Genomic DNA, 1153433 nt, shown 5'->3' with positions numbered 1-1153433 from the left:
TGGACAAGATTGCTTGGTATCCCTTTCTCACAAGACTCACTTTGGCTTTTTACTCATCCTTGAATGGCAACAGTTTCAGGGAAGTAGCAGAATGAGTTGGCCAGACGTGAAACCATGACTTTGGATGGCTCAATGATTGGCGGTTACTGGGGATTCTGTAATTGTGGGGGTTATAAGGGGAATAATTGCAGAGATACTGACCAGGCAAGATGATCGTTTCCAGGAGACCAGATCGAAGTTTAAGCAAGATGCACTTGAACCCAACAAACCCACCAAACAATCAAGTGTTGCACCAACTCTGAGCGGCAGGTTGTGTCCCCACAATATTCCACTCTAAGTACATAAGCTGACTTTGTGAGCTAGGAAAGAGCATCCAATGTTAATTCTTTTGGAATCTCTACACCCCAGTCAGTGACATATTGCACCATACACAGAAATGTTGGCTGTTTGTTTATATATTTTGTTTATATATAAATTGGACCCAGACCCATTGGATAGCAAAGAAACCCGCATCTCTGCAAACTGGAAATCAGAAGGATGTAGACAGTTTGGAATGTAAGAACCTTCCTAACCAGCACAAACAACCTAGAACCTGCAGTTGTGAAGACCACTGCCCAAAGTGTGCAATGCTTCCCAGACTGGTAGAACTACCCGACCATGGCAGGATGAGGTGACCAATGATTAAGCATGCCACATTACTTGGGCGAGACCTCCTCCAAATATATTCTGCCCCACAAGGGGTCTGTCGCCTAGGGACAACTGAATAGGAACAGAAAATTACCCTTCAGTGTACTTATAGCAGTCCTGATCTAGGTTTGTGTTTTTGGTCTTCTTGGTGGTCCTAGTCCTCCTGCTTCTCCACCACCAATTCTTCCGGATGCTCCTTCTGGTCCTCTTCTTCACCTTCCTTGTCCTTTGCCTGTTCTCCCACATGCTGCTTGTCTGCTTTGTTTGGCTCCTCCAGTATCTGGTTCACCTGGTGGCCTTCTTAATCCTAGCCCTTCATCAGATACTTAACCTCCTCCTGATGCTCCTCTTCCTCCTCCTGGTACTCCTAGCGCTGGTCCTAATCTTCATAGTGGCTCTGGTTCGCCTGGTCCTCCTTGTCTTTGTGGTTCTATTCCTCGTGGTCCCAATCCTGGTCCCTTTCTCCTAGTTTTACTGTTCCTCCTCTTCCACATGGTCTTGGTTCTCCCGGTCCTGGTGTTCTGGGTGGTTTTGGTCCTGTAAACCTGGTCCTTCTGGTGGTTCTTGTGTTCTAGGTTATCCTGGTCCCTCTAGTACGCTTTGTCCTCCTCTTTTTCATGGGCTTCCTCCTCCTATCTGCTTCTTCCTCCTCCTGGCCTTTCTGGTCATGATTTCTCTGGTGGTGCTTGGCCTGGTGCTACTAATCCTTGTTCCCATTCTTCTGATCCTCCTCTGACTCCACCTTCTGGGCCTCCTCCTGTTTTCCCTCTTCTTTCTGAGAGTAGTCCTCTTCCTTCTGGCCCTCTTTCTTCTCATCTTTGTCCTGGTTCTCCTTTTATTCCTTGTCCCTCACGGCGTGCTGATCCTCTTCAGAGTGGTCCTCCTAATCCTGGTCTTCCTGGCCCTCCTCCTGCTCCACCTGGTACACTTCAACTTGTTCTTGAGACCCCCTCTTCTGCTGACTTGCCTTTTTCGCCTCCGGGTTCTCTGCCTCGTGATTCGGATGGTCCACTTTGGCACTTCATCTTCCTCTCTTCCCCTCCCACTCCTGCCTCACACACCTTCATAAATTAAAGGAGTAAACAGAATTAGTCAGATACCACCTTCAACCAGTGTTAGAATGGGAGGCTCAATGCCCTTCTAGCAGCCTTGCACACTTGCAACATCAGCTGCGCAGAGGAGCCTGGGAGGCCACTGATGATTTACAAGGTGACTGGGAGGCAGGAGCTGCAGCGCAGAAGACATACTGTTACATGCAGATTTGGAAACACGTTTTCACCTTTAAAGATGTTATTCAGAAATGTGACCTTCCGAAGGGAGGCGTGCTCAGGACCAGCACAGAAGTTACCCCCGGCATCACTAACCAGACTGTAAGTAAGTAAATGTTAATTGCACGATTAATTAAAATCATTGCAAAAAGTCATAAACAACCAACAAACATTAAAACGTCGGTTTAAAAGAGTTATAGAGTGGTCAACTCATTGATATGTACAAAAGACGCAAATTATCAGAATTTCGTTCAATAAATAATTCTTTAAAATAATAAGCAATAATGGATGTTGGGGAGCAGGCAACATTACAATGGCTAGGGCCCTGGAAAAACCCAGCCCACTTAAACTAAAGCACCCTTTGCCTAAGGATGCTTTAAGTGGGCTGGGTTTTTCCAGGGCCTTTGGACCCGAATGGGAAACATTTGCGTATTCCTGGCCCTACATAAAACCATTATGGTGCGCCCTTGATTTGCATTCAGGTTCTTTTAGACACAATGCTGAACGTTCGTCCTTTCCATCCAGAACAGTTTGCTTCCTCCCCTGTGAAGCAGGAACAGCGCACTGCTTGCCATTGAATTGAGCCATTTCCCGATTACGTGTGTACAAGGCTAAGGGCCTAATTAGGAGTCTGGCAGTCTTGAAGCGGGCCGCCATGCCAGTGCCCCGCCTGAAGACCGCCAAACCGATCTGCACAATGCCCGCCAGATTACTAGTTTATTCATGGTCTGGCGGGTGGTGCAGGGGGGCACACCATGTGCCCACCTGCATGTACCCTCATAGGCAACAGGGGGCCCTCAGCACCATCCTTTTCATGGCTGGATCACCACCACGAAATAGGTCGCAGTGAGGAAACTCATAATATGCTTGGTGGTGCCTCAGCAGCACTGGCAGCATATTGCAGCCTCAATATTCCAGGCGGTTGCAGCGGTCCTTTGGCGGTCCGACTGCCAAACTTGTAATAGGGGGGTCAGACCGGCGGTGCCCGCCCCACTTCCACGGGTTCGGTGAACTCGTAATTAGGCCCTACATTGAGTTAAGACCGCACATACTTGCTGTTTCCTATTACCACATACGGACTATTGACATGGATTCAGACCCCGTTATAAATGATGATTGCTATGTTCACCATCTCTAGACCATCTAGGGGATGGTGCACAAAAGCAGCCAGGTGAGGAACAAATTTCACGTTGTGCTTGACCAACCGCTCCATTTGGGGAATGAAAGCAACGCTCAAAGCTAAGGGCCTTTTCTTAAAAAGTTCTAAACCACTGCCTTATGAATATTAATGTTGTAGGAATCCGTCACTCCTTACGAAAAGTAGGAAACGCTGGGGCCAAGGCCTCCATAAGACAGCAGACCTCCATCCAGCAACCACAGTCACAATATGCCTGCATTGCAACCCTTGTCTCTTAAAGGGACAGGTGCCACAATACCGCAAAAAGTCAATGGAAGATTGGAAATGCCACATTGGGGAGCGCATGTAGTGGTACATGGGTCTGTGGGACCAATGCCTGCACCTCCCATGTCTATGGCGTACTTTGCAGCTGCAGAATACAGTTGCAGAGCGTTTGTACATTCTGTTGTGAATCCTTATGGGGGTGGAACACCACATGGGTACTCCCTTTCCATTGAGATGGGATTGTAACGCTTGCATTGTATTTGTAATGCCCATATCGGATCATAATGCTCTTTTGTACATTGAAAATTGTTTGCAAAGTTTGCGCAAAGTCTTCTGTAGATCAGGCTCCTTCTGTCCTAGGGTACAGAATTCTTGAAGAAACCTTAGACAACCTATAGCACTGCATTATCACAGCCACTGCACCATGACGTATATTGTTCTATCCAAAAAGAAATCATGAGAAGCAATACATTGTTGTGGCAGGCAGAAGTAATCAAGAACTGATTGCAATGATCATTTGGGCCTACTGCACATTAGTTCCTATCTAAATACAGCACAGACGTTCCTTTTTCCCATCATGTTTATCCTTGAGTCCTTCCTACTACAGTTTCAACCAGTACATTACACATGACTCAGTCAATATAAATATTTCAATCTTGCGTGTCTCGAATTGCTGACTTTGCCCTAACTGCACAAACTCCACTGAAGGATGAAAGGTGTACTTAAAATGTCTTACATTATGGATGAGCCACAAGGCACCACGGTTTCTTGCTTTGGAAATCAGGTCAATTTTTCCTGATCATGGGACAAATAAGAAACAGCGTTCAGTTTGGTTCAGACGGCTGTTTTGAGATTTCGCCATGAGCTTTATTACTCCCTGTCACATGATTTGTGCCTTTTTATGTGTTGGACAGCTATCTCATAAAACTTAATGGAAGGCTATGAGATGTTGTCATCACTCCCAAAAAAAGGCTACATTTTTGTAGCACGACCAAACCCACTGTCCAGACCTGGCCCTTACGAATAAAAAAAATCAATAGTAGTGCTCCTTGGTGCTCACTGCAAGGTCAGAGGTTGAATACAGAAATAAAGCAGGTTTTGTGTCTAAGCAACAGCAGTGTATGTGACCTCTAACCTCGAGTGTTACTAATGCAGGATCAGTAAATGTTGAGATGTGCTCTCTGGCTCCTGCTCTGTTTCTGTGACGAGGAGCAGACACTGCAGCAGGGCTGTGGTAAATGTCCCCACTCCTTCCTCATCATCAGACACATGCCTTTTCCAGCTGCAAGAGCTATAAAGGCCTAGCCAAGGGAGTATAAGCATTGATAAAACCAATAGGTCTTCCTCAGCTACCAGCCTTTTTTCTTTGAAATTGCTGTTTTGTGCGGTCAATTATTTTTTGTAAAACTTTATTGTTTGGGTAGCTGCTGGGCCCTCGCCAATATTTTACAAATTTGCCTAACAGCAAACATATTTTTGCAATCTCAAAAAGCACACACTGCTATAGTAATTCTGGCACTGAAGGCAAGTACTTTGTGTGTGAGTGTGCTCCTTGTGAAAGAGCAGAATGGCGTCACTCACAAAGAAGATGGCTAAAGTGGTTTGACCCGTTGTCCTATGCTGTATGCTGCAGTGGAAGGAACACATATGTGATTGACACAACAGCAGACCTGTGAATGAAGAGGACTGTCTGAAAGCCTCTATAAATAAGTATATTGACCTAAAATAGCATAACTCATCCAACTGCTGCACCAAAGAAATGGCTGTTTTTCTGTGCAATGGCAAAGGTTGATGCACCATGAATGTCACTTGTAAAAGCCAGTGGCTGATGAGCGTGCCCTGAACAATATATAGATTACATTTATGAAAAACAAAGACAGAGGCGTATGTATAGATTGTATTAGTGTCACTGGAAGCTAGAGTTGCCTTTAGCCAGACCTAAAAGGATGCTTAAAAGATGTGTTCAAGTCTTCCAGCTTGACTTAACAAAATGTAATTGTTAACAGTGAGAGAACATTGCATTTACTGTGTATTCTTCCAACCCAGACCGATGATGCTGAATGTTATTTGAAATCAATCATGTTTAAATATTAGGCCATATGAATAGAGCTCCTCCTGTGAGGTGGTAAACAATCTGCTTGGTCCCCACAGTGTTTCTGCATTGAACACACATATGTAGTAGAATGTCAGAGATGATTCTAAAATGGCCAAGTCTTAAAAATCTGAGCGTTCTAAACGTGAGCCATTTATCATTCTAATTTAGCACCGACCGCTTCTCTGTCTAATTTAGCACCGACCGCTTCTCTGTCTAAGTACCTACCTAGGCCATAGAACCACTCTGCGGGTAACTTGACAAGGTATATTTAGGGTACATATTTCAGTGACTCTTCTGATAATGCATGGGCTGGTTGAAGACAAAGGAATCGCTTCATTTTGTAACTGAGCAATTTTGGTATATTTTTACATTCCTATTCTGTAAAGCTTTGTGACGACATCGCTGTGGTAAACATGCTACATAAACTCCAGAGTGACCAGAAATGAGTGGGGTAGTATAGAGTTTAAATTTCGAATCTCTCTACTACCACACTCAAGAACTCCCTGCCCAGGAGGACATCTTAACCCCAAGCCTAGGTTTGAGGTATTTCTTGTTAAAGTACATGCTACAAGCTACCAGAGGAGGCCAAAGAGTGCAATTTAATCGCATAAAAAAAAGAGACTCTCCTGTGTTGGCAGTTACCACATAGGGAAGACAAGGCACTTACCAGGAGTAAAGCTGGACTGGCAACCTCACCCAATCATCCGTCAGCCCAATGTGGTGAAGAAGCTGCAGAGGCAGCAGGATCCTTCTCAGCTGCAGGGGATGAAAATGTATGTTTTTGACTAAAGATGAACAAATGAAAGCTCCACTTTGGATCATATGCAGAGGTTTTTAACTGTCCTTACGGGAGCCACCTTCTTTGTAGGCATCTAGAGGCACATTTACCAAGAGGTCACACAGCGCAGTAAGTCACCTTGAGGGAAAGGGCGGGAATACGCCATATTTAAAAGAATATGGGGCATTCCTTCTTTTCTCCCTGCGCTGGCACCATTTTAGCTGCCTAGCACCAACGCAGGCACCCTTGCACCATGGTGCAAGGCTGCCTGCGTTGCATGCAGGATTGTTTTTGTGCAGGAATGGACTTCCGGCACAAAAACAATCTGGAGAGGCATATTCCTTGTTCTACATGTGCTGCAGACAGAGTATAAAAGGGTATCAATAAAATTATGGAGTGCAAGGTCCTTGAAAAACATGATTATCACAGCAGCAGCCGACACAATGAAGAGGTGGTGCGGGGGGAAGGGGCGTGGGGGAGCGCGGGAGGGGGAGCGTGTGTGGGGTTAATAATTTTTTAAAAACCAATTACCTGGAGCTGCGGCCGCCTCCTGTGTCATGTCGCGCCACGCCTCCGTGTTTTCTTCCTAGTCCCAGGCTCCCAGCATAGACTGCGACAGACTCCCTGTGCAATGCCCACGCTGCTCTCATGCTCTGAAAGCAGCGCAGGGATTGGTCTGAGCGGGCTGAAAAGACACTCCACTCCGACCAGGGAGCCTGTCGGATTTCTGCAGTCCGGCTGTTCAATGCAGCTGGTCCGGAGAAACCTAAGTGTGCATGTGCGTTTGACTGGTCTGAGACAGCCGGCAAAAAACATATGCACACTTAGAGAGTGCATATAGTACGCCCCTTCCATGGCTCGGCTCCGCCCCTCCCTGAATGCACGGGCGCAGAGCTGGCAAATGAAAAATAAAACGATTTAGGTAATCTTTTTATTTGTGGAGGAACGCCCCTGGATTATCACACATTGCATAAAAGTTCTCTAAGACTTTAAAAAAATATATAAAGTCACAGTTCGCCATAAAGTCTATGTTGTAAATAAGGTTCCCTGTTTTCCGTTTTTACTGATTTTTAGAGATAAATACAGACTGGAAAACATTAATTTTCTTGACTGTATTTATCTTTAAATGTGGATAAAAACGGAAATTGGGTGCTTTTTGAGTGATTCTAAATACACTTTGCCCTGACTGTCAGGCCAATAACTGTGTGGATTGTTAGGTAAGGGGGTTAAAAAGGAAGGACTTTTAGTAAAGTAGGCTTACACAGCAGTGGATATGCACAAAGCTGATACTAAAATGCCCATATTTTCATATAAGTGCTTTGATTTATCTGCGGGTGTTCATATCACTGAAACCTGGCAGGCATTTAAGCATGACTGCATATTTATTGGTTAAATAAATGTGGAAATACACTAGTCTCAGCTTTATTTTTCTCACAAAACCCATAATAAATATGGATAAATACTGATAAAGTTGACAAAAAATAAATATGGATAAATACAGACGGAAATGTAAAAAAAAACATAAAACCGGGAACCCTAGTTATAAAGTACTATATAACTGGGTACCATTAACACTAACATATTTATACATTTTTACCATAAAGTGGTTTAAGACAAATGTCAGTTTTTTGTGTGAGCATTTATCTGAACTTAGATAAGAACTTTACCAGCCTGATGTTCAATTAGGTGCTAACCGTGTTCAGAGCCGCCGTAAGAGCCTGTCTGCTGGTCTGTACATTAGGAGAATTAAATGTTCTACGCAAGATATCTCTGCGATCTCGATAAAGTGCTGGGTGCAAACAAACTACATGTGTGAGAGTTCCTTTTCCAAATGTGCAGAGCCAGTAGACTGTAAGATGAGTTAGCCACTTAGGTAGAAAGTCCAATGGTGGAAAAGCCCTAAATTGGCAGTGCATGAACTTCAGTTTGATGAACTTCGAGTAGGTTGTACTTAAAAACGTCTGGTGGCCGGCCTGGATGTTCCGGGGTCTGATGCAAGGGCCTGAATAACCGTCTGCAACGCACAGATTGCACAGCATAAAGTGCGTGAGCTGCCCGCATGAGCCAGGTACAGAAGCGGTGACCTGCGGGACTGCGACGGCCCACGCTCTCTAGGGCAAGGGGAGCGGATGAGTGTGACTTACGGGTGCACGCGGCTGCAGGAGCCCTAGAGTGCTGGTGAGTGGCTCGCTGGTGTGCCGTCCGCCGGCCGTCTTGCCCCCACGAAGTGCCAGCGCCTGAAAAGTGGCGGCGCCGCCTCGGGCTCAGTGTGGAGTGAAAAGGCGCCTGGTTTTGTCCCTCGAGCCGTGGTGCTGACAGCCCTCTGCAGAGCCTGGTCCCCAGCCCCACCATGAGCGGTAAAGGGAGTAGGGCGCATCAGCACGGGAAACTGGACAAATAAGCATATACTAAAGGCTCTCCCCCGTCGACGGACCACGCCGATCGCGCAGAGAGGGCCCCCACTACGACCGGCCCGCCCAAAGTGACATTAGAGGACATCATGGCCGCCCTGACTAATGTGCAAACGACGGTGGGGTCGATATACACGGACGTGACGCTCCTCCGGGCTGACTTCCGCCAGAGTCACGGAGGTTGAACAGATGACTGCTACTCTGAAGAGAGACTCTAGCTTGCTGCTTCAAAAAGTGTCGCAATTGGAGGCCGAAAACAAACGCATGGTCGAGAGGCTTGAGGACCAGGAAGGGCGCTCCCGCCGCAACAATGTCCGCATTACGGGCATTCCGGAGAGCGAGGGGAGCCCAGCCATGGACCTTTACGTGGAGAACCTCATAAAAACTGAACTGCAGCCCAGGGGACTCTCTGCCTTCTTCTCGGTGGAGCGGGCGCACAGGGTGCCCGGGGGTAGGCTGAAGATCGGGGCTCCCCCCCGGCCGGTCCTGGCCCGCATTTTCAACTTTCGCGATCGCGATGTCATTCTACAGACGGCCCGCGTGGCTCCACCCTTGCGTATACAGAATTCACAAGTGTCCTTCTTTCCGGACTACACAGCGGCTGTGTCGGCGCGCCGGAGGAGCTTCTTGGAAGTCAAAAAGAGCCTGAGGGCCCGCGAACTTTCCTATTCCATGTTATTTCCGGCCAGACTGAGAGTGGTGGCAGATGGAAAGACCTGGTTTTTCGAATCGCCGGAGGAAGCGCATGACTGGCTGGAGGGATGGCAACAGGTGAAATAGTCAGGCCGCTCAGACAGGCGAAAACGACCACCTGGAGAGGCGACGGACCCCACTGGCCGAGATGATGCTCTGGAAGCTGCGGCCTGGCTGCAACACGAGGCGTAACCCAAAGACGATAAACTCTGACTACTTTTTTTTTTTAATTCTTTTTATTGGCATTTTCAGTAACAAACTTAAAACAATACCACTCACTGCTGTGTACATATTTCAAACAATGACGACACGTCTCCCCATCAACAAGGCACAAAATACGGAAGTTCAAGGACATCAACTCAGTGTTACATGTCAATCTCCGCCTTACTCAACTGTCCATCTGTCACCTCCTCCCACCCGTGTCTCCCCACCTCGACAGCCGCCAGTACGCCCCATGGGCAACCGCAAGTACTAACCTCTCCCTCCCGTCCTGGGGGATAGCATCGAGCTACAGCGTCTGTAGCGGAGTGAGCTCCAGCCAGTGTATAAAGGGTCCCCATATATCCCTAGGCCGCGATCGCATCGGCATAAGCTCCCAGTACAGGGCCAACTGGGTCTGGCAATAGACAACGCTTTTAACCCATACCCTTACGCTAGGTGACGTAACAACCCCCCAATGCATAGCAACTTGTCGTTTGGCCAATAATAATAGCTTCGCTGGCAGCTTACGGTGTTTGGGCTCAACCATGTGCAAAATCCCCAGCAGTGCAACCTGGGGTGTGCATGGGATCAGTAGGCCCGTGATTTCGCATATTATCTCCACCACCCTTGTCCAGAACAACGCCACTGTAGGACAGCCCCACGCCATATGTATAAAGGTGGCCCCCGGGGCATAACAGCGCCAGCATTCATCGGTGTCCCTTAAACCCATGCGGTGCAACCGGCTTGGTGTGCGATAAGTCATGTGTATGTATTTGAAGTGTATCAGGCGTAGCCTGTAGTTGGGGGACAGAATCTCAAGAAGCTTACAACACAACTCCCAGTGTACATCAGAAATATCCGCACCCAATTCCTCCGCCCACAGGCCCCGCGCCGCCGGAAGCATCACGGGGTGGTTAGTCTGCATTCGCACATACAATCGGGATACCAGCTTACGCCCAGACTCCACAGATAACACATTTTCCAAAGCAAGCAGATCCGGCGGTGGCGCCGGGAACGTGGGGAACAGCCTCCGGCATGAATGGCGGAGCTGATAATAAAGAAGCATGTCCAGTAGCGTCGGAGCCTCCGACCCACACATCTGCTCCGGCGTAAGGAAGGTGTCCCCCGGAAACAAATCGCCCCCAGTGTGGAGGCCCAGTTCCGCGGCCCGCTCCCCGGTCCGCATACTCCGCAGCGGCGGCCACATCGGGTTCCCACGCAGGGGCACAGAGCGGGTATAAAGTAGATCTAATCCGGCCCTACGTCTCAGCCCATTCCAGGCCCACCTGAGTGAGTGCACCGGGTCGCTTTCCGTGCACCTCCGGACGTGTTGCGTGTAGAGTGCAACAGTCAGCGGCAGCGGAGCCGCCCTATCAGTCTCGATCGCCACGTGCGGTTGAAACGGTGTGGGGTGCGCCCAGTAGTGCAGGAACTGTGCCTGTGCACAGTAGGCATATAGTGAGAGGTCTGGTGCAGCCAGGCCTCCCTGTCTCTGCGGGAGAGTGAGGGTCTCCCAGGACACCCTCGGCTGCTTACCCCCCCAGGCCAGCTCCACCATCAATGAGCGCATCCGTCGCAGAAAATGTGCAGTCAGGGGCAGCGGGACATTCACGAACAAGTAGAGGAGTTTAGGCAGGATCACCATTTTAGCCACAGCGATCCTGCCAGCCAGCGAAAGGGGCAAATGCTTCCAACGACCAACCCTCTCTTCAATCCAACCCGTCACACGCCCATAATTTTCTGCCCATATCTGCTGCATATCTGTGCTTATCCAAATCCCCAGGTACCGCACCGGCCCAGTTGCCCATTTCAGCGGGCAGTCCGGGGTAAAGCGGGGAGTCCCGGTAGTCAGGGGCAGAATGACTGACTTCTCCCAGTTTATAGTTACTCCCGACAACCGTCCATATTCCAGCAGTTCTCGTGTCAGAGGGGAGAGGTTCACCTGAGGATCCGATACATATAGGGTAACATCATCTGCATATAACGATATGGTTAGCGCCCTTGACGAGAAGCCAATGCCCCTGGCCGCATGATGTTGTCTAATGCGGGCAGCCAAAGGTTCTGTGGCGATGGCAAAAAGCAGAGGCGACAGGGGGCAGCCCTGTCTCGTGCCCCTCCGAATGGCAAATGGCGCAGAGACCAACCCGTTCACCCTTACCCTAGCAGTGATACCGGTATAAAGCAGTCTAATGTATCTGATAAAGGCCTCACTCACCCCCAAGCGCTGCAGCAGAGGAAACAGGAACCCCCACTCCAGGGAGTCGAACGCTTTGGTGGCGTCCAACAGCACCGCCGCAGCCTTAACATGTGGGGCCAAATAGTGCAGTACACCGAAGAGGGTGCGGAGGTTGTGGGACGTCGATCGGCCCGGTACAAAGCCCGACTGATCCGGGCGGGTCATCAGGGGCAACACCGGCTGTAGCCGAGTTGCGAGCATTTTCGCAAATATCTTAGCGTCAGTGTTGATTAATGATAATGGCCTGTAGGAGTCGCATTGCTGGACATCCTTGTCCGGCTTCAGGAGGGTAATGATGACAGCCTCCCTCATGGAGTCTGGGAGTATACCTGACTCGACCGCCTCCGCATATACTGCCAACAGGCGGGGGGCCAGGAGATCTGCATATTCCTTGTAAAACTGCGCCGGGAGGCCATCCGGTCCCGGCGCCTTGCCGGCTGCTAATGACCCAATTGCCTCCCGTACATCGTCTGCCTCAAATGGTCGATCGAAGTAACCTTTTTGGGGCGCATTAAACCATATAAGCTGTATCGTATCAAAATAGTCAGACAGCTCCGCCTGTGGGTGGGCTGCCCGAGTCCTATATAAGTCCCGGTAAAAAGTCCGGAAGGTATCTAGTATTTCCGGAGGGGTATACACGGTATCACCTCCCTCAGTCATCACTGAGGAGACAAAGGGAGAGGGCCTCTGCGAGCGCAGCAGGAGGGCGAGCGTTCTGCCCGGGCGATCCCCCTCCCCATATCTGCGGGCCCCAGCATGCTTAGTCAGGAATTTAAGCTCCCTGTCGGCCTCTGCCTGATATTCAGTGAGCGTGGTGCGAGTGTCCGCCAACGTGGCAGTCGAGGGGTCTGAACAGTACTGCACCTCCAGAGAGTGCAGGCGATCTTCCAATTTACCGAGCACACCCCTGATAGTCTTTAGGACTTTGGCCTGTCCCGCAATGCAGTGGCCCCTTATCACCACCTTAAACGCGTCCCACAAGGTGCCCAACGACGTCACGGAACCCTCATTGTGCTCAAAGTAGTCAAGTATGTGTTGATGGATATCCTCCCGAAACACCGGATCTGACAGGGCCTGTGGCGGCAGTCGCCACGTGAAGGGCGTGATGTAGGGCTTGGGGACACGCAGAGTTAGTTCAACAGGGGAGTGGTCTGAGAGGGTGCGCGCCTTGTGATCGACCGCAGACACCCAGGCATGGACCTGCGGGGTCAAGAGCCAGAAGTCCAAGCGGGACCAGGCTACTCTGTGCGGGGTGAAGCAGGTGCCTTCTCTAACCGCGGGATGCAATACCCGCCATGAGTCCAGTAGATTATAATCTGCCATTAGGCCGCGTATGAGACCTGCAGCTTGTGGGTGATGTGCGCGAGCAGTCCCCTCCCTATCCAGTTCCAGCGACAGCACGGCATTGAAATCTCCTCCCCACATGCAAGCCCCTCCGCCCAGTGATTGTGCCAGGTGCCAGACGTGACGGAAAAACCCAGGGTCATCTGAATTGGGGCCATATGTATTAACTAACGTCATCTGCATGTGAAATAGCTTCCCGAGCAGTATGATGTAGCGCCCCTCAGTGTCAGCATGTACCTTAAATGTTTGCCAGGGAAGGCCTTTACGGATAAGAATAGCCACTCCCCGGGAATAGCTGGAGCAGCCGGAGGAGTGTATCTCGCCCCATCTAGCACATCGAAGCTTGTCCCCGGCGTTGCGAGTCAAATGTGTTTCCTGTAGGAAACATATGTCAATTTGGTGTCGTGTCAAATGTGCATGAGTCAAGCGTATCTTGCGGTGATCGTTAAGACCACGGATATTCCATGTAAGGCAGCGCAACTCGGTCAGGGAGGCCTTTATGTGTGTGTCCCATATAGTGGCGAGGTTACCAATGTCCCACGTACTAGGGTCCACAGGGGATCCCCCCGCCTCCCCGGGATCGGCAACCATATAAAGTCAGCCTGTGGCAAGGCCGCATCATCATGTCGTGGTGCAGTAAGAAAACGCAGCGTGGTAGTACCAACCAACAATAACAAGAACCCCCCTCCACCCACTCCAACCCCCCAATCAGGTTGAGATACAGTCCCCCCCCGCCACCCCACCCAACAGTAAATGTCCCGTAACAGTATCTCGGGAATCATCCCACAGGGCGTGGGGTCACCGGCTCACTCCCCCGTCTAAAAGCGACAGGGTGGCCGAACATTGCTGCCTTTTGTTAACGCAGTACAACAACCTACAGCTAAGGAGGCCCAACATTCCTCCCCCTGCAGCTCCCCGTAGGGCATCAGCGATGTTAGCCGTGTTAAGTCGAACCAGTTCTCACCGGCCCGGGACAGGTCCTTCGGCCCCCGTAGGCCCCATGGACCCCCAGAGGCGGCTACAGGCCGCGAACCCGACAGTCACGGTGTCCAGCGTCACAGCACATCTCAAAGCGATAGTGCGCTGTGTCATTCAGTGTCGCTCAACTGGCCCAGCGGAGGAGTGCCTTGCTCATCTCGCCGCTCACGCTGTGAGCGCTCTGCTTGCCTCGCAAATTTGAGCGCATCCGCCGCGGCTGTAAAGATCATTGGCTTCCCTTTATGGTGTACCCGCAACTTGGCCGGGTATAACATGGCATATTTAGTCCCCACCTTTTGAAATATCTTTTTAGCCGGTATAAATTCTCGCCTCGCAGCCTGCACCGCTTGCGTAAAATCCGGAAATAGGGAGATGGCCATATTTTGAAATCTGAGCTCACCTTTTTCACGCGCCAACCTCAGGATAGTATCCCTGTCTCGGTAGTTCAGAACACGTGCCAGGATCGGTCGTGGCGGAGCTCCAGGCACAGGTCGCGGCCCCAGCGTGCGGTGCGCCCGCTCGACCAGGAACATGGCCGACAGGTCCGCCCCAAACAGTTCGCGGAACATGCCTTCAACAAATTGTTCCATGTTGCCAATGTTCGTGGATTCCGCAATGCCAATAATACGCACATTATTTCTACGGGAACGGGCTTCCAAATCCTCGTTGCGCCCTCTTATCACCTCCAGGACCTTGTCCATGCGAAGTAACCTCTCTTGGGTGTCTCCGTGGCTCTCCTCGCAGTCGGCAATCCACGCCTCCACCGCAGCGATCCGCTCCTCGTGCTGGTCGACCTTGTGTGATATGCCATCAAGCCGCTGGGCCATGGAGTCGAGCTTGCCGTCGATTTCCTTGAGGCAGCCCTTAAGGTCGCGGAACATGCTTCTGACATCATCCTCCGGTGTTGGGTCTAGCTGCGTTTCAGGGACCACAGTCGGCGATGGCGGTACCGCCACAGCGCCGCGGGAAGCCTGCTTCTCAAAGTGGAGCTTCCGCTGCTTGGTGTCCGACTTCCCCATGTCGCCTCCGAGGGGTCGTCACACACCGGCACCAATGAAGGGAGGCAGCTGGCACGCCGCAGGCCACGGGCCCCACCAAGCGCCCGGATCGTTTTGGTCAGGTATGCACCACTCCAAGCTGCCTTCACGTACCTCGGGGAACCTCTCCAGGTAGGCCAGGTCCAGCCAGCTCCCGGCTCACTCAGGTCGCGGGTCGGCACCAGACACGCACCCCCCGCGGACACCGCGGTCAGGCAGCAGCCCGGAGAGTCATCCGGCCTCTCGCGCCCTTCTAGCCCCACCTCGTAGCGCCTCAGACACTCAGAGGCCCGGGCACGGATTCCACAAGCCGGACAGCCGGATTCCCCTCGTCGCAGGTATGGATCGGGCCTCGCCAACCAGTTGTCGCAGCTTCCGTCTCCCGCCTCCTCACGCCAGCAGGAGCACCGGCACAGTCACCAGCGCAGATCGCGGCCACGCCGGCAAGGCCCAGGCAGTCAGTCCGTCAGGCCAGCCTCTATCGCGCTCAAGATCCGCAACGAAGGCCGTCCACAGCTCAGCAGGGGCACACCGCTTCACTTCGGGTTCCAATCGCAAGGCATCCCTCGCTCTATATGCATCCACGCCAGTCTCCGCGCGCCTGTCGGTCAACGGCCCGCGACCAGGGCCTCGCGTAGCAGATGTCGCCGCCCAGCGCGGCGCCTCCCAACCGCCGGATCCGCTAGGGCATGCCGCTCTGGATTCCCGCAGCCGATTCCTGCCGCAGTAGCACCGCCGGAATCCTCGGCGTCGGGGGACTTCCCGCCGTATCTTCCCTGCACAAAAATCAAGGCAGAGGCCGGATGGGCTAACGGATTAGTTGTCCGGCCGGCAGAGCCCCGTTACACGGCTGCCATCTTGCAGCTCGGCTCGGCCACGCCTCCAACTCTGACTACTTAATGGACGGTGCAGGGTAAGGGGATGACTCCTGGGTGGTGAGGTGTCTGTGCTTCCTAATGTAGCTCGGAACATTTGGACGATCGAAATGGGGATGGCTCTGGTCTTCCTCGGACCTTCCGCTCCTTGCACACGAGTTAGGTACTGGGATATGGGGTCAAAGCACTCTGCTGAGTTGGGGTGGCGGGCAGTTTGGAGTCCGCATGGCAGGGAGGCAGGGAGGGGGTTGGGGGGTATGGGGGTAATTTTTTGGTTCTTTTCAGTAATTAAGGTTCAAATCGACAGTAATGTTTGTTATGCAGTACACACAGCCACTACAGAAAACATATTGCGCGTCGCTTGTTGCGCGCTGCTACTTCCCCTGGTTGTTGAGCGTTCTAATGTCTGCTGTTTGTGAGGGAGCGCCTGAGCCGAATTCCTTCACTCCGATACCGCCACTCTCCCTGCTCACGTGGAATGTGCGTGGCTTGGGGGACAAAATTAAACGTGGCCTCGTCTTGCATAGTCTTAAGAGATGCGCTCCAGCGATTGTCCTACTGCAGGAAACTCATCTGACTAACACCACTAGTAAAGCAATGGACCGGTGGGGATACAAAATGGTAGTACATTCGGAGTTTACCTCCGGGTCTAGAGGGGTGGGCATTCTAGTACGGAAGCAATAGCCACTAATTATACACAAACATAAAACGGACAGAGCGGGGAGGTTCGCGGCGATAGCCACCCAATGGGAGGGACGCCCCCTTAACATAGTCTCCGTTTATATCCCTCCCACGATGCACGCCACTGCGCTGCCGGTACTCAGTGAGTTCCTCCTTGACCTACCGGAAGGGGAGCTACTCCTTGGCGGTGATTTCAATGCAGTATTACACGAAGCACTCGATAGACACCCTCAGCGAGCGGGTGGGGCGGGACTGTCCCGTTTCGGAGGTTTTCTAGAGGCCATGGGGCTGTCGGATTTATGGCGGTTGCACCATCCAACAACAAAGCAATACACGTATCACTCGGGGGTGCATAACAGTCTCACTAGAATTGACTACTTCCTGGGCTCCGCTAATTGCCTTCGCAATATAGACAGTGTTGAGATCAGACCCAGGGGTATCTCCGACCATTCCCCGTTATTTCTGAAGTACGAATGTTACCACCTCGCACGTCACCGTATTCCATCGATTCGTCCCGGTTATCTCCAGGTCCCAATGATACATAAGGCGCTTTCGAAGGCAACGGGCCTCTTCTTTACGGAAAATGCCCCTTCCGCTGCTTCACCGACGATCTTATGGGAGGCATACAAAACGGTCCTCCGAGATCAGGGGCTCACTACCATAGCAGCGCACAAGCGAGCGAAGCTGGCAGCGTTGCAGTCGCTCGAACAGGAGCTGCACTCGGCAGAGGCACGTCAGGCTCAGGACCCATCTCCGGAGTCGGCCGCAGTCCTGAAGGCCGCGCAGACCAAGTGTAGGGCGCACCTTACGGAGTATACGAAGCAACAGTTGATAGCCACGCGGCACCGGATATACGACCTGGGAGATAAGGCTGGGAAGCTCCTGGCGTGGCTTGACAGGAGGGAGGGTGGAGCCAGGTGGATAGCGCAACTCAAATCTGAGGAAGGCCAGGTACTGACAGAGCCTAACGCGATAGCGGAAACTCTCGCGCGTCATTTTTGGCTGGTCTACTCCTCCACCTCCTCCATGACAGAAGAGGAGGCAGGGACATATGTGCGGGATTTGGCGATGCCCCAGCTCACCCCTGAGGCGGCGGGTGTCTTGGAGGCTGACATCACAGCGGAGGAGGTGCAAATGGCAATTATTGCGCTACAATCGGGTAAGGCGGCGGGACCGAATGGCATACCGGTCGAGCTTTATAAGCGAACAGCCGGAACGGTTGCCCCTCATTTGCTCAATATGTTTACGGATAGTCTCCGTGCGGGCGTACTCACGCAGGACCAGTGAACAGCCACCATCGTGGCTATACCGAAACCTGGCAAGCCTGCTTCGGAGTGTAACTCCTATCGCCCTATCTCGCTGCTGAATGCAGAGGCGAAGATCCTCGCGAAACTCTTGGCATCCAGACTAACACCGCATTTGCCGGACATTGTACACCCAGACCAATCTGGTTTTATGCCCAGCAGGAGCACGGCCCTTAATTTGAGGCGATTACACGGAGTGTTGGCCCGAGTGTGGCAGTTGCGGGAGCCAGCGGTGCTGCTCTCGTTAGATGCGCGAATGGCATTTGACATGGTCGAATGGCCCTTCCTCTTCGCCGTGTTGTCGCATTTGGGCTTTGGACCCAAATTTAGTGCCTGGGTCCGGCTTCTCTATGCTAAACCAATGGCCCATGTGGCCGTGAACGGACACATGTCTAAAGACTTTCCCCTGACGCGTGGCACCCGACAGGGATGCCCCCTGTCGCCCCTGCTCTTCGCCCTGGTGCTGGAGCCCTTGGCGGCTTGGATCCGCTGGGAACCCCAGATACGGGGACTTAAGTGGACAAATGACTGGGAAGACCGTATCTCCCTTTACGCGGATGACGTGCTGCTCTATCTGTCCTCCCCGAGGCGCTCAATCCTCGCACTACTTAACATTTGTGAAATTTGCGGGAGAGCGTCCGGCTATACTATCAACTGGTCAAAATCGGTGCTCTATGTGCTGCGTGGCCCCTCTCCTCGGCTCCCCGTGAACTGCCCGTTGCAGACGGCAACGGGGTCGTTTAAGTATCTGGGTATCCACGTCACGGCAAACCCCGCGGACTTTCTAAAACTGAATCTGCAACCCCCACTAGACCGTCTCAAGTGCGATGCGCGTCACTGGGGTACGCTGCCACTCACGTTGCTGGGGAAAGCTGCCCTATTTAAAATGATGGCCCTGCCTCGATTCGTATATGTACTGGAAAACACACCGTGTCGCATACCGCCGAATTACTTCCGCGCGATAGCGGCACAGGTGACTATTCTTCTGTGGGGTGGCAGACCACCGCGTATAGCGCAGTCCAAATTGACTCACGGCTGGTATGACGGAGGGATAGCGCTTCCTGACATTCAGCTTTATTATTGGGCAGCACAGCTAAAAGTAATTAACCAGTGGCTCCATGTCCCGCATACAGACCCGGCATTCAAAGCAGATAGGGACCTACTGGGAGAGCGAGGTGTGTTGACAACCCTGTACGATGGTAAACTGACTCCTGCGCTCATCGGCCCTCTTAGACAGACGGTTGCCATATGGCATGCGGCGCAGGCCAAGTTAGGGTGGCGCGGGGTCTTGACCAAACTCACACCTCTGTGGGACACCAAACAACTAGGGAAGCTCAGAAACAGCAGGGGCTTTGAAAAGTGGGACACTATCGGGATCTCTACGATTGGCGACATGTGGCACAGGAACAACATTATTGCATTTGAACGTCTCCAACAGCAATATGAGCTGGCGCCCTCCGAGTGGTTCCGATACACGCAAATTAAACACGCCTTGCTGGCACGGTTAACACCAGGTGTGGCGGTACCAGAGGCATCGCCCTTGGAGGACCGGTTATTAACGGACTATATGCCGAAAAGGGCCACATCGTTTACATACCGCAAGCTGATCAACAACCTGCCAGACCCAATGGGCCCTCTCCGTGAGAAATGGTCCCGTGATGTGGGGGAATTTGATGACCCGGAGTGGTAGGAGGCGTTGGCTTCGCCGCGGGAGGCGGGTATACCATCGAGGCTCCGGCTGGTGCAGCTCCGCATCTTCCACCGCTCTTACTACACCAGGCACACTCTGCACAGTATAGGCATCCGTTCTGCTTGCGCGGCTGCGGGGAGGTGGGAAACTTCTTCCATACCATATGGGAATGCCCCATACTCCAGGAGTACTGGAAGGGGGTGATGCACATGTTGTCACAGTCGGGGGGAGTCCCGCTGGTGCCGGAACCCAGACGCTGCCTGTTGAATATATGGGAACCTAATGACCTCTCGCGCCTGGCGCAGGGTTGGGCCACGCTAGGGATAATGATAGCCAAACGCAGCATAGCTCAAAAATGGGGGACAGGGGAATTGCCGCGACTCACTACATGGGGTACGGACATGGACGAGGCCATGTTTGCTGAGAAGTCGGCCTTTGTTAGACGGGGCTGTCCTAGTAAATGGAGTAAAGTATGGGGGGCGTGGAATACCTACAGAGGTGGCATCTGTGACCCGCCCTCAGATCCTGAAGATGATGCCTCAGACTCAGACTAAAGTGGGGGGGCCCAGAGGTATGGGAGCGGGGTGGTGGATATTGAAGATGTGCACTGTTGTGGAACTGTTATCTGCAAATTTGCCTTTATCAGTGGCTACTGCATTGCTCGTCATTATGGAAAACTACGTGTTCGATTGCTGTGTTGTACTGCTGCTAATGAATAAAATAAAAACAAGTTCAAAAAAAAAAAACGTCTGGTGGTCTTTCGCATCGTATGTGTTTAACACCATCCAGGCGTGATCTTATCCTCTAATTTGCTGACCTTGTGAGCGCTAATGGAGATACATTTCTTAAACACTGCCTACGACACCTGCTGATTCCATAAATCCATTGCCTGAAAGGTGTCCAAAGATATTTCCAGGAACCGATGGTGCATTGATCAACTCGAGGTGGAGCCAATTTCTTGCCAGTTGTGGCTGTGCAGGGAGTCTAACCTAGAGGCTCTCAGTTTGTGGCACAGAGTGAGAAATGATTGTTGTCTGGCTGTTACTTAGTTTAGCAGGCAAAACTCTGTGTGCATTTGTGCTGGGGAGGCTGTCCTAGGAAGGCGAACTACAGATTTATATGTTTTGACCACCAAACCGTTCAAGAGGCCAGCATCCTTCCACATCAGGATTTTGCCCCTGTATGTTATAGTAGGCAGTAGCTTCGCCCTTATAACCTGAGGATTTGTGTCTAAGCTGGAGCCCCATAGGTGTTTAGAAGCGGTCGTGAAAGCACATTGTAGGGCCTGGACTTTGATTCTGTTTAACTCTTTTTGCTGTATCAGATTTCATCTTGATTCAATCGAGACTCCTAAATATCTATACTCTGATATTTTTTCAAGTCTCTCATTTCTCCAGTGCCAGGCCCCTTTTTCATTTATCCTCTTGCTGTAGATAACTACTTTGGTTTTTGTCAGGTTCACTTACAGACCATTTGGATTAGTGTATTCGACTAACTTATCTATTAGTTGCTGGATGATCACTATTGTTTTCCTTAACATGACTAGGTCATTTGCGTACAAGAGGTTAGATCAGCGGTTTTCTTCCCAATTGTGGCGGGTGGGAATTGACAAGTTCTAGTACCAATGTGAGATCTGACATGTAAAGATTGAATAACAAGGGGGCCAAGATGCAGACTTGTTTGAGCCCCTCTGTTGTAAGGATCTTCCTGGATACATAGTAACTCTCACTCAATTGTATCCTTGTCCAGGCATTTGAGTATAGGATTGCAATTACACTCAAAAAATTCTCTGGGATGATTGCTGTTTATCCATAAATTAACTCTGGTGATCCGGTCAAAAACTGCTTTGAAATCAATTAAACGGATGTCAAGTAGTGTCTGCGTATGGTCAGCTTGAGCCAGAAGCATAGAAAGAGCCAGAAGATTAGAAATGCTGCCTTGTTTTTGTTGAAAGCCGGTCTGTTTCAGGGAAATAAGCTTCTTGCCTTTTGACCAGGATTTCAAATCTTGCAACAGCAGGACCACAAACTACTTTGCTTCCACATATAAATGAGAGATCGTAAGGCAATTACATGGAGAATTTCTCTTCCCTCCCTTAAAGATGGGGTGTATAATTTAACCCCTCCAAGAATCAGGAACTTCTTCCTTCTGAAGCACTTAGATGTAGACAGGAGCTATTTGTTCTGCCCAGAACTTGGAAGAGTTTTTTTAAAGACTGCTTGTGTAATCCCGTTTGGGCCTGGAGCACAGTCTGCTCATGAGTACTCGATGAGTTTCTGCAAGAGGGCAGACTTCTGGCTTTAAGTTCAACTCCTCAAACTCCTTTTGCCCGCTGCGTGTCCGCGAGGCATACTCCTCAGTTTCCAGGTGAGAGGTTAAGCACCTTATCCAGTCTTGCTCAGTGATATTTGTATTATTTACCCTGTGCAGTCCTTTTTCTTTCTGGTTCACCATCTGCCAGACTTTTGCAGAGTTATTTGACTTGTAGGCATGAACTAGTTTGGCCCAGTAATCTTCAGCTTTGGCCCTCAATTGTAGACACATCTCTTTTCTAAGTTTTTTTCTGCCCAACTTTACAGCAACTATTAGCTCATTGTTGCAGGGGTCTACACGCAATGAGCAAAGGAGCCTGTTTATCTGGCGTTTAGAATGCATGATTCCTGGTGGAACTCTCTTCTGATGATTTCTCTCCAGGGTGCAACAGACAGCTCTACCCTTCCATGGAAATTTGGAAGTTATATATTCAATAAACGTTTCCCAGGTGCCAAAGTGGGCCCTCTCTTTTATATTCAAGGCAAAGAACGCTATGCTTTGTTCTTGGATGGCTGGTATATTTGCTTCATTTCACTGAAGCCTTTTTGTGTTTGTTGTGTTCACTTCTGCCAGCAGAACTTTTGAAATATGAGGTTCGGATATTGTGGTTGTTAGAAACTGGATAGCGTGGTGCAGAGCGGGTGGGCCAAACACCGGAGGAAATGTGTAAAGCATCCACGCAGCACACACAGGCGACACACGAGGCACACTACAAAAAGAGACCACACACCAGGTTGCATGAAAAATAACTTGTGTATTTATAAAACACAGTAAAATGCAGAACACAGGTGCATATCTCCCGGGCCAGCCGGCACCAGGTAACCATTCACAGAGTATAATCAGTAGTCAATGTGGAGTCCCTCAATGAAAATGTGACCGCCAGTCGCTGCTGGAAAACCCATGCACGCAGCATAAAACACTTTAGGTCTATGTCACATCAGCATTAGGCAGGGGACGAAAACATCTCTGCCTCTCGGTAGGCATAAAATATATCGGGGTATGAGGCATTAACCATGAGCCTAGAATGAAAACATCAGGTCAGCATATAAATACATTATGGGCAAGCCTGGAAGGAAAACATCATGGCACGAATACGTTATGCATACATTGTAATCAACATAAAAGTATTAGGCATAACATATTTGCACACATCACTTTAGGCGTATACTAAGTAGGCCTTGGGCCTAGAACCTTACGCAGGGCATCAGTAAGCAGGAAAACATTAGCATGGGTGCACCTGACACAAAGCCCACTCAGAATTCTCTGCGAAGGGTTTTAGGGAACAGGAAATCTTGGCACTCAGGCAGGTTAACAGTAGGGTATAGAGAGAAAACAAAGAACAAAAGCTTCACGGTGCAAACAGGTCAGGGGAAGACCCAAAACCCCAGTGTGAGGTGTGGGCTAGAAACCCATACCAAAACAATTTATAAACAAATCCTGCGCATACGTTTAGGAATAAAGAGACATTAACAATAAAGAGAATCAGGAGTAAGTCAGCATTGATGGTTCCCGAAATGTTGGTTTAATGCAAATTTTAGATTTATCAGAGCACAAACGCCAGCCGACACGTGTTTCGTCTACAGGTAGTGGCCTGTGACTCTTCAGGGCTGATGGAGGCGAATCGTTCAAGTATCGAAGTAACGGTGAAGATTCCAAAGGATTCAAAATTAAAGGTGGTCTGTTTCGGAAAAGAAGCTGATAGAAATCACACGGGCGGGTGCGTCCATGTTAAGGTAGCCTAGTGTAGGCTTGTCCGGATCGTTGGTGTCTCGTTGCCGAAATGCGGGAGAGCTACATGAAAACCGGAAACGGTTTAAAAGGCAAAAGGGGGTGTGGAAAGCTAGAGCGCTAACCCTAATCATTGTGAGTGATGACAGTTTGGAAGTGGTGCAAAATAGGTGATGAGCGGAATGGAAAGGTTGAAAGGTGGTGATTGTAGAAGAAGAGGCAATGCTGTTGCATGGCGGTCTGACACATGTAGAGAAGAAATTGAAAAACAAACGGTTTAAAAGGCAAAAGGGTGTGTGGAAAGCTAGAGCGCTAACCCTAATCATTGTGAGTGATGACAGTATGGAAGTGGTGCAAAATAGGTGATGAGCGGAATGGAAAGGTTGAAAGGTGGTGATTGTAGAAGAAGAGGCAATGCTGTTGCATGGCAGTCTGTCACATATAGACAAGAAATTGAAAAACAACCGGTTTAAAACAATAACTGTCGGTGGAAGCATGTTATTAGCCTCAAAGCCTGAGCAACACATTAGGCAGTAAATCATCAGCATGGATGTATTAGGCTTAACAATAGGCATCGGAGCATGAAGTGTAAGACATATTAGGTGTAACCTCAGCACCTTATGTAACTACACCTGGGCATGAAAGCAACAACCTTAGGGTAACAACACGTTATGCATACATCATAGCATTAGGCGTCCTCAACTACCCTATGCACCAATCCTGGGGTATAAACCCCTTAGGCATGAGCCTTTGCAGGTACATTAGGCATCATTAGGGCATTTCTCATTAGCATGGAAACATGAACATCATGGCAGGATTACCCTGCGCGTAGAAATGCATTAGGCCTCAAGTCAGAAGGGTGAACCTCATACATGCACACACGTTGCAAAGATTGCCACCACTCCCTGGAAGTAGCTTTCTCTCAGGTGGGTAGTATTGGGGCGCACAAAAACTGTTCTCAGCTGTGCAAGATTAGGCTCTGCTGGCAAAACAGTTCCTTACATGCAGAACAAGCCGTAGCAACATTAGGGGAAAGCTGTGTGCATTGCGAACGCCACCAACATTGCAGATGAGCCTTTGGCGCCACTGCGCCGGAAGAGCCCCACTCCGGGACTCGAAAGCGACCAGATGCCCACGTTGCAACGCTAAGTCCAGGAATGCAGGACTGAGAGTCCTGGGGGACGGAAAACAGTTGTAGCACTTCACGAGGCGCTAGACAGCCGGCAGAGCACAGTCACTGTGAATATAGCGCTCTGGCAGCACAGCGCTGCAGGACCCAAGCACCTTCTTCTCCTGGGCAGGTGCTGGAGGCAACGCTCGCGAGGCGCTAGACAGCTCACAGTCCCAGGGTCCCACCCGAGGGAGTAGCGCCACACTCCTCACCTCCTGGGAATACAGGCAGTCCAAGTATAGTGCTCACGCGGCGCTAGGGCAGCAGAACGGGCAGGCCAGGCTGGGAAAGATCGGCAGACAGTGGGCACTCATCAGTACAGGACAGCAGCTCCTAGAAGCAGTCATCTCCCATAAAGTGGCACTCCTCCTGACATGGCAGTCTTCACTCCAGTAAGGGGGCTCTCACTAGCCCTGTGGACAGCAGAGGGGTATAGTTGGGCACAGGGGCCAGCACACAGGCCCATGCGGCGGTACCTCCTGGTAGAGTGTCCCCTCTCATTCAGGTCCACGCTCAGTCTGAGCACATGGAGGCACAGCTCCTCTACATATCTACCCCTCTTCCCACCTACCAGCAAGGGCTAGAATCTTCCAGAAGGCTCCTGGCAGTTCCCAACTGTCACTGTGGGGGAAGTGTGGAGCACCTTGTAACTTCAGACACTAGACCTCCAACCCACCTCAGGCAGGCGGCACAAGCAGACAGAAATGGCATCCATTTTAAAAGTTACATTTTACAAAGGTGCATTTCTACAATGGTGGAAATAAAGGTGCGTACACCATTGCACAACATTTATTATTTTCAGTTCAGACACACCAAACATGACATGTTTATTTTATTTCACTCAGGAGTTATCCATAAGGGGAAAGCGAAAGAATTCAGGGAAAAAGGGCCAAGTCCAACAGTGGTGGAAAAGGTTACAGCCTGCGAGAGATGATCATTTTCAAGTAAATGTTCTATTCTATATTGTAATATATGGACAAATAGGGAAATAGAAGGTATTGTGTAATCCAAGTATGAAATACAATTCTCAGACACTCGTATCCAAGAGGGAGGGATGTTGTCTGAAACGAAATACAATTCTCAGACACTCGTATCCAAGAGGGAGGGATGTTGTCTGAAAGCCCGCCACTTGGCAGGCTCAATCCTGCTATTGCACAGAATGTGAAGAAACTCCTCCTTGCCTTATCTGGTTTATCCGGGTGGACCTGCGTGGGTACTTGCCCATGGTACCCTGCCTCATGTTGGGCATATTCATCATATGGGTTGCCAAATAGATTAGCAATGAAATCTCCTGCCACCAATAGATTTGAGTTTGTGTGCTCCAATGTAATCTCCATTTTTGCTTCCCTTAGCCTTTCCAGTGCAATTGTTTTGTTCCTTTTTTAACGGTTGATATATACATTAATGAAAATCAATTGAGACTCAGGGTCTGTAATCCATTTTGATGCTAACTTTCAGAATCCCTGGCTCTGTTTTTACGATTTAGGGCTGGGGAGCATGTAGTTGTAGACCACTGCTTATATAAGTTGATTGACTGCCTTTTGGAAGCCCTCTCTTTTTATCCTTTTCATCCTTCACATATTCTACGAAGCCAATTAGGGGGACTGAGTTCAGAGCCTGGGTCTCCTGCAGCAAAAGAACTTGAAATGATTGTAGGTAGTGGATCAGGTCAAGGTCATTGATCTCCTGTGTCAGGCCACCCAGGTTGCATAAATACATTTTCAACACAGGACCTGGTTTACCTTGTACCCTTATGCTCTCCATGCATCAATCGGTAGTGTTCGTGTTGGAGAGAGCAGCTGGTAGCCAACCCCAGTCCATTGGGAACTGGTGACATTGCGGAGGCCAGCCATGAATTGCCCTTTGTTTGGTTGTAGCACACAACCTTGTGCTTATTCCTCTTCGGCAATAAGTTGTTGTTTGCGGGCCTGCTGCACCCTTTAATAAGGATGTTGGTATGGATCCCCTATGCTGATGGATGAGTTGCTGTGGATAAGCGTTTGCAATATAGTGTGTGATTTTTTTTCCCCAATACCTTAGCATGGATTTGTTTTCTTAGACTAGGTCCGTATTTTCTGGTGAGGCAAAGGTTACCAGCATAGGCGCAGTGTGTTGTAAGCAAAAACCAAAGGAAATGATGGACGGAGTGTTGAACATTGCAAGCACTCACCCCCAGTCAACTGATCTGGGTTTAATCCATCACCGTTCTTTAGCCCTCTCTGCCACCCCAGTTCAGACATGGCCATATGCAAATCAGTCTGACCCTGTGCCTCATGGGAACAGTCCAGCCCGAACTGCCAAGCCATGTCTTCCCTGGACCGGAAACAAGCTTCCTGGGACCGGTTTCTGGCATGTCAGCCGTCTTCAGCCAGGCTTGCTTGAATCCAGTGGCAAAGTGAGCAAGGGACTCACGTCTGAGCATACCCTGCCAACTTATGGCGAACTATATCTTCCGTCTTAATCCATCTCAAGGTGGGTAATTCTTCAGTAAGTCTGAGAATATTGCCACGGTTTATCCCGTCTTGCATTCACCTTTATAGGTATTCTTGACACCATAGGAGTTTGCCTAAAGCAGAGTTATTGCTCTCTACATTGGTCTTTTGCTTTTCCTCACAACTAGGGACCAATATTTCCAAATTCACGGCCTGTGTGAGATTGTTTTTCACCTGCCGTAGAGTTGCTACTTACGCTCTAACTGTATCCCGTATTACTCGGGGGTTCTGGCAATCCTTCTTGCTTATTTCATACTTTTGGGTGTTCACTTGTTCTTGGGAATTCCTGTGTCTTCGAATGAGGCAGGGTGTTTGTGTTTTTTGGCAAGCAAAACTGGGTATTACTTCCCTCAAGGAGATTACCACTGGAGCCATCACCGATGAGCCGGCCTGAGTATTGTAAGCCTTGTTGAGTGAGTCCTGCTTTGTAAACTTCATGACTTGAGGGACAATCCCACCATACGAACTGTCATGCCTCTTAGTTCACAAATGGCACTGTTACCAGAGCGGGATGGGGACTGAAACGGATCTAAGTTCATGTTTAATAGATACTTCGCAGGGCAGTGCTATAATGTAACATATTAATGTCAAAGCTTCCACATGTTAAAGAAATATATATATATTTTTAATTTTGAACAGCCTTCATCGTACTTTACGATATGTGTGTTGTATGATTTACTTTTCAGGGCTCGGCTCGTGCATGGGCTATAAGAGCCAAGCTAGACCCTTGGCTCGGCTCTCCTGTGTGTTAATTTGTGGCTTGTCAACATCTAAGATTTACACAGCAGGCAGTGGCGTAGGAAGGGGGTGCGGTGGGTGCGGGCCGCCCCAGGTGTCTTCACTGAGGGGGATGACAAAATGGCAAAATGTGTGTTTTAACACATATTTTAGCCATTTTGTCAAGCTGGGGGTGACAAGAAATGTTCCGCACCGGGTACCACCTGACCTTGCTACGCCACTGACAACAGGGAGCCACACCCAGTAAAACCGCACTGGTGTGTTTAGCCTGGCAATTTCAAATCCAGAAATATAATAACATTCGAGGTATTGGGCGGGGAGCAGTGTCTGTGGAGGGGAGTCGTAGTAGAGACCTGTGAGCTGAATTTTTTTATCATAAAGTTACACAGCTAGAATTAAGCTTCAATTATGTACGCAAAAATGTTGTGATTTGGGCCCTCATATACCCAACTCAGTATTAGGCATAGTGTGCCTGGATGGGGTCTTATCGCGAGCTCTTGATTTCGGCACACTATAGCAGTGCGGTAGTGTTCTGTTCACAAAAAATATGAGGCACCAGGTTAAGAAGGGACAAGTGTATTTTCTTTAAAATGACATTGGCAGTGAAACCGAGGGCACGTCTTCATATTGACAAAACTGAAGAACAGAATTGCACTGAAAGGCACTGTTAGATGCTGTCAAGACTGTTTTCATATCTCCATATCCGGTGGTAAGGGAATTCAACTTGATTTTCCTGTATACAGCGTGTCTGTGTGCCTGGCCTGGGTGATGCATTACCTTGCTGCTTCCTATTGGAAGAGGGAGGAAGAATGAAAGCGCGCGGCGATCGCCTCGAGCTCGGCAGCTATTCATTACAGGCAACGGCCCTTCCTCCATTTTTCATTTCTGAATGGCGGGATTCAGACAGCTGACGTAGAATAGGCGGCTCCCGAGTATGACTTAATCTAGTCAGAATCCGCGAAGGAGGCACGTGAATAGCCCACTCTCCCTCCCCCACCCTCTCTCTGCCCCGCTCTCTCCCTCGTTCTATTAACATTGCTCTCTCTTTCTTTCTCTTTCTCTCACTCCCCACAACCACCCCCCTTAGCACTCATTTGGCTCTTTCTATCCGTTAATTGCTCTTCTTCTCTCTCTCTCTCTTCTCTATCACTCTCTGTGTCTGGGCGTTCCCCTGGCTCCTACTCTATCCATTATTGCTCTCCCTTTCTCTCTCTCTCCCGTGTCTGCCCCTCTCTCTGTCTGTCACTGTTTTCTTCTAATGCTCACTGTAAACCAGAGGTAGATTTACATACAAAATCATATTTCTGTTCCTTCTTTGCTCTCTTTCTTTCACGTTGTTTTTCCCTCGCCTCTTCTATTCCTGTCTCGCTTTTTCTCACCTCTCTCTCCTTATTTTTTTCTCTCTCTCTTTGCCTATCTATCACTGTCCCACTCTCTCTCTTTCCCGCCCTCCCCATTTCTGTAGGAATATATCTAACTTGGCATGTCTCTCTCGCGCCCTGCCGCCTTCCTTGTGATCTTTCTCACCCTACCCTGCCTTCCCTCAGACCCCGGGTTCCTTCAGTCGGGTTCCTTCAGTCGGGTGCCGCTGGTTTCCGGCGTCTAATAATGTCCGTCCATCTTGTTACTGAGGCTACCCACTGAGGCCGAGGAGGGACGCTGCTCATTAGGCCTTCTTTTTCAGGCTTGGGGGCAGAGGGGGGTCATTCGGAGCAGCCATGGGCTTTGTCCCCAGAACTCACACCTGTCAGATCGCATTGCAAAGTTTTGAACAAAGTTGACTACAAAATGTAATGATGTGAGGACTGTAGTGACTAGGAAACACTTATCTGGCATACGTGCCACGCGCTATCAGCATCTTGGGTTCCTCACAGCCGGGGCAGAAGTCCTAATAAAAAATACCTCGGGAAATGACTTGTATAGGTAAAGCTCAATGTCATCACATATAGTGATGTTGCAGGTAGTGACGTCACAGCCGTGCCAAATCCCTCCTTTTAAAGGGAAAGGTCCGAGTATGCAGTCAACGCTGAAATACAATGGTTTATATATTTGCTAAATGAATGTAGATATTTGCATGCAATGTATCCACTCATGTCTAAACCATACATACACATATTATCTACCTGCTGTCTGTGGATATAAATCAGCGAATGTATGTGCCAGTACATAAGCCTAATGTTTAAAAAATCGTGCATTTATCAACATTCAATCATTTGTTTATTAGGAGGCACTAACTAATAGAACATGCCTGCTATGAAATAAATATAATAAATGAATGAATGCAGAGATATCTTAACAAACAGTGCACTCTTAAAGCCCTCATTTCAAGTTTGCATTTACTAGTGCTACATTAAAAACAAAATGAGACATTGTGCAATAAGGTTTGTATTTCATGTTATGTTTAGCGAGGCGCACTGAAGAGGCCTCCCTACTCCATAAGATAAATATAAAAAAACTTCTAGTTCTTGAAAATCACTTGCATTTTTTCCACATATAAAAGGGGCACTGAGTTTAGTGACAACATTGTGAAACGAAAGTCTGGGACTAGATAGTGATATATATATTTTTTTCAATGACGTTTTCACTGAATATATGAAAGGTGTTTCTTGTTACTGCTTTTGTTTCTTGTTGGTCTTTGTAACCAGCATCAAATCAAACAAGCATTGGCAAAGCAATAGGTCTCTGGTATGAGTAAGCTATTGGCTATGCCAATGTCTTTTAACCAGGTTTTGAAGTAACCTTTCTGATATGCTGCACGGCTCCGTCATAGCGCTTTTATTTTCTTATGGCGGGGGAGTAAAAATGGACAGCAGGAAGGTGGGGTGTGGGAAGGATGAGACAACACAGACACCGGGAGGGAGGGGGGTGGGTAGGCTGAGGTAACCTAGACAACAGGACGGTGGGGGGTGGGAAGGATGAGGCAGCAGGATTGGGAGTGGGAGGGAAGAAGCAACACGGAGAAGCAGGAAGTGGGCATAGGAGGAAAGAAGCAATACAGACAGGATGGGTGCGACTGGAAGGAAAGAAGCAACACTGGTGACTGCACTAGCTGGAAAGAAAAAAAATCAGCACCAGAAGCGGAAGGCCTTTAATCTAGATGAAGCAATCAGTACTTGGTCCATGCTTCAGACAAAAGAAGACCAAGTCAAGCCTGCACACAATTCCCAATTGGGAGGCAACAAATGTGTAGTGGGCTGGGCCCACATGTTCAGGTGATGAAGTAGACGTAGCCGAGATGATTTTATGTAATTTATTAAGTCCATAAGTAGAAGTTACAGCAAGCTAGAACAAGCCCAGAACAGGCCCCAGAGTAGGCCCCAGAACAGCCCCACCAGGAGCAGCCTCCTAGCTGCTCAGCCCATCTTCCCAACTGTCTCTCACACACACAGTAACCCAAGCATTCCACTCACACTAACATTCTACGCGGAACACTCACACTGGCTGAGCAGCTAGGTACAGAATGAAAGGGAACATATTAATATGACCTGAGGATACTACAAATCCTCTCCCTTTACACTGAAAATTAATAAGACCTAAACTAAACCCAAACTAAAATGAAAACAAATAAATACAGAAATGTACAAACGATGTAAAGAGTCCATAAATCCAGGGATGCATGAAGAAATACATCACAAGAGGGAAAACGGACACACTAAGGAGAAAGGAAAGATGAAAGCATAGAGCAACATACAAACACCCTCCTCCTCCTTTAATACTGAACAAAGAAAATTAAAGAAGTGAAATAAGAGCTCACATAAAACAAGTGACTATGATACCCAGAATAGAATCCTATGGGTAGAACGACACCCAAGGAAGTACTTCTCACGTGAGAAGACTGTGGCGAAAACCCAATACGCCACCCCTCATGTGAGGGACACTATGGGACTTAAACCCAAGTGAAATAAACATTGTTTGGGACTGACACCCAAATGTACAGAATACGTCACATGGGACTAAAACCCACGGACTTGTGCAGCATGTAAAACAGAAATGCAGCACAGTGTGGCATCAAAAGATGGCTACCCACACACACGACAGCAAATATTTAAATGAAAGGACTAATACCCAACACAAACGTAACAATGGTGGGACTCACACCCCCTTTAAACAAATAACAATTACTGTAAACATGGGGTGATGGGACTAAAAACCCACTCCCATCCCTAGACAGGGATAAAACATTTGAAACATGGGGTCATGGGACTGAAAACCCACTCCCATCCCTTAGACTGGGATAACATATCTGAAAAGGAAATGGGCCTAAAACCCACTCCTATCCCTTAGACATGGATAACATATCTGAAAAGGAAATGGGACTAAAACCCACTCCTATCCCTTAGATTGGGATAAAATATCTGAAAAATAAATGGGACTAAAACCCACTCCTATCCCTTAAGTAGGAATAACAATGTCTGAAGCTTAGGGACATGGGACTAAAACCCACCCCTATCCCTTGGAAGGGATAATATATCTTAAACAAGGGGACATGGGACTGAGAACCCACTCCCATCCCAAGACAGGGATACAATATCTGAAACAAGAAAATACGTAAATAAGAGACATGGGACTAGTACCCACTCCCATGCCAACAAAACGAGTACATGTGGAAAACGAATCAACAACGTTGGCATACAGCAATTACAAGACACTGTAGGAATAAAACTCATTCTCCTGTGAAATTAACATTTTGCGTAAAAACTTTAAACATGCACCACAAACTCATATTTCAAAAAGTCAATGGTGTGCCTGTCACCGCAAAGATGAAGGATAGGCGTTCCTAGCAGGAGGACTGGAGACTCTCCAGACAGTATGCCAGCAAAACTTCGTGACAAAGTACTGTACCAACAGAAAGCAGGGACTCACCACCAAACATCCAGCAAAGAGAAGTGTCCTCGGAGTGTTCAAAATGAAAGAAAACTCAGACCGCAGCCCCAACTCAGAATCATAGACATAGTCCGGTGACCAAAAGAAGAACTAACTGCCCAAGCATCAAGACTGAAGAGGCAGACACTTGTGGGGCAGTACGACCAACCAGAAGAAACTGAAGAGTAAAAAGAATGCTGGGAGATGAGATCCGCACGTCGCAAGGCTGCTGAGGACTTTCATTTCGCAGTAAACTTTATTAAGATAACAAAACGTGGTTGGCAACTTACTAGTAGAAAACATGCATCACTAAGGATGAAAGCTGATCGGTATAAATGAATCCGCCAACTCCAAAATGGCGGCACGCTCAGGAGACGCACGCCGAGTGGCTCACGGTGCGCTCCTGCTGCAAAACGTCATGGGTAACATTAAAGAACTTGGCACGTCATGAAGGTTTCTCGAGCGGCTCCACGCGACACCATTGGCACGTCATGAAAGTTTCTCGAGCGGCTCCACGCGACACCATTGACACGGTAAGACACGCGAGCCGTATTAGAATTTGAAGGCGAAGTACAACTGTCATTCTTAACAGCCCTCATAGTAGAGACTACAGCATACATTTTAAAAGGGTTAAAGTCTTCACTTTAGTGATAGTGTACACAGCGATTTTGTAATTCAGTCCAGCCTTATCGCAATGAAAACGCCAGAAGTTAAAATAGGCACGAATAAAGATCGCTCCAGAACGAAAGTGCACTGAGTGAAACAATGTCGACATCCAAGTGAAAGGGTAAAATACTGACAAGAATGTTGAACTTGCATACCAAAGTCTTATGTACAACAGAAGTACTGCACGCAAGAGCAAGAGCAAAGTCAGTCATTGAATACCTTGGTTCTGGATGCCCTGTAGATGCTTGTAGTGGCACGTAGGCACTGGTTGAGATAAATCTTCTTCTGCTTAACACAGGCAGCTTAGATGATGAATTACCAGGAAATGTAGATGCAGAGATGACAACACAGCATGCCTGGGCAGGGCTGTCCGCTGTAGTGGACTCTGGTGGGGCAGTCAGGCATGCTTGACAGGTTTCTTATACTTCAGTTGCGTCGCTTGACAGGTTTCTTTTCTTAGAAATTCTTGATGATTGTTTCTTTTTTTTTTTACTTGAAGTAGGTTCTTTCCTACACGTAGTCCTGCTGCACTCCACATCCTTAGTTGACATCAGACTACCTTTAGCGTAAGATGAGCTCCAGATCGTCGCCATAAATGTAGTGGGCTGGGCCCACATGTTCAGGTGATGAAGTAGACGTAGCCGAGATGATTTTATGTAATTTATTAAGTCCATAAGTAGAAGTTACAGCAAGCTAGAACAAGCCCAGAACAGGCCCCAGAGTAGGCCCCAGAACAGCCCCACCAGGAGCAGCCTCCTAGCTGCTCAGCCCATCTTCCCAACTGTCTCTCACACACACAGGAACCCAAGCATTCCACTCACACTAACATTCTACGCGGAACACTCACACTGGCTGAGCAGCTAGGTACAGAATGAAAGGGAACATATTAATATGACCTGAGGATACTACAAAATGATAATGTCAATATCCACAAATGGTAAACACTGGGCGGCTCCAAGCCCCTGTAGAAAACAATATCTCTTGCAAGCAAGAGCGCATGTGCTGTTGCAGGCAAGACCTAAAAAAGATCACATTCTAATATTGTTAAGGAATGAAATGGTGAAAGTTGGCTAGTTCCCCCCTCTGTTAAGAGCTGCAAAGACCACCCCCTCCTGGGCAATCCACACAAATAAACGTTGCCTGGGGGGGGTTTAAAAACACCCCGTGAGGCCACACTGCAAGCTTATGCAAATTGTATACATTGTTTTCATGGTAAAACGCAGGTCTCGAGTGGGGGGGGGGGATACACGCGGGTGGACGGCGTCCACACACTTTTTTCACAGGGTGAACGCCGTCCACCCTGCCAAGAATTTGGGCCCCACTGAATAATGTGCTGAACTCATCCCAGTGTGATTTCCAAACACTGGGACACTTTCAGCAGCGCATGCAGGTTGTCTGTTTTCCATCTGCAACAAGCAAAAAACGTGCAGGTGCGAACGGAATGGGGCTTTTTTATTTAAGACTCCTGCTGGGCCCATAACAAAGGCCTAATTTGAGGGGTCATCAGGCCTCCTTTTGTCCAGTCTCTTTGCTGGGAGCAGTCAGGAGCCTCACACCTGATGCAAATGAAGCGGGGGGAAACCTTGTTAGCACTTCACACATAATTAAGAGAGGCAGCTTTTCACTTTGTTGAGTCCCTGTTTAGGAGATGTGCATGCACTGTAAGAATATCAGATGTGTTGGTCTTACCCAATATTTACACAACGCAAATTGCATTTATATAGAGCTTACTTTCCCTGAGAAGGTGTTGAAATAATTTAAGTACCACTATTTTTTCTTGTATAGCCCTACTCATTCCAATGCAGGGTGTCAGAGCGCTTTACATCAACACGTGCATATTACATGTACATTATATTATATGCCCTGGTGAAACGTAAGTAGTGGTGGTGCAAAAGCAAGGAGGCACCACAGGTCTTCAGAAGCACTATAAAGTGGCCCGTCGGGCCTCAGGCTAGGCCTTGGGCTAAGAGGGGCAGAGTTCCACCTCTAAATTATTGGGGAGTCTCTTGCTACATCCATTTCTGATCTGTGCCCTGCTCACAACTGACTGTGGTGAAAATCTACACTTCAACAAACTTTCAATATGTGTACTTATGTTTTTTAGTCACATTGAAAATACCCTTAGGTATGACTTACAGATTTCTTTTTGGAAGTCACTATTTAATTAGCCGCCAGCCAGATAATACATCATCTCTGCTATTTAGCTAGTGGCCAGGCAAATAGTGAATTTTCTTTGCTGTTTGCACAGCCCCCTTGAAGTAGTATGTCATCTTCGGCATTTAGTGGGCAGTGGAGAAAACAGTGACGTTTCTTCACTCCATGCAAGGCTGTGGTCCAAGTATTAATACTATTTTTCCGGTGCCCAGGTAAAAAACAGAGAAAATGCATTTCCCCCCCACGGGCAGGTAAGTAGCCACCAATTTTCTTTACTGAACTTACTACCTAGGAGACGATCACGTTCTTTTTACGAAATGCAAGTTCAGTGATCTCCTGGTTAGGGGCATGCAGTGTAGAAACACCAAGCCCAGAGTTTGGGGTTCTGCTGATACTGACATTACATACAAAGAAAACGGGCACCACTGAAGTGTCCAAATGAGAGTCGCACTGTTTGCAATTCACGGCTCCCTCGAGCCTTTTAAATTAATCTCGAAGCAGGAGCTAGTCAATCCAAGTGTAATACCTCCAGGCCTTCCCCGCCAATAATTACTGTCTGCCTCCATGATTAACCAATTATAGATGGACATGGTGTGCCCGAGGAGTCAAGTGCAAGGCTGTTACTGGTAATTGACAAAGCAGTGTGGAGAAAGGCGCCTTTGTCTTCGTTTACATTCCATGGCACTTGAAGGAAAACTAACAATATAATGTATCCACTAATACATTTATTCATCCTGTCTTGAGGCAGAAACATTAAAGTTTCCTCTAATGTTGTCATCAATTTAGTAGCTTAATGAGCATAACTTACAATAAATAAGTCTCATATTCAAATTCTACATACTCTTTGGCATGACACCTTACCTCTCCAGGATCCGAAGTAGACAGTGGTATATTATTATATATAATTTCTCTGGGCACATCAGTTGTCTAGAGCACTGACTATAATGTTGAAGCGTAGGTATGCTGAGCACTCCCCAAGTATAGCTGAGTCAAACGCATTTTTGCCCTCTGCTTAGGTTCTTAACTGCTGTTAATTGTCATCTCTGAAACTTTTGGGCAGGAGCCAATGGCGAGGTCAGTTAATGACCGGACTAACAATTAACGTTTAACACTCAACACCATGTGGGCCGAAAAGCTTTTAGCACCTGTTTAGTGTGTGAAGGTCAAGTTATCACCTAAGAAAGAAAAGGGAGATTACTATAGTGGTCGAAAGACCATACAGATATTCTAATTTTCCTAGGAAGGGATAAAGTTTGTCCTAAACAATAAAAACACAAATGAAGTGAACTCTTGTGAAGATAGGAGAAATATAATAGAAGAGATTAGCCATCTGTAGAATGGAAAACACATAACTCTAAACAGGGTGGATATATAAAACCTGTATAATATTCAGGTGGAAAGAAGAGATCAAAGAAAATGTAAAAAAATAAGGAAAAACTTTGCTAGGCTGAAAATTTCACTTTGATCATCTTTTCATTCACTGCAACTCAGCTCCATAATATTACAGTTGGGTCACCAGTTTTAAACTTATAGTAGTGGATGTTGGGTGCTGCGGGGGTGGACTATATTAGAGTCCTCCTTGATGTGAGCAATGTGCAGTGGATCCCACCACATCTAGTTTGGGATGGGCTACATTGGAGTCGTCCTGGATACTCACTGTGTATAACAGATCTGATAGAGACTTCTAGCCGTGGATTACTTACCTTAGAATATTTGCCAGGCATCAGACTGGATCCAGACATTTTTTAACAGTACGCACCCTTGTGCGCCGGTACGTGGCATCGCTCGACTCCACATCACGTCATTAGCGGCGTCCGCACCCTTAATGACCTGCGAGGTGCCTTAATAGGCGTCGCCCCGGTGCACTGACATCAGTTCTTTTCTTTCCGCGCCAGTTAGTGCTGATCCATGATGAGCTACTCATCAGTCACTTTTTAACTGCTTTTTTCTCAACTTTTTGTCAACACTTTTCTGAGAATTTATTTTCCTGATGTGACAAGGGCGTCCCCTAAGAAACATATGGGTTTTAAGCCATGTGGCGCCTGTCACAGGCAAATGTCTTTAACATAATGACACTTGGTTTGTTCGTGGTGTTTGAAGAGGGATCACGACTCCAAGACCTACGAGGACTGCCACATCATGCACCCGAAGGTGATGAAAGAGCGTTCCCTTAAGGTCCTCATCACCCGACGTCAGGCGACACAGAGAGGTTCATGATCCCAGTCACTTGGAAGCTCTCAGGACTGCTCGCAGAGCCACACCTGGTGATCGTCATCTCGATCCAAGTCGTTGAATAAGTCTCACCGCAAGGAGAAGTCAAAGATGTCAAAGAGAACTTTGACTTCCTGACACACGTCCAAATCCTCGGACGAGATGCAGGAGCATCGGTACTCCTGGCCTCGCTCCACTGCAGAGCCTGTGCCAGGGTCCGCTCTGTGCCTCCCTGACTTTCCCGCTGTCAGAGTGACCCCATCCAACTAAAAGAGTTCTATGGCACCATGCATCTCATATTTTGGCAGCCCGACCCCTCTGGAGGGCCTTTGGGTCCCATGGGGTTAGGAGGGTCCTGACTGGATTCCTATTGGCGAGTTCACCCTCAGTACCTGTCAGGCCCTTTGGATCCAGTGCTGGATCCAGAGCAGCACCGCACATGAGACTGTGAACTTCCTTGGTGCCTGCTCCAATACTGACGGTCCTGGCATCACCTACGCCCCATGGCAGCACCATCCTCATCATTATTACCGATTCTGACAAGGAGCTGGACGGCCGTCGTCTGACGCCAGCTCTGGCGCCAATCAGAACCATGCCCTCAGAGTGTGGGCCAGTGCCATTTTCATTCGACAAGCCTGGGGAGGGAGATGAATGGGAGGGATCTGAGGACCTGTATGGAAACCAGCATCCCCTAGATGACACAGAGGACAACTGATATGAGGAACTGGCAGATGCCAGTGGGCCAGACACCTCGCTGGACACTGGCTTGTTCTCTCCCCCTACCATGGCTAGAGAGGAGGGTGCCTCGTTCGCTATGGTGGCACACAAGGAGGCTGAGGTCTAGGACCTTCAGTTGCCCTTACTGGCATTCAAGACAAATTTCTTGACAAAGGTGCTTCAGCCAGGAGTTGCCCCCTCCAAACCCTTACTCTCATTTAATGAAGCCCTTAATGATGTCCTACTCAGGGCTGGCTCGAGCCCTGCACAGGGGCTCTGTGCACAGGACAACTGCCCACCACCATCACCCCGCTCAATGGAACTCCAGTTTCTACACCCAGCACCCCACCCCAGACAGTTTGGTGGGCCAAGCCTCCACTACACACATGGGCATGCCCTTTGATGACTCTGGCCTTTTTGGTGAGAAGGCAGGCTCAGTGGTGGATCGCTTTAAGAATAAAATAGCTACTTACAGGTCCTTGTGCCTATTCATTGCCCCTCACACACCCAGTCTGCCTTCCACCTCTTTCATGGCTACGGAAGGGGCTCATAGCCACATTCATTCCTACCTAGCCACCGTGGCCAAAAGGCTTCCCAGCCTTTTTGTGGCTGAGAACACGGTTCCACAGATCACGTGGGGCCACGAGCCAGAGGTTGACCCAGTCTACCACCACCCAGGCAGTGGCAGCCTACAAATCCCTTTAGTGTGCCCTTCTACCAGCATGGACATCCAGTGGGGGCCAGGATACACCATCACCTGCATCACTGGCAGTCGATGACTTCAGAGAAATGTGTTTGACATATATTCCAAAGGGGATTCTTCATCCCCTTTATGGATACCCCCCAACCCATTTGACGCTGATGGAGGACTGATGGAGGACCAGCTCTCCTTGCTCTGTCAGGAGCCATCGAGAGGGTGCCTGGATCAGAAGTAGCTTGTGGTTGCTATTCCCACTACTTTCTGGTGTTCAAGAAGGACAGAAGTCTTCGTGTATTTTAGACCTATGCCATCTCAACTTCTTCTTGAAAAAGGAGAAGTTCAAAATGCTTACATTAACTCAAGTCCTGTCTGCCTAGGACCCTGGAGATTGGATGGTAGAGTTGGGTTTGCAGGAAGCATACTTTGACATTCCCGTCCTGCTTGCCCCCAGGTATTATCTGCAGGTCACGGTGGGCTAAGAGCACTTTCAGTTTGCCGTGCACCCTTTCAGCCAAGGGTGTTCACAAAAGTGTTGGCAGTGGTTGCAACACATCTACGGAGGTTAGGGTATCCAGTCTTCCCCGACCTCGACAATTGGCTATTGAAGGCAAGCTCGCCCCAGCCAGTCATCTTCCACAGCCAGACTACGACAGACCTCCTGCATTTGCTGGTTTACACTATAAACATGCCAAAGTCACCCCTGACTCGCTCTCAGATGTTCCTCTTACTCAGACCCGCTCTGGAGAAAGTGCTGTTTCGGGCCTATCCCCCAAGATATTCGGGCTATGATACACAACCCCTATCCTGTATTTCGGTGAGACTGACTCTGAGGCTGTTGGGCCTCATGGCCTCCTGCAACCTTCTAGTTACACATGCCCACTGGCATATGTGGGCTGTGCAGTTGGACCTGAAGTCCTAGTGGGCACAGCATCAAGGAAATCTCTCCAACCTGGTCCAGATGTCAGAGGGAAATGTAAAAGACCAGCAGTGGTGCTGACAAACCACGATTTGGTCAGCAGCGGACCCTTTGTCAAGAGGCTCTGCATCTCTGGACATGGCTGGAACATCAGGGCATTTCCCTGGTAGTTTAACTCCTGGCAGGCTCTCTGAACACCAGGGCAGATTAACTCAGCCATCGATGTCTAGTGGATCACAAATTACATCTCCATCCTGAGGTAGTGCAAGGTTTCTTTCAAGAATGGGGAGAATCTTGGTTAGCTCTGTTAACCACTACAGAGAACTTGCAATGTCAGCATTTATCAGCAATTTCTGCATGTTTGCAGTTTGGGGACCAACCGTCTTTGTCCAAGTCACCTGCTGTGACTAGGTTCCTCAAAGGTCTCCAACATATGTTTCCTCCCAGGCCATTCGTCATACCCCAGTTCGACTTAAAATTAGTCCTGACATTTCTGAGCGGTACGCATTTTGAGCCGCTGCACGACTGCCCACTGCTGTTGCTAACCATAAATCCAGCTTTCCTAGTGGCCAGAACATCTGACCAGGAGGGTCAGTGAACTGCAGGCACTGTGTGTGCACCCTCCTTAAACCACCTTTTACCCAGACAAGCTTCTTTCGAACACATGCCTATTTCCTTCCAAAGGTAGTGACACTCTTTCATGTAGGACAAAATATCACCTTGCTTATGTTCTTTGCTTCGCCTCACCCTTCTAAAGAAGAGGAGAGCATTGTCATTCTATATTGATTGTACCAATGAGTTCCGTATGGACGATCGACTCTTCGTAGAATATATTGAGGTAAGAATAGGAAGCCATGCAGAAACGGACCATCTCATGATGGGTAGTGCTCTGCATTAGACTCTGCTAAGTATTGGCCAAAAAGCAACCCCCTGAGGGAGTCATTGCTCATTCCACCAGAGCCAGGGCTGCAACCACTGTGTTAATTTACTGAGACTCTATCAGGGGTATGTCAGAAATCATATCAAACCTATTCCTGCAAGTATGGCCCCTAACACCATCAAATCTTCAAGTATGGTTGTAAAATCTAAACTCTTGTAACTGCTGAAGATCTTCTTATAACTGCTTGCTCACAACCTACTAGATCTATATGCTTCACTGTTATCGCTCCCAGTACCTATAGTAGGTGGGTACAATTCAGTGAAGGGTGATTTACAGTAGTAGGGCATATGGAACAAAGTCTAAATTGTTCCTTATATTACATTCGCAAGTATGTATTTACAAGTTTTTTTTATAGCATTAGCAATGTTACTTTCTTGTCACTTCAGAGCACTTTGTGGTGAAAAGGCACTAGGTCTCATTGGTACAAAAATGGAGGAATTGTAGATCATTCCACACAGTCCTCCAAGCAATGTATGGGGGTTGTTAGCTCTTGGATAGACCCTGTTGATTCAGGGGACCTAGTTCCAGGATGGTGGGGGTCCCATTTAAGTGTTGATATGCTGAAGGTTTTTCTCAAAATGTAATTTGTAGGTCTTTGAATTTGATATAGTTAGGTTGGCTTCATAACTTTTGGTCAAGCCCATTCCAATGGCGTGGACCTAGAACTTTATACGTTTTTCGTCCATGCTTTTGGTTACCCAGAATTACTTTGGCAAGCTGCATTCTTGGACATTAAATTCCTAGTGGTTTGATAGCAAGAGGCAAAGTTTTGTAAGTAGAGTGGTACTTTACCCAGGAAGACATTGTGAGAAGTCCTTGTGCGTGGAACATGGAACCTTGAAGTGGATCCTTTGCTGAACTAGTAGCCAGTGCAGAGTTCACATGCTCATATATTTTTTAAGTTTAAACAGTCTGGTTCCTCAGTCTCATGTACCTGTGTTTACTTTTTTTCCTTAACACCTTACTAGCGACATTCTGTGATTCTAAGATCAACTATATTATGACTATATTATGTTATGTGTGTTTTGCCTTTATAATAACTGTACTTTAATTATCCAGATTAGATTCCCAGGTCACTTTCTGAAGTCAACCTTTGCTAACTTATGAATTGTACACTTTCTCTTCCACCCATAACGTACATAGTAAGAATTATGTTTCTACATCATTTTCCTGTATTCTGAAACCTTCTTTAGAGAACAGTCCTAGCCTGGTTATTTCCCTCCACCATTACTCGCCTTCAGGTCTCAACGCTTGCGATATCTCCTATATTAGCTGCTTGCTCCTTAGACTTATAAAGTGCTCCATACCTAACGTTATTTTCTTTCAATGCCAGTTTGCTTCCCAAATCAGTCACTTTACCTCACGTCTTCTCTCCCTATTATACGCGCATCTGACCTTCCCTTCTTTGAGTTTACTCTTGAGTTCTCTTCACCTAACAAAATCACGTCCATGAGCAAAAACAATGTTAAGCCAACATAAGCCAACAACCTAGCTCTACACACAATCATCTCCCTGCAACAACAGTCTACCGAAGCTGACTCTAAGGGGTACAGGCCTGATAACAACAGACTGTCTTGTTAGTCCTGGTAAAGTATTTCTGGAATGACTGGCTATTACCATAGCAGCCCAGAAGGTATTATAGGACTTACATCACATTATCGGAAAATCACTTAATCCACATAAATACAATCACCTAATAACAAAGATGACAACTAGGTAACTTGTGAAATGATGAACAAGTTACATATCTTTGGTAACGCCTTATCTGGTAGAGACTCTATCTAGCCGTAGAGTCCTTACCGTAGAATATTCCCCACACATCAAACTGGATCCAGAAATGTTTGAGCAGTACCCCTGCATGCTGGTAGGTTAGTGGCACCTCCTCCACTATGGCGGAGAAGCGTCGCCCCACTGCTTTCAAGCAGTGCGAGAAGCAAAAACATAAAATGATAATAACTTTTAGTTATTATCATTTTATGTTTCCTTTGCGGAAGGGTGGGTGGTCGGGGCTGCTGTGCTCTGAGAGCAGGGCAGGGGAGGAGTGGTTTGCCCACTCCTAAGTGTGCAATGACTATTTAGTTGGCCCTCTCGGGCCGCTCAAACCAGTCATGCACACTTTTCCTGCATCACAGCCTGCATGGAGAACATTCCCACCCCTCCAGCCCCTAGCTGAGCGCCGTGTTATGACGCTCAGATCAATCACAACGCTGCATTGCAGTGTTGAGATTGGCTTAGGGGAGGGAACCTGACTGCCTGCTTCCTGTTCCTGAAATCAGAGGCAAGAGAACAGGAGCAGAGAGACGGGATATGGCAGCAAGATACGTTTTTTGTTTACATTTTTAAAAAAAATTATGCTCCCCCTGCAATTGTGCCCCCTGTGGCCCCCACACCGCCCTGCGACCCTCGCACCACCACCCGCGAGCCATGCCGGCCACAACTGCGGTAGATGGCATAGTTTGGCTCCGCATCTGCATCGTCGGTGTCATCCACGTCGGAAGTTAAATGCACGGTGCCTATATAGGCGCTCCCCAACATGCTAACATCAGTTTCTTCTTGCAACTTTCCATGCCAGGAGTGCCGAGCCACGAGGAACATTGACAACAGGTGTGAATTTCTAAGACCCTTATAAGGGTGACTCTCACACTGTAATCAGTTCGCAAAGCATGGAGGAACGGAGGGTCGGTATGAAAGCCGCTGCTAGATAGATTCTATACGAGATAGGATTTTACTGAATGTTAGCAACTTGTTCATCTGATAGAGACTTCCTGCCGCAGATTCTTTACCATAGAATAGATACCCAAGCTATGCCTACCCAGAGGTGGGACTGCAAAACCGATTTGGACCAAAAAGTTCTGCAGGACCGAACAGACAAAGTGACCATCATGACAGACCTGACTGTCCAGGCAGTAGTGTTTGGTAAACGTGTGCATAGATGCCCATAGAACAGCAGGATATATGGGTACAATGGAACTATGAGATAATTATTGAGGTTTATGTTGCACATCTGCCTCAGGTGAACTTTAAAAAAGGCCCTGGTGCTTTTCCCACGTTTCTGTGAGCTAACCTATAATTAATCTATGGTAAGGGTCTGCCTTAGTACTGGTTTATAATTAAAAAGGATATAAAAGTTCCATTACAGTTATACACTCATTGGACTGATGAGCCCTTTGGGAAAGTTTCACAGAACAGCTGTTTCTGCATCTCACTAATTGGGTAGCTTTTCATTTGATTCCCTAAAATAGTACTAGAGCCAATCGAGCATGCCCTTACGCTATCTGAATAACAGTGCAGCTGAATGTATATGATCATCATTTAATTATAAGAGATGGATCACCCTTGATTGACACATTACCCATTGAAGAGTGAGTGCTTATAGAAAAATATCTGAAAAACTCGCTCCACTCCTGACACATGAAAGTCGGGGAACTTTTTACAACATAAGATGTAATATCTTTACTTTCTTTTGCCCCTCTGTGTACAATAATAGATAACAAGCATTGGCAAAGCCAATTAGTCTATCTTTGGTTTGCCAAACATGCAAAACGGAAAATAGTTCTCTGATATCGGCAGTAGAAGGATACACTGAACCACCCAAACAGAAGGGTGAAATCTAAATGCTCATTGACGCAATAAACACAAGAATAGGGAAAAAAGCTCTCTAATCATTTGCAGGGAACTGAAATAGACAAGGAAGCCATCAAGTCAAAGAGAAGTAACTGACCTAAAGTCCACTCTAAGTATATGTTTAAGTATGAGTTCCAAATCTGTCTGTAACATAAGATTTCTGTGGCAAGACTGCAAAAATGAGCTCTTGGGTTTGGTTTTGCCAATGCTCATCTGAAAGTGCCCTGTATTTGAAAAGTCAACGTGTTGATAACAGTCTTTGAAGTCTGCCTGTTCATCACAGAAGAATCCCGGTGTGAATCTCAGATGTCACTCATGCAGTGAATAGGTGCCTGAGCCCTGTTATTTCACTGATAACAGACATTTCTACCTGCCAGCTCAACAAACCCACTCCGACCATGCTGTGTGATCCACACAATGCTATCTTCAGCAAACTTCATTGCCAAGGGTATCTGTTATTTTTAATGAAGACTGATGCGGCACCAAATGTCCTCTCTTAAATACAAGTATAGTGTAACCTTGTCCAACCAGGAAGTATGCATTTAACACTGTCTGCTTGTTCCCAAGTAGTATTTGTTAAACATGTCCCAAAGATAGTGTTACGGTTCGGGCGCCATAGTTTATGTTGTGAACACCAGAGATGTGCAGTGCCCTATAGAAGCAGAGGACATTGAGGACATGCTGTTCCGAGCCATCCACAAGCACATTACCATGCATGCAGGGAATTTCAAAATAATAGGGTAGGGCGAAGGATGTCTGAATGTTGGGGAGGGGTTGGAGTGATAGGCTGTGGTAAGATGGAGGACTGTCACTGCCCAAATTAATTCACAAGCATATCTGGAAACCAGTAACATCTTGTTAATGTATGTGGCAAACATCTGCTATAAAAAGGAAACTCTGCATTATTGCACGATTTAACATGTTAAATATTTTAGGAGAAAACTAACAGTATTAATGAGCAATTATTTTTGTCCCAATGTCTTTGAGTATAGCTGCCTCAAACGCGCCCCCTTACTCCTCCCGCTGATCAACCCTCATCTCAGAACCCCTTAGGCCTTTTGGGTGGTTTGCAAAGTCTGCAATTTCACGTACTCGATTGATTGCGAGGAAGAAAGCGGAATGGAATCTAATGCATTGAAATGGGTTTGGTTTCCTCCTAATGACTTGCACTGCATATATATTTTTGAGAAATTACAAAGCTCTACTGCATATTTGATGTTCGGGACGAGCTTATTAGAGACTTGTGGCTGACACGCTCCCACTTTTATTGAGTGTGGTACTTACGACACCTCAGAACTACTTAGAAGAATTACACTTTTGGAGATACCATTACCGCTTAAACTCATAGTCACCATTACAGGAGATTTCAATTGACCGGCAATAAAGATCGCCCAAGTGAAGAAGTCAAAAGTCCAGCCCAATTGGTGGCGAGGCTCAGTGGTACGTGGCTTAGAACAGAATGTGATACAGATGCAATGAAACAAGATCAAATATTTTAAATATTTATTATTAAGAAGTAGCACAAAGCAGAAGTGGCAGATGGACAATGCAACTAATATATGGCTCTAGCCAAAACAATATAAATATCAAAAAGTATACAGAGTGAAGGTTATATTAAGTACAACTCAGTGACATGTACAACCAGAAAGCCGTAAAAAATGTATTTTTATTTTTGGCATACAAAAGCTATAAATAACAGACATATATATTTTTTTATCCTAAAAGCTGTACATCTGAGGTAGAAAAATATTGTTTCTGGTATCCAGTAAAGCATAAAAAAGATATACAAAAGTACAATACATGTAAAATATAAAAATGAAAATTGTCCGTTAACTCCATTCACTGCTGGGTTTTTGGTAGCTAGTACACGGTCTAAAGCCTGCCATTTTTCCATAGATAATATGTAGGACTTGAAATGTTGACGGCATCTCTTACTTAATCCAAGTTTTAAATCTTGTGTGGTGTCACTTGTTAAATCTGTTTTTTAAACCAATTGAATTGCCAAAAGACCCCCTGAAGCACTCAGCGGTGCATACGCTGTAGCGCTACTACAATAACAAAGCGGCCGCCATCAGAGCAGGCGCGCTCGCCGGACACGCCCACTAGAGGCCACGCCCCCTCGCCCTACAAATGTGCATCTACAGGAAGCGCAGCGGACGAGCGCAGCGGGAGCGCCGTCTGCGCGCCGAAGGCGCGCCAAAGGCAAGCCCGTCTGCGCCCGTCCGCGACCAGCCGGGACCCAGGGCCACAACCCCTGGCCCCTTCCCCGCCCAGAGCAGGATTTATAGCTCGGCGGCCCTACACAAAATAGGTAGGTTCTGTACTTCCCAATGCCCTCTTATATATGTCCCCACCGAACTACCCAGCTCATGTCAGGGATGCAAGCACCTCTTCCGCAAAACTCCGTCGGCAAAGGTACAGGTGTTCCATATGTTTGCATTAAACTGCCGCTCTCTGCCGAAACACCATACGGAGATTGCCATGTTGCTCGAGGAGAAAAAGCCTGACGCAATCTTCCTGACAGAAACATGGCTCACTGCCCACTCCGATCCAGACGTGGTGCGAGCACTACCCGTAGGTTATCACATTCTCAGAGTGGATAGACCGGTCGGCAGAGGCGGAGGTCTGGCGATCATCTTGAAAAGCCAGTACCAATGCCGTTTCTCGGCAGACACTATCCCTGACTGTGAAAGCGCAACTTTCTGCTTAGAGTTCGATGCAAACAACTCCTTCTCAGGCACCCTGATTTATCGCCCCCCGGAACCTGCAAACATGTTCCACAGGTCCCTGCCAGAAATCATTGCGGAAAGAACCCTCACATCAGCCAACCACACGATTCTGGGGGACCTCAATCTTCATTTTAATTCCCCTACTGATCACATCGCACGGAACTTACTAGAAGATCTGGAGGCCCTCCAACTCACCCAGCTGGTGGCGGCTCCGACCCATGGAAAAGGCAATTTGCTAGACCCCATTTTCAGCAACTGCCTGGACCTAACGGTTGATCCACCCATCCCCCTTCCGTGGTCAGACCATTTTCTGGTCCCCTTCTCGTGGGCCACTTATAAAAATCCCCAAGTACCCCCTCAAGTGACCATCAGGAGGAACTGGTCAAAACTCCCGTTGGAATCCTGGCTGCACCAACTGGATTCCACTTGCCCCTCCCCCTGCTCGGATCCTAATGTGGGAAATGACATCTATAGAGACTGGATCACCCGTTCATTAGACTCCACTCTCCCGATGCGTAAATCCTCCTCTAAGAGACTTCAGAAATCTGCCCCATGGTTTTCTGACTCTCTAAAACAGCTAAAACGCACTTGCAGACAAAAAGAGAGAGCTTGGCGCCTAGATTTCCTCCCAGAAAAGAAGACCTCTTATAAAGAGGCCATCAAGGTATATAAAGAAGGGATTAGAGCAGCCCAGGCTACCTACTTTTCAGAGAAAATAATGGAAGCGAAGTCCAAACCTAAGGAAATCTTCCAAATTATAAAACAATGCTCTAGCGCCACCACGGCTCCCCCCCCTATCAAATCCCAGAAGCAATGTAACGAGCTTGCAGATTTTTTCCATAACAAAGTTTCAAAAATTTATTCCACCTTTCCACCTGCAGCTACCCCCCCGGAAGCATTCAAACCATCTCGCCTCAGACCACCCCCCCGTCCAGGCCAGCCGTCGCTCGAGCACTTTCTCCCCCTTGACCTCGACACTTTAGGCAAAGTGGCCCGTGCGGTCAAGTCGGGATCTCCCCGTGACCCTGCCCCTCCAGATATCCTGATGCAGGCAAGTAAAACCATCCTGCCTGTAATCTTGGATCTCTTGAACTCGTCCATCTCTGCATGCTCTGTCCCCACTGCCTGGAAGCAGGCCATGGTACGGGCACTGCTAAAGAAACCGAGCCTAGACCCAAACGATCTGTCAAGTTACCGTCCCATCTCACTCCTTCCTTGGACGAGCAAGGTGCTAGAGAAGCACATAAATGCCCAGCTGGTGCAGTACCTGGAGGATCACTCGCTGTTACACACATCTCAGACAGGTTTTAGACCTCAACACGGGACAGAAACCGCCTTGTTAGCAGTCACCGAAGATACTAGAAGGATTCTGGACCAAGGAGGATCAGTGGCAGTGATCCTCCTTGATCTAAGCGCCGCATTCGATACGGTCAGCTACTCCACCTTGCTGGACCGTCTCCATAACATCGGAGTTTCAGGTGACGCTTTAAGGTGGCTGGAATCCTTTCTGTCTGGGAGGTCGTTTCAGATCTTCGACGGTGTAACAGTATCCTCAAGCAAACCCCTGAGCTGCGGAGTACCACAGGGCTCTTCCCTGAGCCCTGTGCTGTTCAACGTCTACATGAGGCCGCTGGCAAGTGTCGTCGAACCACATGGCATCAAAATCGTGTCATACGCCGACGACACCCAGCTGGTGGTCTCGCTGGCCACCGAGAACAGTAAGTGCTCCCCTGCCGATCTGCTACACTGCCTAGAGGACATAAAGGGTTGGATGACCAACTCCTCCCTTAAATTAAATGGAGATAAGACGGAACTCATGCTCCTAGGCCCACCTTCTCCAGTTCCATTCACCTCCCTGTGGCCTAATGCACTGGGTCCCCCCCCCACCCCAAAGGAAAGCGTGAAGAGCCTGGGAGTATGGTTGGACAGCAAACTCTCCTTCTCCACCCAGGCCACTAAACTATCTGCCACATGCTTTGGCCTTCTAAGAACCTTGAGGAAGGTTCTTCCACTGCTGCCACTAGAAGCCAAAAAGGTTGCGGTCCAAGGGCTAATCCAGTCTCGCCTTGACTCGAACAATGCCCTATACATGGGGGCACCTGAGTTTACACTTCGAAAACTGCAGGTTGTCCAGAACTGTGCAGCTCGTTCCTTGCTAGAAATCCCGCGCACTCAGTCTGCTAAACCTGCCCTAAAAATTCTCCACTGGCTGCCAGTGAGGCAGAGGATAGCCTTCAAAGCACTGTGCCTGGCGCACCGCACTTTCTGGAACACAAGCCCAGCGATCAACAGAAATCTTGTTAACCCCTACCATCCCAACCGGAACCTACGATCAAAGGAGGCCTTCCTTGCCGTCATTCCCAGAGTAAAGCGAGCCAGAGCAGGGGGAAGAATGTTCTCGCTGAATACCGCCAGGCTCTGGAACGACCTTCCCCTCCCACTCCGGTCCAACTCAAATCTTCTATCATTCCGCAAAAACTTAAAAACATGGCTGTTTGACAAACCCACTGTACCATAGCACCTCCTCCGTCACTTCTGGTCAGCTTAGCGCTTGGACGCCCATGGGCAGCAATCGCGCTCTACAAATACCATTACAATTACAATTACAATGTTATGCTGCATTTCGTCGAATATATACCTCCGAACTTTAATGCAAAAGGTGCGATTTATGAACTGTGAGACAATATTGGTTATTATGTTATTTTTCGGGAGGTGGCATGCAAACATTTTTGCTCTGCATAAAAGGTTGAAAATCATAACTTTTTTTGTAAGGTACGACTGACCTCTCCAGTGCCGGACTGGCCGTAGCGGGCACCGGACAATCCCCCGGTGCGCCGCACGGGTGGGGGCCGGTTTTGGGCTCCTGGGGGCCGTTTTTGTTACAGGGCCGTTTTTGCATCATAGCTGCAAAATCGTCCCTGTAACAAAATCGGCCTTAAACCAGCCCTGGCAAAGAGCTCGGCGGCACCCCCAAGCCCCGTGGGGGGCCAGCCGAGCACTTTGCCAGGGCCGGTTTTGGTTCCCAGTCCGGCCCTGGACCTCTGTCACTAGCATTCGTTAAAGACGGTACTTTCAATAACAAGATTTGAAAATTAAATTAAAGACTTTTTTTTATTACTTCTTTAAAAAAAAGATTCTCTTGATAAAGAGTGACTCAGAAATCATGGGGTTTTCATACAGCTCAGTATTCTGCAATAACTTCGGGATTATTGTTGCTTCTCCTGCCAGAGTTAGGTGTGACATTGTGGGCTGTTTGTGAGACAAGGTTTAGTGGTGAGCGAGGTGGATTGTGGGATAGTGTGTTTCATCACGTGGTAAGACATCATATGAGTATTGGGCTGTGACATATTGGGATATTCTGTGTTGCTTGTAAGACAAAATCTTGAGAACAGAAATATCGAAATACCAAAATATATTTTTTTTAAATACAGTTAACCTAAACATTGTCTCTCTATAATAAGAATGGCAAAAATATTATGTTAAAAATATTGTGGAAACGGATATCATCTACAACAAGGTAAAAATATTGTTTTTTTAAACTAAATATAAATGGTAAAGTTCCGTATTTGAAATCTTATTGTTTTGAAATATTATAGTTAAACATATTATAATTTAAATTACAAAAGGGCCGATTCCGATCTGGGTGGGAAGGGCATCGAACGCGATCCGGCCGGAAAAACAACGAGCCGTACGCGTGTTTTCCGCCCGACTCGTACAGATTTACAAGCAGGCAAGTACGATGCGAGCTATGTGAAATTCACCGACTGAGTCGTTTCCGGGTCGGAACCGCTCCGTACGTCTCGGTCGGAAGCTAACCGTGGCGTGCAATGGATGCGATTTACGACCGAACCAGTACGATGCACGCGTCGGACAGCCTGTTTGAGCCGGAGTGTCCGGCTCGCAAAACGTCCGGGTGGTTGCCTTTGGGGGTCCCCGTCGGACCCCCTGTCAACCGCAGCCCTACGACTCGGACACATGGGGAGACCCAAGGGTCCCCCCAACACAGGCATGTACGGTGCGGATGGCACAGACGCGTACCCACTGTAGGGGGAGCCCTTGCACGAGACGTACCCATTCAGTCAATGGGAGCCCATGTACGCGTCGTACGACTGGCTCCCATTGACTTCTATGGGAGTCTGACCAAACCGAGTCTGGCAGCATACTGTCGCATCGTACTCGCTCGGTCGGACTGCAGGACTCCGGGTCGGTCGGAAAACACTCCGGATCTGGCTCGGTCGGAGTGCTTTCCGACCCGGATCGGAATCGGCACCATAGTTGCAATTAAAAAAAAATATATATATATATGTATATTTATATATATATATATATCAAAGCTCCAAGGTTCCCTCCTGTGGAGACGCACTCTGACATCCACTGCAGCAACCTTCATGAGGTAAAAGACGGATCGGCGGGCAGATCCAGTTTACAGCATGCCTGTCGATTCACGCCTGACGCGTTTCGTGCTCATTGCACTCTTCATAGGCGCGACAGTCATTTTGGCATAGAGGCCACACCACCCACTTAAAAATATGAGCCCTCCAATGGGCGACTCAAATGAGTCCACATTGGTTTGTGGGTCTTGTAGTGTGTGCCTCAGTTGTGTGCCACTGTCTGAGACGTTTCAAGCCCACCAATGGGCCTCCACTCGAACATCCGGCTTGTCAATCCTCCATGGATGCCTCCACATTGAGACTCCGTGATTCGGAGCTACGTGGCCCCAAATTTCCGGGTGGTGCATCTCCCGCGGCTGAGAGGCCGCGTAAAAATCTAAGCTCCGAAGAGTGCAATGAGCACGAAACATGTCAGGCGTGAATCGACAGGCATGCTGTAAACTGGATCCGCCCACTGATCCGGCTTTTACCTCATGAAGGTTGCTGCAGTGGATGTCAGAGTGCGTCTCCACAGGTGGGAACCTTGGAGCTTTGATTTTTACGCGGCCTCCCAGCCGCGGGAGATGCACCACCCGGAAATTTGGGGCCACAGAGATCCGAATCACGGAGTCTCAATGTGGAGGCATCCATGGAGGATTGACAAGCCAGATGTGCGTGTGGAGGCCCATTGGTGTGCGTGTGGAAGCCCTGGAGTGCAAAGTGGCACTCCAGGGCTTCTCTTTTTCACATTGTTTATTTCATATCACCAGTGCATACAGGGGCAGTTATATATATATATATATATATATATATATATATATATATATATATATATATATATATATATATATATATATATATATATATATATATATACATATATATATATATATATACATATGGGAGGAGAACTTCGTCAACTGCTGCCGCATTGTCTGGAAGGACGAAAACGGATCCAAAACAATTCAGTGCAAGGTAATTTTATTTAACCATAAGTGCACCACGTACCACCATGACACGTTTCGGCCTCAACACGGAGGCCTTGATCACATGACGCATGTGGTAGAGGCCAAAACATTTAAAGTGCAAGTGATTACATCACGTGATAAACGGGCCAATGGATATGGAAAAAATATATGTAGGTACATAAATAGCCATGAGATCTTGAAACCGGACTCGGTAATTGCAAGGATTTACAATGTGTGCAAAAACCAATTGTGCAAAGTTGCAAAGTGCATAATATGACAAGTTCAACAAGATTGAAAGTCCATGTGGGCAAACACTGGTATTTTGTTGGGATAAAAACAGTGTGTCTTATACATAATACTGTTTAGTTAATGCATAGACTGTGCAAAATGCAACATGACAATTACTCAGCTTAATAGCAGCAATATTAAGCAAATGTGCAAACTGGGCAATGTGCAAATTTCCGCAAGTGCAAAATGTAGGCATGTTGGAGATGTTCCCCATAATGAGGTAACAACACAATAATATATAACATGCTAAAGTGCAATGCAATCAAATCTTATGCCAAACAGTTCTGCTACAACATTAATCCTTATTGTTCTCAGTGACCCCAATATTGACACACAATTTATCAGGATTGTCATCAAGGTATCTGACCAATAAATTAATCGCACTAAAAGGATAGAAGAGACCATACATTAAATAATGATAGTTTCCCTACGTCTCCCCACATATTAGATCTAGAAACTTTTACTAGACGAAAATGAATATCTGCCATCTTAGTTATAAACTTAATGGAACTTTCTGATTGAAAGAACTAGATTACTAAGTCTTTGGGAGAGCATTGCTAAATATCTATTATTTCATAAATATTTAAAAATGTTGCCATAAAAAAGCTGCGATTATATGATACCAAAAAACCTTGTAGACCACACATCTAATCTGCCCTGGAAAATCACGAATTAATGAAGTGTATATACAAAGGGGGAGGGGAGGAGTGAAATAATTAAAAAATAGAGACAACTAAGATACTGGTAATCTGTGCTATAAATCAATATAGAAACGAGCGGCAGAAAAGGACAACCCACGCTTAAACCATATGTGGTAGCGGGATAAGACCCAATTCTAAAGATGTCGTGCCGTTGCAGTCAACTGCCTGAAGGGGTACTGAATACTATTATAGACAGGTAAAAAGATCCTCGCTTGAATTGAGGCCATTGGGGGTTCTGGAGTCCAACTCAAGAATGTACCTGGTCTCCAAGTGCCTAAGCAGGGACTCACGGTCACCCCCCCCCCGGCGTAGCCGTGGGACTGCATCCACTGCAAAAAAAATTAAAAAGTCTAAACAGCTACCATGGATCTCTTTAAAATGTCTAGCAACTGGGTACGCTGCATCGTTGTTACTGATGGCCCGCATGTGCTGGAGAATGCGTTTATGAATCTGCAACTTGGTGCTACCAACATATTGCAGGCCACATGCACACTCCAGCACATACACTGCATATTCAGTTTTGCACGTTAGTTTTTTCGATATCAAAACAGGAACATCACTAAAAGGAATTTTGTAAGATGTCTTGTTCCTACCAAATTTGCAAGCTTTACTACTAGCACACTTGATAAAACCTTTGGAGCTCTGTATCCATGAGTTGCTTGTGTTGATCTCTGGGCAACTTGTCACAAGCATATCATTCATGGAACGAGCCCTGCGAAATGTGATAGACGGGGATTTAGGCAATAGATCACCCAGAATTGGATCGTTACGAACAACCGGCCAATTTCTATTAAAGATCATACGCAATTTATTGTGTTGCCGGTTGTAGGTGGTGATTAGCCTCGGTGGCTCTAAATCGGAACTAGAGGATTCAGATGAAGCAGTAGAAACAGAACTGCGTTCTAGTGCTGCAGAGCGAGAGATGGAGTTAGCTTTCTTCATCGCTATGTCAAGCATTTTAGCTGTGTATCCTCTGTCCATGAAGCGTTGCCTACTCTTCAATTGAGCCTCCACATAATCAGTGTCCCTACTACAGATCCGTCTGATGCGCAGCATTTCCCCATAGAGGATACTGCGTATCAGATGGTCAGGGTGATGGCTGGAGGCATGCAGAACTGTATTACCTGCCGTGACCTTGCGATGTAATTTGGTCTCTAGGTGACTATCTTTGATAAACACTTCTACATCTAAAAAATTCACAGAGACTTTGATCACATGTGCCGTGAATTCTAGATTCAGGTTGTTCACATTGATTTCTTCAATGAACACATTGGCTGCTGTTTCAGACCCTCTCCAAATTACAAACAAATCGTCTATGTAACGATACCAGGCTATTATATGATTGTCCATAGCATAGCCGAAGCGGGCCTTGAGGACCTGCTCCTCCCACAGTCCCATGTGTAAACAGGCATAACTGGGGGAGAAGCAAGCCCCCATAGCCACGCCTCTCATTTGTTGAAACACCTGGCTTTGGAAAAGAAAGCAGTTGTTATTCAAACAGATCTGAATCATATCAGTCAGCATTTAACTGTGTTGCAACATGTGAACAGATTTAGTTCGCAAATAGTGTTCTACTGCCCTGATTCCATCCAAATGATGGATGCTGGTATATAGGGCAGTAACATCCAGTGTTATTAGTAGATAGTCATCCTGACAGGTGACAGTTCCTATTTTCCTCAAGAAATTCCCCGTATCTTGCAAATAAGAAGGTAGGCTCTTGACATGTTCCTGGAGGAAAAAGTCAATATATCGTGAAACATTTTCCATCATGCTATTTCTTGCAGAGATAATAGGTCTCCCCGGAGGTTTGGCTGGGTCTTTGTGCACTTTAGGAATCAAATAAAAAACAAGGATGACCGGGTGGTTGGTTTTTAAAAACTTAAACTCATCACTGCTGAGTAAACCCATGCTCTTCCATGATAATAACTTGGCATTAAGTTCATTCCAAGCTCGATTGACTGCTTGCCAATCGCCGCGTCTATAACATTGACGGTCATTTAAATGATGGAGAGCCTCTGCCATGTACATCGATTTGGGCCAGAAGACAATATTGCCCCCCTCGTCCGATTGACGAATTACCACATTATCATTGCTTTGCAATTTTTTCATTAAACTACCAAAGCAGTTGTTCTGTCTCTGACATTTCTGTTGAGCCTGCAAGGTCGAAATATGCAGTTTTTTAAGTTGGGTAATTACCAAATCATTATAGATGTCAATGTTATCATGTACCATGATAGGATTGAATTTGGACTTGGGTTTGAAACCGGAACATCCAGGCATATCCAGTCTTGGCTGTAAATTGCATTCAAAAGGTGTTTCATCTAATGTGCCTTCCCTATGTAAGTCCTGTTAGTCACACAGTAACTCATATTCCCCTACTGTTGAGCAAGATGGACTAAAATTAGCAGCTGTAGATGCATCTGGAGTTGCGCGTTTGGGTGTGTTCAGTAGGTGAAACTTCCTGAGTTTTAATTTGCGGATGTACTTATACAGATCGATGCGGGTCTGCGTGTAGTTGAAATTGTTGGGTGGACAGAAGGATAAACCTAGAGATAGGATTTTGTTTTCAGTGATAGTGAGGTGCAAATCGGAAAGATTGATGATGGAAAGAGGTTCATTGACCAGAGGACTCATTTCCGATTCCATTTCCTCTGTGACTTCTTGAAGTTTGATTTGCCGCCGTTGTCTGTTCTTGCGGCATTCTCTGCGCTCCCGACGTTTGAGGTTTGCTCTTTGTCTACTTATATATATATATATATATATATATATATATATATATATATATATATATATATATATATATATATATATATATATATATATATATACACACACACAGAGTGGCTGTAGCTACTCTGTAGTTACGAGTTTGGATTGCCAGGTATAGGAATTCCTCAGATTTTTGCTCGCTAGTGTCTAGTCCACCATTTATTTTTCTGAGTTGATGCCCCCTTGTATTTATATCTACGTATGAAGGTGATTCATGCACTGGAAAGCTCATGCATTGGAGGTTTAATATTTATTGAATTATTGAATGTATGTTAAAAACTTTAAAATCACTGCTGTTCATCATGAGTATGCCCAAAGCTCATAGATCATGAATATGAATTCCAGCTCATGTTCTGAAAACGAGTATCACAAACAGTTTCAATGACACCTTGTAAAAGAAAGAAAAAAGAGTTATAATATGAATTAACTGTTGTAATGGAGGACAAGTATGGGTAGTTTAATGTTTTTATCAGTAACATTATAGTGGTTTGATTTAGAAATTGTGAAAGGACTATTCTCGTACTGTCACTTTAAATTGAGTGTTTGGGACAGGACTCTATGATCCAGTTATAGGATACTCGCCAAAACACGTCGGCCATTTTTCTCATATTTGCACTTTCCTGTTTTTTTTTTATGGAGACAATCTTACAGAATAAAAATAGTTTGGTTTGGCTCATCTTGATCGTAGTGCCCACTCTCCTTCCTTTGACTCGCATAAGGATTCCACAGAACAAAGGGAGCGAAGGAACACTTCTTATGCAACAGCTACGCTTAGGTTGAATATGTTGTTCTCGTTAACTGGAAATGTAAATGCTTTATGCTGTAATTGTATCTGTCATAGATGCAATGATCTGGTACTCACGTTGTCATCAGGAACCATTTGTTCTTCATTTCCTGTCGAATAGTACGAAAAATGTATAGTAGATTCATGCTACGTAAATGTCGTACCTATTACAAGTACAAAAGACTGTCTCTTTATAAGACTTATTGCATTGGATATGATGTCAAAGTCATCGATAAAGTATGTTAAAAAAAAAATGCAACAGCTACGCTGCATTCGGAGGGCACCCGGATGTGAGGTGGAACAGGGTTTTTTGGCAGCAAGAAGTAACCATCAGGGATTGAAAGCTGGTATCTCTGCCCGATGGAAAGTAATAAAGGGTAAGCGACAAGAAGCAGTGGTGGCTGGTGACCTCTAAAAGTGGTGTGCGTAATCCTTGGTTCCAATGAGCTTCTTTCTTCTTAAAGGGTTCTCTCACACTTTCTTGCACTAAGGGCCTCATTTACAAAGGTTTGGCGTAGGGCAGCGCCATAAGTCTTTTTGCTACGCTGCCCTACGCCAAAGCAAAAGGGCAGGAATGCACCGCATCTACAAGGTACGGTGCATTCCTGTCCGTTGAGTCGATGCACAATTTGGGGCCTTGCGCCAACACAGGCACTCTTGTTCTGCGTTGTTGGCAGGATTGTTTTTGTGCAGGAAGGGATACCTTCCTGCACAAAAACAATCCATGGTGGTGTTGTCCTCATTCTATGTGTGCTTCAAAATGCAGCATACATGGAAAGAGGAAAAAACAAGGAGAAAAGAAACATTTCTCCTCATTACGCCTGCTCTGGGGAGGCATACGGTTTGGACTGCCCCAGGTTAACATCACTTTGTAAATCTGGGGCAGCATCAAAATCCATCGTTGTTGCGTGGAAACACCCACCGCAATGTCCATGGAATGCCTCCTTGACACATTGTGAGGCATGCAGCGCTTTGCGCTTCCTTGTCTTGCTCTATTTCTATGAAGCCATGCAAAGTCACACAGGGTAGCTTTGAGTCACCTCATAGATATGATTGAGAGGCCTGTGCCACCGGAGCGTCAAAATTGACGCTCCAGCGGTCCAGGCCTCTTGTAAATAACCCTCTAAATATACTGTCAGACTTCGACTCAGTCTCACCCCGTCTCACTAATTCACCCCGTCTCACTCATTCTACTCTGACCCAGTCCGTCTCACTCAGTCACACCAATTCTCACTCATTCTGAATTATCCATTCTTACTGCGCCTCACACACATTCAATGTCATTCTCTCTTTCTCACTGACATTCATTCTCACACATGCTTGACTTTACTATCACTCATTCTCACTCACTATGACTTACTCCTTTACTGACTCTTTCTCACTTTAACTCACACACGTAGTGAAACAGACATGCCCACAGTGCTGGAATGACACATGCACCTTCATGCATCTGTGTAAGCAATCACACAATGTCACTAGCTGCCTCAGTTTACTGCTGGACTGCATTTTATTTTCAATACCAAGAGTGAATAATTATTCACTCTTGATCCAATGAAAAATATACCACAAAAAAGGAGGGTGTAGTGTAGCTGTTGAGCCAATAAAGGAGAGCCCGCACTGGTCCAGGGACACCCATCCATCAAACCAGTCCATCCACTCAATCATTCATCCTTTTACTTATCCACCCCCTTTCATCCATTAATTCATCCATCTTTTCAATTATCCATGCATCCTTTCACTTATCCATCCACTCTTTCGCTGCATCTATCCATCCTTTCACTCCATTCACCCATCATCCTCCCTTTGGCTCAAGTATCTATCCACCCTTTCACTCAGCCATCCATTCTTACACCCATCCATCCACACTTTACCCCATCCATTCATACATCCCTCCATGTACCCTTTCACTCAGCCATCCATCCTTTCACTCACTCACTCATCCATCTTTGATCTATCTGTAGGAAGGTGGATATCTGACTATGGTTACCCCCAAATTTTTGCCTAGTGTCTAGCTGGTTTTTCGACTTAGTTGGCCTGAGATCCTGCTATTCAGGATCTCAGCCTGGCTGTTCTCTCTTTAAAATGGACTCCATGTACCCTAGGTACATACCCAATTGGTTGGATCACCCTGTCAGCCCCTGTACCAGTGTACACTAGGTACCCAGGGCATTGGTGTACCCAAGGCCTGCCAAGGGCTGAAGCATGTATTATGCCACCCCAGGCTTGGCCTAACAATCTGACACAACTGGCTGATCACTCAGCTGGGGTAAGTTGGTGTAATCACCTCTTACTTAGGTGTAGTATACCTATACCTAACCTTAAATGGGACACCTGGTAACCTATAAGTCACTCCTATGGCAGGCCTTAACAATCCTGAAGGCAGAGTGCTTGGTTCCATGTGAGATGGTGCTCTGGCATGAGCTGAGCCTGTCTGCAGTGGTCGGAACAACTTCCTTCTACTGTTTCCAGATATCGTCATACCATATACTCTTAAGTGCATTATGAACCTCGCGGTTAAATGCTATCTTTGGTTTGGCTTTATCAAAACATGTCGAGTAAGGTGTCATACGAATTGGAATACTAACCCCTCGCCAATTCTGGCGACGGGGTTAGCATTCCACCCTTCTAGAGGGACACGACATGTACAGTACCTGAAACCCGGGTAAAATCAGACATAGCCTCAGCTCCACAAAATGGATGCTGCCACCACAGACACAAGTCTGCCCTCCTGCTGCTGGGAGTCCTTCCAGCTTGGGAGGTGTGGACAAAGGGTTTCCTGCCAGGGGAGGTGCGTGCACCACCCCAGACAGGATTTTGTGTATTGGTCAGGTAGGGCTTGAAAGAAACCAGACATGCCTGTGGCTCACAAGGAGCCTCGGTGCATATGCCAGTTCAAACCGGTCCTGGGGCACACCAGTCCCGGGCCTGGGGCGAGCTGGACAAAGGATTGGGGGTGTAACCACCCCCCTTCCTGGTCCCACCCATAGGGAGGGACCTAGCAGGTAGTCCGGCCCCTAGAATCCGCTTAAAGGTAGGAGCTGTGTCCTAAGACTTCAGACATCCTGGAATCAACTTAATACTAAGAAGAAGACGGGAACTTCGACGCTCTGCTGCACAGAGGACTGAAGCCAATCTCCCCTGTGGTCAGGGAGTGACCACCTTGCTAACGCAAGCACCATCCAGCGAATCAACGTCTGTTTTGCCGCCGCCTCCCGCCGGAGCCCGAGCCCAGAGACTGACAAGACCTGGACCTCCAGACCTCTCACCGCCCGATCCACAGTCCCTGAAAAGAGGAGACCCGTGGAGGCACCGAGACACGTGGAGCCAGCCATCTTGGAACGACTACGACAAGCTGACAAGTGCAACAACCGAGGCTCCCTCCAAGTTGTGCTTTGGGATCTGAGAAGCCCAACACCCGAGCAGCATCTGCACCAAAGGTGAGCCCTCCAGCATCTCCACGATCTGCGTGGGGCCCTTCTGCATTTTGCCACTCGACGCGCCTAACCGGTTGCTGGCCCGCTGGCTAGTAGCCATCTTGGCGACGAACTTCAAGAAATACACCGCTGGTCTGGTTGCTCCAGACTGGCCCTTGCTCCCCTCCAAAGGAGCAGTCCTTCTGACCTTGCTGGTCAGAACCATCAGCTTATTTCCTTTTCCTACAACAATTGCTTTTGCCAAGGCTTGTTTGCTTCGATCAAGTCGCCGACACCGCCGACAGCGAGAGCCTGCGTGGGACAGCTCGTGACTCGACTCCTGGACGTCGTCGACCTCCAGGGACCACGTGGCTGCAGAGACAAGCTACACCTTTCTTCCTGTTTGCACCCGACATTGCCTGGTACCCACCTGGTGCCACGCTGGTCACTGGCTAGTGACTGTGAACACTGTCCCCTCTGCTTACAGGTCTTCAACATCTCCGATCCACTCTTGGATCCACTGCATCTCTCCCGGACCGACCGCCTGCAGCATCTTTGTCTTCAAGCTCCACGGAACAGATAGAAGAAACCCGACGCACTTCGAGGCCTATGCACCCGCTTCCTGTGGGTGAGGTAAAGCTGGCACACCTGTGCCCAAGTGTAGTATTACATCTCTAGTGCCTGTGTTCCAAATCTTGAATTCCTAGTCCATCCGGAAGATCCTCTTTGCAGTAACTTTGTACTTTTTACGCACCCATTGAAACCTATGGGAGCACGCGTGTGACTATTTGCTCTGCACACGCCACCCGTGGACCTCCTGGTCACTAACTGACGTTAGCTCCTTGTAGGCCCAGCGATTCTAGAGGCCCTAGGCCTTTTCCCTTTTCTGTTCGTGGTACTTATACCACTATTTTAGTATATGGTTTGAGTGGCCACCAGGGCCTATCCATATAACGTGCAACTTCTGTGTATTCTGTGATAATCTTGTTTGACGATTTGTGCTCCTGTGCTCATAAAGAGACTAGGGGTTACTTTGAGAAATAAATACATATATATTTTGAATATATATCTGTGTGGTGTCCTTTCATTGGTATAAAAGGGGGTTGCATTTGGTAAAACAGCTGGCTTAACACGCTTCACGAGTTTAGCCTCAAAGACTGCTTAGCCTACGCTACCACTAGGGCAGCTAGTCCGAAAAGGTTGACTTACAACCACACCATAAGGGTTGCTTGGCATGGTACAAGGTGATCACTTTAACTAGTGAGCATCATATACCAGGCCAACTTCTCACATTGGTGAGCAGCGGTTGGATTTGAGTTTGCTGTGTTTTACCATTGTAATCTCTTGGTTACCAATTGAAAGATCACATAGGTACCTGTAGGTACATATAAAACAAGATTAGATATACATAAGTTCTACTGAACTTAGTTGTTGTAGAGCAAAGGGAGTAGCACACCCTGACTACAACTACTAGATAGGTTTAGTAGGTAAACCCAAGTGTAGGTAGATTGCAACACATCCACCCACACTTAAGAGCAATGGCCGGGGCAGAGGGGTCCACTGTACCCATCTCTGTTGAGAGTGACCCCCAGAGGGCACCATCCAGCTTTGCTACCCTTAATCAGAACGAGCTCAGGCATTTGGCAACTCTTAGAGGCCTTAAACAGCCCAAGAACCCTAACTCTGCTGAGCTCAGAGAACTCTTACAGAATGATGAGAATCAGAGAGAACTCAAGAAAGCTTCCCAGTTAGCCCCCTTAGGGACAGGAACAGGAGGCCCCCCTTCTGAAGATGCCACAGAGGTACCCCCTTCCAATAGTCACCCCTTAGATGGGATGCCTACCACAGAGGAAGAAAGTGATGGGGATACAGATGTGAGTGGGGATGAAGGGAGAACTAGCCCAGTGCCAAGTGTTATACTTGGCCCAGCTAAACTAAGGCTATTGGGGACTGACAGTGGGTTCACCCCATTGGATCTCCCCAGTGGACTTAACACAGGGCTTGGAAGGCAAAGGAATCGCTCAGGTGACTCCAATGCTTCCCATGGCTCTAGAGGCTCTCAAGGTCACTCCAGAAGGAGACTGACCACCCCTCAGAGGAGGGAACATGAGGCCAGAATGCAGGAAGCCCAGCTGAGGATCAGGAAGCAGGAGCTAGAGGTAGCCCTGATGGAAGAAAAACTGAGGAAGGCTAGGCAACCTAGAGAGAGTGGGTCTATACCCACTGGTGGCAGCATTGTCCCTAAGGACAAAGATAGGGTCTTTGATAATAGGAACCTGTCTAAGGTTGTGCCCCCCTACAAAAGTGGGGATGACATCCACAAATGGATAACTGCTCTTGAGAGAGCCTGCAAAGTACAGCAGGTTCCTGAAGACCAGTGGGCAGCAATCCTCTGGCTCTCCTTTGAAGGAAGAGGCAGAGACAGACTCCTCACTGTTAGAGAAGAGGATGTCAGAAACTACAGAGTCCTGAAGAGTGTTCTGGTAGATGGGTTAGGCTTAACCACTGAACAGTACAGGTTAATGTTCAGAGACACCCAAAAGACACAGACTCAGGACTGGTCTGAATATGTTGAATGTGCCACTAAGGCTTTGGAGGGTTGGTTGCTGGGAAGTAAGGTATCTGATTATACAGGATTGTACAATTTGATGATGAGAGAACAGATTTTAAGTAACTGTCAAAACCAGCTCCTCCATCAACACCTGGTAGACTCAGATTTGACCTCTCCCCAAGAATTGGGAAGGAGGGCAGATAAATGGGTCAGGACCAGGATCAGGCCTAAGAATCAGGGTGGTGACCAAAAGAAAGATACCACCAAACCTCAAGAGAAGGGTGGGGATAAAGCAAAAGAGAAATCTTCCTCAGGGCCCCAAAACTCCACACAGGGTGGTGGGTCCCAAGCTCCCTCCTCTACCACAGGTAAAAAGCCTTACTGCCATGAGTGTAAAACTCCTGGGCATTGGAAAACTGACAGCAGTTGCCCAAGGGCTACAAACAAAACTGTTCCTCCAATTACTCCTGTCACACCACCTATTACTGTCAGCAGTAATCCCCCAGGTGGTGGGAGTGCCCCCAAAAATTTGGGTGGGTTTACTTGGGGAACACAGGGGGACCCTGGCTTAGCCAATTCCCCTGCAGCAGATACTCTTGTCTGTGATGGTGGCATGGGGTTTGCCAACTTCACTGCCTGTCCCAACACTTTGGGTAGGTACAGACAGGAGCCCTACATCAATGGTACAAAAGCTGAGGCCTACAGAGACACTGGAGCTAGCATCACAATGGTGGCCCATTGGCTAGTTCCCTCTGAGCAGCTTTTGCCTGGTTTCTCCTACCAGGTGACCAACATTGATGGCAAACAGAACAGTCATCCCATGGCAGAGGTATGTCTCAGCTGGGGAGGTGTCACTGGCCCTAAAAGGGTGGCAGTGTCCCCAACCTTGCCTGTAGACTGCTTACTGGGGAATGACTTAGAACTCTCAGCTTGGGCTGGAGTTGAACAAGACACCCATTCTAAAATGGTAGGCCTTTCACAAAAGGGTAGTGGGGTTGTGCCATTCACAACCCCTGTCCAAATAGATTTCCTCCCTGGAAAGGTTGGAAGGGCAGTGGTAGCCACAGCCCAGGCACAGACAGACTTCCCTGTAGAGACTGGCAGAGCTGTGACAGTCACAGCTCAAACACAAACTGAGTGCCTCCCTGAAAAGGTTGGCAAGGCTGTAATGGTCTCAGCCTATACTCAGACTGACATAGGTGTAGTGAAGCCTGAAACTATGGATCACTCCACACAAACAGAGAGTAGTGGGGAGGAAGAAAAGTCTCCCTCTCCCCAGACATTAGGAAAACGTCAGCCTCCTCAGGGAGCTGACCTCACCCCTTGTGAAGGAACTGCCCCAGAGGTAGCCAGGCCTGGCCTGGCAGAGCCTCTGATGTCAGTGGCCCCTTCCAAGGTGGGACCCAGTCTGGTGCAGGTAGCCTGCCTCTCTCTACCCTGCCTCAGTCAGCCCAGGGCTGCAGAGGTCAGGGAGGCCAGTGGACCCCAAGAGGGCCCCTGTCCACAAGAACCCCCCCATCAAAAGAATGAGGATTGCCTGGCTAGTAGCCCTAGTCAGGTGATGGGTAAAAACATTCCTGAGGGATCTCCTTTACAGGTAGTTAGGGACCTCCCCCAGAGGGATTCTGTTGGGTACAGGCAACCATGGGACCTTAGGGCCCCAGACCTGACCTGTCCCTCCAGTAAGCCCACAAAAGGGACCCAGCCTCCAGCTTTAGGTAGCCAGAGGCTGACCCTGAGAGCACAGTGCAACTCAGTTAAGGAAAGAAAGGCATCCATGGTGGAGGGGGATTGGAGGAAGGTGAGGCCTCACTTTGAGGACACTCACTTCAGTACTCCATCTCAACACCAGCCTTTTACTTTGCCAAGACACACCAAAGGTAGAGATTCCCTATGGTGGAGACCCTCTGATACCCTTAGGGTGAGGGATTGCCTAGTGGACCATGAGACAGGGGGTAACCATGCCAGTGCTGGTTCCTCCTTATATGGCCACTTGGGCAATTTAGGCTTACCTGGTCAAGGTCAGCCTTATCTCCCTTCGTTTGGGGGGGGGGGTTGTGTAGGAAGGTGGATATCTGACTATGGTTACCCCCAAATTTTTGCCTAGTGTCTAGCTGGTTTTTCGACTTAGTTGGCCTGAGATCCTGCTATTCAGGATCTCAGCCTGGCTGTTCTCTCTTTAAAATGGACTCCATGTACCCTAGGTACATACCCAATTGGTTGGATCACCCTGTCAGCCCCTGTACCAGTGTACACTAGGTACCCAGGGCATTGGTGTACCCAAGGCCTGCCAAGGGCTGAAGCATGTATTATGCCACCCCAGGCTTGGCCTAACAATCTGACACAACTGGCTGATCACTCAGCTGGGGTAAGTTGGTGTAATCACCTCTTACTTAGGTGTAGTATACCTATACCTAACCTTAAATGGGACACCTGGTAACCTATAAGTCACTCCTATGGCAGGCCTTAACAATCCTGAAGGCAGAGTGCTTGGTTCCATGTGAGATGGTGCTCTGGCATGAGCTGAGCCTGTCTGCAGTGGTCGGAACAACTTCCTTCTACTGTTTCCAGATATCGTCATACCATATACTCTTAAGTGCATTATGAACCTCGCGGTGTAGTGAGTTCTCTCTGAATACGTACAGGCATTGTTAAGTTAGCATAACCACGTTAGATGTTAGAAAGCCATCTTTTTGCTTTTGCACACGGCACTGCGTTTACATGTTATTTCTTAAAACAGACTGTTGACTCGAGACTTGCTTCACACAAGCGCGATCTGTTGCTACTATCCCAAGCTCTGCGCAGCGACCTTGGTCTGTACATGGTGTGACAAACAGTCTGGGGTATTACACAATGCATGTTTTTCACTCTAGGTTGATCGGCCCACTATTTAGCCATAACACACGCGCAGCTGCAAATGCCTGAAAATTAGTGCTTTTAGTATCACAGACATCATGTTTATTATTCAGACCGAAGACGAGCCTTCCTGCGAGAAGTCTCCTGATGCTCCTGTGATGTGATTTCACTAAGCTGATCTTTGAGGTATGGGGTCCCCTATTCAAGCCTAAGAGACCTTCTATTAGCATAATAATAATATTAGCTTCTTAGTAAAGGGAAGGTGGTAGTATCCACTGTCATTATAATATGATCACCCCTTTTATATTCTATGGTATTGTAACTATGTTGCTGGTTTTGATATTAATCATTTGTCTGCTTGTATTAGCCAAAGTACTGCATCTTAGGACACGTGGTCTATAAAAATAAACCCCTTTTATTTACAACGTGTCTCTGTTGTTTATTGTTGTGGACTGATGTGAGAATAATATACGAACAGGTATTTCCGATTCCCACCATTCCTGAGTATGTACTGAGTCGCTTGTTCTGGGTTGTCTACACATTGGGACCGCCGAGCTAAATCTCGGATAACTAATGGGACACTTATGCTAGCCGGATACTGGGTTCTGGGTTCTGAGGTGAGTTTCTGGTACACCACAATTCACTGAGGTCCTGGGGTTCTTCGCATAGTTCTGTGTATCAGCAGAATCCCTGCAACATGGCGCACCTAACGTTTGGTCTATGAGTTGAAACGCTTTAGTAGTGCTTACATTTAGTCCACAGCACCCTCATTCTTGTTTCCGGATAACAAGTCTGACGGATTTCAAACCTACCTAGTTCTATTGATATAGGTTCCTTCAAGCTTGATTATTAAAAAGGTTATTGAACCCTTGTGCTACTGAATACTTGAAGTGTAGCTTGTCCTTATGGCAATTAATATTGCGGCGCATAGCCGTGCGGCCCTGAAACGTCACTTGACGCAGTATGGGGTGCCGGACGCGGGCATGGACGTCATCTTTGTGGTGGGAGCCGATGCGGCTCACCCCTTTGAGTTGTTCTACTCTTGGGTGACGATTCCGGCAGTCAGTGGTAATGATAATACATTTCATTCTTACACTGCCACTGCCGTGCCTGCTGCCTATGCGCCTTATAGGACACAGGAGATACCAATATCTGCTTGGCAACATCAGATTTGGTTTAATGGCGCCCTCCCCCATGTGGTTATACCGCCGAGAATGGGCCCTTTATCAATTGCGGGGGCCACTTGGCCGGTACTAGCCGGATTTACGCCTCATCCCCGTTACCTCACGGTGACGGTGGATGAATTGCGTGTACTACACACTGCCCTTATAACAGTATATAGGGCGTTAGTGCAGTATGTGTCGCGCACTGTACAGGCGGGGGCGCCTGTTAGTGCGGGACAACCTAGTGATCGCCACGCGGTGGTCATTAGTCCTGTTATGGTCAATTCTGTTGTGGGCAAGCGCCCCCTCACAAGGGATGATTATCCTTTTTGGCTTGCTGAAAAATTTGACCAAATAGAGGCGGTGTATCCGCATACAACTCCTGTGGAGAAACACAGGATCCTCACCATTAGTTTGCCTAAAGACTTAGTTCCCCATATAGATGACTGTGTATCCTGGGGTAAGATTTTTGCTGCGACGTACGCGCAGTGCTTCGGCACTCCGTCTATGTTACAGCTGCCCTCCATCATTAAACAGGTTCAAGAGGACCATGGAGCGGAGTCTGCGATAGAATTGGGGATGCGGCTCCTCGGAGATTTTGGCCTGGTGGCTACCATGATAATGGGAAACCTTAAGGGTGATGCGTTGCACTTTCAGGTTCGTAATGAACTGAAGAAGGTTGCTGAAGAGGACAAGCCGCAGGAATTTGCTAAAATAATCGCAGAAGCATATCGTGATTTGGGTCGTAGCTCTTTAGGAGTTAAGCCTGTGATCAAGAATCCCGATTCTAAGCAGCAGGGTAAGGCAGGAACTTCTGGTAAGGATGAACGACCCTTTTTTCCAAAACAAAAGTGGCCGTTTAAACAACAGGGCAAGCAGCAGCAGAAACAGGGCTCTCGGCCTGCCTCTCCCGTACAGTCAAGTAGTGAACGCACTTATGATCTGCGAGATCGTGCTACTATTAAGTCTCCTGATAGATTTCAGGTTTCTGAACCGCGTTCTCCTCGTTCTTCACAGGAAACATCGGCTACACAGTCTGGTGGCGGAGGCGGTGGCAAAGGTCGGGGTGCTCCACAACAGCGTGACCAACCCCGACAGACTGAGGGTAAAGGCAAGCAGGACGAGTTTGCTCGACAAAGACCCCCGTTTCAGAAGAAGAAAGTGGCGGCTCTGACGGCAACATATGCCTCAGATAGTGCGGACACAGCTTCGGAACCGGACATGGGCGCTGACGCTACTAGACAGCGCAGCGGAAATTACCATAGTCCGTCAAGCTCTGCGTCCATTTCTGGCGGCGACAGCAACTGATGTATTGGTTACTGTTGAAACAGCTGACACCAGAGTGGCTCCCCCTGATAGACTTTATGAAATAGTCTTATTAATAGAGGGTGACATACAACGTACTATAAAAGGGATTTTTTGGGATAATCTGACCACCACCTATGATATCCTCCTAGCGGAGGCAGATTGGCCCCCGGCCTTCATTTTGGACGCTCCTAGAGGGGAGGAGAAAATCCTCCCGTCCTTTGCGCACACGGTGCCTAAGGACCAAGCTGAAATGTACGCTGGTGAATGGGCGCTGGCGCTTGCGCCAGCGGTATATCGTACTCAGGTGGGTTGGGACCGGTTGTCCCCCTGCCATGAGATTCCATTGCGGTCTATGCCCCAGCCTCAGCCCCAATATCCCATGCGTCGTGAAGCTAGACCCCACGTCGCGGCGATCCTTGAACAATTGGAATATCAGGGTGTAATTGAAACATGTGTGTCCCCTATGAATAACCCTTTATTCACTGTGACGAAGCCTGACGGCTCGTACCGTTTAGTTTTGGATTACCGGCACCTAAACTCCCATTGCCGGACCTGCGCGGTACAAAATACACATAGCTCGGCTCTAGTCGACAGTCTCGTGCGTAAACGATTTAAAACGACACTTGACATTTCCAATGGCTTTTTTAGCCATAACCTGTCCACACTGAGTAGCCAGTGGACAGCGTTTACTTCGGGCGGTAAACAAAAACAGTTTACGAGATTAGCCATGGGCTACAAAAATAGCCCTGGCGTCTTTTCCGCTCGCGTGGTTTCCCTCTTAGAAAGAATAGACCCCGAGGCATACTCCTATGTTGACGATATCTACCTCACGGATGACGAGCTGTTGCCGCATCTGTCTCGAGTCGACAATATTGTAGTGAGTTTTGCTGACTATGGCTACAAATTCAATTTTGCGAAGTCTCACATCGCGGAATATACAGTGTTGTTTTTGGGCTACGAGCTCAATAATGAAGGAAAGGGGTTAGCTCCCCACTTTCTGGAGAAGTGCGCATGCTTGAGTGCGCCAACGACACTAAAGAAATTACAATCTCTACTGGGCTTTCTGAATTTCGGCCGTACGTACATTCCTGATTATGCCCAGCGTATCAAGCCGCTTTACGCCTTGGTACAACCCACATTTTCGAAGTCTAGCTGGCAGCTGGAACATTCTAAAATTTTACAGTCTTTACAGGCTGACCTTCTTGCTTCACAATATTTGCTGACACGTGATAACCGCACCAACCTGGTAATAAGAATAGTGCCAGGCGCCGTGGGTTTCACGTATTTGACGTTTAATGAGGGCGATACAGTCCCCATTGCGTACAAATCCCACTTGTACACCTCTGCTGAATTACGTTTTTCCGCGGTCGAAAAAGTTCTGACTGCTGTACAGATGGCGATCCTTAAAGAACGCGCACTGTCACATGGGAAACAGATTCTGGTTGTAACACCCTATCCCGCCTTAGAAGCGGTGACAAAGGCAAGTGTACCAAATTCTAAAGCTTTGCATCCTCGGTGGATACAATGGGCCACAACACTGACGTCGCCAGACGTCACCTACATCTTTGATGCCTCATTACAGACTCAAGAGTTCTTGCAGTATGAATTCGTTCATCCAGCTCCTCTGTCTTTGCGCCCGCTCGAAGAATACCATTGTGTCATATACACTGACGGGTCTGCGCAGCCCGCAATTGGATCAAAGCACGCCTACTCAGCGGCTTGCGCAATTGTCGTAGGTACTTTCGTAAATGGTGAATTCCAATCTGATGCAGTGCATACGCAGTCATTGGGCGATTGTACCGCGCAATTGGCGGAGCTTCGGGCTCTAGTGCTTGCGCTGGAGTTTGCTGATCCCCGAGTCACTACTCTAATTGTGAGTGATTCTTTCTACTGTGTCCAGTCCTATAATGACAATTTACACTTCTGGTCTCAGAATGATTATCGAGACACGAAAGGTGGCACAATTAAGCATAAAACGCTTTGGGTTCGAGTGGCAGACTTTAAAGAACGTCTCCCACTCGTGAATGTAATTCACACTCTTGGTCACCAACGACTTGGTGTCCATGCTGTCGGCAACGGCTTGGCTGACGAGGCAGCAAAAACAGCAGTGGCTACATACTTAGTGGCAGCAGTAACCAGATCAAAGAGTAAGATTGATGATGACATCTTGGCAGCTATTGCTGCTACAGAAAAGGGAGGCGATTACCCGAAGGGTTTTCCTTCTCGTTACATTTACCATTTAAGTCCTGATAATGTCCCATTAGTGAGGATTAACGACGTTGGTGACAGAATTATTCCCAACGCGGACTGCAGACCCGCACTGATTCTGGCTGCTCATGAGGGGTTGGCGTCAGCCCACGCCGGAGTGTCAGCCACTATATCTCTGCTACAACAACGTTACTGGTGGTTCGGTTTATATAAACAAGCGCGCGCTTATGTTCTCGATTGTGACATTTGCCAACAGATTAAACCTTCTACTGTTGCGCGCCCATCACAAACACAATTGTACATATCCAATAAACCATTTGGTTGTGTTTATTTGGATCACTGCGGTCCTTTTTCTTCTGATACTGCGTACAAGTACATCTTGGTTGCAGTGGATTCGTGCACACGTTTTCTGTGGGTATGGCCACAAAGGAGTGCTGACTCGCGGACTGTCATCAGAGATTTGCGTGTCTTTGTGGGAACTTTTGCGTGTGGTACCTTCCATTCTGATCAGGGCCCTGCGTTTGCCTCTAAGGCTTACAAGGAGGCTATGGGAAATTTGGGGGTCCTAGTCAAATTTTCGTCCCCCTACCGACCTGAGGGTAATAGTGTGGTGGAGCGAATGAACCGTGACTTAAAGCAATCATTGACAGCCCGTGTTTTAGGCACAGGCCGAAACTGGCTAGCCCATTTGTATAACGTCCAACGTGCACTTAATAATCTCCCTAGAAGGTCTCTGGGTGGGCGGACCCCGTACATGATGCTCTTCGGAATAAGAATGTTTGTACCAGACCTTGATGGTCTAGACATGGCGGCGTCGACCGCACCCTTTGACGTAGATGATCACTGTGCTGTTTTACAGACTCTGCAAGAAGCCAGAGACACTCTATCGAAGGAACACATGCCCTCCACATCTGAAGCTGAAGTTCAGATTCCGGTAGTCGGCTGGCTACCCCGAGTTGGTGATCTGGTCCGTGAGAAGGTGGAGAACAAGAAGGAGTTCGGCCCCTCTTATCGTGCACCAGTTCCAGTGCTTGGAGTGCAGGGTACAAGAACAGTCGTTTTACCTCCACTTCCTGGTCGCAAAGAAAACAGGTACATCTCTATTGACAATGTCAAACTTCAGCGAGTGGCCGATACTTCTTAGTGTGACTCCAGCAGTTTCATGCCAGACGCTGCAAAGAAATTCAATGTTGACTCTTGCTTCTAACGCCTTGCCTGATGTTGCCATCGAGATGCAATCGGTTACTGATCCCTTGTTGATACCATCGGCTGGTGGTTTGCCCGAAGAGACTGAGTATGCTTATCCTACACGTGGTCCCTCACCTGTTTTCCAATCTACGGCGCTTGGACAGTCCCGTTTCTCCTTTGACACTAACTCATTGCCCTCAAGCCCCCCATCGAACATTGCAGTTTTTTTCAGCTGGTTTAAGAGACATTTTTTGATTGCCCCTTGGACATACATTTGGCTGTTGCTTTTCAGTGTTTTTTTGTTTATGTCCCTTGGATTTGTAATAGTTTTTTTCCGTCTTGTGGATGGCCACTATCTGAGTGAGAGATCGACAATTAGACTTATCAATGGAACTTTGGCCCCCCACTCCTCGTCCCACATCATGAAGAGGGACCAGACTTTTGTGAATATTACTGCCTGGCCCGTCTTGGATGGAATCGCATGGGATGCTGTTAAATTCCAAATTCATGGGCCTACAGAGGTCATTAATATACCTAATGTATTTCGTGTTTCTATGGGTGATGTGGTTAGGCAGAACATACGTTCTGATGATTGGGATGTACACGCCATTGAATCACTGTTTTCTGATTTGAAATATTATGCCGCTTTTGATGCTGAAGATTTATACGAAAATGCGGCTAATTATGCGGAACAGTATTGTTTTCAACATTATGGCAATCATTTCCTGCATAAAGCAAATACGTTTAGAAATTTTGTAAATTTTACCCAATGGGAACACTGTCCTACTCCCGAATTCGGAAGTTCACAAACACTGGTTAACAAGTATTCATATTTTACCGATTTCAGTGTTTCCAACCTGGCAGCGTTTTATTTTAAGGTGCTGCCTGAGTCTGCCGCAAAAGTTAGACTGACACACACGAAGCTACTTTATTCTAAGTCCTTCATGGACGAGTTGTCAATCAAAGGTTATGATGTATGGAAGGCTACTATTGATCTAAAGTCGGTTTGGGGTTCCAAGCCGTGGCAGGTACAGGGTACAGAGGCTTTACATCGTGCCTGTCTTATACCAAATCATATTTTATTTTTAAATTCATCCATCTTCCAAACCACCTGTTTCGGATTGGCTACTTCTAAACAATTAAAGTCACCTTCTGTGCCAGATCTGGGCGCTTATCCCAATTGGGATAACCACACAGATCTGTCCCGCGCTGCTTTGCAATCCTTAGTTTCAAATACATCTTTCAATATTTCGAAAGTTGATAGTGAGGGTTGGTTAATTTGGCAAAGCAGTTCAGATATCTGTCAACGACGTTTTCTGGGACTGAAACCGGGATATACTCAAGAACGTGTAGACCCTCGGTTTGAGTCGTCACATACTGTCACTACATACTCTGTGGGCAAGTTATGTCAATCTTGGCTGCGACATTCCACTTTGGCGTCTGTCAAGGATCACTTATCACAATTACATGACAGAATAGATTTGAATGATTTTGTTAAGGGTCCTGTGAGCGGCAGAACCAAAAGGTGGGCGTATGCTATTTACAACGAAGTCTGGAAGTTGTCACAGATTGAGGCGGCTTCCAGATTGAGAGCTATTGACCAAGCAAACATGGAGAAGGTTTTAGCCGTTATAGATAATAGCATTAGCACTCTCTCTTCTAGGATTTATACATTAGATAATATTGTTTCGTCAGTTGTTGATATTGTGCATGATGATATGTCTGTGTTATATCATGGTCAAAACCAGTTGCGTTCTGTTATGCAGTTTGCGTGGACATTGCAGACGTTAAAGGCAGGGAGGGTCCCTTGGGACTATTTGAACACTACATCGTTATTCCTTCCCTTTAACCTTACTGACAAGCAGCGCTTTATGTCCATGAAGGATGCTACATATTCATTGTTACATATTGAAAAATTAGAGCCATTGCCCTTCTCAGTAGCGGAGATCAATTCGGCTACGTGGCTAGCACACGGATTGATAACTCTCCCTTTTGCGCTTTTTAAGTTTACGTCTTGTATGAAACATTATGCTTTAGGTAGATATGAACCGCTAGGCACCGCTTTCATACACGAGGTTTGGTCCCTCCCCTTTACGTATAGATGTACTAGGGACGGAACTGAGGTTTATTTGAAAGGCGAGGAATGCACCACGTCACCAGACCATTCCTTGGTTTGTAGGCACATTCAATTACACGGCGCGTGCAATGTACAAGCCCCGAATTTGGCCTGCGTTCTGCGAGGTATCCCAGTGCCTATGATTACCCCTTCTTTTAAGCTGCTTGCTAACGGTAGTTATTTAATTTTGAATACTGAAGCTTGCTGTGGGATGTTAGTGGGAATCCCATACATAGTAACTGTCTCGCAGAAAGTAGTCTGCTGCAATAATGTTCTCTTTCCACCCCCGCATGGGCGGCTGGATGTTTCTATCTGGCCTTCGATTCCAACCTTGAAAGCAGAGTTCAACCAGTTGAGCAGAATAAGAGCCTTATTGTCCCAAAAAGAGGTGTCTTTGACTTCCTCTCGTGAAACATTCGACCTTCACGTTGCTAATACGCGCACAGAGGTACAAGCGCTTCTGAATACTGACCTCCCCCTACATTTCGGCTCTTTGATCCAAACTATTTTCAATGCCTCGTCCACGACCGGCCTGGCTCATTTTTTTAAACTTGTGGGCTCGGGTCTCGTGACCTCTTTCCAAACTATTTTTGGTGTGGTTCCGGGCTTTTTTCATTCTCTGTTCTCGAGCATCTTTGGAGGTGTTCCGCTACTTCTGGCGCTAGCGGCAGGTGTGCTGCTTTTCCTTTTCATACTACGAAATGGCTGCTCCATCTGTGCCACTCGTGCACCTGTCCCGCCTGCAGCTTCTTCGGGATAGGATGCTTGACTTTTATGGAACTCTGCCATTGGCGACATTAAGCCTGGCGTATGGATTGTCCTTCCGGTATTGCTACTTCACCTGCGTGCAGCCTGTGCTACACTGCCTGGATTGCCCCTTTGAATGGCCTTTGGATTTGTGCTTGACCAGCCTGGTGTCTCCGGTGCCGGATTTCGATCGACTAATGAGGCCCTTAGTGTCTCACGAGTTGACCTGTTCTGGTGTCCGGATAATGGCTTGTGGAGCAGCACATGGGATCCTGGGTAATTGGGACATCTCTACAGCTGCCTACAACTTCTTGGCTATGAGCTATTTGGAGGAACATTCCGGGTGCCCTCTGATCGTGCTGGAAGCTCCGCTGATTGAAGAACACGTGTGTTCCTTCTCGTTGATGGATTGGATGGCTGAGACTTTCGCTGGCCCTGCAAATGATTTTTTGTTGGAAGCGGTTGCCACATATGCTGCCTATACATTCATGGATTGACTGAACTATCGTCCTTGGCACCTGTCGCTCCTGGACAGCACCCTGCCGCGGCATTTATTTTTTTGCTTTCTCCATGATGGTTGTTTTGAGTTTTTTTTTTTAATTGATTATATTTTTTTTTCCGGACTCCACAGTTTCCCCTGTTGTTTTTCAATTTTTTTCGTTTCAGACTTTAACTCATTCTGAACCTTTGAATTGGTTACGCCTTGTTCTGCTCTGACGAAACTGAACTCTGCGTTCTCTCTTTTCTTGCCTACTAAATAGTGCTTCGATCAAGGGGGCGTGTAGTGAGTTCTCTCTGAATACGTACAGGCATTGTTAAGTTAGCATAACCACGTTAGATGTTAGAAAGCCATCTTTTTGCTTTTGCACACGGCACTGCGTTTACATGTTATTTCTTAAAACAGACTGTTGACTCGAGACTTGCTTCACACAAGCGCGATCTGTTGCTACTATCCCAAGCTCTGCGCAGCGACCTTGGTCTGTACATGGTGTGACAAACAGTCTGGGGTATTACACAATGCATGTTTTTCACTCTAGGTTGATCGGCCCACTATTTAGCCATAACACACGCGCAGCTGCAAATGCCTGAAAATTAGTGCTTTTAGTATCACAGACATCATGTTTATTATTCAGACCGAAGACGAGCCTTCCTGCGAGAAGTCTCCTGATGCTCCTGTGATGTGATTTCACTAAGCTGATCTTTGAGGTATGGGGTCCCCTATTCAAGCCTAAGAGACCTTCTATTAGCATAATAATAATATTAGCTTCTTAGTAAAGGGAAGGTGGTAGTATCCACTGTCATTATAATATGATCACCCCTTTTATATTCTATGGTATTGTAACTATGTTGCTGGTTTTGATATTAATCATTTGTCTGCTTGTATTAGCCAAAGTACTGCATCTTAGGACACGTGGTCTATAAAAATAAACCCCTTTTATTTACAACGTGTCTCTGTTGTTTATTGTTGTGGACTGATGTGAGAATAATATACGAACAGGTATTTCCGATTCCCACCATTCCTGAGTATGTACTGAGTCGCTTGTTCTGGGTTGTCTACACATTGGGACCGCCGAGCTAAATCTCGGATAACTAATGGGACACTTATGCTAGCCGGATACTGGGTTCTGGGTTCTGAGGTGAGTTTCTGGTACACCACAATTCACTGAGGTCCTGGGGTTCTTCGCATAGTTCTGTGTATCAGCAGAATCCCTGCAACAGCGGTTAAATGCTATCTTTGGTTTGGCTTTATCAAAACATGTCGAGTAAGGTGTCATACGAATTGGAATACTAACCCCTCGCCAATTCTGGCGACGGGGTTAGCATTCCACCCTTCTAGAGGGACACGACATGTACAGTACCTGAAACCCGGGTAAAATCAGACATAGCCTCAGCTCCACAAAATGGATGCTGCCACCACAGACACAAGTCTGCCCTCCTGCTGCTGGGAGTCCTTCCAGCTTGGGAGGTGTGGACAAAGGGTTTCCTGCCAGGGGAGGTGCGTGCACCACCCCAGACAGGATTTTGTGTATTGGTCAGGTAGGGCTTGAAAGAAACCAGACATGCCTGTGGCTCACAAGGAGCCTCGGTGCATATGCCAGTTCAAACCGGTCCTGGGGCACACCAGTCCCGGGCCTGGGGCGAGCTGGACAAAGGATTGGGGGTGTAACCACCCCCCTTCCTGGTCCCACCCATAGGGAGGGACCTAGCAGGTAGTCCGGCCCCTAGAATCCGCTTAAAGGTAGGAGCTGTGTCCTAAGACTTCAGACATCCTGGAATCAACTTAATACTAAGAAGAAGACGGGAACTTCGACGCTCTGCTGCACAGAGGACTGAAGCCAATCTCCCCTGTGGTCAGGGAGTGACCACCTTGCTAACGCAAGCACCATCCAGCGAATCAACGTCTGCTTTGCCGCCGCCTCCCGCCGGAGCCCGAGCCCAGAGACTGACAAGACCTGGACCTCCAGACCTCTCACCGCCCGATCCACAGTCCCTGAAAAGAGGAGACCCGTGGAGGCACCGAGACACGTGGAGCCAGCCATCTTGGAACGACTACGACAAGCTGACAAGTGCAACAACCGAGGCTCCCTCCAAGTTGTGCTTTGGGATCTGAGAAGCCCAACACCCGAGCAGCATCTGCACCAAAGGTGAGCCCTCCAGCATCTCCACGATCTGCGTGGGGCCCTTCTGCATTTTGCCACTCGACGCGCCTAACCGGTTGCTGGCCCGCTGGCTAGTAGCCATCTTGGCGACGAACTTCAAGAAATACACCGCTGGTCTGGTTGCTCCAGACTGGCCCTTGCTCCCCTCCAAAGGAGCAGTCCTTCTGACCTTGCTGGTCAGAACCATCAGCTTATTTCCTTTTCCTACAACAATTGCTTTTGCCAAGGCTTGTTTGCTTCGATCAAGTCGCCGACAGCGAGAGCCTGCGTGGGACAGCTCGTGACTCGACTCCTGGACGTCGTCGACCTCCAGGGACCACGTGGCTGCAGAGACAAGCTACACCTTTCTTCCTGTTTGCACCCGACATTGCCTGGTACCCACCTGGTGCCACGCTGGTCACTGGCTAGTGACTGTGAACACTGTCCCCTCTGCTTACAGGTCTTCAACATCTCCGATCCACTCTTGGATCCACTGCATCTCTCCCGGACCGACCGCCTGCAGCATCTTTGTCTTCAAGCTCCACGGAACAGATAGAAGAAACCCGACGCACTTCGAGGCCTATGCACCCGCTTCCTGTGGGTGAGGTAAAGCTGGCACACCTGTGCCCAAGTGTAGTATTACATCTCTAGTGCCTGTGTTCCAAATCTTGAATTCCTAGTCCATCCGGAAGATCCTCTTTGCAGTAACTTTGTACTTTTTACGCACCCATTGAAACCTATGGGAGCACGCGTGTGACTATTTGCTCTGCACACGCCACCCGTGGACCTCCTGGTCACTAACTGACGTTAGCTCCTTGTAGGCCCAGCGATTCTAGAGGCCCTAGGCCTTTTCCCTTTTCTGTTCGTGGTACTTATACCACTATTTTAGTATATGGTTTGAGTGGCCACCAGGGCCTATCCATATAACGTGCAACTTCTGTGTATTCTGTGATAATCTTGTTTGACGATTTGTGCTCCTGTGCTCATAAAGAGACTAGGGGTTACTTTGAGAAATAAATACATATATATTTTGAATATATATCTGTGTGGTGTCCTTTCATTGGTATAAAAGGGGGTTGCATTTGGTAAAACAGCTGGCTTAACACGCTTCACGAGTTTAGCCTCAAAGACTGCTTAGCCTACGCTACCACTAGGGCAGCTAGTCCGAAAAGGTTGACTTACAACCACACCATAAGGGTTGCTTGGCATGGTACAAGGTGATCACTTTAACTAGTGAGCATCATATACCAGGCCAACTTCTCACACTATCCATCCATCAATTTACCCTTTCATTCATTCATTCATCCATCCATCTTTTCACCCAGACATCCATCTAGCCTGCCTTTCACTCATCCATCCGTGGTTTTACTCATCCATCTTTACATATATCCTTTCACGCATCCATCCTTTTGCTCATTAATATTTTCACTCTATCCATTCATCCATCCTTTTATACTTCCACTCATCCATCCATCCTTTTACTCATTCTTCCATCCATCCTTTCTCTCATCATCCATCAATCCATCTTTCACTCCGCCATCCATTCACCCTTTCACCTATCCATCCATCCATCCATCCATCCATCCATCCATCCATCCATCCATCCATCCATCCATCCACCCACCCATCCTTCCTTTCACTCACTCACTCACCCTCTCAAGTTCATTATGAGCCTTTGTCTTCCAAGCTGCATGCAGAAAAGGCCCATCAAGAACCCCGCTCCATTTGTAGGTGCTAAAGCAGGGAGGGGGTGGGGTGGTGGATGACGATGCCCCTGATGCAGAGGCTTAATTTCACACTTACCTTATAGTCCACTAGTGCAATTGTTGTTTACAGCTGGTTGCTTCTTTCTCTTGGGCCTCTACGGCCAAGATAAGGATCATGCTGTCTGCTCAGCTCCATTACATTTTCTTCAAAGTGAAACCAAATGCAATACTAAGCACATGTTACCGCCTGGAGAGCAGGCCCCCGCACCCTCCTACAGCCTGCCCCTCTGTGATAATCAACAAATTGTTACCACCCACTCCTTCCTTGTTCTCATTGGCCTGCCCAACTCCCAGCCATTGAAGCGCATGGAGCTTTGTAACTCCTCCCAGGGCCACTGTTCATGCGCCCCAAGAGCAACTGGATCCATGGCTTTCTACATAAGCACTCCCTCTCATGTGATGTCACTGCTGTAGCTTGGGCCTGCAGGTTGATGAAAACCTTGCCTGGCTGGCGCTTGCGCTGAAGGACATCTGCAAAGTTCACTAGAGTTCGCCCAGGAGATTCAGCACACCACCTCAGAGCAGTAATTTCTTTTCAGCTGTTCTGTGTTTTTTTCCTTGTTCTTGTCCCTTCCCCGAGGGTGGCAGGGCAACGCCCCTTTTGCGTATGAACACCAGTCGCCCATGGCAAGCAGTGTGCGAGACTAAAGCTTGTGGGTTGGTTGAGCGTTACAGCTCAGGCTGAGGTTTTAGAGAATCCAGCTGTTCTACTTTTACCCACAGTCACAAGCGGAACTAAAGTTTAGTTGATATTGGACTCATGGGGCATTTATCCGGATTATTGGCTATGGCGCTTAATTGAAAAATTAAACACTGAAATGTGAAGCAAGGGTGGAAGACTTTAAGCGACTAGAAGTTGAGCCCCATTAAACAAAGAAGAAAATGTAAGGATAATAAATAGATAATAAATATATCTCTATCATTATCTAGAAAATTAACACATAAATTGCTCTTTATGCATTGAAACCTTTTGTAATTTTGTGCTCCTGCAAAAGAGAGTCTTGCAATTATGACAGACAGCAGTTTGAGAAAGGCTCAAAGAGCCAGTGACATTTTCAGTGATAAAGGGGTGTTTCCTGCGCACGTAAATAAATAGATGCAGGATAACAAAGAACCCCTTTGAAAATTCTAAAGAGGTCGGAGAATGCCCGTTTAATGGAGACAAATAAATGGTGGGAAATCACAACTTTACAGAAATATATTGAGTACAAAAGAATACAGAGGGGATTGCATATTTTGTTTTTTTAAATTCTGTTTATTAATAATAGGGCAGGGTATAAAATAAATACCAATTGCAAAATTGCAGCCACTTGCTTGACACATAGTCCACTTGCATATGTACATCATGAATACAGTTAGCACATTAAACCTGAAATGCGATGGTACAAATTGTTTGATTTCCTCATCACCCCCTTCACTCGGAACCCTCATCAGATACTGTCAGAGGTGGAGCACAAATATACCCCCTATATTTATTCCATGCTCCCCATATTCGCTCCCATCTCTTGGGACAACCCCGGTGTACATATGTCGCCATCTCTGCCACCATGGCCCCATCCATGTCTTCACAACAGTCATGTAGCATTGGTGAGCACCTTGATCCCCACAATCGGGCTATATTACGTTTGGCGAACATCATCCCAAGAGTCGTCCAATCCTGTAATGCGTGAGTAAGGTCAGTGGGCTCCCAAATGTTTAGGAGACATCTTTTGGGCTCTGGCATAGTCGAGACTCCACTTACTTGAGACATTGTTCGTAGTACTGCTGTCCAGTACAGCATTATCCACGGGCATTGCCATATGGTGTGGTAGAATGTGCCTTCCTCCCCACATTCCCTCAGACAAAAGGCATGTGTGTGTGACACTCCCTATTCTATGCAGGGTGACTGGGATTGCATATTTAATTAATGCCAACATCAAATGATTTGGATGATTTATTAAAAAGTTGGCAAAATGATACAACTGAATGCTATTTTAACTTGATGCAAACACAAAATAAACATGCAGAAAGGAAATTGGACAGAACTGCAGGGAAAATATAGGTGCTGGAATAGGAATTGAAAAAACATAAAATTAATGAAAAGTTAAAAATTGCTCTAGAACTCATTGAGAAAAGAATTGAGAAAAACGAAGCTGAGGTTCAAATAAGAAAAATATTCAACTGAGATAGATTGGAGTATGCCAATGGAAGAATATATACATTTGCCAGCAGGTTTGACCGCATGAGGAATAGAGAATTTATGGATATGGCTCTAGGGCAAAGAGGAATGTCAGAAAGTGGGGATAGCTCAGAAGTTAACTCTGTGGATGTGTGCCCTCTTCTTCAAATTTGGATTTTTCCAGGGAAATGCGACTCGTACAAATCTGTACCTACAAAGGGCAAAACGAGGCTTGGCCAAAAGAAGTAGAGTCAGTAACAAGACTTAAAGATGTAAAACAAGACAGAAAGTTAAAGTGAGGAGGAGGGAAACAATAAAGAAAATAAAGTTGATGAATATCAGAGAGAATGAGAACCTATTTATGAACTTTCATCCAAAACCGTCACAGAAGACAACTGAACAGTACTTAACAAAGGCCTATCATTTTTTCCAGAGGCAAATTTTGATCTTGCTGATATCAGAATAGACTTGTATAAATTCTCACGATAATTAAAACAGAAAAAGTACATTGCTACTCACACAAGGAGAATTATGGGCAAAGAGGAAACACCTGCATCCACCACAACACCAAGAGACATACTGTGCTTAAGGGCCCTAAGGATCTTGAAAATATAAATACATTTTTTTACCTATCACCATTTTAATAAAGTGGTAATAGGTAGGGAACAACAATGAAATCTATTGCTTACCTTAATCTAAATCCCTAACCCAGAATACAGCGATAGTGTGCTGAAAATGAAATTTCTGCATTTTACATTTTGTAAAGACAGCTATTAGCCAATCACATACTGCCTTCTGATTGGCATGTACCGTGGTATACCGTGAAGTTACTGTCGTATAATGTGGCACAATGTATACCTAAGTATTTTAAAACTTACACTTTAACACAACTTACATTAATTACCCTTACTACCAACAATTACCATTTACACCTCATAATCTATCTTCCTGCCACATTCACCCACTTTCACACTGTCTGTTTTAAGTACCACACTCCACTTCTCGACACTCCACTCTATGCCACTCCACTGTATGCTATAAAACTCTACACCTCCACACTCTATGCCACTCCACTGTATGCTATAACACTCTACTCCACTTCACTCTATGCTATTACACCACTAAGCCCTACATCACTTTCCTATATGCCACTCCACTCAATGCTAATCTACTCTAGGCCCCTCCACTCTATCCCACTCCACTCAACGCCACTCCACTCTACACCACTCTACTCTAAGCTATTATAGTCTATGCCACTACATTCTACAACACTTCAGTGTACAAGAGACCACTGTACGCAACTCTACTCTACAGCACTACACTCTATGCTATTCCACTGTATTCCACTCCTCTCTATGCCACGCCAGTGTACACCACTACACTGTATGTTATTCCACTGTAGGCCACACCACTCTACGCAACTCCACTGTACGCCACTCCACTGTACACCACTCTACTGTATGCCACTCCACTGTATGTTACTCCATTGTACGCCACTCTGCTATACAACACACCACTGTACGCTATTACACTGCGCACCACTCCACTCTACACCACTCCAATGTACGCCACTCCACTCTACATTGCTACACTCTATGCTATTCCACTGTACAACACTCCACCCTACTCCACTTAACTCTACGCCATTTCATAGTATAGAACTCAACTCTACGTCACTCCACCATATGCCACTACACACAATGTTATCTTACTCTGCACCGCTCTACTGTTTGCTACTGCAGTGTATGTCACTCCACTCTACGGTACTCCAGTCTATGCCACTGTACTCTACATCACTCCTTTCAACACCTCTCCACTCAATAACACCCCACTCCACTGTACACTATTCTGCTGTACGCTAATCCACTCTACTCCACTCCACTCTATGCCACTGCACTCTATATTACTCCACTGTATGCTATTCCACTGTACGCCAGTCCACTTTAGGCCACCCCAATCTATGCCACTCCACTGTACGCCTCTAAACTATTCCACTGTCTGCAACTTCACTATACGCAAGTCCACTCCACGCTATTCCACTCTATGCCGCTCCACTCTATGACACTTTACTGTACGCCACTCCACTATACACTATTCCACAGTATGCCACTCCACTCTACACCACTCCACTCTACACTATTCCACTCTACACCACTCCAGTTTATGCCACTCCACTATACGCTACTCGACTCTATGCTAATCCACTGTATGCAACTCCACTCTACGCTATTCCTCTCTATGCCACTACCCTCTACCTTACTCCACTGTATGCCCCTCCACTCTACAATACTCTACTCTACGCTCCCCCACAGTACGCTATTACAGTCTACCCCACTCCACTCTGCACCGCTCGACTCTTGGCCTTTCCACTGTACACTAATCCACTGTACACCACTCTGCTCTATGCCACTCCATTCTACAACACTTGACTGCATGCTATTCTACTCTACGCCACCCCGCTATACACCACTCTACTCTACGCCACTCCCCTGTACCCCACTCCACTGTATGCTGCTCCACTATACGCTATTCCACTGTATGCAATTACACTCTATGGCACTCAACTCTATGTTATTTGGCTTTCCCCCACTCCACCGTACTCCACGGTATCCCACTGAACTCTAAGCAGCTCCACTGTACACCACTCGACTACCCCACTCCATTGTACGCTATTCCATTGTATGCCACTCCACTGTATGCCACTCCACTCTTCGCTATTCTAGAGTACAAAAGCCTACACTGTACCTCACTCCACTTTACAGCACTCCACTCTGTGCCACTCTATTGTACGCCACTCCTCTGTATGCTATTCCACTGTACGCCACTCCACTCTTCCACACTCCACCATATGCCACTGCACTTTAAACCACTCCACTGTATGCTATTCCACTATACGCCACTCCATTCTTTACCACTCCAGTCTTTGCCGCTCCACTATACGCCACTGCGCCACTCCATTCTACGCTATTCCACTTTATGCCACTCCACTCCAAGCAACTCCACTGTACGCCACTCCACTCTACCGCACTCCAGTGTATGCTATTCCAGTGTAAGCCACTCTACTGTACGCCACTCTACTCTATGCCACTCCACTCTACGCTATTCTAGTGTATGCAACTACACTGTATTTCACTCCATTCTCCACCTTTCAATTCAATCACCTAAAGGCCAAATTGGAATGTTTTGCTCAGCGTTCATTTTGCCATATATATACTCCCTTAGTAGACTTCTTTTACAAACTCGACTTGCCTGACATTGATCTAATGGTGGACGTTCACAGAGTTTATACATATGAACCCCAGGAGTTCTGCTTACATCTCTAGTTTCCCTTATATTGGAGAGGAAAATCTGTCACCCTATCAGGGTCCTGTGCAGTAGAAAGCCTTAAAGACATGAGAAATCTGGGTCTCTACATTATTCAGAACTTGGTTCTGGAAACCCTGATGTCTAAACTGTCAAGTGCATGTTTCTTTTAGGTAAAAGTGCTGAGGAGAACTTTGCCTGCATTAGAGCTTCATCTTCACAACGCAGCCATAAATGCCTTAAAACAATCTCACGCAGATTATGGCAAGAACATCTAAGTAGCCACCTGTGAGAAGATTATTAACTGACAGCAACTATTGTCTACTATTGTCTGAATGCTATTTGTCTACATTATGGGCTCTCACTGGCAACTGGTGTAATAGAGAGGTATGTTTAAACCTCTAACTATTGTAAACAAAGCCAATTTTCAGAGGGCAAGGCTGGCAGGGGCCTATGATGTTTTAGATCCTCCTGCCTACCGCGTCACTACCTCGCTAACACATTATGAACCCTGGAGCTGTGTGCCCAGTGAAGCCCAAAACCACACCACAGAAGTGCTGTGGAGGCAGCTGTGTAAGTCTGAGCAAAGATGGCGCTTCCTGAGACAGAATGAGGAGAGAGTCTCCTCTCTCCTGAGCATACTGAACTGGTGTGTCTGGCCCAGGGTAACCGTGCGCTATACAAGCTCCATTAACATAACATAACATAACATAACATAACAAGGGACATGCTGCTCCTGCAGTGGTTGGTCATGCCATCTCCTGGCTCTGAGCCTGGTGGGAGTAAGGAGAGTACAGAATCTCTAATCACTTGGCAGTTCCCGTTGAGGGACTGACTCACAGATGGACTCCTAAGTGCCATTTTAAGGAGAACTGGCAAGGGAGCTAGCTGAAAGGGTTGGTTGCTGTAGGACCACAGATGAGGCCGTAATACGTATTGGCATTGTTTGCACCTGGCACACCTTTGAAAAGGTGCGCCAGTCACAAACAATGGCAATGCACCCCATTATGGTGAATGTGCTGCCCCCAGGGCAGTCGCGAAAATGCGCTGCCCTCGGGCAGCGTATTCCGGTGAAAAAACGGAGCAGCCTCTCCATGTTTTCACAGTGCAAGCGACAACCGCCTGCACTTTCAAAGGGGTTTAGAGATCCACTTGCAGGTGGGTGCAGGCAGTGACTGTACCCGCCTGCAAGGGGGTGTCTGGGGGGTCCATGCGACCCCCTTTACCCCCTGCAGAGGGCTGCTGTCAGGAGGCACACTGACAGTGCACCACCTTTTAAATGGCGCATTGTCAGTGCGCTTTCTGAGGGTTTCTTTGACTGTGCGCCCGCATCTGTAATATGGCGCGGGTGCAGAGTCAAAGGAATTCCCCCATTTGCATAGGGCGTGCCCCTATGCAAATGAGGGAATTCCCTCTGTTGATAGCGCTGGCGCTTTAAGTGCACCATCGCTATTGGTATTATAGAAGGAGATGCACAAGCATCCACGCCCCCTTCTATAATACCAAAGTGCCCCGGGGGCGCGCAAAGTGGGCGCAAACATCTGTTACACCGCTGGGGCACCTTATGTAATATGGCCCATGGTGTACGTTGTTTGTTATCAGGAACTCACTCCTGCCCTCTTATGTTGGGGTTCACCTTCCTCTCGTGCTGCACCCTAGAGTATACCGGCATCAAGACTATGTAGAGGACAAGAACCAGTGCAATTTACCACATTTACATAATATGCCTGACCCCTGAAATAGGCAGCAGATGCCATTTTGTACAGCCAGCACAGACAGAAAATGGCAGACATAAGAAATAATGATGACTTTGTTTCTCATGCAATCAATTAAATAAGATACGGTTAAACAGGAGGAGACTCTTCTGAGTGTACCACATGAGAACAGGCCCTACCATGTTGAATGCAAAAACAACAGTTGATGGACAGAATGCAGAACAATGTCATACATTCAGCCCAGTACAGAGATCTTGGCCTAAATCCATCGTTTTTTTTCTCACCATGCCATTCCAGTTTAACCCAGCCATATGCAAATCAGTCTTGACCCTGTGCATCATGGGAACAGTCCAGCCCGAACTGCCAATCCAGGTTCTCCCTGGACTGGAACCAAGCATCCTAGGACCGGTTTCGGGTTTAACCCCTCTTCAGCCAGGATAGCTTGATTCCAGTGGCATGGAGAGCACGGGACTCACGTCTGGGCATACCCGTCCCACTCAGGGTGACAAATGCAAAAACAACAGTTGATGGACAGAATGCAGAACAATGTCATACATTCACCCCAGTACAGAGATCTGGGCCTAAATCCATTGTTTTTTTCCTCACCATGCCATTCCAGTTTGAACCCAGCCATATACAAATCAGTCTTGACCCTGTGCCTCATGGGAACAGTCCAGCCCGAACTGCCCAAGCCAGGTTCTCCAGGGACTGGAACCAAGCATCCTAGGATCGGTTTTGGGGTTTCACCCCTCTTCAGCCAGGATAGCTTGAGTCCAGTGGCATGGAGAGCACGGGACTCACGTCTGAGCATACCCGTCCCACTCGGTGTGACAAATGCAAAAACAACAGTTGATGGACAGAATGCAGAACAATGTCATACATTCACCCCAGTACAGAGATCTGGGCCTAAATCCATCATTTTTTTGCTCACCATGCCATTCCAGTTTGAACCCAGCCATATGCAAATGAGTCTTGACCCTGTGCCTCATGGGAACAGTCCAGCCCGAACTGCCAAGCCAGGTTCTCCCTGAACTGGAGCCAAGCATCCTAGGACCGGTTTCGGGGTTTCACCCCTCTTCAGCCAGGATAGCTTGATTCCAGTGGCATGGAGGGCACGGGACTCACATCTGAGCATACCCGTCCCACTCGGGGTGACAAATGCAAAAACAACAGTTGATGGACAGAATGCAGAACAATGTCATACATTCACCCCAGTACAGAGATCTGGGCCTAAATCCATCGTTTTTTTTGGTCACCATGCCATTCCTGTTTGAACCCAGCCATATGCAAATCAGTCTTGACCCTGTGCCTCATGGGAACAGTCCAGCCCGAACTGCCAAGCCAGGTTCTCCCTTGACTGGAAGCGAGCATCCTAGGACCGGTTTCGGGGATTCACCCCTCTTCAGACAGGATAGCTTGATTCCAGTGGCATGGAGAGCACAGGACTCACATCTGAGCATGCCCGTCCCACTCGGGGTGACAAATGCAAAAACAACAGTTGATGGACAGAATGCAGAACAATGTCATAAATTCACCCCAGTACAGAGATCTGGGCCTAAATGCATAGTTTTTTTGCTCACCATGCCATTCCAGTTTGAACCCAGCCATATGCAAATGAGTCTTGACCCTGTGCCTCATGGGAACAGTCCAGCCCGAACTGCCAAGCCAGGTTCTCCCTGGACTGGAACCAAGCATCCTATGACCGGTTTCGGGGTTTCACCCCTCTTCAGCCAGGATAGCTTGATTCCAGTGGCATGGAGAGCACGGGACTCACGTCTGAGCATACCCGTCCCACTCGGGGTGACAAATGCAAAAACAACAGTTGATGGACAGAATGCAGAACAATGTCATACATTCACCCCAGTCCAGAGATCTGGGCCTAAATCCATCGTTGTTTTGCACACCATGCCACTCCAGTTTGAACCCAGCCATATGCAAATCAGTCTTGACCCTGTGCCTCATGGGAACAGTCCAGCCCGAACTGCCAAGCAAGGTTCTCCCTGGACTGGAACCAAGCATCCTAGGACCGGTTTCGGGGTTTCACCCCTCTTCAGCCAGGATAGCTTGATTCCAGTGGTATGGAGAGCACAGGACTCACGTCTGAGCATACCCGTCCCACTCGGGGTGACAAATGCAAAAACAACAGTTGATGGACAGAATGCAGAACAATGCCATACATTCACCCCAGTACAGAGATCTGGGCCTAAATCTTTTTGCATTCTTTGTGGGACTTCAGTGCGCTGCCTAGTTTGGGAGCGCTGCCTAGCTTAGGATCACTGCTAGGGCACAGGGTGCATGAGTGGTTGAAGGAAGTGTGAGAGGACGCGTTGGGTGTCAGCGCGAGTGGTGATGTGGTCAAGTTACTGCAGCCTCCAAGCCTGCTCAGGTAGTATTTCTACTACATCTGAAGGCCCTGTGTGACGTAGAAGCGGTGAGACGTCTGCGGGTGCAGTTGTCTCATGGGAAATGGTTGGGTGAGATACACAGGGTCAGAGGCGAGCTCTGCTTGCTGTGACCTACAACATGTCTGTGCTGTAGTACCCTTCTTCGCATTACTCAGACCGCCTACCTGGGAGGAAGCTGGGCGCTGGACGGTTCTACCAGACGGCCAGAAATGCTGGCTTGTAATCGGACAGTAACTGCCTGCTGAAGAAAGACACTCCCCAAAATGCACTCGGGGAAATGTTTTTAAGCACTATGATGTCATGGGTTTTATCACAGCAAATAATGGATGCATACACACTTCCTAGAGGTGTTTTTAAAGCTGCTCAACAGTAGACCCTTATGTACATCAGCAGCATGCACAGAACAGACATCACCAGTAACATACTGCATCTATTTTAGAGCTGGCCTCGTACCTGAGAAATGCCACAGTTGCCCCCCTCATCTCAGAGGCACAGACAGGCCTTTAGCCACATCCCATCCCACACCTCAAAGGCACAGACAGGCCTTCTCTCAGCACTCCCCTCATCTCTGAGGAACAGATAGGCCTTCTCTCATCCCTCCCCTCCCCTAAAATCAGAAACACAGACAGGCCTACCTCATCAGCCCTTCCCGCATCAAAGTGCCTTTCGTCTCCCTTTCTCTCCCTTCTTCCTCTTCCCCTTCTCGGATTCTGACATGGGGCAAGCTTTTTAGCCATTTTTGCAAGTTAGTAGTTTTTAGGTGTTCTTGGCATTGTAAAACCAAAAACCCCACATCCTATAATGCACATGCTGTTAGCTTAAAAATCCATTGATGAATTGTAAGCTAATAAAATTCCTTCACTTTCAGAAACAGGCTTTAAAAACCACGGCCCAGCAGATGGGTTCATGCATTGTAGTTAGGAATCGGAATTTTATAAAGAACACAGCAGTAGAAAGCTTCCCACTCTCTTTTAGGGACTACATAGCACTTCAAACCCAGGTTGTTGTTTTACATTTTTTTTAATTAAAAATGGAGAGACCATACATTATGTATACTGATCAAATAAGTCAATTAAAGGAAGTAACAACGTGTTAAACACGGTTAGGACATTGATGGACTAAATGGTATGCCTTAGTCATTTGAACCAAAAATCCATCTAAATTGGTTAAATCATTTTTGGATTAGAAATGCAACTATTCTGAGTACTATTTGACAACTTTGATTTTATATTGCAAACCTACGTTTATTTTCATATACATGACTTTTTGGACTATATAGTCAAATATGCACTGTTTGAATTACATCTATATTTTGGAATTTGTTAATGGCAATTTGTTTCTGTGATTTTAATTTTCCTTTTTTCTTATTGTATCTGAGATTTGTAGGAAAAGTGGTACAGTTTTAATTAACTATACAATAAAATTACTTACTTACCATTGCTGTCTGTGCCACACATATGATTTGTCATCGGTAGTTCTTCAGCTGTGTCTGTGGAGGCGGCTGTCATTGTAATCCTTTTTCTATGTCCATGACAGCTGTCAAATAGTCCTACTTTTATGTTGATGGTTAATGCAAACTGTTGTCCTACTTCTATGTCTATGACCGGCCCCAGTTTTTTGTTTTGAGAATCTGGTCACCCTAACCATGGGGCCTTGTGACTGCAATTCTAGCCACTTGTCTGCCATGTTACTACTGATCTTCACTATGCAGGTCAGATTTCAGTGTCTATGGGTTAACCTGCCCCTGTGGGATCAGAAATGTGGGGAGTACTACCCACCCCATGAATAAATGTATTCTAGAGCACATGAGGACCATCAAACATGTTGACAAATCATACCCAGAAGCACAACATTTCTCCACTCACCATCATAGGGACGCTGCGCTTTTGAGGTTGATGCCATTGACAGAGTCCCATTTATGAAGAGAGGGGCAACAGAATACATGCTCTTAGACAGTTGGCATCCAGATTTGTTCTGGAACTTAACACTAAGGCCCCTATGGAATTAAATATCGATAAACAATTGATTGTTCTTCCAGGATAGCTAATTCAATATAAATATCTTCTGAATATAGAACGTGTTATTAATTGTACTGATGCAGGTTTGATGTGATGCTTCTCTTCTTTTCTTTCTCGTATTTTCCCTTGTTTTTAACATGTTTACATAATTGGTGTTGTTCCTTTTCTTTTACGTTTCACATAGGACTTTGTACTTAACGAGACTTGTGGCCTATAGCTGCCTATGAGCTAAGACTATTTTGCTTTTGTTGTTCCTGCCCACTTGGTCTCGATTGAGTTATTTTGTTTATTTACATTGCTCATGTCGCAGGTTTTGTTGATGTACAATTCATTAGTGCTCACATTAATGTAGGGATGTTAGCTATGGGGTATGGTCTGGTACTAATTATTATTTACAAACAAGCATCATATACACTGTATTCTTTTTTACACCTTTATTTGTGTTTTAAACAAACATCACAGCAATTGTGGGACTACAGATGTCGAACACACAGGGTAGATTTTTTTCTCTTACAATTACAACACCAATAGCAATGGATCAGTAATTATTAAATCATATACCTTGGTTAGCGTTATGTTTTCATATTTGCATGTATGCAGTCAGCTTGTAATCCAACGTAACACATCTACTTGGGTGCTATTTTAGTAAAAGCAGGTTTAGAGCTGCTGTCGTGCATGTATGTGTATTACACATAAGGTGGTACCATGATGGGAATTGAAGGTATAGTCCAATATTTTCCTTTGTTGTGACATGGAACTCAGTTTTATATGTTTATTGACATCGATAGTAATGGAGAGTGATACTCACAAGATGGCCAACGCATTTGAGTTACATGTACATAGGCTACTTCTAATACATTAGTACACACCCACTTACATCTGCTAGCTGTCCATGGTTGTTTACTACACATTACACAGTACCACAATGGGTATTGAAAGCATTGAACAAAAAATATTTGTTTTTTTAATACGACTACAACCCGAACCTCTGAACAGAATTGTACCAAATTTGGCAGAAAGCTAGATGTTGGTCGAGAAAGCTTGTTTTTTGTGATTTGGTGTAAATCCATTCAGTAGTTTTAGGAATATTTAAATTAAAAAAAATATGGATGTCTGTGAGCCCAACAGACTACTGAGAACCTACTGAAATTTGATTGGCTGCCAACACTTCAACCAGGAAGTGTTGGCAGCCGACCCCCACCTCTCTGGGGCAGGAAACAATAGACCAGAGGGGGCCCGCTCTACCCCCACAGCCCTAGGGATTGCCACCTCCCTGTGGCAGTGAACAGTAGACATGCGGGGGACCCGCTCTGCCCCCCTGCTGCCCCAGGGGCCGCCACATCCCCGGGGAAATAAACAGTAGACATTGGAGGGGCCCGCTCGGCCCCAGGAGCCGCCACCTCTCCGGAGCACATACATAATTGTTTTTTAATGGGGGGAGGCCGTATGGCTCCCCCGCAGCCCGGAGGACCACCACCTTTCTGGGGCTCAAAAACAATAATTAAGGGGGTCAATTGTAGACCCCGGCCCTGGGGACCACCACCTACCAGGTGCTACATGAAAAAAAGGAGGGGGGCTGCGTGGCCCACCTCCTGGAGCTCTAGATGCGCCTGGGGACCACCACTGGCTTCACCAATGTCCCAGTGGTGCTTACTCCTGGGACATTGCAGTTTGCTGTGGCTTGGTGGCCTCTTGCCAAGCCACAGCAAACGGTCCACTTGCTGAAAGTGAGGCATGTGTCCCTGTCTGCTGTCAAGCAAGCAAGGAATCAGACAAATTGCTATGAGATCCACGGAGCTCCATGTTTAGGAGCTCCCAGGGTCTAGAAGCAATGCCGGCTCCCACAGTAGGCAAGGAGCCAGCAGGGACCGCGGGGGCTTTGAGGCTCCCGGCAGTCCCCAACATAGAGGCCAGGCCCGAGAGGATGGGGTCCCCGGGACCTAAGTTGGAAGTTGGCCCAGGAAGGGGGGCCGCCAAGCACCACTCGCCCTTTTTTTTATAACTATAGAAATAAAATCCGGGAGGGAGGCCGCCCAACCCCCCTTATTAAAAATATATAAATGAAGGCCAGGCCCCCGGGGATGAGGTCCCAAGGACGAAATCAGCCCGGGGAGGGGAGCCACACGTCCCCCCTCCCCTTTTATTTTGTTCAAACTATATAAATAAAGGCCAGGCCCTGGAGGGATGGGGTCCCCGGGGGCCCAAATCGGGCCAGGGAAGGGGGGCCATGCAGCCCCCTCCCTTAAATAAGCTTTTTTTTTCGTTGGGGGATGAAGTTCTCTTGGATGCTGAGGGTCCTTGGGGGTCAACAAGCCACCTGTCACCTCTAGTAAGTCCCACATAGTGGGATTGCTGAGAGGTCTTAGGAGACCACACCCCCTTTCTCAACCACTCTGCAAACGCGCTTGCTGACACACTGCAGGTTGGGGGATGAAGTCCCCTTGCCTCCTGAAGGACTCCGGACTAAAGTGCACTCTTTCCTCCAACAAGTAGTGCGCCAGCACAGACCCAACGGCCTTCAAACCCAAATCTACTTTTCATCCAATCATGCGATGTGAATCTATTGATATTTTTAATAAAAATTTAACAACACAGATTAAAAAGCACGTAAAAATTATAACAATCATGACCGAAAATATCAACAACTTGTGGAGAAGTTACAAAAGAACAAACAGATAGTGATCCGAAATGCTGACAAGGGGGGCAATATTGTGATCTGGACCTAATCGGAATGCATAGAGGAAGCGCCTAAACAACTAAACAATGGAGATTGTTATAGGAGAAGTAGCATTCAAGCAACTAGAACAGCATACAATGAGTACTACTCTAAACTCATGGAAAAGCGAAGGCCTCCTTAGCTCCGCCGAATAATAAATATCTCAGGAATGATCTCCCAGTTATGCCAGTCATTTATTTTATCCCTAAAGTCCACAAGAACCCTACCAGCCCACCAGGAAGGCCGATTATTTCTACTTGCAAAAGCCTTCTGGAGAATACATCTCGATATATTGACTCTTTCCTGCATGAATATGTCCGAAGCTTTCCATCTTATATTCAAGACACAAGCGACTTTCTCCGACAAATCTATGATATCCCATGGCAGAAAGATTACTTGTTAATGACATTGGATGTCACAACGCTTTATGCCAGCATTAACCACAGAAATGGCATCAGAGCTCTAGAACATTTCTTGGGCAGTAGGCCTACTTGGTTATTTCAACATTGCAAGATGCTAGTAAACATGATGATATTCTGTTTAGAAAATAATTTATTCATGTTTCAGAATAAAATTTTCCAGCAGATCCAGGGGATCGCCATGGGGGCCAGTTTCTCCCCGAGCTACACGTGTATTCAAATGGTCTGGTGGGAGCAAAAGGTTGTCATGGCGAACTATAATGAAATTTTGGATAAACACATAATCTGCTGGTTGCGCTACATTGACGATTTATTTGTCATATGGAGGAGTTCCAGAGAAAGCGTGCTTAAGTTTGTGTCCGAAATGAACATCAATGATATTAATCTGAATTTTACATCAACGATTAGTTCTGAGTCAGTTAACTTTTTGCATGTACATGTATATATTGCCAACAATAAGATCGAAACCAAGTTGCATAGAAAAGAGACGCTGTACTCCATGCCACCAGCTTTCATCCAAGCCATTTAATACACAGTATCCTCTATGGGGAAATGCTTAGACTTAAGCGCATCTGTAGTAATTACTTAGATCTTAAATTAGCCCAAAGTGAGAGCAAAGCAAGGTTTTGGGCGTGGGGTTATTCAGGGCATGTGATAGATTCAGCGATTAACAAATCACGGGATGCTAGTAGAACTAACATTCTCTTTGACAAAAGTAGCTACTAGGCCAACAAAAAGGTGAAGAGACAAGAAGGAGAATATAAGACCAGGTTATTTTTGACCTATAACAAACAAAAGCACCAATTAAAAAGCATCATTAGAAAGAACTGGCAGCTTATACTCAGTGATCCCGTTATTGGTCCCCTATTACCAAGATCATCCACCATAATATCCAGGAGAGTCATATCCATGAGCAACATTCTAGTAAAAAGCAATTCTGAAATATCAGGTAAGGGGAGTTGGCTTACAGCAAGAAAGTTTATTTTAAAATGCAATGTGTGCAGAGCCTGCCAATTTGGCGTTAACACATCACCTTTTTTAACCCCATTCCAGGGCAGACCAAATAAAATCAATAAATTCCTCACATGCAAAACGGAATTTGTAGTCTATGTGTTGGAGTGTACCTGTGGGCTGCATTATCTAGGTAGCACTAAGCTACAAGCCCATAAGTGGATACTCCAGCACATTCGGGCAATCACAAACTCTGTTCTGTCATATCCAGTGGCTCGCCACTTCAAAGAAACCCATGGCAACAATTGAAGTCATCTTAAATATTATGTGCTTGCTTCAATAGCGCAGAGGCAAGATGGCGGCCGGCTAATACTACCGCTGTGATGCCCTGCTAAGTATTCCCCCGTAAGACATATGCTAGTCGTTGTAAGCATAGATTAAAGGACGCTTTTCAAAGATGCGCTAAATGTGAAGATGCAGCTGCTACAGAATCGCTTCATGGTTACCTGCTTGTTCTGGCCCGGCTGTACGCGGTGTACGCAGCGATCCGGTCTAGAGGGCGCCTGGCGAGTGTTGACAGCGTTGACGGCTCTGACACCGACGGTGTTTCCTGGACTACGCAAGCGGCGGGCGGAACCGCGGAAAAGGGCCCAGGAGCCGGGACGGATGTCAGGCGAGGAGAGGTTGTCGATCCCTGCAGTTATTATGTGCTTGACACCATACCAAGTTCAAGGTGAGGGGGTAATCAAGAGGCTGCCCTAAGAAAGTTGGAAACAAGGTATATCCTCGAATTTGATACAAAGACCCCGAATGGGCTTAACTCGAGTGAAGATTTACATACCTGTCTTTAGTCCTTGTGTCGCTTCCATCTCTTAAGTAGTTTCCATTGTCTACCAATGCTTACTGAATTAGCTCTCTGATTCCAAATAAAATGTAAGATTCTTTTTATAACGATTACTCTGCTCCTTTCTCCCAACTTGGAAGTTTCCAGTTATTATGTAGATTTCTATTTATACAACTATGAGCAAATGATGGGGAGAACATAGGGGTATTAAAATCCAGCACTTTGATTATTAGTCTACTGCTACCTTTCGCACATAGACACTTTCACACTTTCAGTGTCTTCATCTTTTTGTAGCACCTGGTATATGGGCACTTAGCACTTTATTCAGCACTTTAGCACTTTAAACAGACTTTATAGGCGGCCACACTATATGACAAGGCCCACATGGGCTGCAGAGATTTTATTGTTTTGGGCACCTTAGAGAATTATGTGGTGATATCATTCAGAAGTGGCAATTAATCAGAGCTAATTTTTGTGGAGCTATAGCAACTTTATGCACAAAATGTTTGACATGAGGGGGGCCACCAAGCACCACTCGCCCTTTTTTTATAACTATAGAAATAAAATCCGGGAGGGAGGCCGCCTTGATATCCTCTACCTGCTATATGCCTAACACACAAAGACAACTAGCTAGGAACCAATCAATGTATGCATAGTAGAAACAATCTGATTTGCATGTCTTATCTCTATTGTGTGAGATGTGGACATATCTGTACAGTTTTGATTTAATATGCATTCATTGGGCAACCAATTGTATTTTAATACTACATTTAAACATTGTGTTTACATATATATGCACCTATTTATACAAACGTGCATTTACCTGCTGGGGTGACAGTGCACTGACTGAAATGATAAAATATTGATTTTTTTTTTTATCATGCCTTTAAAGAGGCTAATTTTGAAGCCCATTCATTATTCAATTTGCTATTTAACTACAAATGATCAAATCTGGCCCTTGTAAATGTGAAAAGGCACGTTCGAGTTGAAGTCTGTTTACATTGTTTATAGCACAATCTATGCACTTATCACTTTAAAAGGCTTGCACTCCACCGCAGCTGCATCATGTGACCAAGGCCAGTCTTGGCCAAAACGCATCATGGTGGACCGTTGAAAATAAAGGAAAAATAAGTAGCACGATATAACTGGAGTCTGTGTCCTTTCATCCAGCGCATTGGATTCTACAAGTGGTGGCAAAGTGATATATATATATATATTCACTGAAAAAACCATAGGTTTCACACACGTTATAGTTAGGAATTAGCATTTAAAAAACCTTGCAAATTCACTTAAAAAACCATAGGTTTCACACAAGTTATAGTTAGCTGTACATTTCACTCGTAAAAAACCAATGAAATTCCACGTTATAGTTAGATCAGGTAACTATAACTCGCGCGCCCGCAATCCACTGCTCATGACGTCACATATTACATCACTCATGACATGGTCAGTGGCATCACTCATGAGATCACTGATGACATCATCCTTTTGATAGAGTGGCGGTCGCGCAAGTTATAGTTACCTGATCTAACTATAACGTGGAATTTCATTGGTTTTTTACGAGTGAAATGTACAGCTAACTATAACTTGTGTGAAACCTATGGTTGTTTAAGTGAATTTGCAAGGTTTTTTAAATGCTAATTCCTAACTATAACGTGTGTGAAACCTATGTTTTTTTCAGTGAATTTGTACGGTTTTTTAAATGCTAAGTTATGTATTTATTTTTAATTTTTGCGCGCACGGTGCGCTTCGCGCACCGTGCTCGCGCTATGGGCACTCGAGTGCCCACATTGCGAATTTCATACCGTGCATGCCTCGCAATTTTTTACAAAATATCAATTGTTTTTTTCACCCTTGGGGGTCCTTAGATTTTTTATATTAAATGTGACTGTTAATTCTTTTTTTTTTCTTTTATTTTTTTTTACCGTACGCGTACGGTAAGCTTACCGTACGGGCACTCCGCGATTTTTTTTTAAATTATTAAATTTATTTTTCGTACTTTTTGGTCATTCTTGAACCCCCTGACGAACGCTAGGGGGTCTGCAACTCTCTTCGTTGCCCCCTTTTCATGTTATCAACCTTTGTTTTTCAGTGTGAGAGACAGAAAATGGCGGCCGATACTTTCTGATTTCGACCGATTCGAATGTTTACAGTCATATAACCACCAATCAGAATTGTGCTCGGGCACGGCACCGTACGCGTACGGTAAGCTTACCGTAAGCGCACGGAGCGCGCTTACAGATATATATTTTGATTTAAATGCTATTTTCTCAGGACCTACTGAACGGATTTACACCAGACCTGCAAAAGGCACATCCCTGACCTGAGGACTACCTCTCTGCCCAATTTCAAGTAATTCTGTTCAGCCGTTCGGGCTGTAGCTCGGACTAAAGGTCCTATGGGAAAATGCATGGGGAAAACGCGTTTTGGGACCCCCCTTTTTTCTCAGCCCCCGCTTGACGAATCCCCCCGAGACTTTCAGGGTAGGAGCGGAGCGTAGCGCCCCATTAGTTTTGAAAAATTCGCGAGGATTCGTCAACCGGCGCCAAAGTTATTCCAGCGAGGGGCAGCGCGGCCTCGCCTGTAGCGCCGGGGCATCGCTGGACTCGGGCTTCCGGGCCACACCGGCGGCACGACCCGGACGCCTGGAGGGCGGGAGAGCTGCCACGACGACTGCGGCCAGGAGACGACCCTGAGCGAGGAAGGGGAGGCCATATCTTGCTTGGCTGCTGCCGGAGTGCTGGGGAAGGACCGGCTTGAGCTGCTGCTGCGGGGGGTCCTGCATCGCTCGCCAGGTGGGGGCCTGTGATCGTAGCTGGAGGCGGCTAACATCGGGGAGCCGGCGGAGTGGAGTGGCGCACTTCGTACCCAGTGACTAGGCTGCTGGGGCACACGCGGGGGCCCCCTGCCCCGAGCCGATACATTGAGAGTGCCGGTGGGACACGGCTACGCCACACGTGGAGGTTCGGAGCTGGCGCGCACCTGAGGGAACTTAGGCGCAGAGGCGGGCGGAGGCACATTCGGCCCCAGGGCACCCGGAACGCCATGCGGCCTAAAGGTGGCACCATGACCCAGACTAATAAGCTGGACCAATATACCATAGCCAAGGCGACGCCGCAGCCGGGAGGGGCGACAAAGGAGGCTGGGGGTCCGGCGGAGCCCACCCTGACGTCCATAATGGACGCAATCCAAACCCTGGGTACCAACCTGGAGACCAAAATGGATAAGATCACGATCGAGGTGAACCTGCTCCGAGCCGACTTAGGGAACACCACGGACCGGTCCAAGGCCAATGAAGTGGACATAAAGGCGCTGCAGGACTCGGAAAAGCGGCTCGAGGGTAGGGTGAATGAGCTTGTACACCAACACCGGCTGATGGCCCTGCGGCTCGACGACCAGGAAGGTAGGGCCCGGAGAAGCAACATCCGCGTGGTAGGTGTGGCGGAAGGCCTTGAAGGGGACTGTATGGAGCTCTTTCTTGAAGACCTGATCCTTAGCCACCTGAAACCCAAGAGACTATCTAAGCTCTTCACGATCGAGCGGGCGCATCGGGCCCCGATCCCAAGGCCCAAACCTGGGGCCCTGCCACGGACCATCATAACAAAAGTACTGAACTACCGGGACCGCGACGCAATTTTACAGGCAACATGGAGATCTACATTATGAGGGAGCCACGGTCCGCTTCTTTCCCGATTTCACGCTCCAGGTCCAGCGGGAAAGACGCTCCTTTCAAGGGGTCAAGGCAGCGTTGCGTGATCGTGGGATCAGGTACATGATGTTCTTTCCCGCCAAACTGAAGGTTATAAATGGCGGTAGATCCCTCTTCTTCACCTCGCCGGCAGCGGTGCAGGAGTGGTTAGACGCGGGCGAGATGGCGGAGGCTTCCCGGCGTGACGACGCCCAACGGCGAGGCATGGGACAACCCTCCCAGGGGCCGGCGGCGGGACGAGCGGAGGGTGGTGAGCTGAGTCAGCGGTCATGGCGTTCCAGATCGAATAGTCCCCGCTGGGACTCACCCAGAGACGGTGCAGCGAGATGAGTCCACGAGAGCACAGACAAGACGCCGTCGGACAGTAAAGTATAAACTGCGTTCTTTTGACTGTAAGACTTGGTGGCCCCACGGGGCGGTGTGTCTGCCTGCCGGCCCATGTATGGGCTGGGCGCCCTGTTTAGCTGAGGCACTGCGGGCCCGAGGGGGTGAACGCGCTGGGGCACCACGGACGGGCGGCCAGGAGGGGGCTGGCCCACGAACTTCCCAAGTAGAGTTCCTCGGTGGGGTCCACCGGGGCAGGGTTGGGCAACAGGCGCTCTGCTAATTGGGGTGGTGGGTAGTTCTAAACCCACGGAGCAGGGGGCAGGGAGGGGGGGGTTGTTTTTGCAGGGGGGGGCGGAGATGTTGGGGTCAGATTCGGGGGGCAGTGGGTGGCATGAATGGTTTGTTAGTTTATTTGTCTTTTTCACACTAGGCACTTGCGGGATGGGAACCAGGGAGGGGTGGGAGTTGGGGATTCTTGATGGTCACATGAACTATGTTGTCAAGTATGCGGCCGGGGTGGTGGGACGAAGCACCCTAATAAGCAGGAGCTATGGCTAGAAGATGGGAAAAAAGTTTGAAGGTCCTCAGCTGGAATGGTAATGGATTGGGGGACAGACTCAAGTGCTCTATAGTCCTACAATTCCTCAAACGGCACCAGCCGGACGTAGTGCTCATGCAAGAAACACACTTGATGGGGAATGTCTGTCAGGCCCTCAATAGATGTGGCTACACTCTAGCAGCACACTCAGGCTTCACCTCTGGATCGAGGGGGGTGGGGATACTCCTGCGTCGCTCGCTGCCCCTCCATATCGACCTCACCAAAACGGACCCGCAGGGCCGCTTCACGGCTGTATCTGGGCGTTAGGAGGGCCGCACGCTTAATCTACTCTCCGCATACGTCCCGCCTGGCCTCCAGGCCCGGGCCTTCGCAGACCTGGGCACGTTTCTCCTTTCCCTTCCCGAGGGTCAGCTGGTATTGGGAGGGGACTTTAACGCAGTGGTGTCGGGAACCCGAGATAGGCAGCCCCCCAGAGACCTGCCCCAGGGGCAGGGGTGGTTGGCGGACTTTCTTGAGGCCTTTGGGCTTACGGACGTCTGGCGCCTGCTCCACCCCACTGATAGCCAATTTCTTTTCGGGGGCGCATCATTCCTTTTCAAGATTGGACTACATCCTTACCCTGCTGCAACACGATATGGTGGTGCTGGAGGCAGAGCTCCTGCCTAGAGGCATTTCCGACCACTCGCCGATCCGTACACATATCACCTTTGGGAATAGCCGGGAGGGCTGCATAGCACCAATAAATGCCTGGCACCTTAAACATGAGGACACCAGGAAGCATATCTCCGACTCCATCTCGCATTACTTCGAAGAGAATGCTGGATCGGTGTAATCCCCTGTCACCCTGTGGGAGGCATTCAAGCCCGTGATAAGGGGGGAGGCGCTGTCGGCCATAGCGGCGAGACGGCGTGAGCGAGGCCGTCAGGTCACGGCACTTGAGGCGGAATTGGAGGTACTGGAGAGGGAGGCGCCGGACAGTGGGGACCAGGAGGTCAGGCACACACTGCAGTTGAAGGCGGCGGAGTACAAAGCACTGGTGACCCAAGAAGCCCAGACCGTGGCTCGTCACAGGCTTGGTAGAATATACGATCAGGGCGACAAAGCCGGGAAACTTATCGCCTGGCTTGAGAGGAAGCAGCAGGCCGGCAAGGTGGTGCCGGAGTTGCGCACCGAGTCGGGGATCATAATTACAGAGCCCCGGGAAATAGTCGAACAGTTTGCTAGTCATTACCAGCAGGTCTACAGACGTGAGTCGGACCGGCCGGAGGAGGACTCCATGAACCTCCTCACCGATATCCGCCTGCCCACCCTATCGGAGGCAGACCAGGTGGCTCTGGACAGCCCGATCACCGAGACCGAGCTGCAGCGAGCGATAGGAGACCTCCGCCCTGGCCTTGGTCCCGATGGCATCCCAATAGAGATTTTTAAGCTCCAGCCGGACGTCACTAGTAAGCACCTGAAACTCATGTTCGACCGTAGCAGGGAAATGGGGGTGCTGCCCCGGGACCAGCGTATAGCGACCATTGTGGCAATACCGAAAGAGGGGAAACCCAAAGACTCCTGTGCGTCATACAGACCAATTTCGCTTTTAAACGCGGAGCCCAAAATTCTGGCGAAGACGCTGGCCAACAGGCTTAAGTCGGTGCTCCCCTCATTGGTCCACCCCGACCAGTCGGGGTTTATGCCCCACCGCAACACGGCCCTTAACATCAGGAGATTGAATGGTGTACTAGGGCAGTGCCACAGACTACAGGAGGACGCGGTGGTGGTCTCCTTGGATGCCACCATGGCCTTCGACACCTTAGAGTGGCCGTATATGTTCGCGGTCCTGCGCAAACTGGGCTTTGGACCTCACTTCATCGCTTGGGTGCGTCTACTGTATGCTGAACCCCTTGCGCAGGTGCTGGTAAACAATAAGCTGTCAGAGGTTTTTACGCTGGAAAGAGGGACTAGGCAGGGCTGCCCCCTCTCCCCCCTTCTCTTCGTCCTCTCCCTGGAACCACTCGCGGCCTGGATACGGCAGACGGTCACTTTGAAGGGCATAGCATGGGCGGAGGGGTGGGAGGATAGAATATCCCTCTACGCCGATGACATACTCCTTTATCTTTGTCAGCCGCGAAGGTCGATAATTGTGGCACTCGACATCTTTGCTAGTTTCGGTCGCAATTCTGGATACCGGGTCAACTGGGCCAAATCACACCTATACGTCCTGCATGGGGACCCTCCGAGGCTACCAGACACTTGTCCTATAAGGGTTGCAGAGGACGGGTTTAAATACCTGGGAGTGTACATCACCGCTAATAAGGCTCTGTCGTATGAGCACAACCTCAAGCCGCCGTTGCTTAGGCTCCAGAGGGAGGCCAAATCCTGGCAGCACCTACCACTGTCCTTACTGGGCCGGGCAGCCCTATTTAAGATGCTCGCGCTCCCACGGTTTCTCTATGCGCTGCAAAATTATCCGGACTTGGTTCCGAACAGCTACTTCGTAGCGATCGAGGCCACGCTGCGCGACCTCCTCTGGGCTGGGTCACCCCGAATCTCACTGGCCAAGCTCACGCTGGGGTGGTACGATGGCGGAATAGCCCTCCCCGACATCCGCAAATATTACTGGACAGCCCACCTATCCGCGATCAATCAAGGGACTTACGGAGACTTGAATGATCCAGCCTACGGTATGGACAGATGGCTGCTCCCCGGGGGGAACTATGAAATAGCACTTTACTCTAGGTATGCGCCGGCTCACCGGACCTACACTCCACTCGGTACAGATATGGCGCGTCGCTCAGAGGAAGCTCGGCTGGTCAGGAGTCCTCACTATGGCCACGCCACTTTGGGCCTCCGAAACATTGGGCAATCTGAGACGCACCAAGGGGTTCCGCAACTGGGACTTGATCGGCATCTCCCAAATCAAGGACATTTGGGGCCCTACAGGGATCCGCACGTTTGCCCAAATGCGAGACACTTATGAGCTGGCGCAAACCGAATACTTTAGATACTTGCAGGTGCGTCACTCCCTACAGGCTAATATCCCTCCGGAGACCAAACTTCCACAAGCCTCCCCGCTCGAAGATAGGTTGCTGGATGGCCACCTCACAGAACGCGCCATATCCCTCACCTACAAAAAACTTATCAATAACCCCCCCGATATGCTCCTTCCCCTCAGGGAAAAATGGATTGCCGAGGGGCTGGAGATAGACGATGAGGAGTGGCTTTACGCCTTGGCTTCCCCGCGTGAGGTCGCGATATCAGCCCGACTGCGACTTATCCAACTGAAGATCTTACATAGAGTCTACATCTTCTGTACGAGGCTCCACATGATGGAGAGGGCGGACACAGTGCTCTGTAGGAGGGGCTGTGGTGGTACGGGTACCTTCTTTCACGTGTTGTGGGATTGCCCGAAGATTCAGAGGTACTGGAGAAGGGTGGTGCGGTGTATGGAGGAGGTATGGGAGGCGGGAATCCGCCTGGAGGCGAAGAGGTGCCTCCTCAATATATGGGAGCCAACGGACCTGCCACCAAAAGGGAGACTTTGGGTGACGCTCGGGCAAGTGGTAGCGAAGAGGAACATAGCCAGGCTGTGGGGTAGTCCTATTCCACCCAAACTCTCAAATTGGCACAGTGATATGGACTGGTGCATGCTGCAGGAAAAGACTGTTTATGAGTCAAGAGGGTGCCCCCGGAAGTGGATCGAAGTCTGGTCCAGGTGGAATGATTTCAGGGGGGGCATTTGTGAGCCTCATTCCGTTGCACAGGAAGGCCCCCGGGGTTTGTAAAACCCCACCGCTCTGGTGCTCCGTGTGCTAAAGAGAGGGATGCGGAGGTCGCATCACCGGGACGTGATACACATACGGTGTCTAACGTGTTGACCGTAGTTACGGGGGGATGGGGGGAGGGCAGTTTCATCGTTCGGCGCCTTTACGCCTGTTGGGGCACTATGTTTATGATGTATGGATGTGTTAAAGGAAAATGAGACCTGCAAGATCCTTCGCTGCATTATGAAACGTTCGCATCGTTTAACGCCGCCGTACCCCCGGGTTTACGGCATAGGGCTGTGTGCTTTTGACGACTTGTTGAAGTATGTCCTCTGCGGCCGGCCCGTTGGGTTGTAGGCTGTAAGCTGTGTAATGTGGAATCTGGAATAAAGGTCTATTAAAAAAAAAAAAGTTTCGTAGACCTCAGTTTCATCGACTGGAGTGTTGATAAGTGCTGTGTCATACAAAAGAGTGGAGAGGAGTGTTGTATAATGTAGTGCCATAAAGTGTAATGTTATAGAAGGAAGTAAAGTGGAGTGGAGTAGAGAATAGTGGAGTAGAGTACAGTAGACTAAAGCGTCTTAGAGTACAGAGGCGTAGAGCACACTAGAGTGGACAGGCATAGCGTAGAGTTGGGTAAACGGTTATAAATTTGAGTGGTTTCTTGTACAGTACAGTGGAGTAGAGTGTGGGAAAGTGTCGTAAGCTGGAGTAGAGTTTTGTACAGTGTAGTGTAGAGGCATAGAGTGGAGTAGGGGGTTATACTGTGACAGTGTTGTGTAGGTTCATAGAGTGTAATACAGTGTGGTATCTTGGCAGTGAATGTCGTAGAGTCTTCTACAGTGGAGTTGCATAGAGTGAAAAAGAGTGTGGTAGAGTGGAGCAGTGTGAAGTGGAGAGTTGTACGGTACCATAGAGTAGGGTAAAGTGTTGTGCAGTTAAATAGAGTGGAGTGGCATACAGTGGAGTGGCATACAGTGGAGTTGAATAGAGTGAAATAGCATAAAGTTAAGTGGGGTAGAGTGGATTTACGTACAGTGGGATAGCGTAGAGTATAGCGGAGTGACGTACAGTCAAGTGGCATTGACTAGAAAGGCATACAGTGGAATAGCGTACAGTAGAGTAGTGCATGCACATATTTCTCAACACAGAAAACCCGATGCTGGCCTTTGGTGTGCCTGGGTATGGAGCATTCTTTTCTCTCCCAGAGCTGGAAACTGTTTCAGAAGTAAAAAATCACTATTCCACCATATGGAATGAAAGATTGCAATTAAAGAAGGGGTTTTCTGCTCATAGATTAGCACTTTGTGTTGTGCACTAACCATTTTGCTTTAGCAACACAAGCAAACCAACACTTGCATCACCTTTCTCCTTGTCAGATGTCACCAGACGGGTCACCTGGATGGCAACACAACAGTTTTTTCGATTTCTACAGTATTTTTATAGTCTCTACTAGAGGTGGAGAGACACTAAAAGCTTGAGCCAGACTCGAGCATCATACTTGACTCTGGATTAACTAGAGGTCGCCTTGGACCCTCAAGCCCAACACGAGGCAAACTTTCACGTGGCTTCTGTCTGCCACCTTGCTCTAAACACAAGGACTGAGAATTGAAGACAAAGCGTTAATTGGTGACATTAAACAGGAGACAGAAAAAGCTACCTATTAAGGGGCAGAACTGCACAATGTGCAACAGGAAAACCAGTGATCCGTCTCGGCCGCCATGCTTGAAAATCAGGTGAGGGTGGGAAAATGTTTTATTTCACTGAGCCTCCTTTTTCTTCCTCATCACATATGAGATCACCTTCAGATACACAGTTCAGGATGTACACTGTCCAAGAAACCACTTAGTGTTTGATAATAGACTACAGTGTTGATCCATTTATAATAAGAATCTGGGACACATTTAGGGTATACATGTCAGCGGACTTGACTCTTAGTTTACTAATGTCTTTGTTGGCTGTGGCAGGGGAGGAATAGGCAAGAATATCTCCAAGTTCACGTTTAAAAAGTATCACATTTCATTCACCTTTCTCAATGCAGTGAAGTAATCTGATGTACTAAGGTGAAAAGCTTCCGCATGTTTAATAAATGCACTTCTTTGAATTTTGAAAAGGCGTTATCATATTTTTACATGATGCTTGTTGCATGATTTACTTGGCAAACATTTCCAGGGCTCGGCTCGAGCACAGGCTCGTAGAGCCAAGCCAGACATTTGACTCGGCGCCGGCTTGACACTTCATGTTAACTTGTTAACTCGCCCATCTCTAATAGCCTCCTTCTACAAGCGGCACCAACAAACTTCTAATCACCGTCTTCCATTCCACAAAGCCCCCTAGGCACAAGATAAATGGTCTAAAAATCTCTAGTGAATGAGCAAGGAAAAAAGGCTCAGCAGAACGCACACAACTTTATGCTGCCTGGAATTTCTTTCAAGCAAGCTCCTCACTAGTAGATGCGCAGACCCAGCAGCCAATCTCAAAAATGCTATCTGCAAAGCAAGCAGAACTCAAATGTCGAGACATAAAAGGACACCATTTAACCCACCCATTCCCCATCCTTCTGCTTAATGGTATGTTAATTGGAGAATAATTCATGAGAATGAGAAAGACTATTATCCCACGGATTATGGCAGAGGAAAAACAAGAGCAAAAAGAACAATTGATTGACGGAATGCTGAACAATGCAAACATTCACCTTCAGTCACAAAGATCTGGGTTTAATCCATCTTCTTGTGCTCACCACACCACCCCAGTTTTGACCCAGCCATATGCAAATCAGTCTTGACCCTGATGCTCGTGTGAAATGTCCAGCCCGGACTGTCAAGCCAGGTCTCACCTGGACCGGTAACAAGCATCCTGGGACCAGTTTCAGGGTATTCCCCCTCATCAGACAGGCTAGCTTTAATTCAGTGGCTAAGTGAGCACGGGACCCGCGTCTGGGCATACCCTTCCCACTTAGGGCAACAAGAACAATTGATACACAGAATATTGAACAATGAAAACATTCGTAAAGAGTCACAAAGATCAGGGTTTAATCCATTCTTCTTTTGCTCTCCCCACCACTCCAGTCTGGACCCAGCCCTATGCAAATCAGTCTTGACCCTGCTCCTCATGGGAACAGTCCAGTCCGAACTGCCAAGTCAGGTCCTCTCTGGACTGGAAACAAGCATCCTGGCATGTGAAGCAGGGTCAAGACTTATTTGCATATGATTGGGTCTAAACTGGGGTGGCATGGTGAGCAAAAGAATGATGGATTTAACCCAGATCTCTTGACTGGGGGTGAATGTTTGATTTGTTCCACTTTCCGTTCATCATTTGTGTGTCTTTAGCTTTCTTGCCCTAAGTGCACCAGGTATGCCCAGATGTGCGTCCAGGGTGCACTGTGCCACTGGATTCAAACTAGCCTGACTGATGGAGGGTGATACCCCGAAACCGGTCCCAGGATGCTTGTTTCTGGTCCAAGGACTGCTGGGTCCTAACTGGGGTGGCATGGCGAGCAAACGGTCGATGGATTTACCCCTGATCTCTTGAATTGGGGTGAATCTTTGATTTGTTCCGCATTCCATCCATCATTTGTGTGTCTTTTGCTTTCTCACCGTAAGTGTGCCGGGTATGCCCAGACGTACGTCCTGGGCTCACTGGATTCAAGCTAGCCTGGCTGATGTGGGGTGGTACCCCAAAACCAGTTCCAGAATGCTTGTTTCTGGACCATGGAGGACCAGGCTTGGCAGTTCGGGCTCAACTGTTCCCATGAGATGCAGGGTCAAGAATGATTTTCATACGGCTGCGTCTAAACTGGGGTGGCATAGTGAGCAAAAGAATGATGGATTTAACCCAGATCTCTTGACTGGGGGGGTGAATGTTTGATTTGTTCCGCATTCCGTCCATCATTTGTGTGTCTTTTGCTTTCTAGAGGAAAAACAAGAGCATTTTCCATCACCCTAGAGCAGACCTAATCTTTTTTAATAGAGAACTGATAAAGCAATGTATGAGTTCTATTACAGAAGTTTGGGAGCAAATATGAAGGAACAACAGCTCTGAGCGAGAGAGGTTGAGAGTGAGAAAGCAAAGTCTTCAGCTCCACAGAGATGCCAGGTCAAGGTAAACACAAAGGAACTCGACCACAGCCCTAACCTCCTCAGAGCTTCAGCCCCAGAAAAAAAGACACGGACAGGAACAATGCGGCCATGCGGCTAGCAGCTGATTGCAGCTTCTATCTGGATCTAACAGGAAATTACCAGCTATCACATTTAAAGTATCAATATACATTATTTGACCGCTTAAAGGGACATAATTGTTGAAGATTGTTTACTGCATGTTTTTCATTCCTATGCTCTCTGGGTCGGTCAGCGGAGACTGTGATTGAGCCCTGCGGTCTCATGAGTGCTGTTTAACATCAGCTGTTTAGATCACTCCTTTTGTCCTTATATAGTCACTGTCTGCAAAATTCTAGCCAATGTGGGAACAAAAGGGCAGGCTGCTAGGTGAAGGCTGTCACTTTTATGTGGGTTCTGTTTTTTAGTTTATGACTGGAGTTTGAGGTCCCTTCACAAACCTTTCCTACCCTGCCGATTTAGGAACTCATAGCTTAGAATGGGCTTGTGATATAATCTTCAGTGCATCTTTAGTGAATATCTAGTATTTCAGTACCCTTAGGGCTTGGCATTGTATTACTCCGCACTGTACTAATAACTCTCGGGTTTAGGCGTGTTTTACTTTGCAGACACACTGGGGCATATTTACAATAACTGGCGCATCCCTGCATATCAGCAGGGATGCGCCAGTTATTGTGCGCCACAGCTCCGCCACCATGGATGCGCCGCATTTACAATGCGGCGCACCATGGGGCAAAAACGGCACAGATGCGTGACGCATCTGTGCCGTAAAAGTGGCGCATTGCTGGAGTTGCGTCACAAGCGCGACGCAGCTCCAGCAATGCTCCTGGGGGCCCTATCTTGGTAATGCTGCATCAATCCTTACGTCTGCTTCAGGCAGGCGCAGGGTTTTGACGCAGCATAGGCCTAAAACTGACTGAGTGAAATCTTGTAGATTTCACTCAGCCACTTTTAGGAGGCGTTCCTGCGCCGGAACGCCCCCCCCTGCGCAGGAACACCTACATGTGGCGCAGGGCTTTACAACGTGATGCATCTCCCAGATGCGTCACGTTGTAAGTACCCCGCACCATGGCGCAGGATTTGCGCCGCCGCTGCGTCACAAAAGTGACGCAACGGCGGCGTAAATGAGGCGCAAGGGGCTTGTAAATCTGCCCCACTGATTGTAAGAAATGCCATTAATTTTAACCTCAGACGTTTTAAATGGCAAACTGTTGCACAATTAAACATGTAAACAGATTAGCTTATGTTAAGGCACATAAACCTTAGGTGATAGTTATGGCTTTTGGTATGTACAAACGCAGCAAGGCCCAAGAGTGATCTCAGCACAATCTCACTGTTAAATGTCTATGGCACCAGTTGGTCATATTTTAAAGATATCATGTTATGCGTTTTACCAGTTTTACACTCTATATGAATTGACTGTAATTCACAATGAGATGCTGCTTATTTGCTTAAATACTATTTTAACCTGTTTATGCTTGCACAATTCTCTGTTTCATGTACTTGACACTTTAATTGGCTTGGCTGTCTAAATAAAGTGTTGCAAAAGCAAATAAAACAAGCAAATGCAATGCAATAGGTCTCGCATTAGTTGAATGCAGAGATATTGACTTTGCAAATGGAAAAGTAATACAGCGGTAAGCAATTTTTTTTCTTTAACTTTATTTTTTATTTATTGACTTTTGTAGTAAGGGCGGCACGCCGTGCAGCGTGCCACCATTGTTACAAAAATAAATACATAGAAAAAAAAGTTGCTTGTCCGCCATATTACTTTACATTTGGAAAGCCAATAGCTCTGCATACGAGACGTATTGCATTGCAAATGCTTGTTGTTTCAGTCACCGAATCCAGATAAAACACACAAGAAAAGCAACCTTCAGGACTGGACGAACACTGAGGCATGTTGCAAACCTCGAGCTGCTGTGCTCTGCAGTCTAGCGCCTCCTGACCCCTATTGTGGAAATGGTGCCTTGAAGAAAGGTGTCCAGACTTGGTCTCCGCACCCTAGCATATGTAAAAGAAGTGACAACACCATTTGTTCAGTACTCTGGAGGTCAAAGGTTATTCCTAATGAGGAGGAAAACAAAGTCATGATAAAATCCAGCCCAGTAAGCAAGCATCTGATTTGCACAGTAAAGCGGCTTTTGTGCATCGTGCTAATACAATAACACAAGCATTGGCAAAGTCATGCTGGCACCTGCTGAAATATTGAGCATGGCACCTGTGTTGCTAATGCTGAAAGCTTAGCGCGCACCCGGGGCGGGACGGCAATGAGGAGCAAGCTGACCCAATGCCTAATTAAAAAGAACGGAAGGGGCTTGACTGCTAAAGTTAAAGCGTGCTTGTAAATAATTAAAAAAATAATAATACAGATTAAAAGGAGCAAGTTGCAAGGAAAATAAAGGCGCACAGCTGCTATAATTACAGCGTGCCGTGCTGCCAAAATAAAAAAAATAACGTTGATAAAAAGGTGCAAGCAAAGCGGCTTCGTTGCAGGAAGAAAGCATGTCATGCCTGCAGTTGGGGAAATCATTAAAGAAAATAGTGGTCTCAGACTGTAAGTAAGAAATACCGTGTAACAACAGAAGTAAAAGACAATGACACAAGCCAATGAAAAATATGGGCGGAGCTTCAAGGCCTTACCTGAATACAGCATGCCTCGCAGAGCAGCGCATGCACTGCCCAGGCTCGACCTAAAAAGGACTGTGGCAGACATACCGTCCTGCTTATCTTATGTATACTTATAAACCGGAAGCAAGAGACAAGGATGTTGTCAGCAACAAGGAGATGGGCAGAAGAAACCAACCCCTAAACATTTTCAGGGTTGCGATCTGTCCCTAGTTTGACTTTTTGCGGTGCTGCAGCCTGTTACCCTAAATAACAAAATAGCTTTTTGGAATGGCAGCCCAGGAAAATTGTACACAGGGTGTTGTGAGCCTGTACATAATTTGTAAAAAAAAGATAGGCTGAAATTTCACTGTAGAAAGATCACTGGCATATTATGTGCCATCGTTAAATACCCATGATAAGTGCTAGCAGTAGCTTGCCTATCGATGTTGATTCAAGATCATTGTGTACTGCATACCTACACAGGAATAATGTGAATTCTGCAAATTCAAAGTCATTCTGTGCACTTCATACCTCACATTAACAACGCGAGATGTGCAAGTTCAACTTTGTTCTGTGTTGTACGTCCATGCCTCACGCTGATCAGGTGAGGATGCAGGTTCATGGTCTTTCAGCATGCAACATGCTTCGCACTACTACTGCACAGTACCCCAGTGTCCCATGAGAAGAGGCAGAACACATACCTTTTTACAAGTGCTATACCTCAAGCGGAAGTTGCTGCAGGCCTGTTCGCTAGTCCTCTCTAGTAAGAATCCAGGCCAGGCCATCCTGTGTGACTTGTCCCACACAAATGTAGTGGCTGGTACTTGATAGAAACTGCTCAAGCACAAATGTGTCTATGCAGCACCCCCATACCAATAAGCAGGCAGGCTGCCGTGCCCCATAGGAAGCCATACCTAGGCCATTCTACATATGACAAGACGCGTCCTGATAAAGCAGTCTGTGCTGTGAGTGCACAATAGAAAGAGGGAAAACTCAAAACATTCTGTTGACGCCATTCTGCTTACTAATCGAGTGGAATGTGGGAGCTCGTGCCTTGTAAGAAGATCACGTGCATGTCATTCAAAGTGTAGCACATCCCATACAAATATGGCAGCAGGTGAAGAATCAGGTGTTCAGGGACATAGGGGCAGCTAGGCACAGCGCTTTGTGAATATGACCTTTCCTGTGCTAATATGGCGGCAGGCACACTCTAGTAGCCCTGACAAGTGGCGAAGGTTCAAAATCATTGAATAACCCATGTCAATACGGTGAAATTTAGGGTCTCGTGCTTGAAAAAAGAGGGAGATTGGGAAGCATGAAAAATGGAAGAGGGGTGATAAATTGAAAGAACTATAACACTGAGGAGGGGAGAAGAGCATGGTCAGTAATGAAAAGAGATAAAGACGTTGAGAAGAAGGCAGACGGCACATCTTCTGGTAGGGGAAGGACCTCTGCAGCCCCGCACTGCCAGATTAATTAGTGTATTGAATATTATAGGGGGAGAGCTGCGCCGGTACTGCCGCCAAAAGCTGTAAATTACTTGAAACGCCAATAAGTCATTAGGCATCGTAATAATTAAGAAATACTATTAATAGATTATCCTGTGCCATTTAGCTTGCTTGCTGATCGCTCTTCTTCCTGCACAGCTGCTCCTAGCTTCTGCAGCTGGGTAGTGGGTGTGGGGGGAGGCGGTGTCATGTGAGTCCAGGACGCAACAATGCTGGAAGGCGTAGAGGGCTGCACTTTATGAAAGTGAAAGTGCGGTATGGCGCACTGTTATAAAATAAGAAATGGATGCTTGTAAAGTAGTTTGTGGCCAGCCACGCAGAAGAAAACAAAAGCACTACCGCCATTTTACATATTAAGTGTGGTCTAGCAAGCTACAATGAAAGTGAAAGCACGCATGGCGCGCTGAATGTTGCAGGAAAGCATGTCATGCCTGCAGTACGAGGAACGCATTAAAGAAAATAGTGTTTACAGACTAAATAAGACCTACCGTGTAACAACAGAAGTAAAAGGGCCAGTCCTCATGGGAGGTTACAAATAAAGACAAGGCGGTACTAAGTAGGGACTAACAAGCCTATTAATGAATCAGAGGCCAGCATTTACAAAGGACAATGACACAAGCCAATGAGAAATATGGGCGGAGAGTGGGTGGATCTTCAAGTCCATACTCGAATACAGCATGCCTCGCAGAGCAACGCATACACTGCCCAGGCTCGACCTAAAAAGGTAGACATGAGACATTATGGTTGAAGCAGAGAGAGAGAGAGAGAAACCTGATACAGCTTATAGAACGTTCCACTTAGGCATGCCAATCACCCAGCCAACACAATCCCAAAACAAGGGGCCATAACAAATGTCCCTAGTATTGGAGAGTGACGTGGGTTCTCTTAGAAGGTTCTTCAACAGACCTTGAAGGTTATTCGCTCTTCCCTTTGACTGAGCACCGAGTCAAAATTCCACCAATCAATTATTTAGCGCATATTCCATTACCCTCCTCTTCACCACTTTGGTTGATACCATTTCAGCTTCACTTGTAGAGATAACTTATCATAAAGAATCAGCCCTCTCAAAACCTCACTTCCTTTCTTTCTCCCTACAAGCAAGTAAATCAATCACTAGATAGCCTCCTAGTACGCGCACCTTTGTCTGACCTTCGCAGTCCAGTTTTGGCGCCCCTAATCTTCTTGCAAGTAGCATGTGGCATTTACTAAACAGCTAATAAACAATTGTGCTACAACATAGCAGAAAACTGGCAAAACCGCAAATCTGATCTACAATGAACAAGGTCTCCTATCTTAGGCCTAGAGCAAAACAGTCACCACTATATTCATGTTCCAAGTAACAATCAATTCACTGACACTAGACCGAGGCCCGGTGTTAGACATCTCAAATCAAAACGTTTGAAAATTCACAACAGCTTCATTCTTGAAAGATCGTGTGGGTCAAAAGCAAATCTAATAACACTACACATTCCTCTGTGTTGCGACCTTGCTATGACCACTTCAACTGCAATAGATCTTGGTACCACCATAATTAGCAGACAAACATAATTTCCATGAAGTCCTGTAAACGCGCCTATTTCGGTGGCTATTAGGGACAGCTCAGATTGTGATCTTTCGCTCATTCCCAGGTTCCAGCAACCTCTTAGCTGGAGCTCAGTGAATTTCAAGTCAATCACAGTCACGCCAGTTACTGTTAGGAGTAACTGATGGGCTGGTTTAACGTTGGACGGAAAGTACACCGTCTGTCAGGGCGGTGGCGGACATTACTCCTGCTCTCCTGATGAACTTCCGCCCGCCAAATTTGGAGATGCCCGCCAGTCCAGTGGTTATCTCTGTAAATTGAAAGGAAGGCCGGAGACAGCGGTACATTTCAATGTACAAAATGTTTGGTAGCTTGCCACCATTAGTTTTGAAGGGGTTGACCCAAGTTTTAATATTGTTCATTTTTCAGAAACAAACTCCTAAAATTGGGAGTTTTGTTTTCAAACACAAAATCCCAAATTGGGAGTTTATTTCAGGAAAAAATTACCCCCACACCCCCCACCCCCATTCTCACTCTCTGGGCTTGGCTGGAGCCATTTTTTTCTGTCCTTGACCCAGGTTTTTCCTGGAGGTGACAAACAGGGAAAAAAAGGGAAACAACAACATTATATACCGCTTCATCTGCATATGTGTAATTAGTTCATTAAATAGTTAATAACTATTGAACAGGTAATGCAAATGTAAGAATCTGGCTGTAAAGTTAAACTAAAGTAAAAGTCTAAGAAGTTCCATATTAAACATATCTGTCCTTCCAGTGTCCCTCCACTCTCCCCTGAGTATTTCCTGCCCCCTCTGTGCTCTAATCCGCGGCTCCCACTGTGCCAACTGTATTGTCACAAAACATGCCTTCAGATCCGTTCTGCTTACTTCTTTCTGTGACATAATTCACGCGACAACAACCGAAAACATTATTTATTAGTTTGTGGTAGGGTTTCCAATTACCTCATTTCAACCTTAGGTGGCATTCCACCCTGATGAGACAAATATTCAGGTGTGAAAATCTATCCAAAGGTCCAAACACACCCAGCTTTACAGTTCTACAGTGAATGGAAGGCCATTCCAGTTGGCCCTGCAAACTAACAATGCTGGGCTGTGCGCTGAAGAGGTTAAGTGGGGGGAGGGGCTAACCTTTCACGTGGGGTGCCAAAAATCCTTGCACAGGTCCTACACACATACACACGTACCTGAGTTTGAGAGATACATGCTTCGCCTGCTCGCGCACACTCAATCTCTCCCAATACCATCCACCCTGGATAATTTTCCATCATGTTTTAGTCTGAAAATCAAAATAATTTGGTTAAAGGTGAGAAAGTATCCGATTTCATCTCATGGGATCAGAGACCCATAAATTAACTGCACCTGCTTAAAAAACTTGCTGTGTGAATCGGTTGGGTAAATTATCGTCACAGAAGGAACCATAAATTGTGCTGTGGGTACATTGTGTCGACTGCGATGTATTTCTGGAGTGAAAGCTTGGCGAGCAAACCTTCAGCTGTACGATACGAAGCAGAACGACATTGGCAACCTTGCACAAATGTTGCAAAAGCAGTCGCCCCCTTCCAGATGCGTCAGCACTATTGTTGTGTTATCTTGGTCAAAGTTTCAAAGTTTAAAGCGTTCCGAGCATACGGCTATCTGACCCAGAAGCAATGGTCATGCAGTGACGTCACCCCGAAGGCTATCAGCACAGGCCATCTTTTGTGAAGTGATTGACCGGGGTCTCTGGGATTTGAGTTGTCTGCCGCCTGCGCTCAATGTAGGTGCTGTTTTGTTTGTGCTTGTTTTTAGGTCTTGCCTGCTGTTGCTTGCCATAATCTATAGTTTGTAAAAAAAAAATATATATATTAAATCTAAAAAGGGACTTGAAGCATGCTTCTTCTTACCATTGGTTGACTTCATTGTCCCTCTTTTTTTCTTTCCTTTTATTGGTGAGCATGTGTCTGCGCATGTCGGCCTGAGTTTGACTCTGTTTTTGTTTTCTTCCCTGGAGCACGGACCAAGTACTGATTGATAACTCGATTAGTGTTCTTTCACTCTGCTTGCGCTCAGAATCTGGCACCTTTGTTTTAGTTTGGCTTGCAAGATAACTTGAAACCATCAGAATTGAAGCTCACACTTCCTGGTAAATCCGAGGAGCTGAACATAAACCACTAGCAATAACAAAACTTTGTGGCGTGTGACCAATGTCCAAAACACACATTTTGGCCACCTGTCGCTTTTATTGATTATGAAGCTGTAACTCTTCATTTAAGACTGTTGCCATACAGTTTGAGCTTTCCTGAATTAACCCTGTTTGCTGCTGTCACATTTACTTATTTGTTGGTTACCTCTTTTATAATTTAGAGGATGTTTTATTCATCATTAAACATGCAGTGATTTCAAAAGGTTTATGTTTTACCTTTACCTCTACCCACCCCTAACCCCTAACCCATAAAATCACCCTTACGTCCCATTACCTCTACCAAACCCTGAACTCTAAATTCAACCTTACCTCCTTTTACCTCTACCCACCCATGCACCCTAAAATCATCCTTACCAGGGCCATACTGGAAACCCAAAGCAGCCCTGCACATTTTGTCAGACCGGCTCCTGAACGTTGCATATTGACTGCAGCGAGTGAGCCTGACCACTAAGAGGAGGGTTTGGGGTAGTTCTCCCCCTAGGACAATTTGGGGAAAAATGGCGCATTCTACGTCACATTTTTCATTATATATTCAATTGTTTTAGATTTTAAAGAATAGTAAATTATGTCCTTAGAGTGCACCAGGATTCAATAATCTTTGTTGGGGATGAAGGATTCCCTCACTATCGCCCTTCAACAGTGCCTCTCATTTCCCCATAACCACTCTCTCACCTCTATTCATTTGTTTTACAGCGCCTCTCATACAGGTGCAGGGTGTCAGAGTATTTTACATCACACACAAATACAGAGACAATTAATAATACATGTGTAAATCAATGTATAGAAAAGATTACAAAGACAATGTGTAGGATTCGCATCTCATCCACACTGCTAGGCATTTTTGAGAGTGCTTTGTGTGGAAAAGCACAAACCAAGGGTTTACGAAAGTGACACAGTGGTTAGGGTTGGGCAAACAATTTTTAGCAACATTAGGATAATGAAAGACTAAAAATAAAATAGAAGTTTCTAACCTGTACCATGTAGTTTTCATGTAAGTCTTTGATGACACTTCATAGCAACCTGTGCTAGATTATGATTGTAACTTATAAACTGCACAGTAACAAAAGGGTCTCTGCGACAAAAGCAGTAACCCACTATGCTATGCACATAAAATATTGTTCTGTGATCTGAATGGTACACGTCCTTTGCAGCAGGCATATTAACCCTCTATGCTACCTTAGAGGAGTCAAAACTGCCACTAGACTAAACTCTGATCTCTCTCCAGCAGGTACTTTAAACACCAAAGTTATCTTGACACTTTTATTGTTGCCTGAAAATTACTAATTATACAAGGAGCTCTGAAAAGGGTGCTTACAAAACTACTGCACTGCTACAAAAATGCCCCCCCAGTAACAAAACTGCCCACCCCCCTTCCAGCCTCCCGGGGAAACACCCAATGCCTGGTAAGGCCAGTACGGCCTTGCCCCTTACCTCCCTTTACCTCTACCGACACAAACCCTTGAGTCACCCTCACATCCCTTTACCTCTAACTAACCCTGAACCCTCGTCACCCTCACCTCTCTTTATCTCTACCCACCCCTGAAGCCTCAAGTAACCTCATTTCCCTTTACCTCTATCCACCCCATAACTCTCAAGTCACCCCACCTCCCTTTGCTTCTACATACCTCTACCCACACTTGAACCTTTAAGTCACCTGACACCTCCCTTTACCTCTACCCACTCGTGAACTCTCAAGCCCCCCTTTACCTCCTTTTACCTTTACCCACCCGATCTCTCAAGGCCCTTGCCTGAGATAGCGCATGAGCTGGCGACAGTGAAAGATTTTCATTACTTAGGAGGCTTTGAGCTCGCCCATTGCTTATTATTGGTTGGCTTTATTGTCACTCTCATTTCCTTGCTTCTCTTTGGTGTGCAAGTCCTAGCTTCACTTCTTGTTTGTGTGTTTGTCCGTTGCCCAGTGTCCTTCCACTGCTCAACGTTTTCAGAGATACTTTCTTTTTCCTTTTAGTTGCACTCTCTTCTTCTCTCCCCATCCCACACTGTTACTTGCCCTTAGCCTCCCCACCATCCTCTTGCATTGTTCCTTTTCTGGTCCACCCCTCTTCCATTGTTGCTTCCCCATCCACCTTCCCATTACCTCTCTTTTTGATGCTTGCCCCCTCCTGTCCCTCCAGAGAACAAACCAAAGCCATGCCAAAAGGTTTCAAGGTGCTACAAACATGCAAACGCACCACACTCCCTGCGCTGCGTGGCCTTTTTGGAGCTGTCTTCATGTGGGGCTAATATGGCAAACTTCAGCTCGGTCATAAGATTATTAAACATTTTATTTTTGAAGGCAGAGAATAATCCCATTCTAAGAAAACAGATCACTGGCTCTCATGGTCAATGCTGGCAGTATGATAGTGATTTATGTTTTTTAACTTTCAGCCATGCTACAAAGCACCTGCGCTGCTGAAGAAGGCTAAAAGAAACGGACAAAGACAATACCTCTCCCAAAAGCTGGACCTATTGGCTTTGCCAGCGCTTGTTAAAGGTGAACGAGCCATTGAAGGCTCAACCCAGATGCATGGGTTTTACTCAGCTTGAGTCCTCTTGGACCCTCTAGCACAAATCGAGCAGAGCTTTCATTTGGCTTTTGCCTGCCACCCAAACTGTATCATAATCTGTCAAAAATAGGAGACAAAGCATTAACGTCTGATGTAAAAGAGGAGAGAGAAAGAGATATAAATCTAGTGGCTGAATTACACAATGTGAAACTAGAAAATATGGGATCAATTCTGGCTTCCTTGTTTCACCAATTAGTATGATCCTAGGTGAATATTTGATTTCACTGGGCCTTCATTTACTTCACTATCACATATGAGAGAACCGTGTAATACATGAGCTCAGGAAGTGCACTGTACAAAAACATATCTGTGTTTGATTTAATAGACTCTTATTTTGCTCCATGGTTAATAAGAATCTAGACCACATATAAGGTGCAGATGACAAGTGACTTGATTCTTAGTTCACTAGTGGCATTGTTGTCAGGATGGGGAGGGGGCATGAATGATTTTAAGTTAATGTATAAAAACGATCACTTTTAATAAATGCCTCCCAATAGAGTGATATGATGCACGAGGGTAAAATGCTCCTGCATGTTAAAGAAATACACTTTTTGAATTTTGAAGAGACTTTATCATAGTTGCGCGATTTCCAAGGCCCTTAGAATCCCTAGCCAGATCGTTGGTTTGGCTCTCGCTGTTAATCTGTCACCTTAAGCCATGCATGCCAACATTTTAGAGCTGGCAAGTGGGAGAACGTATTTTCAACACTGACTTATATTGAAGCGGTGGCAATGTGCCTGAATCGGATCTACTGGTATGTATGGTGATAAACAATCAGCGTGTCATTTTTGGCAGTTTAAGAACATAGCGCAAACAAAACCATAGTTTCTTTGCGCTATGTAAAACTGCCAAAAATAAAATGTTAAAGCCTGTCACATGCTCTAATTTCCCCCTCCTAGAATTAAGGACAAAGCGTTAACCTTTGATGTCAGCGGTCATTCTTGGAGGGGGATCTTAGATCGTGACTGACAGGCATCAACATTTTATTTTGGGAAATTTTTAAAACTCTAAATCGGGATTCTGCATGCAGGAATCAGGAGGCGGGAGACTAGCCTTGAAATGGGTAGTCCCCGTCTGATTCGGGAGGGTTGGCATGTATGCTTAAGCTGTTTTTAGGTATTTCATTCAAACACCAGATGAGACTTAGCAGACTAGTTGAGCAGCTGGACCCAAGTACTGTGGGTTTAGATTGTGTGAGGGACTCACAGCTTCTGATCTGGGCTTGAGTGAGAAATCAGTCAACAGTATGGTTCAGCGCTTTGAGAGATCAAGTGATTCAGATGCACGATGTGCAATGGTGAGGCATAGAGTTGATGACAAATGGCCTTTGGTTGATGGTGCCTGTTTTTACAACCTGCGGGCTTTCCATACAGTTACATAGCTCACCGACAAGAAGGTCCTTAATGTTTGCCTCCACACCGGTGCTAGCATAGTTCTGATGTATTGGCAGAAGCCGTTGATTGCCGAATATAGTCAAATGGTGTATATGTGTATGTGTGGTAGCAACACAGGGAGGATTTCCTTCTTCTACATGCCCTAATTTCTCTGTTGCCTTATCATCAGATTAGGCATTTTTAGGAATAAACAAAGACACTTCCTTAGTTGTCTTGCACGGGGTGATTAGTCTCATCCTTCTGTAACACAAAAAATGGGAGGAGGGTCCAAGGGAAAATGTTTAGAGACCTGCAAGGAAAAAAATCCCCTAAAGAAAAATAATCCTGGGCAAATTGAAGGAATGGGTGGAGCAGCGGTCAATAGTTCCAATTGAGCAGGGTGGCTTTAAGGAGGGGCACTCAACTATTGATCACTGTTTTGCACTGTGGGCGGTGGCGAGGAAGTCCATGGAGCAGCGGGGGAAATTGTTTTGCTGCTTCGTGGACTTTCGCGCAGCCTTTGACTTGGTGGATAGGGATTGTCTGTTGGAAACACTGAGGAAGTATGAGGTGCCTGCTGATCTCTTGTTGGTAATTCAAGAACTGCATAGCCATAACTGGGCACGTATAATCAAAGATACTTCTGGCGGGCTTACAATGGAAATTCCTATAAACAATGGGTTGAGGCAAGGCTGTGTATTGGCCCCGTTACTTTTTGCTGTATTTTTAGCAGACTTGCCTCTTCTCCTGGGTACAGCCAGAGGTGCAAGCCCGAAAATAAATGGTAAGCATCTGCCCTGCCTGTTGTATGCTGATGACCTTGTAATAATGGACCAAACAGAGGTAGGGCTGCAGAGAAAGTTGAATGTATTTAACGATTACACCACTGCAAAGCGTCTTACAGTAAATATGGATAAAACAAAAATCTTGTGTTTTGGGAAGAAGAGTACGAAGTTTAGCTGGTACTTGGGCCAAACCAAGTTAGATACTGTAAATGAATATAAATACCTCGGAATATGGTTTACAAGGTCTTTGAAGTGGGATACCCATCTGGAAGCGCAGAAATTAAAAGCGCTTCTAGCGGTATGTGGGTTGAAAAGATTTGACTATAGCTATGGCGATATGTCACATAAACTTTTATTGACCGCCTTTAAGGCTATGGTTCCGCCACAATTCCAATATGGGGCAGAGGTTCTATGCATTGATGGGAAAAGTTCATGGGACAAAGAGGAGGGTAAATGTCTAAAATCTCTGCTGTCCCTTCCAGGGTCGGCGATGATTCAGGCAATTAGATTGGAATTGGGACTACCTTCATGGAATGTCCAGGTCCAGTCAAGCTTGCTTAGATTCTGGAACCGCCTGGGTCTGGGGGCAGTCACCAAGGTATCACAATGGTGTATGAGGGAAATTCAATCCAGTGAGTTACAGTGGGCGAAGGCAACAAGAAGGAAACTCCTGACCATTTGTGATCACCTGATGGTGGACATAGACCCTATGACATTCCAAATTAATGTGACAAAGAATGTGCTTAAAGTGCAGGGTAAGGTATGCTCGAGGGCAATAAATCTAAAGTATTTGAGAGAAAAAGATTCTGTAAAGTTTATGAGTGCAGGATGGGAGAAAGACTCCAGCTTTCCATATATGGACTTGCTACCTAATCGTTGGTTAAGGAAAGAAGTCTTTAAGTTAAGAATAGGAATCAATCCGCTATTTATAAATAGCGGAATAAAAGCTGCCCTTTCACATCCGGATGGTAAATGTGTGTATAAAATAGGAATGAAGTGTGATATTTTGCACCTTTTATTGGACTGCTATCTGTTTTTAAATTTACGTAAAGTGTTTCTTCGCCCGATATTTTTAAAATATGATGTCAATGAGCGCTCGCAAGCATGTGATCTCTTAGTGGAAATGGAAAATCTTGACATTGCGATAGCCATTGGGAAATTTATGCAGGGGGTTTATAAATTTATAAATTTATAAACTGAGTAGAGACCCATGAAAAGGCCAAAGTTTTTTAATTTTAATGAATTTTGGTTTTAATTGTATAAATGCAGTTTTATGACAGTAGAATTTTTATAGTAAATGGAAAGAATCTGTGTTATGTCGATTTTAGATGATAAAATATGTATTGTGGTTTATAGATCAATTGGTCTAAATAAACTTTATTTTTGACTTGACCCTAAAGAATACAATAGTAACACAAACAAATCCTTGGGTCTAATCTACCACAACTAAGCACGTAGAGTAACGGACTAAAATCTCATATAGTTCCCTTGTGGGAGAAATCCCTTTCAGGACTAATACCCTCACCCACCAGAGGTGGCATGCTTCATCATCTGGGTATCTCCTCTTAGTGGGAAAACCTAGTCCCACTAAGGGCTGCGACCTCTTCTCTGAGAAGAGGGACCTCAGGGATGTTTTAGGTAAGCCTACCCTATAGAGGATATACTAAATTCCATAGATGTGAGATGCTAAGAGAAAAAGTGGTGAGGACACAGTGCAAAATAAATCTAACTAGTGAGGTGGTGAAGTTAAAACAGCCTAGTCAGGAACAAAAAAACCTTTTAATGACTTGTTCCTTCTGACAGGGTTAAAAGACTGTGCAACAAGCAGTATGGATTTAAACTGCTTAATGTTCGAAAAAAGAGGTCTACATGTTTCTGCCCTAGTTGTTTCAAGAGGTATCAGGGCTTTTGTCAGGACCCAAAGAAGATTGCTGCTGCCAGTGAGAAAAGGTGGGTAAAGTGTGTAATGATATCGAACCAGTTATCCTTTCATTTTAATTTTCCAGATTTTACTGGTTGTACCTGTATAAATGAGACTAAAAATGGGGAAAAACAAAGACCTTTATCAATCAGTCACTCTAATTGTGTTTTTAATTTAGTGAAGAAGGAAGAGTAAAACGTCTCCTTCCATTTCAATCACGCAATTCTGAGTATTGTGATAATCACTGGTTTCACTCACCCAAAGTTCTTGGACAAGCAGCCACACCTCAACCTGGCAACAGCTCAGGGAAGGGGGCCCGCTCTGTAAAAAAGGATGATGTTGTGTCAAACATACCCATCTTTATGTTGACACTACTCCTATGTTCATTTAGGTGTGTAGGTAAGGAGAACACATTGAATACCAGTAGAGTGTTGCCACACACTCAAATATAAATGTATAAGGGGTGTTGATAATGTCCTGGCACAGATCAAGTACCGTCAGCGAGTAGTAAAGACTGTAATTTCAATAACACTATGCATATGGGTTCAGTTTGGACAAATCTAATCATAAGAAAGCTGGATGGCAGTGAGAATAACTTCAGACGGATGCGTAGCCAAACGCAGAGGAGTGCAACTGCTACATTACTACGTCCTATAGTTGCATCACGACTGCCACCTCAATACGTCTGTGTCACCTCAACAAGTATTAGTACAGCCAGACAACAACAAACCATGGTTATACACTGTAGAAACTCTGGAGAAACTCAGATGCACTCCAGATATCGTGCACGACTATCTCTAGAACTGATACGGCGTGACCTCTATCAAAGTGATTTGCTAAAAAACTGCATGTTCAAAATAGCATTATAATGGCATTATAACCTTTGCTCATTTGTGCCCATAACTATCATTACTATCCCAACAGTAGCAAGGCAGGACCCAGGGACCTTCCTGAAGATAGCGTGATGATGGTTAAAGTCCATTATGTCACTACATACATTCTGTTCCTTATTGACCATTGCTATCGTTTCTATATCGATTCCAAAGGGGATCCTCTTTGGTTTTCATCGTTTCTATATCAGCGGTAGCAAAGAGGGACCTAGGGACTTACTAGTGGGGTCTGCCAGATACTCAGTGATGGAAAAACGGCAATCTAATGCCAATCGTATCACTAGATACGTTAGGTCATACTCCTAACTGTCCATACGGAGCGAAATTAGACTCGGGGACTCTCTTAATAGTCACACAAATCAAAAACTTGCAATGCTGCCGGAGGCTTTCTCAGCACATGGCGATGCACTTACCTATCCGTTGGTAACCCGTCTCAGTATTGAACTGCAACTGGAGGTACCGACAGAAGGCTCCCAAAGGTGTTTATATAGGCCAAAAAAAAAAAGAAAGCCAGTCGTTAAAAATGAATAACTACTAAATATTTAACACATATATTAAAAATACAAACAATTCTTATACAAAAAACATACATAACATACATATATACTAAAATACATAACATTAATAAAAAATCGATATTTTTACCAACTATAGTATTGCAAATTATATTTTACACTTCAATATTTTTAACATCGATATTACTTACCTAAAATTGATATTATTGAACACGATAATTTGTCGGTCGATATTTCTGACCCATGATAGTTTTTCCTCGATATTTATGTAATTCTATATATTTTATTCGATATTCTGTCTCTGCGCCATTGTGCAGCACACATAGAAACAGCAAATTGCCATTCATTGTTTATGTGCAGGAAGGTGACCCTTCCTGCACATAAACAATCACCCAAAAAATGACATTTTGCAACTTTTATATGTGCTGCATTAAGCAGCATGTTTAAAAGTTACAAAACGTCATTTAAAGATTGTTTATGTGCAGGAAGGGAGAACTTCCTACACATAAACAATCTTCCCCTCAATGCAGACACCCTTGCACTATTGTGCAAGGGTGCCTGCGTTGGCGCTGGGCTGCTAAGTTTAGAGCCAGCGCAGGGTTAACGCAGGGCTGCACCATATTGTTGTAAATATGGTGCAGTCCTGCATTTCTGAAGTGAGGGAGTGCGGTGTTAAGCCAACAAGGCTAACGCTGCTCTCAGTCAGCTCATTGTAAATATGCCCCAACATGTTCTGTAGGGAAGAAGAATGATGAGAAGGACTATTTATTGAGGGCCTGATTTACAAAGGTAAACTTAACACTTTTGTGTAAGTTTACTATTTTTATGCAATTCACAAACCCTAAGTTAATAGTAAGTTTGCAACTGCGGAGACCCCGTAGTTGGGGCAGAAAACTCCGCACATAAAAAGATAGGCCTGTCTTATCTTTTATTGTGCAGCGTTCTTCGCCACAACTGTAATAACAGCTGCAGTAACAGCTGAGAAGCTGATCCTTTTCAGTATTGACTTCCTCATTTTGGAATAAGTTTCCATCTAATTTGTACCTTTTCTCTGACCATTTTTTTTTTTTTACAAAATAACAGACGACCCAGTTGCTATTACAACAACTTGCACAGGATCCTTCTCTAATGACACCTGTTTGGTTCTATGCCATCACAAAGAATCCCAGTTTGTACAAGAGCACAAGACAAAAGATCTGGGACATAAAATATCAAACATGGAGTCAGGGCTTAATTTGTTCAGTGGTTGCCGGTGGTTGCCACCGTCACTCATTACTGGGAACCGGGACTTATTTCTCACCATCAGAATTTGACCCATAGCAGAACCACAGAGGGGCATGGTGAGGGATGAGACTAATCACCGCGCGCATGACAACTAAGGAAGTTTTAAATTTTCAATAAAAATAATGGTTAATCAATTATTTTTAAGTAAATATATGTATATGTATAAATTATTATGTTTGTATGTTTATATTTTTTTATTAACTTTATTTGTTATATTTAGTTAAAATGTATATTAAATTAACTATTTATTAAATTTATAATATTAATATTTAATATACTTTATTTTATTTTATATATATATTTTTCATTGATATTTTTCATATATATATTTTTTACTTCGATATTTTTGATTCGATATTTTTGTACTTACCTGTTTAAGTATAGGTAGTCGATATTTTAGCATTCTACATTTTTTCATTGATATTTTTTACATCAATATTTTGACAGTGAACCCTGCGCAAGGCAGCACACATGGAAACAGCAAAAACTAGGAGAAATTAAGCATTTCTCCGACATTTTGCCAGTTTAAGACCAGGTTTTCCCTTGTCTTAATTTTGGCGCTGCCTCCTATTTATGCCACCCTTGTAAATAGGGGGCAGCGTAAAAATCAATGGGTGTTGCGGTGGAACGCCCACCACAACACCTATTGCCCTCCCCTTTTACGCTAAGTACAGCGTGAAAGGGTGCCCTATTTACAAGGCAGAGTTAAGCCACGTTAAGAGGCTTAACACTGCCTTATAAATAAGGCGGAGGCCCTATCGCCACCACAACGTCACTTTCACTTGTAAATATGCCCCTTAGTCTCTTATTGGCTTTCTTCGTAATCTGGCTGTTCTAAATATCACCTCCATACCTCTCTCACAGAAACCAGTCCCAACAGCATACAAGATACATACAAGAACAGATATCCTGGCTAGTGCTTCCAGAAAGATTATTGTGGCAGCCCCTTCCTCCTGAAGATGTTCACATAATATAGATATGAATTTTTGAACAGCCATCTCCATGCAGCTTGCTCCATCCCTCCCGCAATACAGAAAGAAAACAGAAGATCCACTGATGAAGGCTACGGGTTGATCTAGGCCCTCCTTATTCATCTGTGACAAAACATTCCCCACACCATGCTCTGAAGCATTGGTCTGAACGATAAACTCTCTGGAGAAGTTGGGTGCTAGGAGCACGGGCGCCGTGCACATAGCAGTTTTCAGGGCCTCAAAAGCTTTCTGACAGGTGTCAGTCCAAATAACTTTCTTGGGCTGCTTCCTGGAAGTCAGCTCCGTCAAGGGTGCAACAATGCTGTCATACCTCTTGACAAACCTCCTGTAATACCCAGTGAGTCCTAAAAAGGCTCTCACCTCTGTCTGGGTTTTGGGGGGTTCCCAAGCCAGGATGGTTTCAATCTTGGGCTGTAGGGGTGCCACCTCGCCGCTCCCAAACTTGTGTCCCAAATACATCACGGAACCCTGCCCGATCTGGCACTTGCTTGCCTTGATCGTGAGGCCTGCCCTCCGCAGCGCCATCAACACTTCCCAGAGGTGGCGCAGATGTTCTTCCCAACTGGCGCTGAACACTGCAATGTCATCCAGGTAGGCGGCACTGAACTCTTCCAGTCCAGCCAACACCTGGTTGACCAACCTCTTAAAGATGGCAGGGGCATTCTTCATCCCAAAGGGCATAACCCGGAACTGGTAGTGCCCATCTGGTGTGGAGAAGGCTGACCTCTCTATTGCCCCATCAGTCAAGGCGATCTGCCAGTACCCAGGCGTTAAGTCAAACGTGCTGGGGTACCAGGCAGCCCCTAACCGATCTATGAGCTCATCAGCTCTGGGGATGGGGTGCGCGTCAGTCCTCGTGACTGAATTGAGCCCTCGGTAGTCCACACAGAACCAAGACCACTGGGCTGGCCCAAGGAGTGTTAGAGGACTCAATCACCCCTAACGCAAGCATTTTGGAGACCTCCTCCTTAATGCAAGCTCTCACCCTGTCAGTCACCCTGTAAGTTGTGTGCTTCACAGGAGAACTATCTGCAGTGTCCACATCATGGATGCACCAATCAGTGACACTGGGGATCAGGGAGAACAGATCAGAAAACTGTCCCAGCAACTGGCGGCAGTCATTCTGTTGCTCAGGGGTCAGGGTGGAAGAGAGGTTTACACCATCCACTGACCCATCTCGCTCTGTCGCCGACAGCAGGTCAGGAAGAGGCTCAGTCTCCTCCTCCATTCCAGCATCTGCTGCTAAGAGCATGCCCACATCGGACCTCTCCAAGTGGGGCTTCAGGCGGTTGACATTCAGGACCCACAAGGGGTTCCTGGGAGACCGCAAATCCACCAAGTAGGTAACAGGACTCTTGCGCTCCACCACCTCAAAGGGTCCGGTCCACTTATCTTGGAGTGCGCAGGGCTCCATTGGGGCCATGACCCATAGTTTCTGACCAGGCTGAAGCTCTACCAGAGTGGCATTCTGGTCGTACCACCGCTTCATCTCCTCCTGGCTGGCTTCCAGACTCGCCTCAGCGAGTTGCCTGAAACGCCTAGTCTGGTTCCTGAAGGCCAGCATGTAGCTATATACATCCTGGGGAGATTTCCTGGGAGATTGCTCCCAGCCTTCCTTGACCAGACTCAGAGGTCCTTCGACGGGGTGGCCATAGAGAAGCTCAAAGGGACTGAACCCTAGAGATTTCTGTGTCACCTCACGGTAAGCAAAGAGCAGGCATGGTAAGAGGACGTCCCACTTACGCCTCATAGGTTCCTCAAGACCCATAATCATGCCTTTTAGGGTTCGGTTGAACCTTTCAACCAACCCATTTCCTTGGGGATGGTAAGGAGTGGTAAACTTGTAGGTTACCCCACACTTCTGCCACAGGGACTTCATATACTTGGAAATGAAGTTTGTATCTCTGTCGGAAACTACCTCTCGAGGGAATCCCACTCTGGAAAAAATTCCCATCAGTGCCCGTCCCACCACGGGGGCTGTCACTGTCCTCAGAGGTATGGCTTCTGGGTACCGGGTGGCATGGTCCACCAAGACCAGGATGAACCTGTTGCCCATGGCTGTCTTGAGGTCCAGTGGCCCCACAATGTCAATACCCACCCGTTCAAAGGGGGTGCTGACCACAGGGAATGGCTGGAGAGGAGCCTTTTGCTTCCTCACACTCTTTCCACTTGCCTGGCAAGTCTGACATGTCCTGCAATGAGTGTCTGAACTCTTGCGCATTTGGAGCCAATAAAAGTGGGTGACAAGCCTCTCAAAGGTCTTGTCCTGCCCCAAATGTCCTGCCAATGGTACATCATGAGCCAGCCCCAGTAGGAAGGCTCTGAAGCACTGGGGTACCACCAGCACATGGGCAGACCCAGGCTCAGCAACCTTAGGCTCACTATACAGGAGACCATTCTCCCAGTAGATCCAATGTGATCCAGACTGATCACCTGCTGCCTGGTTTGCAGCCTGCTGCCGCAAACCCACAAGAGAAGGGCACTTGTTCTGCTCCTCACAGAACTCTTCCCTGGAGGGTCCTCCTTCCTGCTGCCAATGGGTCAGCTCAGGCAGGTCCCCCAGTTCAGCTACCTGCTCCCCTGTAGGCTCCAGGGCATCCCCCTTAGGGTCTACCTCCTCCTGGACCGTGGGAACTTCGGGGGCCGGTTTCCGGCGCCCCCTGCCTCTTCTCTTTAAGGCAGGTACCTGGGCCTCCCTCTTAGGCTCCAGGTCCTCTTGAGACCCTTTACTGGCTGCCATGGACCATGTGGTGACACACTCCTAGTCAGGCAGACCCAACCTATCCAAATGAGCACTCCGCTCCACTGTCACCCAAAGTGAGCTCTCCAAATCGTTCCCTAACAAACAGTCAACAGACATGGCGGGCCTCACAGCTACCTGAAGAGTGCCAGAGACCTCCCCCCCACTCACAGGGAACCTGAGCCACCTTGCAGTGGCTCTCTGTGTTGTCAGCGATAACAACTGGATAGAATGCATTGGGGACAACCTGCTCTTGAGATACCAGGTGACACTTGACAGCTGTCACACTGGCTCCTGTGTCTCTAAGAGCCTCCATTCTATGGCCATTGATGGTCATTCACTGCCTATATTTTTGAGTGTTATCAGGCAGTTGGGTCCTGGGGACCACCTCACAGTCTCTTAAAGAGACAAGGGACATCTCTGCTGGCCCCCACCCACCTCGGACACCCCTCTCCTCCCCCAGGGCTACACTCACCATCTTCCGGGGCGGAGCACCAGTAAGTAAGTAAATATTTTATTTGTACATGATTAATTAAAATCTTTACAAGTCGAATAAAAAACATTTAAAAGGACAATTAAAAATTGCAAAGAGAATTAACCAAAGGGTATTTAAAAGTTCTCTCTGTCCTGTGCGTTTGCCAAGTTGATTCAGATTAAAGTGTTGCATTGTTAAAATCAACAGTCCTCAAGCTCTCATGTATCTGACTCCGGCCAGTTCAAAGAATTTTACGACCTGACAGTTTAGTTTTGTTTTGCTGGGATTGAAGCAAAGTTTGACTGCCTGTCTGCATGTCCGTATACCATAGGTTTTGAATGAGTCTCGCAGGAATTTGCATCTCAGATCTTTCAGTTTGGGGCAGATGCACACTGCGTGGACAAGGTCTTCCTTTCCTGCTTTACACAGACGGCATTGTGGATCAAGATTTTTCCTTATCCAGGGGGGTAGGTGAGGATATACCGGGATTACGCCCAGACGCATTTTTAAAAATTTCTCTTTCATTCTTAGGTTCATGCCCACATTGAGGTAAGCCTGTGGTTGCATTGGACCATAATCATTAAGGATTACCCAACCATGTGCTTTTTTTGTCAGGGCCTCCTTGTCTTCAGTTTTAGAGATGAGTCTAACTACTTTTTTGGCTGTTTTTTTAAACGTCACATGGTCTGTTGGAATGTCCCATAAGTTGGATAGGCCCAGCACTTCAAGAGAGTCAATTAAATACTTCCTCGCTGATGATTTTTGATGCTGAAGAGTCTCATCCCAGATGTTAGAATTTAGGGAATCATTGTTGGCGTTACGTATCTTGTGCCAGGCAGTGACGTATGCACACCGTCTTTCTAAGGTTTGTTTCGCGATGCCAAATTCCAGTCGTATTTGTGCTGAGGAGACTTGTTTTGGCAAGTTAAAGATGAGCCTGTAAGAGTTTGAGATGATTGTGTCCAGAAGAGTGGCGTCTTTTCCTTGAAGGGGTTCGCTCCCGTAGGTGAGTGTTGGTTGCAGTTTTGCGCGAAGTACTTGGAGAAGTGGATAGAAGGTCAGATCTGGGAGTTTAGTTTTTAAGGATTTTAGGGCAAGGGAGGTTGCCATTCCCTTGCCTCGCAGGGAGTCCAGCTGGGGTTTAAAAGTGATCTTCGAGTCCAGTATTATGCCCAAGTATTTGTAAGTTGTTACGTTTTCCAATCGTTCTCCATTTATATGCCAATTATGTTCCCTTTTCTTTTTGTAGTTTACTGCCATAACCTTAGATTTATTGAAATTTATCTGCAGTGCATTTTTATTTGAAAAATCGTAGATGGTGTTTAGAAGGTGCTGAAGACCAATGGGTGTCTGGCTGATGAGCACCAGGTCGTCTGCATACAGCAGGTTGGATAGTGTGGTCTTCCCTAGCTTTGGTGCATGGCAGTATTTTTTGTCTAGTTCGCCGGGCAGGTCGGCTAGGAAGAGGTTGAATAGCATTGGGGCTAGGACACAGCCTTGTTTGAGGCCCTTTGTTGTTTTTATTGGTTTTGAAAGATGTGTGCCTGCACCAAGTTTCACTTTAATCCAGGTGTCAGAGTGTAGTGCTATCAGTACGTTTAAGAGATGAACAGGTATGCCCCATTTGGTCAGTTTTTGCCATAACATGTTGCGGTCTACATGATCGAACGCTGCAGTATAGTCGATGAAGGAGAGATATAAAGATTTATTGTTATCTCTTGCTGATTCCATCAGTAGAGTCAGGGCCGTGATGTTTGTAATTGTTCCTTGGCCCTGACGGAATCCGGTTTGGGTGTTCGGGATTACCGAGTTTGCGGCGGCCCATGAGGTTAATTCCTCTAGTATGTTCCCTGCAAAGTATTTAGCTTCTACGTCAATTAGTGCTATCAGACGGTAATTTTTTGGGTCTTTTTTGCTCGAATGTTTATGGATTGGACTGATTATTGAACCATGCCATGACTCTGGTAGAAACTGATTAGTTTTTGCGTAGTTGAATAAAGATGTTAACGCGACGCTCCAGAACTCTACGTCGTTTTTGTAAAGCATTGATGGTAAGCCATTGGGTCCAGGGGCTCCTGTTGGTCTTCCTTTCGCTATTTGTCTTCTGATGTCTTCAGTCCCAATCGTCGATGGCTGTGGATCTGAGACTGTTGAGGTGTCGGCGGCATTCTTTAAATCGTTCGCTTTCAAGATGAAAGTGCTGCGTTTGTTGTTTGCTTCTCTTTGGTGGTATCCTGGTACTACCTCCACGTCATCCGTGCTCAACCTCCTTAGCACTTCCTCTTTAGTTGTAGCCTCGCTATTAAAGTGACTGGCTAGATGGTTTATCCATGCTTCTTCTGTGATGTTAGAATCTATGCCACCATGGTCAGGATTTTTTATTTCCTTGATCATTCTCCAGAATTTAGAGCTGTTTTTTTGTTTCGCTTCGTGGAATAGTTTTGCCCACAGTTGATCGTTTTTATTTTTCTGTTTCTCCCATTTCTTCTGTTTTAGTGTTTTTTTAGCTTCCCTCAAGGTTGCCTGCATATCTTTATTGTCCGGGTCTTGCCGTATCTTTCTCAGCGTGTGGTTTATTATTCGTTTTTGGATCTTCATGCCTGGAGAGAGTGATGTTTTATTTAGGTGTCCCTTGCCATACGGAGGCTTCTTTACTGGACCCTTAGATAATTTGTCTGCAACTTTTTGGGTGAAGTTTTGCCATTCTTTTGATGGTGTGTTCAGGCGCTTTACTGTTTGAATGTATAAAGATTTTACGTCGAGACTTATTGTAGTGATGTTGTTGGAGTTACATCGAAGTCGCCTTAGGTTTGATGTTGTGTCTATCTTTGGGCCGGTGTATGGTTCTGTGTTTAATAGTGCTCTTGCTTTTATACAGATTTCTTGGGGGAGGTGGTCACTAAGGTCGTTGACCCCTATCCTAAATGTTGTTATCATTGGGAACATGTTTAAGGATGTAAAGGTGTAGTCGAGATGGGAGGTGTGATTATTGGAATGAAATGTTGGGGCCGGTGGATTGTCGCCAGCAAGTCGCCCGTTAAGTGCCCTTAGGTTGAGGTCTTCTAGCTGTCTCAATAGTTTTTTTGAGTTGGTTGTTGATTTATCTGTTTTAGCCATGCTTTGTCTTGGCACGCCCCACGCGGAGCTGAGTTCTTGCTGAATGTTATTATCGTGGTCTGTGTTGATGAGGAACATATTGAAGTCACCACCGACTATGATCTGGTCGGACTGGTCTTCTTCGGAGATTTTTTGCAGTACTTTTATCAGTTCATTTGCTGCTTTTCGTTTTTGTGTAGGATGAATATAAGTATTTATTATTATAACCTCTTGAGTATGTTGTTGTAGTGTTAGCTGGGTTTTAACCGTCAGGATTCCGCTGGGGGGGGATATGTAAAACTCTGTGGGTCTTATTGTTCCTATTGTGGCTATGGATGCCAAGATGGCAAGACCTCCTGATCTGCGTCCAAAGATAGAATTTTTGCTGGCAGGGAGAAAGCATGATGTAAACCCTTGAATTTCGAATGGTTCTTCCTCCCAAGTTTCTTGGAGGAGCAGGAGGTCGAATTGGTTTAGGTACTGCAGGAATTCAGGGTCGTGTCTTTTGCTTGCCAGGCCGTTGATATTCCAAATACAAATTTTTATTTGTTTGACTTTTTCTGTAGTGCTCTCAGTGTTCAGAACCCTTTGTCAATTTGGAATAGCTGTATTAATGGTTCGCTGGATCAATGGCAGCTTTTGGGTGAAGATTGGTGGGTTTTGGTCATTTTGTAGGAGTTCCTGACCATTGACCGTTGTTGCCCCAAGTTTGGAATGTGCTGTCGGCGAGAAACTCCTTGCTCCTTTTAGCACTGAATTGGTCTTTTTTCGCGCCGGTGATCTGGGCGGAAGTAAAAAAGGTGCCGGGTATCGAGGTTGTTCTACAAGTCGTAAGTCGATCCCCCAATTTTTAAAGATTATTTTTTCTTCCATTATCTTTTTCGCTGTCTCGGGAGTATTCCACGTTGTTTTTGTCATTTCTTGGTGGATGATGTCGTTACTGGGGATGAATTCAATTTGGAGCAGGTCTGAAGAGTAAGTGTTCTCTAGGGTTGTTATTGAGTGAAGGAGTTTAAGAATGTTACCCCTGTTTAATATGTCGTCCCTGCCAAGGGACGTGTATTCTGGCGCAAAGAGAATGACAGTGGAATTTGCTTGGTTGGTGATGTTTTTGCAGTTTGGTTGGAAACTCACGTAGGTGTTGTGACTAGAGTGGGGTTGCCAGTGGGTGCTGTCTTACCAAACTGTGGGCACCGGGGATCATTGGACTTATGGCCCATTTCTCCACACTTGTAGCACTTCAGGGTTCCCTTGGGAATGGGGTTACCTGTCGGGCCCGTGCTTCTTCTCAGGGGGAGGCTGGGAACCTTTCCCTTGGTTCCTTTGGGAATGACTTTGGGGCCCTTTATGGAACTCCCTCTGTTTACCCTTGTCCCCCCCACTCTTCTGCTGGGGACCCTGCCCACTCTTGGCTGAGTCTCCCACGTGACCCTTGTGGACCCGGGTGCTCACCCAGCGGTCTGCCTCCTCATCAAGCTTCCTAGGATTAGTCAGCCTACTATCAATCAGTTGCTGGCGTAGCTCTGGAAAACAATTACTTGACAAGTGCTCCCATGCAATTAAATCAAAGAACCCCACAAAATTATTCACTTTGCTACCCTTCACCCAACCATCCAATGCTCTGCAAAAGAAAGTTACATATTCTACCCAGGTACTTGACTCTACCTTCTTGCAAATTCTAAACCTGTGTCTATACAATTCAGGAGTCAACCCATACCTGGACATCAATGCTTCCTTCATGTGGCTATAAGAATTATGGCTTTCAGAGGGCAAGTCTAACAGGGTATCCCGCCCCTCAGTAAGGAACCGCCCCCACAACCCCACTCCCCAATCCATCTCCTTCAAACTCTTCTCATGCTCAAACTGCATCCTCTTTTCTTCCAGGGCCAATTTCCTAATTTGCAACTCCAATTCTACCTGCCCACTTAACTTGAGTTTGGTCAACTCCGTCTCATGCACCCTACACCTCTCCCTGTCCTCCAACTCCTCTGGGGACAGGCCTTTGGCAGAAACACTGCTACCTATTGGGGAAGTTGCTCTCCTCTCTCCTGGACCCAATGGCCCACCCAGCTGCTCCTCTGCATTCTCAACCCCTTCCTCATCCTCAGGGGAACTCTTTGCTGCAACCCAGGCCCTCGGCGCCTTCTGTTACTCATCCTTTTTGGAGAGACCGGTCATTGCAACTTTGAATTTCCTGCAAAAATGCTTCAGCTGCTTGACATTGTAGCATTCCAGTTTCTCCTCTTCCCAATCATAATCAACGGATGCTATGGATGCTGCTTTCTCCGTGGTGGTTAAACTTGGCAGTTCTTTGCAAAAATAGAAAATCCCAGGAAAAACAATCTACCAAAAGTATGTGGTTACGTTTTAGTCTGCACTCACTAGTAGTGTTCACCAATCACTGTATATGAGTCACAAATGCAAGTCCAGAATCCCACCGCTGCCACCAATGTTAGATTTGGGGTTCCCTAGTTAGCAGAGGTAGGTACCTTTGACCAAGTAGGGGCCCTTGCGTCTAGTCAGGGTAAGGGGGTACACTCCTAAAATAACCCCTGCTCACCCCCTTGGTAGCTTGGCACGAGCGGACAAGCTTATCTCAGAGGCAGTGTGTAAAGCATTTGTGAACACATACAGTAACCCAGTGACAACACTACAGATGGACACCTCACAAGTTGTATATGAAAAATAAGTATTCTCTATATAGTTTTAACACAAGACCATAAACGACAAAAATCCACAATACTGTACTTAAAATGGTGGCATTCGCTTAGTTCTCTTTAGATGTTAAATTGCGACACTTTGAGTTCAATATACCTTAAGATGCGTAATGCTATACAACGAAAGTGTTGCAGGGAAGGTGATACGTCGGTTCCTTACACGCAAGAACGGTGATGCGTCAGGACCCTACTGCTGCATAGGGGATGCGTCGGTTCTTCTCTGCAAGGGGAGGTGATGCGCCGGTTTCTTACTGTGCTTCCGTGGCAATGCGGCACGCAACACCGTGATGCGATGAAGATCCGATGCACTGAAACAAAGATGGCGTCTTTTCTTGATGTGACACGATGCGGACCACGACAGGCCCTGCAACACGCTTCTCGGTGATGCGGCGGCGTATGATGCGACATCGACCCTCTTCTCCGGCAATGCGAGGCACTTCGGAAACGATGCGAGCCGCGACAGGCCCTGCGACATGCTTCCCGGTGATGTGGCGGTGTCTGATGCAACGTCGATCCTCTTCTTCAGCATTGTGTCAATGTCTGGATGCGGTGTGTAAGCCGCTAGGACCGGCCAATTCACTCCATCTCTGCAGAGCGGATCGAGTCTTACTTTATCTGTTGTGTGTGGGAGTGCACCTTTAAACCAGTTTATGTGCTCCTGGTAGGTGAGCGGAACTTCAATGTCCTCATATGGACAGTATTTATCTGGTACTTCATCTTCAGTGTATGAATGAAATGTATTTTTATGTGCATCTACTGGTGGTAATTTAACCCATGAATAGAATACCTCTGTCCTGTATGACTCGCGTGCCTCAATCACGATGGTTACTGTTCCACCTCTGCTGTGACTCCATAGTCTGCTAACTTTAAAGTAAGGGCAGTTCTGACATTTTCTGAATGGGATACACTTGCTATTCTGCCCCCTATGTGGTTTGGAAGCGGATAGACTACTGCTGTATGTCCAAGGGTGCCGGTCCGTGGCTTACAGATGAACAACTTTTGCCACGTACATTGTCTGATCATGCCAAATCAAGCTGGTTATCGAGTTCTCCTACGGAGGAGGGTGGGAGTGTTGATGGTCCTTCTCCAGTAAGGCTTTGTTGAATGCAGTGTTCGGTTTGGAACTTCATGACTCCTTTCTTGAATATTTCGAACTTAATTCGGGCTCTGTTCGAAGTCATGCTATATTATGGGATGCCTTCAAGGCATACATCCGTGGAAACTGAATTTCGAAACACACTGGGGTTCTGCGCGACAACCGAAACAGTGTGGCACAAATTGAGGCCAAACTCATCGATATTGATAGGCCTGACTCCTGACACGCTATTTCCCCTTCCCTCCACAGACGCTCCATCCTCACTGCAGAATTTCAGGACCTTGCTAAGAGGGGAACTGCTTATCTAGTTAAATACTCCAGGGCTAGCAGATATGGCGAGGGAGAACGCTCTAGCCGCACTCTAGCCCATCTCCTGTGCCCCAGTCGGGGGCCTGAGTATTTCACTGAACTCTACTCGGACAATGATGTCCAGGTCACTGTCAATGTAGATATTCTCTGTGAATTAGTGACATACTATACGCGACTTTACACTTCACGGTTGGATTCTGACGAGACATCTCGTTCGGCCTATTTTGAGGAAATAGCTATGGTCTGACTTACACCGGGGCAATGCCAATTCCTGAGTGGCCTTTACCAGCAGGGAGATCGCTCAAGCCACTGACTCCCTCGACAGCTTCAGGGGCCCTTGCCTTGATACCCATCCCCTTGAAAAACTGGTTCTTTCTCACACTGTGCAGTCTCCTTTTAAAATTGATTTGGGCAGGTCTCGTCACAGGCCCTGAATCGCCTGGAATACCCTTATTCTTCCCTCTGACTAAGGTGGGTTTGCAGTCCCCCGACTTCCAGACTTACTTCCTTGTAGCTCAAGCCTGCCTCATGCCACGCCTGTGCTTGACTTGGCGGGTACTACCCCCCTGGCAGCTCTGTTGCCACAGGGGCTTAAGCTAGACCCCTCGGATATCCAGACATTGTCTCCCATGTGTTGGACCTGGAAAAAGCTTAGTCTGGTCCTGGGCAGTGACTTCTTGTACTCTCCTGCACTTCCTCTTTCACAAAATCCATGGCTGCCTCTAACACTCGAAACATTTGGCCAAGAAACACTGACATTACACGAACTTCACACACTGGGAGACTTATTCTCGGATGGCCATGTGCTTTCCCCCTTGGTAGACTCTAGATTTGCTGCCGCCACTTATATGGAGAAAGCAACCTTTAGGGAACTGATACTCAGAGTTAGTACTCCAAGTCTCACCTAGAAATGTTTTTTGTATGTTGCTGGTTACTGACTATTTAGTCTCTCGGCAACCACAGCAAACAATTAAAAGGGAGGCAAGATATTAAGGCAGGATGCAACCTTCAGGCCAGTCTCGCACAGAAAATCACCTCTTTGAATGTTAACCCCTTCAGCGCGGAGCGGATTTCCGCGCCACGCTGAAGGTTCCGTGCGCGGGCGGGGCCATGACGGAACGGTTCCGTCATGCGCACAGCGCAACCGACGTGCATGACGGAACCGTTCCGTCATGCGCGTCGAAGGGGTTAAAGGCCTATTGTATTATGTTAAGTGAAAAAGAAATCCTACGTTAATTATCCACCCAGAATACTGACATTGCCTTTCTGCAAGAAGCTCACCTTTCATCAAAATTAACTTTTAAACTGAAACTGGGCAGGGTAGGTAGACACCTGGGCAGGAGTTAATTTCTACCCGATTATACTGATGCCCAGAGTTCCTCCAACTCCTCAAAAAAGTGCTGAAAGGTCATTCTGATTAGGAAATCCCTGGCATGCAAAAGATTGAAAATGTGATAAGATCGAAAGAGCTATTGTATCTTCGTTAAACTTAACGTTTTTAGGGCAACTGATTTTAGGCTCGATATGTACACTCCTATTCAGTCGCAAATGCAATTCTTTATGTCCCCTAATTGATTGCTGGTAGAATTTGGACACACACAGACACACAATCAATCAATCAATCAGGGAATTGTTAAGCGTGCTACTCACCAGCGTGTGTGGGGGGAGGGAAGGGGGTAAGCAGCTCCGGTCAGTCAAAGAGCCAGGTCTTGAGGGCCTTCCTGAATATGTGCAGAGAGGGGGCGCGTCTGAGGTTGTTCGGGAGCTCGTTCCAGGTCTTGGACGCAATGTAGGAAAAGGCTCTTCCACCTGTTCTGGCTCTGTGGAGGCGCGGGGTTTCGGCGAGGTCGGTGGATTGAAGGTTTCTCTTGGGTACGTGGAAGGAGATTCTTTCGTTAAGGTATTGGGGTCCGGTGTTGTGGAGGCATTTGTAGGTGTGGGTGAGTATCTTGAAGGTCACTCTCTTCTCAATGGGGAGCCAGTGGAGGTCTCGTAGGTGTTGGGAGATGTGTTCTTGTCGAGGGATGCTGAGGACAAGCCTGGCTGCGGTGTTCTGGAGTTTGTGGAGCAGATATTTGTTGATTCCGGCGTAGAGGGCGTTTCCGTAGTCCAGTCTGCTGGTTATGAGTGCATGTGTGATGATCTTTCTTGATTTGGAGGGATCCATTTGAGTGTCTTGCAGAGGATTCGGAGGGTGTTGAAGCAGGTTTAGGAGACACAGTTGGAGGAGGAGGGTGCGGATGTCGTCAGTGGGGGCGAGTAGGGCGGTCTCAGTGCTGTGGTTGCTACGGAATCCGGACTGGGAGTGGTCGAGGATAGAGTTTTTCTTAATAAATTTTGTTAGTTGGGCGTTGACGGTCTTCTCAGTGACTTTGGCCGCGAAGGGGAGGAGGGAGATGAGTCGGTAGTTCTTGAGGTCCGAAGGATCTACCAAGGGCTTCTTGAGTAGTGGCTTGACTTCCACAAGTTTCCAGTCATCGGGAGACATGCCGGTTTTGAAGGTGGTGTTGATGGTACGTCTAAGTCTGGTGTGATGACAGCGGCGGCTCTGTGGAAGATGTGCGGAGGGCAGGGGTCCATGGATGCTCCTGAGTGAATGCCTTTCATGGTCGATTCTGTGTCTTTGGTGATGGCTGGGGTCCAGGCGGAGATGGTGGGTTGGCTGGTGTTGCTGGAGGAGTGAGTGGTTTCGCTGCCTGGTATTAGTTTCTTGAAGTTGCCGTGGAGAGACTTGATTTTTAGGTGGAAGTAGGTACTGAACTTGTTACAGAGGTCCTGGTAGGGAATGATGTCCGTGACCTCGCTAGGGATTTTGTGAATTCTTGGATGATGCTGAATTTCTTCCTTCGTGTTGCTGGAGTTGGCTGTGATCTTGTTCTGGATGATGGCCTTTTTGGCTGATCTGATGAGTTAGTAGTATTTAGTCATGGTGCCCTTGTAAGTGGTGCAGTCATCCAAAGATTTGCTGTTTCACCAATTCTTCTCGAGATGTCTGCAGGTGTGTCCCTGGCGCTGGTCGCGAACAGGCGCAGATGCGCTTGCCTTTGGTGCGCCGTGTGCATGCCAACCATGCCGGCACACAGCGGCCACCATTAAATAGGGAAGGGGGAGGGAAGCGCAACTGGGAGGAGCCACAGGGGCAGCAGCGGCGGCAAAGGGTGCCGAGCGGGCAGGGGGACAGCAAGAATAGGAATAGAGAGGCAAAACATAAAGCAGAATACAGAGGTGACACAATACAGAAAATACAGCAAAAGACAGACAGAAGACAAAAACGGGCACAAACACAGAGACAGACAGCGGGCCTTGAACATACGAGTGGAGGTGAGGCGGGGTCCGCGGCAGCGGCACAACAGCGGAGCTGCTGGGGGAGAGAGCAGGTCTCTGACCACACACATTGACAGAACGCAACAGTAGACTGATGATAGCCCTGATACTAGACAGGTCCAACCCACCAGAAAAGACAAACTTTTCAAACAGAACAATAATGCAAGAAACCCTACAAGAAAATGTCCTTGTAGATCTCTGAGGACTAACACACCTGAAAGACAAAGAATACACTTTCCTTTTCTGTGCATATGGCTCAAGCTCCCATATAGCCTATTTACTGACAACTCGCTCCCTGCGTCCGAAGGTCATCCACTGGGAAATTCTGGAAAGCAGTCTATAAGATCATGCACCTAAGTCCGTTGCCCTGGAAACAAACCAAGTCAGCCCACTTTGGAAGACTTGGCACATGAACAACTCGAAATGAGGAACAGGACAACACAGCTTCCAACTTGTGTTTATCCTAGAAGAGTATGATGGCCCATCTGCCTCTCCACAAACTCTGTGAGCAGTACGCAAGGTTATGATGCGGAACATGTTGATGATAGATAGCACCCCAGCTCTAATAGAGAACAATAGACTTGCTGGAACGTCTATCGGGGAACTGGCAATGCATTATAATAACCGCTCTTCAGAACATCTACCATGGGAACTGGATTTTAAGTAATTGCACTTTATTCCTTTTCTACTGACAAGGCAGAATATTTGTTATCTCAGATGAGATGGTGCCATACCAAGAATGGGGAGAAGGGTAGTTGATTGCTTGCTGTCACATTAAGAATGGGGTGCCACAATCAGCAGTGCCTGCAGTTCTTGACATAAAAGGGAGGCTACAAACCACCTAATTGGCATTGTGATAATCTTCGTGGCGTTCTTCCAGTATCTATATTGCTGAGAAGATCATGATTCTATAGCGACTGAGAGAGTCTTATTAGATGGATTGCCCATCCCTAGTCTGTCAAATAGAGGACGGTAGTTTGTAGATAGTGAAATCAAAAATGAAGAGCTGGAAGCAGTGGTCGCTGACCTTCCTAATAATGAATCCCTTGTGGAGGACACCTTCCTGGGAGAATTCGGAAAGTTGGGCAAACCGCTTTTGGCTAAACATCTGTATACTGTCTTTAAAGAAGCAGAGAATACAGAAACCTTTCATTCAGTTTCTAACAGGGCCCTTATGTCGATGAAACCCAAACCATGCAGGAACCTATACTGTGCCAATTATCTCTCAGTCTCATTGATTAACACCCCTATGAAAATCCGAGCCAAAGTTTTGCATATAGATTGCGAAAATGTTTTCTTACCATGTTCCATGAATCATAGGTTGGCTTTGTCCCAGATAGAATCTCTCAACACTACCTATCTACTGTCACATTTCTTATGGTCTTCCAAAGATGTCCTGAAAGAGATTGTGACCTTATCCTTTGGCGCAGAGAAAGCTTTTGATCGGATGGAGTGGGGCTACCACTTTGCGATCCTTGAGAGATTTGGCTAGGAACAAAACTGTGTATCTAAATCATGATGACCAGTGACAAGTGAACTATGGCAACTTCTTGTAGAAACTCTTCCCTTTATAAAGGGGTTCTAACCAGGACTGTCCCTTGTCTTCATTGCTTATTCTGCTTACCGTAGAGCTGCTGACCACAGCTACCCACCAATCAGAGATGAATGGTGGCATGCAAACCCCAGGGAAGTCTCCAAAGCTCTTCTGTATGCCAATGCCATTATGCTCACATTGACTGCATCCTCGCTACCTGTGTTATTGTCATTTTTAGACAATGTTTCCATCTTTCTGGGATGCAAAATAATTGGCGTATGAGCAAGGCACAATCAACGCTGAGAGCAACCACCATGACAGCGAGTGCAGGCCATAGATCCAAAGACCAGCTAAAGATTTCAAATATCTTAGATAAACATAATCAACTGATACAGCAAATGAACTCAGTCTTCCATAAACAGTCTGCACTCTAACTCTCACCTGGGGGCGTGGTCCAAGTGGTTAAATGTATGATTGGCCCTTGATTTAAATTAAAATCAGAATGCTTTCTTTCCAATAGACTGAAACATAGTAATATTCGTTAGTAATGTGGCTAGACCTTGAGTGAAACCTTCAAAACTGTGTGTACATACCCACTCAGGAAGCTTTAGACGTTCCCACAGCGAATCCTAGCACAGCGCAGAGCCCAACGCCTGGTATAGCCAGTTTAGATTCACAAGAGAGATTAAGCCCACACTGTTTTGGGCAGCACTTGAACACAACACCCTTATCAAACATAATGGATCTGACAATTTGAGTTTCTATTCAGAGGACAATCTGGATAGATTCAATAATACACTTTTAAGCCAAATTGTGGCTGAATGCTGGTGTACCGATTGGAAACCTTTGAATTTATTGGGAAATGTGTTCAGCAAAGGACTTGACACAATTGATCCACTACTCTGTGTGCAAGCTTCGATGGTGTTTTGGACCTAAGCCTCGACTTTGACTTGGGGGCCGATCAACGCTGGCCCTTCCGTCACCTTAGGCATTTAAGATGCAAGGTGGGATTAACTGCACAGCCACTCCCTGGCTTCTCTATACTCGATTACATTAAAACTTGTGAAAACACCGGGAGTCATTTCAGGGCTATTCAACATAATTGCAACAAAACTGTTCCTTCGTCCTCCAATGATCGAGGAACTCATGGTTTACCAGTTCAGTCTCGCCCTAGGATACAATGAATCGGATTAGTCCGCCCCATCAGAAATGCAAGATCAGGTCTAGCGTGAACCACTACTTAAATGTACCTTTTACAAACCTTTTACATTATCATACACACTGGTGTTGTACCCAAACTAGACTATACAAAGCGAGTCTGAGTCAAGACTGTTTATGTTGGAGATATAGATTGCCAACGGTGACCTCTTCCATATTCTGAGAGGATGGATATCGACCTAACTGACAATTGCAAAGAAGGGTATCCTTCGCTGCTGGATATCCCACCTGGCTCCCTCACACAGAGAATGGTTGGTATAATTACATTACTTAGCTTCCTATAAAAGACTTATGTAGCGCACAGGACATGATGGATGTCTACAATAGGATATGGGTGCCGTTTGTGGGCTTTGGGCTTGAGTGAGTCCTTCCCACGCTATATCGACTCTTAGCTTCTCCGTGGGTTGACTCGCCCTTTACACACTAATGTACTACAAGAGCCTTCTCATCCGAGCCCAACTCTGACATACTATGAGATACTCAACAGCGATGGATTACTTTTGTTTGCTGTATGGAGGGGACCTACTGGCAAACATTTGCCCACCCTCTCCCTTCAGGATACTATCCATGACCAGATGTCCTTTTCCTGTGATGACTCTATTTGTGTCCAGATATTTCTTCATCTTTCTAACCCCCGATACTGGATATATGCGTTGTAAAAACCAATAATTCTGATGCATTCATGTACCCTGTTATATACTGTGTAGCTTTTTTGGCGACATTATGATTGTTCCATGCTCTGCTATCTCATGTATTCACGGTTGATAGTAGATGTGATGCTTGCACGTGAAATCAGTAAACAATTACTTCCATTTAAAAACAAAATTAACATATATTTTGTAGTACAACTTTAAGTCTATTAGCTAAAGCTCTGAGGACACTTTTGTAAAGCAAACTGAAATCAGTGTGCATAGGAGCACATTTGACATTTCAGATAAGTATTGCCTGCAGTTTTGTAGATCATTTCCTTCATTTTCAAAAGAATTGACCCCTTCAGTCTCAGGCGAGCAATGCAAATTGGATCATAGCAGTCTGTTAATATAACAACGCGCTCAAAAATGTAATCAACGCCTTCCGCGAATATAGGCAAGAGACCCATTTTCTAGACCAAGATAGTACTGATTAGCATTTGTGTTTTTTCTGTCTCATTGATTATACTCTAATTATTTGCAGTTTTGTGGGCTTTTTGATGAAAGATCAAAACATCCCTAGCAGTGATCCATTCCAGTTCCCCTTATTATTAGTTGCTTTGATATAATTCTGATATGAGGCCTTCGTCATCTTCCTCGTCCCAGTCCTTACAAAATGTGATGTCCTTGTTCCTTCAAGATAGTTCCTATCTTCAAAATCCCCCCACCAAAAGACTTTATGGCGTATTTTTTTAGTTTCCATTGTAATATTCCACCCCTTCCCCATGTTCTCCCTCCTCCCTTTAGCCATATCCTGCAAGTTCCAAGCTTAGCAGGGTCAAAGAAGCAGTCATCAACAAATCACCAATCGAAGGTAATTTGCATTTTTCAATATTCCTTCAAATGGCAACATGCAGCTCTCCAACAAAAATTACCTCAAACAGTGCACCCTGCATTCCCTCTAACTATATTTCAGACACAAACACTACTAACAATCCACCACGGAGGACGGAATGCAACTACGCTAACCAACCTCTATCGGGAATTCCACCGGACAATATCACGACCAAACCAGTCTGTGCTTGACAAAGTCTGCTCATCTTGATCCACCTCTGGTTAGTGCTGCCTGACAGGTCCACCAGCAAAGAACCACTTCCAAAATACAAGATACAACACAGTTCTGGAATCGAGACTCCAGCCTATGCACAACCATTAGAGGAACCCCACATCGCACTGAGGCTATAGCAATTGCAAAGTTGCACTGTGGAGATACCAGTAAAAAAATAACATGAAGCCTTTGTTAGCAATCAATACTACAAACAATGAATACTACAGACACACTAGTTTCTGTAGCTTCAGTCTTTCAATTAGATCTGAGGGAAAACAATAATCAAAACTTTGTCTCATGGTTCCAGGGAATCATCTGAAAAAGAGATGTGCGAATTTTTAAATTGCCAATTCAATTGTGAAAGGTAAGCAACTTTTTGCAATTTATTAAATTTAGTGTGCTCGCCCCAAATTTTCCACGAAATCCTTTTTTTGCAGAAAAATGTTCCTCCTAAAAGCATACATTTCACTTTTTGTCCCCTTCAAAAACCTGCCATTGTTGAAATAATTTGTAATATTTATGATTTAAAATGTCTCCAGTTCACAAGGTTGGTGAAGTTTACTTCACTAAGAGAAGGAGGACTTTCCCGACTTGGCCAGGTCGTTATTTCAGAATTCTCCCGTATATACTATTAGAGTGAAAGTGATAGGTATTCAATAGCAGAAAAATAGCTCAGAATCACATTTCTTTATTTTACAGCAGTCCCAGGTGGACAAAAACACACCAAATTCACTCGCTCACTGATGGCAGCCTCAGGTTGACTAAAACATTGCATCTTTTCGAAATCTGAACACAATGAGTGAGTGATAAAAAAAAGTAGGGCCACGGTTCTGCTGTTTCATTAATACTCGACAAGCCTTGATCGATTGTTCCACGCTTCACATGACACAATACCCCAGAGACAGGCCAATGGGGTTGTCTTGAGCAGCCCTTGGTTATATTTAAGGACTTCAGCATTAGTCCAGTGCACAGAAATCACTTAAGATGCAGATTTCACAGGCTTAGAGAATGGTCTGAGCGGGAGAATACACATGAATTATCCGGAATAAAGGACGCCCATCCAGCGATGCTGAGGGCAGGCCAAGTCTCCTTTGTCTGCCAGTCTAACCCTCCCTTTCAGCTGCGTCCTCGTCCCAGGGAACAAAGGCCAGCTCTGTGCTAGCTGGCTCGCGAGGCCTGCGCTTTGTGCCTCATTAGTACCCAACCCACACAATTCATTTCCTGGGCTCCTGAATGGAGATGGCCTCTGTGGGAAAGCTACAGTCTTACAAAAGTTGCTGTCCTTTGTCGTTACTTCTGCACCGGTCAAGATATTGTTGGCTTGTGGAGGGGGATGGGAACATTGGAACATCATCTGCGTGTTATGTCCTCTGTTACAGGTTTTTGTGGGTTTTATACTATTTTAATTAGGATTTACTTTTTCCCTTGTTGTTTCCTTCTTCGTCAAGACCTCTTCTCCAACCATGGTCCCAGCATAACTCTCCCGCTCACAAGCCTCACAGCCCCCCCAGCTCCCAGCACAAGTAAAGCAAAGATCAGCCTAGCATGGAGCAGTTCCTCAGTGATATCATTCAAAAAGCACCCAGTGGATGGTTTTTGGTATGCCAGTCATTTTTCAGCCACATATTTCCCATTATTTTGCTATCTATATTGAAGCCCCTTCTGCTGTACGCCTTATGGTCGATACATAAAGCACACGTCGCCTGTCTCTTCTGGGCATGTGTCGTGAGGTTGTACGCGTGATCAGAAGAAGCTTCAGAAACACTAGGGCTAGATATTTCCATCCATATAGAGTCTTTAGGCAGTCAACAGAATACAATTTAAGGTAATAAGAAAGGTTAGAAAAGTTATGGCAGCACAGCCAACAAAAACCCACAGTTCTTTCACCTTTGGGGTCACACTGTTTTACACTCAAAAATATTTTAAAATAAAAATATATTTAAAAAAAATTCCTTGCTCCAATGCACGTCACTGGCAGATTGGTATCTCCTCTTCTCATGTTGATTGCCTATTTTGGAGGTTTCAGACGTTATGCAGTGGTTGAAAAAGAAGGATGAAATTCTTTCAGGAGAACTGAATCGACAATGAGAAACTGAGAAAAGCAAATATAACCCATGACTCCTTGCCTTTCTCCATCTCTGCAGATGCGCTCCTGCCTCTTGTGAACAACTGAACAGGGATCTTAGCAGTAGCATACCAACTAACCGTGAAGGTTGAAAACTCTTAGATTGTCTTGGAGGTAGAGGCATCTCCTTGACGTCCTCTAATCATACTCTAGCCAGAGAAAGGCTCTCGAGGGATGGAAGAGACTGCTCAGTGTTGTGCATCACGCCTTGACTATTTGCCTGATTCCCCCTTCCCTTCCAATTGTCCTTCATCCCTTGGTCATAGGTGATACGTTTTCCTTCGCTCATGATAGCAAGAAAGTTAGGGGTATATTTACTAAAAAATGGAGCGCGGTGTTAAGCCAAATTTGGCTTTGACATTTTTAAAACGCTGGGATGTGCAGTATTTACAGAAATACGGCGCACCCATGCGTTTCCCCAGCACTGGCGCTAAAAAAGCTGCATAGCGCCAGCACCCTTGCGCCATGTTGCAAGGATGCCTGAGCTGCGGGGGCGATTGCTTATGTGCAGGAAGGGACACCTTTCTGCACATAAAAAATCAATAATGGTGATTTGCTCTTTCTGTATGTGCTGCATTATCATCATTCTAAGACCATGTATTACCTGACCGTAGGTTTTTGGCGCTGCTCTAGCCTTGTAAATCTGGGGCAGCATCAAAAAGCAATGGGTGCTGTGGTGGAACACCCATTGCCCGCCCCTTTGCCACAGCAGACTGTGGCGGAAAGGGGCATATTTACAAGGTGACCTTAAGCCTCGTTAATTGGCTTAATTGGTTTAGCAGCACCTTGTAAATATGGGGAATGGTGCAACGCCACCCGAGCATCAGAAAAAAGACGCTCCAGTCGCATTAGGGGCTTGAAAATATGCCCCTAACTCTAGCGATGGTCTAACAGATGTATAGGATCACAGATCCGCTGGCTATGATGCCATGGACATTTTTAAGGGGAAGGCAGATAGAGCCTGCATTGAGCACTGCAGCTGAGTGAAGTGTTCTCATGCTGTGGGGTTTATACATTACTCAGAGATGGAGTAAGATGGCTGACAGCTGTATATGGCTTGATTAACGATCCTCATTGTGAGTTTCGTCACCTCTTACAAAGGCATTTTAAAGCATGGACAGAGTGGGTAGAGGATGTGGTCCGTCGGCTGCGCTGCCGCCTCTGGTGCAGGAAACCAGGGTTTGAGCCTCGAGGTCGCGTCCACATCCTGTGATTCTGGGCAAATTACTTAATCTCCCCGTGCCTGAATGTGTAATGTAAATACGGTGCTATGTAAAGCGCTCCAATACCTTCGGGTCGAGTTTGCGCTATATAGATATGCAACAAAAAAAAGTGGGGAATTGCCCAGGGCCCCCCACCTTTTCATGGTCACCCTGGTAAAGTGGTATTTTCTCAGTTTCTTTCACTTTCTCCCTTTTATTGATTTCTCTGTCAGAACATTTCTCTCTCTCTTCCTATCGCTCTGGCTCTCTCTCTTTATCCAATGTTGTATTAAGGATTTTTGGGTGTCGAACAAGACCTATTTTGGCTGTTTTTATGTGAAAGTTACAGTATAACGTTGTCTGACATCATGCAAGTTTGATATTTTAGAATGTAATAATATTTCAACTTGTTCTGAAGAGAGGGATCCCAAATATGTCCTGCATTGGGGCCCCAAAATCCTTAAAATGACACTGACCTCTCAATAATATGCTGGACTGCAATAGCCACTTGAGGAGGATAAGATAACACTGTCAGGATCATGACCCCTTGCTGCCACCGTTGCTGGTGAACCCTTCAGGTAAATACCATGCTGTTCAGATGTATGTGTGATCTACAGGCCAGGTTATGGGCCACTCTTGAATGTAAGGAGACCCTTTTAGCTGATATCCTAGCTTATGTGGACTGTGTGGAACTGAGTTTCATTTTTAATCTCCCGCTCTGATTTTTTTCAAGCATGCATGAAAATAAATATTATTGTCTTCCAAATATTCAACTACACCACTGACAATATGTTTTATGAAAACCAGTGGCGTAACGTAACTTGAGGGGGTTCACCTGCAAAGTACATGGAGGAGGCCCCCCATGCTCCGGACCCATTCAGGAGCTCTCAGGCCAGGTGCCCGCTACCACTGCAAAGTGCCGAAGGGGGTCCGCTGAAGCTCGAGGGCTGCCGCACTGCATGGGATGCGGGGGCTAATGATACACCACTGATAAAAACCCTCGAATTGATAGAGATTAGTATTGAAACCGTCTGAAAAACAGAAACCACAGAACTGCAGGCACTGCCACCACTCTCTGTGCTCTTACTCTTACCAATAATATAGGTGGCAACGGTATAATTAACCAATTCCATCTTGTCAAGCTTCTCCTTCATACATCATATGTTGTGCCTTAAGAGCAATTGCTGTGCATCTGAGACTCAGGGGTTGATTACGAGTCTGACAGTGCGGGAGCGGACTGCCACACTAGCGGACACTGCTGCACCGCCAAACCCATGTGCCCACCTCCCACCAGATTACGAGTTTACTCGTGTCTGGCGGGCTTTTTGTGGAAGTCCCAAGGCGGTGCCTCTGAATATGGCCATTGCAATGGGAACGCAAAAAAAGTTCCTACAGGTCATGGACTGTAAAGTCCATTCCGTGCATGATCTGGGGTGTATGGACACAGTGGGGCCACAGCATGCACCCCCATGCAAATGGGCAGTTTGTTTCAGGACCACCAGCCTTTTCATGGAGCAAAGACCTCCACAACACTGCTGGATTTCCTGAAACTCTTAATACGGATGGCGGTGTCGCAGCTCCACCATCAGCATATTACCGAGGTCCTGACCGCTGCACCACTGCCAGGAAACAGCAGTTCCCTGGCAGCTGTGGCAGTGCATTGGCGGTCCGACTGCCAAAGTTGTGATAGGGCGGTTGGAACTCCGGTGCGTCGGTGGCTGGACCGTCACCGCCGTACCCTCCCGAATCTGGCAGTCCTCGGACTTGGATCATCCACCCTGTCATGGGTCGACCCATGCCCTACGGCTCCCCACAGTCTACTTCAACAGAACCCATCTTCACCCAAGGCCTTACTGAAAGAGGACAGACTGGAACAATTTTAGTGCAATGCCCTATGTCTGTGAAACCGATGAAAATAAATGCACCAAGTAAGTATAATCTAGGGTTGAAGGACAGAATTAATTCCAACACAGAGATCACTAACACAGGGGTCCTTAATCAGCATAGGCCAAATTATCTTGTAGGATTAATATATACAAAGGGGGCTGATTTAGAGTTTGGCGGGGTAGCAACAGTGCAAAAGTGAAGGTCCTCCAGCCTCATTTAGAGATGTGCAGACCTTCATTATATTGACAGCGAAGAATACTCGATCTTCATCGCCAACATAAACCTATAACGGCCGCCGGAGGTCCAGCCATGTGCTCTCCATGCCACTGGAGTCAAGCTATCCTGGCTGATGAGGGGGAAACCCCGAAACCGGTCATAGGATGCTTGTTTCCAGTCCAGGGAGGACCTGGCCTGGCAGTTCGGGTTGGACTGTTCCCATTGGGCGCAGGGTCAAGACTGATTTGCATATGGCTGGGTTCAAACTGGAATTCCATGGGGAGCAAAAAAACGATGGATTTAGGCCCAGATCTCTGTACTGGGGTGAAATGTATTACATTGTTCTGCATTCTGTCCCTCAATTGTACCTTTTGCATCAACCATGTGTCCATCCACTCAATTTAGAGTGAACAGGTATCACCCACGAAAGAAATAGGTACAAAGAACTATCCCTTCACTATGAATTATGCTACAACCACCACTAATTTTCACAAAGCCAAGTTAGAGAGGACAGGGGATACTCTCTCAAAGAGGGGTGAAATGTGGATGCCCACTTGAGCTCAGAGAAGTATTGTTGGGTATCAATTCATGTAGCAATATTCATGCATGCTTAAGGGAAAATACAACTTAGGGCAGGAGTGCACGCACTCCAGAGCGGTGAATGGGACAATCGCATCCCAACAGCAGTATTACTAGGTAGACAACAGCATAGGAGCCCAATGCCTAAGTTAATAGCACAGCTTTATATTACAAAGGCAACAAATCTGTATCTGTTAACACAGGCTCATGCAACAGTTCGATCATATTTGCAAATCTCTGTGCCTAATGACATTATATGTCAGACATTTATAATATATATTATTTTCATAAATGGGAAACAGTCGGATCAATGCGGGCAGAGCATCACGTGTTCCAACAATGCAAGCGATATCACGCTTGCCTTAACCACGCATGCATGGTGAAGGCAGTGCGCATCCAGATGGTGCTGGGCGGAAGCAGGAAGGATCGGGAGAGGACGCGGTAAAGTGAGTGGGGTTGGAGCAGGGTTTTGGGGGTGTGGGGGGTAGTTCTTAAGGGTTGAGGGTAGTTTTCAGGGCTGAGGGTCGGGGTTGTTTTCAGGGCTGGAAGGGTCAGGGGTGTTTTTAGGGTTCGGGGAGGAGGGGGTTGGGTTTCAGGGAGGAGGGTTAGTTTTAGGTCTCATGGCAGGGGGGCAGGGGACGGGGGAGGTAAGACTTACCGGATAAATCTTAACCACGCATATCCCTTTGCCATACATGCCTTAACAATGCATATTTTATTGTAAAGGCATGTGTGGTAAAGGCAATTGCGTGGTTAAGACTTGCGTGGTTAAGGCGGCGTGGAACCGGCATGCGTGGTGAACACATGTGTGGTTTCGTCACACAATCTTCATAAATATATATCCAGTAATGATCATTTGGAAAAGTGGTAATTGCTAAACTAAAGGTTAGGGGTATTACCACACAAAATCTGAGGGATGTTTGATGACGTCCATATGCTGGACACCCATGAGTGATGCATTCTTTACGGGGAACTATTATGTAACTCTGAAGCCCCAACTTCGTGATTAGTTACCCATGGATTAAGGTATTCATATGCTCCTTACTGCATTTTACCCTTCAGTTATTTGGTTTTGAGATTATGATATTATGAGATAAAGCTCCAATCATTGTGAGCTTTATTCAGGGACACCGAACGGTCCTCTGGCCAAAATTATTCTGGATGCAAAACAAATTGGTCCAGAAACCATTACACAACCTGTGCCTTTACCAGTTTACCTAAGCTGGCCAGTTGGTACTATTTTGTTTGTTTTTGCTCTAAATATTCCAAATTTGTAAGTGTCGTCCTATTTCGCTCCATCCGTTTTAGCAGTGTCCAGTAGTGTCAGACTGCTGTCACAATCAAGCGCCTAGATTTACTAATGGTTGCTTAGGCACTCATCTGGCGCTAAGCTTTTTTAATAGTAACTAAATCGATGCAATTTTTGTGCTTCGTGCCTTGCATGCACCCAGACAAAATGTTAGCAAATAACCCCCAATGTCCGTATTTTGTCAAGAATTTGAAAATTATGGATATAGACTTTTGCAATGACCAAGCAAAATATCACCAACCCAACCAGTTATGTCACCCAATCAAAAGTGGCCTTTTAATTCTCTGTGAAATTATTACCTGTTTTGAAAATAAAACATTGCTTCTGAAATTAAAGTCTCAGTTGCTCAATCCACTGTTTCTGCTACACAGTAACTCTTTCCCATTATCGTTGGGTTTGCCAATTAAGAAAACAAACTTTCTTGTGGAGATAGATAAAAACATGGACACCTTATGTAACAAGCATTTGCAATACATCTTGCATTACTGAAACTTTGAGCTATTGGTGTTATATCATTATTTGGATCCCATGAGTTCTTCAGCAGCCCAGTGGCCTGTCGCAAATGTCTTAAATGCCCCCCCCTCCGATAACGACATGAATGGATGCTGCATTTGCACCTCATGGGGGGAGGGTGTGCAAGCGAGGAGTGAAGAGATGGCCAGTGCTGGCCAATGAAAAGAATCAATTGGTGATGTACGCTAGGAGGGAACCAAGCACCGAAAGGCGAGACTGATGTACAATATTAACCAACCAGAGAAAAGGAATTTTAAAAAGCAGCCCAACTAACCAACTAAAAGCAGTGGGTATGTCCAATGTCCCCGATAGCCCAAATACTGAACACAGCATGCATCGCTGAGCAGCACATGCGCTGCCCGGGCTTGACCTAAAAACTAGGTGGGTGTAGAGAGCTCTGCGAAGCCAAGGAGAAGACACACAGAGTTTATCTCACAATGTCCCTACTAAATCAATAAATTCCCTCAAAGTAAAGCATGTATTTAAGAAACTTAAAATACACACTTTTCAAGAAAAAACAAAAAGAGGCTAAATTCTCCGCTAACAATTAGAGATAGTATATTGAAAGTCCAGTGTGTGGGAACAGCTCAACATAAACCTAGGACCTCATAATGATTGACCCGTCAAATAGGCAAGATTTTCCACACCCTTGGAGTTACCAACACTGTTGGCACCTGTAACTTTAGGGTTGGAGAAAATCTGGTCCATTAAGAGTTGGACCCTGAGGGTCCACTAAGAAATGAGGAATGACCAGGGGAATCTGTTTCCCTAAGTACCTCTGCACTTTAGGCCTTACTTCTTACCTGGAAATGTTGGCTGCTTTTAGCAGCCGAAATCTCTGGTGAAAGTTAAGAGATCTGTGGTGTTTCTGCAGAGCTCATAATTTTGATGGGGTCCTCAACTACTGTTACCGGCCCTAGTTACCAGTTACCAGCTCTATCGGTAGAGACCATTTGTAATAAGGATCTTAGTGGGTGGACTCGTAAAAGCTTGAAGAAAAAATATTCAAAGTACACGAAAAATATTGGTAACTTTGGCTTCTCCTTCAATTAGTCCCAGTCAGCTTACACAATAAAAGGCAACATGCCTGTTAGTGACTTTTGTAGGAAAGTTGAGATTTCTGCTAAACAGCAAAACAACGATAGTAAAATTCACATTAGCTCAAATTTCTCCTGTGCTAGTAAGAGACAGGATACTTTCCCAATATGAGCTAAACTGATAGGTGCTCAATTGAAAATGAGGAATACTCTAAATAGAAGTAGAGGTTTTACATCTCCAAAGCTGCAAACCCTCTACACTGAATACGACTGAATGCTCAGGCAACTATTCCGTTAGTTTTGCAAAGCATGTACAGCATGGGAACATTACACACATTGACCAGTGCTCTGCTTTCTAAGTAGGCAGTATTAAAGTGTCCAAAGTATAGCTGAAGTCTTCTGGGATTTGTATGGTGAAATTAGAACAACTTAAACAGGAATCAAGGAATGAAAGTAGAGGAGGTCTATCGAATTAAATTATGGAAGGCCAGTCTAATGATCAGACTAGGGCAACCATTTGCAGCTTTGAAAATGTAAAAATTAATGTTTCACAGCTAGTAAGGGGAGACATGCTATTAAGACGACACTAAATAACATTCTGGGGTGAAATCTTTAGGTTTTTAAATAAAATGTTTGACTGCACACTAACAAAAGAATTCTCCTCTATCACCATGGGATTTATGAGCACTGAGTTGAGGTCAGTAGATGACAGGGACCTTCTGGACTTACTACTGACAGCAGCGGTGAAAATGGTCCTCACAAACAGGAAAGACACTACTAAGACATCGTACAAAGGATGGTACAACTGGATCACGCATCTTAGAGGAGCAGACAACATGACACTACAGAATTCACCCTGGAAACCGGTCTCCAGAAGGATATGGAGGTCCCTGGACACATTCCTAGACTCTTTGGAGCCCCCATGAAAATGTGGTAGGCCGAGGAGACACATCCTGGCACCCCAAGTGAAGCTCCACCGTCTCAAGAATGTAATCGGGCCCTAATGGTCCCATCCAATGTCAGATGTAATGTATAAGCAATGTAAATCTCAGGTGCTTGTCCTCTATCTCTTCTTTTACCCCTTGCTTTCATGCTCCTATCTATTTTCCTTCCCTTCTTGACTGTTAAGACAGGTAGGGAATGCATAGAATTATATAGGCTAAAAGCGAGTGGACGAATCAATGCAAACCCTGTAACAGAATTGCTAATGTGTTCTTGTATAAAAAATTTAATAAAACATGTTGAAATACAAAAATAAACAAAAGACGACCCTAAATAATTCAACAGAATATGGATCAAACCAAGCTCTAATTGGTTTCTAGTATGACCCAAGACTTGTTGATGTTGATGTGCTTTTATCATGGAATATATTTGGGCATCACAGGCGGTGTAAGGTGTTCAACCAAAAATGTCTATCAGAATTTTCAACAATACTTCTTGTCCAAGGAACTTGGCAATCAGGTGCCCCCACAATTAATGGCTTTCTACGGTATGCACTTTCAGATCTTAAATCTAGGGGTGCACTTTGGCTGTTCTCGCTGCATTTTTCAATGATAAAGGTAATGTTTATAATATCACCTAAGCTGAAATTTTCTGTAGCAGTTTTGCTGGCTGTTCACTATAAAAAAAAGTAAGCCTATGGAAAAGCTCAACATTTTATATGTGTATCTTTAACTAATCAAGGAAATGCTATATTTTAACAAATGCTTGGAGGAACAATAGAAGAAAAATGTTATTCTAAAATCGAAATTTCCACAAACACAGATTCTTATGGGCAGAGGTTTTAATGCCAGGCTATCTGTACAAACCAAACAGAAATCACAATGGGAGAATACTGAGATTACTCATGCCATTTATTCGACAAACACCAATTATGTCTGATACACAGTTATGGGAATGGATCTCACAGTTAGGACTGGTGAGCTGAAACAGCCACACTAAGAAAGACATTCCGGAAATGAGAAATTACATTGGTGGAAAAAATGTCATGCCAATTGACTGTTTTTTTTATTGACTTTTGGGACTCCTGGAGATGCTATTCAATTGACGTTTTTACTTTGGAAAGCAGTGATCATCTCCCTATACTTGGTGACATCATGTTAATGAAGATGCAGGCTAGTTCATGAGCTACTCGAAATCTTAAATGTCATGCTGGCATTAGAACAGGAAAGAACGTTGGTCTCCAATGATCCAGGCACTATTGGGTTGTGGCTCCTTATGCATAGCATTTAATTTCTTCAGCCAGCTTTACTTCAATAGATATTCATATGCAACCCTGTCATAAGATCCAGATAGGTACTGGATTTAGAAGGAAATCTCTGCCTAATAACACCCAGGGTGGATAATGACTGTTTTATGGTCCATGACAAATTTAAGAAAACGTTGAGAGAATATGTGCAAACGAAAGACCGTTGTATGTTAAGTAAATATAAAGACTCTCTACAAGTACAGAAGAAGTTTGTTAGTTACAAGAAGCGAAAGGCAGACAAAATGTGGGGAAATTAATGTTGCATTTGATCAGAGAGACTTAATAAATGTTTTTTTCCTTATTCAAGTGTGGGTATACTAGGAATGGCAATTTTAATGTTTCGATTAACCAAATGTATAGTAAAGCAACTATCTTTCTGAGTTGCAGCAGCCCTCTCCAAATTGTGCATACTATGCTGACAATGTTGTTTCTAATGTAAATGTGGTAAATAAAATTTCCTTTGATAAGGTACTGTATATTTCTAGTCACTGAAGTCTAGTCATACTGCAGGTATGGATGAAATGTTGTAATGCCTTAGTTTACAGTGATCTGGAAAGGATGGTCTCGAGTTAACGCCCCCCCACCACACACACACACACTCTTCTGTTATGTTGCAACTGTAGGTAAAATCCCAGATACATCTGATCAAAACAGTCATTTCATAAGGATTTAATAAGGATGATCAAGCCATCCCAAGCTCATATAGACAAACCTGTATTCCTATTTTACAGACTTTGGGGTGGGTTCAATACAGTGGACCTTAGTCTGCTAGAACTTAATAAATGTTTTCATTTATTGACAAAGGTAAAATGTGAAAATATAGCCTGAGTTTCAAAACATATTAGAATTATGAACGGCCTTAAGCAGGGCTGTGTTCTAGCTTCTGTATTATTTGCCCTCTTCCCTGCTGATCTTCGAGCCCAGATATCTGGTGGCAATGCTTTTCTCCTAAAATTATTAACAAGCATATTAATATATTACTCTATGCTGATGATCTGGTTGCTCTTGATTAAACTCCTAAGGATCTGCAAAACTAACAATGTGCATTACAAAATTATATGAAGGAAAGCACTTTAAATTCATTCATTATTTACTTTATTCGGTTTCATCGAGAGAAAACCCATAAAAGTATCAAACATCTTAAAAAACATTACATTTTCTAATGATAAGAAATTACATTAAATTATTGTTAAAAATCATCACAGTGAGTTATTTATATATTAAAATTTTACATTCTGAGTTTTTGCGGATTAAAAAACGTATAAGGTACTTTAAAATACATCAGTGCTCAAGTTACAAATTAGATCTATGTTGAATACAAAATTTCAAGAACCTTGCTATATTTATGGCTAAAAGATCTGATTCCAGAAATTGGAGAACCATAAAAGCAGGGCGACATCGCTTTCTGGGTTCGATATAAAATTTGCAAAAACGGGTTACATGTATGAGCGATTGTGGGGATATGCCATCACATGGACAATGGGTTAACTGCTTAGACCAATCATTTGTCACTGGAAAAGTGAGAAAGTGGTGACAGATGTTTAATCTGAATCGAGTCAATCTGGTTGTTCTTGATTAAACTCCTAAGGATCTGCAAAACTAACAATGTGCATTACAAAATTATATGAAGGAAAGCACTTTAAATATAAATGTATGACCAGTGTGTTGGTATATGGAGAGAAAAGATGCTTGTACATTAGGGTCTAGGGCAGGGATACTCATAGTACGGCCCGCGGGCCGCCAGCGGCCCGGCAAGCCTTCCTTGGCGGCCCGCGGACCTTGCAGACATCGTACCTGTGCAAGCACTGCCTGTCAGCAGCGCAGAGCTATGGGGGCCGGGCCGGGGGATTCTTTTAAAAGCCATTCACTTGTTAATAAGGCTTTGTTGTATTTCACCTCTTCTTATCGCCCCTGCATCTCCCCTCTGAATGAGTGGAGATGCAGGGGCGCTAAGAAGAGATGAAATACAACAAAGCCTCATTAACAAGTGAATGGTCTTTAAAAGACCTGTGAAGTACTTGGGTGCGGCGGCTGTGTGCGTTCCAGGGAAGCTGACAGCGCGGGGTGAGGTGACGGACAGGGGGGGGGGGGGGGGTGCAGGTGTACAACTGAAAGGGCACACAGTGGCAAGAGAACTTTATTGGTACCTAGGCTCTGTTCTCTCATAGCGCCCGGCCAGTGTCCGGGAGTCAAGGTTCTATTCTCACATAACCACCCTGCTCCACGATTTGGATTCGGTCTCTATTCTTGCATGGCCGCCTGGCTATGCCAGTGCCTGGAGTTCAATCTCTATTCCCTCATACCCGGCAGGCCCCCTGTCAGGCAGCCTGGGCTCCATTCATAGTCGCACTGCCCGGCGTCTAGGGCACGGGCTCTGGTCACTCATAGACGCCAGGCAGTTGTCTGAAGTCAAGGCTCCGTTCTCGCATCACCCCCCGGCTTCGAGGCTGGGCTGTGGCCTCCATTCCACGCGAGTGACTTCAGTCCGGGCTCTGGTCTCGTAGCCGCCCGGTCTCGTAGCCGCCTGGGCCTTCCCTTGTCAGGCTCTACCTCTGTCCTCTCACAGCCGCCGGGTCCTGCCCTATGTCTGTTGCACGGGGTCTGTTCACCCATAGCCGCCCAACCCCTCACTTGAGAACCGAGAGTCCGGAGAGCAGGGACGTAGCTCTCATTAGCAGAGGCGTAGCTTCTATGGGTGCAGCAACTGCAGTGGCACCGGGACACAGAGGAGGCCTACTGATCCATGATTATTGCTGTGCTGTATAATTCAACGCAAACAAACTGCAGCCAGGACCCCCATTTCCAACCTTGCACGAGGGTCCATGACGCACTGGCCACGCTGCTGCTCATTAGTGCAACAGGTGCAGTGGCACCCAGGTTCAAGGATGAAAGAGGGTATTTCCCTTTATGTATGGTTGTATTTTAGTATTGGGCACCTGTGAAAACAACCTCTGTCATGGGAGGGGCCGGGCCTATCTGTAGCAATCTGTCATTCCCGGGCCAAGCAGGGGAAGAAGAGCCCACTATCCCCCTCCCCCACCCGCCCAGGGGGCATTTCGTGGGACCAGGGTCAGAGCAGAAGGGAAAGTCATCAGCGGCGTCACGTGAAGCCCTGGGTTGTTGGGGGGTGGGGGTATTGCTGCAGAGGGACAGTGGTGCACACAGACCTGACACCAAGCTGCTCGAAGCAGCACAGCCCTGTGAGGTTGTTACCCTGTCCAGAAAGTGTGACATCGTGTGCCAAAGAGCATCTTGTAGGCTGCAGTGCAGTCATTTCTTTTTTGGTGGGGTAGGGGGGGGGCAGATTTATATATTTTTATGTATTTATTTAATGCGTTTTTATATAGCGCGGACTTTACCCGAAGGTGTCATAGCGCTTCAACAATAGTAACAGGGGAGCGCCACAGATAGGAATGAGGAACTGATTGAGAGAGAGGGAGAGAGATAGAGAGAGGGAGGGAGACAGGGAGAGAGAGAGGGAAGGAGAGAGAGGGAGGGAGGGAGGGAGACAGAGAGGTAGGGAGAGAGAGGGAAGGAGGGAGACAGGGGGAGGGAGGGAGACAGGGAGGGAGACAGAGAGGGAGGGAGACAAACGTAGTGAGTGAGGCAGAGGGAGAGAGAGAGAGATAGAGGAAGAGAGAGAGGGAGAGGGAGGGAGACAGGGAGAGGGAGGGAGACCGGGAGAGGGAGGGAGAGAGAGGGAGACAGAGGGAGAGGGAGGGAGACAGAGAGAGAGGGAGGGAGACAGAGAGAGAGGGAGGGAGACAGAGAGAGAGGGAGGGAGACAGAGAGAGGGAAGGAGACAAGAGGGAGGGAGACAGGCAGACAAGAGGGAGACAGACAGACAGACAAGAGGGAGGGAGACAAGAGGGAGACAGAGAGGGAGGGAGACAGAGAGGGAGGGAGACAAGAGGGAGGGAGGGAGGGAGGGACTGAGACAGAGAGAGGGAGGGAGACAGAGTGAGTGAGACAGAGGGAGACAGAGACTGAGGGAGGGAGAGAGAGAAAGGGAGACAGAGGGAGAGAGAGAGAGAGAGAAAAATAGATAGAGAGAGAGAGGGAGACAGAGAGAGGGAGAGTAATAGAGGGAGAGTGATAGACGGAGAGTGATAGAGGGAGGGAGGGAGACAGAGCTAGATAGATAGATAGATAGATATGTGTGAATGTGGCTCAGTGGACGAAGGCGTCTGCTGCAGGGGCCTGTGTTCAACCTCATGGTCACAGTTTTTTTTTTTGCTCTAGCCCCGCCCCCTCCCCCACTGCCCCCGCCCCCACCGGTGCGGCCCTCTGCCACAAACCACACTGTAAATTTGGCCCCCGAGAGAAAGTTTGTGAGTCCCCTGGTCTAGGGTAATGAGAAGCTGTAAGACTACTAAACAATTTAGATGCTTAGGTATCCGATTTAATAATACCCTGGAGAAGATGTCGCCATAGTTCCATGTTTGGAGGATATACAGTCATCCCATTATAAAAAGGGTTACAATCAAAAAATAGTTCCGCCTGCTTTGTATGACTGCCTGTAGTTGATATTAGATTTGTAAGAGCCATTTGATTAGAGTTAGGTCAACGAAAGATGAGTTGTATTTTAAAAAAAGTAAGGGTTAGGTTTTTGTGTATCTCGAGTACTGTAGTTAGTAACATAAGGATAGGTATGACTTTGAAGTAACTGCTTCTGACCACAATGATGTGGACTAGAAGTAGACAGCAGATGTTCATCGCTTTGCAAACCAAATATTAGTTGACCACTTTTTCTGAAGCAGCAACAACAGGTCTCGCATCGAGGTGGAAAATCTAATATGCAAAATGATATCTGAGGTCAACTGCTTTATTTCAGACATAAAGTATATATTTTTGATAAGATCTCTATGTGTAATTTATATAAATGTGAAAAGGATCTTGGTATGTCACTGTTTTCCCCATCAATAACCGTCAAGTTCGATGATGTTTATTTTTAATGCAAATAGGAGTACTGGTCTGGTTAATAACATCAAACATACCTTCTTCGTCTTCTAGAGAGCCGGTAGGTCCTTTATTTCATGTTTTCTACAAAGTATAGCTTGGGGAGAGTACATTCTATAACTCCAATGTTTGAGGTGCATGGACTTAACATGGATGTCGAGGGAATTAAATTTCTTTTTAACCTATCATCATTGGGACTTGGCAATTAATTAGAGATTAATTTTGTAGGTCACCTAATAAATGCTTCACGTGATTGATTGATACTCCTGTTTGACTTGATAACGGATTGGATATTGGCTTAGCTTGAATTTTCATATGCAAACATATATAACTGTGTGAGACATTCTTACATGGCAGCATACAAATGGAGGCCAGGCCTTCCTGAAAAGTTTGGGAGAGTGGTGTTGGGGATACAGCTCTGTCAGATAATGAGTTACCAGGTGTTCCCGCACCCAGGATTACTTTGTACAGCAACAGTGGGTCCAATTTGACCCAGTACACACACATGCCTAGTAAAACCACTGAGGCTCAGGGCCAGAGGAAGAGTGCACAGTCAGGCCCCCACTCAACCGCCTCACATAGCGACGGGGACGCAGGTAAAGTTTTGCCAAACAGCCCCACAGCCTGGCCCTGCCACCGGCGCCAACCCCCCATTTCTCACTCCTCCTGTCCCGCAACTTGCTTCGGCCTCTTCACTGAGATTTACCACATGCTGAGAGCAGAAAGTACATCTGAGTGGTAGAGTCACTGGAAAAGGAAAAGCCTGCGTGTCCTGTAGGTTACCCCTCCTTCCAGGGCCTTCGACAGATGTTGGCGGTTATTTGAAGGGGCGACACAGGATCGGAATGGGTAACTCAGGTCCACCTATCAGACCCTCCAACCATCCAGGCTTTTTGCAAATTTGTCATCTGTTTCTTTTACAGACTACAAGATGATGTAAACCTATAATCGCTTGAGTACGTGCCTGTGCCTAGTGTGTGTGATGTGATGTAATGTGCTTAATGTGCGTCTGTGTGCGTCAGCACGCCATGCCACGCATCGGCTTTTAACAACCTTGTCCTAGTTAGGCCCTTTGTCTCTCTGCCGGACTTACCTCACAAACTGTGTCTCCAATTAGTACCACTTGTGATTGATTGGCGGTGATATCCGCCCAGTGAGGAACGGAGAGGAGCCAGCGTCTCATTCATGTGCGACGGAGCTGCTGGGTAAATAATTATATTTCTGATCGCTCTGAACAAAGCTGAATTCTCAATTGACTGCCCAGAAGTTAAAAATCCTGTTGCGTTCTTTCAATCTACTGAGCCAATTTACTGATTTTACTCACTAACTCTATATTGATCAATGCACAATTTCACTTACCCCATTTTCCAAATTACAGAAAAAACGAATAACTGATTGTTATCCTTCAATGGCACACGACTGGGTGTTTGTGGGCATCACGAGGCCCACGGAAGGACGATGCTGCATTTATAATCCAGCAGCCGATGGCGAAGCACTTCATCCCGGCTGATGACTTGATCACAACCTACCACTTCGGATTCATCTGTTGAGCCACAAAGGTCTGATTAATGATTACACGTCTCAGCTTTTGCTGCAAAACATTCCTCCGGCCTGCTCTCGACGGATGCTGCCTGCCAGCTGAAAGGGCTCTCTTGCCTCTCGAAGAAGCTTGATGGCCCCGGGAGCATCCCCCGGCGGCTGAGAGTCTCTTCAATAACAATGTTTTACTTCTCAGACAAATTCTTGTGGCCTCAATCAAACTGTGATCAGATGTGCTCGGAGTCATAAAATCTACGCTCCCAAGACATTTAATGAAGAGGGGAAAATCTACAAGACTGCATAGCTGGCATCGTGTCCAAGGCCCTGGGTAGGAGATTAGGTGGAAGCATTATCTTATGCATTTCTGGTGTTTTTAGGTTTCATGCTGGAGCCTCAATAGAACAATCATAATTTTCCTTCACTTTAGTTTCTTAGACAATTTTATTAGTGTTTATAACCCTACAGCTTTCATAATGGTCCAGCAGCTGAGACTTCCCCTGCAGTCTTCTCAATATTGTGATAGTGCAGATTGTGCGCCCGATAAGATGTCGGCTGTTCTAAGAAATTTGTTCCCACTTCTTTTAGAGGATGAAGGTAGGCTTGACTAGCTGGGCAAGTGCCCAGTTGGAAATTGCAAATAGGGTACCGGGCCTACTGTCAGCAGTCCCAGGCCTCTTTGGTGTGAAAAATCCGTAAGTTTGTGCCAATTTGTTACGTCCGCAGCCTAATGTGGTTAACTGATTTGCTTATGTAGCCTCACCGAATCCAGAAGTATTCCCTGGCTGGTCATAAGGTCTGGGGCGTTTCCTCCATTAGGGAGGAGGAGCGTCGCCCCACTGGTTTCTCGCAGTGCAAGAAGCAGAAACATAAAATGGTATTTTAAATTAAATAGAAAGCGGAAGAGTATGCCTGGTTGGGGGCAGGCGGGAGGGTATGCCTACTTGGGGGCGGGCGAGTGGGTGGGTAGGGGAGGAGTGGCTTGCCCACTGTTGTGGGCCTTGACTGTTTGGTCGGCCCAACCAGTCATGCGCACTACCAGTCCTGCAGCCTACATAGAGAAAATGGCCTCCCAACAGGCGTCCGGCTGGGCGCCGTCTGCACCAATCCCAATGCTGCCATTGCAGCGTTGTGATTGGCTTAGGGGAGGAGAGGGGGGGATGCCTGCTTCCTGTTCTCCTGAAGCAGCAGGAAAACGTGGGACCCAGCCAGCAGCGGAGGCAGCGCCGGACCAGGTTAGGTAAGTTAATTTTTTCATTTTTAAATTAATCCCTCCACCCCCCCGCGCGAACCCCCAAGCGACCGTCCCCTCCCCAAGTCATGCGAGCCGCGACTGCATAAGGTCAATATGAGGTTTTAACAGTTCATATGAGGAGTACAAACACTGCATTACTTTTGATAGGAGGCGGATAGTGAGTTGTGCTGCACTGATTGTCCTAATACAAAGAACAGGATGGAGGCACACACCAAAAGCTATGATTGTCAAAGCACTGCATGAGGACTCAGCCTACAGTTTACGTATTCTGCGCCTATGGGGGAAATGCTTTTCTTCATATAAGCCTAGGTTCCATGGAGGATGGTGGTATGCATTCTCTTCTTGTTCTAATGACATCTGAAGAAATCTTACCAATAGTCATACATCACCCAATCCTACGCTAAATAATCACAAAAAGGAAATGGTACACATGTTGACTTGAAGAAGAAAATGCAGACGCGGCAAAAAAAGAAATTGCTTCTTTTTTTCTGAGGAGAGGAGATCTGCGATACACTTGCAACTTTAAGTGGTGTGTAAAGCTGGTGACAACCACAAACAAATATGTGAAATCAAAGACTGATTAGAGGGTAAAAGTAACTAGAAAATACAAGATTTCACTTGGAAGAAATTGTCGAAAACATAATTTTCAACGAAAACAAAATGAAAAAGACAATTTCAGAGTGTGAACTAACAGAAAAAGACATGGGTTGACATTAACTGGAAAAAGGCATTATTTCCGGTGAAAGTTGTTAAAAGTGATTTGCAGACTGTAATTGGAAAACCTCGATTATGATGAAACCGAAAAGTCCTGAATAACTGAGTGATGAGCAAGTAGGCTGTCTGGATGGATTGTTGAGTTTCAATGGGGGAGCCCACACGAAACTACCCGACCTGGGTCAGTATTGCAGTACGGAATATAGATGGTCGTAGTAGCAATCATTTAGCAAAAACAAGAACAAGAATAGTTTACAAAAAGCGCAATCCACATCGTGTGATTTTCGGCTACCTTAGTCAAGTTTAATACTATCTTCAACCAGGTACTTAAAATGCGATTCAAATTCAAAGCATTATATATTCTGGCAACACAGTTGCTCCAGTATATTATGATATAAAAATACAGTGCTCTTAGTGTTTGGGAAAGAGGGAGAATGGGTAGGGAGTGGTGGATGAGTGAGAAGAGGACAAGGAAAGGGTATCGTGACATATATACATCATTTATACATGGTGTACGACCTTTCCGGCCTAACATAGGTCAATAGTTCCTGGATAAACGCATAGCTCTAATGTACATGCGTATTACACAATTTTGTCTTTAGAGTCTGTGTGAAAGTAGAGCAGTCTACATTTTGACCCGTCACAGAGGGTGAGTTAGTCCTCACGGTGGGGTCTTCTTCAGGACAAGATCATAACGAGCACCTGTGAATAGTCGAGAATGTGGATGTGAGAGGGGGCAGTTGGGGGCAGGATTAGCGCTAAAAATGAAGGGGTACCTAATACCTACTATGGAATGACAGCAATATGACTGTGCTGTATGTTTCAGAGTGGCAAGTTGCTCATATGCAGGGATGTAGCTGGAGTCAGTGGAAAAAGACAGTGTGGTCAATGTTCCCAGAGCGTTGTATTCAGTAGAACCAAGGGGGGGGAGTGTAATCATGCACTTACTTAAGAAGACAGTATGTTGGGATTGAGTCTCATCCAGCACGGGATTTAATCCACGAAGAATCTAAAACACGGAGGAAGATAAAATATGCTGACGTCAAAGCCGGTGTGGGCCAGGTAGCTAAAATGCATGAATCTACTGATGTATAGAAAGTAACTGTTGTTAGGGAGCCCCTCGCCTAGGCTATATCAAGCAAAAGATGGTGGAGGGGAAGGCGTCAATATTTACTGAGGCTGTTGCGAGTGAAAAAATAGCTCTAGGTCAGCTAGGCGGGATGGATCCAACAAAGGCACGTCATGGTCGCTCCTGGATAATACGTGTGCCCCAGTAATTATACAAGTCACAGGGGCGTTTCACCCTTTAGTGCATAATGGGAGACGCGTTAAAATTAAAAAGCAACGGTATGTTAACGGGCAAAGGTAGGATATTAATCAAGTGCAGGTGGAGTGTTTGTACAGTATGTACTGCCCGCCGAACCGCTGGAAAATATGGTGCGGGTTCAAACTCCGAGAGTAAATATACATATAAAATAGACGCGACCAGGCCGCAACGCTAAATTAATGGGCAAAGGTAGGATATTAATCGAGTGCAGGTGGAGTGTTTGTACAATATGTACTGTCCGCCGAACATATTGTGCGGGTTCAAACTCGGAGAGTAAATATACATATAAAATGGACGCGGACAGGCCGCAAACACCCTCTAACATTTAGCATGCGAACCTACGGTGTGGCACGATCAGCTGGTATCGCATAAACCATATTGTCACAGTCTAAAGAGCACAAAGATCAATTTTATGGACAAGGCTTCATGTGCGCGCTTACCTCCTCAGCGGTCGGTAGATTCTGAGCTGGTAGCGGCTGTCAAGATGCACGCTTAAGGAGTCATGCTGACGAGGCGCGCGTGCAGCAGCGGGTTGCTGTCAGGGGGCTCGTCTGACGTTGGCCAATCAGTGTGTATCATGGGCCGATGTCAGCGATCATCGGTGCTTCTGTCTAAGGGATTGTGTACCGAAAGCTGTAGGACCTAACTAGCGTGTAGTGAAAGTTATGTAGGGGCAAGCGTCCCTGACTTGAAAAGAAGGAAGGCCCAGATGAAATGCCAAAAGGTATACAAGTTATTATGGTATAGGGAAGTGTGTGTGAACCTCAGCACTCATAGCAAATTCTGTAATCGAAGTATCAGTGTGTGCATCCGTTGTCGAGTTATTTAGTATGTAGAAGGCACACAATATATACATATTCATAGTGTGCATCCGGTGTCGAGTTATTTGGTATGAAAAAGACACACAATATATACATATTCAGACTGACTTGTATCGTATAGAGTACCTTCATATGTGCACTTATTGCAGCCGAACAAGAGATAAAACCAACATAATGTTTACATAGAAAAACGGTGTTAATTCAATCGGCATGTACAGATGAAATGATGATTACTCAAAAAACAAGTGTGTATAAGATGCAGGTAACTCGCATATAGTAGTATCGTTTTCATTTTCAAGGTCATAGTAGGGAGAGTTTAGTATTCATCGAGATACATATATACAATACTACATTGGTCATAATAGAGTACACAAAGAGGGCCTGCACTTCTAAGTGTTCAGTGACTACTTCGACATATCTGTGGTGTCATATAAAGAAACCTGATGTGGGAGGTTGACAGGGTACAGATTATGCAATGAAATACACGTTGGAGATCTCAAGGATTTATTAGGTGGGTAAACCGGCCAGTTGTGAATTAGTACCATCTAATTCGTTAATTCCATTATTCACAGTGTCAAGCAAATGCATCCATTTGCATTCCCTTAAGTATAGGATGGGTCCCAGGTCACCCCCTGATGTCCTAGTGACACTTTCTCAAGTACCACCCACCTCATAGATTCAGCTGGATGTGTCATGTTTCTGAAGTGTTCAACTAAAGGTGCCCCTATCGTGTTGCATCTGATTCTACTACAATGTTGTAGAATCCACATCTTCACTTTTTGCTTGGTTTGGCCGATGTATAGTTGATTACATGGGCATTGGATTGCATAGATCACATCATTGGAGTTGCAATTGGTGTGTGCTTTTAATTCAATGGTGTGATGCTTATAAATGAAGGTCTTGGTTTCAATAGTTATTTTGCAAGCTTTGCATTTGGTGCATTTGTAGTGGCCCACTATTGCGGGTAAGTTCCACATCCTCTGGATGGTTTGTTCAGGAGGCATGTCCAGGAGTGCACGGACTACATGATCTCGGACGTTTTTGGCTTTCTTAAAGGCATGCATTGGAGGGTCTTGGGTTTCCATGATATCTATAATCAGACCCCAATGTCCATTCACTATTTTCTTTATCTCATTGCTCTTGGCACAAAACGTAGTCACACAGATTATTCTATTGATCTCGTTGGGACGTTCCTTGGTTGTCAATAATGTTTCTCTGTTGTTGTACCACGCTGTTTTTCTTGCTCTTTTTACCAATCTTTTTGGGTATCCACGGTCTATGAGGCGTAGGATTAGGTCCTCAGATTCTTTGAAGAAGTCCTCCTTCAATGAGCAATTCCTCCGTATACGAAGAAATTGGCCAAATGGTAAGTTGTCTCTGAGGCCTCGTGTATGGTGGCTGGTGTACCTCAAAAGTGTATTACGTTCAGCTGGTTTTCTGTAGAGGGTGGAATAGAGGTGATCTTCCGCAGTCTTGATGCCGATATCTAGGAAGTCAATAGTTTGTCTATCCCAGTGGATGGTGAACTTGATGTCATTAGAACAGGTGTTGAGCCATTCGAAGAAGTTATTCAATTCGGAGTCATTCCCTGTCCAGATTAGAAGGACATCATCAATATACCTTCGCCATTCAGTAATGTGTAGGCTGAATGGATTAGTGTCTGAGTGGATATGGCTGTTTTCAAAATCATCCATAAAAAGGATCGCCAAATCCGGAGCAAATGCTGCCCCCATGGCTACTCCTTTTGTCTGAATATAGAATTCATTTTGGAAGGTGAAGTAATTAAACATTATCGCTACTTCCAAAAGGTCCACTATAAACTCTGTGGGTACATTGGCTGGTTGTGGTCTTTTGTCGAGTGCTCTTCTGATCGCATCCAATGCTGGCTGTTGTGGTATACTGGTATAGAGCAAGACGATGTCTAATGTTGCTAGTATTTGTCTTTCTGGGTCAAAATTCATTTTGTCCACTAAATTGATAACCTGCATGGTATCTCTAAGATAAGTTCTTGTGTTTTCAGCCAGTGGTTTAAGGAAGAAGTCAATGTATTTACAGACTGGTTCCAGAAGGGACCCACATCCTGAAATAATAGGTCTTCCTGGTGGTTTCTGCAGAGTTTTGTGTACCTTGGGTAAGGTATAGATGGTTGGAAGAATTGGGTATTGAGTATTAGGGTATTCAAACTCCTTTTCTGAGAGGAATCCAGCCTCCTTACCCTTTTCCGTGATTCCTCTTATCTTTTTTCGTACCCTCTCTGCGGGGTCACTGCTAGTGATGGTGTAGCTTACGCCGTCTTGGAGTTGAGAATATATTTCGGTTTTGTAGTCTTCAGTGTTCTGCACCACAATCGCTCCCCCTTTGTCTGCCGGTTTGATTACAATGTTTTTATTTTCTTTCAGTGTGCTCAGTGCTTCATGTTCACCTTTCGTGATGTTATATTTCACATACTTTTTGGTGGCACATGCTCGCATGACATCATGAAGTACCACACTTTCATAGGTTAAAATCTTGTGTGGCATCGTGTGTGATGGTGGTATGAAGGTGGACGGTGGTCGCATTCCAGTGGTCGATGTAGACCATATCGGCAAAGAATGTTTGGAAAAATGTCTCAGTCGAACCTTCCTAAAGAAACGGTGTAGTTCGGATTTCACATTAAAGAGGTTGGGGTGCGATGTGGGTACAAAAGAGAGCCATTTACTAAGGATACTAGTTTCATTTGCTACGGATTTGGCGATCCTTTTTATGGATGATTTTGAAAACAGCCACATCCACTCAGACACTAATCCATTCAGCCTACACATCACTGAATGGCGAAGGTATATTGATGATGTCCTTCTAATCTGGACAGGGAATGACTCCGAATTTAATAACTTCTTCGAATGGCTCAACACCTGTTCTAATGACATCAAGTTCGCCATCCACTGGGATAGACAAACTATTGACTTCCTAGATATCAGCATCAAGACTGCGGAAGATCACCTCTATTCCACCCTCTACAGAAAACCAGCTGAACGTAATACACTTTTGAGGTACACCAGCCACCATACACGAGGCCTCAGAGACAACTTACCATTTGGCCAATTTCTTCGTATACGGAGGAATTGCTCATTGAAGGAGGACTTCTTCAAAGAATCTGAGGACCTAATCCTACGCCTCATAGACCATGGATACCCAAAAAGATTGGTAAAAAGAGCAAGAAAAAGAGCGTGGTACAACAACAGAGAAACATTATTGACACCCAAGGAACGTCCCAACGAGATCAATAGAATAATCTGTGTGACTACGTTTTGTACCAAGAGCAATGAGATAAAGAAAATAGTGAATGGACATTGGGGTTTGATTTCAGATATTGTTGCAGGGATTCTGCTTATGCACAGAACTATGCACAGGAAACCAGGACCTCAGTGAATTGTGGTGTACCAAAAAGTCACCTCAGAACCCAGAACCCCTTATCCGACCAGCATCAGTGTCCCATTCGTTATCCGAGGTTTAGCTCGGCGGTCCCAATGTATAGACAACCCAGAACAAGCGACTTAGTGTATTTGTCAGGAATGGTGGGAATCAGAAATACCTGTTCGTAATTATTCTCATATCAGTCCACAACAGAATAAACAGAGACACGGTAAAGTTTAAAGAGTTTATTTTATAAACCTCGTGTCCTAAGATGCAGTACTTTGGCTAACATAAGCAGACAAATGATTAAAATCAAAACTATCAGCATAGTTACAATACCATAGAAAATGAAAGGAGTAATCATACTAAAATGACAGTGGATCTCAGCCACCTTCCTTTCGCTAGCAAACTAATATTATTTTTATTAGACTAGTAAAAGGTCTCTAGGCTTGAATGGGGAACCCCATACAGTAAAGATCAGCTCAGTGAGATCACATCACAGGATCAGCTAGGCTCTGCTCCTGGGAAAGCTCTTCTTCTGAATGTAATGAAAACATGTAACACTGCAATATTAAAAGCACCCGACTTTCAGGTATTTGCAGCTGCGTGCGTGTTATGGCTAAATAGTGGGCCGATCAACCTGAACCCAACAACATGCACCGTCTAGCGACCCAGACTGTTTCTTTACACGATGTGCAGACCAAGGTCGCTGCTCACTGTTTGGGATGTGAACAACAGACAGTTCTCATGTGAAGCAAAGTCGAGCAAGCATTTCTCAATTTAATAACATGTGACTACAGTGTCGTGTGCAAAAGTAGCAAAAGCGGCAAGATGGCTTTCTAACTTCTAACGCGGTTGTGCTAACTTAGCATTGTACATATATAGATAACGATCTTCACTACACCCCCCCTTGACCGGACCACTAACCAGTAGGGGCGCACTTGCAAGAACGCAGAGTTCAAGTTTGATAGAACGGAACCAAGGGCATGAACTGTAAGTCCATATAAGGTAAGTGAAAATGTTCGAAGAAAAAAAAAGAACAAAAATTAAAAAGGAGTGAAAAAAACCATTGAAAGTATAAAAAAAAACATCACTGAAGGACGTATGACGAAATGAAAGTACAAAAAAGTCAATCCATCAATGTATAAGCACAATAAGTTGCAACAGCTTCCAAGAGGAAATCATTGGAACGTTCTGCAAAATTATCTGCCATCCAGTTCAGCACGGGGAAGGAACATACATGCTCCTCGACCACCGGAGCCTCCAGCACCATTCGCGGACAACTGGCGTGCTCCTCAAGATAGCTTCTCGCTAAGAATTCAGTTGCAGCCGTTCCGATGTCCCAATTCCCAAGGACTCCATGTGCTGCTCCACAGGCCATAATCCCGACGCCAGAACAGTCCAACTCATGAGCCACTAAGGGGCTCATCAGCTGATCATAATCCGGGGCAGGGGACACCGAGTTCGACAGACACAAATCCAGAGCCCATTGGAATGGACAATCTAGGCAATGAAAGACGGGCTGTACACAAGTAAAATAGGGAAACTGGAAGGACAATCCATAGGCTATGCTTAAGGTCGCCAGTGGTAAAGTGCCATAGTATTCAAGCATACGGTTACGAAGATGTAACAGCCGGGACCTGCTGTTGTGAGACGCAAGTTGTGCATCCATAGCGTAGTGCGCAGATCAACAAAATTACCCCAGCTACGAGGGCGAGAAGTAAAGGGAGACCTCCGAAGACGCTGGAAAAAATAGAATGAAAAAATGCCGGGATCACATCAAAAATAGTTTGAAAGGAGGTCACGAGGCCGGAGCCCACAATTTTAAAAAAATTAGCCAGGCCACTCGTTGACGAGGCATTAAAGATAGTCTGAATCAGAGTCCCAAAATGAAGTGGGAGATCAGTATTCAAAAGCGCTTGCACCTCAGTACGCGTGTTTGCTACGTGAAGGACAAATGTTTCCCGGGATGAAGTCAACGCGACTTCTTTTTGAGACAATAGAGCCCTTATTCTGCTCATCTTATTGAACTCTGCTTTCAAGGTTAGAATGGAAGGCCAGATGGATACATCGAGCCGTCCATGCGGGGGCGGGAAAAGGACGTTATTACAGCAAACTACTCTCTGTGATACAGTCACTAGGTAGGGAATTCCCACTAACATCCCACAGCAAGCTTCATTATTCAATAGCAAATAACTACCGTTAGCAAGTAGCGTAAAAGACGATGTTATAACTGGCACAGGGATCCCTTTCAGGACACAAGCTAAATTAGGGGCGTGCACATTACATGCACCATGCAATTGAATGTGCCTACACACTACAGAGTGATCCGGAGTGGAAGTGCACTCTTCACCTTTCAAGTATACCACCTTTCCGTCTCTCACACATCTATACGTGAATGGGAGTGACCAAACTTCGTGCAGGAAGGCAGTACCAAGTTGTTCATATCTGCCAAGGGCATAATGTTTCATGAATGAACTGAACTTAAACAGAGGGAATGGTAATGTGATCAACCCATGTATAAGCCACACAGCGGAATTTAATTCAGAAACAGAGAAAGGTAAAGGTTCTAACTTTTCAATGTGTAGTAATGAGTATGTAGCATCCTTCATGGACATGAACTGTTGTTTAGCAGTTAAATTAAAAGGAAGGAACAAAGATGAAGTGCTCATGTAATCCCAAGGGACCTTCCCAGCCTTTAACGTCTGCAACGTCCATGCAAACTGCATAATAGAACGCAATTGATTTTGACCATGATACAATACAGACAAATCATCCTGCACAATGTCTACCACAGATGAAACAATATTATCTAAAGTATAAATTCTGGAAGACAGGGTGTTAATGCTATTATCAATTACAGCCAATACTTTCTCCATATTGGCTTGGCCAATAGCTCGTAAACTGGATGCAGCCTCAATATGTGACAACTTCCAAACTTCGTTATAAACAGCATATACCCATCTTTTGGACCTGCCAACCGCAGGACCCTTAACAAAATCATTCAAATCTATTTTGTCGTTTAATCGTGCTAAATGAAGTTTAACAGATGCTAAAGTGGAATGTTGCAGCCAAGATTGGCATAACTTCCCTACTGAGTAGGTAGTTACAGTGTGAGAAGATTCAAAACGGGGGTCTACACGAACTTGTGTATACCCCTGCGCTAAATCCAGAAACCGACATTGACAGGAATCCGAACTCGTCTGCCACACCAACCACCCTTCTGGATTCAATTCAGAAATATTGAAGGATGTGTTGGAAACGTATGTCTGCAACGTAGCAAGGGACAGATCCGTATGATTACCCCAATTTGGATAACCACCCAGACCCAGAATGGAGGGAGAATTTAATTTTTTAGAAGTTGCCAATCCAAAACAGGTAGTCTGAAAAATTGACGAATTTAAAAATAACACGTGATTCGGGATAAGACAAGCACGATGTAAAGCTTCTGTTCCCTGTACCTGCCACGGTTTAGAACCCCAAACCGATTTAAGATCGATAGTAGCTTTCCACAGATCATATCCTCCAATTGCCAACTCGTCCATAAAGGACTTGGAATACAACAATTTGGTGTGTGTCAGCCTAACTTTAGAAGCAGACTCAGGCGCAACCTTAAAATAAAAGGAGGCTGGATTTGACACACTGAAATCAGAAAAATATGTGAATTTGTCCACTAACGTGGTGGAGCTGCCCAGCCTAGGGGCGGGTTGTGTAAAATTTACAAAATTTCTAAACGTATTTGCTTTGTGTAGGAAATGCGTGCCATAATGTTGATAGCAGAATTGCTCATCATAATTAGCAGTATCTAAATACAAATCCTCAGCATCAAATGCAGCATAATATTTCAAATCAGAAAACAGTGCTTCTATGGCTTGAACATCCCAGTCATCCGAGTGGATGTTCCGCTTAACTACATCACCCATAGAAACACGAAATACATTTGGCACATTAATTACTTCAGTGGGGCCATGAATTTTAAATTTTACAGCATCCCAAGCGATCCCATCATGTACAGGCCAGGCAGTAATGTTCACAAAAGTCTGGTCCCTTTTCATGATATGTGATGAGGAGTGGGGGGCCAAAGTTCCATCAATTAGTCGAATTGTAGATCTTTCTTTCAGGTAGTGTCCATTGATAAGTCTAAAAAACACTACCACAAAGCCAATGGACATAAACAAAAAAATACATATGAGCACCAGCCAAATGTAACTCCAAGGGGGAAGTAAAAAATGTCTTTTGAACCAGGCCACAAAAATCGAAACTTTGGACGGGGCAATGGAAGTCATTGAATTAGAGTCAAAAGAGTCTCGTGAGTGGGCAACTGTGGTGAATTGTAAAACAGGCAATGTAACAACCGCAGGATAAGCATACTCAACATCTTCAGGTACACCACCAGGTGTCGGTGGCAATAAAGGACCAGTAACTGTAAGCATCTCGACGGCAACCTCAGGCACGGTGTTAGAAGCTTTGGCCACAACCGAATTTCTCAGCATCGAAGGGCAAGAAACTGCCGGTGTCATACTAAGAAGAATCGGCCACTCACTGTAGCTTGACATTGTCAATAGAGCTGTACCTGTTATCCTTTCGAACAGGAAGCGGAGGTAAAATGACTGTTCGTGTACCCTGTACTCCAAGCACTGGAACTGGTGCACGATAAGAGGGGCCGAACTCCTTCTTGTTCTCCACCTTCTCACGGACCAGATCACCAACTCGAGGTAGCCAGCCGACTACCGGAACCTGAAGCGCAGCATCAGATGAGGAGGGTACGTGTTCCTTCGCTAGACTGTCTCTGGCTTCTTGAAGATTCTGCAATACAGCACAGTGATCATCTACGTCAAAGGGTGCGGCTGACGCCGCCATGTCTAGACCATCAAGGTCCGGGACAAACATTCGTATGCGAAAGAGCATCATGTATGGGGTCCGCCCACCCAGAGACCTTCTAGGGAGATTATTAAGTGCACGTTGCACGTCATATAAGTGGGTTAGCCAGTTTCGGCCAGTACCTAAAACCCTGGCTGTCAAAGATTGCTTTAAGTCACGGTTCATTCGCTCCACTACACTATTACGCTCAGGTCGGTATGGAGACGAAAATTTGACTTGGACCCCCAAATTTCACATGGCTTCTTTGTACGCCTTAGAGGCGAACGCAGGGCCCTGATCAGAATGAAAGGTACCACACGCAAAACTTCCAACAAAGACACGCAAATCCTTTATGACAGTACGGCCATCAGTACTCCTTTGTGGCCACACCCACAGAAAACGTGTGCACGAATCCACTGCAACCAAGATGTATTTGTACGCAGTATCAGAGGTAAACTGACCGCAATGATCTAAATAAACAGAACCCAGTGGTTTATTAGATATGTACAACTGAGTTTGTGGTGGGCGCGCCGCAGTTGAAGGTTTTATCTGCTGGCAAATGTCACAATTAAGAACATAAGCTCGGGCTTGTTTATATAAACCGCACCACCAGTAACGTTGTTGTAACAGAGATACAGTAGCTGCAACGCCGGCATGCGCGGACGCCATGCCCTCGTGAGCTGCTAATATCAAAGATGGTCTGCAGTCCGCGTTGGGAATCAATCTGTCACCAACGTCATTAATCCTCACTAATGGGACGTTATCAGGACTAAAGCGATAATGGTAACGAGAAGGGAAACCTCTTGGAAATTTTGTTCCCTTCTCTGTAGCAGCAATAGCTGCCAAGATGTCATCATCGATCTTACTTTTGGATCTTGTAACTGCTGCTACTAAGTACGTTGCCACTGCTGTTTTTGCTGCCTCGTCAGCCAGGCTGTTGCCGACAGCATGGACGCCAACTCGTTGGTGACCAAGAGTGTGAATAACATACACGAGAGGCAGATGTTCTTTAAGTTCTGCCACTCAAACCCAAAGCGTTTTGTGCTTAATCGTGCTACCTTTGGAATCATGGTAGTCATTCTGAGACCAAAAATGTAGATTGTCATTGTATGATTGGACACAATAAAATGAGTCACTCCCTATAAGAGTAGTGACTCTGGGATCAGCAAACTCTAGCGCTAGCACCAGAGCACGAAGCTCCGCCAACTGCGTGGTACAATCACCCAATGACTGCGTATGCACGACATCGGATTGGAATTCACCATTCACGAAAGTACCGACCACAATTGCGCAGGCCGCTGAATAGGCATGCTTTGATCCAGTTTCCGGTTGCGCAGAACCGTCAGTGTAAATGACACAATGGTAATCCTCGAGCGGGCGCAAAGACAGAGGAGCTGGATGAACGAATTCATACTGCAAAAACTCCTGAGTCTGAAGTGCCGCGTCAAAGATATATGTGACGTCAGGCGATGTCAAGGAAGTGGCCCATTGTATCCACCTCGGATGCAAAGCCTTCGAATTTGGTACACTAGCCTTCGTCACCGCCTCAAGGGCAGGATATGGTGTTACCACCAACATGTGTTTACCTTGCGATAGTGCTCGTTCTTTCAGAATCGCCATCTGCACTGCCGTCAGGACTTTCTCGACAGTGGAAAAGCGCAGTTCAGCCGAAGTGTACAAGTGAGATTTGTAGGCAATGGGGACGGTGTCGCCCTCATTGAATGTCAAGTATGTGAAACCCACTGCGCCTGGCACAATTCTTATGACCAGGTTAGTGTGGTTATCATGCGTCAGTAAGTAGTTTGAAGCAAGAAGATCAGCCTGTAATTATTGCAATATAGCTGAATGCTCTGGCAGCCAACACGATTTGGAAAAAGTAGGTTGTATCAAGGCATAAAGCGGCTTGATACGCTGGGCATAACCTGGAATGTAAGTTCGACCGAAATTCAGAAAACCCAGCAGAGATTGTAATTTCTTCAGTGTCGTGGGAGCACGTAGGCATTTTGAAGAACTCTTTCTAATAATCCATCTGGCACTCGTGTGAACTATATTTGTGTTAGTTTTGTCCACTATTATTGTGTGCTGCTTCCTCCCAGTGTTTTGTCTCGAAACACTATCTCTGAATAGGTAAATTAGGAGAAAATGGTGTTTCCACTTCCAGGTTGGAGGCGCGCACAAATATACTTAGACCTATCAAGGTCTACTTCCAGTTCAATACTTTCAATTAAGATTCTTACAAAGTTTCAATCTGATTCAAAATCCATTGTATTTTATTTCATTCTTACTGACGTTCTTTATTTTTCGCAAATTCCTTCTTTGCTGAGACATCAATACATTACATTTTCACAACAACCCAATGCATTTCGGGTCAAAAAATGACCCTTCCTCAGGGGTCTATAAATGGAAAAGACAAAGAAATATTTTGAGCTACTCAGCTATTTTTTGACATAAAACAAATGAATAAATGTTTTTTTACATCTATTGTAATTGCATCACTGTCTATTGAGTAAACTGTGTCACAACAGTCTAATTATCATGCATTCCTAATTCACCTCAGTTCCCATCATAATGTAATACTAAACTATCTAGATCAAATTGGTTCCAACGGTATCACTCTCAAACAAAAATCAAATTGTAAAGGCCACCTGCGATATAACGATTTTAGTTGAAAAAACAAGTGCTGTTGCTCATGTTTTCTATGACGGTGATAAAGCCAATATTGGTAATATGGTGCTCATGCAGTGTTTGTTATAAAACAGTGCGCTCAAATCCTTCGTGTTTTACAATGTTTTTCTGTCAGCATTTAGTTACACATAATGAAACCAGCTTGTGAGCCTATTCAAATCGTAAAAAACTTCCCAGGTTACTACAACATTAATATCGTAGCGGTACTTTGATAGCGTTCCGCATTGAACACTTACTTTCGTGTGAAAAAGTCTCCCGCGTCTCAGTCTTCCAATCAAAATCGGGTTTGTAAACCTCGGCGTAACCTCACTATTTATTTGCTAACTGATTGGTCCAATCACGATACCGTGTCGCGGTTGGTCCCGATCAGTGCAAAAACGATTTAATAAACATTAATTTGACTCTACTAAGCTTCCTAGATACTTTATAATCGCATCAGTGATTATCAACGGTAACATTACACCTTATAAACGCTCAAATGTTCAGAAATCGTTTCATAATGAAAACATGAATTTTAACTAGCGTATATCAAGCACAGTAATATAAAATGATTTTGGAACCCTATACAAACAATATTTTCATGGAAAACCAATCGAGAATATAATTACAAGGTAATATTGCAAGTTCAGCCATTTTGAATTGGGATGATAGTGTCATGTTCATGCAGGAGTGCAATATCCCTCTCCTCATTTACTGTTCAAAGAAAGCAGGATAATTCTATCCTGTCATTAATTCCTGACGTTTGCATGCTGTCCATTTTTCTGATCCAGAAATATTCTGCTCTAAGTCTTTGTTTGTGAGCATCCATAGCTGGGTGTGGTTTAATCACTTCCAATACAGTAAATCGTAGCTGTGAGATATTATGACCTGCTTCCATCCAATGAATGGCCAGAGTAGACTTCTGATTCTTATTCCTGATATTACTTTTGTGTTCTGTTATTCTTACTTTTATCTTACGCTCCGTTTGTCCTATGTACAACTTCCCGCAAGGACACTTTATGCCATAGATTACTCCTCTAGTGTCACAGGTGCTTGAATGAAATAAGGGAATCTTTTTAACAGTCATAGGATGCGTAAAATGTTGGCCAGTTATCACATTGTTGCAGTGCGTGCAATTTTCACATCTTCTCATTCCCTTGTGTGTAATCTTCTCACTCTTAGTGTTTTGACTCTTTATTAATTCCTTCAAATTTTTAGATCTTTTATAAGCAAACGTGATTTGGTTAGCGACTAGTGATTGCAGGTCCGGTTCCTCTGTAATAAGAGACCAATGCTTTTTCATGATTGTTGTGATCTGAACAGTTTGCACTGAGTACTTCAATACACACACTGTAAGTTTTTTATCTGTTTTTTCTTTCTTTTTAAGTAAAGACTCTCTGCTCATGGATAAGACTTTAGTTTTTGACTCCTGGAGTACAGTTTTTGGATATCCGCGTTTCGTGTATTTTTGGATCTGCATATCGATAGTGGAGGACAAGTCATTTGGATCTGATGTAATCCTTTTGTAACAAATAAATTGAGACAAAGGTAAATGTTACCATATTACCAATATTGGCTTTATCACCGTCGTAGAAAACATGAGCAACAGCACTTGTTTTTTCAACTAAAATCGTTATATCGCAGGTGGCCTTTACAATTTGATTTTTGTTTGAGAGTGATACCATTGGAACCAATTTGATCTAGATAGTTTAGTATTACATTATGATGGGAACTGAGGTGAATTAGGAATGCATGATAATTAGACTGTTGTGACACAGTTTACTCAATAGACAGTGATGCAATTACAATAGATGTAAAAAAAAAATTATTAATTTGTTTTATGTCAAAAAATGGCTGAGTAGCTCAAAATATTTCTTTGTCTTTTCCATTTATAGACCCCTGAGGAAGGGTCATTTTTTGACCCGAAATGCATTGGGTTGTTGTGAAAATGTAATGTATTGATGTCTCAGCAAAGAAGGAATTTGCGAAAAATAAAGAACGTCAGTAAGAATGAAATAAAATACAATGGATTTTGAATCAGATTGAAACTTTGTAAGAATCTTAATTGAAAGTATTGAACTGTAAGTAGACCTTGATAGGTCTAAGTATATTTGTGCGCGCCTCCAACCTGGAAGTGGAAACCCCATTTTCTCCGAATTTACCAGCACGTAGGCATGCACATTCCTCCAGGAAGTGCGGAGCCAATCCTCGACCTTCATTGTTTAGTTCGTACCCCAAGAACAACACTGTATATTCCGCAATGTAGGACTTCGCAAAGTTGAATTTGTAACCGCAGTCTGCAAACAAAACAATAATGCGATCAACGCGACGGAGATGCGGTTCCAACTCGTCATCTGTGAGATAAATATCGTCCACATACGAGTACGCATCAGGGTCTATGCTCTCTAACAGAGAGACCACGCGAGCGGCGAAGCCACCAGGGCTGTTTTTATAGCCCATCGGTAATCTTTTGAAATGTTTCTGTTTGCCACCCGAGGTGAATGCCGTCCACTCACTACTAAGAGAGGACAGGTTATGGCTATAAAAGCCATTGGAAATGTCAAGTGTGGTTTTAAACCTTTTTCTCACGAGACTATCGACGAGAGCCGAACTGTGGGTATTTTGTACTGCGCATGTCCGACAATGAGAGTTTAAATGCCGGTAATCCAAAACTAGGCGGTACGACCCGTAAGGCTTCGTCACAGTGAATAAAGGATTATTCATTGGTGACACACAAGTTTCAATTACTCCTTGATATTCCAATTGTTCAAGGATAGCCGCGACGAGAGGTCTTGCTTCGCGACGCATGGGGTATTGGGGTTGTGGCTGGGGCGTAGTCCGCAACGGAATCTCATGGCTGGGAGACAATTTATCCCAGCCAACCTGATTACGATATAACACAGGTGCGAGCACCTGAGCCCACTCCTCGGCGTACTTTTTAGCTTAGTCCTTCGGCACTGTGTGTGCGAAAGACGGGAGGATCATCATCTCCCCTCTAGGAGCATCTAAAACGAAAGCCGGGGGCCAATCTGCCTCCGCCAATAGAATATCATAGGAAGTGGTCAGATTATCCCAAAAAAAACCTTGAATTGTACGTTGTATGTCACCCTCAATTAAAAGGACTATATTATACAGTCTATCAGGGGGAGCCACACGAGTGTCAGCAGTTTCAATATTCACGAATGTATCAGTTGCTGTCGCCACCAGATATGGACGCAGTGCTCGTCGCACTACTGTAACTTCCGCCGCGCTGTCGAGCAGCGTTAGTGCCCATGTCAGGTTCTGAAGCTGCGTCCGTACTATCTGTGGCATACCTCGCTGTTAGCGCAGCAACTTTCTTCTTCTGAAACGGGGGTCGTTGGCGCGCAGACTCGTCCTGCTTGCTTTTGCCGTCAGTCTGGCGGGGTTGCTCACGACCTTGGGCACCCCTTCCTTTCCCACGGTCTCCGCCACCGGATTGTGAAGCCGATGTTTCCTGTGAAGAACGAGGAGAGCGTTGTGCAGAAACCTGAAATCTATCAGGTGACTGATTACGATATAACACAGGTGCGAGCACCTGAGCCCACTCCTCGGCGTACTTTTTAGCTTGGTCCTTCGGCACTGTGTGCGCGAAGGACGGGAGGATTATCACCTCCCCTCTAGGAGCATCTAAAACGAAAGCCGGGGGCCAATCTGCCTCCGCCAATAGAATATCATAGGAAGTGGTCAGATTATCCCAAAAAAAACCTTGAATTGTACGTTGTATGTCACCCTCAATTAAAAGGACTATATTATACAGTCTATCAGGGGGAGCCACACGAGTGTCAGCAGTTTCAATATTCACGAATGTATCAGTTGCTATCGCCACCAGATATGGACGCAGTGCTCGTCGCACTACTGTAACTTCCGCCGCGCTGTCGAGCAGCGTTAGTGCCCATGTCAGGTTCTGAAGCTGCGTCCGTACTATCTGTGGCATACCTCCCTGTTAGCGCAGCAACTTTCTTCTTCTGAAACGGGGGTCGTAGACGCGCAGACTCGTCCTGCTTGCTTTTGCCGTCAGTCTGGCGGGGTTGCTCACGACCTTGGGCACCCCTTCCTTTCCCACGGTCTCGGCCACCGGATTGTGAAGCCGATGTTTCCTGTGAAGAACGAGGAGAGCGTTGTTCAGAAACCTGAAATCTATCAGGTGACTTAATACGAGATCGATCGCGCAGATCATATGTGCGTTCGTTAGACGACTGTACGGGTGAGGCAGGACGAGACCCCTGTTTCTGTTGCTGCTTCCCCTGTTTCTTTGCTCTCCAACTTTGTTTAGGAAAATTGGGGCGTTCGTCTTTAGTAGAGGAGCTCACCTTAGTTTGCTGTACTATATCAGGAATGATTACAGTCGGTTTTACACCCAAAGCACTACGACCCACGGTCCTGTATGCCTTCGCAATTATTTTAGCGAACTCCTTGGGCTTGTCGACGTCATCCACGCGGTCCATCATATTTGCAACTTGGAACTGCATGGCATCTCCTTTGAGGTTGCCCATTACCATGGAGCATACCACATCGAAGCTGTCAACAAGCCTCATTCCCAATTCCATAGCAGCCTCCGCACCGTGATTCTCTTGAACCTTTTTGATGACGGACGGTAGCACAGACATAGACGGAGTGCCATTTTGATTTGATTTGATTTGATTTGATTTTATAATTTTATATAGCGCTGAATCACCCCGAGGGGTATCTCTGCGCTAGCAACAGCGAACTATCTTGAACTAGAAAAGATATGTCTTCATCAGCTTTCTGAAATGGAAAAGGGGCATTTCCATGCGGAGGTAAAGGGGAAGACTGTTCCAAAACATAGGAGCCAAGTATGAAAAGGCCTTACCACCAGAACGGGCTTTATTTATTCTCGGAACAGAGAGAAGTTTTTTAGATCCTGATCTAAGCGAGGATATAGGATGATACATTCCCAGTTTCCTAGTAAGATAACGAGGACTAAGTTCGTTTAGAGCCTTAAAAATCATGCAGCCTGTTTTAAATTGCACTCTTTTCCTAATTGGCAGCCAATGTAGTTCATGCAATAAAGGCACTTCGAATAGGTCGCGGCAAAGACCTTACCCCAGTTAGTGCAATCGGCCATATCCGGGACCAGGTCTTTCGGCAAACTAATGGTGAGGATCCTGTGTTTCTCCACAGGAGTGGTATGCGGAAAAACCGCCTCCAGTTGGTCACATTTCTCAGCAAGCCAGTAAGGAAATTCATCCTTATATTGGGGGCGCTTGCCGACTACCGAATTAACCATAACAGGACTAATAACCACCGCGTGGTGGTCCGTTGGTTGTCCCGCAACAGCAGGTGCCCCCACCTGCACATTGCGTGACACGTACTGCACCAAAGCCCTATGAACGGTAATTAGGGCTGTGTGCAACACCCGCAACTCAGCCACCGCCACCGTGAGATAACAGGGATGAGGCGTAAAACCGGCCAGCACTGGCCATGTGGCCCCTGCAATAGACAACGGGCCCATTCTCACCGGTGCAACTGAATGGGGAAGGGCGCCATTAAACCAAATAGTATGCTGCCAGGCAGAGATTGGAATTTCTTGTGTCCTATACGGGGTATAGACTGCAGGTAGCTGCGTGGGAGTAAAGGAATGAAACGTATCATCGTCATCCACTGCCGGAAAAGTCACCCAAGAGTAAAACAACTCATATGGGTAAGACGCATCAGCGCTCACCACAAAAATAATAGCCATCCCATCATCCGGCACCCCATACGTCGTCAAATGACGGCGTAGAGCTGCACGACTATGCGCGGCGATCTCAACCGCCATTAGGACACACTAAAGAGTATCAACGATATCAACAGTAGCACTGGGGTTCAGTAAAAATAACCTTTTTAATGATCAAGCTTGAAGGAACCTATTAGTCGAAACACAGGTAGGTTAAACCATCACTCCCGTCAACCGGAAACCAGAGTGAGGGAGTTGTGGACTAATATAAGCACTACTAAGGCGTTTCAAATCAATTGACCAAACGTTAGGTGCGCCATGTTGCAGGGATTCTGCTTAAGCATAGAACTATGCACAGGAAACCAGGACCTCAGTGAATTGTGGTGTACCAAAAACTCACCTCAGAACCCAGAACCCCTTATCCGACCAGCATCAGTGTCCCATTCGTTATCCGAGGTTTAGCTCGGCGGTCCCAATGTATAGACAACCCAGAACAAGCGACTTAGTGTATTTCTCAGGAATGGTTGGAATCAGAAATACCTGTTCGTAATTATTCTCATATCAGTCCACAACAGAATAAACAGAGACACGGTAAATTTTAAAGAGTTTATTTTATAAACCTCGTGTCCTAAGATGCAGTACTTTGGCTAACATAAGCAGACAAATGATTAAAATCAAAACCATCAGCATAGTTACAATACCATAGAAAATGAAAGGAGTAATCATACTAAAATGACAGTGGATCTCAGCCACCTTCCTTTCGCTAGCAAACTAATATTATTTTTAGACTAGTAAAAGGTCTCTAGGCTTGAATGGGGAACCCCATTCCGTAAAGATCAGCTCAGTGAGATCACATCACAGGATCAGCTAGGCTCTGCTCCTGGGAAAGCTCTTCTTCCGAATGTAATGAAAACATGTAACACTGCAATATTAAAAGCACCCGACTTTCAGGTATTTGCAGCTGCGTGCGTGTTATGGCTAAATAGTGGGCCGATCAACCTGAACCCAACAACATGCACCGTCTAGCGACCCAGACTGTTTCTTTACACGATGTGCAGACCAAGGTCGCTGCTCACTGTTTGGGATGTGAACAACAGACAGTTCTCATGTGAAGCAAAGTCGAGCAAGCATTTCTCAATTTAATAACATGTGACTACAGTGTCGTGTGCAAAAGCAGCAAAAGCGGCAAGATGGCTTTCTAACATCTAACGCGGTTGTGCTAACTTAGCATTGCACATATATAGATAACGATCTTCACTACAATATCATGGAAACCCAAGACCCTCCAATGCATGCCTTTAAGAAAGCCAAAAACGTCCGAGATCATGTAGTCCGTGCACTCCTGGACATGCCCCCTGAACAAACCATCCAAAGGATGTGGAACTTACCCGCAATAGTGGGCCACTACAAATGCACCAAATGCAAAGCTTGCAAAATAACTATTGAAACCAAGACCTTCATTTATAAGCATCACACCATTGAATTAAAAGCACACACCATTTGCAACTCCAATGATGTGATCTATGCAATCCAATGCCCATGTAATCAACTATACATCGGCCAAACCAAGCAAAAAGTCAAGATGCGGATTCTACAACATTGTAGTAGAATCAGATGCAACACGATAGGGGCACCTTTAGTTGAACACTTCAGAAACATGACACATCCAGCTGAATATATGAGGTGGGTGCTACTTGAGAAAGTGTCATTAGGACATCGGGGGGTGACCTGGGACCCATCCTAAACTTAAGGGAATGCAAATGGATGCATTTGCTGGACACTGTGAATAATGGACTTAACGAATTAGATGGTACTAATTCACAACTGGCCGGTTTATCCACCTAATAGATCCTTGAGATCTCCAACGTGTATTTCATTGCATAATCTGTACCCTGTCAACCTCCCACATCAGGTTTCTTTATATGACACCACAGATATGTCACTAAACACTTAGAAGTGCAGGCCCTCTTTGTGTACTCTATTATGACCAATGTAGTATTGTATATATGTATCTCGATGAATTACTTAACTCTCCCTACTATGACCTTGAAAATGAAAACGATACTACTATATGCGAGTTACCTGCATCTTATACACACTTGTTTTTTGAGTAATCATCATTTCATCTGTACATGCCGATTGAATTAACACCGTTTTTCTATGTAAACATTATGTTGGTTTTATCTTTCGTTCGGCTGCAATAAGTGCACATATGAAGGTACTCTATACGATACAAGCCAGTCTGAATATGTATATATTGTGTGTCTTTTTCATACCAAATAACTCGACACCGGATGCACACTATGAATATATATATGTTGTGTGCCTTCTACATACTAAATAACTCGACACCGGATGCACACACTGATACTTCGATTACAGAATTTGCTATGAGTGCCGAGGTTCACACACACTTCCCTATACCATAATAACTTGTATACCTTTTGGCATTTCATCTGGGCCTTCCTTCTTTTCAAGCCAGGGACGCTTGCCCCTACATAACTTTCACCTCACGCTAGTTAGGTCCTACAGCTTTCGGTACACAATCCCTTAGACAGAAGCACCGATGATCGCTGACATCGGCCCATGATACACACTGATTGGCCAACGTCAGACAAGCCCCCTGACAGCATCCCGCTGCTGCACGCTCACCACGTCAGCATGACTCCTTAAGCGTACATCTTGACAGCCGCTACCAGCTCAGAATCTACCGACCGCTGAGGAGGTAAGCGCGCACATGAAGCCTTGTCCATAAAATTGATCTTTGTGCTCTTTAGACTGTGACAATATGGTTTATGCAATACCAGCTGATCGTGCCACACCGTAGGTTCGCATGCTAAATGTTAGAGGGTGTTTGCGGCCTGTCCGCATCCATTTTATATGTATATTTACTCTCCGAGTTTGAACCCGCACAATATGTTCGGCGGACAGTACATATTGTACAAACACTCCACCTGCTCTTGATTAATATCCTACCTTTGCCCGTTAATTTAGCGTTGCGGCCTGGTCGCGTCCATTTTATATGTATATTTACTCTTGGAGTTTGAACCCGCACAATATTTTCCAGTGGTTCGGCGGACAGTACGTACTGTACAAACACTCCACCTGCATCTATTAATATCCTACCTTTGCCCGTTAACATAGCGTTGCTTTTTAATTTTAACGTGTCTCCCATTATGCACTAAAGGGTGAAACCCCCCTGTGACTTGCATAATTACTGGGGCACACAAATTATCCAGGAGCAACCATGAAGTGCCTTTGTTGGATCCATCCCGCCTAGCTGACCTAGAGCTATTTTTTCACGCACAACAGCCTCAGTAAATATTGACGCCTTCCCCTCCACCATCTTTTGCATGATATAGCCTAGGCGTGGGGCTCCCTAACAACAGTTACTTTCTATACATCAGTAGATTCATGCATTTTAGCTACCTGGCCCACACCGGCTTTGACGTCAGCATATTTTATCTTCCTCCGTGTTTTAGATTCTTCGTGGATTAAATCCCGTGCTGGATGAGACTCAATCCCAACATGCTGTCTTCCTAAGTAAGTGCGTGATTACACGCCCCCCCTTGGTTCCACTGAATATAACGCTCTGGGAACATTGACCACACTGTCTTTTGTCTTTTTGTCTTTTTCCCTCTGACTCCAGCTACATCCCTGCATATGAGCGACTCGCCACTCTGAAACATACAGCACAGTCATATTGCTATCATTCCATAGTAGGTATTAGGTACCCCTTCATTTTTAGTGCTAATCCTGCCCCCAACTGCCCCTCTCTCACATCCACATTCTCGACTATTCACAGGTGCTCATTATGATCTTGTCCTGATGAAGACCCCTCCGTGAGGACTAACTCACCCTCTGTGACAGGGGTCGAAACGTAGACTGCTCTACTTCCACACAGACTCTAAAGACAAAATTGTGAAATACGCATGTACATTAGAGCTATGTGTTTATCCAGGAATTATTGACCTATGTTAGGCCGGAAAGGTCGTACACCATGTATAAATGATGTATATATGTCACAATACCCTTTCCTCGTCCTCCTCTCACTCATCCACCACTCCCTACCCCTTCTCCCTCTTTCCCAAACACTAAGAGCACTGTATTTTTATATCATAATATACTGGAGCAACTGTGTTGCCAGAATATATAATGCTTTGAATTTGAATCGCATTCTAAGTACCTGGTTGAAGATAGTATTAAACTTGACTAAGGTAGCCGAAAATCACACAATGTGGATTGCGCTTTTTGTAAACTATTCTTATTCTTGTTTTTGCTAAATGATTGCTACTACGACCATCTATATTCCGTCTGGATTGGATTGGCCGTCTATATCTGCCATTGACACATGTCTATGTTTCTATGCTTTTGTATTAAACTATCTTATGTAAAAAAAACAAATGTTATCCGCATATATTGGCAAAACCTGCCATTAGCATTGTTCATTGTGCTCTTGGAAATACAGCGGTAGCTTTCTACTTGGTTTTGGGCTCTCACATCAACCTGCATCAAGGTGTAGTGGTCAGTGGTTTTGTTTTCATTTGTGAGAAAATCAGTGTGCTGTGCCCAGCACCATATCTTTGTGTCCCTGCATGGGGTCATATGAACCGTCTCCTCCCATACTGTCCCTCTTCTCCCCCCTCACAGTGACAATGTTGCTTGAACTGCAGACGAGAGAGGAGGCAGACCCATCCCAAAACAGCCCCTGTATTTGTTTACAGCAGCAAAGCATGGATGCCATGGTCCCCAATGCAAGGTAGTGGAAAAGACCCATACTTCGGGTGCTGTGGGCCCCCCAATATGCGTGCTTCTGAGAGCGGTGGCGGTTCCTTCGCAATGGTCGAAGAGCGTCGCCCCATTGTCAGGAGCAGAGTCAGCAAATGAAAAATAAAACGATGCTCTAGCATCATTTTATTTTTCGTTTGCCGGCTCTGAGCCAGCTTGTGCAGGGAGGGGCGGGGATGGGAGAGTAGATGAGGAGTGCTTGTGCACTCCCTAAGTGCTCATGTGTGTTTGGCCTGCCGTCTCAGGCCGACCAAAACACACATGCGCACTTAGGTTTCTCCAACCGAGCTGCATTCAGCTGCCGGGCTGGAGAAATCCCACAGACTCCATGACCTGAGCAGGGTGTCTTTCCTGCCCTCTCAGGCCAATCCCCATGCTGCTTTGCAGCACAAGGATTGGCTAGAAGTCTGCCCAGGGCCTGCTGGGACCCAGAAAGAAACCAGCAGAAGCAACGTGACGCGGCAGGCAGCTGGCGGCGTTAGGTTACGTTTTTAGGTCTCGCCTGACCCAGCGCATGCGCTGGTCTGGCGAGACTTTTTGAGAGGGCTCCAAAAAGTGCTACCAGGCCAGCCTAGAGCTACAGTGCATGTGTGCGGGTGCGCACGCCGCGCTTGACCGCAATTACTTTCACTTTCACGGCCACTTTGATGTTTGATCGCAATTGTGATCACTTTCGCGGCCCAACGGCCGCTTAGCATAGCCAATAGGTCTCACTTTTGTGACCTTATAAGTATTTAGTTATGCAACTGATGCATGGCTAAACACTTATAAGGTCTCAAAGGCGAGACCTATTGGCTATGCCAATGCTTGTTTTATTTATTATTATTAACATGCCTCCCTGTCTCCCCACATGCTCTACCCGCGTTGCGCTACTTCCACCCGCCCACCACCCTTTGTTAATGGCGACCACCACTGTCAGAGAGCCCAATATTCCTCAGACAATACATTGAAATGACATCAAGCAGTCATTACTTGTTGCAGGCAGGGGAGTATGCAAACCTCTGCAGCACCCGGGGCCCGCAACCCTGCAATGGGCCGCCAACCCTTCAGTCTAAGGCCAATGTATATCTGTGAGATATGGGATGCTCAGGGGCTCCTCAGTAAATTCTGCCGGAGGGGGTGGGGGGTGCATCATTTTCCCTTATGCCACTTGTTTAGGGTCGGGATGGGTGTCAGGTGACCTAAAAGGTAAAAAAGTATTTTCGGAGTTGCTGTGGTGTTTAGGCAATATTAGAGGGTGTATTTGACACTGGGGCAAATTGACAAAAAGTGTGATCCATGTTACACTTTAAAAAATGTTCTTAACATCATTAACCAAAGATGTGAAAATAATCTTTGGTCTGTGCGCCGGAACAAGCACCGACAGAGCTCATTTCTGAGGGTTACAGCAGAGACACAGACGCTGGCAGTTCATCGTGAGCCAATAACCCTTTCAGGCAACCTTTATCTTCCAAGAAGCCCGTGGCCTGCATACATTCCTTTAATTCACACAATGTACCTACAGTTTTCATAATAGGATCGCAAAGTAAGTTAATGATGCACCTTAATTGCGGTATTGTATACTTTAAATTTAGACCTCACAGAAATATGCACAGATTATATACAGAATACACAGAAAAGAGAAACTTGTGTGAATGAGAATTTCACTCCAGAGTTCTCCACGCTCAAATATACGGTTCACGAGGCATTGCAATCACTGTCACCACTTCACAACACTGGTCTGGTAAAAAGTAGGGCATCGGCTTTGCATGATGGTTGCCATAGTAATCACAAAATAAGACTTGGCTAAGGGCCTTTGTTCCCAGGACACTTAGCAGTGCAGACAGCAGACTGCAAAGTTCCACACAAGGTTCAGTGAAAAACCCTCATTGTGTTTATTTTACTAAAGAAATTGGAGAAAGCCTAATGGAGAGGAGTAATATTCAAATGAAGGCCGCATTTACTGTGCCTATATGGGGCAGTGTCCACACATAGCTAAGTACACCTAGTTATTGATACCTTTATGTGTCACTGTTTGGGAATTATTGAGCTCTGATGGGGTCAGGAGATGTCATGAGTGATGTCATCAGTGATGTCAATGACTATGTCATGAGGAATGTAATATGTGAGGTCATTAGCAGTGCATTGCAGGGCTGATAAGTTATAGTTAGCTCAGATGCAGCTGTTGAGGCACAAAGATTATCGAAGGAGACTTTGGATGAGAGACGGACCTGCTGGTCCATCATCACTATCGTGAAGTGGTAATCGGCACCCTCTTGCATCTGGTCTGCTAATGTATGAACGTCTTTGAGCAGCGACTGGAATGTGTAAGTAGTGCAAGCATTGGCCCTAACAAAGACATTGGTGGCAGATCAGGCTCGTTTGACAGCCACCTCAACTTTTTTGTCAACTGGATCAGAGGGTAAGGAATCTTCCAAAATGACAGTACTCTGGTGGGACAGACTGCCATCAAGTTATCCCCGTTAACTGCTGGTGGAAGCCCCTCTGAAAGGTTTTCTGGAGGGTAACGCTTTGATAGAATTCTTCGGAAGGATTGCTTATCTATTTGCTTTCATTCATGTGTCATAGTACGCTGAACAGCACTGTAAAGGGTTAAGATCTCAGCCTTCACCCGTTGATATTGAGAAAAAAAAGTCCTCCCCTCCAGAAGTTGTTTGAAGAGCGAAACCTACAATGTCTCTGAGGTGCTGCATGAGCTCTAGAAATACTGACCCTTGATCACACCCACCTCTAACCTCTTCATCATCTGGGTTTGCAGTAAGGTCAAGATTTGGGTTAACTCTAGGGACTTTGGGAGAAGTAGGCCAATCTTGAGCACGGAAGGCTGCTTCCAGAGCATCTTTAATCATCTACTGTATTAAACTGAGTAAAAGTTCCTGCAAGGTTATTTGTAGGCATAAAGCTAATATGAGCTGCATTGTGTCCTGCATAGCTGGATTCATCAGGAACCAGTCGCAACTTGTACCCTGAAGCCTACTTGTTTCTAAGAAAACATGATATCGCAGTCAAGGAGATCTTGCGGGAGCCGCCATTACTGAGTCACGCATCACACTCCGATGAGCACATAAATAAGAAGCACATGTTTATATAGAAAGTCCACCTGAACTTCTGTTATAACTATCATTAAAGTACCATTATTTAAGAAAAACAATACGTTTTCTTAAAAAAAGCCTCACCCACCAAAAGGTCCCTTGGTGGCATGCTTCATCATCGGGTTCTTCCCGCTGCGGGACGGGGCCTGCTATGACCGACGAAGACGTGGGAGCACTTTGTAGGGTGTGGCTATATAGTTATGTGAGAGTGGATGGGTCAAAAAAACAATGTAGATTTAAAAATACCTTACCACGTGGAACCCAACCTTTATTAAATCCTGTACCTGGTATTGTTAAAAAGGGGGAGAGGGAGAAATACAATATAATGGGTGTATTTCACATCACTATATAGCCCACACCCTACAAAGTGCTCCCACGTCTTCGTCGGTCGTAGCACGCCCCGTCCCGCAGCGGGCAGGAAGTACCCGATGATGAAGCATGCCACCAAGGGACCTTTTGGTGGGTGAGGGTTATTTTAAGAAAACTTATTGTTATCCTTAAATAATAGTGCTGAAAGGATAGTTATAACAGAAGTACAGGTGGACTTTCTTTGGTTATTCATATTTAGACAGAAGGCTGAGTCCACAGCAAACCTGACCTCTTTCTCCTCCCCTTTGTTTGTTTTATATAGATATATATATATATACATTATAAATAAATACTTCTTAGCAGCGGAGCTAGGAAGGTAGGCTTCGCTCAAACAGAATGAAAAAACCAAAAAAAAGTGCCGCCCAGGAAGTTCCTCAACCTATAGAATTCAGGATAATGGCAGCCATATTGTGGAGGTTTTTTGTGTTGGACTAGGTATAGGCAAGTTCTGTGAATGGAGAAAATGATTCATATATAAGGACTGAAAGAGGAAGACAGGCAAGTAGGTAATGACATGCTCAGTTGTAATCCCAATTCTGGTGAAAATTTCCATTCCCGTCCGAAATGGGATTATAACAGGATTAAAAAAGAGCCCATTTGTGTTTCACCCTAACTCAACAGATAAAGTCTTTTACAGAATTACAATTATTGCTGGGTATTACCTCCTAATTTAGTGCTTCCTGGCAAAAATGAAGAATAACTTGCAAAGAAAAATAATAGTGCACACTTTTATATAACATCAGCATTTTTTTGCTAGCGACAATATAACATGGAATTATTGTGCTATGAAGGGGCTTGCTTTGCCGTGTCACCTGTGTGGTAAAACAGCATTATGTATAGCGGTTTCACTGCAAAAATGAGTCCACCCCCCACCCGTGTACCCTGATGTAAACTTAAAACGTGGCAGCATTTATTATTACAAATTGTAGCAATTGTTTCACCAAATCATGCGTAGACTTAAGTAGGACAATATTTGTCATCCTCAGAATGGTATGGAGCGTTAAAACGCCTCCCACAGCTGACTAGTTTAATGAAGCTTTGTTTAAAAAATGTAGAGTGGATTTAGCAAAAACAGCACCTGACCTGTCTTACTGTTCTCGTTTCTTATATTGTGCTACTTCACCATTGTTGCTGGCCGCGTTGTACTTGCAGATAATTTCACACTGGCATGAAGGGGTTTTATCACATAAGGCATAAAGAAAGCACCGGAAGTGCTAATTTAAGACAAGTCTCTGCCACATCTTGGGGCTGACTGGTGTCAGCGAGCTAGAGCAGAGGTTTTTCCACCTAAGCAGTAGCAAATGCTTATTTGTCACTGGAACTTTTAAGAAATGTGATGCTTTTTGCAACACAAACATTGTGTATAAGCATTTGTTTTACACATTACTTCCTCCACCAAAAAAGCTTTTTAATACGGTGGCAAAAGCTGTTGGTGTGGAGAGTCAACCGGCCTCTACAATACTTTTTATTCACTGTTGGTGGTCCGAGGTTGTAAATAAAAGGGCTTAAGGTCGCTTGTGGCCTTAGCCAATATAAGTATCCAGAGTGCATGTTGATACTTTAATTAGTGATCAAAGATCAGGCCTACTGCCTAAGGCCCCCGTCTATATTTGGCGACGAGGGACAGTACATACCCGTGCAAGCTCCTGCATCATCGCACCCAGCGCTGCAGGCAGTAACACTGACTGGGCCGTGGTGTCTGCTGCGACGACCAATGGAGGCCGGGGTGCTAGGGCCACTGACGTCCTGTGGCTGCGCTGTATAATCCCACAGTGCTGATGTGAGGTTTCCGTCTGGCCCGAACACCGCCCACACCTGTGCCTTGCTGACGGGTACCCACGTCAGCTGCTTCGAAGCTGACCGACTCTGTGCCTGCTGGTCGCATGCCTCTCCACCCGGCACCGTGAAGGCATGTGGAGTTCCATCCCTTAGAGGAGAAGCAACACCCGACGCCCGGATTATGGCCCTGAGGTGAGGCCTGCTGAGGACTTCACCCACCCGGTTGGAAGTCACTGGCGTCACCCCATAGCTAACAAGGTCCACCAGCAGTGAGCAGGGTATACGAGGGGGAGGGGCTCTAGGAGACCAGGACCCAGAAGCTCTCAGCCGGCGTGTACTCACTCCCTTGAGGTCTGCAGCTGATGCCTAGGGGCCCCTCCTTTCTCTTCCTGACAATACTGATCTGAGTGTGATTACCACTGTCCTGTTGGGCGAAGAAAATGAGTGTGCCTGTCATCTTCACAATCACACACAGTTACTGTGAACTGTGTTGGCCCCGTGTGTGGGTATTTACTCTGCAGTCAGCCAATCACTGAGCAGAATAGCCACAACACCATTAACTACATCTCCCACAGTGCACCCAAGCATCAAAGACAAAAGGGAGAAAATAAATAAATAATAGTAACAAGAAGGTGAAGAAATGAGTGAACAACAGCAGCCTCCATCACGCCGCCTCCTGCCCCTTATGCTCATGCCTCAGTGTCTCCAATACCCTCTTTCAGCCAACTGTCGGATCCAGCGACAGCTACGCCCAGGTGAAGGTTATGGATTGGGCAGCTACAACACTATTTCCGCGCCACGAGGGAGACTGATGGCACAGTGAAGAGGTTGTTGTTAGTGAACTTTGGGGGTCATGAACTGTATGAACTATTCGAGACCCTAGACACAGGAGACTCAGACTACAATTCGTCAGTTGCAGCCCTGAACCGGCATTTCGATTCACAACTCAATCCGGACTACGAATGCTTGAAGTGGCGCCAGGCAAAATAGTTGGAAGCTGTGACAACTGTGGCCTGGAACATAAGACCCCTGGGGTGTGCCCTGCAAAAGACAAAGTCTGCTCAAAGTGTGGGAAGGCCAACCACTTCGTGAAGGTGTGCAGAAGTGGGAGGCCATGACCTGGGACCAAATACTCCAGAAGAACTGCCACCACGTGGTGTCAACTCATGCTAGAAGACACTGCGGATGCCAAGACCTGCTCCCATCATGGGGCGAGCGCTCAACAGGAGAATGAAGATGATGATCCTCGTACACACAGGGACGTCTGTGAATATGATGGTATAGAGCAGTAAAAGAGTCTCATGCCCTGTCCTTCTCTAACACCAAGTCGGGCGAAGATACACACCTATGGAGGAACCAAACCACTACCACTATGAGGAATGATTGAAATGGACGTCCAGTGTGAAGATATATCCACCAGGGCAAAATTCCATCTGACCGAGGGCAGGAAAGGCACGCTCTTGGATGCCACACTGCAGAAGATCTCGAGCTGGTCTTCTTTGCTAAACAAATACATGAGTCCCACACTGATGCACTGCTGGAGGAGTTTCTACAACTGTTCCAGGTTTGGGCAAGCTGAAGGGGCAGCAAGTCAAATTACCCATAGATGACTCCATCAAATCCATCATTCTAAGACACAGATGGGTACCTTTCCATCTGAGGCCAGCATTTGAGCAGGAGCTGCAAGAACTAGAAAAGCAAGGAGTCAGCAGGAAGGTGTCTGGTCCCACACTGTGGGTCTCACCCCTTGTCATAGTACCGAAACCAAAACAGCCCGGCACGATGCGTCCTTGTGTGGACATGATGCTTCCCAACCAAGCCATTCGCAGGGAAAGACACATTACTCCAACGATGGATGACATTGTGGCGGATCTCAACAGAGCCAAGTGGTTCTCTGAGTTGGATCTTAATCTTGGATACCACCAGCTCGAACTTGCCCCAGAGAGTCGATACATCACAACCTTTTCAACACACGTGGGCCTCTGGCATTCCAAAAGGCTGAGATTTGATGTCTCCTCGGCAGCTGACGTCTTCCAAAATGCGATCAAGAAGGCTTTCTCTGGACTGGTGACGGTGATAAATTTAAGGCACGACATCCTGATATACTCAAAGAGCTTAGGGGATCACCATGCTCGCCTGCGAGCCACCCTCCATTGGGTAGCAGATTTTGACCTTACACAACACTACACAAGAGAAAATGCTCTTTTTACCAGACCACAATTAACTTTTTAAGATACGTATTCTCGAGGGAAGGTCTTAAGGTTGATCCAAAGAAGGCAGATGCAATACAAGCTGCTTCCATTCCACAGAACCTGACAAAAGTGTGAAGCTTCCTGTGAATGGCGATGTACTGTGGGAGGGTCATCCCAAACCTCGCCACCATGGCAGAACCTCTACAGAACCTTACAAAGAACGGCGTGCCGTGGATGTGGAGCCCAGAACCAGACATGGCGTTCTGAGTGGTCAAAGGAGCTCTCTTTGACAACGCCACCCTGGCGTACTTCCACTGGTAGTTGATGCCAGCCCTGTGGACCTAGGAGCTGCGCTCTTGCATGAAAACAGAGAAAGAGAGTGGACACCTGTAGCATATGCTAGCCGGGCACTGTTGTCACTGAGACTCACTACACTCAAATTGAACAAGAAGCCCGAGCGATAAGGTGGTCTGCCATCATTTTCACCTCTATCTGTGCAGCCATGACTTCCGAGTGGTGACAGACTATAAGCCGCTCATCCCACTATTCACTGGTACTTATCACCTTGCCCCTCAAAGGATTGGGAGATGGGCGGTATAGTTGCAGGTGTACGCTTTTCAGATCATTTATCGGCCTGGAGCTAACAACCCAGCTGATTATCTGTCCTGGCACACCCCTACAGATGAAGGCAATCAAAGAGAGGTGGGGGCGAGAACACAGAAGAATTCATACAAATGACAGTGGAAGATGCGTGTCCCAAGGCCAAAGCGTTAGACGATATCTGTGAAGCATCCAAGGAAGACGGAGATTAATAAAAGCAAAGGAGGCCTTAGCACAGTGACAGTGGCATCGCTTTCTGGAACGAACCAGGGTACTAACGCCGGAGGAGCGAAACAATAGACAACAACTATGGCAAATCGGGAATGAACTAAGTGTGAGAGCCAAGATGGGCACACCACATGGTTGACTCTTACTCAAAATTCCCAGTGGTGGAGCTGGTGCCCTCCATGGCATTCTCACATGTTCGACCAGTTCTGGAGAAGACCTTCACGCAGTTAGAACTGCCAGAAGAGGTGAGGTCTGACAATGGACCACATTTCGTTGCCAGGAATTTCAAGTCTACATGGCAAGACTGGCCATCTATCACTGAAGAATCACCCATCAGTGGCCACAAGCAAACGGCAAAGTGGAGAAGTTCATGCAAGCCCTCAACAGGTCCCTTCACACTGAGGTAAACCAAAGAGAAGATCTGGAGTGCTGCCTTCACCAATTCCTACGAGCCTACTGGCAGACGCCTCACATCACGATGAGCTATGCCCCGGTGGCATTACTGTTCAAGAGCCCTCCCCAGGACATCATTCCAAAAGATCCGGGATGGTAACTGGCTCGATATTAAAGCAACTCAGAGGATAAGACAGACAATGAATAAAAAAGCAAGTCAGCGACAGAGGGCGAGAGACCCCACTCTTCGTGCAAAAGTTGTCATGAAGGATCACCACCCTGGGTGGAAATTCAGAACCCTCTATGAGCCTGTATTGTGGGAGGTCGTCAATATCGATGGTACCATGGCCACCGTACAACGAGGGCCACGCATGGCAGTAAGAAATGTCTCCTGGTTTAAAGAAATGGGTGGCGCAAGTGGTGCCCTGGAGCGGGGATACGCAGAACACATTGGTACAGAAGCTAACAACACCTCACCTGTCACCTCTACCAGATGCAGGCAGTGCAGGACATGAAAGTCCAGGCCCGAATGATAGTATTACATCTACTCAGCTATCAGAGGACTACCAATAAGCTGCGATCACTCCATGCTGGCCAGGTACTGAGTGGCAATCATGCGAAACTGGGGCGGAAGAAACAGCCAGAGGAAGGCAATACTGTCTTCATCCAAATCCTGCTCCAAGCCAGAGGCTAAAGGACTTTATGTGCGCATAAAAGACATGATTCCAATATATGGATTTCGGGTGTTCTTAGCATCTGTTCTCAGCACATGAAATGTTACATAATAAATAGCACAGTCTGGGACAGTGTCTCTGTTCCTTGGATAGGTACGTTCTGCTTACACAGCTACTAGAGTTAATTTCTTCAGCTGGTGAAATATATAGTCTTTATTACGACATAAAGTAAACAGAAGTTCTGATCACGTTTTAAACTAATATGTAACGATAAAGATGGCTGCCAAGGCCTAAGTTGTCTTAAGCTAAAAAGCGTCGGTTATTTCACAAAATTTGTGTAAATCTTCACAATCCGCATTCGCATACAAGAAGGGAGTAAATCCATTTGCACCTTTTTTGCCTTTTGTGTAAATGCAGCCGAGATTTTGCCAGTGCAAATCACAGAGATAATTTTGCCCTAGAGCAAAAATCTAGACATCGGATTCCGAAACTATATTCAATACATGCATTGCTTCTAATTAGTTTTCAGTGAGTCAGAGATTTTAACAAAGGACCAATACTCTATGAATAACCCTTGTTAAAAAAAAACATCTAGAAACACACCAATTGAAGGCTGAATGGGTTTACTAACAACAAAAAGATAGTCACAAATCTGGTCAACCACGGGGTCTGCCAGCGAACCGTAAAATGAGTGAGCAGTAGAGGTGGAGTCACACCATGCAGAGGAACAAAGATGGAGACAAAAAACTACTGTATATGAAACCAAGGGCTTCAAAACATTCGTCTGTGAGGTGTCATGCTTCATTTTAAAATGAAAAGAATGAGGTAGATTAGGATACGCATAATGAGGATTACCCTGGGTAATCCACGTGTTCAGTGCTAATGCAGCCCCCTTCTGTGCAAATATGTGTTTAAGAAAGCATGGATGCTAAAGATTTCTTTTTGACACATGCAAAAGTGGTTCTATTCTACCATTTCTTTATTACACTATTACACACCCGTGAATGGATTCAGCCAGACCTTCGTAGGCACACCTCCAATCAGTCTAAATAGTCTAAACCACTGGCCATCACTCTGGGTACCATTCCAACCCATCGTTTTTTACCCCCTTTCCCACTCTAGGCAGAGGCCTGCCTTATATAGATCATTACTTACCCTGCACCTCACCGGAACACTTCATCCCAAACTGCCAGACAAGGCCCGCTCCAAAAGGGTGCATAAGTAACACAAAACTGGTTTTGGTCTTGTCAGTGTCTTGGATCCTGCGGCACAGTGAGCTAGGGACCCACATCCGGGCATACATTTGGCCAATTAGGGTGTTACATCAAACATACAAAAGGTGATGTGTGGATTACTTGCAAATAGTCTAAACCAATGGCAAAAGTTTTGGGTAGCATTCCAATCCATCGTTTTTCATAATAAAGTTATAATGTAGCGGAGAAACAACGTGTGCGATGCAGATCACAGAACTGTATTTTATGTGGATAGCTCAGTGGGTTGCTCCTTCTGTCACAGAGACCCTTTTGTTACTTGCAAAGCATAAGTTACAATCCTAATATAGCGCAGTAACTTATGAACTGTCAAACTGCATAGTATAGGTTAGGACGTTTTTTCCCCCCAGTCTTTCATTATCTATTCCTAATGTTCGTTTGGGTAGAAATACATTCTTATTAGTAAAGCCAACCCCACCCAGCGCTATAAAACAAATGGAATGCATGTGAGAGAGGGGCTATGGAGGTATGAGGGGCACTGTTGGAGGGTGGTAGTGAGGGAATCTGTGAACAAGGTGGCCTACAAAGGTTGTCGCACCGGGAGACCCCAGCGCTAACGCCTACGCACTCTCACTACGTAATTTGCCCCAAGGGGACAGTTGTACCATTTTCTGATGCGTCAATACTGCCGCCGAGGAGCAGCGTCACTTTAATATGAAAAGGGTCCATTTTACCACTGTGCCAAAAAATGCCATAATGCCACCTTTAATTGCTGTAGTGCTAGCGCTGCATTACACACAAAAGGGTCCTTAAATTATTTATGGTTAAGTTAATTTTGTGAGATTGTTACAGCTGAGGGTAGAGTACACCTTCAGAAAAGAAAAATTGTCGCAGATATTTCCGCATCAGATACAGAACTGGTTGTTCTTGCTGAAGGGGTGGCATTTTGCAAACGTCTGCTGGAACCTTTGTTAATGGCCCTGTATTTTCTTCACAGCTAAATTTAGCCCGTCGCACTCACATGACCAAGAGGATTTGTGCAATGTAGCCGTGTTTCAGGAGCCCGAGGGGAATCGTCTTTGAAGGGCTTCTGTCTCCACTATGCATAAATTAGAAGCGGAAACACACTCCACTCTCATTACAGTCCCCGCTGCAGGTGCACAGCGGCTTTGTGTTACAATGAGCTATACATAGCGCTATCGAGGTTTTGTATCATGACACGTTTCACTGGAGGAGCAGGTCACAGAGGAAGAGCGCAGCAGAAAAGGACCCTCCCTCACCTGCGCTGACACAGTGGTGGAGCGGAATGAGCCTCGTCCTGGCAGAGTGGCGTGTTCATGCCCACACATTGTGCATGCGTGGTCTTAAAGGGGTGCTTAATTTGTGTCGGAGATTGCAGGTTGTAAGCATCAGTATTCGTTTTGGGGGACTAGGATTTATTTTTCATCCTCAGACTTCAACGCAGAGCAAGAGAGAAACAAATGTTTTCTTATGGTTTTTGAAAAAAAATATTGTTCAGGAAGTTGCTGGACCCTCATGAGTCTTAACAAAATATGTTGGCTAAAACCTAAAGTACTTCTTGAGTCTCAAAAAGTACACATTGCCACGGTAACCACTGGCACAGAAGAGATCTGCTTTGTGTGTGAATGTGCTGCTTGTGAAATGGAAATATACTGTCACTCACAGTACAGATAGCCAATGGCTGAAGTGGGCTGACCCAGGCCTATGATGTAAGCTAAAGTGGGTGCAAGGAAAAATGTGAATGACCTGATAATAGGTCATGGGATGAAGAAGACTGGCTAAAACATTTATAATTAAGTATACTGTACATATAATTTTTGTAAAATAAAAAAGTCTTGGCTAACACCAGATCTAAAAAGAGAGACAGAAGAAGGAAGAGCAAGACAGAAAACCAGTGTCAAAGGGAGAAATCATTAATGAAAAGAACATGTGGCTTTGGTATCAGCAAACCTGACATTCTGTATGTCAAGGTACCTTTAACATGTATTCGAGAGATGTCCAAATACTGCAGAGTATCAGGATGGTGCTGAAACTCTTCTGGGTGCTGCACTTGGTATAATACTCAATTAGCAAGCCTCTCAAATACCCAGGGCTCTGCTTAATATACTAGCATGTCAATTACCACATTATTCTTTTCTGCGGCATTGGCATGCCCTCTTCATAATGCTGCTCATTAGTACCTATTTCCATGGCAGCACCGAAAGGTCCAGTACCTCATCTAGGTGCACGTTGGCCATACTACCATGGCAATGTAAACCTAAATGAGGCATTCTGCAACATTGATACTGATCTCAGAGACTCCAGGATAACATATTGAGGACTGTGAACGCCTCAACACGTACACTAAACCCAGAGTACCTTCAGCCCTTCTGGAGAATCTGGCCATAGCCACCGCAGCCGTCGGGTAAGCTTGGCAGACACTACCAAAAGTCCTGCCACTTGGAAATAATCTTGAAGGTAAGCAAGCCCATGTAAAGCGCAACCACATGTCAGACATGTTGGGAAGTAGAAGCAAAAAGGAGCCTGTTGTTAAAGAGATGTGGGCCCAACCAGAGCAAAACAAGCGTCGGAGGCATCAAAGAAGAGAAGTAGCGAAAGTTGCTCTGTGAAAGTAGGACCTCGTAGGTGAGGTTACAAAGTTATGAGGAAAACAAGATCATCTCGAACACTTGGTGGATGGTAGGTCCCAAGAACTGGCATAGATGCAGGCACAAATGAAGGCCACTGAACAGCAGAATACAGAGTTGCAGAGGATGCAAAAAGATATTGAGAATCTATCTCAGCACAATATATGAATTAGAGGTGTTCTCAAGGGACCAGAGAGAGATAACAGAGGACTTTGACTGTGAACTATTGCATTCAGTATGAATCCCAATCAGTTATACCCACAGGGTAGTCCCCTTTGGAGCATGGAGGGCTGTACTGCCAAGTATTTATTCTTAGGGTTGTAGCTCTGTGGGTTTATGGGCCGTGTTGGGGCCAAGGGAGGAGGGCCATGGATATTTATGCATGAGGGACATGTACCAAAGTTAGGCTCCTGTAAGATGAAGTAATCTGTCAGTAATGGGGTCCACAATCTGGTTTTATGCCAGAGGCATATTAAGGGGCCACAGTTTTCTTCATTTGCGGTTGTTGCCAAGGGGGTGGTCCAGTTTAGAGGAGGTTGAGAGAAGAGAGATGCACCACTTTGGAAGACACTGGTGGGAGAAGCAGGCACAGGTTACAAAGGGATGAGCTGTCTGGTTGTGGTTAACAAGGGACTTTTGGTGGAGGTAGATTAAAAGTCCATTAAATGTTAGGGGACTGGATGCTCCAGAGAAGCTGTTGTCCATTCTGAGGCTGTTGTGGAAGTAGACAAGGGACATATGTTTGTTGTGGGAAACACACCGGCTCAGGAAGGGCTAAAGTAGTAGGTGTTTAAAGTGGCAAACCACAAATACTTTTTTTCAGGAAAGGATAAACAAGGTGGGGTACAGTTATCCAAAACAGGCTGGGTAAATGTCTGTTAGTGATAGTCGAGACAAACTCTCACAAATTCTCAATTTCCACCATTTATTCAGCAAATTTGGGCCAAGAAGAATTTTGAGCATATTGGAAATAGTAGAGGGAAGATCACATAAGTGGTGGGGCTAAATTTAGTGATGGAAGCCAAAAAGGTTTAGATGCAATATAGATTGGTGAGTGGTGTGGCCCTTTCACAAGTGGGGAGAGATGGACTGCAATCCTTGGGTCTGCTGAATGTCTGGGGAGAGCTATTTCTGAGAAAGTTGGACTACGCAAGACGTCATCACTTTCTAATCAGAACAGCACTTAAGGAAATGGTGGTACATCATGAAATCAGATCCTTGCCTGATTGGCCTGGTGATAGATCTCTCACACCCCTTCTGCCCCTCCAAGAACAGCATAGAAGATAGCGGCTGGTTGGTATATTACTTGGGCAGTAGAGGTAGACATAAGACATAAGCAATGTTGTAGTTGAGAATGTCACAGATCGAATTATTAAAAGAACACCCTTAAGGTAGTCATGAGGGCCAAAATATTGCTGGTACCTCTAGACTGAAAATAAGGACAACTGTCCTGGCACTGCTGGAAGCTGAACTAGTAACGCTTGGAGAGGAGCATAATGTATCTCCTTCCCAGGAGGTCTGGAGGAGAATCCTAGCGACTTGCGGGCAGCTGTCGGCTGCAAACTTGGAGATGGCAAAATTGGAACTTTGTAAAGTGAAGTCGAACTTTTATGAAAGGTGAAGATGGCGGAAACTTATTAGCAAGTAAATGCAGAGCAAAAACAGTGCATTCTGGGGAGGCTGAACTGGTGGATTGCAGGGGTCAAAGTTCAGATAAGAGTCAAAGCACAGATGTCCAGGAGTTTCTATGAAGCGCGCTATGCAGGGGAGCATGGTTAGGGGATTGAGGCAGTCGCTTACTTGAGGGGGTCAGGGACTGAGCAGCCAGAGACGGTGAAGGTTTGTCAAGGTGGAGGGAGTTCTGCAGAGATCAGCAAATTGAAAGTTGGAAAGGTCAAAGGACCATATGTATATATGCCCTGTTTCAATTAAAAAAAATGGCAGGTGTTGGCTCTAAATATGCCGTCGCTTTTTAATTCCTTCCTGCATAGTTGCTGGGCCATGGGCTCCATAACAACTGTCTGAATCTGATTCATTAGAAAACCAAGTAACGACCCAGCAGAATGCGGGGCAATCAGGCAAACATCCAGTGGTTAATTTGTCAAAAATATAAGTGACAGAGCTCTCGTCGGGAGGCAGTTTACACCAGCCCATTTCTCCTGTTGACGCAGCCTGAAACAGAACTAACTGCTAACCATGAAAGTGGGCAGAGGATGTGCCGTAATGGCCAGATCTGCCGACTTCAGAGCTGGGGAACCAGGTTCATGTCTCAGCGTTGGCTCAACATCCTCTGATTCTGGGCAAATCATGTAATCTCCCCGTAAATGAACGTGTCCTTAGTTGGTGCTCATGAAAAGCGCCGGTGTTGATGATTAAGTGACGGTGCTGAGCAACGGAAACCTCTGGCTCAAATTAAGCACTGCAAATATCTCTTCTGTATTTAGACACTAAAATCTTTAAGCATTCTGGCAGCCCGTTCGACCAATAGTTCACTTTTTTGATTTAACTCATGCAATCAGGCTTCATCCATTTTCAGGAATGGTGAGATAATCTAAAAAAGGTGCTGCATGCAATAGAGTATTTCTAGCACTTCAATAAGGAAGCAGTGCTCATCGCCTCTGCCACTGATCGTGTGAAATGGAATTGTGATCTGGAACAGCCGTGGCCCATGCAGGAAAGAGTGGTGGGGCCGGGGGGGAGGGGGGGGGGGGTTCGACACACAACGAGGAGGGAAAAGTAATTATTTATTTAATTTCCCCTCGTCATCGTCCATCGAAACCCCCCCCACCACCAGGCCCCACCGCTCTTACCTGCACGGGCCGTGGCTGCTCAGGAACATACTCTGGAGGAGTGGGGGGGGGGGGGGCAGTTCCAACTTCAGTGCTCAGGTCCAGCCGCCAATGGGTCAATAGATTGACCTCCAAACCCTTCAGTATGAGGTGAAGGATGAAGCAAAATGCACCTTGTCCCCACTTCTCTTTGCGCTTACTATAGAGTCATTAGCTAACAGAATTAGAAATACCAGAGATTGAAGGGATCAAAGTAGGGAAAATGACTTAAGCTTACAATGCACACTGGCAGTATGTTGGTTTCCTGTGGTAAATCCAGCAAGACCCCTTTCCCGTTCTGATGGAGGAGCTACTATCCTACTGTTGGGTGGCATGCTCTAAGATAAATCTCCAGAAGCCGCAGCTCCTTAATTTGTCAGTCCTAAAGGAAGAGGTGCCACTACTAAAATCTCAGTTCTCTCAGAAGTGGCCATCTAAGTATAATACCTATGTGAGAGTCCAGCTGGGCCATGATGCTTCCACAAATAATACAACTTAATTACCTGTTTGTAGTGAGGGACATGTGTAGGGATCTACGTGCCCAGTGTAATGACACACTGTCACGGCTGAGAAGGTCCTCCGTGGTCAAATGACAGCGCTACCCAGACCATTATAGATATTCCAGACACTTTCTATTGTAATTCCCCATAGAGAGCAACTAAGAGCCTCAAGGATCACACGGCAACAGATTACAAGTCACACCAGGCAGGGAGGGTTGGGGATCCCAAACATCTGGAATTACTTCCAAATGATGCATTTGAGGTACATGATTAATGTGACAGTGAGACTGAAAACAGTGATGCTTTATAGACCATAGTCTCATCAAGATTGCCTTCTGGATATTAGTCTGTTAGGAAACACAACATAGACCGAATGCAATGTATTCCGAGACAGCGACTACAGTTGCTTTAATGGTCTGTAACAAAGTGGGGCGAACCAATCACTCACATCGTTCCGCTTTCCTTTCACTCCAATTGACTCCAATGAGGATTTCATGAAGGCAAAGCAGGATAAGGGATTCATCACATGGATAAGTTGTGGCTGAGTAAAAGTTTGTGTTACATACTACAGTGGTGCAATGAAATCCTGTGACTAGCTCAAGAGTGATTTTAGACTCCCTGAAATGGAGAGCTACAGATACTTCCATACGTGGCTATTCCCTTCCAACAGTCAAGAAGGGGGCATTAAGATGTAAATCGTATTTAAGAAAAGGGTATTGAATGAAGGTTAGAATACTCCATTGACCTCAGATATATACAAGCTGTTGGTGTAGGCTGGGAGGATAGGAAATGAGCCCCCCAAATAGAAAGGGAAGGTGCAAAATGACATTATACCCCTCTAAGGTGTATGTAAGGAGCAAGGAAAAATACAATGCATGCAAGCAAAGATTGGCAGGGGAGGGTAGGCTCTCATATTTTTCTTGGAAATGCTAAAAGCTAGCGGAATATTGAGGGGAGGCTCTTTTTCTACATAGGCAAGATGTAAAATGTTGATCTGCCTCCAGCTCCACCGACAGTTCTCTTAGGGATGCTAGATCATATTAAATTTCCACTGTATTCCACTCGGTGTAAACCACCTACCCTGGCTCTCCTGGGAATGAAACAAGCATTGACGAGCAGGCAAGTGCAAGAAAAAGCCTCGTCTTTTGCTGATTGGTTACAACAATTGTCGGAACAGCTCCTGTTGGAAAATCTGTTTATTAGCTTTGACACGGGGAACTCCGCCATTGAGTCAGAGTGGAGGAGGATGTTGGACTATCTACTCACAGACTTTAGAGAACTTATGTGTTTCGGTTTCCTGAATGTTCTAAAAATAATCCCCCCTCATGGACATTCTCAGAAGGGGGGTAACACATACTTCCGCAGCCCCCGTGGAGCAGGGAGCCACCAGTCGCCCGCACTTGAAGGAGGGCCTCCTTAGTTTGCCGGTGCTGTCTTTGTGTTTCTGGCTCAGCTGCTGTGTGCACCATGCTGAATCTGTGCTAACATAGCCCTGAAAGAAACCAAATGAATGTTTAGCTTCTGGTTCAGACAGAGCCTGCAAGGCCCTTTGGAGAGTGGATAGCGTCCTCATTGACACCTTCATCTGCAGAGAACTGCTCTTCAAGACGGGAGTAACACAAGCCCCTACAGCCCCTGCAGTGCAGGGGATCCCCTAACACTTCATGGGGGTCCCCAAACCTTCCAGGGGTTCCTTTAAACCCAAAGCCCGTGAATATCTGAGATATGCAAGACTCCGTGGCCCCTCAATCACATTCTGAAAGGTGCCCATCATTTTGCGTTATGCCACTGTGCCTCAGGTTAGTTGATCCTGGTCCTCTAGGGGGGAATCCACCACAGTGAGTGGAGTGAAGGTGTGGAGTACAACCCCTCTGGAGAGAGGCACCACCCACTGCTCACTGTCTCCAAGCTGTGCTGTCTGCAGCTCATGCACTAACTCAGAGAATTTCCAAGTTAAGCATATATGCTTTGCAAAGTGCAAGCACATAAAAAACAGGTGTGTTTGGAATGGGATTTGTTCCCATCTTGTGCTTGCTCAGACTGATTGTTTTTCCATCTTTCAACGCATCACTCCTTGCTTGGTGCCTCATCTGGATTACAGAAGAAATGGCGCTAATCTCGGTCTGGCAGTAAATATAGGAGTTTGAGCTCTACTACGTTGCCTAGCCTACAGGCACGTACATTCTCACATTTTTGTGCAGGTCACTAAACGCAAATTTGACAAAATGTATTTTTTTAAATTCATAATAAAGGACCTTTCTGCTGCTTATGCAAGTTTTTTGCTGCCACAGAGGGCGAAAGCTGTAGCTTGACATCTGCTAACCATTTTTTATGCCAGCGTTGCACTTCATCTCCTTTCCACACTGCCAAAAGCTGCCCGGCAACTCTTCCAAGAGGAGAGCTAAGCAATGATGCTGCCGAGCTGTGCCCATTGACACTGGTGTAACGAAAATTGAGGGGCCTCCCTGCACGGTACGAAGAGGGGCCCCCTCCAGGCTCAATCAGGAGCTCTCTGGCCAGAGTGCAGTGCCGAGGGGGCCCCCTGGAGCTTGGGGCCTCCCCGCACCGTGGGGGCTGCGGGGGCCTGTGTTACGCCCCTGCCCATTGGGCCTTATCATGATTTTGTTTCCTGTGCCAGTACATTTCCTTTTCACATCTTCAGTCCATACATTAACTCGAACAATCTCAGAGTTAGTGCATGTTTTGCTGACAGCAGAGATTAGAAAGATAAAGAAGCAAATACTACCCTATGGGGTATATTTACTAAAATCTCACGCAAAGCAGCACAGCAACCAAAAATGCTGCATTGTATTGCCTGAGAGGAAGAGAGCAGGAAAGTTCCATACCTACAGAGATGTGGCACTGTTCTGCTCTCTCCTTAGCGCTGGTGCACAATTAAGCTGCCGAGTGCCACACCCAAACCTTTGCACCATAGTGCAAGGACACTTGCATGAGTCTATCATACGAATTGTCCTGTAAGGGTACCCTTCCAGTACAAAACACTATGTCTAGACTAACTTTAAAACTTTTTCCACATTGTGTGTGTGCTGTACAGTTCACCACAGATGCAAAGTCGGAAAAGAAAGAAATGAAATCATTTCTCCTTGATGGCGCCTATATCAAAAGGGTGTTTTTTATTCAAACCCTTTCTACATTTTTCGTAGATAAGGGTTTGCGTGGGAACACCGATGTACCACCCATGGAAAGCCCCCGTGACGCAAAGGAATGCGTACACTTTCAGGTAACTTTTTAGCACAAAACACGATTTCCGTTGAAAAGTAAATTGGAAATTAATATTTTATGCAGATTTGTGCCGTTTTTGTGATGCAAATTTGGAGCTAAATGTTAGTAAGGATCTCCTTATGTTTCAGAGCTCTGGGGCTGTATCATAAAGAGCTATGCTTATGCAGTGCAGAGCTGAGTGCATTTTTTTAATGATTGAGGTGTCTGAAGTTCACACTTGTAACTGTGAATTTCTCCAAGATAATGCATTAAATATAGACAGCACAAGTAGGAAACAGTGAACAAAGGTTTCCTGTCTCTCTCAGAGATTCTGAGTTAAAAAAACAAGCACTCAGCTCTGTGCTGAGCCAGCGCCGCTCTTCCTGATTCGGCCCCTACTGGCTGTAATCCGTGTCACTCGACCCAGAGATTTTTTTGATTCAATGTATGTGCTGAAGATGTGAAAAAGAAACATACAGGCCCCTTCTGTGCCAGCACACCACAGAAAACAGGATCATGATAGTACTGCTGGGGGAACAACCTTTACAACGCAACTTTTACAACGCACTACCATTACAACGAAACTGTTATAACGCAAATGCATTGACAACGCATGCCATTACAACGCAAGTCTTTACATCGACTTGCACTAGATGGCGTGCTAACATTAAAAATAGTGTAGTTTACTATCCAAACACCTTCCCTACTGTTACGTGGACTGGAGTTAGAATAGTAAATTACACTTTTTTAATGTTAGCACGCCATCTAGTGCAAGTCGATGTAAAGACTTGCGTTGTAAAGACTTGCGTTGTCACTGCATTTGCGTTGTAAAAATTTCGTTGTAACAGCATGCGTTGTAAAAGCATGCGTTGTAACATCATACATCCGTACTGCTGTTGTTTCCTCACCAAGGTGACAGCAAAAAAGCACTAATACCTGCTGAAACCTGATATCTCATTCATCTTGGATATGGTAGCCGTTGGCGGGGACAAACAATGTTAAGTAGCCTGACCTCGGATTCTGGGAAGCTCCTAGTTTTTGGCAAAATGTAAATGAATTCGCTGACTACACAGACGTAGTTACAAATTCCACCCTGCACCCCCACATTGGATTCCCTTGTACCTCATTATTTTGCAGGCATAGCGAAGGTCTCACTATGTCTCGTGATGACAGACCCTGTACTCTACAAAGAACATATAAAATCACAATGTAGCCTTATAGCCTGCTGCCGAGGGCTATACCGGTTGTTAAGGGCCATGAACCTGAGTTAAAGGCCCGAGCTGCCGGCAATGGCCTATAACGAGGTTGAGGGCCTTTAAAAATAGGTATAGCCCTCGGCAGCAAGCTATAAGGGCTGTAAGGCTATTAGAACCTTTGACACACTGAGGATAGAATGTTCCAAATTAAAAAGGGAGAAACAGATAGGCAAACACTAGAATGTTGGAGCAGAAGGTTTTTACCTGCCATTATAAGCCCTGAGCCACTCCATTATCTTCAATAGAGCTCTCAACATTCCAATGTTCTAATATAGCCTTATAGCCTGCCGTAGCAGGCTATATCGGCTATTAAAGGCCCGCTCCAGCGTTAAAGGCCCGAGACGAATGCGAGGGCCTTTAACAAGGGAGCAGGACTTTAATAGCCAGTATAGCCCAGCTACGAAGGGCTATAAGGCTATTAGAATATTCCGCCACTAGAGGGCAGAATATTTTAACAAAGAAAACAAAGGCCTCTGGAGCCCAAGGGGATTGAAATCCCCTCGGACTCCAGGGGCCTATGTTAAAAAAACATTGGAATGTTGCTCTGCGGGTTTTTACTGGCTCGTAGAAGCATGGAGCACTCCATTGTATTCAATGGAGTGCTCCACATTCCAATGTTCTAATAAGTAATAGCAAAAAGCATCCAAATGCTGTAAGGTATTAGTGCCGAAACAAACACCAGACATAAAACCAAAAACACCAGTAGAGAGTTGCATTTCAACATCAAATGTCCAGTACACTCATCATTACGCTCTGATGTCTGAGTGAAATCTGCAAAATTTCAGACCCTCAGTTCACTTTGACTTTGACATTGCAGGCACCAGGGATTTTCTAAGTTAAAAAAACTGGCATAGACTAACATAGGAAGGGCTTCAGTGTCATTTTCAGAAAATACCATGCCATTCTCTCACTATGGTTCATTTTTTTCGCACCAGAGTGATACTTGTAGCCATGCATGATTAATGCATTTTTGTGGTTCATGCATTGCGAGGCCTATTGCCATGCTGTGCTAGAACAACCAGCAGCAACAAATGGGTGCAGGAAACACATCCTGCAGCCTTTTGCTGAAGAGTATATTTGAGACACATGTGTGTGTTCGAAGCTATGTTTTAGTAGCACAATCCTACTGTATCAAAGTCCATTTGTTCTCCACGGAAGTCCCCGAACCGCAATTGACCACGTGCACACACAAGGTGGTCTGATATTTTGCATATGACCCACTTAAAAGACCCACATTGACACTTAGACATTTTTTAAGACTTTTCAGAAGTCCTCAATTTTACTGACCTCTGTGGCAATACTTCCCATTCCCATTCACTCCCAATGAGTACAGCTAAGTCTATTTAAATTCTGAATTAATTAATACATTTTTTACTTTTTGCAGAAGCCAGAAAATAATTTAAAACCAACCGCAAGTTTAGTGGTTCTGTTATTATAAAACGGCAGCAGGAACAAGCCGTTTGTTAACATGCATCCTTAACTTGGCAGATAAAACAATATTTGGCATTTTCACTTAAAGCACTGCTTTTTCACCTCTAGCCCATGCAACTCTGCTGTTGGCTAGCACACGCGAGTCATAATTCAAAACAAAACAAATCTAAAAAGAGGAGAACAATGCAACAACAAAAAAAGAACTGAAAACATCTGTCCAACCAAAAAAGAAAAGTACCAGAATTAGAGTAAAAGTTTTCAAAATTACAAAGTAAACACATAGGTGTCGATTCCGATCTGGTAAAACCCGGGTACGAACCGTCGGACGGAGCGTTTTCTCCGTCCGACTCGTACCCGGGAAAAACACCTTACAAACCCGCAAGTACGATTCGTACAGAAACACCATTTCCGTACGAATCGTAAAAAACACCGACTGGCTAAAATATACCCACAATTCCGATCCGGAGTCAGGCAGCGTTTTACGGGCCAGCAAGTACGATTCGTACCCACAGCACTTCGCACGGCAATATTTTTACGGGACCCAAAAAGTGCCGGAAAAGCTAAGTACGCCACGATGCACGGCAAAAAGGTGGCCCGGTACGCACCGTACCCCCATCCCTACACGTCCGCACCGTACCCCCAGCCCCCCCATGTCCACGCTGTACCCAAGCACCCCCCCATGTCCGCACCGTACCCCCACCCCACCCCGTAGGTACGGAGCGTACCCCCACCCCGTGTAGGTACGGAGCGTACTGCCACCCCCGTAGGTACGGAGCGTACCCCCACCCCCGTAGGTACGGAGCGTACCCCCACCCCGTGTAGGTGCGGAGCGTACCCCCACCCCCGCGCTGGGGGTTCGCACCGTACCTACGGGGGTGGGGGTACGCTCCGTACCTACAGGGGTGGGGGTACGCTCCGTACCTATGGGGGTGGGGGTACGCTCTGTACCTACGGGGTGGGGTGGGGGTACGCTCCGTACCTACATGGGGTGGGGGTACGCTCCGTACCTACAGGGTGGGGTGGGGGTACACTCCGTACCTACACGGGGTGGGGGTACGCTCCGTACCTATGGGGTGGGGTGGGGGTACGCTCCGTACCTACGAGGGTGGGGGTACGCTCCGTACCTACACGGGGTGGGGGTATGGCGCGTACATGGGGGGGCTGGGGGTACGGCGCGTACTTGGGGGGGTAGTCTGGGTGGGTGTTCGGCGCGTATGCGGGCACATGTTTGGACGTCTCCATGGTTGCTATGGGAGTTCGCTCCGTACGGTGTTTTTTCCATACGGTTGTGCATTCGGACGGACTGGACGGATCGTACTTGCGCGCTCGGACTTCAGTTTACTGATTCGTACGTAAAACTGTCCGGGGACGTGTCGGACACTTTTTCCGACCCGAGGACGTGTCGGGGAATTTTCCCAATGCGATTCGTATGGATTTTTTAACATACGAATCGTACTTGCCAGTTTGTACGGGACTTGTACGATTCGTACGTAAAAAAATCCGGATACGATTCGTACGAGACTTTTTTTTACCGGATCGGAATCAGCACCATAATTGAAGAAAACATAAATACAGTGATAGAAGAAAAACTCCAAATGATGTACAATTATCTTTATCACCTTAGATACACTACAGAAAAGCAAAGATACCATCACATCAGAAATCCTCAACAAATTCAAGAATAACATCTAAAAAACCCTGATGTCAAAAGCAAAAGTCACAATAAAACAGGTCAATTTTTTCACATGAAACAAATGAAACTTAATACCCATATTCTATTTTCAAAACAGGAAATCTAACATATTTTTTTCACAGTTTGAACTGTGTTAAAAACCTTTTTTTCACAAAAGATTCCAACAATTAACCCTACAATATTGTTTCCTCTGTGCAGGAAAATCTAAAAAAGGACAAAAATAAAAAATATCATGACATCACAATCATAGAAATTCTTTTCTGATTGTTTGTCTGATGTTTAGAAAATGTAAAATGGTCGCCAAACAAGCTATATTCCTTCCAAAAGGGATAATTGACTTTTGAACATGGTGGGTACATTTATTGTAACTGAGCCCAGGAGTCATTGGAAGTATGTTGACTGTTTCTCATCCCGTTGCATAGGCAGAGCGACTGCCCTTGGTGACACAGTGGAAAGAACCATGAGCAAAACCACTCTGCAAAGGAGGTTGAAGTTATAGGAAATCTTCAACAAAATAAGTCACTTACGGCCACCTCCAATGAATCCTGTGGCTCAGTTTTGAGGAAGGTAACCCAGAACATCCCCATGCATGTTACTAGCAGTATGCCCATAATAACAAATGTAAGAAGAATGGTGCAACAACAAAAATAGAGGAATAATCCCCAAAGAGTAACTCCTCAAGCCTACTCTAATTTAACATACCCCGAACTAATGAAATCCTTTAATCATGAACAAGTTCTTCTCTATTACAACCAGAACCCTCAAAAACTCATGCTAATCTTTGGTGCAGTGCATAACACATTTACCCTAGAGAATAGTGAAATTTGGCAGATAGATTGTACTTTTAAATCCACTCCCTATCCATTCACCCAAATGTACACTATACATGCAAACTTTAACAACGCAACAATCCCATTAATTTACAGTCTATTGCCAGACAAACAACCCTTAATATACACTGATTTTCATTAGTTGTAAAATGTATATACAAATGTCCTAGAAAAATCTTAATTGACTTTGAATTGCAGATGATTAACACAATTACCACAATTTGCCCAACCATCCAAATTCAGGGATATTTTATTCACTTTTCTCAGGCATATTGGAGAGAAATTTAAAAAAAAACATTATTTGCTGAGGACTATATTTCAAACAGTAAACTTCAATATGAACTCACAAAATGAACCGCTTTGTAGTTTGTACCCAGCAGCACCCTGTTCAGGTAAGGTGGGGGGATTTCGACAGACGACGAGGAGGGAAAATTAATTATTTATTTAATTTTCCCTCATGGTTGTCTGTCGAATCTCCCCCAACACGGCCCCACCGCTCTTACCTGCACGGTCCACTGCTGTTTGTACCTCCTGAGTGTGTGGATGACTTCCACACTTCTAAAGCACAATCGAAAATGTTTTCACAAAATGTAGAAAAATTGGCCCCACTTTTAAATTACTTAAAAAAAATATGGATTGGCCATCCAATCAGGTTGGGTCACAGAAGAAAACCAAGGTTTCCTATTGAATGGTGGAACTGTTACTTGACTTGCTTAGAGGGAGGTAGAAAAACCCAAAAATGCCATCAAGGATTAGCATAATTTTTTTAATGATTCAATCAAAAAATGTCACCCCAACCTCAATGATTTCCTGGAGATTTTGAAAAAAAGAGCAGAGTTTTCAGGAAATGAGAATGGCACAATCATTGTCAGGTAGTCCGAATCCTCAAATATGAAGATGTCTGAAAGACTATATTGGCATAAATTCAACAATTTCCATTGTTGGGATCTTCACATTACCTAGATGATATTGCATACATTTTACACTACTAATTTCATTAAAAGTTACTCTGCTATTATAACCAAATATCTAAATTCAATTGGTATTTTTTAAATTATTTTTTATCATTTTTCTCTTCCAAAGTATAGTTGTATTCTTTCTTCAACTCTTGATGATCTTTTTAGAAGTCATACTACAAGAGTCACTGGTACTCCAATAATCCATCAAATTCCCACCACAACCAAACCCATTACAAAAAAAAGAAAGAAAAAGCAATCCAATTTTCACGTTGGCTTCTTTGACACTCCCAAAAAGTCGCAATCCAATGACCTTGTTACCTGAAAGATGTAATTCTTTAAAAATTAAGAATGAAAACATTTGAAAATTGTTTTTAAGGCAAAAATTAATACAATCCAGGGATCCCTTTATTCACAGTGTGTTGATTTCTTCCTTCACAGTTCAACAACTTTTAAAAACCCAATGCTAAAAAATAAAATGTTTTTTATTAAATTTGGTTTACAAAAGCAATCTAAGCATTATTCCTTTTCCTTTGTCAAACCTTTATTGAAAACAAAAAAAATATCCTGATGTGCACATACAAAAACAACCTGTCAGGGGATGTAAATCTGTTTGAACATCAAAATACATACTATTTTTCAAATTAACATGTAAATATCTCCGTCTATCTCCCCTTACAATAAATTGCCTAACGTATATGATGTAAAAAGTAAATTAGATTGTTCTTATCTGACCACAGCTCCTACATTCTTCCGATATTTACCGCAACTCTCAAACAACTATAGAAACAGATGCCAAACAGCTTATGTAAAGCTAAAAGAGGAGAAACTAAAAAAGGACAATTTTTCCCATTGAACTTAATGGAAAACAGTGAGAAAATGTACTAAAAATGTAAATAAAATTGTATTCTCTTTTCTAAAATGATGTTTTATATTTTTGTACAAATAAAGTCTATTTTCTTGTATTTTATAAATATTTTTAATTAATAAATAATAAAAATCTGAAAATACAATTTGGTCTGTCCTTTAAATTTTAACTTTAACTCCTTAGCTGCTGAGGATACCTCCACACCCCCCCTCCCCCCCCCCCCAGTAGTAGGCCTTTATTCGGCTATTTAGTTTAAGTCGCGCTTAGGGCTACATAACATTTTTTCCACTTAACGTATCCATGCCAAATTTGTTTCCCTTTTCTAAACCATTCTGGGGATTCTAAAAGTAACCAGAGTTTATGGATTCCCCTGGAAAGGAAGGAGAAAATAGGTCAAATATAGCCACATTTTAAGTTTTTGGGGAAAAATAGTGCCCCGGATAAAAGTGGCGTTTTTTCAAGGAGGTAGCCCATTTTTCTCATATTTTGTGCTCTTAACCTGCTGGAACCAGGATGAAATCAATGGGCGATCCAAAACAGCTATAGATTCCTGAAAAGATGACAAAATTCCAAATTCAGCAAGGGAACATTTGTGTAGATTCCTCAAGGTTTTCTCAAAGAAACTAACTGTTGAAATAAAAAAAATACTGATAATGAGTAGGGAAAAAACTGCCCCTTGTGACAACATTTTCATCTGTAACTTTTTGTCACAATGGCCGATTTACAAAAGCAATATACCATTATGTCCGCTAGACCCTTCTGGTTGCGAGGCTATATATCATTTATATGGTCTCCAAAAACCCAAGGAACGCAAAGCCAACAAATGAGCAACATCGTGCAATGGTTTTTCATTGTGTACAGAGTAAAGATCAATTTATATGGTGAAATATGTAGAATGAAAAATGGGTATCAAGGAAACCTATGTATTTCTGAGATGGGCATAAGATATGGAGTTTAGGCGCAGTGGCTGTTTGTACATCTCTGAATTTGTGGGTACATGTAATAGAATATGATTTATAGGATATACACTGGCTTCCATTTGGAAGGCACAAATGGAGCAAAATACAAATGATAATAACAAATGTTATGATCACACACCTTTGCCGATACAAATGGTACCTACATTGTGTGGGTAGGCCTAGTGCCCAGGCCAGGAAACGGCCCAAAACACAACATGAACACATCACATTATTCCATTAAAAACTGACCCTTTTTTTGCAAACTGTGGATTGTAGGCTCTTGTTTATCTGACATCCAGGGAAACCTAGCAAACTTGCACATTTTTTAAAACTAGACACCTGGGGGAATCCAGTGTTGGGTGACTTGCATGGCTCTCATTGGTTGTTTTTTTTACCCAGAATCCTGTGCAAACCTCAAACTTTAACTAAAAACCACATTTCCCTCACATTTCTGTGGTGGAAATTTCTGGAATCTGTGGGGAGCCACAAACTTCATTCCACCCAGCATTCCCCCAAGTATCCCGGTAAAAATGGAGTCACAATGTTGTGCCTGCGACAGGAAACAGCCCAAAACGTACCATAGATAGATCACATTTTTCCACTCAAAACTGACCTTTTTTTGCAAAGCAGGTAGCTATGAATTATGGACCCTGGCATAGGGAAACCTAGCCACCTTACACATTTTTGAAAAATAAACACCTGGGAGAATCTATGGTAGGGTGACTTGTGTGGATCTCACAAGGTAATTTTACCCAGAAGCCCTTGCAAATCTCAAACTTTGATATAAAATACACATTTTCCTTTCGTTTCTGCGAAGGAAAGTTGTGGAATCTGTGGGGAGCCACATATTTCCTATCACTCTGGGTCCCCACTTGCCCCCCAATAATATCGGTACCCCCACCTGTGTAGGTGGGCCATGAGACCAAGAGACAAAAAGGCCTTAAAGCACTACATTGAGAGCTAAGCAATCAGGTTAGCTACAGTATTTTGAGCCACTCTGTGGTACCACCCATGCAAACCTAGAAACCACAGACATTATTTTGAACTAGACAACCAGGGTAGTGTGTGTTGCATGGATCCCATGAGGTGTTCTTACCTCAAACTATGCCTGAAATCACACATTTTTCTTACATTTCTGTGATGGAAACTTCCGGAATCCGTGGGAATCCACAAAAATCCTACCACCCAGTGTTACCCCACTTGTGCCAATAAACAAAATCTGTGCCACTTGTGTGGCTGGGACTAGTGCCCACGACAGGAACAAATCAAACCTAGGTCAACGGGAGTCCCCTCATAAAGGCTCCCATTGACCGTGGTTTGATCTGTTCCTATTGCGGTTGCAACAAGAACAGATCAATTGCCCTCCGGCGGCAATTGATCCATTCCTGTTGTGGCGCAGCGTTTTTATCAACACAAGAGGGGTAATGCTGGGTGGCAGGATATTTCTGGAATCCTATTTTGTTTTTTAAAACATTGCCTGGTGTCTAGTGGGCTTTCTGCCTTCCGTGGTAATCACCCCCATCTGCCCTCCGGGACGGGCAGAAAGACTGTATCTGTAGTTTATGGGGGGGTGGGGCATGAATATGCCCATAGTGAGCATCCCCCGGGACGGGCAGAAAGACTGTATCTGTAGTTTATGGGGGGGTGGGGCATGAATATGCCCATAGTGAGCATCCCCACCCATTTATTTATTTTAAACATAGACCCTGCTGTCTAGTGGGCTCCCTGCTGTCTAGTGGGTAGATTGGGGTAATTACCCCACCCACTCCTGGGAGGGCAGAAAGTCTATTCTCATATGGGGTGGAGGAGGCACAAGCCCTTGCTCAAGGTGCAGCTCCCCCAAAGTCCCTGGTGTGTAGTGGGAGGTTAAAAAATTATAAAGGAACCCCTCTGGTGCTCTGCACCAGAGGGACCTTTATTTGTCTCCCCAGTGTTTTTCAACGGTCAACAGACGCATTGGGAAGGTAGTGCGGGTGTCGGCCATTGGCCGACACCCTTACTAAAGGGGTTAAATTCTAAAAACTGTTTATTGGTGTAGCTACAATTTATTTAGCAAATGTGTTTATGTAATTTCATTATCTATTTTTTTTATTTGTTTTAAATGTAATGCGCTTGTAAAACATGAATTATTGTAAAATATATGTAAATTACTTTTTATAATTAATACTCAGGTATTTTAATTGACACCTGAGTTTTAAGGCACTTTACCACCTATTGCCCCTACAAGCCTTACATCCCACTCCTAGAACTTTATTTCCATATTTTAAAAATAATATGCCTACATAATTTAAAGAATTGATAAATTATTTAAGTTAGAATATATATTTAATGCTCAGGTATTTTAATTCATACCTGAGTAATTAATACATTTCCCAATCCATTACCCCTATATACCTTACACCTCGCTCCTATAACTTTATTTTCAGATTTTAAAAATAATATGCTTAATTTAAGGACTTTGGTTCACAAATTAGAACATTGCTCTAATAGCCTTAGAGCCCTCCATGGCAGGCTCTATCGGCCATCAAAGGCGTTCGGCTCGGACCTTTAACGCTGGAGCAGGCCTTTAATGGTCAGTAGAGCCCGCTACAGCAGCTCTAAGGCTATAATATAACACAATGCTCACACCTACCTGGGGCCACAATAACATCTTTTTTTTAAATTTATAGTACAATGTTCATCGATGGGTTCTTTGGAGGTGGAATCCTTGGACTGCTGCAGTAAGTGAGAAAGAAGACCTAAATGATACTGATATTGTAGAGACGTGCGGAAAGATCTGCTGTGGGTCAAAGTGCAAGAGGCAGGGAATTCGTCTGCTTCACTCCCCAGACTAAAAATGCCCCGATATTTTCTTTGCTCATGGAACCGGGGATATGGAGTACTAGCTGAGTTTAGAGCTAGGAGTTCATAACGTAGAGCACTTCCTGAGCCTAGGTTTAATAAAAGTAGCCCCTCCTCTCAAACCCGGTTCTATGTGACGAACAATTATGTACATGGTTTGAGGATGGGCCAGTCATTGATGGACAGCCAGTGCAGCTTTCTCGGTACTGGGGCCTTAACCTAAGTGGTAATATGGTTGCCTCAATTTGTGAGATGTGAATTCCTATTCGACAGACTCCCGGCGCCCTTATGTGCACAACACAACACCAAAATTACAAAACTATGTAGATGCTACAGTCCCTACAAGAGTACTTAACAAGCTCACACAATCATACCTCATTGAGCCAGTAGTCCTATGTACCTGGCACAGAACCAAAGCCATGCAGTTGGCAAAGGGAAACCTGCTAACAAGGTAACTCGAAACAAGCAACAGGGCAACAGACAACCATTGACCCTCAAAGAGAGAAATAAACAGCATAGTCTTAGAGCACACTTGCCTAGACACTATAGGACTACACAGCGGAAGGTCTCACTAAACACTACTCAGAACATGTCCACTGCTACACAGACGAGACACGAAGATACCTAGCCCCTAGACTGCTGAGAGTGCCACAAAGCCTAGCAAATGATAAGATATACACTACACAAATGCTTTTAATGTATCTTACACATTCATATGATTCAACAGGACTTTGTGTAGGGAACAATAAGGATAGCCTGTGAACTTTCACTGCTAGTGCATTTAGTCCATGACACACAGATAGATGCAACACAGCCCATAGCCTCTGCCAGCAGTCCATGTTTTGTACATGTACGAAGCACATGGCCTAATGTTGTGCACACGTACAACAAAAACAAACTGCAGTCTTTTGCCGTAGTGTGTGTTTCGTGATTCCATTTGATGCAATACTGGTGCATTTTTGGGTTACGGTGAGGCATTGTTTCTCCATTCATACATGGAATAGAGGACTCATAACCATACAGTTGTGTGGTTCTCAGAGTGGGTGCCCTACAGTAGTGCTCTAAACGTGCACATTTGCCCCACACACCATGATTCATTGTGGGTCTCGTTGACACATGAGGGCTTATTTACAAGCCCATTGCGCCGCTGGTGAGTCACTTTTTTTGTACGCACCGGCAGCAAAATGGGCTTGCCCATATTTACAAGGCCACGTAAAGTCACCCTGCGTCACTATTGATGGTCTCGTAAATATGGGCTCCTTCCAGGCATTACTCTGCATGAAAGGGCCATTCCATGGGTGTTGCTGTGGGTGTTCCCACGCAACATCCATGGAACGTGACGCATTCCCAGATTTACAACATTTTATGCAACTGGGAACGCATCAAAATCCTACGCATCCCCAAGGGAGGCATCGGAATGGCACAACGAGTAGAAATATTTGTATTTCACCTCGTTGTTTCCTCTTTCTATGCATGCTGCATTCTTCAGCACGCATAGAAAGAGGAAAATGCCATTATAGATTGTCAATCATTGACAATAATCCCCGCAGCGCAGGCACCCTTGCAAAATGACGCAAGGGTGCCTGCGATGGTGCATGGCAGCCAATTGTGCACCAGCACAGGGGAAAGCACAGGGATGCGCTGTATTGTTGTTAATACGATGCATCCCTGTGCTTTGAAAATGACGCAGCACAGCATAGCTAAATGGCTTGCGGCGTCTCGCCATTTTCTTGTAGATGAGGCCCTCAGTGTGTATTCCATATCTATGCACTAGAGGAATATTATTCATCTAGCTCAAAATATGCATCTCGGCAGCAGAACTGCGAACCACTTTGCATTTATCTGCAGAGACATTTTTGCTGCTTCTAATGCTAAAGAAGAACTGTAAACCTGGAAATCTGCTCAACAAGGATTGCCTGGTTCTCTTCATAGGACCTGGTTCGGCAGGGTGGCAAAGCATTCCAACTTCGTCTTAAACATTAGTTATGGGCATTTGTTTGAGGGTTCCTCAGAGGTTCTGCCCAAAAGCACTGCAAAGACACTCAAGGTCTCTAAATCAATAAAATGTTCAGGATGAGATTTTCATATCTGTTATGGTCTGAGGGTCAGGAAGTACAGCTGTCAGACAATCTCTAGTCACATGATAGACATTTCATTTTAGGGAAATTTCTCCAAAAATGTGGAATTAAATTTATCAATTCGACAATAAGCACAAAATTTCAGTACACTCTGGGGCATATTATCAACGATTTGTGATGATTATCGCAAAGCGCCCTTAGTGCTTTTTTTTATCGCCGGCTATGGCTGGATTTTCTCACCGTGATAGCGCGGTATTATCAACGCGTATCGCAAAGGCGATAGGAAATCCAGCGATAGCATGTAAAACCAGCAATAGTGTGAGAATTCCAGCGATAAATCAACTGCGCTAATGTCAAGCTTGCTAATAGGCAAGTGTGTACTTAACCTAACAGTTCACCTCCCATTGACAAGATGGTTAACTCAACTTTTTTCAGGTGTTAGATTCCAGCGATAAGCACGGTTATCGCAACTTTTCTTATCACTTCGGGGGCAATGATAATAGAGGGAAGCTGTGTTTGCGACTGTTTCAATGGAGTTTAAGTCAGGAACGCCTACTTTGCATGTCAGCGATAGATATCGCTGACATGCAAAGTGGAGAACAGACGGCTTCTAACTCAAGGAAACACGCGTTAGCGTGTCCTTGATAATAGAGCGATATTTAAATCGCCGCTTTTCGTCCGAAAACGGCCATTAAAGCGACGAAATTGGGCTTGATAATATGCCCCCCTGACTTTTTGGACAACTGTTCTCTAATCAATGACTTCCACTTTTTGGATTCCTAAAGTAACTGCTTTGGACTTTTTTTCATTAGGAAACACGTTTTTTGGGACCACATGTTCAATTTGTGCCTCCTTGGACAACCTTTACCAAACTTGTCCCAATCATTCAGAATACAGAATTTTTCGAAATTGTTCCTCAAAAGGGGCAAGGATGACCAAAGTCATGGGATTGTACAATTTACAATCTGGAGAATTTGGCTGTGGTCCAAACTAGGCAGTGGCTAATGTTGACTCCCTGATATCATAGCTGTTTTTTTAGGTCTCGCCTGACCCAGCGCATGCGCTGGTCTGGCGAGACTTATTGAGAGGGCTCCAAAAAGTGCTACCAGGCCAGCCTAGAGCTACAGTGCATGTGCGCGGGCGCGCGCGCCGCGCTTTACCGCGATTACTTTCACTTTGATGTTTGATCGCGATCATTTTCACTTTCGCGGCCGCACGGCCGCTTGGCATAGCCAATAGGTCTTGCTTTTGGGACCTTATGAGTACTTAGTTATGCAACTGTTGCATGACTAAACACTTATAAGGTCCCAAAGGCGAGACCTATTGGCTATGCCAATGCTTGTTATGGCTTGAGATTGTTAAGAGGCAGAAGAGAAGATTGATTTAGGTGAATGAGTGATAAATGCAAGCCTGTTGCTGCCTCTGCTGCTAAAGAGGCATGGCTGCACCTTCCACCGTATCCGGGATTTGACGGGAACCAATAAATGTTAAAGCACCCAGGTTAGCGTGATCCTTAATAATGAGATTAACAGAAAGCTCTATATATAGGGCTGAGCGGAAGCCCAACCTGGATCACTGGATCACAGGAACGTGTGAATCCAAAAGCCTGAAAAGAAGTGACACACACGACGTAGAATGCATGAGAGGAATTATCTTTACATAAGATGCTGGATACGTGAATGGACACCGCTGAGGCCTGATCTAATGTAGTGGTAATTTAAAGACCCTGAGAATCACAAATAGAGCTTGCAGACTCGGTGAAGGGTGCCAGGATGGGGTTAGTCCTGTAATACGATTACATGATCTGAGTTTGTCGTGTCAAGATTTAAGATAAGCCACTTTTGCCCACCTGGGGCTGTGACATCACTCAGGTAATGGCGACATTGGCTACTGATTATCCAATACCATATCAGAAAGATAAATATATTTAAATATATTTAGCAGATAAGTGAAAGAGAGGGAGGGAAGATACAGTGCCTCTTTGGAGTACTTCCCGAACACAAAAATACGTTCATTTTTCATCTACAGTAAGCACTAAAATGTAGCCACAATTCTTACGTGTGCATTATATTTCTTTTTTTATTTTGTTGCAGTTAAAATAGCTCAGGATTGTTTGTGCCTGCTGCAGAGGCCTCTGCACAATGTCCACATCAGAGATGGACCCATTAGGAGACAGAGCATAGCCTTCTCAGTAGTTATTTAAAGGGCCCAAAATTGTAAGGTCGTGAAAGCAATCACTATGAATAACAAGCATTAGCTAAGCTAATAGATCTGGCTTTATTGTGCCAACACAAAACTTAGGCATTCATACATGTTGTTTGCATGCCCTGCATGTACAAATGCTGTTCAGCACTTTAAGGCCTGTGCTATGGACTTCCTAATGTTTGGAAAAAGCATCAAATAAAGGCTTGCTTTCTTAATAGCATGCACATGGGAGATATAAAAATTAAGTGCAACAGTGTTATGACTGAGTGTACTTTTCAGATGTAAAATAGCCTCTTTCGTGTTCCAGTGGAAGCGCGTCCTGGATGGTGCAATGATACATGTGAGAAGCCTGTGGAGGAAATGTAGGCATTTCATTCCAAAGAAAACCTAGTTAGTGGGTGCGCTTTTATTTTTATAGTGTCCATGTCATTACATTTTCTTTGCAGGGAATTACCTGGGGGTTCTCTATACAGTCTGGAGCCAATCTTTCCTACTCAAGCCTGCTGAGTGTGGGAGGTAGAGAAGAGTGCTGGATTCTCTGAAAGGGAGGAGTGCAAAAAAGAGGAAGGCTGGGCATCACGCTGTATTGTGAGTAGTTTTTAAAGGGGCCATCTGGCACATTAAGTCATAATCAGTGCTTCATTTGAGACCCTGTTTTTCGGTGCTCTGCATTAGCACTTAATCATCAACACCGGCACTTTTCATGAGCATTAATTAAGGACACATTCATTTGGGGATTAAGTGATTTGCCCAGAATCACAGGCTGTTAAGCCATGGGCGAGACTCGAACCCGATTTCCCACCTCTTAAGTCGCAAGATCTGGCCATTATGCCACATCCTGTCCCCACTTTCATGGGTAGTAGTTGGTTCTGTTTTAGGTGGCTCTAATTGGAGAAATGGGCTGGTGCAAGCTGCCTTCTGACCAGAGCCCTGGCACTTATGTTTTTTTACAAATTAACCACTGGACATAATACACCTCTAAATCCAAGCTGACATCATCAGACAAGGCCACATTTAAAAATTACTTTTGATGAATGTTACCAAGGCTGGGTAAAATGAAGTGTCTATTTCTTGACATGGTATGGCCCTTTTAAGGACTGCTAGGCAGGGCCCGCACACAGCTCTGCCATCTGCCTATCCGACGGCTTGGTACTTCTCTGCTCCCACAGCTCAAGCAGGGCATGTATTATCCTGCTTCAAACGATTATTCTGCAACAAAAGAAGCCTAGAGAATGTGGCCAGTGAAAGCATTTGCTTTCATTTTGTAAAGAACTGGACACATTGGTGATGACTCTTAAAACAATCTGCACACGTAAGCCATACTTGAATCTGCAAATAGCTTGGGTTAGAAGTGTGAATCTACTTTACCAAGTCAGGAAATGTTGGTTTTGCACTCGCAAATTAATGTACTCATTCAGAGAATATGTGGGTGAAGAGTAGCTATTCCAGGTCTGGATTGCATTGGCAATTTGTGCACAACAATAAACAGCTCCATTTGTAGGTATTCACAAGTTTCACAAGTATTTTTAACCTCTTTACACCCTTGAAAAGGTTTACGATATACTACTGTAACCTAAAGAGCACAGAGAACTCCCTATTCAGGGTGGGAATTGGAAATGAACAGGAGTGCAGGGGAAGGAATTTCTCCACTGGGAAAATGTATTTTCCCAGCAGAGAAACAAAAAAGAATAGGCCTGATTTCACACAGGCACTCCATTTTTTTCTCATGTGAAATTATCTATGCCTACATTTATGCATGACAAAGTAGAGTACACAAAACCTTTCCCATCAATCAATCAGTAGATTTGCAGATTGCTTCTTGTCACCCATGAGAAATATGCCTAAAAGCTCAGCCGCCCCTTATAATCATATCTAGTTTGGAAAGGGCAGGGTGCAGTTTTTATGCTTTTAGAATTGATGTTCATTTTATGTCTTTATGTTTCGTGCTCTTGTGTTTGCTTGTGTGCAGGCAGGGTCGCAAAGTGCATTTACACAGTGATCCTAAGGCACCCTGGTGTAGCTGGAACCCTCACCAACTAACAGTTTATACCGCAGTGTCTCTGAGCAAATGGCTGCAACAGCATATTCCAGGAGTCAGTTGAAAATACTGAAAAACTGCGAGCCTGACCTGGAAGTGCTCCATTTGTTCTAGCTAGCCATTTGTATTGTAGTTAGACGAAGGTTTATGGTGATAGCTAATCACCAAATATTATCAAACTAACTTATCATGGCATGAATGGCTCATGGGAAGGGGCAATGCTAAAGCTAGGGCTTCTAAGAGGGAGGTCTGGCTTGGCACAGAAACCCACAAAAAAGGCTATACTATATATTTTATAGGGCTGCCTCTGCCACAACCCCATTGTATTGTGTTGGAGCATCTATATAGTGCGCCCCATATGGGGCGCTGAAGCAGTTACACACACAGATAACACACAACACCATGTAGGGTGCACAGCTGGAAGTGCGTTACCTTTGCTTTGAGCCTATATGAATAGTGTTTCCATGTCATGCGTGATGACCACCAAACTGCAATTATTGTATGGGTCGCAGTGCTTGGTTGTGTGATAGATGAGTAAGTGCGAGAGGTATACATACATTTTATAGTTTGTGGTATGCTTGCAGCACTGATTAGCTCTGTAGGTCCCTTTATTGTGTTTGCAGTTTTTCTGTTTTTTCACATCCCAATTTCCTATGAAGACTGTAACAGGAGGTTGTCCACTCTGTAATTTTATAGATCTGGGGGAGAAACTAATACAGAGAAAGAATGGGGGAAGTCAGGGATCTGCCTGAATAGAGTGCACTACAGTCTCCCTTTATATGATTGCCTTTATAAGACATCCAGGAAAGAGATTCGCCAAGATATAATAATGCAATAATGACAACCTCACTCGTGTGACAGTCACCCAGACTCCTTCCCCTCCTAATCCGTTACAACTTAAATGTGTATTACTTAATTGCCGATCAGCCAATAAACATGCCTCCGACATCTTCGACCTCATCCAACACAATGACTCAGACATTATCATCCTCACTGAAACTTGGTTAAATCCCTCTTCCACTCCGATCTTAGACCTCCTAGTACCTCCCACTCATGACATACATAATTAGGCTAGACAGAGCTCTGAAGTTGGGTGGTGGCCTAGCTTGTATTCACAGAAACACACTCTCGATCTCTCACTTGGAGTCCTCTAAGCCTTCCTCCTGTGAATACCTCTGTCTCAGCATCTCAAGTATGAACCTACCGGTTTCTAAACTTCACACCTTCTACCATCCCCCAGGAGACAATCTCCCCTTCATCGAGCAACTAATGGAAATTATCTCTGTCAATGTTGATTCAACCGTGTCCCAAATCTTCCTCGGTGATTTCAACCTTCACTGATCTAACCCCAACGACCTTGCTGTATCTTGCCTTAAATCATTCTTAAATGATCAAGAACTGACTCAACACTGTGACCAACCAACTCATATTAAAGGAGAAACTCTAGACCTCACCATCTCGAAAGGGCAGACCATCTCCTTGGACTCCATTACCCTCTGTGACTAGTCCGACCACCACTGCATCCTTTTTTATATTAACAGGGAGGTGTCGATGACGAAGGCTCAACCAACGAAATCAAAGATATGGAAAAGGGACCTCAGATCAATAAACTCTGATGAACTAGCTGCCCAACGTAAATCATCCCTCACCTCACAATTTGACTTCGTTGAGGTGCATCACTCACCGACTCCTACAATTCGATCATCTCCAACATCATGGATGCCATTGCTCCAATCCAACAAAAAAATGCCTCAACAAAAATATCTAAACCCTGGTATAATGACAACTTAGACATGGAACGCCGCAACCTTAGGGCAGTTGAATGTTACTGGCGATCCAATCCCTCCTCAGACCAACTAAAACTCCTTAGAGAGGCTAGGAGCCTCTACAACAAACAAATTAAGATCGCTAAGGCTGACTACTTCAAACACCAACTGGATCAAGCGGCAAACCGCCCCAGGAAACTTTTCAAATTGGTCAAAGAGCAATCAGTTGTAGGTCCAAACCACTCTGACCCAGGTGGTAACCCACCCTCCTGCGACGAGCTTGCTGCTTTCTTCACTGAGAAAGCAAGACTCATCTCCATTGGCCTCGCTTCTAAGAAGGCCCTACTACCTTCCCCCTGGGTCGTATCACCCCTTGACCTCTTAGAAAAGAGCAGTTCTAACAGCCTAAACACCAAGAACAATGCGTCCTGGGGCACCTTTACCCCATTCAGTGAAAAAGACATCAACAAGATCCTTCAGAATATCAACCCATCCAACCACTTCAGTGACCCATTGCCCCCGGCCATCTTAAAAAAATATCAAGAATGTACTCATCCCCTTCTGGACAAGGATTGTAAACGCTTCTCTTTCATAAGGCACGATCCCCGATTGCCTAAACGCAGCCCAGGTATCACCCATACTTTAAAAAAAAAACGCAGACAAAGCTGATCTCAATAACTTCTGCCCTATCTCCAACATCCCCACCCTAGTGAAACTCATAGAAAAATGCGTACAATCTCAACTTTGTGCTCACATAGAGAATTACCAACTCCTTGGCCAGCATCAATCCGTCTTTCGGAAGGGGCACAGCACCGAATCGGCGCTCACTCACGTTATGGACAACATTTTAAAAATGCTTGACCAAAACGAATCCTGCCTCCAGATCCTCCTCGACCTTTCCTCCGCTTTCGACACGGTTAATCTTGACAACCTCCTTGCCATTTTGAAAAACAGGATGGGCTTTTCTGGTCAGGTGCTTCAATGGTTCTCGTCCTTCCTTCACCACAGATCTCAAAGAGTCAAGGCAAATCACTCTCTCGCCCAGCCCTCTCCAGTTCTCATGGGGGTTCCCCAAGGGTCCGGCCTATCTCCTATGCTCTTTAATCTGTTCTTGGAACCTTTAGCTAACTCATTAAACTCCACTAACATTCTCTTCCATAGGTACGTGGACGATACGCAACTCTATTTGAAAATCTCTTCCCCGGAAAACATCATCTCACTCAACACTACCCTAACGTCTACTCAAAACTGGTTAACTGAGAACCATCTCCTGCTCAACACCTCCAAAACGAAATTCCTGCTTATCTCCCCTCCCAACCACATCCCCAAGCTAGACCTGTGGCTGAGTCACCTCACTGCCTTCAACTGCACTCCTCTCATCATAGACTCAGCCAAATCGCTCGGAGTCACCATGGACAAGCACCTAAATATGAAAAATCATATCAGTAAGGTGTGTAAGGAAGCAAACCACTTGATGAGGACACTCAGAAATATCAAACCTTTCCTTCCACAAAATGATTTCAAGCAGGTGGTCCAAGCGCTTGTCTTGCCGAGGCTTGACTACAGCAGCGCTACCCTCTGTGGCCTTCCAAAATACACCCTGGCTCCACTAAGGGCATCAATGAACACAGCGGCTAGACTGGTTACAGGCACCAAACGAAATGATCACATATCCCCAGTCCTAAAATCTCTTAAATGGTTGCCCTACAAAGGACAAATTTAGTTAAGGATTGCCGTTCTGGTGCACAAAGCCCTTCACTTCAATACTCCCAGGTACCTTGCGCAAAAACTTGAGCTATCTTGTGGTGCAAGAGCCTCAAGAAGCGCCAGTACTTTCCTCTTGAAACCACTCATCCTTAGAAAAAAGAGAACTTGTCACAGAGCCTTCTCCGGCGCTGCCCCAAAGATATGGAACTCTCTTCCACCGGAAGTACGCAGTATCTTCTTAACGACGGCGTTCAAATTGGAAGCCAAAAGATTCCTTATGAATAAATTCATACCCTAATTGGGCTAGGCTCATCTGATCGAAGACACTGTTTCCTACGTCCATTGTACCATCATTTGTTACTGCTCTTCTTTACTGCATACTTTGACCTCCTTCATTGCCCGCCTATACCTGTATTATTGTATTACCCTCCATGGTGCAATTGTCCTGGATTCTGCGATTAATCCTGTCTTTTGTTTTTTTTACTCCTACTTGATGACAATTTTGCACTTATGGCCTTCCTACCATCCTATTGTAAAGCGCTCTGATATCGTTCGGGATCTTGTTTGCGCTATATAAAACGTATAAATAAATAAATAAAATAAGATGCACTAGGTTATGTTCTTCCTTTCACCATAGACATAGTATGTCGGTGCCCAGAGTTTGCGACTATTTGGGACCTGCAAGGTGGTTTGTGTTAGAGTCCTCCGGTGGCGAGCAATGTGGGAACGTGTGAAAGTTCTCAGCAGTCTTCACAGGTCTGTCTTGTTCGCAATTACTGGTTAGGTTAAACAGTCTGGTAAAGGCTGAATCAGCGCACCTTCCAGTTGCAAGCAGGGTTCCGCAGGCCCTTTCATACCATATACTCATGACCTGTTATCCGGGGCGTAGCTTGTTCAGTAAGATTGGGGTGTGTAAGCTCCAGATTTCCAAACAATCACGCTGGCATATCTTGTTTAAATACAGTACAAGAAGCAGGGCACAAGGGGGGGGGGCTTAAGAGGCAGTCAAAAGAGAGCAGTGCAGATTGTTAGGGTACTTAAAACACAATAGTTTTCAAGCTGAACAAGTTTTAAGGCAGAGGAGAGAGAGAGAGCGCTAGTGTGTGTTTTTGTCAGCGTGGGCATGTAAATAATCCAGGGTGAAATCCAACAGACACCTCACCATGCCCGACTGAAGGCACCTGTACCCAACTATTTACTACAGAATACAATTATTTGGGGGGGTTAACACCCCGTACACCCCCCCCCCAAGCTGCGCCCCTGCCCCTTGTCATCTTTTCAGAAACATTCGAGTCTGTCTCATCTTTGCCTAACAGAACAGACCGCTTTACATCCTCCAATCGCTTTTATCATCTTCATTATGTAAATGTTATAGCCTGAAGAAGCAAAACATATCTAATAAAAATAACAGTAATTAGAACATTGGAATGTTGGGAGCTCGATTGAAAACAATGGAGCGCTCCGGGCTTATAATGGCTGGTATAAGCCCGGAGCACCAACATTACAATGTGTCTTTGTTCACAGCTCTGGCTGTGAACAAAGACTTCAGGGAGCCTGAGGGGATTTGAATCCCCTCGCGCTCCCTGAAGGCTTTGTTTTGTTAGAACATTCTGCCCTCTAGTGGCAGAATGTTCTAATAGCCTTATAGCCCTTCGTAGCAGGGCTATACCGGCTTTTAAAGTCCCTCTGCTTTGTTAAAGTCCCTCGCCTTCGGCTCGGGCCTTTAACGCTGCAGCGGGCCTTTAACAGCCGGTATAGCCCGCTACGGCAGGCTATAAGGCTATATTATAGTCCGCCTCTTGTGGTCAAAAGGTTCTTATTCCTGAGGTTATGAAGCAGCCTGCACTTTTTTGGCTCTTTACTTTTACACTTTCTGTCCTAGGCCTTTAAGTCATATCTACATGAATGAAATGGAATCAGCTGTTTATAAGCCACGTCCTCGTGCAGCCCGGAGCACACGTCACACCAGCTCGTGGTTCCTCCATTATTATCAAATACATCAGAGAAACAGCCTCAGCAATAAAATATCACATTGCTTTGCCGTCAAGTGCTTGAAGCAGTGAATCACTCCGGTTGCATGGACCCTCCTCCCCCACTCAGATGTCTGCATCGATAGCAACGGCGCAGAAGTTGTAATTAGCATATGGCGCAGGCACGTGACAGAGAGCGGGGTCAGGGGCCTGCCTGGCCTACATTGTATGCAGTGAGTCAGCTCGCGGGAGCCTCGGCCTCCTCCACAATGGCTCCATTCCCCCGAAGGAAGGCTGACAGCAGTGCGGATTAATGCGCGCTGCGAGATCCGAGATTATGCGGCTTTTTGGCAACGCTCCCATTTTCAAGAGCAAAGCAGTGAAATCTGCTGCAAGCCCGCCAGGCGCAGCAGAAACGGAGCCAATATGTTAACCCTTTGAGTGCCGAGGGGTTTAATCCCCAGCCCTGAGAATATATTTTAGGTCTGGTTAAAGGAAGCTTAAATCCTCCCATGAAAAGGACAGCATGTAAATATAATAATAGAAGAGGTCTGTGAACATTTTCTGCAATTAAAATATTACAAAATGAATCTTCGAGCGCAACGCATAAGAGCTTTTGACTCTACACACTAAATCAGACGTACTGGCTTTGTCAGACAGTAAAGGCTTATTTACAAATCCCTTGCGCCGCCTGTGCGTCAATTTTTCCCATGCTAAAAAGGACCCACCGGCGGCGCAAGGGGCTTGTTGTAAATTAGCCCCAGTGTTTCTGCCGTTTGGCTGTTCAAATTCAGATTTCAATACATTTACTTTATGGAACTGATTACGTTCCGTTATAATCATACCAGTTGTACGGGTACAAAGGGTTAGTGGTTTGCAACAGAATCCCCGTAAAAAGGCGTAAATGTGCAGGATATTTGTATTTTCCAAAACAGTTGCTTTATACATTTGTTTAAAACATCTCCAACATAATGTTTTCACTTCTAGCTTGTGCTTCTCAACTCCCAGGAGGAGTTGAATGAAAATACAACCTCTTTAACTAGTATGTCATCAGTTTTGCACGTAATCAATTTCTCATTAGTAGGGCCCCTAATTTAGGGGTATTGTACATGACCGCACTAAATTTGTGAAAATGCTAATAGGCGATAAATTCAAGAAGCTTAATTTAGTCTATTTGTAAGGAATATTGCTGAAATATATATTGCCCAAAAACAATTAAAATAATACCAAATTGAATTAAATGATCTAAAATGTAAACGTCTGCCACTGTATTATTCTCTCAACACTGTTTATCTAAAAAAAATATATATGCATGTGTATTCCAGGATTCTTTCAATTACCAGGTAACCTGATTTTCAAAGTGCATCTAGGAAATATGTACTAAGCAGATTTAACAGATAGCCAGGCCTCACACCATTTAGCAGCGCCCTCGTTTACTTGGCATGGTAAAAAAGAAAAGACCATATTATTATACAAAGCAATATATTTCTGAAAAGTAGATGTGATTGTTAATAAATAGGGGACTTACATGCCCCCAATAACTAGGAATACCCATAAATCCAAGCAAATTGGACAGTGAGGGAAGCAAATTGAGTACAGCTGAACGCAGAAAAATATGGTGACACCGTAGAAGGCTGCGTGACTCGCATTGGTCCTTCAACATTTTCCTACTCATGATGCAAATGAAGCAATAGGGTCTATGTGTAGCTCATGGGTGCACCTACCGCAAGTTCTGATGATCAACAGTTCTTAACATTGAGAACGTAGGGACTGGTTTAGAGTTTTTCGGACGAGCTGCTCCATCAAAGATATGACAGATACCTCTTCCACCTTATTACAGGTTCCATTACAGATATAACACTTGTAATAAAGCGGACTGGATATCCATCATGTTTGTGATGGTGTAACCCTTCCTCCAAACTCTAAATCAGGCACTTAGACTTAATGTTGGACAATGAAGATAAATAGTGACCAACTTTTCAATGAGTTATCCTCCCATTGCCGATCCACCGAAGGATACAACGGCACTCCCCTCCCACTCTGCTCCGATTCCCAGGAATTATCCAGGTACACTCTTCTGCTCCTTCTACTCAGGCACGTTCCTAAATTCCCTCACCCTCCCTATATGTCTGCCAATGCTCCTCACCGTGAAATGTACATAGATGTAGTGGAAAGACCTCACCACTGCTCGTTCGAGCGCAGTATAAAGAAGCCTTTCCACGCCCTGTACTATAGTGTTTTATGCACTTTTTTTTAACCATTAGGGAAATTCAAAAAGAAGAGTAGCACTACTAAGAACATAATTAGGGATGTATCAAAGGATTTTACTCGTTTTCTGTCTTTGGGGACATGTAAGGGCCATAAAATCTATATATTGTTAGCTCGTAATTACTGACAGCCATCACTTGGAGCGAAGCTTTACGTAACTTGTGATCTTTGCACTAGAATCTAGGACTTTTCAGTGATGGGTGCAAAGCTGTGGAGCTTCCTGCCCATTACTAGACAGGCTACAGAACCTCATTGAACTCTATTCTAAGGTTCTGTGTTTGTTAGCAGCAGCAAAGCCCTCATGCTGACTGAGTGAAAGTCAAGCACACTTAGCAATGCAGAATTCAGCAGCAGTTAAGGATTGCAGAGGCCATCAACTATGTTCTTTCAACCACCTACTCTTACCACAAAGAACCTTGAAGGGTTCTAGCTGTATAAATTATTTTCAGAGCTACTGCTCCGTTTGCATGTCTCAGGCCTTTTTAAACCCATTATCCATTGCTGACCTTCAAGTAAGATATTAACACAACGGGGTAACCCTGTGTCCCTCAGAACCTGGGTAAGTATAAAGAAAGCCACAGTGCCTCTGTCGGGGAGAAACGATTACATCGCTAATGAGGACAAATCATATTCAGTAAGGCAGATATATTTTGGGAGGTGATAGAGCATTATCAGATTTTGAAATTTGTAGGGGTGCATTATTTTCACCGTTAGTCAGCACCCGCATATTAATTAATGTATGTTTAGAAGTGCCATAGAAATGTGTTGCTGTAATCGTTTAACATAGAGGTGATTAGAAATGTAATAACTCTCTTGAGAGGAACAACGTTGTAGGCTATCGTGAATGTATTCATTAAAATGCACAATGATTAGTTTTCGTACAATGCAATGTATTAGGTTAAACGTGCGCCATGTTAAAGTTACACGTGTAGGTTGCTTATTTACTTATATGAGAATGATAAACTAATGCTTAGAGTGTGATTTAATAGAGTGTTTAATTGTGTAAAGGCCTGACTGCATATACGTTAGAAGAGAAGGCCTGCCTATTCTCTTATGTTAGCTAATGTTGTAGGCCGAAAATGATTCCCTTGGTAAAGGCTTTGGGTTGCAGGGAAATGTAACATCTTAAAGATGTGAGCTGGTTTTCTCGTTCCCATGTTTCTGTTGCAGGTGCAAGGACATGTAGCTCGTTAGCGAGAATAGGTCTTTGTTTTAGGAGTTAGGATGCTGTGAGAAGCCAACAGGGGCGTGCATTGGAATGTGAAGAAGATACTTCTAGCGAGGAAGGTGCCTGGGACCCAAGGTCAAGCTAACGGACGTTGGACGACAGACAATTTCTGACAATTTCTGATGGAAAACTACCGAGGGAAGACCTGGCTGAAGAGGTGTGCCGAAGGGCGTGTTTTATGATTTTGGGGTTTTGTATTAGGGACAGTGCCCCGTGGGTTGAGCAGAAGAGGTTTAGGCGGGAAGCTAGAAGGAGCATCTCAGATCGAGCTCTGAGTAAGTGAACGTACTTCTTAGGAAGTCTTCACTTCTGACACCTTTTTCTTGATTCTCTTACCTGGGATGGGAATGTTAAGTAGGGATGTCACCTTAGAGTTAGTGTAGGGACAAATTAACGCTTTTTCATTTGACTAATGATTCCTAAAATAGATATTAGTCTAACGATTATATTCTTGATGCTTTTGGAATCAGGGATTCTTTTTGTTCTAAGTCGAATAAGAATCTTGCGCAGGCTTGCTTTTGTGTTAGTGCCCATTTACCTTTTACACCTGGTACTAAGGTGTCTGTATGTTCACCTGTTTTTGATTGTAATAAAATCTTACAAGTTTTAGATTCAGAGTCAGTGGTCCTTTCCAAATGAAATCTAATTTTGGTAGATATATTTTGATAATTGTGTTGGTCCCCTCCACGCTATTTGGCAGATAAAATGATCCTGGCGACCTGAGAGGATTCTTTGAGATAATCAGGTAGGCAAGAATCCAGCCTTATCAGAGGTATATGCTTTTACTAGGTAATTATTTTGTAAGTCATTATTAAGAGTGTGAGTGTAAGTTGAGTGCATGTTTGTGCTGAACACTATAGACGACAGTGCTGTGAATGGCCAGAAGCATGGGGTATCTGAAAGGTATCCTCAAGCGATGGAAGAGTGGTTGGATGGTCTGTATCGAATGGCATGGCTGCAATGTGCCAGCGAGAAAATGGCCAGGTGGGCGGATGAGTGTGTATAATGCTTGCCTGTGCCAGAATGTTCGTGGAGTCGAAAGAAGAGGTGAAGAACCGGGCCTTTAAGGGCCTGGCGGCGCAGGGCACGCCTGAAATCTCCGAGTTCACCTGCCTTGTTGTACAGAGACACGGAATACTCTGTTAGCGTAGGAAAACAAATTTATTAGCTGCAGCTACGCACAGTTATCCTAGAAGTATATCAGTGGTAGGTTCTCAGGAGACTGCCACTTTACTTCGTGGCTCACAGTCTTTTATAACCTTATACACCCAAAGAAAACCACTCCCCATGCACCAAATATTAGCCAATAGGAAAACATTCAAAACAAGGCACCATGTAACCAGAACATCCCCCTTGAGTCGTGTTCTTGCCCAACACCATAAGTCAATCAATGACAGCACCTATAGGTCAATCAGTAATGGCAGGACGTGTTTGTGTGCTTCAAAGGACGACTTGCAAAATAAGATAATGCAGAGAAAGAATACCGAAGGCCAACAGATAGTTGGGACAAGGATTAGTCAGTCTAGACAAGGATTAGTCAGTCTGGCTAGTTCCTGGAATTGGCTTCACAACAAGGAAGGGGGGTTATTTGACACGTAGCAGTACAAAGGGCAGAAACACTTCGTTCGCCGAGCTGCCTGAGTGAGTGCAACACAAAATGGCGACGGAATAAAAATGGAGTCGAAACTAAATTACCTCAGACCCTCCTTTTGCCATTACGCAGGCAAAACACATAGACTCACGTTAATCTGAGTCAATGTCAATAGCCATGAGGTCGTCAAGCTGTTGCTGCAACATCATTTTCATATTTTCTGCTTTCTGTAAGACAGGCCTTGGAACACACATGGTGGCACAAAGGCCGCAGATACCAGGACCACATTGTAGACAGAGGCAACATGAGAAGATAATGGCCAAAATCATTCCAATGAAAGTCAATACTTTCCATCCCCATGTGGACAGTAATTCCCAAAACCATCCTGTCAAAGACCAATCTCCTTTGTCCTGGTGAATGGACTCAGCGATCAGATGCAATTTAGAGATGGCCTGGTATACTGTAGGGGCGTTGTCAGGTATGTAAATGCAACAGCTGGATCCAATCAATTTACATACTCCACCACGGTCCGCAAGAATGATACCTAAAACCATCCTGTTTTGTAATGTCATAAGGCGGTCCGCCTGAAGCTCGGCTGTGAGGTTACTCAGTGCCCCTACAGTTTCATCTATCGTTGCCTCACAACTCGAGTGAGGTGCCTTATGTTTCTGCTATTGGCCATAGGGCCCCAAAATGGGAGGAATCCTTTGAAAAAGTCGCCTCCCTCTTGTCCTGCTGTATCTTCTGAATTAATGATGCCCCTACTGTACCTATTTCTGTGATGTCCCGAAGGGGCGGTATATGTCGGAGGAAGGAGAAAATCCACGTAACATGATCCTGAGAAATTAGTTGGTAACCATGTATAGGCCCTGTCATGGCAAACGAAATACGTTCCCTGAGATTGCACTAACGGTGGAGAAGTCTGAGATGCATAGGTATATGTATGTGCACAAGAGCTCGTTCCCAATTGGGCCTTAGCATTCTGACCATTTCCTTGGAGACACAGGTGGCCTCGGTGGGGTACAGTCCATATGGGCGGGGATCTCTTTCGTCTGGCCCTATCTGTAAGGCTAGTAACGTAACGGGTCACGTTCCAGCCAATGTATGCCAGTCGTTCATCGGCGGGGAACTTATTAATTTTACTGTAATATTTGGTCATAGCCAATATTCCCTTTACCAGAGGGTCATGACTAACGTCAACCCCACCCCCATATGGACCAACAGGGTGCCGGGGTTGGTTCCCATAAGCATTAGAGAACATAGACACATAAGCCCAAGCAGACCCCCCCCAGGGAAAAAGGTAAAACTAAATATGGCATCCCTTTATCCGTAGTATGGGGCAAGAGTCCAGAAACCCAACAATCGGTGGTATTGACCACCAATTGATGCTGGTGCACAATTGAATGAATCAATTATTGAAATATTCCATTCTCCTACTTTGCTCATGTTCTGGTAGTGTATGTAACTGGTGCGGGGAGGCAGTGGTGTGAAAAAGACACGGGATGGGAGGTAGGTGTAAGTGTCTGCTGCATAATATAAGTAACCCAACCCACACAAGCTAATATAATACATAAAAAGATTAAAATACACAACGTTATACCACATCTATTATTCAATAATTTGCAATATTTCTTCTTCATTTTATCCTTCTTATCATTTTTCCTTAATATAATAGAATCCATCCTCTAAATGTTGCTCGTGGCAGTCTTCCTTCTTCACTCAGCTGTGATTATCAGCCGTCCTATGACACTGCAAGTCCTGCAGGCCTATTGCCACTACTCAGGTCACAAACTAAGACTCTTACCATGACCCTGCAACCTAATTGGATGGTCAGTATCACTGAAAAGCGTAATCAAAAGAAAAATTCTCAATTGTCTCTAGCCACTCTAGGCCTCAAATTGTATCTCGTTTTATTCGGTACAGTCTGGTCCTGAAAAAGTGTCTCCGGATTAGTTGTGTTCAACCTGAGATGTGGTGGTACAGCGTCCTGCAGAACGTCATCATCCTCTTTCTCAGATCTAGTCCAATCTAGGTGTGCATTGCTAAAAGGTACGAATCGGGGGACCCTTTCACCTTCAAAATCGCCAATACCTTCACGGACCCACTGGTCATAAGGCAAAGGCAAGGGTACCTTCTTACAATGCACACCGTGGATCCAATTTTTCTTTCCGACCACCTTCACAGCTGTGCGTGTTGTCAATAATACTTGACGAGGCTCTTTCCAGCGAGGTTCCAAGTTCTTCGATCTTTGAAAATTCTTCACACACACCCGATCGCCGGGTTGTATGGTATGACCAGGATCAGTAGAAGCCTGAGGCAAAGCGTCTTGTACCTGTTGATGAAGGACACGCAATTTAGTGGTGAGGTCATGCAAATAATCAATCAATATTGGATGCTCTATCTCGGAATACTTCTTTGGCCTTGGGACTCCCCAGACATTTGCGGGGCGTCCAAATACAACCTCGTAGGGACTGAGTCCCATACGGGAATGAACAGTTGTTCGAGTAGACAAAAGAGCCAAGGGTAAAGCATCGGGCCAGGCAAGACCCGTGCTGGCCTGTATCTTTGCGAGCTTGAACTTAAGAGTACCATTATAGCATTCCACCAAACCTCCTGACTGAGGGTGGTTTGCCGCATGAAATCTCTGTCTGATACCAAGACCTGCACACACTTTTTGCATTATCTGACCCACGAATTCACTTCCATTGTCACTCCAGACAATTCGAGGCAAGCCGAACCTCTGGAAAAACTCCTTCAAAAGGACTTTAGCCGTAGACAGAGCAGTATTATCCTTTAGGGGGTAGCCTCTATCCATCTAGAAAAGGCACATACCACCACAAGGACATACTTCAGATTATTACATCGCTCCATGTGAATGTAATCTATTTGCAACACCTCAAAAGGGTACGTTGGAGGGGCAAAATGGCCTGCTGGGGTTGGTGTTCCCTTTCCTGGATTGTGCATCAAGCAAACAATACAGTGCTTAACCAGATTATCTGCGCATTTAGAGATCCCCACATTCTGCCATACAGGGACCAGAAGTTTGCATATCCCTTTAGCATTAATGTGGGCTGTACCATGTGCCATGGTAACTACTGGAAGTACATAGGCGTCTGGTAACAGCCAGCGCAGATGTTCCGACAACTCTGTCCAACACCCTGTCGCGTCCAACATTCCTGTACCCTCTCTCCACTTACTCGGTTCTTTCTCTGTAGCCTCTACCTGGATCATTTTTACACTTTCTATTGTGTCCTCACACATCCCTCCTTGTCTGACCCATCCAGCAGGGCCCGCAACATACATGCGGCTTGTGACGTCTCTGGCTGTCTCCTTCGCTGTCTGGTCTGCAAAAGCATTTCCTCGACCCACATCATCAGTGATTTTCTTATGCGCACTACATTTGACAATTGCTTTCTGAGTGGGCAAGGTAAGTGATTCGAGAAGGTCATTTATCAACTGACCATGCTGTATCTTAGTGCCGTGGGAGGTGAGAAATCCTCTTTCCCTCCACAGGCGACCAAAACTGTGGGCCACTCCAAACGCATACTGGCTATCAGTGAACACATTCACTCTCTTTCCTTCAGCCAACACACAAGCTCTAGTCAGAGCTATCAATTCAGCTGCCTGGGCTGAATTGTGCCTAATGCGTGCTGTTTCCACAATTGTGTACAAAGTAGTGACTGCATAGGCCGAAGTCATCTCACCATTGGGGAGCTTGAAACAAGAACCATCCACCCATAGGATCCCATCCGGGTCCAGGAGTGGAGTGTCCTTTAGATCCACTCTACCTTTTGTCTCCTCCTCTGTGCGGAGGAAACAATCATGCTGCTCCTGAGTACCTGTTTCCACTGGGATCGGTAACAGTGTGGCTGGGTTTAGGGTATTGCATCGTTTAATATGTACATGACTGGCCAAGAGCGTCAGCTCTTACCCTGACAAGCGGGCGCTCGTAAGGTGCTGAGTCTTTGTTCTATTTAGGAGAGTATCTACTGCATGCGGCACCATGACAATAAGAGTATTATCCAGTACCAATCGAGCAGACTGGCGAATGGAAACTGCTGCTGCTGCTGTGGCTTTCAGACAACTGGGTAACACCTTGGCCACTGGGTCTAGTGTGGCCGAAAAATAGGCACATGGGCGCTGCTTGTCTCCAAATGGTTGCGTTAAAACTGACAATGCGCAACCTTCTCTCTCATGAACGTAGAGTGTGAAAGGCTTACTGTAATCAGGAGTACCTAACACAGGAGCAGAGCACAAGGAAGTACGTAAATCAGTAAAACTTTTCTGACATTCCGCAGTCCAAGGGAGAGGTTGGGGTGTATCTTTGAGAGTCAGTGCCAACAGAGGTTTCGCTAGCAAAGAAAAATTTGGAATCCACTGTCTACAATAAGAGGTAATGCCCAAAAAGGCACGCACCTCCCTTTGTGTACATGGTACAGACATTTGAGCAATTGCTTGGATACGTTCTGGGGTCAATCGCCGTCCCTCGTTCGACAAGAGATGACCTAGATAGGTAACCTCTTGGCGACAATATTGCAATTTAGAGGGTGAAACCTTGTGATGAAGGTCAGATAAGTGACGTAACAGTGAAATAGTAACCTGTTTACAAGTGTCCTCAGAATCAGCAGCAACCAACAGGTCATCTACGTATTGAATAAGGGTGGCACCTGGTGGCAAAGAGAAAGCATCAAGCTGCGTTTTCAAAGCTTGACTGTAAATGGAGGGACTCTCGCAATAGCCTTGAGGAGCATGCGTGAACCGGAAACTTCGGCCTCCTAAAGAGAAGCCGAAAATATCCCTACTTTCCTCAGCAATAGGAATGCTGAAGAAAGCATTCTTAAGGTCGATAACAGAAAACCAAGTAGCCGAAGCAGGTATCATTGTCAATAGGGCAGTGATATCTGGGACAACAGGAAATTGGGGTACAACAATCTTGTTGACCTCCCGGAGGTCAATCACAAAACAATAAACGGGTGGCTGGGAAGAGTCAGTGCGTTTAAGAACAGGTAAAACAGGACTATTGCATACATTTCCCCTTGTCTCTTCAATCACGCCTTTCTGAACCAAATCATAAGTAATAGCCAATAGAGCTTTTTCACCATCACTGGAAATCTTGTACTGTGGAATGCGGGGTAACTTAACATTGGATTTGAGGGTGGCGATGTAGGGCAGAATCCGCAGAAGACCAACATCATTGGGACCTGTAGCCCAGAGGGTTGCAGGTAGGGAGCGCAATTCAGGGGGGAGTTGGTCTTTAGACAAATACGCCGGGGAAATCAATTTCTTACCTAAAGTGAGGTGTACACCAGAAGGGGAACAATGCAATTCGCGTACAGTCTTTTTAACAAGTCCAAACCTAACAAATTTTCACCACAACCAGTTGTCAAAATAAGCGGAGCCTCCAAATCATAAGGACCTATTGAGATGGGCAGAGGACAAGAAACTGGGTTATGAATTGGGGCGCCAGAAAATCCTACAGAAACATTTGTTAAGCCAGACAAAGGTGCCCCAGGGAGTTTAGAGTGGATAATAGAACTCTTTGTTGCACCAGTGTCCAATAGAAATGGCTCTGAAACACCTAGTGCAACGACTTTAACATAAGGCCCATTTTGGTCCACTGGAACTGATATGACTCCCTCACTTTGTCTATGGCTGTCCTAGCTAGTATGAAAACCCTGACTCTCATCCTCGGTATAATAATCATCATTGTAATAATGGGCAGACTTAGCATTATGCTGATCAAAATAATTCATGGAGTTTTGAGGGGAAAAGGAAAGCTGGCCTTGAGATGATGTGCCTCGCCCCCTACCCATGGGTGTTGACTGGTAGCCACCTCGGCCTCGCGGCCCAGGCATGCCACCAGCACGCTGCAACAAAACCGGGCAACTATTTTTGAAGTGACCTTCCTCCTTACAATAAGCGCATTGATTTGAACCAAGTGGGGGCCGGGGAACAAAGGGTTCAGGTTTTTGCAACAGCTTCTGGAATTGGGGAAGCGGCTGGAACTGACGCTGAGCAGGGCGAGGGGGATAAGCCTGTTGCCAAAGAACTTTCGTTTTTAATTCCTTAGTCTTTTTATCAAGTTTGTCCTTTTCCTCTTTATCCCTATTTTCATAATACTGAGCAGTAGCCAATATCTGTGCAGAAGAGGGAACGGCCCACACACTTTCGGAATCCTTCAGTTTATTGGAAAGTTCAGGGAGCAAATTAAAAACAAATTTATCTACAAATAATCGTTGGCCACCTTCCGTGCTCATATCCTGACCACTGTGATCAAGAAACGTCTCCTCAAATCGAGTAAAAAAGTCGGAAACGCTTTCATCTTTCTTTTGCTTACAGGCAGCTAACTTGTCCCAATTAACTCGCAGAGCGGGCATCATAGTTTTCATCAAGGTAATAATCCTAGCGGGAAGGTCTGCAATTAAGGCATCAGGTTTAGCACTACCCACTTGGAGTCTATCTGCGGCAAGTATAGCAGCCCAATCAACCCCCAATTCTTGGGCATGGTCCTCTTTCCGAATCCTAGCCCACAATGGTTGTGGGACCACATTTCCCATCAGCATGTCTATATCGGCTAAATTCATAATGCATGCATCAACAGTCTAGGACAGTTCTTTGTAGTAACCAGCAGGATTTTTACGGGGGTCTGGTAAGGATTGTTTAAGGGTCAGAACCTCAGATCTTTTCCAAGGAACATTTACCCATACACGTTGAAAGTGAGCGGGTATACCAAGATTAGCGCCCTGGGGTGCAACCGCTTCTTTCCACACCGGAGGAACCTCTCTCATAGGATAGTGTTTTAGTTTCCTTTTAACAGAAGGATCTAGTTCAGGCAGAGACCGGTAAGTGAACATTGTTCTAAAGGTGACAAGTGTCCTTACAGCATCCTCAACCTCAGCACCCACAATTATCCCTTTGTTAAAGTCAGCCTCAACATCTAGCAGACCCTGGGGGGCTGATCCTAAACCCATATCCTCCCACTCTTGACCAAGAATGACACACATGGTATCAAAAACATGTCTTTGTGTGGGCGCATCCCACTGCTGAAAAGTGTCCATGATATCTTGTATACCATACTGGGGGCCATTCATGATCCACTTACGGGCGAGGAGGTCTAACGCATCACGTTCTTGGGGACCTGGGAGCTGACTACGGGTCTGCCTACGAGGAAGAACAGGAGTCATGTTTAATGACCCAAAGAAAGGGGACAAAAGGCCAGAAACAGTGTCAACCAGCCGCTTACGAACTGAGGGGGAATTCGACATAAGGACAGGGGACAAGGTATTAGGCGGGGCAGAAGAGGGGGTGACAGGTATAAAGGGGGTCGAAGGCAAAGGAGTCTGAGGCAAAGAAGGTGGCGGGATTGGCATTACCAGAAGGGGCTGTGGTTGCGGTGCAAGGACCTGTTGGGGAACAACAGGTAGTTGAGCGGGTGGCAATAGTAGGGGTGCATTGGCACCCTGTGCATAGGGCGGGGGTAATTTCAACAGGTGGGACATTAAAGGATCCTTTTCAGAGTCAACATCCTTGTCTGGAGGGGAAGTGGGCAACACCGGATAACACTTATCTACTGCCATAAAACCTCAATTGTATAATCATTCTCATTGTCTTTAAACTGCTGGGCAGCCTGTATAACAGGCATGCCCTTTTCCTTCCTATCTCTTTTTGCTTGTTTTATTCCTTTCTGTTTGGCTTCCTTGCGCCAAAGGCGAAAAGAGTCAAACATAGCCGGCCGGGCTTTTCTTTTAAACAATGTAGCTTCCAAATTATCTAATATATCAGGCTCAAAACTACCATTTTTTGGCCACTGCAAAACGCCATCTTTTCTCGTATAGCGGACCCACACTTCATTAAAGGTGATGGGGCCCACACCATGTTTAGAATAGAGCTCATAGGTGGGAGTTCCAGCCGGAGGAATTGGACAAGAGTCCTCCAGTCGGGAATCCCTATTACAACACAACACCACCTTCTAAACTTACTGAAACCAGGCATCGTTATTTCACTGGCCTCTTTACAAACATCAAGGGGTTAATCAACCAACACAGCACAAATGTACTCACCCCTCGGCTTCGGCTTTTGCAAGAGCCGAATCAAAAAATAAAAAACAAAGAAGTGGGAGCTACCCACTATTACTTAACCGAATGTTCTCTCACGCCAACAGAGGTCCGTCTAACGTCTCGCAATACTAGTCATCACCAAAGGGGGGCCAAGGCAGGGGGGCAGTCAGGGCAGCAGTCACTAACAGCCAATGGAAAGGAGAAGCCGCGCTGCAAAGACCTTCGGTCCACTTGTGACATGCAGGGGTCGATCACGTGGTGCGCTTCCTCTGGAATTTCCTTTCGGGGCTCCTCACGACCCTCGGGTTCGACCGCTACCTCTGAAGCTGCCCCACGTTCGGCGTCAATTGAAGAACCGGGCCTTTAAGGGCCTGGCGACGCAGGGCACGCCTGAAATCTCCAAGTTCACCTGCCCTGTTGTACAGAGACACGGAATACTCTGTTAGCGTAGAAAACCAAATTTATTAGCTGCAGCTACGCACAGTTATCCTAGAAGTACATCAGTGGTAGGTTCTCAGGAGACTGCCACTTTACTCCGTGGCTCACAGTCTTTTATAACCTTATACACCCAAAGAAAAACACTCCCCATGCACCAAATATTAGCCAATAGGAAAACATTCAAAACAAGGCACCATGTAACCAGAACATCCCCCTTGAGTCGTGTTCTTGCCCAACTCCATAAGTCAATCAATGACAGCAGCTATAGGTCAATGGCAGGATGTGTTTGTGTGCTTCAAAGGACGACTTGCAAAATAAGATAATGCAGAGAAAGAATACCGGAGGCCAACAGATAGTTGGGACAAGGATTAGTCAGTCTAGACAAGGATTAGTCAGACTGGCTAGTTCCTGGAATTGGCTTCACAACAAGGAAGGGGGGTTATTTGACACGTAGCAGTACAAAGGGCAGAAACACTTTGTTCGCCGAGCTGCCTGAGTGAGGGCAACACAAAATGGCGACGGAATACAAAATGGAGTCGAAACTAAATTACCTCAGAGGGGAAGTGAGTTGTGTTGCAGGTGACATCTTTAGGAAGCCTAGTGCTCAGCACCTGGTGAGATGCACTGCTGGAGAAGGCTTCACCTGGAATTGGTCTCCCCAATGTAGGCAAGGACATTAAGATAATCCAGCAGTTCAACTAATAAACCCCAGACCCAGACTTAGTAATGGATTATAAATTGGGATCCCAATTCTTATTATTATTATTTGTGAATACAGAATGTCCACTGATCTGGCAAGTGGATTGGCAAAGACGATTCCTGGAACAGAGACATGGGCTAGACATCAGGTCACCTTTTAGTTCCACCACCCCGGGTCTGGTGGCTTAGTGGACTAATGCATCCACTGCAGGGGCCTGTGTTCGACCTCATAGTCACAGGTTCAAATCCCGGCGGATCAACTCAGCCTCTCATCCTTTCTGAGGTCAATAAAAAGAGTACCATTGAGTTGGGCAACAATAAACATCTGTTATTCAGTGCCAAGATGCCCCTTTGGGGGTGAACGTGCTCTTTACAAATAAACATGTTATGTAAAGGCTCCAAGTCTGGCTATGTTCTGGGACGTCATTGTCCACCTCTATGGTATTCTGCCAGGCTCTAGCTCAGAGGTCATAGAGTTAGCATTTAGGCATCACAGAAAGGCCACTAGCATGATGGTCTCGTGGAGAGGGGACGGGAGGAAGCTTTCTCTCATGAGAGACCCAGAGGCCTGCATCATCTCCCCCATAAGGCTGACTTTCTTTCCTCAAGTGGGTGGATCCCCTGGCTCTAGGGATATCACACAGACTAGATCGGGATACCTTGGTAAGCCCAGCAAAGGAAACAACCCAAGGAAGACCTTATCCTAGTCAACAAAACCACTTGAGTGTGCCGATGGGATGCACTATTAGATTCTATGTTATATTTTCGGGTTGATTAAATAAATTACTTTGAGATTATTTCTAGATGATAAATCTCAGGAATCTATTTTTTCAGTATTTTTTGTTAATTTCAGGCCATTCGTTTAAAAAATCATATGTAAATGTCATATTTCCCTTTTCTCTTTATATTGTCAGGGAACGACCCTCACAGTCCTCTCACTTAACTAGTTAAAAATATATTAAAGATCATTAATATTGATATTAATATTATCACTGTTGATGCATTTTAATGACATTATATTTATTAACTTTTTAACTATCCCTCACCTTAAATTTACCATTTACTCTTTTAACTTTACCCTTACATTATGTCAAACCAGACCTTCACCAATGCCAGTTACTTTCCTTTAGTTACAGTTTTTGAGTTATCCATTTTGTGTGCACCCCAATTTTAGAATTTTACAGACATAAGGTGCAATCTGTAAATAAGAAGTTAATGACTGTCATCTATATGATCATTTTTTTAATCATAATTGCAATTAAATGTCTCAATGATTTTAAGTGTTTTGCTTGTAAATATTAGGTATATACCTTTTTATTGTACATATTTTCATTAACTAACCAATAAACGGTTGCTGACTTTGTTAAAGCATCACCATTTCCAATTCAAGGAAACAGTAAAACCCACTTTATCGAAAGGGTATTGAACGCTGCTGCCAGGAAAAGCTCCTACCTCCTGGCAGCAGTGAGCCCCCCTCATTACCGGTGATGAAATCCATTTACCAGGCTACCATCACTGATAATATTGGCACATATAGTAAATATATCAAAATTAGGCTACAAACTTCCTTTGCAAAATGGTGAAAATTGTTTGAAAAAATTAACCTTGAGATGACCTTAATAATCTGCCACCCGAAATGGGATAACGATGGAAGAGTGCTTGGTGCCTCAAGGGTAATTTGTTTTTGGGAGCACAAGAAGTGTCCATTGTGCCCTGCTACCTAGAGTCAATGGAGCATGCATGGCACATGAGAGGTATTTGGTCAGAGCAACACCGTTAGGTAACAAAGGCGAATAAAAGTTAGAGCAAATCCTGCAGAGCCCCCTCCTGCTCTCATCTTTGGAGGCTGATAGTAATGGGAAAGAGAGCGGGCTACTGGCAAAGATGAGTGATATGAAAGGGACCTATTCCACATGCCAACGGGGATGTGCACTGGGGTGCAGTCAAGCTTACCCTAGACTACAACAGCAGTCGCGGGGCAGAGGATAAGATGGGTCGCGGACGCACATCTAGGATGTTGTCCAGTACATGGAGAGGTGTGCCAACCAGAATGATAACACACAACAGTCCAGAAGGGTGTTTGGGAGTAGAAGGGTGGAAATAGAAAAAGGGTAGGTTCGATAATGAAAGAGTGCGTCAATGAGGCGTAGCTCTATGCTATAAGAATAAAGAATAAAAAACTGTTTCCTAGGGTAGGGGCTGGATTGGCTTGGATTGGCTGGGATTATTTCTTCAGACACTTGGCACGAATGCACAGAAATAAGTGGTTTCTGGTGTATTGCCTGCCCGGCAGCACAGAACTGACAAGGGGAGCTGCATAATGCTCTATATTCCAGTGGCATCATTGATGCTCTGTTCATTTTACTACCCTGTGAAGGGCCACAAAAATGCCAGATTGTAAAGTGTGTTACCTAAATGTGCACTCTATTATTGACACATATGTTGTTGAAGTGCTGTTTAGTACAACCCAGAAAGAAGTGGAAAGGTGAGATGCAAACTGATTGATACATCTGTGGTTGCAGGCCAGGGTGTGCATGCCTTGTTCGAAGGATTATAGGCTGATGCCTGCTACAGTGGCAAAAGCAGTAACATTTGGAAATGCAAAATATAAAACTAGAAATAAATTTACAGATATACAAAACTACAGCATTGTCATAAGGAAAGAACCCTCTAGGAATAATATAATAATGTTGACATGTTATTAATTGTAACTACATGCTGTTCAAAACATCCATGAATGTATTAATGACTCTCCAATTGTCACCTTAAAGAAAAGTGTAATGGACAAATATTTATTTTGTGCTAAGTATGGAAATGAATTCGGGATAATTGTACATATTGGCTTGAGCTACAAACTTGGGAAAGTTTTTTTTACCGCACAACCCGTGTTGGCTGTATGGAAAGTGGTGTTATGAAAAGCAAACAACAGGGAATGGAATCAAATCGCATGAAATGAAATGAATTGCTAAATTGAAGATAATAAAACAAAAAAATGTTACGCATTGAAGAAGGCCTGTAGTTCGCTAATGATTACATGAATTGTAATAGAAGAGCAGAGGGCTTCTACAAACTCTTTATTTTGACTAACTTGGCACCAGAGTAGCAACTGGTATCCTGAGAATGCATGTGAGTTGGACCAATCCCTCCTAAATTACCCTACAATTCTGTAAATTAAAAGGACGCATTTGTTTCTTCTCTGGTGGCGCGCTGTTGTTTAATGTGTTGCCTGTCCATTCTTCCACAATGGCATTTCAGGGGCGTAAGACAGGCCCCTGTAGCCCCTGCAGTGCACTTAGGGTCCCAACCCTTCAGGGGGCTCCTGACCTTTAGGTGAGCCCACCCAACCTAAGGCCATTACATAAGTGTGATATATATCAGACCCAGGGGTTCCTTATCATATTTTGCAGTGGGTCCCATTTTTTTGAGTTACTCCAAAAGGCATTTCCATGGTAGACTGTAAGGCTACAGGGGGTGCTTTCAGGGCAAGGTGAGCTGCCATGAGCCAACCATGACCTCGGCCCCATTCTAGTCGTGGCCTCCTGGCGCGTGCTCTGGTGGTGTGCGCATTTTTTCTAGGCCGGGTTTTCATTTCCAGTCCAAGCCTGTACCCTGGTGTTTATCTCTCAGAAGCAGGCCGCGGAGAACAGATTGCGAATCTGCGTGCACTGAAAGAACAGATGCAATTAAAATGTGACGTTATGTAACATGACAATTCGTCTGTTCGAAGACAGGGCAGCAGATTACCACAGAGAAGCAGAGAGCACCTTTTCAGAGTGCACTTTCGGAGCACGAAGCCCGGAGCTTTCCCTTTCATTTTCAGACTGAAAGATTCATGAGGTTGCTTGATTCAGCTTCAGAATAACTGATGAGATGCCCGGAAACACAAAGAGGCGCCCTCAGCACGCACTTTCAAACCACGAGGGCCCGTGAGTGGCGTGCTGCGTCACCAGGCCTGCCGCGGAAGAAAGACTTCCTTGTCTAGATGAAATTTCATTCAGTTATTTTTCGACGCCACTGGAAACCGAACAACTTGGAGAATGTTGCCTACCGCTATTGATACTCATTAAAACACAGAAATAAATATAACACGCATATTTGTGCAGCGCAGTCACTCCAGTTAAGTTTGTGTGGCGCCATTGACAGAAAAAAACAACTAAACTGTAATTTCTGCTTGAAGTAAAAGCCTCTATAGTTTGAACACTACTTGATTCACTTAAATGTATGATAGTTTCGTCCCAAAAATGTATATGTGAAAATCAACAAATAGCGAGATTAGTGTAGGTAAGTACAATGAACGAATATAGGTAATACGAACCCCAGAAATGTAAGTTTGTAACTTAAACCTCGTATCATGTCATGCCATATGGTAATCCAATGAATCTTTCAGTTGCTAGGACTCTGACAGATAAAGATGACAAAAACTCATGTCCTGCAGAGGGTCACTCGATGCTATTTCATTTTAATCGGATGGGTGTGATGACTCGTTTGACTGAAAGCATAGAATAAACAATGAAACCCCGTTTTGGACCATTAGGATGTAGCACCACTAATGTCTAGGTAAAAGCGGCAGTAGGCCCAAAAGCTATTGTACATTGATATATAGTTGTGATACTGCTACTGTTGTAACACGTAATGGAATGGCCTATAACAAAAAGTGTGTAGACCACTGTAGTTACCGCAACCGAATGTACAATCTTTACTACAAAAGTAATTTGGTGCATGTAACAAACAAAGACATACATGCCAATAGACCCTATTCGGACGGGAGATTCAGTCAATGGAAGAAATGCATTCTCCCATTTATTTTTAAAACAAATGTTCTACTTTCCTCTGCTAAAATGTTGGCATGCATGCAAAGAGCTTGTATGCACTTTAATTGTGTATTGGTGAAATTAGTGCATGTTACTGGTAGAAGGTTTCCACAATTGCCTATTCCAAGTTTTGATATGACTGAAATTACTACTATAAGTATTTAGTCTTCCACATGGTTACTTTCTGTGTCTCCATCTTTGTCCTCCACCTGGACCCTCGTGCCATTTTGGCAAAAATGTCACCGACCTACTCTCTCCTTTCACAATCACTCCTACTAGGAATTCTGCCAGCCATCCTGCACCTTCCGCCTTGGCAGAGGGAGAAATGTGGAAACACATGCAGACTATGTTATTATTATTATTATTATTAATAAATTTTATAGAGCGCGTAGTCACCCGTGAGTATCCCAGCGCTAGGAACAGTAAACCTGAGGGGAGTGAGGGCAGTGAGGGGGTGTGGAAGGGATTTATGGAAATAGGAGGGTTTTCAGACGCTTTCTGAAACGTAGATAGTTGGGTTCTGATCTTGTCTCACGGGGTAAGGCGTTCCAGAGACGTGCTGTATGAACCGAGAAGCGTCTTCCACCCGTGCGGGCCTTCTTAAATCTGGGGATGGTGATGAGATGTTCCTGATCGGAACGGAGGGATCTTGGGGCTTTGTAAGGTTTAATGAATTTGGCTAGGATCGGAGGTCCTTTATTTTGCAGCGATTTGTGGGCCAGGCAAAGGGCTTTGAACTGCACTCGCTCCCTGACCGGGAGCCAGTGGAGGAGCCTCAGAGCCGGTTTGGCTGAGGCTCTGGCAGGAGTGTTGGTGACGATCCGGGCAGCCGCATTTTGGATCCTCTGTAGCCAGTTCAGGGTGGCCTCAGGAGCGCCCAAATAGATGGAGTTACTGTAGTCGATCCTGGAGAGTATTAGGCCTTGAATCAGTAATTTTTTTGCGGTAGAAGGGAGTAGGGGCAGGATCTTTCGAATTGATTTGAGGAGCCCAAAGCATGTCCCGGCTACTTTTTTTGCCTGTGTTGCAAACAATAGGTCTTTTTCGAGCCAGACGCCTAAGCTCTTAACCTCGGGTTTAGGGTCTGGGGGCGGGCCTAAACAGGGTGGCCAGATGTTCTGTGACCAGATGTTCTGTGACAGGGAGAGTCCCTTCTAACCCAGGAGGAGGATCTCAGTCTTTGAACCGTTAAGTTTGAGATGGGATCGGTTCATCCATCCTTGTATCTGCGTCAGACAGTTGTAAAGGTCCGCAGGTTGTTGGCTTGGGTGAGATAGGGAAACAACTAATTGTGTATCGTCGGCGTAGCTGACGATGCTCACTCCGAAAGGGATGACGACCTCCTCCAGTGGGGACATGTAGATGTTAAACAATGTGGGGCTCAGGGAGGAGCCCTGAGGTACGCCACATTGGAGGGGTTTTTCAGAGGAGCGGGTGTTGTTCTCCCAAATCTGAAAGGACCGATGACCCAGAAAGGACGATAGCCAGGACAGTGCTTTTCCTTCCACGCCGACACTCCTGAGACGATGAATCAGGAGTTGGTGGTTGACGGTGTCGAAGGCCGCACTGAGGTCGAGGAGGATCACTGCCACTGATCCTCCAGCGTCGAGCAGTGCTCTGGCCTCTTCCACTGCCACCAGGAGGGCGATGTCGGTACCCTGGCCTGGGCGGAATCCCGTCTGTGATCTTTTCAGCCGATCATTGGTTTCCAGAAATTGTGAGAGTTTTCTGTTTACCAGCTTTTCGGCAACCTTGCTAGATCCCGGGAGGAGGGAGATTGGCCTGTAATTGGCCAAATCCGCGGGGTCAAGGGAGGGTTTCTTCAATAACGCCTTGACAACTGCCGCTTTCCAGTTGGGGGGACGACTCCCTCTTCCAGCGAAACGTTGATGAGCTGGGTGAGGGGGGGGACGATCGTGGATGCTACTCTCTTAAGGAAGCGTAACGGTGCAGGGTCCCTGGGGGAGCCGCTTTTGATGTTATTGAGCGTGCTTTCGACCTCCTCATCGGTCACTTGTCCCCAAGAGGTGAGACAGGGGGCGATAGGAGTGTTATTGGTCTCTATTTCCTCGTGCGAGTTGGTGGTTGGAATTGAATCGAGGATTTTCTGGATCTTATCTGTGAAGAAATTAGCTAGTTTATAGCATTTTTCCTCATCAGCCTTGGGGTCTGGTGGGATTCTGGGTCTGGAGTCGGGGACTTTGAGGAGTTCTTTTAGAATAGTGTAGGATTCCTTGCTGGAGCACGCAGAATGTTCTGTTCTTTTTTGGAAGAATAAACTTTTGGATTTTCGGAGCGAGGTTTTATAAGTTTGTAGAGCGGTATGGTAAGCGTCCTTTTTATCCTTAGCCTTATCCTTCCTCCAGGAACGTTCCGTTTTCTTACATTCCTGTCGTAGGGATTTAAGCTCCGGAGTGTACCAGGGAGCGGGGGTAACTCGTTTGGTATGTTTGAGAGTAGTCGTTTTGGGGAGGAGTTGATCCAGTGAGGATGTGATCCAGAAATTGAACTGGTCATCGGCGATGATAGGGTCACCGGAGAGAGTCGGTACAGAATTAGCAAGGGTGTTGGCCCATTCCTCTGGGACAAGCTTGTGCCAGCGTCGATCGGTGACTCGGGTTTTGGAGGGTTGTGGGGGGGCTGTGAGTAGATGACAGAAAAAAGGGATTAGGAAATGATCTGTCCATGGGAGAGGAAGGGGGGAGCCAGTGGTAATGTCCGTGATATTGGTCAGGACGGGGTCCAGGAGGTGTCCCTTGTCGTGGGTGGGTCCTTTATTGACCAGCCGCATGTTAAATGACCACAGGTCATGCAAAAGATCGGATGCTGTGGAGTCTGTCGGATCTGCGAGATGGAGGTTAAGGTCGCCCACTAGAAGAAAGTTGGGGGCGGAAGAAGCTAGTTGTGCCACCGTCTCCGTAAGGGCGTTGATGAATTTTCCTGGTAAACCCGGCGGCCGATATATCAGCAGTCCCGTTATGGAGTGAGCTGGGGAAGTTTGGAGAATGAAGTGGCAGCTTTCGCAGTCTTCAATGTTTGCATTTCTGGTTCTGCAGACAAGGCGTTCTTTATGGATTATTGCCAGTCCCCCTCCTCTCCCTTTAGGTCTATGCAGGGTTTGGATCAGGTAGCCCGGAGGGAGAGTGTTGACGATGTCAGAGTCAGAGCTTGTAGAGAGCCAGGTTTCTGTAAGAAACAGTACGTCCAGGCTATGCTCTTGTATCAGTAAATTGGTTTCATGCGCATGCTTGGGGAGGGAACGGCAGTTAAGAAGGCCCATCTGTAGCTCGGGCCTTACCGGGGTCTGGGTGCCTGGGTTACAGCGTGCGCAGTTGATGTAGGGTTTGCCTTCTACATGAGAGTAGTGACAATCCGGCTTTTTTTCCAGGTGGAGAGCCCGAATCGTATCACTTGTGTACACCAGACGCTTAGGCGGCGAAACCGGCAGAGTTCCTGGGCCTGGGACCGGCTGGGCCCGGACGGGCCCAGACGGGCTTGCCTTAGGCGCGCCTTCGGCGCGCAAACGGCGCTCCCGCTGCGCTCGTCCGCTGCGCTTGCGTGGGACACACATTTATGGAGAAGAGGGAGTGGGCGTGGCCTAGTGGGTGGGCGTGGCCTCGCGTTGTCAGCGATGGCGTCCGTGTAATGTTTTCCCTCCCAACAGCGCTAGGATCCGCTGTCTGTGGGTGCCTGCTTGGCGGGAAAATGCCTGCAAATAGCTCAGGGTAGGTGCAGTGATATTAAAATGACACAAATAATCACAATTTCAACAATTTTTAAAACGAGCAAAATAGCACCTCCGGCTTCCGCCTCAGAGGTCTACCAATTCCAATGTGTCGCGCTCTAGATCAGCGCTTACATAGGCTCGGGGGTGGGCGTGGCCTAGCGGGTGGGCGTGGCCTCGCGTTGTCAGCGATGGCGTCCGTGTAATGTTTTCCCTCCCAACAGCGCTAGGATCCGCTGTCTGTGGGTGCCTGCTTGGCGGGAAAATGCCTGCAAATAGCTCAGGGTAGGTGCAGTGATATTAAAATGACACAAATAATCACAATTTCAACAATTTTTAAAACGAGCAAAATAGCACCTCCGGCTTCCGCCTCAGAGGTCTACCAATTCCAATGTGTCGCGCTCTAGATCAGCGCTTACATAGGCTCGGGGGTGGGAGTGGCCTAGCGGGTGGGCGTGGCCTCGCGTTGTCAGCGATGGCGTCCGTGTAATGTTTTCCCTCCCAACAGCGCTAGGATCCGCTGTCTGTGGGTGCCTGCTTGGCGGGAAAATGCCTGCAAATAGCTCAGGGTAGGTGCAGTGATATTAAAATGACACAAATAATCACAATTTCAACAATTTTTAAAACGAGCAAAATAGCACCTCCGGCTTCCGCCTCAGAGGTCTACCAATTCCAATGTGTCGCGCTCTAGATCAGCGCTTACATAGGCTCGGGGGTGGGAGTGGCCTAGCGGGTGGGCGTGGCCTCGCGTTGTCAGCGATGGCGTCCGTGTAATGTTTTCCCTCCCAACAGCGCTAGGATCCGCTGTCTGTGGGTGCCTGCTTGGCGGGAAAATGCCTGCAAATAGCTCAGGGTAGGTGCAGTGATATTAAAATGACACAAATAATCACAATTTCAACAATTTTTAAAACGAGCAAAATAGCACCTCCGGCTTCCGCCTCAGAGGTCTACCAATTCCAACTATGTGGGAACGGCACTGAAGACATGGAACATCTAATTTGCTCTTGTACCAAACTGAAGGAGGAAAGGACAGGATTACTTAAAGCGCATTTTTATGAACGAGGGATTCGAACCCAGGGATAGGCAGTGATTGCAAGCCCGGACTCCAAGGACCCACAGCTAAATGGGAAGCTAGTGACATTTCTGTCACTAGTAGAATCCAAGCAAGGGAGAGCAGCGCCACTCGTAAATGCAAAAACCACATAAGGATGTTTTAACCTACATAATCGAAAACTTAGTGCACAGACCTTTGAATCTCTTCATAAGAATCTGAAAAAAGGTGCTTTTTCATCAGAGACTTTTACGCTTTTAGAATTGCACTTTTCTTGTCTTATTACGTACAAAGTCTTTTCAACGTGTATTTTTGTAATGATTTTAATAACCAAAAACAATCAAACTTTTTACCTTACTTTACTTACTATCACTCCTGCCAACATAGTCCTCATGGGAGACTTTAATATCTGGACTGGGCTAATAGAACGCTCGTAGACCTCTGCCCTTATTGATTCCTTAGCTGTCATCAATTTATAATATTGCCGTTTGGGCCCCACTCACATATCAGCAACTCACTGGACTTGGGTTTTTAGTTCTCTCATTAATATTGTGCAATTCCAGGAAGTTCTATTTTTGCCAAGGACTGACCACTCTGCTGTGGTTTTAATTTATCTGCTTACTCTATCCACAACCCAGAGTACCGTGACCATTTGCCCTTGGTCTAAACTGTTTTACAACATCAAACGAAAAGATTCTTGGCCTCCTCTGAGGGTTGACTCTACTACAGGAATTGCTCCTGCTAACCAGTGGATTCTGAATACTAATGATTCTACTCTTTTAAGATATCCAAGTTTGCTAGACCTCGCCGGGAGTATTGTGGTTTTCCTCAGCACTAAGGGGCATATTAACAACGGCCAGCGATAATTATCGCTGGCCGTGCTTATCGATAAATATATTATCGCAGGCTATCTCTGGTATTCATCTCCCTGGTAGCGCGTTAACAACGCGTTACTCCAGGGCGATAAAAATTCCAGAGATAGTGAGGATATCGCCCTTTTGCAGGGAACATCGCTGTTTTTCCAGTGATGTTCCCTGCAAAAGGGCGATAACCTTGCTGATACGACCCACAGGGTCGTATCAGCATAATCCACCCCCTATGTTAGGGATGGCTAAGTCAGGATTTTAGCAGACGTTAGGTTTTGGCGAAAACTGCATTTTTCGCCAAAATCTAATGTGTGCCAAAATCATGTGGGCTGCCTTGTAAATATCGCGATGCAAACATCAGTGATATTTGCAAGGTAGTCCAGCTTGGGTACGCCCCATAACGCCCACTTTGCATCTCATTGGTGATGCAAAGTGAGGCTTTGGGAAAAATGGTGCTAACATGCGATTATGCATGTTAGCACCCTCTTGTAAATAGGGCGCTGGTTTTATCTCCACTTTTTTGGCTTTTAAGCCAAAAAAGCGGAGATAAAGCCCTTGTAAATATGCCCCAGATACTTTCAAATCGGCAGGCAAAACAGCTGTACACAAGTGGTGTAAAATTGATGATCTGCTTACCGAGCTCCAGAACAAGTCTCAACAAGAGACCTACAAGAGAACTTCCCTCAGCTCACTGTAGCTATTTTCTAAAGCTCATTACGGCAAGCGGTTCCATAGAGCTATTTTTGAAGTAATAAATGAATTATGCGACCAACCAAGTCTGAACTTCACCCCCCGTTTTTCCCTAAAAGGAACTCTGGAAAAATGTGTCTGACCCTTTCTTGATGAAAATTGAAGATGTTAGAAAGTCATTTTAGGCCTCTGAGTCTGCAGGACATGAGAGATCCTCTTCCTAATACCCCCTTAGACCAGTCCAACAGTGTAGTTGACTTCCAGCGGCTTTCAGTTGAGGAGGTATTCTTGTGTCTTCACTATATAAATCTGTCTCTTTGCTTGAGCCTTCAGCCCTGTGTTCCTGTCCGCTTATATGTCGCCGCTGATATACTGGCTCCCATCATCGGTCAACAGCTACTGTTCCCACTTGCACTGCCATTACTAAAAAACAAAACAAATACAGCTGATCTTTCAGTAATGAAAAACTACCCCCTCATCGTTCTCATTCCTATGCTAAGTTTGTTTAAAATCTATCAATTCTCAACTTACACGCTTTCGGGGGCAATCAGTGGCACTTGGTAACACACCATGAAGGTACTGACTAGGCCATGGCATCTCCATAGCCCTCATTGCAAACCTTAACATCATCCGTATGGTGCACTGACCTATCTGGATTTCTTAGAAACTTTTGTCACTGTTGACCATCCCGTGCTGATACAGAGGATCCGCAGTTTGAGTGCAGCCTCCAGTGTCGTTTAGTGGATCAGATTATTTTTGTTCCTTCTGCTTTTGCTGTGTGCTTTTTAAAAAACATTTTAACCTCTGTTCTGCAAAATGCAACAGGGCTTATCTCTTACCCCATCCCTATTAAATGCTTATGTGGTCCTTGTAGCACATTTCATCAGGTCTTCTGCCCACTCAAGCTGTGCATACACAAATGACAGGGTGTTTAAGAGTCCTCCTTCTTTCTGTACCACAAGTTGGTGGTCTGATCAGTTTTGCCCCTTACCTATCCAGGTTAACAGTGTATGGAACCACCTATGGAGAACTCTCACAAAGATTCTTCCATTTGTTTTCAACTAATACTCTCCAGACTGTCAGTTAAGCTACCATATGTTCTTGACTAGACAATGGAAATTCTCTCTATATAGACCTCCATGACTATCTTATGAATATCTTTCAAATAATTTAAAAATGCTGCAGCGTGGCTGTTGGACATGGCCTTTCTTAGGGGATTTCTCTAAAGGTTTTGCTTTTTTTTCCTCCGGGTTTTGCTGATTCTCCTCTCATGGCTTTAGGACTCTGGGCGCTTTCCTACTGTAATGCAGTGTGAAAGCATGTGCGCCCTTCCTACACATGCGCAGAAGCGGTGCTTGCTTAATTGGTCTAAGTGTTGTACCTGTGAGTGCTCTGTAAAAACATACACTATATACACAGGGCAGGCATGGCACTGGCTAATAGCGAGATGCACCACTGATTGTGCCACCCACCAGAATAGCCTTTGAAACATGTACCAAGCCTGCCATTGCAGGCCTGTGGGGGCGCAGTTGCGCTTATGCTCAGGTTGGCATTTCTAACTCATTAGCCAAGCCTAAGTGGGCCTTTCACTACTACTAGAGCACCCATTGGGTATATCCTGAGGGGCAGAGCAAGTGGTATGTGAAAGGCAGGGCAGGAACACAGGGGTGTTTCATGCCCAGGTAGTCAAGAGCCCCCATGTGGGTTTTCCCTACCTAGGAGGTCTGCTGTTCGCATGGGACAACACCAGGGTTTCGCTGATTATCCTTCAGTGACCTTAGGGCTTTGAGCACTTTCTCACTGTAAATGCAGGGTGAAAATGTGTGCACCCTTCCTACACATGTAAAGAAGTGGTGCTTACCTGATGTTTTTAAACATGTGTCAAGCCTGCCAATGCAGGCCTGTTTGTGCACAATTGCACTTATGCTCAGGTTGGTCTTTCTAAACCTCTGGCCAATCCTGAGGGGACCTTTAACTACCACTAGGGCAACCCTGAAGTAAGTCTTAAGGGCGAAGCAAGTGGTAGGTGAAAGGCAGGGCAGGTACACATGTGTGTTCCCTGCCCAGGTAGTGAAGATTACCCATGTGTGTTTTCATTACCTATGAGGTTTGCTCTTCTCATAGGTTACCATGGGGGAATGGTTGAAATTAATTCAAGCTGCAATCATAGCTTACAGAGGAGCAGACTCATAATGTTTTCTATCATTGGATTCAAAATAACAAACCTTCTCCTGTGGTAAAGGTGGATTTGTCAGCTTAGAAATGACACTTCTAGAAAGTGAGCATTTCTCTGCTCTAAAACTCTTTGTATGCCTTGTAGCTTGACTCCAGTCCACAGTGGAGACTCGGGGAGCACATCTGTGCATTCCCCAGAGACAGCCATAAACATTGGGCATGCAACTGGAATGACAGACCTCTGCCATTTGAGGGCCTGGCTGGATGGACTAGAGGGAAAGGATTTGACACTTGGCCTCTAGGAAGCCAGATCATGGCCCCACTAAAGATTAAGATGTGTATTCCACTGCCCCATGGCAGACACAACTGAAATTTAGGGGAGACATCTGTGGTTCAAGCGGAATCCCTCTGAACCACCCCAAACTTCAAAGGCACGCTTAAGTATAACTACTGGTACCATACTCCCAACAGGGTAGAGATACACTTGGGAGGACGTGGGACTGGAGATCCTGAAACTGCGTGGTGCACGATGCCAGAGGAATCTGTTGTGCACAAGGCAGATTACTACCATTGGAAGGGTCTTTGCACCCTTCCTGAAAAGTGGCTGGCCTGGGCCGACTACCTGTTGCTGGGTGGCATCCTGAAATGTGCTCTCCAAGGGCTTGTTGGCGTGCTCACTGTTCTCTTGTGGAGGTCCAGGGAACCACACTGTCTACTTGTGACACCTGAAGAGCAGTGCCCACATCGTCTTCTGGATCCTAACTGATAGTAGCACGACGTGAGCGTGAAACTAAGTATTGTGTCTGGAGACCACATTGTCTTGTGCGGTGCCCCAAAAGAACTGCCGGCATCTAAGGAGTGTGGCCCCTGCATCATGGGCCTCAACACACATAAGCGTCTTGTTGGTGGTGAACTGATTCACCGGTTGCGGGACCCTGCGTGGCCCGCTTCATCGATCGTGCCGCATCGCTTGTGCAACATGCCCACTGCATACTCATTGCATGCGGTGTCCAATTCACAGGTTGTGACCCTTGCAGATGAGAGCATACCTGTAGTAGTGCTTCATTTTACCTCATGCAGCACTGCTGAACTTGCGTCTGAGTGTGTGCCCCAAATTGTCTGGTGCGACCCCTATCAAGATGTTGCGCCTCATTTCAGGGAGGTATGGAATTTTCAACTCTTCATTGTGTGTGACTGGAATTGTCTGGTGCGACCCATATCAACGCGCACTAGACATTGTGCCACATTTCCAGGGAGATACGGAATTTACAACTCTTCGTTTGTGACCGGAATTGTCTGGTGCATCCCTTATCAATGCGAACCAGTCGTTGTGCCTCATTTCCAGGAAGGGCACTGAGGAGCGGATTTGTATCCCGTGGTCCCCGGATTACCTTGGTGCTACTTTAATCGATGTGTGTCTGACGGGGTGCCTCCTTCTTCCATGAGACACCCTGTTTCATCCCTCATTATTCGATTGTTCCTTTTCTGCCCTCAGTGCGGCGGATAAAGTGCCCTCTCCTCACCCAGCCCCGAGGGCCACGTGTTCCCTGGTAGTATTGCCGGATCGGACCTGGGTGTTAAGAGTAATTGACTGGGCTAAGAAACGCTTCCAAGAGCAATCGGAAGTGGGTCAAGAGACTGCATGGCCCCCAGTGCTTTGCAGAACTGGGCTGATGCTGAAAAGCACAGTGTGCAATCCTTTGATTGAACGACTGTAGCCCTCAGCTCATTTTCGCTCCACATACCATGGGTGAACTTCCAGAGTAGTGACCAAACCCCATTTGTCAACTGCTGCCTAATTAGCCCTGCTACCTACCCCCACCTTCTTCACTGGGACCCTAAGTGTGACTCGGGCCACGAACGGCCTAGTATCAGGTGGAAAGTTTTCTGAGCCATGAGGCCTGCATGTGAATTTTCAACTGACCTGCTGGATATCATTTGCACCTCATTACGGTGTTGTGTGCGTCTGTGTGTGCAAGTGTGCTCTATATGGACCTGCCTGATATCCGTGGCACCGCACTTCGGTGCTGAGTGGGTGTGTTCGAGTGACTGCCTGTTATTAATTACATCATACATTGGTGTTGCTTTAAACGTTAATTCCTTGCCAAAAGAATACTATGTTTGACATTGGCTTTTACCCATGCGGCCTTGGCCTACGGTGCTGTTTAACAGTGTTGTAATTATCTGTGTGCACACATTTCTGATATCATTGTGATCTGGGGTGCACCCTATAACTGTGATTTTGAATTATAATAATTGCCAGGGTTGGCCTTTTTCTGGCAATGCAAGGCACCATATAAGAATGCTGGGGGGTAAAGTAGCATCTTTCCTAAGTGTGCATATTACTGATGTCATTTTAACACGGTTGGGCCTAGAACTGCTAGTGATATTTCCAAATGTGATTTATGCCCAGAAATACATGATGATGTTTATGGTGTATTAATCAATAGGTGTGTTGATTGCAAATTTTATATACATACACCAAGTGTGAACTCTGTTTTGTGACCTTTAGTGTGTTTGTTGTGTGGTAGTGTTGTGCCAGTCCTTTACATATTACCTCTGTGACAAGCCTGACTGCTCAGTGTCAAGCTACCCAAGCGTGAGCGCAGGTTAAACAGAGAGTGTAATCACCCACCCTTGAAGGGAGTGGTAGGTTTTGCCTGGCTAGGGCCTCACCTCATGCAACCAGAATGTGGCAGTTCCAATAGTGGCTATTTCTTGGTCTTTAAAAATGTGAAAAAATTTCAGCTCATCCAGCTAAGCTGCATTGGCTTGATGATTTGCACAAGTTATATTTATGACTTTTATGTATGGTACATCAGGTCATCCATGCAACAGGGCCTATGTATCTTTGCTGCAGACTTTCCTTTTACATTCCAGCTTAGAATCTCTGTTTTGCTGCTCTTGCCTTGATGAAAGGTCAGGTACAACCTTCTTTGTAGTCTTTCTTTTTCACAAATTCCAGCTGCTCATTGGAACAAATGCCCTCAACATCTGTGTTCTCATTAACTACTTGCATTTATGCAAGACACTCAAACCACAATGTTATGCCCTCTAAAAACTGTCAGGTTGTTACTGAGTCTAGGGCGTACCCGTGCTCTAAACAAACTAAAAAAATAAATCAATTAACCTACCTCTGGGAGCACTTGTCTTTCACCATGCTTGTCTAGTGCATCACTGATTGTCTGTTCCAGTCCCTGCCCTTTCTCTTGGAAAGTCATCATCTGGAGAATGGGTGGATGTCATTGACTGGTCCTGCCTCAGAATCCTAATATCATACATATGACACACAGTATCCAGTAGATGGAACATAATATGTGGAAAAAGAAAATATCCTGAAGTTAGGCCTTGTAAAGTTACATACTCGGGACCTGGAACAACATTCTTCTCTATATCAGGCTCACCTCTTCATTCGTATGATTTGAAAGGGTTAAAAAAAATATCTCTTGAAGGAACACTTTACACACCACCTATGAAGACTCTAAGTGGTACTTTTATCATTATTTTTAAAATAAATTTTATAAAGCCCTCAGCTACCCCTTTGGGGTTTCCTGGTGCTAAAAAATTAGGTCCAGTCTATCCCAGACTCACTACTTCAGAACAGCAAGGTCTTCAGCTGTCTACGAAAGATTGTCAATGAGGAACAACTTCTTAGAGGTTCTGGGAGGGAGTTCCACAGTTTGGGGAACCACCGACCTTTGAACTGGAAATGAAAGTAGCCAATAATTTTCTGCAGCCATTCAGGATGGTGAAACGTGGTGGCCACCTTCACCACCTGGGTCGTTATGGACAATTTGTCATCCAACACGAAGCCAAGATTCTTAACCTTGGGGGCTGGAGCTAAAAGAGTACCCAGAATTTCCGGCCAGTGTTGGGGACCCAAAAGGGATGGATTCTTTCCCAACACCAGTACCTCTGTCTTATCTCCATTGAGCTTGAGTGAATAGTTATTCACCTACTCTGTGACCATGCCCTAACAGGAATTCAAGGCCTCCAAGTTGTGTTGCTGCACAGATGACAGAGAAAAGATGATTTGCATGTCATTTGTGTATGAAAATAAAGTGAGGCCACAACTTTCCACCAAGTCCGCCAATGGGCAGACATAGATGTTAAATAGTGCCGGAATAGAGAAGATCATTGGGGAACTCGTGAAGTCAGGATATAACGCTCAGAAGACGCAGTGGCTGAGAACACCTAAAAAAGATCGGTCTTGCACTGCAGAACACGCCCTTCCCAGTATCTCCAGCATACATCAAAACAATAAACACAGAAGTGACCAGTTTATTGTGGGATGGGAAAACACCACGGATAGCACTCCACAAACTAACAAGGAGCTGGTACGATGGGGGTATTGCACTCCCCAATATTAAGATATACTACTGGGCCTCGCAGCTCACGGTGGTGAACCAGTGGCTACATGTTCCCGGTGACGACCCGGCCTATCGCATGGACAGACATCAGCTAGACACTGTAGGAATAATGGGTGCGCTGTACAACAAAGTTAGAAGGCATAATCTTACGGGCCCAACAGCCCATAAGGTAAAAATCTGGTTCGAGGCTCAATGTGCGTTAGGATGGGAGGGAAAGATAACACAAGCGATGCCGCTATGGGACACAAAACGACTAGGCATGCTACGTAATACTAAGGGCTTTCGCCAATGGGACCTGATAGGAATCTCACGAGTCGGGGATCTGTGGAAGAAAAAAGAAGTAGTCACATTTGCTCACCTACAGGCTACATATGGCTTGGCAGATACTGAAAAATACCGATACCTGCAGATCAGACACGCTCTCATGGCCGCAATCCCACCAGACACACAGCTAGTGGAGTCGTCGCCGCTAGAAGACAGACTTCTCACAGAACATCTCAACAAAAAAGCCATATCACAAACGTACCGGAAAATAATAAACAACCAGCCGGACCCCCTGAACGCCCTTAAATCCAAATGGGAAGCGGAGATAGGAGAATTAGTAGACACAGACTGGCAGGACGCGCTCTCATCCCCTAAGACAGTAGCGATACCCTCAAAACTAAAGTTGATACAATTAAAAATCCTACACCGTACATATTACATCGGAACACTATTATATAAACTGCACCGGACGGATTCACCGCTTTGTCCCAGACAATGTGGAGAAGAGGGGACTCTCTTTCACACCCTTTGGCTATGTCCCGCAATTGTCCGTTATTGGAAGGCAGTTATGCGCACCCTCTCGCAGGTCACAAAAATTACGATTCTCCCAGACCCAAGGAGATGTCTCCTTAACGTATGGGAACCGACGGACCTAACTCGCACAGTGCAAACATGGGTAACACTGGGCATGATGCTGGCGAAGAGAAGTATAATTATAAACAACAAAGGTCCCTAGGAACAAGTAAGATAGAAAAGGGGAGTAAATAAGGACCCAATCAGTGCTTATATTTCAGAGACTTGTCCAGCCGGACAGTGGTCATAAGTTTTTACTAGTATAGTAATTAAACAACAGTTTACAAGGGAAATTCTCAAAGTTGGACACAAGCCTGTGTCCCGTACAGTTAAGTAGAAAGAAAACATACACAACAAACAAGGTTCAGGCAAAAAAATGTTTGTTACAATTTGGCAGAGAATGGAGAATGGATTTAACAAACATTGCATAGGACACCCTTATGTATATAACATAGTATCGTTAGGAACATATAGGGTGTGTACAAGTGTCGACGGTGTTTTGATCCTACACACGCAATATTAGGATCATCATCAGGACAACATAAATAAGGCCTGTACAATTTAACCTGAATAACAAGAAGGGGGAGAAGATGGCACTGTTACCGTGGTCCGAGTACGGGAGCGAAGTGGCGCCAAGGCATCAATGGAGGGAGAAGGCATCCACTCGGGTTGGATATAATGCAACCCGCGGCAGGAACAGGATGAGGCTAATTACTGCAACTCATTTAAAAGTAACTTCAATCGGCAAGGTGCTCGAAAGCAGGGTCCGATAATACGGCTGCTCTGAGCAGCCGTATTATCGGACCCTGCTTTCCGCATTGCCGGACCTCCAGATTCACTCAATTTCGCGTATCGCCGCGGTTCTACTTGAAACCTTTGAGCCCCTTGAGCTGCCCCCAAGTCGAGCACCTTGCCGATTGAAGTTACTTTTAGATAAGTTGCAGTAATTAGCCTCATCCTGTTCCTGCCGCGGGTTGCATTATATCCAACCCGAGTGGATGCCTTCTCCCTCCATTGATGCCTTGGCGCCACTTCGCCCCCGTACTCGGACCACGGTAACAGTGCCATCTTCTCCCCCTTCTCGTTATTCAGGTTAAATTGTACAGGCCTTATTTATGTTGTCCTGATGATGATCCTAATATTGCGCGTGTAGGATCGAAACGCCGCCGACACTTGTACACACCCTATATGTTCCTAACGATACTATGTTATATACATAAGGGTGTCCTATCAATGTTTGTTAAATCCATTCTCCATTCTCTGCCAAATTGTAACAAACATTTTTTTGCCTGAACCTTGTTTGTTGTGTATGTTTTCTTTCTACTTAACTGTACGGGACACAGGCTTGTGTCCAACTTTGAGAATTTCCCTTGTAAACTGTTGTTTAATTGCTATACTAGTAAAAACTTATGACCACTGTCCGGCTGGACAAGTCTCTGAAAAATAAGCACTGATTGGGTCCTTATTTACTCCCCTTTTCTATCTTACTTGTTCCTAGGGACCTTTGTTGTTCATAATTACATGATTCCCATGGCCCCAGGCCGACCTTATATGGGTGCTCTTGTTGTCAATTAAATATGAAGAGAAGTATAGCACAGCAATGGGGGTCCCGGCAGACTCCCACCCTTCCTCAGTGGAGTGAGGCAATGGATAATGCAATGATTGTTGAAAAGACTGTATATATTCACAGAGGGTGCCCCAAAAAATGGTCTCTGATAAGGGGAGGGTGGAATGCTTATCGTGGGAATATATGTGAGCTCCCGAGGGAGGATCCAGGCTCAGAAGTAAGCGATTGAAGGGACCATTGAAGCGGAATGTATGATATTATATAATTTAATTATATGTGCAGGGATAGGGGCGCAAGGAGAGGTTCAATATAATAACAATGTCATCAATAGGATATATTATATGTCAAAGGACCATGTACTTGTTACTGATGTGTTTATCATGATAATCAATGCCAAGAATACTCTGATTGTGTAGGAAAATGTCAATAAACATAATTTTAAAAAAATTAAAAAAAGATCTGTCTTTTAAGAAGGATGTCATCCAACAAAGGGCCATTCCCTGAAGTCCCAACTCGGCCAGCATCTCTAAGAGAGTGATGTGCGACACAGTGTTGAAGGCCACACTGAGATCGAGAGGGATCAGCATGACTATCTGACCATCATCCAAGAGTCGTCTGAGATGTTCTGTGACTTCTAGCAGTGCGTATTCGGTACTGTGTCCCCTCCAAAACCCATATTGGGAAGGGTGAAGGCAATCCTGGGACTCCATGAAACTGGAGAGTTGTCTGTTGACATGTTTCACCATTATTTTGGCCATGATTGGAAGCATTGAGACTGGTCTATAATTAGACGAATCATCAGGGTCTAGATTAGGTTTCTTCTAAAGGGGCCAGGCCATGGCATATTTCCATGCCTGTAGAATCTGTTCCTGCGAAAAGTGAAGGAGCCCAGGGGCGTAACACAGGCCTCCGCACCCCCTGCGTTGCGGGGGGCCCCAACCTCCAGGGGGCCCCCACAGCACAACACTACGGCTGGAGAGCTCCTGATAGAGAGCAGAGGGGGCCCCTTTACGTACCTTGCAGGTGGGCCCCATCAATTTTTATTGTGCGCTGAAGGAGCCCCAACAGGATCTGCTTTTGCTCTCAACTAGCTGTAACTCTTTCCTCTTCCGCACTGTGGCAGTCTTGAATTATTCCTCACCCATTTACAAAATTCCTAACGACCCCATTGTTAGCTAGCTAGCTTCTTGCTTTACAACATGCATACATGCATCCACCTGGAAGGGGGGAGGCCACTGTTTTAAACCAGTAAATCTGTTGTATGATACATATTCCATTTCTTCAGACCTACATCAAGTAGGTTATATTTGGCACTTTGCTTTTATGGCAGTCTTACAAGGACAACAGTTCTCTTGTTGTACTCCTTTCAGACTGTTTTGTTTGTTCTTTCCGAATTTGTGTTTTGTAAAATGGAGGTAGGGTCTCTGAGTTACAGGAGTGCTTTACAACGGGATAGGATAATCTAATGTTTTAATTAAGTTTATTATCTGTGTAACTATTGTTTGTGCAGGGAACATTTTTAAAATAAAAACATATATATTTCTATACATTCCCAAGAGGAATAAGCGTAACACTAAAAGCAAGCATTTTTCAATTACAGGAAGAACACTTCTGGAACTAGGAGAGTAAACGGTTGGAATTAACTCTCGGCGGCAGTTAGAAATGAGCCTCCAAATTAATTTTTATTTGTAGATTACTGTAGGTTCATGTGGTTCATGACGAATAGTTCATGGCCTTATTAGTATGTAAAGCGGTAGTACGTATCCCATTGCCAAACACTGATCTAGACTGAGTATCCGTGTTTTCTTTGGTTCTTTTTTCTTATCAGACAGCCTAACCTGCCACAATTTTTGCACAACTGTGAGTTTTTCAAAGCTTCCTGTGTTCGAGAAATTCAGTTATGACACTGATGTAGAAAATGGTACCCATGAGAACAAATGCGTGTGTGTGTTGTAAAGTGGCACATACCTGCCATGGGGGGAACTGGGTTTTAACCCTCACTTTGCCCAAGGAGAAGACGGTGATGTTTCCTCCCTCAATGAGGAGGTCCCCCCACCCTAAGCTCCTTTGGTGAGCTGTAGAATGTGTTCCGGCCATCAGAGTAGGATGACGTCTCTTCAGTCCCACTGCCTCATCCTGAGTCCTGGAAGAACGCAGACCGTGTACACATCACACACAAACTACGAGGGGTTATTATAAAATAGAGAATGGAATCACGACCACGGAACGTGCTGCTTGTGTTGGTGGCCATGAACCCTCACCAAGTACAGCGAGAACAGAAGAGCCGAAACCTCTCTGCCGCACTTGAAAGCAAAAAAGCAAACGTCTGGAAAAGGCCGTGATGATCCATGTCTGGGAGTGCCCAATTCCTACCTACCTCAGGGAAGTATGGGGACAACCATCCTAAACATCCACACCTGCCTAGAAGACTGAAAGAGAACTGATTTGTTGAGGATCCAAATTCCTATTAGGTTTGATAGAGAGGACATCTATCGTAAAACACCTCACCCAAAGTGCTGTAAACTTTTAAAATGACTCATATCTGGAGGGATGTACGACAACACACGAGGTAGAGATCATGCCTACACCAAACAAGCAAATCTCAACACAGCTGCCATATGTTTACGGTTACATTATCACTGTTGGACAGCTGCACTGCCATACCTGTAATATATATCAGTACTTTTCTGCAGAGCTGCTGCACTAGCAATGAACACTATCAGCACTTAGCAGTAGGACGATAATACTAGCAATGGCCAGTACATGCACTGCTCTGCAGAGCTACAATGATAGTCTAGCAATCAACCAGCACTTACAGTCATAGTAGCAGTGGACAATGCAAGCCCTTCTATGCAGAGTTCTTTTGCTTGCAGTGGACATTACCAGCACTTACAATCATAGTACCAATGGACAGTAAGAACACTTCTTAGCATGGTATGTATGCCAGCAATGAAGTGTACCAGCACTTACAATTATATTAGCAATGGGCAATGCAAGCTCTTCTCTACAAAGCTTTTATGCATGCAGGGGGCATTACCAGCACTTACAATCATGGTAGCAATGGACAATAACAGCACTTCTTAGCATGTCTCACATGCTAGCAATGAGGTGTACCAGCCCTTACAATCATAGTGGCAATGGACAGTAACAACACTTCTTAGCATGGTATGTATGCCAGCAATGAAGTGTACCAGCACTTACAATTATAGTAGCAATGGACAATGCAAGTTCTTCTCTACAAAGCACTTATGCTTGCAGTGGGCATTACCAGCACTTACAATCATGGTAGCAATGGATAATAACAGTGAACAGTACCCACAATTACCATAATAGCAGCAATGGCCAATACCAGCACTTACAATAATAGTAGCAATGGGCAATGCCAGCACTTCACTGTAGACCTGCTATGCTAGCAATGTTCAGTTCCAGCGAATACAATAATAAGAACAATGGACAGTACAAGCACTTCACTGCAGAGCTACACTATTAGCAGTGAACAGTACCTGCACTTACAATAGTAGCAATGGACAATACCAGCATTTCTTTGCAGAAATCCTATTCTAGCAATGAACAGTAGCTGCAATTACAATAATGGTAGCAACGGACATACAAGCACTTAACTGCAAAACTGTTATGCTAGCAACGACAGCCCTTACAATAATAATAGCAACGGACAATGCCAGCACTTCACTGCAGAACTGTTAGTTAGCAATAGACTGCTGTAGCAACAAAGTTGCCATAGTAATGAACAATATCAGCGCTACCCAGCAAGAATAACATGCTATAAACGAGGCAGGCCAACATTTTTTCTGACACAAACAGATCTGAGGTTCAGCAATTAAAAGGTGTTATTGCGGGTGAATGGGTGCCTTATCAAACTGCTGGTGAGACTGGAACACTTCAGCGGCTGCCCCTCCGCTATGGCGGAGGAGCGTCACCCCCCGTTGAGAGCCAGCTGAGGGAAACGGGTAAAATAAAATAATAATTTGGTTTATTTATCATTTTATTTTTCCAGTTTCCCTCTAGAGACAGCCAAGTCTGGGCGGGCCATGATGACAGCAGGGGATGAGTAGTGCACATGGTAAGTGCGCATGATGGTTTTGATGGCCAAACCACATTGCGCACTTAGGCTTCTCCAACCCAGCTATGTTACACAGCCGGGTTGGAGAAGCAGCACAGACTCCCAGGCACTGTGTGAAAGTCGCCCAGAATAATCCTGGTGCTCCTCTCATGCTTTGAGAGCAGCGCTGGGATTGGATGGGGGGCCTGTGCTGGTGTTCCAGGGCCTGCTGGGACACCATCAGGAGAGAAAAGGAGCATCGGAACAGGTATGTATTTTTAAAACCATCATCTACTTCCTTGGATGATCCATAGGCTGGTCACTCATACATTTTTCTGATGTAGCAGATGCAGGGGGGCTGGAATTAGGGGTGCAGGTGGTGCTGAAGCACACTCAAAATAACCCTGCAGAAGTTCAGAAGGGGAATGAGCAATAAGCGGCCTTTACATTTAGTTTCATTTGCTGCGCGTTCGAAGGCAAAGTGTCAAGCAATATCTTCTGGCAAACTCCTGCTTGTTTAACATGAAGATTGGTGTTTACTTTTCCTTTCCTTGACTGCAAAGTGAGGGAATTTTTTGTGTGAACCAAATAATCATCTTGCCTGAGGTCAGGAAGTATAAAAGGAAAGGCTGCAGGATGTCAAATGGTTTCTAATACACAGCAATTAAATATATGTAAATAAAAGTAACAAATAGATCTAAATATATATTAGCAGCAAGAAACCTTCAAATGAGGCACATCATTTTTTGTAATTCTGAGTTCTGATGGAGGCAAAGATTTTTAATACAGCAAAACAAACCAAGACACTTTACATACTTAAAGCCCAAATGATAAATATTCACAGAAAATCGATTTCAGCACGTTATTGTTGGTGACAACAAAGGTTTAGCAGTAAAGCTGCATGACGTATGCAAGTTGAATGGACATTTCAAGAGTCCATTTCAATGGAAAATGTGCTGTATGTAAAAGGCACCTAGAACAACATCCTTTATCCATTTATTTAGGGCAATCAGGGGCAGCTCCTCCGCAATGGCAGAGGAGCGTCGCCTCACTGCCAGCACAGGATAAATAAAACGATGATAAAACGTTGTATTATCGTTTTATTTCTCTTTGTCGGAGTTACTTACGTCCGACCGGAGGGGCAGGGCAAGGCCAGGGCAGGGAGGAGTACTCTGCACTTATAAGTGCACGTATGTGGTTGGTCGGCCGTCTCAGGCCGGCCCAACACACATGCGCACTTATGTTTCTCCAACCCGGCTGTATTGTGCAGCCGAGTTGGGGAAACCCCACAGGCTCCCAGGCACCGTTTGAGCGGCAAACAAGGCCACTCAGACCAATCCTGGTGCTGCTCTTGTGCTAGAGAGCAGCATCTGAATTGGGAGGAGAGCCTGTGCCCTTATGCCCATCCACTTCCAGCTTCAGGACGCAATGCTGGAGAGCAGGAGGAACAAGGCCGTCGGCAGCGGGAGCAGAGCGGAGTGGAGTGGCAGGTAAGTGGTTTTTTGCCAATATCTCCTCCCCCCCACCCACGCTGCCCTACCGGTTTTAGTTGGCGGCAGCCACCACTTAGGGCAATGTGCTCCAAAATGCATTGGCTACACACTATTCACCCACCATTCTTCTGCCAAAGAAGTGTGTTACATTTACTACACTTAGGGGCATATTTGCATCATGGTTGCACCACACAGCATGGTATGTGTACGACGCAAACCTCTCACAACTATAGAATGATGAAACGCAGCGCAAATCGCCATGTTACCTTAATCTGTGCAAGGGAGGCGTTCCATGGGCACTGTGGTGGTTGTTCCCACGCAACTCCCATGGTTTTCCACACATTCCCAGCTGCGTCAAACGCCTCCCTAGGTGTAACAAGGAGAAATATCTTATCTTATATCTAGGAAAATGCCTCCATGGATTGTTTTTGTGCAGGAAGGTGTCCCTTCTTGCACAAAACAAGCATGCCATAACCCAGGCACCCTTGCATCGTGGTGCAAGGGTGCCTGCGTTAACGCTAGGATGCCAAAACGGCACCAGCGCAGTGTGAAAGGACACAAATGCACATATTGTATAAATACTGTGCATTCCTGCCCTTTCCAAGGCAACTTACTGTGCTGTCCTGTGCCACAATTCTAGTAAATATGCCCCTTAGTGTAACACTTGGATATTTCACAACTCCTATAACTTCCCTGATATAACATTGATGGCAGCACCCCTAATCTGAAAATTATTCCCGCACCACTGTGATGCGGTACTGACTGAGGGATACAGTACTGAGGCAGAACTGATGTGGCACTGAGGTTGTGATCCTTGGTTTGTTTCTCTTAGCGAGAAGATGTGCAACCCTACTTCTTCCTCGCTTCTGCTTGTGCTCCTCTTCCTTCTTGGTGGACTCTTTACATCTCAGACTCCTGCTCCTGTGAATAAGCCAATTTCACCAGGATCATCCCACAGGTGCAAACTACACCCTCCTCTGCAGCTCTGTGCTGTGTCTGCAGTGCATGCTGGCCTGTGATGGAATCTGCACTGTGGGAGTGCCCATTCTGCATTGCTGTGCTATGCATTGTAATTGTGAATGCTGTGGACCTCTCTGTCACTGGTTTCACCAAACGTCACAGGGTCATCTTGTATGGTGGGCTTACTTTCGCACCATCTCACTATTAGTCGCAGGTGCTTCATCTTGCTAACTCAACCTCAACTTTTCCAATAGTATTCTTCTTCTTAACACAAGACCTTGTGGTCTCCTGCTCAGTGACAGGGTCAGATGGGTCTCAATATTCTAACAAGTAGATATGTTCTCCCTGGTTTTCCAACCACTTGGTCACTGATGGTCACTGATATCTTTAAAAGTTGCAGCTATGTCTAATAGTGTGCCTTCTTTTGTAGCTTCTCACTCCCACATTACAAATGGCATCTTGGGGATTCCACCAGAATCTTTCTTTCAGCAACTCAAGATTTCTTTACCGTCCACTCATGAGCAGCACTGGACCTTTCCCTATATGTACGCCTTGCGGGAGGACTCAGTGGCATAGAGGGTCATCCTTGACATTTAGTGGGCATCTCTGGGATATGATGGGCACCCATGGAATGATCGTGATGCTCACAGGTCTGATAGTGAATGCCCAGGGCATGTAGTGCCCATTCATGGCATAAGGTTGACATTCCCGGCATAGAATTGCACTGTCTTGCATAAGAACACCCTTCTTTGCACATGGAGGAATGCCTGTCATGCTTATAAAGGCCCCCCTTGGCACACTGGAGCCATGCCTGTCATTTGCTGCCCCTCTGATTGTAGGAGATTAGGATCTGTTTCTTATGGTTACCCCCACTTTTTGCTGATGTTTCACTGTTTTTCGACTTTAGTCTGGCTGGGACCCTGCTATCTAGGGTCCCAGCCTAGCTGCTTCGTCTCTAAATTGATTGCATGTACTTTAGGTACACCACAGATTGGATTCTGGGGTACCCTTATAAGTCCCTAGTATATGGTACACTATGTACATAGGGCAGAGGTACCCTAGAGGCCTCTCAGGGGCTGCAGCATGTATTATGCCACCCCTGGGAGACCATTCAAAATGACACAACAGGTCTGCTACAGCAGCCTCTGTAAGGTTGTGTATGCACCCCTTACTTAGATATAGGTTCCCTATATCTATCCATATCACTGCACATGTAAACCTATCAGTCACCCCTATGGCAGGCCTTATCAATCATGAAGGCAGGGTGCTGGGTTTTATGTGAGAGGGTGCCCATGCATGAGCAGAGCCCCTCTACATGCTTCGGAACCTTTATTCCGGGGTTGTTTGTGATGCAGCCAAACCATATACTCTTAAGTGTATTATAACCTCGCGGTAAATGCTAAATTTGGAATGGCTGCATGGAAACATGTCGTGTTTGGTGTCAAACACCTTGGAATCATACCTCCCTGCCTGCAACTGGCGGGGGAGGTATGACTCCACCCTACTAGAGGGAGAAACATGACTTCACCAGTACACCCGGTATCAGCTTCACAGACCCTGGCATCACAAAATGGATGCTGCCAGCCACAGACACGAGTCTGCCCTCCTGCTGCTGGACGAAACTCCGGCAGGGGACGGCTGGACAATAGGTTTCCTGTCACAGGGAGGTGTGACCACCTCCCTGACAGGCTTTAGTGTATTGGGGCTGGATGGGTGCACGCCAAGAGTGCTTTGATGTCTGCACTGGGGGCACATTTGGTGTCCCTGTGCATAGTGCAGCTCAAACCGGTTGCAGGGGTTACCAGTCCCTGCTCTGGTGCGAAACTGGACAAAGGATATGGGTGTAGCCACCCCTCTGTCCTGACCCTCCCATAGGTGGGTCCCCGGAGTTTGTCCCACCCCTTCCTTGGGTATACAGTAGGAACCCCTGACTACAGGACTTTAGATTTACCTGAACGAAACTCTGCTACAGAATCTCAGAACTTCTACTATCTACACGACGTTGGATGACCGAAGATTCTCCCTTGGAGTAAAGGAGTTACTCTCCTGCAAGGCAGGCCCCAAAGATGCATCTGTCTAATTTGGAACTACGCAGCTCCTGAAGGACTCCGAAGACTTTGCAACACAAGAGGTGGGTTTCCAAGATTCCCCGAGGCCGATCCATGCTCTCAGCAATCCTGAGATCCAAAGCCCTCGTGGGGACCATGCAACCCAAACCCCTGAACATCGTGCACATTTGCAGCAGCATATGCTTTTTGGCGATCCCTGAGGCTGTGCTTTGGGCTACTTGTAGTCCAGATCCCGAGCAGTGATTTCACTGAAGATTACTGGCCTACACTCCTCGAGTGTCCAGTGGGTTGGTATTTAGTGATTCCTCTTGAAGTCCCTTAGCAATCCCTTGTCCGTCGACTTGTGGGTCCCTGAGAAGGGTACTTTAACTTTCAATGGGCTTACCTGGTTGCTCCAGACGTGCCCAGACTCTCCATCGCTTGGGGAGTCCACAGGACCTTGCTGGTCCACACCAAAGCTGTTTTACTCTCACCGCATGGGTTTCCGTAGCCAAGGCTTGTCGGTCTCCAATCCAGACACCAACCCCCCGGCACCCAACATCCTTCGTGGGATAGCTCACCTGCAGACTGTGGTTGTCGTCGATGCCTCCTGGTCCCCGTGGCAGTGGAGTCAAGCTTCACCTCATCGCACCTGAAACACCCGACATCGGTGGGCATTCGTCTATCGTGCCCCTGGTCACTGGCAAGTGACCCAGACTCTGTCCCCTATGCTTTCAGGTTCGTCTCATCTTCAGGCTTGGATCACACCAGACAGTTCTCCTTTCCACAGCAACAGCACTTTGCAGCAACTCGCCATTGAAATCAGTGAAGATTCCTGACACCACTTGACACCTATGCACCTGGCTTCCCTAGGTTAGGTAACACGAGTACTCCGATGCTCACATGGGTGCTGGCCTTAGAACCTTCTAAGTCTAAAAGGGTTTGCTCCAAGTCCTCTCCTAAGTGTCCTTAATCTTTAAAATTCCAACCGAGACTTTCCCATAGGATTGTACGGAGCTTGCGGCTGTGTTCTCACACTGCACGCGTCCCCCGTGGGTCCCCTGTGACACTACCTTGGGTGGTTCCTTGGGGTCCCAGCGATTCTATGTGCTCTAGGCACTGTATCTAGTCAAGTCCTGGGTCTTTTACCACTTTCTTAATATATTTTTTGGTCTCCCCCTGCGGCCCATTGTATATTGTGCTATTTACTGTCGTTTTGGAACTTTAATATCGTGTGCCTTGCTCTTTAATCTCATAAAGGGGTTAGTAGAGAGTGTTTAGTGATAAATACATATATTTTATGTATATACCTTGTGTGGTTCTCCTTTCATTTGGTCATTCGAGAGGTTATATTCTGGTAAACCAAGCTGCTTTACATTTCTTCGAGACTTAGCCTGAAGGCTGCTCTCCATAGCTACCACTAGGATAGCTTTCAAAAAAGGTTGTCTTAAACCTAATCATCAATAAGGGTTGTTTGGACTGGTGCAAGGTGCCCACTATAACTAGTGGACAGCATATACCAGGCCAACTTCTGACACTGACATTATGGTAACCACCACTAGTATATGGAGCCCAACACTGGCAAAGGTGGGTATCTCTGAATTCCTGTGGCTCTCCTTGGCAAACAGTGATTCCACCTGGAATAAGGTGTTCCTTTTTGGGATAAGCTAGCATCCTAGCATGTAGGAGCCCTCGGGAAACGCAAGGGACACTCCAGCATTTGACTGGCATCTCTGGCACTTTAAAGGCTTCCTAGCATAATGTAGGTAATACCTTGTACATACATATATCTATACCCAGCTTACAGTGGCCATCCTTGGGAGAAAGTGGACACCCTTGACATTTAGCAGCTACCTTGGATTTGTAGTTGTCATCTATGGGACTAAATGGTATTCATGAAATAAGGTGGTCTTCTTTGTCATCTTAGGGGTATGGCTGGGATCTGATGGGTATTCCTGATATCTGACAATTACCACTCATATTTTATGGACACCCCCTGGGATAAGTTGGTCATCCTCCATCTAGGTGGTATACCTGTCATTTGATGGACAATATTGGTTTTGACGGCTACCACTGTCATATGGTGGTCGTCCCTCATATCTGGTGGACATTCCTGCCCTGTAATGGAGACCCACTGGCACATGATGCAGTACGTGTCTAGAGGGGTCAGTAGTGCTAAAAGTATGTAATTGATGAATATGAGAAGTTGACATCTGACCCCACATTCTTGCATTGAAGGAAAAGCTGGCATTCAGGGACCAATTTTAGAAAATAGCAGGCTTCTCTGGTGGGAAGTGGGGAATTGTGTCCACTTGCCAAAAAACATAAAAACCTGGGGGCTTATTTACAAACCCTTGCACCACCGATGCGTCACTTTTAAAATGGTTAAATGTGACATAGTGGCAGCGCAAGGGGCTTGTAAATAAGCACCCTGATATTTAGGTGAAAATGAGCGTATCTTTAGAAGATTGTAAACTGCTTTTTTGGACAAAAATGCTCTATTACCAAAAATGAAAACTAGAATTTGACAGCTAAAATGTGTTTATGTTTAGTATTTTATATGAGGATCTGTGGGTACAGAATATATTTAAATCATATAAGTAATAATTCATCCTGAGTTGAGGACACAATTTTGATGGAATTTTCATGGCCGCTGAGGGCACGTGCTATGCTACTATAATTAAGATTTTGTTAAGTAGACGCCGTTCTTCATCCTTACTAATAGCTCTTTATGGCATTATTTCCTGAGTTTCATTCTGTATGGTTTATGTCACCTAAGGAATATGTGTGCTATTTCAACCTACAAATCCACCACCCTTCTGTCAGACCGGAGGGATAGGTGCCATGTTTTAGTCTCTGCTGCCTCAGTTGTCCCCACCTTCCGATACTCCATTTTTATTTTCAGGTTTTGTAATTTTTCTTCTTAGAGCTCCTCTCCGGTTAATAGTAATGTGCCACTTAAAAGTTCAGGGAGGTTGCAAATATTCAATAGAAATGTTACTCAGACTCTATTGAGAAAAGAGGCTGTGACATCTGCACAATTTGTCATTGTCTCTTTCTATGTGCTTTAAATATACTCTTGTTAATGCTATGGGACTAGTATCTATACAGAAGAGACAGGCTTAGAAAAGTAAACAGGAAGTGAAAGCAGAGGAAATTGTCACATACATTTTGAAAATGGTAAAAGGCCTTGTCAAATTGCATAACCAGATAATTTGGAGAACTACGTGGCGGCACGTACTAAAACCTCAAGATGTGTTAGGCAGACACTCAGAGAGCAGAGCCCTGGCCCTTTTTATTTACATTTAAACTTGATGTATTATCATTTTGAAATGTTGATTTTTATTTTTTTATTTTTTTTTTTATAAAGGGTCTTAAGTAAATCTAATCATAAATTGTCTATTGGCAGTGATCAGTCTGTAATACGTAAGAATTTTTACAAACTTCTTACACTCAGCTAAAAACTGCGCCCTGTTTCAAGTGGGTGAAACCGGATAAACCCCCTGGGGCGGAACCGGTTTGGTTGACAAGCTATAACGATACTAGAATATTTTATGGCTGATACTTCGTACAAGCCAGGTTCCTGCAGCTTTTAATCTAATTTATTTGAAAATTGCACAATAAAATGGACTATTTGGCTCTGATTTTCTAACTGTGGTGGGAAGCCGGGGGGAGGGGTTAATCCGAGGTGGGGGTCACTCGCTTTCTCACTTGCTCACTCTTCAATTCTGAGGCACCATTTTACGCCGTACGACTTAAAATAATTCTAACCTTGGCTGTTAGAGTGCTTTTAAGGCCATTTATAAGCCCAGAATCTCAGGAGAGTTCTGCGTTTCTCTCTAGTTCTTTAAACTCAAGATGTTGGGAAGCGAAAGAAGGAGGCCTGTAAAGGTGAAGAACCAATTAAAACATTGGTTTAATCAAATCAGTAGACCATCGAATGAACTGATGATGTGAGCTTAAAGAACACATTTTTTTTCTACAATCTTCTTGGGGTGAGAAGTTGTTTCTTTACGGTTTCACGCGTGGCATAGCAAAGGGTGGCAGGGCCCCCAATGCAAGAAAGGAAATGGGCCCCTTTACCTGCCAGGTGAGTATTTTATTTATTTATTGCCTCATAAAGAAAGCCCAACAGAATGGTGGTTTTCCGAGCGCTGTACAACACTCATTTATTTCCATTTTTAATTGGCAAGTGCCATTCATTATTTTTCGTGATATACAGCCACAGTTCTGAAGCAGAGGGTCCCTCGAATGCTTGGGTACTACTGCACCTGCTATACTATGACATCCATGCCCACACCCATGCTAAGGGGCATTTCACTCCAGAGGAGCTGAACATCTTGTACAGCGCCTGCGAAGGCTAAGAGATGGAAGAGACTGGTGCAGGAGTGACACATAGCGGCCAGCCTTGGTATGACATCAGATGAGGTTTAGCATAAAGTGTCTGCACAAGGTATTCTCTTTAAACCAGTGCTTCCCAAACTTTTTAGAACCACGAACCACTATTTAGAATTACAAACGTTCACACTTAAATGAATATGAGGCGGGCGATTGAAATGGCCACTAAATGTGCAGACCTATAGTTGTACTTATAAAACTATGTTGCACACAAATGATAATATGTGAAAATTGGGATTCACTGATTATTTATCATTTGTGCATCACCAAGTAAAATGTCTTGATTTGTTTTGATCCTATTAAAATCTTTGCTTCTATCACAGTTTAGAATTACAAACAATGTGCTTCATTTTTGCTTTCATAACTGCTGAATGTGTACAGCACATTTACATGTATTTGCATTTTGTTGTGTGTTTCAAAAATGGGTATCCTGCAACCTTTAGGTTCACACTCTCTGTACCCTGGCAAGATTGTAACATAAATCACTCTACTTTTTTTCTCTGACTGCAAAGTGAGAGGAGTTTGCAAACATCAATCCCTTGCTAAAGAAATAAGCAGCAAATTTGTTAGAAGACATAGCCGAACATTTGCCCTCTGTCTTTGAAGTGCAACACATGTGACAAGTTAAAGACAGCGTTGAAAGGCATCTTTCTTTATGGGACTTTAAAAACCCACAAAAAATCAGCTCACAACCCACTAGTGGGCCGCGACCCACAGTTTGAGAAACACTGTTTTTTTTTTTTTTTAAATAAACTTTTTATTGGTTTTCTTAGAGCATAAAGGAGAAACACAGTTTTAAAGAATACACACAAGTCTCCACTGGTGGGGGGGGGGGCTTTAGCTCCAGGGGGCCCTCTCAGCAAAAGTGCTAGGTGGTGGCCCTGGTAGGGGGTCACCTCCGTGTTCTTTGCAAGGGGGGGGGGGGGGGTCAAGTGTTGTTACAGCACTGAAACGAGTGACAAAAACAGCATATGAAAATATCTGAAAAAATGCCACACATGAAGTTCCGCCACCACTTCAGTGGCTGAGACTGAGCTTGTGGATGTGGTGCCACATAGAGGGGCAGAGGGGTGGCATCTCACCGAAATAAAAGAATCAGAGGAAATAGAAAAGGGCAAATGGGGATAAAGTCTGAATAAAAAAACATTAATACAAGGAGTGGCCTTTCTATGTAATCAGCTCCTGCAAGCAGTTCCTTGGTAACACAATCTAATAAGATCTGTTAATTATTGACTAGTTACTTGACAACATCCCTATGTAGGTCTGACCGGGGGACTTTTTATTTTGACATTATGCGTCCTCCTTTGTTTAGCATGTCTTTCGCGCTGTACAGTGTCACTGTGTGCCCAGGTGTACATGCTGGTGCCCCTGGGCATGGATGTGGAAGTATCATGTGATCCCTCCTGAAGCAGTGGCATAGCCAGGGTGGTATGGGCCCTTGGTGCAAAGACGGAAATGGGCCCCCGCCTGCTGTTTGAATCATAAAATACATCCATAATCAGGATTCAGTGGGCCTCTCAGACCGCTGGGCCTGGTGACACTGCACCTGCTGCACCAATGGAAGCTACACCCCTGTCCTGACGTCAGCAGAGGGGTGTCAGGGAAGGGAGCCATTTGACAGAGGCGTAGTGGCCTTGATAGAATCTGTAGGCTGTTCTCAGACGCCCCTGTGTCTGTGTTTCTGAAATGTTGGTGGGGCCGGGGGACGGTCAGCTTGGGATGTGACTTACTCTGCCATGGGCCTCTCACCAGTTCGCAGGCCCGGCCTCCGGAGCATGCATACCATGTGACTGATTCTTCCCCAGGCCGACAAGAATTTTAAGATTACCGTTTTATTGGCAATACAGAGCAGCAGTATGATACACCAAATCTGGGACTCAGAAATATAGAAGTTATTTCATTGTTGCATCTGTGTATCACATAACATACCAAATTAAAATACAGTAGACATTAAATGCTAACATTTATCATCGCAAAAAACAACATGGTCCAAAAACCAGAAAAAGGAGATGAAGAGAGACCAGAGACAACAGATCCCCAGAAAAATAGACGTCACCTAAATGCCCCGCAATGCACCACTCCTGTGATGACTTCACATCAGGGAGAGAGGGGTCCTCCAAAAAAACCTACAACGTTTAATTGAAAACCTCATCCATGGCCCTCAGTGACGCTAGAAACGGAAGTCCATACACTCTGCTCAAACGCTTCAGCTGGCTGTATGTACTGCTTGCTCTGGTTGTCCACCTTTACCTTTGCTGGATGGTGAAGTGTGGCTCTCACGCCCTCAGGGTCCAGAGCCTTTTCTTCCTGAGATTTAGACACTAGGCTACAGGATGAGCCCGCTAGGTCACTGACCTTTTCATAGCCCTGCCAACATGCCAGAGCTACAGGCCTATAGGATGAAGCTGTCAGGTGACTGTGGCGGGTTTGCACCACCTCTTCTCTGGGCCACGTTTAGGGCAGTTTCTTCTTTTTGGGGAAGGTGTGCCGCCATACTTCTCTTTTGAGCCACACCTAGGTATGTGTGAATCACATGTGCATCCATATGTTTAGTTGGTGGGTTTTTGAGGGTGACACTGTGCTGGTTCTTTCCAGGCCACATGTGCGAAGCGACTTACTGAGCTGTGCCAGACTCGCTTCTTCTACTGGGCAGCATATTGGTTATGCTTCTCCCACAGGAGACTTGAATTCTGCACAAAAAGCACGGTCAGCACAGCATGGACCCCTGACAAGCCCTTTCCCGCGTGCTGGTGCCTGGTGTCAGATCCGAGTACGCACCTCGTCGTAATGCTGATACTGCTGTGTGGCTTGGTTATCCTCAGTCAGGTTATGCTTTGAGTAGTCTCTACACGCTGCCTGTGTATGCTTCCTAATGGTTTGGTGGAGGTGCAACATCCTGTACAAAAGGAAATAAGTGTACTTGGGCCATTTCGTGGTTCCCTCAGACTCGCTGACTGGCTAGCAGGAAGCAAACGGAGTGACCGGTGGTTCCCAGGGATGGTGCAGGGCCACCCAGCTGGCATCAAAAGCAGGTGTCAGACGTACATCTGTTGAGGGGCCCTTGGTTTGTACTTGTGTTGCATGGGAATGTTTGCAGTGTAACAACTCACCAGCAACAAGTGGGTGCTTTGAGACTGGGGCACCAGGAAGAGGAAGTGAAGACCTGCCATGGGTTGGCATTGTTGGTCGTCTAGAGGCCTTAAAGCGTATGCAGCATGGAGACACGATGGTCGCAGTTCTGAACATGCGCCATCTGGGTGGCAGGATGTAGGTGAGAAGATGGTGGCCACATCCAGGCTTCTTTTGCAACCCCACAGAGACCTGAGGTTGCAGAGATCAGGAGGATGAGGTCCTGAGTGAGAGCCCTTACTGGCAATGAGGCTACTCCAATGGCCACCTTACACCCTGAAGCTGATGTACACTGTTGGTAGAGGTCCAAGCCTGGTGATAGGCCTCTCAGGGGTGGGGCTGTGGCGGTGCAGGGTTCAAACACCTTTGTCACCACTTTAAGGTATAAAGGTGCTGAAAGGAGAGATAGACCCATTGAAGACTATTTCAGAGATGAGGCATTTCCCGTCATTTTTCAAGGGTGGAGCCACACACTCTAGAAAGGTAGACGTTTACGCTAAAGTCAGTTCAGCCATCTGTGCTCTATTTCAAGTAAATTAAGTCAATTATTGAGAGTGATGTGATTTACACGATTGGATTGAATTTTACCACTGTAAATAATTTGCTAACATTATTTTAGAATTTTTTATATGAGGATCCCGGTGATGCTAGAATATTTTATGAAATTTCATAATAAGTTTATTCAAACCAATTGTGTTTAAGGACTACTTTGAACTCCTATATGGACCACTGCCCGACCTTACTGACACTGACTTTGAGCCGTTCTTTGAGGGCATTTGCGTCCCTCAGCTTACACAACATCAACGCGACGACCTACTACGCCCCATAACAGGAGCGGAAAAACGGCAGGCAATTAAAGCATTGCCACGAAATAATACTCCGGGTACTGATGGTCTTCCGGACGAATTTTACGCAATGTACGCTGACTTGCTGGCTCCTCATTTACAATGTCTTTATCACAACTCTTTGGAAGGTAGTGGGCCACCCGAGACTACCATACAAGCGTTAGTGGTTTCGCTTCTGAAGCCCGGTAGAGACGCTTTACTTATCTCGAGTTATAGACCATTATCACTCCTTAACATCGGACTATAAAATCCTGAGTTAGTTATTGGCCACTCGTCTTAATCAGTTTATACCCGCGCTGATACACTCTGATCAGTGTGGGTTCGTCCCTGGCCAGAGTACAGCACTCAACATCCGACCGCTGCACCAGGTTATGTTAGGTACAAACGTACGGGAACCGCAGAAGGCTGCATATCTCTTGATCTGAGGCAGGCGTTTGATTCCCTACGCTGGGACTATATGTTCTATGCCCTTACACGCTTTGGCATACCTGAAGAATACCTAGCATGGGTACGCCTGCTGTATACGAATCCCACGGCACAAGCAAGAACGGGACGGCATGTCTTAGGGCAATATGTAGTGGCTCGGGGGACAAGACAGGGCTGCCCCCTGTCACCGTTGTTGTTTATCTTAGCGTTGGAGCCGCTCCTACACAGACTTCGTACTTTTTCAGGCTGTCAGGGTATAACACGTGGTCGTACATCCCACACTGTCTCGGCATTACCGGATGACCTTATTCTTTATATCAAGGATAAGAGGGTTGATCCTCATCCTATGCCCTCCATTTTTTAATCCTTCCAAGGTCTCTCTGGCCTGGCTATCAATGCTACCAAGTCATACGCGTATTTCTTTGACGACGCTGACGGGGACGGGCTCTTTTGGTTCGGTCCCCGGACCTTACACATAGCACCCGACACGTTTAAATATCTTGGAATACAAATCTATCGCACTACCTCGGACCTTCTGGATGGCAACCTGGGACATGCGATTGCTGCTCTCAAATCCCAGGTTCAATTCTGGGTCTCATTGCCCGTCGGTGGCGGGCAGAGTAGCTATCACAAAAATGGTCCTATTACCGCGGCTCCTTTATTTCTTCACAAATCTGCCGCTGCTAATCTCCATGAGGTCCTTCAAAGTGTTAGACTCACTGGTGATGGAGCTCATCTGGGGCACAGGGCGTAGACTTATTAGCCTGACGAAACTGCAACTTTCTGCGAAACAGGGAGGCATGGGGGTGCCGGACTTCCATGCGTACTGCTACGCCAGTCAATTGCAATGGCTCACATATTGGCTTGCAGTGAGCAATTTACACGAATTGGATATGTCAGCGCGAGATAGGGATAAGGGGATTATTCACAGACTCTTACTGCCACAGGCCCCCCTGCTGCCATCGACACCACATTTATTGAAGTTGGCTGTCAATTACTGGCGGAGTGCGGTGCGATACACTGGACGAAAGTCACTGTATGCCCCCACCATTCCGCTGTTGGGTGTCCCCACACGCTCCGGGATCACTGCTATCCGTACTCTAAAGACGCGGGCTGAGGCGGGTGTTACTACACTAGGAGATTTTTTCACGGATGGTGTGATGATCCCGCATGAAACGTTTGTACGTGTCCATGGTGCCCCAGATACGTTGTTCCTATTGCATGCACATATCTCCAGATACATACGCATCACGTGGTCACCCGACGACACTGAACCACCTCCGAACGCACTGCTTACCATGCAGTATCTCATGGGTAGTGGGGCTCGACTGACTAAATGGCTAACTTATGGGATCCGTGCAGAGAAAGCGATCTCATTACAGCCGCTCCGTGACAAGTGGGAAGGAGACATGGGTCATACATTTATGGATAAGGAATGGGACACTATTCTGGGGTTCCCCAAGAAGGGTCTCCCGCAATTCCAAGTTCAAATTTATACAGTTGATGTTGCTACATAGGGCATATTTAACCCCACGTAGGCTGAGTGCTATGTTCCAGGGGGCGAATGACGAATGTCCGCGCTGCCACGCACCCCAAGGGGGGTTGACACACATGATATGGGCTTGCCCTAGATTGGGACATTTTTGGACGACGGTATGCAAGATATTAGTGGCGGTCGCCCCGGTACGCCGGAATGACACCTTAGAATACTGTATACTGGGTTTGGGACCCTGTGAAAAGAAGGGCAATGCTACTACACGTTTTGCAAACTTAGCGCTCCTTTTGGCCAAGAGAGCCATAACCGCACGCTGGAAAGCCACAAGAGCTCCGTCCTTACTGGACTGGCATGCTGAAATGATGAAATGGGGTAGAGCGGAGGGGGCTGAATTGCAACGGGAGGAATTCAGGGGATTAAGAAAAACACCGATTTCACTCACTTGGTATGCAATGCTGGAAGAATATGCTGCGATAGATATTTTGTCTTACTAGGATACACTGAAACCGTGACAGGGAGGTCTGACCTGCGACTATGGGATACTCGGGCTTCTCATGGGGCCTGTGTGTGATGTTGGGTGAAAGACCAGGATTATACAGCTCCATTCTAGCAGACTTTGAAGCCGAAATACACACACATGTGGTGGAAAATGTTGTGCAAATTTCATTGATGGGTGTTAAAGGCATGTGGGGAGGGAAGGGAGGGGGGATGATTGTTTCTTTTTTGGGTTATGATGTTTTTAATGATATTATATCCTGTAGGCTTCCATAGTTTGCTGTCCACTTTCCTAAACATCCTGGTACACACTAGGATCATGAGAATGTCTTGTATAGACATGCTGATTGAAAACCTGTTTTGAGAATAAGGGACTATTTCTGTAGCCATCTGAAGACACCGGCGGATGCTCACAAATGTTAAAGACTATTGCCCTATGCTGATGGTACCTGGGTTTTGTTATCACACGTGTTTATCTGCCCTTTGTATCGCTGTATGTTGCCTGATTTATTGCTTGTAAAACCAATAAAAACAAAGTTAAAAAAAAACCCAAAGTTTATTCAAACTAGGGGTGGGTGGAATTTGCGATATCCACTTTCGCAAATTATCGCGAAAATTAAAAAAATTATCGCAAACACGCGGAAATATCGCGAAGATACGGAAGTTTTTTTCCCGCATGTTCGTGAGATTTTCTGCATGGTTGCGGCTCGCTAACTTACCCATGTGGTTGCTCGCGGGCGCGGCCATCTTGTTTTCAGTTGTCTCGCGGTGCATGATCGCGAGAAGAAAGACGTGATCGCGCGACGCATGACGTCACTACGGGCGCGAGACAGCGCAAATGGCTAAAAACAATACATCTCATGGAGAACGCGACCGGATCAAGAAAACTTGTCGGCGAACGCAGGGATTCAGGTAAGGCGATCGCGCGCAAGAATGTATTATTTTACAGCGCGAGCAAGAAACAAATTATCGCCAAGCTGCGGAATGCGGAAATTTTGACATTTTCGCGCTTTCCGCGGAACGCGAAAATGTCAAATTATCGCAATTTCCGCGAACGGAACGAAATTTTAGCCCAGGCCTAATTCAAACCAAAATAACTCCGGCGTAAATGAAAACATAGTTCAGTAAAAAAATAAAATAAAGTTAAGTTAAAAAAAAAAAAGACTCCTGAAAATGTGTAATAGTATTATTCAATTTCGGCGTTCAGTACACAAACAAAAAGGTATTTTAGAACAATGAACAGAACACAAAGAGGCGTCGACACCATGAAGTACTGCGATGATTTATTCATTTAATCAGTCATGTGTCTTTCTGCGGAAGTAGCTATTTGAGGGAACAGAGAAGTGGGTGTGTGAAGGCTGCTTCTTAAATGCCCTCAGTGGCGTGTTAGTTAAAGGAAGGAACACGCGTGTCACTCAGCAGTTCTGTCAGGGTCTGATGAGTGGATTAATGGCGCCTCTTTCCGTGATGAGTATTTCCAGGAAGCGATGAGTGGGTGATTAGTGAGTCAACCAAACATAGAACAGCCAGCTCCAAGGAGGGCACACGGCTGCTTTGTGAAAACGGCACAGACTTTAGCAACGAACACTCCTTATTGTTCTGGTTTAAATGTCACCAACAACATCGTTTTCAATAAAAATAAATGTTTACTAGAACACATGCATTGTTAAAGTCGCAGCCTGTAGTATTTTCTGGTTGCATAACCGCCTCCGTACACATTGCAAATGCCACAGAACAAGTGTAGTAAAGATCAAGGCTCATCTTCTGGCCTTTGCTGCCACCTTGTGGCTCGTTTTGAGTAGTCAGTTCCTATTTTGTTTCTCTTCAAATGTTAGCTTTATTTATGTATGTATGTGCTTTCCCTTTTGGTTGAGCCCTCGGCTCGTTGGCCATTTCACGGGTCGGAGTGATGCAAACTTCGACCGTCTATTGAACACCGGTGCTGAGCAGGCCACCCTGAGGCTGTGGCCGCAGCCCGACGCTAACCCTAAATGATCGCACCTACACAATGCATGCAGTACGGGCGAAAGGCCAACTGCGATCTCTGGCCCTTTTATTTATAGCTTCTGGCCGCGCCCGGCACGAGGGTGTGGTGCATGACATCTGGGCCATTGGTGAGCCCCTACAATGGCCAGGTGGCTCACTACATAGTCCCCCCCCCCTCCCACTTTGCTGTGAACCTCCCACCTGGATGTTACTGCGAAGCCCTTGAGTCTCTGATTTGACTTTTAATGGGGCCATATATCATACCGTTTATTTCGGAACCTATCGAGCCACCTTACTGGTTCCTTTCTCCCAGTGGCTTCGTCAGGTGCCCCTCACCCGTTACCTGCCCCCAAAATGGTTCACCACCAGGGGTGGCTCCTCCATTAGGGCGGAGGAGCGTCGCCCCCACTGCTTTCTCGCAGTGCGATAAGCAGAAACATAAAATGGTAAAACTCCCATTTTATGTTTCTGATTCTCGCACTACGAGAAAGCAGAAGAAGGGTTTGGTTGGGGGCTGGCGGGTGGGCGGTCCTGCTCGAGGGCAGGGGAGGAGTGGCTAGCCCAATGTTGCGGGCCCTGACTGGTGTGGTCGGCCCTCTGGGGCCGACAAAACCAGTTATGTGCACTCTCCCTTTTCTCCATGTAGGCTGCATGCAGCCTGCATGGAGAAAAAGGCCTCCCTATAGGCTCCCGGCTGGGCACCGTCCCCACCAATCACAACACTGCCCTTGGAGCACTGTGATTGGCTTAGGGGAGGGAAGAGAGGCTGCCTGTGGCTGCTTCCTGTTTCTGCCGGAGGCAGGACAGCAGCAGGTAAACACAGGACCCGGCCAGGAGCTGAGGCGGCGCGGGACTGGGGATGGTAAGTTTTTGTTTTTTTATTAACCCCGCGAACCTCCGGACGACCCCCAACCCTCCCCCCACCCGCGAGTCATGCCGGCCACGACTGCTCACCACACTGTTGTCGGTCCTGGGGTTTCTCCGTCACAGCTGGGTCTCTGGTCTCCAGGATTTCTTCTTCCTCCGTTCTCTCCTGACTAGAGCCATCCACTTTATTGAACCACGAATGTTCCGACTTATTGTCTCCTCACCCTTCTGGGCAGTCACCATCATGAATTCTACTTTCACCACCTTCCACATGCCTGGTTCAAATGGCGTCATGAATTTCCACTTAGGCCTGCGATCCTTCAGGAGTACCTGATCTTGCTCTTGTGGTGTTCTGAACCTGCCACAGTCTTGGGTACCTTCAGGTTCATGCTCCGGTTGAGTCCATTCCAGGTGTATAGGAATCGTGGCATGCCTGTGGCCCTTCAGCATGAGAGTCCATGGGGGACACTGGGTGGTGCAGTGCGGTGTGCTTCGGTATGCCCGCAGGAAGCGATGAAGGCTAAGCTCTGAGTTTGCCCCTTCATGGGTGGCAATGCGCAGGGTTTTGTTCAGTGTTTTCATAAACTTCTCAGCCTCCCCATTTGCTTGAGGCCACTGCGGTGTGATTCGACAGTGTCATATTCCTAGACAGAAGGGCAGCTCTTTGAACTCACAGTGACCCATTGTCCATTTAGATCTTTTTGGAAAGCCGAATAGGGCTTGTACCTTCTCCAGCACTGGAGTCACCTTTCCGAATGCCACCGACTCGATGAACGACACAATTGGGTACTTGAAATGGCTGTCCATGAGTACCATGGGGGTCCATCCATCTGGACAACTTCCAAAATCCATGCTGACCTTGGACCATGGAGTGTCATAAGGCTTCTCAGTTACAATCGGTACAGACACTTCAGGGCTGTTTGTGAGTTGACATATTGCACACTACCATATGAGTTCATCCATCAATGCCTGGAACCCAGGGAAACCACAACTTTCCTCGTACACAAGACTGATGCCCACCACGGGCAGTACAGCCACCTAGCTATGCTTGGTGTGCAGAAACCTGCACACATTCACAAACCGCACTACGTCTAGACCCGTTGAGTTCAAACCTATTCATGTGTTATATCAAATTTTTTAAACAAACTTTACATATTTCACTACAGTGTTCAATAATAAAAAATATTCAGTATTCAATCAATTTTGTTTCAATGTCATCAGAATTACTTTTCTTTATATATGTTTGTATAATTCAATGTTGCTTCACATTCTTCAAACATATGTACATATAATTTTCAATTAACAAAAACTGCTTAATTCATCTGCTTCTTGTGCTTCCCAATGCATTTCGGGTATAAAAAAACCTTTGTCAGGGGAACAGTATAATAAAAATTAAGCTTTTGCCAGCCACCTCAGCTGACAGGTACTCATGGGCTTCCCCATGTGGATATTTAAGGAGCAGTGTAAGTCATTATGATCACTATCTTGCCGAACTTTCATATCCTCCAGGTCAAGTTGGATTGTTAGCGCTAGCATTATATAATCTGTTCTACTTGTGGCCCCAGGTCGATTAAAAGTGTGAGCAGCTGGGGGGCAGAGCTTGCCTGGCCTGAAGATGGCTGCTCCTTGAGAGAGCTCCGGCAGCCTCTTGAAATATCCGTTAAGTATCCGCGGCATTCAGAGGGGAATGTCGACATATTTTGCTGCCAGGCGGAGCGCTTTACTAGCGATATCCTTTGAGGTGTCTGCAGTCCCGGGCGGAGCAGCCTGCACCCTGAAGTTTGCAGGCGTGGCCTCCGGCCCAGAGCGGTAGCGTAGGTCGTCAAGGCCTATTGGAGCACCCAGACGCCAGAGAGCGGTGAGAGCGCGATGGGCACTGTGGGGGTGGCCCAGACCGCCCGATACGTCAGCTACGCAGGGCTCACGGCCCGGACGGCCGAAACCTATTCCCCCCCGGCAGGCTGCCGATGACTGGGAGACGCGGCCACTAGGCAGAGCGCGGCAAGATCTCCGCGCCAGAGGAGCGGCAATTAGGCCGTACGCCCGGCTGGGGTGGCGGCCTCCTGAGGCGTCCCTGAACAAGGTGAGAGGCTCGGTTTCGGCAGCACCAGCGTGAGGACACACAAGAAGAGCTGTATTGTAGGGACCATTGGGCTATATACCCTGAGCTTTTAGCCCGCACTAGAGATTATTGAGGACCAGTGTTCTGAATTAGTGCGAGGCCTGCGGCTCCCTTCCTAAGTGCAAAGCGAGTAATACCCTGATGGACCTTGTGCAATCCTGTTAAACTGTTATAGGGGACTCGTAACAAGCCACATACCAAAATTTCTGCTGAGTGGACGCTCACTTTTTTAGTGGTCCATGACAGTTAGGCCCTGTGACGTCATTTGCATTGCACTGTGCGAGGGGAGCGCTCAGCAAGACAGCGAGAGTTGCCCTACCTGGGGGAAAGCCTGGATCAACTGCGAGTAACTGTGGCTGCTAGTGGCACCGTCAAGCACCTATACTATATCACTGAGAGAGCAATGACTGGGCCTGAGCCATAATGGGCAAAATGGAAAGCGCAAGTGAAGGCAGAGGCAGGAGAGCTCCGATGCGGCGGCATCGGGGCCAGGGGAGGATGCTGAGGACTCAGGTGGAGATATTCGGCAAATACTGTCAGCTATGCAGAAGAGCCTCACAACAATTGACGGCAAGATCGACTCACTCTCGTATCGAATGGACCGCATGTCCGAAAGGCTCGACAAGCAGGCAGAACGTCTAGATATGACTAAAAGCCGTATCGCTGATGTGGAAGAAGCCCAAACAGAAACAGATAGTTCTCAGAAACAAATGGGGAGGCTCCTGACAGTGGTACAGGATAAAGCCGAAGACCTAGAAGCCAGATCCAGGCATTGTACCATATGCATTGTTGGTCTTCCCGAATCTACGCCAACTGGGAACATGAGGTGTTTCTAGTGACACTGGTTGGGCGTGATACTTTTTCTGCAATGTTCATCGTAGAATGGGCGCACTGCTCATTGGGTCCAAGGCCTCCCCCGAGCCCCTTCTAGACCTGCGATAGCGAAATTACTAAACTACAGGGACAGGGACTCTGCTCTGAAAAAATCCCAGGAGCTCCAGTATAAGGGCTTAGGGCTCTCGCTGTTCCCAGATTTTACCAACTAAGTCCAGGAAGCGCGACAACAGTTTGCACCAATAAAACGGAAGCTAAGAGAGCAAAAGCTGGAGTACGCTATGTTAAACCCAGCCAAACTGAGAGTTATGATGAATGGCAAGGCCAGAATCTTCACTGACCCCCAAGACGCTGCAAAAAGCCCTCAAGGAGCTGAGCAAGCAGGGTGCGCAACAACAACTGTTGGGTGCAGCGGAACCAGCTGGCGGAACTCAAAGGGACCTGGACCAAAATGATTAGTCTGAACTGTATGTGAACTCCTCCTGGTGGTATCAGGCAAGCATAGAGTTCCACACGCCCAAAGCTGAATTGCTGGATAATGTTTGTTTGTCGTGACTTTGGGTCTGGTGAGGTCGGCCTGGGTGGGCTCTGCAGTGGCGCTGGTAATTAATGACAAACAGCTTGCAATTGATACTGATCTTAATATGTGCTGACCCTACGCCACTGCTGGTTTGATTCTCTCGCTGGAGGTAATCACCGACCTATGCAGTCTCCCCGGGTTTTATGGACTTGGCGCTTCCTTCTGGATGCTGATATATCATAGATAAGTAGCAGGACGCTCCGATTCTTTAAGAAAGTTGCCGGTAACATCCGCCCACAAGTGTTAATCGCTATATAGCAAACTGCCAGTCTTATTTTTGTCTGTTATAGTAGTATTGTTTGTACTAGACAGGTGTGGGGAGGGAGTTTTGTATATCAACCATGCCAAGTTGGGGATGGCATAGCGTGGGTGGGGGTGGGTTTGTTTTGTGTTTTGAATTCACATTCTACACACACACAGAATCCAGGACTCACTTTTTTAGATTGACTTTAATGGAGAGGGAGGTAAAATCTAAATTAGAATTGCTTATACGTAACATCATCAGCTGATGCACAATCCAAGGGAAAGCATACGTTTTTTGACCTGGAGTGTGAGGGGGTTGAATGACTTCCAGAAGCTGCGCAAAATTATTGCATACCTAAAAAGCACGAGGTTGATGTGGCATTGGTCCAGGAGACTCGTTTATTTCCTGGCAGTAACATGCTCGCTCACAGGTGACTCCTCTGTAACTTCCATGCTGCTGGGTTTACTTCTCATGCTAGAGGAGTGCTTACCTGGATAAACCCAAGATCAGGGATTTCATTGGAGGTGTGAGAAGCCGACCCTAATGGCAGATATGCACACTCTAGGTGTTATGGCAAAGGGCTAAATTTACTAGTGGCCAACATTTACGGCTCCAACTATGACGATCCACATTTTTATAACTCACTTTTCACACACCTGCGAGGCAAAACTTCATGACCCCAGTTGTGGAGTGGTGATTTCAAATCGATCTGGTGGCCCGGCTCGGCGCCCTTCAGCGGCGGCTCGGACCATAGGTGATATCGCTACACAGCTGGATTTGGTGGATGTGTGGCGGGCCAGGTCTCCCGGTGCAGGGGTGTTCATGCATTACTCAGCTCCGCATGATATACACCCAAGGATAGACTACTGGTTGATATCAGGGTCCCTTCTGTCCCGAGACCGAGACTGCACCCGCCTGCCGCGTTCTTTTTCTGACCACTCCCCTATAATTCTGGATGTGGAGGCCCCCCTGGTGATGCCTGCCCCATTTACATGGAGGATTCCCCCGTACTCTCTCATAGACACAGTATTCAAGGCTGAACTGGACATGGCCATTGAGGAATTCTTTAATAGTAACATCGGCTCAGTTGATCATTTCTCCACAGTGTGGGAACATTCAAAGTGTATATGAGGGGGTGGCAATGTCCAACACTCAGGGGTTCTTCGCTCTATTAGAAATAGATTGTACTTGCTCTAAGTCAATTAGGTAGCGTGGAATAAGAAGCTTTTGCTCCTGACGACACCCACACCTCTGTGACATTAAAGAAAACACGTGAGGAGTACCACGAGCTGGCGGATAGCGAGTTAAAGCATTTGGGAAAATATGCGATAGCTAAAACCTACAGGGAGGGTGATAGACCGGGATCGGTGCTTGCGACACTAGCTCGCTGGCAAAGAGAATCTGGTCTGGTGACGGAATTACGCGACACAGACGGCAAGTTACTGAGAGACTCTCAAGAGATAGCTAATAGGTTTAGCAGATCTTATTCAGACCTGTACAGCTCTAAAGTGTTGACTGATGAAACGACCATTCAGAACTACTTAGAACATATACAACTCCCTTGGCTCACCAAAGGGCACAGGGAATATCTTCTGAGGGCATTGGACCCCACTGAGATACTGACGGCGCTTGCTGCGATGCCTGATGGGAGCGCCCCAGGGCAGATGGGCTCACAGTCGGCTTTTACAAAACCTATAAAGAGTTGTTGATCCCGCATTTGTGCACCTTATTTGAGGAAATGAGGGAGACAGGTGAGATGCCCTAGTCAATGAAGGAGGCCTTAATAGTCACCTTCTTGAAGCCAGGGAAGCCCCCTGATGAATGCTTGTCAAATAGGCCTTTGTGGCTCCTTAATGTTGACACCAAAGTTTTTGCCAAGGTTCTCGCAAACAGGCTGGCCCCTTTGATCCCGAGTTTAAAGGGACCGGAACAAGCCCAGTTTGTTCCAGGCCGCCGCCTTGCATATAACTTGAGAACAGTGTTTGGCGCTATGCAGCATATTAGGCCCGAGATTAAGGCAGCAGGTGTCTTCTTGGACACCGAGAAAGTGTTTGATTCAGTAGAATGGGCCTTCATGATGTATGTATCACGTTGAATGGGAGTGGTGAAGATTTTTCTTAAATTAGTGTCAATTCTCTATAATAAACCAGTAACTAGAGTACGAGCAGGGAATGTGGTCACATCACCTTTTTCAATATCAAGGGGCACACGTCAGGGCTGCCCTTTGTCCCCGCTTTTGTATGCAATTGTTGCTGAGCCATTGGCATATGCATTACGTGAATACCATGGTCACAGAGGGATCCGCTTCCCGAATTACAATCTTAAAGTGTCTGCGTATGCGGATGATACACTGTTATATGTTAGAGAGCCAGGGCACAACTTAACTCCGATGATCAATGAGGTGCAGAGGTTTGGGGGGCCTCTGGTCTGGTGGAAGTCTATTGTATTTCCGTTGACTTCGGCCACGACACCGGTTGCATTGGATTTCCCTTTGCAGTGGTCTGTTGACCCGGAGCGCTATCTGGAGATACCGATCCGCGCAGACTCAGAATTAGCGATTAGGGAAAATTATGGTAGGGCTATTGTCAAACTGGAGGAAGACATTGACCGATGGGTTCGCCTGCAGCTGTCCTTAATGGGCCGCATATCTCTGATGAAGATGGTGGTCCTGCCTAGGTTTCTGTTTCTTTTTTTACATATCCCTATGGTGCTTCCGAATCACACATTACAGACGCTACGCTCTTTAATGGTGAAATTGGCCTGGGCGGGTAAGCAGCCGCGGGTTAAATGGGAAGCTTTAACTCTTTCATATTCTATGGGAGGTCTGGGAGCGCCGGACTTAGAATTGTATTATAGAGCAGCCCAATGCTCACACACTTATTATTGGATACATTGCCCGCAGAGTCTGCCTCATATACAGATTGAACAAGTGGCGGTCGTGCCTGACCCTCTCCCTCAGCGTCTGTTTCGTAATCCTGTCAGACGAAATGGACTACTAGATTCAGTCAATTCGACAGTGCATGCGTGGCACGACATATTGAAGAAGCAGGATGGCACGCTGCTGTACTCCCCAACCCCCCCCCGTGCCAGTGAAATGGTGCTACTGGCTGCCTATCAGTTGGAAGAGAGAGGTGGTGCGAGCTTTGCGGTCCCTTAACATCACTACCATGGGAGATCTATTTTCTGATTGTCTGGCTCATGAGTGGGCCGAAGTAGCAGTAGAGGGACAAGATTTCACCCCACTCTCACAGTTTCATTTTTTCAGGGTGCGACATGCGCTACGAGCTTTACAGGGTGATGATCTCCAGTTGCCTTCCCTCTCTTACTTGCTGCGCTCCAAATCTCCCAATAAGTTAATATCTAACATATATGATATGTCGCAAGAATTCAGGAGAGCCCAGTATAGCAAAACTAGCATGGCTGGCAAAGCGACTTGGGAGTAGCGATAGATGATGGTAAATGGAGGTACTGTTGCGAGGTTACTCAGAAGGTCTCATTAAGCGGTAGGCACAGACTTATTTATTTTAAATATCTCAATAGAGTGTATTATATGCTGGAGAGGCTGCTTCGCTATGGACTTAGAGACACAGCTTGTTGTGACCGATGTGGGGAGGATATAGCTTTGCCCTCGGGTTGTGGAATACTGGTGTCAACTTTTTCTGGAGTTTGACCAAATAACAGGTCTCTCACTGCATCCAGATCCCCTGTTAGCCTTGTTGGGCTATACTAAGGAGCTGCAGAAAGATGATAGAAAATTAATTACGAGGGGGTTGCTCCTCGCTAAACGCAGAATTGCAATGCGCTGGGCGCGCAGGCCTGTCCCTACGATAACAGAATGGTCTAAAGATATGTTATTCTGTAACACACAGTCCGAGCTATATAACGAATTATTACACCCCCAAAGTTGTCCTAAGAGCTCCTGGGGACTATATAAGCAGTACCCTGTTGAGAAAATAAATCAGGGGAGCCGAACAGAGAGGAATACGTTTTCACATGTAACAATTCCAGCTGGGGGGACCCTGTCCCTAATGTCACGGGTTGTGCCTCACAGGGATGATGTATATTCTTGTGCCAAATGGCACATTTTGCGGCTTGTGTATTCAATGGACTGTATGACATTAGGCATTACCTCTGCCTCTTCCTCCTGTATAGTTATGTTTAGTTTTAAGATATGCTGTGTGATGTCTTGACATTATCTCTGCAGATAGCACGGTGTGCTGTCAGTCTGTAATGTGCTACTGTGAATTGTTTCAATAAAATAATATTTTTTCAAAAAAGTGGGAGTAGCTTTCCTATCAGACAAAGTGCGCTCATTACAGGCTCTCAAGCCAAACACAGCAGTAAATGCTAGTAACTGATGCGCCACTGTAGTCCCTCTCCTCACATGGGCCACCTCCAGTGTCAGTATCCTCCACAGTTCATCCTCCTCTGCCAAGCCCATGGAACATCGGTCATTCAGGGGCTCATAGGTTACATTAAAATCCTCTGCAATAATGAGCCTCTCTTGGGTTGGAAAAGTATTTCCATGGCTACTGAGCAGATTCATGGTCGTAGATTCACTGCCTTCTTGGGTCTCTCTGTTATAGACATTCTAAAGAAAATATGGTTCTGAGTCGGCCCCTGCAAGTTCAATTCCCAGGATGTCACCCAAGTTAATCTAAATTGGAGGAATTTTCATAGTTAGTGAGATGCAATCCAAATTAGAAGCTCTCCTGAGGCTTGTACCCTCCCACTTACACTAGGGTTCGCTGGTTTGGAGAAAGTGGCATAACCCTGTCTGTGAGCATTTTCCATAGACCAGGTTTCTTGGAGCAAACATATGTCGAAAGACTCAACAAATGCGCCCCACTCAGGGTTATCCAGTTTAGAGCGGATCCTAGCTACGTTCCAAGATACCAGATTATGGTATTTTTTTTTTAATATTCTGTTTTTCACTGGGATAGGAAACTTCTGTCCTAGTATCTATCTTGGTCTGTTTTGAGTTTGTTTCGTCCCCATTATAGAGCAATATCATTGGTTTTGTGTCACTGGGGGACAACATTTTGGAATCCTGAGTGTCTCCATTGTTGTGACATCCCTCTCATTTACGTCCCCCATTGCCATTTAAATGGGCGGGTGTCGGTGCAAGTGTGTCTTTCACTGGTGGCTTACCTATCCAACATTGGTCAAATTGTAAGGCAAGCGGCCTAACTGGAGGCGAATCATATGAGGTGGTCCTAACTATCAGTGCGTCCCCTTCAGTACTGCCTAAACCCTCTTCCTTGAGTCAATCCTGGGGTTTGGCCACCCCCCTCTTCATTTCATTCCCCCCTCCTCACAGGTAACGGTTCTAATTGGGGATATCTCATCCAGAGATTCACAATACTTAATCGTGATAGATGTGTTAGGAGAAGGTATAGTGCGGGAATCTATAGGCAACAGGCAGTCAACTACATCTCTATGGGCAAAACATACTTTTAGCATATCATGTGTCTCCCGGGGGTTGGTTATCCTTTCTACGTAATGAATGTCATCCCTTATAATGGAAAAGCATTGACGGGTCACCCTAAACCAATATGCAACTTTGTTTTAACCCCTTGAGTGCCCGCCCCTTTCCCCGCCCTGTGCCGGCCGTTGCATTAGCGGGCGGGGTTTATGACGAGCTGGTCTCGTCATGGGCACAGCGCAACCGCGGCCCATGACGAGACCAGCTCATCATGGGCACTCAAGAGGTTAAGGGAGTTCTGGTTCTCCCTTCCACTACTAGCTAACACCGGAACCTGCATGAGGAAAACCGTAGCTTCCTTCCTCTGGGCCCAATTTCTGATGTAGAAGCCATTTTCAACACCCCCCCCCCGAAATGAAATTGGGCAAATCTTGTAGTATAAGTTTCACTCTCATATATCGTCACTTCTCCTCTTTCATTCCCTCGTGCCAGGTATCTATCCTCTAGATCGCCTCAGGGGCTCAAGTCCTGTCCTTTGCTCAACCAGTGCCCCCCACTGAATAGAGAAGGAAATCATGGGAGATGCAGCAGGGGCAGATGAAAGTCAGTGGCTGTGCAAAGATGGTGACTGGCGTGTACGTGCCACTGGATAAAAGGAGGCAGCAGCCTGCTGGTCACTTCTATGTGATGCCTCCTGCCGTCTATCAACATCCTTCTTTGGTTGGTTTGCTGTGCTCAGATCTCAATCTTCATTTTCTCTTTCCTCCAGAGACTCCACTACATTTTTAGGACTACTACCTCCCCCTTCAGCTCCTCAATTTTGCCACTTATATCCTGGAACATAGATAAAACTTCCGCCATAGTCATATCCAAAGAAGTCACACCATCCCCTTCTGCTATGTTGTCCGCTACGGATAGCGCAGCGTACCTTCAAGCTGGTCAGCTGCCTTCACAGGGATGCTACCTTCTTCCCTCCCATACTGCCCGTAACCATGCCAGAACTAATACGAGGACAACTTTTCTGTCGAGTTTTGCTAAACATTTTTGGGACAGTGAAAACCCCAGCGATGCACAGGAAAGGATTTTTGCCCCAAAAGGAAATCCTCAGCAGTCCAATGCAGCGCCCCAATTTACATAATTAAATACCAATAAAATAATTAATTAACAATGAAAAACGAATTAACAATAATTTTTATTTTCTTTATAACTTAATTAACTCCTACCCTATTGCCCTGCAAGCTGAACAACCCACTACTAAAATATAACTTACTATTAAAAATAACAAAACAATAATAACAATTACAAATTCCATTTGAAATTCAAAATATAATGTAATGCTTTTAAAATGTACATATTTAACAATCAATTAAAAATAATTAACAACAAATAACAAATTGACAATAAATGAAAAATATTTCTAATTGAAATAACTTCCCACCATTTTCCCCTACAAACCCAACAAACCGCTACACTATAAATTACTAATAGCATTAAAAAAATATACTAAGTTCCTTAAACTACATTTTATAAGATTATTAACAACTATACCAACCATACTAACACCTCAAATTAATTTATTAACTAAAACACATTAAAATACTTTTTTAAACGATTTTATTTACAACTATTTTAATGAAAACAAAAAAAAATATTCATGAAAATGATATTATTTGCCACAAATAAAGATATTCCTGATAACGATATTCTAAACTACGATATTTGTTTTCTGATATTTATGTTTTGGGATATTTTTAACTCAATGTTTTGGCCAAACCCCCTAAGGCAAAGACACTATCTCAGCTAACTTATCTAATGATCCTCTGCTAGGGGGCGAAGTAACATTGTCAGAAGATTACATTCCCAAGTTCATTGTGTTTACCCACAGAACTATCATTTCACATTTGTGAGTGCGAGTCTGCTAGTAATTTGTGTGCCATAAATTCTGAAAAGCAGAACTAGGTTCTTCTATCTGTCATTATTTAATGACATGCAGGTTCCTGAAATAAGACCTATTGTTCTGAATCTTGAAGTGAGTTAAATCATTTGGCACAGCCGCCATCTCCTTTCAACTGTGTTGTGACAAAAGTCAGGCCTGATGGAGAAGGGAAAATCATCTGCCAAGAGTTGGGGAATGTGTTTATCATTAATTTGATGATGAAGTATATAGGGTTAGACTATGACAGAAAATAGGCCCAGGCATAAAAATAAAAGTGGCATCCACTAGTGAATCAGATAGCCAAACAAGTAGCCCACATTTGCAAATAGGACAGTTCTTAACTCGTAACAACATGCTGTATAGGTGTTTCAGAAGGTACGGGAGACTGCATACATTTGTACTTGCTACAGGCAATGTTTGCAGTAATATCAGAGAAATCAACAGTACAAACCAGCCTAACAGACTATAAAATAAGCCCTCAAAACTCCGAAAAAACAGTCCACACATTGACCTATCGGACCAGCCCTTTGAGCACCGCCTGGGCCTGGTTGTCCTATAGGCTAGTCAATCCATGAAAGCAAAATTTCTCATCAGCGGATTGACTCCTGTCAGGCTAGCCAGGGTCTGCTGCTCTGGGAATGAGGGAAAGCAATGTACCTTTTGAATTTCATGGTCTCAATCCTACTCCTTCAAACAGGTAAGACTCTTTTTATAGAGTTTAACTATAACCTTCTGATGGTCCAAGCCCTCTACCCCCACTGGGATTTCAAGCACCAGGACATTATTACGTTCATCAGTTCTCAAATTCACCTAACTCTCATTTCCATTGAACATCCTGTAGTCTCTTACCTTATCTATTCAATTAATCTTATAGTTGAGAGAGCTCAGTCTCAATTAGTTTTCAAGCTTTATAAATGAGGTCTGCATTTTGTTATTAGCTACTTTCATTGATTAACAGTCTTTGGTTTTCTTCATATTGTGCCACAGTTAAATAATAAATTGTGCAACAGGTTGGATCAAAGTCATTTAGAGTATTAACTTTTTCAATCTTTTTTGCTAAAGACCAAACGTAATTTGCTAATAAAGAAATCTTGACTTGTTTCTTCTGTAGATTTGTAACTTGATCTTGTGACAATCAGCTTTTTCAGTGTCTTTTGATACAGAGTGAAAACTGCTATTGTCCAAAGAGATCAGAACTATTTATTTCTGTAGATTTTTAAAATAGAGGCAAGAATGGCCCACTTGTGCGCCTGCTCAATATCTTTTGCATCTCTCTCTGAGTTAATATTTTTGCAGTTGGAGAGATGTGTATGGCTGAATTATGTTTGAAATGTGTGCTGCATCTTGTCCCAACAATTATATTCAATGGGGTAACTCAATACAATCCTTGGGATCTGGGTATCCATTAGCACGAAAAACAATAGTCCTGGACCGATCTTTTAAGGATAAACACCTATTATGATAATCATTCAACTTTTGTTAGAGCAGCTAAATAGTCCACTCATAGTAGCATGAGCACATTTTCATATAAAGATATAGGATGTGCAACAGCCAATTGATTTAAAAAAAGAGGGGCATGTGTTTATTATATTCAATTTACCAATAAGTTCAAAAAGAACGTGAGAATGCCAAGTCAAAGGCGAATAGATAAAAAGGGTTGCTCCAGATGGAACGTGCAGGGGGAAGTGCTCAGGTGTAAGGAGTTTGGAAGGAAATTCAAAGGGGAAAGGAGTTCCCAAAGAAAGATTAAGGGGCATATATTTACAAAATTGTACATAGGACTGCAACCAAATACACAGTCTTCATAGCCTGGCCAAACAAAACATGATATGTATATACTCAGTTTGCATAATTCACAGAGTGTAAGGAATTGTATCTCCTGTAATAGGCAAAAAGCAGGAAATAGGGGCCAAAGGTCCAAGGCTAATGGGGGGATATCGTCGACGTTTCGATCCGACTTGACAGCAAAAGGTAAACTTCAAACTCAGCCACGCGGATCTTCCTCAGGACAGGAGATGAGGGGGCAACCCTCAGGGGGCTGCAGGTATGAATCGAGCCCAGCACGGCCACCCGCCTTGAAATTGCGGTATGGCGCCCAAGCGTTCCGTGTAGGTTTGGGGAAAAGATTCCCGCAATGGTATCGCGGTGTTAAGGAAAATGAATTTCAACTGTTCAATGTATCAGCGACTGAAGATTCAGTTCAACCGATGCTCAATAATTTAGCTCCGAGTTCCGTGGCCGATTCCTTCCTCCATCGTGGATCATGATTAATAGATCAAGTAAATACAAGAGGTTGGAGACTGCATCCTGCACCTGTGCTCCGGACCCAGCACCACTGTTTGAACTTTGGCTTAAAGGTATCATACTTGGTTTTTGTGAGTTGTATTATGTATTTACTTTTATTCTATTCAATCCAGTGTGAGTCTTTACTTTATGTCGATATTTGCATCAGCTAGGTAGGAGCTTACCAAGGACTCCATACAGCATTTGATTACTTATTCTTGTTGCTTTTTTGCAAGCACTGCACAAGAGAGTATATATGTGCAGGCTGTGTTCTCCCCTTCTGCTTTACCTCCCTCTGTGCCCCACTGCAACACTGGTCTGAGAGCATTGGATCGCTTTATAAGAGCACCGGATTACATTTCACAAGGTCAAATTCACTTTTTAAGGTACAGGCAGGTCTTAAGTAAAATTTTGCACGGGAATCACCCTTTCTGTTGCAGTGCAAAATGTCGTGTCTGGAGATGTTTTGTCACTGATTAAGAAATAATACAAAGTCTTTGGAGACAAAAGAAATTATAGCGTGAAGTCACTGAACATAGCATGCAAGGTTGTGTCACAGCAAGATACAGACTGCAGTTAAAGGCTTGTTTTTTATTGAAGTTCAGAATCAGCTCAGCATCATTGTTGGCGCCAATGGGATATTTTGCACAGTGAAAGAGTTTTATTGGCTGGCTTTTGGGTTCTGGTTTAAGCAGATGCCTGATTGGCTGAGAGCCAGCTCTCAGCTACCTTACTTGTCAGAGAGGATGCATCAGTAGGAGAGCCGGCCAGCTGCAGGGGAGAAGGCTAGGTGTGTAAGGGTCTATTGGTGTGTGTCTGTCAAGTTAATGCCGTTTCGAAGCTCTGGGCTATTTATGGGAAAAGGGAGAGGGGGTACTTCTGGAACTCAGAAGCAGCCCCACGTTAGGTGTGAACCACTCATCTAGCCCCCTTGTTTGTGTGCTACTTTGCACTTGTAGAATAGCAAGTATGTTATGAGCTGTAATAAAAGCAAGAAAAGCTCTGTCCTCCAATGAGAAGTAAAACAAACAACATCATGGTTTGCTTGCAACACACATCCCTTAGCCATGATGCCGCTGCACCCTCTTCATTAATGTGCTTGCACCAAAAAGAGAAATAACCTGGTCAACTGTTTAGATTCTCACCCGCAGCCATTGGCAACTTGCATTTTAATCTCAACTTCCCCACTTGAATTAAAGGTTTGCTCCTGGGCAGATTGCTTTATCTTCCTCATGCCGCCGCTGCCTTACCAGTGAAGACTGGAGTATGTCTTATGCCTGCACCCTAACTGATGCATGTACCCAAGTCTCACTGTCCTGGTGAGCCTCACACCAATATTCATTTATGTCCTTTTAAAAAAACAGAAGAAATTATAACTGAGGTTTGTAAAGCGCCACTCTGTTGCCTTCCAAGCTTTTAGCAGTACTGGGCCCTTTCGCTGTCCAGTGAAGTGAGTGACTGAAAAGTTCCAAGATCAGCGTGAAGCAAGGGGGTGACCATCTGTTCCCACCATGAAGCCAGTCATAGGAGCTTCTGGTTTTTTGCCCCGCCCCTTAAAAAAAAAAGGGTGCTCTTGCGGTGATAAGTTGAGTTGGGAATGGCTTCCCTGAACAGTGCAGTTTTTAGATCCTTACTGTGGAATGCCACGCAGAAGGAAGCTCTCACATGTGTTAAGTAATGGGAGAAGCAAAAGTCGTATCGACTATATTATTTGTAGCCTTTCCCTTTGGCCAACTGTTAGAGATATGGTTGTAACAGAAATGCTAGAGAGTGACCATAATCCGCTATGTGTTACTCACAAATGGTGGTCGTCTGAATCCAATGCTTCTATTCCTCTGGATGATTCCCTACCCCCGCTTATTGTACCAACAAATGATATGCGTAGGTTAAGATGGACAAGTGTTAGGACGGACCAGCCAGCTATAGAAAATATAGGAGTAGCGACCGACAAGGCCATTATGGCCCTAGACGATGAAGCAGGGATCACTTCAGGTCAAGTCAACACTATTGAAGTACATGAGTCTCTTTTCCAAGAAATTAAAAGCTACTTTCTGAAACCAGTGAATTCTAAGATGACACGTGTTCATAGACCAGCTAAATGGTATAACCATGCTTGCAAGGTGGCACGAATTTCTTTGGGAGTTGCAATCAAGAGCAAAAACCTGGGGGCCATCCGCTCTGCCAGAAAGTTATACAAAATTTGTATTGCCAAGGCGAAAAAAGATTGGGACGAAGCCCATTGGGACAAGTTGAAGTGTGCTAGTGATCGAAAAGATTCTAGATTATTTTGGCATATTGTCAAATGGGGGCAAGAAAGGTCTGAAGAGGCTTGTAATAACAATGTCCCACAGGACGCCTGGATAAATTTTTTTAGTGATCAGTATGCTACCAGGGATCAGATTGTAAATAACACCTGCCCTATCTATACAACTTCTGAGGACAATGTCTTCACGAAGGGTGAAATTCTGTTGGCCCTCAGAACCGTACATAGTGGACGTGCTCCTGGCATTGATGGAGTCCCAGCGGACGTTTTCTTAAATGACACTGGGAGGTGGTGTAAATATATTCACTTGTTAATAAAGCACATAGCTAGGGGTGCAGCTATCCCGGTATCATGGCGGGGTGCTGTTATTATCCCTGTGTACAAAAAGGGTGATCGTTCCCAGCCTTGTAACTACCGCCCAATTAGCCTAATCGACACAGTGCAAAAAATCGTTGGGCGAGTGATTGTTAATCGATTGCTCGATTGGGCGGAAGAATTTAATATTCTATCTCCCTTTCAGGCTGGGTTTCGCAGGGCCACTAGTACTGTGGACCAAGTTTTTCGGTTCCAGCTGATCGAGTGGAGGACTGTGGTGCTAGGTGGGGGCAGTCTTTATGCGGCTTTTGTCGATTTGCGGGCTGCCTTCGACCTGGTACCAAGGGCGAAACTGTGGGAAGTACTTGTGGCCCTAGGGGTCCCAGGAGTCTTGTTGACTCTGATCATGAGATTACATGAAGGCACCTATGCTAAAATCCAAAGGGGTGGATACGGTAAAGACACAGCCGAATTTCCTGTTGAGCGTGGGGTTCGGCAAGGGTGCTCAATGGCACCAACTTTGTTCACCCTTTTTATTAATGGCATTGTCCCCCGCATTCAATCACAGGCAGTGGATGCTCCCTCTCTTGCAGGTGTAAAAGTTCCGATTTTAATGTTCGCCGATGACACGTTAATTTTATCTAAAACTCCAAGTGGACTGCAAAAAGCATTGGACATTTTCGATAAGTTTTGTGGGGATCACGGACTGGAGGTGAATGCGTCTAAAACAAAACTCATGGTTTTTAATCCGTATCGAAATTTTAAACCTAACATTACCATGAGTGGACGCACTCTTGAGGTTGTATCATCATTTACATACCTGGGGATCCTCATTTCTAATGATAATAGGTGGAACCAGCATTTAAATATTGCAATTCTAAGGCATAAGCAATTAGCTGGAACCATCATAAAGGAGCATAGGAAATCATTGACTAAACCGATCAAACCACCCCTGATTATATATGAGGCGAAAGCTATTGGGTCAGCATTATATGGGGCTGAGTTATGGGGGCATGAAAATCTACAGGAGCTACAAATCTCAGAGAACAAATTTTTTAGGAAACTAACGGGTACTCCACAGAGTAGTCCGTTATTGCCTCTGAGATACGAGCTTGGCAGGAAAGAAATCTCGGAAATGGGCAAACTACGACCAATTTTATATTGGCGTAGATTATGGACCACACCTGAGATCACTCACTATGCGGCCGGGTTCACTGACGTTATTAAAGCAGATTGCTTTAATAGAATTAGATGGTTCAAATTATTAAAACTTGCACTATCTGAACTAGGCCTAAATGCACTATGGTCCGACCCAGCTGGGGCATCATTTCCTAATAAGACAACCCTAAAAAATATTTTTGGGGAAAATGTTGCTAATAAGAGTTTGCTCAGTATCAACTATGGGTCCATGACTGCTAGTTTTCTTGAGGTTAAACTGTACCCCATGTATGAACTGTATTGGGATTATATATCCAAACCTTTGGATAGGAAACTGCTTTTTCAACTAAGGGCGGGCTCTCTTCCTCTTCGTAACCTAACATCTAAGTGGAGGGAAGGAGGCCCTGCTATATGCCCAGCTTGTGGGGAAGGTAATGAAACACTTGGACATTTTTTGTTCTCCTGCAAACCATACTCTACTCCAAGGCGTGTTTGGTTGACACCTATGTGTAGGAACCTGGGTACTAAAAGTAGTATGGTGGCTTTGCGCATAGTTAGATCGACTACTTTAACTTGGATTATAATTGCCACCGCTAAGTATCTGGGGTGGGCATGGATAATCAGGCAGAGATTGCTAGTTCGGTGACTACTCTCTGCCTAGACGCTCAGAGACTGCTAGAGAACTGTCTATTCTCTGTTTAGTGTAATTTATCGTGTCATCTGGAAAAAATGTTAAACGATTCTTTTTTAGTATAAAGATTTTACAAATTATACTCAATTGTATCATCAACATCATGAACTTTACACCTGTGAAATGAAATTCTAAATGGTTCTTTTTTTAGGATAAAGATTTTATAAACTGTACTTAATTGCATTATCAACATTAATGAATTTTACTTCTGTGATTATGTATATATTTTTTTTTTCTGAAAATAATTTGTATTCTTTTTAGAAATGTGCGTATGTCAATATGACATCTCAGATTTAATTGTTTTTTTATTATATGTTTGTATGTCTGCTTTTATGAGTAATACTCGAATAAAGCACTTTTGACTTGAAGAAAAAAAAAAGTTAAGTAATGTTGTACTTACAGTGGTATTATATTTAGGAGTTGGGAAGATGGAATCTGGTCTTTCTCCGCCCCACACGGGAGATGCTCTGACAGAGAGAAAATTCACCCCTGAGCGTCGTCAACTGAAAGCTTCAGGTCCCATCTGTCGTGCGGCTGATTGTGTCGCAGCTTGGTGGGCCATCACCTGGCCTGTCCGTTGTGGTGATGCCTGTGTTCAGATGTAAGCCTCTCAAGTTTCACAGGTCAGTCATGCAAAGCTCCCATCATGCAGTTTTATTTTCCCTGGCATTCTGGGACTTGAAGTCTTAATTTCATAATCGGATAAAAAGGACTATAATCTCTAGAAAGCTAAGGAAAACCTGGACTCGATGAGATACTCAACCATGGACCATTGAAACCTTGGAACTCTGCAGGTTTCCTTCTCAGCAGCTCTTCAGGTACAAGGGGTTCTCTCTCTGAAGAGGTCATGTTTTCTTTTTGATCATTCCCTGCTCTCCCTCACACACCCCATAGGTCAGGGCAAACTGGAGATGTGATTAACACACAATAACACTTTGTGGTCATTTCGTAACAAAGGCATGGCAAAGCAACCTTTCAGATTTAAAAAACTGTACTTCTCACTCTTCCTACCCTCAGAGGAAAATGCTTCAATTGTTAATTTTTATAAGATATTTGGAGATTCCCAGATATACACTGTCGAAATATTTCTTCTGTGATGAGGAGGAGTGGAACAATAGAAATGCCCATGGTCCACTGTGTACTCCACAGTGGTGGTGGAGGTACCAGAACAAAAAGAAAAGGCGCTTCTCCTTGCATCTGTATTTTTTCATAGGAAGAAGTAGGGAGTGTGCTGAGCATCATTCATATGTCTTTTCATACTTCTCCATTGTGCCTCTCCTCTACAGCAAACTAGTCCTCCTTTTCAGCCTTACATACTAGCTAGCAGTTTATAAGTATTTTACCCTTTATCGCTAAAAAATGAATTGTGTCCAGTATTGTAAGGCTTCTTTTTGTATTTGGAGACTGTAACACTGAAACAGGTGGTAGCCGCCCTGCCTCTCAATTCAAGAACAGACATCTGCAGCTGTATTCTACCCCTCGTAATGTTCCAAGTGCCTGCTGACTCACATCATCCCATCAAATTCTGTCTGTGTTTTAGGTCGAGTCTGAACAGCGCATGCGCTGTTCTGTGAGGCATGCTGTATTGAGGTATGCACGCGAAGCCCCACATTCTTCTTTGGCTCTTGTCATTGTCCACAGTAAACTGTGGCTGTTCATTGGTCAAAAGGCTTAGTAGTACCTCCTTAGTGCAGCCTTGTCTCATTTTGTAACCTCCCATAGCGACACCCCCTGTTACGTGTGTTGTTGCTTGGTAGGCTTAAATTACAAACTCTGAGCACTAGTTTCTCAAATAGCGTTGTCCTGCCTGAAATTGCAGGCAGGACGCGCGCGCGCTCTCCTACTGCTTTAAAACAAAAATTATAGCACGCATTTGCAATGCTGTAGGTCTCGCCTTTTCTAGAGTAAAATCTATTGGCTTTGTAAATGACAATGGATTTTATTTATCTGTTTAAAAAAACAACACATACATAAAAGGCATTGTCATTTACAATGCCAATAGCTCAAACTCTCATAAATGCGAGACCTACTGCATTGAAAATGCTTGTTGTTGGTTGGTTTCAACAAGTACTGTTCCACATGTAGCAGCTTATTGTATTTTATTGCAACATTGCAAGTGCCTCAGCACACCCTCTGTGGTGTGCTGAGGCACTTGCTTGAATGTGTGGCATGCTACATCGTGTAGGGTGTGTGGTTGGAAGAATATTGTGTTTGTGTATGGCTGGAAGAATGTTGTGTTGGCTCTGATCCTATGGGGAAAGTGTTTCCAGGTTGTACGTGAGGACCACCGAGCTTCGGTTATCGTGTTATGAGATGCAGCGCTTACCAGTTTGATGGGTGCAGGGGTGTGGGAAACAGACGTGCCGTTTATGATTTTCAGTACGCTGGCAGCTTTGAGCAGCTTTGCAGGTCCCTTTATGGTATTTCCTATGTTCAGGGTCCACTTAGGTGGTTACTTAAGACGTTTTGTTTAAAGTTTATGGTCCTGTCAGGCACAGGTTAAGGGAGGAACGTTGGAGAGATCTGCTGGGATGGACTTTGCCAATATCATCCCACCTCTGACAGTGATGTATAAAAGCTCTGGGCAGGGCTTGAATAAGATAACTCTCACGTGAACTGGCAGACCACAGACTGAATGTCACTGACTCCAGCCCTTCCCTCGGCTGACCCTCTTGCATTATATTTGTCCCCAGAGTAAAACGTCTGGATGAAATACTCAGTCACCTGAAATAATATGCACGTTGGGGGGGGGGGCGCTATGTAAACCTGTTAGTTATTGTTAGGTAGTTTCTGATGGTATGCGGCTGACGGTTTGACAGCATGGCAGTCTGACAAGTTTTTCAGGAGCCAGGGAGATAACCAGCGTGGCCACGTGCACAGGAGAGAAGCGGTTGGCAACAATTCCGTCCCTCTGATGAAGTACTTTGTGCCACATGTGCTGTTTGTACTGTAAGTTCTCCTGTGTGGTGTTACACAGTGTGGTTCCAGTGGCCTGCGATGCCTTTAATAGCCACGAGATGGCGTCTTCTGACCACGGTTCAGCAGAGGTCTCTGACCAGGATGACTCTTGCTGAAGCCGCGAGAACTCTTTCTGCGCTAGGATTGAAAATGCGGTGCGACATGGGGAACCTGGAGATAGCCTCCATTCTACAGTTTTTCACTCTGGATCATGTTGCATTCTGGGATTTGTAGGTTCGCTTTATTGCTGTATAAAGAATGAACATTCAAATTCCAGCATGCTAGCCCCTATTAGCTGAAAGAACAGTACCGACGGAAGGTGTCCTGCACGACAAAGACCCCCTTAGCAGCAGCTGCGAGAACAGTGTGACCTCTTCTACTGTCTGTCCGCTAAGGGACCCTCACTACTGCCATCATTTTCATTGAAAATATCCTGATACCATTTGACAGATCCTGTGAGTACAGTGCTGACTAAGTTGCCCTCCTCACACACAACGTGTGTGTGGTGCGTGACACAGTGAGACTGCAGCATTTTATGAGTGTAAGGGCGTACACAAAAATGCTATTGACTAAAATGTCTGGGAGTCCCGGATGGAATTACGCACGTCACGGGCTACTTGGCAGCTAAGCTACTTAAGTACTAGAATAAAAGGTTTAAGACTTCAGGACAGAACTGGGTTTACTTCACTTCTATTTTTATTCCTGCATTTAAAATGGGCAAAATTACACTCCAACTACCAGAATGTAATGTGATATGACCACAAAAGTAAACTCTAGTCAGTGGCGTTACCGAAACTTGAGGGGGCCCCCCTGCAAAACACATGGAGGGCCCCCCCCCCCCCATTGGCCCGGCCCACTTTGCCCGCCGCCCAAAAATCTGCCATATTTCGATTTGAAACCTCCAAAATGTAAATGAAATACCTCTATATTGTCTTTCTCAAAGTTCTAATGAGAAAGTGGGAAACCCTCTTAACATATAAGCTACGCCATTTGTAACAATAATGTCAAAGGCAGATTATTTAACTGAGGCAGCAATCAGAACGATGCCAAGGAGCGATCCTATTGTCTTAGGAAATGCAGCAATCCGAACAATGCCAAAGAGCGATCCTATTGTCTCTTGAACTGCCTATGGCTGAAGAATAACTATGAATGGTCAGTATTAGAATTGACATTAATGGACAACAACATGAAACTTTGAAAGCCTAACCCAAACCTGGAATTCCATAAAAACTCGACTGACAACCAGTGGTGGCTGGTGACATTTGAAAATGGTGAAGCGTAAACGTTGTGTGGCAGAGCACTATGGCGAGCGAGCGAGCTTGTACCAGTAAAGGGGAGTTTGTGGCGGGTTCTCCCCTGAGAAAATTTTGAAAAAAGAGTGGGTAAATGGTGCATTTTCAAACAAATGTGAGAAGCAAGAAGGTTAATAAAGAAATTGTGAAAGTGCAGTTATTACATTAATAAAGGCATGTCATGTAACAACAACATGGTAGCTGCTTATTCAGTATAACCACAGAGCTTCATAACAGACTTCAAGATACAATGCAGAGAACCTCACAGATTTAATTTAAACTGCAAACAACTAAACAGAAACATTCAAGAAGAAATATTATGATTAACGTATTGTTCACTTTCTATAGACAAAATCTAGAGAAGTAGTCACTCTGCACTTCAAAAAGTGTTAATCTTTATATAGCGGGAACGCGACCCGAAAGTATTAGCGTGCCAATCAGTACACACGGAGGACACAATCGGTATCAGTCAGTGTCCTCCCTCCAGTCCTCATACACACAAGCACTTCAAAGAGTGTGTTAACAAAAAAGTATTTAGTTAATTTCATCATGGACTTTGCAAACTCACTAACATTGTTAATAGTGAGTTTGCAAAGTCCACGATGGAACAAAAGACACAGGGACTCGGTGGAAAGAACTACATACTTTTTTGTTAGGCACGGGGAGATTAATGATTTTTCCCCAATCCCCAGTATCACAGGATGTTGAGCCAACGACACCACACCGACCTGCTCGAACCACACATCACAAATATTGAAAAAAGCGAAGGAAAGTTGTAAACCAATCTGTTCAAGAATCATTTAATGTCATCAAGGCTAGACTCTACAGAACAGAGCTGAAAGTCTGGGACCCTGGGCCGGAGCCCACTTTGCCCATGCCTCAAAACGTTTCTGGTTGGCATCTGACAAGTCTTTTTTGGCGCACCCTACCTCCTCCTTTTCCATGAATTCCCTCACTACCGCTCACCAACAATGCACCTCATCTCTCTATAGCACCTTTCTGACAAACATTTCATTTTTTATAGCTCTACTCATAGTTTACTCACACTCAGTTCTGTGATCTGCATGATACATGTTTTTTGTAGCAGGCATATTAACCAAATGCACTTTGTGGGTGGTTGGAGTGCCCATGTGAGTGCACGGTGAGTGATGAGACAGTGTGAGAGTAGGGTAAGAGGAGTGACTGCAGTGTGAGTGAGGTGACCATATGAATTTGGGTGCGGATGTAAGTGCATAGTGGGACGAAAGAATGCATGTTTAGTGATGGGCTTGTTTAAGTGAGTTTGCAGAATGAGCAGTGAGTGGGACAGCTGAGTGAAGTGTGACATGAGTGCAGGGCGAGTAGTGTGCTCATGTGACTGCAGGGTGAGGTACAGGGTGAACAGCGCAAGTGCATTGTGAGTGCAGAGTGATCACTGTGAGTGCAGGGTGAGCGGGTGAATGGTGGGAGTACATGGTGATCAGTGAGTGCATTGTGATTGCTGTGAGTGCACGGTGAGCGTAAAAGTGAAGGGCGAGAATGAGGAGTGAGTTGTCTGAATGCAGGGTGCATTCCCAGACACTTGAAGTAACTCAGCATGTTATTGACAGCGGCGTAGGGTTTTCAGATATAAGTTAAACTATTGCTATTATGATGTTAATTAGGGATCAAAGATTGAGGAAATAAATCATGTGCTGATCCTGCAACAAACTTCCAGTCTCATGATTAGGGTTGCCAGCTCATTCTTTTGTTGTCCCAGACGGGACAAAAATAAGCAGTCACCTAAAGCTGTATTTTCAGCACCTATCTGTTCATACTTCGAACAACAAATATAAATAGAAAGCACTTTTAATTGTGTTCTAGGGCTGCCTGAATGATCCATGACTGATCATTAAAGTGAACAAAGACAGGAAAGTCACATTACAAATCAATACATACTTTATTTATAACGCTATTTAATGTCAAGACGAGGTCTTTCCAAGTTCTTTAAGCAACACATTGCTGGCATTTTTCTTTTGGCAACCTTACTTTATATTCCTTTTCATGAAATGCATTCTCACACTATGGCAGTAAATGTAAAATACAAATGTAAGGAATAGGCAGAGGGGAGGCCCAGGGGGTACTGGAACCAGAAAAAAACGAAGCCTTGGGAACCAGTTTACAAAGGTATGTAAATATGCAAAAGGTCTCTGGCCTCGAGGCAGTTGCCTTCAACCCTCTTGCTTCTGGGCCTGGAAGCTGAGGTCACCTGCACCCACCGCACACGGCACGCACCATTTAATTTATGAGGTAGGACTGTTAAGAAGCAACTCACTGGTGCAACCAAAGCCGGCAAGAGAGTGTAGTGCTACCTGTGTGTGCTACAGCACTGATGGGGCCCCTGGAGGCTGGAAAACGGGGGCTGCTGGGGGCATAGCTGCCAAGGTTTCAGATTGCTTAGGTGTGTCATTTTCATAATTTCAGTGTAATTATGAGTGACATTTCAATGACTAGGAGTGACACTTTCTAGTGTGCCAAATCAAGCAATGAAGAAGAGGAAAACATATAAATATCAGAAATTACACCCATTAAAGCAACAAGAAACTCTAAGAAGAGCTTAAAACTGCTACAAAGCACCAGAAATGTAAGGGCACTAACCTAGTGCCCTTACATAGGAGTGCTACATGGAAGCTGTGCTTTGCTGCAGCCAGGTCCCAGAGTCAGTGGTTTGAGGAAAGCGGGAGGTGTGAGAAGGCTCCATGCATTGGGTTGCTACCTGGAGACTGTGTGTTACTGCAACTATGCCCCAGATTCTGGGGTTTTGAGGGAAGCAGAGGCATGTGAGAAGGATACATACACATAGCTGCCAAGTTTTCAGATTGTGACATCACCATGGATTCAGTGCACTTATGAATAACCCTCAACTGCCAAACGTGAGACACTTAGTGTGACATTTTCCTGCAAGCAAAACCAAGCAATAAAGTGCAACGAAATAAATAAATATTAGAAATTATACTCCTTTGAACAATGAAAAGCCCTAAAATATCTTTCAACTGCTTCAAAACCATGAAATGGAAGGTTAAAATACTGATACAAAACTATTTGTCTACCAAGAACATAGAAAAGTAAAGCAATCATCACCATAAAATGTCTTACATCCAGATGCTATTACATTTTATTACGTCCTATTAGTACAGTGGAGTACATGCTGCTGAGATCGAAAAAACACAGGGTTGATGTGTTGATGTCCCAGCCAGTAAAAGAAAAAGAAAAATCACAGCTGGTACATATTTTGACCGTTTATCTGTATAATTCACACATATAAATAGAAAGCACGCTTAAATGTGTTCTGGCCAACTGATATTTAAAGTAAACAAATACCGAAATTGCACATTACAAATGACTAAATAAGATTTTGTTTCCAGTTAGTATGTAAATGTAAAAAAATGTAAATTGATACTTGTATAGCGCACTACTCACCCGCAAGGGTCTCAAGGCGCTTGTACGAATACCGCTGTGGAACCCATCCTGGCTTTCCCTGTGAGGCGTCCACTCCTGGGCACCCCCAAGGTGGAGGCCAGGCATCCTTAGCGTTGTGGGGGCCGTTGTGGAGATTAAGCAAGCTATTGCCCAGAGTTGCAGAGTGGGACTCCATGATTGGAATGGCACCGAGGCGAGAATTATCAGGTCCGTGGAATTTTTGAGCCCAAGACCCGCCGAGGCGGGGAATTGAACCCTAGTCCCGGGCTAGATCTCTGCATCAGGGTCTGCCGCTCTAATCATTGAGCCACACTTCTCCAGTATAAGGCATGTCCAGGATCCATGCCTTTGCAGACTCTTAAATTAACAATTAATGGCCGGGAAGTTTCTCTTGGAAAGGTGTGAACTCTGAATGCATGATTCACCCGAGTGCTGCCATTCCAGAGCTGCAGTTTAAAGCTGTCTCAGAGCACACGGCAAGCCACTGGCAGCTCTGCTCAACAGTGCTTGCTCTCGCTGGTGGCAGTTTTCAGTGATTTAAAGATCCCCCTGAATGATGTTTTTTCGGCGGGCCCGCCTTAAGCAGCAGTGATGCCTTCCTGGGGGCAGGCAGGATAGCAGTGGGTTCCAGTTCCTGTAAGCGTGCCAACGACCCTGTGATGGCTTGTTTGTTAGCACAAATAATGCATGTGACCAATAGTGTCACGTGGACTCTCTTGATCTGCGGCGGGCGTGCGCACCATTTAAGTTATTAAGAGGCCAGGCGTGCGCATGAAGAGGCCTGCCATGGCTCCTGCCTCACGCCGGCATCCGCGTGAGGACATGAACGGTGCCTAGCGAGGGCCGAAATCTTGCCCATTGTGTACTTGGCTCAGATGTCTGAAGATGGAGGACGGAGCAGGTGCAGCTCGTCCCCCTAAAGCCCTGGCTACCACCAACTGAGAAGCCTGACCATAGAGGGGACTCCCGATTGCCACGAGAAGACAAAGACAGGCATCAGCGGGCTGGTAGCGGCAGGGCCTATAGGAATGCTGAGGCCTGCTAACCGGGCCCAACTCACAGGACACATGACCTTTGAAGCGAGGCCTGCGCGTCAAAAGCGAAGAGCAGGAGAAATCACGACGGTGCTGCCCGGACACGGCAGTGATTGTATTCTCCCAGCAGCCGCGTGAAGGGGGCACTCACCAGGCGCGCAACACCCATTGGGCTCACCGGGCTTCAGCCCCCCCCGTCATGTGTGTCAGCCCGGCTGAGACAGCCTCGCGGGCTGGCGTCCGTCTAATTGCAGCCGCACCAGAGTACTTCACGGGTCTTTACTTTAAAAGACCATTTACTCGTTAATGAGGCTTTTGTTGTATTTTCACCCCTTTTTACAGCCGCTCTGCCTATGGCTGGAAGACTTAGCCCCCCCCCCCGAAATTTTTTCAGCCCTCCCCGAAATTTGGCTTTAGTTGCCCGCCCGGCACTCACTGGGCAGCGCCTATAGGTAGGCACCTGGTGCGAGACTGAGCTTGGCCAGAGGGATGTGGAGCTTGTGACCTAGAGTGGGGGACAGAGCAAGTGGAGCTCACCCCCGAAGCTTGAACTACCGTACAGCCACCTAAGGTCACTGGAGGGGCACATGAGTCTCATTTAAGGCCTGCGGCCCGAAACAGGATAACACATAGAGCCAACTAGGGCCTGCAGGGACTTACCCAATGGGCATCATACTAGGCTGTGCTTCCACCCTGGATTTGATGCTGGTGGGGCAGATGAAGTGTGGGGCCACTTCCTGGCCACTATGTGATATATAACAAGAGGCCTCCTGTGCTCCTGAGATGCTTGCAATGCGGCGGACAGGTTGCACCCTTCTTCCTTGTCTCACAACAGTAGTTGCTATTTGTGTAGACAATATGAGAGACAACAGGGTGCTCAGCTACTGCACTGCGAAGAAGAGGAGTGTCCCTCAGCGTAGTCTCAGTGTGTGGGGAGGGTGCTCTGGGGGCCTCCGAACAGCTATCACTAATGGGAGTGCACGGTGAGAGACTGTGGAGGCGGTACTCTTGCTGGGGCTGTGCACCTAGTGGGTCTCCCTAAGGGAACAGAGGGAGGTGGCATGGAGGCATACCTGAAGAAGTGGAGGCAAACAAAGGTGGCCCCCAACACAGCTTACACCCTTCTTTGCCATTAAACAAACACATGGGGTTCTGGTGCCGGGACACACACCTAGGCCTGTGGTGGCCAAACTGTTGCACTATAAAAACTGAGATGTCCTACTACAGCATGTGAGAGCTGGGGGCCCACTTCAGGTTGGCAATAGCTGGGTGTCTCTGTTCCCAGACTTTACTGCAAAGGTACAGGCCAAAAGGGCATCCTTCGTAGAAGTGAAGAAAGCACTGGTTGCGGAGGAACTCCAGTATTCTCTACTGTGTCCAGCAAAAGTAAAAATCATGCTGGATGGAAATACCCACTTCTGCTTTGATCCCATGGAGGCTTGAGAGTGGCTGAAAATCTACAGAGCATGGGGGAGGGGGCAGACAGACTGATGGGCAGGCGATCCATCACAAAGCCATGAAACGATCCTGTGAAGCTGCCCGCAGACAGACTAGCAAGAAACCGACCGACTCCAGGCTGACAAAGACATAGTGGTAGCAATCCAGACAACTGCAGAGCGCACAGTGACAAGGCCCTCAGACTAGGAGGGCAGTATCACTTCGGGGCACCACTCTGGGGACTCAGACTCGGATGGCACAGTGCTTGGCAGGGACAAGCTGCCGAGCATAACCCCCCAGACTGCAGATCAACTCTTATACGTTGAAAAGGTCAAATGGGCCTCCAGTGTGTATTAGGAGAACCATTCCTCCCTAGCCAAACATGCTCTTCTATACTGCTGATTTGACTTACATTCTCAACGTTACTGACTCCATGTCTCATGAGGAAATACATAGTACCAGGGACCTGAATATCTTCTACATGCAGATTTGACAGCTATGTCTGCTCAAGACAGTTGAGCCACTATATAACTCAGGCAGAATATCTAGGCAAAGAACTGAGGGACATAGACGGCGTAGTACACAAGCTAGATAACAACCTGGGCACTGACCCAGGGGCTCTCACCAAGCTTTTGGAAGCAAAGGAAAAATATGTCACCCTGGAATACTTGCAGCAACATTATCACAAAGAAGACATTAACAGAGCACATGAAGATTAGGATAGCCCTGGCTACAGCGATTACCCGTCTGTTTACAGCGGAGGGCACCACGTTTTATTCCTCAAAAGATAATTAACGCAGTCCCGCCTGACACCCAGCACTCCTTACTGAGATGGCTCCCATTCCGTACCCTTCCGTCGGAGAAAGCCAAGGAATTGAGGGGGCCCAGTCACTGCCCACTCGAGCTGAGCTGACAAAAATACGATGATCGAGACCAGCGCTCTGGGCAGATGCTGCTCGGGGGAAATGAAGTACGAAGGCACCTAATTGGTGCGTGAAATGGACTCTCTCTCTGGTGCTAAATAATGTATATATAACGCTTCATTCTGTTGCGTAGGTAGCTAGGAAGCACTCCTATACATATTTGGCCACGTTCTAAAAGAAGAAGACGGTAAAAAGGAAAGCAAGATGGAACGTTACTCCTGTGTTTCTCTATACTAGTCATCCAACGACGTCTATTACCTGTTTGGTGGTCAGTACTTTGCCCAGATGGTCCACCTCCACATTGCTGTACCGCACGCACAGCGAGTGCTTGGGCTTCTGGTTCACGTGCGTGCGACAAGAAGTGAAAGTCCCTGGTGGCCCTGCCCGGGCGTGCGCATGCGCACCACCATTACCGACCAATTAGAGGCCGCGGTACCAAAACGGCACCATTTAAATAATGAAAAGGCCGCCTGCCGTGGCGTGCGCGGCGCACACCATTTAATTTATGGGGAGGCCGCCGGCTTGCGCACCATTTAATTCATGATTGAACTTCAATCATGAATTAAATGGTGCGCATGGGCGCACAGACTTGAGGCTTGCATGATGGCAGTGAGGGGGCCCCTGGAGCGTGGGGGGCCCCCCCGCACCGCGGGGGCTGCGGGGGCCTGTGTTACGCCCCTGACTCTAGTTACATGGAGAGGTGTGGCTCACTGGTTAGAGGAGGCAGATCCGTAAGCAGAGAATCGGCCAGGGACCAGGGTTCAATTTCCCAACACGGCAGGGCCCTGGACCAGGGTCAAAACGGAGTCGATAATTCTCGCCTCGGTACCTACTCTAACCAGGAACACACTCGGCAACTCTAGGTATTAAGCTTGCCTCATCTCTACAACGGCCCCCCACAGATACCCAGAAAGGGACCATCTCACAGGGATAGCCAGGACGGGTTCCCCAGCGGTCTATAGAGCCGGGTACGTTACATTGCCACAGATGCCCTGTCCCTTCGTGACTGGTTAACCCAGTCCTTTTTTATCTGAGGATTCTAGGACTTTTTATCTTAGTATAACTCCAGGAATACAAGTCCTAGAATTCTAAGGGGGGTTTGGACTAACAAGTAACGTATGGACCTTGGAAACTTGGCAGCAGTACAGTGCATACCTTGGCATCTCTATTTGTTCCTTTTTTTTTTTCTTTCTTCCAGAAACCGTTACAACATTGCATCAGAGCCTTCAAGTATCCCAGGTCCGTGCTCGAATAGCTCCCCCAGACCCTGTTACTGTTTGCCCGTATTGTGCTTCAGCGCCCGTCACTTAATCTCCCTGTACCATTCAAATGCAGAGAAGAAATGTCAGATCTGTTTTCAAAATCTCCTATTTAATTTTCTGTGACTTCAGAGTACGAGGATTTCCCCCACACCCCTCCCGCTTCGCTGCTTGTTACTTTAGTGAGCCTCGGTCACCAGACCTTCAGCAGGTCGGCCCTGCAGCACAGTTACGGTCAAGGCTTGGGCAACTCCCGTTGCATTTTCTCCGAAGCTTGTTTATATAATGTGAACTCAAGCGACCCGAAGGCGCTGGAGCACTTTACATGAGCGCTAGTTACAGTACACAATGACAGAAATAATTTTTGGGGGTATTTTTATAGAGAGGGAACTCGACTGACCCAAAGGTATTGAAGCGCTTTACAAAAGTGCCGGTTACATTACAGAAGCTCAGGTTAATTTTTTTGTTTTGCAGGGAGATTAAGTGATGCCGACGCTGTCCCTGTTTATTCATTATTTCCCCTTTGCCTGACAAATGGGAGCATTTTGTTGTTGTTGCTATGTCCAGTGCTCCTATACCCAGGGGTCTGGGACAGAAAGCGGGATCGGGGGCTTACTGGTAAACGGATGGTGCGAGCAGTGTTTTGAATGGAAAGCTCTGGAGAAGGGTGCCGTGCATAGGGCCTAGGGAGGAAGGATTTGACGTCCCGCCATCTTTAAGTACTTCACTGCTGTTTTCATAGGCCGTTCAATACTCTAGCGATGCAGTCACACACAGAATGTTATAGTGCTGTTGACTTGCATCAAGGCACCTGTCTTTCAGTCTGTGCGTTAAAAAGCCTTGGAATGTGTCCATAAATATTTCCTGAGGCAAGCATGTATTCCTGAATCACACTGCATGACCCAGTGTGTAGTAATTGTATAGCTCTTCAATCCCTGGTGGCACAGCGCCCAGGATAATGTGCTGCGTGGCTAAACACTTATAAGGTCCCAGAGATGAGAACTATTGACTAAGCTAATGCCTGTTTTTGTAAGTACGGGGCGATTACGTGATTTGCCCAGAATCACTGGACGTTAGGCTGTCGCCGAGACTCGAACCCAGTTACTAAAGTCATGAGCTCTAGTTGCATTACTTGGTCCACCTCCACAAAGCACCATGTCAGCTAGCTTTAAGGATTTAGACTGCCTGTCTATACAGCAACATCTGATTTTCCTCCTTTTTCACCTCCGTTCAAAAGTTAACCATCTGAAATTTCGCAAAGTTTGAAACATTGTTCTGCTCGATTTGTACAGCTTCACTATAATAACTAGCGCTGGAACACCGTATTGAGTAATTTTTTCACGCTTTATATGATGCATTTATTGATTCATTCACAAGCAAAAAAACTAGGCCATAAAACAGGAGTTTAAGCCTTTCAAAATACATTGATGTCTGTGTAGTATAGGATTGGGGGTACCAGATATAAAAAAAGGGTTCAGAAAACTAAAGTGCTTATTTCCCCAAATTGACGTTCACCTAATCTTACCACAGTGTGATTTTCAAATCTTCGGTGATATTGGATTTGGAGCTCTCCAAGCCACGGATCGCATTTCCTCTCAAGATGCTTCTAAGAGCGCTCGCATGGCTCAATTTCGTTTCCCGTTAAATTTCAAAACAGCGACCATTGACCAAGTACTGCCGGGAGAGGCCACCGTCTACCGGTCTCGTGGCAAGCATTCTGCCCTGCGCCCTGTAGAACAATAGGCGCAGCGCCTAGGGTAATCAACAAACCAATGGGTTTCCCTGGTTCGCGGTAGGTGCGCACTGAGCAGTCCACCCAGCCCGTTCCAAAATGACTCCTTGGCATCTGCGACACCTATTGAGGTCACTCCCAGAAACATTGCTGATTACTGGTCGGTAGCAGGCCGGATTAAAGTAACACTCCTACAAAAAAACGAAGGGGCAGATTTACAAGCCCCTTGTGCCACTTTTGCGTCACTTTTGCCATGTTAAAGCAATTTATTAGGAAACGAATTTCAGGGTTGGGAGATGCCCAAAAATAACACGCGTCGTTTGAATTTGATGACTGTAGGGGCCACGTGTGAGGAAAATATTAACGTGCACTTTAATTTTTAGCGGCTATCAAACACACTGGTCTGTGGCGGCGCGCGTGTGTGACATGAATGAGGCACACAGAGGGATACAAATGTCTTTCATGCCGCCTCTCAATGCGCAATGCTGGCCAGGGACTGTGGACCACCATACACCATAGGTATTACTATGTACATTCTACAAAGTAAACAGTGTCTTCATTCACCTACCGGCGGGACTGTTCGGAGTGAGGTCTCCCCCCAATTTAGGAATGTGATTTGTACGAGGGAAGTGAATTGTCAGTCTGGTGGATCTCAGTGGACTAATGCATCCAACGCAGGGATCTGTGCCTGACTTCATGATATCAGCTTCGCATTCTCGTGGAGATTCATTCTTCTTGGGCCGATAAATTAGTAGCAGGGGCGTAGATGCGACTAGTGCAGTGGCACCTGGGTTCTCCAGGGCCTGTGGGGGGCGGGGGGGATGCATTTAATCCTGATAATTGCTACATTATACTACCCACAACAGCAATCAGAGGGGCCATTTCCTTGCTTGCACCCGAGCCCACAGCATCCTTGCTACACTAATACCACTGAGTTAGGTAACAATAAACACGTGTTATTTTAGCGCCAAGAGCCCCAATGCTGCACAGTGTGCTGTGAATAAATATGTTAAGCGAACATATTTAATAGATGCTCAAAGGCTGAGTCAAGTGCTCTTCCACCACTGGGAACCAATGAGATGCAGAAAAAAGCAAAGTGTTTGGGGTCTTACACATGACAGATGTGAGCCCGACAGCACCCAAAAGACCAAAGCGCCTCGAGTCCCCCAAGTTGTAAAAAAATACATAAATATACTAATAAAGGCTCCAGCCACACATCCGCAGATGAATCTGCGTCAGAGTAGCCACTGTTGCTAAGTTCGATGAACTGAAGACTTCCATAGACAGAAATTGATTGTCTGTCATCACGTTCTCCAGATCCGTCGACCCCACGTTTTTGCACTTGCATTGCTTCTGGCAAAAGGTGCCAAATTACAGCTGACAGGGTCCACCCACGCATGACCGACAGTGATAAGAAATATCAGTGTTTTCAGCTGCCTTGGAGTTTGTACATTTGCTGCCAATTCTTTTCAAGTGTCGAATTAGTACTGACAGTGGACGCTAGAATGAATGCGAGTTGAAAATGGCTCAAAAGTAATTGAAACAGTAAAAGCAATGCAGACACTCAAAGAAAACTAGGTTTCCATTTTTTTTTAAAGTTGCTGCACTGCTTTGCGTCAAAGGGAAAGCAAAAAAAACATATGGCACATTTCTTCTCTGTCCCAGCACTGGCGCACTTTTGGCAGCCATGCGCCAACACACACACCCTTGTGCCATCCTGCACGTGTGTTCTCTGAAACATAGGCTTTTTACTGGAAGGGATCCCTTTCAATGCAAAAATGATGCTTTAAGATTTTTTACCACTTTGCATGTGTGCGGTACAATGCAGCACACAATCAACGTTGGAACAAAGGGGAGAAATGAAAACATTTCTCCTCGTTACACCTGCCTTGAGGAGGCATAAGATTTTGGCACAAATCCCTGCCTACAAATGTTTGTAGATAGAGAATTGTGTTAAAGTCCATGCACCACCCATGGAATGCCTCCTGGACGCAGTTTAACACAACGCAGTGCATAGCGCAAATTTGTGTTTGTTTGTGCTGATATGCATTGGATAGTAAATAACACATTCAAACACAAAAGTAAAACAAACCCAGTGCAAAGTAAATAGTGAGGCAGTAAACAATATTTTTTATGTGAATTTCATGCTACTGTGGTAATAAACTGGAATTTGACCTTTGCACTGTAGAAATAAATATGTGAATGTGTGTTTATTAGTACAGTTGTTCTGAATAATGAGTCATTGTGCCTCATGTATTTTCATGGTGTGTATGTATCTGCTTAACGATATTTCACACTTTTGGGTAAGTAGCAGGGCAGGTCCCAAAGTCTTAGTAGTGTAATTACTTCACTACTACTCAGGTTCCGGTCTGATGTATGTCGTGCTTATGCGTGGGCTCAGATGGCATGGATGTGGTGTAATAACTTTGTAAATGTCAACTAAAAGCTTGGTGCTGTGTGGTCTACAAGTGCAAGTGCTGTTGTATGTGGGTCTTGTTGTTCGAGGGGGGCTAGGGAACTGATTGGCTATTAGAGCTAGGGTTTCCTATTGGACTTAGGGAATAGGGATTTGTCTTTGATTGGCTGTTGAGGCTAGGGCAGTGATTGGTTAACAGTGCCAGGTTTCCCATTGGCTCTAGGGTTGGCTCACTCTTGGTTAGAGTAAGGGCTAGGGTTCCAATATCCAAAAGGGCAAATTTAAGCCTAGGGCTCAGGGGGTCTCAGCCAGGGCGTCAAGGACAAGGGCAGTTGCCAGTTTGGACTCGGCGGAGAGGACAAGGGCAGTTGCCTCTTTGGGTCCAGCGTAGGGCCAGTGATGCTGCCCAATTTTTACTTACAGCTACCACCTTAAGCCCTCCACATCCACCAACATCCAAACGCAATATCAGCAAAGGCATTCTACTCCTGCACCACAAACAAACCTCATACAGATTTCAATGTGTATTGAACCACTACAAAAAACCCCAAACCACACCTACACACAATTCTACCCCAACTACAACACTATAGCACCTGCATTCTCACACAAAACACAACTCTGTCCTATACCACTAACACATCACCAACACAACACAAAGCCACATTATACATAACGTTAATGCAACTAGACACACACTCCCTGTTCAAACAAAACACCAGCTCTAAACTCTGCTTCTCTCCCAACAGATCACCTTTTATCATAGCAAAACCTTTACTGACTTCTATCACACCTTCCTCCAACACCCGCCTCCTCTTTTTACCAATTACACACAACCATATAATCCTTACAAAGTACTCACCACACACATGACCTATTCCAGTGATCAAATCAAACACCTGTATAACTCTTGTCCATACCCTCATACACACCACATGCTCTTCTCCAAAACAAATCACCACCTCTGTTATTCAAATACCACTCACCAGCAGTACTGCACATACAAGTCGTTCACAGAAAACCACTAGATCAATATCTCCTCTCACTAGTCCACAAAAACAAAACACACAAATCTCAATAGATTATATTCCTTACACATATTTTCCCTTACTATGTAATCAAGTATCTATATATTTATTACTTTAGTCCTATTGTACAAGAAAATAAATTACTCTCTCGAAAGCTGTACTCTGTCCTACCATCACCCTGCACCTCTATCAATTTATCCTCAATCTACAATCTCTCATCCCAATCCCTTTCTACTACTGTGATCCCCAAAATAACCCTTCCTAGGCTCCTCCCTCCTCTACACTTCCTGGCTCATCCCAAACTTCAGTTTACTACTATGATCTCTCAAACAACCCTACTAAATTCTCCGTCATGTTATCTCTCCTCTGACTCATCCCATACCTCATTTTTCTACTCTCATTCTCTTCCTCCCTAATCCCTTTCTACAGGCTTTCCCTCCTCCTTATCTCCTTTACTCATCCCAGACCTCAACTTACTACTACGATCTCCCAATGAACACTTCTGCTTATCTTCCCTCTATTACTCTATTCAAACCAACAAACAGACTCACGTATCCTCCACTCACATTAACTCGTACCTCCCTAAACTAATACTATACTCATATTTCCCTACACTAACCACCACTAATTCTTTCGGGTTCCGAAGTAGCGTGCTACTCGCCGAAAAGCGCTTTGAACCCCCCCTCAGGGGTTGTAAGCGCTATATATATATATATATATCTCCCCTCTTACACACCACATACTCTTCTGCAAAACACATCACATCCCCTGTACTATTCAAATATCACTCACCAGCATAACTGCCCACATAAGAAATTCCCATAAAACCACTACATCCCCCCCAAAAAATAATATATATATTTTATCTTCACCCCCTATTTTTTGCTCAACTCGTCATTGTTGGCATTAGGACTGTGGACACATTTACCCTCTAAACAGTGGTAACATTATTGTGCTCTCTCTCCCTTAAACATGGTAAAATTGGTATACACCTAATTAGCACATTTTATTTACTTATAAGTCCCTAGGAAATTGTACTAAGTGTATCCAGGGCATGTAAATTAAATGCTACTAGTAGGCTGCAGCACCCATTGTGCCACCCTCTAAAGAAACCCTTTAAATCATGTCCCAGGCATGCCACTAAAGCTGTAGTGCAGCTTTAAACTGCCATTTCAACCTTCGAAAATAAACCTTTAGTCAGACCTAAATCTTTCTTTTTAATACTTATAAGTCACCCCCAAGGTAAGCCCTAAAGACTCAAAGCCAGGGTACATGGTATTTAAAAAGTAGGACGTGTACTTGAGATTTACATGTCAGTGAAAAAACCCAGTCATTTTTCACTGTTGTAAGGCTATCTCTCCCATAGACTTACCCTGGGGTACCTGATTACATCTAATAAGTGATCATTTCAGGTAGGGAACAGATAGAGTGTAAAGTCATCTTAATGGTGAAGTCAGATTTGAAGTTACTATTCTGAAAATGCCACTTTTAGAAAGTTGCCATTTTTCTGCCTAAACTAAATGTTCCTTCCTGCTGTCCAGGGTCACATGACTGTGAATTGCTCTGATGAGGTGTGTTGTGTATTCCTTCCAGACATGGGGAGAGAAGGGGCCTGGGTGTAGAAGGAGTGTGTCTTCCTGAAAGGATGGCTATGGAGGAGTTGGATCCTGCCTTGATTACACTTCAAAGAACGCTGCCTGCAGCACACACAAAGAAACCTGACCTGTCGTTGCCTTTGTCCACCTAGACAGTTTGGAGACAAACTCAGGGGAAGGTTAAAACCGAACAGATACAGTTTATGGATTGCCCCCCACACAATGGCTCCCGCTAGGTATAAACATGGCACCTCCTATCAGAACACTCCTGGACCTGTGGAAGATTCAGAAGACAGACCATCCTACGGTCTGAACAAGTAAGATGGAACCTGCTTGCCCAGGATACCCAGAAGTGACTCCAATGGTCATTTGGCTGACCTCCTGCTCGAGCTCAAGGGACACAACACGCTTCCAGAGTCTTCCCTGAAACTGATCAACTGACCAGCAACCAGTGGACCTGCCTGAAACTTGTTGCCTCCTGGCCTCTGCTGGAGTGAGTCCTGATCCCCAAGAGGTGAACCACAGGTCCTGGATCCTTGGCTGGCATCAAGAGTATACTCCTTCTGAACTCCAGGTGAAAATGCAGATGTTTTTGGCTCTTCGCGACTGCACTTGTCTAGACAAAGAACAACCACCTGCGAAACCTGGTAATGTGAATCTCTAGTGTGACTACTCTTCTCATAAGCCAAGACAGTCCACAGCAGCAACAAGCAGTATCAACGGCCAATGCGAAGCTCTAGCGATAACTGGCTCTTTGTACCACAACAGCAACCATCAGCGAGTCCTGATCTGCTGCTCGCACCAACAACTATTTCCTTGCAGCCCCGCCAACGTGAAACTCCATCTGCACTTCCTCACTTGGACATGAGAAAGTAAACCCGTCAGTGGGATAAACCTTGTCCCTGTATCAACCTACGCTCCATCGCGGTCAACCTGAACTTGTGACTTCACCCCGGCCCAGCACAATGAGATTACTGCAATTGGCCCTTTATGCTTTTTAGTACAATTTTTACCTAGAACTTTAAACATTCTAACTCTGGTTCAGGAATTGGTGTATTTTTGTCATTTTAGTGTCATTGTATTTATTAAAAGTAACTTCATTTTTTTAGATTGGTTTGTGATTTTTCTTGTGTTAAGCCTGACTGCTTAAAGTTGTTTTTGACAAGACAATACTGGGTGCTTTGGATTCTCTGTACCTGAAGAAGCACAAGCGTGTGTGTGCTATGAACAGCCTTTCACAGCCTCTGTGCCCTTCTGCAAAGATGGTGCTGACATAATAAAAGCAATATTTAAGGTGAATTAAGAGTTAATACTATAAAAGAATAGTACATTTGTTTTGTAATTTTACCAATAGCCTGCACTACAAAAACGTGCAAAATGTGTATAAAGTGGTAAGGAGTGCATCAAAGTGGATGAAAGAGGAATGAGGTGGAATCAAAACTAGAGAACCTTAGTATTTGGAAACTCCGACATTCGACAGCACGGGAGGCAGACTCCTAAGGAAAGCCTTTGGGATCAATACTTGTTCTTTTGCAAATCAGGCACTGCTAGTGTTGGACTGTTTATAAAGTGTATCCCTTGCGCCACACTGTGAAGGCCTCATTGTTAGATTTGGGCATCCAGTGGACTGATTAGGGAGCATACTACACTTACAAAACCTTGTTGTATCCTAAACTGCTGGCACACCTTTGGGAAGGAATGCACACGCACCCCTTCCAGAGTAATGTGTCTCAATTTCTCCCGAGTTTGTTGCCTTGTGTAATTCTCATTGGTGCTAGTATTCTTTATACTTTTAATCTTTGTAAGGCAAGAAAGTATTGGGGGATTAATTCCTCTCACCCCTTTCCCTTTTCTCACTTGATCTCTATATTTGTTACTGAACTGAAATATGCATTTGTTAGGAGTCTTGTTTTTTTTAAATCTTTTACTCATTAAAATTCTAGGTATGTTTGACATTCCATAGCTTAAATAGGAAAACTAAAATCACTTATTTGGGGTACATCAGACTTATTTAATTATACAAATAGATTAACGCTTGCTCATCACCACTGCACAAAACAAATTGGAAGAGATAAAGTAAAGCAAATTTACCACTGAACTTCTGAATACATTCGATCAAGGGATCGCTGCTGGGAGCGACATTTACTGCAGATCTATTCCCATCCCATCTTAACGAAGGCGGAAAGACGAGCACCTAAGAAGGAAGAAACGTTTCGCCGAAAGGATTCTGATTGAGGCTGACACTGTAGCCACCAGTCACATTAATCTTAACAGAAAATTGAGATAATCAATGTATGCAGTGTAAGACCCACGATTTGGTATAACGAAGATTATGTGAAGGCTCCTACTTTAAACTCCAGTGTCAACTTGGATTTATTTAAACCTCTTTAGTTTGCTATTCCAAATTTTCTTTTTCAATATTTACAAGCATTTTCTGTTACAAATTCCTAGTTTCTTAAACCATTGCTGCATTTCATGTCTCAATTCTTGGTACATGCAATTTTTGAGATGTAATAAAGAAAAATATCATTATATCTGACGTTTTTCAAATAGAAGCAACATTTTGGCAGGGCCCATAAGAACTATATAAACAGAGGTCCCATAGCAGACCAAGTTTAGTTTTAGGGATGACATCGGGCCACACTTACTACTAACATGTTTTGGTAAAGGCCCATCTACTCACATCTTTTTACACGGTATTTATATAAGGCATACCCATGGAATAAGATGTGCACTAAACCACAGTTTCCATTGGCCACATAAATTGATTTTATAAATTACCTAATGCCTTTTCCGTGTCCACTAGCACAACTCTCAGCACACAGTTATGGCAATAAATTAGAGCGATCGCACTGTTGGCATGCTCAGTTTTATCCCTTCCCAAAATAAAATCAAGGTTGTCAAGAGGCAACTAATGTCAGAATGATTTTAGCCAACATATTCGTCTAACTTTTATGGTTTAATTCTTTTTATTGAAACAAAAGTCAAGCATCAGAAGGCAGTGCAGCCAAATAGGCCACGCAGAGCCTCAGTGCTGTTAAATGACATACATAATTACAAAAAAAACAATCTGAAAATAGAAAGAAGATACAAAGCCCACCACCCTAACCCCGAGACCGAAGGGAAGAAGAAGAAAAAAAGGTTGAAATGGCGCTCATGCCCCTCCCCACTCGTCTAACTTTTAGAATAAATGTTAACATCTCTATTAAGTAAAGACATTGGTCATTGTGATCTCTCTTTTCTAGATTTGTTACTCTTTTTAAAAAACATTTTGCTTCAATCCAGGATGGCAATTCCAACCCATATCAGTCATCCAGTCATTCAATAGCTGAATGGCCCGTAAAAAAGGAGATCACTTTTGGCAACAAAAATTCATATTCTCCTGCTAGGTTGCATTTGCCAGAGGTTTACTCTTGGATTATACCAATAATGGTATTGTAGCTCTGTATTTCTTGTATGCCTCTAATATAGTGTATTTTATTCATTCTCTTGTGCTTCTAATTGAAGTGCAAGTAGTTCACCAGTTTTGCAGGTGTGTTTAACTGTGAACAGCAGTATGCTGCAGCCTCCTGCAGCCTAGCTACTCATTTCTAAACTAAATTTGGCCATCCATATTATTATTTCATACAAGGGCACTGCAGCCTGGGGATGGGGGAGCCGGTCTTTCATAGAGGGCTGTTGGCCATATTGTTCTCAAATGGCTAATGTTCAGTCGTGTGTTCTACATAGTACTAATAGTCTTCAATGGGAATGCAGCATACCCTATGATATGCAGCTCCAGGCATCACAGGCTTCCCTCTTCCAAAAGGAGCATCATTGTGTGTAGCACACTTTTCGCCCTAAGTGGGATGGGCATGCCTAGACGTGGGTCCCTTGCTTGCTGGGCCATTGGATTCAGGCTAGCCTGGCTGATGAGGGGTGATACCCCGAAACCAGTCCCAGGATGCTTGTTTTCGATCCAGGGAGGACCTTGATTGGTAGTTATGTCTGGACTGTTCCCATGAGGAGCAGGGTTAAGACTGATTTGCACATGGCTGGGTCCAAAATGGGGTGGCATGGTGAGCAAAATAATGATGAATTTAACCCAGATCTCTTGACTGGGGGTGAATGTTTGATCCATCATTTGTTGCCACAACAGAACATTCAGCATGGTTGGTGTAATTGCATACTCACCATACATGACTTGATTCTGAATTGGAAATGGTCTGGCACGAGTATCTAAAACTTAATTGCCTGAATAATAAAGGAGAGTATAAAGAGGTTGTTCATTCTAGAATATGAATTGTGAGCCCCTCAAAATCTACCTCTAGTCCTCTTTCAGGTCTGGGGGAACTCTGAGTGTTGCGCATGTTTTAGCATGTATAGAAGTCCACTTATCATGCAGCCAAGTAGTATGTGAATCAGGTCAGTGGCCAGATCTGTCAAGTGCCACCTACTCTGAGAAACACCAACACCCTGGTCTCTTTCACAGCACGTGACTGAGAAGTAGAAACTCGGCATTCTGACCTAAGGTAATTTAGAACTTTACAATTCTAGGAATGAGGACGATACCCTGGTATGTAAAAGATAAATGGATAGTGTTATCTTATTATATGGTGTTTATATAAAAGGAAAAAGCTTAATCATATAACTCGGGTCATTAACATGATATACCAATTCATAACTTAACATGTCATCTTTCTTTTGTAGCCATTTAGCACTTCCTTATTAGGAACATAATTTCTAACGATAATGAATTACACCCTCATTTGTCACTACAAGCTGTCTAGGGTTTCTTACAGCAGATAATAAACTGCTAATTTTGACTAATGTTTTTACTTTGTCTCAGTTTCTTTCACTTTTTACATGTACCTACTACTATGATTAATTCCTTGCCTCTCAAACACACACCTGCACCACTTTTCCCTCCAAACACACCTTTCTGTCCACAATCTCTTCTTTAGGTTACTCTTTTGCAGAAATCATTTGTATTTCTGTATCTAGTTCTCCACCTTATCCTACCTCCGTTAGCCCTTGTATACTCTACAGTACTTTGCTGAGCCTTTATTGAGCAAAATAAATACAGCCCAGATTCTCATAACCTCTCACCTCCTAATGACCTTACTAACTAACCCATACGCTCAAAAACAAAAAAATCATCAGATCTATTAATATGGGAAGGAAGGACAAAAAATACTGACTGCGGTTGTTCCCAAACTGGATTCATTTTTTGAGCAGCCACTGTCCTTTTAATGGACATAGGCTGTCTTTTAAAACACTGGGCCCACTGATGTTAAAATATACAATCTTTCACTTTTGACTTATTTTTAAAGAGAAGGCAATGTCAGGACAGCAGCTCTGGATAAACATTTAGAAGTCAGCCCATGGCCTGCTGAGGGTTCCACAATCTTCATATTTGTGGTTTCTAAATATTTTCTGCTGTAGTCCACGCTCATTTTACTCAAAGTCCACTAATCCATAACTTCTCACGACCTATTCAGCCCTATAGCCTCCTTTAAAATGGTGTCTTTGGCCTGGCTCTGCTCTGTTTCACATTACACCTCTTTACTGCTAACATCCAAGATATGTTTGCCAATGTTCTCGCATTACACTGCGCACACCAAGAATCGCGCCAACTTTTCGCCTGCATTGTGTGAATCTCAGTTTGCATTTCTCTGTGAACCACTGCCATTGAAGTAAACATTCCATCCAGTCCCATCCCCACTTTTGAGTAAGAAGGTTCTCCATCCTCTAGGATATTGGGAGAATGAGTTGGATTACCATCTGAGTTGGCACGGTCTCCCTTCAGCGATTCCTGTTCTCTTTGATAATCTAGTCATTTTTGATTGCAAATGTCATGCTTTCTAGATTGCAGAAGACACCGTCTTCCCTTTACTACGTTTGGATCCCTTGGAGTTTTTAGCTAGGTTTGTGGGCTCTCATATCTTCCTCAGTCACTGTTGAATACTGACCATTATCCCGATTACCACAGAATCTAATGTGAACTATTGCTGAACTTGAGCAGGTAATGGACATGTAGGGCGGGATATTACAGCAGACAGACTGCAGCTGAGCCAGCCAGATAACAGCTAATAAGCTACTTCGCTGTAAACAAGACCGCTGGCTGCTCAGCAGTTTGTTTGTCTGCTTTCCCAATGTGTCATCACCTGCCATTGACACTTTTAACTGAGTGGATCATAAAAAGAAGTAATCAAGTCCATGAGATACCACAGAACACACTTCGGCATTCACTCTGTCCTGGTGGCATTGTTTCCAAGGTCTCAGCACTCACAGGAGTTTATGGTTTTGCTTGATGTCTTACAACTCAACAATGCCCGAAGCTGTCTCCTCCTGGGTATAGTTCTTCTGAGGCACCAGAGTTGTTGGATCCTACTTTAGAGATGTAACTCAGGCCCTGCAGCTCGCGAGGTGTTGGGGAAGGCAATGATGATTGTTGAGACAATGTTTTATGTAAATGGATTTGACTAAAGCACTAAATGCAGAGCATGTTTTTATTATTCTAAAACAATCAGGTGCTAATGTAGCCAAATGTGGTGTTGTCTGCCATTACAGCTTGCATTTAACTCCCAAAATGTTTTCCATTTGAATGGTGGAAACCAATTCAGTGGGAAGGACAGTGTCAAAAGGGAGGGTTCTCATGGGCATTTAATTTTGATTTTTTTAATGTGCGCTAGACCGCCATCACTATCCTTGAGAGAGAAAAAAAAATACAACATCATGAAATAACGGCCCCCCGACAAAAGACTGGCAATGGAAATGGTGTCCAATGGGCTGCTCTAAACTGTGCAGTCATCCTCCCTCTAACTGGGGCGGTGGTACACAGAGGAGGGCAGAAAGGACCTGCATCTTTTTTGGTGGAGGTCCCATTACCGCTCTCCACTAAATGAGGTCCCAGTCAGTCTTTCTGACACAAATGTGTGATGCTCTTGTTCTATTCTGCAGCAAACCATATGCCTTAATTCTTCATATTGACATTCTCCCCTCTTTGGTGGAAAACCCGAATATAGTGATTTAAGTGTGGAGAAGTGTGGCTCAATGATTAGAGCGGCAGACCCTAGAGGTCTAGCCCGGGACCAGGGTTCAATTCCCCACCTCGGCGGGTCTTGGGCTCAAAAATTCCACGGACCTGATAATTCTCGCCTCGGTGCCTATTCCAATCATGGAGTCCCACTCTGCAACTCTGGGCAATAGCTTGCTTAATCTCCACAACGGCCCCCACAACGCCTCCACCTTGGGGGTGCCCAGGAGTGGACACCTCACAGGGAAAGCCAGGATGGGTTCCACAGCGGTATTCGTACAAGCGCCTTGAGACCCTTGCGGGTGAGTAGTGCGCTATACAAGTATCAAATTTACATTTACAAGTGTAAACTACAGTCAGTCCTCCACTGGGATATAGTGGAGGCAGACTACATAGGGTGGAGATGGGTTTAAAAAGGATCCACAGAGGCCACTTTACAGTGAACAGGTCTGGTGAGGGAGGACAAGATGATGCCACTGCTCTGTCAGGAAATATAACTACAGGTAGGGTTGGCACCCACCCTCTCTCTAAAAATACTGGAGGCACGCCATCCATTCAAGTCCACCCTCCGTGTCAGCCCCAAGGCATTGCGCCAACACTGCCACAAAGCCTGTGAGGGATGCTTACTTCCATCAAAGGAAAGTCTCTGGCAAAGGGGTGTTGTTTGCAATTGCAAAGATTGCCCCCTTTAACTAACAGTGTCACCATTAGTAAAACAGTTAATGTGAGCAGAAGCAAGAGGGAGAACAGAAGATAAAGAAAGAAGAAATGGAAGGAATGATTCACAATAAGTAAAAAAGGGACCACTTGAGTGAGAGTTTGAGCACCTAGGGGTAGCACTCACAGCCTATGCAAGAGGGAAGACAGGGTTTCTAAACATTTGAAAATAATTCGAGCACTAAATAACATCTTTGGCAAATTGCCAGTGCTTCGTGCTGATGATGCGCAATATTTTGCTGCTGCTACAAAAGCAAAGAAAAAAAAGCACAATGGCCAGACCGCACCCATGCATCTTCATGACACAGCTTGCATTCGCACCATTCTATGTTTGCATGCATGCATCACCACACATGCACGTGAATACCAAATGACGCGGCTGCCATTTTATGACTTTTACTTACTATTCAAAGATGGTAGACATCACTTGGAGCAGTAAATAAATAAAATTGATACTCGCATGAGAATGCTTTTTTGAAAACAGAGGGTCCCAGCAGCAAAGGGCAGATGCCACTAAACAGACATAACAATGTACAAGGAAGCATAAAATGTAGAAGAAAGCCACTATCCTTTAACCTCTCTCCACCCCACCTTGGATCCCTCTCTCACCAACCTCACGTGTTGTCTGCATGGGGAAATCTACACTGGTGCTCATGAAGCCAACTCCCATTTTCAATACCAGCTCAAGTTATTCTCTGAATCGTATTCACACATATATCGTATGTATCGATATTCTAATGTCACCAGGCATCACGATGGAACGGGGAATGAAAGGGACTTTCTTTTAGGGGTGCAGCAGCAGCATCCTGGGGAGTTGTTAGAAAGGAAAGAAAGTGACCAGAGCTGTAGCCACTGCCAAGGGCGTCCGCAGAACTGTTTTCAGGGGCTGGGCATAATTTTAACGTCATCCATCCTCTGCGCGGCACTGACGTCATCTCAATACATAGCTGCCAAGTTTTTTTTATTGAAATGTTTTTATTGATTTTAATGCAAAAACGTACAGCACAACATCAGCAAGCTGCCAGTGGATCACATTGTTAAAAAGTGTCACGGTAACGCTAGATCATAGACACATAGCATCGGTTTAAAATTTCATATAAAATAGCTGCCAAATTTTGAAATTGCTTATGTGCCGCATTTCACATTTTGCCGTGATTTTCTGTGTGACACTTTGAGTGACACTTCATCGTATGTGGAGTCGTGTCAAGGAGTATAAAGAGATTATTTGTAACAATAACACCCTTTTCTAAATAGTAATGGTCTAGAAGGGCTTTCAGACACACATGATGCGTACATTGGCATGTCAGAACTTCAGGCTGCAATGACTTGGACCCTATAGGCCATTGACAGGAAGAGCACAGCTGCGGCAAGGAGCCTGTCAACAGTACCACAGCTGCCCCTGTGCTCCTTACTCCTGCATCTGAGTCTGCTAAAAGCCAGACAGAGGTGGGGAGTACAGTGACTGTTTGGAGCAGCAATGCTAAACAGCTGGGTTACTGGCCCTACAGACATACAAAAACCATAGGGCATAAAATGGAGACTCTACTTTTGATATTTCCTCCACCATACTATCTCTATGGTGAAAGTAATTCCATCTATGAATTCTTTTCTAGATTGACCACGTTTCTCATGAGTCAGAAATGCTTCAATTTCCATCTATCTCTAAAACAAGCCCTGAACCTGTCAATCACAAGACAAAGCACCAGAGGCCCGAACCATCCCCCTTTTATTTTTTTACAGACTAGAACCTTCCCAGCACAATCCTCTCTTCTCGTCTTGCTTCCCCATCCTTTTTGTCCATTAATTCACATTCTCTACCTGTGTCAATTGATAGTCTTTTTCCATTTCTCTTTATGTATTTTCTCATCATCTTCTCCCTCTCGTCTTTTACCCTTTACCTCCTTATCTTCATCTCCCCTTTGCTTTAATATCTCAACTTCTCTATCTTGTCCTTCCAAACTCCTCAAGCTTTCTTGTGTTCTCTTGTTCATATTTCTTTTCACTGCTCCTTTAGTCCCTATATCCTTCCCACAACACCCTTTCCTCCATATTCACTATGCACTATTCATTCCCACATATATTTGGTGCTGTTTCACATACTGTAAAAATAACTCTGTTATACACTGTTTAGATGCAAAGTGTTCCCTTACCATGGTTGACATTATCAGCTAGTTCTAGCTTTTTAACCAATATCACATTGTACTCTGGGATTTGTAGTTCAACTTTTTTTTTTAGTTAATAATTTGAGTTTAAATGCCCAGTGTGCAAAGTGATTCTGGGTAAAAGTTCATGATTTAAGACTAGCAGACCTGAGAGTGAAACATAACAGAAGCACAGGGCAGGAACTTGATATTGAGAGTGAGCTGCTGAACTCCTTACCCTTTCTTGTCATCACTGTATTTCTGCAGGTGCCGTGATCATCTCAGATACTGACAGTTACAGCTCAACTGTCATCTCGGACGACATAATCATAGATACTTGAGCATTGGTTTGTTGTTAACCTTCCCCAGCATTACATTTTAGTTCCCCCAATCATCGGTCTCACCAACAATGAAGTCTCATCTCTATTGTCTGACCTGACTTTGTGTCCTTCAAAGCGCCACTCTTCACATCACTGGGTGACGGTCACGACATGCTGCTGTCCGCACCGAGAGCAGCCGGACTTGTCAGCTCACCGAGCACCAGTGGACAACAGTTGTGCTGCCCATTCCCAGAAATGATTGAGCCTTTTCATGCCAAGGAAAAGGGCAGTCTTTCCAAAGCCAAGTCAAGCAGCACAGGCACGTCGTCTGACATCACTGCAACGCCCCCCAGCTGGCACAAGAGAAGGAAGAGATATTAGCTTATGTTACCAATCGTCAGAGTCAGTTTAGGCTGCTGCGCCATATAATCCTTCTTACAATTGGCCTGCAGCCCACAGGGGCGGGTCTGTGGTGCAAAGCCTAGATACTTAATATCTTAAAGGAGAGGATCACCAGGCAGTGGGAAGTTTAGCTGATTTGCGTGATTAATGACAGGCGCAAGTGAAAAATCCAGGGGGGCAATCGCCCACCCTTGCATCTCCTTGCAGACGCCCATGGCCACTGCTCTTGCGCAGAAGCTTATCTCCCTCTAACCTTTCCTTGTAGGCACCGTTTTTCCTCAAAGATAACTTTTCTTGCACTATTAGTCTGCTTCCCACACTCCACAACATCAGAATACATAAGATTCATGCACAGGTCGAAAGGGAGAAGAGGTTAGTCTCAGCATGTCAACACATGGCGCTGTCTGGGGCTGGCTGAGGTCCTTCCTTGAAGGGCGGGCTCAACAGGTTTGGTTGCCACCGGCCGCTTCTACTCCGCAGCCGGTCACCACTGGTGTCCCACAGGGGTCTTCCCTTAGCCCTCTTCTTTTTAATATGTACGTTACTCCTCTGGTCTATTTAGTCGAAGAGTTGGGGGCTAAGGTGATAGCCTATGCTGACGACACCTCGCTCCTCTTTACGTGGGATAAGGATGAGGACTCTGTATCCTTTGCACAGCATTGCTTGTCTTCGATTTTTGAGTGTCTTGCGGCGGCCCAATTCAAATGTAATGAAGACAAGTCAGAGATCCTACTCTACAGTAATTTCCCCCCTGGCTTCAGACACACGATCTGGCCTCCTAGATTCCCTCTACCAACCTCCAATGGGAAATTCGCAGAAAACCTAGGAGTGTGGTTTGAAGATAACCTCTCCTTTTCTGCTCAGGTGAAAAAACTCTCAGGCAGTTGTTTTGGCCTTCTCAAAACAATATGGAGTTTTTTTTAACCTCTCCTTCCCATGTCTGCCAAAGAGACGGTTATCCGTGCCTTGATCCTTTCTCGATTGGACTACTCTAATGCGTTGTACATAGGCATCCCTGGATAATCTCTGAATAGACTCCAGGCCATTCAGAATGCGGCCGCCAGGCTGCTCCTGGGAATCGCTAAGAGGAGCAGCATGCGAGAACATCTCCGCACACTCCACTGGCTTCCCGTGGCGGATCAGGTCAAATTTAAATCCCTGGTCATTGCTCACAGAGCCCTCTACGGTCATGGGCCCGCCTATTTACAGAAGCGGTTCTCCTTTTATGTCCTGCTGAGACAACTGCGTTCTTCAGCCCTACTTCTACCTAGGATGCCCCGCTTCATCCGCCACAAGCTGGGCGGCTGCTCTCTGGCTGTTAAGGCTGCCCAGGCCTGGAATTCCCTTCCATTTCTACTGTGCAATACTCAAGACCATCTAGCCTTCAAGAAACTTTTAAAAACTCATCTGTTCACCTTGAGCAAAGTTCAATAAAAAGACTTTTTTTTTTAACTCATCTGTTCCCGTAAATGATGGTGTTGTAGCTCAGGGACTCCTCTTGGATCCGGCGCTGGGACACTCTTCGGAGTAGCTATTGCGCGTTATAAGAGCACTTAACATAACATAACATACAAGCTCTGCCCTGTGGCAGAAGTGCCTGGAACTACAAGAAAAAGGCATTGAGGGAGTGGTCATCTAGGAGATAGATAAGACAAGGGGAGAGATGCAATGGGAAAGCAGTATCTAGGAACATGGAAGAAGTGACCAATAAGATGAAGTCTCTTACCCCTAAATGCAAATGGGTAGCACATGGTCTACTCTTGCTGTTCGTTCCAGTTCTGCACGGGGGCTCTTTCTGCAGTCGATCTCTCAAAACCTTACCTGTTCCACAGATGCTCAATTTATTTTTTATGAAAACATTTTATATTTTGTAGTAACAATGGCAGAAAGTAGAGCAGTTCCGTATCAATTAAATAATAAATAATACATAAGGCATGGTCCTGCAAAATCACATGTCAAATGTTACCCTGACCCCTCATCCTCAATGGCTGTCCATCAAATTATACGCTTCGAATCTAAACTACCCCAGCTAGGAACCCAGGTCTTCCAGGACTTATTTGGTCACCCCCTAATTTGGTAGACTCCCTTTTCGCGATACACACATCATTTCTGATATAGAAGATGCACAATAGACACAAGTTGGGCCTCCTTCCATTGAATTCTCTCACATATGGTTACTACAGCGAGGACATAGTCATTGCTTTTTGCAAATGGCACTCATGCTAGAATTGCAACTCAAAACAACAAGCACTGACAAAGCTAACAGGCCTCGCCTATAAAGGATCCACTGGCTTTGCCAATTTCTTTTTTAGTAGACTTTTGCACTGCAGCCCGCACTATAGTGCAATACGTTAAAAAAAAATCAGGGGGGAGCAGCACGAGTGAGACGTAGAGAAGGAGGAAGGGAGCTCCAGATAGGGGCAACAATGTGGGGCTGGGATGGGTGGCAAGAGAAAGAAAAAATAGTACCTCAGTCGCAGCTCGAGCAGCGGACAGGCAATGATTAAGTTAAGTTCTGAAAAAGTTCAGAAATGAACTGAAGTGACTCTTGGCCTGCGCTGGCCAATTAGGGGACAGCAAAGAAGAGTACGATTGAAGCCAACACATAGTAGGAAATGGTGGGGGACCAAGTTCTTTATTCTAAACAATAACATTTTGCTAGTGAGAGAGCATGGACTGTTGCAGGCTTGACCTAAAAAGGAACTCGAGTGTCAAGCAAACTCACCTCACACATGCTCAACATGTTCCATGGAGCAAGAGACGAGGATGTGCTCCCAGAAGACCTGCGCATGGCAACCATTGTGGTTATTCTAAAAAAAAAGGGAAACCCCACGATCTCTGCAGCTTGTACAGGCCTATCTCCCCTGTGAATTTCGAAGCGAAAGTATTGGCCAAAGTCATAGCTAACAGTCTAGGCTCGGTTATTCAATCCCTACTACATCGAGACCAATCCGGTTTCATGCCACAGGAGCACCAGGATCAATCTGCGCCGCCTGTATGGCGTGATGCAGATGACTCAGAAACGCGCGCATATACAGACTACACTGCTGCGCACGACGCAAAGATGGCGTTCGACCGTATTGAATGGGCGTACCTATTCACTGTACTAGAAAATATTGGATTTGGCCCTAATATACAACAATGGATACGTCTCTTCTATACCGGCCCGTAGAGCCTTTGCGCTTTATCGGGGTACCCAATAGGGAAGTCCACTATCGCCAATGCTTTTTGCACTGGCACTGGAGCCACTGGCTGTCTGGATACGGGGGTCCCAATAGTGAGAAGTATAGACCTAGGGGGCGGCTGGGAAGAACGTATATCTCTATTCACAGATGACATTTTGCTGTATGCCCACACCCAAGACAAACGTATCATCGCTTCATCCACATAATACAATCCTTTGGTACCTATTCTGGATACTGCGTCATTTGGAACAAATCCCTGGTGTTCTCGCTGGCAGGAGGGCTCCCGCCCCTGACGTCGGCATGGTCCCTAGGGAAACGTTTAAGTATTTGGGTCTCTGGAACATCAAGAATGAGGACGACTTTATGCAGCTCAATGTACAGGCACAGTTGGCCTGATTGAGGGAGGATATCGCGCATTGGAGACGCCTCCCCATCTCCTTGATGGGTAGATCGGTCATTTTTAAAATGATGGCCCTCCCACGCCTATTGTATGTGGTCCAGAACACCCCGTACTTGATTCCGGAGACGTTATTTTGATCCATTGAAACTGAACAGCATCTATTGCTGGGGGGGGGGAGGTGGATCCAGAATCGCACTTACTGGGCATCTCAGCTAGTCAATATTAATGGGTGGGCCTTCTCGTCACTAGAGGAACCGCCGTACAGGGTAGACCGCTTCGGTAACAACAGTTACTTGATGGAACTTTATCGGAAAGGGAGAGCTAATTCGCTCCTGCTGGTACATACCCGTACGGTTTCTGAAGTCTGGCATAGGGCAACCAAATTGAAAGGGTCGGCAAACAATCTTACAGAACAAACTCCTCTCTGGGAGGATGGTCAATTGGGAGAACTGAAACGACAAACGGGCTTCCGGAAATGGAGCCTAATAGGGATTGACCATCTGAGGGACGTCTGGAAGAACGGGAAAATGTGGGACTTTGACACATTGCAGAGACAGTTCAAATGGGGGGGGGGGATGGGGGGGGGTATCTGAGATTCCTACCGCAGCGCCATGTGCTTCATTGCCATCTGAAAGAGGGAACTCTGGTACCAGAATGCTCGCCTCTTGAGGACCTTCTACTCCTAGATCCCATGATTGCTAAGGCCATCTCTCTGACTTATCGAAAACTGATCAACAACACCCCATACTGTTTGGGCCCACTGAGGGAGGCTTGGAAGTCCGATGTGGTTCTATTAGAGGACGATGATTGGGCTGAAGCGCTACAGACCCCCCCCGGAAAATAGCTAAAAGAGCAAGGTTCCGGTTGATTCAGCTCCGTATTCTCCATAGATCCTATGCCTCTCGAATAGCTTACGTCCAAATGGGTACCTGCGAGACTAACAAATGCGTGCGGGGTTGTGGCGAGTCAGGGTCCTTCTTTCATATACTGTGGTCATGCCCTAGGATCCAAACATAGTGAGAAGGTATAACTCGAGTGATGATGAATGTGGTGGGTGAGAGCATCCCGCCTGAGCCAAGGTGGCTCATTTTGGGAGTAACTGGTGAAATGACGTGGCCGCAATGGGCCAAGACCTGGCTTGCTCTGGTGGGAGGAGTGGCCAAGAGAAACATCACCCGCGCATGGGGAGCAGGGACATCCCCCACACTCGCAGCCTTGAAGAAAGACCTGGACTGGTGCTACAGGGCAGAACGGGTGATATACCAGAGGCAGGGGTGCCCACGAAAAGGCAAAAAGATATGGGGTGCCTGGGCCAAGAATAGGGGCTATAGCTAAATGCCGTGGGAAGCACTGTGCACTGATGTGGGAGAACGGATGCCTTGAATTATGACAAGAGTATGAGGTTGTTAAACGGTGGGCGCCTATGTTGAAGAGCATATCGTGCATTGTGAACTTTGTATAGTATGTCTCTCCAAATATGTCATTCTGAACCGACAATGTACTGAAGCTTCAATCAATCAATCAATCAAACATTTGTATAGCGCGCTACTCACCCGGAAGGGTCTCAAGGCGCTGGGGGAGGGGGGTAAGTTACTGCACGAACAGCCAGGTCTTGAGTTGCTTCCTGAAGGAAAGATGGTCTTGGGTCAACCGAAGGTGGATGGGGAGGGAGTTCCAAGTCTTGGCTGCCAGGTAGGAGAAAGATCTTCCTCCGGCGCTGGCTCTGCGGATGCGTGGTACGGCGGCGAGGCTGGTCGATCGTAGCTGGCGGGTGGGCGCGTAGAAGGTCAGGCGGTCGTTGAGGTACTTGGGGACCAGGTCGTGGAGAGCCTTGTGTGCGTGGGTGAGGAGCCTGAACGTGATCCTCTTGCTGACGGGGAGCCAGTGCAGGTCTCTCAGGTGGCCGGAGATGTGGCTGTGTCGGGGGATGTCCAGGACGAGTCGTGCGGAGGCGTTCTGGATGCGTTGGAGTCTTTTCTGCAGTTTGGCTGTGGTTCCGGCGTAGAGGGTGTTCCCGTAGTCCAGTTGGCTGGTGACGAGTGCCTGGGTGACGGTCTTCCTGGTCTCGGTGGGGATCCAACGGAAGATCTTACGGAGCATACGCAGGGTGTTGCAGCACGATGAGGAGACGGCGTTGACTTGTCTGGTCATCGAGAGGGAGGAGTCCAGGATGAAGCCCAGGTTGCGTGCGTGGTCCGTTGGCTTGGGAGTGGTGCCCAGGGCCGGGGGCCACCAGGAGTCGTCCCAGGCGGAGAGTGATGATCCCAGGATGAGGACTTCCATTTTGTCCGAGTTCAGTTTCAGGTGGCTGTTCTTCATCCACTCAGCGACGTCTTTCATCCCTTCGTGTAGGCTGGTTCTGCCGGTGGCGGGGTCGTTGGTGAGGGAGAGGATCAGCTGGGTATCGTCGGCGTAGGAGATGATGTTGAGGTTGTGTTGGCGTGCGATGGCTGTGAGGGGGCTCATGTAGACGTTGAAGAGGGTTGGGCTGAGTGATGATCCTTGTGGTACGCCGCAAATTACTTTGGTGGCCTCGGATCTGAACGGGGGAGGCGGACTCTCTGGGTTCTTCCGGCGAGGAACGAGATGATCCACTCTAGTGCTTTCCCTTGGATTCCGATGTTGCTGAGGCGCTGTACTAGGGTGCGGTGGCAGACAGTGTTGAACGCTACGGAGAGGTCCAGGAGGATGAGGGCTGCTGTTTCCCCGTTGTCGAGCAGGGATCTGATGTCATCGGTGGCTGCGATCAGGGCGGTCTCGGTGCTGTGGTTGGCTCGGAAGCCAGACTGCGAGGGGTCGAGGGATCCATTCGTCTCGAGGAAGGCGGCGAGCTGTCTGTTGACGGTCTTCTCGATGACTTTGGCAGGAAAAGGGAGGAGCGAGATGGGGCGGAAGTTCTTGAGGTCGGTGGGGTCCGCTGTTGGTTTCTTCAGGAGGGCACTTAGCTCGGCGTGCTTCCAGCTCTCCGGAAAGGTGGCGGTGTGGAAGGAGTTGGGGTGCGATGATGGAGTCGGCCTTGTTGAAGACGTGGTGGGGGCAGGGGTCGGTGGGTGATCCGGAGTGGATGGTGTTCATCGTGCGGGTGGTGTCTTCGGTGCTGACCGGGGTCCAGTTGCAGAAGGTGGTGGTAGGGGGCGTTGGTTCGGCGGTTGGGTGCGTGGTTGGTGCGCCGAAGCTGTTGTGTATGTCGGCGATCTTGCGGTGGAAGAACGAGGCGAGGGAATCGCAGAGGTCTTGCGAGGGTGTGATGTCGTTGTTTCCGGCGCTGGGGTTGGAGAGCTCTTTGACGATGCTGAAGAGTTCCTTGCTGTCGTGGGCGTTGTTGTCCAGTCGTTCTTTGAATGCTGTCTTCTTGGTGGTGTGGATCAGCTGGTGGTGCCTGCGGGTGGCGTGCTTGAGGGCGGTCATGTTGTCTGAGGTCTGATCGTGGCGCCAGGCTTTCTCGAGGGTGCGGCAGTTCTTCTTGGAGTCCTTGAGTTCGTTGGTGAACCAGGGGGCTTTCTTGCTTCTGGGCCAGCTGGGAGGGTTCTTTAGTGGTGTGGGGTCGTCGGCGCAGTTGGTGAGCCACTGTGTGAGGTTGCTGGCTGCTTCGTTGGGGTCCGTTGTGCTGGCGGGGCGGTTCTGGCAGAGGGAGGTGGTGAGCTGCTCGGCGGTGATCTTGTTCCAGCTCCGGCGAGGGATCTGTTGTGGGTGGTGGTGGGTCGTGTTTCTCCTGAAGCTGAAGTGGACGCAGCTGTGATCAGTCCAGTGAAGTCCGGTGGAGTGGCTGAAGGAGATGTGCATGCTGGAGGAGAAGACGGGGTCAAGCGTGTGGCCGGCGTAGTGGGTGGGGGTGTTCACCAGTTGCTTGAGTCCGAGGTTGGCGAGGTTGTCCAGCAGGGTGGTGGTGTTGCTGTCCTGGTTGTTCTCCAGGTGGAAGTTGAGGTCCCCTAGGAGGATGTAGTCAGAGGAGGCGAGGGTGTGCGGGCTGATGAAGTCTGTGATGTCTTCGCTGAATTGTGTGCGCGGTCCCGGGGGTCTGTAGATGAGGGTGCCTCTGAGGGTCGTCTTGGGGTCGGTGTGTATCTGGAAGTGGAGGTGTTTGGCGGCGGTGAAGGTGTCGTTGGAGTTGGTCGAGATGCGGATGGTGTTCTTGTGTACGATGGCGATGCCTCCTCCAGTCTGGTTGACGCGGTCCCTCCGGGTGATCTTGTATCCGTCCGGGATGGCTATGGCGATGCCGGGCGCTGAGGAGGCGTTCATCCAGGTTTCCGTGAGGAAGGCGACGTCTGGTGATGTTGTGTCGAGCAGGTTCCAAAGTTCCACGGCGTGTCTGTGGACTGAGCGGGTGTTGAGCAGGATGCACTTGAAGTGGTTGTTGCTGGTGCTAGGCTTGGCGGGTGCGGTGCAGGTCCGGAGGCAGGTGAACTTGCAGGCTTGGCAGGTGAAGGGTCCGTGGGTGTGTTTCGGGGTGGCTCGGTAGCAGGCAGGGTTCCGTCCGGCGTTGAGTGCGTTGAGGGTGGTGGCATCGTAAGTCCGTTGAGTGGGATGGCGTCCTCGGGGGCCAAGGACCCTGGCGCTGGGCGCGGTCCAGGCGCGGACAGGCAGAGACGGGCTTGCCTTTGGCGCGCCTTCGGCGCTCAATCTGCGCGCCCGCTGCGCATGTCCGCTGCGCTTCCGTGCGGCGTCCTCCATAAATGGTGAAGTGGGAGGGAGGAGCAGTTGGGAGGCGGGAGCGGGGAGGCCAATGGCGGGAACAGAAAGAAAAGGGGGCAGGCCGCAGGGGAGCAGCGGCGGGGAGCGGGGAGGGGAAGAAGCGGCGGGAACAATCACGGGTGTACGGGGACAGCTAAATATTCAGGGGCACAGCAAAATACAGGAATGGCAAAACAGCAGTACAGAAGAGAAGGGAATGGTGAAAAAACGGGGGCACAAGCAGAGACAACACAATACTGGCACGTCACAGGAATAGCGCAACAAACCGGCGCTCAGCCGGAGCGAGGTAGCAGCGGAGGTCAGGGGTCCTGGCACTCACAGGGGGGGGGAGCTGCGCGGTGTATCGAGCGACCAGCCCTGCAGGCAGGGGCAAAGGTCACCCTTGTTTACCAAGCTTGTTTATGTTCAATAAAAAAGACTTATAACAAAAAAACACAAAAGGAACTCTAAGGGGAAGGCTGAAGAGGCACATCTTGGCATACAATTGCATGATGACAAGTTAAAAGGCAATTGAATTTTTTTTTTTAAAGTGCACATAGCTTGTTATAGGAATTGTATTCAGTCTCCATTTTACTTTTTAACTTACCATCTTTTTATGATGGTGGTTTGAACATGTTTTTCACTAACACAAGAATGTGTCATGCACGCATTTATTTTCGGTAAAACAAATGTTGTTCTGTAGTCTGCACTGTTAGTTCCAGGAACACACATACTAGAACGCCAATCCCTTGCTTTATTATTGTTTTCACCAGATTAAGTAAAATGTTTTCCTGGGTCTCTAGCAGAATGAGATAAGACCAGTGTTTTATTATTCAAACCGTGTCTATGTTCAAGTAAGTGAAAGGCACTTCACACTAAAGTTATCATGAACACTTGCACTGAGTTGGGAATGAGAGGCAGCTCCGCAGGTCCAACATTCATCCTAGGAATGAAGATAGCTGCACAAGCAGAGAAATGTTCAGGATTGCACATTGAGAAGGAGTGCATTTGTTAAGGTACGGAGACCGGCTTCCTGAGACATCACACCAATGTACGGGGTTAGATCATTCCAACAGGGTCTGGCAGAAGGCTACTCCCATCGTTCTCTCACTCGAGCAGGGGTATTACTGATAGACAGGAATAACATTAGGAACAATTGACATGGTTGAATTGTTTGCTTTTCACCATTCTAATAATGCTTATAACAATGATGTGTCTCATCTGTCAAATCATCACAGTTCATGTTTTACTTACAATGATTAGATCTTATCAATAACATTTGAAATGTATTATTGTTTCTTTTCTTCGTAAAACTTTGGGCATTGGCAAGTGACAAACAAAAGGATTACATCTGTTTCCATGTATTCATTGTGAATAAGAGTGGACATGTTTGCGGTTACGGACAGAATTTACAACTCTGGAGGTTTCGTTTAGATGTGGCACTGTGAGCCAGCTAGAACCAACATTTGCTGATGATATGAGTTGACTCAGTCTCTATATTGTGAAGTTTTCTTGACCTAATACACACTCCTACTAAATTTGTAGGAACTGTATAACAAGCTCAATTAAAAGCAACAAGTCAAAGGAAGCAGCTATGAAAAAACTCAGCGTAAACACAAGATAGTCCTCATAGCTGGGAGACAGGACTTATAGCAAGTTGTAAGTGAAATCTGCATAGGTTTGATGAGGTTAGAGAGTTTTTGTTTATGCACAGCATCTCAATGTGGCTTGGCTACTCCAAAATCCCAATTTGTTTCTGTTCCAGTAGAAACTGTTATTACCTTGACTCCAAGAGGTAGTTACACTCAGCACTGCTTTTGATTGGCTGCACGATCCGGTTAAATGCTCGTCCGATTATTGATATTTAAAGCTCAAACTTTCAATTGTAAAATATTGTTAATTTTAACTTTTTTTGTCCAAAATGATAACTGTATATCATTATGGGGTTCCTCTTGTTGTTTATTCAATACAGCCTTGGATCAGTAACATTATTTTTGACAAATCAAATGCAATTCATGCATTCACAGGCCCTTCATCAGGGATTAAAGGATTAATTCTGGGAAATGCTTAGAAATATAGTGGTGAAACAATCACCTTTGGGGGCATAAGCGCGAAGATGAGCAGAGCTCCGCTGAGGCACACGAGCACTTCCACTCCAGGCTCCAGTGCCGGCCGGGCTTTGCTCCTCCCCCTGACCGGGACCACAAGTACCAGCAGCCCCGCAGCCTCCAGACAGGCGACGCAGCCGCCAGCGGCATCGGAGCGCGCCAGGAGGCGCTATAAAGCAGTGACTGGTCCCTCCTCCCGCGAGGACGCGCGCGGGACGCGCCGGGAGAAGCCCGGGACAAGGGCGGGACCGTCTTAGGCCGTCCTAGGCTGACAGAGGCTGGGCTGAGCCAGGTCCCTGCCCTTTGCTGTTACCCCTCGCGGCCATCCATGCAGGCAGCACCTTCTATTACACTGCATGCCTTCTATTCAGGCAGCAACTCTGTGAGTACCCCTCGGCCTACGTTAAGCCTGTTTTAATTGTTTCCGTTACACTCCTGAACTTCTATTACAAACACTATTTGTTCAATAATTATGGAGACGCGCAATAGCTCTGCTGGGTCATTGGACGCTTATCTTCTTCGGGCCGACTCAATAATAAGTAAAGAGATACATCTTATTGAGCGCAGACTTTCTATCGACCCTTTCCAACAGTCCTCGCTCAGACACTCGGTCCAAAGCACCCTCTTTCCCCCTAACAAAACACCTTCTTCTAGCTCTCCCTCTACGCCTGTTATTCCTACTACACAAATTCAATCTGGTGCTAGCGATTCTCTCCCTCACCCTGTCGTATCCAGCAAGAAGGGTCCACAAACTCGGGGGAAAGCTAAACATCTACAAGACACAGCTTCAGGGATTAATCAGAAAAAGAATAGGGCAATCAAACAACGCAACAATTCCATAAAACCGAAAATGCAAACCTCAGGTACACAAACAGACCAAGGGCAACTTTTTTCTGCCGCCCAGCCTATTCTCAATGTAACTTCACCTGATACTAATTCACAACCTAACGTTAATCACTTAACAGATGAAATAAAAAGCATCCTTGATCAGAAACTCGAGACTATGGCTCTTAGCCCTTTCACTAAGCTGAATGACACACTTATGTCTTTCGAGCTCAAGCTGAATCAAATAGTAGAAGCCAATGACCTATCCAGAACACGAGCACTAAGACCCGTTGGTCTTTTGACACCCGCCACTCACACTATCCATTTGACTGACCCTTCCTGTCAACACGAGGAACGTACTCGTTCTCCTCATATTGAAACTTTACAACAACTCAACAAACCTGACAGGAGTACGACAGACAAGAACTTACCTACGACATATGTCCAACAAAATAAAGTTCATTCGAACAGTCACTCCAATATTTCCAACATAAGTTCCCATTCAAATCTAGCTCGTCCAAACCTGCCGCCTGCCCTTACATAGTAGTCCTAACAGGTGTTCCCCTATAGACCAAGGAGTGACAGAATCCTGGTCCTCTTTGCGAAATAAAGTGGTGGATTGGTTAGTTAAACATAGACTCTTTAACGTGCTCAATACCAACAAAATAATTATGGTACGGAGAGTCGCCTGGATTGGCCCTTCATTAAAATCCATCCAGGGCGACTGTATCATCGTCAACTTCAGTACTCCTAGAGCTGCCCGTTCCATCCTAGCACAAAAGGAAGACTCTTCGTCTTATGCAACTGCAATTTGTTCCGTTTCACTTGGCTTTTTTTATCGTCCCCCTAGTCATCCACTCAAAAAATCGAATGGTTCTATTCTAACGCAAAATAGATTCGATTCATTGTCACTAATAGAGGAGGTAGATTGACTATCCACGACCTCAAAGCTTTCTGATATTTCAAACTCTGCGCTAGTCATCAATAAAAAATTATGTTATCAATTTCCCACCCCAGAAATAGAGCCCTCCTCACTGAGTAATCTTCCATCTTCACTCCCCTCCCAACCTTTCCCACCTTTCACATCCCCACAAGTTAGTTCACACTCCTTTACAAATCCCATAGATATTCAAATTAACCAACTAACCATAACTCATTTGGATCCAAAACCAATTTCTATTCCTGAGGATTCTTTTTCTCTCCAAAAAACTCACCAACCCATTTCATCAAAGAATCCAGGAACACTTCCTGCTCGCTACCTAGTTAGTGTAACCTATTGGAACATCGCAGGCCTTCACTCAAAACTTCACCATGAGGGCTGGCTAGCATTTGTAAGGCGCTACGACATCCTCTGCCTGCAGGAAACTTGGGCACTTTCTTCCATCCACCTAAATGGCTATAGGACCTTTTTCTCTCCTGCGCTCCCTTCACTTTCAGGACGGGCTAAGGGAGGTTTAGTGACTTACATTTCTAACTTAATTTCAGGTCAATCCATCAGTGTTCAAAAAACTCACCCTAATTACCAGATCATATCCATAATACTCAATAAATTTACCCACGTGCTGATTGTAAATTTTTATAACAACTTGCAAGATCTCCAACTGATTGGTTTGTTGAAAGAAATCCGTTCTTCTCGCCTGGAGTATTATAACCAGCCCCAAGCGAAAAATTCCATCTTAATCTGGGGAGGAGATTTCAACCTATCATTATGTGAGAAAAATAACTTTACCTGTGGCTTTACGGAACATAAAGAAGCCCCTTTCACTCATTTCTCTCGCTCTCCCAAAGGCTCGCTGATGAACGAAACTATGTCCCTGCTCCAACTAACTTTTTCTAACGAACTACTAACTCCCAATGTCAAGATAAGCCCTACTTACCATGGCAGAGGTGCTTCAACCTGTAAAGATTTTATATTAATGTCACTTAGTGCAGTCAACTTAATCACCAACTTCACTACTCATGACTGCGCTTATAGTGACCACTTCCCCATTTCTATCACATTGAAATTACTCGGTTGCACCCCCCTTGTAAAAAAAATTCTACACCAAGAAAACTTGACAATGAACCGACCAAATGGCTATGCCCTAAAATGGTCTTGTATTGACCCGGGAAATTTTTTGACAGAGATTATAACAGGGAATAGGGCAGCTTTTACAACCTGTCTGTCGGAGTCCTCCTCATCGTATGAGGTAGTAGTAAATTTCAAAATCATCACCACAGAGATAAATAAGGCTTGGACTGTTTTTCCAAAAACCAAAAAGAAACCGAAAGTCAGCTGGTTTAATTCTACTTGTTCTAAAGCATACCGAGCACTTAAATTGGCCCTAAAGAGAGCCCCGAGAGACAAAATAGTCATCTCCCAACTGAGGAAACTCTTTAACGAGTCCCTTAAGAATCGCAAGAAAGATCTAAAAGAAGAACATTGGATTGCCTTGTTAAAGAGCTCTAAATTAAAAGACACCTTAGCTTTTTGGGAGGTTGGTAATTCCTCATTCCTCTCAGGCCCAAAAGATCATGGCACTGTAGAGGTCACCATAACTGAGCATGAATGCATTAACCACTTCTCGCATATATTCAGCCCAATCAATTCACCTTTCTCACCTTCACGCCCCCTCGTTCAGACCATCCCAGCTCCCAGTCATACCTCTAACTTCCCCCCTCTAGATTTCACTCTGTCAGAAATCACCTCAGCACTTAAAGCTAGCCGGGGAGGGAAGGCTCCAGGGCCAGACGGGGTTCCCGTGGATTTATATAAATCCAACATTGAATTATGGGCCCCCCTCCTACTTAGAGTACTCGAAGCCACCAGTGAGACTGGACCAATGGACTCTTGGTCAGAGTCCATTTTGGTTCCAATCTTCAAAAAGGGGGATCGCGACAGCCCGTCTTGTTACCGACCCATCTCGTTACTTGACTCCTTGGGTAAAGTGGTGGGTCGTATTTTACTCGACCGGTTGCAAAGCTGGACGGAACACAACAACATCATTTCTGATCTTCAATACGGCTTTAGGGAGGGCCTGGGTACCATCGACCAGGTCCTGAACCTGGTCCTACTAAGAGGGAAATATGTAAACGCGAAGGGAGGTAGCCTCTACATGGCTTATGTTGATCTCTCTGCAGCGTTTGACTGCGTTTCCCACGCAAAATTATGGTCTTTCCTGCTGGACATAGGGGTGGACAAGACCCTAGTTAATTATATTAGAGAACTCTACTCTAACGCTACTGCTAGAGTGAGGTGCGGCACGGGGGGCCAGTTATCTACATCGTTCAGGGTAGAGCGGGGAGTTAGACAGGGCTGTGTTCTGGCTCCCTTCCTTTTTACCATCTATACCAACGGCCTGGAGGCAGCTATGCTGGAAGGGAGCCAGGATCTGCCTCAGATCAACACCCGCCCAATTCCCGCATTACTATACGCGGACGACGCGGTAATCCTCGCTCGTACCCCACTAGAACTACAACGCTGCCTAAACCGCTACCATAACTTCATGTCCAACTTAGACCTAAAAATCAACCCAAACAAAACTTTTATCATGACCTCTGGTAAAAAACTACCAAAGGGACCTGGTATTTACATCACTAACACTAAGATCGACCACACAACAACTTATCCCTACCTAGGAGTGGTGATAGATGAAAGGGGGACATGGAAAAGGGCAATCGAGGTCAGAAATCTCCAGCTTTTGGAGGCCACAAGGGCTCTAGTCTCTTTCACCCAGAGACTTGGAAAGAGACCCCCCAAAGAAATTTTGGAAACCATCCGCCCAAAGTGCATTACCACCGCCACTTATGGTGCGGGTATATGGGGTTATGCCCAAGTCGACTCCATCCAAAAAACTGAAAACAGCTTTCTGAGAAATTTATTATCACTCCCTCAATCTTCATCCACCTACTCCTGCCACCAAGAACTCGGTTTACCATTTATTACTGACTCCATCCGACTGCAACCGATCTTGTTGTGGCACCGCATTTGGACCTCAGAAAAGTTGTTTTTTACTCAAGCAATCATTAAGGACTGCCAAAAACTGGATTATTCTCAAAAGATTCCTTGGCTATATTATGTTCAGAAATTTTTTAACGATTTGGGCCATCCTAATTTCTATTCTGCTCCCCAAGACATGTTAACGATCTCCCGTAAATCACTAAAGGCCGAATGCTTACAAACATCTTGACGATCTCCGTCTGGCTGTTGAAGCCAATAAACCCTCTGTTCAGCATTCTTTATTAATCCAAACCTCTCCCAACATCGAGCCCTACCTAATCCTAAACTTGCCAATTTATGATGTTTTTTTACTCACCAGATTTAGATTTAATAACTTTCACCGCTTTATCACTTTTCCTAATATTAATGATTGGTCAAGGGAGCTTTCCACCTGCCCCTGCGATGACACCTCCCCACAGTCCCTTTTACGTGTTACTTTCTTTTGTAAATATTTTTTGAACCCAGAAAACGGTGGCTGAAACCTCTTTTGCTACAAATGTCCCTACGTGAATGCCGTCCTGCCCTGCTGGCACTACAAATGTTGGACTCTCCTGTAATATGTTTTAACATTGCAAAGTTCTTAAAATTCTGCATTAGGCTTAACAAATTCTTAAAAACTGTGAGCCATAACTATACTCTTAAGTGAATACTTAAATGAATTATGTTTACAAACAAGGTAATCTGCACTTGTCACTTTTCGCTATCTTCGTGTCTAATAACCTCCACATTGAAAGACCAGTTTTTATTATGAATTTATCGGTTTGTCAAAAACCAGAGTGTAATATTTACAAATGACTCTTTTTTATTAACCATGTTGTACTTCTATTTTGCTTTTATGAATGTGCTCCGCATTCCGAATAAAGCTTTTACTGATTGATTGATTGATAGTGGTGAAATCCTTTAGAGGAATAATACAATTAGGCATGTGGTTGTTAGATATTGGTAACTACACATTAGTCCTTCAGAAATGTCAGCTGCACTACATTTATACCTCAAGTCAGTGCTTAATTTTGAAAACAATAAGTGCCGGATTCAACGTTTTGATCAGAAGCCTGCAGCAAGCGCCATCAAAAGTTGTACCTTAGCCCAACGCTTTGCTCAGAAGCCTTGCAAATGGCTATCAAAAGTCAGATGCCAAATATCAAGGCTGTGTAGTGTTCATTCAATTTCATGCGTCTCTAACCCTCCACCCTCTACACTCCCACACTTGCTGCCTCTTTATGACATTCTGGCAGATTCTTTTTCATCCCCGTTTTATCCCTTTTCACACTTTTTCTGTCTTTTTTTCTTTGCTCTTTCTCTTTTTGTGTTTCTCTCGCTCTTGCTGTGTATCAAAGTATGTTAAGGAAAAATAAGTTCCGGTGGGCCCCACCTGCAGACCAACTCAAATTAACCGCTGACTCAATCAAGTGCACTATGGTCCTGTGCGGTGCTGTTCAATTACTGTACTATGCAACACCAAAGGTGAGGTTACCTACATGCAACACAAAAATGCTTTTTATTAATAATATTTTGTGAGTTTTGTATGAACAGTAAAAAATGCCCACCAACTACGATAAATAGAGAGCACTGGTTCTGGGTTATTTATCCACCAATCACAAAACTGTTTTGCACAAAAGCTTCATATATATATATATTTATTTATAAATTGCATAATTTTTGGAGTCATTTCCATAGTCGGGAATCCACTTTTTGATCCTGATCATGTCCACCTTCCTTATTTGCAATATGGCTGCCGATTTACACCCTCTACGGGAGAGGATACTCTAGCAGTTCATACGCACGTGTCTGCATAAGAACGTGTTCGATAGGCTGATGAACGGCATGCCATCAGGGCTAGTACATAGATCCTGTCAGTAAAAGGCAACAGCCTTCCCTTTCAAGATGAACGTCAATTCAGCTCAGACGCACGGGTCTATGTAACAACACACCTTACTGTTTGTTGCCAGAAGCCCCACTATCATAAATGACCGCTATATACATCCATACTCCAATATGCAGGAGCTATTAGACTACATGAGGTGCTGTGCCGGGCTACTCTCATGACGAAGTAAGTCTTGGGTTTCTGATTTTGGATTCTCCCTTGTTCTTACAGCCTTATTTCAGCTATTAAGCTGTGCCTTTGCTTTTACCTTATTTTCATCTGTGTGATGCTCAGTGTAACCTTCCATTGGCTTCCTATGGAGCCACGAGGAACAACTAAATGAGTATGTGATTGCTCAAATAAGATTCTTCATGAAGCAGATTCGCCAGTCTCTATTTGGTCATCGGGGGCTTCATTATGGTTACCAGGAAAGTTTGAGCATGTCACCAACCAGAGAATTTCAAACAAAACCAGGTTTAACTGCCTCTAATTAATGATAAGCTATGTCGTCACATCTTCCTACTCTTGTGAACTTGCAAATAGTGATGTTTATCCACTATTAGGTTTGAAAATCAAGATTCTCCTCGATCGAGGGAACTGAAACTAGTAGGTGTGTGCCTTCATACTGACAACTTCAAATGTTTCCTCACCTTGAACTGCAAGTTGTATACGATTCACTATATAGTGCATGAAATATGAGCTTCCTACACAAACATAACATTGTGGAGTGTAACACTGCTGTGTATGGACATGGGGTATCGACAAACGACCTTGCCACCTAACTTCTACAATCTCCTGTTTTTACACCGATTTACACATGAAGAAATTGAAAAAAATCTTAAATATTAGGCAGGTGATATCGAGAATTGCAGTATCAGTATTCGGTATAAGTGTTTGCATAGTATGCCTGGTTTACACTGACCGCCAAGAGTGTAGATGACTGAACTGTGTGATACTCGGATGGTCCTGAGTAAAGCTAGAGGACCTCACAGGGTGTACTATAATTAGCTGAAACATGTAGACCGCAGGGCAGGTAACCCATTAGGCTCTCCAGATATTTTGTTTTTGTTGCATATTTATATAGCGCGAACTCGACCCGAAGGTATTGGAGCGCTTTACATAGCACCGTATTTACATTACACATTCAGGCACGGGGAGATTAAGTGATTTGCCCAGAATCACAGGATGTGGACGCGACCTCGAGGCTCGAACCCTGGTTTCCTGCACCAGAGGCGGCAGCGCAGCCGACGGATATGCCTCGCTCTCGTTTATATCAGTGTCAATAGGGCTATTTTTAAATTAAAAACAATAAGACAAACAAACATAAGCATTTGTAACCTCCTTTCTCCTGGTTCCCTAAACTGAAATCACAGGTGACATCTAAGTGCACCCCCCCACAAGAGGGGCTGATCCCACCTGGATTCCACATACTCACCTTTCCTGTGGTAGACGGATCCTGCTAAACAATGGTCCAGTGATGCCTTCCTTGGATGAACATGGGAGATGAGATCCCTCTGATAAAACTTTGTGATAGAACAAGAAAAACATGTTCTTGTAAGAAGAAAAGGAGCTATGTCCATGCTGGATGCTGGATGGTAGTCTGCCCACAGTACCCAGTTACAAGCAGGAGTCCTTCTTACCACATTGGTGGGGAAGAATCAGGTCAATTCTACCTATTGGTGGCGTATATGTGTCTCAACATCTTGCAACACGTTGATTAAAAGAACCAAGCTCATTCTTGGATTATTTATCGGTACAATCCAATCAGAGCAAGTTGAACTCGCTGATGTCTGGATTTTGATTGGAGACAAACAACGGACTCCAATCCCAAAGTGTTTGTAAACTATAGTGCAATGTTGAACTACTGCCAACTCCTACCACACTTGCCTTATGTCATCTCATTTCTTACTATCATTCAGACTAAACGTACTGATGCTTGTCTTTATGTGGTAGTACCCCTACCTTTGACGATAATATAAGAAACTCATGTAAATGATGAATGCTGTGAAGTTGACTTAGGGGCATTACCTGCCTAGTGTGTATTCATCTATAATGTTAGATTGCGCAGACCACTGAAATCTGCTCAACTGGTTAGTAAGATGAGATCACATCAAAGGATTATTGCTTGAACTGCCATTCACACAAAACAAAATGATCCTCATTTAGAAATACTAATGCGAAATTACAATGGTGGAAATATTGAAAATTACTGATAGTCTTGAAAATACAGTTGCTGTTTGGATATCATTAGTGTCATTATAAGAATTTTAATAAAGTTGCATTCCTTAATGGGTCCATACTTTTTACAGTAGGGTTATTCTAGTAACTTCACTATACATTTATTCAACAAAAACAAATGTTACCGAGTGCGATACTTGTACAAAGGCATGCAAAATAATAACAAAGAAAACAAGGGCATCTCTAGAATACAGTTAAATCCTGCTGGATGGATAGTGTCTGTCAGGTCCCCACAATTCTTACCTTACTGTTGTGGAGAGATCCCACAGGGATGACAAGGACAACCCCCTCCTGGACCCTTTTCCTCCTGGAAGGACCGAGTGCACTAACCAGGACAGAGAGGGAGCTGGGGGAGGCTGCCACGAAGCAGGTGAGGGTGATGTGTCGTGATGGGGCACCTCCCTTGAACAACCGGGGTCTTGGGTCGGGCGCGAATCCCACCTAATCAGGACAGAGAGGATAGGGGTAAGCGCGGTGCCAGGAAAGGGAAAGAAACATAGGCACAGGTACGCAAACACTAACCCCCTGGTTATCGCTCGCTGCAAGTGTTACCTGAAGGTGGCGCTCCTGCGCAGGGAAGATGAGTCAAGTCGGCAAGTACTTCAGGGTGGGAAGCGAGAGAGGGCGTCAGCGTGTTGGAAGTATACACTCCTGCGCTGTATGCTCTGGGTACAAGGAATCGTGGAACAGGTCCATGGGGGAAAAGCTCGTGTGTGACCAGGCGTGGAAGCGCTCCTGCGCTCGTGAAAGGGGGGCAAGATGAAGACGACTCCGTGCCGTCGCACAAGTCGCGGGTGCTCAAGGGGGAAGCGCACCTGCGCTAGTGAAGGAGGGGCAAAGTAGGGACGACTCCGTGCCGTCGCACGAGTCGTGGAGAAGCAAGGATGTTAGCGCTCCTGCGCTGCGAGAGTGAACAAAAAAGGCGATGGAGACTCTACCCGAGTCTCGGAGAACAGCAGCTGTAGGCGCCCATGCGCGGTCCAGACGGAAGGTCTGGTTGCTGTTAGAGCCTTCGCTACGCTCCTGCGTACCCGGCGAAGCTCCGTGGAAGAATCCGAAGCACCGGCGTGGGCGTCTGTCGGATTAAAGTACTCAATCCGCCGGAAGTGTGGGACGGCCAATGGCAGTGGCAGAGTCGATCTCAACCACTAGACCGCTACTCTGTGTGGAGCCAGTAGAGGGGAGGAGTCTCGTCCCGTGGAAAGCCTCGCTTCCGGTCGTCGGGAGCGAGGAAGCGGGCGAGATCATGACAGTGTCCAGTTTGTTCATCCAGTTTCTTTCTTTCTGTAGCAGTATGTTTCATATGTTAACTTCTAGACTGCTGGAATTTCAGTTGACTAATATGACTGAGGGCTTCAAATTGCGCAGCTACAATGGACTTGGGAGTTTTTGGTTGTACAGATAGCTTTCATGTTTCATTATGCATGTTTTTATTTTCCCCAGCCTAGCCTACATATAATAGTCCACATGGGCATTACAATGTATATTCACAATTTGTGGTGAGACAGAGGCTGAAGTCTCCGATGGTCATTTTATTTTTACTGTGTGGATTTAGTACTTCATGTTTAATGACTGTATTGGAATGCATAATACAAACGAATAAGTTACTTACCTTCGGTAACGCCTTTTCTGGTGGATACAGTATCTGCCTGTGGATTCCTCACCTTATGAATATCCCCTCTGCGCCAGCAAATCCGGAAATTTTTCGTCGCTCTCTGCGTCGACGAGGTCGTCACAGCGTCATGGCTCCGCACGCGGCTCCGCATGATGTCACAGGAGCCATAAGAAGACCACGTCGGCGTGATGACGTCAGTTCCACCCATTTTTTCCATGCCACAGAGGCAAAACGGGCAGACCGACATAGAGACAACATATACATAGTATACAGAATTCACACAAATACACTCAGTGTATAAAGAAAGAAGAAATCTTGCACTTCAAACAAGACAATAGTAAATAAACAGAGGTAACAAAGTCTTGAGTACACATAATACGTCAAAAAACTAAAACCTCAGCTTTTATGATATAAAAGGGTGGACAACGGGGAGGTGGGTGGGTCTGTGAGGAATCCACAGGCAGATACTGTATCCACCAGAAAAAGCGTTACCGAAGGTAAGTAACTTGTTCTTCTGATGGATACATCTGCCTGTGGATTCCTCACCTTATGAATAGAATCCCACAGCAGTACCTCTCCCGGAGGTGGGTGTCCACCCTTCTATACCAAAAAATCCTGCAAAACAGAACGCGCAAAATGGCCATCCCTCCTCACTTCGGAATCTAAGCAGTAATGCTTTGCGGAAGTGTGGAGGGAGGCCCAAGTTGCGGCCATACAGATGTCCAAAACAGGAACACCTCTAGACAATGCAGAAGTAGAAGATTTATACCTGGTGGAATGAGCTCAAATGCCTACAGGAGGCTCCTTACCAGCCAGGGAGTAGCATATCTTGATGCACAAGATGATCCATCATGACAAAGTGCGCTTGTGCACCGCCTTGCCCTTCATACGACCAGCATATCCAACAAAGAGCTGGTCATCCTGACAGAAGTCCTTTGTTCTGTCCAAATAGAAGCTAATTGCCCTCTTTGGATCTAAACGATGAAGTCTCTCCTCCTTCTTGGAAGGGTGAGGGGGAGGATAGAAAGTAGGAAGGGTAATCCACTGACCTAGGTGGAAGGGAGTCACCACCTTAGGCAGAAAAGCAGCCCTGGTCCTAAGTACCATCTTTTCAGCATATATGGTCAGAAAAGGCGGCTTTGAACTCAAAGCCTGGAGTTCACTCACCCTCCTGGCCGAGGGTGAGTGACCACCTGCATGAATAGACAGACTTAGTGGAGTGTCGCCTGGCCGATAATATAACGTCCACCACGTCAGGCGTGAAGGTGCAGGCTCTGGAGGTGGGGGTGTAGAACTTGCCCCTCCATCTGAGAGAGAAGGTCTGCCCTGAGAGGGAGACGGAGCGGAGGGTGCGACGAGAGGTGTAGAAGGTCTGTGTACCACACCCTTCTTGGCCAATCCGGGGCGATCAATATGACTTGGACCCGAGGAATCAAGGGTATGGGAGGAAACGCGTAGAGGAGTTGTGAGCCCCAACTCAACTGAAACGCGTCCCCCAACGCTCCCTGCCCCGGAAACTGGAGACTGCAGAATGACGGGCAGTGTACATCCTCGTGAGTGGCAAACAGGTCCATCCGAGGAGTCTCCCATGTCTAGAAGATGTGTCGGACTACCTCTGGATGAAGCCTCCACTCGTGGTCCGCAGAGAACTGCCGACTAAGACTGTCCACACGCACGTTCAGCACCCCGGCCACATGATTTGCCATCAAGCAAATCCGATGGTCCTGAGCCCAGGACCAGAGTCGCAACGCCTCTCTGCAGAGACGGTACGACCCCACTCCTCCCTGCTTGTTGACATACCACATAGCAGCAGTGTTGTCCGTCAGGACTTGAACCGATTGACTGCGAACGGAAGGGAAAAAGACCTTGAGCGCCAAACGAATCGCCCGCAATTCAAAAAGGTTGATGTGAAACAACCTTTCTTCTGGAGACCAAAGACCCTTGATCTCCAGATCCCCCAGATGTGCTCCCCACCCTAGGGTAGAGGCATCCGTTATCACTGTGGCCACCGATGGAGGAAGATGGAAAGGCTTTCCTTGAGACAGATTGCCCTCTACGCTCCACCAAGACAGATCCGCTGCAGCTTCTCTGGAGATCCTCACAGACTCCCTGAGATCTCCGTTGTGCTGATACCACTGCCTGCGGAGACACCACGCGAGCGCCCTCATGTGCCAGCGTGCATGGTTGACCAACAAGATGCAGGAAGCGAACCGACCGAACAGGTGAAGGACCTTCAGAACTGGAACAACCGCTCCACTGTAAAACAAGGGAATAATTTCCTGTATGTCGAGAATCCTTTGAGTTGGAGGGAACGCTCGACACACAGTGGTATCCAGTACTGCCCCTATGAACAGGTTGCGCTGTGAGAGCACCAGGTGAGACTTGGGTACATTCATTGAAAAACCCAATTTGTACAACCGCTGGGTTGTTACCTGCAGATGACAACACACCATCTCTGGAGACTCTGCCTTCAGAAGCCAGTCGTCCAGGTATGGGAAAACCGGAAACCCCAACCTTCTGAGATGGGCTGCCACCACTGCCATCACCTTAGTGAAGACTCGAGGTGCAGTAGTAAGACCAAACTGAAGGACCGCAAACTGGTAATGTTGCGACCCAACCGTGAAACGGAGATACTTCCTGTGCGACTTCAGGATCAGGATGTGGAAATACACATCCTGCAAGTCGATGGACACCATCCAGTTCTCTTGTTGCAGCGCCTGAAGAACCTGCGCTAGAGTGAGCATCTTGAACGTCTCCTGCTTGAGAAATAGATTCAAGATTCTGAGGTCCAGGATAGGACGTAGCCTGTCATCCTTCTTGGGAATCAGGGAATCGGGAGTAGCATCCCTGACCCCTTTCCTGCTCCGGAACCACCTCTATCGCACCTTTTTGTAATAGGGTAAGAACCTCCTTCTGAAGGAGCAGCAAATGATCCTCCGTGCAAAACCCATGGCAAGGAGGGTAAGGAGGGAATTCCCTGAAGGGAAGGGCGTACCCATTTTCCACAAGATCTAGAACCCAAAAGTCCGAAGTTATTAATTTCCAGTCTTGTAAAATATGGGTAAGCAGACCTCCCACAGGACCCACATGATCCAGGATGGCGGATCTAGGGCTGCTTTCCTGCATTACCGGGAGGGGGAGGGGACGTAGAGGAGGAGGAGGAGGTAGAGGGATGTCGTCCAGCTCCACGAAGGCGACCTCTGCCTTTACCTCGGTAGGATTTATACAGAGGGTTTGCTGCTGTTGCTGCTGTCGCTGAGGCTGACGGGAACAAAAGGAAGACTTCCCAAAACCACGGTATCTTTTGTAACCATACCCTCTTGACAGACTGTAAACCCAGAGATGTTGCTGTGGCTTTACTGTCCTTAAAGCTCTGCAACGCCAAGTCAGCTTTTTCCCCGAAGAGCTTAGAACTGTCAAAGGGAAGGTCCAAAAGGGCAGCTTGCACATCAGGTGAAAATCCTGAAGATACCATGCATGCCTCCTAGTGGCAACAGACTAACCCATCACCCTTGCCACCGAATCTGCAGTGTCCAGACCCGACTGGATTACTTGGCGAGCAGCCGCCTGGGAGTCCATCAAGACCTCACTTAAATTGCTCCGATCATCTTCCGACAGCTTAGGGAGAATCTGCTTGGCAGAGTCCATAAGGGCGTGGATATATCTGCCCAATAGACAAGTTGCATTTGTGGATTTTAATGTCATAATGGCTGAAGAAAAAACTTTCTTTGCTGATTGCTCAAGCTTTTTTGAGTCTCTATCAGCCGGTGCTTGAGGAAAAGAGCCAACTGACTGTTTTGAACAAGAAGCTTGAACTACCAGACTTTGAGGTGACGGGTGAGAAGAAAGAAAATCAGGGTCCCCTGGTGCCAGGCTATATCTTCTAGAAACAGATCTAGAAACTACAGGAGCAGAAAGAGGATTACTCCAGACTTCTAATATCGGCACCGTCAGGGCATCATTGAATGGTAAAAGAGGTTCAACCACAGCAGAAGGAGAATGAAGCACCTCTGTTAAAAGATTAGGCTTATATTCAGCCATAGGACGCTGTAGATCCAACAGTTTAGCTGCCATCTTCATGACAACATGATAAGGAGCTACATCCTTCGAAGGAGAAGCCTTCTGTAATGCAAAGTCCCATTCCGAAGAGACATCCAAACCACTTGCTTCACTCAAGTCTTCCAATAAGTCCTCAGACTCATAAATTTCTCCTTCCTCTATGTCACCAGCCCGATATTGCTCCTCTTCAATCAGCCTTTGAGCTTCTCTTCTAGAACGCATCCTCGGCTGCGGCGTCGGCGGCGCCATCCGCGGCGTCCACGGCTCCGGCATCGAAGGAGGCTCCGTGACAGGGACCCGCATTGAACGAACCATAGAAGAAGGGACGCCAGACGAAGCCGGAGCAGGAGACTGCTCAAGCAGCGTCGACACCCTCGTCTCCGGAAACTGCCATGACGGCGCCATCGGCATATACAGCATAAAGGGGGCCGGAGGATAATGCTGAGGCACGCCCAAATTAAATGCCAAAGGGCCCATGGGACCCGAAGGTGCTCCAGAGGGCCATGTGACTCTGGTAAAAATACCATACATCGCATTCATAAAGTGCGACAGATCCGAACCCGGCGCCGGGAACGAAGGATACTGCGCCGGTTTGACTTCCTTACGAGGAGTCTCTGGAGTCGGATCCACTGGAGTCACAGGTGGACCCACAGGAGCCTCTTCCTCCACTGGATTCAAATCCCCATCCAAAGCCGGGGAATCAACCGGCGCCGGAGACTGCGCCGGAGAACCCAAATCAGGAGACCGGCCTGGCGAAGCCTGTGGAGACTCAGAAGGTGAAGGAGAAATAACATCCTTGGTGCGACATCGAGGAGCCGGAGAAGGAGACTTCGAAGCTCGAGACTTGGACAAACGACGTCGAGACCCATAACTCTTCTTCTTCTTGTGCCTTCTCTTGGATCCATGCGAAGTCGACGACCTCGACTTCGATCTTTTACGACCTCTTTTCTCCTTTCTCACCTTGGACATGTAGAGCTTGGCCTCTCTTTCCTTCAGCGCCTTAGGGTTCATTTTTCTGCAGGATGAACAACCTTCGCCGTCGTGATCACTAGAAAGGCATCATTGACAGTCAACATGCGGGTCAGTAATTGACATGTGACCTCCGCATTCCCTGCAGGGCTTGAAACCCGACTTCCTAGGAACAGACATAGTCAAAAACAATAACAAATAAAGTCTCAAAACAAAGTAGCAGTTGAAAGACAGGAGAGTCCCAGAACATCCGTTAGCTTGTAGCGCGGAAAAAAAAGGAACTGGTCATCACGCCGACGTGGTCTTATGGCTCCGGTGACGTCACGCCGAGCCGCGTGCGGAGCCATGACGCTGTGACGACCTAGTCGGCGCAGTGAGCTACGAAAAATTCCCTGAATGCTGGCGCAGAGGGGATATTCATAAGGTGAGGAATCCACAGGCAGATGTATCCATCAGAAACAGAAATATACCCTTGATTGTTTTTTAATAACTCTTTTTATTCATTTTCCAACTTACTAAACACAATTATCCTCATATGTGTTTAACTGTTGTCAGCGATTATAGATCTTAGGCGCGGTCCTGAAGTCAAATCACTCAAACAAAAGCGGCATTACATTTCCCCTTCAACTTACTCCCGTACAAAGCCCCATTTTCAATCATTATTTCAATTTCGAGGCCTTTACAGTCTCTCCCCCAATTTAAGGAGGCTTCACGCATAACTTTTCTCCTTCCCTTCTTTGTAAGTTCCACACGTCTCCCATATCTTTTGATGTTTCTGGAGGCACTCCCTAGCCTCATAAGTCTGGAGCTGAAGAGTACAAGTGTCAACTCCCTTTTTCTATCAGAGGACATGGGAGGCAGACTTCCTTCGATTTTAAGATATACCCTCTTGCCCAGGACTAATCCAAGACTGAGCAGTATGTTTTCAGCACATGTGAAACTCTTGTCCTCCATGATGTTCTGCACTGTCTGCAGCGTATGAGAAATCCCCTCCCAAAAGGTTTAATTATCTCCAAACTCAGTTTGTCACAGAGTATATTTGAGGTTGGTATATTGCTGCATGCATCATAGCCTTTGGGGATAATTTTTATTTTGAGAGTTTTATTTAGCGCGAACAAGAACCTTGCGGGTTTCAGAGCGCTTTACAAGAAAGATGTAGGGAGCAGATACAAATATAGTAGAAAAATATATGATTGAGTCTAGTACACAGAAATAGCTAACAATAGATAACATACATTACAAGGTTATATACATATTTTTTGGAAACGTATTGTCCCCGAGAATATAGTTCAAATCTTGTTGAGAGAGATAAATTCGGATATAGAAATAGTTCACATAAACTTAGACAGGAGGATCGATTTCACTTCTTTTTTTAAAAAGGCAGTAGTGGGGTTCTGTCTTGTTTCTGGGGGTAAGGCATTCCAGATCCTGGGGGCCATTCCTGAGAAGGATCGTTTATATGTTTTTTTCTTGGCAAATCTTTGCGATTTCAGAAGATTCCTGGAGCTCCTGGTGGATCCGTTACCACACGAGAGTGTCAGTTTTTGTGTTAGATAACTTGGGGTATTGTGGTGTAGGGCCTTGTGCGTCATACATGCTATTTTCAGATGAATTCTCGCCTCGAAGGGTAGCCAGTTGAGAGCTCTAAGATCCGGAGAGATACAACAGTTTCTTTTGGAGCCTGTGATTAGTCTAGCCGCTGCGTTGATTGTGGCTCTTAGCGGGGCCGTTGTAGATCTGGGTAGGCCGCAAAGGGCGACACACCCATATCTTGGGATTACTAAGGCCTGCACTGCCTGTTTGAAGACATTTGTGGGCACAAAGGGTTTCAGTTTTCTCAAGGTGTTTATTTGAAATGTGTTCCTTTTGTAGAGGCACTGATGTGTTTCTGCAGGTTTAGATTTCTGTCCAGCGTTATTCCCAGTGATTTCGCTGAATCGACAACGAGTGGTTAACCTTTGAGTGCGGTTAGGTGATTCAGCCAGTCATGAATGATGGTAGAATGGTTGGGGGGAGCGATTAGGAGGAATTCAGTTTTGAGGATGTTTAGTTTTGAAATGGTTTTCGGCCAGCCAGGACGGAGTTATTTGCAGCGTTGAGAGATTTGATGTCCTCAAGTGAATGGATCTTTATGTAGAGTTGCGAATCATTTGCGTACATGTGATAGTGGACCTTTGATGCGCTGAGAAGTTCGGTGAGTGGTTCCATAAAGAGGTTGAAAAGAGTAGGCGAGAGGCATGAGCCTTGCGGTACTCCTAGAGTGACTGGGATGGGTTTGGATAAGGAGTTATTGACCTTGAATCTTTGTGATCTGTTTTGGAGGACGGAGGTGAACCAAGTAAGTACAGAGCCGGATAAACTCATTCTGTCTTTCAGGAGGTCTAGCAAGATGTCATGTTTGACTGTGTCAAAAGCCGAAGATAGGTTAAGCAAGATTAGTAAACAGGTTTTGTTTTGGTCAAGGATTTTGAGTGTGTCATCTATTATGAGTGTCATGGCTGATTCCGTACTGTGACCTGTCCGGAAGCCAGATTGGTATTGGTTGAGCGGGTTGAAATGGTCTATGTGGTTGCCCAACTGTGTATGAACACATTTTTCTAGGAGTTTGGCCAGAGTGGGGGATGTTGGATATTGGGCGATAGTCATTTAGGTCCGATGGGTCCGCAGATGGCTTCTTTAAGATAGGGGATACCTATCCTGCTTTAAGGAGATCTGGGATGGTTCCTTGAAGGAGAGATGTGTTTATGATCTTGGTTCAGAGAGGTAGTACAAGTGGTATAAAGTCTTTTAGGAAGTTTGCGGGAAGAGGGTCTGTGAAGTGGTTGGAAGGATTCAAGGGTGTCAGAATTTTTAGCATAGATTCTTCACTGTAAAAGTTGAAGGAGGACCATGACGCGTTGTTTTTGAGGTCGAACTTTGATGAGTCGAAGGATGGGGCTAGTGTTGTGGGAGTTGGAGAGAACGTCTGCATGTCGGTGAGGGTTATTAGGTCGTTGAGCAGGTCCGTCTTTATGCTTTCCGTCTTCCTAGTAAAAAATGCAGCAAAGTCCTCGCAATTGGATATTATGTCTGGTTTATCCTGGTGGTGGGGGGAGCACCCTTAGTTTGCACCTTGATTAATTCCAATAGTTTTTTGGGTCGGTTCTTGGCTAGGTTTGAGTGCTGAAGAAGTCCGCTTTAGATCGCCTGATCTTTCTGAAATAAGCGTTTCTAGTGGTTCTTCGTAACTGGAGGTGGTCAGAGGATGGGACAGATCTCCACTGTCGTTCGATTAATCTGAGGGATCTTCTGTCTTCAATTAACCATACCATGGTTTTGAGTCTTTTGTGGTGACTCTTTTCAGCTGAAGGGGAGCTAGTTTGTCTAGTAACGTGTTCATGGAGTGGAAGTAGTGATTGGTCAGACTATGAACATCGGATGATCCTTCAGGGGGGAGGAAGCTGTTAGGGATGGAGGTTGAGAGTACGTTGGAACTGAGATTTTTCATATCCCGCTTCGAAATTTTCGTTCTTGTGGGTTGTGCAGCGGGTACTTTAGCCGATTCATTGATTTTGAATGTAATAATGTGGTCAGACCAGTCACACGGGAGGATCGATTCTAGCAAAGTGAAGTCAGCTTTAGAAATTACCAGATCAAGGGTTGCGCCTTTATCATGTGTGGGACTGTTGCAGATTTGGGTACGGTTAAGGTCTGTGAGGAAAGCTTTGAGGCGGTTGACCTCTGGGTCATTCAGGTCATCCCAATGGAGATTGGAGTCACCCAGGAATATTTGAGTGTTATGAAGTTCGATATTAGTAGCTAGGATATCCATTAGGTCTTCGATGAAGGTGAGGTTATCTCTTGGACGGTGGTAGAATGTATCTAGTGAGCATATTGGCTTATTACTAGTGATAACTAGGTAGAGGTATTCGCAGGAAGATAATAATGGGGAGTGGGATCGGTTCACTGTTAGATTGCTTCGACGTATGCACGCAATACCACCACCTGGCCTGTCCGTTCTATATAGTCTTGTGATGCCATAGCTTGGGGTTACCAGTATGTCTAGAATGGGCGTAGACGATTCATTTAGCCATGTTTCGGTCAGAATTAGTAGGTCTGGTTCATTGGTGAAGAATGAGGTCAGCTATATCAGTTGCATGTCTTGATGCCGATCTACAGTTTAGAAGTATGCATTTTAGTTGGGACTTGATGTATGTTGTGTTGGGTTCAGGTATGAGGGGGACTCTCATGAGGTTGTTTACAACTATACCTCTAAAGTTGTGTCTTGTAGCTCGATGGATATCCGGGGTGATGGAATGGATTAGGGAATGTTTTAGAAAGTTAACTAGATGTTTCCTATTAAGTGGGAGAATCGGTAGCTCGTAGGAACGGAGAAGGGTGCTTAAGTCTTTGGCTGATAGAGGGTTTATCCTCCGGATCAGCCGGAATGAAACATCTGTGTGGGGCACTGTTCTCAATCTAGGCGTCTCATGTTTCAGTGACCTTGCGTTGTTGGGTGAGTTTCGGGTGTTTGCTATGGAGGAACGTTCGGGGTGCTAGTTCTGGGTGTGAAAACTTGGGTTGTTGTAGAATCAGGTTGTGAAGCGTATGGATGTCCTCTTTGACTTGTAGTTGAGATATTAGCATCTCATCTACTCTGTGGTCAGGAGTAAGATGTAGCACATTTGATGTATGAATTGTATGTGAGGGAGGTGCGGTTGAGCAAGGAGTGTCATATGAGGGGGATCCATAGTCTGGTCCGTTGTAATGTGGTCTTTCTGTGTGTTTTTCGATAGAAGGAGGGGGGGTGAAGATGCGGGTTGTGAGGCGGTTTGGATGTGGTTAATGTGTGGGACTGTTGGAATAATGGTGTTAGGAGATGGGGCGTGTTGAGATGCCGGAGGTGAGGAGATAAGGGACCTAGCTGTAATTGGAACAGTGTGAGTGGTGGTGGGGTTGAGGGTCGAGTAGGTGTTGGGGTGAGTTGTGTCATCTTGAAACTGTGGGGGGTTATAGGTGTGAGATGTGGAAGGGAGGGTGGGGGTACTGGCGAATGGAGAGGGTGAGGCGGTGTGAATGTGGTTAATGAGTGGGACGGGGAGAATAGTGATGGAGGAGACAGGGTGTGGGGAAATGCCAGAGGTGAGGAGGTAAGGTTCAGAGGTGTAAATGGGGCAGAGTGATTGGTAGTGGTATTGGGGGTAGAGTAGAGGTTCGGGTAAATTGTGTCCTCTCGCAGTTGTGAGCAGGTATAGGTGTGAGATGTGGGTGGGAGAGTGGGGGTATTGGAGAGTGAAGAGGGTGGGGGTAGTAAGACGTGATACAAGGCGGTAGGGGTGTGGGGTATGATTGGGACAATGGGAGTATTGGGGGTGATGGGAGCCTCATAAGACATGGGGAAGTGCATGTCATCGCTAGAGGTGACTGTTAGGTCTGGGTTGTGTGTATTTGCAGGATGGGATGTCAGGAGGATCGGACTTAAAGGAGAATTTGCTAGGGAGTTGGTAAGTTGGCAGAGGTTTCTATCGGCTAAGGTGGCGAGATGGGGTCTAGTAACTTTATCCTTGAAGAGAGGAAAGATGTTATCTAGAAGGTTTAGGTTGCGGTCCGAGGATTGCATGAGGATTATTCCATTATGATAGATGGTGATTGTTGCTGCTGCTTTGTAGAGTGGGGAGGGGGTGACAGATAGCGAAAGGTCATGAGCTGTTTTCCTAATGGAGGTGAATGAGAATAGGGCTAGAAGGGCTTTCCTCCATTAGACTCTTCTTTTGGAATAAAGGTTAATGTCATTTGTTATGTGTCCTTTGTTGGTTGAGAAGTAGGGGTCGGAGATGGGGGTTTCGGGTGAGATTTTAAGAGATTGTGTGTAAAGCTTTTGGCTGCTTTTTTCGAAAGGTTGGGGGGTAAATAATGGAAAAAGTGTGAAGACCCATGCGTTCCATAGTAGAAATGTAGGTTGTGAATGGGGTGGGGTAGGATAGGGTGGGAATGTGGGGCAGTGTGCACTATTAAGTGTAGGTGGGCTAGTAATATATATCCTATTGAGTTATTTAGTTGAATGAGGAAGTATTTAGTAGAAATTGCTACCTCTCAAGGGCCATCACAGTGAACGCCCACTCCTCAACCTCCATAGGCCGGAGGTCTTTTTCCCCTGCTTCTACGAGTTGGATACATACATCAGGTGTATTGACTATGGGAGATGTGTAGATATTTTGCCTTTTTTGGTGAGCTGTGACATTATTGTCTTAATCTTCAATACGTTAATGTCTGGAATCTTGTCACCTGCTATAAAACATGGCGTAATGGCATGCCTGAGTTGAAGATACCAGAAGAATTGGGTGTTCAATAAACCAAACCTCCACTTTAGATGAGCAAAGAACTTCATGGTCTCGGAGGATACTACATCTCCCATTAAGGACACTATCAAGCAATCCCACCTCTTGAAGCCCATAAGAGAAGCAACCTCAGGCAGGCCGGTGACACTTTTCAGTGGCATCAGCCCAGATCTTTTTTCAGACAATCCAATTTGTTTAAGCCCAGCCCTCCAAGTTTGCAGTACAACTTAAGTCGCAGAAGGCACATCGACTGGGACTTGCTGTCACATAGGAAATAAGAGGGCGGATGTTGCCCAAACTACAACAGGACAGACGGGATGCCTGAGCTCCAATGTGGGTCCCATATATCCATCAATACCAAAAAGTGTAGTAAGAGTTGGATGTTGTTCTGAAACTATTATTATAAGTTGATTGACAGAATTTGATAAATGAGATCCAGGGTGTCTGTTTTACCATAGAAATAATCTCACTATGGAAGTCAGGGTTTTTAAGGAATCCTCAGGTGTAGGGAAGGTATAGTTTAGTAAGATGTATACCATTTTGGGGCGGGATATCATCTTTAATAGCGAAATCCTTCTCAACATCGAGACAGGGAGGCACAACCACCCTGAGTGTCTCTCATGAGTTTATCAGCAGTGTGATGTTTTCCTTTCAGAAAGTAACATTTGGGTTTGATAACCACACAACTAAGCATGTAACAGTTTGCATTGCCCCTTAAACTATTTAGGTCTGTCTAGTCACTGTATTCATTAGTAAGACATAGAGGAAATACTCTGGACTTATTCCAGTTAACTTTTAGCCTCATATTCGTGCCAAATTCATTTGTTACTTTCACAATACTGGGCTCAAAGTAAGTGGATTACTTTGATTTTCACCTCACCAACGGCTATATTGCCATGGCAAACAGGAGATGATAGGCAACTTGGTCTTGCCCTTCTGATCATTTGAAAGGACTCAAACAAGGCAGCTCCTACCCGAAGGTATGTATATAGAGTGTGTGTGTATATGAATCGCAGGCCAAAATACAACTGAATGAGTGGTGCAAATACATATAAACAGTCCCATGAGATGTTATTCGAAGTCTATAATTAGGCAGGCTTGTATGTCTTTAAGGCCACTGCGTTAAGCGCATATATCTAGTGGCACAGTGAGGCATGAAGCCATTCTGATTAATGTGGACCAAACCCATGATAACACGATTTGCCATAACTTTACCAGGATCTTAGCCTCTATATGTATTAAGGGGATCGATCTGTATGAGTGGCATCTGTCTGGTGGGTGGTTAGGTTTTTTTTTTTTTTATAGCAATCGTTTTTATTGATTTTCAGAACAACAGTAGCTTTGCACAAGCACAGTCAAACAATAACAAGTAACTGCCGGGAGTCCCCCGGCCCTAGGTATCTACAGAATGCCCCATAGGTGGTTCAGATGCTCCATGTGCGACCCAGGGGAACCCCTCCTCAGACTCCTCTGGTACCCCGTCCCACCCCCCACCCCCCCCACTGCACCCCTCCCGCCACCCCCCCCCCCAGAGGCTGCTGCATAGCGTCCGAAATGACAAAAAAGGGAAACCGTTTCAGTCCGGGGAAAGCCAGGTCCGGAAGAGACGCATCGCCCTCCATGCGGGCGGGAAGACGGCTGACGGGAGGCCCCTAGATAGGTAGGTCAGCAACGAGCCCCAGGACTCCTCAAAGGCTGTGGGATCCTCCCTGAAGCACATCGCCAAGCGCTCCATCGAAAGCAGGCGCCACAGGCGGGCATGCCACAGTGACAGAGCGGGAGCAGCCTGTTTCTTCCACGCGGCTGCCACCGTGAGTTTAGCTGCCCCCACGCAGAGCCACCATATAGCTTTATCTCCCCTGGACACTCCCTCCCAATCCTCTCCCCGAAGACCCAGGATGACATGAGCAAGGTCCCCGGGGGGTTCAAAGCCCAAAATCTCTTTAATCTGCGCTAAAATTTCTGCCCAGAAAGGTTGAATACTAGGGCAGTCCCACCAGATATGTTTGAAATCCCCGAGGAGACCACATCCCCGCCAGCAGAGTGCAGAGGTCCCCGGGAAGATCCTAGCCAATTTTGTAGGGTATAGGTACCAATCAAAGATGGTCTTGTAGTGAGCTTCCCTCAAGCCTACCGACAAGTTGTGCCTAGGAATGTCCCGCCACAGGCCCCCCCACTCAGCCTCAGTGACCTCCCTCCCCAGGAGACGCTCCCAGAATTCCATATGTCTGGCCCTGGGTGTGTGTAGTGTAGTCAGCAGCATCCCATAGAGAGACGAAATCGCCCCCTTCGTCGAGCCTGCCCGTGACAGCACCAGCTTCTCCACCTCCGTAAGGCTCCGGCAGCCCGCCTCCCTGAACGGCGGCGCCGTGGCCCAGTGTTTGAGCTGTAAATAATGGAACTGCTCACTGTGGGGGACCCCAAACTCACTCTTACAGTTCTGGAACGAGCGGAACGCCCCCTTATCGAATAGGTCCGCCAGCTTTAGGCACCCTCCCTCTCGCCACCCATCAAAGGGACCCTCCTCTCTGGCTGGAGCAAAGGCCGGATTAAAGTGTATCGGGGTATAAGGGGAAGGGAATGTCGTCCACCCCTCCCTCCGCGTGACTTTATCCCAAACCTCCAATGTAGTGCGCGTTGGCGTGCTAAGATATGCATTCGGCGGTCTATCTCCCCTCGGTTTCCACAGCAGGTCCCAGATGGACCTGCCGGCTATCGCCCGGTCCATATGAAGCCAATGCTTCTCCGACTCCCGTACCGTCCATTCCAGCACGACCCGCAATTGGGCCGCTTGATAGTATAGCTCAAAGTCCGGCAGCCCCATCCCTCCGTCCGTCCTGTGTTTCCGAAGCACCGTGAAGGGGAGCCGAGCCCTCCCTCCTTGCCATACAAACTGAGTGATCAGTGTCTTCAGCTGCGGAAGGAATGCCTTCTCCAGCGGGATCGGCAAGGCCTGAAACAAGTAAAGGATCCGGGGCAGCACCATCATTTTTACCGCATTGATTCGCCCCAACCAGGATATGTATAAGGGCGTCCACCGCCGCAACTCCTGCCGCAAGTGTGGCAAAACTGTGGTGTAGTTGGCCCCGTACAGTCCCGAAACCGTCGGTGTCAGCTGTACCCCTAGATATTGTAGCGAGTGTTGGGCCCATGAGAGCGTCGTCTGGGCTTTGAGCAAGGCCACCTCCGCTCTCGAGAGCGTGAGATTGAGTATGTAGGATTTGGTCATGTTGACCTTGAACCCTGCCACTCTCTCAAAGTCCCTCAATTCCTCCTGCACTGCGGGCAGAGAGACCTGTGGCTCCCCCACAGTCAGCAGAATATCATCCGCGAAGAGGGAGATTTTGTGATCCTCCCCTCCAAATCGGATCCCTTTAATGGAAGCATTCTCCCTCACCCGAATGGCTAGTGGCTCTATGCTGAGGGCGAAAAGCAGAGGGGACAGCGGGCACCCCTGTCTAGTACCTCTAGTCAGCTGGAAGGGCTCGGAAGGGGTCCCGTTGACCACTACTCTCGCGGAGGGATGGCTGTAGTTGGCTCGCACCATCTCCATAAAAGCGTCCCCGAACCCAAATTTTTGCAGGGTTAAGAAGAGGAAGGGCCAATCTACGCGGTCGAACGCTTTTTCAGCGTCCAATCCTACTAGCACCGCTGGGATCTTAAATCTGGATGATTTCTCAATAAGGTGGATGGTACGCCGTATATTATCGTGCGTCTGGCGCCCTTTAATGAAGCCCGATTGGTCCGGATGGATCAATCGAGGCAGCAGGTCATCGAGGCGGCTAGCTAGGATCATGGAGTAGAGCTTGGCATCTAGGTTCAGAAGTGCTATGGGGCGGTATGATGCACACACCAGCGGGTCCTTGCCCGGTTTAGGTAGGACCGTAATCACCGCCTCTGCCATTGATTTGGACACTCTTGCCTCCTTCGCCACCGCCCGAAACAGAGCCGTCAGATGCGGGGCGAGCTCGTCCACAAAGTGTTTATAAAAGTGGGCGGTATAGCCGTCGGGCCCAGGTGCCTTGTGGAGCTTGAGACGCTTTATGGCATTTCGCACCTCCTCCACGGAAATCGGTTCGTCCAGCCGGTCCCGGTCCAGCGCTGACAACTGGGGGCACTCCACCCCATCTAGATATGCCGTTTGCGCGTCGTGCACCAGCGAGCTCCCCCCATACAGCTCACCATAAAAATCCCTAAAGGCTCTGGTCTTCGCTGCCTCCTCGTGTGTGACTCGGTCTGGCCCAACCCGAATGCCTTCCACATAGGATTTTGCCCGCTGAATGCGAAGCTTTCGGGCCAACTGAGAACCCACCTTGTCCCCCTGTTCATACCCCGCGCGGCGCAGCCTCAGTAAGGTATATTCCGCCCTGGCGCTATATATCGCCCGCAATTTACCCCTCACCGCCGTGAGTTGTCGCTGCAGGGCTCGAGTGGGTTTATCCTTATGTCTGCCCTCCAACCCCCTAAGTTCCTCCTCCAGTGCCTCCCGCTCCAATGCTTGTTGTCGCCGCAGCGTCGCCTGTAGTTGGATACATTTGCCCCTCATCACCGCCTTGAAGGCATCCCATGTATTTTGATGTGAGGTGTCAGCAGGCGGGTTGCCCTGGAAGTACTCCCCTATGGCCTCGGTCAATTCCACTCTCCGCACTTGGTCTCGCAGGAGGGCCCCCGGAAAGTACCACCTGCCACGACCCCGCTCCCCCCACTGAAGCTCCAATAGTACCATCCCGTGGTCCGAGACCGAAAGGGGGAGAATCTGCGCCCCTGCCACCTTCCCCACTAATGCCTGACTAATGAAAATGTAATCTATGCGAGTGTAAGTCCGGTGGACATGGGAGTAGAAAGTGTAGTCTTTTGCCGTCTCATGGAGAGCCCGCCACCCATCCCGCAGCCCGAGGGAATCGAAGCGGTCCTTGACTCGCTTGGAAAACACTGATGATCTGGCCCCCGCCACGTGAGAGCCGTCTAGGACACCATCCCACAGGCAATTAAAGTCCCCCAGCAGAATGATGGGGCCCTCCGCGAATCCGCCCAGGGACCCCAACATGCGAGCTGTGAACACCGCCTGGCCCGTGTTCGGAGCATACACAACCGCAATGGTGCATAGTTGGCCCTGAAGCCGCCCCTTGAGCATGAGCCATCTCCCCTCCTTATCTCTCTGTGAGTCCACTATCTGGAATGGCATCGAGCTGTGGAACAATATCGCCACTCCATTGTGTTTGGTGGTGGCCGCTGAGTGAAAAATCTGCGGGAAAGCCCTATGCTTGAGCCTACCCACGTCCTCCCTTGTAAGATGCGTTTCCTGCAGAGCAACTACCTTGACCTGCCGATCCACAATGTACTTCAGGACCTGCTGTCTCTTCTGGGGTGAATTCAGGCCCTTCACGTTCCATGTAGCCCACGTCACCATCTTAAATAAGTGTATGCCCCCCTCTCCACCCCGTGTTGTAGGATCCGCCGATGCCAAACCTCAGCGCCTGTCCTCCTCCCCTCCCGGGACCCCCTCCTAACATCTCATTGCCTCTCCCCGGTCCCTCTTCACGACTTCTTTGCAGCCTACCTCTGACACCCCCCCCCCAACCCGACCCCCTCAGACCCCCCCCCCCCTCCCGCACCCCCCCCACCACAAGCACTCAACCATGGAACCCCACATGCCTGGGGTAGTTCCAGGGGAAGTAACCAAGACCCCGCCCCATCGAACTCCTAACCTCATTAACTTGCTCCGCAACCGGCAGAGCAACAACGACATGTGGGCCAAACAAAGGGCTCATAGAGAAAAACAAAAACCTCAGTGTCCATGTAGCCTCAGTGTCTCTGTGGAGATTGCCGCATCCCTCTCCGCTGGGCCGTCACAGACTCGTTGCCAGCCACCTGGCGTCGCCGCTCGGGCTCCCGGGACCCTCCCGGCCGGAGGGCCCCCCGCGGATGTTCAAGAACTGCTTCCCGGAGAATCCCGTTCTCCCAACTTGCGGCCGCTACTCACGGTGAGGCCCTCCTCGCTGGCGTTGCGCTCTGTGCCACTGCTCCCCCTGAGAGCCGACTGCCACTGATCCGGATGGCCCCGGGCCACCTCCCTCCTCCGGTGCCGACGGGAGGCCCAGGATACGCACCCCTTCACTCAAGTCCGTGATGTGATGTCTTTTATTGTGCCATTCGAAGCTGAGCCCAAAGGGATAGGTCCAGCGATAGCGCACATTGTCCTCCCTGAGTTTGCTGGTCACCGGGCGGAGCTGCTGCCTCCGAACAAGGGTGGCCTGCGACAAGTCCTGGTAAAGAGAGCAACTGTGGCCCTGGAACGAGACTTCCTTCTTCTTCCTGGCCGCTTCCAGGATGGCTTCCTTGACCGGGAAGGCGTGCAGCTTTGCTAGGACATCCCTAGGTCTCCGGCGTTCGCCGTGGACCGGTGGTCCGACCCTGTGCACCCGATCCACTTTTATGTTGAGGTCTGGCCTGTTTACCACCTCTCCAAAGAGGCCTATGATGAACGCCTCCAGGTCCGGACCTTCTGCGCCTTCTTCCAAGTTTCTCACCCGTATATTCTCCCTCCGGGAACGGTCCTCCAAGTCCTCCAGCTTCAGAGTAGATTGCGCCAGCTGAGCGCGAAGCTCCGCGCACTCCGACCGGGAAGCCTGAGCCGCACTCTCCAGGGATTGCACCTTCTCCTCCACTTCCAGGGTGCGGGACCCCACGGCGTCCACATCTCTGCGCAGATCGCCAAGCTTTTCCGTTAGGTCCCCACGCAATTGGTCCAGGCTGGCGTGGAGGTCCCTTTTAAGTTCACCGCAGAGATCCCTCTTGAAGTCCCGGAGCGTAGCCACCAGGTCGTCCTTCGTCAAGGCCATGTCTTCCCCTCCGCCTGGACCACCCTCGTCCGCAGTGCTGGAGCGCGCCTGGAAGTACTTCGCCACTTGGTTTTCCTGAGGCTTTGGCGCCTTTTTCGTCGGGGGCGCACGGGACGACTTCCCCATCAGACCACCCACTCTGTGCCACACGACGTCGCCTCCTCCGGTTCTATGGCCTCTTCGCGTCCGATCAACGCTGCACAGCCACCGGGATCCCGGAGACCAGAGCAGGGACCGACCCGGCTCCGCTCAGGCACCCAATCAGGTCCACGTGCCGCGCCCCAGGGAGTCCTTGCCTGCGCAACCCGCTCCTATCTGTCACAGCATCTGTCCCTTCTCGCGTGCCAGATAACCAGCGCCGCGGAGGCTCCCCCGGTCCCGGCGCCGGCAGGTGTCCCTTCCGGCCGCCATCTTGAAGTCAGGCATCGTTTCTCGCCCGGGCGCCCCCGCTCCCCGCAGCCTGGCGCGGTCTCCGTCCGGGCGGACCACTTATCTCCTGCCGGCCGTCCGTCCTTCCTCACGGGCTCCGGGAGTGCCGCAATCTCCGCTTCCGTCTCTCGGAGAGGTGTCCCCTTGTGATGGTCCGCTCACCGGCGCCTGCAGAGTCCGGCCCAGCCTCTCCCCTGTCGCGGTGTTCCCCTCCCGGTGCGCGATCACCGCGATCAGCCGTTGGTCACTCTCCTGGAGCCGGGAGTCCGCCGCTCGGCGAGCGATCGTGGCTGTCCGCCGCCATGTTGCTGGGTCTTCGCTCCAGGGTCAGCGCTTGCCTCCCAGCCGCACCGGAGCCGCCTCATCCTCGCCGCCGGGCCATTTGCCTCCCCAGGCGTCCCGCGATAGTTTTCCACAAAGAGCGCCGGTCTAGAGCCCCTGTTTAGCTGCTCTCAGGAGTCCGTGGGGCCGGAGCTGACTCGGTGCACTACCAGTCAGCCATCTTACTTGGCCACGCCCCCCGGTGGTTAGGTTTTAATAGAAATCTGTGCATGCCTCTCCCATGTCTGATGTGAATGCACTGGTTTCTCTTGCTTTTTTAAAGAGGGTGCATAATGGTCTATTTAGCGGAGGTGCGAATCATTAAAAAATATCCCCGGGAATCCATTCAGACTTGGTGTTTTACTGGAGGAAAGTTGTTGAAGGTGTTCTGCTATTTCTTTAGGCGTATGGGATTTGTTGATTTCCTTTAAAAACAAATGTGTTGAGGCGACATAGGCCTGAAGCTGTTGATCAAGTAAGATGCAAGGAGCCCTTACAAAGACCGAGAATATCTAGAGAATTCCTTAGCAATATCTCCTGGTTAGTACGAAAACAGATATGATGTCTCAATCGCACTTTGTCTCAGTCAATGAATCAGTTTGCCTGTTTTATCTCCCTGTCCATAAAGTCTGCTTTGGGACGCCAGTCATGCTTTCGGTGCCTCATACAGTCTGACCTGGCTGTGTTGCACCTGGGTTAATCTTTGGATGTTGTCTTCCTTTGTATTGAGTCTATATCATGTTCGGAGTGTATTCCCGCTTTTTCAATACTATGTAACATGCCAACCCGATTTCTTTTCAGGTGTAAGACCTTACTTCGAATGTTCATCTTCCATACCGCTTTGTAGGCTTCCCATACTTTAGCTGGGATTCCTACTGAAACAATGTTCATTTTCAAGTATGTCGTGTCTTTCTGTAGGTCATCTCTGACCTCCTGCTTTAACAGCCACCAGCGAATCAGTCACCATGACCCCTCATATGTGGGCTTGCCATTAAAGCGTATTTCAAAGGGATGTGATTGGACAGAACCTACCGTAAAGGCATGTTTCTGTGATGTCGTACAAATCGAATGCTGGCACTAGAAAATGGTTGATACGTAAAAATCATTTAAGTGCCCCAGAAAAAAATGTGTACCCATTATCTTTGAAGCATAATGTCTCCATATGTAAATCCCATAGAAAGGCTGAAATGGAACAGTGGGGAAGCCTTGGGTTACGAGGTTAGTGGGGGAATGACATCTATCAAATAGTCCATGAGCCCATTGAAGTCCTCCCAAATTATTGTAGGGCCATTGGGCGCCTACAGGATAACAGAGGCCTTAGATCAAGAAAGGACTTGAGCAAAGCATACACTGTCAGTAGTGTCATTTGAGTACCATCTCATGCGCCCGGCAACATGGCAGATCTCCCGTATCTGTCTAACTATGTGCTGTCTATCTGCAAGAAAGATATCAGGATGGCCATCCACCTCCTCGAGAGCATCGACCCATCCCGGCATGAATCGCAGACATGAATCCTAATCCTGAAATCAATATACAGATGCTGCCCATGAGAGTCTCCTGCAGCATACTGAAGACTGTTAATGTTGCACGAGATCCACTTTGCAGGAGTGTGGGAGCCAGACATTCCATTATGGCCTAGCATAACGAATCTCTGGTGTGAGGGAGTTCGCCTCAGGGCCAAGTGTGTGCATACTAGATTCACTATACTATGTAACTTAACAACTAGTAGAACATCCTCCCACTCCATATACTTTTAACCATGAAGCTATTATCAATTATCACTGCGCCAATGGATCAGCCAGGAGGAACCTTGCCAGTAAGCAAAGTTCACTCCTTTCTCTCCTCATTAACCAATAAACAACCAAGAAACCAACTATATCTATGTAACAAGAACCACAAAGTTTGCGGGCAGGTCGTTAGTGGCTGCACGCAATCATCAACTGAGAAGGCAAATTTATATATAAATAGCTAACAACTTCAACCCCAATCACAGCAGGATATGTTCTTTACAGACATGTGTCCGTCAAGGAGGTAGCGTTGTCTTCTTGTGCAGGTGGCAGTATACCTTTGTCTCTTTTAGACTGGTCATGTGATAATTCCTAGGAGATAAAGGGCCCCTCTCCCGTGTCACGATTGTCAATTGCATCTTTTGGAGATGCACGTTGGCTTCTATCAGTCAATCTCAGAGGATGTCTGTCCCTCTGTTTGAGTCTTTTTTCTTTGGTTAGGGCAGCACTCCCAGCCATTGATTAACTCCCTTTGCTCATCTGCAGTCATACCGGACCCGTGGTAGGTCGCTCCTCCACCTATTCTATGTCAGGACCGGAGGCTCAGATTATGCTATGTCTTTCTTCGCTTTATTACTTGACAAATTTCATAGCAGCCCAAAAGACAAAACTCAAAGTAAAAATATCAAGTCCTATGAACCATAGGGAGATCCACAACATCATAGTCCGTTTACAGTGTCCATTATTATCTCATATAGTCCCTCCACACAGTTATCGCCTCCTCTTTATTCTCTGCTTCGCAGCCAGTTAAGTGTGTTTTTCTTGTTCTCATGATTTACATTGTGATTGTGAGGTTTTTTCCCTGCGGAGGCATGCGTTCAAATGGCGACCCCCGGGGATTGTTAACGGTGTGTTGATTACTTTACTGTATTGTGCGGCGCTCGCGCTTTGCCTTTCAGATTCCCAGGCGGCAGGAACGCTGTTTCGCTCCTTACGTGGCCGGCGCCATTGTTGTTGCGGAGCTCTGGAAGCCCGCTAGGCAGACTGTCTCGTCTCGCTGCTCCCGCCTCTTAAAATCGGAGCGACTGTGCTGAGGGAGACGTGCTGACTGAGCCTTGTTCCCTGTTGCCACATAAACACCCAGGCTGACGCGTCTTAAGAGGGCTTTTCTGGCAAAAGTGAACCCCACCAACCCCTTTGTCTGCACCCAAACCCCCTGAGACTCCTGGTCCGGCTTCGCTTGAGTCCGATGAGGACTCCACGTAAGACTGATGATGAGGCAGGGCCTTTGCGCCCCTAGCGCCCTGTGGTCACTTCTCCCTCTGCCCATGGGGAGGATTCAGGCATGTTGGACCTGGAAGAGATTGTCCACCCACGGTCTGCTGCTTGGACGCCCGGCGACAAGGTAGCGAAGTTCATTGCTGGTCATTTCCGCAAGACCCTTGAGAAGGAGGCCCGGGGCTGCCTCGAAGCAGAGTGCCCGAGGCCCACCCTTGAAGGCAAGGTTGCTTTTACCCCGGAGCTGGATTCGAAAATGGCCACTTTCTTGGATAAATATATGAAGAATCCACCTAAAGGCATTGACAGATCAAGATAAGCTTCTTGATGCCATCGGTCCTATGACCAAAATTTTGGACATGGCCGAAGAGGCCAAGGTTTCTGGCTCCCTTATATCGCCCGAAGTGCTATCCAACTGGGCCCAGTGTGCCATCATTTTTCATGGGCAACGCTAACTGTGATCTGTCAATGGAGAGGCGTCGCTCGTTGCGGATCAAACTGGACCCCTAGCTCGGGGACTTGGCCTGCTCGGAGGCGGGCGCAGTGGCCCAGGGGGGCCCTTTCGAGGACCCCTTTGTTAAGGAACTCGGTAGATTTGTGGCGACCTTTACCTCCTTGGATAAGGCGCAATCTAATATCAAACGAGTTTTCAACCCGCGGGTTTTCCATGAGGCCAGCAGAGGCAGGGGCCGCTCGGTTGGTCGTTGCTTCCAACAGAATCCCCTCAAGGGACAAGGCTACGGTCACAGTCAGTACAACACCAGCGCCAACTATAATAACTTCTACCCCACCAAGGGCCAGCGGTTCAGAGGCCGAGGAGGCTTCAAGAATAATGTTGGAGGCGACAATTCAACTGGTGAGTGTTTGACCTTCTGCCCAGGTCCGCATTGGCGGTCAGTTGGCAGACTTTCTGTCCGCATGGGTTTCTATCACTTCAGACACATGGGTCCTGCAAACCGTACAGGGTTTCAATATAGAATTTTACCCTCAAACTATTTGCTTCACTAGGCAAAGGGGCCATTTGTCAATCGGTCCTGCATCACGAGCATTTCTTGAGCATTATTTTTCTAGTGGACAAATCAGACGGCGGTTGTTGGCTGGTTATCAACCTCTGGGAATTCAATGGGTGGTTGGTATACCGCCACTTCAAGATGGAGGGGATCCACCTCCTTCGGGACATCCCACTTCCATTGGATTGGATGGTGCGGCTAGATTTAAAAGACGCCTATCTGGTGGTCTCGATACAACTCCCTCATCGGCATTTACGTTGGAAGGACCTGGTCTACACATTTACTACCCTTCTGTTCGGCCTTTCCTCAGCACCATGGTGTTTTACCAAGGTGCTCCACCCAGCGGTGGAGTTTCTCAGAGCACAGGGCATACACATGATCGTGTATTTAGACAATATTCTCCTCACTGCGCAGTGCCCCAAGACCATGACCAATCCGCTCCAGCTAGCGGTGAACCTTGTACAGGGGTTGGGGATCGTTATCAATGAACCAAAGTCGGTCCTCATTCCTTCACAGAAGGTGACCTTTCTTGGTTTCGCCGTGAGCTCGATCCAATCTTCCTTGAGCCTGCCATCTTGAAAGATGGCCAAGTACCGCCACAAGCTGTGACAGACCATTGCCAAGCCCCACACATCGCTCAGGCAAATTGGCCGGGTGGTGGGACTTCTCTCTTCTTCCATCCAGGCAATTTTCCTGGGCCTCCTGCACTATCGGGCCCTTCAGCGGCTGAAGGCATATCACCTGCAGAAGGGCTGTCGTATGCCCAGTCGGTGCCACCTACTTTGGAAGCAAGGGAGGAAAAAGCATGGTGGCTGACACATGGAAACATGGAACGGCTGGGAGATTTTCGGCTCCGTGCCAGATCTGACCATAGAATCAGATGCCAGCAGGACCGGTTGGGGTGCCCGTTGCGGGGAATTCTCCACAGGCGGAGTCTGGTCATTAGACGAACAAGCCCTTCTCATCAATTGCCTGGAACTCCTGGCGGGGTCCTTCGCCGTCCATTGTTGGACCAAGGACAAGGTTGAGTCTTGTGTCCTTCTGAAGATGGACAACATTTCTGTGGTCCGGTACCTCAACCATCTAGGGGTCCCCCAATACTAGACCCTGGCAAACCTGGCAAAAGATTTTTGGGACTTTTGTCCAGCCCATCACGTCTCGGTGACGGCAGAATACCTTCCGGGACAAGCCAACCAGGTTACGGATTGGCACTCGAGACACCTGCACAACTCCAGCCTGTGGAAGCTGGACCCACAGGTCTTCCAATGGCTGTTGGACCGGTGGGGCCAGTTTTCGGCCGATTTCTTGGCATCACGCCTCGATCATCAAGTGCCGCGGTTTTTCATTTGGAGGCTGGATCCCTGGCCGTGGCCACGGATGCCTTCCTCCAGGACTGGAATCAGGAGAAAGTTTATGCATTTCCCCCGTTCTCAATGATCACAAGAGTGGCGGCCCAGATCCGTCGACAGAAGGCGGAGGTGGTAATGGTGACTCAGTTTTGGAGATCGCAAGTTTGGTTTCCGGTTTACTAGAACTTTCTTGGGATTCCCCAATCCAACTCCCACAGTTTCCTCATCTACTTCTGAATCCGGACCTGGTACCACACCACCTCACGGCTCAGGGTTCCCTGCAGTTGACAGCCTGACTACTTTCAGGCAATGCCGGTCGCTCCCAGGCCTATGGCGACCGGCTGAACTTCTCCTGTCAAAGGCGTGGGCAAACAGCACCACCTAACGTTATTGTTCCGCCTGGACAAGATGGGTTTATTGGTGTCTTCGGAGGAACTTGGATCCTGTTGCTGCAGACGTCGTCCAGATTTTGAATTTTTTGGCTGATGTGACAATGGAAGGCTTGGCGTACCACTCAATCAATGCAATTAGATCAGCAATTTCCGTAGGTCATGCCTCGGTAGAAGGGGCACCTGTAGGGGGGCACCTGTAGGGGAGCACCCTTTCATTTGCAGATTGCTGCAGTGTATTCGCCTCTCCTTGGCACCAGAGCTGCGTTACTCGTCCTTATGGGACGTCAACCTGGTCTTGAATTTCTTCCTGTCCTGGCAACCGAATAAGTACATTTCTGTGAAAGAACTCTCAGCTAAACTGGCCATGCTGCTATGTTTGGTCTTCTGCAGGAGAGTCTCAGATGAGAGAGCCTTGGACAATACCGCAAGAGTTTTTCCCCGGATGGGGTGGTTTTCACGGTGGGGAGTTGCACCAAATCACTCACTCGCACAGTCTCATATCCGGCATTTCCCTATATTCCAAAATTGTCTGTCGTGGGCTGCCTCAAGGCGTATGAAGAACTGACTCAAGAATCTCACCCTCCAGTTACTTATTGCACTAAAGAAACCCCACAAGGCTGTCTCTTCCCCCACTATAGGCAGGTGGGTGTGTTGGGTCATGCAGGAAATGGGCATTGACACAAAACCATTTGGAGCCCATTCGGCAAGGGATGCCATGGCCTCAAAGGCTTTTTCCTTGGGAGCTTGTCTGGAGGACTTGATGAGAGCAGCGGATTGGTCCTTGGACTCCACCTTCTGTTAAGGACACGGAGGCAAGGATTATACCGCCCAGATTACCTTCGGTGCGAATCCTCCCCGTATGGTGGTGAGCAACTCGTTCATGAGAGTTTTGCTGACTGTTTACAACTGCCATTCTTGTGAGTTTCAGCTTTCAATAACAGAATGCGGACACTCATATGTTCAACTTGTTCTGCTAGGTCCCTTACGCTATCTTTATTTTTCTAGGATACGACGGTTCGAAACAGGACCAGTGAATGTGCTCTTGGCGTAACTCACGCGAAGAAAGAGGAGGTGATAACCGTGTGAAGGGACTGTATGAGATAAAAATGGACACTGTAAAAGGACTATGATGTTGTGGATCTCCCTATGGTTCACGGTAGTTGATGTTTTTACTTTGAGTTTTGTCTTTTGGGCAGCTATGAAATTTGTCAAGTAATAAAGCGTAGAAAGACAGCATAATCCTCACCTCAGTGTCTTTAATCGAAGTGAAACTTACTGTTACAGTGCTAAGCAAATTTCACTTCTCATGCAACCTTGGAGGTATGAAGAAAAAAGAATTTTCGCAGGGTACAGTAGCATAGAGCATATATTTATTGCTTTCAATTTCCCTTTCACCTCTTTCTGCTGGCATTGAACATTTCTAGTATAATCTACAAAATTAAACATACTCTACATAATATTCCTAGTTTTCTTTTACCCCGAGCGATGATCAGGATCTCATCCCAGTACAATCATGGGTCTTAGTGAAGTGCGTACAGCGGTCTAGGTCACAGTCTGGTGGGTCCACTCTTGATGAAGCAACACAGTAACTTTACTTCAGTTACCCATTCTCTTAGTGGTCGAGGCCAGCACTTAGGTGGATACAGGAAATCTTAGCAAGCAAAGGCTGTTTCTTCTTGCTCTTTCCTCAGCATCTTCAACTCAGAGGTAAAGCATGACAGCTTTTCTTGGAGCGACTTAACTATATCTTTGAGTTCAGAGTACTGCCCCTGTTTCAGACTTATTTCCACACAATTTCTTAAATCCTGTCTCTGCATCAAAAAGTCCGTTTTTAACATCCCAATTTTGATTTACACGGCTTTACACGGCTTCCTTCAGATGAAGCATTGCTTGCAGAATATTCTTCTGGCATCTAAGGTGTCAGAGAGATCACCCAGGGTGGCTTGTCCGCTGGGTAGGGTAGTCCGATGCAGTACCCTGCTTTGAGATCTGATTGCTTTAGTCTCCGACCATGGTGGGACCATAAAGAGGTAGGAAAAACCTTAATTCTGTCTACTCAAGTCTGGCTGGTGTGACAGAGCTTATGTGGATTGCCATCTTCCCAGTATAAAGATTCCTACTAATGCTGGTAATGGAGTTGAAACCACCTGTCCCTCTGTCTCTCACTCTTATTCTTCTGCATAGAGGAAGCATAAGCAGTCTTCCCCTACACCACCATATCACCTGTGAGGGCACCTGCTTCACCTCAAGGCCTCAAAGGAAATGGATATATCCAGTCAAAGCTCTGGGACATTACATTTGTGGATCCCAGCACGATCGTTGATTTAGAGACATTGGCATTCAGGTCGGGGGTTTGAACACAGGGCTGCTTCTTCTCTGCATGGTTTCATATCACTGCCCCTCTTTTTTTCTGGGAGGGTTGCATCACTCTATCTCATAAGGTCTCACTCTTGGGGCCGCAGGACTTGCTCTCTTAAGAGGACGCAACGGCCAGGGCCTGCGACAGCCCCACCACTGCCTAAGCTCCCCCACCTATGAAAGGGGAATCCGATGAGTGTTCACAGGGGTGTAGGAACACTACTCCAATTCCACTGGGGAGTCTGACATAGACCACTAATTCAGCCTCTGTTCCACAGCCGCCTCCAAGTATTCATAACGTTCCCAACCGCTGATAGCAACGATGCAGCGGGCAGGCCTCATCTCAGAGATTGGTAATCTCTGCATCTCAGTCTCACCCAGGCTCCTCCCTGACACCAATCAGCACAGACACAGGTCAGCTGCAATGGCAACTGTATCGCCGGGATGTAGGATTTACAGGTGGCCGTGCAGAGCTTTCTTTGAAAGCAATTGCCATTTTGACATGCCAAGCTACTCCCCTGGATTTTTTTTTGCTGTCGATTCTGGTTTGTTCTTTGCTGAATTTTGCATTAGTTACCATCTTCTTGATGTTAGGGGCTCTGGAATACGAGAAAAGGAGCTTTTCCAGAGAATGCATTCTTAAAATCGTTTTATGTAAAATAGCCCAATATTTGTTGATGATGTTCTTTATTGCCTTGCTCTGACCTACAGGACATCCTCAGTAACTTGTCGATAGTCTGAGATGACTTTGTTGGTGGCTTCTTCCATTACTGGAGTAGAATAACCACTGCGCTTGCATTTCTGTTGAATTATTTTTCTTTAGTCATGTCATGTACTCACTTTGTTTTGAATTGATCATTTTAAGTCTGGTTCGTTGTGACTATGATAAACATGTCTTGAGAGCAGTGGGATGGAAACTCTGCTATGGCTGTAAGTTGTTTTTATGTTAGTTTTTGATAAATGCTTGTGTGCAAATATCAACCCTCAAGTTTTACCAAGACACCCTAAAAAACGGAATCTCCTCTTGACTGATTGTATATCTAAATTCAACGTAAGGATTATTTTCATGAAGGCCCAGTATCTTATTTATGTGTTCATCTCTTGTTTCTCTCCTGATTAAGGTCATCTGCATATCTAAGGTATAAAATCTGATTGTGATGCCAAGTCTCATCACTGTAACTATTATTTATTGTATAAAATGTATCATAAAGATGTTACACTACCTTGGGGCTCCTGAAAAGCCCATGGAAGTCTGATTGACCAACTAATATTAATTTAAAGCAGCTATGGTAAAGTAAGAAAATGTAGCAGTTCAAGAAGAAAAATGTTATTGCCTCTAATGACTTCTATATGTAATAGAACCCACTCAACTGCTTCAATGCCTCCTGAATGTAGAATTGAGGAGTCCAGACAACTAGTAAACAACAGGGTATCTGTTTCAACTGTTAAATCATTTCTGTAATTTGTGTAGGAAATCTGCACCATCTTTCACACCAGATATTGAATTCTGGACGATAGATTGTGCGGAAAATCGACGTACTGGGCAATGGGTTCATGTACAGCGCAGCAGCCTCATACTATTTGTCTGAAAGGTGGTTTCGTTATGAACTTATGTACCTTGAACAGCATGTATAACTTCGATCTTTTAGGATATGTGGTTTGGAGAAACTGTTTAGTTATCACCAATATCCAACCCAGTTTTATTGCTTGTTCCTGTTCTTCGTTCAAAGTATTTTGAAATTTGATTGCCCAAGCATATTGTAAATTAATATATGTATTATTTACATTCTCATTCACTTTGAATTTATAAAACGTTAGGTCCATTACTTCCAGTCCTCCTCCTCGGTCTTCTTCTCTGCATTTGTTGTTAAAAATACCTTTCTGGATGCCTAGTTTTTTTCTGCATACAATTACTGTGAATTCTGGATTTTACAAACTTTAACTTCCTTATGCTATTTATGTTCAAAGTCTCAAAATTGCCTAGTGCTTATAACTTGATGGTGGTACAAAAGTATTGTGGAGTTAAAATTATTTGTACTTTGTATCTGCCTGTTCAAGTTATGTTCTTCATCTGTACTGGAAACAAATAATGTAATTTAGTTTTTTTTTCCCATTAACTCTGAATGCCTCTACTTCTGTCTCTAGCTCGTTAGTGTTAGAAGTGCGAAGAAAGGAAGCACGTTTTGATAATACTCTGATTTAATGGTGGTTGCATACTGTTTAGAAAAGTTAATCACTAAGCTTTCATCTGACTTGAGTATGTGTTTCTCCTTTGTTTTTTCTTTGTCCTCTCCTTGTTTTGGCTCTTGGAGTATTTTGTTGGCTGCTGAGCTTAAGGATTTATTTAAAAAATGTAAATGGTGTGCTTTGAAGTGTGTGGTCTACTTTCTAGTGATATCTCAATAGTAGTTTGTAATGCATCAGCAATTAAGGTTCTTGTTGGTACTTCTTCAGAAAGACTAGTATCTTCTGTACTTCCCCGTTTCCTTCTTTTATTTATCCATTTTTAGTGTAGACTTTTGTCCATGGGTATTACTCATTCTTTTGGAATGTATAGTGTCCCTTGTGAATTTTTTATTTTTCTTTCATAGATTTGTGGTGCATGCTTCAAGTTTATATTGTTGCCCTCCAATGGCTTGCCCCCCCTCTGTGCCTTCTACACTTTTATAGGCAGTTGCTTTGAATTGTTCAATCTCCTCTAACACCCTAAGGAACTGTGACAATTCCACTATCAAAAGAATGTCAAGAAAAAATTCTATTACGGCATTCCAATGGTCTACAAACTTTATTTAATCATCAGAGTGAGATTTGTTACTATGCTCAAGCCCTTCGGTATCCTTAGATTTGTGATATTGGAGGAGCGTAGACGCTTGTAAACATGGACTAATCTCCTTTATCATCAAATTATCCTCTTGTATTATATTTCGAGTGACCGTGACAGTGGTTTCGCTAATGAGTGAATGCATCTCATTTTGTTCCTCTTATGTGAAGCCCAAAAGGGTGACTATTTTTAGTGATTTGTTAAACTTCATCAAAAGACATTTTGTTTTCTTTGTGGATCTGCCTGGAGTAGGCGGCCAGGTAAAAATACTGCAAAGTAAATGTGGCAACTGTGCAGACTTATTTTTGTCTTATTTATTTATCTTTTTGTGTTAATTTGTGGCTTATCCGCTAGCTTAGATAACTCAGTTTTAGTAGTTGTAGAACCTCATATTCCTTTATTTCCAAAAGGTAGTCCCTATCAGGATCACTTCTGATTGGATGTAAAGATCCCGTTATTGCTTATCTGTTTATGGCTATTCAAAAAAGTCAAGACTTCAAAATGTACAATCATGTCAATTTTATTAACTTTTCTTCGTCCAAAAGTTATTTATGTATATCATTATTGGTTTCCCATGTGGTTTGTTCCATACAGTCTATTTTTAATGTTATTTCTGACAAATCGCAATCCATTTAGGGTCTTTTATCAGTGTAGAAATTATCAATTCTTGGAAATGCTCAAAGGATAGCAGTGGAATACATTATTTAAATATAGGAACTTAGAGAACTAGTACAATTAGGTATGTAGTTAGTAATTTGTGAACAGAAATTAGTCCTTCAGAAATATTAGATGTATTACAATAGATCTCAAGTGCTCTATGGTAAAGTGGTGCGGTTCAATCAGTGTACTGACAATTGTTCTTTTCTGTTTCAGCATGAAATCATAGAGGATAGTTCTGTTGGTTGGCAGATGCACTTCTTGCTAAGCTTTAGTTGTTAGACAAATGGCATGACATTTACTCTAAAATTTGCTGTCATAAAGAGAGTTTCTGATGGGCTCAGTAACAGAGGCATTTCGGTCCTGCAGCAGTATAGCAGACCAAAGTTACCACTCTTATACCAACATGCTTGATGATTTTTACAAGGTATTTTGTGAGGATATGCAGCTCTTGATTTTTGTTAAATGTGTTGGGTGTTAGAGCCAAGCAACCCAACTTTGCAACACTTTGCCCAGATGCTAGTGTCCCAGAAGTCCTGCAGTTCATTCAGACGTGGTTCTGTAGAAGTAAGCTGCTTAGCAATTTTCTTTGTGGAGAAAATGAGTTTTCTCCAGACTACTTTGCATGAGAACCTTTTATGTTCAGTCCTAGTGACAAAATCAGAAATTCTATAATTTCTTGTTTTGACAGAGGACCGTTTAAAGATGATTATAGATCCATCAATGTAGCTTCCAGGTTCTTCACAATCTCGAGAAAGATCAGAGTCTGATCTTAGGGTGATTTTGCGCTAGCTCCAGAGTAGACTGGCAACCACCATGAACATTCTCCGTATGTAATATTTTTCACCATGGAATAATGGACTCTTCGTTATAAAAAGGTTTTGAAACCTTGCCAAGTGGGTATGAAGCAAATTCTTTCTCTCATATTTTCAGGTGACCTAGGAACGATGGGTTACTGCACATGTGAAAGCACACGTGGTAGCCCGCCCTGATGATCAAGAAACCACATTTTTTAGCAGCATTCTTATTTACTGATATGTAAGCAGTAACGCTGCACTCAGTTTTGCATGTTATGCCCCTGAATGCTAGATATTTAATTGTTTATCAAATAGAAATTGAAATGTGTACATTGTCACATAAGGTTAGATTTATCTACTATGACTGCTGGATGCACATAAGATCTATATTACATAAAACCACAGAATCTTGAGACATTTTTTCACAATAGTGTACACAACTTGTAGATGCACAGTTGGAGCGTTTCAAAACTGTACCTCAAGCAGTAGAATGCTGCGATCAATGCAAATTTCTCACCCAATAGAGCAATAAAACAAAACGCCTATACTTATACCACATCATGATAAGCTAAAGGATCCAAAACAAGTATCAAAATATTGAAAGTACATGAAACTAACATTGATAAAATGCAGTTAGTGTTAAGCAATGTCAATAATTTTCTTAAGCCACGAATCGTCCAGTGCAGAGGCAATATTTATTACCCATTTCATCAACAAATTGTAAAAATATTATCTTTATAGTGCACAATTCAAATAATAATCAGCCAACAACCGAAAAACTAGCACAGTGGGAGAAACCTAGGCGGAAAACAGGCAAATACAAAAAAACACTTTTTGATATGGTTGTATAACTGGTCAGTGCAAATGTGTCAAAAAGCCAAATACAGAATCAATGATGCACAAAAACAAACACCTATTAATACAATCTGTTTATCTCAGCTTTAGACATGGTGCAAAAGGAACATCCTCTTTCGAATAAAAAAGTTAGAGAAATACAGTGATGATCCTCAAACAATATTGCAATATCCCAACACTTCAGAAATCCCAAATAGGAAATGCACAATTACATTCAATCAAGATATAAATATTTTGATTCTGAAACAATTTTCTCAATTTTCTTTGAATCAACCAGAAAGCCTTCTGGTCAAAAGAGTACAACTGATCACATGCAGAAAGCAGTAAACCCATATAAACACATCCAGCTATGCAGAATATTGAACAGCTTTTCATTTATCAAACTACTCCATCTTTTGGTGTCCCTTACTCTGGTTAAATAGTATCAAAGAAAGACCTACCCAGGAGGTAAAGCAAATATTCAAACAGCCATGCAATTCATTTTCACAGATGCTTCAGGTATATTCTGCAATAAGCAGACTCATTTACGTTTCAATTGAATTCTTTCATCCAAATATTTACAACATAGTTATGAGACACTCTGGCAAATCACTTTGATTTAAGTGTCATTCCAAGTATGCCATTAGGTGTCAGTAGAAGATTGTGAACAGCAGACTCAAACCTAACATATTTGGTTTTGTAATCAGTTGCGGTTTATCTCATGGCATTGGTTATTAGTTAGTGTCAAGAGGCTTTGGCACTGCAGCACACTCTATACGCATTAACACAACATGGCGTTATAAGTAAAAAATGAATAAAAAATAGAGGAGGCAATGCTATAACGAATAGTTAGCATGTAAAGTTGGATACTGTGAAAAGATTCTGCCACTATTGTCTTACATCAATAAATTGCCAAACATGGTTACATTTATAAAGTATACTACATATATATATGTGTATATATATATTCACTTAAAAAACCATAGGTTTCACACGTTATAGTTAGCTGGACATTTCACTCATAAAAAACCAATGAAATTCCCCCGTTATAGTTACTGCAGGCAACTATAACTCACGCGACCGCAATCCTCTGCTGATGACGTCAGATATTACATCACTGTATTTAGACACTTATTTACCCATGTCTTCTTCCATTAATCTTTAGCTATACATATATTACAAATATTTATTTTTCAGAAAGACACAGATGTCATCAGTGATGTAATATCTGACGTCATCAGCAGAGGATTGCGGTCGCGTGAGTTATAGTTGCCTGCAGTAACTATAACGGGGGAATTTCATTGGTTTTTTATGAGTGAAATGTCCAGCTAACTATAACATGTGTGAAACCTATGGTTTTTTAAGTGAATTTGCAAGGTTTTTTAAATGCGAATTCCTAACTATAACGTGTGTGAAACCTATGGTTTTTTCAGTGAATTTGTACGGTTTTTTAAATGCTAATTTATTTATGTATTATTTTTTTTATATATCTATTTTACAATAAACTACATATTAAAAATTATTTATTTATTTTTTTTGGTTTTCACCCTGCGAATTTAAAAAAAAAAAAAAAGAATTGGGGGGGGGGGGGGGTTTCAGGGTGCGCGCACTGTGCGCGCACCCCCGCGATTTAAAAAAAAATCTTCGAGGTCCTTCAGGGACCCCCTGACAAAGGCTAGGGGGTCAGGAACTCTCTACCCTGCCCCCTTTTCACGTTCGCCACCTTCCTTTTTCACTCTCGCACTGAAAACAAACAAATTGGCGGGCGACACTTCCTGATTTCGACCGATTCGAACGTTGACTAACATGTAACCACCAATCAGAATTACGCTCGCGCACGTTAGGGTGCTCGCACGGTGCGCGCACCCTGCGCGCGTATAGATATATATATGCTTTTAAATGCTATTTTCTCCGGAAATACTGAACAGATTTACACCAGACCTGCAAAAGGCACTTCCTTGACCTTATGGCTACCTCTCTGCCAAATTTCAAGTAATTCTGTTCAGCCGTTCGGGCTGTAGCTGCGACTAAAGGTCCTATGGAAAAATGCATGGGGAAAACGCGTTTTGGGACCCCCCTCTTTTCTCGGCCCCCGCTTGACGAATCACCCCGAGACTTTCAGGGTAGGAGCTGAACGGAGCGCCCCATTAGTTTTGAAAATTTCGCGAGGATTCGTCAACCGGCGCCAAAGTTATTCAAAATAGAATTTTGAGATTTCCTATGGAAACACGGTCCTAACTATAACTATCTACTGGCGACCGCCAGTAGATAATATACACACAATATATATATATATATATATATATATATATATATATATATATATATATATATATATATATATATATATATATACACACAAATAGAAAAGATGGTAAAAAAATTACTATGTGAACTTTAAAGGAGGAGCAATTGTTGGTCAAACCCAGTTCACATATTTTTACAATGTTACCTACCATCTCAGAATTAAATAGAAGGAGACTTGGGATCACTTAGATCAGCACACAAAATTAATCTGGCCATCCTAAAATAAGGCCCACCCATTATAGCAATATAAAAGTTGCTCATAAGTTATCTTACAATGGTGTAAGAACCCCTATAATTATCTGTGTCTTTTGTTTTTTTGTTTTAGTAAATATACAGGTTTTATCGCATTTCATCAATCTTGAAGCCCTCTTGTTCCAGCTCCACACAATTATTTTCTACTAAATGCTTTGCCCATTTTGTCTAGTTTGCAAACTAGTTTTCATCTAAATGAGTCGATATAAAACAGTTTGTCTATAATTATGCAGCCTTTACTCTTTACGACCCCTTCTAGAGAATGTAGAAACCATGTGTAATACCGGTCAATGAAAAATACACTGACAAATCTTTTTGGGGGACAGGTTGGGGGATTAATAGCACTTATGTTGGCTGCTATCTTCCTTTCATGGGTTTTGCAGCAAATAATATCCTGGAGAAAGAAATTAAATGTTATTTTTACATTAATTCTCCAATAATCCAGAGGAGGCTCAGCTCCACAAACTGCCAATTTATGTTGGAATTCCTAAATGTAACACAACCAAATCAGTTAAAACTAAATTAATAAATAATTAACTGTTTACATTGATTTTAATAAATGAAACTTTGGGAGTGCAGTTTTGGGACAGGAGAACAGGCATTCCTTAGGAACACATGATAAATATTTCAAAACATAACTGGAGTCTCTAGCGGGAGCTCAGATGGGCGAAGTGCCTTAGCTCGGTTGGTCCTGGCCCCACCAAAGCAGGTGCTGAGTATAACAGGAGGCAAAAAAGAAAAATATAAGTGAGAATCGTTTTTACTGGTGGGGAGTAGGGGGTGTCGCTCTGTTACTGTGATGGAGGATTATCAAGAAAGGTAGAAAAAAAGAAGGATCCCTCAAAGATGGTCATTTATGTTGCTAATAAGATCAAATAAAAACAAGTCTACCCTTGTTTAAAAGGGAATTGTTACCCTAAATGAGAATCAGCAAGAACTGTTCCAGGATGCCAAATCCACTGTAAACAGTGAATAATCACCTTCTAGTTGACCTCCTTATCTAAATCAACATGGGAAATGAGAACTAGACGCCAAATGCACAAGAACCCTTAAATACAGTAATGGTCAACCTCACCAGCTTTGTATTATCCAAAGAACAGATGAATGTTTTGACAAAAGGGCTATAGTTTGTACTGCCTGCCCCCACTGATTTAATCAGACTTAAGAGGGAAGCCCTGTAACTCTTTTGTAAAACCAGACAAAAGGTTTTCAAATCAACATTTTGCTCATCCACACTTTACATGCAGAAAGAAGTTCTCACTATTGAAAGGGCTGTTATTTCCAGAATCCAGCCATTAGAACTAACATTTGATGGCATTAAACTATTATTAAGCACATCAGATGTGGTCTAGTTATATACCAACCAGGAGACTACTTTAGAGGTAACAGAAGTAGATCTACACAAGCAAAGCTGACCACATCAGGTATCAATTGAATTAATTCTAATCTTAGCCAGGGTGGCACTCAAAGATGACTTCTTCCCACAAGTGAGAGACTTCAATGGGGTGTTCTTTTGCCCCAAAAGCAGTCATTTTATTCAGGATCGAATTCAAGGAATAGAATTCAAAGGAAATGTAATCTATGAGAACAACCCTTTTGCCCATAACACAAGTCTATGGCTGAGATATATGGACATCTTCTACATTTGGCTATGTACTGAAGAATATCAGAGCTCCTTTGAATGGCTGAACCAATGGACCAAAGATATCAAATTTTAATGTAAAAAAGCAGCACAATGATAAACGTTTTAGACATATGGGTAAAAGAATCAGACCACTCATTATCACCACCACTTTCCCCCACACAAACCAAAAAACAACTGATAACAAGCATGCCCTAAAATATGGCAGTTACTACCCAATGAACTTGAGAAACAATATGCCACCTTTCTATCTGACATTATTGGAAAAAGGCTACCCCAAAATATTATTAAAGAACTCTTTGAAAAGAGTGTGGTATACACACCGGTAACCCAGTTGGAGAAAAATCACAACGTAAAGAAAAAAATTGGTCTACCATCTCTTTTAGCCTACAATGCAAACCACCAAAACCATTATTTGAACTGAAAAAAAACACAGCCCACAGAACCATCTGGTAAGTACATATACTACTCTTGAGCCCGACACAAAAAACATTGAGAGATCATTGGAACCTACAACCAAGAACATACTTCATGCCTTCAAACAACTGAAGTTAGCACCTTCAAATAGAAACAAAACATTGACATATTCAGCCTTCTCAAATTGAAAAACAAAAAAATGACATCCATGGCATAATCTGGTTTTTCCAATATACAGTTTTCCACAAGGACATTCAGGATCTCCGAAAACTAATGAAGCAAGCATGATTTTACAGACTGATACAGAGTCAACTGGACAGAACAAAATGTGGAAAAAACAGAATATAAATACTTGGCTACACATCATTTTGTTGTTCGAGTCTTCCATATGCTCATGAGATGTACAACACACCCATTCTTTTAAAAAGGATTGCTCTGTGCTCTTCCCCATTTCAGTAGGTATCATGCCAACACTGACTTAGATCAATTACTACAAATCCCATGACCACCCAATAATTTAAGACTGCACGCACTCTATGGCAGGCAGCCAACTGAAAGAATCAATTGGAGAACCAATATACCCCATGCCAGTTATCTCTTTGGACCAGAAGTAACTACAATCCTTAATGCTAACCCCCAAAACGAGATACCAACACCAGCAGATACAGACCATGGCTGAGAACGATGAAGGCATAATAAACTACATATCCCATAACCACTTATTGACAAGGGCATCACGCATATGACATGACACCAACAACTGCGAGTCACGCTCGTAATTAACAGAGAACAATTAACCAATAACCTGACAGCCACACGAAAGGAAAGAAGCTATTCCGGACAGCACAAGATTTCTCCTCTCACCTAATGCATCAGGAGCAAGAATCTGTGGTCCTCTCTGCCCTCAACACCAAAAGAAAGGACAGAGTCCCACATCCCTCCGGCTATGATACCTTCCACTACAGTTACTGACCCAGAAGGATACACAATAAAGTGCTCTCCAACATGAGCCACCACCATCAAGAAGAACTACTACGAAAACCTATAGTAATGTAAAGCAAATTCTGTTAGGCATCTATATTCAATTCAGTTTACAGTAGCATGAATAAATCATAAGGGCTTCTACTTCAACTCTCAGTTGCGGTTGGCTGACCGAAGTAGAATCTTTTACGATTTATTCGTGCTACTGAAAATTTAATTGAATAAAGAGGCCTAACTGAATAGGCCTAGATACTCATAATCCCTGCATGTCCTCCCCGTTGACTCATATGTGCTGGTTGATTGTCTAAAGATCCTCTGGACAAAATTGATATTTGGGACTAGAAGCCTTGGGCCCAACCATGGGTCCTCCAAGTCGGAGTCCTTAATTCATTTTGTATTACTATAGGTTACCCTGATAGTTCTTCTGCATAGTCCTGATGAAGACCCGCATGCAAGGATGCAAATCACCACATGCAAGTCGGGTAGAAAAATAATTTTTCTTTCTAGCCTGGACTGACTACATTGATCCTTACAAATGATGTGTTGGGATTCAATGACCACCGAATCTCTGCAATGGATTATCAGTTTTGAGTGGACAATTGTGTTTTCAAACAGGCGCATTAGAGTGGCTGAGTTGAGACATGCTAGTAATTATTGCAAATTGTAAAATTGAACCTTGTGTATGAACCATCTTTTCTCTTCTTTACGTCACCCTGCAAATGAGCACCTCTATGATCACTTTTTCTAAGCACATTTCTGGAGCAACCGTGATATGATTTTCTCTAATAACATATGTATGCATTTATGAGGACACTTTAAAAAAGAAAAATATTATCTAAACAATTGATTGGGCCAACAGCACACACGGTTCATATATGGTATGAGGCACATGCCAGGCTGGGTTGGAAGGGGGTTATTACGCAGATGACGCCACTCTGGACATCTCAGCGCCTTGGGCGATTGAAGAACAGTAAAGGCTTTGATAGATGGGATGTGATAGGCATATCTACGGTGGGTGATCTCTGGAAAAAGGGCGAGGTAGTCCAGTTTGCACACTTACAGGCCAAGTACGAGCTTGCTGCGTCAGAATATTACAGATATATGCAAGTGAAGCACCCGCTACAGGCAACTATACCTTCAGGCACCATCTTGGCCGAGGCCACTACCCTACAGGATAGATTACTGACTGAATATATGCATAAAAGGGCCACTTCATTCACCTATCGTAAGCGGATAAATAATCTGCCGGACCCGATGTCGGTGCTTAAACGGAAGTGGGTCGTAGAATTGGGAGAGTTGGATGATGGAGAGTGGCAGGAGGCGCTTTCGTCCCCTCGGGAGGTGGCAATACTGGCACGCCTGCGGCGGATACAATTAAAAGTACTTCATCGTACGTACTATACCAGAGTGACCCTCTTTAAAATAGGGTTGGCTGCACATCAATTTTGTCTGAGGGAATGTGGAGAGGAGGGTACCTTCTACCACACGATATGGGACTGTCCGAAGATTAGCGCATATTGGATCGAGATAATGAGGACGATGTCTCAAACCGTGGAGGTATCGGTGCTTCCAGAACCGAAATGTTGTTTATTAAACATATGGGAACCGACTGATCTAACCCACCCAGCGCAGGACTGGGTCACACTAGGAACCATGGTTGCTAAAAGAAATATTGCAAGGAGATGGGGCTCGAACACGCCACCTACACTGTGAGAATGGTGTAAGAATATGGATGAAGCCATGGTAGCGGAAAGGGCAGTGTATGTGCATCGGGGATGTCCCCAAAAATGGGCCAGAGTCTGGGGTGATTGGAATAAATTCAGGGGATATATTTGTGACCCACCAAGATCAGAAGCTGTACAAAGGTACGAATAAAGTTGGTGGAAGAAAGGTGGTGGGGGCGGTGGATGATACTGCTGATGGAGGGTTATTGGAGTCATGTGCAAGTGTTGTTTTCAGTCGTATAAACATGTATTGGTGTTGCCAGGAAATAAGTGTGTACAGATTCTGTGAATTACTGATGCCCAAAGAAAAAAAAATATATATATATTAATTGAATTGAGTTGAAGGTTCCTGGTTTGGTCTCCTTTTTATTTCCCTCGCACCGTGACTACAGTACGTTATTCAATATCATATATCTTGTAAATAATTTGCCTGTGGACAACATTGTTGTATGTACCATACGTTATCCAGTTCCTGTGGCTTACCTTGGGTTACCCCATTACTTTATAATCGGGGCCAATGTGGGCCTCTCCTAAAATTAAATTCTAGAGACCCACCCCACAGCAAAAGATGTGCAGTATTAGTGGCATAGGTGACGGCCAGAAGTAAATTAGAACAGTTACACATACAAGACTGGAGGGTAAATTGGCAGACACAAAATCTATGGGAGGACTACTATAAAAACAGATTCCAGAGCAGGTCGGTGATGAACAAGGGTGCATCTTTGTTTTACTTATTATAAAGATCTCCATCACTAAGGGAGGCAAACATTTTAAGAGAGAAAATATCCATGACATTGAGATCTTAAAAACATAGCAATGGTTTCACGTGATTGAACAAAGTAAGTTTATAGGTAATTTTAAACCTCAAAGATAATGCTGAACAGTGCTGTAATAAACTAAGGAGCAGCAGGCAAGAAGAAATAAATTATGTATGTGAGGAATTATTTGCAGAAATATTAAAGCAAGCAAAAAGACAAAAGAAATGATTTCATAACATTGAATTCTGTCTGGATTTTACTTGAGATAACGGTCATGTGTAGAGAACTTCCATGACAGTGCATGCATTTAAAATTGAATCACTAAATAGAATGAGACATTGGGACGTCATGCCAGGTAGTTCGTTCAAAACAAAGGTAGTGGTTTAAATGTCTGTAGATTACAGACTGAATAAAATCATTGGCTACAATATACTGATTAATAAAGTTATGAATAAAGTTTGTACAAGTTTTGCAAAGTAGTTTGAATGAAAAAGCCTTTTTGGGAAAATATGTCATTACAGACTATTAAAATAACATTTTAAGGCATGTTGTAATAGAGGATGTCCTATCTGGCACGTTAGGCTTTCTAACAAAGTATTTATGCTCTTATGAGCTTTAAAATGTTTGATTGTACAAGTGATTAGATAATTCCATGAACTAAATTAAAAAGAATTAAAAAAAAAAAAAAAAAAAAAACGTAAAATGAAACAAATGAAAACTGAACACACCAAAGATAATCAAGGAGATTAATTCTTAAAGGCGTTGAGGCAGCATGAATTCAGAAAACATATGGCTTGTAGCACAGGGAATTGCCACCATTGGGGGGCATTCCAACCACTGGGGGGCATTCCAACCACTGGGGGGCATTCCAACCACTGGGGGGCATTCCTCTGGCAGCAGCAGTCCGGCATAAAGTGGAGCACTCAAAATTTCATGTGAACAGGTCTACCATCAGATTTCAGAAAACACAGCCAACGACTGGGAGTCACTTATATGTGGCATTCTAAAGAATGGTTAGTTGGCCGCCCAGGTTCAAGTATGTTTGTACAAACATTGTCAGATAAAGAAACTTCATGTTTTAGAGGTTTATCAGCCATTAAGAATATTCTGTATCAGACCCAATATATTACTCCTAGCTAGAGAAGATAATTTAAAGCAAGTTTTTTTAGAAACCAATGTTCATTACTGCTAATTAATTTTAAAAGCGGAGTTCTACACTGATCCAATTACATCAGTCAGTGTAAAGGTAATTCTTATTGTCAGAGCATGATGCTGCGAAGATGTAGCCCAATGACCTTATGCTCAGTCGGAAAAGAAGTAATAGTAGTACTAGTAACTGGAAAGTTTACAAATTATGGCAAGGGACATGTTTAGCCACATATACTGTTATGGTGCATGCAGAAAAAATATGTAGACAGAAGGTTCTGATAAGAGCAATACATGACCTCCAGAGATTAAAGGGAAGGCGGCAGTTTGACCTTTCTGACCAGATTTTTCAGTCATTTCCAAGCAACAATGGTTGTGATCTGGGGACAGCTAGTTAGTTACACTACATTCAATGTTGTTTCATGCTAACGGTAATGCACTTTGGTGTCAAAAAGACAGGGGTCGGTCTTGAGTCAACTCTAGACAAATACCCACAAGCCTCTGCCATGCTGATGCACTTCAGATCAGTCCTGGTGGAAATTTCATTAGCACAACATTCCCTTTAAGTGACAGGACAGAGCTCTCCTGAACTCTGGGAGAAATGATGCACAGGGACCCTTATGTAAACCCCTGGCCACTTGCACTGAAAAGAAATACAATTGCTGCTTTAGGTCTTTAAACAGCAAAGGATTAAAAAAGATAATTGGTTTAATTTGTTCAGGTGTCGAGTATACCACTTAACTTTAGTGAACTTCAAGCAACATGTCAAAGTTGGAACCCGTGAAGGCACATCTTACAGAAGGGGAGAAAATGATAACATAGGTAAACAGGGAAGTTATGCTAGATCAGTAAGGTTGTCAATTCCAAAATATTTAGACTGCCAAACTGCTGTGCTTAAATGGCAGTGGACTAATGGAACCTGGCCATTGGAACCAAAAAAAAAATATAGATCCACAAAACAGAGGGGTTTCCTAAATATTGAAGGTGAGAAGAACATGTGTGAATGTTTCTTCCAGGGGACTTTTGGGAATAAGGTAGTACATCATCTTTAATTTAGATTCCTTATTAAATATGATCTTAAATCTTACTTTTAGTAACACTTCCGATTCAAGATGCTGGGAAGGCAACGCAAAAAGGACTCAAACATGTATGCACTCTCTAAAGAAAAAGTTAACAATCATGATATAACACTTTTTGAATGATTCTCGATTTTCAATTATGATGTGCCTGTAGTAAACCTAATCAGGTCAGAACCAGTAGCGTTTTGACAGTACTTTCTAGTCATTAGACATGCCAAAAACATGGTCATCAAAATCATTTGGCCAATGAGATACATGTGCCCTACCCTGGATATACACATCTCAATTGTGTACAATTAAAATTAGTAAAGTTAAGGCAAACCATCTAGTCTCGGTTTTAATCTTTAATCAGCTCATCTATTGATAGTAAAGACACCAGAAATGTACCTCATACTGTGCTGAAACCCCTATTAGAGCAATCCTCATGTGTTTTACTAAGCATGTATACAGAATTGTGTTACAAAATGCTGGAACCCCTATTAGAGCAATCAATACAGAATTGTGTTACAAATAGCTGGAACCCCTATTAGAGCAATCATCGTGCATTTTACTAAGCATGTATACAGCATTGTGTTACAAAATGCCCTACACATGAGCCATGTATTCAGTCTGCCACGCTTGTTATGCACGAATAAAAAGGGTATAAATTACAGTTAAATAATTATTTCTGATAAATGAAGGGAGAAAATATGTCAGAGGTCTCCCTGCTACTTGGATTGAAACCCCCTCAAAAACATCCCCTTCTACTAACTGAAAATAAATTGAAATACGTTTTCTGGGCCCGGTATCAATTTGAAAACAGTAAACATACACTTAAGAAAAAGGCCCTGAAGTCTGAAATAGATTTCATTTTTACAAACTCAGAGCTCCTATTATTAATTTGACATTCTGTAAGTTGAGCCTGCAGAAAAAAAAGTCAAGGGATAAAAGATTTGAGTTACCAAACATCAATTTCAAGGAATCGTAATGTAAGTACCCATAGATAACTGGGGACTCGAGACCTAACATTTATAGGACCCCAGACCTGGTAACTAGAATTCCCATTTGTAGGGGAGGTGCATTTACAAGAGCCATAATATCCAGTTTAAGCAGAGCCTCAGTCATTAACTGCGGCCCTAAAGCGTACCCCTTTATAACTGCTACACTCCTACAGGAGACAACTCGAACATATAGTTGAAAACATATTGGCACTTCTGTTAAGTAAGGGTGGTGAGTGAAACTTCAGAATCTGGTAAAGAATTAAAGCATGCACACTTGTTACTAGACGTGGAATGCCAGAAACTATCTTCAAATACATATATAAAAATTGCTTGGGATGGCTATGTGATATGAAGAAATGCTATGCTCAGGCAAAAGCAAAAAAATCCTACTTTCACTAATATTATGGAGAGCTGATGGCACTTGGCTGTTAGTCTGATAGCTACCAATTAGTCCGAGACTACAGGTCTCTGTTACATCTACCTAGTCTCCAAATGAGAAAGAAACTGCCTTGTAATTAATGATAGACTTATGGGGTAGTTTTCTCCGGTCTATAAATGCCCAAATCATGAGGTAATAGAGAGGCAAGAAAACATGCTTATTTGTTTCTAATAGGTACAATGAGAAGAGATCAGTTAACATGTAAAAAGCATGCAACATAATGGTGCAGTATTTAGGATCTCAACATACCATGTGGAATCTGAAGCTGCACTAAAACATCCAGATTCTGACAGACGTCAAAACAAAACGGGAGCATGAAAAGGTGTGATAAAATGCACGGTTTATCGGCAAGCAAACTCATTTCAGGATTTCCAGATGCAGTATGTAAAAGGAAAAATAGAAAATCTGGAAAGAAAGCATCTCAGGGACACTATGGACAATGTAGCCTTGTAGCTTGCTGCCAACGGCTATACCGATTGTTAAAGTCCCTGAAGCCAAGTTATAGGCTTGAGCCGCAGGAGAGGGCCTATAACAAGGGAGAGGGCATTTAACAACCGGTATAGCCAGAGGTAGAAGGGCTAAAAGGCCATTAGACCATTCCACCCACTAAGGGTTGATTGATTTAAATTAAAAATGGAAAAACATGAAGACAAATATTGGACTGTTGAAGCGGAAGGCTTATACCAGCTATTACAAGCCTGGATCAACTCCATTGTCTCCAATGGAACTCTCAACATTCCATTGTTTTAATACTGCATATTAGAAATAACGGTGCTTTGCAAATAAGGTAGACTGTTAAAACAGAAGACTAATTTTATTACAACACTGCAGAAAAAAAAGAAAAAGTGTGGAGCAGTACACCCTTAAATCACAGGTGATCTAAATCCCACCCAATGCTATAACATTGGGAAAAGTGAGAGAAATTGATGTGGGAGATCAGAGAGCTAGAGAAGGAAGAGGCCTCAAGCTAAACTTTAACAGCCCCATAAGTTTTGAAAATGGAGTGGACATGCTAATTTTCATTTGTCATGTTTGCATTTTTGTAGGTCTCGCCTAGGCAGCGCGCATGCGTTGTTCTAGGAGGGCCTTTAGCCATCGGTCTTCACTTTTCAAGCACTGCACTTGTGCATGTGGTGGCATCCACCTTGCGGGAGCGGGCAGCGGCGCGGCCACGTTAATTACAAACATATGGCCGCTGCTCGCTCCCGCAAGGTGGATGCCGCCACAAGCACGAGTGATTGAAAAATGAAGACCGCAGATCGCGATGCTGCTTCGTGCGGCATCACTGGCCTGAATGCTGATGTAAGCCTCTGCCTGCACTCCCAGGCTAATCTCTTCGGCATCTCCGCAATGAGGAAGCACCCGCCATTGCTCCCTAGGCGTTACTAATTGCTCTTGCCGTGGCGATTGAATCGTCAAGTGTGCGCTTTGCATGTTGGTAGTGAACTACAACTACCAACATGCAAAGCGCACACCATACTGCCTGGAAAACAGCAGGGTCCCATTATTTCACCCTGACTGCGGCGGATCATGGTTTACGCCTTCAAATAATTCTTTTAAGGACTCCTGCATGTTGCTATTCTTTTCAATTAGCCATGAGTTGTGCGTGATTGCAACCGCGCCGCTGTTGCTGACGCAGACTTTGTTCTCTGCAGAGACTGCATTGCTGAAGTGGATCCAGACGCTGTACTTTAATCCGCTTGCTGGGGTAATCGATTGCTGCAAAAACAAGCATTGGCATAGCCAATAGGTCTTGCCTTTGGGACCTTGTAAGTCAAAAAAAAAAAAAAGAAATACTGAAGTTTAAGACTTCGTTTACATTTACTGCATCCTAAACACGAAGTAAATGTAAACGTGAAGTCTTATACTTCAGTTTTTTTTTTTTTACTTACAAGGTCCCAAAGGCGAGACCTTTTGGCTATGCCAACGCTTGTTTAATTTATAGTATAGGACCTCTGTGCTGCTAACAATTATATTTAGTTTTAACCATATTTCTTTTACCTCAAAGTACATTAATTTACGAATTTGCAGAAGCTGGTTACGTTCGGTTTTGCTTCCAGTTATCGAGCTCACTAATAAACCTAAAAAGGAGCAACGGACTGGTGTCAGCACAACTAAGTATTTTACACTGCAACGAGAACATGAAGTTCGTAATTCTGTCATTGATAGATACACTTTGAAACCCAGATTTACCTTAGTTGCAACTATTAGACATTTGGTAAAAGTAAGGACCAGGTGGAAAACTAGTCATGGTTATGGGAATACAAAAAACAAGAAAGTCCTAAGCAATTGGGAAAGTAATGAAACATTTGGGCAACCTTATCCAGGGGGGTTCCTCTAGCAATATCACTTGAAACAAAGTCTAATTCATACATAATTCAAAATAATTAAATATTTTTTCTGTAATTAAACTGATATACAAATCTCATTCACTTGTAACAGCAAAGAAACAAAAAGTCACACGAGATTCCTTTCATCTATTGCTAGGCTTCTGTTATTTTCCTTTGCCGTTGGTCAATTTTGAGCTTCACACCTCTTTTTTGTTCTACACATTCTTAAAAAAGTCTTTGGTTTATCAAGTAACATACCTCTCAGTTCTGACAATTCAATATTACAGAGCACTTACCAATTAAAAACCTTTACATAAGCATTTGCCATACTGTCGACATCAAACTGAAAAAAACATTCCTGTAGCTATAATATTTCTAACGATCACACATTAAAGAAATTAAGAACAAATATCTACATCTGAGATTGCCTTTAATACAACGGATATACCATTTATGAAAAAAAAGTTATACGGTATGCTCTTGCATGATCCCACGTAGTTGTATTGCAGAGGCTGAAGATATCCATAACAGATGTAAAAAACATAAAAGCGGAGAGTATGGACAAACTGAAAGTATCCTTGCTGGAAAAAAAAAGAAATGTGCCTCAATAGGAAACATTGCTAACTGAAAAGATAATTTGCTCAGATACGGCCTAGCGCTCTTCATCAACATAGTAACAGATATGCAAAGAAAAAAATACTCTATTACTAGTAATCAATTTCCTCTTTCAAACAATACCCTTTGTTGATTGCATTCATGTGTGGCAACATTATAGCTGTAGGGTGTATGGGGTAAGACAACTATACAATCACACGCTTTCAAACTGTACAATGAAGGTCTTTGTTTTTTGGGGTGAGGCTGATAAAGTCTGCTGTGGCCAGCAAGTTACATTTAATTACTTTCTTTGTTCTCACCTACCCCATCAGACCCTTCACACGGTCAGGCAATGGTCAAGTGCTAAAGTTGTTTCTATAATTTATCGATGGGAAATCCAAAACCATTTTACTTCCCTGTGCGTTTACTCAAAGCAACGGCAAAACACAAAAGCGCAACATAAAGTGCACAACACCAGAAAACCCAACAGCATGGCTTCTACTTTCAGTATTCCCATTCATCTGTTTTCATATCAAGATAACTTAGAATGGAGTTTGCAAATTTGACAGCCTGTTTTCTAGCTTGCTTGGACATCTCATCTCCTTGGGAATCCACAGCATCTAGAACCAGAAGCTGCTTGGTTAGGAATTCTTCCAGCCTGGCATAGTCCTTGTCTGCACGTTTTCCACCAAACAGGAGTACTTCCGCCTGCAGCACAGACAGGTCTCCAAGGACAAGCCAGACTGCTTTATGTGATGGATGCTCAGTAGTTACCTCCTCAACGTACGTTTGCCTCTTCTCTAGTGCTTCCTTTAAGTCGATATATGTGATGATAGATTGTACTTCCACCACTGCTCTCCTCCTCGCTTCCCGGATACACGGATTCTTTCCTGGACTCACCTCATCCAACTGTGAAATTAGCACCTGCAAGTCTGTTTTGGGTGCAGAGTGGAAATCAGAAATTGAGCTGGTGTTTTTAAGAAGCTCTGCTTTAATTTGTTTCATTTTGTTTAGAATCTCCTCAATTTTCAGAATCGATTCATTTCGGGTCAGGTCATACGCACTTGTTGTCTCACCTTCCACCTCTAAATCCAAATGTTTCAACAAGCTGTTGATTTCTTCTACCACTTCTTTTCTGTAATGCCTCACTTCGGTGTGCCCACTGACATCTAAAGAGTCCAAATCTGCAAGCAAGCCAATCAGTACAACAGACAAATGTTTGTATGTTTCACTGTCGTGAACTCCAGCCAGAAGGGAGATCAGGCTACCTCTGGCACGATTAACATCACACATAATGGAATTAATTTTTGAAACCGAAGGATGTGCATCATTGTAAAGTGGAAGAGCCAACATCTGCTTCTTCGTGCAACTTTCTAGAATCTCCTGGATAGCAAGGACTCTGATTAAAGTGCGATACCTTGCCTTCCTCAAAAAGATTTTACCTCCAGTTTTCACCTGAACAATTCTTGATACAATTTCCTGAATTCCTTCTTCAAACTCATCGGATACCGAACATGTGCCACCGTTGAGAGGGGTGATCTCCCGTTCAACAAGCTGTTGAGCTTCTTTAAATATCTTATGGATTGCAAGCCTGGATGGGTGATTAGCATTTTGTTCTAATTCTTTGAGAAGCTGTTCGGCCTCTTGTGCGGCTCGCTTTCTGGCTTGCTGAACATCTGCCTTGCCTTCAGTTTCAATAGAGTCTATTTCAAACAAATACTTTGTCAAGGATCGCTCCAGGTTCCTATAATCAGCATCTCCTGGGAGGCCACTGAAGGAGCACACCTGTTGTCCAATGTCTTTAACCTGCCTTTGGATATCTTGAAGTTTAGTGATGGAAGGATGTTGGTTACCCATATCCATAGTCTTCTTGCATCCACAATTATCAGTCTGTCTAATAAAAAATAAACACAGATGTTGTTACATAAACCTGCAACTGTAAACTCAAAATATACACAAGACAAGAATTAAAGGCTGTAGCTATAATGACTACTAGTTTTATGCAACAAGACATTAGGTAGGATGGAAGATACCTAGGGCTTTTATTTATCACAGGAGACTGCAAACATGTGACTCACCTGGTCAGTGCCCAGATTTTGTCCAGGTACTTAAGGCAGTATGTACCATCTAAGCATCATATACAATACACCGATTTGATAAAATGACACCAACGATATTGGGAGAAACCCTTAGAACATCTGAAAGGAGCGGTTGGTGTACTGTGATCCTTTACTTCAAGACTATCCGGAGGCCACGATAACAACAAGTTATCAAGATCTTATTTGTAGATGCCTCAGTAATAAAAGTAACTTGCACTTCTTCCTATTCGGAAAAGAAAATGCTTGTGTACCCCACAATTGCCCTCCTATGAGAACGCCATAACAATATACATTTTGATCTCTCTCATTTTCTAGTTAACAAATGCTTCCTAATGTTGTTATTGAAGACAAGCAGTGTACCAGCACTTATTCACAACTCACATAAGATGCTCTTGGAGTTCAGTTTAATACTGAACCATACACAAATTAGATTTTTATTCTTTCATTTCTGAGGGCTTTACTGAACACTGATGGAGTGACATTTCATTGAATCGTTCTGTACGAAATAAAACTTAGATAGGACACTCTTTTAGGTACTCTTGAGCACTAACCAGGTTATCACATGATGGATGTAGTACACCCAGATCCTCACTTATGCAATAATGGCAATGGACTAGGTCACTGTTCTAGCTCGGTGAGAAAAGCAGACATTTGAGGTGAGCAGTTTCAGTGTCCAGAGTATTCCATATAAGGAGGTAATGTCAATCTAAAACTTGGAAACTACACAGAGTTCCCTTCTTCCTTTTTTTGCATAGTTTAGCATTAAAAATATATATATATATATATATATATATATATATATATATATATATATATATATATATATATTTTCATTCACTGAAAAAACCATAGGTTTCAGGCACGTTATAGTTAGCTGGACTTATCACTCGTACAAAACCATTGAAATTCCCCCGTTATAGTTAGTTCAGCTAACTATAACTCGCGCGCCCGCAATGCACTGCTGATGACGTCACATATTACATCACTCATGACATGGTCAGTGACATCACTCATGACATTTCAATTGACATCACTGATGACATCATCCAGTGAATGTGTGTTTTTCTGAAAATTAAATATGTTTTATATATGTATATCTCAAGGTCGATGGAAGAATAAATGGGTATACAAGTGTCTAAATGGAGGATATGTTTTTGAAAAATTGATTGTATAACTGACTGATTAAGTGTATCTTAGTGAATACATGGCTTAGTGAGTAATGTTTAAATATGTAAATATCTGTATCAGTCTCTCACTTAGTGTATAAGTGGCTGCATGGGTTGGTGAGTAGCTACATGAGTGTCTATATAGGTTATTAGTTGGTTTTTTGAGTATCAGTATGAGTGTGAGTGTCTGTATGGTTCGGTGGGGGGGTATTACGTAGTGCATCGGTGCATGAATTAGTGACTCACTGTTTGTATGTGTTGAAGACACCATGTGTGCAGGACTATATAGGTGGATGAGTGTGTGCATGGGTGTGTTAGTGAATGAATGACTGTCTTAATAGTGTCTTTATGAGTAACTACATATGTTTTAAACTAGTATATGTAACTATTGGTGTATATAAGGGAGTATATGAGAGTGAGAGATTGGAAGAGTTCCTGTATGAATAAGTATGTGTTTCTAGAAGTGATTGTTTAAAAGACTAAGTATGTGTAAGTTTCTGTAGAAGTAAGTGTGGTGGTGTGTGTATAACTATATATGCAAGTAAATGGATGTTTGATTCTTTATTAGCATGAGTGACTGTGTGTGAGTAACTATGGATGAGTGGCGTTGTGTAACAGGATGTATAGGTGTATGAGTACATAGGATGAGTGAGTACATGTATGAGTGACTGTATAGGACTGTTGGTGAATGAGTGGATGTGTATGTGGATCTTAGAATTACTGAATAGGTTGTTGTAACTGGTATTGGTATGTCCATTGTTTTGAAAATTTTAGTTTCTATTTTTGAATGTGTGTATTAAGGTTATATTAGGGAGAGAGGAGGTCTGCCACTATCACAAGAATGATGTCATCAGTGATGTCATTTGAGATGTCATCAGTGATGTCATGAATGATGTCACTGACCAGGTCATGAGTGATGTAATATGTGACGTCATCAGCAGTGCATTGCGGGTGCGCGAGTTGTAGTTAGCTGAACTAACTAGAACGGGGGAATTTCAATGGTTTTGTACGAGTGAAAAGTCCAGCTAACTATAACGCCCCTGAAACCTATGGTTTTTTCAGTGAATTTCTAAAGTTTTTTAAATGTTAATTTCTAACTATGACTACAGAGATAGGACATGTGAAGAAAGAAGAAAAAACGCACAGAAAGAAAAAAAAGAAATGCAGAAAGAAGCAACAGAAGTCCTCAAAGACGAAGAAAAGTGCAGGAAGAAGGATAACGTGCAGAAAGAACAAACAGAAGAGCAGAAAGAAGCCTTGTTGCAAAATCATCCTGTACCCTCAACTTTTTCAGATGGAAACTGGTGGTAACTGAGTCTGAATAACCAGTCCTAGAGCCAGTGCTATGTTAAAAGACATTCCGAATCCAGTGAAAACACCTACATACACTAGGGAACACTATGCGTTGGGGTCCCCCTGTGATTAGCATGACCTCCTCTGTAAGCCCGTAGTATATAATAGGGCAGGGGGATTAAAACTACCTCTTAAAACGCGCCACAGTGCGTGTTTGCACACGTCACCTCAGGCCCCGTCCCCTCCCCACTGTGTAAACACGCCCTGTGGCCGTTTTAAGTTGGGAGATTAAGTCCCCTTGAATCTTGAGGGTCCCTAGGGTCCAACTAGCCCACTAGGTACCTCCAGTAAGCGCCACAGAGCTGCGTTGCATAGAGGTGTAAAAAGGGGCATGGCCTCAGAACACCGGTCTGCAACGCAGCTCCCTGGCGCATACTGGAGATACCTGTTGGGCTAGTTGGCCCCCAGGGACCCTAAGTATTGAAGGGGAATTAATTCCCCAACTTACAACTGGCCAGGGGGCGCGTTTGCAGAGTGCTGCAAGGAGGGGGCATGGCCTCCGGCGCGATGCCGGTCTTTTATTTATTTTAATTTTTTTTAAGAAGGAGTGCTGTGTGGCCCCCCTTCTTTTTCTAATTTATCGGCCCTGGGGACCCCATCCCCCAGGGCCTGCCCCCTAATTTTTTTTTGTTGAAAAAAATTTTTTTGGAAGGGGGCCACGTGGCACCCCTCCCAAGGCCTTAATTGGCCCCGGGGACCCCAACCTCCGGGGGATGGCCTTTTTTTTATTTATTTTATTTTTCATTCTTTAGGCGGGGGCCTGCTTTGCCCCCTTCTCAGGCTGGCCTTTGTTTTTTATTATTTTTTTTTGCAATATATTTATAGAAACACCTAGGACATGCTGAACAAACCGTATGTACCTATCACCATGACGATTTGCGTGATATTCATTAAAAGGCGACTATGCATACAATGAATCCACGTGGAATGTATTTACACCGCTAGTGAAGCTCTGACATGTCTGACGCTCTACCGTGCCTAATCCCGGCACCCCCGCCGGTGTGTACTCTCCAAGTAGACACAACGTTGTCGTTTATTTATACAAACATGGGTAGCTATTGACTGGCACATTTAATACACACGCACACCAAGCCATTCAAAGGGGATTCGACAAAAATTCGACAAAAACTATGCAAGAAACCCCCCTCACGGTTAATAAAATACACATCCACCGCCGGATGTGTAATACTTTTTATTTTACTCTCTGGAAAGGAGACGAACCTCACTTGAGAGTCAGTGTGCTCCTGGCTGAGCCCAATGCTGTGTTACATCCACCAGTGCCCACGGAGTGCCACACACCTCTGTGTTGTATTCCACCAGCTAGTGCGTATGCTATGACACTCTCTAGCCCATGTGCACTGTAACACCACCCCGTGAATATGTCATGCCACACTTGCCTTCGCATGGGTTATATTGCCCCATCTAACGTGCCTTCCTCGATGCCTATGTTATAAGGCACAGTGCTATGCCATACATAATACAATCTGGGATCCATATCTTTGTCACAGTGCATATGCAACGTTACACTCCCCAGCACATATTTTATATTACAACTTTAGAGACTAGTTAGGTTACACAACACTGCCCTGTGCATATTACACTCCAAGGCGCGTAGCACGCGCTAGTGCCTGTGCTATCTCGCGCTCTCCAATTAATCAGTCATTGCGCACAATGTATTGCATATTATATTTCACGCCCCGGTTCATCTTATATCACACTTTTTGGTGCATAGTTTATACCATGCACTATATCTAGTTTTCACTTTCAATCGTGCTCTCAGGTCTATGTTCTATATACCACTGCGTTCACCTACCCTTTTCAAGGGCATTACATTTTGCGATGGGGGTGGAGGGTCAGGGGGTGTTTCTGCCAAGTGAGCCCGGAGTCACAGTCACAAACGGCCTCTTCTTTCTAAATAAAAGTGAGATTATGCTGCATACTTGTTCATATTTTAAGTAGTTCGCACAGACACACATTTTAAAAACAATAAAGTTCCTAATACCCACCTTCTCTGAACAGTTAGCTTGCTGCCCCATCCCACTCCTCTCTATCCTCTGTTGTCTGAATCCATGGACTAGCCTCCTCCCTCCTGACATGCATGGTCTGATGTGCTACCACTGCCCTCCATTTAGCATGATGTACAAGTCCACTCCTCCTGCCCTCCATTGCCCAATTCTATGCCCCATCATTGGCCTCCTGCTTAGCCTCTGTGCTTAGCTTGCTGCCCCTATTCTCCTTCCCCCTTCCCTCCGATGTCTTTGTGCATGCCCCTGCTCCATCCTTTTTGCCCACCATGTTCCATGGGCCTGCCACTCCTATCCTACCTGCTTAGCATTGTCAGATGACTGTAACCTGTCCCTGGCACCTCCACCCTGCCTGTCCACATGCCATGCCCCTATCCCCTTCATCCTGTCCTCCATGGTCCATTTTACTGCCACACCCTTCTGCCCTCCCTGGTCTGTTGTGCTGCAACTGCTCCTCCTGCCTGCCCCGCGCGGTCTGTTGTGAGGCCCCTTCCCCTGAACTCTCTTGTCTGTAACCAGGTCCTGACCCTCCCTTCTATCCTCCATGGTCCTTTGTGCATGCTCCTGCACCCTCCTTCTTGCCCATCATAGCCATTGTGCTGCCACTAACCCTCCCGCTTGCCATGCATGGTCTTCTGTGCTGCCACGGCCCCGCCCACCTTCCCTGTGTGGTCAGCTAGCTGCCCCTGACCCCCTCCCACCTTCCTTCCATGGTCTGTGTGTATGCCATCATAGTCTCACTGTTGCTCTCCATGGAGTGTCTTGTTTCTAGTGCCCATCCTGCCTGACCTCGATGGTCATCTTGCTGCTCCTGCCCTGCCCCCTTGCCCCCAGCCCTCTGTTTCCATGTGCAGACCCCTATTCCCTCCCTCCTGGCTTTTCTGTTCCATTGTAATGCCCCTGATCCGTCCCTCCTGCCCTTTATGGTCTGTTATGCTGCAGCTTTCTCTCCTGTCTGTCCATTATGGTCAGCTAGCTACCATTGCCTCTTTCCCCTCTGTTCTCTGTTGTCCATGTGCATGGTCCTGTCCCCTCCCTATTGCTTTCTATGGATTGTTGTGCTGCACTCCCGTCCCGCATGCCCTGTGTAGTGTATTGTGCTGCTGCAAACCCCGATTCCTGCCCTGTAGGGTCGGTTTGGTGCACATCTCCATGTCCCTCCTGTCCTCTGTTATCAGAGTCCATGTCCCTACCCAATTCCTCCTGCCTTCCATGATACAATGTACCATACTTGCGAACATTTTGAACTTGGTAAGAGGGAGATTTTGAAAAAAAACTGGGGTATTGATTTTCCCCTTTGAGTTACATTGAAAAAGAGGAGATTGTAGACAGGAGACAGATCAAATAAAGCCCATTTGAGCTTAAAAACATTGGACGTTTCCTGGCTGAAACGGTCTGTTGGCATGTATGGTTGTACTACCACTGCCTCTTCCTTCTGCCCACAATGGTCTATTATATTGCCACAGTCTCTCTTGCCAGTCCTGTATTGTTGGTTTGTTGCCCCTGCCCCCCTTTCCACTGCCCTCCATAGTCTGTTGTGCTGCCACTGCCCTTCCTGCCTGCCCAGTGTGGTCAAATTGTTGCCTCTGCAACCTCCTACCTGCCTTCAATTTTCAGAGTCTGTGCCCTGGCCTCTGCCTCTCAACAGTATCCTAATGAACAACTAGATTGCTAACATTCTATATTTATAACAAAAGTGTGGAACGCCTGACGTCATCTTGATGTAATCAAAACTGTAATACCTAGAGCATTTCCTTTAGAAATTACATATATGAGAGGGTCTTATTTGCATCAAAATTATGGTTAGTGCTCTAAAAAACTAAAATGAGGACATATTTTCTGAGTTTTCAAATAGCGACAAAGCACTTTTAAAAATTGTTATCTTTATGTTTTTTTATCCAGTTGACCACTTGATTGAATGTTGCACTTAGGGGAAGAGGATGTGGTGTTACTTCCAGAGCTGCAGACTTTGCAACTGGGGAACCAGGTTGGAGTTTCTGCTTCAGCTCAACATTTTGTGATTCTGGTCAAATCACGTAATCTCCCCATGTCTACAACCAAAATGAATTTGATCTTGTGTGATGTAACCAATGCTCATGTAAAGCACTCCAATACCGGACAAGTCTGCACTATATAAAACTGCAAAAACACAAAAGATAAAAAGTGTTTTGCACACTTCTGTCATTGGGCTACATCTGGGTGATATTTGTGCTACATTTGGGCTCTTTTGTCTCCGTTGGCCATCTTGGGAGGCTTATTTGTTATGAAGTTTCCTCATTTACTACAGTCTCCTCAGTAGGAAATACTTTCAGTTTTTTACTTTGATTCCATCAAGAAGGCATTCAGATGTGTCACACATTTGCCATAAATTCAGAATGCTAGCACTCTAGTTGCTCATTAGATCACTGTAGTAAAGCTACTGCTCACCACGGAAGTCTGCTGCTGGTATTGAAAGTGCAGGTTTCAGCCTGCATGTCAGAATGTTTTTATGAAATAGAAGAGGATTTGAGAAGTAACTCAAAATGTGCCCTAATTTTTCTTTCTGCAGCACTAATCATACGGCAAAATTAACCCCCTCATTTTGTTCCTTTTTAAATTAAATGTTTTAAGAGTTCCCACTTTATTCCAATCAAGATGGCTTCAGGTGTGCAATACGTTTGTCATAAGTAGGACTGTTAGCGCTCTAGTTGTTCTTTAGAACACTCTGGGAAGCTGCAGTAGAACACAAAGGAATCAACTGACAGTCCCTGCCCTTGTTGGATGTACATGTTTTACTGAGAATGTCAGACTTCATTCTCACATGACTGAGAAAGATATTGGTTAAAAATACTTGAGTCTCAAATCCTATCACATGTGCAGCTTGGTTCTACCAGAAAAGGCAGAGTTTATCTCTAGCTGCTAATCTTTCCACGTTTTGCCCTCTCATCAGATTCACCTCAAAGAAATGGCAGGTTTTTGGTTTTATATACAGAATGCGGTCGACCTAACAAAGCTAAACTTTCGTTTATTGCACCATAGAGGTTTGGGACTGTGGTGTGAATTTATTAGCTGGATACAGCTGTTTTATGCCATGCCCAAGCCACATATGAGAATAAATGGCCAACTGTCACTCAAGATACACAATTCTACTCGCACCTATGAAGGATGCCTGAGGTAGCCATTTTAATTTAGGACTGTGCAGGAAACTTTGGCATGTGTTTAGGGGGATTATGCCGGATGTAGCAGGAAATGTTGAATACTAATATAATTAGGGCAGGGTAACTTATAGAGACACACCTGGCCATTTAAAGATCGGGATCTTTTCAAACACTTGTGGTATCAGACAGTTGTATGCACAACTCAGAATGCTTCCATAAGGGGCACAGCTATATTTGTGGATAAGAAATTTGAACAGCTTGGCTGAGCAGCGAGGAAGGTGGGCACTAGCGCATCTAGAGATAAGGGGAAGGAAATATACTTTTTGTGCTGTATATGGTCCCAATATTGACGCCACTATTTTTGATTTTTTTTAATATTGAGCTGTTAGATTGGCAGGGTGAATGTTTGATAATTGGGGATTTCAATTGTGTAATGGATTATTCTATTGACTCGACAAACAGCTGCTACTTCTAGAATGGGGAAAGTGAGGTCTGCAATATTAGAAATGGGGCGGCTGCAGGGTATAAGGGATGCTTGGCGCCAACTTCACCCAACTGTCTCAGGCTATACATATTACTCTGCCCAGCATAGGCATTGGTCTCGGAGAACATATTGGAATCTGCAGCCATGGAAGTGTGTCCTAGGATCCTCTGACCATAATCCTATACTATTGTCCTTTAAGGTCGAAGCAGACCAAAAGACAGTTAGATCTTTTTCATTCCCACGCTATTTGCTTACAGATAGTAGATATGTGGTTACTATCAATACACAAGTAGAGGATTTCCTTATGGAGAACGTGGGGACAGCTTCTCCTTTCGTTGTTTGGGATTCTATGAAGGCGTTCCTAAGAGGGGTTACGCAGCAATACATCTGGCGGCAGAATAAAGAGCTAGAAAATTCAGTCAGAGTAGCTACTCAAGCTTTGCTCGCTATTGAAATCCAACATGCTGATGCGATTCAATGAAGGGCTACTGACCAAGATAAATTGCATATTTCTCTGATTGATGAAAGGGCAGCTATGAGTCGGTCATTAAGGGAGAAGACTACCGTAAAATACAATAAACACAGGGTTTTACAGTATGAATATGGGGAGCAAATCGGGAAGGTGCTTGCCCATCAAGTAGCAGATAACAGGGCTAAAACCCGGATAAAAGCTATAACAGGGACAAATGATGTTTTACAGACATCTTCACAGGCAATTTTGGATCAATTTTCCAGGTTTTATCAGAAACTGTATGCACAACCAATAGTACCAGAACAGAAGGATATGCAGCAGTACCTACAAGGGTGTGGTCTATCAGTTTTGAGTGAGGGAGAATTGGCTTTATTGGAGGAGGAAATTTTGCATGACAAAATAAAGGAGGCAATTTCTTCTCTCCCCTCTGGAAATGCTGCAGGGGAGGATTCTATACCTGCCGAGTTTTATAAAACCTTCAAGAGCCTTATCGTTCTGCCTATGGGGGCGGTTATATAACATATTGGCTTTAGTGGTAGGATCCCAGAAACGTCGTGGAACGTGACAAATATAGGCTTAAAAAAAAAAAAAGATAGATAAACCTCCAGAGGAATGTGGCTCTTATCGGCATATTTCTCAAATTCAGATGCAAATTTTTTCGCTAAAATTGTGGCTACCTGTCTTGCTCCAATAATGCCCGGGTTAGTATCCAGCCAGCAGCATGGCTTTATCAGGAAAGGGATACTACTGCGCATGTTTATACTGCAGTTGGGGCTTTTGACCTTGCTAAAAAGACAACAAATTTAGGCATGGTTCTTTTAGACGCAGAGAAGGCTTTTGACAGGGTGGTCTGTGACTATTTATGGGCCACACACTCAGCTTTTGGGTTTAGAGGGAAATGTAATCATTGGGTACAGGCTCTGTATTATGGACCTGAGGCAAAGCTGCTTTATGCAGGACTACAATCACTATCCTTCCCTATATTAAAGGGGCACCAGACAGGGATGCCCTCTCTCATCCCTGCTGTTTACTCTATATTGAGCCATTTATTCGGGCGCCACACTCCAACATAAGAATAGCGCCACTAATATCCAGGGCAAGCCAGCTTAAGGTAACCGCTCACACAGACTATACTGTTTTTACTACTGACCCAGCAACAGCAATGAGTTTTATTGAAGAGGAGTCAAGCAAATTTGGCCTTCTGTCAGGCTATAAGCTGAATGTTTAAAAGACACAAGTGATTCTCAACTTTCGGCCTGAAAGACCCATAGCGGGGGTGTACTCAGTAGCCACATACCTTGGGGTGTGTATATCAGCCCAGATCGAGTGTATACCTACGCTGAACTATGAGCCCCTATAAGAAGCCACAGCTAAGCAACTTCATTAATCAGTATTATGCATCACTGTCTCAGCAATTTTAGGCAGAATGGATGTGAAAAACTTGCTGTGCAATGGACTAGGAGTTTGGGGGTAAATGTTACACCCACAACTATCACTCAGGCATTAGGAACTATAGAAGAGTCAATTCACTCTGTTAAGTTAAGACTACAGAAATTTTTTACAATATGTATACTTTACTACACCCCAGAAAAGATTGCCAGCTGGGCTCAGCAGAGCCAACTGGAGATGAAAGAAAATGCCCCAAATGTGGCATATATGCTGCAGGCCTAGTACACGTTTGCTACCTGCCCAGAGTTAGAACCCTTCTGGCAGAAGCTAGTTCGGGTGATGAGGGGACAACCAGGAGTAGATTCTCCCCGTACAGCAATAGAAATTATGCTGGGCTACAAAGAAGAGACCCAAGGGTTGAAGAGGCTTAATGCAATTTTACTGCCCGACTTGCCAGCGCTTGGATCTCTCCTAAACCTCCCCCAACAGGCGAATGGTGGGTCATTATAAGGGAAACTTACGAGATGGAGAAAGCTTTAGCTAGGGCAAGAGGAACTTGTTCTTTGATAAAATTGGAGGCTATATAGGGGCAAATGGCGCTTGATACATAAGCCCAACAGATTTGATTGAGTGAATGTGTAATATATAATTTGAAGAGAAACTTCCTTGTAACATGGATACAGATTTAATTACATACGGTATCATTGGTACTGTACTGTCTTAGGAATGATTTGTGCCGGGATATATTCTTAATGTGGTTGTTATATTGTATCGATGGTACGGTATAAGATGCTCTAAAGACAATTTGTAATGTTCTCTTGCGGACAATAAAAAAAAAAGAAGAAAAAAAAAAAAAAGAAAATGTGGGCAGGGTATCAGCCGCATATTTTTTTAAAGATACAGAGCAGAATTTGATCCATATTATGTGCAAGATCATTAGAACTGGGGATGGGTTTTAACTACAGATTACTTGAAACAAATCAGGCATGTTGCCATTGACATCAGTTACTATGGCCCTGTGGTATCAAAACTGAAGGAAAAGATGCAAAGATATGCATCCCTCTCCTTGTCAATGGCAAGCAGGATATCCCCGATCAATGTTGCAATCCTTCCCAAATTTGTCAATATACCCATTCCCTTAAATAAAGCATTCTTTAAAGTCCATAAGAAAATTAGTGATCACCCTAATGTGGGCAGGAAGGCAACCAACGAAGAGTTGGGAGACACTGGCTCATTCTTATAGTCAAGGACGGTTCCTAGTGCCTTTCATAGATGCAATTTTATGCAGCACAAACACATTTTGTGTGGTTATGGTTCCACCCAGGGCTACCATTTCCACAAAGAGAAGTTGAAAGAGATGTTGCTGCTCCTTAACCCACGGTCATGCAAAGGACAGGAGGAAAGTTGTATAGCTAAGAAGGTGATATACATGCCACAATTGCCAATTGAAAATAACCCTAACACACCAATTACAAAGGATTCTAAAGCTCAATATCAGTTGGCTAGGCTGGGACTTCATAAGATGGGAGACATGTGACCAAAATCTAATTTGTACAACACGATCAGTTTAGGAACCTGGGATGCACTACACTTTTAGACATATTCCTTCATTTTACACAATGTAGATCATCAAGGTCCTACCCAGCGCACCGGACAGAACTGAGTCTTAAATATGCTCACTCGGGTAGTAAAAATTATCATCCTAGACAGTTAATCACTTACTCAATGAAACTCAGAATGGGAGAGCAATGGGAGAGCAGTGGGACTCTCACCAACCAGGCAGAGCTGGAATTCCAATTCCGAGATACCGACTAACAATGGAAGTTGTGCTGTGCACAATCAAAGAGATATCAGCTTTGGCTACTGAATTATATGTTTCTACACTAGACTCTGGCTACGCAAAAAGATCTTTGCTAAGATATAGATGGTGGCTGCACAAGATGTTGTCATTCAAAGGCCAACTTTGTGCACTTTGAGATGACCAGCACCACGCTCTTAACGTACTGGATGGAAGTTTTCTTTGTGTTGTAAGAAACATTCGAGCTGCCAGTCACTCAATTACCATTAATTGATCTGCTGGGCCTAGTGAACTTCTATTTACAGCTATATAGCGTTTAGCCAAAACAAACATTACAGTGAGCTCTGGTACAGGACTGGGACAGACAACGAAAGGCTGGAAACAGGACTGGATGTTACGCTGGGACACCAAACTCCATACTACTTCCACAAAAAGTATAGCCAAGAGAGATATGGAGAACCATTTAAAGCTGACTGGCAAAGTGGAAACTGAGTTACGGATGGCGCACAACATGTTTTAGTTCGCAATAATGATTGGAGGGCAATAATCATGTGCCAGGGCTTTAGTGCGACACAAAGCTCACCTTGAATTGCAGATTATCTGCTGAATTGTTTATAATAATGATAATCATTCTGAAACGGCATATGCTTTGTAGACAAATACTGCTGAATAAATAATCATAATTAAAAATGTCTGGCCACAGTGTGCATACATAATTTGGGGTACCATCAATCATCACCTGAATATAAGAGATTCTCTGACAAGTTTAGCTTGCTCCTAACACTCTCTGGCTGACTGAGAAGTACTCGATAGTGAGGAAAAGGATAGACATCTACCAGTTCCAGTTTACTCCAAAAGGGATTCATTTCCTTCTGGGGAAAAGAGGGATCTACGTGGTGTGGCCCCAGACTGGTTCCAGGACTGAGTACTGCAGAGAGGCCAATGTCACATACTTCACATTGATCATGTAAACAGCATATCCTAGAGATATACGGAACTCCTTCTAGGCTACCTGGTAAAGAGTGGAATCAACGAAAAAAAGGATGAAGCAATGTAATGACCCCCAGATGTAAATGTAACATGTGTTGTCCTTAACAATGGTTTAACTAAACAGTAATGCCTAAACTTTGTGGCCAATGTGTAAATGTATCTCTTAACACAGAAGATGTACTAGTTATTATTGCTATATTATCACATATATAGACAAATCCATGATGTCATAATCTGCATTTAAACAGGTCTACAGACCACTGAATACAGTAAAGATTAGAAAGTTCATGGTTCTATCATTAGGAAACAAAATCAACAGTAGAAAACCTCAGCTATCGAAAAAGAACATTGCTGTGAGGGTTAGGTTTGAAAAACAGCATCCGAGTAACCACAAGACTTCTGGAAAAATGGCTTATGGTTAGGTGAGAGCAAAGTGGAGTTGCTTAGTTTTAACACACAATGATGTTTTACAAAAACCAAACTCTATATGATCACATGAATCTCATAACAACTATCAAACATGGTGGTGGGAGTGTGATGATTTGAGCCTGATGATATAGAAGGCTCACAATCAATGAGTTTACTATGTTCTTTTTAGAACTGTATATTCAAGAGGGAAATGCAAGATAGTCTGCTCAGCAGCTAAAGCTTAGTCACAAGTGGATCATCCAAAAGGACAAAAAGCCTAAGTTAATCAGTAATCCATGACTAAATTATTGAAAAAGAAAAGAATCAGGATATCAGAATGGCCAAATCAAACTCCAAACCTCCAATCCATCGAAATACTGAGGCAGGACCTAAAGCTGCACATAAGAGAATGTACTCCATCATCACTAAGCTGACGCAGTTTTGTAAGGAGGAGTGTTCAAAAATTCATGCCATGTGATAGGAGATCCAGAAAAGCTTCTATTTGATATGTTTACTTCAAGTTATTGCTGATCTTGAGGGTTCCAGGTTACTGAATCATGGAGCAAAGGTTTTCAACTCACTGAACCACCAACGTCGTTGGGGTACCAATATGTAGTGATGGCGGTAGGCACATTTAAGGCGGTCACCTGTTTGTACAGGCGCATTAAGAGGGAAGCCTTATCCCCCCCTTATCGGCATTGAGCCTAAAGTGGGAGGGGTACCCGAGAGAAGATATCCCAGAGAAAACCTGGGGTGAGCTGGTAGAGAGGGCTTGGAAAAGCACCAGAAATGCTATATTCTAATTGGTACACTTTTACATATTACATTGAGCATATCTCACTCCGGAGAAAATTAATAAGTACTTTGTGACCCAAACTGCGGCCTGCCCCCGGTGTAATAAAGACAATGCGGACTTCAAACACATGTTCTGGGACTGCCCAATGCTGGGTAATTACTGGGAGGAGGTGACTACGATATTGGCTGAAATCACGGACAGAAATACTGCCTATTGCACTGGTTCCCTCAAACGTCCAAAAATAAAATCACGAGGACATTTTTTAGACATGGGCTTACTCCTAGCCAAAAGGGACATTTCCATGCACTGGAAAGCAAAACAGGGTCTAAGTGCAGCCAGATGGAAGAAGGAACTCATTAAGTGGGCAGAGTGTGAGGGAATAATCAGGTTGTAAATAGCAAAACGGACGTGGAGTGGGAAGGCTTTGGATGCAGCCAAACCATAGGAAGCTTTAGTTGTGGCACTCAAGGCCCCAGATGCAGAAGGGGAGGAGGATCCATTAGAAGAGCCCCCAGCGGGAATAGGTTAGAACACAGTCACCGGCCTTACATGACATGGCTCAAGAAGGGGGGGGGTCTCTTGAAATAGCAAGAAGCCATAGGTACTCTACGAGGGGTCCTGTAGGGATACCACAGAGCTAATGTGCGACCTAAGCTGAAGGAGACGGGGATTACAAGCCAGGGTCAGTATGCCAGTGACACGCCTGAGGGGAGGGTAAAGAGGTCTTCAATCCAGAACAAGGACACATACAAGAGGTCCAAATTGAACACTAATGGAAGTACGCTGAAAGAATGACTATCGGGGGGGGGGAGGGGGGGATGGGGAGTAATGAGACTTTTAATGATCATTACTACTTTTTCCCTACTACTGTGTAAGCTGTATAGCGAATTGGAGAATTATGATCCTGATCAAGGTACCACAAGATGTATTAATGCCAACTGGAACTTTGTCAGACCTAATAAAGTTTAAGAAAAAAAAACAGTAAGATAAGTACAGGAAGGGATAATCCTCGCCGGTGTCCTTAAAAGAACTCAAAAGTCTTTGAAGCGCTAGTTATGATAGGTCAGGATCAGTGGCTTCAGATTATGGTTGTTCAAAGCTGACCCACAACAACAGAAGCAATATCAACAATTGAATTGTGAAAGAACACCTTAAAAGTAGAGTCCGAATACCAATCGGCAACCACCATAATGTACTCCAAACTGAACCCTAACGAATAAGACTTTCTCACTGAATGCGTGTCAAATAAGGAAGTGTCTATGCCTGCTTCTTACAATATTTAACCCATCTGGCCAAGGTGGTTTATTTTTGAGTCTCAAGCAGGGAATGGAATAGACTGTCTTGTTGGACCTCCAGGCCCAAGTTAAGGTTCAGCAAGCATCCACAGCATCAAGACAGCGAATCCCTATACGGGGCACCAGTAATTCTCCCCTGCATCTGGGAGAGATTTAATTTCACCCCTCCCTGGACGTCCAGGTGAAAGCTCTGCAAATCTGCAGTCCGGACCTGGCAGAGACACGGCTGCCATCTTAAGTCGTTCTTCACAAGCCACGGAGCCGGTGGCAAACAGAGAAAGCTGCCTGACCCCTGGGCTGGTGAATCAGTCTGCCTGCACCAAAGTACTTCGGGTGTCGGGGCCCCAGACATGACTGCCTTGTTCTGCAGCGGGTGCCCGATGTTTCGGCTCAGGGCTGCGAAGCTGTCATTTTTGTAGAGCGGAGGGCTATGGCTGACAGGACACGCCTGGAGAGACAGTGAGACAAGCAGCGGGTGGGGGAGCGGGTTCTTCGGGCTCCTGCGGCAAAATCTGTAGGGGAACAAAGTAGGCATGATGCTAGCTAGGCAACTCCGACGAGTGCAGGATAAAGAGCACATAGCTAAACTCTGGATAGACAAAAGAGCATGGGCGATCTCTGAGCACGACAAGCAGCGGGCGTTCAATGAGTATTACCCATCTCTATACCTTAATGACGAGGTACCTCCAGTCCAGATAGAGGACTACCCGAGTACCTGCGACTGGGACCCATCTCCGCTGACACATGGAACTGCTCAAAGCCACGATAACCATGGTGGAGCTCTGCGCAGTGATTAATATCCTTCCCCTTTCCAGCGCTGGGTGGGTTGCCGGTCTCCTCCTTCTGGTTATTTTTGCCTGAACTGCAAAACCATCTGCTCCAGCTGTTCAACTCCTCCACAGAGGAAACGGGCCTTAAGCCCACAATGGGTGCAGTAGAGATCTAGTTCATTCCTAACCTGGGGAAGGACCCTAGTCAACGCGGTTCCTATCGAACCACAGTGGTCCTTAATACGAATGCAAAAATAGGTAAAAAGATCTGACAACTAGAATAAAACGCTACTTGCCGGGCCTTACAGACCCCGATCAGGAGGGCTTTATATGCGACTGACAGGTAGCAGAAAACATGCATTGGATTGCACACCTGATCGAGAAATCACACCCCCACAACATTCCAACCTGCCTTCTTTCGCTTGATGTGGAGAAGGCCTTTGATAGGGTGAACTGGTCCTTCATCAGGGAGGTCTTGAGCTAGACAGACTTAGGACCAAGAATGACAGTTACGATTATGGCATCCTATGTTGCTCTAATAGCTCCTATCCGGGTCAGTGGGTGTCACACAGCTCCAATTAACATTGTAAGGGGCACACGTCAAGGCTGCCCATTGTCGTCCCTCTTATTTGACCTCATGGTAGAGCCATCAGCAATTATGATCTGTCACACGGAAGAAGTGGCGGGTATCCCATTCAGGGTCAGACTCATAAGATCAATCTATTCGCAGATAACCCTCTACTCACAACTTCGGAGCCAGCGACCTCTCTGCCAGCAAATAGTGGGTGCCTTGCCAAATCTGAAGCGGTATCGGGCTTCAAAATTAATATGTCCAAATCCTGCATGCTTAATCGGACCATTTCCCCACAAGCCCTCCCCGCTCTACAATGCCTAGTGCCCTTTTAATGGTCCTCCAGCACAATTCACAATCTAGGGCTCAACTATACCCCAAAGCTGTCCTCCTGGATGCCGGCCAACTGGTCGCAACTTCTGAGATTCATGTTGGCAGACGTCAGGAGATGGAAGCCTCTTCACATTTACTGGCTGGGCCAGATAAATGTGGTAAAAATGAATGCTCACTCTCGGGCTCCATCTTTTTCAGACCATGCCAACTCAGATTCCACAAAATGATATCCTAAGTTTACAGCGGGACATCCGTTCCTTTACCAAGCCCTCGAATTCACTTCATGATTGGCCAAGAAATGTTATACTAACTGAAAATGCTCAATAAACAGACTACGAGTGTATAAAAATAAAATAAACAAATCGCAACAGAAGGTGAAAAAACCTTCTGTGTAAAGTCCAGAGCATGAAGATCCAAGATTCTTCTGCATTAAAGGAGGGGCAAAAGTACTTAAAGCTTCGCTAACAATTGCTTCCTAGACAGATCTTTACAAGCTGGCCAGGATCTCAAGAATCTAAGGGCTACATTCACATTCCAAAAGACAGAATATTTTGGAAGGTTGAATCGAATGGATGCTCCTTAGCTACTTACAAACTTAAGGATGTTCCTGTACCGGTTTACTATCCAAAAGAATGGTGGCCCACAGAAAGAGCAGACCAAAGTATAAGCCAATCCTTGGTCTGCTAACTGCAACACGAAATTAATGATCAGATTTAATTCCACTCCCATGGGACCCACACCCCATCCATCGCACCAACAAACCCATCACCTCCATGCAGAAGCATACTGCTTGTGAGTGGTGGAAGCCCAGGATTGTTTGAGATAGAATAATGCTTGCTCCAAAAGTCCCGGCATTTGCAAGTCTCTCCTAAAATTGGAGGATAGGGAGACCCCAAGGGTTCGGTGAGAAGGTCCTGGAAGGTGAGAATCTGAATCAGATTCAGACATGAAATTTCCAGCAACAAAGAGAACAAGGGCTGGGCTCTCCAACAAGGGGTCACTAGAATCAGTTCCGCTGTTGGCGTTTCATCTGAGAAATGACTTTTGGGATATTGAAAAGGGGAGGGGGGGGAATGCATAATGGATGTTGCCTCGCCAGCTCTGGAGGATAGCATCCGAGATCACCGCTCAGGGATACAGCCTCCAGCTGAAGAAGATTGGGAGGGGTGCGCTCAGGCGGAAGGCAAAAAGATCCAACACACATGGGCCCCACTGCTGGTTCAGACAACAGAAGACTCTAGGATGCACCTTCCAGTCGCTCGAATCTCTCACGGAGCAGGACCTCCAATATGCTACCACTTTGTCTTCCCCTGTACTCCACTGTCACTGAATTCTTGTGCTGGAGACAAAAGTGCCAAAAATCCATGGCAATCTCCACCAGGAGTCAGGACAGGATACACCCCAACTTGATGATGTATATTACTGCAAATATTTTGACCATCCGCAGGAGAACACAGGATTGAGTTTTGTGATGAGATAATGTCTTGATTGCAAGCGACCCTGCAGATCGCTCCAGGCAGTTGATACACAGATGCAATTCCTCCAGAGACCATTGCCTCCCATAGAAACAGGGCCACATCTCAAACTCCAGCCCCATCTGCTGGCGTCTGATTCCATAATGACATCCGGAACGCTGCCAAATATGGCTCTGCCATTCCAAGAATCCATATGGTCAAGCCACCAAGTCATTTCTATTTGGCCTCCTCCGATAGGGTGAGCTGCACAGAGTACGATAAACCTTACCACAGATTGAGGATCTTTAGGCGTTGAAGAGCCCAGTAAGGGAGGGGACCTGAAAATATCACCTGAATGGATGAAGCGAATAGCCCCACAATCCTGACAAGGACTCTCAAAGAGACCGCCGTAGACGAGAGAACTTGCCTCAAGTCATTCTTGATCTACAATCTTTTGAGCAGGAAGCTTCAGATGAGCTTGTACCAAATCTATCTGGGATCCAAGAAATTCCAGAGACTGGGAAGGGAATCAGACGATTGTGGGACATTGAGTCTTGCAACAACTGAATCATGCAGTTTAGATGGAGCAGGACTTTGTCCCGATCCCGAGCCATTACGATCAGGTCGCAGAGATAAATTATACATTTTTACACATCTGAGCCTAAGGGTCACTACAAAGGTTATCATCAATTTGGTGAAACACCAAGGGGCTGATGAAAGCAAAAAGGAAGGGCGGCGAATACGTACCAATGAGGGTCACACTGGCATTGAAGAAACCACCTGTGCAGCAGGAAAATGGGCACCGTCAGATATGTGTCTTAATCTTTTTCCTGGAGGTGGTCTCTCAACACATGCCTTCCATTTTGAAATGGTGATAATTCACCCAGACATTGAATTGAGGTTCAGAACCAATCAACACCCAGCTCCTTTCTTCTGTACTAGAAAGCTCATGCTGACAAAACCCATGTGATATGGTTATGTGAATATGATCGCTTCTTTGCACAAAAGTTCCAGAATCTCTGCACTGACAAAGTGAGTTTCTTGTTGGGAAAAAACGTAGGGGGGGTAGAAGAGCATGCTGTGTGGGAGTTCTGTACAAATTCAGCTTGTACCCTTGCACTGCCTCTAATACCCAAAAATCAGTTGCAATCTGGCACCAACTGGGAGGACATGACGCACAGTGCCCCATAAAAGTACCTTTGATGGAGGAATGGGTACCTGAATATGAGGAGTGTTAGTTACCCTTGTATTTTTACCGGGTTTACCCCCAGGCTTTTTAACCTCCTGTTTTTGCCCCATTTTTTCATTGGCATTATGATACTTTACAACTGCTGATCAGTGCTGAAGTGCACATGCTCCTGGTGTAAATTACGATTAGTACTGGTTATCCATGATTGGCATATTTAGTTTACTGGTAAGTCCCTAGTAAAGTGCACTGAGTGTGCCAGGGCCTGTAAATCAAATGCTACTAGTGGGCTTGCTGTACTGGTTGTGTCACCCACGAGTTGCCCTGTAAATGTCTCAGACCTATATTGTGGTGTCTGCCCATGCAGTTTTAGACTGCCATATTGATCTGGCAAGTGCACCCACTTGCCAGGCCCCAACCTTCCCTTTTTATCCATGTAAGGCACCACTAAGGTAGGCCCAAGCGGCCCCAAAGACAGGATTCAGTGAAAGGTAGGACATGTACTGGTGTGTTTGGCATGTCTTGACAATGAAATACTGTGCATTTCCTTTTTAGGTCTCGCCTGAGCCAGGGCATGCGCTGCCCTGCGAGACATTTAGTTAGGGCTTTTAAAAGTGCTGCCACACGGCCTAGCGCTTACAATCACACGCGCGTGCACGCGCGCAGCCGCCAGCTTTTAGCGCCCTGGCTTTCCTTTTTGGCTTTCCTTTGCCGCGCGCACCACTCGTACTTTTGCGGTCGCACGCGCGCAGCCGCCATCAGTCCGCGATCGCGATGACTTACTTGCACGGCCAATGATTGTTTCTTTTGACTCCATTGGAGTGCATGTGTTTTCAAGCCGACTCGCTCATGCATGTCTTTCCCCGTGGACTCAATATGTTACTATCTGATGCCTGACTACTTCTACTAATTACTTCACCATCCATCCCATTTGTGTTTCCCCAAATCCCTGTATTGCTTTACCTCCCACCTGTTTTCACATCCCCACCTGCTTTGTATCGGCATTCCCTCCTCATTCACTTCACCTTGTGCCCCCACACATTCTTGCCCATGTTGCTTTGGTTTTCCCCCCAACCTCTTGTGTACTGTTTCCCCTTCAATCGCCCTCCTAACAGCATAAAAAAGGTGCTTTTGCGCACTTTATTTTTAGTTACCCACCCAACTAGACTCAGTAATTAAAAATTTTTAAAAAGTATCCACGTAAATGTAAATGTAAATTTGATACTTGTATAGCGCACTACTCACCCGCAAGGGTCTCAAGGCGCTTGTACGAATACCGCTGTGGAACCCATCCTGGCTTTCCCTGTGAGGTGTCCACTCCTGGGCACCCCCAAGGTGGAGTCCAGGCATCCTTAGCGTTGTGGGGGCCGTTGTGGAGATTAAGCAAGCTATTGCCCAGAGTTGCAGAGTGGGACTCCATGATTGGAAAGGCACCGAGGCAAGAATTATCAGGTCCGTGGAATTTTTGAGCCCAAGACCCGCCGAGGCGGGGAATTGAACCCTGGTCCCGGGCTAGACCTCTGCATCAGGGTCTGCCGCTCTAATCATTGAGCCACACTTCTCCACGTCATATTGTAGGGGAAGCATGATGCTGCGTGCACCTACAAAATAATGTAGGGAGCCTCAACAAGAGGTTTTTTATTTTTTTATTTTACTTTACCACTTTGCAAAGCATTTCAGATGCTGTGCAGTGTGGCTAAGAACTGCAGAGATTCTGGACCTGCCCCTGAGGACAGCCTGTGTCAGAGGCCGCTGGTAAGTAAAGGCATCATTTTGACCATGCAGACCTGTGAGGTGGAAAATGTGTGTGCCTATGGATGGCACTCATCACTCTTGAAACTCAAGCAGAGAGCTGCTGGATGTTTCCCACAATCCTCAACACACCTATATTTCAAGAAGAGACTGATGCAGTCAGCTCCAGGGAACTGACGGCTCCTCTCGCTCCAAAGTCAGGACTGATCTGCAGCAGAGACATATCTCTCTCTCGCTGGATGATTGGCAAGCCTGCAATGGGTGGCCAAACTTAGATGGTGGCTTGGCCTCCTTGGCAACAGCAAGATGAAATGCTTGACTGTGAAGGGCCTGCACGGAGGCATAAAGCCTTGAACACCATCATGTCTTACGTTGGGAGAGATGTGACCAGTGCACTTTACATCAAAGATAATACAGACTGTGTAGTTTTATTCTCTTTTGAGTTTGACTCTTGACGTAGAAGAAGGACTCCTTACACTGGGTTATCAGTCAACTTTTGTGATCGCCACGCCTAATGCAACTAATCTTTGGGGCAGACATGCCAGTGGGAACATATCTCGAAGATTGCATAAATGCCAAAAGCACTTCCTTATCCTCTATAAGCAAAGGTGAAACTTCTTGCACTGGTCACTCACTGCATCTAATTAAAGTCCATTGTTACTGATGGAAACTGACTGTGATTTCAGGCCTGATCGACCGAGAGAGAAAGAGAGAGAAAGAGAGAGAAAGAGAGAGAAAGAGAGAGAAAGAGAGAGAAAGAGAGAGAAAGAGAGAGAAAGAGAGAGAAAGAGAGAGAAAAAGAGAGAGAGAAAAAGAGAGAGAGAAAAAGAGAGAGAGAGAAAAAGAGAGAGAGAAAAAAAGAGAGAGAGAAAAAGAGAGAGAGAGAAAAAGAGAGAGAGAGAAAAAGAGAGAGAGAGAAAAAGAGAGAGAGAGAAAAAGAAAGAGAGAAAGAAAGAGAGAAAGAAAGAGAGAAAGAAAGAGAGAAAGAAAGAGAGAAAGAAAGAGAAAGAAAGAGAGAGAATTTTATTAAACACAAACGGTCATGGTTAACGCCAGGCCTAATTAGAGGCCCAATTATTAAAGAAAGTCTCAAAAGTGCATCCATGGTATATATCCTTGCATTAAGTGTATTTATACAGTTTCCGTGAATTCATAAGAATTTACAGAAGTAGGCCAAGAATAGTACTCCTAGAAAATATTTGTGAACTGCATTTTAGCATGAGCAAATGTGCATGTGTAGATTTGCTAGTGTGACAATCTGAATGTTTTAAGTTCACCTTTCCTCGAACCACTTTTTTCCCAACCCTGGAAGACGTTTTACGTCTGCCACTGTCAGGAGTAAATTTACAACCTTTTTCAGTACGGGAAAAGATTAGAAAAGAGTTGGTGCAAATCCTTAAAACAGGCAAATTAGTAGGTTTGCACAGACTCAAAAGGGCATTCCAACCCTTGAACTATTGCTTACCACTAACTTCAGCCCCAGTATGCAGAAACGTAGCAACATAAGGGAATTGCTAGTATTCACCCCTACTATGGTACGGGCCCTGGCATAATTAGAGAGGCTATATCAGAACTCTTATATAATGAGATTGCTGATGCAATTTGTCACAGCATTACATGGCACAAAAGGGACAAGTGGATTTTGTTACAGGACAAGAAGATTTATGAAGCAACCTGCCCCATGGACAAGTAGATATTTTATTAAATTCCACACCCCTGCATTGTGTTAATGTCTGGGTACGGTGTGTAAGCCGCTAGGACCGGCCAAGTCGCTCAGTCTCCATCGAGCAGACCGAGTCTTACTTCATCTTTTGTGTGAGAGGGCGCCTTTAGACCAGTTTGTGTGTTCCTGGTAGGTTAGCGAAAAATCAGTGTCCTCGTATGGACAATATTCCTCTGGTATTTCATCTTCAGTGTATGAATGAAATATATTTTTGAGTGCATCTGCTGGTGGGAATTTAACCCATGAATAGAATACCTCTGTTCTGAAGGACTTGTGTGCCTCAATCACATATGTTACTGTCTCACCTCGAGATGCGACTCCATAGTCTGCTAACTTTAAAGTACAGGCAGTTCTGACATTTTCTAAAATGTTTATTTCACCTTCCTGCTCTTCTTTCCTCTCTGCATTTGCACCTAGTGCCGGCGCAAGTAATGTCTTTATTAGCCATTTTTGTAAAAGTTTCAAGGAAACTGAGATAAGGTTTTATGCACAATAGGAACCATTTGTCCTTCAAACCAATACATAGGATATGCCTACTCAGCTGCGGCGGATTTTTTCCCTTCCCACTCCAGACGTCTCTGGGTAAATGTGAGTAGGAGTCTCTGTGAAAAGCATAACTGAACTACTCAGATTTGACCGTTGAATAAGTACCAATCCAACGTTGGAGGCCATGTCGTGTAGTTCCTATAAACCAACATAGGATCTGCAAGTTTAGACAACATAGACTGTGGGATTGGTGTCCAGACTGATTCCAGAAAACCCAACCGGGTACGTTCACCTGTATACCAGATAGGTGGCACTGCCACTATATACGCCTCTTAACAAGGAGAGAATAGTTCTTGGCAACTATAGAACACGACTACCCTGTCCCATCAGGGGTCGTGGAAACAGTACAGTACTTTTCGCTCAGTCACTCGTGCTCACTTTATCTCAGAGAGAAACACAGAATAAACGGTGGGGAAGTTTTTCAATAAACATTTACTGAACCAGCATCATTCTGGTGCAAAATAGGTGTGCTGAAACAACCATAAGATAAAAATAGATATAAATTATTAAAAGCACCAATAGGGTAAATGGATGGTAGATTCCTACCATAGTGCTAAAACAATGAATAAAGGCAGGTATAAAAATACATGACAATAATAATGCACACTTCTATGATGCAACCCTAACTAGATTAAACTAAGTGTACCTAGCATGTATGTAGGTGTAGAGCCATGAGCCTCAGGGGTTCTACCTTGCTGTGCCATCTCGGCTGCGGATGACAGAAGGGTTGACCCTTATACATAGTTATTATGCAGAAGATGGTAATCCTGCTATGATTCTGAGAATCCTCGTACAAAATAAATGAGACTAGTTTTCTGATGACAACCACACAACATGTATGCAGCACCTTACTAGGTAAAAGGTCAATACCAAAAACCGTTATGTAGTACAATGGCAGGGAAATGTAGGTGAAAGGTTAGGCGACTACCCAGGCCTATATTGGGGTACATTACAAAACATAACACAGCAAGACCACAGTCTCAGAAAGACAGTGTTACGTCTGCTATGAAAATCTAAAAACAAATGGGTGCGGCAATGTGGCTCTGCCTATTGGGAGCGCGGATCAACGGACTGCAAGCTCACGTATGCGGCACTGGTGTAACGAAAGTCGAGGGGGCCCCCGCTCCGTATTTAATATGTAGCACTACGGCCTGAGTTTTGTACTGAGGGGACCCCCTGCAGCTCGGGCCCCTCGCACCGCAGGGGCTGCGGGGGCCTGTGTTACGCCAGTGGTATGAGGCGCCAAGCTCCTTGGGGAAAAATAATGATAACAAATACCGGAACACCACCTAAATCAACCTAATAAGGCACAACATGCAATTGCAACAAAAACAAAAAATCACAAGTAAATAAATAAAGCAGATCAGGAAACACTTATCTCATGGCTGCTCGACCAGTAAAGAAATAGGAAGTGACATTGGGATCAGCAGGTTTTATAGGCCTTCCCAGGTCATGATTGGTGAAAAGGGTGCTGATGTCATAAAACAGATCACGGAAAATGATGTTTTGTTGTGTTTACTGTAACATGATTGGCTGCTAGGTTTTCGCAGTAAAGTAAGAATCATCATCTTAAACCTCTGCTCCGGACATAGAAATTGTGCAACTACACAGTGTCTTTGGTTAGGTCAGTCACTCACTTGAAGCACAGCACCATCTAGCAACCTCTAAATTATTCAAAAGGAGGAAACAAGTAGATGGGATCAGAGTGATGCACGAGAAAATGAAAAGTACATTTAGCAAACTTTTTATATATTAGCATTAAGTTTCGCCACGTCTAAAGGATGCAATCAATTTGTCAAGAAGGGCACATGGAGCAGCTAGAAAATACCCAAAAATTGGACCGTCTCGCCAAATCCTTGTCTAGTAATCCTAATCACCAGGCACACGATTTCTCGAGTAACCGTCTCTATTTACTTGGAAGACCGAATATTCCCATGATAAATGGGGCGGTCGGAGACAATCCTAATACAAAATAACTGATTACTGTGACTTAACTGTAAAATAGAATGCAAAGGTTGCACTTCTGCGCATCGTCCGTGACCAAATATTTTTCTGATCGTACTTTAGTAACTTCCTTGAATAAATGACATACCCATGTATGCAAACGGAATATACTTTTAGAGCAGTTTAGATGTACGAATCCGGTAACCTCCTTATATTAATATTGGTGCCTTCGACGAACCTCGAGAGTTGAATACGATTCTGCGACCGAACGAATCTCTGTCCCGTGGCCTATTACCTGCCTGATTCAGTGCATACGTACCCCCCACAGCCAGCACACAAGGGACTCTATTCAACTCCCTGCCCTTTCCTATTGACTATAGCGCTGTGATGGTTCTGTCACATACCTGTCCAGCTCTTGGGGAAACTGGGTAGAGTTTGCAGAGGCGTTCGGCTTAGGTCGGCGAGCACGTCCCTTAGGCGCCTTCCTGACACACTCACTGGCTAGCTTGGCCCGAACGGAGCTCGGCCGGAGCCGCCCCTTCTCCACTGATGGCTGCCCGACTTCCGCAACTTTGGGCCGGCTGGCAACAGGTGAGGAGGCCGCTACCCCAGCCGCCACGCGACAGCGAGTCGAGTCCCGTTTCCATGGCGCCCGTTTTGCTTTTACATTCTTTTTACAACATGTCGTAAAACACTTTGTAGCCATCGCCGTGCAGGAAACCCCAGTTTTTCCTGGCTTTAGGATGGGAGCTGCTTGATACTTAGCCCACTTTCATGCTTGACAACCTAGCCTTCTGTGTTGTGACGCATCCACAGCGTGCCAAGTGAGCAGGGATCTTAAAGATAAGGCTGAGCACGATTAGCCGCATTAATGTATGTTACTTGTACCTCACGCAACATGGCTGCCGTTCGATGTATTTTTTTTCTTTAGCCATGCGTGGTATAGTATCTTAGGATAGGCATGGAAAATAGTTTGTCCGTCATCTGTTTCCTTCTGTCCTTGGTCACCGGAGGAAACCATGGCGGGTGGTGTTACTCTGAGGAGAGTTCTGCGCTTGTGGGCGCATTTCGATGTTCGAGTCGGTTCATGTCCTTCCAATAGGAAACATTCAAACAGCAGTGAGCTGCAGACCCGAGCCTCCCAAATTAAGGTGACGACTCTAACATATTTAGTCTAAAGCCTACCGAGAAACTAACAGAAAAGGGCAGTTGCTCCGTTTACACAGTTTGATTACCACGGTGCAACGTTTCCACTCCTTAGCTTCTGAATGTCTGATTTCACCCATACTTCTTTTTCAAGATTCTGGACACTGTATTCACGCAGTGTATGTAGCTAGAAGCGGGGGTGTACGTCACACAATTCATAAAGATTACTGAGCCAGGCATGGCTTTAAAAGCCAAAGTGCGAGCAGAGCTATGAAAAGATACATTGTATGGGTGGTGGAACTGAATTTTTTAAAATATATGGTCAATCTCCGTATTCTTTATTGTACTTACAATGTGATCTTGTTCCATCTGTCCACCTTTCCATCTAGTTGGATTAGTAGCAATGTACAATTGTGGTCACAAGTCTCCCTTGAGTCTTTTATTGATTGGAATTACTAGATAATTTATTGTCACAGTACCCTTGAAAAAAGGCAGCCCTGGCAGCCCAGCTTGTATTTGGGGAGAGGAGAACTAGTTCAGACATTGTCTAGTTTGCAAGCAATCCGGATATATGCCTACAGGCAGTCATTTCTGGAATGATCAATGGGATATTAACATTGGGGTTTCTAATGTACAGGAGCTTATGGTCTCCATGTAGTGATATTAGATCATTTGGCTCCACCGCTAAGTAAAAGGTTGGGCATGTAACTAAGAGCATACTTAAATTACAAAGATAATGATCTTGAGATGTGCCTGAATCTTTGAAAAATAACCTAAACAATGCATACTTATGAATCCTGATCAGACCAGGGGAGTGTTTTATTCTATAATGTGTTCTCTTTCTGATTGTAAATAGACTAACCTTGCAGACTTTCCATTCTTGTCATGTCTGCTCACTCCTAAACTGGGCTGTACCATAAGGATCAGGGATTCATGTCCAATTCCAAATCAGAGCCCAAACAGTTTATCCTAGAATGGATCTAATAAATATAAGATATGAAGATTTTTAAGTCAATAAACCATGGGCGGAGGTGACCAGGCTAATATAGGGCATATTTATTGAATTTAACTACTGATTAGCGGTTTGTTTGGGACATACAAACCTTTTTGGGAATTCAGCAACTTCTAAATGAAACAACAGAGGTTTAGACTATGATGGGGTTCCTAAAACCCAGTGTGTACTCGATTAAAGTGACTCCCTCTTTAGGTAGAGGCCTACGAGAAAGGTTTGCTAAACACATCTTGGGGGCATTCGGGAATGCATTCTACCCATTGCTTACATTGGCTTTCTCATTTGTAACTAACATTTGCTTGCTTTCTGTTTGCTCGCTTTGTTTTATTTTGTTTTAGGCTGTTCAGCTTGAGTAAATCCCTCCTGTGGAGCACAGCCTATTTACTGTATTCTTCCACTGGTGCTCGCTTTCTGTAAACAGGCCTTTAAATCTTGTTCTTATCTTGTCACATTTGCTGTGTATTCAGAGACAGAGGTCAAATGTCAGGCTCTGTTTTCAGAGGGAGCTTCTGGTTTGCATCCTTTTTCCTCTGACTTCAGAGTGATAGAATTTATGTGACAATCTAGCTGTGAAAGGAAATACTTTTTTTCTAGCACACAACAAGATTTTAATGTCTGTAGATGAACTATGCAGGTATTTCAGAATATAGCAGAACTAGGAAAGCACAAATGAAGCACATTTAAATAAAAATTCTGAAGTGTAATGGAAACAAATATTTTAATACCAGGTGATGTCCTTTCCACACATTATCGCTAGGGTGCTGCATACATACAACTGTATGTCTGTGCAAATTTAATGGTTATTTCAATTGAAAATGTGTTGACTGCTCCGTGATATCGTGCTCCCCACCCTGACAGACGAGAATCGTGAATATCTCGAGTCCGCTTTCTCGAATGATGAGGTGGCTCAGGCGATACGGGCGATTGGTTCGGGGAAAGCATCGGGCCCTAACGTCATACCGATCGAGATGTACAAGCTGGGACCGGACAAGATAGCCCCATACCTTCACTCGTTGTTCATGGATAGCAGAGAATAAGGGACACTTCCTATAGATCAGAGGATAGCCAGCATTGTGGTCATCCACAAAGAGGGTAAACCCAAAACCTGTTGTACATCCTATAGACCGATATCACTGCTCAATGCAGAACCCAAGATCCTAGCTAAAATATTGGCGACACGTCTGGTAAAAGTGATTTATAACCTAGTGCATCCTGACCAATCAGGCTTCATGCCACACCGCAACACTGCCTTAAATCTACGCAGGCTGGATGGAGTGTTGGGCAGAGCTATCACTATCCTAGAACCGGCAGTACTAGTATCGCTGGACTCCACCATGGCATTTGATATGGTGGAATGACCGTATCTCTTTGCTGTACTAGACAAATTGGGATTCGGACCCCAATTCGTGAGCTGGGTCCGGCTATTACATGGCTCAAGTCGTCGTGAACAACCGCAAATCAGTGGCATTTCAACTTAGCCGTGGAACACGTCAGGGGTGTCCTTTATCACCGCTCCTATTTGCTTTAGCCCTGGAGCCCCTGGCAGCATGGATCCGCAGAGATCCAGTGATTTGCGGTATGCGCTGGTCCCCAGACTGGGAAGATAGAATATCATTATATGCAGGCGACATTCTGCTATACCTGACCTCCCCGAGACCCTCTTTAATATGCCTGCTGGACATCCTCGCTGTGTTTGGCAGATACTCTGGGTTTACCATAAACTGGTCCAAATCCGTGGTTTATGTCTTGCAGGGAAAACCGCCCGTTCTCCCGAGGTGCTGCCCGATCCAGATAGCATCAGATGGCTTCCGCTACCTCGGCATATTTATTACATTAAGCTCCACTTCACCCACAACCTCCTACCACCAATTCAGAGATTGAAAAGAGATATCAAACACTGGAAGTCTTTGCCCCTCTCATTGTTGGGTAAAGCTGTCCTTTTCAAAACGATGGCACTGCCCCGTTTCCTTTACGCCCTCCAGAACTCAATGGATCCCGTTCCCAAATCCTGTTTTAAAGAGATAGAGAATCTTCAAAGAATTCTCTTATGGAACGGTAAACCCCGGATTGCCTTAGCTAAACACACCCTCAACTGGTACAACGGTAGCATCAGTCTCCCTGATATTAAAAAATATTACTGGGCGGCCCATCTGGCTGCTATAAACCAGGGGATGTACGGTCGTCCGGATGATCCAGGGTACACCATGGATAGATGGCTCCTCCCAGGAGTGGTCTACAGTAGAGGACTCTATTCTAGGCCCGTAAATACCCCCTCACAGGTCCGACCGCACACTCAGTCCACATATGGCATGTTGTAAACAAACACCTGGGATGGGACCGCAGACTCACTCTGGCAACTCCCCTCTGGAATTCCGAAAAGCTGGGAAGCCTGTGGCAAACCAAGGGGTTTGATAAATGGGGCCTTATCGGAATTTCCCAGATCAAAGACCTCTGGGTCAAAGATGAAATCCTTCCCTTTACCTCCCTCCAACAGCAATATAGCCTGGCAGACACTGAGCATTATCAGTGGCGGCTCCTTCATAGGGGCGTTGGGGCGTAGCCCCCCTGCTTTCTCGCAGTGCGAGAAGCAGATACATTAAATGGTAAAACCTACCATTTTATGTTTTAAGCAGAAGTGCCTGGACTGTCTGGTTGTGGGAGGGCGGGTGGGCGGTCCTGCTCGAAATCAGGGGGGGGGTGGCTTGCCCAATGTTGTGGGCTCTGACTGCTTTGGTCGGCCCCAGGGCCAAACAAAGCAGTCCTGCGCACTCCCCCTTTTCTCTATGTAGGCTGCATGCAGCAGCCTACATAGAGAAAATGGACCCGGCTGGGGCGCTCTCCCCTGCGCCTTGCAGCATTGTGATTGGCGCAGGGGAGGGAGGGAGGCTGCCTGTGGCTGGCAGCTTCAGAAGAGTCGTCTGAGAGAGAGGGGCAGCAGAAAGCGCGGGACCGTAAGTTTTATATTTTATTTTGTATAAACCCCTCCTGCCTCCCCTCTACCCCCACGGGATCCCCCCGGCCACCCGTCATGCCGCCACGGGCCGCGACTGGCAACCTATGTCTAAAAAAACATAACGAATTTCTCTTTTACCGAATGGCAGACACTGAAGTGTCCTCTCAGCCGCAGTGGGCTCAAAAAATGTGCTTTTGTACTCCTTCATTGGATATTTTGTGGCCACAATATGCAGGCCATATTAGATGCGATAATTTGCAATAAAAACTTGTAAAAAAAAAAGTAATGACGTTTGTGAGAGTGCGAAGCCCTAACTTCTTTCTATCGTAAACGTGAGGCACTCTGGGAGACTCATTGGTATTTGGGAAGTCAGTTGAAAACGTTGCTCGGCAAGTGTGCAGTTCTGGACTGCTTTCCTTCATGTGTAGTTTGGCTGTGTGTTTTTCGGGAAGGCAATAAATGTTTCTGCTGCGTGCACTTGGCCGCATTAGCTTGTAGGACAATGACCTATCAAGACACCGTTTCAGTGTCTGTTAATGCGCGGTGCTGGGGCCCGCAGTTTCCTATCGCATGGAGTTTTTATCAGAGAGCCTTGCTGAGCAATCCGCTTGTAACATATCTAATTAATAGATCGATGCAATCGGCCTAATAACAAGTACGTTTTTACTTACCTCAATCATTACTGAACCAATGTATCTTGCATTCTGTGAAAGGATGCCACTGTATTAGCCATGTATCTTTTGTTTTCTTTACTTGGAAAAAACGGGAAAGCAACATTTGCACAACAGTTGAAAATAAGATCAGCCATAGGAGGTAGGCAGCAAGCAAAGGAAAGATTTTCTGTGCTTGCATCCAATGAAACACATAATTAGAAGCAAGCATGGAAAAAGCCAATAGTTCTAGCTATCTTAAGCATGTCACTGGTACATAAACAATTGCCTACATTATGCCACATTAGACCATTGTCTTCAGTTCAGTAGCCCTGTATTAGAACTCACTCAGCTCCAGCACACCTCCTTGCTTAAAATGAGCTGTTAGATGTCCCTTAACTCTAGTGTGCAAGTGCTTGCGACATGTTTGACAGACTGCTGTCACACCCTACCTGATGTGAGAGGTGTGAGAGTTCTGGCACAAGTGTTTAGACTGCTGGTCTGTGAGGGTTGTGACTCACAAAAGAATAAAGCAGTTATCCGCACGCTGGCATGGCATGTTTTGTATTTTCTGGGCTCATCACCGCACTTGTTCTGCAGAGTCTTGGTGAGGAGTCACACTCGGGTGAATGTTTGGGGTTTTCCAATGTTGTTATTAGCTCAGAAGAGTCACCAGTGGCTTGACAATGCTTCAGATAGTTTTGAAGCAATAGGGACAAAGGACTTACTTTTAGAAAACACAATATCCAAATAGATAAAAATGGAGATGCAGGGTATCGTTTTTCACACTGATATAACTACGTTTCAAGCCAGCATCAGAGTACATGAGGGGTAAAGGTTAGGCAATTTAAGACTTGAAGTCTGGAAATACTTATTTTGTATGAAGTACACTATTACAAGTTCTAGAATGATTAGAAACGTACATGGTAGTGGCACAGTTTACTTTGTCAGTCACCCGAGCCTTGATTTTCACTAAAGCTTCTCATGTCTTTTGGTCACACATTTTGGTTAAGTGGGGAAGCCGGAACTGGTCACAGGATTTCTGTTTTACATTTTGCAGTTCAGACACTGGGACCGTGTGACTACCTTGCTCATCCCGTGATAATTGGAAAGATCTTTTACGCCTTACCGCTTTCAAAAGTCACCAGCCGCCACTGAGCATTATAGATATCTCCAAGTTCGTCACGCCCTCCACGCTCACCTCACTAGTAAGTCCCCCCTCCCCCTTGGAGGATAAAATACTTGACGGCCACCTTCCCGAAAAAACCATCTCTCTGATCTACAAAAAGCTAATAAATAATATGGAAGACCCACTCCAGTCCCTCAAAGAAGGATTAGTTACTTACCTGTAATCCTAGTTCTCATCCAGGGGTATACTCATCAAAGTCATAATCTATGAATAATCCCCGCCCATGTGCGGGATCCCGGAGCATATAGAAAATACATATATATATACATATATATATATATACATATGTGAAAACATATAAATGCAGCCTAATAATGTTCAAAACATGGCAATGCTGTAAATTACATATTTTTGCATAGTAGTGCCCCCGTAACCCGTAAGGAAAAAAGGAAGCATCAGGCAAATTATAACACAGCACTGCTTTATTGCCATAAAGCAACATGTAATTGTAGGCATTCGCCAGTAGGCTGCAGTAGAGTATCAAGAAACCAAGAAAACTGACACCCTGCCTTTAAGGCATTAGAGTAGGGGGACCGTGCCTTTAAGGCCTGCCCGTGACCCCCTGCTCCCATGATGCACTACAGGTGGCAGTTGGGCCAGTTCTTTTTGGCGGTGCCTCCGCACCTGAGTAGATCTGCCTTCCATACATCACTTATTTAAAGAGAAAACATTGCTCGTCCGGGGAGGTGGGTGGGTCGCTTATGACTTTGATGAGTATACCCCTGGATGAGAACGAGGATTACAGGTAAGTAACTAATCCTTCTCATCCAGGGGATACTCATCAATAGTCATAATCTATGAATAGAGTAGCAAGCCCATACCCAAAGTCTCGCGGACGAGCAAAAAACAGTTAAAAACAAAGAGCAAAACACATTTTGCATTTACAGTTATGCAAACAGGTTCCTCAGAGAAGCCTGCCCCACCTGGGCGTCGGCCTGCGCGTCTGAATCTAGGCAGTAATGGCGCGTAAAAGTATGGACTGAGCGCCATGTAGCCGCTTTACAGATCTCAGACATGGGAACGTTGCGAAGGAGTGCTACCATAGAAGCCTTCCCTCGAGTAGAGTGTGCTCTAGGTTTACCCTGCAGAACTTTGTGGGATAGTTGGTAAGCCAAAGCTATACAAGAGACAATCCATCTTGAAATGGATGTCTTGGATGCAGCCAGCCCGGTATTCGTGGGCCCATAGTTCACAAAGAGCCTGTCTGACTTTCTAAGAGTAAGAGTCTTAGCCAGATAGAATTTCAAAACCCTCCGGAGGTCAAGAGAGTGTAGGGCTCTCTCCGGGGGAGTGGTCGGTTGAGGAAAGAAGGTGGGCAACGTGATCACCTGGTTAATGTGGAAGTCCGAGACCACCTTGGGTAGGAAGCTCGGATGGGTACGGAGCACCACCCTATTAGCATGAAACACAGTGTAAGGTTCCTTGCAGCAGAGGGCCTGAATTTCACTAACCCTACGGGCCGAAGTGATGGCTACTAAGAAGGCAGCCTTCCAGGTCAGATGTTGCAAGGAGGCCTTATGAATCGGTTCAAAAGGGGCTCCCATCAGCTTAGAGAGAACGATGTTCAGTTCCCAGGAAGGGGAAGGAGACCTCACAGGTGGGTAAACTTTCTTAAGCCCTTCTAAGAAATCCTTTACCACTGGCATCTGAAAGAATGAGGTCTGGGTAGGAGACTTCCTATAGGCTGTAATAGCAGCTAAGTGCACTCTGATGGAAGAGTACTTTAACCCAGACTTCGCCAAGTACAGTAAGTAGGGGAGAATAACCTGTTCTTGACCCCGGATCGGATCAAGGGTGTTATCTCTACACCAGAAGCAGAATCTTTTCCATTTAAAGCCATACGACTTCCTCGTGGTTGGCCTCTTTGCCTCCCGAAGAATGCTCATACAGTCCGGTGGAAGATCTAGATGTCCGTACTGGATGAATTCAGGAGCCATGCCGTCAAGCGGAGGGAGGGGAGATTGGGGTGGAACACTCTCCCCTTGTCCTTGGTCAGCAAGTTCGGCAGGCATGGCAACCTCCTCTGTGGTACCTCCGACAGCTGGAGTAGATCTGGGTACCACCACTGCCGGGGCCACTCCGGTGCTATTAGGATCATCCGAGTTCTGGCCCTGTAGAACTTTTGAATCACAGCCGGGATGAGAGGGAGATGAGGAAAAGCGTAAAGCAATGTCCTCGACCAGCTGATCAAAAGCGCGTTCCCCTGCGACCCCCGTTGAAGGAACCTGGAGGCGAAGACGGGGCATTTTTTGTTGTCCGCGTCTGCGAACAGATCGATGTCTGGTATGCCCCACAAGCGGAAGATGTCTTGAGCGACGTCTTCGTTGAGCACCCAGTCGTGCGCTTCGACGAAGTCTCTGCTGAGGCCGTCCGCCTGCTCGTTCAGGGTCCCTGGCAGGTGAACAGCGACGATCGTCAGGTTTCTCGCCAGAAGCCATTTCCAGATTGACTGGGCCTCCAGAGACAGGACCCGTGATCTGGTCCCTCCTTGCTTGTTCAGATAGAACATAGTTGTGGTGTTGTCCGTCTGAACCTGAACATAGTCGGTCTGCAGGGATGGGTACAGGGACTTGAGAGCGAGATGGACTGCTCGTAGCTCCAAGAAGTTGATGTGATAGCTCTGTTCGGTAGCGGACCAGAGACCTTGTACTTGAAGCCGGCCCATATGAGCCCCCCAGCCCTGCATGGAGGCGTCTGTGACCACTGTCTGTGTCGGAGGCGCCTGATGGAAAGGGACGCCGTGAAGCAGATGGGAGCGCTTCATCCACCACCGGATGGAATCTTTGGCGGTTTGATGAAGGGTAATGTGATCCTCCCAGCGGCCGGACCTCTGCGACCACTGATCCTCTAGGTCTTGTTGCAGAGGACGCATGTGCAGACGTGCGTTGGGCACGATGTAGATGCACGAGGCCATGGATCCCAGGAGAGATGACACTTGTCTGGCTGTGGGATATTCCGTGCTGAGAAGCGTGCAGCTTTTTTGCAGCATGGAGGATAACCTCTCCTCCGAAGGACACACGCTTGCGCTTGAGGAGTCTAGAGAGGCGCCCAGGTAGTGGATCCGCTGAGTTGGATTGAGGATCGACTTCCTGTAGTTGACCTGAAGGCCCAGCGAGTGTAGAAGGTTTAGGCAGAACGAGAGATGACTCTGGAGTCGAGCCGGAGTGGAACTTTTTAAGAGCCAGTCGTCTAGATAGGGGTAGACGAATATCTTCCGTTTGCGGAGAAATGCAGCCACCACCGCCATGCACTTTGAGAATGTTCGTGGCGCGGACTTGAGGCCGAATGGCAGGACCTTGTATTGATAATGTTGGCGAAAGATGTGAAATCTGAGAAACTTCCGATGTTTCGCTGAGACAGGAATGTGGAAGTATGCATCCTGTAAGTCGATGGCACACATCCAGTCCCCCTGGTGTAGATGTGGGAAGATCTGGTGCAGTGCTAGCATCCTGAATTTTTCTCTTCTGAGAAATCTGTTGAGTAGGCGGAGATCGAGGATGGGTCTGTAATCTCCGATTGCTCCTCTTTTCTGAACAAGAAAGTACCGGGAATACACTCCCTGATTTCTCTGCCTATTTGGAACTTCCTCTATGGCGTTTTTGGAGAGGAGAGTGGCAACTTCGTCCTTTAAAAGCTTGTTTTGGCTGGGAGGGAGTGGCTGTTTCCGTGGGGGTACCTGCGGAGGGGGAGATTTTAACCTCAGCAAGTAGCCAAGCTCTACAATACTCCGCACCCATCTGTCGTTTGTAATTGCATTCCACTCTGCCAGGTGAGCGGTGATACTTCCTCCTACCGGAGTGGCGAACGAGCGCGGAGGAAGTAAGTTTTCACTGTTTGGGAGGTTGCTTGTTAGAGGACTGCTGCTGTTTAGCATTTCCTCTTCCTCTGCCCCGGCCCCTTTGCTGAAACTGGGACCTCTGTTGGTTTTGAGAGGACCATTGGGGCGTTTGAACGCGCTGGTGAAAGGCACGTTTGTCGCCCTGGCGAAAGCGCTTGCGGAACTCTTTGCGCTTTTCCAGTCCCACAGCCTTTACGGTGTCCAATTCCGTTTTCATCTTGCTCATTTGGTCATCCGCATGAGCTCCAAATAGCGATGATCCATTAAACGACAGATTAAGAATTCTTTTCTGCGCATCTGGTTTGAGGCCCGTTAATCTGAGCCAGGCCGAACGGCGGGAGCAGATGCCATGGGAGTAGCCATGCGCGGCTAGGTCTGATGCATCCGCCGCTGCGCTTATTACTTGGTTGGCCACCAGTCCGCCTTCATGGAGGATCTCCGTGAAGTCCTGCCTGTCCTCCCTAGGCAATTTCTCCACGAATCTGGCCAGGGAATCCCATAGGGAGCGATCATACCTCCCCAGCAGGGCTGAAGCGCTAGCGACCTTCATGTGCGAGGCAGAGGTGTTGCACATTCTCCTGCCGTAGGAGTCCATCAGCTTGCTGTCCTTCTCAGGGGGGACAGAAGCAGATACTGAGGCTGAGTGAGACTTCATGGCCGCCGCCACGATCACCGAATCCGCTGGCGGGTCCGCCCTCAAGAATAAAGGGTCCTCGGTCGGAGCCTTGTACTTCTTTGCTATTCTCGAGGGGACCGAGCCCGCTGTAGCCGGTGTAAGGAACGCTTCTCTGGCACCTGACGTCGGCTAGATGACCTCGACGTCGGCCGTGTCTTCGACGTCGACCTCTCTCGACGTCGACTGGGCGACTTTGACGTCGACCTCTCCTGCCGTCGACCGAGCGACTTCGACGTCGACCTCTCTCGACGTCGACCGGGCGACTTCGACCTCTCTCGACGTCGACTGGGCGACTTCACCGTCGACCTCTCTCGACGTCGACTGGGCGACTTCGACGTTGACCTCTCTCGACGTCGACGTGGTGATCTTTGTGAGAAGTTGGCCTGATGTATGATGTCACTAGTTATAGTGTACACCTTATATCAGTCCAAATACCCTTATGGTGATTGGTTGTAAAGTCAACCTTATAGACCAGCTATCCTAGTGGTAGCATGGACAAGAGCAGTCTTAGGCTAAACTCTGAATGGCATGTGAAGCCAGCTGTGATACCATATATAATCCCTTGAATACCAAATGAAAGGACACCACAACAGATATATATATAAAATAAAGTGTATTTATTCTAAGCAAACCCTCAGCACTCTTTATGAGTTTAGAGGTAAGTACAACACAGTCTTATTAATGCATACAGTAAGTCACACAGGTAAGTAATACAGTTAGGCCCTAGGGGCCACGCAAACCATATACTAAATAAGTGGTATAAGAACCACTGTCACGGAAATAGAATAGGCCTAGGCCTAGGGAATCGCTGGGGCTACACTACACTAGCGTTAGTTAGGAAGTGGGAGGCCCACGGGATTCGTGTGCAGAGTGGAAACACTCACGCGTAATGCGTAAAAGTCAATAGCAATGTTACGGTTTAGAAATAGATAGATTTAGGACACTTCCGGAGTAGCTAGGAAGTTGAGACTTGAAAACTAGACACTAGGATAGTCACTATCCTGATGAGCACCGGAGTACCCAAGTTACCTAGCCCACAGGCCGCGGGTGCATAGGGGTGAAGATGCGTCGTTTTCGTCGTCGACTCCTATGGATGCCTGAAGAAAGATGCTGACAGGCAGTCAGGAGAGAGTGTCCGGTGGATCCCAAGCCTGGGATCAAGAAGAGAAGAAACCTGCAAGCAGAAGGGACAGAGTCAAGGTCACTAGCCAGTGACCACGTGGAACCAGGAAGGAACCAGGCGATGTCGTGAAGAGTTGCAGGTGAAGGTGAAGCTTGTCGCTGCAGCCAGGAGGACCAGGAAGCGTCGAGGACGACCAGGACCAGGAGGCGAGCTGTCCCACGAAGGATCTTGCTGTCGGCGGCGTCGAAGTTGGACTAGGACTCACCAAGCCTTGGCAAGCGGAACCCACGAAGAACAAGGGACTTGCTTCTGGTGCAGACCAGGAAGGTCTGGGGTGCTTCTTCTTTGCAGAGAAGCGGGAGCCAGTCTGGAGGAGCCAAACCAGCGCAGAAGATTTCAGGGAGCGTCGTCACAAAGGCCACTAGCCAGCGGGCAAGCAACCGGACAGACGCGGCAAGTAGGAAAATGCTGAAGGGCCCCACGCAGGACTCGTGGAGTGTGGGGGGCTGGTCTTCGGTGCAGATGGTGCTTGGGGTTGGGGCTTCTCAATCCCCGGTGCACAACTTCGAGGGTACCTCAGAAGCTGCGCTGTAAGTTACTAGCCACTTTTCCCAGGTAGCCGGTCCCACGTCGCTCGTCGCCTCCACGGATCTCAGCTCTGCTGCAGATGTGGATGAGGGTCGGAGAAGTCTGGAAATCAAGGCTCTGGTCGGGCTCTGCAGTCGGTTCCTCGTCGAACGTTTCACAAAGCAAAGGGTAGTCACTTGATGGTGCCTGTTTGCACAGGGTAGCCACTCCTTGGCTACAAGGGAGATTCTTCAGTCTTCTTCTTTCGTCGAATGTTGAAGGTCCAGAGTTTCTGTTCAGTTTTGCAGGTTCAGGATAATCTAAAGTCTTGAGGCCCAACTCCCACTCTTATACTAATCTGGGGGGCTGGGATACCTGCTAGGTCACGCCTTATGGGTGGGACCTGGGAGGGGGTGGTTACACCCACTTCCCTTTGTCCAGTTTCGCGCCAGAGCTGGGGCTGGAGTGCCCCAGCGCCTGTTTGAACTGGACTATGCAAGGAACACCTTGTGTGCCCCAGGCATGTCTCATTCCTTTCAGCCCACCCTGCCCCAATACACTAAAGGCTGTCTGGGGAGGTGCTAGCACCTCCCCAAGCAGGAAACCTATTGTCCAGGCCTCCCTGGCTGGGATCACTCCCAGCTGCAGGAGGTCAGACTTGTGTCGTGGCAGCAGCATCCATTTTGTGATGCTGAGGCTTTGGTCAGAGACTAACAGTTGAAGTATGATTTTCATGTCTTTCCCTCTAGAAGGGGGGAATAATATTCTCATGTCCAGAAATGGCATGGGGTTATTATTCCCGAGTGTTAGACACCTTACACGACATGTTTTGATAAAGCCAAACCATAGTTACCATAACCGTCTAAGATTATAAGGCACTTTAAGAGTATATGGTAGGCTATATCATAGAACAGCTATAAGGACATGGTTCCGAAAGCTGCAGACAGGCTCAGCTCATGCTAGAGCACCATCTCACATGTTACCAAGCACTCTGCCTCCAGGATTGTCAAGGCCTGCCATAGGAGTGACTGATAGGTACACATGTGTCTATATGTAAGTTAGGCATAGGAATACTACACCTAAGCAAGGGGTGATTACACGACCTTGCCCCAGCTGAGTGATCAGCCAGTTGTGTCAAAATGGAAGGCCAGGCCAGGGGTGGCACAATACATGCTGCAGCCCCTGGTAGGCCTAGGGTACACCTATGCCCTGGGTACCTAGGGTACACTGTACAGGGGCCAATAAGGTGATCCTATCCAAATGGGTTATGCACCTAAAGTACATAGTAGTAATTTAGAGAGAGAACAGCAGGGCTGTGGGTCTGATTAGCAGGCCCACAGCCACATCTAAGTCGAAAACCAGTAAAGCAAAAGCAAAAAGTGGGGGTGAACATAGAAAGCAGACCCTACTCTCCTACACAACCCCCCCCCAAACTTAGGGACATTAAACTAACCTTGACCAGTTGAGTCTTCATGTTCTAAGTGGAAATATCTGGAGAGTCCATCTGCATTGGCATGGTCAGTCCCAGGTCTATGTTCCACTGTGAAGTCCATCCCCTGTAGGGAAATGGACCACCTAAGAAGTTTGGGATTTTCACCCTTCATCTGATTTAGCCACAAGAGGGGCTTATGGTCTGTCTGAATCTTGAAGTGAGTGCCAAACAAGTATGGCCTCAGCTTCTTCAGGGCCCAAACCACAGCAAAGGCCTCCCTCTCAATAGCTGACCAACGTTTCTCTCTAGGGGTCAGCCTTCTACTTATAAAAGCAATGGGCTGGTCTTGACCATCTACATTCAGTTGTGAAAGAACAGCTCCCACACCTAACTCAGAAGCATCTGTCTGGACAATGAACTCTTTGGAGTAGTCTGGACTTTTCAGAATAGGTGCACTGCACATGGCCTGCTTCAGGTCATCAAATGCTTTTTGACAGCTTGCTGTCCACTGAACTTTCTTTGGCATCTTCTTGGAGGTCAAGTCATTAAGTGGTGTCACTATGGACCCATAGTTCTTAACAAACTTTCTGTAGTACCCAGACAGGCCCAAGAAAGCTCTGACCTGAGTCTGGGTAGTTGGAGGAGCCCAGTCCTTTATGGTCTGGATCTTGCTCTCCAGTGGTTGAACCTGACCCCCACCAACTAGGTGGCCCAGGTATACAACCTTGCTCTGCCCTATCTGGCACTTAGTGGCCTTGATAGTGAGGCCTGCCTTTTGCAGGGCCTCTAAAACATTCCTCAGGTGGACCAGGTGATCCTCCCAGGTGGAGCTAAAGACAGCAATATCATCAAGATAAGCTGCACAATAATCATCCAACCCAGTAAGGACTTGATTCACCAGCCTTTGGAAAGTGGCAGGTGCATTCTTCAAACCAAAGGGCATTACCACAAATTGATAATGTCCTCCTGGGGTCGAGAAAGCAGTTTTGGCCTTTGCACTCTCAGCTAGTCTGATTTGCCAGTAGCCTGCTGTTGGGTCAAATGTGCTCAAAAACTTAGCAGCTGCCAGTCTGTCAATGAGCTCATCTGCCCTAGGTATTGGGTGGGCATCTGTCCTAGTGACAGCATTGAGACCTCTGTAATCCACGCAAAACCTCATCTCTCTCTTACCATCTTGGGTGTGAGGTTTTGGCACAAGGACTACAGGACTAGCCCAAGAGCTCTCTGAAGGTTCAATGACTCCCAGCTCCAACATCTTTTGTACCTCAACTTTTATGCAGTCCCTGACATGGTCAGGTTGCCTGTAGATTTTACTCTTCACAGGCAGACTGTCACCAGTGTCCACCTCATGGGTGCACCAGTTTGTCTGACTTGGGGTCAGAGAGAACATATGTCTGTAGGCCTGCAGAACTTGTCTGCAGTCCTGTTGCTGATGGACAGTGAGGCTGTCAGAAAAGACCACACCATCAACTGAGCCATCATCAGGGTTCTGAGTCAACAGGTCTGGGAGAGGGTCACTCTCTTCCTCCTGCCCCTCATCTGTAGCCATGAGTAGCCCCATGTCTGCCCTGTCAACATATGCCTTCAATCTGTTGACATGAAGCACCCTGTGGGGGCTTCTGGGAGTCCCAAGGTCCACCAAGTAGGTGACTTCTCCCTTTTTCTCAACAATAGTGTGGGGTCCAGACCATTTGTCTTGGAGTGCTGCTGGGGCCACTGGCTCCAACACCCACACTTTCTGCCCTGGCTGATAAACAGTCAGTACAGCCTTTTGGTCATGCCAAGCTTTTTGGAGTTCTTGGCTTGCCTCAAGGTTTTTAGAAGCCTTCTTCATATACTCTGCCATCCTGGAGCGGAGACCAAGTACATAATCCACTATGTCTAGTTTGGGTTGTCTGAGAGGTCTCTCCCATCCTTCCTTCACCAAACACAGGGGTCCTCTTACAGGATGCCCAAACAAAAGCTCAAAAGGGCTGTAGCCAACCCCCTTTTGTGGGACCTCTCTGTAAGCAAACAGAAGGCAGGGTAAAAGGATGTCCCATCTTCGCCTAAGCTTGTCTGGTAATCCTTTTATCATTCCCTTTAGGGTCTTGTTGAATCTCTCAACAAGCCCATTGCACTGTGGGTGATAGGGTGTGGTGAACTTATAGTTAACACCACACTCCTTCCACATTGCAGTCAAGTATCCTGACATAAAGTTGGCACCTCTGTCAGAAATGACCTCCTTTGGAAAGCCCACTCTGGAGAATACTCCAAGCAGGGCCCTTGCCACAACAGGAGCTGTTGTGGTCCTCAGGGGAATTGCTTCTGGGTACCTGGTGGCATGGTCCACTATCACCAGTATGAATCTGTGCCCAGATGCTGTTTGTGGGTCCATTGGTCCTACAATATCTATGCCCACTCTTTCAAAGGGGACCCCCACCACAGGTAGTGGTATGAGGGGGGCCTTTGTGGTGCCACCTGATTTGCCACTGGCTTGGCAGGTGACACAGGAGCGACAAAACTCCTTAGTATCTTCTGACATATGGGGCCAGTGAAAGTGAGGGACAAGCCTGTCCCAAGTCTTGTTCTGGCCTAAATGTCCTGCAAGGGGAATATCATGGGCCAAGGTTAGAAGGAAGCCTCTGAACTTCAGTGGTATGACCAACCTCATGGATGCACCAGGCTTGGGGTCTCTAGCCTCTGAGTACAGTAGCCCTTCATCCCAATACACTCTATGGGTACCTTGAGCATTCCCTGCAGCCTCAGCAGCAGCCAGCTGTCTGAGGGGTTCAAGAGAGGGGCAGTCTAATTGAGCCTGCCTCAGATCTGCCCTTGAAGGTCCCCCTGTCCCAAGAAACTCAACCTGATCAGGTTCAAGTTCTTCTAGGACAGTTCCTTCAGGGCTCTCAGAATCATCCTCCTGGGAGGACTGATCCACCACCTGAGGCAGGGGGGAAGGCACAGCCTTAACCCTACTGCTCTTTCTCTTGGATTGTGACTGGTCCATAGTTTCAGGATCCAGCACTTGTTCAGTGTTGCACTTTTTGGCCTGTGACCTGGTCACAGCAAGGACATGTGCATCTATCCCCAGCATTTCTGCATGGGTCCTATACTCCACTTCAGACCAAACTGAAGTTTCAAGATCATTGCCCAGTAAACACTCTACAGGAAGGTCTGAACTAACAACAACTTTCTTGAGGCCAGTTACCCCTCCCCAGGAGAAGTTAACAATAGCCACACTATGGGAGGTAGTGGCATTGCTAGCGTTGGTCACTAGGTAATTCTCACCTAGTATGATCTGTCCAGGGTCCACAAAAGCAGGTGTCACCATGGTGACACTAGCCCCAGTGTCCCTGTAGGCCTGAGCCATTTTTTGGTTGATAAAAGGTGTCTGTCTGTACTTGCCCAGGTTACTGGGGCCTACAGTAGAGGACAAAGCTAAGTCCCCATCACAGATCAGGACAGCCTGAGTAGGTACTCTGACTAGGCCAGAATCCTCCTCAGTTCCCAGGGTTAACCCTACTACACCCTTTTGCTGGGAACCACCACTTACAGCTGAACTAGGGGGTACAGTTGCCTTAGGGGCAATGGTGGCTGGGGGCTTATCCTTTTTGGTGCACTCACTAAACCAATGTGAGGTAGACTTACAATAGTTGCACCATGGTTTCTTTTGGCCTTCCTTCTTCTTATCCTTTTTGGAACCACCCTCCCCCTGAGCCTTTTGGGGGCCTGGTGAAGACTTCTGGTCTTTTTTTTTTTTTTTTTTTTTTTTTTTTTTTTTTTTTGAAACCGTTTATTGCAGTTTATAGAAGTTACAGGTATGGGCCTACAACCACACGGCCGGCCGCTAGAGCATCAAAAGCATATTACATACATACAGCAAAAAATGTTCTCAGCGGTGCACAGTAGGAAGACAGGAGTGATCAATGGTGCAGGCCTCACAGCTCCATGCCCACAGTACGGTTCCATTTTCTTAATGCAAAACAACATAAACAAACCACAACCGCAAGGCAACCTTCGATCCAAAGTGACAACACGTGCTCCATAAGTGGGGGATCCAAACCAGCAGCAAAATTCTGAAGAGGGGGACGGGAGTAGATCAGGGACTGGGGGACCGCGCGCCCGCGGCCAAGGGAGGGGCGCCATCTAGGGAGACGGAGCCGGCGAGGCCGCTGGTAGCAGCGGCGGCTCACAAATACCCCCGCGGTAGGCGTTCCAGGGGCCCCAGAGTTTCATCCACGCCCCAGGCTCACCCCTCGCCACATACACCACCTTTTCACGAAACATACACCAATCCATATGCTCTTTCCAGGCCGACACCGCAGGGGGCCTCTGGGATCCCCACAATTGGGCAATATCACGCTTGGCTATCATGTATCCCAGAGTCACCCACCGCGCCTGCGGGACCGAGTAGTCATTTGGTTCCCAGACATTCAGCAAGCATCTCCTCGCTTCAGGCAGCAGCGCGACACGCGTAACCATTCGTAGAACCTCATGCACACCACGCCAGAATCGCTCCACCTTCGGGCACTCCCACAGTATATGCATGAAAGTCGCCAACGCACCACAGCCACGCTTACACATTCCATCACCGGCAAAACCCATACGTAAAAGCCTTGGCCCCGTCACATAGACCCGGTGAAGGATCTTGAGCTGGACGAAACGAAGGCGAGCCGGGATGGCCACCTCTTTCGGAGAGGCCACCGCGGAAATCCAATCCTCGTCGTCCAGCTCCAGCCCGTCGGCAAGACTTCTGGTCTTTTTGTTTCTGATCATTACCCTTCTGGTCTGCCTTTTTCTGATCACCGCCCTGGTTCTGGTTTTTCTGCTTAACTCTAGTCCTGACCCATCTATCTGCCTTCTTTCCCAATTCTTGGGGAGAAGTCAGATCAGAATCAATCAGGTGTTGATGCAATAGCTGGTTTTGACAGTTGTTAAGTATTTGTTCTCTCATGATCAAATTATACAATCCTGTATAGTCCTTAACCTTACTTCCCAATAGCCAGCCTTCCAGAGCCTTAGTGGCACAATCTACAAAGTCAGTCCAGTCCTGAGTCTGTGTCTTCTGGGTATCCCTGAACAACAACCTGTATTGTTCAGTGGTTAGGCCAAACCCATCAATCAGAGCACTCTTCAGGACAGTGTAATTATCTGCATCCTCATCACTAACTGTGAGGAGCTTGTCTCTTCCTTTCTCAGAGAAGGAGAGCCACAAGATAGCTGCCCACTGACTTTGGGGTACCTGCTGTACTTTGCAAGCTCTCTCCAAAGCAGTTATCCATTTGTGGATGTCATCCCCACACTTGTAGGGAGGGACAATCTTGCTCAGGTTTCTATTATCATAGTGCCTGTCTCTATCTCTAGGAATGTTGCTGCCACCAGTGGGTTCTAACCCACTTAACTTTTGTTCTCTAGCCAGAGCAAGCTTCTCTTTGGCAAGGGCAAGTTCTTCCCTCTGAATCCTCAGATTAGCCTCCCTCATTCTGGCTGCATGCTCCTTTCTCTCAGGTGAAGTCATTCCCCTGTGAGAGGAAGCATTAGAGATGTTAGAGACATGGGAGTGGATGGATTCCCCTGAAGGGGATCTGTCCTTCCTGTTTCTCTGTGAATGTCTACTTGTGGGTCTGTATGGGGGGACCCCATGCAAACTCCCATGTAAACTTAAGTTAGCCTGGCTAAGTCTCCTTACTTGGCTCTGGCTGTCTACCTCCCCATCTGAAGCCCCATCTGACTCCTCGGTGGTGGGTAGACCCTCCTCTGTGCCTAGGGCACCTTCCTGTGATGCCCTCTGAGCATCATACTCCTCTAGGAGTTGTCTTAACTGAAGGAGGGTAGGGTTTGCACCCTGTTTTATTCCTCTGGAGGTACACAATTGTCTCATCTCCTGGAATGTTAAGGTATCATACCTAGAGGGGGTCTTCTGCAGACCTGCCCCTCCTGAGAGAGCATCTACTTGATCTCCTCCCAGAGGCATGATCTAGTGAGGGTGTGGTGTGTGCACCTACCTACACTAGTTGTATCTACTAAACCTTTCTAGTAGTTGTAGTCAGGGTGTGTTATTCCCTTCAACCTACAACTACAAAGTCCAGTAGGACTTAAGTATAATAATCTATGTTATATGTACCTAGACAATATCTGTGTGATCTTTCAATTTAGTATCTCAAGATTACAATGGTATTACAACAGCAAGCTCAGATCCCAACCGCTGCTCACCAATGTGAGAAGTTGGCCTGATGTATGATGTCACTAGTTATAGTGTACACCTTATATCAGTCCAAATACCCTTATGGTGATTGGTTGTAAAGTCAACCTTATAGACCAGCTATCCTAGTGGTAGCATGGACAAGAGCAGTCTTAGGCTAAACTCTGAATGGCATGTGAAGCCAGCTGTGATACCATATATAATCCCTTGAATACCAAATGAAAGGACACCACAACAGATATATATATAAAATAAAGTGTATTTATTCTAAGCAAACCCTCAGCACTCTTTATGAGTTTAGAGGTAAGTACAACACAGTCTTATTAATGCATACAGTAAGTCACACAGGTAAGTAATACAGTTAGGCCCTAGGGGCCACGCAAACCATATACTAAATAAGTGGTATAAGAACCTCTGTCACGGAAATAGAATAGGCCTAGGCCTAGGGAATCGCTGGGGCTACACTACACTAGCGTTAGTTAGGAAGTGGGAGGCCCACGGGATTCGTGTGCAGAGTGGAAACACTCACGCGTAATGCGTAAAAGTCAATAGCAATGTTACGGTTTAGAAATAGATAGATTTAGGACACTTCCGGAGTAGCTAGGAAGTTGAGACTTGAAAACTAGACACTAGGATAGTCACTATCCTGATGAGCACCGGAGTACCCAAGTTACCTAGCCCACAGGCCGCGGGTGCATAGGGGTGAAGATGCGTCGTTTTCGTCGTCGACTCCTATGGATGCCTGAAGAAAGATGCTGACAGGCAGTCAGGAGAGAGTGTCCGGTGGATCCCAAGCCTGGGATCAAGAAGAGAAGAAACCTGCAAGCAGAAGGGACAGAGTCAAGGTCACTAGCCAGTGACCACGTGGAACCAGGAAGGAACCAGGCGATGTCGTGAAGAGTTGCAGGTGAAGGTGAAGCTTGTCGCTGCAGCCAGGAGGACCAGGAAGCGTCGAGGACGACCAGGACCAGGAGGCGAGCTGTCCCACGAAGGATCTTGCTGTCGGCGGCGTCGAAGTTGGACTAGGACTCACCAAGCCTTGGCAAGCGGAACCCACGAAGAACAAGGGACTTGCTTCTGGTGCAGACCAGGAAGGTCTGGGGTGCTTCTTCTTTGCAGAGAAGCGGGAGCCAGTCTGGAGGAGCCAAACCAGCGCAGAAGATTTCAGGGAGCGTCGTCACAAAGGCCACTAGCCAGCGGGCAAGCAACCGGACAGACGCGGCAAGCAGGAAAATGCTGAAGGGCCCCACGCAGGACTCGTGGAGTGTGGGGGGCTGGTCTTCGGTGCAGATGGTGCTTGGGGTTGGGGCTTCTCAATCCCCGGTGCACAACTTCGAGGGTACCTCAGAAGCTGCGCTGTAAGTTACTAGCCACTTTTCCCAGGTAGCCGGTCCCACGTCGCTCGTCGCCTCCACGGATCTCAGCTCTGCTGCAGATGTGGATGAGGGTCGGAGAAGTCTGGAAATCAAGGCTCTGGTCGGGCTCTGCAGTCGGTTCCTCGTCGAACGTTTCACAAAGCAAAGGGTAGTCACTTGATGGTGCCTGTTTGCACAGGGTAGCCACTCCTTGGCTACAAGGGAGATTCTTCAGTCTTCTTCTTTCGTCGAATGTTGAAGGTCCAGAGTTTCTGTTCAGTTTTGCAGGTTCAGGATAATCTAAAGTCTTGAGGCCCAACTCCCACTCTTATACTAATCTGGGGGGCTGGGATACCTGCTAGGTCACGCCTTATGGGTGGGACCTGGGAGGGGGTGGTTACACCCACTTCCCTTTGTCCAGTTTCGCGCCAGAGCTGGGGCTGGAGTGCCCCAGCGCCTGTTTGAACTGGACTATGCAAGGAACACCTTGTGTGCCCCAGGCATGTCTCATTCCTTTCAGCCCACCCTGCCCCAATACACTAAAGGCTGTCTGGGGAGGTGCTAGCACCTCCCCAAGCAGGAAACCTATTGTCCAGGCCTCCCTGGCTGGGATCACTCCCAGCTGCAGGAGGTCAGACTTGTGTCGTGGCAGCAGCATCCATTTTGTGATGCTGAGGCTTTGGTCAGAGGCTAACAGTTGAAGTATGATTTTCATGTCTTTCCCTCTAGAAGGGGGGAATAATATTCTCATGTCCAGAAATGGCATGGGGTTATTATTCCCGAGTGTTAGACACCTTACACGACATGTTTTGATAAAGCCAAACCATAGTTACCATAACCGTCTAAGATTATAAGGCACTTTAAGAGTATATGGTAGGCTATATCATAGAACAGCTATAAGGACATGGTTCCGAAAGCTGCAGACAGGCTCAGCTCATGCTAGAGCACCATCTCACATGTTACCAAGCACTCTGCCTCCAGGATTGTCAAGGCCTGCCATAGGAGTGACTGATAGGTACACATGTGTCTATATGTAAGTTAGGCATAGGAATACTACACCTAAGCAAGGGGTGATTACACGACCTTGCCCCAGCTGAGTGATCAGCCAGTTGTGTCAAAATGGAAGGCCAGGCCAGGGGTGGCACAATACATGCTGCAGCCCCTGGTAGGCCTAGGGTACACCTATGCCCTGGGTACCTAGGGTACACTGTACAGGGGCCAATAAGGTGATCCTATCCAAATGGGTTATGCACCTAAAGTACATAGTAGTAATTTAGAGAGAGAACAGCAGGGCTGTGGGTCTGATTAGCAGGCCCACAGCCACATCTAAGTCGAAAACCAGTAAAGCAAAAGCAAAAAGTGGGGGTGAACATAGAAAGCAGACCCTACTCTCCTACAATCTTGACGTCGATCTTCCTCTCGACGTCGACCTTCTATGTCGCCGAGTGGGGGTAACCATCGACGGCGACCGGCCCCCTCGCGGCGGAATGTACGTCGCCGCATCTCTCGACGTCGACCCCCTCGAGGGTGGCGGAGAGTGTCTCGACGTCGACGGAAGCCTCGACGTCGACGGAGACAGTCCAGATGTCACCAGACTAGCAGCCTTCGAGCCCGAAGGGCCGCCTCTCGACGCCGACTTACTTTTGCGCGGCGGAGACTCTTGATGGAGGGATGAATCCCTCGACGCCGAAGTTCTCTGCCTTTTCGCCGGCATCCTCGACGTCGACGGCGAACCTCTTGGACTCCTGGTCTTTTTGGAGCCCGGGGAGCTGGTATGTCGCCGTTTCTGTACTTGCGTAGCTGAAGAAGGTGGTCTTGATGAGGAATGCTCGCCTTCACGACGGCTTCGTTCCTTCTCCAGTCTTGCATGCAGTTTAATGCGCTCTCTGTCCCTCAGAGTGCGCTTTGAGAACTTCTGGCAGTGGGGACACTGGTCAGGATCGTGTTTTGATGGTAAACACACAATACACACCGAGTGTGGATCCGCCAGTGCCATTTTATTACCACAAGAAGGGCATTTCCTAAATAAAGGAGACATTCTGACTGGAAAAAATTGGAAAATTCACTGGAAACCAGCAGAATTAGCCCTTTAAAGCCAGAAAACGTCGAAAAAAGCTTGAAAAAGCTGTAATTCAAAATTTCAGTCAAAAAACTGAAGAGCTCAAGCTCCAGGATCCTCACAGAAGGAGCCGGAAAAAAGAACTGGCCCAACTGCCACCTGTAGTGCATCATGGGAGCAGGGGGTCACGGGCAGGCCTTAAAGGCACGGTCCCCCTACTCTAATGCCTTAAAGGCAGGGTGTCAGTTTTCTTGGTTTCTTGATACTCTACTGCAGCCTACTGGCGAATGCCTACAATTACATGTTGCTTTATGGCAATAAAGCAGTGCTGTGTTATAATTTGCCTGATGCTTCCTTTTTTCCTTACGGGTTACGGGGGCACTACTATGCAAAAATATGTAATTTACAGCATTGCCATGTTTTGAACATTATTAGGCTGCATTTATATGTTTTCACAAATGTATATATATATGTATATATATGTATTTTCTATATGCTCCGGGATCCCGCACATGGGCGGGGATTATTCATAGATTATGACTATTGATGAGTATCCCCTGGATGAGAACAAGCATTTGCAATGCAATAGGTCTCGCAGTTACACAAGTTTAAGCTATTGGCATTGTAAATGACAATGCCTTTTATTTATGTTTTTAAAACAAAAACAAAAATAAAAGGCATTGGTATTAGCTCAAACTCGCGTAAATGCGAGACCTATTGCATTGCAAATGCTGTTTGGGTAGGCGCTGTTAAGTTATTTGCCCAGAAGCACAGGATGTTGAGACGAGACTCGAACCTGGTTCCCCAGTGCCAAAGCCGGCAGCTCTGGGGTTACGCCACATCCTACCCCCACCTTCTAGTGCAAAGTCATAGGAGTCTCGAGTGATCCATCGCACAATTATTGATCTAGTAAGCTGTTCTTAACTTAGGACATTCTGGTGAACACAAGAGACACCATGGCGTTAGACTGTGTTTAACTACCAGCACACACTGAGCATTCCATGTAGTGAAGTCCGCATGTCTGAGCCAGGGAGGGGCTGCGGGGTGATGGATGCTGACGCGATGGAGCCCTTGGAGGCACTTAGCAGCAGACTTCTCATGTATCGGGTTCAGCCTGAAAGAGAGCGTGTCAGTGGCTGAGCTGGAAATGTTTCTCTGTGTTTCTGACTCAGGGCTTCTGACACCTCAACCTGAAAACAGACGTGGTGTGAGGTAGGTGTGATGTAAAATATTATGCAAAAGAAACCGGCTTGAAAGACATAAATACCGCATGTATATGCAAGCGATCCTGGAAGTAAGTATAACAAAGACCTCATATTGTTGAAAAAGGCATTACTGTAGTATTTATACTGGTGTTGCTTTCGTCGCCGGAAGTAAAGTGACATTGCTCTTTGGAAAATAAACCCTTTTGAAAATAGAGGAATTTCCAGGGACTGTAATTACTAGATGGAGATTTGAATGTGGTGTCAAATTTGAACCTGCATTGGTGGAATCAACATGATGTGAGAATCTCTTTGTAGGTCATAAATCCAGCAAAGGCATTTATTATATTTGTGCAGTAAACATTTTTGTTGTAGCAGGAAGGACTACATCAGATGCAGCATATAGAATGTCAGGTCGGGTGGGTTCATGTACATGGTCTGGCTGGGTCTAGAATACGAAAACTTCTATAAAATGCAGACATGGGGAGAATACCCTGGCCTCACCTAAACATGTGTCCTAAATCAGAAGCAGTTGTCAGCAGGGGAGAAAGAAAGGTGGAAATTTTCAGCGGTTTAACGTCACTTCAACAACCGTTCTGCGTAGAAGCTGTTTGACACATCCTCGCGATTTCAACGCCACAAAGCCAGACTAAGCAGCTGTGTGATAAATGAAGCACAAGCATGCTTGATCTAAGTATGGGACTGAAGCTTACGATGAAACAGAACATATCGGACACAGGAAAGCGATGAAGTAAATAAACGTGGCTTCTCAAGTAAATACACCACGTGATATAAAAATACATCTTTGTTATGTCATATTTTGTGCAGTGCAGGCTTTGCCCCCCAGCAGCTGGAGCAGAGGAGCGGCGCTTTCACAATGTCGTGATGAACCAGCCCCGCTGTCGAGCTCCGCCCTGGCCCTAGTCTGTTCCACATCAATTAACTGGGAAGCGCAAGTACATAGAATTACGGTAATCAAAATACCGGGCCGCGTTGCTGCAGCGAGGCGGTGCTCATCTGGAAAGTAGGTCATCTCCTTTCCAAAATAAAGGCTGCAGTTACTCAATGTTTCATTTTATTCCGCGTTTTCCTATTGTGGCTTCACTTGTGCACCCGCAGGTACCCGAAGTAATATGCTTTAAGGCTCGATTCCCTTGAAATCCCACAATCCTTTTAACATCCATCACTTCTGCGTTAGCCTCTCTACATGGAGGTGGCTCCGCTTTCCATCCTTCCGTGATCGATAAATTGAGTCCTGCACATTGGACAATAAGAGTGCTTAGAAACGATAATAGTGCAGTAGGAAGCGCTATTTAAAGCACATGTTATGGTTTTTATTGATATCCTAAATTAACAGTGAGAGTTGAAACTGGCGAGTGTGTTACCTTCCCTGATATCGGTCCTCTACCCTTCAGCCCCCTACATACAGTTATTAGACTGGAGTCTTCGAATATTTGTTGGACAGAAGGATACTTATGCATAATAGCAAGCGTCTGCCAAACATCCGTCTCCAGCATATGAACATTACAAAGCATATTTTCGTACCAAAAGTCAACAATTTCGGCGCAAAATTAAAGTCAATGTCGCACAGATTGTGAGAAGTTCGGAAGGAGGGTTTGGCATTACCCCCGCCCCAGCATTAACCACACTTAAGCGCATTCCATTTTAGCATTTTTAGTCATTAAGTTTAATCGTAAGACACAGCAGGCGTGAATGTCACAAATGTACTGGAGCCAATCCACCAGACCTTTGTAATATGGCCGCTTTCTGAGATGAGTCGTCCAGCAAATTATATTTCACAAGTAAGAGAGTGGAACAATCCGGTATGTCCGTTGTCTGCCCTTTATTATATATGTACCAGTGGCGTAACAATAGGCCCAGCTGTGCGGGGGGTGCGAGATGTACATTTACAGCGATTACAGGACAGGCTGCCGGCGAAGATTCTCGAGCGGATCTTCCTCACGAGCAGCCATTCCTGCACTTGGCAGGGGCGTTGCCCCTGCGCCAGAGACAGCAGTGAGACCCCCACTCACCACTGTAAAGCGAATTACCAGCAATCAACCCGACAGTAGAAAGCAATTACTCCCACCCCTCCGCATCATCTGTGGGATGAAGCCCTGTCCATTTCCAAGCATACGCTGTATTTAATGAGACTTCTGTCGCTACATCTGTCCCCGAAGACTCGCGCTCCGGCGGAAGAGGAGTTCATCTCACCATACGAGGCCCCAGACAATCTGGAGCATGAAAGGGGTGCGCGCACTTGCAGTCTGGGCTATAGGGATTTCACAGCTGGCATGAGAGGCTAGCAGGGTTGGGGCAGGGTCAATCTAAATCTATCAAGCATCCCAGCGACAACCGGGATCCTGGACGCTCTCCGCCTCCCCACCCCGCCCTGTGCAGGAAAGCAAAATCACCCCTTGAAGACAACAAGCGCAGCCATTCTCCCAGTAAAGAAAATAGTGCTCACACACGAATTAAAGCATCCTGTATAATGCTGCTGGGAAAAGATCAAATCCCGGTGGGTGGGGCCAAAAGGAGACTAGGTGGCAACAAGGAGGGACTAAGAAGCCTCCTTTACAATCAGAAGCCAGCGTTTTGCATGGAAGATGACGCCAGCGAATGAGATAGATGGGCGGGGCTTCAACTCCGCCTCCGAGAGCTTCGGAATCTGTATTGATTCCAAGAAGCTCTCGAATGTCGAGAGTAGCGCATGCGCTGCTTTCGCTAGCCAAGACCTAAAAATGGGTTAGAGACGGCCTAGAACTGGATGAGGAAGACTGGCGAGAGGCAGTCTCCTCCCCGAGAGAGGTGGCGGTCGAGGCCAGGCTACGTTTAGTGCAACTTTAAAATTCTACACAAGATCTACACCACTGGGCCGGGTTTGGTCCGTATGGGCAGAACAGATAGTGGGGAGTGCAGACGTGGGTGTGGGGAGGTTGGCACTTTTATCCACATTATATGGGAATGTGAACACCTACAAACTTACTGACATGCCTTACATTGCACTCTTCGTGAGGTACTCACAGTCGATTTACAGCCAGAGGCACGCAGGTGCCTCCTAAACATTTGGGAACCAACGGACCTTACCTCTTACACTAAGCAATGAGCAACCCTGGCAGTAATGATAGCAAAAAGGAACGTAGCACACAATTGGGGGGCACACCAACCGCCAATAATAGGAAAATGGAAGGAAGATTTAGACTGGTGCATGTTCCGGGAAAAATCAGTCTATGTAGCCAGAGGGTGTCCCAAGAAATGGAGCAGGGTATGGGGGCCCTGGAACTCATATAGAGGAAATATTTGCACCCTACCGGCACCCCTGAATGAAGACGAGACTCTTGTGACCCCCTAATGGTCATATATTGTTCATTGTGAATTGATTATCTGTGACCCGGGTCGGAAACTTGGAAGATATATTGTCTCCTGCTCATATGTCGATGTGGTGTGTTATGTCGATGTTGTTTAATAAAAAGATTTATAAAAAAAAAAGAAAATGTGTTGTCTGTAATGGCAGTGTGCTACCACACCATGCATGCTCCTGTTTGTGCCACACTACTCTGCATTATTCCATGCCACTGCACTTTACTCTGCGTCACTGCCCTCTGTCACTCTACTCTGCACCAAGCCACTCTACGCCACTGCACTCTACATCACTTAACTCTATGCCTCTCTACTCTACTCTTTCAATACACTCTATGCCACTGCACTCCATAACCACTGCAGTCTAGAGCATCTCACTGTACTCTATGCCACTTTACTCTTCGCTGCTGCAGTCTATGCCGCTGCAGTCTATGCCACTCTAATTCTCTCTGCACCATTGCACCCTACGCCACTGTCCTTTACCCTGCACCACTCCACTCAACCCTGCACCAATCCACTTCACGCCACTCCAATCTACTCTGAAATAATTTGCTCTACGACACTGCACTATACTCCACTCCGCCACTGCAGTCTATGCTGCACCACTCCACTCTATGCCACTGCACTCTGCCATTTTACTTTACACCACTCTACTCTAAAACACTGCACTCCATGCCACTTAACTCTATGCAAATGCACTTTACACCACTCTACTTAAAACCATTGCACTCTACGCCACTCTTGTCTGCACCACTACACTATAGAATACCGCACTCTACTTTACACTACAGCACTGTACTCTACAAGACTGCACTCTCCACCATTGAACTCTGCGCCACTCTACTCTGAACCACTGCACATCACTACACTCTAATCTGCACTACTCTACGACAATGCACTCTACACCACTACACTTTTACGTCGCTCTACTCTGCATCACTCCACAACACTGCACTCTACTCTGCACCATTCTATTCTACTCTGCACCATTCTACTCTAGAACATTGCACTCAACTCTACTGCATTCTACTCTCCTCTACTCTGCACAACTCCACTCTGCATCACTACACTCTAAGCCACTCAGCACCACTCTAATGTATGCCGCTGCACTCTGTGTTTGCACTCTGCACCGCTCTACGCCAATGCAATCTACTCTCCAATACTCTACACCAAGCCACTCTATTGCAGGTCCACTCTACTCTACACCACTGTATGCCACTCTGCACAACTCAGCTTAAGCCACTCTAATACACTCTACAGTACTCTACTCTGCACCAGCCCACTCTATGCCACTCTACGCCACTCTACTCTATGCCACTCTACACCCCTCCACTCTAATCCACTCCACTCAATGACGCTCTACCACCCTCTGCTCCACGCTACGACCTTCATCGCTATGACCCTCCGCTCCACAACACAACAATCCATTGCACTCCACGACAATCCACTCTGTGCCACTCCACTCTGACATTCTAAGCCACTCCACAACACTCCACGTCCCTTCACTCCCCTCCACACCCTTCCACAACACTCTACGCCCTCCACTCTACACCCCTCCATGTCACTCTGCTCCGCTCTGTACCACTATGCTATTGCCTCTACGCCACTCAATCCTTCCCCACTCCACAACACACTACTCCACTCTATGCTACTCCACTCTGCGCTACTCCACTATGCACTTTCTACACAACTCAACAGCGCTCCACTCAACGTCCCTACATTCTACGACCCACCACTCCTCACCCCTCCATGCCACTCTATTCCACTCCACTCTGTACCACTCTACGCAACTCTCTCTACACCATTCAACCCTTCTCTACTGCACAATTCACTACTCCACACTACGTCACTTCATGCCACCCCACTCCGACACTCTATGCCACTCCAGTCCACAACACCCCTCCCTACTCCACTCCACATACTCTACTCCAGTCTATGCCACTCCACTCTACAACACTCCAAGCCACTCGTCTCTACACCTCAAATTTTTAGACAGACTGAACAGCAGCCACGTTGGTGTATAACATGGCTAAACACATTGACAAAGCCAATAGCTCTTGCAAAGGCGAGTCTGACTGGCTTTGCCAATGCTTGTCTCAAGTGGAGAACTTTCTCCTCTAAGGTACACTCTTGACGTGTTTGTGAGAATGACATCATTTTTAGGTCTCGCCTAGGCAGCGCGCATGCGCTGCTCTAGGAGGGCCTTTAGCCATCGGTCTTCACTCTTCAAGCACTGCACTTGTGGCGGCATCCACCTTGCGGGAGTGAGCAGCGGCGCACCACAAGCACGAGTGCAGTGCTTGAAAAGTGAAGACTGCGCGTGCGCACCACTCCCGAAAACAGCTGCTGCTTGTTTTAAAGAAATATTTGCGTAGTTGTCTATGCCAGCCGCTAGATGGCAGATGCTGCATGTAGAAGAATCAGTTGCAAACACCAAGCATCAAACACCGGAGTTAATGAATTAATGTTTATCGACCTTGACAGTTTATCACATTATTGTGCTCTCTTGTAGCAGTACCAGGAAAATCGGCTTGTCAAATTCACGTTACGTTGCCAATGGACAGCTTTTCTCCCCAGATTGGTTTCAATTCATTTGACAAAAACACACAGTTAGTAGTGTTCCCTTACAGGGAAATATCCGCACATTCACTACACACAATATAGTCCGTCACTTATTCAGCGTGAAAAGTCCAAATATTTTGTTCTTTTACAGCAAACGGGTCCTAGATCAGCCCCAAACACCTAATACCTACAGGTGTTGTCAGCACAAACAAATGTGCAACCATCTATACACAAAAACTGAGGCTCTTGCAGCACACCATTAAATCAAATATTTATCCATAAACAGTAATGGTCAAATTTGGGAGATCTTGGGTATGTATCCCTATACTGAGAACGAGAAAGATACAACAATGTTGATCAGAAACAGAGATCCAGAAAGGTCATTATTCGTGCTGCTTCGCAGTCTTTATTCATGTTGTAACAAAATTTGTGCTGGGAATTTTAAATCTAAAGGATCTCACAAATTTGATCATTACTGTTTATGGATAAATATTTGATTTAATGGTGTGCTGCAAGAGCCTCAGTTTTATTGTATAGTTTGTTTCAATTCATGGTCAAACTGGGCAGTTTCCCACCTTCCGAGGAGCCCCCTGGTAAAGTGATCGGGACAGTCTGAAGTCAATAATTGTTTGCATGCAAAACATTTTTTTCTTAACTCTGCAGATGGGAATGCTTACCAGAAACTTAGGTTGCATGTTTGAGCGGCACAACCTCAAGCCTCGCTCTCCCAGACAGTTGGTGGCAATTACATTTAAAAACAATGTCATGACGCTTTCCTTGTTCATTTTTTTGGTTTACAGAAGGACAAATTCATTTTTTCCTCTCTCTGCATCTCTATGTACAACACCTGCAACTGCCTCTACTTCCACTCGCTCTCAACATTGGCTCTTTTCCCCACCCTCTCTCTATACCTCTGCCACTTTCTCTGCTTTCTAATTCACCACTGTTCCAGTCCTCTATCATCTCTCACTGCCTCATTTCCCTCTGTACCCCTCTCCCGGCGCTCACTGCCTAAAGAACAAGTTACTTACCTTCGGTAACGCTTTTTCTGGTGGATACAGTATCTGCCTGTGGATTCCTCACCTTGTGAATATCCCCTGCGCCAGCAACATTCTGAAACTTTTGTAGCAGTCCACGCCGATGAGGTCAAAGACGACGTCACAGAGGCACGGCTCCGCTCGCGACTCCGCTGACGTCACCGGCTTCATAAGAAGACCTCGTCGGCGTGATGACGTCAGTTCCGCCCCTTTTTTCCGTGCCTTCGAGGCACACGGACGGACTGACAGCAATATATACACAGTATACACAGTATATAATATACAAGCAACACACATAGTGTGGAGAATAAATAGAAAGGCAAAAGAAATAACACAATGCCTTCGACAGAAACAGAACACATTTTGAAACACCACTAATAGAAGTGCAGGTATAGAAGGATGGACAATGGGGAGGTGGGTGGGTCAGTGAGGAATCCACAGGCAGATACTGTATCCACCAGAAAAAGCGTTACCGAAGGTAAGTAACTTGTTCTTCTGATGGATACATCTGCCAGTGGATTCCTCACCTTGTGAATAGATTCCACAGCAGTCCCCACTCCCGGAGGAGGGTGTCCACCCTTCTATACCAGAAAGTCCTGAAGGACAGAACGAGCAATAATGTTTTGCGAAGGTGTGGAGGGAGGCCCAAGTTGCCGCCCTACAAATGTCCTCCACAGGAACCCCCTAGACAAAGCACAAGTGGAAGACTTTGCTCTAGTGGAATGAGCTCTCAAGCCCTCTGGAGGTTCCTTACCAGCCAGGGAGTAGCATATCTTGATGCACAAGACAATCCATCTGGAAAGGGTGCGCTTGTGCACCGCTCGACCTTTCCTGCAGCCAACAAAGCCCATGAAGAGCTGGTCATCAACTCTGAAGTCCTTTGTCCTGTCCAGGTAGAAGCTCACCGCCCTCTTTGGGTCCAAGCGGTGAAGTCTCTCCTCCTCCTTGGAAGGATGAGGGGGAGGATAGAAGGAAGGAAGGGTAATGGACTGCCCCAGATGGAAGGGAGTAACCACCTTAGGCAAAAACGCAGCCCTGGTCCTGAGTACCATTCTTTCAGCATGAATGGTCAAAAACGGGGGTTTTGAACTTAAAGCTTGAAGCTCACTTACCCTCCTTGCCGAGGTAATCGCAATGAGGAAAACCGTCTTAAAAGACAACAGTCTCAAGGGACACTTGTGTAAGGGTTCGAAGGGAGAACCCATAAGAGAAGTCAAGACAAGGTTTAAGTCCCATTGAGGCACAATAAAGGGAGTAGGAGGAAATCTGTTTGTGAGGCCCTTAAGAAAACGAAGAACAATAGGTGATTTGAATAATGACGGCTGATCCGGCAAGCAAAAGAAAGCCGACAAAGCCGATAAGAATCCTTTTACAGTAGCCACAGCAAAGCCTTGCTGAGCAAGAGAGAGGGCAAACTGTAGAATGTTAGATAGACGAGCCTTCAAAGGATCAATTGACTTCTCTCCACACCAGAGAACAAATTTAGACCACCTATAGGAATATATAGATTTGGTGGAATGACGTCTGGCAGACAAAATTACATCTACCACATCAGGTGGGAGAGAAAAAGAATTCAGGTTGCCCCGTTCAATCTCCAGGCATGAAGGTGTAAGCTCTGGAGGTGGGGGTGTAGAACCTGCCCCTCCGATTGCGAGAGGAGGTCTGCCCTGAGAGGGAGACGGAGCGGAGGGCACGAGGAGAGGTGTAGAAGATGTGTACTACACCCTTCTTGGCCAATCCGGGGCGGTCAAAATGACTTGGGCGCGGTCTTGGCGAATCTTCCTCAGAACCCGAGGAATCAAGGGTATGGGAGGAAATGCGTAAAGGAGTTGTGAGCTCCAATCTATCTGAAACGCGTCCCCCAAAGCTCCCTGCATCGGATACTGGAGACTGCAGAATGACGGGCAGTGAGCATTCTCGTGAGTGGCGAACAGGTCCACCCGAGGAGTCCCCCACATCCGTAAGATGTGACGAACCACCTCCGGATGGAGCCTCCACTCGTGGTCGGCGGAGAACTGCCGACTGAGACTGTCTGCACGTACGTTCAGAACCCCGGCCAGATGATTTGCCATCAGACAAATCTGATGGTCCTGAGCCCTGGACCATAGGCGCAGAGCCTCTCTGCAGAGACAAAGAGACCCCACTCCTCCTTGTTTGTTGATATACCACATCGCGGTAGTGTTGTCTGTCAGGACTTGAACAGACTGACCGCGAAGGGAAGGGAGGAAGGCCTTGAGTGCTAAACGGATCGCCCGCAATTCCAGAAGGTTGATGTGAAGCAACCTCTCCTCTGGAGACCAAAGACCCTTGATCGCCCAGATGAGCACCACACCCTAAAGTGGATGCATCTTTAATCACTGTGGCCACCGATGGAGGTAGATGGAAGGGCTTTCCTTGAGACAGATTGCCCTCCACGCTCCACCAAGATAGATCCGCCGCAGCTTCTCTGGAGATCCTCACAGACTCCCTGAGATCTCCTTTGTGCTGATACCACTGCCTGCGGAGGCACCACTGGAGCGCCCTCATGTGCCAGCGTGCATGGTTGACCAACAGGAAGCAAACAGACCGAGCAGGCGAAGGACCTTCAGAACTGGAACGACCGCTCCATTGTAAAACAAAGGAATCATTTCCTGTATGTCGAGATTCCTTTGAGGAGGAGGGAATGCTCGACACACAGTAGTGTCCAGTACCGCACCTATGAACAGGTTGCGCTGAGAGGGCACCAGGTGAGATTTGGGCACGTTTATTGAGAAACCCAATTTGAACAACAGCTGAGTTGTATCGTGCAGATGACGCAACACCTTCTCTGGCGACTCCGCTTTGATCAGCTAGTCGTCCAGATAGGGGAAAACTGAGATCTCCGACCTTCTGAGATGGGCTGCCCCCACTGCCATCACCCTCGTGAAGACTCGGGGTGCAGTAGTAAGACCAAACGGAAGGACCGCAAACTGATAATGTTGTGATCCTACCGTAAACCGGAGAATACTTCCTGTGCGACTTCAGGATGGGGATGTGGAAATACGCATTCTGCAAGTCGATCGACACCATCCAGTCCTCCTGATTCAGCGCTTGAAGAACCTGAGCAAGGGTGAGCAACTTGAACTTCTCTTCCTTTAGATAAAGATTCAAGATTCTGAGGTCCAATATCGGACGCAATCTGCCATCCTTTTTCGGAATCAGGAAATACCGGGAGTAGCATCCCTGACCCCTCTCCTGCTCTGGAACGACCTCTATCGCATCCTTTTTGAAACAACTTCAGAAATTCCTCCTGCAGGAGAAGACGGTGGTCCTCCGAGCAAGCCCCTTGACAAGGAGGCTAATTTGGAGGGAATTCCCGAAAGGGAAGGGGCGTACCCATTTTCTACAGGATCCAGAACCCAAAGATCTGTAGTTACAGATTCCCAATCTTGTAGAAAATGGGTAAGCCGGCCCCCCACAGGACCAACATGATCCAGAATGGCGGATCTAGCGCTGCTTTGCGGTAGTGGGAGGGGCTGAGGAGGAGGAAGAGGAGGAGGAGAGTTAACGGCCACGTGTGCGACCCCTAATTCTACCTCTGAATCCTCTAGACGAGGAACCTTGCTGCTGCTGCTGGGTCTGCCTGTAGGATCGAAAGGATGCCCTTCCAAACCCTCTGTACCTTTTAAAAGACCCCCTTGACTGGGATTGAAGGCCCAGAGACTTAGCCGTTGCCTTGCTCTCCTTGAAACGTTCAAGAGCAGCATCCGCCTTTTTACCAAACAAGCCAGATCCATCAAATGGCAAGTCCAACAGAGTCGATTGCACATCCTGGGAAAACTCTGAAGACTTCAGCCACGCACTCCTCCTAGTGGCGACAGAAGATCTCATGACCCTTGCCACTGAATCCTCTGTGTCCAGCCCACTTTGGATCACCTGGCATGCTGCTGCCTGGGCATCAGTCAAGATTTCATTAAAGCCAACCCTATCCTCCTCAGATAGTTTTGGCGCCAGCTTCTTAGCAGAATCCATAAGCGCGTGTACATAGCGTCCTAAAAGGCAAGTGGCATTCGTTGACTTTAGAGCCATGCTGGCCGATGAAAAGACCTTTGTGGCCAATTGGTCCAGCCTTTTAGCCTCTCTGTCCCCCGGAACCTGAGGAAAAGCACCCTTGGATTTCCCTAAACAAGCCGCCTGAATCACCAGGCTCTCAGGCGATGGATGCGATGTCAAGAACTCAGGGTCCCCTGGAGCTGCCCTATACCTCCTAGCAACCGTCTTGGAGACTGCAGGAGCAGAAAAAGGCTTGCGCCACACCTCCAACACAGGGTCAATAACGGCCTCATTAAAAGGTAACAATGGTTCTGAAACTGCCGTAGGAGAATGTAACCCCTCAGTCAAAATGTTTGATTTAAACTCCGTAGTTGGCAACTGGAGATCAAGCAGTTCCGCAGCCTTTCTGTTAACCGCATGATATGGAGCCACATCTGTGGAGGGTTCATCTGACGGCGGAGTAATCTCACACTCAGGAGACAAATCCAGCCCACTAGCTTCCTTAAGCTCCTCAAACACTTCATCCGACTCCACCAGCTCTCCTTCCTCTGCTTCCTCCAGAAGGTACCTCCGCTCATCAATAACTCTCTGAGCCTCCCTTCTGGATCGAATCCGTACCAGCGGCGTCGGCGGCGCCGTCTTCGAATCCGACGGCGCCTGCGTCGAACGTGGATCCGCAGGAGCAGCCGGCATCGAACGAGGTCGAGCCGGCGCCGGTGAAGATGGAAGCGGCGTCGACGTCCTCGGCACCGGTAGATGCCAAGACGGCGTCGCCGGAAAGAACGGCATGAAAGGGGCCTGTGGATAGACTTGCGGCACCCCCAAATTAAACGCCATTGGACCCATCGGACCCGCAGGTGCACCAGTGGTGTATGGCTCTAGCGAATACCCCGTACATAGCATTTAAATAATGCGAGGGGTCCTGACCTGGTCCAGGGAAAGCAGGGTACTGGTCAGGCATCACCAGACTCGGGCCAACCGGCGCCGACGGTGGAATCAACGGCGTCGCAGGCTCACCCGGGACTTGAAGATCTTCCACCGGGGCCGGAGATGGAACCGGAGACGAACCCGGAGCCGGAGATGGAACCGGCGTCGGAGTCTGAACCGGCGCCGGAGAAGCCAGAGCCAGGGAAGCCACTGGAGACGAAGGACCAGCAGGCGAATCTGGCACAGGAGAAGGAGACACCGAGTCCTTCCGGCGTCGAGTTGGCGACTTAGACTTCGGAGCCGAACTCTTGTCCGAGTGGTGTCGAGAAGAGTGCCTCCTCTTCTTCTTGTGCTTCTTGGCTCGTGAAGCATGCCCCGAAGTCGACTTCGACGCCGATCTCGATCGAGACCTCGACCTTGTCCTCGACTTCCTTCTTCCTCTCTTCTCCTTTTTCATCCTTGCGATGAAGAGCTTCGCTTCCCTTTCCTTGAGAGCCTTCGAGCTCATCTTGTGGCAGCTGGAACAACCGCAAAACTCTTTCAAACGAAGGAGGGTCCAAGGGATATGCTTAAAGACCATCAACAGTATAAAATCCCCAAATCAACATATAATATACATAAATACTGTAGGTCTATTATTCAATGTGATTCCAAACACTGATGCGCCAGAAAAAGTGAAGAAAACCAAAGTAAATGTGTATCACCTCAGATGAAAATACTTCCAAAAGAGGTTAAGTTCCCATCACCCACCAAAGGTGGCTTGTATCATCATCTGGGAACATTGGACAGAGCCATGAGTACCAACCACTATGGTGATTGTGGTGGTTACCCAGTTGTCCCAGGCGTGAGTATGAGTATCCTTACAGTCTCTGTAAAGGTACAGGTAAGGTGATGGTTGCAGTGCAGAAAGTGATAAATGAAAAGTGCTATTAAAAATGGCTAACAAGGCACTAATAATTTTATTCTGGCACTGCCTTGGTGCCACTTTAAAACCAGTGCATAGACAGCTTACACAAATAACTGTCAGATAATTGGTCTACATGTTTCGGCTTATGGACATAGAAATCCTAGCTCTCATCAGGACCATATTAATGCTACTGCAAAAAAATGTATAAAATCAAATCAAACAATTACTAGGTTGTTACCCAATACAACCTGGTTAGTCCTGTGTATCCCGATGGGACTGTTACAGACAGTGGCTTGTAAAAGGGACCTAGACAAAATCAAACAAACAATGGTAATAAATCTAAACTTAAGCTTGTGGAACATCAGTGTTGGTCACAGAACCATAGTGTATAAAGTTTTTAATGTGATACTGAAGTTGTATCTACCAGTCATTGATGTGTTACATGGCGATAGTCAATTTGACACTCGACAAATGCACTTACCCGAAATGCTGCGGGTACGCACCTCGCCTCACCTGGCATCCGCTCAGGGAATGAGGCACCGCTCTGAAGAAATGGAAATTACAAAAACAATATTACCCCTATGGCCAAGACCAAACTACATCTGTTAGGGATAAAGGAACTTGTCATCCATTCCGAAATGGTGCACTTATAAACAGTATAAAAACATGGCAGAGTAGGTGGCTAAAAGTCAATGGTCTCACCACTTGATTAGGCTCATGTGTATATCGTTACTGGCCTGGATAGATATGGCCCTGTCTTCATTTTCCCTGATACACTCTGAACGTTATGAAGTAATTTCTTACGAAGTTCGAAAGACCCCTTACATGCATGCGTGTCCTCTAAAGCCTGTGTTGAACCAATGGACTATTAAAATAAGATAGAGCCAAAGCAGTACTCTGCTCGAGAAAAGTACTGGCTTAATGCAAAAACGACACAAAAGTCCTTATCTCAGTGGCGTGCATCGGAGCTTGTAATAGTTCCCTGACGCCGCAAGAAATGAATACTACAAATTCGAAGATGATAAAGAGCATGTAGAGAAACCTACCTCTCCGTCAGTACCCCGCTCTAATGACTGAGCTGGAAGGGGAGGTACCGGGCGGGCAGGTTGAGCGTTATTAGATAGACTACGTGCAGCCGCAGGTACATTGGCAGTTAGATCAACAACTACCCAACACCCGCAGCAGGAAAGGGCAACAACAACCAGGGACGAGCTCCGACACAATGAGTTAGTTGTAAATTTGAGCACAAGAGCTCTTACACCTAATGAGCAAATGGTCCTCAACAAAGGTTTAGGTTTTGTCCCAACTAATGTTGGAGACTTATTCCAACTACGATGTGAAATGGCAAAATTGTTCAGAAAAATACGCCTACATTTCTTTTTTAAAAATAAAGAATTGACAGCCTCTCCTGAAGATGATTCTGATAAGAACACGGGTCTTAAAACACTGTCTACGTTTAATCCTCCAATCCACCTGATACCTGATCGAGTAAAAGTGTTTGAGCAAGCAGTGATCCATGACATTACTATTATCAGTACCAAAAAAGACAAAATTTACCAAAATTTATCCCAGAGTGAAAAACAAGCTCTAAAGGTCCTATCTAATGATGAGACCATAACAATCAAACCCGCCGATAAAGGCGGAGCAATCGTCATTCTGGATACTGAGTCTTATCGCACTGAGTGCCTGAGACAACTTCATGATCTTACAGCATACAAACCACTCACTGAAGATCCGACTCCCAGACTAACCAGAGAGATACAAATTCTTGTAGATGATGCCAAGCTGCAGGCTGGATTATAGAGCAAGAATCAGACTTTCTAACAACCAAACATCCTGTGATGCAATATTTTTATGTCCTCCCGAAAATACATAAAAGTCAAAGGCCACCTCCGGGACGACCTATTATATCAGGCATAGGTTCTTTGTTGGAACCTTTATCCACTTTTGTGGATTTCTTTCTTAGACCACTAGTAAAGGAAATGCCCAGTTATCTGCAAGACACCAAGGATGTCCTCAGATTACTTCCAGATACCAGCTATGACACAGAGACAGACCTTCTGGTCAGCTTTGATGTGGAATCTTTATATACTTGTATTCCACAAGTGGAAACTTTAGAAGCCATTGAGAGTCTTCTTGATGCTAGAGAATTGGACACGATAACACCGGTCCACTTTATAATGGAATGTGCCAGGTTGGCCATGATGGAGAACTTTTTTAAGTTTGAGGAAACGATATATTTACAAATCTCGGGTACATCGATGGGCAGCATTTTTGCGCCCAGTCTGGCCAACCTGTATGTCCATCTTTTCGAGCAGAACAATGTACTCACTCATTCCAATCCTTTCAGAGACCAGATTAAAATTTGGAAGAGATACATTGACGACATTCTAGTCGTCTGGCAGGGGCCTGTTGCTTCTCTGTTGGATTTCCATGCATGGCTGAATACCAAGAGCAAATTTCTGCGTTTCACAGTTGTCTATGACAAAAACCGTCTTCCTTTCTTGGACATTGTGATACGCCCCAACCAGGGCAGACTTGGTAGTGAACTGTACAGGAAACCTCAATCAAAGAACTCCCTCCTCAGTTTCAACAGTCATCATCCTAAATCTCTTCGGGAGAATTTACCCGTTGGACAGTTCCTGCGTATTCGTAGAAACTGTTCCGACGTGACTACCTTTAACCATCATGCAGAGGATCTGTCTAATCAATTGAGAGATAGACACTATCCGAAGCGTTTGGTAAAACAGGCTTGGAATAGAGCCTCTAATAACAACCGGGGAGCTCTATTAGAACCCCCTGTGCCAAAGCCTCCTTTGTCCAGAATGACTTTTGTAAATACGTTCAGCACGTGGTCCAACCAAATACAAAAAACTGTGCGAAAACACTGGCGGATTTTGAACGTAGGAAATGTGGATATTCCACCACCTCTATTCTCTTTTAAAAGAGGAACAAACCTCAGAGACAGTCTAATACATACTAGACCTAGAACAAAACCTGTCACCATAACGAATACTTTATGGGATTTACCGCCAGTACAATGCCATTTTCCATGCGGCCAGTGCTCAGCATGTCCACAGACTCAGTCGATTAAAACAGTTGACATAGGCACAGGTACACCTTGGATTTTAAAAAAGCATACCAATTGCAACACAGAGAGAGTTATTTACCTGATTACCTGTCCCTGTTCATTGCGGTATATAGGCATGACTACACGCAAGATCAAGATACGCATAAATGAACTCAAAAGCACTATCAGACGGAATAAACAGGCCACCAAACTCACCAATCATTTCTTGACGCTTAAACACAAACCGGAAGACCTAAGATGGTTGGTCTTGGAACAACCTTTCATTCCCTTACATGTGACGGACATTAAAAAATTCTTGTTCGTCAAAGAACAGAAGTGGGTGTTCAAATTACAGAGCGATCAGCAGGGTTTAAATGATGAGATTCCGTGGTCATCTATATAAGCAAGTGGATATATGCACTATGTTCCTTCCTGGTTTTTTTTTGCCTTCTCTTACAGGACATGGCATTATAGCACGGAGCTATGTCTAAATTTGCTGTTCTTAATTTGACCGATTGCCACTTGGCAAGAGAACTAAACGTGCTAAATAAAGTGCTTCTTCAAAAAAAAGGGGACCAAGACATTTACAGGGCGCTCCTATGGGTGTTTTGGTTTTCACCACAAGCCGTTATAACCTGTTACACTTAAATAGAGTTTCCTCATAATCTCTATACATAATTTTTTTACATATCTTCACACATGTTCTAGTGTTTGCTTTATATCATGCTTGCCATAGCAGAGTTGTAGTTCCCTTTTGGAGACGGACGTTCCCTTCTTTCCACCCCCACAGGTCGAATAGAACTCCGTCTGTCATTTGGAACTACCATTCCCAGCAACGTTTAAACTAACGACGCAGTTTACGGCGTTTTGTCCATTGGCGCGCTCCGTAGTTGACAACACGGAAGTACGCTCGTGCACGTAGTCTATCTATTAACGCTCAACATGCCCGCCCGGTACCTCCCCTTCCAGCTCAGTCGTTAGAGCGGGGTACCGACGGAGAGGTAGGTTTCTCCACATGCTCTTTATCATCTACGAATTTGTAGTATTCATTTCTTGCGGCGTCAGGGAACTATTACAAGCTCCGATGCACGCAACTGAGATAAGGACTTTTGTGTCGTTTTTGCATTAAGCCAGTACTTTTCTAGAGCAGAGTACTGCTTTGGCTCTACCTTATTTTAATAGTCCATTTGTTCAACACGGGCTTTAGAGGACACGCATGCATGTAAGGGGTCTTTCGAACTTCGTAGGAAATGACTTCATAACGTTCAGAGTGTATCAGGGAAAACGAAGACAGGGCCATATCTATCCAGGCCAGTAACGATATACACATGAGCCTAATCAAGTGGTGAGACCATCGACTTTTAGCCACCTACTCTGCCATGTTTTTATACTGTTTATAAGTGCACCATTTCGGAATGGATGACAAGTTCCTTTATCCCTAACAGATGTAGTTTGGTCTTGGCCATAGGGGTAATATTGTTTTTGTAATTTCCATTTCTTCAGAGCGGTGCCTCATTCCCTGAGCGGATGCCAGGTGAGGCGAGGTGCGTACCCGCAGCATTTCGGGTAAGTGCATTTGTCGAGTGTCAAATTGACTATCGCCATGTAACACATCAATGAGTGGTAGATACAACTTCAGTATCACATTAAAAACTTTATACACTATGGTTCTGTGACCAACACTGATGTGCCACAAGCTTAAGTTTAGATTTATTACCATTGTTTTTGTTTGATTTTGTCTAGGTCCCTTTTACAAGCCACTGTCTGTAACAGTCCCATCGGGATACACAGGACTAACCAGGTTGTATTGGGTACCAACCTAGTAATTGTTTGATTTGATTTTATACATTTTTTGCAGTAGCATTAATATGGTCCTGATGAGAGCTAGGATTTCTATGTCCATAAGCCGAAACACGTAGACCAAAAATCTGACAGTTATTTGTGTAAGCTGTCTATGCACTGGTATTTAAAGTGGCACCAAGGCAGCGCCAGAATACAATTATTAGTGCCTTGTTAGCCATTTTTAATAGCACTTTTCATTTATCACTTTCTGCACTGCAACCATCACCTTACCTGTACCTTTACAGAGACTGTAAGGATACTCATACTCACGCCTGGGACAACTGGGTAACCACCACAATCACCTTAGTGGTTGGTACTCATGGCTCTGTCCAATGTTCCCAGATGATGATACAAGCCACCTTTGGTGGGTGATGGGAACTTAACCTCTTTTGGAAGTATTTTCCTCTGAGGTGATACACATTTACTTTGGTTTTCTTCACTTTTTCTGTCGCATCAGTGTTTGGAATCACATTGAATAATAGACCTACAGTATTTATGTATATTATTATTTAGCTGGAACAACCATCCACATCGTGGTCACATGACAAGCACCACACACAGTCCTCATGTGGATCCGTGATCAACATGTGTTTGCCGCACTCACGACAAGGCTTGAAGCCCGACTTCCTTGTCGACATCCTTGAAAGAGAAACCGAGAAAATCCAGAGATAACACAAAGTAACAATGAAGCTACCAACAGCGATTCCCGAAATCCGTTGGCCTCGACGGCGTGGAAAAAAGGGAACTGACGTCATCACGCCGACGAGGTCTTCTTATGGAGCCGGTGACGTCAGCGGAGTCGCGAGCGGAGCCTTACCTCTGTGACGTCGTCTTCGACCTCATCGGCGTGGACTGCTACAAAAGTTTCCGAATGTTGCTGGCGCAGGGGATGTTCACAAGGTGAGGAATCCACTGGCAGATGTATGCATCAGAAATCCCTCTGTACCCCACACCTCTCGCTCACTGCCTTATATCCCTCTGTAACCCACACCTTGCGCTCACTGCCTTATATTCCTCTGTACCCCACACCTCGCACTCACTGCCCTAACATATGCCTCTGTACCCCACACCTCGCGCTCATTGCCACAACATATCCCTCTGTACCCCACACCTTGGGCTCACTGCCACATATCCCTCTGTATCCCACTCCTCACACTCGCTGCCTGATCGCTCACTTTACCCTGCCATTCATCTTCTACGTGTTCTCTCCCCTTCCACTCGTTCTACCTCTGTTCACCCCCTTATTTCTTTTAGTACCTTACTCCTTTCTCAATACCTCTACTTCTTTTCCTCTTCAGGAACATCTCTCTGACACATCTCTGCACTTCCTTTACATCAACGCACCCCTCTACCTCACCTGTCTACCTCAGTCTTTATTATTCCCTCTTCCTTAGCTGTCTCTACCTGTCTCTGACACACCTCTCCCTCTCTCTACCTGGCCCTTTCTCATTCTACAACTGCGTTATTCTCCCCTCTCCTTCTTTGATTTACCTCTCTCTGCACCTGAATCTTTTTCTTCTTCACCTCACTTCTTTGTCTACCCTTCTCCCCTCGCTACTCTTCTGTTTGCCTCACTACGGTCTTTACCCGACCCACCTTTCAGTGCCTCCTCCCATTTCGCCTCCCTCCCAGCGCTCTCCTAGCATGCATCTGTTTCTCCCCTCATCACCATGCCTGCCTCTACCCCTCCATACCTTTCTAACCAGCCTAACATTCTACCTTCCTGTTATACCTGGTAGTGAACCTTTCATTTCACGCCTCCGGTTGTATTACCTACGCATTCAAATTGAGTAGGTCATTGCTGTGTTCCCAACCCAACATCGAGACCCAGTCCCCTAGCCTCTCAACATGCTCAGATATAATGACAAGCATTGGCATAGCCTATAGGTCTCGCCTTTGGGACCTGCTGCATAACTAAATACTTATAAGGTCCCAAAGGCGAGACCTATTGGCTATGCCAATGCTTGTTTCTGGTGTGATTGAATTGACTCTGCCCTATAATGCTTTGAGTAGAAAGACAAAGCAAATTTGATTTTATTATCAACACAACCAATTAAAGTAATCCATGTGATTTTACTTTCCAATGATAATCTTTTTCAAGCTGGTCCTCCACATCTTTTTGTTTTATTTACTTCTATTCATAAGTGGTAGATAGCAGTTTGAGCATAGTTATTCTGTGCATATTAAATAGTGTAGTAGCATAATTGGAATCTGTAGACCTCAGTGTAAGTTGCACTCTAGTTTTAACAGAAGCAGACACCCTCTGTCTCTGTGCTGGTTCACATGTATGCACCAATGTCAAACACTGGCATCTCCAACCTTTTCTATAATAAGAGCTACTTAAATTAAATGAAAATTATCCTGAGCTACTATTATTGCTATAGTAATCATAACAGACAAGATTTCATTAGAGCCTACCCTATGCAAGATCACCAGCAGTGTTCACCTCAGTGAATCGGGCATGCTTGACAGCAGTCATGTACAAAATGTTTTATCAATGTGGAAAACCTCTACATGTGTAATACATAACAGCCATAGTTACATTGCCCCCAGCACCAAATTGATAATATTAGTAATGGGTCTTCAATGCCAAAATGATCTGTCATTCAAATAGTTTTAAATATGTTTTTGTAATTCAACAATTTTTTTTGCAAACATTGAGTTATCAGTTCTGAAAAGACACACATTTTTGTCTCAAATACACATTCTTTAATTTTGGTATAAACTCCAAAACAACCAAGCAAAAGCTTCTAATTAAGTAGATTGGGCAACACACTCAGGGGAGCTACTTGCAGGTGACTGGGGAGCTACCAGTAGCTTGGCGAAGCCTGGTCTAACACTTTCATTATTCACAATGCACTCGTTAACTTTCCATTAGCTTTTGTTCATCATCGAGTTATCCTGTAGAGGAAGAAAGCTAAGTAATTATTTGGTTGTCATTTGCTAAGTACAAAATCAGACATCAAAACAGCTTAAAGGCCTTGAACAGACAGAAACCAACAAAATAAAGGGAAATTTAATGCCATGTTTAAAACCACACTATAAAAATAGCGTACAGTAAAACAATCAGGAGGACATTGACTGCATAAACTTGATCTTACAAACTCATTAAGACATGTTTACTAGGAACCTGGTCTAAACCAATCACACAGGATCCAGTTATCGATTTTGAATATATCCCACATGTTGGTAAAATACGGGCCAACCTGCACATCGTTGCCAAGATGAAATAGATACATTCTTGTTTAAGGTAATGAGAGCAGTACTTATCACAACCATTAGCTATGGAGTAGTGAACGTTTACAAGAGGAATGGGTGTACTTTAAGTTTGTACCCTGTGTAAACCTTTCATTGGTGTTAATATTCTATTCAATAGATTTAGTTTACATGGCTCCAGCGTAATGCCTTATAGGCATTCAGATTGTTTGACATTTCTGTGTTGGTTTGAATGCAGTTTTACCGTTAGTTTGTAGCAGTAAAAAAACTTATTCCAGCATCAATTTAATTTTAATTCTGGTTCATAGTCATTAAATGTTTTCATCTGTGTCCTAGCTCTGCATGATCACTGATACCACTCTGTTTATTAGTGTCTGCTGTTTTTATGGTTTTGCTGGCAGGATTATTTCCAATTCAGACCTCAGTTTATCAGCGTAGGCATACAAAACAATTTAGCCCCAAATAAACAATCTCGAGTCCTAATATTATCTATGAGCAATGTTTTTATTAAAGTCTTTTACATCTGACATATTTTCCCCATTGCGTGTAAACATAGAAAAAGATGACTAAAAGCAAATGCTAATACTGTGAATGATCTTTGACAGAATTATTAGTATTTAGATCAAATATGTAGAAAAATATCTTCACCGAGATCCAGTTGGTCATTTGTTTATTTGTAGTTTTCAGTTCAGTTTTCAGTACAGTAGTTGTGGAGGTTTAGACCTTTTAGCAAGATGTGTAAAGCTCAGTAATTTAGAATGCATTGTTAACAGGGACTCGGTAACATTTCCCTAACTGTGTGATTACATGAGAACATCTCGAGAGCTCACATCAGAACTCAACATTCAGTGATCAAAATAAAGGTCTTTTTTCACTGGAAGGCCACCTGCTTCCATGTACCTAACTTTTAAGTGGCCGCATCAATGGAAAAGAGTTTGCAATGTTATGTTATTGTAAAATTAGACCATTAAGATTGCTTGATGAGTTGGTTGTTTGCTACTGAGAATTGGTTGTGATACGCACCTTACAGGTTCTAATCTCAACAAGTCGCTTCAGCATTTTATGTTCTCAAGGTCGATATAATGAGTACCAGTTTCCATTCGTAGTAATAATTGTGAATAATATCTTCAATTTAACATGCTTTGGTGAAAGCACTATATAAAAAGATTCCGGTTAGAGCTCATCCTGCCACTGTTTTGACCCAGAAACACACGTTTAATTGTCTGCTGTACACTCCTACAGTCACACCGCATACTCCCCAGTCAAGTTCAATTGGCCTGTGACGCCATGAACCCTCCTAATTTTAAACTGTTGCATCTTTGTGGAAGCCCAGAGCTTCTGAAACTCTTCACTTCAAAAGTGAAAGAGTGAGCCACAATTCTTTTAGGGTGGACCCATGCCGAAAAACATATTTTCACAGTGCCTGGTGAAACTAATGGGGTGTCTGACTCCCACTACAGCAGGTGCAGATTCCAACTGGTGCAACATGAAAAATGTAATTGGTCGGAAAGGGAATTTAGATGTCTTTTCAAATACGTTTAAAAAATAAACCCCAGAAGGCATACATTTCCTTATTTAGATGTGTGTACTATATTTGAATTCCCTTCTCAGGGTAGCCATTTTCTATTTAAAATAAAACTGTGCACATTTTTTATGGTTCTATGTAACCTGTACCGTGTGAAATTATCTTTTTTCAGACTGTAGGTTTCTGTCCTCCACCACATTCTTGCCACGATTGGGTTGGCCCCCCTGACAGACATTCCAATCTTCGCCCGGTCAAGTTTTATGTTGCCAAAGATGAGTCTCCACTGGAGTACAGACTGAGGTTACTGAGACAAGATACTCAAGACTGGAATCAAAAGTTCTGGGAACATCAGAATCTGACCTTTAATAAGGTATAACAAAAGTATTAATTATATTGTTATTGTTATTGATATTTTTGTTGGTTTTATTTAATTGTTTTTCGTTGGGTGCAACATGTTGCTTCCTGAGGCTGCTTTACTGGAGTGAACAGGATCCCAACCAACAGAACGATAATGGCTGAAAAAAAGAGTCAGTTTCCCGTAACGCATCTAGGGTCAGCCTAGGAACTATTCATAGCCCCATAGGAAGCAATACAGATCGTGTGGGGCAGTATTTTTAAATATATTGTTTAGCTTTACTGGAGTGCCCTGTTAGTCTAACATTTTTGGTATGTGTACACTGAAAATATTTTTGTGTGGTATGCAATCATTTTGTAAAGGTGCCTGCACAGTTATTTTAATTACAAAATATGGAATTCAATTTGGAAATGTTGATGAATTTGGCAAGAGGTGGAAGCACACTCGGTTGTAAAACTTGAAAATGTTTTACCTGCAAAAGTTCACAAACTTACCACAGCTTATACATCTGCTAATGGATCTAGTGATGGTGGAAGTAGCTGCATTCTTTATCTTAAGACATTTAATAAATAGTATCTCTTGCTAGTTTGATATCTTATGCAATTTAAGTGTGTGCCTATATAAGACATTTTCTTCCTTAAACAACATTAAATATGTTGCAGAAATGTACAGAAAAGAGTAAATCTGATATGATACGAACGACTATACTTTTCCTAGTGGAAAAAAATAATCTTTAATATTTCCTAACAAGGTTAGATGCAAAAAAAGAGAGAATATGGAACAGTGGAAAATGCTTTTAAAAAAGATAGGTACTCACAGTATCATGGACTCATGGAATTCGGTTCATGGTGACTTTTAAAATGTGATTATCAGCTGCAAGACCCCTCACGATTGAAAATGGGTACTAAAACATATACAACAAAAAGTGTTCATTCTCTGTGTAATACTAAAATAGGTATAACAAAACAGTGCAGGTTTAATTTACCATAAATTGTCAGTCCACAGTTTGCATAAATGTTATAACAGTGCATTTAAATGATAACAGAAAAAGGACACACGTTTCTTATACTGTTCATTCATCCATTTAGCACAAACCCGAACCAAATTTATTCGGTATTGATGCTTATGCCGCTTCCTCTTTCTAGGGGTATTTTCAGTTGATTTCATTAATGCTACCACCTTTCAGTTACATTTATTCACATTTCAGTTAGTCAGAATCAGAGTAACTTCTAGAGGTGACTCATCTCTTCATTATTCCTAATTAGTCTTAACCACTAGCGTCTTTGTTCCAAACACGTATGACAGTCAATTAAAAAGCGTATCATTGTTTTCAAAGCATAAAGAGTGGAACTACTAGAACTGGGTATTTTTGTCCACTTTATGGTGATTGTAAGGAGTGTATCAAAACACAGTGTCAAATACAGGCATAAATTAAACTGAGGTCACCTTGTTATCTTCGATCATAGGTTTCCTGCTATTGTCGATCAAGTTTTATGTAACCATTCCCAATAAGCTAAACTCGTCGTGTTAGAAGGCATTTCTCAAGGGAATCTGGCTTCACCTGCTAAGATTTTAGCTCAATCATGTTGAATTATTCTCTGACGTATCTAAACCATTGGAGAGGACCGTTCTTGGGTTTCCCTAGATACTTTCAATAGTGTCAAGAAGCCCATCTATGTGTTTACCCGTCTTTAGTCTTATCCAAAGGGCTAAGGGCTGACGAACTGTCCCATTGAACAATCTTGATAACGTTTACTCCAATTTTACGGTTGGGGTGCTACCTGGAGGTCTCAAGTGCTAGAATATATTGGTCTCTAGTGCACCCAGTTCCGGGCATTGATGTGCTCTCATAGTTGGATGCGATATAGTCTTAAGGTAGATCCTGAGCCTTCTGAGATGTATTGTGTCCTAACCTCATGGTTAACATGTCCGCGGCTGAACCCACTGAGTGCTGCAGCCCTAGGGCACATCATGATTGGAGATATATTATAGTGTTCACCCACCTGGTGCTCAATGATATCAACATGCCTTGATAGCTAATATAAAAAACGAACTTTTTCAATACAAAGGCCCTTCATTGAAAAGTCAGGGAACCAGCCTTTTCCTGGATTAAAAAGCATACACTTTTTGGTTTGTTTATCTTAAGAAACCTCATTCAAAGGAATGATTAGAAAGTGCACAAGAAAGTCTTTCTAGTTTTCAGGGTCTTAAACCGTATACTGGCATCACCTGTGAAAAGCAGTATCGAAATCGATTTGCTGTTTACTCATGGAGCATTACACTGGACTGCATTGATCATCTTAAATATTAAAATGCTAAATAAATCTAATGCCAGAAGAATGTGCCCATGCAATACCCACTACCATTTTTCAAAACACCCATTGTACTTCTTCCTAAACCTGTTATTTTATCTGTGCAATGTCAGTGATGTTCCGCTTAAGGAGACCTGCTTATCTACTCAAATAGAATGAGTTAGACTACTAGAGGCTTCTGTTCCCTCAGTTGAAATCTGTAGGTTTGTAAATGTTGGACTCATTTTCGTAGTGTAGGACCACATATCATTCCTAACCTTTAGTTGGAAATTAACTACAAAATGCCACCACGTTTGCAATTCATCTCCTAACCTTGTATTAATTTGTCAGTGTGATATGTTCTAACCTTGTATTCATTTGTCAATGTCTTAGTATTTTAAAACTTAGCATATTAGTCTGAGCTAAATTGGATTGATAATTGTCAGCTTAATTTCTGTTTTGTGATTTAAAATGTATGTGACTCAGTAGTTACTTTTAAAATAATTTTATCAAGCCCTCGGAGAGCTCTGACAAAATAATACTGCAATTTCTTGTAAATAAAACATTGGAAAGACTATCGATGGTTCTGCTGTCCTACAAGTCCCACTCCTCATGCATACTTATCGTATTACATCTGAAAAGGGTGGAGAAGTGATTGAACCACACATCATCTATCATGATAATCTGGGCTTTTAGTATCCATATCTCTTGCTTTGGGCTAGTATTCTCTCAGATTCCTTCCACTTCATCCCTTGCCAAAGATTTTTCACAGCTTTCCAATGACATTCCTCCTCTTTGCCTCCCTGCAACTACACTTGCCATTTGCTTTTGTACAGTCTGTGTCAAGCCTGCAATATCTCCTATGCTAATGTACTAGTTCTTCTGTGAATAAACCCTAATGAGCCTTGAGATAAAATGGTTCATCTTAACCATGATGACACAATGCATGCTCATTATGTGAAACATTTTTAATTTTTGTATTTATTTAAAAGGTTTTATATAGCGCTGGCTGGACCCAAGGGTATCAGAGCGCTTTACAATGGTCACATGAGTATATATAAAAATGAGGTAGCAAACAGGTCAAATAAAACAATAGATAACAGCGCAATTTATACAATCTGGTTACTCAAAGTGCGAAATTTAACAGCAAATCAAGAGAAGAAAGGATTGTCGTGTATAAAGGGGGGGAAAGAGAAGAGGGGGGTAGGATGTAAGAATAGTGAGAGGCTGTGATGGGGGTTAAGGAAAAAGAACCAAGTGACTCAGGAAGGGCCTATGAAAGGGATTAGTGAGGAAGAGGGAGAAGAAAAGAAGGAAGTGAAAAGAAGGTGGTGGGGAAAGGGCGTCGGGAGAACAGATGGGGGGATTCTAAACAGTAGGAAACCGGGTTGGGATAAGAACCCAGGGAAGGGATAAGGGCCCAAAAATTTGCAGAGAAGGTGTAGCTTGAGGCTTTTTTTTAAGCTGAAGTAGTAGGGGTTGCACCGGAGTTCTTTAGGGACAGCATTCCAGATGGTAGGCGCATTACCAGAGAAGGGGCGTGACTGGGTGGATTTCTTGTTTAACAGAGGAGGAACAAGAACGAGAGTGTTTCAGCTCCTCAGTGTTCGAGAGCAGCCAGCTATAATGAGTTTATCTGCAAGGTACAGCGGGGTGTGTTGATGCAGGGCTTTGTGCGTAATGCAGGCGGTTTTGTAGGTAGATCTGCCTTCAATGGGAAGCCAATTGAGGGCTTAAAGGGTAGGGGAGATGTGATCAAACTGTTTGAGGTCGGATATGAGCCTGGCAGCTAGGTTAAGAATGGATTTGATTGGGGCTAAGTGGACTTTAGGTGTTCCAGATAGAATGGCGTTACCATAGTCGATTTTAGACAGGGCCAGAGATTGGACAACTGATTTAAAGTCATCAGCAGGAATGAAGGGTTTTAGTTTCTTGAGGTGATGGAGAGTGAAGAGAGCACTTGTGGCCGAGTTTTTTATGTGGGAGATAAGAGAAAGATTCTGGTCAAAGTTAATTCCAAGGGATTTGACTGAATTGGCTAGAGTGAGCGAGCAGTTGAGAGCTGTAAGGTCCGAAATCCAGGCTTGATTGGGGACCGGGCTGTTTTAAGGGGAGAAAAGAATGATTTAAGTTTTTCTTTGGTTGAGCTTGAGGTGGTTGAAGTGGAACCAGGATTAAATCTTAGTCAAGGCGTCATTGAGGAGAAGCACGTCACAGTGGAATTGAATCTTATGATAAAGTTGCGTGTCATCAGCGTAGAGGTGATGCCTGATTCCCGCATGTTTAGGAGTAAGGGTGAGGGGTTCCATAAAGAGGTTGAAAAGAGAGAGAGAGAGAGAGAATAGAGCCCTGGAGGACACCCAGCGAGACAGGTACTGGTTGGGAAAGGCAGTCGTGAATTTTAATTTGCTGGGTTCTGTGCTGGAAAAAGGAGGAAAACCATTTGAGAACTGAGCCGTTGAAGCCAAAACGATCTTTGAGAGTGCTAAGTAAAGTAGAGTGGTTCATGGTATTGAAAGCAGAAGGGAGATCAAGGAAAATGAGAAGTGAGGACTGGCCCTTGTCGAGGGAGTGATAGATGTCATCAATTATATTGAGCATGGCCGTTTCCGTGCTACAGCCCTTTCTAAAACCTGATTGCAAAGAGTCCAACAAATTGAAGGTGTCGATGTGTGTCTCTAATTGGCGCAGGCCACATTTTTCAAGGGCTTTAGAGAGAAGAGGCAGGTTAGAGATAGGTCGAAGATTATTTAGGTTATTAGGGTCGGCAGCAGGATTTTTGAGGATGGGAGTGATTTGTCCAAGTTGGAGGGAAACGGGGACACATCCCGAGGCAAAGGAGGAGTTGATGATAGAGGTCCAGAAAGGGGCAATGATGTGTTTTAGATCTTGGACAAGGTTGGCAGGGAGAGGGTCTCTAGAGTGAGAGGATTTTTTAAGTCTGGCAATGACGTTGAGGACTTCGAACTCAGTCACTGGATGGAAGTGATGCCAGGAAGCATTGTTTTTTGTCTCTAGTTTGGTGGAGTTGGATTCAGGAAGCGAAATGACAAGAGGTAGAGATGAGGGGTCATGAAGAAGAGTTAAGAGGGCCGGAGAATTGGAGGGAAAATCTAGTGGGGGTAGAGAGCAGTGTGGAAGGGGAGTTAAGACGAAGGAAAGATCGATTTTGGAGATTTTTTCTGAGCAGTAGTTAGCAATCTCTTCACATCTCTCAATAGTGGCCGAAACCTGGGGGGGGAAGGGGGGCGACAGAGGTGGTTTGGTGTTTAATAATACTGAATAGGTCCTTGGGTCTATTTTTAGCCCGGTCCAGTTGAGAGCGGAAGAAGGCCGCCTTCGTATTAAGGATATGCTTTTTGTAATTGATCCTGGCGGATCTGAGGAGGGCGAGATTTGGAGGGGACGGGTTTTGTCTCCATAAGCGTTCAGTCGACCTAAGGGCGCGCCTCTTGTTGTTGAGATCTGTATTAAACCAGGATTATTTATAGGAGGTGTTTTTCTGAAATTTAAGTTTAGCTGGGGCAATTTGGTCAAGGACAACCGTGATGGATTTTTTTAAAGTGCTCGGTGAGGTCATTAGCATTTAGGGAAAGAGGAGGAAGTTGAAGTTGCGCTGCGACTTTAGACTCCAGTTCGCCCGGGTGAATAAGCTGGACATTTCTAGTCAACATCTGTTTGATGATTTTGGGGGGAGGGGGTAGCATCTTGTTAGAGATCGAGAAAAGGATAAGGTGATGGTCAGACCAGTCGATGGGTACGATGGAGTAAAGGGAGGCCAAATCCGCGCTTGTAATGATAGCGTTCAGAGTTGCTCCTTTTGTGTGAGTAGGCGAATGACAGAGTTGTTTCAGGTCATTAATATCAAGTAGATCCGTGAGGAGGTCAACCAAAGGATCATCCTTTTTGTTCCAATGGAGGTTGAAGTCCCCGAGGAAGAGGTTTTTAGAATTGGAAAGCAAGGATTGTGAAAGAAGGTCGGATAATTCTTCTACAAAGGGAAGTGCATCACTAGGGGGGTGATAGATGTTATGAAGGCGAATTGGTGGGGAACCATGCACTCGGAGTTCGGCTCCAAGGTATTCGAAAGTAGAATGTTCGGAGCTCTGCACAAGTGAGAGTTGGAGTTCGTTTTTATAGATAATGGCAAGACCACATCCAATTCTGTCCAGTCTATCTTTTCTGAGGATAGAGTAGCCGGGGGAGAGAGCAGGTCAAGGATGGAAGAAGAGTGATCATTGAGCCAAGTTTCAGTTAGAAAGGTGATGTCAATGGTTTCACTAAGGATGGCTTCTGATATTTCAATCGCATGACAAGTTGCAGAGCAAAAGTTAACCAGCATGCAAGAGCGGGATTTAGGATTGTATTTGGGAGGGGGGATAGAATGGATAGTGGTAAGTTGCGGTGGCAGCCTAGGAGAAGCTGGGGAGGTTGGCATCTGTTTGTTCCAAGGATCACAGGGATGTATGCTTGGGGGACAGGGAGGTCAGAAATCAGAGAGTTATGTGGGAAAGAGTGACAGAAACATGAGCCATGTCACCAGTAAGTCCCTGTTCTAGTTCATTCAGCACATTGTCATGACTAGTGCATTACCGTCCCAGATCTAGATGGCCTGATTTGCTATAACAGTAGGTGCTGGATAAAGTAGGGTGTACATCCACTATAACATTGGCCTCCTGTGTAGTGTGATCTAAGAGATCCTAAGTCAGGACCAGAGTGTCATTACCTCTAACCGAAAGGCATGTCAAAATCTGTCCGAAGAGTAAAACATTTCTGCACTCTTTTATGCTATGTAGTCAAGTAAACTCCTTATTTCCTTTAAAAAAAAAAATTTAATTCATTTTTATTTAATTTTCTCAGGTCATAGTATAAAACAAATATATGGAAGCAATTCATACGGGATTAAAACATCGAAGAAGAACAATCAAGTTGGGACAAATGTAATTGATCAATTTCATTAATTCATGGCAAATAAATCCATTAATAAGCTGGCTAAAAGTATAATAAATTACAGGAATTTGCATACATAAAAAGTTAAACCATTTCAATATCCAGTTAATCATTATCGGCGTTGATAAAATCCCATCTAAAATTTTTCCAAATCTTACCAAACTTTAGCAATGAGGAAAAGTCCCTTGCTTTAGCCAAAGTGAGCTCTAATTCATATATTTGATAGACGCGGGAATGCCATTCTGAATCTTTAGGGTCATTCTCTGAGACGCATGCTCAAGCAATACAGAGTCAGACAGATACCGGCATAGATGTAGTTTATTTCTGTAACCCCCCTTCAAATTCGTATTTAACTCCCATCATTTTCTCTTTAACAGATAATTGTATGCAAAATCCGAGACTTAGCGACCTATAGTTTGTCACCCCTTACCAAAAGTTGTGTAAACCCGGGGCAGAGTGCGAACATGTACAGGACATCAGCAGCAAAGAGATTACTCTTGGGACATCTTGTTCTATCTGTCCTGTCTATAGAGGGAGTTGCTCCACATTTTAAAATTACGTCTGGGGTGTAGTATAAAAGACACAGCGTGCACCACTGATGTAGTTTGAGATTAAAGGAGTGTACAGAACATTCCAGCAAATCTAGAGTCCTCTGAATCTCTTCAACTGAAACCTCAAACGATAGAAGTCTGCTCCATTTCGCCGCCAATAGCCGAGTGTCATCTATAACAAACTGCGAAAATACCTGATACATCATACTTATAGTAGGTTTAATACCAGACTTAAAATAATATGAAGAAAACTCTGAGCTGTCGATGCCTTTCGCATGACCGCGACACGTCCGCATATAATACCTCAACTGAAGGTATTTGGACAAAGAATGATCAGGCAATTCATAGGCATCTATTAATTCAGAAAAGGATCTAAAGCCATTCAAATCAAATAATTGCCCCATTGTTGTAATCCCGCCGTCTGCCCATACTCTACAGGTTAGATCCCAGGAAATCTAGGGAAAAGTAGGATTATCCCAAATGGGGGTATCCTAGTTGATAAAACCGACAAAATATTTCTTGCAGATCCCCTTCCAAATACAAATGATATCTTTGAGTACTTTGAAACATACTCTCTTGCAGTAACTGGGATCATCTAACCGATTTTATATTTATATATATATATAAATATATATATATATATAAAGCCTAGCTTCTGCTCCTAGAGCAAGCTGATAATACAGTGGTGTTAGATTTGGTTTCCCATAGATCAATAAATTACGGAAACGTCCAGTAAAAGTGGCCCAGAAGTACAGCTTAAAGTCCGGGAGTGAGAGCCCTCCTGTTTTATAGGAAGATTTCAAAAGTCGGCTAGTGCGCCTAGCTCACCCGTAGCCCCAGATAAAAACTACTGATGGCTTCTTCCAGCCGTCTAAAAAAAGAATCCAGGACCCTCAACAGAACCGTCCTAAACAAATAAAGAAATTTGGGGAGAATATTCATTTTAATAATATTTACTTGTCCGATAATGGTAAGCGGTAGCATATTCCATGATTTTAATTTAATGACCGTTGCAGATAGCAAAGTTTCGTGATTTAATTTTAGGATATTAGAAACTGCAGATCGCTGCCTAATACCTAAATAAAGAGTTGAAGTAGTAGCCCCCTGAATTGGTAAGTCGGGGTGAAATTCAAAAGAACCTGTGTTTTATCTAAATTCAGCTTGTAGATAGAAAATTCCCCAAAAGTACGTACTTCCAGAGAAATCTGAGTAACAGCTGTTGCTGGGTTAGAGAAAAAGATTGCCACATTGTCGGCATATGCGTTCAGTTTGAGTTGTCAATCACCGATAACCAATGATTGAATATCTGTATTCCTAAGAAGAGACTGTAAGTAAGGTTCTATATAAAGAGCAAAAAAGAGTGGCGAGAGTGGGCACCCCGGTCTTGTTCCGCAATAAATACGAAAGAGCCCAGAGTGACTCCGAGCATACGCAGCTCGGGCACGTGGATTCTTATAAAGTGCCTGGATGAATTTATCAAAATCTTCCCCTATACTGAAAGCAGACAGTGAGAACCATAAGCAATCCCAAACAACACGGTTGAATGCCTTCTCCGCATCAAGTATTATCATGCCCATGATCATATTACATTTTTCGGCAATATCAAGTGCAGCAATTGCTGTGTTAGTATGCTGTGTGGTATCTCTGCCTGGGACAAATCTCTGTTGCTGTGGGGATACTAAAGCTGAGAACAGTGGAGCAAGACGGCAGGCAAAAATTTTTGCAAGCCATTTAGCGTCTGTTTTATTCAATGAGATAGGCCTATAAGAACCCAAGTCATCAGCCGGTTTGTCCTTTTTTAAAAAGACCACAATATTAGTTGTGTTCCAGCTATTTGGTATAGTCCCTCCTGCCTGAATATATTGGATAGGTTAAAAAAAAAATCCACGCTCAGTATCTCTCTAAATGTCTTATAAAACTCCATAGGGAGTGCGTCCTCCCCTGCAGCCTTGCACGATGGTTAGGCCATTAGTGCAACCTCAGTTTCCAGTCTTGAGATTTCTGTCTGGAGGTCATATGCCTGCTGCTCTGTAAGACAAGGTAAGTTGCACTGTTGAACATATTCCCGGCACTTTTCCCCGATCGAACTTCTGTGACTGGCTGTACACCTTACTGTAAAACCAAGAGAATTGTTTCAAAATAGGTTTGAATATTGTATAGAGCCTACCATCTAATCCCTTAATGGCCTGAATTCTAACCTTAGTTTGTTGTTCTGCAATTTGATATGCTAAAACTCGGCCAACCCTTTCCCCATATTCATATTGGAGCTTCCTATATTTTACAAATCTAGCAGCTACCTTCAATCTACATCCAACAAGAGACCGCGTTTCTAACAGTTGGCTAAATACTTGGCGTTTATCTGTAGCGCCGTGAGTAATTTTTAGGGCGTATAGTAGCTCGAGCTGACGAATAGTTTGACGGAGAGAATATGCTTCTTCGGTAATTGCTCTAGTTTGCTTAATCACATATTGTAGCGTTCTAGCGTGGACATATGCTTTCATAGTGTCCCATACTATTGTAGGGAAAGCGATCCTCTATTAATAGTGAAACATTCCCTAAGTAAGCCTGAAATAGACTGTATATACTCGCTATTAGTTAGGATCTGAGACTACCCTTGTACATACAGTCATTTCCATATTATCTAACAGCATACGTTTGGTAAAGAATTAAAATAATATGTATTGCCATTGTCTGATGGGTAAAGAGTCGGCCAAGCGTCACAAATGCCATATAACTCAATGAAATCATTGAGGAAGACCCTGGTTCTAGGTTTACGAGAAGTAGTCCTGCGGTTGGTGGAATCAATGCTATAGTTCATTATATAATTAAAATCGCCCATTAAAATTAATTCTCCCGCCCAGTCCAACAATTCAAATGTGTATCAAATATTTCAGGGTCATCTATATTTGGTCCATGGACAACACAAAGCACACATTTAAATTAATGTAGAATCAATTGCACCAGTACCCATCTTCCACAGGGGTCAGCCGCAGTTTTTAATACCTGGCCCTGAAATTATTTAGAAGAAAGGACAGCCACCCCCTGAATTGATGTAGTCTGGGATGTAGAGGTAACTATGTTATAGTCCAGCTGCCTCAGTAGGACCCTATCCTTATATGCCAAGTGAGTCTCAGTCAGAGCCACTAAATGAGGTTTATAATATTCAATCTCCTCTCGGACCAATTGTCGCTTAGACCGTGCATGAATCCCTGACGCATTCCAGCACATACATTGAATCTGGGCCATCTATATAGTATAAAAGAATCTTAATTCCCATGTCTTGGCATTCCAGTATAAACTTTACATATCCATTGAAAATCTTAACATACATCCTATGTGAATTCCCTTGTCTATAACCAATTTCCCCCTCCCCCAACCCTCTACATGTGAACCAAAAGTGACAGCAGGAGGCACTCAATAATATCCAACTTGGTCCCACCCCCACAACACCGACAACCCAAAAAGAACACCCCATCCCCCTTGTGACCTAAGTAAGGAATTGCCCCAATCTGGGGCCATTGATGAAAACAGCCCAAGGAAGAGCCCGCACCCAGCCCGTCCACCCCGAAACCCTGCCCACCACCTAATCACAAAGTGAACAGAAATAAAGAAAGAAATAAAGCAGAGACAAAACAGAAGTAAGAGAACAGAGAGAAAAAAGAAAAACCTAGTATTTCAGCTCATCATCTATCCCCCTTATAATCAGTCAACATAAAAGGTGCAAGCAAGGAGAACAAGCATTGGCATAGCCAATAGGTCTTGCCTTTGGGGCCTTATAAGTATTTAGTTATGCAGCACAATATCCTTGGTGCAACAACATCAACTGTTGCATGGCTAAACATTTATAAGGTCCCAAAGGCGAGACCTATTGGCTATGCCAATGCTTGTTTGGCATTGGTACGGCCTCACAGTGCTGTCTGTTTTGAGCACTCTGTGAATTAATTTGCATAGTTGGCAGAAACGAACACCAACAGTACACTCAGTTCCTGTTTAAATAGTGTCTCGTGGTGTTGGTTTCAAACAAAGCAAAACAAACCATGGTTCTGTTTGTTTTACTTTCATACACTTTGTTTTTACTTTCCTTAGGACATAGCGCTCCATTCCCTCAATGTGTAAGTAAGCACTATGAAGAATTCTGCTTCAGGTCAGCGCGAGCCCGTAAAAAAGACACACAACCTTCCCAGTAGTACAAGCACCAGAGCCTGGCGCAGACTTCCAGGCTCACTAATGGAAATGTTCGGAATTGTAACAAGATACTCGGCCCATGCATGCCCTGTTCTCCAAATATACAGCAATGTTTACAAAAAGCAACCCCCTCCACTCGATATTGGAGCCGAGACCCCCACCATCTGCGTATTGTACAACTTGCTGACAACGCCTTACACCTGGACGTGCATCCATGGTGCTTTGCATGGCGTGCATGGTACACCGCGAGGTGACGACGGGCCCACTGTTGTCATCGCGTTACGCAGGAGTGTCAATGTTATCACACAGTGGAGGGTAACATCATATCGAGCACGATGTACAGATGCTAAACACTTAGACACCATTGTATATTACACAGGGACGACTGTATGTTACGTGGAGGAGGTTAAAAAAAGATAGTGGCGAATCAGAAATACCGAGTAGGAAGAATTAGATTCAGGGTATCCAATATGAAAGAATATAGCGCACTGGAAAATGTTAACACTTCATATAGAGATGGAAAATGCTGCACAAGTGGATAAAAAAATGTTATCCTGGGAAATGCGAACATATGACATAGGAGGCTGTCAAAATATTAGACCTGGAGGTTCCAATGTCCGTATATTATACAACAATAAAAAAATGACACGGAGTCTCAAATTATTACACAGGGGAAATGCCATATATGATAGAATATTACATAGGCAACGACAAAAAGTGACACTGGAAAAGGCAAAATAGTACATAGCGGAAATCAAACGTTTTATAAATGACAGCATTGTATAGTGCGTATAGAGCATCACATGGGGACATACCCAAATGTTGCGAAAGAGGAAGCCGAAATATTAAAAACATCACTTAGATGTCAAAATATGACTGAAGGGGTTGGAGCCTGCGAGTGAGAGAAAGCACCAGGCAATCTGTTTTCAATTATCGCGCCCGCGCCTGGGCACGATAATTGAAAACAGATGAGGCCCGTGCGCTTAACCGTAAGCCTTAGGCCGTGGGCGGTTTCATTGGCTGGGAAAGGCGGGACATGCGCCCGCCTTTACCCACTTGCGTGCTGTCTTTTAAGGAAGACACACACAAAGGCCAATGGAGTGTCAGGACTTCAAGCATGAGCTTGCTCTCTCGTGCGGGAAGTGCTGGTCAGCTCCAGGAGGCCGTATCATTAGAGCAGCGCATGCACGCTGCGCTAAGGCTCGACCTAAAAGAGGGGGGGGGGCTGGAAATCCAAGCTACACTCAATTTCATATATAATTCAAATGTTACCTGTGCTTATTCGTACCCCTTAGCAGAGCTAGAGCCTGTGCCGCATCTTCTTCAGAAAAGCACATCTGAGACCATCCATCCTTAATTTTAAGGCAAGCAGGGTCCTGTAAGAAAGCTTGTGCACTAGGGGCCTTCAATGGATCAATAAACTGCTGAAGCTCCCATCTCCGGTCCATTGTGGATCTACATAGGTCTGACCGAGCAACAATGGACATGCTATCAACTGAAACCAGGGATGTTGGTCGGGCAGGAAGAGATGGTCTGCCTTAAAAGGAAGTTCCCGACATATATCAGCATAGGCCAGGGCTGTGTCCCCTTAGAACCAGAGGCATTACGGTTGAGGGGGAGCAGGTGAACATGTTGTATTTGCAAATCCTAGTCCCAGTCACTCAGATCTGGAAACGCACTTCTAAATAATTGTACCATGAACCTGCCGAGGATCAAAGCCTTCCTTGCCATCCGGTATCCCAAAAATCCTCAAATTATTTCTCCTATGTCGGTTTTCAATGTCCGCAGTCTTAGTTTGGAGGAATTTGAGCTGGCCCTCATGACTCTCAATAGACTTAACTGTTGTTGCTGCCATCTCCTCATTAAGGGCCATTCTTTGCTGCAGATCACTCACATCAGCTGAAAGATTACTGATCTGACTGGAGACCTCCTCCAGCGATTTTTGCATCTGCATATTGTCTACTCTTGCCGGAGTATAATAGGTCTGCACCTCGACCCGATGGACCTGTAAGGCTAGCATAATTGATGTTAAAGATGGTTCCTGCATAGCCTCTTCCATCTCTCCCGCAAAATCTTTGGTCGTAAGTGAAGGAGAATGATCCGATAGTGTCCCAGAGGATATGACTGAGGAAGAGCCAACATTCGGGGTGGAGCATAGATGCTGAGAGCGTTGAGCATATAGCTTGGGTGCTGTTTCCCGCCTGCAGTTTCAGGGAGTGATGGTAGATAATCGGGAAATAATAGATTTTTTTCTTCTCCCTTAGAGGTCACCCATTCCCTAAGTGGACTGGTCTTGGCACCCTGATCAATTGCCTTGTCAAACTGCCTCTGCTCTTTAGGCTTGGATAGGGGGTAAGCAGTGCCCTGGTCTGTGGATTTTCTTTGCTTGGACTATCCTGCTATGTTCCGTTTTTTGTGAGTGCCCCCTCTCCCCCATGGGTAGAAATAAAATTCGCCTGTGAGACATGCAGCATGCAATTCTCAGACTGCAATATTGGAGCCTCCAAACTCCCTGTGGCAGATAGGTGATCACTTTCAGCAATCACCTTTAAATCCCCCTCTGCCTTGGAGTGACGCCTTAACACTTCCAAACTTCCTCCGGGTAGTAAACTCCCCTCATCCTCCATATCCTCCCTTGGAACATAGCATAGCTGAGCAACATCATCAGTATCTCTCCCAGGTAGCTGGAGAATATCAAAAGCAGTACTTACATTTGTTGGCTGTGTAATACCCCACATAGCCTCTAACGAGACTTCCTGCACGGCTGATGCTCTACCGTCCCCGAATGAGAGCCCTGTTTGAAAAGGAATCAAAGAGGTAGAAGGTTGAGGGGGTTCGACGTCTGCTTGGCACTGCTGCGGTCTTACCCATGATCCTGGTCTTGATTCGAATCCTGACCCTGGCCCCATTCCTGGAGCAGTGGAGGAGGAGGTGTACTCGCAGGTGTATTTGCTGCGGCTGTCGCCATTAGGTTTTCTGCCTGATGGGATACTTCTCCTGGTACCAGTTCTTTAGATGCAGCCTCGATCAAATCTTGTGCTGCCCCTGTTTTTAGCAGCATCAGAATAGGGCGCCCCACTTTTGTAGATGTAGTGACCAAGGGTTTGGCTACCAGGTTGGATCCTGCGTCCTCCCCCAGCTGAGTGGCTAGTTCTTCAGCACGGTTTCTTGCTGCCCCTCGTGTCCTGCGTGCTCCTTGGTAGACACTAGCTTTCCGAGGGGCCATTGCAGAGTCCTGGAAGATGGTTCTTGTCAGGTGTAGCCAAAAACATGCAGCTAGGTATACTTGATTGTATGCTCGCCGACCGCACAGCAGCAGCATCGGCAGGGCAAGAAAAAAAACACTGGGGTGCCTCAATGCCGGCTTCACACCGACTACAAGCCAGCCAGTGCCAGCTGCAGGACGCCGTCCGGGAGACAGAGTCCAGCGCGCTGCTTCAGGAATCACTGGCCTCGTGGTGGTGGTGAGCGGGGAAACGTGGAATGGAACGGAGCTCTCTGCGGAGTCAACCAGCCATCTGTCGACCCCCCCCCCCCCCCCCCCCCGTTCATAAACTCCTTATTTCCATACATCTAACAGTGAAATCTACAGAGATGTATAACTTGGCTCTTCCATTTCCCAGATGAAGGCCAAGTTCTTAATATAGAAAATGAGGCTGTAATGATAACGCAGATGCACTAGTTATAGGATTTATAACTTTCATCCTCCTCCCAATTTTTCATGTAAAATTCTTACAGTCAACAAATTTCCACTGGACGGCATTCGGGCCGAGTAACTTAAAAAAAACACTCAACCCACAAGGTCTCCAGTCCTCTGTGTTTTCTTAAAATATGAGTAAATGTATGTATTCGGTACAGGCTATTTTAATTTGGCATAACTATTGCATACTTAAATTCCTTAACCTATATGGAGCACCATATAAGAGGGCATTTGTGACATGATTGAAACTGCCCAAGCTGTATTGCTCTTCCTGATCCAAGACTAGCATGTGATTGAATTCTCCCCGGCACCACTGACTTTTCAGATGTGATATTTATTTTATTTTCACATTTTTCTGTTGCGTCAATCTACAGAAATACATAAAGGTGCTTTACATTTAAACAAATTGTGGTGACCAAGGTCTCAAATTACACTTAACAGTCATTGTCCAAGGTTTGAAAAAGCAGCTTGCCTGAAGCAGAGAGTTAATCGGAATTTTAAAACTATCTGGAGCATTTTCCACAACCTGAATCCTGCTGGGCTGAAGCTAAAATGAGAGTTAGGCGATCAGGTGGAAGAGACTGCAAAAAGCTTAAGGGTATAAAGTAAAAAGTGGAAGCGGGAAGAGTGAGTAGAAAAAAATTAAAGCCCCAGCAATTAAATTGACCTGGGGAAGTTTGCAGGTGCGGTGCGGATAGGCAGGGCTGCTACATAGGTAAGAGGGTAAGGAGGGACGAGTGTGGGGTATAGAGGAAAGTGTAGGGGTAAAAGCACATGAGAGGGAGAAAAGGAAGTGTAGAATCATGCTATTGGGGGCTGAAGGTTTCCTAATTTAGGTGACTGACAGTTTTAGTGCAGAGTATGCATTGGGTGGAGGGGTGGGCAGGGGATAAAAAGAGAGGCATGGCAAACAAGAAAGTGTGGGGAGGTGTAAAGAATGACCGAGGACTACAAAACGCTGATTTAGGAGCTGGTGGCTTCCAAATACATTGGGGCATTTGAAAAGTTTACTTATGAAAGGTGAGATGATCTCTTCGACATCTCATTTCTGTTTTTAAGTGGTTACAGTGATGTGGCTAGTTCAGATAAGGGTTCTGGGGCAGCTCTATGTGTGCTTGATTACAGCCTTTTTTATATATTTATAAGCGCAACATTCCTCTGAGTTGGTATCACGGTGCTAGGAGATATCTGAGAGAGGATGAGGTGATGTTCGAGGCCTCTAAGTGGGTAGTTAAACCCTGGGGAACAGATGGGTTGTCAGCTTTTTTCCTAAATGATATATAGTCATCGGTAAGATGAAGTTCCAGAGGAAGTTCATTCCAATAAGTTGCTGTCAGATGGAAGAAAGAGCGGCCCCCTGCTCTGGCCCTCTTAATGCGTTTTGTTTTTTCCCGTGCCTGATTGCACGACCTTAAATTCTGTGTGGGAACATAGAATTCGATCTTATCTTGTAAGATTCTGGGGCCGTGATGGTGTAGGGATTTGTGTGAATGACTCAGGAGCTTGAATCTTGACATTTGGTGCACAGGCAACCAATGGAGCTCCCTCATGCATTCTAAAGCCGAGCTGTATCTGCTTTTGTTGCACACCAACTTGGCAGCCGCATTCTGGATTACCTGCCCACATAGAGCACATTCCCGTAATCCAGTTTGCTTATGAGCAAGGCCTGAATGGTGGTTGTCCTACATTCCAAGCGGATCCATAAGAAGAGTCTTTTAAGGAGTTTTAATGTAGCAAAGCTTCTCCCACACAATGACCGGACTTGGTCCTGCCTGGTTAGTGCACCGTCAATAAGAATGTCCAAATTTTTTGCGACCTCTTTGGCGCAGGTGCAGGTCCAAGTGATTTGGGCCACCAGGTTGAATCCCAACTTAGATGGGCTCCTCCAAAGAGTAGGCTCTCTGACTTATTGGCGTTTAATTTCAGACAGTGATCTGACATCCAAGCCGCCATTTCTGAGAGGCAGTTAGTTTAATTCTGGTGTCCTCGTGTCTTTCTTCAAGGGCTATCAACAGTTGTGTGTCATCTGCATAAGAGCAGATACTGAGTCCCCATTTTTTGCTGCTTTTAGCCAAAGACGATACATAGGCATTAAAAAGGGTGGAGCTCAGGTAGGCTCCCTGCGGGACGCCATAGTTGATGGTTTTTGAGGTGGAAGTGAAAGGTCCCTGTTTGTGTTCTGTTGCTTACGAAGGAACTGAAGGGCTTTAGAGTGTATGCCCTTTTCATGTAGGGTGCTCAGTAATAGGCCATGCGAGACCGTGTCAAATGCCGCCGATAGGTCCAATAGGATCAGGGCAGCTGCTTTGCCCTGATCAATTAAAGATCTCATATTATCTAAGACTGCTAATAGGGTGGCCTCCATGCTGTTGGTGGCTCTGAAGCCAGTTTGGGATGGGTCCAGGAGCTTGTTGGTTTCAAGATAATTAGACAGTTGTTTGTTGACCAGCTTCTCCATCACTTAGGATAGGTATGGGAGCTAGGAGATAGGTCGGTAGTTTGCCGTATTATGGACGTCCGTGCCTGCTTTTTTTAGTAATGGGACTACAGAAGCTTTTTTCCAGCTCTCTGGGAATACAGCAGTGTCCAGGGAATTGTTCAGTGTGCGAGTTACGTGAGGGCATATGATCCGAGAGAACAAAAAGTGAGGGCATGGATTAAGCGGGGACCCTGATTTAAATTGAGCCATTGCTTTAGCGACCTGTTCTTCTGTGAAGGGAACAAAATTGCTGAGGTGTGAATGAGCCTTTGGTGGGGATTCAGTGTTTCCCAGTCGATATCACTTGAGGGGGATTGGTTTCTGAATGAGAAGTAAATCGCAGAGATTTTATCTGCAAAGAATTTGCTGATTTTCTCACAGCATTCTTCTGAGGGGGGCAGGATTTGGGACATGCTTGATGGTTTACATAGCTCTTTTACTATTTTGTAGAGCTCTTTGGGTGAGTTGCTGTTATCATTTATTCGCTTTGCGAAGTAGTTCTTCTTAGCGCATTTAATGGCATTGTTGTAAGTTCTCAACTTTGCCTTGTATGACAGTCTATCCTCATCCCACTTGGACAGTCTCCACTCATGTTCAAGTACTTTACACTTTCTTTTTAGTGTCCTGAGTTCGGGCGAGTACCATTTTTCAGATGGTGTTCTTCTGGTAGGTTTATTTCCTAATCTGGGGGCACATAGGGCCAGTGTGTTGGATATTTCAGTTTGGAGGCTTTTTGCTCCCATTTGCACAGGGAGTGTCCTTGGGGCCTTTAGATTCTTTGGGGACAAGTGGGGCTGGAATGTGTTGGGGTGACAAGACTCCAGGCTCTCTTTGCCACCGCTGATGAAGTTGGCTGGTTAGTTTTGCCGGAAGGCTAAGAGTAAAGGAAATTAGGGAGTGGTCTGTCCAGGAAAGGGGCCTAACCTCTGAGATATTAGTAGATTCTATGTTACAAAAATAAAAGGTCTAGAGTGTGTCCGGGTCCTGTAATCCACTGTTTTAGCTGCAGAATCTGCATTTCCTCTTCAAAGTGCTTGGCTATGGGGTTATTGGTATTTTCAAAATGGATGTTGAAGTCGCCTATTACTACAAAGTGTTTGTGTTTAGACATGGTGGGGAGGGGAATAGTTGAGAGCAGTTGCGCTCTGAAGTCAGATTTGTATCCAGGGGTATTATCAATAACTGCTCCCCAAAGTGTTTTATGGTCACCACTGGATACTTGAAAAGCCACGATCTCGTGCTCCCCTATCTAAGCCACTGATTTATGGAGGCAGGTGAAGCTGTCTTTAAAAAGAATAGCTGTTTCTCCTCCCTTCTGTCTCAGTCTATCCCATTTTAGTAGTTTATAGATAGGGCAATGGCTACGTAAGGAGAGGTATTATCGTCGAGCCAAGTCTCTGCGATAAAGGCAATCAGGCTTTATCTCAGCTAGTAAGTCCGATATCTCGAGGTAATGTTTGGGCACTGCCCTTGCATTAAAATAAATGCAGTTCAATAGGAGACTGGACTGATTGTCGATTATTCCATGTGACCAATCTGGCAGTGCCTGGCTCCACCATTTGCAGCTGAGGCATGTGAAAGGACCCTCCATGCTCCCTGGGGAGGCTTTGGTTCAAGACTCCTTGTCACGTGGCATATGTTCGGATAGTTCAATGTGCCTTTCCCTGGAGTAGCAACGGCAACCACCTAGGGCTGATTTGGGAGATGCAGGGGTCCTGGCCGTTGGTCTCGTTCGGGCGCAGACTGGTTTGCCTTTGGTGCGCCGTGGCCCTTTTTGATGTCTGCCCGTAATTGGCATTTGCCAACTAGACCGCTGACCCCAGCACTGCTGGTTCCGGTGACTTCCGGTTCAGCAGTTCCTGGTTCTATCTCAAGCCCTTCTGCCCTCCCAATTATCATGAGTGCAGGTAAGCTGAGCACGTTAGTAATCAAAATTTTGCTTCCAGGGTGGTTTTCTTCCTCCTGTGATTGTTAAGATGGATTGCTAATAGTCTGGTCGACAGACGTAGATAGCTTTGAAGGGTATGCAGCCTAGTTTAAACTTAATTCAGGCTTCATGGGGGAGCCTATGTAGTTATTTCATAACGAGGGTGGTTTATTTTTTGATTTATATGATATTGGCATGTGACTGATAGTTCACTGTGGTACTAATATTTCTGTCATTGGACTGACACCTAACTCAATCTGAATGAGCCCTACCAGCCTTTCAAAAGCAAATCTGTTGTGACTGACGTTTAACCCACCATATGGGCCTTTTTGTGGTGATCCTTGATTCAGCGGACTATCTGTCAGCTCTGGCAGTCGTTCGTGGGTAATCCTGACATTTGATTGACTCTGCTCCATCTGTGCGTATCTTGCAGAGCTGAGTCTGCCATGTGATCTAATTTGCCCCAAGTTTTGCCGAGTTGCCCCATGTCATGTGTGAAACCATCAGCCACACAGAGGTCAAACAAGTTGTTCAGCATTTAATTTTAGTTTCAGTTTTCGAGTCCTGGATATGTTTGAATTCAAGTCCCTAACAGCTATTAATACAAGCTGTGAGAACTCCTTATTTAACACTGCTCCGGCCAGGTGAATTTTGTGCAATTTCTCTAAAGCCTTGGTTCCGGAGAAGAGTTCACGGGTGTTGTATAGATAAATATTATGCACACGAGAGAATGATTTTAAGCAACATTATATCTGGACTACCTGAGCCCACCTTGCGTTTGACTATATATTTTGTTGGAAACCCAAATTAGTAGCCCCTGAGTCTTTACACATTCTTGGGCATAATCCCTCATGTTGAAAATATTTCAAACAGAATTCTTGAAAACGGCACATGGAAAAATGTATTGTATGCCCCTGTCGGTAATAATCCTCCATCTTTTGCTCAACCCTAGCAAGATTGCATGGCAAACTAAATATCACTTTTTTTGCTATTGGGATATTTTGTCAGATTACAGCGAGTACTACAGTGGAGGCAATCCTGTCCGTTGAAAGATCATTATGTGCCTTGCAGTGCTCATGTATGAGCATGAAGAATAACTATAGAAAGTGTAACTTGTGATTTCTTATTTACCTGGTTTATCTTGGTTGTTTTTATGTATAATTACCAGGAAACTGCCTTGACAAACGATTTGGTGCGGTAGATGGCAACTTCATTAAGAAGGCTAGGTACGTAGAAAGCTTCAATTGGGACCACATTCGTTGGAGGGCACTGTCCCTTAAAAATCGAGCAATAAAAGACCCGCGAATGCCACTTTTCTTGCAAGCTCTATAATATGAGGTCAGATGTGCTTTTTCTATAAGGATGCCTTTAAACCCTTATGTAATTTCATAAGCGGGAAAAACAGTGGTTGCCTATTGTATCTAGTGTATTTCTTTTTGTATTGCTGAGTCCCAGGTTTTGCCACCTCTTTCTTTAATTTGGGACCCATAACCTGCCAACTACATTCAAGTTCCTTCTTTCAGACTGAGTATGGAATCAGTGATCAGTAGGCAATTTGGAGCCCTTTTGTACCTTATCATTGGTGGGTTTGATCCATTGGTGGAAATCTTTCCATCTGATTGTTTTTTTTTTCACGGTCTCTGTGTCTTTCTCCCACAAGGAAACAAGAGAGAGAGCGCAGTGATGTGAAACGTGTGTGTGATAGTGCCCGTGTTCACACTGTAGTCTCTCTGACCCAATGTCAACATCACTCTTATAACTGTTCTGCTACTGTGCTACCTACACTGCTCCATCTGTGATGTGTTCCAATGCACTCAGCCTTAACAATTCATGCACCTACCCAGCCTTCACCTCTGCTGCATCTACTCTGCTACCAGCCTACCCTGGCTGTGACCTAATTAACTCTGTGCTAAGCTTGCAGCTATCCTGTGGCTCCCTTATACTACATCAATCATGCATCTTACCTGTACCCTCATGTTGCTGGCCTGCAGCCATCTTACAGCTACACGCCATCTGACATGCACCTGAACCTGCACTCACCTTGCATGGTCAATGCACTTAAATAAATCTGCTATACCACCACTCGGTGTTTGCTCCACCTGTTCACCATGCACCTACTATGTAGCTGTTCTACAATCAACCTGCATCTGAGCTGCACTTGCTGTACATTTGCCTTACACTAGCTGTGTTACTTGCTGTCACCTTTGTACCTGCCCCATGTTTTACCAACCCTGTCCTTGCACTTAACCTACGCGTAAACTGCACATCTTTGCTTTGTAAATCATCCACTTCATTGCTTTTGAGATACATCTTGCTACAATCAGTTGCCACAAATGATCTGAGCCTGCAGTCTTTATATTCTGCGGTGATTATAATTAACATTAGTACAGGTACAGTGATGAATTATTCTGACTGCTGATATGCTGCTCCCTATATCATTAAACCAGTCCACTGGCTAAGTCCCATGGCCTCCTTTCAACCAATGAAAGGTCCAGACAGTTCTAATACTGGAAGTCTATAAATAACATCTATCTTTTTTAATGTTTTTATATTAGTGTTAAAATAGCCTTTGGTGTCTAAGTGTTGTAGACTCTTCATTGCGAAGAGAAGAGGCATGGTGATGCAGACTGGTGAATTGTTTTTTTTATAGACTTCTAAAATCTTAGTAGCACTCGGGCACTCTGTCAGGAAGGAGTCAGCCACTTTAGTAGGGTGCAGCAAATAGAATTCTAATAGGTGTCTAAACTGCGTTTAATCAAAAGCAATTTCTCGTTGGTGTCAACCTTTTAAACTATGGTATAGTCTCTTTATGTTTTTTGGAGCACACTAGAATGTTCGTAAGTGCCTGCAGTGTGAAACAGGACATTGAATATGTGTTGGTGTCTCATATAATAATACTATTTGCATAGTAATTACAGTTGGAAATTCAATTCTAGTAGCCATTGGAAGGGAGTTGGGTGTCCTAAGAGAGGAAACGTGTTAGAACCTCCAGCTAATGCCCTAACTACAGAGTTGTGCATCCATTTTGGTGTACCCAAAACTAAATTACTGGCTTAAGTAGATCTACTTCTCCAAAGTTTAGCACATGGAGGTGAGCAGGGAAACCAATATAGGTTATTTAAAATATTAAAGCTAATGAGTAACGGGCAGCTGTAGACATGCTGGGATGTCTGCCAGCAAGTCTCTCTCAGTATTGCGAAATTTAGAAATACCCACAATCTGACTATTATGCATGGGGTTGCTCTGTGTTTTTGATGCGCTTCAATGATCCCACATTGACTAGCTGAGCCCCATGCCACGCCACCATCATTCTGAACTGGGTCCACGAGACATGAACCGCCCCTATAAGCAGAGGTTCAGTCAGTGGTTCCACAGGCATTGCTCTGTACAGGCAGCCCTGACATCCCTGAAACTCCACCACTGCTGAGAGGTATGTGAGAAGAGTGTAAGCAGTAGGCACACACATCTCCAAACAGTTCCCGGTGGCATAGTGCAAGCTTGGATTACCATTAAACAATGGTCAGAATGTGAGAACTAGTGAACAGTTCAACCGGGGCAGGGACACCTGACATGCCCAGCACACATCCCGGCCTTAAGGTAGCCTGCCATCCCACGTATCGCACTACTACTGCGTTCCGTTGCTGCTGTTGGCCTACCGAAGTGAGCAGGAGTAGATCAGCCCTGAACAGACAGTGTTGGTATGCAAAGATAAATTGCTTACATTTAGTGCGAAATCAAACAGGGATAATTTTGTTGTCATGCAATGCAGGCAAAAGTATTTTTCTTGCAGTGAATTCTAGTGTTGTTTTTTTTTCTTTGGAGAGCCCATGATTACCAGTTTCACTAACCAGGAATTGGTTGAGGAAAATCGGCTCAATGTTTGACATTAACAGCATCACAATTCTACATGTATCCTGGTGGTGCCACAGTTCTCCATTTAGATGGCATTCTTGGTGAGATTGCGTCAGGGTTTAGCTCAGTCAATCAATGTAATGAAATCTGGTTCTCTGCTTTTAGTCAATGAGTATTCACCCAATTCTTTTCACGGATTCGCACATTGGGAGTTATTGTTAATTACAAGTTCCCTTCTGCACCAAATTGGAGGGAAGGTTAAGAGGTATTTTTCTTTTTGGTAGCTTTAAGTTTGCTGTTTCTGTTCTTCCCACATCAGGTGATAAGGTCACTGCAATCATATAATTGCATTAGACTAAGGCAAACATCTATTATGCTCTATTAGTATCTAAAACCTTGAGACTTTAGAAGGTATAAAATGCGGTGGCACAGCTGTTTTTCAGACCATGTCACTTTCATCATATTTCTCTGACATTGCACTTGCACTCAGTGCATTGGTTGCTGGTGGAGCAAAGAATGAATTAGCTGGCATGCTGTGTTATAGACTGCCTTCTCTTAAAATGTATCTCTGTTCTGGAACAAGAATGTTTCACACTATTAATCAAGACACATACCTTTTGCTTCATGTTTCAACATCAACTGGCCGCACCTCCATACTCTTTGACTCATAGAGCTGGTCACTGTTTCCTGCACCAGTCGATCAATCTGGGGTTCTTCTCCTGGAGAAAATACAAAGTATTGAAGATCCAAGATTCAGATAAGCCTTGAAAATATACCTTTTCCTTCTGAAATGCTTCCCATCACTTTACATTTACGTCAGTCACATCAACGCAAAGTCAACGTTCATGTTAGTTACACTGCATGACAACATAATTTATAACTGCGTGTATAATCTGAAATGTAAAAAAAAAAATAACTCAAATAGCCAGCAATTCTCCTTCTCCAGTAAGGCTTTAATCTGATAGACCATAGAACAATTTGCTTAATGCAAGGTTGCATGATACATTGTTTCATTCTAGATTGCTTCTGTTAATCTACTTCTCATGATCACGGCCTTTGCATGCTTTCTTTGGTTCGGGCTTTACATTTTTGAGGCTGAGGAAAATGTACTCCTAAAAATTCAAAGATGCTCGAGAAGAAAGTGTTTCTAAACTAAACTTTGCTTTGTTCTTCTCCTGACGTGAACAAGGAAATATTACGCAGACTGCATTTCTCCTATCGATTATTGCAACTTTTATTGCCCTTTTAGGTTTCTTTCCTAAAACCTAATGTACTTTAATTTAATTATTTTCAGGATATCCTTTTCCATACTTCTGAACTGATGTTTATGCCTTCTGTAACTCAAAGCCCTCTGAAATAACTTTCCAATTGTTCGCTTTCTTGTGTCTTCTTCAGCAATAATATTTTGCTCAACTCTTTTCTGTCAATTGTAAGTAATTTTCCTAGTATAATGTTTATTTATCCTTGTAAGGCACTTTAGTAGCCCAACAGCTTGTAGCCCTGTACGAAACAAAAAACTAAAATAAGTATCTATGTGATTGCCGTTGTCAATATTGTGAAGTAAATACCGGTCATTAAATTGATGTAATCATTCACAAATCAGTATTGTGCGGTAGGTATTCCCCCGTTTGGTAAATTTCTCAAATTAAAAATAATACATTAAAATTATTCCACCAATCATTAACTCCATCTGTGTTGTCAAATGTGGTGTAGTAGTTACTATCCAGTTCAGTTGTGCAAGTAGACATTATTCCTATCACAATTTTGCTTAATGATTTCTTTAATTAGAGTTGTGTAATATCCATTGCTCCTGTGCATCCCAAACCTCATGGGCCCGGAGTGTGATCCCTTCTATTGGGTGCGAGTCCATATTGGCTTTCTCCATCCTTCGTACTCTCCATAGCTTTAAAGTTATAAACCGAAAACTAAAAGTGTAATTGGTGTGTGGTTGAGCGGTTTCATAATCCTGAACAGTGTTTCGCAGTTAGATGATCTTGCTTGGTGTCCTTTGGCTATGCCCTTTTTTGGTACAGTTTGTATTATGGCAATACCTGATGGGGACCGAGACTGCCACATGTATTTCAAATGTCTGTTCTTGCTTCTGACACTGATGCACCAGTTGATCTCTTCTAGTACTTTGTCTTTCCTCCATCCTCCAAAACTTGCTTTCTGGCTGCCTGAGTCCATGTTTAGTAATTGATTCCAAGGTCGATCACATCTAAGAAACTGACAGAAAATGGACCTGGTCACTCTCTGAGAACCCAGCACTTTTAATGGAAATCTATTGGAGTTGGTAGGCTCTGCATAGATTTGGAAGGGTTATCCACCTGCCCCAAAGAGATACATTTAGCCCCAATGCTCTTGCTCCGAGTATACGGCAGAAGTAAATTAAATATGCCTATGTTGCATGCCGTTTGCCTGCCATTTAGCAGGTCTGTCAGAGAGGCACACAATTACATTTCTTTGAAGGTCGGATTTCAAGGCTGTCTGCTTTTTTCCCCATATCTCCCACAACACTATGACCATGTAGATTCACTGCAGACCCCCTACCTCCTCTTTAGTACAAAGGGAGACATTTTAGGATCCATAACTGTGAACTCTGCGTACATGCAGTATGCTTTCACATTTTTTGCCCCTTTGTTTCCTGTGTGATAACTCTGCATGCTGACTTTTTACATATTATTTATTCCAGGGCACAGCCATCACTCGCAAGCTATTTGTTCCAACAGCACTGTCGAGCGTTACAGTGTTTGGCTTATTGTGTTGATAATTGCTCTGCTTTTAATAATGCAATCATATTCTTTAAAGAATTAGTCCACGAGCTCTAATGTACTTTTTTTTGTAGGAAAAAAAAGAATTTGTATTAGCAAGATTAAAAGCGAAAGGCTTGGACGAAAGAGACGAAGAAGGTAAATTATTCTGCATAATTGTTATCTTTGCGTTGTGAGAGTCGGATCAATGGTAAATATGCTCTGGTATTAATCTGACCGCCTCTAGATAGTCAGATTAAGTGAACTGCAAGTACACTTTTTCTTTTTGTAGAAGTCTTGCAGTAACATCAGTGAACGATGTGGCCAACAAGCAGACTGCCAGTCTCTTTTACATCTGTATTATCAAGTTATCAAATCTGTGCCCCTTTTGCACCACTCAGTCAGCCTCTATTGCAGCTATATTGTTCGAAGTTTATCATTTGATTGCATTGATAGAATGAACTGTGCATGTGCTAAACCCTGGAAATTGATAAGCACTTACTTGCCTTTCTAGTGACCCTGCATTGTGTGCTGCTCGATGGGCCCCCAAAACGTCTACTGAAAACTGACTACAACAGGGGATGTGTTTTGAGCTACATTGTGTTTAAGCCAGATATCAGATATTTGTCTGAAATAGTTTCTTTCCAAAAAACAGCCGTAACATTCATAGATGACATTATTCTCTGGAATTCAAAACCCATGGGCCTTCAGAGATAATTATCATCTCTTAGGTCTTACACTAATAAATCTATTCTGAAATCTACATATAGGTAATGTAGCTTCTACTGTTATTAAAAAGAAATACCTCACATTGTGGTTCATAGTTGAAAAACGTGTGTTGATGTGTATCAGTATTAAAGATTTGTTTCACCGACGCCCTCTAACCCAGCAGAAAGGGTGAACTAGTCACATTAGGTTTAGTGAAATTGAACCCTGTATACAAGGGTGGGGGGCATTATTTAGTCTACCTTTGACACTGGCCTATGAAGTTGGAAAAGTCGCCATCATTTTGCATATGCTATAATTTGGACATTGACATGACTGGCACAGGAACTTGCTGAGCACAATTACACATGCACACACTTGAAGTAAAGTTTTTACTGATAGGCTGCATTTGTTTCGATAGTATAAAATAGGAATTGTATGAACTAACCAAATTCAAACTAAAGAAGTTAGTAAGTATTAATATTAAAATTGTGGATCTATTTTTAAGTACCTATGTGAAATCATGGGATTTAAGTGATCTCCATGAGGTCTGTCCAGGCAAATGTTCTGACAATCAGTTATAAATATTTTCTAACCTCATGTCATTGCCATGGTTAATGAAATAAACCCGATGACTAACATGTATAATGAAATTCTTTGGTCAAAGCTCTCTTTTCGACAGGATCACCAAGATACCTCATCACGTTTGCCTTTTACAGGCCCTCCCAGTCCATGACTGTTTTATGCCAGCTTTCGTTTGATTTCTCTTCCTGGTCCTTTATCCGCCCCCTTCCACAGTGCAATCCTCTGCCTCCACGTTATTCCTCTCCCTGCCCCCATCCCATTTTCCTACCTTACCAATAACAACTTTTTCTCTGAGTCAACCTTTTCTTATCTCTGTTTATTTTTAATTTGTTAAAATGCGGGCTCCATCCTTTTCCCACTTCTGACTATCTTTTTAGGTCTTGCTGAGTCAGCGCGCATGCGTTGCTCGGAGAGACTTTAGTAAGTGAGGGCTTCAAAAAATGCTACCGCCGGCTACAGCTTGCAGTGCATGTGCGCAGGCGCGCGCAAGCTGTGGCCGGCGGTAGTATTTCTCCCCCCAGCTTTTTAGCCAGCTTGCTAGAACGCGCACCAAGCACGCGCGCTTACGCGCGCATCCCTTGCGTGTTTTACCGCGTCATCACGATCACTTTCGCTTTCACAGCGATCGTGATAGCGATGACTTTCGTGGCCAATGCTTGTTTTTATTGTGGCTTTCAATTAGTTAACAAAGTGAACTTTGTGCCATGTTGATTACATATTGTACATCTCACTATGTTCTGATGGTATCACAACATGCATTCATAATGGGGTTGTGAATAATATGCTTGTCCTATTTTCTGATCACTCAATGCTCCCTGATAGCTAGAATCTTTTCTAAGCCTTAGATTTATCTGTTTTCATATTATTTTGTAGAGCTTTCCGTGCTCCTTGAAAAGCCTAAAGCTCTTTCTGCTGAATTGCTGATTAATTAGCTGCACTGTATGCGTTCTTTATTAGGAAGGTCATAGCCTTGACCACATCAACAAAGAACTCTGATTTGCATCGGGTTGTTGTAAAGTGTCATTAATGCATGCCCTCTTCATTTGTTATGCTTCGAATTCAAAGATTGTTTGAGGTTGAACATCATTATTTACAGTATAATCGTATCCAGCAAATGTTGCTGCCAGGGACTTAGACATTATACAAGCCACTATGAGAAATCAAGGGATAAAATTCATGGCAAGTTCATGATCCCTTTTTGAGTTTCATTTAGCCCATAACATCTTATGTTGCTATCTCTAACAAAATGTCCTGCTGTAGAGATACACAATGTTTGTTCTTTGGTAGCCAGGTCGAAGAAAGTGCTAGAGAGCCACACATATTATACATGTCTTAGCATACACTATTTATGCATTGCAAACATAAGAGGCAGGATGGCAGTTTCTGTAAGTACATGTCTTCCCTTGAGGGGATTCGTAGTAGATGTTTGGTAAGGCCGAATTTGGTCAGGATGTGTGAATGAAACCTGTCCGTCTTCCTCGGCTGTCAGAAACCTAAGGAATTATCTCTGGACTTGAACAAAACATCAGTGGAATGGTATTTTTTCGGCACCTTTCTATATCACGAATTACGCTTTATATTCGTGTATCTATCGTTTTATATTCTATATGGTGATCGATCACCCAAGATTTTTCTCTCACTTAGGGAGAGTGTCTTTAACGCAGTACGAGAACCATGTCTTTATTTTTATCCTGAAGCTAAGCATAATTCGGTAGTAAGGCTGTTACAGCTCAGTACAGCACAGACTGAGGACGCCTGTGCTTTGGACTCACTGAAGTAAAATCAGTATAGCGATCTTACCTAAGTGTGCAGTAATTGATCGTAGTTTTTATAATGGAAGTCAATTCACCAAAATGCCGGGGATAGCGGAAGTGACTTAACATGCCCTTTGACCTTCACGTTCACAAACACATACACATGTTTACACATACACATGCTTACACCAGTGGTGTAACATAAGCCCCCGAGCTCCAGGGGGCTCCCTCATCAAAAGTGCTAGGCGGTGGGCCAGGAAGGGGAGGGGGGGTGTCTGTGCACTTTGCATGGGGGTCCCCTCAAGTTTCGTTATGCCACTGGCTTACACATACACACGTATTCACACATAAAAACTTGCCTATACATGTACGCACATACACACACTCTCTTACATAAACACCCTCAAAACTACAAGCATGTACACAACATACATACATTTAAAAGCAATTTTTTTTACTTACCTCAGCTGCCAGGGACAGTCGTATTCTAGCTATTTGTACTCCATTTTTTATTAAACTAACAGCGAACAATGTAATATTATACGCTATTAGTATAATAAACAAGCATTGGCATAGCCAATAGGTTGCGCTTTTGGGACCTTATAAGTGTTTAGCCACGCAACAGTTGATGCTGTTGCACCAAAGATATTGTGCTGCATAGCTAAATACTTAAAAAGGTCACAAAAACGAGACCTATTGGCTGTGCCAATGCTTGTTTCTTTCTGCCTCCAGTTTTTTTCTGCCTCCTTGCCTCTTCTTTCATAGAGAAATCACAACCTTTTTAGGCTTTGTTGCACCTTCTGTTGTCTTAAAACTATTTTACAATCCACTGTCTTTCATTTTATGATTTATGGTAAGATTCTTTTTAGATTATTTTGTTCAGAAAAATGACCTTGTACTTTGAACCTGGTATTTAATACTGGCTCCTTCTTTAAATCATCCTTGCAGTTTCCCCAGTTTGACTGTTCATCAGGATAATTTTGTTGTGTTTGTCATGTGTTTTTGTTAAGACCACATATTTTCCAGAAGAGACCTCAATGTTTTGCAACTTGACTATCATTATGGCTCACTAACCACAGCATCTTGACAACCATGGAAGCAGCACCACTGTACCGCAAATGCATGTTGTGCTGAACTAGCGGGACAAAAGAAGTAGTCTCTCTGATATATTGAGCTACACATGGGATGCCCAAAGTTTGGCTAGGCTGAGTGAGGGGACCCTGGACCACAGATTTAGTATGTAGTAGCATTGGATTTAGCTCTCCGCAAAGTAAAGAATCATCAGGATGTCTTGAAACTACAACTCTATCAGCACCTTGTCATGCAGATTACATTGTTCTAAAATGTCAAACACAGATGAGTTTACAGAGGTGTGGTGACCTTTTGGCTGCCTATGTGAAGCAAAACAACAAGATATTCAATCTGCCCAAAGCACAATGTTTGTTTTTCATGGTTGAAAGGAATACAGCGGATAATGCCTCTATGAAGCTCTTAGAAACCATGAATAATTGAGTAGTGAGTTATTTATATTAAGTTTTTAAGAACTAGATACAGATGAAAGTGTAAACAATATATCTAAATCCAAGTTTAAAATGGTAGCGAGAAGGACACTGCTAGAACGAAGAAAGGAACTAAATCTGGACCTCGTACGTAAATTATCTACTTGCCAAAGGTATATGCATTACTACTTGCCGTTGTGTGAACAGATTAACAGATTAAGAGATTGAAGGAGGTCATCTGATAAAATGAAGGCCACGTTTCTGATTGTGGTATATTATCTCCTTAGAGGAATACAATACTCTTTATATTGAAATGCACAAATATTCGCTCTACACGCAGAGAAAAATTACTTTTTAGTTAGCCTAGGGTCATACAAGAAAGAGGGAAGTGATTATTTATTTTAGGGTCGGTATGATTAAATTGTCTTTTATTTGAAATTATGATTATGCTCACTAAGGTTTGTAAAATGATGAAGTGCTAGCCTAGTTCACCCTACATTGTAAGTTGCAAGGACGGATGATACACAAGTCTTTTTTTTTTTAAACTGTTAAGTTAATTTTGGGTATTTCAAGTTTTAATGATAATCTAAACAAACTAAATAGATAAAAAAAGATGTCTGGAATGTATAGGTAGCTAAACAGTCAATCAAAAGATATATTGGGCAGCAGGAAAGGCACAGAACTGTGCCCATGTGAATCTGGGTGATTAGTGACACCCACCGTTTCCAGAAATCTGTGTTTGCATGTGTGTTAGTGTTCTTTTCAGGAAGAGCAGTTGTTTCACGGTGAGACTCAAGTTGTAAGATTACTGAATTTGAAGTAAGGGAGTTTGTTTTTTGAAGAGTAATAAAAAACATGATTATGGTGTAATAATAAACAACCATCTTAAATGATGTTTAATATAAATATTGATTTATAATGTCTCAATTAAAGTTGCTCATTTTTCTTTGGAAAGCAAATTATATTTTTATGGTATGACTCGTATTTACAAGGTGACATTGTGTGTTCTGTAGTAGGGGATCTCTGTGTATAGTCATAATCTATGAATAGTCCCGCCCATGTGCGGGGACCCCGGAGCAATCAAAATATCTCTTAAGCTGTTCTGCATTTGCAAACTTGCAAAGACACTTAAGAGACAGACAAAATAATACAGCCTAATAACAATATGGCTGCACTGGCCAGCACTTCCTCTGAAGTGAACACAAAAGCCAAAATAAAGTTTAAATGTCATTTTTATTCACATCTGACATGTTCCTTTATTGTATCACACTCCCTTCACCAAAATCCCTTTAAACAATAGAGAGGAAGGGGTGGACAAACAAGCCCTATAGGCTGTCATTATGTGTCTGCTAAAAGGATACCGTGCCTTTAAGGAACTCTCCAGAGACCCCCGGTATCCCAGGATGCACAGCCAAAGCAAGTTACTTTCAGTTCCTTTTTCCGGCTCCTGCTAGCAGAACCCTGGAGCTTGAGCTCTACCCTTTTGGGTGGATATTTTGGATAAAAATTGGTTTTTTTGATAGAAAAGTTTGTTCATTCGACGTCTAGAGCCTTCCTCTGCTGCATCCTGCAATTTGGTGCAGTTTGACCCACTCTTAGCATGGCTTTATTTGATAAATGCCCTGAGTGTGGGAGGAAAATGGCCAAGACGGACCCACATGATGTCTGTATCCTCTGCTTATCATCTTCGCATGTCCCTGCTACATGTGACATCTGCAAGACCTTCTCCAAGAGGACCCTGAGGGACAGAGAGAAGATTCGCCTTCAGGGACAGGAGAAGCAGAGGACAGGTGGGACTTCGGGGTATGGAGGATCTCATTCCCCTTCCTCTGCCCATGCTTCAGCCACTGGAGGGACCTCCGGGCAGAAAAAAGAGCAGAAACGACATCTACCGGCTGGTAGATCGCGTTCGACGTCGAAGGCGACGACGTCGACGGCGAGAGGTAAAGCACCGGTGTGTTTGCCGTCGATCCAGGGGTCTGGATCTCGGCGTTCTCGACGTTCGACGTCGAGAGAGGGGCCGGCGAGACCCAGGACTAGGTCGCCGTCGAGGATTCCACGGTCGACGTCGACACACCATCGATGTCGTACCGAGCCCCGCAGACAGCGCAGCTCGCCGTCGAGGCGGCCCCACTCGTCTCCTTCGCCGTCAACTCATGGATCGACGCCGACGACATCGACGCCGAGACACCGGCGAATGCCGTCGAGACGAAGGAGATCGCCGTCGAGGCACAGATCGCCGTCGAGGCACAGATCGCCGTCGAGGCGCAGATCGCCGTCGAGGCGACATCGCTCAACGTCGACGTCAAGAGGCTCTCCGTCGACCCGCCGTTCGACGTCGAGGGGCCACCGTTCGACGTCGAGGGGACGCCATTTGCGGTCAACGGCGAGGAGACGCCGTACGAGGTCGACGCTCAGTTCGACGTCGAGGACATCTGGTAACACTTCTTCGGTGATTACGATCTCCAGTCGTGGATCTAGGAGAAGAGGGCGCTCCCCCTCGTTTACTTCAGCGCGGGAAAGGCCCGCCAAGAGGAGAAGGTTGGACGGGAGTCCGGACAGTGCTGGCCCGGGGTCTCCTGCAAGGAGTGATGGAGCTCCGCAGCCTCTCCCTCAGCCGCTGCCTCAGAAGCCTCCTCCTCCTCCTCCTCCTCTGCCTCCTCCTCCTCCTCCTCCTCCTCCTCCTCCTCCTCCTCCTCTTCCTCCTCCTAAGCGACCTACGCCACCTCCGCCGCCGCCGGTGCCACAGCTCCCGCCGTCTCCTCGGCTACCGGCGATTCCTAAGGCCCCACGCAGACTGAGATCACGCTCTCGATCTCGCCGGAGGTCACGGAGCAGACACAGATCGTCCACTCACACAAGGCATGGACGACGGAGATATAGGTCTCGTTCCAGAGGCACGAGGTATACGGACTCTTCTGGCAATGGACGGCTTTCCCCCTCGTTGTCGGAAACGCCGCCTACTAGAATCTCGCCGGTGGATGATATTGCCACTTTCCAGGATGTACTGATGAGGGGGGCGGCGAAATTGGGAATCTCAGTAGCAGTCCCGGTTCCCACTACCTCTGTGATATTTGAGACATTGCACAAGGCTCACTTGTCACGCCCCCGCCTTCCTTTGGTTCCAGGTTTGGAGGAACCAGCCATGGAGGTCTTCTTGACACCTGCCGTGGTGAAGTCTGCTCCCTCACGGTTGCAGAAAAAGTACAGGGCCCCTGATTCGGATCCGGCGTTCCTCAGGGTGGACCCTCCCCCGGACTCTGTCATTGTGGTTGCGGCTCGGAAACAACACTCCACTTCCCCCTCATCCGTTACCCGCTCCGGTGGGGGGAAGTATTCAATACTACCTGGCAGAGTGGAGGACAATAACTCAGGACAAGTGGGTGCTGAATATTGTTTGCAATGGGTACAGTCTTCGTTTCACCAGCCCGCCTCCACAGATTCCACCAGTGCGCTCTCCCTACATGGTGCGAGAGCTCCAGTGGGAGGCGGACATTCTGTTAAAGAAGAAGGCGATAGAAACTGTTCCTTTGAGGCAAAAAGGAAAAGGTCTTTACTCCAGGTTCTTTCTCGTCAGAAAAAAGGACAAGAACGAGTTCAGGCCTATTCTAGATCTACGTCAAGCAAACAAGTGGATCCGCAGAGAAAAGTTCCGTATGTTGTCCCTGCATCAGATTTACCCTCAGTTGCATCGAGGAGACTGGCTGTGCGCCATAGATCTGCAGGACGCTTACTTTCATGTGCAGATCGCACAAAAGCATCGCAAGTTCCTGAGGTTTCTGGTAGGCAACAACCATTACACAGTACTCCCGTTTGGTCTGAAGTCTGCACCGAGGACGTTCTCCAAGTGCATGGCAGTGGTGGCAGCACACTTGCGGAAGAACAAAGTGTTTGTGTATCCATACCTGGACGATTGGCTGATCAAAGCTTCCACGTACCAGGAAGCCCATTGTCATTTCAACAGGACGGCTGCCTTGCTTCATCGCCTGGGACTGCACATCAACATGTCGAAGTCAGTGCCGATCCCTGTGCAGTGTCTCCAGTACTTGGGGGCCTCTGTCAATACTTTGAACGCAAGCCTGTGTCCTTCGGAGGAGAGACGCATATCTATCCGTTGGAAGGCCCTGCACCTCCTCTCAGCACACTCTCCTACAGTGAGGACGGTGTCCTCTTTACTGGGGTCGATGGCTTCCTGCATCTTTCTCACCCCCAATGCACGTCTGCGTATGAGGCCTCTGCAGGAATGTCTGGAGGATCGGTGGGACCAGAGGCGGGGGGCGTTGGGAGGACAAGATTCATCTGTCCCAACACGCTGTACAGTCTCTGAAATGGTGGTGGTCCTCAGAGAATGTCTGCAAGGGGACTCCCTTTCACAAGGATATTCCGGTCCAGACCATAGTGACCGATGCGTCTCTCCAAGGCTGGGGAGCGCATTCGGGCCCTCTTCAGATTCAGGGGATGTGAGAAGTTGGCCTGATGTATGATGTCACTAGTTCTAGTGTACAGCTTATATCAGTCCAAACAACCCTTATGGTGATTGGTTGTAAAGTCAACCTTATAGACCAGCCATCCTAGTGGTAGCATGGACAAGAGCAGTCTTAGGCTAAACTCTGAATGGCATGTGAAGCCAGCTGTGATGCCATATATAATCCCTTGAATACCAAATGAAAGGACACCACAACAGATATATATATATAAAATAAAGTGTATTTATTCTAGACAAACCCTCAGCACTCTTTATGAGATTAGAGGTAAGTACAACACAGTCTTATTTATGCATACATTAAGTCACACAGGTAAGTAATACAGTTAGGCCCTAGGGGCCACGCAAACCATATACTAAAGAAGTGGTATAAGGACCACTGTCACGGAAATAGGATAGGCCTAGGCCTAGGCCTAGGGAATCGCTGGGGCTACACTACACTAGCAACAGTTAGGAAGTGGGAGGCCCACGGGATTCAGGTGCAGAGTGGAAACACTCACGCGTAATGCGTAAAAGTCGATAGAATTACTAGCAGTTAGAAATTAACAGTTTAAGGACACTTCTGAAGCAGCTAGAGAGTCGAGACTCGGAAACTAGACCCTAGGATAGTCACTACCCTTGTGAGCACCGAAGTACCCAAGTTACCTAGCCCACGGGCTGCGGGTGCATAGGTGTGAACTTGTGTCGGGTTTCGTCGTGGACTTCTATGGATGCCTGAAGGAAAGTTGCTGACAGGCAGTCAGTGAAGAGTGTCCGGTGGATCCCAAGGCTGGGATCAAGAAGTGAGGAGACCTGCAAGCAGAAGGGACAGAGTCAAGGTCACTAGCCAGGGACCACGTGGAACCAGGAAGGAACCAGGCGATGTCGTGAAGATTGCAGGTGAAGGTGAAGCTTGTCGCTGCAGCCATGGGGACCAGGAGACGTCGAGGACGACCAGGACCAGGAGGCGAGCTGTCCCACGAAGGCTCTTCCTGTCGGCGGCGTCTAAGTCGAACTAGGACTCACCAAGCCTTGGCAAGCGGAGCCCACGAAGAACGGAGGACTTGCTTCTGGTGCAGACCAGGAAGGTCTGGGGTGCTTCTCTTTTGCAAGGAAGCGGGAGCCAGTCTGGAGGAGCCAAACCAGCAGTGAAGATTTCAGGATGCGTCGTCACAAAGGCCACTAGCCAACGGGCAAGCAACCGGACAGACGCGGCAAGCAGGAAAATGCAGAAGGGCCCCACGCAGGACTCGTGGAGTGTGGGGGGCTGATCTTCGGTGCAGATGGTGGAGAAGTGTGGCTCAATGATTAGAGTGGCAGACCCTGATGCAGAGGTCTAGCCCGGGACCAGGGTTCAATTCCCTGCCTCAGCAGGTCTTGGGCTCAAAAATTCCACGGACATGATAATTCTCGCCTCGGTGCCTATTCCAATCATGGAGTCCCACTCTGCAACTCTGGGCAATAGCTTGCTTAATCTCCACAACGGCCACAACGCTAAGGATGCCTGGCCTCCACCTTGGGGGTGCCCAGGAGTGGACGCCTCACAGGGAAAGCCAGGATGGGTTCCACAGCGGTATTCGTACAAGCGCCTTGAGACCCTTGCGGGTGAGTAGTGCGCTATACAAGTATCAAATTTATGGTGCTTGGAGTTGGGGCTTCTCAATCCCCGGTGCACAACTTCGAGGGTGCCTCAGAAGCTGCGCTGGAAGATACTAGCCACTTTTCCCAGGTAGCTGGTCCCACGTCTCTCGTCGCCTCCACGGATCTCAGCTCGGCTGTGGATGTGGATCAGGGTCGAAGAAGTCTGGAAGTCAAGGCTCTGGTCGGGCTCTGCAGTCGGTCCCTCGTAGAACTTCAGCAAAGCAAAGGGTAGTCTCTTGATGGTGCCTGTTAATCTAATCTCCTGGGGCCCAGCTACCACTCTTATACTAATCTGGGGGGCTGGGTTGCCTGCTAGGTCACGCCTTATGGGTGGGACCTGGGAGGGGGGTGGTTACACCCCCTTCCCTTTGTCCAGTTTCGTGCCAGGACTGGGGCTGGAGTGCCCCAGCACCGGTTTGAACTGGACTATGCACGGGACACCTTGTGTGCCCCAGGCATGTCTCATTCTTTTCATCCCTCCCTGCCCCAATACACTAAGGCCTGTCTGGGGTGGTGCTCGCACCTCCCAAGGCAGGAAACCTATTGTCCAAGCCTCCCTTGCCGGGATCACTCCCAGCAGCAGGAGGTCAGACTCGTGTCTGTGGCAGCAGCATCCATTTTGTGATGCTGGGGCTCTGGTTAACTTTAACCGGGTAAGTAGGTTACAACATGTCTTCTCCCTCTAGAAGGGAGGGATAATATCCTCATCCCCAGAAATGGGATGGGGGTATTATTCCAAAGTGTTAGACACCTTACACGACATGTTTTGATAAAGCCAAACCATAGTTACCATAACCGTTTAAGATTATAAAGCACTTTAAGAGTATATGGTAGGCTATATCATAGAACAGCTATAAGGACATGGTTCCGAAAGCTGCAGACAGGCTCAGCTCATGCTAGAGCACTATCTCACATGTTACCAAGCACTCTGCCTCCAGGATTGTTAAGGCCTGCCATAGGAATGGCTGATAGGTACACATGTGTCTATATGTAAGTTAGGTATGGGAATATTACACCTAAGCAAGGAGTGATTACACGACCTTGCCCCAGCTGAGTGATCAGCCAGTTGTGTCATAATGGAAGGCCAGGCCAGGGGTGGCATAATACATGCTGCAGCCCCTGGTAGGCCTAGGGTACACCTATGCCCTGGGTACCTAAGGTACACTGTACAGGGGCCAATAAGGTGATCCTATCCAAATGGGTTATGCACCTAAAGTACATAGTATCAATTTAGAGAGAGAACAGCAGGGCTGTGGGTCTGATTAGCAGGCCCACAGCCACATCTAAGTCGAAAACCAGTAAAGCAAAAGCAAAAAGTGGGGGTGAACATAGAAAGCAGACCCTACTCTCCTACAGGGGATATGGTCACAGACGGAGATTACTTACCACATCAACTTTTTGGAACTCCGAGCAGTACACTTGGCCCTGAAGGCGTTCCATCCCTCCTTCAAGACGACCTCCCTGCTAGTTCAGACGGACAATACTACTACCATGTATTACCTCAACAAGCAGGGGGGCTCCCGTTCACGCACGCTGTCTCGGGAGGCACAGACGATCTGGAATTTGCTGGTGACCAGGAACCTAACGATCACGGCAACCCATCTGCCGGGAGTGCAGAATGCCCAAGCCGATGCGCTCAGCAGGCTCGTTCAAGAAAATCACGAGTGGGTGCTAAACGACGACGTGCTAAGAGACGTCTTCGCAGAGTGGGGCACTCCGGATATCGATCTGTTCGCTACGGCAGAAAACAGCAAATGCCGCGACTTCGCGTCCAGGTACTACCAACCAGGGACATTGGGGAATGCCCTATGGATCAGCTGGTCCAACAGCTTTCTCTACGCCTTTCCACCCATTCCCCTGATTCCGGCGGTGCTGATCAAACTGTCGCAATCCAGAGCCAGGATGATCCTGATTGCTCCGGAGTGGCCGAGGCAATGGTGGTTCACCGACCTTCTTCACCGGTCTGTTCTGCCACACCGGCACCTGCCGTATCGGCCGGACCTTCTCACGAAATTCGGAGGACAGATGGTTCACCCCAATCTCTCGTCCTTGAGTTTGGCAGGATGGCTCATGAGCTAGTGCAGTATGGACACTTGAACCTACCTCAGGACTGTATGGAGATCTTGAAAGAGGCGAAGAGACCATCTACGAGGACTTCTTACGCCTATAAGTGGAAGAGATTCTGCTTATGGTGCACGGCAAAGGACATTGACCCTACATCCTGTAGAGAAGATGTTATTTTGCCTTATCTGCTGCAGTTAGCTCGATCTGGGCTTAATTTTCAGTCTATTAAAGTTCATCTCGCAGCTTTGACTGCGTATAGAAAGGGCCCTTCCCAAACCTCATTTTTTCAAATCCCCGTGATTAAAGATTTTTTGGAGGGTTTGCGTAAGGTGTTTCCCCCTGTTAGACGACCTTCTCCACCATGGGAATTGTACGTGGTGTTGTCCAGATTAATGAGGGAGCCTTTTGAGCCTATTCATAAGGCTTCTCGGCAGCATTTGTTCTGGAAGGCTGCCTTCCTTGTGGCCATTACATCGGCCAGGAGAGTAAGTGAGATTCAGGCTCTGTGTTGTCAAGAGCCGTATACTGTATTCCATGCTTCTAAAGTGGTAATGCGTACTCATCCTAAGTTTTTGCCTAAAGTGATATCTGATTTCCATGTAAATCAAATAATAACTTTGCCTACATTTTTTCAGCATCCCTCCTCTCCGGCGGAGAGGTCTCTGCATTCGCTAGATGTGCGTAGAGTGTTGAAATTCTATCTAGATAAGACAAAAGACATCCGCAGGTCGGATCAACTGTTTGTAAATTATGGTTCAGTGAGAACTGGTCTAGCTACCTCGAAACAGTCCATCTCCAGATGGATTGTGTCCTGTATTCAGCTCTGTTATCAGAAAGCTAATAAGACGTTAGGGGGTAAGCCTACAGCGCATTCGACTAGGGGCAAAGCATCGACTACAGCTTTGCTTCGGAATGTTCCAATTGCTGACATTTGTAAGGCTGCCACCTGGAAGTCGGTCCATACGTTTACAAAGCATTACTGCCTGGACTCTGATGCTAGGGCAGATGCGCAGGTTGGACAGGCTTCGCTGAGGAATTTGTTTGCACAGTAATTTGTTGGTGTTCGGTTTTACTCCTCCGCTGTTTGTTGGTTGGGATTGGCTTGCCATTCTATTCATAGATTATGACTATACACAGAGATCCCCTACTACAGAAGGAGTAGTTTCTTACCTGTAACTCCAGTTCTGTAGTAGGGGTATCTCTGTTATAGTCATAAACGACCCTCCCTCCTCCCCGGTGGAGTAACCTGACAGTATCAGGCCTGTTGTTATACACCTTCAAAAAGAACTGAAAGTAACTTGCTTTGGCTGTGCATCCTGGGATACCGGGGGTCTCTGGAGAGTTCCTTAAAGGCATGGTATCCTTTTAGCAGACCCATAATGACAGCCTATAGGGCTTGTCTGTCCACCCCTTCCTCTCTATTGTTTAAAGGGATTTTGGTGAAGGGAGTGTGATACAATTAAGGAACATGTCAGATGTGAATAAAAATGACATTTAAACTTTATTTTGGCTTTTGTGTTCACTTCAGAGGTAGTGCTGGCCAGTGCAGCCATATTGTTATTAGGCTGTATTATTTTGTCTGTCTCTTAAGTGTCTTTGCAGGTTTGCAAATGCAGGACAGCTTAAGAGATATTTTGATTGCTCCGGGGTTCCCGCACATGGGCGGGACTATTCATAGATTATGACTATAACAGAGATACCCCTACTACAGAACTGGAGTTACAGGTAAGAAACTACTCCTTCTGTAGTGACCTGGACATAATGCTCATGAACTGTTTTGTTGAGAATGACCTCCAGTCTGCGGGAATGTAAACCATACCACAAGTTCTTTCATTAAATTTGTACTTCACAATCAAAATCCGCCTTAGAATTTCCTCTTCTAGGGACATTCCGGAAGATATACTGACTTTGTATCTTTTATTCTGAGTTCCAGACAAAACTCCAGGTAGTTATTGCTTTACTGTGTGGATAGTTTTAAGGTTGCCAGATCCATCGTTATGCAGCTATGAATATAAAGTATTTTTCTTAATCTTCATCCGCCAGCAGCTGCCAAACAGACTGCTTGGTGTTGTTTACCAGACTAGTACTTTGCAGGGAGCCTGCTGTGATGAATTAGAGATGGTTACTTAAATGTTAGTTATATCGCTTGCCCTGAACCTATCAAGCGTAGCTGCTATTTAACCACAGACCCCCCCCCCCCCCCCCCCCCCCCCCCCCATCCGCTCTTTAATTTCAAAATCAGTGTACCAATCGCAGCACGTTGGAATACGGAAAGTAGATTATTTGAATGTTCATTGAGTCCGCTGTTGTATATGAGATGTGTAATTGTATATGAACATGGTCTATATGTTTGGAAGAACAAAACTAATAAAGACATTTATAAAAAAAAACTTTGGAATACGGAGTTCGTTTTGCTTGGATTAAAAAATCATGACCTGCAGGTCAAAGCAGATTTCCTGCCAGTTGAAAATGTTTGGCATAATACTATGACGCAAGGTTTCTATAGAAAAAGATATATGTATTTGCAGAGAATGCTGACTTGCACTGTTTTACTGGCGGGCACAGTGATTTTTTAAAAAGTTTATTATACAAAGTTTTCCTGTCCTTTGCATGCGACGCAGAACATCACAACAACATTGGCACACATAATTTGCATACAAATTGTGGTGATTATTGAGATTCTGCCTCTTTTTATGTGCCCCAGATAGATAAACTTGCTCATGACTACCCATATTTTGTAATTTGGTGTTCGTAAATTCTTTTTATTCTAAAAGTGTAATCTGTGTGTGTTGGTTTTTAATTTCAGGTCGAAAAAGAATATTGAATGTGGACGAAATGGCGGATTTTTATAAGGAGTTTTTACGTAAAAACTTTTACAAACATGCACATTATAATAGGTAAGTGTTAATCCCATGCTGGAATTTTAGTGATGCATGCTGCAAATGACTAAACATAAATGGTGATATTAAAAGCGGTTATTTGTTATATTTTGATGCACTGAATGAGGATCTAAGGAATCGCCCTTTTTGTTATCTTTGATTCCGAATTTGCTCCGCTCTAACCCTATCTCCCTTCTGCCCCACTCCCTACCCCAGCCTTAACCCACCAGCCTCATCCCCCGTCAACAATGCTCTAGTTCCCTGCTTCTCTGCAAACACCACTCAACACAGTCCTAAAGCACGTTACTTTTCTGTTTTACATAACTGCCCAAGTTGTGCCTATTCTCTGTGTGCTGCTTTCTTAATTCAGTAATATATTTACATGAATAGTTATTCCAATTGTGGTTACTATAAGCAACGCACACTGGTCTGTATATGAAGGTTTTGGCTGTCCATCATTAACAAACTGGTACCAAAATGGTCAAAAAATTCTTGCTGCGTCATTAAAAAGTTTTAGGATAGGCCTATGTAATACTGCAGTATTACTGACTCAGTTCACACGTCCATTGCAAGACAAGGAATGGGATTTCTTGTTAGATAGAAAACCCTCGAAAAATTTATTCGCAATTCCCGATTTAAATTGATCAATTTTCCATCTTACACCACACAGTTTACATGCCATGTTCCCAATGATGCCATCAGCCTGCCTGCGCTGTCGTACACAAGAAGCTGATTTATTACACATGGTATGGGCATGCTCCATGCTGACTCACTATTGGACACACATCTCGCCCATTCTATCTGATCTCATAGAACAGACATACTGGCACACATTAGGTAGTTGTATCCTTGGCCTTTTTCCTAGGCCCAAAAATGCCTTGGTGACTCTGCGCTTTATCGACCTGGCGTTGCTGTTAGCTAGACGCCAGCTCACGTAGCATTGGAAATCTCATTCTGCTCCTTCGGTTTCTTTATGGCATGAAGAGGTGGAGAAATGGGGCCAAGCTGAAAGTAGTGCACTACATCATGAGGAATATTGAGGCTTACGTAAAAGGCCTACAGCTGTGGAATGGGATGCTTCTATTAGAGTCGTTTAAAACCCTGCAAATAGCAGATTTATAACCTGCCTTCAGCCCCTATATTACAGCTAGTACTTCACGGCACAGTTGGTTGGGAGTTAATAGGATACCTGCAAGACTAAATGTTACATGACGCGTGGTCGTTCTAGGATCTCCACCACAACAGATTGTCTATTAACTTGGAATGTGGTTTCTACACTGTGCCCTGCTGAAAATCTGGCTTTTAAAGTTGACAAATCTAGAATGTTTAACATCCTTATTCCTCCAAATGACCGTGTCTAGTTTAAGGTGGGTGGGAACTGGGTTACATGTTCAATGTTGAAATTGTGATTGCATTACAAACCGATCAGTATGCTTAACCTGTGGAAAGGATTACCACCTGTACCGGTCTATAACACGTAGTAGCTTGAAGCTATGTATTACATGAAAGCAATATGTGCCTTTGAAAAATGCAATAAAGTTTGTTTAAAAAAAAAAGTATTACTGACAGTGGAATTTATCTGCTACTGTTCATATTTTTGGTCACCTTACATTGCTAATAGACTTAAATTCTCTTACTGACTTTCAAGGACTGATGAAGGCACTCACTGCTTTGTAGATATGGTAAGCTGCCAAACAAAATAGCTTTTCCTATCTTCTGTTTGTTTTGGAAACTCCAGAGAATAGCGCATCTGAACACAAGGTCACTTGAAATCGAATCTGATTCTTTTCAGATTTTCTGTTTATTCAGTTTAATAGTTTTATTATATTTGAGCAGTGTCCAAAATATTGCTATAATATTCCATAGTACATTGGAAAGAATAATGCATATTACAAAAACATGACATACATTATTATTAAATAACTATAGCTATAACAAATATAATGTAAATAAACCCAGAATAATGTGTTCTAAAATGTTTAAACCAAGTGTAACTAAGGCAGAATATCTTTTATGCTTATATAAAGGTCCTGAGCCTTTCAGCAATCTGGGGATTAAAGAAATTGCTCACAACATCCCACTATTTTTTTACAATGAATGTTACATATTTTGTGTTCTTTCTGGACTCCACCCTGCATGTAGACGTCTATGCGTTCTATGCATAAAACCACAAGCTATGTTAAGTCTAGTGCCAAGGTGTGGCAAGATGACAGCATGGTAGGACAAGTTTCCTGCCTCCTCCATCACAGGCTGCCATCATCCACCATTATCAGGAAAGTGACAGACCCGAGTGTCACACCCGGGCCTCCTATTGCACCTGGAGCGAGGCACAGATGGGAGCACAGCGGTAAGGTACTAGCGGAGGAGATGAGTGCAGTTAGAGCCGAACACTTCAGGCCTCATGATGGTGACTGCCAAACCTAGCAATTGGTAGTTGGTCAAGCTTCTGTGGAAGCATTGGACAGAACTCCTCATTATTCTTTTATGAAGGTGAGGACTAGCTGCAGGGGATGAGACACTGGGGCCTTACAAAGGCGTTGCCGGCCAAATATGGCAATGAGAGGACTCACCCCACCTAAAGTCCATAAAGCAGATTCACAAGCAGAGTAGAAGGCCTGCAGTCTCTGTACGATCCTGCTTTCATGGGTAAATCGCAAGCCAAGTTGGTAAGCCGGATCTCATTCAGCCCTCGGAGAAAGAGTTTGCATCCCCTCAGTGCTGTGGTCCCAGGAGGCCCAGTGCTTATTTGGTGTTGGTCTGGAGAGGTCAGGGTTCTTCCCAGATGGATGTTCCACCATTGATGCAGCCAAGTGGGCTTGGTGGACCCCCAACTGAAGCAAGGGGAGGGTAGTCTACACAAGTCCCAAACATTTTCAAAGCACTTCCCCACATCAGCAGTCCTGCGCTGTTGTACTAGGTTGGGGGCCCCCTGTCCCTGAGCACTAGTAATGGGATACATCTGCTTCCAACACTGCAACAGAGAATGTCACAGATTGCAGGAGCGATGGAGGCAACCGGAGGACGAAGGACCAGGCCTTAAAGGAATTACCAAAGATCTTGAAAACAGCCCCCGGCGGAACACAATCAGCATAATGGGCTTCCCACTTGGAGCACACAGGAAATGCATTTACACCTCAAGTCTCTCAGCCACCCCTCCCAAGACAGTGGATCCTCCACTACGACTCCCTGTGCCACCCCCGGACCAGCTGGGTCCGTCTTCGCCCTTCTATCACACTCAACGGCCCCCCACATTACTCCACACACCAGCCTCCTCTTAGGCGAGCAACAGCTGCACTGTCGAGTAGGCAATAATGGACCCATCACGTACGCCCACCCAAACACTACACACCCCATGGCACATCCCAGTTCAGTTTCCCCCCAGTTTCTTTTACTGGCAAGGCTCTGCTACAACACAGACCACATCTTCACTGAACACGATAATGATGTACTCCCTATTTTGATAAAGGTCTACTCTGATACTTATGAACCACATTTCCCGCTGCGACACACGTTGTATGTACGTTTAAACCTTAAAATGCCAATAAAAAGAATTTTCAAAAAAAAAAAAGTCTCTCAGCCACCCGAGGTTTGCCGTATTTCAGAAGGGAAATTGCAGACACATGGTGGGAGAAACATGGTAGAGCTATCTTCCTCTGCACTGAAGGCGAAGAAACTACAGAAGAGCAGGCAGGAAGATGAGCTGCTCTTGGGCTCCGCTTCCCCTGGGAGTTTGGCTTCCAACACATCTATCACAAGAAAAGTTGTGAAATAGCTATTCTAAAACCTACAAGAACATTTTGCATCCCTGACACGTAAATTGAATATGGAAATGCGAGATATTAAAAAGGATGTGAACTGTTCGTGTCATACGGCTCGTACTTTTTAAAGTAAAACTGTGGGCTTGTTGGACAACATAAACGTTGTTCTGGTGCGAGACTGATTCTGAGCACCCCTCAGGATATGTTGGCCTATAGTCCTGCTAGCTCACAGTGTACCATCTGCACCCCTGACCTTACAGGGTAACAAATGTGCGTACAACCTCAGAACATGGCAACCCTAAACCCCCAAGGAAATTGTGGTAACAGATCTAGAACCCTTTTGGGCAGTCTCTCATGCATACCCAAAGAGAGAAACAAGAATACACAACATGCAGTTTCAATATTTATTGAAGCATTTTGATTCTTTTCTTTTTTTAAATCTTTTTTTTGAAGAAAGACAAACCAAATAAAACCACACATATCAACACAAATACTAAATAAGCAGTCATTAAAATATACAATAAGGATAAAATCACAAGTGGCCAACAAATAGTCATAAACCTTACTAAGAAGCACATTATACTGGAGCATAAATCAAAGTTTCATATTTGCAACTGATTCCAAGGAACACAAGACTACAGTGATTCGTTATCAACAGCGAACGGAGAGGTGTCACTAAAGGAGGTGCACAGCCAACCTCTACTCTCGTTCCAGGGGGCCCAAATTTTCGTCCATTTATCCGGGCAACTCTTGCTTTCATACATCACTCTCTCAGCCTGCATGCACCAGTCCATATCGGATTCCCAATCTGTGCATTTCAATTCAACCCCACCCTTCCACGTTCTAACGATGTTGCGTTTAGCCACCATGCATCCCAGAGAGACCCACAGTCACTCCGGTCTAGACAGGTCAGTGGCGTCCCAAATGTTCAAGAGACATAGCCTCGGAGTAGCCTCGACATCTTTACGGCAAGTCTGGGATAAAGCGGAGATGATCTCCCTCAATACCTCTGAAGAGTCGGACATTCCCACCATTGATGCAAATAAGTACCTACATGGCCGCAGCCACGGGGACATAACGGAGAGTTCAGAAGACCCATTTTTAACAAATACGGAGCTTGTGTAGTAGGCCCTATGTCGTAGTTTACGCTGAATTAATTTGAACCAGGAACAAATCACAACCTCACGAGGTGATGCAAGGGCCTCCCTCCAATCCTCATCAGTAATCTCACCCAAGTCCGCGCACCATTTTATGCAGACTTTGTCAAGAGGGTCAGCCAAGTTAAGGATTTTGCAGTAAGTTAGAGAGATCGCCTTATCTGGAAGATAGTCGTCCAATAGTCTGTCCTCCAAAGCAGAAGACACTGGCAATTCATCGCCTCTAGGAAGCGCCTTAGTGCGCTTCGCACCTGAAGGGAGCGGAAAGTTTCCCTCTTGTGTAATTGATATTGCTGCTGCAGGTCACTGAAAGGCACTATTCCACCCCCGACCCACAGGTCACCCACCCTGGACAAGCCAATCAAATCCCATTTATCAAACTGGTGCTGTCGCCAAAGCAGACCCAAGCGCCAGGAATCGAACAATGGAGTTGCTTGTGTAAGTCTACCCCTCCAGCCCAGGGCCGAATTCGCCGAGTGCCAGATGGAGACTCGGTGAGGTCGGGGTGAATTTGGGTTCTAGTTTTGACCCTCCATACAGTGCCCTTAGATAAGTACAAGGTAGCATATTTTGCCTGTCCATTCTATATGCAGGATCGGTAATGGGTCGATGCATCCAATGATTAAGAACAATAAGTTGTAAAGCCCAATAGTATGATCTGATGGTTGGCAACACAATGCCGCCATCATACCAGCTCCTGGTTAATTTGGCGAATGCGATTCGGGGTGTTCCATTGTTCCACAGCAGGTTACGAACTTTGGACTCGATGGAAGTAAAATACTGAGGCGGGACTAGGTATGGTGTGTTCTGCAACGCATACAGGAAGTGGGGGAGCGCCATCATTTTATAAAGAGCTGCCCTCCCCAAGAGTGTAATAGAGATTCCTCCAATGTTGTACATCCGCCTTAAGACGCTGAAGGGGGGGGTAGCAAATTACGTTGATAGAAGACCACCGTATCTGTCGTAATATATATACCAAGGTATTAGAAGCCATCAGTCACAATTTTGGCACCACAACCCGAAGGGAGCAGGGGAGGGTGTCCGCTCAGGATATATATCAGGGATTTATCCCAGTTAATAGTATAGCCGGAGTATTTTTGAAAAAGGGTGAATATATGGAGTACACTATTGATCGAAAATCTGGGTTTGCCCAAATAAAGCAAAATGTCATCAGCATAGAGGGACACTTTGTCCATCCACTCCGGCGACCAGTTCAGTCCCCAAATCAGGGGATCCCCCCCTGAGCCATATAGCTAGAGGCTCAAGCGCTAAGGCAAATAACAAAGGAGATAATGGGCATCCCTGTCTCGTGCCCCGCCCCAACCCAAAGACTGCTGACCTACTCCCATTCACCGCAATTCTCGCCAGGGGTTTTGAGTAAAGGAAACGCACCCAAGGCAGAAACCGGTCACCAAAACCGTACCTCTCCAGCGTAGCAGAGGAAAGGCCATTCAATCATGTCAAATGCCATTTTGGCATCCAAGGACATAATAACCGAGTCCTCCTGTATGGTGGTAACTCGCCCCAGCAGCCCCAATCAAACGGCGCAAATTAAGTGCTGTGTTTTTGGTCAGCATAAAGCCAGACTGATCAGGATGGATCAATTTGTGAAGGAGGGGTGAGAGGCGAAGAGCCAGAATCTTAGCCAAGATTTTGACCTCCGGGTCAAAAAGAGAGATCGGCCGGTAGGAAGAACATTGGTCAGGAGGTTTTCCTTGTTTACGGATGATGACTATATTGGCCAACCGTTGCGAAGCCGGGAGAACACCCTCTTGCACACTTGCATCGTACATTCGCAGTAGATAAGGGGCGATGAGTGGAGTAATGGTTTTACATAGTTCAATCAGGAGCCCGCTAGGGCCCATGGCTTTCCCGGACTGCAGGGAGGAGATGGCCATAGAGATTTCTTCGGCCATTAGCACCCAGTCTGGCTCCACGATCTCCTGGGAGTCCAGACGCGGCAGCGGCAATGTAGCAAGCAACTCAGCAGCCTCCTCCCGAGTGGAGGTAGACACGGGGGAATAAACCTGACTGAAATAAGTGGCAAAGGCGCCTGCAATACTAGTTCTATCGTGATGACGGACGGCACAATCCTCTACAATTTCTGCCACCCATTTATTAGCTAGATCCCTCCTATCAAGCCAGGCCAACAACTTGCTGGCTTTATCGCCAATGTCATAGATCCTGTGTTGAGTGGCCCTATAGTAAATCTTAGCTGATTCTTCCGCAATATCCCTGTATTCCTTTTGCTTAATAGCCAATTTGTGCGAGATCTCAGAAACCAGGTCTTGCTCAAGGGTCGTAATCTCACTTTCAATGGTCTCAAGTTGGTGACGCTTTTCCTTCTTGTGAACCGCCCCAGCCGCCACCCCACACCCTCATACCACGTTTTTAAATGCTTCCCACAATATCACATCCGACTGGACCGAGCCATCATTTTCTGCAAAATAATGTTTGGTGGCCTCAGTCAATCTGGTACATATTTCTGGGATTTTGAGATACCAGGGATTAAAAACCATGCCTCGATGATTGGCGGGGGGATGTGCCGCCATTTCAAGCCACAATTGGTGAGTGGTCGGAGATACCCTTGGAAAGGAAGGACAATTTATCACCTGAACAGCCTTACAGAAAAGATAATCAATACGAGACTGACTACCATGCATGCCAGAATGAAAGGTATATTGCTTCTCAGTTGGATCACAGACTTGCCAAACATCTATGATACCAAGAGCCCTCAAAGTCGGACAATATCTTCCCAGATGAGTCACCCAACCGAGGGGGCAGACGGTCCAACGACCCATCCAAAGCTGCATTAGTTGCCTCTCAAAAGCATATCTCCTTCAGGCAATCCCTACAGATGCGTACCCAAGTCATTCAAGGTGGTGGAGTGAAGCTTAGGGGGGATATACAAGGATGTGACATTGAGAGACCTACCCTCCCACCTTCCAGAGACCAAAACAAACCGACCCAAAGGGTCACGTATAATTTTCTGAACTTGTAAAGGGAGGGAACAGCGCACCAGGATGCCAACCCCCCTAGAACCATGCATATAACCTGCATGGGCTAGGAATTTATATCCCCACCTGTTAAGCACACCGTAAGAAGGACCCTGAATGTGAGTCTCCTGAAGAAGTACCAGGTCAGGAGTTTGTTGCTTAAGGTACGAAGCATTGTGATTCTTAAGTAAAACGTGTGCACTGCAATGATCAATAGAAGGAAACAGAATAATGTGATTACCCTTACAAGAATGGTGAAAAAGATAAATAATTCAACCATTTTGCTAATTACAGAAAGCTATATGCTTACATACAAGTATCGTAATATAGTGTACTCCTACCTAGCGCATTCTACCCTATAGTGTCCAAGGTGTGTGGATATGCAAAACCCTGTTTGGGTGGTCTAACTTCCCATTACCTGTAGGTTAGTGTCAGCAAGCTGCCCGCCTTGGTGTAAAAAAGGTTAACAGGCAGTAGGGTACAATTGCGCAAACTGACGCACTTAAGTAGCTTGGTCATACACATTCCTTAATGAGTAATGCTCACAAGGGCATAGAACAATGACCACCCAGCATTTTTAAATGGCTGTAGATAAATCCACACCCATAAGACAAACAAACTCAATGTCCTGAGCAAAGCTCATATACTAACGCGAAAATAATTTTGGTCCACACAGTGTTCTTCTCCGGTGATTTTCTTGCTGTTTATTTGTGTCCAATCTTTTCAAGTAAATGATTCAGTTTTTATTTTCTTTGTTTTTTCCAACACACAGAAGCCACCGAGCCAACACGTGTTCTCTCTTATGCGGGTATTCACCCAAGACTTCCTCAGGGCAACACATGTTGGCTCGGTGGCTTTTCTGTGTTGGAACAGACAAAGAAAATAAAAACGGAATCACTTACTTGAAAAGATTAGACAAAAATAAACAGCAAGAAAATCACCAGAGAAGAACACTGTGTGGACCAAAATTATTTTCGCGTTAATATATGAGCTTTGCTCAGCACATCTCCTTGGTGTAAAGTTGGACAGCATCCCTAGCATGAGGTGACAGAAATTAGCTGAGCTGGAATTCTGGTTTGGACCGACCTTTCACTGCCAACGAAATGCTCCTCTGAATAAACAAAGTCTTGATTATATATATATATATATATATATATATATATATATATATATATATATATATATCCTCCGTGTTACCATGGAGAAGCCCCAGTGAGGCCGCTCTCGTTTATTCTGTTGTGATAGCTCAGTCGCCGAGCTGCCGAAACAAACAACATCTTGTTTGCTGAATTCAGTTCTTGTACAGAATGTTCAAGGTGTTTCTGATTGAGTGCCTATGAAGTAGTGGTGGAAGCAAACTGAGTCTTGCTGCCTGGACCTTCTGCTACACGGACCTTTGCCTTTTGGAATCCTGTACTGGGCTGTTGTTTAGTTTGCTGCCCCACTGCTCGCCGGACCCGCTTCGCGGGTCCCGCATCGCAGAGGAAGTCGGCGGGGGACTTGTGCTTGTGCAGTGGCTGTGACGACTGGGGAGTCTTGGGGCATCGCTGCAGGGCTGCGAGCGTCTCTGCAGGGACTCCATCTCCCAGGAGTCCCTGCCTGGCCAATCTGCATCACCTGGCCCGCTCTCCCTCCGCCACCTGCGCACATGTCGTTGTTAAAGAGCTTTCCTACCCCTACATCTGCGGGACCTCTTGCTGCCTGGACCTTCTGCTACACGGACCTTTGCCTTTTGGAATCCTGTACTGGGCTGTTGTTTAGTTTACTGCCCCACTGCTCACCGGACCCGCTTTGCGGGTACCTCATCGTAGAGGAAGTCGGCGTGGGACTTGTGCTTGTGCAGTGGCTGTGACGACTGGGGAGTCTTGGGGCATCGCTGAAGGGCTGCGAGCGTCTCTGCAGGGACTCCATCTCCCGGGAGTCCCTGCCTGGCCAATCTGCATCACCTGGCCCGCTCTCCCGGCTAGCCCCGCCCCCTGCGCGTCACATACTTTCTATATTAGTGGCGTCTGCTTCCGCTGCGTGGGAGCGCGCGGGAACGTCTCGGGAGAAGCCCGGGACAAGGGCGGGACCGTCTGTGGCCGTCCGTGGTCGGTTGTGGTTGGGTTGGCCCACCCCCCTCGATCGGTTTTGTTGTGTTTGTACCATAGCCTCATTTTGTCTATAGGGTGGTATTTGGATTTTTGCTGGTTTTGTTTGTATTTTACCATCCTTGGGTGTTTTACCCCACCTATAAAACATGCCCTTACGTTCAGGGAAAGAACGTTCTGTGAATTTGCAGACATCTAGTGGGGTGGTATCTGGCCCTCTAGATGCCTTTCTAATTAGAGCAACGGGCATTTCGGAAAAGGAGATAGCCTTTGCGGAGAAACGGCTTTCTCTAGATTTTATTACTGGGAAACGCTCATCTCTAGGTCGCATTGCCATAGCGCCAAGCCCCCAAGCACCCGCTATGAGTGCCACCCAGTTATCGGTTCCCGTTCTGGTGGATGTTCATCCCGTGGTGGAGGGAGAGTTTTTGAATTCATCAGTTAGCAACTCCCAAACCAGTGTTTCGCCTGGTAGTGGGGGAGGGGATAGTGTGCTATCAGCAAGCCCAGCCTTACTGGACTCTACTAACGGGGACTCACAGATGAACATACCTGGAAAGAGAAGGAAGGGCCGCCAGAGGGGGGGGTGCAACTAAAAAAAAAAATCCCGAAAGCAAATAGTACACTCCAGCCAACCAGTGCTCCGGAAACTATTACCTGTCATCAGTCCCCTATGATCATAAGCAATTCTCCTATTTCCCCCTATGAATCACCTAGGAACTTGGCTACCAGTTCCAGTAACAATTGTAAAGATGATGGCCTTATAAGCAAAATAGAAATATTATTAAAAACACTTATGCTTCCACTATTAGAGCGCACTAGACTTATGAACTCGAAACTGGACGCACTTGAGAACCTGGTTAATGGTAATATGGGCATGTTAAACAAGCTAATAAATGCACAAAAGGTATCATCCACTTTATCTGATATTCTAAACCCCCAAAGAGCCGTAGGTACTATCAAGCAGTCCCTTCCAGCTACTGCTAAACAATCTAATACCCGAACTGTTTTAACCAACTTTGCAGGCGTGGCCCCTAGGGGAGGGAGCTCAAATACTAATACAACATCTAATAGCAAAGCAGGTGTTGCTGCACAAGTCTTGCCCACCACGAAGGTTAGCTCCAAACCTACCACATTGCCCAAACCAAGCACCTCCAAATCCACTGCTGCTGCCCCTGCTTTGAATTCTTCAAGGGGTGGTCCCAAGTCGATCTCACATACTAAGTCAAGCAATAGAGTACAGGGGAGTCATCATAACAATCAAACTAATCCCGCTGTTGCCCCACAGAAGCTTAACAAACAGGGTCCCCCCTGCACTGATTTACCCCCTGAGGCCACTCCTTATACGATTGTCTTAACAGGCGTCTCAACCCTAAGGGAAGATACAACTGAATCCTATGGGGATCTTAAAAACAAGGTGGTCTTTTGGTTAAATAAAAACAGACCCCTTCCTCCGTCCTCTGGCACAGAAATATTGAGTGTGAGGAGAGTACACTGGGTGGGGCACTATCCGAAGGACCTGGAGGGAGATTGCATCGTGATAAATTTCAGGGACCCTTGGGTGGTGGACCATATACGTAGGGATGCTAGATTTGGGAGGATGGGCGATGTGCAGTCTTTAGGCCTCAGTTATTTTTATCCCAAAAGAAACACAGTGCCCTTTTTCAACCCCCTAATGTCCAGAAGAAATGTTGGGAGTGTACCGGTTGTTAGTCTTCCATACTCACCTTTTCTCCCCCAATTACACAACCGTTTCGAACCACTCTCTGGCCTGGAGGGTATCGATTGACTTAGTCCCGAACCTGGCAGAGGGAGTCATAGTAGCATCCCCACTATTGGGGTTGCATGCCTATCCAGTGAGGGTGATGGGCTTTATGAGCCGGTCAAGGTCCCCGAGCGAGTGCTAGGGGGTAGTTCGTCGGTTGGTTTTCCACCACCCGAGGGTGGGGAGACAATATCAGAGCATGGGGACATGAATCGAGCTGCTCCAACCATGCTGGACTCTTCACTTAAAATAGCCTCATGGAATATCGCTGGCCTAAAGGGACGAATTGGCTCAGAAGACTGGACAGATTTCATAGACAACTATGATAATCTTATTATTTCAAGAGAGTTGGGCCCCTGAACCGATATTTCGGGAAGGCTTTCTTCATTTTTTTAAACCAGCAATCAAGGGTACTAAGGGAAGAGCTTCCGGGGGCCTGGTAATCTGGGTTAAGCAGTCCATTAGTTATAGACCAGTGGAAATTTTGGTTAATAACCCCGATCTTTTGGGAATTAAGTTAATCAAGGAGAAACATCGGGAAATCATTGTTATTAATATATACGCTCGAGGACATCCCGGTGGGCGATGTCCGGTCATCTTAGAGGAGCTGGATTCTTACCTTGAACTTATTGGGAGGGATAAATTAATACTTATTGGGGGGGATCTAAACTGTACTTTCGAACCCCTGTTAAGCGATGATGAGGATTTGGGGTCTGAGGAGGATGCTGTGTGGAATATCCCTTCCCTGTCATTAAATAATATCAAAAAGGCCACAGAAGCGGCTCTGCATTGGGCAGGGCCGTGTTTGGAGTGGGGTCTGACAGCGGCTAATGGTCGCACGATATCTGACAAGGCTGGTAAATCCACATTTGACAATGGGGTTAGCCAAAGTAGAATTGATTACATTCTGGTTAAAATAGAGTACTGGTCTCTCTTGGAAGACATGGCTGTCATTGACCGTCCCGAGAGTGATCATAACCCCTTGTCCTTAAGTATAAAGCTCCCTGGTGGACTTGTTAGATCCCCTAAAGCCTCGTGCATCACTGCCGAGGCTATCCTAACCAATGATAGAAGAAGGGTTAAATGGAGCTGGGTTGTGGAAGACCCCACCCTGCTTAACGGCATATCATTGGAAGTATCATCTACCTTGAATGCCATCGCGAACCTATCTCCGAACAAGGGTGTTATCCACCGGATTAGTGATTTGCACGAGCAGTGTTTTATTAAACTCAAGGCCCTCCTTACCTTACCACCTTAGCTAGGGAAACTAAAAACTCCCAGTTCTAATAGGAAATGGTATAATAAAAAATGCAGGGAAGCTCATAGTGGGCTAATAAAAGCCATCAAGTCTAGGGTGACCACCGATATTAAAATGGCTCGCCAACGGTATAAAAAGGTCCAGTGGGAGGCGAAGAGGGAGTGGGACGAAGCCCACTGGACAAACTTGCTTGAGGCTTGCCTTTCGTCTAACCAGACTAAGTTTTGGGAGGTCGTGAAATGGGGCAGGAACCCCGACTCCCAAACCCCTGCAAATCATGTACCAGTAGAAGCATGGGTGGACTTTTATTCAACCCAGTTTAGGGACCCAGACTATAAACCTCTTGTTGACCCGGGGATCTGCGCACCTTTGCCGACCCCCCCCTGTCATCCCCTGGTGTTTACGAATGATGACTCCAAGACTGCACTTTGTTCGGTTCAAGCGGGAAAAGCCCCTGGGATGGATTGCATCCCGGCAGACTTACTTAAAATCGACTCCCACCTTTGGGTTCCCTACGTTACTCAGCTTGCAACTGCCATTGCTAAGGGGGCTAGGATCCCTGAGTCCTGGAAGGGGGCGGAAATTCTTCCTATATTTAAAAAGGGGGACCGCTCGGCTCCCGGAAACTACCGCCCCATCAGTCTCATTGACTCCCTCCAAAAAATTGTTGCCAGGATGGTCCTCGCCAGGGTTCAGGGGTGGATGGAGTCGGAGAGCATCCTTTCTCCGATGCAGGCTGGCTTTAGATCAGGTACCAGCACCATTGACCAGGTCTTCAGATTTATTCTGATATACTGGAAGGTGGTGCTGTTGGGCGGCGGGTCTATCTACGCCGCCTTTGTGGACCTAAAGTCTGCCTTCGATCTGGTGCCCAGGGCAAAATTGTGGGCTGTTCTGGGCACCTTAGGAAGGCCACAAGAACTCCTTGAACTCCTGGTAAGATTACACGAGGGCAATTTTGCTAGGGTGAGGTGGGGAGGTCAAGGGCAGGTGACGGATAGTTTCCCCGTAACACGGGGTGTCCGCCAGGGGTGCGTTTTAGCACCTACCCTCTTTTTACTGTTTATTGACCAGGTGGTAAAGTTCTTTGCAGACACTCCTACTGATGCACCAACCCTGGGTGGGACTAAATTTCCCTTGCTCATCTTTGCAGATGACACTTTAATCCTATCAAAGACGCGTAAGGGCCTCCAAACGGCCCTAAACAGATTTGAGGAATTTTGTAAATTAAACGATCTGCAAATAAATGTGAGCAAGACTAAATTTATGGTTCTAACAAAAAATCGCCCCATAAAGAGTTGTGTAAGCATGAATGGTGTGGGTCTGGAACAGGTGGAGGTTATGACTTATTTAGGAGTAACTCTAGACTCTCGGCTACGTTGGAAGCCCCAGGTTGATGTTCTTCGCTTAAAATTTGCACGCCTCACGGGCTGTTTGATCCAGGAGCAAAAAATGTCTCTTACCAAAAGGGTAATACCGGCACTTAAGATCTATGACGCAAAAATTAGTTCAGCTATACTGTATGGGGCTGACCTGTGTTTTTTTTTGGACCTATCCCCTTTGGTAACAGTCCAAAACAAATTTTTGCGTAATTTGGTAGGACTACCCCAATCCACCCCAATCACACCTCTCTTGTTGGACATGGGTTGTAAGTCTATCAAAGAGATGGCACGATATCGGTTGGTTGCGTTGTGGAGACGGATTTGGATATCGCCGGATCTAAGTCTCTTTGCTACTGAACTTGCGGAAGTAAGATCTATCCTGGGTTCTAGCAACATCCCTTGGTTACGTGAAGTGAAAAAAATCCTGGATGAAATGGGTCTTATCCAACTGTGGGATTCCCCGGGGAGTTCTGTTTTCCCTTCCAAGCAAGCCTTCAAGTAACTGTACTGGGCATCAGTTAGACATCAATCCGTTGTGCGTTCCGATGGCGCTTCCCTTTCTGGCAGATTTCTGGTGCATAAATTAGATCCCTCTCTGGAGAATTACTGGGATGTTATCACCAAGAGTCTGGACAAAAAATTATACCACCAGTTTAGAGTAGGTTGTTTGCCAGTAAGGTCTTTTTCCAAAAAATGGGCTGGTAGTTCAAATGAGTACTGCCCCTGGTGTAACGATCAAAAGGAGAGTGTGGGCCACTTCTTCTTTGCTTGTCCCGCTTATCATGCCCCAAGGTACAAATGGATTAGGCCCATCTTCCAACGGATGAACATCAGTAGATGCATAGAGGCATTGTGGGCCCTAAGAACTAACACCTCAGAATTGGTTGTAATTGGGGTAGCAAAGTACCTAGGGTGGGCTTGGGTTATTAGAGCCAGACACTCTTAATTATCCTGGTTTTTCAATTTTAACATTGGGTTTTACTCCACTTTATACTGCGTCTTTAAATACTGTTTAATTCTTTCTTAAATCGTGCATTGCTATGCACTAATATGGTGTTTTAAATAATTTGCATGTATGATTGATTGATCTTCATATCTTTTTATGCAATTGTCTTTTATGATATAACAATCGAAATAAAGACGTATGAAACCTGAGTTTGAGGAAAGCTATCCTATGTGTGCACGCAAATCAATATATATCAAATGTCACCGTGTTTAGTTAGAGAAGGCAACTTAAGAACGTGAGAATGTGAAGATGGCATTTCTTAACCAGGCCCAATACTGCCATGTGACAGTGGAGAGGGACTTCTCCCAGGAACAGTCCAACAACAGTCGCTCTGATGAAGTTGATTAAAGCTACGTGCTGTCAGCACTACAAGGCCAAAACCTTATTCTACAGGCCCACACCAAAGATCTTGAAAACCGCTCCCGGCGGATCAACATCAGCATAATGGACTTCCCACTTGGAGCACACAGGAAATGCATCAACACCTCAAGTCTTTCAGCTACCTGAGGTTAGCCGTATTTTACAAGGGAAATTGCAGACACATCGTGTGAGAAACATGGTAGAGATATCTTCCAGGTTAGTTGCAAATTCAGTAGTATGTAAGTTGGGGGACTCCAAATGGGGGGAGGAGCTCTATTTGCCTGACTGAAAACTTCCTGTAAAATAAATCATCAGGTCAGGCACCTCCCCACAGGTATTCTTCTACCACAAGAAAGTCTACAAGTTTATAAATAGGCCGGGCAAATTAAGGAAATAGTTAAAATTTATATTTTTAAGATATGGGTGGGTGAACTGTCCTTGTAACAGGCAGGTGACGCTAATGGCAGTGGAAGGTGTAGAGTGAGTTATATGCTTCATTCAGCAGACACAACTTTAGGCCTGAGATGCAAAGGCTGGAGGAGAAAATTGGCATTGCGAGGGCAGATAACGCTAATGGAACTAAAAATATTTTACATCATCTGAGTCCAAGACAAAAAGAGTAGGTATTTTCATCTCCACATATGTAGGCATCTGCATGCACAACCTCCACTCAAACAAGGAGCGCAAGTGGCTCTTACTGAGCGGAAGCCTACGCCAGTAGTCTGTCACCCTGCCTCAGTGTATGCCCCGAATCTGGGGAAGGAATCATTAGTTCAGCACACTATGCAGAGTCTGTGCACAAGGCCAAAGGGCTCCTAGCTAAAGCAAGGAAAGTAAACTTGATGCTTTACAATAGAGGGGAGTCAGAGCAGTGGCATGGTGACACAACAGTGTTGTTGGAGGAAGGTCAGGAATTATTGAAAGACCCAGAATTACTGGACGTCTGGAGAGTAAAGCTTCTAGGAGAGGTAAACTACTCCCATTGTTCGGTGCCCCTAAAACCTTTGCTTGTCTCGTAATGGATCATACACTGCCTGGGGCCCTGACTGTCTTGGGCCACGTTCCAGGGGTATGCAGCCTACAGTGGAGCATGCATGACCCATTAACTCAACCAATCTAGTTGGCATCTCAGTGAAACCTTCAAAGACCCTGTGGCCAAACCAATTATCCAAATACAAATAAAAGAACATCTGTCTTTTACCAGCACTGGCCAATGCAGTCTAGAAATAGTCTGGGATTCCCTAAAAGTGGTAGTCAGAGGGACCTGCATTGCAGAGTCTGCCTGGTTGCGAGCTTTAAGGGACAAATTCTTGACAGGCCTAGAATTAGACCTCTGTAATGTATAACATGAACTTAAAGAGACCTTTGTCCAAGCCTGAAGGCGAGTACTGGTCGTGTGATGGCAAAAAATGGTAATGGAATTGAATAAGGCTGGATACTCTCTAGCTAAACTTTGACAAATGCTATGTAGGGGAAAACAAGACTTTGAGATTGTTGGCAAATAAGCCCAAAAAATACAAATGCAGATACACGTAGAGGCCATTAAATCAGAGTGGTACAACGTCTTGACAACAGAACCAAATAAGTTGAGAGATCTTTGAGACAATTACAGATAAAGAATTGTGGGTGGCGGGGGTTCACACGCACGACATGCCCAACTACCCGAGAGAAGCAGGATTGAGTTAAATCTCGGATGCAATAGAGGAAGATCTAGAACTCATTCATCACACAAGAAGGGGTCTGGAGGGTGCGGAGCACGAACATTCGGAAGGCGGGTTCCCTGAGGCTTGAGAGACCACATGCGAAACCCGATAAATGGCAAGCCATAGCGTCAGAACCCACAAGTATAACCCACAGCAGCAGCAGTTGGGGGGTGGGAGGGGTGGGGGGGAGTTCATGGGGTATAGTTGTAGGGATAATAAGAGCGCCGGCAGACCGGCTCTCTGACTAAGGACCAGCAGGGAGTGGGGTTCCAGAGCAGCTCTCCTTGGATGCCTCTAATGTGATATGGGATAGGCCGTAGGCACTGCGCCTCCGGGAGGGAGCTAATGTGGACTGGTGCTGTGGATAAGGATAATCCTGGTGCAGCCAACTCTGAGTGGCTGACTATATTTGGCGGCGTTTGTGGGGAGGGAGTTTGATGGGTATAAAAGCAGATACTATATTACGCTGTTGACCTGACATCTCTGTGAGGTGATCGCCTTGACACTCTGAGTCACTGTGATGGAACGCCGCTCGGCCCCCGGGATGTGGGCTGAATGGCTGTGTGCATTGTTATAACGACAGATGAGCTTTGAGATGTCGTGCGTGTAAAGGTTGACTTACTGGATGCCTTGTTTACAACTCTGCAATAAAAACATGTTTAAAAAAAAAAAAAATCACACAAGAAGGGGTAAGGCGATAAAGTCACTTCCACCCCAGAAAGCACTATTTATGTATGTCCTAGTTCTATAAATTACCATCGCAAGGCTTCCGGGTTTCCTAAGTAAATTGTTTTAACTTTGCCTTAACCAAAGAGGTCACCTCATCAATGACTCGGACCTGCTGAAGTAAGGCAAAGGCCCTGAGCAGTGCAGGTCATGCCGCATTATATCACTCTTTAACAAAGATCTGAAAATATTTGCCAGATTAGTGGCAACTAGAATACATGGTTGATGCACAATTAATGCACCTTTACCTGGCCAGAATCATACCAAATTGAAAGGTTGCAAAACAGGTAGCTCACCTTATCGATATCACCAGTAATAAAAAATTACTCCAGTCTTTAGATATTCTTTTAACTGTGTCAATTGAGATTTCTTGGTATAGGACATGGCAGACGCAAGGGCCCACGCTGATTGCTGCTTAGGCCTCCCCTTCAACCTTAGGTGTTTCAACGGCAGAGATACAGAAAATCTTGATCAGACAGAGCAAGGCAGCAGGTGCCCACTGTCACCCTTGCTTTTCGCACTATACATGTAATCATTAGCTTAAATGATCCACAAGAACAGTGCTAGTCTGCGAGGTAAAACTGGGGATAGAAAAGTTCAGGATAAGACTGTTTGGTAATGATTTGTTATTTCGCTTTGTGATCCATCTTGCTTAAGCCTTTATTAGTCAAACTGGAGCGTTTCTGGTCAGTATTCGGCTTCAAGCTGAATATGCATAAATTGGAGGCCCTAAGTCTGAATATGTCAGGGAATGTCCTGGCCTACCCTACATTCTGCATTCAGGCAGAGTATCTCCTCCAATAGATACTTGGGGATTCAGGTAACCCCCACCAATTGTGTTTATTCTTAGTCACTATTCCCCAGCTGGCCTAGTCGATCAAGAACAACTTATAAATATGACAAACCAGCCTCTATCAATGTTTGGGAGCATAGCACACTTTTAATTCTGTCTCGTATTCACCTCTTATTCCAGACACTGCTGATACAAATAGAGTATAAGTACATACTCCACCTGCATCGTAACTGCTGAGACTTTATTGGAGCAGGATGGATGGAAAGCATCCCAGCAAGGCTTGGCTTTGCAGCACTTACTAGAGGAGGACTGAGCATATTCAAATTGCCTCTGTATTACCAGATGGTTCATCTTCACTATCTTCTGGATTGGTCTAAGGTGGAGACCAAGAGACCCTGATTCTTCCTGGGCCGCACGCTGGCAGAGACCCTTCTGAGAGGTCCCATGGCTGCCATTGAGGGAGAGACTCACCAACATGAACAAGTGTCTGATAACTGGTGTCATACTTGGGGATTGAGATCAGACAGGGACTGGCTGAGGTCTCGCAAGTTTCCTGTCCTCTAGATATAGTTATCTAGGGAAATCTGGATTTTGGCCGTGGGTTGGATGGGAAAGCCTTTTAGACGTGGCAGGATACTAGATTTAACAAACTGTGTAACCTATTTGATAAGATGGAAATAAAGTAATTTAAGCAATTAACGGAAGAAGGCAGGAAAATGTTATACTAAAGTGTGACATTTGGGTATAAATCGACAAATGAGGGAACCTGCCACATGACCATTGACACACTTTGAAAAGCTACTCAGAGAGGTAAATTGCAAGACTCATCACATCTCTAAGATATGTGTAATACTTTTGGAAAGTGACAATAAGGTAAGGGGTGCTGTTAAACCAAATGGGAAGAGGAACTAGGACTGTCCTTTACTGACTCAGAATAGGACACAAAGCTCCATAACACGTATAAGTGCATTTCACACAAGGAAGGGAAACAACAGCAAAGATACTGCTCCATTGGGACACCCAAATGTCGTCACGCAATGGATGTTACCAGGTCACGAAAATGCTAGAGAGGGTGTAACTCGACTGCCCTGGAGTTCACCCCTCTGTGGAGATGTCTGCACAACTATTGAGATAATTAGAGCTATTCAGATTCCAACATCCCCCATTGCATGTTCTTAGGATTGATGCCAAAGGTAAAGTGGGGCTGGCTAAAGGGACAACACTGAAGAGTCAACCTCCTGTCACTGTGTGTGAAGCAACTTATTCTGTCTAAATGGAGGGCCAGAACTAGCCCACAGCTGCACAAATGCTACACCAAAATATGGCATATATTAGACACGGACAAAATCTCACATCTCTGCATGGAATAGAGAAGTCCTTTAGTTTGGGAATCTGAGTCGAACTATTTCTCTAAAGAGTGCAGAGACTTGCATAAGAATTCTCAGAGGCATCCTGAACGTAGAGCCCAGCATCTATCAGTATTTTGGTGTCTAGGTGATCTGAAGCAATTACAATTGGCAAAGTCAATAGGTCTCGCCTATGTGAGAGCTATTATCTTGGACAATGCCTTCTAGCTATGATGTACAACAGTGCTACTGCTATCCAACATGTTTAAAAGTTAGAAAAAACGGCTCTGTGACGCGTCCTAGTGCTTTTTTTTTTATTATGGCAGGGGGTAATATGGACAACGGGAGAGAGGGTGGCAGGACAACAAGAGAGTGGGAAGGAACAGGCAACACAGACAATGGGGGGGGGGTGTAAAAAGTGCTATGATGCAGCTGGCCGAGTATTGGTACTTTTTTTTTTATAGGGGAAAGGGGTTCGACACAGCCAATTGTAGGGAAGCTGGAAGGGATCTAAAACGCAGACAACTAGAAGGTGGGAGGTGAAAGGGAAGAAGCAAAACGGTCAATGGAATGTTGGAAGGAAACAAGCAACAGGGAAAATGGGAGGCAAGAAGCAACACACACACACACACCAGGAAGGTGGAAGGGAAAAAGCAACATTGACAACAGGAGGGTAGGAGGAAAAAAGCAACAAGGAAGCAACCTGATGCGGGATGGGGGAGCAAGCAACAACACGACGGCAAAAAAAAAATAGTACCTCAATCGAAGCATGATTAGCGGAAGGACACTAATCAAAATAAAGCAATCCGTACTTGGTCCTCGCTTCCCAGAAGGGAGAAATTAAAGAAGAGGAAGTGAACCCTGCATGCTCTGGCTAGATAGGAGATAGCAAATAAGAGTGACAAGGAAGTCTTCCAATGGTAAGCAGTAGATAGGCTCCAAGCCACTTTTAGTAAACGAAATGTCTCGCAAGCGACAGCACATGAGCTGTCTCAAGTGAGACTTAAAAAGGGAAGGAACTCAACGAAAATCATATGGAATGAAAATCGTATGGGGAATGAAGGGCACTGTTTGGCAGTGAGTTTAGGGAGCATGAGATGCAGCAAAGATCATGTTGTGAGTTGGTAGGGAAAGACTATCCTGAGGAAGTAAGATTAAATGGGACATGGTTTGGTAGAGAAGGGAGATTTATGCTTTTTTGAAGTTGTAATTTCTCCTTATGATAACTCAGTTAAAATAATTCAAATCTAACATCTGATGCTGTCAACAGTGCTTTCCAATTAAAATGTATAATGACAGATAAGTCCAAGCTTATACTGGTACCCCTTAACCGAGTGTTAAATCCAGCTTCATAATTACTTTTCTAAAGTCACAGTTCTTGTATCCCACCAGTGTTCTCATATCCGCAGTGGCTTAAATTCAGCAGCATAATTAGTTTTCTAAAGTCACAGTTCTTCTTGTATCCCACCAGTGTTCTCATATCCGCAGTGGCTTAAATTCAGCAGCATAATTATTAGTTTTCTAAAGTCACAGTTCTTCTTGTATCCCACCAGTGTTCTCATATCCGCAGTGGCTTAAATTCAGCAGCATAATTAGATAGTGATGATTAGAAAAAGAGTGATTGTGTCTTTGTGGAACTGCCTGCTTGTCTCCTTAGAACTGAATCAAAAGCGATTTCGAGTGCTAAATGCATTTTTTATTACGAAGATGTTCGTATTTGTTCGCACTGTTTTCTTGAGTGTTAATTTATGATAAGCAGCTGTGATTCACAAGGACCATGTTGGATGTAAGATCTCAAAGTTGGACACGCTTAATTTTTATTTTAATATTGTGGTATATCATAAGTATGTACACCTTAAATTATACTGACTAGTGCATGATCACTTGTAGAATTATCTTAATAAATGTACACTTTTTTAATATCAATATAATTGAAGAGGCACACGCTAAATAATCCTAATCAAAACAGTTTGGTACGATATTCTCACACTGAAAACTAAACACTTTCAACATAAGCGTGCTGCAGGGGAAGGCATGAACAGTCAAAAAATGCCAGCAAAACACGTCAATATATAGGGTCAATGAGACCCAACCTCTGCGCACTGTAGCTATAGGTAAAACATACCTTAGTATGTCAACATCATAAACTTCACAATCATAAGCTTGTTGGTGAATTTCTAACACAAATCAAGTCCAAATCAGACTCAAAATTGTTCAAATATATTTACAATGAAGTATTCAAATATCAATTTAAAAAAATGTCCATAAATCCATCAAAACAGAAGTTTTTCCAATTAGGTACATTCACATTAGATCAAGAATTTTCTGAATGCCCAATGCATTTAGAGCCGGACTGGCTCTTCTTCAGGGGCTTGAATTCTGAAAAACAAACATGAACAATATACAACAGGTATGCCACAAACATCTGACAGGTCAAAGCAGCAACAGTTCATTACAGTTCAATATACCGAGGAATTGTGAATCAAGAGTGTACTCATGAAAAATAAAAACAGATAAAAAAAGAAGAAATGAAAAGAAAGAAAAGCAATCCTTCACTAGAGTGAGCCACTTCCACAAAAACGAAGCATATCCACAAAAGCGAGTGTGTTAAAAACTCTCATACATCAGAAATGATACACAACCACTTCTCTAAATTCAGTGGGCCACCCGTGAGACGCCCAACGTGATAAAAAGCAAGAAAAATGAATACCTTGTTCATCACAATGAAAAGCGCTGAAAAGCGACTGGAAGAACACCCAAAAGCTTGAAGCTCTAGTTCTCACCGAAGAAGTTTTATTGTGCACGATTGATGTCAAATCTCTTTATACTTCCATACCACATGTCGCTGGCATGGAAGCTGTTGAGTGGGCCATGTTGCGTCAATCCTCACTAAGGGCTGACAAAGTCTTCTTACTTGAACTTTTGCATTTTTGTCTGTACCACAGTTATTTTTATTGGGACAGTAATTTTTTTCTTCAACAACAAGGTACTTCAATGGGTTTTGCAGGGGCTCCTGCATATGCTAATACATTCATGGCGAAATTTGAGTTCGACCATATTTACAATGATGATGATTGGACCAGGAAATCCCTGCTTTATTGTAGGTATATAGACGATATTTTTATTCTTTGGACTAATACCCAGGAGCTCTTGTTTAAGAAAATCCAACTACTTAATGCAGTTGACGACCACATCCAATTCACACACACAATAAGCCAGACGACGATTGCATATCTTGATGTGACTCTTACCATTAGGGACAAGTTGATCCAGACACAAGTACATAGGAAACCCACTGATGTCAATAATGCTTTGCACTTTCAAAGTTTTCATCCCCCCCAATTTAAAACATAATTTACCTTTCTCACAGTTTCTACGGATTAAAAGAATTTGTTCTGAACCTGATGACATGAACAATCCTTTTTTCCCTACAACAGGAACTGTATCTTAACAGAGGATATCCTCTTGAAGTTATTGAGCAAGCCAAGTCACGTACTTTAAAACTTACGAGAAAGTGCTTGTTTCAACCTCAACACCAAAGTCAAAAGTCCAGACAAGTTTTTGTCTCTAAATTCTCCACGAGTTCCAAGAAGGTGAAAAACATCATCATTAAAAGGTGGGAAATACTGCAGAATGAACCTGATTTTAACAACATCTTCAAAGATCCTCCTTTGTTTGCCTACACTCGTTCAAAGAATTTGAAAGAACTCATTCACTCTCCCAAAAAACCACCTATGACCAATTTCAAAGGGATGAAGAAATGTCAGAACTGTATCCACTGTAATAACGTCATTGTAGGCAATGTGTTACACCATCCAACTTCAGGAGAAATTATCAAACTGTTTCATAACTCTGATTGCAACTCTGGGAAACTGATTTATTACATCAAGTGTCCATGTGGGAAACTATATGTTGGTAAGACTGAACGCAAGATTAAAATTCGAATATCTGAACACAAGAGCACTATAAGGACACAAAATAAAAATAGTAGCTCATTTAACCATTGGCAGGAGGAAAGACATAGCATAGCCCAACTCCAATTTTCAGTGTTAGAAAGAGTAACACACCAGTCTGATATGGACATTACCAGAGCTCTTCTTCAAAGAGAAACATTTTGGATTAGACGTCTTGACACCCTGATAGACAAGGGAATTAATGATCGAATTGACTATTCATGTTATTTATAATTTGGATATAACCACTGTAACTGGCTTGTTTTTGCGTGCTGACTGCTGGTATTTTGATGAAGAATCTCGATGTGCTCACATTTTCCTGTTCCTTTTAATTTGTTTTATTCAAATCTGAATTTATTTTCTTTTATTATTTTGTATCTAATCTCTTTTTATTCTAATTTTCTCACACATGTCACTTGTGTTGTATGCGTTTTTCCACCTTGATTAAATCGCGAGCGTACTGATGTACCCGTGGTAATATGGCGGCTACTCATCCCCTCAGTTCTCCTTGGTTTCACATTCGTTGGTCCGTTTTTGTTTCTACAGTGTTCATTCAGGCTGGACTTGAGTCCGTTTTTAGTTTTGTTGAAATGACCTTGTACTTCCGTGTACCGGCGAGTTTGTATTTAGTTTCGGCGGGGACGCGGTAGAGCATTCCCGAGTCCGCCTCATCGCCAACCGGGAGGGTTCCGGTTCTCTGAACTTTTCCAGCCTTCTTACCTGGTAATATGTCATTTTCACTGCGTCTAAGAGTTGAGTTCATGACATTATTGTCTTGCTTCTCTCTGGAGGGTTTGAGTATTGGTTTGATTCTTTGCTTTTAGGTGTTCTTCCAGTCGTTCGCTTTTCAGCGCTTTTCATTGTGATGAACAGGGTATTCATTTTTCTTGCTTTTTATCACGTTGGGCATCTCACGGGTGGCCCACTGAATTTAGAGAAGTGGTTGTGTATCATTTCTGATGTACGAGAGTTTTTAACACACTCGCTTTTGTGGATATGCTTCGTTTTTGTGGAAGTGGCTCACTCTGGTGAAGGATTGCTTTTCTTTCTTTTCATTTCTTCTTTTTTTATCTGTTTTTATTTTTCATGAGTACACTCTTGATTCACAATTCCTCGGTATATTGAACTGTAATGAACTGTTGCTGCTTTGACCTGTCAGATGTTTGTGGCATACCTGTTGCATATTGTTCATGTTTGTTTTTCAGAATTCAAGCCCCTGAAGAAGAGCCAGTCCGGCTCTAAATGCATTGGGCATTCAGAAAATTCTTGATCTAATGTGAATGTACCTAATTGGAAAAACTTCTGTTCTGATGGATTTATGGACATTTTTTTGAATTGATATTTGAATACTTCATTGTAAATATATTTGAACAATTTTGAGTCTGACGTGGACTGGATTTGTGTTAGAAATTCACCAACAAGCTTATGATTGTGAAGTTTATGATGTTGACATACTAAGGTATGTTTTACCTATAGCTACAGTGCGCAGAGGTTGGGTCTCATTGACCCTATATATTGACACTTTTTTGATATGCCTCATGCAAGGCCACGTTGTTTTGTGAAATAAAACGAATGCACATGTGTGTTACACAGAAAAAAATAGGTTATATCGATTTGTACATATTGTTTAATTTCAGAAAAAGACGTTTAACCGAACTTTCACATTGTCTAAAAGGCTGCATATATATAAATTGCACCAATAGAGCTAGTCCCGCTATTTACAAATATGCATTGAGCGAGAGTATTCCTATCTCAATGAGTGTAAGCAAAAGTTTATAGGGATTATTTTTGGTGATCATAAGAAAACAAGACAAATGGGGATATTTGCCAATCAATGTAATTTTTTTTTAACGCCTACTCCTCAGCATGTCCTAAACTGTACTGGTACTGTAAATCATTCACTAGGACTAATGCTTCTTTCATCTCCGCGCCAGCCAAGTAGAATTAAAGTGCTTTTTTATGAGCAGCAAAGAGCTACTGCATCCAAAGGATGCACCGATGAGTAGTTCTGGGACACTCGGGAGGGTTGCACATGAATCTTTGGCCACCCTACCTATAATACATCTTGGGTACAGTTGATTCAAATAGGGGCAAGTAATCACCTGCTATAAAATTAGATAGTAAAGAGGTAGGAGGAAAGACATTCTGTAGTGAGTAACTTTTGTGTATTTCTTCTTTCCTAAAAGTAATACTAACCCCCTTTCTCCTCTTCTTTTGTTTTTTTTACCTTGTGATCTAGGGACTGGTATAAACGTAATTTTACCATCACATTACTCATGGGCCAAGTTGCATTAAGGAGACTTTGGAAAAAGCTTGGACGAAAATCAGAAAGTTAAAGCCCCTTTTTGTGATCTGCAAATCTAATTATTCCATCAAGGACTCTAGAGCTTGAAGAACACTGTGCGTTGGAGGCTGATGGAATAAAAAAAGGAGCTACTGCCTTGACAGCATATTTGGTTTACATTCTGTTCACCTACGTTATCGAGGTGCAGCGTTAACCTTGTCTGGCACAGAATATTTGTGATACCTCCTTAAATTGTGCTGAGAGGGTAAAATTATTTTGAGATGCAAACAACACCAGTGGCATGTCTTGCTTGAATCTGTTAAATGGATAATTCTGAACAACATGTGAGCATTTTGTGAACTATTCAAGTCCCTCAGAAGAGCCATCAAAGGAAGGACGCCCCACAGCAACAAAGGACGCAGGTCACAGTATGTCTAAGCAAGAAACATCATCAAAGTTGATTCATTTGAGAAGCTAAAACAAAATAAGTTATTGATTGACACTACAGCAAACACTTTTTCGAAGAAAAGTTGCTAAAGCAAAATTAACCAAAACAGGATCTGCCCGTACACTACAGAGTAACACAGTAGCACCATTGTTCGTGGTCCAGGATGCAACATCTGCATCCTGTTAAAAGGTTTGTTAACTTTTCAGCAATTCAAAGTGTGCTAGCATAAAAATAAAATATTAAAGTGTCTTGATGAGGGTGATTATAGAGGTGTGGAGAGGTACTGGGGCAGGCAAGGAGGGGTGCATGTGTGTCATCTACAGTCCGCTTCTCCCAATCACTGTAAAATGGCTTTATTTGCTTTTCCACATCCTGCAGGGTCTGGTTTATGCTGCAAGTCAGTTTCCAGTCCTCAAATAAAAGCTGTGCCTGGAACATAAATGTATCTTAACTTACAAGTACTAGGTTCCAGTACAAGTAAGATCGCAATTTGACCTCTTAGCGTACTGCAAAGATGTATGTAACTTGCAGGCCGCACATGTGAATGAGCATAGAACCTACTTATCTTTACTCTCTCCAAGGTTGACACAGAAGTTCTGTGGATATTTTAACACGTTCCACCATTCTACTCTCTAATAATAGAAGAAAGATCATCAGTACTGTTACTTTTGTTTTACAAGGACAGAAAAGAAGTAAAATGCATTGAAATTTATCATAAGTCTCAAAAAGAGATCTCTCTGCCAAAAGAGGGCTGATGAGCACATACAGGTATAGAGAACTTGGGGCACGGTTCCCATTTACCTGTATAAATATTGAAATTTAAGGATGCGCTCTCGGGTGGTGGAGTACACATTGGAAATTTGGTATTCTTCTTTATTTGAATGATATGAAAGATATGTTGCCATGGTTGCCCCTCCCCCCTTAGCTAAACATAGCATAAACAAATTAAACTTATATTTAAGAGGTCAAAGAGTTCTCTGCTGTAGCTCTTTAATGAGCTGCCAGGCCATAATGATTCTTATCACCCTTTGCTTTCCTTTGCAGCAGCCACATGTCAAAGGTTTTGTGTGTGTGTGGTTTGATGGAAGTGGGTGTTGTGTGTGCCAAACGCTTGGATTGTTGGCACATAACAGATGTAGGCCCGCTAGAACTAGGCACAAATCAGTGAGGTGCGTACTGGTACTCTCCTATGACACAGAGAAGTCCCAATAGTCAAATAGACAAAAGAAGAAGTAACAGTTATGGGAAAGCCTATAGTGTAAGAACATGTAAAGCACTTTTCACAAATATTCAACATCATGGGGGCCATATTGCAGTATGATTTAGAAACACGAGCTGTGAACAACAGTGGAATACATTGCAGCCTCATACTAGGTACCCAACTACAAACACCTGGAGTGCTGGGATAATGACAAACATAGAGGTATACAATGAAAGACAACAACATTCAGAAAGCGTGATGGTCATAATTTTACAGATCTCTTGAAAAAAGGGCATTTTTAGAGGTTCCAGACAAGGTATTGAACCGAAGCTACTGGGTTGTTAATGCTTACTTGAGGTTTATGTTCGGTGGCGTGTAAAGTCAATGTCATGCATGTGCCAGCTTGACCATCAGAAATGTGACTCCTTGTAGACCACTTTAAATCTTATAAGCATTGTGTCATTCTTAAACCACAAAGTGGGGGGAGTGTCCTCCAGTTGTTGACAATCTTCTGAGTTGTAGCACTACTTGATCCTGAACAAACTAATATTTCTAAAAATGGGCAGTTATTTGCGATTGCTGAGCAGATTCCAGCATTCTATGCATATTCTTTGAATACTTAACATATTTAGAAAGTTTACAAGCATTCTTAGTTTCTTTGGTACACATTAAACCAGTATGTCTACCTGATTAACCAACAGATATGTGCTACATATTTTTTAAGGTTAGCTGCAACAAAACCACCATGCTTTATTCTATAGTTACCATTTCTCAGACCCCAGTAAACCCATCCCTCAAGAATCACTGTCATTGCATTTAAACTGTGGCACTGGCGATTGCAATAAAACACACAAGTAGAAATATGTGCAAGTTTATAAATATTTGCCTTAGTCTTCTGACTTGTATAATTCCAGTGATTCCCTGTTAATTTTGAATATACTAGCTCATTAGACATTATGATCAGGATGATGGAATGTGTCCTTGGGTGTACACAATATTATAGAGGCAGTTTTCCGATTCTCCTGTGGATTGTTGATAAATAGTGAAAAATGATCTTCTATGTACAAGTGGCAGTCATCAACTAAAAATGTGGCAAAGATGGTCATTTTGCATTAATATGTGCTTTCCCACCACTCCATAGACCTTTTTTTTTAAAGCTCCATAAACAATGTAGGTATGCCCTGCAGAGTCATTCCATGCTGGGAACAAAGATGCGTGATCTCTGCCCCCGAAGAGGAGGAGGTTCCGTGACGCTGTCATCGGTGCCTGAGTGCCTCATAACCAGCAAAGGCTTCCTGCTGCGCGGGGGCCTGAGCCAGCCAGCGTGATCTCTGTCCCCGAGGAGGAGGAGGGGCCGTGACTGTCAAGAATTCCTGTCATACAAGGGAAACACGCCCTTATGTAAACAGGAGAGCTGTTACATAACTCAAGGGAAACACGCCCTTATGTAAACAGGAGAGCTGTTACATAACTCAAGGGAAACACGCCCTTATGTAAACAGGAGAGCTGTTACATAACTCAAGGAAAACACGCCCTATAAAGGGAGGAACCGGGAGGTACAAGGCTGTCGGATATTGTGTTTACACCGACGTACCTGCTTCGTGAAGAGCAGTGTTCCGGAGTGGTGCTCCAGTAAGGCAAGAACGGAGGTAGGTCGAGTCGTTACTCCCTGGGCCGTGTCTTGCCCCATCGTCACCTGTGAAGGACCCGGAAGCTCTACCGGTCAACCATTGAGCTTCGCTTTTTGACTCGGCTGAGTCCAAGCGCAGTGGCGCTTTTGCTGGTTGGAGTCGTAACTCCCAGCCCGACCAGAGACACAGGGACTGCCAGCTGTAACGCACACCAGGAGGTGTTTGCCGCGTTACAGACTCGGAAGTCCACAGGATCGATCGAGCGGCTGCTCTCGGTTCAGTCTTCTTGCTTGTGATCGGGGTATCGGTGACGCATCACCAGGAGGTGACTCCGCGTCCCGGTGCAGTCTGAGGAAGAGGTTGAGCGGCTGCTCCCTTCAGGTAGAGACCCCGGCTGGGTGTTTCCCTGACTCCTCGATTCTCCCCAACACTCTTCGTGCCCCTCACAGCCTACCGATTGGCATTGTCGGCCATTTCATTTCTGCCCTCTGTTGGCATACGCCGGGATCGGCGTATATGCAGAGGACGGTTAGGACCATCCGTGCTGTGGGCTGGTAACGTACTTAGCCTGGAGGATTCCAGTGACTATAACTTTTGTTTGTTCTTTGTATTTTATTTGCCTTCATTAAAAGAACTAACCCTTCACAAGTGGTTGCGTCCTCATTGTCGTGTCTGTTAAACGATCCTGAGACGTTCAGGGCGTTACAAAATATCCGACCTTAATAACACTAACTGTCTCCCGGTCGATAACAGACATGGCAACACTTGATGATGTGCTGGCTGCTTTAGCGGCCATGCAAGTTGAAGTGGCTGCCTCTAGGCAAGTAACAGCCGATGTAAAAGCCAGACTGGATGCTATCCAATTGGACCCGCTCACGCCCAGCACCTCCCTCACGAACCAGACCCCTGCGGTAGTAGTGGAAATGCCGGTAGCCATCCCCTTGGCAACACCAGAGAGGTACAGTGGGGATCCTAACACAGTGCAGGTATTCCTCACACAAGTGGCGCTACATTTATCGTGCAAACCAAAGGCGTTCCCCACGAGTCAGGCTCGTGTGGCTTTCCTTATATCCTATTTGGCTGGAAACGCGGCACAATGGGCCGTACCTCTGGTGAGCAGGGACGACCCCCTCTTATGTGATTGGGGTGCTTTTCGCGAGGAATTCCTGAAGGTATTCGACAGAAGGGCTGACTCGTACACGGCGGACCGTGAAATGCTTGAGTTGAGACAGGGATCCAACGACCTGGTGCAGTATCTCAACGCGTTCCGAAGGCTGGTTGCGGAAACCAAGTGGCCTGTTGCTAAACAGACGGCGCTCTTCCATCAAGGGCTGTGCGATGAGCTCAAGGACGCCGTGGCTCATATTGACCCTCAACCCAAGACATGTGAGGGCCTTATCAACCTGGTATTACGGCTGGAACATAGGCTAAGTGAAAGAAAGGGGGATCATGGGAGAAAAGGAAAATACCTTCCATCCTATGTGACGGTGGGAAGTCCTGAAACTTCCACCGCATCCAAGGGAGAACCCATGGACATCAGCGCAATACGAGCGAGCCTCACAGCCACGGAGAAAGAGTCACGCCGTAAACAAGGATTGTGCCTATATTGTGGCAAAAAAGGCCACTACGTACGTGAATGCCCTGCCAAACCGAAGACGTCACGTTATCGGGCCAACCGGTCGGTAACAGCCGTGGTGGACATACCGGCGGAAAACTAGAGGACTCCAAGACCAGAGAAGGGGCATCTCGGAGTCACTCATCCATCCCTTCACTTTCCAACTCGGTCACTAAGGGACAACGACACCTGTTTATCACGGTGCACGTGGGAGTGCATGACCAGTGGATACCCGTTGTGGCCATGGTGGATTCAGGGGCCACTGGCATGTTTATGGACCACAACGAGGCATGCAGGCTAGGGCTAGTGCTTCTTCCCAAAGCTGTACCCGAAGACGTCTATGCTGTAGACGGAAGGCGATTGGTGACGGGGCCCATCGGGCAGCACACGGGGGTCCTTCCGATGAGATATGGGTGGAACCATTTGGAACAAATCGATTTTAACATCATCCGAGCGCCCCAATATGGCGTCATATTGGGATTGCCGTGGCTACAGAAACACAACCCCTTTGTGGATTGGCCAACACATCGCATCGAAATGACGTCACCGTATTGCATCCTGCATTGTGGAATAAGAACGGAATCCCTTGACGCAGATGAGAGCGGGAGTCAGACGGTGGCTACAGCGGCAGAAAAAGATGTGGCTCTCCCCCAGGCTTATCACAGTTTTGAGGATGTATTTGATGAGGTGAAGGCGGAAGTGCTACCACCACATAGACAGTTTGACTGCCAGATCGACCTGGTGCCAGGGGCCAGCGTTCCCAGCGGCAGGCTGTATGCCCTGACGGAGCCTGAAAACGTGCATCTCCGGGGGTACCTGGATAAACTCCTCAAGCTAGGATTCATCCGCCCGTCCAAGTCTCCGGCCGCCTCGCCACTCTTCTTCATCCCGAAGGCTAATGGGGAGCTGAGAGCCTGTGTGGACTTTAGGGCATTGAATGCGATAACCATAAAAAATCGGTACCCCTTGCCTCTCATCAGTGTACTTCTGGAACAGGTCAAGAAAGCTCGTATCTACACCAAGTTGGATTTGAAAGGGGCATACCATCTGGTGCGCATGAGGGACGGAGACGAGTGGAAGACCGCCTTTAAGACCAGGTTCGGCCTTTTTGAGTACCTCGTCATGCCGTTCGGTCTGTGCAACGCCCCGGCAGCCTTTCAGTACTTTTTGAATGAGGTATTCAGAGAGGAGTTGGATATCTACGTGGTCGTATATATCGACGATATCCTCATCTATTCGTCCAGTGTGGAGGAGCACGTACACCACGTCAAAGCTGTGCTCCAAAAGCTGAGGGAAAACATGCTGTTTTGTAAACTCAGCAAGTGTGACTTCCACGTCACATCCGTGGAATTCCTCGGAGTGATGCTGAGTCCAGAGGGACAGGAGATGGCAGAACGAAAGATCAAGGCAGTGAAAGAATGGCCGGTGCCCCAAAGCGTGAAGGACGTCCAAAGTTTCATTGGCTTCGCCAACTTTTACAGGCGGTTCATAGATGGATTTTCAGGAGTGGTGGCCCCAATCACACAGCTACTGAGGAAGTCCAAGGAGTTTGTCTGGTCCCCTGAAGCGAACAAAGCCTTTGAGGCCCTGAAAAGCGCCTTTGGTAAGGCGCCGGTGTTGGCTCACCCCGATCCGGATCTCCCCTACGTGGTGGAAGCGGACGCGTCGGATGTGGCGCTGGGGGCTATCTTGTCCCAACGCAACCACGACACAGGGGTGCTTCATCCCGTTGCGTACATGTCCCGCAAACTCAACGACGCCGAACGCAACTACCATATTGCGGAGAAGGAGCTTCTCGCAATCAAGGACGCCTTCACCGAATGGAGGCATTGGTTGATGGGGGCAAGACATGTGGTATCGGTGTACACGGACCATCGGAACCTACAGTTCATGACGGCCACTAGACACCTTTCTCCCAGGCAGCTGCGGTGGATGATCTTCTTTGCGGGGTTCAACTTCCGCATCACATATCGGCCAGGGACGGAAAACCGGAAGGCGGACGCCCTGTCCCGTCAATCTGCAGTTAAGGAACCATTGCCTGCAACCGAGCGTTCCATCATTTCCCTGAGGATGGTATTGGGGGTTATCCAACCGGATACTTTCCTGAGGGGAATAAAGAGAGGGATCAGGTCATTCGCATGGCGGAGGTGGCTCCTCAGTCACAGAGAATGGCAGCTGAAGGACGGGATACCCCTGAAGGGCAGGTGCCTATTGATACCCACGCCTAGGCTAAGGAAACAAGCATTCATCTGGTGCCATGACTCTCCATGCGCAGGTCATTTGGGCTTTGAAAAAACGGTGGCTAGCATGGGACGGCATTTCTGGTGGCCAACCATGAGAGTGGATGTCAGGAGGTGGGGACAGGAGTGTCCTACGTGTGCTACCATGAAGGCCGACCATGGCCGAACCCAAGGGCACTTACATCCACTTCCGACCCCGGATAGACCATGGGATAGCATATCACTGGACTTCGTGGTGGGCCTACCAGTAGACCAGGGGATGACGGCAATACTGGTGGTGGTGGATTACTTGACGAAAATGGGGCACTTCATCCCCTGCAAGAGAGTCCCTACGGCCGGGGAATTGGCGTCACTACTCCTAAAGAATGTGGTACGACTGCATGGATTACCTGGGGTGATCGTGTCGGACCGGGGGTCGCAGTTTACTGCGCAATTCTGGAAGACTTGGTGCACTGCGCTGCATGTTAAGACCGCCCTGTCCACCAGCTACCACCCTCAAACGGACGGCCAAACCGAGCGCCTGAACCAAACGCTCAAACAGTATCTGCGATGTTTTGTGGACCAGGGCAGGGAAGAATGGGTCGACTTGCTATGGGTTGCAGAGATAGCCTATAACAACGCCACTCACAGCTCCACACAGTCATCTCCGTTCTATAGCAACTATGGCCAACATCCCAGGTTCTTGCCATTTCTACATCCGTTCAGAGAGGACAGGATTCCCGCCACAGCGGACAGGGTGGCACACATAAAAGACACGTTGATGCGCTCAAGGGCTGTCCTAATAGAGGCCAAGAGAAGATACAAGGCTGCGGCAGATAGGAAGAGAAGGCCCGGGCCACTGTACCGCACTGGAGACTACGTCTGGATATCCACAAGAAACATGAGGTTTCGAAAGAACAGTGTGTTCCATCCCAAGTACATGGGCCCCTATCGAATTACCAAGTGTATGGGTCCCGTGAACGTGAAGGTGTGCTTGCCCCAGTCATTGCGGATACACCCTGTCTTTCATGTATCATTGCTCAAACCAGCACCCTCCAAGCCGTCTGGGACACCTAGGCCGGTATGCGTGGAGTCGGAGGTGGAGTATGAAGTGTCGGGCATACGGGCGTCCAAATGGCGCAGGGGGAAGCTGTGGTACCTGGTTGCGTGGAAAGGCTATGGCCCGGAGGAGCATTCATGGGAACCGGCTGAAGGGGTTCATGCTCCGCGCTTGGTCTCCTTGTTCCATCGGCGTTTTCCTGCCAGCGCTGGACCCGTGGGGAGCCGCTGAGAGGGAGGATGTACTGTCAAGAATTCCTGTCATACAAGGGAAACACGCCCTTATGTAAACAGGAGAGCTGTTACATAACTCAAGGGAAACACGCCCTTATGTAAACAGGAGAGCTGTTACATAACTCAAGGGAAACACGCCCTTATGTAAACAGGAGAGCTGTTACATAACTCAAGGAAAACACGCCCTATAAAGGGAGGAACCGGGAGGTACAAGGCTGTCGGATATTGTGTTTACACCGACGTACCTGCTTCGTGAAGAGCAGTGTTCCGGAGTGGTGCTCCAGTAAGGCAAGAACGGAGGTAGGTCGAGTCGTTACTCCCTGGGCCGTGTCTTGCCCCATCGTCACCTGTGAAGGACCCGGAAGCTCTACCGGTCAACCATTGAGCTTCGCTTTTTGACTCGGCTGAGTCCAAGCGCAGTGGCGCTTTTGCTGGTTGGAGTCGTAACTCCCAGCCCGACCAGAGACACAGGGACTGCCAGCTGTAACGCACACCAGGTGGTGTTTGCCGCGTTACAGACTCGGAAGTCCACAGGATCGATCGAGCGGCTGCTCTCGGTTCAGTCTTCTTGCTTGTGATCGGGGTATCGGTGACGCATCACCAGGAGGTGACTCCGCGTCCCGGTGCAGTCTGAGGAAGAGGTTGAGCGGCTGCTCCCTTCAGGTAGAGACCCCGGCTGGGTGTTTCCCTGACTCCTCGATTCTCCCCAACACTCTTCGTGCCCCTCACAGCCTACCGATTGGCATTGTCGGCCATTTCATTTCTGCCCTCTGTTGGCATACGCCGGGATCGGCGTATATGCAGAGGACGGTTAGGACCATCCGTGCTGTGGGCTGGTAACGTACTTAGCCTGGAGGATTCCAGTGACTATAACTTTTGTTTGTTCTTTGTATTTTATTTGCCTTCATTAAAAGAACTAACCCTTCACAAGTGGTTGCGTCCTCATTGTCGTGTCTGTTAAACGATCCTGAGACGTTCAGGGCGTTACAGTGACGCTGTCAATGGCACTGGAGCGCCTCATAACCAGCAGAGGCTTCCCGCTGTGTGAGACAGGCGCAGGCACGCCTGGGCCAAAACGGGCCTGTCTTAACCTGTCATAGTCTGGAAGAAGCTGGGCTGGGCCATCCCACTGAGATCTTACTTCTGACATTCTGAGAATGGCTAAGAGCCCTTAAGTTCACTCCCATTATTAAAGGTACTTTGCTTTAGCTTTTCTTCTTCACTTTGTGTATAACTGTCAGGAGGCTTGAGATTTACTATTGTTCCCTATACCTTGTTTGCATTAATGCAACCTTTGAGCATGGGCAAAAAGAAGGGATCTTCTGGCGCTTTAACTGCGCCACCACCGCCTCCTACTCACTCTACTATTGACAATTATTTGACCCGGGCTGTGGACATGGTCACAAATGAAATAAAGCTGGCAGAGCTGCGCCTCTCTCTCACACCTGAGGAGCTTGCCCTAGTTGGACCTCTGCACCAGCCTAATATTCAAAGTCCAACTGAGCCCCCCTCAGTCCTCCCCATCCCCCCCCCCCCCCCCCCCCCCCGTTGAGTTCACCTTGTGCATTGGTCTTAATTCCATCTGCTGGTCTACTTGGTCATGCCCATCCAGGGGAGAGCGGCCTATCTATTAATGGTATGACGGTTTGCCCGGGGGTTGTGTCTTCAGTAAAAGGAATGGGAGTTGAGTACATTGCCTTTGAGCGCTGCTCTACTGGCTTGGTGGATGGCGATTACCACTGTGAGACTGATACAGAGAGTGGTCCAAAACCTAAGCGCAGGAAGAAACATTGTAAAATTACTAAAAATAAATATCCTGGTGCAAAACACAATATGGCCCCCTGAAAAAAGCCTTGTAATGAGGATGCGCTCGTGCCAGCATCTGCTGCTGTTGAGAATATCTGGGATCAACATAGTTGTAGGTTAGGCGATCTATTGGATGTTAAACTGCCCCCCATTATCGACCGCCTGGTTCAATTGGAAGCCAAACTAGTAGAGCTACCCATATCTAGGTCACATACCTGCTCCCAGGAAACTCAATGCACTTCCATTCCCACTTTAAATCATCCTCCCAATTATAGGGATGGAGGGGTCATCGATAACCAAGCTTTTGTTTCTGATATCAGTCCAGCTTCTATTAGCACAACTAGGAGCAATGAGGTGCATCCCATTAGGCACAAACAAGTTGTACAGCATCCAGACACGTGACCCCAGCCCGGATTTAAAAAAAAAAAACATTTGTATTGGCATTTGAAACACATTTGAACGATCAATCAGTATTACAGTGGATCACTCAGTGGGAATTATCAACAATGAGTTAAATATCTTCAATAGTGGTACAGTTTGCGTAATAGCACACAAGCATCTAGCATCTCCAGGTATTCAGAAACACAGTATTAGCGGCAATACATAGCTGGTCCCGTCCATCCATCCCAATCATTCGCTATCATCTGATTCCTGCTCTATCGGGGGAGGTTCACAAATGTCGCCCCGAAATGGATTCCATTTTGTCCATATACGCGTCCACTTTTGGGGGCAGCCCCGGTGAATATACACCGATTTCTGTTACCATCGTGTGGTCCATATCCCGGCACTACCGCTGATGTGTCGGGGATAGTCCGAGCCCCATAGTTGCGCTATGTTACGTTTAGCCAATGCTGTTCCGAGCGTTACCCAATCTTGGTCTCTATGATTCAAATCCGTGGGTTCCCAAATGTTAAGTAGCCATCGTTTTGGGTTAGTCAGAATCTTAATTCTGGTGACTTGTGACATTGTGCGTATGATGGCCTCCCAGAAGCGACTTATTTTCGGGCAGACCCAAATTGTGTGCAGGAAGGTGCCTTCGGCACCGCATTGTCGGAGACAGAGGAGTATCTGCCTTGCCTAATCTGTGTAGCAGGGTTCTTGTGTAGTATATGCGGTGGCAAATTTTAAATTGCAATAACCTTAGTGTGGAGGGTATTGCGACTTCCCATGGGGATGCCAAGGCCGTCCGCCAGTCGTCTTCGTGTAGGTCCCCAGGTCCACCTCCCATCTCTCCTTCAATGTCCCGGTTGGGTCTTTTTGGTTGTTTATTATTTTCTTATATGTGAAGGAAATGGCCTTTTTCTGGAGGTGATCAGTAAGGAGTCTATCCTCTGGTAAGTGTGTGGCTGGTGGAATCACTGCTAGAAGTGCATGTCGGATCTGCGCGTATCTAAAAGTTTCAGTTTGCGCTAATTTATAGGTGGCTTGTTGCTGAGTAAAGCGAACGACTTCGCCTTTCTTCCAAAGGTCCCCCACCCGGGAGATCCCTATTAAATCCCATTGCCGGAATCCCTTGGTGTTTCTTAGTCGTCCTAGTTTACGGGTGTCCCAAAGTGGTGTCATCTGCGTGATGTTGGCGTCCCAACCCATTGCTCGCTGCGCCGCATGCCAGATTTGTAGTGTATGGGCCGTGGGGCCTGTGTAATGTGATTTCTTAGGTCTAGTATAGAGTGCCCCCATTATTCCTTCTGAATCAAGGAGATGCCGGTCCATACGATACGCCGGATCTTCCTGTGGCACATGCAGCCATTGGTTTATGACGGTCAATTGCAATGCCCAGTAGTATGTTTGTATATGTGGGAGGGCAATTCCTCCATCATACCAGCCCTTCACCAGTTTTTTCATGGTGATACGGGCTGATCCACCATCCCAGAGGAGTTTAGTCACATCAGTGTTTATGAGCACGAAAAAGGATGGTGGGGGGGGGAATCTTAAAGGGGGTATTCTGTAGGATATATAAAAATCTGGATACCGCCATCATTTTGAAGAGGGCTGCCCTCCCCAGCAGTGTCAGTGGCAGCGAGTGCCAGTGTTTTACATCACGGCGGAATCGGGCTGGGGGCTTCATTAGATTTTCTTCGGTGAATTGCGAGACCTGAGGGGTGACATATATGCCAAGGTATTTAAAGCCTCGGTCCTCTACCTGGATTTCACAGTTTCGCTGCAGTTTGGGCGTAGGGCCGTGAAGTATATAGAGCACTGATTTAGACCAGTTTATAGTATATCCAGATGCTTTGCCATATGCCGCACAGCTGTCTAAGAGACAATTGATGGATTGTGACAGAGATGATAAATAAAGTAACACATCGTCTGCATACAACGTCATGCGATCCTCCCACCCCAGAGTCCACCCAGCCCGGATTTGCTTGCTTTGATTGACTTGACTCCCGCGTCTGCTCCTTACGTTATTGTTTTGGCGAATGTAACCAGTCTCACAGCTGGCAAGACGGAAACTACAAGGGGCCTTATGAACAAAAGCATACATTGGTTGAATACGAATGTGACTGGACACTGGGATATATCTAAGGAGATATTGTTGGCAAGACGTGTGGGGGGGTTGGAGGGTTGGGGAAAGGGTAAAAGGGCGATAATATTATGGTTAACTTCAGTAATCCGTTGGTCGTAACGGAAATTTTGTAACAATCTAGCACAGGTATGGTTAAAACTAGCACTAAGATACTGCCACTTGGTTTTTTCTATAGGCATTTCCCTACTTCACAACATAATTTTGAGGGGTTAGCTGCCCCAAAGAGTGCTTTTCACAGACTTTCTTCTCAACCGATAGTACCCTTGAATAATAGATTCACAGTTTTGTCTGAACTGGAGGACAATGATTGACATTTAAGCAAGGAGCATGAGTGCTTTGGCTCCCTGGAGGAGGGCAGAAAATCTCTCAGGTGTATTCCCGCTGTTCAATTGACCTCCAACTCAGTTCAGACCAATCCTCCAAAAGGTCTAGTAGCAACTGAACCTGAACCAATGTTACAAGGTGGTCTACACCATGCTTGTATTAAATTATTAAGCAGGAATGTTGCAGGTTTAGCCTCTAAAATCTTGATTTGGCAACTTTTTATCCTGTACTATGACATTGTTTTTATGCAGGAAACCTGGGATGAGAAAGATAGCTTTTGATGGTTTTACTTGTTTTAGTTTGCCAGCGGTACCGTCTCCAGTGGGAGGAGCCAAAGGGGGGCTTACAGCTTGGTTTAAAGTAAATATTAGTTGTTCGATCTCTTCCCCTTTTTTTTGGACCAGGGGGAGGCGCATGTCTTTTGCCTTAGCTGGAATGATAAATTTAAGATCCACATGGTTAATTTTTACAATAATAATTTCTCCTGTAAGGGTGATTGTAATTTCCAGGGCCTTTTCGCAGTAATTGATATGCTGATGGAAAAGGAGGCTCAGGCAGAATTCCCCCTTGATCTGTTGGTGGCAGGTGATTTTAATGCCAAATTAGGGTATCTACCATCTTTATCATCAAATTCCTTTTATCCCCTGACGTTGATTGCAATGTTATGGACACTAGGGGGGCGGGCTCTATTTCCTTTACTGGCTGAACGGGTTTTGGTCAATAGGATCGCTAACTCCATTGGTTGTGATATTCCAACCTTTATAGGGAGGGGGGCAGGGAGTACCATAGACTACGTTTTTACCTCCGGTAGTATGTCTTCAATCACTAAAAACAGTGAGGTCATTGCCCAGATTTATAGGGACCATAACCCGATTGCTGCGCAATTACTGACTCCATTTGTGAACTATAGGTCTAAGTTATCATCGCCTCTGGTTTTAATAATAAAGGATGCGGGGCGCAAATTGGTTTGGCGTACCATGAATTTGAACCACATCATGACCCAGGTAGCTTGTAATCGCACAGCTCTGGTGAATAGTTTTAATTTGGTAACTTGCAATCCGGCCCTTATTTGATCTCATTTCGCCAACCTCTTTTTGTGGATAAAGGAGAAGCTTTCCAGACCTATTACTCAGCCATGTCACCAAGCCAAATCATGGTTTGATAAAGAATGTAGGACAGCTAATGTATCCCTATGTAGGGCTCTAAAGCAATCTCCTAGAGACCAGAGTGCCATCATAGCTAGTAGAAAAAACTACCAGCAAGCAGTAAGGAGAAGGAAACAGACCATAAAGGAGGAGAAATGGGAATCTAGTGTTAGTGCCGGCCAACTAAAAGACTCACAGGCCTTTTGAAAAGCTGTGCGATCTGTTATATGTCCTCTATTATATCAAGAAGCAGTAACGGTCCACATCTCGGGTGAAATCTGGTTGGTGCATTATGCTGTATTCTTTTGACAGTGGGGCCGATGACATACTTCAGCCACTGGTCCCACTGGGTTTTAACCTGGAGTTTATCAAGGAAGAGGTTTTTAAAGCAATTGTTGATAGTAGTTGCAAGAAGGCTCCAGGATCGGATGGTGTCCTGCTTGATTTGTTTAGGGAGGACCCAGGGTTTTGGACTCCTGTTCTTACTTCTGTTTTTAACTCTGAGAGTAGCTTGGGCGTGGCCAGGTCGTGGTGCACATCTATAATAGTCCCCATTTTTAAACCAGCATTGGCACAGCCAATAGGTCTCGCTTTTGGGACATAATAAGTATTTAGTTCTGCAACACAATATCCTTGGTGCATCAACTGTTGCATGGCTAAACACTTATAAGGTCCCAAAGGTGAAACCTATTGGCTATTCCAATGTTTAACTCTCGGTGAATGAGAAAATACGCTGTTCCAAGAGCTTATGTCCCTCCTTCCGTCTGGAATGGCATCTTCTAATCACGAGGTGCTGGACAGACCCAAGTGGCTTTATGAAGCGCTGCGGCGGACATCATTGGTGCCTATAGGGGCATCCACTGAGAAACACAGACCGCAACCAGTAAGGTGCCTAATGCACAGCCTGCAGAGTTCAAAGGTCGCCAGCCAACGTCCCGCTACATAAGATTCACAGGTTTAAAGGCCATGTTGGTACTGCCTACACTCTTCATTAGTGGTGTTTTCTACCTTCTATCCGTGGTGCTTTGACCTTTAAGAGCAAGCACTGACACAAATGACACCAAGTGTGAGGGTCTGTGGAAGATGTCCGTGATATAAAGCACCAGCGAGATGTCACCAGCTCCCCCCCACTGCAGTATTACTTCTACCGTGCGCGTGAGGTGGCGCGAGGCATACGCTGGGACTCAGGCGCGTCCATCCAGAGTGGCATCTTTGACAGTCACTGCCCTGCACGTTTACCAGAGAACTGCAGGCATCCCTCTCAAGTAATGTAACTTGAAGAAAGCAGCATGGGCTCTGCAGAGTCAAGGAGAGCCAGAGCCTCGCGGCACCTGCTGCAAGCAGACAGACTCCCAACCTTCCTGGGCAAATTACCCGTGCGAAATGCCAAGCCCTCCATAGCTGTAACTGAAGCGTGCCATATGTCATGTGCGACTGCATCATCCACGCCTGGCAATTCATGTATTGTAGTATAACCAGATAACTAGTATCTGAAATCAAATAAATGCCTGAAGTCCGACAATATACACCTACTAATAACATTGTTACTCGTATGCCTTGCTCTATTTCACAATTATTGTTTGCGCAGCGAACATCCTCTTACAGTGACGATGCCTGGATAACATACAGCCCTGAGGTAACCAGGTGTACAGTACGTACCCGTCATGTCATCCGCGCGACAGCACGCCCTTGCGTGGGGCTAGGGAAAGGCACCTTCCGCTGGAGGTGCACTGCGACAGGCTCCTGGGTTCTGTGGGGGGAGCGCTCTCCTCTGGACGGGCGAGAGTCCTTTAGAAGTCCTGCGCCTCCGCAGTGTAGCGGTCTCCAGACGCCCAGCCGGCTGGGCTACGCTGTGGAGGCTGTGCGGGCCCACCCGGGCGCTGGTGTCCTCTGCGGGCGCCTTCCATGCAACAGTGGCAGCTATTTAAGGCAGGCACTGTGTTCCGGGAGGGAGGAGGGCGGCCCGTGCAGCGCCTTCTCACTGCTATATCTGACACCACCTTTGGAGAGGTAACAAAGGCACACTGTCAAGCGAAGAGGCCTGCACAGAATGCCCCTGTTCATTCTTCAGGGGCTGGGAGACATTTAGGCAGAGAAAGGCATTCCTCTTCTCTCCCGGGAGTCGTTGCTTTAGTCTGAATATGGTCAACTGGGAAAAGGCTGCAACTACCTTACAGCGGGCCACATCCAACCTTTTACAGATTAAAAAAAATAACATGATTTTTGTTTCTAACCTGAAGGTTCTGCCTAGCTTGCAAGACATGAAACAACAAGCGCAGCCGGGAAAGTGACCGCTCTGTGTTTAATTAGTCACAGCTGCCAGCTTGCGCGCCGCTGCTCGCTCCTGGCACCAAAACGCTATGGGAATGAACATTTCAAGAAGAGTTGGGACATGCACCCACCTCTGGCCATTTTCATGCTTTCATTGCTGAAAGACACACACAAAGGCCAATCAGATGTGTGGGAGCAGTCTGACCCACACAGAGAAGTTTGAAGTGATTACATGAAGCCTCCCATAGAGCAGTGCATGCGCGCTGTGCTAGGCTCGACCTAAAAAGGAAAGGTGCATGACGTTAAATGTTACCACCCACTATCACTCTTAGACTCCATAGCTAAAATTATTGGGAGGGTAGTCCTGGATCGTTTACTCGACTGGATCAATAAAAATAGAATACGCACACCAAGCCAATATGGGTTTAGAAAGGGGCTCAGGACTATTGAACAGTGCCTCAACCTACACCTTATTGTGGCTAAATATAAGTATGCAAACGGAGCTTCAACACATTTGGCGTTTATGGACCTGTCAATCGCTCTTGACTGTGTATCCAGAGCAAAGCGGTGGAATATCTTGGAGAGTATGGGTGTTGACGAGGGGCTGGTTTCATTTTTAAGACTTTTACATCATGACCTAACGGCAACAGTTAAATATGGTAGTGCTGGTGAATGTACAGAACCTTTCAGTATTAAGCAGGGGTGCGCCAAGGATGCGTGCTTGCACCAATCCTTTTTCTGTTCTACACGAATGATTTGGAAAAAACTCTGGCATCTGTTGGGACAGACATGCCGTGTGTGGAGAAAAAGCCCGTACCAGTAATCTGTTATGCTGATATTGCGGTGCTCTTGGCAAAGACGGCCAACAGCCTTAAGCGGCTTATTTTTAGCTATGTTAGTTTCATGAGAGACCTGGGCCTGGAGACTAACCTTAAGAAAACTTTCACCATGGCATGCGGGCCCAGAAACACGAAAATCCGTACTGTAAACATTGATGGTAAATCATTACCACAGTACTAACTAACTAGTAGTATCCAAATCTTCAGCCCGAGATTATTGCATTATTCAAATGATGCCAACTATTGCCCCCTACTTACTATATGTAAGTAATGTGTACGAGAGGACACTGTTGGCAAGGTTTAGGATAGGCTCCTTCCGATGGTTAATATGTGTTCGAGGCATGTGTGCTTTAGTTACACATGCTGTGCAAACTCCTACCATCTAGTGTTGGGTCCGAATGTTTGCACGTTGTTTTTCTTCGAAGAAGTCTTTCCTAGTCATGAAGGTGACTTTTCCTTTCAGTGATAGTGCGCATGGTCATCGACTCCATTGTTAGATTGTTTTTTTCCCGCCATCGGTTTGGGACATGTATTGCTGCTCTCCTGTTTGAAACCGTTCTTCCGGTTCCCCTCGTCATTCAGTTCTCTCTACCTTCGACGGTATTGTTTTGTGCACGTTTCCCACTTCTCTGCATATCGTTTTAGCAATGGAATAGATTTTTCGATCGGAAAGCTTTGTGGACAGACTTCAGGCCTAACCGTGACGGGTCAGCTCTCCGTCGATGGATCGGAAACCATTCAAATTCTGTCCTCGTTGCCATGCGAAGTATCCGCGCACTGACTCGCACGAAGTGTGCAACTTGTGCCTGTCTCCCGAGCACAAAGAAGAAGACTGCGATGCTTGCAGGTAGTTTCAATCAAAGAAAACTCTTCGCGATCGTGGGGCTCGACGTCGAGAGATGCAGCGTCAAAGCATCGAAGACACGCCGGACATCTTCGGCGAAGATTCCGGTCAAGAAGACATCAAGGCATCAGCGGCAGAGGGGGAAAAGCCTTCTCCGAACAAGGTTCCGACTCGGAGCTCAAGATAGACCTCGTTGCTGAAGAACTGCCGCAGGGACAAGGTGACGTGAGTACTGAAGACCCCTTGCCCCCTCAAACTACTCCAAAAAAGCACAAGGCTTCGGCACCACCTCTGCCTCCTGGCCAATGTTGGCACCGAGACGACGTTTCCAACGCCCAGTCTCCAGGCCCGGTTCCGAAATAGACAGACAGTCAAGCCTTTCTGCTCGGTACAGAGTCGACAAAAGTCCTCCTCAGAACCAAAGCCCTCCGGTTCCAAACACAAGTCTGGCTCAGAGTTAAATCCTTCATGCCGAAAGCCAAGCAGCCTTCGAAGCAGATACCTTCGCACCAAAGACGCCGGCACCGAAAACTTCAGCACCCAAACAGAAAGATGCCCTTTTGGATCCAAAACTAGACATTGTTCCATCAAAAACGCATCCCAAGCAAAAAAATATATATATATTAACCCTGAGACTGGCCATATTCACACCAAGCCGCCTCAGAAACATAAGCTTACTGATGAGGACACTTCATACACGATCCCTTTAAAAAGGAAATTTATTGCTACAAGTCCTTTTCATCCACAATCACCACTCCCTCCACCACCTCCTTCTCCACCAGCAAATCCTTTGCAAATCACGCCTCTGGATTCTCCACAATCTCACCATGATGATGATGCTGCTGAGGATGGGGGGGACACATCTCCCAATAGGTCCATGGACAGATTATACAATTGATCCCCCAGCAGATAATGATCCAGACCTTTACCCAGCCAAGCCATCTCCAGACGACAATGCATCCCACCAAGAACTCATTGCCAGGGCTGCACAATATCATGGGGTGGCACTGCACAAAGAATCACTAGAGGAAGATTTTTTGTTTGAAACTTTAGGATCCTCACACAGGTCATCACAAACACTTCCCATACTTAAAGGCATGATGAGACATGCTGATGAGATTTTTAAGGACCCAGTGAGAGCATACATCTTAGCTCCTAGGGTTGACAAAAAATAGACCCAGTATTTATCAAGGGCCAGTTGCCATTAGATTCCCTGGTAGGGTCTAATGCTCGTACGCAGGTGAATTCCCAAACATCAGGAGATGCTCCTCCGCCAGATAAGGAGTCTAAGTTAATAGATGCTTCTGGAAAGCGCATAGCGGCACAAGCTACAAATCAATGGCGCATTGCGAATACACAGGGTCTTTTAGCCAGGTATTACAGGGCACACTGGGATGAAATGGAGCAATTGCTTCAATATCTTCCAGAAGAGCATAAAGCTAAGAGCAGGACTTAGTAAATGAAAGTAAACTCATTTTAATTCCTCTATAAGATGTGCTCTAGAAGCTGCAGATACTGCGGCTAGAGAGGTTAATAGTAGCATCTTGGCCAGGAGACATGCTTGGTTAAGGATATCTGGGTTTAAGCCAGAGGTCCAACAATCCATCCTTAATACACCTTTTGATAAAGAACATATTTTTGGTCCTAACGTAGATCAAGCGTTCGACAAAATGAAAAAAGACAACGAATTGGCCAAGTCAATGGGAGCACTGCAGTCTCCAACAGAGGCTCATTTTGTCGCTCCTTTTACAGAGGAGGGTCCAAAACCCCCTCCCCAGACCAGAATACCTCAACCTATAAAGGTTAACAACCAGTCCTCTCCCTCCAGGGTAGGGGTAAGGGCAACACACCACGTAACTCCCCTTCCCCTAATAAACAGTGACTTGCCCACTCTTCCCCCCCCCCCGACTACAGCACACTTGTCGGGGGAAGACTTCAACAATTTCTCCCCATTTGGCAGTCTGTAACAACAGACTAATGGGTGATTGGAATTATCCAACATGGTTATTGCCTGGAGCTTACCAGCATTTCCCAAACATTCCACCTCGATCTCACAAATTGTCTCCAGAACACTTACAATTGCTAGAACAAGAGGTCCAATCTCTCTTACTAAAAGGAGCAATAGAGCAGGTCCCAATACAGTACCACGGCTCAGGGGTTTACTCTCTGTATTTTCTCATTCACAAAAAGAACGGTTCCCTAAGACCTATTCTGGATTTCGCAGAGTTAAACCTTTATATACTGTCAGAACACTAACACATGGTGACGCTTCAACAGGTACTTCCACTTTAACAAAGAGCAGATTTTATGTCTACTCTAGATTTAAAAGATGCATATTTTCATGTTCCAAATCATCCGGCTCATTGCAAATACCTCAGATTTGTGATAGCAGGCAAGTTTTACCAGTTCAAGGTGCTTCCCTTCGGAGTGACTACAGTGCCCAGAGTTTTTATCAAATGTCTGGCAGTAGTCACGGCTCATTTAAGAAGACAGCATATTTAGGTCTTTCCCTATTTAGACGACTGGCTTATCAAAGCCAGCACTTGCCAAACTGTCTGCAGCACACACAGATCACAATAGACCTACTTCATCAACTGGGCTTTACCATCAATGCACAAACCTCTCCCCTGCATCAATCACAGATGCAGTCTTACCTAGGAGCCAGTCTAGACACAGTCAAACTCGAGCCTCTCCCAATGTAGCCAGAATTCGCAATATTCAGGCTATGATTCTACAGTTTCAAATCAACCAAACTTTACCAACCAAAGTGTTCATGCAACTGCTGGGAATGATGGCGTCTTGCATCGCAGTTGTACCCCATGCAAGGCTTCACATGCGCCCCTTACAATAGTGCTTAGCACGTCGGTAGAATCATTCGCAGGGTCAATTAACCAATCTAGTGTTAGTAGACAGCCGTATCCATCACACTCTGCAGTGGTGGAACCCGCAAAACTTATCAAGAGGACGGAATTTATCGACCCTATTCCACAGATTGTGCTCACAGCAGATGCATCTCTAACAGGTTGGAGGGGCTCATCTCCAAGATTACATAATACAAGGCCTGTGGAGCAACAAGCATAAAAGCCTCCACATCAACTATCTGGAGCTTTTAGCAGTTTTTCTAGCACTCAAAGCTTTTCAAACTCACCTCATAGGCAAAACTGTCCTAGTCCGAACAGACAACATGACAGCAATGTATTATGTGCAGAAACAGGGTGGGGCACACACTCTCCAACTGTCAACACTCGCTCAAGCCATTTGGAAATGGGCAATCCCTCACAAGATTTATCTTCTGACAGAACACCTCACAGGAGTAAACAATCAAATTGCTGACCTTTTCAGCAGAAGGACACAGCAAATTCATGAATGGGAACTTAATCCCCAAGTTCTCCTTCCAACAATGGGCATTTCCACAGATAGACTTGTTTGCCACAACCGAAACCGCATAATGCCCAAGCTTCGGCTCCAGGTTCCCACACCCACTATCAAAGGGCAATGCCCTATGGATGAACTGGTCAGGGATATTTGCCTATGCTTTTCCGCCTCTCCAGCGCATTCCGTGCGTGGTTGAGCAACTCAGGCAAATATCCCTCACACTCATTCTAGTAGATCCCACATGGGCCCGTCAACCATGGTACACCACTCTGTTGGAGCTGTCACTAGTTCCACATCAAAAGCTGCACCTCATCTCCAGTCTCCTCACACAGAACCATGGAGAAATCAGACATCCAAATCCCAAAGAACTGAACTTAGCGATCTGGCTCCTGAAGTCATAGAGTTTGGTTATTTAAATTTACCAACAGGCTGTATGAATATTCTAAAGGAAGCAAGAAGGCCTACAACCAGAGCTTGCTATGAAGCAAAATGGAAAAGATTTGTTGTATACTGCAATAACAACAAAATCAATCCTTTAGAGGCTTCTATAAAAAATGTTATCTGTTACCTGTTACAGTTACACCAAACTGGACTAGCTTACACATCTATTCGCTTGCAGCGGTAGCTGCGTATATACCGAATAGGCAACATCTGTCACTAGTCAGAGTTCCATTAATCAAAGCTTTAATGGAGGGATTGAAAAGAGTATTACCACCAAGGATTCCTCCTGCCCCAGTATGAAATCTCAACATTGTTCTCACAAGGCTCATGGGTCCACCTTTTCAACCATTGCACAAGTGCCGTTTGCAATTTCTCTCATGGAAGGCTGCTTTCCTCATTGCCATCACATCACAGAGGAGAGTAGGTGAGCTACAGGCATTAACCTTAGCAAAACCCTTCTTTCAGCTACACAAAGACAGGGTAGTTCTACACACCAACGCTAAATTCCTTCCCAAAGTAGTTTCTGCTTTTCATATAAACCAATCGGTTGAGTTACCAGTCTTTTTTCCTCAACCAGATTCTGTAGCAGAATGCCCTCTTCACCCGCTTGACGTTAAAAGAGCTTTACTGTACTGCATGGATAGGACAAAAGACTTTCGCAAAACAAAAAAACGGTTTGTTGCATTTGCTCCACCTCACAAAGGCAATCCTATCTCTAAATCTGGTATTGCAAGATGGATTGTGAAATGCATTTAAACATGCTATGCTAAAGCTAAAAGGACTTTAACCATACCACTTACAGTGCATTCCACTCGCAAAATAGGGGCTTTTGTGGCCTTTTTAGGTAATATTCCTCTAGCTGACATATGTAAGGCAGCTACATGGTCTACACCACACACATTTACCAAACACTATTGTGTAGATGTGTTAGCACGTCAACAGGCTAATGTAGGCCAAGCAGTACTTAAAATACTATTCCAAACAACTGCAACATCTATAGGTTAGCCACCGCTTTGGGAGTATACTGCTTTGTAGTCTATGCAAAGCATGTGTATCTACAGCACACATGCCTCAAACGGATAATGTTACTCACCCAGTAAGCATCTGTTCTTGGCATGTAGAGCTGTAGATTCACATGCGCCCACCCAGGTACCGGTAGTTGTTGCAGTTCTTCATGATACAATTTTACGCATGGACATCTCTATACTACACTTACTTACTCCATTCTCACCCTCTTGCAGGACAACAATCTAACAATTGAGTCAATGACCATGCGTACCATCACCGAAAGGAGGAGTCAACTTACCATGTGTCCAGGAAAGACTTCTTCAAACAAAAACAACTTGCAAATTTTTTCCATCGTTTACAAGGACATTTTATTTCCTCTGCTTCGCAGACACAAATTTACTAAGTGCAAAGCTGCCTTATTTTATTTGTTGCAACTTAATGACCACTGTGTATGCCATGTAGTTGTCAGCTTCCTGATGTGTATTTTAGCTAAAAGGAGCATGTTGTTTTGATGAAATTGTAAAGTGGAAATTTTGTTCCTGGCATCTCATTCCTCACCTATTACATTGTGTTAGATTTGATGTCTGCGGAATTAGGTTGTATGCACCGTCACTTTACCAATTTGTAAATTAACATGTAATCCTTTTTCTTCCAATTGTGGATGTTTTTAACACATGCTTTATATTTGCATGATTTTATCATTGTGTCTATCTTTTATGATCTGCCTTTGGGAGATCAAATAAAGATGATGAATACATTGCAAACATAAAATACAGGGATTAAACATGTGCTGCACGGTATAGGGTGATGGAACAAAGGATCGCTCTTACATTTAAAAGGGTCGCTCTTATTTTTAAAATAGTAAGTGGTAGAAATAACAAGGCATAGATATAGTAAATGATATCCAGATTAAAACCTAAACCCTCCTCACAATACTGAGATTAAGAGTCAGTGTGTATCTCCAAGACAGAATGCATAGTTGTATTAGTTTACTGAGTAAGAGGTTAATCATATGCGGTCAATATTGAAGTCAAGATTGACTTTGAAATTGGTGCTGGTGCTAAAGTTTTTCCAGGAGGAGTCTCTAATTCTTTTGGAATAAACAAGTATGAGATGAGTTTTGCCTTAGGAAGTCTTAGTGAACTAATATTATTAGCATTGTTGGCTCTCAGTAAACATTGCATTGAGGATGGTGAGGCAAGTTATAGCTTTATCCTCAACTGTACAAGCATCTCGCCTCCATCTATGAAGCATTATGCCAGTCTGCTAAGAATGTCGTGAGAAAGAAACGATGTGCCAAAATTGATGTTCTATCCTATCAGATGGCAGGGTACAACGACAAACGTACTTTGGAAACTTTCTCTTACATACATGAAACTTCACTCCCTAGGTCACGTTTCCAAGTTTACAGTGTAATTTACTTGCTATATTATACTTTCCTAGTGATTTGTATAACCTTAGCACACAAATCTTTGCAACAACAGATCTTATGGATGATCGATCTTGGCTTAACCTGGGGATTTGTTATCCAGTGTCACGTGCCAATATTTGGATCTATGTTGGTATTCTGATGGACACTACTAACCGTAGGTTCCTCATCTTGTAAATTTCCCTAGTCACCGGAATGGATCCAGAAACTCAAAAAGCAGGGCTCCTGCGCGTCAGTAGGTGGTGTCGTGCGGCTCTGCACTGACTTCTGTTCCACTCCTGAAGTGACAAAAAGACCCACATATAAACATCAGCCACGTGAGCTGATGTAATTTCCTTTCCAGATCCAGAGATCCCCTCTTTTTCTTCATCTCTTCAAGAGACCTTTTCTTAACGATTGTTATCTCAAATCTGCTTGTGTGCAAGGAACAGGTCACCTCCTAAGACTACAGGGTTTAAACCTTGTAGAGACTGTTGTGAACAGATGTTTTTTACAGTTCCCTAGAAGGTGTCCTTCTGGTGTTTGTGTGACTCTTCCCCTTGCTCTTGATCACTAGAGAAGGCATGAGGGTGTTACCGTGCCTGTAAGTCTCATTCCGTTTTATCACAGAACTGATTCCATCTTTGGTCCCGATGCACACTGACTATCTGGATCTGTTGCAACGGCACAGCAGATCAAGGCCTTTATGGAGGTCATGCTTCGCATCTTCAACATGCTACTAGTTCCATCTGGCCCCAAGGATCCGCAGGGTCCTCCAGTCAGATTACTGCTGATGAATAAGTCCAGTGCACCGCATGTGCCCCTTATTTATTTATTTTATTTTATTTATTATGCAACTTATAACGCGCAGACTAAACCCGAAGGTATCAAGGCGCCTATCAAAATCAATAAACAATAAACAGAATATACAAAGCACCACTACGGGAATGCACGTGTAAAAAGGTGAGTCTTAAGCGCGGATCTAAAAGTTTGCAGAGAGGGACTGGATCTTACTTCCAAAGGGAGGGCATTCCACCACTTAGGTGCCAGGAAGGAAAAGGCCTTGCCTCCCCATCTTGCTTTTCTGACACGGGGTACAGAGAGGAGAAGTTTGTGACTGGAGCGAAGATTTCTACTGGGGTTATGCCGAGAAAGAATGGATCCCATGCTTGTAGGGCTGGGTTTAGCTAAGGCTTTATACACCAGGCACATGGATTTGAAAAGGATCCGGTATTCAACGGGGAGCCAGTGCAGTTGTTTTCGGGCTTCGGTGGCAGAGGCACGTTTTGGTAGGTCAAGAGCCAATCTCGCTGCCGCGTTCTGGACCACCTGCAAGCGCTGTAGAAGACTCTTGTTCAGCCCTGCATACAGCGCATTGCAGTAATCCAGTCGCGAACCCAAAAGAGCGACAGCAAGTTGCTTTCTTGCCTGGGGTGACAAAAAGTGCCTGATTTTCCTCAGAATGTGGATAATCCCCCAGCAGGTCGAAACAGTCCTGTTGACCTGTTGGCACATACTAAGGTTGGGGTCGATCATAACTCCCAGGTTTTTTGCTGACAAGGTGGGCTCGGGACATACGCCCAGCGAGTTCGGCCACCACTCCGCCGACCAGATCGGTTCCTTTCCTCCAAAGACCATCACCTCCGTCTTCTCCCCATTCAGTTTTAGTGAATTGTGGATCATCCACTGGCCAACTGCCTCCATGCAAGATTTAAAGTTGGCGGCAGTTGATGTAGCTGGCTGGGAGAGAGAGACTAAGAACTGGGTGTCGTCCGCGTAGGAAACTACCTCCATCCCAAAAGATCTAATGAGTCTGGCAAGGGGGGTCACATAGATATTAAAAAGGGTAGGACTGAGCGCTGACCCTTGAGGGACCCCACATTGCACAGACAGGGATGGAGATAGAAACGATCCCAGCATTATCCTTTGTTCTCTATGGTCGAGAAAAGAGGAAAGGAGTCCCAGAGCAGGCCCGCGGACCCCAATCTCCCTCAGGCGAGATGTTAACACCACAGGAGACAGGGTATCGAAGGCCGCTGTGAGGTCTAAAAGGATCAGGAGGGAGGTCTGACCCTCATCAACTCTAGTGCGGATGGTATCCAGCACTATGGTGAGGGCAGACTCAGTGCTGTGTTCCCTCCTGAAACCATGCTGGGAGAGATCCAAACAGCCCGAGCTCTCCACATCCCCTTCCATCTTATTCATCCCCAGTCTCTATTTCTGTCCCGGCACCGGTCACCTAGATGTCAATGCCAGCACAGACCCCTCCGGAAGAGGATCCACAAACTTGCGTGGTCCCAGGCGACAATAATCATTAGGAAAGCTGCTGAATTTATTGACGTCCTACTTCTTACTACGGAGGTAAAAACTAATGTCCCCACTGAGGCCCTTCAGCTTCTCTGGTTACCGACTGAACCGCTTCTGTCCTTCAATGAGCCCCTCACTGCCAAAAACTGGGGCAAGTGTGCTAAACTGTGTACTGGACCTCTGGTTAATTGCCAAATCACATGTTGCCATAGACCAGCTCCAGGAGACCCTGATTTTGTATAACTCTACTTTCAAATATTGAGAGTTGGGGGGGTGCAGGAGTCTACCAGCAGAGTGATCCCTAACGCTTTCCCGACGACTACTACAGGCAGAGGTAAATACGTTTGGTAAGTGTATGTTTTAGTCTGCCAGCCTGAGTTTGAAGTTGATCAACACTAGCTGCCTCTTGGGAAGCTGTGCCTATGCACTCTTGGACATGGTTTGCAAATTCTTAGTGGCAGTCCCAGAAGACTTTCTGGCTTCCTTGCCCCAAACAATTCAGAACGGCCGTGATCTGGCCAGGTTTGTCACCTGTAGACACAGCTGATTGTCTACCACTGGCTTTTAGGTCTTGTGCTTCAGCGTCACACATGGATTAGCTCCACGGGCTTCTCTGGGGACATCCAGGGACCCTAGTTGATATGCCTTTTGACTGAGCCTGTCTGTTCAGAGAAAAGGCAGACTTTGCCTTGTAGCTTTTTAAATAGAGCCGAGCTACGGCGTGCTCCTTGGGTCTTTTAGTGCCAGAATGGCAATCTCTTCCACAGTTTCTACATTTTCAGGGATATGCTAGAGGCTTGGTGTGTTGGCAGCACCAGGTTCTGCAGCCTGCACAACAGGCCACCGAGCCCTTTCAAAGTTGGTGCCTTAGCCCTAACCGACATCATCCAGGCCTTCAAAGCGCATCTCTCAGTCTAGCACCCCCTCTAACAACAACCTCAAAACCTCTTTAGAGTGCCCTTAGTGGCCCAAAACCAGCCTGTAGTAGGCAGTGTCTGCCACTTCCTCAAGGGGTGACAGAGCTTCATGTCCGACAAATGGGTCCTTCAAATCAGCCAACGGGGTTAACACCTGCCACTCTCTTTCGACCTACCACCTACATCAGAGCAGCTTGCGGAAAACCACCTACCTGTTTTGCATCAGGACATGCAAACTCTTTTGGCCAAAAAAGCCATAGAGAGCGTGCCAGGCTCGAACTCTGGACTGGATGTTATTCCTGCTACTTCCTTGAGCCGAAGAGGGATGGAGGTCTTTGTCCTATTTTGTATCCTTGCCCTCTCAACCCCTTCTGTTGTGAAAGGACACATTTAAGATTCTCACGCTGGCCCAAGTTCTATCTACCCTGGATTCAGGAGACTAAATAGTGGCTTTGGCCCTGAAGGAAGCCTATTTTCATATTTCCATCCTTCAGGCCGATACACGCTACCTACGGTTTAAGGTGAGCCATGAACATTTTCATTGCTTCCTTCAGGCCTCACCACTGATCCTCCAGTGTTCATAAAGGAGATGGTGGTGGTCGCTGCCCATCTTTGGAAGTCTGGTACCAGTCTTTCCCTACTTCCACAACTGGCTGTTGAAGACAGGCTCACCACAGCTAGTCCCAGACCACCTCAAGTCGATGGCAAACCTCCCAACATTGCTGGACTTCTCAGCCATCTGCCAAAGTCACACCTCAATCCTTTGCAGAGGCTTTGGTTAATTTACATGAGCATCAGAGCACACGTTCACAAAGCACTATTTCCTTGACAGTCAAGTTTGTCCAGATGGACAATTTGCCTGTTAGGTCCTGCAGGACTTTTTGAACTGAGCCATTCTACAGAGCCATCACCTTGGGATGTACTGCTTTGGTATTTTTTCAAAAGGTGAGGAATCTGCAGTTAAAGGTATCCAACGAAGGCGGGGGCGGAGCTTGCCAGGCTCCAAGATGGCCGCACACTACAGTTGCTCCGTTAGCCCGAAGATCCTTGCTAGCAACAACCTCACCCACAGAAATTGCAATCCGCCCAGCATTGGGAGCCGACCGGAAAGCGATTGAGGCGTTCGCTGAAGCAGAGCAGGACCTTGGGGTGGAGGAGGCCGACTAGAGGGGAGCACCCGACTTCCCGGCTTGGAGAGCCTATGCCTCGAATAATTTCCCTGACCGGTCTGGGGCTACAACGACCACACAGCCGGCATAGAAAATAGCCTGATATACACAGTGCAGCCATCCAGACACTAATCGGTGTTCACCTCACCACAATTGCCCAGAAACACTTACTGTAGTCCACCGACTTAGGAGTGAGCGACCGGGTGGGCAGCAGCTGACAGAATTGCACGCAAGGAGTGCGGCCCAGGAAGAGAAGTACGTTCAAGCCAGCGGCGAGATACCTCCTTAACATTGAGTGGAGAGAGTTGCTGGCTGAGACCACTGCCCCCTGGGCTGAGATCGGAGAAGACCTGGGAGAAGAGCTCACGTGAGGCCGAGGCCTGGGAAGGTAATAGGCCCACTCTTGTGGTTGGTTTCCTGCATTTCGCAGCCTACCTGCAGATTGGGGTCCAAGATTTAATGAGGCCGCCAAGACTGAGCTGCCTGAGGTGGAGAATACACCCGCTGTCCTCTGGTTGAGGATCAAAGTGATCCTAAAGGAGAAACGCGCATGAGGCCGGGGCTTTAGGAGACAGGAGGACCGCGTTTGAGGCCTATAGCGCGCCGTGGCCTGACCTTGATTGCGGCCTGGAAACTGGTCGACCTGATATCCTACCTGCCTTTCACCCTTAGCGCTGCCACGCTTCTTTGGCTGTGCGGTCTGGGCTTGTGAGGGAGACACCAGTCGGCTGGGTGGGCCGCGGACATCATACTGAGGTACTGAAGCCTGACAAATCATTGATAGACCCGTTGCTCTTCAATAGTAGCGCTAGGCTTGGACTGTGGACATAACATATGTGATTTGCACTGAGAGCAATTGAACAGACTACAGGTTCACATGGTGAGGAGAGTGGGAAACCTTCTGAATTGATCATAACTAGGACATACACACTGTTGCAAAATGGGCAGAACAGACAAGCACAATCTAAGCTGCACTTTGAGCCGTGTAAATCAACAAGATAATAATAATTAGATAAGAATGCTTCAGAATCAGGATCTGAGACCGGTGACCCACCAGTGGACACAGAACGAAAGCAGATCCTGGCAGCTATGCAGTGCAGCCTAACAAAAATCGAAGGTAAGATTGATTCTTCAACTTTCCACATGGATAGAATGACCGAACGATTAGATAAACACACTAAGAGGTTGGACACGGTGGAGACAAGGGTCTCAGAGGTAGAGTATGCCCTACAAACTGAATTGCTCGCCCACAAAAAAAAATGGACAAGAAGCTACAGTCCTTACAAATGAAGGCAGAGAACGTAGAAGCGAGCACCAGGTGCAATAACGTAAGGATAGTTGCGGTGGCAGAATTCACCAATATCCCCAACATGGAAACTTATTTGGAACAACAGTTGATAACCCTGTTAGGGAGAGACACTTTTTCTGAAATCTTTGTTGTGGGGTGAGTGCATCGATCACTGGCCCCCAGGGTGCCTCTCTGTCCAATAATTAGGAGATTGCTGAACTATAGACCTCTCCGTCTACCTGGACTTTACACTGCAGGTCCAGGAAGCGTGACATCAATTTCTGCCAGCGAAAAGAAAACTGCTCGAATTACATCTGGAGTACAATATGATGTACCCGACTAAGCTCTGGATACAGGTGGATGGCAAATCCCGTGTATTCACTGACCTGCGGCAAGTTATGCAATTCCACATACGGAGAGGGAGCTCTGGACCACGGAGATCCCCTGATCACTTCCCACACCAGGATGATGATGTACCAGAGCCTGAAGAGAAGTGAACTGCATTTGAACTGTTTTGTGCTGCATCGAAAGAGATGAGAGGTTGAGGCGTATGGAAAGAGGACTGCAGCATGTAATAGGAAAGAACTTCGGGGAGGGAGGTCTCTGGTGAACGACGTTACGCCATACTGGGACTTAAAGACACTGTGATTAGTCTTATGTGCAGAGGAACTTTGCCAATATGGGGCAAGATATAAAGAATTGAGTAAGAATATTCCTAGCTGGTACAATGACTGATGAATAGCTATCCCATAGGAAGACGGGGGTAGAGAGTGTCGTGAGGGGTGGCCTATCTATCTCGCATCCACATTGGGTGATACACAATGTGCTGTTCCAGAGTACATTGGGCTTTGAAACCATGGGCGAACACAGAGCAATACAGCAGGCAACATCTACCCACATGTGTGCTCCACAGAGATGGAATGTTGTAAATGTGCTAGTTTTTGTTTTAGATTTGTTGGGTGGGACATTAGGGGGGGACAATTTCGACTATGCTCTGTTTGTGAGGGCATGGCATGGGAGGGTTCATGTATAAAGTATACCTTACCAAAAGTTATTCTGATGACAGGTGGATCGCTTGTTCAGTAGTGTGCAGACACAAATTGCTGCTTTTTGGGCTGCATGGGTGACACGGTGCAATCAGAAGCGAACCATAACGTCTGCAGGTCGCTGAGGTTTATTACATGGAATGTGCAAGGCTTAAATGATCACAGAAAAGTTAGGAAGGTTGTGGCATACCTTAAAAGGCAGAAAATATATGTTGTGCTACTTCAGGAGAAGCGCTTGGCCACCACCATCAATATACTGACACTTAAAACCTTGCAAGGTTAATGCTATACAGCAGGCTTCACCACACATGCATGTGGGGTATTAACCTGGGTTAACCCTAAACCAGGCGGCACCCTACAGGGGATTGATATAGATAAGAACGGCAGATATGTGACTGCTAGATGCCAAAGGGAGGAGCTGGTGGTACTATAGGTCAACATCTATAGCCCGAACCATGATGATCCACAATTTTACACTCAACTGGGGGATCGCCTCTATCAACATGGGTACTTACAGCAAATTTGGGGAGGGGATTTTAATTGTGTTCTGAAACCGGAGCTTGACCGTTCAAAAGGACCCACACGCCGCCCCTCTGCTGCTACTAATATAATTATTAAATTAGCAGACTGGTTAGATCTACTCGACAATTGGAGACATCGCCAACCAGGCCCCTCAAGCTTCACACATTATTCTGCTGCCCATGATATTCACATGCAAATAGATTACTGGTTAATTTCTAAAAGTTTAGTTCCACAGGTGTTGGGTTGTACTCCATTGCCTAGAACCTACCACGATCTTTCTCCAGTTCTCCTAGAAATAGAGATACTCTCCCAGAAACCCCAGCCATTTCTATGGAGGTTCCCCCCATATTCCCTGTTGGATCCGGTCTTTAAAGTAGAGGTGGCTACAGCTATAGAAGACTTCTTTACGAACAACCTTTTATCTGTTAGTAGTTTCCTAACAATATGGGAGACATTCAAAGCCTATATTAGGGGGGTGGTCATCTCCAAACACGTTGGGGTACTTGGATCACTTAGGGAGAGACTGAATAGACTAGAAAAGGGAATAAGCTCTCTTAGAAAGTAGACACCAAAACACAAATGACCCTGCTGTCCTAGAGGACATTAGGAAGGCTTTAGATGAATACAATGACACCATGGATAGTGAAGTAAAGCATCTCCCCAAGTATGCCACTGAAAGAGTATATGGGGATGGGGAACACCCCGAAGCAACTTTGACTAAGCTGTTCCAACCAAGAAGGGACTCTGGTATTGTGAGCGGGAACCTAGTGAGCAATCCAGACCTCATTGTGAAACGGTTCAATAGATACTATGCTGACTGATGAGGTTACCAGAGAATACCTCGACATATCAAAATACCTTGGCTTACCAATGAACATAGAGAACATCTGATGGCTCCATTGGAACCTAGGGAGATAACTGCTGCCCTTAAGCCTATGAGAGTGGGGAGCACTCCTGGCCTGGATGGGCTCACGGTGGCCTTCTACAAGACATACCAACAGCTGTTGATACCTCACCTGACCACACTATTCGAATAAATGGCAGGGGCAGAGGAAATGCCCCCCACGATGAGAGAGGCACTGATTGTTGCCCTCTTGAAGCTGTGTAAGTGATTGCTGCACCTCCTACAGGCCACTGTCCCTGCTGAATGTAGATACTAAGCTCTTCGCTAAGGTGTTGGCTAATCGGCTTTCTCCCTTGATACCTCTGTTAATCCCCCCTGAGCAGGCAAGATTTGTTCCTGGTCACAATATGTAACCTTAGAACGGCATTTGGGGTCCTGCAAAGAATTGACCCTGAGTTTAAGGCTGCTGCTGTATTCCTTGACGCCGAAAAGGCTTTCGACTCGGTGAGGTGGGCATTCATGAAGGCAGTTCTCAGACATGTAGGAGCAGTTGAGATCTTCATTCGCTTGGTCTCGGTATTGTATAATTCCCCCACGGCCAAGATCCAAATCAGTGATAGGGTCACTTCCCCCATTGGGGTTTCAAAAGAGACTTTTCAGGGTTGCCCAGTATCACCACTCCTTTATGCTTTAGTGGGGGAATCTCTGATATGCGCCTTGAGGGAATACCACGGGCACAGGCGAATCGGTTTCCCAGGATATCGCCTTATTGTGTCAGCATACGCCGACGACACATAGCCTTATACCCGAAATCCTGAAACAAATCTATCACCAGTACTGAATGAGGTCGTTAAGTATGGTGACCTTTCTGGACTCAAAATAAACTGGGAGAAATCCATCATATTCCCCTTGACTCCAGCCATGTGCCCAGTACACTTGGATTTACCATTACAGTGGACTACAGATGCAGTCTGCTACTTGGGTATTCGATTACACACAGACCCAGACAAAATAATAATGGAAAATGACGGCAAGGCAATTCACAAGTTATACGAAGATATTCCTCGATGGATCAGATTGCCTCTGTCTCTGAAAGGTCGTATTTCAATCATGAAAATGGTGGTACTCCCCCAGATATGTATTACTTTTTCTTCACATCCCAATGGTTCTACTGAGGTTATTCACACGATCCTACGCATGGGGTTGGGATGACACCTGATCACATGGCTGTATAAAGCCATACGGGAGCTCATGATCAAACCCTTAGACAGCTGGGGCGCCAATTGCACGACAAAGAATGGGAGATGGCCCTTGAATACCCCAAGAAGGTGTCCAGAAACGCATGCTTTAAAAACATCCAATTCTATATTTTACATAGACCGTATCAAACACCTGCGCGTCTCCAACGGTTTTACCCAGATACCCAATTCCTATAACCAAGATGTCAATCACCGGATGCAGACTTCCGTCATATGTACTGGAGCTGCCCTACATTACAATCATACTGGAAAACTGTTCACAAAACACTTAGGGATCTCACAGGACTACTACACACGAATACATGGGAGGCCTGCGCACTGGGAATCTTCCGGAGACGAAAACAACACAAAGTGTCCATCCGCTTCGTTTCACTGGTGATATTATTAGCGAAAAGAGGCATAGCAATGTACCGGCGGAGCCCTACGGGCATCCCGATAGAGGCATGGGTGGGAGCAGTACGCAAATGGGCGGCAGCGGAGGAGGAAACACTTAGGGAGGAGGAGGTAAAAGGGATGCGTAAACACTTTACTACTACATCAATTCAAACAGCAGCCAACACGTGACGAATCAGACACCTCCACACAAGCCCCAGCGAACTTGCAATCACAAGCCCAGCCCGACACCGCACACACTGACAATCATACAACAGCAAATATGTAACGACGCACAACAAAGCAACCACGCACCACACAGTACAGCTAGATGAGTGATGATGACTGGACCAACCCTTAGTAACAGAACTCTGTCACAGCTACCAGCAGGATTTAAATTAGCCCCGGTACCCTGTCTGACTCATATACCCAAGGCCCTATACACATTCCCCCAATTTTACTCCCCAGTTATGTGCTGAAATTGGTTACTGCAACGATGGTTTCAAGTACAAGATAGACGTCAACCCAGAGAAGCAATTGTAATGCCAAATATCGAGTAATACATGAAATGAGGTCAATTTACTAGTATTACAATGCAATGTGTTTCTATTATGAAAATGTTAATAAAAAAATATTTCAATGAAAAAAAATCCCAGTGGCTCTACCAAGAGCCACATCTGCCAAATTTTACGCTCCCAAATTATCCAATTGGCCTGGGCAGGGAAACAGTCAAGAGTGAAATGGGATACTCTGACACTTCCCTACAGTATGGGAGGCCTAGGTGCTCCAGACTACAGTATAGCTGTACAGCACAGCTGTACTACAGAGCTGCTCAGAGCACACATGCACATTATTGGTTCCTTGGCCCGGAAGAGTAACTGCACCTCTATACTGAGAGGGATGCTGCCAGCCCTAGCACTGTACCTAGAGTGCTCTTTGGGAATCCCAACCAATGACGGCATTCTTGACTCCCTAAATTCCACAACGCATGCATGGAAAACTCTCCTGGAAAAATAATCGGGAGCCTTGTTGTGCTCCCGCATACATCACTGGAATGGTGTACCTGGTTCAGTGTGGGTAACGATAGAGAGACCACAAGATCACTAAAAAAATGGGTGACTTCTTTAATGAGGGCACGATGCAGGACTGGGAAGAATTATCCACTGATGAGTCTGAGATTTCGATACTAACCCGATTTCAATACTACAGGGCTGGACATGAATTACAGGCTCTCTTAGGGGAAGACTTGCAGGAGCCTCAGGAGGTGCCTGCGCTCTCCTATATAATCCACTACACCACACCACCTAAATTAGTTACCAAGATATATAGGGCAGATCAAGAAACCAAAAGGCCCCAACTGACAAAAGCCCGACTAGAGTGGCATCATGACTTTGGGCAGGCGCTAGATGATAAATGCTTATTATAAAACACAAGAGCAACCCTTATGTCCCTGTGAACCGGGTAAGTACAAAGTACTACAAACAACATTCACAAGGAACTCATTTGAAATCTATTACATACAACAACAATGGTTGCTTATGAGTCAATCTCACATATGTAAGCCAAGAACAAAAAGGAATAAAGTAAGACTAAATCAATAATAATAACGATAGGCCCTCATAAGACCTATTTTCTTTCAAAAAAAAATTTTTTTAAGCCTCAACCGAGGACTTTGTTTAATAAACACTTTTTAAATCACGTATAAAACATTTCATATATACAAGCTACCTTTTCTTTCTTACATTCGCAGTGCAAAGTGATCCCCAGTGAAAACACCATAACCTTTTGTATTGTGACCAAACAGAAGAAAGCAAAAATATACAAGGTTATTGGAAAAAATATATAAGGACAGTTTATATACAATATACAGTGATTCAGTCAAGGCTGTCTCTTATTTTGTTGTCGACGGCGTTTTGACCCACTTTTAAATACCGGGTCTCATCAGGACTTTATTTCTGGGGACTGAAGGAAGAAAGAAAGGAGGAATATAGCTATAATATTATCAATTTTTAATATAATGCTCGAAAAAATAAAAATATTGAGGGCATAGAAGTTCTTGGCTTACCAGTATGGAACATACAATCGTCCATATAGGATCCAGTATGCGAAAAGATGTTGCGGATGAAGAATTTACATCCAAACCTATGGGCGGGGAATATTGTTTTTAGTGAAGGTTCAATCATGCAATTCTCTATAGAATCACCCAAGTGCAGTATATTATAACACACTTACTTGGGTTTTTTTTTGTCCAAGAATGGAGATCAAGCCATACATTCAATGTATTGGGAGAGTTGTAGGATAATTCGACTTCCTAGGATATTGTTGGCTCCTATTTCCAAAACTACTGCAATAAGTTGGAAACCTTGATTACTGTCCGTATCTCAAAGGCAATTTGGACCAACGTAAAGATACCAATCAGTTTACTTACATATTAATTATAATTTCGGGGGAGAAGAACTGATCTTCTTCTTTTAGTGGTGACACTGCCGAAAACCGAAGCATCAGCGCTCGCCCACTGAAAATAATTACATGTTTTATAGATTAGTATTTCTCCCTTATAGTATTAACGAGGTTATTACCTCCTAAATTCAAAGGTGTACTTACTTAGTTGATTTAGTACGTGTTCAATCCGCACTGTATTGTGTAAAGTGCTGCTAGTTCTCAAAAAGTGAAAACGCAGGAATGTGAGGCATGTTCAAATCCTTCATTTTGGCTATTCTACGACAGGAAGTTTGTTGCTCTGTCTTACTCAGGAAATTTATTTAATGTGGTATGAGGCATGCTCTAAATAACGTCCCCGTTCTCTGAATCGGCCAATCTTTTGTCCCTCAAACAGATTTTGTGTCTGTGGTGTCTTTCCAAAAGTTGAGACCCTATAGACAGTTTGGAAATAAAGGAAGCAGAATATATTAGCTTGGTGTTTGTTAGCATATTTTCATTCACAGGTGTAGGCGCAAGCCTATAATAGGCTGGGTCTGATGTATCAAAGCCAGAAAAATAAGCAAATGTTTTGGCGGTGTTGAGCAGATTTCCATTGAGTGTAATTATAAACAGCGCTTGGGAAACTAGCTTTGTGTAAAAGAATGGTGACCATAATGTTGATAACAGACCATGTCACCAAAATTAGATGTACCATCATACAATTTATCATTTGAAAATGCAGCGGATTGCTCTAGATCTGAAAGCAAATTATGCACATTTTCAATGTCCTAAACATCAGAGAAAGACTAGAGGTGATGATATAATTTAAAGAAATTTTAAACAAATATGGAATTTGTAAAAAGTCAGTAGGACCATATATATCATATTGTACCCTATCCCATACTATTCCTTCCAGAACTGGAACTGCTTGTATGTTCACCAGGGACAGGTCCCATAGTTCACGGTGCAATGATGCATGTGATTTCAGAACCAAGTTCACAATTTTTACTGCAGAGCGTCCTGGGAGATAGTATCCGTTCAGGAGTAGAAAAAAAGACAGTTACCAATCCATAGGACCAGAAAAAGTAATCCTACTGTAATCCAGAGGTGTATCCAAGGAGCAACAATGTATGTCTTTTTTAGCCAAAGATAGACAGTATATGCTCGTAGCCTGAAAGGGAGAGGCGGTGGTGGCAGCTCAGGTTCACTTGAATCCCATGAGAAGTCGTCATAATGCACAAAGTAGCCAGACGCTGTCTGGTCTATTTTTGGCAGCTCAGCAGGTTTTGTAGAACTGGGAGATGACTCGATCTGTGGCATATTAACATAGACGTCAGCAATTTTTCAACTTGAGATTTATGTACGCGACTGTACAGTTGTAGGTGTTTCACCAGGAAGAAGTATCACTTCATTGTTGTTTACAGCTTCTCATTGTAGAGAGAAATCTTCTGTAGTTATTAAAGCTTCCACCTGAACTTCCTGAACAGTAGCAAGAGGAGTGTGGCGGCTACCCATGAGCCCACGCGACCTATTGTTGAGAATCGGCCACATAGTGTGGTTTGATCAAATCAATGGAAGCAAATCGTTTGTCTCTGTGACCGGCAAGAGACGCAAGAAGTACAATTCTAGTACCTTCAACGGCCAGGACAGGTACAGGTGCTCTGTAAGATGGTCCAAAGTCTTTCTTGTCCACAATTTCCTCTCTGGCTAGGTCCCCAATCTTCGGGACCCGGACAGGCCTTGCCAGTGAGACCTTCACTTCTCCAGTGGCGGTGCGTTTAACTTGGACGTGGCTTTGTGCTCCCCAGAATTCATTGAGTTACTGTAAAATAGCCAAATGTTCATTGATTGCAAATGGTGTTTTCAGCACCACTGTGCTGACATGATCAAAGTCTGGTACCCACATTCTCACACCAAACAGGAGTTTGTAAGGAGTACAACCCCCCAGGGATTTTCTTGTCATGTTTTTGAGTGCCTGCTGGACCCCATATAGGTGAATAACCCAACTACCACCCAAGCCTAATATCCTTGCTGTTAAGGACTGCTTTAAGTCACGGTTTTTCCTCTCAACTACAGAATTTCCCTCAGAATGGTAGGGGGAAGAGTACTGCAAGACCACACCCAAACCTCTTATGGCTTCTTTCTAAGCCTGAGAGCTAAACACCGGGCCCTGGTCGGAATGTAGTGTGCCAATTGCGTATGTCCCAATGAAGAATCCTTTATAAGCGTTTGAGTGTCACCTGAGCACTGTGGTGTGGAATCTGGAGCATGAATCCACTGCCACCAAGATGTACTTGTAAGCCCCATCTGAGTTTAAGGGGCCGCAGTGATCAAGATAAACAACCGCTAGAGGCTTGTCTGAGATCAATAAGGGTATCTAAGGTGGACGTGCTATGGTTGAGCCCCTCCTCTGCTGGCAGATGTCACATTTGAGGACCAAGTCCTAGGTCTAGTCTATAAAACCACGCCACCAATAATGATGTTTCAGAAATGAAACTGTAGCAGTGACCCCTGCATGTGTGAACCCAGAACCTCATGTGCAGCTTGTATTAAACCCAATCTATGATCAGTGTTTGATATTAGTCTATCCCCCACTCCTTGAATCTGAGCATACGGAATATTTTGTGCATCTAACTTGTAGGAGTACTTGAGTGGAAAACCTTTTGGCAGGTGGGTGTTGTTGCAAGCAGCAATGAGCGTCACCATGATGTCTCTGTCTATTCTCGTACTTGAACGAGTAACTGCAGCAATGTGAACTGTTGCCTTTGAGGCCTCTGCGGCCATGGAATTCCCTTCAACGTGAACGCCAAGAAGCTGATGACTCAATGTGTGAATAATATAAGCCCGTGGCAAGCATTCTTTCAGCTTCGCCACCTGTTCCCAAAGCATCTTGTGCTTGACTGTGCAACCCTTGGAAACTAAAAATCAATTTTGGCCCCAATAGTGAAGATATTCATTATAGGACTGAACACAGCAGTATGAATCACACACTATAAGTGTGGGGAATCCAGGATCCGTACTTTGTAGTGCCATTATCAGGGCTTTGAGTTCTGTCAGCTGCACTGAACAGTCCCCTAAGGAGTGTGTGTTTTTTTCAGGACGGAGCTCTCCATCATGCATGCGCCCCTTTACAATTGCGCATGCCGTGGAATATTGGTGTCATGTCCCTATGGCAGTTTGAGCAGATCCTTCGGTATGAATGATATATTCATATCAATCTAGAGGCATTATTTCATTCGGCAGAAGATATTCTTGTTAGTACTGCAGGAATGCTTGTGTTTGTAATGTAGAATCGAATCTGTAGTCTACATCTATTGTAGTGAGAGAGTTAGCCCATTGAATCTAATGTGGATATAATGCTTTGGCATTTGGAATGCTTTCTTTAGTGATAGCCTCTAAGGTTGGTACAGGGGTATCAACAATTATTTGCTTACCCTGAGCCAGTGCTCTCTCTCTCTCTCTACAGCAGTCTGTACCGCTGTGAGAATTTTATCAGTGGGTGCAAAACGCATCTCAGCGTTGGTGCACAAATGTGATTTGTATGCAATGCGTACTGTATCACCTTCATTGAAGTGATATAAGTGTACCCGGTGGGTCCAGCAACTACGCGGATTGCCTGGTTAGTTGTGTTTATATGTGTGTGCAAATGCTTGGAAGCTATCATATCAGCTTGTACGGAATGTAAAATGTTTGTGTGTTCCTGTAGCCAATGGTTGATTGCAAAATCAGGTCTGATTAAATCGTAGAACAGTTTTACTCATTCTGCATAATCCAAAATGTACTTTCTGCCATAATTTCAAACTCCTAAAATGGATTGTAATATTTTCAGAATCTTTGGAGGTTGGAGTAGTGCTCATTTTTCTAAAAAATTTACTGCCAGGCTTTTGCCTTCACTTGACAACTCATATCCCAGAAACAGGACATTGAGGTGGGCAATTTTTGTGTTTTAGAAATTCAATTTGTAACCCAGGAGAGCGAACCCCAGAATTATGTGGTTCACTCTGGCCAAGTGTTCCATTAATTCATCGTCCATCAGATAGATGTCATCTACATAAGACAATGCCCCCTCATCAAAATTTTGAAGTAACTCTGTTAGCCTGGCTGAGAACAGCCTCAGGCTTTTCTTATACCCTTAAGGTAAACAACAAAATTGACGTTGTGAACCTCGCACTGAAAATGCTATCACATTTCTGCTTCCAGGCGCTATATTCAAGCAGAAAAATCCATTTGAGATACCTAGTGTTTTGTATTTCTTCCTCACAATATAATTAATTAGTGCGGCACTATGTGCATTTTGTACTGGAAATGTACGTATGGAAGTGTTCAAGTTTCTGTAGGTTAAGACTAGACAGTATGAATTGTCCGGTTTAATTACAGGAAACAAGGGATTATTCATGGACGAGGTGCAATTTTCTGTTACAACCTGCTACTCAAGTTGTTCTAGGATTTCCCTAACTTGTTTTTTAGCTTCATGTTTTATTGGGTACTGCCTTTGGGGTTGAGGGACTGGTTTTAATGGGATTTCGTGATGAGGTGATTCATCATCCCACCCAACATGATTGTGGTATGGTGCAGGTGCTAGCACTAACGCCCACTCCTGCACGTATGAATGTTCAACTGATTCTGTAACTAGGTCAGAGAAAGCATGTAAAATTGCTGGTTCTCCCAGTGGGTATTCCATTACGAACTCAGGTGGACAATCTTTTTCAGATGAAAGAATGTCATAACTGTATGTCAGGTTCTCCCAAAATAGAGCCTTAATGTTTCTGCGTATGTCCTTCTCTATTTGGAGCATTATTTTGTATAAACGATGTGGGACGCTCACCCTTGTATCCAGTATTTCCACCGAGATATGCTCATTCAGCTTTTCTACCACCAGATATTCCATCAGGTTCCGGCAAGGTATTGTGACTTCTCCCACTCCCTATTCAGAAGCAGAGTCCTCGGTAGTCTGGACATGTCTTATCTTAATCCCTGCTACGTTCGTCTTTTTGGATTTAGGTTTTTGAGTCTTTTGTTTGTCCTCTTTAAGGATGTAATCCGAAGTGCGATCTGTTTCCCTTTTTGGCTTCAAGGGCTCTTCTGATCTACGTTCTGACCATCCGTCCACCTCTCTCCGAACGTGTATCGTATGAAGCCTGAAAGGAACAAGCGGAACGTGTATCAGTATCCTGACCCCTGCAAGGTTTTCTAATATTTTCACGGTTTCTTAAATTATATTTTTTGTCAGTGGATTCCTGCTGAGGAGACCCACCCCGTGATTGTCTTATTTTGTTCATAATGGTTTTGTTTATTTTCCAATTTCTTCCTGGAAGAATCAGGTGCTTGCTTAGAGTTAACATTTTCAGAACTGCTGTTTCCCAGGTCTATCTTCCAAATTATCTCTACCTAGCGTAGCATAGGTTTCTTCGATAAGTTTAGGCAACTTCCGCTCCTGCTGTGCAGGACTGAACTCCCTTAGGCGTTGGTTTATAGCTATGGTTATATGCTGCTGCTTCCCCCTTAATGTTACTGAACATAATTGTTGATACTGCAGCAAAATTGCCCTTCAGCTTCATCTCCAAGATCAGGACAGGTCCTGCCCTGTACTCAATCTGTACTTGTTTTAGTACCTCAGGTAAAACTGCTATTGAGGGGGTACTATGAGTTCTGGTGTAAACTGCAGCAAAGCCTGCACCCCAAGTGGCACAATCTTTCACCGAGGGAGCCATCCCCATTGGCAAGCAAATTGTTAATATTCTGTATTTGTCCTGCGGCCCCGTATGGGGAAAACCGCTTCAAGTTGGCTTGTTTTCTATGCTATGCAGAACGGAATTTTCTCCTGACTGGTGGGAACCTTTCCCATAATGGCATTCAGCGTTTGAGGGCTGATACCCGTAGCAGCGATACTCATAGTAGCCAATTGTGGTTGTGCAGCCTCAGCCATCCACACAGGGTTAACTGTTTGTGTTCGCATAATATACTGCGTGAGGTTTTTGTAAATTTTTTCTAGATCTTTGTATAGTGTTATTTCTGCTGAATCTAAATCATCAAGATTAAGATGTGGTTATATGAAGTGGGTGATAAAGCTGGCAAGCTTTTGGCCTGGCTTGACAAACGAGAAACAGCGGATAGATGGATAGCGGAGATTCAACTCCCTATGGGAGAAACTACACCAAGCCCCCAAGACATAGTAGACCTCCTAGCGCATCACTACGAGCGGGTTTACACCTCAACACATACAATAACACAAGAGGAGGTGGAGGATTTCCTCCGCGATATCCGACTCCCTAAGCTTACAGAGACGGAGTCCCAACCTCTGGAGACTGAGCTCTTGATGGAAGAATTAACGATCGCAATCGGGAAAATTCAGTCAGGAAAGGCCCTCGGCCCTAACAGTATTCCCATAGAGTGGTACACATGAAATGCAACACTCACGCCATATCTCGTAGCTATGTACGAGACCAGTTTAGACAGGGGAGAACTGCCGCTGGACCAAAGAACGACAACTATAGTAGCTATCCACAAACCTGGTAAACCTGCTCGGGAGTATGCCTCGTACAGGCCCATCTCCCTTATTAACGCTGAAGCCAAGATTTTGGCCAAGACTCTGACCAATAGACTTATGCCGTACTTAGCTAAATTAATACACCCAGACCAATCGGGATTGATGCCAGGGAGAAATAAGGCCTTAAATCTGAGGCGCCTCCATAACATCATGGGACGTAAACATACAATACAAGAGGATGCCATCGTGATGTCCTTGGACGCACAAATGGTTTTTGATACGGTTGAATGGCCCTTCCTTTTCGCCGTCCTCATAAAAATGGGGTTCGGGCCAACATTTCGTTCCTGGATTAGACTGTTGTATACCAATCCCCTAGCTCACGTAGTTGCTAATGGACACATATCCAGAGAGTTTCCATTGTATTGAGGCACGAGACAGGGCTGCCCATTATCACCGCTGCTCTTCGCCCTCATATTAGAGCCCCTGGCGGCCTGGGTTTGACAAGACCCGGTCATTCGTGGGCTCTGTTGGACTGCCGACTGCGAGGATCGTATATCCTTATACGCAGACAATGTTCTCCTGTATATGGCCTCTCCCAGACGTTTCCTGGCCTGTATATTGGACATCTTTTGCTCCTACGGGAAACACTCGGGATACACAATAAATTGGACTAAATCGGTGCTGTAAGTCTTGAAGGGACCTCCGCCAATACTACCAGCTGGGTGCGACATAGCAGTTACAGAGGATAATTTCAAATACCTAGGAATCCACATCACACATGATCCAGAGGTCTTTATGACTCTGAATCTCCAAGCTCCCTTGAAGCGGCTGCAAAGAGACACCAAACACTGGCAATCGCTGCTGCTCCTGGGGAAAGCGGCACTTTTTAAAATGATGGCGCTCCCGAGGTTCCTTTACATCCTTCAAAATACGCCATTCCTAGTCCCCCAGTCCTACTTCCGAGCCATAGAAGCGGAAATCACTAAACTCCTCTGGAATAATAAACCAGCCTGCATAGCTATGACAAAACTATACCGAACATGGTACGATGGCGGAATTACGCTCCAGAGTATCCAAACATACTATTGGGCGTCACAAATAACTGTAATAAACCATTGGCTCCACGTCCCCCACACGGACCCAGCCTACAGTCTAGACAGAGTGGAGTTGGGAGAGGAGGGCCTGTATCGCGCACTATATAACAGAACTCGGGCCCTGATAGGCCCGACAAACAACACACTCCAGGTATGGCACATAGCGAACAAAAAATTGGGATGGCACAATACGATCACACAAGCAACGCCCCTCTGGGTCACGGATGCAGTAGGTAGGTTGGGCAAAAGGCTTCAAACACTGGGACAATATAGGGATATCCAAAGTTGGGGATCTCTGGGTGCGGGGAAAGATGCTTACCTTCACACAACTCCAAACCCAATTACGAGATGGCGCCGACAGAGCACTTCCGATACCGCCAAATAAAACATGCCCTCAAGGCAGCAGTTCCTCCTGACACTATTCCACCTGAGGCATCGCCATTAGAGGACAGATTACTGACGGACCATATGGACAAGAAAGCAATCTCCATGACATACCGTAAAATTATTAATAATATGTCCGACCCCATACACAAGCTCCTTGATTGTTGGAGTGAAGAGGTAGGAGACCTAGATGATACTGACTGGCAGGAGGCACTGGCATCACCTAGGGAAGTGGCGATTGCATCCAAACTACGCCTCATACAGCTTAAGATTTTACATAGAATTTACTACACAAGAAATACTCTTTACAACATAGGGAAAGCTGACACCCAACTCTGCCTGCGGTGGTGTGGTGCGATCGGTACCTTCTTCCATACCATTTGGGCCTTCCCTGCAATAATGGCATACTGGACATCAGTTATGACCACTATCACAAGAGTAAGCGGGAACCCAGTCCCTCCAGAACCCAAACGTTGCCTATTGAACATCTGGGAAGCAACAGACCTCACCTCCACAATGCAAACATGGGCGACACTGGGAATGATGCTGGCTAAGAGGAACATAGCTAAACATTGGGGAGCATCAACCACCCCCGCATTCATGGAGTGGTGCAAAGATATGGACATAGCCATGGTGGCAGAAAAGACTGTATATGTGTGCAGAGGTTGTCCTAAAACGTAGATAAGACTGTGGGGAGGATAGAATACCTACAGAGGGGGTATATGTGCTTTACCAACAATGACTCAAAAACAAGAAATAATATAATGTACAGGACAATAAAATTTGTAATGAGACGAAACTACGACGATGCAACACATGAGCAATAATGTAACGTTTTTAAAAAAGGTGGTGATCATTGTATAAGAATATGTGTATCTACAGTTGTAATACAAAGGATTGACATGACTGTGCCATTTACGATGCAATAAAAAAAAAGGGATTAAGATGTGGTGTATAAGCAGCTAGGACCTCCTTCTTTACTGAGCGGACTGAGTCTCACATTTTCTGTGGTATGGGGGAGGGAGCCTTCAAACCAATGTATTGAGTTTTTGGTAAGTTAATAGAATTTCTATGTCCACATATGGAAAATAATCCTCTGGTGTTTCATCTTCAATCTAAGTATGAACAATTCTGTGCGTGCATCTGTAGCTGGGAATTTAACCCAAGAGTAGAATACCTCTGTTCTGAATGCTTTGTGTGCCTCAACCACGAAAGTAACGTCAACACCCGTTGCCAGGAGGCCGTAATGTTATAATTTCAGAGCAACTGCATGTCTGCAATTTTCAGTAATATTTAATCTAACTTCTTGGTCTTCAATGTCCTCAGTTTGTTCGGTCATTGTTAAAGAAAAAGGTAATTTATTAAATGAATTTAAGGAGATAGGGTTAGCAAAATATGGGAAAATTTTTATCCTACAAGCTTGAATAATCTACAGCCAATACATAGGGTATATCTACTTAGCTGAGGTGGATTTTTCCTTCCCACCACAGACGTCTCTGGTTTGGAGGTGAGTAGGGTTCTCTGAAGAAAGCACAACTGAACTACTCAGATAGACTGTTAAATAAGAGCTCAACCAACGTTGGCGGCACCATGTCATGTAGTTCCCACTAATCTGTAGGACCTGCACATTTGTTCAACAACATAAACTTTGGGAGAGGTGCCTAGACTGATTTCGGGCACCCCGCAGGATATGTTGGCCTAGAGACCAGGTAGCGGATGGTTTCTGGCAACCACTGAACATGACAACCCTGACCCCTCAGTCACTCGCTCAGTCACTTGTGCTTATTTGTACTCAGAGAAGTATACAGAATACACAGTGGGACGTTTTCAATATATTTATTAAACAAGCGTTAATCTTGTATAGACTATATGTGCTGCAATAATCAGTAGTGATTACAAGCAGCAAAAGAGTATATAGTATGGTATAGCTAGACCATGGTGCTAAAACAGAGGCGGTAATCAGGCGTACTCCTACTATATAAACCATACTCTCAGTGTCCCTAGAGTGTGTATAGGTGACGATCCAATCCCATTACTTGGCGGGGGAGAATGAAGGACCCCGTCTTGGTCACGAACTGGACATCCCTCACAAGATGTCAGACCGCCATGTGGTGAAATCTCAGCATGCAGGGGCCCTCAGTGTCAGCTGAAGTGCTTCCTCTGCTAATCTATCGAGATGCTCATCATTTATAATAGAAAGCAGCCTTGCAATGTACGTTGTAGATTAGCAATGTTATGGGTATGTAGATAGCTCTGTCGCCCCGTGGATGAAGACAGAACGACATTTGTACATAGTGCTAAAGAGACCTTGTACATGATCGTTGAGACATCCTGATAATGTTGTGTGAAGCTAGATGTGTAAACAAGGTAGTTTCAGAGAAACAAATCCAACATTGTTGTGCATGCAAATATGTGCAAACGTTCACGGCACAAATGTTATTGGGAAAAAGAGGACAATGTAAGAAATGAGCAGCTTCGCTACATGGGCCTAACCCAGAAACATAACAGTGTGAACACCAGATTCAATATTCAAATATTCTTTATTCGGCTGTATACCAGCCATAAAAGAGAACATCTTAAAAATACATTTCATACTGTAAAGTACAAGTAAGTCAATAACAATGACATTTACGAATAGCCCGTTGACAGTCTCTTCTAGCGAACTAGTCACTGATGAGTTAAAAAAAAAAAAAAACTTAGCAGCAATTTTGTCTGATCTCCACCGGGCACATGGATTAACATCTATGTACAAAAACCATATGTGTGATGAATAAGATTCCCAAAAATTAAAAAGTTTCATCATAAAAAAATATACTATACACTGCAGATGAAATAAATCAAAAACCCGCCGGGCATAATATATATACATCATCTTATGAACACAGTATCCGTGTTAAAAAAAATGTGCAAAAAGCGGCTATCAATACCGTAGGTGCTTCCTATCAGGAGCCCTCTAACCATTAGATAAAATAAGGGACGACTTGATTCTCCTCATGCGTGTAGGCCAAGCACTACCAAGAAATGTTGCTAACCCACACACCATGACTAAGGAGGACGTATCGGTACAAAGGACCCGCAAGGCCATTTTGTGACATCTTAGGCCCATTCCCTTACATAGAGGTTTTAACCATATCCTCCTAGCTACCCTATATCTCGGGGCAGGCAAAAAAGAGGTGCGCCACGGACTCTATGGGGGCTGCACAACCCGGGCAAGCCTTGGAAGTGCCACTTTGGATGTTCCACCCGGAGGTGAAATCATTCACTGGAAGAATCCCAAATCTGACTTTTAAGTAGAGGTTTCTCTATAAAGTCAAGGAGAGGTTCGAATTTCCTAGACCATTTGAACTCCAAGAACCTCTCTGTGAGTGAACCCCCTGCACCTCTACATATGGCCTCCTTCTGAACCCAATCCCAATACAGCTTCTTAATGACTAGCTTGGGTGGCGGACATTGGCTCTTCCAGGAATCACTCAAGCCCAATTGCACAACCAACTACCTCAAATTACTCAGCCCTTTAATCTTATTACCCGTGTTGAGCAAAATAAGTTCATCTAGAGCGGCTGCATAATTTTTGAGCTTCTCCGTCCTTCTCAGTCTAACCCAAAAAAGTAATGGACGGAGGCGCACTAAGTCTTTAAGGGGACGCCTACCCAAATCAAAACGTAATGGGAGGAGCGGAGTGGAAACAGGTAAAGCTACCAAATCTCTCAAAAACTTATTTTCTGATGAAATTAGCTCCGCTATGTTCTCGAACCCCCATAGTTCGGATCCATATAGGGCGGATGGTAGTACTTGGCCCTCGTAAATTGCGAGGGTTGGTGCCACAGGTTTACTAATTGATTCCCGATGTTCTCTCATGACTATCCCTGACACTCTTTTAAAATTCAGTGACATTTTGGCCAGATGGTCTTTCCAGCTCATCCGACTGTTTACCCTAACCCCCAGATAATCAAAGGAGTCTACCATCTCCAATGACTCGCCATTGAGCGAGAAATTATTCCTAAATCTCTTAGAGGGTGAAAGGGCCATAAGCTTTGTTTTAGAGGTATTGATGGTAAGACCTCTGTCGGAGCAAAACTCACTAAAACGGTGCAAAAGCCAAAAGTCATATGGAGGCCGCGCGGCGGTAGAGAGAGCGACCTTTGACCCTGTTCTCCAGGCAGGTCGCTCCCCTCTCCGCCACGCAGCCCCCTGTGTGACGCTCACCGCTGCCGCTGCTCAAGACCGACTGCCTGCCGAGTGCCAGTGCCCCCTTCTCTTTTTTGTACCCGTGTGAGTGCCTGCCTGCCTGCCTTCTCTTGTGACTTTTGTGACCTATTTTGTGACTTTACCCCCTTGTGCCTCCTTTGTGCCCTCGTTTTACCTCCATATTGTCGCCCAGTAGTGCTCCCTATCTCCTGTTCCCGTCCCTCGCTGCCCGATTCCTGCCACCGCGTCCCGTAGCTCCGCCCACTCTCACCCTATTGGCCGCCCCGCTCCCACCTCCCAGCTGCTCCTCCCTCCCTCCCCCACTCATATGGAGGCCGCGAGGCGGTAGAGAGAGCGACCTTTGACCCTGTTCTCCAGGCAGGTCGCTCCCCTCTCCGCCACGCAGCCCCCTGTGTGACGCTCACCGCTGCCGCTGCTCAAGACCGACTGCCTGCCGAGTGCCAGTGCCCCCTTCTCTTTTTTGTACCCGTGTGAGTGCCTGCCTGCCTGCCTTCTCTTGTGACTTTTGTGACCTATTTTGTGACTTTACCCCCTTGTGCCTCCTTTGTGCCCTCGTTTTACCTCCATATTGTCGCCCAGTAGTGCTCCCTTTCTCCTGTTCCCGTCCCTCGCTGCCCGATTCCCGCCACCGCGTCCCGTAGCTCCGCCCACTCTCACCCTATTGGCCGCCCCGCTCCCAGCTCCCAGCTGCTCCTCCCTCCCTCTCCCGCTCATATGGAGGCCGCGCAGCGGCCGCGCCGAAGGCGCGCCAAAGGCAAGCCCGTCTGCGTCAGTGCCAGGACCCCTGGCCACCGCCAACGCCAGCCCACACGACGGATCTACGACGCCGCAACCCTCAACGCACTCAACACCGACCGGAACCCCACCTGCTGCCGGGCCGCCCCGAAACGCTTCCACGGACCCTTCACCTGCACAACTTGCAAGTTCACCTGCCTCCGAACATGCACCGTGCCCGCCAAGCCAAACTCCAGCAGCAACCTCAAGTGCATCCTGCTCAACACCCGCTCCGTCCACAGACACGCCGTCGAACTCTGGAACCTCCTCGACACCACCTCGCCAGACATCGCCTTCCTCACTGAAACATGGATGAACGCCTCCTCAGCCCCCGCCATCGCCATCCCGGATGGATACAAGATCATCAGGAAGGACCGCGTCAACCAGACCGGAGGAGGCATCGCCATCGTCCACAAGAACACCATCCGCATCACGACCGGCGCCGACGACACCTACACCTCCGCCGAACACCTCCACTTCCAGATTCACACCAACCCTAAGACGACCCTCAGAGGCACCCTCATCTACAGACCCCCAGGACCACGCACACAAGTCAGCGAAGACTTCACGGACTTCATCAGCCCACACGCCCTCCCCTCCGTCGACTGCATCCTCCTAGGGGACCTCAAATTCCACCTGGAGAACAACAAAGACCGCAACACCGTCACCCTGCTGGACAACCTCGCCAACCTCGGACTCAAGCAACTGGTCAACACCCCCACCCACTACGCCGGCCACACGCTTGATCCCATCTTCTCATCCAGCAAGCACATCGCCTTCAGCCACTCCACCGGACTTCACTGGACCGACCACAGCTGCGTCCACTTCAGCTTCAGAAAAACCACCACCCGCAACAGGTCCCTCACAGAAGCTGGAGCAAGATCACCACCGACCAGCTCACCACCTCCCTCAACCAGAACCCACCTGCCAGCACACCCGACCCCAACGAAGCAGCCCGCAACTTCGCGCAGTGGCTGACCGCCTGCGCCGATGACCTCGCACCACTGAAGAACCCTCCCAGCAAACCCAGAAGCAAGAAGGCCCCCTGGTTCACCGGCGAACTCAAGGACTCCAAGAAGACCTGCCGCACCCTCGAGAAAGCCTGGCTCCTCGACCAGACCACTGACAACATGACCGCCCTCAAACACGCCACCCGCAAGCACCACCAGCTCATCCGCACCACCAAGAAGAAATCACTGAAGGAGCGACTGGACAACAACGCCCACGACAGCAAGGAACTCTTCAGCATCGTCAAGGAGTTCTCCAACCCCAGCACTGGCAACAACGACATCACCCCTTCACAAGATCTCTGCGACTCCCTCGCCTCGTTCTTCCACCGCAAGATTGCCGACATCCACAACAGCTTCGGCGCACCACCCTCGCACCCAACCGTCGAACCAATGCACCCCACCGCCACCCTCCGCACCTGGACCACGGTGACCACCGAAGACACAGCCCGCACGATGAATACCATCCACTCCGGATCTCCGACTGCCCCCTGCCCCCACCACATCTTCAACAAGGCCGCCCCCACCATCGCACCCCAACTCCGAGACGTCATCAACACCTCCTTCGACACCGCTACCTTCCCGGAGAGCTGGAAGCATGCCGAGCTCAACGCCCTACTGAAGAAACCTACAGCGGACCCCACCGACCTCAAAAACTTCTGCCCCATCTCGCTCCTCCCTTTTCCGGCCAAAGTCATCGAGAAGATCGCCAACAGACAGCTTGCCGCCTTCCTCGAGACAAATGGATCCCTCGACCCCTCGCAGTCCGGCTTCAGAGCCAACCACAGCACCGAGACCGCCCTCATCGCAGCCACCGACGGCATCCGAGCCCTGCTCGACAACGGGGAAACAGCGGCACTCATCCTCCTGGACCTCTCCGCAGCATTCGACACTGTCTGCCACCGCACCCTAGTCCAACGCCTCAGCAACACCGGCATCCAAGAGAAGGCACTGAAGTGGATCATCTCGTTCCTCGCCGGAAGAACACAGAGAGTCCGCCTCCCCCGTTTCGATCCGAGGCCACCGAAGTCATCTGCGGCGTCCCGCAAGGATCATCACTCAGCCCCTCCCTCTTCAACGTCTACATGAGACCTCTCGCTACCATCGCACGCCAACACAACCTCAACATCATCTCCTACGCCGACGACACCCAGCTGATCCTCTTCCTCACCAGAGACCCCGACACCGCCAGAACCAGCCTCCACGAAGGGATGAAAGACGTCGCCGAGTGGATGAAGAACAGCCGCCTGAAACTGAACTCAGACAAGACGGAAGTCCTCATCCTGGGACCATCACCCTCCGCCTGGGACGACTCCTGGTGGCCCCCAGCCCTGGGCACCGCCCCCAAGCCAACAGACCACGCACGCAACCTGGGCTTCATCCTGGACTCCTCCCTCTCGATGACCAGACAAGTCAACGCCGTCTCCTCTTCATGCTTTCACACCCTCCGCATGCTCCGCATGCTCCGCAAGATCTTCCGATGGATCCCGACCGAAACCAGGAAGACGGTCACCCAGGCCCTCGTCACCAGCCGACTGGACTACGGAAACACCCTCTACGCCGGAACCACAGCCAAGCTACAGAAAAGACTCCAACGCATCCAGAACGCCTCCGCCCGACTCATCCTGGACATCCCCCGACGCAGCCACATCTCCGGCCACCTGAGGGACCTGCACTGGCTCCCCGTCAACAAGAGGATCACCTTCAGGCTCCTCACCCACGCACACAAGTCTCTCCACGACCTGGGCCCTAAGTACCTCAACGACCGCCTGACCTTCCACACGCCCACCCGCCAGCTACGGTCCGCCAGCCTCGCCCTCGCCGCTGTACCACGCATCCGAAGGGCCACCGCCGGAGGCAGATCCTTCTCCTACCTGGCGGCCAAAACATGGAACTCCCTCCCCATCCACCTTCGGCTGACCCAGGACCACCTCGCCTTTAGGAGACAACTCAAGACCTGGCTGTTCGAGCAGTAGCTGACCCCTACCCCCAAGCGCCTTGAGACCCTTCCGGGTGAGTAGCGCGCTATACAAGTGCTATGATGGATTGATTGATTGAAAGCTTTTTGAGGCCAGCTGGGGATTTGGAGATCAAAATCGTGTCATCCACGAAGAGGAGGGTTGGGGTTTTTTCCCCTGCCAGGGATGGCGCATCGGCCGGTTCCACTCTTAGATGGTCCACCACACCATTCACAAAGAGAGAGAACAAGGTTGGTGCCATAACACAGCCCTGGCGAACTCCCCTCCTCACCGGCAGTTGACCCTGGGTGCCCCATCTGATCCTCGCATAATTCCCCTCGTGGAGCTTCACTATGAAGTCCAAGAGTGGTCCAGGGAAGCCCATCTTCTCTAAAATATCCCAAAGCCTTGCACGGGGGACCAAGTCGAACGCCATCCTGAGATCTATGAAGGCCAAGTAAAGACTACCGTTGTTGATAGTCACAGACTTCCAATAGATCGCAAAAAAGCGGAAGACCTAGTCCATCGTGCCCACCTTTTGACGAAAACCGGCTTGGAAATGAGAAAGAACGTGCTCCTCTTCCATCCAGGCGCCCACCCTCAAAATAATGACCCTGCCAACCACTTTCTGGATCACGTCAATCAGACTGATCGGTCTGTAATTGGCAGGGTCATCTCTGGCACCTTTTTTATACACGGTTATCACCTCTGCTCCCTTCCACGAATCAGGGACTGGGTGACCCTTAGAGATCATGTTCATTATTAGGGCAATAAGTTTAGCCCAAGCTACAGGTTCTTCCAGGAGGAGGTCCCCCGGGATTCCGTCAGGGCCAGCAGCTTTCTTCAGGGTCATATGTCTAATGGCCAGCACTACCTCAGAAGTCAAAAATGGCTCTTCAAACATCAGTGAGGGAGGGGCCTTGCTGCCCGTGACAGGAAGAGAAGGACACGTCACATCCAATCCGCCATACAGAGCAGAAAAATGGGAATACCATTGTTGACTAGTTATATGATTAACTAATTGTGGCTTGCTACGCTGCCTGGCCTTGTTAATCAGATCCCAAAAAAGCGATGCATTCTTCCTATTGGCTGCACATTTGAGATCCTGCCAGTATTGTTCCTCCCACTCCCTTTTAGCTTGCCTCATTTCCTTCACATATTCCTTCCTGGCTATTCTGACTAGAGATTGATTCTTTTTGCGCAAGGCAATGGTTAACTCCTTCCTTTTTGCCTTGCACTGGGCAGAGTACCAGGGATTACTGGTTTTGGGTGATTTGTTATTCGATCTATCACTTTTGCCCTGGATTGAAAAGTATTTACCAACTTCCTCAATTGCATTTTTGTAAACCAGGGTAGGTGGACCTTATCCCATTTCAACCTACGGTTACCATTATAAGGGACCACCTCATTAGTTGACCTCAAGGGGGCACTCTTCAAACCTCCTTTTAGATTGCTCCACCTTATCTTCATACATAGGGGGTTGTGATCACTGTCCTGCGTAGGGACCACCTCCATATCTATTAGATCCCGCCACAGTGTGACATCCACTAAGATATAGTCAATTCTGGAAGGGCCGCTAAGCCGATTAAAAGTCATTGCTCCCTCCCGGTCAGAGAGTGACCTGCCATTTAGAGCTCTTAGGTTGTATTCCACAGTGAGGGCATTGATCTGTATTGCCTTAGCTGACCATTTTTTAATCGGAGCTAGTGTCAAAGCAGGAATAGACCAGCTAGAGTCCTCCTCCTCTATACCCAGGGGATCATCTCCGCTAAGGGGTTCAAATGTACAATTAAAATCCCCACCTACGAGGATTTTGGAGGTTGGGGGGCAATTAGCCAATGCCTGTTCTAAAATCGTAAGGGTACATGAGATTTTATCTCCCGGGGACCCTCTGGAGTAGATGTTAAATAAGTCTATCCTGAAGTCCTTCTTTTGGCCAGCAAATGAAAGGTGTTGAATATCTCTACTTGCTAAATCATGGGTAGAGACATCCCAATTCAGATCAATTTTTACCCAAACGTGTAAACCACCTGCAGGTCTACCCTTCCCACAGCTGTAAGCGGGTAGCCAAAAGGTTGCATAGCCAGATTTATATAATGGGAACAGGCTCCACGTTTCCTGGAACAGACATACGTCGAACTTTTCGATAAAGTTGTTCCATTCAGGAAGAGCCATCTTTTTTAGCAACCCGGCCACATTCCAAGAAATCAAATGTATGACCTCCTTGCCTCTATTAAGCTTAGCAGGGATAACCCCCTTAATACCACCCAGCGCACATGGGATAGACTCGATAGTAGTTTCAAGTCGATCTAATGGAGTTAAAGGTTGACAACTAACACCTCTACAACCCAGGGACAGAGGGTGAGTGATTATTGGGGACCTGCTGATAACAAAACTATTGGGAGCCGGTAGAACCCTATTCCTAGTAAAGGGACCGGTGGCCTCTCGATGAACCTCACGATCGCTACCCACTTGACTTAAAGCACCTAAACCACCCGAGTTCCCAGTGTGGACTGTAAGCTTCAATCGCAATCATCCATGCCGGTAAACACATTAAACCTGTTCCCTGTCTCTAGGGGGGTAAAGGGTCTCATGTGATCCAATCTCCGATAGGTATTTCTATTGGATCTGGGGGGGACAAGGTTCCATCCTTGGGGAACAAGTAATGGATGCCACGTGATAGGTGCTGAGGGGGTATTTATATTAGACGATATCTGTTCACTGGTATAAGTTGGAGGGAACACCAGGGATCTGGGATAAAAATAAGTCAAAGCACAGGGGCTAATGCAGTTATTGCCATTTCCCGAGGGCCAGTTCAGTATGTGGTCAACTGCACCCGGACCTCTAAAATTAATCACAACTATATCACCCTCGATATCTTTGCGTCTACATCCGAGCCAAGAGAGTCGCCTAACGTGGAGTATCTCGCCATTAATATACTTATTAATCGGTCTATGTATACTTAGCCAGTGCATGATTTTATTTTTCAACTGGGTAAAGCCTTCCCTCTTATTGTCTGCCAATGGGGGCACCCCCGTCAGAACAACCACCAAGGGCACGGCTTCTGGGGGTAGCTCTACCTGAGGCCCCTGATTCACTAAAACCCTGTTGAGACTGGTATTTCCCCGCTCTTCCCACTGATTCCCTGAGGGTGCAGTAGGAATCCCCCTTATTGGATCACTAACCGATTTACCAACCAGATTATTAACATTCGTAGGTGGCACTAGCCTGTGATGAATAGATGCTGTCTGATTGGTTGACTGTGGAATGGCTTTACTGAATATGGGGTTATCTTTGGATACATTATTGGTGGGTAGTGTAGCAAGAGGGGTGGGTGGGACGGCCATATACACCTGAGCCTTAGCTGTATCAAGCTTACAACTTAATGCGGATTCGATGTCCGCCAACCTTTGCTCCACCCTCTTCAAGCTCTCAATAATGGGCGAAATAAGAGATCTAATCAAGTCACCTAGATTGGGTTGTGGTACGGTGGGGGTTGATGTCAACTGCGGCGGTTCTGCTCAGGTAGAGGGAGCCTCAGAACAGTTGGCAGCTATTTCAAGGCCTACAAAAGGAGAAGAAGAAGCCGTTTTAAGCAAAGTTCCTGGTGCAACCCCCAGCCCCGATTCAGTTCTATCAGTAGACTTTGTGTACTTCCCAAAAGCAGAGTGACTAAGCTTAGATTTAATCGTGCCCACCCCCTCCTTGCGTTTTATTTTCCTCGGTGGAGGGCCATGAACCTTGCCCCTTTCTAGAATCTTTTGCTTCTTCCTAGTCGCTTTACCGCGGCTGGAGAACTGTGATTTGGGGTCAGCAGGTTTACTAATAGAACTGGGGGAAGGGGTATCCCTATTACTCTGCACGGGCAGGGTACAATTTGTGGTGGAGCAATCCTGCAACAAAAATGAGGCACTCTCCTGAAAAGAAGACTCATCATTACCATTAGGACTACCTTTATCACTGGTAGGGACCTGTGGGATAGACTCTTTGAGAGCCCTCTGTTTAAGATTTTCAACAGAGTGCCGACGCTCTGTCCTACGCTCGGCCATTAAAATTTCCCTATCGTCAGCCACCTGGACCCTCTTAAAATAGTTATCCAGGAGCCCGTTTGACAAGCCCCCCGGTTTACCCACACTAGCTTTATCAGAACTCTGGGCCATAGCAGCACAGATCTCCTAGGGAGCGGGTACAATCGTGACGGTGTGGCGGCTCAATAACCGGGCCCAGCCCGGCCTCCCTCGGCCTCTTAGGGCCTAAGAGGGCCCGCCCTTTGCCCGGGCTGTATCTCGCTCGCGTCCCGCTACCGCGAGACCAAGCGTGACTAAAATAGACAGAAAGGGAGGGGTCAGGAAGAGGAACCAGGTGCAACTAGTGAAGAATGCGCAAAGCGCTCTGGTCCTCGCAGTGCCAGGGATAAAATGTTCGTTTTAAAAAGGCGAATCCTCAGCAACAGCCGGTCAGCTCCTCCGTGGCAACCCCTGCAGATGAAGGATTAGAATGAGACGAGTCAAAGCCTGCGAGCGGTGCCCTCGAAGTGGGGGCCGCGAGGCGTAAAGTAGCTGAGATGGGAGGGGTCGGGAAGAGGAACCAGGTGCAACTAGTGAAGAATGCGCAAAGCGCTCTGGTCCTCGCAGTCCCAGGGATAAAATGTTCATTTTAAAAAGACGAATCCTCAGCAACAGCTGGTCAGCTCCTCCGTGGCAACCCCCGAGCGTCGCGGGGAGAAGCCGGCGGCCTGCTGCAGCCCACACGCACTTGTTATTGCCGGGCAGCCCGCGGCGCCTGCTGTCTCCACATCACCAGATTCTAAACCTTGAAATTCATGGCTAAGGTGTAGCAACAGTGGTTAACAAAAGGTGTTACCTACTCTTAATACAACATAAAGGAATTCCAGCCTCCTCTGGCAAAGCTCTCACAGAGCCTACTTTGGAACACTACTTATACGGCCCCATTCTAGCAGCAAACTCACCTCCGGTCGCCGGCTCAATTTGGCGTGGAGTACCGACGGAGAGGTGAGTTGGACTGCAGGGGGTCTTAAGACTTTTGGCCGGATTGGGAGGTTTTATCATCTAGTGGCTCCTGCCAGGTTTCTTTTTGCCTTCTTTTTGCCTCTAGAAGACACTAGATGTTTCAAGAGGTGTTGTTCTAAATCGCCATGTTACCATTTGTGACTTGGGAAAATAGTTGTTTGTCAAATTTATACAAGCAATGTCTGTATGGTGTGTGGAATTTTGGTCTCTAACTAAACCACCATGGGCCTTAGATTTTGTGTGCAGTTGGTCTTTGTGACTCACTCATTCCACACCAGAATGAGTTAAGAAGGTGATATGTACTAAAGATACTAGTTTTATCAAAGCCAGTTCGTTTGGATAAACGAATACACATAGGCCCATTGAGATAATTGGTTTTATTATCTATAAAGTTCATTGATTGCTCCTTGTTCTCCTTTTAGTTTGCTCTGCTTTACATGCCTCATTGATAGTTCACAGGATTCTAAGTAGCCGTAGAACAGTGAGGACATTTTTTTCCTAATGGGATTGTATACCGTTTTTTCAGAGCGGTGCCCCCTTCCTGAGCTGCTGCCAGGCTAAGGTGGGTTAGGAATACCCAGCAGTTGCGGGTAAGATTTGCTATTAATATATTACACAGTACCACATGATATATTAGTGCACATATTGATTATTTTTATTTTATAATTTGTTATTTTCTTTAGGTATACTCATCCATACTACAACGGCTGGACTGAGGTTTGAGGTTAAATACTAAAATATACATATCTTTTCTGTATTGCACTTGATTTGTTCGCAGCAGCACCTGTGTGAGGTCCTGAAGAAAGCCTATCCCACGTTTGGGTACAAAGGCTGAAACATGTCGACCAATTTTCATGTTCACCATAGCGGTTATAAATCCATACCGCTGGTGCTCTGGTTTGAATCCTAGCAGTGGGTATCTTAGAATACAATTAGTATCGACACCTCCTAGCTAGTTTTAGTTTCACTGTTTTCACTTGTTTTGCGCTGCGCCCTCACTTTTTGAACTATTTTTGCTCTTCATATGAGGATTTAGTGTATCCTCTTTGTGACAAAACATCCCTGAGCTCCCCTCTCATTGAGAGGGTGCAGCCTTCATGGGAACTAGGGTTTTCCTTTGAGAGGAGAGTCCCCATGATGAAGCATGTCACCTTGTGGTGAGTGAGGGATTTCGTCCTAAAAAGGGAAATGCCCAATTTTTTCTTATTATTTTTTCTTTCCATGGTGGTATCTGTGTTTTTCCCTTACTTGACATGTAGTTGTGGACACATTCTTTAAATAAAATATTATAGACCCAGGGATTTCGTACTGTTATGTAAAGCTCTCACAGAGCCTGACAGTGCAGAAGTGGCAGAGCAGAGAGCACATCGGAAGGTGAGCGGGTGAGAGAGGAGGGGGAAGAAGACACAGAGGGTAGTGGGAGGGGGTGGCTGGAGGCCAGGGTTTTCCTTTTTGTAACAGGGAGGGGAGATCATATTGTGGATGGTTCCCCATTAATCATCTAGCCCTGCACAGTACTTGAATGCAGGGGCAGATGGTTTGGGTGGGCCATACACCACACAAAATTATAGATAGATCATCAGTGAATAACATGTTTTTCAACTCGGCTGCTGAGTTGCATTATAGACAACTCGTGCTTTGCTCTCATTGCCTATTTGATGTCACTCAGCATTCCGCGATGAAAAACATCCCCATTATTCACTGTTACCCATTTATTACTCCACATTGTATTCATTCAAAGTATGGATACAAATCACCCTTACTTGTGGGCAGTTCTTATAGTTGACCCTCCATGAAGCAGATGATGGTATCGCCATATGATGTTCTCTTATGTTAACTGCTTGCTGTCATGATACCTCTGTAAACTATTTTGTCTCTCACATACTGAATGGTATGAATATGTGTGGCAAGAATTTTTGCAGGTCAGTTCATTATCATCTTTATATCTTTGCTTCATAAGGTAGCATAGCAACATAGCAGTAAAAGGAATGTTTTGGTAAATCGTTGCCTGTGTAGTTTGTTGACTCCTGTACGGTTGTTGTAATTGCGCCTGTTCCTGAATTGGTTGTACAGCTGGATAAGTGCACCTCTCAATACCATTATCAGCATCTTATAGAATACCGTTGTAAAGCCTTTTAGAAGCATTTAACGAAACTCATTCATTAATGATTGCGCTACTTAGGATCGGTTCAGTAATTTCCACCCTGCCTTAGAGTTGTTTGACTTATATCAATAACTTTTTAATTAAATCTCAAGTTCAAAATATTACAAAATACCAAATTTAATCTCAAAATTGTCAAGTATATACATTCAGGTCAATGTGCTTGGTGTGAAGGTATGCACCAAGCACCATTGTGAATGATAGGTTAATGTACCACATTCAGTCCCCGTAGAGTCAAACTGGGTGATGCACAATTGATAGTAGGTATACAATTACAATATTTTGATTCACAACAGGTGTGTACTTCATGTTTCATATCAAGTAGTGTTGACATCTCTAACAAATAACATTAAATAATGGGAGCCACCATCAGGACAATAACATGGAGATTAACACAACCGCATTCCTAGAAATAAACATATTTGATTCATACAATTGTCTGAGATCTAGCTCAGTTCAGGACAAGGCTAGATAACAGGGTGTGTCAGGGATCCTGCTGAGCTCGGGACAAGTCTAAATAACATAGTGTGTGCTCTGTACAGCGACAAGGGAATTCAGAAAAAGGTTTTTAGCATATACAAAAAAGTACCTGAAAGCAGGCATGTGAAACAGGACAGAAACTGAGGCATCTGAGAACAGGCTTTAATCAAGGAATAGGACATAAACTGGAAATCCTGCAAATGCAAACTAGGAAGATAACGCAAGTACAAACAAGAATATCCCTCTGTGAGATGGAAGATCATACAAAAAGGCAAGGAACAGTTACTCACAGAGTCTGGATAAACAAGCAGTAGCTCGTATGGAAAAAGAGCGCTGGGGAGGTCTATGTGCCAGAGGCACAAAGCCTCAGAGTCTAACTGGCACCCTTAGTAACAATGATAATCAAGATTTTAATACAAACACAAAGGGCAACAAGGAACACAGAAACATGATCTGAGAAAAGGGTAAGGCAGGACTGAAATCAAGATCAGGAACAAGGCTGAAATAGAAAGAACTATACACTAGAAAGAAGACTAGAAAGCTGCACACTAACATGGGCAGAATGTAAGTATGCAGTCACAACAGGAACACAAGGCAAGGACTCTGTATATAACGAGACCAGCCAGGAAGTGTAAAGCTAGAACTAAGAACAAAGGCAATCACAGAAACAAAAAGGCTGGAAAAAGAAGAAACCGGTACAACAAATTAGCAAACAACAGGAAAATACGATTGAGGGTAATGGAAACAGAATCAAAGAGCAAGCCTGAATTTATAGCAGCAGGAAACCATTAGAGCACAAGGAGACCCAGCAGAAAGGTCAGTTTTGAGCCACTGCACATCAAGTTCACAGGGCAGATAAAGGTTGAAACTCAGAGAAGGAGCACAGGTGGAAGGAAATGACCATTCAAGGGACAGCGTAAACTGAGTCATTGGAAGGAAAAGACAAGGGAAATAAGGAGGCACAAGACAGGAAAGCCAAGAAGGGTCAGAGTGTGGTTCGGGGAGGAGAGAAAACCTAGAATGCAGGTATAAAAGTCTGTAGGATCCATGAATCAAGATAAAGAATAGAGCACCACCAGGACGTTATTAGGGCAGGATTTGGAGACAGAAAGGACTACAAGGTCCATGATATATCAGTTAGATGGTATGGAAATCTGGACTAGAATTTGAAGTGAACAAGAAATGCAAGGTATAGAAGTATATTTTGTCTTATTCTGAAAGAGACTTCTAGCTGCAGTTTCCTCACCTTTTGAATACTTCCCAGGTGTCAGACTGGATCCGAAAACTTTTTTGCAGTACCTCTGGGTGCCGAAAGGTGGTGCAGTGCGGCTTCATACCGACACCATTACGCTCTGGAAGTGACGTGTGGAACAAGTTACTTACCTTCGGTAACGATGTATCTGTAAGAAACATTAGTTAGTTAGATTCCTCACCTTAGAATATCCCCAGGCGTCAGACTGGATCCGGAAGATTTTTCGTCAGAAATACCCCTTGCGCGTCGCTAGGCGTCGTCTGCGGCTCCGCGTCTGTCGTCGGCGTCGTGCGCCGGAATGACGTCGTCGGAGTACTTAGACGCCGCCCTCGCGTGCTGACGTCAGTTCTTGTACATAGCTTTCCGCGCCAGGAACGCAGAGCCATGCAAAGACCGACACTGGTGCTAAAAATAAAATCTAGGGGCCTGAAAAGGATAACCTTAACCCTAGATGTCAGTTCGCAGAACGGGGAGGATGGGTGGGTCGGTGAGGAATCTAACTAACTAATGTTTCTTACAGATACATCATTACCGAAGGTATGTAACTTGTTCATCTGAAAGAAACACGTTAGTTAGATTCCTCACCTTAGAATAGATACCCAAGCAATACCATCCCCGGTGGTGGGTCTGCGAACCAAGATCACACCAGAAAGTCCTGGAGGACAGAACGGCCAAAGAAGCCATCCCTCCGGACTTGGCTGTCAAGGCAATAATGCCTGGCAAACGTGTGTAGCGAAGCCCACGTCGCCGCCTGACAGATGTCCTGCAAAGGGACACCCCGTCCCAAAGCAGTAGTAGCCGCTGTGGCCCGAGTGGAATGGGCGCGCAGCCCAACAGGAGGGTCCTTTTTTGCCAAGGAATAACAAATTTTGATGCACAAAACGACCCACCGAGAGATGGTCCGTTTGTGCACCGCTTTCCCCTTCTTAGCACCCACGTATCCAACGAAAAGTTGGTTGTCCACCCGGAACTGCTTTGTGCTGTCCAAATAAAAGGAGAGCGCACGTTTTGGGTCCAGACGGTGGAGCCTCTCTTCCTCTTTGGAAGGATGCGGAGGCGGAAAGAAGGTGGGCAAGGTGACAGACTGCCCAAGATGAAATGGAGTCACCACTTTCGGAAGAAAGGAGGGACGAGGCCGAAGGACAACCTTGTCCGGATGAACAGAGAGAAAAGGAGGCTTTGAAGATAAAGCCTGGAGCTCACTCACCCGTCTAGCCGAGGTGATGGCTACCAGAAAAGCAGTCTTAAGCGTTAGCAGACGAAGAGGACAATTATGAAGAGGCTCAAAGGGAGCGCACATTAGAAATGTGAGAACAAGATTCAAGTCCCACTGAGGCATTACAAAAGGGACAGGAGGGAACGTGTGAGTAATGCCCTTTAGAAAGCGTGTAACTACAGGGGACTTGAAAAGAGAAGGCTGATCAGGAAGCCGCAAGAAGGCAGAGATGGCAGCAAGATAACCTTTCAGGGTGCCCAGGGCAGAGCCCTGCCGGGCCAAAGAAAGAAGAAACAGTAGAACCTCAGAAAGAGGGGCGGAAAGGGGATCCACAGCCTTTGCTGTGCACCATGCCACAAATTTGTTCCACCGGCAGGCATATACCGTCTTTGTGGAGGGACGCCTGGCTGCCAAAATGATATCACAGACTTCAGGAGGCAAGTCAAATGGCATCAACTGCCGCCGCTCAATCTCCACGCATGGAGGTGGAGGCTGGACAGGTTCGGGTGGAGGACCGTCCCCTGCTGCTGCGACAGAAGATCCTCCCGAACATCTTTGTTTGGGAACTGACCGGTGAATCTTGGGCGCCATTTTGGGGGAGTAGGCGGGCAGTGCAGGCATCGACGCTGCATTTAAGCTGGGCAGTTGCATGCGTCAGCCGGTTAAGCTGACAGCACCACCACTTGCCTCAGACTCGTAAGCGTTTAGCGCTGTTTTTAAAAACAAGAATTTTCCAGTTTTTCTATTTGCTTTGGTGTTCATTTGTTTCCCCTGATTTTACTTGTACTACTACCCTCTTACCCGCACTATAAAAAATCTGCATCTACACCGCTGCTTTGCGGATTACTTCATTGGGGTAGCGTGGGTGATTCTCTGGCGGACATCTTTGTTTGGGAACTGACCGGTGAATCTTGGGCGCCATTTTGGGGGAGTAGGCGGGCAGTGCAGGCATCGACGCTGCATTTAACCCGGCCATTTGCACGCGCAGCGGTAACGCGCAGTGGTGTGCGCCCTCCCTGCGCCGGAGTCCGCGACTCCGCGCCTCGCCTGGGCCCGGCTAGGCTTCGCAAAATACTGACCATGCTTACCGCTACTATTTTACGTAGCTATAGAAGCAGGGTGAGTCCTTGTGGTCACGCTGCCCTGGACCCTCTATCCGGTCCTGTGCACTGTGCTGGATGTAATTTCGAGCTCCCAACTCCCATGCCTATCAGGGCCTTACTGCCCCCACTAGGCGTTACTAACTCTGCAACCTGCACCCCGCTCTCTCATCGCCCAACCACTTTTAAAATATTACACCTAAATGTGAGGTCCCTTGTGTGTCACTACTTTGATGTGTTCACCCTGCTCACCGACGAACAACCAGATATACTGTTCCTAACAGAAACATGGTTACATGATAATGCCACGGCGGCGATCAATCTTGCCTTGCCTACGGACTACACTATGTTCACCTTACACCGTAATTCGAGAGGTGGAGGGATTGCGGCTGTGGTAAAAACATGTTATCCCTGTCTATGGAATGCCTTAAATATAGCGGGCTGTGAAAGCGCTCACTTCACAATTTCGATGACCTCTCAGTTCACTTTCTCTGGTCTGGTCATTTATAGACCTCCTGGTCCTGACGACGCCTTTCGTTCAGCTCTTCCAGAGGTAGTTTCTTCCCTAGCCCTTAGATCAGCTAATTTCAGCATAATAGGCGATCTGAATCTGCATATGGATGCTCCTCGATCCTCTGCGGTGTGCAGCTTTCTCACAGATCTGGAGGCATTAGGACTACATCAGTTAATTTGTGGTCCTACCCATGTAGGGGGTCATACTTTGGACCCCTTCCTGACGAATCTGGACAACACTAAAGCACTTTCACCTAAACCTATCAGTTGGACAGATCACCATCTGATTGACATTCGATCAACTTGACAGCTCCACCCTTTAGAAATGTTGCACCTCTTGTTTTTAAACGACCTTGGAGGAATTTGAACCTGGAGGTTTTTCATCAGCTCCTATCACAACATCCACCAGAGCTCTCCACTGAGGTTTCATCCGGGTATGATTCCTTTTGCAATTGGCTGACCCAGGCCTTAGACATTTTAATACCAGCAGGCTGGAGTAAGACCAGGCCTGGCCATTCTAGCCCATGGTATGATGAATCTCTTAGGCTCCTTAAGGTCACCTGTAAAAGGGCAGAAAGAGCCTGGCGCAAGGCCTATGACCCTATTTTAAAACAGGAGTATTTGGCCAGCATTAAGTTATACCATCGGGCCATTTGCAAAGCACGTGCCTCCTTCTACTCCTCGGAATTTAGGAACAGTTCTAACCCCACCAAACTAATCTTTAAGGTTCTTAAGGGTTTAACCACTAGGAAAACCACTGCACCGGGGAATGGCTCTCAGGCCCTTTGTGAAGAGCTGGCTTCCTTTTTTGTGGATAAAGTGGATACTATCTACAGATCCTTTCCTCCCCTCACTACTCCCACTGACATTGTTAAAGCTATGAATGTCATCACCAACCCACTGGTAGTGCTTCCTGCTCCATCTCAGGAAGAATTCGATTCTCTGGTGGTGAGGGTCAAATCGGGTTCTCCTATGGACCCTCTGAGACCAGCACAATTCAGGGAATCTGCTGAGCTCTGTCTTCCGTTTCTCCACAATTTAATTAAGCTATCTCTGAGTACTGGGTCGGTGCCTATCCTATGGAAGCAAGCTATAGTTATGCCAATCCTGAAAAAGGCTACACTAGATCCAGCAAAGCCGGAACATTATCGGCCCATTTCCTTGCTTCCGTGGGCCTCTAAAATTACTGAGGCTCACGTTAACAATATTCTATCTGCCCACCTTCAACAAACAGGTACCCTCCATCCTTCCCAGAATGGCTTCAGAGCAGGCCATAGCACTGAGACAGCTCTGGTGGCTATGGTCGAGCAACTTCGAAGACTCTTAGACTCAGGTCAGACGGCGGCACTGATCCTTTTGGATCTCAGTGCCGCCTTTGACACTGTTTCACATCCTATTCTGCTTCAGAGACTCAGAGAAGCCGGAGTAGAGGGCACGGCGCTGGACTGGTTTCGCTCATTCTTGACTGAGCGTACTTTTAAAGTGCGTACTCCCCCATATGAGTCTTCTCCCCGCTCCATTTCTCAAGGAGTTCCACAGGGTTCAGCACTTAGCCCGACCCTGTTTAATCTGTACGTTAGACCATTGATGGAGGTGGCCAATAAATGGGGTTTAACCATAGTGTCATATGCTGATGACACGCAATTAGCGGTCACTCTAAACGGGAACACTACACTGGACGCCTCCAACTTTCAAAGCGCCCTTAGGGAGGTGGCAGGTTGGATGACCGATAACCGTCTCCAACTCAATGCCACTAAAACTGAAGTCCTGGTGTTGGGCAAAGAAACTCATCTCTGGGGAGACGACTGGTGGCCATCGGAGCTAGGTCCTACTCCTACGCCAGCAACTCAGGTGAAAAATCTTGGGGTCTTGCTCGACGCCAATCTTTCATTCATACCCCATACAAAGAAAGTGGCGGGCACCTGCTATGGCGTTCTTCAAAGCTTTAGGCCTATTTTTAAATTCTTCGATGCCCCCACTAGGCAACTTATAATGCAGGCAATGATTCTTTCCAGATTGGATTATGCCAGTGGCCTTCTATTGGGCACTAACCAAGCAGAGCTCACACGCCTTCAGCATGTGCAGAACGCGGCCGCCCGTATGCTGATTGGTTTGCCTAAGTTTTGCTCGGCTAGGCATTCTATTTCCGATCTACATTGGTTGCCCGTCAGGCAGAGAATAAAATTCAAAGTGCTGTGCCTGACTTTTAAGATTCTAAAGTTTGCCTCCCCTCCCATTCTAGCCCAGACCATCTCCCTCTACACCCCTGCTAGAGCACTTCGCTCAGCGGGTCAATTTCTAGCTAAGGTTCCTCGCTTTAAAAGAGCCAGAATGGGCGGCCGCTCGTTTGGTGTTCTGGCGGCTGGCCTCTGGAATACACTGCCTGTCAGTATTCGGTCTATGTCAAATCTCCTTCTCTTCAGGAAAGCCGTGAAAACATTTTTGTTTCCCGAGGCTTAGTGGTCATGACTGGTTCGTGTTATCAGTTGTTGTGTTGCTTGTCCTTTACAGCGCCGGGACGCCGCTTGGCTGGGGCATCTGTGCGCTTTACAAATACAAAATAACATAACATAACATTAGACGTATCGGAGGATCGGTCAACATACTGAGTAGCTCGGGATACCAGTACCTTCGTGCCCAATCCGGAGCCACCAAGATGACTTGGGCCCGGTCGTGCCTGATCTTCTTCAGCAATCTGGGCAGAAGTGGTATAGGCGGAAAGGCGTACAACAGACCGCAACTCCACTCGTGACGAAAAGCGTCGCCGAGCGAGTGCCGCCTTGGAAATTCCAACGCGCAGAACTGCTGACATTGCGCGTTCTCTTCAGTGGCGAATAGATCTAACCAAGGCTCTCCCCACTGCTGAAAGAGACCTTGCGCCACTTCGGAGTTCAGACGCCATTCGTGATCCATCATGCACCGGCGGCTGAGTTTGTCTGCTCTGGCGTTCAGAGAGCCCGCCAGATGTTGAACCACTAGGGTGACGCCCTGGTGTTCCAGCCACGTCCAGAGGCGCAGAGCCTCCTGACAAAGGGTCCACGACCCCACCCCGCCCTGTTTGTTGCAATACCACATGGCGGTGGTGTTGTCCGTGAACACCTGCACGACACTTCCCCTGACAGAGGGAAGGAAGGCTTTCAGTGCAAGCCGGATCGCTCTCAACTCCAACAGGTTGATGTGGAGACGAGACTCCGCCGGAGACCATAGGCCTCTGATCTCCGCCTCTCCCATATGGCCACCCCATCCCAGGAGGGACGCATCCGTCACTACGACATGCTCCGGTTGGGGAAGGGAGAGGCTTCTGCCCATGACCCAATCGCGGTCCGTGAGCCACCACTGCAACTGCTGTGCAGTGCCCTCCGAGATCAAGACATGGTCGGACAGGTTGCCGTGATGCTGGGCCCACTGAAACTTCAGGTCCCACTGCAGAGCCCGCATGCGCCGCCTGGCGTGATGCACTAGTAGGATGCAGGAGGCCATCAGCCCCAGAAGCCGCAACACTAGCCTGACCGAAACCCAGGATAGAGGCCGAAAGATGGGAATCAGGGCCTGAATATCCCGGACCCGCTGTTCCGGTGGATAGACCCGGAACTGCGCCGAATCGAGAACCGCTCCGATGAAGAGGAGCTTCTGAGAGGGACTCAAGTGTGACTTCGGCACGTTGATGGAAAATCCCAGCAAATTCAGGAGATCCGCCGTAGTCTGGAGGTGGGAGACGACTGTCTGGGGCGAGCCCGCCTTCAACAACCAGTCGCCGAGATAGGGGAAGACTGGAACCCCTGATCTGCGCAGATGAGCTGCGACCACCGCCATCACTTTCGTGAACACCCGAGGGGCACTGGTGAGGCCGAAGGGGAGCACGGTAAACTGAAAGTGCTCTTGGCCCACCGTGAACCGCAGGTAACGCCGGTGGGCCGGCAGGACGGGGATGTGGAAATATGCGTCCTGCAAGTCCAACGCTACCATCCAGTCTCCAGGGTCTAGGGCAGCTAAAACCTGAGCCAAGGTTAACATCTTGAACCTTTCCTTCCGGAGGAAGGCATTGACGTTCCGGAGGTCCAAGATAGGGCGTAGGCCCCCTTTGCCCTTCTTGGGAACCAGAAAGTAGTGGGAATAACAACCACGACCTACTTCTGGGCTCGGAACACGCTCGACGGCCCCCTTGGCCAAGAGGGCCAAAACTTCCTCGTGGAGAAGATTCAAATGATCCCCCGAGTTACGGTGGTGCTGCGGTGGCATGGCTGGAGGGGTCGTCTCGAAGGGGAGGGAGTAGCCCCTTCGGACGATTTGCAGCACCCACCTGTCCGATGTGATGGACCGGCAGTGGAGCAGGTGATGGCGAACTCTGCCACCCACTGGCGTGGAATGGGCCTGAAAGCTCGGACTAGGAAGGCTTTGAGGCGGATGCTGCCGGGGTGGATGTGGGCTGACCGCGTCGTCCTCCAGAACCGCCTCGGCGGAAACCACGTCCGCGACCGCGCGCAGGTTGGGTCTGCGGCTGGTGGCTAGGCGCACGTGAGGAGGCACCCCTTCCTTGGCCACGAAAGGGGCGAAAGGCAGAAGTTTGCGACCGCGGGGCCGAGAAGCCCAAGGACTTGGCCGTAGCCCGGGAGTCCTTAAAGCGATTCAGCGCACTGTCCGCTTTCTCGCCAAAAAGGCGATCGCCATCAAAGGGCATGTCCATGAGAGTGCTCTGGACATCACCCGAAAAGGACGTGGACCGCAGCCAGGCGTGACGTCTAAGCGCCATTGTGGTAGAAATTGCCCTACCCAGCGAGTCCTTAGTGTCAAGCCCACATCGGATAGCATGTCGCGCTGCATCCCTCCCATCGGCCAGAGCCTGGGTAAGTCGTGTCTGGACCTCCTCCGGACACAGGGGCAGCACGTCCTCCACCGCATCCCACAGAGAGTGGGAATAATGGTCCAAGAGACAGGCGGTGTTCAAAGACCGCAGGCCTAAACTAAGGGAGGAGAACAGCTTCTTGCCAAACTGTTCCAGTCTCTTGGAATCCCGGTCCGGCGGAGCGGTCGGGAAGGAGGATTGGGAGGTAGAGGCCTGGATAACCAGGCTCTTGGGGGTAGGATGTTGGGACAGAAAACTGGGGTCGCCCGGAGCAGGGCGGTGGCGCCTGGCGACGTTCCTGTCCACAGGAGGGACTGTGGAGGGCTTGGACCAGGTGCCCTGCAGAACGTCAATGAGGGCCTCATTGAATTGCAGCAGAGGCTCAGTGGAGCTTGCTGCAGACTGAAGCACCTCAGTGAGGACGTTAGTCCTCACAGCCACGGCAGGTAGCTCGAGCCCAAGGGCTGCCGCCGCCTTGCGCAGCACCACAGAGAAAGCAGCGCCCTCCTCCGAAGCCACAGTCGGAGGAGAGACGAATCCAGTGTCCGGAGAGGTATCCAGGCCACTGGCCTCCCCCAGTTCATCAGCCCAGTCCTGTGACATTTGAGCCTGAGCGGCCATAGGATCCTCGGATCCCTCCCAGTTGTCCCCATCATCCGATTCCTGGTATACAGGAGGAAGGATCGGAGCCGGGCGATAGACAAAATGTGTCTCCAGCGGCGCCGAACGCAGCGTCCGTCGACGCCGTATCGGCGCCGGGCCCGGAGCGGGACTGAACTGGGGCTCGACGTCGAGCGGAGTCGGCGTCGGGGGGGGTACCGGTGTCGACGCCGGCGGAGGAGGCGTGACGAGGTCGACCGGCGTCGGCGGGGACTGGGGAACGGGTCCCTCGGGCGCTTGCGGCGTCGAGGCCAGAGCCGTCAACGGCGCCGGGGCTGGAGCCGCCGGCAGGCAAGGTTGCCCAGTCGGGTCCGCGGGGCCCGAAGGCGCGCCAGCGGGCGTCGACGGCGGAGCCAGGCTCCTCATGGCCGAGAGGAAGGCACTGACTTCCGCCGGCGTCGCGTCAGTCCCAGGGACCGGTGGGTATGGGGACTTGCGCGGCGCCTGCGGCTCCGCCGGAGCCGCGGGGGTGGAACCACCCTGACCCTCGGCCGTGTCGCGCGACCGGCGAGGGGAGTCCGAAGAGCGGTGTCGCCTCTTGGACTTCTTGGAGTGCTTCGACTTACCCGAAGACTTGGATCCCGACGACCGATGATGACGTCGGCTGCGGCTCCGCAACCGATCCTTGGACCTCCTCCTGGACCGGGATCGAGAGGGGCGCGGAGCCGAGTGGCGAATCTCGAGAAGCTTACGGGACCGCTCCCGTCTAGCCTTCGAGGTCAGGGCCTTGCAGTCCGAACACGACTCCGCGTCGTGGTCGAGGCCCAAGCAGTAAAGGCACCGGCGGTGATGGTCCGTAACCGACATCAAGCGGCTACAGACAGCACAGGCTTTAAAACCAGGCATCCTACCGGCACCGGAGTCGAGACAAGATCAAAAAGGATCGAAAAAGTTAGTCAAAAAATGACTAAAGGGGTAGCTCTCCCGGATCTGCGCTTACTGGCGCGGAAAAAAGAAGAACTGACGTCAGCGCGCGAGGGCGACGTCTAAGTACTCCGACGACGTCATTCCGGCGCACGACACCGACGACGGACGCGGAGCCGCAGACGACGCCTAGCGACGCGCAAGGGGTATTGCTGACGAAAAATCTTCCGGATCCAGTCTGACGCCTGGGGATATTCTAAGGTGAGGAATCTAACTAGCGTGTTTCTTTCAGATAAGCCTATATAGACTCCTGCGTGCGTGCAGTGACTGATGACATCAGAATGTCTTTGGACAATGGTCAAGCAGTACTTTTGGTGCTGCTTGACCGATCTGCGGCCTCCGACACCATTTCCCAACAGACCCTTCTTAGGAGACTCCGGGACATCGGCCTCCAAGGGAATGCGCTGCAATGGTTGTCAAACTTTCTGTCTGATAGAACCCAGATGATTAATCTGGGCCCTTTTCGTTTTAAAACCACAATAGTGACCAAGGGAGTACCTCAGGGCTCTTGCTTGAGCCCTACTTTTTTCGACATTTATGTTACTGCCTTGGCGGGATTACTGAGGAATCTAGGATTCATTCCAATCTCCTACGCTGATGATACTCAGCCCCTACTTTCCTTTGATAAAACTAATCCCAATACTCAGGCCACCTTCTCGGAGGGAATGAAGGTTATTGCTGATTGAATGAGTGACAACTTCCTCCAGCTTAACGCAGCAAAATCGGAGATTATGCTGTTTGGGGAAGTGGTGGTGAGGTGGACTCCAAGCTGGTGGCCAGAGGATTGGGCCCCCCTCCTACTCCGAAAAAGGTGGTCAAAAACTTGGGTGTCTGCATTGACCAGAAACTAAAGCTAGGAGAACATGTCACCACTGCTGCGGGGGCATGCTTTAACACACTTGGTCTACTTCGAAGAGTCTTCCCCTGCTTACCCTCTTCTACACTGAAAACTCTGATCCAGGCATTAGTGTTAAGCCGCCTGGACTACTGCAATGCCCTGCTGATCTCAGTCAACGAAGTCTCCTTAAATATATTGCAGGTAGTCCAGAACACTGCCCCTCCCAGGATGGCCTCCCTACCCCTTTTACAACAACTACATTGGCTCCCAGTGAGGAAGCGGATTAAATTCAAGATCTGCTGTAATGTTTATAAATCTCTACATGACATTGGTCCCAGCTACCTATCAGATACATTTGTAAGGTACCTACCTTCCAGGTCCCTTCGGTCAGGGTCAAAATCATTACTTTACACCCCACGATTTAAAAAAGCTTGCTTGGGTGGTAGAGTTTTTTCCCACCTTGCCCCCCTCTACTGAAACCAACTCCCCATTAATTTACGTCAATGCCCTGACTACCTCAAATTTAGAAAGCTGCTAACAACCTCTTTGTTCTGATGTGTGTCTTCCTGGTTGACGGTAGCAGTCACAGCGCGGAGATACCCCTGCTGGGGTGAGTCGGGCGCTTTATAGGTTAATAAATATCAAATATCATCAATTCCTTTTTTTCTGTGTCTCCTGGCACAGATCCGAAGCTCTTTCAAGTCTCTCAGACGCCTTACCTGGATAATGTTTTCAAATTCTACAGGGTGCAAGGGATATCCCCCCCTATAATGACAGGTTTTCAGCAATGTAAATTTCTGTGACACATCCCCATTAGGTATGCCTGGGGTGGAGCCACGACTCCAAAGCCTGTAGTGACTGCTTGTTGATGAACCCAAAGGCCATCCAGGATCACGAGGCAAAACTTTACATCGCCAAGCATAAGAAGACTCTGTCGAGACAGCTCCAAGTCCAAGTCCAAGGTTCAGTCTCAGTCCCTTCCCTGCTTCAGTAGTCGCTGAATTGGCTTGCGAGGCCAAAGTTTTTCGAGATCCAATTAGTGCGGTAAGTTTACAAATAAACATAAAAAGTCAAAGCGGGACTGGGCTCCCTTTTCTCCATTCGCCTGAACAGGCGCAGGGCAGCAACTTGGATCCAGATCTTGCTCCTGGAATTGACCGACTTCAGAGCCAAACACGCAATTGGTTTTGGATCAACCTGAGTTTCTGGGGCCTTATGCCACTCCAGAGCAGATCGAAGAGTTCCGCACAGCCACACTACTTCTCTTTGGCTCCCTTCCGACTCCCTATGGCTGACCTTAGGGCCCCAAGGAGCCGAGCATCTTTCACCTGGAGTACCACTGGCAAGTTGCCATCGGCACCAACTTGAGCCTCTGAGTCCATGCCAATACCTCTGGCCCCAATCTGGACTTCACTGGTCCCCAGGACTTTGACACCGATATCGAATCCATTGATGCTGGAGGAGCCACACATAGTTCATTCTGACTCAGAGACGGCGCTGGTCCAACCTCGGCGTCCGCCTCACCAAACGACAGTTGAGGAACCAGTGCCTCCGCCTGCTCTACCACCTCCACAGGGTAGAAAAGTCACATATGTGGTTTCGGCAGAGGTATCCCATACCCCCAGCATGGTGACCAGCAGTTTTGCAGTCGTGACGTCCACTGCCCCCATGCTCAAGTCTCATGCACAGGCCACACAGTCCACTACCTCCCTGCAGTCCCACCGGCACAACCTCTCTAGTGTGCCCTACATGGAGCACGGCCAACTACTTGGGAGGCAGAATCCTTGTCGGGTTGGCCAGCCATAACATCAGACAGGTGGGTCCTGCAAATTGTTAGGAATGGCTCTGCCCTTCTCTTTCTTTCTGCACCTTCCACATCGCCCCAATGACTGATGGAGGAACATCTGTCCATTTTGCGGCAGCAAGTTCAAGATCTTTTGGCCAAAGGGGCTATCAAGACGATACTTGCGCCAGAAGTAGGACGTGGCTGTTACTCCCGCTACTTCCTGGTGCACAAAAAGAATGGAGGCCACCAGATTATTCTAGATCTGCACCCTTTCAACCCATTACTCCGGAAGGGAAAATTCAAGCTGCCCACACTGGCTCTGGTCTTGCCTGGCCTAGACCCTGGAGACTGGAGGGTAGCGTTGGATTTGCAGGACGCCTATTTCCATATACCCATCCTGCAGGCCCACAGGTGTTACCTGGTAGTACAAGAGTATTTTCATTTTGCTCTGCTCCCTTTTGGTCTCACCAGTGTCCCTCGAGTATTCACGAAAGTGATGGCAGTGATGGCAGCACATCTTCTGAGGTCAGGGGTGCCAGTCTTCCTCTACCTCGACGACTGGCTGTTGAATGTGAGCTCACCCCAGGCAGTCATCAACCACCTCCACACTACAGTGAACCTCTTGTCATCTTTGGAGCTTCACTATCATCATACCAAAGTCACATCTGACTCTTTCTCAGAAGCTACCCTTTATCAAAGCCATTCTGGGTACAGTTTGGTTTTGTACCTCTCTGGAAAGAGAGTACAGGACATTCAGGCTATGATCCTGATCTTTCAGTCTCGGTCGTGGATTTCTGTGAGGTCGACTCTGAGGCTGATGGGCCTGATGGCCTTCTGCATCCTGCTGGTCGAGCACACCAGATGGCAAATGGGGCTCTAATGTGGGATCTGTAGTCACAGTGGGCCCAGCATCAAGGGGACCTCTTGGACCGTTTTCAGATTTTTAAGGACACTGCAAAAGTTCTTCATTGGTGGTTACTGGAATGGGACTGGGTCAGCTGCAGACCCTTCTCCCTTCCCCATCCAGAGTTGACAGTGGTAACTGATGCACTGCATCTGAGACCACCTTAGTTTAAGCTCTCCACCACCGCAGAGAACAAGCAACTTCAGCACTTCTGCATGTTGGAGTTTCCAAGGTGTCTCTTGCACAGTGTCACGTTCTGCCTCAAGCGGAACTCTGCTCTCCCCTCCGCCTTTCTGCCGGTACCATTCCTATCCAGAGTTCTCAAGAAGATCAGGAGCGAATGTGTCCAAGTCATCCTAGTGGCTCTGGATTGGGCACAGAGACTATGGTATCCTGAGCTCCTGGACATTAGCGTCTGTGCTCCAATCAGACTGCCCCTCCGATAGGATATGCTATAGCAGCAGAAAGGCCGGGTTCTACACACAGGCCTTCATACTCATCAACTTCATGCCTGGTGATTGAGCAGCAACAGCTGAACACCTTTGACCTTCCTCTAGAGGTGTTAATGTCATTTTGGCAGCCAGGCTTCCCACGACTAAAACTATACGCATGTTGTTGGGATACAACTGTGGCTTGGTGTGGTTCTTGCTACATTGACTCCACCCCCCCCTCCACAGGCCAAGATCTCTGTTTTATTTGTTTTTTTCTCAAAGCGTTTTTATTGGCATCTTCAGCATCATAGCAAGACAGGAGTACAGTCATTACATCAAATTCTTATCCCCCCTTCCATCCCGTCCATGTTCTTGTAGATGTACTTCAGTCTTATGCCTCCTCCAGTGAGCTTAACATAAATCATGCCTTACTGCTTGCCATACTGACCATTCTAGTTGAGATGTAACAATACCCGTGCCCGCCCCCCCCTCGTCGTGTCTGGTACCAGTTAGCATATTGACCTCTTAACGGGTCATTCTTTTATGTAATAATGCATTCTCTTTTTATCACTTTGCCTCACTCCCCTCGTTGCCAGTCCCCCCTTACCCCTCCCCATTTGTTTTTGCAGTGGGGCAAGGGGTCCTTTTGCATCCGTCATCATGAGTGACCATGCTCAGGCATCCTCTTCTATCCTTTCATCTTTTCTGATCCGTTTCATTCTGATTAGTACTGCGGTTGCCCTCTCATTGAGGTCTTTCAGCCATCCCTCAAATGTCGGGTGATCAGAACTTAGCCATTTAATTGCTATTCTCCTCTTTGCTAGTACCAGCCCCAAAAGCACAAACCTTCCGCTAAGTTTCTTTAATTTTGGCATGGGGAGCAGTCCCAGTATTACTAGCTGTACTGTTTTAGGGATGTTCCAGCCTGTGGCTATTTGCATTCGATCTACTATGTTGCCCCAGTACGACATCAATGCTGGTCATTCCCATATCATGTGGATGAAATGCGCGTCTGTTTGAACGCATCTGGGGCATTCATTGGTGCATTCCGATTTTACTTATGATCCGCGGAGTCAAATAAGCGTGGTGTATAATATTGTACTGTGCGAGTTTAAATCTTGCGTTAGAGCTCACTCTTTTAACTTCCACATGTATTTTTGTCCACTCTTCATCTGACAGGGGCTTATTCAAAGTCTCAGCCCATCGTCTCTGAATTGGGAGGGATTTCTTCAGAAGATCGTCTTCAGTGCTCTATATATGTGCAAGACCAACCTGTGTCCCCCCCCGCCATGTTAAGGATTACCTGTAGTACTGATGTGCCGGGTGGCTCTTGCGGGAAAGAGGGCCATATTGTGCGTGCCCTTTTGTCTGTTGCATCCCTGGCCCATCAAGGCCTTGCTCTGGGCACAGTGAAAGGGTATCTTTCGGCTATTTTGGTTTTCTTGTGGTTGCACAATTAGCCCTCATTGTTCAAGTCTCCTTTTACGAGATTTTAGAAAGGGTTATATTTGTTTCCTCCCTCTTCCTTAGTCATGCCACAGTGGGACTTTAATTTGGTCCTCACCTTCCCGTTCTGTGATTGGACTCTATCCGTTAATTAGATCCCAAGTCTAGGAATCTGCACACTGGTCACACCAATTTGCTTTCAGTTCCTCTGCATTTGGGGGCACGGACAGTCTCAGACAAATGCAAGTGAAGTCCTGTTCCGCTTTTTTATGTTTCTTTTAAGACTTTGGATCTCGATGTAGACAGGCCTCGTGAGCAGCTTTGGCGGGAGTCGCCAAAGATACAGGGCCAGGACCGAACCTTGGACTTGGACAGCAACTTGGAGCGGTCTTGGCAAGGAATCTTCTTGGCAACGTAAAGTTTTGCCTCACGTACCCGGATGGCCTAAGGGCTCATCAAAACGCAGTCACTACAGGCCTTGGAGTCGTGGCTCGACCCTAGGATATGTCACAGACATTTGCTTGCGATAGTCCCTGGAGGCCTTAAAACCTGTCGTTTTAGGTCGAGACATCCCTCACACACTGTAGAATTTGGATAAAGTATCAAGGTAAAGTGTCTCAAAAAGACAAGAGAGTACTTTAAATCCACCTCATGAGTTGTGGAAAAAAAGGAATTGGTGGCAGCGAATGGGAGTGAAGCCTATATTGGCACAGTGCATCACTTCCGGAGTGAATGCCATTGGTGCGGAGCCACACGGCACCACCTTCCGGCACACAGAGGTACTGCTGAAAAGGTTCCTGAATCAGTCTGACGCCTGGGGAATATTCAATAAGTGAGGACTCTGTGGCTAGATAGAGGCTCTACCAGAGAGAGCGTTACCAAAAGTAAGTAATTTGCTCTTCAGAGATAGACAGGACCCCAAATGAGCGCCACCTAATGGCCAGATGGTAGAGGCTTAACAATTTAATTTCATATCAAACATATACCTGATCTTTTTTGGAAAGGGAAATGTGGTGGCAGTGTTAAAACAAATTAAACAAAGAAAATGAAATTGCATTAGGGTTGTAGAAGGGTCAAATGGTAGTGAGTCAGAGAGGGATGTGAAAAACATCATATTCCTCATAGGATGAGTCAGACAGTTTATTAGCAGTTTATACTAGGAAGGAAGGAGAATGAATAAGTCAGTTCGAAAATAAGGTGAAAAGCAGTCAATTTTGAAAGACAATGTAGTAAGTCAATGGGGGTACTAGTGGGAGATGAAGCTCCAAGTGGTGGTATATGCTGTGCAATGGCTGCACCATGCATTGGTAAACAAATGTTGGAAGTGTCTTCTAGTTCCCAAGTAGGCTTGCTGGGGGTTACGGTTCCTTGTATACACATACCATGCTTGTTTGTAGGGACTATATGTCGCAGTCCAACGTCCTCAGGGTCGCACGATGCTGTAAGGCAGGGGTACTCACAAACTTTCTCTCGGGGGCCAAATTTACAGTGTGGTTTGTGGCCGAGGGCCGCACCGGTGAGGGCGGGGGCAGTGGGGGAGGGGGCGGGGCTAGAGCAAAAAAGAAAAAAAACTGTGACCATGAGGTTGAACACAGGCCCCTGCAGCAGACGCCTTCGTCCACTGAGCCACCAGACCCGGCATTCACACATCTCTATCTATCTATCTATCTATCTATCTATCTATCTATCTATCTATCTATCTATCTATCTATCTATCTATCTATCTATCTATCTATCTATCTATCTATATATCTATCTATCTAGCTCGGTCTCCCTCCCTCCCTCTATCACTCTCCCTCTATCATTCTCCCTCTCTCTGTCTCCCTCTCTCTGTCTCCCTCCCTCTCTCTGTCTCCCTCCCTCCCTCCCTCCCTGTCTCAATCACTTTGTTTGTCTCTCTGTCTCCCTCTCTCTCTGTCTCCCTCCCTCTGTCTCCCTCTCTCCCTCCCTCTTCCTGTCTCCCTCCCTCTCCCTGTCTCTCTTCCTCTATCTCTCTCTCTCTCCCTCTGCCTCACTCACTGTGTTTGTCTCCCTCACTCTCTGTCTCCCTCCCTCCCCCTGTCTCCCTCCTTCCCTCTATCTCCCTCCCTCTCTGTCTCCCTCCCTCTCCCTCTCTCTCCTTCCCTCTCTCTCTCCGTCTCCCTCCCTCTCTCTATCTCTCTCCCTCTCTCTCAATCAGTTTGTCTCCCTTTCTCTCTGTCTCCGTCCCTCTCTGTCTCCCTCCCTCTCCATCTGTTCTCCCTCTGTCCCCCTCCCTCCCTCTGTCCCCCTCCCTCCCTCTGTCTCCGTCCCTCTCCCAACTTGTCTGTCTCTCTCACGCTGTCTCTCCCTCCACATTTGCTATACACTTTTCAATTCTGGTTAATTCCCAGCAGTCAATCATAATGGCCTAAACACAAGGACCTTTTCAACCATTAGGAATAGGGCTACGTTTTAGAAGCCTTCTAATTGGCTGCTTGCAGTTAATCACAGCAGGCATTACTTTAACTGTCCATGAAACATGTGGGACAGTTATTTTTGCAGCTGTCGGTGGCACGCGGCTGAATTACAGCATGTAGTTTGCCCTTCTCTTTTTAGGAGGTTGCGGAAACAAGTAGATCACATAAAAATAGAGGATTTGCACTGTGAGTCCCATCTGCATTCTGTATGCTAACAGACTCAGGGTATCAGCTGGTATGACATCACATGAAAGCTGGCATGACAGTGACATCATAGAAAATCAAATGGCACCCATGGCACAAGTGAATGAGCTTTGAACACTGTAGAAAAAAATAATGCCACTAATACTGTATGAGTTAGCAATTAGCAGCAGCTGCAAGCCATGCGTTTCAAAACACTCGCCAGTACTAAGAGGGTTGTTCAGACTCTCTGCTTCAGTAGCTGGAATTTACTTACTCTCTGTCTCCCTCCCTCTCCATCTGTTCTCCCTCTGTCCCGCTCCCTCCCTCTGTCCCCCTCCCTCTCCCAACTTGTCTGTCTCTCTCACGCTGTCTCTCCCTCCCTGTCTCCTGCTCTGTCTTCCCTCTCTCCCTCCCGCTTTAAACTCACCTGCTGCTCTCACTAGCTGCTCCCCCCCCCCCCTCCCCCTGCCCGTCACCTCACCTTCCCTGGAACACAAACAGCCGCCGCACCCAAGTACTTCACAGGTCTTTTAAAGGCCAAGTCACTTGTTAATGAGGCTTTGTTGTATTTCATCTCTTCTTAGCGCCCCTGCATCTCCACTCATTCAGAGGGGAGATGCAGGGGCGCTAAGAAGAGATGAAATACAACAAAGCCTCATTAACAAGTGACTTGGCTTTTAAAAGAATCGCCCGGCCCCCATAGCCCCGCGCTACTGCAACCGGCGGTGCACAGGTACGATGTCTGCAAGGTCCGCGGGCCGCCTGGGAAGGCTTGCCGGGCCGCTGGCGGCCCGCGGGCCGTACTATGAGTACCCCTGCTGTAAGGGGTCCACCTCCCGATAGCCCCTTGGTCTGGTATGTATATGACAGACACAAAAGGGTGATCAGGCGAGGGAAGGAAAGGAAGGGGACTGCGGGGAGGGAGATCTGAAAGAGAAATCACAAGGCAATATGGTTAGGACAACCCCTAGACTCCAGTACCCAATGTTTCCCCTACTTCCCCTGCTGTACCTGTAAAGGAAAGAAAGCACTCCTGACTGGGAGACCTGGAGAGCCGAGGAACAAAGCAGTTCGTGACCTATAGAAAGGACATGGTTTAGCCACAAGATACCCCTATTGGCTTTTCCCCTCCTTCTCCTCCTTTACACCCAGAACAAACGGACCTACCACAATTCCTGAATCTCGGGTATAACAGGGGGAGGGGAAGGACGTATGTCAGAAGTCACCTCTCCGCCCCTGTTGGAATACAAATAAACAATTGAGGTGCAGCGAAGCTTAAGCCCTGTTCGGTGCCTGCAGCTCCGTCACCAGTTTCTGCACAAACTTAGAGCGCTACTCCCATGCTCCTGGGATAGCGTGAACTAAAGAGAACACCAGCGGGTGAGCCTACTATCGTTCCCCGGGAAGGCTTCCCTCTGACAGTAGGAAAAAAGGAACGGCTCAGATCCTTGGAGTCGCTGGTATGCAATCTATCATAAACACAGTGCACTAGTCTCACCGCTCGGGCGATTCCGCAATGCCTTGGAAAGGCGTCCAACGGAACCGCAGCGGTTCTGTTTCAAACACGGTCTTTTAGCACGGACTGGGGAAACCACACACACCAGTGCGCGACAAAGGCAGCGGGAAGTCAAGGCTGGTGCGAAGCACCCCTACCAGAACGCCACTATCGTCCGCACTCGATCTCGTCCGTACTCGAACCTGGAAATCCAAAATAACCGGCACCCGCTCGATGCCGGAAGTTCCTTTTCATCGTCTTCGCGCCGTGCGCGATGACGTCGGAGTGTCATCTCGCAAAGCGCGCTGGGATATGTAGTTCCTTTACGCCCGTCTCCTACGGGCATGTCGCCCCCGGGCTGTCAGTGCTCTATGGTGAGCCACAACACTATATTTTAAATGAAGGTGCCAAGTGCTGTGACACATACTACTATTTTATCAGGACATTTTTCTTTCTTCTAGAATAAATTATCCCTATTGGTTGAAGTATCATGCACTCCTCAGGGGTTGTCTAACAAACCTGGGTAAATGTTTTCATCTGTCAACTTGTTAGAAAAAAACTAAAAGCTCTTCACACAGGCACAGTAGGTCGGTGGTCTGGGCCTCCAAACCTCTACATCCAACATCATCATCTTGCTTGTCACAGAGAAACAAAGCCTCAGGTAGGGTTCAATGATTTCCCACTAGAGTTGGGGGCCCAGCAACTCATTGTCCTCAATGAGAACAATACAACCTCTACACACCATCGGCCACCAGTGTTCAACCTTGCCTGCAACTGGCAACAGTAGTGCATGGCCTCGAAGCCAGAGATGCAGCAGAGCTCCAGAAGATAGTGGCCATCTTGAAGCCCTCCAAGTTCGGTCCAAAGTTAAATTGTTTTAGATGAGTGCTTGGGATTGCTTTTAATTCCCAAATATTATACCTGTTTTTCTGTGACGAAATAATGCTGGTGTGGAAATCGAAAATAATTGATGTTAGCATGAGCTGAAGCCATCATGGTTGTGGCGTCCATTTTGTTAGCCATGTGATTCTTCCATCTTCACTGTTGCTTGCCTTTCTATTCTGCTTGAGTCATCAGCTTTAGTTAACTCCTTCTATTCTAAGCTCAAGCAATGTATGAGCTCAGAAAGGCCTGTAGCTGCTAGAATGCACCTGTTTGAGAATGTAACTGTCTATCATATCCTACTGATGTAAGCAGTTCTGTCTCCCCTCCCACTTTGCTGACTAAGTGATATCCATCTGCCCATGTTAGTCGATAGCTATTCCTGTGTATGTTTGTACCTTCTATTTAAGTCTACATGCTTTCTCCACAACAAACACAGTTTATAAGGCCCATGGTCTGTGTATTCAAGCCACTACCTCCTGGAACACTTGAGGGTGTTGTATGGACGTGGTCTCACTCATGAGTGAATAAACTTGTTATTTGTGAATTCCAGCTTCAGTGCCAATCTCTTCTGTGTTGGTTTAAGGACCCATGGACAGATAAGGGTGAACCCTTGCACCGGTGGGCTCCTAAAAAGGCTAATTTCCACAGTTTGGCGCCCGACTCATGGGGCTCATCGGAGACGCGGCCGCCCAAAGGAGTGGTCTTGATGGAGGAATGAAATATTGCTGAGGAGGTACCCTGCATGAGGAGACCCTTGTCTTTGCAGACCGAAGTGACTCTTCCGGTTTTCCTGATCTGACCCTCCGGGTGGTAGCCGGTTCTGACTGAGATTTCCTTTGGTGCACGTTTTTGCAGTGACCATTAGGTCAACCAAGAGATTGGCAGTTGGAGGCTGGAGACTTTTGTTTGGTAAGGTTGCTGAAGCGACACTCTTGATTTTGGATTTGCTTGGCCAAGATTCTGGTTTTGTTTGTTTGTTTATTTATTGCAATAAATAAAGGCAGGTAATGTGGGGATTTTTCTCCTTATGATATTTGTTTGAATGGGTATACTTGGAAGAACATGCCTGCATTTAGTAACATTTGTAAGTGGTGCTATGGAGCGCTCTTGAGTGTTCTGCCAGACTAATTGGTAATTCGGTCTCATCTTGCAAAGGCTTGGGGGTTTTACCCTATCTTGTTTTGGGTGGGTAAAGACACAGAGTGTTTGCGAACACTCTGCCATACCAACTGGTAATTCGGTGCATTTTGGAAAATGTCTGGGGCTAGAGCCTGTCTTCTTGAACATGGAACAGTCTCTGGGCTGTTTACTTGTCTTGGTGCAGTCTCTGGACTGCTTTTGATAGCTCTTTTGTTTGTAAATATGATTTACAATTGGTTTGGTTTGAGTGCAGTCTGTGGGCTGCCTTTTGTTTTTGTCCTGGTGTTGATTTGTGGTTTGATTGTGTGTTTGAGTGTCTATTAGGTTTGTGCACTGACACCGGTGGTGATGCTTGTGAAGTACTTGTTTGAGTGAGTAGCGACTGTGCTCTTTGTGTAAGGATGGCTTGCATCAGCAAGTTGTGTTGTGTATTATGAGTGTGTGGCCCCTTCTTGAAAATGTCTGGAATGAGCTCAATTTGGTTTGTTGTCATCATTGTGTTCTGCAGATGACATTGGAAGAATTACACTTTAAATGTTGAAGAATAAATAAATAATAAAACATAAATAAAAATATAGTTTGAACAGAAATACTAGTAACAATGTACATTCGTTTTTACATAGGAAAAGTGCAACTTTTGAAAAATGTAAAGAAGAATGCACGTTTAAATTAAACAGTGCTGTTTATCTCTGTGCTTAGAAAGACACCTATTTTAAAAGTGCATGTAGGAATGTGCTCTCTTTCTCTATGAAAAAGAAGGGGGGAGAGACCAGAGCGGACGAAGGAGGGTTTATTTCTGGGAGGTTTGCTCTGGCACTTCGACCTTGGTAGACATTCCGAAGGAGGGGGCCAGAGTGTAGAGAGAGAGAGGGAAGGCTCTGCTTATTATTTTTGACAAAAGACCAGGCAGGTTCTATGAAGCCATAACAGAGAAGGAGGGGCAGCAGCGTCTGTGGGCTATGTGCAGCTCCTGACACAGAGAGCAGCTTTGCCATGTATGCAGAATAATGGTTTCAATTTAAGGTCGCTGTGCCAGGCCAGATGAGGAGGCAATAAAATAGAGTTTGCATTAATGCGCCATCATGTTAAACAGCACAATAAGCTAAAGGAATTGGTAGTTGGTCACTGGATTAATGTTTTCTAGTTAGCTCAATGTGCTTGTACAGCAAAATTTACAAAGTGGTACAGTTCAATAGTATTGGACATGGCCTCCTTGGTGTGGTTTCCCCTAGCAATTTACCTCCTCCAAGTCTGTTCGTGCCCAGCTGCCAAAGGGGGTAAGTATTGTCGACAGGAGGTCACCTGCTTAGGTTACCTACTATCGAAGGGGGGTAAGAGACTAGCTCCTGGGCAAATTAAGGATAAGCAAAATTAAGTAACACACTGTGTTATTTGGTTTTTGTGCTTGGTATATGTATTATTGTGTAATTTTTCTTGGCTTTAGTGCCTATTATGTGTATTATTGTGAGCTATTCTGCATGGAAAGTACGCAGGGCAGCTTGTTGTTGTGTACTCTCTCTCTCTCTCTCGCTCTCTCTAGCCTGTCTCAGCTGTCTAGGAATGGCCATGAGACAATCAGTTGGCTCGCTTTAGTCATTCATTTCACATGATGCTGTGAATATGTTTTTGAATAAATAGAGGCAAAGCACCTCACTAGTGCACGTCTAATTGGCTATTAAGTAAAACTGTTTGAACAAATTGTTAGAATCAACAAAATGAATAAATAAAAATGCCATGTTACTACCCCTCCTTTCTGTAAACTGATGAAATTGGATAAGGATGAAAGGATGGGAGAAAAGACTGATGTTCCCTTATTTGACCTTTAGGGGGAACTATATGTTGGTGGTTTTTGTTCCAAAGTCCCAGGTAGCAACACCATTATTGTTGATGTTATTACAGCACTACATAAGTCGCAGAGGCATCAAGATTCCCTTATCAGTTAGTCTATGTAATCAAGCTGACAGCCCTTGCTAGAGCTGGTGAATAGGTTTCTCCCTTGAATATGATATTACATGGCCCGGATCGTGAAAAGTATGATGCATATGGTTCACAATGCTAGGAAAGATGCCCATATGCCCTTAGCACACATTTTTAAGAACAAAATATTCTTTGCTTGTTTTCTTGTCTGCCACAAAGTTCTGCTGGAAAATTCATGTACCTACTAGGTTATGTTTAATTTATCAGTTATTCATGTAATATGGATCTCTGTTACATTCACAGTTTAAGAGTTTACCGCTACACCTATAATATGAGAGCATGGTCATAAGAGTAAAACATGGTTGTTCTTATAATAATAATAATAATAATCCACATTTGTAAAGCGCGAACAATCACCCGTAAGGGTCTCTAGGCGCTGGGGGCCATCGGGAAGATTAAGCAAGCTATTGCCCAGAGTCACATGCTGCTAGGCTAATCTGCCACCGGCGCCAGGGATCGAACCGTGATCCCCAGATTCCGGAGTCAGTTGCCCTGGCCGTGGCGCCACACCTCTTCCTCTAATGCAAGGAAAATAATGTTAGCGGTATCTGCAGTTTTGCACAATAGTGAAGGTTCACAAAGTAGAAGCTGTATCGTGATTTCTATGACTTATAAGTACAAGTTTGTTAAAAGAATAGTTGTTTTGAAATTCCTTTTTATTTTGAGGTTTTTCAGAAGAATAATATAGGGGCGTTTCAGAAATTGAATATCCTCTTTTGATTGATTATTTGTATGTTGTGTCTAAAGATTTCTGTTCTGTTCACTAACAGATATCTGCTGCCCTACAACCATTGCCAGAAGGGCTAGGATATCTGATCCAACCAGGGGACTAAGTGCAAGTCTAATATGGAGCCGAGGTGAAGGGACCCAGCCCAGGTGTTGCTGGCCACTATAACAGCGGTTAAGGATGGAAGAAACGTGTACCCCTACCACTGTAGGATAATTCTTGGGCGAAAGACGGGGTCACAAATCAGGACGGAGAGCTGATTCCTCGCTTTGTTTCTTTTTTTGATGCCTAGCTAAGAGAGGCACAGACCGATAACAAGAGCAAGGAGGTTTTGCCTGAGGGGACCCCCCTCTGAAACGAGGGTTGCTTCAGATACTCCAGTTTCTGCGCATCAGGCCTCTGAGTCCCGGTCCCCAAGTGAATGCAAGTCTGCACCTTTGTTTGCTGATAAGGAGGTGCCTGGGCACACTAGGTACAATCTGCGGCCCCGATGAAAGAGCAGTGCGCCAGCAGGTCAACACAGGAGTTAGGGAAGGACTAGAGTTTAGGGTACAGGTGCTGTGTCTTTGGTGCCTGTTAGATTAGAGTGAAAAATGGCCTGATGCCCTGCCCTTAGCATTGCTCTCCATTAGATCGATACCTCATACTCGATCTGGCCTTACACCTTATTAGGTTGTTTTTGGCAGACCCATGAATATTTGGGGGGGTCCAAAGCCACGCCCTATACATGATGTTCCCCAGGTGTTGATGAGTGACTACTTGTCACAGTTGACTGACAGCTTGCTTTCTATTCATCAACAGGTCCAAGAAGCTCTTCCTGACAGGTCGCAAGGTGATGGTCATGATCTGTGGCCCAGTGACCAGGTGATGGTGAAGGTGTTCCAGAGGTCAAGCAGCCTGGAACCTCGGTGGCGGGGACCTGAGCAAGTTCTTCTGGTGACCGTAACTGCAGTCTGAGTGACCAATCGGAAGAACTGGGTCCATTCTACCCACTGCAAGAGGGTGCCGTCCGCCTTTGTGGAACCAGCTGCGCTGAAAGATCACCGCGATATCCTGGACACCGGGAAAGGCCGAGCTGCGTCACCTGAAGGATCTGAGGAAGTCTTCCCGGACCACACGATTCCTGGTACATCTCGATATCAGCTGCGACCCCGGAAGAAAGAAACTTTGTTGCTGAAAAAGACTGTTTGAGCCACTGTCCTGGGTTAGTGAAAGTCTGAGTAGCAAAGGGGGGGGGACTCTTTTAGTCATACTCGTCTCAACCTAGGTGAAGAAACCAACGGCTGCCCAGGACCTTAGGCCCCATCTGCTTTGTTGATCAACGTCGAGATGAAAATGCCTACGGAGAAGAAATCAACTGCTGCAAGAGTCTGTGATCGAAAGACTATGTTCATTATTGGACTCACTTTGATTATTGTTCTGATCGCTGTAATAACATGGGTTGTAGAGGGAGTAGCTCCTTCTCGAAAATCTACTGACTGCTACTACTCCTGTCCCCATTGAACACCACTACTTCACTCTTCCTTATCATGCGAAAAATCACCGAATGTCCTATCTCAACAATACGTTCATTCAGATATTACATCACACCCACAATGCTACGAACACTACCAACTGTTGGGTGTGTGGAATGATGCCAGCCCACTAGAAAAAGGGAGGAACACCTTTTGTTCCTCTGCCGTTTTCACATAATGGCTCCTGCAGAGCCTGGTTTGCATTGTTGTGGGCTTTTCAAATTGCTAATATTACTGACGCTGGTATAGGAGGATTTAATGCTCATCTAAATAAAGTCTGCTGCCCTGATGAAGAAGGAGACCCACAAGCCAAAGGAACTGTATGGGAAATGGAGGAGTATCGCCGAGGAAATTCCTCCACACACTATGTTTTCCCTAACACTCGAACTGCCAAGGGTAATGGACCTCCTGTTATAGCTGTTAATAGAGCTCAAGCAGATCTTTGTGTAAGCAGTATTGGTAGCATCCCTGTGGGAAAAAGTGACTGTATTAGAACATTGAACATTACTGGAATAAACAATAGCAGTTTTATGTCATCACACAACACCTATTTCATTTGTGGAAGTAAAGGGTATTACCACCTACCTATTGGGTGGTCTGGAAGCTGTTACATGTCCTTTTTGCTACCACCTGTGTTTTTAGCACCTGCATCTTACCATAAAGACTATTAAACTGTTTAATGACATTTCTAAAAACTGACTCAAAAGGACAATAAATCATGATGAGGTGGATCAAACTGATACTGCATTGCAGCAGTATGTTGACTTTAATTTGGGACTGTTCTTCTTTGTTGGTGCGGCCTTAAACAGCAGAAAGATAAGGCGCTTAACACGTGTTGTAGAGGCTGTAACCAATCAGACTGCTATGGCCCTTGGGAATATCAAGGAAGAAATGCAAATTGCGGGGATTGTGGGGCTCCAAAACCAGATGGTCCTCGACATTGTCCTTGCGGACCATGGTGGAGCATGCCGCATTATCGAAAGTAGTTGCTGTGTCTACATCCCTGACCACGCTCCTTCAGTTTTTGAAGCGATTTCTAAGCTGCACAAAATAGCCACTGAAATCCATCAGGATTCAATGGTCCTGGTGCCACGATTACTCTATTATTTTACTAATCTTCCACTGATCCCGCCTCTCTCTTTCTTCAAAGATTTGGACACCCTCCTTGGCTCCCTGATATGGGGCAAGGGACGGCACAGAATCGCACTAGCAAAGTTGAAACTACCCACGACGCAGGGGGGCCTTGGAGCCCCTTCATTCGAGGCCTATTTCCTAGCGGCTCAGCTTCAATGGCTCTCCTATTGGACGGCTGACAGGCACACATCCGAAACATACACGGCGGCAGGCCGAGCGACGACGCCGGAACTATGCCGATTGCTCGTGCCGGGATCCCGCCCAGCGGGGACCTACCCCCTCCAGGTGGAGGTGGCCCGGAAGTGTATCCAGCGCATACACCGCCTAACACCAGACAGACCCCCGTATTCACCGCTGCTTCCGCTGGCGGGCTGGCCCAAAAACACCCAATTCTTTACTCCTGCCATGCTCCGGGAGTGGACATCTAGGGATGTCACCGAAGCAGAAATACTATTCGAAGAGGGACAACTTCGGCCATTCCAGCAACTCATTGATGACTATGATCTCCCCCCAGGGCAGTTTCTGCGGCATCGTCAGCTCCTCAGCCACTACCGACCATACTATGATCTCACACTAGGGGAGCCCCCCACACACCCAGTCCTCCACACGATCCTGCGAATGGTACGGGACCGCCACCTCACCACCTGGCTGTACAAATCAATCCGGGAGTTGACACCTCCATCACTCGAACCCCTTCGGACCCTTTGGGAGGAGGAGGTGGGACGGGCGTTTCATGATAATGAGTGGGAAAGAGCACTCGAATTTCCCAAAAAAGTGTCTAGGAATGCCCGTTTAAAAATTATACAATTTTACATTATACATAGGGCCTACTTGACCCCAGCACGCCTACAGCGTTTTTATCCCGCTACAATTTTCCTTTGTCCCCGCTGTCAGGCGCAAGGCGCGGATTTCCTCCATATGTTCTGGGCCTGCCCGGATATCCAGACCTATTCGTCAGCTATCCACGTGACCCTCCGAGACCTTACCGGGCTACCCCATTTGTACACATGGGAGTGCTGCGCGCTGGGAATAATGGGCCGGAGGAAACGTCACAAAGTGCCCATACGATTTGTCTCTTTGGCGCACCTCCTGGCTAAACGTTGCATAGCTATGCATTGGCGTTCCCCTACGGGCCCCCCGATAGCGGCATGGAGGGGGGCGGTGCTCAAGTGGGCCGCAGCTGAGGAGGATGCCCTGCGGGAGGAAGAAGCAAAGGGCATACGTAAAACCCCGATATCCTTGGAGTGGGCGCTTCTGCTACATCAACTTAAACAGTCCCAGCCTCAAGATGACCTGAGCGCGAATGCGACCACCCCTAATGCTACACAGCCACACGCGATACAAGCCCACACAGATGGCGCTCCCCCCTGACGCTTCACACCTACCCGGGAATGGCTGGGTTCCTACCCCCGCCACCCCGTTTCATTCACCTATGCCACATGTCCGACTGCATAACCATACTCTCGGCAAGGGGCTACCACTGTGCTGCTCCACCAGTTACCTGACGAACCACATGTGACATGGTCCGGCTGTTCCATCTGATAGTCCATGACAAACCCTAGTTTGATTTTCCCCCCCGGTTTGTTCTTGATTTGGCAAACACCTGTTACACTACATACTGCATATAACTGAAGCCGAAGTAATCGTAAATGTCAAGATTGATATCACCTGACTGGACACACATTCTTCATGTTAATGCGGTCAAATACTGATATGTAACAACTGTACTAACAAATGGCAATAAAAAATGTTAAAAAAAAAAAAAAAAAACGAAATCCATCAGGATTCAGGGACATGGACTTTGACTGGATGGTTGTAGATTTTGTTCACTACCTGGGGCTGGAAAATGTTAACAGTCCTATGTATATTTTTTGCGATCCTTTTTACCTGCTGCTTGTGTATACAATGTGGACCGATGCTCTGTTCCCTCTGTATTTCTACCTGTACCTCATGTATACCAGCTAAGCAAAATGCCAAGAATGTAAATGCCCGACTAGTAACAGACCAAGAAATTAGTGAGTTAATGATGATTGACATCCATGATATCTTCTATGCTCCTTCTAAATCATAGCGATGTCTTCAGCTAATGCTGAAAGGGCCGTCTGTGGAAATCGAAAATAATTGCAATTAGCATGAGCTGAAGCCATCTTGGTTGTGGTGTCCATTTTGTTAGCCATGTGATTCTTCCGTCTTCACTGTTGCTTGCCTTTCTATTCTGCTTGAGTCATCAGCTTTAGTTAACTCCTTCTATTCTAAGCTCAAGCAATGTATGAGCTCAGAAAGGCCTCTAGCTGCTAGAATGCACCTGTTTGAGAATGTAACTGTCTATCATATCCTACTGATGTAAGCAGTTCTGTCTCCCCTCCCACTTTGCTGACTAAGTAATATCCATCTGCCCATGTTAGTCGATAGCTATTCCTGTGTATGTTTGTACCTTCTATCTGAGTCTACATGGTTACTCCACAACAAACAGTATATAAGGTCCATGGTCTGTGTATTCAAGCCATTACCTCCTGAAACACTTGAGGGTGTTGTATGGACGTGGTCTCACTCATGAGTGAATAAACTTGTTATTTTTTAATTCTAGCTTCAGTGCCAATCTCTTCTTTGTTGGTTTAAGGACCCGTGGACAGATAAGGGTGAACCCCTGCACCGGTGGGCCCCTAAACAGGCTCATTTCCACACTGGGAAGTGTTTTGCTGCTTGATCAACACGCCCTATTTCACCAAGTACCTTACGTATTTTAAAATACATTTATAAATAACTTTTAAAGTAGTTTTTTTGTAAGTTGTACATTCACACACATTTAAACACATCTATAATTTTATCTGTTCATACAAATAGGTGACTTATAAAAAAAATATGGCTTCAAATCTATTGTGCAGCCATTCGTGGAAGTGTAAAAGGAAGCAACCGAAAAAGGAACTGGAGATGCAGCGCTTATAATTATGGATCTCAAATGGCCACCTCTGTTGGGGCAGAGTACACGAAATTGAGTACAAAACATTTTTTTTAAACATGGGACACACTCCAAAGAGCCACCTGCCCCTCTTTAAAAACCTGCCCTAATACACTACAATGGAAGACTGCTGTTGTACTTCGCCCTTTTTGGCAGGTTCACCCCTGAACTTTTTTCCTTAAGCTCTGACATAATGGTAGTAATTTTAGGCCTCTGGGCACTTTAGCACTGTTGCCCAGTGTAAAGTGCGTGCTCTAATTGCGTGTGGTGAGATTGGCCTGCCCTCCCATAGGCATGCATGGGGGATATGTGTGTCCATGGTAATTCCTGGTATGAGAGGAGTGCAGGGGCGAGTTTAGTATGTATGAACTCGTGTGGATAAATGCTGCACAATGGTGTGCGCAGATTTATGGTGACTGGTGGAGAAATGCCACTTTTAGAAGTTGGCATTTCTGTGTACTGTGTGACTGCCTGCTTGATGTGAATTGCATGTCTGGCTTGTGATTGACAGGAGCTGAGAGGTGTGGGTGGCTCCAGGAGACAGGGGGAGTCTGCCCAGTGGTGAATAGAGAGATATGCATGCAGATGGGAGGGAGGAGTTGCACCTGTGACCTGAATAGGGCTGGGCCTTCCCTCCACCATGCCGGCTCCACTCCCTGTGGTGCGTCTGATCCCTGAGCCCCCACCTGACAAAGGAGAGAGGAGCTGAGCAAAACAAAGTGCTCCAAAGCTCCTCTAAACCAGTTCTAACTGGTATCCCCCAAGCCCTGTGCTGTGACACAAAGGGAATTAGTAGTATAAATATAGGGACTGTGACCTCATGAAAATGTTCAGTGTTCCTGTTCTGTTCCTGACGGAAGGGGGCTTGCTGCTGGGGCCCAGGAGGGACCGCCATGGGGGCTGCCTCCCTGCTGGAGGTCCCTGTGTGCTGGTCCCTGGGCCCTGCATTGCCCCTTGATGCCTGAAAGGACTTTTGGGACCCCTTTTGCCTTGCTTGTGATCCTCCAGGACCTTGGAGGAGCTTGTGCTGCATCTAGCGCCTTGGGAGCGCTGTGTGCACTTTACTGTTTTCTAAAAATATTTACCGATTTATAAAATATTTGACATGAGGCGAGAAAGGATTGCTAGTATGAGGGAATAGATATGGCAAGAAAATATTAAAAGTAAACGGGAAAATCTTTCATTAATTATGGTAACTATTTAGAACGATATTGCCACAAAGACTAAAACTTGCATTTCCTGTTCCACTTATACAGCAGATTTCAAATTTGCAGTAACAAACTAGAGTACAATTAGACCACAATGTTTGCTAATTTTCTACAGCCTGGTCTATAAAGAATGGTGTAAATTCCACTGCTCCTGCACCATCAAAAGGCATTTGACTTTTGTTCTGTCTTCAGTACAGAACGTCACTACACTAAGGGCCTTATGTAGGTAAATTACATTTACCGATTCTTAAATACCGAATTTTACCGATTCGGTATTTATGAATCGGTAAATGTAATGTAGGTAAAAAAATACCGATTCGGTAAGTGTCGGTATTTTAGAATCGGTATTTACCGATTCGGTAATGGTAACCTGTATCTCATTGATTCCTATGGGCCAGGAGGCCCATAGGAATCAATGGGAAGTCAGTTACCATTACCGAATCGGTAAATACCGAATCGGTAATGGGGGGAGCTCAATGAAGGGTGGCAGGGTGTCACATTGACACCCTGTTGCACCCCTGATTCCTGCATGTGTGCACATGTGGCACACATACATGCCCTGAGGGCATGTGTGTCTGCCACATTGCACACATATAAGGGCCAAATAATGCATTACCAGGGACATTCGTCATTTACCACCAACTTTCAGTTGGTGGTAAATAACGAATCCCCACACCCATCACACACTCCCCCTACATCTCATTTCTGTATTCGGTATTAATCGGTAATTTTACCGATTCGGTAAATTACCGAATACAGAAATGAACCCCCTACATCTCAAACGCCTAAATACCGGTCGGTAACGGTATATTTACCGAAAATCGGCCGTTACCGACCGGTATTGGCCTACCTACATATGGCCCCAAGTCTTTTATATAGCTCTGGGCGTAAGTTTATCTTAAATCTATTTAAATATATTAAATCAACTGAGCAGCTTCAGATTTGGCAAGCATACAGAGGATTTAACATTAGGTCATGGCGGGATCACCTTAAAATTCACCCCACTACCTAAAATCAGTATAACTACACCAGCACATAATTTGCTTTGTGGTTATTAGCTACTTGTGCCTCTTTTTACATGCCCATTGTTTCCGGTGAACCTCTATAATAAATATCCACTCCTCTGCATTTTAGTCGTAAAAATATGGTGAATCCATAGAATATGTCGTCACTACGTTTCGTATAACCTTTCATATGCATATCTTGAAAAAATAACAATTTCTAATAAATCTATATTCCAACGAGAATGGCGCACTCAGTTGCTTTGAATACGGAGTAGGGCTTTCTGATTTCACTTCAAACAGTGAATACTTTAAGAGTGAACTCATCCCATACCTGTATCACACTGTTCGAAGTGTACAAGAGATAATGCAGTTTTTAAAAGAAAGATTGTGAACATTCTGTAGCTCTTATTTTTGGCACATTACAAGCTCCCTGAATGAACGGATCTACTTGCCTTTCCTTTCCATCATTTTAATATGTTACGGGTTGTGCTATAAACCGTGGTAATTTCCTGTCCTAGAAGTGGTTTTGATAGCTGTTGGACCATCAAGACTGGCAAAGAGCTAAGTGCCTGTGGTGTGGGGAGCTGAACTCCTATGGAAGGAGGGTTGGACACAATAGGGTCAGATTCAAACAGGTACTTTTTAGGTCTCGCCTGACCCAGCGCATGCGCTGGTCTGGCGAGACATTTTGTGAGGGCTCCAAAAAGTGCTACCAGGCCAGCCTAGAGCTACAGTGCATGTGAGCGGGCGCGCGCGTCGCGCTTTACCGCGATTACTTTCACTTTCGCAGCCGCGCGGCCGTTTGATGTTTGATCGCGATCACTTTCGCTGCACGGCCGCTTTGATGTTCTCAGTGAGGCTTCAATAGATTGCAGCAGTTAAAACAAGCATTGGCATAGCCAATAGGTCTCGCTTTTGGGACCTTATAAGTGTTTAGTTATGCAACTGTTGCATGGCTAAACACTTATAAGGTCCCAAAGGCGAGACCTATTGGCTATGCCAATGCTTGTTTTCTTCTATATAGGGGAGAGCTGGTCTGATCGATTCCACGCCGCGGTCAGAACTCCGGCCGGAGTCACGTCACTCCCGCAATCCCTTGCGGCAGGTCACGTGACTGCCAGGAGGCTAGACCGCGACACTACAGTGCCATTCCCCTATAATAAACACTAAAAAATGGACCTATGACTCACATTTTGTACCGTGAAATTGTATTATTATATCTTCATAATACCAGGAATATTGTACATTGGTGCACAAGACGACATCAGGGATGTCCGATCAGTAATCTATCAACAAAGTTCAGTTCAAAGTTTTCGATCTTTGTTCCCAAAAGTTCATGAATGATACCACTGTAAGTGGGCCAGTGGATCAGCAGTGGATTCCTCCTCCCCCATGCATGCATGCAGGACTCTGCTCATGCCAGCCCACAGCCAGAGCTAGCACCTCAGTGGAGTGGAGTCAGTGACGTTGCTGGATGTCGGGACTTCGGATACCTTTGGTCTCTATTGGATGCTGTTGGATGGTGTGAGATGCCTGACGCTGGGACTGGGATTGTGGTCTCTTTCCAGCCGCTTCACCATCCTCTTCAGCAGTGGTGGCTGGCATCTATGGAGGGGGTATTGGCGGGCAAATGGGTGAGTGCGCACACACAAATACAATTAAAAAAATTGAAGCTTACCTGAATCCAGATGATACAACGTCCTCCACGCTCTGAACTTCTTCTCCTGATACTGCAATGCGGTCCCCAACAAACTCCCTTGACCAATCCTGGCGCTGCTCACATGCTGGTAACCAGCATGAGAGCAGCGCCCTGATTGGATGGAGCAGCCTGTGTCGGCGTTCCCCAGTGCACTGGAGGCCTGCACTTGCTCTCAACCCAGCTGTCATAAAACAGCTGGGTTGAGAGCTTTAAAGTGTGCATGTCTGGCTATCTATTGCAAGATGGCCAGCTGGCCAAAGAGACATGAGCACTTTAAACAGTGCACAGGCAGTCCTCTGCCCACCACTCCTCCCTGCTGCTACTCAGCAGGCCCGCCCCATCCTGACACTCAGTACAGGACGCAATAGGGAAAAATAAAATGGTGGCTTTGAGGGACATTCAAGTGGGGCACGCTTCTCTGCTTCAAAGGAGGAGCTGCCCCTGCACTCCAGTTTCTCTCCTTCTAGCCCCAGCTCTCTTGGTATGTCTGCTTGCCCTCCTGCGCTGCCGGCTTGTATTTGCTAGCTTGTAGTTGTCATGGTAGTTTTCGAGATGGTCTACAGCGACCCCCTCATTCTGCTCATTCTGCTCCGTTTGCTTGAGCTTGGCTCCCCGCTCAACCCACCTCCGCTGCGCAGCCTCGCACTGCCTTGCAGCAGCATTGATGCTTACCTTATACTATGAAACTTCGTTCTGTCCACTTTGTGCATTGCTTCTGCCATCGATGAAATCTGGTGTGATAGCTCGCTTTCCTTGTTACCATGGGGAAGCAGTTTAGTGAAGTGCCGGAACAAGTAAAGGTCGTCACTCTTTTCTTGGGAAAAATTCCAATTTATTTCTAGAAATATCTATTGGATATCTGACTCTTTTCTGTAAGCAGAGTCAAATATGGCAAGCATAGGTCACGTGGCAATACAAAGATGGAACAGCCAACACGTGTTTCGCCCCCTTGAGCGGCCAGCAGGCCATGGGGCTTCTTCAGGGCATCAGATAGTAGCGCAAGTCGGTCCGGTTTGAAATAGCGGTTCATGAGAATTATAAATCGGGAGGTAGAGGAGAGAATCACAAAAGGGCTGATTAGCAATGGAGGGCCAAGGGTTGTGGCAGGCAAGAGGTATAGGCTGATGGTAGAGCGAGGGCACATACTGCCGATCTCCACCAGGAGCAAAAATCAAAATACCTGAACCGTGGTGCTTTTTTTTCTACAAAACCCGGCTTGGAAAGGGGACAACACATTGTTGTCATCAATACATTTCTGGATCCTCACCAGAAGGAGACGAGTAAAAACTTTCTGAACACAATCAGTCAAAATGATTATATTATTATTACATGGCAGCAATTTGTCTCCTTTCTTGTGTATAGGGATAAATTCAGCTCCCTTCTAGGATTATGGTATCAGAGCTCCACACACAAAGACATTTGCCTGAGAAAGAAGATACCTAGACCAGTTATTCCTATTGTACAAGAATACATCTGCCAGTATGCCATCTGGTCCTGGGGCCCTGCCTCTGGCTATTGCATCCATGGCAAGTGAGACATCTGCTAGCTCAAAGGAAAGCTCAGGCACAACAGTAGGGTCGCTGGGACAGAAGGCATGCACTGCATGTTCTATTGGAGTATTAGAGTGACTGGGAGGGTACAAGGCTGAGAAATACTCAACCAATACAAAGGGGGCTATGGGATCGGAAAGGGTGAGCAGGTGGCCCACCCTTCCCCCTTTAACAAGAGTCCAAAATTAGGTGGAATTTTTGAAAAAGCAGGTCACATTGAAATCCTGCCACCTTCCTTCATCCCATTCCGTTTTTGCGCTAAGCAGGGCCAGTTTATAGGCCTTCCTTGCTAGGTGAACCCTAGAGATATCTTTTGATCTCAATGCTTCTCCCAGCTGCCAAGAACACACACACTCCCTGCTAACACACGACTTAACTCTATTTAGATGTTTACGGGAATTAGTGATTGGGATTATGAAATAGGATACGATTTTCTTTAAAACATTATTGTCAATATCGGTTATAGCCTGACAAGTCTTTGCACCAGGAGAACCTGCAGTCATCTCAGCTAGGCACAATTGCAAGTCAGCACTAATTGAGGTCAGATGGTCAGAAGTCAATTAACTGTATCCGTTTAATATGACGTGTATCATTGGTTGGATGAATATCCCTATTGCTAACAGCAGATTTGGAATTTGGTTCCCAAATTGGAACAAAAAGAATTCAGGGTGAGACACAGCAGGTTATGATTGTTTTTGACCCTAGTCGTAACGACCATGTCCTTAAGGTATCACAATAAATGAAGATTGATTAAGATATCATCGATATGACTGGTATGAGTTGAGTTATCAAAAGCGAAGGCCCCCCCTTTGATTCCTCTGGAAGGATGGGAGGGCACGCCTACTGCATAGACTACTAAGACGCCCAAAGAGGGAGGGGGAACTGGCAAATGCCTGACTTTCCCCTCTATTACCAGGCAGCACAGCTGAGGGTTATGGCAGAGTGGTCCCTGCGGGACTCAGGCAAACCTTGGTTACATATAGACCGGGCAATTGTTGGATGAGTTATATGGGATGTCCTTTGGAAACCCAAAGAACACCGCCCCAGCAACGCATTTTTGAGCACCTCCACGAAGACCACTCTAAACACTTGGGATAGAGTAAACAGGATGGCTGGGTGGACAACCTTCCCCTCCCCACACACTCCAATTCACTACAATCCAGATTTGCCACTGGGAGTGGAGCCTGGTCCATTCAAAGCCTGGAGGGAGGGAGGCTGTCTAACTTTTGCAGATATGTCTCATAACTGGGATATTCCACCGTTCAAAAATTGTAGATGGAATTTTAACCTGCCGGTTGCAGAACTCTTCTATTATCTACAGCTGAAGCATTGGGCGTTGACACGTGAAATTTGGGAAGCAGCAACGAGGGGCCTAACTCCAACTGAGCAATTTGAAAAGAAATCTGATTCTTCTAGGGGTACCAATACGTTCCTATATAAACTCCTCCTCACTACACAACACTCTGCTCAGTCGAGACACATAGCCTTCAGGGAAAATGCTCTGGGGACAGCAGTTCCAGAGGGGGACTGGAGGAGACTGTGGAACAACATTGCTAAATGTAATCACTCCCTAGTAATGCAGGAGGCTCATTACAAGTTATTATATGACTGGTACCTTTACCCGACGAAGTTGAAGAAAATCTTTGCGGGGACATCAGACGTCTGTTGGCTGGGTTGTGGTTTGTTGGGAGACTTTTGTCATATTTGGTGGGACTGCACAACCATTAGAATATTCTGGACAGAAATTTTGACACAGATTAAAGAGATTCTGGGCTACCCCATTCCGGATACACCAGGGTGTATTCTACTGGGGCTTCGAGATGAGTCGCAGCAATATCAAACTAAGAGTGATGAGGCTATAATGTGGCTTTGCCTGGGAGCAGCCAGGTTGGCGATAGCTGCTGCTTGGAAAAAGACAGAGGCCCCCTCTCCCACACAATGGCATATGCATCTATGGCAGGCTCTGACTATGGAAAGAATGGCACAAAGGAGCTAAACAGACTGTCTGATCGAATCAATTGGTGGAATATCTCGCTATATTTTGAGTTATTCCGCCAATTGATTGTGTATACTTGTTTTCCCTGTTCTTTCTGTCTGTTATTTGCTTATTCAGGAGCCCTCTTATGTTTTTGACTACATGGAAAGGATGGCAGACATATTTAGGGATGACTTCAATTTTTTTTAATTTGCATGGGATTTTTTGGTGCCATTACTTTCAAAAGGCCTTCCACTCACAGCTTGCTCCCCAGGGACAAGAGCATTACACTTGTTCCAGTTCTAGATTAGCACACTATCCGACTCAGGGGGACTCCCTTAAAATGTCCATAATGGAAGTTCAAAGTTCCTCTATAACGATCAGTAATGATAAGAAACTCCGGCAACGACTAGGCATTTCTGAGAAGAGTTTGATAATTTTCTTTTGTTATCACTCTTTTCTCTATTTTTTCCTTCACTTTCTTTTTTTCCCTTTCTAATCTAGTTAGAGTTCACTATATGGTGAGGGGGTAGGGAGAAAGGAAGAGGGTTTACTAAGGAACCAAGAAGCTCAAGCATATAACTGGAAAGGAACAATGTCCTGTTACGAGGGGACATTGCTGATATAGCAACCTTTCTTACACCATGTGGAACTGTAATTTTCACTGGCAGTTTATTGTATTTTGAAATGAGAATATAAAGCATGGGACATGTCCAATTGTACGGTCTTATTCTGTTAAAAACTCAATAAACATAATTTTGACCAAAAAAAAGTGCAGGCCCTCCTGTTGGATTTAGATCTCCCGTGTGTTGATCTTAACCCGAATTCTAACGAGAGTGATTTTAGTTGGAGTGCAGCTTCAGTCCATTTACATATTGGGGGCAAATCAAGATGTGGAATAACCCAGATCTCATCCTTTTCCACCTCCAAGCTGTCATCATTATTATCTAGGGGCTCAAATGTGCTACTGAAATCCCCCGCTATTATTTAATACGATTCGCCATGGTGATTTCCCAAGAACTCCTCTAGAATTGAGATGGCTGTAGACCTAAAACCTACTTTAACCCCCCTAGCATAGACACTGTAGGTGTCAATTGGTCTTAGATCACCTGTCACAATTCAAACTGCTATAATATCAGGGCTTTTAATGTGAAGTTGCTTGATTTTGGAATCCAGGTTTAAACGAATCCAAGTCGTTAGGTCTCCAGCCGGTCTCCCTAAATAGCCACGAGAGACAGGTATTGAAGAGTTTAGATAGCCAGGTTTGGAGACGGGTTCCAAGGAGCAAGTTTCCTGGAACAGGCAGATGTCACTTAGCTCAATAAAATAGTCCCAATCAGGGGAAGGAATTTAAGATTTTAGACCAGCAATGTTCCAGGAATTAAATGAAACTGTACCTACGACTTGAGTGTTAATCGGTGGGAAGCAGGAGCCCTCTGTGAGCCTAGCTTCGCAGTTCAATGTGGCGCTAACAAAGGGAATGGGGCCTAGGGTTGAATGGCTTCGGGTTTGCCGGTTCGGCCAGCCAGAGCAGAGGCATCAGGTAGAAGATGGCATGGATTAGAGGAACAATTGACTGTACACTCCTCGCTATTGTCCGTATATAGGAGCTTGTCTGGTGGAAGAGAGTGTGGGCATTGGTTGTCGAACTGCCTGAGTGGGTGATTCTCCTACAAGGTAGGAGTTAGGAGGGTGCCAGTCTTTGAGATGATTGTGCTCCTGGTGCCTATATGTGAAATGAATATTTGTGTCGAAAAAAATGGATGTCCAGCACTTCAAGTGCCACTAGATCGTCCACTAGATCGCTGCAGGGAAAGATCAAATCAATGGTATCGTAATTGGAATCAGTTTGTAGGTGCCTAGTACCCCCCAAAATATCCTCTCTGATGAGGGAGCGACAACCTCTCACCTTCCGAATCCAGTGTATGGATTTATTTATTTATTAGCATGTTCTCCTCTTCTATGTTTTGGGTTTGTTTGAGTTGGGGGACATTAACCATAAAAATTGGACATCTGTGATGTGAGGTTGGCAACCTGAAAATGATACCAGTGGGAGATACCAGGAAACGCTTATTGCGGCTAAACTCCTCCCTGGGTTCAAATAAAGAATGCTTGTAGGTATTGTGGCATGCTATCTGGGCCATCTTGGTGACTTCCTGCTCGCCCACCCTATTTCCTGTGGTTTAGTCACAGGTCTATAGTCTTTTGTTAGGGAGGATTTACCAGGCTCCATGGGTTTAGGATCCTAAGACAGAGGCAACGTCTCTGGGCTGTGTGTGCTACTCATTACTCTGCCAGTATTAATGTTCTTGACAGTAATTAGCTGATTAAGCAAAGTGGAAAGGTGCAATATCATGGTTTTGAGTCCCCACCCCACATTTCTAAGTTCTACAATTTGTTGCGTTAGGTGAGCTGGATCACCCTCGACAGTGGGCATGGTGGATTTTGCTAGGATGTTGAGGAGTAATCAGTATCTGTTCGACAAGGGGAAGGAAACATACAATAATACACAGAATTGAATATGTGTGTGTGGCCAAGTTGTGCATAGCATGGGCACAAGTTAAAACTGAAACAGGAGGATCCTGAGACAAGGAAGGTTCATTGGCCTGGGTTTTCCTATAGTGGCCTTTAAAATAATGTTTTATATTTGCGACATCGTACTTGCACTTGGGGCAAATCTATTAGTTGATTTTATGTCCAGAGTAGTTTTTTGGGGGGGAATGGTGCCCAAGTTATCATGTGGGGCGACAACATTTGTCTGATTCTGCTCTGTCCTGGTTTCAACTAGGGGTATTATATTAGAGCCAATAAGGGACTTCACTTCCTCAATAAAAAGATCAATCTCCTTAAGTGTATAGTTGTCAGGTGGAGTTCTTCGGATGTTTAGCAGTGCCCTGTATGTATGCCTCACTGGGTCCCATCAAGTTATTTCGCCTTGGGTTTTTCTATAAGTACTTCTGAACCAACCACAGTTCAGTCCGTCAATTTCCAAGCGCTTTTCATCCTCATGCCCCTTTTCCCACTAAGAAACAGTATGGTGTTTTTACTAGTCTTTCTGATGTTGAATGACAACGCATAATCATCCATTCTAAACATGCTCAGATTGGGCTATTGGCCATGTCACCGGCACAAGATCCATCATTTTACATCAGTAGAACGGAGGATTATTAAACTAATAACCCAACATTGCAAATGTCAGTGTCCATTTCAGCAAGGTAAATTTGGGCGCCGAATCCATTGTACCAATTGGTTCCAGTTGTTAGACTTTAAATGGCAGTGCCTCTATTGGAGAGGAAAATATGGTTACTGAAATCATTCTTCCAACTGGTCCTAATTCCGTGTTTCCACTCGCTGTACCACAAAATCAGATCAAGGTCCCTGCTTAATCTTTGTTGTCACCCCACCGACCTAATCCATGTTGTTTCATGGAATGTGGCCGGTCTTAGGAGCAAGTTCTCACCTGACTGGCATAGTGTAGCTACAACAGCCCAAAATAATATGCTTACAAGAAACCTGGGCCCTGAATTATATTAACATTGAAGGAGTTTACTCCGTAATTACTGCAGCTACACCCTCCAGTTCAGGCAGAGCAAAAGGGAGCTAAGTTGTACTCCTTTCAACTTTTCTCCTAGTAGACATTATTAAGATCTTTACAGGCTATCTATTACCAACTTGTTTTGTTATCGGCTAAGAAAAGCCATTATCTGTTAATTATAAATTTTTACATCAACATTTTCAATTGTACACGTGGTGAGGTGTTGACAAACTTAGAGGAAGACCTGTCCAAATTTGTCCCCACAAAGGTGACCCATTACATTCTCCTTTGGGTTGGTGATTTCGATATTTCAAAATGTACACTACTCTCTAAGGATGTGTGTGGCACTTCTGACGTTTTTGGGCCAGAGGAGTTACATTTTTCACACAATACATATGGCAACGCACTGAAAAATATGCTGTTTAGGCATAGTCTAATCCTCCTGGATGTGGGTGGGACTCCCCTTGGTTAATATATACGTTCATAGGTAGGGGAGCCAAGACCAACATAGATCATATCCTGATATCTTCAAACTGTATTCCTAATTCGGTCGATCTTATGAATCCTCCCAACTATGTTAGTGAACCTAATACGTTGGCCCTCACGCTACATTTTCCAGTAAGTAAGCAAATCGCCTTTACCATTATAGGCAATATCGACATATCAAGTTGAAATGGGCCATGGCTGAAATGGATGGGCATCATACACTCCCAGTTTCTCAAGAGACTAATTGACAACAACAAACAGTACTTTGAGTCCTGTTTATCTGAGTCAGAAAATCATGCTGCTATTCTTAACGCTTTTGGAAATATCACTGTTATATGGTAAAAATAGTATTTTCTTAAATTAGCCTCTGTTATCAGCCATTTTGTTTATCAGCCCCATTTTGTGTTTCTGCGGGGAATCTGGTGAAGTCAGAAGTTACGTTTTCACTGAAAGCTGGTTGTATTGATAGGGCTCGCGTGTCAGAGTAAGCACCCCTGCCCTGCCGAAAGGCCTACGTGCACAGATGTCTAATCTGTTAGCCCACCAATGGCTGTTACCTCCCTTGCCTGTCTACAAAAACGACGTGGGTAGGGGTTTGTCAGGATTCCACAGTTCAGCATGTAGGCGTTGTGTAAGGGGTTGTGTAAGCGTTATGTAAAAATCCCATGAGAGGGTAATGTAAAGTGTGAAGTAACCATGACAAAGGGTTTTTTGGTGAAATCCTATGGTACCCAAAATGTATAAAAGGTAGGTCTCAGACTGTTCTAGTTTGTTCCCCCTCAGGCACTTGTAGTGTCTGTATGATGGAGCCATCTCATGAGATATAATAAACTTGTGTTTTATTCCACTCCAGTGTCGATCCTCATTTACTGAACCCGTAGACAAAGGGTGTCCCTGCACCAGTGAGACTGATAGGAATCTCACTTCTACAATTGGCGCCGGCAACGTGGGGCCCATTGAAGGACACAGCTGGACCAGAAGGAGGTCGTTTAGACTGGACAGAAACACTAAGGGGCGCCCCGCAGACTGAGACTTGCTCTCGCGGCCAAGGTGGTTTTCAGCTTATCAACCTGACCTTTGTGGCGGCTGTGTTTCTCAACTGGGGCTCTTCGTTCGGTATTTTGGAGGTGATCTATTGATCAGAGGATCAGCAGGTGGGAGTTGGGGTACTGTGATCAGGTAGGATCGGATTGGTTGTCTTTTTTGGGTCCTTTTTGTTGGTAAAAGTCATTTGCAAATGTCTTTGACAGGTAATGTGAGAATCTTTTCTCATCTTTAGGTTTTGGATAAGAGTCTCTTAACGCTATTGTTAAGAAGTATTTAGTAAACATGCCTGTTTTGAACACTCTTCGTGCACTATGTCGTTGTTGCAACAAAAGAAATCTATTGGAAGAAAGACAGCCAGCGCCTTTAGAAAGTGTAGAGAGTGATGAGAGACGATTTAAACTTGAATTGCAGAAAACATATGTGACTAAGGAAGAAACAGTATTTAAGGGTTTAGAGGAGGAGGAGGATTCACAATTAGAAGAAAGGCTTTGCAGATCAACCCCGCCTCCTTAAGAATTAAATCCTGTCGGAAATAATGCAGCCCCAACGGCACCTCCCCAGTTACCTCCAGTAGCTGAAATGTATCCTACATTGCCTGCTGCTTCTGCTGCAACTCCTGTCCTTGATAGAAAGACTGTAGTTCGTACACCTGCAACTACTAAACGACATCATAGATCTATCCTTACGGAAGATGATAAAGTGGTATTATTGGTTAGGGCCTGTGAATGGGTTCGGGATGATTGATATACGATTGGACGAGATTTTCACATCTTTGACACAATACCCACAAATGACCCAGCAGTATGTTGTAGGGGAAATGACTAATGCACTAATAGAGGACTGGAGGACTAATGAGGAAGCTCCTCGTAAATTAATTAGGATATGTAAAAGGACAAATGAAGGAGCACTGACCGCTGCTCCTTTAAAAGAAGCGAGGGAAGATAGATTTACTCAGAAAAGAAAACTTAAGAGGCTCATGTCTGCCTCGACTAAAGCTTTTCCTATGCGAGAAGCAACCCTGTGTTTCAAGCAGCCATAGGTGACGGTCAGGGTGTTAACGCATCTGGGTCCCGGTTCCAATGGATTTATTCCCCTTGGAAGCGATCGGACGTATTGGCCTTTAAAAATTCTTTGCCTGACCCTAGAAAAAAACAGAGTGCGTTTTATGATGCTGCCGTAACTTCTTGTGTTATGACTTTAGTTGATATTGATTTGTGTTTTGGATTGATATTCCCCCTGGCCTTTTGCGTATGGTCCGCAAACAGGACCATGAGGCCTTTGGTGATACTTGGGCGCAATTACAAGCGGCAGATATTGATAGGAAAGCAGGGCAGAAACCACCACAGCTTATATTAGATTAACCGGGTTACATCATTACTTATTTGAAAGAGATAGTGCCATCCCAAGGAGGAATAATTAAGACTCTCGGACGTTTGGTCCGTTGGGACGGAATCAATGTGCATATTGTAAGCAGGACAAACATTGGCGATCCGAATGCCCATTGCTTCAAGAACAAGGTAGAGGTACGGGACGGGAGTGACAAGGGGCCCTCAACAGCGTCCTGGTCCTAGTAATAGACAGAATTATTTTGACAATCCTCCCCCGACTAAAGCCTATTATGCAGATGATTTCAGTCCATCCGATGCCAAGGGTATGCAGTATAACTAGGACAGCGTAGGACAAGGGGAAGGATTGGTTTCCATACCGATAGATCAGACAGGCCCATATGTTACTGCTGAAATATTTGGGACCTCGCAGAAGTTTCTGGTGGATACTGGGGCTACACGAAGAGCGCTTTCTAAAAAACTAATTCCTGGGACTCCCTCGTCTGGCCATAATAACCTTTCCATAGGCTTTGCTGGAAAGCCTATTCTTAGTCCCGTGTCTCAACCCCTGGATGTTACAATTGGACCGTTTACTGTCCATTCACCGTTCCTTCTTGCACCAAATTGTCCTGATAATCTGCTAGGTATCGACTTACTCAAACATTTCCATGCACGCATCTATTGTTCACCGGATGGTGTATATGTTACGTTTGGTAAGCCGATACGTAATAGGCAGTATGTTATTGATGAAGTCTCACATGCATTATCCACTGTCCCACCTTCTGTGTGGGCGGAGAGCGATACTGACGTAGGTTTATTGTCTATTGAATCGGTGCATTTTCAGGTTAAACAGAATGCTGTCTTGCCGCGCATACCTCAGTATAAAATATCCCAGGAAGGTGAAAGCGCCTTAGTTCAGATAATAGAGGATCTTATTGTAAAAGGGGTAGTGGAAGAGACTGATAGCAATGTTTGTAACAGCCCTATCTTGCCTGTTTTGAAGCGTTCCATCCCTGAAGATAAAGAAAACGTTTATCGCTTTGTAATTGATGTGCGTGAAATCAATAAAATAGTAGTGCCACAGTTTCCTGCAGTTCCAGATATTACTACTTTATTGACAATGATTCCAGCCACGGCTTGTGTTTTTTCGGTTATTGGCCTTAAGAATGCGTTCTTTTCCATTCCTATTGCACCCTCTAGCAGGTCTTTGTTTGGTTTCTCTATTAAAGGGCAGTCATTCCAATTCTGTCGTGCTCCTCAGGGGTATACAGAAAGTCCGAGTATTTATAGTCAGGCCCTTAAACGTTAACTTGATACCTTGCAGTTACCCCTGGGCACTTCATTGTTACAATATGTGGATGATCTGCTGATAGCAGCCAACACCACTGAACTTTGTATTGAGGCTATCTTGTTCTTATTGACTCACCTTGTGAAATTGGGCCACAAAGTATCAAAAAATAAGTTGCAGTTTTGTCGACCAAAGGTTATCTATTTAGGTCACCTCATGTCGAAGGAGGGAAGGACGCTGACTAAAGACAGAATTCAGGCTATCATACACACACCTATTCCTCAAACGCAAAAGGATGTTAGGGCATTGATTGGCATGGCGTCCTATTGTCGTCATTAGATCCCTAATTTTTCAGTCATTATATAACTTCTCCTAGCCCTTAAAACAAAAGATCCCCATTTCCTTTGCCCTGGTCCTTTGAGTGTCAGGATGCATATCAGCAACTCCGAGCAGCGTTATGTTCTGCACCTGTATTAGGAACACCTGATTATACGAAACCATTTTCTCTTTATGTACACAAACATAAAGGTTGTGCATTGTCTGTCCTAACACAGCCACACAGGGACAAACAAAAACAATGTGCATACTTTTCTGCAGTTCTGGACCCTGTGGCCAGGGCACTCCCTGGTTGCCTGAAAGCTGTGGCAGCAACTGCCATTTTGATCAGACATTCAGCAGGACTTGTACTGGACCACAAATTGACGTTTTTTGTCCCCCATTCAGTTGATGTATTATTGAATCAAATATACACAAGTATGAGAGGCAACACAAAACTGAATACACTGTATTAATACAGTATGAAAACTAAGTGCTGAGTCCACACAAAGATTGGAAGATTCAAATGTTCTTTATTCCATGATGTGGTACAACCATATTCGCAGCCAACGCGTTTCGCCCAAGCATGGGCTTCTTCAAGGCAAGGTTTATAGAACGTAGATGCACATCAAGAAATTCGCAAATGTAAAGAAGGTAACTTAACCCAGTATTGAGTCTTGCTAAATTAGTAGCCAGTGAGCAATGGATTTACGTCTGGTGTAGTACGTCAAAAATAATTCCAGTGGAGGTCCGTAGCGCTGTGATTCTCGTCGTGTCCGTTCCAACACGACGGGAATCACGGCGCTACGGACCTCCACTGGAATCAACGATATGGTATAATCGTAATTTGATTAGCCAGAGCTTCTTGAGAATTATTTTTGCATGTGGACTCAGCACTTAGTTTTCATACTGTATTAATACAGTGTATTCAGTTTTGTGTTGCCTCTCATACTTGTGTATATATGCTTTATTTATGGTCGTTTAAGCAGCTGGCCATTTGAGGTGGGCAATACTCTCACTACTACTAAGTGACAGTGACAGGCTGTGCACTCATGTATAACCTTGCTGCTTTATCTTATTAGTGTTAAATTATTATTGAATCAAACTAAGACACAACATTTGACTAGTGCTCGTCTTACCGGGTATGAACTCACTCTGTTAGCACCACATATTACTCTTAAACGATGTTTGACCCTAAATCCAGCCACTTTGTTGCTATTGCCTTCTGAACAGCCTAGTGATATACATGATTGTATTTTTTACCACTGAAAAACAAACTAAAGGTCGAGTGGACCTTACAGATACTCCTCTGTCTAATGCCCAGGGCGAATTGTATGTAGATGGGTCCTGCTTTAAGTTACCTGATGGCACTAGGACTGCAGCTTACACTATCACTATGCTGCAAACAATTGTGGAGACGGCTCGAATCCCCTATAAGTCTGCACAAGCTGCCAAACGTATCACACTCCTGAGAGCTTGTGAGCTTAACCAAAGACTGTCTGTAAATATCTATACAGACAGTCAGTATGCCTTTGGAGTTGCACATAACTTCGGGTGCGTGTGGCAGGAAAGGGGGTTCCTGACGTCACACGAAACAAGGATCCAACATGGAGAATTAATTCGAAAATTTATTAACTGCATTAATGCTACCAAAGCAGGTGGCTATTGTTAAGTGTAGTGCACACCAGAAAGTAGTAGATGATGTGGGAAGAGGCAATGCTTTTGCTGACAGTACTGCAAAACAAACAGCACGTAGCCAACAAGGGAAAATGTATGTAATGTATTCCTCTGCAGAAAAATTTTACAATGTAAACGAAGAGATTAGAGAAATTCAACAGATGGCAACAAAGGAGGAAAAAGAACATTGGGAAAAGACAGGAATATTGTACAGTGAAAATTGTTGGAGAAGAGGGCCAGATGGGGACAGGTGGAAATTGCCCAGTTCGTATGTACTACCGTTTGTTACTATGGCACATGGCCTAGCACATGTTTGTGCAAAAAGTATAGCCACATAGTTAGAGCAAGTATGGGAGCATCCAGATATAAGAAAAACAGCTGAACACCATGTCAAACACTGTATAATTTGTTTGCAACACATTCCGGGGAAGGGAGTGGTTACCCCAAAAGGAGGATTCTCTCCGCCTAGTGCGCCATTTGAAGTCCTGCAGATGGATTTCATTGAATTGGAAAGGGGCAATAACCTTAGGTTTGCCTTGGTAATAGTATGTGCCTTTAGTAAGTGGGGGGAGGCATATCCTATGAAAGATAATACTGCACTCACCACAGCTAAGATCTTTTTGAAATATTTCCCTAGGTTTGGAATTTGTAAAATGTTATGGAGTGATAATGGACCTCATTTTATTGTACATGTTATTAAATTGATTACTGTAAGTTTGGGCATACGTCAGAAATGTCATGCTGCTAATCATCCACAATCTGCCGGTTTGGTGGAACGCTATAATGTGACTTTGAAACTTACATTAGCTAAGGTGCAGGCCTCGACAGGACTTAAATGGCCTGATGCTTTGCCATTAGCCCCTCATGTCCACACGAGCAGTGGCACATAGCAAGTCCGGCCTTACGCTCTACGAGGCGGTATTTGGGAGGCCAATGAATGTATGGGGTCCCCCACGTCCTAAGAAAATGAGAGAACTATTTTGTTAGATTATATGAAGGAACTTACAGACAATCTCTCTTTGATTCACCAACAGGTGCAAGACTCACTTCCTGACAATTCTGAAGATCCTGGGCACTCGTTAACCCGGTGATTGGGTTGTAACAAAGAACTTTCAGCATTCAAAGAACTTGGAACCTCGCTGGAAGGGGCCTGAACAGGTCCTCTTGGCAACACGGACAGCAGTCCGGGTTACGAACAGAAGGAGTTGGATCCGTGGCTCACACTGCAAGAAAGTGCCAGACGATCTGACTCAGATTACAGAATCTGAGAACGCAGGAATTGCACACAGTATTCTCAGCAGCGAAGAAAAGATGGATCATTACTTTACCACACCTGAAGAATTACTTTTTACTGATTCAACGATAGCTGGAAGAGGGAGGTACAATCTGAGACCTTGTGTTACCCACTGAACGAAGACTTTGAGAAGAGTGAATGGCGAGTCTGGTCCGGTTAGGGGGCCTACTTGGCAGGAGACTCTGTTCTGCAGAAGCGGCCAAACTAGGTTTGGTGCAGTTTGTGGCGTGGATATCCTGAATCCGTGGAAGAACCCAAACTTCTGAACTACGAATTGATTTGTGGTAAAATCATCCGTCCCACAGTATTTTAATGGAGAGAATTTGAGGGGTTTTGTTGCAGAAAACCCCTGACACTATTCGAGTGTTTATCAATCTACTTTGCCCAGGACTGGAAGTAGAGTCAGAACTTTCCACTCTTGGCTAAGGAATCCGGTCAGAAGTAAGATAGCTATTGTTTGTCTTGGCCCAGAGCTTCAGTTCCCTGACAGGATTTTATAGGGGACCCAAATTGCATCCTTTGAAAGAGGCAGTATATCTAACGATCCTTGAGGCTATAGGGGATGAACTTGTGGACGAATTTTCTTGAGTACTTGTTATATTGATTTTCTTTTTTTATTTTGTTATTATTGAGCTGCAAGCCTTCAATGATTATTATTTTTTTTTTTGATAAACAAGTTTTTATTGTTTTTAGCAGTACAACAAAAAGAAACGTCTGGCCCTCCAAGTCCCCACCACGCATCACATTTCCACCCCCTCCCAAAACCTTCCCCCCCCCCCCCAACCCACTCCGCTAAGGTATATTGCCTAGCCATTTCCCCCACACCTTCCGGTATTTCTTGGGACAGCCGCGTGCCTGATAGAGAGTCCGCTCCTGCGCCGCACACCAGTCCACCCCGGCGCCCCATTTAGCTACGGTTGGCGGCTGCGGCTGCTTCCATGCCGCTGCAATGTCTCGTTTAGCCACCATCAAGGCCGTCATGAGGAACAGGTGTTCTGAGCGCGTGCCATCCAAACCATCCGTGATGCCCAATAGGGAATGTCTAGGTTCATGCGGCACCTCCCACCCCAGGACCTCCGTAAGCTCGGACTCAATGCCCCTCCAGAACCCCTCCAGCTCCGGGCAGGACCACACCACATGAAGAAAATCAGCCGGCTCGGAGCCACAGCGGGGGCAAGCCGCATCCCCGGAGAGGCCCGCGCCGTGTAGGCGGGCTGGCGTGAGATAAGCAGTGTGCAAGTAATAAATTTGGACAAGCCGTAGCCGAGCTGAGGCCGTCACCAAGCGGGGGGCCATAAGGGCGTCCCGCCAGTCGGCCTCGTCCAGGGGACCCACCCAGCCCTCCCAGCGCTCCTTAAGGCCCTCAAGGGACGTAGGGGTGCAGTTGACGAGGGAGCGGTAAATCCTAGAAACGCCCCCCCTCCCCAAGTTGCCCAGCATAACGTGAGCCTCCGGGGGGCTGTGGTCCGGCAGCCGGATGTCCAGCGGGGTGTGGGTGCATATAGCATGGCGCAGCTGGAGGTATCTAAAGAATTGGGAGGAGTGGAGGGAGAAGCGCGCCTGCAGCTCTGAAAAGGAACACATTCGCCCGCCCTGCCAGACGTCCCCCAGCTGGGAAATGCCAATTGAGTCCCACGGTCGAAACCCTTCCGACGCCGCGACCTCACGCAGCCATGTCCCGTGCCACAGGGGCGTGACCCGGGTCAGCCTCCCCGTCCAGCGGGTATGACGGAGCGCCGCTCGCCAGGACAAGAATACGGCCCTGGTGATATCCGGGCAAGAGGCGGGGACGGACGCGCCATACAGACGATCCTGGATACCGGAGAAGCCCAACTCACCGAGTTCCACCCTGTAGGCTGGGTCAGACCAACCCCCCCCAAACCAGTCATGTACGACCAGCAGGCGGGTGGCAAGATAATAAAGGTAGAGGTCAGACATGCCCAGGCCCCCATCAAAGGTGGGTATGCGGCACGTCGATAATGCCAGCCGGTGCCTCCCGCTGCCCCAGAGGAATCTCGTCACCATCGCGTCCAACTCGCGGAACCAAGGGCGCGGAAAGGAGAGGGGGGTGTTTTGCAGCACATAGAGAAACCGGGGAAGAATCATCATTTTATAGAGGGCCACTCTCCCTAGCGGATTGAGAGGCAACTGGTGCCAACGCACCAAGTCCGCCTTGGCTTTCTTCACCAGGGGGGTGACATTAAGTGCCCAGCTCAGCTCCGGAAGGAGGGAGACCCAAATACCCAGGTACAGGAACGATAGCCCGCGGAGAGGGATGGTCTCCTGCCAGTCAAAACACTCCCTGGATGGGTGCAGCGGGACCAGCACCGATTTCCGCGAGTTGAGGGATAGACCAGACGCCCGGCCGAAACGGCTCAGGATGGAGAGGGCACGGGGTCCGGATTGCGCCGGGTCACTCAGATACAGCAGGACGTCGTCCGCGTAGAGTGCGATTTTGTCGGCCTCCAGGCCAGGCCACTCCCAGCCCCGAAGGACGGGATCAGATCTAATCAGGGCGGCTAGGGGTTCCATCACAAGGGCAAAGAGAAGGGGCGACAGTGGGCAGCCCTGCCGCGTCCCCCGGCCGATCCGAAATGGCCTCGATAGCACTCCATTGACCAAGACCCTGGCCCGGGGATGAGCATATAGGACTCGCACCATCCCCACGAACCCGGGGCCAAAACCCATGCAGGTCAGGACCTCAAATAGGTAGGCCCATCCCACCGAGTCAAATGCCTTCTCGAAATCAGCAAGGAGGAGAGCGAGGTACGGGGACAGCCGATGGCGGTGGGCCAGGGCCACATGGAGACGGCGGAGACAGTGGCGGGTGCCCCGAAATGATTATTATTTTTAAGTTTGGACTCTGTTGAGGTGGACAAGTGTTGTTTGATTCAAATATTTGCTTTGTTCTCTGAAACTCCCCACTGACTGATACATGCGTTGAACATAAACTATCCACCCTTTTCGAAAAAGAAATTTTTTTGTGCAGCGTTTTTGGAGAGACAATACAGTTAAGAACATTGTTGACTTTTGGTCGCTAAATAAGGAGGAAGAACACCAGGATATTCAACACCTCACTTCGAGAGAGATGAAACAAAAATGGATGTCCATTTGTTTAGCAGCAAGTTTAATTAGTGTCATAGGAATTTGTGCTATAGCCTGGTTTTTACATGTGAAATTTCTTGTGCATACGCTTGTACCTCCAATACCCTCACCGTCTGAACATTACCATTTTACACTGTCACCGTTAGATGAAAGGCATAGACTCTCCTACAAGAATAATTAATTTATTCAAATGTTACATTACACTCATAGCATTACTAATATTTCTAATTGTTGGGTTTTGGATTGTTACCTGCACACCAGGGTGCAGGGGGAACTCCTATCATCCCGCTCTTGTTCTCCCACAATGGTTCTTGTCGTGCTTAGTTTGCACTTTTGTGGGCTGCAGAAATTACGGGCGTTTCTAGTGCTGATGTAGGGGGTCTTAATACAAAATTGAATACGGTATGTTATCCAGACGATGATGGTAATCCGCAAGCAAAGGGATCAGAATGGGAAACTGAGGAATATACTAGAGGTACCTCTGCCACGCGATATGTCTTTGCAAGGACACGGACCAAACTAGAGAAAGGATTCCCTATTATAACAGTAACAGACACACGAGTTCCCCTATGTGTAAAAAGGTTTTGCTCCCATTTTTGTAGGTAATAGTGACTATAACACTGTATTGACTATAAAAGGTCCGACTCTTAGTAGTTTTCAAGCATCCCATAATACATATTTTATTTGTGAGAATAAGGGTTATTTCTATCTACCTCCAGGATGGTCAGGGATATGTTATGTATCTTTCCTCATCCCCTCCGTTTATTTAGCTCCAGCTTCTTATCATAAGTCTGGACTATCTCCCCTCAATCCTTTTTTAGCTCGGACCAAGAGAACGATAGATATTAAGGCAGTGGATCAGACTGTCACCTCATTGCAAGAATATGTTGATGTGAACTTGGGTATGTTTTTTTTCGTTGGTCCACCTCTTAATAGTAGGAACATACGAAGACTGACTAGAGTAGTTGAGGCAGTAGTTAATCAGACTACAACAGCTCTAGATAACATCACTGAGGAACTCCAGGTGGCAAGACTCGTAGTTTTGCAGAACCGTATGGTTCTAAATGTTATTCTTGCAGATCATGGAGGTGCATGCCGAATTATCGGTGCCAGTTGTTTATATACCAGACAACACACCTTCTGTTTATCAGGCCATTTCCAAATTACATAAGATAGAGGCTGAGATACACCAAGATACTTGAACATGGACCTGATCTATTTGGTTCTGGAGCACTGTTATGTCATGGGGATGGAAATTACTTGTTATTGCAGCCTGTAAAGTAGGCGCTATTCTAGGATGTTGCCTTTGTATTCAATGTATGCCTATTATATGCCCCCTCTGTACTTCTTTATGCATGTCCTGTATCCCTAAGAAAGTGGATATTTGTAATGCCAATAAGCAGCTTATGCTTCAGCAACAAATGGATGAATTTATGAAAATAGATACAGAAAGCTTGAACGATGCAGACAGAGCACCTTCGACTGTAGTAGTATAACTTTGATTTGTTTTTTGTTCTTCAAATATTCTGTATTCGCAAAGGTATATATATATATATATATAGGTAGGTAGGTAAAGCTTTATTCGATATAAAATATCATAAAAGCACAACATACAATGATAAAAAAGAGGATCAAGTGTACATAAAAAACATCAGTAGTCGCGAACGTCTTAAAAAGTTATAAAAACAGTTAAAAGCAACATATAAGAAACAGAGAATAAAGTGCTTAGTTATTTAAAGTTCGTTAAAATACATGGTAGCCGTCGATCTCATAAATGGGTCAGTGCAGTTGGGATGGAATGTTTTTCTTACGCAATAGCCACGCACAACCCAAGTACTTAGCAATGCCGCAGACAATAGTAAGGGACGAAGTATCCGTCTGCAGAATGCGTAGCGCAGTACAGTAGTCACGACATCCCAACATTCTGCAGATCGGACGGAGCCATTTAGCTCTTGGCCTTCGGTAATGATGGCAAGCAAATAGGAAGTGAGGAATAGACTCACTAGGTGCTGTGCAACTCGGACAACCAGCAGATGGCGGTAGGGATCCCTTCCAACCAGCAGTCACACAATTAAGGGGGAGGGACCCTAGTCTAAATCGTACATACAGGGATCTGTCCAGAGGGGACTGGATGAAGTCAAAATATGCCTCAAGTTTACAAACGGGCTTATGTTCTAAGAAAGCCACACTCAACTTCCCCAATTTGGGATTATTCAGATCTCTTGTATTTACCCAACTCCAATATGCTTCCTTAAGATCCTGTTTCTGAGGGGGTACCTGAGATGCCCAGGAGTCTTCGTAGCCAATGGATTTCAGTGTTTGCTTTATGTGGGTGATCCATTTTATCCTCCGCCCAGTGTCTGCTAATAGGAGATCATCTAGACCTGCCGCATATTTAGCAAGTTCAGGGGTCCTCCGCAGTCTAGCCCAGAATAGTAAAGGGCGTAGGCGTGCAATGTCCTGGATGGAGTGTCTCCCCAGGTCATGCAGCAAAGGTTTTAACGGGGATGATACTGGGACGGAGATGAGGTTCCTCATAAATTTGTTCTCTGAGACAACCAAATCGTGAATGTTTTCGTAACCCCAAATTTCAGCCCCATACATGGAGCTAGACAATGCCTGGGCCTCATATACCACAAGAGCCGGTGCCACAGGTCGGCTAGTAGAGAGGTGTTGTTCTCTTATAATGGCACCGGAAACCCTCTTGTGGCACAGAAGCATCTTGGTCAAGTGTGCACTCCACTTCATCCCTTTTGCAATGCATATCCCTAGATAATCAAAAGAATCTACAATGTCTAGGGGAGTGCCATCAAGGGTAAAAGTATAACTAAAGCGTCTCGGAGGATTTATAACCATTAATTTGTTTTTTTCAGTATTAATAATGAGCCCATAGGATTTGCAAAAGAGAGCAAATCTATCTAGATTTCTTTGTAGGCCAGCCGGAGATTTTGAAATCAGGAGAGTGTCGTCGGCGAACAGGAGGGTGGGGATCTTTATACCAGCCAGGGCTGGCGCGTCGGCAGGGACCTCTCTAAGGAAGTCCACCACCCCATTAATGTATAGAGAAAACAGGGTGGGAGCCAGCACACAGCCCTGGCGTACCCCCCTATTCACCGCGACACTCCCTGTAAGCTGGCCTTGGGCCCCCCATCTGATATTGGCATGGTTATTTTCATGTAAAAGCTTTAAAAAGGCAAGAATCTCATGGGGAACACCTAGTTGAAATAAAACCTGCCACAAACGTTGGCGGGGAATTAGGTCGAAAGCCGACTTTAAATCAATAAAAGCTAAATATAGGGTTCCCTTGCCTAAGACTACCGTTTTCCAATATATCATAAAAAATCTAAAAACTTGATCCATGGTGCCTACCTTTTGTCTAAAACCTGCTTGATAATGTGATAAAACATCCCCATTCCCAATCCAGCATCTCAGTCTCATTAGGAGAACCCTGCCAACTACCTTCTGTATTACATCAATTAGACTGATAGGTCTATAGTTAGCAGGGTCCTCCTTATTGCCCTTTTTAAAAAATTGGCACAACCACCGCGGCTTTCCAGGACGCCGGTACTATACAGCCCTTAGCTATGGCATTCATGACAACAACAATGAATGAGGCCCAGGGAATTGGGTCATGTAGAATATATATATATGTCATGTGATCAAGGCTCAAGGGGAGCCGAAACGTTATGGCGACATCAAGCAGTTGAGCGAATAAATTCTTTGCACTACAGAAGGTGGTCCGTGTTTGTGTTGTTGCGCGGGGGCTACGAGGAGGCTGCCCTGCCAGGGATGCAACTGAACTGATATATATATATATATATATATATACATATATATTAACGTTTCACAAGTGTCCACACTTCAGGATGCACTCCCCATTGGCAACTTACGTTAATCCAGGCAGCAGCGCAGACGATTAAACCATAGGCTCAATCACAAAAGCCTTACGCGTTTCAGATACTCCATATATCCTTGTTCACAGGCAACGTGCAGCAGTGAAATAAAAGGGCACAAAGACCGCTGTTAGAATCACTTCAATGCCTTTATTGGTCTCAGGTGAGGCCTCAAAACCTCAGTGTCTCATGGAAACAGTAGTCTCTGCAGCAAGCCCTGATTCCTGGTACAATACCATCTACTACTCGAACATATTTTTTAATAATTTTCGCCATTAGTGGGCCTTCTATGGGAAGCGTACCGCACTGCCAAACATCCTCGCCATACCAAAGGTCCGAAATTAGCTTGGAATTCACCATGCCACCGGCCCGCTTCTCCCGCGGTGGTGCATCCCCACGGCTGGACTGCCGTGTATTAAATTAACGTTTCACAAGTGTCCACACTTCAGGATGCACTCCCCATTGGCAACTTACGTTAATCCAGGCAGCAGCGCAGACGATAAAACCATAGGCTCAATCACAAAAGCCTTACGCGTTTCAGATACTCCATATATCCTTGTTCACAGGCAACATGCAGCAGAGAAATTAAAGGGCACAAAGACCACTGTTAGAATCACTTCAATGACTTTATTGGTCTCAGGTGAGGCCTCAAAACCCCAGTGTCTCATGGGAACAGTAGTCTCTGCAGCAAGCCCTGATTCCTGGTACAATACCATCTGCTACTCGAACATATTTTTTAATAATTTACGCCATTAGTGGGCCTTCTATGGGAAGCGTACCGCACTGCCAAACATCCTCGCCATACCAGTCCAGCCGTGGGGATGCACCACCGCGGGAGAAGCGGGCCGGTGGCATGGTGAATTCCAAGCTAATTTCGTACCTTTGGTATGGCGAGGATGTTTGGCAGTGCGGTACCCCACCCCTACACAACCCTTCCCCGCCCCAGTCTTCTCCCTACAATTACATTACACTACATGACCCCCCAACACTACCCTAAAACACAACACAACACATGCACACTACAGCACTACCCTAATCCCTAACGCACTTCACTACTCAAATCTACTACACTACCCTAAACCACTACACTACACAAACTCTACAACATTACCCTAAACCCTAAAACACTACTACACTACCCTAAATCCTAAAACACTACACTACGCAAACACTATTACACTACCCTAAACCCTAAAACACTACACTACCCTAAACACTACACTACACAAACACTACCCTAAACTCTAAAACACTACACTATCCTTTACCCTTAAAATACTACACAAACACTACTACACTACCCTAAACCCTAAAACACTACACTACGCAAACACTACTACTCTACCCTAAACCCTAAAAAACTACACTAGCCTACATCCAAAAAAACACTACACTACACAAACACTACTACACTACCCTAAACCCTAAAACACTAAATCACTACACTACACAAACTCAACAACACTACCCTAAATCACTACAACACTACCCTAAACCCTAATACACTACATTACACTACAAAAAACACTTCAAAAACCACACAGAACACTACTTTTACACTACCCTAAACCCAAACAATTAACTCCCACCCCAAGCGCAAACCCCCTTACCTCTCTCCTCTCCAGCGTCGCCGCTCTCTCCTCTCCAGCGTCGCCGTGGGATCATGCTTCCTCCTTCCTGCTTGCTTCACGTCGTTGTGAGGAAACAGCCTGAGTTTCCTCACAACGACTTGGATAGCCGCCACATTACATCGCATGCGTTGTAAAAGCGCATGCGATGTAATGGTATGCGTGGTTTTACCACGCGTTGTAACATCGCATGCGTTGTAACGCATGCGATGTAATAGCAACGCGTGGTAAAACCCGCGTTGTAATGGCTGTTCCCCCTTCGTGTGAGTATTCTTGTCAGTTGTGTGGGACAAAATTTTGGCTGTGGCTTTAATTGCCTGATAAAAGGCTGCTTGTCCTATACTCGCCATCCAAACTTCGTGCACGCCTAATTCCTCAATTACCTGCATTAGGTAAGATCCCCATGATCCTTTATTATTGATCAGTTTTTGTTCTTTTATTCCCTGCCAGCACAGGTTATCAATAGTGTCTCTCTCAGATGCGCCCAGTCTCCAGCATAATTTAATCAAAGCTGTTTTACTTTGAAATGTTTGATTTATCAATCCGAACTCATGACGAACTTGGGCCGGAGAAGCTGATTATGATATATTAAAAACTGATGTGTATACTCTCATTTGAATTTTGTTTAGGATGGTTGCTTCACGACCCTTCGTAACTATTGGCATTAACTGGGCAAGCATTACGGATAGCAGGTGGGCAAAGGACTGGCAGTTCAATTTCCTTTTTAGTAGCTTAAAGCCATAAGTTAGCGATTGGGCTTTTGCCATCATTGCTGCAGAGTGCTGTTTGTGCTTCATTTGATGTTCAATATTGAATCCTAGATATTTATGTTTCAGCTACCTCAATGTTTTTTCCTTCCAGGAACCAGGAGTAGGATTTGTATTTGAAGTCTACCAGTCAAACCACTTTTGTTTTTTGCAGATTTATTTCTAATCTTTGTTCGCCCATAAACATTTTTAGAGCCTTAATGCTGTGTTGTAGTCCTATTGGAGTTTGACTTAATAGGATGATGTCGTCTGCATACTGAAGACGTCTTATTTCCTTGTTCGCCAGGGAAGGCGGTTGACAGTTATCTTTCTGATGTGCTTCTGCAAGGTCAGCAAGATATAAATTAAACAAGCTTGGGGCTAACAAACACCCCTGTTTTAATCCATTCCTTGTCTCTATTTTGTTTGTAGCTCGTGTGCCATCTCCAATTTTGACATGCACCCAGGTTCCTGTGTATAACTCAATAATAGCCCTCAGCAAACTGCTGTTAATGCCCCATTTCGTCATAAGAGCTTGCGAGGCACTTGATCGAATGCAGACTTAAGGTCTACAAAACAGGCAAAGAGCCGGGTCGTCTTGTTTTTTGCCTTTTCAGATAAGAATGTTAATGCTGTTGAATTTGTTGATGTTCCCATCCCGGCCCTAAATCCTGTTTGGAACCACAGTATAAGCTTATTGTCCTCTGTCCATGATTTGAGGTCCTCCAATCGGCAAGAGGCATAGAGCTTTGCTTCGACGTCTATTAAGGGTAGAAGCCTATAATTTGTTGGTAATTACTGATTTCCACTTTTAAAAATCGTTTGAAAGATGTTACCTTTCCATGAGTCTGGGATTTGATTTGTGTGGTACAGCTCATTAAATAGAGGAAAAAAGTAGTGAACCCAATATGTCACGTCTCCTTTAAATAGTGCGTTGGGGATTCCGTTCGGTCCAGCCATGCCTTCTGGCTTTATTTTCTTTATGATTCTTATCAATTGATCTATGTCTGATATTAACAATGTATTTGTGTTATGATGTATACTGTTCGCATTTTTCTTTTTATGAACCATATTGTCTATCTGGGATTCTTGGGATAAACCTTCTCGCATTTTGGGGTCTACATCTGAGCTGCCTTTGTTAACTTTAGGCTCTGGATCATCATACATTTCTTGGACGTGGGCTTCCCCTGAGGTAGCATTTATCCCCGCATTTTGTTGTCTATTCTTTCCAAGAGACAATCCGTTTATTAACTGCCAAATTTTTTGCTGTTCGAATATTTACTTGCCCTCAAGAGTTTTTTCCACAAGTCAACTTCGATCTTGTTTTTGATTTCCAGCAATTTTTCTTATATTGTGTCCTTAAATTTTGGAATCTTTTTTTATCCGGGTGAATACCTTATCTAAGCTGCTTCCTGATTTTCCTAATTTCATGTAATATAATTTTTTTTGGGTTACGTAATTCCCTGCTATACCAGACTTGGGGTCCAAATCTATCATTTTGTTTTGTACTGAAATTATTCTACTTAGTGGATTTTTTGCTTGAAATTTTTCCAATAATATATTCTTTCACATTTCCCATGCCTTTTGCCATTCACCTTCTTGTAAATACATATTTTCTTGTGGATTTAAATTGTTTTTTATTACATCTAGGGGACCTGCACAGGAGTAAACCTCCGTCATCAACGTTTCTGGCCTCGTGCCTCTCCATTTCAGGTTTTTTAGATTATATACTTGATGGCCCGAAGTTATTTCTTTAATTGATTGTACCAAATCCATTTTATACGTTATCTTAATGATTTGTGGAAAATGGTCGCTCTCCGTACGAGGAGTTATTTGACATTGGCATGCCTGAGGCTTTTCAAAATCACTTACCAATGTATAATCAATAGTTGATGTTTTGCTGCCACTTAAAAAAGTAATTGACGCAGGTGAGTCACCTTTCGTGTTATATTCAAATGCCTTAGCCCTAGCTGTTCTAGTTGCGTTCTATATTCGTTCCCACTTTGACGAGTATTCTTCGATTTCTTACACAAATCTGTATTAAAGGGCTAGTTTCTGTTGTCTCTGTATTGTTTTTATTATTTCAAGCAAAACTTTCATATGTTCCCCTTTTGTTTCTTTTCATGGGTGGATATAAACATTTGGAATGATTGCTTTTGTCGAGATGCTTGCCTTCTGATTGTCTACCCTAATTGCTAAAATCCAGTTTAGCCCGGTTTCTAATTTTTCTGTTTGCCAGTTGTGTATTGTCTAACAAAATATGGCGAGACCCCCTCATGATGAGCTGTATAGCCAGTAATGTGTATTGGAGATGGACTCCATGACTCCTGCATCATGATTATATCATGAGCTTGAAGGAATGACATAACGTTGTTTTTTTGTAACATGTTTTCTAGCCTGTGAATATTCCAGGAACAAATGTTGATGCTGTTTTGCACCATATCAGGGCTTTCTGTTGGCTTATCAGGGCTGCATTATGGCTCAATGCAGGCATGGGTCGATCACTTTTCTAGCATCTTTAGTTCTCCATCTATATTAGAACCAGCGGTTCAGGATCTATTCCATTCTGGCCAATTTAATATTGATTGTAAGCATATATTGTTCACGTTAGACAAAGTAATAAGGGCCATTGCAAAGAGTGCCAGTGGGAAAGCAGCAGGACAAGATAGTGTTCCGGTCGATATGTACGAACATCTGCCTGCCTTATGAACACCTATCCTGACAGAAGTATTGAATGGGGCTTCCAAAGGGCCTATTTCTACAACCTGGGAAGTGACATTGGTAATCTCAATTGTTTTTAAAAGTTCTAAAAGTGACCTTAAATGCTACAGTCCCATTTCCCTCCTAGACTCCTCTGCCAATATTCTGGGCAGGGTAATCATGGAAAGGTTAGAAAATTGGACTGAGGCCAACAGTGTGGTGACAGAGTCTCAATATGGGTTTAGGAGGATACTAGGGATGGTTGAACAATGTGTCAACCTGGACCTCCTCATGTACACGAGGGCCAAGCCTGGCAATCTACATATATGTTTTGTTGATTAGTCAAGTGCCTTTACTCTGGTCATCACACAATTTTGGGGCAGACCTTGTCTTTCATTGGCTCACTGCTGAAATTGTGTCTCCACTATCCCAGCTTTACAAGAATTGATCAGCGAGGGTGCCCTATGGGCCTAACGGGGAATATTCCCCACTTTTGAAGATTCAGAGAGGAGTTAAGCAGGGTAACTTTTTGCAATTCTTCCTGTTCTGTTTGTATATAAACGGAGTGGATAGATTGCTCCAGGGTGTGGCTGCTGACCCTCCAAGTATTAACGGTAGGGCAGTTCCGGACCTCCTTTAAGTGGATGATGCTGTCCTATTGAGTAGGACAGCTAATGCCCTGCAACCCTTAATGAACAATTTCTCTAAATTCATGAAGGTCAGAGAACTTAAAATAAACTTGAAGAAAACGTATACTATGATCTGTGTAGAGGGTGCGTGTAAATCACGTAGTCACTATATTAACAATACACAGATCATGAGGGCCACATTGTTCTCCTACCTGGGTATTCTATTTACTACTAGTGGTTCTTGGTCTAAGCACATTGAAAACAACAGGCTAAAGATGGCATGGTCCTGTGAGAGTATCTTCAGGTTTGCCTCTAAATTTAGTTGTAAACCAGTCAGGGAAATGATCGCAATCTACAGAGCCAAATGTACATAAGCTGCCTCCTATGGCATAGGGTTGCGGGGCTATACCAAGCACACCAGCCTACAAACTCAAGAGAACATCTTTCTATGGCGATTACTCACTGTTCAACAATCTACATTGGCTGAGCTAGTACATACAGAGTTTGGGTTGCCATATTTGAATGCCTACTTTTTTCAAAACCCGTACAGCTGTGGCACTCTATTTGGTGCAAAGAGGAGACAGGGTTCACAAAAACAATCAAATCAAACTGTTTAAGCCTGGAAAGGGTGATGAGAATTCCATGGCTCGTGTGTATCTCCAGAGAGTTGGCCCAGGTTGACGACACCATGTCCCTAGATTGTCCAGACAGTATACTGTGCTTCAACAAGCAGTATTTGAAGCTTTCTGCTGCTAATGTCCTCCTAAGGCACTCTGTGGCCACATATCTTTCTGTGACACCAAATATCCAACACCACTTTTTACTGACGTGTCTCCGTTTAGGCATAGCCCATGTCATGCTGGCTTTCCCCAAAATGAAGCAATGGCCGGTGGAGACAGTAAAATGCCCGTGTGATGGTAGAGCGTCTCAATCCACTTTGCATTGTATTCTATTTTGTAGTTTTTTTCACTGACATTAGTACATTTTACTTAAAACCTTTATTTATAGCACAGAATATCAAGAGGCATCAGGACGCCATCTAATTTGTATGTTCTTTGGGGGACTCAAATGAGTGTCTACGAGTTGCTTCTTTCATTTGGAGAGCAACCCATATCAGGAAACTCATCAGCCCTATGTTATGACATTTTTAGTCATGGCTGATCAAAAGATTTTCACAGCCTTACTGCGGTTACTGTAATCACAGGCTAATCCCCATGTTTCACATCAACATAGTGGACCCTAGCTAGAAGTTTTTATGTGGGAATATGGAGGTTTTACTGCTGATTTTCAGGAATGCTAATTAGCATATCATCTGCCACACGGGTTTTTAACACTTTACACCCTCTGGTAGCCTCTCGTGATTCAGCCTGGAACTCAATAAGCAGTGTTGTGCAACCACGAGTCGACCTGTCACATTTTTATCCTGCACTTTCGGCACTTTATATACTCGTTTTAGGTATTAGGCATATCATTTTATTATCACCCTCTAGGCAAGCAATTTTTATCGTTGTACTGTTTATGTTGTTTTGTTTTATTATTTTTCAAATATTTGTGTTCTTGTGAATTTGTTGTATGTATTTATTGTTTGCTTGTCTTCACTTTGTTATATGCATTTGTTTTTATGATCTTTTGGCTGAAGAAAGTTATTTTTAATTGAATTGACACCACTGTGATTATGTCAGGATGTAGGGTGCTGTTTTGATGTTGGTACTCTACTACACTTGATCCATGCATGGATTTCCTCATCCCTGACAGCTGCGCTGGCCTGTGAGCCTGGGCTTCATGACAAACTGCTTTTCTTAATTTTATGGCAAGACAAGAGGCTAGCATTATGCATAACCTTTTATTCACCACTTTCTGAGCAGCACTTTATAAGCTTCCAATAACAACAGGAAGTCACAAAACATTGGCCCATCCATCATAACATAAGCCTTCTTCGCTGTTAACTTCAGTAAATTGTAACAAAATTAACCAAAAGTGCTTATAACTATTCTTATGTAATGCGCTCCAACACACAGTCTAGTGTGCACTATATAAAACTACTAAATAAAATAAATACTTTAGCTGGCCCATCAAGCCTCCTTTCTTCAAAAGAATAAGCATTATTTCTGCTTATATCAGAGGCAGAGTGTCTGTAAGACTCAAAAGACTTTGCCCAGGGGATATTATTTGTGACATCATAAATTGCCTTGGATACCCTTAATCCATGAACCTATTAAAAAGCTTCACTAGTGTGCTTATGTTGGGCTTGTAAGCCCATCACCTATTTACCATTTTGAAACAGTTTGTGGGGGTGTCTAGCCCTAAGATGGCAACCACGATTAATGCAACAATTTAAGCTTTACCAACAACAATTCAAGATTTTGCTTTTCATTTTCCTGTTGTTCATGGTAATGATAAACCAGTTCTGCTGTCCGGAGATTAAGCAATTTTATTGTCTCACCCAAAGGTAGGCATACAAATGGATTGTAATCTATATATTTATTCTTATGTAAATATGTTTTTCACATCCAGTGTATTTTGGGAAAAATTTGAAAGTTGTGAATTTATTAAAAGAGGTTTCTCATAACAGGTTATGGTTACCATGTTATGGTAAAGACTACGTGCCATGGAAAGTGGTTGACACAATATTTGGCATTTTCAAAGTTAAACTATAAGATAGTATGCTCTTACAAGAAGAGGGTTCAGGCAAAAAGGTTAGTGTGCCCAAACTGAATCAGAAGAAAAATGTAGTGCATAATCATTATGATGATAACATTCATTTTGAATTAAATTGCCTTTCAACTATATTGAAAAAAATTAACTATAAATATCCTTTATTTTTCTAATTTTAACTACTATTTAAAGGTGCTTTGTAGCACTGTATAACTGTATACATAAAAATATATGGAAGAGCTTTCCAAATTTTAAGACATGAAAGAATGTAAAACTATGGTACTGTAGCTAATAGATTGCTGTTGAATCTAATTTGTTGTAGTATCTTGTGTGTGCCCATTCACTGTGCTGGGTTTCCCCATTGCCTCTATGTCTGGACTGGTGTTTGGGCTGCTGAGAGTGAATGATGTAATAGAATGTTGGTGTATAGAGTGGAGTGGAAGCTAGGCGATAGGGATAGTTCGAGGGAGGTGATCCCTCAGAGGACCTACTGGCTGTTACTGTAACATAATGGGTTTCCCCATTGCCTCAATGTCTGAGCTGGTGTTTGGACTGCTGAGAGTGAATGATGTAATACAATGTTGGTGTATAGAGTGGAAGTTAGGTGACAGGGACAGTTCGAGGGGGGAGGGATCGCTCAGAGGACCTACTGGCTGTTACTGTAACCTAATGGCCTTCAACAAAATAAGCATTATTTCTGCTTATATCAGAGGCAGACTGTTCTGCCGGTTCTGTAAGACTCAAAAGACGTTGTCATGGGAATCTTATTTGTGATACCATAAAATATATCTTCTGCCTGGTTGGCACCAGCCTCTTGTAAGAAGACCCTACTTTCCAACTACAACACTTTGGCAACGAGTTGTTAAATACCTTGGTGAAAACGCAGCAAGATTATTGTAGCAGTTGGGAGCCATTTCTGGGAGGGGTGGCAACGGCTGTGAGAAGGGAGATGGTCCTGTGACCTTGGATGACTACTTTGAAGCCTCACGCCCTCAAATGCACCGGCAAGTGGTGTCAGCCTAGGCTGCCCGGCAGGTGGAGCCCAGTGAGGAGGATAGGAAAGGTCTAGCAAGGACGAGATGCCAGCTGAGAAGATTTATAAACTGAGGTAATGTATTCCCTGTGTATAATCATAAGAGTAAGGATAATGCTATGGAGACAGGGCTATAAGGAAAGCGCTTTAGAGACAGTGCTGCGTAGACAGTGGAAGAGGCAGGAAATCTCTTTTATGTATGCATAACATTAAAAGGACCCATGGAGCTTGAGGCAGTAATATATTCAACGGTTACGGTAATATAAGGAGAAGCCTCGTTGGTGTTAGCTCACTGCGACATTTGCACATTGCTGCATTTGAATTCAAGTATTAAATGTCCTGGGCTCATACATCACTCATGAACCTGTTCACTGCTCTATCAAGAGGCAAAAACTCTGCATGCATCACCAAAGGGCTGTAAAAAGTATTCAAAGTTGTGGAAGTGTTGTACCCTATTGTGAAAAGTTCCTTGGGGGTGTAGTTCGTAGTGTAGTAAGTTGGGGAAGAGTAGTACCATGTTGTGAGAAATTGCATGGGGGAGTACCCCAAAGTGTGCTAGTTGGGGAAGAGTAGTATTCTGTCATGAGAAGTTGCATGGTGGAGTACCCCATGGGTGCGATGCGGGTGAAGATCAGTACCATATTACGAGAGATTTAATGGGAAAGTTCCCCATAGAGTCAAAATGTGGGGAAGTTTAGCACCCTGTGGTGTTGTGGCTGATGGCCACATGTTTTGCATGAGTGTTGTGGGTGATAGCCACAAGTTTCACGTGAGCCGTCATTCTGTACAGATGGGAACATTTGACAGGTTTTATGTCCAGGATGAAGGTTGCGTTTGATTCAGTTTGTGGTTAACAGAGTTAGTCAGTGCTGTGTTTGAATTTTAGAGTTTAGTATAGCTGTAGTGTATTGTATACGAGTACTTTTTAAAAGGCTGGCGTGTTCTGATTTTATTGGTGGTACTGCTGGACCGCTCTAGAGTTTGGTTTTTGCATTGTGCCAAGTTTTCAGTATGTGCCTACTGGAGGCTGTCATCAATTTATTCAGAAGATGACCCCAACCATTTCTGGTGCAGTTTCTAGAGAGTGTGATATTGGGTGCATATTAAATGCTTTCTTTGCCCTGATACTTGGTCATGTTGGTTTGGCCAGCTAGTGTGACTGATGAGGGGAGGGTTGTGTTGGAGTTTTGTGCGGCACTTTTGTTTGTATGCGTATGGTGCAGTGTGTTGTCCTTGTGGGGGTGTGTGGGTTGCGTATGGATGATGGAGAAGGTTGAGAGTTTGTTGTGCTGTGTAGTTCTGCAATGTGAGGTGAATTTCTGAGGACATTCTGTATGATTGTAGTTGTGATGAAAGGTTTTGTTTTGAACTCTGGACAAAGGAGTTTTGAGTTATGGTTATATATTGTTAAACTTTACTTTTTTCATTTGTGCCAATAATTTGTCAACTTAAAGAAGACAATAAGGTAGCCAGTGGGTTCCATAACCCACCTGTCGCATAACTGAGCATCTGTGGTTACATGTCCTGCGTGCATAAATAATGCATAGCGTCATTACAACTTTGCAGTCAAGTGGTAGTATGGCCTCAGGTCTGAGGTGGTTGCAAGTCTTTCATGTTTTGGACCATTATGCAGAGGTAATCCAACCTAATTGTAGTCTCATTTCTTTGTCTGACATGAGGTGTGCCAGCTTCCTGTCTCGACCTTCTGCAGAGTTTCTGTGATTGCTATTTGTTGTTTTTTGTGTCTCTGTGGGTACTGGAGAGTTTAACGGGTTGTTGGGTGAATGTGTAAATTATAAACATAAACCCTGGAGAGGGTACCCTAAGGCCCTACGTCTGTAAAGGGAAGAGAGACATTAAGTATTCAGGAAGGAGGATATTCTCTCCATGGTTAAACTAACATATAATGAATGTGTGAACTAGACATGTTATAAGTGATTGGGAATGATTGTTCTTGTACTTTAAATGCAGAGGGATGATTGTTCTTTGTTTTGTTTGTTTGTAAGAAAGGGATTTGTATATTATCCTTTGTGCCTCCATTCCCTGTATGTCTGATCTGGTTTTTGAAGTGCTGAGAGCAACTGATTATGGTATGGTGTGGAAGCTACGAGATAGGATGTGCAGGACCTACTGGCTGTTTCTGTAACCTAAGAGGCTCACATAAAGTAATGAGTTTACCTCCAGCCTGAGAGGTAACCTGACTCTTGTATAAAAACCCTGCCATCTGACAACAACATCCATCCTTATAATTTACAAACTGGTATGTCACAATCGCTCCCAGACACTAGGTAAAGTTGCACAGGGATACTCTTACTGTGTTCCTTCCTCTATTCACGTGTGTCCCCATCACTTGTGTGTCTATGTCTTTGCCTCATGTGTGCCACTGTGGTTGTATGTTTGTATAAAAATATACCATTTTTTTTTTTTTTTTTTTAAATAAAAGCCGCTATTGTCCGATTACCGCACCACAGGCTGGAGGTGTTGTAAGGCTAATCCGGATGTTAACACCAGTAACATGCCTGATATATCTAATGTTGCTGCAATATTGGCTTTTTGTCTTCTTCTTCAAAAGGTATAATATTCAGGTGTTTACCTTCAGAGAGGCATGTCTCCTCTGCTTTCATTAACAAATGTCTTATCCTCACTTTAAATCGAGGTCAGGGTCCAAATCATTAACCCTGATGAATGCCCAAGACCCTTTAGGCTTTTAATAGGGCAGAAACATGTTGGTTGAATCCAGGGGAATGCATGGATCACAGCATCCACATACATTCACTGACATTTCCTTATGGTATTTTTTAACTATAACCAAGGTACCACCTTAATAAAAGGATACTTTTGTGGTATACCCTAAGGTACTTTTAGTCAAATAACTGGACCAAAGTTATCCAGAAAACAGAATAATATTTAAGAGCTCCCACGTGATAGCCCAGCCCAGAGGTCGAGTCTGCCCTGGTAGTACCATCTTACCAGGGTGGGACGAGATGACCTATGATGAAGCATGTCACATTACGTGAGTACGCCCACCTCGTCTAATTCTTGGAATTGCCAGGTTCAGTGGGAGACACACCAGCATATCCCAAACAGGATCATTAGAATAGCTACTGGTATTTCTCCTAAACGCTCTTATCATAAGGACGCCACGCCAATTGTTGTGTTTTATATGTCACAGTCACGTCTCATCTAATAGCTTTTGTCACCAATAGACACCACTAAACGGCACCCAAAAGAGCGCATTGGACAGAACACAAATGCAGCACATAGTTTGCTATCACAAACAAACTTAGAGCACTTCAAATCATAACAGTCCACACAAAAAGCCTACAGAAAAGATACAGGATCTCCTTATGCCGAACAAGGCCCAGATTACTTGTGTAAACAGAACCTATCGCAAATATAAAAATATCGAAAGCACGTTACGTTATAGCTCATATACCCCCGTTGTTAAGGCTTTGCATCGCTGTCTGAGTTCAGGTAACATCATAGCATGGTTTCTAGAATTCCATCACACACCGAGGCCTGATTTCTGGGATATAATATCCTACTTAGAACGGCACTCTTGAAATGGCTTTTAACGTAGCTCTTGCTTGTTTAATACTTTATTCTCATGAAATAACTGCACTCCGGTTTATTTATCTGTTATTGTTGGGACTGCATTGTAGTATTTTTTTTGCCCCACCCCTGCTTAACATTCAAAAGAAGCAGTAAGACAGAACGTTTCATGTGCCGCAAGCATAGATGTGACTTACAGTGGACTACCACGATGCTTGCATTGTCACCTACTAACAAGAAATATACCACATAAGCATTTAACAGTACACACTAGACAGACCTTACAACACACACACCCAGCACTTCAGAAATGCCATATAGGTGGCTGTCGTTAAGCTCCCAATAGCACTTACCTTCCAACAATGCATATTATTCAGTCATGTTCAGATATATTTAATTGTCTCTAACTCAGCACTACATATTATATACACCTCCAAAATCCTACATTTATTAAAAATGGCCTAAAGCGACACAGTTAGCAAAACTCATAAGTGTGTCCCACTTAAGGCACAATCACACATGCTAGCACTATTAATTACACGTTAGTTTAAGCATACCGCACTGCTGTGCACACCATTTCAGCATCGTTATGTAATTAGCTACTAATACCAGTCTAACCAGGCCGTGCAATAGACAACCGTTCACCCAGAGAAACAAAATAATCTGAAAAGTCTTGGCACCCGTGTTCGTTCATACATGCAGTACAGTACACCAAACAGTGGGTCGGCCATGTTTGTCACAATATCAAGTACAAGCAGTTATTAAGTATGAATTTGGGCAAACCATTATCCTATACCCAAAAACAACAACCTAATGAAATTTCAGACCCACGTGGAAAAGGCCCCCAGATGCCTGAAGCGCTACAGTGCCATACAGATGCTAATAGTGCACTATACACGTATGCTAGGGACAATACATAAAACACGTATCTGGAGTTTTTTTTACATGACTTATAGTAAAAGGAGTGTCAAGCTAGTGTGGCAGGATCAATGGGAGAGCTAAGAGAGGTGAAGAATGAGCAGTTAGGAAGAAGGAACTGAATCAAAAAATGAGTCATGAGCAGATAAAAGGAGCATGTATGGGATGAGTCAATAAGTGAATGGTATGAACATGGCAAAGGGGATGATAAGCAACTGGTCTATGGCTTGCAGCACTTCATTCTTGCATTCTGAAGACATGGAGTTGGGACACACAATGAAGTCAGAGATCTTCAGTCCTGGGAGGCCAGCGGGTGAGTAGGTGCAATATGTGGCATTCTGGGGTTCTTTACCCTGCCCCAATAGCAAGAAATAGAGAGCTCCAGTGAAGGTCAAGGACCTTTTGTCATTTTTCCCAGTAACAGAGGACTATTGTGTCTATTGCGACAATAGCTGAAAGGGTGACAACCTTCAGTGGATTCTAGGGATTTTATGCCCTCGATCTGGTGATCCCTTGAAGAAGAGAACAAATTAGGAGTGATCAGATCCTCTTTCGGGTGAGAGACGTTGCGCAGTTTGGTTATTCTGTCCTTCAAAAGAGAGGCAGCAGTTGAAATGCAGCTTTGATATGGTCCAAACCCTCATCTATGCTTGTAGTGAAAGAGGCACTCTTGTGATGTGGCACCCTATGATGACCTTCGACTACCATCATTTTAATTGACTTTAGTGTATTATTTTACCCTAGCCTGGATATATGAGACGGTCCTGCATACAGTGGCGGATGGTGACTTTTGAAAGTGGTGTGGCGTAAAAGTTGGGGGTGAGTGCTTTACTGCGATCAAAGCAAGCAAATCTAACAGTCATAAATAAGGTGAGTTGATTGGGGTTCTAACCACGGGAAATTGTTTGAAAATAGAGTGGGGAAATTGTGCTATTTGAAGCTAATTTGAGGAAGCAAGAAGGTTTATAAAGCAATGGTGAAAGTACAGCCTTGGAATATTTAAAGAAAATAAACACATACAAAATGCTCCATATCTTATGGAATTAAAATTGTTTTGTGTTACAAGCAAGGGTTTCAATTATCTTACCTGCACACAGGGTTGTCTCTGCATTGCCTGTTATTGGTAAAGCTGATAATCTTCATGCCATATTGTTTACACTACAGCAGAGCAGACTACAGCCTGAGGTCATATGTCCTGCTGTCTCTTACGAGGCTCGAGGCCCGTTTTTATGTCCTGACAAATCTGGCCTCCCCTTCGCCCCTAACACTTCAGGGGTCCAAATTCCACTCAACTAAAAGCTATTATCTGTGAGATATGGGACTGGGAGCCTGAGAACTGCCTCATAGCATTCAGCAGGGGGCCCATCAAGTTGCAGACAGTGGCAGTTAAGGGGTCGTGCAACTTCTTAAAATGCCTGGCTTATAGTTCATGACTAAGTTAAATGGATGGGTAGGGAGGGTTCAGACAGACTGAGCTTAACGCTATGATGAACGGCAGGGGCTAATCAAAGGATGTCTTTCTCTTCAGCTGTTTTACATGTTACCCCGAGCTGTTTAAACTCAATCTGCTAGGACTGCATTCCCAGCTTTCAGTTCACCCAGCTGCCTTAGCTGACTGTGCCACCATTTTGTAACTTGTGTGACGCAGTAAAGCAATAGGTGTTCTTTTTTTAAAAGGCGGTCAGAAAAGCATGTCATGTCACACAATTAACATACATTCCCACACTACAATAGTTAGCTACTTGCCACAAAATCCAACGCACACACAATCTGATCAGACTGACTGATGTGAGTTGAAGATCCTGAGCCTGGATATTAATGAAATTGCATTTATGAATTATGCACCGGATTGAGTGAGTCAGAGGTTAGAGCTATTTTTTTTTAACATGTGCACAGGCAGTGCTGCACGCGGCACTCTTATGATTACCTTCATTGCCTTCCTTGCCTGTTATAAATTGGCTTTACATGCAGGGCTGAGCTGAACTCTAGTGTCAGATAGTTAAAACACTACACTGCACACAGGCAGCCACATCGCATACTAGTTGTTAAACACTACTTACTCCACCCTGCAGTTATTTTTACATCCGGTCCGAATCCCAATGCCTTTTTTTTTTTTTAACTGCTACCCTTCGGCCGGGACAAACAGTGTCAAACTTAGAAACACAAAAAGAACACTTGGGGTACTGCAGTATCTAATGGTATGCAATGAAAAAATATAAGCTGAAAGTCTGGAAGAAGTGGGACAGAAACCTACTCTATACTCAGCATTTGATTTTTTAACAATGGCTACTCTCTGAGACCCGCTCTGAGCTTAAAGTAAAGTTAACCTCTGCTCTTATTATCATGACTCGTGAGATGGCAGTGTGCGCAGGGCCAGTGTTCCGTTTGTGCTGTGCCTCCATTTTCGTGATGCAGTAAGTTAAGTATAGTGTTCATTTTTTAAAACAAGCGGGAATCGGGAACAATTCAATTGATTTTAATATACACTCAGCTGACTGGCAGCACAAACAAAACTAATATGTTGCCACTTGCCTTGCCATAATGCCACGCATTTTCTGATCAGATTGACTGATGCTTGGAGGAGGTCAGAATGATACTTTATGTACAGAGCGTTGGCTTCAAAAAAGCACACACAGATTGGTTGCACAGTGCATGCAAATGAGTTTCACAGTCACTGCTTTAAAAGGATAATAAGAGTAGACGAAGTGCCAACGTTGTTATTAAAAGGGCAGAAATAATAGAGCGCATGGATTGCTCAACTTATACAAAAGTTTGAACTCTTGCTGATACCATAGTGGGTGACACCGTTATTAAAAATTCTTAAACTTGTAACGGAGAACTGTGACAAGGAACGCTGTTCTCTGCATTTAAACAAGCTTGCCAAGAATGGCTTTCAAAGTCTATCATATTTTTCAAATTGAAATTGTATTTTGGGGGCTGCTGAATTAATTCATGCCGCCTCGGCAGACAGAGACCTCAAAGGAAGCTTGAAAAATGAGGAGGCAAGGCGCACTTGTACTCACCTTTCAGCTTCTACTTGGGACGCACTGAGGGCTGACTGGAGACAACAGAGATCCAAACGACGAACAGGAGGCAAAAGCCTTCAGCAACGGACGTAAAAATCCCACCTCCTATTCTCTTAGGCTGACAGTATCAAGTGTCAGCCAGTCAGAGGAGGAGGCCGGATCCTAGAAGGATATTCTCAACATCGTCACAGATACGGGCGAGCTGTGTGCTTGACCGGAGACCTGGAAAAACTGCTGCTTTAGGCACCACCTCGTTGCCCTCACCTCTGCCTCACAGGTGCACACTGCACATACAGGATTTGGGCGATAATGGAGTCGTCCACCTCGCATGCGCAGCATGTGTTTATACACAGCTAGGCTGCACTGCTACTTCCAGGCTGACAATACTGCCTCAGAGCAGTCTTTTAATCTCCTTCTCCTTCCCTCTTGACTGGTGAGGCCCCGCCCCCTACGCCCTCATGCAGGAACCGCCCCTGCCTGCAAATGCATGCTTCTCTCCTCTCTTGTAATCTTTCTGTCTTTCAGTGGGAGCTGTCACGGAGTAGAATAGTCTTGCCAAGAATAGTAGGTGTGGGATGTGCATTTGAAAGAGTGAGAGGGAGAGAGAGGTGTGGAATGTACTTTTTGGTCTTGAAGTGCAGTGTTGTGAGCGGTGGTGCGTACATGTGCTCGGTGTTGTATATTGAGAGATAAAGTATGTGATGCTATAGGACATTGAGAGATAAAGTATGTGATGCTATAAGCAGTTGTGCAGAAATGTGCATTGTGTTGTAAATTGGTGAGAATTATGAGGGTCTTACTATTGGCTTTGACATGGCCTCATGTCATCTTTTTTTCCTGGCTTTGCCTTGCTGCAGTTTTTCTGCGTGCTCAGCAGTGCTTGCAAGTTGTTTGGGCTATTTACATTCAAGGTCTTTCTGTTTTTCTGAGCGATGGCTTTTGTTTAATGTACTCTGGAAGGTCTTGTGGGAGCTTCGTCAAGATAGAGGCTTGAAGATGTGAGAATGTACAACTCTGCCTCGGAGTCAAAATACAGGAGCTTGGCCAGCCTCCGTCTTGGCCTTGACGCAGACTGGTTCAGCCAGCTCGGTTTTTTCTAATGAGAAGGGGGCGAGGTTTTCTAGAAGCTTCACCTCATGTTCAATAATGGTATTTAAGCTGGGAACCTTCGAGGGCCAGGTGGAAGTTCACCACAGAATGGACGTATTGCTGTGGAGGTGATGGAACTTGAGTCCTGATTGAACTCCTTCCTGGGCCGTTTGATAGCTTCCCCAGCTTGAGTTGGCAAGGATGATGCAAATTCAATCGGTGAGGTGTTCCTAACCATTTTGTATATATTTTCTACTCTTTGCTACTTGTATATACTGCATTTTATTTCAATTGTACATTTTAGTCACATGACATTTGGGAATCTGCATGTACTGATATATTTGGCCTACTGTTTATTAATAAACTTGTGTGTGTTACTATAAATGCACCTGAATTTGTTTTCTTGCCTCGCCTAAAGGGAGTGCTGCGTCCTTTTCTCGTCTATAGGGAGTGCTGCTCAAAGTGTATTTTTTAAAGGTGCAGTGGTATATGTGTCTCCAAAGTGGGAGTGCAGGGTGTGATGCTCCCTCGCCTATTGTATTATTTTGTGAATTTACCTATTGTAGTCCCACAGTCTATTTTTAATACCCTGAATGCTATACTAGTGGAACTCATTTGGGGGGCAGGCAGGCGAAGAGTGAGCCTGCAGAAACTCCAATTGGAGTCTAGTGGTGGAGGCCCGGGAGTCCCTGACTTCAGAGCATATTACTACCCTAGTCAGCTCCAATGGCTGTCTTGTTGGACGGCTGAGAGAAATTTGCAAGAAATTGGCTACGCACCTAGAGACCTAGACCGAGGCACACTGCACTCCCTACTTCGGCCTAATGTCAAAATCCCTGCGGACAACCCTCCTCTGCTACGGACGGCACTGCAGTGCTGGAAGAAGGCGTTATCATATACTTCTAAAGTGACCCCATATTCTACGAACATCCCCCTGCTGGGTATCCCCACACCACAGGGCAGGCTTACGAAGACCAGGATCCGTGCCTGGATAGAGACGGGAGTAGAGGATGTCGGGGCTTTCTTTGGAGAGGGCAATCTACTTGACCACGACTCCTTTTTACAGGCTACAGTGGTATCACCACGTTTATATCTATTACACGCTACGGTCTCCCATTACATCAGGAATACATGGGCCCCACAATGTAGAGAACCTCCACAGCATAACTTGGTTCACCTCCTATATTATATGGGGAATGGGGGAAACCTAGTTAGATGGATATATACGGGTATACGTGAACACGCCGCAATCCCACTCACATCCCTTAGAACAAAATGGTCTGAGGATACTAATACAGAAATCACAGATAAGGCTTGTAAGTGCATCCTTGAACACCCTAAAAGAGTATCCCGTAACGCCAGACTGAAATTTATACAGGCAATGGTTCTCCATAGGTCATACCTCACCCCACAGAGGATCCACCGCATGTTCCCTGAGGCACACTACTGCTGCTCCTGATGTAAAGGAGACGAGGCAAACTTCCTTCATATGCTATGGTCCTGCCCCAGCCTCCAGGACTACTGGAGAGGTGTTCTTCAATCCCTAGGCGAGATCACACACCTATCTGTCTCTGATGGCGCCCTGGATTGCCTCTTGGGCCTTCGTAAATGTACAAATCCGCAGAAAGTACAACTAAGATTCTTAGATTTGGCCCTCATACTGGCAATACGAGCCATTACCATGAGGTGGAAATCCCCCAGGTGCCCAACATTATCCAGCTGGCAAGACGACATGATGCAATGGGGGAAGGCTGAAGGCACAGCCCTTCCAAGGGAGGAAGAGCAAGGGTTACGGAAACACCCCGTCTACATGGCATGGGATATTATGTTACATGACTGCGAACTACTTGATTTAATACCCCCAATGTGTAACCCTACACCGTGACTCACGATGCGGCTTTGTGATCGCCTGCCTCGAATCTCCCAAACCCTGAGCTACCTACAACACTACATGGGTAATGTAGGTCCCCTAGCGATACCCTACTAGCACCCTTAGGCTACTATTAGAATTAGCATCTTCAGACCAGGAGTACGGGTTGGGTGAGATAGGCAGGGTGGGGGAATAGATAGGTTTGTTTGGTTAATTGGATATATCTATATGCTTTAAGTTCATGATATTTGTGCGACATTACTTCACGATTATCAAAAATCTTGAACACCCTAAAAGAGTATCCCGTAACGCCAGACTGAAATTTATACAGGCAATGGTTCTCCATAGGTCATACCTCACCCCACAGAGGATCCACCGCATGTTCCCTGAGGCACACTACTGCTGCTCCTGATGTAAAGGAGACGAGGCAAACTTCCTTCATATGCTATGGTCCTGCCCCCGCCTCCAGGACTACTGGAGAGGTGTTCTTCAATCCCTAGGCGAGATCACACACCTATCTGTCTCTGATGGCGCCCTGGATTGCCTCTTGGGCCTTCGTAAATGTACAAGTCCGCAGAAAGTACAACTAAGATTCTTAGATTTGGCCCTCATACTGGCAATACGAGCCATTACCATGAGGTGGAAATCCCCCAGGTGCCCAACATTATCCAGCTGGCAAGACGACATGATGCAATGGGGGAAGGCTGAAGGCACAGCCCTTCCAAGGGAGGAAGAGCAAGGGTTACGGAAACACCCCGTCTACATGGCATGGGATATTATGGTACATGACTGCGAACTACTTGATTTAATACCCCCAATGTGTAACCCTACACCGTGACTCACGATGCGGCTTTGTGATCGCCTGCCTCGAATCTCCCAAACCATGAGCTACCTACAACACTACATGGGTAATGTAGGTCCCCTAGCGATACCCTACTAGCTCCCTTAGGCTACTATTAGAATTAGCATCTTCAGACCAGGAGTACGGGTTGGGTGAGATAGGCAGGGTGGGGGAATAGATAGGTTTGTTTGGTTAATTGGATATATCTATATGCTTTAAGTTCATGATATTTGTGCGACATTACTTCACGATTATCAAAAATCTTAGATATTATTCGATAGTCCATGAAATTCATTTTCTGTCATGATATTCGAATACTGGACGGTGGATTCATGCAACATTACTATTGAAACTGTATAAAAAACAAATGACCTTCTGTAATAATCTTTGCATTGGATGTGATGTCAAGGTCCTCAATAAAGTATGTTAAAAAAAAAAGTGGGAGTGCAGGGTTTGTATGTGTCCTTTTAGAGTAAAGCACATACAATACATCTTGGCGTCACTTTCACAGGATTCGAAAAAGATTAAAAGGGGAAAATGCTCACTAAAATCCTTACAGAGGCCCAGATGCCAACTGAGTTATTTCAGAGGGAGCTGGTCTCTATCAAAGAAAGAAAACAATTTGACATTTCAGACAGAAACAGTGGTGTCATCTTGAATGTATTGTCTGGCATGTATCAGAAATGTGAACATTTAGAAAAAGAATGTAGTGAGCTGAGACGGGAGTTGGCTGATGTTCAGTTTGAAAACAAGTCTTTGAAAACAAGGTTAAAAATGTACCAAGCTCACTTCTATTCAAATTACAACGGACGGAGTCCCCACTGTGCCTCAGGAACTGTGGCCATGAAGGAACCTTCCTCCACACCCTATGGGACTGCCCTATCATAGCGCTTTATTGGAAGGGGGTGTTCCGTACTCTTTCCCAAGTAACCAAAATCCCCACGCTGCCCGAACCTCGGCTCTGCCTCCTCAATGTCTGGGAGCAGACGGACCACGTAAGAATGGCCCAGCTTTGGGTGACATTGGGGCTCATGCTCGCAAAACGTAACATAGCCCAGCAATGGGGATCGGGACAGGCACCTACCCTGGCACAGTGGATCCGAGACATGGACCTTGTAATGGTGACGGAAAAAGCGGTATATGTACATAGAGGATGCCCAAAGAAATGGTCCCAGGTGTGGGGTGGCTGGAATGTGTATAGAGGGAACATCTGTGAGCCCCCACCCGATACAGCAGAATCTGACCTCAGCGACCATGACTAGTTGCCCTGTCCCGCACAACGGTTGGGGATGGAGACTATTGTGTTGTACCCTTTGCTTGCCTATTTATCTTTGTAATACTTGTGCTGAACTGCTAAGATACATTCTAATCTGCTTTGTCCTAAGCCCTACACTGAGAGAGTGGTTTTTACTTTCTGTTTTGTTGAATAACCTAATAAAAAGATTTAAAAAAAAAAAAAATGTACCAAGCTCTGAAGCCGTTTGTTTTGGCCAGCTATGATGAGTCGTATGTAAAATATATGAACTTAGAGAACGTGCCAGTTAATCTGCAGGCTTCACAGACGGTCTTAATTAATTATTTTGAGGATGTTGCTCAGCCAGAAAGGAATGTGCAGGGAGATAGACAGACCAGTCTGTTAGCGATCGCTGGTTGCAAGTATAATTCAGACATGGCAGTGAATGATGAATTTTGCTCTACATTGAAAAACGCTATTTTGAAAAAAAGATGTTTTAAAAGCATGGTCAATTCAGAAAGAAGACAGTGTATCATGTGTACCAGTTCAGGAGCAGTGTGATATTTTTAGTTACTGTGAAGAACAGGGAAAGAAGAGTATACTTTTAAATTTAGATGCTGGACAAATACAGATGGTTTTGCGCGGTGAAAGACACTGGGCAGATGATAATTAGACACAATGCGATTTGTCAATGGGATGAAGCAAATGTTATAAAATGGCATATACAGACTGCAGTTTTGCATGAACAGTTTGCGCAGGTCCCAATAGAAAGTCCAGGGGTGGAGTTTGAGACACAGGATTCCCCAGTGAAGAGGCAGATTGAAATGCAAAGCGCAGTTACTGTGCATGACAGAACATTTAATTCCCTTACAGTTGAAAAGGCTAAAATCTTGGAGACAGAGGTGGTGACACATGATTGCATGACTAAATACGAGCACCTAGGAGATAAGGACCATTCAAACAGGTGGGCAGAAAATGAAGGGAGCCATATCCCCCTAGATTTACTCAGAACTGTGATTCTTATGTGTCAGAATGCGCAAGCCAGACCAGTCCCACAGAAAGTGACGGGCGAGTTGAAGAAAGGAAAATTACCAGAGCAGACAGAGTTGCTGGTTTGCCTTGGGCTTCTGCCAATTGATAAAGGGAGCACGTATCCAGCAGTGAGTGGAGAAATAGTCAGGAAGGAGACTTCCCCAACCCTTCTTACTGTGCAGGAAAAAAAAGAGAGTTTCATCCAAATACCTTGAATTCAAAGGCTAAAGCGTGGGTAGAATTCTCAGACAATTCCCCAGAGCCAGCAGTGAACCGTGCAGACAGGAATTATAATATTGTGCCTTTAGACTTAAAACAGGGACAGGAAAACGTGCGCTTTTTGAAAAATGTTATTTTGCAAGAAGAGTGATGCTTGCTTCTTTTCCAGGTCATCATACTGCGACGTGTTGGTGTGCCTGATGTCGGTATATGTGCGCCCCGTATGGGTGGGTGGGACCCCCCCCTCCAAGCCTGGAGTGATCACCAGACAGTGCATGCTGACATCCTATGGCTGAACAAACCAGACAGTTGTACCAACCCAAGACCGATGAACTGTTTTATAAACATGAAGTTAAAACAAAATGCGAGAAGGCTGTGTGTCTTTCACACAGAAGGACTGTTTGTTTGAAAAGAAAAAGAACAACAAAAATGTGCTGCAATTGAAGAAAATATTTTCCGAGTTTGACAAAAAAAAAAGAAAATGTTGATGTTGCTTTTATTTTTTGAGCACTAAATATATAAGTTTGGCTGCTTTTTCAGTAGAAGTTTCAGTATGAACCATTTGAGACATTAGGAGCATTACCGAGTTCAAAAGCTTGATTCATTTATTTTGTGTATCTATCGAACATTTATTCTTGCTGAGTATCCAGATATACATAAGCTATTTTTACATGCTTTGAAATGATTATTACATGCTTTTATGATTTCAGTGTTTTTCAAACATAGTTGTGCCTTCAGTTAAGAAGTCTAGTTTTTGATATATGTAGGTGATGATAGTCAAAGGTCATGGGGTGGAATGTAGTGAAAGAGGCACTCTTGTGATTTGCCACCCTATGATGACCTTCGACTACCATCATTTTAATTGACTTTAGTGTGTTATTTTACCCTAGCCTGGATATATGAGATGGTCCTGCATATGCATGCTTCTCTCCTCTCTTGTAATCTTGTTGTCTTTCAGTGGGAGCTGTCACGGAGTCGAATAGTCTTGCCAAGAATAGAACGTGTGGGATGTGCATTTGAAAGCGTGAGAGGGAGAGAGAGGTGTGGAATGTACTTTTTGGTCTTGAAGTGCATTGTTGTGAGCGGTGGTGCATACATGTGCTCGGTGTTGTATATTGAGAGATAAAGTATGTGATGCTATAGGACATTGAGAGATAAAGTATGTGATGCTATAAGCAGTTGTGCAGAAATGTGCATTGTGTTGTAAATTGGTGAGAATTATGAGGGTCTTACTATTGGCTTTGACATGGCCTCATGTCATCTTTTTTTCCTGGCTTTGCCTTGCTGCAGTTTTTCTGCGTGCTCAGCAGTGCTTGCAAGTTGTTTGGGCTATTTACATTCAAGGTCTTTCTGTTTTTCTGAGCGATTGCTTTTGTTTAATGTACTCTGGAAGGCCTTGTGGGAGCTTCGTCAAGATAGAGGCTGGAAGATGTGAGAATGTACAACTCTGCCTCGGAGTCAAAATACAGGAGCTTGGCCAGCCTCCGTCTTGGCCTTGACGTAGACTGGTACAGCCAGCTCGTTTTTTTCTAATGAGAAGGGGGCGAGGTTTTCTAGAAGCTTCACCTCACGTTTAGTAATGGTATTTAAGCTGGGAACCTTCGAGGGCCAGATGGAAGTTCACCACAGAATAGACGTATTGCTGTGAAGGTGACGGAACTTGAGTCCTGATTCAACTCCTTCCTGGGCTGTTGAAGGGCTTCCACAGCTTGAGTTGGCAAGGATGATGCAAATTCAATCGGTGAGGTGTTTCTAACCATTTTGTATATATTTTCTATTCTTTGCTACTTGTATATACTGCATTTTATTTCAATTGTACATTTTAGTCACTTGACATTTGGGAATCTGCATTTACTGATAAATTTGGCCTACCGTTCATTAATAAACTTGTGTGTGTTATTTTAAATGCACCTGAATTTGTTTTCTTGCCTCGCCTAAAGGGAGTGCTGCCTCCTTTCCTTGTCTTTAGGTAGTGCTGCTCAAAGTGTGTGTTACTATAAATGCACCTGAATTTGTTTTCTTGCCTCGCCTAAAGGGAGTGCTGCGTCCTTTCCTCGTCTTTAGGGAGTGCTGCTCAAAGTGTATTATTTAAAGGTGTAGTGGTATATTTGCCTCCAAAGTGGGAGTGCAGTGTTTGGGTGTGTCCTTTTAGCGAAAAGCACATTCATTACAATGCTGTAGGGTGGGTGTAGTGCTGCACAGTTGGTCAGATAGCTTCTGTCATATGGTTTAATAGTGAGAGGCTGGGCATTCAGTCTTAGCCCAGCATTTGCAAGTCTTTGTTTCTCTACCTGCCCGAATAGCCTGTGCATGCCACAGCAACCTGCCCTGGCTGAACCTCCTAAAAACACAGCTGGACTGTCTATCCAACATGAATGATGCTAGTGTCTTGGAGTAATGTGGTGCTCAGGTGATCAACGTTCACAGGCGCTCACCCAACCCACGCCTAGGCGGGTAGCTATGACAGGGTTGGGTCAAAACTCACGGGGTCAATCATATTAAACAAACCCACTCATTCACCAACACTACCTCAGTTAAACGCAGTGGATCAGTGCCATAAGTCATGCAGTTCTGTAGTGTAGTTCCTATTTCCCTTATAGGCTCTGCACATTGGAATAATATACACTATAGATGTGGCATAGGACTGAGGTCAGTATGCCTCTATCGAGTACATTAAACTTAATTACTTTGTGTGCCAGCTCTCAGAGGCCACTAGAAACTCCTTGAATAAATAAGAAGGGAGTAGTTTCTGGCAACTGCATAAACATGACAACTTTGTTTCCTTTAGAATCGGAACATGTCTCAGAATCGTGGACACAACAGATAACAGTTTCACTCAGTCAATCGTGCATGCTTAGTTTCTTCAGAGTTACACAGATAGACGGGCATTTCAATAAAAAGGATTTATTGAACAGTCTTGTTTCTCGTGTAAGAGATATGAGCTGTTACAATCGCAAGACAGTATGCAAGATATAATACGTACAGCGTAAGCAGTAAGAAGAAATAATACTGCAACAGCATTGTCTTCTAGCTATGACATATATTCATATACACATACATAAATAACATAGACTAAAAAGTGAATACTCGTTTGATGCTTCTAAATAGTTCTACCTCAGTGTACCTAACCTTAGTGTAATACAAGGTAAAAAGTAGGTACTGTATTCTATAGTATGGTATGCTATAGTTTTGGATATGCCAAGAGTCCCTCTAGGTTCTAGTCAGCTCCATACCTTAGAAAGAGAGAGGTGGGAATCTCTTTCCGGGTCTCAAACTCTAACACCCAGCGAAGCGGGTCAGAACACTGGAAGCTGGATTCTCTGCGAGCAGGGTTGACAGCGTCTGGTCAGTGCGTCAGGCGGGGACTCGAATGCTTCCGAACTTACCGTGCCGAGTCATATCGAGCTGTGCAGCCGAGCCGTGGTTTGCCATGGTAAGGGAAGGTATATTTATACCTGGAAGGTGCTTAGGAATGTTAGCATTGACGTAAAGCCGGGCAGAGGAAGACGTCATGAATGAACCCCCAAGGAATAGTATATCAATAATCCTAGCTAGGGAAGGTCCCAAAGGCTTAAGGGTCTAGTTTCTAAGAACTCGTTGGGATGGACGGATGTAGGTGACCATGCCTGTATTTGGATAGCATGGCTAATGCCTAAATAAGGACTGGGATTCTATGCCTAAATAAGGGCAATGCGAATTGTACCTATATAAGGACATGATTTAGGAAAACCTATGTACGGACATCTAAAATCGAAACACAACTCCCGCTCCACTTTCGAATGAATGATAATACTAAATGCTAAACATGAAATGCTAAACATTTAAAAGTGACTACCGCATGTTTGCTAAAAACATTTGTAAAAGCATACTAAAATAAGTTTATGGTAAAAAACGTTTTTGCTAGACATGAAATAGAAAGGATACTGTACATATTAAAGCAATGTTTCATTCTAAGCATATGTTTACAGTGAATGCTAAGTGAATGAACGGAAATATATACACATGTGACGAAATGGCTCACGATTACAGAAGAAAAGGTCAAAGCCATTTTATGTCATGGTACATAAATGAAATTGTGGTGAATAAAGGTGACAATGTGTCCCTGGAAGTGTTCAAATAAGTCTGTTCTCTGTGAATAGTTCTACTTTAAGCATATTACTTTGCCATATAAAGAAAAATTCAAATTGAGAAGAAAAAATAAATTGTATGAAAAAGTTCCAAGGTTTTTGTCTTTGTTTTGAAAAGTGAAGGCCAAATTCGTAGTTTTCCCGGTATACTGTGAGCTGAATCAAAAGTCAGTGTAAGGGCCTGGTGAAAACATGAAATCCTTTCTTCCTGTAGACAAAAGATCGTCTACCGATGTCGGTGATAGTTGGAATACCTTGTTTAGAAGATTAACTGCACATAGATGTGAAGCATCGCCAGTAACAATGTTCCCTTCCGATGTTACGTGTGCCCGTTGATCCATCTCGTATCTCAGCAGTAGCATGTTGCGTCTGTGAGATCTCAACGAATGCCGTCATCAGGATTGGTAGCCTCTGGGGACAACACAGAGCATGGGCCGTTATTGGGTCCAGTAGAGTATCGCTATCCATTGGCATGACTGATGGGAGTGTTAGACAGATGTCTAGCACGCATTCTTCACCGCAAAACAGGCAGCGTAGAACAGGTAAAATGCAATCTTGCCAGATTGGTCTAAATGACAGAAACTATGTGGTATTTAATTCTCGTAGACGAGGAAAGCCCAAAAGTTATACTATGCGCTCATGACACTTCCTTTCCAGGAGAGCTTTCTCCAAGGTGCTGGGAGGGACACTGGTGGATTGTCTTGCCATAGCTAGTAGTAGGAATAAAAACTGGATTCCTGCAACGAGTGCTAGAATTAGCGGCAGACTACCGAGTGCACGAAGTTTGGAATGATTCTGAGGACTGCTCAAAAAGGTGTTAACAGTCCTGAACATATGGTCTTAAATACATGCACAATACCGCTCGTATCAGACATTTTTAAGATACGTCCCAACATTTCTATGAAATGTGCAGGGCAGTTTGTACGTAACAGAGCCTGTATCTCACACACAGTCCTTGCAATTTGTAGAAAATAGGTTTCTTTGGGCGAGGTCAAAGGCACGGTCTGTTGTAAAAGAATGGCTTTCATTCTGCTTAAAGTATCAATTCGTATAGAAGAGATGTTCAGTGAAGGCCATAAAGCGACTCCCTGACTGTGTCTATTTGGGGGAACAAAACTTGCATACAGCAAGTGACCCTGGACCCAACCGTTATTAGATATGGGATACCTGGCAACATGCCACAACAGCTCTGATCATTCAACATGAGGTAACTCCCATTTGAAAGTTGGCCAAACGTTGGATTAATCACAGCGGCTGGTGAACCTTGCAGGTGGCAGGATAAATTTGCAGTAGAACCGCTACAGGCCATGTGTAAACTAATATCCCGACATATGAGTGAACCGCTCAGTGTATTTTTACAGTGTGTACTGCTAAGAAACACTTCACGCCCCCCCCACTCCAACATCTGTGTGTGTAAGGTAAATTCCAGGATGTCTTGATGTATTCTTTACCCAACCTTTCATATTTGCCTGCTTGCATCTGTTTGAGGCAATACTGAAAATGGAAAGTTGTAATAGGCAGTTATTTTGCCATGAATGATCCATTCGGTAGCTGGTTTTTCTGCTACTGTAAATGGCAATTTTTCCAGTTTTTCAATGCTCAGCACTGTATACTTTGCTCGCCTTTGTACCAGTTCGATCTGTTTATCAGTGAGATTGTGTTCTGAAAACAGAGATGACGTGTTGATGAAACGCATAGCCTGCACGCAAGTTTTGTAGCGTCCAGCCTAATAACAGGATAGAACGTAATTGAGACTGGCCTTGTCGCAGCAGGACCAAATCTTGTTCCACAATGTCTATAGTAGAGGATAAAATGTTGCCCAGTGAATATATCCTGGATGACAGAGTCGTTAACCCATTGTCGACCACAGCGAGAGATTTCTCTAAATTAATACGATCATTTTCTCGTATTCTTTCTGTGGCGTCTGCTTGGGTAACCTTTCATATTTCATTATAAGCAGCATAGATGCCGGCATATATGAAACTTTTTGACGTGGTTTTCTTGGACCTAGCAAGAAATCCCTAAGGTTTACGCCTTCTTTAAGTAAAGATAAGTGTTGTTTCACATCCTTTAGTGTAGATTTCTGTAGCCAATCAAGGCATAATTTTCCAACACTGTATGTTGTTACTACTACTGGATGCTATCTTTGAACATAACGTGGGTCTGGCCTATTGATTGTAAAACCCTGTATTCTGTTCAGGAATCTTTCTTGACAGATGTTTGTGTCTGTGGGCCAGAGCAACTATTTTTCCCATTCAGGATCTGATCTGTTGTTTTGTAAAACTGTATGTACGTCGACCTCCCCCTGTGTAGTGCTATTACTTGCAGGTGTAGGTATGGATCATGTCTTTGATCTTGGCTAACCCAAGGCAAGACGTTTGTTGGACAGTGTCATTCAAAAACATTATTTGCTGTGGGATGATGCAGGCTCTAAACAAAGCTTCTATTCCCTGCATTTGCCAGTCTTTTGTACCCCAGACAGATCTTGTGTCAATTATGTCTTTCCAAAAGTCAAAACCCTGTCTAGACAGTTGGGCAATAAAGGCTGCAGAATAAATCTGTTTTGTATTAGTTAACATATTTTTCGTTCCTGTTTTGTTCACATTTTTAAAGTAAAACGTTTCCGGATTGGATGTATTGTACCTTGAAAAATATGGAAACTTCATTGCAAACCTTTTGAGCTACCCCTTAGTGGTGTAGGACAATGTTCCCCTTGGTTATACATAAATACATTTCTAGGTGTTGCAGATCTATGCAAGAAATGATGACCATAGTGGTTGTAACAATAAAGCTGTTCATAGTCTGTTGAACGCTCTAAGTATTCGTGGTTAGAGAATGCAGCAGACCTTTCTAGATCAGACATCATGTTATTAACAGTCTCAAAGTTCCAATCATCAGAATAGGTACTAGAGGTAATAAAGTCACTTAATGAAATCTTAAATAAGTGTGGAATCTTCAAAAGTTCCGACGGGCCGAATATATCATAATCCGTTTTGTCCCAAACTATACCATCTTGTATAGGAACGGCTATGATGTTCACTGCTGGGAAGTCTCTTGCTTCACGATGGGATGATTTGTGTGGTTTCAAAAGTAAGTTCACATTTTTACTTTCTGTGTCCAAGTGAATATATATCTTCCATTTATCAGCATGCTCAGAGTCATTACTAAAGCTAGCCAAAGCAGAAAGAAAAGTATTCCAGAAATAATCCATCGTTCAGTCCATGGTGAAAGCAGATAAGTCTTTTCCAGGAGATGAAAAAAGTCTTGTGCTTGTTCTTTGAAAGTTCTTTTGGCTGGCATCGTTTCCGGTTCACTTGGATCCTCAGAAAACGTATCAAAGTTAATGAAATAGCCAGAGGCCGTTCTGTCAATGGTTGAAATTGCATCAGGAATCGTTGAAATCGCTGGCACCAGTTGATCACGTGTTACGTTGGTGTAGACAGGTGTATCAGGACAAACTATTACTTGGGTTTCCAGAGGAATGAGTTCCATAGCATTGTTGCTTAGTCCTTCATTTCTTACTGCTGACTCCTCGATCGTGATGAGTCTTTCAGTTTGAACCTCTTGAATGGTAGCTAGAGGAGTGCGTCTGCTACTTGGTCGGAGTCCACAAGGCCTACTGCTTAGTATTGGCCACATAGTGTGGTTTGATGAGGTCGACCGACACAAATCTTTACTTCTTTTTTCCAGCAAGGGGCGGCAGAAGTACTGTTCTTGTTCCGTGGATGGCTAGGACAGGTACTGGTTGTCTGTAAGAAGGCCCAAATTCCTTCTTGTCCACGATCTTCTCTCTGACTAAATCCCCAAGCTTTGGGATCCAGACAGGCCTTGCTGGGACGTCTGAATTTTCCCCAGTTGTGGTTGGCATCAGGAACACGTTGTTTCGATCTTAGTTCATTTAAGTCCTGTAAAACAGCCAAACGATCTTTGATATCAAATGGTTTCTTTTCCACCACTGTGCCTTTACATTCGAGATCTGGAACCCACATTCTTGTCCCAAATGGGACCTCATATGGAGTGACCCCCCCAGAGAACTTCTTGGCAAATTGTTTAATGAGCGTTGGACCCCATAAAGATGTTTGACCCACCCATCACCCGAACATAATACCCTAGCTCAGTGGTTCCCAAACTTTTTTGACCTGTGGCTCCCTTGACTAAATTGGCAGTTGGTCGTGGCTCCCCACCATTTTGTTACTGGTTGCCAGTACGCCGGGTGATGCAGTGACAGTCGCATGCCATGTCACTGTGCACGAGCAGAGTCAGTCGCCTAGTAAAGTTAGTACAGTAGGGATGGGACTGTCAGTTGGGTGGCAAACTGGGAGGGCTGGTGAACAGCAAGTAATATACTGTCAGAGGGGCCAGGTCAGTGAGCATTGGCAGAGCTAGTAGGCACACTCCACGTCACAGGGGCTGAGGCAGGGCAGGGCAGGACAGTAAGGTGGAGTGCAGAACGAGATGAATGGCAGAAGACAGGGCTGCGTAAGATCCAGCCAGCTCAGTGGGGCTGGGGTAGAGCCAGTCTCATGGCAGGAAGAATGGACGGGCATGGATAAGATAGAATCAGTTGCACAAGGTGGAGGTGGTAGACCCAGTTACATCCCAGGTCAGTGTGGGGCACAGAACATGAATGACTTTGAATATAGTTCTGCTGCCCCCACGCCTAACAGCCCACTCCGCTTCAACGCTGCTGTCTGTCATCTTTCGAAATTGATGTGACACTAGCAGCGCTTCTTTCCGGATACATACTTCGGAGATGTCTCTTAGAAATATTGCTTTTGGTGCAAATTGTCTTTTCATTTTCGAGCCAGCTGTGAATTGATTCTATAACTTGCATTCGTTTTTTTATACAGAACCGTTTTTGAGGAAATAGACTGTGAGTGATAACAATGTCCCTTAAATTGTGTTCAAGGGTTACAAACTTGTTTTGCCACTTAATAAATCCATTTGTCAACCTTATCTTTATTGAAGGATTGGCTAAAAACTGGTGCGTCGCAGACTGCACGCACCTTTTTAGAAAGTGCCTAGTTCACTTGACTGTAACTTGCGACCTGCAGTTCGCAGAATGGTCTCTGCAGCAAAGCATATTTTATAGCTATGTTACACTGAGCTACCTTACACAGACTAGAAATGCGTGACGCGTAGACGTAAACATGGTTCTTTGCTGCAGCCATGCTCAACCTCTGAGCTATTTTATTATCATTGGAACCTGTTAAAGATTTCATAAAAGTATTTCCAAGAAGTGAGTGAGCCACGTTTTTTCAGAATAATATATCCCTAAACTGGACGTAAAAACAGACGTTTGCTGCAGGTGGCTAACCCTCAGAAGTATAAGAAATAGGGACGGTACCAGTTCCAGAAAAAGCGTTCTACATGGAGAAATATAAGGAGGGTCAGACTGGGGCCAGGAAATGAATTCTGGCTGCAATGCGGCCTATTTCCACAGCCTCGAGATTGCCCACTGGAATTTCTCTTTTTTTAAATCAGGCGCGGTGTTTCTTCAAGTTCACACAAAGTGCGGGAACAGCAGCCAGGATATAATTATAATTATACATGGGCTGTATTTTACATTTACAAGTTGTAGCTATATTTGAAATCTTTATCTTGTTCTGCAAAGAGTCTACTACTTGTTTATTAAGTCAGATGCTGTCCTGTTTTCCGATGAGACTGTGGGGGCCACTGCACATTTATAACTTGTCCCTTTCAAACTCGACTTCTCAAAATAAATCAAATAAAAGAGTTAATGAGCAAGCAGTGTACTCTTACCTATTTGTAACTTGTGAAGAGGGTCCCACGAGGCACGGCAGAACAGGGAGGGCAGCAATAATGCTTAACAGCCAGAGCTGCGTATGCCAGTAATGCGGAGGCTACATCTGTGAAAGCACGTACGTACGCACGTATGGCAGCAGTGCGCCCTTGGGCCAAACCATGTTCCCAGATTGTGCAGGTGGCATTTGTAACTCCCCCATATGTTGCGCTGCTGGAATAAGCTTCATCCTGCATTCAGGCCCTGGTGGGACATTAAAAGACACATAATATTTCACCACCTACACACGGCCAGACGCTATCTTTCCCACATCGTGCGCGGTGCCCCTGGCAACTCATAACGGCGCACCGGGGCGCCGCGACGCACAGTTTGGGAACCACTGCCCTAGCTGGTATAGACTGCTTTATGTCCCGGTTTTTCATTTCCACAACAGAATTTCCTTCAGGATGGAATGGAGAGGAGTACCGCTATGCAACGCCCAAACTGGCCATGGCTTCTTTGTAAGCTCGAGAGCTAAACGCAAGACCCTGGTCAGAATGTAGTGTGCCAATTGCGTATGTGCCAATAAAGACTCGCAAATCTTTTATAACAGTTCGAGCGTCAGCCGAGCGCTGAGGCCACATTCATAGGAACCTTGAACATGAATCCACTGCGACCATGATATATTTATAGTTACCATCCCTTTGCAAGGGACCGCAGTGATCCAGGTAAACAGAAGCTAATGGTTTATCTGAAATTAACTGGGGTGTCTGCGCAGAACGTTTCACTGTAGAGACTTTCATCTGTTGGCATATTTCACATTCCAAAACATAGATCTTGGTCTGTTTCCTAATGCCGGGCCACCAATATCTCTGTTTTAATAATGATACTGTGGCAGAAACAGCTGCATGGGCAGAGGCTATCCCTTTATGTGCTGCTAGGATTAGTCCTAATCTACGTTCCATGTTTGGAAATACCCTATCCCCCACTCCAGGGATTCGAGCAAACGAAACGTTGTTCGCATCAATTATATACGAGTATTTGAGTGGAAATTTTTTGCACCGCTGCCTTTGCTTGAAGCATTGACAGCCAATAATATCTCACTGTCTATTCTCCTTTTTGAACGAGTGATCGCAGCTACAGAAGCCATTTGCATAGCCCCCTTCGCTGCTTCGTCAGCCAATGAATTCCCTGCAACGTGAACGCCATCACGTTGATGACTCAGCGTGTGTATCACGCAAGTGTTTTGTAGTCCGTTTCGCAACTGAACTACTTTTCCCAAAGCGTTTTATGCTTGATTGTGCCACCTTTTGCATCTTTGAAACCATTTTGATGCCAATTCTGTAAATATTCATTGTATGATTGAACACAGTAAAAAGAATCGCATAATATAAGTGTGGGGAATTCGCGATCCGTACTTTCAAGTGCCAATTTGAATGCTTGTAGTTCAGCTCACTGAGCTGTACCATCTCCTAGAGATTGTGTTTTAGTGACCATTGGTCGGAATTTACCATCGCGCATACGAACTTTAACGATAGCGCACGCTGCACTGTAAGCTTGCTTACTTTCCGTAGCGGGTTGTGCTGATCCGTCAGTATAAATTATAAATTCGTACTGATCAAGAGGGAGAATCTCAATAGGCAGAGGACATTCATGTTCATATTGTAGGAATGCCTGTGTTTTTAAATAAGGATCAAAAACATATTCAACATCTGTTGCAGCAAGAGAATTAACCCATTGTATCCATCTTGGATGTAAAGCTTTTGCATTTGGAATGCTCGCTTTTGTAACTGCCTCTAAGGCTGGTACCGGAGTCACGACAATAATGCGTTTCCCCTGAGCTAGAGCTCTTTCTTTTGCTACTGCGGTTTGAACTGCTGTCAGAATTTTTTCTGTCGAAGTGAAGCGCATTTCCATTTGTGTATACAAATGTGATTTGTATGCAATTGGTACTTTTTCACCTTCATTAAAAGTTAAGTAGGTGAATCCGCATTGACCCGAAATTATTCGGATCACTAAATTGCGTGTATTTACGCGTGTTTGTAAGTGATTTGTTGCTAACATGTCATCTTGAAGTGAACGCAGGATATCTGTGTGTTCCTGTGTCCAATTTTTGATTTTGAATTCAGGTTTGATTAATTCGAAGAGAGGTTTAACCCTTTCGGCGTAATTTAGAATGTAAGTTCTTCCAAAATTCAGGAAACCTAGAATCGACTGTAAATTTTTCAGCGTTCTTGGAGGTTGGAGCAGCGCACACTTTTCTAAAAAGTTAGCTGCCAGGCTTTTTCCTTCACTTGAAAGCTCATTTCCTAGGAAGAGGACATTTGAGATGGGCAATTCTTGATTATTTAAAATTTAATTTGTAGCCCTCAGAGGCGAAGCCCAGTATAATGGTATTCACCCTGTTAAAGTGCCTATCCAGGTCATCGTCTGTCAGACAGATATCATCGACATATGACAATGCCTCGTCATCATAAATTTGTAGTAACTCTGTTACTCTTGCTGAGAATAACCCCGGGCTGTTCTTGAAGCCTTAAGGGAGTCGACAAAATGACGCTGGCTCCCCATTATTGAGAAAGCTGTCAAGTACCTACTTTCAGGTGCTATGCTTTGACAAAAGAAACCATTTGAAATGTCTAATGTGGTTTTATATTTTTTACGCACAATGTTATTCATTAATACTGTACTGTGTGCATTTTGCACTGCAAATGTCTTAGAACAAGTGTTCAGGTGTCTGTAATCCAAAACTAGACGATATGTATTGTCTGGTTTGGAGACAGGAAACAAAGGATTGTTTATTGATGAGGTGCATATTTCAATCACCCATTGGTATTCAAGTTGATCTAAGATCTCCCTGACCTGTTTTTTAGCTTCTTGCTTAATTGGGTACTGCCTTTGTGCAGTAGGTTGATTTTTTAACTGTATCTTGTGGTGAGGTGAGTCCTCATCCCATCCTACATGATTTTTGTATAATGCTGAGGCCTGGGCAACTTCCCATTTCCTGGCATATGTATATTTTTGGTGTATTGGAACATGGTTGGTGAAGGCTGGCATAATGATGTCTTCGCCATGTGGGCACTCCCTGACAAATTCTGGTGGCCAGTCCTGTTCTGCTAGAAGTATATCATAACCCCTTGAAAGTTTTTCCCAAAAGAGTGCTCTCACTTTTCTTGGTATGTCTCCCTCCATCCGGAGTGTTATTTCATATAACCTTTGTGGAGTACTAACCCTGGTGTCTACAGTCTCAACTGTGATGTACTCATTCAAGTCCACTTTCTCCAGAAGTTCCTTCAGGTTCTGGCGAGCTATTGTTACTTCTGCTGCACTGTCCAGCATTGTCTGAGCCCATTCTCCATTCTTGAGTTGTTTTCTCAGAATTCTCGGCATGTCTGATCTTCAGACCTGCTACCTTCTTCTTAGTGAATTGAGGTTTCGGTTTGTTTTTCTGAATGTGTTGTTCGTCTTTGGACTTTAAGCGTTCTTCTTTGTGATCTGACCATCCTCTTCCTTTGGATGTCTGTGACGATATCTGAAAGGTACGAGAGGAACGTGTATCAGTATCTTGATACCTGTCACCTTTTCTCAAATGATCCCTATTCCTGAAGTTATACCTCCTTTCAGAGGGCTCCTTTTGAGGAGACCTACCTCAGGATTGAGAACGTTTCTCTTTTCAATGGTTATTTTCCCACTTCTTTTTAGAAGATGTAGGATGGTGTTTAATAGAGTCCTTCTCAGGACCTTCAGACAGTGGTGGTTTAACTGGTTTCCCACCCAAACTATCTCTGCCTAATTCTTCATAGGATTTTTCTATTATTCTGGGTAGTTCTTGTTGATGTTCTGTTACAACAAATTCCCTTAAGCGTCGGCGGATCGCCACTGAGGCTGCCTTCCCTCTAATATTAGATAATATTATTGTTGAGACCTGGTCGAAGTTTTTTAGTAATTTCATACCTAAATTCAGAGCAGGCTCTGCCCCATATTCATTTTGAATTTGTTTCAGGACATCAGGTATTACCGCAATAGACTGAATGCCATGTGTTTGTTAAAAATTATTTTTATTGGCATTTGTTGATATAGGCATACAAAAAACAGTACGAAACCCTGAGGTCTACTAATGCAAAAAATTGAGAAATTAATAAAGTGAAGTATAGAAACAAACCAAGCCCAATAGATATTTCTAAGGGCAATCCCTTTATAGGACGTAATCCCTCACTCACCATAGGTGACATGCTTCATCATTTGGGATTCTCCTCCCAGAGGAAAAACCTAGTTCCTCTGGGGGCTACAACCCCCTCTCTGAAAGGGAGGAGCTCAGGGATGTTTTCGAAATACACTAAAGGATAAACTAAATCCACAAATGATGACCTGATAGTATGAGTGAGGGGTGCAGTGCTATGAGAAAAACAGTTAAGTGAAAATAGTGTAGTTAAAACTAGTTCAAGAACGGCAACCAGGTAGGAGAAATTTTACTGTAAATATTTCACAGCCGTATATGACCAGGATTAAAAACATGTACACCACTAGTCGCAGAAGTATAGACTGTGGTGATCAGTCAATATATATTGGTCAACATGTTTCAGCCATCACGCCTTTAAGAAGGCTAGGCTTTCATCAGGACCACTTAAGCTACTGCAAAAACACACCTGCGTGAGAACCACAAGGGTAAAGGATACACCGGACACAAGAGAACGACTTAACATGTGTCCGTCAACAGTGTGTTTCACCTTCACCTAAAAAGAAAAAGAAAACTTAGTATCAGTACACCCAGGAAAGTGATGCACTGTACAAAACACTACAACTGACAATTGAAATTAATTCAAAAGCAGAATAACTCACCCGTATAAACTGGGTGAGTCAACAACCTCCACCTGGCAACCGCTCAGGAAAGGAACAACGCTCCGAAAAAGTACGGTAAATATCACTAACAATTGAAACACATGTCCTGCATATTGCAAAGGGTAAGCTTAGCGTATCAAATCTGCTGCACATCCCTCACAAAGCACGTGTGAGACAAACTCAATCTAGAGGGGAGACTGGCTAGAAAAACCTTACTTAGACAAGAATCTAAAGAAAAACAAACATGTTGGGCTCAGCAAAGCGAGAAACAAAGGGAACACAAGTGTGTGCTCTCGCTAAGTTAATGTAAATATAAATGTAAACCACCAAACCTACAGTGAATAGATGGAACACATATACACCTCAAGGGTCCCACGTTCCAGAAGAAGAAGAACGAGACCCAAGAGCAAGGTAAAATACTCAAGAGTGAGTTAAATGCTATTAATTCATAACACCCTACCCAGCACAAGGTTAATAAACTGCAAAGGCATGTTTGGGCTAACTCATGTGTAACTCGCAAGGAATAAAAATAAACGTAGGCCAAACGAAAACACAGAATGCCTACCTCTCCGTCGGGGAACCGGTACTGCAGTGAGCCTGAAGCCGGTGGTCCCGCGGAATAGCAACCACTGAAATATAAGCCGCCCACTCCAGGATAAGAAGGCCAATCACAATGCTCCTTGAGAAAGAACCACCCAGGGCGGCCCTTCAGCACGGGCACCAGTTACCCAAGATTTCCGGGTTAAAATGTTAGCATGTAATCTGAGGGCATCAATGTTCAATGCGTCCAAGCATACCATTTACATAGTGAATAAGTGCGCGAGTGCAATGATCAGAGTGCAATGATCAAAGCGCTAAGAGTTCAGCGGAAAGTAAGAACCAAAATAAACAAATATAACACTCTTATATTGTTAAATAGTATTTTCGCCTAAATAAAAAGAAAAAAAAGAAAAAACAGTGTGTAAAGTCTGTGAAGTAATTTTTTGTGTATTCCCCTGGTGAGGGGTTTGATTTAGAATGATTAATGGTGGTTGGACTGTGAAAGTCCGCATGACATATTGGACTAACTGTCTGTAAATCTTTATTAACTCTTTAAGTTGAGTGAGTAATTCATCGTCTGACATCTCTTCGATGTCAGGATGAGGTGTGTAACCAGCTAAAATCGGCCATGTAGCTCCTGGTCTACCTAGTGGACCGAGCCTGGTAATGTGATTGTAATGATTTAGGATGCTTTTAAACCAGAGATTATGTTCCTGGTATGTGAGTGGAATTTCAACATCCTCGAAGGGAATATATTCCTCAGGTGGTTCATCTTCTTTATAGAAGTGAAACACTTTTGTTACTGGATCTGATTCTGGGAATACTATCCATGAATAGAATACCTCTGTCTGAAAAGATTCATGTGCCTCTATCACAAAAAATATACCTTCCTTTACCATGGCAAACCACGGCTTGGCTGCACAGCTCGATACGGCTTGCCACGGCAAGTTCGGAAGAATTAGAGTCCCCGCCTGACGCACTGACCAGACGCTGTCAGCCCTGCTCGCACAGAATCCAGATTCCTGTGTTCTGACTCCCTTCGCGGGGTGTTAAGAGTTTGAGACCCGGAAAGAGATTCCCACCTCTCTCATTCTAAGGTATGGAGCTGACTAGAACCTAGAGGGACTCTTGGCATATGCACAACTATAGCATACCATACTATAGAATACAACACCTACTTTTTACCTTGTACTACACTTAGGTTAGGTACACTGGGGTAGAACTATTTAGAAGCATCAAACGAGTATCCACTTTTTGTCCTAAGTTATTTATGTATGTGTATATGAATATATGTTATAGCTAGAAGACAATGCTGTTGCAGTATTATTTCTTCTTACTGCTTACGCCGTACGTATTATATCTCGCATACTGTCTTGCGATTGTAACAGCTCATCTCTCTTACACGATAAACAAGACTGTTCAATAAATCCTTTTTATTGAAACGCCCGTCTATCTGTTTCTGTGTAACTCTGAAGAAACTAAGCATGCACGATTGACTGAGTGAAACTGTCATCTGTTGTTTCCATGATTCTGAGACATGTTTCGATTCTAAGGGAAACAAAGTTGTCATGTTTATGCGGTTGCCAGAAGCTACTCCCTTCTTGTTTATTCAAGGAGTTTCTAGTGGCCTCTGAGTTAGCTGGCACACAAAGTAATTGCGTTTAATGTACTCGATAGAAGCATACCGACCTCAGTCCTTTGCCACAACTATAGTGTATATTATTCCTATGCGCAGAGCCTATAAGGGAAATAGGAACTATACTACATGGAGCCCAACGTGTTTGACAAGGCACTAAATTTAATGCTAGATACTGAAGTAACTCAGTCGTGCTTTTCTCAGAGACCCCTTCTCATAATACTCCATAAGACGTCTGGAGTGGGTAGGGTTAATATCCGCCATAGCTGAGTAGGACGAAAATCCTATGTATTAGCTGTTTGGTTTGTTCAACGTTGAAGGATACAGTGTTCCAAAATATTGTGCCCCTCATCTTTGTTTCCTTGAAACTTGTTCTACATTTTTTAAAAACAATGTCCCAAAACGGGATAATAATACCATGACCGGTGGGGCTACAACTGACCAAGTCGTAACAGCTTTTAATCTTACAGGTTTAAATGAAACCGATGAGGGTGTTATAAACATCCATAAAAATTTAAGGAGAGCCATTACTCTAAAACTTATAAAACATGACCTAACACCAAGAGGTGGTAGAGCAGTTATACCTGGAAGGTGCTTGGGAATGTTAGCATTGACGTAAAGTCGGGCAGAGGGAGACGTCATGAATGAACCCCCATGGAATAGTAGTTCATGCATAATAGATGAGTTCTTGGAGAAATCAATAATCCTAGCTAGGGAAAGTCCCAAAGGCTTAAGGGTCTGGTTTCTAAGAACTCGTTGTGACGTTGGGATGGACAGATGTAGGTAACCATGCCTGTATTTGGATAGCATGGCTAATGCCTAAATAAGGACTGGGATTCTATGCCTAAATAAGGGCAATGCGAATTGTGCCTATATAAGGACATGATTTAGGAAAACCTATGTACGGACATCTAAATCGAAACACAACAGTTCATGGACATTGGTAGCACCGCTGGTGAAGGCAGTGACCAGCTGATTGCAGCTTTGCACCCAAAGAGACCAAGAGTCAGCCTGCCCGTCACCTGGAAAGAAAACGAATCCCAACTGCAGTCACTTAGACAGGTGAGTGAGTGAGGCAGGACAAGAGTGGGATGGACTGCGTCTGTGACTCACATATTGTTACTGCTCATGGGTGCTCCTGCTTGTTCTTTGTGCATTTCTCAACACCTGGCATTTCCACATCTACATTTTTATCAAGGCCTGTGCCTCAGTTGTGTGCATTGTGTTAGCCATGAGCTGAGCTCTCTGTATCTGGTGCTCGTTGAAGATGTTACAATCTTGACGTCACAGGATCCAATACTGGCAGAGTCAACTTTATTATTTTGCGTTCATAAAGTGAATAGCACATATTTGGGTAACACGTTTTATTCAAGCACCCAGCAGGGGTGTTGTTTGCGCTGTGGTTGGAAGGTTGTATCTGACACATATAGAAACTCTATGACAGAGGTGTCCAAGCATCACCTTAATAAATTTGCACTTAGTTATTTGCAGTTATCTGTTGTGCAAACACCCAGCTGGGTCCATAAGCTCCAACAAAGCTCGTCTGACAGACAGGTTAGTTTAGAGAGGCTTTTAAGAAAGGACAAGATCCACTTGCTGTACATGCTGTAGTCTAGTATCTTCAGAGTGAATGGTATAAACAAACAAGGCATTGTCAGCTAATAGGAAGGTCAGTTCCTGATGAGCCCCTGTCGACATCACATGTAGACATGATGTGCATATCAGATGCCCGTCAAGTTCTAAAACATTGTCATGTGGAGCTCTCCCACCCGTTGCAGGTGCTGTATGTAAGTAGTGAAGGGGTGCCATATGACATTGAACTTGGCCACTCAATCCTGTATAATAGCAGTTAATTTTTCCATGGCATAAAGTGACCAGATCTTACCCCACCACATATTTAGAGAGGGGTTAGAGGCTGCATCTACATGTGGGCCACACACAGTCGTGCTGCCAACAGTAAGTGGGAAAACAGGCCGCCCTGTGTGGTCGTTGAAGGAAATAGCCTATCTGTCTCAGGGTCACCTAAGAGGATCACGAGAGGATCGAACGGTAGCAAGACATTTGTGATGGTCTGTATTGTGTTTTGGATCTTCAACCAAACAGTACAGATCAGTGGGCAGGACCACCAAGCATGAAAAAATGTGCCTTGTTTACTACACCCCTTCCAGTAGAGGTCAGAGCCCCCGAAAATCTTTGCAAGTCTGACAGGCATGAGGTACCAACGAGTCAGTATCTTATAAGCGTTCTCTTTGTAACTAATGCAAAACAAGGACTTAGCCGCTCTCTGTCATATGGTACCCCATGTGTCATCAGAAATCCCGACATCCGGTTTATTTTTCCATTGTAGGACATAAACTTGTTTTTTTGGACGGACCAATTGCAGAATGTATCGGTACAGCCACGATATGCCCCTTCAGCAGATATTAAGATAAAGGGATTCCATAGGGGTAGCCTTGTGCTGGAGGGCAAGTAGTGTCAGAGGCTTACCTGCCCAGTGGAAGGCCTGACTTAACCTATGGGTGTCTCGCCTAGTCAATGTGAACTCAGTGGCCAAGTATCACTGTGAACATAAGTCACCATTGTCATAAAAGTTGCATAAAGCAGGGGATCAGCCTTGCATCCAATTAAATGAGCCTGGATTGACCCTGCCAGGGAGGAAGTCTGGGTTATGTGTCAGGGGGGTAAGCTGAAAGGAATAGAACGGAAATGCTCTTGGCTGGCGCACCCTTCTCCAATATGCTAGCAAAAGCAGATGTTGGGGAGCCTGAGTCCAAGTCAAGACTAGAAGCCATAACAACCCCAGCAACGGTAAGGGGGAGAAAGCTTCCTCCATCTGGACCCAAGGTTTGCCATCGGGGTCATGATTCCAATTCAGGGAAGAGCGGAGTTGTGCGGATAAAATGTAAGTTCAAACATCCGGGAAGCCCGGGCCACCCTCTGTTACTTGTTTGCACAGGGATGCTTTTACTACTTTAGGGGACTTATCACCGCACACAAAATGAGCATTATAGCACGAATCTGCAAGTGGGTATCTTGGGGGATGACCAAAGGGAGGGTCTGTAGGATGTATACAAGATGGGGCATGAAGTTCATTATCAGGTTATTAAGCCTGCCCAGCCTAGAGATCTCTAACTTTCCCTAACGGTAAAGGTCCTTGAAGATTGAAGATGGAAGTACGGGGAGGGGGGAGGAGGTTGTTGGACAAGTCTTTTAATATATTCTTTTTTAAACTGTATTACTGTTACACTTTCCTGTATTTTTGCATATGCATTTGTACTTTGGTTCTTGTATGCTGCTATACCCAATATTGTGCTCTTCTCTCACTTTTGGTTTGATGACGTTTTAGCTTTGCACTGCTTTTTATTACGCCTCATCCTGATGAATTGTATTTGTTTAATCGTATTGTCTTCTTAGGTTTTGTTTACTTTAATGGTTTGTAATAATGTAATGTAATGTAATGTAAAGTCCACTTCAATAGCGCTACTATCACTCCAGGGAGCATCTTGGCGCTCACCCAACTCAGATGTACGGGATGGGGGGGGGAGTAGACACAGTTCGCGCAAGGCACTACATCTTTAAACCATTGCTATGCAAGCTGAATCGGTCATAGAAAATACCCAAGTTTTTAATGCTTTCCTGTATTGGGTTTCATCCGACATGGAACGTAATTGGGAGCCAGTGTAGTACATCCATTGCTGCAGAGGCTGATGATCTGCGTGGCCAGCCTAATACTAGGCGGGCCGCTGCATGTTGGACTATTTGTAATCTGTGGAGTACCGATCTGTTGGCTCCAGCATATAAACTGTTACAGTAGTCCAGCCTAGAGGTGATCAAGGCCACTGCAACAGTTTTCCTGGCTGACAGCGGCAAGAAATCAAAGAACTTTCTCAAGGCTTTAGTTATATGAAAACATGTGCCGGCTACGGCAACAGCTTGTTGTTTGAAAGATAGCTGATTATCAAACTTAATGCCTAAGTTCCTGGCTGATGTGATGGTATTGGGAGGAGTTACTTCATCATCAGGCCAACAACCTTTCGGGGAAAACAGATTTTCTTTTCCAACTGGCAGAATTTCCGTCTTACCAGCATTACATTTAAGATGATTATCAGTCATCCATTTAAACGTTGCGGCTAGGCACTCTTTGAGATTTTCTTCGGCGCCAGCCCGATCCCTGTCTAATACTAGAATAAGCTGGGTATCCTCAGCATACGAAATGGTACTGATCTGAAAGGAAGCAATCAATTTTATCAGGGGAACCAAGTACAGATTAAAGAGTATGGGACTTAAACTCGAACCCTGGGGAACTCCAGAGCTGAGGGCCTTGGCTTCAGATTGATACTGGCCCAGTACTGTAATTTGGTGTCTGTCCCTAAGAAAGTTTCTCAGCCAGGTCAGAGCTGTCCCATCTACCCCCGCGGCAGCTAGACGGTCCACTAAGATGTTATGTGAGACCGTATCAAAAGCTGCCGACAGGTCAAGTAGAATTAGGACGGCCTTCTTTCCCTGGTCAATGGCCATACGGAGGGTCTCAGTTGTAAACAGTAGGGCAGACTCGGTAGAGTGTTTTGACCGAAACCCTGACTGATTAGGATGTAAAATATCATTGGCTTCCAAAAAGCTCGTGAGTTGGTTATTCACAAATTTTTCAGTCAGCTTGGACATCACCGGAAGCAGGGAGATCGAGCGTAGATTGGAAAGGGTGGTTGGGTCGGCAAGAGTCTTTTTCTGGAGCGGCTTGACAGCAGCAAGCTTCCAGTCACTAGGGACATCTGCCGTCGCTAGAGATGAATTTATGATGCTGTTTATGATGGGGTTAATAGCTTCTGCTAAAGATTGTAGAGCCAAAGGAGGGCAAGGATCGAAGGGGGATCCAGATTTGCTCGCAAGAATGGCTTTAAAGGAGTCTTCAAGGGAGACAGGGGCGAATGTATCCAAACAAGTTGGAGGTTTCACCCTCTCCACTCTTTCATCGGCTTCTAAAATAAAAGAAGCTGGGGGAAAGGTTCTCACGATTTTAAGAATTTTGTTCTCAAAATAGTCTGAGATATCATTGCAAAGGCTTTGAGATGGCGGAATCTCCTGCGACAAGACAGAAGGATTCATAAAGTCCTTGACTATTTTGAAGATTTCTCTTTGCTCTTGAGCTGCCATATCGATGGCCTGAAGATAGTAAGCTTTTTTAGCTGATTTTATATCTGCATGATACTTTCTTCTAGCCTGCTTATAAGTGTCACGGGCAGTGGTCTCATAATGCCTGCGCCACCGTCGTTCCAGTATTCTTAGTTTTCCCATTTCTACTCTCAAGGCTAATGTAAACCAGGGAGCCTTCCTTTTCGTTTTAGTAGGATTTTTAGTGCTGGTAGGACCTAATTGATGGCCTATCATGGTTATCCAATCCCGCAACTTTTGGTTATCTACAGAGGTATTGCCTGTTGGCACCGGGGTACCAATTCCAGGAGCATCCAACACATCAAGTCTGCTGGATAATTGTTTCCAGTTAGGTTTGCAAGTCAAATTAGGGGTAGTGATATTATTTGTGGTTATACCCGACATTTTATGAGTTAATGCAATATGGAACGGGATAAAGAAATGGTCAGACCAGATCTGAGGACAGGGAGGTTTAACTGTCATCCTGGTGGAATTAGAGCAAATACAATCTAATAAGTGGCCTCCCAAATGTGTATGTTGATGGGTCATAAGAGTGAGCCCAAGAATTTTAATAGTATCCATAAAGCTGTCGACTCCAGGAGCTTTTGGAGAATCAAGATGCAAATTTAGATCACCCAGTATGGTAAAGTTCGAGAATCTGAGTACCAGGTTGCTGAGTGCTTCTCCCACAGTTTCCAAGAATTCCTTAGGGGGGCCTGGAGGGCGATAAATAAGTGCACCCGAGAATGTAAATGAATCATGTATTCCCAAAGAAAATGCTAACGCTTCTGCTCCCTTAATATCAACAAGTTCATGGGAGGAGCATTTTAATGAGCTACGATATATGATAGCAAGGCCTCCTCCCCGTTGTTCCTTTCTGTCCAAACGCTGAATAGAAACATTTTCCGGGAGAGCTATAGCCAGATCAGGATTACACCAAGGCTTAAGCCATGTCTCAGTGATCAGAAGCCAGTCGAGCTCATTTTCAGAGATAAGCTCATGTATATTTTGAGCATTTTTACATAGCGAACGGGCATTGATAAGACCGCCTCGCAATATCGGAGAGATAGGCGATGTCTCAGTGGTAAACTCGGACAATGGCACAACAATATCTTGTTTACACAAGGCAGAGACAGAGTGTGCAGCCTTATGACAGTCAAGAAGGGGAACAGTACATAGTGGCACGATAGTGGATGCCATACCTGCAGTAGACAGAAATAGATAAGACCCAATGGAGAGTCTCCCGCCTCCACGCCTCCGATGCGCTGACGGGCGCAGACGGGCAAGACTCTGGCCCGACTCAGGCACGAGTCAGGCACTACCGCTGCGCGGTCCAATGTGAGCTTTGAGTAGTGACTCCCCTCACCTCCGCCTGAGCACTAGAGCGCTCAGCGCGATGGCGCCACGAGGGTACTCCAAGATGGCGTCGAGCACAAAATAAATCTACCGATTCTGCCCGCTAAAGAAGCGGTGAGTTTACAATTTAAATGCGGGTGTGTGGGCACTAGGTGCGAGTTAAAAACAGGGGAGAATATAAACAATTTAATAACCAAAATACAAAATTAGGTTATGACTTTAAAATATACAGGTAGAATCCTGATCGCGCTTGCTTAAGCGCAGGCTAAGTATACAGCGCCGCGGTCAATAAGTCCAGCTTTCCCTCGGCCACGCTGACCAATACTCGCCTTAAGTAGTGACTCCCCTCACCTCCGCCTAAGCACTAGAGCGCTCAGCGCGATGGCGCCACGAGGGTACTCCAAGATGGCGTCGAGCACAAAATAAATCTACCGATTCTGCCCGCTAAAGAAGCGGTGAGTTTACAATTTAAATGCGGGTGTGTGGGCAATAGGTGCGAGTTAAAAACAGGGGAGAATATAAACAATTTAGAAACCAAAATACAAAATTAGGTTATGACTTTAAAATATACAGGTAGAATCCTGATCGCGCTTGCTTAAGCGCAGGCTAAGTAACTATAATAATGATGATGAGTTTAGAGAGGGTAAACTTACTGAAGGACCAAACTCGAGGATCCATTTGTTGCCTACTTTACTCCGTTGGCTGTATGTAACTCTTAAAGTTGTATGTGCCCTCACAAACCTGACCACCTGCTGGCTGGTGGTGGTGCTGGCACCAAAAGCAGTGAACTGAGTTCGCACTGGCAGTGGACTGCACCAGTGGTGGAAGTGCTAGTCCAGGCCGAGGCGGTGGATAGTGCCTCTCTGAGAAAAGATTAGGTCCTTGCGATTTTCAGAAAGCAGTTGGCACTTGACAGAGAAAAAGCTTCCTTTTGGGATCCTAGGTTCCTTCAATTTACCCATAATACAGGGGGGGGCCTGTCCGCTTCCCGATCTGCAGGTCAGGCCAGGGCCCGAGGCCTACTAGCACCTCTGCTTCAATCTCACCCTCCTCAGACAGCTGCACTAAGGACCACTGATTACTACGCCCTGTTATAAAGTCGAGATAGAACACCACTCTTTGCTTTTTGTCACTAAATATTAAAGACATAAAAATGTAAGGAAACTTTTCCCTAAAAGTAAAAGAGTATAACTGTAAATTGTAATCTGTAAGGAAAATGGAGCGGGAGGCAGGCATCTGTTAGATAACAAAATAATCAAACCAATCTAAACTCTTGGCAATAAAAGGGATTATATGAAGTTTTTTTCTGCACCATAAAAAAGAAAGACAACGCTAGACTGTTATCTACTGCAATTAAAGCTTATTGTGTTGAACATTTTACAATGTGAAATGGAGAATGTTATCTTAGTTGATAAGAGTACAGTCCTAAGCTAACATCATATAACCGATGAAGGTGTCAAAACTACATTCCATATCAATCCAGCGTACTAAAATTGCAATAAGAATAATGAACGGTGTACATAGAGTTCAATGTTTTACAGCGCTTTAGTGTGTGGTATTGCGGCTATTCCAAGCTGTTTTGCTGTACAAGTGATCGCTTTATGTTCATGACGATGTAGAATGGACTATTTATATGCCTGACCTATGGATGTTAGGTGGTAATGAAAGGTCCAATAATATAATCAGTACCATTGGAATTATGTGGCTATGGAGGGCCAATATATGTGGCAGGGTTGACAAAATTATGTGAGAAGAAGAGGCATTATGCGTCTTACTGCGCCATGCTCTGTGACAGTACTGGTTTGTTATGGTGACTTTTCGCACTCATTAATACTGTATGGACAACATTGCACCCCATTAATGCCAGCTTAACGCCTGGGCACAGCAATCAGCAGCAGAAGGGTCATTAGTTAACCTTTTCAAATGGTTTGCCACTGAGCAGCGCCACGTATGCCACGTGTTCAGTAACTTTTGATCCCTTTGATTTAGAAACTATTTTTGGAGGAATCTGAAAATTATGGTGGCAAATGCTGCACTCGCAGATTGTGGATTATGTGGCAAAAGCTGCAATTTCATAATTCTGTAGAAAACACCACAGCCGCAGAATTTTATAATACTCATGGCCCTGAATATAACACATCCTTACTCTGGGTTACAAGGGAGCTAGACTGGTGTATCGATTAAGTCATATTTAAAAGCATGGATGGTTAAGGGAAGAATGATGAGGGTGGGACTGTAATTACAGTGAGATGTTGCCTGCTGGAGTCCATGGCACTCTCGGGTGATGTCCCCCGTAAGACGTCACACAGTTACTCTGTTTTAGGATCTCAAGCAGTTGGAGTCGAGACATTCTGAGGGGAAGATCCATTGTTCAGTTGTGCTTCCTTACTGCATTTCTCTAGCAGACTTTTTTTGTCATGCTGTGTCAACACCTGACTGCTCTCTGGCATATTTGACAATTATGTTGTCCTATGGTACATATGTATCTTGAGACTGTCATTGTCAAGACTGTGTGCATTATATTATGGTATGTATTGTGGATAAAGTCTACAGAGCTGGACATAATCACATACCCAACTCAGCAGAGACATCACATAATAGAGCACCATCATCCACACAACACTGTGCACTAAAACACACTACACACCTCTCCTAAACAGAATGCCTAAATAGTGAACTCTGATTGCACATTTAATATTACCTGAACATGAGACTAACCAGCAACTACGGCACCTAAAAGCAGATGCCTCCACTACCTACCATATGTTTACATCTGCCAGGCAATTGGCACGAGTACTGAATAGCTCACAGTGCTATATTAGGATTGTAACTTATGAACTGCAAGTACTAAAAGGATCTATCTGTCAAAAGCAGGAACCCACTGAGCTATTTTCATAAAATACAATACTGTGGTATACATGGTATGTATGCTTTGCAGCAGCCATATTAACCCTCCGTGCTACTTTATGATGAGTCAGAACTGCTACTAGACAAAAGTCTGATCTCTCCCCAGTAGGTACATTTATCACCAGAGTTATCTTGACATGTTTATTGTAGCCGGAAAATTGCTTGACACACAAGGAACTCAGCAGCAGGGGCTTTTAAACCCATAAACAAAGCACCTAAGCTCGGCGGCTAGTGGTGTGGCAGCAGTTGCACCACCCTAAAGCCGACCCTGGAAGAAGTTCATCCAGAAGTACCAGGCCAGGTCCCCTCTAGGTGGGAATAAAGCAACCCAAGACCGATTTCAGCCTTTTGGGCTTTATAGTGGGTTGAACGTGGTCTTCGTGGTTAGGTCTAAGGGGTTAGGGAAACTGTTCAAGATTTTTTACGTTATCTGATTTACATTTTTTAGAATATTTGAATGCGCTTCTCAATGTTTTTAGGTTACACAGCGGAGAATATGCATTAACATACACAGATTACATCACGACCTTTGACACAATCATCCAGGAGAAGTTAAAGAAGATTTTCCATGATATGCTTTCAGATTTAGGCCTACTTAAATATATTACATGACTATAAACTGATAACACTTGAAGTACCAGGAGTGTCCTTTGAAATCAGTGAAACTCAGCAGAGCACAATCTGACTCCCTATTGAGATATAATGGGAATCAGAAGGAGTGGGCTTCCAATCCAGTCTAAGACACTTCCCACAGCTAGTGAAAAACTCTCAGAGTACTGGCCATTGAAATATAAATGCTGTTATAAGTGCATGCCACAATAACTTATTCAGGTGCGTTGAACAGCAAAAGGAGAATGCACTACTTACTCATTAAAGTATATTGGATAATGTCAGGCGCAAAATTCAGCTTTCTGCACTTGAATGAACTGATCACCTTGATAGATGCATTTAAGCTCCCTATTGTGATCATTTGGACTCCATTAAGGACATACACCAACTCCTGTTGGAAAAGATTGGATAGCGGTGGAGATGGCAATATATCCCTGGAGCTTTGGTGCTACTCCATCCTCAGTGTTAGTTCCAGATGCAAAGTTAGAAGTGGGATCATATGGCAGCGTTGGCTGCCTGTGGACATTGTGGTGCCCCTTCTTGGGAGATCAGTGGACTTACTGACTGCTCATAATCCAGACGAACAAGCGTGGTGATGCCTGCAGCAGCAGCAACATGGCATTGGACAGTAAGGCCTGAGAGGCACACTGCACTGGTGGGCCCAACTGAACTGGTATTGCAGAGCGAGAGAAAAAAAAAGGAATTGGAGGAGCTTACCTGTTCTTATTTGGACTGGCAGCTAGGGCAGCTCTTGAATGGTCAGCTGGTTGCGGCATGAGAAATAGGTGGGGGGCAACAGGGTGCTGGCAGAGGGCTATGACAAAGGAACCCTGTCCCCTGGGCTTAGCGGTGTAATTGCTGACAATCTGAGACATTCAGTAGTGGTTATTGTGAGCACCATCATGTTTTCAAAAAGATGCCATAAGAAAATGAGACTATTTTGCTCTGAGAATGTGCCCTCGGCATTATCATTCCCCCACTTCATAAGATGAAAGCCTTATAATTGCAGCTTTGAAAAAGGTGCAACGGTCTACGAAACAAATTGAGTTGATAAAGGCTGCTTTAGATTGAGAATTTACTCTATGAGAGATCGTAGAAGTGCAACAGGGCAGGGTGTAGGGCATATTTGTTATAAGAATTATAGAAATGGAAAAACAGCTACAAGAGTGATGTGATAAACTCAACAGGGCTCAACAATCTGTGGACTGTGAAATTCAAACTATAGTCTTTGTAGAGTTTAAAGTTGAGGATTTTGAAATTGAAGCAAACGTTCCCTTAATTAGAACCCTGGGTTGGACTAATTCGTCTAATAAAACTGAGCTACACTATAAAGGGTGCAGCTCTTCCTGAACTCTGAAGTCCTCAAAGGTACAGAGTGGGGCAGTGTGACTGCAATGAAACTAGTGCCTACCCAATAAAAGTCCAGGCTGTCATGAGCCAAGTCTCGCCCGCTGCACGCTCCATAAGGCTAACAAACCAAGAAGCCTTTTGGACGAGAACCGTGCTCCGTCTCCGCGAGATGCGTGAGTTTTGGAGGGCCTCCGATCCGAACTACCCTTCCCAGCCTCCTTCGCGACGCGTAGGCACAGGAAGTGACGCAGCGAGGGTCCAGCCGGCTACGTAAGCCGGAGACGCAGAAGGAACGGGGCAGATTATTCCGGACTTGCTGGGGGACGCCGAGGAAACTTCGCTACTCTGCGCCAGAACGCCCTGGTGGGGGTAAGGGTGTCGGTGACACCGCCTAGAGTCATTTCTTGTTACTTTACAACACGGCGATATTGGCTTATACCGCTGTGCTAATCCGCTGGTACTTGGAAAACGGGTGTCGGTGACACCGCCTAGAGTCATTCCTTTGTTAAGTTACGCTACAGCGCTATTTGCTATCACCGCTGAGCAGAAACCTCAGATACTTTGAAGAGGGGTGTCGGTGACACCGCCTAGAGTCAAATTCTATTTAAGGATCCAGCGCTAACTGCGCTTTCGCATCATTGAGTCCATAGAAACTTCTGCACATCATTTGCTACGAAAAGCGATCTCTCTTGTTTTGGGACAGTGAATGCTGGGACGGGTATTTCCCTAACAGGTGGCATATCTACACTAAATTCCACGGTACTTTGAATAAGTATTGGTATGATTACGAAGAGATGCATGACCACTGACATCAGTAATCCACCCATAAGTGTTTTATGTGTGTATTGTTTCGTCTTAGCAGGGGAGATATGAGAGGTGCTGAGGATAGAGCGTAATCCCTTCTTCCCTTGTGAGGCCCACAGTCACACGTTTTATTGTGGGTAAGGTATGCCTTGTCAAGGAGTGTTTCAACAACGGAACGGTGAATAGCTTGTTTATGTATACATGTTTATTTGTTCACAGTTTCTCTGCTGAGTATTAGTTATATGTGGTACGAATACCAGACAAAACCAGGTAGCCTTAGAAGGTCTGATCAGCGGCGTCACTAGGGGGGTGCGGGGGTGCGGACCGCACCGGGTGACACCCTCACGGGGGGTGACACCAAAGGGCCGGTCCGGTCGGTGTGGTGTGTGGTGTGGTGCAACCGTGCAAAATTGAAACCAGAAACGCAACGCAACGCGTCGCAACCTAACCTAACTATTCAGCAGGAGGTGCCTGTGCGCAGCATGCACTGTCTCCTCCTCCGCCGCGTCTGCGCGCCTCGGCAGTGACGTCACTAGAGGGGTGCAGTCGGCGATGTTGTTTAATACGGGAATCCGAATCCCGCATGCACATTGGGCCCCAAGTGCGCGTGACTTGGCATCACGAGGGACGAGGAGGTGAGGAGGTCTCGTCTCAGGTTGCCACTATAATTTAATTTTATTCCAAGCAAGGAGCGGAGTTTGGTTTAAGGCTAGCGGCCGCGAGCCGCCGACCGAGGTAGTCCCCCCCCCCCTGTCTGCCACAAACTCAGCAGGTGAGTGGCCTATTACGTATTGCCTATTTAGTCCCGGCTTTAGGGCGGTGCGACCGGTGCCGCCGCACCGGATGCCAAGTTCTGGAGGGCGCCATTTGTATGGAACCGACGAGTGCCGGGCCCGTTACTAATTTTCATTTTCACAGGTCCTGGAATAGAAGTCAAACAACACTGCTCACACGCTGACGCTGGCGGTGCGCATTGACAGCAGGCCCGGTTCTAATCTAGAGGGTGGTCCGGGTGGGTGGGCCAATATATTATTGGAGTACGTGTTACTTTATTAGCGCACATAGAACCAAGTTCATAGTGAATTACAACACTGAATCTTTGCTGGAATGTTTCGCACCCCCTAGTACGACAGTAAAACTCTATAGGACCCACAGACAGAGCTAACATACTAATACTGCCATAGGATTTCACTGATGTGACCGACTATATGTTCTAAATATGCATGGACTTTTCATTTGCTACTTCCCAGGAACTCACTGACTGAAAATAGCCCAAGAACATTCACTTGGTGGTCACATTTTTTAATAAAAATACAAGATAGATGCAAATACCAGCTGCTGAAAAATGCTTTCCCAGAAACCTCAACAGACCATCACTAAAGAACATACATAAAAGAGACTTTGTTGACGACGCCATTTTGGGCCTCAGATTGTCACTGGAAAACTTTTGTCATTAGCAGCAACGTTAAATACACAATGTATAAATAGAAAATACATTTGTATGGTAACAACAATGTACATATTTTATTCAAAAGACCTACACGGTTCAGGTAGGGAATTGTTTAAGCCAGTAGAGATATAGGCTTTCCCATGAATAGTTAAGTCAGATTCAAACATACATAGAACTAAAAAGCGTTACAAGCCAATGGAGAAACGCAAAATGATGGGGTGCCCAGGCATGTGGAGCAATCACACCGCTGGCAACTTAATTGCTCAACCACAAGCCTGCCCCCAACAATCAAACCTCAATTCAATGACAGTGCAGTTATAGCTTTCTATTTTAGGGCCATTTTAATGACAGCCGAGTTCTGTCTGGAGTCTGGTGGTCTGGGGTGAGGTGGAGCCCCTTGGTCAGCGGAACACCCATGACACACACGGTCTGTGGTGCGTGTCCTATTTTACAGTCTTCATGTTTATTCACACTTAATTCATGGGGATCTCCAAGACTCATATATTACATTCGTATTTTTCATGTAAAACCCTCTCTGTTCATTTACAAGGACGAGAGCTTGGGTTTGAGAGTTAACTGTAGCTAGAACTAAGGAACCTGAGCCACAAATGACCAAATCTAGTGTTTTACACATTTTAAAATAGAAATCAGTGGCGGCCGGCACAGGTAGGAGTGGTAGGGCGGTGAGGTGGGGCAGGGCGGAGTGAGGGGGGGAAGTCGACTGATAACCAGGCCCACCCAAACATGAGCCTTGGCCCTCGCAGTGAGGATATGAAGGTCAATAGAAAATATTGGGCACTTTAATTTAAAACGTTCCTCCGAACGTTGTTTTTCTTCATATTCTGGGAGATGCGGTATTGGGCCTGGGCTCGGGTGGGCTGGCTGTGTGTGCAAGTACAATAGGGGCATGGCAAAGGGAACAAATGCTTTATTTGAAATTGACACCGAGTAACTTTTGCCTACCGTCCTGTGCTGCTGCGTGGATATTTCCATTTTTGTTCAGCATTTGAGAAAATAAGTTTGTTTATTCTGATTCACCTTTCCTGACTCCTGCAGCTGCTTATCAGATCAGGCTGTGACACAAGGAGTAGGTCAGAGAATGTGTTACTGTTTGTTTTTATTTTAAAAATCTGCACAGGCCCAGCAAGGCACATCATTATCATGGCCATGGATGCAAGGCAACGATAAAACATGTCCAGAGAACTGGTGATTAATGATCCTGCTGGAGAGCAGTCCTTTGCCTGTTGGTAGTTTTGAAATGCAGATAAACTGTATTTTATTTGGATAGCTCAGTGGGTTACTGCCTTTGTCACAGAGATTCTTGTGTTACTTGCAGTTCAAAAGTTACAATCCTAACATAGGAGAGTGGCTATGAACTGTCATCAAAGACCTGCAGACAAACATGAATGGTATAGTTAGAACTTCACTTTTTTTGTGTTACTATAAAGTTAGAAATTCTCCAGTCTTTCATTATTTTAATGTTGCTAAAAAGAGTTTGGGCCGATATACATTTTTATTAGTAAAGCCAAGCCCCAACCACCACGGTATGCTTTAAATCCTGAGTTTGTGCTTCCCCAGCCCAAACCCTCTTTAAATTTACTGCCCACCAGTATGGATGCCATGTGATTCCTACATCTTGTAATCCTCATTGGCTCATGTGACATTCCCTGTAGACGGAATTACATACTAGCGATAAAACCGGCCCTGTCATTGCCTTTCTGTTTTTATTTAATTAGCAATCAGGTCATTAGGGCAACTGTGGAACATATTGTAAAGTGCGTGCTAATTATATTTACTGCTATATTTAATGTTTTAAGTTTGAAGGTGATTTTGCTAATGTTTTTTACGGGAATAATGAAAGTAGAGCTGGATGGGGCTGATATGGGGCTGGGGCCCGAAGGTCAGCTGTGAGATAAGGTACACAGGAGCGGGATGGTCGAAAAGTGGATAATCGGGCCTGGAAGTACTTGTGTTAAAACCTGGCCTGTTGGAATTTGAGGGTTTGCACTTACAAACGTTACTAAGGATTTTGTATGGTCCCGTTATTGCCAACTGTGACCACTGGCGGACTCGGAGCGGAGGAGGTCCATGCGGTAAGTCGTGAGGGGGTGACACCAGGAGTTACCCACACCGGTTGACACCAACCCTAGTGACGCCACTGGGTCTGATGATGACACAATCGTCCTTCTGGTTGTAGCTGCCACAAAAGAGTTCTTTTACTTTACAGGTAGATACACCTGTGTTGCCACAAGGAAGGCGCGAGATAAACTGTAGTGGTGCCACGCTCATAGTGTTTTAATCATCGTTTCTCTCAAGAGGTCTCCCTCCCCGCTGTTCCCTTCCTTTCCTTCCCCCGATTGACCCCCTTTAATGTCCGTGCTTTTATAGCAACTCGGAAATCAAGGTTGTCAATAGGTGGATCCCAATTGAGCAACGAACCGAACCTGAGAGGCCTCCGAGGGACCGTGATAGAATAATCTGCCTTTACTTAAATATACCTCTCCCGGTCAGTTCGTTGTTACGATGGCCACCTTGGAAGACGTACTAGTCACGCTAGGAGCACTACAACAGGAAATCACAGATTCCAGGGTGGAAATAGCGGCTTCTGGGGCTGAAACCGCGGCCTTGCACGAAACAGTTAACAGGCTACAGAGAAACCCCTTTGACGCACAGTCAGGTAGAGGTCTGGGTGGGAGCCCTTTTCAGTTTGGAACCTCCTCGGTCCCCTCCCCTTTTACAGTGGAGATGCCCACGTCCATTCCTTTGGCAGCCCCCGAGCGTTTCTATGGGGAGGCTTCTAAAGTACAAGTCTTCATGACACAGGTGCTATTGCATTTCTCTTGTAAACCCAAGGCCATTCCCACGAATCAAGCTAGAGTGGCTTTTATGATTTCATATCTGACAGGAGATGCGGCCCAATGGGCTGTACCGTATGTGCATCGTGACGCCCCACTTTTGTACGATTGGGAAGCATTTCGGAAAGAATTCGAGACAGTGTTCGAACGTAGGGCGGCTTCCTTCTCGGCAGACAGAGAACTGCTAGACCTTAAGCAGGGTAACAAGGAATTGGTGGTGTACATCAACACCTCCCAACGTTTGGTAGCAGAAACCCAATGGCCAGAGGAAAAGAGGGCTGCTCTCTTTTATCAAGGGCTGAAGGATGATATGAAAGACGTGCTAGCCCAGATCGATCCTCAACCCTCCACTTGTATAGACCTTATCAACCTCACACTACGGTTGGATTATCATATGGGGGAACGCAGAGGGGATAGGAAGAGAGTAGAGCGCCAGCCTATGCGATTTGATAAAGGTAGGGGGCCAGGTGTGGGGGCTGCACCCAGTAGCAGAACCTATGGACATAGGTACCGTTCGAGCCCCACTGACCCAAGCCGAAATAGAAATCAGCCGAAAAACAGGCCTCTGCATGTATTGCGGAAAAAAGGGGCATTTTGTCAGGGAATGCTTGGCCAAACCCCGAACTAGCGTAGGGGTTAAAAGGGTGTCTGGGATGTACTCTGAGGGCCCGCAGGAAAACTGATACACCCGAGGAAAACAGAAGGGAAGTCCTTGGGTGGGTTACACATCCCTTCTACAATGAATGCACTTGCCTTGTCATCTCAACATTTGTTTTTAACAGTTAAACTCAAGCGTATGTTTCCTTGTTGTACTGTTTCCTGGTGCTATAATTGTATGGTGAATTTCATAGTGATTTGCTCTCGTTACAGGTCTCCCTCCCCGCTGTCCCCATCCTTCCCTTCCCTCACTTGATCCCTCCAACGAGTCTGTCTATTCACCCAGACCTTGGGGATATCAAGGGGTGGAACCCACTTGAGCATCGTACGACTCCGAGGATTCGAGGACCTTGACAGTAGCGACTGCGGCGGAAACAAATGTACAGCTGCCTTCTTGGTATCTAGAGTATCAAGACGTGTTCTGTGAGAAATTAGCAGACACCCTCCCCCCACACAGGCATTACAATTGCCGGATTGATTTAGTGCCAGGAGCGGTTATACCTTGTGGGAGATTATATGCATTAACCGAAGCAGAAAACACTCACTTGAGGGAGTATTTAGACAAATACTTAGAGAACGGTTTCATCCGCCCTTCAAGATTCCCGGCCGCCTCTCCGCTCTTTTTCATCCCGAAGGCCAACTGAGAAAAGAGAGCCTGCATAGACTTCCGGGCATTGAACAATGTGACGATTAAAAACAGGTATCCACTGCCCTTGATACCAGTTCTTTTGGAACAGGTTAAATCAGCCACCATCTATACACGCCTAGATTTAAAAGCAGCATACCACTTGGTAAGAGTACGGGAGGGGGACGAGTGGAAGACAGCCTTCCGTACCAGATACGGGCTCTATGAGTACACGGTAATGCCCTTCGGCATGTGCAACGCCCCCGCGGCTTTTCAATACTTCGTTAACGAGGTGCTTCGGGTGTATTTGGATAGGTTCGTGGTGGCATATATCGATGACATCCTGATATATTCCTCCTCAGCAGAGGAGCATAAGGCTCATGTGTGTCTGGTGTTTGAAGCTCTAAAACGGAATAAATTATACTGTAAACTCAGCAAGTGTGAGTTCCACATGGAAGAAGTGGAATTCTTAGGAGTTATGCTGACGCCCTCCGGACAGGTCATGTCCGAGAGAAAAATCAGAGCGGTGAAAGACTGGCCACAACCCACCACAGTTAGAGAAATTCAATGTTTTCTCGGATTTGCGAATTTTTATCGCAGATTTATCGACCATTTTTCTACTGTGGTGGCTCCCATAACTAAGCTGTTGAGAAAAAACGAACCTTTTAGTTGGACAACAGAAGCCGAGACTTCCTTTCAACGATTAAAGAAAGCCGATGTTGCGGTGGGAGCTATTCTCTCGCAGTGACATAAAATGACGGGCCAACTCCATCCGGTTGCCTATAGGTCGCGTAAACTAAATTTGGCAGAAACCCGGTATACCATCGCTAAAAAGGAGCTACTAGCCATAAAAGAAGCGTTTAGCGATTGGAGACATCTGCTGTTGGGAGCCAAACACGTGGTGACTGTATATACAGATCACCGCAACCTGCAATTTATGAGGTCCACTTGGATGTTGTCTCCTAGACAATTACGCTGGATGCCTTTTTTCTCAGAATTCCATTACCTAGTCACATATCGACCAGGGGCGGAAAATAAGAAGGCGAATGCCTTGTCCTGCAAAGACACCCCCGATAATACTCAGATAGAACGACTGCATTAAGTTCTGGACCCCCAAAAGGTCATCGGGGCTCTGCAAACCGACACCTTCCTCCAGAAAATAACACAAGGGATAAAGAACCGATACTGGAGGAAATGGCTACAAGAACACCCGCAGTGGAAGGTGATCAAGGGTCTCCCGATGAAAGGCAAACAATTGCTCGTACCCAATCAAGCCTTACGGAAGGAGGTGCTACAATGGTGTCATAACACACACAGTGCTGGACATAATGGTATCAGGAAAACCCTCGATCGGATCTATCGCCAGTTCTGGTGGCCTACAGTGGTGGAAGACACCACAGACATGATTCACCGGTGTGAGACATGTTTGACAGCTAAATCAGACCATGGAAAACCCAGAGGGCTGTTACAACCCCTACCAACACCGTTGGTGCCATGGGAAACCATTTCCATAGACTTCGTTGTGGGTCTACCACCTGATCAGGGATGTACAGCCATCGTGGTGGTGGTGGACAGTCTCACCAAAATGGGACATTTCATAGCCTGTGCAAAAGAACCCACGTCTGGACAATTAGCCAAACTACTATTGTTCCACGTGATAAGGCTCCATGGACTTCCGGCCAATATTGTTTCCGACAGGGGCCCTCAATTCACTGCAAGATTTTGGAGAGCCTGGTGCACGGCGCTACATATGAAGACATCAAAAACCACCAGTTTTCACCCTCAGTCAGACGGGCAAACAGAGAGACTGAATCAAACCCTCAAGCAATACTTACGGTGTTATGTGGAGAAGAACACAGACGCTTGGGTGGACCTCTTATGCCTGGCAGAGGTGGCCTATAACAGCGCCAAACATCAATCCACACAGTTCACGCCTTTTTACAGCAACTACGGGTACCATCCACGCTTTATCTCCTTGATCCACCTCGCAAGCACACAGGATGTACCGGAAGTACAGGCCCGAATAAAACACATTCAACAGATCCTAAAAGACACCCATAGGAACTTGGAAAAAGCCAAGGGTATCTACAAAATCATGGCTGATAAACACCACCAACCCAACCCAGTCTACAAGGTAGGAGATGCGGTGTGGTTATCGGCAAAAACCATTCGGTTTCGTAGATACAGTGTGTTTAATCCCAAATTTATTGGTCCCTATAAAATACAAAAAGTGGTCTCGCCCTTGGCCATGCGGTTAGCACTACCAAAAGCAATGAAGATACATCCGTTTTTTCACGTGTCATTACTGAAACCGTCCTACACGCCTATAAAGAAAAGACCATCACCCATATGGATCAACCATGAGCCGGAGTATGAAGTTCAAGCAATCCTGGATTCCAAAAGGAGTGGGTCCAAGTTGTGGTATTTGGTATCATGGAAAGGATACGGCATGGAGGAGAATTTGTGGGAACCCGCAGAGGGAATGCACGCTCCCCAGTGCATAAAAGCCTTTCATGCTCGTTACCTCAACAAACCTGGCTCGTGTCAGCGGTCGTTGGGAGAGGGATGTGCTGTCCTGTGCTAAGTCTCGCCCGCTGCACGCTCCATAAGGCTAACAAACCAAGAAGCCTTTTGGATGAGAACCGTGCTCCGTCTCCGCGAGATGCGTGAGTTTTGGAGGGCCTCCGATCCGAACTACCCTTCCCGGCCTCCTTCGCAACGCGTAGGCACAGGAAGTGACGCAGCGAGGGTCCGGCCGTCTACGTAAGCCGGAGACGCAGTAGGAACGGAGCAGATTATTCCAGACTTGCTGGGGGATGCCGAGGAAACTTCGCTACTCTGCTCCAGAACGCCCTGGTGGGGGTAAGGGTGTCAGTGACACCGCCTAGAGTCATTTCTTGTTACTTTACAACACGGCGATATTGGCTTATACCGCTGTGCTAATCCGCTGGTACTTGGAAAACGGGTGTCGGTGACACCGCCTAGAGTCATTCCTTTGTTAAGTTATGCTACAGCGCTATTTGCTATCACCGCTGAGCAGAAACCTCAGATACTTTGAAGAGGGGTGTCGGTGACACCGCCTAGAGTCAAATTCTATTTAAGGATCCAGCGCTAGCTGCGCTTTCGCATCATTGAGTCCATAGAAACTTCTGCACATCATTTGCTACGAAAAGCGATCTCTCTTGTTTTGGGACAGTGAATGCTGGGACGGGTATTTCCCTAGCAGGTGGTATATCTACACTAAATTCCACGGTACTTTGAATAAGTATTGGTATGATTACGAAGAGATGCATGACCACTGACATCAGTTATCCACCCATAAGTGTTTTATGTGTGTATTGTTTCGTCTTAGCAGGGGAGATATGAGAGGTGCTGAGGATAGAGCGTAATCCCTTCTTCCCTTGTGAGGCCCACAGTCACACGTTTTATGGTGGGTAAGGTATGGCTTGTCAAGGAGTGTTTCAACAACGGAACGGTGAATAGCTTGTTTATGTATACATGTTTATTTGTTCACAGTTTCTCTGCTGAGTATTACTTATATGTGGTACGAATTCCAGACAAAACCAGGTAGCCTTAGAAGGTCTGATGATGACACAATCGTCCTTCTGGTTGTAGCTGCCACAAAAGAGTTCTTTTACTTTACCGGTAGATACACCTGTGTTGCCACAAGGAAGGCGCAAGATAAACTGTAGTGGTGCCACGCTCATAGTGTTTTAATCATCGTTTCCCTCCACAGGTCTCCCTCCCCGCTGTTCCCTTCCTTTCCTTCCCCCGATTGACCCCCTTTAATGTCCGTGCTTTTATAGCAACTTGGAAATTAAGGTTGTCAATAGGTGGATCCCAATTGAGCAACGAACCGATCCTGAGAGGCCTCCGAGGGACCGTGACACAGATGGACAAACCATAAGTACTTGCACGGCCGTAGCTGAGCGATGCAGCACAAAGTGAAAATATCAAAAATATGGCTTCGCAGAAGAGAGATTGTCAACAATATGGCTGCGGGGAAGAGAGACATTGTGTTGGTTGGTTTGAAAGTGTGCATATATTTCGGGACTTGAGTCATACAACCTAAGTGAGCAAAACAGAGCACCAAACTATCAAGAAGGATTTTTGACCACGAGTTGTGAAACCTTTGTGGTACCTCGGCCAATTCAGGCTTTGTGTCATGGACAAGACATTCACGTTTCACAGTCCCAGCGCAGCACGAGAATTTCTAGAACCCAAACAGAATGGGGAAGATTCTGGAGAAGATGCCATCTAAACACCATCAGAGATTATGACGGAATAAGTAAAGTCAAAATGATTGAAAAACCTGATTGAAGTCAGAGAGATTCTGTGTTTCTATGAATTTTTTTGTCATGACATTTGAAATTTTTGGTAATATTAAAATATGTTCTTTTTCTGCTGGTGGATGTTATTGAAACAAGTATCTGTGTCCATCAAACACACTCTCACTGCCATTTCTTATTACAGACTAGAATTAATTGTTCTTTTATCAGAGAGTACAATTTGAAAAACGTTAGATTGTAATGTATTGATGTTTGTAGTCGTGACAGGGTTAGTCAAGGAGTTTGGTAAGCTTGTTGCAGGAGACAGTTGCCTGTTGTGAGCTATTTATTTGAAGAAAAACATTTAAACCATAAAAGCATTGCACTGAAAGAGGGATATACTTCAACTCTTGATTAGTAGCATGATGTATGTGTTCCAAATTCTCAAAATGCTTTAAGTTTCTTTATGCGCTCCTCAAACATCCAATTTAGCTATTTATGGCACTATTGCATATGTAATTTAATCTCCAGTTAAGAAATACAGTACTAAGAGTTTTGAGAGATATGCTCAAATTCTCCATTGACTTACAACCGATACATCACTCACTGGCTGGCCAATAATTACATGGACCCAGAGAGACAGAAGCTAAACTAAATCTGCATGCAAGTCCCTTTTTAAAAAAAAATATTTGCACAAATGCCAACTCAATTCGAACACACCTATGTGACAGGACTACTGTATACAATCCATCTTTGGCAATACTTGTAAGTCGAGTCGAGTGTTTATATTGTATTCTTTCCTTGCGTTTTGATTCTTGTACTCCCATGTTTGTAACAAAAACGACAACTGCAAATAGCAGAATGCAAAGAAATAAGAGGACTGATGAGCAGGCATGCATGACATGGCGAAATCAGATCATTGGGATTACCCTCCATAATGCTTAACAGCATTCTGCTCAATAGCTTGTGAATACTAAAGAGATCTCAAAATGCTTCGTTTCGGGCAGGTAGCTTATCGAACATTTTTTGTCTGTGCGTGCTGTTCCCTGTAGGTCTGATAATATATATTTGAAATACAATCGAATGTGCAATTGGAAAAAATAAACAGGACACAATTAACTAAGTATGCTCCAGCTTCTGCCTGTGATGTGCCTACGATCTTTGAACAAAGCACTGGTGCACCCTATACCTACTAGGTGTGTGTGTTTATATGTGTCAGAGAAGTTTGCTCTGCTCGTGTCTGTGCTGTATGTGTTCTGTATTTGTGAGAGAAGCGTGTACTACTGCTGCCTCTGCTGTACTTGTTCCGTTTAAGAAGGAAGTTTGCATTGCTGGTGCCTGTACTGTATTTACACTGTTTCTGATAGAAGATTCTGTTGTTGCTACCTCTGCTCTCATGTTTGTTGTATGTGATAAAATCGTGTACTGGTGCTGCCTAGTATGCAGCACACCATTATCACCTAAAAAAAATAAATAGGACTGCAGGCTCTTGTTAACACAGAACACTTTTGGTGCAGATAATCTGCGAGTCCCTGGCAAAAGGGGGCCCCAGGGGGAGCGGAGAAACAGTCTCCCCCTGGGGCTGTTCGCCCGAATGGAACGGGCCACGCTAGGGACGTAGGGAGAGGCGCGCGTGCGCGTAGTTTAGTCAGTCAGGTGCGCGTTGATTAGGGAAGCGCGAGCGTGGGGTGAGAGGAGAAAATCGAAGTGAAGAGAAAAATGAATTAGGAGGAGATAAACGAAGTGGTGAGGAGAAAAACGAAGGGGAGAGGAGAAAAACGACGTGGAGAAGAGAAAAACGAAGTCAGAGCTGATATAATAAAAAAAAAATAATAATAATTTTGCTCTGAGGTGAAAACGGACTGGAATTGATGGGGAGGAGCAGGAGAGGCATGGAGGACGACGAACAAGTGAGGACAGCATTGGAGCTATTAAAGATGGCAGGGAGAGAAGACCTGCTGTCAGCTGAGGCGAGGGCTGCGTCTGCGCCCAAGGGAAGGTTAATGAGGCGTCGTGCTGCAAGCGGAGTGCAGAGGGCAATAGCGGCCTCCTTGCCTCAGCAGGCTGGTAGAACACGAAGAGCCACGCGCCTCAGGAGCAGAGGTGCACATGGCAGTGAGGACAGAGGTATGGCAAAACGCCTTGCACAGCGCCCGGTGATAGCAATGCCTCAGGGAGTTTTAAATGGCGCCATAGTAAGGCAGGAGGTTAGCATGGAGGGGGCCCCATTGGCAATTTTTAGGGGGCTCATTTCTAGAAGAAGTAGAGTGAGGGGCAGGAGGGGTTGGGGGAGGGGGGCTGCGCCAGGCCTCCTCAGTTGGGAGCAGCAAAATAGCGTTGCGAAGGTGGGAACGGAGGATCAACAGTTTAGTGATGTGACAGAACCTCTGGGTATGATTTTACACACTAGGGGGGAACAAGGTTTTTCGTTGGTGGATTATTCTTCAGACACAGGGAGTGACAGGGACCAAGAAGGGGTTGTGGGCATTTTGCGGCCAGAGCAGAAAAGGAATAAGCAAAGGCCTGGTGGGGGTATGGGTAACAAGGGTAAAAGGTTACAACAAGTGAGGGGTGAAGGTTGAGGTATAGGGGAGGACGATGTGGATTTTGTGGCGCAAGTGGTAGAGACAGGAGGCGTGTCCAGCGAAGAACAAGATGTTTGGGTATATGGCGTAGATCAGCTGGGTGGGAGTTTGTGGCAGGGTGATAATGGGCCCTATCATAGTTTAGAGCCTGACATGGAGGAAAGTATTTTTCCGGAGCCTAGGTTACCACTAGGTCAAATAGCGCAAGGGGATATAGCAGAGATAGGGTGTGATGAAGGGCAGTGGGTGTGGGTGCCACACTCTGGGCAAAGAGGCGAGGCACAAGAGAGGGAGGCTGTTAAAAAATCACCTGTTACGAGAGTATCAGTTGCGGAGCAGCCTACCGGCGGGAAGAGCGCCCGGAGGTCGAAAGCTGTTTCTGGGCGGACTGTAGCTCAAAGCGAGCAGCGGTCTCGACAAGCGTCACAGGTAGCGGTGGCTAGTGTTTTAGCGCCAAAGCAAGAGAAGTTCAGTGCGTATTTTTCACAAAGAAGCAGAGCTCAAGCGCTAAGTTGTATTCAAGATTGGCGCAGTTTTGATGTGGGGATAGGTGATGGAGCCCTGCCTAGCAGTAGTAGACAAAATGTGGGGTATGGAGAAGAGGGTGGAGATGAAGAGGTGAGTTGGGATGAAATTAGAGAGGAAGACAATACAGTCATGCAGCAAATTAGATCGGAAAAAGGAGTAGGGGAGGGAGGGAAGGGGTCAACTGCCTATTTTTCTACCTTACAGAAGTCACGTGCGGACCTGCCAGTTGAAGAGTCTCAAAAGAAAAGACGTCAAGCGAGTGTGCCAGTGGGCATGAGGGACAGAGCAGAACATCTTCCAAGAGGTACGACACCATGGTGGGAGATGTGGGCCCCTTTAGTTACACATTTAAACTTACCACAGGTGAGGGATATACACAGCGGCTCGAGTCAGCCAAAGGTATTGCCGAGTAAGGTTGGGGAGGAAGAGGCCTCAGTCGTTGAACAAAACAAGGACAAAGTAGGGAGTACGTTGGTGCACAGAACAGAGGGGGATGCGACGCAGGCAGTGAGGAAGGTAGCTAAACGTCTACCTTACATGGGTTTAGCGATGCCCCTGGGTACATATTTATCTTTAAAGACGAAACAGGAAATTTGGGACCATGAGTTTGTCGACATCTTTAAATTACTACACAGGGAGGTCCAGGCAAAAGAAGGTTCCAAGGAAGAAGAGTGGGAACTGGCAAGGCGGCCAAGGGTTCCACGTAATGTGGAAATCTGGACGTCTGCTTTTCTCATCTTTGCCAGCATATATACGGAGAAATACCCTGAGAGAGCAGTGTCCATTTTTAAATATATGGATATAGTACGAAAAGCTCAGCTGCAGTTTGGGGGTTATTGATGGCTCAATTATGATGAGGAATTTAGGGCCAGAATGAGCATGGCAGCAAATAAACCATGGGGTGAGATAGATGCAGAATTGTGGCTCCAATGGATGGCTTCAGCTCATCCTTTGGCGACTACTCATACTGCCAGCGGTCTGTCGGTTACATATAAGCCCTTTCTACAGCGTCCCGCTCTATCAGGGGCGGGTGTCACCGGGCGGGGGCAGGCGGCTGGGATTGGAGCCTGCTGGAATTTTAATAGGGGATTATGCACCAGGCAGGCGTGTCGCTTTCGACACGAATGTTCACAATGTGGGGGGCGACATGCAATTACCCAGTGCTTCACCACATTTAACGCAGCTGGTGGGCAGAGAGGGTCCGAACAGTGATGGGGGGCCAGGGGTAGAGGGGCACCATTACAATTTATGCCAAAAGGCGGCTACGCCAATTAATTTGGAGGCGATGATACCATGGCTGGAAGCATATCATGATGAGACAGCGGCTAGCACATTGTTTTGGGGTTTGTTGGAGGGTTTCAAGATTAGTTATCAAGGGACCAGAGAAAGTCGGTGGGCAGACAATTTGAAATCCGCAACAGATTTCCCTCACATAGTTCGAGCTAAGCGGTCTGAAGAAGTGTCATTGGGCAGAGTAGCTGGCCCGTTTGCGATGTGTCCCTTGCCGAATTTGATCATTTCGCCTATTGGGGTCATCCCTAAAAAGGCAGCTGGGGAATTTCAAATGATCCAGCACCTGTCCTGGCAAGAAGGCTATTCTATTAATTATTTTATTGCCCCAGCAGACACGGCAGTGTCTTACACGTCAGTTGACGAGGCTCTGAAGCAGGTGAATTTTCTAGGTGGAAGTGCGCAGCTTGCTAAATGTGATATCAAGTCGGCGTTTAGGCTCCTCCCGATTCATCCAACTGATTTTGAATTGTTGGGAATGTATTTTGAGGGGCACTATTATGTGGACAAAGTGTTACCCATGGGGTGTGCGGTGTCTTGTGCCCTCTTTGAGCGATTTAGCACATTCCTGCACTTGATTTTTTCGCAGAATTACCAGCAAGGAGCGTCCTGTCACTATTTGGATGATTTTCTCTTCATGGGGCAGGAAGGTACTAGGCAGTGCCAGGCAGCCTTGGATGTTTTTTGTAAATTGATGAAGGAGCTGGGAGTGCCATTGGCGCCGGACAAAACAGTAGGGCCACAGACCTGTTTAACAATTCTTGGCATTGAAATAGACACAGTAGCACAAATAGCCAGGCTGCCAGCAGGAAAGGTATGTGAAATTCGAGAATGTGTGGAGGAAACGTTAAAACAAACGAAACTGGAGCTTAGGCAGGTACAGTGCCTACTGGGCTATTTGACGTTTGCTTGCAGAGTAGTAAGGGCAGGTAGGACGTTTTGCCGGGCCTTAGGCATGGCGCTTTCGGGAGCCCGGCGGCCACATCATAGAGTCCACATATCCAAAATGGTGAAGGAAGATTTGAGAATATGGTTGGTTTTCTTGAAGAATTTCCATGGAGTGCCGTTACAATTCATTGAAGACCGTTTCATCTGGCAAGTACAGATATATTCAGACGCGGCTGGTTCCAAAGGTTTTGGTATCTTTTGGGACGGTCGGTGGTGTTCGGAGCAGTGGCCAGCGCACTGGATGACACAAGGGCGCAGCATCACCTTTTTAGAACTTTTTCCGGTTCTAGTAGCGCTGGTCACATGGGGCAAAGAGCTTCAAAATAGATCCGTTTTGTTCAATATTGATAATATGTCTGTGGTGAACTTACTCAATCACCAAAAAGCCAAAGATGTGAGAGTGTTACGCTTGTTACAGGAGTTTATGTTGGTGAGTTTGCAATGGAATATTATGTTCAGAGCCAAACACATACCAGGGGTAAATAACTGCATTGCTGACGCCCTTTCACGTTTTAATTGGCAGCTTTTTCGCGAACTGGCGCCAGGGGCGGACGACAGCAAAACCCTTCTGTCAGACAACATCTGGGCGTTGGGGAACTGACAATTGAAAGGCTCGTGGAGAATTCAGTAGCGGACTCCACAAGGAAATCTTACAGACAAGCATGGTTACAATTTACGAGTTATGTACAATGTAACAGCGGAGGGTGGAAGAAGCAACATTTTACTTACATTATATTACACTTTGTACTATGGCTGGCGAAACAGGGATTGTCATCTAATACCATAGCGGGTAAACTGGCTGGGGTATCCTTTTATGGACAGTTACACTGGGGCTTTGACCCTGTTGACGGCATTCTGGTGTGAAGAATGTTGAAAGGTTTGAGCAAAAGGAGTGTAACAAGGCGGCTGCCTAGAGCCCCCATTTCTTTTCAGCTGCTGCAGAGACTGGTGCAACAGTTACCAAATTGTTGTTATAGCGCTCATGAGGCAGCATTGTTCAGGCTGGCAATGATTTGGCTCTTTTTCGGAGCTTTTAGAGTGTCAGAGATATTGGGCGACAGAGGGAAAGGAGGCATACGATGTGACGAAGTGATTTGCGAAGAGCAGAGGCTTCGGATTTGGTTAAGAAGTTCAAAAACTGACCAGTTGGGGAGGGGCGTTTGGGTTTTTCTGAATAAAAGTGGCATGGTGGAGTGTTGCCCAGTTTTAGAGTGGGAGGGGTTTCAGGACAAATCCATTACCAACACAGCAGCTTATATTTTCATGCATAAGTCAGGCCATCATGTTACCAGTTCACAGCTGTTGGGGGTGCTGAGGAAGGTTTTGTTGTTAGTGGGAGAATCACCTTCAGAATATGCGACTCATTCATTCAGAATAGGAGCAGCGACGGACGCTGCGAAGTTGGGGTTAGGGTGGGATGTCATTCAAAGAATAGGCAGGTGGAAATCCAGGTGTTGTACACGTTATGTACGCAAGTAGATTTAGTAAATGTTGGTAAGGCGTGCTAATTCTTTTTATTTTATGTTAGGTGATATCCGCACTTTGTCCGGGAAATGCCACGTATGGATCATCGGACATTCATTTGTCAAATGGGCTGGCCTCTTCGCTGAAAGACAGATTTATGGTCGCAGCCTCGGCCTCCCAAGTGCAGGACATGAAGTGCTTTGGCATGGTAAAGGTGGCATGAAATGGGAGGAACTGTTCCCAACTCTCCGAAAATTGAGGTATGATAGATGGCCGCCAAACTTACTGTTGATACATCTAGGAGAAAACGATCTTGTATCGCTTTCAGGTCTTACGCTGTTAAAAAACATGAAATTAGATCTAGCGGTGATCAAGGAAAACTGGTTGGGAACGACAGTTGTATGGACTGAATTTGTTTATCGACAGCATTGGAGGCAAGCGAGAGACCAAGTGGCAATGGACAGAGCACGCAAAAAGCTGAATAAAGAAATGAAAAACTATTGTGCGGGAATGGGCATAAGGTATCTGTCACATGGAAACATCACTAGTAAAGAAGGACAGTTATTCAGAGCAGATGGGGTTCATTTGTCAGAGTTGGGCCTGGCATATTACATTTTGGAAATCAGGGATTGTTTGTCAATGGAATTGGCTGTCGACCTTTGGTGCAACAGCAAAGATCGCTGAAGGGAGGTTACGGCTGCAATAGTTGGTGGGGACAGGAAAACGCTTCGGTTTTCCTGGGTGGCAAGGTTTGGGGTGGGTGAGGCAGGAGCGGTCTTACCCGGCATCCCAGGAAGACGGGTAGGAAAAAGGGGAAGAAAAGAATGACAAGGTAAAGGTAACACAGAGAAGTTTGAAGGTTGGTTTACAGTTTTGAAATGGGGAAATGTGATTTTAGAAATGGTTTTGGCTCAGTATTCTAAATTGTAAAGAGAAATAAATAAAATTGCCGAGTTATTTGAGAGTTTACCTGTTCTAAATAAAGTGGCCTTTCTACTATACAAAGATGTGTGAGGGTCAGTTTATTTTTGGTGAGGGGGCCCCAGGGGGAGCGGAGAAACAGTCTCCCCCTGGGGCTGTTCGCCTGAATGGAACGGGCCACGCTAGGGACGTAGGGAGAGGCGCGCGCGTGCGTAGTTTAGTCAGTCAGGTGCGCGTTGATTAGGGAAGCGCGAGCGTGGGGTGAGAGGAGAAAATCGAAGTCCCACCCTCCCAACCCAAAAAAAAAAAAAGCCACTATTAGACAGGTTACTCTTGGGCAATGTTCATTGGTAAAGGCAAGGTTTGGGGTGGGTGAGGCAGGAGCGGTCTTACCCGGCATCCCAGGAAGACGGGTAGGAAAAAGGGGAAGAAAAGAATGACAAGGTAAAGGCAACACAGAGAAGTTTGAAGGTTGGTTTAAAGTTTTGAAATGGGGAAATGTGATTTTAGAAATGGTTTTGGCTCAGTATTCTAAATTGTAAAGAGAAATAAATAAAATTGCCGAGTTATTTGAGAGTTTACCTGTTCTAAATAAAGTGGCCTTTCTACTATACAAAGATGTGTGAGGGTCAGTTTATTTTGGGCGAACCACACATACACTACACAAGATACACTACTTGGTTTCCCAAGATTGAATGCAATTTACCTTCACGCCAACCTACACAAACCACTTGTTAAATAAACATTGAATGTACTCTCAAATGATTTATCGCAATCAAACTATAAACCACTAACCCGGCTAATTGAGGGTATACCCAGTTCACTGTGGAAGGCCAGACAGAAAAACAATCTCTACGATACCATGTAAATTGTTGTTAGCGCTACATAAATGTGAACCTCTTAACACAACATTAATCACTATATTAAAACAACTGACCGTTAAAAGTTAAGTCCACAGCGCTGCCTGAGGCGGCACGAGCGCAGTCTGTCGCAGCGCTAGGCCGCGCCGCAGCGCGCGTGCTCTTGTTTACTGTCGCTTCTGACAGCTGTCCCTTTCTACCCTGCGCGTTCTCTCTTTAAGAGATGACAGATGACATCATGGCAGCGGGGCATTGTGGGCAGGGAGGAGTAGGACACGCCATCTTCAGTGGGGAGGAAGGCTGGCTGAGGCAGGAGCGGCGCCGGGCGGAGGAAGATGCGCTTTCCCACAACAAATGCTTGAGCTGCGCACCGCCCGAGGAGGCCGCGACGGGATGTAAGAGGGAAGCCTCCGGCGGCACCTCCATATCTACATCATCATCCCCCTGACCTAGGAGCTAGGCGCGCAGGAGCGGCACAGCCCAGAGAGGGGGGAGGGGCTCCGAGCGGCAGCACGGTGAGTCACATACCCTGGCGGGGGCGCGGTTGGGACCTCTGTTGTGACCATGGAGACCTGTGTGTTATCGTAGGGGGCCGTCACCGAGATGGTCTGTGACCCCACAGGGAGTTGGATGGGTGTGTTGTGATAGCCATCGGTCGCCATGGGGACCTGTGTGAGATTTACAGAGATTTTCTCTCACAGGACCCTTTGAGTGCAGGGTTTGTTGTCATTTGGGTTCTGCGTACGAATATGGGAGCCTGCTGTCTATGGGGTGTTAGCGACCTTAAATTAATATATTTTCGTAGGGCTCATTCATCATATGAATCTGTGTATACTCCGACCTGGATATGTGCTTGCGATGGCCCTGGGCGGATGATGTGAGCTGACGGATTTATGAGCGTTGTTGGTACCTCAATGCGCTTGGGGGGGTCTCTGTTATAACGGAGATAGACCTGTTTATGTTTGTGTATGTACATGTGTTGATTGATTTGTGCCTTCTATGGATCAGTGCGTGTGTTTACTCATAGGGTGCCTGTAGGAGCATATACTTATTCTTAGAGTTAGCTGTGTGTGTCCCTATTGAGATGTATGATGCCCTTAGACAGAAGTGTTTTGTCTTCATGTTGTGAGTTGTCATTTTGATTCAGTGAATTTAAACCAACTTGTCTAACACACCGACACACTTTGGCAGGTTAAAAAGACAGTTCAGTACTTAAAAGCGGTGGCCGAGGGAGATGCGTGATAAATCAATCCTTGACTACTTGTTTGGTCACAAGTGTGTGTGTGTTAGTTACCTGTATTTGTTCACCCCCTCCCCCCCCCCCCGGGGTTCTGTGTGTTTGTGTGTATTGTGAAGTGCGTATATATAAGGGAGTGCGCCTGGTAGGATAGTAGTATTGTGCTCTGTAAGGGATCGGTCTATGTAGGCACGTGGCTCTTTGTATTTGTGCGCTCGAGGGGTCCTGTGTGCCTCATAAGACCTATCTGTACAGATGGCATGAGGCGCAAACGATGGAATATGTTTAACCTTGTACACCCATGCCTAGCTACCTGGGCCTATATAACCAAAGGGCACCTTGCACAACTGTACCCGTACGGGAATATGCTTTGATTTGTGTGCCCTGGGTGTGTTTGTACTGGGGTTATTATAACCTGGCTCTACTCTGTAATTATTTGTGAATTGTATTTGTGCTCCGTGGTCGTGCCTAAGCGGTGATCCGTGTGTATTCAAAGGTAACAGAGTAAAAGGGATTTGTGCAAGGCGCTGATAAGATAAAAGTGAAAAGCTCTTCTTCTGAATACCCCGTCAGAGGCAGTGTCTCGAGACTTCTACAGTCTCCCCTACGAATGAACGGACCTTTGTTTAAGTTCACAATTCAGTTTGACCTTTAATCAGTGCGTAATGTTTTGTTACGCCGTAGGTATGCTAATTTATTGTTGTGTCGCGTCTTTTGTAATGTTTTGTAACTCTATGTATGAAGTATATCTTCCCCCATCTTAACCTGGTGTTTAGAAGATCGCTGTAAGCACGATCTGCGTTTTCGCATCTGTTTAATCAGATGCCGGATATGCGGAATTGTTAAGAAGTAATTGGGTTATGTGCCGCGCGCAATACAAACCAGTAACATGGAACATCTGATATTTTTTTGTGCACACTTTAATAATACTGGGGCTGTGTCAGTAAGGACTGTGGTTGTGCTCTGTGTAGCCGTTGAGGCTGAAGGTCTGATCATGTTGGCGATCTGCAGTGGATATATGTACCTTTTCATAATGAAAACGTCCGACTATTGAATGAATGTGTAGTCTGTCATCGTGCTCTTTGTGGGATATGTGCATTAGCGCATAGTGGTCATGCAGAGCATTGCTCTGTGTAAAGGCCGGAATCGGCCCTTCTGCACTCGTTTGGTCTCTGATGATCCGGGGTGCGGCGTGCAAAGCCTTTGATGCTACGGGAACAGGCCAGGGTCTATTTTAAGAAACCAACCCCTTGTGCGTGGATATACTCTGCGTTCTACACACTATGACCGCTGTAGCCCGAGAGTGCAGCTGCGGTTGTCCTGGCTGCTGCTGTGACGGGGTTTGTTGTGCACTCGTCCCGGGGGACTGGCTGCACAGAGTTTCCTGTCAGTCGTCGCGGTGCAGAAGTGCGCCTCATTGTTTGCCCGATCCGCTTCTGGAAACGATTAGCGGGGCCCAGAATTGGGCCTTATGCTGCGTGACGTGGCTGTTGGCGAATATTTAATAGAAATAAAGACGCCTTCGCTTGACTGGAGACGTAACGTAGTAAAATAAAAAGAAAAGGTGTCTGATAATCATAGGGTAAAGAGAAAGGAACACTCGAAATTATTTCTGTACTCCCATCCTGCTGCACACGCTCCCTCACGTGTGCGCGGCGTGGGACCATGCGTGGGTAGATCCTGAGCAGGGATTAATTAGGATAGAGCTGCCTCATTCTGCCCTCACCATGGCAGACGCGCCCTGCTGGGGATGACATTACTCGGAAATCATTCCTTCCGGTCAGCTCCCCTCCCCTGTGGTACTCTGAAACTCGTCATGCTTCCTTCCCTGTCTCAAAACTGCACACAAAGGACCGGGAAAAGCAGGCTTTAGAATTGGAAAAATAGCATTTCTAGAAACCGCGTGAGTTGCCAGTACATTGACGAAATGCTGCTTGGTTACAGTAATAATTAATTGAACAGAGTTCCGACATTTCATCTAACTGTAAATAGGCCTTTTATCATTTTTATATATCCGGATGGGGGCTAAACCAAATCCCCACCCCCTCACTCCAACCCAATTCTATATTCTTAACAATAAAATGAACCCTAGTGTTAGAGTTAAATGTAACATTTGCTCTTCCCACTAGTACTTATTTGATTTTTTTTTTACTTCCGTTTGCGTCATAATATCGTTGCAATTAGGCACACAGGGCCTCCTTTTCGACTGGTCGTGCATTTAGTAACTCCTTTACTAATGTTACAGAAGTGTTTTCTGTCATTTGTTCGGTCCGAGGAAGCTGTACTTAAAGAAAAAAATAATAATAATAAATTATATATATATTCTACTGTAGTTATAGTTAGGACCGTGTTTCCATAGGAAATCTGAAAATTCTATTTTGAATAACTTTGGCGCCGGTTGGCGAATCCTCGCGAATTTTTCAAGACTAATGGGGCGCTCCGGTCAGCTCCTACCCTGAAAGTCTCGGGGTTATTCGTCAAGCGGGGGCTGAGAAAAAAGGGGGTTCCCAAAACACGTTTTCTCCATGCATTTTCCCATTGGACCTTTTAGTTGAGGGTACAGCCCGAACGGCTGAACAGAATTACTTGAAATTTGGCAAAGAGGTAGTTCTCAAGTCATGCATGTGCCTTTTGCATATATGGTGTCAATCTGTTCAGTAGTTCCTGAGAAAATTGCAGTTAAAAGCACATAAATATCTATGAGCGCGCACTGTGCGCGCAGCATGCGCGCACGGTGCGCGCATCATAACGTGCGCGAGTGTAATTCTGATTGGTGGTTACATGTCAGTCAACATTCGAATCGGATGAAATCAGGAAGTGTCGGCCGCCATTTTGTGTGTGACAGTAAAAAAGAAAGGTGGAGAACGTGAAAAGGGGGCAGGGTAGAGAGTTCCTGACCCCCTAGCCTTTGTCAGGGGGTCCCTGAAGGACCCCGAAGGGTGAAAAAAACATTTTTTTTTTCAAAAAATCGCGGGGTGCGCGCAGAAACCTTTAAAAAAAAAAAAAAACATTTTAAACAAGCCATTCCATATTACAGGATACAGTCAATCTATAACTATATACATAGGTAGCTTATTGTAAAATAAATATATAATAAAACATACATAACTTAGCATTTAAAAAACCTTACAAATTCACTTCCCCATAGGTTTCACACACGTTATAGGTAGGAATTAGCATTTAAAAAACCTTGCAAATTCACTTAAAAAAACATAGGTTTCACACATGTTATAGTTAGCTGGACATTTCACTCGTAAAAAAACATTGAAATTCCCCCGTTATAGTTAGTTCAGATAACTATAACTTGCGCGACCGCCACTCTATCACAAGGATGATGTCATCAGTGATGTCATGAGTGATGCCACTGACCATGTCATGAGTGATGTAATATGTGATGTCATGAGCAGTGGATTGCGGGCGCGCGAGGGATCTCTTTGCCTAGGTCCCCTTCCCATTTCTGCTGCAGTTCCCGTAGTGGAGTCAACACTTCACACGTCATACGCCTATATAAACAAGTAACTGCTTTGAAAGTCCCCGCCGCCATAACAACATATTGACAAGCCATGGAGGTCCGTGGTTCTGATAACCCCTCCCGCCAGTGCTTTTGGATGGCCGAGACCAAGGCCGAATGAAGAAGAAAATCCCCACGGGGAAGATCATACCTGTCCCGCAGTGTATCAAAGGGTATGAGGGTACTATCCTCGTACAAATCACCTATCATATATAGACCCTTCTCACCCCAGTCAGTCAGCGCGGTCCAATTGCCCCCATGCAGAAAAGCAGTACACATGGCTAAAGGGATCTCCGGGGCCTAGGGTCGCTCAGTCGGCTCCCTTCGCTGACTCCGGTTCCAGCATAGCCGAAACGTCCGTAGCTCAGCGGTAAGCGTCTGGGGTCGCAATGGCAGTTGTAACATAATAGACGACAGCACCTGTCTCGGTACCCTCTCCCCAGCTCGCACAGCCAGGCCCCGAAGTTCCAGCCCCACTGCCTGAGTAAGCCACTTTAATTGGGCTGCCAAATAGTATGTCTCAAAGTCAGGGACCGCCAGCCCGCCAATCGCCTTCCGGCGCATTAAAGTTTTCAGTGCCAACCGTCGCCTGCCAGTTGCCCAAATAAAACCTGTGATCATTGATTGAAGGTGTTTAAAAATCGACGCGGGTATCCAGACTAGTAAGGTTCGAAAATAGTACAATAACCGAGGGAGAGTCACCATTTTAAGAAGGGCCACTTGGCCTGCTGCTGAGAGAGGTAAGGTCCCCCCGAATTCCAGGTTACCCCTTCACCAGAGAAGTCATGCTCTTTTATTAAACATTTGTTGTTACTCAGACTCTACGTATATCTGATTATAACATATTAAAAAAACAAAAAAAACCAAGGGACTTTAATATTAAAACCAGAAAAATATTAAGAATATATGGGAAGATAAAAACTGGTGAACCTAGTTGTACAATTAACACATTGACAGTTCAGCGTTGTTGCCCAACACAGCAGTTCAACATTGGATCAGTCATATGTTTTGGCATGATAAGGTAATTGCCAATGGGTGTGAGGGCTAACTGACTGACCTGGAACCCGGAGTGGAAATAGACCAGAATTAGGTCTAAGGAGATAAAAACAGAATTTGCAATATCCTCTGTGTTCATATCTAGCAGTAGCCCAAGTCTATTGTTATGTTATGTAATTTATAAAATTCTTGCAGCCGGCCTGGTTGCCCCTGTCATGGGCAAGTGCCATGATATTTCCACAAAGATATGATAGTGGTTTTTGGTCAGAGGAAATGTGGTACTTTCTGTTATAAATTACCTTGTCCGTTATAATTTTACATATTAAGTTAGTTTTTAAAAAAAAATTAGGAATATCTGTGAGTGGACAAGGCATCTGCTTTATTTACCTCCAGCCCAATTTACCTCCAGTTTCTTCATGTTTTGTAGACCTATTCTAATTTTTGGCTTTCTCTTTTACTGCTGTTTTTGCTACTGCGTTCCTTTAGGATGGGCTTCTCTTGTGATTGTTTCTTACTGCTGAAGTCCTGGTCATGACTCTCTTTTGCTAGGAGAGGCACAAAGTAAGTCATTTAGTTACCACATTGTATGCTTGCTGTTCTTTTTTGAATTAGGGGTTGGTTTTACGTATTCTGATCTCTTGACACTTGTTTCACCCTTCTCTTATTTGTTTTGCTCCTTTTGATCACAGGTATTCCCACGACATACTCTTGATGTGTACCACTATTGTAAGGACCATGTATACTGTGTGGGTCATGATGATTCTCCTTTTGGGGAAAGGATAGCTTTGAGACCTATATTTGCCTGAATAATTTAGATATATTTTCTCATGCCTCCAGAGAACACATCCTCCATCTTGGACCACTGGCCCACCTAAATCTCCTGACCACTTTCAAGCTTCTCTGCATTGTGACTTGGTCTCCCTCTCTTCTTGTTATCCATTTATAGTTTGTTTTGTGACTTTGAGCGTGATTTACTACAGCATTTTTCTGATTCTCCAGTTGAAATTCTAAGAGTCTGTTGTGAATTGGTGACATGTAGGTGAAAGCGTCCTTTGCAGTGTGGCATATTTCAGAGTTTTTGATGCAGGACAAAGAATATAGAAGGTACACAAATATCAACCTATGCAAAAGGGGAACTGAAGATGCAGCATTAACTATTTGAAGTAGAAAAGAGATGTCTTTGATGCAGAGCTCAACCTGCTAATTTCATTGACTTAGCCACTTGAGACGGAGAAGAGCTGCTCGTGAGTTGAGAGTAGAAACATTTTTTCAGCAAAACAGTGGCTGCAACTATTTAATATTCCCCCTAGACACTTTTACTGGGACAGTTCAAAGGTTGCACTGTACGAAACTGTCATTTCCAAGGCTCTAGGCCTGTGAATCTTATTGGTATGGTTTTAGTTATCAATACGTATATATAACTGCATCAGTAGTTAAAAGAATAATACTGCCAGTTGATTATATCCCCCAAGCCAGACCGAGAAAAATATAACGTCATATATTTGCATTTTTATTTGAAGTGAGATATATATTAACTTGTAAGTGGGGGAGAACATAATGGTGCAAACCAGTCTTTTTGCCTGCCCTGTTGAAAATTCCAGTTGAGTAGTACTGTAACCTTTCTCTTAGGTTATTCTCTCTAAGCTGGAAAATGTAGTACTCCCATCCATTGAAACAAAGCTTTCACGTGAATTTTAGATTCCTTGTAATGTTCTTTTAATTTTCCAACTGCATGCCTCAGTTTAGGGATTTAATTGAGCACAATGTCTGCTTGGACATTCTTCCGGTGGGATTTCAACCACATCATGGCGCCCAGACATGTGTGTGTTTCAGTTTTAGAAGCTCTCCAGATGACAGTCATTGACTATGATGTTGCAGCCCTGATATTGCCTGATTTATTAACTGGTTATCAAAATAAGCATAACATCTTGATCAGTGGCCTCAGAGAGTTTGGACAGACAGACCTTGTGTTAGTTAGGGTTTGAATAATTATTTCTGAATTTACCCAAGTATTTTAAGTTCTGTCTATAACAGCTATAGTTACCACTCTCGCCTGTAGTGTTCTCCAGGGCTCCTTGCTCTCACCTGTTCTTTCAAATGTGTTTTTTTTTTCCTCGAATCCTCTTTATTTGTATTTTTTATATACAAATAAACAATTCACATTTTCAATTCAATTATACTTTATTTCGACCTGATTCGGCCATAAAAGCAGCATATAAAACACAGTACATTAAAATACACAATGTAAAACAACAGTACTAAAATTTAGAGCTGATAAACCCAGGTTTGTCTAGGCACTGTTTCGAATTATAAAACTCCTTTTTATCCAAAATGCATGAAGATACTTTGAGAGTGCAAACACAATATGACCTGCTGTATTCGATTTAAAGATTCTAAGTGCATCTGCATATTTGCGGAAGCCCAGGTTCCTGCAGATCGGTACAATCCAGTACTTCCGGGCTCTACTGTACATAGGACAGAAGAATAAGATGTGACAGTCATTCTCTATGTCCGTACCGCAGCCTGGGCATTTGGAAACGCCGGAACTAGACCACTTGTTTGTAAGGCATGCTAGAGGGAGGCAACCAAACCTCCATTGGATATATAGCTTTCTGGCCAGTACAGGGTAAATTGCATTCAAATAATCCTCAAAAGAGTATACAGTTTTTATCTCTAAGAATGAATTTACCATAGAACCATTACATGAGTCATGCAACCATGCACTAGTACGTCTAGATCTATAAGACTGAGTAAGCAGTTTCCCCGAGATCTCACTGCAGGCAATTGCTGGCTGATGCCACATGTCTGCAAGGCCCATTGACATTAGTTCATGTTTGACATAGGAGAGCCAGGGAATGTGCACAGCTTTACTCAAATTTAGTACTTCCTGAAGTTCGGTTCTATATTGTATAAGTTCAGGAGTTAGCCATAATCTCCTCCAGAATCTAAGGGGTTTTATAGATGGTTCCTCCTGAATTGGGAATAAACCCAAATCGAGCCTTAAAGGAATGAGAGGAGTACTTTGTGGGAGCAATAGCAGCTGCCTCATGAATCTATTCTCCGCTTTGGTTAATTCGGGACTCACAACATGCCCCCATAATTCCCCACCGTACAGGGCCGCTGCTCTTGCCCTGGATTTATAGATTTCAAGCCCTGGGCTTATGGGCCTGTATGATGAGGCATTATTCATTTTCAATATTCCGCCCGCTGTTTGGGTCAGTTTGAGCTGTGATTTTAAAAGATGGGGAGCCCAGGAAAGGTTTTCGCTCAGTGTGACACCTAGGTATTGAAAGGTCTGCACTCTCTCTAACGAGACTGTATCCAAAATAGGAGGGGGTCTGGTGCGTGGTGAGGGATTAAAAATCATGAATTTAGTTTTGTCTACGTTGATCTGTAGACCATGATCGATGAAAAATTCATGGAACCCATCCAGTATGCGCTGTATCCCCATGGGTGACTTAGATAGTAAAAGAGTGTCGTCGGCAAACATTATGGCCGTGACCTTCTTGCCTGCCAGCCTAGGTGCGTCGTTGTTTAATACTGCATCCAGGCAGGATATCAACCCATTCACATATAGGCAAAACAGGGTAGGGGCAAGGACACACCCTTGCCTAACTCCCTTGTTTACCGGAAACCTCGCAGACAAAACTCCTCCCCTCGCACACCTGACCTGTGCAAAATTCTGTGTATGCAATCTCACTAGTATTTCCAATAGTGCATAGGGTACTCCCAGGTCCCGGAGAACAGCCCACAGTTTCCCCCTTGGCACGGTGTCAAATGCTGAACGGAGATCAACAAACACCATATAGAGGCTGCCACCCTCTATAATGACTGTCTTCCAATACAACATAACTAAGCGGAAAATCTGATCAGTAGTAGATGTTTTGCTCCTGAAACCAGCCTGGTAAGGTGACAGAATTTTATTCTCATTGATCCACTCTTGCAAACGATCTAGAATAAGTCGTGCAAATATTTTTTGGGGGACATCAATGAGGCTGATGGGTCTGTAGTTTACTGGGAGAAAGGGTGATCCCTTTTTGAAAATAGGTATAATTTCAGCTCCCAACCATGAGCCTGGGACTTCTGCACCTCGCAGGATAGTATTAAATCATAGGTTGTTCCTTGAACATATCACCGGGAAGTTTATCTATTCCTGGTGCTTTGCCCCACATCAGTTTTCCCAAGGCAATGGTGATATCCTCATGGGTGGATTCCAGGATCACACCCTCATCGTCTCCAGGTGTGTGTAAATGTATAGGCAGAACATCTAAATCGGAAGTTACTGCATAAAGAGACTTAAAATGGGATTCCCAAACCCCTGGATCTAGGTTTACTTCTATTGCATTGCGGGGTTCAGCAGTCCCTGTGTTCACAATTGCCCAAAATCTCCGCGATTCCTTGTTAGTAAGTGCAGAGGCAAGATTGTGCCAGCGCTCCCAGTCCCAGGCAATTTTTGCCTGTTCCATTACTTCCTTGTAGGAGCGTCTAAGAGCACGAATAATTGTACTATCAGTGCCATCCTTAATTGCATTTAGCAGTTTAGTTTTTGACTTCCTGCACGCAGCATTATACCAGGAGGAAGGGCGGGGCACCATAGGTTTGTTGGATGTTACAATTGGATTAAAAGTATCAGCTAACGTATCCACCAGATCCTGGTGAAGAGTAAGCAAGTTCACAGATGGAACAGGATACTCGCCTGTAATCCAGATGTCCCTTGCCGTGGTGAGGAAAGGGAGAATGGTTGAATATAGGCTAGAGAGTGCATCCCTCTTCTCTCGCAGTTTCGCCCATTTGACACGCCGCCTATTGGTGGATAAAACAAGGCCAGGGTCAATTGGCACTTCAGTAGGTCTCCTTGAGACATGGGGGGATACCATCTTTAACACCAGGGCATTATGATCACTATCCGTCCTGAACAATACCTCCAGATCCACAATCTTTGGCCAAAGCCTGGTTTCGACCATGACATAGTCTAGGTGGGATTCGTGGTCTTTTTTATTATACGTACACCTAGAGGGGATGTCCGAGGGTTTCCTACCATTGACCGCCCTAACCGAATTATGGAGGGTAAGGGACATAATCTGTGTGGCTAGTGGAGACCAAGCCTTTGCAGGAGCGGAATTGCAGGGAGGGATTCCCCAGAACTCATCCTCTTCCATCAGGGCCCCCTCGTTCACCCCTTTTAAGGGCTCGTAGTGGCAGTTGAAATCGCCTGCAATTATATACTGAATTTCCCGATTCAGAGAATCGAGAAAAACTGATAGTTCCCTAATAGTGTTTGATTCCTTTGCCAATGCTGTGGGGCAGGAATAGACATTGATTAGTGCCAGTTTAAAGGAGGATGGCCATGTCATTAAGACACATAAAATGTCATCCGAGTTGGTCTGAATTGGTTCTGCTTTGCAGCCCAGGTGGATACCAACCCACGTGGTCAGGCCGCCGGAAGGCCGCCCGACGCCTCCCCAGCGCGCCAGGGTATTAAAGGCCACAAACCCCAATCTGTGGGCTCCCTCCCTAGCCCAAGTTTCTTGGAATAAAATCCCATCAAAAGTATCTACAAAGGTGCCCCATTCAGGGCACTTAAGTTTGGTACTTAATCCCGCCACGTTCCAGGAAATTATGGTCATGTGCTGTACGTGGCTCATGGGTGAGGGTAAAAGGTCAGGCGAATGGGATAGACTCTCCAGTGGGTTGGATTCAATGGGGTGCGCGGGAGCAGTACTAGCATTGACTAATTTTACTGTGAGATGTTGCTCACTAATACTGCAGCCGATTCTCTCTGAGGAGGAGCCAATACTGGTCCCTCCAAGGTGGGAAGGAAACTCCCTATTGCAGGAAAGCATGTTACCTTCACGAGCTACCTCATTCTGGTTGGAAACCCGGGTTCCATTTGTCGTCCTAACCAGTCAGTCTACCTGATCTAAATGGCTGAACCTGTTATAAAAGGGGATGGAAGGGCGAGGCAAGGTATGAGCATCTCGCCTTGTTTCCCCGCCACGCCCCCATCGAGAGTGGGGTACATGGGTCCATTCTGTTTCCTGCCGGATCGTAGATTCACTAGGGTAAAAAGAAGTGAGTGGAAATACTGCGATTTTGGTTTCTGAGCGGGAAGATCCCCACCTGCAGATATATTCCACTGTTCTAGGATCCCTGAAGTTGACTAACGCAGTCACCTTGTAGAGTTTTGGGGGTGTGTCCTATCCAACCCACCCTTCTGACCATGATGATCTCACTTCTAACGTGGGGGGGCAGGGGCCTATGGGTACACAACCATTGCATCGTCTTGTTCTTTAGAAAATTAAAATCCTCTGTAGTAGCTTCACTAATTTCAGGAACCCCTGTAAGTATGACCACATAGGGGCACGATTCAGTGGGTAAATCAATTGTCGTAGTGGGCCCAAGTGCCTCTCCCATACCTCCCCTCCTTGACGATCTTCCATTGACACTACCTTTTGCCGCAGGAGCAGATGCTGGAATATTGGGAACTGGATGTGAAGTGTCAGAGAGCCTGTCTTCGTGTTGTAATGGGGGGGGGGGGGTTGGAAATATTATCAGGAGCTGCCTGAACTGTTACAGGGGGGTTGGTCAGTGGCTGGGTATTAGAATGATTGGAAGATGCAGCATGCGTTATCCCATCCGTCCTACTATTGACGGTGCAGTGGCAGGAGCATTGCAAGTGTGTGTTGTTGTGGGCGTTACCAAATGCACCCTTGGTATAAGTCTCAAGCTGTGCCAGGTGGATTGCTATGCTGTCTAACCTTTTTGTCAGGGGATCTAGTAAGGTGTGCAGCAATGAATTTAGTTGAAAAATTGTTACAGCCCCATCAGCTTGAAGCGAGGCATTAGGACGGGCACTTACATCAACCGTAAGAGGAGTAAGATCTGGGTGCGGGATGCAGGGCTCGGAGTCTTCAGTGAGCATAGTGGAAGCTACAGTGGTTGTATTTTCCCGGCGCTTTATAGTTTTAGTTCCCCCGGGGTGGGTTCTTTTCCCACTAGGAGCTTTGGACTTGATTTTGGGAAGCGTCACCAGAGTTTTATCCTTCTTGTTTCGCAGGGTAGGACCTGAGCACAGTGGTGGAGGGGATCTGGCTTTTGGTGATGTTAGCAATTCGTCACAGCTCGTAGTATCGCTTTGTGGTGTGTCGTCTATGAATTGGGTCAGTGGGAGTGTGGATGGTTTGGCACCTGGGCAGTTGGAAGTACTCTCAATAGCTCGGGGGGTGCAGGCAGAGGCTAAAGGACCCAGGGAAGAACGTCTGGCCAGTGCAAGTTCTTGCGAAACTCTACGTTCCATAAGAACTATGCCCTGGTCTATCACTGAATTAGCTCTGATAATGAAATTGTCTAGAGTGCCCGTAAGATTGTCATTATGAGCATGGTTCCTGCCCACTTTGGTAGCCATTGCGCTTAAAACAAAGTATATGGAAGAAGAGCGTTGGAACACCCGCAGCTATGTCATACAATAGCCTAACACCCGCTATACCCGCTAAACCCTGCCGGCCAACAAAATGCAAACAATGTATATGATGAGCTCAGTTAGAACCTATACGTTGGGCCGTGGATGAAAGAGAGGTGGCCCGGTCCGGGCTCTTTCGGGCTCGAACGGGCTACAACGGGCCCGCCCTTGGCCCGGGCTTCGCCCCGTGCGCATCCCGCTAGCGTGTGTGGGCGGATGTCTATATGGCAATAGTCATTACCGTGAGGAGGCGGGGCCGAGAAGAGCAACCAGGTGTGCTCGATGAAATCCGCAGAGAGAACCCTGGTCCTCGCAGTCCCGGCAATCAGGCCCCCACAGCGTCCAGCGCAACTCCAACCTTCCCACTGGATTGGTGATTCCGGCAGAGGGACAGTCCTGCTCCGGTGAGTACAGGGTCACACTCACAGCACACGAGCGGCTCCCGCGAAGCGGGGGCCGCGAGTCGTTTTGTAGTGGAGGGAGGCGGGGCCGAGAAGAGCAACCAGGTGTGCTCGATGAAATCCGCAGAGAGAACCCTGGTCCTCGCAGTCCCGGCAATCAGGCCCCCACAGCGTCCAGCGCAACTCCAACCTTCCCACTGGATTGGTGATTCCGGCAGAGGGACAGTCCTGCTCCGGTGAGTACAGGGTCACACTCACAGCACACGAGCGGCACCTCACATTTTAGTATCTCTGGATACAGTCAAGTAACTTAGTATGTAGAGCACCTGGATAGGTATTTCAAATTCGTCCCCAAGCAAATGGGGGGAGGCGGGGGTCTCAGTTTTCCACAAGCTATTTCCTATGGCACATATGAGGAAAGATAGAAACAAAGGTACAGGTTAACATTAAAATATGAAAAATAAAAAAGAGCTGTCCATGCTCAACCAAAGTTAGTGAGCAGTTCCATGTCATACCCAAGAGCTATTGTTTCAATGGTAAGAGTTGCATCGTGGAGGGCAGACAGGGTGTGTGTAGTATAAAAGGAATGCATTTATCTACAAAAGGAGAAGTATCAGCAATATAAGGAGTAGAATTTGGGAGGAGAATTCAGGTTAGTCAGCCAGGCATAGTAGGTTCACAGTGGCAGTGTGGCCTCTTTGGGGATGCGTTTGAGGTTTACCATCCCTTTATTCATTCCCTAGGCATCTGGTATTTATTCAGGTTTCTGGCCTTTTCTCTATGTAGGTCCCTACTTTCTGCTTCCACACATTTTATAGTATCTTGGCAACGATTTTCATATGTGTGAGGGTTGCTGCCTTCCATCCCAAGTGCTTGCCTTTTTGGCCACCAACAATGCAAGGTCCAGAGAGTGGGCTACCACTTTGTTCTTTTTAGATCTGTTCCATAATCTCAAGGCACAGGTTTCCCAGGATTGTGAGCTTGCTATCTCAGAAATACTAGTCAGCCTACTCTGGACTTCAGACCAAAAGGCTGCCAAGGACTGGCAATCCCAGAGCATTTGGTGGAACTCAGCTGAGACTACAGTGCAGCATGCACAGGAGTCATTGGATATTTATTGTGGCAGGGGATACGTAGACCTTATTTAAGATGTGAAATTGAATGTGTTTGAGTTTAGCATTGCATGAGGGTACACATTTATTCTGTCTCCTTCTTTCTTTCATGTGTTTCTGTTAAGTTTGTTGCTTCACTTATCCATTCCCATAGGTTCCAATTCGATTTATATGCCTTTAGTGCCGATCCTCTCATATTGACTGCTGATTTTGGTGGTCGCTGTTCCAACTTTCAGTGCTGGAAATGTATGACTTCTTGTGCTTGAACTGGTTGCAGTTTAACACTGACAAGATAAGTATTGATTGTGGGTGGGAAGTCAAGCTCTTGTTGAAAAGTCATTACTCACGTTAGAATCAGAAGTTCACAGGACCCTGTCCCCTAATGTTAGTGGACTTCGAGAAGGCCTTTGGCTCATTGAGATGGGATTTCTTGTGGCACATCCTTAAAAGATGAACTTTGGCCCTTGTTTCCGTCATCCGTGACAACCCTATATCAAGATGCTTGGGTAAGGGTAACTTCTGGTGCCATTCCTCATCAAAATGGCAGTAGACAGGAGTGCCCTAGTCCCCATTGCTCCTTGCACTTGCAATTGAGCCATTGGCTGCGTGGATCAGGGGGACGGCCTGGCACAAGGGTTCCCACAGGATGACGCCACAATGGACTCGAATGTGCAGTTTTTTTAGATCTGCTGAACTTGATGTACCCGAGAGAAATTCATGCGGATACTGGTTTTCTACAGGGGCGCCTCGGATTTACTGGTCGACTGAGACAAATCCACTGTTTTACAAATACAGAATGCAGAGCCTGTGTGGGAATGGTTCTCACAACTGAGGGTATTTTCCCTGAGCTGTGAGAATTTAGGGTCTCACATTGCCATGGTCCCAGTATTAGCTGCAAACTTGGTCTGGCCTTACCTTATTGCTGGTTTGTGTAATGACCTTAATTGCGGGGCTGTTTTGCCCATAAACACTTTGTGGTGCATTATGCTATTTAATATAGTGGTCTGCCCAAGATTTCTCTGTGTGATTTTATAATTATCCACATATAATCCCTGAATGATTCTTTGACACTATTATGACTGTCACATACCTTTATATGAGAAGGGAAACCTCCATGAATTTTGTGGGAAAAATGTATACAATTCACCTACGATTGTGGTCTTGGCGTAGCCGAAATTCATTTGTGTTATTGGGACTTGCTGTTACCGGTCTTTAGTCACTGGCTCTTTGGAGATGCGAATGACCCTAAGATTAGAGATCAATTAAATTTGTTGTCAGGCTCTTCATTGATACATTATTTATATGGTGCACAAATCCCTGATTATTTGCTGACCTCTTGTGGATTCCGCAAGTCTTTGAGATGGATTGTATGGCACCGTCGTATTTCATAGTAACCCCATTATAGCATCCTGTTTAGAATGGGTTGTGATGCCCCAGGATCACCTTCCTAAAGAAAACCATCACCTTTCATACCTCTTCATCCACATCTACATGGTTCAAGGGAATGTTGTTTAAAAGCCCACAGAATCCCTCTGTTGGTTAAAAGCACAGTCTGATGCAGAAGTCTATTCACTGGCCCAAAGCACTGAGGTACCAAGGAACCGGCAAACACTTCACTATAAAAATAAATGTATAACAGGACCTCCATTCTAATTTTGATGGCCAACCTTGAACCCTAAATTAAATTGGTGTCCTCCTGGTGATCGATAGAGTTTGCAATTCTAAACATATGTTCCTATACTTAACCTCTCAACTAAACACTCTGCTCTGAATTTTTTTTTTTTTACCTTATTGTGTTGGACCATGGGCCTGCTTTGTAGTTGAAACGCTTGTTCACAGTCCATTGGCTTGGCATAATCGACAGGTTGGGAAAAGAGGTGGAGGAGTGGCTTTGATCGTCCGGAAACATCTTGTCACAGAGAACAGTAGTTGCCAAAACTATATATGGGGCCGAGGTGCTGGGGGTAAAAGTCGAACTGATGGTGGAAAAAGTCGAACTGAAGGCTAGTCGTGTTGTTATTATGGTGGTTTATCGCCTACAGCGGGTAACTCCCCTACTTAACCATCTATTTCTGGAGTTAATGAGTGATATGTGCTCCAGATATAATCAGATAGAAGTGGGAGGGGGGGGGGGTCTCAATTTTTGTTGGGATACTGTACCAAGGGACCCACCAGCGGTGGGGTTTGGTGGAGGGATGGAAATGCTGGGCTTAGAGCAATTAGTTGAGCTTCAGACTGAAGATAAAGGCCACCCCTTGAATTTGGTATTGTCTACTGAACCCTGGCCAGGCTAACAGGGATTGAGCCCTGTGGCTGGTCCGATCATTATCAGAGAAGGTTTATGACCCCCAAACCCCCCCCTCCCCCCCCCCCCCCCCCCCCCCCCCCCCGCCTGCTCAGCATGCTCATTGTCTGCCAATTTGGCATACAGTATTTAACTGGTCAAAAATAAAACCCATCTAGTGGAGGCCCTAGTGACACAATACATCCCTCAAATAGTGTTGAGGATGTAGAACAGAAAAGTAAGTGGTTTGTGAGTTGGATCCAGGATACCATAGATAAGGTGGTGCCGGCTCGTAGGGGAAGAGTAAGAGATTGAAGTAGGTGCGCCTCTTGGTACACCCCATCACTTTGTGAGGGGACGCAGAAGCTTCGCCGGTGTGAAAGGCACTGGCACAAGTATATGGGCCAGAGGCTCTAAGGATCTTTAATGAGGAGCTGGGAAATCTCAAATGAGCGATTATGCCCACTAAAGCAGCCTTTTATGATGCAATGATCACTGAAGCTAGTGATCCCCAAAAGGAGACCTATTAGGTGCTCAAAGAATTAAGCTGGAAGAGAGATCGGGCCTTGGTGGTAGACTCTCAGGATTGTAATAGGATTCCAATTTTTTTTAATGGCTAAGATTAAGGATATCCTGAAGTAAGTAAAGAACACCCCACTTTGTTCTTGCCCACCGATAGTGGCTGATGTACCTCCCATCAGGGTGAGTGTCGTATCAGTATTTCCACCCATGGATCTAGAGACCCTGGCCTCTTCTTTGGCAGCTGGTAAATCTGGCTCACTAGAAGACCCCCGGTCCCACCCCGCCCCCCCAAATGTTTGAAGCAACCTTTCCTGCTGTTGGGGGCAAGTTTTTGTCTCTCCTGAACATCTCATTGGCATTGGGAAAAAGTGCCTCTGGGTTTTAAGAGGGCTAGGGTTAGCCCGCTGTTGAAGAAGGTGGGGGCTGATCCATAAAACTTAAAGAACTTTCGCCCAGTTTCCATGCTTCCATTTCCAGCTAAAATACTGGAGCGGCATGTAAACAAGATCCTTGCAAAATTGATGGGAGATCAGCTAGTGCTCCATCCTCTCCAATCAGTCAGTCTTTTGGGCCAATCATAGTACCGAGTTAGTGATGCTCTCGGTTCTGGAAGAGTGGCGGCTGATATGAACAGACCCTCCTGTGTTGATTTTGCTGGACCTTACGGCAGCATTTGGTACGGTTGACCATCAAGTGCTCCTGTACCGGTTAATGGCGTGCGATATTACAGGTACTGCTCTCCTGTGGTTTTCATCGTTTCTGAATGACCGGTCACAGAAGGTACAGATGGGTGGGCATGTCTCTAGAGAGAGGGTGCTTTCTCGTGGGGTTTCCCCAGGGATCTGAACTATCCCTACTGCGGTTCAGTATTTATTTATACCCTCTGATTGCAGCATTAGCACCGTTGGATTCCCACCTGTTCACTATGCAAATGACACTCAGTTTGTCTTATGGATTGAAAGTTCCACGAAGGCACAGTTGAACATTCATAATATTCTGCGGTTCACTGTTAACTAGATGAGAGCTAACTTGCTGAAAGTGAATCCTGATAAAAACGAGGTTCTAGCTATCACTATGAAAGAGAATCCATGGAGGGTGTGTTTTGGCCCTGGGAGTTAGGCCCCGCCCCAAACTTCATGCCAGTATTGAAGAGTCTCGATATTAAGCTGGATAGTAACCTTTTAATGGCTAAGCAGGTGGCAACAGTGTGTGGGAGCTGTACAGGTCTCTTGAGGCTGTTCTGGAAACTGGTTCCTATCCTCTCATTTTCTACAATACGAACAGTGGTGGCTGCCTTGCTCACTTTGCCACTGGATTCAAGCAAGCCTGGCTGAAGACGGCTGAAGTGCCAGAAACCGGTCCTAGGAAGCTTGTTTCCGGTCCAGGGAAGACATGGCTTGGCAGTTCGGGCTGGACTGTTTCCATGAGGCACAGGGTCAGACTGATTTGCATATGGCCATGTCTGAACTGGGGTGGCAGAGTGGGCTAAAGAACGGTGATGGATTAAACCCAGATCAGTTGACTGGGGGTGAGTGCTTGCAATGTTCATCACTCCGTCCATCATTTCCTTTGATTTTTGCATTGTACATGTCACAGCTAGATTATGGCAATGGTCTGCACATTGGCCTCCCTAATAAGCTGTTGGGTTGGGTAAGCTTCAGGTGGTTATGAACGATGCAGCAAGACTACTGTTCAAGCTATCAAGACGGGCGCATGCTATGCCACTGTTGCAACAACTGCATTGGCTGCCACTCGAATAGAGGGCCATGTTCATAGGCCTGTGCATTGCACATAGGACGTTGCATGGCACAGTTCCATCTTATATTAAGGAATGGCTAAGGCAATATGTGCTTGGATGCTGTCAACGCCCCTCTGAGGTGTTTTTGCTGACCTGCCCGAGGTTCAGGAAAACTACTTTATGCGGTCGGGCATTTTCTGTTATGATAACCACAGTCCTGGAACGGGCTTCCGGAAGGTTTGAGGGGAAAAAACCTGCTCGCCTTCCCTTTCGGAAGAGATTGAAAACTTTCCTATTTAAAGAAGAGATTAATATTTCTCATCTTATCAATAGCGGTAGTAACATGTTATAACCCTTGGGCAAATGCCTAGAGACCAGTTGTATTTGTGCGCTATTTAAGTGTTATTAACAAATTGCCATTCTAAGGTTCTTTGCCTGGCATACTGGTTACATTTGAGCCCGTTTACTCAAATTCTGCAGGATAAACTGATGTCTTGCCAGCCTACCAAAGCCCTCTGATCTGCTCAGGTAAAGCATTGCTGTGTGCTAAGGATGCACAACAAGGCAATAGATAAAGAACTTACACTGTGCTGGTTCCACTTTTCAGTCTTATTCCCTGCCGTCAACTTTCAGGGATTATGTGAACTTGCTGACTTTTAGGAAACTTCTCAGAACGTATTTTGCTTTGCCAATCAGTTAACTTTTTTCCAGATTCCACTGAAAATCAGTTGTTCTGCTTGATTTCCATAAAACGTTGGGGAACAAGTGGTTCTCCCACAAAACGTACAAGGAGTTGAAGACACGTCTCTACAGTATGATGCAGTAACAGTCCACAAATTAGCGATCTCTCAGACACTTGACTGTATCCTTGCCTGTGTACCTGTACAGTGCTGCACTATCTTTGGCTGAATTTGCACCATACGGATACCACATGCATACATTATACAGTAGCGGTTGCCACTGTGTAGTCATAATTAGGTGAGCGTTTCCATGTTTTGCTTATAACTTTGGTGTCGTTTGACAAATCTTCCCAAAACTTTCCAAAAACAAAGTTCATCCACCTCCGCTTCTTCATGGAACGTTTCAGGGTGATCCGCCAAGCAGGGGGCCAAAACAAAAGGGAGAGCCCAAGAACGTTGTTTTCCCATAGGACATTTGGGAAAGTGATAAAGAAACAATGACTGAACATTATGTCAAATTTGTCAGAAGTTCGAATTTTACTCAGAAAGCATTCTTTTGCTGATACATTGTAAGTCTCTTAAACCATTTTTGACAAATTCACATTTTAAGAGGTGCAGTGGAGGACTCGCAAGGGCTAAAATATAGGTGCCTCTGGGCAGTTGGTCCTGCAGTACCTTAAATTAGAAAAGTAAGGGTTGCTGATAAGGCGAGACAGCCTTTTCTTCCGTTCACCGTTTTGGTCCTGCAGATCTGGTGTCATGGCACTCAAGCATCTGATTGGCTGACCACAACAGGATAAAAATGTTGCGCCCACCATTACAGGACACAGTAACTCAGTCCCGTGTCCTGAACAAGTTTAAAAAATAAAATTAAAAAAAAAGGGACATAAGGGGACAGGGTACAAACATGGCCAAAGACCCTCTGTTGCCGTGCGTTGGCCCTCTGGAGACAGTTGGCTGTCCACTGGAGATTGAGCATAGCGAGTGGCCACAGTCCAGGCCCTGCAACAACCCCCCCCCCCCCCCCCATGAATGCGCAAAAGCTGTGCTCAGTGGGGGAGTTTGTGAATATGATTTTTAAAAGAGACGTCCCAGAAATTCACTGAAAAATAATAAGATAAGGTTAAAGTGACGTTCTAGTTGGTTATGGTAATAAAATCTGACTTAACATAAAACTAGAAATTTACTGAAAAAAAACAAAAGTTAAAGTGACATTCTATTTGGGTAAAGTAATAAGATATCTGAAAGAAACACGTTAGTTATAGATTCCTTACCTTAGAATTACCCCCAGGCGTCAGACTGGATCTGGAAAGATTTTTCGTCCGCAGTACCTCTGCGCGGCGGAAGTTGGCGTTGGTCGGCTCCGTTGTGGTCGCAGGGATGACGTCGCGGCAGCTACATAGTCGCCGCCCTCGTGCGCTGACGTCAGTTCTTTCTTTTTCCGCGCCAGCCAGCGCAAATTCGGGAAGAGCGGTCATTTTTTTACTACGTTTTTTTTTTTCTCGACTTTTGTCGATATCTTGTTTCGAGACTCCAAAGAGGTGCACAAGTGTTGCCCGGTTTTAAGGCCTGCGGTTCCTGTACCCGGTTGATGTCGGTGACGGATACGCACCGCTTGTGTCTCTTTTGCCTGAGCGCGACCACGACCTCAAGTCGTGCTTCCACTGCCAGTTGTTGATGCCAAAGGCTTTGCGGGAGTGGTCCCGAAAGCTGCTTGAATGACGACGGCAGTCGGCTCCGTGCCGTTAGAGGACCCGGTCGAGAGGGAGGTCGAGGAGCAACCATCAGTCCGGCTCAAAGTCATGGAAGTCGGGTCGAGTGAATCGAAGCATAGGAAGAAGTTGAAGAAGCATCGTCGCTCTTCGCCTCGTTGGTCGGCTGACTCGATGAGGCGTGCGGGTGGTGCCACTCCCACGGCTCCGGGACCCGAAGCGACCCCCGCCCAGCTTCGTACGTTCTACGAGGCGATACATGCCATCTTTGGGCGGTCCGACCCCGCTTCGGGCCCCGCTGACTCAGTTGGGGGGGCCTAGGTCTTTGCTGCCGGCGTCTCCGGCACCGCAGGCCCCCCTTGGATCCAGGCCTGGATCCGGATCGGCGCCGGTTGACCTCATTGTGCATCCACCAGCGCTGCTTCCAACGGCACCACTACCGTGCCCGACGCAGGTCGGCCGCCAGGCCGGCGTCGACCCCAGCCTCCTTCCTGACGTGGACACGACGCCGGACCGGTGTCGGCTGATGCTGGATCTGGCACCGAGTGGGGTTTTCATGCCCCTATTCACTCCTGGGACCCCTTTCCAACCACAGTGGCAACCAGAGGAAGATGAGGAGGACTGGGTGAGGTCTGGTGATCCTTTAACCGACCAGCTAGGATCCGAACAGGACTGGAGGGAGGAACTGGGGGATGCCAGTGGTCTTGAAACTTCACCCGACCTTGGCATGTTGTCTCCTCCTACCGTGGCTACGGAGGAAGGAGCTTCATACGCTGTGGTGTTGCGTAGGGCTCCCAACTTCGAGCTTCCTACGGTGGCGGTCAGGACTAACCTTCTGACTGAGGTGCTTCAACCGGCGGCGAGTTCATTGGAGCCCCTGCTTCCGTTTAATGAGGCCCTTACGACGTCCTTTTGGGCACCTGGTCCAGGCCCAACACGGGGGCTCCTGTGGACAGGATGATCTCCCGACACCACCGCCTGGCTCCGGGGCGACCCCACTTTCCTCTCCCAACGCCCCACCCCGGAGAGCTTGGTGGTCCAAGCCTCCACCTCCAAAAGCGCCTTCCCTACCGCTCCACCGGAAAGGGAATCAAAGAAGCTGGACCTTCTTGGGAAGAAAATTTTCTCTTGCGCCAGCTTAGGACAGTGGTCCATAAACACCGCATGTCTCTTGGGCCGGCCGTTATTCACACTCAGTGTACGGTGGCGCAAGTGCTGCCTCAGTGTCCGGAGGAGGCCCGGGCAGTGCTCTCCCAGGCTGTCACCGCCGGGGGAGATGCAGCTAAGAGAGATGGAGCTAAGTTTACGATTTGTTGTGAACTGAACACCGCCAACTCTCTGGGCAGGACTATTTCAAAGTTGGTAGTGCTTCGTCGCTACGCCTGGATGAGGTCCACTGGCTTTTCAGGGAATGTCAAAACACCTTGATGGACATGCCCTTTGATGGCAGTCGCATTTTTGGTGACAAAGCAGACAACGCCCTAGAGCGCTTCAAGGACTCGCGGGCTGCGGCCAAGTCCTTGGGCCTCTCCTCCTGTCCGGCGCAGTCTACTTCTCGCCCCTTTCGTGGCTACGGAAGGGGTGCCCCGCTACTTCCCACCCAGGGCAACAGGCCACAGAAAGTTACCCACCCTTCGCGCGGCCGGGGACTTGGGAACCAGTGTCGTGGTTCAGGGGGCTAGCTGGCAGGCCAGTCCAGCAACCCCCACTCTGCAGCAGCCTTCAAACCCTCCTAGTCTGACCTTTCAGGCCCATCAAACACCAGTGGGTGGCAGGATTCACCATCACCTCCCCCACGGGCGCACCATCACTTCAGACAGGTGGGTTTTGCAGATAATCTGAAGGGGCTACTCCCTCCACTTCGAGACTACCCCTCCAGCCATGCCAACTCGTTACCACTCCATTTCGGAGCATCATCTGGCTGTTCTCCAGCAGGAAGTTACGGCTCTCTTGGCCAAGGGAACCATCGAGCGCATTCCTGTCCCAGAAGTAGGTCGTGGTTGTTACTCCCACTACTTTCTGGTTCCCAAGAAGGACAAGGGCCTGCGTCCTATCTTGAACCTCAGGAACGTCAATCTCTTCCTCTGGAAGGAGAAGTTCAAGATGTTGACGTTTGCTCGGGTCTTGTCTGCCCTCGACCCGCAAGACTGGATGGTAGCGTTGGACTTGCAGGACGCTTATTTTCACATCCCCGTCCTACCGGCCCACCGGCGTTACCTGCGGTTCACGGTAGGCCATGAGCACTTTCAGTTTACCGTGCTCCCCTTTGGCCTTACCAGCCCCCTCGGGTGTTCACGAAAGTGATGGGGTGGTTGCTGCTCATCTGTGCAGATCAGGGGTTTCAGTCCCCCCCCCCTCCCCCTCCCCCCCCACCTCGACGACTAGCTGTTTAAGGCGGGCGCATCCCAGGCAGTCATCTCCCACCTCCAGACTACGGCTGACCTCTTGCATTCGCAGGGGGTTCTCCAGCACCTGATTCCCTCTCAGAAGCTCCTCTTCATCGGAGCGGTTCTGGAGATGATGCAGTTTCGGGTCTATCCTCCCGAACAGCGAGTCCGGGACATTGGGGCTGTGATTCCGATCTTTCAGCCCGTGCCCCGGGTTTCGGTCAGAATGACCCTGAGGCTGCAGGGCCTCATGGCCTCCTGCATCCTGCTGATCCATCATGCCAGGTGGCATATGCGGGCTCTGCAGTGGAACCTGAAGTTCCAGTGGGCGCTGCATCAGGGGAATCTGTCCGATTACGTCCAGATCTACAGTGGTGGCTCACGAACCAGGATTGGAGCAGTGGCAGGTTCCTCTCCATTCCCCAACTAGAATACACAGTGGTGATGGATGCCTTACTTCTGGGATGGGGCGGCCACATGGGAGAGGTGGAGATCAAAGGCTTCTGGTCTCCGGTGGAGTCCGGGCTTCACATCAACCTTCTGGAGCTCTGGCCGATTTGTCTTGCACTGAAGGCATTCCTTCCCTTTCTCTGGGGAAGAGTAGTGTAGGTGTTCACGGACAACACCACCGCCATGTGGTATTGCAACAAACGGGGTGGGGTCGTGGACCCTATGTCAGGAGGCCCTCCGCCTCTGGACATGGCTGGAACGTCAAGGCATTTCCTCAGTGGTTCAACACCTGGCAGGTTCTCTGAATGCCAGGGCAGACTAACTCGGCCGCAGGTGCATGATGGATCACGAATGGCGTCTTCACTCAGAGGTGGTGCAAGGTCTCTTTCGGCAGTGGGGAGAGCCTTGGTTAGATTTATTCGCCACCGAAGAGAACGCGCAATATCAGCGAATCTGCGCGTTGGAATTTCCAAGAAGGCACTCGCTTGGCAACGCTTTTCGTCGCGAGTGGAGTTGCAGTCTATTGTACGTCTTACCGCCTATACCACTTTTGCCCAGAGTGCTGAAGAAGATCAGGCGCGACCGGGCCCAAGTCATTCTTGTGGCTCAAGTCTTGTATCCTGAGCTGCTCAACGTGGCCATCGATCCTCCGATCAGACTACCTCTTTGGGAGGATCTTCTGTCGCAGCAGTAGGGGACGGTCCTCCACCCGAACCTGTCCAGTCTCCACCTCTTTGTGTGGAGATTGAGCGGCGGCAGTTGACGTCTTCGACCTGCCTTCCGAAATCTGTGATGTAATCCTGGCAGCCAGGCGTCCCTCCACAAAAACGATATACGCCTGTAGGTGGAACAGATTTGTGGCATGGTGCACAGCAAAGGCTGTGGATCCCCTTTCTGCCCCTCTCTCTGAAGTGCTCTTGTTCCTTCTCTCTTTAGCCCAGCAGGGTTCTGTTCTGGGCACTGTCCAGGGCTACCTTTCAGCAATCTCGGCCTTCCTTCGGCTGCCAGATCAGCCTTCTCTTTTCAAGTCCCCGGTAGGTAACCGTTTCTTGAAAGGCTTAACGCATCTTTCCTCCTATACCTTTCGTTATGCCTCAGTGGGACTTGAATCTTGTTCTGACTTACTTAATGTGCGTTCCCTATGTGCCGCTTCATAACTATCGTTTACTTCTCTTGACCCTTAAGACTGCTTTCCTGGTAGCCATCACTTTTGCTAGAAGGGTGAGTGAGCTCCAGGCTCTTTCCTCAAAACCTCCTTTCTTGTCTGTTCATCAGGACATGGTGGTTCTCCGGACCCGTCCGTCCTTTCTTCCTAAGGTGGTCACTGCCTTCCACATCAGGCAGACCATTACGTTGCCCACCTTTTTTTCACCTCCGCATCCTTCAAAGGAAGAAGAGAGGCTCCACCGTCTGGACCCAAAACGTGCGCTCTCCTTCTATCTGGATCGCACAAAACCGTTCCGGGTGGATGATCAACTTTTTTGTTTGCTACGTGGGTGCAAAGAAGGGTCAGGCCGTACTCAAAGCACCATTTCTCGATGGGTCGTGCTGTGTATTAAGGCATGTTACTCTCTGGCTGAAAAGGAGCCTCCAGTCGGGCTACGCGCCCATTCCACCAAGACGACGGCAGCCACTTACTGCCTTAGGAAGGGGAGTGCCTCTAAATGACATCTGTCAGGCAGCCACGTGGGCATTACTGCACATGTTTACTAAACACTACTGTCTGGACAGCCAAGTCCAGAGAGGCGGCTTCTTTGGCCGTTCTGTTCTCCAGAACTTTCTGGTGTGATCTTGGTTCGCAGCCTCACCATTGGGGTTGGTATTGCTGGGGTATCTATTCTATTGTAAGGAATATATAACTAACGTGTTTCTTTCAGATGCACAAGTTACTTACCTTCGGAAACGATATATCTGTGAGAAACATTAGTTGGTTAAAGATTCCTTACCGCCCCACCCATCCTCCCTGTTCTGCGAACTGATTTCTAGGGTTAAGGACATCCTTTCAGGGCCCTAGTTTTGTGCACCAGTGGTCAATGTCTTGCATGGCTCTTTGTTTCTGGTGCAGAAAGTCGTGTACAGAACTGACGTCCACGCGCGAAGGTGGCGTCTAAGTAGCTGCTGCGACGTCATCCCGGCGACCACGGAGCCGACCAACGCCACCTTCCGACGCGCGGAGGTACTGCTGATGGAAAATCTTTCCGGATCCAGTCTGACGCCTGGGGGTAATTCTATAACTAACTAATGTTTCCTACAGATATATCGTTACCGAAGGTAAGTAACTTGTGCTTTAGAAAAAAAATAGGGTAGAAATTAACTGAAACAATCAAAATTGAAGTGATGTTCTAGTTAGTTGTTGAAATAAGTTAGAAACTAATGGTTAAGAAACAAAAAAACGCTGAAATTCACCAGTTAAAGCTTACTGACCTAACTATAATTTGCACCCGGCCATGCCTTGCTTGTTGATATATTGTTTCACTCATTAAATCTTAAATCACATTATTGATAACATAATTGATGGCATCTCAGATTATAGCATTGATATCATACAATCATTGTGAGACTGTCCTTTTGGGATTACACACTTAAAGACTTCACATGACCAGCAAGTTCAAGTAGAGAGGTATATGTATGCCACTGAAAAGACACATTCTGTGAAGCCCTATGGAGAGTCAGCCCTCCGTAGTTTAGTTAAATTCACTGAAGATGTTCCTTACATGTGCACAGTGACATACAACCTTAAAGCTGTGCTTCCAACATCCATGAGAGATAAATGATGATGGGTGAAGCCCAGAAACCGATCCCAGGATGCTTGTTTTTCGGTCCAAGGAGGACCTGGCCTGGCAGTTTAGGCTGGGACGTTCGCATGAGGAGCATGGTCAAGACTGATTTGCATATGGCTGGGTCCAAACTGGAAGGGTGTGGCTGAGCAGAAGCATGATGGATTTAGTCCCAGACTGACTGGGTGTGAATGGTTGAAACTATTTCAGCATTCCGTCCATCTATTGTAGGGGGTGGTGATGGAGGGGGATTTCGGGGTGTGGGTGGTGTGTGTGTTTTTTTTCTATCCAGTAGACACCACAATGCTTGATAAAGTTGTCTCCTGTATCTTTTTTGGCTTGTGACTATACATAAACCACACAAAACATTATACTGGTCGAAATAAACTATTGCCAGAAGCCATCAATTCAGAATGCAACTGGAATCAATGGGAGTTTTCAGCATAGCAGTCATTTGGTTGTCCAAGTACACATGACCGCTTGTGGTTCTAAAGATAACTGTTTGGGTGAAACAATGTGATCTTAAACTGGGTTCTGTCTTAGGGCATTTTTTTTTTCTCTTTAAAATCTTGCATGAACTAAGTGTTCATTGTTCGCGTACTACAATTTCGGAGGTGAGAATATTTTTAAATAGTACACAAGCGACTGTGTTATACAAGTAGATAGCTGTCAGTTGCCCAGTGTCATGAGCCAACCCTAGGTTATTGCGTAATTTGTATTCTGGGGCTTCTTGATTTATGCATATATTGAGAAAACTGAGAGTAGGCCCTCGCGTAGTTCTGTTGGCGGAAAAAGCAGGGCTGGCTGAAAGGCACCGTCATGACGTGGGGCCGGTCGACAGCTGTACAGACACTTAGGATTTGTGCATTAGTTATTGGGCCGGGCGAGGTTTTCGGCCCAGACTGGGCTGACTATTTTAACAAAGGAAACCTGCCATTTAGGGCGTATAACCTGAAATTGCCGTGCGTATTGCGTTGCTCTGAGCTTTTTTCGGCAGTGTACTGGGTCAGCCTGTAAAGCCTGCTTTTTGTTGTTTTTTGGCTCTTCGGGAGTAGCAAACTGGTTTTTGTTACATCGTTTTGGATTACATTTAATGAGACCCGACCGGATGGTGTTGTCTGAAGCGCAGAGCATAGCATGTTGAAATCAGAACAGAACAGACGGACCGCGGCCAATAAAATAATTTTTTTTAAAAACATAAAGACAACACTGCCGACGCATGTGCTGCTGTCTCATCTCCGAACTTTGGCATGCCTCCTTCACAGCAGGCTGCTGCAGCCCTGCTAAGAATGTGCGGTGATTCACAGGACATTCATTTCCAGCATTTCGTTCGAGCTTATGCTGAGAACTCGAGCCAAGGCACACTAAACAGAAAGGAAATACACATTGTTAGTGAACTTTCTGTTCCATTCTGAAAATCAGAGAAAGTACAATTTGACAAAACATTGAACTTGTTCTGTCATTTCATCGTACACTTAATTCTCTATGCACGTCTTTTTGGGTTGTTTGACATCCCAGGCTTTCCATAAGTTGTGATAGTTTTTACATATCGCAAAGTTCGCCGTTTCCACCTGCAGCTTGGAGCTTCTAGAAGTTTGAGGCCTTGTCATCGTACGGGACAGTCCAAATGTAAGCCAATTTTTTGCTGCAAACATAGATTCCTTGGTTTCTCTCCATTTTACTTATTGCAATTTCTCACGGATTATGAAATACATGGAAACTTCCCACTGATTTTTCTGTTTCTACCTCCATTGTCCAGGCAAATAGAAAGTGTGCAGAAGCATTAGACAAGAAAGGGGGTTGACTAGGAGTCTGAAGTGGGGCATTGGGAGCAACTACCAAAACACACTGCTGTCACGGATTTATTAGGTCTCGTTTTCAGACAGTTTTTAGCTGTTTTTTTGTGGGAGACCTTTTGTGCACACTATATCAATACATGTGAACTTTGGGTCAGCACATTGCTTATCTCATAGATTGGTAAGAAAGTCCATCTCATTTGCTTGCTTTTTTATTCAATGGATTTCCTTCCCCAGGAGCAGACCTTCTTTACCATGTTTTTGATTTGATGATTTGCATCCTTCCATGGCTGGCACTAAGAAGTTACTTTTTACTTTGTAGCACTCCTATGGGAGTACATGTGTTTTCTGTCTCTCTTCACGCTCCCCCCTATGTGCTGGGCCCCTCATATATACATCGCCCAAGCATTCTCCATGTTGCCCCCCAGCCCTGCTCCATCCTGCTCAGCTTCTTTTTGGGCTTTTGCCTCTGCTCGGCAGCATTAACTTGCTCTCACCCATTACACTGTTGCACCTCGAGCCCTCTTCATTATGTTCTCTTTTTTTCTCTCTCTATATTTTTTTGGAGGGCCGACATCTACGAACTGCTCTTTTCTCCAAAAAGTGCTTTCAAGCACTTCCTTAAATTTACTGCTCCAAGATGGGCATCTGCCCTCTTGGATCGGTAAATTAAAACAAAAAAAGCCACTACGGCATCTTGATGCATGTGTATTTATTGCCAACTTGCTGTTCGCCATTGGCAAATCCAAGAGTTTGGCTAATGCCTTTCAAATCTGAAACCTATTGGCTTTGCTAGTGCTTATTTCAATAGTAGTTCAGCTGGGTTGATGGCTGGGCTGAGTAATGGGCACACCTGTGACTTTGTAGGAAATCTTCCCAGTCTGATTCCTTTAGAAATACGTTGCAGGCTCTCTCTCTCAATGTGGCAAGCGAGTTTGGACTCTCAGGGGTGCACTCATGCAGAGGGGACTGACAAGATGAGTGAGGGAGCAGAGAACCTGGCATCATGGCACAGGGAGGCTAATGATGAGATGTGATGTTAGATGTACGCGGTGCAAATATGTTTATAGCCAGATGCAGAGCGGGAGATGGAGGACTTCTAGATTTCAGTTAGCTTACTTTCAAAACATGCAGGAAAACTGAAAAATAGATTCATAAAATGAGTCAAATTTGATGCACATCATTTCATTCTTTTTTATATTAAATTAGCAAATATTAATGTACATGTTCACTTTCTTTCCTCTGATTCTGAGATTTTTCTCACAGATTGTACTTTTTTCCTCCAAAGAAATATAAAAAATATTTGTACAGACTTTCATGTGTTTTACCAACTAATGGACCGCTTCTGGCTGGGGATGACCCAAAATGGAGGGTGTTACTGTGAGAGTTTAGGTCAGGAGCCCCTTTGCCTCTGTATGTGCCTTTGTACTCCTGCATGATCTTAAGAGTTTTCTTCCATACCTATTGTGTCATAGATGGATATGTATTTTCAGACTGTCACCATTTGCTTCTGACTACTACCTTCTTCTTGTGAATTATCACCTAGGAAGTCTTTGTGGGGTTGTAGACATGTGACTTGATGCAAATCCATGCTAGTATGCAGGTTGCATTTGCTTTCAAATTTGCATGTCTGTATACTAGGTTCCTTTATGGCAACCTTGTTGCCTTATCTTGCAGTTTCCAATGTCCTCAGTAAGAGTGTGGACATGCTGTTGTGTGCTGTCCTGCCGTTTTGCTGTGCTGTTGTTGGTGAGGCAGGCCCTTCCCGCTGTTGTTACTTTAGGGATACATTGATGTAAAGATCCTAGAACCTGAGAGACACTTAGGAGATGGGCGTAAGGGTAATGAGAGCTCTGGCTTGTGGGTAACAGTGGTCGGCAATAGGGTTTGAGAAGGAGGTCCTTGCTTACATATTAAGGGACACTGCGTTGGCAGCTCCATTGAGGCCAGTTTTAACTGTGCCCACCGAAGGTTGCCGAGTAGTTGGGAGTAGTTTAGGATGTGAGGAATAGATATGTACATTTCACTTTTGAATTTCTGGTCCAACGGAAGTTTGAAGCAACCACCTGACAATTACAAGGGCCTCCACTAAGAAAAATCACACCACTTATACCCAAATTTAAATACACAGGCATACGTTTGTGACCTGCAACCAGTGTGCAGTAATACAACATTGGATGCAGTACAGGTATTGCTACTCACCCTGGTCTATTGCAATTGAAAGTAGGTTATAACTAACAAAAAATCTAATTTTGTGTGAAAACACTGTGGAAACTCAGCATGTCCCTAGCTCTTTCCACTGCCCTGGTTCCTGCTTTGGAAATGTTGAAGTCTCTTTTAAGGAGAACCAGATGACATGTCTCATATGCGATCTCTCAAGTTCACCTCCCCGACCCCTTCCATCTTTCAGTTATAGTTGAGGTAGGTTTCTATATTAACAACTGTGTTGATTTGCACTTTGCTGTATTAAATCTTAGTTGCCTCCCGTCATGATGGAGTGGCTCTCATTCGTCTTAGCACATGCATGCTATTCCGCACTGGAAAATTATGCTTTGGGTGTTGCATGAAGTGGAAGCAATGAGCAACATTTTGCACCTGAGATTGGCAAATACAACCCCTTTTCAGGGGGTTGGTGAGAAAGGGGAGTGCCACAGGCAAAAGTAAATAATGGGGAGTGGGGTAAAAGCGCATAAGAAAGCAATCAACACAGCACAAGGTTGGGGGCAGATTTTTGACGGTAGAAGGACACAAGGGAGATAGGTGGAAAGCAGAAGGACTTTCATTGAGGGCTTTACCACAAAGAATAAAGTAGCTCACTAAAAGACAGCAGTGGAAAGATATGTCCCAAAATCAAAGGGTGGTAAAAGAGGCTGTCCTCCAGGGGAGGGACAAACGCACGAAGAGAAAGGCAAGCCATTGAGTAATAAGAAAGCAAATGATCATAAAGCCAACCAATGGCAAGAAATGAGCGAGCTGTAAGTCTATTTTAACTTCCCAATAGGTCCTTCAGAACCAGACGGCATGTGGAGTCTGATAGGCGAGACCTAAGGAGTTGTGCATCTACTTTTTAGTGTCCAGGTCTGTCTGAGGGCACTTGCAGACGGTTATCACATCTATAAGCAGATAACATGGTCTTTGCGTGGCAATTAGACGTGATATTGTACACTGGAGAGTTGACACACTGGAGCCTCAGGAAGGAACCCCTACATATAAATGACTCATTATAAACTGATCTTTTATAGGCATCTAAGATAATGTAACGTCATTTTCACACAGGCCAGTCCGATTCTTTCCACGCTCATTGTCAAATCTATACCAAGAAGAAAGTGTGCTCCAGACATCTGTTGCCTACTGTGTACCGGTCGTGGTGAATACAATGGTATGTAAAATGCTACTTTACAAACAAGTTTACCATAAATATTGAGTCGAAGGAAAAGACTTGGGAAACGCACAACAGAGTGGGCTTTTCTTGTCCGTTTGTAAAGCACATCGAGCAGTGTCAGCAATGCCCCACATTACAAAGCGAAACCGCAAGCAGGAGAAATGACAGCAGCTTTGTCGTTTGACCGTTCACCGGAACACCAAACCAAGAGCAAATTACGATTTAACGAGGCCTTCCACCGAGTGCAAGGAGCCGCAAAGCGTAATCTAGACCACGCACATCAAGGGAAAACAAGAATGTTACATTTTGTTGACGAGTCAGTACAACACCCACGACTCCCCAGAGCTGCTAGGCACAACTTGAAAATACACAGGTGTCTTGTGAACAACTGAGCAGAAAGCTCCTTTCCGTAATTGCTTATGTTTTACTGGGTGCTTCTTCTGGCCCGTCGAGCTTAACAAAGAAAAAAAACGATGGCGTTATCTCCCGTGTGACAATCGGTTTATTGCCATGTTCTGTACGTGAGGTACAGGAGACATTTTATTAAGTGCGAAATACAATTGGGTGAGGCATTCCTCTATCAACAGCTCATAGTGCGTATATGGGCCACCTTCCCCTGCAAAATGATAAACGCCTACTTAGCACACAATTAATCAAATAAATCACACAACACACGGTTTGGTGGAAAACAGTTTGCTACAGGTTTATTCAGTGCTTTAAATGGAAAAAAATAAGTGCAGGTACTCACCCCAAAAAATAGCAGCGGATTGGGGGTGGAGTTTGGGGGGGCAATGGGCGGGGCTTTTTTTTTTTTTTTACCTTTCTAAGCTTTGTACGCAAAAAATACGCATGCATTGTAAAACTGCCTAACCATTTACATAATATTTACCTAAGTTTGGGGTTATAACACAAATGTTTATCAATAAATGGCACAATGATGAAACAGTACTAGTGCTGCAATTTTTTAAAAAAAAGCATGAATGCATTGATTTAATCTAGAGGGTAGGGAGTTTGTTTCCTGCAAATCCCTTTCATTTAAATTGGTCATGGGCGAAGATTTGCGGGCGTTTAAAACAGTGGGCATGCTAACAAGCTGCATGCCTTGAACAATGTGGCCCACACTTGCGCCTATTAGGTTTTATCGATACCTTTCGACCCCCTCTGAAAGACACCCTGCAGGCAACGTACTCCACCTTTCACTCCTGAGAGGCACACAGCGATACTCCACCTTTCACTCCAGAGAGGCACAGTAGCTCTGTGTTCTACTGAAGACGAGCTGCTGTGCTGGCGCTTTTGAACCAGCGCAGCCCAGGCTTCAGCTCCATTTGAAAGGCGCTTTAACCCAATGCAGGCCGTGGAGAAAGAATTGCCAAGGATGGAGCTCAGGAGCGCGGCACCAACCGCATCAAAACCGGGCTGTCATGAGTACCGGTGCTCTCCTTTTCTGAGGAAAGGTCCCGGTACTTAAGGGGTGAAAATATAAAAGTGCCGGTACTCAGTACCGGTAAGTACCGGCCCATTTAAAGCACTGGGTTTATTTCATAAATGAAATATGCCAACGTGGTGGGCTAACTAACGGGCAATCTAAGGGCAGGCAAGCGATGAGTACCTTAATCTGCCTTCCTGTCTAATGAGCCGTACGGCACCCTGGGCGGACCCATTTGGTGCTACAATTCTATTTGGTGAGTTTTTTTCCCCTTAAATACTGTGGACCACCAGGTTATTACTCACTCCTTTTTAGGGGTAGAGCGTCACCAGGCAACCCACCCCCGGTTGCTCAGGCTTGCAACCACCCGAGGGACTAACAAGGAGCCGTTGCTTACATCCCAGGGTGTTGCCGTAAACACTCCTGGGGTTTGGCATAGAGTACCCATGCTGTGCTCCCTGAGATGGTATCTGCATGTACCAAACTGGCTCCGGATCGCCCTGTAACTCCGCCTGCAACACAAATAAACAATTAACAAGCTCAGCACAGGAAGAAAAACTCTGCCGCTGGCACGCTGGGTATGGGATGGGGTGGGTGACAGCATGCCCAGCAAGGAACAAAGAGGCTGGCATCTGTGTGGGATAGGTATAAGTACACATAGTGCAGGTATTGGCTACCCTCCCCTGTAAAATGATAAACAATGGTGTCTGACAAAATAGGAAAAATGGTGCCCATTTGGTGACCCATACTCACACCTACAGAATGACACAGTTGACAACCGTGATTGTCATCTTTTTGCTGATACATCACAGCAACAGCAGACTGCATTGGCACAGCTAATAGGCTCAAAAGGCGAGACCCATTGGATTTGCTAATGTTTGTTGAGCATGACACTGCTTCCCAGCTAGAGATGCACCTGAACACAACATATAATAACAGGATCACTCCAATGAAAACCCCATAATAGCATGCAAACCACCGCCAAACAGACAAGAATACGATGGAGGACATGCTTATGGCAAACCGCACTGTGCAGGTGGCAACAACACAATGTAACATATTGCATTAATTTTTGATGCATTGATTAAGTGCTTGGAAAAATTAGCGTATAATAGGTCGAATGTGTCATACAAATACCTTTTCAAATTGTAAATGTAATGACTTAAAAAAAACTGTAACAAAAACACCCATTAGTCGGGGTAAGGATTATGAATACAGTTAATCATTTAAAACAGATGGCTTTTTCCTAAGACAGGAGACTGACCGTGGTCTGGTTTAAGGATTCTTACAGAAAAGATGGGAGCAATGTGTTTTAGAAACGCCTCTTCCCAAGAGTTATACCTCTGTAGATGTGTCCATCAGCTTCTTTGCATATAGAGCACCATAGGCTAGAACTGCTGCTACACATCGCATATATTTGCCACTCTGGAAGTGGCCACAGGCTTCTTGCGGTATAATCACAGTTTGCTTTGAAAGACCATCTTTTAAGCCAGCTCGATGCCCACAAGTGCTGCAGCAGAGATCAGTTCAGAATACCAGGCTAGTGCACTTTATACCACATAGTGAGGTCACTATATCCAATTATTTAATCATTACTTTTTGATGGCAAATGAAGTATCAGTTATTTAAAACGAGTAAGATTTAGTCCAATTTTTGTTGTAGTAATGTAATTGTGGTACATTACTAGAGTTCTGCATGCTACTAAAAAATCCTTAAATGCAGTGAAATAAAAAAAATACTCTACTTTTAGAAATGATAGGTGTTCTTCAGTAAGGAAAGGTTCTGAGTTGTGGGCTAAATAGGTAGAGTGCCTCCTACAGTGTGTAAGATTTCCTACATTTTGCAAGTTAACTGGCTCATAGAAAAAGCAAAGCATAAGTGCTGCAGTGGAAGCAAAAGTGATATGCCCACTCGAGTGTCCTTTCTAGGTTTCGTCTTCCTGAGAGGTCAAGTTGTGTGTTGGCAAAACGACCTATTGTCAGCTTACAATGGGCATAGAGCCTGCCCATTGATTATCATTGGATGACTTTATTGTGTCTCTCATTTGCTTGCTTTTTGTTAGCTAGGTCATGTGGGCTTTACTTCCACTTCTTGTGTCTGTCCCAACCATGGAGCATTTATGCATTATTTGCGTCCTCCCACTGCTCACTTTTGAAGCACTATTTTTTTTTTTCTTTTTGGTTAATCCTTCCATGGGAATGCATGTGTTTAGCTGCTCTCTCCTGCCTGTACTGCTATTCACCTCTCTGCCCTCTCTATTACTCTCTTTTCCCTGCCAACTCTGTGTTGTGCTTCTCCCCTGTTCCTCTGTTTTGTGCTCATCCGCATGTGTTTCTTTTCCATGGGTTGCTTTCTCATGTGTGCTTCTCCCTAACCGATCCACATTCCTGTCTAGCATGTGTGCTTCTCTTCCACTGCACTGTCTTGCCTGTGTTGCTTCACTGCCCTCCTGTTTTGCTTTTGCCCCCCCACCCCCCATGTTGCTTTGGCCCTGTATTGCTTCCTTGGCTATCACCTATACCCTGCTAGCCCACCCCCACCTGTACCGTCCATTTTGCTTCACCAATTGCTCCTCAAAAACCATTTTTTTTTAAATTTGTCAATCCAACTTCTATTGGTAAATGAGAGGGAAAATAAATGCTCCTGCATAATTTTTGTAGGTGTGTGCATGTATGGTTGCACATGTCTACAAAATGATGCAAGAAGTCCCACTATAGTGCCTTTTTTCTGCTACACCGCATTAGGAACCGCATCTCAGAAACCATTGGCAAAGCAAATAGATCTCAAAGGTGAGACATAATGGCTTTTCCATTGTTTGTTTATTAAAAGATTGGTCTGTTTCCTAAACCCCCCTTCCCAGCACAGCATGTACTTTTTTCTAACGTGCATCTGCAGAAGCAGGTATTGATCCCTGAACAGATAATTGGAGGGATATTCACTATCCTGGCAAAAAATATTGATACCAAAGGTTTGAGACTTGCTTATGGGAACTTTGGAGACCAATCAGTAGATGTTCTAGTTTGTTTGTCTTCTTAATGCACTTTCCTTTGTGGTTGTACATACCGTATTAAAGACTCTGTCTCTGGTATTGCTATAAATGTATTCTGATTGCAATTGTCTTTGCAGCACTATCTGCTTATTAAAAAAGACAATTGATCCAGCAGTCAGTGCCTCGGTTGGATGGTACTTGTAAAGGAACGATGTTTGGGTGTTTTCTTTTTGGTTTTTCTGCGGATTGTAGGTTCTCAGCGCACATGTGGTTTCCCTGGAAGTGTACACTAATAGGCACCCGAAGCTGGGGTAATCCATACCTAGGTCTAGTGTTTGGAGGAGCACAATCCTGGGTACACATTGTAGTACACTAATTCCACAGTGAGGGTGCAAGCTAGGGGTCAAAATCTGACCATGATCGATCAGGGGCAGTATCTCATAGTAAAACTGCCCAATTCACGTGGTAAGCCATCTTCCTTCTGGGTAAGCTGTTATCATTGACTGATTCAAATTAATACATATCTTTGCATCTGCTCATGCATTTTACCACCACAATCGGAATTTCACCATAGGCGTCAAGGGATGGTAACAGTGATAAAACAACTGTGGATGAAATGAGGCTTGATGATGATCATGCAGCACATACTAATGCCTGCATTTGAGCAACTAAAAATTGTGAATATTTTAAATTAATTTAGAAATCTAGTGACTTCTTTTAACTGATTGTGTGGCAACAATTCCCTATTTTTTGTTCTTATTATTTTACCCAATTCCCTTCCAGATGACAGCAGTCTACAAGGTGTTATGAGGAGAGTAGGTGTTAGAATCTTGATAAGCAGTAACGTGACAGAAGTGAGAGTTGTCACTCAGTTGCAGGCATCTAACAGTTTATCCTGATTATAAGTGCTCCGGATCCACACCTAGTAAGTATTCACCTTCAGAGTTTCTGGGGGTCTCCTTAAATCCAGTGTTGCAGAGTTAGTGGATATTCTGAGTGAATCCCCCAAGGTTTTTCTGATATAGTTTTATCACATGATTGTGTGGTTTAAAAATGTATGATTTTCTGGTATAGTCAGTAATTCCAGGTCAAATTATCCGGTAATTCTGCTTTCTTCCCCCACCAGTTTCTAGAATTTTTTTAACAGCTCAAAGTTCAAGGGAAACGAGAGACCTGTCATTGTTTCACATAATTCCTGGTAGCTCACATTACTGGGTTCATCGTAATTAACGGGGTCCTTAGTGATGGGGAACCTGCTCTTTTGTGGTGTTCTTTGGTTTGATTTCCCATTAGGATAACCTTTTTTTAACTGATCGTCTGAGAAAATAGGAGTTACAAGAGTGAGTGAGTGAGTTAGAGTGGGTGATTTAAGCTTTAGTCTTTTTAGTTAATGTTCTATTCGTGGTATTGACACAAGCTGTAGATTATTAAGGTATGATTATAAAGCTTACTCGCCAAAGTGTTTGCTGCATTGTCGATGGCTGACATTAACCTCATTGCAGAGTAAACGTCCAGTTTTTTTTACTTTTCGGCGTTTATGATCAGACCTCCCATACAGGCAATGTATATAGATTCGCATAGGAGGGATAGGCGAAACTGCATATTTTTTGGGTGGTGGAAATCACAACCTATACTTGGCCAGTATCATGAAAATTTCACATGAGCGAATATCCTATTAAAAACATATGTCACACAAGATACTCTGGTTTAGTGAAAAATGTCTTGTACAAGACATTGTCTTTTTGGGCTAGCATACGCGGAGAAAGGTTGGAAAATTATGCAAAATTGCAGCTGAACATAATGGAAAGAAATTTTGCTAAATTCTTGTAAGAAGAGAGGTTTACAGTTTGCAAGATTTCATCCATGTAACAAAAATTTTACCCGAGTTTAGGCCTGATCAAAAGATCACTGCACTGGTAAATGCCAGTGTTTCTGCCTGGATTTCTGTAAATCTGAAGGATGGCAATAGGATGGTTTTGATAGCGTGGGGATCAGTTGTTCCCAGCATGTTGCGCCAGGTCTCTGCTTCCCCAGGGATACATGGCTAGCTGTAGATCATGCACTGTTTTGGTCTGCTGAAACAAGCTTTATTTTTTTAGATAAATTGGTTGTGGCCTGGCTTTGTACCACTGCAGTCAATCTTTGTTTTGAGAATTTTCAGAACTTTCTACACTACATTCAAGAAGAACATTCAAGATGGATGATCTTGAAATTAAAACACTGATATGCAATTTCCTGAGAAGACTCTTAAGGGAAGAATAATGAGTATAGTGATTGTAAACTATGCTCCATTTATGGTGACTTTGTACAAAGTTTAACCCGGATACTTTGCAGGTGAAGGAAGATTAAATAATTTATTCTAAAACCTGTTTTTGTATGGGGGTATTTTCAACAGTAAGATTTTAAATCGCAGTTACAAAACAAGAAATCCCCTCTAAAGAGAATGTTTCATACAGTAATTTCCAACAACCATTGAGTAAGGTAGTTGCTCTTGTACATTATGAGAATAGTACATCAGAAGAAAAGGTTCTTCAGTGGAAGGAACCTATTTTCAGCAGAAAGTTGCAAAGTGTCATGGATCTGTGGGAGCTGTGCACTGGACTGTTTCCTTAACATTTTTTACACGGTCTCCACTGGATAGTACACCAGTGTAGAATGGCTGACCTGTTGGTCTCATTTGAATAGCTCTGTTTCAGGGATTGTGTATTAAGCTGACCCCAATATGTTGTGTAGGTAATTTTCCCATACATTTTACCTTTGTTGGCATCAAATGAGATTGATTCTTGGAGGTAAAACTGTAACCTTGGATGTCAACAAACTTATCCGCTGGATGTAATTGCCTCCCTTGTCGTATCTTTTGTGGTTGCATTGTTGTTTCAATACCCCATTACACCCAAGGCGACAAAAACCTAAACATTATCCAGGTCGTCAAGACAGAAATCTCAATGACTTAGTCATTCATTGATTCGAGGTCCTTAAAATGTCTTGGCCAAGACAACTGAAGTTCAGAACTCCTAAATTTAACAAGATTACTCGAAGACAAATTAGCCATATTGGTTGTGGGGGTCTCCCAACTTTACTGAGAGACACTAAGAGGAAGAACTTTGAAACTCGGATGGCATGCTGATATGCAGATCTGGATTGAGAGAATTTATAGTTGCAGTAACCATGCAAAATTTGCCAAAATAAAATCCTGTATTTTAATTTTAAAAAAAATTCAGTGGCTACCATATATATTATGGTCTTCTCTGCGAGATGCTTTCTCAACACTTAAAAGACTAAGGGCCAGATGTAGGTGGCTAAATACTGGTCGGTAACGCCGAAATTCGGTAAATTTCAGCGTTACCGACCGGTATTTAGCCATTCCTAATGTAGGTAAGGAATCGGTAAATAAGAAATCGATAAATACTGATTCCTTATTGCTCTTGGATTTAAGCAATCGATAATACCGATGCCTTAAATGCAATGTAGGAAGCACATTAAAGAGTGCTTTTGAGCCTTAAGAAATCGGTAATTACCACCAACTTCAAGCTGGTGGTAATTACCGATTTCCTTTAAAAAAATCACTTTTTTTTGTTTCTTGTTAAGTTCCATGTGGCACACATTCATGCCCTTAGGGCATGTATTTGCACCACATGTGCACACATGCACATTTCAGGGGTGCAACAGGGTGCCCTTTTGACACCCTGGCACCCTTGAAAGTGCTCCCGCTATTAGTGATTCGGTAACACCGAATCGCTAATAGTGAATGTCTTCACATTCATTCCTATGGGCCTCCAAGCCCATAGAAATGAATGGGTATGTATTCCTCATTACCGAATCTCAATTACCGATTCGGTAATAAGGAATATTAAGGATTCGGTATTTTTTACCGAATCTTTACCTACTTAGGAAATACCGATTTCTTAATAGCGAATCGGTAAAATTCGCTATTAAGAATTCGGTATTTCAGATTTAACTACATCTGACCCTCAAATATTTCACCAGGGTTTAGTTTTTTTCGTCAATCTGATATGCTTATGTTCAATAATCTTCATTAAAATTGTTACCAGTAACCTACACATTTGGAAACTACAGCATTGCTCCATGTTGACATTAGAGTTAAAAACAAAATCAAAAAAAAAATCAAAAAGGCCTCCCAGCTCAGAATGTCACAGGAAATCTCACATTGGTTATGGTCCATCAATACTCCCGATCCCCAGAACTATATGGGAAAATATCCGGGCTTAGGGGCTTGGGAGGGAGGATGAGGAAAAGAGCTGTCAGGAACAGGACAGTCCTGTTTTTGACTTTCTAATATATCCAAACGCATTCATGCGGCCCCAGAATCGAACTCATTTAGAGCTACCACCTTCATGCTTGCTTGATTGCTCTTGTGATCAAGAAGAAAACATTTAGACAATGTTCACCTTGATCAACATCACCATCCGTCATCCTCTTCAGCCTTGCTAGATGCCCTAGAACAATCGGGTCTTCCCTTTTCACTGAAGTAATTGGTGCAGTATCCAGTTGGACCTACTGTGCTCTGGGAAGATCCGGATTATAGCTGTGGTTTTGTTCTCTGCTGAAAAGCCTGCAGGACCATCACTCCCCACCCCCTCCCGCAGTACTCATTTCTCTCTTCAAAGTAACTTTTGTATTGCCTACACAAGAGAAACTGTGGACATGCTACCTCGATCTGCACATCACCACATGTACATAAGTAATGAGAATTACAAAATATTACTCTCCATCCATTTGGTACTGGGTGCTAATACGGTGCTAAATACTCATCCACCTTGAGTATTACACTTTAGGATCTACAAAGTAGTCCAAATCCAAACCATTCTCACAAGCACTGCAGCACGCCAAAGCAAAGTCACTGTAGAAGTTCCTTAAACAGTTCAATGGTTTTCAATGAAAAGATTCACAATTCTTTAGTCCAATCATATGTGTACTACACATCACAGAAAGTCCACACGCGAGTGAGACACGGGGACAAGTTGTCGGGACGCAGGACAGTGGAGAGGACTTAACATTGTCCCGGGATATGTGACCTATTAACTTTGGAATTGACTGGAACGCACAAACTAGAATCGGTGGCGATTTGACTTGTCACCACGCATATCTTATTTTATATTGGAATCTTAAAGAAATGGTTTTGACAAGGACAGTTGTGCCATAAATGAACGATTGCGACGATTACACCAATGAAACAAATAACTTAAAAAATAAATTAAAAAAAAGCCTTGAGGGAGCCCTGCCGGGCGAAACGTGCGTCGGCTACTGTGTGCATTTGGAATAAAAAGTGATTGTGGAACTTTCAACGTGGATTTGGATCACTGTGTGGACTTTCTGTGATGTGTAGTACACATATGATTGAACTAAAGAATTGTGAATCTTTTCATTGAAAACGATTGAACTGTTTAAGGAACTTATACAGTGACTTTGCTTTGGTGTGCTGCAATACGAGGATAACTTTTGTATTGCCAATGCCACTAAATTTGTTTGTTGGCAGTATTTAGCACCTGTGGGCAGCCACACTGGAAGAGCCCTCAGGCAAGTGAACCTTTTTGACGAAGACACTTAGGTTTGCTAGTGTAAGATGCCAGTCATCTGGAAATCTCCAAACTTCCAGAATACTAATGTCTGCCACATATATTGCATCCTCCAAGCTATTCCATCTGGTTTTCCGGCACTTCAGGGATGAGATAACATAGTTCTTGAAAATTCTTTCCCTCGGACTACAAATCTGCCACCGTAGATTGAAAAGCCGAAACCATTCCAGCTTAGTTTTGTACTGCGACCTCGGTTTGTAACACGCTTGTATCTATTGCACCCAGGGTGCTTTCCTTTGTACCTTTCCTCTCTATAGATGTGGAGGTTTTTGGAATTTTCACAACACTGCCAAGATGAGTGACTTGCTGCATGAGGGCCTCCCATTTCTCATCTACTCCTCTCCTCCTACAACAGCCCTGGCCATGTCACTCGAGCCATGTAGGTGCTGGTTGGATAAAGTCCTCTTTTTTACACTTTTGTCTCCCTTGAAGGGCATAGTTTGGGCCCAAAATGAAACTGCTCAGTGGTCCCCTTTTTGTTCAATTAAAAATCTCCCTGCCTCCTCTCGGTGTTGTCATTCATATAGCCAGTGCATTTACAAGGGGAACCCATACACCACATTAGATCAGTTTAGTCGCCCTCTCTGCACAGTCTACGCAGCCACAACTCTGAAGAACAAAAAGGGCACATCAGTGCAGCCCTGGTTCGCCAACCACCATATAAGAAGGGGACACACTTGGCCCTCAGCAAGAGAACTCTAGCTCAGGGATTGTTGGGACAATCACCATGCCCTCTGCCACTTCCCAGCGCTTTAACCATTGGAGCCTCGGGCCGGGTGGCAACCTCTTTATTCCCAGTCTGAGCATGATGGCACCATCTTTATTCCGAGTCGTGGCGGAAAGGCAAGTATTTGCTGTCTAACTTTTGGCCTCGTCCTTCAGTAAAGGTGGCAACAAATTGACTCCACGATTGTTGGTCTGCTTACAGCAGGTAGGAGAGATTTCAACAAGTCGCTTCTCAAATGCCTGCCGTCACCAAAGGCCTAATGATTTTGAGCCTCACCAGAACCCTGAGAAGCTGTGACCCCACAGAGCTCAGCAGGCCTCATCCTTTGACATTTATTTTCACATTTTGAGTTTTGAAATGGCATTGTTCTTTGTCTAATCCTCCTTATGAAATTCATCCACAAATACAGTGTGAGAAAATGGTTACGACTCGCATCACCCTTGCTCATTCGAGTTGGAAGACTAGGTGTGTTCCACATGCTATAGAACTCCTGCCATTACAAAATGCTGAATTACTGTATACTGGTGTTTGGGGTCGAGCAAAATTGTGATTCAGTAACAAGTCGAGGGGTATTTAATGTCTGGTATAGCGGCTACAGCAGAATATAGGCTTTTATGCGTACTTTTAGGATCATTGGCGATATGGTATGTATTACCCTCCTTCCATCCTTTTTGTAAAGCGCTCTGATATCCCTCGGGATCTTGTTCGCGCTATATAAAACCTTATAAATAAATAAAATAAAGTTATAATGATGAAGATATTTCACCCTTTGAGAACAGAATGCCTTTAAAAAAATCCTTCCAAAAATCCTTCCCAGGAACTTTGCGTAGTGTAAAACGTCCCCACAGCTCCTGGGAGCATTGTTCTTTGTCCTACTGTAGCTTCCGCTATCACTGAATGGCAGTTAAAATGTTAGCTCAGAAAAGGGGAAGTGTCTCTTGCTTTCCACCAGATCAACCCCTTCTTCTACCTCTGCCTTGCCAAGCGCCTTTAGCCAGTGGAGAATCATGGGAGAGTCAGGAGCTGTGGTTGGGACTCCTCGATTGTTCATGTTTATGGTACGGGATGATACAGGTGATTATCGCTTGTTTCTTTTAGAATTCCAATGTTTTCATATAGTATTATAGTCTGCTTCTGAGGCCTAGAGTAGTTGTAAAAGGCCCTCTTCCCATGTTTTAGGCATGAGTCACAAGAGGGAGCCTTTTAACAATTCTTGCCAGACGCAGAAGGGCTGTAATGCTGTTATAACATTCCATCCGCTGATTGTAGAATGTTCTAAATTAAGTATGGGGAAACAGAATGCAAGCAATGGAATCTTGGAGCAGAAGGTCTATACCAACTAATATTAGGCCTGAGCCATTTTATTGTGTTCAGTGGCGTTCACAACATTTCAGTGTTATAGTATAGCATGATGGTCCACTGCTGACGACTATACTGGTTGCTGAAGGCCCAGAACCAAGTGAAAGACCCAGGTGGTTGAGGGTCTATAATGTGAGGTGTCCTTTAACGTTCATTATAGGCTGAGGTTAATGGATCCATGGTGTTAAACAATTCAACCAACTAAGGGTAGAATGTTCTAAATTAAAAAGGGAGAAACATAAAGACAAACCTTGGAATATTGGATAGGACGTGGCTGTGCCAGTCATTGTTGGCCCCTTGGCCCCTCTCTCTATTCTCTTCAGTGAAGCTCCGAACATTCTAGTGGTCTACTAGTAATCACTTATTGTTTGAACACGTCAAATAAATGTAAACCAGCAACTACAGTCAATATCGTAGATAATACATTATTAATTTATCTTTGATTTTCAGTCATGCATCTCCCAGGAGGCACCCTGGGTGTAACGCTTAAATAACGTCATACTCCTGTCCGTTCTAAGGAGAAACTGCATTAGCATGTTGATATACTGGATTGTGTGACAGCAAACTTATGTGAATTGCCCTTAGCTTCAATTAGATTAATCATGACACCGAAAAGGAGAGTAACAAGAAGAAAAGAAACACCCTCACCATCCCCACCCAGTATCCCTTCCCAGCCACAATCATTTAGTGTCTCAGATAATACATCATTGTCATATTCAATTTAGCATTTCATAATTCATTATCAAAATCCATACGAAAGATCAGACTTGCACATATTCGACTAACATGTGGATTAGTAAGCGACCATGTCCCTATTCAATACAGAAACAAAATCCAGATTAGTCATAATAATCATTCTATAACTCCGTCCCAAATCACACAGCATCACTGAGACTTAAATGTCCCATGTTATAAAAGTGACCTCTTTAGAGCAGCCTCCACTATTAGCCCCTGTTAATCAAGATAAACCGCTTTATTAACAGGATGCACCCCATTAGATAAAGAAGAGATTTCAAATATGTTTTTCACAGTCTGGGTTGGGCAGAGCACAAGCCACGTCACTCTGACAAAGACAAGTTGTCAAAGGCACAATGGGGATATAAGAACTTTGTATTTGTCATTAGCCAGATATTCCCAAGTCTGCCTTAGTGGTACATTGAAAAACAGTGTTGGTTGAATTGTATTGTGGTGTGACATAATGCTAAATGTTACACAAGAACGCACCAGTAGCAGACAAACCTGCAAGAGATCCATTCTATTTATTTGGTCAACCATTATTTCATCACAACCTTCAGATACATGGTGCAGACATTTATTGACCGTCTTCTTTATACACAGCCTGAACATTCAAACATTTTGGTTAGACTGCATTGGGTGTGGAACGAGTAATTCCTTTGAGTTTTGTAATGGTGACACATTGCATCTTAAGGATGCCCATATTTCCAACATCCATCAAAATGATCGTTCCTTTAGTGTTTCTCAGAATGCGTCTGTAAACTTTTAGTGATCAGATTTGTAGTCTTAGTTGACCTGGCCCAATACTGGCTATTGCGTTCATCTATCCACTTAAGGTCTGTAACGTCTTTCCCACCGAAATGAGGTATGTATATGCATATGATAGACTCCTTTTCTTATCTTACTGAATGTTAACTTGTGACCTTATCTTTTCTCCAAACCAATGTCCTAATACTTTTAACTCTGTGACCATACGTGTTTGAGACCTTTTCCACTGTACTTAAGAAATTGGGTACAATGCCTGTATTTATGCTCTTTTATTATTCCAGCCTTTACAGCTTACATATAATATGCATCCTCTTACATATCCTGCAAAGCACTCTTGTGTGACAGACTGCACTAAAGAAACGTTTCTTAATAAATTAATAGAATAAACCATATGCAAAGCCCTGTACTGAGGGAGAGGCATTTAACAACGTAGGTAACAGTGACAGAAAGTATATAGTGCTATTCCAACATGGTCAAAATTAAACCGGGAGAACCAGAGAGACGACCTTGTAATTTTAGAGACAATTGTCTATATCAGCCATTACTGGCCTCCATGCCACTATGTTGTCATCAGAGGAGCTCCCAACATTACAATGTTCTAATTAAGAGTTATTGCCCACTGCTTCGAGCTTTCACATTGGTGAATGTGGTGGTTAACACTGTAACTAATGATAGATGGCAACCTTTCTGGTTTGCTACAAGGTAAACCTTAGATCCCTTGTATTTTATACCTCATTCTTTGCCATGGGGCCCCCACTTGATGAGGTTGATGGGGCGCACCCAGCACCTCTAGTTCATTGTGGGGTTGCCTCAACAGTTACTCCTCTGCCGTTATCACTGTTTGTGTACTACACATGCCAGAAAGAGGAATTGCTAGCTTTGTTGAGCAAAGCAGGGAATCTGATTTCTCCAGCTGGCAATGCCACCTTTTTGCAGGATCCTTTCTTTGAATAAGCATCATTGTTGTCCTCAGTATGTGTGTATGTGAAAACAGAAATTTCCTCAAGTGCCCCAACATCATCTGAGTCCCTTGCATTCGTTCAATCCTCCATGTTACCTAACTTATTTGAATTGCAAGAAAACCCGGACATTTTAAGGATTTTGGGGGGCCTGTACCAAACTTAATTTGGGGGATGCTGCTCATAACTCAGAATTGTGTATCCATTTTCATCTCATTTCCATCACTGAGGAATATGATTGGATGGATCATTAACAATCCTCTTCCTTGGCTAGCCTACACCTGGGCTGAACCCTTGAACAAAAAGCCCCTCTCTGACTGGCCAGCACCAGAGAAGCAGAAAGTCTTGTGCCTTACCTTTCGAGCCTTTGCAAAAGGAGACTTCTTTTTTGTGTGCATTCCAGTCCCTGCCCTCTGAGGAACAGGACTCCGAGGCAGGTGACTGCACCAGCCCAGCAGCAGCTCCTAATGAACGGTTCAGTCATGGAGGGAACATATGATGCTGCTCTGCACCACATAGAATCACGTTGCCTTCCCTTGGGCCCTACCTTGGCAAAAGATGTCTCAAGCTGAGTTGTACCAAAAAAGCTGAAAGACCAGTGAGCTTACCAAACCTTCTAGCCACAATGTGTGGAGCAGCTAATCTGCTACCACCATTCAGTCATACGGTGCTGATGGGTGCTCTTGTTTACCACACTGCCTGTTTTGCGTGGAACTGATATTCGGAGTCAGAAGGCAGCAGACTGTGATTTCACTGGTCTGGTAGCAGATCCACAATCACAATGCAGTCACAGAGGGAGCACACAATTTCAATCTTTACACTTTTAAGGTTCACGTGCCCAGTCCAACTGCCCAGGTATGTGCCACTTATTGCACAGTAAAGTGCTCGCTGAATCTAACCCGAATCTAACAGGTATTTTTTTTGTACATCGCTATCTCTCACGTAGGGGCTGGGATGGCTGGATAGGCTGGCCTGACTGAAAAAAAAACACGGAAAGTAAGTGAACAAACTGGTTATTGTAAAACTCTTTAGATAGTCTTGACACTGTCCCGAAAGCTTCATGAGGGGGCTCCTTGAAAGGTGGGGCCCTGGGACAGAGCTCACGTTGCCCGTGCCTTAAAAAATCTCTTCAAGAAGACCAAATGCATTCTCATAGCCAAAAGCTTCAACAAACCCCGATCCAAAAGTCACTCTGAGGTGAAGCAAGAGCAATTCACTGAGATGTTCACTCATCAACTCGCCTCCAAAGTAAAATGCCTAAGCTTCATTATAGAAAATGACCTCGCCTTCAAGGCTAACGTTGCCTAGCAGATGCAAACTTCCTGGTATCAACTACCACCCATGTTAAAATAGAACAATATCACTCCCATCCCATGTTTAGAAACCTAGCCAAGCCGTGACCCCTCCATCCTGTATGGCAGCAACGCCTTGCTCAACAGTGTTCACATGCTCGTCCGACTGTTAGAGGCCTAAACGAATTCAGTTACTTTACTCCAACACTAAAGGAGCTTCCTTGGCTACCCATACACTTCTACATCTTCTTTTAAAACTGTTGCATCCTCCTCAGTACTGTAATACCCTGCAGTTCCCCTACAGACTGACAAACTCACGATCTCAGAATGCATTGAGCCATGACACCACTTTAATGGAAATCAAGAAGTGCTAATAGGAAATGACCAGGATACAAGTTTTCTCGAGTTGTGCACCAATCATTTTGAACAAAGTAACAACTTAGGCTTGCTCTTCACTTTTATACAGTTCGGAAAGACACTCATAACACAGCATCAAAAGAAGGACCTCGTGCTTCTCTTCCCCAAGTCCTGCTTGAAATAACGTCCCAACCCTCATCCATGCTATTGGGGCAGTACTTGATTTGTGCCTGTAGTTGCAGGTGGTGAGCAATCTCATACCCACAGAAAGAGAGTGAAAGGTAGGAAATGGAGAATAAGAAAGGCAGGAAAACAGAGACAAGGGTAGAAAGGATGGTTTAAAAAGAAACCTCAACAGCGAAATGAAGAGACGAAGTGTAAGGTTGTGGAACAAAAAACGTGCATGAGGTGGAATCGAGAATAGACAGCTTTCATAGTTTGCTCCTGGAGCAGATCGTCTAGTATGTGGTGAGGTAACCTAGAATGTAGTAGCCTGGGGTGTGCTACAATGTGCTGTGAAGCACTATGAGGAAGCAGACGTGCTGCTCTGTCCTTTGATAGTTGATCTGTGTGCTAATAAAGGTCTTTGACACCAAACCACATATTCTTTTCTTGTGTCGGCAGTCTACAATTGGCTTCATGTGACACAATTTATGCATTGAATGTTCAAATATATATGTGAGCATTAAATAATTCACCATTGTAAAGGATGACTGAACTGCAAAATGTGTATTGCTAAGAATGTTTGTTAATTTTGGGTCAGAAATCAATGTAGCGCTGGAAAGGCCCACATTTTTTTGTAAGGCACCAAGGAAAAACTGAGAGTGGGTAGTTATCTTGTGTCATTACATATCATGGCTATAATGTGTGATTTTGGTGAACTAACTGACTTTTTGATCCGCAAAGACGAACAAGCCGAAGGTATAAGAAAAGCTATTAGTAAAAAAACCCTCACCTAAAGGAGACTTTTATAATAGTGGAAGGCACGAAATATACTTTTAGCTGGGTCAAAGAAATGAGATGTGATAGCAATAGTGTTGCTGAAGTTACCAGAGTGAAGCAACGCTATTGTGGAAAGAAGGGTAAACCACAACATTGTATGAGTGAGTGGGAGATGCCCATTAATGCGAATACATTTAAATGTTACATGTGTGGTAGTTTTATTCATGCTCACACAAATTTCCGCCTATTTTTGAGAAGCGTTTAGGAATTTTGACCAATGAATTGTTTTTGAAGAAAAGGACAAAACTTGTGGTATATAAAGCAAGGAAAGTGCCAAATTGATTTGGAACCCTTGAGGTTGAAATCAAAGCAGCTGAAGGAGATTAGGCTTATTGTAGAGATAGAAGCCGCAGAGTGACGGTCAGGGTAGTTTTTACACTGAAGGATGGTTGGAAAAACATAGGATTCTGTGTCCGCTTTTGTGACTTGAATAATAACATTTGTGCAATAAGGCAATTCCTGACCAAAATATCTGAAGAGTTGGTGACCTTAGGGGTAAGCACAGGTGTTCAGTGTGATTGACCTGTTGTCTGCATATCACAAAGTCTTTTTAAGGAGAAGTGTAGGCTCTTGATGGTGGGTTTATTGCTTTGTGCAGAGAGCACCATGACAAGACGTTGATGATGGTGTTGGAGAATTTGGAGAATAGTGTTCTTGAGAGAGAAATGTCCATTTCGGGGTGGCACTGTTGTGCTTTGGCCATATTATCACAGATGACTGGATCAGTCCAAAATTAGATCTTGTTGAATGAAAAGTAATAGCACCAGTTCCTGAAGATAAATTCAATCAGTTGTGCTCATTTTTGGAGCTGACCAAATTCTCATTGAAGTTCGTTGGGAATTATGCAAGTTTGTTGTAACCTCTTAGATAGAGTCTTGATGAAAAAGGGTTAGACTTATGTGTTGAGAAGAGTGTCAGATGGCTTTGTCAAGTGGAGATGGGGAAATGCTTGTGTTAGGTAATTTTTTTTTTTTTTTTTGGGGGAAATCTTTTTAATGTATATTCGGTTAACGTGCATAAGTTCAGTTACAGATAATTAAATATACATACATGCTTCACATCACAAACAGCCTCTTCTGAAGGATTATACAATCATTACATTGAGAATATATTTATATGAGTAACATTGTTTTGTTTCCTTTAGTCACTAATGTCCGTTGGTGTTGGGAAATTTTGACACTAAGGAGTAGACCGTATTGACAATGACTAGTTTATGCGGCTTTAATGCATTGCTAGCCAAGGTCGGCAAGGCGGATTAGAGGCTCCTGTTGCTTGCCTTTCCTTTCGGTGGTCCTGAAAGAAAATACTCTGTAATTGAAAGGGAGGCACGGGCCTGTACATGGACAATTCACCATTTAAAATTTTGGTTCCCACCTGCGATAGCGCATGCACTCTTGCTTGAGAGAAATACTGTATACAACAAGGGGCTTGCAACCCGCCTATTGCTTACCATTTGCTGGCTTTATGGTCACTTTTTTGCTGCCTTCTATTTGACTCGTGTTTGCCGGCTTAACATCTTTTTCTTTCGTCTGGTGCTTGCTTCAGCTCGATTGCTGTCCTTCCTCTGACCGTGCTGCGACTGAGTTACTATTTTTAGTGTTTTTATTCTTACCCGGCCGACCTTATCTATTTTGTGTGTTGCATTTTTGTGCGTTGTTTTTTTTCCCATGTTGTTTTCCCCTGTGTTGCTTTTTCCCCCATGTTGCTTTTTCCCCCGTGTTGCTTTTTCCCTGTATTGCTTTTTTCCCCCCGTGTTGCTCTTTCCCCCCCCGTGTTGCTCTTTCCCCCCCCCGTGTTGCTCTTTCCCCCCCCCGTGTTGCTCTTTCCCCCCCCCGTGTTGCTCTTTCCCCCCCCCGTGTTGCTCTTTCCCCCCCCCGTGTTGCTCTTTCCCCCCCCCGTGTTGCTCTTTCCCCCCCCCGTGTTGCTCTTTCCCCCCCCCCGTGTTGCTCTTTCCCCCCCCCGTGTTGCTCTTTCCCCCCCCGTGTTGCTCTTTCCCCCCCCCGTGTTGCTCTTTCCCCCCCCGTGTTGCTCTTTCCCCCCCGTGTTGCTCTTTCCCCCCCCCCGTGTTGCTCTTTTCCCCCCCGTGTTGCTCTTTTCCCCCCCGTGTTGCTCTTTTCCCCCCGTGTTGCTCTTTTCCCCCCCGTGTTGCTCTTTTCCCCCCCGTGTTGCTCTTTTCCCCCCCATGTTGCTCTTTTCCCCCGTGTTGCTCTTTTCCCCCCCGTGTTGCTCTTTTCCCCCCCGTGTTGCTCTTTTCCCCCCCGTGTTGCTCTTTTCCCCCCCGTGTTGCTCTTTTCCCCCCCGTGTTGCTCTTTTCCCCCCCGTGTTGCTCTTTTCCCCCCCGTGTTGCTCTTTTCCCCCCCGTGTTGCTCTTTTCCCCCCGTGTTGCTCTTTTCCCCCCCGTGTTGCTCTTTTCCCCCCCGTGTTGCTCTTTTCCCCCCCGTGTTGCTCTTTTCCCCCCCGTGTTGCTCTTTTCCCCCCGTGTTGCTCTTTTCCCCCCCGTTGCTCTTTTCCCCCGTGTTGCTCTTTTCCCCCCGTGTTGCTCTTTTCCCCCCCGTGTTGCTTTTTTCCCCCCCGTGTTGCTCTTTTCCCCCCCCGTGTTGCTCTTTTCCCCCCCCGTGTTGCTCTTTTCCCCCCCGTGTTGCTCTTTTCCCCCCCCGTGTTGCTCTTTCCCCCCCCGTGTTGCTCTTTTCCCCCCCCGTGTTGCTCTTTTCCCCCCCCGTGTTGCTCTTTCCCCCCCCCGTGTTTCTCTTTTCCCCCCCCGTGTTGCTCTTTCCCCCCATTGTTGCTCTTTTCCCCCCGTGTTGCTCTTTTCCCCCCCGTGTTGCTCTTTTCCCCCCCGTGTTGCTCTTTTCCCCCGTGTTGCTCTTTTCCCCCCGTGTTGCTCTTTTCCCCCCGTGTTGCTCTTTTCCCCCCGTGTTGCTCTTTTCCCCCCGTGTTGCTCTTTTCCCCCCGTGTTGCTCTTTTCCCCCCCGTGTTGCTCTTTTCCCCCCCGTGTTGCTCTTTTCCCCCCCGTGTTGCTCTTTTCCCCCCCGTGTTGCTCTTTTCCCCCCCGTGTTGCTCTTTTCCCCCCCGTGTTGCTCTTTTCCCCCCCGTGTTGCTCTTTTCCCCCCCGTGTTGCTCTTTTCCCCCCCGTGTTGCTCTTTTCCCCCCCGTGTTGCTCTTTTCCCCCCCGTGTTGCTCTTTTCCCCCCCGTGTTGCTCTTTTCCCCCCCGTGTTGCTCTTTTCCCCCCCGTGTTGCTCTTTTCCCCCCCGTGTTGCTCTTTTCCCCCCCGTGTTGCTCTTTTCCCCCCCGTGTTGCTCTTTTCCCCCCGTGTTGCTCTTTTCCCCCCGTGTTGCTCTTTTCCCCCCGTGTTGCTCTTTTCCCCCCGTGTTGCTCTTTTCCCCCCGTGTTGCTCTTTTCCCCCCGTGTTGCTCTTTTCCCCCCGTGTTGCTCTTTTCCCCCCGTGTTGCTCTTTTCCCCCCGTGTTGCTCTTTTCCCCCCGTGTTGCTCTTTTCCCCCCCGTGTTGCTCTTTTCCCCCCCGTGTTGCTCTTTTCCCCCCCGTGTTGCTCTTTTCCCCCCCGTGTTGCTCTTTTCCCCCCCGTGTTGCTCTTTTCCCCCCCGTGTTGCTCTTTTCCCCCCCGTGTTGCTCTTTTCCCCCCCGTGTTGCTCTTTTCCCCCCCGTGTTGCTCTTTTCCCCCCCGTGTTGCTCTTTTCCCCCCCGTGTTGCTCTTTTCCCCCCCGTGTTGCTCTTTTCCCCCCCGTGTTGCTCTTTTCCCCCCCGTGTTGCTCTTTTCCCCCCCCGTGTTGCTCTTTCCCCCCCCCGTGTTGCTCTTTCCCCCCCCGTGTTGCTCTTTTCCCCCCCCCGTGTTGCTCTTCCCCCCCCGTGTTGCTCTTCCCCCCCCGTGTTGCTCTTCCCCCCCCGTGTTGCTCTTTCCCCCCCCGTGTTGCTCTTTCCCCCCCCGTGTTGCTCTTTCCCCCCCCGTGTTGCTCTTTCCCCCCCCGTGTTGCTCTTCCCCCCCGTGTTGCTCTTTCCCCCCCCGTGTTGCTCTTCCCCCCCCCCGTGTTGCTCTTCCCCCCCCCGTGTTGCTCTTCCCCCCCCCGTGTTGCTCTTCCCCCCCCCGTGTTGCTCTTCCCCCCCCCCGTGTTGCTCTTCCCCCCCCCCCCGTGTTGCTCTTCCCCCCCCCCGTGTTGCTCTTCCCCCCCCCCGTGTTGCTCTTCCCCCCCCCCGTGTTGCTCTCCCCCCCCCCCGTGTTGCTCTTCCCCCCCCGTGTTGCTCTTCCCCCCCCGTGTTGCTCTTCCCCCCCCCCCCGTGTTGCTCTTTTCCCCCCCCCCCGTGTTGCTCTTCCCCCCCCCCCCCCCCCCCCCGTGTTGCTCTTTTCCCCCTACTCAGCAGCCGGGCTGCTCCACAGCATGGCTAAAGGACATTGGCAAAGTGAAATAAGTCTTGCATCAGCGGGAACTGTTGGGTTTGCCAATTCTTGTTTTCTAAGGTGTATACCATTTAGGGTGAGAAGTGGGTATTGTCCTCTTGTTGGGTGTTTTTCTTGCAAAGGCAGTGAGAGCAACAACCTGGATCTAGATGTAAGGCATAGCAGAGTTTAATTTTTCCAAGGGTTATCCATCAGGTCAGTAAAAAAGGCAGCTGATTGCCTTTCCAGACTGCAAGACTATGGTCCAGGTGTTGTCAATGGACTTTGGACAGTTTAGTGGGTTCTTTTTTTTTTTAAATAACTTTTTTATTAACAACGAGATATGCAGCAATACAGCAATCGTGACACATATATAACACCTTCATAGACGTAATACACGTTGGGCATTTGAGACAATAAGCAGTACATCAAGGGCATTTAGGGCAGAGACTCAGCAAGCAGCGACACATTAGCGAGGTGATCCCCGGACCAGTTTAGGGCCAGGGGGGTCACTTCACACGGTACCTCGGCAAGGTTTCTCCAAGCATTCAGGTCAATGCCACCCCTTCCAGATTGTCTAGTATGGCCTGTCTCTCTCGTCGGAGTTCTATTGTGGGAGAAATGCAAATGTCCCCCCGATACTTATTCCATCGTCCCCATTTGTGATCCCATTTTTTGGGCCAGCCTCGACCCTTATAGACTGTTTTCTCCGCCACCATCGATAAATCCATATCCTTGGCCCAGGTGCGCAACGATTGCACAGTAGCTACCCCCCACTTCTGGGCAATGTTTCTTTTAGCTATGGCCCAACCCAACGTCGCCCACTCCTGTTCTGCCGGGGTAAGGTCCGTCGCATCCCACACATTTAGGAGGCACAGCTGTGGGGAGGGGGTGACCACCTTCCTGATGGCCCTCGCCATCTGCCGAGTGACTTTTATCCAAAAGTGGTTTACGGGGGGGCAGGCCCACAAGATATGCGTAAATGTGCCTACTTGATGACAATTTCGCAGGCAGAGCTCATCAGTACGCCTACCTAATTTACGCAGCAGGGTTGCATCAAAGTACACTCGATGTAGAACTTTGAGCTGATCCAGCCGGAGCTGCGTTGGTATCTCCACCTCCCGAGGGGAGGCCAGCGCATCCCTCCAGTCTTCGTCAGACAAGTCACCCACCTCTGTTTCCCACCTGGCCCGTACCTTCTGCATTGTGTCAGGGCGATTATTAAGTTTAGTGGGTTCTTGAACAGCCTGTCGAGGAGAAATCCAAGTGGCATGAGTCAATGAAGATGGACTGTGTATAATAAAAGGGGAAGGAATTAGTCATTTAATGGTGGCTTAATTACAGTAGTTTGACTAATCTGGAGAAACAGTTTTGGAATGTGTGTTCTTGAAGGGTAACTGTGTAAAAATGACAGGTGGGTGCCAACTGAATGTATTAGGGAAAAAGTAATTATTTTGGCACAGGAAGGTCTTGTAGGAGGAATCTGCCGAAAGCTTACCTTTGAGAACTATGTTGGTGGTCCAAATTGATCAGATGGTGAAAGGTGTGGTAAACAAGTGCCATCTCTGTGCACAGAATGACATAGGCAGGATAGTTAAACATGCTCCCTTGTCACCAGAAGTTGTTTAAGAACTGTGGTCCAAGTTAGGAATGGACTTTGAGGACCGATTTGATCTCTTACACCATTAGTAGAGGTTAAATGTTTTTCTTGTGGACTATGCCACAAATGAGTAGTGGCCCAGTGTGTGAGCTCCATCACCACTATAATACTGTTCTAGAGTTTATGGTTGATAAATCTGCAAGCAAGTGTATCAGCAAGCTCATGACAGACAATGGGGTCCAGACCAGGTCTATGGAAATGCAAGATTTGATCAAAGAGTTGTCCATCACACATCAAAAAGATGCTCTAAACTCACCTTCATTTAGTGTGTTAGCTGTGAGGATGAATAGTTTGGTGACGAATTGTATACATACAACTGTGATTGTGGAGAAGACACTTACGTGCCCTGTGGGAAACTCAGTTAACGCATAGGACTACGTCCGTCCGTAAAACAGGGGTGCAGGGACAGTTACTAGGCAGCAGCTTGAATCCACTGTGCTTAGGTGTATGGGTCGAGGAAAAAAGTGTGTGTCTGGTTCAAGTAACAACTGTTTAAGTGCCATTTGAAAGGAGTCACAAAGTTAAGCGTGAGAGTTGCAGGGGCGTAACACGGGCCCCCGCAGCCCCTGCGGAGTGGGGGGGGGGCCCAACCTCCAGGGGCCCCCCTCAGTACCGCACTTCAGGCGGAGAGTTCCAGATGGAGTCCGGAGGGGGGCCCTCCACCTACCCTGCAGGGGGCCCCCCCTCATGTTTCGTTACGCCACTGGTGAGTTGGCGAGCGGGTGAAGTTTAGGTGAAGAAACCGAAATTTGTGAGAAAGGGCGACACAGGTTTCTTTGGTCCATTTACGTATGTTGAGGTCGATAGGAATGTGGTTGTGGTGCTCACCGGACAAAGTCAGGTCTGCTGTACGCGTGGTCCAATAAAGAGATGATCTCCTAAAAAGCAATGCTGGAAGATCCTGTGTGGATGGGGTTTGTAACTGAATGTAACCGAAAGTCTTATTTGAATGAAAGATTATGTGAAATCCTAACACGAGTGTATTGACAACTGCATTTCCTGCACCTTTTCCCTTACTTTTGACATTGCATATGTGCACTATATCTTGTATAGTTTACCCTTTTGGTTTGTTTATTTTTACTGCCTTGTATTCTGTTTTTCGTTGGCTTTAAATCTCAGTGTCAATGATCCTGGTCGTTTGGTTATTTTTACTTTTTCTAAAACGAATCGTGTATTTAGTTTCCGTTGAGTTCTGTAATCTTTAGTACTGAGAGAGTGTGTTATGGTTTGCACCTGTAGGAGAGCGTCTAGGATCTGGAGAGGTCACCTAGAATGTAATAGTCTTGGGTGTGCTAGAATGTACCTGGAAGCATTTGAAGGAAGCAGCCTTATCTCCAAATCCCACTGAGGATTGATCTGTGTATTGATAATGGTGTATGGCACCAAACTGCAGTATTCGTCTCTAATTTGGGGAGTATGCTCAACAGCAGCCTTGGTGTTGCACAAACCCTGCATTTGGCAGCACCAGTGCGGGTGGTCAAGGAAATCTTTGGTCCCCTGCACTTACCTCTTTTTCCCCCAAGGCCCAAATGAAGCATCGCAAAGGCGGTGTTGTGGCAGCTGTAAAGTTCTTAATTGGAGGCCTCAAGGCATGTTTTATAGGAGAGGAGTTCGAATATGTGAAGTGGGAAAAGAGTGAAACACGAGTAGATTTTTCTATTACAAGTTTATTGTTTTATTTAATTTAAATCATATTAGGTAGAATTCTTGTGCAATTTCATCGGCAGGAGGTAACTCCAAATGCTTCTGAACGTAAAACCGGTATCCATATTAAAATATTAGTGTGCCTGTAAAATAGGGCAACGAGAAGCAAGTTACTAAAGGTAGTTCTTCTAGCAGGTTTTGTAGAGGAATTCGATTTTTGTTGGCTATGGGAAAGAAGTGCAGGATCGCTCATTTATAGCAGGGCTTTCTCTGTTCAGTCACAGTAATCACCTTTTCCCCAAATGCGTGTTACGTTTTTTAATGCTGCAACATGCAAGTGAAAAATATCCCGTGTTTATCACTTCACCAAGTACATAGAGTGAAGGGCAGGGCAGCGGCAGCCTCCCCCTCGGGGCTTTCTCAGGTGAAGAGCGAGCATGACGGCCAAGACTAGGGCTGTGGCAAGAAGGCGTGTTTTTTTCGCAAACTAATGCAACAACGCCCAATAACACGTTTTGGCAATGCCAGTAGGTCTAGCTGTAAAGGAACGTTGTGTAGTAATGTGATGCAATATCAGCACATTACATAGGAAGGGATATGTATTTCCTTTCAGGTTAAAAACCCAGAAAAACACACACTGAAAGCCTACGTTGTTGTTTGTTGCATACAATTTTAATGGGTAATTAGAGGAGAATTTAAGTGGAGTGTGGGAACATTCTGAATCCCTCTTTCCCAGTTGTGAAAGCAGCAGGAACTTCACCATTTCTTTGCTGTGTTACTGTAACAATGGTTGCTGGCCTGCTACAGTTGAGCCAAGTAGTGACTTTTTATATTTCAACCAGGAACTGAAATGTCCCTTGGTTTTAAAATAATGGGTCTTTTCTTTATCTGGTGCATTTGTACCCACTTAACTGTCTTTAGATGATGAAAGGCTGAGTTGGCCCTGCCAGAGTCCAATCCCCTGCCCTATAGTTTGCACATAAGCACCTACATTACTCAGTGATTGTGCAGGTTAGTTCAATAGTTTATTCAACTTGTACTGGGCCACCAGTTTTACTGATGGGGGGGAAAGACTTGCAGTCTGAAGTAAAATATGCCTGCTTGTATTTATTGCTGTTTGTGCCACATACTCTGTGCGCTCTGAGACTTGCTTCAGATTAAGTAATAGAGCTAAGGAAGATTTGGGAGGGAAGATGGCCTTCAAAGTCTTAGGCAATCTCAGTGCTCCGCTGAATTGGGTCTTTGTTTTGAAAAACATCCTTCTATAGGCAGTCATGCAGAAAGGAGCTAGCTACTCGTATAGCTCCCTGTGAGAGGACGAAAAGGGTGATATCTTGAAGCATTGCTGCATTTGTGGATGATCAGAATTTAACCTCATTCAACGGGGTCATGTGTATGTTAAGACCTTAAAAGTGAAAAAAAAGTAAACCTGGATACCATGTAGAATAAACAGATTGCAGTGATTTTTTTTAGACCAGCAACAGGTAAGCAGGGGCTTTAGAAACAGAGTGAGCTACAGCCTGAGACCTGAGAGTAAGCTGGAGTCTTAGAGAATTACATTTTACAAGGCCATTACTGGAAACCTAAGAGTGAGAAGGAGCTGGTGGGACTTAAGGACAAGCAGGAGCTTTGGCGATCTGGTATTGAGTGGGAATCTCGGGGCCTTAGAGCGGACATTAAACAGATGCTTTAGGGAATTCTCATGGTGAAGATGGACTTAACTCTCCTGGGTGTGTGCGCGGCTCTGCGTGCGGGGAATACCATACCAGAGGGTGAGTAGGATTCCAATTGGACAGTATCGTCTAGAGATCTCAGTGTGAGCAGGAGACTGTGGGATATGAGTCTGAGTAGGAGCCTCTGGGGACCTGAGAGTGATAATTCACTTAAGGGTTGTGAGGGAGAATGGGTAGTTTGGGTCCTACTGATGATGAGCAAGAGCCTCGCTGTCTTAGGATAAGCAGGGCACACAGTTCCAGGGCACACAGTTCCTTGAAAGTAAATAAAAGCCAGACCTACAGGTAAACATGATCCTCTGAGGAACTGTTGGCCAATGGACAGTGAGAATCCCCATGAATGAGCAGAAGCTTTAGGGCCCACTACTGCCAGGGAGTGGACTCTGGGATCTGTGGGTGAGCAAGGCTGAAGGAGATCCATAGACCTGGATATGAACAACAGGCGATCTATGAATGAGCTGCAGTGGAATAATGGTGTTTCCATACTTGACCAATGTTACTGACCCCATTGATTCTTCTATCACAAACTTCCTCTAAAATTAGCTCCGGTACTACCAAACAATACTTTGTGAACTGTTGTGATTCTCAAATGTGGCCACTTTTTAGGTTGCGCCTGGGCAGCACATGCGCTGCTCCGCGAGGCATGCTGTATTGGAATATGGACTTGAAGCCTCGCCCACTTTCCACCATTATTTTTCATTGGCTTGTCATTGTCCTTCATAAACGCTGGCTTCTGATTCATTAATAGGCTTGTTAGTCCCTCCTTAGTACTGCCTTGTCTTCATTAATAACCTCCCATGAAGACTGGCCCTTTAACTTCTATTGTTACACTGTACGTCTTATTTAGTCTGTAAGCACAATTTTTTTAAATGAGTTTCTCCTACTGCAGGGTCGACATGCTTTCCTGCAACATTCAGGGCGCCATGCGCACTTTCACTTTCCAAGCAACCCGGGACAATGGCGGCTGCTTCTTTGAAATGAAATAGATCTGGCATTTACATGAGTGTGAGCTATCAGCAATGCCTTTTTATTTATGTGTTAATTATCAAAACAGATAAATAAAAGGCATTGTCATTTACAATGCCAATAGCTTAAACTCGTGCAAATGCAAGACCTATTGCATTGCAAATTCTTGGTTTTTGAAGCCCTGGCCTACTTTTGGTCCCAATCCGACTCTGCCCAATCAAAACATATACTACAGGCTCCCACAATTTGGGCGGGGTCAAAGACCTTCTCTAGTAACGCTCTCACAGTTATCTTGCAAATGCTGCGCTATCAAGCTAAACCGTAAAAAGGCAGACTAAAATGACAAAAAAGCATGATTTTTTATTGTATTTATTTAGTTACTGAAAGAAGCGTTCAGTTCGGAATTTCATTGTATAACGATTAAAAACACTCAGCTGTAAATACGTGTATAAGCCAAATTATGGATAAAAACTACTACAAAAGAAGTGAAACTTTCTCCGAGGCTTGCATTCCACCCCCACACTTTAAGTTGCAAAACAGGAAATCCAGCAAAATGCATTGTGTAAACGGGAACTGGGTGATCATCTCTATTTACAAACGCCAGCAAGATCCTTTGTCTCTACAGATGTTTCGAACAGACACTTTTCTCCTCCAGCTTTAAGGCATTATCAATCATGAACGGGACTGGAATGGTGCACTATCACCTTGCCTGCATTTTTTCTCCGCATCACTTCAATTCGGCATCCCACAAGGGCAAACGATTGTACCTCTTCCTTTTAATGTTCTTCTCCTGTCCCTTTTGCTCCACCTATGGTGTTGATTCTCACATCATCTTAAAACTGAAGCAACCTTACGAAATCAAATGGTCTGGACCTCAAACGTTACTCCTGTAAAGCAAAAATACTCACCTGTGGACTGTAGAGAAAATCATAACCTTCTATCTACCCTGGTGGTTGCCTAACAGTGGACCAAACTAACTGGTTTGTTTGTGCTGTTTGCGACCCTCTACTTGCACTTCTTTCCTGACCGCCTCAAGTGTAAGGCCCATGCTCTCCGGCTAATAGACCTGGCTGCTATCGGCACCATTCTCTCATACATGTAATACAGGTATAATAATTACTCACCTGACCCTGTGGAGATCCAGGGAGAAGATTCTTATCTTTAAAGTTGGTGTAGATCCACATATGCTCGAAGGCTTCTTTCTCACTTCTCTTCTGTGGTAAGGAAGTCTAGGAAGATACAACTCGTTGTATGGAATGTTGAGATTGGCTCACTTGGTTAGAATGCTAAGAAGGCAGGCACTAATTACTGTTTGCATGCATTCTAAGTTCAGTGTGAGCATGAAGCAGAGAAATAAGGCAGAAGAGCAATTCGTGACTATTGGTCTTTCCCAGTTTTGGTGGCAACTGTTGATGAGATTCTGAGGAGAAACCTTTTGGTATTATTAGGCATGCTGATTCAACCATGGGCTCTGTGAGCTAAGACCCAGTGTGTAAGCTTCAACCTGACTCTCCAGACCGAAGTACAGAGATGAAGTTGACAAACAATGAATGCGGTCTTGAAAGGTGCGTTATTCTGTAGGAAGAGCATTGTCCTTGGAGACTGGGATGAGAGCAGCATCTGAGGAAGAAGCATCTAGAAGAGAACAAAAGTCAGTAGTGTGAATCTCCTCTCTCTATAGGGAGGCAGGTGGCTTTACAAGCTCAAGAGGCAAATGGAAAGACAGGGCCATTTCTACCATTAGACAAGACTAGGCGGCCGCCTAGGGCAGCAAAAGGGGGAGGGTGGCAAAAAACATGAGTCTGGGAATATTTAATGCATTAATTCTTCTAGACTGGATGACAGGGGGGAGAGTGATGGTAGTAAAAGGGAGGAGCGGCATTTTTCAATTCTCGCCTAGGGCAGCAAAACACCTACAAACGGCCCTGTGGAAAAAGCGAGTGGTTGGTAGAAGAACGTGTGCAGACTTTGGCCAATGAACTGCTAAGCAAAGGAAGATGTATGACAACTTTGGTGCTGTCTCATAGACTTGTGGGAGTCACAAATAAAGGAAATAAACAGAATCAATGCAAGTCAGGCTTGCGTGTGTTGTGGATGAAGTAAAGGGATAGTCAGACGTGATTCTGATTCTAGATATTTGTTGAGGACTGCAAGCAATGAGTTGTTTCTATCACATTGTCACACACTCCAACCACCCTCCCCCAAGTTCCCTTTGGGAGTTACCGTGTTAAACAAAGTGATTTGTGACACTCAATTATGCTTTTTCCACAGACACATAATCTCTGCATGTTTTTACTCCTTGTGAGCCTACTTGTGTTCTTTATGTCTGCAAAAATAATAGCGCGTTCATATTAAAAATCAAGCCACCTACGATATAAGAGGTTTTTAGGAAGGGTGGGGGTGTGATCATTTTATTATAAGGAATGCAATACATTCTGCTGTATGTTAACACGGATATTGCAAATCCTCTTGGAGTTCCATAACCTTAAAAAACAACTTGGCCGTTGATCTCGTCCGTCTATATGGCCACTGAACTCCTCAGTGACTTTCCTTACAATGTATGGTAGAGGGTACTTTATCCCATATATTACTTGATGTGAAACCAGAGAGAATAGGTAAATATTGAGGCACACTCATTGGATATTATCCTGTGCTTGCGAGGGTCCCCATTTATTTTTGCTGGGCTTGCATCTGCTGTTGGTTAATAGCCTTCTTTCCGTTAATATCAAACCTCTGGGTTTTGTCTTTCACTTCTTCGATAGGGCGAATGTGTCCACCTCCCTCCAACCTACACCCTCCTCTCATTAAATGGATTGTGCCAGCAGTGTTAGAATTGCCTCACTCCACCAAGGCACTCCAGTTGTAAGCTTCATTCGACTGAGTGTTGTCAGCTGTGTAGAATGCCAGTTGCTCTCTGCATCTCACAATGAAGGTGTAGCTGCAACCAAGGCCACAAATCATTTGCCAGTGAGGCTTCTGTGCTCTGCTTTGTAATCCACCCACGTCTGCCAACTGTTACAGTTTGTCTTGCTGCCCTGCACAGATGAAATCATAATTGTTTGACCAGAAAAGAAAATTAATAGTCTAATAAAATTCACCTCAATTTGTCTTTTGTTCATGCTCTTTTGTGAGTACATGCATGGCATGACTGTTTTTTATCTATAAGCGTTTTAAAGACGCTTCATAAAGTTTGTTGTAAGTCAACAAAAAAGTTTCGTAATGTGAAGACATAATAAACAAGGGTATTTAGACAGTAACAAGATAATAGGGGTTGAATCCATGCATTGGGAAAACCGTGAATAGACCTTGTGACTAATAGAGTAGTTTTCCTCTTTCAGGTCATTGTAACATGCATTTTGTGAGACAGTAAGCAATGGCTTTCACATCACATTAAACAGTACTATGGTAATAACATGGAATTTGATCTTTGCAATGTAGTATTCAATGTGAGAAGGTGCATCTATTAGTATTCTTGCTCCAAATAATGTGTTATTGGGCCACATGTTGTTTTCACTGGTCTGACATTAAATCTAATGGTTTATCATATCCTGTTTGTGCAGATTGTGATGCAAACCACTGTACTGCTCGAATGACCTTGCAATACCTGGACAAGAGCCCTGTTACATTTGCTAAGACATTCATAGTTTGGTTCAATTAGACACTGATGAAGGACTCGTGTTATAAGTTTATGTGAGGATGTCTGTACTCATACACTCATAGTTCGTAGTGTCTCTTCTCCAATTACTTGATATAGAGTGAGACAGGCATTCTTTAAAGTTATAATTTGCGAGGTTTTCTGCAGAAAAACTTTTATTTTCAGGACCTAAGGAGCTGTGTGTGGAAAGGGTGCGGAGGGGAGATGCAAAGCCAGAGTGGAATAAAAAGTTATGGGTTCCATGAGGCAGGCAGGTTTATAAACTGATTGTACTCTGCTGTCAATCCGAGAGTTGTTTTCGATATCGAAAGAGTTATGCAACATTCCTGTCTTTCTGTAAGAAATGTGTTCATAGATTTTTTGAAAAGGGTGGAGAAACGAACCCCTGTGTAAAGCACTACATGTCGGACATTCCTGATCTCAGCCCCACTGGAATACATTTCTGGCTTAAGTATTGTGGTAGCAATTTCCTGTCTGTTGGCAACAAACTAGAAAGGACAACCTTATATTTTCCAGCCCTTAAATCAAGGCCACCAGACCCTATTTAGAACTAATGGTTAAGGCTACCCACTCAGAAGGGTTGGGGGAGGGGGGGGGGGGAGTCTGCAGTGCAGGTAAAGGTTTTTTCGGTCTAAAGGTTAGAATATATGCAACCTTACCATGCTTGTTTGCTGTTGTCAAGTTCTGTTTAATCACCAAAATTTGGTGCGTCAGTCTTGTAACGCAGTAAAACATTTGTGGACATGCAGTCACTGCTTTAGAACTTGTTAAGAGCACAACACCTTTCAACCTGGACTGGAGTGGACCGTTTTTTCTCTTGCGAAATATTTTCAGAAAATTGAGTTTCTTACTCTACAGGAACTTGCATGATATCTCGCACGAACAGTGCAGGTGAGGGCACGATCTAAAGTTCAGCAAAATACTGTCAGGAGACTCGTTTGAGCATAAAATGTCGCTTGGCTGCATCACACTTTAGGTTTACAGTTCCCGCAAGATATTTCTGTTAGAAACTGTCTCCTTTGAGTAAACGTTTTGCAAAACAGCTCGACAGTTAAATGGACAAAAGATTTTGCAAAATTTGTTTAATGGAGTTTTTACTGCAATTTTCCTGCCCGATGCAAATGTTTCCCGGCCTTCCCTCTTCACATTTGCTAAGGCCATCCACTGCAGATCAAAAGCAATACAGTTTTATGGGTTTTTTTTCGATGTTCTCCCATCTGTTAGAGTGCAAACATGATTTCGAAGTTTTGATACAAACATTTCACAAATATTCATATTTGCCTTTCTTTCGATTGTACAACCAAATAGGTACACTTAGATTGTACAAAGAGAAAATACTTATTAGGCTGTAATTCCACTGAGAGATATAAACCTGTTTGATGAACTTCATAATGGAAAAGGAGAATAAAACCTCCCGAACTGGAATGCACATGTCGTTCATTAAAACACTTACAATTAAATTCTGCGTCACTGCTCACCAGTCAAAGTCCACGTACACATGAAGCACCATACCTTTCACCTCATGATTCAAATTAAGTGGCTGCAGATGACAACCCGAGGTATAGGACTGTGTGTTCTTTGTATGGAAGAAAAATCTTTAAATCCACTGCGGATGCTGCACGCCTCAAAAGTATTTAATCTATGCTGAAGCTGAATTGGATTATGCCACATACAAAGAAAAGAGTTTCATAAGTAATATTTAAGAAGTAGAATTTTTTTGAAGTAAGAATAAAGCTTACTTGCTGTGTAAGAAGTTCCCATCCACTTCCAGTCCTCCAATGAGCTCAAACATTTGAAGCTTTGTGTGGTCTTCGAGCATGGTGCTTACTTACTTTCTCATACAGTTAGAACTTGTGAAAGGCTCTAAGTATACACAATTCCAAGTATGGCAGCCTTTTCCCTTAATACTTTCAGACGCATGGGGCAAACTGGAACTATCAGAGGGGGCTTTGCAAAAGTGTTCCCTACTGCAGGGTCGTAACACAGGCCCCTGCGGTGGGGGGGGGGGGAGGGCGGAGGGCAGTCCTCAATGGGGCCCCATCCCTAAAAGGGGGCCCCCCTTTCAGGCCAAGGAATCTCTATAAGTTATGGGAGACTCAGGGGCCCCTCATCACATTCTGCAAGGGGGGCCACATCCTTTTGCTTTAAGCCACTGCTCTACTGACCAGGCTTGGTCTGCAATGGAGTGTTTGACTACTCACGCCACCCAGATTCTTGTTCTTAGCTTGGTTGAGAAATTAGGCCTTCGCTCAAAGAAGGTGACATAAAGGTTCAGGCTATGTAGAGATTATCACAAAATGTAACGCCCAGCCTTAAATATATATATTTCGCATATATGGTAAAAATCTGAAATCAAGCAATAGAAATAAGTCTTCAACATGCTAAATGCTCAAAATATCAGCCACGCTGAGACATCTTCATTCTAATCTCAATTACTGTTTGCGGTTCCTTGGATTAATGCATGAACGGGAAGCAGAGCTTTCTCCTGCTTAGGACCTTTAGTGTGGAATAAATGCGATTGGGATTAATTAAAGCAATCAGCTCGCATATGATATTCTGGAAGGCCATAAAAGCTTACGTATTTTCATAGGCAAGGTAGTCTTTAATGCATAGCCTGTGTGCTAGCTTCTATTGGTCTTTAGCTGCAAGATATACTTTGAGCTGAATATTTGTGCTCTGATTGTTTCTCTATTCATGTAGGAATTTATGAGAGAGATCACTGGGTACCCAGTTTGTAGTAAATGCTCACAGTCACAATAGCGAAAGAGATGACTACGCTTTATGCAATACTGTTTGAGAACAAGGAGGATCGTGGTCCTTCTGCTGAAACTTTTACCTACTCTGTGCTGTTCATAACCTCTAGCCGGTCATGAACTCGGGGAACAGACTAAAATACCTATAGGGGATTGCAGCAAGCTCCTTGCTCATTAAAATCTGGTACTGTGCATCTTGCATTTTGGAGTTATTCCTCCACGAAGCATGCTTTGTATCTTAATTGATTGTTAGGAATTAACAGTTCTTTTAAAGCTGATAAGCTGTTGCCCATTGATGTTGGCAACGCAGAGTACCAATCATAGCACTGGAGTTGGGCAGACATTTGCTCTGACCTTGGAAGAAACTGAACCCCATGGTTCAAAGAACACAGTGCAGGACCATGCAGAGACTACTATGTATAAGTTACTTTGTCACTTTTTGTGAAGTCAGTAACATAAGTTTTCCACACAAAGTAAAATTTTCTTCTGGGTTAAACTTGGAAAACATTTACTGAAAAACATTTGAAAAATGCAATGACTGGATCATTCTGGGATTTTGTTGTTTTTTAGCTTTTCAGTGCCCAAAAATGTGTTTGGTGGGACTTCCCCCTTTTACGTCCTTAGATATGACTTAGTGAGCAGAGAAGAAACACACAACTTTGCATTGGAAGAGAAAATCATAATTTGTATAGGTGCCAGTAAGTATCCCAAGACACTCACTACTTCTATTGTATATATTTTCAGATTTATTGAGAACTTTCTTGTTAGATCAGAGTATTGGTAGCTTTTGTCAGTCTGGCTGTTGGATAGCATGTGTCTATAGTTGAAGCATTCGTTTAAAAGTGGCACTGGATTCCTTCCAGCAGAGAAGTCTGTACTTTGAACATTTCAGACCGCAAAGCAAGCGGACGCTTCGGGAAAACAAGCCCCACTTTCATTTCTGATATGAACAGTTGTCAAAACTCAAATCCTCGCCAACTGCATTATTCAAGAAGAGAGATTTGTGCAGGTTTTTTCTAACCAGCTGCCAGTCCTAAACCACAAACCCTTTAAAGCACATCGAAAAATCGTGCGTACTTAATTTGATATGAAACTGATTTTGAATATAGTAATCATTTTTAAATTGAATCGTCAGATAGATGGGAGGCTTATTGGACGTGTAGCTATTCCTTCCTGTGTCCTATAGGTTTCACAGCAGTGTCAGTAAATGCAGTATCCTGTCTAGCTAACGTACAGGCCAGCTGAAAGCACTAGCTAAAAGCCACCAGAGCTCCCACATAGTCCCATACCAGTATTGGTTGCTCAGCCAGTCCACGTTTTTCAACTGACGTCACTTTACATTCTAATACCACTAGTATTACTTCTAAATTGTAGGTTAAAGGTTACCTATCAAGGCAGCATGTCTGATAAAATATCCAGCTATTCCTGGCTTTTTATCATCTGACAAATGACAGATTGTGAACTATTGGGCACCATTATAACACGTCCGCCTTGCGAAATATGAATGTTACCAAAATATGAAGCAACATTAATGGCGTTGATCTACACTATTTTGATCTGAAGCTCAGTGAATACGCTGATACCCATCAGGATTCGGTGGGCATATTTCTGAAGAAGCCTGTGCAGCACAGTGCCACACTGGGATGTGTTACAGCACAGTACCACACTGGGATGTGTGGTGGTACACCTTATTTGAGATTCTACCATTAGGCACATCCTATCTGCACTGCAGTATCAATGCATGAAACAACTAACTCAAATAGTGTAAATAATTTACGAAGGCCTCTGAATAGAGATATAAATCTTTTTTTCTAACGAATGCATGTTTTTTGATCTCTCCCTTCACTCGCGCAGACTCTCTATGACGTTAGCAATGTCAATAGGTTAGGATTTATTTTATACATCCATAACTAAATGTTATCGCCATACCTATACGTCTATTTTGACCAGGTGTCTTATTACCCCAAGCAAAATATTCATTGTACTCTCTCTTACATTTCTTATGTTCTTTGTAAATCGCTTTACTGCTGATTTGTACCACTACACTACAGAAAAATATGCATAAATAATAAATCTCACCAGAAGACGAGTCATACGTAGAACAGCGGCTCTTCATCCTCTGTGGAGTCAAGGGTGTGTGGCAGCCACCATTTTAGTGGGAAAAGTGGTTCCAGAATGGACTACAAGGTGAAGGGTCAAGTCAGCACATACTATACCAGGCCTCTGTACTAGGAAAATTGCAGCAGTATGATTGCTGCTGGCCTGCTTATATATGCTCCCTGTTAGCATGACGGATGCACTAGAATTGCTGCGTGTGCTATTTTCTAAAGTACATTTGTAATTCTAGCACGTCTCTTCTTATTGCATTTCACCTTGGTGCCTGTTCAAAGTCAATTTCGTATTAATTTTTCCACCAGCTTAAAAATCTCACATTTCTGTTGCCTTACATTTCATTTTGAATAAGCTAGTCCTCACAAATACCACCAGTCGCGACAAAAACCTGAAGTATGATCTCACGGTTCTAATGTTACAATATTAGAAAACATTTTTGAATTTTGCATATAATGTTGGGGGGGGGGGGGGGGGAGAACTCTTTGCCCTTAATCTAGATGAATTACCGGCACCTTCTTCCAAGCACGTTTTCAATTAAACGAGCACAACAGTAAAAGTATTAAAATAATACAGATGTCAAACTTAAAAACCACTGTCATTGAGTCTGCACCACAAATATTTGGAAAGCACTGAAAGAAAAGGAGGAACTAAATCAAGACTGTAAACATTGGCTGTTGAGGTTTAAACGCTGCAGATTATGGAGATGAGAAGAAAATTGGATCACCCTCAAAGCCAAAATCATTTAATTTGATATAATCACTTTCCTTGTTACTTGTAATTAATCAGGATGGGCAGCAAAACACATTTCTTTAGAAACCACGAACAAATATTAACAGTGATGACAAGTTTGCATGTTTGTTTTAGTTTATATAGCACAAATCTACCAGACGCGTTCAAGGCTCAATTACAAACCTAAAATTAAATTTTAAATATAGCAAGGCGGGTAAGGGTATAGTGTTCATATAGAACTAAAACATAAAAAACCCCTCTTCCAATGTCAAATGACCCTAGTATTGACCTTTATACAACACAGTAAAGTAATTAGTGATGTATTTTTAAGGAGCAAGACTTTCAATTTGCTTTTAAACACATTGAAAACTGTTACCTCCCATAGGGCTTTTAGCTCCTGTTATGGAGGCGAGCACCTCTTAGTTCAAGGTCTGCCCCCCATCTGCACCCGAAAATATTAGGCTCAATTTAGGATGAAAACTGGAACTGGGCTTTCTTGTTGGATGGTTACATTAATTCTGTTCATACTCGGAGCCATTGTCTGCATTAGGCCAGACACTAAATATGGTCAAAATATGGGAATCAAACCAGCCTCTTCAACTCTCTGAAGCTGAAAAAGAGTCGATCATAATATAAACTAATGGCCCGATGCCATACTGACTGTTGTTTAAACAGTAATTTTTGTTACTATTAATGTTAAAGTACATTGGCCTACTCTGTTGTGAGTGCGACAAGTGTGTACTAGTAATTTCCAGTGATTTTCTTTTAGGAGTGGGAAGATCTTAGACAGAGCGTGAACAATTATAATGTGCTGTTTTTATGACCGTGTAATCCAGACTGTTGAAATGTTATTACTCCCACCGCTGAGTAGAAGCTGGACAATATAGGTGGGGCCTTTGGGACGAGTCTCTGGTCGTACTGGGTCTCCCAAATAACCAGCAGTTTAATTGTATTTTCTTTTATACATATCAGTGTTTACCTATTGCATTCAGTCCTGCACCACACTGCGCCATGAAACCGTGTGGTGTACGAGCGCTCTATAAATATTTTTAACATAACCACACTGAGACATCCCACCACTGTCTGAATCAACAGGGTATGCCAGTAAGTCTTCTATTCTTCTGCATAGAGCTAACACTAAAATCCACGGACCTTCATCCCATCAGTGAGAGAGGGCATTTAAACATTAACACATACACTGTGCTGATCAGTGCCATTCAGTGGTCGGGCCACAGTGGTCTCTTAAGGCCATACATCTCTACTGCTTCAGACACACCTGTGTACATTCCTGATTACTGTAGGGTATGCTAGCAAAAATGTCATCTTTTGGGATATCTTGGTTTTGGTGTTAGGTTTTACTCCTTCACTTATGCTGTAACAGGTATCTGAAGTATGTGAAGAAATAAAATTACACTGTGACAGACATGTGAAAGGCAGATCCCTCAGTACGTCCACTTATAGCCCCATGTTTTCCGCAGGATCATAATGCCGCCCTTTTTCTGCAGACGAAGATAATTACTTTTGAGGAAAGGAGATGGATAGAATCGAGATGGTAAAAGAAGTATGCAGCTCCTTTTTCAGCCTATTGACCTTAACCTTGCTAGTTCAAAGGGTACAATATTTATCAGGTTTCTGGATGAGGTAGACAGAGGTACTTCTACAGTCGGCAAAGGAGCATGTGTCAGAGTTTTGGTGTCCAGTCAGCCAATACATCTGAAAATCATGTCAGCAAAGCATGTTTGGACAACGAGCTCGGGTAATGTGAAGAGGCCCAAACCACATTTGTCTCAAACTAAGCTTCACATGCTCCCTACATGCACTAAGGTTAGAACTCTCTCTGCTTAACTCGATGGAGTTTAACAATGAGGATGGTAGATCTTTCACCGAAGAGTACAATAAAAGTCTGTAGCCTATAAAAATGCCCAATAACCAGTCAGTCACTCCGTCTGTGGATAAATTGAGAAGCATGTTTTTTGATTTCAAAGTCTTTTATTAATGTTATAAGCAAAGGCATTAGCATTTCTGTTACAAGGTTAGCCATACGTAGTTTATACAACAGTGTTTACAGGCACTTCGAAATATATGCCTAGCTAACCCCACCTGACGTTACTTACTGAAAATAAGAAAAAGGGTGATAGAAAGAAGCAGGAGAGAAAGGGGTGAAAGGAGATCACAAGAAAGGCTCTGTAGTAATGAGACTTCTACACGCCGCCACACCACTGGCTTGCTTGTGACGATATTGGGAGACAAGTCAGCCCACCTACCGACCCGTAGGACCATGGTAGTTGCACTCAGTTACGTTCACTTTACCGCACTGTCCTTGTCGAGGCAGAGTATAGAGCTCCTTTTTGTAGCTCTTCAGTAACTTGCAAGTGGTTTCTGGGATTAGACATTCTAACTAGAAACAAAACGGCATAGTAGCTTTCAGGGCAAAAAATAGAAAAATTGCAGTGAAGGACAGCTACCAGCAAACATTCCAGACTTTTGTCCTTTCAGTAGGCACCCCATATTGTTTTTGTAACTCTGACCTACACGTGTTTAATATAATCCCTGCAAGTCATTTCTAATGAGAAAGAAATGGGGACTATGAAGTTTAGTCTATGGTTACCCTTTTTACTTCCCATTCCTCATTTATGTCGTATGTTGTAGTTATTACAGAGAGGGGTGGCCGGTGGTAAAGGAATGCTTAGGAGATAGAATGTGTTGCTTCTTGTGGGGCGTGCTATACCTTTTATGTAACCAGTAGCTACATCAGAGAAGAACGCTTTCCTTCTTGCTGAAATACTGGCTCATTTCTATCGCTCGAGGAGTTCATTTTATTTTCACATGATGTTGGCCAGTACTGAAGCAGTGTGCAGTTGGTATCGAACAGCTACCCTCCCCTTGTGCCATGCTCGAAGTTTATGCAACTGACTTCCACTTTCCTACACTAATATCCAAGCAATTTTGTTTTGGGATCCTTGCCAAAAGATACCAAGCTGACCAGCCATCCTGGCCTGAATTAAGCAACTCCTCTGCTCCCACAGCCAAAGCCAAACAAATTGGTGTCTAGTACAAGGGGGCCTGATAAGTAGCAGTGTTCCCAGTGGGCTAGAGCGGCCCTGCATTCCAGTCACCTGCCCAATCGATGAAGATGAGGGGATGGAGTCATAGCACTCACTATAACCCTTTTGCACTCCTGCCCCACCATATTGCTTTGGGTTCCCTGGCCAAAGACGCCTCCCTTATCAGCAATTATAGCATTGATTTAGTCTTCAGTGGTAATTGGTCCCCCATTTTATCGCTCCTCCAAAACAAGTTAGACCAGATCAAGGCCCTACAGAAAAGAGCCTGGCTTACAAGAGCTGCATGATGGCCTTTTGGACCCTGACCAGTCCCTCTTTCCTGGCCCTCAGATGTGCTTCCCTGCCACAGACCTATCTATTCAGTCTATGGCTGGCGGCTTCATAAGCCCGACTAGTCAATCACAGTGCAATGCTTTCCCCTTCAAGATTCAAACACCCTCCAACCTTTTGCTACTATTATCATTTGATACAATACTGTGCTCTTATTTTTTTTCGCTTCCTGCGAGATGCCAAAGCTTTTGGATGACTCCCAAAACCGCTTCATGACATTCTTCCACCGTATCCAGCCCTATCCTCTTCTCCTCCCACTCCTTTTTGGGGGCCATAGAGGAATTGGGTGCTTAAATGGCTGGCCAGATTTGTTTATCCTTGAGCACACTATACTCCCTCTGTATCTTTCCTTTTTCAGTGTGCTGTTATGCGGCTCTCAGTTGCATGTGACACATCACAAAAACCCTCAATGAAATAGTTACCGAATACCAAAACAGATTGGGTAGCTAGAATTTCTCAGGTCAATGTATATCAGAATTTGAATGATGTTCTACGATAAATTGTACTTATGGGTAATAAGGTAAATGTTGCAATATTTATTGTTAAGAGTTAACGTTGTCTTGGGTCTATTTCACAACACCATTACACGTTTGATGGAAAGGCAGGTGGCAGTCTGACTGCTTATCATACAATCGAGTAAGGATGGTGGATTCAGCGTTTAGGCTTGCTTTTCGGTGATCAGTGTCTTGATGTGTCTGTCTTGTTGTGCCCAAGGTGTCAGAGTGTGTCGTTGACTCGCAGGAATGATGACTTAAGTGTTTATTTTCTCTTTTTGGGCCCGATGTTGGTGTAAATGCGTGTAGTCTAAATGGTTCACCGAACAAATCTGAGTTCATCCTTCTATGATATTGAGGCACTGTAGCTCTATATTGATCTTAATCAAGGGTTACTCCAAAAGCGGGCTGCTTGTAAACTCATGCATTTGCCTCCATGTTTGGTCTGTCTGAATTGTATGGGCGATGGGGGGGGGGGGTGAGTTTCAACATTCTGTTCTGATCCATCCAGTCAAAGTCTAAGTTCTAAGGTGCTCATGCAGGTGCTCAGGGCTTTAAATGGTTAATCTGAAATTGTAAATTGGTAATCTCGCCCTGCAGTTTTTTATTGTGTTTTACACGAAAGAATATCAAAAGGCTAATTAGAATCTGTGGATTCTTTTAAAGCTTTTACTGCTTTGAGACGTCATGTACCTTCGCAGGAGGATGCAGCGACTCTGTTCTTTACAGAAGCCTTTTGTTCTTCTCTACAAAGAAGAATAACAAGCATGATTGCTCCCCGCCAGTTTGGCATAATTAAGGGCAATGCATTGCGTCAAACTCAAGTTGTTGCTGTGCTGGTTCTATATTCGGGCAGGAGGTGTGGAGGAAAGATTGCCTTCCCTGTAGTATAGTCATCACCACATATACAACGGCCACTAGTAACGCGTGTTTGCCTTTTATATGTTATGGGATGTTTTTATATGTTGATCTTGTTTGTCAAAAATAGCCGATTGATGTTCTTCAGCGGACAAATGAGATTCTTGGAAAAGCAAAAGCAATCTAGCGCTGCGATATGACTTTTGATATTTTCCCTTGTAGTAGAACCCCTTTGAGTTAACACGTGAAGCTACTCTTCCAGTGAATGGGAGCACTTGTATAGTTCATGTTATAGACTTTACTGTCTCTAGGCGCTGTGCTGTATACCACCCACTTTCTAGGCAAACCTTGAACAGCTGTTTTAAGGGGCATATCTAGATGAGAAAAACGGTATTTCATTCTGAGATTTTGTCAAAACTAGCTTTATAGAACTCAACCGACTTACATCATCAGAAAACTAGCAACATCAGTGATTTACCACTCAATAAATCACATGGCCCACAATACACACATCAGCTAGCACAAGATCAACCAAAAGGTAATGAGAAATAGAATGCTGGTCATTCTTTCTGAAACGTGGGAATGAAGATTGCTAATATGCAAGCAAAGACTAAGTTCCTCTAAAAAATGTAGGGAATACAGTGGAAAAGCACTTGGCAAACGTGTGAGATTTTGCATACGTCTAATATCAGCAGGTTCTTATTTCAAGTTTAGCAGGAACCTCCTGCTACAGCCAAGTTAGAGACAGGATATGACAGTTGCTTCACTTTTCGTGCATACTGGTGAAGTGGCCAGACTTAAAAAACTGGGACAAATAGCTTGATACATCTAAGAAAGAACAACTGACCCAGAGTTATTTGAGATTCTTTTGCATTGTGAGGAGCCATTCATAATTTGGAGCCCAGTGACACAATCGAGGACTTAAACTCCACCAGAAGGGGCCAAATTCCACCTTTACCTAAAGTAGTAATTCAAGATTGGACACCTATGGATGCCTTACCAAGGATAAGTATATAATCCGTTTTGCATGGATTATATTTCATTAGAACTGACTTTGCAGCCTCCCACGTTGTTTGATATTTTACAATCCATGTTTTACTTTCTCACCTTGATGATTAATGACTGAAATGTGTTATTTAAATTCTGTGTGATTGACAACCTTACGTTTAAGACCTCTTGAGCTTCACCGTATTCAAAGGCATGACTGCGACCTTGGTTGTACGCAAAGAATGGAGGCCCCATTTGGAACTATCTTTAAGATTTGAATTCATTTTTATACTCCAGATAAGATTTCACATGATTCAGAGAAATCCAGATCGTCCACTCAAAATTACTGACTTTACGATTTTAGCCATAGTCTGTCCAAACATAATCCAGTTCTTCTCTCATGTCATCCTAGCCTGCTGACAAAAAGAAGTCACTGCTGCTGAATAAAAATGGCAGTGTTGCCTAAACTATTTTGCGCTAAATGGTAAAGTATTGCCTAGTTCTGTGGATCAGATTCACAAGAATAAAGATCCTCAGAAGACAAATAACGGTGTCTGTCAAGATTTTGATTACTACCTTCTGGGGAGGCACTTTGAAAAGTTGAAAGACGACCAAAAACGGCCTTAATATCCAGCATTGGCTTTTAAATGTAAATTAAACGTTAATCCACATTCGGTGCACATGGGTTAGTCACTTCCATCTACAGATTCTAAGGAAAAGAGTAACCGGTGCAAAACCTTGTAATATTTCATTTGATAAAGATAGTATATTTTTGAATGCTGAAAACGTGGCACATGGCTGGCAGAAAAGGGACTCTTGATGTCTTAACGTTTGACTGCCCCTGTTGTCTCAGATTTGGTTACAGCCCCTTACATCCTAATGCTTCTGCTTGGCTCTTGTGCTTCCAGCTGTATCATTGGGACGTCCAGTAGGTTTCTCAGTTAAACAAACTCTTCAAATTTAGTGGCCTTTCATTACCGGCACAGTGCTGCACAACATTTCCTATAGGGTACTCTGTGTGCTCCCCCCTCTCCCTGATAGCTTGGTTTCTGTTCCGTTTATTTCTCCCTGGCTTTGGCTTCACCAATAAGAAGCACTTGCCTTTGTGTTGGTGTCCCTCATGTTGTGGGCTTGAAGATTTTCATCTGCCCGTCAGTGTTTCTCAGGCGCCTTACTTCACCATCCTCACCCTTAAACCCTGATTTTAAGTGTCCCTTTTTATAGGCTAGCCAGCAGTCTGTCACGGTAGCATAGAGTTGAAAGGGTTGGCAGGATGTTCACCTGTGTGAGTACTTGATGCACATCAGAGGGCAGTTCTAGTGCCACACACAGATCACCCCATACTACTCCTGTCAGAATATCTGTATTCTAGCTGCACTTACACCCAAGGTTTGTTTGAGCTTTATTCTCCTCACATCTGCTTAAAGCGAAAAGTTGGCCATTTTGCCTCATCTGATATCCTGTAGCTGCCGAGTATAGAAGAGGGTAAAGCTCAGAACAGTCAAAAAACACAAACCAGGGTCAGGTATCGACACTTGTTTCACCTGTCGAGCATATTGAAGTGGTCCTTGGGGTCGGATGGGAACTGTTTTATGGTTCCATTGGTGGATTTTTTGAGCCACTGCAGGAGACTGGACCAAACCATATTTGTGCATCACACGCTCTTATGCAGGGCCGGCTTTAGTGCTGGTGGCACCCTGTGCGACAATGTTTGTTGGCGCCCCCCCAATGACCACCTCCACCACGGATTCTCTCACTAACACCCTTTAACAGTGACCAAGTCACCATAACCACACTCTCTCAGATGCTTTGAATTAGATATATAGCGCCACTCATACCAGTGTAGGGTATCCCAGCACTTTGCATCACACGCACATTACACAGACAATCAATCATACGTGTGTAAATCAGTGTATAGGAAATGTTACATAAGCCAAAGGACTGAAAGTGTAGGAGTCACATGTCATCCATACTGGTAGGCAGTATAGTTTAAGAGTGCTTGGTATGGAGAAGCAGAAACGCAGAGTCGAAAAAGAAACAGCACAGTTGGGAGTTTTGTTTAATAATAAGAATCGATTTCTAGCCAAATTAACCCTTTTTTGCAACATTAATCAATGTTCTAATAATGTATACTTTGCAGTGTGTATGCAGTTCTGGGATGAAAGTTAATAGTTCACTATTCTATATTAGGACTTTAAGTTATAAATTGCAAGTAACAAAAGGATGTCTCTTTTGAAAGCAGTAACCTGCTGATCTGTTTACATCATATGCACTCTGTAATCTACGTGGTACACGTTCTTTGCAGCAGGCTTAACCCTCTGCACCCAAGTCAAAATCTCAACTATACAAAATGCTAATCTCTCTCCAGGAAGATAATTAATCACGCGAGTTTTCTTGACATTTTTGTGAGGCCTGGTAATTGCCGGCGGATTGAAACGCTGCAGCAGGTGCTTCAAAAGCTTAATAAACTTTCAAACACGGCGCCCTCAGGAAGCCAGCACCCGGTGCGGTGGCACCGGTCGCACCGCCCTAAAGCCGGCCCTGCTCTTATGAGTCATGGTATTAACATCATTTGTACAGGAAATTAGATTGTATATTCACTGTTCTGAAAAGTTGTCTTGCAGAACCTCTGAAAATATATGTTGAGTAAGAGGAAAGCACTTTTTTCCCCCTAAAGAATAGGCAGCACTAAGAATCTAGGATTTGGGCGCTTTTCAAGGTAAAAAAAAGTGGCTTCGTATATTTTAAAGTAATTATAGGGACAGTTTAGTGAAAATATACTTCACTTTCATTTGTATATGATATCTAGAAAGTTTTGTGAAAATAAACTGCTGCCAATTCTATGTTCCAAAACAAATGTTACCATAAGTGTGGGTTCACAAAGGTGATTAGCTAGAGGATGAAAAAATGCCGCTATTGGTGCTCAATTCTGCAGTCAGTTTTCACAAATGTCATGTTTGCCGTTACTTGTACATTGCTTCCCTAAACCCTTGAAAATGTTACCAGTACCATATAACACCGAGACGTATGCTTCTTAGGAACTGTGTGGTAGAGTCTGTAGTAAGGAATGTTTAACATTTTATAGTCACTGTAACCCTTTAGCCACAACTTAGTGCGTAAAAAGCCAACTATCCCTGGCGACCCATAGAAATTTGCCTATGCCAGCAATGTCCAACTACACCACACTGCCTTCAATGAAAACATTAGCCCCAAGTTTGGGATCACATAGGCTTAATTTTGAGGATAAGCCAAAACTGCTGAATTGTGTTAGCAATACTTTTATATCCAAATGGGGATAGTTTCATTGCACAAGGATTTCCTACTGATAATGTTCTAGGTTGGGGTAAGCCGCGCAATGAGTTGGATGCTCGCCCTTGCCTAATTCGGCGATCCTGAAATTCAGGAGTTCGAATTCCATTGATGGCAGACCCAGCCTTCCATCTTTCTGAGATTGGTACATTGTGTGCTATAAATTGGGTAAAAATTACATTTATTGTATATAGCACTTTGAAATGTCAAAAGTGCAGTTGAAGTGAAATGTTAGGAAAAAAACCTCTTACAAATACATATTTGCTCATTTAAACTTTAAAACCGACTGAAACTTTCCACTAAAACAAACGTCCCCATATCCTGCTGTTCTACACTCTTCGCTATCAACCGGTACCACACGTGTGTCGCATAGGGCATAACATAAGGGGAAGCCAGTATTTCAACCATATCGACACATCTGAGAGAATTCAGAAATCATGTTAATGAAAGTATGCAAACAAGCCCTCTAAGTCTTGGGCACGTGGGAGAAAGTGTTGAAGCATCTTTGTTTAGTGTTTGGGCAAAGGAAGTCACGCCTCGCATTTAAAAACGTCTCTACCAGCATCCTGCAGGAGACATTCCCTTTTCTTGCAAAATCATATCCTGCATCGCAAAAGCAGTCCTTAATTCGTATTTCTTCAAGCAGTGAATTTTTCTGGTATCGGAGCGTACCTTACTCTGGCTTCCCATGCAGTTCTTTTCCAGCTAAACAGCTCTTACTGTGATTCAGAGTCGTGCTTTGTAAATGATTCTTGTTTGGTCCTGCCTGTATAATTTGTGGTCTCTGAGGCTCTTTGGATTTTCTTGATGAAAGGTATGAGGGATTGCTTGCATTAGATGCATTGTTGTGTGATTTCCATTTCACAGCGATTTTTCTTTTCTTCGTGTGTGTGGTGCTGAGTATAGCTTTGCTGGTTAACATTGCTGTGTCCTTTCTCCCTAACCTCTAAAACGGTAAAACTGCAAGTAGGCCGGTACAGGTCTGAATTCGGGGCAAGATAGGCTGAGGAATCCTTAACCCATCCAACTGTTTGGGAGTGCCAACACAGTTTCCACCTATATGAGTGTTGCTTTAGGTAAATAATTATTTGTGTACTTCACCGATCTTTTAAATCTTGTAATATTTCACTAGGTTTCTCTTAGAAATGCTTTTAAAATCTACACCCTTTTAGCCAATATATGTTTGAACCTAAAATCCCATTTTTTATCTTATCTTTGGAGTAAGTCCCCAATATTTGAAACGCCACCTTCAACTCTCCAAACCCTCCTGGAAACATGGCTTTTTCTTGCTCTCTCAGTTGGTACAACAGAGATCTGGTTAATATACTTTCGTGCCTAGCCCGGTATGAGTGTCTGATTGATAGGAACAGGGAATTTCCTTGAGATATCCAGAGGTGCTACTACTACGCACTGTTTGCGGACGAAACGCATGGCGAGATCTTTCTCAGACCATTGCCCCTAGTCTGTGTCTGGCAGAGGATGAAATGGGTGGCGTGATTCTTAATGATTTTCAGTACATACGTATAGGGTCTTTCAAGCACACCCTGCTAATAATGTTGAAGTATTTTATGGCAAAATTTGAATGAGGAGAAAAATCCTTAGAGTACAACCTCTCTACAAATGACCATACAAACCCAAAAATAACTTTAGGAGTAAACCGAAGCTTGACCTGTTTACCCTCCAAAACTTAAGACCTGTAATAGATGTTCTCTTTCTCAAGAAACTAATAGTATGATTAAGACTTTGAAGATACTAGTTAGGTATCTGGACACATACCTACTAGTAACTTCCTGCCAAGAAGTGGTGACTTTCCAGTTCTTCAATGACACATTGCATATTTGGATAAAAGCAAACCGTGTCTGCTCATACTGCTATGTTTGTCAGCTTTTTTGGACGTGTTTGAGGTTAACCATGTTCTCCGCTAAAAGATGATTTCAATAATAATGGGATTGAGAGGTACTGTTTCGATCCTCCTTTTTCACTGGAAGGTGCCCTTTTGTAGATCTGGTGTGCGCCACATTATCATGATCTTGTGTTGTATGTTGAGTTTTTACTCTGGCACAATCGTATTCAATCTCTGCATGGTGACCTAAGGTTCCTAACTGTTCAGAAAATCTCAAATCATTAGTATACTGACAGTAATCCACAATGCTGCCAAGTAGAGTTGGATGCTGACATTAAACATCTGAGGTCCTTTCTCAAACTCATGGAACACTAGATGGCTAACTTCTGTCTGTGACATCGCAGCCTGCAATTTTTCCTACTAACTTGGTATCTGTCCCCATTTTATTCAGATGTGGCACGCCCAGCTCTCCTTCTGTTGTTCCCTCGCTTCCTGGTACTTTTCGTCAAGTTCTTCAGCTTGAAGTCTGATAATTGTGTCATTCTGCTGTCTCACATTCCGGACCTGACCGATTCAGTCGACGTATATTTTCTCCCAATGATTCGGATTGTCTCTCGTTAGCTGTTCAAGCACTGAAAGATGAGAATGCATTCAGTGCAGCTGCACTCAAAGCTGTCTTTCTTAGGGCCATCTCCTCTTCAGAGTCAAGAAATTGGGCCTATTGGCGTCGCGAGGACAGGCTAGGTGTGGCCGGTGCCCCATCTGTAAATATCCTGGCTCCACTGCTGGAGACAGACTGCAGAAACAGACTGCCTGTTCCTGTTTACATTTCACGTTTTACATACTCTTGCATTCCTGAAGTATATTGGATGTTGTGTTTCTGCAGTTTTTTCATACATCTTGTTATTAATGTGTAGTGCGTATTGTGACACAAGTCGCTCCTGTGTTCCGGTTGTGGGTTGACAATTATTGAGAGTTGTATTCAGACTGAGCTTCTGTCGGCGGCTCATACAGGGGTTTGGAATACCTGCTCCTCTAATCCTTGGCCTGTTTGCCCATCGCACAAGCAATAGTCATGTGTGCAACTTTTAATTGTGATTATATGGAAAAAGGGTGTGAAGGAGGTGTACAGCTGTGAAACTATTGACACAAAGTTAAAGAACATGCAGCGTGTGCAGGTGAGTGGATGTATTGTGTGTGCGTGTGGGGGATTGGTGAAGTGAAGAAGATGCAGGAGAGAGTGAAAAGAGGGTGCTGGAAGGAAAGGGATCAGGTGTGAGGTATGCAAATTCAGTGTTTCATATGAGAAAAAAAAAACAACAGTAAATATTGATGCAGCACAAGGGTCACATTTTCATAATCTCCATATGTCACAGATTCGTAATCACAACAACGCATCCATACATACATTCATTCATTGGTGGGGCCCATAACACCAACATGCACTCGTCTCATTTGAATCCGTACATAGGAGAAAAAGCGCTGGACATGTGGGTACCTTATTACCTATCAGGATTAATTTTCTTTACATTATATACATTTTATTCACATACCCCTACAGAATCCTGACCTTAACATCAAGGCACTCCACCACTTAGTCGATGGACCAATTAGTTGGACTGGTTGATGGTGAATTAGAACCAGCTAAAACACAATTAAAGCCTAGGAAACATTTGATTATTTTCTGTAATCAATTAAAGAACCACATACTAATTTCTTATTAATTCAATTTTTGTTTATCTAATAATAATTTTTCTCTGCATTAGCATTTATGCACTACAGGTCATAGTATAATTCAATTTTATTTTCAAAGAGAAATCAGATATTTTGTAAATAAGCATAGATTAAAAGACGCATTTAATTAATTACCACTTGGCAAGCGTCGGCGACTTTCTGAATGAACAGAGAGTTATCCGCAATCTCTGGTACCATATTCGGGATAAGCTGTCCGACCCCAGTAAGGATCAAACCCGTCAGATGAAATAACTTCCGAAAACCAAAGAATCCCAAGGCAAACCATGGAAATCTTCACCAGCTCAATGCAGACTCCACGCCATGAAAGATCAGCCCGATGACCACCCCCCTTTGGCAGTCCCAGGGTAAACTGGTTCTGTATGAGACTTGACATATGAAGGCGCAGTTTGCATAATTTCCTTTTTCTCCCGGGCAAAAGTTGCAAATGTAACAGTTAGAATAAGAGAAGACATTTCTCCACAGGTTCTGTATTGTCCCTTCTGCTGTTCTCACAGCATCATCAGTTGGCAGCCAAACAAGTTCATCCTTGACAAGGAACACGGTGTCACAGATCTGAGGTCATTTGGAGATCTCCATAGCCATCCGATTCCGCGCAGAAACCATCGCGCTCACATGGTGGCGTTCGCGGTGGAGACTCCATCTTGGGTACTGCGGCCTAGTAGGCCCGAATGCTAACTTAAGCAAAAACAGACATAAAAGTAATTAGAATATAGAAATGGAGATTCTAATGTGTAAACCCACACTAATCCCAATATATATTAGTATTTCCCTAGCTGTAGCAACATTTAAAGCGAAAATACTCACCATTTGGTAATCCTGAAAGCACAAACAATCACAAAGCAACATAAATCATGCAATTTTTCTATTTCACCACAATCTAAAGTTAGTTTGCGTACCATAATTAATTAATTAATTATTCTGCCATGCAATTAACAATTTAGTCCCACGTGTATCTCGTGTTTATCAAGGTGTAAAAGTTGATAAGTAAGAATTCACTGCAAACCAGTTGGTGTAAGTTAGATTTAGAATGATTACGTAATTAATTTCATGCAATTTAGAGGAGGTATACAAATTTTTGTTTTACCTGCTCCATCTATATCTAACGGAGACTTCAGCAGATAGAGGTGTGAGGAGGAGAACGAGAGTGACTGGGACACTCCGGTAGCCTGTCACGGCATACAGTGATGTTTAATGTACAGCCTCCCGCTTAAAAAGATAACGTTACTTTGTATTGAACTATATAACACACGTAACGCCCGTTGTAGGATGCCCATTGTGTGCCCCTCCCCCAAAAATCAAGTTTAGAGATCCCACTGATTGGTTCATATCGAGAATTTCCTATTAACTGGAGTGTAAAATGTGCAGCGTTACTTGTACTACCAACAAATCTCTATTTCTTAGAAAAACTTTTTCCCCTGTATAAACTTTCCAACAATGGTAGGTACTTGAATTAGTTGAGAAATGCTATATCAATCAATATGGGTGAAAAGACAACAATGTTGTTTAGCCAGTTCAAGAGTTTAGAACTGCACACCAGAATCGAAGTTTTTATCCCTGTATCTACATTATAAAACACTGAAAGCACATGTATTCAACCCTCCCACCCCCTTTCCACTGATCACCAAGTGCAAGCGTCTCTCTGTTCTGCGGACACATTTAGTGGTAACTAAAACGCTCCACCCTTAGCAATGCAGGTCTAATTTTCTTTTTTAAAATGCACTGCATCAGTGAAACGTACATACCTCCCTCCCGGGTCTCCTCTCCCTAGTGGCTACGTAGGTGCTGTCAAAGTACTTGCATGAACATATATAGCCTGGTGAATACATCTTGATCAAACAAAGGTAACGTATTGTACACGTTGTAGGTTCTTTATTCATTATATTAGACATCAGAGGAAAAAACTGTTTGGTGTGGGTCCTTTCATGGTCTGTGTCCTTTTCTTTCTCTCTTATTCGAATATGCCTTGCCCCTCATTTTCGTACCTGGTTGGCATTGCCTCTATTTTAAATTTTGTTTTTTTCTCTCCTCAAGTTAGTGTTAGCTTTGTATTGAGAGTAATGGTTTAATTTATTCAAAAGCTCGTAGGATAGCGCAATGACCTGAACGTTCACCGCTGGCAGATGCAGTAGTGTGACGGCCACGAGTTAAAATCTAAGCAAGGAAGACCCAGACCTCCATATTTTCTGAGGTTGCTATATGGAAAACCACAAATTGGGTAACATCTGCGTATAGCGCTTTGGCAGAAAAATTGCGCCATTCGTATAAAGTTTTCCTTCTCTGTTGATGTCTACGATATGAAATTCTATGTAGAAAAAAGTATTAATATTCTTATTATTGGTATTGACCGTTTTTTTTCCTCCTGTGGCTGGAATCAGTAAGTCTTTAACTTTTCTGTTTTTGTGTCACCACACATGGGAGACTTATCATACATGCTTCAATCTGATTGGCTATTAACCCCAACGTTCCACAATGCATGGATGACAGCGAGGTGCATCACAATCTCTCCATTGTGAGATCCTAAGCCTGTGAGATCCTGAGCTTGTGAGAGCCTGAGTGTACAAGGTGGTGGATTTCTTGGTGGGAGGCCGGATAGATGCACCGCGTGGGATTCCTTTCGCTGCCTCCCAGTTCCGTTTTCCACTTTTACAGATGGTATGTCGGAGCTGGTGTACTGTTCTTCTTATGTCACTGGAGTTCAGCGGCCAAGCTGAGCCCCAGGCATGTGCTGTCCTGGCTCTGAGTCAGTCATGTTGTTTGAACTCTGTGGATTTCAGTGGCTGGGAGACATAGGAACAACAGATGTGCTGGAAACATGTGGAGATAGATAATCGAAAGGTATTCTGTGAAGGCAGACCGAGGGGTAAGGGCTGCTCCTTGAGCCAGGTAAAGGAAACTTAAAGTGACGAGGCGAGCAGGAGTGTGGAGAAACTTTGAAGAGCACCCAGAGGCCGCTCCAGTACCGTAACCACATTGACTGTAGTACATGGAACAACTTTGTGTGTTGATTCTGTTCTAGTTGCTTAGATCCATTAGGCTATTTACAGCTGGCTGCAGTTAGTACTCTTGTTTTTGGCGTCGGTCTTGCTGGATGGAGTGTTAACGTATTTCCTAGTGCCCTCAGACGTGTATTGCCTGTTTTTAACCGCCCCAGCTTAATGTTTATTCTCTGTTGCCTTTTTTCACTTGGTTAAAGTTACTAATTTTCGTTCTGTACTTCTGAGCTTCCCCTGATGTTATCAGGTGCGCCATGGTAGATACTACAAGCTTCCAAATATTGCATTTTATGGTAACTCTAGTGCAGTTTTAATTGGAACTGAAAAGATGTAAGTTGCCCTCATTGACAGGGATTGTAGTTGTCTCTACTCGGGGCCGGCTTTAGGGCGGTGCGACCGGTGCGACCGGTGCCACCGCACCGGGTGCTGGCTTCCTGGGGGCGCTGTGTTTGAAAGTTTATTATGCTTTCGAAGCACCTGCTGCAGCGTTTCTTTCCCCCGGCAATTACCAGGCCTCACATAAATGTAAAGATAACTCGTGTGATTAATTATCTTCCTGGAGAGAGATCAGCATTTTGTATAGTTGAGGTTTTGACTTGGGTGAAGTTAGTGCAGAGGGTTAATATGCCTGCTGCAAAGAACGTGTGCCAAGTATTACAGAGTGTGTATGATGTAAACAGATCAGCAGGTTACTGCTTTCAAGAGACATCTTTTTAGTTACTTGCAATTACTTAAAGCCCTAATATAGAATAGTGAGCTATTAGCTTTCATCCTAGAACTGCATACACACTGCAAAGTATACATTATTAGAACATTGATTAATGTTGCAAAAAGGGTTAATTTGGCTAGAAATCGATTCTTATTATTAAAGAAAACTCACAACTATGCTGTTTCTTTTTCAACTCTTAGTTTGTGCTTCTCCACACCAAGCACTCTTAAACTATACTGACTGCCAGTATGGATGACATGTGACTCCTACACTTTTAGTCCTTTTGCTTATGTAACATTTCCTATACACTGATTTACACAGGTATGATTAATTGTCTCTGTGTAATGTGTGTGTGTGATGCAAAGTGCTCGGACACCGTACACTGGTACACTGGTATGAGTGGGGCTATATAACTAATTCAATGCATCTGAGAGAGTGTGTTTATGGAGGCTTGATCACTGTTAAAGGGTGCTAGTGAGAGAATCCGTGGTGGAGGTGGTCATTGGTGGGGCGCCAACAAACATTGTCGCACAGGGCGCCACCAGCACTAAAGCCGGCCCTGTCTCTACTACATCCCAAATGTTACTTGCTTAAGGCTAGCCGGTGTGAAATGCTCTAGATGTATTGTTAGCATGTATGTATTTAGAGAGTAGTCAAACTTGGCTAGATCTTCTTATCCTTTCTATGCATTTCGATGTGTATTGTTAATGTTTTACATTTATAAGAATATACACGTAAAATTAGTATTTTCTTTATGGTAATATTTGCTGTCATTTCACCCCCCGCTATCTGCTACCATCCCCTTCCTCCCTTTTTCCGGATACACCATAGAATATGTGCCTATGTCTGTGACCCACGATTTGGCGTACAGTATTGTTTTAAGTCCCTTTCATCCAGAGAGAGAGAGAGAGTGAGAGTGAAAAAGCGAGAGGAAGACAGGAGAGAGAGAAAGAAAGAGATAATCTCTTTCTAGACGTTCAAATGAGCCTGCTAAATCTCTAGTTCTCCTTTGCCTGCGCATTCTTATCATAAAATATGAAATGTATTCATTGACGACTGAGATTTGGCTCTACAGTTGGTTATTGGGAAGCGAGTGGACTCAATGTAATAGGATGCGCTACAGTTAAGTGCTTATAAATAAATAGTCGTGTAATAATCTTTACTTTAAGTGCTGTCATATCGACAAACATGGGGCATCCAGGTATTGGTTACTCCTTTAATAGATATTGTAGCTGTGGTGGAGCTTAGGAGCTTGTCTCTTCAGCGGTAGAAGGAGGGGTAAGAATGGGTAGGAATGTATAGGAATGTTAACATTCCCACGTAAGCACCCACATCCACGGATACTCACTCACTGTGACTTTGGTCACTCTCCAAAGTTTCTGCCATCAGACTAGGCCCTCTGTTACCACCAGTCAGCCAGTCACCAGACTAATTTTGTATTTATTTATTTCTTGCATAAGTTAATTAAAACCATTGCAATACCATAATAAAATTAATGAAAATATGCACATCACCAGAGTAGTTTTTTTTCCCGCTCGTAATGTTTTCCAGGGTCTGGTGCAACCCATTTGCCATTGGCTGCAACTTGTGCACCTGCTCCATGGGTATGCTTGTGCCCCTTATCAAAGTAACTGTGATCACTTCTATAGATAACTTCTGTGTTTTTGCACTTGAGTGTTTTGGTCTTCATTGTGGAGCCTCCACTTATAACCACTACATATAATTTTGTGTTGCATCACTTAACTGGTGACTACTTGTCTTGGCACACCCCTTCAGCTTCCAGCTTACATTCTTCGCACCGCTTTCCTCTTTCCTGAGCTTCTCTGATACACTGTCCATTGTACTGTCTAATTTGCCAGTATCTCCACAAGAGTTTGCTAATTTATAGTCCAGGGGTTCCTCCTTCTTTCCCTTCATGAAACCTCTTGTGTTTGTTTGTTTTTGTCCATTTAGAATGGGGCCAGCAGGTACTCAGTGTCTTTAGTACGCGGCTTGGGTATACTCATGACTTTCGGTAATAGATTTTCCGGTCTCTGCCAAGCATCGGATGTCTGATTCAACATGATTGATGATGGGCTTCACTTCTTCAAGGGGGGGGGGAAAGGGCAACAAGCTAATTTCACTTTCCGTTCTTCTCTTCTCATGCCTCCCCTCATATGCACATGCTCTGACAGCACTAGCAGCAAACCTTTAATTCTAAGCTCCACCCCTTGGTCTCTGCATGTTTGCCAATCCAAGGCAAAGAGTCATCATCTTTTGGGTCGAGTTAGCCAGGGTGCCTTCATGAATGAATGAAGACTTCACCATCTTGCCTTCAAACCAATATAGACCATCTGCATTTGAATGATCATTTTTCTCATTGACGCTGATAGTTGGATTGGCCATGATTGAACCTCTCGGGAAAACTCATCCCAGAGTACAACTGTTCTTTTTCGTGTTGTTTTTTAATCACACCTGTTATCAGTTTAGTTTCTCTGAAGCAAAAAGTTGTGTTTCAGTGTTACAAAGTTTTATTCCACCCCACTGTCATACTTTTGAAACCAGATGTTTAACTTCACTGCATGCTGTTCAGGGCAGCCACAGTGTGTGGTCAGGGCTTTCAGTTGTGGTAGAAACATACATTAATTCTCTGGAGAAATGCATACCTTCGTCACAAAGAAAAATCAGAGTTGCTTCTTTACGGATCCTTCTCCCACATTTCAGAGAAGATATCTGGCCGGTGGGCTACCCCTTGCCTAAATCGACCGGGAGCCCGGCAAAAAATTTTGGGGGTTTGGTTCAGTGAAGAATTGAGATTTATGCCTCAGATCAGCAGGCTGGCCGGTGCGTGCTGTGGCACAATGAAACAACTCAAGACGTTTCTGCCACTTTTGCCCAGAGTGGCAAAAGAAACGGTGACCCGTGCCCTCATCCTTTCGTGTTTGGACTACGCTAACGCCCTGTACATCGGTCTTCCGGCATATCAGCTAAAAAAGCTGCAGATTGTTCAGAACGCAACAGCTTGAACCTTATTGGGTATTCTAGGAAGGTCCAGTGTGAGGCAGCTTTTATTGGATCTGCACTGGCTCCCGGTTGACCAACGTATTCTGTTCAAAGCTCTTACGCTTGTCCATGGGGCGCTTTACAAGTCTGGGCCCCATTATCTCAGAAGGCGTTTTTCTTTTTATGTGCTGCCCGTCAGTTACGCTCTACTGGTTAATGCCTTGCTCTTGTTCCCAGGTATCGCCTGGCTAGAATGGGAGGTAGCTCCCTTTCTGTCAAAGCAGCCATGGCTTGGAATGCCCTGCCCTTTGAGCTGAGGAACTCCGGGGACCTCAGGCTGTTCAAAAAACATTTTAAAACTTTGTTATTTAAGTAATCCTTCAGTGTGGCCTGTTCATCTCCGCCTCCACCGTTTGGTTATCGCGCCGGGACACTTCTGAGTAGCCGTGCGCGCTATAAATAGTGGATAACATAACATAACATAAAAAAGTCATTGTGGACAGCGACAACCTCTATTAGCTTCACGGCATGCTTTATGGGAAAAAATATTTTTCTTGAGTGGCAAACTGTGAAATAAACTGGGAGGCTTTTTCCTGCAGCCTCTGACCGTATATCTATCCTCCTGCCTCCAGATTGGATCCAGAAAACTTTTGCCTAGCAATAGTTCTAACAGTGTGACCAGATGGCTTTAAGCAACTACAGTTGTAGCGACCAATAATGGGTAATGGAAAAAAGTCCCTTACTACAGTTCAGTATGGCTTTAGAAAGGGAAAGGGTACAATAGACCAGTGCTTAAACTGGTCACTGCTGGCTGCAAAATATTCAATAGCAAAGAAGGGCAAATTGTGTATGGCCTTCATGGATTTATCTGCAGCTTTTGACTGTGTTGCACACAGCAAATTATGGTCTATTACGGAAGATATGGGAGTTTAACCCGCAATAAACATATTTATTAGACAAAGTACACAGGATCAACAGCTACTGTTCGCTATCGAAAACCGGGAGAATGTTCAAACCCTTATAATATAGAAAAAGGCATAGGACAGGGATGCGTGCTTTCCCCCTTTTTATTTGCTCTTTACGCAAATAAGCTAAACGAGGTTTTGATAGATACTGATAAGGATACCCCTTGTGTTGAATCCCTTAGGCTTCCTGTTCTTCTCTATGCTAATAACATAGTCTCACTAGCGAGAACATCAAATGGCTTTGCAGATTCTCATAGAGAGTATACCTCGTTCATGGCTGAATTGGATTTATATGTAAATGAATCAAAGACGTTTGTAATAGTTGTTGGGGATGATTCAAAGAAGTGGGTGAAATTCTCAATAGGGCAAAAAAGAATAGAACGGTTAGAGAACTTTATGTATCTAGGAGTTCTCTTTGATTCTAGATCAAACTGGAAGGACATGATGGCTAATGGAACAAACCTTATGGAGAAAAGTATAACTGCTATATTTAGGTTTTCAAAAAAACTAGGCTCTAAGAGAACCAGTCCAAGATATGGTTAAAATCGATCTTGCTAAAGCCGTAGCTATTGCAACCCATGGGGCAGAAATTTGGGGCATGGGGATTTTACTCTATTGCAACGTGCGGAGCATTTATTTTTGTAAGAGATTAATTTCTGTGCCACGCGCTTGTTCTAATTATGTTTGCCACATAGAATTGGGGCTACCTTATATTAGTCATACCATTAAATTGCCCCCCCCTATTATTGTGGCTCTCAATATGGAAACAAAACTCAGTTGAATTAAATCAGTTAGTGTTTAAAGACATACTGACATTAGAGCATATAAATGGAATCCCATGGGTGCGGCATGTTCGCTCAACTCTAATCTCTCTAGGGCTAAAAAACTTTGATACTCCAAGCTTATGTGGCAATTTCAAAAAATCGATGCTAGGAGATTTTTTGGCAAAAAGCGCAAGTTATATGAAAGAGAGCAATAAGAGGTAAAGCACTTTAATTGCATACCTGGAACAGCGCCCCTGTGATGTATGGATCAGGGTCTTATTTGTCATTCATTAAGAATCCGCACCATCTTTTTATTTTAACTAGGTTTTGCCTAAATTATATCCCGCTTATGCTGGGCTACCCCGCAGACCTGTATTCCATCACTCAGCTCCCTTCCTGTCCATGTGACGGAAAGTCCATACAGACAACTTTGCACATTCTTTTCTTCTTTTCCTTCTATACCCATGAGAGGAAAAAGTATATTGTTCCACTATTGCGAAAAGTTTGTCTTAAAAATTTGCTTGTTGCCTGATCATTGAGCCAACAAGTAGCAACCCCGTATGTATCCTATATGATTACATAATTTTTATGGGCAGCTCTAAAGAATCGGGACCCTTCGTGACAAGTCTTAAAAAAATTATTTTTCTTGTTAATCTAAATAAACTAAGGTTAGGAATTTTAGAATTTTTACAAAACTGTGATTAATTGTTGAAGATTAATTTTATGTGAACTGAGTATTGTATTTTAATTGTAAAGATCTGGATTTCCGGAGCAGGTATTCATTCTTGGATAATTCCCAGTGAACACAAATATTTTAAATACTATGTTTAACTATGTATTGACAGAGATGTTTCTTTTAATCACTTTTTTTATATGTACTCTTATGCATTTTAAGTAATGCGACTAGTTGATGATGAACTCCAGTTGTAGTTTCGTCTGCTCATGTTGTGCCAACATTTAACTATGTTATCTTGCACGCTGGCATCGGGTTTGTTCTGTGACTTACTGATGCAGGTCCAGAGCTCTTCTTTGGTACCTACTGATTAAATTGTTCAATGATTTCAACAGCGACTCTGTCAAATGTCACCTCTAAAGTCTTGGTGTTTAAATGCTTTCGACCGTGTCATAAGATGATTTCCTTATCTGATACACACAATGACTGCATGTGGTGTCCTGGTTCTGATCATGATCCTTCGGTCTGCCACTCCTGTTTTATCCCTGCACTCGGAGGCCAATTTATCTTTGTCAGAGGTGGAAAAGTCCTCCTCTTCTTCTTAAAGGAAACTGTGCCACTGCTGGAGTGATTCAGGAAACCTTTAGTGCCATTTCCTGACACTCCTTGCTTGTCCATCTTCTCAAAAAGATGAGACTGGAGTTTCTTACGTCATCCACCAACCTTCCAAGGTTAAGGCCTTTCCACAGGCAGTGCTGGCTATCCTTGGGACTGCCTGATTCCCCCTTGGCTTGTCCCCATTGTGGGCCTAATCCTAAGGTTTTGATGGTTCCAGCAACTAAGATGCAACTCGGTTCCACCCCTCCTCTGCAGTTCTTTTAAGGAAGCCTTGCCTACCCAGGCGTCAACCCATTTGCTACCAACACCAGTCCTGACGCATACACCAGCATTGCTCTCAGAGCGGCTATTAGACCTGTTTCAGCTCTCATAGATGGTGGACATTATTGGAGTGGCAAGAGAAAAAGTTTGAGCCTTCTTTGAGGACCAGTCGATGGCAAAGCCTCTTACTAGTTTCGCTCAACTGAAGGAGATATTTGGTTCAGACTCTAACACCTCGGACACGAACAATAGAAATGAATTGTGCACAGAGGAGACGTACAAAATGCTTGTGGTCTTAAAACATCATTAGATGACGACATTTCTTATTCCTCTGGCCCTTGAGAAAGTCTGCAGTACAGAAAGCATTTGAAGCATTAGAATTAACCTTGCTGATTTCTGCATCAAAATTCAACATCTTCAATGAAATCCTGCAGCTGCCTTCAATGGGTCCAGACCACCATCTCCCATTTAGTGTCAGTAGAATCTTTGCTGACTGTTTGTCAGAAACCCTGTGTAGCTATAAGTTCACAGACTGAGTACACGACATTACAGGCCTGGGCTTTCCAAGCTTACAATTTTGTCTGTGCATCTGTCGCCGGAGAATTTGGTGTTTCAAACTTCGTGACCTGTATTGACTCCTTACAAATTCCCTACTGCTCCTCCGGACGGTGAGTTGAAATGACCTTACTAAATGGGCTTAACAATTTTCACATCAGGAAGTCTAACCTTGTGCACTGCCAATGCCATGTGCCTTCTAGGACGGTACATACACATTTTGTGAGAATTGCAAGGGTGGCTTTAGTTCGCCTTCCAGACCATATGAAGAAGCTCATCTCTGATTTGGCGAACAAGAGTTTCGATACTTCCAGGCAAATTCTAAAGTGCGATCTGGTTTCTGCCAACATAGTGGCTCAATTTGTGGCCACGACATTCACTCTGCACAGCACAACTGGATGTGCTCAGTGGGCTTCTTGGCGCGGGACTGTAGTGAGTGAAATAGCACCCAAGAAAAATTGAGTCTCTAACCCTTTCTAGATTTGAAGCTCCTAAACTAATTCATTCAGCACAACAAGTTCATAATGCTGTCCCTGAGCCAGGTGCTGCTGGCCCTACAAAATAGGGTGGGGGTTGGATTGTTTTGCTGACTTTCCAAAAAGCCTATTTCGATTTTACCAAGCCTTCCTGATCACAGATGTTGCCTCCAATTCACAGTGGCATAAAGCAGTACACATTTGCACTATTACCATTTGGATTCATGACTAGTTTACTCAGTGTCCATTTACAGCACACCATAACCCTTCTACATGTCATGGGCTTCTCCATCACCCACCCATAGGTTTGATCTCATTCCCACAAAAAGGCCAAACTTCATCGCTGTGGTATTAGACATGACCTACATGAAAGCTTTTCCTGCTTCTCAGTTTATTGCACATGTTTGGGGTACGATTCTAAGTTTTTCTGAATCTGCTTCCCATCCCGGTTCTGCAAGTCCTCCGGCTGCTAGGGTTCTTGGCCTTGTGCATCCTATTGAGGACTCATGCTAAATGGTGTATGAGGGCCCCTCCGTGGTATCTGCAACAACAATAGCTTCAACATCAGGGGAGTCTCTGTTTGTTTATAGATCTTCCATCCATGCAAAAAAATTCTGTTGGTAGATGTGGCTCTCCAATCTGATGGTGCTCGTGCTTTCAGCCCTCAACAGCTGCAGGTCACTATTCTTACGGATGCTTCTTTGTTGAGCCGAGGCACTAACTGAGGCAATTGACAGTGCAAGGCCTTTGGTCCATGTCAGAGCAATGATGGCACATCAGTGTGCTAGTATTGCAGGCAGTCCACCCAGACCTTCTATTTCAGGGAACATCATTCAAATCCTTTCAGAAAACGCAACCACTGTCTGCTACATCAACAGACAAAGCAGTGTGGGTGTTTGGAACCTTTGTTGGGAGGCCCTATATTTGTGGCAGTGGTCTCTGCAGTGAGGCATTTTTCCAGTGGTGGACCATCTAGCAAGCATGTATGTGAGGGCATATGCTTTAAGTTGCCTCTCTTCAGAGGATCGTTAATGTGAACTTCAGCCCAAAGTGATACAGATGATCTTCTCCAAATTGGAATATCACTGTGTGGACCTCTTTTTCACAGACCAAAATCAGATGTGTCCTCTATTGTGTGTGCTGCACTTCTCTCTGGAAGGTTCCTTGGAGAATGCCTTCATATTCAGCTGTTCTTTTGTCTTCCATTCTCAGCATTTGACCTCCTCTTTCTCTTCCACACTCAATATTTCTGCAAAAGAGTGATTGGGAAAAAGATTGTTCCTCAGACTTAGTATGCAAGCATGGAGATTGAGCAGTGTCAATTGAGAAAGTTTTCCTGCCACTTGCCTTCAAAGTGAGATCTCAAACTCCTTCTAGTCTGGGCTTTCTGACATCCTGCACTTTGCCTCTTTCCTTGCTCAACAAGACATAGGCCCTCATTCTGATGTCGGTTGATGACTTGTCGGTTGCGGTCCGACCGACATCTGATGCTGCATTAAAATGCTTGCGGTCAGAGGCAGCAGGCGTTGGCAACCCGTCCGACCGTTGGATGGACAGTAATCCCTACAATAGAGGCGGTGCCTACTCAGGCACCGCTGTAGGGATTACAATGTCCCTTTCTGCCTGCCATTTCATGGTGGTTCACCCGCCATGAGAAGGCAGGTGGAAAGTGTTTTTGGGGGCCCCTAGCAGTGACCCCTTCCACTATGGCCCTCCGCTATGGGGCCTGGGGGACACCTATGATGCCCCCCCCTAAACATCCCTGCACTATGTGGCAGGCACCGAATGGTGCCTGCCACATGGTGCAGGGGTGTTTTAAAAGTGCATATTCTCTATTGGGGCTTGTGCTGCAGCCCATGAAGGCGGTTGCATTGTAATACTGGCAGCTGGACCGCCGACTTCTTGTCAGCGGTCCCATTTCCACAACAATGCCGGTCAGACGATACATCGTAATGACCCCCTTAGTTAGCAGGTGATGACCCCCTTAGTTAGCAGTTGTCATTGTGAAAGGATATTTAGCTGCTCTTTCCACCTTCATATGTCTTTTTGATCCACCTCATTTTATTCCTGTTGCTCTTAATGGGGCAGTTTCTGTAAGGCCTGTTATACTTGTTTCCTCCTGTGCCATGTATTGTTCTGCAGTGGAAAATACATTTGGTTTTAATGTTTCTAATGGCTTTGCTATTAGAGCCGATGAACTTTTGCTGAGTTCTCCTGCTTACTCAGAAGACTATATTCAAGATGGCAATCACTATGGCCGATACGGTCGGCACATTGCAAGCCCTTTTTATCTGTTCTTGATTCACTGTTTTTTAGCCAGAGAAGCTGGTCTTTCTTACCTGCCAATTCTTTCTGTAGAATATGGTATCTGTCTTGCACATGGCTAGTCTATCACTCTTCCATTCTTCTTTCCTCCGACTCACCCTGCCAATGACAAAGAGAGATTACAAAGGCCGGACCCACGCATGCGGTCACTTACTAGATGGACAGTAAAGGGCAGGACAGAGTGGACAATCTGCTGTTCCTCTGCTTTTCTGGAGTCAGGAAATTTGGAGAGGTGATCAAGCGTTCTGCCTTTGTCAAGGAAGACCCTCTGGCTGGCATTCGTGCATTCTCCACGAGGGCCATGGCAGCTTCTACTGTTCTTACCAGGGGCGTTCTGGTAGCTTATCTTTGCCGGGTGGAAACTTCCATACCTTTATAAAACATTAATGCCTCACAACTCAGGCGCACGGTAACCAATAGTTTGCCAAAGCTGTGTTGCATGACTTCATTGGTTAGTTCCTCAACTTGGTTAATCAGCACAATTCACTTCCACCTCCATGCTTTGATTTCATTACAAGACCGGAGGCTACATTATGCGATAACTTTTATTGCCACTCAAGATATGCAGCCCTTTAAAGTGTAACAATTACATCATAGATACAGCACAACAAACTGCCTTGGCAACCGATTATCTTCCTCTTTTATTCGCTGCTCATGGACAGTTAGGAAGAAGTTATACTTATCTCCCATATCTTGGTGCTTTTTAGATGTAAATCTATGTTTTAATCGTACATTCTTTAACAGTATCTTTGTTTAACTAAGTTGATAAGGTAAGTACCCTTATATTTCTCCTTCACGATTAGTAAACATTTTACCTTTTCAGGTAAGTTTTATTCCTTTTTACTCACCCTTCCAAATGATGGTTGGGTTACTTCTTTACATTGCTGTTATGTTCAAACCCAGTTATATTACAAACAACCAATCGTTATGAGAATAATCGCGGAGTGAATATATTATCGGAAGGTAGACACACTCTAATTTGAGCGTGCCTACCTCCGCTACACATATCGTCATGAGATTAATTTATTCAAAGTCATCCCCTTTTACATCGCGCAGTGAATATATTATCGGAAGGTAGACACACTCCAATTTGAGTGAGCCCACCTCCGCTTCACAATAATTCATCCATAATAACGAGAAAAAGGTTTACTTTACTTTGGACGATGTCTCCCTGCTTTCCCCCCGAAGCGCGTCTGAGCTAAACGCGCGATGTACTTCCGCTTTTGCCAAATGTGACCCGCTCACAAAAATGAGCAGGACATACTTTTTAGACGCATGTGTTTGGGACCCACAATTCAAAAAATTCAACGTTTGAGTCTGAGAGAGAGGCTTTTTCTGCTCGCGCTGTGCGTCTCCATGCCAACGCACAGCGCGGGGCTAACGAACCGGCCTCTCCTTCATTGCTCGGCGAAATCAAATTATAATATCTAATTATCGCACTAAATTAATGATTTAACGAGATTAACTCGGACAAAGTCTCTATTTTAAGGTTATTCAGAAACCTTTTAAGAATTTCAAACACCTTTAAAGGAAATTTTAATCCACTTTTTAACGCTTACTAGATTTAATTACTACAAAAAAAAGTCAGAGAATAACATCGAAGGTGTTAATAACACACCCCTCACAGAGAACTCTCTAATGAGTTGCTTTGAAAAACAATTAAAGTCCTCCTTAAAGGAGGCAGTTGAAGCAGCTTTAAGTAAGAGAAAAAGGGACATCCCTGAAGATGATACACTTTCTTCGAGTGAGGAGGACCCCCTCCCTAAAAAAGACGGTAAGGTCTTAAAACATCTGGAGACTCAAGATAATCTTCACGCTACAAGCGAACAAGTCCTATTTATTGGTATCCCACGCGCTACAAATGAATAAGGTGTCCCGAGCGGCACAAGAGGAATGAGCGACCTTAAAGGGGCAAAAAGTTCAGGTGCCCTTCGCGGCACATCTGGCATGACCCCTAATATAGACCCTAAACTATTGACCTTCCTTTTCAAAACCGGAAGGGACCCTCGTAAGGGACTTGAACGCTGCCTTAAATAGTGACAAGATGAGTTGCTGGACACGTTGGGCCCTCTTGCCAGAATTCTGGACCTCGCAGAAGAGTCCTCCATGAACGGTACTCCAGTTGACACCGAACTTTTAAGAGTTTGGAGTCAACGTGCCCTATGCCTCCTCGGTAATGCCAATGCTAGTCTTGCGTCCGTAAGACGAAGAGGCATTCTGATGCGAATTAACCCAAAATTGGACGACCTAGCTAATAAGGACATTGAGGGAGACCCTAATGGTCTCCTCTTTGGGGAGTCCTTTATTAAGATTCTTGGCAAATATGTGTCCAACTTCTCTGCCTTCAATAAAGCCCAAAGTAATATGAGGCGTATGTTTGAGGGTACATTTTTTTGGAAGGGCTGACAGGGGAGGACCGGCTGCCAGCCGTGGATACAACAGGTCCTACTTATATCAACAAAACCAACGTGGCTACGGAAGATACTTCCGAGGGAACAACTCCTTCTTCCCTCAGAGGTCGCAACTACCGTTCTCGAGGAGGTGGAAACAACTGTGGAAGATTCCAAGGACAAGGTAATCAAGGTAACAACTCCTCCTTTTGGTTCTTTCCTCCCAAAGGTAGGGGGAAGACTTTCTATTTTCAGCCAAAATTGGTTAACAATAACAAAGGATCCATGGGTACTAGAAACTGTAAATGGTTTCAAAATAGACTTCGTTACTATTCCCTACCAGACCTCAATGCCCAGGAAACTTATTTTAGACCAGGATCAATCCGCTCTAGTCGATGAAGAGGTTAGTCAAATGTTAGACAAAGGGGCTATTTTCATTGTCTCAAACACTGGCCCCGGTTTTGTGAGCACAATATTACTCATGAAGAAAAAAGACAAAGGTTGGCATCCTGTAATAAATCTAAAACTTCTGAACTCCTTTCTCGTGTACAGACACTTCAAGATGGAAGGTATCCACCTTCTAAGAGACATCCTTCAAGAGAAAGATTGGCTCATAAAACTAGATCTCAAAGACGCATACTTTACAGTCCCTATGGATACGGATTCTCAGAAATATCTAAGATTTGTATGGAAGGGCATGACCTATCAATTTCGTTGTCTTCCCTTCGGTCTCTCCTCGGCACCTTGGTGTTTCACCAAGATCCTGAGACCGGTTGTGGCATCTTTAAGGAGAAGAGGAGTCCGTTTGATTATTTACCTGGACGATATTATATTGATGTCTCAAAGCCAGGAAGAACTACTAGTCCACATAAAATGGACTGTGGAACTTTTAGAGAGTTTAGGATTTATCATCAATGTAGAAAAATCCGTCGTGACTCCTTCACAAAATTTTGAATTTTTAGGCTCTCAAGTAAATAAATCTTCAGCTCTCTTGCAACTTCCTTTAAAAAAATTATCAAAAATAAAGAAAGAGGGCTCTTATGTTTTGTCAAAAGATTTGGTGAGTTTGAGAGAACTAGCAAGAGTAGTAGGTCTTTTATCTTCATCCATTCAAGCGATTTCTCCAGGACCGCTTCACTACACAGCCCTACAGAGATTAAAATCAGCGGGACTCAAGAAAGGTCTTTGGTATTCAGACCACATTCCCCTGTCCCCGGAGGCTCGAACCGACCTCCTTTGGTGGCGGAACAACCTAGACAGTTGGAATGGGAAAGCGATATTCGGAAATACGCCAGATCATATTTTGGAATCGGATACGAGCAATTTGGGCTGGGGTGCCAGATTAGGAATGTTGGAGACAGGTGGGAAATGGTCACAAGAAGAAATCAGTTTACATATAAATTGTTTAGAGATGATGGCGAGCTTGTACGCTCTCATGAGTTTCAAATAAATTCTGAAAAACAGTGTAGTCCTGATCAAACTGGACAATTTTACAGCCGTTTCTTACATCAACTGTTTGGGGGGAGCATTATCTATGATTCTGGCAAATCTAGCCAAGAAGATTTGGTACTTTTGCTGGAGTCAGAAAATTATACTGAGCGCAGAATTCATTCCGGGCCATCTAAACACAAGGGCAGATTGGCATTCAAGATTCCTGAGAGACTCAAGCAATTGGAAACTGAATCGTCTAGTTTTTCAGAGAATTCAAGATTTATGGGGCCCATTCGAAATAGATCTATTTGCCAGCAGACTTACCTTCCAGATAGATCGATTTTTCAGTTGGAGACCAGACCCCTTAGCAATTGCGGTGGACGCACTTCTCCAACCTTGCAACACTCTCAATTGTTATGCCTGTCCCCCTTTCGCTCTAATCCAGAGAATTCTTCTGAAAGTTTGCCCAGATCGTTGCCGCATTGTTCTAATCACTCCTTTTTGGAAACAATTATCCATTAAACTAGCTACTTTACTTTGTCTTATATCTTTTAGGAGAGTATCCGATGTTAAGGCTCTAGAAATATGTAACAGGGTTTACTCTCCAGATGGAGTATTATTTGAAATATGGAAAAGGACCAAGACCATATCTGAGAACATTTTCTACCCTTATTTTTTGGATTTTCCCAAACTATGTGTAGTTAGTTGCATGAAGGTTTACAAACAAAAAATTAGTATTTTTAGACCTTACAATGAAAACCAATTACTAATTTCTTATGTAAAACCTTTTAAGGCTGTTTCTTCTGCTACAATTTCTAGATGGGAAAGAACAGTGATGTTTGAAGCGGGAATAGATTTGTCAAAGTTTGGCGCACACTCCTCGCGTGGCGCAATGGCAAGTAAAGTATTTTGGGGTGGAGGATCCCATTCTGATATTCTGAAAGCAGCAGATTGGTCTAACGCCTCAAATTTTGTAACATTTTATCTTAAACCTGTAGAACATGTAAGCAATGTTGCATTGAAAAGCTTTGAACTTTCATAATGTAGCCTCCGGTCTTGTAATGAAATGACGATTCTCCAATTATCATACAGAGAGAATCTTGATTTCATTTAGGACAACGGAGGATGACATTATCCATCCCACCACTCCCAGGTGGGTGTTTAATTAAAGTATGTGCTTATGATTGATTACTTACTCGTGTTTTTAATGTTATTTACATTTTACTTTTGTCTTTTTCTGAACAATTATTACCTTTTTTACTCTTCTTTTCAGATTCAGGTTCGTTATAACCTTTTAATATCGTGGAAGAAGTTGAAGCTACAATTACTTTTCATCGCAGCTCTAAGAGGAAGATAATCGGTTGCCATGGCAGTTTGTTGTGCTGTATAGAATGTTTTTATTTATTATGTAGTTGTTACATTTTAAAGGGCTGCATATCTTGAGCTACAATAAAAGTTATTGCATAATGTCAGCCTCTGTTGTCTTTAATGAAATCAAGATTCTCTCTGTATGATAATTGGAGAATCGTCATTCTCATTTAAACCCGTATGAGTTAGTGCCGTCTATAAGACCCCTAGGTATTCAATGATATGTCCGCTGTGATTGTTAAGCTCTCATAGTTCCTCCCCGCTCCCCTTGATGGGACACAGATAAAGTGCAAGAAACTGATGCCACTGCCAAAGCACCAGACGGCACCAAATACACTCCAGAGTCGTCATATCCTAGGTCGGCAAAGCCACGACTGCATTCAGGCGGCGCCGCCTGGTGGCGCTAGAGAGCTAAATTGCTTCGGAAATAAGTTTTCCAAATAAGTCTGGTGGTACCTAAAGCATATTCATAAGTTAAGGAATCAACACGAAGATACAAAATTCACCAGAAAGAATACTAATAGATACCTGCGATTGTCGCAGGAGTACTGATGTATCAGTATTTCGCATACAGAAGTGCACCCAGTTCATATTTCGGTATTGGAACATAACATTCAAAAGTGAATGTTCGCGTAACACAGTGGAATACGGCAGCCAAGGACTCATGAATGAGTTCTTCGATTTAAAGCCAAGCTATTTGCTAGCACTTAAAACACATAATGACTCGTGACCTGCAGTCCAGACAAACATAGGCTCTAGTTGATATACCTGCATGCATATATTAAATGTTTTTCCATTGTGCGGGAATCATTTGCCACTCATAAAAGATGTTGTCCAGTATATGTGGGTAACCTAATTTGATTAGGAACTGCGAGCAAGTTTATTTTTATTATATTTTTTTTTAAATGAGGGCGGTTTGGTAAGAACCTATGTGGGAACTGGAAATTGCAACAGCAAGAATATCTTTAAGAAAATGTTTTCCTCGTGTTTGATGTAAATCAAATTTCGTTTAGCAGTGGTTATGCTTTTTCATGCTATGAATGATGTATTTTCTTGGCTAATAAAAGTAACTGAGCAAAGTAATTCAAATCGTAATCCCCCACCCCTGTTTCCTTTTGTTGTGGACTTCCGGTTGCCACACGACAGGGCAAGATTTGCAGTGCAAAAAAGAGGAATTGAGAGCGTGTGTAAGAAACCTTGACTCAGCAAAAGAAACGCCTGCCTCTGCCCCTTTGTTTGAATATTTAAATACAGGCTCTGCATTTTTTCGAAGGGCTCCGTAGCCGAGCATGAACTGGCCTGGTTTTCAAAGCTCATTTTATTGCTTCACAACTGACAGCGTTTTTAGTGGTGTTGGTGTGTAGAAAGCATGTTCGATTACTTATTTGAGGTGAAGATGTGGGCACGTTCACTAGTTACGGAACCTTTCTGGTGTAATAGGAACATATTTCATCTGGAAAGGGAATGTGGTACAGCTGATAGTTCAATTGGATGATTTTGTTTGGTTGATAGCCTGGCGTTGCTCAGCCCAACACCAGTCTTTGGTAAAATCACAGTATGAAATTTAGAAAGGTGGTGGAAAAGCCATGGAGATTGAGAATCTTCTTGCGTTTCTGTGGCATCTGCCCTTGCTCACTTCAAGTGCATCCACTCAGACAAATATAAAGAGATAATTACCCAGGGATATTACTGCCATTTTTGCTGAAAGTCTATTAATCCAGAATCTTTGCATAGTCTGAGAGAGGTGGGCCATGTTGGGGCAACCACCTAACTGCTGTGGATTGACCATTTTGTAATGCCTCAAACAATTTTGACCTTTGGCTTAATCCAGCTGTCTTAAGTGTTCTTGGGGGATGTGCAGCTTATTTTTTTAGCCTCTCTTTCTCTTCCTCATTCACCCCTTAAGACCCTCTCCCTCTTGAAGGGGTGGTGTTGCCCAGTCCACATTTGCTGTTTATCTTTAGCCCCTTATTGTTCAGACTAGATCTGATCCCAGCAGGGCTTGAGCTTTATTCCTGCTAGCTCTCTCTTCCATTGCCCAAGAAAGGGTAGATCTAGATGGACACAGTTCCTCCCCCTAACTCTTTCATGTGTTGAATTCCTCCCAGTGCTGGTAACGCGTCCTGTCTGCCCCATTGTTCCCTAGGCAGAACAGATATCTACCAATGCCAGGTTAAGGCTGTAGGCCAGTGACTGACTCCATGACTTAATCAGTAAAGGACTTGCCCTGGTTCAGTCCTTCGTACTAATGGTCACCTTCTGAGTCCTCAGTCACCCTACAAGCAAACAACAAACATTGAAAACGCAATAGGTCTCGCCCTCGTTTAAGTTAAAGCAATTCTGTTTGTAATTAGGTGGCTTTTTAGCTTTGCTTTTATTAGTGTTTTTCAAACTTTCATGTACATAACATGTATATGTATGCATATATGTATATGTATGCATGCATTTATATTTGTATTTAAATAGATATGCAGATGTATATATATGTTTATATATGTATGTAGACTTTCTGTGATATGTAGTGCACGTATGATTGGACTGAAGAATTGTGAATCTTTTCATTGAAGACGATTGAACTGTTTGGGGAACTTCTACAGTGACTTTGCTTTGGTGTGCTGCAATGCTTGTGAGGAGAACTTTTGTATTGCCAGTGCCACTAAATTTGTTTGTTGGCAGTATTTAGCACCCGTGGGAAGCCACACTGGAAGAGCCCTCAGGCAAGTGAACCTTTTTGACGAAGACACTTTGGATTGCTAGTATAAGATGCCAGTCATCTGGAAATCTCCAAACTCCCAGCATACTAATGTCCGCCACATATATTGCATCCTCCAAGCTATTCCATCTGGTTTTGTGGCACTTCAGGGATGAGATAACATAGTTCTTAAATTCTTTCCCTCAGACTACAAATCTGCCACCGTAGATTGAAAAGCCGAATCCATTCCAGCGTAGTTTTGCACTGCGACCTCGGTTTGTAACACGCTTGTATCTATTGCACCCAGGGTGCCTTCCATTGTACCTTTCCTCTCTATAGATGTCGAGGTTTTTGGAATTTCCACAACACTGCCAAGATGAGTGATTTGCTGCATGAGGGCCTCCCATTTCTCATCTACTCATCTCCTCCTACAAAAGCCCTGGCCATGTCACTCGAGCCATGTAGGTGCTGGTTGGACAAAGTCCTCTTTTTCACACTTTTGTCTCCCTTGAAGGGCATAGTTTGGGCCCAAAATGAAACTACTCAGTGGCCCCCTTTTTGTTCAATTAAAAATCTCCCTGCCTCCCCTCGGTGTTGAGTCATACATATAGCCGGTGCATCTACAACGGGAACCCATGCACCACATTAGATCAGTTTAGTCGCCCTTTCTCCACAGTCTACGCAGCTACAACTCCGAAGAACAGCAAGGGCTCATCAGTGCAGCCCTGGTTCGCCACCCACCATATAAGAAGCGGACACACTTGGCCCTCAGCAAGAGAACTCTAGCCCAGGGCTTGTTGGGACAGTCACCATGTCCTCTGCCACTTCCCAGCGCTTTAACCATTGGAGCCTCGGGCCGGGTGGCAACATCTTTATTCCCAGTCTGAGCATGATGGCACCATCTTTATTCAGAGTCGTGGCGGAGAGACAAGTTTTTGCTGTCTAACTCTTGGCCTCGTCCTTCAGTAAAGGTGGCAACAAATTGACTCCAGAAGTGTGTGTCTGCTTACAGCAGGTAGGAGATATTTCAACAAATGGCTTCTCAAATGCCTGCCGTCACCAAAGGCCTAATGATTTTGTGCCTCACCAGAACTCTGAGAAGTTGTGACCCCACAGAGCTCAGAAGGCCTCATCCTTTGAGATTTTTTTCACATTTTTCTTTGTGGGAGCCTCCTTATGAAATTCATCCACAAATACAGTGTGAGAAAATGGTTACGACTCACATCACCCTTGCTCATTCGAGTTGGAAGACTAGGTGTGTTCCACATGCTATAGAACTCCTGCCATTGCAAAATGCTGAATTACTGTATACTGGTGTTTGGGGTTGAGCAAAATTTAGATTCAGTAACAAGTCGAGGGGTATTAAATGTCTGGTATAGCGGCTACAGCAGAATATAGGGTTATATGTGTACGTTTAGGATCACTGGTGATATTGTATGTATTACCCTCCTTCCATCCTTTTTGTAAAGCGCTCTGATATCCTTCGGGATCTTGTTCGCGCTATATAAAACCTTATAAATAAATAAAATAAAATAAAAAAATATATATAAAAAAAAAATATATATATATATATATATATATATATATATATATATATATATACACACACACACACATATTAATAAATGCATATACATATATATGTATTACCTACTGGCGGTCGCCAGTAGGTAGTTATAGTTAGGACCCCTTTTCCATAGGAAAACCTCAACATTCTATTTTGAATAACTTTGGCGCCGGTCGATGAATCCTCGCAAATTTCTCAAAATAGGTGGGGCGCTCCGCTCCGCTCCTACCCTGAAAGTCTCGGGGGGATCCGTCAAGCGGGGGCTGAGATAAAAGGGGGGTCCCAAAACGCGTTTTCCCCATGCATTTTTCCATAGGACCTTTAGAACGAGCTACAGCCCGAACGGCTGAACAGAATTACTCGAAATTTGACAGAGAGGTAGTCCCTAGGTCAAGGAAGTGCCTTTTGTAGGTTTGGTGTAAATCTGTTCAGTAGATTCTGAGAAAATAGCCTTTAAATCAATATATATATCTGAGCCCGCTTACGGTACGCTTACCGTACGCTTACGGTAAGCGTACGGTGGCGTGCGCGATTCTGATTGGCTCTTAGATCTTAGTAAACATTCGATTCGGCCGAAACCAGGAAGCGGCGGCCGCCATTTTGTGTATTTCACTCAGAAAAAAAAGAGTGAAAACAAGAAAAGGGGGCAATGAGGAGAGTTACAGACCCCCTTACATTTGTGAGGGGGTCAAAGAAGGACTGTAAAGTACAAAGAAAACATTTATTGATTTTAAAAAAAATCACGGGGTACGCGTACGGTAAGCTTACGGTAAGCGTACGGTAGAAAAAAAAAAAAAAAAGGAAAATCAGATTTAAGTGTTTAGATATTAGGGGGCTCTAAAAAGAGCCGTTGTGTTTATGAAATGATTTTTTAGTGGTACCTACAAGTAAGTACCGATGCAGAGTCTAAGGTTCAAGAGGAAGACTCTGTTCCCTTCATCATTGAAGTGCACACCATCTCCTCTATAAATGTCTTGCATGTCATAACGCAAGTTGTTGTGGTAAATGGCACCCATACCATAGTCACGGAGGAAAGCAGAAACAGATTTGTTGACGTGCTTTCTTGCTTTGTCATCGCACCGCGTGCCCACCGTGCGTGCACGGCACTAACTGCGTAAAGTGGGCGCGCGGTGCGCGAAGCGCACCGCGTGCTCACCGTGCGCGCACGGAACGAACTGCGTTAAGTGGGCGCGCACGCCACGAATGGCGTAAAGTAACTTAGCATTTAAAAAAACGTACAAATTCACTGAAAAAACCATAGGTTTCACACACGTTATAGTTAGGAATTAGCATTTAAAAAACCTTGCAAATTCACTGAAAAAACCATAGGTTTCACACATGTTATAGTTAGCGGAAATTTTACTGATAAAAAACCAATGAAATTCCCCCGTTATAGTTAGTGCAGGCAACTATAACTCACGCGACCGCAATCTTCTGCTGATGACATATGTGTCTTTATGAAAAAAAAATATTTGTAATATATGTATAGCTAAAAATGTATGGAAGAAGACATGGGCAAATAAGTGTCTAAATACAGTATTAGCATCAGCAGAGGATTGCGGTCGCGTGAGTTATAGTTGCCTGCACTAACTATAACGGGGGAATTTCATTGGTTTTTTATCAGTAAAATTTCCGCTAACTATAACATGTGTGAAACCTATGGTTTTTTCAGTGAATTTGCAAGGTTTTTTAAATGCTAATTCCTAACTATAACGTGTGTGAAACCTATGGTTTTTTCAGTGAATATATATATATATGTGTGTGTGCGCGCAGAGAGGCAGAGGTATGTAGAGAGTAGTAGAGCGAGAGGTAGAGAGAGGCAGAGAGTAGAGATTGAGTAGTAGAGATTGAGTAGTAGAGATTGAGTAGTAGAGATTGAGTAGTAGAGATTGAGTAGTAGAGATTGAGTAGTAGAGATTGAGTAGTAGAGAGTGGAGTGTAGTAGAGAGTGTAGTAGAGGGTGGAGTGTAGTAGAGAGTGAGTAGTAGAGAGTGAGTAGTAGAGAGTGAGTAATAGAGAGTAGAGTGGAGTAGAGAGTGAGTAGAAGAGAGTGAGTAGAAGAGAGTAGTAGAAGAGAGTAGTAGAAGAGAGTAGTAGAAGAGAGTAGTAGAAGAGAGTAGTAGTAGAGAGTGAGTAGTAGAGAGTGAGTAGTAGAGAGTGAGTAGTAGAGTGAGTAGTAGAGAGTGAGTAGTAGAGAGTGAGTAGTAGAGAGTGAGTAGTAGAGAGTGAGTAGTAGAGAGTGAGTAGTAGAGAGTAGAGTAGTAGAGAGAGAGTAGTAGAGAGAGAGTAGTAGAGAGAGAGTAGTAGAGAGAGAGTAGTAGAGAGTGAGTAGTAGAGAGTAGAGTAGTAGAGAGGAGAGTGTAGTAGAGAGTGAGTAGAGTGTAGTAGAGAGTGAGTAGAGTGTAGTAGAGAGTGAGTAGAGTGTAGTAGAGAGTGAGTAGAGTGTAGTAGAGAGTGAGTAGAGTGTAGTAGAGAGTGTGTAGAGTGTAGTAGAGAGTAGAGTGTAGTACAGAGTAGTGTAGTAGAGAGCGGGTAGTAGAGTGTAGTAGAGAGTAGTGTAGTAGAGAGTAGTGTAGTAGAGAGTAGTGTAGTAGAGAGTAGTGTAGTAGAGAGTAGTGTAGTAGAGAGTAGTGTAGTAGAGAGTAGTGTAGTAGAGAGTAGTGTAGTAGAGAGTAGTAGAGAGTAGTAGAGAGTAGTAGAGAGTAGTAGAGAGTAGTAGAGAGTAGTAGAGAGTAGTAGAGAGTAGTAGAGAGTAGTAGAGAGTAGTAGAGAGTAGTAGAGAGTAGTAGAGAGTAGTAGAGAGTAGTAGAGTGTAGTAGAGTGTAGTAGAGTGTAGTAGAGTGTAGTAGAGTGTAGTAGAGTGTAGTAGAGTGTAGTAGAGTGTAGTAGAGTGTAGTAGAGTGTAGTAGAGTGTAGTAGAGTGTAGTGGAGTGTAGTGGAGTGTAGTGTAGTGTAGTGTAGTAGAGTGTAGTGTAGTGTAGTAGAGTGTAGTGTAGTGTAGTAGAGTGTAGTGTAGTGTAGTAGAGTGTAGTGTAGTGTAGTAGAGTGTAGTGTAGTGTAGTAGAGTGTAGTGTAGTGTAGTAGAGTGTAGTGTAGTGTAGTAGAGTGTAGTGTAGTGTAGTAGAGTGTAGTGTAGTAGTGTAGTAGAGTAGTGTAGTAGAGTGTAGTGTAGTAGTGTAGTAGAGTAGTGTAGTAGAGAGTAGTAGAGTGGGTTGTAGAGAGTGAGTAGTAGAGAGTAGTAGAGAGAGAGATTATAGTAGGGAGTGAGTAGTAGAGAGTAGTAGGGACGGAGTAGAGAGTAGTAGAGAGGGAATAGAGAGTAGTAGAGCGTGAGTAGCAGAGAGTGAGTAGCAGTGAGTGGAGTGAGCAGTTGAGAGTGAGCAGTTGAGAGTGAGCAAAAGAGAGTAGTAGAGAGTGAGTAGTACAGAGTAGAGTGAGTAGTAAAGAGTGAGTAGTAGAGAGTAGTTGAGAGTGAGTAGTAGAGAGGGAGTAGAGAGGGAGTAGGAAGTAGTAGAGAGGGAGTAGAAAGTAGTAGAGAGGGAGTAGAAAGTAGTAGAGAGGGAGTAGAGAGTAGTAGAGAGTGAGTAGGAGAGAGAGAGAGAGACAGGCTCTGAAGATGAAACCACGCCTCTCTCTCCGAGGGACATCTGTGTGACTACAACCGCCTAAACCTTTTTCAGCCCAGATCAAACCATACAGGGTTCAAGAAAGTACTTAGAAAAAACTTCCAAAAGTGCCCACTATTGTGTTTTACGCAGGGAGCCTCAATCAAGGAACATCAAACAATCATCTACTCCACTGGTCGAAATGGAAGTGATTTTCCATTTCTAACGTTCGGAAAGAACCGGCAGTAGACAGAAAGCGTTTAAAACGTGCACAGGTAACTAACAGGCGGACTCTCTGGAGGCCCCTATAAATGTGTTTCTTCTTCTCGACTACAGGCAACCTAATTTGCATTGGTGTGAGCTCATCACAAGATTCATAAACCTGCAGCATAACAGTGAACATATTAGCCCTCTGAAAATATGTTGTTGTAGCTAAGGAACCGTTGCTACATGTGGCAACTTATCTTATACGTGTGCAACTGCCCGAAATCTGTATCTGAAAGGAATTCGGGGGGGGGGGGGTTCTCCTGCATTTGCCAAGGTCTAGTAAGTGCGTTGGGGTAACTATGGCCGTACTATACAAGGCTGCTTTGCGAGAACAATGATAGTTTACGAAACCGCGCTTAATACAGCAACTTTACCTGAATATAGTAATAGCAGGCAACAAACTCTTAAAGGGTGCAGTTTATAGTGAAACCGGTTATCAGGAAAAACAAAATGACGGTCTAACACGCAGTTAGTACAAACTTTCCAGATTAAGACTCCATTGCACTTTCCACGAAACAAGGAATACATTGTAGGGCAGCATCAAGTCAACCCCAGGTGGTTACCGTGAATTATAGTAGCGAGGCATCCGCAGCCACCCGCAGACAGTCATGCAGGTCGAACTGACACAGGCGATGTCTAAGGTGGGGAGCGACACCAGCCGCAATCCGACGCCATCCTTAGCTATCAGAGCATGACTCAAGAACAACTGCAGGCCCAGAATGATCTGCCAAATCCCGGGAACACTCTCCCAGTGTTATTAGAGGGCACATTAAAACAAGTGCGGCAGAGGCGGGCCGCGATGTGAAAATGACAAAGAGCGTGGTGTCCCTGAAGCGGGCACCGCGCTCCAAAACAAAGCAATAAAAAAAAAAGTAAATAAACTGAGCGCGGTGTCCCTAAAGCGGGCACCGCTCTCCGAATCAAAGTAATAAAGTGCGGCAAGCTAATAATAAACCTACTGTGTCACGCCGCGGGTAAAAGATCCAGTCCCGCTGGGCGTGGCTAAAAGGAGACAGGGTGGCAACAAGCAGCGAATGGCATGCCTTAGGTGCAGTCATTGCACTGCCTTTGGCATAATTTGTGACGCCAAACGACGCGCACAAATGAGACTGAAGGCAGAGCTGGGACACTGCTTTTGGAATCGTATCGATTCCAAGAAGCCTCGTATGACGAGGCAGCGCATGCGCTGCTTACGTCAGGCTGAGACCTAAAAACAAAAAAAAAGGAAATTGCCTGCTTCCCGTATTCATCATCTCTCTTGGAAAAATTATGGATGACCCTGCTAATCGAGCCCTGCCTTTCTCCCGCCCACCTTTTCATTACCCTTCTTCAGAGCTCAAAATGATGCATCCAGCTTGACCAGAGAGCAGGCCTTCATTGACTATGGAGCGAGTGCTACTTTTTTTTACTGGTTTCACTCGAGTTGCACCTTTAGTTTAAGAGGGAATCATTGCAGCATTGTACAGTGGCTTTTAAATGATTGTGGATTGGACTGAAACCATAACTACTGTTTTTATAATTAATCATTCTTTTAAATTGATTATAATTTTTTACAAAACTAGTCCATACAAACGATTGAGCAAATAGTGTTTGCTACATAAGAGTCTGCCGGATACCACACTCAGTTAAACATTCAGGCTGATAAATGCATAATTTAAAACCGTCAGGACTCAAACTCATGAAAATGATTCCACCACGGTGTCCCTATTTTATTATGGTTTCCTGTACATACCCTAGCCCTGTAAACTGCTATTCCCAGCTGTGATCTATGCCCCATAACAATTCAACAACTCTGGAGGATGGTCTTTCATCCCTCTGGTTATGTACAATATACTGTTTAGTCAGGAGGAAGCCTATACCCGCCAACGTGCAGAAGTCTCAGGTGCCTTCCAAATACTCCAAAAGTCCCAAGATTGCTGTTTTTTGGGCTAAGCTCGAGAAGCAGTGCAAAACTACTTTTGGGGTACACAGTACACACCCACAGGTATTCTTATATCTCAGAGCATTCCGACATCACTTGCAAGTAGCTCCCCGAGACCTCATGGCATTTTCCAGCAGTCCGGACAGTGGCTTTTGCCCATTTTCAACTTTCTACAGGTTCTATATTAGGACTATGTTCTTGATACTCGTATTCACACCTGTGATCCCACCTAAGCTAGCCATCGAGCTGCAAACCATCATTGCTCTCCACCACCCCCCCCCAAAATAACACCTGCTTTATTATTCCAAGGTAAATGGCATTGGTCCACAAGGAAAAAAAGTAATTTATGCAACTCCTCCATTTGCACCCAAATGTGACCCTACATTTAACTGAACAGATTTTTCATTGCCTTTTGATAGCTGGAGATATTGCCCTACTTGGACTTATTTCATATGTGGGCACCTCATCTAGTCGTATCATTTTAGCTAACACCATATTGCATTCTTGTCCTTTTAAAATTGTAAATGAGCCCAAGAATCCCAGCCCCCGAAGATCTGTTGACTAGAAAGCCAGGGCTGGCGCAAGGCTAACCCTGGGTGGTGAACTCCGCTCTGTTCGCAGAGTTTTCCACGCTCCGCGGAGCACGCAGAGTTCCAAAATCTCGGCTCTGTGCGCTTCCTTGCTTGCCAAGGTCTAGTTGGTGACCACGAATGAGGAAAATGAACCTCCTGGCGAGATTTCTCAACGCAAGCTGTTGGATTTCTCAGTGTGAGTGGTCACAGCAGTTCGTGACCACTCGCATTGTGAAACTTTCCGTTCGTGTTGAGAAAGCTGCTGCTTGAGTAGAAAATCTACTTGAGCAGCAGAAAGGAAGCTGTGCCCTCTTGAAAACACTCTGCTGCTTGCGGAACACCGCGTAGTGCGGTGCAGTTTTTTTGTCACTCTGCAAACTTTGCCCAGCCATACTCCAGGCTTTGCACATGTGATAGCAGTGCGTTGAGCAGGCTGGATAAATGTTGTTGAAGTGGATAAAAGAACAAGGGATTGTCTACTTATTTATTTAATTATTTCTGCATTTTGTGTAGTGTCTCGGTCACAATGATGTTTTAGGTCAATTTATGGTGCTTTTTGACTCTAAAATAGAGAGGCAGAGTGGATGAGAGGATTAGGTAAGGAGAACAAAAACAAAGATGCTGGTGGGGGGATAAAACTGGAGAGTATGGAAGAAAGGCATAGGGAAAGGTAAGGAAAGGATCACAAAATAATGGGATAGAAGAGGGTTTCAAAGTACATTTGAGAAGAGTTAAAGCTGTGGGGGTGATAAACTTTGAGAGCAAAGGAGACCTGATCAGCACAGATTTTCAAAGCACACATAAGGGAGGATTCCAAAATATATTTGCAGGAGAAGTAAAGATGGGGAAAGTCGCAGTAAGGTTTGGGAGCTAGGAGAATTGGTCGAGGGATGGTTTTAAAGCTGACACGAGGATGAGAATTAAAGGGGGTGGAGGAGCGGTAACTAAGGGGATCACAGAACAAGGAGCCATGGGAATGTTACAAAGTACATTTGTGGAAGAAAGTTGGAGATGGTGGACGGGCTGTAAGGATTGGGAGCACAGGATAGTGGTTAGTGGAGTGTTTAAAAGTGTGCATGGAGGAGAAGAAAGATGGAGCTCAACGTTAAGGTGAGAGGTGATGAGCAGAAATGTATTACATTTTGGTGTTTATTCTTGCACTTAGATGTCGCTTTAAGGCCATGCCTTGTAACCGTACTTATTTGTTTGTCAGTTGGATCAGTGCAGAAATGAAACAAAAAGTCTGTAACTACCGACAGCTGAAGTGTGACTAATTCAGTAATTCATCTTCTCTGGAGGGGAGGGGAGTGAGTGAGATTCCACTGCAGCGAGCATCTCTGACCTTCTGAAGTATTTTCCATTGAAAACGCAGCCAAGCCAAACAGTCTAATTCACTCGTCAACCCATTCTAAGAGTACACGCATCTGCGTGACCCCTTCACGTGCTCTCTCTGTTAGAATGAGAGGAAGTGCACAGACTTATGGACACATTCTAGTGTCTGTGCTTCAGGCTTTCGCAACCAGATTCATGCACAGCTGCTAGCAGAGGCCGGGAACCTGCTCCGGACTAGATGGTTGCAGTTCTGTTTCTTTGCAGCTGTCTGTGGTCAAGTAATGTATTAGGGTCCAATTCTCAAAATAGTTAAGAAATTCCCCCTCGCAGGTTTATGCGTACGTTTTGAACACAGGGGAAGCTGTAACAAGTCATAAAACTACATATCAGTAATGGCAGAAGCCATTTATAGTGCCCATGTCATACAGATGATACGAGGGATTAGAAACTAGGATGTGAAATTTTCCGATTCTATTGATATATTTTATTTGTAACAATTCTTTATAGTTGTTTAATACAGTATGATAGAGACAGCAATCACTTGTGGAGTAAAAATGCAACTGTTTTGAAATTCAGAGTATTCCAGGAGCACTCCTGTGAAGCAGTGAGTGCACAATAGTGGCGAACTTCTTTTACCTCCTTATTCCTCTTGGACAAATATATTTTCCTCTGTAAAATTGTACATTTACGAATGCGTAAAAATCTCACAAAAGTGCAATTTCACTTGAAAACCTTTTAGCTATTTTTTCTCCACTTGGGAAATATATTTCCCCATAGAGAATTGCTGCCCCTTTAGTTTCTATCAATTTTGTTAGTGTTCCATCCCCTTTCCTATTCCCCATTTTGAATAAAAATGTTCTCATGCCCATTGGCAGAAAAGAGTTTCTCGATAACTCCCAGATAAGTGTTCCTTACAAAAGTTTGTGAATGCCCACAGACTTCCATGTTTGTTGCTCTTCATCTGATTTTCAAAACAACCCACCCCTGTGAGCAGATTTGCTTGCACATAATGGTATACAAAACTGGTGTAACATGATCTGTGACAACATTATTTTTCGAGTGTAAATTCATGTTTGTATCTACTTAACTTGAATGTATGCTCTTAAAACAAACCATATGTGCATAAAAGTCCAGTTTAGGTAAGCAGTTTACTTTTGGAATCAGACCTTGCTTCTTTCGATTTTTAATGAAGTATTAATATCAGTGATAAAAGGATAATGATGAGTAAAACGAGGATAAGCATACATTGCATTTCTAAAACATCTTTCACCAAGAAGAGAGGAAGTGGGTTTATAATCTGTATGTGAATAGCCAACTGGTTCTCAAATACCACCAGTTAATGCCTGATCTGCTTTGGGATGATGTACTGATGTAGCCACAGTAGTATTTAATGATCCAGTAGACCCTGAAGAGCAAAGTTCCACAGTGGATTTTGTATTGCGCTTCACGTATGAAGTGGACAAGCTAATTCAGATGAGCTTCTCTTCAAAGGAATTGATGAATTTATAGCGTATAATTCACCGGAGGATAAAATAAATATATACCAAGGTTGAGTTTTGTCATGATTCTGTGGATAGCAGGGAGTCCTCCTCCCTTTTAAATTTGTTAATCATCTCGGACATGGATAAAAAGACATGGACGCACAGTGGTTTAACATGGATGACACAGAAGGTTCAGTTTTGTTTTAGCAAAGGGTTTAGAGATTTCCACACTAAGGGCCTGAATTATATCTCAGCGGATGGGTTACTCCGTCACAACGGTGACGGATAGCATGTCCACCGAATTATATAAATCCCATTATATCCTATAGGGTTTATAATTCGGCGGACAGGATATCAGTCACCGTTGTGACGGAGTAACTCGTCCGCTGAGATCTAAGTGTGATCTCTTGAATTGGGGCTAGCTGACCAAGTCAGTTACAGCACCCAGAGAGTGTAGACATTCTTTGAAAATATGTAGGATTGAATTATTTGTTATTATGTCTAATTGTAGCCTTCCTGATAAAGCAGAAAACAAATCTAATAGGCCAGTAGGGTATTGACCAGTTTGGTAAGGAGGACACTTGTGAAGCACTGTGCGCAAGTACCACTTCAGCAATAAGTATTTAAGAAACCTGTTTTGACACCGGGTAGATACTGTATGGTAAATGTATCGTCTAAGGATTTGTAGTTATCAAGGCTTGAAGAATTATTTGAAACTGTAAGTGATAGATCTATATTCAGACTTTTAATAGTTCTCGACAACCTGAATGAATGTCTGCTAAGAACTTTGACCGTTATGGCCAAAGTTTTGACCCATGTGGTAAGTGGAAAGTTCACAACACTATAGCAGATGTTTACTTCACATTTGTATATTGTGTTAAATGGCAATTAGTAAAAGAGTCCCTTAATTAAGGGGTAGTTATGTCTATTGTAGACTATATTCTAATAAATTCTGCTTTCTTCATAATTAAAATAGAATTTTCTTTCCAGGAGCCACCCAAAATATGTTCTCCTCAATATTGAAAATAAGTATAAACATAGCTAAAAGTGACACGGAATATTTATTAAAGGTAACTTGTTTTCGAAATGTGAACTGAATGAAATGAGACGTCAATGGATATGAGATTTTTAGGAATATAAATGAAGCTCATTAGCTTGCTAAGAGGCACACTTCCAGAATGTGAAATATCAAAACTTGACTTCAGACTGTGTTAAAATAAAATTTTAAAACAGTGGTTTAACTATTATTAGTATGTAGTCGGGCATGGAAAATAACAGGCAGTGACTAGATACCAGACTAGAAATAAAATAATATATGTGAAAATAACGTTTGTTTTCCTTCAGTTAAGAAACGTAAGGAGGAAACATTTACAAAAATTGATGCTGGCGATTAGCATGAAAGTGTAAAGGCTATGAGAAATTCCTTCGCAACACGTAAAAGAAATTTTTAACCACAGCTTGAAATAAGATGCTAACTCTAAATCAGCAGAAATACTCAGCCAGTTACTAGGCACTGGCCACTCTTGGCCTGAGGAGGATTCAAATAGGTATTAATGCCATTAAGAAGCCAAGTCTGTGCGACTTTCTTAAATCTGTCTTAAGAGGAAGAGAATTTCAGTGGACAGTAAGAATATTCTACCTCATTATGCACCATACAGCTTGCTGAAATACAGAATCAGTCACATCCTTAAAATGGTCTTGTGCATCCGGTCCAGATGGAATTGCAAACAATATATTAAAGGTAAATTCTGCTGAATGAGCCTCCATACTTACCCCAGTGTACAGTCCTTTATTAAACATTTGCACCGTTCTGTTGACTTGTGGTCTATGATTTATAAGAACGATCTGAGAGGATCCTGCTGCTTTTCCTCCAATCTCTCTGTTGAATTTTCCAGGCAAAAGTTTTACAAAATTGTATAGCTAAAGGCTTGGACTGATGAGAAGGGGTGGATTTCACCAGAGCTGGCTGTGTTTAATAGTGGACACTAACCCGTGCATAAATGCTCAATATAGGATCATTTAGCTAAAAGGTCAACAAGGCAGGAGGCTAAGCATTGTTAAAAGCAGAGATAAAACCCAAATGCAGCAAAACGGAGTTGGAAAAAGCTACAAATGTGGGTCTATAAAACAACAGTTTTTGGCCCTTATTGTGGAGATTGCTACTAGAGCACACTTGATAACCAGCACCAAAGACTAATGACGCTCAAGCCAGTAGACTCTTATAAAGGTGTAAAACATCAAATAGACTTGAGCAAGGACATGTATTAGCACCATTATTAGTCAGTCTATTTCTTTTCACTTTATCTGCAAGCTCTGGATTGAGTTTCATCTTATACCCCAAAGTTAGTTTATAGGGTCATTTCTTTAAATCTAAACTCTGGCAATGCTGTATTGTTCGATACTACAGAAGTGTGGTTGCAGTGGTTACTCGGGGTTCTTTGTCGCTACCCCAAGATTAATAGCACAACTGTTAGTTTGACTAAAACTATCTAGGAAATCAGAAAAATTATGAAAGCAGGTAAGGCCGGTCAGTCATTTGCAAGTTGTATCCCACATGGACTTCCAGCGCCGGAACCAAGCACATCAGCTCTGTGGAGCAATGTGCCTTGGTCAGTCTCCTTATTGGAGCTTCAATGTAGGCATCTCTGTGCCAGGCGCTGGGGCTTTAACAGCCTGTTGGCATGAGCCGAGCACCCTGTTTTGCTTGACTTTTCCAGCTGTCTTCTCCCTGTTTGCCGCATCTCGGGGAGGCTGGGGAAGCAGTAATTTACCCTTTGCTTAGAACTCACAAAAGATAGGTGGTGCCATAGGGACCATGGACGATTCTGCAGTATTCAGAGACCTTGAGGATTGTGGCTGATTAAGGGCTTCACTGTCACTGGTCATAGTCATATCTCCAGTTTCCGCTCAAAGACATACTGAGGTTGTTTAAGACAGACAAGGTACCTGAACAAGACATAACATCTCAGACTCTGATCAAAGCACAGACTTGTCACCTGCAATGGGTGCAGCTGAAGATATGGCTGAATCCCTTGTTGATTCCTATTTGCTTGATAACCGCTTATTGATATCAAACAAAGATATGTCTATGGCAGCATACATTAAGCAATCAAATGCATGTGCTAAACAACAACATCAACTTAATGTGTGAAGAACTGTCTTAAAGTACATTAGGAAACTACAGAGCTAGAGTGTGGAGTGGACAGCACCTCAGCACGAAGTGATTTAGTGGTCTTGGTTAATCATCACCCAAGAAAGTTTTAAGGCACCGAAGACCAGTTGAGAAGGCACAACATGATATTATTAGGTCTGTCGAAAGGAAGAAAAAGGGGGCATATGGAACTCTAGACTGTGGTGTGTCTGCTGAGTGCAGAGAACCCAGAGTTGAAGCACTTGGTAATAGATTTCGTGCACTACTTCTCTGGCCTCTGCCCCCCTTGGGTTCTTACCCTATACTAATGATTGTGCTAATCCTTCGGTTCTGTGACATTAATCTGCTTTCCACAGTGAGGGAGGCTGGCAAGCTCACACTCCAATGCAGCATCCTTTTTTCACTTCAGAGAATGGATAGACTCTCAAATAGTTTAACTATGTGGTGAGACCGCTGCAGGCCCTGAGATAAAAAAATATACAGTTGTTGATAAAAGCTGCATGCTGGTTGACTTAAAAGCTAGCTACAAGTAGGTTGATAATCTACTTAGTACCAGCACTATCTAAATTGAAGTCACTTGGTTCATCAGAATTTATTTTAATTCTTCTATGGAATGGGGCCAGTAGACTTAAACATTTTGCCGCTTTATTACTTGTTTGGGTTAATAGCACCATCTTCATTTACCTCCAGGTGGCTGGTAGTCTTTTATGTCACGAATACTTTTTCTTGGCCGACCTGTGTTGCTGCATGAATACTCCCTTCACTCCAATGTGCACAATCCTTCTGCATCCCCATACGTGTTTGTGCAGCTGCTGAGTATTTCACCCATACGTTTCAGGCATTGTTGGTCCCCCTGTGATTGTAGGGAGAATTATACCCTTTGGGGTTAAATCTGTCTTGGTTGTAGTGTTTAGTTTTATAACTGTTGTTGTAATTGCCGAAGTCTTGTCGCAACACTGTGTTTGTACGATCGGTCAGTGCTGTACATTTTGTTACTCATTGGAGTCAAACGGCGTCCTAGTTTTATCCACTTTAGAACCCCATACATAGTTTGTCTGTCATGGGTATGTTTTTATCCCATTTGTGAAGGATTATTACTATGATTGAGCATTGACACATACTTCAAGATGTGAAATAGTAGATGGTCCAGTTTGTTATTGCAGGAAGCAAATAGAGAAGAGGACACTTTACCAAGTTAGCCAAACTGTGTGGGGCCCATTTTCTACTCTTGCATGCTACCTCCACAAGAGCGGTATGCATTTCATACACAAATGTGTCCCTATGAGTTTCCGCAACCACAGATGTGATGATCAGGGCAAGACGTCTGTGTTTTACGGTATCCCTGCTGGACATTTAGAGCCCTAACTACGATGATCCTGAATTCTTTATATTCGTATTTTCTTTTGCAATCAGTATTAGTGACATTGTTTTTTTTCCATATGCATAGATTTTTAATTGGATGCTAGGCTGGCTATACAGTGGATAGATTGTCGCTGGCCCTCCTGCATTTCTGCTCAGAGTACATTCACTTTAAAGTCTTTAGGCACCAACCCTAAACTACTTGACAACTGGTGGCATGCCCATGCTGGTCAGAGGACTTTCTCTCTTTACTCCACAGCTCATAAGACTTATAGTGGCTTGTTGACTCAACAGATGGAAAAAAGATAATGCATATTCACAACATTCCCAGGATACTGTCCGTCAATTCCCTTTTTAGATCTCGCAGACCTAGCGCTGGAGCGCGCATGCGCTCCTCACTCTGCGAGGCGATACGATTTCAGAAGGGGACTTGAAGCCCCGCCCATCATTCCTATTGGCTGGCGTCATCGTTTATGCTGAACGCTGGCCTCCGATTCAAAATGAGGCTTCTTGGTTACCACCCTGTCGTCTTTTGGGACGGCCCATCCGAACTGGATCTTTTGCTTCCGGCGTGACACAGTCTCCTTCAATTAGGTCTGTAAGCACTTTTTTTTTTTCATTTAGCTTTTTCAAAGGCAGCCACGTGTTTATTTTTGTATCCCGCTTTCACTTTGACTGCTATTGTTAAAGGGAAAGTGCGATGCAAAAACAAACACGTGGCTGCATTCACGCATTGGTGACAGCTTGTTTTTGGTATATATATGGTTTATATATTTTCAGGTCTCGCCTGACCCAGCGCATGTGCTGGTCTGGCGAGACTTATTGAGAGGGCTCCAAAAAGTGCAACCAGGCCAGCCTAGAGCTACAGTGCATGTGCGCGGGCACGCGCCGCGCTTGACCGCGATTACTTTCACTTTCGCAGCCGCACGGCCGCTTTGATGTTTGATCACTTTCACTTTCGCGACCGCACGGCCGCTTGGCATAGCCAATAGGTCTCGCTTTTGGGACCTTATCAGTAGCTAGTTATGCAACTGTTGCATGGCTAAACACTTATAAGGTCCCAAAGGCGAGACCTATTGGCTATGCCAATGCTTGTTTAACTTTAACACTGAGCGCAGCGCCCGCTTCAAGGACACCGCACTTAGTGTTAAAGTTAAAAAAAAAAAATTCCTCTTAATACAATTGCTCTATGAAGTTACTGGCATGCAGTACATTAGATCATAAACCTAGATTAATGATAGTATAGGTGTGAATGTGATACAATTGTACACACATGACCCAGTGTACATTAATGTTGGCATTTGCATGCAAAATACATTTACAAAATATCTACTTTGTGTAATGCTTCTGTCTAGATTAATAGATTATAGTCTGACGACGACATGTTAAAGTGGCTTCAAAGTGCAATCTAGCACACAGTCACTCAAATCATTTAGAAAATGAAGTAGCTGCTTGGAAGATATGACCTCATTTTGTATTTCCTACAGGGCAACTTTGAATATTTTGTTTTTATAAGTACAATTACACTTTATGATTGTGATGTTACTGATTTCTGCCATGACTCTTCATGAGCCCTGAACAAAAAAAATTAAATAAACATACAACAACAAAAGAAATTATGGTGGGGCCGTTATTGATTAGAGCACTGCATGCTAAAAAAAAATAAAAAAAACTAACCATTTTTGCATGTTTGTGTTTTTTTACAGAATGTATGACAACATGTCCACAATGGTGTACCTGAAGGAAGACAAGTTGGAGAAACTCACCCAGGATGAAATCATTTCAAAAACAAAACAAGTAATTCAGGGGCTGGAGGCGTTGAAGAATGAGCACAACTCTATTTTACAGAGCTTACTTGACACACTCAAATGCTTAAAGAAGGATGGCGAGACAAACCTGGTGGAGGAGAAATCCATCATGATCCGCAAGTCCCTGGAAATGCTGGAGCTTGGGCTTGGTGAAGCGCAGGTATGTGTGCTGTGGAATGCAACCTATAGCTTCTACTTAGTGTACAAAGACATAAATATTGAAGGCCTCGGGACTACTGTATTCAGTTGTAGATGTAGGTGAGTGTGTCTGAAATCTGTGCAATGGGGTGCTGCCTGGCGCCAGAAGATCTCTGCACGCCATATGTCAGTATCTTAATAAGACAGCACTGATATTTTCTAATTCTTTCTTGATTTTGGTACAGGCAATACTTGTTTATGTCTGTATTGTGTAAAACAGTTAATGGAAGGGTTTTATTATAAGCTCTGTCAACCCAGAACACCATCATCATTGTTTTTTAAGTTGATGAATACGTTTTCTTCTGAGAGGTACATTGTAACCACCAGTGAAAATGTTACTGAAAACATAAAACAGACTTATTGACAAATGTGTGTGCGCAAAGCATTGTAACAGTGGCAAAAATGACTGAACATAGTGGTAGGTGGTGGCTCATGGAGAAGTGCTCAGACAGTAACACATTTTCTTTGGAGACAAAACACACTGAGGCAGTTGTTAATGTTTGCACCATCAACATGTGCTAAAGCTTGGAATCTAAAAGCTAGTTGACTTGTGAGGTACCTTTCACCAGGAAAAGTGCTTCCTTATGGTTTGTATTCCCTTCCTTGACCCCCAAACTAGCCAGTGTGCAGACTTGGGTTACATTGTAGGCCACCTTATTGTTATACCCTCCAACCTCCGATCCTGCCTTCCTTGGCAAAGTCAGTGCTGAAGAGATTGGCCCAGACTATACTTTCCTTAGTGGTCCAGAGCCATGACGCTCACTGCAGTCTTCATTTATAGAGAGCAAATATCCAAAAAGGAGACATGAGGCAGTTGAAAGTATACATGAAAGTGTGATTGAAACTACTGAAGAAGTAGTGTGTTACCCGTTGTGTTTAAGGGATGATTCTTGTTCACCTCTGAAGTGTGCGACTTACCATCCACTAAGTATCAAGAGACTCAATGTCTAGACATACACTTTCCACAAAGCAGCAAGTAGTTGAACAGTCATGTTTTGCACTAATTGTCAACTGTATATTGCTGATCCTGGTCTGAGTATCGAGAGTCCAGTTTACATAGTTTCGAAAGAACGGGTAGACTCACACCCTCTTAACTATTTAGACAGTTTAGGTGTTTCTGAATGTAATTCGGTGATTATTTCCTTGGCTTCAAATGAGTTCACTTGCACCACAATAAGTGTGTATTTATCTATGGAGTATTTATATAATGTGCACCTATATGGAAAGCAGCAAAGTAGGGAACTAAACTGTGATAGCTCTAGGCTCCTATTTAAGAAGACTACAGCCAGGAAACAGTTACGTGGGTACCTAACAGATGAGGTGAAATGTTCTGTGAAGATGTGTGTTCAGTTACTTTCTGATATGCAGGAAGATAGGAACCATTCTGATGCCGATGGTAATGTTCGATATCCCGTGTGTGTAGACAAAAAATATTTTATTTCTGTTGTTTTAGTTATTGCATTTCTTGTTTCCAGTTTGGCAGATTATTTGCTCTTAGTGTTTGGTTTCCAGCGAAAAACGCGAGCCTTTCAGTCTGGTACTTGAAGGCTTTTGCTTAAAGGTCTTGTAAGGTGACCCAACTGATCTTGAAGGCTGTGCAGGCCTGGAAGCGGACTCAGTAAAGTTCCCTCAGTGTCTGAGTTGAACGTCTACAAGAACCTTTGAAGGTGAGGTGCAGCTTGTAAGAAGCCTTTTAGAGGTGCCTATGTAGATTCTGGACAGCTGTTGAGTAGAGCGTCGCCTTTGTCTAGTTAAGAGAGGTATAGTGGTTGTACTGATAATCTGATCTTTGTTTTGAGTAGGAAGACTTCGCTTTTTTCAAGTAGCAGAACTAGTATAATGCTGTTATAGTTTTCTTTATGATTTGCTCCTTGGATACGAGATCTATATCATGGGTGACCCTGAGTGTTTTTGCTTCCGCTGTCTACTGGGTGGTGAAGCTTTCAAGGTTATTGTCTGCTTAACAGCTGTGAATCAGGGGTGGTATGATGACTATTGGCGAACAGGAGCAATTCTATGTTATGCCGAGTTTTAGGTAGGTGCTTGACAAGCCGTTCTGTATTTATTCAGCAAATGTTTTAAGTCACAGAATGTCATCCACAAAGGAATGTATGAGGTGCCATTGTGTGTCGTCTGCTTGTTGGTGGATCCTAATGCTGTTGGTAAGTAGTGTACTTAGGGGTTCCATTCAGAGGTGGAAATGTGTGGTCAGATGTTAATATTTATTCAAATTGCATTCCATGAAGACATCTGACACCTTTGCATGCCGTAGCGCGTTATGGAGAATGTGAAGATTAATGGATATATGTATACAAATTCCATACTTTAAGATAACAAAATAACGCAAACATTTTTTTGGATTGGATGAAACCAAACTGTTAAAGGTTTTACATGGTGGTTGCGTATGATTAAAATGAGTCAAGGTCTGAATTTTCGGACTCGTTCCCAGATCTTCTGATTTACTTTCACCATCTAGCAGTATCAGGCCAGGATGCTGGATAATTGGTCTCAGATTGAAAACTGGACCTCCAAACATTCCTTGACTCACCTGGGTAGCTTAATTGAGCAAACAAAGCCTAATTTAAAGGAGTTGTATGAATATTAAGATGAAGCACAGCGCACCATTTGTGTAACACTCACTATACAGAATGCACAGCCCAGTTGTTACTTTGACATATAATAACATGGTAAAGATCAAACAGTTAAAAGGAGAGGAATAAGAATGATTTTCAAAATCATAACTCACTTATCAACCACGTTATGTGGCATGCTCATGCAGGTGAAAGAGAAGCACATGTTATTATGTTATGTTATGTGCAGCACTTTATCGCATTCATATCAAGTAACAAAGTAACATGTACATCTCTTACACCTGAAATGTGTCAGAGTTTAGACAGGAGTGAGAAAGGTGGTAGCTGGCTCCTTGGAAAAGTTGGAAAAAATGATACCTGGGTGACTGGATGTTTTGGGGATTTTTAATGCCGTCTATTCATTGTCCAAACACGTTAGGTAGAACCTTCCCTTTAAGTTATCCTCAAAATCTACTGTTTTCAATAACTGTGCTGTTTGTGATCAGGGGTCTGTTCACTTTTCTCAAAACAGAACAATAGGCCCATGCCACTGAATTATGCAAATCTCCGGCCACTGCGTTTTCTGTATAAGTATAGATTTGCTACATTTGCCACATCAGTGCTTAATATGTCAGAGTAAGTGCCAGTGCCCAAACGTTTGCTATGAAACCGGTGGCAGGCACTATTTGGTGATTTCGGGTTATAGGACCATTCCATCCTTTCAGCCCCTTAAATGGTTTTAATCTTTCCCATCCACCCCACTAATAAAGGGATACCTAGGGAGTGGATGAGGAGTGTTTATCTTTAAAGTTACGCCCCCTATTGAGTTGTCTTCATAAGAGCTCCCTGGAATATGATCGAGCCCACCCTGACCTTCAAGAATCGGGGTGAACCCGATGAAGCATGCCACTACTAGAGAAGCTGAGGGTTTTTTTTCCTTCCCCGCTCCTATTGGAATCATGCTTAGATTTGCTGCGGGATCAATCGGTTCCTTGCACGTACGAAAAAACTCCAGAGGGGTTACTTCAGTCAGTAGTAGGTACGTAGGGAGGATGTGTCCCTTTGTCCTTGGTTAATAGGCTCTTGCTACCCTCTTGGTACCGTGGGGTTCCTCTGGACCTTTATGTTTTGAGAGACTATTGAAAATCAGCCTGCTAATTACCGTGGCTGCATAGACTTGAATCAGTCTCATGCCTCTTTAACCACCAGACAGTCACTGCCTTTTAATGTCAGTCTTGCAGGTTCCTGCTTTTTACTTTGTCACTTTTTTCAGTCTTTCTCTTCCTCCTTCTTTCCCTTTTGTATGTCTTTTCTCTCTCTTGCTATAGGTCAAAGTCAAATGAGAAAAACTTTGTGCCTGTCCCTGAATGTGGAATGAGTGCATGTCCCCGCCGCATAATTCTAGTGGCCCTGCAATAGGCTGTTTCCTGTGAAGGGGAGAATCTGTCTACTGATATGCCTCTACAAAACTGATAATGTTATGGCCATGCTTCCAAACGGACCTCAATCTAATGACTAAAGTGGATGTCACTGTAGCTAATATCTCTAGATCTACTGGTCGTGATTAAAAAATTCCAGCTTCTGTGGCCTGGAGGGGACTTGATCTAGGCAATTGCCCTGGTTTGATAGCCCAAAGCATTAGAAACATATAACTCTTAACTCGTTGGGATGAGAAATTGTAATCCTAATTTTGAATATTGGGAGCAGGGCAATTCCTGGTTTAGGATTCCAGTCTTCTGGGTAGTTAAATCTTCAATATTTTGGTGAACAGCATGTTTATTCCATAAGGCCCAGGAATTAGCAGTCTTGTGAATAAAAGGATCCTCGTGCAGTCCGACATTTAAGTTCAAATGGGGGTGGGAGGAGTCTCACAAGGGCAAAGGGCACACTAAGGGCCTCAAGCTCAGACTCCATCGAGCTGTTAGGTCAGCTCGATGCTGGACAGTTGCAAACGAAGGCAGAGTTAAGGCACATCCAGCTAAGATGCTGGGACGATTCTTGTGGCACCTAGGCCAAAGGGCTGGCAATGGGACCGGTTGGGAAGAATGGAAGGCATCACAATAGAATCAGGAAAGTTGCTATTATTGTGATTCCAGCCAACATGTTTAAGTTTTGGTCACTTGTTTAATGCACACACATAGCCATTTCCTGGGTTACAACATTGTATGTTAGAATAAACACATCGGAACAGGGTTTGGAGGTTGCTAATACATTGATGTAGGGTTGAGGCTTATGCATGCATATAAATGCTTGTACAGTATTGTGCCAAAGTTATTAATGTAGCAGCAGACACTTTTAAAAATGTTTGAATAGAAGCTTTTATCAATCCGGCCTGCTACTGCAGTCCATGCATAACCTGTTAAGCGACAAAGGAATATCGGAGTAAAGAGTTCTGGAATCACTGTGAAAGTACATTTTTTCTTTTTGCTAAGTTTTCCCAACTGATGCAAACCAAACGAAATGTTTTTGCCTGTGAAATCAGCTACACTTATCATAATAGCCACACAGGAGATTGCCTTGCAGACCTATCCAGGTATCTAAGGTTGAAGAGAAAACGTGTTATAACTTGCAGTCACATCCTTAAGCCTGTAAGTGCAAGAAAAGGTCCAGGGGTCCTGGTCCTGGGTGATATTGCCAGGCCCCTGGACCTTTTCTTGCATATACAGACATCCTTAAGCCTCAACTACTCCATTACAAACAGGAACACCTACTACTAAACTGCATGCACATTTTATTTTCCAAAAAAGTCAAGCAGCCTTCCACAAGATCATTACACACCTTCAGGTGGCAAATAATGTGTATCTAGTGCAATGAGAAGTTTATTGATTTCTCCCACCCCCGCTCCACTGGTGACAAGCCAGGAGGAAACATTATTATCCTAGCTACTATATTTGACAAATAGTTTTTTCAGTTTTCTTCTACAACCGTTCACTTGGAAGCTGTCACTGCCTTTCCAAAAAGTTCTTTTGAAACTTTTTTTTATTTATTCCGGCAAGTAAGGATGTTTTTTGAGGGGGGTCTTAGAATCGTTGAACAATGTCCAGTCAAATGTTATGGACCTCCTTTGGAGCTAAAAGAGAGAGTTGACTTAATTTCATGGCGGCAGTTTCAGGACATCACAGTGCCTTTTAAGTGAAACAATTCCTTTATAAAAACAGAAATGCAATTTTAAAATCAACTTGGATGTTGAAAATATTCAGATGTTTCACAAGGAAATGCTTAGTGTATTAAACTAGTTCCATAACCTGCCACAAAAGCTGTTGGATAATTATCACTGTCAGTTCTTTGTACATTGAGAAGAAAAGACGGATCCAGTTTTAAAAGCTTAGAAAATTTCCGTTAAACAATGCCTGTCAACCTATAGACCAGCAATTTCAGATTATGCCGCTCGAGGTCCGTTTCCTTGTTGCTGGACATTGGGGTTTGTCAACCACAACGGACATAGCACTCTGGAGCCATAACGCTGTTTGGAATCACTTGCTCCAGGGGAGAGTCTGCTAACTGAAAACCACGCATTCGGGACTGCGAGGACCAGGGAGCTGTGCGTGCTCCACACCGGCTGCACCTGGCCCTCTTCCCGACTCCTCCCCTGTCTACGCCCCCATCTTCTATACCATCACATTACTGTTCTCACGCGCTAGCGGGACGCGTGCGGGACGAGAGCCGGGGCGAAGACCGGGCAAAGAGCGGGCCCTCTGAGGCCCTCAGAGTCACGAGGAGACTGGACTGGGGCAACTCCCCATCTGCAACATCTACTAACCGTGAGTCTGCAGCTTGACACTGCCAGTATCAATATGACTGATATTGTAGCTATTAACTCTCCTGCTAAACATGGCGTCCTAACTAAAGGTACATTGGTAGACTATTTTAAAAAGATGACAGTACCCACGGACAAGGAGACTACACTCGCTGAACGAAGGGCCGAGAGACGCCGCTCCATAGAGTGCATGAAAAATAGGTCATTACTGGACAGTATATCACCTCTGAGTCCGTCCCATATTGTGTTAAGTCCTTCTACCTTGACGCAGGAGGCGCTAGCCATGGACAACGTACCAGAGTTGTTAAGAACAATTGATCCTGCACCCAGTAATTTTAACTCGTTACCAGTTTTAATTAATTTGCCTCCCGCTAGTACTTCTACTATTTCTGGAAAGGAAATCGATATTGTTGTTACTCCAATTGAACCGAGGGCTAAGACCACTATTAAAAAGACAGCGAGGGTACAGGTGTCCAAAGTTATAAGGCCCCCCCCGTATAAGAGAAGAAAGAGGCTAGGCAACTTGCCAACTCGCAATAGTAATCATACTGATTTTGGCAAGGGCCTCACACTAAATGAGAGCTCTGCATCACTGACAAAGGCTCTATCACCACCCTCAACTACACGCGATCTGGCTGTAACACCCTCCACCTCCCTGGTTCTTCCCCCTCCTGACTTGTCTTGCTCTCCATTGCCCTTACCTGAATTGTGTACAGTGACATCACACCTTGAGAGCATAGAGAAGCTGATTAGATCATTCACTCTACCTATTATAGAAAGGTTAAAAAATATAGAGTCACGACTGGGGAATTTAGAATCTTTATTCTCAAAACATCCAGGGACATCGAAAGATTCCACTCATTACCCGTCTCTCTCTATGGACTTAGATCCTTCTTGCACGTACACTAAGATCAGCAAGATAGGTAGCTCCAATCCTCAGCCTAGGGATAAGCCCAATCCTACTGCAATTAATCCAAGTCATGGCCAACACGTAGATGGTGAAATAAGGGAAAAATTAATAAACGCTAACAGAGTAATATCCCCAAATGAGAAGGGGGAAAATCACCTCTCAGTTAGAGTGAGTGATTCACATAGCCATCAAGTTATTTTGCCCCCAGAGGCGGTACCATATGTGGTGGTGTTAACTGAAGTTCCACCTCTGGATAAGGGCAGAAATGAGGGTTATTATAACCTAAAAAAACAAAATCGTGCACTGGCTTAGGACAAATAGACCCCTTCCCCCAAACATTAATGGCGAGATATTGCATGTACGAAGACTTCCTTGGTTGGGCCGCAGAATCAAAGATCTAGAAGGGGATGTAATTATTATTAATTTTAGAGACCCTAATGCAGTCAAATACATCCTAGACTATCCCTTGGGCTCTACACGGGGATCTATAAACCCCCGTGTATTATCCTATTTTTACCCAAGATCAATGGTCTCTTATAATGCACATCCCAGGGCTCCAAGAAAAACAGTGGCCCTCTTTCATCCATTTGCAGCACCATTTGTTTCCCTTGCTCCACATTGTAACACGCATGTACTTAGTCAGGTGGCATATGAAAATGTAGCAGAATGGTCCACGGTTCCTCCTAGGAATCACAGAATGGGACCTCGGAGGGAGAATTATACGCTACCATTTACTCCCCTCGAAGTTGCTAATAGATTTGGGGCCTTATCAGGAGTTGATGACTGTGATTGACTCAGTAACTCTTTTGTTTGTGGGCATAGCATGCAGGGGGGCCAGGATGAGGGTATGGATCTGATTCTCAAACGGTCAACTTGTTGTACACATCATTCTACCTCTGACAGGCAACTTGTGCCCTCACTGGCGGCTTACTTAGGACCCCCGGAACACGCTCTGGTGGCCATAGATGAATTAGCCACCGAATCTCACCGTTCTGCATACAGGGAGAACAGGGTGGAGGCGGTGGGTGGCTGCCTCCCACGAAAGGCTAAAGAATTACAGGGGTTCACGTGTAAAGCACAAAGTGACCGGGAGGTCTGTGCTCTCCAAAGGATAGAAGAAATTTCTCCGCATGAGGCTTTTATGCCTGTAATTAGAACTACGAGGGCTCTAGAGATTCTGTCATGGAACGTGGCTGGGCTTCCCAATAAGTTAGGCAATACTGATTGGGAAACCTTTATTAAAGAACATGATATATGCATGTTCCAAGAGACGTGGGCTAGAGAAAATCTTAGCCACCCCGGTTTTGCTACCTTTGATATTCCAGCTAGATGGGGAGGGAAGGGACGCCCGTCTGGTGGCTTATCAACATGGATTGCTTGTCATTTAGGTTGTACTGCCGAGTTGGTAGAAACTAACTCTCTGGATATCTTATGTGTTGTCTTGCGATGGCCCAATGGGGTGGGTTTGAGACTGGTAAATATATATTCTAGACCGGTTGGAGTTGCAGCCACCTCAAGGACATTGGAGGATCTAGGGCTTTTTCTTGACTCCCTCACTGGCCCAGATATACTCTTGGTCGGAGGGGATTTCAATATCCAGTTTGAACCACTCCCGACGTATTTAGATGGGATCAGCAGTGAGGAGGATGATCTTTGGGGAATTCAAAGAATTACAGGTCCGCCAGCCAGGGTAGCATCACCTCTCTTATTGCAAGTTCTAACATTAATGTTGGCAAATTCACTCAGAGCATGCAATGGTAGGTTTAAGGGGGATAACCCGCCCCAGCCAACTTTCAACAGACCAAGGCAGGAGTCTCGGATCGATTATATATTGATTAGACTCCAAGAATGGAAATTGGCACTAGACTTTAAAATAGACCAAAGGGCTGACAGTGACCACAACCCCCTAATCCTCTCATTAGCTGCGGATGGCTTCCTTAGGTCAGAAATCCGCGGAAATGGTTTACCTGCTCCTAGCCTTACTCTGTCTAGCAACAGACGAAGACTAAGGTGGGAGAGACTACTAGAGAAACCGAACCGCATAAGGGCCATATATGAGCAAGTGGCTGCAACTCTGGAAAGCATGGAGAACCTACTCCCTCAATTGCCCTCGTTGGAAGGCTGTTCTCCCCTTGAGGGTATCCACCAGACTCTCTGTGTCAACCTAGCTGAGGTATTGAATCCTGTAGTCCGGGGCAGGAAACCGAGGAGTGAAAGAGCCTCTTGGTTCAATGCCAGCTGTAGGGTGGCAAAGAAAGATCTCCTCCAAGCACTTAAAAACAAGGAATCATCCTCTGTGATCAGGGAAAAGAGGGTGGCTTATAAGTCCAGTCTTGAAGCTGCGAAAATAGATTGGGACTGGGAGAACTGGTCAGAAATAACATCTGCTCTCAAATTCAGAGATTCTAAAAAATGTTGGCACATAGTCAGACATGGTTCTGCTGAGCCTGTTAAGGCTATAGAAGGCAATGTTACAGCTGAAGTCTGGGAAAAACACTTTTCGTCCCTTTATAGTAGTGTTGGGTTAGACCAAATGGGAACTCCGCCTGAGAGCTTAGTGAACCCCATTGATAGTTGTATTGTGATGGAAGACTTTAAGCTGGAGGAAGTGGAAATGGCAATTACTAGCCTTTCCTTAGGAAAAGCGCCAGGTCTAGATAAGATCCCAGGCGATCTCCTAAGGCACGAAGTCAGAATCTGGGCATTGTACTTTTTGATACTGTTCAACGCAATTATCCATGGGATGGCACTTCCCCTAACTTGGCTGGGGGCGGAGATTGTGCCCATTTTTAAAAGGGGCTCACCTTTGCTCCCCGCCAATTACAGACCGATCAGTCTGATAGACGTTCCACAGAAACTCTTTGCGAGGCTTCTGTTGGATCGTCTTTTGGACTGGATCGAGGAGAGGGATGTCCTGACCCCTCTTCAGGCTGGGTTTCGTCAGAAGATCTCTACCGTGGATCAGGTCTTTAGGCTGTCCCTTATATATTGGAAAATAATACAGCTGGAGGGTGGCAGCCTCTATACTGTATTTGTAGATTTAAGGGCTGCGTTCGACCTTGTTCCGCGTGGTAAGCTCTGGGAAGTCCTGGCGAAAGTGGGGATGCCAGCTGATCTCCTGAATATGATCATCCGCCTCCATACAAACACCTATGCCCGTGTGAGGTGCGGTGCGCAGGGCGAACTCTCAAATAAGTTTCCCGTTGAGAGAGGGGTAAGACAGGGGTGCGTACTTGCACCGACCCTGTTCTGCCTCTTTGTTAACGGGGTCATTGACCATCTTAACGGGGTCCCCAATTCGGATGTCCCGAAGTTGGCGGGAAGGAGGGTCCCAGCAATTATGTTTGCCGATGATACCCTCCTTCTCTCCAAGTCACCTATGGGAATCCAGCGTGTTCTGGATGGTTTTGGGGACTTCTGTAGAGAGCACGGATTGGAAATTAACACCACAAAGACCAAATTTATGGCCTTCAATCCGCCACCCAGGTTTCACCGTATCCCTCGCATTGGGGAAAATGTATTAGACCGAGTGAGCACGTTTGAATATCTTGGCGTCACACTCAATGAGGAATTGGAGTGGGGCGAACATCAGGAGAAAACAAGGGTGAGGCTGGCGCAACATATTGGCGGAATATTAACAATGGTGGGGAAGAATAGGTCAACCCTTAAACCCATAGGCCCTCCTCTTCATATTTATAGGGTCCAAGCAAGAGGGGCAGTTACCTATGGGAGTGAGCTATGGGGTCATAAAATCCTGGACAGCCTGACAAAGGAGGAGAACAGATTCCTTAGGTGTCTAGTAGCTCTTCCCCCGAGTACACCGCTAGTGCCTTTAAGACTTGATCTAGGCATTAGACCACTGGAGGAAGAGCTGGCACTTCGTCCTGTGATCTACTGGCGCAGATTATGGACGGTGCCTGAATTGATTCACTACAGACAGGGTCTCCAGGAAGTTCTCAGCTTCTCAAATTCGGGAAACATTCCTTGGCTTAAATTCATTAGGAACAGTTTGATGAGCCTAGGACTAGATGCACTCTGGAATGATCCTGGCAATGCCTGCCCCAAACTTTCTAAAAAGGCTCTAACCAAGGTGTATCATGATTCTAAGGCTCCTATACTCCGACCCTCTAAATTTCTAGGGTCCCTAACAAATCAATTCCTTCTTATGAAGAGTACGTATACTTTCGAATCGGCCTTGGACAATGTTTACCCCGTAATGATTAGGAAGCTCTACCTGCAATGGAGGCACGGGTCCTTGCCAATTCGTGCCTTTACTAGCTCCTGGTCCACGCCAACATCCAGTATTTGCCCGGCATGCAGCGCAAGTGAGGAAACTGAGCTGCATTTTATATTTTTTTGCACGGGCTATACTGAGTTTCGTAGAAAGTGGATCATTCCCATTTGTAGGAACCTGGGTTTCGTAAGGTGCCATCAAGCCTTTAGAATTCTTAAGAGCGAAACGGCCGCGCACATTGTGTTTGCAGTGGCTAAATTTTTGGGGGCTTTCTGGCAAAAACGGAAAAAATACCTAAAAATGTCGATTTGATCTAGGAATGTAAATATTATGTATTAGCTGTCTGGATGCATTATTTTAAAGATTTTACCCATTATTCTCAAATGTTTTACACTGATTTTATGTGCTTTTATGGATTTATTCCGAAATAAAGTTTCTTTTGACTTGATTATGGTGAATCAAGTAATAACTATTGTATATGAACACAGTAATTCACCTCACATGCAGTGATGTAAAGTAAAGTCATGTAAGCAATTCATCGCAACAAAAAGGATTGTCTAGATGTAAGACTATAGATATGACAAATGTTAATGATATTCTCTGATGCAGTGCTTTCAATAAAAACACGTAAAAAAAACTATTGTATATGAAACGCAGCATGGTATGAACCATGCATGTGGATATACATAGTGTAATTAATTATTTGTTTACCATTGTTGAACGCTGGAGAACATTGTGACTCATTGGAGACTTCTCATGAGTTAGGCCCCTCCACGCAGTCAATAATCGTAAAAAAAATAGCTCTATATAGTCTACGTACTATTTTCATAAAACTACTATAACAGGAAGAGTGCCAAAAATATTTGAAATTCCCAGTGGTCATTTTTCAATTTCTTTGAAAATTTGCAATTTACGTTGGACTCATTTTAAGGGATTAGGGGAGTTTTCCTCGGAAACAGCTAACTGCTTTCTCTTTTTAGCTCCGGATGGAAAATCTCAAAAGGCTGTGAAGGCATTTTTGCTCATTGCCGGAAGGCAACTTTTCAGAAAATATATGCATCAGTCTTATAGTACTCTGCCCAATACACTTTTTGAGGTGCAAGATGTCAAAGCGATACTATTGAGAGATCTTAGATAGCGTTACTTTGGCTGCAGTGGAGGGAAGTTTGGCATGCACCTCTGCATTTGCAAGGGCTAGATACTGAGAAGATGGCTACTGCAGCCTGTGATTGCCCAGAAGAAATGTTGTAAGATCGCAGGAATCACAGTAGTAAGAATAGGGGCTAACATACAAAGCTTCGACTTAAGTAATGCAACCTCTGGTGGCTCCTAACTGAAACTGGTGCTGCCTCAGGACCTGAAAAGCTGAAGGTTTCACCCTACCATCCCATTCATTCAAACACATTCATTAGGGCCTCAATCCAATCCACACCATCTTGAAATTTCATATTCAGCCATGGCTGATGGAACTATGTCATTTCCTTTTTGGCAATTTTGTCTTTCATCAGTCTTCATGCTGTTTACAAGCTGGATAGACAGTCCCTAGTACGCTTCAGAGACTCCACCTTCCTTCTCACAAATGGCTCCTAGTTCCACCCTTATTGTGTGCATATACGTTCATGCTTACAAATCTTATGTTCTGGAACGTTGTGGTTCTATACTGAGATCCCATATTAAGCTATGTTTAAAAAAAACTATCTAAAACGTTCTAATAAAACATATTTGAATGGATGTTATGATTATGATCTAAATGATCAAAACAAAAAAAAATTAACTGTTAAAGTTAATTAGGAAACCGTAACTGTCCCAACTTCTTTCAATTCATTGATGATTTTTTGGGGAGGAGGGCAGTTCTTTGGGCTTTTAGAACCGTTGGTATTTTGCAATGTAAATAAAGAATCTTCATTTTCCTTTCGACAATGTTTTGCTCAGCAAGCACATGCCATACTATACTCTGCCAGCACTCAGCATGACAGAGTAGACTCTGGGCTCAAGTTGTGGCCCAGAGGCATGTCCTGACCCCCTTCCACCGTCTCTATTATTTGGTAGGCATGGCCCTTGGTTATGCATAGCAGGCACAAGATTCTTTGCTCTGCACCCAACCTCCCTTTCACCAGTGTATACAGGTCATATTAGCGAAGTCTTTTGTCATTCAAGTCGCCCTTTCCCCATTGTTTTGATTGCTAGATAAGCAGGGCCATCAACCATGCCCAGTGGACAAATGTAATGTAACCTTTGGCCGCCCAATGTGCAGTTTCCTTACTTCTATTGCCTCAACCATTTTTAGGGGCACGGGGTGATGAATATGCTCTTCAGTTCTGCCTTGTGCTCATCCATTTGCTATGAATACCCTTTAGAAGTGACCTTTGGCTATTTCCAGGTAGTACTGTGCGCTTATCTCATGCCCCAGTATTTTCAGGTTAGGGACTCCAGATGTTCCTCCAATATTTCCTTTTTTAATTGTATGTATTTATTATTTTAGTCCGTGAGATGTTGTGTCCACACTCATGAGTGCATATTCTGCGTATTGTGGTTGTGCCATGTGTTGTTAGTACTTTGTTGTGTTGCACTTTACCTCGTGTTGAAACATGTTATCTTTTTTGTGTGTGATTAAAAACGTATATATAAGCAAATAAAATTAGAAACAATTACTTTTGTAACTCCGAATAATTGCTGGATGACTATTGAACTGATAAAGAAAGATATTCAGAGACAATTTAGATATGTTTTATCAGAATCCATTAACGAGCGATTCTAGACAAAAGTATGATCACAATTTAAAGAGAAGCATGATTTGGAAAAATGGTTTATTAATGACCCCAGAATCCCACAATATTGTATTGAATTGTAATTGTAGTTATATAGCGCTTACTACCTCTGACGAGGCGTCAAAGCATTTTTTCAGCGAGTAGCACGCTACTCCAGAACCCATAAAGGATTAGTGGTGAATTAGTATAGTGAAATATGAAAGTGATTTGAGTGATGTATATGTTAGTCAGTTATTTGAATTGAGAAGGAAAGTGGAGGGATAGAAGAGGGAAAAAGGTTTGCATTTATATAGCGCCCTTATATGGAACCATATTGTTACCTGTTATGTTTCTTTTAATATTACTTTATTTAGTTTTCTTAAACACCCAAGCTCTTTAGAAAGTCCAACACAAAACTAATTCACAGTGTTTCATTCAGCGTTTGTCTCTGGGATTTGTGTGAATTTGTCGTAAAATGCATTTTATTCCTCCAGAATTAGCAGCTTTTCTGCAGTAGTCTGAACATTTGTCATTTTATTTGATGCAATGTTTGTGTTTGTTTCATGGTAGAACGCTAAGTGAACTAAGGGATTTGTTTCAAGGCGTTTTGATATTATTAAAATTTTAGGTACTCAACAAGTTAATTGAAAACCTGTGTGAAAAATAAAAAACGGTCCTAATTTGCAGTTTTCACTGAGCTCAGTTTTGAAGCAGTCGGAACAGTGCTTAATTTGTAAAGATGCAAGTGCAGAGATCCCAAGATCTTCTTAAGAGCCAGCGACCATCACTTCAGAATAACATAGTTGCACACTCACAAGGATGCATAGTCATGAGTCCTTTTTGTTCCACCATACTGCTCTGTCTGTCTCACTTTTGCATATTCACGTCAGACCTGCCTTCTCCCTTTGTCACTGTTTTCCTAACTTTCTCTTCCTCCATAATGTAGCGGCCTGCTAGATAAGTTCTAGTGTTCAGGCAGGCACTATTTTTAACAGCCACTCCTTGAAGCCTGGATTTACACCCCCGACCCATCCTCAAGCACAGGCATTACGGATCAGGTGACCCTGCCAATAAAAGAGCCAGAGTGCACGAGAGGGTGTGGCCTGATGCCGGCGTAAGGAGCAGCGGACCTCGGAGCTCCTCCGTGGCCTCCTCCCATAGCCAGTTATCCTAAGCAGCTGAGGGGGCCCCTGACATCGTGGCTGGCGGCGGAGGTCCTGGTGCCCACCTGGGGGTAATTTCGGAGTGCGGGGGAGCTGGGGCACACAGAAACCGGCGATTTCGCTCCCGGCTCGTGCTCGGGCGGAGCAGCAGACAAAATGACGGCCGCACCTCGCCACCGAGGCCGGCTAGAGATGACCTGCCGAGTTGAGGGAGCCTACTGCATGGCGGAGTGCAGCCTGTGTTTATTTTGAGGACAGCGAACGGTGGCAAGTGGGAGCGGACGCAATAGATTTCAAGGAGCGGTGAGATTTGAAACGCGAGCAGCGGAGGCCGCCTGACCCTAAAATGGCGGCGCCCGCGATGCTTCAGGCGGGTCGAGAGGCTGAACCTGGCCGCTGAGGGAGAGCTGCACTTGAGGCCTCCTGCTCAGGCAGTCACACTCTGGTCCTGGCGCCTGGTCTTGGATGGGACTCTTGGTGCTGGAGAGCGGAGCAGGTGAGGAGCCTGTATATTGGCAAGAGCATGTGACTGTGGTGAATGCTCCGGGGAAGGAACACGTGGAGACCGGGGATCATTGTGGAGGACGGAAGCCTGCGCCTTAAAAGGGAGCTGAGAACCGCGTCGGCACAACGATAGCGCCAACTGCATGCCCTCCCGAGAGCTGGGGACTGCTACTCTGGATGTTTGGGGTGGCTGTGTAGCTCCGGGCCCGGGCGCTGCCATGGGGTGCGGCGGGGAGGATGATGTCGCGCTGCTGCCTGATCGCTGCCCCTGACTGGGAGTTGGAGCTGTACTGTTGCCCTACTTGGAGTTGCAGAGGCTCTGAGTATCTACTGGTTGGTCTTGTGTGCTCGGGCCGACTGCCTGCATGAGGCTGTAACGGTCAGGAGGAGCGAGACCGGCCCACCTTTCTACGGGAGAACCGGAGGATCGTGGGATTGCGCGCCCTACAACCTGGGGGGGATGTACACCCAGGTCCCCTGTCTGAGCTGGTGAACCTGAATAGAACGCTCTGCTGTGTAGCGCCAAGGAAACGACCGGGTGCACCGGGGTATGTCTACCGCCTTTGTCAGTGCACACTGCCTATTCTGACTTCTCTTGACCCCCTCTGTGCTCCCCCACTGGAGGTCCGGTGTGCCCCAACGCAACCAGTTCGAATGGGCCGCACATCTCGCCGGAAGGGCTTCACGGCCTTGCATGTAGAAACTACGGGGCGACAATCGGATGAAGAGGAGGACATGGCGGAACAGCGGAGAGACGACGCAGCAGAGGGGCCCACGCTGGTGGACATCATGCAGTCCATCACCTCCTCGAGGGAAGCTTTGGAGACCAAGATGGACGCCATGGGGTAGACCTCAACCTCCTGAAGGATGACCACCGTAAGCTCAAGGAGCGAGTGAAAGTTACTGAGACGACTCTGGCGGAGGTTGCAGACGCAATCTCTGCTCTGCAGCGCTCTCTGAAAGTGGTGGAAGAGAAGGTCCGGATCTTGGAGGTGAGAGCAGTGGACAGCGAGGGGCGCTCTCGTAGGAACAATCTGCGCATAGTGGGGGTCCCGGAACGAGAGGAAGGAGACGACGCTGTTCGGTATCTGGAGAATTGGCTTCGGACCGAGGTTGCTCCGGAGGGGCTCTCCCCCTTCTTTGCCCTGGAACGCGCGCACAGGGTCCCAGCCAGACCTCCAAAGCCGGGCACACCCCGCGCCCGTTGGTCGTGCGATTACTTCACTACCGCAACAGAGACCATATCTTGCAACAGGCGCGAGGAAAGCAGAATCTTCAAATCGCGAATGCTAGGGTGATGATTTTCCCGGATTTCACCAGGGAGGTACAGAGACAGCGCGCTTCCTTTCTCGTACTGAAGCGTAAACTCCAACAGTTGCGATTTGCCGTACGCCATGTTGTTCCCCGCGCGCCTCAGAGTAGTGAATGGGGCGACTACTCATTTTTTCACCACACCACAAGCGGCATGGCAGTGGCTGGGGGCGCGAAAACCGGAATCTTGGGGGGCTTCTCCGGCGGGCACAGCGGAACACAGATCACCTGAGCCTTCGCGGTCACAGAGCTCCATGACCCCGCCGGGACTCCAACTTGAAAGGGATAGGGCGGTTGCGGAGATCAGCCGCGCTGCAGCTAGCCCTTGCTCCACTGTTGCTAGCCGTGATGTAGGTGGGCTTGGAACTTCTCTTACCGGCAGCACAAGCGGGGACTCTGAACCTGAACTCCCTGTGGTTACACCCCAGACGGCAGACCTCTTCATGTGAAATGGATCCCTGATGTTAGGCGCGAGCGGACCGAGCTGGCGCTAGGGTGCAGCTACTGGTCAGACTGAACTCTGGAGGCGGGGTGCCTCCTGTCCAGACTGATACCTAGGTCCCTTTCTGCCTGCTATGAGTGGGAGGGGGGGGTGCCCGGGGGGGCTCTGGGTCCTATTGGGTCAGCACACGCCTCACAACGGTTAGTGGCCGGTTGATCGTTGCATTAGTTTGGATGGGAGCTAGTTTGAATGTACCTGTCCTGGGGAGTGGGTGTTGGGAAGTTTCTTGGGGTTGGGGGGGTTATACAGGGGGTTGGAATCTCACTGAGATGGGGCAGGAGGGAAGACCACTGCGATTCCAGATATGGGTTCCACAGTAGGTCTTAAATGTATGTCATGGAATGTCAGGGGCATGCATACTATGATACGCCGGCACAAGATTCACGCATATTTGGTGAGGAGGGGGGTACAGATTGCTATGTTGCAGGAAACACATTTAACACAGACGGAGGGGGAGGCGCTGCAGTGTAGATGGAGGGGCCAGCTGTTCCACACCTCATACTCGGCCTTCTCCAGGGGCACATTGATTTGGATACGAGCGGGGGTCCCGTTTCAGAGCGTTAAGCAGCTGATTGACCCAGATGGTAGATATGTAGTGGTGACGGGGCGGCTGGACGGTAGGGATATAGTGTTGGGGAGCCTCTACGCCCCCAACGTAGCTCAAGCTGGCTTCTTCAAGCTCCTCTCCGGAAAGCTGGCTCCCCTATTGACGGGTTCGGTGCTGTTGGGGGGGACTTTAATTTTATTGCTGATGTGGACCTGGATCGATCTCACCCACCTCTTCCGGATGCTCCCGTGCACAGGCTGGCAGCGACTAGGCGGGCGTGGCAGTGCCAGTGGGGACTGATAGATACTTGGAGGGCCCACCACCCGGGGGATAGGGACTACTCCTTCTTCTCTGGGCTGCATGAGTTGCATGTTCGTCTGGACTCGTTCCTCTGCTCCCCGGAGGTGCACGGAGGGATTCCCCTTAGTGAATATTTGAACAGAACGATCTCTGATCATAACCCGTTGCTAATATTGCTGGATTGGGTACAGGCAAATCCTGCCATTCCTACTTGGCGGTTGAGACCGGAGGCACTAGACTGTCCGGTGTTTAAGGCCTCGATTGGATTGGCGATCGACGACTATTTTCTAGATAATGCGGGGTCTGCATCGAGCCTGCTTATCGAATGGGACGCGTTCAAAACAGTAATCAGAGGGCGTTGTATTGGGTAGGTGGTGGGAGTCCGAAAGGTGCTGACACGGGAGGTTCTCAGGGCAGAGGATAGGCTCCGAGACTTGGAAAAGGAGAGACCAGAACGACCTGATAGGCAGGAGGACCTGCTTGCGGCACACGAGGAGGTGGCAACACAGGTGGAAAGGCTGCGCTCCTTTGATTATAAGGCTTACACCACTCAGGGGCCCAAGCGGAACGGGACAAATCAGGGGCACTGCTGGCATGGTTGGCGAACCGCGCGCGTAGAGGCACGCGAATATGGAGATTAGGGACCAGGAGGGTGTGGCGTATTATACTCAACAAGCCATCAACGCGCATTTTCTGGACTATTATACCACTCTTTATCAGAGTTGGCTTGCTCCTGGAGCTGCTAATGGCGCGGGCTATTAGAGGGGATAGCACTCCCCCAGCTTGATATCGAGGCGGCGGAGGAGCTTGGTAAAGATGTTGAGGTGGGAGAAGTGCGCAGCGCTATCAAACATATAGCTCGGAACAAGACGCCGGGGACAGATGGCCTTCCGGTGGAATTTTATTCTGCATTTGTAGATGCCCTGGCCCCGAAGTTAGTCGTAGTATATAACAAAGCACGGCGGGAGGTTTGCCTTCCTGCTTCCACGCGGGAGGCAATCATTGTGCCTCTCCTTAAACCGGGTAGGCCGCCCTGGGACTGGACTGCATACAGACCGCTTGCCATGCTTAACCTGGACTATAAGATACTCAGTCGAATCCTCGCTAGTCGGCTAATGGCCCACATGTCAGCGTTGGTCCACGTGGACCAGGCGGGTTTTATCCCGGCAAGGAACACGGCGATGAACATAAGGAGATTACTGCGTGTCCTGTGGGTGGACACCTATTGTGGGGAGGAGGCATGTATCTTTGCAGTTGATATCGAGAAGGCCTTCGATAGCTTAGAATGGCCATATCTTTTCGCGGTCCTGAGGGCGTTCGGCCTGGGAGAGCGCTTCGTGGAATGGACAGCAATCTTGTATAATAACTCCACTGACAGGGTCCGAACGGGAGGGCTGACCTCTGTTGCTTGCAATGTGGGTAGGGGGACGAGGCAGGGTTGCCCGCTGTCACCCCTGCTCTTTGCTCTGGCAATGGAGCCAATGGCTGTTCAGACCCGATCGGGACGTCACTACCAGGGGTTAGTAGTGGAGGGGCATTTGCAACACATAGCGCTGTATGCTGACGATCTACTACTCTTTCTGGCCGACTCGGAGGAGGCCCTCCGGGGAGCCAAGGGACTGTTGCATTCTTTGGGAGAGACCGCAGGGCTTCGTGTGAACTGGTCCTAGTCCTGTCTTTTCCCGACTCGCCCAGGCAGGGATGATACACAGCCGGTAGAGGGGGTCCCGTGGGAGACTAGCTGCTTGCCTTACCTTGGAGGCCAGATCTACCACAACCCTAGTGAACTGCCCAGATCTACCACAACCCTAGTGACCTGCTGGAGGGTAATATAGGGCGGGCCATACGTAAGGCCAAGGCCTGTTTTGAGTTTTGGGGACAGCTCCCGCTATCGGTAGCAGGCAGGGTTGCCTTGGTAAAAATGCAACAACAAAAAAACAATTGATGGACAGAATGCAGAACAATGTCATACATTCACCCCAGTACAGAGATCTGGGCCTAAATCCATCGTTTTTTTGCTCACCATGCCATTCCAGTTTGAACCCAGCCATATGCAAATCAGTCTTGACCCTGTGCCCCATGGAGAGATCTTGAATGCTGCGACGGATAGGGAGGTCGAGTTTGATATGGGGGCGTGCCTGCTGCTCTGGTTCCCTCACACAGCAAAGACAAAAGTGACGAGTAAATTTATAGACTTGGGGCTTATGTTGGCCCAGAGAGAGATTACGTGGCACTGGAAGTCCCGGGAGGGCCCATCGATCGGGCGGTGGATCTCCGAGTTATTAAAATGGTCTGGATGTGAGAGTGAAGTCAGAAGGCGCCAAGCGATTAGGACGGACAATGAAGCGGGGCTGGAGTGGGTAAGGGCATGGGAGCAGATCGAGCAGGCCCTGCAGGATTGCCGGCTCGAGCGGGCGGAACGGGAGCGTGAGGAGAACGGAGTTCCTTGAGGCTGAGGACAATAGATGTACCCCGGATAGCTGGCACGAATTAGAGTTAGGGACCACTGGAGGGGCCCGCAACAGCAGCAGTTGGGGGGGGCGGGATGGGAGGGGGGGGAGTTCCTGAGGTGGGAGGGTAATGCTACACTGAGTTGGGTGAAGAATGTAGCTGGTGGGACAGAAAAGCAGAGGCTCCCATGGGGCATGCACCAAGCACCGCTGTGAGGCGATAGTTGTGTTCCATTGCTTAACTATCCATCTATGCCGCCCGGCCCCCGGGATGTGGGCTGAATGGCTGTGTGCGTTGCTAAACCGAAGAATATAACCGGAGATTGTAGGGGGTGCCGGTTGCCCCGATGGTTATGTTGCTGAAAATGTTGCAATAAAAAACATGTTTTAAAATAAATTGACCCTGTGCCCCATGGGAACAGTCCAGCCCGAACTGCCAAGCCAGGTCCTCCCTGGACTGGAAACAAGCATCCTAGGACCGGTTTCGGGCTTTCAGCCCTCGTCAGCCAGGATAGCTTGATTCCAGTGGCATGGAGAGCAAGGGACTCACGTCTGAGCATACCCTTCCCACTCGGGGTGACAAATGCAAAAAAAAAAACCAATTGATGGACAGAATGCAGAACAATGTCATACATTCACCCCAGTACAGAGATCTGGGCCTAAATCCATCGTTTTTTTGCTCACCATGCCATTCCAGTTTGAACCCAGCCATATGCAAATCAGTCTTTACCCTGTGCCCCATGGGAACAGTCCAGCCCGAACTGCCAAGCCAGGTCCTCCCTGGACTGGAAACAAGCATCCTAGGACCGGTTTCGGGCTTTCAGCCCTCGTCAGCCAGGATAGCTTGATTCCAGTGACATGGCTTGGCAGTTCGGGCTGGACTGTTCCCATGAGGCACAGGGTCAAGACTGATTTGCATATGGCCATGTCTAAACTGGGGTGGTGGTGTGGGCAAAAGAACAATGGATTTAACCCAGATCTCTTGACTGGTGGAGAATGTATGCATTGTCAGCATTCCGTCCATCATTTGTTTGTTGTAACGCTTTTCGTCCTAAGTGGGATGGGTATTCCCAGACGTGGGACCCCTGCTCACTACGCCACTGGAGTCAAGCTATCCTGGCTGATGACGGCTGATAGCCAGAAACCGGTCCTAGGATGCTTGATTCCGGTCCAGGGAAGACATGGCTTGGCAGTTCGGGCTGGACTGTTCCCATGAGGCACAGGGTCAAGACTGATTTGCATATGGCCATGTCTAAACTGGGGTGGTGTAGTGGGCAAAAGAACAATGGATTTAACCCAGATCTCTTGACTGGTGGAGAATGTATGCATTGTCAGCATTCCGTCCATCATTTGTTTGTTGTAACGCTTTTCGTCCTAAGTGGGATGGGTATTCCCAGACGTGGGACCCCTGCTCACTACGCCACTGGAGTCAAGCTATCCTGGCTGATGACGGCTGATAGCCAGAAACCGGTCCTAGGATGCTTGATTCCGGTCCAGGGAAGACCTGGCTTGGCAGTTCGGGCTGGACTGTTCCCATGAGGCACAGGGTCAAGACTGATTTGCATATGGCCATGTCTAAACTGGGGTGGTGTAGTGGGCAAAAGAACGATGGATTTAACCCAGATCTCTTGACTGGTGGAGAATGTATGCATTGTCAGCATTCCGTCCATCATTTGTTTGTTGTAACGCTTTTGGTAAAAATGGTCACACTACCCAGGTTCCTCTATTTTTTTTGGGACGCTTCCGATCTGGATCCCAACCCAGGTGTTCACGCAGCTCAACACATTGCTCACAGGATTCTTGTGGGGTGCGGGGCGTCGGAGGGTGGCCCTGATCACCATGCAGCGACCCAGGGCGGAGGGAGGATTTGCCTTGCCGGATCTAGAGGCATATTACCACGCAGCGCAGTTACAATGGTTCACTAAGTGGGTGGCTGGCCGACTTAAGCGCCGAGAGGAGCCTGGTGGGCCGGACCCTCCCTTGGCGCTACTATCCCGGGTGCTGCTGCGCTTGCCCATAAGGAATAGGGTGCTCCCGATTGACTTACAGGTGGTGCGCAAGTGCTGGAACCGTTTGGCCAGCGTGCGGGCGTGCGTACCCCCTATGCTCCGGAGATCCCGCTGGCAATATGTGAGGCCCTTCCACACGGAGGTGATTGGGGTAGACTACGGGACTGGGAGGAGACAGGGATACTTACAGTAGGAGACCTATTTGAAGATGGCAACCTCCTTCCTTTTAATGACCTGGTGGAGCGCCATTACCTACCGCGCGGGGACTTCCTGCTTCATGCCGCACTGGCAGCAGCCATTAGGAAACACTGGCGGGACGGGATGGTGGAACCTCCGACCTCGCTGGCCTGCCAATATGTCGCAATGGCGGCGGGAACGTTTAAGGCGGTCACGTGTCTTTACAGGCGGATTAACCACAGCCTGAGAAAGCCATTGGTGGCCTTACGTCTCAAGTGGGAAGGACTTGAGGGAGCCCATTGGGAAAAAGCCATGGGGGGAATTGGTAGAACGGGCCTGGAAGTGTTCCAGGAACGCCCGTTTCCAGCTAATCCACTTCTACGTGCTACATAGGGCTTACCTTACCCCGGGCAAGGTGAATACATACTTCGGGGTTTTGGCAGCGTGCCCACGGTGCAACCTGGAGGGGGCAGGGTTCCTCCACATGCTTTGGGATTGCCCGCTTCTGGGAGAGTTCTGGCGGGGAGTGACGTCTGAGTTGGCGGCCGCAACAGAAAGAGGGGTAGCGCTGACAGAGTTGTTGTTTGTTGCATTGGTTTCCACATACTGCCAAGACCAAAATAACTAGCAAGTTTATTGACCTGGGGCTGGTCTTGGCCCCGAGGGAGATAACTAGCCACTGGAAGTCAAGGACGGGCCCCAACTTAGCCCGATGGACTAGGGAGTTAGTGAAATGGGCAGAGGCAGAGGGGAGCTGCAGGTTGTGCATGGCCGCCCGCACTGGGAGTGACAAATCTCTGTAGATGGCGCGAGCGTGGGTAGCATTGGTGGAGCTGGTAAAACATCCGCCTGGAGATACTGAAGGCTCTCCTGGCTGGGGGGAGTCAGCAGCGGATAATTAAGATTGGGTGGCACTGATTGTGCACAGAGCAGGGCACAGATACGGCGGGATGATCTTGGGTGAATACTTGTCCCTCACACTGACATTTGCGGTTCGGAATGCATGAACTGTGGAATATCACTGTCCTGCCCACAGATTCAGCACTAAATCTTTTCTTAACTCAGCGGCATGCCGAGGGGGGGAGGGAGGTGTGGGGGGGGGTTGTTAGTTTGGATTGGGCGGGAGGGGGTTGTTTGAGTTACAAGCTACAGATGTTGACCGGAGAGATACCACCTAATAGATCTCGCTGGCTTCTACTACAAGACAGAGGAAGGGGTGCCAGGGATTATCCCCCAATTAGATCCCATTTCCCCATGTTAGGAGAGGGTTCCTTTCTCCTTTGCTTGCAGATGATTGCTGATGCACCATGGAACTGTAATATCCTGCTCAGTACTAAGTTTGTATTCAATCTGTCCACTTGCAGCCTTCTTTGGGTACGTTTTTGTGCTTATGTTTTTTGGATAACTCAATAAAATTTGTTTAAAATTTTTTTTTAAAAAAAGAACCAGAGTGCACGTGCTGGTGGTGGCCAGTCCTAGGTACAATGAGCACGTGTCTGTCATTATTTCTCAAGTATGTGGGCTAGAGCCCACGACTTTACACGTTTCTCGCTTTTCTACCTTTGTTTTTCTCTTGGTTTGTGTCTAAGTGTGATGATGAAAAATGCATTCTTGCACGCAAACAGTGTCTACTACGAGCACAAATGAATAACCAAATCTAAGCAGTCCTGCTCACCTACAAACCTTGAGGGCTGTGACTGGCAATTACCTAGTCCGATTACCACCTAACACATTTATCCGCTGAGCCGCCCTCTGACTGCAGTGTGTTTTGGGTATTTGCAGGTAATGATGGCGCTGTCCAATCACTTAAATGCAGTGGAGTCTGAGAAGCAGAAACTGCGAGCCCAGGTTCGCCGGCTGTGCCAAGAAAATCAATGGTTAAGGGACGAACTGGCTAATACTCAGCAGAAGCTGCAGAGAAGTGAGCAGTCGGTGGCTCAGCTGGAGGAAGAAAAGAAGCATCTAGAATTCATGAATCAGCTAAAAAAATACGATGACGATATTTCTCCATCGGTAAGCAGCTTTTTAAAATAATAATTCTCGAACGAACCGTTTCTTGTTTCATTTGTTAAACATTTATGCCATGCCTGTGGTGGGATAGCTTCTGATTCCACTGGAAATGTGGGTTTTATTAGCAGGTAGGAGGTTCATTGCTTTATTCCTCAGTCAGACCGGTAACATGTAGCACGAACAAAACGTGGTAGTGCTCGAGCCCTAAAAAAATGCCTGCCAATGCCAAAGACAGGCTGCTTGCAAACTCTTTTCATACCCTTCTCATTAATCCTCATATGGCACCATCACAGCGCTGCATACAGCCTGCAGAACCCTAGCCATGCTGTTAATTACGACTTTCACAGAGCCTCCAAATATAGGCCCTTATTATGATGTCGGGCGGACCGCCACTGACGGGCAGTCATCGGTGGTGGTCCACCTGACATACAGGGCATCGGTGCGACTGCTGCATTACGATGCAGCTGGTCGGAGCGCAGAAGACGGTGGGTAGAACGTGGTGGTCGGAATCCTAACCCTACAGTGGAGGCGGTGCCTGGGCAGGCACTGCCGTAGGGATTATGATGTCCATTTCCGACTTTTCCAACTGCCTTTTTATGGCGGTCCCACCACCATGAAAAGAAAGACGGAAATTGACTTTGAGGGCCCCAAGTAGGGCCCGTCCCCCGTAGCCCAAGTTCAGTGCCAGTCACCACGTGGTATGAATGTGCACAAAGTGCTCTATAACACTGCGGCTTGTGCTGAGGCCTTTTTCCAGGGCCACACCACAAGCCGCAGTGTTATAGAGCACTTTTCCGCCCAGCGGACACAACGTAATTGGGTGGTCGGATACCCTCCTGCCAGTAGGGGTGGTCCGGGCTGCCATTGTGTTGGGAGGTGGTCCTACCGTCCGGCATCAGAATGATGCCCATAGCCTCAGTCACCAGTGCTGCTTCATTTGAAGCTTGGTGGCACGTGCCTAACTGGCATGAGCCTCACCTTCTGCTCCAGTGAATATACTGGTCAGCTTCTGGGCTCCTTGTTCCTAGATTTTCTGTAAATTTTCCTTTTAAATGTTGAAAGATTGGACCCAATGAAATTTGTCAGGAGGAAATTATGTAGGTACATTCCATTGCTTACTACAAAATTCTGAATTCTAGTCCCTGTACAAGCCCCAGTTTGTGTAGGTATCAGAATTCACCACCATGCTCGAAATCCGGGTATTGATATCTTTCTAGTGCTGGAAAGATGCCAGTGCAAGGATCAGATCTTTGAAACTATGGGCCGAGTCGCAAAGGAAATATATGAATATGGAAAGTAGTACTCCTAAATTATTACTTCACGCCTTTGTAATTCATCCCCTATTCCTTTGCAATATCTTTACATTAAATCACAAAATAGTACCATCAGTATGAAACTAGAGGTGTTATTATTTAATCTGTTAACGTTCATATTTCCCTCCGTATTTGGGAAATAATTTCTCAGCTGGAGACAAGTCGTAGACCCCACTCAGAATCAACAGTTGCCAGCTTGAGTCTTCCTCTTGAATTCCTATGGCACATACTGTAAGTCACATCCTGGTAATGTTTCTTTTAAAAACGAAAGAGCAGGCGCCAACGTCCGATGTGTTTCCGGGCTACTTCTGTAAATCTTCCCATTGTCTTGTTTGACCTTACCGATTAGAGGATTTTTTAATTGTGCAGCTCTGCAGAATCTGATGTCTTTCATTTCTCTTACTGAAGGATGACAAAGACAATGACTCCAACAAAGAAACTCTTGATGACCTTTTCCCGAACGATGAAGATGACCAAGGCCCTGGAAGTGAGTATGCTGCATGTGACACAGGAACTTCCCAGCATTGGGAAACGGGACAGGACAGCATCCCTTGAGAGGACATGCATGGGTTTGCACTGCGAGTTGTAAAAAACAGCTTCCCTCCGCTTCAGGAAATCAGACGGCATTCATTTTGTTTTGTGTGCAAATCACCATATCTGACCATGAGTCAAAAGAAAGGTCATAGGTCGTAGGTGAAAAAAAAAGTTGTAAGCACCTGACAAGGTTACGGCTCAGGACTCCCCATAAGTAGAACTTGTGGACATAATTTGTTTTGTCTAGCACTGTTCTAATATAGCGGCAGAAAGCTCATTAATATGGGACTTTCTGGTGGTACATTTCACAACATGTCTAATGCACAGTGCCCAAGGTACGTGGAATACTTCTTAGAATGATAAATTGGTAGTTTATTTTGCCTATTATAGTTTTTTCAGGTTAGTTTTGCGGTTTTGAATGTTTAGATCGTAGGTGTTTTGTCTAGGTTGGCACTAAGGTAAATTACATTCAATCTTAAAAGATTATTGTAGTGTCTTCTGTGTAAGTGTGGATATGCCAAAGCATTTTAGATTTTTTTTGCACTGGGTATTTGGTTGTCCTTTGCTTGGTTAGTCTGTTTTTGCACAGTCTTGGTATGTATGATATTATGCACAGAAGGGATTAGTGTGTATATGCTAGATTAATCGGTATGGCTCTATGGTGTAGGTTACTGTGGTTAATGACAGTGCTATTTGTTTGGCTGTGCTTTGCCACTGACGTGGCTAAGCTGGCGAGTTTTGCAATGAGGGTGAAAGCGTTGTCTGATATGCTATTTGAGGATGCCTTATTGAAGATGTCTGGAAATGGTGGTGTGTCTAGTAATGATGGTGCATAATGACATTTTTCCATCAAGTGTGCTCGCCAATAAGAACCTGTTGTACTGGACATATGACTGGTGCATGTGGTATGGGCTGTCTATAGTGAGTAGATTGCGCACATGTGTTGTGTATCTTGAGCTACACTGACAGCCATGAAGTGTGTTCATCGGGGATTCCCTGAGGGAAGGCAGCAATCCAGTACTGTAAGTAAAAGCATAGTGTATGGAATGGGGTGCAAAATGACAGTTTATAATAATTACTACCTGACTTGGGAAGGTAAGACATGTATAGAACATTATTTAGGGGTAATCTTGAGAAATTCTCAGTATAACAATTTAGCACAGTTTAACATACAGTACATGCAAGAGGGTGTGTCCCAACTCTCACAGCTGTAGACTAGTGAAGGAAACAGGGTGATGGGGGGCTGACAATCCCTTGCATTGGTGTATTACTGCAGGGAGCTGAAATGAAAGAGCGAGAAGGGGCCTGTAGCAAAGGGAACAGCCTAGCAAGGGTTATATCAGTGTATCATATTAGTGGAGGTCATCACTCTAGCAGCCCCCTCCACATGGACCCCATTCATTACCACTATACCCACCCACCTTTTTAGTCTAGTTTCCCTTAGCAAGTGTCCTCTTATGTTTTGAGTCTGTTGTTTGGCTTCTGTTATGGTTATTAGGGGCAGTGGAAAGTTCCATAAGATACTCAATAGCCATTTAGGGCGGGAATCAGTCTTATGCGATTTACAAACCTGGTAGTTTGATTTAAGCAGAAGACTGGTCGTGCTATACCAGGCCACTCGAATTGATGATTGCCTTTTGCCTGGCAATATGATCTGAAATGCAAGCTTATCAGCTCCTGCAAACGTTTCTAACATGCTATAACTGCACCTTACAGATACGTTTGCTGATGAAGAGTTTGGCTAACAATGCTAACAGTGGTGGCATAGTATAAACCTCAATATGTTTTGCTGTTTATTTCTTATATTGCCATCTTGGTCAGAACCCAATCCTGCAGAGCCCATCAAGTATACAAGCCATCACCCATCCCAGTCGCTTATCCTCCATTGATCCAACCCCAACTACGTAAGTAAACCTTGGACCCGTTTGCCCAGAGAGCCAAATACATCCAGGAGATATTCCTGCCCACAACATCCAACACCACTCCCTCTGCACCCAAAACCTTGGTTGTCCAAAATTACAGGCAGGACATGAGGGAAAATGAGGCCTGCAACTTCCCTATTTGATGAGGACCGACTGCATCTCCTGATGTTGGAGACCAGCAAACTAGTGGTTACCAGGGTCAATCCGAAACATGGATCAGAAGGTCAGTGGGAAATAGCTGACACAAGTGTAGCAACGCTTGAACCACCTACCTGTCTTCTCCTGTGCCCCCAGACATGTTAGAAGTACATTCCTGTTTCACCTGAAGCATTCATGCTGCTGAAGTGTATGTGGCAGAGCAGTGGCGTAAGGTTCTTTCCTGCCACGGTTCCTCAGACATTAGATCTCTCTCTAACCCCCCCCCCCCATCTCTCATCCGCCTGCTGGTGAGTCCACCCTTGGTACCTTGGATCTCTAGGTCAGATCGGACCCGCCATTAATGTCTTATGTCTATCCCACCCAAGACCGCCAACCCCACTATTCTCAGATAATAACATTATAACAGGGTTAGCAATCCACATAGACTTGGAAGAAGAAAATGACTACATATATGGTGGTGAAAATAGTGCATACCAAGTGCATTGTGACTGTCGATTTGCCCCAGGCCTTCAATTTTTTCACAGATAGGGCAAAGGCAAGCTACTTCAGAATTGATACTAGAAGGTGGATGGTTAGGCGTGGGAATCCCTGGTAGACAACATACCAACTTGGTGGTCATGTGTACCATACTGATTCTGGAATTTAAATACAAATATATTGTACGAAAGCAAATAGCATCTGTGATCTTCACTCCTTGTTTAGTGTAAAACATGTTGGAAAATAACTGTCCTTGTAACTGATGTGTGAGTATATGGATTTCTAACTGGTGACTGCGGAAAACTTATATGGTAAAGCATTTTATAACTGTTATTGTGTATTCTCCTATAATGTTAGCAATCCATCTTATACACACTCTTCCTTAAATCACATTTTATCGAGTATGTTTCTTTTTAGCATTCTTTAATGTACAAAATTTCCACTTTACAGTGCCACAGCAACACAGCAGTGCAGCAGCTGCGGCCCAGCAAGGTGGTTACGAAATTCCAGCCAGACTGAGGACCCTTCATAATCTCGTTATCCAGTATGCCTCCCAAGGAAGATATGAAGTTGCAGTGCCCCTCTGCAAGCAAGCACTTGAAGATCTTGAAAAGACGTCTGGACACGACCATCCTGATGTTGCCACCATGCTGAACATACTCGCTTTAGTGTATAGGTAAGTATTCTTATGTGATGTTCCACCACTACCTGACAGTAAGGGTATTGGCTGCGGTCATTTTGCAGGGCTGAATTATAGGTCAGACAGTTTATAATAAAAGCCAAACGTTAAATCCCTGTTTACAGGATTTACCAGGTTACCGTTTTTTGGGTGAAAGAGTGATAGCACATTTAGCAACTTGAAAATAGATTGTTTTAGGAAGATGTCTCATGAATTAGGTCTGTGTAAGGTACCACTGGCTGGCAATAGAGATTGGAAGCTGTATGGTTCACTCATGGTGCACCTCGAGTACCCAATTCTAAGTAGGATCTTGTCCAATTCAGCCCCAGTCAACAAGGTTTGATTTTTTTCTTTAAGTGCAAGCAGTGTGCTGTAAATCATTCCATTCCAATTGATAACAGAGAAATATATCGCCCTTTTGTTTACATTATTCTTTCTAGCTCCTAATACACAACAAAAAGAAAAAAAGTTCCTTATTCTTCATAGTTTTGGCTTCAGGTACTATCGAAGTGTTACAGAAGAGCACGAAAAGCCGGGGTTTGCTCCTACTGTTTTCTTATAGACAAGGAAAATGAGAAATCCATGCCCAGATTAAATGTGAAAGATCTCAAGACAAGACAGTTGTGCATTGTGAATGTAGATCACAAATGTATTGGTTTTAGAGAAGGAATTGGTGGTGTTTCCACAATTTCAATTCGTACTTTCCCATTTCTGTAGCACTTGCTGACAGGCAGTAACGCAGGTTTATTGTGGACTCTTCCAGTTATAAGTTCAGAGCGCTGCAATTTGACTGACTGCGCCTCATCTTAATGGACTACAGTCCAATTAACATATCACATTGGATTCAGTATGAAAAGGTTACTGGCAAAACAATGGTTGAGGCAAAACTCCTACGGTATTCTTTTAGTTGTCCACGCTATAAAAAACCTGAGTTGACCACTTGCTGCTAAGAGTTGTAACCTGGGTCCCCCAGTGTAGGGGTGAAAGGGGAAGAGTCTTGCATTCTACATGCTTGGAGCATAATCATACAATTTTCAAAAGTACTATCTGTGGTGAGCCAAGGGGTCAGATTTCCCTCTTCCTTCTCCTCCAACTCATTCCAACCAACCTTTTCTGATAGAAACTTCTAATCACAGATTCCTCACCTTGCGAATTTTCCCAAGAGCTGCAATGGGACTGGAAACTTTCATAGTAATTCCCTTGGTGTCATGTGGCTGTGCATCTGGTCTGTCCCACCCCAGACATGACGTTGGGGCAACTATATGCGCTCCACCTCTGCACGCTGGCATCTGTTCATTTCTTTCCACACCTGCAGATACAGATCTGGAACTTCTTGAATCCTGCCTCATAATGACAGAGATTGTCCCTCTAAATTGTCTTGGGTATGCAGACAGTGCAACCTTTCAAATCTGCAGATTTTGAGTTGTAATGACTGTAACTAGCCGATGTCGGTAATGGACGCGCACAATGTCTGCCTTTGCTGCTTCTGCTCCAAACATGACTCGGCGTTATATCTGTGCTGCACTATACAAATGCCATCCATGACTGTCAGTACACCAAGCTCCATCGTTCCAAAAAGTGCTCACTTTGGTCCTGGTGGAAATCAAGGGCTCTGATATGCTCCTGATGCCACTCCTTTGAACGTTCGTCATCGAGATCACAAGACTCAGCTAAGGCCAAGAAGTCACACAAAAACATAACAAGTTCAAGCATTGTCCCTTTATCATCCTGTCCACGTGCATCGCTCAAAGTGGTGCAATGTTCCAGGCACCTGTGGGACCGCAGAGTCTGTAGCTAAGGAGGAAATGTTTTGTGCTGCATTCGGTCCCTCTAGAACTCTTGTGGGCCCAATGGGCCTGAGGGGTCCTTCAGTCTTGTTACATTTGGTAGATCCATCCTCAACGGCGGCTGTGCCCCACAACCTCACACAGAGGTCAACCCCCTTCCCCAGGGGTTATTCCTGCCAGTCCCGGCTCTAGTGCCACCTGCGATTCGGTACTTGACAAAATGTCATATACTGCCTTCAGCATCATGACTGGTGCCACTGGCTCCGGTATTGACGCTGATACTGGTGTCACGAGTCTGGAAACGCAGGCCAGAACCCAATATTATGCCAAACCAGACACATATGCTCTCTGTATGACACTGCTGGGTATATTGAATATGACGAAGACATCCAGTATGACGATGATGGTAACATATTTGATAACGTCCAGAATGCCTGTCTCCCCTTTAACAAGGTCTTGACAGACATTCTTGTAGGCACCTGAGCCAGAAGAACAAGTTAACTACCTTTGTACTGCCTTTTCTGATAGACTCTACCTAACCGCAGATTCCCACTAACCCACCCTCCTCCCCATTCCGTTGAATGGACCTATAAATCATAAGTCCGTTAATAAGATTACAGCCTAAAGTCTTTACATTGCAGTAAGTTGATTTCAATGTCTTCACATCTGTCAGTGTAGACGGATGTCAGAAAGAAACGGACGTCAGTGCGCCGAGGTGGCCCCATATAGTGGACCGGAACTCATGTCCAGGGTGGGACAGACCTGACGCGGAACTGCACAATGTCATCTGTTGATACATGAGGGAGTTGATACAAACTTTTCATGATCCAGTCCAGCGGTTTGGGAAATTCACAATGTGAGGAGTCTGCATTTAGATAGTCTCTACCAGGAAAGGTGTTACTGAAGTAACTAACTTTTTCTTCTGTCTAGCTAGGACATTCTAGTTAAAGTGCAAAAGCTCTTGGAAGTAGTGGGACAAAAGATTTTTGCGGTCATTCCACATTTCTGTTCATTATTTTATACAAAGGTGTGGAAGTCTCCTCATTCTCAGGACTTATTTTTTCCAAAATAATTATCCAGACTCAGCAGATTGAAAGGCGGTTTACCAAGTGAAATGTGAAAACCTAGGAATGCAGGAGCCTATCTTTAAAATTCTACTTGAGATTAGCAACTGAAAAAGTATAGTTATGAGAATTATTAAAGTGTAGTTCAGCTGACCAGAGCAGGAATACTCATTCAAGGAATACCATTCAGAGTGCCACCCTACGGACTGGATTTCTGATTACAGTACCCCTTCTTTCACTCAAAGGCGAACAAAGTAACACATGCAAAAATCTAATCTGGACTTGCCAAACATAGTGCGGGAAGTCCAACCCCCTTAGTCCTGCTTATAGACCACACAATCTGCAGTTAACTCAGTAAAACCTATTGGGCCCTCAGCAGGAGTATGAATATGTGGTTACCATGGCCATGTTTGGGGCAAGTTGAAAACCTTCTTTACTACTGCTGTTGCCATAGAAGTGGTAGCACTAATGAAAGCCACATAATTTGGGAATTCATAAAATGCATAATCTGCACAACTTCTTTTGCATTTTACACATAAAATATTACACATATTTTACACATAAAATCTTAAAAATAAATGCCAACTGCCCTAATATTGGGAAAGTAGTTTATTACAACCTTCAATTGGTGCAGAAATATGGGCGCTTTGCTTTTTAACTCTAAAACCTCATTATACATTGCAGGCTCTTCTTGCACATATGTCTTACTTTGCTAGGTGGTTTTAGTGAACTTCATCCACACACATATTTATCTGTGTCAATATCTGCACAGGCACAGTTCTCCTAATACCCAATGCTCAGCTTTGTGTGATCTAACTTGGAATTTTATAGCCAGAAAAGTGCTGCATAGGACCTGAAACTCTCTCCGTCTGCTTAATGTATCAGGCGGAGATAAAGAGAGTAAATCTATCTCAATCCAGCCTTTTCTTCAGAGCTTCTGTGCTTCAGAACACATCTCCCTCTGCTGGTTCCAAGAGTGATACTAGCACCATATCACCCCTTTAACGACTTCTTTTAGCTACCCTCGCAGGAATTCAAAATTACTTTTTTAGACCATTTGAAATACCCCGGAATTAGGATTTCCTTGTATAGTGAGATTCTTCCTTGCATCACTTTACATCTGCTTTGGCTTCCAAAGACCAGAAGACCCAAAATCCTGATGTTTGCTGCTTACCCAAGTAATCCTTTTTTCCAATTGCAACCCACAATCTGCAGAATCAAAGGACAGAATACAGTTTTAAACCTGGTCGTATTTCATAGGTTTTGGATTTGGTCATCCAGGTTTTCTGCAAATTTTGACTCCTACAGAATTCCCACTTTGCATGCATGCTTGACTGCCTTGACCTAGGAGTCTTAGCCCCTATTTGTAATGTATTTGCATTTGTGTTCAGGCTTGCCACTTTTCTTTGTAATGTGTCAAGTGAGACCAGTCAGGTCTTGTTCCTTTTTGGAAGGCCTTCCATTTCTTGCTTCTCCAGATTTCATTCCTGCTGTTCACCTATTCTGATTGTGGGCTAGAAAGAAAAAGATTTTAGAATCCGACTGAGCAACTCTTTTACCCTTTTGGTCTTGCCCTGCTGGACTAGCTCTAATTTTAGCCTCTGTTAAGTGAGCTCTTTTAATGTATAAGTCAACTTGGTGGAACTGGACTGTAGACTTCTCTAGACCATATATCTTTCGTAGCATATTCCAAACCCTTGTTCCAAAATGTACCTGACTGCCCCAGTGCCGCTCTTCTCTTCACAGCCATGCTTTTTTTGATCCGGTGAGAATCCAGATACCGGAGTCTTCTCTTTCCTTGTATAACTTAAGTCTAACTTGTTGTCCTCCTTCCAGGTCTATCCTACAGCTTACAGAAGCCAATTTGCCAGAAACTATAAAGCAGTGGCTGCATATTGTTCTTTGTTCAAACATCTCTGGCTCAGTGTGTGGATGTACCTCCCGTATTCCATAGGCTCGCCAGCTCTAAGAAACCTTCTCAATCCAGGTCACTATGATGTACACACAAGTGAATTTTCCATCATGAATGCTATGGCGTGTGCTAGGACTACACTGATTTTGTGACTCCCAGAGCAACTCTTACAACTCCTCCAGTCATTATGAGCTCTGATGTCTCGTTGCTACTGTGCTCATTACTCCCTGGCCAATTGAGTCAAGAAGAATAGACCTAAAGCTCAGTCCTAAAGCCATCCTGGAATCTGCATGGGTCTACCTCCAGTTAGCTAGTTCTTCAGACAGACAAAAAGTGTTTTCTGAATTATGGGGTTAGTGCTTATTATGTCCTCCCCTCTTCTTGCTAGGCATTATACCAGTAAACAAGCATTTTATTACTGATTTAATCTGCACCATTAGCTACTTTTGAAGTGTTTTCTGCTTGTCCAATTTTTTTATTTTGGAATTCTATCTGTAGACTTGCCACTCAAGGTCTGCCTGCAGATTACAGTCTTCATTCTGGTGTTGGCTGAGATATGTTTACATTAGAATAAGGGAGTGATAATTAAGGATTCTGTGTTTATGGCTTTGCTCAGAGGAGGTTGCGGAAGGGCATCCTTTACATTGAAGGGCATAGCAATTGAGTTATATTTTAAAAGTTCTCTGAAAAGTGAAAGAGTCTATTAGTTTATGTAGAGTGGAAGCAACAGGGAGTACAAAGGAAGATGTTTCTAAATCTTAAAAGGGCACATAAGTGAGTCAATTTGTGTAGATAGGCAGTATAATTGAGAAATTGTGGGTGAGGCTTAGGAGTTGCAATAGTCCAGCATGTTGAGGAATAGTTCATTCATCAATATACTTGTACAGGTAACATGGTAGGTGAGTAGAAACATGCTTAATTGATGTAGGGCAGGGAGAATCATTGATCAGGGTTGAGGGGGTGAAGTTTGAGATTTATTTTACTGTTAAAATGAGCCTAGAATTTGGAACGAGGAACTAAGTAGGTGAGTAGGGTATAAATTAAAGGCGATGGAACGTTTTTCAATTAAGTGGATGGGGAAGCATATGATCTCAGAATTAGCATTGTCAAACCAGCTATTAAAGGTTATAGAGAGTCTGCTGGTCAAATAGGTTTGAGCTAATTAAGGAAGAGCAACTGCTTCTAGAAGGATAGGTCAGTGAGGAATAGATTTGAGTGCTTCAACTGGAGTTGAAGCCAAGGTGTGGTGGGGAAATGGATCTGGAGAGCATAGTGCTACAAAGCTCTCAAAAACTAGGCCAGGCTGCTTGATAGTTAGGTGGGATAATAGTTGGGAGAAGTAATGGTGGAGGCAGGAGATATCCGCAAGCCATACATTTCAGAAGGGTGGAGGGAAAGGGATTGTAGGCAGTGAGAATGTCATTAAAGTACACTTTTCCATGCAATAGGCATACAAGTACAGTAAAAAGACCCATTTTGACAGTGTTGAATAGGGAAAGTAACCATATGTTCGCATAGTGCAAAATGTCAGTATGAAGAATAATTTTACTAATTTTAAGTTCATATTCTGTAACCTACTTTTACCTGTTTTATCCACAAATCCTGTCCATCTCTCGAGATTACATTTCTGATGAAATTTACAGGACAAGTTGAATGGTCATGTAGATCGGGATGATCTAAGGAATAAAACCATATTTTTTTTATTTTAGTTATGGTAATGTTTAGCTAAATGATCGTGTTTCCTTTGTACCCACAAATAAAATAGTTGAACCCTCTTAAGAGACTGTAGCACTTTATTTCGGCATTCATCAATCCATTCATATATTAGAGTAACCCTCCGCACACCATCTGGTAGATCACCATGAATAACGGTATTTGACATGAACGTTCTCCCATCCAAATGTTGTTGCAAAAGGATACTGTGTGCAAGCGACTATTTTCCTCCAGACCACTTACTGCGACACTGCATTTCCCTATAGTTTGCTTTAAATCCTTGTATAAATTGGTACTAACTGGTTACTCATTTGCTGGTTAATTTCAGTTATTGGTTTCCTATTTTCATTCACAACTTAGTATAGGCGTTTCCAAGAAACACCAACCATTAAATGCAAAAATACATTAACCAATGTGATAAAATATTCTATTGGTAACACTGTAGTTGTGTAGTGATAGAGTAGAGCAGTAGAAGCTTGCTTGGACGTTAACCTCTTCTGTGCCCATGACGAGATAGTCTCGTCATGGAGCACGGTCGCGCTGTGCCCATGACGAGACTATCTCGTCATGAAACCCACCCGCGTGGGAAATGCCCGGCACAGGAGGGGGAAAGGGCGTGGCACCGAAGGGGTTAATGAAAAAAGAGGAACAACCATCTTTGAAGTTGTCTCTGTGGTGTAGACATTGCTAACTGTGGCTTTCTAATCTAGGGACCAGAACAAATACAAAGATGCAGCAAATCTCCTGAATGATGCTTTGGCAATCCGCGAGAAGACTCTGGGAAAAGATCACCCTGCGGTTTGTATACCTGTTTTATGTTATTTCCAAAAGGCCGACTTAAGCTCTAATTTAAGGATTTAGAGGGATTTGAAGGCGAAATATTGTAAAGACTTCTGCAGTTTGTTCATGCTGGAATAGCTGGCAAAGAAATTTTGCATAATGGATGCTAAGTGGAAATCGTTGGTTATTGCCTCTAATTAAATTGACGTGGACACTGCCATTCTGATGTTTTGTTAACTTTGCAACTGAATTTGTTATCAGACCAGTTCATTAGTAATGGCAGGAGAGGCTGGTATCTGATACAAGGCTGCTGGAGCCAATATTATAATAGTAGTAAGATTCGAAATTGATCTGCCATTACAAATAGCACCTTTCCAGAGTGACCACTACAAAGGAAAGCGATAACAGAGATGTTTATTTAAGTGATCACCTCTACAAAGAAATAGACATGCTTTGAACTTGTAAAAAGAAATGGATACAACAAATTGATTTACTGAAAATATTTTACCAACCTCTACTACATGTAGTTGAGCACTAAATCAAACCTTCACCTATTCCTAAACCTAAATCTAAATTGAACGCTAACAGTTATGCCAATCCTTATCTGACGCTAAACCGAATCCTTACTCTATCCCAGAACATTGCCTTAAACCATAACCCTTCTGTTATTCCTTATACAAAGCTGTCCTTTCAAAGGGGCTTTCCACCCTTTATTTGACTATCTTTTTCCATACTAATCTAGACATACATGTGTTTGTCCCATGTGTAGCTGTAGATACACATGCTGTGCCTACTTCCTGCTTCTAGAACGTGTGTGCGACTCGTTTTTCTTCAAAGAAGTCTTCGCGTTACGAGGTATAGTGACTCCACATATTTCTGGTAATGTGCATGTTCTTCAGCTCCTTTATAGATTGTTTTTGTCGCCGGGATCGGATGTATTCAACCGAGCTCCGGGTCAACGCCTGTTAGTTGCTGCTTTTAGGCCTCTTCAGTTAATCTACACCCCCTGGTAAAAACAATTGTTGCGTCCACTGTCGTTTTGGTGTCAGCGCGCAACCCATCTCTTTCAACAAACATCACTCTCATCCTGGTGGCTCCCACCTGGGCCAAATTTGGCTCCTGAGATCTTGGAATTTGGCTACCTCAACCTACCACCCGAGTATATGTCCATCCTAAGGAGGCCGGCATGCCTGCAAAGAGAGCCTACTGTGCAGCTAAATGGAAGAGATTTGTGCACTTGTGTATTTCCAAGCACATTAACCCTCTCTTAAGTAGCCGTACAAGATATTGCCGGTTTATCTGCTTTACTTGCAAAAATCAGGCCTTGCTTACACTTCCATTAGACTTCATTTGGCCACAGTCACTGCTTACCTTCAGAATAGGGAATACATTTCCCTCTTCAGGGATCCCATCATTAAAGCCTTTATGGAAGAACTCAAGTCATTCCATCCAAGGTACCGCCTGACCCCACATAGATCCTCAACATAGTTCTTACCAGACTAATGGCCTTTCCTTTTAAACAACTTCGCTCACGCCCTTTGCAGTTCCTTTCCTGGAAGGTAGCTTTCCTAGGGGCACTCACCTCCCTCGGGCATGTGAGGGAGCTTCAGGCTCTTACCCTTGAAGAAGCTTCCTTCCAAGTTCACACTGATAAAGTAGCCCTTAGGACAAAGCCTAAATTTCTCCCACTAGATGTCAAAAGGGCCTTCATTTATTATATTGACACAACAAAAAACCTTTGTAAGACACAGCACCTCATTGTGGCTTGTTCCACACCAAACAAAGGCCGTGCTCTCTGTAAATCGGGTATAGCGTGCTGATTGGTCAAATGTATCCAGACCTGTTGCGCCCACGCTGAGACCTTTGCCTATCACTCCCAGTCCCCAGTCAGTCTGCAAAAAAGGGGCCTCTATTGCTTTCTTTGGTAACATCCCTATAGCTGACATCTGCAAGGCAACTACAGTGTCGACTCCATGCACATTCACTAAGCATTTCTGTATGGATGTATTAGCAGGCCAACAAGCTAACGTTGGCCAGGCTGAACTCTGTATAATTTTCCATTCCTCTGCCACATCCTCCAGCTAGCCACTGCATAGGGGAGAACTGCTTTACAATGTATGCACAGTATGTGTATCTACAGCTACATATCCCATGACTGGAAAATGTTACTTACCCTGTAAGCTTTATTCTTGGCATGTATTGCTGCAGATTCACATGCGCCCACTTTATTCCCTGAAAGCCTTTGAGTGTTGCAGATGGCCTTCCCTTATTTTTTGCTTGGTCATCTTCTTTAACTCTTCGTGCCATTTCCATCCTCACTTGCCATTCGGAAATAACAATGGAGCCGATATCCATGCACATTCCCAGCAATGGGTGGAGTCACTATACCAAGTGACTTGAAGACTGCTTTGAAGAAAAACAAGTTGCACACATCCAAGCCCAACACTAGATGGCTGGAGTATGCACAGCATGTGAATCTACATTACTGCACCCGACAAACAGATACTTACAGAGTGATGAGTAGCATTTTACTTTAATGGGTTCTGTTCAGCTTATGAATTTTAAATCAATTTTCTGGCAGGCAACCTTTAACTGGCGTCATTTCACTGTAAATGTATTTCTCTGGTTTAAAGGTATTTCTTTTTCCATGCTTTTAGTGTAATGATATAACCCCATCAAAAGTACCTGTGCCAAAGCTTGGCAAGTATTCAAAGCTGGCCTTGATTTCAGTGTTCATTTTTATTGGACTTGTAACTGGAGTCTGCCTTTTTTGTGTTTTTCTTTGTTCTAAGACTTTTTAAACTCATGTTGACTATTAAACTCAACAGGACACTGTTTTGCCTTGGCTTGTTCTTAAACTGACAGGTAGGAGGCCATAATATCCTGCTGTCTTATGCTAAATCTTTACTGCACTGATGATGAATGTTACTCATCAAATTGACCATGGTACAAAAATATTAAAGGCTGATTCACAATCCTGGTTGCATGTGTGTTCAAATCTACTTTTTGGAATGTTACAGTGATCTTAGAGATTTGCAGGAAAGCGATTATAAAATGGGGAGATGCTTTCATGCTTCTGCTTACGAAATCATGTATAATCTATGTAATTATGCTTCTCATTGGCAGATATAGTTAAATTAATTGCATTGTGAAATATTAAATTTCTCCAATTTTCATTGTATTGAGAATTTGTGACGAGTGTGCATTTTCATAAATTAGACTTTCTTCCTAAATCTGTTCATCTACACTCAGGGTTAAGGTGACTTTCTTTTTTATGGTTTAAATCCTTTATTGGCATTTCAAAACACACATAGTAACATTGACAGATGGAATTATCAGCACCCTGTGGACTTAGAATGAGTGAGATGGCCATTAACCATGGGGATATGGGATGAGTACTGGGCCCCTGCCCCAGCTAAGAAGACCATACAGAGTCCCAGCAAGGGTACCATCACACGAAAGACTCAAGAACACCCCCCGTCCCTAGCCCCTGCCCCCCCCCCCCCCTTGTTCCACATCCATCAACCCAGCCCGCCAACTATCTCTGCAAGTCTTGATCCCTACTCTTCCCCCTGCTCATCTGATAAGTGCAGCAAGCGCAAATAGCGAGGGCAAGTAACCTCTCGAAATTCGGAGGACAAAAGCGCCAGAAAAGGTTTCCACAACTCCCCATAGTTGGTGCCCTCCCCCGCCAACGTTAGCGTAAGTTTCTCCATGCCAAGGACATGCCACAAACGGTTTAGCCAGCCCGTGAAGGTCGGAATGGTGGGGGTGCACCAGTGAGTAAGTATGTTCTGCGTCGCTGAACCCAGTGCAATGGCGATCTGTCGACCCCTGCGCGATTTAAGCGGGTAGGTCAAGGGATTTGGGAGGCCTAACAGTGTGTACACCGGGAAGCGCGGTATTGCTGTATTAAAATGCTTGTGTATCTCATCTAGCACCTGGGTCCAGTATGGCTGGATGTGTTCACATTCCCACAGTAAGTGAGTCAGGGTGCCTATCTGATCACAACCCCTCCAGCATTTCGCATCCCTTGTCCGATCCATAACATGTAGACGTTCCGGGGTGTAGTACCAGAATGTCACTACCTTTGTAAGGGTGTCTGTAAGCCCCATGTGGTAGGCTGAATGTCGGGCTCTATAATAAATACCCTCCCACTCTTTGTGAGTGAGTGTTCTACCCAACTCCCTCTCCCAGCGCGTCTTACTGGAGTTGTAAGCGTGTGTATATCGAACCTGTAGCATCCTGTATAGATCAGAGATTAGCTGTTTGTCCGATGTGCGCGTTAGAAGCCATCGCTCGTATTGGGAAAGTCGCCTATCTGCAAATGGACGGACCCGCTCATCAGGCGCCCAATGGCGGACCTGTAGGTACCTGAGCCTCTCCGCCTCAGACAGCCCATATTCCTGCTTGAATTGCTGGAACGGAAGAACTCCTTCTGCGTCGTACATATGATATAAAAATCGGCATCCGGACGGTTTCGACCCGACGAAGGCCACCGAATCCATCCCCGGGGAGAACTCCGGATTGTCAAACAGAGGAGTAAGCGGGGAGGGAAAGGTGGTGAGTTCATGGGAAACATTAGTGAGGTCCCACACTTCCAGAGGGGCACGGGTGTTAAATGAAGCGTGTAGGTTAGGGGGCCTATGTTTGCGTAGGAAGGGGATTTCCTGCAAAGGCCGCGCTGCTACAACTTGATCTTGAAACAGCCAATGCTTCTCTGATTCCCAACTGCTCCATTCCACCAAGTGACGTAACTGGGCAGCTTGGAAGTAAAGCTGATGGTCGGGAATCGCGAGGCCACCACTTTCGGGTGGGAGAGTGGACAGCGACCGCTTCATTCACGGCTTCCGACCGTTACAAATAAACTGGGCAAGCTCTGATTGTGTCTGCTGTATCCAGCCGATGGGCGGATGTAGAGGGATAGTGCGAAAGAGGTAGAGGATCTGGGGCAGGATGGTCATCTTGACCGCCGCAATTTTGCCCAACCAAAAGAGGGGATAATGCTTCCACTGATCGAGTTCCCTGCGGATCTTCCGACGCTGAGCTGCGTAATTGAGAGTAACCACCTGGGGAAGTGTGGAGGCCAGCTGAATCCCCAAGTATGGAACTGTGGCCCCCGCCCATTGGATGGGGGTGAGCTCTGCAAGAGCTCCCGGGTGGACTGAGACAGGAGAGACTAAGAGCTAACGACTTGTCGGCGTTCACCTTAAACCCCGCGGCCTGCGCAAAGGTGTCCAAGTCCGCCAAGCAAGCCGGCAGCGCCTCGCGCGGATTGGATAAGGATAACAGCACATCATCCGCGTAGAGGCTGATGGTATGGACATACCCCCCGAACTTGATCCCAGAAATCGCTGAGTTTTGCCTGATCCTCTGGGCCAGAGGTTCCATATAGGTGGCAAAAAGCAGAGGCGACAACGGACACCCCTGCCCCGTGCCCCGCTCTAAAGGAAAGCTGGAGGACGTGTGGCCATTCACCAGAACCGAGGCCGGCGGGAACTTGTAGCAGTTGAGGATGTGGGTGCGAAATTTCTCTCCCAGTCCCATCCGTATCCATACCTGCTCCAGGTAGGGCCAATGGACGCGGTCGAACGCCTTTTCGGCATCTATCGTGAGCAGCATATATTCTCCCATCGTGCGGGAGGCCTTCTCGGCCAGATGTAGAACACGCTTCGTGTTGTCAGGTGCTTGACGTTCCGGGATGAACCCCGCCTGGTACGGATCGATAAGACCAGGCATGTGAGGTGCGAGCCGATTGGCTAATATCCCCGTGTATATCTTAAGATCGACGTTTAACAGCGAAATAGAACGGTATGCCCCACATCGAGTCTTGTCTTTCCCTGACTTGGGGATAACTGCTATTAAAGCCCCTAAGAGGTCCAGAGGAATCGCTCCCGCGGCCGAGAAGGAATTGAATAGTTGGGTGAGGAGAGTCTCTAACAGATTGCAAAACTTCTTATAAAAAATAGCTGAAAAGCCTTCCGGCCCGGAGATGACGGCAATCACCTCCTCCGTACGAATGTTACCGTCCAGCTGGTCTGCCTGAGGTTTAGTCAAAGCTGAGAGTGTGACCGAGTCAAGAAAGGCGGCTCCATTAGCCTCATCCAACTGAGAGCTAGCATAGAGGTTAGCGTAAAAGTCGCAGAACGCCTCGGCTATGTTCCCATCCTCTGAAACTCGCGTGCCTTCTTCTTTACAGATCTCGCGTACCCCCTGGCGTTGCCGGACCTCCCTGAGCTTGTGGGCGAGAAGGCGCCCGCACCTGTCCCCCCCAGTATAATAGGCATGCTGCAATCTCAGAGCAGCAAACTCCGCTCTATCTTGATCGAGAGCCGCAAGTTGGTGCCGTACTGCTTTGAGCTGACGCCAAACTCTGGGGGTTCCCGTCCTCTGGTGTATCTGCTCCAGTTCCCTAGTTTGTTGGGTGAGATCATCCCGCTTACGTCTGCGTTCTAAGTTGTCAGGGTCGAAATAGCTTTAAACTCTCCCCTGAGAACTGCCTTCAGCACCGCCCACTGTGCCGCTAATGTTGTGTCAGTGTAGGCCTTATGAGAAAGGAAATCAATGATGGATCGTCGGATCTGCGCTATTATGTCGTCACAGTGCAGAAGAGTGTCCCTAAGGCGCCACACCCTGTCGGGTCGTGCTACAGGTGGTAGGGTCAGAGTGATGATCACCGGAGTCTGGTCGGAAAGGGAAGCCACCCCAATCTCAGCCCCGGATGCCATCGCTCGGACTGATGTAGAGGCCAAGAGGTAATCTAGTCTGGCATAGGTCTTGTGTGCATGAGAATAGTAAGAGAATGCCCGACTATGTGGATGGAAGCTACGCCATAAGTCACACAACCCCAAGTCGTGTAAACGGTCGAGTCCCGCTGCCGAGAGCGCTCCAGCCTGGTGTGTGCGTTGGCTTGATCTGTCCTGTATGTTGTCAAAAACAAGATTTAAATCCCCACCCAGGATAATATTGCGGTCACTCGTGGCCGTGACTTCCGTAATGGCAGAATGCAAGAATTGTTCCTGACCCTAGTTAGGGGCATAAAGAGAGCCAATGGTGAAGGTCGAGGCGCCCAGGGCGAATCTGTAAGCTAATAACCGGCCCCTAATTTCCGCCTCCTTCTGCAGGACTTCCCCTTTAAACCGCTGGACCACTAGAATCACTACCCCCGCGGACTTAGTGGGGCCAGAAGAGAAGAGCTGTGTCGGGAATTTCCGGGTTTGGAGCCGGTGACAGTCTTGAGCCAAAAGGTGGGTTTCTTGGAGGAGACATATGTCAGCTTGTGTGCTCTCTAGGCAAGACAGGATGGCTCTATGCTTTACGGGGTTATTGAGGCCCCGAACATTGAGGGTTAATACTTTAAGCGTGTAGGTGGGCATTCACGTTATCCAGGGAACCCAGGAAGCGCAAGGGAGGCATTGCATTGCGTGAAGAAAGGGCGAATAGCAAGCAGTCAGCGTGCGCCCCGAGCGCCACTGGAGCCACAGAGACCCCCTTAAATGATGGACGTGGAACCCCGGATCCCCCCCCCCTAACAAAATCCCCAGAACCAAAACCCTCAACATAGGAGCAATAAAAATAAGAACCAATTGTCCTCCACCTTCCGGTGAACGGTAAGTCAGCATCGTGGGGTAGATTGTCTGCAGTAGAAAGGCCGCCATCCCGCCGACGACCAGCAGAGGGAACAAGGATCCAAACAGTCCATTAACTCTGCCGAGGTCAGCCGGATGGGGATTTGGTCAGTTCCGCGGAGACGGTTTCTAGAGCTGCTTGTTGGAATCTGAGGATCTCTGCCACCAGAGGTTTCCTGGTGCGACGACGGCGTCCCTGTTGACGCCACCTGGGCCTGGAATCATTTACCTCCGCCGGGGAGTTATCGTCTCCGCTGTCCTCCGCTGGGAGCTCCACCCCTAACAGTTTGGCCGCCTCCGACAAAGAGCGCAGTTGGTAGAGTGTGTTATCTTTGCGGAACACCAGGCGGAAGGGATGGCCCCAGGTATACGGAATGTTGCGCTGCTGAAGGTGCGCCGTGATGGGCTTGAAGGTTCTGCGTTTGTGGAGCGTGAGCGCAGATAAGTCCTGATAGAGGACCGGCGCGTGGTCGCGGAACACTAGGGGATTTTTTTGACGGGCTCTGCGGAGTATGTCCTCCTTGGTGCGGTAGTCTTGTATGCACACTAAAATGTCCGACGGTGAGGCGGACGAGGGCCTCGGGGGTCCCACTCTGTGCGCCCGGTCAATCCGCAAATCCGTCTCGGGAGGTTTGTCTAAGATATGATTGAAGAGTTCTCTCGTAAAGCAAAAGATCCTTCGAATCCTCAGCCATCTTTACTCAGCGGATCCGTATGTTGTGGCGCCGAGACCGATTTTCCAGGTCCTCGACGTGGGTCTGGAGGTCGACCTGCTGTTCATGTATCCTAATGATCTCCTGTTGCAGCGCCGCCAGCTCTATGTCGCGCCCATCACTTTTGTCCTCTAGCGCAACAACCCTCTCGCCGATGCCGTCAACATCCCTGCGATCTTCTTTAAGCTCTGCTGGAGTGTTTGAATGTCTGCTCTCAGGGCTGTGAACATGGACTCCAGAAAGGCTTTGGTGATCAATTCCACCCCTTCCTTCTGCTCGGGCGTAGGATGGACCACACTCGCCGCCATGCCTTCGGTCGATGAGCTAACCTGTACCTTTGCAAACAGCTCCTTCAGGGCCTTGTCTTTGCGCCCCTTGGGGAGAGACCATAGCGTGCCGCAGGCCGATCCAGCGGGGACCCCAGTGAGCAGTGCCTTCTATCTCCCTGACCCCTCCGCCGTCGCTAGACCGTCAGGAGTGGAACCCCACACCGCCTGGTCAATAGTCCAACGCAGGTATCCCACCGGTCCCAGCCAGCAACCGAATCCCTGGCCCCCGGTGCTTCGTGAGTACCAGCCCCTTTACAGTTCACGTGTAACCAGGGTCAGGAGCCGGGAAGCCCCCACCCAATGGACAGCGCGTCCCCTGTCTCCGCTTGGTAGGAGCTTGATGTTCCCCCTGCAGTTGCTCTGGTGTCGGGCCCGCGTTTGTCACCCCGGGCCCACAGCCCACCGCTCTCCTCTTCAATCGTTACCACAGTAGCCCCCGCAGTGCGGCCCCACCCTGCCCGTGGGGAACCCCTCTCGTCCCCGCACTCACTGATGGTGCTCTGTAGCCCCACTGAGGACAGGCCTGCTCAATGCCTTCGCTGCACTCCAGTGTCCAGGCCTCCCAAGGCAAAACTCCTGCAGGGCAGTCCGCCTAAGAAACCGTCTTGGTGCTGACCAGGTAGGCCGCACGTGAGCGCTGTCCAGACCTACCACGCGCTGACAGTCGGGATATCCATGGGGGCCACTCCCCGCGTAGCAGGGCCCGCTGCACGGTGACTTTCTTTTTTATAACGCTGTGTGTATCTCCATACCTTTTTTCATCCAATTGCCAGAATTAGGTTAATTTTTTTGTCAAACCATTTTTATTGCAGGACCAAGTACAACGTACAGCAACCAGGATACATGTCAATAATGCGGGTTTCCCATCCTCCCCTCAATCATTAATCCGGGTAGTATACACAGCCGTACGGCCCACATCCCAGAGGCCGGGCGGCGTCATATAAACACATGGCACATTAATACGAAACTGTCAGGAGCATACTTCCGGTGAAGAACCCCGCTGCCCGCTTTTGATCGCTGTCCCTCTGCGCCCCTAAATACCTACAGAACTTACAACCTACTTTCAAAAAACCTTAAACTTGGGAACTCCCCCTCCACCCCCCCCTCCCTTGTGCCCTCCCGATTGCGCCTAGTCAGGAACATATAGCATGTGTGGCGTGTAACAGGAAAAATGCAGTAATCCCTAATCGTGCGTGCTTGGCAGGGGGGCCTGTGGTACGACTTCGTCCGCTGCTTCCTCAGAGTTCTCACCCTCCTCCCCACTGGCTGGGCTATCTCGCAGGGCCTGCACCATCACCTCCCATACCATTGCCGCCGCCTTTGCCCGGTCGTCCGGTTTACGGTGAGCTAGTTGGTACCAGAGCGTGCTCTCGCTAGCCGCCCATTTGAGAAATTCATTTAGCAATCGCCGGTGTGTTGGCCCCGCCTTCGACTTCCACCCTTTCGTCACCTCCCGCTTAGCTAGGAGAAGGCCCATGTCTATAAACTTGCTGGACATTTTATTCTTGGGTGTGTGCGGGAACCAGTGGAGTATACAAACAGCCGCGTCGTATTGTAGGTCCCTATCTGCTACGTCATTCAACGTGTCGCCGACCCCCTCCCAGTACTCCTGCAGGTTTGGGCAGGTCCTCAGCATGTGGACCAGGTCCGCTCCCACTCTGTTACATCTAGGGCACGCAGCTTCCGCGGCTCCAAAATATTTCCTAATTTTTCCTGGGGTAAGGTATGCCCTATGGAGCACATAAAAATGTATCAATTGGAATCACGCATTTCTCGTGCTTTTTCTGGCTCTGCGCACCAATTGCGCCCAAGTGGTGTCAGGGATGTCCACCTGCAGATCCAGCTCCCACTTGTTTTTTAATGCAGTTAGGGGCTGGAGTGTCTCCCTCACCATCCGCGAGCAAAGACACGTCACTGCCTTGAAGGTGCCAGCCGACATCATCGTATATTGGCACACCTGTGTCGTTGTAGGTTCCACTAGGCCCTCGCCCCAGTGCGCCTGTATGGCCCTCACCACCGCCCCATGCAAGAGGTAATCCCCTCTCGGGAGGTCATAGCGGTCCCGCAGAGTCTGGAACGGGGACAGCACACCATCGTCATACAGGTCCCCCAACATCTGCAGACCCGCCTCCTCCCACAACTGCAGCCTCGACCAATCACCCCCATGAGGGAGTGCCGTCACCATGCCCAGTGGGATTTCGGGCGCATATGGGTGTCTGACTCCAGCTCTCCTCTGCGAGCTGTTCCAGCATAGGCGGAATGTACGCTCTTCTTGGGTCAGATCCCCAGGTGCCAGCCTCTGCTGGAGGGCGATGTAAGCTAGGACATGGCGAGGAGTTCCAGCGTCCCTCTCGCTCTCCGGACCACGGTATACTCTCGCTATTTCCTGCGTGAAGGACTGCAGCTGCGCGGCTAAGTAGTAGAGCTCGAAGTTTGGGACCGCCAGACCCCCGTCGTCCTTTGGACGGGTCAACGTCGTGAGCGCTACTCTGCGTCTGCCCGAGCCCCACAAGAAGGATATTATTAGAGACTTGAGATGTTTGAAAATCGCTCCAGGCACCCACACTGGGAGGGTCCGGAAGAAATATAGCAAGCGGGGCAAGGCGATCATCTTCAATAGGGATATGCGGCCCGCCACTGACAGTGGCAGGGTAGCCCAGAAAGACATGCACCCCTGTAGGGCCCGGATGCAACGCCCCAGAATTAGGTTAATATATACAGTATTGAGAACAGTCCAGGGAATTTTCTTAGAGTTTCACTACCTTTTACTTTTTTCTTTCTTTATGTTTAGACTCTATCATTACATCACACTGTGAGGCAAATGTATACTAGTGATATAAAACCCATGTGGTGCTTTACAGGTTTCTCATTGGTAGGTAAATTCTCTCAAATGAATCAATAAATGCCACATCAAATTGTGTCCTGCTGTTACTTATTATTTGCAATTGCCCAGGATTAAGTCCTCTGTGCACATAAAAAGTGTATTCATTAAATACATTGTGTGAGGTATATAATATTGCAAAACATAGGTAATAATGTTTAGTTACAATGTTTATTAATTAGTTGTTACCTTCGTTTTTAAAACATTCACCATATCTGTTGTTTCAAAAGTCCAGTGTTTAAAAAACAAGCCCACATGTCCTTAACCACATAATTTCAGATATCTGTTACATTTCGGCGCTCACTCAGATATTGAGGCCAGGAAATCATTGCAAAAGGACTTGTGTTCACATCACATCTCTTTTACTTAAAAGAGGGGAGCTAGAATTTTGTAATAAACTCGTACCTCTTACGAGGTGGTGCTACTGAAATGCTGATATACTTATTTTGCACTGCTGCTCACTAAAGTAGAAAGTCTGCTTCTTATCACTCAGTAGGAGCTCACTCACCCTGTATAAGGACTGATATAATTGAATCTTTTTGGTGACAAGCATGACAATTCGCTGTTGTTCTATGATAGGCATATTCGCTCCATATGTTTCCATTGGTAATTTAGGTAGGACAATCAATCAATCACGAAATTTATAGAGCACACTGCTCACCCGCGAGGGTCTCAAGGCGCTGGGAGGGGGGAGGGGGGGGGGGCGCTACTGCTTGAAGAGCCAAGTCTTGAGGTGCTTCCTGAAGGAGAGATGGTCCTGGGTCAGTCGTAGGTGGGTGGGGTGGGTGTTCCACGTCTTGGCCGCTAGGTAGGTGAAGGATCTTCCTCCGGTGGTGGTTCTGCGGATACGTGGAACGGCGGCGAGGGCGAGGCTGGCGGAGCGGGGCTGGCGGAGCGGAGCTGGCGGGTAGGTGTGTAGAACGTGAGGCGGTTTTTGAGGTATTCGGGACCCATGTTGTGGAGAGCTTTGTGTGCGTGGGTGAGGAGTCTGAACGTGATCCTCTTGCTGACGGGGAGCCAGTGCAGGTCTCTCAGGTGGGCGGAGATGTGGTTGTGTCGGGGGATGTCCAGGACGAGTCGTGCGGATGCGTTCTGTATGCGCTGGAGTCTTTTCTGAAGTTTGGCAGTGGTCCCTGCGTAGAGAGCGTTCCATAGTCCAGTCGGCTGGTGACGAGGGCCTGGGTGACCGTCTTCCTGGTTCCAGTGGGGATCCAGCGGAAGATCTTTCGGAGCATGCGGAGGGTGTTGAAGCAGGAAGAGGTGACGACGTTGACTTGCCTGGTCATCGTGAGGGAGGAGTCGAGGATGAAACCCAGGTTGCGTGCGTGGTCCGTGGGCTTTGGGGGGGGGGGTGCCCAGAGCCGGGGGCCACCAGGAGTCGTCCCAGGCGGAGATGGATGGGCCGAGGATGAGGACTTGATATAACGCTTTGGTCGAAAATATTGACCCAAGTTTTTAATTCCGCTTGTAAAAAAGAACTACCAAAGTCATGGTCAGAATCAGTAATTGTCCCTATCTTCAAAAAGGGAGATAGAGGGGACGCAAGCTGTTCTAGACCAATTTCACTCATTGACTCTACAGTCAAGATCCTTGGAAGGGTGATACTTGGCAGACTGACCACATGGTTAGCTGAATCTAACACGCTTTCGACCCTGCAATATGGTTTTAGAAAAGGAAGAGGCACGATTGATCAATGCCTTAATTTGCATTTGTTAATTGGGAAGTATACTATCGCCAGGAAGGGAACACTCTACCTGGCATTTATGGATCTTTCATCTGCATTTGACCGAGTAAATAGGTCAAAACTCTGGTCAATGTTCCTTGATTTAGGCACTGATAAAAACATTGTCTATTTTCTTGCTGACCTACACAGAGACCTGACTGCCACAGTAAGGTATGACCAAAAGGGAAACCGCACTCAGAGTATTTGTATCGTAAATGGTGTGAGGCAGGGGTGCATTTTGGCCCCTTTGCTTTTTTCCCTATACATCAACAACCTTGAACAAGTTTTAGGGCTAGCCTGTAAAGACATTCCGCGAGTGGGTGCGCGATTGGTCCCGGCTCTCCTCTATGCGGATGACGCTGCCTTATTTTCCAGAACTGCGGTTGGCCTACAACTTCTTTTAAATTCTTTTGCCACCTTCATGAATTCCCTAGACCTGAGTGTAAATTTCACCAAATCACACACAATGATAACTGGCATTAAGCCCAAAAAGGTCAAAACACTTCATTGTGAGGGGAACGTGATCAGTAGGGTTACTACCTTTCCCTAATTGGGTGTTTTATTTGATGAACGCGGCACCTGGTTACCGCAACTACACGCTAAGAGGAATGTTCTGGCTAGATCTACATCTGCAGTACTTGCCTTTGCACGCAAATTAGGGGCAAAACCTATACAAGCCCTCTTAAAAATATATGGTGCAAAATGCATCTCCATTGCGACTTATATCTCGGATATCTGGAGCTTTCGCAAGGCAAGCGAAATCCAAGTTGTGGAGAACAAATTCTTAAGGAACCTGCTAGCGGTGCCACACTCTTCACCTACTTACATAATCCATCAAGAGCTAGGAATTGGTTTCGTTGAGGACCAAATTGCTTTAGCTAAATGACTGTTTGGCTTTAGACCATGCTAGCCATATCCCCTGGTTGTGTCATGTTAAAGGTTTGTTGATGAAGCTGGGTAGGCCAGAGTTATTTAACTCACCAGCCACAATAGTTAAGGGCGATTTGCAGTGGGTTAAACGCTCCTATTTTTGTATGGTCTCTATGGAGAGAGAAGAAAGGGAGCTGATAAAAGTAACTGTCCGTGACCATCAATTATTAAAAACGTCCCCGGCAGTGGAACCATGCTTGACAGTGGTATCTAATCCTAACCACCGTTTCCTCCTAACAAGATTTAGGTTTAACCAGTTACATTTTCTTTTTATTAAACCCCCTGGATTGAGAAAGGTGGAGGATTTAGGTGTATGTTCCTGTGATTATTTTTCTGTGCCGGACACAATACATTTTTTATTCTTCTGTGAACATCTGTTGCACATTCGGAAGCGCTATATTCTTCCAATTTTAAAAGATAAAGGTTTTTCACAGGTTAGACCGGCACTCATGCATTTACAGCTGCTGTCTAATGTTGTGGAGATGTTTAGCATAGCCAGTTTTCTTATTGCTGCAATAAGGATCATGAAGAATAAATGATTATAACTGTGTAGATTATGAACTTGAGGGATAATAATGTGATTGATTGCATGTTTCATCTTCAACTATTTGGTTTTTATGATTGTAGGGGCTTCTCTATGTATTATATCTTGGATTGTAGATCTGTGATGACCCTACCTTGCTGCTAATTGATTATTTTAACTTTTTATTTTCCTTTTTAATTCCATGTATAGCATGCTTTTATGGTTTTTATTAACCGAATAAAGTATTTTGACTGACTGAGGACTTCCGTCTTGTCTGAGTTCAGTTTCAGCCGGCTGAGCTTCATCCATTCTGCGACGTCTTTCATACCTCCCTGGAAGCTGGCCTTGGCGGTGGCGGGGTCGTTGGTGAGGGAGAGGATCAGTTGGGTATCGTCGGCGATGATGTTGAGGTTGTGCTTGCGTGCGATGGCTGCGAGGGGGCTCATGTAGACATTGAAGAGGGTGGGGCTGAGCGAGGAGCCTTGGGGTACGCCGCAGATGATCTTTGTGGCTGCTGTGCGGAAGGGTGGGAGACGGACTTTTTGGGTTCTGTCGGAGAGGAAGGAGGTGATCCATTCCAGGGCCTTTCCTTGGATTCCGGCGTGGTGGAGGCGGGTCGTCAGGGTGCTGTGGCAGACCGTGTCGAAAGCAGCCGATAGGTCGAGGAGGTTGAGGGCGGCAGTTTCCCCGTTGTCCAGCAGGGTCCTGATGTCGTCGGTGGCTGCGATGATGGCGGTCTCAGTGCTGTGGTTCGCTCGGAATCTGGACTGCGATGGGTCGAGGGAGCCGTTCGTCTCGAGGAAGGCGGTCAGCTGCTTGTTGACGGTTTTCTCGATGACTTTTGCGGGGAAGGGGAGGAGCGAGATGGGGCGGAAGTTCTTGAGGTCAGTGGGGTCTGCGGTGGGTTTCTTCAGGAGGGCGTTGATCTCCGCGTGCTTCCAGCTCTCCGGGAAGGTGGCGGATGCAAAGGAGTTGTTAATGATGTCTCAGAGTTGGGGTGCGATGATGTAGTCCGCTTTGTTGAAGATGTGGTGTGGGCAGGGGTCGGCTGGGGAGCCTGAGGATGGTGTTCGTGTGGGTGGTGTCTTCCGTGCTGACGGGGGTCCAGGTGCGGAGGGTGGTGGTGGGTGGCGCTGGTTCGGTGGTAGGGTCTGTGGTCTGAGCGCCGAAGCTGTCGTGTATATCGGCGATCTTGCGGTGGAAGAATGTGGCGAGGGAGTTGCAGAGGTCTTGTGATGGCGTGATGTCGTTGTTGCTGGCGTTGGGGACAATGAATGGCCTATTAGATATGACATAGATTTCCCAACTATGACATATATTAGAAATCAGAATGGTGCATTACACACCACTAATTACATATATGATCAAATATGCTTGTAATACCCATAATTTGTTACTTGAACTAATAAGCTACATGTAAGACAGGGAATGTTTACATACGTTTGTGAGATTAATGATTATTATTTGTGATGGAGAAGGATTACACTAGAAGTGCAGTGGCATGCGAGTAAAATTTCCAGACCCTTGGGATTGGTCTGATGGGGCTTTAAATCCTGAGAGGCAGAAACACATTGACATTTCAAAAGGATACTTTACTATAAAAAAAACTATGGTATAAAAGGTATGTTTTTATGAGAACTGAGTAAGTTTTGGGACAGATCTAGACGTTTTATTGGCCTCGATATCTGAGTGACCTCTGAGGTGGAATTGTTGTATGAAATTACATGGGCAACTTAATTTGTATTTGAAATGTGACTTTTGAGGCCACTGATTTGGTGGATGGTTTAAAAAATATATATATATATATCTTTTCAAGGGATTCTATGACACTACCATTAGATGAAAAAAAAAATGTAGTCATCATTTGCCACGCTTGATGATTCCAACTATCCTCCCTTATTTTACACATTTTTACATATTTAGCAACATGTGGACTCGTATTTAACTATTTATATATTTACATATTTATACAAAATGTTATATGTATTTATCTATGTATTTATTAGACGAACATGATCCGTATTTATAGAATGTGTAATAACAACTGGTTTTACTCGATTTTATTTAAATTATCATCTGATGATTTATATATTGTTCATACCCACGAAAAATCTTGCCAACGATTTTTTTAAACAAAATCTCAGAGGCACAAAGGGATACGTCCATGTCCTACATTCCTTAGATGTACCACCACATTAATATCCAGGCAGATTGTGGGCCTTTTCATTTGAATAGTCAAAACTGATGTGTTTTTTTCTCTTTAGAACAAGCACAAGTTTATTCCCTTGATATTTTCTCTGATATACAACATTCTCTAGCGCCTTTAGCTCAAAGGATATTCTCCAGTTCAGACTATTGGTGATGTCATACAACAGCATGATAGACACAAAAAAATATTTTTTTTATGTAAAATAATATTGTTTTCTTTTTTTCACAATTTTATACATAGCACATTTGCACAGAAGTTTCATGTTACAACAGTTTCTAGGATATTACGATAACAAGCCATATGTTTGAGATATTAGTTACCTGAGATTTAGATATACATCACCATTTAGAATTGAACTTAAGAATATTTATAAATACTAAACTACAGGTTGATAAGTCTCATGTGATTCAAACATTGAAAATTACAGCATGTAAACCAAAAATGATATTTATTAAGTTGGTCAGCAACTTTACATTCAAGTACCTACTTGCACCTATGAAACACCATATATTGGATGATATGCAACAAATATTTATAAAAGGTATTTTATATCATACAGGTTCAATTGCTGCTAAATTTTTATCAATTGTTTGTTATTTATTGATATTTATATATTTATATGTATATTTCCATATATATATATATATATATATTGGTTCAGAATTTTGGTTCAACATGAGTGAGTACCAACCGATTGAATGGCTTAAAACGTAGAAGGAACTACAAAATGAAAGATATCTTCTATGTCTATGACTGTCGTCAATGTACGTTTTTCACTGTGTATGCCTTGTCACTTTAAAAGGCAAGAACACTTTCGCAGCCTTGTCATGTGAACAAGACTCCGTGGGAGTTGAAACGCGCAATGGCGACTGCTAATTAAATAACAGAGCGATTCTTGTGGTCCGTGTCCGTGATTTCTCGAGCACTTCATTTGGAATGTTTCACGGCTTGCTCTGGCCGGGAAGACGCCCCACTGCTTCAGGAGCAGGTCCAAGCACCGTGATTTCAGGGCGCAAGAGGAGAGACGCGCGTCCATGTTGGTGAGACGTAAACGAAGCAACAACCCAGTTGTGCTCAGCAAGGCGACCCACTGTGGATGTTATTTGTCGAGGGGAATTCACAGCAGTCCCTACTATAGGGATTAAAGAACTATAAAGACCATCATGCATTTGCAATAGACACGCCCATATGGGCGGAACAAACTATAAAAATCACGAGTGCGAACTGCATGCTGTTTCCTCCAGTTATGCCAGTGAACAAGGGACTTTCTTACCCGAAACGCGTATGGTAGAGAACTATGCCGAGAGGCACTACTGAGTGTGCTGCTGTCTGCTGATTAAAAAGGTCAAATCTCACGTCTCGTGTGGCATCTTCAATCTTCGAGCACTTCATTTGGAATATATATATATCAAAACTACTTGATGAATGCAATGTGTCACTTAACATTAATACCTATGTTTTACACTGTTAGCCTGTCATGAGAATATAGTTTTCTGAATAATTACATTTAATGTGCACAGAGGATTTAATTCTGACCAGTCAAAAATAATAAGCAGCAGCTGGCCACAATTTAATGTATTTATTTATCCCTATGGGAAAATAGTTTTGTCGCCTGGGTCCGCAACGGCATAATTTATTGAAGTTATCTCAGGCCCTTCTTTTAGTCTTCCCTTGAGGTATCCTTTCTTTTTATTGCTTCAATCCTCATGATTTACTTGAACTGAGTCTCTGCACTTAAATGGATGTCTCTTGCGATTGCTCTGGTTTGTTCTGCACAGCCCTAATTATTCCTGATGTGTCTGCTTCTCTTCTTTTGGAGGTTCGAACTATTACTACAATTATATTGATGTGCTGACTACACTGTTTGTTGTTTGAGTGTTGTTTGAGGTCAGCCCTGATTGTTGGTCCTTCACATCCCTCTTCTTTTTCTAACATTATGCTGGTGCAAGCCTACATTCTGTGTCTATCTTCAAGCCAATGGATGGAGTTTTGCTCACTTTGCTCCATTTGGTCTAGAATTCCTTATTTTCACCTCTAAGGCCTTGATTACGAATTAGCTGGAATTCAGTGTGGAGATTCACAGCAGCCAGAATTACCACTACTGGATGGTATCTACACAAGTTTCCATCTGTTACAAGTAGAGCCCTCGGATAGGGAAATAACTGTGTGGACACAGAATTGCTGTGCGGAATTCCGAATGGTATTCTGTGTTCTGAGGGATTTAACGCTTCCATTTACCACCTGCTCTGAGCAGATAGTACATACGAGCAGTGGCTTCTCTTCAGGTGGGTGTAGTCTGAGAGGGTAAGAGGTGAGGGAAATGTAAGAATAGTTTTGGCAGGTTGGAGCACTGCATGCTCCCCTCCTTGCCAAATAAAGCTTGGCACGGACAGTGGGCTGAGCCTTGACTTCTTTCTGTTGCAGCCAAAACCTAATGCGATTTTAGTGGCTGGAATATCCAGCTTGTAAAATCAGGTCTGGAGATCCTGCACTGGGAAAACCGGGAGCAGGACCATCATGCTGCTCGTGAGTGGGCGTAGCAGTATCCCATTAGGGGAGACTGCCGCAGCCGACTCATATTCAGGCTCTTAAGCAGCTTAGATTCCAGAGAGATGGGATTTACCTTCCCCATGGTTAAGACCTTGGACCCACTTTGCGTTGTCAGGGTGCTTTTCTACTATGGATCTGCTGTCTGTTCTTAGGGGCCTGTATTGCTACCTGTGTATCATGCTGGACATTTAAAGCCCATATGTACCTTGAACTTGGTCCTGGCACATGGCAGAAAATTAAACAATAATTTCTGAAGGCAGCGTAATGTCAAACTTTTATACCAAACGGTTGTCTGTACTTTGTTTCAAAATAATCTACACATAGCTGTCAAATCCTTGATTTGGGAATGTGAATGTTGTCGGGCATTTAAAAGGGTGACCCCATTAAGGGAAATGAAGAATGAACACTTTTTTGGAGGGTTATATAGGTTTAAAAAGGTGAGTGATTCTATTAAAGCCTATTGAGGAATTTCATTGTCAGGTGGGTGAACAGAAATTAAAGGAGGGTGACGACCTCCAAACACAGGTGAGTTGAGCTGCTTCAGAGGTATGTATTGCTGAAAGTTAAGTGGTTGGTCGGAGACATTGTTTGCCGCAGCAGCTGCCGCAGAGCAGCTATGGCCAAGCGGCTACTTCCGACATTCAAGGGAGAACTTGGGCCCCCTAACCGCGAACACCTAGTTAAACTTGTCCTTCCACAAACAAAAGTTGGCGAAAGCCAGCCTCGGCTGATAGGGGTGGCTCAGAACTGCTTTCATAGAAGCTTGCTCATTACTGATTATGTGGTGCCTTAACCACCTTCCATCCCTCTTTTAGTGTTGCTGAAACAGCAAGTTAGTTTCTCCACAGGCAAGTTAAGTCCCTGGAGTGTGGTGGGGATTATGACAGTGGGCGACCAATTTTGAAGTGGTCAACTCGTAACATTCATCACTAATCGGAAGCAAATCAGCATCCATAAAATGCTAATCAAGATCTGTCAAACCTATCTGTGGCACAGGGACTGAAATGCCACAAACATATGCCCTCATCCAAACACTATTTATGATCTGCAGCGGCTGTAGGCTATTCAGTTGAATCATCAAAGCCCTGGGAAAACACTTGCTGCAGAGTTTGTGCGAGGACTGGAAAACAGAAACAGGGAGGATATTGCATAAAGGGGAATGGGTAAGGGCACTCGTGTACTCTCACACAGTCTCAGACAACCCCAGATGAACATATGTTCGAGCCATATGAGCTGCAGATTACACACAATGCATAGATCGTCATCTGGTGTTGGGTCCGGATGTTTGCACTTGTTTTTGTCCTGGAAAGTCTTTGGAAGTCACAAGGTAGGTGACTCCTCCTTAGGATCATAGTGCGCATGGGCATCGGCTCCATCCTCAGATTGTTTTTTTCCGCCATCGGGTTCGGATGTGTTTATTGCGCTCCAGTTCGGAACCGTTACCGATTCCTGTTTCGACGTGCAATCCTTCACCCTTTCGACGGTATTGTCTCGATCGCGAACCCTAATCGGCGCGCATCTCTACAAGTCTTCGATTCCGGTCGTCGAAGAAGGTCTTCGGGCTGACCTGAGCCTTGGCATCTGGCTCATGGAAAGGACGCCTTTCAAAAAGTGTCCTCGATGTGGGTCAAAGTTTCCCCACACCGATCTGCATGAGGTGTGTAACCTGTCTCTCTCCGGAGCACGAGGCCAGAGTCTGCCTAGCTTGTGCCTCTTTCCGCTGGAAGAAGACCATCCGGGATCGACGAGCTCGAAGGACCATGGCTCGCTTGTCGAGTTCGATCCCCGACGACATCTTCCAAGAGGGCGTCAATGTGCCAGAGGAGCACGTCGAAAAAGGCCTCATCACACCTCCGAAGCCGATGACTCCGACGTCGAAGAAGTGACTCCGGCTCAACTGGTCGTAAGTAGAGGCGTCGACCCCGACCCACTCCCTACAACAACAAAGGCTTCGGTCACACCTTCACCTTCGGGCTCAGGTGCACACCGACACACTGCTTCCCATGCCCCGCCCTCGGGCCCAGCAAAGAAGCTTATCAAGCCTTCGGGCTCGAGTCTGCCTGCCACCGGCGCCGAAGCCCAATCATCGGCACCAAAAAAAGAAGTCGCACCCATCCTCCGTGCCAACCGCTACTTCCACCCCGAAGCCCTCTGCACCGAAGACACCAAGCAGTGACTCCCGGCACCGAAAAAACACTTGGGGCCGACGAAGAAGCCACTCCCCAAAAGTTCGGACTCACACTCTTCGGAGCCGAAAAAAACATCGACACCGAAGAAGCACACAGAAACTGGTAAACCACACGGCTCCAAACCAAAACCGCTCCGGAGCCGGCGCCGAAAAAGCCCTTGATGCCGACACAGTCGACACCGAACACCCAACCTTCTTCAGAAGAGCTTTTTCGACCAGACCCTCAACAAAAAACTCTAACTAAAGACCCTAAAACTGGTCAATTGACTCGGAGTTTCAGAAAAAGACCACTGGACATGCCTGCACCAGCTCCACCACCTAAAAAGAGGGACTTGCCACATCACCTCTTAGGGTCCCTTCTCCTCCTCCACCTCCACCCCAACCACCTCATTCTCTTACGCCATCCCCTACACCAGTAGACGATGACGACACATCTGATGACACAGGGGACGGTGACAACGACCTGCCACTAGGGGACCCCAGTCCACCAGGTTCTTCTGACCCCTGGGACGACTATAATACGCCTGATGTCCCTAATGTCCCGCAAGATGACATCTACCCCTCTAGGCTTTCCCCACCAGAAGACACCATGGATTTTAATCAGCTGATACACCGGGCTGCCCAGTACTACGGGGTCGACCTACATACAGAACAGGTCGAAGAGGATTTTTAAATGGACACTTTTGACACCACCCAAAGGTCCACATCCACTTTATCCATGCTCAAAGGGGTTATTAAACACGCTACAGAAGTATGTAAGGACCCTGTCAGGGCTAGAGTTATCAATCCTAGACTTGAGAAAAAATACAAAGCTGCCCCTACCGACCCAGCTTACATTAAGGGCCCTGTTCCCTTAGACTCCATGGTGGTCTCAAATGCTAGGAAAAGGGCTAATTCGCAGACATCAGGTGATGCAGCTCCTCCCGACAAAGAGTCTAAACTCCTGAACGCCTCTGGCAAAAGAACAGCGTGACAGGCAGCTAACATTTGGCGCATCGCAAACACTCAGGCCCTGTTAGCCAGATCCAATAGGGCTCACAATGATGAGTTGGAGTCCCTACTCCAACACCTCCCAGACAAATGCAAACATAAGGCCAACGACCTCATACAGGAGGGTAAAATTATCACCAACACCTCCATCCAGTGCGCTCTTGATGTGGCAGACACGGCATCCAGAGCAGTAAACACAAGCGTCCTTCTCCGCAGGCACGCGTGGCTACGCATTTCCGGTTTTAAACTGAGGTGCAAAGCTCTATCCTCAACCAACCATTCGACCAACAACACCTTTTTGGCCCTAATGTTGATGCATCCCTTGAGAAGATGAAAAAGGACACAGACACAGCCAAATCAATGGGAGCTTTGCAATCGCAAGCTCCCAGGCGTTCTTTTCGTCGCTCATCCTACAAGGGCAACTCCAGGGGATACTCGTCTGATACCCAATCCATCTCTTACAGGGCTCTCACCCAATCCACCTTCACCAGAGGTTATCAGAGAGGAGGATACAGAGGCAACAATAACAAGGGCAGAGGCAAGACTAACAGCACCCGCTCTGCCTCCACCCCTGCCCAATGACTTCCCTCCGCTTCCCCCGGACCATTCCACTCCTGTCAGGGGAAGACTACAACAGTTCCTTCCTGTCTGGACCAACATCACCACAGACAGGTGGGTGCGACAAATAGTGCAATCAGGTTACTGTCTCGAACTTACCTCTACCCCCCCAAACATTCCACCCAAACAGCGTCTAATGTCAGCAGAACATTTGTCACTCCTGAAACAAGAGGTCATTTCCTTACTACAAAAAAGTGCAATAGAACTAGTTCCCCTGCATCAACAAAACACGGGAGTTTACTCCCTGTATTTTCTCATACCAAAGAAAGACGGCTCTCTGAGACCTATTCTAGACCTCAGGCCACTAAACCTTTACATACAATCAGACCATTTCCACATGGTCGCACTTCAGCAAGTCCTCCCTCTACTTTCACAGGGCGACTTCCCAGCTACCTTAGATATCAAGGACGCCTATTTCCATATTCCCATTCACACAGCTCACAGAAAATATCTCAGGTTTGTAGTGGACGGGCAGCACTATCAATTCAAAGTACTCCCTTTCGGAGTCACAACAGCACCACGGGTATTCACAAAGTGCCTAGCAGTAGTCGCAGCCCATCTAAGGAGACAACACATTCACGTCTTCCCATACCTCGACGACTGGCTCATAAAAGCCAGCTCGTACAACCAGTGTGTTCATCACACTCACGCGACTATCCAATTACTCCACGACATGGGGTTCACAATAAACCACACCAAGTCTCATCTGCAACCCTCTCACACGCAACAGTACCTCGGCGCCACAATAGACGGCTCAAAAGCGCTAACCTATCCCAGTCCAGCCAGGATAGCAAGCATTCTCGCTCTCCTACCCAAATTTCAGCCGCATCACTCTCTTCCAGCTCGAGTGTTCATGCAGCTCATAGGGATGATGGCCTCTTGCATATTCATAGTGCCTCACGCAAGACTCCAGATGCGTCCCATACAAGAGTGCTTAGCACGCCAATGGAACCAGGCTGAAGGTCCGCTAACAGATCTGGTGTTGGTAGACGGTCGCACTCATCGCTCTCTGCAGTGGTGGAACACCATAAACCTTTCCAAAGGGTGACCGTTCCTAGAGCCAGTTCCTCAAATTGTCATGACAGCGGACGCATCGCTCTCCGGCTGGGGAGCTCACCTATTTTACATCACACCATGCAGGGCAGGTGGACACCTCAACAAAAGTTATTCCACATCAATCACCTAGAATTACTGGCCATATTCCTAGCCTTAAAAGCATTTAAAAAACAAATATCAGGCAAGACTGTCCTAGTCCACACAGACAACATGACAGCCATGTACTACATACAGAAACAAGGCGGGACACACTCTCTTCAGCTCTCTCAGCTAGCACAGAACACATGGAGATGGGCTATACCTCAAAACTTTTTTCTCCTAGCCCAACATGTCCCAGGAGTCCAAAACACCATAGCCGATCTGTTAAGTCGTCAAACGCAACAGATCTACGAGTGAGAACTCCATCCACAAGTTCTTCAACCATTCTTTCAAATGTGGGGGCAACCACAGATAGACCTCTTCACCACCCATGTAAACGCCAAATGCCCAAGCTTCGCCGCCAGATACCCACACCCATTGTCCAAAGGCAATGCGATATGGATGAACTGGTCAGGCAGATTTGCGTACGCCTTTCCCACTCATACCACTGGTGGTGCGCAAACTACGGCAACACTCACTGTCTCTCATTCTAGTTGCTTCAACTTGGGCCAGACAGCCGTGGTACACCACATTGCTGGAACTGTCAGTAGTTCCCCACCAAAGATTACACCTCTCACCACGCCTCTTAACCCAGAACCGTGGAGAGATCAGACACCCGGACCCAGCTCAGCTCAACCTTGCGATCTGACTCCTGAAATCTTAGAATTCGGTTACCTTAACCTTCCTCCTGACTGTATGAACGTCATTAAGGAAGCTAGAAGCCCTACCACTAGAGCCTGCTATGCAGCAAAGTGGAAACGATTTGTTATATATTGTCATAACAATAACATCAATCCCCTAGATGTGTCTATCCAACACATCAAAAGCTACCTACTACACCTACAAAGGTGCAACTTCGCCTATACGTCTATTAGGCTACACCTTGCTACCATAGCAGCATATCTACAAAATAGACAACATTTATCACTATTCAGGGTACCTGACATCAAAGCCTTCGTGGTGAGGAAATATGAATTTTGTGATCAGTTATGTCCCCTATCGTAGACCCCAACGGCTCCATGTGCATGCTATAAGTACATGTATGTTCCCTCCAGTTCCAGTTTTGAAGACGCAAATATATGTGCGTCCACCGTCAACATGTCCTCTTTCAGATCCGCCATGAATAGGTCAGATATTCCATTCCTATGTATGAAAGGCCACCGACTTTATGTGGTTCACTTTCCACATTTTACAGATTCAGGCGAGTAGGCCCAGAATTCTGTCATCAAGCCTTTTCCTGCCTTCTGCCTCTGAAAGCTTCAGTCTGAGCCTGCTTCTGTATCCATGAACTTTGTCCTACTTCCTGCGCGGCTAACGGTGCCTGATCCAGCCTGTTGCCTGCCAAAAACTGTATTTCACCTTCAAGATTATCTGCTCCGCTCCTCATCCGATGCATTCCTGTCTAGTAGTTTAGGTAAACATTCCTCCAGCTACCGTGCAAAGAGCCAGGCCTCGCTGTCCTCATGCAAGTAATTCATAGCCCCTGCTACCATGGAATATTCCCACCCCCTCGCATCTCATGTAGACACTTAGACGCTTGTACACGCATTAACAGTCAGTATAGAATAGATTCTATCCTAGAGACCTTTCTTTTTGGATAACACAGTTCTTTAAACATAGGATATTAGATATGATTTGGGATTAGGTTGACATGACCCCCAGACTTCTGTCTCCACATGTAGAGCTAAATGTCAAGTCCCCTTCACCCTCTAGTTGCACGTCAATCACACGTCATGCGGCTGCGCGCGCATCTCTGCCAAATATTTCTGATGACATTGCAGGATTCTTTTATGGATCCACTCACTTGTGACATCATGTATAATGACGTTTATTAAATTACGCCCATATGTCCGCCTTTATTAGTTACGTATGCACATTTTATCTTTATTATCAGCTGTTACGCCTCTTGCATCTGTTTCACTGTAATGCATTTCCTATAAAACTAATTATCTGTCAATAATGTATGCCCTTCCTTCCTGAACTTTCGTGGTGATGGAATAGAAGCCTGCAATTCGAATTGTATTCCTTTGTATAGGAATAAAGCCTTTTAGAACCTCTAATACCACGGATTCTGCCTCTTATATTTACTGAGTTATTCTTACTAGACTTTACCGCATAAAAAATAGTACCGGTAATGAAATATTTACCACATAAATTGGCGCCCGAATAGGGACACTTTCTCATCTCACGCGCCGGCGGTGCGTTGCAGGCCCGGTCTCCTGCCACAGCTGAACGGACAAAAACGCGTACCTGCAGGATTTCCTGTATCTCCCTCCGGCCAAGCGGAGGCGACTGAGGCTGCGATCAACACCCAGACGAGGCGGTGAGAAGTGCGAAGTATCCCGACCAGAGCCTAGCTGAGAGAGCAAGATCCGAGGTATACAGAGGCCCACCAGGTTCCGAAGTTCCGAGTCCAGTCGAGTCGAGTCCAGTCCGGTCCAGTTTCAGTTCCGTTCCGAGGCCTTCCGTTCCGAGCTACCCGGTGAGTACCATTACCGGGGAGGCATTTAACGTGCACATAGTCTGTGCCGGTCAAGACGGGTTTGGGTACACAAATCCGGTCTGCACTGTTTCAGCAGTGTATCTGTACTGTTTAGCAGTATATCTAGTATGTCTTGCATATAAATAAGTATTATCTAGTGTCAATATTATGTCAGTAACTAGTTTTCTATTAGTTATCATCGTTCGTAAAACTGTTAAGTGTTAAATGTTTTAATACGTCCTATATATTGTGGTGTGAATGACTGTTCATTATTGTGTTTACTGTATAAAGTGTGTTCTAGCAACCATCTAAAAATGCCGCTCTTTTCGAAATTAAGACAGATCAAAACTAGAAAAGGGGTACTCGAAGAAGCTGTTCCCATCCCACCTAGGGACACTCCAGGGTACTTTATGTATCATAAGCATGGCCTAGATGCCATATTATTTCTTGATTTATGGGTGGACTACACTAAGGATTTGCCAGAAAATCAGAGATGGCCCGCAGCGGGGACCTGGGATGCAGATTGCATCATGAGAGTAGAAGAAGAATTATGGAAAAAGAAAGCCAGACAGTCACAGAAAGATGCCATTGAATTATGGCGTAAAGAATCATATAGACGTACAGAAAAAGCACTCAGACAGGAAGAGAAAGGTAGAGAGAATTCAAATAAAACTCGAGAAAATCTATTACTTGAGGAAGGTACCCGAATAAAATCAGAACAAGTAGATAGACAAAGAAACACTCTTTTGAATGGTATGTATCCTCTTCTGGCCGAAGGGTTACCTAAGGCTACCCCGGAAATACCAAAAGACTTGACTCCTCCACTGCTCCCGATAAAAGCACATCCCAAAACACATCCCAAAACAGCAAAGGACGTTTTTCTTTCCTCCTATTTAGATGACGTAGCTCCCGAGTATACTAATGCCATACCACACACACCGCTTGCCGATGGTGTTCAACACCAAGAGCATTCGTCTGTACCCCCGCAACAACAAACTCCTACACAAGTCCCAACAGGTCCGTCCGTTTCTACAATTTTTCCCGCATCTACAATCTCTATCCTACGTCCAACGAATCCTTTCTTGCCCAGCACCTCAGATGGTGCTACAGGAGGTACGACAGACATGTTTGCCACACCGCCACGAAATAAACAGACCCTTAGAGATTTAGCACTCCAACGTACACCCCAACTAGCGACATCCGACATGTTTAAAGAACAGCTTGTAGATTGTAGATACGACCCAGTACCAGGTAAACAGGACAAATTGCTCATATCATCACTACGTATACGACGAGCTACATTGTATTTAATGACGATACCAGGAATGGTTGAACACCTAGACGATGTATATCGCTTTGTCCAAACAGGGCGAGGTCCAGAGAGTATTAACGAAGCTATGGAGTACCAGAAAGTGGATGTACAGAGACAACTACTCCGTTTTTTCATAAATTGCGTAATTAGGAATCAAGACAGGCCTGGGGCAGATCACGATACCATGCAAAGACTTGCCAAATGGGGTCAGAACATATCAGAAGAGAAACATGATAGACAGGCGTGTATAATCGCCATGTATCGAAAGATCCGCAAGGAAGTAGAACGAATACATAAAGAAAGACGAGAAGCAGACAGAGTTGAATCAGAGGAAGAGGAGGAGCAAGAATCAGAACAATTAGAAACGATAGCTTATGTAGGTAGAGGAAGACCCCATAATAATACAAGAGGCTTTAATGATCCGATACGTCCAGAATGTAATAGACATTTTCCAAACCCTATGTTAAATACAAGATCCCCTGAACACCTATTCCAAGCCGCTGATAAATTACTCCGAGATCGCAGGGGGTACCACATGCTCGATTCCATGGACGAACAAGAATTAGCCAGGTCAGCAGTACAATGGGCTGACAGTCCCAGCGAATACAATGATGATGTACTTGCACACACGTTTCTGAATCTTGATCCATACGAACAGCGTTTAGCTAGTATATACATGATTCAACACCTCCTTATATTATATAAAAGCCAACACTCCGATCCAGGACCCTTACCTGACATATTGACAGAACTACTCACGAATATATGGAGAGGGTCAGGTACTGATTTGATTAAAGAAATTCTAGAATTTCGAAACCAATATTTAACTTTCGTATGCCCAGAGCACGTTCCAGTTCCCATCATGGGAAGAAAAATGTATCACATAGATAGACAGAACCCGTTACGCGAAGTACACCCAATCAGAGGTGACGGTAATAACTTTACACGCGTGTTTGTGTACACGCCTATAACTAAATTGGAATTATTAGAAATGAAGAAAGTAGTACCCAGCCATGACAAGGATCCAGCAGGTTTCCACCGTGAAATAAAAGACATGTTACATATGGGAGAGTATACCTACCCCGACATTATGAAAATATTAAAAGTCCTATTACCCGCCGGTGTTTATGAGAAACTCAAAGAAAAGGAATGGGAGGTGGGAGACCAAAAGATAGATTGGATAGCATTAGAAAACGAAGAAAGGGCCCGAGCTGCAGGAGCAGGGCTTGGAGAAAAGACTACAGCACTACCAGGATTACTAGTGCAGGTACTGCCACGTTTATTAACTACGAAAAAGGAAGACTGGGGTGCAATATCAGCCTGTAAACAAAAGCCAGATGAAGACACTAGTGATTTCTATTCCCGATTTGAAAAATGTTTTGGTATAAATAGTGGCATAAAAGCCAGTAGTGAGTCATATCCACATCTGTTTGTGACAAAATTAGTTGAAAATTCTCTGCTGCAAGTCAAGAATAGAGTATTGAAATTCGAAAGTACCTGGCAAGGTAATACCCCATCACAGATGTTACAGATGTTACAATATCACCACAATAGAATTAGAGAAGAACAAGAACATGAACAAAGACGTATGAAAGATACAAAAATGAAAATGCTTGTTGCACAGTCAGTTCCAGCTGATGGTCATCAAAGGGGTGATTCCGCAGGTTCAACGAAAGGGACATGCAACTATTGTAAACAACAAGGTCATTATATACACGATTGTCCAGTCCTGAAACATAATATTGCCACAGGTAGAACCCAGGAAAGACCACGTCCACCTAGACAGGATCAGAATCAACAACAAATCCCTCAGCATGCACAACCTAGGTTAGCTCCGCAACAATTAGCTCCGCAACAGGCAGCTCCACAACAGACCATAGCACCACCACAAGTGCAGCCTATTGCTGCAACACAAGCAACGACACAACAGATGTATCAGTATGCACAAGCAGATTATCCCGATTATCAGCGATATACATGAAATAGCCTAGAGAGGGAAGTTGGCTTACCCCTTATAGAGGTTCCTGTAGACCAAGAGGGACCTTATGTACATAGTGAACTATTGGGGGAAGACAGAAAGTTTTTACTTGATACAGGGGCAAGCAGAACAACTATAAGACGCAGTGAAGTTCCAGGGGCACCCCTCTCAGGCTCACAAAATATTTCCCTTGGATTCTCAGGAAAACCTATAATCAATGACGTAACACAACCTCTTCCACTTACGGTCGGTCCATTAACACGTACTACAGATTTATTGCTTACTAAATCATGTCCGGAAAACTTGTTAGGTATAAAAACATTGAAAGCTCTAGGAGCCATAATATGTTGTTCTCCGGAAGGAGTACGACTATTTTTACGTGACTTTAAAGGTCACTACGTGTCCAGGGACATGGATCACCGACTGCAGAATTTACCTACACATTTATGGGCACAAGGCCCCACTGATGTTGGTTGCATGAATATTACACCATATCGTGTCACACTAAAAACAGGAGTGGTACTACCACGAATGCGACAATACAAGTTACCACCAGATGCTGTAGTGGCTTTGCTGCAAATCATTGACGAGCTCATTGCACAAGGAGTGGTTGTCGAAACCGACTCCAATGTATGTAATTCCCCGATAATTCCGATTCTTAAAAGAACGGATCCAAAAGCGCCACCAGTATATCGATTAGTTATTGATCTGCGCGAATTAAATAAATGCATTGTACCACAATACCCTGTGGTCCCAGATATCTCTTCATTACTCACCGCTATTGACTCCGAAGCAACGTTTTTCACTGTAATTGATCTTAAGAATGCTTTCTTTAGCGTCCCAATCGATCCGGAAAGTCAATATCTGTTCGGATTCAGTTTAAACGGACGAAGTTTTAAATTCACACGCGCACCTCAAGGATTTACAGAAAGCCCCAGCATCTATAGCCAAGCACTGAAACGAGAACTTGACAGTATCCACATGCCAGTTAACACTGCCTTGCTTCAATATGTCGATGATCTGCTGATCACCGCCCAAAGCGAACCTGAATGTGAAAAAGCGTCACTGACGGTTTTAAAATTTCTGGCCGACACAGGGCACAAGGTGTCCCCTTCTAAGCTGCAATTCTGTGTCCAGCGAGTTGTTTACCTTGGGCACTCGCTGTCCAAGGAGGGAAGGCAGCTTACACCTGATCGCATCCAGTTAATCGCTAACATGCCACCACCCAAGACACAAAAGGAGGTGCGGGCTTTTATAGGCCTCACTTCATACTGTAGGCAGTGGATCCCTCAATATGCATTTCTAGCAAAACCACTCATCCAGTTGACAACACAGGAGGCAGCCACATCGACTGTCCTCCCTTGGACTCCAGAACATACACATGCCTTTGACAGCTTAAAGAAAGCTTTATGCCAAGCACCTGTTTTAGCAACACCATGTTACAGTAAACAGTTTACACTCTTTGTTACAGAACGTGACGGTACTGCCTTGTCAGTACTCACTCAGGAACAAGCAGGATCACACAAACCATGTGCTTATTTCTCTAGTACATTAGATCCGGTAGCTCAGGCTCTTCCTGCGTGCCTGAAATCGGTGGCAGCAACAGCTTTAGCAATCAGACAAAGCGATGCCATAGTGTTAGGACATCAATTGACAGTACAAGTACCACACGCAGTAGAGGTTCTCTTGAACCGCACACAAACACAACACTTGACTATAGCGAGACTCACGGGTTACGAATTAACATTGTTTCAGCCACACATAGAAATCAGACGTTGTAATACGTGAAATCCTGCCACACTGTTACCAGTGGGCGGAACAGATCCATTGGCACATGATTGTGTCGAAGTCATTACTATCACGACGAAACCCAGACAAGACTTGACAGATATCCCTTTGTCAGATCCAGACTTGACATTGTATGTAGATGGGTCATGTATGAGAACAAGTACAGGAGAATTAGTGGCCGCTTATGCAGTCACAACAGACACTGAAGTCATTGAAACAAATTGTATTAACACTTTGTCAGCCCAAGCAGCAGAGCTCATCGCTCTGACACAAGCCTGTATTCAAGCCAAAAATAAGAAAGTCAACATATACACAGATTCACGTTATGCATTCGGAGTCGTTCATGACTTCGGCGTACTGTGGCGAGAGAGAGGTTATTTAACTTCTCACGGTGCCCACATCCAACACGGACCCCTCATTCAAGCCCTATTAGACGCGATTCATCTACCTACTGCAATATCGATTATGAAATGCAAAGCCCATACAAAAGTTACCGATATCATTTCTCAGGGTAATGACCTAGCTGACAGAACAGCTAAACAGACTGCTCAGAATCAGATTCATACAACTGACGCGACAAAGACAATAGTTCCGACACCAACACATTGCATGACAGTTAAGGATCCCGCCCTTGATGTAATTGACATACAGACACATGCTACACCAGAAGAAATAAAGAAATGGACTGAATTAGGAGGGATCCAAACAGATCAAGGATGGATGACGAAGGAAAAATCTATATGGTTTCTTCCCGACTCCATGGTTCAAGTCATCATTAACACTATACATAGTCCAGCGCACCTAGGAGAAAAAGCTATGCTAGACAGCATTCAACACCTCTGGTTTAACAAACATTTACGAGCCGCAGCTAAACAGAAAGTACGTACCTGTATGATATGTTGTCAGTTCAATCCAGGTAAAAGCATCCCCGTAGAGCAGGGTGGATTTCAACCTCCCGATCATGCTTTTGAAGTCCTCCAGATGGATTATATCCAGATGGAACGATGTCGAGGATTCAAATATGTTCTCGTAGTTGTCTGTGCTCTTTCCCGTTGGACAGAAGCCTATCCGGTTTCAGATTACACTGCCCCGACTACTGCCAAACAGTTAGTTCGAGAATTCTTCCCACGGTACGGTTTACCACGTGTTGTCTACTCAGATAACGGCCAGCCGTTCTCATCCGAACTAATGAAACACGTTTCCCTTTTGTTAGGCTACCAATGGAAATTCCACTGTGTCCGACATCCCGAGGCAGCAGGTCTCGTGGAACGCCATAATCAAACTCTGAAAATTAGATTGTCCAAAATATGTAGAGAAAAAGGTGTCGATTGGATAGTAGCCTTACCAGTTGCGCTCTTTTACATGAGAATGGTAGCACATTCTCGAACAGGGCTATCCCCGTACGAGGTGATCTTCGGTAGACCACCAAATATGTGGGGGACGCCTATACCTCGCAAAATCACTGATGTTGACTGTAATATGCTGACAGATTACCTGGCTTCCTTGATGTCTGCACTACAATCTTGTCGTTCACAGGTAGCTGCAGCTTTTCCCGATAATACTGAGGTGAAACCCCATGACGTGGTTCCTGGTGACCTGGTTCTGGTCCGGAATTTTGACCGGAAGACCCAACTGGAGCCTAGATGGAAATCACCAAAGTTGGTTCTACTAACTACAAGGACAGCCGTGAAGATCGAGGGACGTAAAGGGTAGTTGCACTCGAGTCATATCAAGAAATTTTATGGACTACCATCTAGTGTGAACTCTCAGCCCTGCATTCCCTCACAGACAGACTCAAAGCTCCCCTTGGTTGAACTAAAAAACACTGAACTTTATAAACTAAAGTTAAGGTCTAGCAAGTCAGACAATTTGATTGTTTAAGTCCTCTCCAAGGTGAATCGGTTGAATTTGTCTCTGACATGTATCCTCTAGACCGGAATAGAGAAAGAAATCAACAGATGCAGCTTAAAAAGCATGCGTATTGTAAATCACTTCGTAGTCACTGCATAGTAACATTATTAATTTTGTTTTTTCTAAGTCTTCTGATCATTATTTCCAGCATACTATTGCACATGTATTACCCTATTCTTAAGCGTGCTTACAATGTAACTGCAGAACATTCTTTTAGCGAATTACCTCCGCATGAGTTGTCCTATAGATTTGCGCTGCGCAATAACACATTCATTAGTATGTTACATCATTCCCATCAGACCAGCAATGCCACAAATTGTTGGATATGTGGCCGACTCCCTCCCTATCAGAACTATAAGGGAGTTTTGCCCCTCTTTCCCTATCCGTTCACACACAATGGCTCCTGTGGAGCATGGTTTAGTTTGATTAATTCCCTAGATTCAAATTCCGCAGTTTATCAAGACAACTGGGTATGGGGAAACCTGAACCTAGTCTTGTTTAAAGTCTGCTATCCTAACAAGGAGGGACTTCCCAAAAGAACAGGAACTGATCTAGAAAATGAAGTATATGGATTAGGTAACTTTACACTTAACCTTATGATCCTGAACGTTGAATCTGAAGCTACACCAATCTTGCCCGCTATGTCAGTATTCCCAGTAAAAGGGGAATTATGTGTAAGAAAGAATGGTTCCATACACATGGGCCATAGTAAATGCACCACTGTAATAAAATTCAGTGATCAAGGCAAGTCTACATTTAGAGCTTCCCGTCATTCCTACTTCATATGTGGCCAGACCGCATATATACGTCTACCTCTAGACTGGGATGGTACCTGTTACATAGCATTCCTTCTGCCACCTGTTTTCCTAGCTCCTCCTGATTATCATAGAAATACCCATTTAGTACACAATAGACAGCAGAGAGATCTCCCAATTGTCGATTACACTGAAACAGCATGGGAGCAATACACAGATTTCAATAAAGGTTTCTTTCCCTATATAGGTACAGTTACTAATAGTAAGCTGATACGTAGATTAACCAGAACCCTTGAAGCAGTAGTGAACGAGACTACTTCCGCCTTAGGCAATTTAACAGAAGAGCAGTCTGCTATGCGGATTGTTGTGCTTCAAAATCGTCTTGTCCTTGACGTCATCCTGGCCGATAGGGGCGGAGCTTGTAGGGTCATCGGATCAAGTTGCTGCGTTTTCATACCAGAAAATTCACCGTCAGTATATAAAGCCATAACTCGCCTTCATAAGATTGTGAGCCAGATACACCAGAGTCCAGGCACCTGGACTTGGTCCGGTTGGTTTTGGAGCGTGTTGTCAGCCTGGGGATGGAGAATCCTATCCTTCCTAGGTATTGGCTTCCTCATACTATTCAGTTGCTGCTTATGTCTACAATGTGGGCCAGCGATTTGTGGTCTGTGTGCCACATCGTGTATCCCACATCCAAGTTTTCGTTCAAGATCCCGGAAGAAGAAAGAAGAACAAATGATGCTATATGAACAGATCGATGGATTGATGAAGATCGATATCTCCTGAGGGTCCGTAGGGGACAAGGAGGGAATGAGGAAATATGAATTTTGTGATCAGTTATGTCCCCTATCGTAGACCCCAACGGCTCCATGTGCATGCTATAAGTACATGTATGTTCCCTCCAGTTCCAGTTTTGAAGACGCAAATATATGTGCGTCCACCGTCAACATGTCCTCTTTCAGATCCGCCATGAATGGGTCAGATATTCCATTCCTAAGTATGAAAGGCCACCGACTTTATGTGGTTCACTTTCCACATTTTACAGATTCAGGCGAGTAGGCCCAGAATTCTGTCATCAAGCCTTTTCCTGCCTTCTGCCTCTGAAAGCTCCAGTCTGAGCCTGCATCTGTATCCATGAACTTTGTCCTACTTCCTGCGCGGCTAACGGTGCCTGATCCAGCCTGTTGCCTGCCAAAAACTGTATTTCACCTTCAAGATTATCTGCTCCGCTCCTCATCCGATGCATTCCTGTCTAGTAGTTTAGGTAAACATTCCTCCAGCTACCGTGCAAAGAGCCAGGCCTCGCTGTCCTCATGCAAGTAATTCATAGCCCCTGCTACCATGGAATATTCCCACCCCCTCGCATCTCATGTAGACACTTAGACGCTTGTACACGCATTAACAGTCAGTATAGAATAGATTCTATCCTAGAGACCTTTCTTTTTGGATAACACAGTTCTTTAAACATAGGATATTAGATATGATTTGGGATTAGGTTGACATGACCCCCAGACTTCTGTCTCCACATGTAGAGCTAAATGTCAAGTCCCCTTCACCCTCTAGTTGCACGTCAATCACACGTCATGCGGCTGCGCGCGCATCTCTGCCAAATATTTCTGATGACATTGCAGGATTCTTTTATGGATCCACTCACTTGTGACATCATGTATAATGACGTTTATTAAATTACGCCCATATGTCCGCCTTTATTAGTTACGTATGCACATTTTATCTTTATTATCAGCTGTTACGCCTCTTGCATCTGTTTCACTGTAATGCATTTCCTATAAAACTAATTATCTGTCAATAATGTATGCCCTTCCTTCCTGAACTTTCGTGGTGATGGAATAGAAGCCTGCAATTCGAATTGTATTCCTTTGTATAGGAATAAAGCCTTTTAGAACCTCTAATACCACGGATTCTGCCTCTTATATTTACTGAGTTATTCTTACTAGACTTTACCGCATAAAAAATAGTACCGGTAATGAAATATTTACCACAGTGGAAGGACTCAAAAGGATAATTCCTCCCAGAGTTCCACCCTCACCTGTGTGGAATTTAAATATCTTTTTCACAAGACTAATGGGACCTCCCTTTGAACCTCTACATAAATGTGAGCTACAATTCTTAACATAGAAAGTTGCTTTCCTAGTGGCTATAACTTCTCTAAGAAGAGTTAGTGAGCTACAAGCACTAACTATTCAGGAACCATTCTTACAAATCCATCACAATAAGGTTGTTCTCCGAACTAATCCTAAATTCCTCCCTAAAGTCATTTCTCTCTTCCACCTTAATCAATCTGTGGAGTTGCCCGTATTCTTCTCGCAACCACACACAGTCGCAGAAAGAGTTCTTCATACTTTGAATGTTAAAAGAGCATTGCTCTATTACATTGAGAGAACACAACCTTTTCGAAAAACTAAACAACTTTTTGTTTCTTTCTCACCACCATGCAAAGTTAATCCCATATCAAAGTCCGGGATAGCGAGATGTATTGTTAAATGCATACAAATTTGCTACCACAAAGCAATACGTACTTTAACTGTTCCTCCTAGAGCCCACTCTACAAGGAAAATAGGGGCTTCTATGGCATTTTTAGGGAACATTCCATTAAATGACATCTGCAAAGCAGCTACATGGTCTACACCGCACACGTTCACAAAACACTATTGTGTAGATGTGCAGTCAAAACAACAACTTAGTGTGGGCCAAGCTGTACTCAAATCCCTATTTCAGACTACTGCAACAGATACTGGTGGCCGCCGCTAAGGAATGGGACTGCTATACAATCTATGCATAGTGTGTAATCTGCAGCTCATATGCCTCGAACGGAATATGCTACTTAACAGTTTGCATCTGTTCTTGGCATGTAGAGCTGCAGATCTACACACGCCCACCCGCCTCCCCGGCTTCCTTTATCTGTTCTAGTATTATCTTATTTAGATACAGCATGCAAGGGTATCTTCCTGTTTCTTACAAAGCTCCATCATTTCCCTGCTGGCGAAAAACAATCTGAGGATGGAGCCGATGCCCATGTGCACTATAATCCTAAGGAGGAGTCTCCTACCTCGTGACTTCCAAAGACTTTCCAGGACAAAAACAAGTGCAAACATCTGGACCCAACACCAGATGGCGATCTATGTATAGTGTGTAGATCTGCAGCTTTACATGCCAAGAACAGATGCATACTGGTAAGTAGCATATTCCTTTCATCTAAACGTCTTACCTCTCCCCAGACAAAATTACCAAAATGTTTCCGGAATACCATGCTTCAGATGTGAAGTCCCTATGGCAGACCTGCAGCGCATACTATGAAGCAGCAACCTCCCTAGCAAATTACTAGCTTACAGTCACAACCATGCTTACTACTAACACTGGCTGCCCCAGTCTTAAGAGCTAAGATGTTTGCGCCCTGGGACTCCTTAAACACTCTGAAAAAAACAAGCTGGTTACCTGCTTTATAGACTAGGCCCTATAGCTAGCTAAGTGAGCCATAACCTTTAAGTGAAGAGCGCAAGTGCCCTCCCCGTGGAGGCCTGATAGCACGCCTCACTGATGTAAGTAAAGCTGAAAGCAAAGTCCTGCAAAGATAAGAGGCTAAAGGCCTTAGGAAGGGCCCATGCTCCTCAACCTCAAAAGCGTGCTTAAAGATGATACTTTCTTACCATAGCGGTTGGCAGGATTGTTGACAATCCTACCACAAAAGACTGATGCCAAAATCACTGTTCCTATCAGCACTTTTGCAGGATGGCAAACAGTGCCGGTGCACCCTCCCCCCCCCCCCCCCCCCCCCCCCCCACCCCTACAGCGTGAGCTGTGCCTGCATTCCACTTTTAGCGCACAGTATTTGCCCCTAGTGATGCCGTATTAACATCACACTCGTAAGTCTATACTAACACAACTGCATAACACTTGCTAGTCCGTCGGAGATAACCTGCCTCCTCTATCTGTGAAGTTTCTTTGTTAAAGTTCTGGTTTATTCTTCAAGTTAATGACTAATGCGCTCCTTGACCCATCAAGTTCACGTTCAGTGCAGATGAACTGGTACTAAATAAGAAGTTATTCGGTACTGTGAACATTGCACATGACTACCTGTGTTTTTGTGGAGCTATCTTGACCCTCCCATACGAACACAGTAAATTCGGTGTCCCACACTTTCATTTGTATGATCTGGCCACACAGTGACAGTTCACATATAATTGGTATCAGTCTGAGGCACGCATTCCATACACCATTTCTGAAAAAGATCTAGCGGCTCTGACACCCTTGCGGGCGCTTCTCCTGTTAGGTCAACCATTAGACCCTGAGGATATATTCACTCTCTCCAACACAAGCTAGGCGTGGTGCAGGTTTGTGCGACTCCTCAACAGAGACATACTTTATTCTCCCGCAATACCGTTGGCCAATAACCTGTGGCTTCCCATTACCCAAGAAAAACTTGTTCAACACACAATGACTTATCTTGCCCTCCACACGTTCGGTGACTTGTTCCCGGGCGATAAATCATTCTCCCATACTAAAGATGACCAGTTTTCCAATGCCACCTACATGGATCACTTCGTGTTAAGGCGCCTTCAAAGTGCACCGTGTGCCCGGATTCCATTATATCCACTAGCCCCTGATGAATATTGCCACTTACACTAGTTACAGCTGATATTACAGGTGCCAGACTCACATCCAAACTGTATTACACTTCCGTGGGCCTGCCACCAGTATGTGATTCCCAACTTGGAGACACCTGGGAAGCAGATCTGGGCCAATCCCTATCTGACAAAATTTGGTGTGCCTGTTGTGCGCAAACACGCTTAATGTTTATCATCCACCACTATAAGTTCATACATTATAAGTTCTTACGCAGTGCTTAGACCATGCTTGCTACGCTGGCACGCATCAACACTTCCCGACCCTCTTACTGCTCCAAATGTCACGCTTCAGCTGCAGACTTCTTTCATTTAACCTGGATATGTAGCAGTATCGCACCCTACTGGAGTGATGTATTTGCCCGTCTCCCTTTAATGATAGTAGCTATGCTCCAACCTAATCCTCTGCTTTCCCTGCTGGGGTATGTAGATGTTTCTAAATGTGTGAGACATTTTGTTGCTATGGCATAACTACTGGCCAAATGTGAGATAGCCCTACAGTGGGACCTTATGAACCCACCCACGACAAACATCTAGATGATGAGTCTCATACTGTGCAATACTGGTGTTTTATTTGTTATCCCCCAACCCCTCATCTACAGACATAAAGTCATCTGGCACCGCAGAGAGACTATTTGCTAACATTTGACAATCCAGTGTCGGAAATATATAGAGCATTTGGCACATACTGAGCATATTATTGTACTTATTGGTTACGTTTATGTAGACAGCCTCCATGTGTCTTTGAAGGTACTTCCTTCCTTTGTATCAAAACTGTCAATATTGTCACTGGATTTTTTTGTAATTTGTATTTCACTGTTGCATCTTCTTTTTCCCTTGATATTAAGGGCCTGAAAATGTTTTTATTACTTCCACAGTATGTTGGAAAATGATAACGTTTTAATAAATCTATGAATCAATGTAAATTCGCAGTCTGTTTAGGTTAAAAATTAAAAATGAAAAAAAAAAGATTTGTCAAAAAAAATTGAACTGGTTTGTGTAAATATACACATCAAGCAGTATTTATCTTACTCAAAGTCTGCATCTCTAAACTCCTTATTAAAGAATCCTTTAGCACTGTGATTTTTGCATGACAGGTGGCAGCCACACTCAACAACTTGGCAGTACTGTACGGAAAACGTGGAAAGTACAAGGAGGCGGAACCATTGTGCAAAAGAGCCCTCGAGATCCGAGAAAAGGTACGAGTTAATGATGTCTGTTTGAGAAGAGGCAGCTATGCTACTTGTGTAAGAGACACTTTTATTTCTAAAGTACCAAAAATATGTTAACGGTAGGTTGAGCTATATGTTAGTATTGGCTGAGTTTTTGTGACTTCTCATTTGCTTGGTATTCTTGCACATTAGTCTATTGCCCATACAAAGCCCTGCCAAACTGTATATTGGCATGATTTGATTGCTTGTATGTCACTCTTTGGCGATTTCCATCACATGAAATTGTTTAAAATACATCCTAGAAATAATTCTAGGAGGAGGTTACTAGACTGAAGGTTGCTTGTACCTCCCATTTCCTTTTACTGTTTTGTCAAGTCAATTACTTTTGCTTTGTTCGACAAAATAAGTACTGGCACCATCTACACTAAAGTTATCACTTTAGTCACTAGTTTAAAGCAACATTGGCAAAGCTAATAGGTCTAGCCTTATGGTGTGATTGGCTTTTTCAAAGCAGTTTGCTGATGGTCTGCACGGTCGGCAAAAAGCATGCCAATGCTGCAAAACGTCACCCAAAAGAAATAAAGCCTGTATAACACGGCGCTGTTGCTGGTCGAGTCATTCTGTAGGCGTGAGCATTCATTGCCATGAATGTGTGCATCTATAGAATGACGTGCATTTTCCTTTTTTTATTTCATGTTTAATGATGGCAGGCGCCACTTGGGTCTGGTAAATTATTTTTTATTTAGGGCAAAATGAACATCAAAAAGGACTGTGGGGTTCGGAGTTACAGAGGAGGATCAGTGTGGAGAAGAGGGGAGAGAGGAACACTGTAGCCGTGAAAGAAGTAATGAATGAAAATTACAACATGGCCTTCGGGGAGGAAGGGGAGGTGAGGAGTTTAGTGAGGGAGAAGCGCATGAGAGGGAGAGCAAGCAGTGCAAGAAGGAGTGGGGAGAGACGCACAAGAGACAGCAGCACAAAGTGTGAGGAATCTTAGGGGGAGAAGCATGTGAGCGAGAGCAACATGGGAGGACCACAGGAATGGACAGGACAGCATGAGGGCAGAGGAAAAACACACAAGAACGTGATTAGTGGAGTTTAGGCAGAAGAAACACTTGCGAGAGAGAGAAGCAGCACATAAGAAAGAGAGGTACATGAAGCATGAGATTATATTTTGTCAGGGGGAGAAGCAAATGAGGGAAGAGCTGGAAAACACATGCACTCTCATGGAGTGCTTAACCAAAAAGAGAAGAGTAGTTCCCTAAAAGTGAGCAGTGGAAGGATAATCATAATAATAATAATCCACATTTGTAAAGCGCGAACAATCACCCGTAAGGGTCTCTGGGGGCCGTCGGAAAGATTAAACAAGCTATTGCCCAGAGTCACATGGTGCTGGGCTAATCTGCTGCCGGGGATCGAACCGTGATCCCCAGATTCTGGAGTCTGTCGCCCTGGCTGCGGCGCCACACCTCCAGCCAATCAAAAGGATGGTAAAGAGCATATGGTCCAGGGGAGGGACAAGAATAGGAAGGCAAGCCATATAATAAACCGCAATCTTTGACAATAAAACCAGCCAATGGTTAGCAAAGGGTTGGCTGTATGCCCACAGTTGGCCTTTTGCACCCAAATAACTTGTTCTGTCTGGTAGGTGAGACCTAGTGAACTCTCAAATTCAAATCTAATTAATTCCTTCACAAGAAAAGTCTTCTTGTGAGCTGTTAAAAATGTTTTTTAAAGTTACATTTGGCCCCTTCACATTACTAACTTGCTGGAATTTCTTGAGAAACCAAGGTGGTTGGCGCATTCGCACACAACATTCATGTTTACTTTTTACTTACTTAGGATTTTTGTAGTTCCAAAACCAAAAGGTTGCCTGGGTGGTAAGTAGCTGACAGTTAGGTGATCTCTCTACAGTGGTACCTAAGGGTTTTTGTCATGTTCGTACGCGGATGCCTCCCACAGAACGGCTCCTGTCCTCTTCCAGGTTTTGCAGCTATTGTGTTGGCTCATTAGTGAATGTTGCCGTGCAGTCTTCTCAAAGAAGGTCCCATTCAGGCCCGTCTTCTCATCTGTGATGATGATTTCATTGATATCTATGTTAGGGATCTATGGTTATTGCCTCCATAAGCTTAGCCTGAGGAAGTACCCCCTTTGCACATCACAAACCTAAAGCTCTGTCTATCCCTGACATTATTTATGACCATTCCAAGGTATCTACATTTTTCTACTTTTAATTGCCTATATAGTGCAATGCTATGTAAGCTGACAATACACCATACCCGTCCCCCTCTCCTAGATGAGTATGTGTTTCTGAGAAAGAACTCTGCTCATTATCAATGGGTTTTGTGCTGCTGCTCAATAGATCTGAAGTACAGTGGTTTTGTACTGCACTATTTGCAAATACTGGTGTGTTTCCTAGGCAGCTGCACACTACATGTGTGTCGTGCAGAACTCCCAGAGAATCGGATACATGTAATCTGTAGGTCCAAGCTAATTAGCGGTCTTATCAACGTGTGCTATTCAGATGCCTCTTCTTCTGCATGCATATAAAGCTAGTTAAACAATTTTAATCCTTGAATTTTTTTTGTTTCTCATGAAAAATACTCCTGTTATTCCTCCACTCGACTCACCCCAAAATCCCAAGCTTTATATTATTGGTAAATGGTGTGGGGTGGGGGAGGGGGTTGTCAAAATTTGTAATTTCTCTTTAGCCAGGTGCTTTCTGAATAAGGCAGCACAGGTGCAGATTAAACCCAGCGGAACATCACCACAACACTAGATCAACATGAAGAGCGACCTCTCCCAAATGATTTATAAAGCTTTCCCCTGGTATATGTGCGGAAGCTATTATTATTTCTCTATGGGTAACATGAACAAAATGTTTTGGCACTTGTAAACGTAGAATCGGGCCCTTTGCGACTGCTAAAAAGCCTTTTGACATGTACCAACCCTATTTAGCGAGTCGGTAACCTATTACCAACAAAAAAAAAAGAAAGGTTTGTGAGTTGGTATTAGGAAGGAGCGTGTCATGGGTGTCCCTTCATAATAGCGAGTTACAGGGGGATGTATGAATGTTTTGCGACCGTGATGCAGTCGCAAAGCATTTGTAGTTTACCCCCTACTTCAAGTAGGTGGTAAATCAGTCGCAAATGGGTCCCCTTCCCCTTTGTACATGTCCGCAAAACCGTTTTTTAAGAGCAGGCAGTGGTCCAACGGACCACTGCCTACTCTTAAAACATGAAACGTTTAATTTTCCTTTTTGAAACTCATCCCGTTTTCCTATAAGGAAAACTGTTTGCATCCCCATTCCCAATGGGTCGCAAATTGCGACATGCTTCATGAATATTAATGAGGCAGGTCCATTTGCAACCCCCTGGGAATCGCTAACCGTGTGAACACTCTATTGTACAATGCATTTTGTGGCGTCCTACTTGCGAGTCGCAAAATGTCATATTTAGGAATTCGCAAAAAATATTGGTCGTACATGTGGCTCTATACCACTCTTGCTTTCGCCACTCACTGTGTCTCAGACACAGTTAACTTCAATACCCAAGTTACTGGTTTAGTCAGGGCTAACAAAGATGAAAACAGAAATTACTTTGCTTCCAGGCCAGTGGAAGAAATCGGGCATTCTGCATTACAAAACCGGTCGCCAGTTACACAACAAAATCTATGATTCCTGCATCAAGCAACTGTTGACCAAAACATTCTACAATCAGAAGAAAACTGAAGGACCTACAGGCTTACCACCCTGTTTAATGTCCACCACAAACCTGTAACGACATTCTGCTCTCAATGGCTGTCGCAACCCCAAGTCGGTTAACTGCTTCCTATCAGCATGCACTTTTCCATCATATCTCAAGATTTCCAAAATACAGCCACTCATGAAGAAAACTCTTGATTCGGCAGACTCTGCCAACTGCTGACCAATCTGAAATAACCTTTTCGTAGGAAAAATAATTGAAAGAGCGGCATTCACTCAGATCTGCCAAATATTTGGAAGAAAAGTACTTCCTCTCAAATCAACCCAGTGGATTTCCACCCTGGGAGAGGCACAGAGAAATAAGAGTCCACTCTAATTTCCATTTTAGAAGATTTGTAAATTACTGTGGACAGGGCTGCAATCGCCACACTTCTGTCACATTTGACACAGTCCACCGCTACTCCTTACTAAAGAGACTAGAGGATCATAGCATAACTGGAAACATCCTTGACTATTGTTTTACTTGTCCAACATTCCCGGCATCCTCTCTCTTTCCTCATTTACACCACTGCCTTCCTGCATTAACACAGGTGTATCTACCTCAGTGTTTCTTCATCTCACCACACCTCGCCTACACCTACCTCATCCCTCTATCAAATCCTCTAACTTATCAAGCTCCTACTAGGCCAACAACAATCTGATCATTTTAAATCTGAAAAACGTAAGGTAGTGTGTCACCCCAGGTCTACACCACTTCCTTTGACCTGTCAACCGATGGATGTTGAGAAATCACTTTACACGTAACTCATCCAAAACATATCTTTACGTACAGAGATTGGAAAAACTATCAGCTCATGATCATCTAGCCCTGGGAACTTGGAGTGATCATCAACTTGATTCCTCCAGTGAACCTAGTCACAGAAAGTGACTTCTACCCCATACATACTTCACGACAAATACTCCTGCGTCTAGGCTTTCCGAAGAGGCTCTAGACTTGCCGGCTATCATTTATTTCACTTGTACTGTCACGAGTATGTAATCAGGTACTGCATGGTGGTCCCGTTGTTTTCTGCTCAGAGACCTACTAAGATTTCATAACACTTCAGCAGGACAACTCATACATGCACGTCCATATATTTAATTACATCTCACCTGCTCTCTAGATACTTCTCTGTGTTCCCGTTGAATGTGCTCAGCTTCTCAGCATGTCTGCATCACAAACTCAATGTCCAAGTAAGGCTTCAAAATATTCAGGGAAGAGGTGGGGGCGGAGCGAACCGCGCAGCATGATGGCCGCGTTTTAGTGGAGCTCCTCGCCGAAGCCCTTAAAAATCCTACATAATCCTTTACATCAAAACCTAACTACCGTAGCTGGGGGATTTCAGCACACACAGCCGCCCGGCAGATCCGGAAGAAGCACCGCGACGACCCAGAACTCCAGAATTGGTGAAGACGCGAACCGAGTCTTCGTGGGCCTGAGCGTGCCGACCAGAAACCGCAGCACCGAACTGTAGTGGAGGGCGCGGCCGCGACGTAAGGCACGCAACGCGGCCCAGGCGGAGGCTTGCAGCGGGGGAGAGTAGGAGAAAGCTGCGGGCAGTGACGAACGGCGGAAGCAGCGAAGTACGGGCGGGTCCCGGGCTCGAAGATCGGAACCCAACCTAGCGGCATGCGCAAAGTGAAGTCCCGAGATCACCGGCATATAAACGTGAGTTGCGGCAGTTATTAGACGGCCCCTGGGAGAGAGACTCAACGCGAGTCGTAGCAGGGGACCGCTGGGAGACAGCGAACTGGGGTGCAGGACAGCGGGAAGCGCAGTGAAGAGGAGCACGAGCAGAACGCTGCGCCCTAGATGCCCCCGGGTAGAGAGGCTTGAGGTGCAGCAACACGGCAGCCCCCCCCCCCCCCCCCCCTGGGGACACAGCGCACGGACCAACTGCGAGGGGCTCAAACCGCTATACGTCGCATCAAGGTCTGCCCAATTGTCAACCATACAGGGCCTGGGGTGGCGGAGGCGGCAGGGATAAGACCTGCAGAGCAACCCAAAAAGAAAAAAAGCACGAAGCTTGAAGATCGGAGGTTTGGGGGCACGCGTGGCGCACAGCCAGGGCCCTCCGGATCACGGATTTGTGCAGCGACCTGATATTAAACATCCTGAATACACCTGAACATTTGCGCTTGTGCGACGTTGAGACTGGTGATACTTACGGGCCTTATTACAAAGCACTGGGAACCTGGCATGGTGAACCTGCGGTGAGGACCAGGTGGGGATTTTTCGGAAAGATCTGGGGAGACGATTGGAGTACAGCGCGGCAGAGTGTCACCACATTGATAAAGAGAAGTACACATTGGTAATCCCCCCCCCACCTGCGTAGGCAGCACAACCGGACGCAGGGGCAGCATTCTAGATATCATCTGTTTTTCCAGAGCGCGCAGGAGCGGCGCTTGACCGACAGCCTCGATTATGGGAAAGACGGATAGGACTCAGCCAAAAATAGCATTCGACGAGCCCAAAAAGCCGGCGGAGCATGGGACAGGAGAGCAGGCTCGTCCACGGGAGGAGCCGAGTGCATCGGGAGAAGTGACCAACGTTGAGGTGCAAGCCATGTTCACATCTATACAGGCCACTCTTTCCAATATAGACGGGAAAATAGACTCTCTCACGTACCGGGTAGACCGAATGTCGGAGCGGCTAGATAAACACTCGGAGCGCTTAGATACGGCTGAGCGGCGAAGATCAGAAGCCGAAGACCATCAGGTACAGAAGGATGCGAAGCAGGCGAAGATTGACAAGCAAATGGCGTGCATAGCCGCCAAAGCTGAAGACTTGGAAGCGAGGTCCCGCAGAAATAACATTCGCCTGACGGGCATATCGGAAACGACGAATACGGGCCCACTAGAACGGTATGTGGAACAACTGCTAATCTCCTTGCTGGGACGGGACACGTTATCAGAGATGTTCATCGTGGAACGAGCACACCGATCCCTGGCGCCAAAACCGCCTGTGGGTGCGATGCCTCGACCGATTATTGCACGGATATTGAATTACAGAGACCGCGACGCGATACTGCGAAAGGCCAGGGAGCTGGGGAAACTCACGCATGATGGAATGGCTGTCTCCATTTACCCGGATTTCACCATCTCAGTGCAGGAGGCAAGGAAGAAGTTTAACCAGGTGAAACAAAAGCTTAGAGAACTCAACATACCATATGCAATGCTGTACCCAGCCCGGCTCAGGGTTACGGAAGACGGAAAGGCGAAAATATACAGTGAACCCAAAGATGTGTTAACATTCCTGCATCAAAAGGAACAAGCAAAAGCAAAACTGAGATCTCCACGGGGCGACCAGGAAGAACGGTCGACGACATCAGACGTTGAGTAGCAAAGCGTCATGCAAGCAGGAGGTCCCACTTGCAACTCCGAACAGGCGACACGGCCACAGAAGCAAGGGACAATAGGGAAACCACGCAGCTGCTGATACTGGGGAACAGGATCCATGGGCACTATGGCATGAGCGCCTAACGGCAGCTGCAATGAATCGTCGAGGTGGCGGTGTGGACTCAATCTGAGAGGCTGGGATGAGGACACGCACCAGAGGGACGTGAGCATAATGCAGATAAGTGGATCACTACTGTAACTAAAACGTACAGTAATGCAGGACTGCCTTCTGTATGAACTTGAGCAGACTTCTACAGTCTTCCCAGTACCTATACCACGTTAGTAATATTTGGCATGAGGCCCCATTATAACTCTGGACAAATGGGTTATAGGTTTTGATAGAGATGTTTGTAGGACATTTGACTCTGTGGATCAATCCGCAGATGAAGGGCGGGCAGCCAGCACCCTCCCAGTGTACACCACACTAGTTAGTCAACACTGGGTTTATGTTCACTCTTTTGTTTTTTTTGTTGGTTACTTTACGGTTTGACTACCTGGTAGTCCAAGTTGGGAATGACTCAGCCACAGGGCAGAGTGGGTGGGGGTAGGGTTAAATCAAAAGGTCTGGTTGGCAGAACAGGGTTCATCACAAGAGCGATACTTCATACACATAGTACAGGAGGGCATGACAACTCTCAGCAAGGGCATAGGAACATGACTGGAACCGAAGCTCCCACTCGAAACTTAACGTTTTAAACATGGAATGTTCGAGGGTTGCAAAATCCACAGAAAATACGCAAAGTACTAGCATACTTGGACAGACATGGAGTCGATGTGGCATGCTTACAAGAAACACATCTGACCCCTACTGCTGAACCGTGGGTGGGTGTTAGATGAGCTACCTACCGATTAGCGTCTTCATATTCCACATACGCAAGGGGTGTCCTGGTCTTAATCAGACGAAACACCCCATTCCAGCTCATCCGGGCAATGACTGACGGCCAGGGCCGGTATGTTATGATCCAGGGCAATTTCGGTGGCACCACACTGACGATCATCACGTCCTACGGACCAAACACGACCCGGAGTTCTATGCAAACATATGGGCTAAGTTACGGGAATTTCCAAATGCACCGGTGCTCTGGGGGGGCGACTTTAACACATGCCTGGATCCTGCGTTAGATAGGTCGACAGGAAATGAGAGATATGGCAAACGTGCGGCAAACGCTCTTAAAGATGGTATGGCACTATGGGGGATGACTGACATTTGGAGGACGAGGCACGAGAGCTGTAGGGAGAGAACGTGCACATCGACGACGCGCAACACATGGTGCCGTATTGACTATTGGCTGCTTACAGCAGAAGCAGCCACATGGACAAAGACGGTCACGCATCTACCAACGACCCTATCGGACCACTCTCCAGTTTGCTTAACTTTGGAGATACCCACTCACGTGCCTTGCCACTTCACATGGCGGTTACAGGGAACAGCTCTGTTAGATCAGGTATTCCAAGGTGAACTCCGACAGGCAATCATTGAATATTTTGAGATAAACGCAGGGACGGTAGAGAGTGCGGGGACCTTATGGGAGGCCTTCAAGGTCACTATCAGGGGACATTGTATAAACAAACAGGCTGGGATACTAAAGGATATTCAACAGCAATTACATATGATAGAAAGGGACATAGCAACGCTAGAACGAGAACACACACAGACACGTAATCAGAGCCTGCTAGTAAAAATAAGGGACAGAATGGATGACTACCAGAAGTATGCAGCAGATGAGATAAAGTATAAATCTAAACGACATACGGCGAGGAACTACGGAGAGGGAGGGAGGGAGGGAGGCTGGGGCGTGCCTTGTCGAATAAGATCAGGCCCTCTGTCGCAACATCATATATAACGCAGATAAGAGACGACAAGGGTGGGACATTTTATGATACACGATCCATATCAAACTGCTTCCGGCAGTACTACTCCCAACTCTATGCTAAGCATACAAACACAATGGTGGACGAGATCCAGGATTACCTGCAGGAGGTAGCCCTTGCGTGGCTCTCGGACGAGCACAGGGAGTTCCTTAGCCATCGCATCACTAAAGACGAATTCATGGACGCCATCAACTCCCTGCCAAACAACAAAGCCCCGGGGCTGGATGGAATACCGGGGGAATTTTACAAAACCTATAAAGACCTGCTAGTACCATACTTGGCCGAGGTATATGAGGAAGCGTACGAAAAGGGTAGACTCCCGGCCACGCTGAGAGAGGCGTTACTGGTGGCGCTCCCTAAACCTGATAAAGATCTGACACGCTGTGATTCGTATTGCCCCCTGTCGTTAATAAACATGGACGTCAAGATCCTAGCGAAAATTATTGCAACTAGAATACAGCTTCTGCAAGAAAAGCTGGTGTTGCCAGACCAGGCGGGGTTCGTACCCACTAGATCTACCACTCAAAATATACGAACCATCTTTGCTCTGTACCATAGTTTGGACGCTGAGTTGCCGGCGGCAGCGGCCCTACTGGACGCCGCGAAAGCCTTCGACTCCGTTGAATGGGAATTTATGTTTGCAGTGCTGCGTAAGATGGGGTTCCCTGGGAAATTTATACGGTGGATAGAGATTCTATATACTGCCCCAACAGCTAGAATTAGACTAAACGGGCAAGTATCTGCTCCTATAGAAGTGAACAGAGGGTTAAGGCAGGGATGCCCGTTATCACCGATTTTATTCACTTTGATTTTAGAACCCCTGGCCTGTAGGATTCGACGACACCACCAACAGGCAGCCTTACAATTTAGCCTACGGCCCCTAAATATATCACTATATGCAGATGATATGGTGCTATTTACTCGACACCCGAACTTACACCTAAACGATCTCATTAGAGAATACATTCGATTTGAACAATATGCAGGGTTGCGAATAAACTGGGACAAGTCAGTGATCATTCCCCTAACGCCAGCTATGACCCGGCCATCACTAGACTACCCTCTCAGGTGGCAAACTGACTCGGTGAAATACTTGGGCATATGGATACACAGAGACCCTGATATAGTGATAAGAGAAAACTATGGGCGTGCATTGACAAAGCTAGAAGAGCAAATAACTAGATGGATAAAGATGCCCCTATCACTGGCAGACAGGATTGCGCTACAGAAGATGATTGTATTGCCTAGATTTTTGTATTTATTTAATAATATACCAATCTGGCTGACGCAGACATTCTTTGCAAGACTACGATCAGCAATGCAGAGACTATCGTGGGCGGGCAAGCAAGCTAGAATTAGTTGGACCACACTGACACAGCCGTATCATCTAGGAGGTTTCGGAGCCCCAGACTTACAGCTTTACTTCTATTGCGCACAAGCACAGCATGCACATTATTGGACTCAACCACATGCCTTTATTCCACATGTAGCAGTGGAGGTGGACAGTGTACAGACACGCCCATTACTTGCTCTTTTATCTGACCCGAGACCATATATATATAGGGACACGATCCAACCAGCACACTGCACCACACATGCATGGTACGCATTGGCGCACAGGGCCAACAAGCTTCCCATTTATGCTCCAGCGCTTCCCATAGCTAACCATCCCAGACTGTCAGTAACACAAGAGAAGAAAATGATGACGTTGCTGGAAGAAATGAAAATTCTGACCATGAAAGACGTTTTTCCCCATGGTAGAGTCATACGCAGAGAGGACCCGGCACTCAGTATACACAATACACCATTGAAAGTGTTCGCCCACCTGCGGCTACAAGTAGCAATTCGGGAACTGTATAGTACATATCCTGAGGAACCACCAGCGCTAAATGCGTTGCAGGCCCTATTCACAGCGCCGACCCGTAGGAAGCTAATCACCAGGTTATATAGTGTCTCCCAATCAGAACACAGCCACAACGTCAACAGATCCCTTGTTAGATGGGAAACATTGTTAGGGGAGACAATAGAGGAGAAAGACTGGGAATATAGCTGCACACAGTTACACTTGCTAACCTCAAACTGCAATCTCCGAATAATACACTTAAAATTTCTACATCAATATTATTACACCCCGATGCAGCTCCATAGATATGGTCTGAGAACGCATGACCGGTGCCAGAGATGCAACGCGACACAGGCGGACTTCTTGCACCTAGCATGGACATGCCCGCAGATACATACATATTGGCAGGAGATAATAGGGGCGATAACCACAATGTTACAAGAAATAGTACCGAATACACCTCTTGTATGTCTATTGGGGATGTATAAACTGAAGCAACCTACACAGCGAAGGTTCCTAGCGGTAGCACTACTATTGGCAAAGAGACGACTCGCAATTAAATGGGGAAACGAACGACCTCCAAGATTCAAGGATTGGATCATGGACTTGTCATATTGCAGGGAAACCATGGAAACGTATGCAGAAGAATTACCACATACCTCACGGCCCAAAGACTTTTGGGAGCCCCTGAAACAATATCTACTGAGCATGCAAGAGGACGGGTGAAATGTCTATAATGCCAAGGTTATATGTCAACCGGGGTGAGAGGAGACAAATCCTCGTGGAGTACTGATGTGGGGGCGGGTATGGTTGGTAAACTTTAGAGCGCATGTTTGGCGGTGGCAAGACCTCACAGAGCAGGTTATATCGAGAAACTGGCGGGAGGAGGGCCATGACTGGGAGTTAAGCAGCGGAGCTGTAAGTTTCTACGTCAGTCAGGAGTAAAAATGGAATGTTAAGCCCAACATTGTACAACAAGTATTCTTCATATGTGATGTATACTGTATAATCAAGACACTTATTGGTAATGTGTGAATTGTTCTGCCAATTTGACTAACTAAATAAAATAAAATTAAAAATTAAAAAAAATATTCAGGGAAGAGAACGTGTGTCTTCCCAAGATGAACTTAAACAAGCAGATAGAACCACCTGCCATCACCAGAAAGGGATGACAATACAACATTTAGGATGCTATCCACCTGAAATTGAAGCAAATCACTTAAGGAGGGCAGGCACAACCGCATGATAAGTTATCGCACGCTCTCTCCTTTTCTCACTCCTTTTGCATAACCATACGCCATGGTGCAGTGTCAAAGCACAGTAGGAGCACAACTTTGGTGCCATATCCTTCATCAGAATTCTACCGACGTGGGCCACATGACTGACTGACTTGGATAGGGTCAGCTGATAATTTTACTGTTTGCTTTCGGTTCTTCTTTCTAAGAAGCTTACATGTATCGATTCTAAGCACCTATAACTGTGACTTTTAGTTCAAACTTAGCTGCATTGCAGTGGAGCGCAAATTAGGGTGTCCGGCAAAATCAAAGAGGGTCGCATAGATACAGCAATAAGTAGGGAGCTTGCAAAGAGTTCTTCTCCTACATAATATGTTATGGCATCAGGAAAAACCTTGTATTTTTTAACTCCCTGTGCAGCAAAATATTGCAGGTGTGCAGCCAAGACCAAGCTTAAGGGGGTACGTACACCTGTAAAATATTACCTCTATCCATAAGTGCATCCTTTAACTGAGAGAATCCTTCAATACTAGCGAGGCAATAAAACATCAGGTGTCTGGTGTATTTCATGCCTTCCACCCTGTTAGAGGACCTGCTCCCCGTTGGAACATGTACCTGATTCTAGCCAGCCAAAAGTGCAGATCTTTCAAGTCCATGGCATCTTGTGAGAGGAAGGTTATGGTCTAATCTCACCATATATTTGTTCTCAATGTGTTGAAATAATTCCACCTTCCAGTATTTTTTCCCCCTCGTGTGAACAAAACATTGCATAATCTGGGTGTAACATATTCTAAAATTAAGTTTGTTAATAACTAGCATTTTGACTTCAATAGAACAACTACTTGTTACTTGGGTATATAATTAGATTTTTAGGTCTTGCCTACACCGCGCAAGTTGTACTCACAGACTTGACCAAAGCTCACAGAGCTTTGGTCAAGCCGCAAAGAGATGCAATTTCCATTTCTACTAGGGGTTCACAGTACATACATGTTGATAGCTGGAGAGTGTCGATTTACTAGGATTAACAAAGTTGCAGTGAATATGGATGCTAGAGTGTGTTCTGTTTGGGTCATGTCCTAATATTTCAGCCTTCCTTTCCTAGGTACTGGGCAAGGACCACCCAGATGTTGCTAAGCAGTTAAATAACCTGGCATTATTGTGCCAAAACCAGGGCAAGTATGAAGAAGTTGAATATTACTATCAGAGGGCACTTGAGATCTACCAAACAAAACTTGGGCCAGATGATCCAAACGTGGCAAAAACCAAAAATAATCTGGTAAGTTTTTGGAACAAAAAGCTATTTATGTTGTTTGTGACATTCTGCTGCACTTGGGGGTGAAACAAAAACACTTATCTGTATGTCTGCATAAACATTAAGCACCAGTAATATGTATACATTAGAAAATTTGACTTTAATGTACTGTGTTTTTTCTCCCCCACCTCCATTCCTTCCTTGTGGTTTGAATTTCGGCTGCGCTGCTCCATCCCCAATTAACTATATAATATCTAGACATAACATTCTTGTTTTTATTCAGGATATGTAATGCACACACAGAGCTGACAAGATGTCTTAGTGATCTAAGCATTTCACATTGATATGCATATGTGTGTGTGTGTCTCTGAATGCTGACATGGACACCTAAGCCTTTTGTCATAAATTGGCTAATAGAAACTCCTGTAACTTTCACAACTGGAGTTTTAAGTGTTGCATAATAGCTAGTCTTTAATATTATCTTTCTCTACTCTTTGAATCCGGCTGAATGAGACTGTGGTAGAAATAAAGTTGCCTTTATGTGGCACTGCTGATCATCAGTCTTTGCTTGGAGTTATGTATATTATTTCTCTTAGTTGTATTGGCCATCAGTGCATTGACGGTATTTTCTATTCTAGGCATCCTGCTATTTGAAACAAGGGAAATTCAAGCAAGCAGAAACATTATACAAAGAGATTCTGACTCGTGCACATGAAAGAGAGTTTGGCTCTGTTGATGGTAATTAAAATGCTTTTTATTGACTTTGAAGCAGTATTGTATTCTTTAATAGGGGTCTCAGATTATTCAGCCAATTACAAATCCATTAACAGAATATTGAGCATGGTTATTTTAAATCAGGCACTAAAAATAGCAGTGCACTTAACATCATTCATTTTGTGGTTCAAATGTATAAAATGTAATTTTTCTGTAGCCAAATATTATATTCTAGCCATAAAGCCCTATATGCAATAGCATGCTGACATGGAGGAGATGAGCAGAAAGGATTCTTATAGATGAAGTTGCTTCTTTTCGCTTCTACATGTTTTAATTGATATTTATGAAATTTGTAAAAAGATTCCAGAGTCAAAACCTTTTACAAACTCTGTGCTGTTTCGGTAAACCTGAGCTGGGCCACAACTTGTTTTTACAATAGGAATACCTGCCTTAATATTGCTACATTTTCAGTCTCATACCCAGTGCTTTAAATGGCCGGTACTCACAGGTAGGTACGGAGTATTTTTATCACTCTGAGTACAGGCACTTATCTACTACCGTGGAGAGTACTGGTATTCATGAAGGGTAGGCGCATTGGGCTCTAGTGGTGGTAGCCTGTCTCTTTGACAGCCAAAGCACTTTTATAGCCCTTAGCTGAGCACCCGTTGACTATTCAGCGTGGGCTCATTTGCATGATTTCCGGTTGTTTGCCGTCATGCTGTGTTACAAGAAATTGAGGCAGCCCAGTGATAGCACAATGAGGAAAGCCATGGGAGGTAAGGAGATTAAAAAAGCTTTAATCTCACCTGATTCTTTTGTGTGAGTGTCTGCTTATATTTGTCTGTTTGCCTGCTGGTGTGTGCGTGTTTTTGTGTAAGAGAAAAACGAGAGAAATATTACAAAATAAGAAAATGTTAAAATATCACCATGTTTGACTTTCGTTTTGTTTAACGAATTAACCTGTTTTGTTTATAGCAATACATTTCTCATGTTTTGGGATGTGCTGCAACTATTGTAGAAGTCAATAAGCTTTGCATGTCTTGACTTTAGCCCCGCCCCTAGCCCGCCACATTTAAATGAGTACCTGCACAATTCTTTTCCCATTTAAAGCACTGCTCATACTTGTGAGGTGCCTCAATGGCTGGAGCCAAAAGTTTCCATAAACTTTCTTGTGGAAGAACTGCCGACAGCCACTCCACTGCAGGGGATACATGACACTCCATTAGGGGGAGTTTGTCAATTTGCAGCACAGAAGAAGGTGCCTGTAGGATCTGAAGAATGGCCCAGTACACAAGAGATTTGGTTCTGCTATGAAGAATGTTTCAGAGAAATACTTATTGAGCTCTACTCTCAGAAGATGATCATAGTTTTTGATTAGTGGTAGGTATGGAGCCATTTAAGCTGTTTATGGCCACATACTTCTGTGGAGTTGGGACTATATGAATTGCATATGATATCCTGTGTTCACAATGTTTTAGGGTAGACTTGTTTGATGCTTGATGAAATTTGAAGTCTTCTGATGCATCTGACTCAAGATAAATATGACTAAGTAGATATGCCCTTTGTAGTGCTACAAATTAATGGTGATACTATTGACATAATGAAAGCTACAAACAGATATTTTGTTAGCCGAAATGCTTATTTGACAGGTTAAATACGCACTGTACACACTGACATGGGCTATAACTTGGAGGATAAAAACTAGACCATTTGAATAGCAACAGAGAACCCACATTTTTTTCCAAAGTAATAAATGATATAAGTATGTAAATTAAATCAAATGGAAAAAGGGTATATTTTACTATTTTGTTTTTATTTTTTTTATTTAGGGAGGTACAGACGATGTCGTATGTTTGTAAATATATTCCTGTATTGAGAATATATTTGCGTGTGTGTGTGTGTATATATGTATATATATATATATATATATATATATATATTTTTTTTTTTATATATATATATATGTGTGTGTATGTGTATATATATATATATAATCTACTGGCGGTCGCCAGTAAATAGTTATAGTTAGGACCGAGTTCCCATAGGAAATCTGAAAATTCTATTTTGAATAACTTTGGCGCCGGTTGACGAATCCTCGCGAAATTTTTTAAACTAATGGGGCGCTCCGCTCAGCTCCTACCCTGAAAGTCTCGGGGTGATTCGTCAAGCGGGAGCTGAGAAAAAAGGGGGGTCCCAAAACGCGTTTTCCCTATGCATTTTCCCATAGGACCTTTAGTCGAAGGTACAGCCCGAACGGCTGAACAGAATTACTTGAAATTTGGCAAAGAGGTAGTCCTCCGGTCAGGGATGTGACTTTTGCATATATGGTGTCAATCTGTTCAGTATTTTCTGAGAAAATTGCAGTTAAAAGTACATAAATATCTATATGCACGCACCGTGCGCGCACGTAATTCTGATTGGTGGTTAGATGTCAGTCAACATTCGAATCGGTCGAAATCAGGAAGTGTCGGACGCCATTTTATGTGTGGCTGTGAAAAACAAAGGTGGAGAACGTGAAAAGGGGGCAGGGTAGAGAGTTCCTGACCCCCTAGTCTTTGTCAGGGGGTCCCTGAAGGACCCCAAAGGGTGAAAAAAACATTTTATTTTTTTTTCAAAAAATCGCGGGGTGCGCGCACCGTGCGCACACGGTGAAAAACCCTTAAAAAAAACAAAAAAACATTTTAAACGAGCCATTTCATATTACAGGATACAGTCAATCTATAACTATATACATAGGTAGTTTATTGTAAAATAAATATAATAATACATACATAAATTGGCATTTAAAAAACCTTACAAATTCACTAAAAAAAATAGGTTTCACACACGTTCTAGTTAGAAATTAGCATTTAAAAAACCTTGCAAATTCACTTAAAAAACCATAGGTTTCACACACGTTATAGTTAGGAATTAGCATTTTAAAAACCTTGCAAATCCACTTAAAAAAACATAGGTTTCACACATGTTATAGTTAGGAATTAGCATTTTAAAAACCTTGCAAATTCACTGAAAAAACCATAGGTTTCACACATGTTATAGTTAGCTGGACATTTCACTCGTAAAAAACCATTGAAATTCCCCCGTTATAGTTTGTTCAGCTAAATATAACTCGCGCGATCTCAATGCACTGCTGATGATGTCACATATTACATCACTGTATTCACGAAGATACTGTTAATAAGTCAGTTATACAATTAATTTTACCAAAAAAAACATCCATTTAGACACTTATTTACCCATTTATTCTTCCATTAACCATTAGATATACATATATAAAAAATATTTATTTTTTAGAAAGACACATATTCACTGGATGATGTCATCAGTGATGTCATTTGAGATGTCATCAGTGATGTCATCAGTGATGTAATATGTGACGTCATCAGCAGTGGATTCCGGTCGCGCGAGTTATATTTAGCTGAACTAACTATAACGGGGGAATTTCAATCTAACTATAACGTGTGTGAAACCTATGTTTTTTTTAGTGAATATATATATGTTCTCTTTTTCTGCTACGACTCTTAGGATCTTCATATTTGTGTGAAATAATGACTGACCTTAAGACTATGAAGTCTCTAGCCTGTGTTGATGTTGAGGCTTTTTAATTTTTATTATGGTAATTAAGGTTGTTTGTGTATCTGTGATGCTTTTAAGTAGATTGTAAACAGCAGAGGTGTCATGGTATTGTTTTCTTTTTGCGAATAGTACGTTTTCCATGGGTGTGTTTTGTGACATTGATCTAAGCAAGGATTGATTTGAGGATTAGTTTGCAAAATTTCAGAGGTTTTAAGATTTATCCGCTGTGCCATCTTTTGTTAAAGGGAGGCACTTGGGTAGAATTTGTGCCAGTCTAGGATTTGCTTGAAAGTTGAGTCTTCTGGCTATCCAAGTCAACCAATCAAGAACCTTTCCTGTTGAATTAAAAAAAAAAAAAAAAAAAAAAATGGTCTCCTCACAAGATAATGTCTTGATCCTTTAAATCTTGAGTGGGTTATTTTCTTCAACTCTGTTTCAGATACCTTGTAGGAGTGTACAGTGATAAGCAAGAAGCTCCATCATCCAAAAAAAGTTCATGGCTGAACAGGATTGTAGCAGATAACTTTTTCTTAGTAGTTGTACAAGAGTCAATCATTTTTCTTTTGGGAGGTCAAAGACTAAAGCCAGTTTCATAATTTGTACAGTCTAAATACCTACTGCTATATTTGATTTTTTTTTTCTCTTTCTTTTTGGTTCTGTAATTTTATGCAAAGATGTGTCTGTATCCCTGCCCATGAAAAGAACAAGACGTGATTATATTAGCTTTTTCCTAGAAGTAGGTATAGGGAGGTGAGAGATAGTCAATGATAACATTTTACTTGTATCAAGTCAACCAGTCATGCAAATTAAAGTTCAGCCATCTCTCAATTTTGTTTTCAAATGTTTCCAAAATGATCTGATTCGGGTATAGGATAGTGAAGGAGATGCCCAAGCATTTCAGTGTGACCAGATTACACATTTGTCCTAAATCCGGATTATCATGTTTGTACATTAGTCTCTTATCTTTTTTTAATAATTTCTCAACACTTGTGTAGTCTGTTTATGTGAAGGGACAAATATTAAAATTATTCCATCAGGTGTCTTAATCCACAAAAAACTTGTGCTCACTGGCATCGGTTCTTTATCATGTTCTCAATAGCAGTTTCTGCCCACTGGTCATTCCTTTGAGAACCATACCCCTTTTTAGGTCTCGCGCCTAGCGTTGCAGTGCGTAGCACTGCTCGCGCAGCGCGAGACCTCATGTAAGCGGGTTCTGAAAGCTGCTCGTGCGTGTGATCAGGCTTTCGTCGCCCGCCATTGGCTTTTTTTTTTTTTTAAAAAGGCACTCGATTGGGCAAAGGCGGACGCATGTCCCGCCTTTGCAATGCCAGTTCCAGTCGGTGGCCAGCACGCGCAGCAGCGCGCGGTCGCCTCGCTGCCGCGCTCCCTCCACCCCGCTCCTCTGTGGTGCGCGCGCACCACTACTTTCGATTCCCGACCCTTCTCCTCTGTGGTGCATGCGCACCACTGGTTTGTTTTTTATATATGCATGGGTGCTGCGCATAATCTCGGTGCCCGCTTAATTTAATATGCACGGGCAGCAGGTATGATATTGCACGACACCCATTTGATCATTTTTTTTTATATGCATGAGTGCCGACCCATGCATAATCACGGCGCCCAATTAATTGAATATGCACGGGCGCCACGCATGATGTTGTTGCACAGTGCCCATTGTATCATTATTGTTGGATTTTTTTGGTAAATCATCAAACCCGGCCCTCCCAGTGCCCCGAGGTCAGGTCTGCCGCCAACGTCACGCCTTTAATGTCGCTAGCTTGGGTCAAAGGACAGGATAGAACACAAGTGTAGTAGTGAGTGGGGATACACGTTGTAATATATTTCGATTCTAATTGCACTTAAATTGTATTAAAGCCTGTGTGAGAGACTTGTAAAGCTTAGATGACTGTTTGGCAGAGTTCTTATTACACCTGTTTCTTACTCAACCCCCTCCTTTCTGCACTGCACACTTTTCTGGTATCCCGAGGTTAAAGGGCAGCAGCTCACACATAAGGGGCACATCGCAGTGTGTGGGGATGTGAACTGCACTCCTAGCCCCCCAAGTCCCCCCCCCCCCCCCCCCCCCCGCCGAAGCCCCCTGCAGACAGGCCTGAAGAGCACAGCTGGCCTATTCTTGCTGTACTCTGTACTTTAATACTATTAAAGCACCCCGTCCCCACTCAACAGTTGCGGAAGGGGAAAGAAATGCTACGTCCCAAGCCTCACATCGAAGGACCTATAAACACAGAGAGAAGAGAAAGATACAGCAACCTGCACATTTTACAAACGCCATCCATTTAAAATACATCCGAGCATTCTTCATAATGCCAACTACAGACCTCACACTTCGCCCCACCCCCTTTTGCGATTTTGGTTATAACTACCTGTACAGGTCCATCTTCACACTTCTTGATAATTCTATGGTTATTAATAATTGTTCAACTTTTGCAGCCACTTACAGATTTTAAATCTAAAGCCCACCATTTGATTCTTGATGATTGTGGGCATTCTTTTCCTAAATATCGTAACATAGCCCCTATGCCTAGTCCATTGAACATTTGATACATCTTCTTCTTCGCCTTCAGTTGAAGATCTTGAACGCCACTCCATTAAATTTTTCATTCTTTTCACCTCTGTTCTTCCTTCAAAATTGTGACATCACCCTCCTTCACCTGTCGCTCTGTCTGCTTTTCAAACATGGTAGTTTGTAATTATAACATTTGCCCTCTCACTCCAAAATTAAAATGCTACCTGTGATCAATTTTAAATGGTATGCTTTCCATTATAAACACAATATACCATCTTGTTCCCTAATATATCAATAATATTAGGTGTTAAACATTTTTTAAATATGTGCAGTTTCTCCCAAATCTATAAACTTCAATGCCATACCCAGATAACCCTAGGGGTGACAGTGCTGCGCCTGAAAAATGCTGACCGATTGCAAGAGAGCAGACATATTTTGTGCTTCAGATGTTTGAAATATGTGAATGTTCTAATATACTCCGGTGAATCATTCATCAGGATATTTACACAGTGAGGACTGCACTCATCCCCACAACGATCTGTGAAGCAATCAGCTTCACTATCATAATACCACACAATCTTCCATTTAAAGGCATCCTCCTTTATCGTCCCCCTGGCTCCCGAACAGAATTTCTCTCCTCAATGGGCTGTCTGTTAGAACTAGTAGCAGGAGAATACAACTTGTCCATCCTCGGAGACTTCAATTTCCATCTTGAAGCCCGTGGCGATCAAGACACCTCAGCACTCCTAGCTGAAATTGAAGCGGTAGACCACAAACAACTAGTCTCCTCCCCCACACATACCGCTGGCCACACTTTAAATGGCATTTTTTCTAACGATTAGCAAATCTCTCTAGGGAATGTTATTTCCCTGCCATGGACGGACCACTGCGCAGTCCTATTCGAAATTCAAACTATTACCACCCCCCCGCCCACCAAACACATATCCCCTGGGCATTTTAAAGCATGGAGTAATATCGCCCCATTAGAGTTCAAAGACAATTTATGTGCCAATCAACAAGCTGTTCCTTCCGATCCTAACTTAGCAGCTGACCTCTACACCAAATGGATCTCCGATGCCTGCAACACGGCCGTCCCCATCAAAAAAATCTCCAACAATAGGAAAACCCTGTCTGCCCCTTGGTTTGGCGAGTCGCTTAGGCTCCAGAAACAAATTTGTAGACGCCAAGAATGACGCTGGCGACTAGAGTTTGACACTGAGCATAAAATACTCTACAAGCAGGCCTTATCCAAATATAAACATCTCCTCATCACGGAAAATAGTAAATTTTATCTCTCACAAATTGAATCAGCACAAGATTCAGTCAAACATATGTATCAAGTAGTCACTAGGTTGTCTGGACAAAGTTCCACCTCCTCCACAGTTGCCTCCCAAAATCTCTGTGACTCTCTGGCAACCTACTTTCAAGAAAAAGTCAGTAACATTTACGCCAAATTCACAAACCATATCCCTAGTGATATACATACTACCCCTCCTCAAAAATAAAAGTTCCTCACCTTCGCTCCAGGAATTCTCCCATGTTTCCCCAGATCTGGTATCCCACCTACTCACCACCACTAACTCCGGCTCCCCTAATGATCCCTGCCCTCCGTCTATCCTTAAACTGTTCCCTGATATCATAGGCACTAGCTTAGCCGACATCTTCAACTCCATGTTCAAAACTGGCACTTATCCCTTCATCTGGAAAAAAAACAGTTATCAAACCGCTGATAAAAAAGAGCAACCTAGATCCTTTAGAGGTCACTAATTACAGACCTATCGCCTGCCTTCCCCTGCCAGCTAAGATTGCAGAGAAGATCATGAACGTTCAGCTATCACACTTCATCGATCAAAACAATCTTCTATATGAAACCCAGTTTGGATTCAGAAAGGGCCATGGCACCGAAACTGCTCTTATCAAGGCCTCTGATGAAATCAGAAGAATACTTGACGGTGGAGGGGCCACCATCCTGATTTTGTTGGATCTCTCTGCGGCATTCGGCACGGTCGACAACGTAACTCTGATCGACCGTGTCGCGGCCCTAGGGCTCTCTCATAATGCTGGGGCTCTCCTGGCATCCTCCCTCTCCAACCGATCGCAATTGGTCACACTTGGTAACTTCAACTCTCCGCCGTTTGCCTTCCCTTGTGGTGTTCCCCAGGGATCCTCGCTAAGTCCGACTTTATTTAATATCTATGTGACTGACTTGGCGAGGGTCGTTAAATCCCACCACCTGGCACTAACCTCTTATGCAGACGATACACAACTAGTAATAGCGGTTCACAATGACGGTGCTAAAATTGGATACAACTTCCAACAGGGAATGCTTGCAGTTAGCACATGGATGGCAGATAATTGCCTTAAAATAAACTCCGACAAGACGGAGGTTATGATCTTTGGCAATCTCCTCCCTGCCTGGTCCCCCACCTGGTGGCCATCAGAGCTGGGGCCACCTCCGCTACCTGTCGCAAAGGTAAGAAACCTAGGGGTCATCTTCGATAATAAGCTATCATTTATGCATCACGCAAATGCAGTTGTCTCTGCATCCTTTTGTATCATCAAGATGATAAAGAAACTCCTCCTTTTTCACCCCACCACTGCAGCTAAGACCCTTATCAGCACATTAGTCATGTCGAGGATTGACTACTGCAACGGCCTCTTCATCAATGCCCAGGAAAGAGTCCTAAATAAACTACAGCTGGTGCAGAACGCAGCTGCCAGACTGCTGACGGGCACCCCCAAATTCAAACCAATTTCCAATGTGGTGCGACCGCTCCACTGGTTGCCCATCAGAAACAGAGCTAAGTTCAAGGCCCTCTGCATCGCTTTCAAAGCAATTCATGCCACTGGACCAGAGTTCTTAAAAACTTCCCTATGCCCCTATACTCCCTCAAGATGCTTACGCTCCTCAACAGCAAACCTCCTCACAATACCACGAACAAACAAAGTATCTTGGGGCATCAGATCTTTTTTAGTCGCCACCACCAAACTTTGGAACAGTCTCCCGCAGCATATCAAGACTAGCCCTTCCTTGCTTTCATTCAGGAAGCAAATAAAGACCTGGCTCTTTAACCAATAGTCATTTGTTCTTTCCGCCTGCAAGCTCAGTCTACAGCGCCTAGACACCCACGAAGTAGTTGTGCGCTCTACAAATTGTATGTATAAATAAATAAATAAATTAATTGGAACGTTTGCAGGTTTCATTGACGAAAGTGATTCTTGTTTGAGAAATGGTGTTTAAACTAATCTAACTTCTGGTGTATTGAGGTACCACATCGAACTCATGTATGTATCATATACTGCTTCTGACTTCCTCCAGCACTGCTCGCCTGTCAGGATTGGGATCCAGGTCACAGTATTTGCTAAGAACCTTTGGCAACTGAGGAGCTTGGGATGAACAGTAAACGAGCGCCGCACTTTATCTTTTACTTGCAGCTTCGACGCAGCATCTCCCCATCCACAAAGCAAAGAAAGGGTGCAGTACCAGTGTCTGTTACTAGGTGTCCCTGTGGAGTTGTAAATAGACCTCTATTAGCCGCATAAGGCACCGCACCAACAGGGGCACCTATTAACAACCTTTGGTGCTGAACCCTTATCTTGCTTTGTGCATTTGTTTTTCTTATTTCTGCAATTGCTGGAAAAAAAACCCAAAGAAAAAACCTAATTTGCAACGCCAATAGCTCCAACCTTCATTAATGCGAGATCAATTGCATTGCAAATGCTTCTTTTTGTTGGTATCTTGTGAACTTTATTTCTAAATCAATCCTCCACTGCAAACAAACAAAATAAATTAAAAAAACATTGTCGTTTACAACACCAATAGCTCTAATTTTAAAAAATGCGAAACCGATTGCATTACAAATGCTTGTTTGAAATATTTTTGCGTTCTTTTTAGTGCATAAGTTTCAGTTTATATATTTTCGTGACTTAAGTTTCTATGCAACAAGGGCTGCATTTTATCCCAGGCGCTCATTTTATGCCCCACCATTATTTTAACCATGACAATGTTTTTCCTGTCTTTGATTACTGCTTTTTTTTGTGCTCATTTTCAGTCTTTTATGTTTTTACTGTGAAGTCATTAAGAGAGCACTTTTCAATAGATACACCATTTGTAATTGTGCAGTGGAGGTGACTAATGACCATGACAGCTATACCAGTGTTTTCCATGAGACATTGGCACAATATGTATTGGGCATTACAAGGTTTTTAAGCCACAGTTGTTTGGAGAAAAATCCAAATAACCATTTTTCGTAGAAAGTCCAGTGACCTACTTCCCAACCTCCACATCAGGGAGACTGCTATAATATTTCCACAGACTTGGACTATAGGAATCTTCTTCCCCGCCCACTACTTCTTACTACTTTAACCTTTTTGGGAGGTTTACATTCAGTAACATTAAAACAAACCTTTGAGGCAGATCTTTCCTTTGAGCCAAAGTGCTCTCACCTCAGTTTGCCTTGGGCTTCATAATTTTGCGGAGCAGAAATAGAGAACATCTGGGTCTTTTCTATCCGAAAGCATTGGTGGCTCGTTCGTACCCCAAAAAAGGTTTCCATACTACTGAAGCTAAGCCTAGGCCAAATCTCAATATAATTGGAATCTTGAGACACCCATTGAGCCTTATGCTTTTGATGTAACAGCTTGACTTCTCCACAGGTATATCTTGGGGGTAGTATATTTTACAGTTCTGTTATCAAAAAGTCAGTTTCCTTCTTCACAGTAAACCTATTCTCACTGTACTTGAAATTAGGCTAATATAACAGCACCATTCACAAAAATGATACAAATGCTGTTGTTTGGACTCTAATGCTAGGGGCGATTCAATGATTACCCCATTTGTGCTCAAAAACCTTTCAGCTGAAGTTTCACTTATTTACAGCTCTACTCCTGCGCGACTTTTTCACTTGCTGTTGAGTGCAGAAGGTTTGCTTCTCCAACAATTATTTCCTTTTTTTATTGAGTCTTTTCATTACAACTATACTCAGCATTACATTTTCAGTGTCATCACATCCACCATATAGTATACATGCCATGAATGTCACATTACATTGCATCCAGTAGTCTATTGCAAGGTATCGCAGCAGTATATTTATTTGAAGTGTAAATTCTAGTGCATTTCAGGATAAAGCGGATGTCGACAGAAGATATTCTGTAAACGGGGCCCATATGTCCTTTGGCCGGGTGGCCTCAGAAACTTATCTGGGTAGAGGTCCAGTTGATCTCTGCAGTATGCTACATCAAGCAACCACTGATCAAATTTATGAGCTGCTCTTCACCCCCCTCACCCACCCACCCCACCCCCCACCACCCTCAGTGCATGGACACCCTCCTTTTGGCCAGTAATAGTTACCGCCACCAGCCGACAATTGGACAGCTGCAGGGGATTGGCGAGGCCTAGTAGACAAATGTGGGGAGGGCACTCCAACAGCTCATTACCATATTGGATAAGGCCTGAGTCACCCTTGCCCAGAAGCGATGTGAGGTCACATGCCCATGTCAGATGCATGGAGTCCTCTTCAGCAGCCCCACAACAGATTCATTGGGCATTTGTGCATAGACCATACTTATGTTACTGGAGAGAAGTATAATACATCTTCTGCAAATATTTAAAGTTTATAATCCTTAAATTGCAATTAGATGCAAGTCTACCTGTAACGCCATAGCAAAAACTTCGGTCCTCCAGAGTGAGTGGGCCATCTCATATATTATTCCATGTGTCTAGTGAATTAGTCAGGCCCATAGTCGTGTCCCTTTTGGAGGTATTATGCAATCTAGTTATGAGACTTTTGCAGGAACTGCAGGGGAGTATTGCCTGCAGTTCCCCGAATGATGGCGATTCATCTGGCAAATGTGTATATTGTGCTTTCACAGCTTCTCTGAGCCGATGGTAGCTGAACACCAACAGCTGGGTACGGCGTTGTTTGTGTGAAGGCATCTATCAGTATGAATTTCCCCTCGTGGTAAACATCTCCCATCGTCCCCAGCCCTGCCTCTGCAAGAATGGAGATTGCCTTGGGTTCCCGGGTTATGGAGATGGCAAGGTACTATAGTAGCGGCAGTGCTGGTGCATACAAAGGCACCTTACCCACGAAATCACTCAGAGCAAGCCAGGCCCTCATGGTGCTGTGTATACTGTTAATTTCCATTTCTGTGACATATGCCTGCTCATGTGGGAGAATGGCCTTGAGAGGGATAGGAGTGTGCATCATTACATTCTATCGCTAGATGTGTTAAATATGGCGAAGGGAAGTACCAATAATGGGAAAATTGTGCCTGTGCACACAAACACTATATAGGTACATATCTGGGGCACCAAACCCACCTGCTCATAGGGTCGAGTGAGCGTTTTCCATCGAATGCTAGGCTGTTTTCCCGCCCAGGTCAATGTTATCATACAGGATCTGAGGGTGTTGATAAATGCCTTTGTCAGCACTATAGGAATGTTGATGAACATATACAAAAACCTGGGCAATATAACCATGACCGCCATTCTATTATCCATTGACAGGGGCAGACGTGTCCATCGGGTCTCTTGATCTTCCAATTTTGAAACCACTTTGCTAAAGTTCTTTCTGATAACTATTTCCGGGTACCTGTACAACCATATACCCAGATGCTTGTCGGGTTCCATACACCACTCAAGGAGGAAGTCGACTGCATGAGGCGTAGTGCACTTTGCTAGGGGAATGCGGTTGACTTGTCCCAATTGATACTCAGTCCAGAATACCACTCATATCTAATGTATTTGCAAATTAGGGGTGCTAGTTTTGTATCTAGGTCACGACATAGAGTACCATGTCGTCCGCATATAGGGAGATGTTAGTGAAATCTCAGTACTGCTTCTGCATGTCTTTGCCGTATTACACACGCCATAGGCTCTAGCGCAATGGCAAATAATATCGGCGACAATGGACATCCCTGCCTCAATCCTCTGCAGATATTCAGTATGCTCCATACGTTATCATTAATGCGCACACTTGCTAAATGATCTTTATATAGCAAATGTATCCATCACAGAAGAGCCTGTGGCATTCCCATGCGGTGGAGTACCGTGAACATTTAGTCCCATTGTATAAAGTCAAATGCCTTTGCGGCGTCTCATAGTACTGCCGCCACCCCGCCTTGATTGATGGGTCCAGTTGGTCCAGAACTGCAAGCAGTGTCCGCAAGATGTGCGAAGTGAAACAGGTGGGAATAAAACCTGATTAGTCAGGTAGTACCAGCGCATGGAGTAGTAGCTAGAGCCCGGCACCTATAATTGTCACCAGGATTTTGGCATCTATGTTAATCAAGGATAACGCTTTGTATGACTCGCACCATTCAGGAGATTTGTCAGGCTTTAACAATACTATTAAAGCTTCCCGCAGGGACAGAGGTAATATTTGCTTCTCGTATGCCTCTGTGTACACTGCATGTAAGTGGGATACGAGTAAATCTGCATATTCCTTGCAGAATTCACTCATTGCTGCTGGCGGCCTTCCCATTTGGCAGTGTTTTCATGGCTTCCTTCACCTCTTCGAAAGTGATTGGTTGCACTAGAAATTCCCTTGCTAAGGCCATATGTGGGTATATTGCTATCTCTGTTGCTGCTACAGACTCGCTGGTCCCATAGTAATCTACAAATTGTGCCAGAATTGCTGGAGTGTCATGAAAGCAAACACCTTCATGTAACTGTATTCCCATTATATGTGTATGTGCCCATGGTTCTTATATTTTGGCAGATAAGCTATGGCAGTGTCGCCCTCTCTCTCCATATGATCTCGCAATCCAACATCTTGACAGGTGTTTTACCTCTTGTGCAGCAGTATCATTGTATTTTGTAATTTGCACTCTAATATCTGCCAAGATGTTAGTAGTCAGGTGTTCCACATAATATCTTTCCAGTGTTCTCAGTGTTCTATAGTCTGCAAGCGAGAGTGAAGAAATCTTAATACTGCAGCCTGTAACCCTATAGAAGCCCCCCTGATAGTTATTTACAGTGCTTACCATAGAGTGTCAGCTCCTTCTACCGAGCCCTTGTTTTCATCATATTTGTGAGTGATTGCCATACGTACCCCTTCTCGTAGTCCAGGGTCCAGTAAGGATGTGGCACAAACTCTCCACTGATATTGTGCAGGCATGCGGGTGGGGATTGCCATCTCTTACAATACCGTTACATGATCCAAGAGTGTCTTGGGCATATGAAGTACAGTCGTTGTCAAAGTGCTCACCTCCCACAACTCCAGCCAGTAATCTACTCTAGACCATGTTTTGTGTACTGGTGAAATGTATGTGCCTTCTATGGCATCTGGGTGTCTTGCCCTCCATATATCTATAAGCCCATATTCCTCCATACTGTCTAGTAGAACCTGGGCCAATTGTTTGCCTTGCCAGTCTGTCGAGGCGGACCGGTCCAACATAGGGTCTATATATGTGTTACGGTCCCCAAACCAAATAATGGCAGTAGGTTTCAGGGTGTGCAGGCGGCACCAAAGCAGAGTCTAAAACTCAGGATCATCTATATTCGGGCCGTACACATTGATTATAGTTACTGGAGTGCTACACAAACTGCCCTGCCTATTATGTAGCATCCCTGATCATCAGTTTCAGAGTGTATGAGTGTAAACGGAACTCCCTTTTTGATTAGCGGGAGGACGCCCCTGAAGTATGATGAGTAAGATGAAGCCACCCGTACTCTGGCCCATCTCACTCCTATAGCTAGATCCGTGGATCTCGTGAGGTGTGTTTCTTGTATTAGCGCTACCTGCACATGATGGCAGTCTAGACAGGCAAGCACCTGTCTTGTTTTTTTTAGGATTGTTAAGTCCTCACACGTTCCATGTTAGGAATCTAAAGCGGCCTGTGTCATGTCAGGCAGATGTGAGCTAGCATCATGTTATATAGCAGTAACATTAGGACATAATATGACTTCCATTGATCTAGGACAGTGATGCACTTATGCAGTTGTAAACAACAAACAGAACCCCCCGCCTGCCACCCCCCCCAGCATCCCAACCATGCTAAAGACGTCCCCATAGCGAAAAAAGGAGAAAGACCAACACATAAAGCAAAAAGCACTATACATCATTTCCATCATATCAGCACAGTGTATCAGCATGTTGCTAGAGACCAGAAGTCCCTCCCAGTGGATGGGGTGCCTGGAACAGTACACGATGTGTGGAAAAACGAGTACCTCTTGGGGAGCAGTGACACATTAGCCTTTGGTGAGGTCCAGGTAGTTCATCAGTCAGACGCCAGTCGAAAGACCCATTTGTCCATTGCGGGTGGCACTCGCTAATGGTTCAAACAATATATACTGTGCCCAGATCAGCATCGCATTTTTATACAGCTAAGCAGTAATTTAGATTCACCGCCCAGTGACCATGGCATTCTGACAAAGAGACTTTAGCAAATGTTTCTCAAAGCACATCTTACTTACAGCCAGCCGTGCTTATTACCTCCAGCAGTTAAGTATCTGAGGATGTTGAGGTGGATCGTGCTGAGCTATGTTGTGTTTGTTGGACTGTTTTAACAAAGTCCATTGTAGCTCTCCATATGGTGAATATTTTCTGGGTGCCACAGTGCTTGATGCGGAGACAGGCTGGCTATAATATGCCATATGATATGTTAGATGATTTTCTTCACCAGGAGGAACTCCCTCTGCGCCGCCTACACTGCAGCCGTAAAGTCCGGAAAGAAGACAACATAATTTCCTTGGTAGTGGATATTTTGCTTTTCCCTGGAAAGACGAAGGATCAATTTGTGGTCTCTGTAATTCAGCAATTTGGCGCTAATTGGTCATGGGGGAGTACCAGGTGGTGGGCAAGTCACCAGTGCCCTATGTCCCCTTTCCCTGATCAACACTGTTGACAACTGAGAGGATGTGGCCTAACGACTAGGGCGGTCGACCTCAAATCTGGAGAACCGGGTTTGAGTCTCGGCAACGACACTCAACATCACTGTGATTCTGGGCAAATCATTTAAAAAAAAAAATATAGTCTTTATTGGTTTTCCACAAGTTATGCATAGTACAATCTTGCCAGCTTTATTATACAAAACATCACATTGACATTTACTTAACTTGACACTTGGTGGGGAACCAGGCTCTATTGCATGCTGGTGACAGGAAACATAATTAAGCTATCAACTTTGTAGTCAACAAATAAAGCAACAGACTGTCCTTGTCTCTATATTTTCCCACCAACCAGACCGCTATGAACACAGAACTGTACGATCTCCTCTAACCCACATGTACTTTGCAACTCAGATAATGTATGAGCTAGGGTAACTGCTTATTTGTGCATGTTTTAGAGACAGCGGGAACTGCGAGAAGGGGGAGGGGGATGCCGCACGCATTGCTCCACCGCATGCACGTGGTAGCCTAAGCTCCTGCCCAGTTAGGTCATACCTGAGGAGGGGCCCAACTTGCTTGTGCCAATATGTTAGCATGTTATTACAAATGCCCAGAGCGAGAACTGTCTAATCCCTGGGATGAACTGTGTGCATTTAATCTGCCTTCCACAAACAATGGGTATTCTCGCCATTGCATGGGATTAATCTGTGGAGGGTTACGGGGTGCCTGCGCCGTATGTTCCGCCACCAGCGCCTTGCGGAGGTCCAACAGCGAAGTGCATATGCTGGGAGCTGCATTCGACTTTCAGGACATAGCTATTCTCCCCTTTTTCAACGCCAAAGCTAGTTCTGGGAATTTATTAAGGTTTTTATGCGCAGCAGTGCGCTTGGTGATACCAAGTAAAAAGTGAAGGCCCTGTACAGGTATTGTGGTGGCAGTTGCTTCCCCTAGTGCCACCTCTATCTTGTTCCAATAAATGCTAAGGTGAGGGCATGTCCAAACCATGTGGAGGAACTTTGTGTCTGTTTCTGAACAGCGAGGACATACATCAACAGAGGTAGGGTACATACGGGCTAGTCTGTGTGGCGTTAAATATGTATGATGTAAATAATTAAACTGTGTATATTTCAATCTAGCGTTTGTGGATATTAATTTAGGGTTACCCTATACACTCATAGTAGCTGATATCTCGGAGTCCCAATATGCACGAAGTGGTGTCAGTAAGGGAATAGAATCGGGTCTAAGGGAATTATAAATTGCTGTCACAGCATGTCTGCCTTTACCATGTGTAAGTAAGGTCTGCAGTACCTCCGGCGTATCTGGTTCTTTATCAATGTTCCCCCATGTTTTGAGGAATTGCCGTGCTAGGAGCGCATAAAGCATGAAAGTACCCTGTGGGATACCAAAGTCCTCTATTAACCCTTCTAGGCTCTCTAATTGTGCATCTACGAATAAGTCACCACAGGTGTCCAATCCCACCGTTGCCCAGGACTCTAGTTCCGAATGGGCGTGGCAAGCAAATGAGCCCCGCAGAATCTCAAGTGGTAGCATGGGTGCATATGGTGTTGCTTGGCTCTTAGGCATCACATATCGTAGCCAGCTGTGTCTGTCTGCCGTCATTAGCAGGTTACCCTGTTTTCTCTGTGTCAGAGTTCTGGAGCCCAGTAGCCATTCTATTATGGCTGTACGTCTTAACAGTGTTGCCCAGCTAGACATCTCTGTCACGTTGGCACTCGCTAGCCATCTCATTGGCCACCAGAGCTGTGCTGCAGAATAGTAATGCTCATAATTTGATGCCCCCAATCCTCTGTGAGTGGCAGGTACTGTTTACAGAGTGCCACCTCTGGGCCTTGAGCCTCCCCATATCAATGCAACCAGGAGTCCTTCCAGGTCTTTAAATACACTCTGCGGCAACCTGAGGCATTTTAGCAATGGCCACTCTGCCTATAGGGGACAGGGGGAGATTACGCCAGAATGGTAGCGCTGCAAGTGCTCTGGACACTGCCTTTTCCTAGTTCTCAACTATGAAATCTGACCTGGAGTGATAAATCTGCACACCCAGATACTTGAAAGTTTCAAATGCCCATTCCAACGGGGTTCGAGGCATGGCCTGTCTTTGATCTGATGGGACTGCTCTCAAGGGCAATACTACTGACTTGGACCAGTTAGCCCTGAGGCCTGAGCATGGGTATCTAAGAGTGCCACCAGTTCTTGCAGCACAGCGCTATTGCCCCGGAGGTAAACTGGCGCGTTGTCTGCATACAGCAAAATTATATGCCATTGCCTATCTGCATTCTGGGCAAACCAGTTAATCTCCCTGTGCCAAACAACAACAAAAATTAAATGAATGTGTCCTTATGTAACGCAACTGGTGCTCATGTAAAGCTCTCTAATACCCGATACCTTCAGGACAAGCTTGCTATATAAAACTCTGAGGGAAAAAAAAGCTCTGACCCAAAGATCTTTCAGCATGGCTCCACGTAGTCCTCAAGGTGGCCAGAGTTTGTAGGCTCAGGGACCCCAATTATTTGCTGATTAAGTCGTGAGCATGCCACTAAATCTTTGTTTTTAGCTTTGATCAACTCCTGCACCTTTTCCATATTGAAGTAACGGTCTGGATGTCATCATTTGAGTTCGAGATATGCTGTTCTGCCGATGTGATTTGTGTCGCCTGTTTGTCAAGCTTTGCAGTCATATGATCCATTCTCAGTTTCAGCGTATCGATCTTTCCGTCTATTGGCTTTAGACTGAGTTGCATAGCGAGGAGTGTGGTCTCTAAGGTGATGTAGCGCCTTGAGGTGGTTGCTCTGGTTCAGAGTTGACAGTGCGCATTGGTTTGGGGGGTGCCCTTAGTCTCACAGGTGAGTCTGGACTGTTGCTTATCTGCTTTGCCCATTGTGCCTAGTGCTGTGCACCCTTCGTGTGGTCGTACAAAGTTGATCATGCGAATTTCATACAATCCTTCACTGATTTTTGTTTTTGCCGGATCTCACAAATTTAGAGAGCCCCGCCATCTCAGGGTGTCACTCATTGTCTGGAAGACCACTCTCAGATCCTCCCTGTGTATGCACACCTCATTTTTCACCACTGTGATGCAGTGCAGGTGGGCGGGCACCATCTGTAGCTGAATCTGCTTCAGTAGGGTGCACTCTGGGGCCACAGCAGTCACTCAGAGTGTGCCACTTTATCATCAGCCTAGCCCAATGTTCTGCTGCATATCAGGCCCACTTTGCAGAAGTCCAGTGTGTTGCAGCGTTAGTTGCCGCTATACAGAACCTGTCTATGGGTCTCGGTTCCTCCAGCTCTCGCAAGTCACATGCTGGTCCCCCAGATCCTCCACTCGCATTCCCCTAAGCACTGGCGGCCAAAACAGCCTCCCGCTCCAGTCACAGACCACAGTTGTCTCCGTGGATTGTGTAGCGCACCGCCCTCTTTACGCTATTGGTGCCTTCCGCTCCCACCTCCGGCGGAAAGCAACAAAGAGTGTCCAAGGTCAGGCTCTCATGGGGCTCTAATCGGGTCGTGCAGGCGCTATATTATAGTGTCCCTGGGTAGGCATGCAGTCTTAGTATAGGCTACGCTCCTTGGCAACAGCCCAGCCCTTGGGGCACCACACTGTCTATCCTTGCAATGGTAGCCACGTCTCACTCACCGCCCTGAGCAGGTATGCAGTCGTAGTATAGGCTATGCTCCTTGGCAACAGCCCAGCCTCAGTGGCACCATGTCTTCTATCCTTGCAATGGTAGCCGCATCTCACTCACCACAGGTGCCTCTTCTGAACTGGTTCCCAGAAGACCTCTGCAGGGTCAAGCGGTTGAGGGCTGCACAGGCACACAGCTCCGCATGATCAGACCCCCTGCACTTGCAGGATATGCCGCACACTTTAGAGGGGGCCCCCGACAGTCCCATGCAGGCTGCTGTCTCGGTCCTCCACAGAATGGTATAGGCTCATGTGTCTGCAATACACCCATTCACTCGCCACTGTGAGTGCGTTGCCAGGTGTAAGGGTTGTTTTTGCCTCGCGGTCTGCACTGTCGCTAGTGCTTGGCGGTAACTGTGAGCCGATTACCGTAGCTGCACCAAATGGAGTCGAGAGCGCTTACCCGGCCCTGCAGCTCTGCAGCCGGCTGGTTAACGCCATTTTTTTGCATATTAGGCCCACACTGCATCTTCCATCGCATGCGAGTTCTTGGGCACATAATCGTCCTGAGTACCAATTTTACCCCAAAATGCATGCTATAAGGTTTCCTCTTGACATGCCCCCAACTTTTAGGAGCAAATAGCGATCATAAGAATGTATATTTGGCGGATCATTTTCCCCATCCGGCAGAGCTACACTAGAGTGCGGCCATCTTGCCGTGGGCTCTCTAGCACTTCCCTCCAACAACTATTTAAACCAACTCAACGATGCATTTTACATCCTGTAATCAGCACTGACACACATTTTTTTGGTCCATGTAATTGAAAGACGTTGGCTGTTCAAACAAAATTAAGAATGCACAATTGCCATCATTCAGTTCTGTAGGTTCTTCATTGATCTTACTGAGGCAACACTATTTCCTTAAAATGGTTGAAACTCTGATTGTAAAGGGATCAGGATGATGTCACTGTCAAAGAACTGTTGTAATTGAGCAGCCACTGTTAACTCTATGCAGCTAGATGGAAACTGAAAATACCAAAAATAAAAAAATACCTAGACTTGGTTGTAGAATTGTTTTTAGGGTGGGATGGGACAACCTTTTTTTAGGTTTAACTGTTTTTTTAATTGAGTTCCTTGCTTACACATACCATTGCATAGAACCCACCTGACCGGCAGGGCACCTAGTTTATTACTTTTCATGTTATCATGACACAAGCAGCTAAGACCGTGATTAGCCTGCGTAACCCTCTGCCACCCACCACGGCAAGAGTTAACAAATGTGTGTCGTTTAGCACAGGGTATTTTGATCACGTGAAAGTGCTTGGGCTCCCGTGCCCTAGCTGTAAGCAGGATTTTCATGGGTGAGTCTCAGTAAGAGGAGGTAATGAGGGTAAGTCAGTGCCTGAAGGTTGTGAGAGTGTGTTGAGATGAAAGGGGCCTGGTCTTCTTCGTATGATTTGTGCTTATTCTTTAATGAGAGTGATCGATTTCATTGGCCACAGTGTTCCACGTCTTATACAGCTAGTCTCCAGATGTAAGGACCTTTGTTTCCCCCCCCAGTGAAAAAAAGTGACTTGCTGAGGTATAATAGGGGCTATTGTAAGTCGTTTACCTGCCAGGTTGCTGTGTGGCCGTCCACCCACAAACGTAAAACCCAGAAATCATTGCTGGGTCCCTGGCCACCCTTATCCTAAAAACTCGGTCTAGTTCTTAAAATACCTCTTCTCAGAATGTAATGGAATTTGGGACAATGCTATAACAGGTGTGTCAAGGTGCCTGTGGACCAGACCCTCTCCAACATGTGTTGTGTTTTGTTTTATTCCACTAGATCAGTTTGTCCGAAGTCTGATAACCATACATTAGGATTTTTCATTGTCTCTCTCACGCACCTGTAGGCTTTTTGAGCCTAATTGTGTAGTCGCTCCCCGCTTCCAAGTGGAATATCTTTGCCTAATTTCCTCTTCCACCGCCTCTGCCCTGGTGTTTTATCTGTAGGATCTAGCCCCAACACTTCTTTTTTTTGTATAGGTGTGATATATTGTGGTGATAATGCAGCATATTTTTCAAAAACTGTGAGCTGGCAAGATGCCTCACCTTTATTTGAGGGGTGTAATAGCCCATGCCTTACCTGCAGGTATGCACAACCTCACCACGTCTGGCAAGCTGCATTGTACCTTATTGTCTTCAAGAAGTTTTATTAACCTACCCTGGAACACTGAATCAACCATGGCACATCTGTTTGCCCTCCAGTTATGAAAGCTATGTTTTCCCATAACAGGGGAGAAATCTGAGTTGAAACAAATAGGCGTGAATGGAGAGGGAAACATACTCCATCCCATTTTTTTCTCTCACCTTGTCCCATATGGAAAGAGAAAATCTAGTTACTCATGCGGAATATAATTTCCAGCTTCTTTGGCGGCACCACAACCTCAGGACCTGTTACAGAGAGGAGGCAGTTATCAGGCAGTCAATGTAGCACCAGTGTTTAGACGTTTCAGTCTTCCCTCCACTCAACCAGATATCTCTGCTGGACAGCGCTATTGTACATGAGGATGTGCGGGATTATCGTGCCGCCCTCTCTGGCTGGCCTAGATAGCATTTTACTAGTCAATCATCAGAGCTTTCCCTAGCCACACAGTTATTTGTCAACCCCTGGAGGTTTTACGGTGCTCTTCTAGCTCCAAGACTTTGGTGCCCATGTTATGAAGTTCTACTGACCTTTTGTCCATGGTGTTCAATATCATTGACTCTCATGTCAAGATCTGTGACATCACGTTGGATTTCCATGAGCTACTCCTTCAAGTCGCCCCGTATTATGATATCGTTTTTAATTTCTGTGAGGAAGTGTTTCATTAATTCTTCCGATATGGTCATCAGAGCATTATGTTCCTCAGTCTCTGTCTTGGCGAGCGAGCTTGGTCTCCTTTGTTCACTTTAGTTGACAGAAAGTCCTTATTAAAGGCTTCTTTCTAGGTTCTTTTGGATGCCATAGCAGGAAGCTCTCAGGGCTTCGAAAGGTTTCCAATGCTTTGTGTTGCAGACAGGTTGGGCTCCCCCTGCTAGAACCCCAAGGATTACCAGGACAATGCAACAGGGCTCCAGTGGGACTGATCCTGTCGGCATCTGTTGCCTCTTCCCCGTTTTTTACACTCAGTGCGCAGGGAGATCCCTGTGCTGTTCTACCAGCAACTTCTTGCACCAAAGCATGGTCTCAGGACCTGGGGGCCAGAGGGTCTTGGCAAGGGAACATTTCTGTTTCTTCTAGTTATTATAGGCCTTCAACGAGACCACCATCCCTTTACATGTCCGTAAGAGGCCTCAACCACTTCACATCAGCCGGCCCTCAAGGCAGACTCCACGGTGGTGACCAAGTGCGTGGGTCCCTCCTGCATTAGCAATCTATGTGGGTTGGGCTTGAGCTCCTCTTTTTAGGTGATGGGGGGGCTCCCACAAAGCGTCTGTCTCTGACTGGACACCTTCCAGGTAGAGCGCCAGAGGCTGCGTCTCTCTCCCTCTCTCAGGCTAGCTCCTGTGGCCCACTTCAGATCACTTGGATTCTCACCCTACCAATGCTTGCTACCTCACTGCATGCTCAGGTGGAGTCCCGGATCAGTCACTGCTGCCGACCCCTACTGTCCTCTTGTCCGATGAGGCCAGTAGCCACTCCCGGATCTCCCTCTGCCTTCTTCCACACAGCTGCAGTCTCTTTTCAAGATGGTAGGCGGTATATCCAGGCTCCTGTCTGGTAGGAGCCTTTGTTGATTTCAGCCAATCCTTGTGCTGGACCCCTGTCACCGAGGTAGTTTTGGTAGTGCTAAAATCTGTCTTATACAGCTAAGGAGCGAAGCCCCAGAACTCACGACCAATCCATTATCTCGTTGGCCAATGAACAATTTTTAAAGCTGCTGAGCAACTGACCCTGTTTTTAAGGAGCACCTGTTTATTGAGAGAACACCATATAAAGGAATTAATTTCCTGATCATTGGAGTGCAACAACCGGCTGTTCACGTTTATCCAAGGTTCTCATTACATTATCATGGCAAAGGTTTAATTCCATTTCCAAAACATGGTTCATGCTCACATTTTATTTCTGCAGATTTCTTAAGGTGTGCTCCACCTCTAAAGAGTTATTTTATTTGTCTTGGTACTTGTGGCTGTTTTTTAAACCTCCCTTATTCCTAGAAAAAAGGGAAGTTAAATTAATGATTTAGCCCAATAAAAAACATCCAAATAATGTTTCCTTAAGCTAAGGAGTGTCAGTTTAATTTATGTCCACATCGGCCAACATACTAATGAGTATGTGTGCTCTGCCATGGCATACATCATCAATTTCCAGTGCATTATTTCAAAGTGCTTCTTGTATTCTTCTGTAGAAAAAAAGAAACATAGTCATCCCTGATAAAAAAAGAAATGCAAGTATATTTATTGATCGTCTCGACCACAGCGACCTTATTTCACTTGTATTTGTAGTGACACCCTTCTTTAGACTCCAGACATCCGGTGGCCAAGAGCCTGAATCCAGGAAGTCATCAGAGCTGATGGATAGGCGTTATTGCATCGGAGGAAGAAATGACTTATTAATATGACGTCCCTTCGGAGAAGCTCTGGTTTAACAGTGTTCATTTGCCCTTAGTCATGATTATTATGCTGTTCCCTTTTATAAAAATAATCATAATTCTGTGACTAGTCACTAACAAAGTGTAAAGAACAGTTCATAACCTTGAAAGATAGATTCTCTCTTAGAACATGCCTCCTGCGTGGCCAGCCTGTGGAAACCGTTTGCCTTCTTAATTGTAAAATCAACAACGCACATATTTAAAAAGGCCGGTGCATGTTCACTCTCACTTAGTGTTACACCACACTGGCGCTAAATTGATTTCTAGTGCATTTCAAATTTCATGAATTCCAAACACCAGTTTGTGCTCCTAAAATCAATCCATTTGCCCACCTAAGTTTGACTAGGCGTGCAAATGTCATTGTGAATGTTTCACTGAGTTTGTATCTTGTTCATTATGTCGTTGTCTCACTACTCAAATCATCATACATCACAATGCACTTTAAATAGTGAGTGTTTTTTGTGCAGGTGTTCCCTCCAGCATTTCCAGTAGAGAGGCTACTAATTACTCAATAAGTACAAGCGCTAATCTATTGTACTGTCCACTAAGATGGTTGCCAGATTTATTGTTAAGCTGTGAATTCTACATGTGCCTTTAAAGATGCTCCTTATTTTCACAAACTAAACAAAATCAGGGCAAAGAAATCCACTCTTCTCTGAGCAACACTCCATGACAATTTGAAGCCCTTTTTTAGTGAGCACTAGCAAAGGGTGTTCTCTAAATGTTTGGTTATAAATGCTTACCTCTTGACTAGTCTAGACATGATTATGGACATGGTAACAAGTTGGTTGGAGTGGTATGACAAAGGGAATACCACTCTGCCTGGTGTTTCTGTGCTAGGATTACTCTGTGAGAGAACTTTAGACCTGGTTACACAAGACAGACAGTCACCAAGTAACATTGAAGGCTTGTCAGGGGGGGATGTGGGCCGAGGTGGTGCCCAGCCACCATCCAATCCCCACCAACACCACAGGAGAGCCCCCCCCCCCGCTAGAGCCTGCCCTGCCATCAAATACACTCAACACCCCACACCCAACAAACTACAGAGATCCTTGCTGTCACTTACCTCCTGTTTCCGAGACAACAAGGGTCATTATTCGATTTGTAGTTAGGATCTAGATGTGTTTTTTAGCCTAGCTGTTGCTTCCAATCTGAGCCGCATAACGCTAATTTCAGCAGGTAGATCTCCTCACACCTATGTCTGCCCAACATATGATCTGCCTCTGTGTAGGCAACTTCAATTAATGCTGTGGTTCAACAGACGTTTATGAAAGTTATACTGGCAGCTTTCCTTTTAGTCCTCTCTCTGGGACTATAATGAAAAGTGGCTTCATTAACTATCCCTCCATACATTGACTTCCATCAGCCCTGTTTATCTAACTTGTTCCCCTGTTTCATTTTAGTCACAGGGTTTGTCTACTTTTTGTTTCAGCATGCTTCTCTCTCTAGTCCTGGAAAGTCTGGATATGGGGGTGTGGTTTGGGAGGAGACGCACATGGTGTCTTTCCAGTGAGCTCGCCACCCGGATTCCCCAGTAATAGGCCTGCGATGAGCGAACTGTGGCTCCCATAGACTAACGAAGCATGGAGAAGATGCTCTCATATGCCCGAGTGATGATCAGAGCCGAGTTCGGGCGGAGCGGTACAGGAAGATTGCAGTATGGCCGCCAGTGCCTCGACTAACCGAGATGTCCGGCATCTTGTAACATGCCAGAGGAGCGTGAATTAAAGCGAGGCCGGGCTAGATTTGACCAGCAGCGTGCGATGCCGCTGCGTTTTCTGGAGGCGCATCAGTGGGGATGAGGTGAGCCAGCAAAACTGATTAGAAAAGTGAGCCTCACCTTTCTCGAGTTATTGAAGAGCCCACCCCTGTTCAAGACGTTGAATAGAAACGGGTTTAACAAGCACACTAGAAGGGGGGATGCCCCTCCCCTAAAATAAATGAAAGTTATGACTGTAAATTAGTTTATGGCACTACCTCGGAGGGTGTCCTCATATCAGCTGAAATGATGCCATTGTCAAACAGAATAGCATTTGTCCCCACAAACAGTGACCTACATTTTCTACCAGATATCTGTGAAACTCGACGGAACGCAGCATCTGAGGATATCTTCTGAGATCCACAGCAGTTCCCTGGCCTTGTGAAGAGCCGGACCACAAAGGAGTTATGGTCACCCTGGCCTATACACAACCCCAGGGATGGGCCGAGTGGGGGCTTTGGACCGAATTACAACACTGAAGCTGCGTACGCAGAGAGAGATACCGCCTTTCTGGAGATCCACTGGAACTTCACTGGGCGTATCTGTAGATGAAAGACTCCGGCAATAACCCCCCCCTTCCGCCCTAACCTCTTTTGTAGAGTTCATTTGGTGGACCTGTATGATAAGGTTTCTAATATGGTTAATACAGAAATACAAGCACTGAAGTCCGACAAGGCTTCTGCTCTCTCTGATATGACTTATTATCTGGGCAAAGAGTGCCTACTGATAAGGATGATATAGTGGTAATGAGTCACAGGGTTTGCAGGCCAAGATGGACTAGGAACTGAAGGCACTAAGGGACAAATGCACAGACTTAGAAGCTTCTCCCAAAGAGAAAATATAGGGATTTGAAATGTGAGAGAAAGTGTGGAGTGTTGGGATGTATTTCAATATTGCAAGTATTAGTTACTTTTGCTAGATTATTGCTAAACTAGCATCCTCACCGCTTCTAGATAAGATTATGATAAAAGCCAGAAAGCTGTGCTCTGTTAGTTTCGAAGAACAGACTGTAGGTATCTAACAGGACATAATACAGAGAACATTGAATAAACACCAGATGTTTGCACCTATAACCACAGAACTACGAAGTAGGCAGATTTGGTATAGGTGCATCTTCCTGATCGCCATGTGGTTCCAAATTATTTTTTTAATTTCACTTTGTCCGTACATTAGAGTGAAAACATTAGACCAGGGCTCTAGCTAAGGAGAGTCCACGTTTGACAGTGAAAGGAGTATGACGAAACTTAAAGAAAAACGGGAAAGACAGGATTCTTGAGAAGTAACCCGCAAATGAGAAAAGGAAATCAAAGTACTTGGTTGAACAGGTGTAGTATAGCTGTAAGTTGTGAACTGTTAAAAAGGGAAAAGTCATTTTTCCTATAGAACAAACAGGAGAGCAAAGGGGAACGGTGTGCAATATTTAGATAATTATTTTTTAGTGTTTATTTCATCTTGCGCACATTGGTCCTAAACAAATGAACCATGACCATCATACTTAGCTCCGAATGGCAGTTAATATCTTATAGAGACTTCAATCCTCGGATTCCTTACTTTTGAAGAGCCCCAGGTGTTAGTCTGGATGTTGAAGACTTTCGAGCAGTACCCCTGCATGTCGATAGGTGGCGTAGTTTGGATCCACCTCGGCATTGGTCACAGTGCAGTGACGTGGCTGTACCTATATCGGCGCTCTGACCACAGTAATTACCTTTCTGCACCAGATAGCATAGATCTGTTACTCATTGGGGGCATCCTGGCGCTGCAGATTGTGAACTGATAACCCAGAAAAGTTAAGTAGGTGAGGTAGTGGTGAAGTGTGTCAGGGTTCAGGAAAAGCCAGGTGTATAACTGCTTTTTGAAGAAAGCTTCAGATTCTATGAATCGAAGAGGCCTGTGGAGTTTATTCTATGCATTAGCTCCCAATACTGAACAATATTTGCCACCTTGCGTTTTAGGTCTAAAGGGGGGAGGCTGCTTGCGAAGATTTATGTGGGATGATCTGAGGGTTCTGAGGGTTGTATAATGCGAAAATCTGTCTGTCAAATATTTTGGACCAATGGCTTTGAAAGCGCTGAAAACCAGTACAAGAACTTTATAGCGGATTTGTTTGTGTACTGGAAGCCAATGTAAAGCTTTCAGAGCTGTAGAAGCCAAACTCAGTCTGGGGAGCTTCACACAAGTCGATCTGCAGTATGCTGTACAATCTGAAGGATGTATTTTGAGCCGCCTGCAAAGAGACTATTGCAATAATCCACTCTGGATGTAATAAGGGCAAAAGCAACAGTCTTCCTAGCAGCTAATGGGAGGAGGTCAAAGAACTTCCTTAAAAATGTATTTAAAATAAACCAGTCCCTGCCACAGCAAGAGCATGTGGACGAAAGGAGAGTGAGGTGTCGAATTTTACTCCTAGGTTTCTGGCTACTTTAACTGTGGCTGGGGGAGAAGGTACCGAAATTGGCCACCATTGCGATGGTGAAAAGCAGTTGGATTTACCAAATCACCAAATTACCATGTGGGGCCTATCACAGGCAAATGTCAGTGACAGACCCCCCACTTGGTGTGTTTGTGGAGACGGCAGAGCCATGTACCGAAGGCACTGAGGAAGCGACTCCTCAAGCTCCCTGACGTCGGTCAGGCAGTACATTTCAATGCCTGTGGTTTATAATAGAAGAATGATTGGAATGGCATAGAGGAGTATGAAGGTGTCGGGTTGAGCAGAAGACTACTGCATGCATCGCCATTATGTGGGGGAGGTATTTATCCCTGTTCCTGCTGCCGCTGTTGTGGGTTTGAGAGCGGGAAGTGGAGTTTGGGGAGGGTTGGAGGGGGAGGGGTGAGGGGCAATGGTGGGATACCTGAAGCTGGTGGCAAAATCTGCACTCTGAAAGCTGAACTGTACATGGATTAACGAAAGTGAGGCTATACTGGACCAAGCAAGAGCAAAGAAAAATATACTGCATTGGGCGTTTTTTTCTTTTATTTCTTTTTGCTGCCCATCGGTCGGAAGTTTGAGAGGGTCTTAGCTATTCAGTCTGAAAAAAAGCATGTTGCTATTTATCTGTGTTTATAAATAACAATAAAATACATTTTTGAAAGAATATCTGAATACGAGAAAACCATTGTATTGTAGATTCATTATATATATCAGGGTCACAGGAATTATGCTATAGTGAGGCCGCTGCGATCTTCATATAGTTATAGATTTGCTGCTATTGCCACATAATCCGTCACCTGCTGCATAATTTGGAGATTTTAACAAAAAAAAATTGTTTCTTGCTCAAACAGTTCAAAAGTTACTAAAATCGCAGCGACACAGGATGCTGCACAGTGGAAGGTCCTTTGCAAAGATTGACTGGTCGCCTTTCTGTAGCTTTTTGCTGTGTTTGATGTTAATCACGTTCTAATTAGTTAAAATTAATGCCCAGACTCTGTTAACAAGTTTAACAAGCATTTGCAATGCAATAGGTCTCGCATTTGCGAGAGTTTGAGCTATTGGTATTGTAAATGACTTTGCCTTTTATTTATGTGTTTCAAAAACCTGCAGTCAGGGCGTAAACACGCACTTTGTACTTGTAGTCCTTGCTTTTCATAAGCAACGGCTATAAGTACAAAGTGCGTGTTTACACACAACAGAGGTGCAATACTCTGAGCCAAGAGAACATGAAATAGGATTTAAAAAAATTGAATTCAGTGTCATTTCCTCCAGCAGTTCAGGCTGTATTCGTGTTCCGAGCTCCTATAAGAATTAACATGGGAAACTCTTTTTTTTTTTTATCCCCCCCCCCCCCCCCCTTTATTTTTTCTCATCCCCGCTTTACGGATCACCCCAAAACTTATCATGGGCAACAAGAATCACCAGCGCACTTTAAAAAAAAACGTTTGTCAAGATTCGTCAAATGGTGCCAAAGATTTAGGCAAGTCAAAAAAACGCTTTTCCTACGGAAACATGGTACTATTCCCACCTACTGGCAAGCGCCAGTAGTTAATATATATATATACATTTTTAATACTGTGATCAATCAAAACGAAGACTTGCACTCCAATGTAAGGAAAAGTGTCCAGCGTGCTTGTACTATTCCATAGTTGGTGCAAAAGATCACCACAATCAAACCTAACGCGTATCGGCATCTTGCACACCTTGGTCACAGTTACAGATTTGCATTCCCAACACCAGTAAATAGATACATTAGTGAACATAGAAAAAGGTTGCGGTCAGCTAGTACAACAGGAGAAACGTGTCAGCCATTTTGAAATATGAACTGTGGTGCAGTACATACAGAGAGAGAGAAACAATCCTCTTAACAATGATAGTTCATACATTGTTCCCAGTATACACTCATATGCCATGCCGGAACTCTATGCGAAACCCAATTTCACATTGTCAGATTTCAAAGTTGTATTGCGATACCTCAGATCGTGATTCCAATACAGGGTCACGAGTACACAGGCATGTACGAATATTTAACAATCATCTTATCATAGATGGTACACATAATTTGCCTCGTATGAGAGTATGTAACATGCCAGTAACTTCATATATGAGCCCCTTCTCAAGTTACACTGTTTCAGTACACTACAGGATAACGTGATACCAAGAAAGGGTAGGGGGCGTCAAAACCACTTTAGATAAATAGGAATCATACTGAGCTTTATTTTTCTTGGGCCAGTTCGCTCCTGTGGGAGTCTGTCTCCCGCGGGAGCGAGCACTCTGATTGGCTACCAGCAACGTCAAAAAAGTTTTGCTGGCAGTTATTACAGGACTCTGGGACTTAGTCCCCTGTCCTGAACTTTGGGTAAAAAAGATATCAGTGGTAAGGATAGAGATACCCTGCCCCCGGGCGGGGATCCAGAAGGAACAGCAATTTTTACTGCAATCCCACAAGATCATTAAAAGAAAAAGGTGTCCCGGGGCTGCCTTGTTTAAGGGGAGGGAGACGTGAGGCCCCCCCAAGCCATTATAGGCCCTGTGGAGCCCACCCCTGGGTCCGCATTTTGCACAATAGGGGAGGGAGGGGGCCACACACACCCCCTCCCCGAGGCTTGAAATACTAGGGGTATTTATTTAACTGAAAGGGAGGGGGCTGTGAGGCCCCTTCTACGAGCCCTTATAGGCCTCGCGGAGCTGATCCCCGGGGCCAAAACTTCAACAACAACAAAAAGGGGGATAGGGGGCAGTGCATCCTCCCACCACGAACCATTGCAGGCCCCAGGGTTCCCACCCCTGGGTCTGAAATTTCTATAAAAAAAGGGGAATAGGCCCCTCCTCGAGCCTTTAAAAGGCCACAAGGACGCTATTTCACGGAGGCCGGCTCATTTTTGCTGTGCTGCGTACTGATGCGGGCAGGGAAACAGATCAACCTGGAGCATAAATAGCTGCTCCCTTGGGGCGGGAGCAAGGCTGTGGAGGCCCTTGTGCTCTCCCCATGGCCCCCGGCGTTGTGCATGGTGGGTGTTCTGGATGGGCACCAAGGCACCCATCTTTAAATAATGTGGGCCTGAGGCCATTATAGCCTCATGGAAAAGTGCTACGTGGGCCGTCTTCCCTTCAAGATAGATATGGACCTGGGGAATGGGGTCCCCAGGGCTTGAAGAGGCTCTGGGAGGGTGGCATGCGGCCTTCCACCACTTTTATTTAAAAGAAAAAAAGAAAACGGCCCTGGGGATGGGGTACACAGTGCCTAATGAGGCTTGGGGAGGAAGGCCTTGGGGATGGGTGACCTTCCACCCTTTTAAAATACATAGAGCCCTTGGGGCCCTCTCCCTGTTAAAATACATAAGGCCATGGAGGATGTGGTCCTCTGGGCCTAATGAGGCTCGAGTAGGAAGGGGCAAATGGCCCCCCTCACCTTTTCTTATTTTTTGGGCCCTGGGGAATGGTTGTCCCGGAAGACAAGAAGGCTTGGTGTGGTTGGCCGTTGCGGGCCAGCATGTCATCCTCCCCTGTTTAATTGTATTTGACCGTAGGGGATGGGGTCCCCGGGGCCCGAATGCCAACCAACAACTGTGCACCATGTGGGGTTGGCAGCCTGCGGGGGGTTTGACCAAAGTCCCTGGCCGCATGTCTAGCTCTTTGATCAACTAGGCTGTGCACAGCTTGGAGTTGGCTGTCTACAGGTAGTTGGAAGCAGGGTCTGACTGCAACACAGGCCTTGCGGCTAACCCTAAGCCACGCACTAGGAAAGGCTGTGCGCTGCATGGGGTTGGCTGCTTCTGGATGGCTACCTGTTGGACGCAGGGCCTGGCTGCAAGCCAGGCTATGAGGCTAACCCCACGCCGTGGGGGTTTTGCTGCAGGCCCAGACGTGCGCCGTGGATGTTAGCTTTACTTGTCGTAATAAAATAATAATTTTCGTTAAAAAAAAAAAAAAAACTAGAAATTCTCTGAAAAAAACAAAGGCTATGTTATAGTTAAGTGTGATAAAAAGATCTGTTTACAAAAAAAAAATACTTAAGTCACTGTAAAAACGGAAGGTTAAAGTAATGTTCTAGTTGGGTGAATATGTCAGTGACCACATTAACGGTTTGAACCAAAAGAAAACACAGAAATTCTCCAGTCATACTTAGCAGAGCTACCTTTAGGTTGTGTTCCTATCATGCACTGCTTATGACCTCACATATTACATCACTCATGACATGTTCTAGGTCATAATTTATGGCATCACTGATGACATCTCCAATTATATCACTGATGACAACATCCAAGATTCTTTTTTACACATTACTCTTTAAACTAGTATGGCATTGAAGGCCTGAAAGGAAGTACAAAATAGTTCAGAATAATATGTTGCATCATTAATGCCATCCCAGATACAACTCACTTCGGTGTTGCAAGCATGTGTTATGTGCAACATTGAACTTATACCATACACTTCACGGGTAGCCCAGTTCATATTAATAATCAACTACAGATATATGGGAAATCCTCATTGCATACAGAGTTAAATATGTATACAACTGTTCAGAGAAAGCCACGTTCTTCAAGATACTCCACGCCTGTTCCAAAATTAATGCTCTACTACGAACAACTTTTATCTGTATCAAACCTCTTAGTCACCGACACTATATTGAGAAATGAAATTGATATGAGTCGAAAAGTGGGTACTGTAAACAATATGTTTCTCTATGGAGAGAGTTTACTCTGTACCACACTGTTTGCAGATAGTGAAACTCTCATGAGAAATACACCACAGAGTATTAGAAAGTAGCAACCAAGAACAGGGTACACTCTATGCAACACTTTTCCAAAAAAACACTATTTGCATAAAATAACCAAGGTCTTAAGGTTCTAAAGATCATACTACCTGCAGCCTTCATACTGTGGTGAAAACTAACCTATCTTCTCAAGCAAAACAAGCACATCTACATACATTAGTTTTTTATGTAGAAATTGTCATGCTGAGACGATTCTGTCTAATAACTCAAGGCTGCTCACAATACTTAGTATCTACTATGTAGAATATTTGCCCTGTTAGTAATATTTTCTGCAGAACCAGACAACATGTGTGGAAATACTGAACACAAGATGTCAACTGTTACCAGCACTGAGGCTTACTTGTCAATACAAAGATTTGATAACCTGTTCAATAACTGTGCACACCTAAGATGCATTAGGAGCACATGTATTTTGCAAACACAGTTATTAACTGGCCACAGGTGGTACAAAATTATTTATAAAGTTTTATATAGCGCGAACAAGATCCCGAAGGATATCAGAGCGCTTTACAATATGATAGGAGGGAGAACATAAAAGCAATATCAATATTCGGTAGAGAGAGGAAAAAAAAAAAAAAAGACTGGAATGGTCGAAAAATCCGGGACAATTGCGCCCAGGAGGGTAATACAATGGAGGTATCATGATAGTGGGAACAATGTCAATGAGCAAGTGCGCCTATCCCTCTTAGGGTAAGAATTTGTTCATAAGGAATCGTTTAGCTTCCAATTTGAAAGCCTTTGTTGAAGATATTCTGCTTACTTCCGGTGGAAGAGAATTCCATATCTTTGGTGCAGCGCCGGAGAAAGCTCGGTGACAGGTTTTTTTTTTTTGTTAAGGATGAGTGGTTTCAAGAGGAAGGTAGTGGCGCTTCTTAAGGCTCTTAAACCACAGGATAGTTCAAGTTTTTGAGCAAGGAGTATTGAAGTGAAGGGCTTTGTGCACCCGAACAGCAATCTTTAACTGAATTTGTGCTTCGTAGGGCAGCCAATTAAGAGAATTTAGGACTGGGGATATATGTTCGTATCGTTTGGTGCCTGTGACCAGTCTAGCCGCCGCGTTCAGTGATGACCTTAGTGGAGCCAGGGCGTATTTGGGGGAAGGCCACAGAGGGTAGCACAGCCGTAGTCTAGCCTCGGCAAGACAAGCGCTTGGACCACCTGCTTGATATCATTTAGTGGAAGGAAGTGTTTAATATTTCTGAGTGACCTCAACAAATGGTTTGCTCCCTTACATACATTGCTGATATGATTTTTCATATTCAGGTGCTTTCCCAGGGTGACTCCGAGAGATTTTGCTGAGTCTATGATGAGAGGAGTCCAATTGAAAGCAGTGAGGTGACTCAGCCATAGGTCTAGCTTGGGGATGTGGTTCGGAGGGGAGATGAGCAGGAATTCTGTTTTGGAAGTGTTAAGCAGGAGATGGTTCTCCGTTAACCAGTTTTGAGTAGACGTTAGATTATTGTTGAGGGAGACGATGTTTTCCAGGGATGAGATTTCCAAATAGAGTTGCGTGTCGCCCGCATACATGTGGAAGAGAATGTTCATGGCGTTTAATGAGTTAGCGAGAGGTTCCAGGAAAAGGTTGAAGAGGATAGAAGATAGGGCAGACCATTGGGGGGACCCCCATGAAGTACGGGAGAGGGCTGGGAGAGAGAGTGGTTTGCCTTGACTCTTTGTGATCGGTGATGTAGGAAAGACGAGAACCATTGTAACACCTGATCAGCAAAACCCATTCTATTTTGCAGGATGGATAGGAAGTTGTCATGATTAACCGTGTCGAATGCAGAGGAAAGGTCAAGGAGAATCAGGAGGCAGGATTTGTTTTTGTCAAGCATTTTTTAAATGTCATCCATAACGTGGGTGAGAGCCGATTCGGTGCTGTGCCCCTTCCTAAAACCAGATTGATGGTGGTCTAGGAGTTGATAATTCTCTATGTGAGCACAGAGTTGAGATTGAACACATTTTTCTAGGAGTTTCGCTAGGGTGGGGAGGTTGGATATTGGGCGGGAATTATTGAGATCAGATTTGTTAGCGTTAGTTTTTCTTTTTTTATATAGGTGATACCTGAGCTGCTTTGAGGCAGTTGGGGATTGTGCCTTGTGAAAGAGAAGTGTTTATTATCCTTGTCCAGGTGGGGATGGGTGCATTCTTGAATCTTTGAAGATGGCTGGGGGCAACGGGTCACTGAAGTGGTTGGAAGGGTTGATATTTTGAAGAATCTTGTGGATGTCATTTTCACTAAATGGGGTAAAGGTGCCCCACGACGCATTGTTCTTGGTGGTCGATCTGACCTTTTCAAAGGGGTCAAGGGGGGAGGCGGCACTTGAGGAAGGCAGTAGAGCCTTTTTAGAGGCAAGGTCAGCAGAGATGAGTCTTGATTACTCTGAGAAGAAAGCGGCAAGTTCGTCGCATGAGGGTGGGCTGCCATCAGGTTCAGAGTGGTTTGGACCAACGACTGATTGCTGTTTGACCAATTCGAACAGTTTCTTGGGGCGGTTTGCTGCTTGATCCAGTTGGTGTCTGAAATAGTCAGCCTTGGCACTCTTGATTTGTTTGTTGTAGAGGCTCCTGACATCTCTAAGGAGTTTTAGTTGATCCGAGGAGGGATTGGATCACCAGGAACGTTCAACTGCCGTAAGGTTGCGTCGTTCTGTGTTTGTTGTCATTATACCACGGTTTGGATATTTTTGTTGAGGCATTTTTATGTTGGAGTGGAGCAATGTCGTCCATGATGTTGGTGATTGTCGAATTGTAGGTGTCGGTGAGTGATTGCACCTCGACCAAGTCAGCTTGGGCAGAGAGGCCAGATTTACATTGGGCAGCTAGATCGTCCGAGTTTATTGATCTGAGGTCTCTTTTCCATATCTTTGATTTCAAAGGTTGAGCCTTCCTCATCAACAGCTCCCTGTTAATGTAAAAGAAGATGCTAAGGTGGTCGGACCAATCACAAGGGGTAATGGAATCTAGGGTGATGGTCTGCCTTTTAGAGATGATGAGGTCTAGAGTTTCTCCTTTAATATGATTTGGTTGGTCGCAGTGCTGAGTCAGATCATTTAAGAATGATTTAGGCAAGATTCAGCGGAGTCGTTGGGGTTAGACCAGTGATGGTTGAAATCACCAAGGAAGATTTGGGCCTCCGCTGAGTCGGCATTGCTAGTGATGATTTCCATTAGTTGCTTAATGAAGGGGAGATTGTCACCCGGGGGGTGGTAAAAGGTGTGAAGTTTGCAGACCGGTAGGTTCTTACTTGAGATGCTGAGACACAGGTATTCACTGGAGGAAGGCGCAGAGGACTCCAAGTGAGAAATAGAGTGTGTTCCTGTAAATACAGGCTAGTCCACCACCCAACTTCAGAGCTCTGTCTAACCTAATTATGTCATGAGTGGGAGGTACTAGGAGGTCTAAGATAGGAATGGAAGCTGGATTTAACCAAGTTTCAGTGAGGATGATAATGTCTAACTCATTGTGTTGTATGAAGTCGAAGATATCCGAGGCGTGTTTACTGGTTGATCTGCAGTTAAGTAGTACACATTTAAGTCGTAGTGGATTGGGGGGGGAAGGAGTCTGGGTGATGTTCACACGGGTGAGGTTGTCAGCAATGCTGCATCTAGAATTGCGAGGAGGTTCTCTGTTCGGGTTAGAAAGGATGGAATGTATTTGTCTCGGCTGGACCATGTTATATTTGGACCAAGAAGAACAAGAGTTCTAACTGTCCAGGAGATCAGTGGACGCCGGGTGTGTCTCGCCTCCTCTGGGGCTGGTGGAGGCATTGGGTAGGGGAATGGATTTCGAGATGGAGGGGGCTAGAGGCTGATCCATGTGGTCGCAATCCCTGGTGGACGCTCTGGGCCAATTCAAGGAGGTGAGGAGAGAGCTGATCACGGGGAAAATATCATTTGAGAGAGCTTTCAGGTTGTGTAGCTCAGAAGTGAGAAGGTGCAACTGTTGAGATATCTCGTCAAGGCACGCAGCCAAGTCTGAATGTTGGTCTAGGGGTGTAGGGTGAGGGGGAAAAACGAGCAGTGAAGGGGAGCATCTGTGTAAGCCAGTTGAGGCCTGTGTGGAGGATCGTTGTCTGAATTCTGGCATAGCATGTGGCAAAGTTATAGGGGTGGGGGAAGGGGCATCATCTAATAATCGAGGAGACAGTAGGTCTTGAGGGAACCTGTGACGGACTGACAGACGGTGAGGAGATTGAGCCCATAGATCTGCCAACCACCTGAGAGGGAGTTCTAGTGGGTAGACATATTCCACCGGGGACAAGGCAGCTCTAGGGTCAGCTAAAGGAGATGTGGGGTTAAGGGAGAGTGGGGTACTCACAACTGTTAAGGGGGGAGTACTGGTTAAGCGCAGCGAAGTAGTGGTTGGGTAGGGGTCAGTGGAGTTGCCAAGTACCGCATTTCTAAGAGTGGGGTAAAAATTGGTCAGCTTTGCTAGGTAGAGGCTTGGATTAGGATGATACCATTATTGTAGAGGGTGATCGTGGTGGAAGCTTTGAGGGTGGACGAGGGAGACATTGTAAGTTTGAGGCCATGTGGGGTTTTCTTAGATCCTGTTATTCGAAGCGAGGAGTAGAGCACAGCTCGCAAGCAAGCCCGTTTTCTGGTATAGAAGATGAGGTCATTAACCAGAGTACCTTTTTTGGTGCAGAAGTAGGGGTCTGAGAATAGAATTTCCGGTCTAGCTTTGAGTATGCGATGTTTTTTTTTTTTGTCGTATTTTTAGAGAGGTCAGTTGGGTAATTGATGATGAAGGCATTGGAACCATTGGGATCAGGACTTATATCCATTGTGAAGTAGAATCCTAGAGAGGATGGGAGCCCAGAGAAGAGAATAAGAAGGTGAGCGAAAACGACAACAATCCTGGTTCTCTCAGCGAAAAGATGAGGGGGCAGACAGGCAGCACGTTGGGAGGCGTAGAGATCTTGCTGTGCAGAGCTAGTGACTGGGGCCCCCTAAGTCACTGCAGTCGGGGGATCACGTATCTCGTCTCGGCTCTATAGGCTGGCATAGACCGTTACATAGGGAGATAGGAGGCCCATCTAGGAAGAAATAAGCGGGGAGCAGAATGGTTTCTGCTCTACGACCTGGGCACAAGACTGCGAACTTAGTGAGAAAAGTGCCCAACAGACGCCGTTTTCAGGACAAGACTGCGAACTTAGTTAGAAAAGTGCCCAACAGACGCTGTTTTCAGGACATGCAGTAGGGTCCCAGGGTTTCTAGAGTCATTGTGGGTTTGACAAAAGGATCAGCATAGTAGTAACATCAGTAACATGGAGAAATGATACTCCTGATATGCCGGCATAACATCAGGACCATTGTTTATACCCAAGTATAATCCTGAAAGGCGTCTGACCAAAGCCATTATCAAGTACGGCAGACAGTTCCTAGGGCTTCAGCAACCAATGTGGGCTTGACACAGGCAACCCATAGAAAGAAATCAGATGTGTAGTCTGGCAGTTCAACCAGAGATGTAGGAGCTGCAGCAATACAATTAATTACAGGCTTAGATTTCCACTCTCAATATAACTAGAGGGTACAGTAATCACAATATCTTTGTAGAGCCGCCATTTTAAAGTCAGGCAATGTACGGCAATCAAGAAGTCTTCAAATAGCTGCCATTTTAAAGTCAGGCAGTGTTCAGCATTCAAGAACTATTGGAGCTGTAAATGCCCAGGTAAAATGAGCTTAGTCCCCAAGGCTGAAATTCAGTGCCTAACAAAGTCGCCTGCATAATTTTCTCATGGGAGGTACAGAACCATAAAGGAGCCCAGTGCAGTGAGCCCTGCATTGCATATGGCGCCGTCAACATAAACGCGACCACGATCGTCAATAGGCGGTGAAATAGGCGGAAGGGCGGGACTCCAACGAGGACAGAGACCACTGCCGGGTACCGGATTCGGGCAGGTCAGAGGGGCAGCAGCGTTGGGGCAAGAAAAAGGCGTCGGAGCCGATACCTCCTACCCCCGCGTTGTCATCAGGCGTGCTGTCGGTCCTCCAGGGGAGGAGGAGGAGTACCCTACAATCAGGAGCAGCTGGCGGACTCAAGTCAAATCCCCATGGGCGGAGATCGCCAGCCGCAAGTAGGAACACGTCGCCGGTTCGTTCGGGCAGCAGGAGAGACAATGTGAATGGCGCCTGCCTGGAAGGTCACCCGCAGGAACCAAGAGAGCCCAGGTCACTGGAAGCAGGCGGCGCGGGAACTGAGGAGCCAGCAGCGGCAAAAACCAAGGACTCGCTGCCATGAAAGTCTGACCCATAACAACAGACTAGTCCCGGAGCCAGAGCTACCTCGAGCTGGAGTCCAGGGAGTACGGCACGAACACGACATGGCACGGGTAAGTTGGGAGTCAGATTCTGTTTCAACCGTGAGTGCTTCAGTAGGGGAGTGCAGTCCGGTCCAGGGGCAGTTGGGATGGAAGGCCGGTAGGACAGTTTATACGGGGGATAACTACCCGATAGGTTATCCCCAAACCGGGAGCTCCTTCGGGAGGCTCCTACTCGGCGGCCATCTTGGAGGCTATTAGGTAGAGTCGTAATATGATAGTTGTCTTCCACTATGTAAACTATTAAATAAACTAGCACACTCTGATAATGTCATCAGTGATGTCTTCAATGATGTCATAGAACATGTCATGAGTGATGTAATCTGAGAGGTCATAAGTGGTTCATGGTTAGCTATGCTGGCTATAACTGGTGAATTTCTGTGTTTTTTTGTTCAAAATGTTAATGTTGGGGCGATGGGGTCCCCAGAGCCTAACAAGTATCTGGGAGGGTGGCCATGCAGCTCCTTTACCCCTTTAATTTTAATAGTGACCCTGGGGAAAGGGGTGCCCAGGGCCTATGGAGGCTCCAGGAGGGAGCCATGTGGCCCCCTCTCTAAATAAAAGTCCATGGGGTCCCCAGGGCCAGGCCTTGTAGCCAACTCCCTACTGCGCATGATCATGCAGAGCGTGTGGTTGGTTGCATGTGGGAGGTTGGCACATGCCTTGCAGCCAGCCCCCACCCCGCATGGCTGGAGGCCCTGCGCGGAGGGTGCGTTGGATTAACTTATGGAAATTAAATATTACTTCATGTTAAAAAAAAAAAAAAACTAGAAATTTACTGAAAAAACCTAAGGTTAAAGTAACGTTATAGTTAGGTGAAATGCTGAGTTTCAAACTCTAAAAACCACTGAAATCCACCAGGTATATTTAGTTATCTCAAATTACTATATCTTGTGCCCTAAGGTAACTACAACTCGTGCTCTCACCATGCGCTGCTATTACCCTACATATTAGATTACTCATGTCATCTTCTTTGACATCATTCATAATATCATTGTTCATGGCAGGGCGCGTGTTTGTTAATTTAGTGCACGAGTTATAGTTACTTGAAATAATTTCTAGGACTATTTTTTTTTTAAAGTAAATTTATTTTTGTGCGTGTATGTATGGTAGAATAACTTTATAATATATTTGTGTTCTGACATTATTTTAGTAAAAAACGTAACAGAACAGCATATGGTTCGCCGTTTATAAAATCTTTGTAAAATGTGTGTGAGTATTAAACAATTTATAGTCAATGGAAATTGTGTATGTGCTAAGTTATTGTAACTGACATCAAAACATGTCACCAACAATATTTTTTTTAGGTGTCTTTACTCTGACAATGACGGATGTGCGTAGTAGGGTATGTAGAGGGACTGGCCTCTGTGCCGAGACCTCTCTCTGTAATGATAGGTGTGCATAGTAGGGTGTGAGGAGGGACTGGTCTCTCCTTTCAGACCTCTATCTCAGATGATTAGTATGCACAATAGGCTGGTTGGATGAGCCTTAACTCTACTCGCCACTCTTCTCGCCACTCTTCTCAAACGAATGAGCAAAAATAGCAGAGTCTGATAAACACCATCTCCAGTAAGACTCCTTCATACAATAACAAGTGCGCATTGCAGAGTGTTTTGAAACATCACCTACTTCTACCTACTTTTCACAATCCTGTGTATCATGAGATCATAATATTAAAATAAAATGATTCAAGAATCTATCATCACGTCTGTCTTTTACATCTCTAACACTTTTTTTCCATTCACTATCCTGTGAGAGTTACATGAGATCATAAAAATTAGTTGGAAACACCTCCTCTCTAAATCTAGGGGGACAGCATGCTTTTTTGCTGTCCCCTTATATAGCATTTTTACCTCATTTCCACAACACCTCCAGTTTTTCACAGTAAACAGTAATGGCGGCATTTTCATTTCTGACATTCCGACAGCTAGCCAGCCAAAGCGTGCGCAAGACTCCTGAGAGCCTCTCACACCCGCGACAGCGTGAAGGCTCACAGAAAAAACAAGCTTCTCGACCAATCACAGCGCTCAATTTTTGATATTACACTCTCCCAGGAGGCACACAGGACTCTCACCAGTCCAACTAGCAAAATATACAAGTATTATTTACTCTACATTTCTCAAAATCTATGGAACGGATTTATACCAAATCACAAAAAACGCAATCTACGTCCCAAGATCTATCTTCCTGTTGAATTTGGTGTAATTCTGTTCTGCAGGTTTTGCTGTAACTGTGTCTAAAGAAGTCGATGGAAAATGCATGGGAATTTTTCATTTTGGGACTCGCTTTTTTCTCGGCCCTCGCTTGACAGATCACTCCGAAACTTTCCAAGAAGGAGCTGAGGTGGATATACTCTTTTTTTTTTTTTTTGTGTGTGTGTGAAGGTTTAATGAAATTAGACACTAAAAATATACTATCCAAGAAAGAAGTAACTCAAAACAGATGGACTCACCAAAGAACAAGGATATATTTCCATTACAATGTAGTCTTGAGATCTCTTTTATATGCAGTAATCTTGTGGTGTTGTCAGTCATGTTCAGTCCATCTGGATGCAATGGTTTTAAGTGGTACATCTAGACGTTTTCTCTGGAGTCCAGTAGTTCTTCCTTTATGACGTATTCCAGAGGGAAGATCTAAAAATCCAATTGTGAGTGGTCCACAAGGTTAACATGATTGGCTACAGGCTTAAGTTTCCTATTAACTGTTGCTGATTTGTAATTCCTTAATAGTGTATGGAGTGCATTTACTGTTTAGCCTACACGTTGATTTTTATAGGTTTAATGTTGGTACAGAATCACATAAATAATGCATGTTGATCGGCATGTAAGATGCTGTATTATGGCATATTTTCTTTTTGTGACAGAACTTTTACTGCTGATGTTTACAAAAGGTATTACCATGCAGTGCACCTTTTCGAATTACAGCAATGAACCCCTCCATTTATTATAGCTTGCTTGAGTTCAGCTCTCACAATAAGAGTTTGTTAATTGGGAGCTCTGAGATAAGCAGTGACTGACTGTTTTGGAAAAACATTTTGCATTTTTTTCCCAGGTGAGTAATAAGAGAAATATTGTTTGCATTAAGTTTTTGTAGTTAGGAGCTGATGGATGATCGGCCACCACAATTGGGATTCTGTCACTTTTGTTTCTACTGCTTGTTTTCCAAATAAGTACTTCCCTGGTTCACAGCAAAGACTCTTGTTGCTGTATGATATGCAGAGGATAGCTTCATATTTAAAATAATTTCGCAAGCTCCTATATATGTCCTTTACAAGTGTCCTAATTTCCGTGAAATGCTTGACTGTAGATGATGCTGAGTTTTAGTGTGGTGTGGGTGACATGAAGTCCATTTTAGATACAAATGAGCATATGTAGGCTTGTGGTATAGATCAGGTACAATTTTCTGTTAATAAATGGTGAGCTGCACGTCCAGAATAGTGAGCTGGTGCTTCTGTTTAGTATTCTTGCTGGTGAATGTGATAGTAGGATGGCTACTATTGATATAAACTGTGAATTCGTCCAATGTTCTACTTCCTGCATTCCATACTATAAATATGTCATCAGTGCATCTGAGCCATACCAGTGGTTTGATGCTCTAGTTTGCCCATGTAGATATTTGGATAGGATGAAGTCATCCGAGTGCCCATGGAAGTTCCTTGTATATGCAGATAATGTTTACCATTGAATGTAAAGTTGTTGGATTTAAGGATAACTCTTGTAAACCACACCAGACTTTATCACTCCGTGTCAGGGTCAGCACACACAACCCAGGTTCCAAACAGCTGAACCTTAGAATCTCACACCTGAATAACTAGAGTTTGGCTACCTCAACCTTGCAGAAAAATGTATGGTTATCCTGATGGTAAGCCGGAATTTCCACTATTCACATCTATTTTGCCGCTCAGTGATAAAGTTTCATGCATTATTGCAACTCTAAACACTTAGACCCTCTAAAGATGTCTGTGCAGGGCATTCTTTCTTACCTCCTACACTTAAACGCAAGCCTTGCCTACACTTCCGTAATCTTAAACTTGACTAAAATTGCAGGGTACTATTTTCTGTTCAAAATATCAGTTATTAAGGCTTTTATAGAGGGTCTAAAAAGGGTAAGACCTCAAAAGACTATCAGCACCTGCCTGAAACCGTAATGTGATCCTTACACGACTCAAGGGTGTTCCATTTCCATTTTTTGGTGAGGTGGTCTGTCAGTAGTCGGTCCTCCAGCGGTGAAGCGTCAGGGAGGTCTGTTCCCTGGGGTACCGTTTTTGTGAGAGCGTGCTTTATTTGTATGTATCTAAAGTACTCAGTCCCGGCCATTTGATATGTTGTTTGTAGCTGGGCAAACGTCACCACATCCCCTTTTTTCCATAGGTCCCTGACCACAGAAATGCCTATTTGGTCCCACCGGGAAAAACCTTTAGTGGTGCGTAGCCTGCCCAGCTTGGGAGAATCCCAGAGTGGTGTATGTTTTGTCATCACTCCTTCCCAGCCTAACGCCCGCTGTGCCACCGTCCAGATACGTACTGTGTGTGCTGTAGGGCCCCATAGTCCTTTCCTCTGTTTGCTGTCATACAGGGCTCCCATAATCCCCTCTGTACCCAAAACGTGCCTATCCATACGTAATGCAGGTTCGTCTTGCGGGGCATGGAGCCATTGGTTAATTACAATGAGTTGGGAGGCCCAATAGTAGAATTTGAGATTAGGGAGGGCTATTCCTCCGTCATACCAACTCCTCATAAGCTTACGCTGCGCTATCCGAGGGGGCTCTCCCTCCCATAGCAGGTATCCCACCTCCGCTTCGATCGATCGCTTTTAAGTAGGAGTTAGGAACAGGTGACGGGGTGTTCTGTAGCGCGTATAAGAATCTGGGCAGAGCCATCATTTTGAACAAGGCTGCTCTCCCGAGCAATGTCAGTGGGAGGGAGTGCCACCACCGCACATCACTGCGGAGTCTCTGTAGTGGGGGCAGAAGATTATGGTCATAGAACCGTGCGGGGTGTGGTGTGATGTATATTCCGAGATATTTAAATCCCTCCGTTGCCAGAGATATTTCAACGCCTGGGGGGAGACGCGGGGGCATGGGCGTCCGCAGAAATTTTTCCAGGGGGGGGCGAACCTGGCAAATGAAGGGGCGTGGCTAATGTTAATGGGGGCGGGGCTAAAATGGCAGACAATCCGGATCGGGTAATGTTCAGGCCAACCTGAGAAAAACAAGCATTGGCATAGCCAATAGGTCTCGCCTTTGGGACCTTATGACTGACTCACTGACTGAAGAACTTATATGGCGCACTTCTGCCAAGGCGTCTTGGCGCTGGGTAAGTATGATGCCGGCAGTATAAGTATTTAGTTCTGCAGCAGGTCCCAAAGGCGAGACCAATTGGCTATGCCAATGCTTGTTGTTATATCTGGGCATGTTGAGAGGCTAGGGGACTGGGTCTCGATGTCAGGTTGGGAGCACAGCAATGACCTACTCAATTTGAATGCGTAGATAATACAACCGGAGGGGTGAAATGAAAGGTTCACTACCAGGAATAACAGGAAAGTAGAAAGTTAGGCTGGTTAGAAAGGTAAGGAGGGGTAGAGGCAGGCATGGTGGTGAGGGGAAAAACAGATGCATGCTAGGAGAGCGCTGTGAGGGAGTGAGGCGAAATGGGAAGAGGCACTGAAGGTGGGTCGGGTAAAGACCGTAGTAAGGCAAACAGAAGGGTAGCGAGGGGTGATGGGTAGACAAAGAAGTGAGGTGTAGAAGTAAAAGATTCAGGAGCAGAGACAGGTAAATCAAAGCTGGAGAGGGGAGAATAACGCAGTCGTAGAACCAGAGAGGGCCAGGTAGAGAGAGGGAGAGGTGTGTCAGAGACAGGTAGAGACAGCTGAGGAAGAGGGAATAATAACGACTGAGGTACACAGGCGAGGTAGAGGGGTGCGTTGATATAAAGGAAGTGCAGAGATGTGTCACAGATGTTACTGAAGAGGAAAAGAAGTAGAGCTATTGAGAAAGAAGTAAGGCACAAAAAGAAGTAAGGGGTGAACAGAGGTAGAACGAGTGGAAGGGGAGAGAACACGTAGAAGATGAATGGCAGGGTAAAATGAGTGATCAGGCAGTGAGTGTGAGGAGTGGGATACAGAGGCATATGTGGCAGTGAGCGCGAAGTGCGGGGTACAGAGGGATATGTTGTGGCAGTTAGCGCAAGGTGTGGGGTACAGAGGGATATGTCGTGGCAGTTAGCGCGAGGTGTTGGGTACAGAGGGATATAAGGCAGTGAGCGTGGGCAGGGCCGACTTTAGCGCTCGTGGGGCCCAGTGCGATAATGCTTTTTGGCACCCCCAATGACCACCTCCACTACAGGTTCTTCATAACCATCCTTTCACAGCGCCCCTCAAGCCTCCGTAACCATTCAGTCTCAGGTGCATTTAATTCATTTTATAGCGCCGCTCCTATCAGTGTAAGGTGTCACAACACTTTACATCACACAGATTACATAGAGACAATCAATCATAGGTGTGTAAATCAGTGCATAGGAAATGTTACATAAGAGAGAGGACAAGAAGGTGTAGGAGTCACATGTCATCCATACAGGTAGGCAGGATAGTTTAAGAGTGCTTGGTCAGGAGAATCAGAAACCTAGAATTTAAAACCTAGCACCATGAATGGGGGGGTTCTCTTTATTAATAAGAATTGATTTCTACCCAAATTAACCCATTTTGCCACATTAGGATAATGACAAACTGGTGGGGAAATCATAACGCTCTAGCCCAGTTTGCATGCATCTTTGCTAACAGTTACTTGCTCACTGTTCCACATTAGGATTTTAACTCATAAAGAGTTATCAACAATATGGTCTCTCTGACAAAAGTGTGACCCACTGACCTATTTACATTACATTATACGCACTTTGTGAGCTGCACGTTCTTTGCAGCAAGCATAGTAACCCTCTGCGCTACCTTAGGATGAGTAGAAACTTCCACTACACAAAACTTTCATCTCTCCCTCTCTCTAAGGAAGTGCATTAATCACTGCAGTCATTTAGACATTTTTATAGGTGGCTGAAAGTTTCTAGGAGTCCAGGAAAGAAGCAGGTGCTTTTAAAATCATCATATTAGGGCCCCCTACACGAAGTCAGCAGCCGGTGCGGTGGCACCGGTCGCACCGCCCTAGAGCCGGCCCTGAGCACGGGGAGTGGGATACAGGGGGATATGAGGCAGTGAGCGTGGGGAGTGGGGTGCAGGGGGATATGAGGTAGTGAAACACAGGGTCGGGACGTCCTGCCAGACATGATAGGGTGCATACTGGCAGATAGATATGTCATTGACACAAGTCTGTGTACGTTTTGGTGGGATCTGAAATCCGGTCTATGCTGCAACCTCGGTTTTTGACTTGGGAGAATAATGCATCGACCCCCCCCCCCCCCCCCCCCCCCCCCGAACTTCATTCAGAAGACCCCTTGCTCTCAGGCTACAGAGTGTTCAGGGTTTAGCGCTGGTGACGCCCTGTGCGACAAAGTTTGTTGGCGCCCCCCATGGGCGCTCCCCACAGACTCCCACACTACTACCCTTTAACAGTACAGTACCCCCTCAAGTCTCCATAACCACTCTCTCTCAGATGTATTTAATAGTGCCACCTGTACCAGTTTAGGGTGTCAGAGCACTTTACATCGCAAACACTACTCAGATGCAATCAATCATAGGTGTGTAAATCAGTGTATAGGAAATGTTACATAATACAGAGGACTACAAGGTGTAAGAGTTGCATGTCATCCATACTGGTAGGCAGTATAGTTTAAGAGTGCTTGGTCTGGAGAAGCACAGACTCAGAAAGTAAATCAGAACCCGATGGTTGGAGGTTACATTTCATAATGATGATTTTTTTTTACCGAAAGGATCTCTCTGACAAAAGCACTGACCTATTTAAACTATATGCATTTTGTGATCTGCATGGTACACATTCTTTGCAGCACACATATTAACCCTCTGTGATACATAAAATGAGTTAAAAATACCACTTGACAAAACGCCTTTTCTCTCCAGGAAGAACATTAATCACCAAGTTATCTTGACATTTTTATTTTTGTATGACAATTTCAGAGGCCGGCAATGCAGCAGGTGCTTTTAAAACCATAAAATACTTCCAAATAGGCGCCCCCTCGAAGAGTCAGCACCCAGTGCGGTGGCACTGGTTGCACCGCCCTAAAGTCGGCCCTGAGAGTGTTAAAAGGAGGTCTTTATGTCCAGACCTAACCACTCGTGCTTGTGGGTGCTTGTGGCGCGCAGCTCAAACCGGCCATTGTCATTCTGTTTGTGGCAATCAGCCGCAGACAGAATGACAATGGGCGGGAGGGGCAGCGAGGAGGAGTGCGAGGCGCCCTGTCAGGGAGTTGAGGCCTCTGGCAGGGAACACCTCTGCTCCCTGCAGGGCCCGTAATCCCGGACAAAAGGCGTCCGTAAAAGCATAAGTGGCCACAGGGGGGGCAAGGAGGAGCGTCCAGGGGGGGGCAAGCGCCCCTCCTTGCCCCCCCCTGCGGACGCCCATGCGCGGGGGGACCCTTAAGCATATACAGAACTGACTTTGTCCAGTTTATCGTATAACCGGAAACTCTGCCGTATGATGCGCATATGTCCAGGAGGCAAATAATGGACTTTCGGGAGTTTGCCATGTAAAGTAGGATATCATCCGCATAGAGGGATATCCTATCTTCCCACCCCTCGGTCCAGCGCAGTCCCCGTATTACCGGGTCCCACCTAATCCATGCCGCCAGCGGCTCCAGTACCAGGGCGAACAACAACGGAGATAGGGGACACCCTTGTCGGGTGCCTCGCCCCAAGGGGAACTCCTCCGACAGTCGCCCATTGACCACCACCTGTGCCGATGGTTTTGTGTATAGTAACTGGATCCAGGCACAAAAGTTGGGCCTGAAACCGAGATGTTGCAGCACGGCAAAAAGAAAGGGCCACTCGACCCGGTCGAATACCATACTTGCATCCAGAGAGAGGATGACCGCCTCTTCCTGTATGGTGGGTGCCCTTGCCAGCACCCCGTGGAGCCTTCGCAGATTCATTGCTGTATTTCTGCCTGGCATGAAGCCCGACTGGTCGGGATGCATCAAGGTCGCGAGATGTGGTTGTAGCCTGGTGGCTAACACTTTGGCAAGTATTTTTGCCTCTGCGTTGAGGAGTGAGATCGGGCGATACGATGAACAGTCCTGTGGCGGTTTGCCCGGTTTTGGGATTGCTATAAGAGTGGCCAACCGTTGGTCCCTCGGGAGAATCCCTTCCTTTAGGCTGGTCTTGAACATGTTCAATAAGTGAGGTGCCAGCATGTCCGACCCCTTCTTATAGAGTTCTATTGGGATCCCGTTGGGACCCAAGGCTTTCCCGGACTGCAGCCCTTTTACGGCGGCAGTGATCTCCTCCAGTGTGAGGCCTGTCTCCAATGCCCGAGTATCGTGCGGTGCCAATTTTGGCATAGGTATGTCTTTGATATACGCTATGCAGTCCGTTTCTGAGGTCGTTGCTATGGGGGAGTATACTGCTTCAAAGTGTTGCGCGAATGCTGTGACTATGTCAGTAGGGTCCTTCAACGCCTCTCCTGAGGGAAGAGTAATCTGCGCCACATAACGACTGGCCCTTTCTTTCCTGTCCAGCCAGGCCAGCAATCTGCCCGTTTGTCCCCGACTTCCTATACTGTGTGTTGCGTTTTTGCAATCTTCCCCTTAGTGTGTTCCCGTAGGAATTCACAGTAGGCTTGTTGCGCCAGTCGAAGGGAGTGGGTCGTATGGTCAGTGGGATCTGTCGCATGTATGCTCTCGGCTAGGTTAGCTGCCTGCTCCAGCTCCTCAATCTGACGATTTTCTTCCCGTTTGTGGGCAGTGATCACTGAAATGGCCTGCCCCCGGAGGACTGTTTTGTAGGCTTCCCATAGGATGACCGGTGAGGCCACTGAGTGCGTGTTGTCTGTGAAATGGCGTTTAGAGGTCTTGTGGAGGGTTTTCCAAATCCTGGGAACTTTAAGGTATCCCGGGTATATTGGATATATGCGTCTCCGTCCCTTGAGATGAGACACATAGTACATACGTATGGGCCCATGGTCAGAGATACCCCTTGGAAGATGTTCAATGTCACTTATTCCCTCTACACTGGCCGGGGAGGTAAATATATAATCAATACGTGATAGGCTATCATGTACCCCTGAGTGGAAGGTGTATTGTCGTGTTTCCGGATGTCTCGTGCGCCATACATCTACCAGCCCCACTGCGTCTAAGAATTCTCTGAGGGGAGATGAAGCAATCCCCTGATCTCTGTGTGGGTATCTGTCGATGGCAGCGTCCACTGTTGCGTTAAAGTCACCTCCCATAATTAATTCCCCGGGAGGAAGTGCCAACAGGAATTTACCTAGGGCAGGGAAGGCGAGGCTATGAAGTGCTGGGGGAATGTAGACTGTCACGATATTGTACTGCCGTCCCTCCCACTGGCAGGATAGTGCCGCAAAACGCCCTTGATCGTCCGCACAGGTCCCTGTTGTTATTAACGGGCAGCTTTTCTTCAATAGGATCCCAACGCCTCTTGAACCCGATGGGAACTCGGCATGGACCGCCATATGAAATCCCCATCTGTCCAACGCCTTGGTCGTCGTACCAACCAGGTGTGATTCCTGAATTAGGACTACGGATGGGGCATGCCTTTTAAGATATTATAGCACTAATCCCCTCTTTATTTTGTTACCCAGGCCATTCACATTCCAGGACATCACCATTAGAGGGGCCCCCAATGTGTGCATGTTGGAGGGTTGAGACTGGGAGGGGCTGTGTATTCTGGATCCTAAAATCTGTGAGCCGTCCATCGACAGTGGAACCTTTGTGTCCTTGTGGGCTCAAGCGGCCCCCCTCCAGTGACTACTTGCTTCAGCTGTGAATACTTTTTTGAAACTACCTGTGCAACGATAAACAACAACTTAAACCATGCCCCTCCATCCTCCCCCCTCCCTGCTCCCCTGCATGACGGATTCCCAACTACCCGCCCCCCCAACATTGCAGAGTGCTTCAACCCCTTAAACAGTACTTGCGTGAGAGAGATGAAGTCCGAGACGTTCCCCGGGGTTTCCCATTGACCCCAACTAGCTGAGTATGATAATGTACTTGGTAGTATCAACGTCGGCCCCTGCAGAGTTTTTAAGTAGCCTGGCGCCAGCCGACCCCGTCTGGCCGAGTCAGTCCACCTTTCAATGCTGCAGGGTCAGCCGGAAACTATCAGCCTGTCCTGCAGTTGTGGAGTCGTCGTTTCGTTCTGCGGGATTCTGGACCTCATTTTTCAGCCTCTCAGAAACGCTTTTTTAAACATCAGCATCATCAGTCTATCTATTCATTTCGCCAACCCATATTGCCCAACAAATTACCACAACTAACCTGTATCAATTTTATATTGTTACAAAAAATGGAACTAAATGCATGTAATGGTTTCCTGAGAGCACATTACTGATCCCTATAACCAATGATGACTGAATTAACCAGTAACCTTGGGTTCCGGAGAAGCTTGCTATTTGTTGTAAAGCACTTCAACACCTGGTCAGGGGTATTAAACTTCTATAAATTCAATTACAATATAATCTGCTTGGTAGCCACCACTTTGGAGAGGGTCTGTTTAATAGTCTATACAGAGCATGTGTGTTTACAGCTACTAATGGTACAAACAAGAATGTTACCCTGTAACTATCAGCTTGTAGCATGTAGTGCTGTAGATTCACATACAGCCAGCTTCCTCTGTGAAAGTCAGCGATAACCGATTTTATTTTATCTTTGATTCTTCTTTTACTAAATAGAACGCACACTGTCCTTAACACTGAACTCCACTTAATCTACCACTGACTCTACTTGGCCACTGAACAGGCAGCAATCTGAGCTGGAGCCAGTGTACTGGTGTATTGTGGACAAGGTTGTAGCTTCAGGGGGGTGTTTGGGTTGTGACACCCCCCAAATAAATGCATTCTTAGCTTAGTAGTTGAGTCTGAGGGCCTGAGTCGTGTTTGCTATCTCTGTGTCGGTTTGTCTTGAGCTAAGAAAAAAAGATAAAATGGTGACCTTTGATGTAAACCGGAGAGAGACAGATGCCTATCTGGTGGCTGAATTTGAAAAGCTAGAACTAGATAACCTGGAATCAATACCGGCTTCCCCGCATGCCCAAATTGTGTGATCCTAGGCAAATATTTTATTTCACAAAGCCTCCTTTTTTTCTTTATCACATATGAGTGAACTTTTAAATACTTTACTTCAGGTTGTGTGATGTACAAGCACTTCTTATGTTTGATTTATTTGTCTAGAATGTTGCTTCATCTATAATAAGAATATAGGCCATGCTTGGGTTTTATGCCTCTTAGTTCACCAATGGCATTGTTGTGCGAGCCATGTATGTTTTTTAAAAATGTTCACTTTGAATAAATATCTGTCAATGCAGAGATATAACACTTCTGCATGTTAAAGAAATGCACTTTTTTTTAATTTTGAAGAGATCTTGTCATATAGTTACATCATGGTTTTACTGCATAATATACATGCCAAACATTTTCGTGGCTCGGCTTGTGCATGAACTCCTATTAATTTGTCTGTGCGACCTCCTCTATTTGCGACTCGGCCTTAGAACATGGTCTTCCAACCCTTGATAAAATGAATTGTAAATGGTGAGTACTAGAAATATGGAGCCCTGCCCACATGCATGGTTTTGAAAACTCTACCATCAAGGTTTCTTGTAGCAGAGGCAAAGAAGAGTGCGTGCAGTGAAAATACATTTAAAATAAGTGACGCAGGGGCAGTGAATCAAGGCCGTTGTGTTTGTATGTGACCATAGTCATGAGTTCCCAGGGAGAACTACCAGGCCCAGGTGGGATGGGCAGGGATGTAGCTTCAATGGGGGTGTTTTAGGTTTACACCCCTCAAATGCTTTTTGCATTTGGTAGTTGAGTCTGGGGGCCCTAAATTAGGTCTGCTTATTCTTTTGGTTTTTCCTGTCATTCTTGTTTTCCTAAGGGTTTTAGCTTGATCATTTTATGTTTTTTGGATCATATCTCTCAATCGGTCCCAGTTTACTAAAATAAGTAGTAAATGTGCACCCATAGAAGTACCCTTCGAATGGGTGCAAATTTACTGATTTTTGGAATTCATAAACTTTGGCAGTAGCAGGCATGGAAAGCTGCCCCAGTTTTACATTTCCAGGCATAGTACTGGCAATCAAATATCCAAAAGGTGATGGGGTGGATGTTTGCAAATAGTCTAACCAGTGGCAATTACTTAGGGTAGAAATTCAAACCTATTGTTTTTTGGCCACTGTGACTCTCTAGACAGAGGCCTACCTAATGCAAAACAGTACTGATTCTGATCCTTCTTTACTGATCATGTTCCTCATGGAAACAGTCCATCCCTAATATTGGTCATCTCACATCTTCACCCCATCTCACTGGCTAAGCTACGCTCCTGATTGTCGACTAACGGTGGAGCAACAACAGATCCTGGGACTAACTTGTTTGAAGAAACACAAGTTGCAAATGTTCAGGCCCAACGATAGATGGCAAGATTATACAGAACATGTGAATCTACAACACTGCAAACATATGCCTACAGGGTTAGTAATATTTTCAATTAACAACCAGATTTCGGAGATTGTCAACTATGGCCACTAAACTCAAATTGTAATTAATAGAAGGCGATTCCTTTTGATGAACTTGGGATTCAAATTAAAAAGTTGAATTGATATGACCTGTTTAGAAAAGAAATTCATAAGTCTTTAAAACCCCACCAACTGTATAATAAACTTGACATAGTGTTCAGTTAAATTTAAAATTAATTTATACTCATTTTGTACGCTTACCTGCAATTCTCAGAGGTCGTTATGCTGAAAATGTTTTGTTTACTTTTTCAGATGAAAACAAACCCATTTGGATGCATGCAGAAGAGAGAGAAGAATGCAAAGTAAGGGTTTCATTTTTTCTATGCCCTCTGTGTGTATTTGGATAAGTGCATGACTCAAATAAAATCTGCTCTTATTCTTTAATGATTTAGGGGAAGCTGAAAGATGGCTCGTCATTTGGAGAGTATGGCGGCTGGTACAAAGCTTGCAAAGTAGACAGGTGAGTAGGTTTTACGATTATATTTTGTATGTGCTGCTTACAATTGGATTTTGGACTGATAACAATACTAGGCTTTTGTAAAATGAATACCATACAGCCATTGTACTTGTATTCATACAATGTTTGAAATGTAAAGAAAATATTCAACTAATGTGTTTAGTCCTGTTGTTTTTAAAAGATTCTTTAAAGCATGCATAGTTTGGGCTTTGCCCCAGTGGACTTTTCTTGTCTTATTCTATGCAATTTACTGATTGGGTATCATTCCGCCTCTTCTGGAATGCTTGTTTTACAATGCACGAGGAACCATTTTACATCTGTAAAGTACATTCAATTATCACAGTCAATTATTTGTGTCATACATGCATCCAGTAGATAACACCCATACCACCATTACCACCACAATAATATGACCACTAAAACAAAAACTATTATCACCACTGCCAATACCATTTCCAGTATTTTCACCATCATTATTGTCTGTGTATCTGTAATATGTAGCAGTATTGAAGTCAATAGGTTTGGCTTACAACTGAAAAACTGCATTAACCACTTCTTGTTACATTTTTGGTGCAAGGCCTTAAATGTCTATTTATTAGGAAACCTCAATTGGTAACTTACATCGAGGGAAGCTGTTGTGGCGTAATTCACTCTCATGTGTTGAAACCAAGGTCCTTATGAACAAAACAGTTTTGCAGTTGCAATCCTAAGATTGTGAAATCTCCAAGTTTGGTCCTGCAAAAGGGATGTTGACAATATACTAAAGCCCTTTTATGAGACACACATTTCTTTTCAACTTGTATGTAGGCGTTTGTTGTGCTTTATAAATAGCAAATAGGCAGGGACATGAAATTTACCAGGCCTGCTCCAAACCCATTGGAGGGAAAGCTACCACCCAAAATTGGTTTCAAGTTACCACAAAGAAGAGGGCTGCTCACTAACCTGGGCACACCTCTGAGCAGGCACACAGGCTCTGCATATGGGAGAAAGTGTTTACCCATCTTGGATTTTAGGATTAAAGTGAACTGTTGGATTGTTTGCAGTAGGGCAAACAGGAACTGCTGAAACAATGGATAGGGTGGGCAGGAGTCAACCAGACCCACTAGCTATTTCCAGCCATAAATGTGGCACCCTAAGGCACCCTCCTCAGAACATTCTCTGGACTTGCTGTTGATCCGTAAAGGACTGAACCTGCTGTCTGTAACCTGAGTGGATCCCTGAAGGACTGGACATGCTCCTTCTTGTACTCTGGACAAAGAAATAGACGCCAAGAGTCAGTTGACTGACGTCCACTTTGGCTGCAGGGAAATAAGTTGCAAGAGCCCTTTTTCCTGGGGTGACTACCTGACCAGATGCAACTGGACTGGATCATGCTGATGGCCTCTGTTGGTCTTGAGTGAGTTCTGACCCCTAAGTGCTGTTCCTAAGGTCTTGTGACCCTTGGCTGTGTCTAACTGGACATCTCCTACAATGACTGAAAAGCTGTGGAACGTTGAAAAATTCAGACTTTCAGCTGCCAGAGGATCTACTACCTGAGCCAATCAGGCCAAGAATCAACTGAAGTGACTGGTTTCTTCTGCTTGTGTCTTTTCAACAGCAGTAAATCCGTTTCAGCAGGTCCTCCACTAGAAGGTATCTGGCCAGTTGGAACTCCTTCTCGGATAAAGCCTGTAGCCTTGTCCCGCTAGAGATTTATTTTTTATTTTTTTAATATATTTTAATTTGTTTATTTTATTTAACCAAACAATCAGCACAAGGAAATGCATACATGATATGTGAAGGAGATTAGCCATCAAGTCATAGATACAACTGTTCCCAACAGGGCCTCTCCTCCTCCTCTACTCTGGGGCAATGTAAAAACAGAGTGTGCTAAAGGCGACTGTCAGAATAGCTATATGGCAGCGCGGTGAACCAGGGAGCCGTCTCCGATAAGCAGGGGAAGTGATTTATAGAAGTGTTATGGGCTCGGGCCCCTACACCTGTGTTTCCTGCGTAGTGCGTCTGACGGACTGTTGCGTGAAAGTTTTTGGGGCACCCTCTGCTACGATTTGTGACCCGTTTCACCGTCATGTACATGTCCATACCTAACGTCCATTCCTGGATGGTTGGTTTATCGGCCACCCCCCATTTTTTGGAGATGTCTCTCTTAGCCACCACAAACCCCAGTGAAGCAAAAATCAGTTATGTTCTAGTTATGTCCACCTCACTAGGGAGCCCCAGTATCACGAATTTGGGCTCCAATGGCAGCGGTACCCCCAGGACCATACCCAAAAGTCCAGTCACCTGCGTTCAATACGGTAGGAGGTAGGGACACGCCCAGACCGTGTGGTAAAAGTCGCTGTCAGTGGTGGTGCACATCAAGCAGTGGGATGAGTCTGCCCTTCCCATCTTGTGCAGTCTGTCCCTATCGTAATACGTACAGTGCAGTATATCTGAAAGAAACACGTTAGTTAGATTCCTCACCTTAGAATATCCCCAGGCGTCAGACTGGATCCGGAAGATTTTTCGTCAGCAATACCCCTTGTGCGTCGCTAGGCGTCGTCTGCGGCTCCGCGTCAGTCGTCGGCGTCGAGCGCCGGAATGACGTCGTCTGAGTACTTAGACGCCGCCCTCGCGCGCTGACGTCAGTTCTTCTTTTTTCCGCGCCAGTAAGCGTAGATCCGGAAGAGCTACCCCTTTAGTCAATTTTTGACTAACTTTTTTTGACTCTTTTTGGTCAATTCTCGATTCTGGTGCCGGTAGGATGCCTGGTTTCAAGGCCTGCGACGACTGTCACCGACTGATGTCGGTGACCGATCATCACTGCCGGTGCCTGTACTGCTTGGGCCTTGACCACGACGCTGCGTCGTGCTCCGATTGTATGGCCCTGACCTCGAAAGCTAGGCGGGAGCGGTCCCGCAAGCTTCTCGAGCTTCGCCACTCGGCTCCGCGTCGCTCTTGATCCCGGTCCAGGAGGAGGTCCAAGGATCGGTCGCGGAGCCGCACCAGACATCGTCACTCGTCTGGCTCGAAGTCTTCGGGTAAGTCGAGGCACTCCAAGAAGTCCAAGAAGCGACACCGCTCTTCGGACTCCCCTCGCCGGTCGCGGACTCGGCCGAGGGTCCGGGTGGTTCCACCCCCGCGGCTCCGCAGGAGCCGCAGGCGCCGCGCAAGTCCCCATACCCGACGGTCCCTGGGACTGACGCGACGCCGGCGGAGGTCAGTGCCTTCCTCTCAGCCATGAGGAGCCTGGCCCTGCCGTCGACGCCCGCTGGCGCGCCTTCGGGCCCCGCGGACTCGACTGGGCGACCTCGCATGCCGGCGGCTCCGGCGCCGTTGGAGGCTCCGGCCCCAACGCCGCAGGTCCCCGAGGGGCCCGAGCCTGGGCCCCCGTCGACGCCGGTCGACCTCGTAACGCCTCCTCCGCCGCCGCCGACACTGATACCACCCCCGACGCCGGCTCCGGTCGACGTCGATCCTCGGTTCAGCCCCTGTCCAGTCCCGACGCCGATGCCGCGCCGCCCGACGCCGCTAGAGACACATATTGTCTATCGACCGGCTCCGATCATTCCTCCTGTTTACCAGGAATCGGATGACGGGGGCGACTGGGAGGGGTCTGATGACCCTATGGCCCTTCAGAGCCAACTTGCACAGGACTGGGCAGATGAACTGGGGGAGGCCAGTGGGTTGGATACCTCTCCGGACACTGGATTCATTTCTCCTCCGACTGTGGCTTCGGAGGAGGGTGCAGCTTTTTCTGTGGTGCTGCGCAAAGCGGCCGAAGCCCTTGGGCTTGAGCTGCCTGCCGTGGCTGTGAGGACTAACATCCTCACTGAGGTGCTTCAGTCTGCCGCATGCTCCACTGAGCCTCTGCTGCCATTCAATGAGGCCCTCACTGACGTTCTGCAGGGCACCTGGTCCAAGCCCTCCACAGTCCCTCCTGTGGATAGGAACGTTGCCAGGCGCCACCGCCCTGCTCCGGGCGACCCCAGTTTTCTGTCCCAACACCCCACCCCGAGAGTCTGGTTATCCAGGCCTCTACCTCCCAATCCTCCTTCCCGTCCGCTCCTCCGGACCGGGATTCCAAGAGACTGGAACAGTTTGGCAAGAAGCTGTTCTCTTCGCTCAGTTTGGACCTGCTGTCTTTGAACACCGCCTGTCTCTTGGACCGTTATTCCCACTCTCTGTGGGATGCGGTGGAGGACGTGCTGCCACTGTGCCCGGAGGAGGCCCGGGCGCGGCTTTCCTCGGCCCTGGCCGATGGGAGAGATGCAGCGCGCCATGCAATCCGATGTGGACTCGACACTACGGACTCGCTGGGTAGGGCGATTTCTACCACGGTGGCGCTTCGACGTCACGCCTGGCTGCGGTCCACGTCTTTTTCAGGGGATGTCCAGAGCACCCTCATGGACATGCCTTTTTGATGGCGCTCGCCTTTTTGGTGACAAAGCGGACAGTGCGCTGGCTCGCTTCAAGGACTCCCGGGCTATGGCCACGTCCTTGGGCCTCTCGGCCCCGCGGCCACAACCTTCCGCTTTTCGCTCCTTTCGTGGCCAAGGAAGGGGCACCTCCTCACGTCTGCCTAGCCACCGGCCGCAGAGCCAGCCTGCACGCGGTCGCGGTTTCCGCCGAGGCGGTACCGGAGGAAGACACGGTCAGTCCACATCCACCCCGGCAGCATCCGCCTCAAAGCCTTCCTAGTCTGAGCTTTCAGGCCCATTCCACGCCAGTGGGCGGCAGAGTTCGCCATCACCTGCTCCACTGGCGTTCCATCACGTCGGACAGGTGGGTGCTGCAAATCGTCCGAAGGGGCTACTCCCTCCCCTTCGAGACGACCCCTCCAGCCATGCCACCGCAGCACCACCGTATCTCGGGGGATCATTTGAATCTTCTCCACGAGGAGGTTTCGGCCCTCTTGGCCAAGGGGGCCGTCGAGCACGTTCCGAGCCCAGAAGTAGGTCGTGGTTGTTATTCCCACTACTTTCTGGTTCCCAAGAAGGGCAAAGGGGGCCTACGCCCTATCTTGGACCTCCGGAACGTCAATGCCTTCCTCCGGAAGGAACGGTTCAAAATGTTGACTTTGGCTCAGGTTCTAGCTGCCCTAGACCCTGGAGACTGGATGGTAGCGTTGGACTTGTAGGACGCATATTTCCACATCCCCGTCCTGCCGGCCCACCGGCGTTACCTGCGGTTCACGGTGGGTCAGGAGCACTTTCAGTTCACCGTGCTCCCCTTCGGCCTTACCAGTGCCCCTCGGGTGTTCACGAAAGTGATGGCGGTGGTCGCAGCTCATCTGCGCTGATCAGGGGTCCCAGTCTTCCCCTATCTCGACGACTGGTTGTTGAAGGCGGGCTCGCCCCAGGCAGTCGTCTCGCACCTCCAGACTACGGCGGATCTCCTGCATTTGCTGGGGTTTTCCATCAACGTGCCGAAGTCACACCTGAGACCCTCTCAGAAGCTCCTCTTCATCGGAGCGGTTCTCGATTCGGCGCAGTTCCGGGTCCATCCACCGGAGCAGCGGGTCCGGGATATACAGGCCCTGATTCCCATCTTTCGGCCTCTATCCTGGGTTTCGGTCAGGCTAGTGTTGCGGCTTCTGGGGCTGATGGCCTCCTGCATCCTACTAGTGCATCACGCCAGGCGGCGCATGCGGGCTCTGCAGTGGGACCTGAAGTTTCAGTGGGCCCAGCATCATGGCAACCTGTCCGACCATGTCTTGATCTCGGAGGGCACTGCACAGCAGTTGCAGTGGTGGCTCACGGACCGTGATTGGGTCACGGGCAAGAGCCTCTCCCTACCCCTACCGGAGCATGCCGTAGTGACGGATGCATCCCTCCTGGGATGGGGTGGCCATATGGGAGAGGCGGAGATCAGAGGCCTCTGGTCTCCGGTGGAGTCTCGCCTCCACATCAACTTGTTGGAGCTGCGAGCGATCCGGCTTGCACTGAAAGCCTTCCTTCCCTCTGTCCGGGGAAGTGTCGTGCAGGTGTTCACGGACAACACCACCGCCATGTGGTATTGCAACAAACAGGGCGGGGTGGGGTCGTGGGCCCTTTGTCAGGAGGCTCTGCGCCTCTGGACATGGCTGGAACACCAGGGCGTTACCCTGGTGGTTCAACATCTGGCGGGCTCTCTGAACGCCAGAGCAGACGAACTCAGCCGCCGGTGCATGATGGATCACGAATGGCGTCTGAACTCCGAGGTGGCGCAAGGTCTCTTTCAGCAGTGGGGAGAGCCTTGGTTAGATCTATTCGCCACCGACGAGAACGCGCAATGTCAGCAGTTCTGCGCGTTGGAATTTCCAAGGCGGCACTCGCTCGGCGACGCTTTTCGCCGCGAGTGGAGTTGCGGTCTGTTGTACGCCTTTCTGCCTATACCACTTCTGCCCAGAGTGCTGAAGAAGATCAAGCACGACCGGGCCCAAGTCATCTTGGTGGCTCCGGATTGGGCACGAAGGTACTGGTATCCCAAGCTACTCAGTATGTTGACTGATCCTCCGATACGTCTGCCCCTTCGGGAGGATCTTCTGTCGCAGCAGCAGGGGACGGTCCTCCACCCGAACCTGTCCAGCCTCCACCTCCATGCGTGGAGATTGAGCGGCGGCAGTTGATACCATTTGACTTGCCTCCTGAAGTCTGTGATATCATTCTGGCAGCCAGGCGTCCCTCCACAAAGACGGTATACGCCTGCCGGTGGAACAAATTTGTGGCATGGTGCACAGCAAAGGCTGTGGATCCCCTCTCCGCCCCTCTTTCTGAGGTTCTCCTCTTTCTTCTTTCTTTGGCCCGGCAGGGCTCTGCCCTGGGCACCTTGAAAGGTTATCTTGCTGCTCTCTCTGCCTTCTTACGGCTTCCAGATCAGCCCTCTCTTTTCAAGTCCCCTGTAGTGTCACGCTTTCTTAAAGGCATTACTCACACGTTCCCTCCTGTCCCTTTCGTAATACCTCAGTGGGACTTGAATCTTGTCTTAACATTTCTGATGTGCGCTCCCTTTGAGCCTCTTCACAATTGTCCTCTTCGTCTTCTCACTCTTAAGACTGCTTTCCTGGTAGCCATCACCTCGGCTAGACGGGTGAGTGAGCTCCAGGCTCTATCGTCCAAGCCTCCTTTTCTATCTGTTCATCCGGACAAGGTTGTCCTTCGGCCTCGTCCTTCATTTCTTCCGAAAGTGGTGACCCCCTTTCATCTTGGGCAATCTGTCACCTTGACCACCTTCTTTCCGCCTCCGCATCCTTCCAAAGAGGAAGAGCGGCTCCACCGTCTGGACCCAAAACGTGCACTCCTTTTATTTGGACCGCACTAAACAGTTCCCAGTGGACGACCAGCTTTACGTTGGCTACGTGGGTGCAAAGAAGGGAAAAGCTGTACACGAACGGACCATCTCCCGGTGGGTCGTTTTGTGTATAAAAATCTGTTATTCCTTGGCAAAAAAGGAACCCCCTGTTGGGCTGCGCGCCCATTCTACTCGGGCCACAGCGGCTACTACTGCTTTGGGACGAATATATGTCGTTACTACGCATTCCGTTGCAACGCATGCCTTTACCACGCATGCGTTACAACGGAATGTTTTTTCTTCGCATTGCCCTTACCTCGATCTTGCCTTTACCCCGCTTTTTCGTTTTTGGGGGGGAGACCCCCCCAAGCCCCCTTTCTTCTTTTTTTTCCCCTTTTTCTTAGGTCTTCGCCGACACTAACGAAGGACTGAAGCTTTTTTTTCCGACTAGGAAGACGTTTTTCCGTGATGACGTTGCTTGCGTGCTAAAGACGTCGTTGAAGCAATACGCGTTGTGAAGACGTTTACGAGGTAAGTGTACCGTTGTAAACGTAACGCGTAGAAAATGCTTCGTGGTAAAGGCTGTTTCCCCTTTCGGACGGGGAGTCCCTTTGCAGGACATCTGTCAGGCGGCAACGTGGGCTTCGCTGCACACGTTTGCCAGGCATTATTGCCTGTACAGCCAAGTCCGGAGGGATGGCTTCTTTGGCCGGTCTGTCCTCCAGGACTTTCTGGTGTGATCTTGGTTCGCAGACCCACCACCGGGGTTGGTATTGCTTGGGTATCTATTCTAAGGTGAGGAATCTAACTAACGTGTTTCTTTCAGATGAACAAGTTACTTACCTTCGGTAACGATGTATCTGTAAGAAACATTAGCTAGTTAGATTCCTCACCGACCCACCCATCCTCCCCGTTCTGCGAACTGACATCTAGGGTTAAGGCTATCCTTTTCAGGGCCCTAGAATTTTTTGGCACCAGTGTCGGTGTCTTGCATGGCTCTGCGTTCCTGGCGCGGAAGACTATGTACAAGAACTGACGTCAGCGCGCGAGGGCGGCGTCTAAGTACTCCGACGTCATTCCGGCGCACGACGCCGACGACGGACGCGGAGCCGCAGACGACGCCTAGCGACGCGCAAGGGGTATTGCTGACGAAAAATCTTCCGGATCCAGTCTGACGCCTGGGGATATTCTAAGGTGAGGAATCTAACTGACTAATGTTTCTTACAGATACATCGTTACCGAAGGTAAGTAACTTGTTCTTTAAGCTGGATAAGTCGAAGTCTAGCCTTTATGGCCACCTCTCTGGAGTGCATTAATGCCGCCTCCCAATCCACGTCTTCCATGGGCCCTACGTCTTTCTCCCACCTTGTTCGTAGGCCTAGCAGGCCATCGGGGATGTTATTGTTAATGGTTTTATACTTGAGGGAAACCGCTTTGCCTAACAGCTCCTCTTGTAGGAGCCTGCCTTCTAATGGCACATAATCCAGGAGCTGCTCGCTGGAGATGTGCTCCGCGCGCCATGCATGTCGCAGTCGCACGTATTTAAGAAATTGGGAGTCCTCCATATTATACTCTGGCCTAAGTTTCGGACAAGTTTTAAGCTCCCCTTTTTCTTGTTTTTTCTTTTTTAATTGAAACTTTTTATTAAAATTAAGCACAGAATCATCATTACAAAATCACATAACAATCCAATTTATATACGCCATAATACCTCAGTATACTTAGACTACAGTTATTTCAAGATTAAAGGGTCACTGTTACGACGTACTTCCATCTCCTCTAGTGGGGAGGTACGGACTTCTCCGTAAGTGCATTGCAATATACATAGATTACAAATAATTAAAGATCTGGTAGGTCACTGTTTCAATTTTCTCCTCACCATATCCCCTGGCGGAGAGGTACAGACCTCTCCTTAAATGCATTTCAAGATACATAGACTACAAATATTTAGAGGTCTGGCAGGTCACTGTGTCGGTTTCTCCTCATTGCCATATCTTCTGTCGGGGAGGTACAGATCTCCCCCCTGAATGCATTCCACCCTTCCCATTTCCTATCCCACTTCTTTGGGCAGCCCTGCTGTTTGTAGACCTCCTTCTCTGCAATCATGCATCTCGCCATCTCTGCCACCCATCCCACAGTTCACGGCTGTGCGTTGGACTCCCAGTGCATCGCTATAGCTTGCTTCACCAGAAAGTATCCCAGTGCCGTCAGGTCGGTGGCATCTCACATGTTCAGAATCCCCATTTTCTGTGACGGTTGAAGGTGTTTACCCAGCGTGTCTCTCATTTTGTTAGTTGCGGTGTCCCACAGGGGACGTATGATGGGACATTCCCACAAGATGTGGTAAAAGGTACTGTCCTGGCCGCATCCCCTGAGTCACAACGCATCTGTTCGGCTGCCTATGTTTTCCAGGAGCACCCCCGAGAGATAAGACCTGTGAAGTATTTTCAATTGTATGAGGCAAAAGCGGTTGCAGTTTCCCTGGGGGACATTAATGAAGTTTGCCAATCTTCTTCTATTGGCCCCATGTCTATTTGCCAGCGCTCTCGAAGAGCCTGGAAAGAATCCGGTAAGTTATTGCAGAGTTTACGGTATGTGCAGGAGACATGCCCCCACGAGAGCGGTTCTGTGAGCAGGCGGTCCTCCAAAGGGGAGTAGTCCGGCAGGGAGGACAGGGATGGAACGCTTGTGAGAAGAGCGTGTCTGATCTGCAAGTATCAGAAAACCTCACCTGGTGCAAAATCATATTTGGTCTGTAGTTCCTTAAATGTAAGAAGTTTTCCTTTACTGATCAAGTCTCCTATAATAGTTATACCGATGGTGTCCCATCTATCAAACCCTGAATGTTGGCAGAGCAATCCCAACCTCTGAGAGGACCATAGCGGCGTAGCTTTTGTAAATTTATCCGCCCATCCTAGCCGCTTAGTGGCCTTATGCCAGACGGCCACAGTGTGTGACATGGGTCCTAAATAACTACCTTTTCGAACCTTACTATAAAGAGCCCCCAGATATCCCTCCCTCCCTGTTTGGTATTGTTCTAAATGGAAAGACGGGTTTGACGGGGAAGCCATAAATCCAGTGATTGACAGCCACCAGTTGTGAGGCCCAATAATAGAGGCGGAGGTCTGGAAGGGCAATCCCCCCATCGTACCATCCCTTTGTTGGCTACCGTAGGGCGATACGAGGTGCTTTCCCATCCCATAGTAAGGTACTGAGTTCACCTTCAATGGCGGTAAAATAAGTATTCTTGAGCGGGAATGGGCAGTTTTGGAGTACATATAAGAATCTAGGGAGTGCTAACATTTTAAATAGAGCCGCTCTCCCCAAGAGAGATCAGGGCAGCGACCTCCAGTGTTTAACATCCTCTTGTAGCCGTTTAAGGAGGCCTTGAAGGTTGTGATTTTATGGCGTCTGGCGTAATAAAAATGCCCAGGTACTTGAAACCCTCGGTGGCCAGCTCGATCGTGTAGCCTCGAGGTAGTCTGGGCGAGGGGCCGTGTAGGACGTATAAGACAGATTTGGACCAGTTGATGGTGTATCCAGCATATTTGCCAAAATTGGTGATAACGTTAAATAAACTATTAAGAGAAGCTCAAGGGGATGCTAAGTATATTAAGATATTGTCGGCGTATAACAATATTTGTCCTCTTTGTCTTCACTCCATCTCACTCCCCGTATTGAGATATCCCGTCGTACCCAGTGTGCCAATGACTCCAGGTCAGTGCGAACAGTTGGGGGGGACAGGGGACATCCCTGCCTGGTCCCCCTCCGTAAGGCAAATATACATGAAGTATGGTTGTTAACTCTGACTTGACCCAACAGTCCGGTATAGAGCAATTATACCCATCATTGAAATCGCGGGCCAAAACCCAATCTTGCCAAGACTTCGAAAAGGTAAGGCCACTCTATTGAATCAAACGCCATAGTGGCGTCTAACGATAATATAACCGCATAAGTACGGCTGCCTGCCGAGGACGTTATGAACTCGGCGAATATTTAAGGCGGTGTTACGGCCTGGTACAAACCCTGATTGATCTTCGTGGACCAGAGATGGGAGGACTGCGATAAGCCGAGACGCAAGGAGTTTAGCTAATACCGTGGCTTCTGAACTAATTAGAGAAAAGGGTCTATACTAGCTACAATGAGACGTCGGTTTACCTGGCTTCTGTATGACTACTATGGAAGTCAGTCTTTGATCTAAAGGAAGAATTCCCCACTCTAGACTTTCCTCATACATATTTGTAAGGTGAGGTGCCACTTTAAGGGCCATCCCCTTGAGGAACTCTATCTGAATACCGTTAGGCCCCATTGCTTTCCTGGAATTAGTATCAAAAATAGCCTCTTCTGCTGTTAGGTCTGCATCTAAGGCGTCCTTATCACTGTCTGAGAGTGTAGGTAGGTTAATTTCTTCCAATAATTGACGCGAGTCCTCGGAGGAGGTGGTTGTTTTGGAGGTGTATACCGCCTCAAGGTGAAGGTCTCCTTTTTCAATAATATTCCCTAAAGTGGAGATCCCGAGAAGGTCCCAAGTTTCGAAGCCTGGGAGTTTTGATAATTCTTTAAACCAATTCCTTTCCCAAAGCGGTGTGGATCGCGTAATCTTTTTCGCCCAGCCCTGGGTCTTGCTAGCTCTTTGCTATGCTAACAGGTTACTTGGGTCGCTGGCAGTAGGCGTGAGCTGCCTTTCCCGCCATAAAGGAAATGCAGGTGTGTATGGGGTTGCATAGTCTCTCTCTCTCGAGCCGGTATGTGGGGTGCTCTCTGTGTTTGTGTGTTCATTCGTTTATAGGGATCAAGTGGGATGCCCAATAGTAGGCCTCGATGTCCTGGAGTGCGATCCCTCCGTTGTAGGGATTTCGTTGTAGTGTCTGGAGTGCGATTCTGGGGTGCCCGCCCTGCCAAATCAGCGACCTAATGACGGTATTAATTTCTGAAAAAATGGTCCTAGGTAGGGGGTGATACGAATTTTGGAGGGCGTATAGGAGTTGGGGCAAAGCGATCATTTTAAAGAGAGCTGCTCGGCCAAGCACGGTGAGGGGGAGGTCCTTACATCTATCTATGTTGGCCCCGAAAATTACTTAGGATTGCGCCCAGATTCTCCCATCTACACAGCTCAGCGTGGGGCGTCACAAAAATACCTAAATATTTGAAGCCTCTCGGTGCGATGCGCAGCTCCTCACGTAGAGGGCAGTCAGTTGTGCGTTAGTTGGGCAGTACATTATAGATTTATTCCAGTTGATTTTATACCCGAGTGCCTTCCGTAGTCCGTGATCAAATCAAAAAAGGTCAGTATGGATGTTTCGGGGTGGGTGATCTACATTAAGATGTCAGCATAGAGGGAGATTTTCTCCTGCACTGCATCTGCGGAGGTGGAGTGAAAGCACCGAATCGGGGGATGGATCTGGATGGCGCAGGCCTGCGACTTCAAACTGAGTTCAAAGAGGAGGGGTGACAGGGGACAACCCTGCCTGGTTCCCCTCTCAATGGGCAAGGGTGCCGAGCACCAACCATTAACGCGCACTGAGGCCATTGGTTGTTTATACAAGAGTGCCACCCAACTGCGAAATTTCGGCCCGAGACCAAATTTAGTCAGAGTAGCATCCAGGAATCTCCAATCGACAGCGTCAAACGCTTTTTCTGCGTCTAATGATAAAAACACATGCGGACTTGCCCGGGTTTCCGCTTCCATGAGCCAATTATGTGTGTGTCTAAGATTCAGCTGTGTAGATCTGCCCGGCATAAACCCGATTGGTCTTCGTGAATCAGACCTTCGATCACCCCCAGGAGGCGAGTCGCTAAAATAGTGGCCAGGATCTTAACTTCCAAGTTCAGCAAGGAAATGGGTCTATACGACCCACATTGCTCTCTGGGCTTGCCCTCCTTGTGTATGACCACAATAGTAGCCATCCGAAACCCGCTAGAGATTTCTGAGCTCTGAAAAAAGAATAAGTCCCATAGTACAAATCTTGTCCTGGTAAAGGCATGAAAAGTATCCAGCCGACAAGCGGACTTCCCTGGGCACGAAATGTGAACGTTTCCTTCTCTGAGCATTTCCTCCCAAAGCCAACAACTTCAGTGGGACTCAGTCCTTGAGCTTTCCAGCTTCAAAAGGACTTCCTCAGATACACTCTGCAGCCTTGTGTCGCTGAGAAGTTTGTCTTCCATTTCAAAGACTATGTCAGAAGGTAAAATCTTTAACGGGGACCAAAGTGTAGCTGAATCCATTGCAGTCTGCTTTAAATCATACCTAGGTCCTGGTCACAGACTAACAATACCTTCTACTTGCGCTTTGCGTTTTCTTGATGCTTTTTCTCTTAAATACTTTCAAATTGATATCTCTGGCTCCCATTATTAGCATTTTATTGTTTTGGTGTCATTTTGTTGATTACATTTTACTCTATTTTTTTTTTTGATAAACAAGTTTTTATTGATTTTCAAATTGGCATCACGATCAAACAGGACATACAGCAAAGCGAGCAATTTGTCAGCAGTCAGACCCGTCGCATAGTAAGTAGAAAACATCAGCACAGGCTTTCCCCCCCACCCCTCTCCCTCCTTTCCCACCCCACGCATACCCCCCTTAACCCAGGCCCCCGAGCCATTTCCCCCATATTTTCCGGAACTTCTTGGGGCAACCCCTAGCAGCGTACAGTGTCTTTTCCTGTGCAGCGCACCAATCCACCCCTCTCCGCCACTTGTCTCCCGTGGGAGGGTCAGCCCGCTTCCAGGCGGCCGCTATATCCCTCTTGGCCACCACCAGGGCCGTGGTTAAGAAATAGTGTTCATTACGGGAGCCATCCAGCCCATCTGTTATGCCCAGTAACGCCATTCGAGGATCATGGGGGACCTCCCATCCCAGGGCGTCAGTTAAATCAGTCTCAATCTCCCCCCAGAAGCCGTCTAATCGAGGGCAAGACCAAACCATATGAAAGAAATCAGCCGGGTCCACCCCGCACCGCCCGCGGCCCCCTGGCATAGGCCGGCGCGAAACATACGCTCCGGGGTCAGGTATGCAGTGTGAAGGTAATAGACCTGGACAAGCCGCAATCGAGCTGATGTGGTGATCGTCCTGGGTGCCATAAGGGCGTCCCTCCAATCAATGTCGTCCAGAGGGCCGACCCAGGGCTCCCACCGCTGCTTCAACCCACTCCAGTCCATCGGGGTATTATTAACCAAGGATCAGTAAATACGGGAGATGCCCCCCTTCCCTAGATAACCCAACATCACCTGGGCCTCAGGCGGGCTATGGTCAGGGAGCCTGGAGTCCAGGGGGACGTGAGACTGGAGCGCATGGCGCAACTGGAGACAACGATAGAACTGCGAGGGATGCAGAGAAAACCGGCTCTGGAGCTCTTGAAAAGAGCACATGTGGCTTCCCCACCAGACGTCGCCCAGGCTGGAGATCCCCAGGAGGTCCCAGCTACGAAAGCCACCGAGTCCCGCCACCTCCCGCATCCAAGTGCCATGCCATAGCGGTGTCACCCGGGTGAACACCCTCGACCACCGGGTGTGCCGTAGAGCCGCTCGCCACGCCAGAAAGGGGGCCCGCACGACCTCCGGAAGCGATCTAGGGACCGTCGCGCCATAGAGCATATTTTGAATAGAGGAGAATCCGACGAGCCTTACCTCCAGTCTGTAAGCCGGATCGTCCCACCCACCCGAGAACCAGTCATGGACCACCAGCAGCCGCGTAGCGAGGTAATACAGGTAAAGATTCGTCATGCTCAGGCCGCCGTCATAGGAAGGAACACGACAGCGGTCCAAGGCCAACCGGGGTCTACCTCCGCCCCAAAGAAAGTTAGTCGCGGTCTTGTCCAGGTCCCGAAACCAGGAGCGGGGGAAGGAGCAGGGCGTGTTCTGAAGCATATAGAGAAACCGGGGGAGGATCATCATCTTATACAGAGCGATCCTTCCCAACGGATTCAGTGGGAGAGATTGCCACTTCACCATATCAGCCCTGGCCTTGTTAACCACAGGGGCCACGTTGAGAGCCCAGCATAGTTCCGGGAGAAGGGTAACCCAGATCCCCAGGTATTTAAAGGACAGCCGTCGGAGGGGAATGTCAGACAGCCAATCAAAACACTCCCGTGAGGGGTGTAGCGGAACCAGGACAGACTTCCCGGAGTTCAAACGGAGACCAGATGCCTGCCCAAACCGATGAAGAACTCGGCGCACCCGAGGACCCGAGACAGCCGGATCGGAGAGATAAATAAGTACATCGTCCGCATACAACACAATTTTATCGGGGACCATACCCGGCCAGTCCCACCCACGGAGAACCGGGTCCGCCCGGATAAGCACGGCCAGGGGCTCCATCGCCAGGGCGAAGAGGAGAAGCGAGAGCGGGCAGCCCTGCCGCGTCCCCCGCCCAATGGAAAACGCGCGGGACAGGGTCCCATTGACCAGCACTCGGGCCCGTGGGTCCGCGTAAAGCACCCGAACCATGGCACGAAACTGGGGGCCAAACCCCATTAGTTCTAGGGTGTCCAAGATCTTCCCAGCCCACCGAATCAAAGGCTTTCTCGAAGTCCACCAGTAGAAGGGCCAGATAAGGAGATAGGCGCTCCCGGTGGGCCAGAGCAAGCTGCAGGCGCTGCAGGCAGTGTCTGATTCCTCGGTTTGGCATAAACCCGCATTGGTCCGGATGAACCAGCGCGGCCAGAAACGGGCGCAGCCGTTGCGCAAGGACGGTAGCATAGACTTTGAGCTCGGTGTTGATAAGAGAGATCGGCCGGTACTCGGAGCAGGACCGCGAAGGGGGTTGAGTCTTCGGCAAGACAACTATAGTGGCGGTATCCGTCTCTCTCGGGAAGGAACCTTTCTCTACCGCCTCCGCGAAGAGATCCCGAAGTCGCGGGGCCAGGGTATCACGGAAATGGGCGTAATACTCCTGCGGAAAACCGTCCGGACCCGGGGTCTTCCCAGGCGCCAAATGGGAGATTGCCATCTCAACCTCCTGCAGGGTAATGGGCAGGTCCAGGGTTTCGCTATCTTCCTGCCCCAACCGCGCCAAGACCGCTCCATCCCCTCCCATCAATCCCGCAAGGGAGAGCCCCTGTGGCCGAGCCTGGTATAACTGGCAGTAGTAGTCCGCAAAAGTTTGAGCAATTTCCACCGAGACAGTGTGCGTCTCTCCCGCAGCGTCCGCGATGGCCGGAATCACCCGGCCTGCACGAGGGTAGGTGGCCAGTCGGTGCAGGAGCGTACCGTTCTTGTCCCCCCACCCGTAGACCCGGGCCACCGAGGAGCGCCAAAGAGTCTTTGCCGCATCGAGAGAGTGCATGTGTATCTCCTCGCGGAGAAAGGCCAGTCGCCGCGCCCGAGCAGCGTCACCCAACGCTTCCTGGTCGCGCTCAAGCTCCAGGGCCTGCGCTTCACAAGCCGCAAGTTGCTGGAGTCGGCGCCGGCGCTGCTGCTGCAGATGCCCCTTCGCCACCCCTCTAATGGTTACCTTGCCGGCCTCCCAGAGGACAGCCGCAGAAGAGACGGAGCCCACGTTATGAAGGTAGTATTCCGCAATCCCTTTTTCCACCACCCCCCGAAAGGCCTTGTCCTGAAGGAACCAGGCATTCAAACGCCACGTCGGACGGGCAGTAAAGGGAGGTGGGCCGAGAGCCAGAAGCACCGGCGAGTGGTCAGAGAGGCCCCGCGGAAGAATGCGTACGTCACAAACCCCTGCACAATCGGTAGAGGGAAGAAAAATTAGGTCAATACGGGCGTGGGAGTGGTGCGCCGCCGAGGTGTGGGTATATTGGCGATCGTGAGGGTGCCAAACCCTCCAAACATCACATATGCCCAGGGCTTCAGCCCAACACGATAGCTGTTTCACGCGAGCGGTCCTGGTTGAGGAGATCGGACCCGTCGAGTCCAGATTGGGTGTATAGACCGCGTTGAAGTCCCCACCGAGGACAAGGGACCCGGTCGGGAGCCCGGGGAGGAGGGCCGCCGTGTAGGCAAGAGCGGACTGCAGCAGGGATGGCGCCGCGTAGAGGGACAGCAGTGTAAGCGGCCGTCCCTCCAGGGCGCCACATACCGTAACAACCATCCCCAGGGGGTCCAAATGCACCTGGGTCAGTACAAAGGGAAAGGAACGCTTAAGCAGGATAGCCACCCCCGTGAACCCCTGGCGAAGCCTGCATGCCAGACCCTATCGTAGCCATAGCGGGCGAGGAAGGGACATTTATTACCCATAAGGTGTCCCTCCTGAAGAAGGAGAATGTCAATCTCCGCACGCTGCGCATATTTGAGGACCGCCATGCGCTTGAAACGATCTAGCAGACCATTAACATTCCAGGACAAGACGCGCACTGCAGCTCTAGGCAGGGGTGTGTCCGCCATGGGAGCAAGTAGGGGCATGTAGGACAGGAGATAGACACAGCAACCGCGAAAGGGAGCCGTGGGTGGGTCGGGAAGCGCGCAGGATGCCAAGTCCCCGCGGGCATCGCGTCCACACTGGGGCCAATAAGCGCGTGGGCAGGAGATCTCCCCGGAAGGAGGGACCTGAAGAACTTTGACAGGAGAGCAGGTCAAACATTACAAGATGCCTTAGAACCATAACAACGAGGATTGCACCCTCGAACAACAAAAACCTCCCTAGGAGGAAAAAACAACCCCAAACCAATCCCCACCCCGCACCCCCCACCCTATACTTCGAAAACAGAAGCATCTGTCGCCCTAACAGTGTGTAACCATAACCAAGCTAAAACGCTCGGGCCTGAGCGCTAGTGGACCCCTTAAGAAATCATATCAGACCTGAATCACCCGCCCTGGCCGAGAGCAACAAATGTGTAGGAGCACCAAGGCCCGACTGCAAAGTCCAGCAACCAGGAAGCACACCCCCACTTCCCCTCCCCGACAAGAACAGTACAAGCAGCAAGTGGAGGTCAAATGGTAGGGCTGCGGGAGAGGTCCGAAGTGTCTATTTGAGGAGCAGGCTGGGTCGCAGAGTCCGTCCGCCGGGGGGAGGCGGTCCGTTGCTCGGCGGCGTCAGGACCAGTGGGCGCCGCCGAGGAGGCTGACGAGGCCCCGGACGCCCGTCGCAGCCGCCCCCCCGGAGCGCACGTCAGTCACCTCCTCCCCTGCGCGTCTCCGGGGCAATGTGCGCCGTCGCCTTCGGGATCTGGAAGATCGGGGCGCTCCTCGCCCAGCCCGCCCGCCCCTCCACCGGTGATCCTCGACCAGCACGCTGCAGAGGACATTCCTCCGTGAGCCAGGCCCAGGCCGCCCGCGGCGTGTCAAAGAAGAGTCTTTTGCTGGAAAATGACCCGGAGGCGGGCTGGGAACTGCAACTGATATTGAAGGCCCAGGGAACGCATCTTCTGTTTCACCTCCATGTAGGAGCGCCGGAGCTCTTGGACCTCTCGGGTGTAATCCGGGAACACCATTATGGTGTGATTTTGGTAGCGGAGATTCGCAGAGCGTCTGGCCTCCCTGAGGATCGCATCTCTGTCCCTGAAGTTCAGGATCTTCAGGATAAAAGGACGGGGGGGCGCTCCCGGGGGCCTCGGCGCCAGGGAACGGTGGGCCCTTTCCACCACGAAACAGGCCGAGAGGCTGCCCACTGGCATCCAGGATTGAAACCAACGCTCCAAGAAGTCGTCCGCGCGACCCGCTCCTTCCGGGAACCCCACCAGGCGGAGGTTACAGCGTCGGGCACGATTTTCAGCGTCTTCCACTCGGCGATGCATCTCTTTAGAGTGGGTGGTAAGCTCACGCACCTGGTCTTGCAGCTGGCGGATATCTTCTTCGGCCGTTGAGATACGTGACTCAGTTTCAGATATACGGGCCGTGGCGGTACGCAGGTCTTGCCGAAGAAGGGCCACGTCCACCTTCACCTCCCCCACCATGCCCTCCAGGGAGGAGCGGGATGCCGTGATGGCCTGCAAGATGGCAGCAAGGTCGGTGCCAGGGGGGGTCCCCTCCCCGGCGGGGCCCGGCCCCCTCTTGGAGGTCGTGAATTTGTCCATCTTAGTCTGGGTAGCCGCTAGCGTCGACCTGGAAGCCCTGTCCTTACCCATGGCGGTGGCATCTGCAAGACCGGGGGGCGCGTCGCCCAAACCACGGGCAATAGATCCGGCCGCGGCGATGCCAGAGGGACTCGGGAGGAGAACAGCAGGAGGACACCTTGTGTGATCTGGAGGCCGCTCGTTACTCGCCGCCTGCACGCAGCCTAGGATTCCGCCCGGAGGGGCACCACACCTCACCCCGCGTCGCCGCCAAAGTCACCAGGTGTTCGTCCGCCTCGGAGAGCCAACACGTCCACCGCCCGTGAACGGCTCAGGGCTAGGGGCTCCAGGGGCCCCCGCGGACAGGGCCGCCCCCAACACTCAGGCCCCCAGAGGGGGGGGGGGCCGGGGGGGGGGGGAAGGCTAAAGAAGGAGGAGGCGAGGGATGACCATACACCTCTCCCCGACCGCCGACCTGCGGCCCGATGGGGAGGGCCCCCGCCACCGCCAGCACCCCCAGCCGCTCCAACCACCCCAGCAGGGAGTGTACTCGGTGCCCCACTCACCGCCTGGTCGTCTGCCCGTTTCCACCGCCCGGGATGGGCCTCACAGCACCCCACCGCCAGCCACAGGATCGTAGGCCAGATTTGCTATTCCTCCAGTGGCCACAGAATCAGCGGAGCTATTTATCAGATTTCAAGTAGGTGTACCCGCTCAGCCTCCGAGCGTGGAGCCCTCCCTCGGGTGTCACAGATGGAGCCCTAGACAGTCCAGCCATCCGTCACATGGTTATTGGCTCGGGTCTCAGTCCGCAGAGCTATCCCTCCGATTTCCACTGGGTTCACCTGCTCGGGCCTCGGAATGGGAGAGTTTTTCACGGCGAGCAGGCCCGAGTCTGAAGCAGCCTTGCTATATATCCCTCACGTATGTAAACAGCAGGGCTATCCCTACGATCTCGGCTGGGTTAAAATGCGCAGGTCGCAGGAGGGGGACACCTAGCAGTCTCGGGCCTTAGACGGCCTTGCTGTCCATCCCTCACGTGGTCAGACAGCAGAGTTGACCCTCAGGTAATCACGTCCTCTGCAACTCCGCGCGGCTGTATGTTTTGGCACCCTTCAGCTCGGATTCTCGTCGCGGGGGGGGGGGGGGGACGCCGGACCCTGACCGCCGACACCCGGTCCGATGGGGAGGGCCCCCACCACCTCCAGCACCCCCAGCCGCTCCAGTCACCCCAGCATGGTGAGCACTCGGCGCCCCACTCACCGCCTGGACGTCGGCCCGGTTCCACCGCCCAAGAGGGGCCTCACAGCACCCCGCCGCCAGCCACAGGATCGTAGGCAGGGCTCTCCCCACAGCAACAGCGCTGACCTCTCCCTCAAGCCAAGGCCTCCAGGCCCAGCCGCCTCGTGGGCGCCGCGGGCTCGAGTAGCCGCGCGCCCGCACCCAGCATCCAGGAAAGTAGCCGCCTCCCGCCGGGTGTTGAAGAGAGGCCGCTAACACGGCTCCGGGGGGGCGATCACCTCTCAAACTCGCACCGATGACAGCCGGGCGGGCCAGGACCCCAAGACTGCCAAAAACGGTCAGCCAGGGCAGGAGCAGGCGAAATGGGGAGGATCGTTGGGGTCCGGCAGCCGGAGCTTCACGGCAGAGCAGCCATGCCGGTCGGGCGCCACCTAGCGCTCCTCCATTTTACTCTATTTTTATTATGTTATATGTTTGACTATATAACTGTTTTAGCTTCTCAATGCTTTACACATCTTCACCAAATGAAGTGTCTGATGTGTGCCAGGGGTTGAGCTTAGGTTTAAATTATGGAACCTCTGCCTTTCCTTAACAAATTAATGACTTTATTACTTAGTATGGAAGACCATTCACCCCAATTAATGAGTCCCCTACTTACAAAGACTGAATTCAAACCTTAAGTGTCCCTGAGATCGTCTACTGATTTTCCCCCATTTATCCTTTTCCTGGACTCCTACCCTTGAGTGAACTCCCCAACGGTGGCCATGAAGTTATTTTCCATATCTCTCACACTACATAATATATATTTTCACTGTTACCAATTAAAGAAAATTGTCACTTTCGGGCTCATTGCGGTGGGGCCAAAGTGAGCATGTACAACGCCTGTTCTCATATGCACATGCGTGTAGGAGTTCAGTTGGAAATTTGACTCTCTATTATAGTAATAGCCTTTAAAAAAGATCTTCCCTTGAATATGTTTGAAACGGGTGCAAAATGCTGCTGATTGTCTCTCAGAGAAGAATGAACTGAAGAGTATTCTTCCTGAACCGAATTCCTTCCGCTGGCTGTGAGGAAAGTTCAGTTGAATACATCATGCATTTGTGGTCTAAGCCTTTCATTTCCTAGGTTTTTCTTTATGATGGTCAAAGTTCATTCATCATACTCCTTTACATTGTCTCAAGTCCTTCTAGTAGTAAGTTCCTGGTGGTTCCACATTTTCACAACCTATGAAGAGGTAGTAAATCTTTTCCAGCCTTGGGTACTAAAATATAGAGCTTGCTGCGTTTATTAATCTGAGCAATTTATAAGCATATGCAGTGCAGCCAGGAAGACCAAATGTGGCTTTTCTCCAAGAACCCTGTGTTTTTCCAGTTTTGCATGAATGGGTAGAGTTGAGCATTTGCACAGCCTATGTATACCTGGGTAGCATGTGTAAACCTTATTTAGTCTATCAAATCCAACTTGAGGTCTTATTCTATATCACATACATAGTTTTTTTCCAAAGTTGCATAATAAGAGTTCCAGTGTCAAAAATTCAATTGTAGTTTCAAAAGATAGTTTGTTTATTTTTTTCCTTCTTATGTCACAGTTCCAACACCATTTTATATCCAAACAGCCAACCAATGTTTCGAGCTAGCCCTCTTTCTTATAAGTGTACAATTCATTAAAAAGACAAAAAATTCGAAGCTATTTCCGCTATCAAAATGAGGCACTGATTTATTTTATTATTTATTTGAGTTTTATATAGCGCTGGCTAGACCCGGAGGTATCAGAGCGCTTTACATAGGGTTCCACAAAGTTACAAAATTACATCAGTTACCAGTTACATCAGTTACTAGAAAAACATTTCAAAACTGATATTATCCCAAATCACGCAGACTGGCTGCACAAACCCTGGGATTTATTAAGAATCGAATAGTTGATAGAGATTATCAGTCATACTATACCCAAGTTTGAGAAAACGTGGGAAGCATGTATAAAACATCTCTCTGGTGTGTATCACATGCCCGATATATTTGAGAATATTGCGGATTACGCCCACTACCGATGATTCAGATAAATAATAAGTGTGATGACTCATCTATAAATGTGAAATTAGCATGGTCTGTTCTTTGTTATTCTTTATTGATGATGTTAGATCCTGCTTTCCCCTTCCTTACCCTCCCTTCATTTTGTTTTCTTTTCACCCTCTATATTCTTTAATGTGTAAAATGTTCTTTAACAATAATTGTTACATTAAATACTCCCTAAATTTCACCTAATGATTTACTCAGTATCATAGGTTATCACTCATCAACAATGATATTATCACCAAACTTCTCAACTCTCTTCCAGTATGGAATATTTTCTATAACATTTATTTCTGATAGATGGTTCCACCTGCAGGTTCATCACCTGTAGAACAAACCCCAGGCTGGATTCTGAAAACCTCAAAGGAGTAGAAAGTATATTAAAGATGAATGCTTTGTGCAAAGAAGGCCCAACTAAAGGGGGAAAGGTTCATTACATTTTTAAGAAAAGGTCTGAAGCTTGCAGGGAAAATCTCTTCCAAGCGGTGCAACACCAGCTGGTAAATTAGCTTTCAATAGTTTGAGTGATTGCTCAACTACTTGCAGTGCAGCAAATGCAGAAATAATAGATAATGTAAAGTGCACAAACAAATATGGTATCCTGCAGCCTAATCACATCCCAGACAATCAACCCCCCTAAACATGCGACTAGTCCTTTTAATAAAACCAGATTTAATTAACTAACCAGCCATGCTGGTTCACCAACACTTGCAGAGGCAGTTTACCTCCGTAATGCACTGAGACGAGAGATAAGCGACCTAAAGCGAGTAATCCTTAAGCTTGTGGACACTCTGGCCAAATCAACCTGGGGGCCTCAAATGAATCCGAAGCTGTTGGACACCTTACATTTTGATTCTACTACCGTTATACCTCCTGGAGATTCTGATAAACTTGAATCCAACTTCCAAGAACCTCCAAGGATGTATGATACAGGAGCTGCCAGAGGGGTTGCAAACTCTGGCTATGTTGCTTGTGGTTACACAGGAAGTAATAAGTCTAGTTCCAACAATCAAGGTGCAGATCCATCTTTGGTTCCAAGTACTTTCAAGACTCCCTCTCCGACTCTCACAAACTCCTCCTACAACCACTGTGTGTCTTCTAAAGCAGTTCCAAACATTTGTTTCTCCTTTTTCCGGTCACAAATTTAACAGGTTAAAACGATGTATAAGATGAAAGTTCCCAATCTAACTGTTGGTGTCACAAGAGACTTTTTAAAGACCAAAGTTGTACATTGGATCTGTAATGTCCGACATTCATCTGTTTACTCAGATATTGTTTATGTAGTAGAACATCATTTTGTGCAAGGAGGTCAATGGGAATCAATTGAGGTGAAGCTGAGAGATGCAGAGTTAGTTGAAGGCTTGGTTATGCTAGCAAACTTCTTTTCCCACAGGGATCTGAAATTCAGTTCAAGCTGAAACTCCTGATTGAAGCCCAGCAGGGATCCGGCGCAATGAAGGCAAAACCTGTGAAGCTATATGGGTTGCAGCTCCATCCTCTGGAAGAGGCATAACCACATTAGACTGACTGCCTTTAGTCTCAATTGCCTCAAGGGAAGACAAGGTTCTCACAGATAATGATCAAGGCTCTTAGTGGGCTTGACAGGAAAGTGACGGACCTATCCATTCGTACATGCAAGGAAACTTGTATAACTTGTATAACTTGTATAAACCTAAAGAGTTTATACACAATAAACTAGCCACTGAATTTGTCCCTTGTACAATTTATGGTCAAAGGAGTAAACAAATAAATAACTCGCATGCGCACCCTACATAAGGATACTAAATTGGAAATTAGCAGGGATCACATCTATATTAGCTGATGAGGATTGGGGAAAGGTCATCGATGAACACCACATATGTCTTTTCCAAGAGACTTGGGCCACTTGTCAGTCTATAGATTAGGCTATGATACATATAGCATTGAGGCCCAAGTATCCAAGGTGGGCAGACCATCTGAAGGGCTAACTATAGTGATAAAAACAGCACTTGACTGTATAATACAAGAAAATTGAAACAGCTTCTCCGGACCGATTAGTGCATAGATTGACTCCAAAACAAGGGACTCCTTATCTCTTTGTAAATATTTGCAACAGAACTACCCCACTAAATAAGGAATCTCTGACTTTGAAAACTTGGGAAAGGTAGCACAGGGTTATCATGGGAGATATTAATACTTGCTTTGAGCCATGTAACCCGGTGCTAGAAATGATTGAAGAGGAGGATGAGAATTGGGGAATCTCACCCATATCACCATGTGTAGATTATAATGTAGATCCTATATCTTCTAATGAAACCCAAGGGGGCAGGACAGTGCTAGTGGAATTTATGCTGGAAGATACCTATAACGCAATACAGGCCCAAAACATTTGAAAAGCACCTGACCTGGATAAGATCCCCTCTGAACCATTAATATGAAGACCATACATAAATAAATGGTCAAATGCTTTAGTTGCAAGAACCCCGAATACTAACTCTTGTAAGGCAGCAGAAATCATACCAATCTTCAAGAAGGGTGCTAGAAATATTCCTTCCAACTATCTACCCATAAGCCTCATTGATAGCATCCAAAAGGTTTACAGTAAGCAAATTCTCACAAGACTTTGGATGTGGATATCTGCCATCAAGGTGCATATGCATTTTCAAGCTGGTGTTGAAGCTAAGACTAGCACAATAGGCCAGGTTTTACGCTTTCCCACCATAAAATGTAAATCAGTAGATGTAGAACAAGGCTCCCTGTATTTAGTCCGGAGGGTGAAACTCTGGGAGGTTTTAGACAAAATGGGGGTTCCATCTGGGCTTTTGCTTTTGATCCAACAGCTATACACAGACACCTTTCTGAAGGTCAGGTGGGGTCCAGATGAGAAAACTATAGACTAAGGACATTCCAATTAAAAGAGGACTCCGCCGGGGCTGTGTTCTGCTACCTACCCTCTTGATGTTTATTAATGGTTGCATTACATACTTGATGTACTGTGAGAACAATTCAACAAAAATGTCTGGCTCAAATGTCCTAGGTTTATTATCCACAGATGATGCACTTTTTCTTTCACTTTCAAACTCCTCTAAGGGTTTATGTATTCTTTTAGAAAGATGTAATCTTTTTTGGATGCGTCATGGCCTGGATAATAAATGGAACAAAAAATAAATATATAGTGTTCCACTCACGGAAAAAAGCAAAGGGAACTGTAGCCCTGGAAGGATAGGTACTAGACATGGGTTTTTCAGTTTGACTACTCAATGGTAAGAATCACTGATTCTCATAACTGGAAGGCTCATATTCAGAAAAGCTCATTAACTTGGAAGCATCAATCCTGGGCATTTATCAGGTTTGCTAAAAGGGCCTCAACCTATCCTACTTCTCCGGCCCTGGAGATCTGTAGGGTGCAAGCCCATGGAGCAGCCTTCTATGAAGCAGAACTGTGGGGAAGTTACAAGTTAGATTCGCTTGAGAAAAGTGGGAATACCTATCAAAACATTGCTTAAACTCCCAACTAGTGCACCACTACTTCCATGAAGACGTGGTTTAAATTTAAAATCAATTTCTAATATAGCCAACCTAAAATCAATTTTATATTGGATTCACATATGGACAACAAAGGAGTTGGTGCCCTAGAAAATGTAATTGCAATACATTAGGTAATTCTTTGTCACACTCAATCCCTTGGCTATGTTATATAAAACGTTGGTTGAGTAGGCTAGGACTGAGTGAGTATTGGTTGCAGCCCTCCTTTTTTCCATCGGGCGCTTGTGAATCTGTGAAATCAGGCAACTGCAACACTGTTCTAAGTACTAGGTCCATGTTGTTTCGCAGGCAGCCTTTCTAATCGTTTTTTTGGTGGTCGAGTGTTAATTTCAGTTTAGGAAATTCATGGATCACATTAACCCCCGTTTTTTACAAGGGCCATATTTATCAAATTTAGATTAGGGAATCTCCCTCTTGCTACCTTCACCTTCTCATAGACTAAACACACCAGTTTAACTAAGTTATAGCCTCTGGGTTGTCAGATAGAAGAGAATGAAGAGCACTTGTTGTTTTTTTGTAGAGCTTATGCAAAGCAAGTTGCTCGCGGATTATCCGTCTGTCGTACTCAGGGATCGACATAATGTACTGAAATTTTGTAAGGCAGACGACAAGCTGTATTTTCTTAATTTCAATATATTTAAATCAATCTGGCATATAAGATCAAAGAAGTTGTCATATCATGATTCTTAGACATACCTCAAAACACTGGGCAGTTTAGATATTATTACCCAAATTCATTTTTGCAGGTCATCACAGCAGCAAATCTTGGCACAATAGGAGAGTTCCCTTACATAATTAGGCTTCCCTGCTGGAGTTTTTAAACTATATGCTCTTATAAGAGAGAAATGGATGATAGTTAATTGATTTGAACCAAAGCCCAGCAAATGAGCAAATAGTACACTTACTGTGCATTTTTTAGTGTCGTCTGGTGAGTATAGCAGACCCTTTTGAGGCTTTTGCTGATTGGTTTAGACTTGTTTAGTAAATCTACCTAGTACGTTCTCTTTTATTTCTCATTTTAATTAGCTCCCTATGCCTAGAATGTTGTATGATTCAGCAAATTGCATTACTACATTCTGTACTTTTATGAGATGTCAATTTTTTTATGTTTTAATGTGTTATGTTCACTGAAATTAAGTTTGATAATGAAAACTTCAAAGCAGCGAGGTCGCCGATTGAGTGTGCTGGACTCAGAAGTGACGTTAGGCGACGCCAGCGAGAACATAAGTGCTTTCCTTGGTGCATCAATGTCAGTTTGATGCAGATCCGGAGCTTTACTCTGGGAACTTTCGTCCTAAAATTCTTTTTTACAGTACCATATCTCCTCCCAAGAAGTCTTAGTTTAAACCCTGTAGGGCTGCCGTCTGTTTATGGTGCTTAGGGTCCGACTGTGATTTAAATTCTATCTCCTTCTTTCTTAGTATGCACCCCAAGGTCATTGAGGATTGGGAGGCTAAACTCTTCTCCTTCTCTTCTTCCTCCTCTTCCTCTCTCTTGCTACCAAGAAAGCAGCCTAGTTTTCTTCCCCAATGCCACACAGAGCCTGTTGGAGGGCTGGTGTCCCACTTTCTTCTGGCCTGGAAGGCCATTACTTCGGACCAGCAGGTCCTTCTAATTATACTAAAGGGCTACATTCATAAGTACTTGCAGTTTGTGGTGGGTTCTACACACAACCAATTGGAGGCACTATTCTTTGGTTTTTATATTCGCACCTTGAGTCTTCACGAAGGAGATGGCAGTGATTGCTGCCCATCTCAGATTGTTGGGAATCCCCATCTCCCCGTTCCTAGATGACAGGCTCCACAAAGCCAGCTCACCAGACATGATGCCACGCCATCTTCAGTCGACAGCATACCTGCGGTTCGACTTGGGATTTTCGATCAACAAGCCCAAATTTTACCTGTGTCCCTTTCAATGACTCCAGTTCATTGGGTTGGTACTGGTCACCACACTTCTCTGTGCCTTTCCTCCACCACAGAAACTCAGACATCCAGGTGATTGTTCCATCTTTCTAAGATGGCGTGAGATTCCTAGTCCTGAGTGTCCTTCCTTTTCTTGGTCTGCTAGCTTCCTACATCCTGCTAGTCAGGCACTGACATTGGCACGTGAGGGCCTTGCACTAGTGCCTCCGCAGTCAGTGGCTCTAGTATGGGGTAGACCTGTCCTCTTCCATTATTTTCCCCCAGCACCGCGGCGAGGTGACTTAGTGGGGGAACACAGTGAACCTAACTCACTGGATGCCCTTTACTTCCCCTCTTGCCATGACTACAGTAGTGGCAAATGTCCCCACCCTACGTTGGGCAGCCCATCTGGAGATTAGGGATCTATGGTCCCAGAAAGAGCTGGTGCTTCACATCAACCTGCTGAAACTGTGAACAATTTGGCTGGTGATCAAGGCTTTCCGCCCCTCCGTTGTGGGTCAACCCGCACAGATCTTGACGGACTACATGACTGCAATGTGGTATGTGAACAAGCAAGAGGGAGTAGGGTCTCACCTCCTTTTCCTGGAGGCATTCAGACTGTGGTCTTGAACACATCGCCAAGGGATCTGGTTCACCGCCAATCACCTAATGGGGTCTTTGAATGTCCGAGCCAACTACCTGGGCCGGTGTTATCTTGCCGATCACGAGTGGCGTCTTCTGCCAGAGGTAGCCCAGGACATCTTCTCCCATTGGGGTACTCCTCAGGTGGACTTATTCCTCACCTTGGAAAATGCTCAGTGACAGCAGTTCTGCGCTCTCCAGTATCCGTTGAGGGGAGCCTCGGGGAACACATTTCAGGTGAGGTGGAACTTTGAGCTGCAGTACGAATTTCCCCCAATAGCCTTGATTTCTCAGGAAGATTCGACAAGACCAAACCCAAGTTATTCTCATTGCCCCGGATTGGCTGAGAAGGGTGTGGTATGCAGACCTTCTGCGCTTCTTCACTTGTCCCTGCTACGCCTTCCACTAAAGCCGGTTGGTCCTGCGCTCTAATCTCTGAGACCCCCACCTACATGCTTAGGTGATTGAGCTGGGACAACTCCTTTCAGCTGCCACCGGAAGTGGTTGTCATCATCTTATTTGCACATCACCCCTCCACTAAGTCTTCTTATTCCGGCAGATGGCGCAGCTTTGTTGTATTGTGTTTGGACAATGGTGTGGATCTCTTGCAGGCCAATGTATCTCAAGTGCTGCAATTTGCTTTCACCTTGCTCAGAGGGGATGTGCCACTGGCACTGTGAAGGGTTAGATCGTCGCCTTAGCTGCCTTCCTCAGTCTGACGGATCAGCCATCCCCGTTTTAGCTTCCCTGTTGTCATGTTTTTCTGACCAATCTTTTGCCTCTAACTCCCTTTATGGTTCCTCAATGGGACTTAAATCTGGTGCTTACCTTTGGGAAACCGCCATTAAAATGCAGTCACAACCATGCATGACTGTTACCACGAAGCCATTACCATGCATATGCCTTTACCACGCATGCCATTAGTACACATGCTTTTAACACGCATATTCATTTATCGTGGTAATGGCTTTGTGGTAAATAATGATAAACATGTTAACATTTACAAGGAGAATCATATCCTCGTACGAAATGAGTTAAATAAACCCCATGGCATTTTATTTAAATATAGAACAGTTTATCTAGGCAACCGGCACAAATACAAATGGCAAGCAATATTCAGAAACTATTACCGGTCAGAAGGTTACAGTGAACGAAATGGCAGTGAAACTGAGTCACATGACCAGCCACAACCCGTAGCGCACACAAATGATACAGGAAGCTGATTAAACTCACTTCCGGAAAGCACACCACAGCGCACACAGTGGTGAGGGCACTAATTTGACATAAAACGGTCGGCATGGTATTTAGCTGCTGTGCATCTGGGCTGGGCTGAAATGTAGTTGCCTGTGCACCAGGGCAACAGTAAAAACTGGCACGTAGCGTTGGCAGTATGAGGTATCGTGCAGTGAACTAGAAAAACTGGCACGCAGCGTTGGCAGTATGAGGGAACGTGTGGTAAACTAGTATGCCTCAAACTAGATGAATGAGCACACAATGTATCCCCTCAAAAAAGAGACACTGAAATAATCCAATGCAGCAGAAAACTGTTGTAGATGAAAGACCCCCTGATTTTTTCACAAAAACTAACACTTAATGAATCTGCCGTAACCTAATAATGTCCGTTCTCAGTGACGAGTGTGCATCTGCCACGCTCGGGTTAAACAAGTTGAAGGTGCAGAGTAGATGCTACTGTCTGATGCTTTTACCACGTATGCTAAATGTTAACCAAGTATATGCCTTTACAACAAAATATTTGAAATAAAGGCACGCGTGGTAAAGGCATATGCGTTGAAACATTCTCGTAAAAAATGCATGCGTGGTAATGACCCGTGTGTTGTATTGAGGGTGTTTAAAAAGAAAAACATGCGTGGTATTTGCATGCATGTTACCGTCCCACAACCCTTACCTTTTCAAAGGGGATTTACGTTTGAGCCCCTTACAGTTGTGCCCTTTGTTTGTTGACCCTCAAAACTGTTTTTGGTTGCAATCACTTCTGCTATGTGGCCTTCCTTTCACTACCTTTTTTCCAGATAAGTTGGTGTTGTGAACCAGGGCTGTTGCTCCTTACTAAGGTGGTTACTGCTTTCCATCTTGCCAAATCCATCACTCTTCCAAACTTCGCTGCTCCACCTCATTCTACGAAAGAGGTCGAGTGGTTGCATTGGTTGAATCCTAGGATGGCGGTTAACAACTATCTGGACCGCAAAAAGAACTTCCGGTCAGATGACCAGCTCTTTGTCAGCTATTGTGGTGCCAAAAAAGGTATGGCAGTAAAGAAGATGACTTTTTCACAGTGGATCATCCTGTGAATCAAAACAAACTATGCCTTAGCCAAGAAATGGCCTCCTAAGAGGATCAGAGCCCATTCCACCACGGCTGAGTCCACCATTTCTGCACCCACTCAAGGTGTTCTCATTGCAGAAATCTGTAAGACCGGAATGTGGGCTTCCTTGCACACCTTTTCTGAGCATTACTGTCTGGATGCAGATGTGCGCAGGATTGGACACTTTGCCACGTCTGTCTTGCACGATTTCCTTGTCTAACCATCCATCAACTCTACACCTGGGCATGGCATTGCTGTGAAATCTGTTCTACAGTTGAGGAATCTGCAGGTGAAGAACAATTCGATATATAGTAGCTAGCGCCAATTATCTCCCAAGCTCCCAATATTTGTGGCCGTAACCTGACGAGGCGCACACTTCGGGAGAATAATGTAGATATGGGTTACACTCTTCAACTGAAATACCGGTTTGTTACACTTGCTGGCAGCCACAGATATTGGAAGCTTAGTAGCTAATTGGTGCTATCTACTGTATATCGAATTGTTCTTTGTCTACAAAATATTTGGATTACCCTGAGGAAGTCTGTGGTATACTCCACACAGACGAAAAACATGTTGGCTACAGTATTGTTGTGGATGTGTTAAAAGATTACAGTATCTCTTTGGATGCATTTCAAGACTAAAAAATAAAGTGGAAGTATCTACTTCAGCAATTTTGTGGACATTTATAATCTGAACATATGCTCATGCTAACATGTTTCCTGTTCTGGAGACTTGTCTTCAAATTTGAAGTGTGGTGGCTGCTTCATATACTCTGAGCATTATCTAGACGGATCATTGTAACTCTATGTACAGTCGTGCGCAGAATATACCCAGCCCCCTTTCTAAGGTATAAGCTACATTCTGGTCTGTTATTTAGTTTGATTCTGCCTAGCACTGGCAAGAACTGCTGAGATATCTTTGTGCCCTCAGCATAAGCATTAAAAAAACACTGTGGCACGGTTAACAACGTATTTTTTGTTTGCAGTTGATGACTGCAAGTTCCACCTTTAGTCTAATTAGTTTTGTATATAAGACACAGAACAAACTTCATAATTATCGAGCTCAAACTTTGGCTTATGATATGTGTAGGCTCCCAGGCTTTGTGTGTCCCACAGAGCTCCCCGGAGTACACAAAAGGACCAGGAAGCTTGTAAAATATTGAGAGTGAAAAAGATTAAAGTAGCACCATCTATCCAGGCAAGCTTAACTTGGTAATTATATGCAGTGTGGGTGATGTGAAATTATAAATAACCATAGCTGCTAATATTTAATGTCATGTTTTAGATTCATAACTGGGCCAACCCTTTGTTGCTTGAACAATGAATAAGAATGCATTTTTTTCTGAATACAAAATTACATCGTTTTAGCTGATGCTGTAAAGCACGTCTAGACTAGATCAAATCATTTTCTTGCCATTTATGCAATGCCATGTATGTATATTCACACCTAGTGAGTGATTTTTTTATTTAGATTATTCCACTACTTTTTAAATGTGTATCACAGAAATATATGCGCATTTCTTGTTTTTAAAACAGAGCTAAGAATTCAACTTGGTATAAACTACATGAAGATGGTAGAATATTGATAAGACCAACTGCTGGGGTACGAATGCACTAATGTTATGTCCAACAGTGCAAACTGTAAAGACTTTCATAGGTTTTTCCCTCCTCTTTCCTTATGTCTCCTCATGTTTCCAACATTTGAAATAAAACATGCACTGTCCAGTCATGGTAGCTCACCACAGTCGAATCGCAAGTTCTGGCAGTGCCAACAGACGTAACCTTTCAACTTATAGCAATCTGTGAAACTAATCTTGTCTGAACGACTGCCTTTTGCATGACCCCTAAATATTTGATAGGCGTATCTATGAAATTCATTCACTTTACCTTCGTTTCACACAGTATTTTGCAAGAATAAGGTGGGTACCAAACTCAATTCGCAGTAAATGTTAAAGCCAAATCTGTTGTAGGCCAGCTGTGCTTTGAGTTACTGGCATCATCTGGAAAAGCAGGGGATTGGTTTTGTTTATCAATTTTTCTCCTTTTGACATCATGTAATATACCACAGTGCAGACCGTAGGGAACAAAGTCCTCATGCAGCTACTACCACAAACCTGCTGTAGAACTGGAGGTAGTGTTCTTTGGCAGTAAGCCATGTAGTGTGTACTGTTAGGCAGCTTCTAGTTTGTGTAACAAATAAATAAAAACTGCAAGAATTCACCCACTTCTACTACTAGTACTGCCCACTTCTGCCACTGGGACCACCCCTGCTTAGCTTACAGGTGCACTGCCGAAAGCCTTCCATGCGCTCCCTATTCCTTCAGAAAGCTCTTTTGGACAGTGTGAACGTACCTTATTTTGCTGTTTACGAACTTTGAATGTTGTGCTTCTAGCTTACAAAACAGATTAAACACTAGCTTGTTTGACAAACATGAACCAAAAGGGTACACTTCTGTGGGGTAAATGAGTAAAAATGGGTAGCTGGTAAGTGTTGAAAGTGGTGGGCTCTAATAACATAACACATAACATAACGTGTATTTGTAAAGCGCACGTTCACCAGTACGGGTATCTTGGGGCTGAATAACAGATGGTTGTTGTTACCAAACTCAATGGTACTAATTTTATCGACCTCAGATGGATGAAAGGCTGAGTGGGCCCTGTGACCATGAGGTCGAATACAGGCCCCTGCAGTAGACACATTAGTCCACTGAGCCACCAGACCCGGCCGACCTGAACGTAGCAAACATACGCATCTGAGTCAGGGTGCATTTCATGTCACAATTTTCAGACAAATTTGCTATATTTGCTTATAAATTGTATAAGGATTGGACTGCTCAGCTTCAGCATGTTGCGAATATTCCCAGTATCCCACAATTATCACCATTATGTGAAAATCAGCATTTTACGTCAGGTGGCCACCATCATGAATAGATTGCCTTAATATGTCAAGGATTATCACCAGTATGCCTAATCAAGAGTTATGTCATTGGTGGTACTGGCATGCCATGGATGTTCCCAAAATGTATGAAAAATATAATAGGGCCAGTTTGGGCTGCTATGCAGCCTCACACCATAGATGTCCCCAGTATTTTAAGATTGACAACCACTATACCAGGGACAGGTACCAGCACACATACTCACACATACGCCCAACCTGCTCCCATCATTAAAGGCATCTTAATTTATCTTCAATTAACCAGCTGCTCAGGACATGCTGCATCTCCAAATGTTCTACTTGCCCCTCTCTGTATCACTTGCCAGGAAGAAAACTCAACCCATCCCTGCAGTTTAATCACATTGATTGACTACTGTCTTTCTCATAGTACGTGGCACTGCCCCAGAGATTTGCACAGTCAGCCTCCGGTCTAACTGGCCACAGGAGAACCAGTGCGCTGAAGGGGCAAGGGATGGGGGAGTAAAGGTATAGTCGGCAGGATTGGGCAGGCATGTTTACAGGCACCCGGCCTCAAGCAGTGCAATTTTGCTTTTGGAGTCCCCTGTCTGGTGGGAAGAAGTCTAGATTTGCGAAAAAGGACAGGCAGGTGACATATGCCTGGCTCCAGTAAGGTAAGGCAGGCACCCCAGGCCTAAAAATGCAGTGCCTGCAAACTGAGGAATCATGAATCTGGTCTGAGATGTGGTGCAGCCTGGCTCTACTTGTGCAGTGTGGGTGTTGTAAAAGTCTGTGAACCTTGCCTGACTTTGGAAAAATAAATGGAGCATGCTAGGCTGTAAAGGGAAGGCAGGCCAGTGCATAATGTGCTCCTCCTTATCTAGTTTGGGCTGGAGGAAACCATTGATTTAGCATAACTACACCAGTTGTAGTTACACTGAAGTACATTGTTAACTGCGCGTGTCATGGGAGATGCATCTTGGTGCACAGCTGTTTCTCATAAACATATTGTGATGTACATATAAATACACCAGCATGCTAGGCTGTAAAGGGAAGGCAGGCCAGTGCATAATGTGCTCCTCCTTATCTAGTTTGGGCTGGAGGAAACCATTGATTTAGCATAACTACACCAGTTGTAGTTACACTGAAGTACATTGTTAACTGCGCGTGTCATGGGAGATGCATCTTGGTGCACAGCTGTTTCTCATAAACATATTGTGATGTACATATAATTACCTATTACATGATGTTTACAAATCTTCATTAATGAACCCTGCAAATTACAAACTGTGCAAGGTGTGTTATTAAATTTGAATGTCTTTTTACAGTCCTACGGTGACGACTACACTAAAGAACCTGGGGGCACTTTACAGACGTCAGGGAAAGTTTGAAGCTGCTGAAACATTAGAAGAGGCAGCAATGAGGTCTCGTAAGCAGGCAAGTCTAAAAAAAAAAAATGTAATTTGTATTTCCAGCTTGTAACTTATTCCTTCTATGTGTTGAATGTTGATTTGTTCTCTGTAGAGTAAGCCAAGCAAATTCCACATACATGGCCTTACACAGCGCTATCTTGGGAATCTGTTAAATACTAAAATATTTCATATTTGTTAAGCCTGCTTGTCATATAATAATTGGGATATGTCCTGACTTCTTGTCCTATATTTCTAATAATATTTACCTATTTTGCATTTTCCTTGAAAGTAAAGACCATCCTGAAATTGGCATTGCACCTTCAATTTTGTTAGTTGCTTCCTTATATACAATTATGGAAATAATTTGTGCCCTTTTGTCTAACCCACCTCTGTGAGGTTCATCATCTCTAGTTGGTAATAACAGATGGTATTGAAACACAGCATTGATGGTGGTAATGGTGTAAGATGGTGGTTTACAAACATGGTAATCTTAAAATGTTGTTGTTTTTTTAGTTAAGATTCATTTTTAAAATAATTGACAATGACTTAGTTATATAGTGTGCAGAACAGAGTTCCTAATATGTCCTCTTCCAAGATTAAGTTTATGGTGCACATGTGCATGTGAAATTCTTTTATATGTCCTGTGTTTCGGTGTGCTTTTAAAAAGTGATAACACCAAATAGTGCACACTCGTTTATTGTCCCAGAAAGGTTTTTTGTGCTTATTAAGATACTGTGGTCTAAGGATCACTTTCCAACGTAAGAGAAGCATATGTGATGTTGCCTTACCAAAACAAATCCTCATCGTTTTGAGCTTAAGCATTTTTGGTAGGTTTTTAAAATAAGGAATACATATGCTATTGCTAAATTTGTTGATGAGGAGCCATTCTCCGACAGGTTGTTCTCTGGGTGTATGCAGTCTTCTAATATGTGATAACATCACATAGGGCAACCCTGTATCCCCCAGAAGTATGGATGTTACATGGACAAAAGTTCAATCACTCATTTGACCCTGGATCAGACCCTGGTCTAACCTCAATAGTAAGTACTTTAATATTTAAGTTTTATGCATTAAATATAGATAGTCTGACAGTACTGCAAAATAAGAAAAACTGGCAAGGGGAGTCAAAAAATTTGAAATTGTATTTATTTAAGTTGAATACAAAAAAGGGAAAAGGAAAGCAGCAAATTATTCTTTAAAACATTTATACTAATTTAAAACGAGGAGTCCTTTGTAACAACAGAGCTCCAATTATACAAACGACAAGTACTCAGAAAGACTGTACACCACTACATAAAAGTCTAATAATGCGCGAATAAACTCATTGAATAGAGCTGGTAAAAAAGGTACAGCCTCTTTAAGGTAATCCATCCACAGGCTTGGCTCAGGACAAAACGTATACTCACATTCTTGTACTCTCGTGCAGTCGCTGCTGGTGAAGTTTGAAAGTGGTGGGGCAGAAAGAACCAAAGTGTATTGCAGTGAGCAACCAAGCCCAAGTCTTCCAAGGGGATTCTGAATGGTGGCATTCCAACTGGCCTACCTTTTTTGCCAAGGCATCACTTGGGACTCTGTGCATCATGAAAACAATATATTCCCCGTCAAGTTACACTGAGTGCAGTACACAGGCTCGGAATATGTGTGATAGAGGGAACATAGTGTGGTTTCTTAATACTCTATCAAGCACCTGTCAGAGCAGTAGTATTCCTGGTAAACTTGGGAAAATAGACAAGGCAGGCTGAGTTCTCTAGGTCCATCCCTCCCCCTTTTCTCACGAGCTCTAAGGACTGTCGCGGAACTCTCCCTGTGAGCCATGTGTGAATGGCACTCCACAGGGAGCTGTGTCACCAGGAGCACCCCATAACAATGGGAGTCCGCTTATACTCCTCAGGTGCAGACTTCTGTCAATAAATATGGACCCAGGTAGGCCGCAGCCAGAGGTGACGGCACCCAGACAGAGGTTGTGTATGACTGTGCAAAGGTATTTATGTATTTACCACATGCTGTGACTGGGCCTCCATGTGAACCACTCTGAAGGGGCCCCATGCCTGGGAGGCTGCGGTGCCCTGCAAAAGCCAAGTGAACAGTGTTCACATGCTGGGTAAAGGGGGCTTGGTCAGATGTGCTGTGCAAGAGATATTAGTACAAACAAAAGTGTGCTATGTACATCCACGCATGTGAATGGTATGCAGCTTCCACGTCCCTTTGGAATGTGTAACATCTTTACTCGGTCCGGGCTGTACAGCCAAAGGCACTATGAATTACACATGCAAGTGTGCAAGCCCCAGAAAAAATAAACTAGATGAACTGGTAATCCTTGACAAGGATAGCTCGAGATCTGCAAGCACAAGGCAAAATGTGTCCAGACTGCCCTCAGGTTTCCACCATAAATGTATAGTCACTATTTTTTGAGTTACTTTAAAGAGTTCTCCATTAATGTGTTTCTATACTGTGTAAATTACCTTAGTTGCATAAATCCATGGAAATGCTTTCAGCTCCGGTGCTTTCTGGTACATGCAAGAAATTAGAATAATTCCAGAGAATTGTGGCCTATATGTCATCTAACCCCCTGGCAGGAGGGTCACATTCAATCATTTCTTTTTTTGTCTTCGGACACAGTGAGTAGCAAGTGTAATATGGTCCCTATCGCAAGTAAAGAAAACATGCCCCCATTCCCAGTTAAGGCAGTAAAAACAGCTGTGATGGGGTCGGAGGAGCACCTAAGACCTCTAGATGCCGGTGCTACTGCACCTGCTGCATTATTTATTGCTACGTACTTTGCATGTTTCCCTTACATACTATGTCAAAAGTGAATTAAGACCTGGCATTCGCAGTGATGATGCTAAAAAGTCACAGTACGTGGTTATGACACAGTTGTTGTGGCAGGACTGATGCTGGAATTATTTTCTTCCATCTGAAAGTTCTCAAGTTTCACAGGTCCATGCATAAGTAGCCCATCACCTACAGGATGTGGCTCTGCATGGTGGAACCTGCAGTTCTGACTTTATAATCAGATAAACATGACTACAAGCCTCAAACTGTACCACAGAACATCAGGGTGAGTCACTTACTCACGGGCCATGGACACTTGAGAGGTCTTTCACATGTGACAGCAATCCCATATCCTTTAAATCTAGTGTGCCTGACGCAGACTCCTTGGGATACTTTATATCAGCTCTTGGGTGGGGAGGGACTGCTTTAGTATAACATGACATGACTCAGCACAACAGACCAGTGACAGCATAACTGCCAGGTGGCCCATCTCTCCTGTAACCTCCATCTGGACTATATTTGTGGCATCCGCTTTCCCTTCTGGGGCATGAAAGCTTGGATCCTAACATGTATACGTAAGTACTTCAGGCAGGACAAGGGAAGGCAGTAACAGCCTCTTGGACCCAATCCAGACAAACACACTGCAGATTACAAGTATCTGTGAGGCTGGAGGCTAAAATTATATCTTCAAAAAACTGAAATGAACACTTGATTGGGCAACATAAATGTCTGTCCAAGCAGCGGCATGTTTGTCTACTAGATCACCGTTCATCTCCGATCAACCTTCTTAAAATGGTTTACCTTTATGGCGAGTGGATATGGCGCAGCAAGGTATACTGAGAGCTGCTGCCTTTTTCCCAATCTAGTAACTCGCACCTTTCTCGGGCAGTGCAAATGGGAAAGGAGGGTCTTGCATCTGATTCCAGTTATCCAGTCAAACTAAACCTAACAACAAAAAGCATGGCTAGAATATTTAAAAAAGATGTAAGTATGTTCAAATTCTTAACATGTCGCTCTGGGGTGAAACCCATGCGAGTTAACCGCTATAACTAGCAAAACCACACATTTCATATTATGAAGCAAATTCCTGGCAAAGATAGAAGTTTCTTTCCCATGCATTTTAGTTCCAGCTAATACACACAAGACTAAATCTACTGAAGAAGTCCCATGGTTCACGGGAAGAAACGTTTGGCTGTGTTCTTCTTCATACTGTGAAATAAAATAAAGAATATTTTGCAACCACACGATTTATTGAATTCTTGGACTCCTTATTCGAGTCACTGGATGTATCTGGATAAATTGCACAGTGTTGAACAAGTAAACTGTTGTTATTTTAGGGTGTGCCCCTCTCAACCTTTTATGATACATGTCCTCTTATAGGTTTTAGAACAGTTAACCCTGAAAGTTGGGCACCTACTTTGTTGGAACGACTTTGAGTGCGGTAACACGGAGAACAACCGTTAGAAGCAGTAGTTTTAGGAGCATTTATAATCATAGATCTGCTTCTAGTAGGAATGCAAGACTCACTGAATGCTCTTGAAAAGTACAGCCACCAAAATGATCTCATTGTCAATATATCAATACAAATATAATGGTTCTTGGTAAATGGAAGTCAAATTGTCCATGGTATTTAAAAAAAACTTGAGGCAATGCAATTGCGTAAATAGCTATCGATTACCATGGAAATGCGGGGTGGATACAAAGCCCAACCTCAACAAACTGAAAAATAAATCATTGTCCTTAAATTTTGCATGGGCTGCTTCCAACTGAAACACTACAACCGTTTCTAGGGTCAATCAACACAAACTTGCAAAATGTATTCCCTCATTGCTTTATGAAGCCACATCATTCCAAGGAGCATTTAATAATTGTTTGGACCATTTATCAGGCAGCTGCATCCATAGTGTTTTTAAGTCCTACAACTAAATCCCTCAACTAAGACTCGAACTCTTCCTAATAAAACAATCATAACGTTCAGACACTGAATACCTGAAGTATGCATTACAGTTACACCAATTCTGGGTGGTGCCACAGTGCCTTAATCTGTGTTGGCTGAATTGTGAAGAGGCTCTGGAGGCCCAATCAAGGTCCATCTGGCTAAAGGTGTCAGATTTATCAGCTTTTGGGTGGCAGTTAGACCTGCAGTCCCAACTCACTCGGTCGTGCTAATCTTCCCATTCTGCACAGTCCAAGACCTTGAATCAACCAACCGGGGTCTGTGACTCACTGTTGTGCACACCCGAGGACTGCATCACCTGGAGGAGCGATCTGCTGCCGTACGTGGTGGTGGGGCTGAATGCACGTCTTTGGTACTTCTGTCTGAACTCGACTGCCGCGGGGTGGGGGGGGGGGGGCTGGGAAGTGTACCGCAGTAAAAAGACTGTTGGAGGTGCTGCGCTGCTGGAGAGCCCTAGCTGGGAGTTAGGACACGCAACCCGGGGGCGCCCAGACTACTGTGCTAGCTATGACAGAGCGGGAGCCTCAGTGAGGGATCTGTATGTGGCAGACGGAGGTCCTTTCATCGGATAAAAGGATCCCCAGGCGGCTATATGATAAAGGGCCTAATGTGCACAAGTGGACTTACTTTTACACATGAACTGCATATTGACACATTAGTCTCCACACACTGTTAGTGTGGTACAATGTATGGAGTCCCTTTGATAGAGTTACTGACCTTGCAGTGTTGCGATGCAAAGGGGTGTCTGTGTGCATTGGGCACACAGGGCTACGCCTGTACATCTGCTTGTGCCTCTCGCAGTGTGAACATGAGGGCGAAGGGATCTACTCTGCCAGCAGGGTGAGGGTACTACTTGGATTCTAGTGACTGTGTCATCTGAATGCTGTTGACCCTGTTGGCTGTCTGGTCATGATTTAAATGTACAGACTATTTTGATAACAACAATCACTCACTGCTATGCTACATGGCATTTGGTATCCAAAGAAGTGGCCAATCTAGAGTGGCCACACAATTGCTGGGTGGCGGCCACGCAGTTCGTCTCTTCTTGGGGGGCTTCGCTGTTCTCGTGACGCAGCCCAGCATTGTGGGTCCCATGCACACTGTGTCACTAGAACTAAGCTTTACCTGGTTGATGAACTCTAAGTAGGTCAAAACCGCCTATGTTGCTTGTGCTCAGTTCAGGGAGGACCTGGTTTAGCAGTTTAGGCTGGACTGTTCCCAATGGAGCAGGGTCAAGACTGTTTATTATTTAGCTGGGTCCAAACTGAGGTGACATGGGGTCCAAAATAATGATGGACTGGAATGTGGTCTGAGTAAGTGCCAGTTGCTAAAATTGACTTTAGCATTCCATCCATCACTTTTTTAAATACTTTAGTGTGTCGCCCTAAAGGAGACGGGTATGGCAAGATGAGGGTCCCGTGCACACTGTGTCACTGGAACCAAGCTGTACCCGGCTGATGAGTCCATAACGAGGCCAAAACCAGTCCTGGGTTGCTTGTGTTCCAGTTGAGAGAGGACCTGGCTTGGCAGTTAAGGCTGGACTGTTCCCATTGGAGCATGGACAAGACTGATTTGGATATAGCTGGGTCCAAACTGAGGTGACATGGTGTGCAAAATATCTATGGACTGGGATAGATCCGAGTAATTGACAGCGGCCGAGATTTATTCATGCATTCCATCTATCACTTTTTATTGTTTACTTTGGAGGAAGTGAACATCACTGTCTCATCTGTCATAATCAGTTCCTCTTGTTCCCCTCGATGATGACAGGAGTACTTCATCAGTCAGCTTATCTATTGTTGCATAGGAATTGCGATTCTTATATTTTCATGACTAGAGAATTGGGATAATGTCAGCCTCCGTGTCTTTAATGAAATCCAGATTCTCTAGTCATGAAAATAGGAGAATCGCAATTTTATTACAAGAACGGAGGCTACATTATGCATGTTGGTAGCTTTGTAAGACTACATTAGACATATGTTCAATAGGTTTGCAGTAGTGCCTTGCAAAGGTGCTAGCATTCGACCAGTCTGCCACTTTAAGGATGTCATCCAACTTACCTTCAGACCATAGAGATTTACTGTCCATAGCACTTCTAACAGAGTGAGCTTGAAATTTTGTTAAGTCAATGCCCACTAAGTTTATGACAGTTTTAACCCATCTAGCAATGGATGTAGAGGAAAAAGCTTTATGGGGTTTAACAAAGGATATGAGTAATTGTTTCACACCTGGGGGGTGAAAAACAGACATTCTCCAATCATACTCTCTCATGCAATCAACTACACAAAGTTTTGGGCAAGGATCAAAACGAGGATAGATGTGAATCAGACATGGTTTTGGTACGTCTATAAATTTCGAATTTAACACCAAAGATGTTATATGATCTATTTGAAACCTCTAGAGCTTTAACATCAGAGACTCTACGATAGGAGATAAGGCATAGTAAAGTTGCAAGCTTGATAGAAAGCTTTTTCCTATTTAATAGGATAATCTGGCCAGTTAATGAAAAGGTCAAGAATTAGGTTAACGTCCCAGAGACTCTCATATTTGGGTTTAGGAGGCCTTCTTAAGCAAATGCTTTTCATTACTCTGCAGACAATGACATTTTTACCTACCGTTTTCCTGTTGACAAGGATATGGCCAGCAGAGTGTTGGGCCTGGCTAAATACAAAGCAGCAACCCTTCACATGTCTCTGTTGCAAGTCTCACCATATTTCTGAAAGAATTTATGCATGTCTCTGTACCTTTTGCTAGTGCCATCATATTTAAAATAAACATACAAATAGATGTTTTCCCTGTGTTTTATGTCTACATCTTCAAATGCATAACTTGTATGAGAATACATGTGCAAGTAGAAACATACCTGTCACAAAACCATGCAGACCTTAAAAATTCACAGACTACACTTCCCATTTGAAGCAGACACATAATCATTTGTGACATATTTCAAGTGTACCTTTCCACAGACTCATACAAAGTAGCGTAATCACTAATCCCTCTGCCAATGTATCTTAAACATCACTTTTGTGCTTCAATTTCACCATTGTACAACTACTGAATGTGTTGGGCCTAGCCAAATATAAACCAGCAAGCCTTTGCATGTGCCTGTTGTAAGTCTCACCATATTTCTCTTACCATGCATGCTTGTGCCTGTACCTTTTCCTAGTGGCATCATATATAAAAGAAACATACAAATAGATGTATACCTGTGTTTTAAACGTGTAGCATCTTCAGTTGTATAACACATATCAGAATACATGTGTAAGTAGAGACATACATCAGCCACAAGACTATGCAGACCTTAAAACTTCACAGACTGCTCTTCCCATTTCAAGCAGAAACCGAAAATTATGAGGTTTATTTTAAGTGTAGCTTTCCACAGACTCATACAAAATAGCCTGATCACTGATCCCTCTACCAACATGTCTTAAACCTCACTTTTGTGCTGCAGCTTCACCATTCTACCACTAAACAGAGTGTTGGGCCTAGCCAAATACAAAGCAGCAACCCTTCACATGTCTGTTATAAGCCTCACCATATTTTTGAAGGAATGTTCAGTTCAGTTCAGAAAAACTTTATTTCGGTCTGAGCGACCATAGCAAGTATACAAGCAATAGAAGGTGCATTACAGTTCACTACAGTTTAAGATTGTTAAAATAATAAACAGCCCTCTTTGCAAAAATGCAGTTACATCACCTTGGTATTTCGCATGGAAAGGAGAGATCAACTGTGATCTAACAGGAATCTGGAGTTCCAATCTGCAGAGATGTTTGTCTTCCCTGGTAGATATTCTGCTTTGAGGGCAATTTTGTGCTCCAGACAGAACATCCAGAGTCTCTTGGCTAAATTGGAAATGTCCGCAGATTTAGTACCTCCCAGGCGGTTGATGTAGGCAACCGCGGACATGTTGTCCAACTTTAGGATAACTGATCTGCCCTGGAGGGAATGTTTGAAGCTCATCAAGGCATAAAGGCCAGCTGTTAACTCTAAGAAATTTCTATGGTGAGAGGACTCCTCTTGCGACCAGATGCCACCCGTGTTCTGATCGAGAAGGCAAGCACCCCATCCATGGAGGGACGCATCTGACTCTAAGACAAACTCTGGTTTTGAGCCAAAGATCGCTTTGCCATTCCAAGCGTCTAGGTTATCTAGCCACCATGTTAGTTCCGATTTGGCCTCCTGATCCAGGGCAATCTGATCTTCGTACCAGAGACCAGACCTTAGGGCTCTCGCTTTTATCCTTTGCAGGGCCCAATAATTCAGGGGTCCAGGAAAGATCACTTGAATGGAGGAGAGGAGGCGAGTAATCTGGCTAGTTCCCTCAGGGGAAGCACCTGCTGTTTCAAGGCATGTCTTATCTCTTTCCTGATTTTTGATTTTTTTTTGGGGGCAGGGAGAAGACATTTCGAGGTATCTACGGTGAAACCGAGAATATTCAGAGATCTCGAGGGAGTCAGGATAGATTTTTCTTTGTTTATAATGAACCCTAGACTTTCTAAAAGATCCATCACAGTCTTCAGGTCTTGGACAATATGTGAAAGGTCTTGAGACATTATAAGAATGTCGTCTAGGTAAATAATCATGCGGATAACTCTTTCTCTTAGAAAAGAAGCAATCGTTCTCATGAACTTGGTGAAGCACCAAGGGGCGGAAGATAGTCTGAAAGGGAGTGCTTGAAATTGATATAGGTGGTTTTTCCACAAAAACTGGAGAAAAGGTTGATGGATTTGGGCCATAGGAATGGTGAAATAATTTGACTAGCCAGTCTCCTTCCAAGAGAAGATCCCTCAGGAGGTGGATGCCCTCCATCTTGAAATGTCTGTAGACCAGATGTTTGTTGAGTTTGTTGAGGATAGGGCCTTTGATTAAACTGGCCAGAAGAAGGCCCATTCTTCCGGCCCGTCAAAAAAGGTTGGGGTTAAAGACCTTTCTAATATTTTGCTGAGCTTTATCTAAGGCTGTAAATGTTGATACATACTTTCCAAGAGATTTAATAAGATCCTCTCCAAAGAGTAGTCCTTTATGGTTGTTTGAAGGCTCTTTATCCGCCATATCACTAAGTTTGGGATTGATTTTAGTGAGTACAACTCTACGCCTTTCGGCATTAAGGCTTGCGTTGACGTTACCTAAAAGTATTAAGGCTCTCTGGCTCCAGCCTCTGATAGATTCAGTATTGAGAGGTGTGCCATTGATGTGGCTCTCCTTGGCAGAGTCTATTATTCTTGCAAGAGGTCCCAGGACGTCGCGAAGACGGTCCTGGCATACTTTTAGGGATCTCTCCATCCCTTTTCATGGGTCCCGACCGAGCTTGAAGAGAAATTTGATAAGCTCAGGGTCTAGGTTGGGAATCTGGTAAGTCTTGTCTTCGATAGATGGTCTCGAGCATTCTGCTCTGAGAATGTTCCTGGTGTCCCGCTCGAGAAGGTTCCGTAACCATTTCTTTATAAATTTGGCAACGTGGTCTTGGGGCCACCACTCAGAGGATCTAGGATGTTTGAGGTTTAGGGGGAGAACATTTCTTCCCCCAGGGGGTCAAGGATATTGTCCTTAGAGGATGTAGGAAGTTCAACCTCAGTATTGTCAAGATCTTCCTCCTCTTCATCCAAGTCTAGGATATATTCGTCAGGAACATCTGAAGACTCATCGTCATTGAAAAATGTATTATCTCCCATGTTAGATTGAGCACTGTGATGTTTTGTGCCGCTAGGGACACCCAGATGTTTTGTGCCGCCGTGGGCACCCAGATAAGTCGTGCCGCTAAGGACACCCAGGGAGTTCGAGGTGCGAGGACCTCCATTAAATGTTGAGGCGCTAAGACCTCCCAGATTTGAAGAGGTGCTAGGACCTTCTGGAGTGGTCTTAGGGTTAGCGTGGTCAATATTCTTGCTTTTCTTAATTCTTTTACCCCTTATCTCAGTAGCGTCATCAATGCGGATTTCAGTAATTTCGTCCTCCTGGGTAGAGAGTGACCTTTTGGAGGAGATGACCTTGTTTAAGTTCCCCATCATGCATGACCTCATTTCTTTTTCTATAATTTTTTTGAAGGCATCTTTGTCAATATTGGGGGTGGGGGCGGTAGCGTCGTCTGAATCCGTGTCAGACATGCTTATAAATAAATATTATTGTTAGGGGGAAAGCCACATTAGGAAGATAGCAGGCTTAACCCCTGCAGCGCGGCGCGGATTACCGCGCTGTGCTGAAGGGTTCGTGCGCGGGCGGGGCCAAGACGGAGCGGTCCCGTCATCGGCACAGCGCAACCGATGCGCATGACGGAACCGCTCCGTCATGCGCATCGAAAGGGTTAAAGAATTAAATATATATTGAGGATCGAGAAATCTCACAAGTTGTCTCTTCCTCTTTTTTTTTTTTTTTTATGCAGAAATATAAAGGCACCTGAAATGTAGCAGCTGTTTGCGATGGGTTAAACGAACAACTGACGCTTGCGTGGGATTGCGGTCCGCCGCTGCTTTGTAGTCATGGTGATGAATATCATCACAAAGCCGATCAGCTGAGGCACGGGCTTCAGTTTAGAGAAATGCTCTTGGCAACCGGAGGACGCGACTACTCCGTTGCCAGGGTACTTTCCTTCAATGCCAGACGTGGAGCAGTCTCTATCCGGAAGGATACGAGGGTGGGAAACCTCGACTATGAGTAATTTAAAGCCTTTAACGGAGCGCTTAGGCCATGCGCGAAGGCACAAGGTGATAGATCGGAAGGAAATAAGGAAAGGAAATACGGTGGTAAGGATGTTACAAAAGGCATGTTAAGCGGTACTTACGTGTGACGATCAGGTGTCTGTAAAAAAAGGACATTAATAATGCGAGAAATATGTGCGCAGGGAACAAACTGGGAAGGAGGTAGATCTCCGTAAATTGGAGATCGATAAGGAAGAAGGGTAAAGGTGAGGGGGGTTAGCCCACACAAAAAGGAAAACCAGGAAATATTCAAATCTTGTAATAGTATAATGAAAAGGAGTTACTTATCTGCTCGGAGCCGCATTTAAAAGGGGCTGATTGTTGTCCGCTCATGCCATTTATGTATTCCTTATGTTCTATTCTGGAACCTTTAGTATTGTGATGTATGCGGCTGCTTGGAGACTGCATTACAATATTATGCATAATGTCAGCCTCCGTTCTTGTAATGAAATCTCCCGATACCATGCCACATAGACAGCCAAATACTTCCAAGGGTAATATAAACATTGGTCTCTATGAACATCACTGTCTCATCTGTCATAATCACTTCCTCTTGTCCCCCCCTGATAATGGCAGCAGTGCTTTATCAGTCAGCTTATCTATTGTTGCATAGGAATCTCCCGATACCCTGCCACATAGACAGCCAAAGACTTCCAAGGGTAATGTAAACATGGGTCCCTATTAAATATATGGAGTTGTTCACATCCAGATATAAAGGAATACTCTTTTTACTCGCTGGTTCAATGCCTCTATTCAGGACCAAATTAGATATTTTGTTGACAAGATATCTATAGACTAATAGGTAGTTCCGACCGTAATCCTTTGATGGTTGAGTTACTATGGGGTCGACGTCTGAACCCCATATTTACCTGGTGAAAATCCAGTTTAAAAGATGCTGTATACAGAATAACACAAGAGGAAACACTGGATGAGTGCATAGCTATGAGCACAGGGACAGCATCAAGTAGGGTGACCGAATCGGAAATCTTTAAAGTAATTATTTAGGGCATATCAATTAAAGCTACAGTAGGGTGTTGTAAGAAACTATTGAAGCAAATATTTGCACTGGAAGACAAGTCTGAAAACTGAAGACTTGCTACATTGATGACTCCCTCCTTTTCCTCTGCGTTGTTGCAGACGGGGGAAAAAAAGTAGTTTGAAGTGCTCTTAGGCACGCTACGCTACACTGGTTACAGGGAATAAGTTACATACATACATGCCCAGGCTGATAAAGTTGGTAGATTATTAGCTAGAATTTTGAGGGGAGGCTTTCCAACTCCCGGTCACGCCTATAAGCGATACATCAGTGCATGCACACCAGTCACAGATTAGCAGATCTGTGGGATTTGCCACATTACATTCAGTAATATACAAAAATGTAGATCGCATTGAGAAAGATGAAATCACTTTGTTGTTAGCAATGGTGACCCTCCCTGTAATTAGCCCCAATAACAGGAATGCAAGGTACAGACCACCTGCCGGTCAAATTCTATTACACCTTTTCTAATATGTTAACCCCCCAAATTGAGGGAGCTGTAGAATTCCTCTTGAGATCTGGGCTGCCTTCTCAGCTCTACTCCGGAGGCTTTGGAGGTTGCATTGCTTAACTCTGGACGAAACCCTACGGGAATATTGTCGTACTGGGCACTCTCTATATTTAACACAGATCATAAACTGTTAAGCAGGGTCCTTACCACAAGGCAATTCCCGCATGTGCCCAAACTGCTACATGTGGACAAAAATGGTTTAATTCATTGGCGTAGCAGGTCAAACATTAGGCTCATTTTCGGTGTAATGGAAAGCTTTCCCCAGTAATGCACATATTCAGCCATACTCACTTTGACGCCTTAAGCCGTGCTACGTAATTTTGGCATATGAGGCTATTTACTGCGAATGATACAATTACTATATACTCATCCCATATCCAGAGTTAAAATAAGTGGTTCTATATCGTAACACTACTATATTAAGAGGGGGGCATTCTGGGATTGCCCCATATCACCTATTTTATTTGTGTTGACAGTGGGAACATATTCTGAGGCGTTGAAAATGCCTCGGTGTACTGGGTGGGGGGGAGAATGTTGCATTGGCTAAATTAAAGCCATCTACATTTAAAGGAGGGCTGGGGCTCCTAATATGACACTCTACAACCTGTGGGCCAAGATTCAGTGGTTAGCTCATTGGATGACTGTACCTAATCCCTTGCAGAATACACAGGATGGTAAACTATTTAACTGATGTTGGATAGATAGAACCACACTATAATTCACTCCTCAAACTCCTGAAGATAACATTGCTTTGCTAGTAATATATAAGACATGCAAAGAAATTAACTATGTCCCAGCTCTCTAAAACAAAAGGTTATTTTAATATTATAGATCTAGAGCATTGGGATGAAGTAGGCATATTTACCAAGGGTGACCCACCCGTTAAAAAACTATCAGTAACTTTCATTTGACTTAAATTTGTGCTACATACGGGACAATATTTAACATATAATGGCCTTACTAACATACTTAAGACACACTGGAACATTACTGATATTGAACCCACAGCTGAGGAGTATATTCATACCACTTACACAGTGGATGATGCGGGACACCTGGTAACTTTGTTATATAAGGCCCCTATAAAAGACTGAGCGATTACACTGCTAGAACTAGAGAAAGATGGAATGTGTGCCTCAGTAGATGTGTCATAGATAAAGAATGGAATTCTATTATAACCTAACACCCTAGGGTCACTTGGAATGCCCATTTTAAATATATTCAATTTAGCATCTTTAACAGGGCATATTTATCCCCAGCCACATCAAAGTACCTGAGATGTTCAAGCAACAGGGCTGGCTTCTGGTACATGTTCTGGGACTGCGTGGTTATAGTTGATCATTGAACACTGGTTACAAATATCATGTCAATATCTGGGTGTATGAACATAAATTAACCTGAATGCTGTCAACTGGGTCAGTTCCTCTGACAACTGACTGTCAGGGCCATTTCCTGGTTTCTAGCTCTTGCTTGCATGGTGGCAACTAGAGCTATAAAACTAGCTGAAGCTGAAACTAACTTGTTGCACTTTGAACAAGTTATGGGAATCGGAAAGATACTTTGTCAGACCAATGGGATGAACAACTGGTCAAATTTGAGGATCTAAATAAAGATTTCACACTGCCCCTTGAACAGCTTGGGCAACCAGCAAGTAATGCTGCAGATTGTGTTGGTAAAACAAACCCTTTCTTTCGTGGAAAAATGTAGACCTGAATAGCAGGCCTACTAATTGGATAACCAGTATATGAAAGTTACAGAGTATGGTATGGCATCACGAACATCATATAGCCCCTACCTGCAACATAATGTAAGTGACACCATGTACATATTCTTGCTTGTCAGAAATATTCACATAATGCACACAACAGCCCACTGTTTGGTTTAGTTATTTTTGTTAGGTTGATGCTATTTGTATCTCTTATATCACTGAGACACAAAGATGGACTAAATATTGGGAGAATTAAATGCGCCTACCTGTGAATAGTGACATAAAAGGAACATACAAATATAACCCTACTACACAGTAGGTACGATGTTATTTTATGGAAATAGAACGTATCCTGTCAAATAGTAAGGTATGATGTTATTTGATGATTGGTGTGATTGGGTTAAGTGACTCAATTAAAAGGTATATCACACTAATAAATGTACTGTCAATGGTAGATTATTATAAAATACCAATTACAAAAAGCTGTTTGGAAAAAAACTCCATTGATGCCACACTGTTGGCAACTAGTTCACTCCTAATCCACAGGTCTGCTGACAAGTGACACTTAGTGGCTGACTCCAGCTTCCCCACTCAACCCTGGTGATTTTGTCTTCCCATACAGCAGCACGCTGGCCCGATAGCAAATGTGGCCAGGCTGGAGTTCCGATCTGATAGTACCTTGGGGCCCAGGAGAGGAGAAGCACTTTTAGCTACAGGTCCCCTATATTCTTTTGTTCACTGTCCGATGAAAGTCCTGATATCGGTCTTTCTAGTTCTCATCATGTGAGATACTCTTGTCCCCCGCCCCTCACATCTGACTCTAACCAAGATAGCAAGGAAGAGATCAAATCTATCTGGAGCGCAACCAGTCTTAGTCCAACTACCTGTTCTCTCACCAAAGATTTTTAAAATGAGAACTACAAAGAAATAACACACAGTATTTTTTTCATCTTCTAAATCTAAAGGAAAACTCCTTCAAGCTTGATGTCACAGATATAATTGTGATATAGTAGAGTGTTAGTGTACTGTCTGCTAGTTATGTCTTGGTTCACTGGTGATTGCTGTTTCAGTGAAGTAATCTAGTATACTTTTGTCTGGTACACAGGGCTTGGACAATGTTCACAAACAGAGAGTTGCTGATGTACTAAATGATCCTGAGAGCATAGAGAAAAGACGAAGCCGTGAAAGCCTTGATGTTGTAAAGTACGAGAGTGGCCCAGATGGAGGGGAGGAAGTGAGTATGAGCGTAGAATGGAATGGGGTAAGTACAGTACACAGTCTGCGAAGTAGCCAATGCAAGAACAAAAAGAATGTGACTTTTATACTTACTTAACATGTCATTGCTAGAAAGAAATCATCCTCAGCTGTGTCCACTAGTGCACAGATGTTTCTCAAAATCAAATGTGAAGAGATTGTATTATTTTTGTACACGCTTCACAGTAGATTCTTTTTACAGTGGTGTGATGAGAACATTTGTGTTTTTTGGGGGAAATTGATAAACTGGAACTGCCTAGATTTCCTATTATTTACAAAACTTATTGCTGATTGAGTGTCTTGGTGTTTTGTTTTGTTCGTCATTCTAGTCTGTAGGTTATTGTTGTTAGATGACAGAGTAGCAATTAATGTCACTACCATTTAGTTAATTTTTAAAGCAACGCATATTACACCATGATTTGATCATACATCTCTGATACCAGCAGACACTGCTATGGCATTCTTATGGACTGGTAAAAAGAAATCCTGTGATTTAACAATTTTTAAAAGCCCTAAAGTGAAAAACCTTTTCCTGATAGAGCATTATATCCCCATCTTCCTTTGGGGTGTAAACTTTTAAGAATATTAAATAGTAAAAGGGAGCATTGACCACTTTGTCCAGGATAAAATCATTAAACAAGCTGGATGTCATCTTGCCTTAACACACAACACAATATATTTATGTGATAACTGCAACAAATTTATAAGAACCTTCCCGATCCCTTCTTCCCTTGTATTTTTAAGCTAGTATTTTGATGTTGTAGTTAAAGAGCATTCAAGTACCCAATGCTCAAAGTCAGTGGACTGCTAACGCTTCTTCTGTAAAGGCAAATTTAGGCTCCCAAAACTTAAGATGGCTGGTTCAGCTGCTTCACCATGTTTCCCCCTTTTAGTTGTGCAACTCCATCATAGTCTCATTGTACTTTTTCAATTAATCAAAAACTAGCAACTACGAAGCAGCGTGGAAGGGAGTACAAGACCAATGTGGGGGATTGGTCCAGGGGTAGCAACAAGGGATTGCTATTTCTTTGGAAAAGGAAAATGGCAATTTTAAATATATAGGGCTCAAGAATGTTTTTCACAAACCCTCTTGAGTTTTTGTAAAATCCGATTGCACTCTTGGGCAGAAATTGGTACTGCAAGTTTTATTCAAATCTCCTTTTGTTCCAAGCATTGCTTTTATAGATCTTTTACTGGACACCAGGGAAAGCACCACTAAAGGCAATTTTTTGCAATGGAGTTGTCACCTCAAAAATAAAATCTTTCTTTCGCTATCTGCAAAAAAATATGAATATCACTGTGAGTTGGTTAGTCGCATTAATTTCCCTGAGATGGAACTGTAATAACATGAGGGAGAAATGATCAGAAAGTGCTACACTGTACTTCGATCGCACTTTGTTGACATATCAACTGCTCATTTAGCAAGCTACTCACATTTTATAATGCTTCTTGATTAGTTGGGCAGTGGTATGAGATTTAACTTCTGATTCTGGAGATTGAATATCCACATTTTCACTTCAATTTGTTTAGACACTGAACTATTTGTTTTCATAGCAGACTTTTGGGACTGTAGTTGCAGGTGTGGCAGTTTATCATTTTTGGGAGGGAAAACATGATTAGTGGTTATCTGATGTGACCTGCACCCATGTACTAGTCAAACTATCATTTAGCTGACTAGTACATTTCAGTGATTCTAGTTTGCTACCTTGTTGTAGCCCGTTAACAGTGTGAGTTGATGCATCCCAGTGTGCAACATGTTAAACATAAAACTAACTTTGTGTGACTGCTGGTATCAAAATATAACCATCCATTTTGATTTTACAACTCAGATGAATTATGCTGATTGTCACATCCTTCATACCATTTGCCTTTGTCAGTCTTTCCCTTTTTGCCATTTTATCACAACTTTTTCATAATACATTACATTGTCTTTTTCCTCTTTTTTTGTTTTTTGTTTATAGTTGCACCGAAACAGTTTAGTATTTCTCTTCAAATGTTCTTCAGTGGCCCAGATGCGTACACCAACCTTTTAAACCTTTAACACTTTTTCCACCTTAACTCACTTTTGCTATTTTTAATTCATGTTTCTCCTTCTAAAGTTTACCCCCTCTTCTTCCTTAATATTGGTATGTTCTATACTAAGACAATCAATCAGCATCATTGTAACTAATTTGCAACGGTCATTGTTGAATATAAGCAACCTGAAGGCCTTCCTGATTAACTCTTGCTAGCTGGGTGTTGGAACTGTGTACTGTACTCTTCCCTTCATTTCTGCAACACTTTGCATGACTTTGCATGTTTCTAAGCTGTAAAAACCTAATATGCCTACCTTTTCCCTTTGCTTTTTTTAAAGCATGCAGCTTGATTGTACTGTAATGGGACGTCCAAAGAAGACATAACTGACAGTATTTCTAGGTCATTGTTTGCATTAAAGAGACATTAAATTCAGCGAAGCCCAAATGCTCATGTGTTAGCTGTACGAACTCTGTTTGGTATTACCATTTGCAACACACCGGGACACAAGATGTAGAGAAAAGTGTTAGTAGTGCTTTCATAAACTGGGGAAGTTGCATTCCCTAAATATTACAATGCAGGTGCCCTACTTAAAGTCAGATTTGTTTGTTAAGAAGTCAGAGAGTAACTGTCCTCATCAGATACCCATCTTACCCGTTCTGTATAAAAATACAAAAATAATAAATTCAAAACTGTTAAATGTTTTGAGCAAAGGTTATAAAATAGACAACAGTCCAGCATGGCCCACTCTTTCACACATTTTCCTCTTCGGTCTGCATTTTATGGTACAGTTAATTTTTTAAAGCATGACATAAGCCACCAAGCTGGCTTTCAGCATATACGTGCTCTGTCCTAAAATCCAACCCACATGTGTTCGCCCACCCAATACTATCACCCTCCCTATTAATGACCCCACATGATGACTGTTGCTCTACTTTGTTACCCTTTGACCACCAGTGGAACACTTTACAATTCCCTCCTTGGGGGGTGCTCTGCTGTACTTCTGGAAATTATGCTGCATGGCTCAAGATCCCTTGGAATTTCTAACAAAGACTACAGGTTAATGCATCACTCAGCAATTTATTATTTATAAGACAGTGACAAAGCATCATCCATGGTCCCTCTATATAAAAAGTTACATTCTCTTTACATTTTGGTTTTTATTTTCATCTTATGAAATTCAAAGTATAAATCAAATGCTTCATTTGCTCTACCTTTTGTGACTGGATTTCTCATTTTCTAGCACTTACCCCTTGTTAGGTCTCTCCTTTTTTCCTTGCTTTGTTTAATTTAAGCTTTCACTGAGCCAATATGACAGTTAAACCTGGAACCCAACTTGCTTTGTCTTGTCAAGATTATGCAAAGAGAGTTAAGTTTAAAAATTCACTACTTCAACAGAGGAAGAATTTACTTTTAGTAAGACTTTTTGCTGCTGTGAGCAGTAGCATCAAGGGAAAATAACAAAATTAGACAATCTGATAAATACAATTTTCTGAATTTAGGCTGAAAATATTTATGAAAATATAAACCAATTTGCAGTATTTATTAATTCTCACCTTTCAATTAAATTAAAAGAATTTTAGAGCAATCTTATTTAATGTTTACTCTGAAACAATTTTTTTTTTAGTTTTAATAATTTTTTGGTAGTGATGACGGTTCTGGGAAGAAAAGATTTTATTAATTACATTGTAATTCAATTTGAAAGTTCAGGCCGTTACTAAGAATTGATGGATGCAAAGCAAACTGCGCAGCTTAACTAAAAGTTGCCAGCCAATTTCTACAAAACAAAAAATGTTTCCTGCATTTCTTTTATTGTGAACACATTTTAAAAAAATATTTTCATTACTTACACATCTGCATATGAACTTGCAAGTGATGTCTGAAAATGATAACCTCATCGTCATGTTAATAGAACAAGTCAAAAATGAAATACTGAATCTTGTATAATATGATTGAATATCTGGATTCAAGTAGGTAAATTATGCTGAATTCGCTGTATACTTCATTGACCCACGGACAATGAAGCACACTCTCAACTATGCTCGCTAAATCGGTAGTCTGATGACCTAGAAATACTGTTGACTTACCTGTACAAAACTAAAGGCACATTTTTAAAAACTGTTGACATTATTCCAACAGTTTCATTCAGTTTTTTCTCTCTTTCTCCATTTCTGTCTGGCAGGCCTAGATGCCTTGTGTGGTTCTTATACTGTCTCCTGCATGATGGGCGTGCAGCATCTACAAGCTTTACCTTCTCTCTCCAGTACTGACTACTGTCTTAGCTACCCCTTTAGGATTCCTGTCTGAGCCACCACACACCTCCCGTATCCTGGCCACTCCTTCAGTGCTGGTGTCCTCCTTTCCCACCATTGAATTTTCTTATTTCCGTACATTTGTAGCCTTTTGGAAATGTAATCAGTCATGCAAAATGTGTTCTGTTACAACCAGTTACTGTGCAATCTGTAGCTAAATAATTAAGAAAGACGTCAATAGCTAGCATTTCATTATGACACGGTTACCTAAAAAAAGCATACACAGGATTAAACATGGCATGGTGTGGACCGTCACTGATTTCTAGAAGTAAGGCATGTGCGTCATATTTTACTTAAAAGAATTTATAAGGTGGTTAATATCAATACAGAATTCTTGTTATTCAGAACTAGAACAGCTCTGTGTGAAATGTTTGCTACTGTGCTTTTGCCACTAATCTGAGTGTTCAGTGATCCGTGTACCTGTCTTTCTCTAACTTCTAATAAACTCATTCCAACTGACCAGTGTCTGTGTCTCTATTGTCTCTATTGTCTGCTTGGGAATATTTGCTCTCTCATTCTGTGTCTATGCAGTAGCTTTTTTGGGTGGTAGATTCAGTGAAATTCTGGCATAATGACCCTGACTCATTTTTCAGCAGTGTTCGAATCTGCTCCTGCTCAACTCACTCTGTTGTACACATGGTGCCTGTTTTTGTTTTGTTCATTGAGTGGAATAAAATTCACCTTACATCATCAGTGCTATTAGTATATAGCTCTTGCTGTAGTATATTCAAATGATCTGCAGTTGATTGTCATGACTGATCCTGAAATCACATCCAGTTCGTATTACAAAGAAATGGGCTAGGCTCATAATTTGCTCACACATTCCGCTACTCGATAGGAAGCAAGAAAACCTAGAAATCCTGTGCTTCTCAGCACGGACAGAAATACCGGTTTGAGGCATGTGTGCTGTATAAACACATGCTTTGCATACTCCTGCCATTTATTTTTGGATCCGGATGTTTGCAAGTTGTTTTTCTGTGAAGAAGTCTTTTCCAGGCACGAAGTAAGTAGACTCCTCCTTTCGGTGATAGTGCACATGGGCATCAACTCCATTGTTAGATTGTTTTCTTTCTGCCATTGGGTGTCGGACGTGGCTTGCTGTGCTCTGGTTCAAGACTGTTCGCTGGGATCCCTTTGGTTCCCAATCCACTGTACCCGCTTCGCTATTGTTACAAACGCATATTCCCATTCTCCACATGTTGAAAATCAGGAAACTTTCTGAGTTGGATCTAGAGAACTCCAAACACGGCCTTCGGGCCTAGACAGTTTCATTTCACTCCACTCAAACACACATCAAGTAATCTGCTGATGGAACGGACTCTGTTCCAATTTGTGCCCTCGGTGCTACTCAGAATATCCACCCACGACCTTTACAAGGTCTGTAACCTGTGCCTGTCTCCAGAGCATAAGGAAGAAGACGGACACCTGCTGCTCATTTAAAATAAAAAATAAAAACCTACGGGACTGTCCGGCTTGACAAAATGAAATGCAGCGGCAAAGTATCGAAGACACCCCCGATATCTTCAGAGAAGCTATCGAACAGGACAAAATGGAAGCGCTCGCATCAGAAAAAAAGAGGCCTTTTCCGTCCAAGACTCTGATTCCGAGTTGGAGACAAAACTGGAGTCCCATTATGTCCCAGCAGGTCAAGGTGATGTGAGTACCACAGCCCCTATGCCGACAAAACCTGCTTCCAGTAAACAGAAGTCTTCCATGCCACCACTGTTATGTGGCCATGGTAGGCACCAAGACTCTGCTTCTAATGCCTGCCATCTGACTTGGCACCGAAAGCACACGTCAAGCCTTCCAGCTCGGCCTCCAGTCGAGATACCACACCTTCAGCACCTAAAACATAAGTTGCGAAAGACAAAAGGACAAACCCGACTCGAAACCAAACATTTCAGAGCAGAAACAGAATGATGCTCCTCAGAAGCCTCTGGAGTAAAGTCTGGAAACCGTGCAAGAAAAGCTGGGTCCAAAACAAAAGAATATGTGTATTAATCCAGACACTGGACATATTAGAACAAAGTCAGTGATACCATCCTCCAAGAGAAAAATTCCTAGTTTCCAGGACACAGGATATAAAATCCCTCTAAAAGGACAAGGCTACTAGCCCTCTTCACCCCAGTCCTAATACCCCTCCACCATCTACACCAATACCTCTGATACCAGATTCAGACCCTCTAGACATCACACCACAGGACTCTACTCGTACAGATCAAATGCAGGGGCTGGGGATGACACTTATGATCAACCACCACCAGATCCATGGGATGATTATAATATAGATCCTACTACAGACACACATCCAGATCTATACCCTGTAAAACCTTCCCCTCCTGATGACAACACTTAATATCAGGAGTTAATTGCCAGGGCTGCCACATACCATGGAGTCACTTTACACTGAGAATCTTTAAAAGAAGATTTTTTATTTGAAACCATGGGGACCACACATAAGACATGCGGAAGACATTTTTTAAGATCCAGTATGGGCATGTATTAGAACAACCAGGGTTGATAGAAAAAATATATACCCCAACCATCTAACCCAATTTTTATCAAGGGCCTTTAGATTCTTTAGTCGTGTCCAATACTCGTAAAAGAGCAAATTCACAAACTTGAGGTGATTCACCTTTCCAGACAGAGTCCAAGCTAATAGATGCCTCGGTTAAAAGAGTGGCTGCACAATTAGCCAATCATTGGCACATAGCCAATACACAAGGTCATTTGGCTAGGTATGATAGCGCCCACTGGAACGAAATGTAGGAATTACTCCAATATCTCCCAGAGGAGCATAGGAAAAGAGGGCAAGAACTAATGCAGGAGGGAAAACTATTTTCCAACTCCTATTAGGTGTGCGTTAGATGCTGCCGATACTGCAGCCAGAGGAGTTAACACCAGTATTCTCTTCAGAAGACACACATGGCTGCGAATCTCTGGGTTTAAACCAGAGGTGCAACAAACAACAATTAATGCTCCCTTTGACAAGGAACATGTTTGTGGCCCTCAAGTAGCTGAATCACTTGAAAAAATGAAAAAAGACCCTGAAGTGGTAAAATCCATGAGAGCACTACAGGCACCCTCTAACAGAGACTCCTTTGCTGCTCATTTTATAGGGGTGGCTCAAAAAGTACCTCCACAGATGCCAACACATTCTTCCTATAAACCTCAAAATCAATCCTTCCCCTCTAGAGGATTTTACAAAGGTGGTTACAGAGGAAACAATTTCAAAGGTAGAGGTACACCAACACGTTCCTCGCCCTCTCCCAACAAGCTTGATAACAATTTCCCCCGATCATCATACACCTGTCGTGGGAAGACACCATCTATTTCTTTCCATTTGGCAATCAATAGCATCAGACAAATGGGTGTTTGACATTATCCAACATGGTTATTGCCTGGATCTCACCAGCAATCCTCCCAATAGTCCACCTCACATTCACAAATTCTCTCTAGAGCACCAACAACTGCACAAAAAAGAAGTACAAAAGCTATAGAACCACTTCCAATACAACACCAAGGATCAGGGGTTTACTCACTTTACTTCCTAATCCCAAAAAAGGATGGTTTTCTACTACTAATGTTAGTTCTCTTCCAGAACACTTCCATATGGTCACACTTCACCCAGCACATCGCAAATACCTCAGATTTGTGGTAGCAGGAAAACACTATCAATTCAAGGTACTCCCATTTGGAGTCACTACTGCACCCAGAGTATTCACCAAATGTCTAGCAGTAAGCAGCCCATTCAAGAAGGCAACGCATTCATGTTAGCCATATATAGATGATTGGCTCATCAAAGCCAACGCACATCTCAAGTGTTTACAACACACTTGAATTACCATAAATCTTTATCAATTGGGATTCACAGTCAATGCTCAAAACTCTCATCTTCAACCCTCACAGCTCCAACCCTATCTAGGAGCTATGCTAAACACTCAAACAGGTTTAGCCTATCCAAATGCAGCAAGGATTCACAATTTTCAAACACTGCTACTTCATTTCCAAAGCAACCAGTATCTAACAGTGAAAACGTTCATGCAACTTCTAGGGCGATGGCATCATGCATTGACATAGTACCTCATGCAAAATTAAACATGCGTCCTCTACAGGAATGCTTGGCATGTCAGTGGAATCAATCACACGATCAGGTAAAAGATCTAGTGTTAGTAGACAGCCGCACCCACATCGCTCTGCAGTGATGGAACACACAAAACCTATCAAAAGAGCGGCCCTTTATTGACCTGTTACACAGATTGTGCTCACAGCGGGCGCATCCCTCACAGGGTGGTGTGTCTATCCACAACATCTAACAATTCATGGTCTATGAGACACCAAACACAAAAATCTGCACATCAGCTACCTAGAGCATCTAGCTAAAAGCATTTCTACCTCACCTGATGGGGGAAGTTGTCCTAGTGTGGACGGACAATATGACGGCTATGTACTATGTACAAAATGGGGGGGACACTCCCTACATTTATCACGCCTCTTTTAGACCATTTGGCTTCAGGCAATACATGACCATATCCAACTGCTAGCAGAACACCTTCCAGGGACGGCAACTAATTTGACGACCTCCTCGGCAGGATGTGGCAACGAGTGGGAACTACACCCAAATTCTCCTCCCATACCTACACAAATGGGGGTTTCCACAAATAGATCTTTTTGCAGCAGCTCAGAACACAAAATGTCCAAACTTTACCTCCAGGTTCTCACACTCTATCCAAAGGCAGTGCTCTATGGATAAACTGGACAGATATATTTGCTTATGCCTTTCCACCTCTCCCTCTTCCTCCATTTCTGGTTCAGAAGCTCGGGCAAACATCTCTCACCCTCATTTTAATAGCTCCCACATGAGCTTGTCAACCATGGTTCACTGCACTACTGGAACTTTCAATAGTTCCACACCAGAAGCTTCACCTCACCTCAAACCTTCTCACTCAGAGCCATGGAGAAATCTGACATCTAAACCCCAAGGAGCTCAACCTAGCGATTTGGCTTCTGAAGTCTAGAGTTTGGATACCTAAATCTACCATCAGATTGTATGACCATTCTTAAACAAGGGGTGAGGAGTTGGCCTCTGGGGGAACTGGGTTCGAGTCTCGGTAACGACGCCAAACCTCCTGTGAGTCTGGGCAAATCACTTAATCTCCCCGTGCCCAAATTTTTTTTTAAAAAATGAATGTGTGTCCTCATGTAACGTAACTGGTGCTATGTAAAGCGCTCTGATACCTGATTGGATTCAGGTCAAGCTCGCGCTATATAAAACTCTGCTAAAAAAACAAAACAAAAAAAAATGAAAAAAAAAACCAAGCAAGAAAACCTACTACTAGAGCATGCCATGCAGCATAGTGGAAAAGGTTTGTTATATATTGTGATAACCAAACAATTGAACCACTAGATGCTTCTATTCAACAAATCATCTGCTATCTATTGCATCTACAACTTGCAGGCCTTGCATACACATCCCTACGCCTACACCTTGCAGCAGTGGCTGCATATCTTCAAAAATAGGCAACACTTGTTCAGAGTGCCAGTAATTAAAGCCTTTATGGAAGGCCTTAAAAGAGTGATACCACCAAAAGTTCTACCTGCACCTGCATGGAACCTTAATATTGTTCTCAAGACTAATGGGTCCACCTTTTGAACCACTGCACAATTGCCCACTGCAATTCCTTACATGAAAGGTTGCTTTCTTGATTGCTATCACTTCACTAAGATGTATCAGTGAGCTTCAGGCGCAAGCCTTAGAAGAACCATTTTTCCAACACCACTGAGACAGAGTGGTTCTTCACAATTACCCAAAGTTCATTCCAAAAGTTGTCTCTTTCTTTCTTATTAACCAGTGTGTTGAGTTACCTGTTTTCTCCCATCCACCCGATTCTGAAGCAAATAGAGCTCTACATACATTAGATGTCAAAAGAACATTATTGTGTTATATTGATAGAACAAAAGATTTTCGCAAAACAACTTTTTTCTTGCCTTCGCTCCCCCTCCTAAGGGGAAACCTATCTCTAAATCTGATATTTTTAGATGGATCATTAAATGTATTCAAACATGTTATATCAAAGCCAAAAGTACTTTGTCTATACCTCCTAGAGCACATTCTGCTCGTAAAATAAGAGCATCTATGGCCTTTTTAGGTAACATTCCTATAGCTGACGTGTTAAGCAGCTACATGGTCTACACCACACACATTTACTAAACACTATTGTGTGGATGTATTAGCACGTCAACAAGCTAATGTGGGACATGCAGTCCTAACAACACCTTTTAAAACAAATGCAACGCCCACTGGTTAGCCACCACTTTGGGTAAGTACTACTATACAGTCTATGTAAAGCATGTGTATCTACAGCACACATGCCTCGAGCGGATTATGTTACTCACCCGGTAAGCATCTGTTCTTGGCATCTAGAGCTGGAGATTCACATGTGCCCTCCCTGGACACCTATGGTCATTGCAGTTGTTATTATTCATATTGTACACACATGGACATCTCTATACTACATTTATTTACTCCATTCTCACGCTCTTGTTGGAAAACAATCTAACAATGGAGTTAATGCCCATGCACACTATCACCGAAAGGAGGAGTCACCTTACCTTGTGACTGGAAAAGACTTCTTCGAAGAATAACAACTTGCAAATATCCGGACCCAACACTAGATGACAGGAGTATGCAAAGCATGTGAATCTACAGCTTTACATGCCAAGAACAGATGCTTTCAGGGTAGGTAACATAATCCTTACTCGATGGGAAACAAGAATGCCAAGAAATATATGCTTCTCAATACAGACAGCAATACCAAATGCAAGTAATTTTGGCATGTTTATTTTTATGTGGGTAAAAGCCAAAGAATCTTGTATGTTTAAAAAGTAGTAACAGTTGTTGACGTGCAGCTCTTCAAACATACAGGGGCTATTGCTAATTTTCCAGGGATTGTTTGAGGATGGTAATTTGAATTTACCAACCAATACTAATCATTATTACAGAATTTCACTGCACATAGTTTAGTTGGTTTCAGCCTTTGCTGCTTGTTACTTTTCCAACTGTCTAATTTTTCCTGTTAGATAACAGACCCCAGCGTTGCAGTCATATATTGGTTTAAATCTGCTTTTGATGTACAACAGTATTATGCTTAATCATAACGTATATCTTGTCAATATGCATCTTGTGTATAGATTTTACAACTTCGGAATTGTAGTGATGTTTTAGAAGAACATGCATGCATGTTAAATCTTCCAATCTTTTCTGCCTTTGTATTCTCACAATTTCTGATTTTCATTTTTTAAAACAAACATGTATGTCTGGATGCTTAACTTGTAGGGATCCTCTGTATCCCAAACTCTCTACAAATTACCAACTTGTTGGCTGCTCTTGAAACTTTGTTTAGGATCAACAAATGTGTTTTTATTATGACTGCATGTCCAGGAACTCAAAGCACAACAGCCACCCCCCCATCTAAATACCCAATTATAACCGATAACTCAACCTCAACAGTGACACATTGTTCCAGTCCAATTTCTTCTTCTGTAACCCATCGTGACCCATAACATTAGTTCAGGTGTTTCATTTGAGGTGATCCAATACTATACCGTCCAGAATTCATATAGTTAAATTAATTCCATAATTGATGTTATGGAGCCGTTTGGTAACCTTATGTGTTTATCCGTTACCAGATTTCTTTTTGAGAAACGTAGAAGGTTGGTAAAAATTGTGTCCATGCTTGATTCAAAACCAGAGCTGGTGGATTTGTAGGGACAATTTACTTCAAAAGTGGAAATGAGAGTCATGTGTGAAAGAACTATCCTGGCTTAAATGTAAGCTTTTGGCTGAGATGACTAAATTGCAAGACTGGTATTTACTATTATGATGGATTAGGTTTATCCCATGACATTAAGTGTATGTGTACCGTATAGGACAATCATTGAAACTGTGTGCTATGGCCACCCAAAAGGCTAGCATGTATGTCTCTCACATGTGCACTACCATACAGAAAAAAAACAGGTACATTGACTAGACTAAAACTTCTTCAGTTAGTCTGTACGGAGGCCCAAGCAATTAACAGGGGATTCTCTTGAAATAAGTCCAAGTGCTACATGCAATACAAATGCAAAGATATACCACAATCTAATCAATGAAACCTAACAGGGCATGGTATTTCTTACTGGCAATAACAGAAGCATTGCACCTAAAGGAGATATAAGAGAGGGAGCCTGTTGTGGAGGCTAATGTAAGAGCAGGGAGAATACGACAAATCCCAAAGATACTCTACAGCAAAGGTGTAACCTGCGAAATGCACTTTCGAATGCTAGATTGTAGTGGACTGGTTGCTTTTAAATCTGCACCTAAAACCTTGCCAGAGTTTAACACTTTTACAAAACAATATGTAGTAGTTTTACAATACAAAACTTAACTGCTGGATTGTTGCAGGATTGTGAGAATCGTACACCAGAATAGTTTGCAGTTCTGCTTGGGTATCTTTTTTTTTTTTTTTTTTTTAAACATGCTCAAAGATAGGTCATAGAAGGACACAATGTTTTATATTTTGCTTGTTATGTTGGCTTTATAATTTGCTGTTGTACTTTCAGGGATTTAAAAGAAAAGCCAAATAAAGCACAATAAATCACCTTTACCATCTTGTCCGTCATGCTTTTCACAATCCATTATAATTGATGTAAAACAATAACAAGACAGTATAGGAGAAATTTAAATGACCTGTAAGATGTTTGTTCAGTACCTTAACTGTAGACATGGACTTGTCACTGGTAGTGTACCAGGCTTGCATGACTATCATGTGTTGATAGGCTCCAAAAATGTGATCTGACCTATCTAAAGATATTCTCTCTGAACATCCAATTCAGGTGATTATACATATCTGGTATACTCTGGTAATAGAGAAGGAAGGGTGTCTACTTGAATACCAGAAGGGGAGCTTTTGTTTCATAATGTTCTGCAGTTTCATATTTGTTCACGTTTTTTTCAGGATGGAACTGGATCATTAAAGCGCAGTGGTTCCTTTAGCAAACTCCGAGCTTCAATTAGACGCAGCAGTGAGAAGCTGGTTAGAAAACTGAAGGGCGGAAGTTCACGTGACAGTGAGCCAAAGAATCCTGGGTAATTATAATTTGCTGCCTGCACTGATTACTGTCCAGCCGGTAGCTTAGAACTGCCATTGATCTGCCTGGACGGTAACAATGACTGGTGAACCATTACTATGTCATGCAAAAAAAATACAGTATTGGATTCACATAGTGCTTTTTATTTAATGTATTTGGCTCGATTACAAATCGGTCTCGCATTTAATGTATCCTCTGGTTATATTAAGATTTTCAAATTAAGCACTATTTGGAAAAACCTTCATTTAATCTTTTCACGGTATTACCCAAGAAAGAGGTCAGTGTTTTTAATGTAGCTATAGCTATGGATAATACTTTGGTACCCTCAAACGTATCTGAAAAACGTGTTTGAATAAAGTACCTTTTAATATGTGGCAACAATACTGAGTAAACCCATGTGAATGAAGTACAAATGACCGAGCTGAAATGAGAACAAGCCTTTGCCTTTTTCAGTTAATCTTTGCAAATGTGATTAAAGCCAAGTTTATAATATTAATCCGGGCAGTAATGACCGGGATCCCGGTTCTGCCAGCTGTTTCTGAGCTAGATCTGGGATTCGGCCGACCCATTGAAATATACTGAATTTGTCATGGTGTAATTTTCCTACACCGGTACACAATTCAGCTGTGCCCGCACGTCTGCTTTCTGTTCAGAGCAGCAACCTGCAGGCGGCGAGGGGGCTTTATTATTTTTACTTTCAGCAGGGCCCTAAACAAAGTCCTAATTTAAAAGTCCATCACCCCTTCTTTTGTTCATATCATTGTGGCCGAGAGCTATCCAGAGTCTTCTTTCCATTATTCAGCCAGATCGGATACAATGATCTATCAACAATACATTATAAACAGTTGATAGCACTACAGGTTAAAAGCTTAAAACCACATTTTATTTAAAAAAAATCAACTACAAATTGATCGTTTTTCCCCACCATGTATACAATACGCAGCCACTCCATGTTACTTTCACATGATGTCTTAGCTTCTTGCCATCACCTTTTGCCTTACACACCAAGCGGCATGTAGATATTTTGAAACTACATGTGCTACAAGGTAGTGTTTGTTTTACATACGCTTAATGCAGTTTCATATTGGCATATGTCTAACAGCTTGTACTATGGTTTTAGCCATTTTGATCTAGACCTGGTATAGGATTTACAAACAGCATAGAAGATGGCCCTCGGTCTCCTCGTATAACATACAGGCTGGACATACATTGTTGCCTTCACCCAGAGCTGGCCACTTGGATGTAATAGAGACACTTGTCAAGACCCAAGTCTAAACTTTATGTAACGTGCCCGCTGGGGGGGAAGGGGGGGGGGGGGGGGTAGATGAATGTGGTCAAAATAATCTTCAAATTTATGATCCCATTTGGACAGGAGAAATGTGTCAGTCAGCCTACCCAGGGAACATGCTGGATGTTGTTTGGCCCTAAAACACTGCCAAGATCTTTTTATAATGACATGTCGTGCTCCAACTGTAAGAGATACACATCCAACCTATATTTTGGCAAGCCAAGCTCTACAAGTGATTTTTTTTAACATAGGACATCCACAGTATTTTTCTCATATATTGCCTTCCATCTACTTCCTGCAATTCCTCCCTGTTAAGTTCTAAATCTTTATTAGTTTACACCCGAACCCAATATAAAATGTACCCTCAACTTCACATGGGCAGCTATAGATCCCATTGCCAAATCAAGTCTTGGGGGAAGCATGGGGTACTCTGGGGCATAGACAGCTCTGTCCATATGAAGGCACTTTTAGCTTTCTGTAAACAAGAAGCATCATAATGCCCCCATAGTTCAGCTCCATATATAGTTTCACTGATTGCTTGTGCTCTATAGATCTCAATAGCTGGTGATAGGATGGTATGAGGATTGCCTCAATAATTTAGATATTAGCTATCCTCTGTTTTAGGATAGCAGTGTTCCCGCTATGAATGTGAGTCTGATACTCTTATCCCCAGGTGACCAATCTCCTTCATTCTTTCTAGGTATCTTCCACCTACACATACTTTATTCCCTCTGGATTTCTTGTGTGGGCTAAACACCATTCACTTGGTCGCACATGTGTTTATCTCCAGACCATGGGTAGAACAATATAGGACAAACCTCTGTATTAAAGTTTTGAGACCCAGCTTCGTCTTTGACATTAGCAGGGTATCATCTGCAAAAAACAAGGCTGGAATTTTTTCTCCAGCCAAATTGGGGGCATCATTGGTGTAAATGAAGAGAAAATCTAAAAATCCATTAATAGATAGGAAAAACAGAGTGGAGGTCAGAACGCAGCCCTGGTGCTCTCCCCCCCTGCCTTCCCCCTTCCGTATCATGCCTTTCCTTGTCAATTCTCCATTGTTCCCCATCTATCTATGCAAAGTTATCGGTATGTAGCCTCTCTAGCATCATTAGTATTTCCATCTGGATTCCCAAATCACAAAGTACCACCCATAGTTGTTCCATGGGTACCATGATGAATGATGCATTCGTGAGATCAACAAAGGCTACGTAAAGGCTTCCTCCATCGGAGTACACACAACCTTCCATTTTATCAATAGAAAGCAGAAGATTTGATCCACCGTGCTAGCACCCGCTCTAAACCCTGCCTGGAGAGGACTGAGTACATCATTGTCTGCAATTCAAGTAGTTAACTTGTCCAAAATATGCATGCAGAAAATCTTCTGCATGCTATTTTTTAAACTAATTGGACAATAGTTGGTTGGATCGCTGTGTGAACTCTTTTTGTTTATTGGGAATATCTCCTCTCCATGTATCGTGAATGGGGACACCAACCACTATAGCTTTAGTAATGGTGTTGATGTAAGGTGTCACAGATAGACATTTCAGATAAAAAGACGTGGCTTAAATTGTATCCAAGTCTGGGTCCTTGCCAAGTTTTTAGGCCATTATGCCTCTTTCAGTATCTGATAATGAATCTTTAATACGGTGTTCACTCTTGATAATCACTTTCGTAGATGCTATCCATTGCATGAAAAGAGATTGGATTTTCAACTGTATCATTATAATAAGATTCAAAATGATTAATCTATACGCTACTCTGGATATGGACTTCTGGCCTTGTAGAATTTGTGTACCCTCAGTGTGCAACAATTACCAAAACCTCTTGGCATAATTTGCTTTTTCTGCCTGTAGGAAGCCTTCCGACTGTTTCTTTTCCCAAGCCCAAGGTTTTTAATATGCCCCCTTGATTCTTTTATTCTATCCTTCTTGCCATTTTTAATCACAGCTAAGAGACCCAACTTCCTAACTCTGCAATCTGTATTATACAATAACTTGTCCCCTTCATTGACCAAAGCCTTCCTGTAGTTTTTCATAAACAGTTACTTAATCTCATAGATGAGAACAGTACTGACAAGCAATAGAATAGTAGGATTACCTATCTTAAAACTAATTGATTCCAATGTGCTAGCAGTTCATCGTAGATGGATTTAACTGCTATTGCATTGCTAGAAACATTCACTCCAGATTTCTACGGTTGTTGGAAAAAACTGGGGATAAGAGGTGGAGGGGCACTTTCAACTCCCACCAGGGGATTGTGGTCACACTCATGTCTTTCAGTCACCAACATATCTCGTATTTCACCCCACAGGCAGACATCAATCAGAATATAATACATTTTGCTACAATAAGACCCTCTTCGAAAAGTCTAAATGTACTGTCCAAAGGAGAATGCCCATTACATCAAAGGATACCGTAGGACTGTTGGAAAACCACACTCCCACTCTGAAAGGATGGTGGTGGTCTTCCGGACACACTGTGGTAGCTTGGCTCGAGTGGTCAGGAATCAGGCTCCGTGCTAAGCATACGACATACCCAAACAATAACCATGCGTGCATCCGTTCCAAAAACGACTCTACACCGTAAAAATTATGAAAATATCTTTCTTTATCTTCTTTTTCTCTTAGTTGCTGATTGGATAAATAAATAACAATCACAATATACAAACTTTAAATAATGCAGGTCAAATAAATACTGGCTTAATGATTCAATAAATAGGGGTGATCATAAATAATGAAGACATAAATATAAGTGCAATACATACAGGCAATTAAATATTCTGAGGCAATAAATACTGTAAACCAATCAATATTGTGCATCAATAAATACTGTGGACCAATAAATACAGTGAAGCAATAAATAGGTTAAATACAATAAATACAGTGCCCCTAATAAATACTTAAAAGCTGACAGTGACACTCATAGAATCAGTTCACTTTTGAATTCCTAAGGGCTGATTTGGCCCAGGCACAGCTTGTGGGGATGTGGAAGGCTCGGGGGTGTCTACTCCCGGGCTTGGACAAGGCTGAGGCCTAAACTGAGGTAGATCAAGGGGGGAATACCAGAGACCTGGCTCTCTCTCTCTCCACACAACCTCTCTAGATTAGTCCCAGCTCACCCCTGGCACAGTCAGGTTGGTTCCAGCACCTCCCTAGCCCCTTAGAGCAGTCTCTCAGGTCTCCACAGGGCCTTAGGCGCCCTCTACTCCACTTACTGCCCTTTTTCTGATGCTCCGACGCCGCTGGAGTCGTGTCGACGCCGTGAGGCGGTTCCAGTTCGATGTCGGCGGCCTCGGCACAATGTCAGTTCTTTGACGACGCCGGTAGGCGGCTCCGGTTTCGATGTCAGCGGCCTCGGTTCGATCTCGACCTCCGATTCGATGGCGTCGGGCAGTCTTTACTCGGTCGACCTCGGGCGGCTCCGGTCCGATGGCGACCTCGGATTCGATGACGTCGGCCGGCCTTGGCTCGATGTCGACTTCCGGTGGCTCCGGAGTGCGATCTCCACTCCCGACCTCCGGTGCTCCTCTCCTTAGGTTTCCGGCGACTCCGGAGTGCGACCTCCACTCCCGACCTCCGGCATGATTCTCACAGGTTCCGGCGACTCCGGAGTGCGATCCTCACTCCCGACCTCCGGTACACCTCACCTCGGTCTCCGACGACTCCGGAGGGCGGACTTCACTCCTCCGATGACGCCGCTCACTCGACCTCGGGTGACTTCCTCCTCGACCTTTGGTACTCCTCACGACCTCTGACGGCGCCCTCTCTCGACCTCTGGCGGCTCCGGGCACGACGTCCGCTTTCCAGTCGGCGCCGCTTCTCCACCTCGGGCTCCGGGTCTCAGGCTACTCGACGTCGGACTCCAGGGAAACCAGTTTCCAGGTCAGGATCTTGCTGTTCTCTGTTTCTAAGGCCTGTTCCTGCTGTCCAGGTCCTTAGGATGGGTTTTCTTGCTTCTTCCCACACAGGGCTCCAGGCTGGGCTCAGTCAGTAGGGACTAGTATCAAGGGTGGGTTTATGGACCCCACTCCAGGCACAAGTTTCCACCCCTGCTGCTTCACTCCTTCCTCCTTCAGGTTTTTGCTGCTCACTCTTCACCAGTCAGGTGCCAACTGCCAGCTCCAACTGCCAACTCTCTGTCTTAGCTTCCCAACATTCTAAACCGCCTCCAACTGTCACAGGGCTCCAGAATGTTGCAGAAGGTTCTAGTAGGTTCCAGTGGGTTCTGATGATGTCACAGGTGGCCACCATTTTGTGCTCCAGGCCCTCAGACAGAAGTTCCAGGGGTAGATAAAATGGCTCCCTGAATCTGCATCAATACTAAAAAGTCTGGTGGTTCCCAAAAAGGAAAAAATACTAACAGGGTTTGAGGCAAAAGTGGGACAAAATAAATAATGGAGAGGAGGGACCACCCAAAGGGCTGACAGGTCTAACACGCGTCCCCCCCCAGCTGAAAGTGGGGAGAGCTACCCAACCCCTTGGGAGTTCTCATCACTAAGGCGGAAATACCTTGAGAGACCGTCTGCATTGGCGTGGTCCACTCCAGGCCGATGTTCCACCTGAAAGTCCATTCCCTGTAGGGAAATAGACCACCTCAACAACTTGGGATTCTCCCCCTTCATCTGCATCAGCCAACGAAGGGGTCTGTGGTCGGTCTGAACCAGGAAGTGCGAGCCAAACAGGTATGGCCGCAACTTCTTCAGCTTCACGCTTTATTGCACTCCACTTCTGTTCCCTGGGAAGTAGTCTCCGGGATAGGAAGACCACGGGTTGATCCAGACCCTCTTCATTGAGTTGCGATAACACTGCCCCAATGCCATGTTCTGATGCATCTGTCTGGACAATGAACTCCTTGGAAAAGTCTGGGGCCCTTAAGACCGGCGCCTCGCACATGGCTTGCTTCAGCTTCACAAAGGCCTGCTGACAAGCCTCCGTCCAGACTACCCGTCGAGGTTGTTTCTTGGACGTAAGCTCCGTGAGGGGGGCTACGATGGTACCGTACCCCTTCACGAAGCGGCGGTAGTATCCCGTGAGGCCCAGAAAAGCTCGGACCTCAGTCTGTGTCTTGGGGGGTTCCCAGGCCATGATGGCCTCGATCTTCGCCTGGAGGGGTTGCACCGCTCCCCTACCCACCAAGTGTCCAAGGTACACTACCGACCCCTGCCCGATCTGGCACTTGCTGGCCTTGATCGTCAATCCAGCTTGTCTCAGGGCCTGGAGAACAGCTTGCAGGTGACGCAAGTGATCCTCCCAGCTGTTACTGAAGACGGCTATATCATCCAGATAAGCAGCAGAGAAACTCTCCATTCCAGTGAGGATCTGGTTCACCAGACGCTGAAACGTGGCAGGTGCGTTCTTGAGCCCAAAGGGCATCACACAGAACTGGTAGTGGCCATTGGGCGTGGAGAAGGCTGACCTTTCCCTAGCTCCATCAGTCAAAGAGATCTGCCAGTACCCAGAAGTAAGGTCAAAGGTACTTAGATATTGGGCAGCTCCCAGCCGGTCAATCAATTCATCCGCCCTAGGGATCGGATGAGCATCAGTTTTGGTTACTGAATTCAGTCCCCGGTAGTCCACACAGAACCTCAGTTGCGGTTGGGCACCCGGTGGTGCAGCTTTTGGTACTAGTACCACCGGACTGGACCAGGGGCTGCTAGAAGGTTCGATCACTCCTAGCTCCAGCATCTTAGTGACTTCACCGTTAATGCTGGCCTTCACCTTGTCTGACATCCGGTAGATCTTGGACTTCACAGGTGGGCTGTCTCCTGTGTCCACGTCATGGACGCACAGGTGAGTCCTACCCGGGACAAGGGAGAACAACGAAGAGTACTGTCCCAGGACCTGGTGGCAGTCCTCCTGCTGTTCAGGAGTTAGAGATGGGGAGAGAATCACTCCCTCCACCGACCCATCCTTTTCTTGAGACGCAAACAAATCGGGGAGAGGCTCGCTTTCCGCGTCCTCTGCTCCGTCAGTCACCATCATCAAGATGACTTCGGGCCTCTCGTGGTGGGGTTTGAGGCGGTTGGCGTGCAGCACCCGTAGGGGCTGACGAGGGGTCTTCAGGTCCACCAAGTAGGTAGCCTTACCCTTCTTCTCCAACACCTCAAAGGGTCCTGACCAGCGATCCTGGAGGGCACTAAGCTCTCCTGGTTCGATCACCCACACCTTCTGGCCTGGCTCCAACTCCACCGGGTGAGCATTGTGGTCATACCACGCCTTCATCACAGCTTGGCTGGCTTCCAAGTTGTCAGAAGCTTGCTTCCACAACTTAGCCATTTGGCTCCGGAAGGCCAGCATGTAGCTCACCACATCCTGGGGAAGCTTTCTGGGAGTTCTTTCCCATCCGTCTCTCACCAGGTTGAGAGGTCCACGTACAGGGTGCCCATACAGAAGCTCGAAGGGGCTGAAGCCCACTCCCTTCTGTGGCACTTCCCTGTAGGAAAAAAGTAAACAGGGTAGGAGGACGTCCCACTTCCTCCGCAGGCTTTCAGGCAGACTTCTGATCATGCCCTTCAAGGTTTTGTTAAACCTCTCCACCAGACCATTGGTCTGGGGTTGGTAAGGAGTGGTGAACCGGTAGGTCACTCCACACTCCTTCCACATGGCCCGCATGTACGCTGACATGAAGTTGGTCCCCCTGTCGGACACAACTTCCTTGGGAAAACCCACTCGGGTAAAGATTCCCATCAGGGCCCTAGCCACAACAGGTGCTGTTATGGTCCTCAGAGGTATTGCCTCTGGGTACCGTGTGGCATGATCCACCAGGACCAGGATAAACCTGTGACCAGCTGTAGTCGGTGGATCTAACGGACCCACAATGTCGATGCCCACCCTTTCAAAGGGGGTGCTAACGACAGGGAGTGGTTCCAGGGGAGCTTTCAGCTTCACCCCTGTTTTCCCACTGGCTTGGCAAGACACACATGTCCGGCAGTAGGTATCGGACGACACTTTCATCTGAGGCCAATAAAAGTGTGGGACAAGACGGGCGAAGGTCTTGTCTTGCCCCAAGTGTCCTGCCAATGGTATCTCGTGAGCCAACTCCAGAAGGAAGGCTCGATAACGTTGAGGGACTACCAAGGCTCGTGACGATCCGTGTAGGGGTGCCTTGGGTTCACTGTAGAGGAGGCCATCCTCCCAGTAAACACTGTAGTTCCCTTCAACGTTCCCTGCTGCCTGGGCTTCGGCCTGTCGCCTCAGCCCCTCAAGAGTAGGGCACTCCCTCTGGCCCTGGCAGAATTCCTCCCTGGATGGCCCTCCCTCCACGTGCCACTCGGCCGGGATGGGTAGGTCCTCCAGGTTGGTAACGTCCCCCACCGCAGACTCCTGGTCCACCACCTCCGGTGGCCTATCCGTCCTACGGGGTGGGGACGCCGAGGCAGGCTCCTCCTGTCCTCGGTTCTTCCCTTGACTGGCAGCTGGCTGGGCCGTTGTTCCAGGCTCCAGCCGAAACGAACTCCCTCTCCGGGTAGTCGCGGACCTTGTGCTAACACAGGCCCAGTCAGGTGTACCCAGCATCTCAGTGTGAGTCCGGTATTCCACCTCCTTCCAAGCGTTGTGCTCCCTGTCATTCCCCAGCAGACAATCGACTGGCACGGCAGGGCTTACGGCGACTCGAAGTGAACCTGCAACCCCCCCCCATTCAAAGGGAACCTCGGCCACGGGATAGTGGCCTGTTCTGCCGTCAGCCATCGCGGCTGGGTGGAGTACATCGGGAATTACCTGCTCTGGAGACACCAGTTGGCTACGCACCATAGTCATACTGGCTCCTGTGTCTCTCAGAGCCTCCCCTCTTTGGCCGTTGATGGTGACCCACTGCCCATACTTTGCGGTATTTGCGGGCACCTGGATCTTGGGAACCATCTCCCGTTCTCCCAGGGACACTAAAGTGACACCCGCCCACTCCCTTCCCTTAGTTTAGGGCATCTCCTCCCCGAGCACTACACTAGCTACTCCGGGGGTCTTTCCTCCAATGGGAGGGGGTGGTCGTTTCAAGCACTTCGGATCTCCTTTATAGTGTCCAACGCCACCGCACTCGTAGCAATGGACAACCCTTGGCTGCTGACTCTGGCCAGGATTAGGGTTTCTGGGTGGGTTAGCCCTAGGGGTGAATCCTGTTCCCTTCCCTTGGAAGTTATTTTGGGGGCCTTTGGAGAACTCCTTTTTCTTTTCCCCTCCCTCTTTCTTCTGGGGGGCGCCCTGTCCGGCCTTTTGAGTATCCCCTCCAGTCCCCCTTGTGGACACCCGGGTACTAGCCCAAATGTCCGCCTCCTCAGAAAGCTTCCGGGGACTGGTCAGCTTGCTATCCACCAGGTGTTGCCGCAGTTCAGGGAAACATTTCTCAAGCAGGTGTTCCTTCAGTACTAGGTCAAACAACCCCTCGTAGTTCCTCACTTCACTGCCCTGAATCCAACCTTCCAGTGCCTTCTTTGCATAGTCCAGGAAGTCCACCCAATTCTGTGTGCCCAGTTTGTGACTACCCCTGAACTTCTGTCTGTACTTTTCGGGTGTTAGTCCAAACTTCCTTATGAGCGCCAGTTTCATGGTGGGGTAGTGGGTCTGCTCATCCTCTTCGAGGGCCAACAAAGCATCCCTACCAGCTGGAGGCATGTACTTGTACAATCCCCCTCCCCAGTACTTCTCTGGAACCCCATGGGCCCTCAACGAGACCTCATAGGCCGCTAGCCACTTGGCGATATCGTCGCCCACTCCATAGCTAGCTACTATGTCCTTTGGCAGGTATGGTTTAGGTTCCCTGGTGATCTCTTGGGTTTGGCTGCCACCATTAGGAACAGGTTGTGCCCCGATTCTCAGGATCTGAATATCTATTTCTTTCAGTCGTAATTCATGGGCCATCCTCTGCTCCTCCTTCTCCTTCTCCAGCCTTGCTAAGTCCCATGTGAGCTGTCTTTTCTCCCACCGGTCTGTTAACTCCACTTCAGACAAGCCACCGCTAGAGGCACTGCTGCCCTTCCTAGAAATGGTTCTGGGCCCCGCTGACAGGTTCCCCACCTCAGGTTGGTACATCTCAGCCCCCTCGGTGTCAGGCTCTCTATCCCTGTCCTCCTCCTCAGCCTTGCTTTCTCGGCGTGCCTCCCCCCACGCCCTTAAGCTGGTTTGGGGTGCACCCTTCTTTGCTCCTGGGGGACAGTACACCCCCTCCCGCTGGCAAAACTCCCTGAGTTGGGCCACAGTGTACGTTTCTAGATTTTCTAGTACAAACTCCATCTCGCCCACTCAGGTTAGAGGACAGGTTTCGTGCAGTAACTATGCAGGGGGGTACCTTTAATAATACCTCCTCCCACCACCAGAGTAAATTTGGAAAAAACAAAAACCCACAATTAGGAAGGCCGCTTTGAGAAAACTCCCGGTGTAGGCCTATGGACTACCCACAGTTATTGTTGAGTATACGTAGGCACAGCTCTATCCCACCACTGAACACCAATTAATGTTGGAAAACCACACTCCCACTCTGAAAGGATGGTGGTGGTCTTCCGGACACACTGTGGTAGCTTGGCTCGAGTGGTCAGGAATCAGGCTCCGTGCTAAGCATACGACATACCCAAACAATAACCATGCGTGCATCCGTTCCAAAAACGACTCTACACCGTAAAAATTATGAAAATATCTTTCTTTATCTTCTTTTTCTCTTAGTTGCTGATTGGATAAATAAATAACAATCACAATATACAAACTTTAAATAATGCAGGTCAAATAAATACTGGCTTAATGATTCAATAAATAGGGGTGATCATAAATAATGAAGACATAAATATAAGTGCAATACATACAGGCAATTAAATATTCTGAGGCAATAAATACTGTAAACCAATCAATATTGTGCATCAATAAATACTGTGGACCAATAAATACAGTGAAGCAATAAATAGGTTAAATACAATAAATACAGTGCCCCTAATAAATACTTAAAAGCTGACAGTGACACTCATAGAATCAGTTCACTTTTGAATTCCTAAGGGCTGATTTGGCCCAGGCACAGCTTGTGGGGATGTGGAAGGCTTGGGGGTGTCTACTCCCGGGCTTGGACAAGGCTGAGGCCTAAACTGAGGTAGATCAAGGGGGGAATACCAGAGACCTGGCTCTCTCTCTCCACACAACCTCTCTAGATTAGTCCCAGCTCACCCCTGGCACAGTCAGGTTGGTTCCAGCACCTCCCTAGCCCCTTAGAGCAGTCTCTCAGGTCTCCACAGGGCCTTAGGCGCCCTCTACTCCACTTACTGCCCTTTTTCTGATGCTCCGACGCCGCTGGAGTCGTGTCGACGCCGTGAGGCGGTTCCAGTTCGATGTCGGCGGCCTCGGCACAATGTCAGTTCTTTGACGACGCCGGTAGGCGGCTCCGGTTTCGATGTCAGCGGCCTCGGTTCGATCTCGACCTCCGATTCGATGGCGTCGGGCAGTCTTTACTCGATGTCGACCTCGGGCGGCTCCGGTCCGATGGCGACCTCGGATTCGATGACGTCGGCCGGCCTTGGCTCGATGTCGACTTCCGGCGGCTCCGGAGTGCGATCTCCACTCCCGACCTCCGGTGCTCCTCTCCTTAGGTTTCCGGCGACTCCGGAGTGCGACCTCCACTCCCGACCTCCGGCACGATTCTCACAGGTTCCGGCGACTCCGGAGTGCGATCCTCACTCCCGACCTCCGGTACACCTCACCTCGGTCTCCGACGACTCCGGAGGGCGGACTTCACTCCTCCGATGACGCCGCTCACTCGACCTCGGGTGACTTCCTCCTCGACCTCTGGTACTCCTCACGACCTCTGACGGCGCCCTCTCTCGACCTCTGGCGGCTCCGGGCACGACGTCCGCTTTCCAGTCGGCGCCGCTTCTCCACCTCGGGCTCCGGGTCTCAGGCTACTCGACGTCGGACTCCAGGGAAACCAGTTTCCAGGTCAGGATCTTGCTGTTCTCTGTTTCTAAGGCCTGTTCCTGCTGTCCAGGTCCTTAGGATGGGTTTTCTTGCTTCTTCCCACACAGGGCTCCAGGCTGGGCTCAGTCAGTAGGGACTAGTATCAAGGGTGGGTTTATGGACCCCACTCCAGGCACAAGTTTCCACCCCTGCTGCTTCACTCCTTCCTCCTTCAGGTTTTTGCTGCTCACTCTTCACCAGTCAGGTGCCAACTGCCAGCTCCAACTGCCAACTCTCTGTCTTAGCTTCCCAACATTCTAAACCGCCTCCAACTGTCACAGGGCTCCAGAATGTTGCAGAAGGTTCTAGTAGGTTCCAGTGGGTTCTGATGATGTCACAGGTGGCCACCATTTTGTGCTCCAGGCCCTCAGACAGAAGTTCCAGGGGTAGATAAAATGGCTCCCTGAATCTGCATCAATACTAAAAAGTCTGGTGGTTCCCAAAAAGGAAAAAATACTAACAGGGTTTGAGGCAAAAGTGGGACAAAATAAATAATGGAGAGGAGGGACCACCCAAAGGGCTGACAGGTCTAACACGCGTCCCCCCCCAGCTGAAAGTGGGGAGAGCTACCCAACCCCTTGGGAGTTCTCATCACTAAGGCGGAAATACCTTGAGAGACCGTCTGCATTGGCGTGGTCCACTCCAGGCCGATGTTCCACCTGAAAGTCCATTCCCTGTAGGGAAATAGACCACCTCAACAACTTGGGATTCTCCCCCTTCATCTGCATCAGCCAACGAAGGGGTCTGTGGTCGGTCTGAACCAGGAAGTGCGAGCCAAACAGGTATGGCCGCAACTTCTTCAGCTTCACGCTTTATTGCACTCCACTTCTGTTCCCTGGGAAGTAGTCTCCGGGATAGGAAGACCACGGGTTGATCCAGACCCTCTTCATTGAGTTGCGATAACACTGCCCCAATGCCATGTTCTGATGCATCTGTCTGGACAATGAACTCCTTGGAAAAGTCTGGGGCCCTTAAGACCGGGGCCTCGCACATGGCTTGCTTCAGCTTCACAAAGGCCTGCTGACAAGCCTCCGTCCAGACTACCCGTCGAGGTTGTTTCTTGGACGTAAGCTCCGTGAGGGGGGCTACGATGGTACCGTACCCCTTCACGAAGCGGCGGTAGTATCCCGTGAGGCCCAGAAAAGCTCGGACCTCAGTCTGTGTCTTGGGGGGTTCCCAGGCCATGATGGCCTCGATCTTCGCCTGGAGGGGTTGCACCGCTCCCCTACCCACCAAGTGTCCAAGGTACACTACCGACCCCTGCCCGATCTGGCACTTGCTGGCCTTGATCGTCAATCCAGCTTGTCTCAGGGCCTGGAGAACAGCTTGCAGGTGACGCAAGTGATCCTCCCAGCTGTTACTGAAGACGGCTATATCATCCAGATAAGCAGCAGAGAAACTCTCCATTCCAGTGAGGATCTGGTTCACCAGACGCTGAAACGTGGCAGGTGCGTTCTTGAGCCCAAAGGGCATCACACAGAACTGGTAGTGGCCATTGGGCGTGGAGAAGGCTGACCTTTCCCTAGCTCCATCAGTCAAAGAGATCTGCCAGTACCCAGAAGTAAGGTCAAAGGTACTTAGATATTGGGCAGCTCCCAGCCGGTCAATCAATTCATCCGCCCTAGGGATCGGATGAGCATCAGTTTTGGTTACTGAATTCAGTCCCCGGTAGTCCACACAGAACCTCAGTTGCGGTTGGGCACCCGGTGGTGCAGCTTTTGGTACTAGTACCACCGGACTGGACCAGGGGCTGCTAGAAGGTTCGATCACTCCTAGCTCCAGCATCTTAGTGACTTCACCGTTAATGCTGGCCTTCACCTTGTCTGACATCCGGTAGATCTTGGACTTCACAGGTGGGCTGTCTCCTGTGTCCACGTCATGGACGCACAGGTGAGTCCTACCCGGGACAAGGGAGAACAACGAAGAGTACTGTCCCAGGACCTGGTGGCAGTCCTCCTGCTGTTCAGGAGTTAGAGATGGGGAGAGAATCACTCCCTCCACCGACCCATCCTTTTCTTGAGACGCAAACAAATCGGGGAGAGGCTCGCTTTCCGCGTCCTCTGCTCCGTCAGTCACCATCATCAAGATGACTTCGGGCCTCTCGTGGTGGGGTTTGAGGCGGTTGGCGTGCAGCACCCGTAGGGGCTGACGAGGGGTCTTCAGGTCCACCAAGTAGGTAGCCTTACCCTTCTTCTCCAACACCTCAAAGGGTCCTGACCAGCGATCCTGGAGGGCACTAAGCTCTCCTGGTTCGATCACCCACACCTTCTGGCCTGGCTCCAACTCCACCGGGTGAGCATTGTGGTCATACCACGCCTTCATCACAGCTTGGCTGGCTTCCAAGTTGTCAGAAGCTTGCTTCCACAACTTAGCCATTTGGCTCCGGAAGGCCAGCATGTAGCTCACCACATCCTGGGGAAGCTTTCTGGGAGTTCTTTCCCATCCGTCTCTCACCAGGTTGAGAGGTCCACGTACAGGGTGCCCATACAGAAGCTCGAAGGGGCTGAAGCCCACTCCCTTCTGTGGCACTTCCCTGTAGGAAAAAAGTAAACAGGGTAGGAGGACGTCCCACTTCCTCCGCAGGCTTTCAGGCAGACTTCTGATCATGCCCTTCAAGGTTTTGTTAAACCTCTCCACCAGACCATTGGTCTGGGGTTGGTAAGGAGTGGTGAACCGGTAGGTCACTCCACACTCCTTCCACATGGCCCGCATGTACGCTGACATGAAGTTGGTCCCCCTGTCGGACACAACTTCCTTGGGAAAACCCACTCGGGTAAAGATTCCCATCAGGGCCCTAGCCACAACAGGTGCTGTTATGGTCCTCAGAGGTATTGCCTCTGGGTACCGTGTGGCATGATCCACCAGGACCAGGATAAACCTGTGACCAGCTGTAGTCGGTGGATCTAACGGACCCACAATGTCGATGCCCACCCTTTCAAAGGGGGTGCTAACGACAGGGAGTGGTTCCAGGGGAGCTTTCAGCTTCACCCCTGTTTTCCCACTGGCTTGGCAAGACACACATGTCCGGCAGTAGGTATCGGAAGACACTTTCATCTGAGGCCAATAAAAGTGTGGGACAAGACGGGCGAAGGTCTTGTCTTGCCCCAAGTGTCCTGCCAATGGTATCTCGTGAGCCAACTCCAGAAGGAAGGCTCGATAACGTTGAGGGACTACCAAGGCTCGTGACGATCCGTGTAGGGGTGCCTTGGGTTCACTGTAGAGGAGGCCATCCTCCCAGTAAACACTGTAGTTCCCTTCAACGTTCCCTGCTGCCTGGGCTTCGGCCTGTCGCCTCAGCCCCTCAAGAGTAGGGCACTCCCTCTGGCCCTGGCAGAATTCCTCCCTGGATGGCCCTCCCTCCACGTGCCACTCGGCCGGGATGGGTAGGTCCTCCAGGTTGGTAACGTCCCCCACCGCAGACTCCTGGTCCACCACCTCCGGTGGCCTATCCGTCCTACGGGGTGGGGACGCCGAGGCAGGCTCCTCCTGTCCTCGGTTCTTCCCTTGACTGGCAGCTGGCTGGGCCGTTGTTCCAGGCTCCAGCCGAAACGAACTCCCTCTCCGGGTAGTCGCGGACCTTGTGCTAACACAGGCCCAGTCAGGTGTACCCAGCATCTCAGTGTGAGTCCGGTATTCCACCTCCTTCCAAGCGTTGTGCTCCCTGTCATTCCCCAGCAGACAATCGACTGGCACGGCAGGGCTTACGGCGACTCGAAGTGAACCTGCAACCCCCCCCCATTCAAAGGGAACCTCGGCCACGGGATAGTGGCCTGTTCTGCCGTCAGCCATCGCGGCTGGGTGGAGTACATCGGGAATTACCTGCTCTGGAGACACCAGTTGGCTACGCACCATAGTCATACTGGCTCCTGTGTCTCTCAGAGCCTCCCCTCTTTGGCCGTTGATGGTGACCCACTGCCCATACTTTGCGGTATTTGCGGGCACCTGGATCTTGGGAACCATCTCCCGTTCTCCCAGGGACACTAAAGTGACACCCGCCCACTCCCTTCCCTTAGTTAAGGGCATCTCCTCCCCGAGCACTACACTAGCTACTCCGGGGGTCTTTCCTCCAATGGGAGGGGGTGGTCGTTTCAAGCACTTCGGATCTCCTTTATAGTGTCCAACGCCACCGCACTCGTAGCAATGGACAACCCTTGGCTGCTGACTCTGGCCAGGATTAGGGTTTCTGGGTGGGTTAGCCCTAGGGGTGAATCCTGTTCCCTTCCCTTGGAAGTTATTTTGGGGGCCTTTGGAGAACTCCTTTTTCTTTTCCCCTCCCTCTTTCTTCTGGGGGGCGCCCTGTCCGGCCTTTTGAGTATCCCCTCCAGTCCCCCTTGTGGACACCCGGGTACTAGCCCAAATGTCCGCCTCCTCAGAAAGCTTCCGGGGACTGGTCAGCTTGCTATCCACCAGGTGTTGCCGCAGTTCAGGGAAACATTTCTCAAGCAGGTGTTCCTTCAGTACTAGGTCAAACAACCCCTCGTAGTTCCTCACTTCACTGCCCTGAATCCAACCTTCCAGTGCCTTCTTTGCATAGTCCAGGAAGTCCACCCAATTCTGTGTGCCCAGTTTGTGACTACCCCTGAACTTCTGTCTGTACTTTTCGGGTGTTAGTCCAAACTTCCTTATGAGCGCCAGTTTCATGGTGGGGTAGTGGGTCTGCTCATCCTCTTCGAGGGCCAACAAAGCATCCCTACCAGCTGGAGGCATGTACTTGTACAATCCCCCTCCCCAGTACTTCTCTGGAACCCCATGGGCCCTCAACGAGACCTCATAGGCCGCTAGCCACTTGGCGATATCGTCGCCCACTCCATAGCTAGCTACTATGTCCTTTGGCAGGTATGGTTTAGGTTCCCTGGTGATCTCTTGGGTTTGGCTGCCACCATTAGGAACAGGTTGTGCCCCGATTCTCAGGATCTGAATATCTATTTCTTTCAGTCGTAATTCATGGGCCATCCTCTGCTCCTCCTTCTCCTTCTCCAGCCTTGCTAAGTCCCATGTGAGCTGTCTTTTCTCCCACCGGTCTGTTAACTCCACTTCAGACAAGCCACCGCTAGAGGCACTGCTGCCCTTCCTAGAAATGGTTCTGGGCCCCGCTGACAGGTTCCCCACCTCAGGTTGGTACATCTCAGCCCCCTCGGTGTGTGGAAATGTGGATTTTCCTGATCAGTTATGTCCCCTATCTTGGACCCCAACGGTTCTATATGCATGTTACAAGTACATGTATGTTCCCTCCAGTTCCAGTTTCTAAGAACGCAAATATATGTGTGTCTACCGTCGACATGTTCTCTGTCAGATCCGCCATCAATGGGCTGGATATTCGATTCCTAAGTATGAAAGGCCACCGACTTTATATGGCTAAGTTACTCCATTTTTACAGTTCAGGCAAGTAGGCCCGATTCTGTCCTCAAAGCCTTTCCCTGCTCTCTGTCTCTGACAGCTTCAGCTTGAGCTCGCATCTGTATCCATGAACTTTGTCCTACTCCCTGTGCAGCTAACGGTGCCTGCCTCGGCCAGTTTTCGCCTGCCTGCCAAGAAGCTGTATTTCACCTTCGAATTATCTATTTTGCTCTTCAGCCGATGCATTCCTGTCTAGTGATTTAGGTAAACATTTCCTTTAGCTCACAAGCAAAGGACTCAGCCTTTCCGTCCTCCTGCAAGTGATTCATAGCCCTGCTGCCATGGAAAGTTTTCTGCCTCTCGCATCTCATATAGACACTTAGGCGTTTGTGCACGCACACAGTCAGTATAGACTAGATTCTGTCCGAGAGTCCTTCCTTGTGGATAACATAGTTCTTTAAACATAGGATGTTAGATATGATTTGGGATTAGGTTGACTTGACCCCCCAGACTTCTCGTCTCCACATGTAGAGCTAAATGTCAAGTCCCTTCACCCCCTAGTTGCACGTCACTCACACGTCATGCTGCTGCGCGCGCATCTATGCCAAGTATTATCTTATAGATCCACCTATGTCTGATAATCCTAACCAATCATGTTTCTTTTATTCCTTATTACGCCTAGTTTCGATTACGTACTTGTTATGTCACTTTTCTTATCAAATGTTACGCCTTCTACATTCGTTTCATTGTAATGTACTTATTATAAAAATGCATGTCTGTCAATAAAGTATTGTACTTCACTTCCTGAACCCTCGTGGTGACGGAACCTGAAGGCCGCGACTCGAGTCGGCCATTTTGAGTGGAATAAAGCCCATTTAGAAAACCTCTTATACCACGGATTCTGCCTCTTGTTATTTTGAGCTATTTTACTTTATTTTAAGATTCCGTATGAAATTCAGTCCGGTAAAGAAGATTTTATTTACCACATAATGGCGCCCGAACAGGGACACTTTCTCATCTCACGCGCCGGCGGTGCGTTGCAGGCCCGGTCTCCTGCCACAGCTGGACGGACCATAAACGCGTACCAGCAGGATTTCCTGTAAGCTCCCTCCGGTCAAGCGGGGGCGACTGAGGCTGCGATCAACCCAGACGAGGCGGTGAGAAGTGCGAAGTATCCCGACCAGAGCCTAGCTGAGAGAGCAAGATCCGAGGTATACAGAGGCCCACCAGATATTTCGAAATCCCGATGTCCAGAGGGTCCGCTGTCCGCAGTCATCGAGTCCTGTCCATTCTCTGAGGCCTTCCGTTTCAAGGAGCTACTCGGTGAGTACCATCGCCGGGGAGGCGTGTTGACGCGCACATAGGTTGTGCCGGTCAAGACGGATTTGGGTACACAAATCCGGTCTGCACTGTTTAGCAGTGTATATGTACTGTTTAGCAGTATATCAAGTATTCCGAAGTATGCAGTTATTGTCAAGAATTCAGCGTGGTGATTAGTTAGGCAGACTGTCATCATTGTCGGTCATTGTTAAATGTTTAATGTTTAATGTTTTCAGAAATGTCTTGCATATTGTGGTATGAATGATTGTTCATTGTACACTGTTCATTATTGGGGTTTTTTCGTATTAAGTAAGTTCAAGAGTAAGTATCAGATCAGTTGTCAATATGCCGCTCTTCTCGAAGTTAAGACAGATTACTACCAGAAAAGGGGTGCTTGAAGAAGCAGTTCCTATTCCTCCTAGGGACACTCCAGGGCATTTTATGTACCATAAGCATGGCTTAGATGCCATATTGTTTCTTGATCTATGGGTAGATTATACCAAGGGATTGCCGGAAAGTCAAAGGTGGCCCGTAGCGGGAACCTGGGATGCAGAATGCATCATGAAAGTGGAGGAAGAGTTATGGAAAAGAAAGGTCAGACAATCACAGAAAGACGCTGTTGAGTTATGGCGTAAAGAATCTCATAGACGAACAGAAAAAGCACGTAGACAAGAAGAGAGGAGTAAAGAAAGTTCAAATAAAGTTCAAGAAAATCTATTAATTAAGGAAGGTATCCGAGTGAAATCAGAACAAGTAAATAGACAAAGAAATGCTCTTATGAATGGTATGTATCCCCTTCTAGCCGAAGGACTACCTAAGGCTGCTCCAGAGATGCCAAAAGACTTGCCACCCCCATTATTTCCAATTAAGGTACATCCAAAAGGGCATCCCAGAACCGCAGAAGATGTTTTTCTTTCCTCATATCTAGACGACGCAGCTCCCGAGTATGCTAACGCCGCACCACATAGACCGTCTGGTGTAGGGGTTCAACGTCAGGATCAGGTATCTGTCCCCGTGCAACAGCAAGTCCCGACACAAGCTTCGGCAAGCACATCTGTTTCCGCATCTGTCTCCGCAGTCGACTCTACAGAGGTATCGACACCCATAGTTGCTGTGTCACGTTCAACGAACCCATTCACACCCGACGCCCCAGATGGGGCCACGGGAGGTGCTAGCATTACCTTTACACCACCTAGAATAAATAAACTTGCCTTTCAAGAGTCAGCACATTCACGTACACCTAAATTCGTAAGTGAACGTACGCTTAAGGAACTCCTTGTAAATTGTAGATATGACCCGGTGGTTGGTAAAGAGGACGAAATGGTCCTGGCATCATTACGTATCAGGCGAGCCGCAGAGTATTTAGCAAGGTTACCAGGAATGACTACGCATCTAGATAACATATATCATTTTGTTCAAACAGGACGAGATCCAGGATGTATTAACAGAGCTATGGAATTCCAGAAAGTAGAAATACAGGGGGAACTGTTACGTTTCCTCATAAACTGTGTGATCAGAAATCAAGACCGCCCGGGGGTAGACCCGAATACAATGCTTATTCTTACAAGATGGAGTCAGAATATATCAGAAGGGAGACACGATAAGCAAAATTGTATAATAGCCATGTGCCGAAAAATCCGTAAAGAAATAGAGCGTATTCATGAAGAAAGATTGGGAACAGACGAGTTTGAGCAAGATGAAGTGTCCGAATCAGGGAATTCCGCAAGACAGTCAGAGACCATAGCCTATGTAGGCAGAGGAAGATCCTGTGATAATGCTAGATGTTTTTCTGATCCCATACACTCAGTATGCCCAAATAATAGCAGAACGTATCCGACGCCTATAATAAATCTGAAGTCTCCTGAACATTCGTTTCAAGCCGCAGATAAAATATTACGAGAACGAAGGGGTTACCACCTCCTCGATTCCATGGATGAGCAAGAATTAGCCAGATCAGCCGTTCACTGGATTGACAGTCCTGAAAAATACGGTGATGAGACCGTAGCACACACGTTTTTTAATCTCAGTACAGATGAACAACGTTTAGCTGGAATATATATGATTCAGCAACTCCTCATATTATATAAGAGCCAACATGCTGACCCTGGTCCTTTACCTGATATATTAACGGAACTACTCACGAACAGATGGAGAGGTTCTAGTAACAAGCTAATTAAAGAGATATTAGTGTCACGTAAGCAGTATGTCCTTTTTGTAAGTCCGGATTCTCTCTCGCTGCCCCGCAGAGAAAGAGCGCCGTACTATATGGATAGACAAAATCCCCTACGAGAAGTGCACCCAATAAAAGGCGAAGACAATGAGTTTCACCGTGTATTTGTTTACACACCCATATCAAAAATGGAATTATTGGAAATGAAGAAAGTAGTACCTAGTCATGACAAAGACCCAGCGGGTTTCCACCGAGAAATTAAAGACATGTTACTGATGGGAGAGTACACCTTTCCTGATATTATGACGATATTAAAGGTGCTTTTGCCTGCTGGCATTTATGAAAAACTGAAAGAAAAAGAGTGGGAAGTGGGTGACCAAAAGATAGACTGGACAGCATTAGCAGAGGAAGAAAGGGGCCGAACTGCAGGTTCAGGGCTCGGGGATAAAGTTAAACTGTTACCAGGTTTACTAGTACAGGTACTGCCACGTTTATTAACTACAAAAAAGGAAGATTGGGGTGCAATCACAGCCTGCAAACAAAAGCAAGATGAAGACACAAGCGATTATTATGCTCGATTTGAAAAACGTTTTGGTATAAATAGTGGTATAAAAGCAAGTAGTGACTCATATCCACATTTATTTGTGACAAAATTAGTGGAAAATGCATTGCCTCCAGTAAAGAATAGAATATTGAAATTCGAGAGTACCTGGCAAAGTAACACTCCGTCGCAAATGCTACAAATGTTACAGTATCATCACAATAGAATTAGGGATGAACAAGAACACGAGCATAGACGCATGAAGGATACAAAAATGAAAATGCTAGTTTCTCAGACAGTACCAGCAGATGGTCACAAAAAGGGTGTGACACATTCTGGTGATTCTGCAGTTCCTGTAAAGGGAACCTGCAATTACTGTAAACAACTGGGCCATTATGTACACGATTGTCCAGTCCTGAAACGTAATATAGCTACAGGTATTGCAAAGGAGAGACCACGATTAGTTAGACAAGATCAGAATGAACAAGGAGCTATGCAGCATGGACAGTCCATGCCAGTTCAACAACAGTCCATGCCAGCCTCACAGCAACCCATACAGTTTGTGCCAGCTGCACCACCGTTGCCTGCTACTGCCACACAAACCACAACACGACAAATGTATCAGACTGCACAGTATGAATACCCTGAGTATCAGCGTTACGCATGAACCAGCCTAGAGAGGGAAGTTGACTTACCGCTTATCGAGATTCCTGTAGATCAAGAAGGACCTTATGTACATAGTGAATTATTAGGTCAAGATAGAAAATTCTTACTCGATACAGGGGCAAGTCGAACAACCATAAAACGTAGTGAAGTTCCAGGGGCACCCCTCTCAGGCTCTCAAAATGTTTCCCTTGGTTTTTCAGGAAAACCTATTGTTAATGAAGTATCACAGCCTCTACCACTTACGATAGGACCTTTGACACGAACTACAGATTTATTGCTTACTAAATCATGCCCAGAAAATCTGTTAGGAATTAAAACTCTGAAAGCACTAGGAGCCATAATATGTTGTTCTCCGGAAGGAGTAAGGTTGTTTTTACGTGATTTTAAAGGTCACTATGTGTCTAGAGACATGGATCCCCGACTACAGACTTTACCAGTACATCTATGGGCACAAGGCCCTACGGATGTTGGCTGCATGAACATTACACCCTATCGAGTCACACTGAAAGCAGGAGTGGTACTACCACGAATGCGACAATACAAGTTACCGCATGATGCTGTAGTGGCTTTGCTGAAAATCATTGATGAGCTGATTGCCCAGGGAGTAGTTGTAGAAACAGACTCCAATGTATGTAATTCACCGATAATTCCGATTCTTAAACGAACTGATCCTACTGCCCCACCAGTGTACCGATTGGTTATTGATTTGCGTGAACTAAACAAGTGCATTGTACCACAATTCCCTGTGGTCCCTGATATATCATCATTGTTGACAGCAATTGATTCCGAAGCAACATTCTTTACTGTAATCGATCTCAAGAATGCCTTTTTCAGCGTCCCAATAGATCCGGAAAGCCAATACTTGTTCGGATTCAGTTTAAATGGGCGCAGCTTTAAATTCTCACGCGCTCCCCAAGGATTCACAGAAAGCCCCAGCATCTACAGCCAAGCACTGAAACGAGAACTTGACAGTATCCACATGCCAGTCAATACTGCACTGCTTCAATATGTCGATGATCTGCTGATCACAGCGAGAAGCGAGTCAGAATGTGAAAAAGCTTCTCTGACAGTTTTACATTTCCTAGCCGACAAGGGGCACAAGGTGTCTCCTTCTAAGCTGCAATTCTGTGTCCAGCGAGTTATTTATCTTGGTCACTCGCTGTCCAAGGAGGGAAGGCAGCTTACACCAGATCGCATCCAGTTAATTGCTAACATGTCAATACCCCAGACACAAAAGGAGGTGCGGGCTTTCATAGGCCTCACTTCATATTGTAGGCAGTGGATCCCTCAGTACGCATTTCTAGCAAAACCACTCATTCAGTTAACCACACAGGAGGCAGCCACATCGACTGTTCTCCCTTGGACTCAGGAACATACACAAGCTTTTGAAAGCCTAAAGGAAGCTTTATGTCAAGCACCTGTTTTAGCAACACCATGTTATAGCAAACATTTTACACTCTTTGTTACAGAACGCGAAGGTACTGCCTTGTCAGTACTCACTCAGGATCAAGCAGGATCACGCAAGCCATGTGCTTATTTTTCCAGTACATTAGATCCCGTAGCTCAGGCTTTGCCTGCATGCCTGAAATCAGTGGCAGCAACAGCTTTAGCAATCAGACAAAGCGATGCCATAGTATTAGGACACCCATTGACAGTACAAGTACCACATGCAGTAGAGGTTCTTGTGAACCGAACACAAACACAACACTTGACCATAGCAAGACTTACCGGTTATGAACTGACATTGTTTCAACCACACATAGAGATCCGACGGTGTAATACATTGAATCCTGCTACACTATTACCTGTAATTGGAACAGACCCACTAGCTCATGATTGTGTTGAAATCATTGAAATAAAGACGAAACCTAGACAAGACTTGACAGACGTTCCATTGTTAGATCCAGACCTGACGTTGTATGTAGACGGATCGTGCATGAGAACAAGTACAGGAGATTTAGTGGCCGCGTATGCAGTCACAACAGACACTGAAGTTATTGAGACAAATTGTATAGATACTTTGTCAGCCCAAGCAGCAGAACTTATTGCTCTAACACAAGCCTGTATTCAAGCCACAAATAAGAAAGTTAATGTATACACTGACTCACGTTATGCATTCGGAGTTGTACACGACTTCGGCGTGCTGTGGCGAGAGAGAGGTTATTTAACCTCCCATGGTGCCCACATTCAGCACGGACCCCTCATTCATGCTTTGTTAGACGCAATACATCTACCCACTGCTATATCGATTATGAAATGTAAAGCACACACGAAGGTTACTGATACCATTTCTCAAGGCAATGATTTAGCTGACAGAACAGCTAAACAGACTGCTCAGAATCGCACATTAGACATGACAAAGCCAATAGTTCAGACACCAACACAGTGTATGACAATTAAGGATCCCGCACTTGACGTAATTGACATACAGACACATGCCACAGCAGAAGAAATAAAGAAGTGGACTGAACTAGGAGGGATCCAGACAGATCAAGGATGGATGACGAAGGAGAAATCTGTATGGTTTCTCCCTGATTCCATGGTTCAAGCCATTATAGCTACAGTTCACAGTCCAGCACATTTAGGAGAGAAGGCTATGCTAGACAGCATTCAGCACATTTGGTTCAACAAACATTTACGAGCAGCAGCTAAACAAAAAGTTCGTACCTGTATGATATGTTGTCAGTTTAATCCAGGAAAGAGTGTTCCCGTAGAGCAGGGTGGATTTCAGCCTCCTGACCATCCTTTTGAAGTCCTCCAGATGGATTATATTCAGATGGAACGTTGTCGAGGATTCAAATATGTTCTCGTAGTTGTCTGCGCTCTCTCCCGTTGGACAGAGGCGTATCCCGTATCAGATTACACTGCCCCGACTACTGCCAAGCAGCTAGTTCGAGAATTCTTCCCACGGTACGGTTTACCACGTGTTGTATATTCAGATAACGGCCAGCCTTTCTCATCCGAATTAATGAAACATGTCTCACTTTTGTTGGGATATCAGTGGAAATTCCACTGTGTCCGACACCCCGAGGCAGCAGGTCTCGTGGAACGACATAATCAACTTTTAAAAATCAGATTGTCTAAAATATGTCAGGAAAAAGGTGTGGACTGGATAGTAGCCTTACCAGTTGCGCTATTTTACATGAGGATGGTAGCACACTCTCGAACAGGGCTATCCCCTTATGAGGTGATCTTTGGTAGACCACCGAATATGTGGGGGACGCCTATACCCCGTAAAATAACTGATGTTGACTGTAATATGCTGACAGATTACCTGGCTTCCTTGATGTCTGCACTACAATCTTGTCGTTCACAGGTAGTCGCAGCTTTTCCCGACAACACCGAGGTGAAACCTCATGACGTAATTCCCGGCGATTATGTTCTCGTCAGGAATTTCGATCGGAAAACCCAACTGGAGCCAAGGTGGAGGCTTCCTAAGTTGGTCCTGCTGACGACCAGAACAGCTGTGAAGATCGAAGGGAGAAAAGGCTGGGTGCATTCCAGCCATATCAAGAAATTTCATGGACTTCCTCCTGACACAAACAGTACTCCTCGTGTGTCTTCCCCCATTGACTCAAAGCTACCTTTGGCTGAAGCCAGTAGCACCGAACTCTATAAGCAGAAACTCAGGTCCAGATCCAAACTGTCGGACGATTTGATTGTTTAAGTCCTCTCCAAGGTGAAGCGGTTGAATCTGTCCCGACATGTATCCCTTAGGTCTGAATGATGTAGAGTCCAGAATCATAATAAAACGACATGCTTATTGTAAATTACTGCGTAGCCACTGTATTGTGACTTTATTAATTTTGTTTTCCTTGAGTTTTTTAATAGTTACTGCAAGCATATTGTTGCATATGTATTATCCTGTTTCTAAACGTGCTTTCAATATAACTGATGAACATTCTTTTAGTGAATTACCCCCACATGAGTTGTCCTATAGACTTGCGCTGCGCAACAACACCTTCATTAGTATGTTACATCATTCCCATCAGACTAGTAATGCCACCAATTGTTGGGTGTGTGGCCGACTCCCTCCCTATCAGAATAACAAAGGAGTTCTGCCTTTCTTTCCACATCCGTTCACACACAATGGCTCCTGTGGAGCATGGTTTAGTTTATTAAATTCCATAGACCCAGACACAGCAGTTTATCAACAACATTGGATATGGGGAAATCTGAATCTAGTTTTATTCAAAGTCTGTCACCCTAATAAGGAGGGTCACCCCAGTAGAACAGGAACTGAATTAGAAAATGAAGTGTATAAATTAGGTAATTTTACGCCTAATCTTATGATTTTGAATGTCAAATCCGAAGTTGAACTAATTCTGCCCACTATGTCAGTATTTCCAGTCAAGGGTGAATTATGTGTGAGAAAAGTTGGTTCCATACATATGGGCCATAGCCAATGCGTTACTACAGTAGAATATCGTGATCAAGGTAAATCTTCATTTAGAGCTTCTCGCCATTCTTACTTTATATGTGGTCAGACGGCATATATGCGTCTGCCTCTAGATTGGGATGGTACCTGTTACATAGCATTCCTTCTGCCACCTGTTTTCCTAGCTCCCCCTGATTATTATCGAAATGTTCATTTAGTACACAAAAGAGAGCGTAGAGATCTCCCAGTTGTCGATTATACTGAGACGGCATGGGACAAGTATGTAGATTTCAATAAAGGTATCTTTCCCTATATAGGTACCATATCAAATAGTAAGCTGATACGCAGACTCACCAAGACTCTTGAAGCTGTAGTAAACGAGACTATAGCCGCCCTAGGCAATCTGACAGAGGAACAATCAGTGATGAGAATTGTTGTTCTCCAGAATCGTCTTGTCCTTGACGTCATCCTGGCCGATAGGGGCGGAGCTTGCAGGGTCATCGGATCCAGCTGCTGCATATTCATACCAGAAAATTCGCCATCTGTATATAAAGCTATAACACGCCTTCATAAGATTGTAAGCCAGATACACGAAAATCCAGGCACTTGGACGTGGTCCGGGTGGTTTTGGAGTGTGATATCAGCCTGGGGATGGAGAGTTCTATCCTTCCTAGGTATTGGCCTTCTTATGCTCTTCAGTTGTTGTTTATGCCTGCAATGTGGACCAGCGATTTGTGGTCTGTGTGCCACATCATGCATTCCATATCACAGTTCTCGTTCAAAATACCGGAAGAAGAAGGAAGAAGAAATGATGCTCCATGAGCAAATCGATGGAATGATGAAGATTGATATCTCTTGAAGGGCAAGTAGGGGACAAGGAGGGAATGTGGAAATGTGGATTTTCCTGATCAGTTATGTCCCCTATCTTGGACCCCAACGGTTCTATATGCATGTTACAAGTACATGTATGTTCCCTCCAGTTCCAGTTTCTAAGAACGCAAATATATGTGTGTCTACCGTCGACATGTTCTCTGTCAGATCCGCCATCAATGGGCTGGATATTCGATTCCTAAGTATGAAAGGCCACCGACTTTATATGGCTAAGTTACTCCATTTTTACAGTTCAGGCAAGTAGGCCCGATTCTGTCCTCAAAGCCTTTCCCTGCTCTCTGTCTCTGACAGCTTCAGCTTGAGCTCGCATCTGTATCCATGAACTTTGTCCTACTCCCTGTGCAGCTAACGGTGCCTGCCTCGGCCAGTTTTCGCCTGCCTGCCAAGAAGCTGTATTTCACCTTCGAATTATCTATTTTGCTCTTCAGCCGATGCATTCCTGTCTAGTGATTTAGGTAAACATTTCCTTTAGCTCACAAGCAAAGGACTCAGCCTTTCCGTCCTCCTGCAAGTGATTCATAGCCCTGCTGCCATGGAAAGTTTTCTGCCTCTCGCATCTCATATAGACACTTAGGCGTTTGTGCACGCACACAGTCAGTATAGACTAGATTCTGTCCGAGAGTCCTTCCTTGTGGATAACATAGTTCTTTAAACATAGGATGTTAGATATGATTTGGGATTAGGTTGACTTGACCCCCCAGACTTCTCGTCTCCACATGCAGAGCTAAATGTCAAGTCCCTTCACCCCCTAGTTGCACGTCACTCACACGTCATGCTGCTGCGCGCGCATCTATGCCAAGTATTATCTTATAGATCCACCTATGTCTGATAATCCTAACCAATCATGTTTCTTTTATTCCTTATTACGCCTAGTTTCGATTACGTACTTGTTATGTCACTTTTCTTATCAAATGTTACGCCTTCTACATTCGTTTCATTGTAATGTACTTATTATAAAAATGCATGTCTGTCAATAAAGTATTGTACTTCACTTCCTGAACCCTCGTGGTGACGGAACCTGAAGGCCGCGACTCGAGTCGGCCATTTTGAGTGGAATAAAGCCCATTTAGAAAACCTCTTATACCACGGATTCTGCCTCTTGTTATTTTGAGCTATTTTACTTTATTTTAAGATTCCGTATGAAATTCAGTCCGGTAAAGAAGATTTTATTTACCACAGGTGTCAGGCTCTCTATCCCTGTCCTCCTCCTCAGCCTTGCTTTCTCGGCGTGCCTCCCCCCACGCCCTTAAGCTGGTTTGGAGTGCACCCTTCTTTGCTCCTGGGGGACAGTACACCCCCTCCCGCTGGCAAAACTCCCTGAGTTGGGCCACAGTGTACGTTTCTAGATTTTCTAGTACAAACTCCATCTCGCCCACTCAGGTTAGAGGACAGGTTTCGTGCAGTAACTATGCAGGGGGGTACCTTTAATAATACCTCCTCCCACCACCAGAGTAAATTTGGAAAAAACAAAAACCCACAATTAGGAAGGCCGCATTGAGAAAACTCCCGGTGTAGGCCTATGGACTACCCACAGTTATTGTTGAGTATACGTAGGCACAGCTCTATCCCACCACTGAACACCAATTAATGTTGGAAAACCACACTCCCACTCTGAAAGGATGGTGGTGGTCTTCCGGACACACTGTGGTAGCTTGGCTCGAGTGGTCAGGAATCAGGCTCCGTGCTAAGCATACGACATACCCAAACAATAACCATGCGTGCATCCGTTCCAAAAACGACTCTACACCGTAAAAATTATGAAAATATCTTTCTTTATCTTCTTTTTCTCTTAGTTGCTGATTGGATAAATAAATAACAATCACAATATACAAACTTTAAATAATGCAGGTCAAATAAATACTGGCTTAATGATTCAATAAATAGGGGTGATCATAAATAATGAAGACATAAATATAAGTGCAATACATACAGGCAATTAAATATTCTGAGGCAATAAATACTGTAAACCAATCAATATTGTGCATCAATAAATACTGTGGACCAATAAATACAGTGAAGCAATAAATAGGTTAAATACAATAAATACAGTGCCCCTAATAAATACTTAAAAGCTGACAGTGACACTCATAGAATCAGTTCACTTTTGAATTCCTAAGGGCTGATTTGGCCCAGGCACAGCTTGTGGGGATGTGGAAGGCTTGGGGGTGTCTACTCCCGGGCTTGGACAAGGCTGAGGCCTAAACTGAGGTAGATCAAGGGGGGAATACCAGAGACCTGGCTCTCTCTCTCCACACAACCTCTCTAGATTAGTCCCAGCTCACCCCTGGCACAGTCAGGTTGGTTCCAGCACCTCCCTAGCCCCTTAGAGCAGTCTCTCAGGTCTCCACAGGGCCTTAGGCGCCCTCTACTCCACTTACTGCCCTTTTTCTGATGCTCCGACGCCGCTGGAGTCGTGTCGACGCCGTGAGGCGGTTCCAGTTCGATGTCGGCGGCCTCGGCACAATGTCAGTTCTTTGACGACGCCGGTAGGCGGCTCCGGTTTCGATGTCAGCGGCCTCGGTTCGATCTCGACCTCCGATTCGATGGCGTCGGGCAGTCTTTACTCGATGTCGACCTCGGGCGGCTCCGGTCCGATGGCGACCTCGGATTCGATGACGTCGGCCGGCCTTGGCTCGATGTCGACTTCCGGCGGCTCCGGAGTGCGATCTCCACTCCCGACCTCCGGTGCTCCTCTCCTTAGGTTTCCGGCGACTCCGGAGTGCGACCTCCACTCCCGACCTCCGGCACGATTCTCACAGGTTCCGGCGACTCCGGAGTGCGATCCTCACTCCCGACCTCCGGTACACCTCACCTCGGTCTCCGACGACTCCGGAGGGCGGACTTCACTCCTCCGATGACGCCGCTCACTCGACCTCGGGTGACTTCCTCCTCGACCTCTGGTACTCCTCACGACCTCTGACGGCGCCCTCTCTCGACCTCTGGCGGCTCCGGGCACGACGTCCGCTTTCCAGTCGGCGCCGCTTCTCCACCTCGGGCTCCGGGTCTCAGGCTACTCGACGTCGGACTCCAGGGAAACCAGTTTCCAGGTCAGGATCTTGCTGTTCTCTGTTTCTAAGGCCTGTTCCTGCTGTCCAGGTCCTTAGGATGGGTTTTCTTGCTTCTTCCCACACAGGGCTCCAGGCTGGGCTCAGTCAGTAGGGACTAGTATCAAGGGTGGGTTTATGGACCCCACTCCAGGCACAAGTTTCCACCCCTGCTGCTTCACTCCTTCCTCCTTCAGGTTTTTGCTGCTCACTCTTCACCAGTCAGGTGCCAACTGCCAGCTCCAACTGCCAACTCTCTGTCTTAGCTTCCCAACATTCTAAACCGCCTCCAACTGTCACAGGGCTCCAGAATGTTGCAGAAGGTTCTAGTAGGTTCCAGTGGGTTCTGATGATGTCACAGGTGGCCACCATTTTGTGCTCCAGGCCCTCAGACAGAAGTTCCAGGGGTAGATAAAATGGCTCCCTGAATCTGCATCAATACTAAAAAGTCTGGTGGTTCCCAAAAAGGAAAAAATACTAACAGGGTTTGAGGCAAAAGTGGGACAAAATAAATAATGGAGAGGAGGGACCACCCAAAGGGCTGACAGGTCTAACAAGGACAATGAAATGTCAATTAGTTGTAATGTTGCTTGGGAAGGATTGCATAATGGTTTCATCTCTAAGTCGGTCCCGGTGCCCGTTCTGCACCCTGTCTACATCACTTAATAAGTTGGTAGCCTAATACACTATTCCTAAATTCGGGAGAATTGTAAGTTGTGAAATTTGCCCAATGCCCCTACTGTAAATCAGTGTCATTGTTATACAGGTTGGCTAATACAGTAAACCGCTTGCTGGTAAGTGCTGGAGCCTATGTGGCAAGGGTGTTGGATCGTGTGGCGGGCTGTAGAAAAGGCCCAGAGATAACATTTTTATAGTGTCTGGGCAAAGTTAAGTTGGAAAGAATGAACTCCTTAAATCAGCCACTACAGAGAGTTAACTGAAGTTAACAATGACAGTCCGCTTCAAATTTCTTGTCCTGAGGGCCCACCCAATCCACTCTATGTGCAGTCAAGATTTCTTTAAACAAGCAAACCATGGATTTGGTTTTCTTGTGTACCCAGTGTATCACTTTGTTAATTAATTGCTCTGTTGTTTCTTCAGCTCAAACTCTAAGGTGAGAGACATTGGCTAATACCACAACATTAGGGCAAGTGGCTGGGGGGAGTTTGCATGTCTGAAAAGATTTTTATCTCCACAGTTTACAGCCAGGATCTCGCAATTCCTCCATCACCTGTATTCTTTCCCCCTACAAAAGTCGAAGCTATCTCCGGACTGGAGCGAGCCCTCTTTCTCCTTTACGTAGGAGCTTTTGGTTTTGCATGCTGATAACTGCGAAATCTGTGTTCTCGCTACGGATACTTGCTTAAAAGGCAAGTTGGCTATAGAGTCCTCGTCCATCAGCCCCACAATCTGCAAGGGCTTCTCAATAGACAAGTGGGCGACTAACGGACGAAGAGAATACCCCAAGATGCAAGCAAATATACTTTCAGAGTGTGTTGATAACCTCAATGTTTAGACTTGCCGGCTGACAATTGGGCTCCATCATGTCTGAATGTGTTTTGCCCTTCCCACCATCTCTCGTGTGCCCCTGGATGCCTCTTTTCCGTTTTGTTGGGGTGGATGCATCAGTTTTATCCAAAGGAGCTGTTGGTCCAACATTAGTCTGTGGTAGTACAGCACTAGGTACATCTGTCAGAACCCCATTAGTGTCACAACCTTGGACAACTGCTGATGCAGCAGGCGACCCAGTCACTGGAGGTAAAGCAATTGATGAGTCTATCGAAAGGGAGAGCTGGCTCTCTGCCAGTTGAATTTCTTTGTTAATGACCCCCACCGCTTGTTCAAAAAACCCTCCAGAGTTCTAGGTTTAGCAGAAGCAGATCTAATAGTCGCCATTTTGCATTTTCCCATTGCATACATTACTTGATGAACAATACATTTACAACCAAGGGACCATGAAGGGGAGCCCATCCCAGCCTCCACCAAGCGATGACTGGCCTGCTCGCGTACCGCACAGCAGGAGACCTCTGTGCTATATAACACAATGGTACTGGCCCGTCCTTGAGCAAGTCAACAGCAGGGCGTTGTGGGACTTGTAGTCCCCTGCAAACAGCATCCCACGCAGCTGGATAGCTCTGTGTGCTATATAGCGCAGTGGTACTGGCCTTGCCTCTCAACAGCAGAATTTTGTGGGGGCTTGTAGTCCCCTGCAAACAATGTCTGCATCTGGAGTCTAAAACCTACACGCCAATGCAATGGAATGAAACAAAGGCACTCAGCTTATCACTTCACAAACTATCATTTGGAGGCAAGGTTTTGTCTTTGTTCAACCCTAGTATGTAAGAGATGTGCCTGCACTGAGAGAATGGCAGGTGTATCTGTATGTTTGAGTAATTCCACAAATAAGTATTTAAACGGCATTTAATAATTTATCTATTTCCACAATAAGTCATACAAGTGTGTATATCAGTGTACCGGGAATATTACATAAGACAGTGAGGTGTAGGAGTCCTATATTGTCCATACTGTACACATTAAAGGCCTGATTTATGGTTCTACTCCATCAGAGAGACAGAGTATCCATCCTCCGCATTTAGAAATGGCCCACAGCCCTGCTGACATCTCTAGTCATTGGCAGGAACCGCTGCCAGTGTGGTTCCTGTCAAAGTGTTGAAAGTTTGACTGATGGTACCATCAAATTGACAGACATTCATCAAACTTTTCACTTGTTTTTAGTTTTTCAAAATCAAACTTCCAAAGCGGGAGTTTTATGAAAAATCAAAAACTGAAAACCGCCACACTATGGGAGTTATTTCCAATGTTGTGGGGGTAATTTGAAAGTTTTTTTTTTTTTTTTTTTCTTTTTTATAAAAGACCTTTATTCAGATACACAATACACGGCTGACAGCCTACAACCCAATGGGCCGGCAGCGGAAGGAATCTTATATGTGTAACCAATAACACAGCCCTGTGCCGTCAACCCGGGGGTACGGCGGCGTTAATAAACAGTGCATCAAGTTTGTAGGGAAGAAGGACGTATGCCTTAGGTCTTATTTTCTCTTAGAACCACTTTGAACACAAGCATGTGCCCCAACAGGCGTAAACTTATCGAACAATCAGAACTCCCCCCCCCCCCCCCCCCCCCCACCCCCCACCCTTCCAAGTGACGGTCAACACTGCAAAATTTTAAAGTTTTTACTGTCCCTTACTGTCTGGTTTTACTTGGCGGTGACTGGCAGTTAAAACTGACCATTTTCTGCCTACTCTAAATTGCGCGGACAGTTGAATAACCTAAACTTCGAAGGCCCATACTCCGTGGAGCACTATCCTGGTGAGATATTTAAAGGTTCACACATCTGTAAATCAGGCGGCGGACAGAGGGTTTGGTGGAGAGGGTACTCTGTTGCAGTTGTGACAGTGTTAAGAGTGGATGGTTGAGAGAAACGAAGTCAGGATTTAACAAGTAATGCAGTAATTGTACTAACAAGTCTTTATTACTAACCAAAGGGACCCTTCTTTGAAAACTTAGAATAGCAACAGATTGAGACAAAACACAATAAGGATATAAACCCTCGCCCTCACTGGATGTTTGAATACAACTCCTTGATGCCGTTAATAGCGCACTGTGCTGTATTATTAGGATTGCAACTTATGAACTGAAAATAACAAAAGGATCTCTGTGTCATAAGAAGAAATCCACCTACCTAGCCAAATAAAAAGAAATCTGTGTTCTGAATGATACATGATGAGCTTTGCAGCAGGCACATTAAACGCCCCCCCCCCCGACCGCTACTAAAAATGTGAATGAACAAAACACAGAACTCTCCTGCAACTGCATTGACCACCAAAGATATCTTACTGTTAATATAATCACATGAAATTGCACACAGAGATCTCTGCAGCTGGTGGCTTAACCCTGTAAGATATTTTACAAAGCAGCCTCTCCATGACAAATTAACTTCCCCTTTGTGATTCCACCTCCTCACCTCTGACCCACCATTTATGGGTTCTTGGAGTACATTATATATATTAATAACTGGTGCCCATTTAGGGTTTTTCAGCCATTTCATGAAACACTGGTAAAGGTGGGTTAGCTACTTGAACAAAATGAGGTCTTTGACCTTAAAATGAACAGCAGAGAAAGCTACACCATCAAAATATTTGCAAGTTGTTTTTATGAATATGTGAACATTCCTTTCAGATACCATCTTAGTTCTGTCCAGCATGGTGTTTATAGATCTTAGAAATGTGTTTTCTTTCCTGCCTTCCTTCTCCCCTTTGGCCCTTACATCCCTTTGTCCTACCATCCTCTAGTCCTTCCAATCTTTCTCAATTATCTTCCTGCCCTCCTTACAACCTTTCTTATATCCTTTCGCTTCCTTTCTACACCCATTTTCTTAGTGGTTTTGGTGTACAACTATTTATCTAAACCCTTCAATACATTTCTGATGCAAGTACTTAAGTTTATCATTTGCAACCAAGCTATATGTGGCTGATAAGTGGGAAACTAGTCCTGGATTGCTTGTGTTCCGGTTCAAGGAGGACCTGACCTGGCAGTTCGGGTTGTACTGTCCAGTTCTCTTCCAGGGGATCCTCATCAATAGTCATAAGCACTGAATATTCCCGCCCATGTGCGGGGACCCCGGATATAATAAAATTATATATGTAACAAACATACATATATACAGCTCTAAACATATATCATTTTTTCCAAGCAAATGCAGCCCCTAAAAAAGAAGGCTAGGCAATGTATAAATACACATCCAATAATACATATAGGTATAATAAAACACCTAAATCTCTTTTTTTTTTTTAATGAGGTAAACACTCATGAGAAAGCAAAAAAGAGACAACTGTGGGAAACACAGATCTACAACACATTGCTAGCCTGCAGGCTGCATTGCAATACAATACCATAGAGACTGAAAAGCCCTGTATAGGTAAAAACTGGCACCGTGCCTTTAAGGCAGCCCTGGCTTCCATATCCCATCATGCCTCAGGGGTGACAGTTAGGTCAGTTGTTCTTTCCGGCTCCTTCAGTCAGGACCCTGGAATTCAGCTCTTTTCTTTTTTGACTCTTTAGTCAAGAATTATTACAACTTAAAGATTTTTTGGGCTTCTTCTTATAACATCTGAGAGGAAGTTGGTATCCTGTGTTTTTCTGACTGATTTTGTTGCTGTTTTGTCAGAAAAATGCCTTCTTTATTTGTTCCATGTCCATCTTGTGGAAAAAAGAAGGCTGCTTCAGACACGCATGAAGTGTGTATTATCTGTCTGCCGGACTCTCACTCTCCAGCAACATGCCATCATTGTGAAGACCTTTCCAAAAGGACTTTAAAGGAGAGGGAGAGGATTAGACTGTACGGCTTAGCAGAACGGTCGACGTCGAAGCAGTTGGTCCCTGTTTGCTCCCCATCGACGTCGGGCTCGGCGTCGAAGACTCCAGCGGCGGGATCGTCGCTGAGAGGTGAGGAGTCAAGGGGAAGTCATGCTGCAAAGAGAAAGTCATCGTCGACTTTAGAATCGGCGTCGAAGCGGATGCGTTCGACGTCGACGGCGTCTAAAGGATCGGCGTCGAGGACTCGGCGCCACAGTTCAACGTCGATAAAGCATCTGTCGACGTCAAGAGAGGATCGATCGACGTCTGCACAGAGATATCGTTCGTCGTCGAAGGAAAAACATCGTTCGACGTCGAGGTCGGCGAGACATCAGTCGACGTCGCAAGAAGTACGTAGGCGATCTACACCACAGTCAACGTCGAGACCAAGATCGCCGTCAAGATCAAGATCGCCGTCGAGGAAACATCGTTCGTCGGCGAAGAGGCTTTCGACGTCGTCGAAGTATTCGACGTCGAGGCAGAAGTCTCCGTCAAGAACGACGTCGAGGCAGGCGCCTCCGTCGGAGTCGACGTCGAGGCAGGCGCCTCCGTCAAGACCGACGTCGAGGCAGGGGCCTCCGTCGGAGTCGACGTCGAGGCAGGCGCCTCCGTCAAGACCGATGTCGAGGCAGGGGCCTCCGTCGGAGTCGACGTCGAGGCAGATGCCTCCGTCGGAGTCGACGTCGAGGCAGGTGCCTCCGTCCTCACAGGTCTCCAAAGCTTTGGAGAGGTACATAAAGCCTCCGTCGAAGATGATCTCGACGTCGAGACAAGAAGCTCTGAGTTCCAGTCCAAGATCTCCGGTGATAGGCCTATCACCGTCGAGGCTGCCCTCTGCTGAGGGTACGCAGGAGGTGTCACATGTTCGCCTCACGATTCGACCAGTCTCAAGGCGAAAATCTCCTCATAGACTGATATATACAACTCCTGAGTCACCACGTCCTATAGCTATCTCGTCTTCAGGATCAGAGGGCTCAGGTTCAAGATCCGAATCACCAGAGCTTGTGCATCAATCTCCAGTACCTGCAAGAGAGGAAAGTTCGCAGGAGGAGGACAATGCGGTACCTCAAAGTCCCGTAAGGGAGATGCCTCAGGACTCTGCTATGCCCGACACAATAAGGGCATCGCTAACAAGATTAAGGGGCATGGAATTCCCAGCGAGACCGATCAGACCAAGTTCTCGGGGAAGAGAGTCTCGAGGTCACTCTCAAACACCAAGAAGGCGATCCAGGTCTTCCTCCCGCAGAAGAGAGTCGACCAGATCAGAGAAAAGGCGCCGTAGAACCCCTTCTACCTCCCCTTCTTCCAGATCATCCAAAAGGGATTATTCACCGACACTCTCGGAGACGCAACCCTCTCGGGTATCTCCGGTAGATGATATTTCTACGTTTCAGGAAGTGTTGTGTAGAGGAGCTACAAAATTAAATATCCCTATGCCGGTTCAGGAGACCACTTCATCCATAATCTTTGAAACTCTTAATGAACGCTCAGTGTCACGCCCGTTATTGCCATTAGTCCCTGGTTTGTTGCAACCAGTAATGGATATTTTTCTCACACCAGCAACCACCAAAACGGCGCCGGCGAGGATTCTAAAAAAGTACCGTCCAGCTCCGGAGGATCCTCTATTCCTAAAATCAGATCCTCCACCGGACTCTGTCATCACCGCCGCTGCCAGGAAGACACATGCAGTAGCTGGGTCTTCAACGGTGCCACCAGATAAGGACAGTAAGACACAAGACTCCTGGGGGAGAAAAGTTTGCGGCTCAGCATCCTCAAGCTTAAAGGTGGCCAGTGCCTCAGCGCTTCTGGGGCGCTATGATAGATCATTATGGGACTCTCTTCAGAGGTTCATTGACAAAGTTCCATCAGAGGACAGACGGGACTTCGAAGAAATTTTGCATGAGGGAAGTCTGGTTTCTAACCAGATCATAAGTGCAGCGGCGGACGGGGCAACTCTGGCAGCGCATGAATATGCACACGGAGTCACATCCAGAAGATCATCTTGGCTTAGATTGACGGCCTTGAAACCAGAAGCGCAGGCAAGAATATTAAATCTGCCTTTATCCGGTAGTTCTCTTTTTGGGTCCCATGCAGACGAAGAAATGGCCCGTATGAAGGCAGAGCTGGAGACCATGAAAGCCGTCGGGCTTGAAAAGAGAAAAGAGTTTCTACGCCGCAAGGGAAATGACAGGCGCAATTACCAACAGAGGGTTCAAACCCCTCATTGGCAAAAGAACCAGGACCAGCAAGGTCAAAAGAAACAGCAATACCAGTCCCGCAAGCCATCCAGGGGACGGGGTAACAACAGGCAGTCTAATGCTGGAAACAAAGCTCCGGGGAAGCAATGAGAAGCCGCTTCCTCCGATGCTGTCCACCGCTCCGGTGGGAGGAAGTGTTGCACATCATCTTCCAGAGTGGCAGTCCATCACAAAGGACAAGTGGGTCCTGCATATACTGCGTCATGGGTACTCGCTTCGTTTCAGAAGTCACCCCCCATCGATTCCTCCTGTCAATTCATCCCAGCATCTGAAGCAGCTCAGAGAAGAGGTAGCGACGCTTCTACTCAAATCTGCAATAGAAAAAGTACACAAAAACCAAAGAGGAAAGGGAGTTTACTCCAGATACTTTCTCATTCAAAAGAGGAGTGTGAAGGCAGAGTTCAGACCCATTTTAGACCTACGGATACTGAACAAACACATAAGAAAGGAAAAATTTCGCATGCTGGCGCTCCACCAAATATATCCTCTTCTCCGGATGGGCGATTGGATGTGTTCGCTGGACCTTCAGGACGCATATTTCCATATTCCCATCCTACGGAATCATCGAAAATTTCTCTGGTTTGTGGTAGGCAACTCTCACTATCAGTTCAAAGTCCTCCCATTTGGCCTAAAGTCAGCTCCTCGAGTATTCACAAAATGCGTGGCAGTAGTAGCGGCTGCTCTGAGGCGCGCAGGAGTCTTCGTCTATCCCTACCTAGACGACTGGCTAATAAAGGGCTTGTCGCCTCAGAATGTGCGATCACAGCTGTCGCTATGCCTGAACTTATGTCGCAAGTTGGGTCTCAGAGTGAATGCCAAAAAGTCCAATTTTTCACCAACACAGAGGATCCACTACCTGGGTGCAACTATAGACTCCGTAGTAGGAAAAGTGTTTCCTTCGGAGGAAAGACAGTCATCCATTTTTCAAAAAGGCAGACAGATTATAACCAGCAATCTGTCGTCGGCAAGGCAAATCTCATCTCTGCTAGGGGCCATGGCATCCTGCATCTTTCTAGTGCCCAATGCCAGGCTAAGGATGCGTCCTCTCCAGCAAGATCTCGAGGACAAATGGGATCAAAGGAACTCCCTGTGGGAAGAAAAGGTTTGCCTCTCCTCTGCAGCCAAACAGTCAGTCAAGTGGTGGCTGAAGCCAAGGAATCTACAAGTGGGGATCCCCTTCCATCAAGAGCCCCCAACTCAGACCTTAATCACCGACGCATCCCTTCAGGGATGGGGTGCGCATTTTGGGACTCTGCAAACTCAGGGACAGTGGTCCAGCAGCGAGCAGTTGTACCACATCAACATGCTGGAGCTCAGGGCAGTCCACCTAGCCCTCAAAGCGTTCCTGCCTGCGATCACGACGAGTACCATTCTAGTGCAGACGGACAATACCACCACAATGTACTACCTGAACAAGCAGGGGGGTACTCGATCCAGGACGCTCTGGCTGGAAGCTCAGTCCCTGTGGCACTGGATCCTAGCAAGGAACATCTCATTGAAAGCGGTGCACCTACCAGGAGAACTCAACGTGCAAGCGGACTTACTCAGTCGGCATTTTCAAGAACCAGAGGACTGGGTACTAAACAACGAGGTGGTAGAAGACATCTTCGGGGAATGGGGGCGTCCGCAAGTGGACCTCTTCGCGGACAAGCAAAACACAAAATGCCGAGGCTTCGCCTCAAGATACCATCGACCAGGATCCCTAGGGAATGCCCTTTTGATCAATTGGTCAATGACATTTGTGTACGCTTTTCTGCCTCTCCCACTAATCCCCAAGGTGGTGACCAAGTTGCAGAATTCATCTGCCAAGATGATCCTCATAGCACCGGACTGGCCGAGGCAGTGGTGGTACACGGATCTCCTACACATGTCGATCCGCCCCCACAAGCGGCTGCCGTGCAGGCCGGACTTGTTGTCCAAGATGCGGGGGAAGATTTACCATCCCAGCCTTCCCTCGCTGAGCTTAACAGCATGGCTCCTGAAGTCCTCCAGTATGGCCATCTGAACCTCCCTCAAGAGTGTATGTCCATACTGAAGGAAGCCAGGAGGCCTTCGACAAGACACTCCTACTTCTGTAAGTGGAAAAGGTTTTATATATGGTGTGCTCAGCATCATTATGATCCCACTAAATGCCAGGAGGATGTAATTTTGCCCTATCTTCTACATTTAGCGAGGGCAGGGTTGAAATTTTCATCCATAAAGGTTCACCTAGCAGCCATAACAGCATACAGGCGTTCGCCTTCACAGCAGTCATTTTTTAAAGTGCAGGTAGTGAAGGATTTCTTGCAAGGACTCAAGAAAGTCTATCCCCCTGTTAGACCTCCCTCTCCTTCCTGGGAGCTAAACTTGGTGCTGTCAAGGCTCATGGGTTCTCCTTTTGAGCCGATTCATAAGGCTACCCTACAGCACCTCACATGGAAGACAGCATTTTTAATAGCCATCACTTCAGCACGGAGGGTCAGTGAGATACAGGCCCTCTGTTCTAAAGAACCCTACACTATTTTTCATCTGAATAGGGTGGTGATGAGAACTCATCCTTCGTTCCTACCTAAGGTGGTATCGGAGTTTCATGTAAACCAAGCCATCTCCTTACCAACCTTTTTTCCCAACCCCTCCTCTCCGGCAGAGAGGGCGTTACATTCTCTAGATGTCAAAAGGGTCCTAAAATTCTATCTAGATAGGACTAAGAATGTCAGGAAATCTGATCAATTGTTTGTGAACTATGGGGTTGTCCGCATGGGCTTTGCTGCATCCAAGCGTTCCATAGCTAGGTGGATTGTTTCAAGTATTACATTGGCCTACCAACTGGCTCAGAAACCATTGGGGGCGCGCCCTAGAGCGCATTCTACAAGAGGAAAAGCGGCTACCGCTGCTTTTCTCAATAATGTCCCACTCTCCGAGATCTGCAAGGCAGCCACTTGGAGATTTGTCCATACCTTTACCAGACACTATTGTCTGGATTCGGACACCAGAGCAGACACTCAAGTAGGACAAGCCTCCTTGAGGAATCTGTTCCAAACGTAATCATTTTCATGATTCTTTTTTCTCCATGTGTGGTACAATCTTTTTTTCATTTGCCTGCTGGTAGAAGGTGAGCTTGCTACTCTATTCAGTGCTTATGACTATTGATGAGGATCCCCTGGAAGAGAAGGGTAAGTTACTTACCTGTAATCCTAGTTCTCTTCCAGGGGTATCCTCATCAAAGTCATAAGCAACCCACCCACCTCCCCAGGCAAATGAGAAGAAGTGTATTATTCATTATGGAAAGGATTTATCTTTGTGTTTAGGACTACGGTCCCGCAAAGAACAACTGACCTAACTGTCACCCCTGAGGCATGATGGGATATGGAAGCCAGGGCTGCCTTAAAGGCACGGTGCCAGTTTTTACCTATACAGGGCTTTTCAGTCTCTATGGTATTGTATTGCAATGCAGCCTGCAGGCTAGCAATGTGTTGTAGGTCTGTGTTTCCCACAGTTGTCTCTTTTTTGCTTTCTCATGAGTGTTTACCTCATTAAAAAAAAAAAAAAAAAGAGATTTAGGTGTTTTATTATACCTATATGTATTATTGGATGTGTATTTATACATTGCCTAGCCTTCTTTTTTAGGGGCTGCATTTGCTTGGAAAAAATGATATATGTTTATACATATACAGAGCTGTATATATGTATGTTTGTTACATATATAATTTTATTATTTCCGGGGCCCCGCACATGGGCGGGAATATTCAGTGCTTATGACTTTGATGAGGATACTCCTGGAAGAGAACTAGGATTACAGGTAAGTAACTTACCCTTGGAGCAGGGTCAGGAATGATTTGCGTATGGCTGGGTCCAAGCTGAGGTGACATGGTGGACGAAAAATGTTGGATTGGGATGCAGCCCGAGCGATTGCCTGTGCCCGAGATTAATTCAAGCATTCCATCCACCACTTTGTTTTTGATGCCATATGTGGATTTGTAAAGTACACTATCACTTGTGAGGGTATCCTGGCGCTGAGCAGGTGTGTATGCACCTATCCCTACCAAGATCAGGTTGTTTAATTTAAAAGTCTAGTTCTTCATTTGCATAACTAGGATGCATAGATGGCGCTGACTTGTGCGGTTATGTCCAGTTTGCTGTTGATGATTCTGAGGTTCCATGCGTGGGTGCTGGGTGTGGTTACAAGTTCACCTGGCCACCAAGTAGAGTCCCATGGTAAGGTGTTCTTGCCAAATATCACTACTTCCGTCTTGTCTGTGTTGAGCTAGAGACAGTTGGCTTTCACCCAGTTTGCACTTCAGTCATGCAGGTGGTGAACTTGTTTCTTGTGTCAGAATTTTGTTAGAGAGGGTGAGTATGAGGGTGAGTATGAGTTACATGTTGTCAGTGTAAGAAAGGATGTTGATCTTGTGTGCACAGATGACGTCGGACAGATAGATCATTTTTGCAGTGAAGAGGGTGAGGCTGAGCAATGAGCCTTGAAGACCTCCGCAGATGAGTTTGCGGGCTTCCGAGGAGGAGGGTTCCAGGCTGAAGATTGTGTTATATCGGCAGGGCCGGACTGGCCATAGCGTGCACTGGGTGTTTTCCTGGTGGGCCAGAAGTGTGGGTGCCGGTGTTCGAGCAGTGCGGGCCGGTTTTGTAACTGGGGGCCGGTTTTGCAGCAGTGCTGCAATACCCGCACCCGAAACAAAAGCTGCATTAGTGGTGCTAAAGCGTCGGGCAGCAGTGCTAATTAAGCGGCATCTCTGCTTCTCACTAGCTCTGCCCTTCAACCCCTGGGGCCGGTCCAGCTGAATTGGCAGGGCTGGTTTGTGTTCACAGTCTGGCCTTGTATATCGGTTAAGAAGGAGCAGATCCAGTGTAAATCAGGACTTTGGATGCCAATCATTCATGGGTCTGTTCATCTGTCAGTCACACTTTGCTTCCACCCACCACAGCATATAGACTAGGGCAGTCGGTCAATTTACTTCTGCATTGCCTCCCTTCACTGAGGGGTGGTATTTTGTCCGTGCATATGTGCACATTGCATCCAGAATAGTGCACTTCTGTGCCAGTGCTTGTGGACCAATAAATCCTGTAATTGTTTTTTTTTTTTTTTAACAACTTTTAAGTTTTTCACAGACATAGACAACTGTGTGCTCTCATTTAATCACCTAATTGGTAGCATGCCTGTAGTATTTGTGCACCTCGAACCATGCACCATTATTTTTTTCCCCCATTGCAGACCGCAACATTAGGCTACTCGAGGGAGATGTCTTGGTCTAGAAACAACCCTTTTTAGTGCGACTTGGGCATCCCTTGACTGTTTTGATCTACACTTCAGCACGTCAGAACAAAATCTGGCAATATTTCATAAATTGTGTGAGGTTATCAGGAGCTTTTATGGTGCCCAGCGCCATTTGAAAGGCTTTCCGGAGCCAAAGCACAATCATGGCAGTTCTTTCGTCAGTGGGTATCTGGAAGTTGCAAATGCAGTGAAGGTGCTCCATATTCCTTACTCCTTCCCTGCCTGTAAGAGACTTGGCTTGTATACCTACAATAGAAAGTGTTTACTGCAGTGATATTATCTGCAGTATTTCTTATAATCTCAGACTTCTGGTTTGTAAATGATTCCTTGTTGCAGTATGTATGGTCTGCTTTGCTGCTCTCGTAAAGTCATTGCATCAGGGGACTGTTAAATCCTTATTCATTGTATTTTTATGGGTACTGGGCTGCACTAAGTGTATTTGAGTGGCAGTTTTATAGCCAATAGCAGCACTCCATGAAAAATCACCTAGAGTTTCTCATACAAAGGTAAACCCCACCAGTGAGGTTGAGTTGGATATAGCAGATTTCAGCACTTCCCTTTCATGTGGTCCCATTCTCTCATTACGATATGGTCATAAACTGCAGTGCTGGTAGCTTCAATGGGCAAGTAGATATTGTGTAGTCCTTCTCTAAGAATTTCTGGAGCGCGTCCCACAATGTTTAAAAATACCTTGTCTGTACCCTGGATAGCATTTGTAATTTTTTCTGTCTTCAATATAAACCACATAATATGCTACCAGTCCTGTATGGAGAGAAGTAATCCCCATTTATCAAGAAGATTTTCTGTGCAGAAATTAAAAGTAAGTTTGGCATCCAGCCCAGTAGAATACTTTCTGAGGTCTCTTGAACGGGCGAACCTATGATATGCTTCAGCTCCTGAGAACCCTGAGCAATGCCATAGACTATGAGAGATGATCCCTGTCTGCTGAATCTAACTTTGTCAAGACATTAGATAGAATCCTTCTAATCTGATCACCATCCTGTTATCAACACCCACAATAGCCTATCAAGTGAAAAAACCAGCACCACCATTCTAGACCTGGAAAAGACACATTAAATAAGCTACCAGTGCATGCCATTTCAGAAGGTCTCAGATCCATCAATTGATAAGCAGAGGACTTCACTTCAACTGTCTCACAAACTTTTCACATGGAATTTACAACGATCCTTATAAATAAATCAGCCCCCTCTCCACTACTTTGAACAAAAATTCAGAGAGGCTTCTTAATCCTAGATACCTGATGGACATGTCTAACTACAGAATATACTCTCTAGAGTATACCCAAATTGTGTTTATATACTTTATTCGATAACAAGGTATCATAAAAGTAATTACATTTCAAATCAACATAGGTACGACCACAAGAATGATAACATATAAAAATATACATTTAAATATTTCATCCAGAAAAACAAAAAAAGAAGAAAGGGAGATTAAGTAAAACAGAGGAGTAAGAGAATGAAGGCAAGAGATACATATCCAGTTATAAAAATTGTTTGATGTAGATGGTAAAGAGAGACAAGATGGCAATCTAAGCAGAGCTTGCTTCAACCAGCTTAGATCGTAATATCCAAGCTTTTCCAAGGTATTTGGCTACCCCACAAACTACCAGCAAGGATGTTGTGTCCGTCGTTAAAATACGGAGGGCCACTGATGACTGCCTAGTACCCAGATTACTACAAACTGGAGTTAACCAGCGCTTTCTAGGTGCCCTGTACGCCTTGCAGGCAAACAGGAAGTGCCCCAGTGACTCAGTAGGATTAGAACATCCCGGGCAAGCTGTGTGATTGGATTTAGAATTTTTCCAATTATTTGTAAAATCATTAAGAGGTAGTGTGCCAAACCTCATTTTGAGGAACAAAGCTCTGTCCCTTGGTGAGGAGATGAAATCTAAAAAAGCTTCCAGCTTCGGAGCTGGCTTGCAGGTCATGAATGCATCAGTTAGAGCACCCAACTTTGCGTCTGTCAGAGCCATTCCCTCGACGCTTGACCAATATAGTTTCTTAATAATATCTTTTTGCGGGGGCTGCTGCAAGAGCCATTCTTCTTTTAGCCCTAGCTTAATTACCATGTCCCTCAGATTTTTCAACCATGGGATTAATCTGAAACCATTTAAAGCAATAAGTTCGTCAAGGGCGGCTGCATAATTGCTCAGTTCCGGGGTTCTCCTGAGCCGGGCCCAAAATAAAATGGGCCGAAGGCCAACAATGTCTTTAATGGAACGGCGTCCCAAATCATAAAGTAACGGCTTAATAGGAGTGGAAACTGGGAGACCCACTAATTCTCTCATAAATTTATGTTCTGCAGAGACTAAATCAGCAACTCTTTCGAATCCCCACAGTTCAGATCCGTAAGTAGAAGCAGACAATGCCTTGCCCTCGTATACTAATAAGGCAGGGCTAATAGGCTTAGTTGATGATAAACGGTGGTCTCTAAGGATTGCTCCTGTCACTCTCTTTAGATTTAAAGTCATTTTGGCAATGTGCGAATCCCATTTCCAGACTGGAGCCAGAGAATGTTGTAGTGGTACTCCCACTCACAGATAGGATTCATGCAGCTCTGCACTTAGTGCCCTGGAAGCGACGGAGCAGAGCCGCATATAAATGCCTGCGCTCCCCGTGCGTGCTGACATCAGTTTCTTTCTTTCCATGCCTTTCAACATGGATAATGAGCCCCGCTCCCAAATTTGTTGTTCTTCTGCCAATGCCAAAAACGTTTCCACTGTGTGCTAGGGAACGATGTCCCCACTGAAAACAACCGGATTTAATCTGTGCCGTGTCTGTAGGAAGCAGATATTGGCAATTATCAAGGCACAAAGTGTGCCTTTGGTGCCTGGCCTCCAGGCATAATTCAAAGTTGTGTGATAAATCTGCCCTAATACACTTGAATATATCAGAGGGATTACACTAGGATATAAAGGGGTCTGGGGTTATTAATTATTTAAGGACACAAGGGTCCCAGAGAGTGTTAATATAAGGATAAATTCAGCGGTTGGGTTCCCTGTGGACCTCGAAGGGCTTCGAGAAGTGGGACACGATTGGCATCAGTAAAGTGGGGGACCTCTGGACGAGAGGGGGATTTAAAACATTCGAGACACTGCAGACGGAGTTTCAGCTGCAGGGCAGTGAATACTTTCGGTACTTGCAGGTCCGTCACGCGCTGGGCTCCGTCTTCCCAGACGTCGCCTCCATCCCGGAGTCTTCCCCCCTGGAGGATAGAGTGCTGGATGGCCACGTTCCGGACAGCACGATCTCCCTTATTTACAAAAAATTGATTAATGACCGCTCGGGCCTGCTGACCGGCCTCCGTGAGGCTTGGGTTGCCGACGGGCTGGAGTTGGACGACGAAGACTGGATTTCCGCGGTGGCCTCTCCGAAGGAGGTGGCCATACCGGCTCGCCTTCGCTTCGTCCAGCTTAACATACTCCACCGGGTTTACATGACGGGGCCAAGGCTTCTGCGTATGGGTTATGCTGAGGATGGGTTATGTAAGCGTGGGTGTGGTGCTTTGGCGACTTTTTTGCATATTTTGTGGGAATGCCCGAAGGTGGAGCGATTCTGGCGTGGTGTGCATGAGGTCCTGCGACTGGTCACGCATGTCGCGCTGTTGCCTGAAGCGAGGAGATGCTTGCTGAATGTGTGGGAACCAACTGATTACTCGGCTCCGCAGACGCGATGGGTGACTCTGGGATATATGATAGCTAAGCGTGACATCGCTCAACTGTGGGGATCCCAGCGGCCCCCGGCGGTGTCGGCCTGGAAAGAACACATGGATTGGTGCATGTTCCGAGAAAAGGTGGTGTATGTGGCGAGGGGTAAGCCTGGGGCGTGGGTGAAAGTATGGGGCCCCTGGAACGCCTACCGCGGGGGTATCTGCGAGCCACCATTGCTGCCTGCTGCCTCACCGGCCCCGTCCCCCTAGTTGACCCCCTCCCCCAGCCCCGGGCACAGAGTTCCCCCAGTCCTGGATTTGTTTCCCTTCCCCCTCTTTAGATTCCTGTGGATGGTCAGGGTCCCTCATTTGAGGAGCACGTGCGGTTATTTTCGATTGCGGGTTGCCTTGCGGGTGTGGTTTTTCTGTGTTGTTGTGTTTGTATAAAAGAAACCGTATTGTGGGCTTAGAGTCATGTGGCCCACGTCGTTGATACCTCCTGATTTACTCTCTGCAACGCCAAGTGCCTTTTTGTACGTTTGTCAGGTGCTCCTGTCACTCTAGCGGCCGGCCGGAAGGTTGTAGGCCCATACTTGTATATACTTGAGATTGCAATAAACGGTTTAAAAAAAAAAAAAAAAAAAAAAATATAAGGATAAATAAATGTTACCCTAAATGTAACAAATGAACAAAAATGTAGGAATGTTTTATTCCATAGTCATTAATCTCAATTTTGCAATCATATCATCTACAAGCTTGTTGAAAAGAAGTTTAGTGAAAGGTTCTCGGTTTTGACCTGCTGTACACACTGTGATAAGGTAATTCCGGTGCATAACACATTGTGCGTTCCAATATGACCATATCAAACAAAGTAGACTAAATCAGTAATAGGTTTGTAAGGTGTGGTTGATGATGTTTCGATCTCCTGAAGATGTGGGTTCATCATCAGGACTGGACAGTATTCAGAAAAAGCCTGGCAGCAGAGTTCTAGATTGCAACAGATAGGTCCACAATCGGTCCTTTCAGCTTCCTTTTTGGATTCACCAAGAAGAGATGGGAAGACACAGTAAAGCAATGGTGCAATATCTAGGGCGTCTTAATAGGCAGATTCTAATTGAAGAGCCTCCAAGCTTGGTATATAAGGGTTTATCCATGGCCAGGTTGTAATGGTAGAGACAGGCGTGACCCAAAACTACAGTTATATTAAGGATTACGGTACTATTCAGTTTAGCCTGTGAAGGCAGAGGGGGCGTGGTGAAAACTAGCAGGTTACACCTCCCCAGATCACCACTGAGACACCGCCGGAGAAAGAGATACTTTGGCAGTTGTGGCACAATTCCTGACAGCTGTCCTGTTTCACCCATTCATTGGAGAATCTCGTGCCCCAGTTTCATTTGGCCCTCCTGTATTAGTTAAGGCTGCTCCTAATACCGATCCCCGGAGTTGTAACCTGTGAGTTTCCAGTGAAATGAAGCTCATGACTGTGGAATAAAACATTCCTAATTTTTCGTTTACTTGATACATTTATTGTGAAATTGATTGTTCCTTGGATTAACACACTCAAAGGTAGTTTGAGACAAAAGGCGAAGTTGTATGTTGCCAAACATAAGAAGAAGTTGCAGTCTTTGCAAGGACCCCACTCCAATTCCCAGGTCCGGTCCCGCTCACAGGACAGTGCCTGCAACCGCTCCACTTCCTCTTAAAATCTTTGAGTAAGTAAAAGTTCAAGTGCAAGCATAAGCAAGCGAAGCGGGACTCAACCCCATCCCTCCACTCGGACTCCAAAGAGAAGGCATGAGGGCGTCAAGCTTTAAGTCTCACTCGTTTGAGGTAACCGGCGACTGAACCGATTCCTCAGTTAGCCTTGATCCACCCAGAGTTCCCAGGGCTGCAGTCAACCCACAGCAGCAGAGACCTACAAAGATGCCTTGCTGCAAATCTTCAGTGTACCTCCGGCTCCCTCTGGTGTGCCTTTGGACCCCACAGAACTGTAGAGGCCTCCAGTCGGGTTATTGATGGCGCGTTCTTCCTTGGTGCTGTCTGTCCCTTAGGGAACCCTAACCCGGCCCATACCAATTCTGGTAGGGACTTCCACTTTGGCCACGAGATCCACGCTTGTTCCTGCCACCTTTACTCTAGGACCAACACCATCATCCATTGCCGATGCCCTTGAGCTCAATTGATGTTACACTACAAAATTACAAAAGTGCAGCCGTTTGCCATGCAGCTTTACTCTAATCCAGTGCCCTCTACCTGGTCGCAACTATCAGCAGAGGGTCAATTTCTTTTTTGGTTCGGACACTAATTCTGGGCTAAAGCAGGGTGCACCTTAGGGTACTGATGACGATTGTGAGGGGGAAAGCTTGCTCCTCCCTCCTTATAGTGCTGATGCTTTATACCTGGTTATACTTAATACCAGTGGGCTTGACACCTCCCCTGAGACTGAGCTTGACTCACCACATCGGCTACCTATGAAAGAAAGCGCCTTATTTGCAGTGACAGTTTGGAGGGCAGCCGAATTGCTAGATTTACAGCTGCCCTCCACTAAGACTAAAACAGTTATTTTGACAGAAATGTTGCAACTTTGGCCAGCATCATATGAGCCTTTGATCCCATTTATTGATGCCTTCACAGATACTTTGATGTCTATCTGGTGTTCTTGGCCAGGCTGCAAAGGCCAGCACCCGGTGACAGATTTTTTCACCAAGCACCCTACTCTGGAGAGTCTCTTTATGTAGGCTTTGACCATTAAGGTGAACCCTAATTTATTTCAGACCAATTCCCTCGATAAAGAATCCCAAAGGATTGATGCCTCTGGCAAAATTATGGTTTCTTTGGCCAGCCTGGTACTGCGATCCATAAATGCAGTCTATTTGGTCGATAATCTATTAAGCCTTTGGGAAAGATCTTTCCAGGGGTTGGTGAGGACCTTAGGGCCTTTCTGGCTCAGGCAGTATCCGATGAGCAGGATGCGGCCAAGTACTTTGTCTGCACAGGCTTGGATACCACAGACTGAACTGACAGGGTAGTCAATACTAATGTTATGCTTCGTTGACACTCCTGGATGAAGTCAGCTAGATTCTCCGGTGATGTACAGGCAACAGTAATGGATATGACCTGTGACATGCCTCTCCTATTCAGAGAGAAGACACATTAAGATTTGGACTACTGCAAAGACAGCTCAAGCTATAGTGTGTTCCTTGAGGCTGTTGAGCCTTGCAAAACAATTTCTACACCAGTTCTGAATATTGACTATCAGTTCTGAAGGATAGCATATAGGAGAGGCAATCTTTCCAGCCAGTGGGACAGCAGGCAGCCAAGTTTTTTCAGTCCGCAGATGCAGAACTGGCAGACCAGGAGCAGCACCAGTCCTCCAACTCCTCATCTGCGGTTTGCCCTCAGCAGCACATGCCCAGCCAGTGGTAGATCAAAGTCTCTGGTCTCCAGTGGAGGGCCAGCTCCACATCAGCCTATTGGATCTATGAGTTATTCATCTGGTGCTGAGGGTTTTCCTGCTGTTCATCAGGAGGTAGCTGGTGAAGATTCTCATGGACTGCATCACTGCCATGCAGTACTGCAACAACCAGGGTCGAGTCCAAAGCATTGCATCTCTAGAAGTGGCTGGAGCACCAGGATACCTTACTGGTTGCCAAGTACTTGGTGCAGTCCCTCTTTGCTAGAGCAGACAAACTAAGCAGACGCCATCTGGCAGATCACGAGTGGAACCTACATCCATAGTTAGCGCAGGGTGTCTTTGACCAGTGGGGAGAGCCTTTGCTAGATCTTTTCACCACCATTGAGAACGTACGATGTCAACACTCTTGGGCATTGGAGTTTCAGCAGTAACGCTCCTTAAGACATGCATTCTCTTCCTGCCTAAACCTCTCTTTCTCAGATTTCTGAAGAAGATCAAGAACGACTGGGCCCAAGTCATCCTAGTGGCTCCAAATTGGACCATGAGAGTTTCAAACCCTGAAACTCAGGAGCATCTGTCCTCTGATCAGGCTATCACTTTGTGAGGACTTCCTGTCACTGCATAAGGGCAGGGTCTTCCACCCGAATCTACACCGATTACACATTCATGCGTGAAGTGATGGGACTTGACTGCTTTCAGTTTGCTGCCTGAAGTGGTGGGTGTCCTTACTGCCAGATGCCGCTCCATGTAATCATCTATGCCAGGCACTGGGATAATCTGTAAACTGTTGTGGTGCCTGGGGCACGGACCCCTTGTAGGAGAGGCTGTTGACCGTCTTTTTTTAATTTATTTTTTATCTTGAGCCCTGCAAGGCTATGCAGTGGGCACTAAAAGTTTATTTGTCAGCCCTTTTTACTTTTCTACATTTGCCTGCCCAGCCATCCTTGTTAAAACAACCTGGTGAGGAGGTTTTTTTGAAGGTTTGACAAACGTTACCTGCCAATTTGTGATTCGATAGTGGGACCTGAACTTGTTCTTGACATTCCTCATGTGTACGCCTATCTGAAAGAAACACGTTAGTTAGATTCCTCACCTTAGAATATCCCCAGGCGTTAGGCTGGATCCGGAAAGATTTTTGTAGCAATACCCTTTGCGCGTCGCTAGGCGTCGTCTGCGGCTCCGCGTCCGTCGTTGGCGTCGTGCGCCGGAATGACGTCGGAGTACTTAGACGCCGCCCTCGTGCGCTGACGTCAGTTCTTTTTTTTTTCCGCGCCAGTAAGCGCCGATCCGGAAAGAGCTTACCCCTAGTCACTTTTTGACTAACTTGTTGACCTCTTTTGGTTACTCGACATCTGGTGCCGGTAGGATGCCTGGATTCAAGCATTGTGACGCCTGCCACCGACTGATGTCGGTAACGGATCACCATCGCCGGTGCCTGTACTGCCTGGGGGCCGACCATGACGCGGAGTCGTGCCCCGACTGTCAGGCCTTGACGTCAAAGGCTAGGCGGGAACGGTCCCGTAAGCGACTCGAGCTTCGACACTCGGCTCCGCGTCGCTCTCGGTCCCGGTCCAGGAGGAGGTCCAAGGACCATTCGCGGAGCCGCAGCCATCGACATTACTCGTCTGGATCTTCGGGTAAGTCCCGTCACTCCAAACATTCTAAGAAGTCCAAGCGGCGTCCTCACTCTTCGGACTCCCCTCGCCGGTTGCGCGACCCGGCCGAGGGTCCGGGTGGTTCCACCCCCGCGGCTCCGTCAGAGCCGCAGGAGCCGTGCTCGTCCCCATACCCTCCGGTCCCTGGGACTGACGCGACTCTGGCGGAGGTCAGTGCCTTCCTCTCGGTCATGAGGAATCTGGCTCCGCCGTCGACGCCTGCCGGCGCGCCTTCGGGCCCCGCAGGGTTGACTGGGCGACCTCGTGTGCCGGCGGCTCCGGCCCCGGCGAGGGCTCCAGCCCTGACGCCGCAGGTCCCCGAGGGATCCAGGCCTGGATCTCTGCCGCGCCGGTCGACCTCACGACGCCCCCTCCGCCGGCGCCGACACCGGTTCCGCCCCCGACGCCATCCCCGCACGGCGTCGAGCCTCAGTTTAGCCCTATTCCGGACCCGGCGCCGCCCGACGCCGTTACCGGCGCTGATGGGTGACCGCTTCATCCACAATCCGGCTCCGATCATTCCTCCTGTCTACCAGAAATCGGATGATGAGGGCGACTGGGAGGGGTCTCAGGACCCTCTGGCCGAACAGGCCCAATTGTCTCAGGACTGGGCAGAGGAATTGGGGGACGCCAGCGGGTTGGATACCTCTCCAGACGCTGGATTCATCTCTCCTCCGACTGTGGCCTCGGAGGAAGGTGCAGCCTTTTCTGTGGTGCTGCGCAAGGCGGCCGAAGCCCTAGGGCTCAAGTTGCCTGCTGTGGCTGTGAGGACTAACATCCTCCCAGTGGTCCTTCAACCGACAGCAAGATCCACTGAGCCTCTGCTGCAGTTTAATAAGGCCCTCATTGACGTTCTCCAGGGCACTTGGTCCAAGCCCTCCACAGTCCCTCCTGTGGACAGGAACGTTGCCCGGCGCCACCGCCCTGCTCCGGGCGACCCCACATTTCTCTCCCACCACCCCACCCCGAGAGCCTGGTTATCCAGGCCTCAACCTCCCAATCCTCCTTCCCGTCCGCTCCTCCGGATAGGGAATCCAAGAAGTTGGAGCAGTTTGGCAGCACCGGCTGGAGCGTGCGGAGCACGAGCGTTAGGAGAGCGGAGTTCCTTGAGGCTGGGGAGACTAGATGCAAACCCCGATGATTGGCACGCATTAGTGTTAGGAACCACTGGTAGGGCCCACATCAGCAGCAGTTGGGGGGTGGGGTGGGCGGGGGGGGAGTTAATGGGGTGTGATTGTAGTGTTACGACGAGTTTGATTTGGGGAGAGAATCTGATAGGAATGAAAGCAGAGGCTATCATGGGACATGGACCGGGCAACGCTATGAGGAGATCGTTTTGATAATTTGATTCACTGTCTTAATACGCCGCCCGGCCCCCGGGATGTGGGCTAAACGGCTGTGTGCATTGCTACAACGAGGGGTGCGATTTGAGATTGTACGCGGATGCCGGTTGCCCCGATGGATGTTTTGTTTAAAATGCTGCAATAAAAACATGTTTAAAAAAAAAAATTGGAGCAGTTTGGCAAGAAACTGTTCTCGTCCCTGAGTTTGGGACTGCGGTCTTTAAATACCGCTTGCCTTTTGGACCGTTACTCCCACTCTCTGTGGGATACGGTGGAGGACGTGCTGCCCTTGTGCCTGGTGGAGGCCCGGACACGACTCACTCAAGCACTTGCTGACGGGCGAGATGCAGCGCGGCACGCCATTAGATGTGGACTAGACACCACGGACTCGCTGGGTCGGGCAATTTTGCAATTTCCACCACGGTGGCGCTTCAGCGTCACGCCTGGCTGAGATCCACGTCGTTTTCAGGGGATGTCCAAAGCTCCCTCATGGACATGCCCTTCGATGGCACTCGCCTTTTTGGCGAGAAGGCGGACAGTGCGCTGGCCCAGTTCAAGGACTCCCGGGCCACGGCCAAGTCCTTGGGTCTTTCGGCCCCGCGGCCGCAAACTTCCGCCTTTCGCCCCTTTTGTGGCCAAGGAAGGGGCGCCTCCTCACGTCCGCCCAGCCACCGGCCGCAGAACCAACCTGCACGCGGTCGCGGACGTGGTTTCCTCCGAGGCGGTTCTGGAGGACAACGTGCCGGTCAGTCCACATTCACCCCGGCAGCATCCGCCTCAAAGCCCTCCCTAGTCCGAGCTTTCAGGCCCATTCAACGCCAGTGGGGGGCAGAGTTCGCCATCACCTGCTCCACTGGCGCTCCATCACTTCGGACAAGTGGGTGCTACAAATCGTCTGAAGGGGCTACTCCCTCCCCTTCAAGACGACCCCTCCAGCCATGCCACCGCAGAACCACCGTATGTCGGGGGATCATTTGCATCTTCTCCGGGAGGAGGTTTCGGCCCTCTTGGCCAAAGAGGCCGTCGAGTGCGTTCCTGGTCCAGAAGTAGGTCGTGGTTGCTATTCCCACTACTTTCTGGTTCCCAAGAAGGGCAAAGGGGGCCTACGCCCGATCTTGGATCTAAGAAGGGTGAACGCCTTCCTCCGGAAGGAACGGTTCAAGATGCTCACTTTGGCTCAGGTTCTTGCTGCCCTAGACCCTGGAGACTGGATGGTAGCGTTGGACTTGCAGGACGCTTATTTCCACATCCCCGTCCTGCCGACCCACCGGCGTTACCTGCGGTTCACGGTGGGTCAGGAGCACTTTCAGATCACCGTGCTCCCCTTCGGCCTCACCAGTGCCCCTCGGGTGCTCACGAAAGTGATGGCAGTGGTCGCAGCTCATCTGCGCAGATCAGGGGTCCCAGTCTTCCCCTATCTTGACGACTGGCTGTTGAAGGCGGGCTCGCCCCAGCAAGTTGTCTCCCACCTCCAGACTACGACAGACCTCCTGCATTCGCTGGGGTTCTCCATCAATGTGCCGAAGTCGCACCTGAGTCCCTCCCAAAAGCTCCATTTCATAGGGGCGGTTCTCGATTCGGCGCAGTTCCGGGTCTATCCGCCGGAACAGCGGGTCCTGGACATTCGAGCCCTGATTCCCATCTTCCGGCCTCTGTCTTGGATTTCGGTCAGGTTGGTGCTGCGGCTTCTGGGGCTGATGGCCTCCTGCATCCTGTTAGTACCTCACGCCAGATGGCGGATGGGGGCTCTGCAGTGGGACCTGAAGTTTCAGTGGGCCCAGCATCGAGGCAACCTGTCCGACCACGTCTTGATCTCGGAGGGCACTGCGAATCAGCTGCAGTGGTGGCTCACGAATCGCGATTGGGTCAGCGGCAGATCCCTCTCCCTTCCCCAACCGGAGCACGTGGTAGTGACGGATGCGTCCCTCCTGGGATGGGGTGGCCATATGGGAGAGGCGGAGATCAGAGGACTCTGGTCTCCGGCGGAGACTCGGCTCCATATCAATCTTTTGGAGCTGAGGGCGATCCGACTTGCACTGAAAGCCTTCCTTCCCTCTGTCCGGGGAAGTGTTGTGCAGGTGTTCACACACAACACCACCGCCATGTGGTATTGCAACAAACAGGGCGGAGTGGGGTCGTGGACCCTTTGTCAGGAGGCCCTGCGCCTCTGGACATGGCTGGAACACCAGGGCATCACCCTGGTGGTTCAACATCTGGCGGGCTCTCTGAACGCCAGAGCGGACGAACTCAGCCGCCGGTGCATGATGGATCACGAATGGCGTCTGAACTCGGACGTGGCACAAGGTCTCTTTCTGCAGTGGGGAGAGCCTTGGTTAGATCTATTCGCCACCGAAGAGAACGCGCAATGTCAGCAGTTCTGCGCGTTGGAGTTTCCAAGGCGGCACTCGCTCGGAGACGCTTTTCGTCGCGAGTGGAGTTGCGGTCTGTACGCCTTTCCGCCTTTACCACTTCTGCCCAGAGTGCTGAAGAAGATCAGGCGCGACCGGGCCCAAGTCATCTTGGTGGCTCCGGATTGGGCACGAAGGTACTGGTATCCCGAGCTACTCAGTATGTTGACTGATCCTCCGATACGTCTGCCCCTTCGGGAGGATCTTCTGTCGCAGCAGCAGGGGACGGTCCTCCACCCGAACCTGTCCAGCCTCCACCTCCATGCGTGGAGATTGAGCGGCGGCAGTTGATACCATTTGACTTGCCTCCTGAAGTCTGTGATATCATTCTGGCAGCCAGGCGTCCCTCCACAAAGACGGTATACGCCTGCCGGTGGAACAAATTTGTGGCATGGTGCACAGCAAAGGCTGTGGATCCCCTTTCTGCCCCTCTTTCTGAGGTTCTCCTCTTTCTTCTTTCTTTGGCCCGGCAGGGCTCTGCTCTGGGCACCTTGAAAGGTTATCTTGCTGCTATCTCTGCCTTCCTTCGGCTTCCTGATCAGCCTTCTCTTTTCAAGTCCCCTGTTGTTTCACGCTTTCTCAAAGGCATTACTCATATGTACCCTCACGTTCCTTTCGTAATGCCTCAGTGGGACTTGAACCTTGTTCTCAATTTTCTGATGTGCGCTCCCTTTGAGCCCCTTCATAACTGTCCCATCTGTCTTTTGACCTTGAAAACTGCTTTCTTGGTAGCAATCGCCTCCGCTAGGCGGGTGGGTGAGCTCCAGGCTTTGTCATCCAAGCCTCCCTTCCTTTCAGTTCATCTGGACAAAGTTGTCCTCCGGACACGTCCTTCTTTCCTGCCTAAAGTCGTGACTCCCTTTCACATCGGGCAATCTGTCACGCTGCCCACCTTCTTTCCGCCTCCGCATCCTTCAAAAGATGAAGAGAGGCTCCACCGTCTGGACCCAAACCGTGCACTATCATTTTATTTGGACCGCACAAGACAGTTCCGGGTGGACGACCAACTTTTTGTTGGGTACTTTGGGGCTAAGAAGGGTAAAGCTGTACACAAGCGGACCATCTCTCGGTGGGTCGTGTTGTGTATTAAGACCTGCTATTCTTTGGCGAAAAGGTTCCTCCTGTTGAGCTACGGGCCCATTCTACTCGGGCCACGGCGGCCACGACTGCACTGGGACGGGGAGTCCCCTTGCAAGACATCTGTCAGGCAGCGACGTGGGCTTCGCTGCACACGTTTGCGAGACATTACTGCCTGGACAGCCAAGTCCGGAGGGATGGCCACTTTGGCCGTTCTGTTCTCCAGGACTTTCTTGTGTGATCTTGGTTCGCAGACCCACCACCGGGGTTGGTATTGCTGGGGTATCTATTCTAAGGTGAGGAATCTAACTAACGTGTTTCTATCAGATGAACAAGTTACTTACCTTCGGTAACGATGTATCTGTAAGAAACATTAGTTAGATTCCTCACCGACCCACCCAGCCTGCCCGTTCTGCGAACCGACATCTAGGGTTAAGGTTCTCCCTTTCAGGGCCCTAGATTTTTTGGCACCAGTGTCGGTCTCTTGCATGGCTCAGCGTCCCTGGCGCGGAAAGCTATGTACAAGAACTGATGTCAGCGCGCAGGGGGCCGCGTCTAAGTACTCCGACGTCATTCCGGCGCACGACGCCAACGACGGACGCGGAGCCGCAGACGACGCCTAGCGACACACAAGGGGTATTGCTACAAAAATCTTTCCGGATCCAGCCTGACGCCTGGGGATATTCTAAGGTGAGGAATCTAACTAACTAATGTTTCTTACAGATACATCGTTACCGAAGGTAAGTAACTTGTTCTTTAAGCCTATACATGGCTGCTCCCTGCGTCTCCTCACCTTGAAGAGTATCTTCCTCAGTGTGGTTACAGCAGCTCTTTGAGTGAACTGTAGGCGCCTCCAATGCATCTGCTCTACACCTCCTTTTTTCCAGACAGATTGATGCTGAAAACTCGGGAGGCATTATTACTAAAAGTTGTAACTTCTTTGCACATTGAGCAATCGATCCTTCCACATGCATCCTTTGCTCCACCTCACACCTGAAAAGAGAAGTAGAGGCTTTATTGGTTGGACCCCAGAAAATCTTAGGTTTATACATTAATCGCATCAAGGGGTCTACGGTCAGCTTTTTGTGGGGTTCTCCAGAGCAAAGAAAAAGAAGACTTTGCAGAAGAGGACTCTGTTGAGGTAGGTAGTCCTCTGCATTAAGATCTGCTATCCACTGACCAAGAAGCAACCCCCAGGAGGTCAGAGAGGCCATTCCACCAGGGTAAATGCTGCTACCACTGTGGTGGTGGTGTGTGTGATGCCAGTCTTTGATATCTGCCAAACTGCGACATGGGTATTTACAAAGAAGTACTGCCTTGACAGCCTGGATTGGCAAGTAGGATATTTTGCTCGCTTGGTTCTGCAGAACCTTTTGGTCTGAGTCACTACACAGACATTTTGTCATTAAGAGGTATTGCTTTGGTTTCTGTTCTAAGGTGAGACATCTGCAATTTGAAGTATCCATCAGATGTACCAGGTCACTTACCTTTGGTAAGCGCTCCTTCTCTTCCAGGGGATCCTCATCAATAGTCATAAGCACTGAAGTTGGTATCCTGTGTTTTTCTGACTGATTTTGTTGCTGTTTTGTCAGAAAAATGCCTTCTTTATTTGTTCCATGTCCATCTTGTGGAAAAAAGAAGGCTGCTTCAGACACGCATGAAGTGTGTATATCTGTCTGCCGGACTCTCACTCTCCAGCAACATGCCATCATTGTGAAGACCTTTCCAAAAGGACTTTAAAGGAGAGGGAGAGGATTAGACTGTACGGCTTAGCAGAACGGTCGACGTCGAAGCAGTTGGTCCCTGTTTGCTCCCCATCGACGTCGGGCTCGGCGTCGAAGACTCCAGCGGCGGGATCGTCGCTGACAGGTGAGGAGTCAAGGGGAAGTCATGCTGCAAAGAGAAAGTCATCGTCGACTTTAGAATCAGCGTCGAAGCGGATACGTCGACGGCGTCTAAAGGATCGGCGTCGAGGACTCGGCGCCACAGTTCAACGTCGATAAAGCATCTGTCGACGTCAAGAGAGGATCGATCGACGTCTGCACAGAGATATCGTTCGTCGTCGAAGGAAAAACATCGTTCGACGTCAAGGTCGGCGAGACATCAGTCGACGTCGCAAGAAGTACGTAGGCGATCTACACCACAGTCAACGTCGAGACCAAGATCGCCGTCAAGATCAAGATCGCCGTCGAGGAAACATCGTTCGTCGGCGAAGAGGCTTTCGACGTCGTCGGAGTATTCGACGTCGAGGCAGAAGTCTCCGTCAAGAACGACGTCGAGGCAGGCGCCTCCGTCGGAGTCGACGTCGAGGCAGGCGCCTCCGTCAAGACCGACGTCGAGGCAGGGGCCTCCGTCGGAGTCGACGTCGAGGCAGGCGCCTCCGTCAAGACCGACGTCGAGGCAGGGGCCTCCGTCTGAGTCGACGTCGAGGCAGATGCCTCCGTCGGAGTCGACGTCGAGGCAGGTGCCTCCGTCCTCACAGGTCTCCAAAGCTTTGGAGAGGTACATAAAGCCTCCGTATATAAAACAATTACAACCGGTCTAAAAAACCCACACCATACTGATATTGAACACACTGCCACATGATGTCGGATATGAAATGATGTTTGGCATATGTTGTTATGTAAAAGACCTATCGAACAAGCCCTGAAGAAGGAGCCTATACTGGATATATAGGATCTCCGAAACGCGCGTTGGCGCTGGTCTTATGTTATCATCATTGTCTCATTGTTATGTATATTGTGTTTTTCCTCAATTTTTCTGTTTTTTGTGAACGTATAGTCAAATGTGCCATATTGGCAGTGTGTTCAATATCAGTATGGTGTGGGTTTTTTAGACAGGTTGTAATTGTTTTATATATATAAACATATTTGTATAGGTTTTCTATATCTAAAAAAAAGAGAAAAAAAGAATCAATTGAATGAATTGACATGTTCTAAATAAATTAAATGACATATTCTTAATACACTGTTGACTGTGGGGTCTATATTATTACATGGACATATTGCCTAATTTTTAAATAAATAGGTGTAGGAAGTTTTTGTTGTAGTTTATATGTATGTTTGTTACATATATAATTTTATTATTTCCGGGGTCCCCGCACATGGGCGGGAATATTCAGTGCTTATGACTTTGATGAGGATCCCCTGGAAGAGAAGGGTAAGTTACTTACCTGTAATCCTAGTTCTCTTCCAGGGGTATCCTCATCAAAGTCATAAGCACTGAATATTCCCGCCCATGTGCGGGGACCCCGGAAATAATAAAATTATATATGTAACAAACATACATATATACAGCTCTGTATATGTATAAACATATATCATTTTTTCCAAGCAATTGCAGCCCCTAAAAAAGAAGGCTAGGCAATGTATAAATACACATCCAATAATACATATAGGTATAATAAAACACCTAAATCTCTTTTTTTTTTTTTTTTTTTAATGAGGTAAACACTCATGAGAAAGCAAAAAAGAGACAACTGTGGGAAACACAGATCTACAACACATTGCTAGCCTGCAGGCTGCATTGCAATACAATACCATAGAGACTGAAAAGCCCTGTATAGGTAAAAACTGGCACCGTGCCTTTAAGGCAGCCCTGGCTTCCATATCCCATCATGCCTCAGGGGTGACAGTTAGGTCAGTTGTTCTTTGCGGGACCGTAGTCCTAAACACAAAGATAAATCCTTTCCATAATGAATAATACACTTCTTCTCATTTGCCTGGGGAGGTGGGTGGGTTGCTTATGACTTTGATGAGGATACCCCTGGAAGAGAACTAGGATTACAGGTAAGTAACTTACCCTTCTCTTCCAGGGGATCCTCATCAATAGTCATAAGCACTGAATAGAGTAGCAAGCTCACCTTCCACCAGCAGGCAAATGAAAAAAAGATTGTACCACACATGGAGAAAAAAGAATCATGAAAATGATTACGTTTGGAACAGATTCCTCAAGGAGGCTTGTCCTACTTGAGTGTCTGCTCTGGTGTCCGAATCCAGACAATAGTGTCTGGTAAAGGTATGGACAGATCTCCAAGTGGCTGCCTTGCAGATCTCGGAGAGTGGGACATTATTGAGAAAAGCAGCGGTAGCCGCTTTTCCTCTTGTAGAATGCGCTCTAGGGCGCGCCCCCAATGGTTTCTGAGCCAGTTGGTAGGCCAATGTAATACTTGAAACAATCCACCTAGCTATGGAACGCTTGGATGCAGCAAAGCCCATGCGGACAACCCCATAGTTCACAAACAATTGATCAGATTTCCTGACATTCTTAGTCCTATCTAGATAGAATTTTAGGACCCTTTTGACATCTAGAGAATGTAACGCCCTCTCTGCCGGAGAGGAGGGGTTGGGAAAAAAGGTTGGTAAGGAGATGGCTTGGTTTACATGAAACTCCGATACCACCTTAGGTAGGAACGAAGGATGAGTTCTCATCACCACCCTATTCAGATGAAAAATAGTGTAGGGTTCTTTAGAACAGAGGGCCTGTATCTCACTGACCCTCCGTGCTGAAGTGATGGCTATTAAAAATGCTGTCTTCCATGTGAGGTGCTGTAGGGTAGCCTTATGAATCGGCTCAAAAGGAGAACCCATGAGCCTTGACAGCACCAAGTTTAGCTCCCAGGAAGGAGAGGGAGGTCTAACAGGGGGATAGACTTTCTTGAGTCCTTGCAAGAAATCCTTCACTACCTGCACTTTAAAAAATGACTGCTGTGAAGGCGAACGCCTGTATGCTGTTATGGCTGCTAGGTGAACCTTTATGGATGAAAATTTCAACCCTGCCCTCGCTAAATGTAGAAGATAGGGCAAAATTACATCCTCCTGGCATTTAGTGGGATCATAATGATGCTGAGCACACCATATATAAAACCTTTTCCACTTACAGAAGTAGGAGTGTCTTGTCGAAGGTCTCCTGGCTTCCTTCAGTATGGACATACACTCTTGAGGGAGGTTCAGATGGCCATACTGGAGGACTTCAGGAGCCATGCTGTTAAGCTCAGCGAGGGAAGGCTGGGATGGTAAATCTTCCCCCGCATCTTGGACAACAAGTCCGGCCTGCACTGCAGCCGCTTGTGGGGGCGGATCGACATGTGTAGGAGATCCGTGTACCACCACTGCCTCGGCCAGTCCGGTGCTATGAGGATCATCTTGGCAGATGAATTCTGCAACTTGGTCACCACCTTGGGGATTAGTGGGAGAGGCGGAAAAGCGTACACAAATGTCATTGACCAATTGATCAAAAGGGCATTCCCTAGGGATCCTGGTCGATGGTATCTTGAGGCGAAGCCTCGGCATTTTGTGTTTTGCTCGTCCGCGAAGAGGTCCACTTGCGGACGCCCCCATTCCCCGAAGATGTCTTCTACCACCTCGTCGTTTAGTACCCAGTCCTCTGGTTCTTGAAAATGCCGACTGAGTAAGTCCGCTTGCACGTTGAGTTCTCCTGGTAGGTGCACCGCTTTCAATGAGATGTTCCTTGCTAGGATCCAGTGCCACAGGGACTGAGCTTCCAGCGAGAGCGTCCTGGATCGAGTACCCCCCTGCTTGTTCAGGTAGTACATTGTGGTGGTATTGTCCGTCTGCACTAGAATGGTACTCGTCGTGATCGCAGGCAGGAACGCTTTGAGGGCTAGGTGGACTGCCCTGAGCTCCAGCATGTTGATGTGGTACAACTGCTCGCTGCTGGACCACTGTCCCTGAGTTTGCAGAGTCCCAAAATGTGCACCCCATCCCTGAAGGGATGCGTCGGTGATTAAGGTCTGAGTTGGGGGCTCTTGATGGAAGGGGATCCCCACTTGTAGATTCCTTGGCTTCAGCCACCACTTGACTGACTGTTTGGCTGCAGAGGAGAGGCAAACCTTTTCTTCCCACAGGGAGTTCCTTTGATCCCATTTGTCCTCGAGATCTTGCTGGAGAGGACGCATCCTTAGCCTGGCATTGGGCACTAGGAAGATGCAGGATGCCATGGCCCCTAGCAGAGATGAGATTTGCCTTGCCGACGACAGATTGCTGGTTATAATCTGTCTGCCTTTTTGAAAAATGGATGACTGTCTTTCCTCCGAAGGAAACACTTTTCCTACTACGGAGTCTATAGTTGCACCCAGGTAGTGGATCCTCTGTGTTGGTGAAAAATTGGACTTTTTGGCATTCACGCTGAGACCCAACTTGCGACATAAGTTCAGGCATAGCGACAGCTGTGATCGCACATTCTGAGGCGATGAGCCCTTTATTAGCCAGTCGTCTAGGTAGGGATAGACGAAGACTCCTGCGCGCCTCAGAGCAGCCGCTACTACTGCCACGCATTTTGTGAATACTCGAGGAGCTGACTTTAGGCCAAATGGGAGGACTTTGAACTGATAGTGAGAGTTGCCTACCACAAACCTGAGAAATTTTCGATGATTCCGTAGGATGGGAATATGGAAATAAGCGTCCTGAAGGTCCAGCGAACACATCCAATCGCCCATCCGGAGAAGAGGATATATTTGGTGGAGCGCCAGCATGCGAAATTTTTCCTTTATGTGTTTGTTCAGTATCCGTAGGTCTAAAATGGGTCTGAACTCTGCCTTCACACTCCTCTTTTGAATGAGAAAGTATCTGGAGTAAACTCCCTTTCCTCTTTGGTTTTTGGGTACTTTTTCTATTGCAGATTTGAGTAGAAGCGTCGCTACCTCTTCTCTGAGCTGCTTCAGATGCTGGGATGAATTGACAGGAGGAATCGATGGGGGGTGACTTCTGAAACGAAGCGAGTACCCATGACGCAGTATATGCAGGACCCACTTGTCCTTTGTGATGGACTGCCACTCTGGAAGATGATGTGCAACACTTCCTCCCACCGGAGCGGTGGACAGCATCGGAGGAAGCGGCTTCTCATTGCTTCCCCGGAGCTTTGTTTCCAGCATTAGACTGCCTGTTGTTACCCCGTCCCCTGGATGGCTTGCGGGACTGGTATTGCTGTTTCTTTTGACCTTGCTGGTCCTGGTTCTTTTGCCAATGAGGGGTTTGAACCCTCTGTTGGTAATTGCGCCTGTCATTTCCCTTGCGGCGTCGAAACTCTTTTCTCTTTTCAAGCCCGACGGCTTTCATGGTCTCCAGCTCTGCCTTCATACGGGCCATTTCTTCGTCTGCATGGGACCCAAAAAGAGAACTACCGGAGAAAGGCAGATTTAATATTCTTGCCTGCGCTTCCAGTTTCAAGGCCGTCAATCTAAGCCAAGATGATCTTCTGGCTGTGACTCCGTGTGCATATTCATGCGCTGCCAGAGTTGCCCCGTCCGCCGCTGCACTTATGATCTGGTTAGAAACCAGACTTCCCTCATGCAAAATTTCTTCGAAGTCCCGTCTGTCCTCTGATGGAACTTTGTCAATGAACCTCTGAAGAGAGTCCCATAATGATCTATCATAGCGCCCCAGAAGCGCTGAGGCACTGGCCACCTTTAAGCTTGAGGATGCTGAGCCGCAAACTTTTCTCCCCCAGGAGTCTTGTGTCTTACTGTCCTTATCTGGTGGCACCGTTGAAGACCCAGCTACTGCATGTGTCTTCCTGGCAGCGGCGGTGATGACAGAGTCCGGTGGAGGATCTGATTTTAGGAATAGAGGATCCTCCGGAGCTGGACGGTACTTTTTTAGAATCCTCGCCGGCGCCGTTTTGGTGGTTGCTGGTGTGAGAAAAATATCCATTACTGGTTGGAACAAACCAGGGACTAATGGCAATAACGGGCGTGACACTGAGCGTTCATGAAGAGTTTCAAAGATTATGGATGAAGTGGTCTCCTGAACCGGCATAGGGATATTTAATTTTGTAGCTCCTCTACACAACACTTCCTGAAACGTAGAAATATCATCTACCGGAGATACCCGAGAGGGTTGCGTCTCCGAGAGTGTCGGTGAATAATCCCTTTTGGATGATCTGGAAGAAGGGGAGGTAGAAGGGGTTCTACGGCGCCTTTTCTCTGATCTGGTCGACTCTCTTCTGCGGGAGGAAGACCTGGATCGCCTTCTTGGTGTTCGAGAGTGACCTCGAGACTCTCTTCCCCGAGAACTTGGTCTGATCGGTCTCGCTGGGAATTCCATGCCCCTTAATCTTGTTAGCGATGCCCTTATTGTGTCGGGCATAGCAGAGTCCAGAGGCATCTCCCTTACGGGACTTTGAGGTACCGCATTGTCCTCCTCCTGCGAACTTTCCTCTCTTGCAGGTACTGGAGATTGATGCACAAGCTCTGGTGATTCGGATCTTGAACCTGAGCCCTCTGATCCTGAAGGCGAGATAGCTATAGGAAGCGGTGACTCAGGAGTTGTATATATCAGTCTATGAGGAGATTTTCGCCTTGAGACTGGTCGAATCGTGAGGCGAACATGTGACACCTCCTGCGTACCCTCAGCAGAGGGCAGCCTCGACGGTGATAGGCCTATCACCGGAGATCTTGGACTGGAACTCAGAGCTTCTTGTCTCGACGTCGAGATTATCTTCGACGGAGGCTTTATGTACCTCTCCAAAGCTTTGGAGACCTGTGAGGACGGAGGCACCTGCCTCGACGTCGACTCCGACGGAGACATCTGCCTCGACGTCGACTCCGACGGAGGCCCCTGCCTCGACGTCGGTCTTGACGGAGGCGCCTGCCTCGACGTCGACTCCGACGGAGACTTCTGCCTCGACGTCGAATACTCCGACGACGTCGAAAGCCTCTTCGCCGACGAACGATGTTTCCTCAACGGCGATCTTGATCTTGACGGCGATCTTGGTCTCGACGTTGACTGTGGTGTAGATCGCCTACGTACTTCTTGCGACGTCGACTGATGTCTCGCCGACCTCGACGTCGAACGATGTTTTTCCTTCGACGACGAACGATATCTCTGTGCAGACGTCGATCGATCCTCTCTTGACGTCGACAGATGCTTTATCGACGTTGAACTGTGGCGCCGAGTCCTCGACGCCGATCCTTTAGACGCCGTCGACGTCGAACGCATCCGTTTCGACGCTGATTCTAAAGTCGACGATGACTTTCTCTTTGCAGCATGACTTCCCCTTGACTCCTCACCTCTCAGCGACGATCCCGCCGCTGGAGTCTTAGACGCCGAGCCCGACGTCGATGGGGAGCAAACAGGGACCAACTGCTTCGACGTCGACCGTTCTGCTAAGCCGTACAGTCTAATCTTCTCCCTCTCCTTTAAAGTCCTTTTGGAAAGGTCTTCACAATGATGGCATGTTGCTGGAGAGTGAGAGTCCGGCAGACAGATATACACACTTCATGCGTGTCTGAAGCAGCCTTCTTTTTTCCACAAGATGGACATGGAACAAATAAAGAAGGCATTTTTCTGACAAAACAGCAACAAAATCAGTCAGAAAAACACAGGATACCAACTTCAGTGCTTATGACTTTGATGAGGATACCCCTGGAAGAGAACTAGGATTACAGGTAAGCAACTTACCCTTCTGGTGGATACTCTTAACTGCAGATTCCTTACTGCCCTCACCCCCCTCCCTCCACCTCCACTTACATTGAAGTGGCCTTTATTCCCATCTAAAACGATCTCAAGTTAGTACTTGGCACAGTGTTACCAACAATTGTTCATGCTACACTTCTGAGGGCGCAGAAAAGTAAAAGATAAGAAAATGATGTCAATATGCGGGGTAGTACTTGTATTCTTCTCCGCTCTGTCATCTCCGGTGTAGGACCAGTGCTACTGAATACTCCTGCCTTGGGGATATTGTAAGAGGAGCAATTCCCATTTAGATAAAGTATCCACTAGAAAGAGAATTACAGAAGGCACGTAACTTGTTCATAACAACAACCTCTGCATTACAAAAATAGTACAAGAAAATTGGAGAAAATAGGGAGCTTAACCAAATCAGAAATCTCCCTTCCAGCACTCTGTGCACAAAGGAATAAACCGAAATACTGCTTTTTCAAGACAAAGGGTGAATAGTACAAAAATAAGATCAAAGAAGGAATCAGAAGATATAATCTCCAACCCGATCCAACAACCAAAAACTGCAAGCTCAAAAGAAAAAGCTGAGAATATAGCTGAATTCTTTGTAACCAATATTCAAAAGATTCATGAAGACATTGTCCAAAGCCCACATCTGCACTCCATCCCAGTAAGATCTGTAACAGGATGGTCTACCTTCTAACCCCTTAATGAAGATAATCTTCGCAAGATAATGTCACCAACCCTTCATCACATGTGGAAGGTGGTTTGCCAGGTACCTTATTCAAAACATTATAAGCAGAGTTTTTTTCCCATACTCCTGAAAATTGTACACTAATCCGTAGCTGAAGGCTCCTTCCAGGATTCTTTGAATTTCGGCCAAGCCACCCATATAGTCATGAAAGGGAACTTTGATCCAGAAAAGCTACAGACCTTACGACCTCTGTTGATGTTAGTTCATCAGTAAAATTCATTACAAAACGGTAGCCATTCAACTTGATTCATTCAAATCAACTTGTACATTAAACTGTGGCATTCTACAAGAATCCTAACTCTCTCCTCACTTATTTAATTTCTACAGTGAGCCCTTGACAATAGTGATTCCTGGGGAGAACTTTATAAAATATGCTAATACTCAGCAGTGGCTCAATTTCCAACCTGTCGGATATATACTGTTTGAAGGCCTTCCTTCTAAAGATCACTGAATGGACTTGGACATTCTCTCTGAAATGTAACCCACACAAGACTCGATTTGTCTCCATTCTATAAACCAAAGCCCATAAATAGCTAGTACTTATTACCATCTTATGTTTCACCCCATGAACTAACACGCATAACTAAATTCCTGGGGTTCTCAGTCAATAGCTCCTTAACCTTCATCGATTATATCAACAACCTATCAAATCTAGTCACATACTAATTACACCTGTTAAAGAAAATCAAAAACTCCGTACGCGCTGAGGATTTCAGGACATCTGTGTAAGCTCTGGTATTTTTGCACATAGACAACAGCAACACCATCTAGGCTGACTTTCCTAAATCAGTAATTTCATCCATAAGGGCAACCTTGCATGCCGCAGCCAATCTTGTGACAAAAACCAAGAAATCAGATCACATAATGCCAGTTCTGAAACAACTCCACTAGCTCCCCTGTTGAAGTTTGAATCTCCTTCAAGATTGCATGCATAACACACAAAGCTGTACATACGTGGCTCTAAGGTAATCTTAAAGAAAATCTTTGCACCTATTGGGGCCAATTACTAACAAGAGGGAAAGAAATTCTATTCTAAAAAGTCCCTTCGTCAAGGAAATTAAAAAGTGGCAAACATGCCTTCTCATACCTTGAGCCCATACTCTGGAACTCATTTTCTCAAGGCATAAGAACAGTATCTGAGGAGAGACAAATGCAGATGACCAGGTGCGATGAGAAGTGGCCAGAGGACTTACAAAATCAGAGATATGTCCCGGATACAAGACCTCCTTGAATTGTTGTGATTGTACTATGGTGGCCTGAGAGGGGAAGAGGTACCCTGAGAAAGAAGGGCATTGTAGGGCTGCAGAGCCTGGTTCACGAGAGCTGGCAGAAAGGGAATTTAGTCCGTAACTGTACATCTGGTCTGAGTTGTAGGCAGAGCATCAGACTTGAACATGGGCGTAGAGTTCTCTGTTGAAATAAAAATCATATGATTTATATATTTGCAGTAGGGAAGAGGGGGTGATAGACTGCCGCTTGTTATGGACAGAACAGCATATCAGCAGACGTTCCCCATTTGACTGAAGCTGATTTCGAAGTCCATAGTGAAAGAGAACTTGTGTATTACACAGCAGCTAAAGTTCTTATCATTGGCAACATTCGAACCATCCCCCGCTACGATCTCCCCTCCCGCCCACTACCAGTTAAACAGAGAGCCTTCAGCTTCAGTGGTGCTGTCGTGTGTTGAGAAGCCTGAAACTGCTTTGCATACTGTGGTCCTGCGTACCTGGATTCTGTTATTGCCTTAAACTACAAGCTCCCCAGTAATATAGTAGCAACCCTTGCACACTCCCCTGTCCATGCTGCTTTTTCCTAACATGTTCTGAAGGAATTGTGCTTTCCTTCATTATTCTACCTCAGATGTCGTGAAGATAAATGTCCACCTTGCATATATTTTTGTGTAGCCATCATCGACTGTCTTCTTTGATGTTGTTTATTGAGGCTATATGCAAACCCCTCAGTGGGGGAATGTGGGCGGTAGGAGATTGACTGACCAGTGAGACCTACTTCTGCACAAACATCTTATTGGGTGTTTTTTTTTTTTTTTTTTCATAGCACGTAGTGACGCCAGGGATTGATCGTGATGGACATAATGTTGAACGGTGCGTTAAAGCGCTGGTGTTTTCTCACACACAAACACATGCGCAGTCACAAGTCTCTAATCTTTGATACTGATGATCGTTTATGATGTGGCTGGTGCCAGCACACAGCAGTCCTTCAGCTGATAAGTTAATGATGTTTGGGACAAGCAGTTAACTCCGTTGCAATAAAAGATAGTGTAATCATGACAACGTATTTGATAACTGTTGGGTTTTGCCTTGTTTGCGATTCGGAACGTTTCAGCCAGACTCATCCATCTGTAACATTAGTGAGGGGGCACCTGATTTGCGGTCATTTCGCTCCCCTGTTCCACGTTTCATTGGATTAGCCAGCTGGTAGCACCATGAGTCACCGCTGTTTCTGCTTCAAGAGAACATGCTCGAAGCGGCAGAGAGTGATGATTGAATCTAGGAGCAAAATGCAAATGCCGCATTCATTACTCCGTTATAGTACTCAAAATTAAACGCATCTCTTGAGGATTTGAATGAGTGTATGCACAATATTTTGTACTTGTATATATTTGGCCACCTGTGCACTGAGCTCTATTACTTGCAGTGATTTGTGGTGAATGCAAATAAATGGTATGCAAGTAAATAAACTGTAAAACCTGCCTGTTTCTTGCTGCTTTTTATTTCCACATATGGCGATCTTCTTGTAGTACTCTGGGTTTTGCAATCGATTTGATATTCAACATTCCTAAAACAGATTTGCAGGCACCAACTTGTGAAAAGTGCCCCTTTATGAAGTCGTCATATTGTGTGTACTCATTTCTGAAAGGGTGGTGGTACCTGACTGATTTTGCCAGTGGTACAATGACAGGAAAAATACTGCCTCATCGCGGAAACTCAGCCTGCGGGGAACTGCCAGTGTATATTATCACCAATAGCAATTGTATTATCACCAAGTTTTACATTAAGGAAACCAGTCTATTAACCTCTGTATTGAATAAGCTCTGATTTGGGATTAAATAGGGTGAAGCTATGCAACTTCCTGATTCGTCTGTTAGATGTGGCTTCTGCATACCTCATACTGCCCTTCCGGGCAGGGGGAATCTTCATATATCATTAGGAATGGGGATGAAATTGTCACAGGCCATCAAGCATCTAATTCTCCCATAGAGCCTTGCTTAGTGTGACTCAACTTGTAAGTGTATGGCATGCTTATGTCCACATTGACTGGATGCCTCCTAAATAACATAATCTGAGATATAGGTGAAGGTGGCGCCCCTTCCCCAATCTAAATCGGGTCCCCAAGGGTAAACAAGGAAATACATTAAAATTATGTTCACATTCTCAAAAAATGTCAGTTTCTTCTTTGCTAAATACTCAGAATGGAATAAAATGCTATTAAGCTATCAAGTCAACATGTTTAAACCATGTATAGACATACGGCTTTCATCAGGACAGAAATACATTTGAAGTTCTAGAAAACCGAGGTACTACTCTTAGTATTGAAGAATATCTGTGCTATACGGTTTGCACAGATTTCACCATCCAGTCCGCCTCTACGAGTATTTTAAGAACTGCTTAAGGAGATAGAAATGCTCTTACTTTTCAAATAACCAAGCTGGTCCTGTACACTTATTGGGCGCGGAATAAACTATTTTTATGTAAGGAAGGTTTTTTACTTTATCCTATACTTCTAGGATCTACTCACAGCAACAACTGCCTGTGTACACTTGAGCTTACGGACACCAGCATCCGTGTTTTTATCCTAGAGGAACGCAGGCTGTACCTCTGTCTCCTGGTGGGAAACCAACACTACTACTATAAGACTAAAATTTGACCTCAGTGGCACTCCATGAGCGTTTACCAAGAACTTGATCCTGGTGGCAATCTTAGTCATTAGTACCACCCAGTTGAGATAAGAATGCATGTGGACCTTTGCAAAATATATCTTGCGGCTTTGGGGACTACTGTTGCATTTCCAGTAGAGTCTTTCTCCAATGCCAGTGAGGAATTCTGGGCATGATACATCGTTTCCGCTGGTTTGATGCCCCTCAGCATCTTTGCTGAATCTGGTCCATGCCAGGTTGATGGATAAACCTTTTAAGCCAATTGTCCACTGGGGCATTAAGCTTCCTTTGTGGAAGACTTCCTTCTTGATCACCAGAACATCAGTTTGACTTTGAACTTCTCAAAATTAGAAGCTGAATAGGCAGGTGGAAGCACAACCGGTTTAACGAAGGAGCCTACATCCTTTAAAGCATTGGCTCCTAAAAGCTTCAGTGTTTGTCTTAATATTTTTTTTTCTGAAAAGGGTCATGTTTTCCTTAAATCTGTGGTGGAGCTCTTCTTTATTACATGATTGATGTTTATACCACCTGTCCAGTAGGGATGCAGGTGGGGTTGTGTGTTATCACTACACCTAATAAATACAGTGAATCCTAAATGTCATTTGTTTTATTTTGTACCTATTCCTTCTTTTTTTGGGTCTTGTTTTGGTATTGGAGTCTGAAGACCCTAGATCAACTGCTGTGTGACCAGTATGCAGGATACCAACTGCTCACGTGCGTCTTGATGTAGTCAGAATAAAGTCTCTCTTCTAAGATTTCTGCATGTGAGATAGTTGGTAATTAGCAATTAGTGATTTGAGGCACTTTAACGTGTATCGATGCGATGAAGGGCATTCAGATTTAACTTAAATGACCACTTCATTTCAAAACATTAACATAAACAAAAGGTCGAGAGTAAGTGCCCTACAGCAACTTTACATTACTAGCTGTGTAATGTATGAGAACGTAGGGGTGGAGTTCAATGTCGAGCCGGGCAGCTCCGCCTTTTGTTTATGTGAAGCCAACTAAAGTAGTACCAAATTGTATTGATAACCGCTAGCTAATATCAAATTGAGATGTGTGTTGCTTGAAATATATTTGACCAGGATTATTGTGTTACATGTTAAAGAAGTAAGATACATTATTTGGTTTTGCCCAATTGCAGAAACCCCAGTTTTTGACCAGAACAGGACATCCTTTTGCGGAAAACAAACGGTCATACGTTCAAATAAAAGTGTAACTTAATCAAACAAATTTCTAAGCCATACACGTGTTTTCTTGTAAATAGAAGATGTGCAGCACCGAAAGGTGCTAAGGCTCAGTCTATCAATGCGCACAATCTGCATATCCGACAATAGTTTTGAAGGTGATAATGGTGCAGTGACACAAAAGAACATACTGTAGCTGAGTCCACAGAGTTTGTCATGCATCCTCCGGCTTTAAGGGGCTACCGTGGCCTTGTGAGCATTACCCGCTTGGACTTTGAAGCAGCCATCTCTCCCTGCTTTCTGGGTGGAGGTTTGATTGCTGGCCCTGCTTTAGATAAGGTCGGTCAGCAGCATTTGACATTCTGTTGAAGTATGGAGAGCTAGTAACTTGGAGCTTCCTACAGAATTAAACTGTGAGTGAGTAACAATATGAACGTCCTGACTACAATCCTTATGCCTTAGACATTCTTGCACATTTGCTACCAATAAAAAGGAGAAAGAGAATCTTGGGCACTGTATGTGAGAAGCACATCTCGAGCTAATATTCTCCAGACCACAAGATGATCTTCTGTTCAACTGTATTTAGTATGGAAGGCTGCATGAGGTGAACTTCCCCTCATAACTCATTTTACTCATGAACAGTATCAACCTCAGATAGTATTGTGCATGAGTCAATTTTACTCCTAGGGCGAGCAGTGGACATTCCAGGCTGGAGATATCGTGCTAAGTTTGGGAACCCCACTTTTTCCTATGAAGTACAGCAGTAATTCTCTCAACGGCGGAAATGGGAACGGAACAGCCCTCAAATTGGGGGCTGTCCAGGGGAAGAGGTTTATCTGTGAAGACAATATTTTCACAGTGGAAAATGCATAAATCTTCACCAGTATGAGGGTGTAACTGTGTGTGCTTTTGCGAATAGTGCCTCGTGTCCCATTAACAGTGACAGTGCAGTGTTTTCCAGCTGTGGCTCATGCAGGTAAGAACGGTGGGAATGGGTTCGGGGGGATTCGACAGACGACCACGAGGCAAAAAATTAATTAATTTTCCATCGTCTGTCGAAATACACCCTCCCTCCCCCCACCGCCCTTACTTGCACAGGCCGTGGCCGGTGTTTGCACTGGGACACTGCAGTAGCACCGAGCTTATCCCAGAACAGAGCACTTCAGTGCTTTAATTTCTTCATCATTTTGAACCACGCGAATGCTGATCCAAGAATAGTTTGCATTGATGCCAGAGATACTTTGTTGTGTTCATAGAGACCATATTAGTAAGAGGACTTGCATCCTCTCCCCATAAAGGAAGTAAATGCTGGTATACCATTGTATATGATTCTTTTCAAAAGGGGGTTTAAGGCAGGACAGAGCTTTGACGAAACTTTTCTGGCCCACGTTTTTGACTTAAAGCAAAATTAATTCCACCCAAACTTCGGGGCGTAGCTTGGTCAGAAAGATTGTAAGATTGTGAGTGGTGGGGATGAGGGGTGCGTTTAAGGTTTCCCAACAACCATGTTGGCATATCATGTCTAAATACATTATTAGAGAAGCAGTGCAGAAGGGGAGTTTAAGAGGTGGTGGAAAAGGAGGAGTGCAGGTTGTAAGGGGTACTTAATAAAAATAAAAAAAAAATCTGTAAAATAACCAAAATGCTTTAAGACCGTCAAAACAGAGACGGCAGCAACTGTATATTGTAAAAGTTGACATCTTTACCATTGCCATGATACATATACAATGTGTTGCCCTGGTGTCGCCTGGGCTTTCGTGTCTGTCAACAAAATTTGTTGTGAGAAAAAAAAACCAGAGACTGCAGAGTGAGTCTGTGTGTAAAAATCTCAGGTGAACTCCAACAGACTCCTCACTGTACCGACTGAAAACACCTGCACCCAACTATTTACCAGAGAATAGGTTTATTAGGTGGGTGTAACACTTCCAACACCCCCCTGAAATTACGCCCCTGCCCGAACTTTATGCTTCAAAGTGTTGAAATAGAACTGTATCTTTTACCATGCAAGCCAAATTAGCCGCTTTAACATTTGTTCACTGTGACCTAATCTGAATTGCAGAAAACGGCACGATTGTTTACTTTAGGACAACTGTTAAATGTTTCCATATTACTTCAATGTTGGAGGTACTCACCTAACGCTGGGCAAGCCTCTGGACACTGATGGGCCAGCCAGTGAGTATTCCCGGGCTCGCTCTACTGCCCTTTGGTTTCAAGGACAGGTGGAGGTGTACGGGGGACTGTAGTCCTCTGTCTAAGCGTACTCCTCACCCTGGATTCGCCAGAGTAACTCCTTGAACCCGCTGTTCACCATTGATAGCGGCGATTGCTATCTTTGGCCAGCTGTACTCCATACTTAAGTGCTCCACCACCATGCAAGGCTACGGTCAGACATGGACCGCCTCCTCGCTAAGACTGGTTGCGCAGCTCTGCACTGGGAGCCAGTTTGCACGCATTGTGTAGCGGACTATTACTTTGCATGCCCGTAAACCACCAGCTTCAACAAACCTAACGTAAAAACAAGATAGTCACAGTTCTACAGTAGTCCTCTTAGTATCGAGCTGCATAAAATCAACAACGGAGAACCTCTTTTTCTGAAGGTAAATTATGGCTTGTTATGTAGTTTTTACGTGGCCTATTTTTGTATTAATCTTAATGTTCTGTGTATGTTATGTACTAAAGTGTTTTACTAACAAGTTTCACATGTGTTTTACTTGTGGTAATCATTCAAATGTTTACATGTTAGTGGGCTGTTCTCTGACGTACGTGGTTTCATCTTGTACTGGGTTCTAACCTCATATTTCTATTTTGGCTCTAATAATTTTCCAATTCTTTCCTTCTGTTTCAGAGGCATTTTTTACAATCATCGTAGTCGTGTGTAGGATACAGACAATAACAATGAAAACCACAATATTTTTATAACACCACAAGTGTAAAGCTTGTTAATATAGTTAAATATTTAAGTATGTTAGATAATTGAATTAGTGCTTACTAAGTCACTACACACTGGGAATAACAAATGGGTCAAATTAACAATTTTCGAAATGTTCGTAACTTAGGTAGCAGATAGAAGGTTCAAGTTGCATACATGTACTCTAACTGTACACGGTAACACATCTCATTTTGATGGATTTGTGTATTTTAAATGGTCTTTGGTCTCCTAGCATGTGTCGCATGCAGATCTGACTGAGCAGAGACCATAAGCATTAATGCCTCAAAGAACCAAAGAAAAGCAGAGCCTTAAGTGCCTGTTCAGAATGCTTGATATTTTATATTGTAATTTAATTTTTTTAGCACTTACTACCCCTGAGGAGGCGATGAAGCGCTTTATAGCGGACACTACACTATTCCATATTCACTTACTTTTAAGTTACTACATTATCTTCTGATTGAATGTCCATGTTAGACAACTGGTATCCGAAGTCAGAGACTTGCTAATCATATGTTGCATGCTACCTGAAACCTCCTGTCAGTCTTCATTAATCTTGTACTTTTCGGAGCTCCCAGTCTTTCTTGATTCTGATTGGTTTATCCTTGCATGTTCACTATCCTGGTTGCAGCATGAAGCGTGCCAGTTCTCTGAATGTTCTTAACATGGGTTTCAAGGCTACTGAAGACTCATTTCAAGTAAGAAGCTGCATGGAACTCGTACACAAGTGCATGCCTCGACAGTAGTAGGTTCTGCCCTAGAGAGGAGAGTGCAAGGACTGTCGTCCTGATGCAAACATTTGGTATGGTTTGCACGCCTAAGTGGAATGGCAACAACGTGTGTGTGTATGTGCTCATTATAATCAAAAGGCGGCTCTATTCATTACAAAAACTCTAGGATCTTTCTCATGTGTTTAATAAGACTGCCATGTCAAATAGCGGTTAAACAAAGTGAAAGTGGATGCAATCATGTCTTTATGATGAAGCACACTGGCTTCATCTGTAAATATCATTAAAATAAGTGCGATATTTACTCTAAACAGTTCAAAACAGTACTTGACGTTAGCAATCACAAAAGTTCCTCTATCATTATGCAGTGACTTGTATGCGATTGCATTACCTTCCCCTTTAGTACACCTGTGTTGTGTATGTTAAGACACAATTTTTTTCATTGCTGTTCAATCTGTTATTAGTATATGGGAATAATGCAGCTATTTGGCTAAAGAATCCACATTCGCCCTTGTTTTCCGTCTCAGTTCCCTCATCTGTCACCCTGTCACCCCGTAGAGTCACACTTTTTGCCCATTTGTCAAAAGTTCACTGAAAATTTGGGCTATAGCTACCTTTAACTGAGCCAAATTGTGCTTTACTTTTACGCTCTCTACTAGCTATTATAGGATATTTGTCTCCTTTTCGGCATGCGTGGTTATGCACCAGGTAAGGACAAGGTGCAGTGAAATGACGAGAACTCAATCGAGGTTGGACAAAAGTTGAGAGAATGGCACAGAAGGCCCCAAACAGAAATACGAAGTTGTGTGTCCGTGAACATAAAGTTTGTGGTTGCTTAATAACAACTTTTATTATGGCTTACAGTGAAGCAATCTACAACATCCAGAAACAGGTGCCCTTTCCAAAGTGATCGCAGAAACCAAAAATTATTTACGAGTTTCAGACTATTCGCTCGCAAGAAACAAAGGCTTCAAAAGTCATTCCCACTTCTTGGAGCATTTACTCTGTATCAGCATAAAACCTTTGGTGAATAGTAACTTTTTTTTTTAGGAATAAATCTGCATTTTCCGTCTCCTTTTCTCCCCCATCTCCTCTGTGTTCTCTCATTTGTTTTGAGAAGCATATGCTTAGCTTCGCAACTCGCTTCACAGTGCTGGTGCAGAGCTGCCCAAATTGTCCGCTTGCCCCTCCTCCATTGTGTGGGCAGCACAGTGCTTCGAACCCCAACTTAGTATTCACCACAGACACCAATCACACCCTCAGGGAACAAAGTGCCAAAAAAACACAAAGACGGCCTGGTACAAGTTCTCTCTTATAAAGAAATTGAAATCGGAGCAGTTCAAGTCCTCATACTATTGCATCTGGATGGTGGTAAGGCTGTACTTCATGGCCTCCCAAACTTCACCCTGCAGCCTTTTAAGGCAAACTACACACCTAAGTACATCCTAACCAGAGCAAGAAGAAATATGATCACATCATCCCCATACTGATGGAACTCCTTTGGCTCCCTTGGTCCACCCCATCTTCAGAATCAGCTGCATCATTTACAAAGCAGTAAGAACCAGCACATTATCTTATCTTACAGACATGCTCCTATTTCTGGTGGTTCTTGGCACACCAGCATCCAGGACTCCCTCAGACTTCAGATTAAGAAATGTAAAAAATAAAAGACAAGACCGCAGGCATTTTCTGCCAGTGCTCCTTGGATCGGGAACAACATCCCCGTATCAATCAAGACACCCCAACAGAGCTTCAATTTAGGAAAGGGTTGAAGACTCGCATCTGTGAAGAACACTTATTCATTAATCGATCACATTCCAGCTACCGCTCCTGTTACTCGTTGACTTTGGCTCTGCTGCCTTTTGACTAGGTTTGCGTTATAAAAGTAATACCTACATACAGTGTTATAAACTGTCCAGAATGTGAGTGCAGGGAAGGGCATCATCTAATTCAGAAAAAGTGAAGAGTTAAATATGGAAGGCAGGGCGAGAGTTAGGACAACTAATTTCTCAGCTTTTCATAAAATGCCATTACTCCCACCTTGCTTGAGAGAGGGACACTTGGGCCTACAAAGAGGTATGAAGCCCAAATGCATTCAGTAGAATGTATTAACAGAAACCAATTAGGAATACAAAAGAGAAATTAATGTTCAAAGTATCCAAATTACATTCGGACTTGCGTCAGCACCTACATATATATACGCACGAGTAGATTTCTATGCAATTTTCCCACACTGACCACATCACCCTCCAGGAGCAATAAAATGTAGAATCTTGGAGGACCAACGTAGATAGAGTACACAATTAAAATGAGTCTTGGTTCAAAACTAGAGACTGCATTTTCCACCCTAGAAACCCTGTGGTGTCCCATATATAGCTCAGATTCTCCTTTTTGTATTCCTGACTGCGAGTCACTTAGACTGCTAATATTGTAAAGACATATATAATGCTGTTTAAGTCTCTCAATGATGATGGAACAGTGAGAATGGGAGACTGCAGTGGAATGTATTCTGTCAGGTCTGCATTATGGCAAGTCAAGAATAAGCATAATTTGAAGGCTCTGTGGCACGAGCGCACACCTTTGTGGGCATGGTGTGATGTCAGGCTGTTACATGGCTCTCATAGCTGAATTATAAAACACAACTAGTATTCTCAGTATCCGTTGCTCTTCAGTAAGCCCTAGAGGAAATTAGGAATTTTATAGCCAATGCACTACCAGGTAGAACAGCAGGAAGCTCACCGTCCTGCTTTAAATCAGTTTACTTGAATGGACATTTGTAGACAAATTAGCAACATTCAGTGTGTTTGCATGCCTTTGTTTACTGTAATGTAGTGCAGATTAACATGCATGACTTTGTGAAGATCTACATTCTTTATGTGTACTGTCAAATATCTTATTTGATTTTGCGTGTGGTCTGCTTTGTCTTAACAGATGTTCTATGTTTTACTAACTACAACTAACCTGTGGGATATTACTTGTCTTGACACTAACACAGTCGTAACTTTCATGTGGTTCCACAATTTACAGGATTTAGGCAATTTCAAGTCATGGTGTGTGTCAAGAGGATTAGGGGCTATTGGGAACTCTAATGTTGGAGTTCCAAGTTGAGTTTCTTTGTGCACTGGAGACATTTTCCATGGCTATGTAGAAGACTAGTGCACTCCTCGTACTGGGTGATTGAACTAGGATAGGGATTGTCAGATATCCTGAAAGAAGCCTGAGATAGGCGTTCCCATTCTTAGAAACTGATCTAATGTCCCAGACAAGACAAAATAAAATAGTCATATACAGATTGGCATGAGTAATTGGGTAGAATATGTGTTCTAAGTATCCTTTCTTGGACTACAGGATTTCATTATTCTTATTTATCTTATTCTTAGTCTGCCTTACCGTTTGGTTTGGACCTAAGCCAATATGTCAAGCCAGCTGGAGTCTCCGTTGTGTTTGTGAAGAGGGGAGAAAAATCTACAGAATATTTTGAGCACAACTCTATTGAATGTTTAACAGAGTAGTACATGTGAATGTATTATATGGCTTGACTTTGATCACAATGCCTGCTTTTAGATATTGACTGGGATCTCTAAGACTTAGAAAGCTACAGTTTGTCTTTCAATTCAGCTACGTGGGTCAATGATTTTTATTTTTTTGTCAGAAAACAAAAGCGTTGCCTTAGCAGATATGAGGCTGGCAGAAACCTCTTTCTTGATTTCCCATTGTATCTTGTATGTCTTCACTAATCTCTAAATGCCCAGTTGTTGACATTTTTGGCTTAGTTTTTTTCAGTCATAGTTTTGTTGACACCATTTGCGGAGTTTAAATATGGTATTGGGGAAGTCACTGCCAATTTATTCTCTAAAAGCCCCTGTCTAGAGGAGGATGATGTTACATATCCATGACAGCTGCAGCAGATCAGTAATGCACATAACAAACTGCCCATTTATTTTAGTCTACACGTATTTAGTTGATGATGCATGTCCTGCAGTAGGACGTTTCCTCCTTTGACATGAAGATATTTGGTTTAGAGAGAGGGAGCTGTGAAGCAATTGACTCTAGTAAATTGGACCATTCCAATTTAAAGCAATCTATTACTGCTACAGTGCTAACAAACGTGTTTAGGAAACCACATGAACTAAAATAAAATGTCACGAAAAAAATATTCAAAATACCTATACTGAAGGAGGAGCAGAAAACCTGTTCTTATTTTCATCTATATGGCAAATAATATTCCACAGGTTTTTGTTTATGTCATACATTCACTTTCTGGTTTGGGGATGAAGGATGGAATCAATTTTCTACTTAGTGACCATATACTTGTAATGTCCTTTTTTTCTCTTTGCACAGGAGCGAAATAATTGTCTGACGGACTTGCGAGGTCTCAGTGCGAGTCACACTGACTTAGCACACTGAGCGCCTTGGGACCGCAGATCGCTAACGGGCTGTGGAATGAAGAAGCACTGAGCGTCTCAAAGCTTTGGTTCCCCACCACTTTGTATAGTAAAATCTCATTTGTTGAATGTTTTTGCATAAAGACTATTTTTACTTTTTTAATTCGTGAATTTAAATACACGTGCTAGGAATGTCTGGTTGTATGTAAATGTATATATATGTGTGTATAAAGATATATATATGGCTGATTGCACTGTCATTAATGCAAATGGAATGGAAATCATTGTTTGATGCCTGCCACTATCACACCACCCAAAACTATTTTCTTAAATGTTTCACCAAAACATAAGAATGGAAATGGCATTTATTAATCTAAATCTTTGGTATAGTTAAAATGAAATGTAAAGTGGCAGTTAGATAAGATACTACGGTAGGGATACATTCTATAGGCATTACTGCTCCAAATGTAATATTGTAATACATGTAAATGGCTTATGGGCATCACTGTGGAATATAGACTAAAATAACTATTTATATGCCTTAACTGGGCTGGCTGAACCTAGAATATTGTGGTCATGTGGCTGATTATCAATCAAATATAGCCTATGTTAAGCTGATGTAATAACTGGCTATTTGACATTTTACTTGAAAATGCTCAATGAAACGCGGTAGTAATTACAACACCGTAGTATGTCAATTACACGAAAGTTTTAGGTATGCAAACAATTTATGAAGAATTTTCTATAGTTTCCTTTTGATCACAAGAACTTGAAATTTGTCTACATAAATCACGTAAATTGTCATCAGTGTTCAGAAATGTGAAAAAGAAACGTATAGTAAACATTTGGGGAAAAATAAGTGTGATTCAGAATTAGAGAGCTGGTTGTCTTTAGTATTCAGTAAAACCTTCATGCAGTATGGATGATGTAACAGTGTAGAGCTTAGTGAACAAAACATTTCTGGGAGCAACGTGTGACAAGTTTTAGTAGGGATCCAAAAACCGATTGATCAACGTTTTATACTTGTAAACTGTTTGACATTTTGCAGGGTGGCTTGAAGCATGCATAACTTTTATGTGGCTAAGCAAATTGTATACATATTGCACTTGACCACCTACTTTGGGGGTACTTGAAAGAAATAACAAGTGTCCAATAAATTTGCCGCAAAGGCTATAACTAGGAACAGAGAAATTTAATGCTGCTAATGTGTTGAGGTGTTCTGCAAGAACATAGTAGAACGCAAGGATAATAAACAGACCTGAACAAAAGAAGTCTCCTTTCTTGTTTACAGCTCTGCATGAAGTTAATTTGTAATGTTTTTAGATGACAGTGTTCTATAAGAGTACTTTGACTATTTGCTGGTTCTGCTAGTTGAATTATGGATCGAAGCAGTGGTACTGTACAAGGCTCCAGGCCATCAAACATTTAAATGTGCCTTCCCGGGTGCTAAATATATTTTAGGGATCTCTTACCTTATGAAACCGGATTTTGGAAGCAACAGTAACTGTACATCAGAGGTGTTTGTGAGGTGCTGCATTCTCAAAAGAAACTCTTAGGCAAATAAATGTGTTATATTTTATCAGAAATTTAAACGTAAATAAAACGTGTTTCGAAACACCTTGTCTAAATAGTTGTGGCATTCTATTTCTCAAGTTGACAAAGGAGGGTCAATGGGTGACATAACATCCTTGTACATTTGTTTAGCTCTTCACATGTGTGACTGTAGATACGCATGAGAACAACCACAGAAACCTAGGGTCTAAACAGTTGAGCACTTTAAAGCATAGTAGAGCAATTCATAACGTAAAGGAAAATCTCATGACGTGGAAAGAAATCCCACCAGCCACCGAAGTAGTATGTATCATCATTTGGGATCTGTTTGTAGTTGCAAGCCCTAAGGCAACCGAGGGCTGCAACCTTCTTGAGCAAAGGGCTCACAGATATTGCAATAAAGTAGTTAATGCAAAATGAGTAAAAGGAGATCCCTTCAATATGATACTGCAGATGATTATGGTGGTGATGGTTGCAGTGCATGTGAGAAAGTGTGTGCAAAAACTAAAATTGAGAGGGAGGAGCCTAGCGCGCATCCAAGATGGTCGCGTGAGCACAGGGCTCCCCGGACCCTCGCTGCTCCTCGGAATTTATCCTGACAATATCCTGATTTGGTTTATGGAATCTGGGAGATGACGACCGGCTGAGCACGTATCTCTTTTCAGAAATTTAATCGGACCCGGGAATCCTGAAATATCGTTGTTTGAACTTTTGGGACCCACCCGACGGAGGTGCCCGGGGCGAAGGTGAGCCGTGGGGCCGTGTCGCAGTTGAACAACAACGGCTGTGGCGCGGTGCCAGGGGCCGCTTGGCCACTTTCGGTTTCACTTTCAGACCTCAGGGGGCTGGCCGGTGAGCGATTGAGGTGGCGGGGTGTTTCCCCAAGCTCAGCACAAAGCTTTGTCTCCACCTGCCACTAGAGTGCCTATCGCCTTGGGTCCCCCCGCACCGCCATATTGTGGCCTCGGGTGTGGCGCTGGTTTCCCGGGCCGGTATCCCAACTACTTTTGATCGGCGGTCCCCCTCGGAGTCCGTGGCCGCATGGGGGGCAAGGGGGGCCCCGAGGGGCGTAAGACTAAATCCTCCCTCCGTGGAGGATCGGTCCAGACCAACAACATGGACCGCTACACTCATGGCAGAGGCTCTCCTGGAACGGCCGGTCCCCCCTCAGACGTCGCCGGTGGTGGCACATCCGTCTCTTCGGAACTTTCCCTACAGGACATCATGGGCGCCATTGATGGCATCAGGGAGACCATCGCCACGCAATATGAGGCCCTGGCCCGCAAGATCGATACGGTGGCGATTGATGTCACCTTAATACGGGCGGTCCTCTCCAAAACAAACGAGAGGGTTCAAACTCTCGATGCGCGGACCTCCACCCTGGGTGCGGATGTGTCGGACCTGCAGGCCGCGCTTGGCGACATCAAGGTGGTCAATGAGCAGATGGCCCGGTGGCTGGAGGACTTCGAGGGACGGGCCCGACGCAACAACATCCGTGTCATCGGCGTACCGGAGTCCTCCGACGACCGCCCGGTTGACCTCCTGGTCGAGGAACTCATCCTTCAACAGCTGACCCCTGCGGGCTTGAGTAAATTTTTTGCCGTTGAACGGGCTCATCGAGTTCCGGGCGGGCGGCCACGGCCGGGGGCCCCCCCGAGGCCTATCGTGGCCAAACTGTTTTACTACAGAGACCGGGATGCGATTCTGCAGGCCTCGCGGGTCCATGGCCCGGTTCGACATGAGAACTCATCCATTAACTTTTATCCGGACTTTACTCAACTTGTCCAGAAGCAGCGGATGGGATTCCAGGGGGTGAAACGTCGTCTTCGTGAGCTGGGCCTAAAGTACTCTATGCTCTACCCTGCCAAACTCCGAGTGGAACATGAGGATCGGACTGCCTTCTTTGACTCTCCTGTGGCCGTGAGTGACTGGTTGGACTCGCTGCCGGACAGAGGTGGCCGTCCCGGGCCCTCTGCGGGTGCCAACGGTGACGGGTCCCCTTTGGAGTGACTTTTGGTCCTTCATTTTGCCAATTTGCACTGCTCAGCTGGGTTGTACTTCTTTGGTTCAGTGTGTTTTGCTAGTACCTGTATGGGGGGCGGGCGGGGACGGGTCCCTTTCCTCCTCCGGGGTCTTTTTGTAGACTGGGGTTAGTTGGGCGACAGGCACACTGCAATTTGGGGGGGTTTTTTGGCCCGCAGGGGTGCAGGGTGGGGGGAGTTGGGTGTTGGGGGGGGTGGGGGGGAAGGAGGGGTTGTTTTGTAGTGTGGTTTTTGTTTGCAGGGCGAGGTATTGATTTTCTTCCACTTTCGGGACTTGTGCTACTTGCGGGGGGACCTCTGATCTATTGGAGGGGATGGGGGGGACGGGTTGAAGCTGATGTCATGGAACGTCAATGGGTTGGGGGACCGTATCAAACGGGGTGTAGTTCTGCAGTATTTGCGTCGTTTGACTCCTGATGTGGTGTTTCTCCAGGAGACGCATTTGGTTGGTAATGTCTGCCATGCCATGAACAGGGGGGGATACCGCCTCGTGGCTCACTCTGGTTACACATCTGGCTCCAGGGGGGTGGGCATTCTCCTGCGATCCTCACTTCCGTTGGAGATCACGAGGGTGGTCTCAGATGACAGAGGGCGTTATGTTTGTCTGACTGGGAGGTGGGAGGGGCATCCCCTTGCCCTGGTCTCAATTTACGTCCCACCAGGCCTACAGAACTCCACCTTCGCGGACTTGGGTCGAATGCTGCTTGAACTTCCGGATGGCCTTCTGCTTATGGGCGGGGATTTTAATTCGGTGGTCTCGGGTGACCTGGATCGTCACCCACCCAGGGCCCTCCCCGCTGCCCAGGCTTGGCTAGGTGGTCTGTTGGAGACCTTCGGCCTGGTGGATAGTTGGCGATTAATGCATCCGACCCAATGTCAATACACCTTTCACTCTGGGGCACATGGGAGTCTTTCTAGGTTAGACTATTTCCTTATGCCCGCGGCGCAGACGGGTCGAATTCGAGAGGTCAGGCACCTGGCGAGGGGTATCTCCGATCATTCCCCGCTGTGGCTTCTCTTTGACACCGAGTCGCGGTCTGCAGGGCGGATCGCTCCCATTAACCCGTGGTACCTGCGAGACCCTACGACCCGCGAGAGTCTGGTTAAGGCTATGGACCAATACTTTCTTGAAAACGAGGGGTCTGTGTTGTCTGCAATGTCCCTGTGGGAAGCCTTTAAAACTGTAATCCGCGGACATGCCCTCTCCCAGATAGTGGTGGCTAAGAAGCTCAGGAGTGAGGCGGTGGTGAAGCTGGAGACTGACATCTCGGGGCTGGAGTCGGCCTTGGAGGCGGGTGTCACTCCGGACGGGCTCCATGCCCTCAACCTGAAACAGTTTGATTACAGATCTCTTGTCACCGACGCTGCCAAAACTATGTACAGGGAGCAGCAGGGTCGGTTGTATGATGCCGGGGACAAGGCGGGAAAGCTGATTGCGTGGCTGGATAAGAAGGAGAGAGTGAATCGTGTGGTCCCGGAGTTGCGTGTCTCGGATGGAGTGTGTGTGACTGAGCCTGGTGAGATTGTGGAATGTTTTGCCGACCACCTCCGGACTGTGTACTCCCCGGTGACTGATAGGGATGAGGAAGATTCTCGCCTTCTCCTGAGGGACATTGCTTTGCCCGGCCTTTCCGCCGAGGACCGTGAGCAGCTGGACGCTCCCTTGTCGGTAGATGAAATCGCGACTGCGATTCGGTCCCTTCGCTCGGGCAAGGCCATGGGTCCCAACGGTCTACCTATCGAATTATATAAGTTGCGCCCGGATAAACTAGCGCCCTTCCTCCGTCGTATGTTTCAGGAGTCCCTCGAGGCCGGTTCCCTTCCGGTCGACCAGCGACTGGCCACGATAGTCGTGATCCCCAAGGACGGTAAGCCACGGGACCGCTGTGCCTCTTACAGGCCTATCTCACTGCTAAATGCAGAGCCTAAAATCCTGGCTAAAGTCCTTGCCAATCGCTTGTTGAGCGTTATCTGCGATCTGATTCATCCTGATCAATGCGGCTTCATCCCACATCGCAACACCGCCCTCAACTTGCGGCGTCTCCATGGCGCCCTCGCCAGGGCAGAGTACCTCTCCGAACCGGCCGTGCTGGTTTCTTTAGATGCCACGATGGCCTTTGACACCATCGAGTGGCCATTCCTCTGGGCGGTTTTGACCAAATTCGGCTTTGGGGAGGGATTTCTTGGCTGGGTGAAGCTTCTCTACACGGGACCCATGGCTCAGGTGGTGGTTAATGGGCGGGTCTCTCGGCCCTTCGCTCTTGGTAGGGGTACGAGGCAGGGGTGCCCGTTGTCCCCTCTGCTCTTTGCTCTCGCCCTGGAGCCACTCGCCGCTTGGCTCCGCTGGGAGCCCTCGATCAGGGGGATCCGGTGGGCCCCGGGCTTTGAGGATCGGGTCTCGTTATATGCTGACGATATCCTCCTGTATCTTACCTCGCCGCGGCAGTCGCTTAACGTTCTCTTCGATGTTCTGACTTCCTACGGGAGAAATTCGGGTCTCACGATTAACTGGTCTAAATCCTGTGTCTATCCTATCTCCGGTGGCCCCCCTCTCCTGCCGCCTCGGCTTCCGATCCAAATATCTCTGTCCGGCTTTAAATACCTGGGGATACACATCTCGTTGGACCCGGTAGCTCGTTATGAGCACAATCTCCTGCTTCCACTTCGGCGTTTGAGGGAAGACACGGCTCGGTGGTGTAGGCTGCCCCTGTCCCCACTGGGTCGGGCCGCATTGTTTAAAATGATGTCCCTTCCCAGGTTCCTCTATGCACTTCAGAACTCCTTCGACATCATTCCAGTGGCCTACTTTCGGGAAGTAGAGAGTCTGCAGAGGAGACTGGTGTGGGACGGACGGGCGCGTATCGCCCTGGCCAAACTCACTCTCCCCTGGTACGACGGGGGCATCGCGCTTCCCGACATTCGCAGGTATTATTGGGCCTCACAGCTATCAGCCATTAACCACGCCACGTATGCGCCTGGCCTGAACCCGGCGTATGAGATGGATAAATTCCTGCTTCCCGGCGGTAACTATAACAGGGCGCTTTACTCCCGCTCGGCTGGACGGACCCTGACGGGCCCCACTAAGATCGCGGTACGGATTTGGAAGGCGGCCAATGTAGCCATGGGCTGGAGTGAGCGACTAACATGCGCTACTCCTTTATTTGCCTCCGACCGACTGGGAAGCCTCTGGACAACGAAGGGGTTTGACCGTTGGGACACGATTGGCATCAGTAGAGTGGGAGACTTATGGATGAAGGGCGCGGTTAAGACCTTCGCGGCGCTCCAGAGCGAATACGAACTCACGGAAAAGGAGTTTTTCCGATACGCCCAGGTTCGGCACGCCCTGCTCTCTGTCTTTGGGGAGGGGACCAAGATCCCGGCCTCTTCGCCCCTCGAGGACCGCATACTTGATGGTCATGTTCCCGACAGTACTATCTCCTTAATCTATAAAAAACTCATTAATAATCGGGCTGACCTATTGGTGCGCCTTCGGGAGGCGTGGACGGGGGACGGGGTGGAATTAGACGACGAGGACTGGCAGTCCGCACTATCATCCCCCAAGGAAGTTGCCATTCCAGCCCGCCTCCGCCTGGTTCAGCTAAAGATTCTCCACCGGGTGTATGTTACGGGCCCCCGTCTGGTCTCGATGGGATTCTCGGAGGATGGGCTCTGCAGGCGGGGGTGTGGGCTCAGTGCCACCTTTCTCCATATCCTTTGGGAGTGCCGGGAAGTGGCTGAATACTGGCGTCGGGTTCATGGGGTCATGGGACAAGTCACCGGGGTGGCGCTGCTGCCGGAGGTGCGTCGCTGTGTCTTGAATGTGTGGGAGCCCAATGATTATAATGCGGCGCAGACTCGGTGGGCGGCCCTGGGCTACATGATTGCCAAGAGGGATATAGCGCAGCTTTGGGGCTCCCAGCGGCCACCCACCGTGTCAGTATGGAAGGAAAACATGGACTGGTGTATGTTCAGGGAGAAGACTGTATATGTGGCCCGCGGTAAACCCGGGGCATGGGGTAGAATTTGGGGGCAATGGAACGTATATCGTGGAGGTATCTGTACGCCCCCCCTAGTGGACACCGATATTGCTTTGTCCCCCTGACCCTTGATGGTTCCTCGCAACTGATTGTGATAATCGAATATAGATGTTCCTTTCCCGTTACCCCCCCCCCCGATCTTTCAGTACTCCCTCCTGTTGATAGTTAATTGAAGTCTTGGAGTAAAAGTCCCCCGGATGTAGCCTGACCCACGTTTTCTGTCCGTATGCCTCGCCTTTTGTTTTTTGTTGATTATTTATGTTAACTGTATGTCTCCTGCCTCTCTCGAGCTATCCTGTGCCATTTACGGGGCTGGGCCCCAGGTGTCGCCTACTGCCTTGACTAATTTACGATCCTTTCGGAATCTAGCGGCCGGCCCTGGTGGTTGTAGGCCCATGCTTGTAACTGATTTATTGTCTCAATAAAATTTTTGAAAAAAAAAAAAAAAAAAAAACTAAAATTGACTACCGGGACACTAGAAAAACTTTAATAGACGCTGTCCAGGTGACAAGATTAAAAAGCCAGTGCAAATGCAGTTTCAAATAATAACTGCTTAAGTCCAAAAGGAAGGTCAACATGTTTCAGCCCTCAGATCAAACTTGATCCAGGCTTTCATCAGGACCTAGAAATACTTTTGCTACTGCAATCAATGTGATAGTGTAAAAATAAAACACAGTGAACAGTGGTTAATATAATACCTCCTACATTACCCTGTAAATTCCAGAAAATGTTGGAGACTTTCCCAGGAATATCGACCACAGTCCTGTAAAAGAAAGGTAACTTGTTACAATAGCTCAACTGTTCAAAAAAGTGCTCAATATATGGTCATTTTTATCATATATTATTATTATGAGATACTCATTGTCGTCTCATGTATCGAAATCATGTACATATTCGCTAAAAGTTTAAAAGAAAGATTAATTAGCTTACCCGTTTTTACGCTGGAGCTCTCCTCACCTCACCTGGCATCCGCTCAGGAAATGAGGCCCGCTCTGTATTGAGGTAAAACAGATATGAAAAAAACACTCCTACAGTCATACCAACTATAGAAATGTGTACCTCTATATTAGTTGCTATCGTACATTAGTGTATCATCAAGGCTGGAGTGATTTCTTGGAACATAGTCGACTGGATTGATGTCAAACATGAATTATATATATCTCTCTCTGTGTATGCGAACGTTATATCATTGAACTAAACTGAGCCAGTGACCCCAGGTTTTTTTTACCAGACCCTCAGATGTCGATATTGTACAAACGCGCAAAGACCCACGTGTTTGTGCCCAATATTAAGCTAATAATATGTGT

The 1153433-nt window shown here is 45.6% G+C and overlaps 3 protein-coding genes across 9 annotated transcripts; 2 read left to right on the top strand and 1 right to left on the bottom strand.

Annotated features, from left to right (window-relative positions):
* Nucleotides 1–401999: 401999 nt before the first annotated feature.
* BAG5 (BAG cochaperone 5) lies at nucleotides 402000–733751 on the bottom strand. 2 transcript variants are annotated; one of them, XM_085626293.1, is made up of 4 exons: nucleotides 733566–733751; nucleotides 502618–502722; nucleotides 478886–478972; nucleotides 402000–404074 (listed from the first exon to the last, which is right to left on the bottom strand). In XM_085626293.1, the coding sequence occupies exons 3-4, from the start codon at nucleotides 478891–478893 to the stop codon at nucleotides 402685–402687; spliced, it is 1398 nt and encodes a 465-aa protein (XP_085482419.1). In that variant the 5' UTR covers nucleotides 478894–478972; nucleotides 502618–502722; nucleotides 733566–733751; the 3' UTR covers nucleotides 402000–402684. The 2 variants fall into 2 exon arrangements, with proteins under 2 accessions (XP_085482419.1, XP_085482418.1); XM_085626292.1 differs by lacking the exons at nucleotides 478886–478972; nucleotides 502618–502722; nucleotides 733566–733751 and adding an exon at nucleotides 430275–430673.
* COA8 (cytochrome c oxidase assembly factor 8) lies at nucleotides 430829–549531 on the top strand. The gene is made up of 5 exons (XM_085626294.1): nucleotides 430829–431021; nucleotides 477886–478083; nucleotides 504849–504912; nucleotides 520270–520360; nucleotides 546875–549531. Exons 1-5 carry the CDS (start codon nucleotides 430890–430892, stop codon nucleotides 546969–546971), a joined length of 582 nt encoding a protein of 193 aa, XP_085482420.1. The 5' UTR covers nucleotides 430829–430889; the 3' UTR covers nucleotides 546972–549531.
* A 114-nt stretch (nucleotides 733752–733865) lies between the features above and the next one.
* KLC1 (kinesin light chain 1) lies at nucleotides 733866–1146113 on the top strand. Of its 6 annotated transcripts, none has more exons than XM_085626286.1 (16): nucleotides 733866–734003; nucleotides 853590–853851; nucleotides 878853–879083; nucleotides 880802–880880; nucleotides 883936–884161; nucleotides 891351–891438; nucleotides 931863–931964; nucleotides 945131–945304; nucleotides 945919–946018; nucleotides 999376–999425; nucleotides 999516–999583; nucleotides 1034699–1034807; nucleotides 1050567–1050722; nucleotides 1064037–1064167; nucleotides 1140015–1140081; nucleotides 1144453–1146113. In XM_085626286.1, exons 2-16 carry the CDS (start codon nucleotides 853591–853593, stop codon nucleotides 1144516–1144518), a joined length of 1908 nt encoding a protein of 635 aa, XP_085482412.1. In that variant the 5' UTR covers nucleotides 733866–734003; nucleotide 853590; the 3' UTR covers nucleotides 1144519–1146113. The 6 variants fall into 6 exon arrangements, with proteins under 6 accessions (XP_085482412.1, XP_085482414.1, XP_085482416.1 ...); XM_085626288.1 differs by having other exon boundaries at nucleotides 1050567–1050695; nucleotides 1144453–1145764; XM_085626287.1 differs by lacking the exon at nucleotides 733866–734003 and adding an exon at nucleotides 771152–771272.
* The last annotated feature ends 7320 nt before the right edge of the window (nucleotides 1146114–1153433 follow it).

Source organism: Triturus cristatus, chromosome 9, assembly GCF_964204655.1.
Source record: "Triturus cristatus chromosome 9, aTriCri1.1, whole genome shotgun sequence".
NCBI lineage: Eukaryota > Metazoa > Chordata > Amphibia > Caudata > Salamandridae > Triturus > Triturus cristatus.
This window is presented reverse-complemented; position numbering and strand designations above follow the sequence as displayed.

Bases quoted from the DNA above. Each gene is read 5' to 3' on its own strand.
- BAG5 (XM_085626292.1), bottom strand. From the start codon at position 430,576: ATGGCTACAAAGTGTTTTACGACATGTTGTAAAAAGAATGTAAAAGCA. The intron at 404,075-430,274 runs GTATGTGACAGA...ATTTTTTATTAG, and splicing joins TTTCCCCAAGAGCTGGACAG to ACAGACTGATAATTGTGGAT.
- KLC1 (XM_085626286.1), top strand. From the start codon at position 853,591: ATGTATGACAACATGTCCACAATGGTGTACCTGAAGGAAGACAAGTTG. The intron at 880,881-883,935 runs GTGAGTATGCTG...TCCACTTTACAG, and splicing joins AGATGACCAAGGCCCTGGAA to TGCCACAGCAACACAGCAGT. The intron at 931,965-945,130 runs GTACGAGTTAAT...TTCCTTTCCTAG, and splicing joins CCCTCGAGATCCGAGAAAAG to GTACTGGGCAAGGACCACCC.
- COA8 (XM_085626294.1), top strand. From the start codon at position 430,890: ATGGCGGGTGGTGTTACTCTGAGGAGAGTTCTGCGCTTGTGGGCGCAT. The intron at 431,022-477,885 runs GTGACGACTCTA...ATCTTTTTTCAG, and splicing joins CCCGAGCCTCCCAAATTAAG to ACTGTAGGTTTCTGTCCTCC. The intron at 520,361-546,874 runs GTAAGTGTTAAT...CTTGTGATCTAG, and splicing joins AAACATGCACATTATAATAG to GGACTGGTATAAACGTAATT.